We start from the raw sequence: 1,104,265 nt of genomic DNA, 5'->3' as shown, positions 1-1,104,265 counted from the left end.
CTCATTTTTTCCTTCTGTTGTCATAAAATAGGGAAATAAAGGCTGAACAAGAAGAACTAAGTAACCGAAATTTTATTCTGGTAAAACTCTCAAACTTGGCCAGGTGTGGTGGCTCACACCTGTAATCTCAGTACTTTGGGAGGCCAAGGTGGGCATATCACTTGAGGTCAGAAGTTTGAGACCAGCCTGGCCAACATGGTGAAACCCCATCTCTACTAAAAATACGAAAATTAGGCAGGTGTGGTGGCGCTTGCCAGCTACTTAGGAGGCTGAGGCAGGAGAATCGCTTGACCCCAGGAGGCGGAAGTTGCAGTGAGCTGAGATTGCGCCACTGCATTCCATCCTGGGCAGCAGACTGAGACTCCGTCTCAAAAAAAAAAAAAAAAAAAAAAAAACTCTCAAAACTAACTCTGAAGAAACAACCTCAGTAGTAACTTGCAAGTACCTTTAAAGCTTGCAATCATAAAATAAGGCTCTAAAGACTAGTTTCAAATTTCCAAAAGTGGCCGGGCACAGTGGCTCATGCCTGTAATCCCAGTACTTTGGGAGGCCAAGGTGGAAAGATCACTTGAGGTCAGGAGTTCGAGATCAGCCTGGCCAACATGTTGAAACCCTGTCTCTACTAAAAACTACAAAAATTATCTGGGCATGGTGTCGCACGCCTGTAGTCCCAGCTACTCGGGAGGCTGAGGCAGCAGAATCACCTGAACCTGGGAGGCAGAGGGTGCAGTGAGCCAAGATTGCACCACTGCAGTCCAGCATGGGCAACAGAGCTAGACTCTCAAATAAATAAATAAATAAGTAAATAAATTTCCAAAAGTGAAAATTTAGAAAAGTCATTATTACTCACTTAGGGCACAACACTTTGTTTCCAACTCATCAGTATTATGAGAACACTAATCCACCCCTTTCAGGGAGGGTTTAATCATTTATGATAAAATACATTCTACCTTGCCCCAAAACAATTCGCAAAGGAATTAACATCTTATTGTTCTCTCAAATGCCTCTACTCCTTCCTTCTCACTTTGCAACTTTGTCTCTCCTTATTCTGTAATATCTCCTCCTTGTTCCAGACAAGCCTTAACCTTTCCACCTACTGGTAATATCTCCTTTTAAAAATGGAAAAGGCAAAGGAGTAACTTTCTGATGAGGACATATCAAACACTATTAAAAGGATGTATGTTTTGGAAATTTTGGAGCAAACAACTATACCCGTATACTTCTCAAACTGTTCAATGAGGAAACAACAATTCATAAAGCTGACCCTAACTCTTTTTAAGTTACGTCACACATATGTAATCTCACAAATGCAGTACAGTGTGTAAATATATCCCAGGCCCTATCATATCACAGGGTATATTAATGCACAAAGAAGGTATTCATATTACCTAAATAAGTGAACATTTTGAACTTATGAAACAAGTACAACCAGAATGTACTCATAACCAAATGTGGAAAGGACATTTTTTCCAAGTGAAATCTATTACAGGATTTGTTACTCGTTACAGGATTTATTCAAATGAGCTCTCTCAGTACACTCAAAATGAGATTCAATTTACAAAATGGCAGACAATTTTACAAGGCTACACTTATTACATAAATTGAGTAAGCATGAGGAAATTTTATGTGTTCATGTTGCTTTCTCTAATTGCTCTTTTATATTCCATTTATTCAGGGATATTAACTGTATCTCAGTGCAAGGCTGTACATGGATTTTTCATTTTTTAGCCTTCAAAAGCTTTGTACATGGATTTTACATGCTTATAAGAGTCTGAGAAAAAGCTGAAGACTGATTCCATCAATGTCTTAAGTAGCATTCAGAGTGATGAGTTGCAATGAAAATGAGTAGTCTCGCCCCTATACCACCCACACCCCACCCTACCCACCCGTGTGCCAAAACATGAGTAGTCTCAAACACTGATTGTGGGATAAACTCACCAATTTTTATTAAGAACCTCATTACTCCCATTTGACCCAGCTATGCCACTTTTGGGAATCAATTCTAAAAAAAGAATTGGAAATAGAGCTGACCACCTATGTACAAGATGTTCACCAAACATTATTCATAATAGGAAAACATCAGAAACACTTCACACCAAAGAGGAAATGGTTAAACAAATAACAATTTTAAAAAGTATGACATTATGCACTTACAATTGTGCTTTAACTTTTTAAGATAAAAATTATATAGTATTCTCAGAGCTAATTTTTTTAATCAGCAAAAAAAAAACAGACAAACCAAATACTCCAAAATGTTAACAGGTCTTGTATATAAGTGACGAGATCGAATGAATTTTTTTCTATTCATAATTTTCTATTCTCTCCAAGTTTTCTATAATAAAGATAACTTACTCTGCAGTAGAAAAAAAGGGTAAGAAATAATGGAAAGTCCAAGTGACTAGCAGTAGTATTCCAAAAATTTAGATTTTTAGTCTTGGCTTTATGAATGTGAACGTCTATGCTGAAGAATTAGAAAAAGAAATTAACAGAAGGAGGGCGGTTTTCCATTCTAAGGCTTTCTTTCCATTTTTCTAAAACCTGGAAAACCTTCCCTCGCAAATCCTGTGATACCCACCAGCATCAACACCTTATCTTGATTTCTCTAAATCAAGGCTTCTTAACTTTGACACTATTGACATTTTGGGTTGGATAATTCTTTATTGTGGAGGGGTGTCCTATGCATTGTACGATGTTGAGCAGCATCTGCATTCCTGGCTCTACTCACTAAATGTCAGTAGCACCCTTCATCAAACAGTGACAATCAAAAATGTTTCCAGACACTGCCAAATATCCCCCACAGGGTAAAACCCCTGCAGTTGAGAACCACTGCTCTAAATATAATAAATATGTAAATTACCAAGCAAAAGAAATTCATGGAAGTTCTTTGGCTCTCTACTAAGATATAAACTCTACCAAGGTTCAATCTTGCATAACTTTCTTTTCAGAACAACAGAAAACAGAATAAATATTTCTCTCTCTGAAACAATAAACAACAAAGTAAACATACATGTTTAAAATCCATATAGAATATATATTAAAATTTAAGTTAGAAAACAGACTAAGGAAAGTGTCCACAACAAATAACCAAAAATAAACTATATAATATAAAGCACTCTTATATGAACTGGTTGGCAAAATGTAAGTTAATAAGGCAGTAGGAAATTAATATGTATACAGTATCTAGACTGGCACTTTACATATTTAATCTCATTAATTTCTACTTCCAACAGTATGGCAAACTGAAAAGGCTCCTCTACTACAATATGATAGTCCATAAATTACCCCCCGAAAACCCTACGACTATTAACATACTATTGAACTTTTCAGAAAGGGAAATCTCTAAGGATCCCCCACCCCACAGAAAAGAAAGACAAAAAATTAAAAATTAAGCTGAAACCAGAAATGTGTCCCATGTTATACACAAGAAGCAATGTTGTTCAGAAAGCAAGTGCCAACAATAGCCAAGGCGAGATGAGAGAGCTCAACCTCAGATATCTCTCTTAAGTTAAACCTAAGACCCTGGATGGGAAATAAAATACCTTCAGGTTACATAGGATCCTAGGATCCCATGAACACGCAAATTCTCTCTAAAGGAATGCATTTTCAATTTAAGCTATCAAGATTTCCAAATATTAAGTTCAATAAAATATGAGGCTGCAGTAAAAATTATCGCACAAAAATGAAACAAACCAATGAGCTTGAGTCAGTAAATGCAAAAGATTAACACCACCTCCCTCCAAGACTAGCTATCTGAATTACCAGTTACGAAATATAGTATATAGGAAACATTAAATGAAAGATGGAGTAAAAATGAGCAGGAAATATGTAATTATCAGAATGAGGCAAATTTAAAAATCAGAATTTTCAGAAATGAAAAATTATAAATGTGGAAATTAAAAATTCACCAAATCAGGTAGAGAGCAGATTAGACATAACTAGAGAGAATTAATGAACTGGAAGGTAACACTGAAGTGATAATGACTGAGATTTTTTTCAGATCCAATAAAAGTCATGCATCTACAGATATAAAAAGCACAGCTCATCAAAATCTGGATAAATAAAATCCAATTTAAAAACAATTTGGGCTGGGTGCGGTGGCTCACACCTGTAATCCCAGTACTTTGGGAGGCTGAGGCAGGTGGATCACCTGAGGTCAGGAGTTCCTGGCCAACCTGGTGAAACCCCATCTCTACTGGAAAAAAAAAAAAAAAAAAATTAGCTGGGCATGGTGGCGGGTGCCTGTAATCCTAGCTACTCAGGAGGCTTAGGCAGGAGAATCACTTGAACCTGGGAGTTGGAGGTTGCAGTGAGCTAAGATCACGCCATTGCACTCTAGCCTGAGCGAGACTCTGTCTCAAAAAAAAAAAAAAAAAAAGAAACGATTCGGTGAAACTTCAAAGACAGAGAAGATCTTAAAAGCAACTGGAATGAAAATATAGGGAACAAAATTTGGCTCGTAGTAGACTTCTCAATGGAAGGGAGAAGACCATGGAATATTATCTTCAAGTGGTAAGAAAAAATAACTTGTGAATCCAGCAAAGCTATGTTTGAAGTATAAGATCAAAATAACAGTATCTTCAGATAAAAAACAAAACAAAAAAACCCACTAGGCTAGGTACGGTGGCTTATGTGTGTAATCCCAGCACTTTAGGAGGCCAAGGTGGGCAGATCACCTGAGCTCAGGAGTTCGAGACCAGCCTGGCTAACATGGTGAAACCCCATCTCTACTAACAACAAAAATACAAAAATTAGCCGGGCATGTTGGCGCACACTTGTAATCCCAGCTACTGGGGAGGCTGAGGCAGGAAGATCACTTGAACCCAGGAGGCAGAGGTTACAGTGAGCCAAGATCGTACCACTGCACTCCAGCCTGGGTAACAGAGTGAGACTCCATCTCAAAAAAAAAAAAAAAAAAAAAAAAAAAAAAAAACAAAAAAAAAACTAAGAGATCTTCATTAAAGAAGCTTATACTGTATATACTTTAAGAAGAAAAATGACCCAAGAAAGTCTTGAGATGCTAAGGGGTAAGCAAACTGTAAACTGGCAAATCTAAACAAATATCATCTTATTACAGTAACATCCAACTAACAGAAGGAAAAAAGGGACAAATAATATGTTTACCAACAATAACACTTAAATGAGCCAGGCGCGGTGGCTCACACCTGTAATCTTAATCCCAGCAGGCGGGTGGATCACTTGTGATCAGGAGTTCGAGAGCAGCCTGGCCAACATGGTTAAAACTCCATCTCTACTAAAAATAGAAAAATTAGCCAGGTGTGGTGGCAGTCCTCAATCCCAGCTACTCAGGAGTCTGAGGCAGCAGAATCACTTGAACCTGGGAGGCAGAGGTTGCAGTGAGCCGAGATCACGCCACTGCACTCCAGCCTGGGCCACAGAGTAAAACTCCGTCTCAAAAAAAAAGAAACACCACTTAAATGAAACTACTTTGTATTTTTAAAGACCTTGTATTAACAGAAGATTAAAATACTGATTAACTCTGGAATGTTAATATCAATAGTACAATTTCAATTGTGACCATAAAAGAAAATGGAGGGTGGGGGTAGGGGGGAGGGATAGCATTAGGAGATATACCTAATGTTAATGGGTGCAGCACACCAACATGGCATGTGTATATATATGTAACAAACCTGCACGTTGTGCACATGTACCCCAAAACTTAAAGTATAATAAAAAAAAGAAAACGGAATTCCACAAGTAAAAGGGAAAAATCAAAACAAAACCAAAAAAACTTGGCCAATTTTTTAATTAAACATGCATGTGCCATACAACCTAGCCCTAGATATTTACCCAAGTGAAATGAAAACTTACGTTCACCCAAAAACTTGAGCATAAACATTTACAGCATTTCCATTCATATATATCAAAAACTAGAAACTCCTCAAACAGAAAATGGAAAAACAAACAAGCAATGGAATACTACTTAGCAACAAGGAGGAACAAACTATTAAGATAAACAACAACTAACTTGGATTAATCTTAAAGATAATATGTTGAGTGAAAAAAGGCAATCTAGAAAAGTTATGAGTCCATTTACACAACATTCTTGGAAAGACAAAACCTGCAGTGTTGGAGAACAGATCAGTAATTGCCAGGAGTACAGTAAAAACAAGGGCTAAAAGTTTTTTGGGGTGATGGAAAACTTGCATGTTCTAATTTGAGTGGTGGCTATATGAATCTATACATATGTTAAGATTCACAGAACTGCATACCAAAAAATTATAACGTATGTCAAGAAATAAAAAAACTGTAGTCCTGATTTCGTGTTAGTATCTATAGTAACCACAATTTTTAGAGTAATTAAATTTATCATTAGCAGACTATCTTCACCTACCAAATTTGATCATTTAAGTGAATAAAATCCTGCAGTGAATCAAAACAAGTATTTTTAAGATGTGAACCTGAGGTCACTTCCCTTTTTTGCTAAAGCCCTTCTAGCTACAGGGTGAATTCAGGGTTTATAAAACACTTTTCTGTCATATTAGTCATAACTATTGGATGAAAGTGTTGGGTAAGTAAACCACATTACTTTCATGGGGCCAATACTGAAGTACCACCCATTCCAGATCCTCAAATACACATTTTAAGTCTTCAGTTTTGTGCAAAAAAAAAAAAAAAAAAGACTCAATAACTGCAGTTTTGATATCTTGAAAACATGTTTGCAAGTTAACTGGTTTCAAGAAGTTCAAAGTAGCCTACTGGTGCAGCCCAATACATTTTTGTAGTATAATTAAGACATCTGCAGATCCCCAGGAGATTTAGTTTTAATGACCACCACCCAGGTATGACTGTAACCAGATGGTGTGGCTCATTCCATATGTCCATCAGTGTGCTGCTCTTAACTAGGCCTCAAACAATCTTGCAAATAACCATTTGTTCAATTCAAATAACAATCTGTGCTGGATGAGTAAGTAGGAAAGCTTATTTAGTTAGTTTTATTAATTGTTTTTCTCCTGCTGTGGGAGAAGCTGGTAAAAATATTTTTAATAACCTGTGGAAGTTTATGTAGTTGCCAATAATACTGGCAGAAAGTAATAAAGTTGACATTTAGATCTAGCCCATCCTAGTTATTTACTAAAAATATTACATATGTTTCATAGCATAAAATTATACATTTAAAATCTAGAACAGATGGAAGGAAGGTGCCTTTAGTAGGTTATCAAATCTACAAACTATTGATGCCAAGACACCGTATATGTTGGCTAGTCCAAAATATTCGTCTATCCAGAGTCCAACATTAAAAAACTGAATATATTTAGCTTTCTATATATAATAATAAGCATGATATAAATCCCTATTGTTATTCTGAGTTTCTGGGAAAGCCACAAATACTACACCATAAGGTCCTTGTAACACTTAGAGCAAGCATCTAAAAAATAATATTCAAGTTATGACTTAAACCTAATTAAGGCATTCTAGTTAAAAGTAGTGGACAAGGCTGGGTGCGGTGGCTCACGCCTGTAATCTCAGCACTTTGGGAGGCCGAAGCGGGCAGATCACGAGGTCAGGAGATCGAGACCATCCTGGCTGACATGGTGAAACCCCGTCTTTACTAAAAATACAAAAAATTAGCGGGGCAAGGTGGCGGGCGCCTGTAGTCCCAGCTACGTGGGAGGCTGAGGCAGGAAAATGGCGTGAACCCGGGAGGCAGAGCTTGCAGTGAGCAGAGATCGCGCCCCTGCACTCCAACCTGGGCAACAGCGAGACTCTGTCTCAAAAAAAAAAAAAAAAAAAAAAGTAGTGGACAAAATCTAAATCTCTTCACATGCCCAAACCCACAACGAAATGACAGTAAAGGAATAAGAAGGTATTAACCCACAAGAGACAGAGGGTTACCATGATGTGTTTATCTCATACTGCATGCCTGTATCAAAACTCCTATCTTGTGTACCTCATAAATACATACACCTACTATGTGCCCACAAAAATTAAAATAAACAGAGCGTCAGAGAACAAGAGAAGAGTCCAAAAGCACACGACAGTTCTTGAATAACAAAATTTGGAAGATTTAAAAACAAAATACCAGCAGTAAGTGACTTTATGGAGAAAGCCAAAACAGAAGCTTCTGCAAAGGTGGGAGAAGCCAACTGGAAACTGATTCCCACCACAGGACATATCAAGATTTACTGAAGGAACTGGATACAGGTGAGGGCTTAAAGTGGGGTCAGAAATCATTAGACTCTCCAGTTCCTTAACAGCCAAAAGCATACTCCCACCAGCCCTAGGTGGGAAGTCTGAAGGAAAGTTTTAAAGAGGTTATACCACAGAGACTTCAAACTCAAGACACTGCTGAAGACTCTTGTTAGGGACCATGTGGAAAGCTGGAGGATTATCTAAGATCAAACACACAGAATGACAGTCACCTCCCTCAACTTGGTTCCCAGAACAGTGGCATCACAGGCTTTTATATTCCCCAAAAAAGAAGATTGGAGAAAATATGTCTGCACTATAAAAAGCGTGAGTTTCCAAACAAATTCAAAAAAAAAAAAAAAAAAAAAAAAGCCTAAAACACTGAACAAAAGACCTACACCAAAATACTTCAATATGAGGTTCTGAACAGCAGGAAGAAAAGAAGATCTTACATACTCCAAAAGAGGGAAGAAAAGAAGTGGGTCAGAAAGACTCAGTAATAAGAATAGCATCAGACTTCTCAACAGCAACACTGAAGGTTTGAAGACAACTAAGCAATATATTGAAAGTTCCAAGGGTAAAGTATTTTCACCTTTGTGAATGTAGGCAAACTAATTTTTAAAAAGAAGGCAGAATAAAACATTTTCAGCTTTGTGGCTTTCAAAAATGACCTCTCATTCACCTTTCATCAGGAGGCTAACGGAAATGTTGGGGGTCCTGGAAACAGAGCATCTAACATAGGTTACAAGTGAAGGGAATTTCCAGAATGAAGATAGAAGAAAAGTTCTGGTATGAGAGCCGCACAGCAGGCCTAGACAGCAGCATTTCCAGAGCAGAAGATTATAAAAGTACCCAGAAACAGTTAAAAAAAAAAAAAAAGTAGCTGATGCATCTGATCATATTGAAGGAAGTTCATTGCAGCTCATGCCTGTAATCCCAGCTACCAGGGAGGCTGAGGCAGGAGAATCACCTGAACCTGACAGATGAAAGTTGTAGTGAGCTGAGTTGGCGCCACTGCACTCCAGCCTGGGAGATGGAGTGAGACTCCATCTCAAAAATAAAATAAAATAAAATAAGAAATATGGAAAGACAAGAATTTTTGGAATCTGACAATTACAAGGAAAATTCCTCTTTCCTTTTCTGAACATACACTGTTTCTCCATAACTTACAAACACTGGTGTTGCATCTCCCCCTAGAGTCGTAAAAATAAATGTATTACCTCTCCCAATGCCTTAAATTACCCAATGACAGTGATCATGTGTACAGCTCCCCCACTGTCTAATCTTTTCTTCTTTAAGCTAGTAGCATTTTTGGTTCCTGCAAATGTTCCTCTAATACATAGTTTCAAACTTCCTTACCATCTTGATCAGATTCCTTGGAGCATGCTCCAGTTTGTTAACATTCCTCTTAAAACAAGCAACCAGAATAAAAGTAAGGTATAATTATGACCTCTACAAAACATGTATGGTGTCAATCAAAAAGATTGCTATCTTAGTCAGAAGTCTTTGAGCAAAGTATGTTCTAACACAAACAAAAATTAATTCTCTGTATTTCAAACAACTCAAATAAGTTTCCTGTCCCCACTGAATAGCTCATGAATTTCATTCTAATGTTCAATCAGGTGTCTTTAGCAATAGTTCTCGTGTGTAAGGTTGTAAAAAATGTCACAAGGAACATGCTATTAATGTAAGTACTCAAAGTTATAACTGATTTTAAAACGTTTTTACATACATTAAAGGTATCCAAGTTGTATTTCCCTAGACAATCATCACTTTGATTTGAATTAGAAAACACATTCAAGTGGGGGAAAAAATGAGGGGGAGTAGTAAAACCTAGTCCCGAATATTTCCATAGGAGTTTCTCACAAATGTGAACATCATGCACGCTGCACAGAAAAGAAGGAAAATATCAAATAAGGAGATTTGCCTGTTTTCCAAAGAATGCTATTGGAACAGATACAGAGGTTTCTAAAAAGACAATGATTTTCAAATTGAGATCCAGAGGTCGGCAAGTTCTTTTAAAACAATGTCTTAATTCTTTTCATTTATAATGCACTAATATTATAAAATTTAATGTAAATTTAATCTAAACTGTATTTTATCCACTTTGAAACTAAAAGCCAGTGTTTAAAAATCACATGCCAAAAATGATGGATGAATGAATAGGGAACAGAAAAAGGCTTAACATGGCAATAATGCCTTTATACTCAGTTATGGTCAAATGATGTCACCACAACCTGAATGCTGGAGTTTTCCCAGTATAAAAGGTACCCACAGCACTATACAGAAGAGTCCTTCTTATCCAATTTGCTGGTTAAATCTATGTTTCTCCTTCCCTCTGAGAAACCTAAAGTTAATGCCTACTGCACAATGAACATTCATGGCTAGAAGGCCACTTTCTCCTGCTCCTCTCTCAGGAGAGAGTGAGTTTTATGCTTATCAAAATTTGTCTGGTATAGTATTTGGTAATATAGTTGGTACAGTACTTGGTAAGTATATAGTTTAAGTGAATGTCATGTAAAACAATGGCATGAGTGAGAAGAATTATTTCCATGTAAACTAAGTATTTTTAGAGACTAAAACAAGTCACTAGGATAAGCTGTTATTTGACCATGGAAAAGAACTGTAAAAGACTGAGAGAAAAATCATAAAAATCTAGAAGAATTCAGCATTCAAACTGTTTTATAAGTACATTAAAATGCTAAAAATCATAAATAGTACAGCATGAGTCTGGGTTATATTAGGGGACAAAGAATCTAATCAGTGGACCCATATTCAAAGCCTTATGTGCCAGCAAATTAACAGTTGTATGTTAAAATTTAAAAACCTAAGCTTGAGGCAGGGCATGGTAATTCACGCCTGTAATCCCCACAATTTGGAAGACCAAGGTAGGAGGATTGCTTGAGCCAGGAGTTGGAGATCAGCCTGGGCAACATGGCGAAACCCCATCTCTACAAAAATTAGCTGGGCATGGTGGCACGCGCCTGTAGTCCCAGGTACCTGGGAAGCTGAGGTCGGAGGATCACCTAAGCCTGGGGAGGTCAAGGCTGCAGTGAACCATGATAATGCCACTGCACTCCAGCCTGGGCGACAGAGTGAGACCCTGTCTCAAACCAACAACAAAACCCAAACAAACAAAAAAACCTATGCTTGCTAAATATATATATTATATATGTATATATAATAGATACATGTATATGTATGTGTGCATGTATGTATTTTTTTTTTTTTACTGATTGCTTGCTTTAACTGAATTTTTTGATAAACTTATCCACTATCAAACTTGACTGCATACAATGAGGGGTTCTAATTAGAATTCAAATATAAAAAATAGCACGAGAATTACGGCACATGGTAGTATGCACATGCCAAATTGAAAAGAATCGCTGTTGGAACGGCACCATCATTCCCATTGATTTCAGAATACACAACAGTATTTTCTCAATGAAACTCAAAAATAAGAACACACATTTTGGAGCTAAGAAGTTCCCTAAAAATAATAAAAAGCATGACACAGCCATAAAACAAACATTTATGATGCATCATAAAATATCTATTCTGGGCTGGGCATGGTGGCTCATGCTTGTAATCCAAGCACTTTGGGAGGCCGAGGTAGGTGGATCACCTGAGGTCAGAAGTTCAAGACCAGCCTGGCCAACATGGTGAAACCCCATCTCTACTAAAAATACAAAAAAAATTTAGCCAGGCATGGTGGTGCATGCCTGTAATCCCAGCTGCTTGGGAGGCTGAGGCAGGAGAGTCGCTTGAACCTGGGAGGTGGAGGTTGCAGTGAGGTGAGATCGCACCACTGCACTCCAGCCTGGGTGACGAGTGAAACTCCGTCTCAAAAAATAAAAACAAAAAAAAGAAAAAGTCTTTTTTCTGCCATTTGAAACACAATGAAGTAAAATCTACCATTTAAATCCCCAAAATATAGAATTCACAACAATTTACGGTAACCATGGTAACCATACATTCTTTGGTGGTGGAATCAGCATCAGTTCCAGATCCCAACTTCTAGCAGGTTATAACAGCAAAACACTAAGAGTGTGCACTAATTTTACAACTTAAAGTTGAGCTTGGATAATAGTACCTTCCTCACATCACTGTTACTAGAATGTCTGTCACACAGCTAGCACTCAATAGTTTTTTCTTTTTTTTCAATAAATACTTTAACTGTTGTATCTCCAGCACATGGGCTAGTATCTGGCACTTAATAAATATTTGCTTAAAATAAAAAATTTGTCCTTCACAATTGAAAAAGTATCTAGGCCAGGCGAGGTGGCTCATGCCTGTAATTCCAGCACTTTGAGAGGCCAAGGCGGTGGATCACCTGAGGTCAGGAGTTTAAGACGAGCCTGGCCAACATGGCGAAACCCAGTCTCTACTATAAATACAAAAACTAGCCGGGCATGGTGGCGGGCGCCTGTAATCCCAGCTACTTGGGAGGCTGAGGCAGGAGAATGGCTTGAACCCGGGAGACAGAGGTTGCAGTGAGCCGTGATCGTACCACTGCACTCCAGCCTGGGTGACGGAGTGAGACTATGTCTCAAAAAAAAAAAAAAAAGAGAGAGAGAGAAAGTATAAAATATTTTGGCCACTTACTCTAAATACTTAACTGAATGTGGCCATATCAGAGTATCCAAAAAAAGTAAAAAAGGAATTAAGAATATAAATCCCTGCTCACTGTGACCTCACAAGGTCCTGAATATTATACACAGAGCTCCAAAAGAGCATCTGATTTGCAATCCATCCTAATGCTACTAATTGTATAAAAACATTAAATACCTCTTTTCATCTGTCATCTAAAAAAAATTAAAATTCTTGTAACATTCATCTCAAGAGTCAATGTACACAGAATCAACAGAATATAAGTTACTATCCAGCTACATTTATTACCTGTGAAATTTCAAGCTTAAATGCACTGTCCACATAAAATAGATGGTATTAAAGTGGCAACCTCTTTCTCAAATGTTATTTTTTATTTTATCTAAACCCTCACTGAAAAATTTATGGATCACTTTTTAAGGCTAGGACAATCTTTTATATTACATATCAATTATACTAATGTTTATAGTCTCCATAAAACAAATAATTTAGTCTAAAACTAGTCTTTAAATCAACTAGAAGTTATTTAACATGAAGGCCATTTTTACTGTTGGCTATATTTTAAATGTCTGAAGTGTCCATTCAGAATTTTAGGGATTTCCATAAATACAACCAGAAAGACAGTGAAAGATAGTGACAAACCAATCAGTTAGGATGCCTTCATCATTCTGCCTCAGTAACAAATAGTTTAACTGCATCTAACTCTGAAGTTCATTTTAAAGTTTTACAATCTAAATTCAGTTACACTCTGAATGAACATCATTCAAGCATATAGGACAGTCATCTGAAAAAAAAGAAACAAGAAAGATTAGCTCCAAGTCTAGTAACATTAACAACAAGATGCTAGTTCAATTTATTTTAAAAAAAGGTATTAGTATAAATGATAGAAGGTATGTCACTATCCTAAAATTTAGAATTCATGATAGTGGATACTATTTGCTATGTATTCATATTTTCCAGGTAAATCAAGGAACGGCAGCTAGCATGCCTTATTTCAATATTTGTAACTCCAGTGCTTAGCCCTATCCTCAAATACGGTATGTGCTCAATAAGTAAATACAGTAACGATGTGTATCATTGAATCCTCTTAACAACCCTGAGCTATATGATATCTTCTTAACATAAATAAAGAAACTGAGGCTACAAGGATGGATCTGGGCCAATCTGCATGTAGTGGCCTAGCATAACACCTTGCCCTAAGCCACGAAGCTAGTAGCATTGTCAAAATCTGACTTCAAAATTCATATTCTTTCAATTATACCATGTCATCTAAACATCAGATACATAATTATTAAACCCAAGAGTTATATTATTCTTCCTAAATTATTTTCCTGCACTATTGCTTGTCAAAGAAAAAAATCTTCAGAAGCTATTGTCCCTCCAACGTTCTGCAGTAGACATTTGATGGTTGCCACTCTAGTCTTCATTCCCTACATCCCAAGAATTCTAGATTTCAGATTTGGGAACTCTATTTGGGGATCCTTGTGACAATGAAGTCAGGTTAGAACATGTGTCCAGTTGTGGCATGATCTAAGCTAACCCAATCAGAGGGAAATGCAGAACTTCTGAAAGTATTGGACCAACGACATAATTAAGGCAGTATACCCAGGAGCTGGGGACAACCATGCTCGAATGAGGAAAATCTAGGCAATATTATTAAGCCACTGTATAGTTTTACTTTAAAATCAATCAATAAACCCTTCATATTTTTAAACCAATTAGATTCCGGTTTTGAGTTACAACCATAAAATCCAAAGTGACAGATTTTTATTAGGATATTTCTTATTTAATATCTTTCACATACAGTACTGTTCCCTTACTCATGGCATGTCCTCTTCCTTGATGCTTCTCATCTATAGGGCACTTGCTATATACCAGGCATTACGTGAGATGTTTAACATACATTATTTTTAATACTGAAAACAAATCTACATCCAAAACTTACAAGGGAAATCTTATCCTCACTGTTTCATATAAGAGAAAAATCAAGCTCAAATAGATTGAGTGACATTCTCAATACCGTATAACTAATACTTGGAGTCAGGATTCAAAGCCATGTGTACCTAGCTCATAAGTACTTGATCTTTCAAACATATGAAGCAGAATTTCTCGTTAAAGGTCTTTGCTCAGGCATCAACTCCCAGAGAAGCTGTATCATTTACATATTTCCTGGCTATCTCATTCACAGAAAGGAAATACTACAATATATTGTAACTCTACGTTTACATACTTACAAGGCACGCTCCATAGAACAGTTAAGATCCAGGTAACTTATGACACAGGACAAGTAGGCAATAAATATTTGTGGAATGACTCAATAGAGAAATGAAGTCCTATCTGCCACAGATTAAGTTCCATTAAGATAAATAATTGTCATTATACTGAGATATCCTTTTATGCACAATGTTTCTGAAATGTGGTATCTAGGAAGAAATTTGAAAATATGTCCTTGATATTACACATTTGCTGCTGTACTTACAGGGACTACACAGAAATGTCAGAAATCCGGAAGTGTAAATATATGTATTTTTTCCAAATCAAATACTTTACATGGATTAAAGGACCTGTGTTTAGTAAAAGCAGGACATACATCTTAACCATGTAATAAAAATCAAATACAATTACAATTGTTCTATTGGCTTCATTTTGGAACCAATATTGTCCAACGTAAGTAACAACTTTCTAGCTTAACTCCTTTTTCTGTAAATGAAATGCATGAACCAGGCTACCTCCTTGATATCACCTAGCTCTGTGATTCTGTAGTAATTCGAGAATATTATTAACTGGCAACTTCTCAGAGTGTCTCCCTGGCCACACAGCCTAAAAGTAACCATGAGCACTCTCCTATCAAACAATTTTCATGTTCAGCATAGTACTTGCCCAAGACATTTTTCTTACTTTTGCATCCCCACTGGACTGTAAGAACCAAGAGAACAAGACTTTGCTATATTTACTGGCACACCCCAGGGCCTTACACAACCTAATAGGCACCAAAAAAAATGTCTGCTGAAGAAATAACACTCATGTAATACTAATAATGCCTCTTTGCCCAACTTTAAAAAGCAAATAGTACATACTAGACATGTTCTGCATTTTCTAAGTTTTAAGAAATCAATTTTCCCACATAAAGTATTATGTGCTTTGTATTAATCTTACAAGCAAAGGTTTTAAAAATACTTAGTAACTGCCACGTTGTTAGTAACTTTAAATACAAGATAATAATATAAAAGCATTTTATCAATTCCAAAACCACCTGCAAATTTTCCGAATGAAATTGCACGGCAATAAAAATCTTTATCAAAATAAAGCTTAATGAAGCAAAGAACAACAAACACAAATCATCCCAGTAACTCAGGACGGTAGTGTCTTTCTGAAATCATGGTGACTTGCTAGCTCTCCTCATTTCTGTGTACAGCCAGGGCACTCGGGTATTGATAGCGAGATACAGATAAATCTCACAGATAACTCCATCATATTTAGAATCACACAGCTCCTAGTGGGTACCTTATTGCCATTAAAACTTTCCCCCAACTCCTCAACACTCTCTTCGGACCATAAAACTAAAATCCCACAGCTTCAAATCTGCTCCTCTGCCTCCCCCTCCCGCAATTAATCCTTTCGAACTTTTCCCAGGGGATTCACATCTGCCATCAAGATGCTTTCATCCTGCTACTATTCCTAAGTGCCTGCTTCCTCCCAGTTACGTAGGTACTCTCGACCCAGAAAAAAGGCACGGGCGAGGCAGGCGTCCCTCCCTCCCACCCCAGCTTCTCCCCGACCCCCAGCAGGAGCGCCCAGCAGGTGCCTCGCTCCGCACCGCGGCTCCCGGGCCGCTGAGAGGCGGGGCACACAAAGGACCCGCATGGACCTCCCCCCCGGCCTCCTAGCGTCTTCCCCCACCCCCCACAGCCCGGCGCCCCGGGTAGCTGGAGAGCGAGGGCGGCGGCCGCAGGCTCGACGGAGACCAGGGACGCTCGCCCCGGTCGCCCCCTCCCTGACCCCAACCCCGCCCACGTCCCACCCACGAAGGCTGCCCAGAACGTAAACCCTCGCCCGGCAAAACCGAAAACGCATCCCCAGCCCGGCTGCCCGGGCCCTGCGCATCCAGCCCGCAGCCTCCCACGCCGCGCCCGCCAGCCGGCGCCCAACGGCCGCCCCCGACCGCCTCCCACGGCACCCGGCTCTTTCCCAGCCCCGGAAGGGTCCCGGTCCCGCCGCCCGCTCCCCCACCTCCCGGGAAGGGCCCGACACCCGCCCGGCCGCCCCGCACTCACAGGCTGCCGGAGCAGGAGGTACACACGAAGGAGCCGACCGTCATGTTAACGTAGGTGGGGCCGCGCTGGTCGCAGTCGAAGCACTTTCGGTTGTGCGGGAGGCCGGTCATGTCCCGCAGCATCTTCAGGTGCTTCTCCTCCTGCTTCCGCTTCGCGCTGGCCGCCATGGCCGCGGCGCCAAGGGAGGAGGCCGGCAGGGCCGGGAGCCGGGCAGCGCTGCGCCGGGGGCCCGCGGTCCCACGGGCCGCCCTGGCCGCGGCCGCCGCCCTCCGTCTGCGCGCGCCGCCCGCGCCGGACCCGGCCGCAGCGGCTTGGCTGTACTGGGCTCGACGCGGCCCGGGCGCTGTGGTACGCGGGCTGACGGGCCACACCAACCGGCACAGCCGGGACAACCGCCGCCGCCGCCGCCACCTTCCCGACTTCTCCTGAGGGGAAAAGACGAGGAAGGGGACGGCAAGAGGAGGCCCGCCCTGGGCGGCCGGTAGCCAAGTGTCCGCTGGCGCCCTCTGCTGGCCAGGAGGAGTCACTGCGGCCTCGCTGAGGCATGGGCCGGGTCTGGAGCCAAGTAGGGTAGACACAATGGTGATAATAATATTAATAATAGACAGTATTTATTGAGCGCTTATATATGCAAAGCGTTTCACATGGGTTACCTTCCCCTTCTGTTTAAAACTCTTCAAGGGCTTTCCACTGCTTTGAGTATAATTCCAAATTCCTCACCGTGCCGTAAAAAGTGCTCCATAGTCTAGCCCAGTCTACCTCATTCTTCGTCGTCCTCACTCAGCCACACTGGATTTTGAGTTTTCTGAACACAGCAAGCTCCTTTCTGACTCCTGCAGGACCTTTGCCCTTGCTCTTCTCTCTTTATCTTTGGGCCAGCTAATTTGGGGGGGCTTGGGGTGTCCTGTGCACTGTAGGATACTGGGCGGCGTTCCTAGCCTATACCCACTAGATACAAGAACAAACCCCCCAATTCCCATTGCTGGCAACCAAAAATCCCCAGACATTGCCAAAAGTGGAGGGAACTTTAGGGCGGTGCAGTCACCTGGCTTGAGAACTGCTGCGTGTGGAAACCCGGATCATCCATAGCTGACATCCTCTAAGTCAGGTGGGGCTCAGATGTCACCTCCCCCGCCAGACTGTCCCAGATCAGCCGAGTTAATGTTGCAGCTCACCTTTCTCGAAGTTGCTCTCCATCAAATTGCTGCGTTGTATTTTCGTCTCAGTTCTAGCTATTTGAAATACTGCATCTTATTTCGTGTTTACCATGGGTGATCTGGACTCTCCCTTTAGGCGCTAAACAGCCTGGCCCCCGTATTTTCTGTGCCACTCCACCCCATTCCCCTCGCAGAGCTGGAGACTAGGTGTTCAATGTTGACGGAATGAATACATGAAATCGTTCATGTAATCTTCACAACAACCCTTCGAGGTGAGCGTTATTGTTATTTACATTTTACAAAACAGGAAGATGAAACCCTGAGGGATTAAGTAAATTTACCCAAGGGTACCTATGGCGAAGCTCAATTCCAACCCAGACAGCCAGACTGCAGGACCCAAATCCCCACTGCAACAATCAACTTCGTCTCTCGTTTTCCAAAGGAGTACAGGGAGACCCAGAGAGCTGAAGTTCTCAAATCACTGGGCTGTTGAATGGATTAGAATCTACGTTTCCTAACAGCCAAGACCAACCTCCACATCTCTCATGAAAGGGATTGGGTGAATCAACAAAGTGAGACTTCATATTAATATAATACTACTAATAATAATTAATGTTTTTAATATTAAAAGAAATGGACAGATAGATTGGCCAATGAATGTTTTTAAACTTTTCTATTATGGAAAATATCAAACTACCATGAGCCCATGGACCACTTTCAGCAATGATTAAGCCCATGGCTAATCTTGCTTTATAAATACCTCAACCCTCCATCCCCTCTCCTATTATTTTAAAGCAAATTCTAGGTTTCGTACCATTCATCTAAATGGTACATAGTTCCATTTGTATCCCTAAAAAATAAAAACTTTATCTCTTTCAAACTTAGCCATGATACCGTTAGCATATCTAAAAAGTTAACAATAGGCTGGGCACGATGGCGCACACCTGTAATCCCAGCACTGTGGGAGGCCAAGGCAGGTGGATTACCTGAGGTCAGGAGTTCAGGACCAGCCTGGCCTACATGGCGAAACCGGGTCTCTACTAAAAATATGAAAATTAGCCAGGCATGGTGGCATGCACTTGTAGTCCCAGCTACTTGGGAAGCTGAGGCAGGAGAATCACTTGAACCTGGGAGGCAGAGGTGGCAGTGAGCCAAGATTGTGCCACTGCACTCCAACCTGGGCAATAGAGCAAGACTCCGCCTCAAAAAAAAAAAAGTTAATAACTCCTAAAGATCATCAAATATCGCACTAGTGTTTAAGTTGGCAATTATCAATATTTTAATGAGATTTTTACAGTTTGTTTGAACCCACTCCTTGCAACTGGGTAATATGTCTCATAAGGTTTCTTTGGGTCTCTCCACCATCTCTTTTTTTTTAATTATAATTCATTTGTTTTAGTAATTGGGCACTTTATTCTGTAGAGTTTCTCATAATCTGTATCATTTAACATGTCCCTCTGTTCTATTTCCTAAAAATTGGTAGTTAGATCTAGTTCACTAGTATCCAGTTCAGTATTTTTGCGGGGCAGGCATTCATTTCATTGTGTTCTTCCATCAAGAGGGACATAATTGAGGAGAGGATATCTTTTTCATGATGTTGGTAACCATTGATGATTAATGTCTAGATTCATTAATTCATTAATGATTAGAAAATACTGATATTCTAATTCTGCCATTCTGGCTGGGTGCGGTGACTCACGCCTGTAATCCCAGCAACTTTGGGAGGCTGGGGCAGGAGGATCATCTAAGGTCAGGAGTTCGAGACCAGCCTGGCCAACATGGCGAAACCCCGTCTCTACTAAAAATACAAAAATTAGCTGAGCATGGTGGCAGGCACCTGTAATCCCAGCTACTCGGGAGGCTGGGGCAGGAGAATTGCTTGAACCCAGGAGGTGGAGGTTGCAGTGAGCTGAGATCCCACCACTGCACTCCAGCCTGGGTGACAGAATGAGACTCTGTCTCAAAAAAATAAAAAATAAAAATAAATAAATAAATAAAACTAATTCTACCATTCCTTCATTTATCAGCTCAAATTTTCTATAAAGAAAAAATTTCCCCTCATCTACCATTTTATTTGGTATAGTACATGTCAGAAAGGCAGGATAAATATTTGATTCCTTTCCTTTATTCACAAATTTTCAAAATAATGTATTGGCTTCATTTCACCTTCCAGTGGTGATCAATATATATAGACAGAGATATATAGATATATCTATATTTATATTTTGGAGACAGGGTCTCACTCAGTCACCCAGGCTGGAGTACAATGGTACAATCATAGCTCACTACAGCCTCGAACTCCTGGGCTCAAGTGTTCCTCCTGCCTCGGCACACCCCCTCAAGAAGCTAGGACCACCACTCCCGGCTAACTTTTGTATTTGTTGTAGAGACAAGCTGTCGCTATGTTGCCCAGGCTAGGCGATCAATATTTTTAAAGTGCTATTACAAACTCAAGGATTTAAATGTATTTAATATATTTTACATCCCCAGTGCTCACATTGTCTCATCATTGGCCAGTGGGAACCACTGAAAGCTGGCTTTTGAGTATTTTGACAAGACCCTTGACTTAATCCTGAAGTCAACTGAAGTTTTTGTTGTTGTTGTTGAGATGGAGTCTCACTCTGTTGCCCAAGCTGGAGTGCAGTGGTGCAATCTCAGCCCTGTCTCCTGTATTCAAGTGATTCTCCTGCCTTGGCCTCCCAAGTAACGGGGATTACAGATGCCCCCGACACCACACCCGACTAATTTTTGTATTTTTAGGAGAGATGAGGTTTCAGCATGTTGGCCAGGCTGGTCTCCAACTTTTGACCTCAAGTGATCCACCAGCCTCAGCCTCCCAAAGTGCTGGGATTATAGGCATGAGCCATTGAGACTGGCCCTGGAGTTATATTCTGACAGGGCCCCGGGCCATTCAAGAGATGAAAGCAATGTTGAATTCTTGACTGATCCAAACAGAAGGCTTACTGACCAGCCCCATGCTGGCTAAATATGACACCCAGCAGTCTCTTATTCATAACCAACAAATGCCCTCACGCCACAGCCAGTGGCTTATTTGTTTCTATATTTGCAGTGCTCCTTTGTCATTTGTTTGTTCTCTGGTTGCTCATCTCTCCATGGTCTATCATCTGATAAATTCCAAAATCAGAAGGCATGGCTGTAGCACCTTATGTATGCAAACAGTGGAATGAGTGGTTGGTTGATTATTGTGTTTTAGTTGTTTTAAAGAGACAGGAGTAAGGCTGGGCACAGTGGCTCATGCCTGTAATCCCAGCACTTTGGGAGGCCAAGGCAGGAGGATTGCTTAAGCCCAGGAGTTTAAGACCAGCCTGGGCAACATAGTAAGACCTTGTCTCTACAAAAAGAAAAAAAAAATTGATTAGCTGAGTGTGGTGGCATGTGCCTATAGTTCCAGCTACTCAGGTGGCTAAAGCCAGAGGATTGCCTGAGCCCAGCAGGTTGAGGCTGCTGTGAGCCATGGTCGTGCTACCGCACTGCAGGCTGAGTGACAGAGCGAGTGCTACCGCACTGCAGGCTGAGTGACAGAGCGAGACCCTGTCTCAAAAAAAAAAAAGAGAGAGAGAGAGACAAATGTAGGTGCAGTATTTCCAAACTATAGACCTGTAGGAAGGCGAATGTTTTCCTCAAGCTGAAAGTTTATACAACCCTTTTGGATGTTAGCTGTTTCATGCCATACATAGTATCAAAGTTGGTTTCTACTTTAAAATATCCCAAGGAGAGTTTGCTGTGTATCAAGCAAGACTACTTATTTACTTTAATTTCCGTAACTTTCATAACAACGCAGAAAGAGGTATTATTACCGCTGTTTTATATATGAGGAAACTAAGGCTCTGAAAGGCTGGCCTGCCCAAGGCCATGCCAGAAGTGAGGCATGAAGCCAGGATTCAAACCCAGATCTGGCTGCCAAGGCACCAGCTTCTGCTTCCAGTGACTGAAGACTGATCCTGCTTATTGGACTTGCAAAGCAGAAATTACCTTTAGAGATGTTAACACTGCAGCCAGAGTAATCTCTTCAAAATCCAAATGTGATTCAGATGTCCCCAGTTCCCTCCCCCTACTTAAGCTTTTGCATTGCTCTTAGGATGAAAGAAAACCTCAGAGGCTCAGACGCCCTGCACAGGCAGCCTCCTTCCTGCTCACCCTAGGTCTCTCCCAGCCTAGCCCAGCATCCCCCAGCAGCGCCCACCTGCCCTCCGCCGCCCCCTGGCCTCTGCCCCGTGCCCCAGTGCCTTGGGCACCATTCTAAGTCCCCACCACTCTGCTCCAGCCCTACTTCCTCTCAGTTCTTTACATTCTCCTGGCTCCCACCACAGGGCCTTTGCACACACTATTTTTGTTGGTAAAAATGGTCTTCCATCTCCACTTTCCCTTCTCAACCATAACAGATCCAGCTTAATATCTGTTTTTCAGAGATCCTTTCCTGACATGCCTAAACATGTCAGACCTCATTATATGTACTCATAGCCCCATGGGCCTCTCCTTTATAGCATTTGCTGCTGTGGCTACTTACATTGCTTTGTGATTTTCAGTTAGGGCCCCTCTTCCTTCCCCCCAGCCCCATACACTGCAGGCCTCCTCCGGGAAGGGACCAAGTCTGTGTTTGTCCACTACTCTTTCTCCAGCACTCACTGTGAGACTTGGCACTTAGAAAGGGCTCAGTAAATATTGGTTGGATGAATAAATAGATGCAGCAATGAGGAGGCAGAGATAAAGCTTTCCTCACTTTGATGCAGCAGGTTCAGCATTCTGTGTATTGTTGTCTCTGCTGTTTTGGCTCCCAGAATGACTACAGTTCTGTCAAAGCTACAACGGTTTTGTTAAGGAACTTGCAAATTCTGAAATCAGACTTCCAGTGGTAAGAATCTAAAACCTCCCTGAATGCTGTCTGACTTGCTTAAAGGTTCTTGGCCTGTCTTATCACTAGTGGTGAGTCAGAGACTATATCCCCGACAAACCCTGGTGTTTGGAGAGGCCCCAGGGAGCCAGGGAGCCAGCAGCAAGCTGCCAGGTCATCTTAGACTGCTCCACCCTCCATGCCTGCAGGCAAGGCCCCAAGAGGAGGCCTCCTGTTTGCTTGAGAGCAAAGCAGGACTAGCAATAACCAACATCATGGAATGGCCAGTGGTGGCTTTGTCCCTGGAGGGCTTTCCATTCATAAAGGACCTCAATTAAGACTTTTCTTTTTTTTTTTTTTTTTTGTGACAGAGTCTTGCTCTATTGCCCAGGCTGGAGTGCAGTGGCACCATCTTGGCTTGCTGCAACCTCCACCTCTTGGGTTCAAGCGATTCTCCTGCCTCAGCCTCCCAAGTAGCTGGGATTACAGGTATGAGCCACCATGCCTGGCTAATTTGTGTGTGTGTGCATGTTTTTTTGTTTTCTTTTTTTTAGTAGAGACAGGTTTTTGCCATGTTGGCCAGGCTGGTCTCAAACTCCTGACCTCCAGTGATCCTGTCACCTCAGCCTCCCAAAGTGCTGGGATTACAGGCATGAGCTGCCGCGCCTGACTTAGGTTTAGACTTTTGACAATATCTCTGAGTTACTGCAGTGTCAGAAAGATCCATTGACAGAATAGAAAAAAGATGTTGCCAGTCATGTCCCATGCCATTCTTGCCACCTGCATTGCACTCATATTTTTAGTAAGTCTTGGACCTACATTGTGAATAGTGCAATTACCGTGTTTTCTTTGTTTACTTGTATATTGTTTAATATTAGTTTAATATTAAACAATATATTGGTTAAGTTTAATTATTTTAGAATATGCCACAGTTTGGGGAGGCCCTGTTTTGACATCTCTTCATGTTTTAATATTCTGGGACCCTCAAAAAAATTGAACTGGTCACAAAGCAAGCTACCTTCTTCCCCAAGCCCCCACGTTGCTGATCGGCTTTCCCTAGCCCCAAGTCTTAGAGCACAGAGCCTCTCTCAGAAGCCCCTAAATCCTCTCTTAAACACTCAGTTTCAGTCAGGTAGCTCTGGGTGGCTGGGGACCCTCAATATTGTTCATTCTTTTTTTTTTTTTTTTTTTTTGAGACAAGATCTTGCTGTGTCACCCAGGAATACAGTGCAGCAGCCTAATCATGGCTCACTGCAGCCTTCGACTTCTGAGCTCAAGTGATCCTCCAGAGTAGCTAGGACTACAGGCATGCACCAACATGCCCTTCTAATTATTGTTTTTAATATTTTTTGTAGAGACCAGGGTCTTGCTGTGTTGCCCAGGCTGATCTCGAACTCCTGGCCTCAAGCGATCTTGTTGCCTTGGCTTCCCAAAGTGCTGCTATTACAGGTGTGAGCAACTGTGTCTGGCCTCAATACTGTCCATACTTAGAGTCTTCAGATCTTCCCTTCCCCTGCCCCTGCGGTGCCCGGAGCTGCTTTGGATTACGGAGAGGAGTTACCTGATAGCAATAAGCATTTACAATGTAGGAAAACTGGAGCTGTAGGTTTTGCATTTTGATTCACATTCTTCGCTCCCCATGGTGTGACATTTTCCGCTTTTGGCCATGGAGCCAAAGCTCATTTTTACAGCCCACATAAGTAATGCAAAAGAAAAGTAACATTGGCCCCATTAACTCCCCCAGGTTCCACTGGGTTTCACAGAGTGAATAATCACAGGGCCTCAAGTATAAAGCACTGTGGAATAATAGTCGACTCAATTTTTTTCCCCCGTTTCTTCTTTTGAAGGTACCTTCCTTTAGCTGTGGTTTGATTATTTTTAACATTGCTTCCTGACTTGCTTTTTAATTTGTAAGAAGTAGCATGATAGAAAAGAAAGAAGGGGCAAAACCTACAGAGAACAGCACTTGGTGTATACTTCCTGGAAATACCAGTGTGGTTTCTGGGCATACTCTACAGAGAGCACCAGGGATGTAGAAGCTAGACACCTGAATGGCACACATCCCTTACCACCAGTGGCTGTGGCACTGACAGGTGGATACCTGGCTTCTCTTTCCTTAGAGATGCCAGGAAAAACAGAGAAACTGCAGACCTGCCCTCCAGCTGTCCGTGTTGTTGGAGACTTTTTCTTTTACCTCGGTTCATTTTCCACTGTCATTTGTGAGCTGAATTTTGTGCACTCAGAGAGCAGGGACCAGGTCATATCCTTCTGTGTCTCTACTTTGCTGGGCTATAAAAGATCGCTCATAAATTGCATCAGTTGATTGACTGATCCAAACTCAGGCCATTCTAAAAGCCCAAAACCATTGCAACCTGACTTTAGTTATCCATTTATCAGAAAGACATTTTTTTTTTATTTTAGAGGGAAACCAGAAGTAGCTTTCAGCCTGCCTTTCTTCATTCATTCAGTGAATATTTACTGAGTATCTACTCTTTACCAGGCACTGTGCCAGACACTGGGGATTCAGCAATGAACAAGACAACATCTACTTTCCTGGGGTTTATGTTCCGTTGGGAGGGAGAACAGACAAACAAATTAATATAATGGACCAGGTGATGCTAAGTGCTCTAAAGGAAAATGAAGCAGGGTAAGGTAATAGCATGTGAAAGGAGAGGATGCTACTGGGTGGTTAGGGGAGGCCCAGAGTAGGCGAAGCAGGGGAAATTCTCGGGGTTGCACATATCAGAAGTCACAGGTAAGTGGACTTCTGTGCATGGAGGCTCTGCAACCAAGCAGCCTCCCTCCCTTGGTCAGTTCGTGCCAGAATCAGGATTCCTGGGCTGCCCTAGTCGCCTGTAGAGGACTTGAATCATAATCTTCAGAAGCCAAGCGGGAGAGAAAAGGTCCCTGCCTCTGCAGTGCGAAGAGAGTCCAGGGTAAGAAATGCTCCATTCACGTTGTCAATGGAACTTTGTTCTTGCCCATTACTGAAAAGAGAAAGGGGATCTTCCCTTCTGGTTCAGGGGAAAGAAAGAGGCCCCTGTGGGGAGAGAAACCTGCTTTAGTTATCAGAAAAGAAACATTAGTGGGGCTTGCTGGGCCTACAGAAAAGGAAAATGGACGCTACCCATCAGCCCTCCATTTTGAAGGGGTCAGATGGGGGTATTTTAAAAGTGGGTCTCTAAAAAAACCTCCTCTCTTTCTTTTTGTATTTCTCAACAAATGCTGGCAGATAGGCAATGGCTCATTAGACAGCATGTGCTGAACTGAGTGCAAAGTAATTCCCTTGAGCCCAGTTGACTGATGTTGCCATCATACCCCATCCCCTGAGAAGAGAATCGATTGCATAGAGCTCCACCGTTGATCCCCCAATACCAGTGACTAATGTTTCCCGGTTGACTAAGCACCCAGTTAATACTCACAGCAGCCTTTGGACATAGATTTTATTGTTATATCCATTTTACAGATGAAGAAACTAAGGCTCCCGAGTTGAGGGCTTGCCAAGGTCACATAGCTGGGAAGTGATGGAGCTGGGATTGGAAGGCCAGTGGTTGGACTTTAGAGGCCATAATTTAACCGGTACAGTCAGCACTGTACTCTGTTGAATCCTTTTCTTGTGAATCCAAACCAAGGCCACATGGAAACAGGAAAACCTAGGAGGCACTTCCTGGTCTCGAGCTGGGCTCTAGGAATACAAACATCCCAGGACATAACTGGGCTCTGTTAGCCTGAGGTTTCTGCTTTATAAGGATGCTATGCCAGCCCCGGGGCTCCAGGATGTGCACTTGAAGGACCTGTTTTCACTCAAGAAGTTATTCAAATGAGGGAAATTACCTGAAAATTTACACATACCAAGTTCCCAGAGTGAAAACAGCCTGAATATTCATTTAGGTAACTTGCTACACAGAGGTGTCCCTGTTGAATGTGCGTAGAACTTATAGCAAAGGACTTACGGCGAAAATTCCAAGTCCGCTTATGAGTGGGGAAGTCCCTGGAGCAACTTTACAGGAACAAGGTCATGGCCATTTTTACCATAAGGATACCCTTATCAGTTTATCATTAGTCACCACCCCACCTCTGGGGCATTAATGATTCAGAAGGTTACAGTAAGAACAGAGTAAGAAAATGTACTCAGCACAGCATCTGGCATTAATGGAAGCACTGCTATCATTATTCTCATTGTTTTAAATATGGTATACCAATTCCTTTTCCATTCAGCGTGTGCTGTTTGTAAGTTACCAAGTCAACTGGAACTGCAGTTTAGCTGCAATTTGCCAGAAGCTGCCGTTAAGTGAACCACCTTGTGTGCGGCTACCCTTTGCTCAGAGCATTGCTGCACTTTGACTGGTTGAAATCCATTGTGCTCTAAGTGATCTGAACAGCAATCAGTGATATACATGAACAACTATTTTTCACTCAGTTCATGGAAGTTTTTATTTCTTCTAAGTAAATATCAGACAATGTTCAGTTTGGAAGATTCTGCAGATAAAATTCTCCAAACACATCTAACCACAGAAACAACATTCATTTATAGATGCTTTATTTGGGGAGAAAAAGGAGAGTGTGTGTGTTTAGGAAGTGATGTCAAATTTTCTTGACTCAGACCTGTATCGCCTATGTGTGCCCATACATGAAGGACAGTACAGCATGGTGGTATCAGCAAAGTTTCTGAATCAGACTGTCCAAGCCTGGATCTCCCCTGGGAGCTTGAGCAAGCAACTTAACTTTTCTGTGCTTCAGTTTCTTCACCTATAAAATAGAAATGATCATACCACCTACTTCATAAGGTTCCAATGAGGATTAAGTGATTTAATATACGAAAAGCACTTAAAACAATGTCTGGCAGATAGTAAGCATTCTACAAGTGTTAGCAATCATTGTATTTCCCTCTTTTCCCATCAACAACCTCCTCTACAACCTAGACAGAATAAGCAAGTGTATACATGTATACATTAGCTTCCCATAGTATAATGTATATTATATTTTATATATATATTTTCTTGTTTCATTTTGTTGTTTAATATCCTAAGTAGGGCCAGGCACAGTGGCTCATGCCTGTAATCCCAGCTCTTTGGGAGGCTGAGGTGGGTGGATCACCCAAGACTGGGGGTTCGAGACCAGCCTGACCAACATGGAGAAACCCATCTCTACTAAAAATACAAAATTAGCCAGGCATGGTGGCGCACACTTGTAATCCCAGCTACTCGGGAGGCTGAGGCAGGAGAATTGCTTGAACCCGGGAGGCAGAGTTTGCGGTGAGCCGAGACTGCACCATTGCACTCCAGCCTGGGCAACAGAGTGAAACTCTGTCTCAAAAAAAAAAAAAAAAAAAAAAAAATCCTAAGTAATACATGAATATAATCTCATTTTTAAAAGAAAGCAAAACAAAACAAAACAATGCTGGTATAGTGAGTTGAAGCATCTCCTAAAACTTCACATTCAACCAGAACCTCAGGATGTGACCTTATTTAGAAATAGGACCTTTGAAGATGTGATTCATTGGAGAACTCAAGATGAAATCATTCTGATTTAGAGTGGGCCCTAAATCCAATGACTAGTGTCTCTATGAGAAGAAGAGAGGACACATACAGACATACGGGGAGGAAGGCCATGTGATGATGGAGGCAGAGGTGGGAGTCATGCTGCCACGAGCCGAGGAACACCTAGGACCACCAGAAACTGGAAGAGGCAAGGAAGGATTCTTCCCTAGAGCCTTTGGACCTGCTGATTCCTTGATTCCTCACCTGTAGCATAAAGAATTGTGAGCATAAATCCCTGTTATTTTCAACCACCTAGCTTGTGACAGTTTGTTACAGAAGCCCTGGGAAGCTAACACAGCCAGTAAAGCCAAAAGTTCCCCAGCCCACAGCTCACACTCTCCCATTCACATCGCCTCGTCCAGCAGTCGCAGCACATCGTTACCTTTCCAGACCTTTTTTCTATGCTTTTACATATCCAATACTATGGATTGGATAAGTAATATTTGGAATGCTATTACTATCCAAGTACATAGAATGCTTACTATCTGCCAGACACTGTTCTAAGTGCTGTTCATACATTAAATCACTTTATCCTCATAGGAACTTTATGAAGTAGGTGATAGGATTATTTCTATTTTACAGGTAAAGAAACTGAGGCACAGAAAAATTAAGTTGCTTGCTCAAGCTCCCAGGGGAGATCCAGGATTGGACAGTCTGATTCAGAAACTGTGCTCATAATCACCGTACTATACTTTATCTAGTTGACAATAACCACATTTGATGAATGTGGCAAAACCGCAGAACAGCAACTCAACATTCTGCAGCCTTAGTCGCAGCCAGGCACCGTGGACCACAGCCAGGACGAGGGTGCTGCTGCCGCCGCCCCCAGGAGACCTGGGGAGCGTGGCCTTGTCTCCCATAAGCATTGCTTCTGATTTACAGCCCTTAAAAGGCAGGAAACCCTCTAGAATAATGACTCATTTTTATTACACATGGGCTTTCAGGGAAATTTTAACAACCCCTATTTCTCCTTTTTTATACAGGTTACATTTTTGGTCTATTTTAAACATCTTCAAATCTGATAAATATGGGTCCATTCTCTATAAGATCTAGAAGTTGCCATTTGAAGAGTATTTTGCTGCATCTTCCAGCTGTGAGCATCATACATAGGGTATATGATTGCATGAAAAGATACCTTCTTTTTTTTTTTTTTTTTTTTTTAGATGGAGTCTCACTCTATAACCCAGGCTGGAGTGCAGTGGTGAGATCTCAGCTCATTGTGGTCTCTGCCTCCTGGGTTCAAGCTATCCTCCCACCTCAGCCTCCCGAATAACTGGGATTACAGGCATGCACCACCCCACCCAGCTAATTTTTGTATTTTTAGTAGAGACGGGGTTTCACCCTGTTGGCCAGGCTGGTCTCAAACTCCTGACCTCAAGTGATCCACCCACCTTAGCCTCCCAGAGTGCTGAGATTACAGGTGTGAGCCACGGCCCCAGTGAAAATGGATCTTCACATGCAAAGTTTCAAATGGAAAGAATATTAGAAATCACTTAGATTGGGAGGCCGAGGCGGGCGGATCACGAGGTTAGGAGATTGAGACCATCCTGCCTAACACGGTGAAACCCCGTCTCTACTAAAAATACAAAAAATTAGACAGGTGCGATGGCCGGCGCCTGTAGTCCCAGCTACTCACGAGGCTGAGGCAGGAGAATGGCATGAACCCGGGAGGCAGAGCTTGCAGTGAGCCAAGATCGCGCCACTGCACTCCAGCCTGGGCGACAGAGCGAGACTCCGTCTCAAAAAAAGAAAAAAACAGAAAAGAAAAGAAAAAGAAATCACTTAGACCAATGACTCAACAGGTTTAGAGTTAGAGCCCCTTTTGAGAATCAGATAAAAGATACCACTCCCCTTTCCTTAACTATGCACCAGACACGTAAAATATCATCTCAGGCTGATCCCGTGCCCAAGGTTAAAATCCCCCTCATTCTACTAAGGAAAACGAGGGATCTGATGGCAGAACCAAAACAGGAACCCAGATTCTCCACAATGCATCGTCTCCCTGAGGTTCCCTCTGTCTGAATCTGAAGTCTCCAGTTTGTCTACAGGGGCAACAAAGGTCAGGGGGTGGGAACAGAGGGAGGGGAACCCTGGATTTAAGGAGGATGGGCCAGAGGAAGGAGAGTGTCTAACAGGTAGACTAAGTTTGTCCGACCCACCGCCTGTGGGCCGCACGGGGCACAGGACAGCTTTGAATGCGGCCCAACACAAATTCATAAACTTTCTTTAAACACTATGAGGTTTTCTGTGATTTTTTTTTAACAGCTCATCAGCTATCGTTAGTATTAGTGTATTTTATGTGTGGCCCAAGACAATTCTTCTTCTTCCAGTGTGGCCCAGGGAAGCCAAAAGATTGGACACCCCCGATCTAGACCATAGACACAGATGGATTCCTGGACATGGTACTCCTCCATTCTCCACAAAGGCCAGGACAACAGAAACCAGATTTACATTAAAGCAGTCCCACCTCGGATAAAAGAAGAAGAATTCATTTTAATCTTTGCATTTCTGAAAGGATTATATATCATGTCCTCTTCATGCTTTTTTTTTTTTTTTTTTTTTTTTGAGACAGTCTCACTCTGTTGCCCAGGCTGGCATGCAGTGATGCGATCTCGGCTCACTGCAACCTCCGCCTCCCGGGTTCAAGCGATTCTTCTGCCTCAGCCTCCCAAGTAGCTGGGAATACAGGCATGTACCACCACACCTGGCTAATGTTTGTATTTTTAATAGAGACAGGGTTTCGCCATGTTGGCCAGGCTGGTCTCGAACTCCTGACTTCAGGTGATCTGTCCGGCTTGGCCTCCCAAAGTGTTGGGATTACAGGCCATAAGCCACCGTGCCTGGCCAAAGCTTCTTAAAAATAGAATTAGCATCTCATCTTTCTAAGATGGTCTGAATGTAGACAGATAAGAAGGCAAGAGAACCGACCCATCAAGAATGTTAACTATACACCACTCCTGCCTCTTTCACGTGGAGCCGGCATCACTCATGTTCATTACACCATTTCTAGCTAATACCACGTGTAGCCTTGGAATCCCTTGCAACTAACTCTCTGCTCCAGAAGATGCTGCTAATGATCCCAGTTGGCTGTGAGATCTGTACCCTGTTTGCCACTCTGTGGCTAGATGACCTTCCCACATTGCTTCCAGTCTCTTGTGATAGTTCCCTGTAGTCTCATTTGAACTTTCTGATGGCTTTACTTGATTCAGCAGAGGCCCAGAGACCTCTCTTTCTAGGGCAGTAATCTCTCCTAGGATTTCTTCTAATAGCTGTACTCCTGCATTCTCAGTCATGTGAAATAATTAAGAAAGCCCCAAGTATTCTTGCTTCTAACTTATTTTTTCACAGACTATGAAGGCAGGTCCTCAGAAGCATAAAATTCAATCTCATTATTGCCCTTCGATCTTGGGTCTCCATTTTGTGATGCCCTTTTATGTATCGGTGATTGTTCTCTCAGTGGACTATATCCCTAATATTAGACTTTGGAAAAGGGGGGAAAAAAAGGCCAGGCACGGTGGCTCACGCCAGTAGTCTTAGCAGTTTGGGAGGCCAAGGGCGGGCAGATCACTTGAGGTCAGGAGTTCGAGACCAGCCTGGCCAACATAGTGAAAACCCATCTTACTAAAAAAAAAAAAAAAAAAAATTAGCCAGGTGTGGTGGCTCACTCCTGTAATCCCAGCTACTCAGGAGGCTGAGGCGGGAGAATCGCTTGAACCTGGGAGGCAGAGGTTGCAGTGAGCGGAGATCGCACCACTGCTCTCCAGCCTACGTGACGGAGCAAGACGCCATCTCAAAAAAAAAAAAAGAAAAGTAAATAGACTGATACAAGTCTAAGCTGCATCATGACAGTTCAAAGGCAAAAACAGAGTGAGGTAAGGTTTGCTATTTTGCATCTTGTTACTCTAAATATCAAAGAACATGCACTCTGTCTTTAGCATCAGTGAGACACAGTGAGCATAGAGCACCTGCTGGCCCCCCTTCCCTGATTCCAGTCCTGGTTTGCATCACCAAGCAAGCATTCTGGAACTACTTCTGGAACTTCCCACCCTTGTGTTTGCCTCTGTGCCCCTTGACTTGATGACTGTCTTCTGTGACGTAATTGCACCGCCCCCACAGGGCACTACCAAGTTAGCTTAAGCGGGTCTGATGCTCCTCCAACGTAGAAAAGCCAGGGGGCTAGGAATGTACCTTCCTCCAGGAGGGTGCTGAAGTTTCTATGCAAGGGATGTAGTCCAAGAAGGTGACTGAACAGGAAGTTTTTTTGTTTGTTTGTTTCTAGTTCTAAGTCTGGTTTACAACAATGTAAACCAAAAAGGGTTTTTAGTATTTTCTAATGTGACTGTAGAATATAGTAATTTGGTCTTCCTGCTTCCACACTGAGCCCCCTCCACTGTCCATTCTCAACCCAGTACTAGCGGGGTCCTTTGTTTGTTTGTTTGTTTGTTTATGTAGAGACAAGGGTATTACTGTATTGCCTAGGCTGGTCTCAACCCCTGGGCTCAAGCAATCCCCCTACCTTGGCCTCCCCAAAGTGCTGGGATTACAGGCATAAGCCACCATGCCCTAAAAGGCCCTAAAGGGGAATCCTTTTAAACACTGAGTCAGATCATGTTGCTACTCAAATTCCTGCAGTGTCCACCCTGTCCCCCAGCACCCCTGACCTCCTGTCCCACAAAGCTCTTTCTTCTCTCCCATTCATTCCAGCCACTCAGACCTTCTTGCCACATTGGGAACAGGCCAAGCTCCTGCCTGGGGCCTTTACTCTAGCTGTTGCCTCTGCTTTAAGCCAGGTATCGGCTTGGTTAACTCCTTCACTTCTCTCCATCCCTATTTCTCAGCCAGGCCTGTCCATGATTACCCTATTTAATATGGCAGTCTGCCCCTTCCTCCCTGCTGCGTATACCAGTTCTCCACTCCCCTGGTGCCATTTTTTATTTTTTCCAGATCACTTGTGAACTTTCAATATACTATATAGTTCTTGTATTTGTTATGTTTATTATTTATTATCTAACTATCCCTTATGAGACTTTAAGCCCCAGGAGGGCAGGAATCTCTTCCTGCTTTTTCATTAATGTATTCCAAGTTCCTTGAATAGTGCTAGGCACATAATAGGTGCTCAGTTAGTATTTGATGAATAAATGGTTGAATGAATAAATAAATGAATAAAGCCATTGTTCTGGTTAACTGCTGATTAGTAGCAAGAACATCACCTCTAGGGGGTTTCTGAAGTAAGGAAATGGGAGGGAAACAGACTAGAAAGTGTGAACACATAATAGGTATCATTTAACTCTCTCCTTAGTATATATTAATTGATGTAATTTACCTATTTTAATGGGAGCAAAATTGACAAAACCACTAGCAGAGTTTACACAGTAATTTATTTTAAGAGTAGTAATTTTTTAAATAAAAAAAATTAACCAAAGACGATTATAGCAGTTCCTTGGGTCTTCCTGGCAAAAAAAAACAGTTGCCTAGATTATTCTAATAGAACATTAGGTTTTGCTTCATTGAATGATGAGTATAGGAAGCAAAAATGCACGTACAAGGAAGTTACTTAAAAGTCGGAAACATTTTGCAAAAGAAAGTTGCTTTTGTGGTTGAGTGATAAAGTAATTTATGCTAACTACCTTTTAGGGACTCATTTTGCATGCAGAGGTGACCTCATGTGTTTAGGAGCCAAAAAGCCTTAGTGAGACATGCTCTCTGGACTGTTAATGAAATGACAGGCCCAGGGGTCACAGTAAGACAGTGTAATGTATTATCATTGAATAACCATCATCCCATCCAATTAACTTTTGCAGAGGAAGTAACCTTGAATCTAAATGCTAACAATATTTGGCCATATAAAGACATCATGATTCCATCGAAGAGAAAGTCTGACACTTCTGGCCTGATGAAATTGTCTATAAAACTCTGAATTTGAGAGAGAGAGGAGGAAATTTCATGCAGAATAACATGCAAACTTGGCATCCATTGAGTCCTCATGATTCTTAAGGAAAGTGTTCATTTTTGTTGCAGTTTGTGTTTTAAAGACTGAAGGATGTTTATTATTTTCTTCAAGGTGCTTTGCAGACTTGCTTTTCACAGTCTAGATGCCAGCTTGATTAATTAAACATGCACACAATGACATTCTACTGTGCAAGCTTGAAAAATTGCTAGTCTAACCTTTTTAAGAAATGTACATAATTGCCAGGACCTGGTGAGAGGTGACACCAGATGAAAGCTTTTCTGGCAAAAGTCAAAGGTCAGCAGCATTTTGTGGACAGAGGAGGGGATTACCTTGCCCTCTTGGACCAGGTAGCCTCCTAAGAAAACACTGGCCTTATGTTTACATCTGGCCTGGACTTGCAAAATCTGGAACTCTCCTTCTTGCTGCCTTCATAATCAACAGGTATGAACTGGGCTCAGTGGTGAGGCCACCTCTCTGCAACTCAGTGACAACACTCTCCCTCTGGCCTTTTGTCTCCCCAGTTTTTCCATCACACAGGGCTCCTTTCCCACTGTGCCTCTGACCTATTCACACTACTTTCTCTCAGGAGGGGAAGACCCTAGGGTTTTCATTCATCATCTCTGCACCTATAATGCTTTTGGTTGCCTGTCTCCTCCATCCCTCTCACCCTCCAGCTCACTGTCCCATTCTGTTTATTTATTTTTATTTTTTTGGACACAGAGTCTTGCACTGTCCCCCAAGCTGGAATGCAGTGGAGTAATCATAGCTCACCGTAGCCTTGATCTCCTGGGCACAAGCCATCCTCACACCTCAGCCTCCCTAGTAGCTAGGACTACAGGCCCACACCCTCACACCCAGCTATTTTTTTTTAAGAGATGGAGTCTTTCTATGTTGCCCAGGCTGGTCTTGAATTCCTAGGCTCAAGCAATTCTCCTGCCTCCACCTCCCAAAGTGCTGGGATTATAGGCATGAGCCACTGCATTGGTCCCCACTGCCCCTTCTAAGTGGTGGTTATGAGCTGAGGCTCAGGAACCAGACTGTTTAGGTCTGGTCCTTGCTCTCCCCCAAATCATCTGTGAGACTATGGGTTAGTCTCTTCAACTCTGGTACCTCAGTCTTCTCATTTGCAAAATGGGGATGAAAATACCAACTGCGTTTTGGTATTAAATGAGTTAATACATGTAAAGTGCTTTGAACAGTGTGTGGCAAATATTGGCCATTGCTGCTATTATCTTCAAATGCAGAAATCTGTTTGTACATTGAGCCTCTGCTCAGATTCTAAATCTTCTATAAAGCCTTTCCAGACTTTTCGAACTAGACATAATGGTTCTTGCTTATTAATTTGAAGCCTTATAATACTAGGTGGGCACTTTTCTTATTCTTTGAAAAGGTACCATTTACTGAGCAACTAGACGTGACAGGTACTATGCCAATGCTTCATGTGTATTACCTCCTTTGTTCTCGAAAAATAGTTATTACTACTTCCATTTTACAGATGAGGAAACCAATACTCACAGAAGAAAAGCCACTTTTTTAGATTCACAAAGCAAACATAATTAAACTTATTTTTAAACGTAACTTAAAAGGCCATGTGCAGTGGCTCACACCTGTAATTCCAGCACTTTGGGAAGCCAAGGCGGGCAGATCACTTGAGGTCAGGAGTTCAAGACCAACCTGGCCAACATGGTGAAACCCCGTCTCTACTAAAAATACAAAAATTAGCCAGGCATGGGGGCACGTGCCTGTAATCCCAGCTGCTCGGGAGGCTGAGGCAGGAGAATCACTTGAACCCCAGGAGCAGAGGTTGCAGTGAGCCGAGATTGCACCACTGCACTCCAGCCTGGGTGACACAGTAAGTCTCTGCCTGGAAAAAAAAAAAAAGAAGGAAGGAAGGAAACTTAAAGGTTAAGGCCTGGTGTGGCTCATGCCTGTAATCCCAGCACTTTGGGAGGCTGAGGTGGGCGGACCACTTGAGGTCAAGAGTTTGAGACCAGCCTGGCCAACATGGTAAAACCCTGTCTCTACTAAAAATGGAAAAATTAGCCGGGCATAGTGGCAGGTGCCTGTAATCCCAGCTACTCGGGAGACTGAGGCAGGAGAATTGCTTGAGCCAGGGAGGCAGAGGTTGCAGTGAGCCAAGATCGCGTGATCTTGGCTAGGTGACAGAGCCTAGGTGACAGAGCAAGACTCCATCTCAAAAAAAAAAAAAAAAAAAAAAGGTTAAATACTCTGCAAAGGCAAGGTCAGCATCTCTTAAATTTCTGTCCTCTGCATCTCATATGGAGAAGATGTTCGTAAACACCAAGTGCTGATTTCAATGAATGTGGCAGAGTCTGGTGATATAGGAAGAAGGGTTGGTATTTGTATAGTATTGTATACAGTGCATTTTCTCATGCATTATCTCATTAAAATCTCACAAAAATTCTGGGAAATATGTATTGTTATTGTCTCAATTTTTCAGATAGGAGACTGAGAGGCGAAGACTTGGCTTTCCCCAAACCAAACTGCCAGTAGTGGCATAGCCCAAACTCAAATGCCATCTTTTTCCAGGTGCTGTCCAGTAGACCACCATGGCCTTCCCCCACCGATACCAGCTGAGACTCAAATTCTGGTATATAGTCCTGGTGACAAAATAAACTTCATATAAGATTCAAATCCTGCAAAAGGACAATAACCACAAATTAGCAGAAAATATGACATTGTTTTGCCAGAGTTTCAGATCTTCAAAAAAAGGAAGACAGAGAGACCCTAAGCCAGGCTAAGTTAAAGAAATCTAATTCCCATTCTGTGGGAGAAAATATTCAGTTCAAATAGTTCTTTTAATCAAAATGCTTATTTATATAAAATAACAAGCCAATAGGGGTTTCTTTAAAAAAAAAAGAAAAAAAAAAAAAACCTCTGAATGTTGGCCAGGCATGGTGGCTCATGCCTGTAATCCCAGCACTTTGGGTGGCCAAGGCAGGTGGGTCACCTGAGGTCAGGAGTTCAAGACCAGCCTGGCCAACATGGTGAAACCTCATTTCTACTAAAAATAGAAAAAATTATCTGGGCATGGTGGCAGGCGCCTGTAATCCCAGCTACTCAGGAGGCTGAGGCAGGACAATCACTTGAACCCAGGAGGCAGAGGTTGCAGTGAGCCAAGATTACACCATTGCACTCAAGCCTGGGTGACAGAGTGAGACTCCAAAGAAAAAAAAAAAAGAAAAAAAAAAAGAACTCCAAGTGTTGTCCATCCTCATTTGTAAGAATTTACTTCTGGAGCATTATCCTTTTCAGAAAGGTCAGGTGTAATGTCATTTTAACATCTCTCTGGCAGTGATCCCTACAAAGGGGTTGGATTTACATAATGTAATCATTTTTATATTTCTGAATGTGCAAGTGGAGGTTGGTGTGTTATACAGCAGAGAAGGGAGATAAAAAGAATGCTGTGTATTTAGTAACATGCCCCATTTCAATAAGCCAGTGTTTCTTAGGGAGTTTGTTCACTGCGGATATGTAGAAAGATATGGAAGCAGAAACGCTGACACATGTTTGCAAAGAGAATGATTGCAACATTAGTCCAGGGAGTTGATCTATAACAGGCCTTTGCCTTTCTTCACCTAGGACTGCTGATGGGGTTGGAAAGGAGCTGAACGACATTATCTCACCCTCCAGATGGACTCACTCTGGGTAGAACAAATATCAGACACCAACATGATATCTAATGGGTCATTCATTTAAATTGTTATCTGCTAAACAGTGTACAAAGTCCCGAGCCATGTGGTGTGGGGAATGGAACAAGGAACCAGGTGCAAGTCCTTTCCACAAAGGACTTTTATATAATAAAATGGAATAAAAAAGGAAACACAAAAGATCTTAAAACAAGACAGAAAGTGAAGTGTCACAAGAGGGGTGAGATAATTCACTAAGGCAGTTCACAGGAAGGCATGAGTCCCTCAGTCTTGAAGGATAAGGGAAGGGAGACTTCTTGGAGGAAGTAGCAGTTAAGATGGGCAGGATTTGGAGTGCACATGGCGCTGGGAGGAAAGAACATCTCAGGCAGAGGAAGCAACCTGGGCTAGGGCTGGTAGTGGAAAATGCAGTAGCCAGAAAATAGAGAGTTCAGTTTATAGTATAGCATGCTTGAAGGTCAGATTATTACTGGTTTTTAACTTTTAACACTAATTTCTGTTAATGGGGTTTAGAAAGCACTCAGAAGGGTGTCTTTCAGTTAAGTGAAATCCTTACAAATTAGCCACTCATTGGTCTGACCCCCTCTTAACTCGCCTAGTAGAAGATGTTTTCTGATCTGTAAAGTCACATGGGCAGTGCAGCCAGGGAGCCAAAGTCACCCACTAGGAGCCATCCATGGAATAATGTTTAGCTTTTACGACTGAAAACCTGTCCTTGGTTGGTACAATCTGAATTTTTTTCCAAGCTATGGAGAAGCTAGTAAAATCTACACTCTCTTCTTTATAGCACTTGCTAAGTCAACTGTTTGATTTCAAATATTTAATTAAACATTAACAGTATGCAATACTTGTACTGCCTGTCCACACCTTATGCTTTATTTCACAATCCAGATGCATTGAATCAACTTTTCTTCTATGTGTGAATGCTGTCAGAAAAAAAAGGAAGGAAAGAAGAAAGGAAACGGGGGGGGGGGGGAGGGATAAAAAAATAGTATACTTTTTGTACCCATTTCAATTTCTGCATTTCATAATTCAGTTGAATCTAGGAAGCATAGTGCGGTATTTTTCCCAAACAGGAAATAAGTAACGTGTTTTACTGCCAAGTTGACCGTATAGATTCAGCTGTGATTTTTAAGCCACCTGGTAGCATATTTCGAGATTTCTCCTTTTGTCACTATATCTTAACTCCATCCATGCATGGATGTATACTGGACTTGAATACAATAAAAAGAATGATTTTTACTTCTCCTTGAATCATGGAGTTTTCTGCTTTATGAAAAATGTATATCACAATGTTATGTCTGGTCCATGCTACTAAAAAAGAATCTTTCTTCAGGACGATTTGACCCTGTTCCCATTGTTTTCTCAGCATGTTTTCAGCATCAGCGCATTGATTATGCTGTCATTGTCCAGAATACTGAGACAGAAAAGAAGATCTATTAGATCATCAAAGACCTGGAGCAGGCCCAGGTCTCCAGAGAGAGCCTGTGACATGCTGTCTTAGGCAAATGACGGAGGAAAATTTAGAGCCACGTAAAATTTTAGGCAGGCTCTGTCCCAGTTTTTAATTTTTGAAAGTTTCTGAAATAAATCTCAGAGAGACACAGTTCATAAAACAGTTTCACTGCTGAATTTAGGTTAGTAGTTCTCAACTGGGGGCAATTTTGACCCCCTGGGGATATTTAGCAATATCTGGAGACTTTTTTTGATTGTCACATATCAAGGAAAGGGGTTGCTACTGGTTGGGTAGAGGCCAGGAAGGCTGCCAAACCTCCTACAGTTCCCAGTACAACCCCACGACAAAGAGTTATCCAGCCTGAAATGTCAATGGTGCCAACGTTAAAAAACCCCAATTTAGGTCTTTTCCTAAGCTTTTTTTTTTTCCTGCTGCTTATCTATTCACTGCCCCAAACAAAGCAGATTACTTGACTGATTAAATGACTCTGAGGAGCACACACTATTTTGAAATAAACCGTTTCAAACACAATTTTTACTAATTCTATTTCTTTCTTTCTTTCTTTCTTTCTTTCTTTTTTTTTTTTTTTTGAGATGGAGTCTCGCTCTGTTGCTCAAACTAGAGTGCAGTGGCACGATCTCGGGTCACTGCAACCTCTGCCTCCCAGGTTGAAGCAATTCTTCTGCCTCAGCCTCCTAAGTAGCTGGGGCTACAGGCGTGCACCACCACACCCGGCTAATTTTTGTATTTTTAGTAGAGATGGGTTTTCACCATGTTGGCCAGGCTGGTCTCAAACTCCTGACCTCAGGTGATCCACCCACCTCGGCCCCCCGAAGTGCTGGGATTACAGGCGCGAGCCACCGTGCCCAGCCTATTAATTATATTTTTTAGTCCCAAGATAAGCAAGCATTAACAATCACACAGAGAAACAAAATTATATTTTCTAGTTATTCTAAAATTAGGATTGTGTTGAGTTTAGTAAGACTCCAGATTAACCAAATAACTTTCGAGAAACCCAAGGAAAAAAGCCATTAAATGTAGAAGGGAAAAAAACTGCTTGCCTCAATCATTAGGGCCCTGTTGTTAATCAGAAGCTTGTATTCTTGTTTCTACATATTCAAGTTTGTATAGGCAGAGCAGAGTCAAGCAAAGTCAAAGAGTTAAAAGTGAAAAACTTTTCATAGCAAACAAATATCTCAAGAATATTCAAGAGGTACCCCCACCCCAAATTATACTCTCCATTTTTTAAAGGGGAGAATTCAATTTCTTAGGAAAAAAGAATATACGGTGAATGGAGTGATACAATAAGAGAAGGTTAAAGAAAAAGGCAAGGAGAGGGAGAAAAGAAAGGGAAGGGAAGAGGGGAAAGGAAGGGAAGAGGAAAGGAAAGGCTAGGGCATATTTTTTTTTTTTTTTTTCCTGCAGGTTTGGAAGGACTTTGGCTAACAGAAGCTTCCTGAGTGGTTGTTCCATCCCCAACTTTTTGTGGAATCTGGCACTGGCCTTGGTGTCATCTATAATATAGATTTCAATGCTAAATGTCAGGAGGAAAATGGATAGGGCAGTGTGCTTTATGAACTGTTACCAAAATACTAGCATCGAAAAAGCAAGCAGCAATTACAAACAATAGGCTTAAGGTTATCACGTCATCATATTTTTGCTTGCTTCAAGTTTGTAGTTTTGTGAATCTAACCTAAATTAATATTTTCAAAGACCACAAGGTTGTTACCCATTAATTCCAGGTTAGAGCAGACATTTTGAAAGTATGGGAAGCAAGCTGGATCCGCTGAGAATCCTTGTTAAATACGGTTTTTTAATAATGTGTTGATATCATTATAGGAATAATGCTTGTATACTTGAAACATTGAATACATTTACTCTTCAGCCTATTGGAGAGTTATCCCTTCCTTGAAGTCTGGCCTTGATTATGACATTCTTTTGTTTCTGCTCCCTCCCCACCCCCGACAGAATCAAGATTGGACTTTACTGCACTGTTGAGCTAATCTGAATTAAAATCTGTCACTTGTGTTCAGTCACGACTCCGTTACATTTCCTAATGAGCCGTGCCTGATCTTTGGGCATTTCTCAGGGTATTTATGAGAAGGGTGCAGCTAAGGCTTAGTGGAGACTCCGTGGTGATATTTAGTATGTGAAGCATCTGTACAAAGCATACAGTTGAGAATGTTCATCGTTTATTGTTGTTAAACTTAGTCACTCACATTCCTTCCCTACTGAATGAGGCTTCCAAGGACACCTCAAACACAAATTCATCACAGGGAAGACAGTTGCACTGAACATTAGCAGAACTAAGAATCGATGCATCAGGTCCTAACTGGAGATATATTTAATACACTTTTTCCTTAGTTTTGTTTTACTTGTAAAGATTACAATAGTCGGCCGGCCACAGTGGTGCACACCTGTAATCCCAGCAGTTTGGGAGGCTGAGGCGGGCAGATCGCCTGAGGTCAGCAGTTCGAGACCAGCCTGACTAACATGGTGAAACCCCATCTCTACTAAATATAAGAAATTAGCGGGGCGTGGTGGTACATGCCTGTAATCCCAGCTACTTGGGAGGCTGAGGCAAGAGAATTGTTTGAACCCGGGAGGTGGAGGTTGCAGTGAGCCGAGATCCCAAGATCGCAGCATTGCACTCCAGCCTGGGCAACAAGAGCGAAACCTCGTCTAAAAAAAAAAAAAAAATGACAGTAGTTATATGAGCTCATGATGTATGAAAAAAAAAATGCCTACCACACAGAATGGTGGTAAATGTAAGACTTCCTTTCCCTACCTGTTCAACCCAAAGTCCCATTGCTCAGAAGTAAGCACTATTAATAGTTCCTCATGTGTTCTCCTAGGATTTTTCAGAAAGGAGAATAGAGGAAAATTATTTTTTTCTGTGCTCCAATTTCTTTTTTTTCCTTCTCTCTCCCCAGAGCGCACAGTACTATCTATCATCACTAAATCTTTACCAGGCCAGACCCATAAATATCTCAAAAACGATTCCAAATAAGTTAGAGAGATGATTAGAGAAAGAGATTGTGATTACCAGTAGTGGCAGATTTTAAATAACGTTTTTTCCAGACTTCAGTGGTTTCTTTTTATGTTTATGTGCTTTTAATTCAAGTTCTTGAGTTCATTTTGAATTTTGAAGCTTTTTTTTAATTTAAAAAAATAGCCTTCATTTACTGAAATTAACTGGGGGCTTAAACTAACATTGATCCTGTAAATCCATGGAAGCTGTAGGACTAGCGTATTCATTAGTGGACCACAGACCTGAATGTGGTGGTCCTGTATCTTTGAATACCTTGTTGCTTCAAGATACTGTACCCTCACTATTCCCTCTAAATCCCAAATGGAATGTAACAGTCCCCTGGCCTGTCTTCCTGGCTCATTTCCTGTTCTTCCTAGACATACCCTTAATCTTTGTTTTTTAAACACATACTGGGAACACACTCCTGTGTCTGGGTGTGCCCCCCAGGTTCTCTGTCGGTTTATTCTGGCCTTCAATCTTCTTTTAGGGAGACCTACCACATCACCCAAGCCACTGAGGGGCCTGGCGACAGGTCCCTGTCATCCTGTCACCTACTGGGCACTGTCTGTCTTTCCATCCACCTGGACTTAGAGATCCGCCTGGGTCATCTCTCCCCAAGCCTGTACATCTCTCCTTGTAATGTAGGCCCAGAATTTTTTTTAATAAGTAACACTCCCCACCTGGCTCTGGCCTGAGGCCTTTTAGCATATATTATCATGGACAGAAAACATGTGGAAGAAAGTTTCTCTTTTCTCTCTGTTTTTGTTTGTTTGTTTGTTTTTGTTTGTTTTTGAGACAGGGTCTTGTTCTGTTGCCCAGGCTAGAGTGCAGTGGCACTGTCTTGGCTCACTGCAGCCTCCACTTCCGGGGCTCAAGTGATCCTCCCATCTCAGCCTCCAGAGTAGCTGGGACTACAGGTGTGGGCCATCACGCTGGCTAAGTTTCTCTGTTCAGGTCAGCCAGGAATATTAAACCCCAGTACCACCTGATGCAAAGAAGCAAAGCTGAATAAATTTGCAGAAAGAGAGAGGCATGAATAAAAGCCATAGCTTGACCAAGGGCTGACAGGGAGATTAGGATGGACTTTCTTGTTAGCCTCCGTCACCACTCCAGAACCCCAAGCCTGTTTCTCAGAGGCGTTCAAACCAGAGCAACTCCATTTTGAATGAGGGCTGGAAAATGAGGCTGGGACCTGCTGGGCTGCATTCCCAGAGAGTTAAGCATTCTGAACCTCTAGATGTTTATGGTTAAGGGAACAAATTAATAATGTTTACTCAACAGACCCAGACTTGGGAGTATCCAGATATCCCAATATCTGGAGAACAAAGGCATTCCTAATTTTGCTTTAAATATAATATCAATTTTTGCAAAATATAATAATTAAGAAAATTAATCCCTTATCACAGACCCTCGTAGCAGAGCCCATCTCCCCAAGATCTTTTTTTATCCTGTATATAAACAAGCATCGTACCTAGGGTGGGCACGTTCCTCCTCTTACTTTTGGGAATGTCCTGCTCTGTCTGTGGAGTTGCTATTCTTTCACTGCTTTACTTTCTTTCTTTCTTTTTTTTTTTTTTGAGACGGAGTCTTACTCTGTTGCCCAGGCTGGAGTGCAGTGGTGCGATCTCGGCTCACTGCAACCTCTGCTGCCTGGGTTCAAGCGATTCTCTTGCCTCAGCCTCCCGAGTAGCTGGGATTACAGGTGCCTGCCACCGCACCCAGCTATTTTTTTTTTTTTGGTAGTTTTTAGTAGAGATGGGGTTTCACCATCTTGGCCAAGCTGGTCTTGAACTCCTGACCTCGTGATCCACCCGCCTCTGCCTCCCAAAGTGCTGGGATTACAGGTGTGAGCCACCGTGCCCGGCCCTGCTTTACTTTCTTAATAAACTTGCTTTTACTTTGCACTGAGGACTCGCCTGAATTCTTTCCTGCGCAATATCCAAGAACCCTCTCTTGGGGTCTGTATCGGGACCCCTTTCCTGTAACATGTTCAGGTAACTGTCAGGCCTCTGAGCCCAAGCCAAGCCATCACATCCCCTGTGACTTGCACTTATACACCCAGATGGCCTGAAGTAACTGAAGAATCACAAAAGAAGTGAAAATGCCCTGCCCCGCCTTAACTGATGACATTCCACCACAAAAGAAGTGAAAATGGCCAGGCCTTGCCTTAAGTGATGACATTACCTTGTGAAAGTCCTTTTCCTGGCTCATCCTGGCTCAAAAAGCTCCCCCACTGAGCACCTTGCGACCTCCACTCCTGCCCGCCAGAGAACAAACCCCCTTTGACTGTAATTTTCCTTTACCTACCCAAATCTTATAAAATGGCCCCACCCCTATCTCCCTTCGCTGACTCTCTTTTCAGACTCAGCCCGCCTGCACCCAGGTGATTGAAAGCTTTATTGCTCACACAAAGCCTATTTGGTGGTCTCTTCACACGGACACGCATGAAAGTAGCCACCCTTCTCCCAGACAGCCCTCAGGTCCTCCAGGGCAGGGAGCCTTCAGGATGGGCAAGAGGCCCGGCTGGTCTGGGGGGATTCCATCCCCGCTGCCAGCAACTGGCTCAGCAATGGGCATGTGAGCCAATAATGCAAGGAGAGGTTTCCTGGGGCATCCTGGGGGCGTCTCCTCAGGCTAAGGAGAAAGCAAGATGAAGAGAGGGTCTTTCTCTTCCTCTGGATATCATCATGTGAGGATATGAGGCCTAGAACTTGCCAATATTAAGCTACAAATGAAATCAGCCCACAGGGGAATGCAGAGCCCCAGGAAACGGAACTGGAGCCTCTGGATTCTGATGACCCTGATCATGCCCTATCAACACTCTCCCGCTCTGAGAGCCAAGACAGTTACTCAGTGTTTCAGCCGGTGAAGTTCAATGTCTGTTACTCGACACCAGAAGCATTCTAAACACCACGAAGATAGAGAAGTGGGCATCAAAGGAACCAAAACAAAATTTCCACTCCACAAAAGACATTTGTCCCCTTGGGCAAAAGAACCGCTTTGGAAAAAAGCACACTGTGGGTCCTTTTCAATACCCTTCCTTATGATTTCTTTGAATTGCTGTAACTTATGGTGCATTTATTTTGGCTGGATTTTTTCTTTGTGGAATGAAGACTCAAATTGTGTGGGCTTTTTTGGTTTCTTTCTAATTTAGATCCCTTAGACACAGCTAAATACACAAAAATAATGGTGTATCAGTAAGAATAACCATTGCATTCAAGGCAGTGGATTAAATATGGGAGTTATGGGAAGCGGTGTAAAGAAAGAAAAATGACAAGATGCTCTTATTCTGATTTTACCCCCATGGAATCATGGAGGAAGAGCAGCTAATGTCATTCTATCTGACAATAGCCTTAAGTGGAGGAGACATTTGACCTAAGTCTTGAAGTATTTTTTTTATTTTTTATTTTTGAGATGGATTCTCACTGTGTTGCCCAGGCTGGAGTGCAGTGGTGTGATCTCAGCTCACTGCAACCTCCATCTCCCAGGTTCATGCGATTCTCCTGCCTCAGCCTCCTGAGTAGCTGGGATTACAGGTGCCAGCCACCATGCTTGGCTAATTTTTGTATTTGTAGTAGAGACAGGGTTTTGCCATGTTAGACAGGCGGGTCTCAAACTTCTGACCTCAGGTGATCCACCCAACTCCGCCTCCCAAAGTGCTGGGATTACAGGCATAAGCCACCATGCCTGGCTGAAGTATTTTTTTTTAATAAAATAACTTATAAAAAGTACAGAAAATTATATAATACACACTAATGTAACCACCAAACGCTTTTATAAATACTAGCATTTTTGTTTCAGTTCCATTTTTAAACTTTTCATTTTGAAATAACTGTAGAATAACATGTATTATAAGTGTTAAAAGATGAACTGAAGCACGTGAACATTTTAGTTTATTTGAGCAGACTGTGATTCAGGAATCAGGCAACACCAACTGCAAGCAGGTGGGGTTCCACCAAGGGGGCCAAGGGGAAAACTTCTATAAGGTATTCTTGGGAGCAAGACAAAATACAGCTATGCATCACTTAACAACAGGAATACATTCTGAGAAATGCATGGTTAGGTGATTTCGTCATTGTGTGACCATCATAGAGTGCTTTTACACAAACCTAGATGTTGCAGCCTACTACACACCTAGCCTAGATGGTATAGCCTATTGTTCACAAGCTACAAACCTATGCAGTATGTTACTGCACTGAATAACTGTAGGCAACTGTAACACAATGGCAAGTGTTTGTGCACCTAAACATAGAAAAGGTACAGTAAAAATACAGTATTATACCCTTTGGGACCACCGTCGTATATGCGGTCTGTTGTTGACCAAAATGTTATGCAGTACATGACTGTATTTGGCTGGTTAAAGTGAAACAGTAGCTTTAATGTCCCTGTTCTGGCCAGGTTCAGTGGCTCATGCCTGTAATCCCAGCACCTTGGGAAGCAGAGGCAGGTGGATCTCTTGAGACCAGGAGTTTGAGACCAGCCTGGCCAACATGGCAAAACCCTGTCTCTACTAAAAATACAAAAATTAGCCAGGCATGGTGGCACATGTCTGTAGTCCCAGCTACTTGGGAGACTGAAGCAAGAGGATCGTTTGAGCCCAGGATGTGGAGGTTGCAGTGAGTCAAGACCCTGTCTCAAAAAAAGAAAAAATACATAGCTTTATGCTTTACATTTATGTCTGTAATTCAATTTGGGTTAATATTTTTGTGAGATTTGAGACTTAGGTTGGGACTCATATTTTCACCAATGGCTGGTTGTTGATGTACTGTAGTGACATTTGTTGAAAAGGCTTTATGTACCCATGGGTTCCTTTTGCTTAGACTCAACTGAAGATTAAAAAAAAAAATACAGTATTTGTGGGATGCAAAATTCACAGATACAGGTCGGGGGTGGTGGCTCACACCTGTAATCCCAGCACATTGGGAGGCAGAGGTGGGCAGATCACCTGAGGTCGGGAGTTCAAGACCAGCCTGGCCAACATGGTGAAACCCTGCCTCTACTAAAAATACACAAATTAGGCATGGTGGCGCACACCTATAGTCCCAGCTACTCCCGGGAGGCCAAGGCAGGAGAATCACTTGAATCCAGGAGGCGGAGTTTGCAGTGAACTGAGATCGTGCCACTGCACTCCAGCCTGGGCGACGGAGTGAGACTCCGTCTCAAAAAAACAAAACAAAACAAAACAAAACTCATAGGTACCGAAGGCTAACTTTTTGCACCCGTGGAATCCTCAGGGCCTGCTGTGGGACTTGAGCATCATGGATTTCGGTATCTCCAGGGTTCCTGGAACCAGTCCCCTGCCAGCACCTGCAGATGACTATATTTTCTCCATTGCGTTGTTTTTGCACCTTTGTCACAAAGTAGTTAGGGATATTTGTGTGGTTCTATTTCGGAGTTCTGTATTCTGTTGTATTGATCTATGTGTCTATCCCTCCACCAATACCACACAGTCATAACAGTCACAGCTATAGAATTAGTCTTGAAATCAGGCAGACTGATTCCTTCCACTTGATTCTTCTTTTCCAAAATTGTTTTGGCTATTCTAATTCTTTTCCCTTTCCATAGAAATTTTAGAATAATCTTGCCTATATCTAAAAAATCTTGCATGGTTTTTTTGTTTCGTTTTGTTTTTGTTTTTGTTTTTTGTTTTTTGTTTTTTTTTTGAGACAGAGCCTCACTGTCTTGCCCAGGCTGGAGTGCAGTGGTGCGATCTCGGCTCACTGCAAGCTCCGCTTCCTGGGTTCATGCCATTCTCCTGCCTCAGCCTCCCGAGTAGCTGGGACTACAGGCACCCACCACCACACCCGGCTAAGTTTTTGTATTTTTAGTAGAGACGGGGGTTTCACCGTGTTAGCCAGGGTGGTCTCGATCTCCTGACCTAGTGATCCACCCGCCTCAGCCTCCCAAAGTGCGGGGATTACAGGCGTGAGCCACCGTGCCAAGCCCTTGCATGGGTTTTGATAAAAACTGTGCTAAAATTGTATTTAAATTTGGGGAGTATTGACATCATCATTACATTGAGTATTCCAATCCATGAACATAACGTGTCTCTCAATTTATTTAGATCGTCTTTGATTCCTTTAATTAGCATGGTATAGTTTTCAACATACAAGTCCTGTATATATTTTGTTAGATTAACATCTAAACATTTTATTTTTAAAGCAACTGTGAGTAGAATTGTATGCTAAATCTCAGTGTTTGTTCATTGCTAGTATATGGAAATATAATTGATTGCTGTAAGTTTATTACGTATCCTATGACTTCGCTGAACTCACTTATTCTAGAAACTTTTTGTTGCTGTTGTTTCTTCCTTGCTATCTTTTATGCAGACAATTATGTCATGGTCATGGGAACACATTTTAATATATCTTCATTTTAATTAATCTCAATGTATTTTTTATTTCCTCTGATACATCCTCTTTGACCCATGGATTATTTAAAAGTGTGTTACTTAGTTTCCAAGTGTTTGGAGATTTCTATGTTATCTTTTTATTTTTGATTTCTAACTTTATTCCATCGTGTTCAGAAAATACACTCTATGACTTCAACTATTTTACATTTTTTGAGGTCTGTTTTGGGGCTTAGAATGCAGTCTATTTTGGCATATATTCCATGGGCACTCGGAAAGAATGTGTATTCTAATGTACTTTTTTTTTTTTTTGAGACAGAGTTTCACTCTTGTTGCCCAGGCTGGAGTGCAATGGCACGATCTTGGCTCACTGCAACCTCCACCTCCCAGGTTCAAGCAGTTCTCCTGCCTCAGCCTCCCGAGTAGCTGGGATTACAGGCATGCGCCACCATGCCCAGCTAATTTTGTAATTTTAATAGAGACAGGGTTTCTCCATGTTGGTCAGGCCAGTCTCGAACTCCCGACCTCAGGTGATCCACCTGCCTCGGCCTCCCAAAGTGCTGGGATTACAGGCGTGAGCCACTGCGCCTGGCCTTCTGATGTTCTTAAGTGGGGTATTCTCTAAATGATTAGATCCTGTTGGTTATCAGTGGTATTTAGTTCTCCATCTGCTGATTTTCATATTATGTTATGAGACTCTGGATGTTTATTGAAACCTTTTTCTGGCTGGGTGCAGTGGCTCACACCTGTAATCCCAGCACTTTGGGAGGCCAAGGAGGGTGGATCACCTGAGGTCAGGAATTCAAGACTAGCATGGCCAACATGGTGAAACCCTGTTTCTACTAAAAATACAAAAATTAGCCAGGCGTGGTGGTGGGTGCCTGTAATCCCAGCTACTCAAGAGGCTGAGGCAGGAGAATTGCTTGAACCCAGGAGGCAGGTGTTTCAGTGAGCTGATACAGTGCCATTGCACTCCATCCTTGGTGACAAAAGCCAAACTCTGTCTCAAAAAAAAACCCTTCTTTTTCAGCTGGCTGGCTGAGTAAGGGGAACGTGCTGCCTCATTACTGCCAGGTGATAGTAGCAGTCCAGGTTCCCAACATTGCCTAAGCTGACACCTGAAGGGGTGGTTCCTTGTTACTGCTGGTCAAGGGTGGGAGTTCTGGCTCCTCACGTGGTCTCCAATGACACATCATGGGATGGGGGCCAATTGCCAGCTGCCTGGTATGCAAGTCCTGGCTCCTTGCTTGGCCTTCTCTTGACACCGTTGCAGTGCGGTGCTGACACGCATTGTTACAGTCTCACAAGAGTAGAAGTCTCAGCTCCCAACTTGTCTTAGTCCATTCAGACTGCCATAACACAAATACCATGAACTGGGCTGAGTGGCTTATAAACAGCAAACATTTATTTCTCATACTTCTGGAGGCTGGAAAGTCCAAATCAAAGCACTATGGGATTCAGTGTCAGAGAATAACCTCTTCCTCATAGATGGCTCCTCCTCACCAAGTCCTCACCTAGTGGAAGAGGGAAAACAGCTCTCTGAGGTCTCTTTCATAAGGGCACTAATCCCATTCATGAACAGTCTGCACTCATGATTTAATCATCTCATAAAGATCCCCACCTCTTAATATCATCACCTTGAGATTTCAACATATGAATTTTAAGGGGCCACAAACTTTCAGACCGAAGTAGTATTGAATCTTTGCTGACATGGGTGGAGTTGGGGGCCACTTTTTTTTTCTGTGGATTTTGACTGCAGTATAGCAGGTATTGTCTACAAGTATTTTGTCTTACTACACTGCCTCCTTCCTGATCCTTTGGCTGGAGTGAGAAGGCTTGTTGAGGATTTTTTTCCATATGCATCATCTGGAGTTTCTGGGTTGCCAGCTTCCTCAATTCCAAGTCTGGAATATAAATGAGACAGAAAGAAGACCCAGGGAACTCACCACTGTGTCATTCCTTAGGCCCCTAAATCGCTAGTTAATATGCCTTTTTCCTCCACTTCTCAGAGTCTTATGTCTTATATATAATACCCAGGCTTTTTAGTTGTACTTAGCAAAAAGAATAGAGGATGTTACTTGTATGTCATCTTCCCATAACTCCAAGATTGATTATTTTAAAGGGAATAAAATGTTATCGTTGCTGTTGAAGACTTCTTTGCCAATTTTACCCAAACTCATGGGTACTCCCTCCCACCCCGTGTATCCATCCATCATCCATGTTTGTTTTAAATTTAATTGCACACATACATGACTGTACATTATATATAGTGATTTTTGTGGCTTCAAATTGGTATATCACATCTTAAACAAAAATTAATCCAAAATGGACCATTAGCCTAAACGTAAAACATAAAACTGTAAAACTTTTTATTTTGAGACAGGGTCTCACTCTATCACCCAGGCTGGAGTGCAGTGGTGTGATCTCAGCTCACTGCAACCACCTCCCAGGTTCAAACGATTCTCCCACCTCAGCCTCCTGAATAGCTGGGACTACAGGCATGCACCACCATGCCTGGCTAATTTTTGAATTTTTTGGTAGAGATGGGGTTTCACCATGTTGGCCAGGCTGGTCTCGAACTCCTGACCTCAAGTGATCCAACCTCCTTGTCCTCCCAAAGTGCTGGGTCAGGCATGAGCCACCATGCCCAGCCAAAGCTCTAAAACTTTTAAAAGAAACATTGTTAGTCAAAGTGTTCTCAGATGTGGTATAAATAGCAATGCTTCATATAAAAAAATTGACAAATTAGACTTTATCAACATTAGAAATTTTTGCTCTGTGAAAGACACCTTTAAGAAATTCACAAGAAAGAGAAAAAAGAGAAAGTATTTGCAAGTCACATATCTGACACGGGACTTCTAGATAGACTATATAAAGAACTCTCAAAATTCAACAGTAAGAAAACAATATTTTTAAAATGGGAAAAATATTTGAGCAAGTGCTTCACCACAGAAGATACACACATGGCAAATAATCATATGAAAAGATCTTCAAATTATTCATAATTAGAAAAATTGTAATTAAACTACAATGAGGCCGGGCGTGGTGGCTCATGCCTATAATCCCAGCACTTTGGGAGGCTGAGGTGGGAGGACCACTTGAGGTCAGGGACTCAAGACCAGCCTGGCCAACATGGTGAAACCCCACCTCTACTAAAAATACGAAAATTAGCTGGGCGTGGTGGCGAGCGCCTGTAATTTCAGTCTTCCCTACTTGGGAGGCTGAGGCAAGAGAATCACTTGAATTCAGGAGGTGGAGGTTGCAGTGAGTCGAGATCGTGCCCACTGCACTCCAGCCTGGGTGACAAGAGCGAGACTCCATCTCAAAATAAATAAATAAATAAATAAAAAATAAACTGCAATGAAATACCACTGTGTACCAACCAAAATGGCTAAAAATAGAATAAAAACCTGACAATGCCATGTACTGGCGAGGATGTGGAGCAATTGGAACTCTCATTCAGTCACTACGGAAAAAGCCTGGCAGTTTCTTACAAAGTTAAACAACATTTAACCTACAACTTAGTGATCCCACTTCTACATTTTTACCCAAGTGAAACGAAAATCTATGTTTATACCAAAACTTGTATGCAAATGTTTATAGCAACTTTATTCATAATTGTAAAAAACTGAACAGTCTCCCAACAAACTGTGGTCTATGGCAAAATGTAATATTTCTTAAGAATAAAAACAGAACTATTGATTTATGTAACAACTTGGATGGATCTCAAGAACATTATGTTGAGTAAAAAAAAAAAAAAATCAGTGTAAAAAGGTAGCATCCCATATGATTCCATTTATACGACATTTTGGAAAAGGGTATAGTAACATACTACAGATCAATGATTGCCAGAGAGAAGAGGGGGTCTGAAAGAAGGGTGAGCTTTGACTATAAAGACACAGCACAAGGAAATTTGAGGGTGTATGTGATGCAACTGTTCTGTGTCTTGATTGCGGTGGTAGTTACACAACCGTATGCATTTCTCAAAACTCACAGAACTGTACACCAAAAAGTGACTTTTACTGTGTATGACTAAAAATGGAGAAAAAAAGTTACATGACTGTTGCCATACTATATTCATCTTTCTGCGACTTTTTTATTCACTCAACATTTTTTAAACTCCCAGATCCATTTATGTCTTTAACATTGTTAATAAAAAAATGTATTCTAAGTGGAAGGACTATTAGGAACAAGAGTTTAGAAGTGATATGACCTTAGCGTCATCTATGCAATGGATTCCAGAATGAAAAATGTCATTAAATGGAGTAGGTTCCAGTTAATCCTCTGGGAACATTGCTTTGATATAAAGGTTGACAGAGGTTATCCATCACTAGCCATTGACTCTGATCTTCAAGGCTGTTACTCCCAAAGTGAATTCTTTCAGAGACATCAGCTATGTCAACAGTAAGTAAAGAACAAGGGGGAAATTAGACTCTACATTCTCTCTAATTTGTTTTTTGTTGTTGTTGTTGTTTTTGTGTTTTGTTTTTTGAGAAGGAGTCTCCCTCTGTTACCCAGGCTGGAGTGCAGTGGCACCATCTCAGCTCACTGCAACACCCATCTCCTGGCTTCAAGCAATTCTCCCACCTCAGCCTCCCAAGTAGCTGGGACTACAGGTGTGCATCACCATGCCTGCCTCATTTTTGTATCTTTAGTAGAGACGAGGTTTCACCATGTTGGCCAGGCTGGTTTTGAACTCCTGACCTCAGGTGATCCGCCCACTTCAGCCTCCCAAAGTGCTGAGATTACAGGCATGAGCCACCACTCCCAGCCAAATTTGTTTTTGTCCAGTCCTGTAAGAATCAAAAATTGTTAAATACATGCTGCCATGAAAAAAGAACCAGGTAATTTTTAGTCCTGTTCTACCAACTAAAGAGTGGGTGACATTGACCAGGTGTTTAACCACTCAAAGTTGCTTTCCTCTTCGATAAAAAGTTGTGTTGTTTTAGATCATTTTAAGTCTCTTTCTAGCTATAAAATATTATATGATATTAATCAAACCTCTGAAGCATTTCATTATCCATTCAACCACCCAACAGGTCTCAGGAACTCATCTAGGTGCCCTGGATACAAATACATATAGGAAAGAGTCCCAGGTTTAGTGGGAGCAACAGCACAGCCATATTCAATGGTATGATCAATGGGGGAGGACCCAGAAGAGAGCAATTCATGGCCAATGTGGGAGTCAGGGAAGGAAACAAAGGATGAGACACCAAATAAGCATCCAGATATACCCAACCTCCGAAATTCACTGTTGCTTCTCTGTTCTCCACATTTTATTTTATTTGAAAAAGACAACAGGAGGCCTTACCTCTGCTTCCACTGGTCTATCAGTGCATGTAAATGAACAGGAAGCTAGACTCTCAGTCATATTTAATGTTCAAATATGTGCCCCCTAAAGTCTAAATTTCTTATTTAATAAAACATAAAATGAAGGCATCTGATAACAGAGGGCCCTGTGCTTCAGTAAATGTAAAGATGTAAAAGCTTTTCCAGCAATGAGTAAGCATGCATTTAGAATCTGACCTTTGTTTTTAAGGGGTAACAGCCTCGTTTTGAGAAATGTTTGTAGCACATTTTCCCACACTTCTTCTAAAGAAACAACAAAAGAAATAAATATTCTAGAAGATGATTTTAGAGAATGAACATAATTCCTCCCCATTAATTACCAGATGATTTGAGGCCAGGAATGTTCATTTGAAAACAGCCCAGAAGGTTAAATGACAAGGGAAATTATTGTGGTAAAGAGTTCATCAGTGTAATGTCACAGTGTGTGGAAAGGCATAAAATATTAAATATGGAATAAAACACAGCCAGTCAATAATGATAGAAACAAACAATATTGCATTTGTTAGAAATATATTTGTCAAAGATGGAATAGGATTTCATTATATGCTAGAAAACTTCAACTAATCTGAAAGCATTTATTCAAATGTAAATAGGAAATGGGGAAATTTATTTTAGCACTTTAACATCAGTTGTTGAAACTCTTTCTAAAATACATAAGCTTTTCTGACTTAGATATTTATACATTAATATATTTGACTTATACATTTATATATGACTTCTTCACCGAAGAATCATCACAGTTGAGTTAACCCTTAAGACTGAGGTATCTAAACGTCCAGTGATAATGGGCAACTACAATAGATGCCAGTGTTGTAAACCAGTATTCAGAACTTCAGGTGGACCCTACAAAGTTCTTTTAGTGAGATAAATTCCTGATGTGAGCTCTAAAACATGTTTTAAGTTCTCTCCTTTCACCAGGTTGTAGGGTGCAAAAAAAAGGTTAGCAAAAGACAACTTCTACTTAATTGATTCTGGCCAATTGAGATTCTCTCATCTTAAGAGAAAAATGTTCATGAGTATAAATGTTGAAGAATATAGTGGATCTCAATGAATATTACCAGAAATACTACCGAATTATTGATATGGTTTGGGTGTTTTTTGTCCCTTCCAAATCTCATGTTGAAATGTGATCCCAGCTGGGTGTGGTGGCTCACACCTGTAATCCCAGCACTTTGGGAGGCTGAGGCGGGTGGATCACTTGAGGTCAAGAGTTCAAGACCAGCCTGACCAACATGGTGAAACCCTGTCTTTTCTAAATACAAAAAAGTAGCCAGGCATTGTGGTGCATGCCTGTAATCCCAGGTACTTAGGAGGCTGAGGCAGGAGGATCACTGGAACCCAGGAGATGGATGTTGCAGTGAGCCGAGATTGCGCCATTGCACTCCAGCCTGGGCAACAAGAGTGAAACTCTGTCTCAAAAGAAAAAAAAAAAAAAAAAAAAAAGAAATGTGATCCCAAATGTTGAAGGTGGGGCCTGGTGGGAGGTGTTTGGGTCATGAAGATGGATTCCTCATGAGTGGCTCAGTGCAGTCCCCATGGTAATGAATGAGTTCTTGCTCTGTTAGCTCACATGAGAGCTGGTTGTTTAAAGAAGTCTGGAACACACCCCCCTCCACCCACCTTCTTGCTTTCTCTGTCACCATGTGACATGCCTGCTCCCTCTGTGGCATCCACCACAGGTAAAAGCTTCCTGAGACCTCACCAAAAGCCAAATAGATGCTGGTGCCATGTTTGTACAGCCTGCAGAACCATGAGCCAAATAACCTTTTTTTAAAATAAACTACCTTGTCTTAGATATTCCTTTATAGCGACATAAAATGGAGTAATACAGAAAATTGGTACCAGGAGTGGGGTGTTTGTTGCTATAAAGTTACCTGAACATGTGGAAGCATCTTTGGAACTGGGTAATATGCAGAAGTTTAAAGAGTTTGGAGAGCTCAGAAGACAGGAAAATAAGGGAAAGTTTAGAACTTCTTAGAGACTGGTTAAATGAATGTGACCAAAATGTGGATACAAATATGGATAGTGAAGGCCCGGCTAATGAGGACTCAGATGGAAATGAGAAATTTGTTGGGAGCTGGACTAAAAATCACATGTGTTATGCCTTAGCAAAGAGCTTGGCTGCAATGTGTCCATGCCCTAGGCACTTATGAAAGGTTGAACTTAAGAGCAATGATGTAGGTTATCTGGCAAAAGAAATTTCTAAGCAGCAAGGTGTTTAAGAAATGATGTGGCTGTTTTTAATAACCTATGATCGATTTGGGAGAAAAGGAAACACATAAAGTTGGAACTTATAAGGAAAAGCAGAACATAAAAATTTAGATAATCTGCTAATTTAGATAATCTGCATCTGCCATGTGGTAGAAAAGGAAAGAGTGTTTTCAGGAGAGGAATTGAGGTGGGCTGCAAAGCAACCACTTGCTAGAGTAATTTGCATGACTAAAAGGGAGCCAAGTACTTTTCAGAAGGCATTTCAGAAGTTTTCAGGACAGTCCCTTCCATTACAGACTCAAAGGCCTAGGAGAAAAGAATGGTTATGGGAGGCCGGGGTGGGCAGATCACAAGATCAGGAGATCGAGATCATCCTGGTTTGATGAAACCCCATCTCTACTAAAAATACAAAAAATTAGCTGGGCATGGTGGTGGGCGCCTGTAGTCCCAGCTACTCAGGAGGCTGAGGCAGGAGAATGGCGTGAACCCAGGAGGCGGAGCTTGCAGTGAGCCAAGATCGCACCACTGCACTCCAGCCTGGGCGACAGAGCGAGACTCTGTCTCAAAAAAAAAAAACCAACAATGGTTACGGGGATCAGGCTCAGGGCCCCACTTCTCTGTGTCACTCAGGAGAGGCTGCTGCCCACGTCCTGGCTGCTCCAGCCCCAGGTCCAGCATGCCTCAAAGGGCCCTATGCATAGAACTGGCTGCTGCTTTGGAGATCACAAGCCTTAAGCCTTGGCAGTTTCTATGTGGTGGCAAGTCTGCAGGCACACATAATGCAAGAGTAAAAGAGGTTTGGCAGCTTCCCCTTAGATTTTAGAGGATCTCTGGGAAAGCTTGGTTGTCCAGGCAGAAGCCTGCCTCATGGGTAGAGCCCATACAGAAAGCCTCTACTAGGTCAATACAAGGGGAAATGTGTAGTTGGAGCCCCCACAGAGAGTCCTCACTGGGGCACTTCCTAGTGCAGTTGTGGGAAGGAGGTTGCTGTCTGCCAGACCCAAGAGTGGTAGAGCCACCAGCGGCTTGCACCCTAAGCCTGGAAAGCTGCAGGCATTCAATTCCAACCCATGAGAGCAGCCATGGGGGCTGTACCCTACAAAGCCACAGGGGTGGAACTGGCCAAGGCATTGGGAGCCCACTCCTCACACCAGTGTACCCTGGTTGTGGGACATGGAGTCAAGGATTATTCTGGAGCTTTAAAGTTTAATGTCTTTCCTGCTGGGCTTTGGACTTGTGTGGGGCCTATTGTCCCTTTCTTTTGGCCAATTTCCCTTTTGGAATAGGAATGTTTACCCAATGCCTGTACAGCCATTGTATCTTGGAACTCGTTTTTTATTTTAGAGGCTCATAGGTAGAAGAAATTTTCCTTGAGCCTCAGGTGAGACTTTCGACTTTTGATTGAGCTGATGTTGGAACTAGTTACAACTTTTGATTGAGTTGATGCTGGAACTAGTTAAGACTTTTGATTGAGTTGATGCTGGAACTAGTTAAGACTTTTGACTGAGTTGATACTGGAACTAGTTAAGACTTTTGGGGACTATTGAGAAGGGATGACTGTATTTTGAAACATGGGAAGAACATAATATTTGAAGGACCAGGGGGGGAATGATATGGTTTGGATGTTTCATCCCCTCCAAATATGTTGAAATGTGATTGCTAATGTTGGATTTGGGGCCTGGTAGGAGTGTTTGGATCATGGGAGTGGATTCCTCAATGAATGGCTTCATGCTGTCCTCAACAGTAATGAGTGAGTTCTCACTCTATTAGTTCACATGAGAGTTGGTTGTTTAAAAGAGCCTGGAACCTTCTCCTCTCTCTCTTACTTCCTCTCTCACCATGACATGCCTGCTCCCCCATGCCTTTTGCCATGAGTAAAACCTTCCTAAGGCCTCACCAGAAGCTGAGCAGATGCTGATGCCATGTTTGTACAGCCTATAGAACTGTGAGCCAAATAACCCTTTTTTCTTTATAAATTACCCAGTTTCAGGTATTCCTTTATGGCAATGCAAAATGGACTAATACAATTATGAAGGGGAAAAGAGCAACTTTAAGGTGCGGAAAGATGGCAGGCACTACCTTAACCAAATGACCAAAGGTACTCTTGCAGCAACATCACTAGTAAACAGCATGTAACTCCTGATAAGATTCACTGAGAACAACGCAGCACTACTCCTCTGGTATTCCTGCCAAAAGTTCATAACCTGAACATAGTCATGAGGAAACACCCACAAGCCTGAGTTAATTGAAGAACAATCTACAAAATAACTGTCCTGTACTCTGTACTCCTGTACTCTTCAAAAATGCCAATGTCATGAGAAAGAAAAATAGACTCAGAAAATTATTCCATATCCCAGGAGACTAAAGAGACAAGACGACTGAATTCAAATTCAAATTTTAGATTGTTTTTGCTGTGAAAGACATTGGTGAGACAGCTGGAAAAATCTTAATAAGGTCTGTAGATTAGATAGTAGCATTGTTTCAGAGTTAATTTCTTTCTTTCTTTCTTTCTTTTTTGAGATAGAGTTTTGTTCTTGTTGCCCAGGCTGGAGTGCAATGTTGCAATCTCAGCTCACTGCAACCTCTGCCTCCCAGCTTCAAGTGATTCTTCTGCCTCAGCCTCCTAAGTAGCTGAGATTACAGGCATGCACCACCAAGCCCGGCTAATTTTTTTGTATTTTTAGTAGTAATGGGTTTCAACATGTTGGTCAGGCTGGTCTTGAGCTCCTGACCTCAAGTGATCCTCCCTCCTCAGCCTCCCAAAGTGCTGGGATTACAGGTGTGAGCCACTGCACCCGGCCTCATTTCTTGATTTTGTAAATTGTCCTGTGGTCATATGAGAGAATTCATGGTTTTAGGAAGTATAATATGAAATATTTAGGCAGTAAAAGGTCATCATACCTATGGTTTACTCATAGATGAGCACGAGATAACCTTTTGGCTGATGAAAATGTTCTATGTCTTCCTTGTGGTGATGGTTACAATGGTTGCATGAGTGCAACATGTATCAAAGGCCATTGAACTTAAATGCATACATTTTATTGTTTGTAACCATGCATTGATATACAAAGCTGACTTTTAGAAGTCAGCTACTTTTGTGAAGTAGCTACTCAAGTAATAAGTCATATGAAGTAACTTTATGGTTTTTATGTGTACGGTTTTATATTTTTTATTGATTAATTGCCTAAACTGATGCATGAAATTAAGCAGATTGTCGATGGATTATAACAAGCTCACTCTCTCCATTACATATCATTTTATCTCATCTATTTTAAGCAGTCTGCAACCAAGCTTGTAGGTTTCTATGCAAATCTTAAAAAGAATTAAAAATCTTTTTTAAAGAGCTGCAAATATTTTCTATCAAAAAACCTCTTCTTGCCAATAAAAGAACTCTCCAACACAAAATCATCCCTATATTTTGTATTATATAAAAATAAAAAAGAAACAACAAGAAAAGTATGTTGGCTGCTTCAAAGGAAATGAAAAACTAGGACTACAGCCATTTCTGATCTTAAATAATAGGATTCCAGTTGTTCTGCATCTCACTGTAGCTCAGATATTAACTCGACTCAACAGAGGTATTGTAAAGTGGACTGTTTCGTGTGGTGAAGAGATTCTGATGCCTTTACAATGCATTACCAGAGCACTGAAGAAAGGTGAGCAGCAAGGGTCAGCAAATACCATAGAAATTGGCTCTCAAACCTCAGCAGTAAAAGGCTATGAGTACAAGTAGAAGCAATTGTGACCAACACACGCATTTAGACCGACTCATATTAGCAAGGCAGGGTGAGGCTGCAGGCTGCATCCAGGGGCCAGAGCTTAACAGATAAGTAAATTGAAAATGTGTCAACTTTCCTTCATTCTGGCCTTACCAAATTAATCAGACGTCCTTGCACAAGCCCCTTTTCAATGGCTCAGTTGCCTCATCTGCAAGATGAAAGGGTGTACTAAGTGACCTTTAAACTGCCTAACATCCTATGATTCTGAATCCTAGCATCTTTGGCATGGAACACAGAGGTCTTTTCTATCCCCCGAATTTCTGCCATTTCCTTCCCCTTGGCTTCTCAAATCTGGTGATGTTGTCATTCATTGTATGTATTGCTATGTGGGACATTCTTTGTATAAGAGGAAATATTTAGATTATTTCCATTGTGGTTTCTGCTTCTGGGAAATAGAAAATGTTTTTGTTGTTTCTCTCCCGCCCCCACCCGCTACGTTCCTGGGAGTATCCTTAAAACTTTCCACAGCGTGTATAGTAACAGGGTACAGATATAGTTAATAGATGAAAACACTCTATGTTTGCTTAACTTATATCTCCCAGGAATTTCTAAGTAATTGAATGACAAGTGGATAGTTATAGCATCTGTGGAAATAAGGTTGTAGATTCCCTTATCACCATTTACCAATTAGCAGAGTCTGGATTTAATGACTTGCTTAATGTGGGAACATCCTTTTCTTAGAATATAATCAAGAAACGTAGCCAGGTGCGGTGGCTCACGACTGTCATCCCAGCACTTTGCAAAGCCGAGGCAGGCGGATCACCTGAGGTCAGGAGTTCGAGACCAGCTTGGCCAACATGGTGAAACCCTGCCTCTACCAAAAATACAAAAATTAGCTTGGTGTCACGGCAGGCGCCTGTAATCCCAGCTACTTGGGAGGCTGAGGCACGAGAATAGCTTCAACCTGGGAGGTGGAGTTTGCAATGAGCTGAGACAATGCCATTGCACTCCAGCCTGGGCAACAAGAGCCAAACTCTGTCAAAAAGGAAAGAAAAAAAGGAAAGAAAGAAAGAAAAGAAAGAAAGAAAGAAAGAAAGAAAGAAAGAAAGAAAGAAAGAAAGAAAGAAGGAAGGAAGGAAGGAAGGAAGGAAGGAAGGAAGGAAGGAAAGAAGGAAAGGAAGGAAGGAAGGAAGGGAAGGAAGGAGAAAGAAGAAAAGAGAAGAGAAAAGAAGAAGGAAGGAAGGAAGAAAGAAAGAGAAAGAAAGAAAGAAAGAAAGAAAGAAAGAAAGAAAGAAAGAAAGAAAGAAAGAAAGAAAAGAGAACGGAAAGAAACACATAGGAAAACCACTCCAGCTAAAATATGAGGCCAGTTCAAGCTCTAGCCTCAAATCACATATGACTTTATCTTGTGGTAAAAAGGGCTGGTTTAAACCCAACCTGGGTTCTGAAGCTGAAAAGTGCTCTACTTGAGCTAAAACCCTGGAATACACATTTTTGCCTTGAAGAAGAGAGATGTGCCCAGACTGATGGAAGAAGCCAGTTTTCCTCCCTGCTGTTGCCACCTTTTGGGATGGCCCCAGGGTTCTGTTTGTCAAACTGTCTTCCAGAGAGCAACAGTGTTTTATCTGTTTTGTGCTGCTATATCAGAATACCACAGACTGGGTAATTTATAATGAACAGAAATGTTTTGGCTTACCGTTCTCCAGGCTGGGAAGTACAATATCAAGGTGCCAGCATCTTGCCTTGGCATTTCTCCTGCATTGTACCACCACAAGAGCATCATATGGCAACAGAGTGAAGAGTGAGAGACAGAGAAAAGGGGGCCAAACCCTCCCTTTTATAACAAACCCACTCCCACCATTAATGGCATTAGTTCATTAGTGAAGGCAAAGCCCTCATGGCCTAATTCCATCTTAAAAAGTCCTACCTGTTAACACTGTGACAATAGCAATTATATTTCAACATGAGTTTTGGAGGGGACAAACATTCAATCCGTAACAAGTGGTCATGAAAGATAGACACATACAGAAAAAGAGATTCTGAGATCAAGTAGGTAGAGAAATGCTACAGGTTCTACCCGCTGTAGGAGAGTCACAATCTACATTGGCACATTCAAGATTCTGAGGTGTTCTGCCATCATTAAAATATATTTAACTTTGGCCGGGTGCGGTGGCTCACGCCTGTAATCCCAGCACTTTGGGAGGCCGAGGTGGGTGGATCACGAGGTCAGGAGATCGAGACCATCCTGGCTAACACAGTGAAACCCCGTCTCTACTAAAAATACAAAAAATTAGCTGGGTGTCGTGGCGGGCGCCTGTAGTCCCAGCTACTCGGGAGGCTGAGGCAGGAGAATGGCGTGAACCCGGGAGGTGGAGCTTGCAGTGAGCCGAGATGGCACAACTGCACTCCAGCCTGGGCAACAGAGCGAGAATCTGTCTCAAAAAAATAAATAAATAAATAAATAAATAAATAAATAAATAAAATATATTTAACTTTATCAGTAACTTTACTTAACTTGGAATATTTTGAATCTAAGTGACCTCAGAACACTTTTTCCACATAAGCCCTTCTTATTTTGCAGAATGCACTTTGGTAAACCCAGTGTCAGAGTCAATTTTACTGAGTCCAGAACAGATCCAGGTCCCAGCTGAGCCTGCTCTCTCTGCAGGTCATTCCAACAACTCACAGTTTTCCTTGGCACAGCAGGGTCTTCCTCAGGGCTCAGGACATAGGGTGGCAGTCACCCTGGAAGCACCATCCAGGGCTGGCAGAAGAAAAGATTTGATGGAGCCGCTGTGGCTCAGGCCGGTTGCCCTGGTCCTCGGGGAGGCAAGGCTACACATTCGAGGCCAACCTGGTCAACATTGATTAAAAAAAAAAAAAAAAAGAAAGAAAAGAAAAGATTTGAGCAGGCAATTTGGATGCTTATAAGTAGGAAACGGTTGTGGGGTTGAGTGAGCCAGTGATGAAGGAGAAGAGAATGGTCCCCAATCTTTTTTAGAACTAACCTCAAACTGAGGGTCAGAGCTAGAGTTTCTATCTAGAAATCTTATCTGAGAGGCAATATACTTTCACAATGGAGCTCCCAAACTCTAGGGTCCAAACTGGCCCATTTTAACTCTACACTTAAAATGGTTAAGAGGGTAAAGTTTTATTTATTTATTTATTTTTGAGACGGAGTTTCACTCTTGTTGCCCAGGCTGGAGTGCAATGGCATGATCTTGGCTCACTGCAACCTCTGCCTCCCCTGTTCAAATGATTCTCCTGCCTCAGCCTCCCGAGTAGCTGGGATTACAGGCATGAGCCACCATGCCTGGCTAATTTTGTGTTTTTAGTAGAGATGGGCTTTCACCCTGTTGGCCAGGCTGGTCTCGAACTCCTGACCTCAAGTGATCCGTCCACCTCAGCCTCCCAAAGTGCTGGGATTACAGGTGTGAGCCACTGCGCCTGGCCGAGAGGATAAATTTTATGTTACGTGTTTTTTTACCATGATTAAAAGAGGTTGGGGTAGAGAGAGGGAGAAGAGCTCAATATTTACCTTGCTTTCACATGGACTACAGTGTGGATTACACCTTCAGAGTTGGAAGTGAACAGCCTTCCACAATGGCCCGCTTATTTTAACAGGGGAATAGCATATGGGTGGACACTTAATGGCTTTAGAAAATCTTTTGATTCCATTCAAAATCTGGTAAGAAACTAGGGTGGCTCGTGGGATGTGGGGTTGGGCCCCTTTTTAATGTAACATATTACAATTGGGGAATGTGTCCAAAACTGAACCCAAATTTTTTTGCAAAGCTGCCTCTCCTGTTTCCTACCACCCCCATTCACCTTCTCATCTAAACCAGAAACCTGAGCAATGGCGTGCTGATAAATGTATAACGACCAGCAAACCAGAAAACAAAAAGTATACCTATATGCGTATAAACGTATTTAAAATTTTACTGATATACATTTATGTGTGGCACACAATTTATAAATAATAATCAAACAGCAAGAATACAACAATGTGCATTGTAAATTCCGTGTTGCCAATTGATTCTCACAGAAGGCTTTTGTTGTTTTCTGCTGAACTTTTCTAACTCTAGCCATTCTACGGGGCAACTGGTAAATGAGTGGTTTCAACATGAATATTGGTGTTATTTTTGTTTACAATAATTAATATGAAGGAAGGAAGATGTATATTGCAACTTTTCTCATTCATCAGTGATGTGAGCCACTTCTTAGCTGAATCAGATAGTAGATTTTTGAATATTGGAAGAATATTTTCTCCATTTTTTATGCTAGTCACGATGTAATGGCTACAGACAAGAAACACTTTAAATTTTCATTTGTACTATTAACACTTTCTCCATCACTTTCACAATTCTAAACCAGGAATTGACAAACTATGGCTGGTAGACATAATAATAGTAATAAATATTTTAAGATAATAATATTGAAAACAATTTATACAAATTAAAATTTGTACTGAGGTTTGGGGTATGATTGAAGAAAAAATAAGAAAAAAGCAAAGCATAGAAACAAAATAAATTAAAAAAAGAAAAAATACAAATTAAAATTTTATTGGAACACAAGCACACTTATTTGTCTACATATTATCATTGGCTGCTTTTATGCTTCAACAGCACGGTTAAATAGCCAACGTAATATGGCCCAGAAAGCCCTAAATATTACTATCTGTCCTTTATAGTACAAGTTTGCTGACTCCTGATCTAGAAAATCAACAAAAACAACAAATTAAGCCCTGCTTTGTAGCATTTGCTGATCGTGACGGTGTAAATATTCACACTGTGGCAGATTTCAAATTACTACTGTGACGTCACTGATTGTGGAGTTAGCAAGAGATGTGCAGAATCACGCCACTGTACGGTGTTTCCACCAGACACAGTAAATAAAAGTAACCCTTCAACTTGGATAATAGTAAAATAATTAGGAAGTGATGAGTTTTGAGAATTCATTATCTTTGTTTTTAATATAATTTTATTAAATTATATTAATAAAATATACATATAAAATATTTGTTTTTAATTAATTCTATTTTATTAAAGTGTATATAATTTAATTTTTTATCTCTCCAGTCCATCCTCTGCACCAGTGCTTCTTAAACTATATGGTGCATCTGAATTCCCTGGCATTCTTCTTAAAATGCAGATCCTGATTCAGCAGTTCTGGGAGGGGCTCAAGATTCTGCATTTCTAACAAGCTCCCAGGTGACGCTGATGCTGTTAGTCCTTGGACCACACTCTAAGTAGCAAGGTTAGACTGCTGCTAACCGCCCTTTCAAACATGTGAATCTGACCAGTTACTCCCCTGCATCACACTGTTTATGGTTCCCCAATATTTCATACTTCAGTGCTTTTTAAATATTTCCCCCACTGTCGGAGATCACTCTTCTCCCTCCTGCATCTGCCTGGGAAACATGTTTTTCTCTTTCAAAGCACAGCTGGGTGGCAGCCTCTTCCATGAAGCCTCTTCTGACACCCGCAGCAAGAAATGTGCACCCGCCTCTTGGTCCTGCTGCTCCGTCAGCACATCCATCTCATGACCCTCTGCTGCACTTATCCGTTTATATGACTTTCTCCTTCATTACACTCTGCCAACCAAAATTCCCTAAGCTATATTCTGACCTCAATGCAAATGTCATATTCTCAGAGTTTCCCTGACCTCTCCAAGAAGCCCTCCCACCCCTGCCTGTCATTCTCTATTACCCTATCCTGCCTGTTTCTTTCAGAATGCCCTTCACAATCCGTGATTGTCTGATTTTAGTTTTTGGTAGAAGCCATCTTATTTAACGCAATTGAGACTGGTAGTTGGTAAGTCGGTTAAAAATTAGATGACAAAATTAGGGAATCATAACAAGCGATATATACTATGTATATGAACTATTTTTGTAAAAATATAAATAAATGCTCATTCTTTTTGCCTATGTTTTAACCTAGGCCATCATCCTGAATATGTTGATTGGAATTCAGCATCATCTTTCCTGCATAAACTATAGCCATAAAGCATCATCTACAATTTCTGGTTTCATTTTCTTTAAAGTGGAGCATGAACGTAAGGAGATGTGTAAAGCAAAATTTCAAAAATTGTTCTTATCCTTTACAGTTAGGTCGTGCCCATGCCTAATTTAACAGCATTGTTTAAAAGCAATCCATTATTATCAAATCTTCTGAGGCATGTAATTTAGTTTTTTAAAAACAAACATCTCATTTTGCAGTAATTTTAGATTTACAGATAAATTGCAAAGATAGTACAGAGAGTCCCTGAATACCCGTCACCTAATCCTCCCAATTATTAACACCTACGTTACTCTGGTACATTCGTCAAAACTAAGAAACCAACAATGGCACATTATCATTAACTAAACTCTAGACTTCATTAGTATTTTACCACCGTTTTTTTTTTCTTTTGTTTTTTCTCTTTTTCTGAGATGGAATCTCACTCTGTTGCCAGGCTGGAGTGCAGTGGTGTGATCTTGGCTCACTGCAACTTCCGCCTCCCTGGTTCAAGCGATTCTTCTGCCTCAGCCTCCCGAGTAGCTGGGATTACAGGTGCCCACCACCATGCTCAGCTAATTTTTGTATTTTTAGTAGAGATAGGGTTTCATCATGTTGACCAGGCTGGTCTCACACTCCTGACCTCAGGTGATCTGCCTGCCTCGGCCTCCCAAAGTGCTGGGACCACAGGCATGAGCCACCGTGCCCAGCCTTTGCCACCTTTGTCATTGTTATCTGTCTGCCTCAGGATCCAATCCAAGGTTTCTCCTCACATGTAGTTGTCATATCTGCCCAGTCTCTTCTGGTCTGTGACAGTTTCTCAGTCTTTCCTTGTTTTTCATGACCTTGATAGTCTTGAGACATCCTGGCCAGGTATCCTATAGACTGTCTCCCAATATAGGTTTATCTGAAATTTTTTCCAGATTAGACTGGAGTTATGGGCTTGGGGACAGAATACAAGATAGGTGAAGTGCCCTTCTCAGCCACCTGGTATCTACTTGCATTACTGTTGATAGGAACCTTCCTATAATTAAGTTTTTATAAAAAATAATGCTCATCCTTTTATCACTCACATTTTATTGGTTTACATACTATTTCATTGAATAATGCAATCAGAAATATAAATAAAAATGTCATACACAGGACTGGGGACAAACACAACTGACTCTTGGTTAGTGTGAGTCTCACCTTGGCGAGGGGCTCCAACATAGGAGCATCCATCGCTGGGTTTTATGATGGAATGGGAAGCACTGGCTACTTCAATACTATAAGTTCATTAAGAAGCAAAATGAGGCTGGGTGCGGTGGGTCACGCCTGTAATCCCAGCACTTTGGGAGGCTGAGGCGGGCAGATCACCTGAGGTCAGGAGTTTGAGACCAGCCTGGCCAACATGGTGAAACCTCATCTCTACTAAAAACACAAAAATTGGCTAGACGTGGTGGTGGGCGCTTGTAATCCCAGCTACTTGGGAGGCTGAAGCAGGAGAATCACTTGAAGCCAGGAGGAGGAGGTTGCAGTGAGCCAAGATCTCACCATTGCACTCCAGCCTGGTCAACAAGATTAAAACTCCATCTAAAACAAAACAAAACAAAACGCCAAATGAGCATTAACCATTTATATTACAGATTGAGAGTTAGTTTGTTTATTTATTTATTTATTTATTTATTTATTTATTTATTTATTTATTTTTGAGATGGAGTCTCGCTCTGTCTACCAGGCTGGAGTACAATGGCACTACCGCCACCAAACCCGGCTAATTTTTGTATTTTTAGTAGAGACGGGGGTTTGCCATGTTGGCCAGGCTGGTCTCGAACTCCTGACCTCAGGTGATCTGCCCGCCTTGGCCTCCCAAAGTGCTGGGATTACAGGTGTAAGCCACCGCGCCCAGCCCAGATTGAGAATTTAAATCTCTCCCTCTGGTAAGTGGAGGTGTGTGGAGAGATTCTATTCTATTGGTTATTGTCTTTCCCTCCTCCCTGTGACCTGGCACTCAGTACAGTGCTTGGCACACAGTGGGAACTCATTACGTATTTCCTGAATGAATAAACAGAGGAAACTTTAGGTATGTGTCAATCACGGTCCAATAAGGAGATAGAAAATGCAACAGTTGGCCCGTCGCTGTGGCTCATCCTTGTAATCCCAGCACTTTGGGAGGCGGAGGAGGGCAGATGAGTTGTGGTCAGGAGTTGGAGACCAGTCTGGCCAACATGGTGAAAACCCGTCTCTACTAAAAATAAATATATGCAAAAATTAGCCAGACATGGTGGGCGCCTGTAGTCCCAGCTACTCGGGAGGGTGAGACAGGAGAATAGCTTGAACCTGGAAGGTGGAGGTTGCAGTGAGCCAAGATAGCACCACTGCACTCCAGTCTGGGTGACAGAGAGACTCCGTCTCAAAAAAAAAAAAAAAGCATGAGTTGTTTGAATAGAGAGGATTTAATTGTTAACTAAGCATAAATTTGCTGATAACATAAAATGCGCTAGGTAACATAAATGGCAAAAAGATAACGCAAAACTACCCTGGAGGTAGAAACTAGAGGAAGCAGTGGGAATTGGGGAGCGAAAGGAAGAGGCTCAAACTATTAAAGCTTAGATGTTTGGAGGAAGAGCCGTGTGGAGCTGAGCACCAGATTCTTAAGGAGGGCTACTGTACGTTCCAGCTGAGGTCTGCGAGGGGCTGTGAGGGGACCAGTTCTACAAGCATTGAAAATATTGCAGACTGGCTTCAGTGGTGGACTCGGGAAGGAACTGGTGCTACTGCTGAGCATGAAATGGTTAATGCTCATTTCACTTCTTAATGAAGCATTGCCTGGGTGCCATTCACAGGAGCAGAAAGTGGTCAGGAAAGAAGAGGGGCTTCCTCCTCCTCCGGCTGTGCGGTCTCTCTCTTGCATCTCCCCATGGGAAGATGGGAAGAGCTTCAGAGGGAGCCAGCTCCAAAGCGAAAATGGGGTTTGCAGAGGCCCAGCCCCCGAATCACAAAGCAGAGTACAGAAGGTGGGGCAGGGGCAAGGTTGGAGTTGAGAAATACAGCTTATTGACTGGCCCAGGCACAACTCAGGTCACAGTCATTGTTAATGCGGTATTTCACTACCTCATTATCCCCTTCAGCCTAAGCTGAACTTTTACTGCACTACTGCAGGGCCTTAGCCTCCATTTCTGGGCTCCATTTTTTTCTGGTGTCTTGGGGAGGCCCCAGATGTGTCTCAGCTATAGTAGGAATGTCTCTGGAGTACAGTTTTCAGCACTGTCCTTGTCTCCAGGCCAGTAACTAGGGCTGTCTGATGACCCTGGCCAGTAGGGCTCATCTCACTCCATCCATTAGGAAGCAGTTCTCTCATCTCTAGGTTCTGTCCTTAAATGTGCCCATACTCAAAGTTATTTGGACCCAAGGTGTAACATGGTTAACCAGACAATTCTTTTAATTTCACATAAGGTCCTTTCCTCCCCAGACCATTGACATGCTTCCATTTTTCTGGCCAGGTCAAGGGTGAGTTCAAGGGCAGGTGACTCCAAATTTAACATTTGTGACAATAGTCACAAATGGAACAGGCCTAAGCTGAACCTTTGCTATCTATCCCAATCCTGGAAGCCCATTCAAACTATGGATCTTGGCCTGGTGTAGTGGCTCATGCCTGTAATCCCAGAACTTTGGGAGGCCAAGGAGAGCAGATCATTTGAAGTCAGGAGTTAAATACCAGCCTGGCCAACATGGTGAAACCCCATCTCTACTAAAAAAAAAAAAAGATATATATTAGCCCGGTGTGGTGGCACATGCCTGTAATCCCAGCTACTCAGGAGGCTGAGGCAGGAGAATCACTTGAACCGGGGAGGCAAAGGTTGCAGTGAGCTGAGATGGCACCATTGCACTCCAGCCTTGGCGACAAGAGTGAAATTCCATCTCGAAATAAATAAATAAATGAATAAAATAATAACAAAAAGCAAACTATGGTTCTATAGATATCTATTTTGACAGTAAAATAAAACACAAGTTGATGAACTTATAAACAGATAGCAAAGTGAAACCAAACACTTTAATATAAAAATACATTAAATATTTGGTTTAATATGTACTTTTAAATATATACAATTTTTTTTTTGAGACAGAGCCTCGCTCTGTTGCCTAGGCTGGAGTGCAGTGGCTGTGATCTCAGCTCACTGCAACCTCTGCCTTCCCAGTTTCAAGCGATTCTCCTACCTTAGCTTCCTGAGTAGCTGGGATCACAGACGTGCACCACCACACCCGGCTAATTTTTGTATTTTTAGTAGAGACGGGATTTCACCATGTTGGCCAGGCTGGTCTTGAACTCCCGACCTTAGGTGATCCACCTTCCTCAGCCTCCCAAAGTGCTGGGATTACAGGCATGAACCACTGCACCCGGCCCACAGATTTTTAAAATATAATATTTTGCAAATTTTTTTGAGCAGATTTTTCTTCATGGGCTGGAATGATTGAGTCTTCCTAAAACATTAGTCCAGTAGAGGTTAGACTGAAGATGCCTTCCTTTCCTGGTAAAACTCAGCAAATATAGATGTTCTTCACTGCAGCAAGGACTTTCAAATTGAACTAGAAATTAAGTTCATCTTTCTCAAAGAAAAGAAAAAAAAAATACTGCAATGCATCAAGCACCAAAGCTTCCAAATGGTTTGGATGGCAAATGCTGAGAGAAGAGATGGGAGGAGAATAGCAGTTCCAGGATAACATCACCCATTTCTTGCTAGGTATTTCATCAAGGTTAACTGCCTTAATGCTATTTGCTAATCTTAACTAATTTTGAGGGGAAAAATCTTCTATGTCCCTATATTAGCATCTGTAGCTTACCCCCAAATTCTGATATGATAACAACCAGCTCATTCCTATAGAGATCAAATCATTCACTGCCTAGGATATAAACATTTTACTGAGGCTGTTCTTAAGCATTTCAAAGTGAAAAAAAAATAATCCGAATAGGGAAGGCACAGAAGATTTTCAGGGCAGTGAAACTATTCTGTATGATACTGTAATTGTGGATACATGTCATTATACATTTGTCCAAATCTTTAGAATATACAACACCAAGAGTGAACTCTAATGTAAACTATGGACTTTGGGTGATAACGTGTCAATGTAGTTTCATTGATTGTAAAAAATATATCCTCTGGTGTGGGATTTTCATAGTGAGGCAGGCTGTGTACAGTGGCAAGGGGCATACAGAAACTCTCTGTACCCTCCTCAAAATTTTGCCATGAGGGAACTAAGCTATGAGGACACAAAGGCATAAGAATATACAACGGACTTTGAGGACTCAGAGGAATGGGTAGGAGGCAGGTAAGGAAAAAAAAAAACTACACTTTGGGTACAGTGTATGCTGCTCAGGTGATGGGTGCACCTAAATCTCAGAAATCACTACTAAAGAACTTATTCATGTACAAAAATAAATAAATGAAAAAAATTTTTCTGTGAACCTAAAACTGCTCTAAAAATATAATAAAGTCCATTAAGAAAAAGAAACTTTAGTAATGGCTTTGCTAAAATTATTGCTTGGTTCAAAGGAATCTACCATGATGATTTTTTTTTCTTCTAGAAAACTCTGTGGTATCTCTTTCAATTTAGCATTTATTGTTCACTTCCACTCTTTCAAGCCAAATTCACCATACCTAAGAGGGGGTGGTGAGGGTTATATATGTGGGAGTGCTGGTCACCAGACATACATGGGCCTCAGTTCTGATCATCCAGGAACCTACATGTCTTAGTCCCTTTAGGCTTGTACAACAAAAATATCATCAATGGGGTGGCTTAAACAATAAACATGTATTTCTCACAGTTCTGGAGGTTGGGAGGTCCAAGATCAAGGTGCTAGTAGGTTTGGCATCTGGTGAGGGCCCATTTCTGGTTCATAGATGGCCTCTTTCTCCCCATGCCCTCAACATGGCAGAAAGAGAACAACAGAGCTCTCTGGGGTCTCTTTTATAAGGCACTAATACCATTAATAAGGGTTAGGCCGTCATGACTTAATCACCTCCCAAAGTCCCCACCTCCTAATACCATCACCTTGGGGGTTAGGATGTCAACGTATGAATTTGAGGAGGACGCAAACATTCACTCACCATAGACGTAGGCCCTTCACTGTCAGGGACCAAGTCTGATTTGCCTTGGCCCTCCCCGCACCTAAGGTGGTACTTGGCACACATTATTTGCTTCATAAATGTTTACTGAGTGAATAAATGATTGAACAAATGAGAAAAACAAATGGAGATTCAAGAGGCGAGGCATTTATGGAGAAAAGATTTGAAGAAAAAAGAACACAGAGATGGCAAAGCTTGTATTTTTAGTATCCCTTCATCTGTTCCTTGGCAACTCCTATGTGAAAAGTGGCAGAGACAGAGTCAGGAAGCCTCGCTCCAGGTTTAGAAAACATTGTCAGGGTGGCAGAAAATCTAGTCCATTCCTTCCTGCTGACCCAACTCAGTCAACAGTTCCTTGCTTGGGAACATGAGGTTCAGATGCTGACATTTTTAAACAGCTGTGGCTTAAATAACCCCAAGAATTTCAGTATCCAGAAATAAAGGGAAGAGAAAAACTGGGTATGAGACTGGGTAAGTCAGATACAGCCACAGAAACGCACGGGGGAAGACCACACCTGGAAGCAAGGTTTTGCCATGAGGAATGATGAACACCAGTGAGTTCAGACTAATTTCGACCTTCACCCTTGCCCTTCACCCCTGCCCTTCACCCTGGCCATGGAGTCTCACCAGAGCAGGAGTCATTAACAGGGGTCCTATGGTGGGGTCCAAACCACAGGCAAAAAAAAAAAAGAAAAATCTGTGTTTTTATTTTTTTTTATTTGAATTAGTTGCCAAGATTTAGAAATTAGGAAATTTCACATCAAATCTGGATTTCCGGCTTCTTGTGAAAAAGCAGAAGATTTGGGAACAGCTGGCCTATGTTTCCTCATAACCACAATGGGCTGGGGGCGGTGGGGCGGAGGACGGTGTTTTCTCTGCCTAACTGGCTTCACTCCTTAACCCACGCTCCTGGACCTGCAGACACCGGTATTGGCAACCCTTGTGTCTCTGGGCACTACCCTGAAGAGGCCTTCAAGGAAATGAAGCTGACTGTGACGGCTGACTTCTGCAATATATTTCTGAGAGGATAAAATTATACTAACGAGCCATTCTGTTGAGTAGAAATCGAAGCTTCCTGGAGCTTCTCAATGATAAGCTCAAACAGTGAATGTCACAATACTATAATTGTCTTGGGTGATGTAAAGATACAAGGGCCAGTTATACATAAGACCAATTGTTCCTCTCTTTGCTCTGATCTGTTTGGCCCATTCTATATCATGTATATATCTGGGTCACATGTCCAAATGAAGGTAGGTTTTATCCACATTTATAAATGATTATGAGTTTACCAAAACTCAAAATAAGAAAATGTTGCTGCGAGAAATGGTCTAAAAAATTGGCTGAATTATGAAATTTGTACTTATTTGAAATACCATTTCCTACTGACATTTCCCTTCCGGCTGCCTTGGCATTAATGTAAGAATTATTTATGACTCAGCATTTCCCCACAACAGCTGCCCACAGGGCAGAGCATGAACTGAAGAAAAGAAAAGAACCATGCTGACTTTACTGTTTGAGCTCCAGCCCTCCTGGCTGAGGGGAGGCAGCCTGCTCTCAGGGGGTAGGGCAGGGAACAGGAGTCACTGGTGCTGACTGGGGTTCAAATCCTGACTCTGGGATGTACCAGGTATATGACCTTGAAACAATTGTCTGTATCAGGGATTGGCGAATCATTTCTTTTTCTCTTTCTTTTTCTTTCTTTCTTTCTTTTCTTTTTTTTTTCTTTCTTTCTTTCTTTCTCTCTCTCTCTCTCTTTCTTCTTTCTTTTTTTTTTTTTTTTTTTTTTTTGAGACAGGGTCACACTCTGTAGCCCAGGCTGGAGTGCAGTGGCACGATCATGGCTCACTGCCGTCTCAGCCTCCTAGTTTCAAGTGATCCTCCTGCCTTAGTCTCCTAAGTAGCTGGGACTACAGGTGCATGCCAGCATGCCTAATTTTTTTTTTTGGTTGGCGGGGGCGGGTCGTGGGTATTTTTTTGTAGAGATGGGGTTTTGCCATGTTGCCCAGGATGATCTCAAACTCCTGAGCTCAAAAGATCCACCAACCTTGACCTCCCAAAGTGCTGGGATTACAGGTGAGCTACCATGCCTAGCCTTGGCAAACAATGTCTGTGGAGAGCCAGCTACTGAATATTTTTGGCCTTGCTCACCATACAGCTTCTGTTGTAACTACTCAACTCTGCAACTTGTGTAGTGCAAAAATAGCCAATGGGCTGCTAGGGCTGCCATAACAAAGAACCACAGATTAGGTGCCTTAAGCAACAGAAATTTATTTCCTCACAGTTCTGGACGCTGGAAGTCCGACAACAAGATATTGGTAAGGTTGGTTTCTCCTAAGGCCTCTCTCCTTGGCTTGCAGATGGCCATCTTCTCCCTGTGTCTTCACGTGGCCTGCCTTCTGTGTCTGTCTGTCCTAATCTCCCCCTCTTTATCAGGATTAGGGCCCACCTTAATGACCACATTTTAACTTATTCACCTCTCTAAAGACCCTATCTCTATCTCCAGATACAGTCACATTCTAAGGCACTGGAGTTAGGACTTCAGCATATTAGTTTGGGAGGGACACTATAGTTAATAATAATATTGTATTGTGGCCGGGCACAGTGGCTCACACCTATAATCCTAGCACTTTGGGAGGCTGAGACAGGAGGATTGCTTGAAGCCAGAAGTTCGAGACCAGCCTAGGCAACATTGTGAGATTCCCGTCTCTACAAAAGGTATAACATAAATTTAAAAAGAAATTAGCCAGGTGTGGTGGCACAAAACTGTAGTCCTGGCTACTCAGGACACTGAGGTGGGAGGATCGCTTGAGGCCAGGAGTTTGAAGCGGCAGTGTGAGCTGTGACTGTCACTGCACTCCAGCCTGGGCAACAGAGTGAGACCCTGTCTCTAAGAATAATAATAATTATAATAATAATGTACTGTATACTGGAAATTTGCTAAGTGAGCAGTTGTTAGGTATTTCTACCACACACAAAAAGGTAGCTATATGAGATGAGGGAATGTGTTCATTTCACTGTAGAAATCATTTCACTATAGGAATATTTATTCTTTTTTCTCTCTCTTTTGGCCTGATTAAAATTTTTTAAAAAGGAAATCATTTTCCTATGTTTATGTATATCAAAACATCATGTTATATACCTTAAATATATACAATTTAAAAAATTAAGTGTCAAGGAGGAGGATAAAATTCAGCCCATAATACGTATGTAAGTGAATGGGTATGGCTGTGTTCCAGTGAAATCTCCTTTACAAAAACAGGCCCTTGCAAAATAAATAAATACATCATAAATAAATAAATAGGCCTCCAGCCAGATTTGGTGTGTGGGTCCTGGTTTGCAGACCACTGGGTGATACCATCTCCATTCCCTCCCTTCCCACCCTTTCTCATCTGCCTGTCATCAGACTCTTGCTCACATCATGCCACCTAAGGACCTCTCCCCAGGGTCACCTATGACTTCATTGTCACCTGTTCATCTCTGCGTCCTCCTATCTCTGGCCCCTCAGCAGTGTTGGCTCTGCACACATGATTCCTTTGAGAGCTTTTCTCCACTGGATTTCACATGGCCACAATTCCTACATTCCCTCCTGCCTCTCTCGCCCGCTCCTTCCCGGGCATCTTGGCTGGCAACTCCTCCCCTTCCCAGCCACTACGTGTTAGACTTCCTTAAAGCTCAGGGCTGGACTCCCTTCTTTTCTTGCTGTGTAATTTTTTCCAAGATGATCTCATCGACACCTACAATTTCAATTACCTTCTGTAAGCCAATGACTTCCAAATATATAGTTCCAGCCCGTACCTCTCCTCTGAGCTCCTGCCCATGAATCTAATCGCCTCCTTCCCATTTCCTCTTGTCAGTGTCTCTGTAACGTCTGTGTTGTGTGTCCTGGCTGTTTATGATTTGCTTTTCTTTGACAACTATAATCTCCAGGGTAAGTTTAGTTCCCTTCTAAAACCATTTCCTCGGGCCAATCTTCCCTGACCTGCCCTCCCCGCCCCACAGTCTATGCCAGACCCTCTTTCACTTGCTCTCCAAGCACACTGAGTATTTCTTCTGTATTCTTCAGAAATCCTGGTCTCTTACACCTCTTGGGTTCATTGTTCTCAGGTGGACAGTAAATTCCACAGGGCTAAGTCTACCGCCTTTCTCTTAGTATCGGAGCACTTAGCCCAGAGCCTGGCACATACGAGGGCCTCAGTAAATGCATATGGGATGATTGAAAAACTTTAAGTAAACTAATCAAACCCTCTGAGATACTGAGAATTGTTGTTTGATTTTAGTTCAGAGTATTTTGTATTGGGCTGTGCTTGTTTAAGTTGTAACCCTCAAGAAGGTTTCCTCTGTTTTTATATATATATATATTTGCCATCCCTTCTGTTTTCCTAAATTCTACCTAGGTAGAAAACTGAGATGGTTTCAAGAATGAAACACACTCTACTCGACAATTCTTTAGCTCTTGCATTTGACAAAAGGGATCAAGTTCTAGAGGATAGACCCTCTAGAGGCAGTAAATGCTCAACTATTTACTAAGTGTGTGACCTTGAGGAAGTTATGTCACCTCCTTTGTTACTCCCTGGGTTCTTCATCTGTAGAATGATGCCACTAACACCTACCTGTGTCACATGTATAGTGTATGCACAGGGTCTGACACAGTGCCTGGCAATAGTAGAGGTCCCCTATTTGTTTAACAGATTTTTTTTTTGTGCACTCAGAAATGGGACAGATACTGTTTCGGGCACTGAGGATACAGCAGTAAATGAATCAGACAGATCCTGCGCTCAGGGGGCTCACATTCTAGGGCAGGGGGGAGGTAAGTGTTGGTGGGGGAAAAGACAGGAAAGATAAAGCCAGATAAGAGCATAAAGATGAATGGGGTAGAAGTGACGGTGTTTTAGCTGTGGGGATCAGAGAAGACTCCCATAAGGTGAACAGGAGTAGGAGTCAAAGATATTCATTCCTCTATTCCTTTGCTCCTCTGCAGGGAGAAATCCTACTTCCCGTGGTTACTAGGGAGAATGCCTCACTCTAACTCATTTCTGTCTGGGTGGGAGCAGTGCCAACAGAAATAAGAGATGGGTTTCAGGAGGCTCTGGCCTTGATAGGCATATGTCATCCCACCCAGGGAGTGCAATGCAAGGTCTTGTTGGTTTCTTTATTCCATAATAGTTGATATGCAAACTAGATTAGGCACTGAGAAATGCTTCTGTGTGGCCGGGCGCGGTGGCTCATGCCTGTAATCCCAGCACTCTGGGAGGCTGAGGCGGGCAGATCACTTGAAGTCAGGAGTTCGAGACCAGACTGGCCAAGATGGCAAAACCCCGTCTCTACTAAAAATACAAAATTAGCTGGATGTGGTGGCACACACCTGTAATCCCAGCTACTCGAGAGGATGAGGCTTGAGAATCTCTTGAACCCGGGAGGCAGATATTGCAGTGAGCCAAGATGGTGCCACTGCATGACAGCCTGGGTGACAGAGCAAGACTCCGTCTCAAAGAAAAAGAGAAAAGAAAAAGAAAAAAAGAAATGCTTCTGTGTAATGGAACTTCTGTTTGGGGAGCAATAGGTAAAAATAAAACCCTAGGAAATCCCCAGGTCTCTCTCAATGGGTTTGAGGTAAGAGTTGGCAGGTTGGTTTCGCCTCTGCTTGCCTGTGGGCAGAAAACCAAATGAATCAAAAGGCAGCCAGAATGGAATAACTAGCACCTTAAGATGACACCAGGAAACCTTGAGGGTTTCGCAGGCCCTCAGGATCTAAGCAGACAGTATGACTAATTTGTCTGTGCCCTAGACTTAGCTGCCTGTCTTCCCACACTTGTGGCTTCTCCTGAAAGAGCAGGAATGGCTGTGTTGAGTTGTTGCCCTGCAAGGTTGGACTTGAATAAAATTCAAAACACTTCACATCTTTGGGACTTAATAGTTTTTCTGAAGTAAGCTCCATACAGTTTCTCCTGTATAGTCAATGGGAGGGAATAAGGAAGAATGGGATATGTCTCCCTCCAAGAACCCAGGCACATTGCGTAGCATTAATAGACCCAAACAAAAGGATTCCCCTTCTTTCTCCAGAATCCCTCTTCAGCTGCACAGCTTGCAGCCACGAGAAGGTGAGTCTCTGTTGTGGAGAGAGACACATTTGGCTGACTAGGGGTACTGAGAATTGTCAACCTATAAATAAAGCATTCAGTCAGAAATTGTTAAACTCAGAAAAGCAGCTGAGAAATTAGTAACGGTGTTACTACGTTAAGATTTAAAGAGCTGGCCAGGCACGGTGGCTCACACCTATAATCTCAGCACTTTGGGAGGCCAAGGCGAGTGGATCACCTGAGGTCAGGAGTTCGAGACCAGCCTGCCCAATGTGGTGAAACCCCGTCTCTACTAAAAATACAAAAATTAGCCAAGTGTGGTGGCACATGCCTGTAATCCCAACTATTCAGGAGGCTGAAGCAGGAGAATCGCTTGAGCCTGGGAAGCAGAGGTTGCAGTGAGCTGAGATTGTGCCACTGCACTCCAGCCTGGGTGACAGAGCAAGAGACCATCTCAAAAAAAAAAGAAAAAAAAAATTAAAGAGCAAAGCAAGGCATGTGCCCGTAGTGCCAGCTACTCTGGAGGCTGACATGGGAGGATGCTTTGAGCCCAAGAGTTTGAGACCAGCCTGGGCAATATAGCAAGACCCTATCTCTAAAACAAAATTAAATTTAAATTTAAAAATATTTATGGAGCTGAGGGTTTTTAGAAGTATTTTACCAACTTACAAATTCTTACAATTTAGCAGCTCCAACACAGGCAGAGGGCAGATACACAAGAATCACTGCCAGTCACGAGGCTGAGGAGAATTTCAACACTGGTATGCATCTGTTCCTGAGGCCAATCCCTTAGCAAGGAAATCAGACACTTCTTTCAGATGCCTAAAAGTATCAAACACAAATATTTATGCGTCCAGGTATTAAAATTCATCAAAGGACCTTTCAAGTCGTTATACTAGCTGCTGTTGTTCTGTTCAACTCTAAGTTTCAGGAGCTTAACAAGTGTGTCCCAGACCCAGCCAATTCCCTAGACCACCCAATGTACCCGCAGTGGCCAAATGTCCCCTCTTGGGGTGTGGCCAGTGAGATTCTCAACTAACTTTTCTTCTATGTCTTAATAACACAAGACCTTCTATCCCTCCTTTTTTTTTTTTTTTTTTTTTTGAGATGAATCTCACTTTGTCGCCCAGGCTGGAGTGCAGTGGTGTGATCTCGGCTCACTGCAACCTCTGCCTCCCAGGTTCAAGCCAGTCTCCTGCCTCAGCCTCCCGACTAGCTGGGATTACAGGTGTGCGCCATCATGCCTGGCTAATATTTGTATTTTTAGTAGAGACGGGGTTTCACCATGTTGGCTAGACTAGTCTCGAACTCCTGACCTTAGGTGATCTGCCTGCCTCAGCCTCCCAAAGTGCTGGGATTACAGGTGTGAGCCACTGTGCCCGGCCGTATTCTTCCATTTTTAAGATTTGAGGCCCTTCTCTTAATTTCAAAGGGAAATGACTAAGAGGTATAACTCAGGAAAGACGAGCTGAATGTTAAGGGACAAGAAACGTCAGACTCCAGAGTATCCACAATGCTTCCAGACTGATTCTAAGTCCAGTCACATTTCTGTTAAGAGTGATCTAACAAGAAGCCAACAAATTATCTAGTCTAGAATCAGGGCTTCAACTGGACAGACCATTCAATACATTGAATATATGTGTGTGTGTATATATATGTGTGTGTGTATATATATATATATATACACATATATATATATACTTTTTTTTTTTTTGAGACAGAGTCTCACTCTGTCACCCAGGCTGGAGTGCAATGGCACGATCTTGGCTCACTGCAACCTCCACCTCCAGGGTTCAAGCAATTCTCCTGCCTCAGCCTCCCAAGTAGCTGGGATTACAGGCATGCGCCACCAAGTCCGGCTCATTGCCTGGCTAATTTTGTATTTTTAATAGGGACAGGGTTTTGTCATGTTGGCCAGGCTTGTCTCAAACTCCTGACCTCAAGTCATCCTCCCGCCTCATCCTCCCAACGTGCTGAGATTATAGGTGTGAGCCACCATGCCCAGCCACATTGAGTATATTTTAATGTATATTTAATATATTCCTTTTCAGAACTTACCTAGATTTAGAAATTTTAAAAAGATGCTCTCAAAAGGCATATGAAGACTATCTCTGCTAATTTATACAGAGACAGTCTCTAGAAAGATGTAAACCACTAGTACCCAGGGTTGCCTCCGTTGAGAGGAACTGGGTGCCTGGGGAATGGAGGCGAAGAGAGTATGGAGTTTTTTCCATTTGTATGAACCTTTTGACTTTTGTACTGTGTGTATGTATTACCTACTCAAAAGTAAGTAATTTTTTTTTTCTTTGAGATGGAGTCTCGCTCTGTTGCCCAGGCTGGAGTGCAATGGCGTGATCTTGGCTCACTGCAACTTCCACCTCCCGGGTTAAAGAGATTCTTCTACCTCAGCCTCCCTAGTAGCTGGGATTATAGGAGTGTGCCACCACCATGACCAGCTAATTTTTGTATTTTTAGTACAGATGGGGTTTCACCATGTTGGCCAGGCTGGTCTTGAACTCCTGACCTCTGGTCATCCACCTGCCTCGGTCTCCCAAAATGCTGGGATTACAGGCTTCAACCACCGTGCCTAGCAAAAATAGGCAATTTTAAAATTATATGTGAAGAAAAATCTGTAAATGTTTTTGTCATAACCCCCCACCCCCAACCCACCACCACCATTTTTTTCCTGTAAAAATTTTTTCAAGGCCTGAGGAAAATGATGAATTAAACTTTTCCTGACAGGAAAGACAACATCTGAAAATTCTGCCTGATAGATAGAGAGAAGCATCCTGGCAAGAGACACGGAGCTGACAGACGAAGAGATGCACGTCTGACAGAATTGGGACTATTCACCCAAAGTGAGACAAAGTGAAATGCCAAGCACATTGAGAATCTCTTCCTTCTTACTGTCAACGGATTCACCTAATCAAAGCACTTTTAGTCACTGCATCCAATTTCCATCCTCATCCAACACATGGTGGGGTCTTTTTCTCGTTTCTTCTGAGTTGACACACACAAAACCCAAGAGTCCCACTTTTGGCGAGGAACGTGTTGCTGTCAGCTTGCATTTGTTACCGCACATTGGTTCCCCGTGTCCCAGTAATGACCCCCTGTAAAGGCCACTGGGCAAGAGAATTGCAAGATCGAGCGAGGCGGCGGGAATTACAGGAAAGGATTAACGGCAGAACAGCCTGTTGCGACAGCGAAAAACAGCCCGAGGACAGGGGCGTGCTCCCATCTGACAGGCGGAAGTGTGCCAGGGTTTATGTATTAGGTCACAGCAAGAAAGCTATTTTTGCTGTGCCCTCTGACCTTCTGTAGAAGGTGAGCCCCAAGATGCCTATGATACACACCAGACTTTTGCAGGCTGCCCTGACTCAAGAGGGAAGAGCAGATGCTGACTAGTGCAGGGTCCTGTAGAGTTTGGGAATCCACCATTCACAACAGGATGAAAGGATTTTCATGGGTGTTGCCATCTGCTGGGTATGTGTGTTGGCAGCGGGGAGTCATTTACTAAGCAGATGCAGCCTTTCTGTTCCTCCTTCCTCAAACTCCAATTTAAAAAATAGCTAGTCCGGGCACAATGGCTCATGCCTGTAATCCCAGCACTTTGGGAGGCCAAAATGGGAGGATCTCTTGAGCTCAGGAATTTGAGACCAGCCCGGGCAACATAACGAAATCCTGTCTCTACAAAAAATACAAAGATTAGTTGCGTGTGGTTGTGAGCACCTGTAGTCCCAGCTACTTGGGGGACTGAGGTGGAAGGATCACTTGAGCCCAAGAGGTTGAGGCTGCAGTGAGCTGTGACTGCACCACCGCTCTCCAGCCTGGGCAACAGAGTGAGACCCTGTCTCAAAAAAAAAAAAATAAAAAAAATCTAATGGCCAAGTAGGCTTTAGAATTCTAAAAAGCTAGCAACGAAAGGAAACATGGTGCTATTGGCAGAGATTTGAAGTAGCAGTGGTCTCCCACAAAAGTGCTATGATGTACAGAGACTTAGAGGAGTCGCAGTGTAACCCTGGTTAAAGAGATTGGGAAGGTTCCATGGAAGAGGGGCTGAGCATTGTTCAATTTGTTGAGTAAACCCAAAAAGCAGTGCACTGAGATCAGGCCAAGCTAGAGATATCTCTGTGGCAAACACTGAACACTTTTATCACCCCCTTACATTTGGTAGAAGATTGTTGGAATCACCACTCTCCACAAACAGTCAGAAAAACTGGAACCAGATGGCATCTCTAAAAAAATGTGGCCCACAGCCATAAATGTGTGACTTGCATTCTCTTTCAGAACAAGAAAAGATGATGTAGATACTGCTGGTTTGGACTGGCTCAGAGAGAAAAGAAACAAATAGATGGGAGTACGTGCCAAGGGTCACTGATGCTTCCAGAGGGCAGTGGCCTCGGCTGTCTTACTCAAGGCTGAATTCTTAGCCCCTACAAGACTCATGCCTGGCATGTAACAAGTGCACAGCCAGTTTTCCTCCAATGAATGAGGGGCTTTCTCAGAATAAAGTTTTTGTAATCAGAGACCAAGACAGCCACTGATTCTCTGCAGCCTTGAAGTCTGTCTTTTCTGAATATCCAGACAGAGGACAAGTCTTGATTATAACGATCATTAGCCTAGAGTACTGCCCAGTTCTGAACTCAAGGATAAGAATCCCCTCCAAGCTCCTGCCAGGCTGTCTCCACACTCTGACATCACATCCTGCCTCTTTGATTAGGTTTCACAGTGAATTTTGCCCCTCCCAAACACACTTTGTTAATCTTTTTTAGGTCTGGGAATTCAGCCAAAAATTCCTGAAGGATGAATTCCTTTTCCTCGGTGAGGTTGACATTTGAGCACACATCGCCCTCTTGTGTCTACGACACATTTGGCAACGTAGTTTCCAGCACCTGCTAATGCACACAGCAAATTGAAGCCTTGTTAACATCCCTTAAGCCTGCAGACCTCGGTACAAGGCGGAGGGAGAACAAACGCACCAATTTTCCCAGAATAGTCAAGAACATCCAGAAGAATCCAGAATTTGTGAAGATGGTACTGGTAACTACCCAACCCAGAGCTTTGAAAGTTAAAAAATGTATAAGGTACCATAAAATTCATATTCAAGAGCTCACAGTCAGAAAATGTTTACCTTCTAAAAGAGCTGGACATTTTCCATAAACCGAAAGTTGGACTATACAGTAGATACATGAAGATGTCCTCCTAGCATTTTCATATTTGACCTATTGACTTTTGAATCACCATTCATATCCTCTTTGATGTTGCCCATCCACACACCCACACCCACATAAGCCATGTGTGTAAATATGCCCATCTGCAGGTTTTCTGTTCTTAATGACAATTTCAGACTGCTCGGCTTGCTCCTACACCTTCTTATGGAGATACAAGAACTTTGGATCTCTGGCCCCCCTCAGTCCTCGCTCCTCCATCCCTGTAAGCAGGTGCAAGGCGTGTTTCTGGCACAGTCCACCAAACTCCTGAATCTGAAGCTCCCACAGTCACTGACCCAAGTGTGGCCTGGATGAGACTGGTGGCCCAAGCCTCTATTATGCTGTTTTTTTTGTTGTTGTTGTTATTTGTTTGTTTGTTTTGAAATGGAGTCTTGCTCTGTCACCCAGGCTGGAGGCCAGTGGCGCAATCTCGGCTCACTGCAGCCTCTGCCTCCAGGGTTCAAGCAATTCTCCTGCCTCAGCCTCCCTAGTAGCTGGGACTACAGGCGTGCGCCACCACACTCGGCTAATTTTTGTATTGTTTGTAGAGACGGGGTTTCACCATGTTGGCCAGGATGGTCTTGATCTCCTGACCTCATGATCCGCCCGCCTTGGCCTCCCAAAGTGCTGGGATTTCAGGCATGAGCCACCATGCCCAGCCTTATACTGGTTTTTACAGCAAAGAGACTAGAATAAAAGATACTTTCACATTGACACTATAAAAATCGTCCTTTGAACACTTAGTTATGTATTGTTCTGGGTTAGGTAGTATAGATAAAGACATACTTTGCCCAGTAGGAAGGGACTCCCTTCATCTACGTACATTTTATGCCTCTATCTCTCATACAGGTGGACCTTACCTTCCGAAAACTGCTATCAGGGCCTCTGCAGGAGGCCCTGGCTGTGATAAATGTGCATCTGTAGAGTGCACAACCTGAACATCCTTACCAAGCAGCCCTGACCAATATCTTCCTGCCTAAAGAGTGCCAATGCTGAGAGTATGCCTTTAAAACCCCATTTTGGCCATTTCTCAAGAAGTAAGTGAGACTTGTACTTCCCTATCTCCCCTTAAGGGGAGTCCCCAGTGCATTAGTGGTAGAGCTCTCCCTAAGGACTTTTGTGTGCGTCTCCACCCTCTGTTCTTCTAGGTGCATCCTGTTTTTAATGGGGCATAATCTCTTACCTCAAAAGAGCAAAGCTCCACTGGCAAACCTCTAGACCACATTAGTGATCAGCAAGTAAGGGGGACATTTGGTGCAGCATCACATTTCTGACATCCCTTCATGCTTTTTATGTCTGACTCTGTCATCTCTGCTAAAAGAAGCCTCTCTTTTTATTTCCTTTTTTTCTTCTAGTTTTTTTTTTTGTTTTTTTTTTTTTTTTGTAGACAGGGCCTAGTGGTCTTCCTAGGCTGGTCTCAAACTTCTGGACTCAAGGGATATTCCCACCTCAGCCTCCCAAACTGTTGGGATTACAGGCGTGAGCCATTGGGCCCGGTCCTCTTTTTTTTTTTTTTTTTTTTTCTGAGACGGAGTCTGGCTCTGCCGCCCAGGCTGGAGTGTGGTGGCGCAATCTCGGCTCACTGCAGGCTCCGCCTCCCTGGTTCACACCGTTCTCCTGCCTCACCCGCCCGAGTAGCTGGGACTACAGGCTCCCACCACCACGCCCGGCTAATTTTTTGTATTTTTAGTAGAGACGGGGTTTCACTGTGTTAGCCAGGATGGTCTTGATCTCCTGACCTCGTGATCCGCCCGCCTTGGCCTCCCAAAGTGCTAGGATTATAGGCATGAGCCACTGCGCCCGGCTCCGGCCCTCTTTTTTCTTCTCTTATTCCAATATCACACACCAAAGAAGACTCGGTCCAGCAGCAGGAAATAAATCTGACCCTTGCCTCTAAGGTCTTTCTTTGATCGCAGCAGTGTTCATCTTTGTCTAACTGTAGCATAGGAGGAATATGATTTGCTCTGACCTAAATTATTTTCATACATTTTTTTTCTGATTTCCCATTAAATTGAGGCTAAGGGTAAAGGTCAGGGCCCTCTTGGTTTCTTGGTTTTGGATTGTAAAAGAGATTAGATTAAAAACATAAAATCTAGGCCAGGTGCGGTGACTCACGCCTGTAATTCCAGCACTTTGGGAGGCCGAGGCGGGCAGATCACCAGGTCAGGAGATCAAGACCATCCTGGCTAACACGGTGAAACCCCATCTCTACTAAAAATACAAAAAATTAGCCGGGCGTGGTGGCGGGCGCCTGTAGTCCCAGCTGCTCGGGAGGCTGAGGCAGGAGAATGGCGTGAACCCGGGAGGCGGAGCTTGCAGTGAGCCGAGATTGCGCCACTGCACACCAGCCTGGGCGACAGAGCGAGACTCCTTATCAAAAAAACAAACAAACAAACAAAAAACCCATAAAATCTCACTGAGTTGTCTCTCCAGGCTAGTTCCTACATTGTGAAGCACCCAATTGGATCAGTGTGATTGGCGTTTCCGAGTGATTCCGAAGACACTTCCCTTTGTCTGGGGCATGAGAATGGGTTCTTCTTGGGTGGATAGAGAAGTCTAAACATAACCGGCCGTCACTTGCTTCCACTCTAGTCTGGATCCTGTCACAACACCAAAACTAAATCCAGTCCAAACTGACCTGCCCTCCACCCCCTTCCTGGGTTTCCTCCCACTACTCTGGCTCACCTCTTGTGACTCCAGAAGAGGCTCCTCCTCCTTGTTCGTTTTCTGGGTCCCAGGGCCAACCTTCCAACAGCCTATTTGACATCTCCATGTAGATGACTCACAGGTACTTCCAATTCTGTAGATGACTCACAGGCACTTCCAATTCAACCTGACTGAACCTTTTAAAAATATATATTTATTTCTTTATTTATTTTGAGATGGAGTTTTGCTCTTGTCACCCAGGCTGGAGTACAGTGGCACGGTCTCAGCTCACTGCAACCTCTGCCTTCCAGGTTCAAGCGATTCTCCTGCCTCAGCCTCCCAAGTAGCTGGGATTACAGGTGCCTGCCACCACGCCCGGCTAATTTTTGTAATTTTAGTAGAGACGGGGTTTCACCACTTTGGCCAGCCTGGTCTCGAACTCTTGACCTCAAGTGATTCGCCTGCCTCAGCCTCCCAAAGTGCTGGGATTACAGACGTGAGCCACCGTGCCCGGCTGACCTGATTGAACCTTAAGCTACAACCTTGCTTCAACCCAAACAACCCAGCAACCAAGCTGCTCCTCTAACCACCTGGTCACTCAGACCAGAACCTGGAGCAATTTTTTATTGTTCCCCTCCCTCACTTTCCTTATCCAATCAATTGTTAAGTCCTTTCTAAATATATGTCAAATCCATCACTTCTTTCTGAAACCACCTTTGCAAAATTAAGACTGAGACAGTGAAGGAGATCTAAGTTAACCAACTCCATCTTGCTTCTAACCTCCAAGCTGTCCTTGTTCATTCCTGGGCATAGGCTGAACTAACTTTGGGAGAAATTTAGTTTATAGCTTCAACAAAGATGGTAACAGCTCTTTCCCAAAACAGACCTCCTCCTTGTCCAGGGACTAGACTGCCTTGTGGGACTAACATTAGCCACAAGATTAGAAATTATGGTTTAGGAGTCATGAAGCTGGAGGCTAAACTGCTCCTAGGATCAGTTCTTGAAATATTTTGCAGACCTGTACTTGATGGATCAGCTGGCACCATCCAGATCAATAAACTGGCTCATCTGATCTGGACCCCCCACCTAGGAACTGACTCAGCGCAAGAAGACAGCTTCGACTCTCTATGATTTCATTCCTGACCAATCAGTACTCCTGGCTCACTGGCTTCCTCCCACCCACCAAGTTATCCTTAAAAATTCTGCTTCCCGAATGCTAGGGGAGACTGATTTGAGTAATAATAAAACTCTAATCTCCTGCTCAGCCGGCTTTGCGTGAATTACTGTTTATCTATTGCAATTCACCTGTCTTGATGAATTAGCTCTATCTAGGCAGCAGGCAAAGTAAACCCTGTGGGTGGTTTACATTTCCACCTCCATTGCCACATCTAGATCCAGCATCACCACCCCTCTGCCTATTATAGCGGCTTCCTCCCCGGTCTCCACATCTTCATGTTGATCCTTTTCCAACTCCCTTCCACACTGCAGCAAAGGAAGCCCTCACTCTCCCACTTAAAGCATAGTCACTCAATCCAGGGGAAAGTCCAGGGTTACTTGCAAGTCCTACATTGCTGGGCAAGACCTGCCTCTCTCATTCCCAAAGCCTCCTTGTAAGCAATTCCCCCTTCTGTCTTCACAGCCCACATGCTCTGGCTTTCTTCTGATTCTTGGACTTCCAGGACTCCCTCCTCCCTCAGCTCCACTGCACTTGTTCTAGGCTTTCCCTGGAATGTTCTTGTTCCCCTACCTTCATGGCCAGCTCCTATTCAGACTTCAACTCTTAGCCATGTTCTCCAAGCACACCTTCCCCATCCCACACACTAGGTCAAGACCCCTCTGCTATAAGCTTCTCCTTCACAACACCTCTCACCATTATAACCAGGATATAGGTTTTGTTCTTCATAACCACGACTGTCTTCCAAGAAGGGTGAAATCTATATAATTTTCGATTTTTTTTTTTTTTTTTTGGAAACAGAGTCTGGCTCTGTTGCCCAGGCTGGAGTGCAGTGGTGGCACAATCTCGGCTCACTGCAGCCTCCGCCTCCTGGGTTCAAGCAATTCTCCTGTGTCAGCCTCCCAAGTAGCTGAGATTACAGGCATGTGCCACCACGCCCAGCTAATTTTTGTATTTTTAGTGGAGATGGGGGTGTCACCATGTTGGCCAGGCTGGTCTCAAACTCCTGACCTCAAGTGATCCATCCACCTCAGCCTCTCAAAGTGCTGGGATTCCAGGTGTTAGCCACCGTGCCCGGCCTGAAGCCTATACAATTGAAGGAACTTTTGGCTGCTCAACATCTTGAGAAGTCTTATTGTGAAAATTTATGGGAAAACTAAAATGTTCTAGCAAATACAGCAGCAGAAAAACAACAACAGCAACAACAATACTGGAGTTCTTGGAGCAATCCCAGAATCAGGAGTGAAGCGGGGAGGTGGGCTGGGTGCTGTGGGATTGAAAGCTATAGAGAGGTCTCAAGTGGGGTGACTGGAAAGGACTTTGGAAGAACAGAGTTAACATTTAAAATAGAGAGTTCGGGCCGGGCATGGTGGCTCACGCTTGTAATCCCAGCACTTCGAGAGGCCGAGGCGGGTGGATCACCCGAGGTCAGGAGTTTGAGACCAGCCCGGCCAACATGGCGAAGCCCCGTCTCTACTAAAATACAAAAATTATCCGGGAGTGGTGGTGCATGCCTATAATCCCAGCTACTCGGAAGGTTGGGCTGAGGCAGGAGACTCGCTTGCTTGAACTGGGAGGCAGAGGTTGCAGTGAGCTGAGATCATGCTCCTGCACTCCAGCCTGGGTGACAGAGCAAGACTCATTCTAAAATAATAATAATAATAATAATAATAATAATAATAATAATAGTAATAAAATAGAGAGTTTTATTTACCCAGGACTCTGTAAGAGATCCACTTGTCTATATGAAAGACCTATTACTGGGTAAGTCAATTCATTAAACTTGAGGCCATGAAGAATTTTTCTTCCAAGGAACACGAACATGTTTGTCAAGAGAAATGTCTGTAGCAGCTGGCAAGATCAAGACAGAATCTGGAGTGGTGGATCTGCTCTATCTGATTGCCCCAGCTGCAAGGCTCCACCACAGCAGATATGGGGGCAAAGAGAAGCACCTAACAAGAAGTGAGAGAAAGAGCGGGGGGATGATGAGGAAGGAGCCAGGATGAAGAGGGAAGGCAGGCTGGGCTTCTGCCTGTGCTCCTTTTTCCTCAGAAAGAGCTGGACCCCAGGCTCAGAGCAAAAGCTGTGGATAGCACCTTGGAAATTCCCCAAAGTCAATCATTAGCTGACAATCCATACAATATTACCAAAGAGGTGTAATTAAAAGATATTTATAGGCCAGGCGCGGTGGCTATTTATAGGCCAGAACTTTGAGAGGCCAAGGTGGGTGGATCACCTGAAATCAGGAGTTCCAGACCAGTCTGGCCAACATGGTGAAACCCCATCTCTACTAAAAATACAAAAAATTAGCCGGGCGTGGTGGCGGGCGCCTGTAATCCCAGCTACTTGGAGGCTGAGGCAGGAGACTCCCTTAAGCTCGGGAGGTGGAGGTTGCAATGAGCTGAGATCATGCCACTGCACTCCAGCCTGGGCAACAGAGCAAGACTCCATGTCAAAAAAGAAAAAAAATAAAATAAAGAAGACATTTATAGCTAATCAATACCTTCCCAGGTACACCCAGACAGGATAAACTCTAGGCCCATGACAAGACGAACGACAGCATCGTTGAGGTGAGGCTTCCACCTCTCCCCTGCACCAAGGCTGGCAGCTGCTCCACTGGCTTCTGGATCTCTGTTTTCATCAGCTTTTGGAAATCCTCCCTGAATGATAACAGTAAATATTTGTTTAATTAAGAAATAAAGTTTTCATTCTAATCAATCAAGTAAGCCATAAAACAGTTTAAAGGAAGTTAAGCGTACAGAGCAGAGTTATAAACTTTTCCTGTAAAGGGTCAGGTTATAAATCTCAGACTTGGCAGCCATCTACCCACTATCTCTGATACATATTTTTCCTTTTCTTTCTCCTCTTTTTATTTTCTTTTTTCTTTTCTTTTCCTTCCTTCCCTTCTCTCCTTCCTTCCTTCCCTCTCTTTCTTTCTTCCTCTCTTTCTTTCTCTTTCTTTTTCTTTTCTTTTCTTTCTTCCTTTCTTTCTCTTTCTTTTCTTCCTTTCTTTTTCTTTTTCTTTTTTTCTCTCTCTCTCCCCCTCCCCCCTCCCTGCCTCCTTCTTCCCTCCCTCCTCCCTCCCTTCCTTCCTTCCTTCCTTCCTTCTTTCTTTCTTTTTTTTTGCACAGCCCTTTAACAACATAAAAACCATTCTGAGCTCAGGAACAGGTAAAAACCAGACAAAGGGCAGATTGACCTGTGGACTGTAGTTCACTGACCTGACCCCTGCTTTAGAATACAGAGAAATAGTGATATTAAGATGAGCTCACACTTTTTGAGTTCTTGTTATATGCCATGCTCTTAATTTCTGTGCCTACCAATAGTTTGTAATACTCTCTGCAGAAATATATAATAGCAGGCCTTGAGAGATAATCCTGTGGGCCTCTTAGGACCACCATAAGTGTATGTGAAAGTTTCATTCGTGGACCACCATTGAACAAAATCTCCTGAGAACATACAGGGAGGAACGCAAAATTCACTCTTCTGATGGCAGGTCTATTATGTTTTGTCCATCATTAAAATTCACTTATAAATATTTTTACTGCCTGTAGAAGTAGAGCAACCTCTCCTAGACCTGAGGGTTGAGAGGACATGATCTTTATTGTGTTTCTACTATGGGCCAGGCCCTGTTCCGAGGGACAAAAGCTGTGGGTGCAGGGACCACAGCTGTTGGTTCAAGAGCGCATGTGTGAGTCAGGGACCACCGTTGTTGTTTCAGGAGTGCGTCCCTGAGTGCAGGGACCAGAGCTGTTGGTTCAGGAACGCATCTGTGAAAGCAGGGACCACAGCTGTTGGTACGGGGCTGCTTCTATGTGTGTAATGTCTACAAATGTGAGTGCAGGGACCACAGTTGTGAGTGCGGAGTCTACAGCTGTGAGAGCAGGGACTACAGATGTGAGGGGTTTGCTATCACTGCGATTATATATAGTAAGATAAAACAGAAAATAAGCAAGTGAATACATATGCTTATTTCAGGTACTAACAAATGGTGAGAGATGATACAGTCTTAGTGAGTATCTGGACAAGGGGAAGGAGGATGGGACTGAAGACCTCTGGAAAGAATGGATATGATGATAAGGGTAGAGCTTCTGGAAGGTATGTGGCAAGAGCACTGAAGTAAAAAGAACAATTTTGAGTATTAGTCTATTCCCCCCATCCCCTTCCACCTCTCCCCTGCACCAGGAGCTAGAATTCTACCCCAGGGCCTAGAATCCTGGAATCTGAGCTTCTGATACCCCAGTGCTCTGGAGGCAGGGCACATTCTGCTCCTGAGACGTGGAGGTGTGTTAGGCGAGCAGGTACAGTGCAGATGGGTGTGTGGGCTTTGGCAAAGGCATGACTTGGCGTTTCCTGTGCTGGCCGTGTGGTTTCTCTGCTCCTCAGCAGAGAGTTCCTCCATTTTCCTGATGTTCCTGATTCCCTGGTGAGGCTAACAGCAACCATTGGTTCCAATCCTTTCATGTGTTTACATAACAGTCTCCAAATTAAATTCTTCTTTTCTTCAAAAACAGTTTCTAGAGGGGCATTTTTTTTCTGTTTCAATCCTGACTGATACAGCAAGTGCAAAGTCCTAAGGTGGGAATACTTTTTATTTTATTTATTTAGTTTTGAGACGGGGTCTTCCTCTGTCTCACATGCTGGAATGCAGAGGCACAATCATAGCTCACTGCAGCCTCCAACTCCTGGGCTCAAGCGATCCTCCCACCTCAGCCTCCCGAGTAGCTGGGACTGTAGGTGTGCCACCATGCCTGGCTAATATTCTTTATTTTTGTAGAGACAAGGTTTCACCAATGTTGCCCAGGCTGGTCTCAAACTCCTGGCTTCAAGCACTCCTTCCACCCTGGCCTCCCAAAGTGCTGGGATTACAGGTGTGAAACCCCCACTGTTGGCATGCCATACATTTATTGGAGCATGAGAAGGCTGGCCATGCCGGAGCAGGAAGAAAATGGTGAGTGAGTGGGAAAATTGAAAGCAGAGGTCAACGAAAGCCGCAGCTCCACCTATGACTGATGAAGGGCCACATAAGTCATCCTAAGGGGTCTGGATTTTATTCTGGAAGTTCTGGAAATTCACCGAGGGGCTTAAGGTGGGGAAGGGAATTGAACAGGAAATGGGAGAAATGAGCAAGACTGGAAAGATGAAACAGAACTAAGGAAGTATAAATAACTTATAATAAGGCCGGGCATGGTGGCTCATGCCTGTAATCCCAGCACTTTAAGAGGCCGAGGCGGGTGGATCACTTGAGGTCAGAAGTTCAAGACCAGCCTGGCCAACATGGTGAAACCCCGTCTCTACTAAAAGTACAAAAATTAGCTGGACGTGGTGGCACACACCTGTAATCCCAGCTACTTGGGAGGCTGAGGCAGAAGAATCGCTTGAACCCGGGAGGTAGAAGTTGCAGTGAGCCGAGATCACACCACTGCACTCCAGACTGGGTGATAGAGTGAGACTCCATCTCAAAATAATAATAATACATAATAATAAAATAATAAAGCTTACAATAACATGTTCTGGAAAAGAAAATAATGGCTAAAAGGTCAGCCAACACTTGAAGGGCTATTTGATTTCTTATGTTTACTAGATGTTTTCTATCAAATCTGAAGATAAAGGAGGACCAGCTTCAACCTATAGAAGCATTCAGCTTAGTCACATAGAAAAAAAAATTCCTAACTGCAGAAAGAGGTTAAATAATTCCTTTTCTTGAGACCCTGTCACCCAGCCTGGAGTGCAGTATTACAATCATGGCTCACTGAAGCTTTGAATTCCTGGGCTCAAGCAATCCTCCCACCTCACTTTCCTAAGTAGCTGGGGCTCCAGAAGCACATCACCACACTCAGCTGATTTTTTAATTTTTTGTAAAGACAGGGTCTCGCTCTGTTGCCCAGGCTGTTGAACTCCTGGCTTCAAGCAACCCTTTTGCTTCAGTCCTTGAGACTTTTAAGGATAAGATAGACAACGGTTGAGTGTCCCTAGCATTTGGATACACATGATTATGGATAATTCAGTCTCATTTCTATATTCACTGTATGAGAAACTGGCCTTGATTCTAATGCCATATGTTGATTACCCTCTATGTGTTCAGAAAGTCTAGTTTCCTCAAAACACACACATAATATGCAGTCTTCACGTTAAGAAAACATAAAGTTTGGAAATGATGTAACTTATAACTTTATCACAAGTACTTAAAACTTTGTCATAAGTACACTGTGAACTGCATTAACAATGATGAGGTTATTCATCTATTTCCAGTAATAGAGTATTAAATAATCATTTACTGAACACGTGATACATCTGTGGCAGGAATATGGGCAATGGAATCCATAGGCAGGAAATGATAAAGGGAACCAGGCAGCCACAACAGGCTATAACAGCAACCCCTCCCACTGACTCAGGTACCAAGCTGGCCAGGTCCAGGTATCAGCCTCAAGATAATCACAGTGATGTCACAGAAGCAGGATATGGGACATGATCTCCAATGCCCCTCACCTGTCAGCTGTGTGCCCAGAGGGAGGCTGGCCCCTTCCAATCTGTCCCCATCAGGGTATTGTTCTAATATGGTTTGGGTCTGTGTCCCCGCCCAAATTTCCTGTTGAATTGTAATCCGTAATGTTGGAGGCAGGGCCTGGAAGGAGGAGATCGGATCATGGGGGTGGTTTCTCATGAATGGTTTAGTGCCATCCCACTAGTGCTGTTCTTGTGACAGAGTTCTCAGGAGACCTGGCTGTTTAAAAGTCTCTCTTCCTTCTTCTCTGGCCATCTAAGATGAGCCTACTTACCCTTTGCCTTCTGCCATAATTGTAAGTTTCCTGAGGCTTCCCCAGAAGCTAAGCAGATGCCAGAATCATACTTTCTGTACTGCCTGCAGAACTGTGAGCCAATTAAACCTCTCTTCTTTATAAATTATCCAGTGTCTGTTATTTGTGTTTTTTCTTTATTTTTTAAAATTTTATTTTATTTTATTTTGAGACAGTTCTCACTCTGTCACCCAGGCTGGAGTGCAGTGGCACGATCTTGGCTCACTGTAACCTCGGCCTCCCAGGTTCAAGTGATTCTCCTGCCTCAGCCTCCCAAGTAGCTGGGATTACAGGCACATGCCACCATGCCCAGCTAATTTTTGTATTTTTAGTAGAGATGGGCTTTCACCATTTTGGCCAGGCTGGTCTCGAACTCCTGACCTCAGGTGATCCTCCCACCTCGGCCTCCCAAAGTGCTGGGATTATAGGCATGAGCCACCATGCCCGGCCTATCTTTTTTTTAAATAGGCAAGGAAGGCATTTCTTTGCAGCAGTGTGAGAATGGACTAATATATGGTCTCTCACCTGGAGTTGTGAAGGGTGGAGCCTGAAGAAGAGATAGAGGATTTTTGCCCGCAAAGCAAACTCAAAACTGGACCTCAGGTCCTGTGGCCCAATGGAGCAAGAGGCCAAGATACAGGAGACAGGGCTGAGAAACAAAAAGTGGAACAAGCAAAATAGAAAGTGGGCTGGCAAAATGCCACAGGTGCAGGCGGTGCCCTCTCTGGCTTTATGCAGGGGATGGACAGAGCCTGCTCCCTGGGATCACCAAGACCTGGCCTAAAACCTCAGCTCTAAGTCACCACTGGGGAAGCCTTGAGGAAAGCATTCAAACTCTTTGAGTATCAGAATCTTCATCTTCAAGAAGGAATACTGGAGGTCTTTATTATCCAAGGATCATTGGTACAGGTTTTAAAAAAAGAAAAACTTGAAGTGGCTTGAAAGAGGAACTACAGTTTGAGATTAAATAATTTAGGAGTGTTTTGGTTACAATCCTAGCTTTAGAAATGAAACTCAAAATTATAAATAAAAATTATTTTGTTTCATAGTTGAGAAAAACATAGGTTATCATTACAACAATGTGCTGATTTTTAGAACAAAGAAAAACTCAGATTTATTTACAGGGCACTGGCATATTTTTCCTGACAGCATTCTCACGCTGGAGGACTTCATCTGTTTTCCTAAGGGTCTCTCCTAATGCTTTCATATGCAAAGAATTCTCTTTCCATGATGTGGCATCCTCGTGTCAATACATTTCATGCAAGAACAGATAGGGAATGAACAAATATAATTGTTTTCAATTTTAATTTACTTTTAATTTTACATAGGTTTTAAAAATTTATAGAAATCATTTTTATTCCTGGAGATATGGTAGACTAGATATCTTAAAAAGCCTTCCGTCTCCACAAAACATTTAGGAATTCGGGATAAAATAGAACAAACGCCCCTTTAAGTGTAGAGCTGGCTCAGAATAAAGGCAGCTCCCAGAAGAGATGGAAAAGGGCCACAAGCTAGATGCTGCAGCTGCCTTGGGCCGGGCAAGGGCAGAACTGCCGCAGAGACATCTGCAGAAAGTGCCGAGCTGCAAAAGGCCCCCAGAGCTCCAAGGAAGGCTTGGAAAAAAATCCACCATGACAAAGTGAGATATTCAGTATGTCTGCTGCAGCTTGTGGTAGTGGGTATATGGTAAGTAAGTGGGAGATTTGGAGAAACATTGTTTGCTATGTATCTTTTCAGATACACACACACACACACACACACACACACACACACACACAGCCATATTCAAATGAGTTTATATGGTTCTGCAACTTCTTTTTTTTTCCTTTTCCTTTGTCTTTGAGATCTTTTGCACTATATGATTTGTCTCATTTTATAAAAAGCTGTATAATAGCATACATTATGGATATGATTTCATTTGAAATTACAAAAGAAACACTTTATACTTTCAATTTTCCTTACTTTGCTCACATTTATGGGTGATTTTCTGTTTCCTGCAATGAGCATGGAAGCTTCAAGGGGGAGGGATTTGTGTTGAGTTTTTTCAGTGAGATATCCCATATGCTTAGAAAAGTGCTTATCGTCTGGGCACGGTGGCTCAGGCCTGTAATCCCAGCACTTTGGGAGGGTGAGGTGGGTAGATCATTTGAGGTCAGGAGTTCGAGAGCAGCCTGGCCAACATGGTGAAACCCCGTCTCTACTACAAATATAAAAATTAGCCAGGCATGGTGGCACGTGCCTGGAGTCCCAGCTACTCTCCTCAGGAGGCTGAGGCAGGAGAATCGCTTGAACCTGGGAAGCAGAGGTTGCAGTAAGCCAAGATCACACCACTGCACTCCAGCATGGGCAACAGAGTGAGACTGTCTCCAAAAAAAAGAAAGAAAAGTGCTTATCACATAGTAGACTCTCAGTAAATATTTGCTGAATGAATTGAATTAATAAGCTATACTTGAACCCATCCCCCCACTGACTTGTAAGTTTGTGTGACTCTAAACAACACTGCAAACATTGTCATGCGCTGCCACATGCACAAAACTGCAGTCAAACATCCAAGTCTAAACAATGGTGGTCACTAGATGAAAAGCTGTATGGAAAATAACTTCTGCTGAGAAACAAGCAAGGCAATTTGCTAGTTGGTTCATGGTTTATTTATTGCAGATACATAATACATGATTATTAGAATTGCTGCTCAGATGTCTTCTAGGAAGTTTTAATATTGCTCTGCCGCTGAGAGTGTATGGGACTCCAAAACAGCCCCACATTCGCTTTCCTTTTGCTGTCGCCCTAGTTCATGTCCTTCCCAAAGAAGCATATTCCTTTTTCCTGTGGGACAAAGAAGGTAGAGAGGCCGGGAGCGGTGGCTCACGCCTGTAATCCCAGAACTTTGGGAGGCGGAGGCAGGTGGATCACTTGAGGTAAGGAGTTTGAGACCAGCTTGGCCAACAGGGCGAAACCTTGTCTCTACTAAAAATTCAAAAATTAGCTGGGCCTGGTGGCGAGCACCTGTAATCTCACCTACTCGGGAGGCTGAGGCAGGAGAATTGCTTGAACCCAGGAAGCGGAGGTTGCAGTGAGCCGAGATCATGCCACTGAACTCCAAACTCGGCGCAGAGAGACTCCATCTCAAAAAAAAAAGAAAAAAGTTAGAGAAAGTAAGCTCTTGGCTACTTCCCTTTTATTGCTTCAAGTTGAGCCTATGGGCAGAGCTGAGCATTTTGGAGAGATGGGAAATAATAAATGCCAAGATTCATGTGGAATTCAGATGGAAGTCAGCATCCTATGAATGAAAATAAATGTTTATTTTCAGTCAGGCAATGAAACGTGGAATGTGACATCAGATCAAAAGAATGACCACATAATGGAGACACAAGACCTGAAGGAGATTTCGTTTGTTTGTTTTTCTTAAGCCATGAAGTGAGAGGGACCTGCACAAGCCAAACACCTGGAGGGGGCTACTTTGCACCCGCTGTGCATTTTCCTAATTCACCATGGCTCCCCTTCCAATTTCACATTCAAGAACATTTCCCCAACAGTGTCCTACCTATAGCATCCCACGAACAACAGAAGGAATGACCAGGTATCTCATTTTAAAGAATGTGCTCTCTTTTATCTTAATATTGTTCTTCCTCAGGTGATTTGGGGAAGGACAATAATCAGTTCCCCACACCACACAACACCCCCCCTTTTTTTTTCAAGACAGTCTTGCTCTGTTGCCCAGGCTGGAGTGCAGCGGCATCATCTCGGCTCACTGGAACCCCCGCCTCCCGAGTTCAAGTGATTCTCATGCCTCAGTCTCCCAAGTAGCTGGGATTACAGGTGCCTGCTGTCATGCCCGGCTAATTTTTGTATTTTTAGTAGAGATGGGGTTTCACCATATTGGCCAGCCTGGTCTCGAACTCCTAACCTCAAGTGACCCGCCCCCTTCGGCCTCCCAAAATTCTGGGATTATAGGCGTGAGACACTGCGCCCAGCCTATTCCCTTTTTCTAAGGGCAGTGGCACCTCCTTCCAAAAGTTAGATTTGAAATGGTCCTACCCAGACCCTACCTCCTATCCAATGACTGAAGGGAAATAGTATCTCGGGGTTTCCCTCCTAGAAGGTGTGGTTTTGAGCATCATAACCGACTTCCCTGCAGGAAGAACAGCTCCCCTGCTCCATGGGCTATTGGGATTTCCTCTCCCCTGTCTAAGCCGTCAGTGATCCCAGTCCCCCGGGGATAAACACAAACACAAACATCTGAGAGCAGCTTTTGAGCCGCCTTCCTAACTGGCCCCATCTATCACAGGGCTCCTCCCTCCCCACTGTGCTCCAGGTCCACCATCACACCATTGTGTGTCCTGAGCATGCCCTGCTCTCTGAGCTGCTGGGTCATTGCATGCCTGGGCTCGGATGCCCTCCATTTTTGTTAGCACGTAGGCCTAGCCCTATCATTTGCAGGACTGAGATTTGAGTACAAAGGGAAGCCTACAGACGGTATGTTCAAATATTTAAAAGTGATAGATCATGTTACCGACTTTTAAATAAAATGTATTCTATCCTTCCGCCTTGTCAAATACGCCTTCATAACAACTAAACGAAAAACAATGTGTAGGCCCGGCACGGTGGTTCATGCCTGTAATCCTGTCCGTGGCACTCGAACCAGAGCAACTCCATTTTGAGTGAGGGCTGGAAAATGAGGCCGGAACTTGCTGGGCTGCATTCCCAGAAAGTTAGGCATTCTGAGCCTCTAGATGTTTATGGTTAAGGGAACAAATTAATAATGTTTACTCAACAGACCCAGACTTAGGAGTGTCTAGATATCCCAATATCTGGAGAACAAAAGCATTCCTAATTTTGCTTTAAAGATAATATTATAGATTCTTGCAAAATATAGTAATTAAGAAAATTAATCCTTTATCACAAACCCTTATAGCAGAGTACATCTCCCCATATACACCAGTATTGTACCTAGGGTGGGCGCGTACCTCCTCTTACTTTCAAGAACGTCCTACTCTGTCTATGGAGTAGCTGGTTCTTTCACCACTTTACTCTCTTAATAAACTTATTTTTACATTGCACTGCGGACTCGCCCTGAATTCTTTCTTGCGGGAGATCCAAGAACCTTCTCCTGGGGTCTAGATCGGGACCGCTTTCCTGTAACAATCCCAACACTTTGGGAGGCCAAGGCCGGTGGATCAGTTGAGGTCAGGAGCTCGAGACCAGCCTGGCCAACATGGCAAAAACTCGTCTTTACTAAAAATACGAAAGTTAGCCAGGCGTGGTGGTCAGCGCCTGTAATGCCAGCTACTCGGGAGGCTGAGACAAGAGAATCGTTTGAACCCGGAAATTGGAGGTTGCAGTGAGCCGAGATGGCACCATTGCATTCCAACCTGGGTGACAGAGCAAGTCTCTGTCTTAAAAAAAAAAGAAAAGAAAAGAAAAACAGTGTGTAAATCTGTGGTTTTGGGCAAAATATCAAAGACAGCTGAATTTAATCACTATTGTATTATGGCTAGATGTTCTGCTAATGGGGCAGGATGTTCAGATGAATAATAAAATAATAAAATAATACATAATTCAAAAATCATTTATTTGTTTCAGAATATTTTTCTTACTGTCATTTCAGCAAAATTCTTAAATATTTATAAATAATTTAAAAATAATCTGTATTCTACTGACAGTGATTTAAAAGATTAAAAACAAAATGTAACGGTATTCTAACTATAAAATTTCAATATATCCCATCCCTGTTTGAGACATCAGCGTTTACAGATAACCTTTGTTGAGTGTTTAGCATGTGGTAGGCACATACTAAAGTGTTTTCCTTGCATTAGTGTATCTAATCTGCATAATTATGAAATAGGTGCCATTGTTATCCCCATCTTATAGCTGAGGCAACTGAGGTTCAGGGATAAAGTAATAAAATTGCCTGGGGTCACGTCCCAAAAAATCTGAATAGATTTTTATTAAGAGAACAAAATAAAGGAAGTTAAAAGTAACAAAATTAAAAGTATTTTTCACATCCTTAAGAGTTAACTTTCTTTAAAAAAAGTCTTCAAAATTTTTTAAAATTCTTGAAATTTAAAGACATAATTAAAAGGCAAAATTCAAATTATAAAAAATGAACATCCAAGTTTTAAATAAAATTATTTAAAGGGAACTGCAATATTTATTGACCTTTAAACATGTAAGTGTATTTAAGAAAGTATATTATGAAAGTAAAATTATTAACAAGTCTAGTGTTTCATGTCCATTTATTGCCAACATAAAGAATCAGCCTATTTCATGCATGCTATATCGAGACCTACATGTAAACAAACCTAAGAAAAATATGAATTGTTTCATGGTGCAAACATTGCTCAGTGACGGCATGCAATTTTTGTAAATACCACACGAGCACGTCAGTACCTCCAACAATGGGGCAGAACGCAATGAGCAAGAAACTGGATTCTTGCCACTACTTACTGGAAATATTTTATTACACAAGAATATTGTTTAGTCATGCTGAGAAGAAGGATTTGACAAGTTAACCCATCTTTTCTCTTACTTAGGTATTTTCCAACAAATTCTTGTCACACTTTGAAGGAATCAATCCACAAACCTCTATGGCATGGAGAAGCTGGCAGCCCTTGTTTTGAGGTCGTGGGGCAAGAGACACGAAGAAGCAGGTCCCTGAGCAGTACCAGTCCCAGCTGCACATATTTAGGCTTCTGGGCTAAGCTCTGGGTCCTGAGTGGTGGGGGTGGATTAGGGCTTGCGTTTTTTACATAGATTTTTTTTTTTGTACTCTTGTGATATGTGGGATACTAAAGTGCACGTCCCAGGGCTGGGCCTAGATCTTGCCTAGATCTGAGGTTGGTACTGGGTGCATGAAAAACTCCTGTGATTATTATTATTATTATTATCATTATTATATTTGAGACAGAGTCTCATTCTGTCACCCAGGCTGGAGTGCAGTGGTGCGATCTCGGCTCACTGCAGTCTCCGCCTCCTGGGTTCAAGTGATTCTCCTGCCTCAGCCTCCTGAGTAGCTGGGACTACAAGCGTGCGTCACCATGCCCAGCTAAATTTTTGTATTTTTAGTAGAGACGGAGTTTCACCATGTTAGTCAGGATGGTCTCGATCTCCTGACTTTGTGATCCACCCGCCTTGGCCTCCCAAAGTGCTGGGATTACAGGCGTGAGCCACCGCACCTGTTCACTCCTGTGATTATTGAAGAATCACCAACGGTGGAGACCTCCTCTGTGAAGGAGGGCCCGTGGCACCTCGGCCACAGCTCTAAAATAGGGCTCAAGGCATGACATTGAAACTACTTGTTGCTCCTACTTGATTTTACTTGATTTTACTTGATGAGTCCTCTCTACTGACACCATGGGTTGCTGTGGTTGTGGAGGTTGTGGTGGCTGTGGTGGCTGCGGTGGTGGCTGTGGTGGTGGCTGTGGCAGATGCACCACCTGCAGGTGCTACCGGGTGGGCTGCTGCTCCAGCTGCTGCCCCTGCTGCCGTGGCTGCTGTGGAGGCTGCTGCAGCACTCCCGTGATCTGCTGCTGCCGCCGCACCTGCAGCTCGTGTGGCTACAGCTGTGGGAAGGGCTGTTGCCAGCAGAAGTGCTGCTGCCAGAAGCAATGCTGTTGCTAGGAGGGACCCCAGCCTCTGGGCAGGTGCCCTTTCTTGGGCTTGGATTTGTAGACTTTGTATACTTTCATCTCCTCTGGTTCACCTAAATATTGAGTAGTGGTGGCCAGGCGCCGTGGCTCACGCCTGTAATTCCAGCGTTCTAGGAGGCCGAGGCAGGTGGATCATTTGAGATCAGGAGTTCGAGACCAGCCTGGACAACATGATGAAACCCTGTCTCTACTAAAAATACTAAAATTGGCCAGGCCTGGTGGTGAATGCCTGTAGTCCCAGCTACTCTGGAGGCTGAGGCAGGAGAATCACTTGAACCCAGGAAGCGGAGGTTGCAATGAGCTGAGATCTCACCATTGCACTCCAGCCTGGGCAACAAGAGTGAAACTCCATCTCAAAGAAAAAAATACATATATATAATAAATATATATTTTATATATATATATATATATATATATATATAGAGAGAGAGAGAGAGAGAGAGAGAGAGAGAGAGAGAGCAAGAGAGAGCAGCATGTGATTTCATATAAATACACCTGATTAGAAGTCACAAGCCCAAATTCAAGTCCATGCTCTGCCACAGCAGTCAGCCACAAACAAGTCAGTCAGCCTCCCAGAGTCTTGCTTATTCACCTATAAACTAATAAGTTTGAACTAAGAATTAGTAAGGAGCTTTTCAGTTTTAACAACATGTAAATCTATTGAGATCTATTGAGTTCGCAGAACTAAACTCACAGGCTCTCCAGCCTCACGCTCTGAAGATTTCTCTTATGTATCTTATGCTTTTACATATATATACCTTTGCTATAGTGGGCATTAAAATTTGTTAACACGAAAAATCACCTTTAATCTCATATGATTCATCAGTTATAATCTGCACTGCAACAAAAACAGGCCGTAGCTTACCTGATGAAAGTTCAAAAGTTTACATTCATGAGCTCAGTGGAATGAAATAACGATTACTAATATATTCCATTCTTTCAAAACATTTACTAAATGTGGAAATTCTGTGCTTATTTACCTGCTTATATTCGTTGTATACTATATATTGGCTACAGCTTCTAGTGTTCCCTTATCTTCCTAAATATAATTTAATAAAACACTAGAAAAATATTGTATTTCACTGTGTTTGTTTTGATTTGTTTTTGTCTTTTTTGAGGGAGGGGTGAGAGTGATGAAGCTGATGTTTGGCAACACTTATTGCAAACTTTAGGAAGGTTGTAAGATGAAAGACAAGGGATATTCGGAATTTATTAGGGTAATATTAGCTACAACGAAGCTTTTCTTGTTGCTGTCAACTATCCTGGGCAGTTTTAGGTGGGCAGGAGGGGATGAGGATTCGGGCAGCTATTCTTCACTCAGTTATTTAGGGATCTAGGCTGAAGACAGCACTGGCATTTTCAAGATATGGCTTCTAAGATGGCTTAGTGCGTCCCCAGTCTATAGGTAGAAAAGAAAAGAACAGATAGCCCAACACTTCTTAAGCGCTGTGGCTTGACAGTGACACAGCTTGTCATTGGTTAGAAGTAACCACATGGTCCTGGCCAGGGTTGGTGGCTCATGCCTGTAATCCCAGCACTTTGGGAGGCGGAGGTGGGTGGATCACCTGAGGTCAGGAGTTCGAGCCCAGCTTGGCCAACCTGGAGAACCCCCATCTCTACTAAAAAATAAAAAGGAATTAGCTGGGCATGGTGGCACGTGCCTGCAACCCCAGCTACTCAGGAGGCTGAGGCAGGAGAATTGCTTGAACCCGGGAGGCAGAGGTTGCAGTGAGTCAAGATTGTGCCACTGCACTCCAGCCTGGGTGACAGAGTGAGACTCTGTCTCAAAAAAAAAAAAAAAAAAAAAAGGAAGTAATCACAGTAATCACATGGTCTTGTCCAGTCCATAGCTAGACTGACACTTCCCCAGCAACAACCTTGTCATATGAAAAGGAAAAGCATACATTTCTCATGGACAGTTAGCTGTGTCTACCATATAAAGCTCACGTTCTAGTAAAACTCCTAGCTGATTTGACTGCAGTGTGTTTAGAAGGGGATACCCTGAGGTAACTCTGGTGGGTGTTTAATTCCCATTTGTATCACATGAATTTCCCCTGGAAGTAGTGAAACTGGTCCCTGCAGTAGATCATTCTTCAAAGAAAAGTTTTTCTTTTTTTTTTTTCTTTTTGAGATAGCATCTCACTCTGTCACCCAGGTTGGAGTGCAGTAGTGTGATTACGGCTCACTGCAACTTCCGCTTCCCAGGCTCAAGCAATCCTCCCACCTCAGCCTCTTGAGTAGCTGGGACCACAGATGTGTGCTACCATGCTTGGCTTATTTTTTGTATTTTTTTGTAGAAACAGGGTCTCACCACATTGCCCAGGCTGGTCTCAAACTCCTGGGCTCAAGTGATTCACCTGTCTGGGCCTCCCAAAGTGCTGGGATTACAGGCGTGAGCCACCGTGCCAAACACAAGTTTTTCTAATACCATTAACACTGTTCTCATTTGAATTAACTAGGTAGTTTTGATTTGTTGTTTAAAATGTTGCATGTCATTCTAGAGTTACAAGCACAAACATGGTTCAGATTCTTATAAAAGGATCTAGATATTCTAGAGAAAGTTTCCTCCGTACCATTTAAATGAGATCATAGTGGTGGCTATGGTGAACTCTCTTGCTCAATAGCCATTTCCATGTCCCTCTAGTATTTGCTTTTTTTCCATATAGCAGAGGCTGAGATGATTAGAAATTACATGGCACAGAATTCTCTGCATCTGGGATCTGGATATTGCAAGAATTAGATCAACCCCTGAGGGGTATAAAAGGCAGAAATGAGGTGAAGGTCATTTTCCTCCACCTTTTATCTGTTGTTGCTGATAAGGAAGATTAGGGTGGAGGAGTTGAGTTTTCTGCACTGCAGCAATGTTCCTGGGTCCAGATAGCGTCATGCAAGTTAATAACCAGTTGCAGAGGCAGCTGTAGTCAGCTGGGCACCCACCACCCCACCCAACCAATTTTTGTATTAGCTGGGCGTGTTGGCAGGTGCCTATAATCCCAGCTACTTGAGAGGCTGAGGCAGGAGAATCACTTCAGCCCAGGAGGCGGAGGTAAATTCAGTGTTGTAGCATTCAATCACTAACCCGGGGTGTGCAGAGTGGTGATGACAACAGCGGCAATGGTTCCTGGACCGCAGCCGTACTGGGGTGTTTGTGAACTTAATCGTTCCAGAGGTGGCTTCTTGATGTCCCCGCCTTTTTTCTTGACAGAGTCTCGCTCTCGTTGCCCAGGCTGGAGTGCAGTGGCGTGATCTTGGCTCACTGCAACCTCCGCCTCCCAGGTTCAAGTGATTCTCCTGCCTCAGACTCCCAAGCAGCTGGGATTACAGGCGTCTGCAATCACACCCGGCCAATTTTTGTATTTTTAATAGAGACGGGGTTTCACCATGTTGGCCAGGCTGGTCTCAAACTCCTAACCTCAGGTGATCCACCCACCTTGGCCTCCCAAAGTGCTGGGATTACAGGCTTGAGCCACAGTGCCCAGCCTTCCCTGCCTTTTTGGCTACTGCAGGGACAGCGGCATCTCCCGGGCCAGTTCAGCAGTCGGGACCTGCGAAGCATTTCTGCAGATAAGTCTAGAGGCTGCTTTTCTAGCCCTTCCAGCAATTTTGTACACATGATTCTCCCATTACATCTCTTCCCAATTCCATAGCTAGAATTTCAGTTTTCTGCAACTAACTGACACTAGTCTATGAAACGCCCTTCTATCTTTTATACCAAATTCTAGCCACGCTCCAAAGCTGTGTGGAATCCTGGCTCCCAGCCCTTCTTGATGGAATCTTCCTTTTTCTGAACTCCAAGGCTTTTGCTGTTTTGGCACGCCATGTGACAAGTTATTTGCATACTTTTCCATCCTTGGTTTTAGCAACTTTTAGTTTTAGCTCTTTTGGTTGCAGAAAAATAGAAACCCACTAAAAACAATATGAAAGGATAATAATATAGAGGCATCTCATAGAAAACAAAGACAGAGTCTGCAGTCAGTTTTCATAGGGTAGAAATTAAGACGTAAAATGCCATTGAGAAACCAAGCAGTCACCCTTTCTCTACCACCCTCTAAAGCTGTGTGGTCTCCTACCTCCTCTTCCTGCATATTTCTCCTCTCTGTCTCTCCTCCTCCTTCTGTTTGTATAGATTGGTTTCTCTGTTTCTCCCAGCAGCGTTCATGATTTCATTGTATTGTATTGTATTTTTATTATTTTTATTTATTTTTCTTTTTCTACAGAAGGGTCTCACTCTGTCGTTCAGGCTGGAGTGCAGTGGCATGATCATAGCTCACTACAACCTCCAACTTCTGGGCTCAAGCAATCCTTCCGCCTCAGCCTCTTGAGTAGGTGGGGATTTAGGTATGTGCCACCATACCTGGCTAAATATTTTTGTGGACATGGGGTCTCCAGGCTGGTCTCAAACTCCTCACCTCAGATGATTCTCTCACCTCAACCTCCCAAATCACTGCCATTACAGGCATAAGCCACCGTGCCTGGCTGTTATTTTTATTTTTTGTAGGGATGGGGTCTTTCTATGTTGCCCTAGCTGGTCTTGAATTCCTGGCCCCAAGCACTCCTCCCACCTCAGCCTCCCAAGTAGCTGGGATTATAGGTGTGAGCCACCAAGCCTGGTTAAGCTCATGAATTTAAATATGGTAGAGACTTCTAGTTGCCTACCCAATACCCTTGGTCTCGTTCTCCCCAGTTTTAACTGGGCACAGATCACTTGGAATAAATACTACCTTTCCCATGCTGCTACATGGCTACATTCTAGGCAATGAGATGGCTCTTTGAAAGAAAGAGGGTGAGCCTTTCTCTTCTTTGATCCTTCTTGTTTTATTTATTTTTTCTTCTTCTCTTCCTTTATCCTTCTGAGTGGGGAGCAGATATAATTGTTGGAGCTATGGTTGCCACATTTTGAATGTGAGAATGAAGAGATCAGATGAAGAGATGCACTGAAAGGATCTCTGAGGAAGTGGAGCTCCCACTCCAACTCTTGAGTACTGTACTAGTCTGTTCTCATGCTGCTAATAAAGACATACCTGAGACTGGGTAATTTATAAAGGAAAGAGGTTTAATTGACTCACAGTTCCACAAGGCTGGGGAGGTCTCAGGAAACTTTCAATCATGGTGGAAGAGGAAGCAAACACATTCTTCTTCACATGGCAGCAGCAAGGAGAAGAATGAGCAAAAGGGGGAAAGCCCCTTATAAAACCATCAGATCTTGTGAGAACTCACTCACTATCAGGAGAACAGCAGCATAGGGGTAACCACCCCCAAGATTCAATTACCTCCCACCAGGTCCCTCCCACGACACGTGAGGATCATGGGAACTATAATTCAAGATGAAATTTGGGTGGGGACATGTCCAAACCACATCAAGTACTTATCATCTGACTTTGTGAATAACTTTCTATCTTAAGCCATTTTTATTTTAAATTTCTTTTTGTGTGCAACTAAGCTTAATCTTAACAGATACACATGCCCTCCCATTTCATGCATACTGGGGAATAACTAATTTCTCTTGGTTTCAATTCCAAGCTCCTAGAGAGATTGGAAGAGCATAGCTTCTGTATCTACCAGTATTCCGATCAACAATGGCCAGGGGAGCAAAGTTCCATAACACAAATGGAATACAGAGGATCTATGCATGTAAGTTACGGGGGGTTGTTTTTACAGAAACAGGCACGTGTGTTGGGCAGATACTAAAAAGTGGTCATCATTCTCCTCTTCAGTTATAAGCTAATTCTCTTTTCAGCTTTATACTGAAATATCTTCCCCTTCATCACATACAGATTAAATTTCTACATTTTTACAGAATTCTTCAGATACTTCCTTTTAGCCACAAATGTAAGGAGTACTAAACCCGAGTGGAACTATGTTATGCCCACTAGCAAAAGCATGCAGCTTACTCAGTTTTGGTCAAATGGCAAAGACTCTGGAAATCAGACACTTGATTCTCACAGTCAGGTGGAGTCCAACCGATCCAGTTCCCTACATATAAAATGATTCCCTAAACAGTTCTTCAATTCAACATCTTATGAAGACAGCAAAAAGATTTGAAATGGCACAACCCACATTCTAAGGTAAGTAACTACCACCTCCCACTCATTCAAGTCAGTAATAAATATATAATTTATGTATTATAATATATAGTTATAGAATGAGATAATTTATATGACTTAGTGGGAGGGTAAATTTTAGTTATTAATTTTTATAAAATAAAAAATATATTTTTTTAGAATATTATATAATTATAGTAGAAATCTCAACCATGCAGAAGTATATAAACCATACAATGGAAGTGTCTCCTGTCTCTCAACCCAGTTGTATTCTTTCAGTTATTCTCGGTGTTTTGTGTGTTGTGTTGATAGGTGGGTGTTTTTTGTTTTTGTTTTAAGATGGCGTCTCACTCTCTTGCCCAGGCTGGAGTTCAGTGGTGTGATCTTGGCTCACTGCAACTACTGCCTTCTGGGTTCAAGTGATTCTCCTGCCTCAGTCTCCTGAGTAGCTGGGATTACAAGCACCTGCCACCACACCCAGCTAATTTTTTTGTATTTTTAGTAGAGACAGGGTTTTGCCATATTGGCCAGGCTGGTCTCGAACTCCTGGGCTCAAGTGATCCTCCCACCTCGCCCTCCCAAAGTGCTGGGATTACAGGGGTGAGCCACCATGCCCAGCCAATAGGTGGGTTATTTTTAATCCTTTTATACAAATCCTTTCATACAAAGGATTTCACATTTCACTGAGGTCCAGTAACTGGACCCCCTAGTCTGGAGCTACTGTTTTGGTGTCCATTACCAGGGATGCCCCTTGTACCAGGCTGTGTGCGCCCCCCACACTGCTGCAGGGTGGAGCGCTGCTCTCTAAGCCTACTACGCCTGAGCTTTTGGCCCACACTGACTGCACCGCTGCATACATTATTTCACCATTCCCAACAGCACTCACTGAATCTATGCTCTGGGCTGAGCGGGGGATTACACAGAAGCAGAAGGAAGGCGCTGTAGAGATTAGAGCTGCCTAATGTCCCAATCTTTTCTCCTAGACATATTGGTTTGTATTTCCACCCACTTGAACTCATGCATAACTGAGTGACTTTTTTGGCCAATGAAATGTGAACAGAAGTGATGTGGGTCGCTTCTGGGCAGAAACATATAGATCCAGTATGTGGCTCACCACATTTTTGTACCCTGCCTCTGTGACTGTGGAAGCCTGGATCAAGAAGCTGCCTCTGCCAGTCTAGGTCTAGGTCTAAGTCTAGGTCTTTCAGTAACTACCATGACCCCATTTAGATCAGGATGGTCAGTCAGCATAAGCAAGAACTTTTGTATTGTTTTTGTTTTTTGAGATGGAGTCTCCCTCTGTCGCCCAGGCTGGGGTGCAGTGGTGCAATCTCAGCTCATGGCAACCTCCACCCCCCAGGTTCAAGTGATTCTCTGGCCTCAGCCTCCCAAGTAGCTGGGATCACAGGTATGTGCCACCACGCTTGGCTACTTTTTGTTTTTTTGGTACAGATGAGGGTTTTGCCATGTTGGCCAGACTGATCTCGAACTCCTGACCTCAGGTGATCCTCTCGCTTTGGCCTCCCAAAGCACTGAGATTACAGGCGTGAGCCACCGCAGCTGGCCAGAACTTTTGTATTTTAAAGCTTATGCCAACTGATAGTCTTTTCTCAAGGAGCTCACCAGCTAGTGGAGAGGCAATGTGGAACCACAGTCTAGAGATGTAAAGTACTGCACATGGCCAAGTAAGTGTTCAAGGGCTTAAATAAAATATGATAATCTCCTCATCCAATCTCTCTCCTATTGCTATCTTTCAGTCTGGTAGCATTAGCCAAAGCTCTCACATGTCTTAGGTGGGCTATCTCTAAATGGGTTAGTCTGCAACACTGGAATAATATGACATAAACATTTTCTTTTGTGTATGTGAGCATACGGCTTGAAATAAACTCTAATATTTGCAGCAGAGGAAATACCTTTCTCCACATCTCATACGTGTTCATTTTCTTGTTGAACAATTTCAAAATAAGAAACTTCCATAGCTGGTAATAATATCGATAGAACAGGAAAATATAGTTTAGCTGGATATTTTTGTTTTTACTTTTTAGAAGCCATACTAATAAAGGAGTATATTAAAGGAGCTTATCGTAAGCCTATCTTCTTACATAAATTTATCTCATAGATTTTTTTTTCTGCTTTCCTTCCTTCACCTCATCATAATATGGAATTATTTTCTCATTTCCCATCATAGTCATCATAATAATGTCCTACCCTATTGGACTCTGAACTATTTTCCACTATTCATTTTTTATTAGCGTTAAATTTTAACCAGAAGATTGGGATAAAAGGCAACATAGTACCATGCAAGCATAGCCACTTTGACAACGTTTCTGAGCCAGGGGTGACCATGACCTGCTGCGAAGGATGGACATCCTGCAATGGATTCAGCCTGCTGGTTCTACTGCTGTTAGGAGTAGTTCTCAATGCGATACCTCTAATTGTCAGCTTAGTTGAGGAAGACCAATTTTCTCAAAACCCCATCTCTTGCTTTGAGTGGTGGTTCCCAGGAATTATAGGAGCAGGTCTGATGGTGAGTGATATTTATTTGACTTGATGTGAAGAAGGGCCTGCCTATTTCACCAAAATCCTAAAAGCTGTCTTCCAGTCTTGCAGTTAACTATGTCTTGGCTTATGATAAAATTTGGAGCAGTAGTATGGCATTAATTTATATTGGTCATCAGTGAAGAATGGTAATTTAAATAAAGTACACTATGTGGTATAGGATAGAGAGCTGGGCAAAAAAATAAATTAATTAGTAGAAGTTGGCTGGGTTATTATCTCTCACATTTCTGTACAGGTAGGGCTGCTCTTTCAAGCTTTGTGGTTAGAGTTAGGGACCTTCTGAATTAATTCCTTCAACTTTCCATTGCTCCATACCAGTCTCTAAGTATTTACAGAAAATGCAATAGGAGTGACAGGTTGCTTAATAGGGATGAGTAGAAACATTCCCATGTATGATGACTAGCCTGGGTGATGGTAATTACGAGGCATGAATGCTGCATTGCCTGTACCTGAAGGGAGTTGGGCTAAGAGACATGGACTTAAAATCCTGGGTCTCTGGCCTCAAGGAATTTTTGACTCAGCTATTATATAGATCCTAGGACATCGAGCTTGTTGAATAGTTTGGTGATTGTTACTAGGTCTACCTCTGTTGAAATCTGCAGCAGAGCAGTGCAGGATGGAACTCCTAAATATAACTGACATGAATCACCCGAGGCACTTGCAATAGTTAGATTTACGGATTTTCTCCTGAGAATTCTGGGTGCAGTAGGCCTGGGTAGGACGCATTTGTATAGGGAAAACGGCTTTCAAATATGGCAGAATACCTCAGCTATGGTTCTGCCTCCCATATACCACTGCAAGCAAATCATTTATCCTATGGTTTTGTTTCCATATGTGTAAAATGGGGATGTGGATGTTGAAGTTGATAATTCAGCATCCAAGAGGCTTGTTTTTGTTTGTTATGCCACTAGGGGGTTTAGTTAGTGCCAAATAAATGAATGTGTGTGTGTGCCTGTGTGTGTGTGTGTGTAAGACAGAGAGAGAGAGAGAGAGTAAGCTGTAAGGACTGATATTATCAGTGTTTTAGAGATAATAAAACACGGAGGTGACTTTTTTTTAACTTTTTTTTTTAAGTTTTCAGTTCAGAGGTACATGTGCAGGTTTGTTACATAGGTAAACGTGTATCTTGGGGGCTGGTTGTACAGATTATTTCGTCATCCAGATATTAAGCCTACTACCCATTATTTATTTTGCCTGATCCTCTCCCTCCTCCCACCCTCCACTCTCCACCCTCCAACAGGCACCAGTGTGTGTTGTTCCCTTTTATGTGCTCATGTGTTCTCATCATTTACCTCCCGCTTACAAGTGAGAACATGCGGTTTTTGGTTTTCTGTTCATGCGTTAGTTTAAGGATAATGGCCTCCAGCTCCATCCATGTCCCTGCAAAGGTCATGATCTCATTCCTTTTTTATGGCTGTGGAGGTGATTTTTAAAGAAATTCAGGACATAGTTTTCTACTTGAATCACTGATTCTGAATTATGATCAGTTACTGCTGCTGGTATTATCCCCAGATTTACAAAAACACTCTTCCTTTACCATCACAAAGAATCTGTTCCTCTGCTTTAGGTAGAAAGATCTAATTAAAGAAAAAGCTTTTGGAAAGTTTTGGGCTATTTCTTCACACTGCCATGAATGCTCTCTTCCAGGCTGAGAGACAGAAAACACATTGCAACTCAACAGCATGAAGCAACTGTACATCCGTGTGTCTGTTTTCTTCCCTGTAGAAGGCTTCTCTCTGCTTGAGTAGTAGAAGCCTCTTTTGCATTTGCTTACACCAGAAGCCAGGAGCAGCTGGCTGAGCATGACTTAACGATAGCAATTTCCATGAAGCTCCTAGAAGTTCCTGAGTTAAGACAATCCACTTAGAATAACACATGCAGCTTTAGATATAAATTGGCTCTGCCACAAATCCCATGAGATTAAAAAAAATGTATTAGCATTAAAGGAGTCGGAGGTGGCGATGACACATACCTACATCTCCTGTATTCTTCATTTTAGGATGGTGGCGGGTGTGGCAGGGAGAGAAGAGAAAGAGAAAGGCAGAGACAGACAGAAGGACATAAGTGCTCATTTATTGGCCGTCTGCCAAAGGCCAGCTACTGGGTTCATACATTACCTTGTTATCTCATTTAGTCTCTATAATAATGTGTGCATTTATTATCACTTGAATTTTATAGGCCAGCAGATAGAAAGTTAGGAATGTTAACAAGGTCACCTAATGGATGTGAAATTCCAGATTTATCTGACGTCAAAACTCTGTTTTTCCACCAGTGCTAGTACCGTAGTCCTCAACACCTGTCTCAGGGCTGCCAGAGGTGAAAGATATAATCTATAAATTAATCCATAAAGTCAAGTGACCAGGAAACTGAGTCACAGAAAGATTATAGAAACTCGTGGAACAGTTTCAGAGAATCTGAACTTCCTCGTTCTACAGCTAAGTTTACTTTATCACCCTCAGTAAGTATTATCAAAGATATAAACACCAGACTATCTCTATTATTCTGTATTATAGAATGTCATTAAAGCATCAGACAACTCTTTGAAAAGTCCAATATGAACTTTATAGACAGAGGCTATGCCCACAAGCAAACAGGTGGGTGGTAAAAAGGGCTCAGACTACAGGTATATTTTCATGATCCTCAGATAGATAGAGAATGTGGAAGAAAGTGTTTTTCAAAGGAATTTATTAATATGTCCTTTATAATATCCATGAAAATACTCACTAGTTCAAAATACTGAGCTTTCAATATACTAGTAACTACACAAAAAAGTTAATAGAGAAGAAATCACTGCCTGTGATAAGCACTTTGGTCATAGTTCTTGAAATCTTTCCAGAATTACTGTAGTGTTTCAAATTAGTATTGTTACCAAAAATGGGATTTTGCAGGAAGTAGATAATTATACAAACTATGGAATTCATTATTGATTACATCATGAAATATATTCATTTTATGGCTTCATGACTTACTTAAAACGGAGGCGGACTTTTCATCTTCTAAAACTATGACTAAGTAAAAATGTGATGTACTTAATTATCTTTAACTTTAAATGGAAAAATCAATACAAATGTTATTTGTTCGAGTATTTTTAAAAAGATCTCAAAATGTTTCCTTGAAAACATATAAACAGAAAGGCCATTTTATTTTATATGAGGTTGTGAGCCTGATCTTAATCATGCTTATTCATTGAGTTCACTTATTAGATAATAGTAACTCATCAAAGTCAACTATTGAAGTCTTAATGGAGAACAAATTGTTGAAAGCTGGCCAGGCACGGTGGCTCATGTCTGTAATCCCAGCACTTTGGGAGGCCGAGGCGGGCGAATCACGAGGTCAGGAGATCAAGACCGTCCTGGCTAACACGGTGAAACGCCGTCTCTACTAAAAATATAAAAAATTAGCCAGGCTTGGTGGTGGGCTCCTGTTGTCCTAGCTACTCAGGAGGCTGCGGCAAGGGAATGGTGTGAACCCAGGAGGTGGAGCTCGCAGTAAGCTGAGATCGCGCCACTGTACTCCAGCCTAGGTGACAGAGCAAGACTCCATCTCAAAAGAAAAAAACAAATTGTTGAAAGTTAAACAGATGAGAAGACATTAGGCATGACAAACATTTGTAAAATATACTTTTGTGGGTTTTCTTTGGTTTTTTTTGGTCATTGTTTTTGAGACAAGGTCATGCTCTGTCACTCAAGCTAGAATGCAGTGCTGTGAGCACAACTCACTGCATCCTCAACCTCCTGGGATCAAGTGATCCTCCCACTTCAGCCTCCTCAGTAGCTGGGACTATAGGCATGCACCACTATTGCCCAGCTTATCTTAAATTTTTTTTTGGCCAGGTATGGTGGCTTATGCCTGTAATCCCAGCATCTTGAGAGGCTGAGGTGGGTAGATCACCTGAGGGCAGGAGTTCGAGACCAGCCTGGCCAACATGGAGAAACCCGTTTCTATCAAAAAATACAAAAATTAGCCAGGCATGGTGGTGCATGCCTGTAATCCCAGCTACTCGGGAGGCTGAGGCAGGAGAATCACTTGTACCCAGAGGCAGGAGTTGCAGAGAGCCGAGATTGTGCCACTGCACTCCAGCCTAGGTGACAGAGTGAGACTCTGTCTCAAAATTTTTTTTTTTTTTTTGTAGATAGGGTCTCACTATATTGCCCAGGTTGGGGTCAAACTCCTGGGTTCAAGCAAGCCTCCTGTCTTGGCCTCCCGAAGTGCCAGAATTACAGGCATGAGCCACCATGCCTGGCTGCAAAATATAGTTTTGATATTTGTAATGAGCTATGACTTTGTGTGTTACTCTCATGTTCAAGTTCTTAGAGGACTCCCAAAAGTCTGAATTTCATCACAGGATTTTTAATGGTCTGAAGTTTTTCCACACTTCATTTGTAAAATCATGTAACTTCTCAAACTAAATACAATTAGGGGGCTCTGTAAGAAAAAATCAACAATATTACTTTCCTTTTTAAAAACAAAAGACTAGCAAGACTTTTAATTTTACAAAAACTCAGGCATTCAAATATGCTTAGGAAATGAAGAGAAAGTGTGTTCTCATAATTACTCATTTTGGCAGGAGATTATCTGGAAAATTTATATATAATTCATACACACACACACACACACACCATTCACAGTTTTAGTGTCTGTCTAAAGAGCCCCTCCAATTTCCGGAGCTCTGAATGGGAAAGCGGTTGAAACCGCAGCGAGTTGTCAAATCACCAGTAACAGCATTACAAAGATGTGTTAATACGCCTTGAAGTCGGTGGGGTGGTGACTTATACACTGTAAGTAATTGTCCCTTTATAAAACCCCTTTGTAAGTGAATCATGAAAGGAAATATTTAGTAACTCTGAAATAAACTTATCTTCAAGAAAGTTACCAGAGTTCAGTTTGCATCAACAAGGAAAATAGAACAATTTATCCATTTAAGTTGTAATGTCAATCCACTTTTTTTTTTTTTTTTTTTTTTTTAGACAGGGTCTCACTTTGTCATCTAGGCTGGAGTACACTTGCACTTTCTTTTAAAAGAATCATTAATTTTCTAAATCTGTAGCTGGCAAACTGTAAATATTCAGCCAATATTTTCGGTTTATAAACCAGCCTCTTCCACATATTTTTTTTTTTTTTTTTTTGAGACGGAGTCTCGCTCTGTCACCAGGCTGGAGTGCAGTGGCGCGATCTCGGCTCACTGCAACCTCTGCCTCCCGCGTTCAAGCGAGTCCTCTGCCTCAGGCTCCCTGGTAGCTGGGACTACAGGCACGTGCCACCAAGCCCGGCTAATTTTTTGTATTTTAGTAGAGATGGGGTTTCACCATGTTGGCCAGGATGGTCTCGATCTCCTGATCTCGTGATCCGCCCACCTTGGCTTCCTGAAGTGCTGGGATTACAGACGTGAGCCACCGCGCCCGGCCTCTTCCACACAATTTAACTCTACTCTTGGTGCACAAAAGTAGCCATAGACAATATGTAAATACATGGATGTGACTGTGTTCCAATAAAACTTTATTTACAAGAAAGAGGTGGTGGGCCATAGTTTGCCAGTTCCCGTTCTAAATGATTTGTCCTGTAAGCTCAAAAGGCAGTACAGCTTATGTGTACAATAAAAGATGTTTAGTGCACGAATACTGATACCTATTTGGGAGCTAAAATTTCTTTTCCCTTTTCTTCTGGGCTTTCAGCTATGCGCCAAGGTGGCTAGGCAGCCATATACACATGTGGCCTCTAAATAAGGAGGGTGGTGGTGTTCAAGGCAATGTGTAAGCAAAGCTTGATAATAATACAAAGTGACATGGAGGCAGTACATCATCAGATGGAGTGAGGTTTGTTAGGAAAGCTGCCTTGTAAAGAGGCATAAACTTTAAACCCGTGCTAAAAGAATAAAGGCAGATGTGGCCTTGGATAAATGAATCAGAGTGGGAGTAACTGGAAGGACAATGAGATGGGCAAGGGTGAAGGCAGCAGGGAAGATGAGAATGAACAAACTCTAGGTAGGAATAGGGGAGAATTGTAAGACTTGAGTCAGTGTGGAATAGGGATTAAGAGTCCCGGCTGAGCACAGAGGCTCACCTGTAATCTCAATGCTTTAGGAGGCCGAGGCGATCACTTGAGCCCAGGAGTTCGAGACCAGCCTGGGCAACATGGCAAAATCCCCGTCTCTACAAAAAAATGCCCCCCAGAATAAATTAAAACTAACAGGGCGTGATGGCATGCATCTGTAGTCCCAACGACTCGGGAGGCTGAGGTGGGAGGATCACTTGAGCCCTGGGTGTTGAGGCTGCAGTGAACCGTGATCATGCCACCGCACTTCAGCCTGGGTGACAGAGTGAGACCCTGTCTCAAAAAAACAAAACAAAACAAAAAACTATGTGGGCTCTGCACCCCAAATGACTAGCTTTTTTTGTTGTTGTTGTTTGTTTTTTTGAGATAGAGTCTCGCTCTGTCGCCAGGCCGGAGTGCAGTCACATGATCTCAGCTAACTGCAACCTCTGTCTCCCAGGTTCAAGTAATTCTGCCTCAGCTTCCTGAGTAGCTGGGGCTACAGGTGTGCACCACCTCGCCCAGCTAATTTTTGTATTTTTAGTAGAGACGGGGTTTCCTCATGTTGGCCAGGCTGGTCTCGATCTCCTGACCTCGTGATCCACCCACCTCGGCCTCCTAAAGTGCTGGGATTACAGACATGAGCCACCGCGCCCAGCCAAATGACTAGTTTTGAATCCCAACCCTTCTACCAAGAAAGTAGAAGGACAATTTGAGTAATTTGTCCTTTCTATGCCTCAGTTTTCTCATTGGTAAAATGGGAATAATAATAGCACCTACCTCATAGGATTATTATGAGGATGGAATAAACTAAGGCGTGTAAAGTGCCTGTAACAGAGTCTGGCATTCGCCAGAGCTCGGGAAAATGTTAGAGAATGAGAGTAGAAGGAGAGAGAAAAACCACTCAAGGGCAGCTGTGCTGAGATGGCAAAAAAACCTACGCCTAAAATTTCTCAAGCGGAAGGAAATAATTACATTCCACCCTTCAATGATACAAAACTCCTTCCAGTAAGAATTTCTAGTCGTAGCTGCTGCCTAGATATACTAAAAATTGAAACCCAAGTCCTGAGAATATGGTGTTCTTTCTTACAGCTTTCCTTGGCAACGTGTATTTCCCTGAAGGCAGAATGCGATCTATAGATTTCTGAGCATCAATATATAAAGTGAGATCATTACATATCATGGATATAGGAAGAGAAAGGAGAACGTGGAACCAAAAATAATTCTCAAATATAAGTTTGGGGAAACCAGCAAGATAGCCGGGATCCTGGGAAAAGAAAGGCTAGTGGGAGTGGGTGGTGACAGAATGATTTGTTCCCAACTGCCAGGCAAACAAAACCATCAATTTCTTTTCTGCAGGTTTGCCAGAATAATCCATACAATTTCTGGGAAATCGGGCCAGGCGTAATGGCTCACATCTTTAGTTTTCTTGGCAGGAGGTTTTCTTGAGGCCAGGAGTTCAGGACCAGTCTGGGCAACAGAGTGAGATCTTGCTTCTACAAAAATATTTTTAAAATTAGCCAGGTGTGGTGGTCTACACCTGTGGTCCTAGCTACTCAGGAGGCTAAGGCAGGAGGATTATTTGAGCCCAGGAGTTCAAGGCTACAGTGAGCTATGCTCGTATCACTGCACTCTGGCCTGGGTAAGAGAGTGAGACCCCTACTCTTTAAACAAACAAACAACAGAGTTTGGATGATGCAGCCAATTCTTTCAGAAACATTTCTTCCAAAAATAATGTATAAATAAGTCATCCTAATCTATTTAAAATCCAATTCTCTGCAGATGACTCAGAGTGAACTAAGAATGTAGATAGAAGACTTCAAAACTCCTGTCTTGAATTCCCCTGTTCCCGCCGCCACTTTTAATCTTTCTGGTTGAAACTGGGATGACAAGGTTCACAAAACCACGGATATTGCCAAATTCCCTTTTTGTTCTTTGAGCCTTGATTTCCCACAACTGGTGGTAAACGGAAGGTGAAGATTACTATTTTTTCTTCTGATGAGAAGTTATAATACTCATCTTTCCTGTTGATGTCATTTCCAGGCCATTCCAGCAACAACAATGTCCTTGACAGCAAGAAAAAGAGCGTGCTGCAACAACAGAACTGGAGTAAGTATGAAGCAGTCGGCGTGGAAGCAGAAGTGCATGAACAGTTATTGCTACCTAAGCAAAGCCACACTGAGTCACTCGCATCTACCGAATCACAGTGGGGCTCCACTGACAGAGCCACAGCCTTAGAAACATGCTATTTTTATTTATTTATTTAGAGACAGGGTCTTGCTCTGTTGCTGAGACTGGAGTGCAGTGGTGCGATCTCGGTTCACTGAAACTTCTGCCTCCCGGGATCAAGCAATTCTCCTGCCTCAGCCTCCTGAATAGCTGGGACTACAGGTGCACACCATCACGCCCAGCTAATTTTTGTATTTTTAGTAGAGATGGGGGTTTCAACATGTTGGTCAGGCTGGTCTCAAACTCCTGACCTCGAGTGATCTGCTCGCCTCGGCCTCCCAAAGTGCTGGGATTACAGGTTTGAGCCACTGCGCCTGGCCTGAAACATGCTATTTAGGATGATTATATAGAAGTAGAAAAAGTGAGACGGGTTTTTTTGTCCCACAAACATTTAGAGTTGGCCTTCTGTCCCTTCCTCAGTCTTCCGTGGATTGTCCTTTCCTCAATCTAAAGGTTTTCAAAGAAAGGAGATTGGTAAGTCACGCCCACAGCTGCAATCAATTTCATAATACTCGGGTGTGATATTTTTGTGGCGTATATAAAATACTCAGGGAAAATGTACTCAGTTCTCTCATGCAATGACAGACTGGTTTGCTAGGATTAGAATGACAATTGCCTTTATCCAGTTAAATTAAAGGAGCTGCCAGGTTTTTTTCCCCCAAAACATTTAATGCCTACCCACTATGTATAAAGTCGTAACGAAGTTAAAAGTAAATTAAGATTCATTAACCGGAGTGTCACTCTGCTCAGAACACTTTCAGAGATGCTGTTTCATTTAATTCTCTCAAAACCCTTAAGTGGGAAAAAGTAAGAAGTGTGTTTGATTGACGAAGGAATGGACGCTCAGAGAAAGTAAATAATTTGCCAGTGTAGCACACTAGTAAGTGGATTTTTATCCAAACCCACTGGAGCACCCCACAATTCATGATCTTTATACCATGAACATGGCTATTAAGCAACATAAGGACTCTCACAATTCCCTGTGGAAGGGGTAGATTGACAGCAAGCAGTCACAGTAAATCTGCTTGGCTGAGCTTGAGCTTTCAGAGCAATGGTTCTCAGATGGATGGGAACATTAGGCTGGGCACGGTGGCTCACAGCACTTTGGGAGGCTGAGGTGGGAGGATCACTTGAGGTCTAGAATTCAAGACCAGCCTGGCCAACATGGTGAAACCCCGTCTCTACTAAAAATACAAAAATTAGCTGGGCACGGTGGCCCATGCCTGTAATCCCAGATACTCAGAAGGTTGATGCAGGAGAATCTCTTGAACCCAGGAGGCAAAGGTTTCAGTGAGCCGAGATCACATCACTGCACTTCAGCCTGGGCAACAGATGAGTAAGACTCTCTCAAAAAAAAAAAAAAAAAAGACAGATGGGGATATTAGAATTATCTAAAGAGATTTAAAAAAATACCAGTGCCTGGGTGGCCGCCAGAGATTCTGCATCAGTATTTTTCAAAAGCACTCAAGATAATTTGGCCAGGGGTTAGAACCACTACTTAAAAAAAACAAACCAGATATTTCTATCCATAATGGAAGATTCATATTTTTAAAAATTACCCTTTTTCTGACATTTGATATTTATCTAGGATTACAATAATTATGCTAATTAGTTCTAGTCTATTTTTGTCTGAATACATTTTAGGTATTCAATAAACACTAATTTTCAGTTTCCCTTCCCTGTCACTTTTCTTTGTAAACGATAATAATTTGGAATTTGACTTTGTATCTTTTCTATGTGGTGTTCACAACATTCTTGACATCCTGAGACATTTCTGAATTCCTGAAATCAAAAATATCAAAACACTTATATAGGCTTTTCCGATAGGTGTATCCTCTAAGAACTGGTTTTTATGTCGTATCTGGTGTCTTTGAGGCCTAGATAAGACCAAAACATGAGACAAGTGGCAAAGGCAACATCTTGGGAGGAAGGGAAAGGGTTGACCAAGGCTTGTCCCCTATTTTAACTGTTCTTTGCTTCTTCCCTTTTTCCAGTTCTTATTTTTGCTTCTGAATACAAAATGGTTTTGCTGAATCATTTAAGTGAATCCCCTTTAGGGGAAATACACATGCCTGGAATCACTTTCTAAAGCCAGGCCTTTTGTAGGGATGAGAACTCAAAGATAATATGGCTGGGTGCGGTGGCTCACGCCTGCAATCCCAGCACTTTGGGAGGCTGAGGTGGGCGGATCACTTGAGTTCAGGAGTTTGAAACCAGCCTGGCCAATATGGTGAAACCCTGTCTCTACTAAAAATACAAAAAATAAAAATAAAAAAATTAGCCAGGTGTAGTGGCGGGCATCTGTAATCCCAGCTACTTGGGAGGCTGAGGCAGGAGAATTTCTTGAACCCAGGAGGCAGAGGTTACAGTGAGCCCAGATAGCGCCACTGCACTCTATCCTGGGAAACAAAGAAAGGCTCCGTCTCAAAAACAAAAAATTATATATATATATATATATAAATAATAGATGGCGGCCAGGCGTGGTGGCTCACGCCTGTAATCCCAGCACTTTGGGAGGCTGAGGCGGGCGGATCACAAGGTCAGGAGATGGAGACCATCCTGGTTAACAGGGTGAAACCCCATCTCTACTAAAAATACAAAAAATTAGCCGGGCGTGGTGGCGGGTGCCTGTAGTCCCAGCTACTCAGGAGGCTGAGGCAGGAGAATGGCGTGAACCCGGGAGGCGGAGCTTGCAGTGAGCCGAGATCATGCCACTGCACTCCAGCCTGGGCGACACAGCGAGACTCCGTCTCCAAAAAAAAAAAAAAAAAAAAATAGATGGTTAAAAATAAACACCATGGCACTTCTTGATGAGTACATTTAAGTAACTGCACAAGTCACAGTAGCATGGAAGAATCAGGATTTGAAGTAGACTCCAAATCCATCATTCTGAACTTTTGGCTGGAAGAAGAATAGTGATTAAAGTGTTTCCCAGCTGTGAGAGCCTGACAAGTTTTGTCCATCTCCATGATACACAGTTTTCTCATCTATAAAATGGAAATAATAATAGTATCTACCTCTTGGGATTATGAAAAGAATTAAATGAGATGATATATGTAGAGCACAACATCCCTCAACACAACTCTATAGGTAGCCACCTTATTCTGCACTCATAAAAGGCAGGTCTCAAGAACACAACACACAGACCCTGTGGGAGCTGCATTATCCCAGCAAAGAAAAAGGAAAAGCATTCCCTCGCTTCATTTCTGCTGATTTTGAAATAATCATCAGTGACTAACAACTTCACTGAAACAATACAAAAGTTTCCTTCTTTTTTTTTTCTTTTAGAGATGGGCTCTTACTACGTTGCCCAGGCTAGTCTCGAACTCCTGGGCTCAAGCAATCTACCCTCCTTGGCCTCCCAAAGTGCTGGGACTACAGGCATGAGCCACTGTGCCTGGCCTAAGAGCTTATTTTTGGAAAAACAAACACGAACTTTCATTCAGTTTCCTATGCCAAATTCCATGCCTTCTTCTGCTCTCATGACTGACTCACGAAATAAAGATGTGTACAATCTTTCTAACACAGTGGCTCTCAACCGGCGGGTTATTTTACCCACCCACCTCCACCCCAAGAGGATATTTGGCAATGCCTGGAGACATTTTTGGTTGTCAGAACCGGGCTGGAGGTGGCAAGGCGTCGGGGGATGATATTGGCATCTAGTGGGTAGAGATGAGTGATGTTGCTAAATATCCTACACTGCACAGGAAAGGCCCCACAGCGAAGTGTGCAAATGTCATTGGTGCTGAGGTTGGGAAGTCCTGTTCTAACTCTATGCTGTTGACTGATCACTGTGGGATGCTGGCCACTGGCCACTTAAAGCATCAGGGCCAAATTCACTTAAAGCATCAGGGCCAAACGCTTGCGAGCCAAGAGACCAGACATGAAGATAAACGTAGTTAAGATCCAGTCAAGATTCTATGAAGTAGGAAGTACATAAAACAGGGAGGAACTAGATCTCAGTGGTCAGAAGAAACAGATGAGACTCAGGAATATGAAAGTTGAGATTTTCCAGAGACAGTGACAAGCCAAACCATCTTTTTTTTTTTTTTTTTTTTTTTTTTTTTTTTTTTTTTTTGACAGAGTCTTGCTCTGTCACCCAGCAGGAGTGCAATGGCACGATCTCGGATGACTGCCTCCCGGGTTCAAGCGATTCTCCTGCCTTAGCCTCCCAAGTAGCTGGGATCACAGGCATCCACCACCAAGCCTGGCTAAGTTTTTGTATTTTTAGTAGAGAGGGGGTTTTGCCATGTTGGCCAGGCTGGTCTTGAACTCCTGACCTCAGGTGATCCACCCACCTTGGCCTCCCACAGTGCTGAGATTACAGGTGTGAGCCACCATGCCCAGCCCCAACCATCTTTTATTGAGTGTAATCAAATAGCAGAGACTGCCCTCTGCCTTTTTGTATCATTCACACCTAATAAACTGTGATCTTAAGATCCAGGATTTTAGGGCGACTGGATTTAAAAAAGACTGTATACGCTCCTGAAGCTTGAAACAGATCAAGAACATGTCATAACATGTGCAAATGGCTCTATTTTATTTTTCAGATGTTTCTTTCATCACTTTTCAGTGTGATCACAGTCATTGGTGCTCTGTATTGCATGCTGATATCCATCCAGGCTCTCTTAAAAGGTCCTCTCATGTGTAATTCTCCAAGCAACAGTAATGCCAATTGTGAATTTTCATTGAAAAACATCAGGTAAGTAACTTGATTTTCACAGGCTTACTGTCTCACACAGTTGAACTAGTTTGATTAGATTAATGCAGTACTGGAACAATGCCATGTTTTTATTTGATGCAACTGCCGGGACAAACGGATTCTTAGGAATTTTAGTACATTAACGCCAGTTAGCACAACTCCACATCAAAATGGAGGAATCATTAGATTTACAATGCTCTAAAAGGACTTTTAGATATTGTCTAAAAGGACTAGTTGATCTCAAATGGCTTATGCTTGTCTTTCAAAAATCTACAGTTACATATGTGTATGTATATTAAAAAATTATGCAAATATACACCAGAAACTTAACTTTCATCCTTGGAGAATGGAAATAGGGGATTCCCTTTATGAGAGTGAAGAGAACATTTACTTTCTACACTTCTGAACTAATTAAATTTGTCAACCATGAGCAAATATTACATTTACAATTTAAAAAATTTAATAAAAACACAATAAATAAAATGCAGAGCCTTGCCTGTAGGCTTAAATGGAAGAGCAACCAATGGATTCATACAGATATGCTATAAATATACTGTATGCATGGGAATGAATCCAAATTTTAAGTCATGTAATAACAAGTAATACTGGAGAGTTACATGTACTTAATAAGTGGCTCATTTTAGTCTTTTAAGTACATCATTCTGTGACTGAATCTAGACACAATTTGTAAAAACTGGAAGAAAAAAACTATCTAATCCATTACCTCTCTGTATAGCCTGCTCAGTTTAGCAAATAACCAGAATTTACTTTTGTAGTTACATACAAAAAATTTTTTCTCCTTTTCCCTTACCTTGCTACATTAAAAAAGAAAGTCCCTCAAATTTTGTGTAGCATATTTGTTTTGAACCAAAACCCAAGGAAGGCCAGGCACAGCGGCTCACGCCTGTAATCCCAGCACTTTGGGAGACCAAGGCAGGTGGATCGCTTGAGGTCAGGAGTTTGAGATCAGCCTGGTCAACATGGTGAAACTGCATCACTACTGAAAATACAAAAATGAGCCAGGCGTGGTGGCACGCGCCTCTAGTCCCAGCTACTCAGGAGGCTGAGGCGGGAGAATTGCTGGAACCCAGGAGGCGGAGGTTGCAGTGAGCCAAGATCAAGCCACTGCACTCCAGTCTGGGTGACAGAGTGAGACTGTGTCTCAAAAACAAAGCCAAGGAAAGTCTCCTTGCTAATAGACTTGAAGTAAAGGGTTAAAGATTTCTACCACAGATGCTATGCACATTAAATCCCCAGGGAATGACAACAGCCCACAATGTACCAGGCACCAGGCTACGCTCTGCAGACAACAGCGCTCAGATATTCTCAGCCTAGTTGCGGAGATGGGCTAGGCTAGCAAAGTTACAAGAGAGTGATCCTTGGCTTGCTACACATTTCACAAAACACTCATATTCCATGTGCTGAAAATACTGTTGTTTTCCCAGGTTGAATGTCAGTTGCTGATATCCAGCAATGCAAACTCCCTAAGAACATTCCATTTTACTCTACAGTAAACAAACAAAAAATCATCTTGAGATAGATGTATTAGGGCTAAAAGTTTCTCATTTTCCACAGCCCCGTTAAGAACAGGCACATCACTTTAATCAGACATATTTAATCAGTAAAAACTGTACATCTGGTTGAAGAACGGACGCCACGCTGTAGTTCTGCACTAAGAACTGAGCTCATTTAATGGGGGTGGCGGGGGGTAGGGGAGGCTCCTTAGTTTTTATATCTAGCAAGTAGAAGAGTATCTGAATAAATAAAATAAATAGGTTGAACCACGAAAAACTGTTGACATTCAACTATTTCTGACATCCCAAAACAGCAGTTTCATACCGTTCAACCTAAGAGAAGATGTACCATAGAGATGCTTGTTAAATGATGGGCTATATAAGTAATAAAAGTTTTGTAACTAGTAGAGTATATGGACACATGCTCAGAAACCCTGATCTCTGTCATTTCTGGGCACGATATTTCAAAAGTACATTCGTTTCACTCATTCTTTTATGTGCACAATGCTACTTTCCTTTGGTCAGGGATATTTCTGAATATCTGATTTTTATCTTTTGTTTTTCAGTGACATTCATCCAGAATCCTTCAACTTGCAGTGGTTTTTCAATGACTCTTGTGCACCTCCTACTGGTTTCAATAAACCCACCAGTAACGACACCATGGCGAGTGGCTGGAGAGCATCTAGTTTCCACTTCGATTCTGAAGAAAACAAACATAGGCTTATCCACTTCTCAGTATTTTTAGGTCTATTGCTTGTTGGAATTCTGGAGGTCCTGTTTGGGCTCAGTCAGATAGTCATCGGTTTCCTTGGCTGTCTGTGTGGAGTCTCTAAGCGAAGAAGTCAAATTGTGTAGTTTAATGGGAATAAAATGTAAGTATCAGTAGTTTGAATTAATTTGAGAAGTACACTTGTTTTCAAAGTCATCTTTGAGATGATTTAAAAAATCAACCCTTCACGTAGAAAGCACGTTGTAAATGCATAACACTCTCATATCAGTGGTTGATTTGGGAAAGGTGGAGAGAATTTTCAATTAGTTTTGTGTTGTACTATTCAAATTTTTTACCTCTTCACTGTGTGTAGAGAAAGGAGAAGGGAAGGAGGATGAGAAGGAACGGAAGTCATCCTGAAAATAAAAGTACAGGACTTTTTTTTTTTTTTTTTGAGACAGGGTCTCAAAAAAGGCTGGAGTACAGTAGTACAGTGGTGCTATCTCAGCTTACTGCAGCCTCAACCTCCTGGGCTCAGGTGATTCTCCCATCTCAGCCTCCCTAGTAGCTGGGACTACAGGTGCGTGCCACTATGCCAAGCTAATTTTTGTATTTTTAGTAGAGATGGGGGTTTTCCATATTGCCCAGGCTGGTCCCGAACTCATGGACTCAAGTGATCTGCCTGCCTCAGCCTCCTAAAGTGCTGCGATTACAGGCATGAGCCATCGCGCCTAAAGGACAGGACCTTTTTATTGTATTTCTTTAAAGAATAAATACATAACCTGAATGCAATCAAGTCTTTAGATCTAATTCTCAGCTTGCAGGGAACACTAGGACAAATCCAAAAAGTGGGTCAGCGGGCACAGAATGGCCCAATTTTCAACAGGAAAATGTTATAAAAGAAAAATATTTTTGAGGGAACTGTTATAGATTAAGAGAATAGAGGCATGTTTCAGCTAAACACATGTAAACTTTGTCAGAGATAATTGGGAGGAGTATGTAGAAGAATCGGATTATTGTTAATTTTGGTAGGTCTGATAATGGTTTTATAGTATAAAGGCTGAGTACCCCTTATCCAAAATGATTAAGATCAGAAGTGTTTTGGCTTTCACATTTTTTTGGATTTTGGAATTTTGCCTATAATAATGAGACATCTTGGGGATGGGATGCAAGTCTAACCACAAAATTCATTTATGTCTCATACACACTTTGAACACCTGGCCTGAAGGTAATTTCACACAATATTTTAAATAACTTTGTGCATGAAACACAATTTTGACTGCATTTTGACTGCAACTCATCACATGAGGTCAGGTATGGAATTTTCCACTTGTGGTGTTACGTTACTGGCTCAAAAAGTTTTGGATCTCGGAGCATTCTGGATTTTGAATTTTTGGATTAGTGATGCTCAACCTGTATACAGAAATGTCCTCATTTTTAAAAAAAGAAATGCATATTTATATGTTTTAAAATTACTTCAACCAAAAGCAACGGGGAGATGTTTACTGTTATATTTAGGTGACAGGTACATGGCAATTCATTATACCCTCCTATTTTCCTATGTTTACATTATTCATTAATTAAAAAACAATACCTAGAAAAACCCAAGACTTTCAAAAGCTATTTTCTATATGTGCCAATCTTTAAAAAACAGGATAACAAGGGTATTTATCACATTAAAATGTTGTAAAACAGCAAAGCTAAAAATCTAAAATTTTCTGAATGTTATTTCTATATTTCAATTGTTTATGTTCATTGGGCTTAAGGTTCCAGAAATAATTTGCAGTACCTACATTATAGCTGCCTAAATAAATTTAGTAACATCAAGAGCTTATAAGCCTTTTTTCTGAACATTTACTATATAAAAACATTCTTCCTACACCCCTACAAATACTTACTTGTCCTTAAGGCCTAGCTTAAGTATCTCCTACTTGAGGAAGCCTTCCCAGTGCTCATGATCCAATAAACCAAGTCAGCACTTACCCAAGCCTCTATTATCATTCCTGTCATAATGTAACATACATGTGTTTGTACGTCCATCACTATAGTATTCAGGAGCACAGGAACCACGTTCATCAGCCCTCACCTCTTCAGGTCCTTAGCAACGCCTCTCATTTCCCCACCTCCAGCCCCATTCCTACCCCCACCTGCCTTATCTCTGGCAGCACTCTTTATCCTTGACTTCAGCACAAATACCACTTTTTCTGAGAGGCTATTCCTAAACGTCTAATGAAAACTAGGTTTCCCTTTACTCTTTTACCATGCTTTCATTTACAGCATTTATCACAATGATGATTGCATTTTCCTTTGTGCTTGCTTCTTAAATTTCACTGTCCCCCATTAGACTATAAGCTCCAGGGGTACAGGAACATGTTTATTCCCTCCTGGTATAAAGAGTACTTAGTACAGTGCCTGGTACAAAGCAGAAACATTGCATTTAGTTGAATGAATTAATGAATCCTATCTTCAGTACTCAGCTTTTAGCGAAGACTCGATACTTACTCAATGAACTGTCAAACTGCTAATGGTCATGTAATTAAAACAAAAATAAGACAGCTCACTGTACTCTAGTGAACAAGGGTCAGCAATGGTGCTTACAAATTTTCTCATCACCCCCCAAAATATTTATGCCATGTACTTTCCCCAAAATGTGACTTCATTAATTCAGCCAGTGACCAGAGTATCCTTACATCAATGAGTAAATATAAAAACTTTATTGGAATAGCATGTTAGCAGCAGTGAACAGGGCATGGCACAGAAGGTTTCCAAAACAAGTTTAGCATGAAGGATGCCATATGCTGTTGCCAACAACTAGAACACGGTGACTAAAGACACAGTTCTGAATGTCCAGCACAACCTCTGGCCTGCAACTATGTTCAGTGATGATGATAAACAAGGTGGTGACTTGGAAGGAATCCCTATGTCAAGTGAGAAAAAAAAATGATGTCTGACCTCCTTATATATGTAAAAAATATACCTTCAGAGTCCGTCAGTAAGCTGGAAGAAGTGGATGTTGAAGTTTTTAACATCGATGATGGGTCTCCAGTTGTTCATCAACCCATGGTGAAATAGCTGAACGGTTCTGAATCAAAGGTGATCCTAATAGTGAAGACATTAACATTGCAGAAAAAGTGCCTACAGATTATATGGTGAAAATACGTGATGGGCTTCTTGAAGGACTAGAGCAGTGTGTATTCAAAACAGAACAAGAAATCACGTCAGTTTATAAAAGCAAAGAGAGGTTTCTCAGACAAAAACATTGTTCATGAGGTAGATGACTCTGGAAGAAATACTTTAAAAAGCCACTGAGAAGAATGCCTCGTCTCCACAGGATCCACTTCCTAGCCTCTCAACTGCTTCTCATGTTTCTTCTCACTGAAAAAAATAGTGTCCAGTAATCTTTACTCCAACAGTACCGCCAGTGGGGACAGGAAACTTGCCGTGGCTGTTCTTGGTTGTGGCTGTTGTCTAACAGCTGGTGCAGTATCTGGTGATGCCCCTGTGCTGCTTAGTTACTTGAACGCAGTTTTTTCACTGTATTAATAGTGTGTCATTTTTTAATGTTAAGTATTTATGTGTGAAAAAGTGTTAAGAAAAAATGACTGTTTATTGGCAGCATATACACTCAGAGTCAGGAATGATAGTGATGGCAAAAAACCCGACTGTCCACATGCGTGGCTGAGATATCACTATGACATCTTTGCTTTTTGCTTTCTGATGGTTCAGCATACACAAACTTTGTTTCATACACAAAATTTGAAATATTGTATAAAATTATCTTTAGGTTATGTGTAGAGGGTATGTATGAAATATAAATGAATTTCATGTTTAGACTTGGGTCCCATCCTCAAGATATCTCATTATGTATATGTAAATACTTGAAAATCTGAAAAACTCTGAAATTCAAAATACTTCTGGTCCAAAGAATTTTGGATAAGGGCTGGGCAATCACTATAGTTAAGGAGCTGGAAACACACATTCATGCAGGAAGGAAGGAAAAAGGAAAGCTCTCTTGAAAATATACTACTTCCATGATGTTATCCTTCAAAGTGTAAACAACCTGCACATACTTCAACCATAATTACTAGAAGTGGGGAGAAGGGTGCACTTTCAGTAGTGCAACAATATATTTGCTATACTTAGTTGTATGATACGACTTTGGCTCCTGACTGTATCCATTTCTCCCTCTATCATCTGCACCTGGAATATTTTCTTGTTCTTTCTCTGCTTGTTGAAAGGCTCAGCTCAAATATCTGGTTATACTAACCAGGAACTAATTTGTTCTTCTCAACTCCAAAATATATTTCAACAGTAATTAACAATTTTTAGGGGAAGTACACAGGTGTTTAATAGAGATCCTAACTTTGGAGTTAGAGAGATTCAAGCTTTTCTACTTCTAGATATGTGACAAGGTCAGGTAAGGCAGGTTTCTTGGTTGTCCCCTTTTGCACTGTAAACAGAGTTTTCATTCACCGTCTGTTGGGGTCTTAGCTTCATTCACGAGTCTCCTGTTACAGCTGGTGCCTGCCTGAGGTAGGGAAGTCGATCTTCTACCCCTTGCACAATCATTAAGGGAGAAAGCTCCAAGTGTCCATTCTTTGGTAAGAATCATGAGGGAAAAAAAGGGCTTCCGCACTTCTCTCTCAGTATTCCTGCTTTTATTTCATTTTTTGACCTTTGTGGAATCCTTTTCATGTCTGTTTATCAAAAGATACTAACCTTATCCATCATTTTTCTTCATTTTTGTGATTTCAATTTGGAGGATAACCACAGAAATTACCTTCTGGTATACATAAATCTAGAATTAATATAGTTGCATCATTACCAAAAGTCAGAAAACTTCTAAGTACAGAGAAGAATCTTTGTCTTGATATTATTTTAGAGGGATAAGAAGCAAGAACGGAAATGCTAAATCTAACTCTATCCAAGGAATTTCCTCAACTGCCTTTCCCCAAACTCCCTGCCTTGGAAGAAAGATACCAAAGATGTGTGGAGAATGTTGCACCTAACTGAATTCTACCCATTTCTGAACCGAAAATGGGGAAATATAAGTTTTGAGAGCTAAAACTGTCTAGCACTTGGCTTCACTTGGTTTAATTCTTTTGAGATTTACTTTTAAATTTTTAGTTTTTTTTTGAGACGGAGTTTGGCTCTGTCACTCAGGCTGGAGTACAGTGGCATGATCTCAGCTTACTGCAACCTCTGCCTTCTGGGTTCAAGTGATTCTTCTGCCTCAGCCTCCTGAGTAGCTGGGATTACAGCTATTGCCACCATGCCTGCCACCACACCTGGCTAATTTTTGTATTTTTGGTAGAGATGGGGTTTCACTGTATTGGCCAGGCTGGTCTCGAACTCCTGACTTCAAGTGATCCACCCGCCTAGGCCTCCCAAAGTATTAGGATTACGGGCGTGAGCCACCACACCCAGCCTTGAGATTTAAATTCACCTATATATAATTAGCAAATAAATACTGCCATGAAAAAAGTATATACAACTCTGGCTGGGCGCAGTGGCTGTAATCCCAGCACTTTGGGAGGCTGAGGCAGGCAGACCACCTGAGGTCAGGAGTTCGAGACCAGCCTGGCCAACATGGCGAAACCCTGTATCTACTAAAAATACAAAAATTAGTTGGGTGTGGTGGCCAGCGCCTGTAATCCCAGCTACTCTGGAGGCTGAGGCAGAAGGATCACTTGAACCTGGGAGGTGGAGGTTGCAGTGAGCTGAGATCATGCCACGGGACTCCAGCATCAGCAACAGAGCGAGACTCCATCTCAAAAAAAAAAAAGTATACACAACTCAAGGTATTTAAACCTGAACCACTTTATAGATATTATAAATTAGAAAACCACCTACAATGCAACCAACAGCCACCACCACCAGGATGAAGGTCTGAAAGGAAGCACAGCAGGTTCTTGCTACCTACCAGGTCATTAATTGTATTACTTGCTCTGAGACGGGAAGACTCATAAGGTAATATGATACAAAATGTAGCTGATTGCACAAATGATGAAATAAAATCCTTCAACAGACAAATACTTCTTTGGTTGACAGTTTATTAAATACACTACATTTGTACCTTATTCTGTCGTTTTTTAAATTGTTCACGCATGAACTGAGTAAAAACGTACTTTATAGAAAACCAAGTGCAAAACTAAAATGAAAGAATGCACATATTGCACACATATGAAACTGCTGCAATGTTAGAAATTAATCTGTACAAGTACCTAATGAAGAAGGTTATGAAATATTAGGTGGTTCGAGTTTCTTAAATCTGGCACCAGACCATGACTTTGAAAGTGTTAATGTTGAAGTGTCGATGCAAAAATGTCTATTAACAAAACTGCTTAACACTGTTTGAGAAACAGGACAAAATAATTGTTTTTCTTTCACAGACACTTTTCTGAATCAATTCTCTACAGACTCTCTCCCATTCAGAATCAGTTGGGTGGACTGATGAGGCAAAAAATAAATTCCTTTTAAAAAACAAAACTGGAGCCTATTTACAAAACATGCAAAGGGAGAATTTTAAGCAGGTGTTACTGCAGAACTGCTCAGACGTGAATACAGCTGAGTGACAGAATATACCTTTACTTCTACAAATATAGGTCCTTCCTCCAGACTTTCTGGAAGAAATACATTTTCAGGGTGTGGACTATAAAATGGCATACAATGCAGAGACAGAAACAAAGAAGTTTGCAAATCTTTTATATTTCCAGCTGTTGAGACAGTATTTTTGAGGGCTGATGTTACCTCTAGCGGCGAAACCAGAGCCAGCTATTAAGCAGCCAGAAAGCTACAGTAATTGAATACATGACCATTTCTCTTTTAGCACGTTCTTTGTTCTCCTCTTCCAGAAGTTGTAGACGTCTATTTAGTTTGATTATCTAAGTGAAAAACAAACACACAAAAAATATAATATAGAGGCTTTAATGAATAGGGCAATCAGATTCTTATAAAGTAAGTAGTATAATAATTTGTCAACAAAAGTATTATTACAAACATGGAAAGTTTCATTTGGAGCAAAATAAACACAACTACACATAGAAAAACATGTCATTCATGACAGCTTAAATTCACTTAAACATCCTTTCCCTTTCCCTTCTTCAGATTTCTGAGTTAGGAAGGGTGTATTTCCTTCCTAACTTGATTACATAGTGAGGTGAGGAAGCGGTTACCTACTGTTATTCTGGCAGAAAAGACTCAGTATGCATTTTGGCAGGCTTACCACAGCAGAAAGAATACGGGACTCCTTCCCCTTTCTATGCCTCTCCTATGAACTTGTCACTCAACCTCAGTTGTTCATCTTGAACCTGGCATAACCGCCTTCTCTGTCCACCTCTGAGTTACTGAGACAATCCAATAAAATAATCTACTGTAGGGGGCCTTGGGATATGGCACCCAAACCCTTCAGGCCTGAAGGCTAATTCCCCAGCTGCTGGAAATGCTGCTGGCTGACAGTACCATCCTTGCTGTTAGCCCTTACTGTGAAAATCCCAGGGCTGAACAACCACCTGCTAAAGCTTGTGTTCTCCTACTGATCTTCACCTAAAAATATCTTATTTAATCCAATTTCCCTCTATATCTATTTGGTATAGACGCAATGAGAAAACCAACTATGCCTTCTTCACATGTGTGTATGTCTGTGTGATACTCGAGGCTGTGGGAGTACATATTAAAAAATATGCATGTGCAACTGCAGTTCTAAGAAAGGATTTATTACAGAATACAGGAAATACGTATGCAGGGATGCTGTGCAAGCTGCAAGGAGCGGTTTCCAAAATGGAGTTATTAAACACAGTAACAAAGGTTCCAAAGTAATTGTTCCACATTTCAAAAGCCAAACAAGCAACTGATGGCTGTACTGGTTTGCTAAAGATTCTTTGTTACTGGCCAGAATTACATTAATCTATCTTGGTAATACTGTTTTACGGTGATCAAAACATGTAAATGGTAGTTTAATATATCTTTAATCAAAATGAGAAAATCAATGATGGCTTACTAGTTTGATAGTCCCACAGGAGAGAAAATAATAAAATGTTGAGAACTATCACTTTAAAATATTGTATGAATATAACTGAGAAATATATCTTATTTGGTACACTAAATACCTGTCGTCTTAGTGAAGCTGCATCTACAACAGTCAGGTCATCTGACGTTCCTTCAATGGTTGTATCTATATTTGAAATGCCATACCTGCAGATAAGAGATAGAAATACAAATGAATAGTAAAGTAGAACTCAGAGTAAATGGCACGCCACATCATGCTTTGTGTAATGCTCAAAGTAGTATTCAGAAAATTGGTACTTAATAATATGAATTACTAAAATATTTTACTACCTGAATTTGTACTAATAAAGGAAAGAAAAAAGCTTAAAATGACAACTGTCTACAATATTGAAAAAGGGCACTAAAAACTGGAGAATGGGAAAAAAATCCTGACTAAAGAAACACATAGAAAATTCTCAAGCCAGAAGGATTGGCGATGCTAAAAAGGGTCCCTGGCTGAAAAGGTTTGAGAGCTGCCACTTAGGATAGAACAAAATATAATTCTTACACAAACTTATGTCCATATGTAAGCCCATAGGCACAGACTCACTAGCAGGGAACACAAAGTAGACTAACTCTAAAAAAAGAAAGACTCATCACCTCTTCTCACTGCCTCTTGTCTTGCCATTTTTATTCTTTACTTCTTGTCTTTTTATTTTTTTGAGACAGAGTTTCACTTTTGTTGCCCAGGCTGGAGTGCAATGGCACAATCTCGGCTCATTGCAACCTCCACCTCTGGGGTTCAAGTGATTCTCCTACCTCAGCCTCCCAAGTAGCTGGAATTACAGGCACCTGCCACCATGCCCGGCTAATTTTTGTACTTTTAGTAGAGATGGGGTTTCACCATTTTGGCCAGGCTGGTCTCAAAGTCCTGACCTCAGGTGATCCACCCACCTCAGCCTCCTAAATTGCTGGGATTACAGGCCTGAGCAACCACGCCTGGCCTATTCTTTACTTATTTCCAATTACTTATGCTCTACTGTGTTCTCCCGCAGAAACAATTATAAAATCTCCTGAATACATCTTACCACTACATTTAGCTCCAGAATTGGCCCAATAATGAATAAAATGCTGTGTATAAAATAATACTGAAAAACCATTAAGACAAAATCCAGAGAAAGCATATTAAAAAAGTACTTTTTGTTCCAATGTAGTTACTTCTAAAGCGGCACTAATTTCTAGGTGAATGACACTAAACCTCTGAAAAACAAAGACAAACGCCATTCCTCTTCTTTGCCTGGATTTCCACATTTTAAAATTTAGTTTAATTAATAGCTTCATTGAGATACAACTTATATAACCACATAATTCACCTCACATGTATTTTATACCCTAAATGGTTATTTTAGTAAAATGGCATAGTAAATTTTCTAAATGAGCAGAATATAAATAAACTAAATTAAAAGTTATTCCTGTGTAGTCCAGAGAATTGGCAAATGGATCATCTATTCTAATACCTATCCCAGCAAGTCCCCACTACAAAAAGTACATACCCACAAAAAGGGATATGAAGCAGAATTATACTTTTCATCCAGACATGTTAAAGACAAGTCTACTCAGAAAATCCTTTTGTTTTAAATATTGTTAAAAGTAATAAAAATACTTTAATAAAGTATGCAAAAAACCTTAAACAATAGATGGTGTGTACTGACTCTAGATAATCTACAACCATCTCCAAATATTCCTTCTATGGCTAAATTATCCTGCTTTCTCATTAACTGTCTCCTTATTTCATGAGAACACAGTAAACAACCTGGAGCAGTTAGGGTAATTATACCAGTTAGAGAAGTAAACTTCTAAGTTAGTAGATGCTGGAACTATGGGTTTACAAATGATTAGTGGAAAAAATAAAGGTAGAAGATTCCCTTTTCCTTCACTTCATCCTCAAAATAAAACTCTTCTCTTTCTCTGAGGCCACATAACAGAGGAATAATTAGGAAAAAAATCAAACAGAAGCAATTGTTAAAGGGATCTGAACTGAACATACAGAATGAAGTACAAATGAAAGCGATTACTCACAATTTATATCCTGAATTAACTAAGGTTTAGATATCTGAAATCTCGATTTGCAAAGAAATATAAGGATATGACAAAAGATTTTACCTATATACTTCAATTTAAAACAAAAATATGTTACTTTACATTGTGTTTTAAACAAAAACCGTATTTATTAGAACTAAAAAACTCTAATGCTAAGTTAGACCACTGGCTGAAAATACTCTGACAGAAAGATAAAAGATCACAAACTTAGAGAAAAATATAAGGGAAAACGACAATGAACTGAACTAAGATTGTAAAAAGAAACAAGTCAGCAGAGTGGTAAGGGATTACCACAGGCACGCTTTTCAATTCCTCCACCATGAATTCAATTTTAATGAGCAGCTAATGCTTCCCTTTTCTCTTGCTTCAATGAATGCACCAACTTCTAAGCACAGAAACGATGCTGCCAGTTTTAAATCTACTGCTACCGACAATATATTTCTGCTTAAATAAAACTGACTGAAAAAATTATACAGTAATAGCATCTGTGAATACCAACAAGTTTTTGATTTTTTCCAGACTATAGGAAAACTAAATGGGGATTTTGGCACTTAAGAACTGCATGTATTTGTATGTGCCATTCTGCCAGCCTCTGTGCGTGTCAGGAAGAAAGGAACGCTCAACCTACGCGTGTCTGAAAGTGTAAAAAGGGCAAAAATAAGAGAGAAGGCCTTAAATCAACAGATGATAAAAATGCTTAAAACTAAATTTCCTTTCTAAATATGTACCTTCCCAAACTGTGGAGTTGTTAATGCTGATTTCTCCCAATTTAAGATGAAGCCTTACAAACAAAGACAGGTTTGTTCACACACTAAAAGTAACATTCCAGATAATTAACAACTTAAAAGGAAATGCTGGGCACAATTCAGGCAACCATTAAAATGATGTACATAAAATAAGATTTAAGACTTTTTTCTGTTTTAGCATGTAAATTATTATAAACCACCTATAAACTATTAACACTACACTTAAATAAAATAGCTGTTCACATCATACCATAATTATTAAACATTTTCCCTCATACTAATTGGCCAAATGTCATGACTGATTATTCACTGTTCTTAGAGAGAAGCAAGATGTACTCATCGAGGAAAGCTGTAGAAACAAGTTCAGCTACAAACACAGGCATGGCTACGACATGCAACATGCCCTGCAACACACAAATTCCGCCAAGCATTTACCCTGGTAATTACGAAGTCTCAAAATTTACCTGACGTTGTCATGATGAGGATTAGAAGTGGCGGCAGCAGACCCACCACGCAACACAGGTCTAAGGCAGGTTTTTGCGGGAGAAGGCACAAGACAGAATCAGGAAACAGAGAAGTAATAAAATAAAAGCAAAAACAAGACAAATAAATGTCAAATAGGATTATATTGTATATTTCAATACAATATAATATCTCTCAACTACTTTAAAAAATCCTTGTCTCATGTGTCCTCCATTTTATCATTTTCATAAACTCAACATTACTATTGATCAAAGAAACAAAGGGAATCTATATTTACACGACAAAACAGCACCAACATATAAAATAATTTTCTTGGTGCTTTACTTTATGAAATTTAAGACAGAGGACAACTCTGCTTAAAAAGTGTAATTCCTTTCTTCCAGTTGGAAAAAAAAAATCACTAGCACCTTTAAAAGCATATCAGGACCTGGTTAGCTGCACCGGTATGACCACAGTTGCTCATCTGATATCAACAGCTCTATCTCAAAAACCGTATTCATAAATTTCAAGAAACTCCATTTCCCACACTTCCTTCCCTCCCACCTCATTAATTTTGAGTAGTGCCTGATGTCTCGTTGCAGCTGTGTCTCATTCAAACTCTCAGCTCTCCAGAGTGAAAATGCAAGCCTCCACTCTGAAGCTGAGATCAGGAGACGTGCTAGAGCACATTACAGGAAGGGCAATCCACAATTTGAGTCTGATCTTGAGACAGCCAGGAGTGACATACAGGGCTGCTGGAAATGAAGACTAAGGTGCAATGGGAAACTTGGTGGGGATTTCCACTCATTCTCAGTATATACTTTGGCGCTAGAGGACAGTTAGCTTTCTACTTTGATAAGCAGTAACCTTTCCAATACGTTTTATCTTTTAAAATCAGAAAACAAAAGCTTCTAAGTGTTCACTGGTCAATTCCCCCTAAAACAATCAGCAATATTTACTAAGCAGAGAAAGGAGACTGGAGTGTTGGATCCATATAAAGATTTGAAGAATTATTAAATCCTATTTTGGATATCTCATTCTCTAAGTAACTGATCTGGTTTTGCCTGAATTTAAGTATCAAGACAATAATTATATAATGGTAAATGTTTAATACCAAATGCACTAATTTTTTCTGTAAGTTGGCACAGCTGTGGAATTTTGACTACAATACAAATTATTTTCTGATAATTCAATTCATGTAAGAAAATTCTAATGTTTAACTTCTACATGTCTTAAAGGTACTACCAGTGCTTAAAGAAATTTCTGGAGCCTAGATGATAAGGGATTCAGAGACTTTTTGGGGGAACATGTTTGACTTTTATTTTACTGGCTAAAAAACATGGAGAAATCACATATGCTTAAGACAGGTCTTTAACTCATCTCATCCTACTAACATATTTACTCTGTGGCATTAGGAAACCTGTTATTTAACTACAATCTTAAATTGCACTAACATGAAAATGGTTAACTAGATGAAGCCATCACTGTGTGCTTCCTAAAGCTTTTTAAAATGCACACAGTATGTTCAAATGGGTCTGTCATATTCAACCTATTCCACCACAGAGATTTCCCTTTTATAACGCAGAGCCAGAAAATAATACAGTTACCTTTCACAACGTATTTCATTTTGTCTTCTCACACTGGCAATTGACACATATATTGTAAAAGTAAATTAGACAGGTATGTGGCAAAGTTAGAAACTTCATTCAAGTACCATTTTCTACGATAAGTATGATTTAATACATAAAATCTTCTCAACAGTATGTTTTGTAGAGTGGCAAAAGGGAAAGAAATCCAAGGCTACCACCAAGCTCCGCCATTAACTTGCGTACTGACATTTTTTGAGTAAATACACTCTGACGTAACAGAATATGTGTTTCTTTGCTATAAAAATGTAATCTGCTACAGAAAATAAAGTTTAATTGGGGATCAGGAATTATACACTTTTTTAAAGAGAAAAATTATAAATAACAAACGCTGTATCCACTGCAACTCTGGATTTCTAGGTCTTCCAAGCTGTATATTTATAGGGATACTTGCCAAAAATATAAATTATTCATACATTGGTTTCTTATTCTATGCACTCAAAGCTGGTACAATCTGTTAAGGAAAAACTGCATAAAAATAATCAAGCCCCTCGTAAAAATGAGAGCTAAGCATGACTCATCTATCAATATTTAAATAAGGTTCTTACACAGGAACTAAGTTTCTTTTTGAAGATGCGAATATTTTACATTGTAAAATGAGATACATAGCTCTAACAGATACAGGGAGAGACCGGCATTTTCTAACCAGTTAAGGACCAAATCATAATAGTATTTTAATTTCTGCTGCACCTGAGCAAATGACACACCTGGTGCTTTGGTAAATTTTCAGTGTATCAGTTCTCCAAATGCGTAACACTCACCTGTGTAAATAAACTTTTCTAACATGTACCTAGGATTTAACTTGGTTTTCACGTTGAGTTTGGTTTAGATCATCTACATTCTTGTAAGAAAAAAATATATGGTACACAAACCTTTTGACAGCGTCCTTTAAAATGTAAACTGAACACAGTTCTTATGTCAAGGAATTGTGAATCTGCATTACTTCATAGTGATAAAGCAAGCAGAAAGCTTTTTTCTTTTTCTGCCAAATAGTTCTAGTTTAAATTAACTACACCTAATGTGATGGCATATGACCAAAGATAAGGTATTGCATTAGCATAATAGCCAAGAGTAATAAAATAGAAAAGAAAAAATGATCTACAGAGCAAGGAACATAGAAGCACTTAAAATTTTATAAGCAGTATTATTTTATAATCATGCAAGTAGAACATTATCCAAATTTCACATTCCTATTTCTTATATCTGAAAAGTCATGCCAGATACTTCTCACAAAGGAAATAAAAACTGATTTGGCACTTAAAATTCTGATAAAATCTTGCTCAACACTGAGATCCTAAGTGAATACAACTTTAAAAAATCCTTTCAATACTGAAAGCGTCAATAAGACTGATGAGAATCTAACCCTCCAAGCTCCAAGGTAACAACTAATGCTACAGATCTAGGAGAAAAGCATTATTAATATAACTCCTTCATGAACTTTTAAAAACTTACTGAAATGAATGAGAAAAGAGAATTCCTTCCCAGAAAAGGGATTTTAGAGTTATCAATTCATCACAATGTAAAAAAGTGAAATAAAATTTCACTGAAAGTCCAAAAATATTTTTCATTATTAAAAAAATACAAAGTTTATACTAATACGATTTTTGATTTTATACATTTGACTCTGAGGCACAATTTTTTTTCCATTATGGAGGAAAAAATCCATATTTTTATAAGTTCCACATTATTGCAATGAACTGTGTATATGCTGGTGAGGGGGAATTGGGACAAATAATTTTTTTTCTTTTTTTACTTTTTGGGACATATAATTTTAATGTACTGTGACTCTGCCATCTAGCTATTATTACTTTTTATACAAGATTTGGAAATATCTCTCTCATTCAGATATTTTAAATGTAATAGCATTTGATATGATATACTCGCACCTAATAATCTGGTCTCCACTAAGGACTTATTGTAATTAAAAAGTTAAACAAGTTAGCTGATGGACAATAAATCTGTTTTAAGGAGGGAAGAGAAAACAGGCCCTTGTAAATATTAGCTCTTAAGTGCCAGCTACTTTATATGCAATATCGTTTGAAAGATCTCCTACCATACTAAATAAAGAATTGGAGGCCATTATCCCTATATTATAATTAAAGGTGGGGGAGGGGAGAAGATCCTCACAAGAATTCACAAAGCTAGATATTATTACCCTTCCTCTCTATTTCTCAACAGATGAGAAAAGTGAGGCCAAAAGAAGCTAAGCAATTTGTTCAAGGCCATCATGCAGCTATGTAGTGGGGTGGATCCGGGTTAATTCTAACTGACTCCCTGAATCCATGCTTTTTGTTCTGAACCTTGCTGCTTCTTACAGCTTCCCAATAGTCCAAGAATGGCTTTGAAGCTTCAAAAAGCATAAAAGGGAGTCTAAACCCTTGGGGAAAAACAAACAAAACAGATCTATACATATACATGTATATATAATTCCCCTCCCCACACCCTCATGCCATGAGCTTTCTTTTTAAGCTCTTCTTAGTGCAGCTTTCAGTCCTTGGGCCCAAATGCATAGCACTAGGTCAACTCTGGGAAGGCTCAGAAAGGCCCTGGATTCAACAATGATAAGTAGCATGGACAGGTGCTTACGAAGTATGGTGACATACCCAGGGCCTGTGTGAGGACTACAAGCACTCAACAAGAAAAAGTTTGTCCAGTGCAAGTCAGAAGTCATATTCGTTCCTAAGGTAAGAAACAGGATTTATTAGAAGGGATAGCTTAATTTATTGTGAAATTCTTCAAAATGCAAAAAGTAACAATTAAATAATCATGAAAATTCAAACCCTGACTACCAGAAGCCACTAGATAAATGTTCAGAGTTGAAATGAAATTGACTCTATCTTTCCCACACTATGCCAAAAAAGCTCCCTGAATTTCCTTTAAAACATTATGTAGTAATAAAGCAAGGACAAAAAGTACTTGAGATAACTGCAAAAAAATTATTTGTATGAATAAGTCTAAGTATACTACTGATGATTTTACCTGGAGATGTTCAAAAGTGAGATAAATTATCAACACTGAAAAATATCAGTATTATCAAAAAGATGATAGCACCTGGAATTTTCAAAACAAGCCTAGAAATCCGTAGCTGAGAGGAAAGGAAAAAAGTGTCCTGGCAGCTGCGCTGACATCACCTCCTCAGATTTGCTTTATTAATCCAATCATATCAGCAGCATAAATGATTAAATCAAAAGACTAACGAGGACTAGTAAACTTCAGTCTAACACTCAATCCAATGGGACGGGGCCCCTTGGCATATCCCTAAGTGGAATCAAGTACTTAGAGTAGGCTAGAAAAGCCTTTGAAAAAAATCACTACACTTTCTATGTATACTCTCCCTGACAGAAGGAAAGCTAATGTAATCTTGTGAAATGTGAATTTTGGACAATAATTTCAAATTAAAAGAAAGTAAAGCAAGCTGTTTCAAATCATTGCATCTTAGAAAGAGGCTAGAAGGTAAAAACAGAAAAGAAAGACACCACAGTCCACTAAACAAGAGGCCAAAAAATATGCAATAAAGCTGTCAAGAGTCACGGATGGCCAATCACCTGCGATTTTCATCCAGCACATCCAAGATCTGCTGGTATGCCCTACGAGTAGAAGACTGGATAAGCGACAAAATGCCACGAGCAGAGGAAAGATTAGCTCCATCTTCAGGTAACATATGGGGAGGACAGACCCGAGCCTGTTGTGGCGATGGTGTCACACTGTTTACACAAGCACAGCAAATGAAGAGAAAAACACTCAAGTCAGATTTTTATAAAACTTCAGCTGAGCAGTCTTTATCTTAATTTTCTTAGTGTTCTTGCCCCTTTCCCACCCTTCACTCTCCCCACAAGAAAACAGTCAAAGAATAAATATTTTGAATTGTTTCCAAAAACTAGCTACAAGGCAGCACTTATAACTTTGTAACCCTAAACATCAAAATAAATAAACTGAATATGAAAGAACTGTAGAGAGGGAAGAGAACTACAGCAATGAATGTGTTCAACCCCTCCCATGGAGAAGCAGCATTCTTTACTTCGTGTTTATATTCCAATTCAATAAACCAACTTCTAAGAAACAACACTGCTGTCGACTTATGGATGATTAGAAGAGTAGGACAGGGAATTCTCACATACAGATGTCAAAGTTTAAACACATGAATCAAAAGTGTGATTCCATAAAAACACCATTTCAAACACTTCGTAAAGCCAATGAAGTTGAAGTTTATGACGAATAAATGACACTGATTTAAGGATGAATTAGTCTTAGAAAATGGTAACAAAGCATTTTGATTGTTTAATTATAGTAAGCATATGTTCTCTAGTTAAATGACTAAAGCATAAAAATATTCCCAAATCTGTGAATACAGCAAAAGAAGGCAAGGACACTTCTTAAATTATCAATGGCTGATAACCATTTCTGGGCTTCTTAGTGACAATAATCTTAATCGTTCTTTCATGTGTGGGCTGAGATTCACAATTTCATTTGACTCCCCTGCCAGTGCTTTCTGAAAGCTGAATGAACCAATTCTTATGGTTCTAACCTAAACTCTTAAGATCTGTGTCAGTATTTTCAGGGAGCTGTTTAACATTACAGTATGATTATCTATTGTGAGGTATTTAACTGACATACAGACTACGACAGTGGAATGAGGGCTCAACATTCTCAACGTCAAGGCAAAACTAACATCAGGCTAAATGTCATCCAATGTGTATTACATCTGAAAGAATAAAAACAAAGCAGATGGTAAACAATTGAAAAAAGAAAATCTCTTATTTTGACTGTGTAATCTTTTCTAACAGCATGTATTTGTTTGGAAACTACAAAATAAGTGGGATAATTTTTGACAGGATAGTTATAGTCATCTGATATTATTCCCAGAGTCCCAGAAAATTAAAAAACAAAATCTCCTCCACAGCTTTATGAATAACTTTGAATGGCTTGGTGATCCAAAGACAGAAGTACCATAATATGAAAACCATGTTTTTCAAAGATTACTTAAAAGATCTAAGCCAAATCTTAACGTATAAAGCAACTATCTATCAAGCCTGATTCACTATAGGATTTAGGTCAAATTTGGTGTCAAGATAAACTCAAATTTTCAGATGCAGTCTCATGACCAGTGACCTTAAATGTCCGTCCAGAGACTGGCAATCTCTGGGAATACATATAAGCCAACATTATCTACTGATCCATGGTAATTGGCAAAACCCATACCAGGCATTCCAGAAGGGTAAAAACAAATAAACAAACAAACAAACAAATAAAAAAAACATCCTATTTGTGAAACAAAACTATATGTTAGTCTTACACTCAGAATTCTCTTTAGGCAGCACTGGGAAAACCTGAAGCTCTTACTGCTTGTGAGAATTAAAAAATGGTCAGTTCTACATCAACATAAACAAACAATCCATCTTACACTCTTCTTGATAGAGCAGCCAGCGTTAACTGCCTAAATTCACTCAAGCAAGTTTTAAAGGACAAATCCGTACTTTGCCTTTGCATTTGGGGGTTTAAATTGAACACTTTGTGTATCATTCTGTACTGATAAATAAACCAGCTATATACTAACATATTAAAGGCTACAATAATCAATATTTAGAATTATAATCTTGGGGCAACAGTATGAATGAACTAAACTCAAATCCATGAAAAAAACTTAATGGATGTTGGCCCATTAAAAATTAAAATAAAAGAAGGGTTACTTCCTCTAAGAGAAATCCTTTTGCCAGAAACAAACAATAATGAATTGTTTATTTAAACTGTAAAAGTACAAGTATTTTCTGTCCATATATAGGAAATGAGGAGGTCATCTTATAAAATAGTCAAACATAAACTTACTTCAGACTAACTGCAAAGAGTTCCTAAGATGGAATGCAGAAGGTTGGATTCTAAAACAATCTATAAGATCTCTCTCAATTCTAAGATTTTACGATCACATGAAATTGGAATACAATGAGAAAAAACCTTACATGATCCTCAGTTATAATTTAACATGAAAAATACTTATGTAGAAAGATAAAAGATGAAATTAAGTTTTTATCAATACTAGTAAAGATATTTATTTCCTCAAAAACCAGCATCAAAAACATAACTTGAGGTTCTAGTTGTTTCTCAAAAGAAATTAACATTTCAAAGATTAGTAAAAAAATTAGCTTTTCATTCATGTGTATGGCAATCCTCCATAAACAAAAAACGAAATCGGGAGTATTTTTTTTTTTTAATTGATGACTACTTTTGCCAGTGTTGTATAGATTAAATGTCCTTGTTTGGTAACATTTAATTCCATCCACAGATGAAATAAATCACCATTAAGACTGCCAAAACTACATTAGTAATTAGAGGCAATAAATAATTTAGCAATTGTCTTTCCTTTTTAAAACTTTAAGCAGTCTTGTTGGTATTTTTTACAAATAAATGTAAAAACAAAAAAGAATAAGCTCCATTTTAGCAATCAGTTTGACAGGAGCTAAAATGTACTCCACAGCTATCAACTGTGGAGGGAAACAGCGCTTTCATCTCCGTCCACTCATGGACCCAACCAAGGTTTAATGACTTCCTGTTTCTGTAGTTTTGACAAGTGAACTATTGTGGAAAATAAAAAAGTAAACATACTGCAAAGGCACTGAGAAGATTAAGTAAATGGCATTATATATATATTAGTAATTTAATAAAAATGCAATTTGATAAACTGATTCCAGTGATATTATAAAATAGCAAAGTCTCAACATTACCTTTTTAAAAGAAAAGATTAGAAAATTTTGAAGAAAGCACTGATGTTTACCATGCTTCATTAGTAATAGCTCTACCTCATGCTTACATGAAATCTTATCACATAAGAGTTACATAAACAACACCAGGGCTGGGCACAGTGGCTCATGCCTATAATCCCAGCACTTTGGGAGGCCAAGGTGGGCAGAGCACTTGAGGTCAGGAGTTCAAGACCAGCCTGGCCAATATGATGAAACCCTGTCTCTACTAAAAATACAAAAGTTAGCCGGGCATGGTGGCATGTGCCTGCAGTCTCAACTACTTGGGAGACTGGGGCAGGAGAATCGCTTGAACCCGGGAGGTGGAGGTTGCAGTGAACTGAGATCACGCCATTGCACTCCAGCCTGGAAGTCACAGTGAGACTCCGTCTCAAAAGAAAAAAACAAAACAACCAAAAAAACACCAGCCAATTGTCAGAATTAAAATTTAAATAAAAATTTACTTGGCATAACTATATCATTATTAAAAGTAAGTTCAAAATCAAGTACCTCTTTGAGTTTTCATAGGAATAATGTTTCCCAACCTGTGAATTTAACCTCTTCGGTGAGGTATCACTCTTCCAAAAAATAGGGTAAAACAATAAAGAGAAAAAATTTTCACTAAAACACAAATATATTAATTTCTCTTGGAATTGTAAATACAGAGGAAATTTTAATATATTGCCACTATCTATGGCAACTGAATAGTTCCTGGAAGCATAATAATAGAACCAGAATAAGAGGAAAACTGTTGGCTTTCGGTGCAGTTTCTTCTGTTGCTTAAGAAGTGTATTAGCTATTGAATACCTGTATTATATACCAAAACGTTGTGCTCCATGAGTGAGTCATTCTCATACCTTATTTTGTCACATGGAAAGAGTGGGTTTAATAATAGCAAAAAAGTGCTTCCAAGCATCGTTTTCATCTATGGGATTATAAAATAAATGACAAACCACACTTATGCTCCATTCTCCTTCAGAAACAAGATAGAAGAAGAAAAGACAGTGCGCTGAAATTAAAAAAAAAAAAATTGGGATCACTGCACCAGGTGACGTTGAATCTGTTGAGAACTATTATACCAACCAAAGCAAAATAAACAAAAAAGGATGCTTGGTCCTTATGTGCATATTATATTTCAGGTTCCTTTCACCAACACATGCAAAATCATATACAACTTCCTTAGATGGTCTAGTTTTTTTTTTTCCTTAATAAAGCATATAATGACAGTTTGAGAAATCCTGAAACAGAGGTACTAAAAAGCCAAACAGGAAGATAATTAGGATAGCATACGTCAATTACCTGGTGAATAGATTAGTATTAACATAATCCTTCAAAATCAAAACAACTACTTGTCAAAAGCAGAGCAGATAAAATCTTACGTGTACTCCGGTGCAGAAATCGGTGCCTGGAACCTTGAAATTTTATTTCTTGGGGCAGAATCTGATCTGTGCCACCTTAAATAATAATTATGCTTCTTTTACATATTCAGCTTTTATAACACAAAGAAAAAGCTAGATCTGATTTTACTGTTTAGAATTCACTTTTGCGCTAATAGCTGACCACAATCTTATTGCCTCTTCGAAGTAATTAAGAAAACAAAGGCTAGTGCTCCTGCTCTCATACCCGTTCGCACTTTTATTCTTAAAGCCATGGAATAAAATAAAGTGGAGACAGGCAAAGTTTCATGCACTATGACGCACAACAATTTCATGTTACAAAGAAAACACTAAAGTAGGTAAAGATAGTAAGAGTTTAATAATTATTTTAATAGAGGTATTATATCAATTGTTTTTTCCTCACTACGTTAACAACACTGAATAATATGTTCATTATACAAAATTCTAAAGTTAGTAAGATGTAGATTCTTAAAGATAAATTGTAAATTATAAAATTAACAACAGTAGGAAAAGAAAGGGCAAAGTTACATTATTAACAAAATACATACATAACATGGTAATATACTTTACAACCATAATGAAAAATATGGTTAAGCAATGTTAAGTGTTTCACTGTGAAAATGTATAAAGATTCATTACTTTTACTATCAAAAATGAGATTTTCAGTTTTACTAAAAATTTAGAAAATGTCATTAAAGCAACTTAAAGAAAAAAAAAGAAAATCAAGTATTAGTTAACACTGTAAATCTTTTCTGTTATGAGGAACTTATGTTATTGAGTAAATACAAAAACATCTATATCATCTACTCTAAATTATACTTCACTGGACTGGTTTTCGTACATAATAAAGGGGTTTCCTTTCTCTTCAGCTGAATGCAGCTATAAATAATATATACTTCGGGAGAAAAAATAAGAGTGGTGCTATATTACAATAATCTTGTTTTTATTAATATAAAATGTCAAAGTAGCTAAGAACCTAAATAGTAAGCCACATCTTTATAAAGTGGAAAAGCTTACTAGAAATCTTTGTTGCCTTAGGATAATGTTACAAAAAGAAAATAATTAAAGCTCTTGAGTGTATGTTTAATCACTCTAAAGCAGATCAAGAAGCCACCTTAGCCATAAATGATACAGCCTCTTTACCGTTTGTGTAATACATTTGGAAATAGTCTAGAAAAAATGGATTTCATGGGCCTGCTGACATCACTGCTAACCAGATACCTTTAGGGAAAACACAATCAAAAAATTTTATATTACTAATGGTTGAATCTTGCATAAGCATTCCCTGAAGGAGATATATATTCATTTTAACCTGCTCTCTTCCTACACAGCCTTTCAGAATAATTTTAACTACCTTAGGAGATATTTCAATATTCTATAAGAAATCAGAGCAGTTTTAGTTCTCCTTTCACCTAACACAAGAGAATGGAATTTCAGTAAGGCAAGCAAATAATTTATATAGAAATTAGAACTTCCTTGTTCTTTCAAAGCAAGGATTTGAAAAAAAAAAAACCTCTCTCTACCTTTAATATCAATGACCCTAACCCCAACAAAACCCCTTCTGTACCCCTATACTCTTTAGAGAGGTCCAAACTAGAGATTAATATGCTGTAATATAAATCACTGTATTGTCCTCTAGTTATTTTGTAAATAAAATTAAATGCTTTGCTTCTATTTAGATTTGCTAGCTCTCAGAAGAGATGTATCATCTCCTGATTCTTTCAGTTTCCACAGACGCTTACATGATACTTGCCATCACATGTGGTTCATGAGTTTACGAAAATTGGCCAAAACATTAATGAGGAAGAAATATTAATTTATATTTAAAAAGCCACTACTGACAATGACTTTCTGATTAAAATTCTGACCAGTTTTCGAAGAACATTTTGTTTGTAAAAATCCATTAATTTTAATAAAAAAGTAAAAAAGCACTGACATTAATAATCTTGTGGTAGCTTTAAGATCAGAATTTGATAATACAACCAAATGAAAAAGAAAGGTTTAAACAAATAGTCTTTTAAACAACATACTTGTATGTTCTGAAAATGAAAAGGACCAAAAAATTCAATGAATCGTAAGGGAGAAAGCTAAAAAATACTTTTGGAAAGAAAAAAATTCTATTTGTCTTGCTACACTGTTTAACATAGCTCATTAGAAGCAAAGCTGGAAAGGACCAGTTCACCATCTTATGACAACTTAATTAGCAAATCATACTACACAGGAAAGGATAAGGTGACTGAAAAATTCTCAGGACCAACAAAATGGCCAGATTTTAAGATTACAAAAAGTATTACAAAAATATAAAATTGATGTAAAACAAATTTTAAAAACTACATGAAGTAATTATTTAGAAAAACATGGGTACAGAAAATATCCTGAGAAAACTTACAAACGAGATAAAATGCTAGTGCTTCTACTCACAGAGAATCATTTCTGACCAGCTGTCCATTTTGGCGAACAGCATTTTCACTCATAGACCGCTCTCTTTTTAGTCTGCCAACTGCTCGGATCTGTTAAGGCACAAAGAGAGGGAAGGAAATAGAAATATTCTTAGTAGGCTAGTAGCTGCTTAGCATCAAAAGAACCTCGATACAAGGCTACTCAAAAAACTTACAACGAACTAAGAAAAGGCAACCAAGAATTGCTGCCAGGCAGTGTATTACTGACAGACTTGCTTTAAAAACAAAACAAGACACACACACACACACACCCTACTTACTATAATGCAGATAAACAGGAATGTCTATTTACTTTAAGAACGCTACTCTAGTTTCTTTTTAAGTATCAATTTTACTTGGTACAATTATTATTTGTTTAACCTTATGGTATATACTTATTTATAAGAACAATTTATAAAAGTGTTTACAGGCACATATAGGAAATGGAGAGCATCTGTATTATAAATAAACCTTCCTGGCTTCTACGGTTGTAACAAATTAAGATTTGGTTGAATATTTGAAAACTAGACTAAAAATGTATCTAGCTTAATGGTTTTGGCATTCCAGAATGGCTGCAATCTCTAATCCCACATGCTCTTCTTATGAAATGTATCTTTGACCTTCTTCATTAAGAGACAGGATCTGTTTCTTTCCCCTGAAATTCAGAGGGCTGGTGACTCCTATAGAAATGATGCAAAGTGACTTCTGAGGCTAGGTCATAACAGTACAGCTTCTGCCTTTCTTTCCCCAGGTTGCTCATATTTGGAAGAATGGCACCATGACACAAGGAAGGCCAAGTAGCCACACAGTGAGGCCATGTGTAAGTGCACCTGCCAACAACCCTAATGGAGGTCCCAGACAACAGCTAGTACCAAGTGACATGTGAGTGAGCAAACCTTCAGATAACTGCAGATCCAGCTGTTGAGTTATCCTTTGCCTTTGAGACTTCCTAGCTTAGGCCCCAGACATTGAAGAACAGAAACAAGCTTTTCCCTTCACGGCAACTGCAAATACCTAACCCACAGAATGCTTGAGCAAAACATAGGCTTGTTTGTTTTAAGCCACTAAGTTTAAGATGATTTGTTACACAGAAATGGATAACTAGAACAGTGATAATCATTAACTTTTCTGCTTATTTGAAAATACCTTTTTTTTTTTTTTTGAGATAGGATCTTGCTCTGTCATCCAGGCTGGAGTGCAGTGGCATGCTCATGGCTCGTTGCAGCCTCAGCCTCCTGGGCTCAAGTGATCCTTCCATTTTAGCCTCTGAAGTAGCTGGGACTATAGGCACACACCACCGCACCTGGCTAATTTTTGTATTTTGTAGAGATGGGGGTTTTGCCATGTTCCCCAGGCTGGTCTCGAACTCCTGAGCTCAAGTGTTCTGCCCACCTTGGCCTCCCAAAGTGTTGGGATTACAGGTGTGAGCCACTGAGCCCAACAAAAATACTAAAAAAAACAAAACAAACAAAAAACCCCCCACTAAAATAGCCATGGCAACATTATGGTTTTTTTTTTTGTTTTTTTTTGAGACAGAGTCTTGTTCTGTCGCCCAGGCTGCAATGCAGTGGCACAATCTCGGCTTGACTCACTGCAAACTCTGCCTCCCGGGTTCAAGCAATTCTCCTGCCTCGGCATCCTGAGTAGCTGGGATTACAGGTGTGTGCCACCACACCTTGCTCATTTTTGTATTTTCAGTGGAGACGGTGTTTCACCATGTTGGCCAGGCTGGTCTCGAACTCCTAATCTCATGATTTGGCTGCCTCAGCCTCCCAAAGTGCTGGGATTACAGGCGTGAGCCACTGCGCCCGGCCGACATTATGGTTTTTAAAAAATTAAACTTTATAGTAAAAAAACAAATAGTGTGTGAATTAAGGACTTGAAAATTAAGATTTTCAAAATATCAATCAATATTTATTGATGTTTTTGGTTGGGCACGGTGGCTCACACCTGTAATCCCAGGTGGATGTTTTTCTTTTCTTTTTTTTTTTTTTGAGACAGAGTGTCACTCTGTTCCCCCAGGCTGGAGTGCAATGGTGCTATTTCAGCTCACTGCAACCTACACCTCCTGGGTTCAAGCAATTCTCATGCCTCACCCTCCCGAGTAGCTGGGATTACAGGTGCATGCCATCTCGCCCAGATAATTTTTGTTATTTTTAGTAGAGATAGGGTTTCACCATGTTGGCCAGGCTGGTCTTGAACTCCTAACCTCAAGTAATCCACCCACCTTGGCCTCCCAAAGTACTGGGATTACAGGTGTGAGCCACCATGCCCGGCCTGGATGTTTGTTTTGTTTCAATCTGAGATTTTTTTTTTTTTCCAGATAGGGTCTCATTGTGTTGCCCAGGATGGAGTACAGTGGCACAATCTTGGCTTATGCAATCTCTGCCTCCCGGGTTCAAGAGATTTTCATGCCTTAGCCTCCTGAGTAGCTGAGATTACAGGTACACACCATGACCAGCTAATTTTTGTATTTTTTGGTAGAGATGGGGTTTCACCATGTTGGCCAGGCTTGGTGATCTCTTGACCTCAAGAGATCCACCCACTTCGGCTTCCCAAAGTGCTGGGATTACAAATGTGAGCCACTGTGCCTGGCCTCAATGCAGAATTTTAAAATGTCTTTCAGAATCATCCTTCAGTGGTTATGCACTTAGTTTTATTCATCCCGGAGGCTGAGAAATAGTTTCCTAAGTTCAAGCAGCTTCCTGGAAGTTGGGTCACAGTGTCTAGTGCTACATAGTTATATAACATGTAGCACTAGACACTTTGCATGCTTGCATACAATTCTCCTTTAATATGCTTACACCCCAAGTTAAATTTGATTGTTCATAAATTCCTGGGCAAGTAAATGTCCTCTAGGTTTTTTGATGGCTGATTCTCTCAATCTGTTCAAAGCCCACCTCTTCTTCAGGAATCTACTCAGAGCCTTCGTGTTTTTCCTCTATACTCACCCCCATTTTCTGTGGGACTTTTATGCAGAAGGGGGAAAGGTACAAATTATCAATGTAGACTGAACAGTTGGGATAAATATCTTCCCTCCCCAACATGTGCATTGTCCAAAATTTAAAATCACGAATCATGGGGAGAACAGTTAAGCCAGTGACTGCGGGTTTTGGGAAGGACACATAGCCCAATTTGTCAGGAGTGACGAGACCATGCTTGTGCTAAGAGGGCCATAAAACTGTAGCTGTACAAAGAACGCAAGTGTCCATCTCTGAATTTTCCATGCATGAATGTGTAAACATATATACAATTCAGCTTTTCCTCTTCTCTCCAGACTTTTGCTCCATTCTGCTCATTGCAGTCCCAGCTCCTCTTTCCAGAAGTGATGAGGAAGGAAAAAGAGCTCAAGAAACCATCACCAAAGTGTGATCAGACCCATATTCATGAAGTTCTTGATTTTCTAAGCTTCCACAGGACCCTTTTAAATATTCACTGAGTCCCTGGGAGCCCTTCTGCATTTGTTTTAGGATATGTCATATAGCTATGGTTTTTTGCTTCACATCCTTAGCGTTGTCATATCAATTGAACTGGGCACCAATAACCATCTGCTACTTCTTTACGGTAGAATTACAGGTCTAGGGCCTTCTGCTAGACATTCATGGCTTTTGTGTCATCCTTCAGATTCTAAGGCTGCTGCTTTCTAAGTATAATCTGTGTTAAGGGTGGATCTAGCTAGATATTTCTTCTACTCCTCCAGCTCTGGCTGTACACTTTGGATATAACTGCTGTAGAATTTGGCATCCTGTGGAGGATGCCATTTGATGGCTTCTGTATAAAGCTGGCATGGCTTGGAGATAGTTCCATTTCTGAAACCACTCAATGCCTTTACTCTTCTCCTCCAAAATCAGGTCAGATTTTATATATGCCAACTGATTTTGCTCTTTCCAGATTAATTCCTAACTATTGACGATTCTTGTGTATATCTGGGGTTCAGTGCTCTTCCAAAGATTTATTATAGAAATGAATAGTATTCTCGTATTTCTCCTCTTTGAAGTAAGAGATGCCAACTTGGGCAAAAGCTTTTACTCTCTATCTTTAGACCAGTCTGTTTTTTCTTCCAACTTCAATGGCCTTCTCACAAAGCTCTTAGGGTTTATTGTAGCTGATTTTTTCAAAGCATATCACGGCTTGATTGATAGGATTTAACGGCAGAGTCCACATCTTTGACTTAGTCACACTGTTCAAGGTTGTGTCAAATCTTCTTACAGGCAGCATTTTCCAACTCTTTCTTTACAGTTCTTCTTTCTTGTTCTCTGGAAGATCCTTCCCCACTGGCTCCAGTTCGGATTCCTTTTTGAGAAGAGCTGGTAATGTCAGTGTTACAGCTTCTTTCTCCTCATTCACACTGCCTAGTCTACTGTAGGAACACTGAAAACTGTCATGACTTGGGCATTTTGTATTTCATGCCCAGATCACATGGTTTATTGAACAGTTGCTTTGTTAGTTCCCAGCAGACAGAATCACCAAGCAATGGTCTTATCTTAGAGCTGATTTCCAAATATTGGTGGAGATTAGGCATATTGAAAGTGTTTGTCAACTTCCTCTCTTCCAGCCAAGCCTCACATTTTTAAACTGTCTTTGAGCTAAGGGATTATTTATGTTATGTTTTAAGCCCTCCTCAAGGGCTCACCTGGATTCTTTAAGCCAGTTTAAGAACTCAAGTACAACTGCTTTCTACAAATTTATCCCTTGCATCAATCAGGCTTTCAGACAACAATTTTATAGGCTTCCTCATAAGCCTTCTCCTTTCTTGAGATAGGTCAGTGGTTTTCAGTAGGGGGTGATCTTGCCCTGTAGAGAACATTTGGCAATGTCTGGAGGTATTTTCTTTTTTATTTTAAAACACACATAACATACACAATTTTAACCATGTTGAAGTGTACAATTCAGCGGCATTTAGTACACTCACAACGTTGTGTAATCATTACCACTATCTAATTCCGGAATATTTTCATCAGCCCAAAAGGAAACCCCATACTGATTAAGCAGTCACTCTCAAGTCCCCTCTCCTCTAACCCCCTGACAACCACTGCTCTGTATCCTGTCTTCATTCATTTGGCCACTCTGGATATTTCATGTAAGTAGAAAAATGCAATATATGGCCTTTGTTGTCTGGCTTCTTAAACTTTACATGTTTTCAAGGTTCATCCATGTTGTGGCATGTATCAGTACCTTTTTTTTTTTTTTTTGAGAGACAGAGTCTGGCTCTGTTGCCCAGACCGGAGTACAGTGGCACAATCTCGGTTCACTGCTACCTCCACCCCGGGGTTCAAGTGATTCTCCTGCCTCCCCCTCCAGAGTAGCTGGGATTACAGGCGTCCACACCACCATGCCCAGCTAATTTTTGTATTTTCAGTAGAGACAGGGTCTCACCATGTTGGCCAGGCTGGTCTTGAACTCCTGACCTCAAGTGATCTGCCCACCTCAGCCTCCCAAAGTGCTGGGATTGCAGGCATGAGCCACCGCACCCAGCCAGTACCTCATTTTTTTATGGCTGAATAAGAGTTACTATATGGCTAGATGATGTTTTGCTTATCCATTCATCAGCTGATGGATATTTTACTTGCTTCCACCTTTTTGCTATTACAGACATTTTTGGATATCATGACTTGGAAGACGGTAATGGCATCTTGTAGATAGAGATCACAAATGTTGCAAACATTCTACAGTGCAAAAAGGTGGCTCTCACCACAACAAGGAATTTTCCAGTCCAAAATGCCAACAGTGCTGAGGTAGAGCACTATTGCTCTACCTCATTCTAGCATCCACTGCAGAATGATACAGAGCAAATGTTCTGGGGATCTCACTTTATCGATTCTGAGTTAACACCTGAATGAATCATCAATGTTATCAGTACTCAGGCCCTTACTGCTTCTCTATTTCAGTCAATTTCTAGAAGCTACTAGAACCCTGGCTCCCTTACCCCTTCCTCCCTTGCTCACTGCAGTTGAGTGCTTCTTGAAGGCTACTGGACCCTTCTATAAGCTTGTATAAACTTGAAGTCCAAACCATCATCTTTGCTTTCAATAAGCAGCTGGTATTAATCTCAGAAACTCGTCTTTCATTTCAGGATCTGGCTCCTGCCACAGGATTTTAAGTCTCTCCTAACAATAACATTTATATATATTGAGCTTTTAACACGAATTAGAACATGCATGATTACATTTAATTCTCATAACAATCTCATGCACTTGGCATTATTCTTATCTTTATTTCAGAGATACGCCCTAGAACTGTTAAATAACTTGCCCAAAGTTATGTGGTTAGTAAATGGCAAAGTAGGTCTTCAAAATTAGTTCTAATTCTCACACAAACTTTTTTACCCCAGTGTTATACACTCTGAACATCTATCACATTTGACTAAATATCACAATTAATGCAGGAATGAACCCCGTAGAGTCTTAAAGCCTGGGTCTACTGAGGGAAATCCCGGCAAACTTTCTTCACTCACTCTTAAAATAATCAATCAGGGAATTGCTTGGGTTGCTTTCAATTAGGAGAAGCAGAAAGACCAACAGAAAAACCCGAAGAATACAATAAGGAGCATTTCTTTCCTGGCAAAATCGTCACTGTAAGACAATTATTTTCACAGGTATAATTCCCAAGGAACTTTGGGGAGTTAGAAAGCTGGGCCTTAAACTGGGAGCACACTGGATACTTTTGTTTTATGTAACCATCTTGGTAACTTTCATTATTTTCTGCTATTAAAGAATTTTGTATCTTCTGCATGCGTTGATGTCTTTCCCTCACTCATATCATTGTCCTGCTGAAACCAGACAGACAGCAAACTTTTTGAATGCAGGAACTATGTCTCATTAATTCCTATACTGCATATAGTATCTCAGAGATAAAAGTTAAAAAATGTTTGTTAAATAATACAATTCTGCAAGTATGTTAGTGCCTTTCTGTCATGTAAAGGCTCAGATTTAGTGCTTTTCACCAAATACCTAGAATATCCAAACTAACTGTGAGCATATTACCTCAATTATGTCAGCAGAAACTTACAATCTAAGAACCTAATCCTAGAAAATTGCATTGCCCTAGACAGTATGGGTGCTTTACCCTCTTTGGAAAGTATTACATGCAAAATGAAACCAGACACAAGCAGTACCATTATTAATAAAAACATATGTTTGCACATTGTCTCATACTAGCTTCATGACAACATGTTAGAAGTTCAAAAGCTATATGAAAAAGATGTAACCCCAGCAATCATCACGGCAAAGCAGCTTCAAAGGTTAGCTGTAAGTCAATGACAAAGGCAGGATTCGAACTCTGTTACTAACACCTTGTTAGTCTACACTGCTACATTTAGGTCAACTGGCACATTAACGTGATGCAGTAGAGTAGCTCAGTAGAAACTTTTAATCAAGTAGCGAGAATGGGTAGTGTCAAGCGAAAAAGGGTTTTCTTTGCCCTGTTTGCTAGACTGATTTTATAACAAAGTGATACATTTACTTCTTATTGCTAAACTTCCCAACATTTTCTTATTATTTAACAAGTAACACCTACCCATAAAGGCTCTTTCTTCAAACCACAGGAACTTAATAATACTTACCACAAAACTTACATTTTTCCTAAAACATAATATTCAAATTTTAAAAATAGCATAATAACTTATTTGGCACATTTGTAAATTAGAATTATTAGTAATGTTCCATATGGAAAGCTTTCATGACATATTGCTAAAGATATGATAAAGCCTCTTTGCTCTTCTCTTTTACCTTTGTCTACATTATTTCAAATTCCGGTGATACTAAAGTTCTACTTACTTCTTCATTTTGAGGGGTTGTAGGAGGTCTTTCTAAATCCAGAAAATCTAGTGGTCTTTCACTCAGCGTAAGTACACGAGGTGGTGTTTTCAGTGCCAGGGGTTTAAAGGGAGTTGACTGAATAAGGTCAAGATCTGCTGGTCTTGAAAATGAAACATCTTCATTATTTCCTAGGAGTTTTCAAGAAAAGAGACAAAGAAGAGAAAAGCGGGAGGTTTTTTAAAAAGACAGTGATTTTTGTTAAAATGTATTTACCTTCTTCTGCTTTTGAATTATACCACCCAATAAGCATTAGTTTCTTTCAAAATATGCTTCCAGGCCGGGCGCGGTGGCTCACGCCTGTAATCCCAGCACTTTGGGAGGCCGAGGCGGGCGGATCACGAGGTCAAGAGATCGAGACCATCCCGGCTAAAACGGTGAAACCCCGTCTCTACTAAAAATACAAAAAAATTAGCCGGGCGTAGTGGCGGGCGCCTGTAGTCCCAGCTACTTGGGAGGCTGAGGCAGGAGAATGGCGTGAACCCGGGAGGCGGAGCTTGCAGTGAGCCGAGATCCCGCCACTGCACTCCAGCCTGGGCGACAGAGCGAGACTCCGTCTCAAAAAAAAAAAAAAAAAAAAAAAAAAAAAATGCTTCCAGCGTATTGACATTTCACTAATATTTATCACTGTCATACAGAAATAAGAAATTATGCAATGTACAATATATAACCAAAAAACTGATATCTAGAATATTTAAAACTCTTACAACAGCCAATTTTTTAAACTGACACAACATTTGAATAGATACTTCACAACAAATATATATAAATGGACAAAAAGCACATGAGCAGATGTTCAAAATTATTAATAATCAGGGAAATAGAATTAACATCGCAAGATGGCACTACACGCCCACTCAAACAGCTAAAATTAAAAAGACTGACAATACAAAATGTTGGCAAGGATGTGGAGCAACTGTAACTTATTCATCACTGATGGAATGCAACATAGTACAAGAATTTGGAAAACAGTTTAGCAGTTTTTCAAAGTTGAAAATAACTTGTATATAATCCAGCAATTTCACTCCTAAAGATATGAAACCATATGTCCTCACAAAGACTTGAACCTGAATATTCACAGTGGCTTTAATCCTAACAGCTTCAAACAAAAAGCAATCAACGAATGAAGATGAAGGAAAAACAAATTATGGTGTATCCAAACTGAAATATTACCCAGCAATAAAACTGAATGAACAACTGATATATGCAACAACAGAAGAATCTCAAAAACATTACACTGAACAAAAGAAGACAGATAAGAGTATATACTCTATGATTCCATTTACATGAAACTCTAGGAAAGACAAATCTATTCTCTGGCTATAGAAAGGAGATCATGGTTGCCTAGAGTTGAGGGGTAGGGACTGAGTGAGAAAGAGGCACAAAGGAACCTTGCAGAGTAACAAAAATGGTCTCTATTTGGACTGTGGTGGTGGTTATATGGGTGTTCACTTTTGTCAAAACTCATCAAGTACACACTTAAAAATGTATACATTTTATGTGTGTAAAACCTCAATAATTAGTTGAATTACTAAAAAATACTGTTTGCAATTCAGACTATAATAATGAATAGAAATTTCAAAAGTATAAAGTTGCATTTTCCAACTCCTTTTCTAAATAACATTTAGAAAAACTCAAAAGTTTTCATAGAAACATATAAAACAAAGATTTAACAGGCAACCTTCTAAGTAAAGGTGAAATACCTGCTACAACAATCCTCTCCGGAACTTGCATTATCACACTAGCATTTGGAACTCCTTCTTGGAATCCTTGTTCCAGGTCAGCGTTTGGCGGTGCTACTTTTAACTTTTCTGGGACCCTCATTCGCTGACTAATGCCTTCAGTATATTCCATTTCGTACTGAATTCGACTAATTTCTGCCATCTCAGCAGCAGTGGGAGAAGGAAATGCTGCCCTGCTCACCCTGTGGGAGAAAAATTTAAAGACAGGGCTGACTGTTAAAATGTCAGTCTCCTCTACGCAGTGAAGTTAGAAGACAATACCTTATAGAAAGAGCGAAAGGAAACTTCTCATTTGCAAGTACTGAACACATACAAAGCAAAAATAAAAGATGAAAGAAAATGTCTTCCTCAACAAAATGCCTTCTTAATTATCAGCTGAAATTGTACCTTGAGGATATTGCTTAGGAGCAAATTTTTTAAATTATTATAGAATTACAACACAAATGTGTACACACACATACACACATACTCTCTGCGTAAACATGCATGCTGCTTGTAACTAAAAAAATGCCTGCAATAAAATTTAAACTTAAAATTTCCTCATCAATTTGAGGGAAAGCTGCTTGGACTTTAAAAATATAAAATTAAAAATTACTGTCATGCATGAAAAAATAAAACCTTTAAATGACAAATGCATCTGTTATTCAAAACCTTTAAATGACAGATGCATAACATTAACTCTGAATTTACTAAAAAAGAAGATGCAACTCCCTGAAAATCACATCATACAAACTAAAACTTCTCCTAATGACTGAGATGCAATGAATACCAAATTTAGAATTTGTAATAATAAATCCTCATGTTTGTATTCATTTTTGGAGGGACTGAAAGTTTTACACTATTAATCTGTATTTAATATCATATTTACATGTGTTTTTTTTTTTAATGCAGTAGAAAGAATGTTGCCGCCAATACAAAAGCTGATAAAAATGTAAAAGAGCATGGTTAGCCTACGGCAGTAAGCTTTAAAGCCATTGTCTCTCAAACCTATAATACCAGCTCAACTGAATAAAATTTCACTGACCTTCCTAGTGATGTGTCACTGCTTGTTCCTTTACTCATTTAAATACAGTAAATACAGGTCTATAATAGCTATTAAAATACTGCTACCCTGCAGTTCAGTTTACTTTACACAACAATTCCCCTACACATTTGAACTTTTTTTGGAGGTGTACATAACAACACGGACACTGCTTTTCCAGCTGTAAAAAAGAAAGAATAAAAATCAGTATTTCAACAATTCATTTCATAAGAAAACTATGAATAAAAGTAAATATCTACGTAAAATGACTTTTGGATTTGAACATGGCTTAGGGCTTGATTTGAGAAACCAATTGTTAAATCTATCCTAAGAAGAGTTTTTCTATACCTCAAAAATCATAAAGACAGTTGTAAGCACAGTCACTGTCTTATGATTTTGCAAACAGGATACAGAGAAGCTGTATCAAATGTATATACAAATGTGAAGTCAGATTCGAAGAAAACAATACTGCCATAAAACTCCTCTAATCATTATACTCCAAAGGGGAAAAATCCTTTTTTAAGACTAAGCCCAAATGAATAAATCATGAAGGGAATACAAAGGGTAAAAAGTAAATGTAACTGAGGCAGCCTACATATTTGACGTCTAATGGTTTCTTTAAATAAAAATAAACTTCAAAATTTAGGGTAAACTTCAAATGGAAATTACACTAAATTTTCAGCAAAGACACTATATATAAATTAAAGACATAAAAAGTTAAAGACAGTATACATGACTTTACCATGGCTAAGGTATTTCCTAAACTCCATGCTGGAGATATAGCCCCACCCTAAGCCCCCGCCTCACTGAGATGCCTAGGAGAGCTCTTAGAGGTTGCTCAGGACGCTCAGCCCCAGCAACTGGTTTGACTATGACTGCTAACTCACATCTTTTATTCTTTATCAAAAAATCTCTGGGGACATAGATCTTTAAGGATTTGGCATGCAGACGATTTAAAGACTAAGAAAGTAAGCCAAAAGGGACCATTTTTACTCACAAATGTGTAACAACTACTGCTTGCTATTTGGCACTATCTGCTTCTGTGCTTCATATTAAATCCTTTAACTTGCTTCAATGTGCATGTGCTGGATTGAGAGCCACTTTTGTCCCTGGGGAAGAAAAACAGGGGCTAATTGAGAAACTAGATGAAACCACTATTAGGGATTCATTACTGGAAATTCTCCAAATAGTAACAGTCACAAAGATGCACAACCTGACATCAAGAGACCAGTAAGAAAATAAAGAAAGAAAAAAATTAAGCTTACCACCAATCTTAGTTCCACAGATGGGGTCCTACAACTATTCATTAGTTAAGGCAATATAAAAGACTAGCTCTGTCATTGTTTCTGATTTGTATTTAGAAAAATGTGGCAGATGAAAAATACGTAAGTTTAAATGAATCTAATACTTACGTATATATATGCATATAGGTACACATATATGTTAAAGAAGAACAAATGAATTGGTTTTTTTTTTTTTTTTTTTTTTTTTGTCACCCGGGCTAGATTGCAATGGAGCTTCCTGAATAGCTGGGACTACAGGCATATGCCACCACACCCAGCTAATTTTTGTATTTTTTGTTGAGACAGGGTCTTATTATGTTGTTCAGGCTGATCTCAAACTCCTAGGCTCAAGAAATCCTCTGGCCTTCGTCTCCTAAAGTGCTGGGACTACAGGTGTGAGCCACCGTGCCCGGCCTGTTTAAATTTTCATTCACTTACGATGTTAAAATTTTGAACTAGTAATGCATGTACTCGGTACAAAGTACGCAAGCTATACAGAGAAAAGGAAGTGTCCCACTTTCAATCCTATCCTTAACCACCCAGGTTCCCACAGGCAACCTTTATAATCAATTTTTGTGCATCATTCCAGATGAGATGCTCTTCTAATACTTGCGTGTATCTCAAGCATAGCAAAAGCTCATATTCAGAACTAACACTGAAAAAAGCTACCTCAAAAAGATTATAGCCTTTGGCCATTATAAATTGAAGTTTTATAATAATAAACGAGAACCAAGTGGCTAGAACCTCAGTATCTCCTTGAAATGTGCTTTCTCTGCATTCCATTCATTGCATTTCAGTCTTACGAACTTTCTAGTAGTACATCTCATAGGTCTCACTACTATATTCCATTCTATAGCAACATCTTTTCTTACGAGAATATCTGAGTTTGTAAAAAACTAGTGACTTAGAAAATAAAGGTGGATGCTGAAATGCCAACTTCTGGAAAAAGCCAAGTTCTCCTGTAGCTGAACTACTTACATTTAAAAAGTAACTGGATTTCTACTAAGATTTAACACTGTATTATCCCAATTATTGGGTTTTCTGCTTAAAACCAATCAAAATCTGATTTTTTTTCTCCCTCGTTAGACTGTGGCATTTCTGATAATATCTTTTGGCAATAAATAAACGTCTCATTTGGTGTTGATATGTTAATTCCAGAAGTTTTGTACCTTAGAATCCAGTAGGCAACCAGTACGTGATTCTGTTACATAACAAACGAGGCAAAATCTCTCTTAGAATCACAGATGATTTCATATTTCTACTTTCTAAGCCCAGTGGTTCCCAAACACCAGTAACTAACTTGCCAACTTCATGGGTTTTTTTTTTCCCATATTCACAGAGTACATTAACTTTTTGCTACAGTTAATTTTTTTAACTCGACTTTTTAAAATCAAAAAAGTATTGTAAAAGAAAATTTTGTATCACTACCTTAAACCATGGCTGTACATATATAAATACAGATTGCAAAAACATCCTATTACAAAAAAATCCTCATCCACGTACCGCCTAGAGTCAAGTCACATGCCACTAGCGGAAAGTGTACCAATTTTGGGACACAATGATTCCAGCCCAACTTTCTCATTTTCTGTATTAGAACACTGGAACCCAGAAAGCCTCGGAAGTCACCGAAACAACTTGAGTCAAACTGACTGTGGTTGCAAATGTTTATGTACTTTTCAAAAACAAACATACAAACAAACAAAAACAAACCAAAAAAAACCCTCCAGTTGTTTATTACCTACTGCGTGGACCTAGTTCACACAGATGGGCCACTCTGCACACCCTGTTTCAGTTCTTTTTCAAAGAAACTATATTTAAAAAGTCACTGCAAACTTTTAAAACTATATATTAATGAACTTTAAAATAAGGTTATGAACCCACAGAAAAGTTTCAATACCAGAAGAGAGGAGAGCGAAGACTAAACTTTGCAATTCTGAAAGGAGGCAGCTCTATCAGACAGGAAGGGAGAGAACACAATTTCCTTTTGGAAAAAATGGCAAAACCAATATACAAGCCTTTGAAACCAAAAGATAGAAGGTCCCCCAAGCAATTTAATTGCATGGGAAAAGACTACTAAGTATAACTAAATCGTCCTAATTTTCCTAAGGGTTTTTCTTTTGGGCTCTCATTAGCCAACGGAATTGAGGCAGAAAAAATGTTTTTCACGCAGGGAGACAAAACATTTGTGATCATCTTAAGTCTCTCGGTGGATGAGAGGCCTGAATACAAATGGTTCTATATTTGGGCAGAAGGGCCAGAAACCTTTTTTTTTTTTTTCCCCTTTAATGTTCTCCAATGAAAACATGTCACTTTTGAAAGGGTGCTCTTCCCTCGAGAATGCCCTTTGCTTCTAACTTTGTGGGAGGTAGACAGGGGTGTTCTTTTACGATAGTAATAGTAGCACACGTCCTGCAGAGGAAGGTCAGAAGCTCGGCGGAACAGGAACCGCAGCTTTCCTCCGGCTTCCCAGCTCCTGGAAGGAAACCCGAGAGCAACTGCCTGCAGCCACATCTGCGAGCAGGGATGCTCACAGACGGACAGGGTGGCCCGCAGCCACCCGCGATGCCACAACCTGGGCTTCCAACAAGGCCCTTCTTTTCCAAAATGTACTTGCCACAAAACAACACAAAAACCTCCTTTTAAACAAGGCAGGTTTAAGGTCAGCCTGTAAGGTGTCAGGGCCTTGGCAGGGAAGGATGAGTGAAGACCTGCAAAGCCCGGCGTTCACGCTCACGGGACTCCCGCTGCTTCCCAAACCCCTATTTTCCAGTCGGAAAAGTCCGGGTTAATACACAAAAGGAGACGCCGAACCACACAAGGTGAAGAGGTTCGCCCAAAAACACCTGCAGAAGACGCTCCTCTCCCTCGCTCTCCTCGGGGACTCAAGGTCCCGGGGAGGAGGAAAGACCAGGGTTGAAGGCAAGAGGCCCGGGGACGGGACTCGGGTCAGGGAGACACTACCGGGGGGGCCGGGGCCACCGCGGGTCCCTGTTGGCCGGAGGGTCTCGGCGGCGGCGATAGGCCTGGCAGCCAGCTCGGGCGGCAGGTCGCGGGTCGGGAAGACGTCAACACTCACCCCTGGGCCCACAGGAGGGTCCCGGCGAGGACCCCCGCCCTCTGGCTCCCGGGGCGCTCGAGTGGGCGCTCTCAGAGGTGGTTGGCTGAGAGCACGGAGGCGCCCAGGGACAGCACCGGCGGAGCGGCCCGCAGAGGGCCAGGGCAGAAGCGCGAAAGGCGCGGGCTGGCCCCTTCTGGGAGCCGTAGCGGAAGAGTGTTCGTGGTCATGTGACGCGGAAAAGGGCGGACGCGTGGCCCACGCACTGGAACGGCTCCACGGTAAGCGATGCGCAGACATCTTTGTTGTGGGCGAAACGAGGTGACCGCAGGTGACTCCTCTTGCGGTTAAGTTTAATTCACACTTCGGCTTTATTAGATTTTGTAATCTTTAAGAACTTGGTGTTTGCAAGGTAAACCTTTGGTAGCCAATTAAAACAACTTTTTCAGGACCATCTGGCATGAAAATTTCTATGCTGTGAGGCTTAGGAATTCTCATATGTAAATCAGCTCCGCCAGTGATTCCATGAGTTCCAATTTGATACTTCTTAAGCCCTCGGTTGATCAGACCTTGTCTTCCATGAGAATTCCGGGAGAGGGGAAGTTAAGTTTCACAGTAGTTGGCGGCATCGTTTAGCTTTGGGAGAGCACTCTCTGCTTCTGAACACCCAACCACAGACTCTTCCCCCCAGGAAGCCCTTGCTTAGAGCGGGGGAAAAATGGTACAGTGCTTGTCAGTATGGGAATGTACTGAGGCCAAATAATGTGATATTTTATATGCCTTGGTTTTCACAAACACCTAAAGGTGTACACATGACTTATGTACTCCCCTACGATCTAATTGATATTCTAGAGATGTTACCATTCTTCAAAATGATTTGGGAAGCCCTCTGAATTGCGTTCTTGGGCTTCTTAACACTGGTGTAGGGAAAGTGAAAATATTTCCTCTCCCCTCTTGGGGTCTTGGCTGGGCCTAAGAATTAAACTGATGAGGAAAAGAGTCAAACTCTAAAATATTTGAAGAGATTTATTCTGAGCCAAATGTGAGTGACCATGGCCCGTGACAGAGCCCTCAGGAGGTCCTGAGAACATGTGTCCAAGGTGGTTGGGGCGCAGCTTGGTTTTATGTATTTTAGGGAGGCATGAGACATCAATCAAATAAATTTAAGAACTACATTGGTTTGGTTCAGAAAGGTGGGACAACTCAAAGCAGGGGCTTCCAAGGCTGTAGGTAAATTTAAACATTTTCTGGTTGACAGTTGAAGACCTGGGACCCATAGAAAGGAAATGTTGAGGTTAAAATAAAAGATTGTGGAGACCAAGGTTCTTTTGAAGTCTTATAGTGGCTGCCCTTAGAGACAATGGATGACAAATGTTTCCTATTCAGATCTTTAAAAGGTGCTAGATTCTTACGTAATCTCTTTAGGATTGGGAGGACCTGGAAGAAAATGATCTAGCTATGTTAATAGAAATTCTATGTAGATGCAGATTTTCCCCCAACAAAGGACAGCTTTGCAGAGCCGTTTCAAGATATGTCAAAAACTAAAAAAAATGTTTTGCGGTAAAATATTTTGATTTTGTTTCTTGTCTCGTTATGCCAGTGTCAGATTGGAAAGTAAGTCACAATATATAGGGTTAAATAAAACCCATCTGATGAGAATTTATGGATTGTAGGGCATGAATCCCTAGGCCCCTTAGATAGGAATTTGAGCAAGATTAAAAAAAAAATCAGAGCTTAGTCTCCACTGACGTAAAATAGAGACATAAAACATAACAGGAGGAAAGCATACAAATTTTATTTAGTAATTTTTACATTTACATTGGAGCCTTCCCTAGAAAAATGGAGACCCAAATTAACAGTTGGACCCTAAGTGCTTTTGAGTCTCCATTTTTCTAGGGAAGGCTAAAAAGAGTAGTAAATTGTGAAAATGTGAGAAAACAAACAGATTTGGGTTAGTGCAGTTAATGCAGAAGTGACTAAGAAGATAAAGGTTGTTGTAACAAAGTGGAAATGAAAATCGGTAAGTTTGTGCAGATACAGCTCAGCTTTGACTCCATGTCTCTGGTGTTGAGAACATCTCCCTTCCTCCTTATACAGGGAGGGCACCTTTCATACGGAAGTTTTATCTCCTGCTTTCAGGAAGGAAAAAGGAAAGCCACAGTGCTCTTTTTGCATTTTTTTTTTAAGTGCCTTTGACTCGAAAATAATCTTTATGCCAAAGTGCCATATTTTGGGTTGGCATATCCTACTATTGACAGAGCAGAAGCACTGCCATTTTAAAGTGCCCCTTGATCAAAAACCACCTAAATCCAACCCAGAGGGCATCAGCCTAATGGCTGTCAGCATGACCACAAACCACAAATGACACCTCCGACCAGAAACATTCTAACTCTAAGATAAACCCCTCTCCCACCAGACACATGCCAGCCCCAAGATAACCTTCCCTCTGACCGAGCGATGTCAGCCCCAAGATAACCTTCCCTCTGACCGGAGCGATGTCAGCCCCAAGATAACCCCTCCCCTCCAACCAGAGACATTCCAACCCTGTAATAAACTTCTCCTCCAAGCAGAAATATTCCAAGCCTGTGATAAGCTCTCTCACCCTAAACCCTTAAATACTCTTAGTCTGTAAGAGAGAGTGCTCCTGACCAAAATTGGCCAGAAGCCCCTCTCAGGTTTATTCTCTAAAATAAACCTATCCTTGATTGTTGAGCCACTTTTTGTGTTTCTCTCTTCTTTCTTTAACTCTTAACAACTACCCTACAGAGACAAATAAGCCTTTAAGAATAGATTGATTTTTAGGAATAATAAGTCATTCCAAGTCAATCTTTTGTGGGAAGATAGAGATCAAGTTGGGAGATCATGCATTAGGTTGGTTCTGAGGACTAAGCTCTGATTTTTTTATCTTGCTCAAATTCCTATCTAAGGGGTTTGGGGAGTCATGTTCTCCAAACCATAAATGCACATCAGATGGGTTTTATTTAACCGTGTATATCATGACTTACTTTCCAATCTGACTCTGGCATAATAAGGAAGAAAATAAAAATATTTTACCCAAAAATATCTTTCCTTGCCCTACCTTGAAATTGTCCTGCAAAGTCTCTTATGGGAAAAATCCACATTCTGTAGAGAATCTGCTTTCCCCTTTGTTTTCCTTCCTTCTGTGTCCGGAATTGGTGGGTTCTTGGTCTCGCCGACTTCAAGAATGAAGCTGCGAATACTTGCGGTGAGTCTTACAGTTCTTAAAGATGGTGTGTCATGTGTCCGGAGTTTGTTTCTTCAGATGTTCAGATGTGTCCGGAGTTTCTTCCTTCTGGTGGGCTCATGGTCTTGCTGGCTTCAGGAGTGGAGCTGCAGACCTTTGCGGTGACTGTTACAGCTCTTAAAGGCAGCACATCTGGAGTTGTTCATTCCTCCTGTCCAGAGTTATTTGTCCCTCCTGGTGGGTTTGTGGTCTTGCTGGCTTCAGGAGTGAAGCTGCAGACCTTCGCGGTGAGTGTTACAGCTCATAAAGGCAGCGTGGACCCAAAGAGTGAGCAGCAGCAAGATTTATTGCAAAGAGCAAAAGAACAAAGCTTCTACAACATGAAAGGGGACCCCAGCAGGTTGCTGCTGCTGGCCCAGTCAGCCTGCTTTTATTCCTTTATCTGGCCCCCACCCACATCCTGCTGATTGGTCCATTTTACAGAGAGCTGATTGGTCCATTTTACAGAAAGCTGATTGGTCCATTTTGACAGGGTGCTGATTGGTGCATTTACAATCCCTGAGCTAGACACAGAGTGCTGATTGGTGCATTTACAATCCTCCAGCTAGACATAAAAGTTCTCCAAGTCCCCACCAGATTACTAGACACAGAGCACTGATTGTTGCGTTTACAAACATTTAGCTAGACAGAGAGTGCTGATTGATGCATTTACAATCCTCTAGCTAGACATAAAAGTTCTCCAAGTCCCCACTAGATTAGCTAGACACAGAGCACTGATTGGTATGTTTACAAACCTTTAGCTAGAGACAGAGTGCTGATTGATGCATCTACAATCGTCTAGCTAGACATAAAAGTTCTCCAAGTCCCCACTGGATTAGCTAGACACAGAGCACTGATTGGTGCGTTTACAAACCTTTAGCTACACACAGAGCACTGATTGGTGTGTTTACAAACCTTGAGCTAGACACAGAGTGCTGATTGGTGCATTTACAATCCTCTAGCTAGACGTAAAAGTTCTCCAAGTCCCCACCAGATTAGCTAGATACAGAGTGCTGATTGGTGCATCCACAAACCCCGACCTAGACACAGAGTGCTGATTGGTGCATATACAATCTTCCAGCTAGACATAAAAGTTCTCCAAGACCCCACCTGACTCTAGAGTCCAGTTGGCTTTGCCTAGTGGATCCTGTGCTGGGGCTGTGGGCAGAGCTGCCCTCCAGTCCCGTGCTGCGCACATGCACACCTCAGCTCTTGTGCGGTCGATGGGACCAGGCGCCGTGGAGCAGGGGGCGGTGCCCATCAGGGAGGCTCAGGCTGTGAGGGAGCCCATGGTGGGGGTGGCTCGGGCATGGTGAGCTGCAGGTCCTGAGCCCTGCCCCGTGGGGAGGTGGCTGAGGCCCGGTGAGAATCCAAGCGTGGCGCAGGTGGGCTGGTAGTGCTGGGGGACCCGGCGCACCCTCTGCAGCTGCTGGCCTGAGTGCTAAGCCCCTCACTGCCTGGGGCCAGCGGTGCTGGCCGGCCACTTTGAGCGTGGGGCCTGCCAAGCCCGCACCCACACGGAACGCGTGCTGGCCTGCGAGCACTGCACACAGCCCTGGTTCCTGCCTGCGCCTCTCCCCCCACACCTCCCTGCAAGCTGAGAGAGCCGGCTCTGGCCTCGACCAGCCCAAAGAGGGGCTCCCACAGTGCAGCGGCAGGCTGAAGGGCTCTTCAAGCATGGCCTGAGCGGACGCCGAGGCCGAGGAGGAGCTGAGAGTGAGCGAGGGCTGCTAACACGTTGTCACCTCTCACTTCCTTTCCAGATCTAGGAGATAATCAGCTAAGAGCCAGGCACCCATTTAGTTCCGATAAGAAACAAAATTTTACAACCTACTGTCTCTCTAAAGTCCTGCTGAGAGCTTCCTCTGCACAATAAAACTGGGTCTCCACAGTCCTTTATCTTAACCTGAACAGTTCCTTTCTGTGGGTCCCAGGTCTTCAGATAAACTCAACCAATTGTCAACCAGAAAATGTTTAAATTTACCTATAGCCCAGAAGCCCCTACTTTGAATTGTCCCGCCTTTCTGAACCAAACCAGTATATTTCTTAAATGTATTTGATTGATGTCTCATGCCTCCTTAAAATATGTAAAGCCAAGCTGCTCCCCGACCACCTTGGGCACATGTTCTCAGGACCTCCTGAAGGCTGTGTCACGGGCCATGGTCACTCATATTTGGCTCAGAATAAATCTCTAAAAATATTTTATGGAGTTTGACTTTTTTCATCAACAGTGCAAAGGTAATTGCAGTTTGCCATTACTGTCAATGGGAAAAACCACAATTACTTTTGCACCAATCTATAATCGTAACCTTTAAAACCTTTAGAAATGATGTTCCTCCTGCTTCACTAACCTTTCCACTTCTTAATTACTTACAATTTGGCTTTTAATCCTGTACTCCCCTCAAAGAAAAACATTTTGAAATAACTTTCAAATAAAGATTGTGATCCAATTACCAAACACGATGTCTTCTTCCATAAACCTCATTGTCCTTTATCTTCCTGCATCATTTGTTTTTTGTTAAATTAAATGAGACAGTGTGTCTCAAAGTACCTAACACTGTCTAGTAGACGATTCTCAGAGCAAAGGCATTTTCTCTTCCTTATGTGGGAACTCTACTCCCTCATTTTGTGTAATATATATTTATATTTAGTATATTCATTGTAATATATATTTCTTTTTGCAACATTAATGTGGAGATTCCTGTCTTATGATTTAATCCATCATTGACTATTTTTGCAACCATGGTTGCCTCAAATCTTTTGTTGGAAAGGGTGATATATAAATCTAAGTTATCTCATCCATCTAGTCTTACCCTGTTGCACTGGTTCTAGCCAGTTCTACTTAAGTGTCCCATTGGAGCTTTGATCCCAGCAGGGTTTCCAACTCAGATTTTTTCCACTCTTCTCGCTCCAGATACCATCTTCTGAATTCCTTTTTTTCAGTTAATGGCCAAGTTATCTCCCCAGTCATCAGGGTTCAAAGTACCAAAGTTATCTTTCACTGTCACCCAAGTCCCATGTGATGGTCAAATTTAGGTGTCAACTTGACTGTATTAAAGGGTACCCGGATAGTTGGTAAAGCTTTATTTCTGGGTATGCCTGTGAGGGTGTTGCTGGAAGAGACTGACATTTTAATCAGGGGGTTGAGTAAGGAAGATCTGCCCTTACCAATGTGGGCAGGCACCATCCAATCAGCTGAGGGCCCGTGTAGAACGAAAAGGCAGAGGCAAGACAAATTTGCTCTTTCTCTTCTGGAGCTGGGACACTTCTCTTGCCCTTGAACATGAGATATCCAGATTCTCCAGTCTTTGAACTCTAGGACTTGCACAAGTGGTGCCCACCTTCTCAGGCCTTCAAATTTGAACTCAGCCATGCTACCAGTTTTCCTGGTTCTCCAGCTTGTGGATAACATATTGTGGGAAGTTTCAGCCTCCTCAATTGCATAAGCTAGTATCCCTTCTCATAGATCTATCTATCTTTCTTTCCACACATACCTTTTTTTTTTCGAGACAGAGTTTCACTTTTGTCACCCAGGCTGGAGTGCAACAGAGTGATCGCCTCTGCCTCGTGGGTTCAAGCAATTCTCCTGCCTCAGCCTCCTGAGTAGCTGGGATTACAGGCACCCACCACCACACCCAGCTAATTTTGTGTGTGTGTGTGTGTATGTGTGTGTGTGTGTGTATTTTTAATAGAGATGGGGTTTCGCCATGTTGGCCAGCCTGGTCTTGGACTCCTGACCTCAGGTGATCCACCCGCATTGGCCTCCCAAAGTGCTGGGATCACAGGCGTGAGCCACCACACCCGGCCACACCATCCTTTCTTTTTTTTTTTTTTAATTCAACTTTTATTTTAGATTCAAGGGGTAAATGTGCAGGTTTGTTACATGGGTATATTGTGTGATGCTGAGGTTTAGGGTATGAATGTTCTTGTCACTCAGATAGTGAGCATAGGACCCACTAGGTAGTTTCTCAGCACTTGCCCCCATCCCTCTCGCCCACGTCTAGTAGTTCCTAGTGTCTGTTGTTGCCATCTTTATGTCCATGTGTACCCAATGCTTAGCTCCCACTTCTAAGTGAGAACATGTGGTGTTTGGTTTTCTGCATTTGTGTTAATTCACTTAGGATAATGGTCCACCTGCATCAATGTTGCTGCAAAGGACATCATTTCTTCCTTTTTTATGGCTGTGTAGTATTCCATGGTGTGTATGTACCACAGTTTCTTTAATCCACCATTGATGGGCACTTTGGTTGATTCCCTTTCTTTGCTATTGTGAATAGTGCTGTGATGAACATATGTCTTCTTGGTAAAATGGTTTATTTTCCCTAGTATCCTTCATCCTTTAGATTGTCCCTCTTCAATGCCAGCTTTCTGCTTTATCCATTCTTTTCCTACTCCTAGATGATCACCCATCATCTGGGCTGTTATCCTTTTAACTGGCCTCCTCATCCCTAGTATTTTTATTTCTCCAATTCCTAGACATTGGGTCTACGTAGAACCGATGTTTATAAATTGTGGCATCTCAAATATGAAGCCCCAGTTTCAAAGAAAATTGATGATTTATAGTTATCTTCCAATTCAAAAGTTCATAACTGCAATCCAGTAATTTTTTTAAAATTTTGAAACTATGAAATAGCCTAGCAAGTACCATATATTAAATATTGGATCTTCCAGGTTATTGGTTATATGGTAATTCCACTCTTTTGCTCACAATCTTCACTGAATCTCTAGTAGCAATCAATGAAGTACAAGTTCAACCTGGTATTCTAAACCCTGCCCAACATGGTCTTAACCTCCTGCCATGCTTCTTTATTTACCACTCTGTATGTATATAAATATATATCATATATTCTTGGCCATTAATTGTTCCCTGAGATTGCCTCATCTTTTCCTAACTACTTAGCTTCATCCATGCTATTTCTGCCACGTGGAATGCCACCCTGCTTCTGACCATCTTCTGCTTCTTGAAATCCTAACTGCCCTTAAAGGACCACTGAAAATATCCCCTCTTTTTATGAATTCTTTCCTGAGGCCTCCAACTTTTGAACCAGTATTTGTTGTCCCTTAGAGCACTTAATCATGTTCTGTCTAGTATTAAAGTTATCCATGTATTTGTCTTATTTTCCCCTACCAGATTGTAAACTCTATGCTTGAGACCAAGGTCTGTGTCTCACTCATCTAAGTATATGCTGTGGAGCCAAACATATTGTAGGTCTACAACAAGCCAAGCATGTTGTAGGTCTTGGATATAAAATAATGAGACCTAGCTCCTTGTTTGGCTCAAAAATTGGAATTGAAGATATTATAATTCCAAAGCAATCATTCTAAAAAGGTTTTGAGCAGTCAGTATTTTTAGAAAAAGCATGGAGTCTGCAAAATCCTAGGAAGGATCATATTTATCTAAATATTTAAGTTTAGCCTGGTTGTTAAAAACCAATTACATTTTCCTCTGTGTTTGCTTATCTGTTAATTTCTAATAGGTAGAGCTGGGATTAGGGTGAGATGAGTTAGATGCCAATGGCACAAACTGAAGGAGGCAATCACTTTTTTGTCAGTCTCCTGCCAATAGATTACTAAGAATCCATTAGGGCTTAATCAAAATTTTTCTTTCCAAACGAGCTTATAAATAGAGAATGTGCTCAAACACAGCATTCATTCTTTGACTTACTCGAAGTAAAAGTAAGTTCATTGAAAGGGATTAGTACTTTTTTACTCAAAGTCTTTTCAAATTAGATTTTTTTTGGCCCACCTATGACAATAGGTGACAGTGTTTCTGAAGTATTTATGCGAGCAACAATTTTCTTGGTCTTCTTAGAATTATTACCTCGGATCACTATTCATTCCATTTCTTCCCTTGATTATATCATTATTGCCATTTAATGCAGCCTGAAAGTTCCTTCTCTATGATATTTCATATTTTGCATGTATATGTATTTTAAGACAGAGTCTCTGTTGCCCAGGCTGGAGTGCAGTGGCGCGACCTTGGCTCACTGCAGCCTTTGCCTCCCGGGTTCAAGCGATTCCTCTGCCTCAGCCTCCCAAGTAGCTGGGATTACAGTGTCTGCCACCATGCCCAGCTAATTTTTGTATTTTTAGTAGAGATGGGGTTTCACCATATTGGCCAGGCTGGTCTTGAACTCATGACCTCAAGTGACCCATTCACCTAGGCCTCCCAAAGTGCTGGGATTACAGCCACAAGCCACCATGCCCAGCCTATATTTTGCATCTTAAAAACCTTTTTCTTTACCAACTCTCCACATCTGAAATTTTATGAATTGTTTTCCTTGAATAAGGAGTATTTGTATTATAAATGGGAAACATGTATCAAAATATATGACCCATAATTTCTGTAATCTATATGCTTTTTTTACTGATTTGTAAAGACTCCTTTAATACCTCAATAGAAAAATAAGCAAAGATATGATTAGGCCCTTCACAGGAAAACAGGCAGTCATCAAAATACTTCTTTGATTAAAAAAAAAACACTAATTAAAAGTGACAAATATTCTGCCTCACTGCAATGAGATAGGCAAAGATGTAAAATAACAGCAATAGTCTGTATTGGTAAATTAATAGGGAAATGAGTGTTTTCATTACATGGTTGACGCAGCTGAAAATTCTAGCAACCTTTCTGGAGAGCATTTTTGTATATAAAAAGATTATGTGAGACCTTTGACTCTATAGTGTTCCTTCTAGAGATTTATCTTGAAGAAATAATTGGACAAACTTGTGGTGACATAGGTACAATATGTCTATAATATAACTAAATTAAATGTCTGTCAATTGGGGATTTATTATCTTAGGTTATAAACCCATGCAATGAACTGTGGTGCAAATGATGATTAATTCTTGTCTGTTGGTGTGAAAATGTGCCCACTATGTATTAAGTTTTTAAAAACCTGGTGACAAAAAAGGCCGGGTGTGGTGGCTCACGCCTGTAATCCCAGCACTTTGGGAGGCCGAGGCGGGTGGATCACAAGGTCAGGAGATTGAGACCATCCTGGCTAACACAGTGAAACCCCGTCTCTACTGAAAATACAAAAAGTTAGCGAGGCATGGTGGTGGGCGCCTGTAGTCCCAGCTACTTGGGAGGCTGAGGCAGGAGAATGGCGTGAACCCGGGAAGCAGAGGTTGCAGTGAGCCAAGATCATGCCACTGCACTCCAGCCTGGGCGACAAAGTGAGACTCTGTCTCAAAAAAAAAAAAAAATCCTGGTGACAAAATAGCATACTTTTATCTCATTTTTGTTTAAAAATAGATTTATCACTTATCTTGGATGGGAGTGAGGATTAGATCATGGCCATTTTTATATTCTTCTTCATAACTTCTGTATTGTCTATTCTTTTTACAGTGAACATCTGTTATTCTTACAATCCAAAAAAAATTTATTTCCATTTTGAAAAAAAAGGACCAGCTCCAATTTAACAAATGTTTATTCTTAGGCAATATAATAAAATAATATTTTAGATATAATTACAGAAATATTAGTACATTAAAATATTATAATCTTGTCAGGATATAACAATATAAAATATTCAATATATTTTAAATATATTTCATTTGGTTATAGAGTAAATATTAAATTAAGTTTAGTCGCAGTAAGTTACATTTGATACATAGAGAATCTTTGTAAGTTAGCCATCAAGTTCAAATGTAAGCATTTTAATACTTTCATAAATAAGTTACTTAATAATGTTTATCTTGCTGAAAGACTTCTGAGAAATCTGTTATTTTAGCACGCTGTGAAATTCCAAAGTTGAAGCCCCAATTTTAAAGAAACAGTTTACATTTTATCTGTAATATTAAATCTTCATAATTGTATAAGCTACTCATAAGCTAAGTTATCTGGAAAATAATGCACATGAGCTATAATTTACTGCTAAGTAAAGTCTTAGAAGTGCAACTGAACAGCTGTTCATATGGCTTCATTGGAATTTCAGGTTTTAGCATCACTTGTCTTCCTCAGAAGTTAAATACTGGTAAGAGGGCATGAGAAGATGGAGGCCTGAGTGGAGGCCAGTGGTTTGACATTAGCACCAGTCTAGGGCTTTTACTTATGAGTAAAAGTAGATAACCTTAGAGTCACCTGTGAGTTTGAACTTTAAAAAGAGGCACGGATGGAGCAGTTGTAGCCAGCCGTACTTGGTAACTGCCTGCGGAGTTGTTGCTTGGGTATTTGTCTAGAACAGGTTTTCTCAGTATTTAGAGTACATCAGAATCATGTGGTGGGCTTGGTAAAACATAGATATTTCGGGCCCTCCCCCAAGAGTTTCTGATTGTGTAGGTCTGGAGTGGTCCCTAGAATCTGCATCTGTGACAAGTTCCCAGATGATGCTGATACTGCTCTTCCAGAGACCACACTTTGAGAACTACTGGCCTACAGAGGGTTTGTAGAGATTAGCTAGCTCTATATGCCGCTATAGTACACTTGGGACAATAAGACATTTTTAAAGCAGAAAAATTTGTTTGTTAAGTGAATCTAAATAAGTGAAATGCTGCACATCTTAGTTTAGATGTAAAAATGGCTTGACAGCAAACACGTGAGCAGTGAAGGATGTAAACCATGTGAGCCATGGCCATAGTCTGTGCTGTCCTCTGGGTCATGTTTTTCACTTACAAAGCAATTGAGATTGAAGCAGTAGCCTGAATTTAAATATCAGCACCACCAACTCCACCTAGGTAGATCAAAAAGCATCTTCAAAGCTTTGTCTCTTTGTGTCTGGACTCTAAGACTCATCAAATAGTGTTATCATCAAGTATAACACTAGTTTAATGTTTTGTAGATGTTGGTTTTTCTGCTATTATTCAGACCTTATCTTCTCTTAGCTTTTCTAAGAGAAACTAGAAGCCCTGAGTTTCCCTAGGCATAGACCTTATTTTTAACCTTTACTTGGGCCTGCTGAATTATCATGATGAAATATAACAGCAGTGAAAAGGAAGAAAAAACTAGAGGGGAGGGAAGCTACTTGTATATGTGAGATTATTAACAGAGCAATGAGTTACTTTTTCTGGGATATTAGATCAGAAACAAGTCTTTTTTTTCTCTTAGCATCTCTGTAGGTTAGTACAGTGCCTGGGACATGCTTGGTGCTGAATAAGATGATAGTTAAGTTGAATTAAGTAACCTTGGGAATGTATCAACACATTGAAAAGCAGGTTTTAAGACATACAGCGGCCAAGTTATACAGTTTGATACATTAAGATTTTTAAACAATGGACTCTTTCAGTATGGTTTGTAAGAACAACATATAACATAAAAAGTGTTGCTTTTTTTTTTTTTTACAAAGGAAGAATTAGAGAAGTAACAAAGGAATAAATCTGTAAAACCTAGAGTGATGACATATTCAGAGCAATGAGAAAATAGATTCCGAGTCTGATAAACCAACAAATGCCTTAAGTTCTTTCATGGATTATTGAACTGCTCCCTTACATAAGGTATGCACCGACATTTATGGAATGAGGATAAAGTGCACATTTCATAAGTAGTATTCTTGTTATTTGTGTGGGTATGCTGGTAAAACAGAAGTTAAAGTTATACATATTTCATAGTATGTATATAACAATATCATTTTAAAACTAATTCACTAAGGGGGAAAATTTTATATGCTTGGAATACAAGCAGATTTTAGAGCTACAGTGAAATGAATTCAATAAACAAACAAAAATCTTTAAAAACCAACAAAACAAAACAAAACCATACAGTATTTCCAAGGGTATTATGGTTCCATCAGGGAATCCCCCTTTTGCCGTTAGTAATGGGCATGTTTGAAACAGTCCTGGAAAATCCATGAACCTCAGTTCAGTTCTGTGTTCCATCAGGCCTTACGGTCCTCAGCAGGTCTGAAAATCCAGTTCTATACACAATGCTCCAGGATACCACATGCCCCCTTCTCTTCCCCTACCCAGGGTCTGAAGTTTCAGGAAGGGTTGGCGGGGCAATCAAACACTGATTTAGCCTCCCTGAGTCTTAAAGACAGAAAGAAGACAAATGTGGGAATCCAGCGGGCCAAATATTTCATAACTTGCAGCATTCAAACTTCATACAATCACCGTAGTGACAGTGCCTTGGATGTAAGTGGAATAGGTTTTTGGTGATATTTTGTGAATAGTTGCTGCTTTGCCACAGAGAACTTTGAAACAGCACAGATTAGAGACCCAGATCACAGAACTGACTTGAAAGAATTGCTTTGTTTTGTGGGGAAACAAATTGAAACTTTGTACTAAGTCATCATGGAGCAATATTGTTTGGTTAAAGAAAAATACCTAAATAACAGCATGTTCTGTCATTACTTTGTTCTTTAGGATGAAAAATAGCAGTTCTGCTGTCTTTTTTAGCTTCAGTGTCTTTTCTTCATGCACACCTGACAGCGACTTATTATTTTTTCTAATTCCCCAGCTTTCACAGTTGATGGAATAGGCTTTCTGAAATAAAAACAAACCAAAAAAATTCATTTATTTATGCATAAAAGGGAATTTTTGCTGAGTTTGTTTTATTAATGAATATTTTTGCTATTTTGAAATTTATTACAGGGTCGGGCGTGGTGGCTCACGCCTGTAATCCCAGCAATTTGGGAGGCTGAGGTGGGAGGATAAATTGAGGTCAGGAGTTTCAGACCAGCGGCCAACATGGTGAAACCCAATCTCTACTAAAAATACAAAAATGAGATGGGTGTCGTGGCATACGCCTGTAATCCCAGCTACTCGGGAGGCTGAGGCAGGAGAATCACTTAAACCTGGGAAGTGGAGGTTCTAGTGAGCCCAGGTCGCGCCACTGCACTCCAGCCTGGGCAACAGAGCGAGACTCCATCTCAAGAAAAAAAAAAAAAAGGAGAGAAATTTATTATATTAATGGACTATTTCTCTTTATGGAAGAAGTATATTTCTGAAAAGGTATATATGGTGGCATTTTATAATTTTAGTCATATTTCAGCAGCATTAAAGAAACATAGGCCTTGATGAAAACTTATAGATCATCTTTTTGGTAATAAAAACTACTCCCACCCTTTAAATTATCCACATTATTCACAAGTCTTTCAATACAGTAAATTCAGATGAGAGATCGTTTTGTGATTGTATCAAGTAATTTACTATAAATTCATATACAAATATTAAATGTGTTTAGTGATGACAAAACCCATATTTTGTCTTTATTGGCACAGTAGTACAAAATCATGGCTACTCGTTGACCCAAGAACACAGGCAACCTTTGAATAGTTCTGCAATTGAGTCATCAGATTAAGCTTGATGGTGAATAGTTACCTGAACATTCTTTCTGGGTTTAATGAAGCCAGCCAGAAACTGTAGGAATTTGAATAGTAGTTGCACGTTCCTCTTCCATGACATTCTAGAAATGGGCTGGCTCGGAATTCTTCCAGGCAGGAGCCAGGGGAGGCCAGTGCTTGCCCGGTGCCCTCAGAACCTGCACTTGTGAACTACCACAATTTTAAAAATCTGAATAAACACTCTGTCCATTGGGGTTCAAATTTTCAATTCTCTACTTTTTTTTTTGAATGAATGGGCAACTGTGAGTAAAGAAAGGGGAGGAATGATCATGAGCGATGCTACAGATTAGAAATAACCACCTATGTGGCCAGGCGCAGTGACTCACACCTGTAATCCCAGCTCGCTCTTTGGGAGGCCTAGGTGGGCAGATCACTTGAGGTCAGGAGTTTGAGGCCAGCCTGGCCAACATAGTGAAATCATGTCTGTACTAAAAATACAAAAAGTAGCCGGCATGGTGGCATGTGCCTGTAGTCCAAGCTACTCAGGAGGCTGAGGCAAGAGAATTGCTTGAACCCTGGAGGCAGAGATTGCAGTGAGCCAGAAGGCAGAGATTGTAGTGAGCCAGGAGGTGGAGATTGCAGTGAGCCAAGATTGCACCACTGCACTCCAGCCTGGGCGACAGAGGGAGATTCTGTCTCAAGAGACAAAGAAAAAGAAAAAAGAAAGAACCACCTGCGTGCAGCTATGACAGTCATCACAGTCACACATGGCCAATCCATAAACTTCTTCACTAGCATTTACATCTGAAAGCTTTTTCTTTAAAAGACTATTTTTCTTTGCTTTTATCTCCATATGAATGTCAAAAGGGGCACAGATTTTGGAGCAGATAGACCTGGGTTCAGATCCTAGCTTTTCCACTAAATAGTTGTAAGACCCTGGGGAAAGTACTTCATTCTTATTTGTAAAACTGTAAATGATAGAAATTACCTATGAGCGTTTTCATAAAAATTACAGAGAATGTATGTAAAGCAGTTATCTTATAAAAAATAGGCATTCCAGGCTGGGTGCAGTGACTCATGCCTGTAATCCCAGCACTTTGGGAGGCTGAGTTGGGCAGATCACTGGAGGTCAGGAGTTTGAGACCAGCCTGGGCAATATGGTGAAACCCAGTCTCTACTAAAAAAACAAAACAAACAAAAAACCAAAAATACAAAAATTAGCTGGGCATGGTAGCACAGACCTGCAATCTCAGCTACTCAGCAGGCCGAGGCAGGAGAATCACTTGAACCTGGGAGGCGGAGGTTGCAGTGAGCCAAAATCACTCCACTGCACTCCAGCCTGGGTGACAGAGCGAGAATCTGTCTCAAAAGATAAAAAAAATAATAAAAAGAGACATTCCATTATCAATAAAACGCAGCTACTATTCACCTAAATTTCATAATAGAATTTGTAGGTAATCTCCTCCTGAGAAGTCTTTTTTAGTACTCCATTATTTACCAAAAGTAAAAAAAAAAAGTCTGTTTGTAGATTTTCAAGGAAATGTCTATGGCATGTTGCACACACGGACAGCAGGCAGCATCGACCCTGGGAATCACATTTTACCCAGCACAATGTAACATTCTACAGGTAGTCTTTACCCTAAACCTCCTGTTCCTTTTCTCCTCACCATGATGAATGAAAATCCTTTCCAGAGAGAAATCCAGCCGTGAGGACATGGAGGAATGTCAGTGGTTTGGCTGTGAACGGCTATGGCGATCGCAGGACCTTCACAAACAGTGCATCTGTAACATGAAACAAAGACTATGGCGGCATTGCCACTTTCTGCACTGTCATGTGCTGCCTTTCATTCCATTACAAGGGAAGTGATTCACTTGGTCCCATTGTAAAACTAGGGGATTGGATTTTTACCTGCTTATATAAGGCTCAAGGGCTCTGCCAGTAATGGGAGCCATGTTCATTGGCATCAGAGCTGGTGTTGACAGCCAGTATGAATAATCATTTCGAGATGCAAAATTACATACATCATTGACATTGCAGAATAAGAATGGCATTGTGGTAAATCGCTGCAGGCAGCTGCCAAGAGTTCCTAATGAAACATCAGACTGAGTATCACTTTCAGTAAGTTAAAGTTATTTTCAGCATCGTTACTAGAGAGAAGCTAATTTAAATGTAACCTGCAGCAAAAGCTGGACAAAGACAACACAAAAGAGTTATCTGCAAAATGTAGTATTGAAAAGTTTTCATACTGATAGAAATCAAAGATCCAATAGGCAAACAAATCTTCTTTCTCCCACCTTTAATACTTCCGGTGGCTCTTTCTAATCGATTTAGAACATGGGGGCTAGCATAGATCAGTTGGGATAGTGTTTTTGCTTCAAAGTATTCCCACTTATTCATATGTACATAATAGCTAATAACCAAATAAAGGTTTAGAAAAGCAGTTATTTGTGAGATTGAAAAGCAAATGGGTGGGCTGGGCATGGTGGCTCACGCCTGTAATCCCAGCACTTTGGGAGGCTGAGGAGGGAGGATTGCTTGAGTTCAAGAGTTTGAGAGAAACCTTGACAGCATAGCCAGACCTCATCTCTACTGAAAATCAAAAAAATTAGCTTGGTATAGTGGTGTGTGCCTGTAGTCCCAGCCATTTGGGAGTCTGAGGTGGGAGGATGGCTTGAGCCTAGGATGTGGAGGCTGCAGTGAGCCATGATTGCACCACTGCACTCCAGCCTGGGTGATGAAAGTGAGACCCTGTGTGAAAAAGAAAAAAGAAAAAGAAAAAGCACCAAAAAGATAAATGCAGACAGGTGGTTTAGGGAGTTTTAGGGGCAAATTGTTTGCACTGAATGGGAGGAGCTAGGCTAGCATTCCTGAGCTAGGCTCCTTCCACCATTTTACATTCCAGAATGAAAATTAGACAGGCCAGTGTTTTATTTGCTCTCTTTAAAATGTATCAGGAGACACTCAAGGTTATTTACACTTAACTTCAGAGGGAAGCATCCTAGGCTATAAAGATTTACAATCTGCATGTGGAACAGCACAACTGGCAACTGGGACTGGGACATTACCAAGGTCTTGTCCGTGGGCTCGTTGATTTCCTTGTACAAAAAGAAAAGAAAACCCACTGTAGAGTGGCACTGTCCCCTCTGGACATGAAGGAATTGCTGTGGTTTGACTGTGTCGGGTGAAGACAAAGCCTCTCGTTGTCCAGGTTGCAGGTGATCCACTGTCTCCACGTTTTCCTTTCAAACCTGGCAATCCATCTGATCCAGCTGGTCCTTCAAAAAACACATTCTAAATGTTGCAACATACACAAAAATCTTAAACTCGTTTTTTCAAAGTACTAATTTAAATATATTTTATATATGTTGAGCCCATAAATTGAAAGCAATCCTAGAGAAGAGTGGCTTATAAAAATGGCCAAACAGTATTATTAAATGTTAAGCAGTTTATCACACAGTGCCTCTTCTTATCAATGTTTGTGTATATTTGATGCGTTTTTTGAGATCAGGTCTTTATCTTTGAATTCCTCTGTGAGGCCTGGCACAGTGGCCTGCCTGCATCTGGTAGGTCTTATGTATGTTTTTTATGAATAAATGAATGAATCCTCCTACAATGTGATGGGGGAAAAATCAAATATCTACAACTTAGTCTATTCGAGTAGATAACAAAAATTACTTATGGTTTTGATAAATTCACAAATTATTGCAACATTGTCTACAATAAACAATTGCAGAAAACATTGAAAGCTCTTTTTAAAGGTTCAAACTTCAAGGAAGTTTTGATCAATTTGTAAGTCAAGTAAGAAGAGAAGGCTTTTTTTTTCACTGTAATAAGGGTTAGTTTATTTATATGAGTTAAAAACAAAGTAAATCGTTTCTGTACATTTTTCTCTCTGTGGAGAAAAACTTTCTATACTTTGGAGTATGGATTTGGACAAGGCTAATCCACACTTGTCGTGTTCTAGATGAGAACCAGTGAGCTATCCTCTCTTCCATTCCTCTTTAACTTCCTTCTCCTTTCTTTCATTGAACGGCTATTATTTATGGTATTGGCATTGGCTACCACTTCCTCACTCCCATCCATTTCTGCTGCCACTGTACGCTGACTCCCTCCCCAACCAGACTTGGGCCATGGTTCTCTAGGGTCCTAAGGAATCACAGAGAAAACAGCGATGGTTAGACTTTGGGCCTACATCATCACAGGAATTAGTTTTGTTGCCCCTGGGACATCCGTGCCCCTGGGAGTCAGGCAGGGTCACAGTTTAGTCCTGACTCGGAAGTCAGGACTTTCCTCAGAAATTTGTAAAAGCCCCAATATTATGCATTTTTTCAATTTTCTCTGAATTCTGCCCACTCTTGTCTCCTCCAGGGACCTTGAGTGGTTTTTTGAAATTAAAAATAGGCCACATCCAAATTCTCCGGTCTGATGTCTTACTTGAAAAATCCAAGTTGCCATGGTTTTAATATATTGGGGAGACACATTTTTCTCTTTTCCTAACCCCTGCCCTCATTCAGAGGGAGCTATAGTTGGCCCCAAACAAAAGATGTCTCCTCATCTCTGCACAGGAATTGGGAAGTGATTAGCTGAGCAGGGCAGGAACTGGAAGTGAGCTTTTATACAAATGTGTGATATCCAATGCATTTCTGTATCTCCAAGAAAGGGGCCAGGGCTATCAGTTTATGCCAGTGCAGTTTGACTCTTAGATCCCTTTGTCATTCTTGTGAGGCCTCCATAGCATTGAACTGTCTACTTGCTAATTAGTTCTCTACAAAATTTATATTGCAGTGCCCTTGCTCTTGCTGTTGCCCCATTCTTAGGGCATTAAAGCCTTGGTCATTAAAATTTTTAAATTAATAGAATTCTTAATAAGAATGGTTTATCACTTCAAAAACCACACTTTAAGGAAAGTTGAATGATTAATAGCACTCTACTGTGCACCTATGACAATATTAAATCACATGTAGTTATGCAATTAGTATTATATTAACATCATATTTGAATTTTTAAAAATTTAAGTCTATAGTCTTTACCATTTTAATATAGTAGATCTGAGCATGATATATGTCAGTAAATTCAGAAAGCACATTTAGAATTTTTTCTTGCTTTAACAAAGTCAGCAATCCTAAAAATAGAAGATTTGGATATCGAGGTAGTTTCCAGAAGAGTGCTTTGAAACATCTGCAGAAGGTAGATGTTGATCCAGGTATCAAACTGACACATACAGCATATGTTCAGAATAAAACACTATACTTAAGAGTTCCCTTTTCAGGACACGCATGAATTGTTGAATTCTATTCAAGAATGGCTTTTTTTTTTTTTTTTGAGACAGAGTCTGTCACCCAGGTTGGAGTGCGGTGGTGTGATCTTGGCTCCCTGCAACCTCCACCTCCCAGGTTCAAGCGATTCTCCTGCCTCAGCCTCCCAAGTAGCTGCGATTACAGGCACCCACCACCATGAAGAATGGCATTTTTAAAAGATGGCTTTCTTAAAAAAGGATACTCAGTTGCTCTTCTACTCATACCAAGGTAATATTTTTCTAGCTACATACTTATGTACTGCTCCTATAAATAATTATTAACTAACAACTCCTATAAGTTATTAAAAACAGGTATTGGCCTTTTTGAAAGAACACCCATAGGACTTATTAGTTCTATTTGTCCTCAGGCTAAACTGTGCATCAGTTTGGAGCCCATCTGACCAGCTAAGAGGTCGGAAAAATACTGTGTTCCAATAATTCTTGATTCTCATCTTCCAAATGAACATTTGATCCTTGGCCTTTGGTCTGATCTGAACAACATAAACTCAAAGGCCTAGATAACTCATATAGTCACCCACTCGAACAAGACTTCTCTGTATGTCGAAATAGCACTTCTTCGGTGAGGAAACAAGCTGGGGGTTTACCTGGCTCTCCTTTAGAACCTTTGTTGCCTTTTTCTCCAGCTGGTCCAGGAGTTCCTGGTTTTCCATCCTTGCCTGGCTTACCTCTTGGCCCACAGGGTCCTAGGCAAAAACCAACATTGTATTGCATTTTATCATATAGGATGAAAAGTAAGGTGGCCAACCATCCCGTTAACCCAGGACTTTCTCAGTTTCAGGAATGAAAGTCCTGCATCCTGGGAAGATCCTCAGTCCTGGGCAAGCTAGGATGATTAGTCACCTAACTTGTTAGCCCCACTTCCCAGAAAATAAGACTCTCGAAAATGAACTATGAGGATACTAAATGCAGCAGTTTAAAATTGTGCTGCAATTTTTATTTATGTTCTTCCAGAATTCACTATGTCCCTGAATTGATCAAACAAATAAGTAATATCTTTATCTCCCAGGTGATTCAGACAAACTTAAGGCATAATCATTCCATTCAGAAGCCTATTACGATATGCTGTGCATATGTAGAGGGGTTAGTTCAATTTCCAAACACCAGTATTTTGAAAAGATTTCTAAATCATTTTTTCCTAATACTTTGCTGTACCAAATGTTAGAAAAGTATAAATTCACAGAACTCAGGTATATTCAGACAATCATTTAGAAATAGAGCCCCGAGACTGACAGTTGTCAGAGGAGATAGACATACCTTTACCTTAATAAAAAATAATAAAAAAAACATGCTGCCCTAAAGTGTATTTGTTCAAGTTATACTATGAACAACTGCTTTCAATAGATTCCAAGGTCTTTTATTTGCTGGTCAAGGGTAAAATGAGCTCAATCCTAAGACTGATTGTGAAAACCACTATCATGTTCAACATTTTCTGTGAAGTTGTATCAGCTGTTTCCAAAGCAGTTTACAGGTATTTTGGTTCAACCACTTCCTAGTGATCCAAGTCAATGCTGCCAGTCCCACACCTAGGTTTCCAGGTGGCCCTGGTGGCCCAGGTTCTCCCTGCATCCCTGGTTCTCCAGGTGTGCCAGGTGGCCCTGGGCTTCCTGGAAGGGAGATAATCTTAAGTGTGCCAGGGTCTCCACGTACACCTGTTGACATAAACATAAGAAGAAGATGATGGCCTCACGGATGTGTTACCTTTCTTCATTGACAGCAATAGTAAGGACGTTTATTTACCAGGTGGTCCTTTTGGCCCAATTGGTCCTGGAGGTCCAATGGATCCTAGAAATCCAGGATTACCCTTTTCTCCTAAAAACAAACAAAGACACAGTGTGATTCCACTTAGATCAATGGGTTTCCTAGTTCTTCAGGTTGATGATTGACTCTAAGGACAAATACTAGAAGTGTGCCTGGAGGCTCTGTCCTATGGGTTCTGTCACAAGGGCTACAATTTCATTTTGTTCACATAGGTTTTGGCATGTCACTGGGACCCAGTAGGTCATGCTTAATGAGTCTGTAAAGAAATATATTCCAGAAGTAGGCATTAAGAACTTGTATTTTAACATTGAAGGGGAAGGGTCCCTAAGAGTCCACTTTTTGAGTTCAGAAACCAATTTGATATTTACGGTAACATACAAAGTCACATTAAAACCTGTTCTACCATGTGGTGAATTATATTGCTTGGTTGTCATAGTTACCTACTTTCTCAGCTTATTACTCTAGCTTTACTAATAGCCTAGAGTTAGTTACGTTAGGAGTTCTTTTCAGCACATAGAGAATATTTGCTTTGATGTGAACTAATAAAGTGGTAAGACTTCTCTTCCAATCACAGTCTTTTACACAAATAAAAGAAGGTTACCGAGAGCCATTGATCTGAAGAAATACTCTATTTCAAAGAATCTTGAAATAGTGTAGTGGAGCCTTCCTACTTCACTCGTATTGAGGTCCTATTTGTACTAACCCCAGCTGTCTGTACTTCAGCAAACACTTGTGTGCCCTAAAATATGAATTGAGGTTATGGTATTTGCATATAAAGAGCAATGCACAAAAACAGTACCTTTCACGCCTGGAAACCCCTGGAATCCAGGATCACCTCTGGGTCCTGGAAGACCTGGAGTACCTGGTGCTCCCTATATTTCAAATAAAGGGAGCAGAACCAAAACAAATTTTTAAAATCACTCAATTCACAGCAGTTTTTTAAAAATGCAAATAGGGTATAATATTATGTTGGGTGAGAATAAGCTGAAGTTAGCAGACATCATTTTTATCTTTCAATCAAGGCTATAACTCCTCTGGCCACTTAGAACCTTTCCTTAGGACTATCGTTTTAAAAGTAAAACAAAAGCTTCCCTTAAGCCCAACAGCAAACATACCTTCTAATGTTGGTGTATGTTGTTTTAGTATTGGATTCAACTGGATATTCTGTGTCCTAAATGGAGTAGCCCAGTACTGCCAGAATGATTTTTTTTTTTTTTTTTTTTTTTTTTTTTGGAGAAAGAGTCTCGTTTTGTCCTCCAGACTGGAGTGCAGTGGCATGATCTTGGCTTGCTGCAACCTCTGCTTCCCACATTCAAGTAATTGTCATGCCTCAGCCTCCCAAGTAGCTGGGATTATAGGCATGCACCACCACACCTGGCTAATTTTTGTATTTTGAGTAGAGACAGGGTTTCGCCATGTTGGCCCAGCTGGTCTCGACCTCCTGACCTCAAATGATCTGCCCACCTCGGCCTCCCAAAGTGCTGGGATTATAGTAGTGAGCTACCATGCCTGGCCCAGAATGAAAATTATAATCTGTATTTATAATTGCTGCAAAGACAACAAAACCGTTGTTGAGTTACAGCACCTAAGCTTCATTCTCACTAAGCTAGCAGAGCCATAAATTACACTTGATCATGATGGTAGGAGAAGTAATGTCTAGGGATGGGAGTGTACAGGAGTTGTCAAGAGAGAGTATTTGACAGGCATATTTGACAAGGATGCAATAATCTAAGCAGGAACGAGGTGCTCTCTTCTTGTGAGGCTCACATGAACTGGTCTTATAGCCAGGAGATGCTCAAGCAAAGCCATAGAAGGAGGGAGGAGGGAGCAGGGCTTCTGGAAAGAGCTATTTGTCAAAATGTATGCTAAATCTACTTTCATACTGTCCATGTGAATTGAGATAATGCTATTACCTGAGAATAATGTGCTTTGAAGGTCATGAAAAGTGCCAAGGATAAAACTGGCCTTGAACCAGCTATCTTTGGAGCAAGAAGACCAAAGAAGGAACCATCTGATTGCTTGGATAAAGTGTTGTTAAAAAAGGAGAGAGACAAAACAGAACCATCTGGTCAAGGACTTGCTGGCTTCTGATGTCTGCCTGTTCTCTTGAGGCTAAGGTAACTATGAAAAAGGGCATGTTGCCAGGGTTATCCCTGGCAGCAGGAGGGAGCTGTTAAAGGCCCCAGGCCAGTTGAGACATCCATCAAGAAATATCTTTCAACTGTAAGTATAGAAGCCTATGAATGACCACGAAATCACCAGAGGAGTTAAGTAAGATCATGTTTCCAAACCAAGCTTTATATATCCCAGTGTCCTTTGGAAGGTCTTCAGATGTAATCATGGATCAAATTGGCAACTTTCAAAGAATCATGGAGAACATGAGAGACACCTACAGACTGAAGATGGGCAAATATGTCATTTTTCAAAAAAACTTTTAAAGTTAGATTCTGGAAATCAAATACCAAGAGTACTTAAGAGCGATTCCTAACAATGAGCTATGGCAAAGCACCTCATTACGCATCACTGATGAGGTTAGTAGAGGACAAAATGAGTTATACCATAGATGTTCTGTATTTACATATGAATTGTCAATGTATTTACACTGACAATTTACATGGTAGAGAGAGCTGTGCCATGTGCCATGGTAGCTCTCTCTACTATATTTTTGTGGACAAAATGGCTGCTGCATAGAGCAACAAGGATAGATTTAAAGCTTGGTGAATAGCCACATCAAAAGGCAGTTCATTAAGGGATTAATTCCAGCTGGTAGAGAGCAAACTCTGGGCACAAAGAGCTGCTTTGTTAAGTGTTTCTTGGATCAGCAAGTGATGTCCTCCTCCCTCTTCTTAGTCTAGAAAACCAGACCTCCGTTACCTGACTCCTGCTTAGCCCTCCAGACTCCTCCCAAGGTGTCCTCATTCCCACCTCAGCTCCAGTAATAGAGTTGTGTGTGTGTCACTCACACACACCCATTGTCATTTTGCTCAGAAAGCTCCTTTCCTCCACCCGACCCATACCCCGGCTTTTCCTATTTTCTTGGATAACTCCTATGCGTCTTTCAAGACTCAGGCCAGGCATCAATCTCCTTGGGGAGGGACCTTTCCTGAACACCTTCCCTCTACAGTCTGGATTAAATACCCTTCCTCTGTGTCCCCACAGCCCCCTGCATTCTTCCTACCACACAGTGTGAAAATGGCCGTCTCTGTGTCTATCACCCTCACTTTATTGTGGGCTCCTCTAGGGCAAGGGACTGTAGCTTTTTGTTTTTCTATCCATTGGTACAGAGTAGACACTCAGTTATGATCCCTGAGTCACATTCATCTATTCAACATCTGTCTCCAAGGATTTGATGTAAACAGAGGGGTCAACTTGTCTAATACGCTGCTAAGAGAAAGCTAGGGACGACGGCTGTGGTGTTGAGAGAGAGAATATGAATTGAGAGATTGCAGGCTTGGGGCACAGGCCTAAATGAATAAGATGATGTCTAAGATTGATAAATGTAAAAGTTCTACACTTAAGTCCCAAATAAACATCAGCAACAACAAGCTAGGCAAGAAATAATGGAGAAAACTTAGTAGCAGTTCATGAGGAAAAGGCCCATGGGCTTTAGTTGATTACAGGCACAATGTGGAGACAGGTAGGTCAGCCCAATGGCCCAAGTGGAATTTTAGGTCTGATTCCTAAAATGGTGATGTTCCGGACAGTAGACCCTTCTGTCCTTTAGCCACTCACTGGGGTATTGACTTCTTACTTCTGGAGGGCGTTCATTCCAGAGGCTATATTTTTTAGGGCGATTGAAACTAGGGTGTATTCAGTATAGAGGCAAGGCTGATAAATAGTTAAACTGAATTTGAAAGAACCAAGTATTTATCCAGGAATAAAATAATTGGAAAGAAATGGCAGTTATTTAGAAACATTGGCAGGCATTTGGGGGGCAGAAAATAAATAGGCATTTACAGGGGAATGCAGAAATCTTCAGAAGCCTGTAAGTAGAGGGAAAAGTGACAATGTCATTTAGAGTGATTCTGAACTCCCAGCTGCTTTTTGAAGATTCCGTCACTGGACTTGTTCAGGGTCTAAATAAGCAAGGATCTGGAATGCTGTAGAGGTGAGTCCCATACAGACCAAAGTTTTGGAGGCCTCTTAGAGGCCAAATCATTCCAACTCTGAAGATTTTTTGATTTTCAGAAACTTCTGGACTGTGTTCCCTTAGGCACACTGCACAGATGCATCAAAAATTGTAAATTTTTGCTGCCTCCAGGCCCATCTGATCTGGCAATTAATTTATAAGAGTATAATAGTACTCTTGTACTAACGATAAGTCAATGTTAATGATATGGTTTGGCTGTGTCCCCACCCAAATCTCATCTTGAATTGTAGTTCCTATAATCCCCACATGTCCTGGGAAGGACCCAGTGGGAGGTAATTGAATCATGGGGGTGGTTTCCCCCATGCCATTCTCATGGTAGTGAGTGAGTTCTCATGAGATCTGATGGTTTTGTTTGTTTGTTTGTTTTGACGGAGTCTCACTCTGTCACCCAGGCTGGAGTGCAGTGGCGCTATCTCGGCTCACTGCAAGCTCCGCCTCCCGGGTTCACGCCATTCTCCTGCCTCAGCCTCCTGAGTAGCTGGGACTACAGGCGCCTGCCTCCACGCCCAGCTAATTTTTTGTATTTTTAGTAGAGACGGGGTTTCACCATGTTAGCCAGGATGGTCTCGATCTCCTGACCTCGTGATCCGCCCGCCTCGGCCTCCCAAAGTGCTGGGATTACAGGCGTGAGCCACCATGCCCGGCCGATCTGATGGTTTTATAAGGGGCTTCCCCTTTTGCTTGGCACTCATTCTCTCTCCTGTTGCAGTGTGAAGAGGTGCCTTCTGCCATGATTATAAGTTTCTTGAGGTCTCCCCAGCCATGTAGAATTGTGAGTCAATTAAACCTCTTTTATAAATTACCCAGTCTCGGGTATGTCTTTATTAACATCATGAGAATGGACTAATACAGTTAACATCAACAATATATGATATAATATACAATATAAGAATAATTATAAGTTGATATTGAATTAATAATGAGTCAAAATAATTATCCATACTCACCAGACGACCTGGTGGTCCCATGTCTCCTGCAGTTCCAGGTGGACCTTTTGGGCCAGGGTGGCCCATAGACCCTTTGTCTCCTTTTATGCCTATTACATGACTCCCTGGAGGTCCAGGGGGACCAGGCGCACCTGAATTCATGAAAAGTCTGTCAGTATTGCCAGCCAGGGAGCTTGGAAGGTTCTATTTATCAGTGATTGTTTCTAATGAAGTATAAACCCTTCACTTAGCATTGCCACAAACATTCTTTCCCCTGGAGCATGTGATGGGATTGTGGTAAAGACAGGAGAAGATGATGCCAGCGAAGCACCTGGCACCCACCAGCAGGATCTGCTTCTCCCCAGTGAGGGTCTGTTACAGCAGGGTCTGTGCCTGCTTCCCTAGAGCCTAGCCCAGCTCTAGGGATTCAACAAATAGAGTTGAATGAATGCATCACTGTCTTTTAGGCTAATTATTTTTTTTTGATACAGTTTTGTTCTGTTGCCCAGGCTGCAGTGCAGTGGCGCAATCTCAGCTCACTGCAGCCTCTGCCTCCCAGGTTTAAGAGGTTCTCCCATCTCAGCCTCCTGAGTTGCCGGTATTACAGGCATGCACCACCAAGCAAGACTGGCTAATTTTTGTATTTTTAGTAGAGACAGGGTTTCACCATGTTGGCCAGGCTAGTCTTGAACTCCTGACCTCAAGTGATCCGTCTGCCTTGGCCTACCAAAGTGCTGGGATTACGGGTGTGAGCCACTGCGTCCAGCCAGGCTCGTTAATTTATTAACTATGCATCCCTCAAACAGGCTACCTTGCCTTGACAACTGCTGGGTATGGGAACCACAGGTAGTGGGGGAATGGAGATGACCACAGGGAAAGAAGAAGCAACAAGGTAACATGAGGAGGAGGTTGAAAACTTTTGAGGTCAAACATGATTTTTGTTATTTTATGCTGTTTAAAAGTAAACCCTTTACCTGGGCTTCCTCTTGAGCCTGGTGGACCACGATTTCCTGTCTGGCCAGGGATAATTGCACCGGGCAGACCTGGTGGCCCTGGGAATCCTTCTATGCCTGTGGGTCCTCGAGGTCCAGCATCTCCCATGGCCCCTTTTCTGCCCGGGAGGCCAGGAAAACCTGGGGCTCCCCTGTCTCCTTTGGCTCCTGCAAAGAAGAAGGCTTAATAAGTTTCTTTAATGCCCATATGCTTGGGTTAGAGTTCTTGACTATCTTTAATAATGTAGGTACTTTGCTTAAAAGTGTTCAGATTCAGAATATATGTTTCTAAAATATATATTTTATAATATATTGCTGGTAAATGCAATATAGAGCTACAAAAACTGAGTTGAGACTCAGTCTGTCTCCAACTAGCTGTCTGATCTTGGCAAAGTCACTTCAGATTTACCTACTATTACAAATTTTGATTTTCTTATTTTAAAAAATGAAGGTAATACCTGTTCTAGCTAATTCTTTCAGATCAAGTGAGATAACATACAGACATAAAAGCATGGTGTAAGCTCTAAAGTGTTATATAAATATAAGCCAGTTATTATCAGCTGATTAACTTAGTCATGTTGACATTGTTGAGTCACTGATAATTCATTAGAGCATAAGAAGCTAAACTGCGTAGCACTGATGTGTGCATTTGAAGTATTATCCAGCTAAATCCAGACAAAGGAGCAACAAAATTGCAGTCTTTATTCTGTCCTTTAGTTAACTTCCCCACACATTCCCCATAATAGGAATACTAGTGGCAGGAGGTTTGGATTTACCAAAGACCCTCCAAAAAGGTCACAGGTTAATACTAATATTTTTCATCTTAGAAAACCTTCAAGAAATTGTGCTTTGACATTCATGAATGAAAAATATTGTATGAATTGCAAATAATGTCTCCCTCTGCTCTCCCATCTCTGTGTTATTCTAGCAGCAGTAAATGGCATGAAAACGGAAGATAGATGTGCAGAAGGAGAGGGAGAAGGAGAGGGAGGCTAATAGCTCAGGGGAGGGCTTGGGGAGTTATTATATAGTAAAGACTTACAATGAAAATAAAATTGATGAATATTGACGATCTAGCCCTATGTCTATTCACATCCTTTAGCTTTTTAATGCCTGTAATTTATGCTTTTAAAAGAAAGTGCTTAGATGACTTCAGTTCACTCCAAGCTTTGTAATACTGTATTTGCATGGCAATGACCTGAAGTACCAAGATGGCTTGGATTATATATTTCATGTTCATTAAAATGATTACATGCTCTGCAATATGATTTCTTTTTAGGATTTGGGAGAATAAACTAATTAAAAGGATTCATACCTTCCAAGTCTCAATGAACTCTTCTCCATATTTAGTTATCCTAGAGGGATTGAGGTGCATAATCATTCACTTACATAATTAGGCTATTTGTTAGTTTTAAGGCTTTTAAACCTAAGGTATGACCGTTTTATACCAAATTTTATTTCCAGTTAAAAGCTAGTGTTCTCATTCCAAATGGTTAAACTGTGAGTTACCCTGGGAACATGAAGAGCAACTCTCCTTTTGACCAAAATTCTAAAGCTACACTGTGGAACAGGAAGAGCCTTCATCCTCATTGGGAAAGGAGAGGTCTGAGAGATGTGGGAAGACTGAGCTCAACCGAAAGAACAATCAAACCAGTAAGAAACAAATGGGAGAGAACAGCTCTTGTCTACTTTTACACTTTAACTGTTTTGTCAAGAGGTGGTTCCTGCCCAACTGAGTTTCTCATTGGCATCCAGCTGCTCTTTGCTGGTTTGCGTGAACATCAATAACTAGAGCCCTTCAGTGTGTTAGGCCTCTTTGCTAATGAAATGCTCCCATTCATAGGACGCGTGGCTGAGACGGGTCAATGAAATGTGCAAACAATCTGATGTTTCTCCTGGAAGGTTTGACTAGAAAATGGAAAAGAGTTAAAAGAAGCTGTTTATCTTGTAAAGCACTGACATGAGAAATCCAGATCTGTGGCCTGCCAAACAAAAAACTTGTAAATACTCTGAATGACATGTTCAGTAAACTGCCATGTCTGAGATGTTGAGAGACTCTCTGGGTCGCCTTTAATAAACAATAGCATGGACCGCAAGCTGGATCTGGGGGTTGGAGTCAGACCTATGAAGATACAGGTGGGAAAGGATTCGGATTACTCCTGTGTCTCAGAACAGCAGGGACAGATGCTTACTGAGAACCCATCAGTTCCACCTTCACCTTTTAGGAGGTGGTATCTTTAAACCATGCTAACAACAGCAAGACATATACAGAAGAATCCTTTTTACTTTTCAAGACTTTCTTAGTAGGAAATTCCAAAATTGAATCACAGTTTCTAATTCATTCCATTTGTTGTGATGGTAATAATTAAACATTTTAAATTGAAGACCAAGATGATAAATATCCTGTATTACTATTGGAACATCTTTAATTCACTAGGTTAAGCTTACTTTATATTTCAAGCATATTCAACTGCTTTCTCTCCTTGAAAATGTGTACATTAGGACAGGGAAGAAGAACTGCTTACCTTGAGCACCAGGGTTCCCTCTTGGGCCTGGAGGGGCCCTCAATAAACCTGAAAGAGATAATCTTGGCATGTTAATAATTGGTCAATTTCATTACATTATATGTCTATGAGAAAAGTTTAGTACACACCGAAAACATGTTAAAGATAATCAGTTCTATCAGAGAAAAATCTTTAGAGCAGCAAAGGATTACACTGTTACTAATGATTCTATCCAAAATAAAACTAACGGATCAAAGATAATGAGCAAGTTGTACCCGTTTCTCCCTTTTCTCCGGCTGGACCAGGAATTCCATCACGTCCTTGGTCACCTCTTATACCCATTGGTCCAGGAGATCCTGGAAATCCTGGAAGACCTGAAAAAAAAAAAAAAAACCCAAAAACCCCAAACTATGGTATACAAAAAGAGGATTTATTTCTTGCCAGTGGCCTAATGGGAATACCAGGGAGATGTGTGGAATTGTGTTAAACAGGCTGTTTTTCAGAACTGTAGCTATGTGAAGCTATGTTCCCAGGGAAAACCACATACAGATTACTATTATCATGAGGATTATCAGTTTGGAATAGGTTGCCAAATATTTGAATTAAATAGATAGAAATATCTAACCCCATTTTTTTTGCATTTTTGTCTGGATACTGAGTAACTAGGAGCTACCTTCTATAGAGTAGTAGGTTTACAGAAATCCAAACCTCAGGAGAAAATGTGTCTCCCACATGAAAAGGAAAAAGAGAAAGTACAAAAATGAAACCTGGAGGGCCTCTGATTCCTGGAGGGCCCAGGAGGCCTTTGATTCCTTTAAAACCCAAATCACCATGAGGACCTGGCTTTCCTGGAAATGAAGAGAGGGGAAGGAAGAAAAAAGATCACCAAAAGATAAATGATTACAACAGTGACTGAAACGGTCTGTTTTTATAGTCAACCATGCTCACGCTGGCCTTAAGGAAGCTCTCTTGTTGCAAGGTCACCCCATGATTTTGTCCAGGCTGCAATTTTCCTGGAGAACCAGTGCAGAGATGTGTCTAATCACTTTCAAAGATGTGTGTACACCAACCACAAGCACCACTCAATATGCGATTTTATTTTAATTGCGAGTTAAATGCAAATTTATTGAAACTTTCTGTATTTGAACAGGTAGTTTATTGTATTTAAGTAAGACCTGAATCTGCAACCCGATAGTTTCACAGTTGTTTTTAATAAAACAAAACCCTAAACCTGAATTGTAAGCTAATAAGCCAGAAAGCCAAAATTCAATCCAGAAATGGGTTCGAAAAAGAGTCACAGCACAGTGTTGTAGTTTGAATTGTGTTGTCCCCAAATTCATATGCTGAAGTCCTAACCTTCAGTACTTCGGAACATGACTCTGTATTTGGGGATAGGGCTGGTAAACAGGTAATTAAATTAAAATGAGGTCAGTAGGGTGGGCCCTAATCCAATGTGAGTGGTGTCTTTATAAGAAAAGAAGATTCAGACACTTGGAAAACACTGGAAGAAGATAGCCATCCACAAGCCAAGAACAGGGGCCCCACAAGAAACCAACGCTGCCGACAGCTTGATCACAGACTCGGAGCTGCTGGAACTGTGAGAAAATAAACATCTGTAGTTTAAGCCACCTAATCACTTCTCAGCCTTTTGGCTAACATCAAGTGTAGTTTAAGCCACCTAGTCTGTGGAATTCACTATGGAAGCCTGGACAAACTAATACAAACATTATGATTGTATAACGGCTAACATTTTGTATCCTTGGGCTGAATTTGTTGAGGCAGTTCTTCAAAAGTGTTTTTTATAGGAACATATTTTTGTATTTCAGTCCAAATGGGCTGATTAGTAAAATTGGGCTCTCTTAATGAATTCTCTTAGTGTGTTAGAATTTGAAGTTCAAAGTTGAATAAAAGCAACTGCAGCATAAAAGTATAAATAGCTTTCTGTTTACCACAATGATTTCAGGAGGGCTATACTCTGAGTAATGCTTCCAGCTTTTAGAATTGTAAACTCAAGCCTTACCTGGGAGGCCAGGACTTCCAGGACTTCCAGGGGCTCCCTCAGGTCCAGCAGGCCCCAAATGTCCAGGTGGGCCAGGTTGCCCCATTTCTCCTTTCTTTCCCATATCACCCGGCAGTCCTGGATCCCCCTTAAATGTAGTCAAATACCTTTAAAATTCTCATATAAGCAGGATATGTGGTAAGAATTCAGCATAAACTTTATTCACTAATTTTTTCATTCATTCATCAATTCATATTAGTATCTGCTATCTGCCAGCACTGTGATAGGTGCTGGGAATAAGACGGCCACATGGTTTATGGGGCCCAGTGCAAAATGAAAATGCAGTTTCCCTTAAAACTTTTTAAAGTGAATTTCAAGACAGCAACAGCATAGCGTCAGACCAAGTGTGGAGGCCCTTCTTAGCACAGGATTTCTGTGACTGCACTGGTAGCATACCCAGGAAGCCAGCTTTTACCAGGATATAATGGTAACCTATATAGATTTATGACATACACAGTCCCTGCCTTCATGGAGCTTCAGAGACCAGTAAGGAGATAGATATTAAATAATCACACAAATATATAGTTACAAATTGTGATGAGTAGCTGGGAGTAAGAAAGAAATAGACTAAATAAAGATGTATCCTACAAATGCTATGCATGCACATATGTCAATCACATGTTTTAAAAACCTTCCAATGATTTAGTGTTCATTAAATCTTCACTTCAGTTTTACGACAAACCCGAACATATAGGTTTGATAAAGATTTACAAAATTTCTATGGTAGCCAATTAAAATATACTACTCTGTTACTCTCATTTTGCTGACATGATAAAACCAGCTCATTTTGTGTTCAATGCACAGTTCTAAAAATTTATTCTGGTGGTTACCTGTGAAAACTTTAAATCTAAATGAAACTATCAGTTAATTGAGTGTGAAGTCAAATAGGATTTTTCGTTGAGCAAATATCTCAGTGGAAGCAATCTCAGGTTTTCTGAGGACTTAATCTAAATATAAAGAACAAAGACATTTGTCTGTGCTCCAAGTAGTAAACAGTTGCTTTCTTGGGTCTGTGTAGTGTCTAAATTTTTTTCTTGTTTTAGCAGTTACTACTGGAGACTATAGCTGGTGGAAATATTTAGGAAAGGTGGTATTTTATTGTCTCCAAAAAGAGGGAGAAGGTTCCCTAAGTAATACTTTTTATATATTGGAGTCATACATATACTGTTGAAAATCTAAAAATCTAAATCTGAAAAATAGACTCTACCCTACAAAAACATTTTCAAACATTTTGCATTTAGTTTCAAGAGGTTGCTGGGCTTCTTGGGATCCCATAGATTTTCCCAGTGGTCCATGGAATCCCACGTTAGCAACTTCTGCTTATAGGAACTTCTATTAATCATTCTCTAGTGGTCTATCTCTGGCTTTTAGTGTGAGAGCTGTACTCAGATAATTGGGAAGAGAATAAACCTAAGAAAGCAGCCAAGCCCTATTGAAACATCTGGTTGCTGCTTTGTATAATACAGTAGTAAGGGCTTTAACATCCAACCTCAATTTGACAAAGCACAAACACTGAAAACATTGAAACAAGATTAAGCATTTCCATTCCATTACACAGAAAAAGTTCTAAAACAAGAAAGATAAATGTATCTATCTTAGGATTTTGTTCGCTTTCTAATGATGCTGTAAAGTTATTTTATTTTGTATCTTTTGTTAGTCTTTGTAAGACAAGTGTTTTTTTTTTTGTTTTTTTTTTTTGTTTTTTTTTTTTTTTTTGAGACGGAGTCTCGCTGTGTCTCCCAGGTTGGAGTGCAGTGGCGCGATCTCGGCTCACTGCAAGCTCCGCCTCCCAGGTTCATGCCATTCTCCTGCCTCAGCCTCCCAAGTAGCTGGGACTACAGGCGCCCGCCAAAACGCCCGGCTAATTTTTTGTATTTTTAGTAGAAACGGGGTTTCACCATGTTAGCCAAGATGGTCTCGATCTCCTGACCTCGTGATCCGCCCGTCTCGGCCTCCCAAAGTGCTAGGATTACAGGCGTGAGCCACCGCGCCCGGCCGACAAGTGTTTTTTATTAGAAGGTTTGGAAATTTATTTTTATAAGTCTGAGATGAGTACAGCAGAAATGGGCCACTTTGTATCACAAGAAAAAACCCACTGTCCTATCTGATTGTATGGGCCTGTAATCACTGCCTTCTTCTGGCAGCACACCTAAATTGCAGAGACAGTGTGAGAAATTCCTTGGTGACTGAAAGAGGCTCTCAGAAGTTGACAGCTCTGTGACAGACAAGCATCCTCTGTTGTGGAGATAGGATTTTAAAAATCCAAATAACTGTCTGAAAGTATAGTAACAGTTTCAATTTTCTCTGCCCACACCGAATCTGGGTACTTGTTGATATTTTTCAAGGCACTCACTCCACCACTAAAATGTAAATATTTCAGTGGCCTATATACCGTTGGTCCCGGTGGTCCTGGCCTTGTACCTTCTGAATAACCTGGCTCTCCCTTATCTCCCTGGAGACCATGAATACCTGGGAGGCCTGGTCTTCCTGCTCGACCTGGGAATCCCAAAGTTCCCCTTTTTCCTTTAGAACCTGAAATTAGGGGGAAAACATAGAGTAAAATAGATAAACATGAGGATCTTGAAGTTTTCTACTTTTCAGTTTTACATAAGCTTTCTCCCAAGAATGGCTTTTTCAGAATTGCAACTGCATCAGGTAGTTACAATAGATGATTATTATATAATATCAATATTTATTTTGTTCTCACCCATTTTCTGGTTGCACACTGTGTATTTGTCTAATAGGAAATCTGTTTTTTTTGTTGTTGTTGGTTTTTTTTGAGATGGAGTCTCACTCTGTCGCCCATGCTGGAGTGCAGCAGCGTGACCTCAGCTCACTGCAACCTCCACCTCTCGGGTTCAAGCGATTCTCCTGCCTCAGCCTCCCGAGTAGCTGGGACTACAGGCATGTGCCACCACACCCAGCTATTTTTTTTGTATCTTTAGTAGAGATGGGGTTTCGCCATGTTGGCCAGGCTGCTCTCAAACTCCTGACCTCAGGTGATCTGCTTGCCTCAGCCTCCCAAAGTGCTGGGATTACAGGCATGAGCCACCGTGCCCGGCCCCGCAAATCTAGTTTTTTAATATAAGCTTTCTACCAAGTGGAAAACCAAAACAGTACACAACACAGAAAATCTGGAGTCCTCACCCATCATGAGCTTGTGGGCTCATAACAGGACCTTATGCATTACCTGGCATGCCCATGTTCCCCATGCTTCCTGGTATACCACGCAGTCCTGGTTCTCCAGGATTCCCAGTGCTGCCCAAATCTCCTCTGGGGCCTTGAGAACAAATAAGTAGTTATTGCCCTGCACAGTTCCTGGACATAGTATGTGTTTAATAAATACTTGTTGCTTGCATGCATGAATGAATGCAGAACAGCCAGACCGGCTGGTTTGGGCACTTGTCTAGCTGTCCTTTTTCCTTCAAATAAGAGGGAACTAGGGACCTGGAACATGGAAAACTAAAGAAAGTTAGATTCTCGTTAGCAGACCTGGGTTTCAAACACTAAAATCATCCTAGGACCAACACCAGCGGGAAAAAAGTGGGCTCCTGCAAACATATGGTAATACATTTCCAACTGCATCCTGAAGTGTTATTGCCATGTCATATATTTTGTTACTGAGATGGTTGTAGGAATGGTGGGATACTTTAATTATTTAAAAATTATTTTGTAAACTCAGTTACTTGTTTTAAAAAAGAAAGATGCAAACCTGAAAACTTCTAAAGCATTCTCTAATTTTCATCTCTGATATGTGATATAGTGATACATTATAATTTATAATACATATCAGCAATTTCAGAATGAAATTTTGAGGACAAAATGGAACTATTTGTAGGTTAATGTATGTTAGTTAATGACACGCCAACTATCAACACCTTCTTTTAGTTAATTTAGTAGCAAATTTCTGCTGGAACACTATCAGAACAGAATTGATATTTAAACCCAGTAAGCCTAGAAACAACTTTTATTACTTTAGATGTAGGAAAGTGTAAAATGTGATATTTTTCTATTTGAGAATCAGCTGTACCTGGTGGTCCTGCTGGTCCGGGTAGTCCTTTGAGGCCCTTTAAACCTGGCATCCCTGGAACGCCTCTGTTTCCTTTCTCACCTGGATTTCCTGCGAATCCTGAAGTTAGAAACCAGGTATTAACAAGAAAATTAGCCAGGTGTGGTGGCAGGTGCCTGTAATCCCAGCTACGTGGGAGGCTGAGGCAGGAAAATCACTTGAACCTGGGAGACAGAGGTTGAAGTGAGCTGAGATCGTGCCACTGCACTCCAGCGTGGGCGACAGAACGAGACTCCATCTCAAAAAAAAAAAAAAAAACCCAAAACAAAAAACCAGGCATCAAAAATTCATGTTAAAATTTTGTCAGACCCATCCACATCCTGGTTTAAACCGATGGCATATTACTGTAGTACAGCATATAGCATATATGTTAAGAGCATGGGCGGATTTGGGCTTCTGTCTCTTAAAGAAGAGGATTAAATGAAATAATATGTGTCAAGCATTAGCACAGTGCCTGGCATAAGTTATTCCTCAATGAACACTAGCAATGATCTTAATATGTACTCTTTAAAACAACATTTTAAGAATTAGCAGCCTAAATACCTCTTCATTTTTTAATAGTAAAGACAAAGTGTTATCCACTACAGTATTCTCATCTAGATGATTCTATTCTCAATCCATGTATTAAAATTATAATTTATAAAGTATTAGGTAAGTCAAAGGCCAGAATCACAGTGTCAATCAGTTAATAACACTTGGATTTGAATCCAGTTCTGCCCAGCTGGAAAGCTCATAAACGTCCCAGGAAACCATTCCACTTTCCCTAAAACATGACTTTGATCATACTCTTCTCCTGTTCATAAATAGTCATTGGGCCAGGTGCAGTGGCTCACGCCTGTAATCCCAGCACTTTGGGAGGCTGAGGTGGGCAGAACATTTGAGGTCAGGAGTTCGAGACCAGCCTGGCCAACATGGTGAAACCCTGTCTCTACTAAAAAATATAAAAAGTAGCTGGCTTGGTGGCACACACCTGTAATCCCAGCTACTTGGGAGGCTGAGGCAAGAGAATCACTTGAACCTAGGAGGCGGAGGTTGCAGTGAGCCGAGATCACACCATTTACAGTCCAGCCGGGGTGACAGAGCGAGACTCCGTCTCAAAATAAATAAATAAATAGTCACTGAATCTCTATTACTTACAGAGTAAATTGCAAACTCTTTCGGCAGCATGAAGCATTCTGCAATCTGTCTATAGCCTGCCTTTGTGCTTTTTCTCAAGCAGATTCACTTCCCTTGGCTCTTTTCCTGCATATGTACTTATTCATTCACATATGGATGGAGCATCTAATTAATAAATAGGTCTTGTGCTGAGCACCAGAGAGATAAATCATCATGTTCTCTTTCCCCAGGTTTTTAGTGTTTAACTGGGGAGACAGGCAAGTAAACAAATAATTATCATCCAGGAAGATAAACTCTATACTAGAGTTGGGCACAATATACTACAGGGAAGAATTTCTGAAAGAGGTGGTATTTTTTAGCTCAGTCTTGAAGACCAAATGAAAACTAATTGGGTGAAGAAGGTCTGGAATGAGACAGGATTCCCAGAGAGTAAAATAGCATGTAGAAAGGAGTGATGAGTATCAGGGAGTTAGATTGTTTTGTTTTACAACTTTCATTTTTTCCTTTTATGTCATTGATTGCAATCTAAAAAGATATATACTGTTTAGTCTGTTTGTTTACTTCAGTGTTTTAGGAGTTGGCAAAATACAGCTTTCAGGCTGAATCTGGCTTGGTTTTGTATGGCTTTAGGGTTAAAGACGGGTTTTACATTTTTTTTTTTTTTGAGACGGAGTCTTGCTTTCTCGCCATGCTGGAGTGCAGTGGCACAATCTCAGCTCACTGCAACCTCCGCCTTCCGGGTTCAAGTGATTCTCCTACCTCAGCCTCCCAAGTAGCTGGGATTACAGGCGTGTGCCACCACGCCCGCTAATTTTTGTATTTTTAGTAGAGTTGGGGTTTCACTATGTTGGCCAGGATGGTCTCGATCTCTTGACCTCATGATCCACCCGCCTCGGCCTCCCAAAGGGCTGGGATTACAGGCGTGAGCCACCACGCCTGGCGGTTTTTACATTTTTAAAAGGTTGTTAAAAACAAAAGCAAAGAAGAATATGCAACAGGGACCATATGTGAGCCACAAAGCGTAAGATACTTACTACCTAGCCTAAATGGAAAATGTTTATGGACCCATTATGTGTCTTTCCCCCACTAAACCGTAACTTTCATCATGACTAGGAAACTAAAGTCTGCTTTGTTCACCTCTGTATAATCAAGGCATAGCAAAATGCCTAGTCCATAGGTATTATTAAGTAAAAGGTAATTATTGAGTACATAAATGTCATGTGGCTGGAGAGACAGGCCAAGTGCAAGTGGTGAATAAACTTGTATGTCAGTCCAAGAAGTTTCACTTCTCAAAGCACAGGGAGCCTTGGAAAGATTTTAAGCCAAGAATTTTATTTGTTCATCTGAATCTTATTCAACATTTAAGTCCTCTTTTATGGAGGTTTCACTGACTATCTTAGTTGCTGTATTTTCTACTTCCCTCAACTCCTACAGAGCTCTGGCAGCACAGTGAGGAGGCCAAGAGTGAGGCCCATCTCTGCCATTTCCTATCAGAGTGTCATTGGGCAAGTAACTTGACCTCCCTATTTCCCCGTATGTAAAATGGGATGATTGCAATAGTAGTACCTACTCCTAGGGTTATGTATTTATTTATTTTTTGAGACAGAGCCTCACTCTGTTGCCCAGGTTGGAGTGCAGTGGCACAATCTCAGCTCATTGCAACCTCTGCCTCTCAGGTTCAAGCGATTCTCATGCCTCAGCCTCCTGACTAGCTGGAATTACAGGCTCCCCACCCCGCCCACCCTGGCTAATTTTTGTATATTTAGTAGAGATGGGGTTTTGCCATGTTGGCCAGGCTGGTCTCGAACTCCTGACCTCAGGTGATCCACCCGCCTTGGCCTCCCAAAATACTGGGATTACAGCCGTGAGCCACTGTGCCCAGCCTACTCCTAGGGTTATTGTGAGGATTAAATGAGTCAATAGTTGTAAAACTTGGAACAGTACCTGCACATGGTAAATGCTACTTAGGTCGTTGTTAAATAATATAGCATGCTAATTTGCACCTCGCGTCTTTATTATCTTTTTCTACATATGCCTAAGTCTGCCACGCAGCCTCCTTGTGGAGAGGATAGTGACTTGTTATTGTGCTTCTCTGTATATTCAATATCTCTTCCACATTTGAAGTGAATAGCTTTAAGTCAGAAATTCAGATTTAGAAAAATAAATGGATCATATTGAAATTAGGGAGGCCTAGATACAGGTTATTTTTTTGTTGTTCTTCAATCTGTGTCCCTTGGTTATGCATTTGAAAAGCCTAAAGAAAACATACAGAACAGCCTCGATGCATACTGTACTTAGGGTGAGTAAAAGAGTTTTGTTGGAAGTATAGAAATAGCCCCATATCATGTGTCCTTCTGTACTTTACAAAAGGAATTCTTCAATTGCAAATTAGTACTCACTGCGCATTTATACTGTGAGCGCCAAATTTCTGCTTATGTAGGCAGAGATATGCTATTCATATTTTTTCCAAAATGTTTCTAACACTACTTAAATAATCTAAAATAGTCTAGTGAAGTGGTGTCTATGCAGACAGTTTATGAGGACTGGAGATTGGTGCCAGTATTTTTTTTTTTCATATCTTGGCTTAGACTAGTCCTAGCAGAGTTTTATAAAAGTCGCATTACTTTCTTTTTCATTGCTAAAAATGAAATGCAATATTCTTTTTGTACCAGAACTAAAGTGTCTCTTCAACACCAGGTTAGATGAGGACTATGTACATAGAAGGCCTTTACTTCCTAACTTGCCAGTTAGTCAGCCTTTATATTGTAGTCTACAGCACCCTGTGCAAATTTTTTTTTTTTTTTTTTTTTTTTTTTAGGTTTGGCAGTACATGTGAAGGTTTGTTACATCCTCATGTGCCATGCATATAAATATTTGTTGAACACAGTCTCATTTCTCAAAAGTCATTTCAAATATCTCAAAACTTAACATGGTTTTGCAACTGCAAACACATTTTTCTTTTTTCCTTTCTTGCCATGATACATTTTTCTTTTATTCCTTTCCTGCTATGAGAGTCTGATCTGCAAATGTAATATTTTACCCAGCAGTTCTCTGTTTTTCTAAAGTTGCTTGGGATTACATTTGGTCAAGAAGACTGCAAGGGAGGGCTTCTGAAAATTTGGTTTTATATTGGTCGTATTGATCATATCATGAAAACTGCCATAAAAAGGGCCCAAATAACTTGAAATAATGTGAATGGGTTTGAATTTTAGCCTAGTAGCCACATCTAACAACAGTCTTTCTAAAGGGTTAAATTTTCATTGAAGCATTTCTTTTTAGTAATTATTCTCCAAAGGATTTTGAACAGGAGAAGAAGTTTTTAGATAGAATCAGAAAATATTATTCTGGTAGTCTACAGAATAAAGTTGAATTTGAGATGGAGGTTTCAACATCAGCCAGAAAAGTTTTTTAATGTGGAATTTTTTTAAGGGTTTAATTTTCCCCATACTTGGCAAAGAGGGAGTTTTGAGGCTTATAATTTAAAAACTGACTGCTGATGATTTAAATATAGCAAATTAAAATGCAGAATTAACTTAGAAATAAAAATGTTACACATCGAGGAGGCAACATGTCGTGGAAGGTGACTCAGTTCTAAGGCCTGCTCAGCCACCAACCGGCTGTGTGATGGGCAGGTAACTAAACACTGGCCCTCACTGTCCTTATTTGTCAACCAAACGGATTTGCCTGGATAATTTATTAGCCTGAGAATCAGCTCTGATGTCCTGATTCCAAACAAGCAATTCTTTACCTTTGAGACCTGGTTCTCCTTTGTCCCCTATTACGTGGGATATCTCTGAAGGCCCGGGATTTCCTTTATCTCCTTGTTCCCCCTTGGCTCCTGGGGTTCCTCTCTGGCCCTTTACTCCTGGAATTCCAGGGCTCCCTAACAGACAGGAGTAACAACATCAGGTCCTTAATTCTTCAGGTAGTTCATAGGGATTAAAAAGTTGGCAGTGCTTACTATAAAACAGAACAAATCAAACAAAAAAGGCTAACAGTGCTGAGAACTTGATAAATAGTTTCCCCAGGCAGGCAGCCTCATAAGGGTAGTGGTGTAAGCCTACAGAAAACAGGATTCCATTCAAATGGAGAAAAGGAACATAGAAAACAGCAAAATCAAATACTGTTGCTCTCTCAGAACTATTTTTCCCTCCAATGAAACATAACTTTTTTTGCTGCAAAATAAATGAACATTGTTTATGCTTCCTGCTATTTAGAAAGACACTCTATCACTTACCCCTCTGCCCTGGTGTGCCTGGGTTCCCAGGGGGCCCTGGAGGGCCAATGGCTCCAGGAAAGCCCATCATCCCAATCACTCCATCTTCACCTATGGAAACAAATTAACACAAAGCAGCACGTGTTGTACAGAGTGAGAAAAGCAAAATATTCCATATACTAAAATAAATTATACTTAGAAGCAGAGATTGGGAGTTGAAAAAATGGCCTCTGTACATAGTACAATTACTGTATTAGTCTAGGAGATGGGTCGGTAAGTGGTCTTTTAAACTCACCTATGTGGAAGTGATTGGTAGCAAATCATATTCATGGATGAGGATAGCATATGTGGAAGTTTTGGAGCATTCCATCCTCCCAGCCCCTGACCAGTCACTTTCTATTCTATCCCTTCACTTTATTTTCTTCATAACACTTGTCTCAAATTGAACTTAGATTTTAAATATTTCTATTATTGATCCTCTACTATGAGAAGGGGAGACTTGTCCACTGACTGATGTGTCTCTAGGGCCTAGAAGAATGCTGGCATGTGATAGTAGCCCAATAACATGAATGAAAGGATAATGTGTCGATTAAGTTGTTTTAGGCTCTTTTCCAGAGGGGAGATCGGTGAGGTCCTTATGCCATGAGGGAACAGAATATTCTCCCCAAACATATAAACAATAAACATAGCCATGAAATTAAAACAATTATACAGAAATATGATGAACAACAACAACAAATCAGATAACTTATAAAAATGGACAAGTTTCTAGAGAAACAGAATACCAAAACTGACTCCAGAAGAAATAGAAAACCTGAATATACCTATAAGAAATGAAGAGATTGAATTAGTCATTTAGAGACTTCCCAAAAAGAAATGCCCAGACCCAGATAACTTCACTGGTGAATTCTACCAAATGTTTAAAGAGCGTCGATTCTTCACAAACTGTTCCAGAAAATACAAGAGGAGGAAACACTTCCCAGCTTGTTCCATCAGACCAGCATTACTCTGACACCAACACCAAAGACATCACAAGAACGCTACAGACCAATATCCCTTCTCAATATAAATGCAAAAATTCTCAACAAAATACTAGCAAGTATATTATAGTAGTCGTATATAAAAAGGATTACACAGCAAAAATAGCCACATTCTGGGTAATTGTTCATCCTGCCGCCACCGTTTCCCTGCACCATGGCCCCTGGTTTCTTACAAATAATTTAGAAGGAAAACCTTATATTAAGTAAAAGCATAGAGTAAAAAGCGTATGCCTATGTACAGTTGACAGAGCCACCTTAAGAAGAAGAAGAAATAAGAAGAAAAATAGAAACACACAAAAGGATACCTGGTGGCCCTAAAATTCCCGGATTTCCTGGATATCCTCTTTGACCCAGTGGTCCCATTTCACCTTGATGACCTGGAATTCCTGGTGATCCAGTTTCTCCAGGAAATCCTGATCTATCCAAGCCTGGAATTCCTGGGTCTCCCTTTGGCCCCGTTTTACCTCTTCTGCCTGTGTACGAATAAATGAATGAATTAATTAACCCACAAATGCTTTCCCCTACTAACTTCAGAAATATATATATATATATATATATATATTTTTAAGATGGAATCTCCCTCTGTCTTCTAGGCTGGATTGCAGTGGGGCGATTTCGGCTCACTGTACCCTCCGCCTCCCTGGTTCAAGTGATTCTCCTGCGTCAGCCTCCCAAATAGCTGGGACTACAGGCGTGCACCATAATGCATAGCTAAGTTTTGTATTTTTAATAGAGATGGGGTTTTGCCATGTTGGCCAGGCTGGTCTCAAACTCCTGACCTCAAATGATCCGCCCACCTCGGCCTCCCATAGTGCTGGGATTACAGGCATGAGCCACTGCACCCGGCCACTTTAGAAATATTTTATGGCTGTAAATATTTAGCTTTGTGATTTGGGGTAACTGCACACTTACGCATGCGTGCGCATGTGTGTGTGTATGTATTTAATGTCCCCTCTGTAAAATTTCTGAGCTCCCTTCTGGCTCTAACATTCTCTGCTCCAATGATTTATGCAGTAATACAAGTGTAGTCTTTATATCTATTTTCTAGTCCTGCAGACACATTCTGGGACTGCACCTTATGAGTGCTGCTCACTCTGTTTCCTGCAGAAGACATACAGAGCCGTTCGCATAGAGGTAAGCCACTGGATGCCTCTGGAAAAAATAATAATGCCACTGTAACAGTTAAGGTCTTGGTCAAAAATTTATTTGTGAACATATAAGCAGTATGATAGACCACAGACATTAACTGATTTCTAAATACATTTTTCCAGGAACAGTTCATCAGATCTGATGAGGAGAGGATCCAAAAACAAAGTTTTCCATCATCTGGAACATCTAGCCTGCATCATTTAGATTTATTTTCATGTTTTTTCTTTTATATTGTATGTAAAACAATCAACTACATATTTTAGTTTATAAGTTTTTAAACTGGTATCATTGCATACATTTACCCTATTTTAATAATAAGGATAAACTTACCACTTTAATATATTTATGAAAATATTAAAGGTAAAATGTTTTCTGAGAATTTAATATGTATATAAATATATGTAAACACACACCAATCTCTGTCTTCAGCATTCATATTTTTCTTGCATAAAAGACACAAAGCAACTCACTATATTAACTTCAAGTTTCTTCCTTTATAGGTGGTACACACTACTGTGTGCAACAAACCCATAACAGCAAGGTTTACACTTCTGAAGTATTTCTCATTGAACAGTGGTCAGGACTTGTGGCTGGACAGTTCCCATGTTAAGCAGCAAAGCACAGAGCAGGAGTCTCATGTCTCCTGCCCTTCTGGTGGCCAGTTTTGAGGCCCTCCTCCTACCTTGTTGCCCTTTCAATCCATTTAAGCCTGGAAGTCCTTGGGCTCCCCTGGGACCCTCTATGCACCTTCCTGGGGGTCCTTGTTCTCCAGGTGGTCCAGGCTGCCCTGGATCTCCTGCAAAAGAAAGCACAAGTATATACCCAGGTGCTAGAACTTAAGGTCTTGGTATTGCTGTACCAGTCATTCTTCTGTTAACTTTTTTTCCACCTAAATCAGATCTATATTTACTGCCATTAATATGCCTTTTCTAGAGGGCACTCATTAAAAAAGAAGGAAGGAAGAAGGAAAGAAGGAAGAAAGGTAGGGCAGGAACATTGGATGGGAGAATTCTTCATGCCTAGAACACCTTCACATTCAGTTTGCTGCATTTTAGCAGAGCTCACAGTGGAGAAAAGTAATGACACTTGCTATTGTACCTCGTGGTCCATCAAGCCCTTCATTTCCTGGAGTTCCAGGGAGACCTGGAAGTCCAGGGAGTCCAATTTCTCCATGTTCCCCAGAATTGCCTCTTTCTCCTGGAAAACCTGGTGTTCCTGGTCCTCCAGGCATGGCTACTGCTGGTTCTCCCTACAGCATAGAAATTGTGTTATTACTATATAGTGCTTCCAAATCTTCACTGATATTGACTCTCTGTTATGGAGGCTCTAAGTCCCTGTTGCACAGCCACTACCATGTCATCAACTTTCCTTTTTGAGCTCTAGTTGCTGACTTTTCTGTAAGATTATGTTTAATAATACTTCAGGATATGTAGCCTCCACTTTTTCAGAAGACTGTGGGATTGTCTATAAAGAGAAAAATCTAGATGTTTTTACTTTTGATAGTTTTTCTTATAGCTAACCACATTTCTTTCTAGAGTTGTCCCATTTTAAATACTCTGATTATTTATGAAACCATTAAAGATGATATCACGATGAAATCTGCATTCTGACACCTTATGTTTTCCTTTCTAAAATGGAAGATGATCCAGAGAAACATTTAAAAAATTTAATATCTTCATCATCTACAAATATATTGATCATTTCTACATCTAGAGTGCTCTGCCAGATAAGTGCATACAAACTGGCCAGTTAATGGTCACCCACCCTCTCTTCTGTGATAGCTTGAATTTTTGCATACCTTGGCTCCTGGGAGGCCTGGCTTTCCAGGTAACCCAGGCTCTCCCATTTTTCCAGGACAACCCAGTGATCCTTTTGTACCTGGAAAACCTTGGTCTCCTACAGAGAAAAAACAATAAACATTGTTGTAGGATTAGTCTTATTGAAATATTCTGAGCAGTAACTCTCTTATCTCTCAACCAGCTAGAGATGCTTTTATGAAAATTTAAATGATAATAAAACCAACTGATAAATTAGCAATTTTTTAAAAGTTCCAAATCAAATTACATTGGTTCCTATTTGAAAAAATAACTTTCTCTATTTTGTTGTTTAGTAGGGCCATGATTTTGATTCAGCAATTCTTCAAACCACTGATGCTGGTTGACCATTTGACTTTGTTTTTGAAGTATTTTTTACATACAGTGTACAGGTAAGTGGATTTTTATATATGGATATATTCATGTAAGCATGACCTAGATTAAGATACAAAGCTTTTGGCTGGGCATGATGGCTCACACCTATAATCCCAGCACTTTGGGAGGCCAAGGTGGGTGGATCACTTGAGACTGGGAGTTCGAGACCAGCCTGACCAACATGGAGATGGAGAAACCCCATCTCTACTAAAAATACAAAAACAACAACAACAAAAAAAACAACAACAAAAAAACTAGCCAGGCATGGTGGCACATGTCTGTAATCCCAGCTACTCGGGAGGCTGAGGCAGGAGAATCGCTTGAACCCAGGAGGCAGAGGTTGTGTTGAGCTGAGATAGTGCCAATTACACTCCAGCCTGGGCAACAAAAGCGAAACTTTGTCTCAAAAAAAAAAAAAAAGATATAGAACGTTTTCAGCACCCCAGGTAGCCTTTCTCAACAGGGGTTGCTTAAGAGAATTAAGTCTTAATGCCCTATAGCATCCATTGCATGCAAGGGATTAACTTCTTATGCATTTATAGTAGGTGACTTGAGAAAGGGGTCAACACACTTTCTGTGATCTCTGGTTCAGAAGAGGAAGCCACGGTGAAGCAAGGCTGCATTCAGGGAGTTCCTTCATACCCTAATTTGACCAATATTTAATTTGCAGTTAGTTCATGGGATTCATTAGATTCAATTGTGAAATTGTAAATCTCCACTTTCAAGGAGCTCTTGGGCTAGTTCTGGTTCCCACAGTCAACAGTCTTCTTCCAGAGAGTCAATACCTAGAGTTACAAAGTAGGGATGTAATTTATTAATGCAGGGTCCAAGAAGAATGAAGTACAAATGTGAGGCAGACTCCCTTACTTCACAGATCATTAGGAAGAAAACCAAGAAATTGGACTCAAAGCCATTCTTAAGACTCCAGGAGAAATGAGATTATGTTTTCCATTTCAAATACTCATAAATTGAAATCAATATTCTCATATTTGGGCAAAATTAATGTATAATAAACACTGATGACATACTAATCCAAGAGCTGAAACACCAAAACAAGGATGCTATTTTTGACAAACATTTTAAAGAATATTGTAACAAACATGAAATTGTCATAAAACTTGCAGTTCTATGTGAGAATCCAGGGACTCAGGTTACTCATATGCCATCCTGGACAGGACTTTCATGTACTTGTCAGTGGGCAGGCTTATGTCATTGTGTGAGCTCTCAGCGTCTAGATTTTTTTGGAGTGTTTCCTCTTTGAGGGGAAACAGCATTTTTTTCCCTAAAGGAAAATAATTTCCATAATTTATTTTGGAGTTTATGGGAAAATCAGCCATTTGTGATTTAATAGTTCCTTTCTTATTAAAAAAAAAAGAAATGTATACATGTGAAATGTGCAGGCATTTACTGAGAAGTATCAAAAATGTCTTTAAAATCTGACAATCAAGATTCACTATTACCATTTTGGTGAGTTTCCTTCTAGTTGTTTTCTCTGTGTTTTAAAAAATTCAATTAATTCACCTAACATTATTATAAGATTTTTTTCCATTTGTGGCTCTTGGAAAACATTTTTTTTTTTGAGACAGAGTCTTGTGCCTCAGCCTCCTGAGTAGCTGGGATTACAGCCACATGCCACCACACCCGGCTAATGTTTGTATTTTTAATAGAGACGGGGTTTCACCATGTTGGCCAGGCTGGTATCGAACTCCTGACCTCAAGTGATCTGCCTGCCTTGGCCTCCCAAAGTGCTGGGATTACAGGCATTAGCCACTGCGCCTGGCCAGAAAACATTTTAAAGAGTATTATGGATATTTCCTATTTTACTCATTTTATATCTTATATCCTATTTATATCTTCATATTGTATTTTACTCATTTTATTTATACATATGAACATCTTCTAAATATCCACAACAAACTTTATGTTTGAAAAAATTTTAAATTTACCCTTAGGTCCAGGAGGCCCAGGAAATCCAATTCCTGGAATTCCTGGTTCACCATCAGGCCCTGGAAGACCAGGATCTCCACATTTCCCCAGGGATCCAGGGATACCTTAGAAACAAATACACATATGCATCTCCACATCAGCAACTTTCCTTCATCTTATTTTAAAAGAAAATGTCTAAGTTCTCTGTGTCGTCCTATCCCTTTTGCACATTGTTTTTTTTTTTTTTTTTTCCTGTTGATGGAGTTTCGGTCTGTCGCCCAGGCTGGAGTGCAGTGGCGCTATCTCAGCTCATTGCAAGCTCCGCCTCCTGGGTTCACGCCATTCTCCCGCCTCAGCCTCCCGAGTAGCTGGGACCACAGGTGCCCGCCACCACGCCCGGCTAATTTTTTGTATTTTTAGTAGAGACGAGGTTTCACCATGTTAGCCAGACTGGTCTCGAACTCCTGACCTCGTGATCCGCCTGCGTCGGCCTCCCAAAGTGCTGGGATTACAGGCGTGAGCCACCGTGCCCGGCCAAGAAAAAATTTTTAACACAACCCCAATCATATGCTCCCCCTCCCTGTCCCTATCCAATGGACTAATCTTTAGGAACTGCAAAGAATTTTGTCAATATAATTTAATTCCTAACAGGAAATATTCTAGATGTCTTGAACTATGTAAGTCTCCCTCCATGCATGCAAAACTCAGTTTTAGATCACGTTGGCAAAGACAATCAGTTTTCAAATGAAGATGCTATGGAAAATATCCTGATGAATTGCCAGTGGGCAAACATCACTTGCTCCCCCACCAAAACTCCAGAACGGTTTTTCTGCTCTAAAATTCCTCTTAAGTAGTTACATAGGTTCTCCTCGGGAACCTTTATATTAGAAGCACCAGTGAGAATAATTTGGATAACCTCAGAGAACTATAGCAAGTCCCCAGCCTGCTTGCTTATCAGGTAAGACACTGCCCTGTGCTCTCTTTTGGAGCCAATGAATACATTTTTTTCCTTATAATGGGGACAGTATTTTTCCAAGAGAGTCAGGGTGTTGTGTGTGTCTGATGCCATGTACCAGATTTGGCAGAGGATACTTACCAGGTGGACCTTGGGGGCCAGGATGGCCAGGGGGCCCTGGAGGTCCTGGTGGGCCTGGAACTGGTGTTGAAACACTGAGCTCTCCCCTAGGGCCTTAAGGAAATTTGTGGTCATAAGATTGGGGTATATATTGAAGCTTGTCTTAGACGATAGCGGAAAATACGATTATAAAGGGTTTATAAACATATCCCCAAAAAATAAAAAATAACCTCTGTTTTCACAGACTTCAAAACTAGCTTAAGGACGACCAGCCCATAGAAACTTTCTTATTGAATCAACAAATATTTATAAGTGTAGACAATCGTCTAAACTTTGTTTTAACCTGTTTCCTGTTTACTCTGAGATAACTCACAGATGACGGTCCTAACTTTACCCTCTTACATTAGGATTAGAGACAAATTCTGTTTAGAAATAACTCCAAGAACAGTTATTGTATTTTATTTCACATTGAAAATCAGATTTGCTTCAGCCTCAAAGAATGTGTTTATGTAAAATTAAATGAGCGCTGGCAGCGAGCTGCAATTTTTTTTTTTTTCTAAAAGGGAAATTAATAGCCCAACATGCTGGTCTATTGAAAAGAGCCTATTCCAAAAAATTGATAATATGGAATTAAGTTTAAACGTTGGTGAATACTGATAGGATACTTATTTATTGGGTGGCTAGTTTCCACAGGAAGGCTATTGAACAAAACAGTAAGTTTTGATATGGGCAAGGCTGACATTGGTTTGTAAACCTGGACACTTTTCTTAACCTCTCTGATAAGTTCCTCATCTGTCGCGGGGGAAAGAATGCCTACCTAGCAGATAAGGACACGAGATAATATTCTGACCACAGTGGCAAACATTAAAAACATGTTTAGTGATAAGTGTTGTCCATATAGTCATTTATTTATAGAAAAAAATAGGTTTACAGTATGTGATGGGACAATTTTGGTAATAATATATTTTATGACAATGGAATCCTTTAGTAAAGATTCACACTTAGAAATCACAGAAGAGGCTGGGTGTGGTGGTTCACACCTGTAATCCCAGAACTTTGGGAGACCAAGGCGGGTGGATCACTTGAGGTCAGGAGTTCAAGACCAGCCTGGCCAACATAGTAAAACCCCGTCTCTACTAAAAATACAAAAATTAATCAGGCCTGGTGGTGTGCGCCTGTAATCCCAGCTACTCAGGAGGCTGAGGCACGAGATTCCCTTGAATCCAGGAGGTATAGGTTGCAGTGAGCCGAGATCACGCCACTGCACTGCAGCCTGGGTGGCAGAGCAAGACTCCATCTCAAACAACAACAACAACAACAACAACAACAGAGCATTTGGTGATGGATTAGAACAGGGCTAAATAAACTTTTGCTGTAAAGGGCCAGATAGTAAGAAATTTAGGCTTCGTGATTGAAATCTACCCAACTACTCAATTCTGCCATTGTAGCATAAAAGCAGCCAGAGACAGTACATACAGGAGTGCAGCTGTGTTCCAAGAAACTTTATTTATGGATACTCTAATTTGAATTTCATGTAATTTTCATGCATCACAAAATATCATTAAACATTTTTTTCAATCATTTGAAAATGTGAAAACCATTCTTAGCTTGAGGATCATACAAAATCAGGCAGTGGGCTGGTCTTGGACTGTGGTCCACCACCGTTTGCTAGTACCTGGATTAGAACAGCAGCCTCCTTCGGCCAGGCATGGTGGCTCATGCCTGTAATCCTAGCACTTTGGGAGGCCGAGGCAGGTGGATCACCTGAGGTCAGGAGTTCAAGACCAGCCTGGCCAACATGGTGAAACCCCATCTCTACTAAAAATATAAAAATTCGCCTGGCATGGTGGCAGGTGCCTGCAATCCCAGCTACTTGGGAGGATGAGACAGGAGAGTAACTTGAATTTGGGAGGCGGAGGTTGCAGTGAGCCAAGATTGCGCCATTGCTCTCCAGCCTGGGCGACAGAGCAAGATTCCATCTCAGACAAAAAAAAAAAAAGCAGCTCCAAAGTAAGGTGCAGATAAACATAAATATTTATTTGTTTATTTAATATATAGAGAAAGTCATAAAATAAGATTTACATACATGTGTGGACAGAAATGATGCATACATTTATAACATATAATGTAAGGTTGTGCACTCAAAAAGTTTTACTGATGAGGGAAGACACTACAAAATGATTTAGAGGTTTACTGGGTCTTACCCTTTAAAGTGATTTTTAAAATTTATTTATTTATTTATTTATTTATTTATTTATTTTTGAGACAGTATCTCAATCTGTTGCCCAGGCTGGAGTGCAGTAGCACGATCTTGGCTCACTGCAACCTCCACCTTCCAGGTTCAAGCGATTCTCCTACCTCAGCCTTCCAAGTAGCTGGGACTGTGGGTATGTGCCACCATGCTCAGCTAATTTTTGTATTTTTAGTAGAGATGGGGGTTCGCTATGTTGACCCGGCTGGTCTTGAACTCCTGACCTCAAGTGATCTGCCCACCTTGGCCTCCCAAAGTGCTGAGATTACAGGTGTGAGTCACTGTGCCCAGCCTAAGGTGATTTTAGAAGTAAAACATGACCATGTTGGCATTATTTGCTCAAAACTATCAGTAGCATGCTATTCTGACCTTCAGCCACACTCCTGAATCCAGAACTACGGCCAGTATATGTATATCCCAAAAGTTACCTGGACTTTTAAACTATTATCAGACCATTTTCCTTCATTTGTCTTAGATATTTTAAAGTTTTATTTGTAACCTGCCTATGGAGTTATGGATCAAAATCAACAAATTTGTGGCTGCGCACAGTGGCTCACGCCTGTAATCCTAGCACTTTGGGAGGCTGAAGCAAGGATTGTTTGGGGTTGGGAGTAGGAGACCAGCCTGGACAACACAGCAACATCCTGTCTCTACAAAAAATAAAAATAAAATATATATTAGCTGGTCGTGGTGACACGTGCCTGTAGCCCCAGCTACTCAGGAGACCAGGCAGGAGGATCTATTAAGCCCAGAAGTTTGAGGATGCAGTAAACTATAATTATGCCACTGCACTCCAGCCTGGGCAACACAGTGAGACCCTGTCTCTAGAAAACCACAAAAAACAAATTTGCAATAACGCTTAGGATCTATTCATTTCATATATATATATGTATGTATGTAATAGATATAGAATATTCTAGGAAATTTCAGTTGAATTGCCCAGTAATGGAGAAAAAATGAGTTTTCTCTAACATACCCTACATATTCTTTCCTGGTATCTGTGAGTTGACATATTCTATTCGTTAGAAGCAAGTTTCTATATTTTCCTTAGTCTTGGAGAAGCTTCGTTAGCTCTAGAAACCATCAACCCACTCCATCGGAAAACAGGACTGGAAAGAAAACTAACCAACCGGCTTCTCCGGGTGGTCCGGGGGCTCCAGGAACTCCTTGCGTGCCCTGGAGACCAGGTTCTCCTTGGGGTCCGTAGCCAGGTGGTCCAGCTGGTCCTGCAGGTCCTGGGGACCCAGGGGAGCCAGGATCCCCTGGAGGACCTTGGTCCCCTTTCTCACCACTCAGAGCCTGTGACAACAGGAATGTGTTTGAATCGTGCTTCATTCCAGTATATTCTTACAACAGGTTAATCATCCTCCAAATATGAATACCAGTTAGGCTGTCATTGAGATCTTGAATTAAAAGCATTTGGCATTTGATGAGAATTATTACTAAAGTAAGAGCACTGCAGGTTTCTTCCGTTTTGTGTCCTTTGGAGTTTAGCAACATTTTTTGAACTTGGAACTGTCTTGAGTCCCACTTGAGATATCTTACAATGATGGGTCTCCCATATGGTAATAGCCACTAAAACTATGTTCAAATTGACCAATAGTTCAAATGACTTTAGTGGTGATATTCATGATAATGTTACATTTCTGAAATAAAATGAGCACAGCAAACCTTTATTTCTGGTTTCACCAGGTATTTTCATGACAAAGGGGATTTCCCACTTCCATTTTCTCTCATAAACTGTCTAGTTTTTAAATCTTCATATGCTATAACCTTGAAAATGATTTGTAGATTTAAAAGAAATTGAATTTGACAAAATAATTTAAGCCCTCTTCCTTCCCAACATGGCCCTCTGAAATAAATTTGACTCAATTTTTCATTGTTCAATATCATCAGATGGCTAAGTGGTCTGTCTCCTTTTTTAATGACAGGGTGTAAGACTCAACAAATCACCACCTTGATTTTTCTCTCATTTACTTTATGGAGCATCTTTACCAGAACTTATAAAGAAAAATCAGTGAGATGCAAGTAGGGACATCATACAAATTCTCTTAATATTAGACCATCAGAATTCTGGCACTGTCACTTTATAAGCATAACTACCACAAAGTGAACAACCTGGGACTTGGCCAAGGCAGGGTCTGAGAACTGCTGGCACCATAGATGCTGCCAGCCAAAAAGGGTTTTGTAGTCAGAAGCATTTAGGAAAGACCAGATAGCTTATCTTCATGTGGAAGACTCACAGTTCATATTCTGATATTAAAGGGTCTGTAAATGAATCTTTAAATTTGTTTACCAAGTTTCTCCAAACCTCTTTGAGGTAAGATCTGTTTTATTGGCTAACACAGATTAGCCCTGGGAGAAACTGGTATTTCATAGAATAGTTTGGGCAGCATCCCTTGCAAACCTCTTGTAAATACATTATGATGACAGGTGCTCACCCTCTCACTCTGTGACATTTTAAAATAAATCTTAGGTCTGGGTGCAGTAGCTCACACCTGTAATCCCAGCACTTTGGGAGGCTAAGGTGGGTGGATCACCTGAGGTCAGGAGTTCGAGACCAGCCTGGCCAACATGGTGAAACCCCGTCTCTACTGAAAATACAAAATTAGCTGGGTGTGGTGGCACATGCCTGTAATCCCAGCTACTCAGGAGGCTGAGGTGGGAGAATCACTTGAACCCAGGAGATGGAGGTTGCAGTGAGCTGAGATTGCACCATTGCACTCCAGCCTGGGCAACAAGAGCAAAACTCCCTCTCAAAAAAAAAAAAAAAAAAAAAAAAAAAATCTTGGTAGGTATTACCTCAATTAAATATGTGAGAAACTCTCTCATGAAAAGGGATTAAATTTCCATAAAATTAAATGAATGACAAAACATTTAATCTCTTTATTTGACTACCATACCCCTAAATATGCTGTCTTCTTATGCATTTATTTTTATTTAAAAATATGGACATCGCCCCAAAATATTTACTAAACTTTCTACTATACATCATTTTCTGAACTTTTCCATAGACTCATTTGATACAAATATGGAACTGTAATTTGTGTATGAGATGGGGTCATTATCAATGTAGAATTTTGATTGGTTGAAATCACTGAATGCTACCTATTTATTCTGTCAAAATACTATAACTATTTGCTTGGGTTATTCCTGCTAATTTGAAGATGTTTCATTCTGCAGTTAGAGTGATGAACTGTGCTGAGCGGCCAACCATTTTTGGAAAAGAAATCACTTTATCTCTTAACTTCAGAGTACTTCATTTATAGGGAGGGTAAAGTTGCTAAATACCAACCAGTTCGCCTTTAGGTCCTGGTAATCCTTTCACTCCCGGAGTTCCAGGAATTCCATCCAAGCCCTTTCTCCCAGGTTGGCCTCTGAGCCCCGGGTCACCTGGGACACCCACTTGCCCCTCAGGCTGAAGTGTTTCACCTTTTTCTCCTTTAAGTCCTGGGTCACCCTGGGCACCTGGGAAACCCTAGGGTAGTACACAAATGAATCTGTATTGTATTTTGTTAGAATTCTTCTTCTGTCAATCTTAAAAACAGTGTGGACAAGAACTTTTCAATTTTAACATGAATTTTTTCAACACACTCTTTGGTCCACAACTATTATTACAAGCATTTTGTTTGTTTTGCTTTGTTGTTAACTTCCAAAACTGAAAAATAATTCAGTTAGATAGTATAATTCAAAGCAATACAGACAATAATATAATTTAATACCATAGAACAATCACCATAATACAGGTTATGTTTGAATATTGGTAAATTTTAACAAGCCTCTTTGAATAGTTTGATCTAAGTATATTTATCTATAACTTTTTGATTCACTATGACAGTCAAGATTCTAATTTTTAACGGACTTATTGAGGTATAATTTACATACCATAAAATTTCTCCTTTATAAGAGTACAATTCAATGATTTTTAGTAAATTTATAGAATTATGCCACAATCACCACAATCACGTTCAAACATCTCCATCACTCTCCCAAATTCCCTCAAACCTATTTGCAATGAACCTCTGTTCCCACTCTCAGCCCTAGGCAACCACTAATCTGCTTTCTGTTTCTGATACCATTTCAAACTGTTTATAAATTCATTGACTCATTCACTTAATCAGTCACAGATTTATTCATTTAATCAACAGGTATCTATTAAGTGCCTACTGTTTGCAAGGCACCAAACTGGTAAGTGTGTTGCAACCATATTTCTAGAGTGTGCAATTTGTCAAATTGAAGCTAAAGATTTAAAAACATGAAATCTTACTGGAAATCCTGGAAGACCTGTATTTCCTGGGGACCCTGGGCTTCCTTTCAAGCCAGCTGCGCCTTGTCTTCCTGCAAATCAACGAATTATTAACTAACTCCTCATTGAACGCCAACTCTAAGTAGACAGGGTAATACAATGTATGAAGAAAATAGAGTGTTTCCTTGTGGGGAAAGAAAGACAACTTCTATCATAAAACATAAATGCAATAAGAGAATGGGAGTAAATAACAGAACAAGAGATCATGTAAAAAGTAACTCAGATCTTAGCTTCTTAAAATTTTATCTTCATAATTTTAAGAATATATCTTTATTTTTTCTGAGTATATATTACTTTTAAAAGTAATATATGCTCATTATAAGAAAATTATGCAGAAAGAAGAGACTAAAAATCACCTATAAATCTACCAGAAGATAATATTTGCCAAAGTTTAATGTAAATTAATGATACATTTTTTATATCCATAAGTGCATAGGACTCGTAGACACACTATTTTGGATTTATAGTATACATATGTCAATAAGTATGAATTTATAGCTTCATTTTAAATGGCTGCATGCTGCCTATTGTGTTGGCGAGCCATCATTTATTTAGCTAAATGCTGTTTTTAGACATTTAGACATTAGGTAGACATTTTTCAACTTTTAGCTGTTGTGAACAATGCTTTGAAAAATGTCTCTGGGTATTTAGCTCTCCAAATTTATCCAATTATTTCCTTTATAATAAATTTTTAAAAGTGTAATAGCAGAGCCAAATAGTCTCAAACTTTTCTAAGGTTTTGAATGTCTCTTGCCAAATTGCATTTTATTGTACAATTTTATACTTCCCATAGGTATTTAAATATCTCTATCAAGATGATCCCTTTAAATGACCTTCTGGGTGGGTCTCTGGTCAGTTAATCAACACATATTTATTCAGATTCTATTTTTTGCAAGATCTTGAGCTGGGGTGTATCTTTTTATAGTGATCCAAACCATTTTACTGCTTACATATCTTCTTTGAGCTGCACCTGGATAGGCCAAATGTAGAGAAACTATGGAAAATGCAACAATGCAATAAGTGGTCAGCATCAGTGAGCTGCTCACCTGCTCCCCTTGAGCCAAAGAGGAGACTCAAGGAGAGTATAGGAAAATAATGATTTTTTATCTTTTATTATTTTTCCTCCTTATTTCCCTCCTTCATTTCCTTCCTTTTGGTTTTTGTTTTAATAGAACATTTCCGCTGGATATTTGGATACTGAACAGGAGTAACAAGAGGAACAGCTCCTACCTCCCCCCTGCCCCTTCCCTCACAAGCCTGTGAGTCAGGGCAGGGGCAGCCACTGAAAGTAGCAGAGGCCTTCATAAAGGAGAAGTGAGTGGGATCTGAGGGGACAAAGGATCCCTGCCCAAGTGCATGTCATCCAGTGGCTGACCACAGTGTTCACGGCTGCCGCCATTAGTCTTTCATCTTTGGATTGAGACCCAGTCTCCCAGAAGACCCTATGCCAATGCAAATGGCTACTGGACAGTGATAATGTATAATGTTCCCTATCCAGGTTGTCAGGTAGACCTTTGGATTAACTCCCCAAAAGCAGCCCCCTAGGAGACAGGCGACAGCACCGCAGTCAGGGGATGCAGGCGTGGAGGGTAAGAGCACGCGTCTAGATTTCAGTTCAGTCTCTACCATGTTATTAGCTATGCCACCTGATGCCTCAGCTTCCTCATCTGTCCAATGCGGTTAATTATAGCACCAGCCTCTCGGGCTGATGTGAGAGATAAAGGAATGGAGGCACATAAGACCCTTAGAACAGCGCCCAACACACAGGCCAAGGGCTCTGTAACTTCACCTCTCAATGGTCAATGATACATAATTTGATGACATTGTCTGAAGACCAAGGTGCTGGTGGCAGAGTCAGGACTGTGGGTGGTAGCGAGGGAGAGAGAGGCCCTGTGTAGTCAGGGGAGTGGCCCGAGGGGCAGAGGAACCCAGTCAGTAAACAGAGACGTTTTGTACTTCAAAGTTTTGCCCATAGGCAGTTCTGTGACTGAAGACGGGGAGGTCGAAAGCAGAGGTGGTGACAGCCGGGAGTAACCGTGTGGTGTGGAGAGTCCTGGCCTGGCACACAGTTGTCAAGAGAAGGCTTGTGACTCATCCTTTATTTAAGCCTCAGGACACTGGCTATAAAATGTTGTGTTTTTTTTTTTTTCCTTTCAAAATTTGACTTAGTGGCTAATATTTTTTTAAAAAAACACCATGAGATTTTAAATAAAAATTCCAATTCCTTTCTTCTCATGAAAACTTGGAAGATTTATTAATGCAGGGCCTGACATGTTGCACAGTAACAATGGGCTGCAGCCAAGTGCCCGCTGGCCCGTTCAAATGTACCCTCAGTTTGTTTATTGCATTTCTGCAACTCTCTTGTCCCCAGCACGGAGGATGTTGCAATTTTTTAAAGAGCATTTGCATCCTTAAGAAGAAAGTGAAATACCACATTTTTCTATGACTCTTTTAAAAGTAGGAACATGAAAAAATGGACTGAGTAGGGTTGTGTCTTTTGAGAAAAAAAGGGAGAGAGCATATTTCTTTATGGAAGAGAAAGAGGGTGTGTGTTTCATGCAGCTGCTTCACTGCCTTCAGTTAACTGCTGTTCTCTTGTAGGACTCTGTGTTCACAATTCCTGCCTAACACAATACTTTGCTAGGGGTCAGCAACTAAAATGGAATAGGGAAAAATACCAGCTTTTCTTGGATTTTGGCTGACTTTATGTTAATAGAATATATGTTTTTGAAACTCTCCCTCCAAGTTCATCTAAACCACGTTGTGACATCCACCAATCCAATGCCTTTATTTTCTTCCAGTGTATTGACCCTTTTGTGCTTGCAAAAACACTTGCATGCAAATTGTTTGTACCTGGGATTCCTTTTACACCATGTAACCCTGGCAATCCTGGGAGACCGGGAGGCCCTGGGATATAAGGGCACTGTGTACACAGGAGGCCTGGTTCTCCTGCAATGAGAGCATACTAGCATTACTTAAAAAGCTACATTGAGTCCTCAGAAAGAACAAATATTTTCCAACCACACTATCATTTATTACATTTAAACATTTTTATGTAGTGAAAATTATCTAGGACGTTATACATATTAATTTAAAAATTCATTTATTATAGATCTGCTTACTTTAATGTTCTGAGCTATACAGTTCTTCTGAAAGGGGAAATTCCAAAAGTCTAACATAAAACATCTATTTCAGTGTTTCTTTCCTTGCATGCAGGCAAAAACTCACATTTTAGGGATATCCAACAATTTATTGCATGGGTGCCAAATAAATTATTGATTTACAGATAAATGAATACTTTTAGCTAATGGAAAATAAGTCATCACTGACTGGTAGCTATTTGGGATCATTGTTATCTCAGGGGGAAAAATCAGTGATAATAATGACGATGAAAAAGGCTTATCCTAATACAACATTATTGATTGAACCAACCTTTGGGCCCATCAACTCCTGGGATTCCTGGAGACCCTAGATAGCCTGGCAGTCCGTGATCTCCAGGTGGACCCTTGCGAAAAACGATGTCACCTATAAAAATACAGCACCAAAGACAATTTTTTATTTGTGTTTTTTTCAATTAGCAAGTATTGTAATATATGTATTATTTAAAATGCATCTCTCTCATCTTTGTATTGGAAGCCTAGTCTTTAGAAGTTTATCTGCAACTGAGAAAGCATGGTGACCAGCTCTTCCCTTCATATTACATAGATGTGGTATTTTTAAGGTAGTTGATCTTTGAAAGCTCATTGTATAATTTTTTTTTTTGGTCACAGAATCAACCTATTTTATCTTACTTAGTTGTTTCCAATTATTCCAAGTTGATATGGTTTGGCTGTGTCCCAAATCTCATCTTGAATTGTAGTTCTATAATCCCCATGTGTCATGAAAGGGACCTGGTGGGAGGTAATTTAATCATGGGGGCAGTTACCCTCATGCTGTTCTTGTAATAGTGAATGAGTGCTTATGAGATCTGATGGTTTTATAATGGGCTTTTCCCCATTTTGCTCAGCACTTCTCCATGTTGCCATCATGTGAAGAAGGACATGTTTGCTTCTGCTTCTGCCACGAGTGTAAGTTTACTGAGGACTCCCCAGCCGTGCTGAACTGTGAGTCAATTAAACCTCTTTAAATTACCCAGTCTCGGATATGCCTTTATTAGCAGCATGAGAATGGACTAATACACAGACAATCCCTTTAGCATCTTGAGGCAAAGGATCAACTCTTATTCTGGATATTTTTGGATACATTGTATTTTCCTGATATACTGTAGATGCTTAATATATATTGAGTAAAAGAAAAATGGATTCTGACTCAGGGTATCATCTGTTTTCTCTTTGTTGCTTGTCCACATCAATTGAGTTGTCATCCTTAAAGCAGGTCTCTAAGAAAGCTCTTCTCAGCTTCCACATTATCTGCTACTGTAATGTTGCAATGAACAGCTCCTTCTCTTAAACTGGTTAATTGTGTTCAGTAATCTAATTTTTGGCTTTGCCATTTCAATTACAGGTTGAAGGCAATGGTGATGAAAGTAAATATTTAAAAACACTACCATAGCTGTCCCAAATTTCAGAAAAACAAGGTACCACTGGAACCATTTAATTTTGTTGGAACACAGAATGACCATCTTGTGATCAGTTTTCTGCATCTTTAAAATACCTGGAAGGTCATCTTTAAATAGTACAATCTGATAAAAGTTTAATACTTAGTGTAGACTTATATGAATACTTCTACATTCATACATTTTTGTATACTTATACATTTTCATACTCAATTAATGCTTAATTCAAAAAATATCTGAGTACCTGCAGTGTTCCCCATGCTACATACTGGGCTTAAACAGCCAAAAAGACACAGTCTTTGACCTCAAAATACTTTGATTCTTGTAAGAAAAACTGACAAAGACAAAGAGAAGGCAATGTGAAAACTTCTACAGTTGGGATAACCTTGGAGGTTACAGGATGTGGACTCACTGAAAGCTTTCTGCTGGACTTGAACTTGAAGCTGAAGTCTGAAGGACAGATGGGTGTTGCTTAGCGAAGGGAAAGTAGGAAGCAAAGACCCCTGGACAGAGTGTAGCAGGCACAGAGGGAGCATGACACCTTCGGGAGAGAGCCGCAAGCACCTGGGCCCAGATCCCAGCTTTAGCTTCATTAGCCCTGTGAACTCTGTATGTCAGCCTTGACATAGAAAAAAAGAGGATACTAAACCTCCATCTTAAAAGAGACTTGGAAGAAGCTGGGATTATAGGCACACCACCACACCTGGCCCCAGAAAAGGTATGTTAAAATATAAAGTGTGATCTATATGTTTGTGAGGACCTATTGTACCTATGAGCCAACACAGAATGCTAAGTGGCTCTCTAGAGGGATGCGAAGGAAAGGCTCCCTGTGTCAGGACCTCTGAGCACCACTTCAAGTCCATTGGGCCACATCTCTGTCATCTCTGACCCCTTTACCTCATAGCATGTTGCCTTACACCCATGCGGCACACCTCTGGCCTACTGTCCTGGGGCTTCCCTGCTGATGCCAAGGCATGGGACTTCCTGGGAACCATGCAGACACAGCCTGGAAGTGGGAGGATGGGAGGTGGGGGGCGGCTCCTCTCTTGGGGGGAAATCTTTGACCCATGGGAACTAGGAGCAAATGGATAAATTCTTGCCTCTTTCTCCCCTGGCACAGATAGTCTCCAGGGCTGAACAGGCAGTTGCAATTGGTCAAGGCCAACTTGATAGCCACCCATCCTTCCCCACATCACTCTCTTTGTCCCTGCCTCCTACTCTGCTCTCTGGGAAACTCGGGCTAAGACTTTGCTGCATTTGTTAACTAGTCATTGCATCAGTTTCTTTCACAGACAGTTAGTGAAATGAAGACCATTGGAAAGGTAACTCATAAAAACCACACAGACTGATGGCTAAGCTGTGAGGAGGGTTTGTTGCCCGTGGTTTGCACACATCTGTCATTTGGCACTGTGCACAAAAGGGGTCCCCTTCCACATCTTTACCTGGCGGTCCTGGAGGTCCCGGTGATCCTGGAAGACCTGGTGAACCAGCACAACCTGGGGACCCAGGAGTCCCCATGGCATCCTTTCCTGGGCGGCCTCGTTCCCCTTTACTTCCTTTCAGGCCTGGCCATCCAGGGGCTCCTCTGAGGCCAGGCCTTGATGATCCTTGGAGAAAATAATCATTTCTTGTATTTTACATTTTTTCCTGATTAATACGAATTTATTTTTTAATTGCAAGAGTGATTTAATTTTATTTATAAAAATTGCACAATGGAGAGGTACATAACACATATAAAATAAAAAAGTGAATATCCTTGCTTTTTTCATCTGTGGCCTTGTTAAATAACCACAGTACAGTGAAGTGCAGAACATTCCATTCCCACAAGAAAATTTATTACAAGAAACTGAAACAGAGTTTGGGATGCACTATAGTCTTTTTATTTAAAAGGAAGTGAGGAATACTTCCATATATGCTACTTTGTAGATTTTTTTTATTAGAGACTAGAGGATGCCCCCAGTGCGCAAAATGAGAAAGAGAGAAAGTTGTTAAGTGGACTTTATTCCTGCCAGTGTCTTAGACATAAAAGGCTGTGATGGGGGATAGTCATCTCCTGGGAAAGGAGCCGTGCCTGGTGGCACGAACCCCACCCTAATCTTAAAGTGGTGAGGATGTGAGGAGGGGACAGTCTCAAATCTCTGTCCCACAAACAGTTTAACTATTAAGAAGAGAGATGCCACCAGCAAAGGACTGAGAAACCAGCCGGGGTAATATCTGATTATGTCCTATTATTTGAACACAAAGATAAAATCTTCTGATTGACATCCATTTCAGAGTTTTGTATTTTTTTAATCATATTTTACTTTGGCATATTAGATTTGTACTAATTTATGGGATACATGTAAGATTTTGTTACATGTATCAAATGTGTAGTGTAATGATCATGTCAGGGTATTTTTGAGTATCTTTGACCCAAGTATTTATCATTTCTGTGTTGAGTACATTTCATGTCCTCTCTTCCAGTTAATTTGAAATATACAATACATTGTTGTTAACTATAGTCACCCTACTGTGCTATCAAACATTAGAATTTATTCCTTCTATCTAGCTGTATGCTTGTACCCATTAACCAATCTCTCTTCACCCCTAACTCCATCAAAAAAACTCTTAGAGCCGATAAACAAATTCAGTAAAATTGCAGGACATGAAATCAACATACAAAAATCAGTAGCATTTTTTATGCACCAATAATGGAATAGCCAAAAAAGAAATCAAGAAGGCAATCCCATTTGCGGTAGCCACACACACACAATAAAATACCTAGGAATACATTTAACCAACAAGGTGAAAGATCCCTGCAAGAAAAACTATAAAACACTGGTGAAAGAAATTGAAGAGCACACAAACAAATGGAAAGACATCCCATGCTCATGGATCAGAAGAACTAATCTAGTTAAAATGACCATACTACCCAAAGCAATCTACAGATTCAGTGCAATTCCTATCAAGATACCAATGCCATTTTTCACAGAAACAGAAAAAACTATCCTAAAATTCTTCTGGAATTAGAGCTTTGTAGTTTTCCTCTCATCGGCTTATTAAAGGAGCCTGTTTTTTTGTTTGTTTGTTTGTTTGTTTTGTTTTTTTTACTTAGGGGCCTGGCAGGGGGAAGGAGGTCTTCCTTAATGTCAGAGCTCTAAAATATCTTTTTGCCCCATTCTAACTGTAAGAGATATCTACTATTAACAGTTTGAGGTATATCTTTCCATGCATATTCAGGTACATATAATATTTATCCATTTCTGTATCTATTTTTTTAATAGTGAAATTATAGTATACTTATAGTTCTGCAGTCTGCTTTATTTTGATTAATTTTCAAAATTATGAAGTAGTATAATATACAACATCATATAGAGAAAAATATGATCAGTGGCAGGGCACATGCCCAGTAGTTTATCAAATTTTGCTCTTTTTTCTTAGTTTTGTTTTCGTTAAAAAGAACACACTACAGTTATACTTGATGAGTCCCTGTGGACCATCCCTGATCCAACTCTTTTTCCTCTCTCAAAAGGTAAACACTCTAATGAGTCAGAGACGAAAGTTTAGAACTTTACAGAAAAAGTGTAATGTAGGTATCCTTATGCAACTCATGATATGTTATGAAAACTGTCATTTTCAAGCAACCTCATTACCATGACATTGTTTTCTATTTCTGTACCTCCTCTGAGTTTCAAGGTCCCTGCTCATACTCCAAAAGTCACTGTAAAAATCCCGGACAATAAAGCTTTTGCAAATAGTTAAAACTGCTGAGAAGAGAAAAAGAGCATTTCTGTATCAGTTTGTATCAGCTCCACTCCTTCTTCCACTATAAATTGCAAAGATGACAATTTAAGAAGCTGAGAACACTGTTTTATTTTATTTTGAGATAGAGTCTCACTGTTGCCCAGGCTGGAGTGCAGTGGTGCCATCTCAGCTCAGTGCAACCTCCGCATCCCAGGTTTAAGTGATTCTGCTGCCTCAGCCTCCCGACTAGCTGGAATTACAGGCGTACGCCACCACGCCCAGCTAATTTTTTTGTATTTTTAGTAGAGACGGGGTTTTGCCATGTTTGCCAGGCTGGTCTCGAACTCCTGACCTCAGGTGATCCACCTGCCGTGGTCTCCCAAAATGCTGGGATTACAGGCGTGAGCCATTGAACCCAGCCTGGAAACACTTCTAGATCAGTTAATGAAACATTTGTCTTATGTAAATAATGTAAACTTAATAGAGGACAGCTTATTTTCCTTTGTAATAGCATTTCTATTTGTACCCCAAGAAACATGGACATACCAGGACTTCCAGGAACTCCGGGGGGACCACTGGGACCTGGGAATATATAACATTAATTAATTGCTTAGAAAGATATAAATGCTGTCCCATCCACTTTTGGAATCTTGGGTGACAATATACTGATAGTTAATAATACAGAGTTTTCATACTTTTTTCCTACTCTCACCTAGACAAATATCAGAAATTTTCACTTATTTAGACAAGAGAAAACTAATCTTGGAAGTCTAACACTCAAAAGTAAATCATGCTGCCTTATCATTTTCACATAATTCAGCCTAGATTTACTAAGAGCCTGCTCTGTGTTTAGCACTTTGCTGGAAGTGTAGACACCAGAAAATCAAACAGTGCTGGAACATCCAGGATAGCAGTTTGTCTTGGTGTTCCATCTTAGATTGCTTCCATCTGTAATATTCTGGGGGTTATAATTCCTTTATATATACATGTGAGTGATTTACAGTAAGTGTACCAGATTTTTAAGAAAATCTATATCAATGTCTGTATTCATCTGTCCTTTTATTTAAATACACTGGGAAATTTTATTCTTTTAAGTAGAATTTCCTTTGAAATCTTCTTCATAGCAATAATTTGTCTAGATCAGTGGCTCCCAATCCTGGCTGCACATTGGACTAGTCCAGGGAGTTTTTACAATCTTCTAGTGTCCAGAGCCCTCCTCCAGACAATGAAATCAGAATCACAGGGTGGGACCTTGACGAGGCCATTATAGAAGTTCCCAGGGTTTTCAATATGTAGCCAGAGATGAGAGGGATTGGCCCAGAACTTTTGGATTTCTCCAAAGTGATACAGCATAAGTACATGTGACAATAATTCACGGCATCAAGGACAGATCATTGCTTCAAGCATCAGGAAACCAGGGTTTCAGTTCCCCCTTGCACATCTCTGTGTGAGTTTGTTCGCGGTCTCCATTTTTCCCTTCGTAATCCCATTGAGATTGCCAATGCCTTGCACTCCCTCCTCCTGCCCTCCAGCAAATGTTTCCATGACAGATTTGAACTTTATGTTTTGCTACATAAAGATAATTTAATTACCTTCCTGGTATACAACCTATGAAATAAAAATATGAAGAGCAGGAGACATCAAAAAATAACACCTTTATGAAAATGAAGAGATCTCTGTTCCCTTTCCTCACCCATGTCAATTCCATAAGCACATGCTATTTATTACCTTGAAAGAAAGCCAGAAATATGTTCAGCAAATGCTTTAGGAAGAAATTTATTCTTACCTTGTGGGCCACGAGCTCCTCTGGGCCCTGGTGGGCCTGGAGTGCCTTCATCTCCCTTTTCCTGGTATGTGTCATAATATTCTGTCTTAGAGGAGAAAGAAACAAATACAGAGAAAGGATAGCTATTTATGGACAGCTCACCAAACATCATTACTTCAGTTTCTTCATTTTGGCCCAAAGATGGCTTCCTTATTTTCCTGAATTCATAGGTTTACATGTTAGCAGGTATATGATAGTCATGTAAATGTAGGTGGAAAAATTTAAATAAGTAGACCTTTGTGGTATCACAGTATCAGATATTTTATGGGCTTTCAATTAGAAATACATTTTATGATGTGACTCAGTTTACACACCCACATTTATATGTACACATTCATACATACCTATGTATGTGTGTATATGTATAGAAAAATTAAAGTTTCACAAAATAATGACTTATTATTACAACATATGATCAACCCTGATACTTTTTATTCTATTCTACTTCACTTTTCAAAATTGCTGGTCCTGGTGGACTGAACTTATTTCCATTTTGGAAGTGTATGGAACCCACACATCAAAAAATACTGTATTTATTGTTTCTTTAAATTCCAGGGAATCCTTGACCTGCAAGAATCGAGGAATATTGTTTCTGACATGCTCAGTGGACCTACTGCTGGTGTTCTTAACCATTTCCTTCCTAAGTGGAACTTCTTTTGAGGTTAGTAGAAGCTGCAAACAGAATTATATGGAATTGAATATAAGAAAATATACAGTGAAGAGTGCTAAGAATTCCTCTGAAATGTAATGAAAAGGTAGATTTCATTTAGCATTCAGTATATTTATCTTGAAGGAAAAAAGGTGGAAATATCAAAGGTTTGAAAAAAAAAAAACCTCTTTGCTTTTTCATATGCTAGATGGATCAATTACTTTGTTGACTTATTTAACAAGAGTCTTGTGGTTAAGCAATATATATAAAATCACAAAAGTATTATATTAATAATATAACATAATAATGTCCACCATGAAATCTGTAATGATATGCGTGCACCTACCAAGTGTTGGGCACAGTGCTAAGTGATTTCACAAAATACTTATTTAATCTTCCTGGCAACTCCACTAAAGTATTTAGGAACTGCTATAGTTTGAATGTGCTCCCTCCAAAATTCAGGTGTTATCAATGTGATAGAAGTAAGAGGTAGGGTCTGTAGGAGGTGATTAGGCCATGAGTGTTTCTCTCTCATTAATGGGATTAAGGCCCTATTAAAAGAGGCTTTGAGCAGCCTCAGGTCAGCTTGCCCTTCTGCTTTCTGCCATGTGAGGATGCAGCCAAAAAAGCCCTCACCAGACCAAGGGTCAGCATCTTGATTTTGGACTTCCCAGCCTCTAGAACTGTGAAAATAAATTTCTGTTCTTTACAAATTACTCAGTCTCAGGTATTCTATTGTAGCAGCAAAGAACAGACTAAGACAGGGGCTCTATGCATCCAGTGTAAAGATGCAGATTTCCAGGCCCCACTCCAATTCCTGAGTTACATTACTGAGCATGGGGGTCTGAGAACTGCATTTTTAACAGGACACCCCTTCCCCTCATGACCCTTTTGCCACCATGTGCCGTTTTGTTTAACCTGCATGACCATTCACGACAGCCTTGCTTGGCGCACTGAATGTGAGAACCACTGTTTTTTGAGGTAGGAGATGAATGGACACCAGCACTCAGAGTCCGGGTCCCCTTTCTCCTTTTCGTCAGCTGCAGAGTCACAGAATATAAAATGTGGCTGCTCTGCAGTTAGGAGCTGACATCAAATACATGTCCACTGGGAAGGGGAGCACTGCCTGCTACACAGAGCTTGGGCCGGAATGATTGCTTTTTGCTGACCATGTATTAAACACGTTGTCATAACCCGGGCCCAGGTGGAGGGAGGAGAAGTTGACTTCTTCATCCCTTGTTGTCTCACTGTCCTCTACCCTGAAGGGGCAGGATCACCTTGGGCCTGGGCTGCTTAGACAAAGCTTTTCTTCTCTTCCATAGCCCATCATGGGCATCACTAGTGCCTTCCAGGGACCAAATAGAAATATTTACCCGTGGTCAAAGGGACACATAGTGACCAGCTATTTTCTGCCCTGGTTTGACAACAAGGTAAATGTTATAATCTCTCTCACACAGTTAATGAGAGACACTGATTCAAAATTTCCTTGCTACTTTAAAGAACTTGATCAAACATAGCATTGATATTGTCTTTAATCACACTTACTGGACCACGAAATCCTGGAGGGCCAATGTCCCCTTTCTGTCCCTACAGTGAAAGACATTTACAAATTGTGAATATGGTCACCCAAAGTATTTACATATAAAAAGCAAGATGTACAGTTAAAATGAACAATATATTGATATGTAGATGTCATGTACAAACCAAATTAAAGTTAAAGAGACACTGACTTTAAATTATTTTCCTGGAGAGCGCGTATCTGGGTAAGGAATCCCATCTACAAGGTTGTACAGAAGTAGTTATTGCCCTGGTGGTTCTCCAGGTTTCTTTCACAACACCATCTGCAATGCTTGTTCATGTTCATTGCATGTTCCTGTGTTCTCACCCAGGTCAGAGGCACAGGAATATCAGTCTGTGGGGTGTATGCATTTCCAAGTGTCCCAGCTGTAACCAACCCCCTTTCCTTCAAGAAGTCATTTCAGAATTCTACTGGAAGTGATACTATTAAAGGGTAAATCTTGACTCTGCACATATACCTACATATATAGCCATGTGCCACATGACAATGTTTGGGTCAGTGATGGACTGTGTATATGATAGTGGTCTCATAAAATTATAATATCACATTTTTACTACATATTTTCTATGTTTAGATACACAAATACCCACCTTTGTGTTACAATTGCCTACATTATTCAGTACAGTAACATGCTGTGCAGGTTTGTAGTCCAGGAGCAACAGTCTCTGCCATCTAGGTTTGTGTGAGTACACTCTATGATGTTCACACAATGACAGAATCACCTAATGATGCATTTCTCAGGACATAACCCTATCTTGAAGCAACACATGACTACACATGATTTGAAAATATTTGTAACATATTGTCAGAAGGGCAGAATACAGTTCACAACTAATTGATCATGACCTTTCAATGTATCATGACTCAGATTAAGACTCATGAACTCTAGCCTATGCTTGATCTCAAATAACCACAAACTTCCTACAATTGTAGGATTTTTTCAACCTCTTCCTCATGGGAAGCTGCACTCTCACTGGTCCTAAGTCAGACAGCTTCAAGTACACAGTACAAGTTTAATACCTTTTCCTCAAGAACACCCTTCAAATGTTTAAGTAAAGTTGCCACATCTCTCTTTTCTTCTTAACAGACCTAGTAGGGTATTTGAATGAAGTCTGTTATTGTAATCCCTTGTACTTAGGTCCAGGGTTGGAGGTAAAAGTAAAAGCACAGGCAAAACCCAACCTATTAAAATAGGCTATTAGGGAGAGGATTACCTTAATGCCATCTTCACCCATTAACCCAGGGAAACCCCTGTTGCCCTTGACTCCCTAAAGAAAAGAACAAAAAGAAATGGGTCAGAAGACACAGGAGCCAACTTCTTCTGGGGGAGCAGGTGCAATTTGAACTCCTCTGAAACAAAAGAATGTGCTCAGATGATCTCTCTTCACAGTGGGGATGTAAAACTATGATTCCCAAATGCAGTTTTTAAAAGCTGTAAGCTTTTTGTTTGTTTATAACTATTTAGTGATTTTAAAAAATCCTTCTTCAGCTAGTAGGACTGACATTTTTACTACCTCCATAGGCCAAATCAACTCTATACCTCACTTCCAGGGAAGCCAGGAACACCATCTTTTCCGGGTTTTCCCTACAGCAAAAACAAATCAAAAACATGAAATGTAATAAATATGGCTAACTTTACAAATACGGAAATCTTAAGTGATATGATCATCTCCTCTTGACCTCAGGCATGAAAAGCCTGAGTAAAGATCTTCACCCAGGTGTTAGAAGGAAAAACTATTAACCACAGAATACACAATGGCCCTCTCTTTCCAGGGAAAGCAGAAGCCAGTCAGAATGGGAAACTGGAGAAAGTCAGAGAAGGAAGGAAGGACATTAACAGCCAAACTTAAATTAGAGCTGATGCTGTTCATTCTAAACTTGGAAGGGAAAAAAAAAACACACACACACTGGGCAGAGAAGTAAATAAGGAAGCCTAGAAAAAGGAAGGTGTTTACAGTCCATTTATTTATTTATTTGAAATATTGGTAATTCCTTGGACCCCAGGTCTGCCTATATTTAAATATATGTATAAAAGATATAGTGTGGTATCTCAACCGGCAGTTTGGATTGACTTTTATGGTATTTGCCCTTCCTGATAAAATTTAAAAATCATGTTCATTGAATATTTTTTCTCAGGCCAAAAAATACATTCTTTGCTTATGTATAAGTTTTGTAGATTTTACTTTTCCAAATGTATAACTTTTAGAGATTTAACACAATATATGGATTTAAATCTTTCCAAAATGGATCTGGGTGGGGTAGTGGGGGCCCCTGCTGCTTCCGTTTTTCCAGCTGCCCACTTCTGGTCACAGATTGCCCTATTTCCTTTGTGGGGGCTGCTCTTCCCTCCCTCTGGGTGGTTCTGATGGCACTGTCAGTCTCAGTAGCCCACTGCCCCACTGGCCTGGCCAATTATAGTACCCTTTTCTCTTGGTCACTGCCTTTTATCCAGAGTGAGACCAGATATGACCAAGCTGGGCCAATGAGATGAATTCCCTGGGATTTTATAAATGGACACAGGGAGAAATATGCTCTCTTTCTCCTCTAATGCCATTAGCCTGAAGTTGTCTGCTGCAGGGTAGCTCTTTCTCCCCATCTCCCCTGACATGGAAGATCATCTGCCAGAGGAGAGAATGAGGCTGATATGCAGAGAGAAGCAGAAGTGAGATGGAGAGGGAGTCCTGCCCTTATGTTTTCAGGCTCTGAAGTCCTTGAACCCTGTTTTAGCCTTGAACGTCTTAGATACTTGAGTAAGTAAATCCTGCCTCCCAAATCTTAAAGAACAGAAATTTTTAGCTTGAGCTAGTTTGAGTTGGGCATCTTGTTCCTGTAACCTAAAGAGTCCCAAGTCCTGACTAATCAAAACTGCACATGACACCGAATTTCCAAATTTACCTGCAGGCCAGGGTCTCCAGGAGCACCCTTTTCAGATCCATATGATTCTCCAGGCAGTCCCTGTATTAATTAGAGCCATGTCAAATTTTATGAATTACTGATTTTTTTACTTACATTGATTTTTATTAATTTGTCCCTTTTGGTTATTCTGCCATTTAAAAACATGTTTCAGTGCTGAGCCATCTAAGAGAGAAATCTTATTGATGAATAGTAATTAAAAAACAGATGCTAAAAAAGCTGATGCTGAAGATAAGTCATAGGATGGGTGGCATTGGGTGCATGTACAGCAGTGCAAGGATTTCAGCTAGGAGTGGCCGTAAAATAACTCTAGTGTATTCATGATCTCTGCGGTCAAATGTTATTGTATTTTAGCCAATATTAAGACTTAAAAGCAATAGCTGCTCTGCCTGTGGAGTAGCCATTCTTTTATTCCTTTACTTTCTTTAAAAAAAAAAACAACTTAAGACAAAACACACATCAAAGTAAATACTAAGGCTCTACTTTATGTGTTATGGGGACAATATAACTTTAAATAACCTACTGAGGGTCCAGGAGGTCCAGGCTCGCCCATTGCTCCCTTGTCTCCCTTTTCCCCCTTGAGGTCCTGCCAAAGAAACAGTTCAACATTGTTACAAATGGATGAAATGAGATTTCACTGATTCAACAGTGGGACAAATCCTCTATCTGTTCAATAAACTGGGTTTACAAACTATGAATGTGCCTCGTGTTAACACAACCCAATACACCTTCCATTTCTCACATTTCAAATTTTATACCTGCGAACTCACTGAAACTACCTGCAAGCTTTTTTTTAAGTATCTTTTTTTTGTTGTTTTTTTTTTTAAATGAAGTCTCACTCTGTTGCCCAAGCTGGAGCCTCAGATCTTCCCCATGTAATATTTCCAGGATTTATGAGTAAAGGACGGGAAGGAATCAATCCTGGAGGTTCTGGCTGGCTGAGGGAGCTGGGCTGAGCTGGACTTAGATAACAAGAGCTTGTAAAAGAGGTGCAGGGTCACAAGGACTTCATCCTAGACACGGGAAGGCACAACACTAATCATAAAATCGCAGAGTTACCGTTCTGTTATCTGGGCCAGTTAGGGTCACAATAACTGTTCCTGGTGGTCCCGGGGGTCCTGTTAACCCTTTCACACCCTAAAGACAAAAACACTCAGGAGTGAGAAAATAAACAACAGCATCAACATTTCAATGTTACTACGTTTGAAAGGTCTACTTTTCCCCTTTAGTGCTTATACGGGAAGATAGAACAAATGAAGGCCCATCAATTTCAGCTTGGCCCGTAAGTAAACGGTATAGGCTGATATGCTCTGGGACATAAAATATCTCGCCTGCTAATAAAACATAGTATTTAAATTACCCGCTCTCCTTTATGTCCTATCACTCTTTCACCCATGTGACCCTGTAAGAAAACACAAAACCAAATTATTTTCTAAAAATAAATATGAATAAATAGTCTAAACCCATCAAAGTTCCAATATTTGTAAGGGAGCATTTATATTTTAACTTTCATTTTAGAATGATACATATTTTAGCTATTTCTTAGAGAAGAGCATTGATATGTTTCTTTTAAAGGAGGAGCTCTTAAGGTGCAGAAAGCTTAAGGGATTTACCTAACATGGCAAATGCTGACATGCAGTGGTGTGGGGGAGGGAAAGGAGCCCAGCTCAGAGCATATTTTTCTGGCTCTGCATTAGCTAGTTTTAATCCCACTGGCCGGCTACTTAACTTCCTGATGCTCTTGTTTTCTTGTTTTAAAAATAAGAATGGGTAGCTGCATTTCAGGATTCTGAAATTCAATACTTAATAGAGAATCTAAGAATAGAATTCCAGCTACCGACTTCACTAGTAATTTAGTGACATGAGTCTAATGCGAATAGTTTCTTCACTAATGATGGCTGATCCATCATTTCAACTCATATCTGCTTGCTTTTTCACCACTGAGTATGCAGATCTTCCCCTTGTTAGACCAAAGCTAGATCAAAACACTTTAAACCTCAGCTCTGCCATGTACTGTCTATTGGAAAATTCACTTAACCAGAACCTATCCATCTCTCAGGGTGCGTGCATGCATGAGTGTGTGTGTGTGTGTGTGTGTGTGTGTGTGTGTGCATTTGTGTGTATCAATGAGATAATAAATATGAAAGTATCTTGGAAAATACCTCATATAAAAGGCTACCCAAGCCGGGCATAGTGGCTCATGCCTGTAATTCCAGCACTTTGGGAGGCTGAGGCGGGCGGATCACCTGAGGTCGGGAGTTTGAGACCAGCCTGGCCAACATGGTAAGACCCTGTCTCTACCAAAAATACAAAAGCATTAGCTGGGAGTGGTGATGCACACCTGTAATTCCACTTAGTCGGGAGGCTGAGGCAGGAGAATTGCTTGAACCCGGGAGATGGAGGTTGCAGTGAGCCGAGATCGCACCACTACACTCCAGCCTGGGCAACAGAGTGAGACTCCATCTCAAAAAAAAAAAAAAAAAAAGAAAGAAAGAATAAAATAAAAGGCTACCTGATAGTAGGAGATACTGTGTTTAGGACCAATTTCCTGTTGGGGCTCAGCCTCACTCAACATTTTTATAGTTAAACTAACAATTGCACTTCTGTTTTTTTTTTTTTTTTTTTTTTTGAGATGGTGCCTCTTTCTGTCACCCAGGCTGGAGTGCAGTGGTGCTATCTTGGCTCACTGCAAACTCCAACTCCCAGGTTCAAGCGATTTTCCTGCCTCAGCCCCCTGAGTAGCTGGGATTACAGGCATGCACCACCATGCCCGGCTAATTTTTGTATTTTTAGTAGAGATGGGATTTCATCACATTGGCCAGGCTGGCCTCGAACTCCTGACCTCAAGTGATCCACCCACCTTGGCCTCCCAAAGTGCTGGGCTTACAGGTGTGAACCAATGCGCCTGGGCTGGTCTTAACAGAAATGCATGCAAGACCCTGTGTAATGAGCACACAAATAGTCATCTTTTACTTACTAGCATAAGACCAGGTTGGCTTTGTGAAGCAGCACACTACAAAAACTCAGAGGATAATGTGCTGTGTGAGATGATCAGAAATGGAAAACCTGTGGATTAAGAATCCTTGCCTTTTTTCGTGATAAGTAGCTTCTTATAAATTGAATTAAGATTCTTTGTATCAGGGATCAAGGTACTGAAATGCAAGGAGAAAAGAGGTGAGAGCAGCTAGCCATGCTCTTCCCTGCTAGGGATCCTTGTGAGTTCCAGAGAGGTGCCTAACAGTGACCCACATGAAGAAGCAGACCAGGTTTGGCTTTGAGATTGAGTAGGGTGTGCTAGCTGTTACATCATATGAACTGTAGTCTACCTTAGGTCCTCTAGGTCCCATGGCTCCTGGAAAGCCCTAGAAAAATCCACAAATGAAAATCACAGCAGGAAATGCATCCAACCAGAAAAATTCTTTTAATAACTTTTTAATAATAAATAATGAATCTATTAGTTGACAGAGTCTGTAGCAAGGATGACTTGATACTCACAAAGAATCCCGGAGGACCAGGTGGGCCAACAGGCCCAGGAAAACCTGGAGGGCCTGGCAAACCCTTGAAATTGAGAGAAGAATAAGAGTAAGTTTAAATTTACTTCTCACTTAATAACAATGTCCATTAATTAAATGCATTAAAATATTTTAATAAAATCAGAAGAGCATAACACCTCCCCTTTCAGTGGCTGCAGCTAATGATAACAAACATCAAAAAGTGTTGCCATGTGTAACAGGCTGGCAGGACCAACTGGACGATAACATTTCTAAAATGACCAAAGTAGTTGCTTTACTTCAGACGTTTCAAAATTTTGCTTTTCTCTTTCTTCCCACCTCTTTTCTTCTCCCTTTTCCTTTCTCTCTCATTTTGGCCAAGCATGCTCCTACGTTAGGGCCTGCCACCTGCTCTCCCTCTGCCTAGAATCCCCTTTTCCCAGGTATCAGTATAACTCACTCCCTTTTCCTTTTCTTGTCTTTATGCAATTGTCATCCTTTCCATAAAGCCTTCCTGCTTATCCAAAGTTGTAACCCACCTTCCAACCCAGACACTTCCTATCCTGCTTTCGTGCATTATTTTTACTTTTAGCATTTATTACTCACACACCATAGAGTTACTCATTTACACGCTTTTGTTTCCCCCATGAGAATGTAAGCTCTATGAAGGCAATATATATATATATTTTAAGAGACTGGGTCTTGCTGTGTTGCCCAGGCTGGCCTATAACTAGGCTCAAGAGACCTTCCTGTCTCAGCTTTCCCAAGTAGCTGGGACTACAGGCACATGCCACCATGCCTGGTTCATACAATTTTTAAATATCTATCTATCTATCTATCTATCTATCTATCTATCTATCTATCTATCATCTTTTATCTATCTACCTATTTTTTTGAGACAGAGTCTCATTCTGTCCTCAGGCTGGAGTGCAGTGGTACGATCTCTGCTCACTGCAGCCTCTGCCTCCCGGGTTCAAGTGATTCTCCTGCCTCAGCCTCCCAAGTAGCTGGAACTACAGGCGCACGCCACCACACCTGGCTAATTTTTGTGTCTTTAGTAGAGATGGAGTTTCAGCGTGTTGGCCAGGCTGGTCTCAAACTCCTGACCTCAAGTGATCCTCCTGCCTTGGCCTCCCAAAGTGCTGGGATTACAGGTGTGAGCACTGTGCCCAGCCTTAAATCTATATTTTGGCTGATTTATGCCCTACTGTATTCCTAGAGCCTAGAAATAGCCCCTAGCACATAATTGGCAGGTAAAAAATATTTCTTGTGTAATCAAATGTACCATCATTATATCTTCAGCATCATCACAATGACTAATACATATACGATAATCAATACACATTTAAAGAATGTATCAATATCTCAGATTACTATTATCTCTTCTTCCTGGATCCCCTGCCTTCAGCATCTGGACTCTTAAATGTTTTCTAAGCAAAAAAGCGAGAGCCATCATATCTTGCATCTCTTTTCAGAAGCCTATAATGGCTCCTAATTGCATCATTCTGCATTTTTTGCAGCTCCTAATCTAACTTCACATCCTCAGTTAGGATAGCGCACCATACAGGATTTCAACAGCCTCACCTCAAACTCACTTAGGCAAATATCCCATCTCTACCCAGGAATTTTTACATATAATTCTGAACTAAGTTAAAATAATTCTGGTTAATTGGCTGGGCGTGTTGGCTTATGCCTGTAATCCCAGCACTTTGGGAGGCTGAAGTTGGTGGATCACCTGAGGTCGGGAGCTCGAGACCAGCCTGGCCAACATGGTGAAACCCCATCTCTACTAAAAATACAAAAATTAGCAGGGCATGGTGGCCCATGCGTGTAGTCCCAGCTACTCAGGAGGCTGAGGCAGGAGAATTGCTTGAATCCGGGAGGTGGTGGTTGCAGTGACCCAAGATTGCACCACTGCACTCCAGCCTGGGCGACAGAGCCAGACTCCTTCTCAAAAAAAAAAAAAAAAAAAAAAATATATATATATATATATACTAGCTAATTTTGGTTATATATAATTATAACCTGAAAGTTAGCACTTGTGGTTTAGGTCTATGAAAGGGTCTTTTTGAATCACAAAGGAAAGCACACACAGCCCCAAAGGCAGTTGTGTCTCTTTGTATCCCTTTTGGATCATACTCAGGCTACGTACATATAAATCAGAAAAGCAAACACTTCAACTGGAGAGAGTTGCATTTAAACAAAAACCTTTCTTTTCTTTATTATCTCAACTTCAACTGGAGAGAGTTGCATTTAAATAAAAACCTTTTATTTATCATTATGCAAATTTTAAAATAGGGCTGTTATTTAAAATTACAGATTTAAATGATACTCAATGTGTGATACAAAGCTACCCTTATTTTCAACAAATACAAATTAAGTGGTACATAACTATTCCTGTTAGATTCAGGCAAGCTTGGTGACTGAGAGTGAAGAAGAGGACGAAAAACATACTCAAATCATCTTTGCATATCAGCATCATGTAGTTTTCCAGAATAGGGTGAAAGCTTTAGAATGAAATGAGGCCAGACATGTAAATAGAATAAATAGGAATTTCTATTTAAAATCTTCTTAAGAGAGTGAGAGGGACTTATGGGGGAAAAGAGAGACGAAGTAAAGAGAGGCGAAAAGAGAGAGAGAGAGTGAAAAACTGAGAATAATAGGGACCTTCTCTGAAGTGCTGTACCTGGGGTCCTGGAGCCCCTGGCAACCCGGGGTCGCCTTTTGCATCAAGTTCTATATCTTCTTCTTTAGCAGGAGCACCCTTGAAAATGAAGAAGTTCATCAAACATCATCAATGTTATATTTTCAAAACCCCTTCAAGTGCTTATTCAAAGTTATATTTCTTCAAAGATAAAAATGCTTTTCAAGTTATGTACTCAGAGAAATGATTTATGATTTTGTAATTATTCCATTATGAAGAATTCAAAGCATTTTCATATTTTCTAAAATCAAAAATTTACAGTGGGCCCAGTACAGTGGCACATGCCTGTAATCCCAGCACTTTGGGAGATCAAAACGGGCAGATCACCCGAGGTCAGGAGTTCAAGACCAGCCTGGCCAACATGGCAAAACCCCATTTCTACTAAAAATACAAGAATTAGCTGGGCGTGGTGGCATGCACTTGTAATCCCAGTTACTTGGGAGACTGAGACAGAAGAAACGCTTGAGCCCAGGAGGTGGAGGTTGCAGTGAGCTGAGATCGTGCCACTGTACTCCAGCCTGGGCAACAGAGCAAGACTCCATCTCAAAAAAATAAAAAATTTACAGTGGAAAGAAGAAAGACGCAGGGGTAATAAAACATTTCCCAAGATACCAAAAATAGTGACAATCCCTGCCCTAGAATGTGGGGCCCTGAGCATGAGGTCAGTTTTCTTCTCCAAGACCCTATTTCTTTCAACAGTGATACAAAACCTGTATCCTTAAGACTCTTTATGACAAGAGCCAGAAGGAGCTATTTAATAGGAATAAATATCATGTCCCGATTATTATTGTTTCTGAATGATTAAGGTCTGGATTATGAAATCTTATTTGTAATGACTTAAGTCTCATTATTTAATAGACGTCCTTTTCATATGTACAGTTAGAGATTTTCAGTGACAGCATTCCACCAATGACTTACCTTTTGTCCTTTCAAACCAGCAGCACCCTAGGAAAAAAGCAACCTATGAACAACTAGAGGAATATCAAACGCACACACTCCTACTCGGTCTGCTCTGCCCTCTCTGCTATTGTGTATCCTCTCCCCACTGTACACCTCCCACGGCCTTACAAAGCAAAGTCTTCCCTTAATCTTTTACTTCCCACCATATTGTCCTGTCTCTCCTTCGTCTCACCTGTGAACTTCCCATTTTGTTCATTTCCCACCCATTCCTCAGTTCCAAATCTGCCCCCTGCTCCATCCTGCCGTGGAATTGTCCCTTGCTAAGGTCAGACATGATATTGATGTTGCTAAAACCAATGCCAACATGTCAGTACTCCTCTGACTGGACTTTGCAGCAGCATCCAGCAGCTGTCTGCCACTCCCTTCTACTACAATAGGTGTTTCCTGGGCCTCCATAATACACCTCTGCTGGTTTTCTTTCTCCCACCAGGGCTGCTCCTCCTTTACAGGATCATTCTCCTTGATCTCAACATCACTGCTGGAGCTAAGTCTCAGTTCTAAGCCCCTTTTCTCCTCACTCTGACTCCTTGAGTCACCACCAGCTGGAACCTCTTCTCTGAGTGAATCCAAGTACCTCTCATGCATCTCCACTTGGATGTCTCAAAAGTAAAACAAAGCCTCAACCTCTAATCCTACACTCATAATGCATGTATTCATCCATTCCCTAACTATTAGTTGAATGTCTACTATGGCTACCCCAGACTTCCCTAAAGTCATGACGGATTTGTGTATATGGCCATATGGAGTAGACCACTGTTATTTATACTTTATGTCTTTGTTGGGGAATTAGGCATGCAAACCTACCGGGATCCCTGGGTAGCCCAGTGTCCCTGGGAGTCCTGGAAACCCCTGCTCACCCTAAAAGACATACAAAGTTTCTTATTATTCTTAGTTGTTCTAGAAGAGCCTATTCAGATATTTTTCCTGTTTCTCGCTTCCAACCTTGCAATGGTAAATCTAGACAAAGTAACCCGAATTCCTTATGGCTACTGGGTCATGAGGCTGAAGACCAAAAAACCATTATCTTAATTAAAAACAGGATTAGAATACTGTTTCTCAAATTGTGCATAAATGGCAAAGTCTAATTGCGCCAAGAACTTTTTAATTGCTGTTTCCTTCAAACTTGAGTAATTAGTTCATTCATGGCCACCATTCTGGAGAAAAGGAGAGCTCAGTTCGAAAACAAAAGGAGGTGAGTGAACAGTGAAAAGCTCAGTCATTCCTTCCCCAAAACTAATTCTGCACTCAAAGCTTTGGTTTCTGATTTATACACACAGCCTCAGATGAAAACAACCAGTTGAGCTCCAAGTTTTCTTTCTGTGGGAGAACTTTCCTTAAAAGACAATTAGAAAGCAAGGAATGCGAAGAAAGAAAATGGGAAGTTTCCTGCCTCCAAATTATGCTGTTGGTTCTGGCCTAAAGGAATGTTTTCAAGGGAAGCCTGTCTGCCTTTCATTGCCATTTCACCTTGATTTAATCATTCAGCAAAGCATTTATTAATCATCTTCTGTGTGAAAAGTACTTACCTTAGAACCACTGCATCCTGGTACACCGACAAGTCCGTAAGGCCCGGTATTGCCTGGGGTGCCCTGGAAGAAGAACAAGTCTCAATGAGGAGGGTCATCCCAAGAAACAGCACTGAACCCAAGGGAAAAGATGCACTGATTTAAATAGCTCTTGAAATATAAATGATTGTTTAAATGGTTAAGTAGTAAATGTACATTGTGGTTTTACATATAATTTCAGTAGCAACAAACTAAACAGGCTGACTGATATGAAGACTTATCAAATGAGATGTGGATATTTCAAATAAAGCAAACGCCTTTTATCCATAAAATAAAAGAGTCCTTTAACATGCTGTTTTAAGCTGGGGAGAAAGGAAGGGAAAAAGAAGAGGAAAGTGTGCACAGATGAAACTATTTTATTATTCTGTGCTATTAAATACAATCATTTCATTCTACCCTATCCTATCCTATTCTATCAGCTTGTAACATATAGTTTCCTTCAGCACCTGTGGGGGTTAGTTCCAGGACCCCTATGAATACCAAAATCCATAGATACTCAAGTCTCTTATATAGAATGGTACCGTATTTGCACATGACTTATACATATCCTCCTGTATGCTTAAAGTCATTTCTAGATTACTTATAATACCTAATACAATGTGAATTCTATGTAAATAGTTGTTATAGTGTAATGGTTTTTAGGTTTGTACAATTTTTATTGTTTTTTTTTAAATATTTTTGATCTACAGTTGGTTGGTTGAATCCATGGATGTGGAATCACTGGATATGGAGGGCCGACTTACCATATAATTTACTAATTATCCTACCCTATCCTATCCTGTCCTGCTTGTATTTCAGGAAGTACATTTTGACTCATATGTCATATAAATCCACACACTAGTATAATATACCATCCTAAGGTGCTATTTTCTTCATGTAACAAATGCATCAGAACACATTTTCTTGCACGACTGTTTTAACATCTTTATTAAAATGAGCTTACTTTTAAATTTTCTAGCTACGGATTTTTCCCATTACTTACTGGAAGTCCAGGAGAACCAGAAAATCCTGGCAATCCACTTATTCCCTGAAGACATAGGAAAAAGGAGGGGGTGGCAAAAAAAAAAAACTTTAAAAATGTTCAATCTATAAACATAAATTTATTTACCATTGCGATAATCTTTTTCCTCCACTATAACTGGGAATAGCTCGAAACGATTGGGAAAACAAATACTAAAGGTTTAACAAACTTTTGTAAATCTCACATTTATGTAACTCTTAAAAAGATATCATTAAGATTATTTTTGGCTTTTTTGGATCGATTCCTAAGGTACAATTTGCATGCAATGAAGTGCTCCAATCTTTTGAGAACAGCTTAATTGAACAGCTTAACAAAGGTTGACCTATGTGCAGTTTTATATACCATCATCTCATCAGACACAGAGCATCTTTATCACTCCAGAGGTTCCTTCATGGCCTTTCTTGGTCAGTTTAACACTTGCCCCTAATGTGGTAACCACTCCTTTGACATCTACCATTACAGATTAGTATTACCTGTTCTTGAACTTCATCTATGGAACCATACACAGTGTACTCCTTTCTGACATTTGTATAACTCTTACTGTGAAAAGCTGATCTTTTAACGATCAGGGTGGACTGGTTGGACTACTAACCCTTACACCTTTGGAACCCGTGAGTCCTGGAAGTCCTGGAAAGCCCTAGATTCAAGTGAAAAAAGAAAAAGTAAACACTCTGAAAATTATTTGGCACTAAGAAACCCATACATCAAACCCAGTCTCAGTCACATGCCAAGCTGTTTTGCCCTTCTGATTATTTCATTGTTAATAAGATTCAATTGCTTGCTTATTTCATTGGAACTTGATAATTGTTTATCAGAAAAGACAAAAATTCATTCAAACCCTTGCTACTCAAAGTGGGGTTTGGGGCCTGCAGCATTAGCATTACCTGGAAGCTTATCAGAAATGTAGAATCTTAGATCTGCCTCACCTCCCAGACTATTGACCGAGAATCTGCATGTTTAACATGATTCTTTAGTGATTCTTGTGCACATTAAAGTCTGTGCAAAAGTCCTAATTAGCCTCACAGCTGCTGAGGTCTGATAAAAATGAATGACACAACTACAGTTGTGGATGAGAATGCCAGCCAGTATTTCTGTGCACAAGAAACACTCTATTAACAAAATGTGCCTGACATGCACAAGGAAATATATAGCCAAGTAAGGACTGCCTGAACCAGAGATAAACTTGCTTTGGGCATGTAATGCATTCAGTTTCGACGTCCTATTTCTTGGAGAATAAGCTTAAATGGTGACTGTTTCAGCTAGGCCACGTGGTGTGAAAGTTTCATTGTCCAAAAGCCATTTTCATCATTCCAGAGAGTTTCAGTATGTTTTGATTTTTAATTTTATTGTTATTATTTGAGAAAAGGGTTGTTACAGAATCCTCTGAGATTGCACTGTCAAGGCCAAAGTCAGTCTCTCCCATCTATGGCGGAATTCCGGGGTGCATGGCTGTGTTCAAGGCCATTCCCCTTCCCACAGAATTCTATTCACGTGATGCCGAAAGCAGAAGGTTTTACTTGCAGGTTTTACTTTCTCATTGTAAACTTTTTTCATGCAGAAAACATTTAAAATTAAGATAGGAATCTTGTAAATCTAAAACATCTTTTTGGTCAGGTTTTAATATTCTCTAATTGTCTGCCTTTGATTGTATTATCTTTTGTAGCTATTCATACATATCTGTAAGCCTTACATGCTTTAAAATATCAATCTATGACAACATGGTACTCAGGTTTTCTGGATTAATCTTCTGGAATGCCTGCACTCATGTAACCCATACTAAGTGCCATGTGTTTGTGACTATTTTAATGAATTTCAGCATCTCTAAAGAAATGCTGAAGAGAATTAAACAGAGTAGGCTACAGATAACAATTTTTTTAAAAACGGAATTGGCATTAGGCTGATCTAAGTCCAGGGTTGAAGTGGCAAACTCGTTCTACCAATAGAAATGGAAGAAAACCTGGGTCCATGCCTTAGAGGAAGTCAGTGTTCAGTTTCTGCCCAGAATCTGGATGACTTTTTCAAAATTAGGATCGGAAGAAGGAGAAATGGACAAAAAGAACACATACATGGATATGGTAGACAGGGAAATGGCAGGATTACTGGAAAACAGCAAGATTTTGCATTTTACATGTAAGCTGTGGGTGTGGTTTCAAGAGTTTGATTCTGGCATCATATATGTGACATAAGAAACACATATTTGTTCTGTGCCTTTGGTTCCTGACACAGAGCTCCTAAAACCCTTCTAATATTCTGAGTGATAGGGGAGTAAAGACCATCTTTTGTTCTAATATTTGGTGTTTGACCTCACTTGGAATATCCTGGGTGATAGAAGTGTCTTTTGTTCTAAGGAGGCAACTCTTGGTGGGCTCCCAGATGGGGGCTGGTCATCAGAAAGACCAAGTCTTGATTAGAAGCTTGAAACTTTGAGCTCCAGCTGCACCCTTCAGTGAGGAAAGCGGAGCTGGAGATTGAGTTTATAATTGATCCTGCCCACATGATGACACCTCCATAAGAATCCCTGAAGCATGGTGTTCAGAGAGCTTCTGGGTGGGTGAACGTTCACGTTCCAGGACGGTAATGCACCTTAACTCCATGGCGACAGAAGCTCCTGCACTTGGGACCCTTCTGGACCTTCTCCTGTGTATCTCTTCATCTCTCATTCATATCCCTTATAATAAACTGATAAATGTTCCCATGAGTTCTATGAGACTCTTTAGCAAATTATCAAAGCAGAGGAGGAGGTCATGGGAACCCCTGATTTATTTGTAGCCAAGTTGGACGGCATTATGGGTAACTGAGGACCCACTACTTATGACTAGTCCTGAAACAGGGACAGTCTTGTGGGACTGAGCCCTTACCCTATGGGGTCTGCACTAACCCCAGGTATTTAATGTCATAACTGAATTGAGGGGTACCCAGTTGGCATCCAGAGAGTTGGAGAATTGTTTGGTTTGAGGAAAATCCCACACACAGTGTCAAACCAGGTTTGAACTCTGATTTTGCTTCCTGTGAGCTGCGTGACCCAGGAAAAATTACTCAAGTGCTCTGTGTCCGTTTTCTCATCCATGTAGTGGAGGTAATGATGGGAACTACATTGTAAATCACCACAGTCATGATTTGTGGGATTGATGTGAGGAGTAAATGAGATCCAGGGAGAAATAGATGGCCCAATGCCTGGCACAGAGTACATATGCAGTAGGTTGGCTTTGGCTTTGATTATCATTTACATATTTCATACATTATTTTAATACATATATATATATACACACACGTATATATTTTTTTAATGGAGTCTCGCTCTATTACCCAGGCTGGAGTGCAGTAGCATGATCATGGCTCACTGCAGCCTCCGCCTCCAGGGCTCAAGCAATCCTCCTACCTCAGCCTCCTGAGTAGCTGAGACCACAGGCATATGCCACCACACCTGGCTAATTTTTGTATTTTTGGTAGAAACTGGGTCTCCTTATGTTGCCCAGGTTGACCTCAAACTCGTGGGCTCAAGTGATCCTCCTGCCTCAGCCTCCCAGAGCAATGGGATTACAGGCATGAGCCACTGTGTCTGGCCTCTAATACATATTCTAATATATTATGAAATTTGTAAAAGACCTGTATAGATCAATTATAATCATTTTTCATAGCTTATTAGTTGGTTTATAGCTTGCTGGAGGTCAGTAGTCAGGGGAATGAATGTGTGGGTGCGTGAGAAGCCAGGCTTAAGTCTAGCTAATGTCCACAGCAGGAAAGAGTACTCAGCAAATCCAGTGGTTATTCAGTTATTTAGTAAATCCTCTATGGTATTTATTTAAACAAAGCCCTTTGCTGTATCACAGACTTTAGGATAAGAATGTGTGATGAGTGTGAAGGGTCATAGACTCGGGATGTTTAAGGGACCAGAAGGAAAAGAGAAACCCACAAAGGAAGGGAAGGATAGAGAGACAGGAGAAATACAGAAAGAAAGACAGACAAGTGTTTCAAGGAGAGGAGAGCGATCCACACAATTTGAAACTAAGCAGAGGGGTTCAGGTCAGATTAAGACACAAAAGTATGTATTGGCATTGGCCACTTGAAGGTCATTGGTGATCTTTGCTGGAGTGTTTTCAGAGGAGAGGTGGTAGAAGGCAAATTATTGCTAAGGACTGAATAGTAGATGAACTACAGGCAGCATGTTTGACTATTCTTTTAAGAAGTTTGACAGAGAAAGGAAAGTCAGGGAGAAGATAGCAATCCTTTGGTCACAAGACCTAAAAGATGGAGAGGAAGTTTTGTATTATCATGGAAAATATTTGCATGTTTAAGAACTGAAAGAGAAAAGCCAATAACAAAAGAAAAGTTGGAATGTCCGGAGAGAGGGGAGGCACCTCGTGGAACAAGGAATCCCAAAGATGGGGCACAGGTGGTTGGACAGGTCTTGAATAGAAGCAAAAAGAGCTCTGAGTTTTCACTGTAGGAGGAATAGAGGTAGGAACAGATGCAGATGTAGACACTGTAGGTTAGGGAGGGAGATGAACTGGAGCCACAGACTTGAAGCTAATGATGATCATTTGCAATAGTCTTGGAGCAGGTTGCGGTTCTATGTGGCCCACTAATACCGGAAACCAGGAGTTCACCATGCACCTAGCAGTTGGCTAAGATGTGGAATTCTCTCCAGGTTTGCAGCAGCCAGGGGGTAGGCAGGAAGAGGGTTAGGTGGGTTGGGGATTTTCCAAGCTTGCAGGATGACATACCTTGGGTCCCTGCGGTCCAGGCAAGCCTTCAGGACCTGTGAATCCTTTCTGGCCAGGAGAACCGGGGGGTCCAGGAAAGCCCTTCTCCCCCTGTTAAAACCAAAACGAGGTGAGAAACACACAGAGCAGCAACTATCCCACAATAAACACACCAATAACCATTATGTTCTCTTGTTTATGACTTCATGGTGACTCTTTGCATGTTTTTTCCTTGGATTAAAAAAATCATAATTAGCACTCAGGAGTGACTACATAGGCAACCAGAAAGCTACCAGTTGTTAGTATTTGTCTATAGGCTTGAAAGTGGTGGCTCTTGGTCTTGTAGAAACTTGACTTTCTCCCAAATGGTAGGGCTATGTAGAGCAGAGCTTAAGGGAGACGGAATAAAAAATGAAAGGGAAAGCCCAGGTAGAAGCATCAAGGTTAGTGGAGTGTTTGTTGTGGGATGGAGAGACAGTGAGGGTCAGGTGCAAGAAGGTGCCTGGGGAGTGTGCATAATTACTATGTAGCTTGAAAGAACGCCACCAGGCAGGTTATGAGTCTGAGCCCTTTCTTTAATACACAGGAGTTAGTAATTTAATCTGTTATTTGTGTAGGAGATGCAGGAAAGGTAGCAAGGGTGGCATAACCAAAAAGGTGTGAGCTCAGTAATGTTCTAGAAGGAGTCAGATAATATTAGGGGAAAGTACCTAGTAAAAGTGAGTGAAAGTACTTTAAGCCCAAGGCTTGACACAGTTCTACCAACAAATAATTTTTCCATGGATTTGTATCTTGGAATTACGTTTGTCCCTCAGTGTCGGTGGGGGATTGGTTCCAGGACCTTCCCCCCACACGAAAACCTGTGGATTCTTAAGTCCCTTATACAAAATGGCATCGTATTTGCATATAACCTAGAACATCCTTCCATATACCTTAAATCTCTAGGTGACTTATAATACCTAATACAATGCAAATGCTTTGCAAATGGTTGTTATACTGCATTTTTTTATTTGTATTATCTTTAATTGTTGTATTATTTTTTATTATATCCCCCCCTCCCCGAAGTATTTTCAGTATGCCATTGGTTGATTCTGAGGATTCAGAAACCGTGGATAAGGAGGGCCGACTGTACTCTTCAACAGTAAAGGCCACCGGCTGATTTGGTTAATTGGGTCAATTTAGTTACACAATTGGCAAATTAAAACAAAAAAGAACAAGTCAGCTATTTTACATTGTGTGTGTGCACACACACTCAACAAGAAGAGAAATAAAAGAATGTGCTAGACCCCTCTCGCTACTCAGTTACTTTTATACACCCTACAGTAGCATCTTGCAAATAATAGAAACTCAATAAATGCTTCTTGAATGCAAGGAGAATCACAGAGAAAGTGCTTCTCAATGGGAACCTGAATTAGAATACATTCACAGATTCAAGAAAAAACCTAAATCCAACTACATGTGAATTATGAAATAATTTAAAATAAGTATAATTATTATAATTAGCATACACATTATATAGAAATTAGTTTAGATAAAGAGCTTAAATATGTTCTTAAAATATTTTAAAATAGTCATCCTTCAATGTTGTTAAACAATTAATTAGTGTCTCTGAGGAAAGGGTTTGGTAAACAAAGAAAAAAACTTTAGTTCTGCCTCTATCTTAATTATCACAAATTGCAAGTTAATGGAGCGAATTAATGAGATTTCACGGCATTCCTTTTTTTCTTGAATTCTGCAATGGAGCTACTTCCCTCTGCTAAGTTTTGCCTCAACCAGTGTGCTGCTGTGGGATTTCTCCACCAGGGGGCGAACTTGAACCAATGCTGCAGGACAAAAATCTGTGAATTTCAATGTTTATTTTCTGTCAAAGTGAATGAATCAAATCGTTTTCAGTTCTTCTCTTGTGTTTAGCAACATTGTAAATAGTGTATACATATGGAGACTTGTCATAAACTTTCTTTTTCTTTTTCTCATTTGCTACTTATTCTTTACAGACCGAGAGAGTTGTAATTTAATTGCCATTGTATATACAAGGTATCTGAAGCTTCCTAGATGACTTTTTTCTTTTTTTTTTTTTAGGTTAATGTTTATATACAATTACTTTAACATTGGATTTGGGAAATGGAACAACATACTGCGGATCTTTCTGCTACCGATGAAAGAAGAAGGTTGAGTTTTACCTTCTAGAGCTTTACAGTGTAAACAAGCAGTATTAGGGTTTGTTTTTACCTTCTCCCCTTTGGCCCCGTCACAGAAGCACTGGCCTTTGTCTTTACAGACACAACCCTAGGAAGAGGGAAAGAGAAAGGGTTTTGTTTAGAAACAGCTGAATAAATCCCAACCGGCAGGGTAAAAGCAAATGCATTTCTCTGTTCTTCGAGTATTGGACACTATCTGTTAGGAGCCAGGTGACCTTGTAGCAATATATCAATAGAAATATATCAATATATGAATAGCAATAAAGTAGAAAACTGAGAACATGTTGCATAAGGGAGAAATGTCGGATAAGAATACATCATTTGTATTGTACTTGGGAATTTTAAGTGTTAAAGTAATGGCCGTTTTTGCCATTACTTTTAATTACCTTTGTACCAACCTAATAATTTATATATGGAAACGACAAAGCTATCCTTTTTTTCAGGATAATATCTAATTGAATCATAAGAAATTGCTGCTGTCATAGTTAAAAAGTGGTCAAATACTGGCAAATTCTTAGGTTCTACATAATGTTCATATATGTGTATGTGTATATATGTATAATGTATACATGTATATGTACCTTTTATGTAGAACACAATGTATTTGGTTAGTGCCATTACTTGGACAATTTTTTTGCCATTACTTTCAATGGCAAAAGCCACAATAACTTTTGCACCAACCTTATATATATTTGTGTAGATTAATATGCAATATATTCCATAGGTGATATTAAGGTTTTCTTTGACTTAAATAATGTTTAAGACTGGGAAGAGGATCAATACCCATTACACATCTTTAAAGAGAACAAACTAACTCATTAATGCTAGTATCAGAATGTTCTTTCTTTTTTTATTCTCAAATATTTTGAACAACAGAATGTTCTTTCTTATAAAACCAAAACCAAAACAAAAAATTCAGCTGTGAGTTAGACATACCTTATCCTACCTAACTAGTCACTGTGACACACTTACCCCCCAGCCCTCACACCTATGCACATTCCAGCTCCAATGGACATCAAATTTTTAAAACTTTTCTCTGCCAGCAGAGGAACAAATAAAGAAATAGTTTCAAATAATAGACTTAAAATGTGTTTTGGCTGGGCACAGTGGCTCATGCCTGTCATCCCAGCACTTTGGGAGGCCGAGGCAGGCAGGTCACTTGAGGTCAGGAGTTTGAGACCAACCTGGCCAACCTGATGAAACCCCATCTCAACTAAAAAATATAAAAATCAGCTGGGTGTGGTGGTGGGCTCCTGTAATTCCAGCTACTCCAGAGGCTGAGGCAGGAGAATGGCTTGAACCCAGGAGGTGGAGGTTGCAGTGAGCTGAGATCATGCCACTGCACTCCAGCCAGGGTGACAGAGTGAGACTCTGTCTCAAAAAAAGAAAAAATGTGTTTTGACATATATGCTGCATATTATATGGTTACATATTAATCCTTTGCTTTATTATTTTTTCTTCAGGTTAATATTAACTGAAAATTAATTTGCTTTCTCCAGAAAATATGTTGATGGCAGAGGCCAGGCAAATCTAGGAGATATACTGGATGGTTAGTAGGGAAAATAAAAAAAGAAATGCTAGATATTCCTAAGGTGGAGAATTCTACTTATGCAACCAAAACAAAAAAACCCACACAAACAAGAGTATCTTTAACTGAATATCTTTCCTTAGTCTTGGGCAGTAGGCCTTGCTGTCATTCCAGGAAGGGAGCACACAGTAATTTTGAGGCATTCATCATTTGACACTCATCATGTTCATATACACTGCAGTTTATAGGAATGGAAAGTAACTACTGGGTATCTACCCAGAGGAAAATAAGTCATTATACGAAAAATACACTTGCACACTCATATTTATAACAGGACTATTCGCAATTGCAAAAATCTGGAACCAGCCCAGATGCCCATCAATCAATGAGTGGATAAAGACAATGTGGTATATATACCATGGAATGCTACTCAGCCATAAAAAGGAATGAAATAGGCTGGGCACGGGGGCTCACGCCTGCAATCCCAGCACTTTGCGAGGCCCAGGGGGGCGGATCACCTGAGGTCAGGAGTTCGAGACTAGCCTGGCCAACATGGCAAAACCCCATCTCTACTAAAAATACAAAAATTAGTCAGATGTGGTGGCGGGCATCTGTAATCTCAGCTACTCGGGAAGCTGAGGCAGGTGAATCGCTTGAACCTGGGAGGCGGAGATTGCAGTGAGCCGAGATTGCGCCATTGCACTCAAGCCTGGGTGACAAGAGCAAAACTCCATTAAAAAAAAAAAAAAAAAAAAGGAATGAAATAATGGCATTAGCAGCAACCTGGATGGAATTGGAGACCATTATTCTAAGTGAAGTAACTCAGGAATAGAAAACTAAACGTCGCATATTCTCACTTAGCAGTGGGAACTAAGCTATAAGTACACAAAGGCATAAGAATGATACAATGGACTTTGGGGGAAGTGTAAAAGGGGGTGAGGGATTAAAGACCACACACTGGGTACAGTGTACACTGTTTGGGTGATGGGTGCATCAAAATCTCAGAAATCACCACTAAAGAACTTATCCATGTAACCAAACACCACCTGTTCCCCAATAACCTATTGAAATAAATGAAGAGAAAGTAACCGACTGAGAAGGAAATTCTATAGTCTCCTCAAAGTTGCATATTTCTTATTTCTAGAAGACTAACTCATTGCAATTTTCCTCCCAGATATTTGGGATCATGAAGTCATGTCTTGACTAAATGATTTTAATCTTGTCTTTCTGGGTTTTTAAACTTTAATGCTCTTTTCAACCACATCTTTTAAGTATACTCTACTAAAACTCAAAGTGTGGATTCCCAGACGGCAGCATCTCCTGGAGACTTGTCAGAAATGCAAGTCCTCAGAAATGCAAGTCCTCAGAAATGCAAGTCCTCAGTGCCCCCTCCCACCCCCGAGCATGCTACTCCCTCACAGCATCTGGAAGAGGCAGCAGGGCCTCCGAAAGGAAAGCCTGAGTCCTTCACCCAAGGGTACAAGATACTGGGTAAGGAAGCTTAACCTGGGCATGGACCTTGGGCTCAAGTGTGCACGGAGGAAGCCGGCCACTGTTTTCAAATGGGCAATGATCACCTCTGATTCTTCTGCCTCCCAGATGCCACACAACACCTGGATTCTGAGCCTCTAGGGCTAGAGGGAAGAAGAGCAGATTGGCAATTCTCTAACCTGTGAGAAGGTGTGGGGGCCTTGAGACAGGCTTAATTTTATTTCTTGGAGTAAGAGTCACATTCACCATATGCTACTGGAAATCTTTCGGTCTTAGCTTAAGCAAGTGTTTGTTGATCTTCTCCAGACTAGACTGGTCCCCTTTGCCTATACACTCCCATTGAGCCTCTGCAGTTAGATATTCAATGCCTATTTTTTTCTGATGACTGTTTGTCCCAGGAGAGAAGGAATTGTGCAGTCATAGTCACACTGGTATCTTTGGCATATAAGATGTCGTAAACAAGTGTTTATGGATTGACTGGATGAATCAGTGGATGGACAGCTGGTTTATTTGCATCCAATTTGAAGGCTTATGAATTGCATGGCTATTTGATGGGGTGCCATGATGCAGATATTTTCTGTATGTATGAATTATGAACAACTATGATCAAAATGGCAAAAAATGGAACCAGAGGCTTTGGCTATTTTAACACACGTTAAAATTAACACAAGCCTAATTATTTATTAGTTGCTTGGATTAAAAGAAATTCTTTTGGAAAAAGTTTAAACCCAACCCTCAGAAGAGCTGACAAACAGTACCGGAAACACTGGTGTCTCCTCCCATCTAAGTTCACCAACTGTTAAGTTGTCCCACCTACTCCATCTCTCTGTCTGTCTCTCCTTCTCTCTTTCTCTCTCTCCACATACACATACACCACTTTCCCCCAAATCATTCAAAAGTAGACTGCACGCAACATGACACTGTACCCCAGATACTTCTGTATGCCTCTCCCCCATCCAATTACAACCCTTATCCCCAAAACTAAGAAATCAATGTTGATACAGTAACTTCAGGATACCAGTTTTTAAATTAGATCTTCAGCCTTATACAAGGTCCTCAATGACCATAGAAAATGAAAAACTGTTTGATTTTTAGCAAATCCATCATTTTATGCCAGAGATTTTGTCAGTGCTTTCACCCCCAAGAACACCTGAGGCCTGATGTCAACAAGTGGCTATCACAGTTGCAAGAATCCATAGGACCCGCCTGGGTGCTTAGCAGTCGGGTGAGAGGCTCTGATGTGAGCGTGCTGTTCCCGTGAGTCCTCCCTGCCTGGTGTCTGCTTTCCCATCACCACCTGCCGCCATGAGGTGCCTCCTTTATTGTCATCAAAATCACAGTTCTTGATTTTTTCTTTTTGATATTGTCCCTTAGTTTGGGTCTTGAACTTTTAGTGGTAAAATATTTAGTTTTTGTTGTATTTGGTTTGTTTGCACATTAAGGTAGAATTTCTATATGATAGCTGAGTACCAGCTTATTAGTTAATTGAAAAAGTTGAAGAGTCAAAAACAAACAAACAGAAACATGAACACTAGTTAACTTCAAATATATAGATGTTCACAAATTCTGTAATCTAGTGAGACAGGGTCCAGGTTGTTCCTTTGGGAATGGGTCTGCTGTTTAGAGTTCAGTGGCATCATTCCTGCTAAATCACACCCACAGTGCACCATCAACAAATTCCAGTTTTAGAATTTTTTTTTTTTAACAGGCCAATTGCTTGTAGGGGCCAGGCATGGTGGCTCACTTCTGTAATCCCAGCACTTTGGGAGGCAGTGGCTGGTGGATCACTGGAGGTCAGGAGTTTGAGACCAGCCTGGCCAACAACGTGAACCCTGTCTCTACTAAAAATACAAAAATTAGCAGGGTTTGGTGGTGCATGCCTGTAACCTCAGCTACTCAGGAGGCTGAGGCATGAGAATTGCTTGAACCCAGGAGGCTGAGGTTGTAGTTAGCTGAGATTGTGCCACTGCACTCCAGCCTGGGTGACAGAGCTAGACTCTGTCTCAAAAACATAAAAAGTAAATAAATACAATAAAAAATATAAAAGATGCTTGTGGAACAATCTGACTATAGAGTCCTTCTGGATATTAATCCATATTTTTCTCTAACTCTTTAAGTGCTAGCTCAGCCACATGTAATTGAATAGTTTTTCTCTTAATTTCATTTTATCAAATCTTTCAACCTTATTTTTACATAAACAAATGTCTTTTTATGCATTCATATTTAATCACTTATTTATTTAATATTTAATTAAATTACTTCGTTAAAATAGTAATTTCAACCATCAGGAATTAGAGTGAAATGGCTAATTTAAAACCATCTGGTCAAAAAATGGGCAAAAGATTTGAATAGACATTTCTCAAAAGAAGACATACAGATAGCAAACAGGCATATGAAAAGGTGCTCAAAATCATTGATCATCAGAGAAATTCAAATCAAAACTACACCGAGATATCATCTCACCCCAGTTAAAATGGCTTATATCCAAATGACAGTCAATAACAAATGCTGGAAAGGAAGTAGAGAAAAGGGGACCCTTGTACACTGTTTGTGGGAATGTAAATTAGTACAACCACCATGGAGAACTGTGTGGAGGTTCCTCAAAAAACTAAAAATTGCACTACCATATGATCCAGCAATCCCACTATTGGGTATCTATTCAAAAGAAAGGAAATCAGTGTATCAAAGAGATATCTGCACTCCCATGTTTGTTGTAGCACTGTTTACAATAGCTAAGATTTGGTAAAAGGTGAAAGATTTATGCAATCTGAAGAGAAACCAGAGTATACTATAGCTAAGATTTGGAAGCAATCTACGTGTCCATCAACAGACGAATGGATAAAGGAAATGTGGTACATATACACAATGGAGTACTATGCAGCCACAAAAAAGAAGGAGATCAAGTCATTTGCAACGACATGGATGGAACTGGAGATCACTATGTTAAATGAAATAAGCCAGGTACAGAAAGACAAACATTGTATATTCTCACTTATGTGTGGGATCTAAAAATCAAATCAACTGAACTCAGGGACATAAAGAGTAGAAGAATGGTTACCAGAAGCTTAGAGGGGTAGTGAAGGGTTGGATGGGAGGTGGAATGATTAATGGGTACAAAAAAAAATTAGAATGAATAAGACTATTTGGTAGCACAGTAGGGTGATTATAGTCAATAATAACTTAATTATTTTAAAATAAAGAATGCAGCCAGGCACGAGGGTTCACGCCTATAATCCCAGCACATTGGGAGGCCAAGGCAGGTGGATCACTTGAGATCCGGAGTTCGAGACCAGCCTGGGTAACATGGAGAAACCCCATCTCTACAAAGAAATGAAAACAAAAACAAAATTTAGCTGGACATGGTGGTGCACACCTGTAGTCTCAGCTACTCAGAGGGCTGAGATGGGAGGATTGCTTGAACCCAGGAGGCAGAGATTGCAATGAGCCAAGATCATGCCATTGCACTCCAGCCTGGGCAACAGAATGAGACCCTGTTTCAGAAAAAAAAAAGGTAATTGGATACTTTGTAACTCAAGGGATAAATGCTTGAGGGGATGGATGCCCCATTCTCCATGATGTGCTTATTTCATATTGCATGCCTGTATCAAAACATCTCATGTACCCCATAAATAGATATACCTACTATGTGGCCACAAAAAATGTTTAAATAATATAAAAAATAAAAGAAAACTGATTGGTATAGCAGACATGTGCTGGTATACTAGGGGGACGCCTCCAGCTCTGAGCTGCTATTGCACAGAGGTATGGAGAATTCTGGTCCATCCAGCAGTCAGATAAATGAAGAGCCATTGTGAAAGGCTTGACTGTTCTCTCTTGTTGACTGTACATATCTCAGATGATATGGCAGACATGTACCAGTTATACATGTCTGCCATATCATCTACTTGCATGTGGTCTGCCCTGCAGATGAGGCTCCAGAGCCAGGTCTAGAGCTGTGTTTCTATGCCTGCGTTAGTGGAACTGCTCCAAAATAATTCCAGCTTTAATTCTCAGTTAAATTGGCAAGGTGTGGCTTGCTTGTGCAGCTACATAATTAAGCTGACTAGGACTTCAGAGCACATGACAATGTTGCTGACATGTAGATGCTGCACCTGATTGTGTGAACTCAAAATTATAGTCAGGGCTGCTCTCTGGCTGCTGTTCAGCTGCTGCTGTAGAAATAAGCCCTGCCTGTATGATATTGCAGAGACCCCAGCACAGGGGCACTTGAATACTTTTGGATGGTGATGACAGTAGCTCAAGACTCATGATATTAATTTCTCTCACTAATGCTGTCTTTTCTTAAATACATTTTCAATTTGCAAATGTTTCAGTAATTCAAAAATTCAAATGAATTATTTAATTTAAAAGATACAGAGTCCATATTTTTATTCTCATTGATTTTAATCCATCTACATTGTTGGACCCATTTTTTTGAAACACTATGGTTACTTTAATAGTAATAACCCATTCATTACTATTCAACTGTTAAATCACATAAAAAACCAGGATGGCCAAAGGCTAACTATTAAGGAAGCATAACTAATGGATATTTCTTAAGCAACATTTTTATGATTTTTCTCCTTCCAGCAATAAATTACCCCATAGTTTCCTCATATCTTAATGGAATACAAAATCATTTGTCATGAACAGAAAGCTCTTAATAATAATATTATGGCTTTTAAACCCCCTCCTGCCATCAGGAAATGACCCGAGATTACATGATGTTTTAGCACTTTTGAATATTAAGTAGTTAAACTTGTGGAAATCATTCTTTTTCACAGTTGCATTTCTGTTTTACGGCCTTACTTAAAATGCAAAATAAACTTTCATTGTAGAGAATCCAAAAAGGTTTGGAATTCCAGAAATCACAGGCCATGTATGTATGGACCTACTGAATATATACGGACCCATCTATGTTGAGTCTACTCCCAGCATTGTAGCTACAAACTGGAGCTTTGGGAAATTTCTTTTTTTTTTTTTTTTGAGATGGAGTCTTGCTCTGTTGCCCAGGCTGGAGTGCAGTGGCACGGTCTCGGCTCACTGCAAGCTCCACCTCCCGAGTTCACGCCATTCTCCTGCCTCAGTCTCCCGAGTAGCTGGGACTATAGGCGCCCACCACCACGCCCAGCTAATTTTTTGTATTTTTTTTAGTAGACACAGGGTGTCACCCTGTTAGCCAGGATGGTCTCGATCTCCTGACCTCGTGATCCACTCACCTTGGCCTCCCACAGTGCTGGGATTACAGGCGTGAGCCACCGCGCCCGGCCGGGAAATTTCTTAATCCTTCCAGGTTCCCCCATCTGTCAAGGGAGATACTAGGATGTACCTTGCAGTGTTTTTGTAAGGAGTTGAGATGCTGTCACTAGCCTGCCTGGTACCCTGCACTCAATAAGGACTCAGTCACTGGGGGACTCCCCTTTCTCCTTTTCAAGATTCCAAGCCAAAGGACATCCACAACTATTGTTTGATCCTTTCTTCCATCAGTCTGCACTAGCCACCTTCCTCCCTGACATTTCCTCTTGAAGTCCCTTGTCCAGTGCCAAAGAACTGGTGTTGAATCTAAGAGCAAGGGTGAGAGACTGCTGTTATCTATCTCTAACAAACAATAAATGAATTAACTCATATTTGTTAATAGTATTATTAGAGTACACTGACTATATTGGTTGATTAACCAAATATCATTTGCCTAAGAGCACAGACACATTACAATGTTTTATTTAACAAAATATTGGTTAGAGACCCCAATGGTACTTGATGCTTATCCAAGAAAGGTGCCAGATCAAATATATTACACAAAGGCAGCAAGCCTTCCAGGAGTGCGGATCAATTGGGTCTCACACTCTTCTCTTGATCTCAATTCTCGCAGTGCCCGTGTGCCACCCATGTCTCACCTGCACATCGCTTTCTCTTATGAGGCAAAGTGGTACAGGGTGAAGGGCACCAGTTCCAGAGACGTACTTCCTGGGTCTAAATCCCAGCTCTGCCACCTCACCTCTGTGAGTCTAGGCAGTCTCAGGTGTCTCGGTTTCCACATCTGTGAAATGGGGTCAGATTGGTTAGCACAGGTAAGCCCTTAGAAGAGTTCATAGGATACACTGAGGGCTGTTACTGTAGGCTGTTACTAACTCATTGACTTGACATGGATCATTAGGTGCTCCTGAGTTGAGGGTTTATCACTTTCCCTAAACTGCAGGTGGGAACGGTGTCTCACAATTCCTTATATCCCCCTAGCACTGTAAACAATTATCTTTTTATCCTTAAAACTCATGAAGGATCTCATTAAACACATCCATTTTTATTGTTCGTTAAAAGGATCAGGAAATATGCACATGCATTTTTATTAATAGACCAGAACATAATTTCCAAATAATCTTGACTATTTCTCTCTCTACTGTCAACAGCCAGCATGCTCGTTCCTGTGCATGCTGGTGAAACAGACGTGGCCTGCCCTGCCTTTCTCCAATCTCTCTCCCGCAGCCCAGCCCAGCCCAGCCTGGTTTAATAGCAGGGGGAGTTGGCACCGTTCACAGCTGGTTAACACCCTACTGAGCAGGTCTGTTGATTTTGCATTATGATTACTGACCCTGCCAGTCCCTCTGCCCAGCCAATAGCCTGAGGGGAAAGTTTTTGTGTGTGAAAAGAAGAGCTGACCAAGTATAGCCAAACCGTGCCAGACAGACGCCACGAGCTGTCCTCTGCAGGGCCGCCTCTGCCCGTGTCTGCCTTAAGCAACCAACCATGTGCCCTGGCACCATGCCCTCCAGTGAAGAAGAATGACACCCATGGACTGCTTTGCGGGATGCCCCCGCCTGCCCCGCCCTGAAGCTGCTGTCACCACCCTTGGACATCAAAGAAATCTCACTGCAGCTGCCACTTCCTATCCCTCAACTCCCGTCCAGAGACACATCACTAGTCTAGACATGTAAGCCAGCCACCCGTTTTTGATTTTCTGGATGACAGCAAGCATACAGATTACTAACTCTGACAAAGACGGTGCAGTGAGGGCTCTCTGGTACATTTGAGAATAAATAATATGGTAAGAAAATTTTGCCCGTCTTATGCAATGCAGAGAATGGTAAGTATACCTATAATCATTAACTCCAGGTTCCTTTTTTTTTCTTTTCTTTTTACCCCCTAAAAGGTTTTGAATGCAGAAAGACTGAGAAAACTTCACTATTCATGTAAGAAAAATAGGCTCCACGGGATCCCTTGATCAGGATGGTGGTAGAGGAAATGAACTTCCATCAGCACTGTAATGATCTCAGTATGTTTTGAGCACTTTCAGTGCTGGCTGTCTCATATTATCTCATTATATCTTACAACAATTCTGTAAGGGAGGTACTGTTATAAGCTCCATCTAATAGATGAGAAACCTAGGATTTTGAGAGGCTAAGGATAGTAAGGAACATGGGGAGTGGGGATCTGAATTCAGGTGAGACAGTCTGACCCAGGGTCAGTCATATTCTCAGGTGCAGTGTTGCATTTCTTCTTCTTCTTTTTTTTTTTGAGATGGAGTCTTGCTCTGTCACCCAGACTGGAGTGCAGTGATGCAATATTGGCTGACTGCAACCTCTGCCTCCCAGGTTCAAATGATTCTCCAGTAGAGATGGGGTTTCACCATGTTGGCCAGGCTGGTCTCAAACTCCTGAGCTCAAGTGATCCACCCACCTCGGCCTCCCAAAGTGCTGGGATTACAGGCGTGAGCCAGCGTGCCCGGCCTGTATTTCATTATTGACGGGCTCTGCTGGCCACAAGGCACTGGGGGAGGAGGGGTATGTTTCTCCCCCTCTCACCCTATCACTGTGCCCCTCATGATGGGACGTAAAATCCCAGTGAAAAACATAACATAGTAGCTCATGAAATTAGCTGTATAATGCAGGACTTGGCAGACAGCAGCTTGCAGGACAAATCCAGCCCTCTGCCTGTTTCCATCCGGCCTATGAGCTAAGACTGGTTTTTATATTTTTCATGGTTGAAACAAAATTAAGAGAGAAATAACATTTTGTAATGTGAAAATTATATAAACTTTAAATCTCAATGTCCATAAGTTTGCATTTCATCAATACAAATGTTGTGGATATTTATTTTCTCTCTTGTTATATAGGTATCTGCATAGTAGCCTTCATTTTGCCTCTTGGCTTGCAAAGCCTAAAATATTTACTACGTGGCTCTTTATGGGAAAAGCTTGGTGATTCCTGGTACAAATTATCTTCATTATATTTTTTCTATGGCAATATAAAAATTGCATTAAAAATTAAGATAGAGGCCAGGTGCGGTGGCTCATGCCTATAATCTCAGCACTTTGGGAGGCCGAGGCAGGTAGATCACCTGAGGTCAGGAGTTCAAGGCCAGCCTGGCCAACTGGGGGAAACCCCGTCTCTACTAAAAATACAAAAATTAGTTTGGCATGATGTTGAGTGCCTATAATCCCAGCTACCTGGGTGGCTGAGGCAGGAGAATTGCTTGAACCTAGTAGGTGAAGGTTACAGTAAGCAAAGATTGCACCACTGTACTCCAGCCTGGGCAACAGAGCAAGACTCCATCTAAAAAAAAAAAAACAAACCTAACATTAGAATAGAAACTTAAAGAAGAGATCAGCTGTGAGTTCCAGTGAGAGATGGTCTTCTACCTTGGAATGGCAGACTGGGACCTGTCTCTTCTTTCTGTCCGCCTACCCCCATGTGCCTCCCCTTCTCCCACTGTGCTTCTGTCCAGAGCTTGGGGGACACAGGGAATACAATTTGGGGACTGGAAGAACCCAGCAGATCCTCTAGTCCAAAAGTTCTTCATGTTTTGAACTTCACAGGGCAATAAAATAAATGTGTCTTAAAAGGAAGACAAACAGAGGGCTGTCTTAGTTATATTTTTCAATATAAGAGCAATGGCCACCTCCAAACACAAACCAACACAATCACCCACCCCCCAAACCACAGCAGACCTCTCATCTACTGTCCTCATATTCCAGAGAAAAATTAAGATACCATAAAGCAAGTAAAATGCCCACAGAATAAAATATGTTCCTGGCTGGGCATGGTGGCTCACGACTGTAATCCCAGCACTTTGGGAAGCCGAGGCGGGTGGATTACTTGAAGTCAGGAGTTCAAGACCAGCCTGGCCAACAGGGTGAAACCCTGTCTCTACTAAAAATACAAAAGTTAGCCGGGCATGGTGGAGTGTAATTATAGTCCCAGGTACTCGGGTGGCTAAGGCAAGAGAATCGCTTCAACCTGGGAGGTGGAGGTTGCAGTAAGCAGAGGTTACATCACTACACTCCAGTCTGGGAGACAGGGTGAGATCTGTCTCAACAAAAAAAAAAAAAAAAAAGAAAGAAAAAGCTGTTCCCTTAACATGGGAACTTGATAAAAAGCTCCCATTTTACTTGATTAAAAAAAAAAATCTCTACCTCGTTCTTATTTTTCTCACTTGCTTTGGCCTGGTGCAACCCTGCACTGGGAACCACTAAATTAGCCACACCCACCTCCACTCTCTCTTGTTGGTCACTCTTTGCTTTGTCACCTGCTGCTGCAGGGTCTTCTGTCTGAGAGGTGAAAGTAAACTAATCTTATCGAGAGACATGATGCTAATGGGTTAATTTTTAAAAATCCGCCTGGGAACTGACACATTTTTCAGAAAACATTACCTCTTAAAACAAACAAAAAAGACAGAAAGCTGCCACCAGTGCCACAAGTGATGGAAAATTCGAGCTGCAGGCTGGCAGGTGGAGACGCATATTAAGGCGGATGGGACTTCTTAGGTCATGTGCCTGGTTTGTCTATTCATAGGACCATTTGAAAAAAAATCTTTGAAAATGTTATTTACAAAACCAAAGTTTAGGCCAGGTGGCTCACACCTGTTATCCTAGCATTTTGGGAGGCCAAGGTGGGAGGATTACTTGAGCCCAGGGGTTGGAGACCAGCCGGGGCAACATAGTGGGACCCTGTCTCTATAAAAAAAATTAGCCAGGCATGGTGGCGCAAGCCTGTAGTTCCAGCTACTCAGGATGCTGAGGCGGGAGGATCGCTGGAGCCCAGGAGGTTGAGGCCACAGTGAGCTGTAATCGCGCCACAGCACTCCAGCCTGGGCGACAGAGTGAAACCCTGTCAAAAACAAGAACAAAACAAAACTAGATTACTTTTTCTAAACATAAAAATTAATAACAAAAAAGAAAATTCATTCAGAGCAATAAAAAGACAGTTCATCTCAAAAATAGAAATTTAAAGTCCTATAATTTATTAATTGTTTTCTCAAACTATAATCATTCATTTTTTTTTTTTCTTTGAGATGGAGTTTCACTTTTGTTGCCCAGGCTGGAGTGCAATGGCATGATCTCGGCTCACTGCAACCTCTGCCTCCCGGGTTCAAGCGATTCTCCTGCTTCAGCCTCCTGACTAGCTGGGATTACAGGCGCCTGCCGCCACCTCACCTGGCTAATTTTTTATATTTTTAGTAGAGACAGGGTTTCACCATGTTGGACAGGCTGGTCTTGAACTCCTGACCTCAGGTGATCCACCCGCCTTGGCCTCCCAAAGTACTGGGATTACGGGCATGAGCTATCATGCCCAGCAGCATTCATTTTAAGTAATTTTTTGTTTGTTTGTTTGTTTTTTCAGTTTGGAAAACTACTAGCTTAGTTTTTACTTCCTGGTAGAAAAAAACAAAGTCAGAATAAACATAGGAAAATTTTAAAGACAATGGTTGAGATATCTGATGAAGAAAGCTTAGAGCTGACAGTTATCTGCAGACACAGGGAAACCCCAGAGGTCACCTGCGCTTCCACTGGCTGATGGTGGGAGAGCTACACTCTCCATTGTTATAAGTAATAGAATATTAAGATCGTAAAACGCCTTAAAGTTCATCTGTCTCATAGTCATTACTCCAAGGTCAGTCCAGATCTTATTTGGAATCTGGAACTTCTAATTTTCCCTTGGACCGATAAGCTGACTGCGTTCGGAGCGATTGCGTGCAAACTTCAGAGCACAGAGGCTCTGCTTCATGTTGACTTTTCTGCCCAGCAGTCTGGCCTGCTTGGAGTATCAGAGCCCACACCTAAAGGCTTTGTCTTGGAGGAGCTCACTATGGAGAAGAGTAACTTCTTAGAGCTGAATTCATTCCTGGCTTAGTTGCTCACTGCTATGCAAAACATCTTCTCCCCACAAGTGGAGGACAATAGACACTATCTAATTAATACTTTGATTGGGGCTGGATATAAGTGAGATAAATCATGACTATAACTCTCTGTAAAGGATAAGGAGAAAATCTGATACCAGAATTTGCTTATTTATTTGTTTATTTATTTATTTGAGACAGAGTCTCATTCTGTCACCCAGGTTGGCGTGCAGTGGCATGATCTCGGCTCACTGGAACCTCCACCTTCCAGGTTCAAGAGATTCTCCCATCACAATTTCCCAAGTAGCTGGGATTACAATCATGCCCGGCTAATTTTTCTTTTGTATTTTTAGTAGAGTTGGGGGGGCGTCTCACCATGTTGGTCAGGCTGGTCTTGAACTCCTGACCTCAGGTGATCCGCCCACCTCAGCCTCCCGAAGTGCTGGGATTATAGGCATGAGCCACTGTGCCTGGCCTGAATTTGCCTTCTAAAGTATATGATGTAAATGTTTGGGATATTTTTCCCCATTTGTTATGAGTAACACACTTCCTTGATAGTATCAGTTCACATCAGATTGTGATTAAGAAAACTATCTCTGTATAGTTTCATGATATTCCAACAGAACCTTAGGACAGTGGTTCTCAACTTTTCATGTATATGAATTATTTGAAGTCTTTAGTAACCATACTTTTCCCCTCGAGATCCCATCCTCAGTGAGCAGGTCTGAGGCCTAGAATCGGTACTTAAAACAAGCAGCTTGCAGGGGCTTAGTTTCAGGGGTTCCCCAGACCACACTCTGAGAACTTCCTTAGCATATCAAGTATTAAAAAGGAACTAAGATTCATCCCCAGAACTTTTATACCAATCTCTTTGATATTTATGAAATAAAACAGAAGTTATTTGTAAAAATATAGGATAGTTGAGATTAATGATCAATCCTAAATAAATTCCCCGAATTAGATGATGTCACTTGGTTGATTAAAAGTATTTAGACCTGGCCATCAGTGCTGAGTCTGAACTCCTGGGCATGGTGTGGGAGGCTCTCTGTATTCTGTGTCCCCTATATCCCCAGCAGAGAGGCCATTGGCCCCCATGGGGCTGCAGGTGCGATTCCTGCCCGCTGAGACCCTCTGCTTGCTTTCATATTCCTGTGCTTTTCCACATGGTTTTTTGGCCTGACATGCCCACTTCTCACTGCCTCTGACCTTGCTTGGCTGAGTTTTGCTGATTCCAGAGCAGTTCAAAGTTACCTGTCTTGAAAGACTACCTCCCTCAACCCGCAAGGTGGTTAGTTGCTCCCTCATTTGTTTTGTGCATAACTGACTTATAACACGTACCTAATTGCACTGTAATTATTTGTTTACATGCCTTCTCCACCACCCCACGAAGTTTCTCATAGCAAGCCACATCTTACTCATCTCTACATTCCTAGGAGGGGGGACAAGTTCACAGTGTTGGGGAGAGGAAAGTGTCCTCTTAGCTGCCTCCCATGACTTCAGGGGCCCATTTGATGATAATAGGACACTCTCTGGACAAAGCCTGCAGGTGGGTGTTGACCTGAGAACAGGCCAAGAAATGTATAACTTTCACTACGTATAAAATGAACATGAATCAGGCAGAACAGAAACAGTGCCAGAAAAGGAAAATGTGCAAGGAAGCTTGAAAGATAGCAAGCTCAGGGGCAGGGGGCTGAAGGACTGCAGGAGCAAGATTGGGTATTGTATGTCAAGGGTGCTTAAGGAGCTTTTTATTATCATTATCATTATTATTATTATTATTATTATTATTATTATTATTATTATTAGAGACAGTGTCTCCGTATGTTGTCCAGGCTGGTCTCAAACTCCTGGGCTCAAGCAATCCTCCCATCTCAGCCTCTTAAGTAGGTGGGACTACAAGCTACTTAGGTGCACCACTGCACCTGGCTTAAGGAGCATTTTAAACACAAGGATGCTGAGTTAAATGATCTACTGTGCTCAGTGATAGGATGGGACGCTTTCTCACCCTCAAAGCCATTTTCCCTCAGTCACTTATTTTCACTTTTTTTTTCCTAATGTCCAACTTCAAATTTATATTCAAATCTAGAAGTGGTATCATTTATTCATTCATTCAAAAAACATTTATTATGTACTATGCACCAGGCACTATTCTAGATACAGGGGACACGGTAGCTTATGTTCTAACAGGGGGAAGAAAACAATAGATAAGATAAATATATATGTATAATACACACGTTAACTAATTATAATTGCCAAGAAAAATTAATGCAGGAAAGAAAGAAGTGAAATGTCAGGGGTGGGTTGTAAACATTTAGATAATGTGGTCACGAAAGGGCTCACCTGAGGAGGTGATTTTTGGAATAAAGACTTGAAAGAAGGAGGGGAAGCAGTGACTGGGCTGCATAGACACAGTGGGATTTAAGCAGATTTGTGGTTTTTCCAGATGGATTTGATCAAGCAAGAGAGCTGAGGATGAATGCGAAAAAAAAAAAAGTGGTCCTGATGGCTCCTTGACCATGAAATAAAGGTCATCAATGAGGGAAGACAGGAGACTCCAGGAGCACAGAGACAGTGACAAAGCAATGGATAAAGGAATTGTGGGTACCAGTGAGATGGAAGGATTATGGGATTTGGAGTCCTAGGGACAAAGATGGAAAGACTGGAGGGTGCTTGGAGAGGAACTGTGATTGGTGATGTCAAGATCAAGAGTACTGTCTTACAGGGGAACCAGTGACAGAGGTCAAGAAGAAGATGAGACCACTGCAATGGTAATTTCATGACATGTACAGGTGTTGATAATTCCTTTGTGCTGGACAAGGTAAAACAAAGAGGGGTGATGACTTTGAAATGTTCTTAATAAAAAATTCCAGCAATAACGTCTGTCTGCAACTCATTGGACAAAAGCATCCAGCTCCTCAGAGCATCTGACTTCTTTTCTGATAACATGAAGATAAAATCATTATTCATTCTGAGTTATAGGACTCTCCACTGACACATAAAAATTTTAAACTATTCTCCATATATATGGAAAGGTATCAAGAATAATGTAATAAATACTCCTGCAGCTACCACCCAGCTCAGAAATAGCACATTATCAATGTAGTTGAAATTTCCTGTGTTATCTCTAAATCTTCAATACACTTTGTCATATAAAACTGCCTTATGGCCAGGCATGGTGGCTCATGCCTGTAATCCCAGCACTTTGGGAGGCTGAGGTAGGGATCACTTGAGGCCAGGAATTTGAGACCAGCCTATGCAACATAGTGAGACTCTGTCTCTACAAAAAATAAAATAAAATAAATTAGCCATGGATGGTGGTGAGTGCCTGTAGTTCCAGCTATTCCAGAGGCTGAGGTGGGAGGATTGCTGAAGCCCAGGAGTTGGAGGCTGCAGTTGGCTCCACCACTGCACTCCAGCCTGTGCAGTGGAGCAAGACTCTGTCTCTGGTTGGGCACAGTGGCTCACGCCTGCAATCCCAGCACTTTGGGAGGCCGAGGCGGGTGGATCACTTGAGGTCAGTAGTTTGAGACCACCCTGGCCAACATGGAGAAACCCGGTCTCTAATAAAATTACAAAAATTAGCTGGGCGTGGTGGCGGGCACCTGTAATCCCAGCTACTTGGGAGGCTGAGGCAGGATAATCACGTGAACCTGGGAGGCAGAGGCTGAAGTGAGCTGAGATTGCACCACTGCACTCCAGCCTGGGTGACAGTGAGACTCTGTCTCAAAAAAAAAAAAAAAAAAAAAAGGCTTTGTCTCTGAAACACACACACACACACACACACACACACATAAAACCGCCTTATTAAACAAGAAGCTCTGGTCCATTAATGGAAGAATCATTGTGGAAATTGAGATGTGGGTAAGATTCAAATCTTCAGCAAGTACAGAAAATCAGAAGGAAAAGCTACCAAGAAAATGCAGGCCCCAGGGAAGGTGAAGAAATCTTGGGGCAGAATTTGGACTTCCTACAGGTCGAGATGGTATTCAAGGAATTTCATGTAGTTTTAAACCTCAAAGGACAGGATACCTCTAGACAGCACTGGGGTTACAAATGCAAACAGAAGATGCTCAATACATACTGACTATATGAAAAAGTAAATCACAGAGTACTAGACAGATAACATAAGTCATAGGTGTAAATTATTTAACTATATAAAATATATAACTGTGGTAAAAACAAGAAAAGAAGATTAAAAATTAAACTTGGAAAATGTCAAGGATACAAGAGTGCTTCACAGCACTAAAAACAGACTATGGGGAGATAAGCATGTAAATACAATGACAGCTGGAGTGAGACGTCATACAAAAATAAATAAGAAAATGTAAGCTACATCTCTGGGAATACAAACGTTTGGATATTTTAGACATTTTGATGATTGACTGAGTTTTTCTTCTCATCCAGATGACTAATACCAAGTAAATAAAATCTTAGAAGCAGATAGACAAGAAAGCCAAGGGGGAATTAACAAAAGTCTTTGGGATTGGCTCTGCAAAAACAACCCACCCCGCTGGCACAGTGTATAGTGTCATAAGTGGAAAAGGCTCTAAGAGAAGGGTGAGTGCAGGAGCCAGGTGGCAGAGCAAATGGAAAAGGCAAAGATGGGATAGAAATAATGGGACCAAGGGGCCTGGCATGGTGGCTCACGCCTGTAATCCCAGCACTTTGGGAGGCCGAGGATGGCAGATCACCTGAGTTTGGGAGTTCAAGACCAGCCTGACCAACATGGAGAAACCTCCGTATCTACTTAAAAAAAAAATACAAAATTAGCTGGGCATGGTGGTGCATGCCTGTAATCCCAGCTACTTGGGAGGCCGAGGCAGGAGAATCGCTTGAACCTTGGAGGTGGAGGTTGCAGTGAGCCATGATTGTGCCATTGCACTCCAGCCTGGGGGACAGAGCGAGACTCTGTCTAAAAAAAAAAAGAAATAATGGGACTGAGGATAGAGACTTCATGTTAGGCTATTTTATTGTATATTGGAAGATGACAAATTCCACATAATGGCAACATCTGTTTTGTAGAAATACGAAAGGATATGAAAAAAGAATTTTTATTAATTCTGCTTTTTTTACAACCAAAATACAAATAAACAAATATAAAATAATTTAGAAAGCAAAACAATTGAAATTCAGGTCACAAGATTTCTAAACGTTAAGCATCAGATATCTTTTATAAGTCTCCAAGATGATTCTATTTCCACCTTTCCTAATATGTGCTTTACTTTTCTTTTAATATTAAAAATATGTTTTTCTTGTTGCTAAAGTAGAGTTTGATTGTTCAAGTTGGATCAACAGAGCAGACACCTTGATAGCTTGCTTCACTGTTAGTTTTGGAAGGAAGAGTACAGAAACAACAACAAAAGTGCATTTAAATTAGTTTTCCTAAGACAGAGATGGAATCATTATCATATCCTAATAAAAAATGCAGTATTTTCACACGACATTTTTTCTTTTCTTCTTTTGAGACGGAGTCTTGCTCCCTCACCCAGGCTGGAGTGCAGTGGCACAATCTCCACTCACTGCAAGCTCCTCCTCCCGGGTTCACGCCATTCTCCTGCCTCAGCCACCCGAATAGCTGGGACTACAGGCGCCCACCACCACGCCCGGCTAATTTTTTGTATCTTTAGTAGAGACGGGGTTTCACCGTGTTAGCCAGGATGGTCTTGATCTCCTGACCTCGTGATCCACCCGTCTCGGCCTCCCAAAGTGCTGCGATTACAGGCGTGAGCCACTGCGCCCGGCCCACACGACATTTTTTCAAATGAGCAGTCGCATTTGGAAAACCTTAAAAAGGGGTTTAGCTATTAAGGCAAATTTAAAATAACTATATATATATATATATATATAGCTATATATATAGTTATTTTATATATAGTTAAATATAGTTATAACTATATATGTGACTATATATAGTTATATGGAGTTTGAATGTGTATTTTAATGGATGAATCTGACTCTTAAAGCAATGCTGAGAGTGTCTTCTGCCCTTGTGCCAGCACTGTCTTGTTTGCAGAAGCATTTTGTAAAACAGAACAAGCAAAACCAGTAATGTCCAGAATAATGTTTAACTGTAAGGCCTCCAAATTTCATTACTTTTTCTCCAAAGAAAAATATTTAGGCCCCATCACAGGTGATGGTAACCAAGAATTCTGTATGAGCACATTTTTCTTGAACAGTTGTCATTACTACTGAATTCAGTTGCTGAAACCACACATTTTACTTCCAAATTTTCACATGATAAATAAACTGCTAGATGGCATATTGATAATTTTGCAATTTACGGCTTCCCTGGAGAAAGGGAGAGATATTTTATTTTAATAAACCCACCATCCTATAGTGATGGTACATCATGCATTATTTTGTTATGCTCAATATCAGCTTTTTCTATAGCCCAAACCTATAAACTGTGGCTATTGGTACAAACAGTCAAATAAAACAGGACTACAGTCAGGTTAACATTGTGGCTAAAATATGTCTTTGTTAACAAGCACATACTGCTGCTTGGTGAATAATGTGCTTACAAATTGCTTGCTTACAAAAGGAGCAAGGTGGTACAAGTCCATGTAGATAGGTAAGGTCGCTGATATGGTTTGGCTGTGTCCCCACCCAAATCTCATCTTGAATTGTAGCTCCCATAATTCCCACATGTTGTGGGAGAGAGTCAGTGGGAGATAATTGAATCATGGGGTGGTTCTCCCATACTGTTCTCATGGTAGTGGATAAGTCTCATGAGAGCTGATGGTTTCATAAGGGGAAACCCCTTTCAGTTGGTCCTCATTCTCTCTTGTCTGCCACCATGTAAGACATGCCTTTCACCATCTGCCATGACTGTGAGGCCTCCCCAGCCATGTGGAGCTGTGAGTCCATTAAACTTCTTTTTCTTTATAAAGTACCCAGTCTTGGGTATATCTTTATCAGCAGTGTGAGAATAGACCAATACAGTCACTAAATCATATACAATTATTAAACAGGATACCATTTGGACACAGGATTTGAGGAAACATGAGAGTCTATAGAAGTGCAATTTCTAGATAACTGAAGTTTACCATTAAAACCCAAACTCTGACCATCTGTGATTGTATGACAGGCTCTCCTGCCTTGTAAACAGACTGAAAGTGACATAATCCTCCTTTCCTGAACAATATTGCTGTCACTGTGAACACTTTTGGGCCCTAAGGGATTCTTGGTACATAACTGATACTTAAGAAATATTTGTTGAGTGATGCTGTTGCATACATAGAGATATTTATTTGCATTTATATCATTTAATTGCAGGATGGTCTATGGTTTTGATTGTTAAGTATGCTTTTTTTTTGGAGGAAGATTCTTTTTGTGGTATTAGGCTTTCTACCTTCCTTTCTTTCTACTGCTGCTTCCTTACCTATAGCTCTCTGATACCTCTTCTGTATTTCTAATTGTTTAATCTATGCTACTAATTAAGAAATCAGTAACTAAAGCTCGATTGAATTACTTATAAATTCAGAATAAAGAGATGCGGTAAGGTCTGAGGGCCTCAACTACAAATGAAGTGCAGAATCTTTGTAGTATTGTCCTGGTTTTTGTTTGTCTTCCAGATAACTGAAATTGACAGGAAAGGGTGGCGTTTATATACCCAGTCAGTACATTTTACAATAAAATATATACAATCATATTTTAAACATCCTTTGATTTTAAAAAATTTAATTGTGGAAGGATGCACCTTGCCAAATTTACCTTCTTAACCATTTTTTAGTGTGCAGGTCATTGGTGTTAAGTACATTCACATTGTTGCACAATTAATCTCCAGAATTCTTTTTATCTTGTAAAACTGAAACTTTGTACCTATTAAGCAGCAATCTCTCATTCTCTCCTCCCTCCAGTCCCTGCCAAACACGACTCTGTATTCTGTCTCTATGAATTTGACTACTGTAGGTACTAAATACAAATGGAATCGTGCAGTATTTGTCTTTTTGTGACTTGCTTCTTTCACTTAGCATAAGGAACTCAAGGTTCATCTATGTTGTAGCATGTAAACACCCTCTTATTTGTTTTATCCTAAGGAAAATTTTTAATATCAAAAGAGTAGTACAAACATCTATTAGTGAAAGCTAAGGCTATGATACACTGCCTGCACCTATGATGCTAGGGAAAACTGAGGGAGGATAAATCTGCACATAAAACAAGCACATAGGCCCGGTGCAGTGGCTCACCCCTGTAATCCCAACACTTTGGGAGGCCGAGGCGGGTGGATCACCTGAGGTCAGGAGTTTGAGACCAGCCTGGCCAACATGGTGAAACCCCATCTCTACTAAAAATGCAAAAATTAGTTTGGCATGGTGGTGGGCACCTGTAATCCCAGCTACTCGGGAGGCTGAGGCAAGAGAATTGCTTGAACCCAGGAGGCAGAGTTTGCAGTGAGCCAAGATCATGCCACCACACTCCAGCCTGGGCGACAGAGCGAGACTCTGTGCAAAAACAAAACAAACAAACAAAAAACAAAAACAACAAGCACATACGGAGGTGGTTATATACCTTGTGCCATATCAATACAGTGGAATATTACAGCAACTCATAAAAACATCAGACAGATTTATATGATATTTTTGTAAGAACCTATATATGCACAGAAATTCTGGAAGTAAATACATAGAATGATTAAAAATGGTTACTCTGGGGATCATGGTGATTTTCCTATTTGACTTTATACTTTTTTGAATTGCTTTAAAATTTTTGGTTGTACATTATTTCATAATGAGGGAAAAACGATAATGACTTTTCATTAAAAAAAAAATGATGATGATGAGACTGGTAGGCTCTTGACCTATCCACAAAATGAAAAATAAAAATGCACTGCTAGAAAAGTCTAAGTTTTAGGTTTAGTTGATGTTAATTTCTCATTTTAATCCCACATTCTAAGCCGAGTAAACAAACCAAAAAGTATCCAGTATACGTTTCAGACATTCAAGAATGAGTCAGTCTGAAGACAAATATTTTCAGAGACACTTTTCATTTTTGTGGAGTTGGTAAGTAGTGCCCTTTGCAGCCCTTAGGTAATAATGTGATAAGAAAGTTCTTAAACCAGACACCCAGACTGTCAAGCCCTAGGAGTTTATGAGAAGGCTCTTCAAAATATGGGACACAAAATAAATGACAAGGAGGCTAACAATATCCAGCTGACCACATTTCAAAGGACTAGGTAGCGATTCTCAAGTTCTCCACACACAAATCTTTGAAATTGTTTTCATTTGACACAGCTAGTGCCTATAATTCACAATGGACAGGTATTTGAAGAATGGAAAGCCAGTAACATGCCCAGAGATAGCAATAGGACCTGTGAAGTGTTTTAATAGGCTCTGGCCTAAGGAATAAAAACATGTAAAAAGATACAACTGTGGGCACACTCTATAGTGATTTGGAATTAAAGCAAGAAATATAGAAAAGGTTATGATGCTAAGCTGTTATGAAAATGCAACTTCATTTGTGATGTTTAAGATACAAACAACACGTTTAAATCAGAGAATATACAAATGACAAAATTCACATCAAAGAAGGCTTCTCTATATATAACACAGGAAAAATTAATAGCATGTCTGATATACTCACAGTTATAATATACTTGGGTTTGAAGGCTATCTAAGAATAACTCAACAATGACTTTTAATCTTTAAATGGAGAAAAGGTATAATATATATAAATAACCTTGTTTCCTCAGAATGCATATTTAGACTCCACACAGACATTGTATATTATCAAATTACTGAGAATTTTTGTATCAATGATCATTCTTAATTTTGTGATTTAGTACCAAGAAGTTCCTGAGGCATAACAGACTTTTCAATATGCGGAGGATAAAATGAAGTGGACTCCAATTTACTTCAGCTATCTTCAGAACTAATCCTCAAATGCATACCATATAGCATTAGTTTGTTTCTGGGAACACAATTTCACCTCTGCTGATTCCTAATATGCATTGTAATATTTGATCTGTAATTTTCTTTATATGTACGGTGTTTTTTCTTTTTCTTTTTCTTTTTTTTTTTTTTTTTTGAGACAGAGTTTTGCTCTGTCGCCCGGGCTTGTGTGCAGTGGTGTGATCTTGGCTCACTGCAAGTTCTGTCTTCTGGGTTCACGCCATTCTCCTGCCTCAGCCTCCCGAGTAGCTGGGTTTACGGGCACTTGTCACCATACCTGGCTAATTTTTGTATTTTTGGTAGAGACGGGGTTTCACCATGTTGACCAGGCTGGTCTTGATCTCCTGACCTTGTGATCCGCCTACCTCGGCCTCCCAAAGTGCTGGGACTACAGGCGTAAGCCACCGCGCCTGGCCATTTATATGTATGTTTTTAATCATCTAAAAAGCGGAAACAAGAATACGTATCTCTTACATATGGTGTAGAGCTTGGGTTGAAAACTACAGCCTACAGGGAAATCTAGTCCACCCCACTGTTTTTGCAGGACCCTTGAGCTAATAATGGCTTTACATTTTTAGATATAAAAGGAATATTGGTCTTTCTAGGGGAACAATTGCTAGAATAATTGAGGACCTTGCCTCTTAGCCCACAAAACCTAAGATATTTACTCTTTTACTCTCCAAAAAAAGTCATCCAACACCTAGTATAGAATAGAAAAAATTGGAACAGAGAGTAAAGAGACTTGAGTTTTTCAGACTGTGTGACCTTGGGCTGGTTAAGTACCCTCTCTGGATCTCCACACTCTTATACATGTGGTCTCTTTTAATTAATTCCAGTTTATGTTTCAGCCTACGCTTCAGCTATTTAAGGCATCCTAAGAAACTTAATTTTCACTGTACCCTAAAATAGCACTGTGACCTTGATTTGCCTTGGAGGAAGCCAAGTTGGGTCAGGATGAAAGGAAGTAGCTATTATGTTTACAAGGTTTTAAATGTCAAACCAAAGTTTGACCAAAACAGGTTTGTTTATGAACGGCCAAGGCTATTATTGAGTCAAGAGCCATGTTTAGTGCAAGGGTCTTTAGTTTGGCTTTAAGCAGGTTTATAGTCTCCAATTAGTCAAGAAAGACAATGTTGTGTCTTGACTTTGAAACCTCTCAACTGCTTTCATTAAATCATGGGTGTTCACCCTACACTGTGGCCTCAGAGTGAGAGCTAAGAATATTCTTTTTGCTGTAAGACAAGAGCAATAACGTGCACTGGGGATGTCCAAGAGTCATAAAAAATGTAAAGCACCCTTCTAAAATGTATTTGGAAGTGCAATGGGAGGGACCCAGGAGGGAGCTTGCCCTTCTAGATTCCAACACTTATAGTATAAAATTATAGTAATTAAGATACTGTGGTGTTGGTGTACAGATGGACAAATGTACCAATGGAACAGCATAGAGAACCCAGAAGTGGGTCCTCCATATGTAGAAACCTCATATATGGCAGACCTGGCACTACAGATTCCTGGGGAAAGGACAGATAAAGAGGCTGAGTGCATTGGTCATTCATATAGAAAACAATGCAAAGTTTCTCTAACTCATAAAAGTTCAATGCCAAATGAACTAAGGACTCAAATGGAAAAGCCAAAATTTTAAAACCTTTAGGGGGAAGTTTCAGAGGGTATCTTTATGACCTTGGGGTAGGGAAAGATATCATTAAAAAGATGCAAAAACATAAACTATAAAGGAAAAGATGGATAAATTCTACTATATTAAAATTTAAGAATTTGTTTCTCAGAAGATGTCATAGGTCACAAACTGTGATGTATTTGCAATATCTATAACAAAGAATTAGTGCCCAAGAATCAATAAGAAAAAGACAAAAAAAAACAAAAAAAACAGAAAAGATACGTGCAGTCATTTTTCAGAAGAGGATACACAAATAATCCATAAACATATAAACACATGCTCAATGTCATGAGTATTCAGAAAAACTGCACATTTATCCCAAACTCAGGTATGCCTTCACACACATCATTTTGGCAAAAGCTAAAAGTGGGTTCCAGACTCGCAAAAATCAAGTCTGGCCGGGCACGGTGGCTCACACCTATAATCCTAGCACTTTGGGAGGCCAAGGCAGGCAGATCACCTGAGGTCAGTGAGGTCAGGAGTTCAAGACCAGCCTGGTCAACATGGTGAAACCCCGTCTCTACTAAAAATACAAAAATTAGGTGGGCGTGGTGGCGCACCCCTGTAATCCCAGCTACTTGGGAGGCTGAGGCAGGAGAATTGCTTGAACCTGGGAGGTGGAGGTTGCAGTGAGCCGAGATTGCACCACTGCACTCCAGCCTGGGCAACAGAGCAAGACTCTGTCTCAATAAATAAATAAATAAATAAATAAAATCAAGTCTGACAGCACCAAATGTTAGTGAAGGCAAGGAGAAACCAGAATGCCTATGTCCTCCAGGTAAGATTGTAAATCGATTTCCAGCATGAATGTAGCACTTGCTAATAAAGATAAATGTATATGCATCCCCAAACCTACAGCAATTCCACCCTGGTGTATTCCCTGGAGAAACCCTGACATACTTGCATCAGGACAAATGTGCAAACGTGTTCACAGTAGCTTTGTGATAGTAAAAACTGAGAAACCCCATGCATGCCCCAATGGTAGAATGGAAAAACAAATTTTGTTACATTCATAGGATGGGATGTTATACAGCAGTGAAAATGAATAAACTACAGCTTTATGGGGCCGCGTGCAGTGGCACACACTTGTAATCCCTGTACTTTGGGAGGCCGAGGTGGGCGGATCACGAGGTCAAGAGATCAAGACCATCCTGGCCAACATGGTGAAACCCAGTCTCTACTAAAAATACAAAAAATAGAAGTGTGTGGTGGCATGTGCCTGTAGTCCCAGCTACTCAGGAGGCTGAGGCAGGAGAATCGCTTGAACCTGGGAGGCGGAGGTTGCAGTGAGCCGAGATTGCACCACTGCACTCCAGCCTGGGCGACAGAGTGAGACTCTGTCTCAAACAAAAATGAAAACAAAAACAAAAACAAAAAAACTACAGCTTTATAACTAACATGGAAGATGAAAACGAACACACGTACACTGAAAAAGTAAGTCACAACAAATGCATGCAGTATGATTCCATTTATATAGAGTTCCCCCCAAACAGGTGAAACTAATATATGTATATATATTTTTGTTTGTTTGGGAATAAGTATTTATGGGGAGACACGGCAAAGAAAAATAAGAAAATAGGTAACATAAAAGTCTGAATTGCATTTGGTGGTGGGGTGGCTGTGAGAAGGGAATGCAGTTGTGGTAGATTACACTGGAGTTATACTGCTTATGTTCTTTATCTTAACGCATATGTGTGCACCTGCGTGCATGCTTGCATGCGTGCTGTGTACATGTGTACTTGGGTGTTTATTTTGCATTCTTTTTTTCTTTTTGAGATGGAGTCTCACTCTGTCACCCAGGCTGGTGTGCAGTGGTTCGGTCTCGGCTCTCTGCAACCTCCGCCTCCCAGGTTCAAACAATTCTCCTGTCTCAGCCTCCTGAGTAGCTGGGACTACAGGTGCGTGCCACCACACTTGGCTAATTTTTTATTTTTAGTAGAGATGGGGTTTCACCATGTTGGCCAGGCTGGTCTTGAACTTCTGACCTCAGGTGATCTGCCTGCGTTGGCATCCCAAAGTGCTGGGATTACAGGTATGAGCCACCATGCCCAGCCTATTTTGTATTCTTTACACTGTGCATATATAATATGTACATCATTTCATGGATGATTGTACTTTATAATGTAGGATAGCTTTGCAATGCTTGTTAAAGGCACCTACAAAGATGCTTTGGAGCCTCTGTCCTGTTTCTGCAACAATATTTAACATCAGTTAAGGTTTGGTTCAACAATGTCCCAAAGGTAAACTCATAAATAACACAGATAGCTTTTACTACATGCCTGGCACTGTATTAAGAACTTTACTTACAGGAACTCATTAGATCTTTACAATCTTATAAGTGTGTTGTATTATTATTCCCAATTTACAGACAAGAAAGCTAAGCAACTTGCCTAACATCCCAATTACCCAGTTCATTCCATCAGGCATTTGAGAGTTGGTCAGAACATATCCATATAAAAAGAAACTGAACAGGACAGAGTAAAGGTCCCATCTTTTTTGTTTGTTTGTTTGTTTGTTTTTGAGATGGAGTTTTGCTCTTATTGCCCAGGCTGGAGCGCAATGGCACGATCTCAGCTCACTGCAACCTCCGCCTCCCAGGTTCAAGTGATTCTCCTGCATCAACCTCCAGAGTAGCTGGAATTACAGGCACCTACCACCACACCCAGCTAATTTTTTTGTATTTTTAGTAGAGATGGGGTTTCACCATATTGGCCAGGCTGGTCTCGAACTCCTGATTTCAGGTGATCTACCCACCTCAGCCTCCCAAAGTGCTGGGATTACAGGTGTGAGTCACTGTGCCCAGCCTAGGTCCCATCTTTTAATGTTCTAACACAGAGGAGGTGGAGTTCCCAGAAGATTCGGACACAGAGGCTTCACAGAAGAGATGGGGCTAGTACTGCGTTAACAGAGATAGCAGGATTCAAAACAAGGAATCCGTTGGGGAAGATATACCAGGCAGGGAGGATGACAAGCAAAGTCCAGAAGTAAAAGGTTCAGGCCTGCTGAGGACCTAAGGCCACTGGGCCAGTCTGGCTGGAGTGAAGGGAGCAAGAAGGGATGTTCTAGATGGTCCACTGGAAAAGCAGATGCATCTGAATTGGACCATCTAGAACCAGCTGGACGCAACATAGGCCACATACTCTTAGGGAATCCCCAAGATTATCCTGGGATGACCTTTCAAGTACCCCTGTTTGGAACAGGAATTAACATTGTGCTGGTGATGTATGACCATGGTTGGCAGAGCCACTTTTTCTCAAGTCATGTTTTGTGTCGTTCAGAAACATCTGGCTTAGGCAAAAAATGAGGTTCCAAAAGTTTGTTTGTAATGCTTCCCTTTCCTTCTGCTTTCCCTTGGGAATTCCTCAACTTGTATTCTCTTCCTGTTCTTTCTTCCTTCTTTCTCTTGCCATTTAAGATAAAAATTCCATGAAAACTTTAGGAAAATTTTAACATATTTGAAATATTTGCACACAGCATAATTTTGTTTCTCTCCCTCCTCTTTCTTTGTTTTTTGCTCCTCTTTCTAGAACTTTGTACTTACCTCCTTCTGTATATATGTGTGTGTGTGTGTGTGTGTGTGTGTGTGTGTGTGTGTGTAACCAACCGCCTAATGGGTTCACCTTTCTTGCTGCCTAGACAGAACTGATTTATCAAGACAGGGGAACTGCAATGGAGAAAGAGTAATTCACGCAGAGCCGGCTGTGCAGGAGACGGAATATTCATCATTACTCAACTCAGTCTCCCCGAACATTTGGGGATCAGAGTTTTTAAAGATAGTTTGGCGGGTAGGGGCTTGGGAAGTGGGGAGAGCTGACTGGTCAGGTTGGAGATGGAATCTTCATGGGTCGGAGTTAGGTTTTCTTAATGTCTTCTGTTCCTGAGTGCATTGGTACAACTGGGTTGGACCAGATTACAGGTCTGGGTGGGGTTAGCTGATCCATTGAGTGCAGGGTCTACAAAATGTCTCAAGCACTGATCTTAGGTTTTACAATAATGATGTTACCCCCAGGAGCAATTTGGGGAGGTTCGGACTCTTGAAGCCAGAAGCCGCATGACCCTGAAACTGTAATTTCTCATCTTGTAGCTAATTTGTTAGTCCTGCAAAGGCAAACTGGTCCCCAGGCAAGAAGGGGGTCTTTTTGGGAAAGGGCTGTTATCAATTTTGTTTCAGAGTCAAACCATGAACTGAATTCCTTCCCAAAGTCAGTTCGGCCTATGCCCAGGAATGAACAAGGACAGCTTAAGGGTTAGAAGCAAAATAGAGTTGGTTAAGTTAGATTTATTTCACTGTCATAATTTCCTCAGTTATAATTTTGCAAAGGTGGTTTCGTGTGTGTGGGGGGGCGGGGGGAGAGAGTAACCAATACTCCAATTTTTCTAAGAGGAGAATGCATTACTATTTTTTAATTATTTTTCTTCTCTTTTCTCCATTTCTCCCTATTCCCCACTTCCTACTTAGCCCCTTCAATTATAACCTTTTACCTCCCCTTCACCAGACACTCCCTACAGGGCAAGTTTATCCAACTATGGGCTTAGAAGCTCCAGAGCAGAACTCTCCCCCACCAGGGGACTGCTTTGAGAGATAACACTCAATTTACAATCCAAAGTATGCCTGCTGTGAAACTCTGTCTCACCTGGAGAGCTTTTGGCCACATTTACAACCTATTTCTGCCCATGAAGACACCAGCTCCAATGCCCGGTAGATAAGGCACCAAAGTGCGTATGTGAACCCCTAACTAGTCACTTCTGCCCCTGCAAACCCCCCTGCCCTTTAAAGCACCTGCTTTCTGCTCCAAAAGTGAAGCAGTATCCTTAAGGTGGGAAGCCTGTACTGTACTCCTTCCCGTAAGCTAGGTTTAGAATAAAAAGTCACTTTAATTATACCAAACCACACTCTTGTTAACTGGACTCTGCAAGCAGTGGGCCACTGAACCTGTGTTTCGGCTACGAGAGAGAGGAGGGAGAATGTAGGGAAATAAACAAGAAGTGAAGAAGAAATAAATATTTGGAAGATATATTTATTTTTATGTTATACTAAAATGCATTTTTTTAGTGTGTGTTTTATTTTTAATTTGGTGACTAGGTATTCCATTTCTGTGGGGTTACTAACTTTCTTGGTTGTTTTCCTAGAACTCTTTTTCTAAGGCACAGATAAGTTCTCTTAGTTTAGAAACCTGGAATGAAAGGCAAGAGATGACGAGTGGAAAGGGATAGGGTTGCCTTTTCTGGGCTCTGGCTTGGAGGGTAGGACAGGGCCCCCTCATTCACAGACCTGCTCTTCCTAGCCCAGGACTCAGGATTTCCTCTGGAGTACATATCAGAGCCCTCCTCTTCCATTCCAGGGTGTCTCCTGGGCTTCCTCTTAACCACAAAAGTGGTGACACAGTGCAAGTATGCAGTGCAAGTGCTTTGTAGCAGTTAGGGGTCTGGGTTTGAATCTCTGTTCCATTACTTTCTAGATGAGCAAACAAACCTGAGTTTCAATTTCTTCATCTAGAAAATGGGGTGATGATAAAGAATACTTCCTTATGGGTTGGTATGAGGCTTAGCTAAGACATGTAAACCTGCATACGAGTGTGTGTCAGTGATTTTCGTCGTTATTGCTACCCTGTGATCAAGCCCAAGCTTCTCCAACCTCCACGTGCATACAAATCACCTGTGAGTCTTTTTAAGACACAGATTCGGACTCATTAGGTCTGGGGCAGGGCTTGAGAGTCTGCATTTCTGACAAGTTCTCAGGTGTTACATACCTCTTGGTATGAGGTCACGGGCCGCATTTGGAAGGATCCAGCCATTTCCTCCTACTCTTCAGTGTTCCCACACTAACTCACTTTTTGCTGCTCAGCTGGCTCTCTTCCTGCTGTCCTTCCTTCCCTCTCCTCAGTTCCCACCTGAGCCTATCAAAATCTCATTCGATCTTCAGAACCAAAGTCTAAGATGATTTTTCAATTTTTCCGAGAACCTCCTTGCACATTAGAATCACCTGAGGGGGCGGGGCACAGTGGCTCAGGCCTGTAATCCCAGCACTACGGGAGACCAAGGCAGGTGGATCACTTGAGGTCAGGAGTTGAGACCAGCCTGGCCAACATGGTGAAACCCTGTCTCTACTAAGAATACAAAAATTAGCCGGGTGTGGTGGCGGGTGCCTGTAATCCCAGCTACTTGGCAGGCTGAGGGAGGAGAGTTGCTTGAACCTGCTTGGTGGAGGCTGCAGTGAGCTGAGATCGCACCACTGCACTTCAGCCTGGGCAACAGAGTGAGACTCCATCTCGAAAAAAAAAATCACCTGGGGGAACTCTTAAAAACCCTAATGCCCAGGCTACACCCCAGACGTGTTGAATCAAAACCCCAGTCATCAGTATTTTTGCAAGTTTCCCAGATGATTTTCCTTGTAGAGTCCAGGGTGAGAACCATTGCCCTAAAGCCTCAGCTAAGCTGCTCTTGATCTCCCCAGATACAATGCATCAACTTGCCAAGACACTGCTCTTACGACATTTGGCATCATGCTGCTTTATTTAGTGGCATGGGCCCTTGTCTTTTTATACCTAAGAAACCAGAAGTTCCTTGAAAGTGGAGACTGTCTTAATAATATTTAAAGCTCAGGAAATGTTTAAGAGAGTATTTTGAACTTAGTCGATTTCAAAAAAAAAAATATTTGTTGAATTAAGTTGTATAGTCATATGGGTTTTAAGCATTGTGGGAAGGAATGTAATACTATTATTGATAAATATTTTTGAAGTTATTTACTTGTTTCCATGTTATTTTAATTTAATCAATAATAATTTTAGCTATAAATATTATCAAGAAAATGCTTACATGTCTGGGATCATGTACAATTATAAAAATAATTTCTAATATAAAATATTCATTCTATAACTATGAGATACTATAGAAGCATTGTATGTCTCAATGCATTGAAAGCAAATTCTCCTATGTTATAAACATATCACAATGTTTGTACCTTGCAGAGATTGGCAATCTGGAACAATATATTATTATTGATCTTTATCAAAAGTTAATTTATTTTATTTGATAGAATATCGTATATACACTATTTCATATACAACCTAATATTTTGAAATATGTGTACATAATAGGGTAGCCAAAATGAGCTGAATAACATATGCATAACCTCACATAACCTCATAACATTTTTTGTAGTCTCTATTTTTAATATACAGATAAGATTATTTTAAACTATGAAATAAAAGAATATATCAGCTCTTGGGATTTCAAGATTGCATATAGAAGTATGCTAATTTTTTTGTAAAGTAACCACATTTACATTTCTCTCTAAATAAACTTCTGCTCCTTATTTGCAATATAATCAAATGTTGCCATAATTTTCACTTACCCATTGTAAAAGATGAACGGAAAAGACATACGAATCCTGTTTTCCATCACCGCTGTTGCACCTGCACACAACTTCATGTATTATGTATGTGCCCACGCATATGACCAGTCATTAGTCATGTACATTGGAAACATTAAACATTTGGAAGATTGTGATTATGTGTGTACACATATTCACAAACACACTTGACATTACAGGTTTTGTTCTGAGGATCCAGATACACAGTAAAGGAATATTTTAGGTTTCCCTGACTAAATATGGAAGCTACGCATGAACGGCTTAAGAGCTAAAGTGTGGCTGAGGCAAATCTGGGGATAGAATTTGAAAATCCCTGGCTACTTGGTACTTGTGTCCAGCTAGGCAATTGTTGGCTAATAGGATTAAGCTAAGACAGAGGCATTCAGAAGGAAAATGCCAACAAGGAATTCTGTTAGCCTGTCTTTAGAATCCCAGACAATCTGTCCTGCTTCAGCCATCATTTGCACGGGTCCCTTCGTATATGGTGGAGTCTAACCCTGAGCATCATCAGAAAGTTTAAGCAATGTTTGTGAGAGTCACTGGCAGAACTATAGTAAAGGATAAGTGTGAAGCCTAAAAAGAGAAGAAAAAATAGTGAGAACATAAGATAGAGAAAGAGAAAAAAATAGAAGGAAATGAAGAAAAGAGCAATAGAAGCAGTACCAGGTGGCAGCTAAAAGTAGCAGCTTAGATTTATTGAATGCTCATGTGACAGACATTGTTCTAAGTACATTATTTCTAATAACTTATTTAATCCTTATTGCATATTACAAATGAGAAAATTGAGGCACAGAAAGACTAGGTAATTTTCTTAAAGTCACCCGGCTAGTAAATGGTGGATCTTGGATTCTTGGAGTTGAATCCAGGTAATTTAGGTCTACTACGAATTATTAAGATGCCACTTAATATTAGTGCTGTTCATTTAATGTCAGCACCATACTATAAAGGTTCTTACCATTTTTTCCACTTCTGCATCCTCAGGTTCTATCTAGGCTGAATGTTAGTCAATGAATATTTATTAAGCCCTGGTACTGGTCTGGGAGCTGGGAATCCAGCAATTGACATTAGACAAAATTCTCATGCTTAAGAGGCTTATATTTTAGGGGAATGGGCTTGATATGTGGCAAATATTTTTGGAATATTATTGCTGAAAATAAAACTAGGAGATAATAAATGACTTTGCTACTGTAGTGTATATATATACACACATATATGTATATATACACATATATACACACATATATGTATATATACACATATATACACACATATATGTATATATACACATATATACACACATATATGTATATATACACATATATACACACATATATGTATATATACACATATATACACACATATATGTATATATACACATATATACACACATATATGTATATATACACATATATACACACATATATGTATATATACACATATATACACACATATATGTATATATACACATATATACACACATATATGTATATATACACATATACACACATATGTATACACATATATACACACATATATGTATGTATACACATATACACACATATATGTATGTATACACATATATGTATGTATACACATATATACACATATATGTATGTATACACATATATGTATATATACACATATATACACATATATGTATGTATACACATATATGTATATATACACATATATACACATATATGTATATATACACATATATACACATATATGTATATATACATATATGTATATATACACATATATACACATATATGTGTGTATATACACATATATGTATATATACACACATATACACATATATACACATATATGTATATATACACATATATACACATATATGTATATATACACATATATACACATATATGTATATATACACATATATACACATATATACACATATATGTATATATACACATATATACACATATATGTATATATACACATATATACACATATATGTATATATACACATATATACACATATGTATATATACACATATATACACATATATGTATATATACACATATATACACATATATACACATATATGTATATATACACATATATACACATATATACACATATGTATATATACACATATATGTATATATACACATATGTATATATACACATAGATACACATATATGTATATATACACATATTATATATATACACATGTGTATATATATGTGATATATATATATATATATATATATATTTTTTTTTTTTAGAGACGGATTCTCGCACTTTCTCCCAGGCCGGACTGCAGTGGCGCTATCTCGGCTCACTGCAAGCTCTGCCTCCCGGGTTCACACCATTCTCCTGCCTCAGCCTCCCGAGTAGCTGGGACTACAGGTGCCCGCCACCGCGCCCGGCTAATTTTTTGTAGAGACGGGGTTTCACCGTGTTAGCCAAGATGGTCTCGATCTCCTGACCTAGTGATCCGCCCGCCTCGGCCTCCCAAAGTGCTGGGATTACAGGAGAGAGCCACCGCGCCCGGCTAGTATTAATATATTTTAAAAAAATACCCGCATACCAGCATTATCAGTTCACTCCAGTTAGTAAACTTTGGATACTAAAATAAGACAGGCATGATTATTTAGGGCTTCAAGAAACACCTATAGTTGGAAATGGTAACATTTGTTAGGAAGAACAATGAAACATGAAAAAAGGCATGGGGACAGCCACAAGGAAAATACAGACAAGTGTAAATTACATAGCTCTCCGAATACAGGTGAATTGCATACCACAGGCAAGCTAGAACTGGTGTGCTCTAATATTGACACCCTACAATGTTACAACACATTCAAAACATCAAGTTCTAATGAACCCGTACTTAATAGTATAAAATAGCAAGAATATATTCTGGAAGGGAATTCTGCACCTGGATTTTTGTGTTGCTAACCAATCGTGAAATCAAACTGCTAAACAGGGCTTAGTGTACTGGAAAATCATTTGAAGTCCTTTTACCAGCATTCAGGTTAATGGTTAAAGGTTGGTATTTAAAGTGTGCTATAGTTTCCATTTAATACTTTAGTTAATAATACATCATTCCATGGTGTTTGAAAAATACATCAAAACAAGTAATGGCAAACTAGACCAGTGCTTCATTTGGGATCAGGAGGTGCTTAGAAAAAAATTAATCTGGCTATCCATTTCCAATAGACAAGAGTAATTAATTTCAATAGGAGAAACACATACAGTTGCAATGCTTGAGTCCCATAGATGGTTTTAAATCTCTCGTTCCATTCAGAATCCTTTCTGTTTTACAGTTGAAAAGGATTTGGTAGTTTCTGATTGGTGTCTATAGTGACATCAGGTATTTCTCAGTTTTTAGAATGAACTACTTGTTTCTCTAAACACACGACCCCACACCTTGGATTTCACAGTCTATTGAAATAAGGTCAACTGGAAACGGATACATTGCTACTATTCTTCTAACGTCAACTGGAAACGGATACAGTGCTACTATTCTTCTTTCTGCGTCTTCAGACCTTAACAAAAACCTTTGACTGAGACGACAGTGGCAAATACAATGTAAGCCTGGGATGTGACAAATTTGCCTTTTCTACCCAACATGTGTTGGGCTTTTGCATTTTGCTTTTTGATTCCACCTAACTATGTCAACTCCTATTAAACTACTGTTAACATTTTAACAACAGAGGAATTTTTTTTTCCTCCTTAGTGGAAAAGTTTCAAAACTATTCATGAACTTGTAAATAAGACCGTTTTTCTCACAGAAAATCTCCTCTTGCTTTTTACACAGATGCTAAGTAAATACTGTCCAGCTTTTACTATCTTGATTCTTTCTTCTTGAGCTGATTAGCTGTAAAAAGAGAGTCATTAAGGTAACATAACCTAATAAGAATAAATGTATTTGTTAACACAAAACTTTTTAAAGATACTTAAGGCATGTCATTATTACATTAAAATTAAATGTGAATAATATAATTTCTAATCTAAACTTAATTTAAGAAGAACACTTCTTCCCATGTTCTTGAATGTTTAAACATTTTCATAATAACATTTTGGAATAAATGCAAAGCAAAACCAAACAAAACATAAGCAGAGAGTTGAGGAGATCTGACATTTGTAATTGAACATTTCATTGTAATTGAACATGTAATTGTTCAATTGTAATTGTACATGCAATTGAACATGTAAATGAAGCCATAAACTTTAATGTAAATTAACATCATGTTACTTATGACAGAAACAAGTTTACAAGTACAAATCACAGAGAACTAAGATGCTTGCTTTTGGAGTCTGTGCATAAGTTTCTAGAATTTGCAATTGAGACCCAAAACATTTTAGCCCTGCTTGTACTGCTGAAGAGTCAGCTATGAATGGCTTTGTGAGTCTGAGCAGATTTTTGAGTCCTGCCTCCAATGCACACTAGAAACATGCACCAGCGCCTTCCTTGTTTTCTAAAATAGGGCAACTATTACATCTATATGCATTCTTTAGGCATCGACTATGTGCTATGGCTGTACTTGGGACAATGGAAAATTTGTGTGGGCTGGCCTTATGCAGAACAGAAGTGAGATGAGAGCCAATAATTGAACAATCAAGAGTTGAAACTCTGTGTAGAACCAGCATGACGTGGGATGATGGGGAAGAGTGTGGTGCTTTGGGTTGCTGGCACCCAGGAAAAACTTTGTGAATACAGTGGATGTTCAAGAATGTTCTAATGGAAAATCAGTGTAGATTAAAGGAAAAAAGTCCCTTCTTCGAATTGTATCTACACATACACACTATGTAAAGATACAAACTTCGTTCCTGTTCTTTTCCATCTACATCGAGATCACAAAAAGAAATATCATAAGATGGTGGGGTGACAGTCAGGCTCTGCTAGCATTCAGCTGTGCACCTGGGAAAAGCTTCAGTCTTTCTGGTCTTCAGTTTTCTTAGATTGGACAAAGCTATCTCTATGTTTTTTCCTACTTCTAGCTTTCTGTGATTAGGTCAAACCATACATGTCTACAGAATGTGGTACCTTCTAGACTGTGAGTAAACATGCAATATAATTTATGAGTTAACATATATAAAGATAAGCTCTTGCTGCAGCCTTCCTATTAACATTGGGAGGCACGATCCATCCTTCGGACTAGTTTTTTGTTTGTTTGTTTGTTTTTACATTTTTATATGCACAAGAACTATGCATGTTAAAAGCACAAACCCTTCTGAACTTGCCCTTCTCCCAACAACCTGTCTTCATTCTGATTCACTGAATTGGGGCTGGGGCCACAGATATGAATGTTTAGTCTGGGCTGGGCCCAAGAATCTCAATATTTAAGATCTTAGGTGATTCCGATGCCTGTGGGTTATGGACGACAATGCAGAAACACTAAAGTAAGGGATTAATCCTGACCTTGGGTCATTTCTCAAGCTGAAGACTTTCAGGGACTTTAGGAAAATTTCAAATCAATCTCTTTGGAATGCTTCAGATTAGAGACAAATCCCTTAGGTCTGTTTGATCCAGTCTTAGTTGCAGACTGAATGAGCCGAAGTGAACTACAACAGGGCATTGATTACCTGGTTATATTTAAATCTCTAAAATACTTATTTTCTAGGATGATAGTATGCCAGGGGCAAGAATTTTCAGAGGTAAAGATTGCCAAGTAGTATCAGAGATAGAAATGACCCAATCCTGGGGGAGGAATGGGGGTGAAATAGACAAGGAAATTCATGACTAACTCTGCTATAAAACTACTGAGGTTGCAATTACACAGGTAAATCCTCCGGAAGAAAGTGGAATTTTTCTTGTGATAAACATCTCACTCAAAGGCCCCTTGCCATGCTTACCAACCTTGACTTACTGGTAATATGTTCCTCTGAGCCTAACCTGAATTTTTTCATTCCTCAATTCAGTTTGCTCCTAATCTGTCCTTAGGAGTGAGAACAGCTGTTACTCTGCACTGGAAAATAAGTCCCACGTCCCTTGCCCTAATTCCTGTGACTCCGCAGGGCCATCTCAGTTGCTGCCATTTCTAATTCATTCACCTCCCTTTCCAGCCATCCTTCACTTCATCCTGCCTCTAAAAGGATCTTCTTAAGTACAAATCTCTGTTGATTCCCTGCTAAAAACCCTATACTGCTTCCCCATTGCCTTCAATACAAAATCAAAATGATTTTTAATGGTCAAAATTTAAATAAATAAAAGAGGATTTTTCATAAATATGGAATATCTTTTCCTTTTCTACAGGCTCTTCTCTCTCAACTTGTTAAAACTTACCTCACTGTAACAGATAGACAATTGGCTTTGAAACTTTTAAAACCTACCACCATGATGGGAATTCCTTGAGGTCAGGGAATTTTTTTCCCATTCATTTTCATTTCTCCAGTAGTAGTACATGGTGTGGAGTGTTTGTTAGATGAATACATTTTTAAAAAAAGACTGGATGAATAAAGAAATTATTTAATGTGATTGTCTAAAAACGTGTCTAACCATGCTTCATTTGAAGTGATAACATAAGGTATTTATAACAATATATTCAACTTAATTTTGTTCATTTGACACACAGCTTTACTGACAGAATGGTTTATGTTCTTCATAAATGATATACTATATTTGAATTTTTAAATAAGTATTGCTACAATTTGGAAAATCGGCATTTGAGGTTAAGAACCTGGTTCTAATCAGACTCTGATGGCCATTCACAAATCCAAGCTTGATTAAATCCTGATACAGAAACAAATATCTTGGCTCCAGTCTTTGGTTTCAATGGCACGAGTGGTTACAATCAGGAAGTTAGCTGCCTCCACTATCACTTACAGAAGATGACCCACATAGATAGCTGAGAACTGAATTAAATCTATTCCAACCAAGAGAAAAATGCAACAGTCCTTAGAGCAACAAGCTGGCAAGCGGGGCCTCTCTAAGAGGGAAGAGTCAAACAGTGGCCACTTCCAAGGGATTTGGCATTTTGACTGTTCTTCACCTCTGCATAAACACGATTTCCACAACTTACAGAGAAGGCAGGAGAAGCAATATATTGGAGGGGTCACCCCAGAGTTCTAGAGAGAGACTGCCAGGCTGACTTCCCAGTTCTACCACTCACCAACCTTGAGACACACCTTACACATTACTTCTCCTCTCTGCCATTTCCTTGTCAGTGAAATGAGATAATTGTTGTAACCTACCTCATGGAGGTGTGGGGGAACCCTCACCACCATGCCTGGCACAGAACAGTGGGCTCAGAGAGTATTGACTACTCTGCTTATCCTCTTGTTTCCATTTCCACTTTTCCAAGATAGGTGTGTATGTGTTGTGAGAAATGACTGGAAGTTTTCCCAAATGCTTTCTGGTAACCTTAGGGATAAGATTATGTCTTTCTCTTTTGACATAAACATGGTCAATTCTATAAATACAAGTGTTAAACAACTTTGCATTTCTGGAATAATACTACTTGGTCTTGGTGATTTTTTTTTAAGTATACAGTTATGTGTTACTTAAAATGAGGATATGTTCTGAGAAATGTGTCATCAGACAATTTTGTCATTGTGCAAACATCATAGAGTGTACTTATACAAACCTAGATGTATAGCCTACTGTATTAGTCTGTTTTCAGGCTGCTGATAAGGACATACTCGATGGTACACACCTGTAATCCCAGCTATTTAGGATGCTGAGGCAGGAGAATTGCTTAAACCCAGGGAGGTGGAGGTTGCAGCGAGCTGAGATTGTGCCACGGCACTCCAACCTGGGCGACAGAGCGAGACTCCATCTCAAAAAAACAAACAAACAAAACAAAACAAAACAAAAAAACCGTACCCAAAACTGGGTAATTTATAAAGAAAAAGAGGTTTAATTTTAATGGACCAACAGTTCCAGGTGGCTGGGGAGGCCTCACAATCATGGCGGAAGGCGAAAGGCACATCTTACATGGCAGCAGGCAAAAGAAAGCTTGTGTAGGGAAACTCCCCTTTCTAAAACCATCAGATCTCATGAGACTCACTCACTACCATGAGAACACCATGATAAATACCTACCCCCCATGATTCAATCGCCTCCCACTGGGTCCCTCTCACAACGTGTGGGAATTATGGGAGGAGCTACACAATTCAAGATGAGATTTGGGTGGGGACACATCCAAACCACATGACCTACTACTATACGCTTAGGCTATATAGTATACCTGCAGTCTGAAACAAACACATAAATAGATAACTGTGTTTTACATATTACCTACAACCATATGTAGGTTTATTGGTTCAGATCAAAAGTACATAACAGATGTGATTCCTAGGCTATAAACCTGTATATTGTAGGCAATTATAACGCAATCGTGTTTGTATATCTAAACATAGAAAATATACGGTAAAAATGCAATATAAAAGATAAAAACGGCCAGGCGCAGTGGCTTACGCCTGTAATCCCAGCACTTTGGGAGGCTGAGGCGGGCGGATCACGAGGTCAGGAGATCGAGACCATCCTGGCTATCACGGTGAAACCCTGTCTCTACTAAAAATACAAAAAATTAGCCAGGCATGGTGGCCGGTGCCTGTAGTCCCAGCTACTCGGGAGGCTGAGGCAGGAGAATCACTTGAACCTGGGAGGCGGAGCTTGCAGTGAGCCGAGATCATACCACTGCACTCCAGCCTGGGCGACAGAGCAAGACTCTGTCTAAAAAAAAAAAAAAGATAAAAACATAGTACACCTATATAGGGCATTTTCCATGAATGAAGCTTGCAGGACTGGAAGTTGCTATGGGTGAGTCAGTGAGTGAGTGGTGAGTGAATGTGAAGGCCCAGGACACTATCGTACACTCCTGTAGACTTTATATACACTGTACATTTAGGCTACCCTACATTTATAAAAACTAATTTTCTCCCTTCAATAATAAATTAACCTGAGCCCACTATAACTTTTTTACTTTATAAATTTTAATTTTTAAAACGTCTTGATTCCTCTGTAATAACAGCCTAAACCACAAACACATGGTACAGCTAGCTGTACAGAAATATTTTCTTTCTCTTTATCCTTATTCTATAAGCTTTTTTCTATTTTTAAATTGTTTATTTATTTATTGTTTAACTTTTTAAGCTTTTTTTGTTAAGAATACAGACACAAACACACACATTAGCCTAGGCCTATACACGGTCGGGATCATCAATACTACTGTCTTCCATCTCCACCTCTTGTTGCATTGGAAGGTCTTTAGGGCAATAATTCATGGAGCTGTCATCTCCTATGATAAAAATGTCTTCTTCTGGATATCTCCTGAAGGACCTGCCTGAGGCTGTTCTACAGCATACACACACACATACACACACACACACACACACACACACACATATATATATATATGTGGCATAGACTCTAAAATAATAATAAAAAGTATATTATGGTAAACAAACTAGTAAAATATTTATCGTCATTATCAAGTATTATGTATCGTACATAACTGCACGTGCTAGACTTTTATACAACTGGCAGTGCAGTAGCTTTGTTTACACTAGCATTACCATAAACAGGAGTAATGCATTGCACTGTGGCATTGGGACTGCTATACATCACTAGTCTATAGGAGTTTTCAGCTTCATTATAATCTTATGGGCCACCATTGTACATGTGGGGTGTGTCTTTGTTTGAAACATCATTGTTATTCAATGCATGATTATACTGAGTTTTTATTTTATTATGTTATTTTGCTAATTTTCTTTCAAGATTTTTTTTTCAGGATTTGGGATTATGGGATTTTACGTGATTTGGGATTATGATTTTATTTTTCTGCCTAATGTTGCTCAAGTTCAAAATCTATTTATAAAGATTTGTAAAATAACAAAAATGGAAACAAAATGTTAGGACCCCATCATTTTTCTCTATGCACCGAACTGTTGAATAGCCTAACAGTCATTTCTGGACATAATGAAAAAAATTCACTTATAACAATTTTAGGGTAGGAATTTCCTCAAAGGGTAATTAATAGAAAATTTTCTTTTTTCCCCAAGATTATTGGTTTATTTAGATTATCTATCTCTTAATTTTGGTAATATATACTCTAACAGGAAATCATTTAAGTTCATTCATGTTTTCAAATTCATTAGCATGGCAGGTGCAAATTATTTTTACTTTTGCCTGTATGTGTCTCTTCTATATTCTCATTTTGTGTATCAGTGGTGTTTCTATTTTTCTTTGATTAGAAGAGCTAGTATTTTTCTATTTTCAAGTATTTTCCAAACATTTAGCCACAATATTTATGAATTTACAGCATTTCTACTTTCTTTTGTATTCACTTCTTTTTACGTTTTTGCTTAATTTCCCCCTTTAATTTTTTATATTTGAATTTAAGAAAATTTTTTGAGTTGATTGCATACTGCATTTATCTTCTTTATTTTATTAAGAATGTGCTCACAGCAATGCCAGATAACTTTCACTCCTCCTTCCAGGCCTGCTCCTTGTCTTAAGGGGCTGACCATGAGGACCACAGAAAGGGGCTCCCACAAGGGGGTCCTGAGCTTTCAGGCTTCTGGCAAAAGATCAGAGAGAGGGAAGGAGCAGAGCGAGGTCAGGGCCTCTACTTTCCTGGCTCCCTCCCTGCAGGGCTACCTTGAGCACCTGGTCCCTCCCTCACAGCCCCTCACCCCTCAGCCCTCATTGATTGTGGCCAACTCAATACCACTCTCTTTCTTAGATCCAGGAAAGGGAGCAGTGGTGGAAATAACTTGTCTGTTGAACTATCTCAGACGGTTTACCTGAACCTCACCTTTGTAAACAGTGTCTCTATAAATAAACTTCTCAAATTATCCAATTGTGAGTGTGTCGTGGGTTTCTTATTGGGATGCTGATGATATAACAGGTATGCATTTTCTTCAGAAGACTCTTTGGAACATAACCCATAGGACTCTTCCTTCCTTCCTTCCTTCTTTCCTCCCTCCCTCTCTCCTTACTTCCCTTCTCCTTCTCCTCTCCTTCTCTTTCTCTCCCCTTCCTTCCTTCTTCTCTCCTTCCTTCCCTTCTCTTTCTCCTCTCCTTCTCCTTCTCTCCCCTTCCTTCCTTCCTTCCTTCCTCCCTCCCTCTCTCCTTATTTCCCTTCTCCTTCTCCTCTCCTTCTCTCCCCTTCCTTCCTTCCTTCCTCCCTCCCTCTCTCCTTATTTCCCTTCTCCTTCTCCTCTCCTTCTCTCCCCTTCCTTCCTTCCTTTCCTTCCCTCCCTCCCTCCCCTTCCTTCCTTCCTTCCTTCCTTCCTTCCTTCCTTCCTTCCTTCCTTCCTTCCCTCCCTCCCTCCCTCCTTCCTTCTTTCTTTCTTTTTTCTTCTTTTGCCTCACTCTGTCACCAGGCTGGAGTGCACTGGTGCAATCTCGGCTCACTGCAACTTCAGTCTCCCTGGTTCAAGAGATTCTCCTGCCTCAACCTCCCAAGTAGCTGGGATTACAGGCATGCACAACCACGCCTGGCTAATTTTTGTATTTTTAGTAGAGATGGGGTTTCATCATGTTGGCCAGGATGGTCTCCAACTCCTGACCTTGTGATCCGCCCACCTCGGCCTCCCCAAGTGCTAGGATTACAGGCGTGAGCCGCCGTGCCCAGCCAGGATTTTATTTCTAATCTTTGCATCATGAATATTTATTTAAACATCCTGCCATTGTGATCTTGAGTCCTTCCTTAAACTAAGAGTTATTTAGGAAAAAGATTTAAAATGCATAGGTAGGCCTTTTGCTGTCGTTGTTTTAAATTTTATTGCATTGTAAACAGATTTTGATTCTTCATCCAGTTCCATAAGTTTATCTAATTTGTAGAATTCCTTCATTGTTTCTTTGTGGTCAAATTATGGTCCATTTTTATAAATATTCTATGAGCACTGGGAATGAAGATGTATCCTTGTAGGGAGGAGATGCACTTAGTCCTATCAGGTGAAACTTTTTAATTGCATTATTCAGTTTCTCTAAACTAGTGCATCTCAAAGCATGGGTCTCAGTTTCTTACCTATGACAAGGTAAATATAGAAATTGAAAGTAAGCATTTAGAAAGCTTAGAGTGATTTGATAGAGTGATTTTATGCTGATTAAAATATTTGGGCTTATATTTTATATCTTTTAATTTCATTTTCTTTTAATTTTTTATTCTTATATTTTAAGAAAGTATTGGCTCACAATATAATGGAAATGTAAAAACAAAACAAAATTTTCTTCACTATAGAAAGTTTGAGAAACACTGTTCCAAACTCTTATTTGGGTTGACTCGATTCGTCAAGGATTGTTCATTCATGATTCACACTCACTCCCCAGGGGACAATGAAACCTCTCTCCCTGCCCTCCAGGACACCCCTAACCTTCTCCCCACCCTTCACTACAACAACTACCACAAACACACACTGAGCAAAGTCCCAAGGGACACTTGCAGAGATTGAGGACTTGGGGCACATGAGACCGTCAAGTGATCTCCATACAACCACCATTGTGGTGGGGTTTGAAGACTTTCAAAGCCCCAATACCAAGGGTGGGACAGGGGTTCACATTTATGTATACAGCATCATTTGATTCCACAATTAGCTGAGATGAAAAGAGGGTAGAGATGAAAAGGTTGGTTTTCATCCTGCCCTGGTCAGGGTCTGAGGAAAATGAAATGAGCAAGTCAAATATGATAGTGTGTGCTAAACCACATCTAACATTTCAAAGCATTATGTGCACATGAAGAAATTAAATATTTAATAAAATGGTAGGGGAGAAAGACAACAACCAGACACAAACTTAGCCTTCTTCACAATTCTATAACTAGGTTTAGACAAGCTGTTCAAGACAAAATTGATAGTCAGAACCTGGAGTAATAATTGTTTGGGATTAATTTACCATCTGTTTTTCAATGACGTTTTGCAACTGGATGGTATAATTACCGTTTATACTCTGTGTCAAAAGCAAAGAGAGATAAAAATGAATACTTGAGCACAGAGAGATAAAAATGAATGCTTGAATTTAGAGCAAATTCTTCCTTTTTAAAGATTTGCTTTAGAGATGAAGAAATTCACTGTACACATTCACAGAGAAATTTAAGGAAATATGACTTTCCTTCGATAATTTTTTTCCCTTTCCACAATTCTCAAGTGTCTGTTTTTGATAAGGGCACTGCTGTTGAAGAAATTGCCAAATTTATTCCAAGGTCTTTGTGTTTTGTAAGAGAATCTGTAATATTCTAAGTTCTTCTTATTATTAGCGTTCCAGAAACTAATTATGAAAAAAATCTTTATTTTTAGCCTTCATAATTACAAAAATAAGAAAATGATTTTCATTTAAGGTAACCTGAGATATGCCCAGTAGTTGTAAACACAGTTGTCTTTTATTAGAATAAAGTTTCTTGCAGGCCATAATGTAAAACTTCAGCTACATCTGTCTCCAAGATGAGTTATTTGGCCGACTTTGAAATCTGATCATCCTGATTTGCTGAGTCACTGTAATCTCCCATTGCAGCCCCTTGGCAGGTTCTTTGAATCCTTGATGCGGGGAATGGCCAACAGGGGAGCTCCACAAATGCACCGTGGATGGAGCCATTCAACATTTGTATGTGGCTGGTAAAGAGTGATTTTGTGAACTGCTTTTCAAAACACTTCTTAGCTTTCTTTATTGTTCTTCCTGCCCCCTCACCCACTTAAATTTTTTGTTTTTGCCTAAAGTCTGAATTCAGAAAATAGGTCTTTTGTATATGCCAACAGTCTTAAACTTTTGCGTCCTTTACAAAAAAAAAATCCATTTCTGGGAATGTGTACGAGGAATGTACTTCCAAATCAAGCAGAGTGTCATTGGCATGATCATAGCAGTATTACTTATAATAATAAAAATTTTGTTATTCCCCAAGTATCCAAAAAGAGCAAAGTGGTTGAGAAAATTTAAATGTCAAAAATTGTTTCCATGGCCATATACGTATTATTTATGTAGTCTATTTTTAAGAGAAAAAAGACATAAAATTTCATATATAATAACCTTTGCATCTATTTTTTAAAAAATTCTATACATAATAGAAGTGCTAGAAGAAGATGCTAAAAACATTAATGATATTGTCCTTAAGTAGTAAACTATGATTTGCTTTTTTCCTTTTAACTTTTCAGAATTTTGCACATTTTCATTAGTTATGACATATTACTGTTACCCAGTCTGGAGTGCAGTGGCATGGTCTTGGCTCACTGAAACCTTCACCTCTTGGTGTCAAGCGATCCTCCCACATCAGCCTTCTGAGTAGCTGGGACTACAGGTGTGTGCCACCAGGCCTGACTAATTTTTTAATTTTTTGTAGAGACGAGGTTTCGCCATGTTGGCCAGGCTGCTCTCAAACTCCTGAGCTCAAGCAATCTGCCTGCCTTGGCCTCCCCAAAGTGCTGGGATTAGAGCCACGATGCCCAGACTACCTATTACTTTTATAATAGAAAATAATTAATACACTTTGTTTTAATTAGTGATACATTTCAACCTCAAAGAATACACAAAGTCCCTCTTCTGTTACATATTTTGATCCGAAATAATAAACTGATATGTATATATTCCTAGATGACATATAAAACATATCTATTTATGTGTTTGCTTCAGACTGTAGAAGTGTTTCCATTTTAGTTCCTCAGGAATGGGTACAGACTGTTGTGAGAAGCATCATGCATGTCCATATTTTAAAAGGGAGTCAGGATCTGCAAGAAATGGAATTCAAGGCATGTTTGCAGAGCCAGCAGAGGAAATATAGTATCATGGAGCAGGCACGCCAAGATGGCAGTAAGGGAGAAGCATCACTCTCTTGAGTTACCTCCAGCTCTTGAGGGACCTGCATGTGCCTTGCATTTAAAATATGACAATTGATCTCAATGTATTCTTGTTTGATGAATTTTTCAACTCATTTATGAATAGTGACTGCAGCTAAGATGCATCAGGGAATGTGCTGAATGCAGGGGATGTTTGCTTTTTTTTCTTTTTTTTTCCACCTGACATTCTTCCTTTCTCTTGGTAGAAGCACATCCATCTACCTAGCCACTGTTATGGCGTTAGAGCATGCAACTCCAAAGTTTTTCTCTGATGATTTCTGGGAAAGGAAACTTCCTGATTTGGGGGGAAGAATTACTGGTAGAAATGGCTTGTCTTCATAGCAGAATAACACAGAGAAGTATATGGCTGAGACCACGAGGGAAAGCAATCTTAGGATGAAGCAGACATCATGTGAAGACAAGGGGTGAAGGAAACCTGGTCTTTGATGATATCTTTGAAATGCTAGGTCCAGCCTCACCTGAAACCTCCATGACTTCTAAATTTTTAAATTATGGAAGCAAATAAATATATGTAAAATGGTTTACTCTATTTTGAATGGAGAGTTTTAGGTTACTTACAATTTCAAGCCTGCAAATTAGAACTCTGGGTTATTTAGGTCTTACTTGATAAAAGAAATGCATACTAATATAGTGAAATGGACAGGCTTTTTACCGATACTAACTTGTAACACGAATGTAGCACAAGTCTCTGGGTGAGCAGTTCTTTGATGCTAAATTTGGGAGGGTGCAGAGTCATCTATCAGTCATCACCACATCACGTTGATTAGACCAAAAAACTCACAGATCTGCTTGCTTCTTTCCACCCTCTTGGTCACTGTGTTCCTTTTGGCCACCTCCTTGTCTCACGGGGATCACCACCACACCTTGCCTCTGCTTCTCTGTGTTCTACCCACCTCCTCTCTTGCTCACCTCTAATCCATTTCCCACACCACAACCAGGGTCTCTTTCCAAAGCACAAATCTCATGATGTTTCTGATCTGCTCAAGATTTTTCTGTGCTCTCCATTCCTCTAAGGATCAAGGTCAAACTCCTTCTTATGACACTACAGGATGGAGCCCTGCCTTTCTCCCCAGCTCCCTTTTCCTTCCTCCCCTGGCCTCTCTCCCTCCAGACACTCACCTTCTCTCTGGTGCTCAAACAGAATCCCAAGCCAACATGGGCTGTTTTCTGTATATGGAAGAGTCTCTCCTCCCATCCTTCCTGGCTAGATTTCAGTCTCAGTGTGGACATCATTTTCTCTGGGAAGGGTTTTCTGACACCCTTCTATATGCTCCTTCGGCAGGCATTCTCTGTCATTGCATCCCTGTCCTATCATGTGACATTACAATTGCCCATTTCTTGGTCCATAACTCTTACTATACTGGAAGCTATGAGGACAGGTCCATCATGCTCAGTCTCATGTCTTCAGCCATAACACAGCACCTAGCACACAGTAAGTGCCTTATAAATATTTGTTGAATGAGTTAATGAATTAGGAAATGATATGGCAAGCCCAACACATAATACCATATACATGTCAGTGAAAAAGTTATATTCCGCTTGCATATATGTGTGTCTAATTCAGAAAGTTATTGATTTGGTAGTGTAGCACATTTAAGTGAAAATGGTTCCAGTTTTAAACAAGTTAAAAACATTTCATTTGGGTTTTGATTCCATGAGCCACAGAACCTGAGCCAGTTTTCTAAGCAAACTGCTGTAACTCTGTTACGTGAGATGGAGTGGGGGAGAAGTGCTTTAAAAATAGCTGACCTGACCGGATATCCCTCTCGGTGGCCTGGGTTATGTAAAAGTATTTTGTGTTAAGCCAATGACTCACAATGGCTCGCTGAGCTTTAAAAAGACTATTTGGGGTCCTTTTTCAGTGTTAAATATCTGCTTATAAACGGATCAGACTAAAACTCTCCTAGAAAAAAGGATACAATGTCCAAATGTTACCACTTTCTAACTCCAGATACTTAAAAAGAATTCTGATATTGATACTAAAAGTGATTTTTTTTTTTACAAAGTCCTTTAACAATGTAGTGAAGAAGCCAGGATTCCTCTAAAGAAGAGTTGCTAGATTTGGGTTTAACATACTTTTCTACTGGAGTAGAACAATCAGAAAATATCTGGAGTTACTAACATTTATTTTAATTTTTTTAAAGGAGTAGTTCGGGGATGTTGTTCTTCTAGCCCTCATAAAAACAAAACAGTGGGGGCTGCTGTTTGTTTGTTATAAACTGTATTCTTGGGTACAGCTGACTGGACCAAAGCAGGCAAGTCTACTGTGCTGTGATATGCCCTGACTCAACAGCTCTATCGAGACAAACATGAAGTGATCAGCTGGACCAATCTTATTCCCTCTGGAGATATGGGGCATTAGATGCTTGGTAGTGGGAATGGAAGCTGAGATAAACAGAGAGAAGGTAGAAGGCAGACACTCTGGAAGGAGAAGACATGAATGAATAGAAACCATGATGTGGAAGCTGAGTAGGCAGAAACCATGAGCTAGGACATACATGCGTTGGTTGTCTGGAGCAGGAATGGTAGAATTTCTACTGCATTGCTATAATTCCCACTGTGGAAGGGACAATGGGCTAATGAGGTCAATAAGCCTGCATATTCCTAAAATAACTTCCATTATCTATGAGACCTGCCTCAAGAACTAACTTCCTATTTATCCAATTATTAAGGGTGTATACTTACAGAAAACTCAATTTCTTGGGTCTTTGCCCCAAGCTTCCTCCCCTGCAAGAAACCCCATCTAGTTATATATGTGCACACCAGCTTGTAGAGCCATTTGGATCATACACAGCTCATCCCTGCTGCTGTACTTCTCCCCTGCCATGATCACACCATCAAAGTCAATTTCTATTCAAAGGCATCCCTGGAGCAACCATTCTCTTCTTAGTCACAACTGTGTGATTATCAGCGTCTCCCCATCCTCACCCTCATCCTCCCTCCAATTTTCTGTTTGCAGAAGACCCAGTCCAGCAACTTGGTAAGTCAATATCTGAAAGGTTGCTGGAATCCAGATTCCTGAAGAAGATGGAAAAATTACTCTAGTATCCTGAGTAGGGTGCTTTAAACTTTTAAAGACAGTGTGTCTTCCTGCACACAAAGATAGAAGAAATGAATTACTGTTCATCATGTGTACTAAAAATATCTGGAAAATCTCTAATGAGTGAGGAGAACACCATCAAGAGGAGCTGTTTCAACTAACTCTTTTCTAACTGAATGTTCCAGGAAGCAGATCAGTGCCCTTATTAAAGAGTCCCAAGGGAATTTGCTCACTCCTTCCACCACGTGAGGACACAATGAGAAAGTATTATCTATGAACCAGGAAACAGGCCCTCACCAGACACCAAATCTGCCAGTGCCTTGATATTGCAATTCCCAGCCTCCAGAATTGTGAGAAATAAATGTCTGTTATTTATAAGCCACCCAATTTATGATGTTTTAGTAGAGCAACCTAAACAGACTAAGACAAAAACCTTTTCTATTCTTCACCTGTCCTGAAACAAGAACATTTAATGTGATAGAATACCCCCTCAAAAACAGATGATCTACACTCTCCCTCATGGCATCCCAATCCTATTAACATCTACAGATGGTGGAGCCTACTTACCCCCTTAATAAAACCAAACTTAGCATCCTCCAAGGTTGGCCTAAGGGAAGAACTTCCTTGTGAAGAGGACACTGGCTGAACTTTGTAACTCTAATTTCAGGTCAACCAAATTCAAACTCCTTTTGTGCTGCTCTCACTATTAGCTGTTCCCCACACTAGCCTGGCCTCGGGAGAGCAGAGATGATGATGCCACTGTCAACACTGGCCTTGTGCAGCAAGGGTGACAGCAGAGTCTCCCCTTAATTCCCAGTGGGACATCCAAGACAATGGTGTCATCATAAGCCTCATTATTGGACACTCATCATTATCACACCATCACAACAGCTGTTTGATTTTTATTTTCTTGGTTTCTTTGACTTCTCATTATGTAATGCGCGTTATCTTATTCAACAGTGCTGTGATCGAGGGCGTGATAGAAGCCTGAAAGTATACGAAAAATCAAACCAAATCAAATAATCTCCCGTTCTCCAAACACCACCCCAAGGGTGGGGGGCAAATCTTTAGAAACAGAAGGCGTGACTAACACACAACCAGCTATTCTAGTTAACAAATTACTGTCCACTCCCATGCTGTTGAGTTCTCCTTCCCTGTAGGAGATGCTGACTCCTTCATTATCTGGACACTTCCAGTAGCCCACAGGTCTAGAATTCCAGGTCCAAGAGGGTGATGCCCAGAGAGAGGCAGGCGTTCCCTCTTCTTCCTCAGTCTGAGGCAATGTTTTCACATGAGAGTTCCAAGGACCATTTGCATCAGAATGAACTGAGATGCTACAACTGCAGGTTTCCAGGCCACACCATAGACTTATTGAGCCAGAATCCCTGGGGATTTTGCCAGGAAATCTGCATTTTCAAATACACTCCCTCTCATGCACACTGAAGTTTGAAAACCAGTAGCCTAAGGCTTTCCTTCTGAATTTCAGTTCTCTTTTTACTTCTTCCCTATTGACAAGGAATGTTTTCTCTCTTCTGTGGGGATTATAATTACACCAAATAGCTACATGGTGATGGGAGTAGGGGAAAATCAGTGGACTATATAACAAATTAAATAGATATTCTCTTTATATATGAAGATGAACACACTATCTTAAACCTACAGTTGTCATTGCTTTTTTAGTAGTAATGACTAGCTTACCTATATTCAAGAGCAAGAACAACGTGTACAATTGCCCTTCTTCTCATACAGCTAAAAGGTAACTGGTCCATATAGAGATTTTATCTGATCTTGGCATGTTGTCTAGCAGCACTGTGCACTCACACTTGGGGTAACTGCGAAAAGCCCTGTGTCAAAGCACCTCAAACCACCCATCCTTTGTTTGATCAGACCTTGCACTTGGCCAGAAGCTTTCTGCTTTTTACAATTTGGCTGACTGAATCCACTCCTAAGAAAAGAATTGCAACCTAATGCCAAAAGTCCAGTGAGGGCCGGGCGCTGTGGCTCACGCTTGTAATCCCAGCACTTTGGGAGGCCGAGGAGGGCAGATCACGAGGTCAGAAGATTGAGACCATCCTGGCTAACACGGTGAAACCCCGTCTCCACTAAAAATACAAAAAATTAGCTGGGCGTGTGGCGGGCGCCTGTAGTCCCAGCTATTCGGGAGGCTGAGACAGGAGAATGGCATGAACCTGGGAGGCGGAGCTTGCAGTGAGCCAAGTTCACACCACTGCACTCCAGCCTGGGCGACAGAGTGAGACTCCATCTCAAAAAAAAAAAAAAAAAAAAAAAAAAAAGGCCAGTGAGGCAGCCATGCAAAGGAGGGGTCAAGAATGTATACACAAGTTTAGAGAGAATTTTTCTAAAATGCGCATAATGAAAAAAAGATGAGTCTTTCTATATATTTAAAATGCTCTATTTGGTTTATCTGGTTCGGGTATGAACTTTAAGCATAATCAAATTTTGTTATGTTTTATTAACTTGATACCTCACTATTTTATATTTTGAGTAATTTGAAACAGTAAAGTAATATTTTAAGTTATTGCTGGTGGAAAAGGAAACGTGATCCCCAAAAAGTAAAAGGATATATTAATAAAGAAAGACTTGGAAGTGAATACCAAAATGTAGTAGCATAGCAAAAATATTGACCAGATCTTTCTTGGTACAAAATATAAGACTTATCACTTTTTGAGGGGCATCAATGAGCAAGGCAGAAGCTGAAACCAAGCTGGCACTCAAGGTCACCCAAGAAGGACTGATATTTCAATAGTTATCATTTCTTTTAGAGACTGATTGAGTCAATCTTAATTTTACCAGGGCTGACACTCATATGTCTGCAAAAGTTGAAGTGCCTCACAGTTTGCTGATAAGCAATAATTAACCAGCAACTCAGTCTCCGCATTCCCTTGTCCATCTTGGGTAACTGCCAGATGAGTTTCCTAGCCAGGGTTCACCCATGTGCACTTGCTGGTCTGCATTTGTTGATCCTGAGGGTACTTCTCTCCTCACTTGTTCATATAAGAGGCTTCTTGGCTGAGGCAGAAGGTTGCTGAACCACCAGTTCTGCTGGCCAGACTATTGTCTGGATTCCTGATGTCTTGCCAGGGTTTTGAGGTGGCAAGCAACAGAAGTGATTTAGGCTAATGCAATGATCAAAAAGGAATTTGTTGGAATGACATGGGGGCAGCACATAGAAATTGAAGAAAAGTTAAATAAACACAACTCAGAAAAAAACAGCCCCAGGGCTGTTGTGAGAATCAAGGTACAAGAACTGATGGAGAGTTTTTGCAAGGCGCTGCTGTCAGGATGAATAACCTCCTTGCACTCTCAGTTGAAGATTTAAATTCCTGGGAGAGGGCACTTGACTGGCTTGGCTTAGGTCCTGTGCCCAATCTTTTGACTAAGGGACTGACAAGCAAGGAGGAGAGAGTAGTTCTCTCAAGTGAAATTGATGTGCTACCACCAGAAGTAGGAAAGAATAATTGTCAGGGGAAAGTAGCAGATATCCATGTCACTCTGTTTTCTGGTGTCCATGGCTTCCATAAGCCTGCCTGTTGACCTTGGACATACTATCTCATCTTGGTTTGGAGTCCTTTTGGCCAAGTTTGGTAACTCCACCAAGTTTGAGTCAATCTTCTACCTGTATGCCCCCTAATGCCTGGTCTGACCTAAAGTCTTAAGTCAAATGCAATTCCAATGAGCCCTCTGATTTGTATTTTCCTCGTTTCCATCCACCACCTTGTTCTGGTCTCTGGTTCTGGTCTGCACTGCTCCTTGGGACTTTTACATATCCCTGAGCACCATTTCTTTTTTCTAATTTATTTTTCAAAATGGGAATTAATCATCCCTTAGTTTTATTCTAACTCATAGCTTGTTCCTCCTTCTCCTGGAGGCCCCAGAATGAGAGTGTGGGAGGTCATCTCTTATGGGACATGGTTTGCTATGGTGGCCATGAAGAACGTAATCATTTTCAATTTGCTTATAGAGTGAGGAACTACCATTCTGATTTTAGAAACAAAAAGTACTGTCTTTCTTTACTTTGAATAAACAGGAAAATTAGAGGCCAAAAAGAGCTTATAACAACATAGATCAGCCCACTCTATTTAGATCAATTCAGTGATTTATCCAATTGAAAAAGCATAGCAGTTTCACATGTAAAAACAAGTCTGACTTAGGGGAAGCTTCTCTAAATGCTGCTTTGTGAAGGTGAACTTTATTAAAACAGACTCCTAAGTAAATCATTTACAGTATGTTAGTAAATGTTAGAGTAGTTGGTATTAGTCTTCTGGTTTTATATCAGAACATATTAAACACATTGCAAATGTTGATTTGTGTAACTAAATAATTCTTGAATTGGATATATGTGTGATAGCTCAAGAGGGGTTTGATTGATATTCTGTTTCAATAGAGGCTGATTAAAATTGTTAACATTTTTCCCCAATAATTGTGGGTGTTAAGGCCTTTATTACAAATCTGTTTTTTCCCCATTATATTTGCTTCTGAGATAATAATATAGCTATTATATAATCTATTTCTGAGATTATAATGCACTATAATGTTTATCAAGCTACTGCTCAACTTGATATAAGGAAGTCAATTTAGTTTTAATTTTGATGCATGGTTTAAGCCAGATCAGCCTTTAAGAAACCTAGAAAAAAATCTAATAGATTTTATTCACAAATATCCCCTGCTGGGAGGTCATTAAAAATGAATGAGAGAATCAGGAGGGGATGGGATGAGTAGAGTGGTCTAGAAAAACAGGACATTGCTCTTTGATGCACTGACTCAAAATTCTCTTCCAATGAGTGAATGATCTTGAGCCAATGTGCATGTTTTATGGTGTTCATGAATGGGAGGTCTCTGAACCCACCTCATTCCAGATTCATAGCTGTCGTGAGTGGGTGGAGGGGCACAGAAGTGGAGAGCTGATTGTGGCTGGAGGCTTTAAATCTATCAAACATTTGGCTGACTCCTGGCCAATAAACAAGGAAAATAACTGTAAATTCCATATTTATTTGTGGCCAAGATATTCCTATGGTTCATTTTTGGTAAGAGCTGAGACAAATCAATAGGGAATCAGCAGTAGGTTATTCTAGAAGTAATGCTGAGAAAATTGGCTATTTGGGGGAAATTTTTTAAAAATTAGATCTTCAATTTATGGGAAATCATATTTTAGATTAAATAAGAAAAGATAGATATACATCAAAATGTTAATTCTAGTTATATTTACAAGATAGAATTTAGGGTGATTTTATTTATGTTTTTGCTCATTAGTATTAAAACTGTGTCTATTATTTGGAAAGGAGAACTTGCAGTATAAAAAAATTATACCCATTACTCTAATTAATAATTCTACTATATGTCCGTCATTAAAAAATCAGATATGTAGGCAAAAATCATCATAGCCTTGTTAAAAACATAAAAACTTTAAGTTAAATTATGGTATATAAACATCATCAAATATTATGCATTCATTTTTAAGGGATATTTACTGATGTGAGAAAATACAATATAATGTCAAAAAAGCCGGATACGTAATACCATATGCCATATGATCTCACTTTTATGCAAATATACCAAAATATTCTCACTGGTTATCCCCAGGTTCTAATATGAGGAGTTATTTTTGTTTTATAGTTTTGTTTTTACTTTTATCTATATATCTCAAATATTCACAAATGACATGCATTACATGTATAGTTAGGGAAAAAAGATCTGTGTATAAAGAATAGTTATGTTCAATCTAATAATTAGTTGCAGTGGCTTCATTTTGAAACTTCACAAGGATTCATCCTCTGAAGGATATTTCAAGAGTTTCTGTAAAAGAGTGCATCACACATAAGTGCTCGGTAAATGTGCACAAAATGAATTTATACTGCCGACCCTGATGCAGCCAACTACGCATTAATGGAATTTGAGGGAGGCTGTGTACCAAAGCTGGTTCCATGCCTTCTCTTTTAGATACATGTCAAAGAGTTCTCTATTTTAAAGACAAGAAAGGCAGAAATTATTAATATTAAATGTTACCCAGAAATATCTCTATACCAGGTATTTTTTCTCTATTAACAGGTATTTTCATTGAGGTACCTGATAAAGTCATCACAAAAGTGATGAAATCACTGGCTGAGTTTTAGCGTCAGTATTTACACAGGATGCTGTAAGGTAAATACTCTGCTCATTTTTTAATCGGGATAGTCCTAAGGGAGGATGCCATTTCTGCTGATGTTTCAAATAATGTTATTAGAAAATACCAGCAGCAAAGAATGCACTGAATAATATTTTCAAAAACAAGAAACTCCTTAATGCATTCCAGGAAGTTGATACTAGGTCACGAAATAAAAGGAGAATTAAATGAGTATAAAAAACATTTGGACTATTGCTTTTCTGATATTGAATCTCATTCCTGTCTCAGTAATACTTGGCATTTGTGGAATGCTTGACTGTGTGTAAAATGTGCGATTGTATTGTTTCAGGAGATAGGAGGGGAAGATTTTATGTGCCACATCTTGTGATTCAGGAAACAGAAACTGAATTTGAATCTGAGTGGCCTTGGAATTTTAGTGACTTGCCCAAAACTGTCACAACAGTGCCTTTCTTCTGGACCATGATGAAGGGTTCTTACTGCTGCCGGGCACTGCCTCTTTTAGATCCCAGGGTGCCTCAGATGTCCTTGCCTGCATGACTGCCCTTGTAGGGTGTGGGGATGCTGCTCATTCAGGTCACATGGGCTCTGAATGTTCCGTCTCTGAAAGGCCTGAGCAGGTCACAGCGAGTAGAAGCTCTGAACGGTTTCGTGGGCACAGTCCCAGGCACAGACAGTACTCAATAAATCCACATCTCATTCTTCTGCCTTTCTGCAGCAATTAGAGAGCACTGGCACCTGCGTGGGACATGCAGTCTTGCTTCCAATCAGTTGGAACCTCATCTCATAAGATTTCAGAGGCTGCCCTGTTCTCAGTTTTTATTGCTTTTTGGAAAGGATTGCTGATCTGCTTTTGCGTAAGATGGCAAAATAAGAATCTAGTCCGTGTCTGTAAACCTTGAAGCACTGCTACTAATCGCTGACAAGGGCTTGATCTGGGGCATAAAGTAGAAGACAGTAAAAGCACCGCACCGCCCAGTAACTCTACTTGTTGCTTTCTGAGTTCATTACCAACAGTTTTAAGCACTTTACTTTGCAGATAAACAATGTTTTCAAGCCACTGAAATCTTACTATAATACTTTCTGGCTCCGTTGCACTTACGCATTTGCTTAATATAATGCCTGCAAGTTCACTGTTCAGTACATTTATCAATCTTATTCCTCCTCTCAACTCCACTCAAAGTTTGCTTTTCCATATTTACCTCGTTATAACATGCATAATTTTACTATTATTCTCTGCACACGTATCTAAGCCCATCACTTGATTGCATACTCCATGAGGACAGAAGGGACCACATGAGTTTTATCTCCCTTTGTTCCCAGCGTGTAGCACTGTACCCCTCACATAGTAAGATATGGAAAAGTATTTGCTGCCTTGTGGAATGAATGAATGAAACATTCAATGTTTTGTCCCAAAATAACGTTTTATTCTTCTGTCAAAGGATTAAAGAACTACTAATTCTTTATTGACTTTTTAGTTTGGATATCTAATAAAATACCAACTGTGACATTAAGAGCTCGAACCACAAAGATGGATGAGACGTGAAAACTTCTTCAAGGAGTTGAGTAAGGGAAGCAACATGGAAGTAGGTTAAACTATTTTTAGATTGCAGAGTCAAGTAATATTTCAGTAAATAAAAGTAATTAATTGATGCTTTTTTTAAGTCTCATGAAGCATTCATCATTTTAAAACTCAAATTTATCTCATATATTACTTAATTACTTAAATGGTAAATACAGTGGCATCTGACACTCATTTTTAATTATCTGGGAAGTTTTTGGTTGGAAAGGGCTGTGGCCAGGCACGATGTCTCATGCCTGTAAACCCAGCACTTTGGGAGGCTGAGGCCGGCCTATCACTTGAGCCCATGAGTTCAAGACTAGCCTGGGCAAAATAGAGAAACCCCAGTCTACAAAAAATACAAAAATTAGCCAGGTGTGGTGGCATGCATCTGTAGTCCCAGCTACTTGGAAGGTTGAGGAGGGAGGATTGCTTGAGCCTGGGAGGTTGAGGCTGCAGTGAGCCAAGATTGCACCACTGTACTCTAGCCTGGGCCTCAGAGTGAGGCCCTGTCTCAAAATAATAATAATGATGATTTATTTTTTTAAAGGAAAAGGCTCTACCAAATATCCTTATAACCGGAAATCCCAATTATAAGCCCACTTTCTCTACTAATTTGATGAACATCATTGGATCAGTCTCTCACCTATAAATCAAGAATGACACCCAGCACTTTGGGAGGCTGAGGTGGGTGTGTCACCTGAGGTTGGGAGTTCAACACTAGCCTGGCCAACATGGTGAAACCCTGTCTCTACTAAAAATACAAAAAAAAAACAAAAACAAAAATTAGCTGGATGTGGTGATGTGTGCCTGTAATCCCAGCTACTCAGGAGGCTAAGGCATGAGAATTGCTTGAACCTGGGAGGCAGAAGTTGCAGTGAGCCAATATGATACCACTACACTCCAGCCTGGGCAATGGAGTGACTCTGTCTCAAAAAAAATAAAATAAAATAATGACATTACCTCATCATCTAAATCAGACATTTGTTAAGAAAGCATCTGCATACATAATCATTTAAAAAATGACTTTAATAAACGTCGGAGAGTATGGAACTCTATATATAGTATACACACATTTCTTTTTTCTTTTCTTTTTCTTTTTTTGATATGGATCTCACTCTGTTGCCCAGGCTGGAGTGAAGTGGTGTGCTGTCAGCTCGCTGTAGCCTCCACTCTGCAGGGCTCAAGCGATCCTCCCACCTCAGCCTCCTGAGTAGCTGAGACTGCAGGCACATGCCACCATGCCCGGCTAATTTTTAAATTTTTGGTAGAGAGAGGTCACATTGTATTACCCAGGCTGATCTTGAACTCCTAGGCCTGGGTAATACAGTGAACTTTTTGCCCTGGCCTCCCAAAGTGCTGAGATTCCAGGTGTGAGTCAGCATGCCCGGCCCGATTTTCTTTTTCCTTCTTCACAATTTCATGAATAGAAGATTTGTTCTTACCGTAGATCTCAGCAATCTCAGCATACAATTTTTTCCTTTCCTTATTAAGTTGAGAGCTTCCACTTTTTCACTTAAAGGATGCACTTTATGGCTTTTCCTTGGCATTTCCCAATGGCCAACATTACAAGTCTTGTGTTTGGAACCATTGCTAAGTAAAGTAAGAGCTATTTGAACACAAGCATTGCGATACTGTGACAGTCACTCTGATAACCCAGAGGGCACTCAGTGACTTGTGGGCAGGGAGCATAGACAGTGTGCATCTGCTGGAAAAGGGGATGATTCACGCCCCAGTGGGACACAGCAGGACGGTGCGAGATTTCATCATGCTACTCAGAACGGTGCACAATTTAAAACTTATGAATCGTTTATTTCTGAAATTTTCTACTGAATATTTTGGAACCCATTGACCACAGGTAACTAAAACCTCAAATAGCAAAATAGCAGATAAGGGAGGACTACCGTATTTCTAAATACATAATTGGAAATGATCAAAATGTTCAATAAGAGGGCATTACTTAAATAACTTATGGTACCAATCTACAATAAAGTTCTCTATAGACATTTAAAAATTATATTTAGAAAAATAGGCCAGGTGAGGTGGCTTAAGCCTGTAATCCCAGCACTTTGGGAGGCCGAGGCGGGCGGATCATGAGGTCAGGAGATTGAGACCATCCTGGCTAACACAGTCAAACCCTGTCTCTATTAAAAATACGAAAAAAAAAAATTAGCCGGGAGTGGTGGCAGGCGCCTGTAGTCCCAGCTACTCAGGAGGCTGAGGCAGGAGAATGGTGTGAACCTGGGAGGCGGAGCTTGCAGTGGGCCTAGATGGCGCCACTGCACTCCAGCCTGGGTTACAGAGCAAGACTCCATCTGGAGAAAAAAAAAAAAAAAAAGGAAAGAAAAATAAATGACACAAAAATTTTCACCAGTCTGTTGTTAGGAGGAAAAAGCAGAGTGGAGAAAAAAAAATCTGGAAGGAAATAGACTAACATGTTACCAGTAATCCTCTTTGGGTAATATGATTATAAATAGTTTTAATTTTTATGTTTCTTTTCATACTTGTAGACTTTTTCCAAATTTTGTACAGCACATATAACTTTTTTTTAAAGCCAGCATGCAAGTTCTTTAGCTTTCCCAATATCAGCATAAGCAAACAGCATAAAATTATCCTATCATTCTGGTTCAACAAAGAAAATAAATATCTGGCCTTGTTGCCTTGGGTCTCTCCAGACAAACTTCGTCATTTGATACAGAGAAAGAATATTGCAGATTTGCCAACTTCCCACTTGTGGAACTTTTTTCCTTGAGAAGTTCATGTAACAACCAAAATATCCCGGTGGGAAAAAAATCCAATGACCTGACTGTTTTGTCTACATAACGACAAATCTCTCAAAGTTTCTAAATACACTTGAACTCATTTTTAAACACTGGGATCACTTCTCTAAGAAACCAGTTTGGAGAGACAATCTAATTAACAAACATGGATCTTAAAGATTAAACTGGAAAACTCCTAACTTACCCTAAAACTACCGCTAGAAAATTAAAAGATTTTTATATGGCTGTGTTTCAAATGGCTCTGAAGGTTACGAGTTTTAAAGTCATGATCTCACCGCAATAATTAATACCAAAATGCTGAGAATATAAAATATTATTTAAATATACGTGTGTGCAAATTTATATGTACACACTCATATCATACATATACAATACCGACGCTGGTATGTGGAAATATTTATTTTTATACCCTAGGAAGATTCAAGAAACATTTTTGATAGTCTGATATTGTATGTACTAAGCACTAGAAGTGGGGTGGATTTTTAACCTTCCATATGTACATAAATAATTATCAAAATAATGGCACCAAATCAATTAAACGGGACAGACTGAGCAATTGCCATGTTGATCTAGACTGGTTCTCTTCCCCTCCTCTTCATCTGAGGAGCTCCTCACTTCTTCCAGATCCTTAACTGGGTTTCATCTTTCTCTGTGCTGGTCCTGTGTCAGGTGGGATAAGGGCTCTTGGGCCTAGCTTGGCAATCTTGCTGTGGGCTTCACAGCCACATTTGGCTAATTCACACCTATCCCAATGAGACTGAAGAAAGACGGGCAGAGATATGTCAACAGGAATGAAAGAAGAATGTTTCCATCACACCATTTTATATGTGGGCTGATTCCCAAACCACACTGTCATTTCATTACTAATGCAAATGTCTTGGGAATAGCATAAAAACACTGCATTATATCTCTTTTGCTAAAATTTTGATTTGTTAAACATGAACATTAAAATTATACCATAGACAGCCATGTAGAGGCCTGTGGACTTATTGCACCCTATTTATCCAGCAATGCTCAATCCTCAATTAGCATAACCACGACAGACCCACCTCCTCTGTGGTACCCTGACTCCCTGTGTCCCATCCCCCACCTCACCTGTAGCAAAATACTCAGCATATTCCTTCAGGGCCAGGAATTCCCTTTGTGATCAGCATATAAACTCAGCTTTTAAAATTTCATGTTATTTCTTTATTTCAAAAGCTCTGTTTGTCTTGGTTTTTTTTATTTCATTTTTTGAGATGGAGTCTTGCTCTGTCACCTAGGCTAGAATGCAATGGCGTGATCTCAGCTCACTGCAACTTTTGCCTCCCAGGTTCAAGCGATTCTCCTGCCCTGGCCTTCTGAGTAGCTAGGGTTACAGGTGCCTGCTGCCATGCCCGGCTAATTTTGTATTTTTAGTAGAGATGGGGTGTCACCATTTTGGCCAGGCTAGTTTCGAACTCCTGACCTCAGGTGATCTGCCCACCTTGGCCTCCCAAAGTGCTGGGATTACAGGGCTGAGCCACTGTGCCTGGCCTGGTTTTATTCTTTGACAACCCAGAAGTGGTAAAATTGGTAGTGTGTGGCCTCTCTCCACTTCTGAGAGGCCCTGTCCTGGACCACATCCCTCAGTGCTTCACAAGGTTGTCACCATGTCCAGCCTCAGTCTGCTTCCCTGACCACCTCTACCAAATGTTAAAAAGTCTCCTTCTCCATCACCACACCCCATCCTCTCCTGCAGCACCACAATCTGATGTTACACATTTGTCTCTTCACTGGGCTGCTGCCTTCTAACTCCATCATGGCTGGGGATTCAGACTATTTTGTTTACCAATGAGTCCCAGCACCTAGCCCAGCGCCTATGTCTTCTATCTTAGCGTCTGGCCTTGAATAGTAATGATAATAAAATAATAGTCGCTAGGCCGGGTGCAGGGGCTCACGCCTATAATCCCAACACTTTGGGAGGCCAAGGTGAGCGGATCACTTCGGGTCAGGAGTTCAAGACCAGCCTGACCAACATGGTGAGACCCCGTCTCTTCTAAAAATACAAAAATTAGGCGGGCATAGTGGCAGGTGCCTGTAATCCCAGCTACTCGGGAGGCTGAGGCAGGAGGATCACTTGAACCTGGGAGGTGGAGCTTGCAGTGAGCCGAGATTGCGCCACTGCACTCCAACCTGGGTGACAGAGCAAGACTCCATCTCAAAATAATAATAATAATAATAATAATCACTAGACTAAAAACGCTGGATATGCATTCTGTACCAGGCACTATATGGAGCACTTCTGTCTGCTATAAATATGTTGTCACCATTTTCAGACAAGAAAAAGAGAGACCTTTTTGGAATTTACTTGGCCAATGTAATACTAAACCTCTTACCTGTCTGGATGCTAGTGATAATTTGATTTCTAGTTTAAAATGAAAGGCAAGGTGTGGTGTGTTGGTTTTCAATATATTTCCCTTGCCCCATTCCTTTTTCCAATTATTTTCCGTTTTGTGATGTGTTTTCAATTTTTCCTGTACATAACTTAGAAAATTACAATGCTTGTCAAATTACAATGCTAATTTGTATAGATTTAAACATTGCAGCCAAGGCCAACTATCTTAATTTTCTGGAGGTAAAGATGCACAGATATTTATGCACAACTCAGCCTGATTTTTTGCCTTCAATTAAAGTGTTTCATTTAGACAAGTATTTATTTCTTATGGTAAATAACCAGACAAAATCTATTCTCTCCACAGAATGACATGATGGATTGTATCACCTACTCTCCTCTGGATGCCACTTACATAGACATATGCTGTCCAGGACAGTGGCTACATATGGCTATAGATGCTTGAAAATGTGGCTCATTTGAATTGAGATGTTCTGGAAGCAAGTACAAAATACACACCAGACCTTGAAGACTTAATAGGAAAAAAAGTCTGTAAAATATCTCATTAATGTTTTCAATAGTGATTACATATTAAAATGATAATATTACAGATGTATTGGTATAAATAAAACATATTAAAATTAGTTTCATCCATCTCTATTTTTTAATGTGGCTACTAGAAGATATTAAATTTAAAATGACATATGAGGCTTGTAGTCATGGCTCACATTATATTTCTATTGTATAGCATGGAAACAGATGTTTACCCGAAGTTTTGTAGGTGTGTGATGTTGAAAACTATCGCAGTAATAGAATTTAATTTAGTCTCGGTTAGGAAATGGACCTGAAATCGGAGGCCCTAATTAGCATTTACATGAGGAACACCTGGAAGAATGGAAAGGCTGACATGGCTACTTTGAGAAAAGCAGAGCCAGGGACTTACATTTTGGGAGATCAACGTGGAACCTGGAGTAAGGTGCTTTCTTACCAGATTTGTACTTATTTCGTCACCATAAAGTGAAGCTTCTGTCTAATCCTTTATGCTAGGAAGAGCAAAGAGTTTTCTGTTGTATCAAAAGGTTTTTATTAATAGTTCCTAATTCCCACTGATGTCTAACACTGAGAATTTTTATTATAGAAATGATATTAAAACTAACATTTTAAACTGTGATTGTCACAGGTTAAGTTTACCCACCGAGCTTCCTTTGCTTCATTTAGTAGCTTTGCTCTAACTCATTTTTTCAGTTAAAGAGTTTTAAGGCCTTCTTTATGTTTGTAATACATCTTGAGACCAGGGGCAGAATGTTACGGACTGAAAGTTTCTGTCCCTCTAAATTCCTAGGTTGAAGCTGTAAGCATAGGGTAATGGTCTTTGGAAGTGGGGCCTCTGAAGGTAATTAGGTTTAGATGAGGTCACGAGGGTGGGGTCTTCATGATGGGATCTGTGCCCTTATCAGAAGAAACCGGGCCAGGCACTGTGCCTCACGCCTGTAATCCCAGCCCTTTGGGAGGCAGAGGCAGGTGGATCACTTGAGGTCAGGAGTCTGAGATCAGCCTGGCCAACATGGTGAAACCCCATCTCTACTAAAAATACAAAAATTAGCCGGGTGTGGTGGCCTATGCCTGAAGTCCCAGCTACTGGAAAGGGTGAGGCAGGAGAATTGCTTGAATCCAGGAGGCAGAGGTTGCAGTGAACCAAGATAGTGCCACTGCACTTTAGCCTGGGCAACAGAGCAAGACTCCATCTAAAAAAAAAAAAAAAAAAAAAAAAGAAGAAGACGAAGAAAGAAGAAGATGATGAAGAAGAAGAGGAAGAGAAAGAAGATGACAAAGACGAAGAAGAAGGAGAAGGAGAAGAAGAAACCAGAGCAGTAGCTCTCTCTCTGTCTTTCTCCCCAACCACCCCCGCCGAACTACCTTGTGAGGATATAATGAGAGGTCAGCAGTCTGCAAGCCAGAAAGAGGGCCCTTACCAGCACCCAGACATTTTGTTACTGTAGGTAGCTAGTCAGGCATGAGCAGGGCAGGAGAGGGCCCCCGCCTCATCAGGAATGTCAGGCCACTATCATATGATGGTCAGGCGGTTATTGAACAGTCTTTGTAAAGTAATAATTGGTTGCAGCCAGTGCCAGGGAAAGGCAGTCTCCCAAGAAATGAAAACACCTGAAGGTGGTGAGCAGCATCTTCCCGATAAGATCTCAGGAGTTGGGAGAGTGGGCTCAAGCATGCACATTAAGAGGCAAAATGGCGGAGTTTAACTGGTATATGACCTTCCAGGGACATTCCAAGTGTAAAGGAAGAATGTCTCAAGTGAACACGTATACAACTCCAGTGAACACACTGCGCATGCTCCCCTCTCAAGCGCCGGCAGGCCACTGCGCATGCGGACAGCCCACCCCAAGGGAAGAATCAGGAGAGAAGGGACCCTAGACCCCAGAAGTATGCCAACGTATAAAAACCCTAAGTTAAAGGTGAAACGAGGCACTTGCCTTTCAAGTTGCCCGCTTGGCCCTCTTCCAAGTGTACTTTCCTTCCTTTCATTCCTGCTCTAAAGCTTTCTCATAAAATTTCACTCCTGCTCTAAAACTTGCCTTGGTCTCTCCTTCAGCCTTCTGCCCCTCAGTTGAATTCTTTCTTCAGAGGAGGCAAGAACTGAGGTTTCTGCAGACCCACACGGATTCACCACCAGGAACAATTTGGCACCCTGATCTTGGACTTTCCAGCCTCCAGAACTGTGAGAAGTAAGTGCCTGTTTAAGCCACTCAGTCTATGGTATTTTGTGATGGCAGCCCAAGCAGACTAAGACAGACGCCAACAGCTTCATTCCAGAAAACAACGCACATGTGGATTTTGTTCCATCATACACGTCAGTTATTTAACACCTCAACTTTCCTGTTTAGAGGTGTCAGCAAACATATGGCCACAGTGTATATGTCTTAGGTGGACTCTCACAGGTGCCCACTCCTGTGTTAGCTACATTTATACCCTGAGCATGGCACTAGGAATTTACATACACTATCTCAAAGCGTGTGAATCTACATACATAAAGTTCAGAACAGGCAGAACCAAAATACAGCACTTGGAATAAGTATTTAGATGATAAATCCATTTTAAAAAGCAAGGAAATGATTATTAGAAGTCAGATTCTAGTTTCTTTCAGGGAAAAGAAAGGGGATTGTGGCTGAGACAGATGCAAGGGTGACTTCTGGGTGCTAGCAGTGTGCTGTTCCTTGACCCGAATGGTCTTTATGTGGGTATTCAGCTAATAAGCCATTAAATGCTACATTTGTTAATTCACTTTTCCATATTAGTGCCACATTTAATAATAGTATATGTTTTAAGAAGAGCCATTTTAACTAGACTTTATCCCACAGCAATACAAGGATGGTTAAATAGTTTAAAAATAAATTAATTTGCTACCGTGACTGACTAAAGAATGTATGATTTTCTTAAAATAGATACAGACTAAATAAATGATAACATTAACATCCAGTCATTAAGTAGAACAATGACAGTAATATTAGGGAGTGAAACTCCCTAAACTGATGAGGACAATTATTAAAACTCTACAGAAAAAATCATACTTAATAAAATGTTAAAATATTTCCTTTAACTTCAGTAATGAGACAAAAATACATACTATTACTGCTTTTATTTAGCATTGCCCTGAAGTGCTGGTGATATGGTTTGGCTGTGTCCCCACCCAAATCTCATCTTGAATTGTAGCTCCCATAATTCCTATGTGTTGTGGGAGGGACTCGGTGGGAGATAGTTGAATCATGGGGGTGGTTTCTTGTGGTACTGAATAAGGCTCATGAGATCTGATGTTTTATAAGGGGTTTCCCCTTTCATTTGGGTCTCTTTCCCTCTTGCCTGCCACCATGTAAGATGTCCCTTGCTCTTTTGCCATGATTGTGAGGCCTCCCCAGCCACGTAGAACTGTGAGTCCATTAAACCTCTTTTTCTTCATAAATTATCGAGTCTTGGGTATGTCATTATCAGTAGCAGGAAAACAGATTAATACAGCTGGTCAGCACAGTAATACAAGGGAAAAAAGGCATAAAGATTAGAAAGGAAGAAAAACTATTCACTGACAATGTGACTAGTTACATAAAAAAATCTAAGAGTATCTACAAACTGTTAAATAAGAAAATTCAATAATATTGCTTGACCCAACATCAAAAATTAAAAATCAGTAGCATTTCTGTGTACCATCCATGTGTTTATACTTCAACAACAAGCAGTTAACCTACCTATATGTTCAGTGCAATACCAATTAACATCCCACAGAAATCTTTGATGGACCTTTGACATGCAGATGCTAAAATTCAACCAGAAGAGCAAAGAGGAAAGAATACCTGTCATAAATTTAAAGAATAATAATAATAGGGATAACTGTTCTATCTTCTACTTGTCCTACCAGACATAGATTTAATATAAACATAGTGATCAAAACAGTGTGGTATTGGTGGAGGGACAAAAAAATATTGGACCAATGGAATAGAGAGTTTACAAATAGATCCACATATGAATGGTATACACGTTTGCAGCTATAACACTGCAAAACATTAGAATCTACAATGAACTCAAACAAATTTATAAGAAAAAAACAAACAACCCCATCAAAAAGTGGGCAAAGGACATGAACAGACACTTCTCAAAAGAAGACATTTTTGCAGCCAAAAAACACATGAAAAAATGCTCACCATCACTGGCTATCATAGAAATGCGAATCAAAACCACAATGAGATACCATCTCTCACCAGTTAGAATGGCAATCATTAAAAAGTCAGGAAACAACAGGTGCTGGAGAGGATGTGGAGAAATAGGAACACTTTTACACTGTTGGTGGGACTGTAAACTAGTTCAACCATTGTGGAAGTCAGTGTGGCGATTCCTCAGGGATCTAGAACTAGAAATACCATTTGACCCAGCCATCCCATTACTGGGTATATACCCAAAGGATTATGAATCATGCTGCTATAAAGACACATGCACACGTATGTTTATTGCGGCACTATTCACAATAGCAAAGACTTGGAACCAACCCAAATATCCAACAACGATAGACTGGATTAAGAAAATGTGGCACATATACACCATGGAATACTATGCAGCCATAAAAAATGACGAGTTCATGTCCTTTGTAGGGACATGGATGAAACTGGAAATCATCATTCTCAGTAAACTATCGCAAGAACAAAAAACCAAACACCGCATATTCTCACTCATAGGTGGGAACTGAACAATGAGAACACATGGACACAGGAAGGGGAACATCACACTCTGGGGACTGTTGTGGGGTGGGGGGAGGCGGGAGGGATAGCTTTAGGAGATATACCTAATGCTAAATGACGAGTTAATGGGTGCAGCACACCAGCATGGCACATGTATACATATGTAACTAACCTGCACATTGTGCACATGTACCCTAAAACTTAAAGTATAATAATAATAAAATAAAAAAAAGAAAAAAAAGAAGGAAAGAATATACTATTTGATTGAAAATGTTGGGACGATTTGTCATCTACATGGAAAAAGATAAAAGTAGATCTCATAATTCAGAAAATAATTACAGGATTAAGAGATCTAACTGTAAAAGAGCTAAACTATGAAACTTTTTTTAAATGTAGGAGAACATTCCTATAATCCCAGGAAAGGAAAAAAAAATTTTGACAAGGTACAAAAGACAAAATGTCAAAACAAAATCAGTTTGAGATTATAGTGAAAACAGTATTATACATTAAGGCACCAATAACTCAAAGATAAACCAAAGATTGGAATAAAATATTTGCTATACACTTTAATGACAAAAGTTTTGTATCCAAATATATAAATAACTTCTAATTAATTAGCAACAAAAAGGCAAAGTTCACAATAGATAAACAGACAGAAAGTTGCACTATGCAGTTCACACTGAAGGAAATATAAAGGGCCAATTAAAAAAGAAAAAAGTTTACAAACTCACTGGTCAAAACAAGATCTCATTTCACACCATTAACATCTAAGCACACCAAGCTTTGCCAAAGACATAGGGAAACAGGCACTCTGGTACATTGTTGGTACAACCCTTTTGCAGATGAACTTGTCAATTCCTAATATATTTAAATTTGTTTTCTCTACGAACCACTTAGGAATTCAAATTCTAGTTGTCACAGTGGTGCATATACCAAAATATGCATTGCAACTTTATAAAATGAAAATATAAAGACAAGCTTACTTTGTTTAGGGAGATGGAAAAATGAATCATACTTTATATAACTAGATACTATGCAGCAGCTATTACTACAAATACATCATATCTATATGTACCAACATGGATAAAATCCAAAAACATAATATGGAGTGATAAAAAGCAAGCTCCAATAGATACGTGTAATGTGAAACTATTTATCACATATGAAAGACCACAAAACAATAATACTTATTTTTTACGGAGAACAGACACACACACACAAAACTGTGCAGGGAAATTACATACATAAACTTTTTGGGATGGAAGAGGGAGTAAAGAATGTGTGTATGACTTTCTGTATTCAGATTTTTTTTTTCCTAAAGGTAGAAATCTGAGAACAAACAAGTCAAAGTATATTAATACTTGCTTAATCTCAGGGATAGATAAGTTGGTGTCTGTTCCATTACTTTTTGTTTTCTAATTTAACTGAAAGTGCTTAAATTTGAAAATGAAGCCCGGTGAGAAGGCATCCTCCCCAAATGTAGGTGTTTTTCACGTTTTGACATTTGCTTCTCATATTGCTGCCCTGTCTGGAATGCTAAGGCAAGAAGAAGGATAAACCATGATATCTTAATGTGTGAACATCACCTTATCCAGAAATCAAAGAAGGGGCTTTCTATACCTCCACTCCCAGGTCTATTGCCTGAGACAACAACAAGGTGCCGCCCTATTTCAAGTGGGTGAGCTGGGCCCTGACAGCTATAAAACCTGGGGATGCGCTGGGCAGCCAGCCTGGAACTGGATGCCTGTGCAAAGTAGCAGAGGTATTTAATTCTCGGCACATCAGTCCAAATTGTGTGGGTGGACAGTTCCACCCCGTCTAAACAAACTTAGCATGTAGAGTCAACACCGCTGCTATTTCCCTGTTTTGAGAAATGCTAAAGTAAAACTGAATAAATTGGAGCGAAACACATCCTTAACTGGAGTAGAACAAAAATAATAAAATATAATGGCTCCAAAGTTACATTTAGCTCTCACTTATACATTGTTTGGCCCACACTATGTTTTTGTAAAGTTTTGGCTTAGTTGCTAATATTTAGAATTTGAGAAGTTTCTAATAAAAACTGGATTCCCAACTTCTCTCTTGAAGTGATGCTGGCACAATTGGGCTTGAATTCTAGCATGCTAACAACTAGGTTCTGAAGAGTCTCTCTTACCCCATTGCCTTACTCCTTACTTCACCTGCTGGCCCCACTGGGGTTTCAACTCTCATTTTACACATGAGAAAACTGAGGCTCAGAGTGGTCAACAGCCTTGCCCAACAGCAGAGTTTCTCTGTGAAGGGAGCCATGTTGGTGCACATTGCCCGATTATCAGTGAACGTTGTGATTCCTTTTTCTACAAGATGAAGGCACATTTCATTATTTTACTGGCATATTTTCTCTCTAACCCAGCAGGTACACTGGAAATGATAATCCTGAAAACTTGTTAATGAAAGACTTACTTCAAGTGATGAGAAAAACAATACAAATGGATTAATTTCAGCAAGAAGTCACCAAGATTTGGCCAAACTCAAAACAGAAAAGTTTACATGTAAAAATAACAAAGGAATGTAACAACAGAATTGAAAATGGTATAACTAGAGTTTGCATGGTCCCCAAGCATTACTTTTTCAGGCTGATCCTCACATAAGTACAATTCTTCCACCCCTTCCCAATCTCATTCCTGTTCTTCTAAATTCAGAAACATGTGCAAACCCTGCTCTGGATCTCTTCTCCAGGCTTCCCCACAACACACATTTCCTTTAGGATTTTGCTTTTTTGGATTTATTTGTCCTGGTTAAAGCTGGTAGATAATCCCCACTGAGTTTTATCTATCATGCCTAGTAGCATTTAAATACCTGGTCTGGGAATTCCTAATGTATGCAAAGTGCATTTTTGTTAGAACCAGCTACACAAACAGATTACATAGATTACAAATGTCCTTTAGAATGTGAAACAGTGAATAATCTAAATGTAAACTGATAGGGAAATGGTTCAATTAACTTTGGCATATTGTGAAATACTGTGCAACAAAGCAAAAAGAAAAACAGGAGGATCTTAAATACTGACATGGACTGGTCTACAGGTTGCAAAGGAATACAGCACAGTATCATTTATGTTAAAAGGCCAACAAAAACATACATATATGTTTGTGGGTTCATATGTGTGTGTGTAAATTCATGGACAATGTTTGGAAAACTACATGAAATATGAAAGTGGTGAAAGTGGACACCTCTTGGAAGACAAGGAAATGGGGAGAGGTATGGGGGGTGTCAGAGAGGGCTTTAGTTTCACCTATAATGTCTGCAATGTCTTCATTTAATTTAAATAGGAAAAACATATAGAACCTATATGTGACCATAGGTTCTAAAATTCTTTTCATGTAACATATATAAATATTTATGTGACCGTTAATTTCCAATCATAATCTCAATGATAACATTTGTAAAAACATCTGCTCATCCTTGGAAATGAAATTTCCTATGCCACGTTATCACCCAAATCAACTTTTTAAAGTGTAAAAATAACAAGTATCTGAAAAGTTAAAGTTTACTTTCACAAGGTAAAATCAAGTGAGTCAACTCTAGGAGGCACAATCGTTTTGAGGACAATCAATTTCTATTTAATGGCAAAGAATAAGAAATATGGGATGGATTTAAATAAATCCAGTTTCACTCAAATTCCAAGTCAAAAATCAAATCAAAGTGTCAGATTGCTTAAATGATTCTAACCTGAGTTCGATTTCTAAGGTGCTCTTAATTTTTCAGTGATAGCATTTGCTTTTCCCAACAATAGCAAAGGAAAACTGGAGGGCAAGTTTTGCAAGGAAGAAACTGAGCCCCAGAGAGGTCAGGGTTTAGTGTGACGTCCCAGCTAGGAAGTGGCGGCTGGGACTCCCTGCAGGTGTCTCCTGCCAGCCCTCTGTGCGCTGGGCCAAGCTGCTTGATTTGATTCACCAGCGTGACACCGTGCATCTCCACATCCGGTGTTCTCACGTATCATCCCTGGCGATTATCTATGTGTCTATTTTTTAATTTACTGACCTCTGGAGGCCTGTCCCCGCCATCCCTGACTCCTAGGCACTGGACAAGCCCCCTCCTCGCCTCTTCCCCCAGCCCCGCGCATTCCACCTGTTCCGGGGCATCCCCGCTTGCTCCCTTCCGCTCGCTGCCTGTCCCGGGACCTGCGTGAAGCCCTCAGCCTCGCCACTAGCCCGGCAGCCGCTCCACTACCGCGCCGCTGCGGGTGGGGCCAGCGCGTCCCCCGGACGCGTGGAGGAGGGATGGAAGTGCGGGGGTGGGGGTCGCGCAGCCCCCACTCACCTTGCTGGCTGCGGGCGCCGCCGCCAGGAGCACCAGCAGGAGCGGCAGCAGGAGCACCTGCGGCCTGGGGGCGGTCCGGGCGCTCATGGTGGGCGCGCGCTCAGAGCCTGGGCGAGTCCGGGGACCCTCAGGCTCTCAGGCCACCGCGTCTCCTGCGCAGCGCGGCTCTGGGAGCCCGGCTGGAAAGCTCGCCTCGCCACTCGGCCGGGGCGGGTTTTGTAGGGCTCGGTCGCGCGGTTCGTCCCTCCCCACCCAGGCTTTTTGGTTGTGGCTTCAAGGGAGGGAAGACGTGGCTCAGGTCCCGCCCTCATACCCCCTCCCTCCCAACTTACCAGGCAGTGTCCCTTCTACCCGGGCATCGTGCCCAGGAGGCGAGAAAGGGCTGGGCGCCTGAGGGGCAGGTGGGCGCGGATCCAGGGTAAGGGGTTAAGGAGGTGATGCTCCCAAGGTCCGGGGGCCCAGGCGGGGAAGTGGGGTGCGGTCGGAGGTGGGGCGTTTGGGGGTGTGCGGTGGGGAGGTGGCTGCGCGGTGGGGAGGTGGCTGCGCAGGGTGGAGGGAGTGGCCAGCGGCCCTGCCCAGATTAAGCGGGAGGCGCGCCGGGCGTCTGCACTCGGGAGGCCCCGCTTGTTCCCCGCGCCCGCGGCGGTCCGCGTTCCCCGCCTCCAGCCCGCCTCCAACTTGCGGCCGCCGGGCTTGGCTGCGAGAGCGCCGCGAAGAGGCAGCGGGGCGCGGGTGGATTGGGGCTGGAGGTGCGCGTCCCGTGGGGTGGCAAGGCGGCAGCTCCTGGCGCTGCGGGCGTCCCCACAGGTAAGGCGCCCATAGGTGGGGCAACCGCTGTCCCGGGGCCCCGGCACCTGCCTGGGAGGGGCAGTGGAGGGAGCGTGGCATTCAAGGGGTGGTGGCGGGCCCAGCTGGGGAGTTGTGGCCCGGGGGTCACCAGAGGAGAGCGCGTCTGGCTCCTGGGCTTGTCTGCCTGGGCTTTAACTGGGTGCTGTGTGTTTTGATTAATTTGGAGGCTCGAGTTACCGGCCTGGCAGTCGGGGCACTCCAAAATGCCAAGAGAAAGAGGCAGCTGAGGAGAAAGAGAAAGCCCATCTTATTCTCCGCTGAGTTGAACTGCTTTTCAGGCCAAATCTTATCTGCGGAAATGCAGGGCAAAACAAGACTCAGCTCTGGTCAGGGTGCGCTCTTCCTGGGGGTGGCCTGCGATGCAAATGTGCCAGGGCACGGTCCTCCAGCCGGCTCTCGCCGTTTCCTGTGCTACGGACCACACTGGCTCTGGTAAAGCAATTAGACTGTTTCTCAGAAGAATGTTGTGAAATGCATAAAATACAATTAAATCAGAATCAGTTTTATTGGAATGCAATTATGGAAGTCCTCAAGTCGTGATATAGTAACTAACACAGGTGCATCATCATTATTGCATTAAATAGCTTGATTTAACAGCAGGCCGATTAAGCAACAGTAATGTCAAAGTAGTGATGTCTGCAAATGGTATTTTGAGATAATAGCCCAAACTGAAATGTGACATGAAAATACCGGTGGGTGCAAATTATCAAGAACTGCCAATACTACTGTGCTCTGTTGCCTGTGCTCATAAGGGAAGGACATGTTGAACTTCTGTGACATGTTACTAAAAGTAAAGATGCAACTTATTTTCCTATGTGAGTTTCCTATACAGATCACCTGAATTCCATCCTCAGGTTAAGAATCTTTGCTTTGGAACAGTGTTGCTGATATTTGCTGCAATTGGCTTCAGACACCAAGTATGATCATGCAGTTGGTCACTGATTTTAGGGAACCACTTGCTTGCAGTTAAATTTGGGATCTATTGGTATCTTAGAACTTTGTAGCCATGCAGGTAGGCAAAACCCTAACAGTGAATGAAGACACTCCTCCCATTCTTTTTATTTTGACTATAGCATGAATCTTACAGTCTTCTTTCTGTCTTTTATGCCAGTGATTCTCAACTATCGTTGTGCATTAGAATCTTTGGGAGGATAAAACAATGTTGCTACCCAGACCATTCCAAGCCAATTTTATCAGACTCTCTAGCTGTTTTAAAATTTCCTGTACATTCCCATGCACAATCAAGTATGAGAGCTCCTGTTTTCACGAACATGTGAAAATTTCACGCACATGTTGAATTAGGATATATTCTTAGTAGAATAATAAAAAGCACATATATTAAACTCTTCATTACAACTTGGGAACACTGCGGAATTTATGACCATATCGCAGATGTTGCTGTGTGGTATGCAGTAGCTTCTTTCCATTGGTAGGGAAGGTTCTTCTGGAAACTTCTGCCACTCTTGTGGAATGAAACGGTAGGTGTTCTGTTGATGAGGTGACAGTGTCCAAGAGTTCTGAGAGTCACATGATTATGTTTCACAAACTGACAGTATTTAATTTTAAAAAGTACAAACAAAAAAATCTCAATGCTAATGTTAAATGCTTCTCTTTGCCAAATTCCAGAAGATTCCTCAATTTGAATTTTAATTGCCTTTTCCTGAAACCAAGTCATTTTGTTGGAGGACTAGACTTGGTTTTATCAATTTTGGAACAGGAAGTAATAGTCAACTGCAAGTCATTTCTGTTGCAGATACAGAGCTGGAAAGAAACTTGTGATGTAAATACAGCAAGAAAGAGGCAATGCTGGAGAGCTTGACCTCTGGAGTAGACTCTGGAGTTTTGAATCCTTTCCATACTTACTAGTGTGACCTAACCTCTCTGGGCTGGAGTCTTCCTTCTATAAAATAGACATACTCACCATACCCACCTCAGGGAGTTGTTGGAATCTAATGAGATAGCAAAAACCCTTTGTGCAGAATCTTCACACAGTAGTCACATAGTGAAATTTGATTCTTTTTTTTTTTTTGTACAAAGGAAAATAGGTGGCCCTGATGAGAAATGGTGGCACGTGGTAGAGATGCTCTTCTGAGCTCAGTACTAAAATGGCTGGAGGCAAGCATAGCCTATGAACTCCCTTGAGGTTAATACACTTCCAAGGCCTCTAGAACCTTGCCTTGGCATCCCTTGGGACCAGCAGCATTGGCCTCCCTGGGAGCTTGCTGGAAATGTAGAGTCTCTGGTCTCACTCTGGATCCACTGAATCAGATCCCACATTCACCAAGATCTCCAGGTGATTCGTATGCACCTGGTACTTAAAACTCTGAGAAGTTGCTTATCTAAAAGCCACATTTAACCACCTATTCCCCACCTGCCACATTTAGAACAATGTTTGACAGGCTCACCTGTCAAACAAACAGGTGGTGTTAATTAACTGGAAGGCTTGATTGTTAAAAAAATTGTCTTTGGGTCAAGAGAGTTGATTTTTCACAGTTGGTTCTTTAAATGTAAAACAGCAAGAGGAAAGGAGGATGGTTCTTTTCGTACATTCAAAGGACACAGAGGTCTCTATTTTTTTACTTTGATGCCATGTAGGAGTTTTAAACAAAATGAGTGGTTATTGTCTTTGACAAGTCCTATGTAATTTGTTTTCACAGTATCATGTCCGTTTTCTACACACTGTTTAAATAGTTGTGTCTGCTTCACTACATTTCAATGTAAGCCCCATTAGGGCAGGGGCCATTTTTGTGTTCTTTACTGATGTTGAATGAATGAGTGAGGCTGTTACTGTTTCCTGAATGAATTAATGAAAGCACAAATGAAGTTGAATGACTTGTCAAATTCACCCAGCATTCACACTTAGTCTGGTTTCTTCCTAAGTTCATGATCTACCTCTAGCCTTCATTGTAGAGGGACGAGCCTCTACTTTTAATGAGATACAAGATACACCTCTTATGCTGCCCACAGCTGCTTCATTAATCTTGTTTCATTTCATCTCCCCTCTTAGCCATCCTTTTCCTTTTAAGAACTTTCTCTTTTCCATACCTCTGAAACAATTAGGCTCTTGGGTGCTTTTAGAATCTGAGTGATTACCAACTCATATCATTTCTTGCCATTGCATCTCTGGACTCCTCTTCTGCTTCTCTAAGTTCGTGGCTCCTGCCTTGCACTATCATCTGTGGATTATGGTAGCTATCTAGCTAGTTTTCTGTCCTGCAGGCTTTCTACTCTGAAACTCATCTTCTATGTAATTATCAGAGTTACCAATTAAAATTGCAAATTATGCTAGCAAGGACAGGTGACTTTAGAGGCAGTTACAAACAATCCCCCCAGTCCAGAGGCTTATCATTATGGAAGTTTTCTTATCATTTCTACTACATATTCATCACGGGACATGGGGAGGTGGGAATGGGGTGGGGGTCCTCTGTTTATTGTAGCCACTCAGGGACCTCCTGGAAATTCCCTCTCAACATCTTCTCTAATCACCTCAGAAGGGGAAGAGAATGTGCTAAAGTAAAACTACCCTTCAACCTTCCTCCTAGATGTGACACAGGCTACTTCTACTCACATTTCACTGGCTAAGTGGATCACGTGATCATGCTTTATTCTGTAAGGGGCAGGGAAATGAAATCTACCACATGCCTGGAAAGAGTGGGAAACAGGTGGCAAATGTCAGTAATACTCATCACACACATCGTGCCACTTGTTTGTTTAAAAGCTTCCAGAAGTTCCCCTTTAACTTCACAACTGATTTCACATTTCTTGGAATAGAATAGTGTGGTCTCAAGTCAACATTTTTGTTTTATCTCTTGTGTCATCCCAAGCTTTTTATGATTTCTCTGGTTCACTATACAGACTTCCTCACCTCACACCTTCGTATTTACTATTGCCTCTGCCCACAGGGACCTCCTTCTTGGTCTGTCTTCTACAACTACCTGTGCTTTAAGATCTAGGTCAAGGATTAAAGAGCATGGTCCCTGTGAACACCTTTGTCCAGAACTTTATTATATAGCACAGAAATAATATGTGGTGATTTGTTGTTCTATATTACAAAGCCTTTGAGGGAATGTTCAGAGATTATTTGTTAAGTGTATTAGTCTGTTCTCATACTGCCATGAAGAATCACCTGAGACTGGGTAATTTATAAAGAAAAGAGGCTTAATTGACTCACAATTCTGCATGGCTGGGGAGGCCTCAGGAAACTTACAATCATGGTGGAAGGCACCTCTTCACAGGGCAGCAGGAGAGAGAATGAGTGCTGAGCGAAGGGGGAAGCCCCTTGTAAAACCATCAGATCTCATGAGAACTCACTCAGTATCATGAGAATAGCATGTGGGAAACCACCCCCATGATTCAATTACCTCCCACTGGGTCCCTCCCATGACATATGGGGATTATGTGATTACAATTCAAGATGAGATTTAGGTGGGGACACAAAGTCAAACCATATCATTAGGGAATCTAAAAAGTATATTTCTTGAGGTATAATCTATGTTCCATAAATTGCATCCACTTAAAGCATGGAATTAAAAAAGTTTTGCCGATGCATCCACCCTATGAAACCACCACTGCCCATCAAGCTGCAGTATTTTTCTATCACTCCCAGAAGTTTCTTTCTGCCTCTTTGCTATCCATCCCTCTTTCCAAACCCCATCCTCAGACCACTACTGATCTGCTTTCTGTCACTGTAGACTTCATTTTAGTTGGCATTTTCTAGAATTTTGTGTTGACGGAATTATACCGTGTATACTATCTTACATCTGGCTTCTCTGACTCTGCATAGCAATATTCAGATTCATCCATGTTGTGTAGATTAGGAGTTTGTTATTTTCTATTGCTGAGTAGTAGTCCATTGTGTGGAGATCACACTTTGAAAAAAAGTCCATTTACCTATTTTTGGGAATTTGGATTGTTTCCAGTTTGGGGCTACTACAAATCAAGCTACTATGAATATTTTTCTACAAGTCTTTTTGTGGGCATGCATTTTCATTTCTCTTAAGTAAATACCTAGGAATGAAATGGTTAGGTCATATGGTAGATGTACATTTAATTATAAAAGAAATAGTTTTCCAAAGTGGTTTTATTCTACCTTCTCAATGCAAGGTAGAATACCATGCATAGGAGTTCCAGTTGCTCCATATATTTATTTTGCTGTTAATTTTTTAATTTTAGCCATCCTAATGTTTATACAGAAGTATCCCAGAGTGGTTTGCATTTCTCCAATAACTAACGATGTTGAATATCTTTTAATGTACTTATTGAACATTCATGTAGCTTCTTTTGTGAAGTGCCTATTCAAATCTTTTTTCCGCTTAAAATTTGGCTTTTTATCTTCTTATTGTTGAATAGTAAGAGTTATTTATATATTGTGGATACAAGATCAATGTTAGATACAAGTATTGTGAGTATTTTCTCCCATTCTGAGAATTGTCTTTTCATTTTCTTATTATTTTTAAGAAGCAAAAGTTTTTATTTTGATGGAATATAATTTATAATTTTTTTCTTTTGTGATTTGTGCTTTTCTTGTTACCTGAGAACTCTATACCTATGCCAAAATTGCAGAAATTTTCTCCTATGTTTTCTTCTTGTGTAGTATTGTTACTTTTACCTCAATGATCTCTTTTAAGTTAATTTCTGGGTATGGTATGAGATAAGGATTCATTAAATTTTTTTTCCATGTGAATATCCACTTGTTGTGGCACCAGTTGTTGAAAAGACTTTTTCCCCCACTAAATTGCCATGATTGCCATGGCACCTTTGTGAAAAATCAATTGATCATCATGTTTGAGTCTTTTGGTTCCATTTATCTACATGTCTATTCATTTACCATCATTCTTATGACTAGTTTTTTAGCAAGACTAGTGTAAGTCCTTCAACTTTGTTGCTTTTTATAAAAATTGCTTAGGCTATTCTAGGTCATTTGCATTTACATATATATGGATTTTATTTGTTAATATTATGTTAAGGAGAGTCATGTTTATATTCACAAGATATATTGTTCTGTAGTTTTCCTGTAATATCTTTGTCAGTTTTGGTATCTGAATAATGCTAGCCTCATAAAATAAGTTGGCCAGCACTCTCTTTTTTTCTATATTCAGAAAGAGGATATAAAAAAACTGGTATTATTTTTTCATTAAATGTTTGATAGAATTCACTAGTAAAGCCACCTAGCCCTGAAGTTTTCTTTGGGGAAGGTTTTTACTTACAAAATTCATTAATTATAAATTTAATTGCTATAGGGCCATTTAAATTTTCTATTGTTTCTTATGTCAGTTTTGATAATTGATGTCTTTCACAAAATTATTTATTTCCTCTACATTGTTAAATTTATTGACATATAATTATAAGAAGATTCTCTAATTATCTTTTTAATCCCCTTTGTCATTTAATACTGTCATATTGTCATTTTTAATATTCCCAAGTTTTCAGGTTTATCAGTTGTATACAGAACCAACTACTAATGTTGGGTTTCATTGATTTTTCTCTACTGTTTGAATGCTTTCTCCTTGGTTAATTTCCTCTTTAATATTTATTATTTTCTTCATTTTGCTTCAGGTTTAATTTGTTCTTTTCCTAGTTTTCTAAGATAGAAGCTTAGGTAATTGATTCTTGATTTTTTTCTTTTCTAATAGGAAATTTTATACCTAGAAGATCCTTTTCTGCACTGGGTTAGTTGCATCCTATAAATTTTGATATGTTGTGTTTTTATTATCATTCAGCTCAAAACATTTTCTGATTTCTTCCTTGACTCATGGGTTATTTGGAAGTGTGCTGTTTAATTTCCAAATATTTGGGACTTTCCTAGATGGCTTACCATTGAATTCTAGTGTAATTATCTGCAAGATTTCAGTCTTTTGAAATGTGTTGAAACTTGTTTTATGATCCAGCATATGATCTATTTTGGTGGATATGCCATGTCCATTTGAAAAGAATATATACTATTATGGCTTGGTATAGTGTCCTAGTATATATTAAATTAAGTAAAGATGGTTGATAGTGTTGTTCAGATCTTCTGTGTCTTAACTGGTATTATACTTTGTTCTATCAATAACCAAGAGAAGATTATTAATTCCCAATTATATTTTAGGATTTGTCTATTTTTTCCTTCAATTTTGCAGTTTTTCCTTCATCTAATTTGAAGTTCTGTTGTTAAGCACATATATTAATATTTATAGCTTCCTGCAATATTAATTTTTAAATCATTATCAAGGGTCACTGCCTATCCTGAAGTCTTTTTTATGTGCTGTTAATATATCCATTATAGGTTTCCTATGCTGACTGTTTGTGTGGTATATCTTTTTCCAGTCTTTTATTCTCAGAGTGAATTTATGCTGACTGTGATTCTACCTAGAATTGTCCTTCTGTATATCTCCTTCTAACTAACTGAAAAATTTATCCCTTGTAATTTTTCTCTCCTGATGTTTAAAAGATACTTTATAAGGTACTGTCATAGCTTATTCCTATTTTTTTTTTCCATTTCCCGAGATCTTCCTTCCTTCCTAAATCAAGTCTTATCTGCTTCCTGGGGTCTGCCTGGTGTGCCCTGGTTTTCACTTTTTTTTTTTTTTTAGACGGGGTTTCACTGTGTCACCTAGGTTGGCTGCAGTGGCCTGATCTCCACTCACGCAACCTCTGCCTCCTAGGCTCAAGTGATTCTTCCACCTCAGCCTCCCACGTAGCTGAGAATACAGGCACGTGCAACCCAGCTGGCTAAATTTTTTGTTTTTTTGTAGAGATGTGGTTTCATCATGTTGCCCAGGCTGGTCTCAAACTCCTGGGCTCAAGTGATCCATCCACCCTGGCACCCCAAAGTGCTGGGATTGCAGGTGTGAGCCACCACACCCGGCCGGGTTTTTATGTTTATTGCTTTTTCCCAATGTATTGTGAGCTCTTTTTTTTTTCCTCCATGGCAGATTAGAAAGGAAGGAAAGAAACATTTATTGAGCTGCTCCTACATGCCAGGCATTGCGGTAGGCACCAAGTCCTACTCATTTAAGTCTGTTAGGTATTAATTTACACACTGAGAAATGAAGTGTTCACAGGGGCTACAAACTTGCTAAGGATTACATGGCGAAGTGTAATTTTTAGTTGCATAATTAATTAATTACTTATATGATGGGAGTCATCAAGATCTGAACACAAATCTTCTTAACTTCAAAGCTCTACTTTTATTCAGTAACCATGAGCACAGAGATAGCAATGGAGGGAGGCAGATGGTTTCCATGTAGGGGCAGTGGCAGCAGAGGTGAGAAGTCATCGAAGGCAAATGCTAGCCTCACATTGTATTTGGGAGTGGACCCTGCCTAGTGGAATTGTTGAGTATTACCGCTGGAGTTCACGCCCAAGGCAATTCCAGGAGGTCTGAAAGGTCCAGAGAATTCAGATAGAGTCTCCAGCCCTACTTATGGGGAAAATCATAAAGCAAAACAAATGTGGGGGATTAGTGGTTTTGGCAAGAGACTTGACAATACTCTGAATCAAGATGTCATTCTTAACTTGGAGGCAAAGGGCTCCTCTGATTTGGAAAGTCAGTTGTATAATTTTGGAACATGTATTACCTTCTTGTGGTTCCGAGAAGTGACATTATTATGGTTGCTGTCAAATTTTCTGTTGATATTGGGAGGAGACCTCAAGGGGAAAATGATAATAAAAGCCTATATTGCCAGATGGTGGGTGAACTGAGATCTGGTCCAATTGCACTAACAAACTCAACTCCAGTGTCAACTGAGGACTCTGCAGCAGTCTCAAACAGTTCAGCTGAATCTGGAGGGAAGGAAAGGTGGGGGTGGGCTTGGCCATAGTCCAGCACATTCTGATCAAGTTGGAACTCCGAGTCATTCTCAAGAATTTAGTTGAGTAATTGTCCAGTTTTCCTTGCTGCTTCTCAGAAAACATGAAGCTCCATCCACATTCCGGTGGTCCATGGACCACATAGACTCATGACCCACTTTGAAAACCTTGGGATGTGGGATGAGAGTGACTGTTTTGCTAAAGAGCTCAAACCAACCTAAATTCTTTGAAAGTCTGAAGGTAGGGTCAACCCCAAAAGGTGGGATTTTAGAAAGAGCAAAACCAAGTAACCAGCTTGTATGTTGGGAAATGGTTAGGTTGACTCTGAACAGAAAAAAATGTAGCCCTCCAAAGGAGGTGTCCAGGTAGATGGATGTGAATAAGACATGTCATTCTTTTTCTGGGAACACTTTCATGACCTCTGAGATCCTCTGCTTATTTCTCTACAAAAGCTGAATATTCGAGAATTCTGTTTTAGAAAGAGAAATGTATATAGAAACAGGTGTTCAAGCAATCACAAAAATTATTTTGGAAAGAGAGTATTCAGATGGCTCAGTGTCGAAAGGCCAAAAAGGAAAATATGTGCAGTCAGTGAGTTAGTAGTAAATTATTTTACTGAACCAATAAAAAATTATCATTAAACAGAAATCAAAGATTTAATGTTACTTTGGAAGAGGAGAAAACATTTTTAGGCTTCTGTTACCTTTCTGTGACTGGAAGCATCCAATACTCAGTGTTCTGTTTATCTGGTCCCCCAATCTTAGACATTTCTCCTCCCCCATTCGATGAGAACCCCAGCAGGGTGTATTTGTTTTCAAGATTGGGTTGCTGAGAAAATAAATTCCCTGTGGTAGAGATAATGATTTGGAAGATCTCAGATCTTGTTCCCAAACCTGTCATTTGGAAAGCATTGGGCAGAGACTCATAAGAAGTCCCAGGGGAATTGGAGTCCAGGAATTTTCATAAAGGAGTGAAGGGGGGAGAAAAAAGCCTCACGGAATTAGAGGAGGATAACAAAATGGTATTTGCTGAATGTACATGCTGGAAATTACTGCCGCTGGGAAAGAGGTTGTGGATCTTACTTGGGTTGGTGAGCAAGGTGGACTTCAAAGGCCCAGGGTGCTTATGTTCCATTTCCCTCTTGGAAGAGAGGAGGAGGAGGAAGTGAGCTGCTTCTTGTGGTGGTGGAGCTTTGGACCCAGCTGTGAAGGGTGGGGCCATGCCTTCTGTCCAACTGGGCTGCAGAGGTCAGTTTGCTCAAGTAAATTGACGTAAGACTTTATGTCAGGAATGGGGCAGCTCTCAGGAGTAAGCTGATCATTTATCCTTTCATGAAACCATCTGTCCTTCTCTTTTTGCATTTTCCTCTTTTGAAACAGGTTTTCATGCTTACTCAGTGTGTCCATTTTCTCTATATTCAGTTTTGCCCTTCACTTTGGCCTGCCTCAGCCATCTAATGTCCAATTCTACGGTCAGGGTATCTCCTGATGCATTTTTCTTTCTTCATCTCTCTCTTTCTCTCCTGTCTCGGTTTCCTAATTTCAACTCTCCTAGAGGAGTGATCCACATTCTGTCTGTACTATCCTCATCCCAGAGTCAGTTCTCTGTCACTCAGCCAAGTTCTGGGTTGGGCTGCTTTGGGTCAGTGGCTTATCTCGAGCCTTTCCGTGTGGCTGGGGAGACAAAATCAGGTGATAGAAAACCTGGTCATGCTTCCACATAGCTGAGCTGAAGGTGGGGCTCTGACACAACTGTAGAGAATGCTCCCTTCTTGAGAATAACAGTTAGCAAAATAATGCCCTTTAAAAGGCACAGCACCTCTGCAGAAGTTTCCTGTAGAGGGAATCTTCTAAAACTGTTGTCTGCAATGTTAGTGCTATAACACTTTGGCTTGTTGCTGTTATGATATGGTTTGGCTGTGTCTCCACCCAAACCTCATTTTAAATTGTAGCTCCCATAATTCCCAAGTCTCCTGAGAGGGACCCAGTGGGAGATAATTGAATCAATGGGGGTGATTTGCCCCATACTGTTCTTGTGGTGGTGAATAAGTCTCATGAGATCTGGTGATTTTATAAGGGATTTTCCTTTTCGCTTGGCTCTCATTCTCTCTTGCCTGCCACCATGTAAGATATAACTTTGCTCCTCATTCACCTTCCATCATGATTGTGAGGCCTCCCTAGCCATGTGGAACTGTGAGTCAATTAACCCCTTTCCTTTACAAATTACCCAGTCTCAGGTGTGTATTTATTAGCAGTGTGAGAACAGACTAAATACAAGTAATTTTTTTTGGTGATAGTGATAGACTCGAACAGAAACACACTGCTTCGTCTATTCCCACATGATGACACCTATTCATTCGTGGGAAGGTAGATGAGTGGAATGCTCTTCTGAGTGATGGGGTATTTTTGTTTGGTGCAGTCAAAAGCTTTGTTGAAACAAAATATTTTGTGCTCTTAACACAGGTGGTTGCAACAAAGAAAACCCTCTTAGATTGTTGCAGACAACATGTGGCTGCACTTTGCGAACTGCAAAGCGCCAGGCACACTGCTGTTTACAGTGTCAGGCCAACAGCAAGATGGAGGCTCTGCTCAGCTGTGATCTAGCAGTTGCATCTTAGGCAGGAGAACAGTCATAAAAGTCTCTGCAACTCTTTTGTGGCTTGTTTTAAGGCCTGCTTCTGGTGAAACAGTGAAAAGGGCAGTTTTTAACCTTTAGCAGCTCATTCAAGACAGAGATCTTCAAACTGAAGCACATGGACCCTTGGGAGACAAAAAGATTCTCAGGAGTTATGCAAGCAACTTGGAAAATTCACTAAAGGATTCCATTTCCAGATTCTCAATTGTCATGTATATCCTTTTGTAGAATTGCTCTATCCAAAAATGGGTGTTTCTTCCAAGTTTTCACTTCCTCTTTCACAATTGCCCTGCTTTTCAAAAGAAAGGCAACCCCTCAACCACCAATTTTTCCCAAATATTACCACCCTGCTTTGTCCCAGGGTGTAAGAACTGTCTGGGGGCTGAATGAGGGCCAGTGCATTGGCTGGTGTCAAGAACAGGAACCTGCCAGCTCCACAACTCCTGGGTCAGGGAGTTTCCAACTTTTTGTTTTCATCATAATGGAGGGAGGACTTGTCAGCCTGGAAATCATTCAAATTAATTCTAGATGATAAATTAGTATCTCACTCTTGGTATATATGTTAGTTCATTCAGGCTGCTACAACAAAATACCTAAGACTGGGTGATTTATGAACAACAGAGGTTTATTGCTCACAGTGCTGGAGGCTGGGAAGTGCAATGCCAAGGCACCAGCAGATTCAGTGTCTGGTGCAGGCTGCTTTCTGCTTTACAGATGGTGCCTTCTTGCTGCATCCTCACATGGTGGAAGGAAGGGGCAAACAAGCTCTTTCAGGTCTCTTCTGTAAGGGCACTCACCTCATTCTGGAGGGCTCAATCCTCATGACCTAATTGCGTCCCAGATGCCTCACCTCTTAATACCAACACATTGGGGGTTAAGTTGCAACCTACGAATTGGAGGTGCAGGACACAAACATTCAGACCATGGCAGTTTACTACTCAAGAGAAGTTAAAAGAATTGAGTGATATTTGTGTAGCACATTTTTTTCATTCACAACTTCTTGTTTATGTTGAATAAATTTTATTAGTACCTACAGTTTTGGAAACTAAAATGGAATAGGATTGTTGCTGAACCTGTCTCATTTCAGTAGAAAGGATCGTTGATCTTGAGCTACATAAGCTGATACGAAATAAAAAGGCCCAATTCATTCACTAACAACTATATTTCCCACAAAATTTTACTTTTGATATTCAATAATTGTTTATCAAGATTAAAATTTATGTTTTTGATGAATTATATACTACTAATAATTATAATGAAAGCCAATTTTGGAAAAAATTTTAAGAATTAGAGACATAATCATAAGTATTTTGTTGCAGAGAAATATAATAATGTGATCAATATATTTTCAAGTATGGAAATACATTGCATTAGGATATATGTGGGGGAATGGAATGGAAATATGAATTTAAAAAATAGCAATGTAAAATTCCTGTTAAAGAGCTTGTGTGCATTTATTTTAAGCTGATGCTGGTAAAAATCAGACTGCTGTGACATTATGATTTATTGGATGCATCTAAAATAATGCTGTAGTAGTTTTATTTTAAAGGTCATCATTTATAATACTCCAGAAATTATATTCTTTGTAGCTATTAAAAGAGAAGATGAAAGTTTTAAGATGTTAAAAAAAAAAAAAGGAGGGCTGATATGGTTTGGCTCTGTGTCCCCACCCAAATCTCACCTTGAATTGTAATAATCTCCACATGTCAAGGGTGGGACCAGGTGGAGATAATTGAATCATGGAGGTGGTTTCCCCTATGCCGTTCTTGTGACAGTGAGTGAGTTCTCAGGAGATTTGATGGTTATATAAGGGGCTTCCCCCTTTGCTCAGTACTCCTTCTGTCTCCTGCTGCCCTGTGAAGAGGTGCCTTCTGCTATGAGTGTAAATTTCCTGAGGCCTCCCCAACCATGCGGAAATGCAAATCAATTAATCTCCTCTTTTCTTTATAAATTACCCAGTCTCAGGTATTTCTTCTTAGCAGCTTGAGAATGGACTAATACAAAAGTGTATAGTTAAAAAATTTTTATTATAAGATAATTCTTATAATAAGAGAATTCTTAGTAGAAGAGCAGAGAAGTCCAAAGGTAGCTAAGCTGGAGTGTCACTAGGGAGAAGGGACACACACTGGAGTCAACAAACTGGTTCTGCCACTTACTAGCCTTGTGACTTTGCATAATTACTTAAATTGATTCACTTTTTTTCCTGCACAATGAAAATATTAATTTCCTTACTAAATCATGGTAAGAATTAAGTGACTTGATATCCTACATGTGATCAAAGTGTCAGTTTCTCTCCACTTTTCCCAAGGCCAGTTATCCCTCATTCTTCCTTCTTCCACGCCCTCACTTATAGTCAAAGTTAGTCTCCTTTCATATCCCCTATTAAATATACTTGATTTACATTCAAAAGATCCCAAAGTATCTTCTATATGTTCATTTACCCAACCAATATATATTGAGAACTTAATACATTCCAGGCACTACGATGGTACTGGGGATACATCTGTGAATAAAAAAAGACAAAATCGCTATTGTCATAGAGATTATATGGTAACCAAGGACATGTGATGAGAATGCATTGGCTACTCCCAGTGTCCTTTCATGGTTTTGGCTAGTGAGAGACCAGTTATGTTTCTGCAAATTGGCCCATCCATCCGTCTGTCTGTCTGTCCATTCATCCATCCATCCATCCAATTAAAATGTACTGAGAAACTCCCAGGTGTTAGGACCATAATCAGGCCTTCCCTCTCTGGAACGTGACCACAACAACACTCTATTTTAATAAAATTCTCCTCTGTACAACCTTTATCACAATACATGTGAATTTTATTTGTATCATATATTTTGGGATCAAAATGTAAATACCTCTTGTTTTTCTTTAATTTTTGACTGTTTCCTATTTATTAAAAAATATCAAATGCTGTTTAAGTATTCAAAAAATTTGCGTTTTCCTTCCAAAACAAGAATTTGTTTTTATTGAGATGTGCTTTAGACAAGCTTGTCCAACCTGCCTTATTTTGTTGTTGTTCTATTTTGTTTTGTTTTAGGCTTTTAGCAGCCTGAAACCATGATTTTTAGTTTCTTTCTCTAGTGATAAGCAGAAAAGAGAGATGAGGAAGGGGCTTTACTGGCCCAACCAGAAACAGAAACTAGGGACCTATGACTGAATTCTCTCCCTTAGGCACCCCTGAGTTTATAACTAAAACAAATTTAAAATTATGGATTTAGGGATAGGAAAAGATCTGGGTGTTCAAAGTGATTCAGTTTCTGCTTGATATTGAAACTTTATTGTAGAATGTTGTTCTACCACTTACTTGGGAAACAAGTCTTCCATACATACAGCATTGAATTAATTTGCTCAGCTTTTACCTAGAAGTTTAAAAATAGGTAATGGCCAGGTGCAGTGGCTCACGCCTGTAATCTCAGCACTTTGGGAGGCTGAGGCAGGCTGATCACCTGAGGTCAGGAGTTCAAGACCAGCCTGGCCAACATGGCTTAACCCCATCTCTACTAAAAATAAAAAATAAATAAATAAATAAAAAATTAGCCGGGTGTGGTGGCACACTAACTACTCAGGAGGCTGAGGCAGAAGAATCGCTTGAACCCAGGAGGCAGAGGCAGCAGTGAGCCAAGATCGCGCCATTGCACTCCAGCCTGGGCCATAAGAGCAAAACCCCGTCTCAGAAAAAAAAAAAAAAAAGTTGGTAACATTGAACATTCCCGGTTTCCTTCTCTCTACCTAATTCTCATAGAGACAGGTCTTTTAAAGAAGCCAAAGTTTTTTAAATGATACATTTCAATTATTTGAGCCAAATATATCTTTTATCAAAGTAAAGACTTCTTCGAGTCAAGTTTTAAAATATTTTTTCTATTTTATATTGATAAAATTAAATTTTATCTCAATAAAAATATAATTCACAAGATGAAATAAAATTCAGCATTTTAACTTTTTTAAAGTTTACTATTCAGAGGTTTTTAGTATATTCATAATGTTGTGCAGCCATAACCACTGCAATTACATCATCCCAGAAAGAAACTCAATTCTTTCCTCTCCCAAACCCTGACAACTATTAATCAATTGCCTATCTATCTGTATGGATTTCCTATTCTGGACTTTTTATATACATAGAATCATAAAATATGTGGCTTCTTTCACTTGGCACAATGTTGTCGAGATTCATTCATGCTGTAGCACATATCAGCACTTCATTCCTTTTCATGGCTGAATAATACTCCATTGTATGGATATACCATATTTTCCTTATTCATTCACCCACTGATGGACATGCGGGTTGTGTTCACCTTCTGGCTGTTATGAATATGCTTCCATGAATATTCATGTGCAAGTTTATGTGTGAACATGTGTTTTCAATTATTTTGGGCATATACCCAGGAGTAGAATTGCTAGATCATATAGTAACTCTATGTTTAACTTTTTGAGGAACTGCCAAAATATTTTTCACAGAGGTTGTATCATTTTACATAAAAATACTTTTATATGTATTTGCTGTATGTGTACAAATATACAAAAATGTATGTTTGTATACTAGAAGTTTCCTTTTCTAGTTTCATAAAGTAAAAGAAGCATTTGAGTGAATTTTAACTTGGATGTTCAAGGGAAAAAATTAAACAGAAGAAAATTCCACATAGCAAAATGAAGCAATTATTTATACATATATAAAAATATATTTTATATTTAAAAATATATATTTTAAAAATATAATATATACACATAATTTTTCCATTTATCAAAAATATATTCATGATATAGAAAGGGTTTGAAGATTTTTTATTTCTGAAGATAAAAACTGATATTTATTCAGTTTCACCATCACTAAGGAAAGATTGTTGAAGTTACCCTTTAGAAAATATTTCCATAACGATAAAAAATGAAAGTAATTATTTTCAACATTATAATGCATGCTGTGTTTTAAGTGATATATTTATATCTAACAGGAACAGACTTTGACCCAGAACACAGAACCTCACTTGTCAACAAGAACCTTCTGGAAGAGAAGACTGGCAGAATATTTTTTAAGTACTAAGACTTGCCTGCGATGTGGTCTCTGCACATAGTACTAATGAGGTGCTCCTTCAGATTGACCAAGTCCTTGGCCACAGGTCCCTGGTGAGTATCCTCAGTGTGATTGCCTGCTTTTATTTAGTAATTTCTACTCAATGTTTGTTCTATGGATGTAAACCGTCTGAATGCTTAATATGTCAAAAAGCCAAATCATTCCAGAAAGCTAAGGGTATGTCTGCCATTTCATGACTCATTTTTATTATTGAACACCAACCCTCTCAATTTTCCCTGAAATGCATCCACAAAATCACCAAATGGGAAGTTGCACAAGGAAAGGCCCCAGATTCTTGCTCGCTTACTCACTAGGTTTGAATAGCAAAAGACATATGCCCAAAGTTTCAGGGTCCCTATAACTAGAAGAGTTAGGACAGACTACTTCACAAGTACAGATTAATAACACCCCCAGCCCTCCACAGATGTCCACGTCTTAATCTCTGGAATCTGTGAATATGTTATGTCACATGGCAAGATGGCAAGGGGTAATTAAAGCTACGGATAGAATTATGGTTCCTAATCAGCTGACATTGAGATAGAGGAGTTGACCTGAGCTTGACTATCTGGATGGGCCCAATATAATGACAAGCATCCTTGGAAGTGAAGGAGAGAAGCAGGAGAGCAGTCGGAGAAGGAGCTTTGACTACAAAAACAGAGGCCAGCGGGATGCAGCAAGAGAGACGCAACTGGCCACTGCTGGCTCTGAAGGTTGAGGGGGACCAGGAGCCAAGGAATGTGGGCAGCCTCTAGAATCTGGAGAAGGCAAGGAATCAGATTCTCCCCGGGGACCTCCAGAAGGAATACAGCTCTGCCAACACCTTGGTTCTTGGCAGTCAGACCCATTTCAGACTTCTGACCTCCAGAACCATAAGATAATATATATGCATTGTTTTAAGCCTCTGAGTGTGTGGTAACGTGTGACAGCAGCAATAGGAAAACAGGAAACCAATATGAGATTGTTCAACGAGACTCAAAATGACATTGGGAGTTAACACAGGGAAATGTTAAACAGTGAAAAAATACAAAAAGTTCTGAGGATAATGAACAAGAAATTACGGGGAGTGAAAGAAGTGAAGGTGGTGGGAAGGAATATGGTCCAGTCTTAACTGATTTGGGGTGGACGTGGAAGAAATGGAAAGGAATCTTAATTGTGGATTTTTTTTTAAAGAAAAAAAAAAAAGGAATGATCTTACTTTTTAATATCTACAGTGGCAGAAAGAACAAGTCCAGTGCAGTATAAAGGGACTATGAAGGAGCTTCGGACCTGACCCGAGCTGGCCCCCTCGGGGCCATTCTGTCTGCACTCTTTGGAGCATATTGTCCAACTTTTCTAAGTCTGTTTGCTCTTCTATAAAAGGTTTAAGAAACATGCTGTGCCTACAATCCTTGATGAGATTATATAGAGAAAAGCGACAATTGCTATAAAATGCAACATATCCTATTTAAAAATGTCCAGTGATAATAACTCATTTAACAAGCAAGAGTTGTAAATACACATTCAACCTGATTTAAAGCAGTTGATTCCCGGTGTTTAACACCTCCTTTATATTTTTCTCTTTATTTATTTGGTTACTACAATGAAAAGCCAACCTGGCTTGTGTTGGAATTATCATGAAAACAGCTGAGGAGAGAGGAAATTTAGTGTGGGAGCCATTAAGTATGGGCTGGACCCAGTTACTCGTCTCCCAGATCCACAGCCCTGTAAACATCTGTAGTGTCTGTCGGCATCTCAGCAAAAGAGGAAGAAGTAGAGGGTGGAGAACAAAGGCTCACTTAGGACATGAGGTTTTAGAGAGGAGAAGGCTCTACAGAGAACAAAAGAACAAGGATGGCAGATAAATCACAGCCCAGAACTGAGCCCCAGTTCTCCTACCATCCTTTGGAATGGTGTGACCCGAAGTTCTAACCACAGCTGTTTTAAGCGTTAAATAAGATGATGGATCCAGAAGCTGTTTGACAAATATAAGGTCTAGAAAATATATGCAGATGTTTAATGGGTGTTTTGTTTTGTTGTTTTGAGACAGAACCTCACTCTGTTACCCAGGCTGGAGCGCAGTGGCACGATCTCGGCTCACTGCAATCTCTGCCTTCCGGGTTCAAGTGATTCTCTTATCTCAGCCTCCGGAGTAGCTGGGGTTACAGGCATGCACCACCATGCCCAGCTAATTTTTGTATTTTAGTAGAGATGGGGTTTCGTCATGCTGGCCAGGCTGGTCTTAAACTCCTGACTTCAGGTGATCCGCCCACCTCGGCCTCCTAAAGTTCTGGGATTACAAGCCTGAGCCACCGCACTTGGCCTTTTAGTGGTCTTTTAAAATTGCATATGTCCTCTGTTAAAATTTGTTTGTAATAATGAAGTTACCCCAGTTGGATTTCTGCCTCACTTATAAGGCCCTGGACTACATAACTTTTCCCTAAATATTCCATATTATTTCCTTTTTTCTCCAAACCATCCTCCCAGTCCAGTTAGGTTTCCTTCCACCTTCCCTCCTTCTAGTTGCTTCCACTAAATGGCATTATGGGATACACTGGTCTCAGCAATGTGCATGTCTGAACAAAGCTGCCTCCTTCCTTCTCTCCTGCAGTTTTCATTCTGAGAATCATCTTCTTTCACTCATCTGTCCCTCCAGGTCTCACTTTCAGAGGGTCCTCACGGTCCCCAGCACAATGAGGACCACACAAGGGGTTCAACACACACTTCTTGGCTGATTAAAAAGAGGAAAGGCAATGATGGCAGCCAGAGAGAGGAAAGCATGGATCTTGTCACTGATGACAAGTCGGCTAGTAGGAGCAGCCTCATAGAAATAAAAAGTAGCTTTCTGGAATTAATTCCTTTACTCTTTTTCTTTTTGTTTCACATGAAAAGAAACTGTTTAAATTAATCTGCGTTTTTGTTTTTCTGTAGGTCACTTATACTCATTCTCTTTTCTGTACAATATGTATATGGGGTAAGTACATTCACTAGCTCTGGTTGCGTTGTGAAAATTCACTTTATAGAATGCATAATTTTTGTTATACTTTCAAAGAAATCACCCTCTGGGACTCAATTTTCTTACCTGTAAAATGGAGAATAGGACTAAATAAACTCTAAGATTTCTTTTATATTGTATAGTCAAGACTGCTTTCTGAATTGCCTAGGTATTGGGGATTTCTTTATTTTAATACAAACATAACCCTTTCTTTAAAAGTTTTTTTTTGGAGACAGGCAAGAGGCAGCTGGGCCATTTCAAGATTAAATCAAGAAATACAAGAATAATTTGAACATTTTAGCTCAGAAGAAAAATAAGCCCAGAACATTCTGTAATAAGCTATCTTTCTTCTGCTTCCTCACTGAAGAATCCCAGTCATTAAACTCACCCTCAGACGTGTCTGGGAAATCCCATTGTGGCCTGCCTGCAACTCAGGTTGATCTTGAGACAACTGACTTGGTTTAAATCACTCTAGTGAACATAACCCTATCTGTTCATACTCTCCACCTTGGATTCACCCAATGCAATTTCAGTGAATCAAGTTATTGTAGGTTTTTTCAAAGCAAATCAAAGTGCAAAATTACCTTCTGTTCTCCTTTTCCTACAAGTTGGGAGCAGAAAACACCTGGGTCAAAGAATGAGGAGCCAGTGGTTCTTGGCTCTGCCAAAGATTCATTTCTTAACTTATATAAGACTCAGTTATCTCCTGTATTGAGTAGGGATGATAAGACTTGCCCGACTTTGTTGACATGCATTTGAGAGTATCACCTGAAATAATGAGTGGAAACAATACTATGATATATACATGTGTATTTTTTCTATTTCTCTTACCTGATTTTTAAAAGTTTATTTTTGTGTTATATTCTTTTTCCTGTTATAAAAGTCTGCAGAGTCCTAGATTTTACTTTTTTTAAAATATTGCATACAAGTAAACATAATTTCTGAATCAAAGATTTTTCTATCCCAGGACTTCTACCAGCTTGTGGTGTGCAGAGAGTCTAGAGATTTCACACAGGGAGTGGCCATATTATCATTGGGTTTTAAAGGTAGCAATACAAATCGATGCGATGTCTGTGGGAAGCGATTTGGTATTACCCATCCGGATTTTGAATGCACGTACCTATTGACACAGGAATGTGTCTTTTTGGAATTTGTCATACGTGTTTATTCTGATTCATGCATACAGATAAATATGCCCAAGAGTACTAATTTCAGGGTAGTGTTCAGTATAGACAGAAGGGAGCTCCCTAAATTTCCTTCAACAACAACTGGTTAAACAAAGTATGGTATGTGGTCTGATGGATAGGCATATGTATTACTTTGGAATGATTTTGAAGACTTTCAATTATGTGAAAACAGCAAAATATAGAGCAATCCACCATTTGGATAAAAATAAAACAAGTCCAAATCACCAAAAGTGTGTTTGTACACATCTGTGCCTGTGTGCCCATGTGCTCATCTGCCTCTGTGTGTGCGTGTGTGTGTGTGTGTGTGAATGAGGTCATTGTATGAATATGCTTATTAATGCCCAAACACCTATTTGAAAAAAATTATCCTGTATAGGAGGGAACTTGGGGCCAGTGTTGAAAGAGGACATTTGTTTTCCTGTTACACTCTTTGGCACCATTTGAATTTTTAAAATTATGTGTCTATATTATTTGTTTTTCAAAAAAGAAGATGGAATTACAAGTATAAGACATTAATAACTTCTTTGTTTGAACTTTTTTTTTTTTTTTTGTGAGACAGGGTCTCACTGTGTCACCCAAGCTGGAGTGCAGTGGTACGATCTCAGCTCACTGCCACCTCTGCCTCCCAGTTCAAGTGATTCTCCCACCTCAGCCTCCTGAGTAGCTGGGATTCCAGGCATGTGCCATCACATCTGGCTAATTTTTTTGTTATTTTTAGTAGAGACGGGGTTTCACCATGTTGGCCAGGCTGGTCTTGAACTCCTGGCTTCAAGTGATCTGCCAGCCTTGCCCTCCCAAAGTGCTGGGATTACAGGAATGAGCCACCGCAGCCAGCCTTTGAACTTTTCTATGTGACAAATATATGTTTAACAATATCTGAGATAAGGCAGATAGTGACTTTTCCTTTTTTCTCTTTGAAGAAGAGTAACATTAGTTTCCGAGAGCGTGAATGTATTCCCAGTGAATGTCGTTCGTACTTTGAATGTTTAATTGTCTGAAATATTGTGTTTATCTTTTAAAATGAATTTATACAATCTATTTTTGAGGTGCAGACCTCTATAATTTCACCCTCCTCTTTTAAATATTTATTGGGGAATGTTTACGTAGAATAACTTTGCAGAGGCTAAAATCACCTCTTGCTTTTTCCTTTTACTGATCCAAGTCAAACCTTGATATGTGACTATTCCTGTTTTTTTTTTTTTTTTTTTTTGAATCTACTAATCTATTTTAAAGTGATTCTTTCCTGAAACATAGTTTTGCTGCAAACATCTCAGTGATGTTTGGCAAAAATAAGCAAAGAAATAATAATAACAAACTTGCCCTTATTATCAAGCCATCTAATCAGCTGACCTTATTTTTTTTCCTCTAGTTGTTTTGATATTTCAGCGAACACATAGTAATGAAGCCCAACCTTAAATGAACCCAAGTATTCAATCTAGTTACTTTAAGTGCTTTCATGCTGTCCCGACCTGGGCCCGGGCATTTAATTTTTTTTTTAACCTTATCAGGGTGTTTAACTTAATATTTCTGCATTTATAGATAACAACATTACTCAAAACTCAAGAGGCATATATTTCTGAAACTTCAAATACATTTTTAAACTTAAACTATCTAATCGCTTGACTCTCGTCAAGCTTCAAATTCTTGTATGCTTTTAATGATCCATGAGAATATTGTTTACAAAGATGTCTTTTTAAAATTAATGCTTAAAGATATTTTCTTTTGGATTGTGTCTGAGCATATTTTTCTCCAAAAAATAAGCCTAAACTGTGCGAGTGAAAAGAAAAATAATATATGCTGATTAGACTCTTTTCCCTCCCATACACATATACCTGTTCATATATATGTATACGTACATGAATATTCACATATACACATATATATTCAATGCATTCACACATACATATGTATATATGTCTTCCATGGGACTATAAATATTAGTTTTATTGTTTTATGTTTTCCCATCATACAGTGGTCTAAAGGCTTGAGTTTACAGCCTTAAGTTTAAAAAGGTTGATCAATCATAAAATTGTATGGCCAATGTATAAATGTTGCAATGACAGCTAGGCCAGATCATGAGCCAGGCAAACCTTTTCTCTGATGCTTTCTTGATATTCTTATCCATGCCCTTGGGTCCTAGCACCTAGAGGTGATTTGTCCACTACACAGGGGCCTAAACCACCACTCCCTCCCCACTGGCAGGCCCAGCCTGGGAATGCACGCTCAGTGCTCATGTTCATTGCAGGTGCATCATGGTGATTGCTGTTAAGGGATCTGCCTATGGAAATAGTACTCTGGGACTATGCTTTTATATGGAAGTGGATGATGACTCTGGATATAGGTGATTAGGATTCATGAGAACAAGGAGCTGATTCTTCCTAAAGGGTGTGTGTGTGTGTGTGTGTGTGTGTGTGTGTGTGTGTGTGTGTGTGATGCTCTAAAGACAGTGTTGGAAAGTTTGCTAAAAGTGGGGAAAAGGTCCAAATTATTCAAGTTCAGGAGTTTCTGTTTGAGAAACACATTAGAGAAACCATCTTGGAGTCTCAGCAAATTGTAGGAACAACAATTTTAATTTTAAGCCCAAGGATGGGACAGAAGAATTGTCCTAGGAAGGACAGTTTGATGAGGGAGGAGATACACTGTAGCTGATCTTGAAGATAAAGCAAAACAGGCCCTGAAAAAAAAACAAGCTTTTCATTTAAACTAGACTCCACTGTCTATGCATGGATTGCCTAACCACATAGTTTACACTCTAAGACTGTTCACAACTTAATAAATTAAGTCTTACCGAAAGGGAGAAACTGCAGAAGATTCCAGTTAAAGCCAAACGACTTTAGAAGGATACTTATTTTCCTTCAGCATCCTCAGTTTGGAAGCTTCTTGCTCATATAATCAACCCTCCTTATTATTAAGCTACTGTGTAAGTTCTTCATCTTTTTATATGTCATGATTAGTCTTTTCTTCTCATGGAGTCAAAGGTAAACCAAGAGTGCTTGTTATAATGTATGTGTTATGCACGTAGTTAAACGATGAGTACTGGTATACTAAATAAGATGCTTCACTTTCCAGAGTGGAAAGAAATACATTGGTCCTTGTGGAGGAAGAGATTGCTCTGTTTGCCACTGTGTTCCTGAAAAGGGGTCTCGGGTAAGTGATGTAAAGACCAACATGGGCAGCATTCCTGAATTTTGAGAACTTGTGAATATTTAATATAAAGTAATCCCAGATTCTTGGCAAATTTTAGTCCTCGATAATGTTTATGTATTTCACAGCCGAAGTTTTTCACATTCTAATAGCAATCTCAACTATATTAGACAGTCCAGGCTTAGAAGATAGTCTAGGAAGCTGCGATTCACCCATTGTTTTATATGACACTAGTCTTGTGAATTGTCCTGTGGAGGAAGGGTCCTGGTGTGAAATGGTAACTACTGGGTCACCATCCTGAAATATGGCATTTTAAAGGCTCTGAGAGGTACTGAAGTTGGTAGAAAAAAATCCAAGTTTGTTTGGTCTTTCCAGACAGTTGACCACAGGACTCTTTCTTGGATTGTCGCTATTGAAACAAGTGGCACAGTGTTCTAATGAAGTGATAGCTATATTTTTTGTATGCTTGTTATGTGCCAGGCACTGTTCTATGAGTTCAAAATGCTTCTGCTCATTGACTTCTCGTAAGAACCTTCTTAGGATACCATGTTTGCAGTGCAGGAGACTGAAGCCCAAGAAAGTTAGTGTCTTGCTCAAGTCCACCCAGAACGTTTGCGTTGATGACCACGCTAGATTCTCTGTTCTGCAAAGCCAAGAACCTCTTTGGTTACTGTCTGTCAGGTCTCTTGAACATTTGTTAATGTCTCCCCCATGTTCTGACAGCAGCCCACTAATTCATTTGTGATAAAGTATTAGATCAAACAATTCTCTAATTACAATTACTCCCACAATCTCACAAGAAAGGAGTGTGGTATAGAAGTTTGGGACAATTTTTGAGTCAGATCAATGATTCTTTTGAAATGTGTCCTCATCCATTCTCGCTGCTGTAACAGAATACCATAGACTGGGTGGCTTACGAGAAATTTATTTCTCACAGTCCAGGAGGGTGGGAACCCCAAGAACAAGGTGCTGGCAGATCCAGTGTCTTGCTGAAGGCCTGCTTCCTGGTGTGCAGATGGTGTCTTCTCACTGTATCCTCATATGGTGGAGAGAAAGAGTCCTCTGGGGTCCCATTTATATGGGCATTCATCCAATTCATGACTACTCCGCTCTGATTAATTACCTCCCAAATACCCCATCTCCTCCTACTATCACCTTGGGGGTTAGAATTTCAGCATATAAATTTTGGGGGCCACAAACATTCAGTCTGTAACAGTGTTCAAGTCAATTGTAGGGGGCTGTGCATGACATTCAAAAAGCACAGTACAGTAAAGAGGAGTCTACAAGGACACAAAACACTACCCACAAGAGAAGGGACAACATATTTCTCTCATGGTATTGCTTCATCTTTACACAGCAGGTGTGCAATGGGTTCCTTTGTTGGCCTATTTTACTGGGAGCAGCTACCTTATTGAGCATAAGTTATGACAAATCCACTGATGCTTAAACTGCTTTGTTCCTTCTTCAGTACATCAAAAATTTTGTTCATCAGAATTTATCTTGAGCTTTTTCTTTTTTTTTTTTTTGTTTTGAGACAGAGTCTCGCTCTGTCACCCAGGCTGGAGTGCGGTGGCGCGATCTCGGCTCACTGCACGCTCCGCCTCTCAGGTTCACGCCATTCTCCTGCCTCAGCCTCCTCAGTAGCTGGGACTACAGGCGCCCGCCACCATGCCTGGCTCATTTTTTGTATTTTTAGTAGAGACGGGATTTCACTGTGTTAGCCAGGATGGTCTCGATCTCCTGACCTCATGATCCGCCAGCCTCGGCCTCCCAAAGTTCTGGGATTACAGGCGTGAGCCACTGCACCAGGCCAGAGACCTTTTTCTTTTCTATTCTTTTTCTTTTTTAGACAGGGTCTCACTCTGTCACCCAGACTGGAGTGCAATGGCATGATCTTGGCTCACTGCAACCTCAAACTCTTGGGCTCAAGTGAGCCTCCCACCTCCACCTCCCAAGTGGCTGGGCCTACAGGTACATGCCACTACACTAGGCTAATTATTTTTTTGATTATTATTATTATTATTATTATTTGTAGAGGTGGAGTCTTGCTGTGTTTCTCAGGCTGTTCTCAAACTCCTGGCTTCAAGTGATCCTCCCTCCTTGGCTTCCCAAAGTCCTGGGATTACAGGCATGAGCCACTGTGTGAAGCCGGTCTTGAGCCACTTTCATAATATAATTTTAAAAGTGAAGCTTCAAGAAAACAAAGTCCTTAGCTTTTTTGTGTAAATGTGCACATTATATAGAAAAAAAGCCTGGCTTTTCTGTGAGGTTATTAATGTAAATATACCAAGATTGTACAAATGCAAAAAGGAAAAAAAACCTCAGTGCCTCTAAATTTTATGACTTTGAGCTTCAGGACCAAGATAAATAGATTTGATCAGCCCTGTGGCAAGAAAGAGATGAGCCGACCCCAAAACAAAGAGGACCAGTTGCTTTGATAAAGGCACCTCAGTGGGTCTCCCAATGTGAATGAGGCTGAGAGTTGTTTTAGCAGAAAAGGGGATGCTACTGGTTTCCAGCAAGTAGAGACCAGAAGTGCTGTTCAACATCTTACAATGCACAGGACAGTCCCCACACCAAAGAATTATCCATCCCAAATGCCAACTGTGCCAAGATTGAGAAGCCCTGTTCTAATCTCACCTCTGCTCTGTGATGCAAGTATTATTATTTCCACCCTTCAGAGCAAGGAAACTAAATTCCCAACAGTTCTAAATAACTTGCTAGGATGCAGGAGAACCAGGAATCACACCCACGTGTCTGGCTTCAAACCCAGCATTTGCTCCATGATCGTGGAAAGATCATTACACGAAGGTACCAACTGCTGGGTTGTAGCATCACTTTGTAAACTTGGGTTGCCACTTGACTCTGACCAAGCCTGGGTTTCCTTGCACGTACCCCCATTGGTCCTTCTCTTCTATGTCCTTGGGCTGTTAAACAAGCGCAAGGCATTGCATGTGTAGATGGTGTACTTTCCACCCTCTAAGCAGTCTCTGGATAGGGAAGGCTCCCAGTCCTGAGCGGCACTCTGCTGTGTGTGTCTTTGTGTCTGCGTGGTCAAGGAGAGCTGTGTGTGCCACAACAGGGAGCCTGTGGTCTTCCTGAGATGAATGGGTTTTCCATGGGAAGGCTGCAAGTCGTTGTGACATCTTCCAGCGAGGATTTGGGAGTGTGACTTGTGCGTAACAGAAGGTGGTTTGGGAAAGTAGCACTGTCAAGTCCTCAGCAGCCGGCCAACCTTCTGAGCTGCAGTGACAGCTCACGGGGGACTATCAGAATAGGAACACACCAAATTCCTAAGGCTTGAGGGATCTGCCTGAGGCTGCACAGCCTTCAAGTGGCATAGCGGGCTATTCCTAAGAAGGAAAGTGTTCCTCTCTTACAGGTTAATGCCCGTAGTAGCAGTAGGTAGTAGTAGGTAGTAGTTTCATCAAACCCCACATCAAAACTGCTATGTCTAAAGCAATCGTTGACAGGCAAGGCTGGTTCTGTGCTGAGGAACGGCCATGGTTCGCAATTTAACTGGAGAGGAGAGCTAGAGTTAGAGGTGGAGATGGAACAATCTAAGGTGGAGAATCAAGGGGGGCCTCCTTTGATGTCTACAGAATGAAGTCCAGCCCCATCACTGTACTGCTGGAGGCTCACAGTCTAGCCCCAGCATGAGTTTTCATCTGTAATCCCCATTACTGCCCCTTTGACCCTCTCCAGCTGCAGCAGTTGGGCCACTCATTCACTCTTGAAGATAATCTGAATATTTCCACTTCTCTGCCCTTTTCTGAGTGCCTTCCAACTTGCACTCTGCCTCTGTCTTTCCTGTTCTTCTCAAAGGAGCTCAGTGGAGATGCCAAACCACAAGGCCTTTCTGCTCATCACAGTCAGTGTCGATGTCTCCCTGCCAGAGCCCCCTAGCAAGCTGCTTACCTGCTTCTCTTTTGCTGTACTTGTCCTGCCCTGCTCTGTAGCTCTGGCTGGATTTGAGAGTGAATGTGCCCGACTTTATTGATTAGATTGCAAGCATACACTTCTTGAAGGTGGTCATGAGAACACAAGTAAAACGTTGATCCTGATTCCTGACCCACTGTGGACACCCTTGAAATATAGTTTGCCTACCTTCACTTCTCCCCTTTGTAAACTGGGGGTCATTTTTTGTACTTTGAGATTATCACAGTAGATAGCACACAACAGGCAGTTAATACACATAAATTAAGAAACTAAAATTCAGGGGCCAGGCATGGTGGTTCACGCCTGTAATCCTAGCACCCTGGGAGGCTGAGGTGGGTGGATCACCTGAGGTCAGGAATTCCAGACCAGCCTGGCCAACATGGTGAAACCCCACCTCTACTAAAAATACAAAAAATTAGCCAGGCATGGTGGCGGGCGCCTGTAATCCCAGCTACCTGGAAGGCTGAGGCAGGAGAATTGCTTGAACCCATGAGGCGGAGGTTACAGTGAGCTGAGATTTCGCCATGGCACTTCAGCCTGGGTGACAAGAGTAAAACTCTGTCTCAAAAGAAAAAAAAAAATAGATTCCAGCCTGGACAGGATTTGGGAGCTGAGCTGGTGGTCAGGCCAGCATGCAGGGACTCTGTAGGGGGATCTCCCATACCCAAGAGAAGAGGGGGACAGAATTAGTGGGGAGCCTCTTCCCCAACCCTAGACTTTCTCCCCACACACTAGCATTTAAGCCTGTTAGGAAATGAGTAATCTCACATAGTTCAAATTCCCTTGTGAATTTCAGGTAGGGTCAGAAATAAGCACTTTGAGCAGCAGCAACAAATAAGAGGGTTGCAGCTCTTGGACCTTTTAAGGTACAATGGCACCCTAAGAGCTCCAGGCTGAGGGGAGGAGACTGGAGCTTACCTCCTTGATCTTTTTCGGGTTCAGAGCCCTCACCTGGGATGTGAGAATTTGTCCTAGAGGGGGCTGGTTGGTCCCCTCGGCTCTAGCAGCCCATGGTTCTGTGATATGGGGCGTGGGTTTTCACATATGACAGCTATTTACTTGGTTTCCCAAATGACTTGTGACCAGGCCCTAACATTTCCATGAACCTCACTATGGCCCATCTTTAAGGGTGTGAATGAGGTATATCAGGCAGGATTTTCTATTATTCCTTATCAGTTTCAAGGGAGGAAGCTCTCTGTGTTTACTGGTGGGCTCCTTGCAGGGAAAATTACATGTCCTTACAAATTAGAATGAGGACCTTTTATAAGTTATACTTTAGTAACAAGGATGATAATAAAGACACTGTCCACAGTTTTTTCCCCATATTGTTTTCTATTCAAGGGAGTATAACAATTGCAAAATTAACAAAACCTTATGATGTGGTGGTTTTACAAACACGGAGGTCAAATGACGTAAATGTCAAGAATTGTCTTAGTCTTTTTGGTTTGAAAACCAAAATCAAACGTGAGTGAGTCATTCTTTCTTCGGAGAATTTCAAATCACTAAAAAACTGCAAGTATTTTCCCTGCGATCTCATTCACTCATCCCTTATACTCCTAAGAGCTTGCATTCCATGATAAAAATGGAATTTACTTGGGAAAGTTTAATTACTGTTAACATTTTTCATTTCATTGAATTACTTGCACTCAAAGTTCTAGAACTCAGTCTCACTATCACTCACACAGCTGTGTTTTAGGACATTTTCTACCTGTAGCCTGATACATGGTTCAGAACAATAATTTTTATGTCCCCAAAGTTCACTTAAGTCAATTGTGTTCCATTTTGATGTAAACAAGTTCCAGTGACAATTAGAAGTTGGCAAAGGTGGTCTTTCAACCCCTGAGCTTGTTGGGTTTGCTTTTTTGTTCTTCTTGCTATATCTTCCTCCTCCAAGAACTCTCTGGCTCATTTTGTTACTACTGGAGAATTCCCTGGTAAATGAAGTCCCTGTCAGAGATGGCAGACTCAGATGTCCTTGGGGAACAGCTGGTGACCTGAATGTAGTAATGGGGAGAGGAGGTGCTCAGGATGGGGCTACTAGGAGCTGGACGGTGCATTTGTCATTTAAAGGCATCAGAATTCAGAATTTTTAAAAAACCCAGTGCCTAGCAATTAAACACACTCCCCAGTAAAATTCAGCCCACCAGCTTCCAGTTTATAATGTGGGCTTAGCTTGTTAAAGTGTCCCCCCTGTGTCAAGAACAGGAACCTTGATTTCTGAAGAATAAAAAACTTGCAAAAGTTAAAGCCTGAATCTTCAGCTATAGGATGATCTGTGTAGGCTTGAGTAAGGATTTCTTTCTTTTTTAAATTCTTTTTCTTTTTTTTTTTCTTTTTTGAGATGGAGTCTCTCTCATTCAGGCTGGAGTGTCGTGGCGCTATCTTGGCTCACTGCAACCTCTGCCTCCTGGGTTCAAGCAATTCTTCTGCCTCAGCCTCCCGAGTAGCTGGGACTACAGGCACCCCCACCGCACTTGGCTAATGTTTGTATTTTTAGTAGAGATGGGATTTTGCCATGTTGGCCAGGCTGGTCTCAAACTCCTGACCTCAGGTGATCTGCCAACCTCAGCGTCCCAAACTGCTGGGATTACAGGCGTGAGCCACCACGCCTGGCCTTGAGTAAGGATTTCTGGACAGGGTTTGGGAGGCCTAGAGAGTAAAGGAAGGATCCCTGCCTATCATTTAATGCTTTTTGGCGTATTAATAAATTATAGTGGTAGAAGTAGCAGCAGCAGCTGATGTCTACATGGGAAAATAACTCCAACTAACTAACATCATTTCAGTAGACTGAGAAATATCTCTTTAAATCCAGCATCCGTGCATGAGAAAAGAGAGAAAAGAAGCTTTTATCTGCCTACTACACTGTAGAATGTATTACCTATTTTCCAAACAGACCGAGTCTACGTATAGAGCTAACATAACAAGACTCTCCCCTGGGAATCCTAGTTGTGGTTTGGGTCTGAAGGCAGTTTTGGGCACATCTGCCCTGGTCAGTCACCTCATTAACTTGTCAGTGATTTGCAACAGGGCCTTTGGTCTCCTCATGTGGAGTTCAATTCCACAGCAACAACTGCCAAACTGTGTGACCCAGCATGACCCAGGCCAGGCTGGGTGCGGAGCTCAGCAAATGCAGGGCCACACTGAACTTGTTATTGGCAAGAAATAAGGGCTAGCGATACAGGTGCACTCAAAAGCAGGGCACAGTTTGGGGGAAATAATCTACTATATAGGAAAATAGAAAGCACTTAGTATAAGAATACCTCTTTAGTACAAATGTAACGTCTGACTAATTAGCTAAGATGAGGAATTATAATGGTTTTAGGAAATAAAAGCAAATTTCTCCTTTCAAACAACCATATTCAATAATTTGCCAAGAAATCCACAAACAGCTGTCTCCAAGGTGCTTATTTCTCTATAACACAATCTTTTTTTTGTTTATTTTTTATTTTTTAGACAGAGTCTTGCTCTGTTGCCAGGCTGGAGTGCAGTGGTGCAATCTTGGCTCACTGCAACTTCCACCTCCTGTGTTCAAGCGATTCTCCTGCCTCAGCCTCCCAAGTAGCTGGGATTACAGGCACACACCACCATGCCCGGCTAATTTTTGTATTTTTAGTAGAGCCGGGATTTCACCATGTTGACTAGGCTGGTCTTGAATTCCTGGCCTCAAGAGATCTGCCCATCTCGGCCTCCCAAAGTGCTGGGATTACAGGCAAGAGCCACTGCACTCGTCCTCTATCATACAATCTTAATGGCAACGAATAATAATACCAATAATAATAGCTTTCCATTCATTCGGCAAGTAACCATTGAGCACTTGCCACATGCCAGGCATCCAACCAGGCCATGGAGGCCTCAGTCGTAAAGAAGAAAGTCCCTGCAGCCTGGAGCTCAGAGCCAAACCGAGAGACAGACAAGACTCCCCTCCGGCCACTATTTCTGGCTGCCTGAGGAGCGCCAGGCACTGTTTGAGGTGCTCAAGTCACATCAGGGAAAAGATGAGACAAAAATCCTTGCTCCCTCCCCAGGTGGACAATTTGGTGCCCTGGCTTGCTTTGCATGGGAGCATATCGGGGTCAGGGCACAGGGAGCTGTGGGTTAGCACTTGAGCTTGAACCGGGTGGAATTAGAACTCTCCTAGCCACAGTCTGAAGGAGAAGCCTTCTGTCAGTTTCTATGGCTGTGTAACAAATGACCATATACATGGTGGCTTAATACAACAGAAATGTATTCTCTAGAGGCCAGAAGTCCAAAAGCAAGCTGCTGGCACTGCCAGGCTCCCTCCACGGCTCTGGGGGAGAACCTGCTCCTTGCCTCCTTCCACTCCTTCTGGTGTCAGCAGTCCTTGGCATTCCTTGGTTCCTAGCGGCCTCACTTCAGTCTGTGCCTCTGTCTTCACATCGCCTGCTCCTCTATGTGTCCACATCAATCTCCCTCTGCGTCCTCCTTATAAAGGTGCATGTAGTAGCATTTAGGGCCCACCTAAATCACCCAGGAGAAACTCTTCAGCTCAAGAACCTTCACTTTATCAGGTCTTTTGCCGTCTAAGGCAATAGTCACAGGCTCTGGGCTTAAGACATGTCGTATCTTTTTTTGTGGCGCCATTCAGCTCCCTACAAGTGTTCAGACAAGGGGAACAGCCTCCGCTTGAGCCCTGAAGTGGGAAGGAGACAGGCTAGCATGTTTGAGGGACTGAAACGTGACTAGAGAGAAATTTGACCACAGTGGGTAAGGAACCCGGCAGCATGCAATGCAGCTTAAAAAGCAGACAGGGGCAGGGTAGGTTGGCTCATGCCTGTAATCCCAGCACTTTGGGAGGCCAAGGTGGGTGGATCATGAGGTCAGGAGTTCAACATCAGCCTGGCTAACATGGCGAAAACCTGTCTCTACTAAAAAAATACAAAAATTAGCTGGGCATGGTGGTGGGTGCCTGTAATACCAGCTACTGGGGAGGCTGAGGCAGAGAATTGCTTGAACCTGGGAGGCAGAGGCTGCAGTGGGCCGAGATCGTGCCACTGCACTCCAGCCTGGGCGACAGAGTGAGACTCCATCTTAAAAAAAAAAGAAAGAAAGAAAAAAAAAAAAAAGCAGACAGATTTTCCTGCATAATAAGAAATTTTTGAAAGATTTTAAGAAGGGAAGAAGCAGATTGGATTTATGTTATAAGATGATCTGGTGCTGTTTGGAAAATGTGGCTGGTGGCAGGTAGGTAATGTTAGGGAAAACCTGTTATGAGGCTGCTGCAGTCATGCAGGTGGGAAGTCTTGGTGGCTTAGCGAGGGGGTGAGTGTGGAGGGTAGGGAAGTGGATGGGAGGTGGACATATTTGGGAGGCAGACTTGATAGGAATGAGGAGACTCACCTGGCGCAGTTGGGGCAGGCAGTTAGAGGCATGCGGGCCTCCCAGGAGAGGTGTAAGCTGCTGTGCAGACAGTGGTGCCCGCTCAGGAAGCACGTTTCAGGGGCGATCATGAGTCCAGGTTTGGACTTGCAGCGCTTGTGGTCAGTTGGATATGTGACTGGCACTCAGAAAGAAAGGTCTGGGTTAGGGAGGGACACGGAGGGATTGTCTGTGGGTGAAATTGACCACTTGGAAATGGATGCTTTGGCTGGAGAGAAAGTGACAAGAAGCCAGGGCAGCCCTGAAGAGCTCTGGGGGAGACTCCAAACAGGAGGAAGAGGGGGCCACAAGACACAGGTGGGAGCAAATCAAGGCAAGGCCAAGGGGCAGGGATGCTGGAGAACAGGGCAGGCAAGAAGGAGGGAGAGTTGAGTGGGTTAGAGCTAGTCAGGGAGCTTACCAGGAGCCCTTAGCCTTGTTTAGGCCCCGCAGAAGACGCAGATGCCATGTTTTAAAATGGGAAAACCCTTCTCCAATGGCCTGGAGTAAGGGGTGACCTTGTTGTTCAGTGGCAAAGCCATGTCTCCTGGTTCTCAGTGCAGGGTTCTTCCCACTGCACCATGCTGCCTCTTAAGAACACAGTGAAAATCTCGAATGAGTGTTACTCCAGGCTAAATCCCTCAGTTGCCCCTATTTCATTGTGAACAAGTGCGGTTACTTTAAGGTACAAGAAAACACTCTGCCACTGAAGTCCAGTCTCTGGATTGTCTACTGTTGATAACACCTTTTGTTATTTATTTTGATAACTCTTCCTGGCACCTAACGGGCCTTTTTCCTGCAATAGGGGAGGCTCCTGGAGGCACTGCCAAAGGATTCGTGAGTGATGTTGTAGTGTCACCCAGTGGCTGACTGGTTGAATTACAATCAAGCCTTAAAAAGGAGGGAAGCATTAGAAAAGAAAGGAATGATAATAATAATGGATTAAGAATAATGAGACTCATAAAAAGGATGAATATATTTAAAAGAATATTTATTTGTTCATTTTAATTGTGGAAGTTTTAATTGATCATGTAATCCATGAGTATATGTTTAGAATTTATACTGTGCAAGACAGTGGTCAAGATGCTGAGGTGGAAATAAAAACGTTCATGAATCCCTGGCTGCAAAAAGTGTACCAGAGGCCAGGCGCAGTGGCTCATGCCTGTAATCCTGGCACTTTGGGAGGCCGAGGGGGGCGGATCACTTGAGGTCGGGAGTTCGAGACCAGCCTGGCCAACATGGCAAAACGCCATCTCTGCTAAAAATACAAAAATTAGCCAGGCGTGGTGGTGGCCGCCTGTAATCCCAGCTACTTGGGAGGCTGAGGCAGGAGAATTGCTTGAACTGGGAGGCAGAGGTTGCAGTGAGCTGAGATTGCACCACTGTACTCCAGCCTGGGTGACAGAGTGAGACTCTGTCTCAAAAAAAAAAAAAAAAGTATACTAGAAGACATCACCCCAAGCAGATATTAAGCAAAGTAGCATGCACAAGGCAATAATGAAAAATAGGTGATGACGTTATTTAGTCATTAATTATTTTAGGGTAGATGTGGTAGTTTGGAGGGGAGTGAAATTGATGAGGACTGCAGTTAAATGGAAGCAGAAACCTTGAAGTCAGAACTGAACAGCCTCAGGTCCTTTGTCTCATGTCTTTGAGTCTCAGCTTCCTCCTTTGGGAATGAGGTCGTAGATACAGGGATGACTTTCTGCTTTACAGGGTGGTAAGGATTCCATGAGAAGAATGTATTAACACACTGTTGTGTTGTGTCTAGATTTGTACATGGTGGCAGTTATTACTGCTACTGTTATGATTATAATATTTTTGGAGGGATGGCAGAATTTGAGCTACAGGTAAAGAAAGGCTACTCTGACCTCATGGAAACAAGTGTGATTGGGGCAGAGGGTGGGGGTGTGGAAACTGCAGGGAATAAGGTTGGCGGGTGTGCGGAAAGGAGATTGTCCCCATTGCAGGTGTTGGTGAAAGCAATGACACCAGGAAAGGGGTGACTGAAGAAGATTCATTGACGGTTGCATGGGGCAGTGGGGAGAAGATCAGGGTTAAGGAGACGCGAGAGATTGGTGCTTGTGGAACCCGTGCGAGAGTTGACAAGACCATGGGCCAGGTGCTTGGCAGTGGGAGGAAGGTAAGATGGGAGCATGAGATTTGGGTTTTGGTTCAAATCGAGATGTGATTGACTTGGTCATGAGAAGGACATGGAGAATGAGGGAAAGAGGGTGACAAGGCTGGCAGCTGGATGGCGAGCTTAGATGATGCCAGGAACAGAGTTACTCTCTTCAGTGACAGGGAAGGAGGAGGCAGAGGGCTGAGCTCAGCTTTGACCCAATGTGTGAGATGAATTAACAGGGGAAGAGGATGCAAGAAAGTTTCTAGAAAACAGTTGGGGATATAGGATAGGACCAGAAAGTTAAATTTGAGAACCACAAAAAATAGAGGTATTCAATTAATTCAATTAATAACATTGTGTCCTAAAGAAACTTTATAAAAGAACATTGAGTGTATCTGGATAGACTGTTTTTAAGTGTAAAAATAAGAAGAGGCTTGAAGGGATTGAAACGTCACTCCGGGCATGGCATGAGCGTGATTTAGTGGATGAACCCTCCATTGTGCTAGGCTCAGGCTCAGGTAGGGGGAAGAGGAGAGGTTTAGGTGAGAGACTGACTGGTCCAGGTGTGAATCTGAGCTTGCTAGGTGTGAGAGCCTGAATAAGTTACACCTTCCTTCATCTATATGGGGATCATAGCCTACACTATTCAGTGTTGCTGGTTGCATTAAATAAGGTAAGGTATGGAGCATGGCAGCCACATAATCCATAACCAAGCCTAATAAATACATTCCTTCCCCTTCCTGTGACATTTTTTATGATAAATGTCATGGTCTTAAGAGTTCAAGGGTGATTTGGAAAATCTGTATAATTAGTATAACAAAAGCATCTTTCCTGTTTGTTCAGTTTTTCATTTATTTATACCTTGCACTGATTTATACCTTGCATTTATTTATACCTTCTGGCTAAGAAAGAGCAGGAAGTCATGGCAGAAAAAGTGTGGCTGTACCTGTATTTGTAGTTGTTTATTTGTAGTGTTTCTCCTAGTGCTCCTACTGACAAAATGACAAACGATTTCTTAGATTTTTGTCATTCCCCATATGTTTTGGTCCCTGGGGCAACCAGATCATTGCCAGCCAAAAAGGCTGACTTGAAGATTTTGGTTTTTAAAAAGTACAGTACATACCCTCTTATCTTTTGGTCTCTTTTACTAAGTTGTTATGAAATAAAAGTAATTTTATCTTAGCCCTGTTCAAGAGACATTCTAGACTTAGGCAACCGACAAGGGACAAAATCCTAAAGGAATGCCCTGGCTTCAGAAGACAGGGAGGCCGGCGGTTCTGTGTCTGCTCTCATCTCCTTCATCCTTTATTTGTACAGCTGGCCCGAGAGCCTACTGCTGCTCTAGGGAGGCGCAAATAACAGGTTTGATGATACGGTGTCAATTTGGCCTTTGAACCAAAAGAAAGAAAGAAAGAGATGATCTAGTGGCTTCACATGGCATGCCAAAGTCTCCTCAGCTGTCAAGCTGATTGTCATTTCTGGATTCAGCGGCTCTGTCTTCTGACTTCGAAGCTGCAGAGGCAGTTGCATGCGCACGTAGCCAAAAAAACCCAGGGGTGCTGTGCATCTGAAAGCCAGTCATTCCACTGGGTGGTTTTTCTCTTTTTGCTAGACTGACTCTGGCACAGCAACTTGTTTTATAGCAGGTTATTGTTGGTGGTGGAGAGTGCAGGGTTAGGACTGGGTGAAATATTTCTTTAAAGACTTTTTTTAGTGATGCAAAATTCCTGTGATTATTTAATGATTCTCTAGTTATAAAAATGTCTTTTATGGGCCTGCTACTTATGTCTATTTGTCCTGAAGTGAATTCTATTATAACCTTATGAAAAAGTAAGCCTACATATTTACCTGTAAGCACAAGTTCTTTTACTGACCCATTCTTTTACATGAAACAATTTAAAGAAAATAGAATTATTCTCTGTATGCTGTGAATAAATTATTTACTCAAATTAGGTGAACTAACAAATGACTATTTCAAAGATTGGTGTTTGGGAAATTTTGGTGAGCAGCTTTCTGACAGATTTTGTGCTGTTATTTGAGGTTTAATGTATTTCCTTTAAAAATTTATCATGTAGCAAAATACTTATTAAAATACAAAAAAACCGCACTAAATACAAAATCACAAAGTCTTCACAGTTGTAAAAAAGGAGAAATTTATGTTAGTTTTTCCACTTGCAAAGTAGGGGTAGTGTTTGCCATTGCATATGGTTGAAATAAAGGCATAACAACACCTACATTATAGCTCAACAGCAAAAAACACCAACATCTCTGTTATTCAGAGTCATTGCTCATGGTGTGAAGTTGTACTCTGCACAGTTTGCTGTGGAATCATTGCCATTTTGCATAATTACTGTTAACCAACGTTCTAGGAATGACAATTCAGAGACATAAGACAGCATTTACACTTATCTCTTTGCATCCATGAGGAATTGGTTCCAGTTCCCCTCTGGATACCAAAATCCATGGATACTCACGTCCCTGATACGAAATTGCATAGTATCTGCATATAACCTATGCACATCCTCCCAAATACTACAAATCATTTCTAGGTTATTTAGAATTCTATGTAAATGCTATATACAGTATACAGTTGTTATACTGTATTTTAAAATTTTTAATTTTTGTTGTATTGTTCTTTTCTGTTTATTGATTTTCGAATATTTTCCATCTGGATCGGTTGAGTCCTCAGAACGGGAGCCAGGGATATGGAGGGCCGCCTGTCTTGCCTTGGGGTAGAAGTGGGCTACCTTATTATTTTATAAAGAGTTTGTTGTTCTCTGCCTTTCTTACCATCATGACCTTGGGCACTTAGACTCGGCCTTCCCCTCCAGGAGCAGAGGTTGGGTGGCTGTGGGCTTGGGAGGGACAGACAAGTGAAGAGGGTATGATAGTCACGGGTGAGAGTGTTACTGCAGAGGCACCTTGGAGAGGCATCTCCTTCTCCAGAACAGGGGCAGGAGATCAGGGGAATCTTTCCACTGCAGCCTTGAGAGATGAATCAGCCAGAGGCAGAGAGGGGGCGCTCCCGGGACAGGACAGCCTGCGCAAATGCTGTGAAAGAACAGAGCTTGTCTAGAAATCTGGTGCAGGGAGGTCAGGGTGGCAGGCTGGGAGGAGGGAGGAGATGGTGAGAGAGAGGAGTTAGCATCCTTCAATAATGCAAATAACCATTCCCTGCTTTACTTTTTTTTTTTCCTCCCGAAGTATTTTATATGGGCAGGGTGCAGTGGCTCACACCTGTAATCCCAGCACTTTGGGAGGCCAAGGCAGGAGGATCACTTGAGGTCAGGAGTTCGAGATCAGCCTGGCCAACACAGTGAAACCCAGTCTCTACTAAAAATACAAAATTTAGACGGGTGTGATGGCGCGCGCCTGTGGTCCCAGCTACGGGGGGAGGCTGAGGCAGTAGAATCGCTTGAATCTGGGAGGCAGAGGTTGCAGTGAGCTGAGATCACACCACTGCACTCCAGCCTGGGAGAAAGAGCGAGACTCCATCTCAAGAAAAAAAACAAAAAAAAAATAAAGTATTTTATATGGCATTTTCTCAAATCAGCACACGTTTCTATACTAAATGGAGTTTTATTATTCTTAACTGTTGTGTTAAATATTTCCACGCCTTTTTTCCCCTCTGCAAACTTCCCATTAGCTCACTGGATTTGGTATTGCATGCCTAAAATGAAACACATTAAAGAGATTTATAGTCAGTTAATTGGCTCTCTCTTTTTCAGTTACCCTTTTATATTCAAGCATGCATTTTAGTATGTATCTAAATAATACATTACTGTAAAGTACTGCATTCACAAAAGATAATTTGGGGAAGTTTATGTATAAACTGCATGCAAGATGAAAAGATAATTCCCAAACTTAATGAAAAAGTATTTATTTCCTGAATTTTATATGTAGAAAACATGGGAGCTTTTAGATTATGTTAATTAATCTTATTTCTAACACAGGTTAGACAGAAAGGTGCTCTGAAGTCATTGTTTGTTTTTACTTTTAGATCGTAGTTTAGAATTTGTGCAGTCACCTATTGTAAGTTGATAAACCCTCACAATACCCCAAATGGTTTGTGCTCACGTAATTACACTTTGTATTTTATTGTTGTCTTTTTCATAATACATATTTATGTATTTAAGTTTCCTTTAAAATTCTAAGCTTTTAGCATTTATATGGATACTCAATAAATAGTAGCTATTTAACAATGATGAATGAGCATGAAGAAAAGGGAAAATGCCTATAAAATATAGTTTTGATTTGTAAAATTTAGGCAGATGTTAAAGGTTGTCAATCATGTTTGTCGAGTTAATGACTTAATGGTGAGCAAGAAGTGGTAACTAATCTTTATTATAAAATCACTTCTGCTGATGGTAAGATGTACACAAAGTATGAGGTTGGTGAAGAAGTAATTGCGGTCTTTGCCATTGCTTTTAAAAGGCAAAAACCACAATTACTTTTGCACCAACCTCATAGAATGTAAAATTGCCCTGGCTTGTGTTTTCACTTATGAGACATGCAGTTTCTTTTATGTCCTAGAAATGTTCATTTATAAACATCTATTTAGGGAAAGTGTCTGTTCTTTTGTTTCTCTACTGGTGGGATTATATGACATACTATTCTGTGGCTTGTTTTTCTCCTTTAACAATTATCCATTTATAATAATAATATATAATAACAATAGTTAGCATTTGTTATGCCAGGCACTATGCTAAACACCATTACATGCATTATTCTTTTTATGCTCATAAGCCATTGACAGATAAAGATGCCAAGGAACAGAGAGGTTAAGAAACATACCCAAGGTCACACAGCAAGTCAGTGTGGTCCTGGGCTTCAAACCCAGGAGGCTGACGCATAGCCTGGGTGCTCACTCTGTTTCTCCCTCATGAGCTTGGGGAGGATGTTCTATGTCGGCCTGAACAGATGGACTTTGCTGGCAGCTTGCACGTGCTTTTGGGGTCCCACACGTCTTCCTCAGACCTGTTGTTTCTGTGCTCAGGCTCTGGGGGACTTCAGCTGCTGGCATCTGTGTCTGTCAGGGCTTTATCCAAAGCCCCGGAGGCACAGTTGGCAGGCACTCCATACCCATCACCAGGGCCCTCAGCCAAGGAGATAAATACCCCCACTCCCTTCCCCTAGGGCGGGATAACACTGAGATGTGGGCTCCCCTCAGGGTTAAGTCCCAGGTGCCCACAGTATAACTGACCTGAAACTGCCCCTTTCTTGGCTGCCTTCACTTCCGTGGGTCGCGCTCTGTTCCTGACCTGCACCTCCTTCACTTCTCAAATGGAGAAGTTGGTCTCATTGACTTCTCATCCTCTGTGTTGCTCCTGGAGCACCCTGATGAAGTCAGGCTGTGAGGGCTTTCCTGTTTGAAGGCACCCTAATTTATTCACTGAGTCTCAGGTTGGTGCCTTTCCCGTGGATTTCCGGTTTCTCTTGCTATTGCATATAACACTGTGGTGAATGTTCTTGCACTATTTTTACGGGGCTCCTGCCCCATCTCCCTCCTGGTGTCTGGGCCTGGCCAAGGCCAGCAGCACTATCTAAAGTGACATCCCACCTGGGCATGGTGGCTTACACCTGTAATTCCAGCACTTTGGGAAGCTGAAGGCAAGCGGATCACCTGAGGTCAGGAGTTCGAGACCAGCCTGGCCAACATACTGAAACCCAGTCTCTACTAAAAATACAAAAATTAGCCAGGTGTGGTGGCATGCAACTGTAATCCCAGCTACTTGGGAGGCTGAGGTGGGAGGATCACTTGAACTCGGGAGGTGGAGGCTGCAGTGAGCCGCGATCACACCACTGCACTCCAGCCTGGGAAACAGAGTGAGACCCTGTCTCAAAAAAAAATAATAATAATAAATAAAAATAAACAAAGTGACACCCCAAGTGTGGATCAGGACCAGGTGGGTCTTAGTTACTGTTTCTTCTCGTCAAGGTGCTCTCTGACCTTCTACCCAATGTGGGGTTGACCACATGAGGAGCTCTGGCCTTCATGCTATGCGATTGTCTGGGGCCCTTTGGTTGAGCCCTGGTTTTGGAGGGTGGCTGCCTAGCAGAACACTTCCATTTGCCCATGAAGTATTTCCTTGATGGGACTGCACAACATTGGGTTGCCAGAGTAGGGCTGGCATGCTGATTTCGGGTGACTCCAGTTTTTATATAGATGCGACTCTGCAAGAAATATTTTGCTCAGGGCCCTGCATTCCCAAGGGGCAACCCTGTATTAGCCCTGGAGACCTAAGACATCTGATCTGAGCAGATATCTCCTAAACCCTGCCAAGCTTTTCTGTCCATACATCAAGACTTACTTGCTTATTTAATGCAGTCATCCATGCTGTTTTGTGAAGCAAGAAGTTATAAAATAATTTTTCTTAAATCTTTGCAAAAATTTTGAGAGGTATGAAATATTGCAAGTCGAACTCTTGACCTCAGGTGATCTGCCCGCCTCGGCCTCCCAGAGTGCTGGGATTACAGGTGTGAGCCACTGCACCTGGTCGGGATATCGCTTTAGATGGTGCTGCTGGCCTTGGCCAGGCCCAGACCCCAGAAGGGAGATGGGGCAGGGCCCTGAGACATGGGTTCTGAGGTAGGAGCCCCATAAAGCTTCTTCACTTAAAACAAGAGGTGGCCTTTTCATTCATGGAAAGTTGGATTACATAAATTTAATGTGACATGGAGACTAATTCCAAAATATGACTAAGAAATTAGATAAAAGCAGCCAAAAAAGAAATGTTGTCCTTCGAAAGGGCAGGCAAATCATTAGTTATTTGAAGTAAATAAAAGATCTGGCAGTTTCCCTTACTCTATTTGTGTCACGAACATAAAGGTAAATAAAACTTTGATTTTTTAGTTTCTTGCTTCATTAAAAAGCCCAAGATCTCTAAATTTGATTGACAGAATGAAAATAGTAAGATAACTATAATCACTTGATATATGTGTTTCTGTGCACACACATACATACATACTGCACACATACATACATATACACATGTGCAGTAATTGAAATTTATCATATAGCTTAATTCAGATTAAAAAGGGCAATGCCACTATTTCTTATGTTTTAAGTCAATCATTTTCTTTTCTTGTCTTGTTTTTCCTTTCATTTCCTTTTCCTTTTATCTTTTCTTGTCTTTCTTTTCTTTTCTTTTTTTTTTTTTTTGAGATAGGGTCTGTCTCTGTCACCCAGGCTGTAGTGCAGTGGTGCGATCAGCTCACTGCAACCTCGGCTTCCTAGGCTCAAGTGATTCTCCACCTCAGCCTCCCGAATAGCTGGGACTACAGGCCCACGCCACCATGCCCAGCTAATTTTTATATTTTCTGTAGAGATGGGGGGTCTCACTTTGTTGCCCACGCTGGTCTTGAATTCCTGAGCTCGAGTGAACCTCGTTGTCTCGGCCTCCCAAAGTGCTGGGATTACAGGTGTGAGCCACCATCTCCAGCCATTTGTTTCTATTATTAGAGTTGTGCAAATCTAATTTCCAAGTCTTCTGTAGGCCTGAATGAGTATATGTTTGTGTTAGAAGACAGTAATTAAGAATTGCACCCCCATTTCTTTTTAATCTTCCTTCTCAGGGTCCACCAGGACCACCAGGGCCACAGGGTCCAATTGGACCCCTGGGAGCCCCAGGACCCATTGGGCTTTCAGGAGAGAAAGGAATGAGAGGGGACCGCGGCCCTCCTGGAGCAGCAGGGGACAAAGGAGATAAGGTAAGCCACATCTTATGTGGAGATTCACATGAAAGACTCACCAGCACTACTGCACCATTTTTTGTTTTTGTTTTTTTTAGACAGTCTTACTCTGTCACTCAGGCTAGAATGCAGTGGTGGGATCTCAGCTCACTGCAGCCTTCGCCTCCCAGGTTCAAGCGAGCCTCCCACCTCAGCCTCCCAAGTAGCTGGGATTACAGGCACATACCACCATGTCCAGCTAATTTTTGTATTTTTTAGTAGAGATGGGGTTTCACCATATTGGCCAGGCTGGTCTCGAACTCCTGACCTCAAGTGATCTGCCTGCCTCGGCCTCCCAAAATGCTGTAATTACAGGCGTTGGCCACTGTGCCTGGCCAGCACTGGAGTTTTATAACCACGAGTAGTATATACTTGAACCTTATAATAAATGAAGTCCCTGAACTCCTCTGCAATAATTCATCCTCATTTTTGGCCCCTTTCCAGAGGAGCATGCTCTTCTGGACCTTTAAATACATGTGTGTACCCAGTGAGAAGTTATATTGTTTCATGGCTTTTTAAAAAACCTACATGACATTAATTATATGCATCACACTGAGTTTTCTCTTTTCACTCAACAATATGTCTTAGAGACCATTCCTTATCAGGCTATGTAGATTGAACTTATTCCTGAAAAAACATTGTATAATATGCCATAGTATGAATAAAACTATAGTTTATTCCCTGTTGATGAGCACTTGAGATTCTACCCCAACTTTGGGTAGTGCAGATGTGCAAAAATAATCCTATCAATTGCCTGTGTTCACAGTTAAGGGTTTGTTACTCTAGGATCGAGATTCGGAGTGTTAGATTTCTGTTCACAGCATGTTGAATGATTTACTTAAATCAGTACTGCTAGGCTGTTTTCCCAAGTACAAAAGAAAAGCACAAGAATTGGTTCTTAAATGTTGGCTTTTAGACTCATCATGTAAAAAATAGGTGACAATGACTGCTCAGCATGTTTAAAGATGAGTAATTAATTGTTACTATTTTCAAGTAAATCAGCTTATTAATTTAATAATTTTTATCTCTTTGTTTTATTTTCTGGGATTTTAGGGTCCAACTGGTGTTCCTGGATTTCCAGGTTTAGATGGCATACCTGTAAGTATCCCTAAATTTTCTCCACTTTTTTCAAAAAGGCAGAAGTACTCATCAAAATCCTTAAAACCACATGTATATATACATAAAATATATATTTATAGAAACCACAATATATATATTATATATAGCAAATATTTGCTATATATACCACAAGCAACGTAATATATATATATCTTTCACCATAATATATATCTACATATATAAAAGATATATATTAGATATACAAGATATAGAATACATTAGGTTGGTGCAAAAGTAATTGCGGTTTTTGCTGTTACTTTCAATCCCCCACAATTACTTTTGCACCAAATATATTGTATATATAAGATATGTATAGTATGTATACTATACAATATGTATCTTATATTTTACATATATAAAATCTATAGTATATACGATATATAGCTATCTTACATATATTTTATATAGTATCTTATATCTTACATATAGTTTATATATCATAATATCTGTTAATTATATATTGTATAACATGTATAAAATATGGTGCAAGATATATATATGTTATGGTGCATGGTATATATTATACATAGCAAACTCTTTTTATATTTTCTCATTTTAGTGCATGAAAGGGTGTTTACATTTAAATTTTGTACAATAACTCCCAGAGCAAAACACTTTACTTGGAAAGCAACGTTTTCTAACAGGTTAGAGAAAAAATTCCAAAATATGAGCTAGGTATACTTGTTATGTCAAGTACAATGTTCTTGAAATTAATGCATACTCATAAGGAATGTTTTTATTTGCTGATGAGTCCTAATATTTGTAGTGAGCTTAATACTCCCATTTCTCATATGAAAATGGAATGGAAAAAAAAAAAGAGGTATGTGGGGGCTTTATAATTCATTATAGTATTTCTAAGGATTTTAAGGAAGGTCCCCTCCTCAATTTCCCAGAGTACTGCAAACTAAATTAGTTTAAATTTGTTATCTTAAAAAAAATTTAGGTTTTATTTTTACATGCTACGTAGCCTTTTGGGGTAAAGAGAAAGTTTCACAAAACTAAACAGTAAATGTGTGAATCACAATTGCCATAATTTGAGTATTCATATTGCATAACCTTTATGTAATGATATTTTCGCAAAAATGCTTCACTTATAATTTTGTTTTCTGCAGGGGCACCCAGGGCCTCCTGGACCCAGAGGCAAACCTGGTATGAGTGGCCACAATGGCTCAAGAGGTGACCCAGGGTTTCCAGGAGGAAGAGGAGCTCTTGGCCCAGGAGGCCCCCTAGTAAGATACCCACAGTTCATCTTAACAGGAATCTTAAGTGAACAGGCCCTGTGGTGGAACAGGCTTGATGTATTCAAGAAACAGAGTTAATACAAGTGTGCCTGGAGCATTGTCAACAAATGGGAGTGGCTGGGGGATAAGGACAGAGAGATAGGCAGGACTTAGAACATGCAGGACTTTGTGGATGATGGAAGGAGGCTAGATTTTCTTATCCATGTTAGGTAAAGGCACTGGATGGTTTTAAGGAAGGAAGCAACATGATCTGATTGATGTTTCATTAAGATGTCTCTGGCTGCTGTGAAGAGAATAGATAGTAGGGAAAAAAGAGCAGAGAGACCAGGTAGCAAAATGTAAATTGTTTATCATTCAGGGTTAATTGCAGAAACAAACCCCACTAGGTATTTTGAACAGAAAGGGATCTGCTACAGGGATTCTGGCACTTATTATAATAGTTGGAAGAGTAAAACTTAGGACCACACGAGACCACTGATTTCAAAGGTTCACAGCTAGCTGAGATCCGGAGTCAGGAAGCTGTAACTGCACTGTAACCACTGCCTGTCACCCCACGTCTAGACACTAGCAAACAGAACACTCAAGTTTCTGCTTTCCTGCTTGGCAGCAACAACAGACCAGGAAGAGAATCTCTTCCAAACTTCTGCCTTCCACATCTCCTAGGTGGAACCTAATTCACATCCAGCTATAAAGGAGTCTGGGCAATGTAGTTTTTATCTTTCTAGCCCCTGTAATGCAAAAAAATATATTAGAAAAGATTTGGAATGGATGTCCAGCAACAGTTGATAGTATCCAGCACTTGGGGGAAAACTTACGGCTCTTAGCTTTTTTTTTCTTCAGAATTTTGGACTTTCATTTAAACATAACTGGAGCAAGAGCTACCCCCCATATTCCCTTTCTTTCTCTCTTTTTCTTTTTCTCACTTAAATAAAGATCAGAGATTATTTGACCTTTCCAAATTGTTTTTCTGTGATTTTTTTTTTTTTAGCATTTCTCCCTTCCTTAATAAAATATCATTTCACAAGTTTCTTTCTAGAAAGTTTTCTTAGCATGACCACCATAATCATTCATTCTGCTGTCACTCACGAGTCTTCCTTTTGCTCCAGATTCTAGAGGAACTGATCTGAACACTAAACTCAAAAAGAATTTTCCATACTCACATTTTTCTTCTGGTATCAAATAAGAACATCCACCACCTTTCATTGTTAAGTTTTTCAACCATCCTTTACTTTCAAACTCAGCCATTTGAAAACTCAAGTGCAGTCTGGTGAATGCACATTTATTAAGCTCCTCAAATCAGGCCAAACCTCATTCTACAGATTCATGAGCATTCAAGAGAGCAAGGGTTCTCAGTTTTAACTTTAACATAGCATGCAGTACCAGCCACAATCCTGAAGTTTGTCATAATGGTCTCTTTGCAAAGCAACCAACTTCCCCTTGACTCATTTACTATACAGACACCCCTCACTTTGCACAGTAAAGTAAGAATGACCAGGCAAGCTAAAAACCACGCAAAGAAACCTTATCAACTGATGAGAAAATTAATATTGTCCCATGACTTTTAAAATGTTTTGTTAAAACATTAGAAACTTTGCCAGTTATATAAGGAAATGAAAAAACTAAATATTTCTTTAATATACTGTAATTTGAAGCATTGAGAACCAAAGTGTTTTATTTCTTTGTAAAAACTTATCAAGAGTAGTTTCAACAGTACTTGCCTTTTTCTCATCATGTAACTTGTGATACTAAAGGAATATGTCTTTTATGTTTTGAGGAAGTATGATACTCCTAAGTTCGGATCTGTTTCCAGTGTTGTGAAATATCTCTCAGGGTTCCTTTAATGTGAAGTTTTCATCTGTGTCACTTTACCTAGGACGCTGTCATCCTTTTCATCACAACCACTTTCCTGGTTTCTCTTTACTAAGTTCCTCTGGCTGCAAATAGTCTCTCAAATGACAACAATCTCATTATTCCCATGATCAGCTATTGCTTCTATAACTCCACTTATGTTTTATTTGAATTTCATTTCCAGCATTACCATTTTCATTTCTTTGCTTCATTTTCATCATTATTGGCCGATTTCCTCTTCCAACTATCCATTTTTGTAAAATGTTATTTGGGTTTATTGCTGGGAGATAAGGAGGCAAGCCAGCTACAAACTTTGCTGTCTGTGTCTGTGTGTGTGCTCTGAATAATACGTGTGCAGGGGCCAATCACAGACAGACTTTGACAGAAATCATTGAAACTGACCCATTAGTCCCAGAGATGTTCTTTGGATCAACATAGAAATGGATCCTTCTGATCTTAAAGTTTGAAACCTATGTGTTTTATCTGAGTTCCTTCCTCAGGAGAGGACCCCCAGGCCTCTCAAGAAGTATCAAAGAACTGAAACACACCAGATCATGGCATCCAGACAATGAGATGCCAGACCCCTGATTTTGTTTCCTTACCTAGGTCCTGTTTTCCAATACATTGTTACGTTTCTTCCCTGCTATGTGAACCCCTAATTTTAGTCAGTCCAGGAGATGGATTTGAGACTGATCTCCCAACTCCTCAGCTGCAGCACCTAATTAAAGCCTTCTTCCTTGGCAGTAGTCGTCCTCTCAGTCATTGACTTTCTTTGCAACATGTTTTGGTAACATCACGTGATCATGCAGTAATCACAATTCACATCTGTTATTTATATAGCGATTTGTGGGCTGAGAGGATAGCAATGAAGTTTGTACGTTATGCAAGTACTCAATACACAATGGTGACTGAAATTTGAACCATGTTGTTGGAGAACTGGTGTTATTTAACTTAACTATGAAACTGAAATTCATTCAGACTGGAACTGTGCAAAGCCAAAACTGCAGATACTACCAAACCTGATTTCTCAAGTAAATTGTTGATGCAATTTAACCTTATGCTGTTAAATATCTCCCATCAGAAGCCAAGTCAAGCACTCCTCTAAGAGAGATTAACTTTGAAATGTATATATCTTTCATATGAGCTTGATATATAAAGATGGTAGGATTTTTATGTGGTAACCAAGAGAAGATATATTAAGAATTGAAGTAGGGGCCGGGCACAGTGGCTCATGCCTGTAATCCCAGCACTTTGGGAGGCCGAGGCGGGTGGATCACGAGGTCAGGAGATTGAGACCATCCTGGCTAACATGGTGAAACCCCGTCTCTACTAAAAAATACAAAAAAATTAGCCAGGCACGGTGGTGGGTGCCTGTAGTCCCAGCTACTTGGGAGGCTGAGGCAGGAGAATGGCAGGAACCCGGGAGGCAGAGTTTGCAGTGAGCAGAGATCGCGCCACTGCACTCCAGCCTGGTAGACAGAGCGAGACTCTGTCTCAAAAAAAAAAAAAAAAAAAGAATTAAAGTAGGATATTAAGATATTAAGTAGGAAAACCTTGGGGAGGGGAAGAATACACTGAGGTTATTTCATTCACTTTTAAAAAATATCCTAAGCAAACTAGCAACTATATACAAAAACCTTCTGAAAGGAACATGTTATGTTTTTAAAAATAATTCTTAGGCCTATTTTGAATACAAGTACTGAAATGGATAAAATCTCTCTCTCTATATATATATATACGTTTTACTGTTTCTAGGGCATAAATTAACAATTGCAAAATTAGTTATTTGTAGGAACAATGCATGTGTTTTATATTGTAAGGAAATATGAAAATTTTCTGCTAAATAGCTATATATGAGTAGATATTCTGTCTTAGAAGATTCCTTAACAGATCTTAACTGAATATGGAGTAAATATATGTGAGAACCTTAGGGTGATAATAATATGGAAGAGGATACAGAAATGTCTTCTTGTTAATCATGTCAATAATGGTAATTTTAACTGATGAGTTATATTTTATATAGAAAAGAAAATACTGAAATGGTAATATGCTATTTTCCTGTTAAGTACATACATATTTTATTTTCAGGGCCATCCTGGGGAAAAGGGAGAAAAAGGAAATTCAGTGTTCATTTTAGGTGCCGTTAAAGGTATTCAGGTAAGTATTATGATCATGATGGGTTAAAAAATTTTTTCTTCCAAATAGGTAAGCCCATGCAGGAAATACTCAGACAGGATTTTTCTTCAAAATGTCCCTGAATACACCAATTTTTATCATTACCCTGACCCTCAGGGATGGCATCATGCTTTTGTGTGAAGGCAGTGGCTTTAGTCGCCAGTAAAATTCCAGCACTGTAAAATTCCATTACTTCTGAACTAGTCAGAACTGCAAGGGATGTATTTATTTCAAGGTTTCTCAACTCCTGACATTGTGGGCCACATATTCATTTGGTGTGGGGCTGACTTGTGCATTATAGGATGTTGAGCAGAATCCCTGGCCTCTGGCCTCTACTCATTAGACGCCAATAGCATCCCCCACCTCTGAACTCCCCAAAGCGTATATCCAGACATTACCAAATGTCCCCTGGGGGGAAATCACCCCAGTGGAGGACCACTGATTTATTTGTAATTAAAACATTGTAATATTAGTACTTGCCATCCAGTACAGTAAAAGTCACCATTATTGAACTTGAAAATGATGTAAACCTTATAGCACTTTGCTTGATACATTTAATGGTGTTGTGTTTTCAGCAGGGAGTGATGTCCAAATGTTCAGAAATAAACTCTTGAGTGACCACCTCATCTCTCAGATGAGAAGCCATGGATGAGTGATGGGGATCAGTGGAAATGATGCATTAACAGGAAAATACAGCCCATGTTCAAGATGTGTGGTCATTTCTCTTAAGGAAGAATATTCTGCAGCAATTAGATAGAACTAGTCCTAGATTGCTTCTATGAGACCCTAGGTTCTGTGCCACGCAGAATGGACACACCTGAGCAGTGATCCCTTTAGTAAGCTCACTGTTTATGTGTGTAGCCTCTGTGCCTATTTGTCCTTCTTAAACAGCAAGAACGATGGATTTGTTTATAGCTTAAATGATATATTAATAAACTAAACGTCAACAGCAGGGTCATTCTAGGAACCAGGATGGTGTATTGGAAGGAGAGAACTGAGGCTTACTCTCCACTGTGACTTTAAGCAACTCCCTTAACCTCCTCAGCCTCATGTTCGTTATTTGTGAAAGAAGATTAAAATAATATTTACCCTGCCCCTTTCTTAGTGTTGTTAAGACTGTTATAATAATTTATATTGCAGCACATTGTAAATGGTAATGTCCCATATTAGTTATAGTGAGCATTTTTTTGTAATTGTGGTAATAGAGGACATGTGACATACAAATATAGAAGGGGGATGAATATAGAGAATTCCTTATCTTAAGGGGAAACAGAAGATCCCTAATAAAAATGACCTGTAGATCAATAACCTTTGAGAGACAATGCTCTTAAGAGTCTATATCCACTTTATACTCATTCTAATGGCTATGATAAAAAAAACAAATCTAGCAATTGTTGGCAACTACATGGAGAGTTGGAGCCTTATGCATTACGGGTGGGAATGGACAATGGTGCAACCCCTGTGGAAAATAATATGGTAATTCCTCAGTAAATTAAACATAGAATTACTATATGATCCAGCAATTCCACTTCTGGATATATACCCCAAAGAACTGAAAGCAAGGACTTGAATGGATATTTGTACATGCATGTTCATAGCAGCTTTATTCACAGTAGCCAAAAGGTGGAAGTAATCGTGTCCATCAACAGATGAATGGATAAACAAAATGTGGTATATTCATCCAAAGGAAGACTGTAAAAGCTTTAAAAAGGAAAGATATTCTGACACATACAACAACATGGATGAACCTTGAAGATATAATATTATGCTAAGTGAAATAAACCAGTCAAATATCATATGATTTCACTTATATAGAAAAATAGTCAAATTCATACAGATGGAAAATAGAAGGGTGGTTGCCAGTGGCTGCAGGGAAGAGGGATGGGGAGTTAGTGTTTAATGAGAACAGAGTTTCCACTGGAGGAGACATAAGAGTTTTGGAGATGGATGGTGGTCATGGGTGAATAACAATGTGAATGTACTTAATGCCACTTAAGTGGCATTAAGTGAACTACCTGTACACTTAAAAATGGTTGAAATGGGCCAGGCGTGGTGGCTCACGCCTGTAATCCCAGCACTTTGGAAGGCCAAGGCGGGTGGATTACCTGAGGTCAGGAGTTCGAGACCAGCCTGGCCAACATGGTGAAACCCCGTCTACTAAAAATACAAAAAAATTAGCTGGGCATGGTGGCGCATGCCTGTAATCCCAGCTATTTGGGAGGCTGAGGCAGGAGAATTGCTTGAATCCAGGAGGTGGAGGTTGCAGTGAAGGGAGATGGCGCCACTGCACTCCAGCCTGGGTGACAAGAGCGAGACTCCATCTCAAAAAAAAAAAAAGGTTGAAATGTCATATTTTAACTTACATATATTTTACATTTTAAAAAAAGAGGCTTCATTCAAGAGAATATATAGCCTTTGATCTTTTAAAGTAGGTTGAGTCTCAGCACAGAGTCACAAGGCGATAGAAGTAGACAGAGGCTGGTGTGAGGCAATTTCCACCTGAGTTTCTTTTCTGTCCACTCTAGGGTAGTCAAGGGGGTCAAGATGTTTATAAAGCATAGCAAGGTGTGGAAAGACACCAGCAACAGGTAAACTGTGAGGAAACGGGACCACTGGATTGAGAATTTAGAACAATTTAAACAAAGAAAAAATCTCATTTTGATTCCATGTCATTACTTCAGCGACCTTTCTCTGTTGGGTAGAAGGAGAATTCAGAGCTTAAGGAGAAGGAAAATCACCTCCGCATATCCCTTCCTCAATTTTAGTCAACACCAAAAAAATTGAACAAACTGCAGTTAGATGAGTCCAGATAATTTTGTGTATATTTCTATTTTTACATAATCTCTGTTTTAGGAACATTGTGTGGACTTAAAGCAATGCATTCTTATTTTTGCAGGGAGACAGAGGGGACCCAGGACTGCCTGGCTTACCAGTAAGTCTCCTGAGCAGGCTCTATGCTTCTATTTCCTCCTCAAATAGCCTATGATCCACGTTTTAATCCCAGCAAAGCCAGCTACATAATTTGTGCGGCTCACCTAGTGCAAAATGAAAATGTGGGTTCCCTGTTCAAAAATTATTAAGCATTTCAAGATGGCGACCACAGAACATGAAGCATGGGGCCCTGTGTAACTGCACCAGTCTCATGCCCATGAAGCTGTACTTGAAGCTCATCAAGCTCCCTCCTGCCTTCCTCTTCTGTCTTCTAATGATCTCGTGACATTACTCAGGTATATGCAGCCACTTAATATTTAGGAAAGTGAGTCCACTTAGCAACTACATGTATAATATATACCAGCTAGAATAATCTTGCATTGCTTCTCGCTACCATTTTGCCTGGTGAATCAGTATTTGTATATTATATTTAATATTTTGCCCATCTTCATCTCTCTGATGTTTCTGATGTGAGAAAGTTTCACAAAACTAAACAGTAAATGTGTGAATCACAAATGCCACAATTTGAGTATTCATAGTGCATAATCTTTGTGTTATGATATTTTTGCAAAAATGCTTCACTTATAATTTTGTTTTCTGTAGGGGCACCGAGGGCCGCCCAGACCAGCAATTCAATGATTATATTAGTCTTTCCAGTTTTTCGATGTTTACAAGACTAAAATTGAGAGCAGTTTTGCCGGCCAGGCGTGGTGGCTCATGCCTGTAATCCCAGCACTTTGGGAGGCCAAGGCAGGTGGATCACGAGGTCAGGAGTTTGAGACCAGCCTGGCCAACATGGTGAAAGCCCCTATCTACTAAAAATACGAAATTAGCCAGGCGTGGTGGCGCGTACCTACAATCCCAGCTACTCAGGAGGCTAAGCCAGGGAATCACTCGAACCCGGAAGGCAGAGCTTGCAGTAAGCTGAGATGGCACCATTGCACTCCAGCCTGGGCAACAAGACTGAAACTCCATCTCAAAAAAAAAAAAAAAAAAAAGACTGGGTGAGGTGGCTCACACCTGTAATCCCAGCACTTTGGGAGGCTGAGGCGGGTGGATCACGAGGTCAGGAGTTCAAGACCAGCCTAGCCAAGATGGTGAAACCCCGTCTCTACTAAAAATACAAAAATTAGCCAGACGTGGTGGTGCGTGGCTGTAATCCCAGCTACTTGGGAGGCTGAGGCAGAGAACTGCTAAAACTCAGGAGGCAGAAGATGCAGTGAGCCAAGATCTCACCACTGCACTCCAGCCTGGGCGACAGAGACTCCATTTTGCCTTCCAAAAGTTAAGCTATAATTTTGCCCTGTAACTTCTGGCTAGTGATGGAACGACTTTCCTGGGCTGGTTTCCTTACTACGATTGAAGCTCAGGTCCATGTAATAAATGTGATACCTCAATGTTGCTGTTAAAATAAATATCAGTTCATCCTCCTAAACAGAGTAATTTCATTATACACTCCCCAATCATTTGACCTGGGCAGAGTCAGCAGGAGCCCGGGGAACATCTCTCCACACTTCCAGGCTAGCCTGGCTGTAACCTTTCCTTGACAATTTGTGTATAGTTGTGTTACAACTTACATGTTGTAGAAAATTTTGTATGGCTGACTCATCTTGATCTCAAATTAGGGACTATATTTCCGCAATTTGAGATCTTGCAGACCATGTTTTAAAAACATACTAAAAAGTATAAATACATTAATATATAATGTTAATTAATAATAATACTTTAAAAGCATCCTGATGTATATCAAAATTGTAACAGAATTTAGGAGTAGGTAGTAATGCATTTTCTTTGCTCTCCACTTTTGTTATTACAGGATGTATTTGTAAATAGGTAGATTGATCTCTGGGTCTTAACTGGACCCTAAATGAAGGAATTTATCACAACTACCAGAGTGCTGCTACCTTTAGCTTGGTGCTTTTTTTTTTTTTTTGAGACAGAGTCTTGCTCTTTCGCCAGGCTGGAGTGCAGTGGCACAATCTCGGCTCACTGCAATCTCCGATTCCCTGGTTCAAGCGATTCTCCTGTCTCAGCCTCCCGAGTAGCTGGGACTACAGGCGCCTGCCACCACGCCCATCTAATTTTTGTATTTTTAGTAGAGACGGGGTTTCACCATGTTGGCCAGGATGGTCTCGATCTCCTGACCTCGTGATCTGCCCCACTTGGCCTTTCAAAGTGCTGGGATTACAGGTGTGAACCACCGTGCCCGGACTGCTTGGTGCCCTTTTAGGGCTGCATCAAAGCTGCTGTTGAAAATGTCCTAGCAGGGCAGATGTGCTGGTGGCTGTGATTTCTTTAGAGGTTTTTATCCACATGGGATCACACGCAACTCTTTCTGTGAAAGATGATTACAATTTTGGGTAACAGATGCACTGATTTTTCTCATGTTTAGGGATCTTGGGGTGCAGGAGGACCGGCAGGTCCCACAGGATATCCTGGAGAGCCAGGGTTAGTGGTAAGTACAGCACTGCTGATGTGATCCCTTTAAAAACCAGATTCTACATGAAAATAAAGAAGCAACATTGCCATTTTGGGTCAGACACAGGTGGGCCGTTTGAGAGATTATAATCGATGAATCAGTGAAAACCCACCATTATCAGTGGGACTCCATCTTGAAGCACAGGTCCCTGCGGATGAGCCACTGACATCATCTTCACAGAAAACAGCCCATCCATGATAGAAACTCCATCACTGCATGTTTTAAAATTAAGGGTTTCCTAAATAGGACCCTATTTTGGGGTAACAAAAGAAGGCACATTCTGATTTCTATGTCTGATGATTGATTTGTGTTTTTTTCTCCCTTGATTTAGGGACCTCCGGGCCAACCAGGGCGTCCAGGTTTGAAGGTAGGCAGTCATGAGCAAGATACATCAATAGAGCCCTGAACAATGAAATGGTTGACCACTGATATTTGTCAGAATGATGGCTTTCCTCTTATCAGACTTCCCAAAGTATTCCATGAACTGCAATATATTGTGTAGCCAGAAGTCTTAATTGCTTTTAATTACTTTTTTAAAATTCAAAAGCAATTAGATTCTTTTTCATTTCTTTCTCAGGGAAATCCCGGTGTGGGAGTAAAGGGGCAAATGGGAGACCCGGTAAGAATTCCCTCTTGCTCTGAGGAGCAGATGGTGACGTGTGTGTGCTGCTCAGGGGTGGAGGCTGTTCTGATTATTTGAACTTGTACTCATTATCTAGTCACTGCCCAATTTTATGGCTGAGAACTTTTCTTTGCCGAATTATTATGGCACCATTACCCTTGACTGTAAAATGAAAGATCTGACACAATTTAACACTACTTTCGGGTTAATTTGTGCAACACATTTCACCCTAGCAAACAGATTGAACATTTTTGACAATATATTATGTCCAGAGTAACAGCTTTGTCAAATCACGGATTTGTTTTGCTTAATTTCACATAAATCCTAAACTCCACCCTTAAATATGCATATAAATACAAATATAAATGACTGGAACCAAGAGCACTGAGCAATACACAATCTCCAACCCACTCCTTTTCTATGCCTGTCCTCCCCGTCTCCTCCCCCTGCCACTCACACCCACTGTCCTTTTGGCCGACATGTAAAACTTAGTAAGAATAAGCTTTAGAAAAGTGATTTAAGGGCTGAGCACGATGGCTGATGCCTGTAATTCCAGCACTTTGGGAGGCTGAGGCGGGTGGATCATGAGGTCAAGAGACTGAGACCATCCTGGCCAACATGGTGAAACCCCGTCTCTACTAAAAATACAAAAATTAGCTGGGCGTGGTGGTGCGTGCCTGTAGTCCCAGGTACTCGGGAGGCTGAAGCAGGAGAATTGCTTGAACCTGGGAGGTGGAGCTTGCAGTGAGCCAAGATTGTGCCACTGCACTCCAGCCTGGTGACAAAGCAAGACTCTGTCTCAAAAAAAAAAAAAAAAAAAAGAAAAGTGATTTAAGAAGGCAACTCACCTGGAAACAATCTGAACATCCAGCAGTAGGTGAGTGGCTCTTTCAACAACTGAGGGCAAGTCAATATTAAGCATCTGCTCCATGCCAAGCTAGGACTGACACTGGGTGTGGGGATTTAGCAAGACAGACCTGATCCCTGCTCTCATGGAGTTCCAGCGTGATTGAGTAAGTCATGGTACAGTCATTTAACAGAACGGCACAGGAGTCAAAAATATATATAACAACTTCATGATGTGGGGAAGTGCCTGTGATATAATGCTGAACAGAAAGTACAGGTTACAAAAATATAAACTCAACTTTGTAAAAGCAACAGCAACAAGAAAGACATTAAAATATACACAGAGAGGGATTTCTCAACCTCAGGCTGCTGCTATTTCATTGTTGTGGAGGCTGTCCTGTGAATTACAGGATGTTTAGCCACATCCCTGGCCTCTCCCCACTAGATGTCAGTAGCATCCCGTCCCTCCAATTGTGACAACTTAAAATGTATCAAAACATTGCCAAATGTCCCTGTGGGAAGGGGTTGCCTAACTACTTTCCCCTTCCCCCAACCTTGAGATCTCTGGCTTGTAGAAATGACTGAATGAAAATATACCAAAACAATGTTTTTCAAGTTTGGGAAGCCATGGAGCTCTGGAATATGTTCGTCGAAGCCACAGGAGCCCGTGTGCCATTGCAGAATCCAGCAAGCATTGGCATCTTAGTGACTTTCCGCGCCAGTCCAATCAGACACATTTGCAAACTCAGGCTGTGGAATAACTTGGAAGTATTTGGCTATGAGGTGGCCATTCAAATGATCTCAAATGTGCTTACCTTAATTCTTTTAGATTGTCAGGTGAATGAACACATAATTTTACAATTTTGGGCCAGGCCCAGTGGCTCACGCCTGTAATCCCAGTACTTTGGGAGGCCGAGGTGGGTGGATCACCTCAGGTCAGGAGTTCGAGACCAGCCTGGCGAACATGGCGAAACCCCGTCTCTGCTAAAAATACAAAAATTAGCCGGGCATGGTGGCGTGTGCCTGTAGTCCCAGCTACTTGGGAGGCTGAGGCAGGAGAATTGCTTGAACCTGGGAGGTGGCAGTTGCAGTGAGCCAAGATTGTGCCATTTCACTCCAGCCTGGGTGACAGAGTGAGACTACGTCTCAAAAAATATAAATAAATAAAATAAGATAAAATATTGATGCAGAATTCTCAGATGTTCTAGAGCATGTTTGCCCACCTCATTTTAAGAAACACTGCCCTAAATGGTTGCTATTTATGCCTACATGATATAATTATGGACCTTTTACATTTTAATTCTTCATAGTTTTCCTTCTTTGTACTTTTGACTATGCTGAGTATATGGTACTTTTACAATATGAAAAAAATAGCAGTATGACCAATATTTTGAAGAAGCCGGCTGCTTGTCAGCTTTTAAGGGTTTTGTTCAGGTTTATCTCAATTACAAGAATAAGAGTGGCTATCTTTACCAATACATGCTATGCTTTTACTCATGTTTTGTTAATGTGCTTGTTCAATGGTTTATTCACACAGCAGATATCTTTAGGGCAGGTGCTACACCAACACTGTGTTAGGTGTGTAGATAAATCAAGGAAAAAAAAACAAAACAGACAATGTTTCTAATCTGGCTTTTCTTCAATTTCCCAGGTTTAGGTAGAAATTGAACTCTTTTTTTTTTTTCTATTTAAACTTGATATTCTTCTAAAAATTCCACCTATCAAAAGCATTAGTAGTTTTAGTAATGATATATTGGGGAATTTACTTTGTTACCCTCAATACGGGAAGCATTTTATGTATATTATCTATTCAATGGAAGAATAGTTTGAGGTAGGTAATATTACAATCTCCATTTCACAGAGAAGAAAAATGAGGTTTCAAGGAAGTAAGGAAATGAGGACTGAGAGAGGTTTTAAGGAACTTGCCCCAAGTGACAGAGCCAGTAAGGGCCTGGTTTGCAAACATGGGTGACCTATGTATAGCCTGTTCTTAACTATGACAAAAAGAAAGATCATACTAAGTGTAGAATAATAGTAATACCCAGAAAAGCACAAAATATTTATTTTCTAATTAATGGTGAGAATTTATGATTGTGGCAAAATTCATTCAAGAAACATTCTTTTCTTCAGTAGAAAAACATCTATCATGGCATAAATAAAAATTTTGGCTATTATTTTACAGTTTTAAAATATTATTGAAAATAAATAGAAATAATCTAATCTAACCAGAGTGAGATGGCTTAATACATCACAGTACATTCTTGTGATAGATTATTTATTGGCACTAAAAATCAGGATTGTTACGTGAGGCCAGGAGTTTGAGACCAGCCTGGCCAACATGGCGAAATCCCATCTCTACTGAAAATACAAAAATTAGCTGGGCACGATGGTGCATTATCTGTAATCCCAGGTACTCAGGAGGCTGAGGCACAAGAATCACTTGAGCCCGGGAGGCAGAGGTTGCAGTCAGCTGAGATTGCGCCATTGTGCCCCAGCCTGAGTGACAGAGAACACTCTGTCTCAAAAAAAAAAAAAAAAAAAAATCAGGATCCTGAAGAGATTTTAGTATAATAGAAAAAGGCTCACAAAATATTGTAAGAAAAATATAAAATTATTTAAAAATTTAATAAAATATGCTGTATATTTTAAATCATGTTTATATATTTATTATAGTATTCTGATTATATTTTCATAAACATAAAACAAATTGTTTATTCACCTATATACACATATATGTACATATATACACATATGTACACACACCACCAAAAATTATATCAAAGTTTTAATAGGCCGGGTGCGGTGGCTCACGCTTGTAATCCCAGCACTTTGGGAGGCCGAGGCGGGCGGATCACCTGAGGTCCGGAGTTCGAGACCAGCCTGACCAACATGGAGAAACCCCCGTCTCTACTAAAAATACAAAATTAGCCGGGCATGGTGGCGCATGCCTGTAATCCCAGCTACTCTGGAGGCTGAGGCAGGAGAATGGCTTGAACCCGGGAGGCGGAGGTTGCTGTGAGCCGAGATCGCGTCATTGCACTCTGGCCTGGGCAACAAGAGTGAAACTCCATCTCAAAAAAAAAAAAAAAAAAAGTTTTAATAGAGATTACTTCTGGATAGTAGGATTTTTTATTTATTTATTTATTTATTGAGATGGAGTCTCGCTCTGTCGCCCAGGCTGGAGTGCAGTGGCACAATCTCTGCTCACTGCAAGCTCCACCTCCCAGGTTCATGCCATTCTCCTGCCTCAGCCTCCCAAGTAGCTGGGACTACAGGCGCCTGCCACCACGCCCGGCTAATTTTTTTTTTTTTTTTTTGTATTTTTAGTAGAGACGGGGTTTCACCGTGTTAGCCAGGATGGTCTCGATCTCCTGACCTCGTGATCCACCCACCTCGGCCTCCCAAAGTGCTCGGATTACAGGCGTGAGCCACCGCGCCTGGCCCTGGATAGTAGCATTAAGAATCATTTTCATTTTTTAAATTTATTTTTAACAATAAGTGTGTATTAAATTTTTATAAGAAAATAAATATCCTTTTATATTCTATGATGTACTTGCCACAACTTGTATTTTAAATCCATGACACATAGGATTGGAAGCATTATACCACAATACATGGGTGAAAACCTTCAAAACATAAATTAATATGAAATTTTCATTATCTTGCTTTTTTTTTTAAGGGTGAGGTTGGTCAGCAAGGTTCTCCTGGACCCACCCTGTTGGTAGAGCCACCTGACTTTTGTCTCTATAAAGGAGAAAAGGTAATTCCCAAATCCATATGTCACCTTGGAAAGTAGCAGTAGAAAATATTTTTTGACATGGATCTGTGGCAGCAAAGTATAGAGGTCTTTCTATGCATCACTGCACTAGTTTCAAACCTACTTTAATAAGTTGGTACTACTGTTGGCCCCATCGTGCGGCATTGAAAATGAGGCTTGGAAGGTTCCCAGTGTTCTCAAGTTTACCCAGCTGCTGAGTGGCAGACCTAGCTCAGGCTGCTAAATTATGACATGTGCTTGTTAATGTTGTTTTGACGTGTGGATTGAAAAGACCACCGGAAGCCCAGTTGTCCTTTAGATGTTACAGATGAGTTTGATGTCTTGATAATTGAGAAGGTAACAAATGCATAGAACTGGGCCGTAATAGATTCTTGGCAAATATTAATTCCTCTGTCAGCTACCAGTGCTGGTATTATTGGTGCCACATGAAGATTCTATTGTTGCTTTTCAATTGCTGGGTTAAATTTCTTTACTTTGCTCAAAATAAGCCACTTTTTCAATGGCTGCATTCCCAAATTGTATCTGCTGCCTGGTTCCGTGGTCCACTGTGGTATCCCATATACCTCTCACATAGAGAACTGGCTCAAATAGTATCTGGTTTATAAGTGTGCTAATTAGAACAGGTGAAGAGTAATCTCTTAAGATTTTTTTTTTTAAGGTGAAACAGATTGTAAAAAGAGATGATTTCTGAAGGAGATGGAATTCAGTATGTTAAATAATAAGAATAGACCAAATTATATTCATTGTAATTTTTAGGGTATAAAAGGAATTCCTGGAATGGTTGGACTGCCAGGACCACCAGGACGCAAGGTAGTTTATTTAAGTACCTTTTTTTTTTTCATTTGTGTGATGTACTATCTTAACTTAAAATGTTATTTCTCATGGTCTTTATCATTGCTTTAAGTGCTAATATATATTACCAGAATTTTTCACTATCTTATCATAATACTATAGAGCTTCTATTCTAAAGTAGTTGTTTTCTTTAAGCTGCTGACAATAATTTTTGTTTCTCATTTTGTTTTTTTTCCCTATTGCTGAAATATTGCTTTCCCTATTGCTGAAATATTGTTGCTTGAACCCCTCTAAATGTTGTCATCTCTTAAAGGGAGAATCTGGTATTGGGGCAAAAGGAGAAAAAGGTATTCCTGGATTTCCAGGGCCTCGGGTAAGCATCATTTGCTGTTAACATCAGTGAATTTGGAGATATTTCTCTTTCATGTTTTTATAAAACCAGGTCAGTAGTCCCACAAGCTCAAAAGTGAAGAATAGCTCATGTAAGAACAAAACATTTTGGACGAGAATTATGGAATATCTAAATATCCCAGAGCATCCTTCCATTGACATCATTTAGATAAAACAGGCAAGCAAAAGATAGAAGAATTTGGGAAAAGTGACAGGATTGTGCCATCTCTTGTCTGGCACCTCAGTGCCAGTAGGAAAGTAGCTTGGAATAGTTAATTTAAGTCTATTTGAGGAAACAACATGGTGATATAGGGGCAGGAGCTAGAAAAAAAGTACAATATTAAGCTCCAAACATCACCACATGTCACTAATAGAAAGCCCACTCATAGAGTCACCATGGAGGCCAGACCGCAGCTGGCATGGGCATTGAGTTTATTTGGTTCTAGATTTAGTACTGAATGGGGAAATATTGGTTTCCATGGTCATTTTTATTGCTAATGATGCACAGAGCAACTATTAATTTCCAGGCAAATTATATTGCAGAGATTTTAAAGATATTTGGCCCAGTGCAAGCACTAAGTTAAGTAAATTAAATTTGGAAAAGCAACGACAACAAAAATACATTCTTAATTAAAACACTGGCAATGACATGGATTTTTTGAATAAGACTGAGGATCACTTCAAGTAGCAAATGTTATAAAGAAATGGAATCTATTTTATATTTATTTCCTTTTATTCAGCTAGCTTTGCAAACAGGACCAAATATCCATGGAACAATTTGATAAGGTGAAAAATGATGCACTGAGCTGGTTAATGCATTCTGATTTAATTCTGTTTATCCTGATTTTTGTGAATTTATTAGGGGGATCCTGGTTCCTATGGATCTCCAGGTTTTCCAGGATTAAAGGTAAATGTACCTCATTATAGAGATAATAAATACATTTCATTAGTAAATGCAATTTAGTATAATTCAGAAGTTGTACTGTTGCGTGCAAACACAGTAATTAGGAAGGCAGACACATTCATTTTATGGATTGCAGGATTTAGCTGTGGGTGCAAAAATTGAAGCACAAGATTGTCTGATGCAACTGATGAACAGTGTTAAGACTTTGCATGGTCTCAGTGGGCAATGTGTTGCTTAAATTAAATGAGAATGAGATAATTTGTCACCCAGTCACTTTTTTTTTTTAAGGCATGTTTGTGCTTGTTTGTAGGGAGAACTAGGACTGGTTGGAGATCCTGGGCTATTTGGATTAATTGGCCCAAAGGTAAAAAGTGAGCCTATTTTAATATATCCTGATAAAAGTTTATATCCTTAATATTATCTAATTTATTTTTAGAAGTATTGCCAGGAATCATTCAAGAATGTAATTTTTAGAAGAGATACAGTTAATTTTTTATTCAATTGTTACATTAGTCTGTTTTTCATGTTGCTGATAAAGACATATCCAAGACTGGACAATTTACAAAAGAAAGAGGTTAAATGGACTTACAGTTCCACGTGGCTGGGGAGGCCTCACAATCATGGCAGAAGGCAAGAAGGAGCAAGTCACGTCTTACATGGATGGCAGCAGGCAAAGAGAGAGTTTGTACAGGGAAACTCCTATTTTTTAAAACCATTATCTTGTGAGACTCATTCACTATCACAAGAATAGCACAGGAAAGGCTGGGCGTGGTGGCTCAAGCCTGTAATCCCAGCACTTTGGGAGGCCGAGGCGGGCAGATCATGAGGTCAGGAGATCGAGACCATCCTGGCTAACACAGTGAAACCCCGTCTCTACTAAAAATACAAAAACAAAATTAGCCAGGCGTGGTGGTGGGCGCCTGTAGTCCCAGCTACTTGGGAGGCTGAGGCAGGAGAATGGCATGAACCTGGGAGGTGGAGCTTGCAGTGAGCTGAGATCACACCACTGCACTCCATCCTGGGCAACAGAGTGAGACTCCATCTCAAAAAAAAAAAAAAGAATAGCGCAGGAAAGACCCACCCCCCATAATTCAATCACCTCCCACTGGGTTCCTTCCACAACAGGTGGGAATTGTAGGAGTTACCATTCAAGATGAGATTTAGCTGGGGGCACAGCCAAACCATATCAGTTGTCCCTTGTTATCTGTGGGAGATTAGTTTCAGAACCCCTAGGCTACCAAAACCCTCAGATGCTCAAGTCCCTGATGTAAAATGATGTAGTATTTGCATAATACTTACACACGCCATATCTTATATTTTAAATCATCTCTAGGTTACTTATAATCTCTAATACAATGTAAATGCTATGTAAACAGTTGTCATATTCTATTGTTTTATTATTTTTATCATTGGATTGTTATTTTTTTTAAAATATTTTTTATAAGAGTGCTGACTGTATAGTACTTTAATGCATGCTGTGTGTTATTATGCATGATTATCATATTATCATATCAGTGTCATATTAAGCATTATTATGTTCTACATTTGAGAAGTGATCCTTTTGAAGGTGAATAATCATGAGAGTTTAAAAAAATTCATAGGCTCATTGAGATTAGAAACAGAGGGCATCTTAGAGAGTTTTCTGCTTTTAACACCACTGCATTTTTTCTTTCCTTTTTAACTTTTGTGACCTCATCTGGCACTTGCTCAGCATGTGCAAGGGAATTGTGTTCCCTTAAAGCCATGGTGGCATTAAAGGAACACAATTTAGAGGGACGCTATTTGTTGCTAAAATAAAATGTAGATTCGGACCTTGTTAGGTGAATAAACTATTTGTCATCGATGCCAAGTTAGACATTAATGCTCATGGTATATCTAAGAAACTTGGTGACATCAGAGGTATCCAATTTATAGGCATAGAATAATTTCACTGGAGTTAAATTTCTTTTCCTTTGTAGAAGCTTTGTGACTTGCTATTTACTTCCACTACTTGTAGATAAGAGATTAGATGCATCTTTGCTGCTCCTAAGACTCCATGGATGCTTCATTTCTCTAGTCAGCCTATAATCTCTGCTTCTTATATGAATGTGCACATGATCGTTCTAATACTGGTTTAATGCCAGGCAACATGAGTAAAATTAATATTCCTTTAAAAAGTGAATGAATGAATGATTTCAGGGGGATCCTGGAAATCGAGGGCACCCAGGACCACCAGGTGTTTTGGTGACTCCACCTCTTCCACTCAAAGGTTTGTGTTCCTATTCAGTTCCTCCATAAATTATGCAGAAATAGGAGTTGAGTGGCCAGGACAGAAGAGTCTGGCCCAGTATTTCCATAGCTTGCACACTAGGCAGGCTGAATGCACGAACTGTAGCATGAGTGTATAATTATACATGTGCATGAGGTTTTTTTCAGTACATATACTGTATGCTGGGATTTTTATTGTTATCTTTCAGAAAGTCTATTTTTAATCGCTAAAAATTGTATGAAACTATTTTACTGGCTGGGTTCAGTGGCTCACGCCTGTAACTCTAGTACTTTGGAAGGCTGAGGCAGGCAGATCACTTGAGGTCAGGAGTTCGAGACCAGCCTGGCCAACATGGTGAAATCCCATCTCTACTAATAATACAAAAATTAGCTGGGTGTGGTGGCACATGCTTGTAATCCCAGCTACGTGGGAGGCTGAGGCACGAGAATCGCTTGAACCTGGGAGGTGGAGGTTGCAGTGAGCTGAGATCATGCACTCCTGCCTGGGCGACAGAGGGAGACTCCGTCTGAAAACAAAAACAAAAACAAAAACAGAACTATTTGACTAACACCTATCAAGATGCTGCCACCAAAAGGAGTAGCCTAAATCAGTGACAAAGAACCCCATTCAAAGTTCACGTGTCTGAGGAAGAGGCACAGCCAAGGCGGTTCACATTTAAGATATTTCGTTTTAAATGTAATGAGAAACTGCAAAAATGTCTCCTAATTATACTTTACTGAGTCTCACAAAAAGTAATTGTTGTCTTAATTTTAAAATGCACATACCATTTGTTTATTCTCATGTACCATTATCTTTGGCAGGCCCACCAGGGGACCCAGGGTTCCCTGGCCGCTATGGAGAAACAGGGGATGTTGGACCACCTGGTCCCCCAGGTCTCTTGGGCAGACCAGGGGAAGCCTGTGCAGGTACGGATGCCCTGATGTGCCCTGGCTTTTACAGGTCAGATTTCCTGCATCATCATCAGCACCAGTAGCTTTCAACTGTAGCTGATATTGGAATCACCTTAGGATTGTGTAAAATAATACCGATGCCTGTGCACACCCCAGACCAAGAATGTTAGACTCTTGGGAGATGGGCCTGGGGATCTGATACTGTAGAAGCGCTCCTGTGTCTGTAACATATAGCCAAGGTTAAGAACCACTGAACTCAAACCAATTAATCACTTACTTGGGAGGAATACAGGTTTCTCAGCTGCACCCCAGAACATTCAATCAATATCATAGGGGTGTTGTAAGGAATATGTATGTATAACAACAGGCCTCCCACAAAGTTATCGCATGCAGATAAGGCTTGGAAACCACTGCTAGGATTAGTGTTTCCCCATGTTTTCCCACCCTGCTGGAAGGCTCTCCCTGTTGACATCTACTTGTAAAATTTAGTACATTCACCTAATCCCTTGCTTAAATCTCCTGCATGAAAGGTGGAAGTAAAAATTATGATTAAAAAAACTTTCATTCATAATTACTTTAAAAAAGTCTTCTTCCCTCGCGTCAAAAACAAAAATAAGAAAATGATGGGCCACAGTGGCATTTGGTAAAAAGCCTGGGAAAGAGTCCTGTTGGCATAAGGACTTTGAACTCCTTCAGGTGCTGCGCTGGTTAATATTCCTAGTAAGATTAGGAATTGAAGTTTAGAGGGTATTTGCAGTCTGTGAACCCAGGAGAACTGATTAAACCTGTGAGGAGAAAAGTCTTGAGTAAACGTAGTTTTACCCAGCCTGTGTCTCTTGTTATATTTACTGAGAAGAAGTGAGAAATTTTCTGAGATATTCAACTGCTAACTACAAAACTCTTGTTTAATCTTCCATGAATCTAGCTTTCAGTTTGCAGGATTCAATAACCACAAAGGTGGAAAAGCTTTGTCTAGTTCACTTAACCTTTAGATAGCACAGCCTTGGCCTAACTGACCCAGGAGTATATAAATAATATAGAGTATTCCGTTGGTCAGAAAGCACTGGACTCTGGTCTTAGAATTCTCCAATCAGGCTTGTTTGTAATAGAATAGTGTCTCCAGCATATTAAAATGAAGATCTAATAGTAAGTAACAAGTGTCTCTAGTGGATTCAAACCCAGGAAACCTCTTAATTCACAAGGTTTTAAAAAATAAATTAACCCAATAGCTTTCAAATCTTGACTATGACCCATAGTAAGAAATGCATTTGATTTTACATTTATATGAAAAACATATACATTTATATTACACAAACATGTATGTATCCATATGTACAGGTGATTCAGACAAAAATACACAGAAGTATACATTTTCGGTATGTGACACACTCTTCTATCCCATTCATTTCTTTTATAATAAAAAAAATTTAATGCTGTCACAACTTACTCTATTGACTTCATGCTCTACAGTTGGGTGGACAATACTGCAAGATGCCACACACTGTAGCCCATTCTCCCTGTTGGCAGGTGGTTAAGCATTCTTCTTGGCAATGGGACAAGGCAGCAGGCAGCACCCAGGTTCATCCAATGACTGATTGTATTGAGTCCACATCAGGTCTTAGAAATGGCATGAAGACAAGATGGCAGCCAAATCCACAGGAGCTCATTTTCATTTTGTTCTAAGCACAGGAGTGTATCTAGTCCTATTATATACTTGTATATATAATTTGTAGATATGATAGATATTATTGTTAATATCTATGGTATTTACTATATATACAACGTATAGAATATCTTGTAGATAATTTGGTAATTATCTACAGTATTTACCATGAGATAAGCACAGTTTCAGAGTCAGACACTTGTAATCAAATCCCACCTTAGCATTTAGTGAAAGCCATATAGTATAATGTGGTACAGTGAAATACTTAATGCATTTGCACTATGAACTAGAAAAGTTCCAATTTCTCCTACTTGCAAGCTGTGTGATCTTGGACATTTATTAAACCTCTCTGTACATCAGTTTTCTTATCTGTAAAACAAGACCTTGGGGTTGAAAGAAATAATATGTATACAGCCTTTAGACTGCAGTCTAGTGTATAGTAAAGATTCAATATATTAGCTATTATTACTACAGATATTTGGCCTAAACTTTGTGTGCCTTATCTGTAAGGTATAAACTTTGCAGGATTGTTCGAGGAGTGAATATGTTTGTATGTCTACTGAAGCCCGGCACATATGGACACAATAATGACAGCCATTAATTTAATAAACATGCTACATTACTGATTACTGACAGGGTTTCAGTTATCTCTTGCGGAAAAAATTTCCTAAAACCTAGTGGTTTGAAACAATAGCAATCAGTACAGTACCTCTCACTCTTTCTGCAGTTTAAGAGTTCAGGAAGGGCTGGGCCTGCCTGGACACCTCTCTGATTTCTCTTGTGTAGCCTCAGGAGCCTCCCTGGGTGGGCTCTGTACTAAGGCTTCCTTACAATATGGTAGCTTCTTATCATTGCTTATATGGTAGCTCAGAATTTCAGTCTCAAGTGTTTTGGCTCACAAGGCAGAAGCTGAATCATCTTTTCTAATGGCCTCATTCAGAGGGAGGCAACACACCCACCTTTTGATAGAGAAATGTCAAAGTTCAACAAGAGGATGTAGGACAGAGCTCCCGTGATGGCCATCTGTCAAAAATGCAGTCTTCCACAGAGAGGATCTGGAGCCAGACACGCTTAGGAAAAAAGCTGTGAGAGGTGGTCACTCTCACAGAGGCTTCCGGCTATCTTTTTTTTTGTTTCTTTTTGAGATGGAGCTTCGCTCTTGTTGCCTAGGCTAGAGTGCAAGAGTGCAATGACACGATCTTGGCTCACTGCAACCTCCGCCTCTCAGGTTCAAGCGATTCTCCTGCCTCAGCCTCCCAAATAGCTGGCATTACAGGCACCTGCCACCATGCCCAGGTAATTTTTGTATTTTTAGTAGAGATGGGGTTTCACCATTTTGGCCAGGCTAGTCTCAAACTCCTGACCTCAGGTGATCTGCCTGCCTCGGCCTCCCAAAGTATTGGGATTACGGGTGTGAGCCACCGGGCCTGGCCAGCTTTCAGCTATCTTTAAGCCAAAGACAGCAGCAAGGGGAGCAGGATGTCAAGGGGAAGCAGGATTTCCTGCTGTTGCATTATTCGTTTTGACCTCATCTGAACACACTGAACATTCACTGAGCATGTGCTCTTGCTGGATGTTACACTAAGCTTCTTACATGGATTATTTTATTTAATCCTCATAACAAGCCTCTGGAGGTATATATACAGAATGCTCAATAAGTTAAATAAACTGCTTAAGGTCCCCTGCTACAGAGGGAAAGGCCAAGTTGAAATCTGGTACCTCCATCCTTCCCCATCAACCTGGGCTGCTGTGATAGGTACAATATTTTATGTTCTACCTAGATGATTACGTGAGTCTATATTTTTACCCACTAAGTATGCTAATATGTTTATTTGGATTATTTTTACCAAGTTATCAAGGTAGAAAGATTGAAAAACTAATCATTTAATTAAATCAAATATGTTTCTTCCCCAATAATCCTAAAGAATGGGGAAAAGGTAAGAAAATCTGATTCTCTAAACCCATTTCTTTCCACTGTGTGCTTATTTCAAAGGAGGCAAGACATTTTAATGGCTGGGATATTGTCTTTATTTTTGAGCTATGTTTTTTCTTTTAATGCAGTTTATTCAAATTATTATAACTCCTGCTTTACGGCTAGTAATCTGTTCTGTGGAAAAGCAAACTTTATACATCACTTATTTTTTTTCTACTTCTGAAAGCTGTCATCTAGAGCATTAGGAAATAGCTTTGTGGAGATATCACTGACATATAAAAATTGTTTATATTTAAGATACACAGCTTGATGTTCTGATATATGTATACATTGTACAATGATCACCACATTCCAGCTAATTAACCTATTTGTCACGTCTACATAGTTATCATTTGTGGGGGGTGGTGAGAAGATTTATTTTAGATCTAGCCTCTTAGCAAAATTCAAATATAAGATATAGTATTGTTAACTATCATTTTCACGCTGTACAGTAGATCTCTGGAACTTATTTATCTTGCATGACTAAGACTTTGTACCCTTTGACCAACATCACTCCATTCCTCTCTTCCCCCAGCCCCTGGGAACCACCATCCTACTCTCTGCTTTTATGAGTTTGACTATTTCAGATTCCACATATAAGTGAGATCATGCAGTATTTCTTTCTGTGTCTGGCTTATTTCACTTAGCATAATGACCTCCAGCTCCGTCTCTTTCCCTTTAAAAAATTCGATAACCTAAGCAAGTGTGTACCAATCTTGATTTCTTCTACAGAGACGTTTACTCTGAGAGTATATGTAATTTTCATTCTTGATTTATCTTGCAGGCATGATAGGACCCCCTGGGCCACAAGGATTTCCTGGTCTTCCTGGGCTTCCAGGAGAAGCTGGTATTCCTGGGAGACCTGATTCTGCTCCAGGAAAACCAGGGAAGCCAGGATCACCTGGCTTGCCTGGAGCACCAGGCCTGCAGGGCCTCCCAGGATCAAGTGGTAAAGTACTCCTTATTCATATCCATTAGCATTTATGCTGCTTTTGATATTTGCAGTGCCACTAAGAAAGCATAGTTTTTAAAATATTTTAAAAGTTATATGATGTTTCATGAGCTAAGTTGGTTGTCTTTTACAAACAAATAAACTGAAGTTGGACTTTCACATCCATTAAAGTATGTGCAATCATTTGGTTAGGAGTTTCAGTGTAAATGATAGAACTTGGTAAAATAATACCAATTTTTTTTAAATGTAGTTTTAATTTTCATCAGAGTTATATATGGGCTTGGTTTGTGACTGCCCGGTGGGTTTATTTTGCCCACTGCCCAGGGAGAGCCGATTTGTCGAGACAGGGGAATTGCAATAGAGAAAGCGTTTAACATACATAGAGCTGGCTAAATGGAAGACTGGAGTTTTATTATTACTAAAATAATAAATGAAATAAAAATAAAAATAAAAAAGCCTCTCTGAAAATTTGGAGGCTAGGGTTTTTTAAAGATAGTTTGGCAGGCAGGGGGCTGGGGATGAGATCATGGGGGTGTGGAAAATGGTCCTAACGTGTTGAATCCACTTCTGGGTGGGTGCCACGGGACCCTTGAGTCATGAGTCTTGGGTCTAGGTGGAGCCATCCAGTCATCAGAAACGCCAAAGTCTGAAAAGACATCTCAAAAGGCCAATCTTAGGTTTTATAATAGTGATATCATTTATAGGAGTAATTGGGGAGATTGCAAATCTTGTGACCTCTGGAATAATAATGCTGCTAATCATTTAAGTATACCTACATCTTAGCAGAATACAGGCCCTTCTTGTTTTGTTTTGTTTTGTTTTGTTTTGTTTACCTGGTGGCTTTTTATTAGCATTATGAAGGTAGTTTAGTTTTGGGGAGGGCTATTATTATTTAAACTATAAGTAAATTCTTTCAAAGTTAGCTTGGCCCACGCTCAGAAATGGCCAAGGGCAGTTTAGAGGCTAAAGACAAGGTGAAGTTATTTAGGTCATATCTCCTTCACTGTCACAATTTTTTCACTGTGAGAATTTTTGCAAGGGCACTTTCAGGTTTAAGAGTCAAACTGTTCTACAAGGCATGGTATGGATAACTCAAATCCCCCACAACTCCTTCTCCTAATCCTTCCTCTCCAAGGGCAATCATTTCAACACATGTGGCTGGATATTTTGTTATTTGCCTCTATACTGACATTCAATGTACTTGTATTGCTATTTCTCAATTTTTCCAATTCAGCATTATCTTTTGACTTTCCTTTACGGAAGATGAATTTAGCTTTCTTTCACCAACCCCTCACCCGACATGTGCACATTTTCTACTCCCACAAACTACAATACAATTATTGTCATAATTTTGCTTCCATAAATATTCAGAGTTTACACTGAATAGTTGGTTATATAAGGGCCATTCACCAGCTGAGCCATATAAAGTATAAATTATTGCTTTTCCAGAACATCTTGTCAATTGTCTTGTTTCCTTTGTCTGTTTGCTTGGTTTTCAATATACTTATAATTTAACCTCAAACTGCCCAGAATTATCTAAATTTCATCATTATACACTCTAACTCATTAACTATTCTATTAGTATTAGCTCTTTGAATAAATCTCTCCTGCAGCTTTTTGAGTTGTTCAGATTAGGTCAGGTTGCATTTTTTAATTTGTTGCCAGAATACTGTCTTGAGATCTTCCTTTACCAATATCCTGAGACTTTCTTTCCTCCATCCTCTCTCTTTCTCTGGGGCCCTCTATTTCCCATATATTTTTTAATGCTTTACTACCTCATTATATTTCCTGGGAAAAAGTGTAAATAAAAGGGCAAAGTTGGGAGATCTTGCTTGTCTGAAAATGCCTTAATTCTGCTGTGGACTTTGATTTCTAGTTTGGCTGAGTATAAAATTTTAGTTAGGAAATCTTTCTCCCTCAGGATTTTGATGGCATTTTCTATTGTTTCCTAGCTTCCAGTGTTGGCTACTGAGAACTCATAACATTTAGATACTTTATTTTTTGGTTTTGAAATCCATTTTCCTTTCTGGAAGCTCATAGGAGCTCTTTTTTTTTGTTTGTTTTTGGGGTCTTAAATTCCACTTGATTTGCCTTAGTGTGGGTACATTTGTACTGGCTTGCACACAGTCAGTAAGCAGTTTTAATCCAGCATGTAGCTTTCATGTCATGTCTTTTCTTTTCTTTTCTTTTCTTTTCTTTCTTTCTTTCTTTCTTTCTTTTTTCTTCCTGAGACAGAGTGTTACTCTTGCCCAGGCTGGAGTGCAGTGATGCAATCTTGGTTCACTGCAACCTCTGCCTCCCTGGTTCAAGCGATTCTTCTACCTTAGCCTCCTGAGTAGCTGGGATGACAGGCACGTGCCACCACACCCAGCTAATTTTTTGCATTTTTTAGTAGAGACAGGGTTTCACCATGTTGGCCAGGCTGGTCTCAAACTCCTGACCCCAGGTGATCTGCCCCCTTTGGCCTCCCAAAGTGCTGGGATTGTAGATGTGAGCCACCGTGCCTGGCCCTATATCCTTCATTTCTGAAAATTTTTCTTCAAGTGTTTCTTTGCATTCAATCTTAGCCAAAAGGCTGAGAAGAGATCAAGTGTCCTTTGAAAACGTTGTCTCCTCCATTTTTTCCCCTCTTTTTTCTCTTTCTGTACTCTATCTATCTGTCAGAAAATCAATCCTACATGTCTTTTTTTTTTTTTTTTAACCTTTACTCTATTACTCTCCAGCTGTTTATTTTTCTGTAACACTTTCTGGGAGATTTCCTGAACTCTACATTACAACCCTTCACCTGAATTTTTAAATTTCTGCTCTCATGATCTATTTATATCTATATCTATATCTATATCTATATCTATATCTATATCTATATCTATATCTGTTTTTCAATTGCTGTGTTCTCTTTTAATGTTTCCTTTTGTAGCAGGCTGTTCATGTTTCAGGGATGCAATACTCTCCCTCATCTTCTGTTTTAATTGTAAAATAAATTAAAATAGCTTGCTGTGATGCGTGTTTCTTCTAGGTTTTTTTGGCGGGGATAGTAGGGGGTCTATTTTCTTTCCCTGCTGCCAATTTCAGGAAGGGGATCTTTTGGTCTGTTTTTTTAGACAAATCATCCTGTTTTGGACCTCACTGTTGTTCTTATTCCAGAGGTACAGATTCTTGAAATTTAGGAGACATTTCTGGGGTAAATCAGGTTCTTTCTCAGCTTTCTAAGCTTCCTGTTTCAAATTCAGCTTTTTTTTTTTTTTTTAAGGATCTGCCAAGTTCTTTTACTTGGTTGTTGCTGGTTCCTCTCCCTTTTTCCTTGTCCTGTGGGTTTATACTTATTTTTATTTATTTATTTATTTTATTTATTTACTTATTTATTTATTTTGAGATGGAGTCTCATTCTGTTGCCCAGGCTGGAGTACAGTGGTGCGATCTCAGCTCACTGCAACCTCTGCCTCCCAGGTTCAAGCGATTCTCCTGCCTTGGCCTCTCAAGTAGCGGGGATTACAGGCACGCACCACCGTGGCTGGCTAATTTTTGTGATTTTGCAGAGATGGGGGGGGTTTTACCATGTTGGCCAGGCTGGTCTCAAACTCCTGACCTCAAGCAATCCACCCACCTTGGTCTCCCAAAGTGCTGGGATTACAGGTGTGAGCCATCGCACCAGGCCAGTTTATGCTTTTTTTATAATATTCTTTTACTCTACTGGGATTTGGGGAGGATGCCAAACTGTTTGCATTTTATCTGTCGTCTTTAACTGACATCTCTGAAATTTTATTTCTATAAGCTCTGCTTTTCCATTTTCTTCATTAGCTAAGAATTGATCACTGAGTGGGGGAATATCTTTGCCATACACTGAGTCCATTTTTTTGTTTATTTGTTTTGTTTTGTTGTCCATTATCTTGTTTTGCAACCCATTAATTTAAGGTAGGGCTGAGATTAGGGTTGGCTTTATCAATGGTTATGGTAGCAGAAGCATGCCATAACCACTGCATCATCTATATGTGTGTATATTCTTATTTCAGACAGAAAGAATCCTAGGAAAACAAGGGCGCAAAGAATGGGGTTGGGAAAGGAAGCACGTGGGGGAGGATGTGAGTGCAAAAGTCACTTATTCTATAGAAGACAGTCAGAAAAATTATGTGATTCTCTCTGCCCACCCCCTTACCTCCTTGACAGTGATATACTGTAGTGTTGGGAACCCCGGACCACAAGGAATAAAAGGCAAAGTTGGTCCCCCAGGAGGAAGAGGCCCAAAAGGAGAAAAAGGCAAGTAGGCACCAAAGGTAGAATTTCTAGAAGACAACTGTACATGGATGATCGGGGGCATTTCTGAGATGTGTAATGTGGCATTTCATTCAGATTTGTTACTCACCTTAGTCACCCACTAGAGTACTCCATTAAGTGCTATGTGATTACAAGTCACTGAAAAGTCAAAGCCTTGTGTCTTATATATTTATAAAGCCTTGTGTCTTATATATTATAAAAGTCAAAGCCTTGTGTCTTATATATTTATATATATGTATGTATATATATATATATATATATGGAACATTTGCCTGCCATGAATTTTGTCTGCAAATGGTGACTTTGCTCACAAGGTCCTCTTGATTCCTTGAGAGTGGCAGTGATAGGACAGTATTGATGTTTGATTTTTGTGGGACCTATATTTCCCAGACTCATCAATTGCCTGTCTCTCTGCTTCTCCACTCTAAATTGTTTGGAGCCGTTTTGGGCAACTGAGTCAGGTGGGTGTGACAGCATCAACACAGATGAGGAGTCTGACTACCCTGAAGACATTTGTTTAAGACAAAAAGTCCTGATAATTGGAAAATGCATTGTGGTGAATTATCAATTATAATATTCAATGCAATCAAAATCCTTCTTCATGTATTATTTTGTCTCCTTAATTGTTTAGGGTTTGTGCACTCACCAATTAATTTTTTCAGTTTTTTTTTCAGGAGGAACCAAAGGATGGGCTTTTAAACTTTTAAAAATAAAAAAGTTGAATTATTTTTAACGTTTCTTCAGTAGAATTGGATATCAGCTTTTCCCTAGAATTTGTCAGGATAAATTTATTAAGGAACGAAACCCTCCATTTGTTTAGAAATGGTATGCCCACCCTACATCCCATGCCTAGGCACCCCATGTAGTGCCCCATGCCACACCCAGCCCCCACAGCACGTGCTCTCAATTGTCTGCAAGAAGTGCATATCGGACTCTTTGTTCTTCATTTATGCTATTGGTTTTGTACAGTAAAGCCCTTATTGGGGATTTTATTCAGGAAATATGACAAATCTGCCATTGATCCTCTGTCTAGGAAATGAAGGACTCTGTGCCTGTGAGCCTGGACCCATGGGCCCCCCTGGCCCTCCAGGACTTCCTGGGAGGCAGGGGAGTAAGGGAGACTTGGGGCTCCCTGGCTGGCTTGGAACAAAAGGTGACCCAGGACCTCCTGGTGCTGAAGGACCTCCAGGGCTACCAGTGAGTACCTCTTACCAGTCATCTTTCCAGTTAAAAGAGACATGGTATTAGTCTGTTTTCACACTACCATAAAGATACTACCCAAGACTAGGTAATTTATTAAGGAAAGAGGTTTAATTGACTCGCAGTTCTGTATGGGTGGGGAGGCCTCAGGAAACTTACAATCATGGCAGAAGGGGAAGCCGGCATGTCTTACACGACAGCAGGTGACAGAGAGCATGAACAGGGAAGAGCCCCTTATAAAACCATCAGATCTCATGAGAACTCACTCACTATTGTGAGAACAGCATGGGGGAAACCCTCCCCATGATCCAGTCACCTTCTACCAGGTCCCTCCCTCAACACATGGGGATTATGGCGATTACAATTCGAGATGAGATTTGGGTGGGGTCACAAAGCCAAACCATATCAGACACGTAGAGATAAAAATCGAGGTGCCTCTTTCTAATTTATTGTGTGATATATGATTTATGTTTTGAACCTACAAACATTATGCTAATGCCTGCAAAAACAGTTTATTTACTCATCCATTCATCCATCGTTTACTTATTCAACTAATTGGTATTGTTAAGTGCCTGCTATGTTCTAGGCCTTGTTTCAGGTGCTGGGGATACAGCAGGGACCAGAGCCCAGTCTCTGCCCTCCTAGAGCTTCAGAGAGGACACAGACCATCTAACAGATCAGCAAGTAAATATCCAGTATGTCATGTGGTGATAAACGCCATCACCATCGATTGTAGCTGGAGAGAAGAGAGAGAGGGGCAGAGCAGGAAATGAAGTCAAGGAACTGGCAGGAGGTTAGGAAGGGCTGCAGAGCATGGGGCTTTACAGATGGGTGAGGTCTGAGCCTTTACTCTAGACTACATGAAACAGCCAGGGGAGAGTTTTAAGAAGAGTGAGACAATAGTTTTAAATGGATCACTCACTCTGGTTGCTCTGTGGAGCATAGACCATATGGATAAGGGACATTGGCTGGGAGATGAGCTGGGAGGCTGCTGTGTAATCCTGGTGAGATATGACAGCCAATGCCTTAATGTGGTGGTGCTGGGTGTGGTGCAAGGTGGTCAGATTCTGGATATATTTTGAAGACAGAGCCAACATGTTGGCTGTTAGTTTGGACATAGGATATAAGGAAAAGAGAAGTAAGGGACAGAACCAGGGTTTTTTGTTTGAGCCACTGGAAGAAGGCAGTTGCCATGTACTGAGATGGGAAGGCGATGGAAGGAGTGGGCATTGGGTGAGGAAAGAAAGCAGTACTGTTTGAGACATTTCAAGTTTGAGATGCCTATTATACAGTCAAGTCAAGAAGTCAAGTAGGCAGTAGGATGATATTCAACTTAAGGATTCAGATGAGAGGTTTGGGCTGGGGATATAAATACTGGCTTTGTCAGAGTTTACGTGATATCATGCCAGAGAGTGGATGAGATTTACCTCAAGGTGGTTCTCATTTGGTGAAAGTTACAGATGAAGCAGGTTGAGGCAAAGCCTCTCAGCTGTCTGATTGCTCATAATGCAAGCACTGCCCACTGGGGTACTCCCCTGGAGACTGGAGAGAGCCCTCTGTCCCCTCCTTATTAACAAGGCTCAATCCTGGGATGGCCTGGAACTTGACCATCAAGCCCCAAAGGACTTTTTTCCATTTTCCCCAGAAAATCTCATGAAAATAAGGTTCCAACCCGAGGGCCTTAAGTGAAGTTAATGATTAAGGTGTCCCAGCAGTACCCTTGTCACATGTACAAAGCCCACTGGCCACCTCTGCTCAATAGGAAGCTAGGTCCTTAATGCATGTATGTGCATAAGCATGGTTGCAATTGTTAAGTAGTTTGCATTCAACATTTTACCATAGTCATTTTTGTGTGTGTTGGTACTTAATCTTCTTAGTGAAGATTTTAATGGCTCTAAAATATTTTTGCGGCTTCCTGTTGAGTTGCTACTTAGGGCTAACATCTTTGAGTGAGGACTGCTTGTTTATCTAGGGTTATCATGGCTAAGGTTTACTTAATTCAGTTGCTCTATGGGGCTTTCCTTTGTAGGCTGGCCACGTTTCTGATTGTGTATCTGGTCTGTTGTGTATATGATTCTGTCCATATGGCTTCTCTGCATTAAATTCATTACATTGTGGTCATAGTCAGGGACCAGGGTCATACCATGGGGCACTAGGGAAGGAAAGGGTAGAGAAGGGAGGGAAGGGGGAGGAGAAGGGGAAGAGAGAGAAGAAAAGGAAGGGAAAGAAAGAAAGGAAAGGAAGGAGGGAAGAAAAGAAGGGAAAGGAGGAAGGGAAGGACAGACAGAAGAGCATGAAAGACGGTGCAGACTATGGGGTGCTCTCGCTCTTGGGGGCTCTCCATCCTCCCTACATCTCCTCTCTCTGGAGATGGTCTGCTTGTCTCTGGCCCTAGCAGCCACAGATTGGTAGGAAAGAAGAAAACAGAAAACTAGGCTTAAGTTCTTTGCAATTGTTTGTATAATTGAACCAAGTCTTTGCATTCATTGCCTTAGCCTGACGGCGCTCCCTAGGATGGGATTTCCGGCCAGGATGCTCTAGTGCAAGGCACTAGGGCCTAGGAGCAAGTGGACCAGCTTCAGATCCCATCTCCGACATTTGGGAGCTCTGCAGTCTTCTAAGTTTTACTTGCAGCATTTATAAAATGGATATAAGAACACCATCTTAGAGGCTTGTTGGTAAGAATTCAATTGAGTCATGTGTTTTGCACACTGTATAAGGTACATACCAGTGAATTAAAGTCCAGGAGGCTGCAGAGCGAACCAAAGGTCGCAAACTGTCACAGGCTGATAACGTTTGGATGTGTGCCCCCTCCAAATCTCATGTTGAAATGTAATCCCCAGTGTTTGAGGTGGGGCCTGGTGGGAGGTGTTTTGGTCATGGGGGTGGATCCCTCACGAATGGCTTAGCTCCATCCCTTTGGTGATGAATGAGTTCTTAGTTCTTGCTCAGTTAGTTCACAGGAGATCTGGTTGTTCAAAGGAGTCTGGGACCTCCTGCTTTCCTCTCTTGCTCCCTCTCTCACCATGTGATACACTGGCTTCCCACTTCACCTTCCGCCATGATTGGAAGCTTCCTGAGGGCTTACCAGAAGCTGAGCAGATGCTGGTGCCAGGCTTGTACAGTCTGCAGAACCATGAGCCCCTTTTCTTTACAAATTACCCGGCCTCAGGTATTTCTTTATAGCGAAGCAAAAGTGGACTAATATATGGGCTATTTCTGACCTGCTGGAATGTTTGGTTGTGTCCTCATGGTGTTTGTTTTTGAGTTATTAATGTGAGGTTTATGGCTTCTCCTGAGATATTAGAAGTTTATGAACACAAGGTTATTGCGTTCCCACTGCTGCTGTGGCTGCGGGTTGATTCCCCCCATGCCTACCCACCTGTTCCCCTTGGACTGGACAGGCGCCACCCCTGTAGGCATCTGCAGTTGATGTCCCTTATCTAGACTGAACAACTAGGATATGCCTGGCAGAGAGGAAGTGTTTTTTTTGTTTCGTTTTGCTTTTGTTTTTTTTTTTGGTGGAATTTCACTCTTGTCGCCCAGGCTGGAGTGCAATGGTGCAATCTCAGCTCACCGCAACATCTGCCTCCCGGGTTCAGGCGATTCTGCTGCCTCAGCCTCTCGAGTAGCTGAGACTACAGGCATGTACCACCACACCCAGCTAATTTTGTATTTTTAGTAGAGACAGGGTTTCACCTTTTTGGTCAGGCTGGTCTTGAACTCCTGACCTCAGGTGATCTTCCCACTTCAGCCTCCCAAAGTGCTGGGATTACAGGCATGAGCCACCGTGCCCAGCCCGGAGAGGAGTTTTTGTTGCTGCTGGGCTTCCGTTGTTAGAGTAACACAAGTGTTTGGTGATCTCAGGTCTTAAGATTGTAAAAAGTAGCTCTCTGTCTGAAGCTGCTGAGAACCTTTGCCCCAGGAATCGCTTAGGTTACACATTTATTTCACTAGTTAACTGCTGTATTCTCAGTACTCAGAGTAATGCCTGGTTCTTTGTAGTTTTCAAAGAAAACTACAGTAATGGTTTTAGTAATGTTTAGTAACATTTACTAAACAATGGTTTAGTAATGGTTCAGTAATGTTTTCAGTAAATGTTTCTTTAATGAAGTCCAGTAATAGTTTTCCTTACTAGCTCAAATAAGTCTATGATCTACTCTAGTACTTAAAATTCGACACCTACAGAGCATTAGAGCAATTCGTCATACATTTGAAGTCTCCAATGTGCTGAGTAATACACTGCTCAGACTCCTGGGATGGGTTCATTCTTCCAAGGTACCAAAGTCTTATTTATTAAGCATTCCACTTTTTTCTCTTTCTGGAAAGAAATTTGTCCAAATGCTATGTGAACAGTTTTCTGTCCTGATAATTTATTCTTCAGAAGGGCATTTTCTTTATCCATTTCTTGGGCAGGATACCATATGACATACACTTTGGCCAGGCCCCACTGCTACTTATGACTAGCATATATAGTAAAAATAAGAATAAAAGAAAACCCAACCTACATTAGTACTTTATGATTTCTAATTCTTTCTAATATATTGATTTATACTAAGAAATTTGTTCTACCCACCTTTTTGATGGTTCACAGACATTGCTACAAACAGGATGCTATACTAGAGTGATATCAGAGATATTGAGTTATGTGTGGACATACTTTTTTTCTCTGCATGAAATGGCTTCCAACCCTGTTGTCCATTTGAGTTTTTATGTCTGTTGTTTGCATTTTTGGCTTCCTCTTCACTGTTACTGCCTGATGATTGCTGATGCCACTGTGCCCATCTCCACTGGTACCCTCCTCCCCTCTATAGCTCTCAGCTTATAAATTAGTACAGCCGGTTAAAAAAAGATAGTTAAGCTTGCTTGAACACATTGTTAGATTGTGTGAAAATAAGACAAGACCAGGTGTGGTGGCTTACTCCTGTAGCCTCAACACTTTCAGAGGCAGCAGGATCCCTTAAGGCTAGGAGTTTGAGACCAGCCTGGGCAATACAGCAAGACCCCATCTCTACACACAAAAAAGTAAAATCCAATTAGCCAGGCATGGTGGCATGCACCTGCAGTTCTAGCTAACTGAGAGGCTGAGGTAGGAGGATTGCTTGAGCCCAGAGGTTTAAGGCTGCAGTGAGTTATGATTGTGCCACTGCACTGCAGCCTGGGGGATGAAGTGAGACCCCGTCTCAAAAAAAGAAAATAAATAAAAAGAAAATACGACAAGGTAGTGGCATCTGTGTGAGCAAAGCAACTGGCTTGCTCAGTCATTTTTACCTCCCTCCAATTTCTTTGCTGTGGTTTTTTGATTATTGATATCACTAGGTAAGTAACCTTGGGCTCTGTATAGTGTTTCTATAATGGTATTTGAAATGGTGCTTGGCCACCCTAATATACTGACAATAGGTTCATATATATATATTTTTTGACACAGAGTCTTGCTCTGTCACCCAGGCTGGAGTACAGTGGCACGATCTCAGCTCACTGCAACCTCCACCTCCTGGGTTCAAGTGATTCTTATGCCTCAGCCTCCCAAGTAGCTATGACTACAGGTGTGCACCATCACATCCAGCTAATTTTTGTATTTTTAGTAGGGACGGGGTTTCACCATGTTGGCCAGGCTAGTCTCGAACTCTTGGCCTCAAGTGATCCGCCTTCCTTGGCCTCTCAAAATGCTGGGATTATAGATGTGAGCCACTGCACCCAGCCAGGTTCCCATAATTTTGACATGGTTTGATATTCAGTAATATGTAACACTTAAAAAGTATGACTCAAATTATTCAGATTTGAGCAATGTTGTGGTTAAGAGAGCATGAGCATGTCAGCCAAAATTAGCTATTTACCTGTTATACAGAATAAATATATTAGCTTCAGAAAAGGTTCTTAATTCCTCTTCTCCTGCTCATCAACTTTCCTTAGCAGGACGTCACTTCCATGCCTTTTTCATCACAAACTTATCCCTAAATCTCTACCTTCAGCTCTGGTGGCAGCTCTTGTAGTTATCCCACTCTCTTCTTTCCTCTCCATTTCACATTACAAAGCCCATGATAATTACAAAAATTAGTTATAAATTTTAATTTGAGGTAGTTGACTCACAAGACGTTGCACAGTCATAAAGTTCCCATGTATGCTTCCCCAGCTTCCCCAGTGATACATACACATAACCATATTTACATAACCACAGTACACTGTCAAAACCAGGAAATGGTCATTGATACAGTCCTCTTAACTCAGGTACAGACCTTATTCAGATTTCACCAGCTTTTACATTTGACATGTAGTTCAAGAGCCCCAGCTTTGCAAGACAGGACTACCTTGGAAGGCAGGGAAGTGGAAGAGACCAAGAATGCCAAGCTAGAATCTTTAACAAGAGATTTAGGAGGGAAGAAGAGAGAGATTCAATATGTACAGATGTAACTGTTGATCCATCACAATTAACCTAATTTGTTTCTCTTATTTTTCACCAAGGGAAAGCATGGTGCCTCTGGACCACCTGGCAACAAAGGGGCGAAGGGTGACATGGTTGTATCAAGAGTTAAAGGTGAGCATAATCAATCACTTAACTCCCTGCCATTTTATGAATGATGTATGGACCCTCCTCTTGCAGTAATTTCCCCTGTGACCATAGATCAATTCTATACAATTTAGGATGGTTGAGATTACTTAAAAAAATACTTCCTGCCCTTCATAAGGTTGTATGAATGTTGAGCCAAATCCCCTGTCTCTTATTTGAAAACATAAATATTCCTTTAGCCACACATTCACATCTTCATTATAGTGAACTTGAGTTTGGCTCAAGCCCTCCTTTGGCTTGGCTGGTGTTTATTCACCACATTACAGTATTCTATATTAGTCAATAATATTTTCATTGTAAATGAAAGAAGCCCAGCTTGAAATCGTTTTTTTAAGTAATTTATTGACCTAAACAAAATGTGAAATATTAAAAGGTAGTGTTTTTTATTAGTAAGAGTTCCCCAGGGACAGAACTAATAGGATATATGTGTATATGAAAAGGAGTTTATTAAGGAGAATTGACTCATATGATCTCAAGGTGAAACCCCACTACAGGCTGTCTGCAAGCTGAGGAGCAAGGAAGCCAGTAGTGGCTCAGCCCCAAAAGTAGTGGCTTTCCTACTTTTGAGTCCAAAAGCCTCAAAAGTAGGGAAGCCAACAGTGTGGCCCTCAGTCTGTGGCTGAAGGCACAAGAGCCCTGGCAAACCACTGATGTAAGTTTAAGAGTCCAAAGGCCGAAGAACCTGGAGACTGATGTCCAAGGGCAGGAAGCATTCAGCACAGGAGAAAGATGAAAGCCAGAAGACTCAGCAAGCCAGCTTATCCCACCTTCTTCCACCTGCTTTGTTCCAGCTGTGCTGGCAGCTAATTGGATGGTGCCCACCCACATTGGGAGTAGGTCTTCCTGTCGCAGTCCACTGACTCAAATGTTAATCTCCTCTGGCAACACCCTCACAGACACACCCAACAACAACCCTTTACCAGCTATGTAGGCATCCTTCATTCCAATCAAGTTGACACTTAATATTAACCATCACAGGTTGGCATTGGGACAACCAGATCCCGGCCTCCAGTGGCATCAAGAGGCTCTCCCTGCATCTTTCATCTCACATTGTACCATCTATATTTTCTCCCATCAGACTGATTTTCATACCCCCAGGCAGCTCCAAGTTCTTACATCCAGAGATGAAGAGAGCCCTGCTTTGTCAGCTCCAAATAGAAAAATAATTTCAGAAAGGACTGATTAGCTTAGGGCAAGTACCCAACCGCAGACCATTCCCCCTTTCCCATGGCCAGGGATAGAGTGCTGTGCTTGGCATCACAGGTAGGGGAAGATTCTGTGATTGGCACCTTCACACACCAGCTCCTTGCTGGAATGGGAAAAGGAGCTTTTCCCAAGTAAAGAGATTCAATGGTTCTAGCAATTGTCATTCTCCCCTCTGGCTTTGGCATGTTTTATGTGACTTGAGCAATTGAGATACACAGGAAACTACCAACCCAGAATCAAGGTCATTTTCTTTATTTTTTGTCCTCTCTATCCTACTTTACCCTCTGCTGATAAGAGCTTGAATATCTTTTGACCTCTATTTCCAGGGCACAAAGGAGAAAGAGGTCCTGATGGGCCCCCAGGATTTCCAGGGCAGCCAGGATCACATGGTCGGGATGGACATGCTGGAGAAAAAGGGGATCCAGGACCTCCAGTATGTAGAATTCTTCTCTTGCTATAGAATTTCACTTTCTTATATGGTCATACAAACAACTATTTCCCCTTTCTCTATTTGCCAAGCTGAAATTCAGTAAAATATCAACATACTATAAATCAGAGTCACTTTTGGCACCCTGACATGGAAAGATGATTGTTTTAAGAGGTATAGCATCATTGGACATGGTCTAAAATCCTCTTGGCAGTTCAGTCCTAGCAGGACTTTCGGTCCTTGGTCTTTATATCATTCTCGTGGTGTTCATTTTCTTCTGAGAAACTTGTATCCTAGAAGGGCCCCACTGATTTTAGGTGTATTCAGTTGACTCTGTGGGGTGGAGGATGGAGCTCGGGTCCCGATGTTTAGCATCAATTCTGTTTCCTGGAGAAGATGCACATGGGGGAAGTAGTGAGCATGAAAGGGTGAACTCGTGCAAACCCACAGAGTCAAGGCGTTGGCTGATGGAAAATCTCACTGATAAAGGATGTTGCTGCATTTTTCAGACATGCGTTGGGTGGATACCATGTGTAGGTAATGGTAATTAAGGTCATAAAAGAAGAGGATGAGATGATCCGATGCTTAGGAACTTAAAATATCTTAAATATGTGCAGTATTTCTGAATGCTTACAATATCACAGAAACCAGACTAGATGGTTTCCTCAAAACAGTCTTCTGAAAAGCAATACCTTTCCAATTTTACAGTAAGAAAATGGAGGCTTAGCATCTGATATTCAAGGCTACCCATCTGTCAAATAGGCAAAATAGGAGTGAAAACTTGTCTGTCTTATTTCAAAGTGCATGCTATTTCTACCAACCTGTGCTGCCTGCCATATATAATGGGAAGCCACTGAGAGTGTTGCAACAGGGAAAGACCATGTCCTGATTCTACAGGAAACCCTTCAGACAGAATCCAAGTGAACAAGAGAGAGAAGCCTGGAAATTGGCTTAGATGGTGTTTATAGCTTTCTGACCTTTCTCCTGATCACAAGTATGTGAATGATCTCTGCTTTAGGCTTGGTAATCTCTGCTTAATTCATTCTTCCTCTCAAGGAACTACTTAGAAATCACTGTCACTGAGTGGATATTGTCATAATGTACTCATCTAATTGTGAAAAAGCAGCGTCTATATAGATCAAACTAGGAGACGAATTTCAACGTTCGCTGAGGTCTTCCTAGATTCGTTGAAACAATCCAGATCCATAAGACTGTTGTAGACCACATTTGAGACCAGGCCATGTAGAAGGATAAAAGGTCACTCAAAATGCCAGCAGGACAGTGTCAGATATTCCTTGCATTTGAGAGTGCTTGCAGCTGTTCAGTCAGGTGGGGTGCAAGAAGGGATGAGACCCACATATGGTGGGCATGGAGGCAGCCCTGACTTGAAAGCCTCATTCCCCATGGGAGCTGTTATCCACTGCACAGCTTTTGAGAACCCCACCAGGGATTGCCAGTGAGGGAATCCTTGATGCAGGCTCCCCACAGTTCTTCCAGACCAGATGCAAATTTTGCAACTGGGGATTGATTTTACTATAAGCAGTACTGCCTAGGAAGGTAGTTGACAATCTAATTTTTATCAGAGGAACAGAACCAGACAGTTAACCAAAAGTCAAATTGTCATGCAAGAGGAGAAAGGACTTGCTAGGCTTTTACCCACAGGGGTGGAGGATGATGGAGTCTAGCTATGTATCTTGTCAAGAGAATACATAAGAATGTATTTGATTTGTAATCCCACCACCTCCCTTGATCTACTTATTTCTATATTCTATGACATATGATATTAGAGAATGGTTTGACATAAATCTCTTATTCTGTATTTAAGGCATATCACACACATTGTTTCCAGTATTTGAGGCTTAACACACATGCTTATATTATATGTATGTATATAAATTGTAAAATGTGTATATTGGCCAGGCGCGGTGGCTGACGCCTGTAATCCCTGCACTTTGGGAGGCTGAGGCAGGTGGAGGTCAGGGGTTTGAGACCAGCCTGGCCAACATGGCGAAACTCAGTCTCTACTAAAAATACAAAAATTAGCCAGGTGAGCTGGTGGGTGCCTGTAATCCCAGCTACTCAGGAGGCTGAGGCAGGAGAATCGCTTGAACCTGGGAGGTGGAGGCTGCAGTGAACCGAGATAGCACCACTGCACACCAGCCTGGGTGACAGAGAGAGACTCCATTTCTATATATATATATTTAAAATATTAAAAAGTATCTAAGTTATTTATTTTAAACTTACATTTGCTTAAGAGTAACTGTCTCCTGAAATTATGGACTTTTGCGTGTGTTTCTGTAACCTACAATGACTGCTTTGAGTTCATGGACATTCAGTGGTTGGTAATTGACTCATGACATAACATTCCCAGGGGGATCATGAAGATGCGACCCCAGGTGGTAAAGGATTTCCTGGACCTCTGGGCCCCCCAGGCAAAGCAGGACCTGTGGGGCCCCCAGGACTGGGATTTCCTGGTCCACCAGGAGAGCGAGGCCACCCAGGAGTTCCAGGCCACCCAGGTGTGAGGGGCCCTGATGGCTTGAAGGGTCAGAAAGGTAATTTTAAAAAAATTTTATTTATTTCAATAGCTTTGGGGTACAAGTGTTTATTTTTCTTATGTGGAAGAATTATATAGTGGTGAATTCTGAGATTTTAGTGTACCTGTCACCCGAGTAGTGTACATTTTACCTAACGTGTAGATTTTTGTATCCCTAGACCCCTTTCCTCCCTCCTCCTTCTTTTTTTTTTTCTCAGTATTCAAGTGTTTTTCTTTTTCTTTTTCTTTAATTTTACTTTAAGTTCTGGGATACATATGTAGAATGAGCAGGTTTGTTACATAGGTATACATGTGCCATGGTGGTTTGCTGCATCTATCAACCCATCATCTAGGTTTTAAGCCCCACATGCATTAAGGTATTTGTCCTAATGCTCTCCTTCCCCTTACCCCTGACCCCCTGACAGGTCTCGATATTATGTGATGTTCCCCTCCCTGTGTCCATGTGTTCTCATTGTTCAACTCCCACTTATGAGCGAGAACATGCGGTGTTTGGTTTTCTGTTCCTGTGTTAGTGTGCTGAGATTGATAGCTTCCAGCTTCATCCACATCCCTACAAAAGAAAATGTTCTCATTCTTTTTTTATGGCTGCATAGTATACCATGGTGTATATATGCCACATTTTCTTTGTCCAGTCTATCATTGATGGGCATTTGGTTTGGTTCCAAGTCTTTGCTATGGTAAATAGTACTGCAATAAACATATGTTTACATGTGTCTTTATAGTAGAATGATTTATAATCCTTTGGGTATATACCTAGTAATGGGATTGCTGGGTCAAATGGTATTTTTGATTCTAGATCCTTGAGGAATCACCACACTGTCTTCCATCATGGTTGAACTAATTTACACTCCCACCAACAGTGTAAAAGTGTTCCTATTTCTCCATATCCTCTCCAGCATCTGTTGTTTCCTGACTTTTTAATAATCTCTACTCTAACTGCCGTGAGATGGTATCTCATTGTGGTTTTGATTTGCATTTCTCTAATGACCACTGATGAAAAGCTTTTTTTCATGTTTGTTGGCCACATAAATATCTTCTTTTGAGAAGAAGGATATCTGTTCATATCCTTCACCCACTTTTTGAAGGGGTTGGTTTTTTCTTGTAAATTTGTTTAAGTTCCTTGTATATTCTGGATATTAGACTTTTGTCAGATGGGTAGATTGCATAAATTTTCTCCCATTCTGTAGGTTGCTTGTTCACTCTGATGACAGTTTCTTTTGCTGCACAGAAGCTCTTTAGTTTGATTAGATCCCATTTGTCAATTTGGCTTCTTTTGCAATTGCTTTTGGTATTTTAATCATGAAGTCTTTGCCCATGCCTATGTCCTGAATGATATTGCCTAGGTTTTCTTCTAGGGTTTTTATGGTTTTGGGTTTTACATTTAAGTCTTTAATCCATCTTGGGTTAATTTTTGTATAAGATGTAAGGAAGGGGTCCAGTTTCTGCTTTCTGCATATGGCTAGCCAGTTTTCCCAACACCATTAATTAAATAGGGACTCCTTTCCCCATAGCTTGTTTTTATCAGGTTTGTCAAAAAGCAGATGGTTGTAGATGTGTAGTGTTATTTCTGAGGTCTCTGTTCTGTTCCATTGGCCTGTATATCTGCTTTGGTACCAGTACCATGCTGTTTTGGTTACTGTAGACTTGTAGTATAGTTTGAAGTCAGGTAGCTTGATCCCTCCAGCTTTGTTCTTTTTGCTTAGGATGGTCTTGGCTATATGGGCTCTTTTTTGGTTCCATGTGAAATTTAAAGTAATTTTTTTTTCTAATTCTGTGAAGAAAGTCAATGATAGCTTGATGGGAATAGTACTGAAGCTATAAATTACTTTGGGCAGTATGGCCATTTTCATGATATTGATTCTTCCTATCCAAGAGTGTATAATGTTTTTCCATTTGTTTGTGTCCTCTCTTATTTCTTTGAGCAGTAGTTTGTAGTTCTCCTTGAAGAGGTCCTTCATATTCCTTGTAAGTTGTATTCCTAGGTATTTTTTTCTCTTTGTAGCAATTGTGAATGGGAGTTCACTCATGATTTGGCTCTCTGCTTGCCTATTGTTGATGTATAGGAATGGTTGTGAATTTTGCACATTGATTTTGTATCCTGAGACTTTGCTGAAGTTGCTTAGCTTAAGGAGTTTTTGGGCTGAGACGATGGGATTTTCTAAATATACAATCATGTCATCTGCAAACAGAGACAATTTGACTTCCTCTCTTCCTGTTTGAATGCTCTTTATTTCTTTCTGTTGCCTGATTGCCTTGGCCAGAACTTCCAATACTATGTTGAATAGGAGTGGTGAGAGAGGGCATCCTTGTCTTGTGCTGGTTTTCAAAGGGAATGCTTCCAGCTTTTGCAAATTCAGTATGATATTGCCTATGGGTTTGTCATAAATAGCTCTTGTTATTTTGAGATATGTTCCATCAATAACTAGTTTATTGAGAGTTTTTTCATGAAGAGATATTGAATTTTATTGAAGGCCTTTTCTGTCTCTGTTAAAATAATCATGTGGTTTTTGTCAGTGGTTCTGTTTATGTGATGAATTATGTTTATTGATTTGCATATGTTGAACCAGCCTTGCATCCCAGACTTGATCGTGGTGGATATGCTTTTTGATGTGCTGCTGGATTCCGTTTGCCAGTATTTTATTGAGGGTTTTTGCATTAAGGTTCATCAGGGATATTAGCTTGAAAATTTTTGTTGTTGTGTCTCTGCCAGGTTTTGGTATCAGGATGATGCTGGCCTCATAAAATGAGTAAGGGAGGAGTTCTTATTTTTCTATTGTTTGGAATAGTTTCAGAAGAAATGGTACCAGCTCCTCTTTGTAGCTCTGGTAAACTTCGGCTGTGAATCCATCTGGTCGTGGGCTTTTTTTGGTTGGTAGGCTCACTACCTCATTGGTTACTGCCTCAATTTCAGAACTTGTTATTGGTCTATTTGAATAACCAAATAAACCAGATTTGAATTCTTCCTGGTTTAGTCTTGGGGCATCCTCCCTTTTCTGAATCTCTGAAGTCCATTATATCACTCTTATGCCTTTGCATACTCATCACTTACCTCCCACTCGTAAGTGAGAACATACAGTTTTTGGTTTTCCACTCCTGTGTTACTTCATTTATAATTATGGCCTCCAGCTCCATCTAAGTTGCTGCAAAAGCCATTGTTTTGTTCCTTTTAATGGCTGAGTAGTATTCCATGTTTTTTGTATACCACATTTTCTTTATCCACTCATTAGTCAACAGGCACTTAGATTGGTGCCACATCTTTGCAATTGTGAATTGTGCTGCTATAAACATACATGTGCAAGTGTCTTTTTCATATAATGACTTCTCTTCCTTTGGGTAGATACCCAGTAGTGGGATTGCTGGGTCGCATGGTGGATCTACTTTTATCTCTTTAGGGAATCTCCACACTTGTTTTCTACAGAGGTTGTACTAATTTACATTTCCATCAGCATTGTATAAGTGTTCCCTTTTCTCCACATCCATGCCAATATCTATTGTTTTTTGTCTTTAAATAATGGCCATTTTTTGCAGGAGTAAGGCAATATCTCATTGCAGTTTTAATTGGCATTTCCCTAATGATTAGTGATGTTGAGTATTTTTTCACATGCTTGTTGTCCATTTGTTTATCTTACTTTGAGAAATGTCTATTCATGTCCTTTTCCCACTTTTTAATGGGATTATTTGTTTTTTTCTTGGTGTTTTGTTTGAGTTCTTTGTAGATTCCGCATACTGGCCCTTTGTCGGATGCATAGTTTGCAAATAGCTTCTCCCATTCTGTGGGTTTCTGTTTACTCTACTTATTTATTTTTTTTGTTGTGCAGAGGCCTTTTAGTTTAACTGGGTCCCATTTATGTATTTAGTTTTTGTTGCATTTGCTTTTGGGGTCTTATTCATGAATTCTTTGCTGAGGCCAATATCTATATGAGTTTTTCCAATGTTGTCTTATAGAATTTTGATAGTTTCAGGTCTTATATTTAAGTCTTTGAACCATCTTCAGTTGATTTTTGTATAAGGTGAGAGATAGGAATCCGGTTTTATTCTTCTAATACATGTAGCTTGGCAGTTTTCCCAGCATCATTTATTAAATAGGGTGTCCACCCCCCAATTTTTTGTTTTTGTATGCTTTGTTAAAGATCAGTTAGCTGTAGATATTTGGCTTTGTTTCTGGATTCTCTGTGCTGTTCCATTGGTGTATGTGCCTACTTTTACAACAGTACCATGCTGTTTTGGTAACTAAAGCCTTGTAGTATAATTTGAAGTTCAGTAATGTGATGTCTCCAGATTTGTTCTTTTTTGCTTAGGATTGCTTTGTCTATTCAGGCTCTTTTTTGGTTCAATACAAAATTCAGGATTGTTTTTTCTAATTCTATGAAAAATGATGTGCATATTTTGATGGGAATTCCACTGAATCTGTAGATTACTTTTGAAGTGTGGTCATTTTCACATTATCAATTATCCCAATCCATAAACACTGGATGCATTTCCATTTGTGTCATCTATGATTTCTTTCAACAGTGTTTTGTAGTTCTCCTTTTTGAGAACTTTCACCTCCTTGGTTAAGTATATTTTTAGTTATTTTATTTTAGTTTTCACAGCTGTTGTAAAAGGAATTGAGTTATTAATTTGATTCTCAACTTGATTGTTGTTGGTGTATAGCAATGCTACTGATTTATGTACAATGATTTTGTAACCTGAGACTTTACTGAATTTGTTTATCATATCTAAGAGTATTTTTGAAGAATCCTTAGGATTTTGTAAGTGTACAATCATATTATCGGCAAACAGTGATAGTTTGACTTCCTCTTTTCTAATTTTGATGCTGTTTATTTATTTCTCTTACCTAATTGCTCTGGCTAGTACTTCCAGAACTATGTTGAATAGGAGTGGTGAAAGTGGGCATCCTTCTCTTGTTCCTGTTCTCAGGGGGAATGCTTTCAACTTTTTTCCATTCCATATGATGTTATCTGTGGGTTTGTCATACATAGTTATTATTATTTGAGGTAGGTCCCATCTATGCCTTGTTTGTTGAGATTTTTTGTCATAAAGGAATGCTGGATTTTGTCGAATGCTTTTTCTGCATCTATTGATCATGTGGTTTTTGTTTTTAATTATGTTTATGTGATGGATCACATTTATTGACTTGCATATATTAAACCATCCCTACATCCCTGGGATGAAAACCACTTGATCATGATGAATTCTCTTTTTGATATGCTGTTCAATTCATTTAGTATTTTGTTGAGGATTTTTGCATCTATGTTCATCAAGGAAATTGGTCTGTAGTTTGTGTGTGTGTGTGTGTATCTTTTCCTGTGTTGGTATCAGGATGATACTAGCTTAATAGAATGATTTAGGGAGGATGCCTTCTTTATCAATCTTTTGGAACAGTTTCAGTAGGATTTGTACCAATTCTTTTCTCTCAGTGTCTAAGTAGAATTTAGCTGTGAATCCATCTGATTCTGGGTTTGTTTTCTTGGGAATTTAAAAATTACTGATTCAATCTCACTGCTTGTTATTGGTTTGTTTGAGGTTTCTATTTCTTCCTGATATAATCTAGTAGGGTTTTATGTTTCCAGGAATTTGTCCATTTCCTCTAGATTTCCTAGTTTGTGTACATAAAGGTATCCATAGTAGTCTTGAATGGTCTTTTGTATTTCTGTGGTGTTGGTTGTAATGACCCCAGTTTCGGTTCTAATTGAGCTTATTTGGATCTTCTCTCTTCTTTTCTTGTTTAATCTAGCTAATGGTCTATTGATTTTGTTTATTTTTTCAAGGAAACGGCTTTTTAACTAGCTTTTTATTCATTAATTTTTCATATTTTTTTGGTTTGCATTTCATTTGGTTCAGTCTGATCTTTGTTATTTCTTCTTCTAGCTCTAAGTTTAGTATGCTTTTGTTTTTCTAGTTCCTTGAGGTGTGACTTTAGGTTGTCAATGTGTGCTTTTTCAGACTTTTTGATGTAGGCAGTTAGCACTATAAGCTTTCCTCTTAGCACTGCTTTTGCTGTATTCCAGATGTTTTGAAAACTTGTGTCAATATTATCATTCAATTCAAATAATTTTTAAATGTCCATCCTGATTTCATTGTTAACCCAGATATCATTCAGGAGCAGATTATTTAATTTCCATGTATTTGTATAATTTTGAGGGTTCCTTTTGGAGTTGATTTCTAATTTTATTCCACTGTGGTCTGAGAAGATACTTGATACAATTTCAGTTTTAAAAAATTTATTGAGACTTATTTTGTGGCCTGTCATATGGTCTATCTTGGAGAATGTTCCATGCTTCTGAGAAGAATGTATATCCTGCAGATCTTGGGTAGAATGTTCTGTAAATGTCTGTTAAGTTAATTTGCTCTAGTGTGTCACTTACATCCATTGTTTCTCTGTTGACGTTCTGTCATGAAGATCTGTCTAGTGCTGTCAGTGGTGTATTGAAGTCTCCCACTATTATTGTTTTGCTGTCTATCTCATTTCTTAGGTCTAGTAGTAATTGTTTTTTGAATCTAAAAGCTCCAGTGTTTGGTGCATATAAATTTATGATTGTAGTATCTTCTTGTTGATCGTTTTATCATTACATAGTGACCATCTTTGTCTTTTTGTTATTACTATTGTTATTTTGAAGTTTGTTTTTTCTGATACAAGAATAGCTATCCCTGCTGCCTTTGGTTTCTATCTGCATGGAATACATTTTCCTACCCCTTTATCTTGAGTTTATATGAGTATTTCTGTGTTAGCCTCTTAAAGACAGCAGATATTTGGATTGTGTTGTTTTTGTCCATTTTGCCATCCCGTATCTTTGAAGTGGAGCATTTACACTCAACATGAATATTGAGATGTGAGGTATTGTTCTCTTCATCATGTTAATTGTTACCCAGATAGTTGTCTTTTCATTGTGTTATTGTATTATAGGCCGTGTGAGTTCTAAAGTTTCAAGAGGTTCTATTTTGGTGCATATCAGGCTTTTGTTTCAAGGTTTAGAACTCCTTTTAGCATTTATTTATTTATTTATTTATTTATTATTATACTTTAAGTTTTAGGGTACATGTGCACAATGTGCAGGTTAGTTACATATGTATACATGTGACATGCTGCTGTGCTGCACCCACTAACTCGTCATCTAGCATTAGGTATAACTCCTAATGCTATCCTCCCCCCTCCCCCCTCCCCCCACCCCACAACAGTCCCCAGAGTGTGATGTTCCCCTTCCTGTGTCTATGTGTTCTCATTGTTCAATTCCCACCTATGAGTGAGAATATGTGGTGTTTGGTTTTTTGTTCTTGCGATAGTTTACTGAGAATGATGATTTCCAGTTTCATCCATGTCCCTACAAAGGACATGCACTCATTGTTTTTTATGGCTGCATAGTATTCCATGGTGTATATGTGCCACATTTTCTTAATCCAGTCTATCATTGTTGGACATTTGGGTTGGTTCCAAGTCTTTGCTATTGTGAATAATGCCGCAATAAACATACGTGTGCATGTGTCTTTAAAGCAGCATGATTTATAATCCTTTGGGTATATACCCAGTAATGGGATGGCTGGTTCAAATGGTATTTCTAGTTCTAGATCCCTGAGGAATCGCCACACTGACTTCCACAATGGTTGAACTAGTTTACAGTCCCACCAACAGTGTAAAAGTGTTCCTATTTCTCCACATCCTCTCCAGCACTTGTTGTTTCCTGACTTTTTAATGATTGCCATTCTAACTGGTGTGAGATGGTATCTCATTGTGGTTTTGATTTGCATTTCTCTGATGGCCAGTGATGGTGAGCATTTTTTCATTGTTTTTTGGCTGCATAAATGTCTTCTTTTGAGAAGTGTCTGTTCATGTCCTTCGCCCACTTTTTGATGGGGTTGTTTGTTTTTTTCTTGTAAATTTGTTTGAGTTCATTGTAGATTCTGGATATTAGCCCTTTGTCAGATGAGTAGGTTGCGAAAATTTTCTCCCATTTTGTAGGTTGCCTGTTCACTCTGATGGTAGTTTCTTTTTCTGTGCAGAAGCTCTTTAGTTTAATTAGATCCCATTTGTCAATTTTGTCTTTTGTTGCCATTGCTTTTGGTGTTTTAGACATGAAGTCCTTGCCCATGCCTATGTCCTGAATGGTAATGCCTAGGTTTTCTTCTAGGGTTTTTATGGTTTTAGGTCTAATGTTTAAGTCTTTAATCCGTCTTGAATTGATTTTTGTATAAGGTGTAAGGAAGGGATCTGGTTTCAGCTTTCTACGTATGGCTAGCCAGTTTTCCCAGCACCATTTATTAAATAGGGAATCCTTTCCCTATTGCTTGTTTTTCTCAGGTTTGTCAAAGACCAGATAGTTGTAGATATGCGGCGTTATTTCTGAGGGCTCTGTTCTGTTCCATTGATCTATATCTCTGTTTTGGTACCAGTACCATGCTGTTTTGGTTACTGTAGCCTTGTAGTATAGTTTGAAGTCAGGTAGTGTGATGCCTCCGGCTTTGTTCTTTTGGCTTAGGATTGACTTGGCGATGCCGGCTCTTTTTTGGTTCCATATGAACTTTAAAGTAGTTTTTTTCCAATTCTGTGAAGAAAGTCATTGGTAGCTTGATGGGGATGGCATTGAATCTGTAAATTGCCTTGGGCAGTATGGCCATTTTCACGATATTGATTCTTCCTACCCATGAGCATGGAATATTCTTCCATTTGTTTGTATCCTCTTTTATTTCCTTGAGCAGTGGTTTGTAGTTCTCCTTGAAGAGGTCCTTCACATCCCTTGTAAGTTGGATTCCTAGGTATTTTATTCTCTTTGAAGCAATTGTGAATGGGAGTTCACTCATGATTTGGCTCTCTGTTTGTCTGTTGTTGGTGTATAAGAATGCTTGTGATTTTTGTACATTGATTTTGTATCCTGAGACTTTGCTGAAGTTACTTATCAGCTTAAGGAGATTTTGGGCTGAGACAATGGGGTTTTCTAGATATACAATCATGTCGTCTGCAAACAGGGACAATTTGACTTCCTCTTTTCCCAATTGAATACCCTTTATTTCCTTCTCCTGCCTAATTGCCCTGGCCAGAACTTCCAACACTATGTTGAATAGGAGTGGTGAGAGAGGGCATCCCTGTCTTGTGCCAGTTTTCAAAGGGAATGCTTCCAGTTTTTGCCCATTCAGTATGATATTGGCTGTGGGTTTGTCATAGATAGCTCTTATTATTTTGAAATATGTCCCATCAATACCTAATTTATTGAGAGTTTTTAGCATGAAAGTTGTTGAATTTTGTCAAAGGCCTTTTCTGCATCTATTGAGATAATCATGTGGTTTTTGTCTTTGGTTCTGTTTATATGCTGGATTACATTTATTGATTCGCGTATATTGAACCAGCCTTGCATCCCAGGGGTGAAGCCCACTTGATCATGGTGGATAAGCTTTTTGATGTGCTGCTGGATTCGGTTTGCCAGTATTTTTTGAGGATTTTTGCATCAATGTTCATCAAGGATATTGGTCTAAAATTCTCTTTTTTGGTTGTGTCTCTGCCTGGCTTTGGTATCAGGATGATGCTGACCTCATAAAATGAGTTAGGGAGGATTCCCTCTTTTTCTATTGATTGGAATAGTTTCAGAAGGAATGGTACCAGTTCCTCCTTGTACCTCTGGTAGAATTCAGCTGTGAATCCATCTGGTCCTGGACCCTTTTTAGTTGGTAAGCTATTGATTATTGCCACAATTTCAGATCCTGTTATTGGTCTATTCAGAGATTCAACTTCTTCCTGGTTTAGTCTTGGGAGAGTGTATGTGTCGAGGAATTTATCCATTTCTTCTAGATTTTCTAGTTTATTTGCGTAGAGGTGTTTGTAGTATTCTCTGATGGTAGTTTGTATTTCTGTGGGATCGGTGGTGATATCCCCTTTATCATTTTTTATTGCATCTATTTGATTCTTCTCTCTTTTTTTCTTTATTAGTCTTGCTAGCGGTCTATCAATTTTGTTGATCCTTTCAAAAAACCAGCTCCTGGATTCATTAATTTTTTGAAGGGTTTTTTGTGTCTCTATTTCTTTCAGTCCTGCTCTGATTTTAGTTATTTCTTGCCTTCTGCTAGCTTTTGAATGTGTTTGCTCTTGCTTTTCTAGTTCTTTTAATTGTGATGTTAGGGTGTCAATTTTAGATCTTTCCTGCTTTCTCTTGAGGGCATTTAGTGCTATAAATTTCCCTCTACACACTGCTTTGAGTGCATCCCAGAGATTCTGGTATGTTGTGTCTTTGTTCTCGTTGGTTTCAAAGAACATCTTTATCTCTGCCTTCATTTCGTTATGTACCCAGTAGTCATTCAGGAGCAGGTTGTTCAGTTTCCATGTAGTTGAGTGGTTTTGAGTGAGATTCTTAATCCTGAGTTCTAGTTTGATTGCATTGTGGTCTGAGAGATAGTTTGTTATAATTTCTGTTCTTTTACATTTGCTGAGGAATGCTTTACTTCCAAGTATGTGGTCAATTTTGGAATAGGTGTGGTGTGGTGCAGAAAAAAATGTATATTCTGTTGATTTGGGGTGGAGAGTTCTGTAGATGTCTATTAGGTCTGCTTGGTGCAGAGCTGAGTTCAATTCCTGTGTATCCTTGTTGACTTTCTGTCTCGTTGATCTGTCTAATGTTGACAGTGGAGTGTTAAAGTCTCCCATTATTAATGTGTGGGAGTCTAAGTCTCTTTGTAGGTCACTCAGGACTTGCTTTATGAATCTGGGTGCTCCTGTATTGGGTGCATATATATTTAGGATAGTTAGCTCTTCTTGTTGAATTGAGCCCTTTCCCATTATGTAATGGCCTTCTTTGTCTCTTTTGATCTTTGTTGGTTTAAAGTCTGTTTTATCAGAGACTAGGATTGCAATCCCTGCCTTTTTTTGTTTTCCATTTGCTTGGTAGATCTTCCTCCATCCTTTTATTTTGAGCCTATGTGTGTCTCTGCACGTGAGATGGGTTTGCTGAATACAGCACACTGATGGGTCTTGACTCTTTATCCAATTTGCCAGTCTGTGTCTTTTAATTGGAGCATTTAGTCCATTTACATTTAAAGTTAATATTGTTATGTTTGAATTTGATCCTGTCATGATGATGTTAGCTGGTTATTTTGCTCATTAGTTGATGCAGTTTCTTCCTAGTCTCGATGGTCTTTACATTTTGGCATGATTTTGCAGCAGCTGGTACCGGTTGTTCCTTTCCATGTTTAGCGCTTCCTTCAGGAGCTCTTTTAGGGCAGGCCTGGTGGTGACAAAATCTCTCAGCATTTGCTTGTCTGTAAAGTATTTTATTTCTCCTTCACTTATGAAGCTTAGTTTGGCTGGATATGAAATTCTGGGTTGAAAATTCTTTTCTTTGAGAATGTTGAATATTGGCCCCCACTCTCTTCTGGCTTGTAGAGTTTCTGCCGAAAGATCCACTGTTAGTCTGATGGGCTTCCCTTTGAGGGTAACCCGACCTTTCTCTCTGGTTGCCCTTAACATTTTTTCCTTCATTTCAACTTTGGTGAATCTGACAATTATGTGTCTTGGAGTTGCTCTTCTCGAGGAGTATCTTTGTGGCGTTCTCTGTATTTCCTGAATCTGAATGTTGGCCTGCCTTGCTAGATTGGGGAAGTTCTCCTGGATAATATCCTGCAGAGTGTTTTCCAACTTGGTTCCATTCTCCCTGTCACTTTCAGGTACACCAATCAGATGTAGATTTGGTCTTTTCACATAGTCCCATATTTCTTGGAGGCTTTGCTCATTTCTTTTTATTCTTTTTTCTCTAAACTTCCCTTCTCGCTTCATTTCATCTTCCATCGCTGATACCCTTTGTTCCAGTTGATCGCATCGGCTCCTGAGGCTTCTGCATTCTTCACGTAGTTCTCGAGGCTTGGTTTTCAGCTCCATCAGCTCCTTTAAGCACTTCTCTATATTGGTTATTATAGTTATACATTCTTCTAAATTCTTTTCAAAGTTTTCAACTTCTTTGCCTTTGGTTTGAATGTTCCCCCGTAGCTCGGAGTAATTTGATCGTCTGAAGCCTTCTTCTCTCAGCTCGTCAAAGTGATTCTCCGTCCAGCTTTGTTCCATTGCTGGCGAGGAACTTCGTTCCTTTGGAAGAGGAGAGGTGCTCTGGTTTTTAGAGTTTCCAGTTTTTCTGCTCTGTTTTTTCCCCATCTTTGTGGTTTTATCTACTTTTGGTCTTTGATGATGGTGATGTAGAGATGGGTTTTTGGTGTAGATGTCCTTTCTGTTTGTTAGTTTTCCTTCTAACAGTACCCTCAGCTGCAGGTCTGTTGGAGTACTGGGCCCTGTGAGGTGTCAGTCTGCCCCTGCTGGGGGGTGCCTCCCAGTTAGGCTGCTCGGGGGTCAGGGGTCAGGGACCCACTTGAGGAGGCAGTCTGCCTGTTCTCAGATCTCCAGCTGTGTGCTGGGAGAACCACTGCTCTCTTCAAAGCTGTCAGACAGGGACATTTAAGTCTGCAGAGGTTACTGCTGTCTTTTTGTTTGTCTGTGCCCTGCCCCCAGAGGTGGAGCCTACAGAGGCAGGCAGGCCTCCTTGAGCTGTGGTGGGCTCCACCCAGTTTGAGCTTCTGGGCTGCTTTGTTTACCTAATCAAGCCTGGGCAATGGCGGGCGCCCCTCCCCCAGCCTCGCTGCCGCCTTGCAGTTTGATCTCAGACTGCTGTGCTAGCAATCAGCCTGGCGTAGGACCCTCCGAGCCAGGTGCGGGATGTGATCTCCTGGTGCGCCGTTTTTTAAGCCCGTCGGAAAAGCGCAGTATTCGGGTGGGAGTGGCCCGATTTTCCAGGTGCCCTCTGTCACCCCTTTCTTTGACTAGGAAAGGGAACTCCCTGACCCCTTGCACTTCCCAAGTGAGGCAATGCCTCGCCCTGCTTCGGCTCGTGCACGGTGCGCGCACCCACTGACCTGCACCCACTGTCTGGCACTCCCTAGTGAGATGAACCCGGTACCTCAGATGGAAATGCAGAAATCACCCGTCTTCTGCGTCGCGCGCGCTGGGAGCTGTAGACTGGAGCTGTTCCTATTCGGCCATCTTCCCTTTTAGCATTTCTTGTAGTGCATGTTTTGTAGTGAAAAATTTCCTCAGCATTTGCTTGTCTGAAAATGACTTTATTTCTCCTTCATTTATGAAATTTAGTTTTGTGGAATACGAAATTCTTGGCCGACAGTTGTTCTGTTTAAGGAGGTTGAAGATAGGATGCCAATCCCTTTTGGCTTGTAAGGTTTCTGCTGAGAAGTCTGCTATAAGTCTGATAGGTTTTCATTTATAAGTTACCTGATGCATTTGTCTCACTGCTCTTAGAATTCTTGCCTTCATTTTGAATTTAGATAGTCTGATAACTATATGGCTTGGTGAAGGTCTTTTTGCAATGAATTTCCCAGGAGTTCTTTAAGCTTCTTGGCTTTGGATATCTAGATCTGTAGCCAGGCCATGGAAGTTTTCCTCAATAACTGCCTCAAATTAGTTCTTTTTTCTTTTCCCTCAGGAATGCCAATTAGTCTTAGGTTTGGCTGTTTTACTAATACCATATGTCTTAGAGTCTTTGTTCATTTTTTTCTTATTTTTGTCTGATTGGGTTAATTCAAAAGCCTTGTCTTTGAGCTCTGAAATTCTTTTTGTTCTAGTCTATTGTTAAAACTTTCCACTGCATTTTGTAATTCCCTCAGTATGTTTTTCATTTGTCAAAGTTCGGATTAGTTTTTCTTGATGATATCTGTCTAGAGAATTTTTTTGTTCATATCCTGAATTGCTTTTTAAATTTATTTATGATGTTTTCACCCAGAAAGGTAATTTTGAATATTTCTGTGGCAGAATGTCACATAAAATCATGGAAGCTAAAATGAGTCTCTTCTGGGCAAAATTATTATAGCTATGGCATAATAGCTACATAAAATTTGATCCAGGCACTGTTCAAACCTTGTACCTTGTTAAACAAATAAAAGCATTACAACACAATATTTAAAGTAAATCCTTAAGATGCTAAAATATCTTTGTTGTTTTATTTGACATACCAAAATTGCTTTTCCTTCATTTCTCAGTATGAACTCATACAATCTGACTATATTAAAATTACATATATGTATATATATTATATACACATACTCAAAGTATAGAATTATTTTTATAGTCTTTTGAGATAATACTATATATTTTAATTTTTAAAAACTAGTATCTCATTTAAACTATCATTGTCCATGAAAAACCATTTGTTGGCATTCTAGTGAGAAAAAAGAAGGTATTTTAAATATATTTTACAGTTATGTGAATTTCAAACAATAAAATGACTTTCAGGATTATAGCTGAAAACTCTTAAGAAGGTGGCAAAAAAGGTTTAAGTTTTTTTCTTTTGTAACATGTATTATATATATATCTTGAACTACATTGCTAGTTGTGAAGTTTTAGAACAAAGTAATATCCTTTGTTCTTGTTTTGATAACAGAAAGGCAAGCAAGTATCTTGGTATTTGATAAGGTATAAATTCATGGTCTAGAACCCAACAAAATCTGATGTCATTTTTATTCATCTGATATATCTTAGATCTGAGAGCATATAAAGAAATGCACTATGAGGTATTATTCCTAATATAAAAGAGAAAAATTCCATTTTAGGATACAGGAACTGAGAGGGAACTGAGAGGCTCAAACTTGGGTGTTTTATTGGTGATATCTATCTCTCTAGAAAATTTTTCATTCAGACCCTCAACTGCTTATTAACTTTCTTTAAACATTTCTTTAACATGGGGGATGATGCTACTAGATTGTGAAGTCATTAGAAAAATGAGACAATATACTTGAAGCACCAACCCTCAATAAGTGGTAGCTATTCACATTTAGCCCAGCCTCTTCATTTGCACAATTTCTCCATGTTCATAGTAAGAGTCAGATTTTCTGAACTCAGCATTGGACACCTGCTGCTATTTTATGATTTATCGAGACTTCTCATTCTATTGTGTTAGATATGCATGTAATAGATCTCCATTACATTATTATTATTATCTACTACCCATGTAGTTCATCTCCATTACATTTTTATCATCTACATTGCTTTTATAGATTATTGAAACTTATACTTTTTATAATCAATATATTTCTTTTCTTACGTTTATAACTCTTCTGACAGTTGAAATTCAGATTTCAGGAAAAATCTAAAAATTCTGTATGAAAGCAGCTTAAGTGATCTAATGATACTTGGGAGTCTTCTTTTTCTTTGACTTCTGCATATACTATACAGAAAAATATCTTGAGGAAGTTGTCATTGAGACAGACTCACATTGCACTGGGCTATCAGTTATGTGAATGCCGCTTTTCTTTTCTCATTGCAGGTGACACAATTTCTTGCAACGTAACCTACCCTGGGAGGCATGGCCCTCCAGGTTTTGATGGACCTCCAGGTATTATCAATGAGAAGTTACTGTCTTATATACTTCCCAGAGTAAAAAAAAAAAAACCAGCCAGACAGATAAACCAAGAGTGAATCCTCAGACTAGTTAGGACATTTCTGAAGTTTTGAGGGACCATGGATAGGGGAAAACAGCATTTGTAGTAATTTGTAGTTGGGCCTCTAGTCTGCTGGTTTGAGAACACTCCAGATGGGCTTTTCAAATCTTTGTACAATAAAATTTACCTTGATTTGCTCACATATCAGTTAAAATGTCTGTCCCTTGAAAGTTTTTTTTTTTTTTTTGAGACGGAGTCTCACTTTGTCTCCCGGGCTGGAGTGTAGTGGTGTGATCTCAGCTCACTGCAACCTCTGCTTCCCAGGTTCAATGATTCTTCCGCCTCAGTCTTCCAAGTAGCTGGGACTACAGGTACCCGCCACCGTGCCCGGCTAATTTTTGTGTTTTTAGTAGAGACAGGGTTTCACCATATTGGTTAGGCTGGTCTTGAACTCCTGACCTTGTGATCCGCCCACCTCGGCCTCCCAAAGTGCTGGGATTACAGGTGTGAGCCACCGCACCCAGCCTGAAAGTTTTAAAACTGTATCTTCTTTCCTTTCCTGTGCCTCAAGAGTGAATCATGATCACTTGTTTATTGATTGTAAGTTTTACTTTCCAAGAGAACCAACATTTGATCAGAAACATTTGAAAAAAATGCCCAAATATCTCTGTCCTTGTTTGCACATTCATGCAACAGCTTCATTTGAATCAATCACTTATTTTTAGATGAATTAAATCCAAAATCTATCTAAGATATTTTGCCTAACTCTTCTTTGTTTCTTTAGAGTTCCCTACCCGTTCATTACTAGTATGAATAATGACTGACTGTTACTCTCTCTACCATCAAATTTTATGACAATAATGTGTAAATAATCTCAAAATCTCAGTGGGCTACAGCAAACACTTATTTTCTATCTTATGGGTCTGCAGGTTGGTTGGGTTTAGCTGATCTAAGATGGTCTCTGTTGGCTTAGAGTGTAGCTCCAAGTTAGGTTTGGGGTTGCAACATGCATCTCATTGCAAGGCCAGGCTTTTCTCATGTGATTGCAGAAATGCAAGAGGGCCAGCTCAGCTCACAGGCTCCCTCCACACCTCTGATTGGATCATGGGCATTCATTTCCTATTGCCCAAAACAAGTCACATGACCAAGCCCTGGGTAAAAGGGCAGGGAATTACACTCCGCCCACCACAAGGCAATGGCAAGAGTGCGGAAATATAATTCCGTATCAGCAGAGTGGAGAATTGCAGGTTGACGGATTGAACGTTCATTTTTACTTTTACTGGTCATGGGTGGATAAAAAAAAGTTTGATTTCTTTCAGCAGCTGTAACTTCGAGAGAAGTGAATACTCACATTTTAATTTGACAGTTGTGCCTCCATTGAAGTTTATGATTTATAAGTTATTTTAGCTGAGATAACTCCTTGTAGAAAATCACAGAAGGTTTAAAATAGATTCTCTAGGCCGGGTGCGGTGGCTCATGCCTGTAATCTCAGCACTTTGGGAGGCCGAGGTGGGTGGATCACGAGGTCAGGAGATGAGACCATCCTGGCTAACACGGTGAAACCCTGTCTCTACTAAAAACATAAAAAATTAGCCAGGCGTGGTGGCGGGCGCCTGCAATCCCAGCCACTTGGGAGGCTGAGGCAGGAGAATGGCGTGAACCCAGGAGGCAGAGCTTGCAGTGAGCCGAGACTGCGTCACTGCACTCCAGCCTTGGTGACAAAGCAAGACTCTGTCTCAAAAAAAAAAAAAAAAAAAATTCTCTATTACTTTTTGCAAGTGCTTTTTGCCTATACTTCATTTAAGGGCAAATTCAGTAAGATGCAGGGAAATAGATTTTGGTCTTTAATCTGATCCTTTCTTGTCAAGGTAGACACTGGCCACCACCTCTTTACCCCTACAAGGGCAGACAATGGTTGCATAGTCGTGTTTCAGACCTAGCATGGGAAGATACCAAAAAAAGTCACCTGAATGGTGGTACAAGTTCCAAAGGCTTTCAGGAAGAATCCTTCACAGGATGGCTTCTGAGAAAGTGCCTTAACAAAATCACTCCTAGAAAACATTTATTTGGAGCATATGACTTACAATATATTTTTGTAAATCGGGATAGGCAACATCCTTACTTCCATAAAGTAGAAATATTCTAAAAGGACTTAACATAGACTTAAAGAAAATCATCTCATTTTGTTCACATTAGATTTTGTTTTATTGAGTCTGTGTTTTGTTTTTATTATTGTTTAGGTCCGAAGGGATTTCCAGGTCCCCAAGGTGCCCCTGGGCTGAGTGGTTCAGATGGGCATAAAGGCAGACCTGGCACACCAGGAACAGCGGAAATACCAGGTCCACCTGGTCAGTGAGGTTTTTTTTTTTTTTTTTTTTTTTTCTGCTTTGGGAATATCTATCAGGAACTTTTTAACATTTCTACCGATGGATAATTTCATTGAGGAAATGGTCCAGGGATCCCTAGATAATAGGGAAATGGTGTTTCTTGATAGACCCTTAGCTATATTGTGATAACTTTCAGATTATAATTTTATAAGTTGCCAAGGCTCCTTACACCTTGAAGCATAAGTTGTGGGCTATTATTTGTCTATTATGTTGTTGAAACTACTCAGTCCAGCCAGAATGTTTGCCAGAGAAGGAAAGCAATTAGGGAAACATCATTGGCTTATAGGAAACACAAAGTTGCAGTTTCTCTCTCTACAAAAGGTGGCAAAACAACATTACTGTTAAACTGCTCTTAATTTTAGTAAGTACCCCTGTGTTTTTAAGAAAAGTATTTTTATCAAAGTAAGTCTTATATGTATTGGTTCTATACTTGCACATGTTATCATTAAAAATTTTTTTTTGTTGTTAAATAGGTTTTCGTGGTGACATGGGAGATCCGGGTTTTGGAGGTGAAAAGGGGTCCTCCCCTGTTGGGCCCCCAGGCCCTCCCGGCTCACCAGGAGTGAATGGTCAGAAAGGAATCCCGGGAGACCCTGCATTTGGTCACCTGGGACCCCCGGGAAAGAGGGGTCTTTCAGGAGTGCCAGGGATAAAAGGACCCAGAGGTGATCCGGGATGTCCAGGGGCTGAAGGTATGAGGGCTTTGCTGTCCTTTTGGTGCATAGAGCTGGCTCAGTTTTGGAACAGGTCACTGAAGAACGTTTAGATTATTTTGCTTTAGGCATGTAGAATATAAACAGTTTACCCAAGTGTTTTCCCTCATTTGGGGTGCTGGTTACATTTCAAATAACCTGAATCTCTAGCCTTGCCTTTGCACTTTATTGATTGTTTTCAAATGCAGGGCAGCTCACTGTGGTTCATTCAACTCAATTTGATTCCGCAGCTAGTATGTTGGTGCTGCAAAGGCCAAGAGCAGGGACTGTGTAACCTGTCTGGGGCTGTTGCCAGGTGGAAGGTAGGCAGGCCTGATTGTGAGAGGAAGAGTGGCTTAGAGGCTGGAGCTGTGAGCTGGCATCTGGGAACACTCTATGGGAGAGCCGGGTATGAGCTGAGCCTAGAGGACAAGCTGTCTTCGCACAAGAGACAGGGTAGAGGGACCTTCATTCCATTTGGGGTGGCAGGAGGGCATCAAACGCAAGAGAGGAAGATGGCCTGGACACTGATTCATATCCTTTTCTGAAATCAGTAAGGATCCTTCAGGATCCCCAGTGGAGTTTTTCAGGTTTTAATGTACTTAAAAATAACCAAGTGGGGGTGGGGCAGCTCATTAAAATTATTGTCTTCAGGACCCCAGTCTGAGGAATTCTGATTCATTATTTCTGGGGTGGGGCCCCACATTCTGAACTTCAGTGGGCCTCTTGGGTGATGGTGATCAAGATGTGAACCACAGATCAGATGTTTACAAAGAACATTCTGGTTCTTTTCTAAAAGTCGGTGGGCCAGTGTTTATTAGGCATCCACTAGAGTACATTAGCACAGGACACGTGGAGGAGAGGAGGAGAATTAGCACCCTCAAGGAGCTTGCATGGAAGTTTGTAAATAAAAAGATTCATATTGAAAGAAACAATTAATTGGAAAGTAACAGGTGAAACATAATGTAAGTCAATAAAAATAATGACCCAGTAATCCGACTATCTCACTTGTGAAAATATATCTAAGGGAAGTGTTCAATGGAAGAAGGTTATAGATATGAAAATGCCCTTGTAGTATTATCCACAGCAGAGGAATAATTGGAAAGAACAAAGACAGACACACACACACACATACACACACACTCTATCTCTCAAAGGAATACCATCCAGCCATTAGCAATTTAAATCATATTTGTAAAGACTGCAACAAACTGGAAAACATTTGCAGATTAATATGCAATCTGAAGCGCTCCAACAACTGAATTTGCACTGATTACTATTTTTAAATGTAAACATATGAACCAAAATGTAAAGAAAACATAGGAAAACAAAGTAGATTTTTGGGTTAGGGTGTGGAATTATGGGGGATGTTCTTTCCTGAAGATTATGACCCTGTCTTTCTAGTGAGTAGAAATTTGAGAATACAAGTGATGAAATCTCTCATAAAATGCAAATTCATACAGTGCAAACTGGGTTTGTAAATATTGTAGAGATTTGATGTAAAGCCTGATGCAAAGTTAGAGGTTAATTAAAATTAGGAAGAACCAAGTGGTTTCTTATTTGCATAGGCAACTGCAGTCCACATAACCTTATCAAGTAACTCACTTAGCAATGCGTTGTTTCTCTGTTCATAAGGAACTCATTACATCTATGATAAGAAAATCCACTCAAAGACTTAACCCATTTGAACACTGATTCAGGATGAAAATGTTCACCTCCAGTATTGATATGCGTGAACAATTCATCATGGGCCATCTGTATAGTTTTTTGTCATGAATGTCATGGATGTATTGTATCATTTCAGGGCCAGCTGGCATTCCTGGATTCCTAGGTCTCAAAGGTCCCAAAGGCAGAGAGGGACATGCTGGGTTTCCAGGTGTCCCAGGTCCACCTGGCCATTCCTGTGAAAGAGGTGCTCCAGGGATACCAGGGCAACCGGGACTCCCTGGGTATCCAGGTAGCCCAGGTAAGTGTCAAGAACTGTGAAGGGTCTGGGGCTTACCCTACTTACAATTAAATAAGCTCCCCTTTTACTCTTTTATGGATGCTGCCAGAAGCAAGAGTCCTGAGTCAGAGACAAAGGACTTCGTTACTCATGAGTTTCATGTTGGTTTGCATCACTTCCCCCATGTCACCCAAGTCTTATGGGGCAATGTAGTGGGCTAGTTGGCCACACACACAGTGGGTTGCATTACATGAGAGGAGCCCTGAGCCAAGGAACCACTGCTTTATAGCAACCTGTGAGAAAGCCTGCTTTTCCTATTGAGGAAAGTGCTATATCATTTATCAAGGGTGCTTGCTGCAAACACAAGCTTGAGAAGTTTCCCAGGTAAAGAGCATTAGGATCTTGCATTCTTGGCATACCCAGGAAGACGTAGGAACACAAGAGACCCCTGGAGTGTCTCCTAATACAAGGTGCAGGGAGGCTGCCTTAGTCCATTCGCACTGCTCTACCAAATACCTTAAACTAGGCAATTTATAAACAACAGAAATTTATTTCTTATGGCTCAGGAGGCTGGGAAGTCCAAGATCAAGCTGCCAGCAGATTTGGTGTGCCTTCCTTGTGTCCTCACAGGCAGATGGGGCAAACAGCTCTTTTGCACCTCTTTAATAAGGTCACCAATCTTATTCATGAGGGCTCTGCCCTTATGACTTAATCACCTCCCCAAGTGTTCACCTTTTAATACTATCACATTGGTGATTAACTTTCAACATATGAATTTTGGAGGGACACATTCAGAACATAGCAGGGGCTATTTTCAATATGATCTTCATTTCACTATTCACATTGTTTACTCTGTCATTTAAATCCCATTGCTTTTATCCAAATGCAGTAATATACGCACTTGAAAAATTAAAACCAGATTGAGGCAAAACTTTCCGCTACAGCCATATTTCTAGCACCAATAATGTTAGACACCGGCTCTGACTTCTTCTCGGCTGTAGAGCTTCAGGAAAAACCTGGAAAGTTTTCTTCTATTAGTTTCCCTCCACCAAGAGGAAATACAAATACATGTTTGTTTTTTCTTTTTGTTTTCTGTTAAAAATATTTTTTATAATCTACATTCATCCCTACTGGGAAACATTTACTCAAATGATCTGCCCTTCTATTTATGGCATCTAGAAAAATATATTCTTAGATTGATGGAAAGTTGCTACTGTTATTTTAGCCAACAAATATTGCTTTACTGTTGTTTAACGCATTGTTTAAGCTACTGTATATTTTTCCTGCTGTGTGTGAAGCCAGTGTTCAGCCTTCACACACTGTGGTCACTGTGGTTTGTCTTAGGTGCTCCAGGTGGGAAAGGACAGCCGGGAGATGTGGGGCCTCCCGGGCCAGCTGGAATGAAAGGCCTCCCCGGACTCCCAGGACGGCCTGGGGCACATGGTCCCCCAGGCCTCCCAGGAATCCCAGGTCCCTTTGGAGATGATGGGCTACCTGGTCCTCCAGGTCCAAAGGGTAGGTAGTGCTTTTTCCATGATGTCCTCCCATCTTAGAAACATGAAATCCACTGCCAAGTGAAGACTGGACAGATGACCACACAAAAAGAGTTAACTGTTAGTCTGGCTTTGTCCTTCCCTTAATGATGCCTCCCTTGCTCTTGTCCTCTGTATCGTTATTTCCAGTGGCGAAATGTTTCTGTACCGGTCAATGGGAAAAGGGGTTTGTAGGTGTTAGGGCCACAGAATTCATGAAGACTGGGTAGCACGGTAAACTCCTAGGGTCGGGAAGGGTGCATTTTCATTTTGGAGGGGGTCCCCACTCTCATCCCTACCCCCTGTTAGGGGATTAGGACTCAGACACATCAGGGCCCACACTTCAGGTCTGTAGGTAGGAAACTGAGGATGGGGCGGCAGAGCATGGAATTTTTATTTTATTTTTTTATTTTATTATTATTATTTTTTTTAGGAGACAGAGGCTTGCTCTGTAGCCCAGGCTAGAGGGCAGTGGCAGGATCATAGCTCACTGCAGCCTTGAACTCCTGGGCTCAAGTGATCCTCCTACCTCAGCCTCCTGAGAGGCATGTGCCACCACGCCTAATTTTTTTTTTTTTTAGGAGACAGGATCTCGCTATTTTAGCCAGGCTGATCTTGAAATCCTGGCCTCAAAGATCCTCCTGCCTTGGTCTCCCTAGTGCCAGGATTGCAGGTCTGAGTCACCGTGCCCAACTGAGCCCAGCTACTAAGTGCAGTGAGGTTGGCAATTGTTTACTTTGAATACAAACTCAGCGTTAGGCAGGAGTTTGCATCTGTAGATGAACTACGAGGAACACAATATATAAGAATCATACTAGCCTGTAAAATGTTTTCCTAGGGCCAGGCACAGTGGCTCACACCTATAATCCCAGCACTTTGGGAGGCTGAGGCGGGTGGATCACTTGAGGCTAGGAGTTTGAGACCAGCCTGGCCAACATGGTGAAACTCCGTCTCTACTAAAAATACAAAAATTAGCCAAGGGCGGTGGCTCCCGCCTGTAATCCCAGCTACTCGGGAGGCTGAGGAAGGAGAATTGCTTGAACTTGGGAGGCAGAGGTTGCAATGAGCCGAGATCGTGCCACTGCACTTCAGCCTGGGTGACAGAGTGAGACTCTGTCCACCTCCCACCCCTGAAAAAATAAATAACAAATAAAATATTTTCCTAAAACTTTATGCTCTCATTTCACCAGGACCCCGGGGGCTGCCTGGTTTCCCAGGTTTTCCCGGAGAAAGAGGAAAGCCTGGTGCAGAGGGATGTCCTGGCGCAAAGGGAGAACCTGGAGAGAAGGGCATGTCTGGCCTTCCTGGAGACCGGGGACTGAGAGGGGCCAAAGGTAAATAAAATACAGCCATGCAACATGCATTTGTTTCTGGTATTTGATCCAAACCTAGAAATGTGATCTCTGAAAAATAAAATAGGACTTGTCTGAAGCTTGGATTCCTCCTCCTTTTAGTTCTATGGTATTTGTTTTAGAATTTTAAACAAAATTCATTTTCTTTACCTCTTAATCTTATTACATATAGATGGCAAATGAATTGCTCTATTAATTGAAAAAGAATTAACAAGTGGTTCTTAATGCACTGATTTATAGCTTCTAGGTTTCAAAGAACTTTCTCACCTTTTGGGAAAGGGGGCTCTTGTTCTCCAACCTCTGTTTCAGTTAGAACAGAAGTTGGTAAGCTCTTCCTGTAAAAAGCCTGATAATAACAATTTCAGGCTTTGCAGACCATCTGGTCTCTGTCACAACGACTCAAGTCTGCTTTTGTAGCATGAAAGCAGACATAGACAACACAGAAACAAACATAAAATACAATTTTCAGTAAGATGGTATTTATGGATACTAAGGTTTGAATTTCATATAATTTTCACACCATGAAATATTACCTTGTTTTTGAGTTTTACCCCTCAACCATTTCACAGTGTAAAAATCATTCGCATCTCATGTGCTGTACAGAAACTGGCAGCAGGAAGGATTTGGCCCATGGGCTGCAGTTTGCCAACTTCTCAACTACCATGAGTCCACTTTCATCTGGGCCACGAGTAGAGTTTCCCCAAGCTTCATTTGAAAAAAAAAGTTTTCTGGCCAGGTGTGGTGGCTCACGCCTGTAATCCCAGCACTTTGGGAGGCCGAGACGGGCAGATCATGAGGTCAGGAGATCGAGACCATCCTGGTAACACGGCGAAACCCTGTCTCTACTAAAACTACAAAAAATTAGCCAGGTGTGGTGGTGGGCACCTGTAGTCCCAGCTACTCGGGAGGCTGAGGCAGGAGAATGGTGTGAACCTGGGAGGTGGAGCTTGCAGTGAGCAGAGATCATGCCACTGCACTCCAGCCTGGGTGACAGAGTGAGATTCTGTCTCCAAAAAAAAAAAAAAAAAAAAAGAAAAAGAAAAAAATGTTTTCTTTACTATGAAAAATAAGTTTTGAGACCAATGGTTTAAATATTATGTCCCCATCCCTGTTAAATATTTACTCCTACTCCTTAGTCCTGTGGCTCTAATGGGTGAAGGTAGTATTTCCTTTCCAGTGTTGAGAAAAAATGCTTGACAATTTTCAGACCCAAGGATTTTTGCCCTTAAGGCCTTTTGGGCAAGTAGCCTCATATTGAATTAAAATTACCTTTTCTTCTTAGTTGATTGATTCTACCACAATTTTTTGTTTTACTAGCTTGTAAATTATTTATGTGGAATCAAAGAATCAAAGAGTCACTCTTTGCTAGCTTAGATAAGTGATGTTTGCTGTGCTATTATGCTACTATACAATTATCCCACTAAAAATTAAAATTTGGACTAACGCCAGTGATGGGCTAGTAAACTAGTTCTTTGAAATTAAAAAAAAAAAGCACCGTGGTTTATAGTGTTTGCTGAGTGTCATGGCATAAATACTCCTGCCACGGCTGATTTAAAGTTAGCAATGGTTTAACAACTGGCTTGCAGGGTTCTTGAATTGTGGTAACTGGCACTCGTCAAGCTGGTAGGAGCCCACGCCTGCACATTGCTACAGCTGGCCAGTGTTTGCAAAATCAGGCAGAAGTACGGTATGCCCTTCCTACCTTTCAGAAGTCAGTGTGAGGGGTACCACATTGAGATAAGTGTCTGTTCTTTTAATATAAGGAAAGTAAGAGAGGATGGCTAGGAGGAGATATGGAACTGGAAATATGAGATGGGCAAATCCAAATTTTATAGAACAAAGCGACATTTTTTTAGACTGGAACTTTTCAAATCTGTCTTAACCTCAGTGAAGACCCCGACCAGTTTGGTTGAATTTGGCAAACATTCAGTGAGCACTCCTGGCACACCAGACTCTGTGGCTGGACAAATGGGGTCAGGAACGTAAAAGATGACTGACCTTCCTTTAGGAAATCAGCCAACAATGGTGACATTTTGTGATCTACATAAATAGAGCTTCGTAGGTTAAGTGGGAATTTGCGATTTGGGAGTGAAATGTAGTAATGGATAAATTATGTGTGTGATGTTCCTGTTCATTTTGTTCTTGCATAATTAATATCCATAGGAGCCATAGGACCTCCCGGAGATGAAGGAGAAATGGCTATCATTTCACAAAAGGGAACACCTGGGGAACCTGGACCTCCTGGAGATGATGGATTCCCAGGAGAAAGAGGTAAACACTTAAGAGTTTTTAACCATATCAAATAAGTTGACATTTTTACAGATCACATTTGTTAGGCAACTTTCCCCAATAACACTGAGATTAGAAAAGACTTTTTTTTTTTTGAGATGGAGTTTTGCTCTTGTCGCCCAGGCTGGAGTGCAGTGGCACCATCTCAGCTCACTGCAACCTCTGCCTCCCGGGTTCAAGCGATTCTCCTGCCTCAGCCTCCCGAGTAGCTGGAATTACAGGCGCATGCCACCACGCCTGGCTAATTTTTGTATTTTTAGTAAAGATGGGGGTTTCACCATGTTGGCCAGGCTGGTCTCAAACTCCTGACCTCAGGTGATCCACCCGCCTCGGCCTCCCAAAATGCTGGATTACAGGCGTGAACCACTGTGAGAAAAGGCCATTTTTTTTAGATATAAATAAACACAAATAAACCTTGTGGTACATTTTTTGCTTCTCCATGCTAAAATTTAGCTGAAGTTCCTGTGTACTCCTAGATTTGGATATTCTAAACTGGGATCAACCTGAGCTATACATAAAATACTGGTTTCAGGTTTGGTAGTTGGTTTTAAAGTGAATAGCGCAATGACTGTTCAAGTCATTGTGACCAGTGCCTCTCAAACTTCAGAGCACATTAATCACCTGGAGAGCTTGTTAAAATGCAGATTCTGATTCAGCAGCTCTGGGGCAGCCAGGTATCCTGCCTTTCTAACAGACACCCCAATGCCCATGCTAATGGTCCACAGAAACATTGCAGAGCGAGGATTTTTGACAACCCCATTTGTGTGCTCCTCCAAGGTCAGACTTAGTCTGCATGAGGTGCTCATCTTGGCTTCTCTCAGCTAGTTGTTAGAGGGCAAATATTTTAACTTTTCTGGGTAAGTGCTTCTTCATTTGTAAAATAAGCAGCGGAGGCAAATAATCCTGTGTGCTCCTTCCCACCTCTGATAGTCCTTAGATATTCCCAGGCAGCTTCTTTCATCAATGAGGTCACTGAAGCCAGAAATGATCAGGAAGCGGCTTGGGACAGCAATCAGAATCCTCAATACCTTTGGCTTTATCTCCTAAAAGTAGGACCAGGTCCCTCAGCTTAACTATTACCTAGCTCAAAATTTCAGCAGAGACCTGTAACACTTCCAACTTCATCAGGTGATAAAGGAACTCCCGGGATGCAAGGGAGAAGAGGAGAGCCGGGAAGATACGGACCACCTGGATTTCACAGAGGGGAACCTGGTGAGAAAGGTCAGCCAGGGCCTCCTGGACCCCCAGGCCCTCCAGGCTCAACTGGTCTAAGAGGGTTCATTGGTTTTCCAGGACTTCCAGGTGACCAGGTAAGGGGCTACTGCTTTGTGGGGGAAGAGACAATAAAACCTTTCTGTTCTTAGGATGTCCGTAAGGAGCTATAATTTGCCAGCGTATATACCATTGCCCTTTCACTGGCTTTTAGAATGTAAGGTGTAGCTCAAGGAGAAAATAGAGCCTTCTAGAAGGCCACGATGAAACTGACATTTCTGACCAGTGCTCCTGCCTGGTTCCCCTAACATAGAGTCATATAATCGCTATCTCCCAGCCTGGTTTAAACCACCCATGAAGACTTGCCTCATGACCACTGGTTTACTGGAATGAAAGTCGTCCTGAAAAATCACCCAAATCCTGTCTTTAAAGTCTTCCAGTTTCAGATATCACAGATTTTGCTTTCAATATATTTCGTCTTCACAACCATGAGTAAAATACCCTTTCAGAATCCAGGAGGTACAATACATGTAGTTGCCAACATTATACTTCTGGAAAACACGTAACTCACTATCCATCTTTTGGAATGAAATGGATTTGTAAAGTCTTTCATATGCTGTGATTTATAATACTATTTTATTTAGTATCAACTTGTTTATTTGTAATTTAAAATTCAAATTAGTAACACAATTACTGTTTCACAACCAAGTGTAGAGAATGGGATGCTACCAGTTGCGACTGAGAACTCTAATTCTGGAGAAGCTATATCAACTTTGAAAAACTAGATACATGTAGTGGGAGGCTTGCATGCATTTAAACTTTCGTTACCACTGCAGATTACAAAAACCAAATTAGTTACAGAAAATTACAACTGGATCGTGTTGTGCATGTGCCATTTGTATTTGAAATCTGATTAAGGCCTTTTGTTTCATTAAACTGTCAGGGTGAGCCAGGTTCTCCAGGTCCCCCTGGATTTTCAGGAATTGATGGAGCAAGAGGACCTAAAGGTATGGTTTGGAGATACAGAAGCCATCTGTCAAATGCATAGTCCCGAATGTTTATAACATTGTAAACAAGTGCCTTTTACATGATAAGCAAAGTGTATCAAAGAAACTGCAACACCCAAGGGGCTCTTGTTAGACAGTCAAACACTCAAGATCCAAATATTCTACAGTTGTCACTCAGATCCAAGGGTATCAGATAGAAAACAGCATGCCTGCAGGCTCTTCGTGTCTTCCTCCTCTGTGAGAGTCCCAGCAGCAGTCCATGGAGTGACTGCAGCCCCTCAAGTAACAGCTCAGTTGCAAGGAGAACAGATCCATGTCAGTGGGCCGTGCCCACTTTGGCTTAGAAACCCTATGTCCCGCAGGAGCCAGTATCTTTTCTAAGGACTTCATAAGTACAGCTTTTAGAGTCCCAGTTAGGACATAGAGGCTAAAGCCATGACTTTCCAGCAGGTGCTAAGAGTTCACTTAAGAAGTCCCAAGATAGATGTAATTTACAATTGGGTTTTTTATTATTATTATTATTTTTTTACTATAGCAAAATATTTTTTTCCTAAAGGGCCAGATCATAACAATTTTCAGCTTGTTGGGCCATATGGTCTCAGTCACAACTATTCAACTGTGTTGTTATAGTGTGAAAGCAGCCATAGGCTATATGTAAACAAAGGAGTGTGGCTGTTTTCCAATAGAACTTTATTTGCAAAATTGGCTGCAGGCTAGATTTGGCCCCACGGGCCTTAGTTTACCTTGTGTCAAAAACAGTGCTGCATTGTAACACACCTAACATTCTAGTGAAAGAGAGGCTTCATTAACCCTTTATTCAGACAAACAAGTAAACAAACAAAGAGCAGGATATCTTAGTTGCAATGTTTGCATAAAACCTTTAATAGTTTTACTATCTTGGTATACCATTGGGTTAATATTTTTCTTTAAATCTACTTTAAAATGATTTACCTTTTTAACCTTAGCCTTAGCGTAACTAGCTGTAAATTCACAGGTTAACATGCAGTTATCCTTTATTTTGATATAAGTTAAAAGAAATTTAAAATATAAAATACTAATTAATGAATGACCTACAATCCTCTGCCTTACTACTTTGAGAGACACTCTATAAATAATATACTAAATGCTATAACAAACATGACCTGTGTGGGCTTATTTCTTCAGAAAGAATAATATAGATCCCTTCTTGGGAAATGGTTACAAATGGAAAAAGTTTTATATTTGATTTTGATATTTTATAACTTTGGGGTTCAGAAGTCACTCCTTTTCTGCTTACCTATACATTTATTAGTCTCTTTACCATTCTTTCACAGTAAAAACCTACCTCTTCTCACTTCCTTCATGCTTGTATTGGGCCATGCTTAAAAGGAATTGAAATGCACTCAAAATACCTGGAGTCAAAGATGTCTCATGGATCCCACAGATAGGAGACATAGTTCTGCCAAAGCTAAAGGAACCCTAGCCCTTAGTCAATCCATGGTTTCTCACTTTTTCCCATGGTCTATTTTTTCACTTACCTGTCTACCAACTGGCTTCATCTCTGTCTACACAGTATCTTTTCTGGATATTTCTGGATATGTTGGGTTGTACTCCAATATGTTCTACATCAGGACAGCTCATGATAATGCTTTTGGTTTCTGCCCCAGTAGCCAAGGACTTCAAATTCTCACTTTCTTATTCCATCTTCTCAAGGAAAGACTTGTTTGACCTGGAATGGGCCAGAATCCCACCCCTCAAGCAATTGGCCATTATTATGAGTAAAATCAGATAGGAGAAAGACTTCCACAAGGTGCTGGTGGAACTCCTTTAGAAAGGAGTGTAAATGGGCAGTTACTATAAGATACATCTAACTTACCTCTGTAATTCTCTTGAAACCCCATCTATTTTCTTGCCTTTCCTCCCACTCCATTTTGAGTCCTCCACTTCAAACTGGCTCCCAACCATAATGTAGGTCCTTGTGTCTGGAAGCATTATGGAGTGACCAGTAGCTTTGTGGGACTGTGGGAGTCATGGCCTACAGTGGCTTTTGAATGTGCCATCTCTTGTCATCAATGCAGTATGCCTTTGTGATTTTCTTTTTGCAAGGACACTGAGTTGAGCTGCCTTATAAAAGAGCTTGAAATATGATTGCAGCAGTGAAAACAGTTACAATTTTTGATTTTGGTTTCTAAAACATAAGGATATAGCCACTCAATGCCAAATAATTTCTTAAATAGAAACCTAAAGTTGAAAATTTTTTCAGGACTTAAAAACTCAAACTTATCAATACCTGGAGATCCTTATGATTGTGATGTATTCTAAAACCGTGTGTGTGTGTGTGTGTGTGTGTGTGTGTGGTATGTAAATTGCATCTTGCATCTATATTTCTATTTGTTCTTATTTAGAATAAAAGTATTTAAAAACACTCTCCTAAAATATCTGAAGATAAGCTATACAAATACCATAAACGTTACTGTCACCTGTATGAGACCAAATTAAATTGTCTAAAGTAATGTCACATGCATTTTATCCCTTTCAGGAAACAAAGGTGACCCTGCCAGTCACTTTGGTCCACCTGGTCCAAAGGGTGAGCCAGGTAGCCCTGGATGTCCAGGTATAGCTGCATATTTTTCTTACTAAAACAAAAAAAGTAGTTTAGTTTGAAAAGCAGAACAATTACTTCTAGCTGGCAATGATCGTATCAATATTTTCTTACCCCTTTGTGCATTAAGGTATAGATAAAACGGGTTATATATAAACACTTCCATAGCATTTCTTGCCTGGCCTAGAAGAACACCAGGGTTACATACTAGGGATTCACAATCATTTTTCCATCATGGCTCATGTGACCGATGATGTTGACACAATAATAAACTCCCCAGGCATGCCCATATTTTGGCAAACTCAAAAATGAATATTGCAAACAATTAAAATCTGGACCATTTTGCACCCTCTATCATTTAAAATGATGCATTCGCAATAACCACTCACAATGACTACAGCTGCAGGTTGTCATTCCAGCTCTTTCTTTCTACTGAGAAAAGCACATGCCAGTGTAAGTGGTGCGCCATTGTTGAGCCATCATTGAATCTATTTTAATTTACTAAAAATCAAACCAAATCAAGCAAACATAAACCTCATCACCAACAAGAAATCTAAGTCATTTTAAACAGTATTTTGCTTCTCAATAATAATTTAACATGGAATCCTTCAGAATGGATTGTGATGCACCATTGAGTTCTTGTGACAGTTGAGGCCACAACTGGCTACATTAGATGACCCACAGCAGAAGGGGGGTGCCAGTGTTATGCACAGCTCCATGCTTTACAGGGAAAGGGAAACCATTTGAGTTCAAGCCGACAGAACAGGACCCCTAGAGGGGAAAGCAGCCTTAGGACAGAATGTTCTATTGGTTTAACTCATATATGTTTACATTTCAGAAAATGTTGCAGATATTAATTGGTACTCCCTTTCTGGACCCTATAGAAATGCACCAATATTTAAAATATGCATATCGCTTGACTTAGGAATTCTCTTAGGAATTTATCTGGAGTCAGTAATCAGACAAGTGTACAAAGATGCATGCCCAGGAATATGCGTTGTTTGAATGGAACAAATGTCCATTCACAGATGCCTGGTTAAATAAGTTATATCCCAGGGCACTCAGCCAATAGTGGTCAGGTTAGAAACCAGGTTTGTGTTTAGATGGGTACCTTGTAAATTAAAACACCTCATATCAATAATTTTGTGCATTATCTTAAAATTCCATCTGGCAATAGCTGTGTTTCATTTCATACAACAGAAAGAATATTAGATATTTTCTGAGCAGAACTATATGAGAAATTTTATTTTCTTTGTTTTTATACTGTAAGATTGCTAAAATGGAAGTCTAACAAAAACAAGTTAATACAGTGGCACAAACTACCTTTCCCACCTTCTTTGCTATGGGTCTTTCACCTCTGACATGAACAAATATATTTAGATATATATATATGTACATATATATCTAAATATATATATGTATATATGTTTAGATAGTATATATGTATATATGTATACATATATACATATATACTATCTAAATATATCTAAATATCTAAATATATACATATACACATATAAATATATACATATATACATATATACATATATACATATATACATATACATATACATACATATATATACTATCTAAATATATATACATATATATGTATATATATGTGTATATATATATGTGTATATATATATGTGTGTATATATATATATGTGTATATATATATATATGTGTATATATATATATATGTATTTTTTTTTTTTGAGATGGAGTCTTGCTGTTTCACCCAGGCTGGAGTGGAGTGGCACAATCTTGGCTCACTGCAACCTCCACCTTCTGGGTTCAAGCAATTCTCCCACCTTAGCCTCCCAAGTAGCTGGGACTACAGGTGTGCACCACCACACCAGCTGATTTTTGTATTTTTGGTAGAGACAGAGTTTTGTCATGTTGGCTAGGCTGGTCTCAAACTCCTGGCCTCAAGTGATCTGCCTGCCTTGGCTTCCCAAACTGCTTGGATTACAGGTGTGAGGCACTGTGCCCGGCCTAGACATAGTATAATATTTTAACTGAACTGTATAACTGAAGTATACATTTGATAGGGAAAATAGTTTTGAGGTCAGCATTATGGGAGTTCATGACAAATATCAAAGTGAGAAGCCTCAGAAGGGAAAAATCGGTGGCTCAAAGTCAACCTCCATTATTACTTCACCTGTGGTCTTGGGTAAGCTGAGAGTATCTTCTCTGAGCGTAGTTGCCTCACCTGTAAACTGGCCCTATGCATACTGCAGGATTGTCCTGAGGATCAAATGAAAGAAACTGAAACTGAAAATAACTATACAAAATAAAATGCAATGATCATCATTGTCATCATCACCATCATCAGTCAGCAAAACATGAAGACATTTTCCCATACTTACTGGTATTTTTATGTAAACCCCAAAGATAGGAAGATTTCATAAGCTCAGGGTAGTCCAAAATGGGGGCCTGTGATGTTACCTAGTATTTTAACTTAAAAATCATAAACCTGAGTGATTTTACACTTAGGCTGACTTTTTCAGAAAGTTTGCCTTGGCCAAATTTGCCTGTTCTCCTGTGGTTACCACCATTTAAATTGGCCCCTTTCCCATATGCCATGGCCTCAGCTTAGAAATTTTAAATTGTATTATATGTTATTCACTAGCACAGAGTTTACTTAATACACTATTTCCATTGACTGGAGAAGGCTTCATTGAACTTGAATGAGCATCATGAGAAGGCATGAATCTGCAGCTGGTCTTGGGATTATATGTGATTATCCTGGGTTCAGTCCTACCTACTCTGCACTCTATTCAGAGAGAAAATATAGTGCAAATTAACTCAGAAGTTCTGTTCTTAACACAACCCCACAAAATTCAGGAGACAAGTTTTTATTTTTAATATTTCAGTGTTTTCATTTGTAGATGAGAATAATGCTACTTTACTGTAGGAATGTTTTCAGGATAAATAAGATAATACATAGTGAGACTAATAGATGTTAAATTCAATCAGGGAACAGGTACAGACTAACAAAAGCTTGTTTCCTGTGTGCTATAATAAATGATGACTATAGCCCCCCCAGCATGGTTTGTAAATACAGAGACATATATTTTATGTGCAGATTCAACCAGTGATTTTCAGCACACACTATTGGTTTATCCCATAAACGTGCATTAAACTCATACATTGTAAATAAACACACGGGGAAATAGTCATCCTCTTTAGTAATCAAAGAAATGTAATTTCAAGTGTCTGAAATATCATTTTATCTTTAATAAATTAGCAAGAAAAGAGGCCAAAAAACTAAAATGTCCTCAGTAAGAACACGGCATGCTCTTGGAGCTGTGGGTGGGTTCCATATGGTGGTGTGAGTCAGTGCAGCACTTACTCCAAACTACTGGCAACCTGTATCAAGAACCAAATGTTGAATGGTCTGTTCTAGAAAACTAGAGAAGAACTGAATTGTGCTCTGCAGCAAGTCACTGTCATAAGAAAAGGACTGCTTTAAATTTTTAGAAATTGAAGAGACCTATCCATTAGATGTTATGGGTGATTCTGGGATGGAACGTGGTGTGGAGAAACCAACTGTGAAGGACATTAAGGGGATAATTGGGGGGATTCAAGTATGGGATGAGTGTTTGAGGGTATTAAGAATTGCTATTAATTTTCTTGGCTGCGAAATGTTATTTTGGCAATGTAGAAAAACGTTCTTATTTTTCAGACTTCTTACCTCCTGAAGTATTTAGGGATGGAATTACACTACGGTGTGATGTACTTTAAAATACTTCAGCATTTAAAATGCATTTGAAAATACCAAAATATCATGCTATTTATCCAGAAATTCTACTCCTAGGAATTTTTCCTAAGGAAACAATTTAATAGGAGAAACAAAATTGACAAGAGATATAAAGAGCATTATGGATAACGGCAGAGTTAGAGATAACTTAAATGGCCAATAGTAAAATAAATTGAATTAGTTAATTTAATTAAGATTGACTCAAAAAGCTACTGGCCATTCATTTAAAAATGATAATTAGGAAAACCAATATAAACTTGGAAAATTACTTATGATACAACACTAATTTTAAAAACCAGAATATAAAATTGTGGGTATTATCTGTACATGTATGTACATATGAAGAATTGTGTTAAGCTGGTGGGATTATGGGCATTTTGTTATCAGTTTTTCCTTAACGTTATTTTCCTTTCCAATAGAAACTATTTAAAACTAAAAAAGTAAGGATAGAAAAGAATAGGGTGGGCTGAACTTGGTGATTTTAAAGATTCACTGTCTCAAACGGCAACTCTGATGTTTGATCTTTCCTTCTTTAGGGCATTTTGGAGCATCCGGAGAGCAGGGCTTGCCTGGTATTCAAGGGCCCAGAGGATCACCTGGAAGGCCAGGGCCACCTGGCTCCTCTGGACCACCAGGGTGCCCAGGTACCTTGAAAGGAAATCTGGAGACTTCCTGAGCACTCTTGTGTCTCAGAGTGTTTCAGAAACCACCAGTCTTTAATTAGACCTAAATTCAGATATGGCTCTGCCATTTCCCAGACCTGTGACTTTGGATAGGTCACTTAAGCTCACCTATGCCTCACCTATAAGCTAGTGGGTTTCACTGAGTGACTTGGAGTAGATTAAGACAGCACCTGTAAAGTGCCTAGCATGGCACCAGACACAAAGGAATGGTCAGACAGATAGCAACTCCTTTCTTTTTAGTTTTTATTCTTTTAGAGAGAGAGGGCCTCACTCTATTAACAAGGCTGGAGTGTGGTGGCACAATCATAGCTCACTGTAGCCTCAAACTCCCGACCTCAGGGAGGCTGTCTCAGCCTCCCAAAGTGCCGGGATTACAGGCATGAGCCACTGTGTCTGGCCCAGATAGCAGCTCCTTTCTAGCCCTTTGCATTTCTCCTGCCATTCAGGATGCTGTTTTGTTTGTTTGTTTGTTTGTTTTCCCCTCCTTTAGACCTAAGGCAGATGTCACACTTACAGCACAGTGTTTTAATGGATACTATTCCTGCCAATTCAGAAAAAAAGAGAAAGTTTCAAACTATAGTTGGCAACTTCATTTATTTGGAAATGTATTTTCTCCTCCTGAATTTAAATGTATTTTTCTCCCTAGAGTTAAGATGTATAGGAAGAAAAAGTAATTAGACAGTGTTCTCCGTTACCCATATATTAAGAACATAGATGACTTTTGCAGTGAATGTAATTCATTTATTATCTGGCCATCTGCAAAACTTCCCTGTCATCCTCAGGTGATCACGGGATGCCTGGGCTGAGGGGACAGCCAGGAGAAATGGGAGACCCTGGGCCAAGAGGCCTCCAGGGGGATCCAGGGATACCAGGTCCTCCGGGAATAAAAGGTAAGTCAAAATGAAGCCCATCCCACAAGAAAGATGCAGCCCAATGAGGGCAAATTGATGGTGTTTTTTTCCTGTACCAGTGAGTGACCCTGCTCTTGGTTATACCACTCTTTTCCGTAGGTGCCATTAGCATCTTCCTACTCTTCCTTAGCCAGGGCTGCAGGTAGTGCCCATCCAGTCAGCTGACCTGCCTTCTACCAGGGAGAATGGTAGTGCTACCATTTTCTTTCTTTCTTTCTTTCTTTCTTTCTTTCTTTCTTTCTTTCTTTCTTTCTTTCTTTCTTTCTTTCTTTCTTTCTCTTTCTTTCTTTCTTTCTTTCTTTCTTTCTTTCTTTCTTTCTTCCTTTCTTTCTTTCTTTCCCTTCCTTCCTTCCTTCCTTCCTTCCTTCCTTCCTTCCTTCCTTCCTTCCTTCCTTCCTTCCTTCCTCCTCCCTTCCTTCCTTCTCTCTCTCTCTCTCTGTCTTTCTTTCTTTTTTCCTTTTCTTTCCTTTTCTTTTTTCTTTTTTTTTGATGGTGTCTTGCTCTGTCACCCAGGCTGGAGTACAGTGACGCGTTCTCAGCTCACTGCAACCTCCACCTCCCAGGTTCAAGCAATTCTCCTGCCTCAGCCTCCTAAGTAGCTGGGATTACAGGTGCACATCACCATGCCTGGCTAATTTTTGTATTTTTTAGTGGAGACGGGGTTTCACCATGTTGGCCAGGCTGGTCTCAAACTCCTGACCTCAAATGATCCACCCGCCTCGGCCTCCTGAAGTGCTAGGATGTGAGCGCCCGGTTGCTACCATCTTATTTCTGAAGGCATTTAGCCAAATGATTTTTATGATGTTCAGGCCCATTATTCATGTATTCCCTTCACCTATGGTTAAGCTCCTACTATCCTAGATTCTGTGCTAGATGCTGGGTGTACAGTTTTGAAGAAAATAGACCTGCTTCCTGCCCTCATGGAGCTGACAGTATGGCAGGAGAGAAAGACATTAATAATATATGTGGAAATGAATATATATTTACTGATCATGATAAGTGGAAGAGAAAACAATAAGGTGCTACAGATATAGAATAATTAGTGTTCATCATCTTTTTTCGATCAAGAATAATTTTTTCTGGGTTGAATTTCTTGGTCTGTAAAGGCAATAGTGGACTGGTTATAAAAGTCTGGTTATAATATAATATAATACAATACAATATAATATAAAATACTTGTCATTAATAAATCTTTATGCCCTCACATTCATCCATGGTATCAACCCCTCTTCAGTCCATTTCTTCCACTTTAGAAAAAGTACTTTTTTGGCCGGGTGGCTCACACCTGTAATCCCAGAGTTTTGGGAGGCTGACGTGGGCGGATCACTTGAGGTCAGTAGTTCGAGACCAGCCTGGCCAACATGGTGAAACGCCATCTCTACTAAAAATATAAAAGTTAGCTCTGTGGTGGTGCATGCCTGTAATCCCATCTACTCTGGAGGCTGAGGCAGGAGAATTGCTTGAACCTGGAAGGTGGAGGTTGCAGTGAGCCAATATCGTGCCACTGCGCTCCAGCCTAGGCAACAGAGTAAGACTCCATCTCAAAAAAAAAAAAAAAGAAAAAGTATTTTTTCTATGGGTATTTTTGAACATATCTTTAGCATAACACTTACGTTGTATCACATTTGTTTGGAGGTTTTTCTCATCAAACAGAGTATGATTTTTTAAAAAGCAAGGACATTTCATATACCCTTGAGACCCAGTCAATAACAAGTATATTGGTTGGTGGTATGAATGAATGGACAAATAGGAGAATGAATATCTGAGCTAGTAGATATGAGGTTGCAGTCCTTATCTGAACCAACAGCTGATGGTTCCAGCTTACTTGGTAGAGTCTTGTAACCAGGTTTCCTCTATTTCTTCTTCCTTTCTCCTTCCACCTGCCTTTGCTCATTGACTCATACGTATACGAAATCCTGGTAAAATAAAAAGTCCCTCCTTTCAGAAGGTACTGAGTTGGAAACCCCTTCTTCTGGGATTAATCCTTTTACTGTTTTGAAAATTCAAATACGATTTTCCCACACTTTGCCCTCTTCACTCATTGGATAGCTTTGAAATAATTCTAATTTTCCAGAAGTGGTAGTGTGGTAGGTATTACTTGGTGCAAGTCTGTGGAGACAGGAGCCATTTATGTTGAAGAGTTGGTATACTCATGTATTTTCACACAATCACATAACTTGATAGGAAAAGTTCCCTTCACAAGACATCTTTGTACTGTTCTCCGTCTTCATTGACACTTTTAGTAATATGAATTCCAGCAATTCATGATAAATTTAGGATTTCAGGCAAATGATCATTCTGTTATTTTGAAAGTTTCTGTGGTGATTGTGGCCATTTCCTGTCTCTGACCATCTCTACAGCCTTCATGGCGTATTCTTTGACACTTTTTTGTGTCCGGAAGACAGTTGGTAAAGAACCAAAAGAAAACATTTGTCATCATTAACCACTCCCACTTTTTCCTACCCTCCACTTCTTCCTACCCTCCCAGTTTAGTAACACAGCAAGGATTTTTAAGTGTCTTGGTGGCTTAAAAACATACACCCAATTTGGTCAAAATGGCAGGGCTCATGCCACTGTTGTTGATCTTTCTTTCCCTTGAATTTGTTTGCATTTATCACATAACTTCAGTATGGCATGCTATTACAAAACTAATAGCTGGCCGACGTGGTGGCTAATGCCTGTAATCACAGCACTGTGGGAGGCTGAGGCAGGCGGATCAGCTGAGGTCAGGAGTTCGAGACCAGCCTGGCCAACATATAGCGAAACCCCATCTGTACTAAAAAAATACAAAAATTAGGTGAGCGTGATGGCGGGTGCCTGTAGTCCCAGCTACTTGGGAAGCTGAGGCAGAAGAATTGCTAGAACCCAGGAGGTGGAGGTTGCAGTGAACTGAGATTGCACCACTGAACTCCAGCCTGGGTGACAGAGCAAGACTCTGTCTCAAGCAAAACAAAACAAAACAAAACTAATAGCTAATAAATTTGATCCATAACAAAATCACCCCAAAATTAATCTCCAATCACATCATAATTCCGTGCTATGAAATAGTGTGTTAAAAAGAGAAGGTGAGGAAATGAACATATTACTTGGCATGTTCATACCACCTACAGACAGATGTTGCAGTGGTGCTCCATCACCATATAGTGACACTGTTTCACTTCAAACAGCTCAGAGAACAACTGGTCTTTAAAAACCACAACACAAAACAAAACAGTGAAATACATTCTGAAAAGTTAAAACATCTGCAGTATAAATTCATTGTTGCAGCTTATCATGCTGATATAAAAATGAACCACACTCCAGCAGAAACACTTTGAACTGAGAAACTAAATATTTGCAGTATGTTCTAACTAAGTCAAGGGGACTGATTATCTTGTTTGAACAAACCAGCTGCTGAACTCAAAGCTGTTTGCTCTGCTAGAACAGGCCATATGGATTTTGCATCCTGCTTGTGTTCAATCAGATTTAAACTTTAACTTAAACATATGCTAAAAATGGCTTGATTCCAGCTACCATTGACTTTCTTCACATAATTACAAAAAACTACTTTAAATTTCAAATGGAACCAAAAAAGAGCCTGTATAGCCAAGACAATCCTAAACAAAAAGAATAAAGCCAGAGGCATCAGGCTACCTGATTTCAAACTATAGTACAAGGCTACAGTAACCATAACAGCATGGTACTGGTACCAAAACAGATATCTTGACCAATGGAACAAAACAGAGACCTCAGAAATAACTCCACACATCTACAAACATCTGATCTTCCACAAACCTGACAAAAACAAGCAATGGGGAAAGGGTTCCCTATTTAATAAATGGTGTTGGAAAAACTGGCTAGCCATATTCAGAATACTGAAACCGGACCCCTTCCTTACACCTTATACAAAAATTAACTCAAGACGGATTAAACACTTAAACATAAGACCTAAAACTGTAAAAACCCTAGAAGAAAACCTAGACAGTACCATTCAGGACATAGGCATGGGCAAAGACTTCATGCCTAAAACACCTAAAGCAGTGGCAACAAAAGGCAAAATTGACAAATGGGATCTAATTAAACTAAAGAGCTTCTGCACAGCAAAGAAACTATCATCAGAGTGAACAGGCAACCTACAGAATGGGAGAAAATTTTTGCAATCTATCCATCTGACAATCTACAAGGAATTCAAACAAATTTACAAGAAAGAAACAACCCCATCAAAAAGTGGGCGAAGGATATAAACAGACACTTCTCAAAAAGACATTTATGCGGCCAACAAACATATGAAAATAAAAGCTCATCATCAGTGGTCATTAGAGAAATGCAAATCAAAACCACAATGAGATACCATCTCATTGCCAGTTAGAATGGAGATCATTAAAAAGTCAGGAAACAACAGTTGCTGGAGAGGATGTGGAGAAATAGGAATGCTTTTACACTGTTGGTGGGAGTGTAAATTAGTTCAACTGTTGTGGAAGACAGTGTGGCGATTCCTCAAGGATCTAGAACCAGAAATTCCATTTGACCCAGTGATCCCATTACTGGGTTTATACCCAAATGATTGTAAATCATTCTGCTATAAAGACCTATGCAAATGTATGTTTATTGCAGCACTATTCACAATAGCAAAGACTTGGAACCAACCCAAATGCCCATCAATGATAGACTGGATAAAGAAAATGTGGCACATGTACACCATGGAATACTATGCAGCCATAAAAAAAGGATGAGTGCATGTCCTTTGCAGGGACATGGATGAAGCTGAAAACCATCATTCTCAGCAAACTAACACAGGAACAGAAAACCAAACACCACATGTTCTCACTCATAAGTGGGAGCTAAACAATGAGAACACATGGACATAGGGAGAGGAATATCACACACTGGGGCCTGTCAGTGGGTGAGAGGCTAGGGGAGGGATAGCATTAGGAGAAATACCTAATACAGATGTCGGGTTGATGGGTGCAGCAAACCACCATGGCACATGTATACCTATGTAAAAAACCTGCACATTCTGTACATGTATCCCAGAACTTAAAGTGTCATCATCATCATCATAAAATGGCTTGATTCCTAGACTTTAAGTACAAATGCCCTTTAAAAGGAGAACACCCAGTTCCTAGTTGGAAAGTAATATAAGATTGAAATAATGAAAACCTAAAGAATATTACCTGTAGCATGACAAGAACTGGAAAGAATATGGATTTTGTATCCATATTTACTGGTAGCAAGTAAAATGTTTCATAAGAAAAAAGAATCTGGAAATGGCTTTCCTCAGAAAAGAGATGCCATGTCCCTTAGAGCTATGAACATCATGGAAATATTCTCCCCCCGCTTTTTTTACTAGATTACTCTCCTCCTGCCCTTCCCCCACAGCACTTACCACACTGGATGTAATTGCCTGTTTGTTCTGTCAAGTCAGGGACAGACTTGTCCCGCATCGTCTTGACAGCACCTGCCAGGAGGTACATTTGGGGCAGACTCTGTGCATTAGGAAACCATATCTTACACCCTTAGTGGGCACTCACATATTTGCTGATACAAAAAATATTTAAATCTTATTTCAGAATCTTTGTTAATAAGAATCTTCCAGGTTTTTCAACCATTACTTATAGTCACAAAGATCTCTCTTCCCATCAGCTTTGAAGTTAGGGTGAGCAGCTGTCCCGTTTTGCCTGGGCCTGAGTGGGTATTTCAGGATGTAGAAATTTCAGTGCTAAAACCAGGAAGAAGTCGCAGGCAAACAGGGACACGTTGGTCACCCTATGTGTTAAAAGTATGAGCCCATATAAAAGCTCTTGGGTGTGTCGAGTAATGTTTTCAGGCTTTAGAACAAAATACAGCCTGAGAGTGGGAATGCAGTCATAAAGAGTTCGCTGGCTAACAAAGATGGGAGCCACAATTCCAGCTGGATTGGAGGTTACATTCACTGACTAGAGAAAGAGCACCCAGCCTGAAAGTGCAGTGTGCTGCAGCCTTAAATGATGGTTGTTTAGCAGGAGGATGACCAGAGAGGTGAATAAAAATTCCTCATTACCCAGAAATGTGCTTTGTTAGCCTAATTGCCTCTCATCTGCACTGTATATATTTTATGCATGAACAACTTTCTGATTTAGAGATGGGATTGATAAAAAGCTTTCAGTAAAAAGGAAAAATTACCCTTACAACCCTACTCAGATGTAGCTGCATTCAATTTAGAACGATAACATTGGGTCAGATAAGGGTCGGCCAGTTCAACAATGGCGAGAGGCTGGGACCGTGACAACCTAGGATCTGGATGTGTTGATGTGACAATGGAGAGCTGGCAGAAGCAGAGACATTCCACCCCAGCCAAGTCCCCAAGCCATCAATCTTGGTGACTAAAGCTGGAGATCAAAACATGTGGAAATAGTGAAGTGGTCCCCCCGAAAATTTATCATTTCAGATAGATTGCAATAAATACCCAGATTTGGCAGATAAAGAAGGTCTGTGTGTTCTTTTGGTGCAAACTTGAAACGTTGGCTCATAAAATAGGAAAGAGGATTGGAGAATAAACTAAGCCAGAACTGTAAAAAGTGGTTAGGAATAAGAGATTTGGGGAAAATAAAGATGCATTCCCATTTTTTTTTTTTTTTTGGTGCACGAGAATATGGCTCATTTGAACCAATCTAAATCCTAGATCTTAAAAGAATAATGACTGTCTGTTTCAAGTACTGATGATAAATAGAATGGAAGCAACTAACTGTGCCAGCTTCTAATAAGAATACACAGAGGACTTGCTTAAAATGAATAGACAATAATTAGCACTTGAATTATTTATATGCAAACTGATACCTCTAACTTCTGTAAATTATATTTGTCCTATAAATCTATTAAAGAAAGATATGGCATACAAATAAAAATTCTACCCTGCTCCTTTTTGTAGCTTTCTCCCTCATCCACCTTGTTCCATATTTTTTCATTCAGTCACTCAACAAACATTTATTGAACACATCCATAGGACCTAGTCTTGAACTCCTATTTACCCTTGAGCAGGGGAGACAGTCACCCAAAGACATGATTGTTTCACAGTGTGGGGTGGACATCAACAATCAAGGGGGTCCTATATCATGGGGGTAGGTGAGGGGCACCTTCTGTGTTCAACCTTATAAGCTGATGGTATTTTTATCCCAAATTTGAGAGATGTGACCCTACACTAAGTAAACAGGCTGGCTGTGCACCGAGAGGCTCTATACACCATGGAATACTATGCAGCCATAAAAAATGATGAGTTCATGTCCTTTGTAGGGACATGGATGAAATTGGAAATCATCATTCTCAGTAAACTATCGCAAGAACAAAAAACCAAACACCACATATTCTCACTCATAGGTGGGAATTGAACAATGAGAACACATGGACACAGGAAGGGGAACATCACACTCTGGGGACTGTTGTGGGGTGGGGGGAGGGAGGAGGGATAGCATTGGGAGATATACCTAATGCTAGATGACGAGTTAGTGGGTGCAGCACACCAGCATGGCACATGTATACATATGTAACTAACCTGCACATTGTGCACATGTACCCTAAAACTTAAAGTATAATAAATAAATTAATTAATTAATTAATTAAAAAAAAAAAAGAACAGCTACTGGGTGGAAGATCTACTGATGAGATAGGAAGTTTTCCAGGCTTGACCAGAGGCTGGGAAGAAGCTTCAGTGCTCGTAGCCATCAGTGGGACAGGACTTGTGAGAAGGCACCCAGCAGATGGCTCAGTGCCCTGGAGATGCTCGATAAATATTCCTTACCTGCTTTCTTCCTTGCCTCTCCTCCTCCAACTTTACCAAGGGCCATCAAGAAGTGTCATTTGAAAAGGCTCTCGTTCAGACAACTTCAACACAACTCAACATACGTTGATAAAAAACCTTAAAAAAAATTTTCCACTGGAAGTGTTTAGTGACAACTTCAGTCAAGCCAGGCTGGTGGACGGCTCTTTGGAGAACTAAACAGAAGGTTCTGAGAGAAGGCACAGGCATCAGTGGGGTAATGTCTGTTTACACAGACGGGAGTTTTCAGTGATCATCGCAAAATAAACTTAGGTTCTGCAGAAAGGCATCAGAATGGTTGTGAAAGAAGTGACTGCAAAGCAATAGCTGGAGCCACACTCGCCATGCAGGCCTGAGCATCGCAGGGCAAGCATTTGCCAGCATGCCACAGGCGCCATGCGTCCTCTCGTCTGACTGCATCTCCATGAGTAGATCCTGAAGAAACCAGGAGCCTGCAGCCCCTAGGAGGGTGCAGTGACCCCAAGCCTGGGAGGTGTGAGGCCTGGATTTGCTCCCATCCGATCTCTTTCCTCATGTAGGGTGATTTTATTGTCATAAAATCAAAGGTCACTTCCTATGCCAAGATTCAGTAATTCTAGACCATATCTGGTCACGATAGGATCAGAAACCAACAGCAGTACTTTAAAACCAAAGAAATGTTTGTGTTAAGCTGTCTTGGCAGAAAATCTTTACCGGATGAATGTGTTAAATAGTCCTGGGCCTGGGTTTCCACCCTGATGATGAAGTCCAGACGCTCAGAGCTGTTTGCTGGCCCCAGCAACGCGCCCTCTGCTGGGCAGTGCCTGCGTTTGTGGCTAGAGTGAGTACCGGTGGCTGGTCTTCCTTTGGGTCACAGGCCTGTGGTGTTTTTCAGGTCCCTCCGGATCACCTGGCCTGAACGGCTTGCATGGATTGAAAGGTCAGAAAGGAACTAAAGGTGCTTCAGGTAAGCACCTAATCGATTCGTAACAGACTGAGCTTCAGTCCATGGTTCATGAGAGAAAGTGGTACCCTCCCTGGTATTTCTGCACTTCATGAGATTTGGAGGCAAAACTGAAAAAAACTGGCTTAGGTTAGAGACACACTATTGGAGCTATTTTTAGTGCTGAAAATGACATATGAAAAGGACATTTGAGAAAACCCTATTTAAGAAGGAATGGTTGGTTAACAGTGTCTTTTGTTGGTATTGCTTGGAATTTTCTGTCCACTAAAAGTACTCTGAACAATTGAGCCAGATTTCAAAATGTTATCCTAACAAGTAAATAGCTGGGGATTTTAGAATTTTTGTATTAAGTATAGTAATGCTATGTTTGACCACATGGGTCAAATTAGTACTAATAGCATCCTTTTATGGCCACTGCTAAAACAAATTACCTACACAATTTGCTGTTATTTTCATACCGCAAACAGGTTAATCTTTGACAAGTGTATCTTGTTCTGTTAGTATAATGCACATTTGTTGCGTTACTTTCTCAGAAAAACCGCTTATGATCAGACAAAGTAGCTGAAACCTAACATGCAAATTTGAGTGACCCTGGGGAAGAGGAATTGTGCTGCTAGGTTTGAATTTATTGTTGGAGAGAGGTGAAATCTTTCTAGTTTGGAAGATCCAGTAATATAGTCACTTAAGATTCATTTAGTAGATCCTCCAAATAGATTAAATGTGTGTGCCTTCCAAGAAAACACTGATGTCCTTCCTTCCCAGTGTGAAATTCCACAATAGTTCTAATCATGCCAGTTTCCACCTCAAATTTCAAAGCAACTTATGCATAATTACTTATTGTATCTCATTTGTTTTTACTCTCTCCATTGTAGAGGTGGGAGGTTGGTATTGCCTCTAAGTTGTTGTTTTTTAAAATCTGGAAAATAACTATAAAAGAAATAAAACTTATGGCTGACCAGTGTGATAGGTCCTAAGAGAGAAATGGTGCAGACATTTGGATCACCACTGCAACCAGTTGTTGGTGTCTGCAGAACCAGCCACTCCTCTGCCGCTATTGGGAAGTGGTTCCTTTTCAGGCACTATAACAGGGACAAGAAAAGAGAAGATATAGTATTAATTCTGTTTTCCCCATTAAGGTTTGCATGATGTGGGGCCACCTGGTCCAGTGGGAATACCTGGGCTAAAAGGGGAGAGAGGAGACCCTGGGAGCCCAGGAATCTCTCCTCCAGGTCCTCGTGGAAAGAAAGGTCCCCCAGGACCCCCAGGTAAGCTGTAGCATGCTTTGCCCTTCTTTCAATAACTAAACCAAAACCTTCCAAATGCAATGAGGATAACATGTGAACATGTCTCTTCTTAGGGAGTTCAGGACCACCTGGTCCTGCAGGTGCCACAGGAAGAGCTCCTAAGGACATTCCTGACCCGGGTCCACCTGGAGATCAGGGACCTCCTGGTCCTGATGGCCCAAGAGGTATGAGAGAATCATGACAAAGGATGGCAGTGCTCCCTTTGTTAGATGCTGCCAGCTCTGGAGGAATGTGGGACCAGAGAGTGGCAGAATAGAAGCACTGAAGCAGCCCCCCATCAGCTTGGCAGGTCGATAAGTGGGACACAGTTAGGGTGGGACTTTGGGTAGTGGTGGGCTCTCAGGACCATATCCAGGACCAGGACTTGGCCCTCTCTTCAATTTCAGCTCTGTTAGACCCTCGTCTCTTCAGGCTAGAAACTGATAAGCAAGCGTTTCTTATCACCAGCTTGATGCTGACCAAATGTCTTCAGAAGTGGGTGGCAAGTGGGAATCGCACCCTCCTTGTTGGTCTCTAGCAACTGTCACATAAACCACTGGCACTAGCCCAGAGTGACAGGATGCAGGCTTGTGGCACACAAGAAACAGTCTCTTCATGTGCTGCTGACAGTACATGTTGTTTCTTTCATCACTTCACAGGGACAAACTTTGGTAAGGAAAGATGTTGGAAGTCATTACTAAGCTGACCAAGTAGGTTTAGGCTAGAGCTGGGTTGGGAGTTGGGAGAAGAGTGTGGCTCCGTGTGATATCTTGCTAAATGCAGGCAATTGCATTCATACAAGCTCTTAGAACTCTTCCATAAAGACACATGCCCATCATCTTTGAATCTTTAGGATTTTAGGGATCATACACTGAAAATAATAAAGCTCTCAAAAGTGCGCTAAGAAGTACAGAAGCTAAGTAGGAATATAATTGGGGTCAATTTATTCCTATTTGTGGGAACTTGTTTTCCATTAGGATTATAAATTTAATCGAGTGAACATTCCTTTCCCACCAGACATATTTCCTCAAATGCCTGTCTATCTGTCCATCAGTCTATCCATCCATCCATCCATCCATCCATCCATCTGTCCATCCAACCATCTATCCACATATCCATCCATCCATCCATCTTATCTATCCATCCAACCGTCTATCCACCTATCCATCCATCCATCCATCCATCCATCCATCCATCCATCCATCCATCCATCTTATTAAAGCAGTAAGATGGCAATGCAAACAAAAACCCAAAATGATATTTTCAACAGGAATGACTTTGAAGGGAAGGAAGGTTTTGCTTGGGTTCATTTTGTCTAACAGTTACCAACCCATTATCTACACCATTTCTCAACTTGGTATTATGATTCATTCTATTTCATTTCTGTTATCATTGACTTTCTTATTCTTCTAATTCTCTTTATTCCTTGCTTGCAAGTCATTGAATTGTTTTTCTTCGGAAGCTGTCAAGCAGCCAGTATACACATTCGTCTTTGACTAAAAGAATATTTTTGTCTCTTCTCTGTGGTCAGGAGCACCTGGGCCTCCAGGCCTCCCTGGGAGTGTTGACCTTCTGAGAGGGGAGCCAGGTGACTGTGGTCTACCAGGGCCACCAGGTCCCCCTGGCCCACCAGGCCCTCCAGGATACAAAGGCTTTCCAGGATGTGATGGAAAAGATGGCCAGAAAGGTATGAATGTTGTTCCGTTAAGTAATATGTGAATAACTTGGTTATCTTACCCTTGAGGGTCTGGGGTACTGTGCCGCCATTTCTATTTCCTATGCAAACAAAGTGACTACCTTCCAAAATGTCCTTATTTCCCCAAAGAGTCCTGAAGTTTGGGTCAAAGTTGGACAAGTAAAAGGAAGAAACACAAGTTCATCTTTAGCCCCTAATAATACTCTTGATAATCTTCCAGGCCAGAATTGAACAGTAGAAATGTAATGCAAGCCACATGTGCAATTTAAAAATATAGTAGACACATTTTAGCAAGTAAAAACAAGTGAACTTTCATACTTTATGTGATTTAACATAATATATTTAAATATTTTTATTTTAACATATAGTTAATATACATTTATCAATGAGATAATTGAGCTGATTGTGCAAACCTAATTCCTTTTGCAAATAAGCCACTCCTTCTTCCTGCTTTTGAAATCCCTTGTGTGTTCCACACTGACAGCACAGCTCAGGTTGGACTGGCCACATTTCAAGTGCTAACTAGCCATGTATGGTTAGTAGCTTCTGTATTGGACAGCTTAGTTTTAGACTGCTGACTTTGCTTTTTTATATTCCTGCAAAGATCCCGAATCACTGAATTTCCCCAGTATTTGAGGTTAAAATATTTATTTTAATCAATTTTTATCCAACTGCTAATATTTGGGGAGATCAGTTTTTGGTCACCAGAATTTCAGAGAATTTTTAGGTTCAAAGAAGCTTTTTGTTGAAAAAAGATGACTAATGAGTATCCATTTTAACTTCCCTATTTCATAAATAAGGAAGCTGGATATCAGAAAAGCAACAGTTGAAATTTGCAAAAAGAGCCCAGTAACGAGCACCTTGCCTGAGTTCTGAACCAAGTGTGAAATAAGGCAAAAGATTAGGTCACAGATAAAAATCACTGTGAGGCCGCCATGACTATAGTGCAAATGGCATCTGTGGAATTGTGCAGTGCACAGCCTGTAGAACAGTATGGAGCAAGCCTGTTCATCTGTATTAGCAATGAAATCAATTTTAGAGAATGTGGCTCAAATCTATGGGTAAGTAGGCTTCCAATGATTGAACTTCAGAATTGGACTGACGTGCTAACACTCTAGTCACCAAGAGGAAGGAGGAAGGGGCTGGCTAACACTCCTCCTCCTTAGTTACTCTAGGGAATAAATCTCTACCTGGACATGAAGTTCAGGACTGAGGAAATAAAACACCATATGAATACCAGTGATCTACATAAGGATACACAGGGAGTTAGAAATATTGGTGGAACCGCTAATCATGCTTCTTGACTCCCAGTCCAGAGAATATAAAGGCCAAACAGTGCTTCACTATAAAGAGAGTGAGTTTCCTCAGTTACCTTTTATGACTTACACAGTGACAAATATCTCTTAGGCACCTGCAGGAATATAGCAGTGAACAAATTTAAGTAGAGTTTCTAATCTCATAAGGACAGAGTTTCCGCTTGACTCAGTGGTTCATGCCTATAATCCCAACACTTTGGGAGGCCAAGGCGTGAGGATCCCTGGAGGCCAGTATAGTTCAAGACCAGCCTGGGCAACACAGTGAGACCCCCATCTCTACAAAAAAATTAAAAAATTATCTGGGCATGGTGGTGTGTGCCTGTAGTCCCAGCTACTCGGGAGGCTGAGGTGAGAGGATCGCTGGAACCCAAGAGTTGGAGGCTGCAGTGAGCAATGATTGTGCCACTACACTCCAGCCTGGGTAATGGAGCAAATAATAATAATAATAATAATAATAATAATAATAATAATAAATTTCTTTTATAAAGAGCATAGTTTCATGGAAGACAGACATGCACATGAAAGGATATGTCAGTTTAAATCCAGTTAAGTGTCCTGAATGAAGAGCTTATCAAAAAGCAACTAAACTTCAGTTGGGATTCCAGGGAAGGCTTCCCTGAGAAAATGAAACTGGGTCTTATCTCTAAAAAATGAGGAAGACATCATGGATGTGGAAGAAGTAAAGGAACATCACGTATGAGGAACTGAACTGTTGTGCCTAAAACTAAGAGAGTGAGGAGGAGAGTGGTTGAACTCGCCTGGGGAGGCACGTTGTTCCCGGATATTGAAAGCTCTTTCCTGATTTTTCCTTCAGTTCCAGTCCTTTGTCTCCAGAGGAAGTTTAGGGTTATAGGACTTCTTTTCATTGTAATTTGGTCTTGTCTTGATCATGGAGCCATTTCCTTAGTTCTTTCGGCCGATCATGTGTTTCCTTCAGAGGCAACCCGTCTAAGCCTCACAGAAGAAGGCGAGGCTAATCTTGACTCTCAGGCTAGCTATGCCCTGCATTTTGTTGGAGTGAATCTCTGAATTCAGTCTATCAAACTGTCATTGTTTTTATCTTGTCTCATTCCAGTGCCCTCATTTTTATGTTTTGTTTTTTTTTAAGGACCAGTGGGATTCCCGGGACCGCAGGGACCACATGGATTTCCTGGGCCACCTGGAGAGAAGGGTTTACCTGGACCTCCAGGGAGAAAAGGGCCCACTGGTCTTCCGGGTGAGCTTCCAACCTACATACAGCATTTTGTTTAAACATTTACTAAAATGATCATCGTTCAGAAAGTAGTTAATATTCTGAATTACTAGCACATTCTTATTATTTAAGCCCTTTTCTTATATTAAGAGTATATTTCTTTCAGGCCGCACTACAAAGTCTCATGTTTGGTAAAGTAATAATTTATTGTCAAAATGAAAAAGTTTGAAAATTAGGAGTTGATTTTTTTTTACTTTATTTTTTAATTTTTTTCTATATATATATATTTTTTATTATACTTTAAGTTCTAGTGTACATGTGCACAACGTGCAGGTTTGTTACATATGTATACATGTGCCATGTTGGTGTGCTGCACCCATTAACTCGTCATTTACATTAGGTATATCTCCTAATGCTATCCCTCCCCCCTCCCCCCTCCTCCCACTCCACAACAGGCCCCAGTGTGTGATGTTCCCCTTCTTGTGTCCAAGTGTTCTCATTGTTCAGTTCCCACCTATGAGTGAGAACATGCGGTGTTTGGTTTTTTGTCCTTGTGATAGTTTGCTGAGAATGATGGTTTCCAGCTTCATCCATGTCCCTACAAAGGACATGAACTCAAAAAAAAAAAAGGAGTTCATTTTATATACACATTTTTTTTTCTATTTTTTTTTTTTTTGAGACAGTCTTGCTCTGTCATCCAGGCTGGAGTGCAGTGGTGTGATCTCAGCTCACTGCAGCCTCCGCCTCCTGGGTTCAAGTGATCCACCTGACTCAAACTCAAGTATCTAGGATTATAGGCGTGTGCCACTGCGCCTAGCTAATTTTTGTATTTTAATAGAGACAGAGTTTCACCATGTTGGCAAGGCTGGTCTCAAACTCCTGACCTCAGGTGATCAGCCCACCTCAGCCTCCCAAAGTGCTGGGATTACAGGCATGAGCCACTGTGCTTGGCCCACATAGACTGTTTCTAAGGGAAATAAATATGTGTTCCTTCATGCAAGAGGCAAAGACTGATTTGATTATTATTTGTTAGGATCGTATATTCAATTCCGATCCCTGAATTTTCATTGATTTTCCTAGATGTTTTATTTAATTTTTTTTCTGTAAATTCCATTCGTTCCTAGGAAGGGAGAAAGCTATTCAGTTTAACTCTATAGGCAACACTTTTTAACCATAGGGTCAAATTACGACAAGGAAGAGTTGGGGAGAGAAGGGGCAAACAGACATGTGTATTTGAGATGGGCAGAAGTAATATCTTTCAAGATCCTAAATCAATATTACGGTAATGTGGCGTCAGTTCAGAATATTTCGCAGTATCCTAAATTAGCACTCTAGTCCAAAGAATAAATAAATAGCACTGCTTTATGATGTATCATAGGACAGGAGGAACAAGGGCTTATATGTTGATTCTTTTTTTTTTTTTTTTTGAGACGGAGTCTCGCTTTGTCACCCAGGCTGGAGTGCAGTGGTGCGATCTCGGCTCACTGCAAGCTCCACCTCCCGGGTTCACGCCCGTTCTCCTGCCTCAGCCTCCGGAGTAGCTGGGACTACAGGCGCCCGCCACCTCACGCAGCTAATTTTTTTGTATTTTTAGTAGAGACGGGGTTTCACCGTGTTAGCCAGGATGGTCTCGATCTCCTGACCTCGTGATCCACCCGCCTTGGCCTCCCAAAGTGCTGGGATTACAGGTGTGAGCCACTGAGCCTGGCCTATATGTTGTTTCTTTTCATATTTCCTTTCTATGCATACCCTATACTTGGCAAATTAATATGAAATTTTCAGAAGCTTTTAAATGGATAGAATTCCTACATGCATTAAATTAGAGGATATTTGCCAGAAGAAATCAACTAGAATTTTATATTGCTCAAGAGAGTTTCAAGTCATTCTAGAGATGAAAACTCCGTTACTAAATCATAGCTGCTCCTGTCAGTCACATTGATGTGGACATTTTATGTAAATAAGGTGCTGCCATTCTGCTTGTCATTGATGCTGCCTCAAATTATTATGTATGTTCTTAATCTATTTCATTTTTGTCCTAATCCACAAATTTAAAATCTCTTTCCACCCTGTGAAAATCATGGACTGGCCTCGTTTGTTGTCTTTGGATCCCTCTAGGTCCCAGAGGTAAGCTTTGCTATAAAATTGGTAATTTCCCCTCACTCTGGTTTCTAGTCATTTCTGTACTTGTCCTTTTTCCTCTGTATGTGTGAGCTAAACTTTGTTACATTTTTATAGATGGGGTGCTGTAAGGATATTAAGCTGCAGTGTTTTGCTTCCTCGTTACAGATATAGTAACCTCATATTAGAGCATCCTAACATTCAGCCTCATTATAGGTTGTCAAGGCAGTGTAGAGCCTTTGCTTATATAGTTTCAATTTGGGCATGAAGTATGTGGGCTTTCTCTGTCAAAGGCTATATAGTACATAACCAATGTAAGTTCCTTTTTTAAATTCTACAATATAAATACCTAGAGCATCCCTAAAATAAATGGTATATACAACATTAAAAAATGGGGCCTCACCTCCCAGTAAGGGGCTGTGACAAGCCTTTCCTATCACACCCTCAAGTCCATTTTCAAGGAGCACATTTCTTTGTGTGTTAAAAGGAAAATGTTCACTTAATGCTCTGCAGTGCAAAAACAATGTGTTATTTTGTGCCTGGCATTTTCAAAGAAAATCAAAAGCATTTCTCAGAAGAGAAAAAGAAAAATTGTGAATGCCTGCATTTGTTCTTTCCAGGCCTCTGTTATTAGTCCTAATGAAAATTGCTGTGAATATAGACACCATGTATTATTTTTAAGGTCTTTAGAAGACAGGCCTCAGCTCCCCCTTTTTATTTTTCAGTTTCTGACTTATTAAAAAGTAAAGAAAAGCAAAATCAAAAATGTAAAAAGTCCTGGTATTTTCAATGTTTATATTTAAAAATTAAACTGTATTTGATGTTTTCATTTCAATCCTGTCTCTCTGTGATTGTATGTATAAAGTCATTTCAAGAGAGCATCAAAATTCTAAATAGGAAGCACCAAACACATGCTCCCACTTTCTGAACTCCGTTCCCACTGGGAAGGGCCAGACATTACTCATGGAAAATAGAAGATGCCTCTATGCATCTCTCTCAAGTCACCCATAGTAGAAAAGCCAAGTTTTACATTAAACTGTACTTATTATAAAAATACATTTGGCCCTGTGTGGCTTGTGGTTTTATACCATATTTTACACAGAGTTAAATTCCAAATAGCTCATAAGAATTCCAGGTCATTTTACACAGGCCCAGTAAGTATTAGGAGACTAAAACTTTGTTGTTATGCCACATTTTGTTAAGGATTTTCTTAGTGCTTTATGATTGATGTTCCTGAAATTATTTCACACTTTTGCATACATTTGAAGAACACCATAGCTAATCAGATGATATCTTTTATTTTTATTTAATTTTTTTGGAGACAGAGTCTTGCTCTGCTGCCCAGGCTGGCGATTCCACCACTGCACTCCCAGGTTCAAGCAGTTTTCCTACCTCAGCCTCCCAGGTAGCTGGGATTACAGGCATGTGCCACCACACCTGGCTAATTTCTTGTAATTTTAGTAGAGATGGGGCTTCGCCCTGTTGCCCAGGCTGGTCTTGAACTCCCAAACTCAGGCAGTCCACCCGCCTCGGCCTCCCAAAGTGCTGGGATTACAGGCGTGAAACACCATGCCCGGCCAGATGATACCTTTTAAAATATGTTTCATTTCTTAGAATTTGTTACCCAGATATTGAGAGTTCCTGATGCAGTCTGATGAGGTGGTTAAGAACATGGGTTTGGAGCCAGAATGCCCTGGATTGCAATCCAGACTCTGCTGTGTGTAAGCTGTGTCACCACAGAAGTGTCACTTATTTGCCTGAGCCTGAGTGGTTTTTTTTGTTTGTTTTTTGTTTTTTTTTTTTGAGACAGAGTCTTGCTCTGTCACCAGGCTGGAGTTTAATGGTGTGATCTTGGCTCACTGCAATCTCCGCCTCCCGGGTTCAAGCGATTCTCCTCCCTCAGCCTCCTGAGTAGCTGGGACTGTGCACCACCACACCCGGCTAATTTTTGTATTTTTAGTAGAGACAGGGTTTCACCATGTTGGCTAGGATGGTCTCAATCTCTTGACCTCGTGATCTGTCCATCTTGGCCTCCCAAAGTGCTGGAATTACAGGCATGAGCCACCGCGCCTGGCGAAGCCTGAGTGTTCTTGTTCATACCCTTCTCATAACAGTAGCACATACACAGTCTTCTCGGGAGGATTTAATAGTAAAAGCATTCAGCACAGGGCCTGATACATGATAAAGCATTCAGTGAGCCTTAGCTGTTGTCATTATTGTTCAGTGTTATTATTTCTTATCCCTCTGTGATGTTTGCAGGATGACTGAATGAAGCTTTAGAAAAGATGTCTTAATGATGTGAAAGTAAAAGAAAAAAATCTCACATCTTTAGTATAGTGGTTTTCTTTTTTCTTTTTTTTTTTTTTGAGATGGAATCTTGCTCTGTCACCCAGGCTGGAGTGCAGTGGCACGATCTCAGCTCATGCAACCTCTGTCTCCTGGGTTCCAGGGATTCTCCTGCCTCAGCCTCCTGAGTAGCTGGAACTACAGGCACTTGCCACTACACCCAGCTATTTTTTTTTTTTTTTAAGTAGAGATGGGGTTTCACCATGTTGGCCAGGCTGGTCTCAAACTCCTGATCTCAAGTGATCCACCCGCCTCGGCTTCCCAAAGTGCTGGGATTACAGGTGTGAGCCACCGTGCCCAGCCTGTGTTTTTCAAAGTGAGATTCCCAGATCAACGCCATCAGCCTCCCTGGGAACATGTTAGAGATGTACATGGCCCCCTCTTCAGACCTTCTGACTCAGGAACTCTGGTTTCTAACAAACTAGCGACACAATTCTGATGTGCTACAGTCAGAATTATAGCTTTCCAACTGTGCTTTCAGCCCTAATGGACACTGGAATCATCGTGGGAGTTAAACAAACAAACAAACCAAAAACTACTGACACCCGGGTCCCACCCCCAGAAATTCCTATTTAATTAGTCTAGATGGGGCCCCAGTATTCATGAGTACTTTTGAAAAGCTCACCAGCTGAGTTTATTATGCAGCCAATGATGAGGACACTGCTCAGGCCACATCCTATTATCAAGTAAATCAGTATTTCTGGGAGTGGGACCCAGGCATCAGTATATTTCCATGACTCCCCTGGATAAGTCCAATGTTCACTCAAGGTTGAAAGTCACTGCTTCTGAGCCTCTAGCAATCCTGAAATTCTATGTTAGTGACTGACACTATGGAAACCCACGTGGCTGCAGTGTAGAGTAAGGACTCAGGGACACATGAAGCTGAGCTTTAGGAACCCACCAGTCCCTCTTGCAATGCTACCTGTGGCTGCTACTCCAGTAAAAAATGGCCCAGAGATTGGGCAATCCTGTGAGGGTCATCACGTTGCTGCATCATCCGACCTTCACTGTTTCATACTTCTGCATCCTCTGATACTCCATTCACTCATTCGGTCAGCCCGACATTCTGGAATTTTTTCATGTACCCTCCAGGGCATAAGACAAATTTCTGCCTTCATGGAACTTACATTGGATTGTTGAATCTTTACAAACATTTATACTGAATTTTATACTGAATTTGTACTAAATTTCAGTATAGTGTCAGAAGTCCAACTTTAACCAGAGACTGTAGAAGGAGCTTGTTCATAAGCACGTGCATCCATTACACAAGCGGTGATTCCAATTTCAGGTGAACCGGGGCCACCTGCAGATGTGGATGACTGTCCCCGAATCCCAGGCCTTCCTGGGGCGCCAGGCATGAGAGGACCAGAAGGAGCCATGGGGCTCCCTGGAATGAGAGGCCCCTCAGGACCAGGTATGAGCCGCATGCTGATTGTTCATTATTTTCATGATATATTGCTGAAATGAAATTCTAGATCTTTTATTTTGTAGCTTTTTATATGGAGCCTAAACTACTGAGGAGAAAGCATGTCTTTCCCTTTGCAATTTGTTTCTACCTTGATCCAAAGTACATCAATCATGGGCTAACTGGATCCACACATCCCTTCTATTATTTTATTTTATTTTATTTTATTTTTGAGATGGAGTCTTGCTCTGTTGCCCAGGCTGGAGTGCAGTGGCACCATCTTGGCTCACTGCAAGCTCCGCCTCCCAGGTTCACGCCATTCTCCTGCCTCAGCCTCCCGAGTAGCTGGGACTACAGGCGCCCACCACCACGCTCAGCTAATTTTTTGTATTTTTAGTGGAGATGGGGTTTCACCGAGTTAGCCAGGATGGTCTCCATCTCCTGACCTCGTGATCCGCCTGCCTCAGCCTCCCAAAGTGCTGGGATTACAGGCATGAGCCACTGCACCTGGCCCATCCTTTCTATTTTTATGTGGAACTCCTACTTAAATCTTTCATTCTTGGCCAGCTTTTGGATGTAGAGTTTTCAAACCTCTTAGCACAACATGGTAGATGCTCCATGAACAGTCATTAATAGCTGCCTACTTGATTTTGAGTTAAAAACAATTGAATTGGGGCTTGGTGGAGCGGAAACAGAGCCTGCAAGAAGGAAGTAGGAGCTGTTAGAGGAGGGATGGGGAAAAATAGGGTCTTGCTGTACGTTTTGGCAGTTACTACATGGTTAATCACTGGAGCATTGTTCAGTAACTGCCGGGGTGGCAGGATCCTTATTCAAGTATTTAAGCGAAACCATTCTTTTAAAAAGTGTTCTCCATTTAAAAAGTGTTCTCCAGCCAGGCGCAGTGGCTCACGCCTGTAATCCCAGCACTGTGGGAGGCCGAGGTGGGTGGATCACCTGAGGTCAGGAGTTTGAGACCAACCTGGCCAACATGGTGAGACCTTGTCTCTTACTAAAAGTACAAAAATTAGCAGGGCTTGGTGGCGGGCACCTGTAATCCCAGCCACCTGGGAGGCTGAGACAGGAGAATCGCTTGAACGGTGGAGGCAGAGGTTGCAGTGAGCTGCACTCCAGTCTGGGCAACAAGAGCGAAACTCCATCTCAAAAAAAAAAAAAAAAGAAAAAAGTGTTCTCCGAATGGTTTGTTTTCTTTCCACATATCCCCACTGCATTGGGTAATTTACAAAGATATTAGGGAGCCCAGGGCTGGGCATCTAGAAGTCACTGTTCTCTTTAGATCCATTGATAGTAGCTATGAGTCTAGAAAACTCATGGGCAAATTCTTTGAAAAGGAGGAACCAGGATGTTCTCTCTCCTTTCACCCCCCCTCACTGCCCCACTATGATTTGGACTTTTTTTGGTTCAGGGACACAGGAATTGGAAGCAGAACTGAATTTTGTACCACTTGTTTTTCTTGTGGTTCCCCAAAACCAAGAAGTTAAGTGCCCAAGAGATGTTCCTCTCAACAGGAGTCAGACTCGTTCTTAGGTGGTGACCAAAACAGCCCTGGAGCCTTCCTCAAATTAATTTGGGTTTTCGTTGTGTGTGTTTATTGCATTGCATCTGTGTTTGTGCACCAGGTTAATTGGGTGTTGGTTGTAGCAACTTTTTTTAACGGCCCGTGAGAACTGGGAATTGGGCCAGTCTTTATTTAACTCATCTTTCTTGATACTCCTTGCATGCATAAAGTTCTGTCAGTCGGTATTACTAGTCATCAACCTCATTTTAAAACCAAGCTGCCTTGTGTATATATTTGCAATATCCAGAGCTGGGTCCCTCCAACTTAAAAAAATAACTTCCAACTTGAAGACGTGACCTATAACTGGGTTCTGCAAATTCAATTCAGTAAGTACTTCCAGACTCCCTCTACTCTTTGTAAAGTATGCTACTAGGTGGTATGGGTGAGTAAGATGAGTAAGATGTGTTTTCCCCCTCCAGGGTCTCATAATCCCATGAAAGAAATAGCCAGCAGAATATAAATAACTTAAAGTAATGGTAGATTATTACACAATTCATGTTAAAAAGGAGTTGCAAGTTGGGTGTTGTGGCTCACGCCTGTAATCCCAGCACTCTGGGAGGCCAAGGTGGGCAGATCACCTGAGGTCAGGAGTTTGAGACTAGCCTGGCCAACATGGTAAAACCCCGTCTCTACTTAAAATACAAAATTAGCTGAGCGTGGTGGCAGATGCCTGTAATCCCAGCTACTTAGGAGGCTGAGGCAGGAGAATCGCTTGAACCCAGGAGGCAGAGGTTGCAGTGAGCTGAGATCGCACCACTGCACTCTAGCCTGGGCAACAAGAGTGAAACTCCGTCTAAAACAAAACGAAACAAAACAAAGAGTTGCAAGTCAAGGGTATTGGGAGAATGGGATGGTGAGAGGTTAATTCCAGTGTGGAGAACTACAGGACTGCTAGGACCCCAGTAAGAGCTGGTATTTGACTAGAGCCTTAACGAAAGGTTGGGCTTTGAGGAGCCAGAATTGTTCAACAGGGAGATGGCGGGAGCACAGACTGGGCTGGTTGGCCTAATAACCAGGCATCTAGGAGTTAGCAACATCCTTGCTACTGTAACTGTGGTCCTGGTCCAGGAACTAGCAGCAACTTTGGTCCCGCCCCAGACCTACAGAATCAGAATCTGCATTTTAACAAGGTCCCCAAAATAGTTGCATACATATTCAAATTTGAGACGCCCTGTTATATGAATGCACTCCTTAAAGATTCAGCTAAGAGTAGAACGTTTCTTAGCAAGGCAGTCCTAGCTGCAGGTTAAAATCACCTGGAGGATCTTGAAAGAATATTGGTACCTCGGCCTAATCTCAGACCAATAGAATGTGGAAGGTGGCAGAGCCTGAATGTTAACATTTTTCAATGCCCCCCAGGTGACTGTAGCAGGCAGCCAAGGTTGAAATGCACTGCTCCACCTCAACATCAAAATTGAGGCCAGAGGGATGGTTGGGGTCACCCACTGTGGTGGCTTTAAAAAAATAACCAAAGAAAGTAACTAGGAAGAGAAAAATATGTGAATGGGTCAATTCTTTACACTTGAACATGATAGTTATCTTTGACATGAACAAGAACAAGATTCTCTCTCCATAGACTATGAGCTTCTGAAAGATGGTCTAGTGCTTATGTGGCCCAGGTGTGCTTGCCTGTAATCTCTAATTCCCCTGACTTAGGGTTTCATGGGCTCATCTGCTGCACGTGGCCACAGGAGGGCCTTCCCTGGGTTCCTGTGCCCTCTCTTTATTGGAGCCACTGACCCTGCCTGCTGGAAGTGGGGACACTCCAAGGCCACCTCTCTAACACCTACATGATTATGATGTTTTTTAAAAAGTGCCCCGTCGTTCTGGTGAAGCATCGCCTTCTCTTCCTATGTTCTCACCATGTGGCCCAGCTTCCCTGGGGCTCCTTTTTGTCCTGTGCACCCACTCCCAAGCCCTTGCTTTCTTCTGGGGCCCCTCTTCTCTGATAGGAGCCTCTGGGTTCCTGTTACAAAGGACCTCTCTTCTCCGCCATGTATTCCTCGGCCTTGTCTATGCCTGCTGGGCACACTGGCTGTATTGCTCATCCCGTCCAGTTACTAAAGAGTGACAGGTATATTCTAAGGGCCTAATGCCAAACCCTGGCTGACCTGGGCCATCTGTAGGCCATGTTGCTCATTCTCTAGCATTTCCTGAAGGTATTTTTTCAGCAGGGTGTGAGGGGCCATATACACCACTCCAGCCTGGGCAAGAAGAGCGAAACTCCATCTAAAACAAAACAAAACAAAACAAAAGAGTTGCAAGTCAAGGGTACTGGGAGAGGTTAATTCCAGTGTGGAGAACTGCAGGACAGCTAGGACCCCAGCAAGAGGTGGTATTTGAGCAGAGCCTTAAGGAAAGGTTGGGCTTATATACCACCACCACATATACCACCCTCAAGATTGGGTGCTGAAAAGAAATGGCTGCCACTAGAAAGAACAATGTTCACTTAAAATGATGTTGTTGGTATCTTCCTGTTTTCCCTTCAGAATCTTCTCTTTTCTGCTCCTCTACCTCCTCCTCCCCTCCAGCCTCAAGTAGACAAAAAAGATAACTACTGAGTACTGGGCTTAATTCCTGGGTGATGAAATAATCATCAGTACAACAAACCTCCATGACATGAGTTTACCTATGTAACAAACTTCACACGTACCCCTGAACCTAAAATAAAAGGTAAAAAAAAAATTAAAAAATCTTTTCTTTCATTGCTAAGCTGATTTTGTAACCATGTGCTACAGCTGAGACTTACCTAAAAATGAACAAACTTCTGGCTCTTTCCTGCCCAATATGGGTGGATGACAGCCACACGAAGTGGGTCGATTAGTCCACCACAGGAGGCCTAATGCTCTTCTACACACAGATCTCTTTGATCTACAACTTTTCCTTCCAGGGCGGCCCTCAAAGGCTGAAGCTTCCTACAGTGAACTCAAAAGTGTTTTCCATTTTGTTTTGAACTGTTCCTGCCTAATGGATGTACCCACACCCTGTTAGGGTTGTGTTTCTCTTCAAGGCAACACTTGCCCTCTCAGGAGGTCATCCATCTAACACTGGAGGGTTTGTTTTGATGTTTAGTTTTATTCCTTAAAACTAATTCCAAGTAGGGAACAAGTCCGTAAGGTGGAAAGCTCTGAACATAGAGCTCAGGTTAATAAGAAGAGCCTTCCTTCCTGTTTCTCAGGAAATGTCTTCCGCCTGACAATTTCTCTTTGCCTCACCCTAAAGGGAGTAAAGCCCACGTGATAACGTCTGGTGTGAGGACTCTTTTTCCCAGATCTATAGTGATCTCACCATGAGTCTATACATCAGGAGGAATCCCTGCTGCTGCCTGTTCAGTGGAAGGGAGAAACTCCTAACCCATAAGCACTAAGGCAGCCCTTTCTAGAATATATTGCATGTTGGAATCATCTTGTTGGGTGAGACAGAGAAAGGAATGCTCTGAGCTCACTGTTGGGGCCCCATGTTCCTTCCAAGATAACTGATACTCTCTTGGAAGGTGGTGGAGTTCCAGATTCCACCAGGAGTGCCACCCCGGGGAGAGGTTTCTGCCCAGTCACCAGGAAGGGCAGGGCTCCTCTCACCCAGATGGGGAGGCGGGGATGTTTCCTTTCTCACCTACTGAATGGTAACCACATACAGCATGCAGTCCAGGACACTCTGAAATAATTCGTTTCTAATCCTGGGAGCACAAAAGCATAACAGGAGCATATCGGACACTGGGATGTCTGCACTGAGTGTAGCTCAACCAGCACAGGGCATGGAGGGGAGAGACTGGCTGGTCGTAGGGATGTAAGAAGAAGGGGACACTCTCAGGCAGGCAATATGAGGACGTGACTTTACAATCAGTGGGGCGTGTGGAACCGAGGGCAGGCAAGTGAGACATCTACCTCATTACCTGAACACTTCAATCCCCTGCTTCAGCTTTGGAGCCAGATGATCTTTGCTGCGACCACTCAACCCTGTTGCTGCAGCATAGCTGTAGATAACACGTAAATGAATGCCTGTGTTCCACTGTAACTGGGGTTACTAAAATGGGCAGTAAATGGCCCACAGGCTGTAATTTGCCAACCACTGTTATAGAGACCGTAAGAAGCTTGAGGGCAGGATATTGTCTTATTCAGTGTGATATCCATACACAGGCCTGGGTCATGGAGGGTGTTTGGTAAACATTTGGTGAATGAACACGTGACTCCTGGATGTAGCCTACTGTGTGGAGCGGTTTCTCAACCTCAGTGCTGCTGACATTTGGGGCCCGATCGTTCTTTATCCTGGAGGGCTGTTTGGTGGATTCTAGGATGTTAAGCAGCATCTCTTGCCCCTATCCTGCTAGATGCCAGTAATGACCTCTTCCTCCATGTGAGGACCCAAAATGCCTCCAGACATTGCCAAGTGTCTGCTGGGGTGAGGGGTGGGGTGGGGCGGTGCAGAACCACCTAATGTTGAAGACCATTTATGTAGGGAAGGATGTGGTAGGAGATGGGAGATGTACCTTTAGCCTATGGGGGAGGCATTTGGTGAAGGGGAAGAAAAAAACTTTATTACAAAAGAAAAAAAAAGGTAACTTAAAACTAAACACACTTTTAAAAGACACAATTGCCTGTATATTTTTCCAGTTTTATTTCTGCACGATCATCCTAGGCATACTTGTTGGCAAACTGTTCTTAACATAACCTTACTTCTATGTCATTGCGTATTTTCCTACAATATTATCTGTAGTAGCTGAGGAATATTGCCTTATCTGATTGTGCCATAATTTATTTAACCACTACCTTCACCAATTATTGATTGGTTTGCTGCCAGCTGCTCTGCTAGAAAGAAGTTAATCCAACAAGGCCCTGCTTTTTGGAGCCACAGGCTAGCAGAAAATGAAGACATTGAGCAAGTCAGTTTGGACATGTTGAGTGTTAATAAGGGGTAATGTGGGAATTTCTAACAGGGGAGCTGAACCTGGGGGTAGGGAGGGGGCGTCACAAGGAACATTTAAGGCTTTGGTTCTCGAGCTTCATGAACCATCAGAATCCCTGAGGAGCTTGTTAAAACACAGCTCGCTGAGGTCCCCCCCAGACCTGATTTGTTAGGTAAGGAGAGGGCTCTGAGAGTCTTTATTTCTAACATATTCCCAGGTGCTGCCGCTGCTGCTGCTGGTCCAGTAACTACTCTGATTTAAGGAGTTTCCACTTTCTCACTACGATAAGCAACTGGTAATGATATCTTACTTATACGCATCCCTGATTATCATGAAGAAATAGTGTAATGGATAAGAACAGAGGTTCTGGAAATAAGGGCTGGGTGTGGTGGCTCACACCTGTAATCCCAGCACTATGGGAGGCTGAGGTAGGCAGATAACCTGAGGTCAGCAGTTTGAGACCAGCCTGGCCAACATGGTGAAACCCTGTCTCTACTAAAAATACAAAAAAATTAGCTGGGCTTGGTGGCGTGCACCTGTAGTCCCAGCTACTCAGGAGGCTGAGGCAGGAGAATCACTTGAACCTGAGAGGCGGAGGTTGCAGTGAGCTGAGGTCATGCCATTGCACTCCAGCATGGCCAACAGAGAAAGACTCCATCTCAGAAAAAAAAAAAAAAAAAAAAAAGCCAGGCATGGTGGCCCGTGCCTGTAGTCCCAGCTACTCGGGAGGCAGTACCTTTAGCCCTTGCAGGAGGCAGGAGAATCTCTTGAACTGGGAGGTGGAGGCTGCAGTGAGCCGAGATTGTGCCACTCCACTCCAGCCAGGGTGATACAGCGAGACTCCATCTGGAAAAACAAACAAAACACAAAAGAAATAAAAGAGCAGAGATTCTGGAAGTAGATGACATATGTTCATAACTCTGGCTCTACCACATAAGCCATGACTCAGTTTCCTGATCTGTAAGAAGGGCTGATTGTGAGGATTATGTGGATTCACTAACATAAAAAGCACTTAGAACACAGCCTGACACAGAATAAACAGTACTTGTGTTTGCTATTATTGTTGTTTCTTTAAACTAAATTCCCTGAGTAGAATTTCTGGTTTTAAGAATAGGCAGAAATATAGGATTTTCAAAATATGCCGCCAAGGTCATCACCGGAAAGAGTTTTAAAGTTAAATCATCTAGAGCACTGGTTCTCAACGTGTGGTTCCTGGGACTGGCAGCATCAGCATCACCTGGGGACTTCTAGAAATGCAGATTCTCATGCCCCACCCCGCCCTACCAAGGCAGATGCTGATTTCTACCAAAGTGTGAGCCAGTGTTCCAGAATGTCATTGGGGTTCTGTTCTCAGGAGCAGTAGGACCGTGTCATTGCACTGTTTAGCCCTGTGTTTCCTATTGATGTTGCTCAGGTGGGTTGGAGGAGGAAGATTGAGTCCAGGGTTGCTCTAGGCAAGTTAGCTACTCTACTACTTGTGGACGCACAGTCGGGGCCTCACCTGGGGCCGCAGAGGGGCAGGGAGGGGCCTGCGTGGGAAATCTTCGATTCTTGCTAGCTTGCAACATCAAGTCAAACCTCCTTAAACCTCCATGCATCCTTTTCATGACAGGGTTGCTGCTTTAAGGGTAGAGGGTTTCGGTCAGCGTCTGTGTTAACACACTCATTTAATGGTTATCAGGCAAGGCTGGTCCCTCAGTAGGGTGGGGGAGGGAGGCTCCATGAATTCCTGGGTTGACTGGCATCCTCAGCTTTATCATCATCCCCCAGTCACTGGAGGGTGAAGGCAAGAAGCAACAGTGAAAGCCACTTAAGCAAGCCCCTTTGATTTAATGTTTGATTTTAGGCTACGTGTTGGTCTGCTCGGGCCGCCACAACAAAGTATCACTGACACAGTGGCTTAAACAACAGACAATTTTTCACAGTTCGGGATGCAGAAGTCCAAGATCAAGGAGCCACAACAGGGCTGGTTTCTCCCAAGGCCTCCCTCCGTGGCTTGCGGATGCCACCATCTTCCTGTGTCCTCACGTGGCCTCTCCTCTGTGCCATTCCAGGGACATGCATCCCTGGGGTCCGTTTCTGTGTCCAAATTTTCTCCTTGCATAAGGAGGCCAGTCAGCCTGGATTAGGGCCCAGCCTAAGAGGCTCATTTTAACAGAATCACCTCCTTAAAGGTCTTATCTCCAAATACAGTCACATTCTGAGATACGGGGACTAGGACTTCAACATATGAAATTTGGGGGTACACAAATCAGCCCATACCAGGCTACTCTGTGGCAGAGAGAGAGAGACAGAGAGAGAAAGAGAGAAAGAGAATAGAAAACAAGTAGAGACTGGAAACCTGGAGAAGGCTAGTAATTCAGGAAATTAGGTATAATAGCAATAAACTCCCTCAAAGACAATGATTGTGTCTGCTCCCCTGACCGAAGGGAGATGGTGGCTAATTATTTGAGGCCTTGACAAAAAAGTAACTGCATACTTAAAGAACCCCTTAAGGATTAACGCAATTGCTGCCAAGTCCCCCAGGTTATATCCAGAGCTCTGCAGCTTGTCAGGCGCAGGGTCTGGTGGTTGATGGCCTCTGCACTTGGCTCCCTTGGGCCTAAGTTTCCTCTCCACATGTGACTGCTCTGTGACTTTTATGAGCCCCAGTCTCTTCACTGGTATAACTGGCATGTATGAGTACCTAGTCATATGGCTGCTGAGAAGACTGAATTGGACAATCCACGTAAAGGGATTAGCATGGTACCTAGCACATTGTAAACACTCAGTAAAAAGCTATTTTAAAAAATTGCTGCACCTATCATGCTCCAGATTTAACGTGACCCCAAATGAAACCGATTAAGTTTCATTCATTTCTCCATCTAGGCTTTGAAACAATCATTATTAAGGAAAATATTTATTATAAATGCCATACATGTTCAGTAGTTTTTTTTTTTTTTTTTGAAGTCAAATATATGAAGACTATGAAGAAAATGTGAAAACCTGTCTCTCAACACCTCCCTGGTCTGGCTTCAAATCCTGGCCTAGCCCTTTATGGGATCACTGACTTTAATTAAGCAAATTATTTGACCTCTCGGGGCCCCAGTTACGCCAACTGCAAGTGGAGATAGTAAAATCCCAACTTCATGTCATTGCAAAGACTAAATGAGCTGATGCATTCAGTCAAAGTGGGAAGGAAGCCTGGGGCTGGCACACGGCTGGCATACGGTATAAGCACGGTAAATGCTAGCAGGTGTCATGGTTGCTTTCACCACCAGCATCATAAACTTTTGTGCAGGGTGCAAAGGAGAGCCTGGGCTGGATGGCAGGAGGGGTGTGGATGGCGTCCCTGGGTCTCCTGGGCCTCCCGGACGTAAAGGTGACACAGGAGAAGACGGCTACCCTGGAGGACCAGGTAGAGTTTCAGTCACTCCTCTTTTCTCTGACACTGTAAACCTTAGAGTTGTATACAAAATCTCTGATCTCTCAAGTGGCTTTCCAAACTGGATCCTATTCAGATCATTTGCCTTAGATGCTGACTCACCAGGTATCAGAGACAGAAACAATGAGAACAGAGTGGGATGCATCTCTTATGTTCTAACTGATGTTAAACCATCATAAAACCTAGACAAGGCCCTGCATCCTATTCAGTATTTTCCCAAACTGCTATACATCATCATCAAAGTCTTGGCCATTTCTGCAGTTCACTTTTCAAGGTCATGAAGGGACGGTCAGCCTGGTGGCTGTGGGATCACCCTTAAGAGGCTGTGATGAAGACCTCAGGGACGGTGTGTGTGTTCTCACCCTCTCCAAGTGGCCAAATCGCCTGGTTTCCTGAGTTCACTTCATCTTATCATATAGCCATTAGTACACTGATGTAGAAAACAGGGCTCTTTCTTAAAAGAAAAAAAATGGGAAGTGGTGTTGGGAAAGGGGACATAGGACTCTTCAGAATAGAAGTGTGAAACAATGCACCATGTAGCTCGTTAGGCGCATGGATCCAAAGAGCCTGAGACACAATCCCATCTCCAGAGAGTCCCTGGCCAGGGATGCAAACTCCTGTACCAGGTTAGTAGTGAGTAGAAACGAATGAGGAGGGCTGGGTGAGGTCTGTAGCAAAATGGAGCTTTGGCTAAAAGCTGCAGCGCAGCTCCAGCCAATTATAGTCTACAGAAATGTGGGCCTACACTCTACACTCTCTTCGTTCAAAATATCAACTTGTAAAATCCTTACAGGTCAAAACACACGAGCAGGCCTGATTCAGTCCACAGGCTACCACTTTGTCGTCTCTGGTTGACAGTGTAGATGGGGAGAGCCTGCCAGTCTTGCAGAACCAAGGGTAGAACACAAAAAATACCTTTTGGTTTCAATGTCTAACTTCACCTTTTGCTCTTGGCAATTAGAAACAGCTCCTGGCCTTCTGCAATAGTTCAGCCCCTTAGAGGTGCCGAAGGATACAGACCCTGCTCACGTTCTCTAGAACTGTTGATTTCCCATCTGCCAACAAGAATGCTAGAACAAGGCCTTCCTTCCATTTCCCTCTCTTCTCGAAGAGGAGAGCCAAACTTGTAGATGTGGATCCCAAGCCTTTGGCTTTCTCAGAATGGAACTGATAATATGCTGGAACCAGGGAAGAGGTCTGGGAGGTGTAAGAAAGACCGACTTTGGGGAGCACTTGCTCAGCAGTTCAGTCTGGGGAGTCCACACTTGGGGTGTGTCATTACACTGTCCTTGTTCTTTTCTTCCCAGCGTATTTCATAACTTAACTTTTTGTTATGCTTATTGTTTCTTATTTCTCTCTCTTCCTCAAGTGTAATGCAAGCTCTATGAGGGCAGGGATTTTCCTCTGTTTTTTGTCTTTATGCTAATGTAGCCCAGGCATCTAGGAGTTGCTTGGAACAAATACTTGATGAATGAGTTGTTCTATGTACTGCAGCTGTGTAGCTGTGTACGTTCCAGAAGGCGAGGAGGGGCTGAGTCATGCTCCCCTCTGCTCCCTGAGTGCTTAGCACAGTGCCAGAACAGAGGTGCTTAACATATTTGTTAAACCAAACCCCCTAACCTGCCTTCAATTTTTTTCCTTTGTTCCTCCAGGGCCTCCTGGTCCCATTGGGGATCCTGGGCCCAAAGGGTTTGGCCCTGGATACCTCGGTGGCTTCCTCCTGGTTCTCCACAGTCAGACGGACCAGGAGCCCACCTGCCCCCTGGGCATGCCCAGGCTCTGGACTGGGTATAGTCTGTTATACCTGGAAGGGCAAGAGAAAGCTCACAATCAAGACCTTGGTATGGATACAGGATCGCCCATCTCCATTGCCTGAAGAGTAAAATTTGGGGTTAATTTTACTGATTCATCAGCACCTTAAATGATCACTAACCTTATATGGGATTATTCTTACTTTTAAAACAAAAACACTAGCATGGTCATTCTCAGCTAATCCTTTAAACTTATGATCCTATGAAGTGTCAAAGAAGCTCATTCTGGCTATAATTATTATCTGGCTATAATAAGTATATTATTATTATCTGGCTAATAATAAGTATATTATTAGTTTTATAAAAATGATTCTTCCTCAGTAAGTTAAATGTAACTCTGTTATGAAATGTACTTTTTGCTTCCAAATGTAAATTAACCAGAATGTGGTCAGTTCCTGTACTTACATGTAAAATGGTGCAGCCACAGCACGCTGATGGTTGTGTTACGGCACTTGCCAGCATCAACTCCCTACCCTACTCCAATTTAAATTACAGAACTTTATTTTGAGGGTCATCTTTTGGTGCTCCTTGTCACTTCTCCGCTCTCCGCTCTTCCCCTCCCCTACCTTCCCCTCCCCTCCCCTCTTCTCTTCTCTCTTCTCTTCTCTTTTCTCTTCTCTTCTCTTTTCCTCTTTTTTTTTTTTTGAGATGGAGTCTTGCTCTGTTGCCCAGGCTGGAGTGCAGTGGCACAACCTTGGCTCACTGCAACCTCCACCTCCAGGGTTCGAGCGATTCTCCTGCCTCAGCCTCCTGAGTAGCTGAGACTACAGACTTGTGCCACCATGCCTGGATAATTTTTGTATTTTTAGTAGAGCTGGGGTCTTGCGGCCAGGTAGGTCTCGAATATCTGACCTCAGGTGATCTTCCCGCCTTGGCCTCCCATAGTGCTGGGATTACAGGTGTGAGCCACCGTGCCCAGCCCTTGCCAATTTTCAATAGTAGATTTGCAAGCTGCGGGACTGATTTCAAGTCAAAGGCTTAAGTACCTGGCTGCCGGGAAACACTGTCTTTCCAAGAAAATCATGGTTAGAATGGAAGGTGCAGGAAGGATATGCTGACGGGGACAGTTGACGGTGAGGTGCTTGCCATTGCTCTCACTAGGCAGTGACCCCAGCTGTTAAAAAGGGTAGTCAAAGAGTGCAAGCCTGGGCTGGCAACTACTTGTACATCCCCTGCATTTCTCCCTTGGGTTTGGCCATGGCCTTTCCCATCACAAGGGGCTAGTTTCTTTGAGCACAGGAGAAAGGAGGAAGTGATGTTTAATATCCTGAATCTGTTTCCTTCTCTCCTTCTCTCCCTCTGCCATCAATTTCTTTCCTGCCTGGTCTTTGTACCATCATCCGTCTTGCTTCTCCCACCTTGGTCTAACCAGAGCACACATCTTAAAACTCTGCAGAACTCTTGGGATAAAGTCCAAACTCCTTAACGAGATTGACAAAGGCCACATCCAATGGTCTGATTTATCACTGGACACTCCTGAGACAGACAGTGCAGACACCCTCTCCTCATAGTCCCTGCACTGAACATGTCTGAGTTCTCTGAGCTCCACGATCCCTTATCTCCAACCCCCTCTGACGGTATATCTCTTTTGAGTAGTCACTACCACCATCTCCAAGCCTGGCTAAATCCTCTTCATATTTCAAGTCCTAACTTAAAATCACATATTCCAGTTATCCTTCCTTGAGGTCCCGGATCCCCACACTTCTCATTCTTAGGGCTTGTTGTGCTGTATTTTCATTGCTTGTTTGCTCATCCAGTTCCCTGCTAGGCCATGAGCTTCCTGAACACAGAGATGTGCTTGGTGCCCACCTCCAGCACCTGGCCCCCTGCTTGGCTCGAGTGAGGGATGAGGGGATGAGGGCTGGCCCACAGGACCAGGGAGGTGTCAGAAATGGCTTCCTCACCACAGAAGCAGGCTTTGGCGAGGGCCTCCAGATTTCAGAACACGTATCTGCAAAGGCCAGATGGAGGAAGGAAGGGTCTGGGAACACCTACATGGGGTGCTTGGACACCAGCTGTCTCTTCTTCCCTTCCCAAGGTCTGGCAGGGTCTTGCCTTCCCGTATTTAGCACGCTGCCCTTTGCCTACTGCAACATCCACCAGGTGTGCCACTATGCCCAGAGAAACGACAGATCCTACTGGCTGGCCAGCGCTGCGCCCCTCCCCATGATGCCACTCTCTGAAGAGGCGATCCGCCCCTATGTCAGCCGCTGTGCGGTATGCGAGGCCCCGGCCCAGGCGGTGGCGGTGCACAGCCAGGACCAGTCCATCCCCCCATGTCCGCAGACCTGGAGGAGCCTCTGGATCGGGTATTCATTCCTGATGGTGAGTCCCGTGCCCTTGAAAACCCTGGCTCATTCACCATTTCCTAACACCTTCTCCCGCCATTTCTCTCTGGATTGGACAGTAATTCTGAGCACTCTGCGCTTAGGACATAAGGTTACGGGGACTGTTGCAAACCATAGCCTGTTGGGATGCAGGGCCATTATCTTTTAAAAACACTTGTGATTGATTTTGATCACATTGGTAGAATTTAGAAGATGAGTTTGCTTCAGCCATCGGTGAAACTGGAGCCAATTTGTGTGCATACTTACCATGCTGAGTACGACTCCTTTTCAGCGCTTGTATTTTGTTCTTTATGGAATAATCTAAGGAAAAATGTTAAGATCAGACCCAAACCTGGGTGTGTCCCTGATTGGGTCTGGGGTTGTCTGTGTGTGTCTGAGCCCTAATTCTCTCTTGTTTTCTGGGTAGCACACAGGAGCTGGGGACCAAGGAGGAGGGCAGGCCCTTATGTCACCTGGCAGCTGCCTGGAAGATTTCAGAGCAGCACCATTCCTTGAATGCCAGGGCCGGCAGGGAACTTGCCACTTTTTCGCAAATAAGTATAGCTTCTGGCTCACAACGGTGAAAGCAGACTTGCAGTTTTCCTCTGCTCCAGCACCAGACACCTTAAAAGAAAGCCAGGCCCAACGCCAGAAAATCAGCCGGTGCCAGGTCTGCGTGAAGTATAGCTAGAGAATGCGAAATTCACCAACACGTGGCCAAGAGAAACTTCCTAGGGGGCTAAGACTTCCTAGACTGTGCTAAGAGATGTCATGGTGCTCATTTTGGACTCCCTTTCAGTGGTTCCTTCTGTTTTGTCGTGGTTATTCCCAGAGTCCTCTGGTTCCTTACACATTAAGCAAATGCTGCACAGATGGATTTGTTTGGACCTCCCAATCTAGGGAGCCTAGATACTCTTATTTTACTGAGGATGATCGAAGAACTGGCTTTACTTAAAAATATGCTAATTCTCAGAAAGGCAAGTAGATGATAAAGGCCAGATTACAAATTACATTACTGAAAACTTCATTCTTGGGTTAACAGTATCTCAAACAATTGAAGTCAATTACTCTATAATACAGTGGGCTTCTGGATGGATTTTATAGGAAAAAATAAACAGGTCAATGAATGAAACTAGAAAGCAGAGATTTTCAACATTTCAAAATGATTTCCTCTGTAATCTATTTTTCCATATACTTTAAATAATGGTAAAACCATGACGCAAAGAGAGATTTTTTTTTAAAGAAGAAAAAAAAAAATTCACACTGCCAGCGTTAACAGTTCCTTTCAAAGGAGAATGAATCATGATGGCAGGAAGGCCCACAGTCGCCGTATTCCAGAGATGCGACATTAGCATAAACACATCACAGATGAATATAAAACATTATGTTCTCTTCTGCATTTTTCAGAGAATAGAAATGCCTACTTTGGCAACCCTTTTGAAAAGTAGCAATTATGGAAAAAAAATATTCAATAAGAGATTAGGAGCCTAAAAGCTATTAGTGAATATTAAGGTAGTTATTCACAAAAATTGACTCCCCATTGCAGTGAACTTCCAGACAGACTGCTTTTCCCCAGTCGGGGTCCGGCGTGTCACAGGTGCGTGCGTGCTAATGGGACTGACGCTACATGGGGCTCACTCAGGCAGGCACGCGCTTCATACAAAGCATCTCACTCCCCTCCCCAGGAGAGCCTGCACAGCTTCTTGCACTCACAACGGACACTTTGCTCCACACACATAATGGCAGCTCACACAGGGACGTGACAGAGCTATCATTATGCACTTGGGAGAAAATTAAGGGCCGATTTAATTAAACTTAGGTAAGAAGATTCATTTAAGTCAGGGTTACCCCATCAGGAGGACATGGCACTATCTTTAAACGAAACAAAGACAATTTATAATTTGAATTTTATGCTCCCGTGGTTGGCTGTTACAGGAGCATCCCATTTTGCCAATTTTAAAGACATTCTTATATTTCATATCAGTCTTGTACCAAGGCAACAGTTTGACATTTGGCATTAGTATTTTCTAAAAAAGTTTAGAATGTGTGTCAATTTATAATGATTATTTTTTTCTGTAAAGCAAAAGATCCCTTTTTCTGTTTTGCTAGGAATTTGGTGATCTAATCCTAAATTTAAAAGATTTGTTGGAAAAAATTTTTAGGAAACTCACCTTCCTCATCTAAAAGAAAAAGGCATTTTAGAGAAAACTAAAGAAATTTCTCATGAGCGTGACACTCATTTTAGTGCTTTGTTTCCGTGCACTTAAAAATAATTGAGAAGAAAAACTCAATTAAAATTTTGTTTATAAGAAATGTTTTCCTTGCCAAACCTTGATTTGTAATGAGCTCTTATATGCAGAACACATTTCAAATGAGTTTTGCTATGGGCTGCCCCCAGGGTGGCAATTTATTTTAAGAGTATTTTCTGGTAAAAAGAAAAATGTGTATTTTAAGATGAAATATTTTCTTGATGTAGCAGAATATTTCCTAGTTCATTTGACCCATTTGATATTTTTTAAACCATGCTCTGGCATGTTGAATATTTTTGTGCACCTAAAACTTAAGCCAATTTCAATCTTATTTGTGATTACCTTTCTCCTTCCCAAAAAGCTTTATCTATTACCAAAAGTCAACCCTCCTAAAAGTTCAACCTGTTCATCTTGAACTTGGCCTGAGAACATTTTCTGGGAAGAGGTAAGGGTGACAAATGGAACATCAGAAACGTATCTTGCTTGCTAATTATTTTAAACACTTTAATGTTGGTATTAGAATATTATCTTCATAAGTTAATAAATAAGTAAAAAAAAAAAACCCACACAAAGACAGGCTAAATTATGTAGACAGTTTACTCCACAGTGAGCTTGGGAAGGTATCAGACTGTTCAAAATGTTAGTATTACAAGAGCTGTCTCTAAATGCAGCATTAACACTGCCCTCTAATTTTACAAAAGTATTTTAAAGGATCAAAAGGGCGGAAAAATAACTTCTTGGAATAGAAGATCCTGTTACCTTAAACCATTATTTTCTTCACCTGGTTATATATCAATGTGCCTTCAATTACCCTTTCTCTGTGGAGGTGATGAACAAAGCTTTTAAGTTGTTCTCCTAACCCATTATTGGAGATGATCCTTATCAAACCCTTCTCTCCCTGCCTCCCCACCAACCTTGTAGACTGGAACGTGCCTAGATTGCCCTAATGGGAACTGTTCTGTTCTGTGCCCGTGCTGGAAATCTGGGATGCTTCCTTCTGGGTTCTGATTCTCAGTGAGTGGAGCCCATTCATCCAGGCAGGTTTCCATGCTATGAGTGGCCCTTTCGTTCTGCTCTCACACTCCCCACATTGAAAGCTGAGTCATCGCTGCTTTGGATGGCTACCTCCTCTTTAGCCCCGTGCCCGTCTCACACAGCCTTTGTTTTCCACCTCCACCCTTGCAGTAGGCATCTCCCAGTTGGTGCCTTAGTTTCAAATCCCAGTTGCCATCTAAGATCCACCCAAACTTGATTTTGTCACCCTCTGGATTAGAATCCTTCTGTGACTCCGCTGCCCATGAAGTCCAAATGACTTCCTATGGGGTGAAAGGTCCAGTGGGGACTGTTCGAGGGTTCCCTCTAGGAGTATTTCCTGTCATGATGAACTGTGTGCAGCTCTGCAGACACTCCCAGCACCTCTTCGACTTTGCTCCTGCTTCACCAGTGATGTCCTCCCTGGGGTCAGTTTACCCTGCGTGGGAGGTGAATTCCCTGGGGGAAACTTAGGCTCCCTTCTGCTGCTCTTGTGCAGTGCACGGGGCTGTCCTCATTTTCTCCGTTCCCCATTGCTTCTTTAATGTCTCAGTGCACTTCCTTCATTCCATTGCCAAAATGCAAGCCCCTTGAGGGCAGGGACCATGCTTGACTCGTTTTTGTATGCCTAATGCCTAGCACAGAGTTGAACACATTACTGCCAATTCATTTTTTTCAATGACAATTCCATAAACATCATTAGGCATTAGGTGTTCAGCTCTGCATATAAGGTCTTCATCAGCAAGACGGTTACAAGTATAAACCATTTCCTATTTCAGAATATTTTAATATTCAACATATTTGTATACCCACATTCTCTTGTTACAATTATTGCCAGAAAGCCAATTGATAAGCTTTCAAAATGGGCTTATCACACCCCTCCAAAAATAGATTTTTGTTTTTTCTATAAACAGAAATTTCAGAAATGAGATTTGAGAGATCCGACTGAGAAGACCCTTCAGTAAAATGTGACATGACTTACCTTATGCTGTAATCTGTATTCCCTCAGGATTTAAGAGCTTCCTAGCATAAAATCTTTGCTAAACGTTTGTGTACATGTTATTGGTGCTCCGAAAAATAGTCAATGGAATGGTGCACTACAATTGGGCTTTATCATCTTATTTTGAACCTCGTGTAGATTACAGTAAAGCAAACCATTCAGTGTGTTCCAGGAAATTATATTAGATCTGTGTTTCTATCAGCTCACTGGAATAATCTGATAATTGTTACTTTTACTTGGTATGGCTGCAAGAATAGTGGAAAGAAGAGGACTTGAGAGTTGGTCGAACCCAGGTTTGAAATCTGGCTTAGTCATTTTTCAGCTGTTATCCTGGGTGAGTTTTGCCAACTTTCTTAGCTTCATTTCCCTCATTAATACGGTGGGACATAACAGCTACTCTTGCATTGAAAATTAAGTTAGATTACCTGTCTAGCATACCCATCATCATACACTTACTATGGTCACATTTTGTATTTAAAATAAACTAATACGAAAAATATTTCTTTTTTTTTACACAGAATTATGATTCTCACAGGGTATATAAATTACTGATTAGAATTATTTATATGTGGCCAATTCTTAATGTCATTGGGAATGCTGTTTCATTTCAATCCTCAAAGTTACTGTAGCACAGAAAATATCACAATTTCCTGCAGGGACATTATCAGTAAGTTCTGCAGGGAACAAACAATTGACATTAAAAATCAGTACTCTGCAATTGTCACTGTTATCATCTGCTAGAAACTCTGCATAATGCATTTTAAACCACCAAGGCTGGCTGCCACATCCATGTGAAATGCTTGAATTTTATGGTGCTTAAATATTTAATGATTCATGGGAAAAATGTGAAATGTGTCTAATAAATTGCATCCCTTTCTCTAACCTCTGGTTGTAAAGTTAAAGACTTTCAGCATGTAACTTTTGCAAGATGCCTGGTCTGCCATTGGCACTTAAATATTTGTTGTATTACGATTTATAATATGGTTCATTATATATAAAATTCTGTGATGACTTCCAAAAACAACTGTGTTTTATCTGGTGCATTTATTTTCTTTCAAGCCAATGCGGGTTTACTTTTTTCTTCTAGCTTACATTGTAATGTGGCTCACACTTGTGGAAGTGTGAACTGCAGAAGGGAAGAGTGTAGGCTGGAAAGGATGAGATTCAGAGGCTCTTGGAAACACTGTTCTATGCACAGTGATGGCGCGCAGAAGAGAAATGAAAGCAGGCCTCAGGGGGAAGGTCTGTATCAACCCCACGGGAGCTGCTTGGGCAGTGGTCAGTGGGCATGGGGCTTACACCCTCTTGGCCTCAGCTGTCTCATTAGTTGAGTGAGAATAAGACCATTTGCTTCACAGCATTGTTGGGAGGATTCAAGGTGTGAAAGTTAACTACAAAGAGATTTATGAAACCAAAGATATTGTTACTTTTAACCACTGTGACTTGAAGTCAGGAGTTAGTTAGGTATTGATTACATTTCTCTTTATAGCCAAACAACATGGGGGTAGGTGGAGTGCAGATATTCAATAACTGCTTTGTGGCCTTTTTTTTTTTTTTTTTTTTTTTGAGACAGGGTCTTGCCTGTTGCCCAGGCTGGAGTTCAGTGGTACAATCATGGCTCACTGGAGCCTTGAACTCGCAGGCTCGAATGATCCTCCTGCCTCACCCTCCCCAGTAGGTGGGCTACAAGCATGTGCTACTGTGCCTGGTTAATTTTTAATTTTTATAGAAGCAGGGTCCTGCTCTGCTGCCCAGGCTCGTCTTAAACTCTTGGCTTCAAATCATCCTCCTGCCTCAGCCTTCCAAAGCATTGGGATTACAGGCATGAGCCACTGCACCCAGCCTTGGACTTACTTTTAAGTAGGAAGGAACTTCATTGGTATTTGGGCCAACCTTTTACCTGATAGAGAAATAAGGGTACTCAACTAACAAACATTCCCTGACCGTCTACTATGTCACAGCAGCAGTATTGGCTCTGCTATATATGCTTCCTCTCAACCCTACAGCTGTCCTATTTTGCAGACAAGGAAACTGAGCTTTAGAGAGAATAACTACTTTAAGGTCATACAGTCACCATCTAGTAGAATCCAAACCCTCGTCTGTCTGTTCTAAAGATAATACTTTTATCCTTTACTCCATTACCTCCCAGCGGCTTTCCCCATTCGTGAATTGGTTAGAAAATAGAGGGTCTCACATAGAGGTGTCCTGGATTGCTCCTGTCACTGCAAAGCCCCTTGTTTTACGGGTTCTAAGGTAGCCCATCCAGCTCAGCTTGGAGACTGTCTCAAGCTGTTCTGGAGGGAGGGGGTGAGGAACCCATGAGGACAGAGCTATTTTGGGGGAATCCCACAGGCCTTTATCTCAGGGTCAACTGAAAACCAGCCATGTCCAAGGTGGGCGGATCATGAGGTCAGGAGATCAAGACCATCCTGGCTAACATGTGAAACCCCATCTCTACTAAAAATACAAAAAATTAGCTGGGCCAGGTGGTGGGCACCTGTAGTCCCAGCTACTTGGGAGGCTGAGGCAGGAGAATGGCATCAACCTGGGAGGTGGAGTTTGCAGTGAGCTAAGATCGTACCACTGCACTCCAGCCTGGGCAACAGAGCGAGACTCTGTCTCAAAAAAAAAAAAGAAAAAAGAAAAGAAATGAAAACCAGCCGTGTCTCCTGTATTAGTCCATTTTCATGCTGCTGATAAATTTTCATACCTGAGACTGGGCAATTTACAAAAGAAAGAGGTTTATTGGACTTACAATTCCACGTGCCTGGGGAGGCCTCACAATCATGGCGAAGGTGAAAGGCACGTCTCACATGGTGGCTGACAAGAGAAGAGAGCTTGTGCAGGGAAGCTCCCCTTTTCAAAACCATCAGATCTCGTGAGACATATTCACTATCACAAGAACAGCATGGGAAAGACGTTCCCCCATGATTCCATGAGACCTCCCACCGAGTCCCCTCCCATGACACGTGGGAATTCAAGATGAGATTTGGGTGGGGACACAGCCAAACCATATTACCTCTGGAGCCCCTAGAAACCCAAGGTCAGTCATTTAGGGCAACTGCTCTGAGCTGGAGAAAGGAGGATCTGAAGGCCCTTACTTGATGCTCAGTCACTGCAGCACCAGCCAACTTAGTCATTTTTGTTCTCCCATTTGCCAGCAAGGCAATTCCTTCATACATTATCTCTAGGGGGTAGCTTGCATCCTCAGTGATTATATACTTAGTGGTTATAATTTTATCAGCCACAGATGAAATTCTCAACCTGTAATCATTTTTATGTTTGATAAAAGTAGGGAAAATTGTATAATGAGGAGTAAGATGTTCTTCTGGTCCCCAAGCAGTCAGTCTGCTTTACATGCAATAAATGGTGTAAAATGCACTTGTGCGCACTGAAATTTGAGAAGTACTTTGGTGCCTATAAACCACAGGGGACCTGTTAAAATGTAGATTCTGATCATTTGGTCTGGGGAGCAGGAGTCTGAATCTGTAGAAGCTTCCAGGTGCTGTGGGCCCTGGGTGCACACCCTGAAGAGCAGAGAGGTTGGCCTTGGTGCTCCTCTATAACGAGAGTCTGAAGACCTTGTTCAATTCCATTAATAATTATCTGCTACTAAGGATATGCAAGATAGATTTAAATTGTTGAGGGAGAGGATCTTGTAAAGAGATAGTATCTCAAGGTCAGAGGCAGGCAATAACTTGAAAGAATCTCAAATAAATATCATGAATCTCTTAAGTTACAAACTTTCGTTTGATTTTTGTTTTTAGAATTTTCATCCAGGCACTAAACAAGTTATCTAAGGGGGAAATAGTGAGAGAAAGACACAGTAATTTCACAACTTCCTGGCAGAAACCCTCACTGGAGGTGGCTGAGCAGTGTTTTTCAAAATACTTAGAGAAGGGATCCAGTTTCGCATCCAGAGAGCCACACAGCAGAAGTGTTGTTTCTAGGGTTTTGCTTGTGTGTGTCCCAGATTCCAAGAGTCTCTTTAAGCCACATGATGCCATTGATTTTATGACACTACTCTCTTCCCAAGCAGCAATACCTATTATGACCAAATTTAATGATTTCTATTATATTAGCAACATTTTAGTTTTTCTAAAGTATAAATCACATATCTAAATCTGCCAATTCATCTATCATCTGATCGAGATGTTAAGATCATTCTCTCTCTGCCCCTAAATACCACAGAAGGAAAAAATGTTAGCACAAACACATCCAACGCAGACCTGTAAAAAGCACATGGCAAGATTCGGTACTACTCACAGGGACTCCTTGGTGACACTTCTTGGTCGTGTGGGAATCTTGAGCTTTGTGTACCAGGTCACAGCATTCGATGCAGTGGGACATGTCTTCAGGCTGACAAAGGCCCTGAAGTCTCTATTTCTACCAGCAAATGCTTTCCATCATTCTTTCCTTGATGTGATTGATTCAAGGGAAAAAAAAAAGACCTACAATGATATCAATAAGCACCAGGCACTAGTGTTTATGTGCGCCACTGGTGACAGTATAAATGAGCTTCTCTTTTTGTTTCAATCCACAAGTATTTATTGGTTCTGACATTCCAGACAACGTACTGCTCAAGGCACTGTGAGGAGAGACAGAGAAACAGATGGTCCCTGCCCTCATGAAGCTTACAATTTAAAGACAAAGACATTCTCTCATTGCAGCATAACCAGCAATTCCAAGTGGTATGTGGAAACTGTGTAGATGTGGTTGTGTCTGTTACAGGATTCAGATGGGGGCTGGATGAGGAGGATCTGAATGGGCCAAGAGAGAGGAAAGAGCTGTTCCATGTAAAAGCACAGCACAGAATGTCACAAGATCAGGAACACTCACAGCCTGAGCAGTGAGACTAGTTACCAGCCTCTGTGATGGATAAATGGGGCTGAGGTCCAAAGGCTGGTTGAAGCCCACTGTTGAGGCTAATGACTTTGACCTTTATCCTTTGGCAGCAGAGAGCCAATGAAAGGTATTTGAGATGCTGAGTGGCATCATGAAAGTGAATTTTGGAAGACTAAGCTGGAGTTATGTAGAATTGAGTGAGGAGGTATTGTTAAGTATTGAACAGAGCAAATAATTGAGATACTGTGACTCTCTAAGCTGAGAGTCTGTGATTCTAAAATAAAATACTAGCAGCCATGAAAAAAAAAGAGAAGAAACTTAGGGAATGACTGCAATGATTCATGGGAAGGGAAAGGAAGAAGTTATATATATATTTTTTGACTAATTGAATGCTATTCTTTACTGAATACTGAATCTCTCAAGAAAAACTAAGACTGGGAACAAGGAGGCCAGGTCTGCCAGCTACCCCATTCTCGCCCTGCCTTGCAGTGCAATTTCCAGGGTAGGGGGAGGTGGTCTTTCTCATCCCTTTAGCTTGCTTACTCCCCAGGCAGCAGAACATGTGCCAAATAGATAGACAGGATCTAGTTCTACTCAAACTAGTTATTTACTGCAGCAGGCAATTTAAAAGGATGGAGGAGGTCTGAACAATTATGTACAACTTTGGAATCACAGGCAATACATTCAGAGTCATTAAGAGGAAGCAATTTTAACTACTGCCTCCTCTTCAGAACCAAGTAAAGATTCTGCATTAAAAGGTCGCTTAAGTTGACTGACCACACCAAACTGTGGGAACCAGGGGCTTAACAGACAATCAGGGAGCTACTAATAAATAAACCAAATTAAAAAATTAGCTCTAAGTGCTTATTCCCTACTAGAGATAATTAGTCTAATACACTTGCTCACTTGCTTTTGTCTTTCTCAATCCAATTCCAGTTTGTTGGCATAACTTTAGGGATTCCTTATTGTAGAGGAAAATAAAATAAAATGGACATTCCAAACATAAGCACTTGTTACAGGCAAGTCCATTAACTAAAATAATTATAATAATTTCCAGAACATCTTTATTGTTGTGCTAAAGTAATTGGTTTACATTTATAACTAAAATGACCTTTCTCACATCACTAAGATGTTCCACTCCATCAACAGCCATGCGTATCACAATTTTACCACCCAAAATCTAATCCCGTGTCTTTGTATCTGACAAGTCAAACAGAGCAAGGAAGTACTACTAGTGGACTCAAGTGATATAAAAAAATAAAAAATAAAATACTTCCATATACAGTGACTGGACTCTTAATACAATGGAAAAAATACTTTGGTGAAACACTGACATTTAGTGAGCCCCTATCGTGAGCCTTTGGGGTTGGAAAGGGGAGACGGGGAGTGAGTGGAAAGATAACTAAGACTCAGGCCTCATTACAGAGTCATTCACAATCCATGTTCCCACGTAGAAGGCACACCTTTGTGTAGCTGTGCACAGTTAATAATAGGGGCAAGATGTGTTATAGCAGAATTACCAAATGCTATAAAAGTGGCATGAAACAAAGAAGTTACTTCTAATTGGGGTAACGGGAGTCAAACTTACAGAATTTGGGAGAGAGCAGTAACATTTAGCTTGAATATTTTAATTTAAACACATTTAAAGCTTCTAGACTCACAGGTACAATTTATATTATAAAGAAGATGTAGTTTTATATCAGTTATAAATTAACCAAAGGAGCTCAGATATTACTGGGCCAGCCAGGAGGCCAAAGAGCTCCCAAGGCTCCAGTGGTTTTCTTAGCTCATTTCCATGCAGGTGTCAAGGCCTCTTCCAGGTAAATTCAGATTGGATTTGGACACAAAACTCCATGGTCAATGTGCTCCAAATTTGCTGAATGTATCAACGGAAAAATTGATAAGACAATACCACCAAAATGTTAACCCTGGGTACCTCTAAGGGTAGGGCTACAGGTGACTTTAAAATTGTGTATGTATTTATTTGTATTTCTGTTTATATTGTGAATTTTCTCAATGGACACATAGTATTTATTTTTAAGTCTGTTTTCTTGACTATATGTTATTAAATATGTTTTCCTGATTGTAAAAGTAACACACACACATAAACACATCTTCCAAGACAGTAATATAAAATTATAAAAATGAAGAAAGCAAAATCCCATGTACTCCACTCCCAAAGATAACCCCTGCTAAGATTTGGGTATATTTCTTTCCAGATGTTTGCCTTATGCATCTGGAAGGCATATCTATTATGTGCATAATCAGAAAACTATATAAGTTGTAGATCAAAAAAGGAAGATCTTTTCCTGCTTCTCTCTTTTAAAATATCTCTGTTGACAGTAAGACATCAGTGATCTTCTGACTTTGTCCTTTTATTCATGGAACACAAGCACCAGGAAATGCCTTAAACGACTCAGACAGACAATCTGTGGATTGTAACGTGGCGGGGCCCAAGGGCGTGTTTTGGACATTTGGCTAGGACAAGTGGCTGGTACAATGGCCAATTAAGAGGCACTTTTATGAGGAAAAACATACTTTCTGCAAGATAGATCTCTAGTGACCGATCCACCAAATGCCTTCGCTCTACTCTGTATGTGGCATCTGCTGCTACTTTGCTGATGCGTTAAATGATGTCCTATCTCCTGGACACACAAGCTGCCACTGGGAAGGGGCTGGGAACCTACATTGCTGGTGTCACTGATACTAATGGTGTGTGTAGGAGTCTTCCCCACCTTAGGTCTTTCTTACACTTCTTCAATAAGACTTTCTATAAAGGCAGAGCAATACCAGAGCAGAGCGAAAGCCCTGCAAACACCAGCCAGACGCAGGGGCCCGAGGAGCTGAGGAGCTGAGGCGCCGGGGTTGGGGAGAGTAGGACAACATTCGGCCAAGGCAGCCACATCCTGTTCCTGGACAGCCACAGTGGCAATGCGCCAGGAGGACGCGGGGATGGCTCCACACCCGCTGCCAAGTCAAACACGGGGCACTCCAGGCAGAATGAGGGACTAATCTTCCCGACTGGTGTAAGTAAAACCTCCTGGTGAAGGTCACAGTCTTCAAAAGCAGACCGAGGCAGAGGCATCGCTGAGTCAGCAGTGAGAGATGGGAGCGTGGAAACTGGTCTCTTCATGGAGGAAGTGACCTGTTTATGAGCAAGAACAAGGCCAGGAGAAGGCCCACTCCCCGCAAGCTGTGAGTTGACTCATAGGGGCCATGGGACTGTCCCAGGTGATGTGAGCGATCTGGAGCAATACCGGTGTACTCTGCTTTTGTTTAAAATGAATTAAAATGAATTAGGGGCTTGGGGAATGAGCCAAATGGGCAATAATTACACGAATAGGCCATGTCTTCCCAAGATGCCACCTCACTGGCTATCGAATCTGTGAAGCCGCTGTCTCCTCATTTCTTCTGGTGAGAGATGAAACCCGTAGGGTGGTGGGCTATTTCTGGTATTTCCTGTAGTGAGAAAGCCAAAGGAAAAATCAATCATTCTGACGTGACAAGGCATGTGTACCCTAGGATTCCAAGGGAACAAAGTGATAGCTTGGGTGTCATCTTCATTTTAACACAAAACAGAAATATAACAAAGATTTTTCAACTTCAGCTGTCAGTACTAAATTTCAACGTCAAGTAAATATTTTTAGAGTGGTTCAGCCATGAATCTGATTTGACTCATTTTGAGGCTTCTTGATAATCTTCCCACTTGTATTTTTCCTTCCATCGTGCTCCATAATTTGCATCATTTAGGCTTACACAGTATCTCAAGGGCTTATTGTCTTTTTTTTTTTATGCCCATATATAACTTGTTGCCACCTTTACTAACTTCCCCACCAACTAGGCTGGTTTGGCTTCTTCTGATCAGCCTTTGGGTGCTCCTTTTCTTCCCTCTAATGTGCCGCCTCCTGCCCCAATGTGGCCAATAAGAATCATGCGTGATTGAAACACACAAGCAACCACTGGAGCAGAGTTACCATACTGATCAATATCTGGGCAGGTAAACAAAGATGTAGGCATCATATTTCAAGATCATATGAAGGACTGTGGAAATCGTTACTGAAAAGAGTTTCTTAGGGATGCAAACTTACCAAAAACACAGTTTGTAATGATACAAGAATTTCAATCACTACATAAGAAAGCATTCTCCCAGGCATCATGAGTAGTAATAAAGGGAGAAAAATACATAGTCCTTGATCTCAAGGAACCAGCAACCTAAAGGTAATGAAAGAGCTTCAATATTCCCCATGAGGAAACCAGGAAGACACATCACTGATAGATACGGGTAAGTAGAGGTTTACTTCTAAGCATGGGGACCAAAAAGGCTGTACCTTTTCACTACTATAGCTCTGCTAACCTTGGTAATTTGCACTGAAAGGCTCTCTCCCATCACCTACATCAACCAGAAGTCTTACTCACTCTTGTAATGCTAGGTCAACCCCGATAGAACCAATGGAAGAACTCTTCCCAATTCAAACTCTTCAGCTTTCGGCACCTTCCGTTTGTTTGTCTTCATTCAATCATCACCACATCCTGCCAGATGTGTAGGCATTTCTGCACCACTCTGTTCTCTCCTACCAGGATCATAAGCTCTAAAATGGTAGGGGACCCCCTGACCTATCTCCCTCTCCCCAGCATCTGGGACAGTTCTGAACACACAGTAGCTGTTCAATAAATATATGGACTTGACTCAACAGCACCTGCTTATGACTTCCAATGCTGCCCAGTGAGGTTCTGACACAACTCATTGCCCATGAAGGGAACTGCATGGAGGAATTAGAAGAGGCAGACTGGGAAGGTGCCCGCAGTCCAGCTCTCAAAAGCAGCAGCCAGCACACATGGCCTTGGACCCATTTGCAGAACCCAAATGTTCTGGCAGCACTAGCCTGGCTGGGAAGGGAGGGTGGGCAAAGCACAGTTAAGCCAGGAGGGAAAGCAAGTAAACAGTGGATCCCTCTTGCTCATTGCCCAAGAGTGGCACCTTTTCAAAGATGTGTCCATCTATGCATAAGCTGACATGGCAACTGTTAAAACCATAGTGAAAAGATGTTAGAGAAAGCAGTGGGAAACGGAGTCCGTCTTTTCAATCCACAGCTGAAGTTTCCGTTGTCAAAGAGAAATTCAAAAAAGCAGTCAAAGCCAACCCCTTTTTTATATTTTTGCTTCTCTACTGATGAAGATCCCAGTGCTTCCCCATAACTGATTCTCCTTTCCTGTTGAGAGCATGGGAGAATTATACCTCCCCAACCCCTGGTACCCTTCCTGACTAGAACACCCCAAAATAAACACCCCAAAAAACGTTTTTGCCATATGTATTTGTAAAGGAATCTCTCTTTGTTCAAAATGGTAAATGCTTTGAAATTACATATTCATGAATCAAATCACCAGTAGTTGATTGCTTAAAACTGTTTTATATGATGAGATCCAAATTCTCCTTTGCCTTTAACAGTTGTTTTTAAAAAGACTGGTCTTAATTGCACTTGTGAGTGCAGGCCAGGACTTGACACCTCATTCCAGATGGCCTGGGAACTCTGTTAGAACTAGCTGAGGGCAGAGTCAGAAGCAAGCTCGACGTGGCACCCTGACTCCAGGCCACAGGGCAGAAACCCATGGAGGCTGAAAGACTGCTGAGACTCCCAGAGGGAAACACAGAGTCCTCTGGTGTTTTCTTTAGCGTTTCTTCAAAAGAAAAAGCCCGCAGATTAATAATTTCCATGAAGGGAACTGCCTGGAGGAATTAGAAGGGGCAGACTAGGAAGATGCCCGAGGTCCAGCTCTCAAAAGGAGCAGCCAGCACACACGGCCTTGGACCCATTTGCAGGGCATTCGAGGAGAACCAGGGCTGAGCCAACCAAAGAAATGCCACATGCTGAAGTAGAAAACTCATGTCATGAGAAGAATAATCATCACACTCTTCTTTATAAAGCCCTTTCAAGGTACACTTCTCCACTTAGCTTTCACTCCCAATAGAATCATCTCAGTTTTGCAGAAGAGGAAACAGAGGCTCAGAAGGTGTTAGGGACACATCTGAGGTCACTGAGCTAGCATGAAGAACAGCGAACCTTCTGAGTCTTTTCCCACTTCCCCACGTGGCCATCGGTTCTCACACCGCAAGTGTTCAGGGTTGCACCTCTCACCATTCCCGCCCTTCCTGCCCAAACCCAGTGTCCCTTTTCTTCATGGATATGGACATGTGGGAAGCTCACTGCTATCTGAAAACAGAAAAATAAGAAGTTCCAGTCTAAGTTCTCAATTCTGTGGGACTCTGCTGATATCAAAGACGTAACTCTAAAGTTCCCACGTGGGTCTCCTTAAATTCCACTGGCTACTAGCATGGTTCGGCTTTCTAGAACCAAGAAGACCTTGGGTATAACAATACAACCCAAACCACAATAATGCCCGATTTGTAATCATGCCAGCTCTTAAGGGTATTTTAAATCCTTCCAACTCAGTGTTATTGATACAAAAGCCATCTTACTCTCTGAAGAATGGCCGAATTGCTTTGTTTCCAACTCTGAAAACTACACTGTTTTGAATATGAGTTGATCTGAGGAGAATGTTTTTAAGCATAAAAACTTATTTCGAAGAGAATCACAAAGTTGATGTCAGCCCCTAACCTACACCGACTACTGTGTGTGTGCTCTGCGTTGGAGCCACACTCGGCACAAGGCTTCCTGGCTGTCCACTCAGTCTCAGGTACACTCTGTCTTCTACTTCCCCACCTTTGCATTCATGTGTCAAATTGTTTCTATAGTTTCCACTTGTGTCATATGATCTACTACCTCTCTCCTTAACCTCCAGCATCCTTTGCAGGCTTTCTCGAAGGGTCTTATCTTTGTGTTTCTGATATGTACTCACATTTGTTCAGCACACAGGAAAGAATCTGGACAAGCTTCCTTGGGGTGGTAGGAGGTGTCCCCATGAGTGTAAAGGAAAAAGTATTAGTAGGGAATTAGGAGATAGTTTCCCAGCTCTGCCTGGGACTCGTGGAGACACCCTTCACAAGATGCTTCATTTCAGCAGTGTCCAGTTGACTCATACGTGAGAGGAGGCTACTGAAAAAGGGGACTTCCAGGGTCCTTTCCATGATTCTGAAGTTTGACAACCTGTGATTAAATCCCAACTCCTCCACTTTTTAGCTACACAACCTTGAGCAAGTAGGCTACCCTCTTGCTCTTGGTCTTAGTTTCCTTATCTATAAAATGGGAATACTGAGTAGCTCCTTTGTTGGGTTGTTGAAGGATTAGAAGAGATAATGCATATAAAATGATTAGCTGAGTGCCACATGACAGTAAATGCCTGCTGAACATTGGATGGTATGATTGTTCATCTCTAACATCATCAAGAATCATGTGCTAAATGTCTATTTGGTTCCTATCATTAATTAACTCTGTATAAGAGATATACAAAATGGGCTGGGCATGGTGGCTCATGCCTGTAATCCCAGCACTTTGGGAGGCTGAGGCGGGCGGTTCACGAGGTCAGGAGATTGAGACCATCCGGGCCAACGTGGTGAAACCCCGACTCTACTAAAAATACAAAAATTAGCTGGGTGTGGTGGCTTGGGCCTGTAATCCCGTGCTACTTGGGAGGCTGAGGCAGGTGAATGGCTTGAACCCAGGAAGCAGAGATTGCAGTGAGCCCAGATCTTGCCACTGCACTTCAGCCTGGCAACAGAGTGAGACTCTGTCTCAAAAAAGAGATATATAAAATGACAAAACCAGTGACTTCTTAAAATACAGAGCTCAATTCTGTTTGCAAACCCTTTGGCAGTGTTTTGTACAAAGTGTTGAGTTGCTAGTTACTAAATATCTGTCTTCTGAGAAATAGATATAAAAAGGTAATTAATGACTTTCATTAAGCAGCACGCTTTTGTCACATGAAGGAGCCTCTGGGTGACTGACAGAGCTGGAGTGTCCAGCCAAGATCTTCTTTTCTCTGCTTAAATCATACATTGGACATTTACAGGCCTGGGTGAAACGGCCCTGCTCCAAAGAACTTGGTAGAGAATATGAGTATTTATGAGCCTTGCCTCTGTGTTTTTGTCAATGGAGGTCAGCCCTCAATTTTACTCAAAGAAGCAGTGAGCATGCTTCAAAGAACCTCAGGAATACTTCCCGTGTTAAGATGATTTACCTCAATTACAGCACCAGTAGTAAGATCATAAAATTTATTGATTTGTGGTTCTTGATGAAAAACTGTTCAGTCCTCTACCCTTATGTAAAATGCAGTAGCCTCTGCATTTTACATCTAAGGGAAGAGAAGCAATTTTGTCCAGATAAGAATTGCTAAAAGGAACACCATGAGTTGATGGCCATTTTCCCTACCGTTCGCCATCCATGTAAATAGAGATGTTTGATTTGCTGCTATTCATAGATCCTGCCCATGATCTGATGAACGCACTATGCCATGCAGTGAAGTTATACTGGAGTCGCAGGATAGCATAGTATCTCTCCCTTAAATTAGGGAGCTAAAGAGGCAATCACTTTTTTTCTAAACCAGGAAACCTCTAAATAAATCACCAGTGTTCTCTGGGATTTCTATTGTCAGATGAGGGCAGCAGCATGCGACCCATGTTCTCTCTTTCAAGAATGTTACTTTATTAGCATTCCATGAACTGCAAAGCTCCCAAAATGCCTCCCCTGAAAGGATGGTTGTTAAGTCATTTACCGTCAAAGACCAAAAAGGCCTGAAGGGACCCCAGGTCTAACAATTTAGCAAGACATGAAAAGGGGAGATGCTTAAAGACAGTAACCACACTTTACTTTTTGAGTCACTAATTATAATATTCTCTCTTTATAAATAGTGTGAAATTAACTTAAAATGGTATAACTTTCATACAAATGGAAATTTCAGTTTTGGTTTACGAGAAAGGTAATATTTAGATGTGACTTTAGAGAGAAAACATTCGCATTTCTATCCTTCAATCAATCAAGACTGCAACAGTGGAGATTCCCTAATGCTGAAATAATATCTGGAATCTCAAAACAAGAAGCCTTGAAATGGAGATCTCTGTGATTTACAGTGGTCAGCACCCTGCATTGTGAAATAGAGATCAACTCAGCCCCTAGTTTACCACTTTACCTGTTGTACTTTTCTCTCCCCTCCAGTTGGTTAATTTTGGAGACCCTTAATGAACAAAAATGACTTAAAATCAACAGGCCATAATCCAGTTAACAATCGAGTAAGCTATAACATCAGGTCCACTATGTCAGGTCAGTGTTTCCTGCAATATAGACAAGATATGGTCAGACTTCTAGAATTCCCCCACCTCCCAAAAAAAGAAAGAAAAGTCAAAGAGACAAAGAATATTTGTGGGACAATTGCTACATGCTCACTCTGTTTACTGCTCCCCTACCCCTACACCTTGAAGTGTATAACTTGATTCATTTTCACAAACTGGACATGTGAGACCAATATCCAGATCAAGATATGAGGATATTTCTGAAAATACCACAATATTTCCTGCACTTATAAGCCACCACAAGCCCCCTTCCAGTTACTATACCCCGTTACCCAACAGTACCCATGATCCTGATTTCTAACTATAGATTTTTCCCCTATTTTTGTCCATAAGTGGATCCATACAATATGTATGCCTTGTGAGTGGCTTCAATTTACATTATGCTTGTGAGATTTATCCACATTGTTATAAGTGGTTTCTATCCTACTTATCCCTCCAAGTAGAATTTCTTTGTCTATTTTACAGGTGAGGAATTGAGGCTTAAAGATTTTAAGCAACTTGGCAAAGCCAAATAGCTGGTCAGTGGCTGAGTCAGGAACTCAAACCTAGATCCCCGCCTATTCTCCTTCAGACATGAGATGTTCCAGTTGTCTTCCTCAGCCCCTACATCAGCATGTGTAAACCTCCAGAATGTATTATTGCCTCAATTACGACTTGGAGACAGGGTCTGTTTAAAAGACAGCAGAAACAATGCATCTTCTGCCTTAAATAAGGCTCACTGCAAATAGTAAGGCTTTATTTTGGATAACTGGATGCATCTAGAATTAGGATCTCCTTTGACAAGGAGTAAGGTTTGGCAATAGATAGGTCTAGCTGCAAAAGTCAGCCTTGGTAGTTAACTCTCAAGTATTTTCTAAAATAGAGAACAGTTTGTAACTTCTTACAGGAATAATTCTCTATGCTCGTTCTATCTCTTAATATATCTATATCTATGTATATGAGGTCTGTAAAATGATAGAAAAAGTATGAAAACCCTTCGGAATATTAAAATCCTACCTTCCTCTCAGAAGCTCCAGGGCCAATGTGTCTGCTCGGAGGGGCAGCTGGAGCCCCCGGCCTCTTCTGATGTTTCTGATGCAGATTCCACACCAGTCCGCAGAGAGGGCCAGCCTGGCACAGTGCGGGCAGCTGCTATCCACCTCGCAAGGCCTGAGTCTTTGCTCAACTCCACTACAGGGACCCTGCAGCCTCAAAGGATTCCTTAGGTCCAAACTGCGGCCTGCTTCAGGCTTCCCAGGCATCTGGGTCCTTTGTCTGTTCTGACCTTTATCTTGGGGTCCAGGAGACTTGCCATTGTCTCTTTATGACCTGGTTTTCCTGCAGATGTTCAGGTGGGGCACAGTGGAAGGGAAGGACAGGGGAAGAGACTTACAGTGGCCTCCTCAGGGCCCTGATATGAGTCCTACTCCCAACCTCTTGCTTCTTGATCTTGAGACTGTCTTTGGGTAAGTTTTAATTACATTATTTTAAAAAGAAAAGAGTAGTGAGGGCAAGAGTGTTTAAATGATAATACACTGAGCTCAAAATAGAATAAAATATTGCCTCCTCCTGAAACACACTGGGTCCTGGCCCTGCTGCTTGCCACCTGCTATGACTTTCATCCTAAGAGAATGGTGGCAGCTGGATTCTCCCATTCTCAGCTTTTTAGCAGCCCTGGCCCTATGCACAGAAGTTTCCATCAAACAGCAACCATTGCCCAGTTTGCTGCAGTGGTCCTTAATCTGAAGTGTGCACAGAAATGAAGAACCTGTTCAAAATGCAGATTATTGGATCCCCTCCACCCCCTCACCACAGATTCTGATGCAGTAAGTGGTGGTTGGAGCCCAGGAACTTCATTTTAACGAGCACCCAGATGACTCTGTTGCAGATAATATATCAAGTCACTGAGAAATGCTGTGGCAAATGAATTCACTTCAACCAGATGTGGGTTCATATCTGGGGTCCACCACGATCTGGCACAGGTCACTTCCCTCCCTGGGCCTCAGGCCCCTCATCTGTACCCAGAGGGGGGCCTGGACCTCTGACTCCCACACAGAGGTTCGAGTGTCCATGATTGTTTTGTTCCCAGTGAGACACAGGCGTCAGGTGGTGGAGAGATGGGAGAGTGCAAATGTGTCACACCAGCAACCTGCCTCATTGGCCAGCTGCCTGAGCAGCTTCTCTGGAGACTGTTGCCTGTCCTACCAGCTAGCTGCTCATGACTTTTGGCAGCTGGGCACAGAAGCAGCCATGCTATGCTCCTTGGCAATGTCCTCCAACACATTTTGTCTCTCTTCAGTGCCGTCCTCCCATCCCAATTTTTTTTTTTTATACTTTAAGTTCTGGGATACGTGTGCAGAACATGCAGGTTTGTTACATAGGTATATGTGTGCCATGGTGGTTTGCTGCACCCATCAACCTGTCATCTCGTTATAAGCCCCAGATGCATTGGGTATTTGTCCTAATGCTATGCCTCCCCTTGCCCCCAGCCCCCAACAGGCCCTGGTCTGTGATGTTCCCCTCTCTGTGTCCATGTGTTCTCATTGTTCAACTCCCACTTATGAGCGAGAACATGCGGTGTTTGGTTTTCTGTTCCTGTGTTACTGTGCTGAGAATGATGGTTTCCAGCTTCATCCATGTCCCTGCAAAGGACATGAACTCATTCTTTTTTATGGCTGCATAGTATTCCATGGTGTACATGTGCCACATTTTCTTTATCCAGTCGATCACTGATGGGCATTTGGGTTGGCCCCAAGTCTGCTATTATGAATAGTGCTACAATAAGCACACACGTGCATGTGTCTTTATAGCAGAATGATTTATAGTCCTTTGGGTATATACCCAGTAATGGATTGCTGAGTCAAATGGTATTTCCAGTTCTAGATCCTTGAGGAATCGCCACACTATCTTCCACAATGGTTGAACTAATTTACACTCCCACCAACAGTGTACAAGCATTCCCATTTTCCACATCCTCTCCAGCATCTGTTGTTTCCTGACTTTTTAGTGATCGCTATTCTAACTGGCATGAGATGGTATCTCATTGTGGTTTTGATTTGCATTTCTCTAATGACCAGTGATGATGAGCTTTTTTTCATATGCTTCTTGGCCACATAAATGTCTTCTTTTGAGAAGCATCTGTTCATATCCTTTACCTGCTTTTTGATGGGGTTATTTTTTTCTTGTAAATTTTTTTAATAAACTTTTTATTTTGGAATAATTTTAAATTTACGTAAAAGTTGCAAAGATACTGCAGACAAGTCTATTCCCTAAATGTTAACATCTTACAGTACATTTGTCGAAACTAAGAAACCAACATTGATACATTCCTCTGAACTAAATTCCAGACATTTAGATCTCACCAGTTTTTTTCACTAATTTCCTTTTTCTGTTCGGGGTCCAATCCTGGAGACCACAGTACATTTTGTTACCAAGTCTCCTTAGTCTCTTTTGGTCTGTGGCTCTTTCTGAGTCCTTTCTTGACCCCCATGACCTTGACAGTCTTGAGTGGTAGCAGACAGATATCGTGAAGAATTTCATTCGGTCTGGTTTGTCTGCTATTTGTCCTCATGGTTAGACTGGGGTTATGGGTTTTGGTGAAGAATACCATAGAGGTGAAATGCCCTCATCACATATCAACGTGCTGTCAACATGACTTATCACTGGTGACATTAACCTTGACCACTTAGATAAGTAGTGCTTTCATCAGTTTTCTCCACTTTGAACTTTTTCTTTTTAAAATGAGTTCCAAGGGAATAAAGCTTTGGCCTTTGCCACTAAGAGTTACCTGGATAAACTGGAAGAGGTAGGAGTGGGCATCTCAAGGTGGCTTTGTCACTCTTGGGCATGAGTAGGATATAGTGGTCTGGAATCATCCCTAACCTTGCTGGGTTCTGCACCCCTCATTCCAGGTGAAGTGGGGTCTGCTAACGTTGGTGTGGGTGTGTGAATCACCAGGAGGGCTGTTTAAGAAATAGTTGCTGATTGGGTGGGCTTCCCACAGAGCCCAGGCCGCTGTAGTTTTAATGAGCTCCCGGGTGACTCCGATGTACATCAGCCTTTGAGAACCATTGAGCTACAGCTCGGATTTTTCTTGCAACTGAACATATCCACCCGAGTTTCATTCTGGTATTTATATCTGCCAGCAGGTGGAACCAGAGGCCTATGACATTAAATCTGCTGAAGAAAACTAGGACAAATTCCAGTCAACAAAGCATTCCGCATCGTAAGCAGAATTAGGGTTATTTTGAAACAGATGGGCGCTACAGAGGCTGCTGCATTGAATATTATGGAGTTGTTTATTGTCTAGATGGCCCGAAACCCAGGAGTTATTTGCCAGCATCTAGCAGTTTCTATGTCATATCAGAATTCTTCCAGAGCAGAGGAGACTGACAAGGCACTGGGAGAGATATAGATACAGATATGGATATGAATGTAGATAGTTTAACCAGTTCTAATCCTGAATTTCCTCCTGCTATTGTGCATGCTGCCTCGTGTTAGTGAGTGCTTTGCAGGAATGATCCGGAGCCTCCTAAATATGCTAACTCCAAATCAGAGGAGATAAACAGACATAATCTATGGTAATAAGACAATCAATCCTGGATGCAGTAATACTCAAAATGATCTATGTTAGGCCTAATCAGGTGGTACTGGTTACTGGCTCACATTTTCACTCAAACCCCCCACTTGTACTTGCCCCCAATCCTCCTCTTTGCTTCTGCCCCTCCTCCCCCTCCCCCACCCCAACCCCCAGGAGAGCATCAGAAGGGCGGAAGTGAGATAAAAGGCCCATCTAGCTCTCATTCTGACTGTGCCTGATGCCTGGTTCAGAGTGCACACTGCTGTCTAAGGACACTCAGAACTTGGTTTGACTTGGGGGTTTCTCTGGCCTAGCACTGAGTGAATGTACAAGACCAGGGCTTATAAATTGAGTATTCCATGAGTTCTAGGAATCTGCAAAAGTCTCCAGCACCAGTGGTTCCTTTCAGGAGAATATTTCTAATTCCTTAGCCTACGACCCCAGGGCGTTAGCTGTTGCTGTTCTGCCTGGTCCGCCTAGGCTCAGAGAGGTCACGAAGGCTGTCATGGACTCAATATTTGTGTTCCCTCAAAATCCATACGTTGAAGTCCAAACCCTCAATGTGATGGCATGTGGAGGTGGGGCCTTTGGGAGGTAATTAGGTTTACATGAGGACATGAGGGTGGAGCCCCCGTGATGGCATTGGTAAACTTATCAGGGAATGAAGAGGCCAGAGCTTGCACTCTCTGCCAATGTGAGGTCACAGTGAGAAGGCAGCCATCTATAATCCAGGAAGAGGGACCCCACTATAACCTGATCATATTAGTACCTGGAACTTCTAGCCTCCAGAACCGTGAGAAATAAATTTCTGTTGTTTAAGCCACCGGGTCCATGGTAGTATTTTGTTAAGGTGGCCTAAACTGACTAAGACAGCATCTTTGAAGTTGGCAGCTTGGCAACTGGTAGTTCAGCAGGTGCTGGCTGTCACAGCTGCTGGGCAGACCCCCAGTGATCAGAGCGGTGAACAGATGTGCTTTCTGGTGGAGAAGAAAGCACATCTTTCTTGGGACTCTGTCCTAAGTGGTGGCTTCATAATTGCCGGAGACAGCAGCTCCCTCCCTCCAAGGGACACAATGCCAGCTGCATGGCTCACCCTCCTATACGAGCAGGGACAGTTCCTCCATTCACAAATAACAAGATCCCCCACACCATTGCGTTTTGCCCAGGCTCTCAAATCTTCTGTTCAGCTAAAGGTATAAAGAAGCATTTTTGATAATATTTAGACCTGTTTTATTTTTTTCTCACTCCCTTCCACTTGAGTTTCAAACCAGAGAGATGGCCCAATTTCCAGTCCTTCAAACCAAGGATCAAGGGAATGTTTTCATTGACTTTTGAAATCAAAGACCATTTGAAATTAGCCAACATTTCCCTCAGAAACCTCAATCTTCTTAAAACACTCCTTAACCTTTGCACGTGAAAAAAAGTACAAGTAAACATCATCCCAAGCATTCAAGGAATAAGGAAAAAAAAAGACAAGCCAGTGGGAAAAGAACTTTGAAAAGGGACAAAAAGTTGGCAACTTCTGCTGAGAACAACCATCCCCGAGTGGTCAAGTTTAGGTCACCCTGGACAACTACTGCAGATAACCATGTGTCTTGTAAAACAAGGCTGTTGGGCCTGGGAAAAGAAATGGATTGAGGTGGCTGGCCCCTAGGCTAGGTGGCCTGACTGACTAGCAGCAAATAAAGTGAACCACATAACTGGCCCCAGGTCCCACAGCTACCCAATACTTCCGTGCCACATTCCCGCAGAAAACACAGCATGCTTCGAAGGGCTAAATACTAGATGCTGGATTTAGAACAGTGATTCTCAAATCCACGTCGGGGAGCTTGGTGAGAGGCAGATTCTAGGGTTCTAATGGAAGATTCCAGATCAATGTCTGTTGGGGGACCCAGAAATGTGCATTTTTTAACATGCACCTCAAGTGAGCTGGATGCCCACATGCCCCACTTTGAGAAACTCTGATCACAGGAATGCCATAGTGTGTTCTGTGGTTATGTTTGCCTTTGACCATTTGCACTAGCATGGCATTTGGTTTAGTACAAGTAGGTTTCTGGTGACATTTACTATGAGTCAAAGACTGGTAGTTTCCTAGGTTATGCTATGCTCAACCTTGGATGATGTAGATTTTAAAAGATAAAAGTGCAACCCAGCTATCCTGAAAAACACAACAAATACAATCGTTAGTTAAAATTCTATTTGTGATGACACTGGAGTAGAAGAAACTGGCCCAGTGTCACTCACCCAGTCCTAGGAACAAGGGAATTCACCTCTGGATCCCTGGTGCCTGGTACATAGTGGGTGCATCATAAATGCTTGAGGAATGAATGAAAGAACAAGCTAACACACCATTAGGGCAAATTTCAATTTCTGGCCTCAGCCACTAAATAGCTCTCAAATCCCGAGACACAAATAGTGAGGAACAGGTGAGTGGGGGCTACAAACTCATATACTTTGGAACACAATTCAGTCTATTTGTTTTGTCTATGAAATTCACAAGCTTTGCCTGGGCTCTGGGGTTCTGGCCACATTAAAGAACATTCAGTAGCTAGAAACAGGCTGAGATATGAGATGTATTACATCTATTGATGCTGAATGCTGTCTTAAATGTTTTAAAAGTTCAACTTATCTTTACTTTTTAACTACCATAAGCCTGATTAGTATATAACTACAGGTCCAGAAATACCAATATCAATGCATAATTACAAAAACAATCCCTGACCTAGGATATTGTCCCTGAGATTATCTGCGGCCTAGGAGAACACAGTGGTCCAAAGCCCTTATTAAAGCTGACAGCCACCTGGCATCCATCTTTTGCAGGTGGAACTAGAGGAAGACAAACTGCTCTGAGAAAAACCTGCAATTAGAGTGAGTTATGGCTGGTATCAAAGGTAACCAAATCATTAGGGGCAGGGCTGAGGGAATCACTGGGAACCTCCCAGCCCAACCCTACCACATGTGAGGCCTGTGGCCAGATGTGTGCTTGCTGGGCAAGAAAAGAAAAGAGGGCGGGGGGAAGTTGAAAATATGTGAAAGAGGAATGATATACTTATCAAAAGTATGATAGCCATGAATTTTGAGAGGCAGCAGCTTGTGGTTTAGGAAACCAGGGTGGGCTTCTCCACAAAGGTCTAGATAACTTGGACCATGAGGGCGATGCAACCTTTATCTGTTTGGAGTAGATAAGCTCCATGAGATACGTGGCAGTGAGAAGCCATCTGGAGAAATGCACAAACAAGCAGGAGCCCTTGCTCTCTGCACCCCAGAGCTGAGAAATTCTTATGTGGGTCAGAGTTAGCCTAGAATTGTGGTGGCTGGGAAGCCAGTTTCTGTGATGTGAAAAACTGTCTGAGAAGTATGATGGTCATTTTAAAACCACGCCTGTTTCTGTATTTGATGGCATTTAACCCTGAGTCTAATTAACCACTTTTTGTGTGTTCTTTTAGGTCTGATTAACTCATTATCCCTCTCCCAAATCCTAATCTTGTTCCCCATTAGAGAAAGTGTGTGTGTGTGTGTGTATGTGTGTGCATGTGGATGAGTGCATGGATGTGTGTGCCTGCATGTGTTTGCATGAGTGTGTGCTTGTGTGTGCTAACCTACAGAGGCAGGAGACAATCCTGTGACTGAAAACTAACATCTTTTTTTTTTTTTTGAAGTTCAATGAGCTCCTTTTTTAAAAAATTTTTTGAAGTTCAATGAGCTCCTTTATTTATTTATTTTTTATTATACTTTAAGTTCTAGGGTACATGTGCACAATGTGTGGTCTCGTTACATAGGTATACATGTGCCATGCTGGCCCGCTGCACCCATCAACTCGGCATTTACATTAGGTATTTCTCCCAGTGCTATCCCTCCCCCATCCCTCACCCCATGACAGGCCCCAGTGTATGATGTTCCCCACCCTGTGTCCAAGTGTTCTCATTGTTCAATTTCCACCTATGAGTGAGAACATGCGGTGTTTGGTTTTCTGTCCTTGTGATAGTTTACTCAGAGTGATGGAAACCTAACATCTCTTACAAACAAGCCCATCCAGCCTCAGGAAGGCCAAGGAGTGTCTCAGACTGGTTTTACACCCTTGAAATGGCCTGCCTCAGTCTCAAACTGAACTAGAATTAAACTCAGAAATTATTTTAAAATGGTCTCTGCTACGGAGAGATATTCAATAACAACAAAAAATGAGTTATTCCTACATGCCTATTAATAGACATTAATTATTTATAAATTCTAGTAAAATAAAACATTTTATGAACAGAAAAAGAAAACTCCAGAACTAAATTTTTTAAACATCAATCCCAAGTTAGGAACCTAGAATTAGGCTCATCTTGGGTAACTGAAGATTTAGATAAGGGAAGAGGAATATGTTGCTCTCTGAACTTCATTGGAAGTATCTAAATATGTGCTTTGGCCAGATAAAAAGCTAGCAGAGAAAGGACTATATGGTTTTAAGACCATAAGGAACCCTACAGATTTAATTAAGTGTGGATGGGAGACTGTGTATGAGATGCATCCAGGATGACATCATAAATATCATGCATTTCCAGAACACGAGGGGTGTCTTCAGGATGGTAGATCTGACTTGCTCATGTCAGAGATGGGAAATGGAAGTTCAGAGAAGGTAAATGGTTTTCCTAAGAGCTAAGAGGCACAGAACCACACCCCAAATCTCCCGTTTTCTCTTCCAGGCATTTCATTCTGCTTAGAACCTTGCTTACCAAATCTGGAGTGGATACCGGTGTCTTACAAAGCTGCCCTTCTGCTACCTCGCTCTGGTGGGGAACGAGAGTAGGGCATGGGTTCTGAATCAGAAAGAGCTGAGGTTGAATACTGGCTTTGCCTCTTATTTTGTGTCCTAGGATAAGCTACTTTATTCACTGATCCTCAATTTTCTTATCTGTAAAATCTAGCTCATGGGTGTGTTCTGAGGACCAAATGAATTAAAGGATATGAGCACCTGGGTCAAAGCAATGAAAGGTAAGTGGTGCTGACTGTTACACTAATGACCCCCTTTCCAGGCTGCCCTTCTCAGAAATGCCCCCACTATCCCTCTGGTTAGTCACACAAGCCCAGACCCTAGAGTCTTCCTTGACACCTTCCTCTTCCACTCGTCCTGTCCCCAAATTCAATCCATCAAAACCTGTCATTTTAACCTGAACATTCCCAAATTTGTCCATTGTTCTCTATCTGTCCTGTCACCAACTATGTTTGAGTCACCTGTATCATGGGCCTAGACCAGTGCCTAAACCGCTGTGATGGTTAATGTAGGTGTGAACTAGACTGGCTTGAGGGATGACTAGATGGCTGGTGAAGCAGTGCTCCTGGGTGTTTCTGAAAGTTGCCAGAGACTGACCGACATTCAAGTCAGGCGACTGAGAGAGGAAGATGCGCCCCAATGTGGGTGGGCACCATCCAGTGGATTGCCAGTATGGCTAGAACAGGGCAGACGGTAGAAGGGTACCCAGCCTGCTGAGTCTTCTTGCTCTTCCTCTCTCCTCCTGTGCGGGATGCTTGCTTCCTCTCCTCCTGCCTTTGAATATGATGAGCCAGCCAAGTAAAACGGGCTCCTAGAGAATCTCCAACTGACCTGTGCAATGGGAGGATGGGGTGGGGTCTCGGGAAGTTCCAGCCATTTGCAGGGGGGAGGAGCCTGGCCCCTCCTGTTCCTGGGTGGTGACCTGGGATTCAATTGGTGAGATGGGGGCCTGTTAACAGGAACCATCTTGCTTTGCTGAGTTTTTTCCTTTTTTCACCCAATAAATTCTGCTTTTCTCACCCTTCTATGTGTCCATAAGCCTTATCTTTCCTGGTTGTGTGACAAGAACCTAGTTTTTAGCTGAACTGAGGAGAAAGTCCTACAACAATGAGACTGCAGTTTCTTCAGCTCTTGGACACTGGGACTTTCAGCAGTGGCCTCTTGGGGGCTCTTGGGCCTTGGGCCTCAGACTGACGGCTGCGCTGCAGGTTTCCTTTGTTTTGAGGCTTTTGGACTGGGAATGAGCCACACGAATAGCTTCTTTCTTTCCCCAGCCCGCAGATGGCCTATCATAGGACTTTGCTTGTAATCACTTAGCTGATTCTCCATAATAAACTCTTTTTTATACATACCTACATCCTATTGGTTTCTGTCCCTCTGAAGAACTCTAACACAACCCTAAACCATTTCCCCACACTCGCTCCTGTCTTCCTACCAGCCATTCTCCACACAGTAGCTGGGAGAGCTTTTCAAAAACAAACATCTCTCCTTGCTTCATGTCCTCTAGCTCTTGGCTCAAACACAACTTCTCCAGGGAAGTGACTGTGTCCTCTGATCACCCCCAGTGAGGGTCCTTTGCCTGAAGCTCTCACAGGATCCCCTCCCTTCACAGCACATGATGCCATGGTTAGTGATTACTCGTGAATCTAATCATTTTGACAGCGTGCATTCTCACTGCGTTGTGAGCTCCATGGGGGCAAGGACAGTGAGGGTTTATGTCCACATTCTATGCCTGGGGATGAACAAATAAATGAACAAATGCAGGAATGGAAGGAGGTGTAGAGTGCTAAATATTGCCTTCATTATACAGATGTAAAGACTGAGGCTCGACGTAGGTGGGCAGTTTCTTGAGGTCTCACACCAGAAAACGGTATGGTCCATATGTCCAGGGGTCAGATCCAAGCCCAGCACTCTTCATATTCCGCCAGTTTGCTTTGGACACCAGTACACACATGTTTCCCTTTACCATCCAACCTTTCTCTACTCCAACTAGTGGCTTGGCAAAAAATTAGAGATTTTTAATGGGGGGCTAGCAGGCTATAGGAAGGGTTGTAATTGGTACATGGAGAAAAAAGAGTACAAATTGAATATTTGAATTTTAAAAAAAAGATGATCATGAAAAGGCACAAAATGTGTTGCTGTTTAGTCCAAGTGTAACAGCGTTCTAGAATTGTTTCTATGGATCTGAAGACAGATTAAGGGCAAGTGACTTGGCAAAAGGCCTAGACCTGTTTTCAGATAATTATCTCACAGTAGAAAAAAATAAGGGCAGTACAAGCTCCAGTGAGGACACTACACCAACATGACAGATCTAAATGGAACATACTTCTATGAGTCATTTATAGCTTTAAATACTATAGAGAAAAGAATGCATAAAACATGCCCAAACAGCCTCTTTTTGATGTGGTGAACTCTTTTAAAACCACATTGTTCAAATTTACGTTAAAATGCAAACTCTTCATGTTTACAATGGTACTATTGGAGGAACTCAATATAAAAGTACAACTGTTACATTCCAAAGACAAGACTTAGAACAATAGGCCAATTCCCAGTGTGAATTTATGAGCTGCTAAACCTCAAAAGATTTCTTCAATTAGCAATGAAGACTCTTGACATATTTGCAGCCTGATATAGGGGCTGCTCTTTATATAATTTGGGGTGTATCAGAACTTTTCCTTACTTTTATTTACCTCGGATGACAACTATTATGCTTCTCCCTGTGCAGCGTTTGATCCTGCTAATTATGCTACAGGGCCAGGATGGTGTTTCACGGTTCACCATTGCTCCTGGGGCAGGCTACAAATTATACATAATGCACTGCATTGTAATTGCTGCATTGTGAACTTTGCTCGCCTTTCCAACACAAAATACCGACATCTAAGTTGTTTTATTATTAAAAACCATAAGGGATTCTTTTGGATTATAAACATCTGAAGACGTAACATTCTCATGAATTCCAGCCGGCTATTTCGGACACTCAGTGGGGCAGACAAGGCTGAAAAGCAAAGCAAATACACTTCATATTTGTGTTTACAGAAAAAAAGGAGGCGGCAGTCATGAAGGCAAGACTGTGTTAAATGCAAAACTAAAGGGAGGGGGAGCTTGCCGAAGGGGAGACACAAACTGAACTGGGAAACCAGAGACGCGAGACATCCAATGATGCTCCTTGACTTCTCTGGGCCTCAAGTTCCTCATTTCCAGAACAAAGGCACAGAAACAAATGACCAAAAAGATCCCTTTTTCCATGAAGACAGGCATTCATGAGAGCAGTGGCTTGTTTCTGAGTCTCACTTGTGAGGCCAGCCTTATCCCAGCCTGAAGGGTAAACCAGGAACCCGAGTCTTGTGCCAGACAAGAGGCCTCTGCCATCCACCCTGTTTGTTTGGGGCCTCTAAGAAATAGATAATGGCTCTTTCAATGGGAGGAGGGGGTCAAAATAAATGAAGCCTCAGTTTTATATATAAAATGCCACCAAGTGGGGAAAAATATCAGAGCAGTATTGTGGTCACTGAAATTTATCACTGCCCTTGTGACCCAGGGCCAAGAGGCCTCACTCCAGACACCTACCCGATAGGCCCAAGTCATAGTACCTTGTGCCTGCAGCACTTAGAAGCCACACCCAGGCCCCGTTAAGGTACTCCTAACCCTCCCTTCTCTCCTCCTCTCAAAATGAGACAATAGCCTGATGTGTGAAGTTGGACTGGGGTCTCTTCTCTTCCTCTAAGTGTTCTAGATGAGCTTAAGGTAGCAGCAGCACCACACGGAACTGTGTGCATTCTTCATCAGTATACGGTGGTGAGTCTCCTACACAGTGAAGATGGGATAGTCAAAGAAGAGGAAAAGGCAGGGGAGGGTTTCCAGGTAAGGAGGCGTGGGTAAAGCTCACACATTTTGATAATTTACAACAAATTGTTACTATATTGGGGTACTGCTCCTTTGATGTTGCTGCATGTCAAAGCAGCTGAAGCAGACGTCTCGACTTGGACTTGGGAAGTCACTGACTAGACATCCTCATTTCTCTTTGTCTAGTGGTGTCTCCAGGGGGGTGGGCATATCCAAGATCTAGTATGACCAGAGGACACAGACAAGGTGACAGAGGACTTAAGTGACAATGGACAAGAGCTCCACACCTGGACTGCCCCAGAAGCCCTGCTTGGCTGCTAAGTTTGGGCTGGCCTTGAGGGAAGAGCAGGCTGTGCTCTCACACCTTCCAAGTGTCCCTAGTACCAAAAACTTGGGGCTTTGTACCTCTGCTCCAATCCATACTGCACATAGTCTCCAAACCAAACAGCCAGGACTTGTGACCAGACAGGCCCTGCTATGCTAATGGGGGCAGGAGACCTATTTTCAACTGGAACCATGAGTGTGACTGTTCCCCAGATCTAGATACAGAACACAACAACCCTGGGGCCACTTACATTACTCCTGCAGCCAAATGCACTCAATCAGAACCCTCAGAGGGACAAGGTAATCTTGCCTGCTATCTATTGGTGACAATGAAATCTTGCTTTTGTGTATTATCTCTTTTCAAACATTTTCTAAATAATCTGTAGTTCCTAAGCATCATCATAACTTTTAATATGTCAGTACACAAGGCAATACTTAAGGAGTTTATGTACAAATCATTGTCGAAAATTCCAAGCCTAACAGATTTTAATGAGTTCCTTCTGCATGTAGAAATAAATGTATTTCCCTGCATTGGACAATAGTTTGACGCCATCTTTAAATCCAAGCAGATTCCCCTCTTCTGTACCAAACTGCCCATTTCATTAGGAGGGCTAATAAGGTTTTCTATCATCTGAGTAGGACTGGCCTGGCTTCTGGGTGGCCCGAGGGGGAAATAAGAATGAGGAAAATCAAGAAGTTGCTCCCTCTAGGAGTGGGGCCCTCCCTCACCCCATGGCCATTCTGAGGAAAGCAAACTGTCATTGAGTTCGGGCCTCCCTCACCTCCAGCTTTATTGAGGTCTAATTGACAAATAAAATTGTATAAGTTTAAGGTGTACAACGTGATGATTTTATATATGTATTTATAGATGTGTGTGTGTGTGTTTGTGTGTGTAGTGAAATGAGTACCACAATCAAGTTAATTACCTCAGGGGCATCGATTCCACCTTTTCTACATGGTCCTGTTATGAAGAGTTTCTCTTTATTCTCATTTATCATTCTGGGGCACCATATTAAATCTTGGGAGGCCCTAGGAGAGCTCAGATCTGAAAGATTTTATATTAGAAATGGAACTGCCAACTAAATGGAAGGAGGAGCTGGTGGTTTTAAAAACATAATTTCCTTGCTACCCACTAAGAGTCCCAGTTCTCTCCACGTACCAAGGAGTCACTGCTGCTGATTCACGTGTGGCCATCAGAGCAGTGGAACTAGGCCTCATCTGTGCCACAGGAGCACAGCCTGGAAGAGATACATGGCCTGAAAATGGTAATGGGAGCACCAAGATCTCCAGGATGTCCCTGAGCCACGCACTGGCGAGGTACCTGAAAAGAGTGATCTCCAATTATACGATGACACCGTGAGCACTGTATGGTTCACGACTCTCAGCACTGTACAGTTCACGACTCTCAGCCTGCAGGGAGTATCCACCCTGCTCTTGGGTGCGGGACACTAAAGAGGATCCTGGTGCCTGGAAATCTATACAAATCACTTCCACAGGTACCTTCCCATTTATTTTAGAACCAAACCAGAAGAATGTAATAACTAGATGTCTCTTTTGTACATCCTTGTTCAACGAAAAAGTGACTCTAAAGAAGTTAATACCTTGACAGTCAGGACTAAAAAGAGCAACACCCAGGCCGGGCACGGTGGCTCACGCCTGTAATCCCAGCACTTTGGGAGGCCAAGACCTGTGGATCATGAGGTCAGGAGATCGAAACCATCCTGGCTAACACGGTGAAACCCCGTCTCTACTAAAAATACAAAAAATTAGCCAGGCCCAGTGGTGGGCGCCTGTAATTCCAGCTACTCAGGAGGCTGAGGCAGAAGAATGGCGTGAACCCAGGGGGTGGAGCTTGCAATGAGCCGAGATCACACCACTGCACTCCAGCCTGGGCGACAGAGCGAGACTCTGTCTCAAAAATAAAATAAAATAAAATAAAATAAAAAAAGGGCAACACCCATACAACACTCTGGGCTCAAGTCCCTCTTCAGCGGAACCTTCCCACATTCTATGCACAGGGCAGAGAAGACTCAGAATGCTAATTATTTCTTTGAAGTGTTACACCGAGTGCTGTGCAAAAAGGAATCGCAGGTGAGACAAACGCCGGCCATCTGTCAAAGCCTGACAAACTGGGTAAGGAGGCAAGCATGTGGAAAGGCGGTGAGGGGCACTGGGCCTCTTACCCACAAAACCCTCAAGCTCATTGCAGAGAGGCAGCCACTCTGCTATCAAAGAGCCCATGCGAACGAAAAGGAGATTCTCAGGGGTGGGCAGCCAGGAGGATGAACAGGCAGAATCACAATTCTAACACACAGTAGCCTTACTCATGGGCTCCGGAGTTGTTCTAACGCTCACAGGAATGCTGCAAGAAAGATACGACCTACTTCACTTCTGCTAGTGAAGGAGGCAGGTCAAGGCTCTTCTCATCTGGTTTTCACTTGCTCAGACAATAACAATGATAACAAAATGCTTGCTGCTTCCAAGAATGAACATCTCCATCTGTTTACTCTTGATCTAACTTACCTTTGTCTCTGGAAGAAAACAATTCAAACATAAAATGTTAGAGAGGTCCTTGCTAAGGGGACTAGGCAGGGAAGAGAGTGAATATTACATCTAGGAATCATTTTATGAACTACTCCTAAGGCAGTAGAGCTTTGCTCTTGATCAGTAAACACCAATCTTAGAATGGGGGCAGTTGGGTAAATGGCAAAGCCAATGAGGAAACAGAGTGGAAAAAGGAACAGGCAAACACTCACTTCCCAACTTTCCCAGATAATGAGCCCAGACATCTCCCCCAGGCACCCACTTCTTGGTCACCAGCATCTCTAGCACAGGAAAATGTCTTAAACAATTTTTTTGAGTAATGATTTCCTTAACTTGATGCCAGGCAAATCTCATTCTTTCTCTGGGAAGGATATACTTTGGGATTCCTGCTACAAATTAAATGGTTTGGATGAGTTTGGAAGAAGATCATTTAAGGACAATCAACACTATATAGTTCCGTACACACACATACACACTGCAAAAAGGAAATACTGAAAGTGAACAAGAACCCCGAGGCTGAAGTCCAGGGAGGAACTTCTGTGAGGAAGGATGGCAGCCACAGGGCACAACCCAAACTCAGGTAGGGCTCTGAATCTCTACTTTGAAGTCCAGGCCTACCAAGAAATTAAAACATAAATATAGAAAATCATATAGCAGTGGGGGAACCTGCATGGTTTTTTGTTTTTTTTTTTTTTTTGCTACAGGCTTCCTTCCTTTCTTTAACTTTAGTTGATAAATGGAGGGATTGGGCCTTCTAAATACATGTGGTAACTTGTGTACTTACCTATAACCCAACCAAAAACTGACAGAAACCAAAACATTTCAAATAGACTTCATGAAAGGCACCCTTAAACAGCAAGAGCTTGGCCGAGTGTGAGCAGAGAGCCCCTGGACTCGAGAGACCAGTCTGTGCCGTTCACTGTTGTGTCACTATCATAGGTGTCTAGTCATTATTTGCTGAATGACTGACTCAAAAAATTTCATAGATGGAGGGCAAGTTCCACCATTTCCAGCTCCTGCCTTGACCCAGAAGCTCCGTCCATGAAGCAGCACTGCAGGGTTTTGAGTGTGGCCCACGTCTGCCCTGGTGCCATCTAGTGACCCTGGGAGTCCAGATGAACTGGGTGGAGCAGCCTTCCCAGGCCCACTCATATGGGCAGACCCCTTTTTCCAGGGGGCATAGCAGGGCTGAGAAAGAGGAGGATGGCTCTGCTCTTTAGGTAATCCCTGTCTCTCTCTTCCCTCCTCTCATTTAGCACCTTTGTGTTTCTTTCTTAAGAAGTGGGCTTTTTCCATCAATGATTGACTGGATAAAGAAAATGTGGCACATATACACCATGGAATACTATGCAGCCATACAAAAGAATGAGATCATGTCCTTTGCAGGGACATGGATGAAGCTGGAAGCCATCATTCTCAGCAAACTAACACAGGAACAGAAAACCAAACACCGCATGTTCTCACTCGTAAGTGGGAGTTGAACAATGAGAACACATGGATACAGGGAGTGGAACAGCACACACCAAGGCCTGTTGGGAGTTAGGGGGCAAGGGGATGGAAAGCATTAGGACAAAGACCTAATGCACGTGGGGCTTAAAACATAGATGACGGGCTGACAGGTGCAGCAAACCACCGTGGCACATGTGACCTATGTAACAAACCTACATGTTCTGCACATGTATCCAAGAACTGAAAGTAAAATTAAAAAAAAAAAAAAGTGGGCTTTTGCTTTCTCTCTAGTTTTCTATCATGTTCAATAAGTTCCTTGCCACCAAATTCTAGAGCTTTGAAGAAAGGCCACAAAGATCCACCTTTGGATTAAAAAAAAAATCATATCTCAACAAAACACACAAATTACATGACAGATAACTTAGAGCAAATGTCCAGTATTCTAAAGAAAACAAACCAAAAGAAACAACAGGCAAAAAACACCTCTCTGATTTTGTCAAGAAACTTGTCTGAATATTTGAATGTTAGTAGCCACATTTATCCCATATTTGCAAGGCAAAAAAATAAACTATAGCAACTAAACAGAGAGAAAAGAATGGATTATGACCTGAAAGTGGCTATTGCTGCTTCATGAACTTATCAAAAGTCAAATAAGCTGGTAGTCTATTCTTTCTCATGCCTTAGCTGTAACAGAGAAGAAAACTGGCTTGGAACAAAACAATGAGAAATGGGGAGGAACACACTTTGATACACAGCTTGAAGATGCCCGTTCTGCTTCACTGTGATGACAGTGCAAAGGAAATGAGCCCGCTAAGGGTTCAGACGTCCTTCGACACCAGACTTTGCCACTTACTTGTACTTCACTTATTTGTTACTTCTTCTATTCCTTCTCTCACTCACTTGGGCATTCACCAACAAGCATTTAGTAAGCACCTGCCTCGGTTCTGCCACAGGTGTGAGGAGGGAAACAGGAGTGAATGAGAGCAAGAGGCGGCTTCAGCCACTGTAGGGACAGCACTCAGGGAGGGTGAGTTTTTTAAAGGCCCATGAAAATGTTCCAGACCTCAAAATAATTAGTTGGTTCCAAAATGAAACAGAAACTATAAAATTAAAAGTAGTAAACATTTAATTAAGTGTCTACGAAATGTACCATCTCAACTATTTATAACTCAACTCACATATATGATGATATATATTATACACGGGATCTGTGGGACAGATAGGAGATTGCGTATGTTTTAATACACTTGAAATGATGTGGGGCAGGGCTTTCAAAAGTAAAAGTCCACGAAGGTCCTCAAATGTCCCCACATGATGGGCACGATATCCCTCCTCTCCGAGGCACACACCAGCTGCCAAGATTGCCTTGTGAAATACTGAAGAAAGTCGCATCCCTGAGCCTCAATTTCTTTATGAAAACAAACAAAAACAATGGTCCTCAAGGCAGTTTTGAGAATCAAATAAAAAAAGTACATTGGAAAATATTTCACAGGCTGGCAGAGATGAAAAGTAAAATTGTTAACTCCTTACATCTTTATTCCTCCAGGTGGTGAGTGCCTCTCGCTATGTTTGATGCTACACACCTGCTGCCTGAGCAGCCCCTGAGAAGAGAAATGGACCTCTACCAGTGCCTAAAAATAAGGCTGCTTCCGTGCCCTCTGGCAGCCAACAGATGTTCACGATGGACAAATTCACACACAAACCAGGATGCTTCATGTACAGATAAAACTTGGTCCATATCATGAGACTCATATCATGAGACAAAGGTTAAAAAGGGGGGAAAAAAGCTTATTTTAGTAAAAAATGAAACCATTTTTCAATTAGTTTCAGTTCTAAGCAGACACCGTCTTCTGTTTGTCCTAAAAATGAGAAGCTGGAGACAGCTCCTCAATTCAGTTTTATTTCTCTCTTTTGTTGGCACTTTAAGAAACACCTTAATTCTCCCAGCTAGCAACAATAGTAGGTAAAAGGGGAAAATACATTCAATTCTGGGAAGAAAGGATCACATAGCACAGTGCAGAAGTATATCCTAGGAGGCCATGTGATTTTATTCTTTGTCATTTTTCTCTTTTCCCTTTTCTTCTTCATGGACAACCATTTAAGGAATGCGGGGGGAGAGGGCTGGGATGACGATGTGACCAGGTTAAAAGCAGCCCAGGACATAAAATAAAAAATTAAGGGGGGGGGGACAGTTGTAAACTTCTGAAAATAGAAACTGCCTCAAATGTGTTATTCCAGTACACCAGACCCTCCTTCTGAGTTCAAGATTCCCTTTGTGCCTCGCCACAGGATGTGTTAAGATGATATACAGTGTGTTTAAATAAAACAAGAAAACAAACCAAGAAAAATTTAGCATTATGAAGAATGAGAGTCTACTAAAAATACTCTAAAATGACTTCAAACATGAAATCACATTTAAAAAATAACTTTTTAATGACTTAGGCATAAGTGACTCAGGAACATATGGATTACATTTCCTTCAAAATGCATATGGCTTTAACAATTGGGGGAGATTTGTTTGGTTTGTAGGACACAGTTCTGAAAAGGAAAGAAGTCTGTCAAACGGGACTCACGTTTTCTGGTGCTTTCTTTGGTGACGGAGTCAATTGGCCTTAATGGCCATTACCTAAGAAACTTGGAACAGCTTCCTTGGATGTAGTTTAACTCCCTTTCCCTATTTAGGCAAAGTATTCAACACATTTATAATAAATGACTCTCCTTCACCCCTAATATCTCAAGCATCAAAAACAGGTCTACTTCCTTAAAAAAAAAAAAAAAAAAAAGGCTGAGCTGTCTTAGCCCAGAGCAAATGGCTATTGCTGCTTTGTGACAGTTGGGCACAGACTTATATACAGGGATGTTTTTCATTCTTTTAGCCCATTAGGAACTAAGGTCAAGAGAATGTCACTTTTTTTTTCTTAAAAACACAAATTTTAGACAAAGTCTGCAACAATCAGGCTCTCTGTTACCGGCCGAGCCTTCGGTTTTTATCACACCAACCTCACACTCTCACCAATGCTACTGCCACCACCACCATGACTATAAAACACCTCAGTGTTCTGACATGGGAAGAGTAGCTTCTGGTTGGTGGAGCCCATCTCACATTAGCCAGAGACAAAGCAACACCTTGTTTATCCCGGCTTGGCTTTTGGCCTGTGTCCATGACTGGTCCATACCTTGGACACATGGATGGTTAAAGAAAGAAAAAAAATCCCTTAGCATTCACAATGTTTAACTGTTTCCAAAAGGCACCCTCAAATATCATCTTCTTCCATCCTGGAGGACAGTTATGACAAGTACTGAACCCACTCCTCAGATGAGGAAATTGAGAGCTGAGGTTCAGGGAAAAGCCACATAGCAACAACTAGCCATTCTGCAAACACCGATTATACTTTCATGCCTTGGCTTCTTTTATTGTTTCCTTTGGCTAATTTTTAATAGTCACCCCCTCTAGAATGCCAACTGCCCCACTTAAAAATTCCCCATTTTCAAGGGTCAGAACAAATGGCACATGTTTCGGAGAGAGTGCGCAAACATTCAATCTCCAAGTGCGATGCTCTTTTTTGTGTGTCAAGTGGGCTAAGCCACCATCTCAGGTTATTCAATTAAACACTAATCAGGGTGCTGCTGTGAAGGCATCTGGTAGATGTGATTAAAGTCCATAATCAGCTGACTTTAAGGGAGATTATTTTAGATAATGTGGATGAGCCTGATTCAATCGGTTAAAAGGCCTTAAGAGCAGAGCTGAAACTTCCCTGAAGAAGAAGAAATTCTGCTTGTGGACTACAGCTTCAGCCAAGTGCCTGAGAGTTCCTGCTCACCCTTCCTGACGGCCTGCCCTACAGATTTTGGACTTGCCTGGTCAGCCTCCACAATCACATAGGCACTTCCTTGCAATAATAGCTCTTAATATATGTCTCCACTGGTTTTGTCTCCTGGTTGAACCTTAACTGATAAACCAGGTAATATCCCCTCTGGGTTCTTCCAGTTTATACAACTCTTATATCATTTCCAGCTTATTGGTGGTACTGTAACTTCTTTGTAGGTAGGCTCATGTCTCCTATCTTTGTAAACTACACAGCACTAAATATTTGCTGCAAGAATTAAATTATGTTATGCAAGAGCAGGACAGAGGGTGTTTCACCCTCCTATGAGATAAGTAAAACTCATACAAAATGCTCATGAAGAGATATAACTAGCAAAAGAGAGTCATGGCCTTAGAAGTAATTTTACTGAAGAAATATTACTGTCACCTACCAACAGGTTACAGAGTTTCTCTTCATTGTACAGGACAGTCCTGTGCCTGCAGGGTATTTAACATTCCTGGGCCCCTGGCACTGAATGAAAATTGTAACCCCTCTACCCTGACTCCTATCATTTCAACAACCCAAAAGCCCTCTCACACACACATTTGCAAATGCCTCTTGGGGGTGTGGACATACTACACTCTTCTCTAGTTAAGAATTACCTTCTTTCCACTATAACAATTAAAATTTATCAAGCTACAGACAGAAAAATTACTACAACAATGACTTCTACAACGAGTTGTAGAATTACGGATCAGAAAAGTGGAATTCCACTAATAGGTTATCATGAAGGCCAAAAAGCCATCACATGCAGAAAGTTAGAGGTGGGATAAGGGAGGGGGGAGGGATAGCATTAGGAGATATACCTAATGTTAAATGACGAGTTAATGGGTGCAGCACACCAACATGGCACATGTATACATATGTAACAAACCTGCACATTGTGCACATGTACCCTAAAATTTAAAGTATAATAATAATAAAATAAAGAAAAAAAGAATTCTCAACTTCAGATATTTTATTCAGGCTGATTTATATAATCTCTTTATTAATTCAACAAGTACTTAACAGCCCTCCTATAAGCCAGACACAGTTTGTTACCAGATCATGGGAAAAAAGCTAGGAAGATTTTCATCAAGTATGGAGGGTACACTTGGGAGATCCTGACTTGAAATATTTGTTATGTGGGATTTATGCAATTTACTCTTGGGAACGGGGGCCACTTCACAAAGAGTTGGTCCATCTTCTATAACAGGTTCTCAGATGATTTCCAGATCTGCATCACAGCATCATCAGGGAATTTGTTAGAAAAGCAAATTCTCAGACCTCATCCCAGAACAACTAAATCATGAACTCTGAGAGTGGGACCCAGCAATGGTTCTCAAATTTTATTGTACAACAGAATCATCTGCAGAGCTTATTAAAACACATAATCCCGGGTCTCACACGCAAAGCTTCTGGTGCAGTAGATCTCCCATGCTCCCAACCTCCCCACAACCCACCCCACTCCCATTTCTACCAAAAAAAAAAAAAATTAAAAAGAATGTGGTGGCCTATGCCTGTAGTCTCAGCTGGCTATTCAGAAGGTTGAAGTGGGAGGATTGCTTGAGTCCAGGAGTTTGAGGTCAGGGTCCAAAAATATGCATTTCTAACAAGCTTCCAGGCAACACTTTTAGAACCAATGCTCTAGATCTGCACTGATACAATGGCCACCAGGCACACATGGCTATTTAAATTTATATGAATTAAAATTATGTATCAGGCACACATAGCTATTTAAATTTATATGAATTAAAATTATGCATAGCTGAAAACTCAATTCCTCAGTTGCACTAAGTTGTATTTATTTCTACATCCTCACCTCCTACTATCCATTTGTAAATACATTCCACATGCTCAGCACTTGTGGCTAGTGGCTCCCATGTTGGACAATGAAAACACGAAGCATGTCCGTTACTGCAGATACTTCTACTGAACAGTGTTGCTTTCGGGCTACTGAGGAGGCCCCTAGGAGGATCCCTTCTATATAGTTAGGTACCATAGGCAGAGAAAACTGATACCAAGGATGAGCCTTACGGTGAAGAGTGCAAGGACAGATGGTCCAAATTGCAGGCATTTCTTGTGATTGACCTGCTTCTCACCTGGGGAACTCTCCATAGCTCCAAGATGAGTAGCATCAAGGATCTATTTATTTAGGAGAGTAGTTAACTACTCACCCAAATAATGCTGGAAAAACTAGCAATTTATTGAGACAATCATATGGTTTTTATGTGGCGAGTCACATTTATTGATTTGCGTATGTTGAACCAACCTTATACCCCAGGAATGATGCCTACTTGATCATGGTAAATTAACTTTTTGATGTGCTGCTATATTCAGTTTGCTAGTATTTTTTTGAGGATTTTTCTGTCTATGTTCATCAGTGATATCGGCCCATGTTTTTTTTTTCATTGTGTCTTTGCTATAAACTTCGTGCTTTTTCAAGCAATTGCGGTTCTCCTGTCTAGCCCGCTGCCACTGGACTATGCTGTAAGTCCTCTCTATAAACTCTATGTCTTGCTTACTGGCTCTGGGTCTCCTCTGTAGCCTCTCAAACATGGTGCCATCCCTAAAAGTCAACAGGGCTCCAGGATGATGGCACATGGAGCTCTACTAATTCTCTCAATGTATACACCTCTGAGACTGAACTCTAATTCCTGTAAACCTGAACTACTTTCAACTTTCCAGTGGTTTTGGCCAAAAACCTTAGTCATTCTTCACTTCTCTCTCTCACAATTGCAGGCATTCTGTCAAAAAATCCTTTCATTTTACTGCAAAATGTGTCCAGAAGCTGACCTCTTCACACCTCCTCCACAGCTACTAAGTGGAGCCGCAGTCCTCTCTTGCCTGGATTACTGCAATGGACTCCTACTGGCCTTCTGCTTTTACCCTTGATGCTTGTATCAGTTTCCTAGGGTTGCTATAACAAATTATTGCAAACTGAGTTCCTTAAAACAACAGAACTTTATTCTCTTGCAATTTGGGAAGCCAGAAGTCTGACATCAAGGTTGTTGGCAGGGTTGGTTCCTTCTGGAGGCTCTGCAGGAGAACCCATTCCATGCCTCTAGCCCAGCTTGGGTGGTGCTGGCCATCCTTGGTGTTCCCTGGCTTGTGACTGTTCTCCAATCTGTCTTCACATGGCTCATTCATCTGTGTCTGCTTTCTCCATTTCTGTCTCTTATCAGGACACCTGACCCTAACCCAGGATGATCTCATCTTGAGATCCTTACCTTAATTACCTGCAAAGAGCCTTATTTCAAATGAGGTCATACTTGGAGGTTCTGGGTGGTCATATCTTTCAGAGGATAACATTCAACCCACTATGATGCTCTACAAATTATTCTCAATACAGCAGCCACAGTGGTCCTTCTAAGTTGAGTTAGATTATGTTACTCCTCTGAGCAAAACCCTCTAATGGGGTCCATCTCATTCAGAGAAAAATCAGAGTCCCAGATGGCCTAAAAGGCCCTGTGTGACCTGGCTCTTATTTCTACATCCTCACCTTCTACTATCCATTTGTAAAGAACAGTGGCTTTCACTAATGGATGTAAAAAGAAGTGAAAGGATTTGAGATGTATCTTGAGTTACCATCAAGAAGGCTTGGTTACTCACTACGTCCAAAAGGCCAAAAGGAATGAGTTGCAAAGGTATAAAAGAATTATAAATTCAGTTTGTACATGATGCATCTGAGATGTCCTTGAATATGTTTATTTGTAATTTTAGAGGCTCAGAAAGAAAACTGGGCTGAAGAGATAAATTTGGAAGTTGCCAGCATATAAATAGCAACTAAAGCCTTGGGAGAAGAAAAGAAGAGCTACAATTAAGTCATTAGGAAGGCTGATGTTCAAAGGTAAAGTGGAGGTGGGTGGGCCTGCAAAGAAGACCCAGGAAAGAGACCAGACCATATTAGGAAAGCCAGGAAAGTGTGACATTGGGAAAACAAGAAAGAAAAAAGGTATGGTTTCAAGGAAGGAGTAGTTAACTATGTTAAGTAAATTTGGGGAAGGAAAGTGACTCCAGGCCTTAGCAACATAGAGGGTGCAGGGGATCTTAGCTAGAACTGTTTTATTGGACTAATGGGAGTAGCAACATGACTGTAGTAGTAGAGGCAAGATTCAAAGTTGAAGAGGACAATATGAATGTAAATGGAACGGGGAAGGATGGTTACTGAAAGGCTGCTGTGTGTTACTGCATACTCACTTGCTCTCTTCCTCTCTCTCTCAAGATAGGAGAGGAGAGAGACTAAGAATATCTTTCAGTGTTGATGGGAGGGATCCAGTAGAGACTGAGAGGCTGAAGACACAAGGGAAAAGGGGATACTCAATGACAAAATATTTTTCTGAGAAGCTGGGGTAGGTGGGTGAAGGATTAGCTTTTGATAAGGGAAGAAGACTTCCCTGCTCAGTTGTCAGGAAGGAAGGAGTTAAGTAGGGGGTGGTGAGTACAGAATAGGTTCGTTTGTAGTTTTCATGATGGGAGGTTGGGGGCATTGCCTAGGGGTGGATTCCATTTTCTTAGGGAGGTCTAGGATAGTTGAGAGGTTAATGTGCATGTATGATAGGCTCAGTCTGCTCTGCTGAGTCATGTTCTCTAATAAGGCTTAGCTGCCAGATCCACATTCCAAGAAGCCTAGTGGCCAGGCTCACTCAAGTCTGGGATTTTTCCAGGTAAATGGAAGAAGGGTGAGAAGCAAGGGCATGGAAGGTATTTATATGGACCAGAAATCTAAGCAGTGGAGGGAGAAGAGCAAGACCACAAAGTAAGGAATCAATGAACTGGAAAGGAAGACAAAGAACACTGGGAGTTGATTACTCAGAACACTGGGGTCACCCGCGAGTAGTCAAAACTTCAAATGTTAAATCCATGAATATGAAGAGCCCAGTGTATCTACTAACAAAAAGAAAAGTAAAGGGGTTTTAGATAAGCTACTTTACTACCAAGCACAACTCTACTTTCTATCTAAGAGGACCAGAGGGAGCTTAATGCTGAAAAAGTAGGAAGGAAGTATTGTAATTCAAGGAATATCATTCCAAATCTGAGTTCTGTATCATGATGCCTGGTAAATGATTCCAAGAAAAGGTGCTTTACTGATTTTGCTACAGCTGCTATAAGTGTTCTATATAGAAGTTTTACTGGATTCTTTTTTTTATCTTAAGTTACTCTCAAGCATAGCGGTTCTCAACCAGGGGTGATTTTGCTCCCCAGGAGACAACTGGCAACATCTGGGGACACTTTTGGGGGTCAGAACTAGGGGAGAGGTGCGCTTGCGTCTAGTGGGTAGAGGCCAGGGATGCTACTCAACACTGCACAATACACAGGGCAGTCACACTCACCTCGACAAGGAATCAAGGAATCATCCAGCCCAAAGTTCCAATAGTGCCAAGGTTGAGAACCCCTGCTCAAGAACAAAAGCACTTGAAAAAGTAGGCTATTTACATCCAAGAGAAGAGGGCTCAACTTTGGATCAAAGTAACCAACCATCTTCAAATTTTCTGTACCATAAACCTACCAGTGGCCTAAATAAGACTATCTTTATTTTCAGAAAAGGCATTAAAATAGGTAGAAACGTACAAGCTTTACATGTAAGAAAGCATATGGTATGTACTTGATGCCTTCCTCCTCCCTTGTCTGCCTTTTCTCATTTTCTTGTTTCTTTCCAGAAAGATTATAATCTGTGTTCTTTACCAGTTCCTGCATACTGGAAAATTAAATTGCAGCCACAAATTAATTTCAGTAAAATCCTCTTGCCAGAAGTAAATGTAAAAGCCTGAAGAATTTAGTAAGATGGCCTTTTGCCCATATACAGATATGATTAAAGACTAGACTGCGATTAAATTCTGAGCAGAGTAACATAATTAGCAAATTTATGAATGGGTCTCCTTTTCACAGTTCTGTCAGGGCTAATTACTTGTATTAATTAGAACTGTCAACACATGAATATGCTTGTTGAAGCCATTTCCTATGGTAAAATATGAGACTTGTAAATATCAAGGCACTTGGAAAGACGCAAAGACTTTCATTTATTAGCAACTCTAAATGATGCAGAACCACTGACTGCACAATGAGCCTTGGGAATTGACTGTAAATAGATTCCTAGTTAATGAATTTGCTATTTTTTCTTTCTTGCTTAGGCATTAGTCTCAGTTCAGCCTTTGGATGAAGTGTCCAATATATCACCACTTTAGAAAGACTGCAGCAAGGATAAGGAAAGAATTCTACAGGTTACTGGAAAGAGTAGCTCGGATGTCTAAGCTAAGCAGGAGGGAGTTCCCATCTCTTCTCTGATTGGTCTGAAATGGGCTTAAAATGAATTTTAAGAAATGATGAAGTGATAGGGGAAAGACACCGGAGGCATTAGGAACGACAGACTGAACATCAATTGTAACTCTATGTGAACCTGAGTAAGTGGGCAAGTTACTTAGCGTCTCTGCACCTTCATTTCCTCACCTAAAAAATGGGGATCACAAAAATGGAGACAGCAATAGAACCTGTGACAGGTTACAGTGAGCCTTATATGAGTTAATATGTGGAAAGCAGGCAGACCAGTGCTCAGTGCGAGGTATGCACCAGCTGTTACTGTTTTCATATTATCATCATCTGGATGGGGGTGGAAACACAGACAACTGAGCATTCCTAAAATTAGATATAGGGGCAATATACAGAGTGATTAAGAGCTCTGGGGTCAGTTAGGGCTTGGTTCACACCTTGACTCCATCACTCATTCCGTTTCCTCTCTGCCTTAATTGCAGCTTACTTCATGAGTTCTTGTGAAAAGTAAATGAAAAAAAAATGCATGAAATGTACTTGATATTCCTGGTACATAAAAGGGACTTGCTAAATGTTACTGCTTAAGTATTCATTACCATTATTATCTTTTTGGAGAAATTTCCAAAATTGATTGAAATAGAAGTAAAAAGAACGATTTCTATAAGTGACCTAAGTGATGAGAGAAAACATGTGGAAGAGGAGAAAGAGAAAGAGGTAAGAAAAGGAAACAGACCCAGTGCTTTCCTGGTGCCAGTGCCCTCCATCTCCTATCTCAGGTAGGCATCCCAGCTGCCCCACGAGGAGGGTATAATATACCTCCCTACCCACAAAATACCCATAATCCCTCATGACCCCGTTCATGGAGAAGGAGAGGCAGAGCTGGGATTCCAACTCAGACCTGACTGACAGCAAAGCCCATGCCATGTTGAGGTTGTGAAAGCAAGGCTTGCAAAGGGCTTCCTTCATCACAGACTGAGGGGAATACAGATTCTAGGCTCTTTCTGCCTACTCCCCCACCCCTTTTTACGCTTTACATATATTTAAAAACACAGCAATGAAATTCTTAATAGGCAGTGCTTGCTCTGGATGGCTAAATCTCACCTGATAACTCCCATCAAATAACTACCATAAAACAATTTCAAATGAAGGTCAGTTAGCAACCATCTACAAAAGGAGAATTTTTTTGTTGTATGCTTATTGTACAAGGTCCTTCCAGATACTCGAATCTCTGACAGTGGAAAGATGAACCCCCTTATGAGTGCTGCAGGGGGCATGAAGGGAATGGCTGAAGAGAGTGACTGCTAAGGTCCCTCCCAACTCAAACATCTTATTTCTGAATATAGCGAGATGTCAATATTACAGCTTATTTCAAGTGGAAATCCACTTCTGTATATATATTCATTTACAGAATTAGACATCTAATAAAATAAGTTGATAACCCCTAATTTTGCCTTGAAATCAGGCCACACCTTAAAAATCAATTTGGTCAAAATTTTAGAGCATCGAAATAACCTAACACATACAAAGAAAATTAAGTTGGAGGATGTTCTGGATCCTTTCACAAACATGCCCAGTTAAATATAAAGTAACAGAAAATCCACAGTTGTTCCTAATGACATGTTGGTCAGCATTCCAATGCAATCAGTTAAAAGAGTGAAATTCTCTTATGCACAGAGTAAGCTGGATGTGAAGTGATGCCAAAGTAACAGACTTATCAACACAAGAAAAGATGTTCAACATAATTATTCATTAGGGAAACATACATGAAAATCACAATGAGATGGCACTACCATCGACTTGATTGGCTTAAGTTAAAAAGACTGACCATAGCAAGTGTTGGGGAGGATAGGGAGGACCTCGAACTCTCAAACACTGGTGGAGAGAATGTAAAATAGAACCAGCACTTTGGAAAACAGCTTGACAGTTTACTAAAACATAAATGTGGCCGGGCACGGTGGCTCATGCCTGTAATCCCAGCACTTAGGGAGGCCAAGGTGGGCAGATTACAAGGTCAGGAGTTTGAGACCATTCTGGCTAATACGGTAAAACCCCATGTCTACTTTAAAAGTACAAAAATTAGCCGGGCATGGTGGCAGGTGCCTGTAGTCCCAGCTACTCGGGAGGCTGAGGCAGGAGAATCGCTTGAACCCAGGAGGCAGAGGTTGCAGTGAGCCGAGATCGCGCCACTGCACTCCAGCCTGGGCAACACAGCGAGACTCCATATCAAAACAAAAAATAAACAAACAACAAAAAAAAAGTAAACATACACTTTCCACATGACCCAACAATTCCACTCCTAGGTATGTACCTAACAGTAATGAAAGCATATGTCCTTACAAATACTTGTAAATGAATGTTCATAGCTGCTTTATTTGCAATAGCCAAAAACTGGAAATCCAAATGTTTATCAGGTGAATGGATAAACAGATTATGGTATATCTGTACAATGGACTAGTACTTGGCAATGAAAAGGGATGAACTATTAACACACATAGTGATATGATAAACTCCAAAGTAGCTATGCTGAGTAAATTAACTCAGACAACAAAAATATATGTGGTACGTTTCTGTTTATAAAAAAATGTACAAAATGCAAACTAAACCATAGAGACAGAAGACCAGTGGCTGGTAGGGGATAAGGGTGGAGGAGAGTAGGAATAAATTACTAAGAGGCAGATGAATCTGTTGGGTGTGATGGCTATGTTAATTATCTTGATTATGGGTTATATATCAATCAAATGATAAAAATTAATCTTTACAAATTTTTTGAGAAAAGAACAGACTTCATTTCATATCCAAATTAATAACTGTATAGCTTGCTACGTGTTATACGGTGCCTTCTTAAACACCATCTCACTTGATCCTTACAAAAAGAAGGTATCATTATTCCTAGAACAACCTGTGTACTACAACCCAGATTTCAGTTATGAAACCGAGACTCAATAGGCCCCACAATTTGTCACTGCTTTAATGAGATTTATTGGTTATCTGTTCGGCTCCTGAAGACATTTAGATTTCTGAGGCTGCTCTATGCTAAAGAGAACTATTACCAGTCAGATAAGGCAGCTCCGGGCATATACATTATGATCCTTGAGGTTTATCGCGCTAACCAGAGTATGGTTTTATAAAATCTTAAAATCCTTTAAGAGATCTCAAAAGAGCAGAAGGGGAAGAAAAAATGTCTTATGTCTAGCTCTAACTGAATCAAGGGAATGAACTCAAAGAGGGATTGGGGACTGGGTATCCAACTCCTGGAGTCTGTGAAAAAGAAGATATGTCCCAAGAACCTGGCGTCTTTAAAATTTCAATATTCCAGATTTACACACACACACACACACACACACACACACACACACACACACAGAAAAATCCTTCATCCTAAACTCAAACTGCTCAATTTGGAATACCATATAGTAAACTTCAGTTTTTCTCCTCTATTATTAGGATGATATACCTACTTTAAGAAAAAATAATTGCTTCATTGAGATTTTACTCAACAGCTTCATTGAGATTTCATTTCTATACTACACAATTCGCCTACTTAGAGTGGACAATTCAATGCTTTTTATGATATTCACAGAGCTGTATAATCATTCCCACAATCAATTTTAGAACATCTTTATCACCCCCAAACAGAAACTCAATGCCTATTAGCAATCAACCCCTATTTCTTCTCTCACTGCCCACCCCACTACCTTTAGGCCTTGGCTCCACCAATGCACTCTCTGTCTTCATGGATTGCCTATTATGGCCACTTCATATGATCGAATCATATAATGTGGCCATGTGTCATTGGCTCCTTTCACTTAGCATACTACTTTCAGGTTCATCCACATTGTAGCCTGTATTAGCACTTTATTACTTTTTAGGGCCAAATAATATTCCATCGTATGCATATACCACATTTTATTTATCAATTTGATCAGCATTTGGGTTGTTTCTACTTTTTGGCTATTATGAATAATGTTAAAATAAATATTCACATACAAGTTTTTGTGTAGGTATATGTTTTCATTTCTCTTAAAAATTGGTGATTAATATATTCAGGTTAAACTGTATGTTTAACCTTCTGAGGAACTGCCAGACTATTGTCCAAAGCAGCTATACAATTTTACAATCCTATCAGTTTTGGGTGAGGGTTCTAATTTCTCTTTATCCTTGCTAGCCTAAGATTGCCTTTAAAAATAATTACTATAGCCATCCTAGTGGACGTGAAGTGGTATCTCATTGCGGTTTTGATCAGAATTTCCTTGATGGCTAATGGTGTAGAGCTTCTTTTCATGTGCTTATGGGACTTCTGTACATCTTCTTTGGATAAATGTCTATTCAGATCATTTGCCCATTTCTGAGTGGGCTGTCTTGTGGTTATTGAATTGTAAGAGTTCCTTATATAGACTTGATAGAAGTCCCTTATCAGATACATGGTTTGCAAATATTTTCTCCTAATCTGTGATGATCTTTTCACTACTTTTTTTTTCCTTCTTCTTTTTTTTTTGGGTGGGGGCGGTAGAGAGTAGGTCTCACTTCAAGACTCAGGCTGGTCTTGAACTTCTGGCCTCAAGCAATTCTCATGTCTTAGCCTCCCAAAGTGCTGAGATTGCAGGCGTCATGAGCCACTGTGCCCAGCCTCTTTTCACTTTTTTGATAGTACCCTTTGTAGCACAAACATTTTTTAATTTTGATGAAGTTCAATTTATCTATTTTTTGTTGGTTGTTATTCTCTTGGTGCCTAATCCAAGGTCATGAAGATGTCCATCTATATTTTCTTCTAAGAGTTTTCGAGTGTTAGCTCTTACATTTAGATTACTGAGCTGGTTCCACACCAGATCCTGCATGTTACCCACTGTCAGTAGTAGCAAGCCATATCAAGTACTTTATGTGCCTTCACATCGGGCCCTTTGGTTATTTGTGCTTAAAACAAGACTGGAATCTGGGGTGAATTTCATCCTACCTTTCTGCCCCCATGGGCAGTATCACTAAAATGAATATAGAATCGATTTTTGCTAAGATCTATTACAAATGGGAAATTCCATAAACTTCAAAGATACCTCATTGAGACCACCAATCAAGAAATATTCTTATCTTTTTCAACCTTGAAGTGGTAAGTAAACAAGAGCACAGAAGCAGGTGTGGAGGACACACATAAGCTAGAAGGACAGAGGAACACAATAAGGGCTGATTTGGCCTTGAAACATCACATTGCCAAAGAGCTGGTCTAACTGCCAGAAGCCATGCAGGTCAATGACACCATGATCCCTCTGTCTCTGTGTCATGCTTAGGATTCCTGCAGCTCACTGCCTCTGGCTAGTGTCCTTTCCTTTATCACTTGCTGCAGCTTTTGTCATTTGTCCTAACGTTTCTGAGCACTAGGGAGACAGATCTTTCTGTTAGCATTTCTGGGCAAGAGGAAACCTAATAATTAGAAGATTCTGGGCCCCAAGTCATTTCTCCACTCGGAATTCTAACAAAGATGTCAGAGTACAAAAGATGTAGCCCAAACATAGACGAACACTCACAACAACAACAACAACAACTTTTATCTTCCCAGCAGAATGTGTGACCTACACCCTGAAATCATGAGCAGGAGAACTTGGGGACTGGTGATGATAGGTAACACCTGATAACACCAGGCTTGCATGTCTCCTGGGGAATCAGTCAAATATGGAACCTACTCCTGCAGCTATTACTAAAGACACAAGGGCCGGGGGGACGTGTCTGGAGAGGCCAGATGACTGGCTAGCAGAGGGGACTACATCAATGCTAATAATATGTGACTCTAGGGAGAAGGCAGAGTGGGACTGCGCGCCTCAGGATGGAGGCGGGCACGGCTTAGTGGGGCGTGGGAGCAAGTTGAGCAAGTCCCACTCACTCACAGTGGGACTCCCAGAGGGGACACCAAGAGATTGAGAAACAGTGTGAGGTTCAATGGTACTTTGATAGCACACAATTTGAATTCCACTCACTAATCATACAATCTGTGCAACTCATTTCATCTTTCTGTGTATTGGTTTCCAAATCTCTGAAATGGGACTTCATAGGGCTGTCATGGGGACTGCAATATATGAATCCAAGTAAAGCACTGACCCTGGCATCTGCGTGTGCTAAGCACTCGGTAGATAATCGTTACTTGTTAGGGACTAAATCATGTCCCCCCCACCAATTCATTTATGGAAACCCTAACCCCCAATGTGACTGTATTTGGAGATTCGGCCCTAAAGAGGTAATTAAGGTTAAATGAGGTGATAGGGGTGGAGCCCTAATCCAACAGGACTGATGTCCTTATAAGCAGAGGGAGAGGCTCCAGGGATGTGTGTGCACAGAGAAAAGGCCAAGTGAGGACACAGTGAGAAGACAGCCACCTGCAAGCCAAGGGGCAAGGCCTCAGGAGAAACCAAGCCTGCTGGTGCCTTGATCCTGGACTTCTAACCTCCAGAATAGTGAGAAACAAGCTTCTGTTGTTTAAGCCACCCAGTCTTTGGTATTTTATTATGGCCTCCCTAGCATGCAAATACATTACTGTGAACAGCAAAACCAAGATGGGAGGACACAGCTGGGCTGACATGACTTTGTGGTCCCATTCTCAAAGATCAGTGACCCTAGATGCTAAAAAGCTGCATATTGTACAACAAAGAGTAACATCAAAACAACATTCAGAAAAGCTGTATATGCCCCTGGGGCAAGGTGAGAGTGCTTAACCTGCTCTGACAACTTTTAACAAGCTTTAATGCAAAACACCGCAAACTTTCTAATTAGTGACTTGCTACCTTACGTGGTTCCAGGATCTTGCAAAACAAGCACATGGATCCCTTGACTGAGGTTTGGGAAGGGTGTGCAAACAGGGCTCCTGTCTCCCACCTTCTGACACTACAACTGCATCTCCCTGACGATATCATCAAGATGTTAGGCAGAGCCAGGCAGGGCATCCAAAAGAAGAGCTCACAGCCCCCTCAGCCAAGTGACCCTCCCTGAGCCCTCAAGGTCCTGTGAGTTCTTGGCCCCAGTCTACTGCCTGACTCACTGCTTGGCAACTTCTCCTGCTTTCAGTACCCTCAAGCACACCAATCTCTCCCCCACCTCGATACTGTAGGAAGGCAAGTCCCTCTGGGTGAACGCTCCCCACTGTGCCTGCCCCCACCCCTAACACATCCCGCCATACGTGTATGAACATGTATTATATGAACATACTCTCTCCTTCTCCCTAAGCACTGCCCCCCTTCACTCCTTCTCTTCTTTTAGGCCTCAACTTAAATGTTAATTATCGTCTCCTTAGAAAGGTCTTTGGTGAACCTTCACCTCCCTAGTTTCCTCTCCCATTCCCATTACTTTTTCAACCATACCGATTTATTTTCTTCATAGCATGGCCTCCAAATTTAACTACCTTTATCAATCCATCTGCCTATTTATCCCTCTGTGCATCTCTTCATCCTCTCTCCCGTCTCTTTCTCTCTTTTTCTTTATTTTTGGTTGGTGGGGGTCGGGGGAGCAGTGGGCAATGATATTTAATACCAGATGAAAAGTTGAAAGAACAAAGCAACTTGTTTGCTAGCGGCTAGAAATCATTAGTTTCTTCTAATATTTTTATTGTCACTAAAGTCTATTTGTATCATGGGAAAGCTAAAAACTATTACTTTGTTATAAAATAATAAAAACAAAACAAGGGATTATTAAATCATGGGTTCTTAAATCCATAAGCACATTCTCTTGATCATAGTAGGTACTCCACAAATTCTTGTTGAAAAAAATGAACCTATGGTCTAAGAAATATCAATATTCAGAATTTAAAAAAATCAATCACCCTCACTATTAATAATTAATCACTTCTTTCCTGCAAGGGAAATTATAGATGATAAAAACTCATCTATGTATCTCTGTTTCTCTCTCCCCTGTCCCTGTCTTCTTTATTGTCCAGTTTCTCCACTCAGGGTTTGGGTGCCGTCTGTTTTATTTGCCATCCTCTCAGCACAGCACCGGAAACATGGCAGGTATTCGATCAACAGTCGTTAAATGAATGCAAGCTATGACCACCCAGGAAGAAGAGCAGGTGACTTCCGTTTAACCTCATCCTGTGCTTCAGAAGCCATGGCAGGAGGAGGATGGTGCCACCCACCCTCTTCCCACATGTGAGAGCAGCCAAAATAACCAGGTAACTCATGTTAAATGTAAAATGGCAGAGATGTCCTGCTGCAGTCTTCCAACACCTGTTAGGTTGTCAGCTTTCATAATTTGGGTCTTAAGAACGCATCACCAAAATGATCGCTGGAACCCATTAAAACTTAAAATAAGTTTTAAAATAATGATCTTCCCACCTCTCTGTAGTTGTTCACAGATGCTTCTCAAAGCGAATGTAAGTACCAGAGGATCTTACTGACAATCCTTTAAGGTAGCTGGAGAATAGCTCACGATGGTCAGCACGTGCCTTACTGCTTCCTGAAGAACTTAACTTTTTTGATTGTATATTATAGTTAAAACAAACTTAGGTGATAAGGTAGAAACAGCTTTGAATGGGGAGTGTAATGATATAGATTCCAGGATAAGCCCAGGGATTGAGAGGCCATGTGGCTCTGAGCTCATAACAACCTCTCTTTCCAGGGTGCAGAGTGCCAAGGCAGTCTGGGCCAGGCCATTTCTAAGGCCTTAGAATAACTATATTACTGAGAACTCTGTGTAATTCTTCTAGGGCCAAACCGCTGCCATTTGGCTCTCAAACTAACATTTTTCCACAATTTCAAAAAGTGTCAGCTGAGCTCTCCTTAAATGGCACAACCACACCGTTGGGTTATAATCGTCTCTAACTGGTGCTCATGTGAACTGCAACTTTCCTAACCACTAAAGACCTGAAAAAAAAATTTCATTCCTCTCTAATAAGAAACATGTTAAAAGGCATTTTTCTGAAAGGAACACAAGCAGTAATCATTAAAATTCACCGTATTGTGTTAACATTCCTCAAAAGTAAAGACTCAAGCCTAAAGAATACACAAAAAACACGCTATTTTACATTTTCTTAATTGCATCAATTCCAATAAGAACTGGAATGTGATGAAAGTTGGTCTTAATGGCTTCTTTTTTCATCATGGAGACAAATAAGGAAACCATTACCACTTTCCTTTCATCCATCCATCCACCTGTCCCATCCCACCCCATCCCTAAACATTCCCAACCATCTGCTGCCCTTCTCTTTGGTTAGCATTAGTTTATAGGTAGTAGCTATTTTTGTTGATGCCTTACTAGTTCCCTCCACCCCCTCTCCCTCCCTCCCTGTCTCTCTTTCTTCCATTTGACCACATTCCCTGAGGGCAGATAATTTGGTTCTTATCTTTCTTTACATGAGGTGGGCATTGGGGAGGGGAAGAAGCTATCTTCCTCATACCTGGCACAATATAGGTTTTCTATATATTTTTAAAATTATGTATAAAGCATGGAGGACATCCAGTGGATGATACTATGTGTACCTTCAACTTAAAAAGAAAAAAGAAGTCAGGCCGGGAATGGTGGCTCATGCCAGCACTTTGGGAGGCCAAGGTGGGCAGATCACATGAGGCCAGGAGTTTGAGACCAGCTTGGCCAACATGGTGAAACTGAGTCTCTACTAAAAATTCAAAAATTAGCTGGGCGTGGTGGCATGTGCCTGTAATTCCAGCTATTTGGGAGTCTGAGGCATGAGAATCACTTGAACCCGGGAGGCAGAAGTTGTACTGGGCTGAGATAGTGCCATTGCACTCCAGCCTGGATGACACAGCCAGACTCTTTCTCAAAAAAAAAAAAAAAAAAAAAACCAAACCAAAACAAAACAAAAAAAACAGGAAGCACCCACTACCTTCTGCTACAGCTTTTTGGGAGATACAAAAATAAATGTGGGCCTCTCACTTTGATTCTCAGGGAACTCTTCTCCTAAGAGGAGATGAGGAGATAAAGACCTGTTAGTATCACCTGGGGAGCTTATAGAGCAATTCCAGTGCTTGGGCTGCACGCTACCATCTCTGTGCACACTCCCTCACCCCAACTCCACTAGCTACAGATTCTGATTTGTTCTGGGGCCAGAGCACTGGCAACTGTACAAAGCTCCCCAAATGATTCTAATAGATAGCCAGGGTTGAGAACAACCAAAATTTCTGAGAGAAACATCTCCTCTAGTTATTTAAAACTATTAGCAAAGTATATCTTTGGTCTTTCTTGAATTGTAGTCCTTGGATACATGCACAATCTCCATTAATTCACTGAAACATGTCGGACAACAAAGGTTATTCTCTTTTGTTCAGAAATCACCTAAAGACATTGCAACTATGAATATATTTAGTTCTTGACATGAGCTGTATCTTACATAAAAGTTCACTCTCCTTTATTTATTCTTAACATCATCTTTAAATTCTGCCTTTCCATTGAATTGGAAGATTATATAGACAGTTAGCTGTTAACTGTGGGTTGGAAAACATTTGGGATTTCATATTCCCTGGCCTTTCCCCGATATCTACTGAAGACCCTGAAAATATTCAATCATGAACTCTACAGTGAAGTTCCCATAGGAAGCTTAAAGTTTGACCAAGAAGTCATTAATAGCCAACACTTAAAAAAATTAATTTGAAAACTTTTCATGAATATTTTACAAACAAAACTCTAATTTGCTAAATTTTCTAATTTCACTTCAACAGGAATGAGTATGAGAACAAAAAATATGAGTTAACTAAACTATTGAAGTACTGGTAGCATTTAGCAGAATACTAATATTAATAATAGTATTATTATGTTATTGTTATTCGCTGAATTGTATATCCTCAAAATTCACCTGTGGCAGCCCTAAACCCCAGTACTACAGAAAGAGACTGTATTTGGAGATAGGGCCTTTAAAGATGTGATGTAGTTAAACGGAAGCCATTAGGATACCCATAGGCAGAAGGGCAATATTAGATTTTTATCTCACACCATGTACAAAAATCCACTTGAAATAGATTTAAGACTTAAACATAAGACCTGAAACTGTAAACCTACTAGAAGAAAATGGAGGGGAAGAGCTCCATTACATTGGTCTGGGCAATAATTTTTTAGATATGACCCTGAAAGCATGGTCGACAAAATCAAGAATAGACAAACAAGATTACATAAAATGAAAAAGCTTCTGCACCACAAAGGAAACAAAGTGAAGAGACAACTGATGGAATGGGAAAAATTTCATGTCTGCAAACCATACATCTGATAATGCATTAGTATAAAAAACATAAGAAACTCAACTCAAAGGCAAGAAAACAACCCAATTTTTAAAATGGACAAAGGACCTGAACAGACATCTCTCAAAGGATGACATATGAATGGCCAACAGGTATGTGAAAAATGCTCACTAAATATCAGGGAAATGCTAATTGAAACCACAGTGAGGTATCACCTACCTCACACTTGTTAGAATGGCTATTATCAAAAAGATGAAAGATAAGTCTTGGAGAGGATGTGGAGAAAGGGGAACTCTTGCACACTGCTGGTGGGAATATAAGTTGGTACAGCCATTATGGAAAACAGCATGGAGTTTCCTCTAAAGGAACTGAAGTCAGTAGGTTGAAGAGATATCTGCACTCCCATGTTCATTGAGGCATTATTCACAATAGCCAGTAATCAACCTAAGTGTCCATCAACAGGTGAATGAATAAATAAAACATGGTAACATATACACAATGAATACTATTCAGCCTTAAAACAGAAAGAAATCCTCCATGTTGTCATTTCCAACAACGTGGAGGAAACTGGAGGACAATACATTAAATAAAATAAGCCAGGCACAGAAAGACAAATACTGTATGATCTCACTTATATATGGAATCTTAAAAAACTGAACTCACAGAAGCAGAGAGCAGAAGGGTGGCTACAGAGCTGCAAGCTGGGGAGACCCTGGGTCAAAGGGTACAAAATTTCAGTTAGACAGAGATCTATCTATGATACAGTGACTGTACAACAGTGACTACAGTTGATAACAATGTATTGTATTCTTGAAAATCATGAAGAGTAGATTTTTAGGGCTCTTATCACAAAAACTAAGGATGTAAGGTAACTTATGTTAATTAGGTTGTTTAGCCATTCCACAATAGATATGCATTTCAAAACATTGTGGAGTACGTGAAAAACAGATACAATTTTGATCAACTAAATAATTAATTTTTACAAATAAGGCCATTAGAGTGATCCTTAAACCAATCTGACTAGTATCCTTATAAGAGAGGGAAATTTGGATGCAAAAAGAGACACCAAGGACACGTGCACAGAGGAAAGAGCATGGGAGGACACGGGGGAAAGGCCATCTGCAAGCCAAGGAGAGCAGCCTCAGGAGAAGCCAAACCTGTCGGCACCTTGATCTTGAACTTCCTGCCTCTGGAGATGTGAGAAAATACATTTATGTGTTTAAACTACCCAGACTGTGGTATTTAGTTATGATGGTCCTAGCAAACTAATATAATTATTAATCAAATTATTAATACAAATATCACTATTATTATGTCCTACCAATACAATATGAAAGGCAAAACAATGTAACAATAAAGTACATAGACTGTGAAATGAAACTGACTGGGTTCCATCCAGTCTCAGCCCTACCCTTTATTAGCTATGGGACCTATGTCAGCCTCCCAGCAATGTCCACATCCATGTACACACACATATACAGGTCACTTACAATGCTGCTGGTATACATGCTATGACTCACTTAAATTCTTTGCCCCCAACTTCCCCTAACCTAACAGAGTGGTCTTAAAACCCAGATTTTTGCTTAGGATTGTCTTGGCTATACAGACTCTTTTTTGGTTCCATATGAAATTTAGTTTTTTCTAATTATGTGAAGAAAGTCAATGGTAGCTTGATGGGAGTAGCAGTAAATCTATAAATTACTTTGGGCAGTATGGCCATTTTCACGATATTGATTCTTCCTATCCATGAGCATGGAATGTTTTTCCATTTGTTTGTGTCCTTTATTTCCTTGAGCAGTGGTTTGTAGTTCTCCTTGAAGAGGTCCTTCACATCCCTTGTAAGTTGTATTCCTAGATATTTTATTCTCTTTGTAGCAATTGTGAATGGGAGTTCACTCATGATTTGGCTATTATTGGTGTGTAGGAATGCTTGTGATTTTTGCACATTGATTTTTGTATCCTGAGACTTGGCTAAAGTTGCTTATCAGCTTAAGAGGCTTTTGAGCTGAGACGATGGGGTTTTCTGGATATAGGATCATGCCATCTGCAAACAGAGACAATTTGACTTCCTCTCTATTTGAATGCCCTTTATTTCTTTCTCTTGCCTGATTGCCCTAGCCAGAACTTACAATACTATGTTGAACAGGAGTGGTGAGAGAGGGCAACCTTGTCTTGTGTTGCTTTTCAAAGGGAAGTCTTCCAGCTTTTGCCCATTAAGTATGATATTGGCAGTGGGTTTGTCATATATGGCTCTTATTATTTGGAGGTATGTTTCTTCAATACCTAGTTTATTTTATTTTTTTTTATTTTTATTTTTTTCGTTTTTTTTTTTTTTTTTTTTTATACTTTAAGTTTTAGGGTACATGTGCACATTGTGCAGGTTAGTTACATATGTATACATGTGCCATGCTGGTGCGCTGCACCCACTAACTCGTCATCTAGCATGAGGTATGTCTCCCAATGCTATCCCTCCCCCCTCCCCCTACCCCACCACAGTCCCCAGAGTGTGATATTCCCCTTCCTGTGTCCATGTGATCTCATTGTTCAATTCCCACCTATGAGTGAGAATATGCGGTGTTTGGTTTTTTGATCTTGCGATAGTTTACTGAGAATGATGATTTCCAATTTCATCCATGTCCCTACAAAGGACATGAACTCATCATTTTTTATGGCTGCATAGTATTCCATGGTGTATATGTGCCACATTTTCTTAATCCAGTCTATCATTGTTGGACATTTGCGCTGGTTCCAAGTCTTTGCTATTGAGAATAATGCCGCAATAAACATAAGTGTGCATGTGTCTTTATAGCAGCATGATTTATAGTCATTTGGGTATATACCCAGTAATGGGATGGCTGGGTCAAATGGTATTTCTAGTTCTAGATCCCTGAGGAATCGCCACACTGACTTCCACAATGGCTGAACTAGTTTACAATCCCACCAACAGTGTAAAAGTGTTCCTATTTCTCCACATCCTCTCCAGCACCTGTTGTTTCCTGACTTTGTAATGATTGCCATTCTAACTGGTGTGAGATGGTATCTCATAGTGGTTTTGATTTGCATTTCTCTGATGGCCAGTGATGATGAGCATTTTTTCATGTGTTTTTTGGCTGCATAAATGTCCTCTTTTGAGAAGTGTCTGTTCATGTCCTTCGCCCACTTTTTGATGGGGTTGTTTTTTTCTTGTAAATTTGTTTGAGTTCATTGTAGATTCTGGATATTAGCCCTTTGTCAGATGAGTAGGTTGCGAAAATTTTCTCCCATTTTCTTCACAGAATTGGAAAAAACTACTTTAAAGTTCATATGGAACCAAAAAAGAGCCTGCATCGCCAAGTCAATCCTAAGCCAAAAGAACAAAGCTGGAGGCATCACACTACCTGACTTCAAACTATACTACAAGGCTACAGTCACCAAAACAGCATGGTACTGGTACCAAAACAGAGATATAGATCAATGGAACAGAACAGAGCCCTCAGAAATAACGCCGCATATCTACAACTATCTGATCTTTGACAAACCTGAGAAAAATAAGCAATGGGGAAAGGATTCCCTATTTAATAAATGGTGCTGGGAAAACTGGCTAGCCATATGTAGGAAGCTGAAACTGGATCCCTTCCTTACACCTTATACAAAAATCAATTCAAGATGGATTAAAGATTTAAACGTTAGACCTAAAACCATAAAAACCCTAGAAGAAAACCTAGGCATTACCATTCAGGACATAGGCATGGGCAAGGACTTCATGTCCAAAACACCAAAAGCAATGGCAACAAAAGACAAAATTGACAAATGGGATCTAATTAAACTAAAGAGCTTCTGCACAGCAAAAGAAACTACCATCAGAGTGAACAATACCTAGTTTATTGAGAGTTGTTAACATGAAGGGATGCTGAATTTTATTGAAAGCCTTTTCTGCATCTATTGAGATAATCATGTGGTTTTTGTCATTGGTTCTGTTTATGTGATGAATTATGTTTACTGATTCGTGTATGTTGAACCAGCCTTGCATCCAGGGATGAAGCCAACTTGATCGTGATGAATAAGCTTTTGATGTGCTGCTGGATACATACATTTCAGAACTTGTTATTGGTCTATTCAGGGATTCGACTTCTTCCTGATTTAGTCTTGGGAGGGTATATTCCTGTGTCCAGGAATTTATCCATTTCTTCTAGATTCTCTAGTTTATTTGCTTGGAAGTATTTATAGTAGTTTCTGATAGTAGTCTGTATATCTGTGGGATCAGTGGTGATATCCCCTTTATCATTTTTTATTGTGTCTATTTGATTCTTCTCTCTTTTCTTCTTTGTTAGTCTGGCTAGTGGTCCGTTTTGTTAATCTTTTCAAAAAACCAGCTCCTAAATTCATTAACTTTTTGAAGGGTTTTCATGTCTCTAACTCCTTCAGTTCTGCTCTGATCTTAGTAATTTCTTGTCTTCTGACTTCAAACTACACTACAAGGCTACAGTAGCCAAAACAGCATGGTACTGATACCAAAACAGATATATAGACCAATGGAACAGAACAGAGGCCTCAGAAATAACACCACACATCTACAACCATCTGATCTTTGACAAACTTGACAAAAAAAATTAACTCAAGATGGATTAAAGACTTAAACATAAGACCTAAAACCATAAAAACCCTAGAAGAAAATCTAGGCAATACCATTCAGAACATAGGCATGGGCAAAGACTTCATGACTAAAACACCAAAAGCAATGGCAACAAAAGCCACAATTGACAAACGGGATCTAATTAAACTAAAGAGCTTCTGCACAGCAAAAAAAACTATCATCAGAGTGAACAGGCAACCTACATGATGGGAGAAAATTTTTGCAATCTATCCATCTGACAAAGGGCTAATATCCAGAGTCTATGAGGAACTTAAACAAATTTACAAGAAAAAACAACCACATCAAAAAGTGGGCGAAGGTTATGACAGACACTTCTCGAAAGAAGACATTTATGTGGCCAACAAACATAGGAAAAAAAAACCTTATCACCGGTCATTAGAGAAATACAAATCAAAACCATGAGATACCGTCTCATGCCAGTTAAAATGGTGATCATTAAAATGTCAGTAAAAAACAGATGCTGGAGAGGATGTGGAGAAACAGGAACACTTTTACACTGTTGGTGGGAGTGTAAATTAGTTCAACCATTGTGGAAGACAGTGTGGTGATTCCTCAAGGATCTAGAACCAGAAATACCATTGGACTCAGCAATCCCAGTACTGGGTATATACCCAAAGGATTATAAATCATTCTACTATAGACACATGCAGACGTATGTTTACCGCGGCACTACTCACAATAGCAAAGACTTGGAACCAACCCAAAGGCCCATCAACGATAGGCTGGATAAAGAAAATGTGGCACATATAAACCATGGAATACTATGTAGCCATAAAAAAGGATGAGTTCATGTCTGTTGCAGGGACATGGATGAAGCTGGAAACCATCATTTTCAGCAAACTAACACAGGAACAGGAAACCAAACACCATATGTTCTCACTCATAAGTGGGAGTTGAGCAATGAGAACACATGGACATAAGGAGGGGAACATCACACACCCGGGCCTGTCAGGGCGTGGGAGGCTAGGGGAGGGATACCATTAGGAGAAATACCTAATGAGAATGACAGGTTGATGGGTGCAGCAAAGCACCATGGCACATGTATACCTATGTAACAAACCTGCACATTCTGCACATGTATCCCAGAACTTAAAGTATAATAATAATAATAATAATAATAATAATAATCAGATTTGATCTTGTTTCCACTGTCCTCAGGATTAAACACAAAACCTTCAAACACATCATACTGAGCCCTTCACAACTTGATTCCTACTTATCTCTGCCCTCTGATAAATTGCAATCCTCCCCACAAATCTCCCCATGAAAAATACATTGTAACCACAACCAACCTAGTTCCTCCAACAGACTGTCTCCCTATTCCTGGGCTTTTATCTATTTTCTTTGCTCCCCTCGCTCCTCTATGAAAATCCTTCACTAAGGTCTCATCACATTCAAGGGGAAACAAAAATCCATCAATAGACCATGGCCAGGAACTCACTAATTCAAATTTGGCATCAATACCCAGATTGTCCAAAACTTAGACTTTAAACATTGATTTATACAACAAAGGATGTTCACTACCTAAGTATTCTGTCAATCTTTAAGCCAAATAAGGTGACAGAAAATATTATAATATCACTACAGCCACTCAGGAGGAAAATCTATGAATTCTGAGTTTAGAGTGAATGATATCCCATTTGTATACCTCTCTTTTCTGTTTGCTGTAGGTATAATTTTCACTGTATTTTTTTAAGTGTTAAGTAGTTGTCTATTCGTGTAACTGCAAACAGCAGAGAAAGACACGCTTTTCAGAACACAAGTCTCGGCATTTTTAAGGAGAGTGCTCCTGCGGTCTCATTATTCTGCCAGTTAATTGACAGGACAGAACGTCCTAATTGCTTATTAACTCTGACAGTGTCCCCCTAGCCTGGTGGCAAGGTCTAAGAGACACAGAACGCACAGCAATTGTACAACCGCTGCTCCTCTAGGGGCACAGAGCCTCAGGTTCAAGCAGCTACAAAACAGCAGATGTTTTTATTTTCGTTTTAAAAAATCCTATCTACAATAGAGTAGAATTTGGTAGTAGGTTATTTTCTCCTTAGAGTAATAAGATGAACCACACTGCTGATTAAGTATTATTTGCTTGGGCCAAAACATCCTGCACAGCCATTGCATATGGAAGTCATCCTTGGTTTAGATTGAATCTGCCAAAATGACAACTGATTTAAGAGGCACTCAGTGGTCTTTCACTTCCCCCTGTCGCTACCACCAGCAAGACTATACTGAGCAAAGGCATAACAGAAACAAGCTGTCAACACAGGCCAATGGCCTGTCAACAATGGCCACTTGGATCCCTTCCTCAGAGCACACAGAGAAATCCAGAAGTCCACTGCACAGGTGGGCCTACAGACCAAGAAGCACTGTTTATGTGGTTTTGTAATACATAAAACTTTAAAATAACAATGAGCAAATAATGAAGGCTACCAAAGGGGGATGAAATGCAGCATAACCTGACAAATGTCACAATCTCAAAGTTATATGCAAAATAGGCCTTACTAGGCCTGCGTTATGTAAGTCAGGGACTTATTTCCCTCCTCTCCAAAAAGCATGCTCTAGACAATAGTAAATTACTTGAGGTTTAAAATTTATCTTTGTCATAGCACAGTGTGCAAAAGAAGGGCCTTACTAACCCCCAGAGACCCAGCTTATTTAAAGACACAATGAAGAGAGTAGGTGTTCTATATAGATGTCACTTCTAGAGTACACTTATTAAACACTATCTCCTGTAATGTCCATGGGCTACATTTTATTTTAGCATCACGCTAGCCAGAAGCAAGTGGTTCCCTTTTAGACTCATTGAGTTGAAAATCAAAAACTACTGGGCTTTGGATTGTTCTGGTTTGATCTGTAAAGAATCCCGATGCAATGATTCAAGAGTCACCTCATATCATGATTTGTTTCACCTGTCTCCTATGACTGCACACTCAGGCCATCTGCAATTTTTCCAAAGCAAATAATTAGAGTGTAATTTTAATCAGTTTAATATTTATAGTAATCTTTATACTTTTGCACAATTTGGGCCAGGTATCTATTAAGGAGATCTTTGGTCCTCTGATTGAGATTAGTGAAGATACACAAATACGTGACTCTCACATCTGGCTCTCCATAACTAAGTACAACACGATTATAGTTTTGAATCACTGGAGAACTGCCATGAGATGACACTAGACCACCTTGAGGCTGTTTGTGACTGTATAATAAATGGAAACCAACATATGACTCTTGGTTTTTCTCACCAGCAACACAACACAATATAATGGATGGGAGAATGGGTATAACTGTAAGATTGTTTAAGAGAGGCAGAGCGGACAACAGCGGAAATTCTCATGTGAATAATTCCCACTAATAAGTAACTGGAGTAATGGGAAATAGCTCAACATAAAATTGTGATGTCTTAAGGCACACTTAATGCAAGCACATTTATTCTTTTCTATTATGAATCATTTCTTTTCTAAAAGGAAAACTATTAAAGACAAATTAAGTTCTATTTAAATTAACAATGCAAATATCCTTAATTCAAATGTCACTAATATTTAAAAATTAAAAAAAATCCAAACCAAACAAACAAAAAAAACTTAGCTAAACATATATGAATAGATAAAGACAAAAGTAAGATAATTGTCATTGCTATCTCTGTAAATAATGCAGTCTTTTTAATTTAGCAAAGAATTATCAATAGTGGCCACACATACCTCTGAGTTTTCAGTTTTCTGAATTCAAGATGATCACAACGGCTGGGCACGGTGGCTCACGCCTGTAATCCCAGCACTCTGGGAGGCCAAGGCGGGTGGATCATGAGGTCAGGAGATCAAGACCATCCTAGTTAACACGGTGAAACCCTGTCTCTACTAAAAATACAAAAAATTAGCCGGGTGTGGTGGCGGGCACCTGTAGTCCCAGCTACTCAGGACGCTGAGGCAGGGAGAATGGCATGAACCCGGGAAACAGAGCTTGCAGTGAGCCGAGATCATGCCACTGCACTCCAGCCTGGGTGACAGAACGAGACTCTGTCTCAAAAAAAAAAAAAAAGATGATCACGACAGCCAATCTAACTCCAAGAATACAAACATCCTCCAGCTAAGTTACATGGGCCAATTATATGACAGGCTACAGACTTACAAGAAAACCATGTTAATCTCTACTTAGTTAACTGACAATTCAGTAGCAGCCTAGATATACTTTTTCTGAGGAGGCTATAATATTGTATAACGTAAAAAGTGTCCCAACTAGGAATAGAGACATCTGGCCCTCTAATCTGATATTTACCACTTAGAATGTGACCCTGAAAAAGTCATTTGATTTCTCTGTGCCTCTGCCTCACAATCTAAAACAATGAAAATAATTTAAAATATTTATTTTATAGGGTTCTGCGTGGGTAAGTGAATCTTCTCAGCATAGTCATTACCACCTAATACTCATTAACCTGGAAGGAATTTCACCAAAATATTTACAGTGCTTTCCTCTAGGTGCCTGTGTTATGGGTATGTGCATGGATATAACCCAAATGCGAAGTGGCTTTTCTATGTTTGGTGAAATTATAGATTACTTTTTTGACTTCTTGCTGGTTTGTATTTTCCATAGTGTATAAATATTACTTTCAAAATCAAAACAAATGCTAGACAACATCTAAAAGACCAGAATAGATGAGCTCAAGTACCATTTTCATCTCTCTCAGGCTCTCAGCATGGTCCACCTTGGGACTACTTGGAATTCAGGTGGGATTTCTAGAAAAGTCAATTCCCATAGCAAAACAAAACCCGAACTGCACGCTCATCACAGCACGCATATAACAAGTGTTAACACACATATATCAGAACTGTTTCTCACACTTCATCACCTACTTGTCTCCTACACCTCCAAAGGCCAGGTGGACTTGCCCCTGCCAGCAGGAAAAGGGCTGAGAGTCCATTTGCAGTCAAGCCCAGAAGGCTGAAGGCCGATGGAGAAGTGCACTTGAGGTTCAGCTCTAGGGAGACTCATGGGAGCCCTAGAAAATGTGAGTCCAGGCCGGTCGGGGTGGCTCACGCCTGTAATCCCAGCACTTTGGGAGGCTGAGGCGGGTGGATCACCTGAGATCGGGAGTTTGAGACCAGCCTGGCCAACAGAAACCCCATCTCTACTAAAAACAAACAAACAAACAAACAACAACAAAAAAGCTTTGCTGGGCATGGTGGTGCATGCCTGTAATCCCAGCTACTAGGCGGGCTGAGGCAGGAGGATTGCTTGAACCTGAGAGGTGGAGGTTGCAGTGAGCCGAGATCATGCCACTGCACTCCAGCCTGGGCAATAGAGCGAGATTCCATCTCAAAAAAAAAAAAAAGGAAAAAGAAAATGTGAGTCTAATCTAGCACTTTCCAGAGAGGTTCTGACTCCCAGGCTGCCCACAGACCAACCTAGGGAACCAACCTACTTCACATCTGTATTCCTAGGGCAGGACACTGTCAATAGTAATCCTGGTCACAGTTAATGGGCCAGTATACTGTGACAGAGAATTAAGCCTCTTGTTTTCTCTGTTTCCTGATCTGAAACCAACGTGTCAGATATGATGACCTCTAAGTTTGCTTTCAGTGCTAGCATATTACAGTTCTATTTGAAAACAGTACTGCCTATCTCACTCTCCATCATCTATCTACTTTAGAAACAATTTGAATTACTTTTTAATTAAAATTTTTAATGAATTATAATAATCATATATAATTGTGGGCATATAATCATGTCATGAGATACACACACACACACAAGCAAATAAATTAAGCAAATGATCTTAGTAATATATCCCTTCCCAAGACTTAAATGGCAGTTATACACCTAATATTTTTAACAACGTGGCTCTTTATAAATACCAAAAGAGACAATTCATAATTGAAGATATAAATATTAAGACAAAGCCTTTTAAAATGTTACAGACATGTTTGATGCGTACAATTAGATAGTTTCTTTTGGTGTGCAGAAGCTCTTTTAGATCCTTTTTTCAAGCGTCACTTTTGTTGCAACTGCTTTTGGCATCTTCATCATGAAATCTTTGCCCATAACTACGTCCTGAATGGTACTGCCTGAGGTATTGCACCAGCCTGATCGAATCCCAACAATTGCCTAGGTTTTCCTCTAGGGTTTTTACAGTTTTTGGTTTTACATTTAAGTCTTTGATCCATCTTGAGCTGATTTTTTTATAAGGTGTAGGGAAGGGGTCCAGCTTTAGTCTTCCACATATGGCTAACCAGTTCTCCCAGCACCATTTATTAAATAGGGAATCCTTTCCCTATTGCTTTTGTCAGTTTTGTCAAAGATCAGATAGTTGTAGGTGTACACAGTCTTATTTCTGGGTTCTCTATTCTGTTCCATTGGTCTATGTGTCTATTCTTGTGCCACTACCATACTGTTTTGGTTACTGTGGCCCTGTAGCATAGTTTGAAGTTGGGTAGTGTGATGCCACCAGCCTTGTTCTTTTTGCTTAGGATTGCCTTGGCTATTTGGGCTCCTTTTTGGCTCCATATGAATTTTAAAGTAATTTTTTTCTAGTTCTGTGAGAAATGTCAATGGTAGTTTAATGGGACTAGCATTGAATCTATAAACTGCTTTGGGAAGTGTGACCATTTTCATGATATTGATTCTTCCTATCCATGAGCATGGAATGCTTTTCCATTTGTTTGTGTCCTCTCTGATTTATTTGAGCAATGGTTTCTGGTTCTCCCTCTGGAGGTCCTTCACTTCCCTTGTTAGCTGTACTCCTCGGCATCTGTAGCAACTGTGAATGGGAGTTCATTCGTGATTTGGCTCTCAGCTTGTCTGTTGTTGGTGTATAGGAATGCTAGCAATTTGTGCACATTGATTTTGTATCCTGAGACTTTGCTGAAGTTGCTTATCAGCTTAAGAAGCTTTTGGGCTGAGACGACGGAGTTTTCTGGATATAGGATCATGTCATCTACAAACAAAGATAGTTTGACTTCCTCTCTTCCTAAATACCTTTTATTTCTTTCTCTTGTTCGATTGCCCTGGCCGGAACTTCCAATACTATGTTGAATAGGAGTGGTGAGAGAGGGCTTCCTTGTCTTGTGCCAGTTTTCAAAGTGAATGCTTCCAGCTTTTGCCCATTCAGTATGATATTGGCTGTGGGTCTGTAATATATGGCTCTTATTATTTGGAGGTATGTTTCTTCAATACCTAGTTTATTGACAGTTTTTAACATGAAGCGATGTTGAATTTTATTGAAAGCCTTTTCTGCATCTATTGAGATAATCAAGTGATTTTTGTCTTTAGTTCTGTTTGTGTGATGAATTATGTTTATTGATTTGCAAATGTTGGACCAGCCTTGCATCCAGAGATGAAGCCTACTTGATCCTGATGGATAAGCTTTTTGATGTGCTGCTGGATTTGGTTTGCCAGTATTTTGTTGAGGATTTTTGCATTGATGTTCATCAAAGATATTGGCCTAAAATTTTCCTTTTTTGTTGTATCTCTGCCAGGTTTTGGTATCAGGATGATGCTGGACTCATAGAATGAGTTAGCAAGGAGTCCGTTTTTTTTTTCTTTCATTTTTTTGTAATAGTTTCAACAGGAATGGTACCAGCTCTTCTTTGTATCTCTGATAGAATTCAGCTGTGAATCCGTCTGGTCCTGGGCTTTTTGTGGTTGGTAGGCTATTTATTACTGCTTCAATTTCAGAACTTGTTATTGGTCTCTTCAGGGATTCAATTTCTTCCTGCTTCAGTCTTGGAAGGGTGTATGTACATGAATTTATCCATTTCTCCTAGATTTTCCAATTTACTTGCATAGAGGTATTTATAATATTCTCTGATTATTGTTTGTACTTCTGTGGGGTCAGTGGCAATATCCCCCTTATCATTTCTGATTCTGCACAGCAAAAGAAACTATCAACAAAGTGAACCAACTACAGAAGGGAAGAAAATTTTTACAAACTATGCATCTGATAAAGGTCTAATATCCAGCATCTATAAGGAACTTAAACAAATTTACAAGAAAAAAACAACCCCATTAAAAAGTGGGCAAAGGACATGAAAAGACACTTTTCGAAAGAAGACATACATGTGGTGAAAAATCTATGAAAAAAACCTCAACATCACTGATCATTAGATAAATGCAAATCAAAACCACGAGATACCATCTCACATCAGTCAGAATGGCTATTACTAAAAAGTAAAAAAATAACAGCTGCCGGCGAGATTGTGGAGAAAAAGGAATGCTTTTACACTGTTGGTGGGAATGTAAATTAGTTCAGCCATTGTGGAAGACACTGAGGTGATTCCTCAAAGACCTAGAAACAGAAATACCATTCAACCCAGCAATCCCATTACTGGGTATACACCCATAGGAATATAAATTGTCCTATTATAAAAACACATGCACGTGTATGTTCACTGCAGCACTATTCACAATAGGAAAGACATGGTATCAACCCAAATGCCCATCAATGATAGACTGGATAAAGAAAATGTGGTACGTATACACCATGTAATACTATGCAGCCACAACAAAACCGAAATGATGTCTTGTGCAAGGACATGAGTGAAGCTGGAGGCCATTATCCTTAGCAAACTAACGCAGGAACAGAAAACTTAATACCGCATGTTCTCACTTATAAGTGAGAGATAAATGATGAGAACGCATGGACACACGGAGATGAATAATGCACAATGGTGCCTATTGGAGGGTGGAGGGCAAGAGGAAGAAGAGGACCAGGAAAAATAGCTAGTGGATTATAGGCTTAATACCTGGGTGGTAAAATAATCTGTACAACAAACCTCCATGACACACGTTTACATATTTAACAAACCTGCATTTCCTGCACATGTACCCCTGAACTTAAAATAAAAGTTAAAAAAAGAAAGGAATTAGAAAGGCTCAAATTAAAAAAGAACAAAATTTTATTCACTGAAAATATCAACTATTGAGTTTATAAAACAAAGTCTAGTGTCTGCAGCTCAAAAAGCGGGTACTATTTTATTTTTTAGTACAGATACATAGTATAAAAACTTGTTCACACCCTCAAGTTTTGTTGAATGAGAACATAAGATTGATTGCTATTGTAAAGTACTGTCTGATGTATCTTTTCCAAATTAATACATTTTTATAAAAATCACAAGAGTTTGTGAATCAGGCCTAGAAAGTAAGTTTTCTTCAATTATATGTGATCTCATTAAATACAGAATATACACATCAAAAACTTCTGAGGCTAAAAATTATATGAATAACTTGAGTATCTAAATCACTGTATTATAATCAACTTCGTTTTCTGTAAATTCTTTCATAACTTAGGGAATCATGGTTGCTGAAGTAGAGAATGTCACATATTGATAAGTAAAGCAATGACCTCACTTGAAGTCAAAAGTTACTATATCTCTTTCCTAAATCTAATATATTGCTTAGCTTAACTGAAATAGGTCATTTAAATCGCTTGTCATTTGGCAGAAAGAAGAATATTTTTACCTTGATAGTAATGAACAAGATTTATTCATTTCTATAGCCTACAGTACTTAACCGCCTAAAATGCTGACACATATGAAGGGCTCAAATAAGGTTCTGTTGAGTAGCAGAATGAATGACGGTACTGAGCAACATCATGAGTGTGCAAAGAAATATTTCTGAAATCATTAAGATTTGGTAGCCCAAAACGTAGTCTCCATCAGTTGTGGGGGATATGGGTAGAATTAATTCATTACATTTTTCTTTACGCTTTTATTGTTAAATCTTCTCATCAGCATCCAAATAATGCCTTTCAATAAATGATTATTATGGGGGTAGGTGGTAGAGAAAAGATTACATATAAATTAATTCACAGATAACTAGTAAGGTCAGTTTCCCAAACATTTAAATTCCATGTATCTCTCTCTCTCTTTTTTAAAGCAATGGCTGGGCTTCAGTTAATATTTTAAATTATTGAACCTAATTTCATAGATTTGAAAAAGTATAGGTAGATATAAGTACAATCTAAGATATAAGTACAATTTTATAGCACTGTAAATGTAGATATAACCACAATCTAGATATAAGCACAATCTGTTGTAAAATTTCACATCTAGATACATTCTCAAATATCAAACTTTTATTCACTGAAATGAAAACCTTCAATACACACAGCAGCAAGTAAGAATCAGTAATCTAAAGCAAGTGTTGTTTTGCATTGAAATTGCTTTTAGACAATCTGGCAGATGGTACTTTTTTATTACATAGAAAGTTTTCCTGGGGGAGAACATACCAAATTACTTTTTAAAAAAAAGAAGTTAAGTGGTCACACAGAATTAGTCGTACATCTCTGTCCTGGCTATAATGTTTCTGCTATGCCAAGCAAGGCAGCAGTGAAAATTTGCATACATTAAAAATTGCCAATTGCATTATGCCTGCACTGGGCCAATAAAGGCTTGTATAATCACGCAACTGAATAAGGTACTACCATCTAATACATGTGTTTATCAAGTTAGATCTGCTTTATATAGCTGTTTGAATTTATCTTTCAGAGATCTTTCATCTGTAAGCCCTGAGACCTGTATGTCAAAAACTCACATTCCTGACATCTCCCAAAACTCCCATCTCTTTTTAGCTATGTTCTCCTCAGAATCATGGAACTGGAAGAGACTCTGAAGCATAACCAATTCGATTCCTTCATTATAAAAAAAAAAAATAAAACTGAGATCTGATCAGATTCAGTGACTCACAGCACAAATAAAGTTAGTTAATGGTTATGCTAGGAATGAAACTCAGGTCACTGAAATTCCCATCGTTTTTTCTTTGTAACACACCATCAAAGATGAAAAGAACATCAACATAATTTATCCAATTCTTTACAAAAATTGCCACACAGTAAGACAAATAAATGTTACTTTTACATACCTTGATGTTGCATCAGAAAAAAGAAAAATGTACAACTTAATTAAATAAATTATCTCCCCTTTTTAACTTAAAGCGTATCTCAATTGGTCCCTATGAATATATGATTGCTCATAAACAGGATTCAAAGGGATCATTAAATGCTCTGTTAACAAAGCACTACATATTAATTTGAAATCTAAATATTTTTTCTAATATGGCTTTCCCGGTTTTTACATCTAGAGACTAAGAAACAAAGCAGCAATCAGTTTCATTCTCAAGCCAAGACTTTTGTAGTATATTCCACCATAGTTTCATATATGCTACCTAGCAACCTCAACTGTGTAGTGCAGAGCTGGGGGTGACAATTCTGCTTGATTTTTTCACAAGACAGCCAAAGTGTGATTGTGGCCATTTGCCTTTCAGAAGAATCTAAGAAAAGAAGCACAAGTTACTCCACATGTCAGTAAGGATTTCCGGCTTCAACCAGTACCCATGCTGCACGCTGGCAGATAGAAATTGAAAAGGACAGAGCTTTGTACCCAGCACCAACTTAACCTGGTGGCAGGCTATTTAAAAAAAAAAAGAAAAGAAAAAGGCATAAATTATGCACAGAGGGATGTGGGGTTGGGGGAGAAAAAAAATGCAAGGAGCTAATGTTCCTAGTTGGCATCTGCCTTTTGACTCAAAGAAAAACATGGCTCCTTTCCAAAATTTTTCTATTACTGTGGTATCAGCTGCCTCTTGGATTCATTTATAAAAGCTGAGACTGCCAACAGAACAAGACAAGATTTTTGTTAGTAGTAGTAAATGTTCAAGCCCCTTGAAATAATATAAATTTCAATATTTCTTCTACAAAGGCAACTTAGGCATTATTATTCCTGGCATGATCTTTAGGACTTGTAATTATGGCCAGGTACTATTATGAAATACGATAATAGCAAATTCTGAGGTTAAAAGTTGCTAGCTACCTTGATTTTTCAATGTACCCTTACAATTTATTTAACTAAAGAAAAGTTTGAGAGGACAGTCATGCATCACTTAACCACAGGGATATGTTCTGAAAAAATGTGTCATTAGGCAATTTTGTCATTGTGCAGTCATTATAAAGTGTAGTTACACAAACCTACATGGCATAGCCTACTACACATATAGGCTATATGGTATAGCCTATTGCTCCTAGGCTACAAACCTCTATAGCATGTTTCTGTGGTGAATACCATAAGCAAGTGTAATGCAATGGTAAGTATTTGTGTATCTAAACATAGAAAAGGTATAATAAAAATATAGTTTTATAATGTTATGGGACCACTGTCACATATGTGGTCTGTTGCTGAGCGAAACATTATGTAATGCATGACTATAAATAGTACTGGATGTTTCTCTGGGGTACTGGCATTCTTTCTACCAAATGAGCTTGTTAGTGGGTCTTTTCAAAACTCAGTATTATTGGTAACTATTACATTAACTCCTTAGTCTAAAACCTTGGAATCCAAGAGAGATTTACCCAGACTTTTAAAAAGAAACTATAGTTTCTATCTATTTCATGATGGAAAAATCCTCTTTATGTAAGAAAACAAAATTGATAAATAGTATGCAAGAAATGATAATTCAAACCCCAGTGAAGAATAAGGAATGCTCCTAGCTTCCTCTTGGGATGTAGAAAGCTGGAAAGGGCATCACTTTCATCCTTATAAAAAACATAAATGCTACATAATCCTTAAATTAACTTGTTTTTTTTAATTGGGCAGCCTCCCAAGCCAGAGTAGGCTCAGAGAGACTACCTAATAACTTTTCTTGAACCCATCAAAGACCTGAGGTAGCAGATCAGCCAACTAAACAAATATAAATCTAAAATGACACATGAGCACTTCCTCACCTAGGACAGTCTCTGCTGGACACCAGTGAAAAAATTTCGGCCAAATTGTAAGAAGATTGGTAAAGGCTGACTGTAAGCCAGCAAGGGAACCCAGAATCCCCGGAGGGCTATGATATAAAGAAATTCACACCCACTTTCAGGTTTTCTCAGAACCTCATCTGGTCTCACAAGAGAGACTAGGGAGAGTCCAGAGAAAGCATCCTTTATCACTATGGTACAGTCCTGTGGGAAAAGAACAGCACCCACTCCAGGAAATGTATGAAAGGCTGCCCAGATCCTTCTCCCCTAGATAGCCTATGGAATAATGCCTTACATGCCTGAAAGAAGAGCAAAAACCACTGAGAGGGTTTGGATGTGCCCCCACCCAAATCTCATCTTGAATTGTAATCCTCATAATCCCCACACGGTGGTAATTAGATCACAGGGGCGGTTTCTTCCATGCTGTTCTCGTGATAGTGAGTGAGGTCTCATGAGATCTGATGGTTTTATAAGCCTCTGGCATTTCCCCTGCTTGCACTTACTCTGTCCTGCCACCCTGCGAAGAACGTGCCTGCTTCTCCTTTGCCTTCCACCATGATTGTAAGCTTCTTGAGGCCTCCCCAGCAATGTGGAACTGTGAGTCAATTAAACCTCTTTTCTTTATAAATTACTCTGTCTCAGGTATTTCTTCATAGCAGTGTGAGAACGGACTAGCAGAACCACCATTTCCCTTGGGGAGCTAGTGAAAACATATGGCAACTTTAAGAAGGGAAAAGGAAGAAAAATAAAACATACCCTCTAAATCCGGGGGAGGGGCAAGAACACTGAGAAGGCCATACTGCCAAACCCAGGGGCACAGTAACTGCTTAAGACTAAGGCTTAATCAGGACATACCCATAACTTGCCTCTCACCACCAGACTACAAAGCATAGAGCAACAAGTAATTGCACTATACTACCGGGAGAGGGACAAGGGAGTGGAAGGAGAACCTATCCGAGTCACAGCACAAAACGAGGACCTGAAACTGAAGTTCAAGCAGATACCGAGAAAAACCCTCTGGTAAATCATGCCCATCCTTAAAATAAGGTGATGGTAAAGGAATTTGAAGTCTTTGATGTGTCCAGAGTAACTATTGCAACAATAGGTATTCAGTATTACTCATAATTATCACAGGTAATTCAAAATACTAACAGAATTCATTAAATCGAGGAGACAATCAGTAGGGATACAGAAGTCCTAGAAAAAACTATCAGCTAAGTTCATCTAAATAACATTTAAATAGAACATTCTATCCAACAACAGCAGAATACACATTCTTTTCAGGTGCACGTGGCATTTTTACCAGGATGAAGTGTAATACAGCACAACCAGGTGAGATTTATCCTGGGAATGCAAAACTGCTTTGGCTTTGAAAATCAAAGTAATATAGTATGCTAATAAAAAAGAAAAACTATATAATCGTCTCAACAGATAGAGAAAATATTTTTAAAATAGCAAACCTCATCCTACAAAAAAACATAAAATACTTAGGTATAAATCTAAGAAAACATATGGAGGATCTGCATGTTCGAAACTATAAAACACTGGTCAAAGAAATCAAAGAAGACCTAAGTACATGGAGAAATATACCATATTCATGGATTGAAAAACTCATTGTTGTTAAGATGTTAATTTTTCCCAAACTGATCTATAAAGTCAAAATCTTGGGATTTTTTTTTTCAGTAGATATCAACAAGCTTCTTCTGAAATTCATGCAGAAAGGCAAAAGATCTAGAATACCCAAAGTAATTTTAAAAAAGAACTAAGAGGATCCATGCTATCTGATTCCAGGATTGATTATACAGCAAAAGAAATCAAATCATTTAGTATTGGTGAAGGACAGATTTCCACATAGATCAATGAAAAAAATACAGAAAGTCCAGAAATAGATTTTCAATTTTTTTTATTTCAGTAGCTTTAGGGGTACAAGTAATTTTTAGTTACATGGATGAATTGTATAGTGGTGAAGTCTGAGATTTTAGTGCACTCATCACCCAAGTAGTGTACATTGTATCCAATATGTAGGCTTTTTAATCTCTCACCCCTTTCTCACCCTTTCCCCTTCTGAGTCTCAAAAGTCTGTTAAACCACTCTGTATGTCTTTGCATACTCATAGTTTAGCTCCCACTTATAAGTGAGAACATATGGTATTTGGTTTTCTATTCCTGAGTTATTAATACTTAGAATATTGGCCTCCAGCAGCCCCATCTAAGTTGCTGCAAAAGACATTATTTCATTCTTTTTTATGGCTGAGTAGCATTCCATGGTGTATATATATCACATTTTCTTTACTCATTGGTTGATGGACACTTGTTTCCGTATCTTTGCAACTGTTAACTATGCTGCAATAAACATATGCATGCAGGTGTGCATAATGACTTCTTTTGATATAATGACTTTTCCTTTGAGTAGATAATCAGTGGTGGGAATGCTGAATCAAATGGAAGATCTACATTTAGTTCTTTGAAGAATCTCTGTACTGTTTTCCATAGAGGTAACTAATTTACATTCCTACCATCAGTGTATAAGCATTCCCTTTTCCCCACATTCACACTAACATCTATTGCTTTTTGACTTTTTAGTAATGGCCACTCCAGTTGGGGTAAGGTAGTATCTCATATTGTGGTTTGAATTTGCATTTCCCTGATGATTAGTGATGTTAAGCATTTTTTTCATACGTTTCTTGGTCATTTGTATGTATTATTTTGAGGAATGTCTATTCATGTCATTTGCCCAGTTTTTGACAGGTTTATTTTTTTTTCTTGTTGATTTGTTCGAATTCATTGTAGATTCTGGATATTAGTCCTTTGTCAGATACATAATTTGCAAATATTTCCTCCCATTCTGTGGGTTGTATTTTACTCTGATAATTATTTCTTTTGCCATGCAGAAACTTAATTTAACTGGCTCCCATTTATTTATTTTTGTTTTTGTTGCATTTGCTTTTGGGGTCTTAGTCATAAATTCTTTGCCTAGGCCAATGTCCAGGGAAGTTTTTCCTAGGTTTTCTTCTAGAATTCTTATGGTTTCAGGTCTTAAGATTTAAGTCTCTAATTGATTTTAATTTTTTATATGGTGAGAGATAGGGATAGTTTCATATTCTGCATGTGGCTGTTTTCCCAGCACCATTTATTGAATAGGGTGTCCATTCCTCAATTAATGTTTAAGTTTTGTTGAAGATCAGCTGGTTTTAAGTATTTGGCTTTATTTCTGGGTTCTCTATTCTGTTCCATTGGTCTTTGTATCGACTTTTACAGCAGTACCATGCTGTTTTAGTTACTACATCCTTGTAGTGTAATTTGAAGTCAGGTAATGTGATGCCTCTGGATTGTTCTTTTTGCTTCGGACTGCTTTGGCATTCAGGCTCTTTTTTGGTTCCATATGAATTTTTGGGTTATTTTTTACATTTCTGTGAAAAACAGTGTTAGTATCTTGATAGGAATTGCATTGAATATGCAGATTGCTTTAGGCATTATGGTCATTTTCATGATATTGATTCTTCCAATACCTGAACATGGGACATACATTTGTTTGTTTGTATCATCTATGATTTATTTGAGTAGTATTTTATAGTTTTCCTTGTAGAGACCTCCTTTGTTAAGTTTATCCCCAGTTTGTTTTGTTTTGTTTTGTTTTTTGTTTTGTTTGTTTGCAGCTATCATAAAAGGGGTTGAGTTTTGGATTTGATTCTCAGCTTAGTGGCTGTTGGTGTGTAGCAGTGCTACTGATTTGTATACATTAGTTTTATAACCTAAGACTTTACTGAATTCATTTATAAAATCTAGGAAGTCTTTTGGAGTCGTCTTTTGGGTTTTCCAAGCATACAATCATATCATCAGCAAACAGAGACATTTTGACTCTCTCTAATTTGAACGTCCTTTCTTTTTCTTGCCTGACTGCTCTAGCTAGGACTTCCAGTAATGTGTTGAATAGAGTGGTGAAAGCGGGCATCCTTATCTTGTTCCAGTTCTTAGAGGGAATTCTTTTCACCTTTTCTCCCATTCAGTATGATATTGGCTGTAAGTCTGTCACAGATAGCTTTTATTTTGTTGAGGTATATTCCTTCGATTCCTAGTTTGTTGACATTTTTTATCATAAATGGATGCTGGACTTTAGCAAATGCTTTTTATGCATCAATTGAGATGATCATATGGTTTTTGTTTTTAATTCTGTTTGTGTGATGAATCACATTTATTGACTTGTGAATGTTGAACCATTCCTGCTACCCTGGGATGACACTCATTTGTTCATGGTAAATTATTGTTTGGATGTGCTGTTGGATTCAGTTTGCTAGCATTTTGTTGAGAGTTTTTGCATCTACGTTCATCAGAGATATTTGTCTGTATTTTTATTCTTTTGTTATGTCCTTTTGTGGCTTTGGTGTCATGGTGATACCGGCTTCATAGAATGAATTAGGGACGATTCCCTCTTTCTCAGTCTTTTGGAATAGTTTCAGTAGGACTGGTACCAATTCTTTGAATGTCTGGTAGAATTTGGCTGTGAATCTGTCTGGCACTGGGTTTTTTTTGTTGGCAATTTAAAAAATTATGGATTCAATCTCACTGGTTGTTATTGGTCTGTTCAGGATTTCTATTTCTTGCTGATTAAAGCTAGGAGGGTTGTATATTTCCAGGGATTTATCCATTTCCTCTAGATTTTCTAGTTTGTATGCATAGAGGTGTTCACAGTAATCTCAAATGGTCTTTTGTATTTCTGTGGTGATGGTTGTAGTGTCTCCATTTTCATTTCTAATTCAGCTTATTTGAATCTTCTCTCTTCTTTTCATGGTTAAGATAGCTAACGGTCTATGATTTTGTTTATCTTTTCAAAGAGCCAACTTTCTGTTTCATGATCTTTTTTGTTGTTGTTGTTGTTGCAATTTCTGTTAATTCTGCTCTGATCTTTGTTATTTTTTTTCTTCTTCTAGCTTTAGGTTTAGTTGGTTCTCATTTCTCTACTTCCTTGACGTGTGACATTAGATTGTCAATTTGTGATCTTTCAGACTTTCTGATGTAGGCATTTAGCCCTATAAAGTTTCCTCTTAGCACTGCTTTTGCTGTATCCCAGAGGTTTTGATATCTTGTGTCACTATTATCATTTATCTTGAAGAATTATTTAATTTCCATCTTGATATCATTGTTAACCCAAAAATCATAAAGGAGCAGATTTGCTTAATTTCCATGTATTTATATGGTTTTGTGGATTCCTTTTAGAACTGATTTCTAGTTTTACTCTGCAATGGTCTGAGAAGATATCTGATATGACTTCAAGTTTTTTACATTTTCAGAAATAGACTGATGTAAACATATTCAATTGTTATTTGAAAAAAGTACAAAGGCAATTCATTGGAGAACTGATAGTCATTTTTACAAATGGTGCTGAAATATTTGGAAGTCCACAAGCAAAAAACAAACTTTGGTTCATACCTCACATCTTATATAAAAACTAACTCAAAATGGGCTATATATCTAAATGTAAATTTTAAGACCATGGAACTCCTAAAAGAAAATGTAGCAGAAAATCATGGTCTTGGGTTACATCAAAAGATTCTTAGATACAACACTAAATGCTTGACACATTGATAAATTGTGCTTCATCAAAATTATAAACTTTTGTGCCACAAAAGATACTTTTAAGAGAATGGGGGAAAAAGCCACAGACTCAGGGAAAATATTTGCAAATCACCTATCTTATGAAGCGCTTTTATTCAGAATATATAAAGAATTCCCTAAACTCAAAGATAAGAAAACAAACAATCCAATTAAAAGTAGACAAAATAATGGAACAGAAACTTCAGCAAAGAAGATATATAGGTAGTCGATAAACAGAAACATCATTAGTCATTAGAGAAATATAAATGAAAACTGCAACCTCACGCCTATTTGAATGGCTAAGATAAAAACAACTGAAAATACCAAATGCTGGGAGAACCGAGAGCAACTGGAACTCTCATATACTGCCGGCAGGAACGAAAACTGGTACAAACACTTAGGAAAACAGGCAGATTCTTATAAAGTTAAACATAAATTTACCATATATAATCCAGAAACCCTACTCCTATGTGCTTACCTAGGTGACATGAAAACTTATATTTACACAAATTCCGGTACGTAAATTTTTATAGCAGCTTTATTCATAAATGTCAAACCTGGAATCAACCCAAATATCCTTCAACTGGTGAAAGGATTAAAACAAAAAAACAAAAAAACAAAAAAAAACTTCTGGTATATCTATACACTAGAGTATAATTCAACCATAAAAGAAAAAAAATTATCAATATAGTTAATAGAAAGAGATGAATAACAAATAAACTTTGCTCAGGGAAAGAAGTACGACCTCTCAAAGCTAAATACTGTGTGATTTCATTTATATGACATGCTGGAAAAAGCAAAGTTAAGGAGATGGAGAAGAGAACAGTGCTTGTTGAGGATTAAGGGTCAGAGTAGGTTGACTACAAAGGGAGAGTGATGGGTAATTTTCTGGAGTGATACAACTGTGCTGTATCTAGATTGTTATGATAAACCACTCTATACTTCTGTCAAAGCTCACATAAGTGTACACCACACGGAGTAAATTTCACTATAAATTTTAAAGAAATAAAAATATTAACAAGGAACCCAAAGAAATAACTGATAGGTGATCAGTTTTTATACAGAAGTGCATAATACAAGACTAATATTTAGCCTTGTAAAAAAAGATCACCAAAGACTACAAAAACCATTACTTGAAAGGTTTTCAAGTAATTTTTAGGAAACAGGATATTCATATGGTGACATAGTATCACTTCATGTGGAACTTGCAAACAGCAAAGGGAAAAATGTACCTTTGCAACAGAGAGACTTGTCAGTCACTTTCTGAAACTAGTAACCAGGTATTAGTGGTATGGCTTGACACAGTGTATCTCCTGACCTGATGCAATCTGAAGAACACAGTGTTACCTATGACATTTTCTTGCTAAAAATGTGTAACCCAAATCCAATTAATCAAGTCCTCAAATGTAAGTGCCAATATATACAGAAATACACAGAACTAACTATTTAAATACACCACAAAGAAATAATAAGACACCTACCATTCAATGAGACTGGTGTCCTGAAAAATTAAATCATAAAAAGGGCACGGTATGGTTTTTATATTAAAAAGAAATAATCAAATGCAACATCAGAACCTTGAAAACCTGACTATAAAACATACTCTTTGAGAAAATTAGAAAATTTCATATTTGGACTAAATGGTAGGTGTTACTAGGGAATTCCTGCTAATTTTCTTTGATGTGGCCATGATGTTGTAGATAAGTAGCACAATGGCCCTTATTTTTTTTTTTTTTTTATTTACTTAGTAGACACGGGGTTTCACTGTGTTAGCCAGGATGGTCTCGATCTCCTGACATCATGATCCACCCGCCTCGGCCTCCCAAAGTGCTGGGATTACAGGCGTGAGCCATTGCACCTGGCCAATGGCCCTTATTTTTCAAAAGATACACATTGAAGGATTTAGAGGCAAAGTAACAGGATGTCTCCAACCTGTCAGAGGGTTCAGCCCAAACAATTCTAGTTTCTCTCTTCTATCCTCCCTCCCTCTCCTCCTCTTCCCTTTCCCCTCTGAAACACACACACACAAACACACAAACTCTACATTCAAATAAATTTGGGAAATACTGCAAACCATACCTCCTTGAATATCCACAATGACACTGGTATGCTACTTATGATTCTAATTAGCTCTGCAATTAAGAAACCAATTAATTACATATTTCCCAAGCTTATTTGACCACAGAATTTTATTTTGAATGAATGTTTTGAACAGCACACGAAACTAGTTTCAAGGAAACAGGTCTAAAAAGACTCTTGAAGTGCCTTATACAGTAACTAACAATGGCAAAGGAAGCAGCTTTATAAAAATTTATATTAATTTGAATTTTATTTTCCTTTGAAACCATTGTAATTGTCTAAGTGTAAGAATCAAGAAGACATTTGTCAAAGGCCGTTTTCATTTTTTTTTCCTAAGGAAAAATATTTGGTTTGAGTTGGCTTATTTTATAAATTTCTGGCCATATGGTACATACTATTTTGTGCCTTACGTTTTTTCATTCAGCAATTATGTTGTAATCATATTTTCATGCCACTAAATTTTTCAAAAATGTTATTTTTAATAGATGCCTAATATTTCCATTTTACAATGAAACCACAACTGATTTAACCCTTGCACACATTGTTGTGCAAATTTCAATGTATTTAAGTTTTTGTTACTAAATTTAATTAGGGAATCAGTAACTTAAAAACAAATATTGGACCATCTCTCTATTATTTCCTCAGGCTAGATTCCTAGTCAAGGAATCACTGAAGGTAAGCCTCTTGATTATACATTTCCAATGTGTTTTCCAGAAAGGTTATACCAATTTGCATTCATATCAGCAGCATATAGAAATGTCTGTTATCACTACCAACATTAAATGTGGTGAGATGGAGGGAGGTGGAGCAAAACGGCCAAATAGAAAGCTTTACAGATCATCCTTCCCAGAGGAACACCAAACTGAAGAACTATCTGCAGAAAAAATCACCTTCATAAGAACCAAAGATCATGTGAGTGATCACAGTACCTGGTTTTAACTTCACAACACTGAAAGAGGCACTGAAGGGAGAAGGAAAGATAGTCTTGAATTGCCAATGCCACTCCTCATCCATCCCCTGGTAGCATAGACAGAGAATCTGTGTACTTGGGGGAGGGAGAGCACAGTGATTGTGGACATCCCATTGGAACTCAGCACTGCCAGAAAGCAAAACTGGGCAGAACTTAGCCAGCACCCAGGGAGTGAGCATTTAGACCCGCCTAGGCCAGAGGGGAATTGCCCATCCCAGTGGTCAGAACCTGAGTTCCATCAGGCCCTGACACCATGGGCAAAAGTGCTCTGGGGTCCTAAATAAACTTGAAAGGTAGTCTGAGTCACAAGAACTGCAATTCTTGGGTAAGCTCTGGTGCTGTGCTGGGCTCAGAGCCAGTGGACCTGGGGGACATGCCTTCCAGTGAGACATCAGCCGGGACAGCCAAGTCAGTGCTTGTGTTACCCCTCTCCCAACCTCAGGCACTGCAACTCGCAGCTCTGGAAGAGACTATTTCCCAGTGCTTGAGGAGAGAAAACGGAAGAGTAAAGACAAATTTGTTTTGCGACTTGGATACCAGCTCAGCCACAGTAGGATAGGGTACCGAGCAGAGTCCTGAGGCCCCTATTCCAGGCTCTAGTTACCAGACATCATTTCTAGACGCACCCTGGCCAGAAGAAAACCTTCTGCCTTGAAGAGAAAGACTCAATCCTAGCAGGATTCATCACCTGCTGACTAAAGGGCTCTAGGGACCTGAATAGGCCACTGTGGTAAACAGGCAGTACTTACCCCATGGTATCTGGGTGAGACTCAGAGACATGCTGGCTTCAGGTTTGACCCAAGCACATTCCCAATATGGTGGCTTTGGGGAGAGACTCCTTCTGCTTAAGGAAAGAAGTGAGGAAAGTAAAGGGAACTTTGTCTTGCAGCTTAGGTACCAGCTTGGCCACAGCAGGGTAGAGCATCAGGCAGGCTCTTGGGGTACCTGATTCCAGGCCTTGGCTCTTGGAAAGCATTTCTGGACCTGAGCTGGGCCAGAGGGGACCCCACTTCCCTGAAGGGAGAGATTCCCATTAAACAAATTTGGCAAAGAGATTGAAATAATTAAAACAAATCAAGAAGAAATTCTGGAGTTGAAAAATGTAATTGACATACTGAAGAATGCATCACAATTGACCAAGCAGAAGAAAGAATTAATGACCCTGAAGACAGGCTATTTGAAAACACACAGTGAGAGGAGACAAAAGGAATGAAGCACACCTTCAATATCTAGAAAATAGCCCTAAAAGTGCAAATCAAACTGTTACTGGCCTGAAAGAGGATGGAGAGAGAGAGGGATAGAAGTAGAAAGTTTATTCAAAAGGATAATAACAGAACTTTCCAAACCTAGAGAAAGATGTCAATATTCAAGTACAAGACAGTTACAGAACATCAAACAGATTTGACCCAAATAAGACTACCTCAAGACATTTAATAATCAAACTCCCAAAAGTCAAGGAAAAAGAAAGGATACTAAAAACAGCAAGAGAAAAGAAACAAATAACATACAATGGAGTTCCAGTAGTTCTGACAGCGGACTTCAGTGGAAACCTTACAGGCAAGGAGAGAATGGCATGATATATTTAAAGTGCTGAAGGGGAAAAAAAAATTTATCCTATAATAGTATATCCAGCGAAAATATCCTTCAAACATGAAGGCAAAATAAAAAATTTCCCAAGAAAAGCTGAGAGATTTCATCAATGCCAGACATGTCCTACAAGAAATGCTAAAGGGAGTTCTTCAATCTGAAAGAAAAGGATGTTAATGAGCAATAAAAAATCATCTGAAGGTACAAATTCACTGGTAATAGTAAGCCACAGAAAAACAGAATAAAAGGACACACTGTAATTGTGGTGTGTAAACTATTCATATCTTGAGTAGAAAGACTATAAGATGAACCAATCAAAAATAATAACTACAACAATTTTTCAAACGTAAACAGTATAATAAAATATAAGTAGAAACAAAAGCTAAAAACCAGGGGGACAAAGTTAAAGTGTAGAGTTTTTATTCATTTTCTCTTTGCTTGCTTGCTTGCTTGTTTGTTTATGCAATCAGTGTTAAGTTATCAGTTTAAAAAAAGGTCATATTAATTTCAAGCCTCATGGTAATCAGAAATCAAAAAATATACAACAGATACACAAAAAATAAAAAGCAAGAAATTAAAACATACCTCCAGAGAACATCACTCACTAAAAGGAAGGCAGGAAGGAAGGGAAGAGGAAAGGGAAGACCACAAAACAACCAGAAAACAAATAACAAAATGGTAGGAGTAAATCTTTACTAAACAATAATAGCATTAAATGAAAAAAGACTAAATGACACAGAATAGAATGAATATAAGGTCCAATGATCTGTTGCCTACAAGAAACACATTTCACCTATAGAGAATGAAAATACATATAGAGGCTGGGCACAGTGGCTCTCACCTGTAATCCCAGCCCTTTGGGAGGCCGAGGTGGGCGGATCACAAGGTCAGGAGATCGAGACCATCCTGGCTAACACAGTGAAACCCCGTCTCTACTAAAAATACAAAAAATTAGCCGGGCGTGGCAGCAGGCACCTGTAGTCCCAGCTACTCGGGAGGCTGAGGCAGGAGAATGGCGTGAACCCGGGAGGTGGAACTTACAGTGAGCCGAGATCACACCACTGCACTCCAGCCTGGGCGACAGAGTGAGACTCCGTCTCAAAAAAAAAAAAAAAAAAAAAAAGGAAAAAGATACTTAATTCCAGTGGAAACCAGTAAAGAACAGGAGTAGCTATGCTTATATCAGACAAAACAGATTTGAAGATAAAAACTATAAAAAGAGACAAAGAAGGTAATTATATTATGATAAAGGGGTCAGTCAATTCAGTAAGAGGATATATTAATTATAATTATATATGCATCTAACACGGGAGCACCCAGATATATAAAGCAAATATTATTAGAGCTTAAGAGATCGATCGATCCCAATACAATAATAGCTGCAGACTTCAACACCCCAGTTTTAGCAATGGAAAAGTGTTCCAGAAAGATGCTCAACAAAGAAACATAACACTTAATCTGCACTATAGACTAAATGGACCTAATAGATATTTACAGAACATTTCATCCAACAGCTGCAGAACACACATTCTTTTCCTCAGTACATGAATCATTCTCAAGGATAGACTATATGTTAGGCCACAAAAAAGTATATTAAAAAGTTGAAAAAAACTGAAATTATATCAAGTATCATCTCTGACCACAATGGAATAAGATTAGAAATCACTAAAAAGAGGAATTTTGGAAACTAGACAAATACATGGAAATTGAACAATATGTTCCTAAATGACCAGTGGGTTAATGAGGAAATTAAGAAGGAAATTCAAAAATTTCTTGAAGCAAATGATAATACAAACACAACATTCTGAAACCTATGGGATACAGTGAAAGCAGGACTAAGAGGGAAGTTTATAGCAATAGGCGCCTGTATCTAAAAGGTAGAAAAACTTCAAATAACATAATGATTCATCTTAAACCACTGGAAAAGCAAGAGCTAACAAAACGAAAAAATAGTAGAAGAAAAGAAGTAATAAAGAGTAGAACTAAATGAAACGAAAAAAACAATACAAAAGATTCATGACAAAAAGTTGTTCTTTGGAAAACATAAACAAAATCAACACACCTTTAGTCAGGCTAAGAAAAAAGAGAGAAGACCCAAATAAAAATGAGATTAAAAGTAGACATTAAAACCTATTCTACAGAAATTCAAAGGACTGTTAAAGGCTACTATGAGCAACTGTATGCCAATAAATTGGAAAACCTAGAAGAAATGAATAAATTCCTAGACACACACAATTTACCAAGATTAAACCATGAAGAAACCCAAAACCTAAACAAACCAATAAAAAGTAATGAGATTGGTGCCATAATAAAAAATTTCCCAGCAAAGAAAAACCCTGGACCCAATGGCTTCACTGCTAAATTTTACCAAACATTTAAAAAGGAATGAATACCAATCCAACACAAACTATTTTGAAAAACAGAGGCAGAGGGAATACTTCCACACTAATTCTATGAGGCCAGTATTATCCTGATACCAAAACCAGACAAAGATATCAAAGAAAACCACAGGCCAATATCCCTGATGAACATTGATGCAAAGATAATAGCAAATTGAATTCAACATATTAAAAAGATCATTCATTATGACCATTTGGGATTTATCCCAGTGATGCAAGGATGGTTTAACATAAGCAGATCAATCAATGTGGTACACTATATCAACAGATACAAAACCATATGGTCATTTCAACTGATGCTGAAAAAGCACTTGATAAAATTCAACATTCCTTCATGACAAAAAACCCTAAAAAATGAGCATAGAAGGAATACACCTCAACACAATAAAAGTCACATATGACAGACCCACAGCTAGTATCATGTTGAAAGGGGAAAAACAGAAAGCCTTTCCTCTAAGATGTGGAATATAACAAAGATGCACACTTTCACCACTGTTATTCAACATAGTACTGAAAGTCCTAGCTAGAGCAATCAGCCAAGACAAATAAATAAAGGGCATACAAATTGGAAAGGAAGAAGCCAAATTATCTTTGTTTGCAGGTGGTATGGATCTTATATTTGGAAAAACCCACCAAAAAACTATTAAAAGTGATATATAAATTCAGGAAAGTTGCAGGATATAAAATCAACATACAAAAGTCAGCAGCATTTCAATATGCTAACAGCAAACAATCTGAAAAGCCAAGAAAGTAATCCCATTTAAAATAGCTACAAGTAAATACAAGTATTTATTTACAAGTTTTTATTTATTTATTTATTTATTTAAATACAAATATTTAAAATAGCTACAAGTAAAATAAAATGCCTAGGAATTAACTTAATCAAAGAAGTCAAAGATATCTACAATGAAAACTATAAAATATTGATGAAAACATTGAAGCAGACACAAAAAGTGGAAACATATTCCGTGTTCATGGATTGGAAGACTCAATATTGTTAAAATGTCCATACTACCCAAAGCAAACTACAGATTCAATGCAACCCCTATCAAAATACCAATGACATTCTTCACAGAAATAGAAAAAGTAATTGTAATATTTACATGGGACCACAGAAGACCAAGAATAGCCAAAGCTATCCCGAGCAGAAAGAAGCAAACTGGAAGGATCACATAACCCCACTTTGAATTATACTACAAAGCTATAATAACCAAAAGACCATGGTACTGGCATAAAACCAGACACATAGATCAGTGGAAGAGAACAGAGAACCCAGAAACAAATCCATACATTTATGTTGATCTCATTTTCAAAAAAGGTGCCAAGAGAATACACTGGGGGAAAGGACAGTCTCTTCAATAAATACTCCTGAGGGAACTGGATATCCATATGCAGAAGAATGAAACTAGACCCCTATCTCTCACCATATACAAAAATCAATTTGAAATGGATTAAAGACTTACATCTAAGACCTCAAACTATGAGTCTACTAAAAGAAAATGTTGGGGAATCTCTCCAGGACATTGGATTGGCAAAGATTTATTGAGTAATACTCCACAAGCACAGGTCAAAAAGCAAAAATCAGCAAATGGGATCACACCATGTTAAAAGCCTTCTTTACAGGAAAGGAAACAATCAACAAAGTGAAGAGACAACTCACAGAATGGGAGAAAATATGTGCAAACTATCCATCTGACAAGAGGCTAATAACAAGAATATATAAGGAGTTCAAATAGCTGCTTACATATTGGATAAAACCTAATAATCTAATTTTTAAACTGTGCAAAAGATCTGAATAGACATTTCCCAAAAGAAGGCATACAAATGGCAAAAAGGCATATGAAAAGGTTCTCAATATCACTGATCCTCAGAGAAATGGCAAATCAAAACTACAATGAAACATCATTTCACTCCAGTTAAAATGGCTTTTATGCAAGAGACAGGCAATAACAAATGCTTGCGAGGATATGGAGAAAAGGGAACCCTTGTACACTTTTGGTGTGAATGTAAATTAGTACAACCACTATGGAGAACAGTTTGGAAGTTCCACAGAAAACTAAATGTAGAGCTACCATATGATCCAGCAATTCTACTGCTAGGTATATGCCCAAAAGAAAGGAAATAATTATATCAAAGAGATATCTATATTCCCATGTTTACTGTAGCACTATTCATAGTAGCCAAGATTTGGGAGCAACCTAAGTATCCATCAACAGATGAATGGATAAAGAAAATGTAGTACTTATACACAATAGAATACTATTCATCCATTAAACAAAATGAGATCTTGTCATTTGCAACAACGTAGATGGAACTGGAGGTTACTGTGTTAAGTAAAATAAGCCAGGCACAGAAAGACAAATTTTGCATGTTCTTATTTATTTGTGGGAGCTATAAATTAAAACAAACTCATGGAGATAGAGAGTGAAAAGACGGTTACCAGATGCTGGGGTGGAGGATGAGCAGAAATGAAGATGGTTAATGGGTACAAAAAATAATTAGAATGAGTAAGATCTAGTATTTAATAGCACAACAGCGTGATGAGAGTCAACAATTTTTTTTTGTACATTTAAAAATAACTAAAAGAGTAGAACTGGATTGTTTGTAACACAAAGAAAGGACAAATGCTTGAGGTGATGGATACTCCATTTACCCTGATGTATTATACACTGCATGCCTGTATTAAAATTCTCATGTACCCCATAAATATATACACCTGCTATGTATCCACAAAAATTAAAAATTAAAAAAAATAAATGTAGTGAGATGAACAAACTAACTCTTTGCTAATATACAGCAAATTATTTTTAGATGCACACTGGTCACTTATAAGTCTTTGGATTATATGTTAAAATTATTTTCTATTTTCCTAATAGGAGTTAGTATTAATTACTTCATTGCATGAGTTTACATGCTGATTATATTAATTCTTTGTCAAAGTTTTCAATGGTCTATCTTCCACAATTTTTTCATTACTTTTCTGTTTAGAAAGTCCTATATTCAAAAATCATCAATTAACTATTAACTTTTATGATTTCTTTTCTTTTTAAAATTATTTATTTTTATATTTCATTCACCGTAATTCAAAATCCTAACCAAGGCCACTCTGTTTAAGATGTACCAAGTGGCCATTTGAGAGACAAACAAGTTCTACATACTTTTGTGATTTTTCATGAATGGAAAGAAGAGACTGTTTTAAATTCTGAAAATACATGTGTAGGAGGAAGGAAAAAAAGGGAAGAAAAAAACCTATGATTTTGTTAAAATAAAAGGTCAGATAGCAAAAGTAATTCAGCACAAACTCTGGATCATTTAGTCTTAGCAATCTTCTACTGTGAGGAGTTTTAGAACGTAACTCCATACTCACAAAGTAGAAGCTAGATTTTTTCAAACCAAGCAACTAGTTAGACAGAGGTAGAAACAAAACCCTTGGCTTCAAAATAATCCCAGAAATACTCTTCTCACCAAGCGAGTCTTATAGCATCTGATGTGTAAAAATCTTTTTTTTAAAGTAAAAATTATTCATTTCTTAACTGAAATGTTTTAAGGGTAAGAAGAAAAAATATAAAATAATTTAAAATAGGGGTAGTAAAACATTTTAAGTTGTTTCTATTTCTGTTCAGTATACTCTCGAGTTATTTTTACAAGAAGTTTTTTTAAGAATAAGATTTAAATTTATGAAAAATCAACACTACTATCAGATGACTTTCTGAAATCTCTGAAGGTAGCCTGTGTCTTTTTTTCTTTTTGCCTGTTAGTATATATTTCAATACCATTTACTGTTAAACAGGAAAAATTAATATTAATGACTTATATTAACTTAATAATAAATATATTCTTCATTAAGGAAACATCTCAAAAATCTACTCCAACTTTCTTCTGATTCCCAAAATGTAAGCCCTTCCTTTGTACCTAGATTCAAGTCTATAAAATTGCTCCAAAATCACCAGGGCCATCAGAGGGTGCTTTCATCTGCAGATCTTCCATGCTCATGTCTCTGAGCCCAAATTACTGAGGGAAGTCATTATTTTCTTTCTCTTTCAAAAAAGACACCTGTACTACTAGTACTAACTTCCTGTATAATTACTGATGGGGGCATATAGCAACCCTTTAGAAACAAAACTACAAAAGGTAAGCTTGTCTTCTTGCATTTCCTTTCTCTTACTACATTTAACATGGGAGGTTTTCTATGTCTCACATTCAAATATTCTCACTCGGGCTGCCTAATTTTTCCCTGATTTTCCATCACTCTTTATGAAGGCTTGCTACTTTAGAATACACATTTTCTTAACAGAAGATAATAATCAGAAGATGTCTCCCAAATATAAGTCCAAATCTTTCCTATCATGCTGTGTTCTTTGGCTCTTTTGACTTTATTTGAAGTCAGCCTTGAAGGGGATAGAGATAGGCTGTATGAAGTCCACGCTGAGAAGTTTTGCCCTGCCCTACTTGTCCTGTAATATTTCATGGATAGCCCAGTGGTGATTAAACCTGTGTGTACAGGAATAACCATGAGAATTTGTTAAAAATATAGGCTCTGGGGCCCTTTCCCCAGATTTCAGGATTCCATAGCTAAGGCATGCTTTTGAATGACTGTGATACTGGCAGTCCACTGACTATATGTGATACAGCGATTACAAAAATGGCTACAATTCTCCACCTCTCCCTCTATCCATAACCATTGCATGTGACTTTGCGGTTCCTCCAAGAGGTGGAGACTATCTCCCTATCCCATGAATCTGAGCTGGTCTTGTTACCTGCTTCAGTAACAGTATACAGAATACAGTGGAACTGACATTGTGCCAGCATAAGACTTGTTTATTTCTGCACTCTCCTGTAAACCTTATGCTGTGGCCTGGTGAATAAGCCCAGGCTAGCCTGCTGGCTGAGGAATGAGGCATGGCGTAACACCACCATTAGTCAGGCAGGCATGTAGAAGAAGCCATCTTAGAGCAGCCAGACCCCAGCAGACCAGCGCAGACACCTTAGCTCGCTAGCCAAAATCAGCTAAGCCCAGCCCAGCTGCTTCACATACTCATGAGCAAGAACAAATGTTTACTGTTTTAATCCACGAGTTTCAGGGTGATTCTTAACACAGTGATAGATTACTGATACATCATCACAGTTCTGAAACTCTTCACCTGAGAAATACAGATTTATGCCTTCTTCTCCACCTTCATAATTTAGGCTTTCCTTTCTTGTTCAGGTTACTGCAATATAGTCTTCCAACTTGTCTCCCGCTTGTTGTCATTCCCCACCTCCATGCACACTGTTGCTACTAAGACTATATTCCTTAAAGTCAGAAATTATATTGTCATAATTTATGTACTCTCATCACCTAGCATAATGCTTGGTACCTGATTGGTGCTCAATCTTCTTCGCAGAATGACTGCTACTACCAGATTCTTTTAACAGAGCTCTGACCACATCAGTGTCCCATGCAGAGCTCTACTGGCATTTATACCACACACTAAATCCACTTTCCACTTGGTCTATTTAATTCTAGGACCCCTGCGATCCGGACCCAGCCTAGCTTCCCACTCTTCTTCCCTTTCTTCTCTTATTGTCCATTCAAAAGTGAGGGCTGGCAGAACATGACCCTAACTTCTATGCTGATATTCAGACTTCTGCAGAGAATGCCCGTCCACAGCTCTTCAAGTTCTACACATTCTTGAAGGTCCAACTCAAATGCTATCTCCTCTGTGAAAATCTGATAGTTCTAGGTATGAAAAAGCTCACCATCTTCTCCCTACGTCTAACACTTAGCTTGAGCCTCTCTTAGTCACCTGATGCTAGGGTTACCTGTGTGGTATCACATCTAGTAGGCATATGCCCAAACACAGATTGTTAACTTTTTGAGGGTAGTTTCCAACTTTTACCACTCAGTGTTCCCTATTGTACCTACCATTGTACATGAAACATAAAACTTTAACAAATGCCCTTTAAATGAACAGTTGATTTTTAGTCGCTACTCAAACAATAAAAACAGTAATACCCAAACTCATAATCCAAACCTAGAACAAACATGGCAAAATATATACAGTGTTTTTTCAGATATCGGTTTATAAAAGAATCTCCTGGAAAGCCTGTTCAAAACACAAATTTCTAGGCTCTACCCCCAGACAGATTGGTTCAGCAGAAGTCAAATCTGAGCTTGAATTCTTAGCCTATGTGATGCTGAGGGAGATTTGTCGGAGGTTTATGGGCAATATTTTGATACTTAGTGACACTGAGCCTTCTTTACAAATATGAATTCCAAAGAAAATCTCTCTTTTTTTTATCATGCATCTAAGAATTTTAAGTTTCTTGACTTTAATGCCAAAGCATCAAGTACAGCAGGACTATAAAAAGAACCACTTTAACAATACATACACAGTCTGGCACCTTATTAGCTTAGGTTGCTGGGAATATGGCATCACACCCCATTCTTTGTAATCACAATCTGCACACAGTTTTCATCTACATATCCTTTTTCTGAACTGTTTAAAATTTAATTTGCTACAAATAGCTCTTTTTCAGACTACCTTACCACATGAGGTATGCTTTAAAATAACTGAAGGGCGCAAGACTCCTACCTCGGTCCCAGAGGCTGGCTTGTAATGCTCTCTCGAGCTGTTCTTCTTCACTCAGTCCTGCTGTGTACGTGTCATAGTTCCTGGGTGCTTCTTCATAGTGATCTGGCCTGCCATGCGGATAATAATCCTGATATCCAGAGCTGCCTAAAGGCACAAGGAAAAGGTTCTAGAACACAGCTATGGACTGTTGTTTTATACTTCCTGTTTTGTATAAGCAAAGACAAGCGAGTAAGGCATAACATTATTTTAGGTATAATAATTATCCTCAAAATAAGAAAAGATGCCAAATGGTGATTGTCTTGTTACTGTATCCTCAGTGCCCACCATGGGGCTGAACATGAATGAGTCCTTATGTGCTAATGAGGAAAGGAGATATTAATTCAGAGGGTAGTCAGAAGTCCTGGGGAAGAGACTGGAATGAGCTATTGACATATGGAGTGGATTCTTTCAGCTTAGAGCTATTCAATACTTGGAGAGTTTTCAGTGAAGTCCTGGCTTGAGTCAAGAGAATGGTGGAAACAATAGCTAATAAAGCCTTATTGTCTTGTTGCTCTGTACAATAAGGGGCAGACCAATGTTTCATACAGATCCCACAGAATACTTCAGACAATACCAACATTAAGATGCAGCCAATTTCTCTGTAATTGTAATTCTATGTCAGAGATTATAGCTCCCCCCCAAAAAAAGGTTTCTAGATAAAACAAGAAAGAAGAGACGACTTCAAAAAAAAATGGTTGCTAGATAAAACAAGAGAGAAGAGATAACCTAGTCATTAAATAATGCTTTAGGTACCAAACTTAGGTACACCATTAATAAAGGTCAATAACAGGGAAAAGTTCATTTTTGGAAGATATTTCCATTGATCTTTTCAGTTTGAGTTTATTCCTTACATTTCCTTTAACTGCCAATAGTTAGAGAATTTGTTTGGAAGAGATTTTTGTTCCCCACAGAAGGTTACCAATCTCATTCTGGCATAAAGAGAGAGAAGTAAAATAGTCTGTTTGATTTTTTCTCTTCTTTCCTGCCATTATTATATTCTTTGAAGTTGATGTTTCAAATATTTAAATAATGTGGTTTGGGTTGTTGATGAAGATTCCTAACCTTTGCTATGAGTCTTTGTGACAGATCTCCATATTATCCCACAGAGTACAGCAGTACAGGCCTGAGTTGGAGCTTTAATAAGGCTACAGAAAAAAAACACAATCCAGCCAAAAGAGGAACACTGAATGGCAGAATTGCATTAATTGAGATTTCATGCTCAGAATTTTTGATAGTTGGTCCTGAGGCTATTTTAAAATTTACTGTTGTATTCTTTATGAATATTTTCCTAATATGCAGGATTAAAAGGGAAACTGTAAATCAGCACTCTAGTAGACTTCATTTTCATATAAACAACGAATGACAAAACACACTAGTTTTTTATATAAATATTGGTCATGAAAAGTAGTTGTGTCTATTGATATTTTTAGAACAGCTTTATTGATATATAATTGACATCCATACAATTTATCAACTTAAAGTGTACAACTCAGTGGTTTTTAGTATATTTTAGAGTTGCACCATCATTACCACAATCAATTTTGGACATTTTCATCATCCCCAAAAAGAAATCTGTACTCTTTAGCTAACAATCCTCACCCTCCCATCCCTTCTCCAGCTCTAAGTAAGCACTAATCTACTTTCTGTCTCTACAGAATATGCCTATTCTGGATAGCTCATATAAACAAAATCATGTAATATGTGGCATTTTGTGTCTAGCTTATTTCACTTAGTATATTTTCCAGGTTCATCAATTTTGTTACATTTATCGGTACTTCATTCTTTTTTATGGGCAAATAATATTCCACTGTATGGCTTATACCACATTTTGTTTATCCATGTGTCAACTGATAGACATTTGTATTATTTCTACCTTTTGACTGTTATGAATAATGCTGCTATAAACATTTGTGAGCAAGTTTTTAGGTGGACATATGGTTTCATTTCTTTTGAGTATATACCTAAAAGTGGAACTGCTGCGTCACATGGCGATTCTGTTTAACTATCTGAGGAATCGCCAGAATGTTTTCCAAAGTAGCTGTACCATTTTCTATTCCTACAAGCAGTGTATGTGGGTTCCAATTTCTCCACATCCTCACTAACACTTGCTATTATTTGCCTTTTTATTCACAAACATCCTAGGGCATATGAAGTGGTATCTCACTGTGGTTTTGATGACTAATAATGCTGAGTGTCTTTTTATGTGCTTATTGGCCATGTGTGTATCTTCTTAGAGAAATGTCTAGCCAGATCTTTTGTCCATTCTCAGTGATTGTGAAAAAACTCTTCTAACTTGATTCTATTTTACTGAACGTCCTTGAAAGTAAAAGAAAAAGGAATGATTTAAATAAACATTAAATAAAATGGTTTAGGATTTTGGAGACTAATTCTGAAAAGCTTTGCCCCAGTGCAGTAAATATTAATGAGGATTTACTAAATACCTCCAATAACCCAACTTTCATATTTTCTCTCACCTGTTTCCCATGTCAAAATATTAACATTATTGATATTTAGAACAGGAGAAGGAGACAAGTACATTTTCCAAATCCTCACAATGGCTTAAAACTGAACTTGGATCTTACCATTTTAAATATGAACATTTATTCTTAAACTGGTCTCTATCCAATAGAATCAGAAAAATTTAGCCCCCATTGCTGCACTGGGGAACACCCAACCAGCCAGTTTCAGACCTTGAGAGTAAAGGAGACTGTGGTAGTGTTTTTACACATCTTACTTTTCATTCCTTATTAAAAAAAAAAAAAAAAAAAAAAGAACTTTCACATGAGGACAAATGGTAAAAACATAATTAATACATCTTTTCCACAAAGAATCAAAGAAAGTGGCAACCATTCTGCAACACTAATAGAATATTTATAGAGACGTCACTGAATAGCATGGGATGCTTCAGCAATCCCTGCTTAGAGAAACTGCCCAATTCCCTATGAATGCCAATTATTTTACTGGAATACAAAAAGTATATTGGGTAATTTCCCACATGGCTCATTATCACTTTCAAACCCATGTGGAAAGCCATTCTGTTATGTAAGATCTACGCAGCATTTCTACCTATCCACCCCCAAAAATGCTCAGTTAATTCAAAAGCCAAAATAACCCAAGGTCTCTGAATATTTGCTCACCACATAGAAACTGTATATCTACCTAGAGTTTTAATTGCCAGATACACATGCGATGATTTGAGGCAACATTTTCTTGATGTAGAAAAACATTTTTATTCATGCTATTTCTTATTTTAAAATAATCTGGCAGTTCTTCAATGAAATAAAGTCAACAACTCTAAACATCTGAATATTATAAAAACAAATTTGGTACTTGTCAGACAAAATATGGGGAAAGAAAATGGGAAAGTTTTGGTGCCTTAAATCAGAAAGACCAGTGTGGCTAAACGTTCTATATCGTCAATCATAGATCATCAACAGGACCCAAAATCTCATCAGTATCTATTATAATGAGAACAGATCTCCTCCCGTAGGACCAAAAATTTTCTATGGATGTTTCACTGGCCCAATCAGATGTTTTAAAATCTTCATAATAAACATTCCTGGAAAAACCTAGCAATCAAACAATTAAGATAAATAAATTTAAATTATGTCCTGAGAGGAATACTAGTTTAATTTTTTTTTTTTAGTTATATACTTAGGCTCTGTAGTAAAAGAAAATCTGGTTGTCATTATTCTATTAACTACTCCATCTGTTCCTTATACACATACCAGGATTTCATGGCAAAGGAGATCAAGAAACACCACCAAGATTAGAAAAATTGGTAACAGCTTTTTAAATATTCATGCGGTTCTTTGACCTATAAAGACTTTTCCAGCTAAGGACAGCCATATTAAGAATAAATCATTACTTGTAAGATATACATATGCTCTCATAAAAGTTCCCTAGATGACCATTAGCATAGCCACCTGGCCTTAAGTAGCTCTGCCTTTGAAGAAATCCAATCACTTCAGAGAAAGGCATATAACTATAGTAATTTTACAGAGGTTAAAAGAGGTAAAAAGGGCTTTTTATTATTTTTGCCCTTAATTCTCTGGTCTGTGTGACTGTGCTTCTTCCACATAAGAAGGAAAGAAGCTGTTCTCTTCAGTCCTCTTTTTTAAAAAATAGAAAATAAATCGAGTGCAAAAGAGAGAGAAGACAGTAAGTAGAACTGCCCTATTTTGTAAGGTTAAATTGGCAGAGTGTCAATCTCATATCCTTACACAGTAGAAAAGGCAGGAGCTAGGAATAAGATTCTATTGGAACACACCTATACCCACTTGTTTACATATTGTCTCTGGCAGCTTTCATGCTACAAGGACAGGTTAGTTCCAGCAGAGATTATATGGCCAATAAAGCCCTTGATGCCTGAAATATTATCTGTCCGGTCCTTTAAAGAAAAGGCTGCTAGTCTCAGCTTTAAGCTATAGTGGTCCTCAATTAATATAAACAGAAACACATCTTAGTCCATTTGGGATGCTATAACAAACAGCCATAGACTGGCTGGCTTAAGCAATAGAAATTTGTCACAATCTGGAGGCTGGAAGCTTGCGATGCCAGTGTGGTCAGTTCTGGTGACGACCCTCTTCCAGGTTGCAGACTGCTGACTTCTTGTATCCTCATGTGGCAGTGAGGAAGCTAGAGAGCTCTCTGAGGTCGCTTTTATAGGGACATTAATCCCATTCATGAGGGCCCTACCCTCATGACCTAATTTTTTCCCCAAACTCCTACCCTACTAAAATCATCACATTAGGGGTTAGGGTTTCAACGTATGAATTTGGGGACGGGCACATTCAGTTCACTGCATTAAGACATGAGTGTTCCAATGGCCATGGCTAACACCTGGCTGCTGGGCCTGATCTAAAATACTACCGTGTAGCCACCCCAGACTGGAATGCAAAGGCTTTAGCCTAAAATAGGTCTTACGCTTTTAACAGGAAGTCTTTTCTATCTATTTACACAGATACTTAGAAAAATACATTCTTCCTCATTAAGTCACATGGCATTTGTTAGAGGCATGCCTATTTTAGCATCTGACGGTATGCAAGGGTTCCTGAATATACACAGGATGGGCCATGGAGAACTATACACCTAAAACCAACTTTTAACACTTTCCCAGCAGTAGAGTCTCAGACTGAGACTTAAAGAACCAAGGTCTAATATGAATCTTATCACACATGAGAGACCTCATACCAATCATACCATGTTTTCATGCCTGAGTTACCTCCTTCCCTGGCCTTCCCTACCAACCCCCACAAATATGCTCCCTAGGCTACCCTCCATCTAGCTTCCAGGTGTGTTAGAGGCACAGTTACACAACATGTGAATGACCCTACCACAGCAGAAACTAGTAGTATCCTAAAGTACTCTGTAGAGCTGAACACTATAATTTTAAAAATAAGTTAAAATTTATTAAATGAAATACAGTGCCTACCTGAACTATTAAAGTAGTATTGCCGTCCTGGGTAACCAACACTGGAGGAAAAACCGCCTAAACGTAAAAGAAATAAACATTTTAATGGCAGCCATAAAGCTTTAAATGCTAATTGTTCCAGTAATTAGAAAGTTCTCTGGACAAAGCCCAAGGTCATTTCAAATGATTTCTAAACACTTATTAAAATAAACTCCCTTTTGTTTGGGGGCCAGCCCTAACTGGAAAAGAGTGTGTGTGTGTCCCTACAGGGAAAAGAATGTGTGTGTGTGTGTGTGTGTGTGTGTGTGTGTGTGTGTAGTGGAAAATGAAACCCTAATTTACACTCACTGAAGTTCCTTAGTCTTTGCCTGCCAAAGTACCAAGCCTCGGCTTTGATGTCTCTGTACAAGCAGAGACACTCTGGCTAAATGGAGAACCTTCCTCAAAGAAGGTGTTAGGAGAGCCATCCTCCCTACCCTTCCTAGGGGACTTCACTCTTTCTTGTCCCTACAGAAGGCAGTAGGACTGTCTACTCAGTCAATTTGGCACGGCTGAATGAAATGAGAGAGGGAGGGCCAAGGGCCACACCCTCAGGGTGACCCTCCTCTTCCAGGAGGCATCAGACAGCAGCTTCCACATGCTGGGTCGTTTTCCATGGGGTTCCTGTGTCCTTCAATTCTCAGCTCACAGAAAAAAGGCCGAGTTCGCAGGCTATTTGCAAATTGCACTGAGTGTTCTAATTTTCCTATTTAATTTGCTATTGTATTTATTACTTTGAAAATGGAGTGGTGTAGAAATAAGTCACCACTTATTTTTTAAGGCTTTTAAAACTAAGAGTTTAAATATTATAATTAGGGGAAAATCCTCTTTAAAAATTAAACAAAGCACTTGCTTAAATTTCATAACATGTCTGCAAAAAGCTTTACTAACCGCTTCATCATGAGACACAGAAAAAAGAAACAAGACATTAAACTCCCGAGAATCATCTCTTTTATCAGTACTAATGAGTATTAAATTGTATTGAAAATACAATAAAACTGGACATTTTCAATAAATGAAGCTCCCACTGCCTCCTCTAAGTACGTACAGTGGAAACACATTAATAAGCAAACGTGGGAAAATGAGGATCTGCTTAAATGCAACACAGCCTGTAAAAATCAACCAAAAGTGAACACGACCTGCTAATAAAGGTGCCAGTGCAGTGCCTGGAAAGCTTTCTACTATCATGAATATTATATGGTTCTCAAGAATACCAGTCATCAGCACAAACTGTGAAACAAATTATTTATGGTTCAAGAAAAGGTAAAATAGTCTCAGAAGACTTCCCATGAATAAAAGATGAAATAGTGGAACTCAGTCTATAAAACAAGTGTTTGCAAACCAGTTTTCTTACAAGTCAAAATGAGAATCGCATTGAAAATTAAGAGGTCTAAAAAATACAAGTATTTCTAAATGAAATATTTTCATTGAGTATCAATTTGAAGGGAAAAACAAAATTAAAAAAAGCAGGAGCTAAGCTTCAAGCAATAACAGACTTGGTTTCGCCATGCATGAATATATGGCTCATCCACCAAGGACCCGGTCATCAGTCTGAATTCTTTAAAATACTGGCCATGCACTTCAGTCCAGGCTTTGTTTTCTTTTTCACCTTTGCCTTGCACGTATATTAATTCATGGACTATTATAGAAGAATGCATTATTTTAAAGGCACTTTAGTTCTCTGCATTCTTTAGGAAATCGTGGTTTTCTGCGGGTAGCATTAAGGTTGAGGGTATAAATATATACTGATATTTGTCCCCTAAGAAAGTATCAGATTCGAAATTTAAGTTTGCAGCCTCTTTTGTGGAGCAATGTAAGGAACTGCACTGGTTGTTTTACCTTTCGGTTTAAAAAGAAAAACAGGCATATTAGGGAATTCTTGAGCTGAACCACAGGGAAACTTGGGGTTGCTTCTGTTCACATTAAAATTAACATGAACTTCCAAGCTGTTGTCATGCCAAAGGTGTTTTATTCTGTACCTGCACATGCTTCCATGATTTTCTTCAGAGGCCCTTGAGTGTACATTAGTCCAACAAGAATCCCAGCCAGATGCCCAGCGAAGGAAGTCCTAGGAGGGAAGGAGACCCTTTGTGAGTGTTTGTTCTGCTGCTGATTAGAGACATTCTGTCTTCTCATTAGCCCAGTGCATGTCAAATAGTCACAGTCTGCAGGCTTTGTTCCACATCAAGTCTTTTATGCTAAGCAGCATTTAACTCAGTCCAAAGAACAACATCTCCTACCTTAAAAAAAAGTACAATGAATAACAACCACCACATGTTTAAAACGCAACACCCCTCCTTAACCAGGGGAAGTGGGTTGTCTCCTCCAGAGCAGTGGAAGCATTTGGTCAAGACAAGTCATTACATCGCTTTCCGTTTTTTTTCTGTACCTCTTATCACAAAACATAAATAAAATCAGTTTTCTCTGTTTGGCATTAAATCTGGAATTATCCAGCCATTGTGAGGGATGATGTCTATCTGTGTTATGGCAGGGCAGACTGCTGCAGTTTTCTACACCATGGATGAGTGAAGCAGAGAGCAAGTGAAACTCAGCAAAAGGAACTGAGATGCCCACCTGCATCCACCAAAGTTGTCTTCATGTGTATGTTTCAGTCACTCAGAACAAAGAAACATACATTTAAATTTCAAACTTGAAAGATGAGTTAGGGCATGAAAGTGTTTGCGTTAGGGCATGACAGTGGTTTAACTCTTCTTAAACTGGCATCTAAAACCAGCAATTACTTGTAAGATTTATTTTCAGAGGTCTACTTTGACCCAAGTGGCAACACTCTTTGTGGAGTTCCCTGGCTGAATGACCTCCCAACCAGCCTGAGTTTAAGAAATTACTGGCGATTCTCAAAAACCTCTGCTGTTACCACAAAGGGGGGGGTCCTACACAACGAGTTGTTCTTTAAGCACTTGACCTCAATTTCCAGCTGCCCGCCACCCTCTAGACACCCCCGCGCACACATGCACACATCCACTAGCACCTTAAACTAGACTTTTCTGGGGTGCCACTCCCACTTCCCGTTTGTAATGCCTCTCATACCCCTCCCAGCCTTCCCATTCCTACTGCCACAACCATGCTTACTGCCATCTGGACTATTTGGAAATGCCCAGTGTTGGGCACAGAGTGAACCCCAGATGAATGTGTGTTGAATGAATAAAATAAATGAAAGAAAATCATCCAGCTGGTCTCCCTGCAAGCCAGCTCTTGCTCTCCAGTGCATCCCACACACGGCCATCAGTTATCCTCCTGAGGCAGAAGGCAAGTGGTGTCATTGCCATCCTCTGAAATCCACTGGTTCTCACAGAATACTCCGGTGTGTGTTTAAGCCCTTCCAACACTTGGCCTTGCCCATCTCTGCAAAGTCAGAGGGTGGAGACCTCATCGTCTACTACCTCCATTCCCACATGCCCCACTGTCACATCCCCCAAGCACTCTCTGACCATAGGCTAAGCCAAACAGCACCTCTGTCAAAAAATGCCACCCCAGTTGAAGAGCCGTTCTTTCCTTCTCCTGCCTCCCCTCAGAGCTGAGGCTCCTACCTTATTCTGGCACGAAGCCAGTCTGCTGGTGGCACAGTACTTACACGTCTGCCTGCCTGTCCGTCTCTCTCTGTCACACACAAACTCCCTGAGGGCAGCAATGGTGTCTCATTCATACATTATACAAAATTAGAAGCTTAAAAAAAAAAAAAAGCCAAGCAAATGAACGCATTCCCACAGCCTGGAATAGTGACCTCTCATTCCAGAAGGTGGGAAACTGAAAGTTATGAAAGAGCCTGATGGAGACTCCAAGAACATAGCCTTTATGTGGCTTTTACATATGTATTCCAAACACCCAGGACAGGGCCAGGCACATGAGAGGCACTCAAGGATATGTTGAGTAAATGGCTCAAGTGTGCCAGGACCGTTTCACCAAGACCAACAGGAGGTAAGTTAAAACCACTAGATGTTCAGCTCAGGGTGCTTGCTGAGCCACGGCAATCACAGAGCTAAGAATCCGCCATTTGGTAACCTACACGAGACTCAGAGTCAAAACCAATACATTTCGCCTACTATGGCAGCAGCCTAGGGGAGATTCCCTGAAACACCACAAGCAAGATGGTTCTGAGTAATTTTCTTTGTCTCCAAGCTATGAAAAGACTCGCTGGCTCTCAGGAAAAGAACATGCAATGAGGAACACTTGAAAGAAAGAGACAAACAGGAGCCTTGTAAAGAGAACAGCATTGATGCTTGTTCCCATTAGCTGACTAAATGACACTATTGCCCAGACAAGCCCTCACATACATGCACACGTGCTAAAAGTCATGGCACATGCATGCGCGTGCACACACACACAGACACGCACACACACCACATACACGATCATCCCCTCAGGAGAGCATTATTTTCATCAGATATATCTACTGAAACAGGAGTTCCCTGACCCCCCTCCCCCCCCGCTTGCAGGATGTGCCACAGTGGTGTAACTTGTCTGTTTGGTGACCGTGCATGCTTAAACCCCTTACGGGAAGGGGAGCACACAGATGGGCAGGTGCAGGAGCTGGGATGAGTGCCCCTAGGCTTCAGCCTCACGGCAACGTCCAGGGGTGTGTATCTGCGACTCCTGAAACCCAAGTGGGTGTGTGTTACAGTGCGCTCTTTTAACCTTGCGGTCCACAGGCAGCTTAAGGGTTAGACAGCTCAGTGAACCCTCTGCCTTTCCACAAAGGCAGAGGGCCAGTGTGAAAGTTTTCTGTTTCCCTGTTTCTTCTCTGGCATCCAGGAAAAATCAGATCACACGTGGACTTGAAGGATGAATGTGGGGCTTTTATTGGGTGATGGAGGTGGCTCCCAGTGGGATGGATGGGGAGGTGGAAGAAGGATGGAGTGGGAAGATGGTCTTCCCCTGGAGTTTGGCTGTCCAGTGACATATCTCCTCTCCGATCATGTCCAGGTAAACTCCCTCTTAGCATTCAGATGCTCCTTCTCTCTGTTGCGCCGTTCTGCTATTCTTCTGCTCTTCTGTTCATCTCCTTGTCTCCTTCTGGAGCCTGGGGTCTCAGGTTTATATGGATACAGGAGAGGGGGGTGTGGTGGGCCAATAGGCAGCTTTTGGATGCAAAAACAGGAATGCCTGTTCCCATTTAGGGCTGTGGGTTTCCAGGCTTGAGGGTGGGGCCTTTGCTGGGAACCGCCCTCTTCTACCCACTGTTTCTGCCTCCTGTCCGTGTCACTACTTCATATAATAAAATTATGGGATTGAACATTTTTTCCCATTTTCTGGCAAGAATAGTAGGAACTATGCTTTTAGCTCCCCAGCCAAGCTAAGAAATTCTATAGTCACCCCCCATTATCTGCAGACCCCCAACTGGATGGCTGAAACCACAGATAGTACTGAACCTTATATATACTATGCTTTTCTCATCTCATAATCATAACAGCTACTAAGTGACTCACGGGTGGGTAGCAGAGACAGCATGGACACACGGGGCAAAGAGATGATTCACGTCCTGGGTGAGACGGGGTGAGATTTCACCATGCTATGCAGAGCAGTGTGAAATTTAAAACTTATAAATGGCTTATTTCTGGAATTTTCCATTTAATGTTTTTGGATCAAGGTTGACTGGGGCTAACTAAAAATGCAGAAGGCAAAATCACAGATAAGGGGGACCACTGTACTTATTTTATTCTATGCTCAGGCTCAGTACAATCGGCCACCTATTAATAGTTGTAAAAATGACAAAGAAAGTGGCAGTTTGAGAGATACAAAGAAGTGGCCAGGACCAGTTAAAAAAATAATAATAACTTCAATTTAGATGAAAAGAATATAATAATATTGGTATTTCTGAAACTCTGGTTTCAAATCAACCTTCATGGTGAAGCATATATGATATAAAATAACATAGAAGGAAGTTTCAATTTAAAACTTCAACCTATTAAACAATTAATCTTGAATCTCATTTACAATTTAGAGTACAATACAGTGAAATGAATTTCTTATCTATCTCTAAATGGTTTTCAGAAGTTTGAGTTATAATCTAATTGCCCTAATATAATTTCAAATATCTAGGGAAGGGAGGCTGGCAGTCCGGAGAACTCATTGCGTCATCCTCCAACATTCAGCATTTTCCACAAAAGTTCCATCTCAAAAATTTAACTGGTCTTGTTTCATTTAAGCTTTATAAAAGTGTTCAATTTTAAAATAAAAATGAGATTATGATCTTATTCAATCAAAACTGAGAATCTCTCAACATCACACACATAAAAAAACAGGAGAATGAATTTCACCAATGTAAAAGGAATATAAAAGTCATTTTAAGAGGTAAATTAACTTTCTCCATGCCCTTGGTAACCATTTGACAAATCACTTCCCTTCACCCTCTAAGAGATACCCACATCCTGAGCGAGAAGATAGATGGACCTGCAGACAGGGAGAAAACTGAACTGGGAAGGTGGTTCTCACCAGTCCTAGGGTTAGGGCACTTTACCCCTGAGCTGGGGGTGCTGTGGAGACAGAAAGAAGCCCTGGGCTTTGGGGGAAGATGATCCATCTGAATGCTCTGATCAGTGGCTGGGATCTACCTTCAAACGTAACAGCATCAAAACCAGACAGTATTGTTACAATCATAATTAGATGTGTTAAACAGAAGTTGTGAAGCTTGTGGTCTCTGAATAAGCCTGTGGCTTCATTCTGTTCTTAGCTCCACGTGGAAGATGCCATCCGAAGCAGCATTCAGGGACAATCCTGCAACTAGGAACAACTTCCTGTTGACCTTACTAGGTCTTAGGCTAGGACTGGGGATTTGGTTATGACCTACCACCCTCTATCCTATTCAGAGTAATTCCTTCTGGGACAGGACCACCACCAACTCTACATCCATGACCACAGCAACTACAGTAAACGGCCTGACACTAGCACTCAGTACGTAACTATCAGATGAGAGGAAGAGTGGAATTTCAATTACACATAAAATACATGTATCTAAAATACACTGTATTAAAAAAATCACAAGTTACATTTGTATGTCTCTTTTAGAAAAATGTCTAGTCAAGTGCTTTACTCATTTTTCAATTGGGTCATTTATTGCCAATGAGCTATAGTTCTTTACATATTTTGGATATTAGTCCCCTATTAGATATATGGTTTGCAAATATAGTCTCCGTTCTGCTGGATGCCTTTTCATTTTGCTATTTCCTTTGATATGAATGGGCAACAGGTACATGAAAAGCTGCTCAACATCACTAATCATCAGGGAAATGCAAATCAAAACCACAATGAGATATCACCTCACATGTGTGAGGATGACTACTATAAAAAATCAAATGATACAACAAGTGTGGGCAAGGATGTAAAGGCAACACTGATACATTGTTGGTGGGAATGTAAATTGGTTCAGCTATTATAGAAAACAATACAGAGGTTCCTTACAAAATCTAAAAATAGAAATACCATATGATCCAGCAATTCTACTTCTGCATATATACCCAAAGGAACTGAAATTAGTATTTCAAAGAGATATCTGCACTCCCATATTCATTACATCATTATTCACAATAGCCAAGATAAGAAAACAACCTAAGTGTACATCAACCGATAAAGAAAATGTGGTATGTATACACACACACGCATACACACACAATGGAATTTTTATTATTCAGCCTTAAAAAATAAGGAAATCCTGCCATTTAAGACAACACGGACAAATCTAGATGGCATTTTCCTAAATGAAATAAGCCAGATACAAAAAGACAAATACTGTATGATCTCACTCATATGTGGACTCTAAAGAAGTCAAACTCATAGAAACAGTAGAACAGTGGTTGCCAGGAACTAGGGATGGGAGAAATAGGGGGATGTTGATCAAAGGCTACAAACTTTCAGTTATACGATGAATAAGTAAGAGAGCTAATATACAGCATGGTGAGTAGAGTTAATAATAATACATTACATTGTACACTTGAAATTTACTAGGAGAGTACATCTTGAGTGTTCTCACCATACACACAAAAATGCTAACTACTTGAAGTAACAGATATATTAATTAGCTTGGTCATGGTACTCACTCCACAATGTGTATGTACAACAAAAGATCACATTATACACCTTAAACATATACAACATTTATTTGTCAGTGATGCCTCAATAAAGCTGGGGGGAAAATACAAGTTGCACATGGTCACCAGTTAATACTTGTTTTAGCAGGAAATCTCACTGGTATAGATAATGACTGAACACAGCCTCCCCCTGTCCACCCCACTACATACGCTTGGACAGTGTATTACACAAAATATATGTTCAATTAACAAAACAATAAATATATTATTATATCCTAAAATTGGTAACTTAAAAGCTTTATTTCTTCTGTTAGCTTAATAGTGACTCTCTTTAGAAAAATCGTAACTATAATCAAATACTGACTGTGATACTGACATACAGTCACAGGGGCCAGGCACACCACTGCTGCCTTTAGCTACACAGATCATACAATGCACACTCAGACTACAATGAGAAGAAAAATAATTTTTCCAGGGTCACAGTGATTCTGCAAGGTAACCAATAACGTCACGATTCAAATTCAGATCATGTATCTCAACTTGAGAGCAAGGTAAGTATTGATGTAATTTCACTTTAATAAGGAACAATAACTTAATCCAGTAGTTCTTAAACTAATTCAAATTCCAAGTACCTTTAAGCGCCTGATGAGAGCCAACAAGCCTGTCTTCAGAAAAACTGTGTATACACAAAGTGCGTTACCTGTAATTTTAGGATGTTCATAGATACCTTGAACTCCATCCATGGACCCCTTCTTAAAAACCCTTGATTGAGGTGAATAATTCATCACAAACAAGAATTTCAGACATCAGCACCAAACCAAAGTAATTCTGTATTTAACTGGAAAACATCTTGCTAGTACTCAAATCATGGCGGCACAGAGGAAGCCATTTATTCTGATTACTCAAGTTCATTAACTTATTGTCCAAATTCCTTGTTGTGTCATTGCTTCTGTAATGGTGCAACCTATTTCTGGGTTCAGTTTCCTCCTTGCCAAAATACAATGTTTCATAGTTCTTTCAGTTAATATTTGAGAGTAAAAAATTATCCTAGTCTCTGTATGTCCTAAAAGGTTTTTATTTCAGCATCCTATTTTGATGACAGGTATAGGATCTACTGCTGCTGATAATAAATGTACTGTCAGTTGGAAAGTCATTCCTCTGTAGGCAATCTGTCTTTTTCTTCAGTTTTCAAAGATTTTCTCTTTATTTTGGACATACTGTCTTTATACCACAATCACTGTAGCTAGTTGCAGATTTATTTAACCTGCTAAGATGTGCTGTGTTTTTCAACATGAGGTCTCATGTGCTTTTACAATTCTGAAAATCCTCACCCATTATTTTTTGTCCAGTGGACCTCTAGATATGCAGCACTTGTGTATTTCCTGACACAGAGGGGGTGCTCAATATATGTTTACAGAAAAAAATTTTAATAAAATATGAAAGGGTTACAATCAAATCAATGTTGCTATACATTATTTATATGGGATAGTGATAGTAGAAAGGCAATTTTGGAGCAAAACTAAGATTAAGATATTATTGTGGATCTAAGTTATGCAAACTAAATACGAATATTATTAACACCAACAGACAGTGTTCTTTCCCATCAAGCCAGCTTAAGCTGCTCCTCATCCATTTAAGAGGCTATTGTAACGCTGAGTTAAGTGGTTATGCAAAATGTTCCTGCTCTCATGTGCCACTGTGACAGAATCAAAAACTGGATCTGTGACTGAAAGCTGTGACAAGCTATAAAGGCCCTCCTCTATTAAATGGCAAATTCTTTCCACAGTTGAAGAGGTTGTCCTCTCAAGCATAGCTCAGAAAGCAGAAAATGTAATACTCTAAGACATAATCTCACAATGTATGCAGAGCAAATGACCTCATTAAGGACGCAACTTGGAGACACAGTGTTGGACAAGGTAAAGGAACAAGGTAAGGTAAGAGGCAGTCAGCTAGAAGTGGCCTATTGTACTCTCCACGATTTCTTCCTGTAAAAGCAGTTAATAGCAGGTAGGGGCTGCACTGATCAGAAGCTCTGGGGTTTGGGGATCTTAATAAATGGTCCCAGATTCGCAGTACTAGCAATGAGATGTAATACAAATTTTTCAGGTTTTTGAACACTAAGGCCACTAGGAAAGATTCTGACAGGATTGCTTCTTCTTAACAGAAACTGTTTTTAAACTTCTTGTTTTCTGTCCTTGATGCCTCCTTCAACCATGATACCAGCATGATTGAATGACCTGGTCTACATGCTCTCTACCATGCATCCCTTGCTCCCTGCACCTTTGTCCTCAGAAGTAAAACCTAGCCATCTTCCAATATTATGTGCCCCAAAGGCAGCTATACTGACAACGCACCCTCTACAATCCATGATGATTTATTAAACATGGCACCAACTGCAGACACGGGGATAGAAGCTGACCACTGACATTTACTTGAGGTCCAGACAAAAAGAATCTGGACAAAAACAAGGGTATTGCAATAGCAGAAGCCTCTTTTACAAAAGAGCTTCCAAGATAACAGACAATGTTTAGCAATTCCTTGGCTCTCAATTCCATGTCCCTACGCCTGCTAATAAGACAATTCCCTGAGCTGGTTCAAGTAGGTCGCATTCTGCCATGGCTTTGAGGTTTGTCCCCTCCAAAACTCATGATGAAATTTAATCCTCCTTGTAGGAGTATAGGGAGGTAGGGCCTAATGGGAGGTGACTGGGTCATGAGGGCAGATCTCTCATGAATAGATTAATGTCCTCCCTTGCGGGTGAATGAGATCTCACTTTTAATAGTTCCCGCCAGGGCTGGTTTTTGTTTGTTTTGTTGTTGTTGTTGTTGTTTTGTTTTTTGAGACGGAGTTTTGCTCTTGTTGCCTAGGCTGGAGTACAATGGCGCAATCTCGGCTCATTGCAACCTCTACCTCCTGGGTTCAAGTGATTCTCCTGCCTCAGCCTCCCGAGTAACTGAGATTGCAGGTGCATGCCAACACACCCAGCTAATTTTTGTTTGTTTGTTTTTTTAGTAGAGACAGGGTTTCGCCATGTTGGTCAGGCTGGTCTCGAACTCCTGACCTCAGTGATCCACCCGCCTCGGCCTCCCAAAGCGCTGGGATTAAAGGCATGAGCCACCACACCCGGCCCAGAGCTGGTTCTTAAAGAAAGCATGGCACTGCCTGTCTTACTTCTTCCTCTCTCGCCATGTGGTCTTTGCACAAACTGGTTCCCCTTCACCTTCCACCATGAGTGGAAGTAGCCTGAGGCCTTCAGCAGAGGCTCAGTTTTGAACTTTCCAGCTGGTAGAACTGTGAGCTAAATAAACCTCTTCTCTTTATAAATTACCCAGATTCAGGTATTTTTTTATAGCAACACTAAATGGACTAAGACATATTCATTCATTCACTCATCAAATATTTAGTGACTATTACACTAACAAGACAAACAAGGTCCTTACCTCCTGGAGCTTAAAATCTAGAGTGGAGGAGACAGATGGACAGACAGACAGACAGACAGACAGACAGACACACACACCTCAAACTGTTAAGTGTAAGAAAGCAAGTCTACTTTACCCAGAACTGTCTGGGATGGCTTCTCAAGGAGGTGTCATTTAAGTGGCACTGCAGGATCTGGAGCTAGCATGCTCAGAAGTGGGAATGGAAGATTCAGGCAGCTACAAGCACATATGTAGCAGCTTGAGGCAGGAAGAATTTGGTATTTTAAAACATTCAGATGGCCAGGCACGATGGCTCACACCTGTAAACCTAGCATTTGGGAGGCCGAGGCAGGTGGATTACCTGAGGTCAGGAGTTCGAGACCAGCCTGGTCAACATGGTGAAACCCCATCTCTACTGAAAATACAAAGATTAGCCAGGCATGGTGGCACGTGCCTGTTGTCCCAGCTACTTGGGAAGCTGAGGCAGGAGAATCACTTGAACCCCGGGGACAGAGGTTGTAGTGAGCCGAGATGGTGCCACTATACTCCAGCCTGGGTGATAGTGGGGACTCTGCCTCAAAAAAAAAATTTTTGAGATAACTAATAGTAAGCAAGAAATATGGGCACAGGGTGCTGCACGGATTTAGAAACTCACGGTACATAAGGCCTGTGTGCCATGTGCCTTATGTGCCATAGTAAAGAACTTGAGTTGTTTTCTAAGTACAATGGAAGGCCACTGGAGGATTCCAAACAGGAGCATTTTTAGGAGTGATCTATTCCACCTGCTGAGAGAACAGACCCTAGAGAAGTAAGAATGGCCAAATTAAGCAGAAGACAGGTAAGGAGAATAATGTAGTCCCGGTAAAAGATGATGGCAGCTTGGAAGGAGGTGGTGGCAGTGGATTACAGAAATATTAATACTACTACAACAGATCTTGATAGGACTGCTTCTATTCCAGGGAAGGGTAATAGATAGATCTGGGATGTATTTTGGAGGCAGAGATAAAAGGACTTGCTGATGGACTCAGTGTAGAGGGTGAGGGAAAGGAAGAAATCTAGGCTTCTGGCTTGTGCAACTAAATGGATAGTGGAAGCATTTACTGAGATGCAGAAGATTGGGAAAAGGAAAGGCTAGGGTGAGAGACAATGCAAGAACTCAGTTGTTTTCTTTGCTTTGAGAGGCCTATGAGACAACAAAATAGAGACATCTAATCAGAAGGTAACTAGGTCGCAAGTTGGAAGCTGAGAGGGAAGAATGATTCAAAATGTTGCTCCCATATTTCATGTGTTGATTCCTAGAATAATTGTATACAGTTATAATGTTACATATTTATACATATAACATATTATGCAGACACACAAATATACATAAACATATCTAAAAACAAGATTTAAAGGAAATACATAAAAAATATTAATAGATAATATGTGGGGAAGGTAACATCCCTCTTATTTTCCAAACTTCTTATAATAGTGTTTCAGTAATTTCATTTATTTTTAAATGCAAAGGGAAAAGACACCGAGCAAGGCTCTCATTTTAAGAACAGTACTTCTCTCATCAATGTGGTGGATAAGCCTAAATAGTTTTGCTGTTGCTGGGGTGAGTTGTTAAGAACACCTTCCTCCATTTGGCACAGGCAAGTGTTTCTAAATAGTGCTCTGGATGAAAGTCATAATCATTAGCTTTGCAGTATTACTAAGCTTCTTTAGGATCTGTGTTGCTATTCAAATCTTCAGAACAAAATGGCAGGTTGTCCTAAATTAAATAAAAGCAAAGGTAAGTGAAATCACACAAAATAACTGGACAAGAATCTCCCCCGACTCCCTTAATTGGGCACAGAGGTTAAAGAGTCAGTGAGATTCTGTGAGGTTAGTGTTCTTTTCCTCAGACACTTCATGTAACCAGACACATCCTAGAGTTCCCTACCCTGTATCTTCTATATTCCATGCTGAGTAGCTCCCACCGACCACAATCCTCTCCATCTTCTCTGCAACACCCCTTCCCACCCACACCCCAACCTCTTAGAAAAGTGGTCAGGAGCACAGCTACTGGGGTGAGACTGCAGGGCTGACTGCTGCTAGGCAGCAGGAGAGCTCAGAAAGGTTCACATGGCCTGCAAAGGTGTTAGCCCAGCAGTCTACCCCATGGTTGCCTAGCTCAGGCTTCACCCTGGCTCATGTAACCGTGCCCTCATCTAGCCCATTTTCACCACTGTGACAAGCGTGTCTGTCTAACCAGCAAACCTGATCCTAGCCCAGAAGCCCTTTGGTAGCTCCCCAGTGTCTCTACAATAAAATGCAAGCAAGATTTGTTAGGCTCTTCATGGACTTCTGTCTGCCTCTCCAGCCTTCTCTCTCCCTTCTGCCAGGGCTCAGCCCTACCACACCCTGGGCTCTAGCCACTCACCAACGCTAAGCATCCACCCTTCAGGACTTTGTATGTGCCATTCCTTTTGCCCTCCATGTCCCCCAGCTCCTGATCATCCCGGGCCAGTGTGACCACACTCCCTCAGGACTTGGCAGAGGCTGCTCCTCTGGATACTGCAGTGGCCTCTGTGCTCCTCTAGCATGCTAAAGTTTCCCTGTCCATTGATTTGTCTGACATCACCCTGCTACTTAATCCGGTGACTTTCAACCCAATCACACCCAATACCACCTTATAGCCTAAATATTTTGTAATGTTCCTTCTTGAAATAAAATTTGTGAATAACACATCTTGTACACTTTGTGTACACAGACACATATACAAACACACAATCACAAGTCAACATAATATCCTAGCTAAAAAATAAGAATAAAAAGTAATAAAATAAAATATTATGAATTATAGGCTGGGTGCAGTGGCTCACGCCTGCAATCCAAGCACTTTGGGAGGCCGAGGCAGGCAGATCACTTGACATCAGGAGATCGAGACCAGCCTGGCCAACATGGTGAAACCCCATCTCTACTAAAAATACAAAAATTTGCCATGTGTGGTGGTGCACGCCTGTAAATCTCAGCTACTTGGGAAGCTGAGGCAGGAGAATCACTTGAGCCCAAGAGGCAGAAGTTGCTGTGAGCTAAGATGATCTCAATGTACTCCAACCCTGGCAACACAGTGAGACTCTGTCTCAAAAAATAAAAATAAAAATAATATGAATTACAAATGCTCAGGCACACCACCAGCAGGAGACATATAAAGTAGCCCTTAGCTTGCACCTCTGTGTGGAATCCTCATAAATATGGGAATAACGAATGCAGGTGGTTACAGATGCAGGCTTTTTGTGACTCAAGTACCACATTCAAGGTTCCGTGGGTAATGTGAGTTTACGTGAGGTTAAAAAACTCTTAATTCCAAATAAAGCAAAGTACAACTTTCCCTCACTTTACATTTACAATTTAATTTATTAATATAATTTTCCTGGAAAAGTCACTGTATGTTAAATCCATGTCCCCCCAAAAACTGCTCTTTATTTGAAAAGCACACTTAGGTTTTAGGCTCAGATAACCACAAACAGGTTTTTCATTTACAAGAATGTCCTTTCGACAGACTGGGGGTCAGTAGTGCTGTGTGTAGAGGACTATTTTTATCGTGGAGGTCTGTCCTGTAAGCTGTGAGACAGCTAGTACCTTTGGCCCCTGCACCCCAAATGCCAGTAGCACCCCTGCTAATCATTAGGATTACTAAGAACAACCCTGCAAATTTCCAAAATCCCTCCTGGGGACAAAGCCACCCATCCCAGTGGAAAACCACTGGCTTAGCACACAAAATATGCTTATTAAATGTTTGCTGAATTGATGACTTTTAATCATGAGGCTTCGAAACTATTTCTTTTCAAAGTACTTCTCATGTGACTATACTATGCAAAAATTCCAAGGATTCCAAGTCAATCTATAACATATTGAACTGATACGCAATAAAAGTTCCCACCACAACTGAAATGCACATGGGGAGTTGAATATTTGAAAGAGGCCATGATCACTTCCACATTGTACTGTAGCAGAATAAATGCGACTTGGCACATGAAAAATGCTCTGCCATCTGCTATTACTATAGACAAAAATATTTCTGGATACCACATCAATGATCATTTGCACAATATCTCCAGAAAGTAAATATAAAATGAAAGAGAAGTTCGACTGTTTATAGCCTGATTTTAACATGTGCTACTGGTATGAAGCAAATAGATATTCCCATGAGTTCAGTCTTTTGGAGGTATTTTCACAAGCAATGCCATAGCTAGAAATTCCATGGCCCTATGGTAGATGGACTCTCTGACTTATTGATCTTTGTTAAAGGAAGTTCATCATACAGACACATGAAGAAGAAAAGATGGCAGGAAATAGTCTCAACTGGAACTGTGGAAATGCTGTCTACTGTATTTCCTTGTACACATCATAACATGAATGAATGCACTGCCCTTCCCAGGTTCTACTCTTGATCTGCTGGTTCTCAATCCTGGCTGCACTTTAGAATCCCTTAAAGAAGTTTTACAATTTACTGCTCCTTGGGCCCTACTCCCAGAAATTACGCAACGTTGCTCTGGGGTAAGGTCCTGACATTGGTTTTTTTTTCTGTTTAGTGATTTTTTTGAAATGTTGTTTTTAATTCCCCAGGAAATTCCAACGTGTTCAGGTTGAGATGCATTGATCTTCACCCAAAATTTGAGTTCTAATGGTGAGATTTCAGTTGCCATATTGGGCCAATAAGAAAAACATTTCGAGAGTAGGCAAGACTACACCTCACAAATTACCCCATAGAAGTGGCATCTGTTTCCCTTCTTGGTAAGTTGGTCTTACTTATTCTATTCTACTGCAATGCTGCATAAGAATTAAGTATAGCTTTGAAAATGCATGCAAGGAAACATGAACTTATTTCAAAAGATTCACAAGTTCTTTGTACTTATAAAAACCTGATACCTCAAGTCAGTGTATCGCATGTACAAAAAGTCATATGCACATGGCCAAAGATGATGAAAGTAAAAAGTTAAGATAATCCCTGAATTCCTAGAGCCAACATCAAGATTAGGACAAAAACTGCATTGCAAAGTTAGCCCATAATTTCAGAAAAAGTAAATTCTGCTTGTGGTTAAATCTGGTATGAATAAAAATTCTGACTATGAAAAACAGACATGCCCCATCTACTACATGACTCAGAGACCTTAACATGCCATCAACATCACATACTACTCTGTAGCAGCTTTACTGGTATGTCTGTAAGGCACAGTTAATGTTAAACAAACAGCATAGAAATGCTAGCTAGAAAGTTCTAAAATCTGCCCATTTGAGCTGAATCTGCTTATGCAATACAAGCTGCTAGGCTGAACATTTGTGAACAAAAGTCACCCTAGTGAAGCCAGGTGACCCCTATGGGCTCATCTCAGCACAGTGTCACAGTCAAAGAAACACAGCCCCACCTCCAGTGGAGGCTCAAGAGGTGCAGATAGTCCCTCAGCTTCCTGGCAGCCAGAGCACAGGCATGCGACCTGCACTGGCCAATCAGATACCCTTTGTATCTAATACAAAGTCTAGTGATGACAGTCCAGTGAAGCACTGACCAATGGCAACAAGCATCCTGCCAGTTCTTACAGGTTCTTCCAGCCCAGGTCTTCAGTATTCTCAAAAATATTAGAAGCTATCTGATATCCTTCCGATAAGTCTTTTTATGGTTCAGTTTGCCAGAGTTTATTTCTAGGGTTTCCAACCAAGAATTCTATTGGTTGGGTACAGATACTTATACAAATGCCAGGGAGACAGTAGCTGCATTTTCTCTAGGATTGCTAGCATTAGGATGTAGGAGCTGCTGATGTCAGCTCTGTCACCATGTGGAGAGAACTCTTCTGAGAATGAAACTGGGCAGACAGACTTTCAGATGACCCCTGGTGATCCCTGATTCCTGGGTATTCACTCCTTGGATAACCCCTCTGCCAATGAGCATAGGTGGAACCTGTGAATTGTTTCTAATCAACAGAATACAAGTCACTTCTATGATTATGCTATTAATATTACATAAGACTGTAATTTCTGCCTCACTAGCAGACTCTTCTTTGCTGAAGGAAGGTACCACATTGTGAGCTGCCTTAGGGAGAGAGTCAAGTGGCAACGAACTGAGGGCAGCCTCCAGCCAACAGTGAGGCTCTTAGTCCAACAACACAGAAGGAATTGAATTCCTCCCACAACCACAGGAGCTGGCATTGGAGCCTTCCCCAGTCAAGCCTTCATATGAGATTTCTGTACTGACACCTTTGTTGCAGTCTTGAGAGAGCCCGAAACCAAGGACCCAGATAAGCCATACCTAGACTCCTGACCTATTAAACACTGTGGGATAGTAAATGTGGTTGTTTTAAGCTACTGGATTTGAGATCATTTGTTACATAGCAATAGATAACTAATACAAAAGCCAAAACAGGCGTTGGGGGTGGGTGGTTAGTGAGATAGAGCCAGGAGGGAGAAACAGAATCCTAATGACAGTAAGAATCTGAGTTTCATCATATCTGAAGCTCCTGGAACCTTAAAGTACACCATTAGAAATTTTAATAGTGTCCTTTTCTTTGATCAGGTTTGCTTGAGCTGGGTTTTTTACTTTTTAAAAAAATTTTATTTTAAATTTTTATGGGTACATAATAGGAATATATATTTATGGAATATATGAAATATTTGGATATGGGTATACAATGCTTAATAATCACATCAGGGTAAATGGGGTATCATTCATCCAAGCATTTTAAAATAACTAAAAGAGCATAATTGGAATGTATGTAACACAAAGAACTGGGTTTCTTTAAATTGTAACCAAAGGACTCCTAGCCAAGGTGACAAAAGATGACAGAGGCATTATAGAATCCAGCAGGCCTCAATCTCTCAAAGAGCATTTGGCTAAACACTCTATTTCAGCTCCAGGGTAGGCAGACCACAGGTGGAATGGAGGACCTGATGATTCTAATAAGAGTCAAGAAGAATGTTACTACACTGAAGAAATACTAATGCAGATGTTCATCACTGAATGAATTCCCAGAACCTTCTAACAGATATAGCTCCATTCCTCATGTGCAGGAGATAATAAAAATATTGTAAGAATTAAAAGAGAAAATACATACTAAAGAATCCTGTAGAATGGCTGACACGTTGCAGGTAAACAAAATGTGAGTCAAAACTCAAACATCTCACTGTTTTAAAAACAGACACACTATTTTTAAGTACTCACTTATTAGGTCTTTTAAAGGGCTCTCTAAAATCTGTAGTTATTTTATTCAGTAAATTGTCAGCAAACACTTTCAAGGGGATTCCATGATTTACACAGTTCTGGAAGACTTGGACGTGCTCTGACTGGCTTGAGCTTTAGCAACCCTCACCTTGTACCTGCAGGTGATGGGTCAGGGACACGGAAATGGTAGCACCCTGCCCATCAGCCAGACACAGACTTCAGCATTTGTCTTGTGCAATCTTTTAATTTTCCCAACAAGTCCATGACATGGGTACTATTATTGGTCTCATTTTACAGATGAGAGACTGATACTTAGAAAAGTAATTGAATCAAGGGCCTAGGACTATGAAGTACAGAGCTAGGAGGAAGAGGGAGTGGCACTCAAAAAAGTGTGCTGAAAGAAGGAGAATTCAATAAGGAAACCATTCCCAGTACTTCATCCCTGATGGATATACCTTCGGCTGGCCTTTGCTCGGCATCTATATGTCTGGAAAAGTATAATTAGGGTTTATAATCTGTAATGCAGAACATGAGAACAAGCAAAAGTCTGACTAGAAGCCATATAACTGTTTATGGAAACACAAGTCTAACAATATGTTTTGACCCACAAAACACTTTGAGAAAATGAAATCTACTGATTTCTAATTTGTATTCCTCAACAAAACTTTTCCAAAAACACTACATGCCTTCAAGTCTGCTACGAGGTTTTGTTTCACCAGATAGTTTTAATCTCCTTTATTATTTTCTGAGATCTTTTGTTATCCTTTTCCCCTTCAACCCTTATTTTACTGTTGGTTCTTAGCTGAACTTTAAGAAAACTCAATCGCAACTAACGTGAAAATGTATAAAACCCTGATCAAAGGGGGACCTCAAGCCATTGTTAAAAATAAAGATCTCTGAAGAGGACCCTGAAATAATGCAGAGCACATAAAGAACACCTCTCTCATTACTTGGGCAGTCCACCTCTAGCCGAATGGGTGACAACAGCTCTGATGAGTCCCTTCAGACTGAATAAGCAGAACAAGTCAGTCCAGCAGCATGGGAAATACCACGACAAACCATGTGTGTTAAACAGTACACAGTCAGCATGCTCAAGACCCTGGATAGCAATCACAGGCAGTGCACTCAGAGATGCTGAAGTGGAATTTATGAATTTTAAATGAACGTTTACAGTTTCTTGGGGCAAATCTTTAAAATTACTGCTGCAAGGTAAAAAGCTTTGAACTTAATGTTCCCAGACACGTTTTCACCCTTTCTGTATCCAACTACAACCCTCTCTGTGGCAATTCCTGCAAATACACCTTAAATCACTTGCCATGGAAGTTGTTTAATTCCTAACGTGCAGATTCTCAGACCAGAGATTTGATAACTCCTGATCGTGACTAACACAATTGTTATTCATGTAAAATACCTGATTGAGGAAAACAAAACCAAATTGTAGACATAACAATAATGATAAAAAAGAAAATGTGTCTCCCTTTAGAAAAACCAGAGTTCTTCACTGCCCTTTGGCAAAGAAAGAAATGTACACAGTACTATGCTTTACACATAGCCTTTTCACAAACATAAGTTTTTCCCTTGCCACACCTTAAAAAGAAAAAAAAAACAAGACACAAAGGTCAGGATAAAGATGAGAATTAGGACAAATGAGTCAATGAAAAATGTGGTAAGACTCATAATAGTCTGATCCTTAGGTTTTCACTCCCAATTAGACACTCTAGACCTTTTTTACAGGAGTCACTGGTGGTTTGGATTTTTAAGTTTATAACTAATATTATTAAAACTGAATTTTTGAAAAAAAAAAACCTCACTGAGATTTCATGATCCAAACAGTATTTAATACACAATTTTTTAAAGTCTGAATTTTTGATCTATTCTAATTTCTGTAACACTATCACATCTGAAGTTGTAGATTTTATTCAGTAAGTTCTTACCCAGAGAACACTCAATTATAGCATCCGTTTGTCGAGGGCTTATGATCCTGTAACTTTTGAGGGAAAATTCCTCAGTGTAATTAGGGAGGGAAGTTTAAATATTCCACCAATGCTGCTCACCAACTACGTGGCTGTATGGGCAAGCACTAAGGAATCTAACACTTACTCACTAGAAGTAAACTATCTTCCATGTCTAACATGTCCTCACTTCCGATTCAGCAGCTCATAGTAGGGAAGAAAAGGGAAGGAGGCCACCCTGAGTCGGCCATCAAGCTGTATAAACCAGACAGGACTTCTATTAGAAAACTACTTCACCATCTGCATACGTGTTGTATCTGTTTAAATGACTTTAAGGTTATTCTTTAATGGAAAAATACCAAACATTAGTAAACAATAAATTTCCATCAACACTACATTGGTTATTAGTAAAAAGATGGATCAGATAGTATTCATTTTTAATTCATAGACTCTACTTGCACATTCAATACAAAAGAGCATTGCAAGTTTATAAAGTCATTTTTCTGCTGCCTGCATAGTACTGAATTATTTAAAACTCATTTGAAAAACACACATACACCTGACAGTTTTTAAAATACTGTTTGACAAGAGCATTTTCAACATCTATAAAAATATGTGCTAGAAAAGCAGATTCTGTACACACTGTCTTTCATTAGCAAGTCCTAAAGTATTTTTACCTACTGGTGCATCACACTTCACAAAACTGCCTGAAAGAGGAGGAAATGTGACCCTCTGTTGAGAGTTCAAATTACTTGGTATATATCACGCAGTGAATTTATACCACCCTTTAACTAAAATTAACTGGTCCATCAAAATCTGTTCAATGTCAGTTACACTGAGGAATTCTCCCTCAAAAATTACAGGATCATAAGCCCTCAACAAACTGACACTATAATTGAATGTTCTCTGGGTAAGAACTCATTGAATGAAATCTACAACTACAGATGCAATTAGAACACATCAGAGAAACTCAAAGACATTTTAATAATTATATTATAAATACTGACTGGATCATATCTCAGTGATGCTTTCTTTTAAAAAGAAAAGTTTTTATAATATTAGTCAACAACTTTTAAAAACTCCAAACCAACAGCGACTCTTTTAAAACAGTCTTAGAACAGAAAAAGTTATTCTCTCCCAAAATATACATCATCCTCAAAGTGGACCTAGCCTCCTCCGTATCTGTGGCTACATCTTTTCAAATCTACTGTTTTAAGTATTTTTTCTAATTTTCTTAATTAAACCTGCCACAGGCTTGTCTACTTGTTTTTTCAAAGATATAGCTCTTCATTTATTAATTCTATCATTTTTTCCTTTTTAGTTTATTAAAATTTGCCTTTATCATGATCAGTTCCATGTTCCTCTATTTATTTGTTCCTTTTCTAGTTCTTTAAATTAAAGACTAAGCTTACTTACTCTTTAAAATTTTTTGGTATATAATAGAAAGCATTTAAAAGTTTGCCAAAGCCCACAGGTTTGATATGTAGTATTCTCAATGTTTATGTCTAAAATCTTTTTTTAAAAAAATTCCCCTTAATTAGGGAGTTAGTTCTCAAGTGATTATGACTATTGTTTTGCCTTTTCTTCACGTTCAGTTTTTAAAGTCATTATTACCTTGTGATGAGAATATGCCCTATAAAATTCTGTATTTTTAGAGAAGATTGAAGTTGCCTTTGTAGCCTAATCTTGTCATCTTTGTGTGAGACGAGGCAGGACCGTGTCCTGCACAACACTTGCAGGAGGAGCTTCCACTGTCCTACTCCAGTTGCTCAGCCGCGTTTTCAGGTCTTCTACATGCTCCGTTTTCCCTTTTCTTGTTTGAATCCCACACTTTGCCTTCTAGCTCTGTGCTCAGATTTTGGATCTCACATCTTTCCTTGCTGCCCACTCCAAACTTAGGGACTTGGGTCCCTAACTCAGCTATTTTTACATTTTGCTATTTATCTTTAGCTGGGCCAGACACCCCAAACGCTGGCTTCATTCAACAAATATTTATTGAGTAACTACAATGTACCAAGCACTGTTTGAGTCACTGAGGATAAGCAGAGAACAAGACTAATAGAGAATATCCCTGCCCTCTGGAACTTGGAAGAGACAAATAAGTTAAGGGTTGTAAAAATAGGGTGCTATGGTAGTCCCCGCTTATGTGCTGTTTCACTTTCCACGGTTTCAGTTACCCACAATCAATCTTGGTCTGAAAATATTAAATGGAAAATTCTATAAATAAACAAGTTTTATATCACACACTGTTCTGAGTACTGTGATGAAATCTCACGCTGTCTTGCTCCATCCCACGTGGGACACAAACCATCCCTTTGTCCAGTGGATCCATGCTGCATACACTACCTGCCCATTCGTCACTTAACAGCCATCTCGGTTATCGGATTGAAAAAACCCAGCATATATATTGTTCTGCACTATCCATGGTAGTTTCTGGCATCCACTGGGAGTCTTCAACAGTATCTCCTGCAGATAACAGGGGAACTACTGTATATATTTATGTTTTAAGAACTAAATTTTTCCACTATAAATGATGCATCCCTGTAGAAAATTTGGGGGGAAATGTTTGAAGAAAAAGCCATAAATAATACCAATAATTCCACAACCTTGAGTTAACTACTATTAATATTTGATGGGTTTCTCTCTAGTCCTTTTTGTATGACTATTTTTACTTTGAAAAAAACTGAAACCACTTCATATGTAATACTTTGTATTCTTCTTTCTACCCTTATTTTATTGTGTTTTCTAAGCCTACTAATATAATCTCTGACAATACCATTTTAATGGCTGTACAATATTCTATCATGATGTACAACATGATTTATTGAGTCATGTACTATTGGATGTTTAGGGGGTTCTCCATTTTCTGATACATCATTACAATACATATGCTGATATCAATCTTTTGTATTTCTAGCCATTTATACTTTAGATTCTTAGAAAGCTAATTATTGAATCAAAGGGTATAAACCTTTTTACAAATCTTGATACACATGCCCAAATTACTTTTCAGAATGTTTATACCAATGTACAGCCCCATCAAAAGTTTATGTAAATTCCCATTTAATCAAAACCTCAAGAGTAACAATTTTAGAATAATTTAATTTTCCATTATTTAACTAATAATGAGCTTTTTGGTTACCTAGTGTTATACAGAAAAGAAAACACAAACAAAACTAAAGCTTTTATGTTAGACATTTATTAGCCACTGATAGATTTTTTTCTATAAATTGTTTATTGATAGCCTTTGCCAATCTGCCTGTCAGTGTTTTTCTTGTACTTAGTATTGTTCATCCTAAAGATGTAATTCATTTTTTTCTCATTTATTTCTGATTTTTGCCCTTTATCAAAAGCAGCCTACTATTTTTGTGTTCATTTGAAATTACGTTCACTGTTTTTATGCTTAGAAATTAAAATTTTCCTCACACATTGTTAGTTATTTTTCAGATCTGGCTTATTACACATTCTAAACATCAGCAATTTGTTTTAGAGTCTAGTGAGGCAAAGCTCTAACTTTAGTTTCTTCCAAATGGTTAAAAAATTATTTAAGCAACATTGTTTAAAAACTCTTATTTTCTCTACTGATTTTTATGTTATCTTTAACACGTTTATGGCCAATTATGTCATAAAAAGATGTGTGTCTTAGAATCCAGAAACTATGGCAATATAAATTACTGAAGTGACATATATTGCTAGAAATAAAACTTGTTATTTATTTGACCCATGTGTTATAAATGACTACAAAATTAAAATGCTCTCCTCTTGAATTCAGGGGGGAACAATGTCCATTTAAGGAGAGATAAATTAGAATCAAATTATTTTATCTCTCATATAAGCTAATGAGAAGCCAACTTTAAATGGAGGGAACATTTATTGCAGGCTGCAGCCTGTTCTCAGCTGGTTATCACAGAATAATTGATGTACTAATGATTTCAACTCATAGCCCCAACTGTCTTCATTTTACATAATTTGAACCAAACCTGAATGTAAATGGAAAACAGTCCTCATGCCTATTTAACTCCCATGACTTTTAACTAAAAATCACTTAATACTGCACAAGCAGAAGAGGAAAGGGAAATTAGCAAATAAAAAGAACTCTCTATTTTAAAACATTCCTGCTTATACTGAAATGGGAAGAATTAAGTAAACACATTAGAAATCTCCAGAGATGTGATTTATCATCTTATTAGTTGAGAATATTTAATTGTATAATGTTTATCTCCAATAGTGTCTCCTAAAAAAATTCCAAACAGGCCAAAGTGCACATTCTAAACACTCCAAAGGGAAATACATTGCTTTAGCGGCTTCATGACTTTTGTAATGAAAAAATATTAGCCAGAAAAAAAATCGAGTCAAAATAATTGCTACATTTGTAATTAACTTCTAATATTAAAAACACCCTTTTCCTGTAAAATACAGTTAACAGAGCTCCTCAATTGAATTAGATCCATTTATTGATTATCACCTACTGACCCATGACATAGGCCTTTTCTTTAATTTTTAAAAATTTTACCATTTTAAAATAACCTCCACTCATCATTATCTGGGACATCCAACATAGTACTCAAGTCTCGCACCTGTCACCAAGTCACCAAAATTGATTATTAACAAGCCTAGTTAGTTAAGTACAGATTAGGTAGGTGTTATCATCCACACACCCACAATTATATCCCAGCATGATGGCCAATTAGTTTCAACCTGGGTAGTGAACCTTATTCCAGATAACACTGTTCAACTAGAAAAACAGCTGCTTCCTTGTTTCTACCTACCGCTCTTCTCTGTTATTCTGAGCAGGCCAATTGGGTAAAACAGACCCTAAACAAGGTCTGACTAATGTATAGACAGCAGGAGTCCTCCATGGCTGGCCCCCTCTGGTTGGTATAGAAATGTCTCATATCGATGTGGTTTAATTCCACCTCTGTGTATGACGTGTACATTTTTAAATGGAACCACAGCAGGCCTGTCTAATTACAGAACACAATATATGTTCATGCACCTAAATTAAAACTTGCTTAGAAATCACGCCATGTGGCTAATTGAACACTGTTTCTGAAACACATGAGGGTCAATGAGAGTTAATGTTAATACACGCAGATGTTCAGGAATGATTTTATAACTCATTAGAAATAAATAAAAATAAGTGTCACAGCCATGAGGAACTCTTATGGACCAAACTGTGTCCTCTCAAAATTAATATGTTGAAGCTTTAATTCCCAATGTGATGCTATTTAGAGATGGGGTCTTTGGGAGATATTTAGATTTAGATGAAGTTAGGAGGGTGGGGCCTTTGTGAAGGGATTAGTGCCTTTATAAGAAGGGATGTAAGAGAACTTGCTTTCTCTCTCTCTCCTTGCCACATGAGGACACAGTGAGAATGTAGCCTAGAAGAGAGGCCTCAACAAGAACCAACCATGATGGCAACCTGATCTCAGACTTCCAGCCTCCAGAAGTGTGAGAAATAAATTCCTGTTGTGTAAGCCACACAGTCTATGGTATTTATTTATGGCTGAGTAAGACAGGAATCTAAGACCAAAGGACTAACTACTACATGATATGCCAGATGGCGTTCTGGGATAGATAAAAGACATTAGGTAAAAATTAGGAAAGACATTAATAAGAGGTAAAATTAGGTGTGAGGTTCGGGGCGGGGGGCGGTTTCCATACATCTTGGCAATTTTTCTGCCAATCTAAGTCCAGTTTAAAAAAAAAGAATTTACTTAAAAAACATAAGTAAATAATAAAGCCTATGTCTTCTATCTCCCACAAAAAACAACCCATCTTATCATTTCTTTTTCTTCTTCTTCTTCTTCTTTTTTTTTTTTTTTTTTTTTTTTGAGGCAAAGTCTCACTCTTGTTGCCCAGGCTGGAGTGCAATGGCATGATCTTGGCTCACTACAACCTCCACCTACCGGGTTCAAGCAATTCTCCTGCCTCAGCCTCCCGAGTAGCTGGGATTACAGGTGCCTGCCACCAAGCCCAGCTAGTTTTTGTATTTTTAGTAGAGATGGGGTTTCACCATGTTGGCCAGGCTGGTCTCGAACTCCTGACCTCAGGTGATCCACCCGCCTCGGCCTCCCAAAGTGCTGGGATTACAGGCGTGAGCCACTGTGCCCGGCCCATATCATTTCTTTATTTTCAGTATAAAACACTTTCTGTTCTTAGCTATGATGTATGATAAATCTGTATCCATTAATGCCAACAAAAAAGAAATTATCCATAAGCATCATCTATGCTATTACTTATAGAACCTAACATTGTACTGTGTAGTTAAGGTCTATTACTATATAAAATCTAATAAGAACTACTTGGTATTTGTGATCACCACTCATTAACACTGAACAATCACAGCTTCCTGAAAATATGTAAAGGACACAAACAGAAAAATCACAGACAAGAAAATAGAACTGGCTAAAAAGGAAATGTTAGAAATGTCCCATTTCACAAATAAAGAACGGTAAGCAACAGCAGTGGAATAATTTTTGTTATTAATACATATCAAACTCCCAAAAAACTTATAGAAAATATTCAAGTTGGCCAGGATGGGAAAGCCAGCACTTTCATATGGTGCTGATGACCTATCAACTAGAATAAACATACAGAAAGTCAGCGACAGTGTGTATAAAGACACATGAAAATAGTTCCAGCACTTCACCTTGTTCTGGGAATATACTCCAATGACATACTCGGACCTGGGAGCCAAGACCTACCAATAATGCTCTGACAGATAACCTCACTTATAATCTGAATGATGAGGTAGTAAAATTAGTGTGTAAAATTAGTGAATCAGCAAATAAGCTAAGGAACTACAGAAGAAATCATTATGCAGTCATTAAAAAGGAGGCTTCTCTATCTGAGCTTATAGCATGTTAAACAAAAAAATTGAAAATACAGTTGCATACAAGGGTAGGGGTATGTAAGAGAATAATGCTAATAATTTTCTCTGGGTGAGAGATTGGGCAGTGATGTGGTTAGGCTTTGTGTCCCCACCCAAATCTCATCTTGAACTGTAAGCCTCATAATCCCCAAGTGTCAAGGGAGAGACCAGGTGGAGGTAACTGAATCATGGGGCTGTTTCCCCCCATGCTGTTCTCCTGTTAGTGAGTGAGTTCTCAGGAGATCTGGTGGTTTCATAAGGGGCTCTTCCCCCTTCTCTTGGCACTTCTCCTTCCTGTTGCCTTGCTTCCCCTTCACCTTCCACCATGATTATAAGTTTCCTGAGGCCTCCCCAGCCATGTGGAATGGTGAGCCGATCAAAACTCTTTCCTTTATAAACTACCCAGTCTTGAGCAGTTCTTTATAGCAGTATGAAAATGAATTAATACAGGCAGTTTGGGTTCTTCATCATATATTTGTATATCTGCAACTTTTCTACACGGAGTATGTTGTTCTTTCAATCAGAGGTTCAGAAATAAGGTTACCTTTTCACTTAGCCACTACTTTCTTTTCGGCTTATTTATGTAATTCAACCAGTTTTTAAAAGAAGTTGTTGTACTAAATCTCTTTGAAAAGAATACCTAAAGAAAACTCAGTAGTCAGATGAAACTGTCTTTTCTGTTCTCAATGTGTCCCCAGTTGTGCTCTAAGTTCTTCCCACGGTGGGTCAGGGAATGGGAAGATCATTGTCCAGCTGTTCAGGACAGGGCTGGGGCTTCTGTCTCTCTCCACAGAATTGGACTTCAAAGGGAGAGTTGATTAATACACCTCCGTTCCCTCAAAGAGTTCCAATTGTAGTGGGAGGGAAAGTCCCTTGGCTCAAAATTTCTCCTTCTCATCTCATAAAATCTGACTCAAGGGAATCATTGTTTTGGGTTAAATATTGCTCTCACCTTGAGTTCTGCTCAATTGTAACCCCTGCTGGGAGGCAGGACAAATTAACTCTTTCTTATGACTCAAATAACTTTCCTTTAAGGTAGTCTGTAAAGAGGAAAGGGAGGAAATATATAAATGAACATCTAAGAAATGCAGAAGAAAAATGTCCCCTACTTCACCAATCTGCTTGGGACAGTCCTGGAATGTTGATTTAAACTGAACTCTAGCAAGCCAGGAAAACATGTTTCTATGAAATGAAACAGGGTATCATTCTATATACACTTGTCATCCAAGCTTATTAGAAAAATGCAACAGTCCAAGTAGATACAAAGACAGAAGATGTAATCTTACAATATAAACAGAAAACCATGCTTCAGAAAATGCTCATCCTTGACAATAAACAAATGTGTGTTTATACACACATGGACATGCACACACAGGCCAACCTGTGCTCAACTTGACCAAAATAACACAATAAATTGACATAACTTCTTGAAAAATAACTTAAACCTTCCTTTAGAAACCTAAATCTGAGACAGCCACTCTTCTCCCCTCTCAAAGAGCTGCCACAGACACCAACCCAACTCTGAGAAGACCAAAATTCCTTCTGCAGTCCTTATCCATCAGGTTATTTTTGTTGAAGGAGGTTTCTCTTCTAAGAATGACTAATTTGGGTATTGCTGAATTTATATGTCACTTGCTTATTTATATGGACTCCCAATGTATCTTTTGACCCTATATCCATTGGTTTTTATTTTCTACCAAGCTGTCAGAAATACTTTTACATTTCAAACAATTTAGAAAGGAATGTTATACTTTCATTTGGGAAAATGTATTAAATTTTATACCTCATTTTCTCCTTTGCTCTAGATAACCCTTTTTTTGCATTTTTAAAGGGTTTTACTAATAACTTTGTTTATAACTGAACAACTGTTATTAGCATTTCTGGCTCAGGTGAAGTCTAAATCTGTGAGCACACATTTCCATATACAGACAACTATCTTGAGAGCTGGCACACTCATTAGTAAGCCTCGTGAACAAACAGTACTTGTTCTAACAAAAGACAATAAATTAGCAGAAATCTATGATCATGGCCTGTTCTTCTCATTGCCACCAGAGTCCTGGCAATCTAATTCTCTCTTCCACTGAAGGCAATAAATGATACTGATCCCACACACATATTTAAGTCTAGCTTAAGCAACTAGTAGCCAGTTTAAAGCAGCATCTCTCAAAATTTTTGTACTGTGTCCCACATAAAAACTTATTTTAGACTTCACCCAGCACATATACAAACATAGCTGAAATCAAAGGTCCTTGAAATAATACTTACCCTTTCTATATGTAACACTAATATTTCTATGTCTGTTTTTTTTTTTTTTTTTTGGAATGCCAGTTGTGACACACTAAATTGATTTCACGTCCTTTTAATGAGTTAGAACCCACAGTTGAAAACCACTGATTTAAAACTCTCTTACTTGATGGGTGCTGTTGTTAGGACTCACAGTAGCACAGCAACTCAGTATGGATCTGTCCCCAAGACTCTTTCACTCCCTTCTTTTCACTCTACTCTCCCCGACTCAACACTGTCCTTTGCACACTTTTCATTCTACTTTTCCTATATTCATTCAACTCATGGTTGCCATTACCACTTCTACAGAACAAGTCTCCCCAAATCTAGTGGGACCAAAGAAACGTTTTCTTGGAGTCACAGATTCTGTGGGTCAGGAATTCAGAAGGAGCACACGGGGTGGTCGGTCTCTGCTCCATAATGTCAGCAGCCTCAGCAGAGAAAACTGGAGGTAACTTTGTGGCTCTATCAAAGGCCACACACTCACATGTCTGGCTCTGATGCCACTGATGGTTGGGCCTCTTCCTCACAGCCTGGTGACATCGGGAAAGCTGTATGCTTTTGACATGGGCTCCAGAGACAAGCATTTCAACTCACAAGGCAAGAAACTGCTTGTTTCAGAAGCAATGTGATACTTAACACTGGATTCTATTGGTTACAGCAAGTCACAAATCCACCCAGCTAGCAGAGAGGTGAACTGGACTCCACCTCTTAATGGCTGAGTGGGAAACTTTGAAAAGAACACGTGGGACTGAAGCTATTGTTACAGTTATCTTCTAAATTGCTATTAGCCATTCTCCTTTCTACAAAGAGTTAACAGTTCAAGTCCACAGTTCTTAACCAGCAATTTCAGTGATTGTATATAATTGTACATATTCTACTGCTTCCCTCTCCCTCCCATCCCTAACTACATGAAGCTCCCTTGGAAGCTCCCAGGTTGCAAATAACCATCTTTCCTTTCATACAAGCTAAGCAGTCTTCCCGTGACTAGAGAGGTAGCATCAGAGTTTAAAGCAGCAATTCTCAAAATGTGCTCTATGAATCACTAGAAGCCCCTAAGACCCTTCCAGAGGTTCACAAAGTCAAAACTATTTTCACAGCAACATTAAGACATGATCTGCCCTTTTTTTTAAGAAAAACCATGTTGACATTTACACTAATGGCACAAAAGCAAGAAGACAACTGCTGATGCCTTAGCATGAGTCAAGTGAATCAAGGCAGTGGCCCCAAACAATACCAATAGTCACTGCACTCTTCACAGACACATATTCATGGTGTTTAGGAATATCTTTGACAAAGCGGTAAAATTCCTAATTTTATTAAACACCAAGATTAGTCCACATCTTTTTAATACACCGTGTGATGAAATGTGAAATACACACAAAGCACTTCAGCTGTATAGCAAAGAAAGATGCTTGTGGAAAAAGAAAAGCACTTATGGGTTTGAGCTGTGAGATGAATGAGCCGTTGTTTTCATGGGCCCTCCCCACTTTCCCCTGCCATGTTTACTTAAAAGAAAAACTAATGAACTATGGTTAAAAAAAAAAAAAAAAAAAAGGAAAATGGCTCACATTTTCTAAAAAAATAAAGCAAGCCTTTAAGGAAAACAACTAATGAATTTGTTGTCAATGATAAGATCTGAGCATTGGAGTGAAAATTAGAATTTTGGAAAACTTCTATGTGGCACTGTGAGCTTGACAGCTTCCCAATACTTAAAGAGTTTTCTGATGAGATTGGTGGTGACATAAATAAATGTGATACTTTGATACTGTATAATTAAGTCAATATTTACAAAGTCTACATAATCAGTAAACCAATATTTCCAAATAATCAATGCATAATATTAGAAAATCATATATAGGGAAAAGATCTATTCAAACTTCAAGACAGATCAACAGATTTTAATGTTACAGAACGTGGTCAGGTTCACTGATATGGTTTCAGGTTCCACCTTGGAACTAATCTTAAGCAACCACCACATGCCAAATTAGTAGTGCAAAGAGGGATATCCACGATTACCTGAAAAAGCTACTAAAACAATCCCTCTTACCCTTCCCAAGTACATACCTGTATGAGGCCAAACTGACCTTCAATCAAAATGATATAGCTCTAGGAGTTAACACAGAAGCAAATATGGGAATCAGATTTTTTTAATTAAGCCAAACATTAAAAGTTTTGCAAAAAAATTGCCATTCATCTCATTTTGTTTGAAAACTACATTAATTTTTCATAAACTTATCTATGTGAACACATATTGTGCTTACTGATATTTAAAATGAATTATTGATAAATTATGTTATGAATGTTAATGAATTATATTAATTTTTTTTAATTCTTAGTTTTAATTTCCAATATGGTAAATATTGATAGCTATAACCCACATAAACCAAAACTCTTTGAGGTCCTCAATAATTTTCAAGAGTCTAAATGGGTTTTATGATCAAAAGTTTGAGAACCACTAGTTCAGAGTATGAATTTAGGGGCCTGATTGCAGAAACTTAAACACTGGCTATCCAATGGACTAGCTGATATTTAAGTAGCTACAATAAGTTAACTTTCTGTGCTTCAGTTTCTTCATCTCTTAAGTGGTAGAAGTAATAATTACTTCTTCACAAAGTAGGTATAAGGATGATATGTGATAATATACGTAAAGAGCTTAAATGGTTTTTGGCATGTAGGAAGTTCCCAATACACCAGTCATTCCTATACGGCCCATGAACTGTCACTGGGCCTTGGAAACTGCTCTCCCGTGAGGCTGCTCTTTTCGATTCTCTCAGTCACTGCACTAGTTCTAGCCTTCAGTTTCTTCTCTTGTCTATGTCAACAGTGTAAATGGACACCTGCCACCAATTCTGCAAATCTTTATACTATTCCTGGCCTCCTGTCCTAAACCACATATTCATTCATGGCTTTTCCTTCTCAGAAACCAAAGCCGTGTGTCCATTCTGACTACAAGCATGGCCTAAATTTATTAACCTGCCATCCAAAGCCCTCTATGATTTGGCCTCTTCTCTATGGTTTGGCCTCTTCCCAACTTGGAGTTTATAAAATGCACCATGAAGAACATTTGTTCTGTACATTGCTGCATGCCAGTGCTAAAACAAAAGGGTGCTATTGTCAAGTAAACTTAGGAAACTAATTGGCAAATCCGATTTCCATCCTGCAATGTTTTCAGAATCCTTCACATGTTCATGTGCACTGTGCCCTTGCAGGAACACAGAACACCACATGAGCTGAAGTCTACTGACCAGGAAGCCCTGTTTCAGGATACATCTCAAGGAACTAGTGGTCAAAAGAACACATTTGAAGGAACACCACTAGCTTTATCTCCCAGCATTTATGGATAGATTGTGATTTCATAAATTTGCCAAGCTTCCTATATTTGTTCTTTCTCTTCCCCTTTCAAAACAAAGAGCAGTCTATCTCATCATCTGCCCTATTATTTCCAAACACTCAACATACATAGCCCTGTCCTCTGCAGCGCCTCCTAATTTCTCAAATCAGAGTTACTTTCCTTTTCTGTTCCTCTATTTTTATTGAACTAACATTCCCACCTTCTGTTCTGGTTTGGGGGGTAGTTAGTGTTTCTTTTGCTAAACTGTGAAGTCTCGATGGGTACGGAAATAGTGTATTGATTTAGGTCAACATTTAACAAGGATCTCAAAAGCACAGGCACATGAGGGAATAAACATTCTCTTTTACTAAAGATTTAATTCAGAATTGTTCAAGATTACTACCTCCTTACATTTGAGTGAGATACCAAGTTCTAAAACAATGAGATATCAGTCCACCTTACAATGGAAAGAATAAAGTAAAAATACCTGAGACAGTTCATAAAGCAATCTAGCAAGCCATTTCAAGCCAAACAGCAACCATGAAAACAACTGATGCTCCTTATCTTATGTCCATCCAACAACAAATATTTACTAATTGCCTACTTTGTGTCAGGCAGATGGTTAAGATACAAAGGTAAACAAGAAACAGCCCCTAAAGAAGCTCATAGCCTAGAAAGAAAGTGAAAAACACAGATTAATTATGATGGAGGAAGGGCTTACGGTAGATAAATCTACAAACACTACAGAAGCAAAGACAAAGAAGTAATTAACACTGCCTGGAGGAATCAGGGGAAGTAGCATACAATAGATACTATGTGATTTGGGTTTTGAATAACCAGGAATTCACAAGGAGACAATAAAAGGCATGCCAGGGAGAGGGAAGAGAGGCGCACACGCACAGGCTGAGACACATGGGATTGGCATTCTGAGTTTGAATTTCCATCACTTTCTATTTTTTGTTTATGCTGTAGTAGGCTGAATAATGGTTCCCCAAAAGACATCTACATCCAAATCCCTGGAACTGATGAATGTAACCATATATGGCAAGGATTTAGCAAGTGTGATTAAGGATCTTGAGGTACAGAGATCATCCAGGATTACCAGGGTGACTCCTAAATGCAATCACAAGTGTCCTGATAAGAAAGAGACGAGGGATATTTAACACAGATAGAAAAAGGAGAAGGCCACATGACCCTGGACACAGAGATGGAGTGATGCAGCCCCAAGCTAAGGAATGGCAGCAGCCACCAGGAGCTGGAAGGAGTAAGGTAATAGTTTCTCCCCTACAAACTGCTCTAGAGTCTAGAGGGAACTCCACCCTGACAACACCAACTGTAGAAGGAATTTGTGTTATTGTAAGCCCCCAGGTTTGTGGTACTTTGTTACAGCAACAATAAGAAACTAATAAAGATGCTGTCTACTATCTGCCTCCAATACCATTTCCTGACATCCATAGAGAACACCAGAGTAGCCTCACATTCTTTGTCCCCCAACCCTACCTCCTACAGTCCTCCTAGGTAATGGCACTGTCCATGCAGATAATCTTCCTGATATGATTTGGCTCTGTGTCCCCACCCAAATCTCATCTTGAATCATAATCTGAATATACTCCTCATGTGTCAAGGGGGGTCCTGGTAGGAGGTGAGTGGAACATGGGTGCAGTTTCTCCCATGCTGGTCTCATGATAGTGAGTTCTCATGAGATCTGGTTGTTTGATAAGTGTCTGGTACTTCCCCTGTGCTCTCTCTTACACCTGCCACCATGTAGGACGACCTTGAATCACCTCCACCTTCTGCCATGACTGTAAGTTTCCTGAGGCCTCCTCAGCCATGGGGAACTGTGAGTCAATTAAACTTCTTTGGTTTATAAATCACCCAGTCTCAGATATTCTTTATAGCAGTGTGAAAACAGACCCACCCACACCTTAAACTCACAACCCCTTGAACAACTCCTTGACTACCAGGACCTTTTCTTCCTCCATGTCTCAATTTCATACCATCATAGACATTCTCAGGGCCATGTCACCAGCAAAACCAACTCCAGCATCCTCTCCTCTGACTACCAATTTCTATTCTCACAGCTTTCTCCGTTTTCAAACTTGACAAAACCTCCTATCTCTTAATTCCTCCATTATCCTGCAGTCTACAAGGCTCTTCAGCTCCATTACTTTCCCTTCCCCAGAGTCATCACTGCACCAACCCCCTCTCAACAGAAACATGCAGCTTTGCCAAGAAGCTTATGAGGCATCAGGTCCCTCACTTGCCTGGGCTCATTCAGAGCTCTGGGAGGGGTCCCAGCAACATGTTCACATGGTCATATTTCTTTTATACTTGTGAAAGTGAGATATCTTAACCACAACCTACTAAAACTGCTGTCTCTTTCCACTCTAACTCCCCCTCTGTCACACTTCCTCCCATATCAGTTGTCACTGGAGTAGCCCCAGGCATTTTTGGGATTCAGCTAAAGGGACGTTGAGTTGAGGATACATTTGGTTTGGGTTCAGCATGGTATATTTATGTGGTTTGTGGTCATTTCTGTGCATAGCTGAGTCACTGCCAGTCTTTACAGTGCAAAAATGGCTTCCAGAAATACTCTTAATGCCCACTGTGCATTTGTAACCAGGATGATAACAGGATATGCAAGAGCAGCGGTCCCACAGCACTCTCAAGTGTCCTGTGGCAGCTAGCACTTGCAGTAAAGTCATCATGCTGGAATCAGGACCAGTGTCTGGAAAAATCTTCCAAACACCAAGCATGTAAAACTGTAAGAAGAGGACTCACTTCTCATTCATATAGTCAAAACTGAAATTAGAGGCTCTCCCACATCAGGAACATATATGATAATGCAGTATATGCAATTATAAATGTACCATGTTCCTTTCCTTTTTGGAGAATCCTGCAAACTAACTTTATCAGAATTCCTGTGTTTATAATTCTCAAACAAAATTATATGCAAATCACATCAGAAAGTGTAAACAAATAATCAGTAGGACTTTGGCTTTCTGGCAATGAATAAAGAGGACTGCATCATAAGAACATTAATTAAGTACTTAAATTACTTGCTGATTTAAGAACAAAGTAGATCAATGAAGAAAACTAAAACCTGCACTTTGCCACTAAAGGTCAATGACAACATTTGATTCAATTCAAAAAACATTTGATATTGATCACTTCACAAAAACTTGAAAAGTACTGAAATTTTACAGCTTGCCTGTAAAAAAAACATTGATAGAGGCTTTCCAAAGTTGGACAGTGATTCTAAAAATTTACATGATGAGCTGTGAAGAAAGCTCTTCTAAACTCTTAATAATAGAAAACTAATTTTGAGCCACCATGATGTTCTCTCTACGGAAATACTATTGCCAGGTTATTTTCATATGAAAAAGAGATCAGAAAGCATGCAGCAAAACCTGTCGGGGAAAATATTACAGAGGTGTGTCAGGGAATTAATATTATATTATTTGTATGGATTTAATAATGTTTATAATATTTGTCAGGTCTTAAAATTTTATGAACTGTCTTTCCCTTTCTCATTTAAAATTTTTACTTTTTTCTGCAATTTTGTACTTTTTTCCTAAGGAGAACCCATAAAACCAAATAAGCTTGAAGTCCATAAAACTAAGACCAGCCTTTGACAAACATTCATCTTCCTCAATTCCTTGCCTTGGGGTCTTAACCCCCAACTCTGGATTAATCTCATCAAACAAATATAAAAGGCATAACCAATGAAGAAGTCATCCTTTATAATTCCCCCTAAAATAAACAATCCAGACAAGGATAACCACTGATCTAGACAAAAAGTTACTGGAAACAAGTTATCCGCATGATGTCCAAGTGTCACCTCATATAGTACTTGCTAATTCCAAAGGGATAAAGGTGCCCTTATAATGGAGACTACCTTAACCAAGTAATTAAACTTGTAATTCCTAACATAGGAGCCACCTGGCATGTATGTCCTTCCTGACGTAATGCAACATGTATCATCCCTATGGAGTATTATCGCCAAAAAAGAGCCAGTTTAATCTGAATCTAATTAAGCCTTTAGACCCAACTTTCAGTTTCCAGAAATGCAACGGATAGAGGGACAAGTTAAACAAGCCCCAAAGGAAACAAGCAGACAAGTCTAGAGTGTGGGATATTCTATAAAACGAGAGATCTGATATCTTTAAAATGTCAACTTCATGGAAAAGTAAAAAGGTGGGAAGACCGTCTTAGAATACAAGAATAAATAAATACAATAATCAAAGGCAATATATGAATTTTGGATCCTGGTTCTCCTTTGGCCACAACAGTTATTAAAGACATTTTGAACACTAGGAGAATCTGAACATGAACCAATTACTAAACAACATTAAGGAATTACTGTTAATTTTCTTTTGCATGACAACAGTAATGTGGTTTTGTAAAATTATATTTTTCTGTTTAACAGATGCCTGCTGAAGTTTTTAGGGGTGAAGTTATTATGTTTACAACTTACTGTCAAATGGTGCATCAACATTTCTTTATGTTTGAAAATTTATAAATTTATAAATATTTTTGAAAACAGAAAATTGAAACAAGTGGAAAAATAAATTGAAAATAAAATTTAAATTGAAAAATAATTGAAAATCTGTATAATAAAAAATTGAAACAAGTAAAAAATATATTTTTTCTCTCATTTGATCAATCTAGCCAAATAATTTTTAGTTGGGTCAAAGTAATTTTATTCTTGTCAAATATTAGCAATGAAGCAGTATCCAAAGCCTAGGGGGTAATGCTTTCAGCTGTCATATTTTACCAAATACAGTGGATCCTTGAACAACATGGGTTTGAACTATGCAGGTCCACTTACATGAGGATCTTCTTCCACCTCTGCTACCCATGAGACAATAAGACCAACTCCTCCCCCTATTCTCCTCCTCCTCCTCCTCAATGTGAAGATGATGAGGATAAAGACCTTTATAATGATCCACTTCCACTTAACAAATAGTGCATACATTTTCTCTTCTTTATGATGATCTTAATAACATTTTATTTTCTCTAGCTTACTGTAACAATACAGTATATGATACATATAACATGCACAATGTGTGTTACCTGACTGTGTATGTTATTAGTAAGGCTTTCAGTCAATAGTAGGCTATTGATAGTTAAGTCTTTGGGGTGTCAAAAATTATATATGAATTTTCAACTACATGGGGGCGCAGCATCCCTAACCCCCAAGTTGTTCAGGGGTCAACTGTAATACCCCAGGGTCCAAATGCAGCCAAGGCTTGCTTATTTAGTGTTTAAGAGTGGCTTATGGGCATTTTTAGACTGCTGTCATTCAGGACGAAAAAAGTCAAGTAGGAGCAAAGGGAAGTAGGGAGTGGAAGTCAAACAAACAAAATTAAATAACAGCTGATTTATTAATTTTAGAAAGCAAAAGAAATTAGGTATGATTCTATTTAGGAACAGTGTACACATCCAGTGATTTATTTCATAATAAAAGGGTTGAGTACTTCCTATTGTTTACAAAGAGCTCATTCGCATATGACACCTTAAAACTGACTTATCAAACAGAGAAGGTAAGTAATAGCCCATTACACAGGTGAGGAAAATGAGGCTCAGAGAGGCTGTGTACCTTGCCCGAGGTCCCACGGCCAGTATGTGAGCCCGGCCCTGTCACATTCAACCGCTCTCCTCTAGTATAGTCGCTGAGTGGCTGTCTTACTCTGGGTGATGTTCATGATTCTCCACTTTGGTTTTCTGTCTAGATAGCCTAAGGCTCAGACGAGAACACACAGAGGTTCATAATCTCGCTAGAAGGTAAAACCAGGCAACATATCCCCCTTCCTCCCATCAACAGAATCTTGGTGGGGGTAGGAGGTGGGAAGGGACAGAAGCCTGGTCTAGGAAGGAGGCACCAGAGGTGGCCTGCACATCTCCCTCCTGGGACACCCCTTCAGACACTATCACCTATCAGGGTCTCAGGACACGAAGGAAAATGGAAAGCCGGATGTGAAGCAGAGCAACCTCTGAAGTAAGTACACACAGACACTGTGAGAAGCAAAAGCACCACGTGAATGAGGGAGATTGCTTCACTCTGGCATCAAGTCCACATGCCTCATACTCCTCACGATGCCTATTTGGGGTGGCTTTCCTTCATAAAACTCTGTAACTGGGGGAAATTACTAATTCCGTGGCTTTCATAAAACACAGAGGTCCACCAAATGTTTGCTTTGGCAGATTTTTTTTCCTCCCGAAGGGCAGCCCATACAGTCCTGCAATAAAGCAAGCTTTGTTCTAAAGATTTACAGTGTTTTCCCAATGAAAATTCTAATTGACAACCATCAAGCAAATAACAATGCATTGCAAAGAGAGCTCTAGTTTCAGCCATTCTTCCGAGATCCATCTCAAAGAAGCATTCACTGCTTAGGTTTCCTGGGCCAGTGTTTAGCGTAGTCTTTATTTGGATACATGTGTAAGTAGATGCTTGTATATTAGAAGTTTATCATTCAAAGCAGTCAAATCTTAAAAATCAAAAGACTTTAAGTTCAAAGACAGGAAATTTCATTTACTTCCCAAGCTCAGAATTACCGGTGCCTCCACAAAGAATATGCATATGACACAGAAATGCAACCATCCCTTTTCCATGTAAGTTGGGGGGAACCCTAAAAAATGAAATGCATAAAAAGCACTTCAGAAATAGTTGCATAAGAATATTAAACGCACTGTTATTCAATGGATTCATCACAGGATGAAAGTTCAAATAGCAGAGGGAGTGATTTTCATATGAATGTGGGTGTTGCCAGTCACATACAAGAGCCTATCATTGACACAGAGAACCAAGTCACATCAAGCAAGTCAGGGGAGCAGTGAGTGACAAGGTATAGAGAGGGCTGTTCAGATAAGGGACAGACATTACCGGATGCTTTCTCAAAGAAAACTTTGAAGATTTTGTTAGGCTTTCTTCGTGGAACTGTCAAAAGTAGCAATACAATTGTAAATGAGTGGTACTCAGGGGCCACGTCACTGTCATTTATGGGCCAGCTGCCAGTGGCTGCCCGTGATGGGAAATTAGCATTAAAGAAGGACCTGGAGTTACCGGGCTGACACACAGCCCCATGAGAATACTCTCAAATAAGGTAAGACACCCAGCACAGTCACACAAATCAAAACCAAAATAAAAACTGTCTGTAAAGAACAGTAGCAAATAGAAATCTTCCTTCTTTCTGAACCTTCCTGAATCTCACCCTTTGCCAACGTCCAGTCCCACAGTAAAAACAAACATTATGCATTTCCAGTTGCACAAGACAGATTAAGGAAAGTGAAGCTGGTGGAAGAGGTGGAAAAAATAACACAACTTATCTTCCTTTTTCTAAACAAAAAGCAGAGAAAAGAACCAAAGGAAGAAAGTGCAGCATGAATGGGCAGGAGCCCCAGACAGGAGTCAGGGGGCCTGAATCCTCACAAGGCTGGTGTCTACCACAAACTGTTTGTTGATAAGTCTCTTAACCTTCCGAATTTCCAAGTCCTTCTCTGTAAGGGAAAAAATTCATCTAAATCAGCAGTTCTGAAACTGTACTTCCTGGAGCTCTAGGGTTTTGTGGAGGTGCCTCCTCTGAGGAAGCCACAGCAACATGGGAGTAAGGTGAAAGGGGCCCCATTCCACTTCTCAACCCAAAAGACTTCAGAGCTGATCCATTTCACATTTTGAGTGTTAAGTAAAGCCTTTTGTTTAAAAAGTTCTACTACCAAGACAATTGACAGCTAAAATGGCTTAAAAGCATTAGATCGGCCGGGTGCGGTGGCTCATGCCTGTAATCCCAGCACTTTGGGAGGCCAAGGCCGGCAGATCACAAGGTCAAGAGATCGAGACCATCCTGGCCAACATGGTGAAACCCCAACTCTACTAAAAATATAAAAATTAGCCAGGTGTGGTGGCACACGCCTGTAATCCCAGCTACTTGGGAGGCTGAGGCAGGAGAATTGCTTGAACCCAGGGGGTGGAGGTTGCAGTGAGCTGAGATCACGCCACTGCACTCCAACCTGGGTAACAGAGCGAGACTCCATCTCAAAAAAAAAAGAATAATAATAATAATAAAAAGCATTAGATCAACATACCTTATAGCTTTTTAATCTTTATAGTTACGTGGTTTCTATGTGCTTCTTTGGAATCTTGCTTTCAGAATTAACCAGCTGATTGGCTGGTTAATATTGATCCTCAGATCAGTATAGCAGGTTCTCCTACTTAAAAAAAATGAGGAATCTGCAACTCAGTTAAGACAAGTGACCCAAAATTATACAGCTTAATAGTTGAAAAGATTCAAACCCAGAAATATCTGACATTAAAACTATTAAGCTTGATTCTGTCCTAATAGATAAAGAATAAACCTCACTGTGAAAAACAATTGGTTACCTCATTATTATTGCAATTTTTTTCTCCACAGAACATCAGGTCCTTCAACTGTATTCCCCAAAAGAAAACACTTACCCTGGTGAGAATAAATGAATAGCCACAAGTTCGACCCAACAAGCAAATCTGTTCGGTACAGGAAAGCCCAAAATGTTGACAAAGCCTCCAGGGCAATAATGGTTGTTAAGAACTTTCAAAGCAAACAAAACTCCTAAAAGAGAATGAAGAACATGCAAATATCAACAATCCAAAAGTAGGAGTATCAACATTTACAAAGAAAGTTAATTAAAAGTGAAAATGATTATTCGATTACATCCAACTTTGTGCTTTAAAACATACCCTATTCCTTACAACCTTGCATTTGGTAAAAAGACAACGTTAAAGGCAGTCACTCCTTTGATGTTTCTAAATATAGAAGTTCATATTGGTGTTCAGTATGCTACTAAATACATAATACCTACCATGTGAATAAAATACTATTATTAGTATTAAACGCCAGTGAACTGTGCACTACAAAATAGTTATGCTATATAAATTTTAACTCAATAAAAATACCAGTAATATGTATTTTTCTAACCTCTATGGAAAAACATGTTGAAGACAGGGCATATATTCTTTCTTCTCCCACAATTAGATGCATAAGGATACATCTTGGAAGGAAAGGGGAAGGATGTCAGGAAAAGCAGAAGGAAGGATTAGATTTCCTTGTTTCAGGACTACCTCTCTCCTCCCCTTCACATTCTAATATTTAGAACGCCTAATTTAAATCCTGCTGGCAATTTTGGTCCCATGAAATATCTGTAAAAAGGAACTAGTGAGGAAGAAAGTGAGAGACAATGCATCACACAGCTAATCTGTAGACTGGGCTCAAGTCCCAGCTCCATCGCTTCCGAGCTGGGTAACCTTGTGCTAGTAACCTCACTTCTCTGGGTCTTGGCTTCCTCATCTATAAAATCAAGACAATCCCTCAACAGTCAGCAGGTGGTCAGAAAAAAAACTACAAATAAAAAAAGTAAAATAAAATCAAGGCCGGGCACAGTGGCTCACGCCTGTAATCCCAGCACTTTGGGAGGCCAAGGTGGGTGAATCACAAGGTCAAGAGATAGAGACCATCCTGGCCAGCATGGTGAAACCCCATCTGTACTAAAAATACAAAAATTAGCTGGGCATGGTGGTGCGTGCCTTGTAGTCCCAGCTACTCGGGAGGCTGTGGCAGGAGAATCGCTTGAACCTGGGAGGCGGAGGTTGCAGTGAGCCGAGATCACGCCACTGCCCTTCAGGCCTGGTGCCAGAGCGAGACTCCGTCTCAAAAAAAATAAATAAATAATAAAATAAAATAAAGATAATCCCATCTCCATGTGGATCTGCTGCATAAATTAAATTGGTTAGGTTATGCAGAGTGATTATCATGGCTCCTAAAACATGGCCAGCATGCCATAGCAGGGTGTGGTCCATTTATTAACGAAGTCATCCAGAGGCATCGCAGGACAGTTCTCCAGGTGGCCTTGGACCTATGTAGTTCTCCCCCTCCTTTCTCGCTTGTAGTTCTCAAGAATAACTATGGAAATGTGCTGGAAATCCAACACCCTGAGATAAAAGGGGGCTGGCTGAAACAGCCTAATCCTCTCCCGAATAGGATGTCTTTCAAAGCTTTGCCCAGTGATTCATGTGATTCCTAGGTTTGTACCTGGCTGCCTCTTTGGGGTTCCTTATTTGCATGCAAGGAACACACACAGTGAAGACTCCAACAGCCCTAGGCAGCTTTTTGAGCCTTGAAGATGGGCTCACGATGAATCCTAGGCTCCTGTTTTCCCTTGCTGCCTAACTGTAAATACTAAATCTGCCTCATGTAACTTGTTGCAGATGAGTGTGCTCTGTCTCACCAGGTGCAGACAAGTTGGTAATCAGAGACAGCACACTGAGCCTACTTCACAAGCACAGTCATCTTTTTTGAGAACTCCCTATTACAAATACATCTGTGGGTCTTTCTGTGACCCTACCATAAGGAGCTGGTGCATATTTCCAATACTATGTCTTCTACAAAACCACCTTCCAGCAGGTCCTAGTGCAGACTAAGAGTGAATAATGCAGCATAATGTAGAATGGCAAAAACTAGTCCCTGCATGCTCCAGCCTCCTCTTCAAGACGCAAAGCCTCAGCAGCCCTTAACCACTCAGAATTTGATAGGGACCCACACTTCATAAAATGACAGCAGCCACACCTCCCTTGCTTCCTTTATGCATGCAACCTCAAAATTTTGTCTCCCTTACCTGAGAAACCTACAGCACAGCTCCTTTTGAAGTCAGGTTCATCCATAAATTCGGCAACAGCAAATTGCAAGAGCAGGTATACCACTCCAGTAAGTACAGAAAATGCGGTGATAACATAGGCAAACCATCTACTTCCCAGTCTTCTTTCTAGATTTATTCCTTTCCAGAGCATGGATGCCATATTGAAATACAAATGCCAATCATCAGCATGGTGAAGGGGAGAGAGCAGTAAACGCTGCCAGTCTTTTTGCTGGTAACACTTCTCCACACTAAGGCAGGAGCTATACAGTGGCTTCTGAGGGTTCAAGAAGAACCAGATGTTGAGGGCCAAAGTTGCTAGGGTGACAGGTGGAATATTGTTGATCCCAACATGGAAGATTTGAGAAAGGAGTAGAATAAGTCCAGTATTTATCCCTCTTGATCTCCGTTGCATGGCCAGATATCAGGGAAACAGCTCAGCAATGGGAAAACGTACTCAGGTGGTCAGTTTCAGGTATCTGGGGAGATATACAGACGGCTGAACCTAAAACACAAAATGCATGTGAAAAACCATCAATTAAGAATTAGTACATATATAAGACATACTCGCTTCAAGACAAACTCCCATGAGGCAAATGCTACTTCTCATTCTAACAGAAATATTTATGTTCGACATCTTCAAGAGTAATATCGAGGATGCTGACTGACACCCTTCCTTCATTTTACATTCTAGAATAGAAATGTTATCCCAAATCCCAATGAATCAGTTAATGGACAGGTATGTTTTTCTCTGACAAACACACCACGAAATTAACTTCACTTCCCAAACAAACATGTAACCTCATGAAAAACCTACAAAGATAGTGTGCAAGTATTAAATGATTTCTACTCAGAATCCTGGCCAGGATTCTTTATCCCCTCCATTTTTTTCAAAGAAATATTTGATTTTGATATGTTAGAATGAGTTTGCTCCAAAGTTTTTAAACATCAACAAGCAAGTTTTAAGACACGAGCATACATTATCTTTAATCCCAATTTCCACACTGCCAGATATCAGTGGTCTGAACTCTACTTTCATAACAACTTCAGCTTTTCGTTACCTACTCTACAAGCCAAATCCTGGGTTGAAACACAGTCCTTGTTTTTAAGAGGCTCACTTTCCACCAAGAAATAAACCAACAGTGGCCACATAATGTTCTAAATGCAGTGAGAGAGGGAACCCAGAGCACAGGCACACAACACAGCCTGAGGTGGTGATCTGACTATGGTCTTCAAGGGTGATTTGGGGTTGACAATGAGAAGTTCCATGGCTTACTAGCCCGCTTCTCCACCCCGCTGGACCTGGGCTGGCACTGTGACATGCTTTGGCTAACAGAATGTGGAGGAAGGGATACTACATAAGCTCCCAGCCTATACCTCAAGATGATTTATAGGCTTCTCTCTCTTGAAACCCTCTCAAACAACATGTGAAAACTTTAGGCCAGCCTGCTGGGTAATGAAAGAGAGGCACACACTCCAGTCACCCTGAAGGTCCTTGCCACTGGTCAGCTACTACTCCAGAGGTGAAGCTGTCTAGCTGACCACAGGTATACAAGTGAGTCTCGCTGAGCCCAGCCTAATTTGCTGACCCACAAAACAGTGAGCTAAATAAATGGTACTTGGTTTACTTCACTGAGCTTTGGAGTGGTTTGTTATGCAACAACTACTAACTAATACAGAAGGTATTGCCTTTCGCGAGTGCTGTGGTTTAGGTGTTTGTCCCTCCAAAACCTCATGTTGAATGAATGAATGAATGTATTTATTTATTTAGAGCCAGAATCTCACTCTGTAGCCCAGGCTGGAGTGCAATGGCATGATCTTGGCTCACTGCCACCTCCACCTCCTGGGTGCAAATGATTCTTATGCCTCAGCCTCCTGAGTAGCTGGGATTACAGGCATGTGTCACCATGCCTGGCTATTTTTAGTAGAGACTAGGTGTCACCGTGTTGGTCAGGCTGGTCTCAAACTCCTGACCTCAGGTGATCCGTCTGCCTCAGCCTCCCAAAGTGCTGGGATTACAGGCATGAGCCACTAGGCCCGGCCTCATGTTGAAATCCGATCCCCAGTATTGGAAGTAGAGCCTAATGGGAGGTGTTTGGGTCATGGGGGAATATCCCTCATGAAAAGATGAATGCCCTCCCTGGGGTCAGGGGATGAGTGAGTTCTCACTCTTATTAGTTCCTGCCAGTGCTGGTTGTTAAAAGAGACTGGCACCTCCCCACTCCCTTGCTTCCTCTCTCATCACATGATCTCTGCACATGCTAGCTCCCCTTCACCTTTCACCGCAAATGGAAATGGCCTGAGGCCCCCACCAGATGCTCAATCTTGAACTTTACAGCCAGTAGAACTGTGAGCTAAATAGACCTCTTTTCTTTATAAATTACTCAGACTCAGGTATTTATAGCAACCCTAAACGGACTAAGCCAGGGAGGGACTGTTTCATGCTCATGAGAAGAAGCTAGTAAGGGAAGAGATGCAGGCAGAGACACAGACTAAAGATGCAAGAGATAAATAAAAAGGATCAAGTGCTTGGAGGGAAGAGTCTTTTCCTCTTAACAGAAAGAAAAGAAAAATCAGGTGTAGCTATTAGGGGCAAAATGTTGAAAAAGTTCTCATCTAATGGTTTCTGCTTTCTCTGTGGAGATTAATTGGCCCCCAACCAAACAGGTAACTCACTCTAATACCCTAAGGATTCTAACTTGGACTGCACACTGGACAATGCATGAGTTTTAGAGTTAAAAAAAAAAAAAAAAAAGGCAGGATTCTCCTATCTTCTAGCTCTGTGACCTGGGGCAAATCATTTAAACTTTCTGAACTTCAATTTCCTCCCTTTAAGAAACATAAAACCTCCTTCCCAGGATTACTGTGACATGCTTGGAACAAAAGAGATGCAGAATAAACAGTAGCTACTACTTTCATTTCTATAAAGTAAACTTACTTATGTGAGAATTAATTCCTTTGCAAATGGTAACATCCTAAAAAGACTCAAATGTACTCCTATGCCCCCATATGGATTCTTATTATCAACATCACACCAAAACAATGTTCAGAAAAAAATTATGCATGTGTATATATATATGTGTATGCATACACACACAAAATTAGCCATATACATACACGTGCATGCACACACACATTATTGGCAAAACCCCATGTATTAGCACAACCCGTTTCTATATTGTTATTATTGTAGCTCTGTAGCATTCTTATGAACTAGAGAATTTAATGAAATTTAAACTGAAATGCTCCCACATAACTTTGGATAAATGGCCTATATTTTTCACATTAGAACTCAAGTCAACTTTCAACTCTTTACCTACCGTAACTTTTTTGTAATTCTCCTAAATTTATCAATATGTGTGCACACGTGTGCCCACACACACACACAGAAATATTTATGTTACATATATCAAACATTATTACCTTTAACAGGAACAATGGAAAAACTGGCCTTGATCATTGATCAGTAAATAATCAGCTTACAAGAAATCACAAAATAAACCCTTCAATATCATTGCCAACAGTGTCTTATGATGCTGGGCTTTATGTAGCAGAAAATCAAAACTAACTACATCTTTGCTCAAGAAAAACTTGCCCCTCAATTACAATCATTAGTAATGAAGAATATAGATAAAAGGACAGAATTCCCAGTCTTACTTCACACTGTGTCCCAGGCTCTGATTGCACTTTCCTGAGTTACTTCTGGCTGGATGAAAAGGTGTCTTTCTGTCTGCATCCCTTCGCACCTCCCAGCTCTCCACTGTTGACTGCTCCTGCTTCTGTGGGACACCTTGCTCTCCTGAGGCTTCACTCCTCCTTCCAACCCGTTTCTCTGCTGTTCACTTCTCCTCTATCCCTACTCTCTCCTGCACACACTCAAGGGCTTCCACTTTAATGATTTTTGTAATTCTTTTTATCAGGATGATGCCCAAATTTCTATTTTTCAGCTTTGATTTCTCAGGTTTCAGGGACGTAATCTTAGAAGAAGATATAGTTTGCCTGATGTCTTGGTTTCTGAAAACTGAATTATCCTTTCTCACAGAATGATGATTCAGCCATTCCTTCTTTCACTCATGTATTTAATAAACATGTATCAAGTGCCATATGCATGCCAGTCCCTGTGCCAGGCACTGGAGGTACAGCAAATAACAAAACACTTATATTCCCAGCCTCTAAATGGCCTACTTCTATTTGTTGAAGGAAATAAAAATATTGTCCACAGGAAATCAAAAGAGAAGTAAAATTGTGTGGCTTGGCTTCTCAGTAAATGTATACTTAATGCGAAAGGAGATATAACCATAGCCAATGTGAGAAGTGCCCGTCTTTTGGGCTCCACCTTTGTAAACAAAGGCCATTAGAGTCCCAGTGTAGGTAGAACATACGTTTTGAGTCTTAAGTAGTAGCAAAGACCAATCAGTCCTAGTTCATAACAACTCTAGGGCAGTTTCCTTCCTAATCAGTTACCAAGTCAGCCATCCAAGGTGAGGGATGCAACCTGTCACAAGACAACTTAGAAAATCCAACTGATCCATGTAAAGATCAAATCTGTAACCTGACGCTGTGGGCCAGGGAGGCACGGCTCTAGGAACACCAAGGAAGACAGATCACAATAAGTGAGCACTGACTATAAAATGAATATTGTTAATGTCATGCCCATCAAATACATAGAAATTTTTAGAGTGCTGTGCTATCTGAAAGACCACAGAGGCAACATCAATTATAGCAACTTATCTGTGAACTGAAAACCTGTAAAATCTGTTGGGTTTTGGAAATGGTTTATGTATTATTCTAACTTGTATCCAGACCACAAGCCAGTTACCAGAGTTCAAGAAAGGCCAGTCCCTGTGCTCCCTTACCTTACAAACACACCCTCCCCACCAGACTCAACATGCCCCAAGCTGAACACTGGACTGTCCCTTCCAAATCAGCTCCTCCTCTCATGCACCCCACCTCAAGACATGGGATTTCCATCTATCCAGTTGTTCAAGCCAAAGACATAGAAAGATCCTTGACATGTCTTTTGACCTTAACCTTATCACCCTGCTACCCCCAAATCCTATCCATCAAGTTTTATTAATTCTTCCAAACAGTTTTTTTTTATCAATCTACTTCTTTCTAGCTCTAGGGCTACTACTCTAGTCTGGGTCACCATCACAGCTTGCCTGATTACCATAAAATCCAACCAACTGAATTCTCTGCTTCTCCTCTGATAGCCACTAACTATTTTCCACCACTGCTTAGAGTAATCTTGTATAAAACTGAAGCTGGACTCCCCAGTAGTAAGCCTTTGATGGCTTGTCATCACAGCAAGAATAAGTCCAAACTCTTCCCCATAACTGTATGCTTATATCACCAGTTCCCTGCCCGCCACTATGGTCTCATCTCAAGCTCGTCTCTGCATCAGTCACTATGCTCCAGTCACACAGGTGCTCCCAAATCAGTAGCTCCAGGATTATAGTATAAATGGCCAAGGGCAAGAATAACCTTCTCCGTTTTGATCACCAACAACACCCAGAGCTACCACAGGATCACCACAAATACACAGTGACTGGCATATGGTCCATGCTTAGTAAATGCACTCATCCCTGGGTATCCATGGAAGATTGGTTCCAGGACCTCCAACAGATACCAAAATCGATGGATGCTCAAGTCCCTTACATAAAACAGTGTAGTATTTGCATACAACCTATGAACACCCTCCCATATACTTCAAATCACCTCTAGGTAACTTATAATATCTAATACAATGTAAATGCTATGCAAATAGTTGTTTTATTGTATTGTTAGGGAATAATGACAAGAAAAAAAAGTCTGTACATGTTCAGTGCTGACACAATCATCCATTTCCCACCCCACTCCCGCCAAAAATTTTCAATCTGTAGTTGGCTGAATCCATGGATACAGAATCCATGTATGTGGAGGGCCAATTGTATTTCTCAAATGACTCAAGATTAGTGTATTTTTAAATGTGTCTACATTATATGATAAATGAAACTGATTAAGAAGGTCTGAATACCTATGGCATATTCATCTTTAAGTATTTTTCCTGAAATTGTAACAACTTTTCCCATAGCACTATACATATTATTCCACTTAGCATTTTTAGGTCCACAACAGTATTTATAACGTTAATCTCAACATTATAGAAATAAATCTCTGATCCATTTAAAATGTATTGATAAGTTGCTTTGCCAGAACTATTTGACAAAAAATAGCATTTTAATTATGTAATAATACAGACTAGACAGTACTATATCAAGGTTGTGGCAGAGAGAAATGGAAGGTTTCTTGAAATATTGACAGGAAAATTAGCCATATTTACTTTTAATGAGAAATTAAAAATTAAACAGGTATGTAATAAGAAAGACTAAGCAGCTAGAACAAACAAAAGAAACTGAATTCATAACTTGGGAAACCAATGTGTCTCAAGGGGGAGAGAAAGGAGTAAAAAGGGAAAAGAAACTAATTTCAGTGATTTTCAATTCTACTTACAAAGCAGAAAATATTTCATCATTATCATTTACTAAGGCAGTATATATCTCAATTTCCAGATTTAAATGTTCAATAAGAATTGAGACCATTAAATTGCAAGAATATATACCAGTTATAAATTCTATTCCCAATTTGGTGTCTGCTACCAACCAAATTAATTTCACAAGAAAGACAGGAACTACAGAGTCTTAATGGGAGTAATCAAATGCTGTTCTGAAGATTGAGACTTCCATATTACTAAAAGTATAACAAATTCCAAAATTATTCACTGAAATATTCTTAAATTGTATGTTTTTTCCTCTTTAAGATTCAAGAAAAGTCTGTCACTATATAATTGAGATATATTAATGCTATATCATTAGCACTACTTTCATGCCTTTGGTAAGTTTCATTTAACAGTTTTGAATATTTGAAGTGTATGTTCTAAGAAATAGGGGAAAATTTAGGTTTGTTCAAGTCATTTGGCAAGAGGCTTCTTATCACTCAAACTCAGTACTTTGCTAAAACCTGACCTTCCAGATGCTTAACCTATTTATGCTGGAGGTTGTAATTTTTTGTGTGTGAAAAATCAGACCTTGGCGATGACCTTGAACAGCAGGATATAAATAACTCCCACAAGCTTAGCATTCCAATAATGGAACACTAGGTATAAATGGGATTTAGCATTCATCTTTAAAAGCCGAAATATAACTCACATACCATAAAATTCAATCTTAAGGAGCACAATTCAGTGTTTTTTTTTAGTATATTCACAAGGTTGTGCATATCTAATTCTAGAATTTCCATGACTTCAAAGAGAGACCCCATACCCATTAGCAGTCAGTCAGTCACTTCCCACCTAGTGCCTGGCAACAATTAATCTATTAATACTTTCTGTCCCCATGAATTTGCCCATTCTGGACATTTCATCTACATGAAGTCACACAATACATGGCCTTTTGTATTTGGCTTATTTCCCTTAGCATAATGATTTCATAGTTCATCCATGTTGTAGCAATTATCGATACTTTGTTTCTTTTTATGGTCAAATAGTATTTTATTGTATGAATATACCACATTTTATTCATCCATTCATCAGCTGATGGACATTTGTTTCCACTTTTTGACTCTAATGAATAATGCTGCTATAAACATTCATGTACAATTTTTATGAACATGTTTTCAGTTCTCTGGGGTATATACATAAGAGTGAAATTGCTGGCTCATATGGTTGACTTTATGTTTAACTTTCTGAGTAACTGTGAAATTTTTTCCAAATTTCTACACCCTTTACATTCCCTTCAGCACTGTACAGGGGTTCCAGTTTCACCACATCCTCAACAATGCTTGTATTTATCCATCTTTTTTTACTGTAGCCATCCTGGTGGATGTGAAGTAATACTGATTTTCATTCCTCTAACGACTCATGATACTATGAAAATGCTTAGATTTTCATTGCTTAAAATACAATATAAACACACACATGTTCACAGGCACACACACAAGCACACGTGTACCCAAACACACACACACACACACACTCTCTTACACTTTCTACAGAAAATTATTCAACAAGCTCAGGTCAAGAGAAATCTTCAGAAAAAAAGGTGAAACCACACAGAAACTGTCCTGGTTAAACTGCAAAGACTGCAGCTCTACCATTCCCCTGTGATATAACATGTTGGAAGGGAAAGAGAATGTACTTCAATGGCAAAATATTGCTTAGGCCAACACATTTGACTGCAAATTCTGTGCAATTATTTAGAAAAAGAAGGGTTAGTGTGTTTTATTACTGCAAACAAAGCAAAAATGCTATGAAAATAGCAAATTATTTATATTAAACATAAAAACTTCCTCTGCTTTTTTAATTACAAGAGCTAGACAGCAAATTAGTGCATCACAAATAGCGCATTAACGTGGTCAAAATATACACAAACGCTACATGCATTTTTTTCTCTCTTATTTTGTTTCATTATAGTCATCTTTCTCTAGGAATAAACTGAACTGGAGCTTTTCTTCCAACCCCTGTAACTCTCTCAGGAATCTTATTCATTCATGGCTTTTCTAGCCCAAACTTATGAAACTGTTTGCTCCACTTGTTACTGTTACTATAGAGCCAATGGATGAGAACATTTTAGTCCAAGATAATAATAATAAAATTCTTTGTTCTTCCAATAAAACTTCTTAGCATAATTTTATTTTTCTTAAAAGCCTTAGTTTCCTTAGGTTCCAAGAGAATCCAGTTACAAAATGTAGATTTTCAAGATAGTTTTGAAAATAAGAAAATGGTATAATATATATTTGCATTTAGTGAAAAACACGAATTTATTAACTGAATACTCGCAATCTGTTTTCTCTTTTCAAATACATGAATACATTTCAAAAAGCTTTGCTATATGCAAAACATAGTTGTTTGAATAACATGTAAATTGTGCTTTTAAAATTTAATATTTAAATATTTAACATAATAGCAGATAGTATGGCTTCACATCATTACACCATGTTCAATTTACCAGAATGCATATTCTACCTGAGTTGATTAGTAAACAGGGAGTCCTGGGGGTATAGTGTGGAATCTTAGTTAGACAGCATAATTATTTGATGACTAGTTGCACATAAATGACATTTTTTTCCGGCTATCTAATCCATTAAATGTCTTCCAGAGCTACATTAATGATAAAATCAGAGGGAATTAGAGTAGGGATCTCTGTTTCCTTCCTTCACATTAATGGCAGAGATACAAAGAAATGAAGACAATCAAAATGAATGAAAACTGACTTCATGCATATAAAATAAAAACTGGAATCAAATTATATTAGGATGGTAATGGGAATCTCGTCTTTATGACTACTGTGACACTCTCTCAATAATTATATTCCAGTATCTATTCACAGAAATATCTACAACTTAGACTGTATTCCAGAAGAAATTGGGAACTGAGAGCATTTTCTCCTTTTGAAGCCTACTGAGACCTTTAATACAATGGTTCTCCAACTTCATACACTTTATTGTTATAACCATATTAAGAAACTTTCTCACCCAGCTTGACACAACCATTAGACTATCTCTCTAATGACAACTGGCTGTATCTTTCTGACTTTAATTTATCAAACCTAGAGGGTTTTTTGTTTTTTAGAGACAGGGTCTCATTCTGCTGCCAGGCTGGAGTGCAGTGGTACAATCATAGCTCACAGCAGCCTTGAATTCCTAGGCTCAAGTGGTCCTCCCACTGCAGCCTCCCAAGCTGGGACTACATGCAAGTGTCACCACACCCAGCTAGTTTTTTATTTTTTGTAGAGATGGGGTCTTGCTGTGTTGTCCAGGCTGCTCTTGAGCGCCTTGCTTCAAGCAATCCTCCCACTTTGGCCTCCCAAAGTATTGAGATTACAGGTGTGAGCCACCATACCCAAGCTCAAACCTAGAGTTCTTAAGACATAAAAGCTCCTCCTTCCTTTTTTCCTTCATACACCATCTCCCCAGATGAATACAAATACAAAATTTCTGATCCCTTAGTGGGATAATGTCCAGATGTCCTTTATAATAGCCTGCCTTTAGTATCAGTGCCACCCATGTGGAAGGCATGTATAGGCAAAATATGTAACCTCTGAGGAGTTGGGATTTAAGACCACTAAATTGGACATATGAAGAATGTTCTAGACAGATAAGCCATTAATAAGAACATGTATTATACACTGAAAGATCTCAACAGAAATCAGGCCTTTATCACCTTACACTCTTCCCCTAGTCTACTTACACAGCACCTGACTCAATTTGCTTAAAATCCAATTTCACTATGTTGTGCCCCCCACCTCAATCCACTCAATGACTTTCTATATTCATGGTTAAAACACTGCATAGTATCTCAGGTAGTGATACTCTTTATGGAAAAAATATCTTTAAGTAGATTTAAAAAAACGATGAATAGTGTCATAATTAATGGAATGGACTCTGGAGTCAAATGACTTAGGTTCAAATCCTGCTTAATTGCTTGGGAGCTATATGACATTAGGTAAGCGCCTTTTTTTTTTTTTTTTTTCGAAACAGAGTCTGGCTCTGTCACCCAGGCTGGTGTGCAGTGGTGCGATCTGCGATCTTGGCTCACTGCAACCTCCGCCTCCCAGGTTTAAGCAATTATTCTGCCTCAACCTCCTGAGTAGCTAGGATTACAGGCGCGCGCCAGCATACCCAGCTAATTTTTGTATTTTTTAGTAGAGACAGGGTTTCACCATGTTGGCCAGTCTGGTTTTGAACCCCTAACCTTGGGTGATCCGCCTGCCTCAGCCTCCTAAAGTGCTGGGATTACAGGTGTGAGCCACCACGCCCGGCCCTTAGGTTAAGTTGTTAATCAATCTCTACCTCAGTCTCCTCATTTATAAAACAGATACTAAATAATAATAAGGACCACCTCATAGAGTTGTTGATGAGTAATATAGGTAAAACACTTAGAATAATGCCTGAAACATAAGTACCATATAAGTATTAGCAGATATTAAATATTTATCAACATCATCTGATCAACTTCAAGCTATTCATCCCAGGAATCAAGGTCTTATAATATTTACATACCTCCCAATAATAACTTTTATGCAATTATAGTTTAAAAGTAATTACATACAATTTGCTTCATTTCACTTAATTCTCACAATCCTGTAGAAGAAATTAGTTCCACCTTATCGATTAGCGGGTCTACCCACCACCGGCCAAGAAAATCACTTAACTGTCCAGCTGCCCATTCTAAAGCACACTCCGTAGAGTTGCCCACGTGAGATGTACATCCATGGAGCTTCGGCCCTTCAGACTTTCTGGGGATGCTGAAATTTCAGTCCTTCACTTTCTCTGTCCAACGTGCTTAATAAGCAAGGCCATTCCCACAGATGGGCAGTCACATGGACTCTCTCACCACAAGAGGGGACGAAAGTAAATTTCACATGCATCCCACACATTACATCTTGTGCCCAATTTAGTAAAAGTCCTTCCAGTAGTTTTGGTGTGAAACCATGAAAGACAGACAGAAATTCCACTTTATTACACAGATAAAGAAACCAAGGTGATGATGCCCAGAAGCTGGAGTATAAGGACTCAAACTCAGCTCTTCCCACCAGACAGTGCTGTTCCGCCGTGAAGCCCTGCAGTTTCCTGCCTCCCAGCTGTGACCCTTGCGAGACCCCTATGCCTGTGAGCCGCCCCAGCAGCCTGGCCTGCCTCAAGAAAGCCGAGTTCCACATTCTGCACTTCCACAGCATGTACCAGATGCCTCAAATGGCTATAAGTAGTTAAATAAAAATCTTCTAAAATTCTAGGCTGTGATCTAGAGGCATGCCAGGAAATAGTTCAATGTTCTGCTTCGTGGCCAATATTTTTTAACTTAAGTCACTAGACCAGGAACATTTAGAAGAGATGTCAGTGACTTTTCTTTCACATAAATGCTTCCTGGAGGATAAGCTGAAGTTTGAATGTTTTAAAAGTAGTAAAAGGGACCAAAACAATGCTTCATTTTAGCTCAACATCCATCTGTAATATGCAGTGTAAAATTTAATTAGAATTTAATAATAAGAAAAGAAAATCTGCAGGCTTGGCTCAGTGGCTCTCGCCTATAATCCCAGCATTTTGTAAGGCCAATGTAGGAGGACTGCTTGAGGCCAGGAATTCAAGACCAGCCTGGAAAACATAGCAAGACCTCATCTCTACAAATAATAATAATAATAATAATAATAATAATAATAATAATAATAATAAATTAGCCAGGTGCAGTGGCACACACCTATAATCCTAGGTACTTAGGAGGCTGAGGCAGGAGGATCACTTGAGCCTAGGACTTTGAGGCTGTGGTGAGCTATGATAGTGGATAGCTAAAAATAAAATAAGATTAATTAAATTTAAAAAATAAGATCTTACTAAAAGAGACAAGGTAGAGCAATAAATTTTGAGTTAGATATTGTTTCTGGCAATTGTCTTAGTTCAGGCTGCTATAACTAAGTACCATAGACAGGATGATTACAAACAACAGAAATTTATTTCTCACAGTTCTGCAGGCTGGAAGTGTGACATCAGGGTACAAGAATGGTTGGGTTCTGGTGAGGGCCCTCTTATGGGTTGTGAGCTGCTTTTCTGTTATATACTCACATGGTAGAAAGAGAGCAAGAGAGCTCTCTGGGGTCCATTTCATAAGGACACTAATCCAATTCATGAGGGGTCCACTCTCATGACCTAATAACCTGCCAAAGGTGCCATATCCTTGTACCATCACTTTAGGTATTCTAGAGTCACCAGAATTTCTGGAGCCATTGCACACAGACATTTTTATAAAATTTATTTTTGTAAACACAAAAATTACTGCGGCGAAACAAAGGTGGCAGCTATAAAAACGGAACTTTAAATTAACTATGGGAAAGTGATTTCAAATGATACTATCATCTATTCTAAGCCTCAGAAATGCAGGTCCAAGGCAATAAATACAATCACCAAAAGAAACTGTCAAGTTAGGACTTGATCATCAGTTCTATCCTACGGATTCAACAAAATTCAAGAAGCAGTCAGATTGATTCAGAGTGTTTACAGAAAGGCGAGATCAATTTCACTGAAGAGGAAATATGGCAGGGTAGAAAGTACACATGGCTAAACTGAGGACTTCAGCAACCGTGCTGGCCTTGCCACTGAGGAGGAGGATAGAATGGCTGAAGAACTAAAAGGTAAAACAAGCCAACAAAAAGCCACCAACACCACCGCAACAAACGCCAAGCTTTACTACACTGACGACTGGCTGTTGAGGGTAAAAGATCCAAAGGAACTACATGAGCATTGGTTTCAGGTAAAGGCAAAAGGCTGAGGAAGGGAACTGCAGATTTAGGAAATGCTCTAAACTACTTTCAACAACAATAGCAACAACAACAAAAAGGCTCATGTGTCAGTTTAACTAAATTACACAGAGTGAAGGTATAAGATTCACAATTAATTCATTCCAAGGGACTAGAGACTTTTGCCAAAGTGAGAGGAAAAGATGAGGCCTTGGTAGTGGTGAGCGAGGTGCAGGGGATCCCCAGGCAATTTGGAAACTTGAGGTTAAAAAAAAGCAAAGATGATAAAAAATAACTGGAGGGACTATTTCCCAGAGAGGTGACGCTTCCACCTCTACTTTTGCTAGTTGTCCTGATTCTGCCCATCCTAATTCGGCTCCTAGATTTGTGGTCCTGGATATTCAAGGTCATCAACCTCCTGAACAACTGGTTTCTTTAGGCTCAGTTGGATCATCAAGTTGCTCTGCTGCACACGGAGCTCAGGAACTCTAATTCTAGTCTTAAGACTGAAAATCTTTCTCCATCTGTTGTCTCTGCATTGGGGGGGTATGTGTTTAGAACCCACACATACCCCAAATGCAGAGACATAGATGGAGAAAGAGACATGGAAACACACAGAGAGAAATGGAGAGGAATTTATCAACTCTCCTTGATGGAAAAAAGTTTAGCGTCTTCCTTACTGGAAGAGGCTGAATGTTAACAAGGTCATCAATGGGACCCAAAACAAATAACATACTGACCATCTTCCACAGGTGAGGCAGAGTTATTAGGCTCAGAGAAAAACAGAAAGAAAGGCATAGGGCACACTTCTTGTTCCTTGTTTCAAAGGAGTTAAGTTGTTTTATTTCCTGAACATAATCAGAGAGGAGACAATGCTTCAACCCCCTAGGGTGACTAAGGATGTAGATTTAGAAAAACACACGTAATAGAGTTGTATGGAACTACCCCAGCTTTCCTTTTCTCATGGTCACCAAAGAAGTCTCATGGAAGATTCTGTAGCAAATAGGAGTCCTTTTATGCATACAAACACTTTTATTCATTTACTGTTGCCCATTTGCTGGGATTTGCTGGGTGGATTTCACACAATCTTAGTGGAATCTACAAGGGACCTCAGAAAATCATACATGTGCACAGAGCCTCTTAAAAATCACTCTGTCTTAGATTTCCTATGGATTAGAACTTCTGGAAAGGGGGATAGTGTAATGTCATCTTGCCTATAGACACCACCTAGAATCCTGCATGTCCACATTTGAGACCAGGATGGCACCATCTCAGAAGGGCAGCTAGGTTTTGCTCCTCTCTGTACTTTCCTAACTGGGAAAAACAAGTTCAAAACTCCAGATTAACTGGGGTCATTCTGATGCCATAAATCCAACCCGAACAGTTTTAAAAGAATAAAAAAAAATAAAATGAAACCCTTTGTGCATTGTTGTAATGGCAGGATAGAGGACCCTTGCTAAAAGACCTCTCTGAAACCGCAGAAATTAAATTTAAGACACTGAGTATTTAACCTTATTTTCTATTACTCTCCTACGACTGGTTTCCCAATCAGATCATGTTTGTCTTTAGGTGTTTGCTCAAGTGCCAAGAGGTGGTTAAGATGGCTGACTAGCATCAAGCCACTCTTGACTCAAGACCACTTGGCCAGTCTATTCATTGTGTTAGTTACCTTGAGCAAATTATCTCATCAACCCCCGTCTGTTTCCCAATCTGTAAAACAGGTCAGTAGACATTCAGTTAGCACGTCCTTAACAAATGCAGCCCTTCGTTGTTGATATTATTATTGTGCATTACTGTTTTAGTCTGGGCTTCCCCAAAAAGCAGAATCTAAGACAAGGGTCCCTGTGGAAGTCACTTATTTGGGAGGTGACCAACACACTGACTGGGGAATAGGGAAGCAAGACAGGAATGGCAAGATGTAAAAAATAAATAAATATCTACACATATATATGTAGAGAGAGAGAGACAGAAAATATATATATTCTCAAAAGAGCTATCACTGTGAATGACTGGAGCTTAATCTCACTGGGGAACTCTGAAAGCTGGAATAGATATAGATATAGATATATAGATATAGATACAGATGATATAGATATATAGATATAGATACAGATTATATAGATATAGATATAGGCATAGATATGATTCAGTGTTATGCCCACAGGGCAAGGGAGTCTGCCTTGACTCTCTGTCGTTGCTGTGTTGTCATAGAAGGCAAAGAGGACATCCGGGGCCAGAGAAAGCACTTCATCAAAGAAATGCAGGGTCTGGAGGCTAGAAGCCTGCTGGAATGCCCCCTAAGGGCAAGGGGATGTAGGTGGAGCCTGAGGGCAATGCTACCATCACACCTTAGCCTGAGACACACACCTGCCTCCACCAACCCATTCAATTCCTTCCCAATCCTCAAAGCCAGCTCCCAACCTGACTCCCTCCTGACAAGCTCCCTGCCCATGCCAGTGCTCACTAACCTCCCAAATGCTTCCTGCACATATGCTCGCTCCACCGGTGCCAGTAGGATGTCACCAGGGAATCTTCATCATCTCTTCCAAATGGTGTGTTTTCCTTATACCTTGGAGTTTAAGAGCATACAATCTGGAACCTAAATTGGTCCTACTGACTGGCTTTAGCATTAAGAGCTATGTGGCCCTGCCCACGTCACTTAATCTAAGTCTCAGTTTCCCACCATGTAAGATGGAGTCATAATAATAGCTAAATCTGATCCTAAAGTTCTTATACAAACTAAATGATCTAAAACATTGAGATTCTTAGAATAATGCCAGGCATACAGTAATCACTCAATAAATCACAGCTATTTTTTAATGACTGAAAAAGAAATCCCATTTTGCTACTGATTGATAGTTATTCTAAAACACAAAAAGCCAAACCACGAGCCAAAGTGACATACAACCACATTACTAGTTAATCTGTAGTAGAACTGCTCTCAAACTTTACATGATTACCCTATTCAATCCTCTAAACTTTATAAATTAGGTATTATTATTAACCATTTTATAGATGAGCAGGGATTTTAATCAAAATAATCGGCTCCCAAGGCTCTGTCCTTAAAATGAAATTCTGGTCTGGTTTGTCTGCAGAAAAGAGTTCTTAATTCTCAAGCTAGTCTACACTCAGAGTCCCACCAAATTTACCAACTCACCAAAATTACCATTTAAGAGTCCCTACTGGTTACTGTCTTTAGTGGCTTCTGGTAAGCTGATCTTGGCTGATTCTTTACATGAGCCTTTCAGATTTCAGAGTGGTGATTTGACTTGTGACCTCAATTATCTGAGGGACCTAAGAAAAGTATTTGATTTTCAGTTTGTCCAGCTTTTTTCTTATTGTGACAATGACTTCCAGTATCTTTATGTGTCAGAGCTGAGACCAGAAGTCACCCCCAACTGTCTACTAGTAAGATATGACACTTTGACTATCAAAAAATTAGGGAGGACATCATCTTGGCATAGGAATAGTCTTTCCCAAGAAAGGTACCTGGTGACTTCCATTACACATGTTAAGATATTCATGCATTTTTAAAACATTTCAAATATAGAAAATCTCACTATGTAAAACTTATATTCTACATCAATTGTAACTGTTTTCTTGAGGACAAGTCAATTTGTAGATCTACATAGCATAGAATACTATAGAGAATATTACCAAGTAATGTGCAAATACCGAACTTCTTTTGGTAATTGTTATCACAGTCACAGCTTAAAAAAAAATCCGTTTTAAAAATCAAGATTTTAAAAAAGTAACAAGAATTCAAATTTATATTTTTCTCATCTTAGAATGTATTCTATATAAATAGAGAAGCTGAGGAACAAAAGCACCCATACCTTCTCCAACTTTCTCCTACCAGGGCCAGGCATCTGGCTGGCTAGGATTCTGGCTGGGAGGACTTTAGGGGATTGGGGAGTTGCAAGGCGTTCCATGCTTGGCTTTCCTTCACCCCCAAGCCCTACCCTGCAAAGCAAGGTTTACTCTGAGAGAGAATTCACAGAGAGGCGAAAACTGCTTTTCTACCTTTTAAGAATTTCTAGTATAAAGGATCACTATCCCTGTGTTTTGCCAGATCACTGAAAGCTGCATGGTCAGTTCAGGTCATTTTGCCTTTGTAGAATGACGTTTGCAGATATAATCTAACATTAGAGGCCTTGACATAGGTCTCACCCAAAGAATCATCTTCATATTGTTGTGAAGCACCATTCAGACAATGTTTCTCATGCAAAATCTCATCAGAGCTAGAAAAAGCTTAAGTTTGCCTAATAAATGAATATGCTTTCCTCTGCTGAGAGCCACTCAACCATTTGGGTTTGCTGTTTTCTTTCTTTACTACAAGCTTGTGTCTTATGTCATCTAAAGCAGATACTTTTTGGAAATGGGCAAATAATAAAAATATATGTCAATATTGAAAATGTTAAGTCAATGTAATTCAGAGAAGACCTTAGGGAAGTTTCTTCACCCCAGCCAGGCTTTGAAAGATAAAAAGTGGATGAAAGAAAGGTATTTTAAAGAAAGAAAATAGCATGCATGTGCTGTTACCATAGAGACATAAAATACGATAATGTTTAGGGAAGTAGAAGTAACTAGTATGCTCCATTCTGCTCCACTATAATGCTTGTTTTGAAATGAAAAAATTTGCTCAAATGCAACTTGTATATTAGGGAATAATTTGAGCAGAAGTGCAAATTTCACTTTTGATGCATGCAGAAAACTGCACCCTGCTGAGGCAAACTGCACAGAAATTCACAAAATGAACAATTTTATACATTTCAAACATCTATCAGTTACCCCAGTTCACAGAGTACATTATGAGCTATACCTATCCACATGTGCAGTTAACAACTTTCCATTCACTACTTGACAAAACCCTCCTTCCACTACTTGACAAAAATTCATAAGCTGCAATTCTGACAACTACTTCCACAAGCAAAGGTCAGGACTTTTGAAGGTAAAATGCCACATTTACTTACATATATAGTACTTACATATTTTTTAACCATTTAATAATGGCTGATTGTCATTCATTATTATCCCACTTCTACTCCATGTTCTCCATGTTTTACTCTTACATTTCCTTTTTTTTTTTTTTTTTTGAGATGGCATTTCAATCTTGTTGCCCAGGCTGGAGTGCAATGGCACGATTTCAGCTCACTGCTGAGCTGAATCACTCCCGGGTTCAAGCAATTCTCCTGCCTCAGCCTCCTGAGTAGCTGGGACTACAGGCACCCGCCACCATGCCTGGTTAATTTTTGCAGTTTTAGTAGAGACAAGGTTTCACCATGTTGGCCAGGCTGGTCTTTAACTCCTGACCTGAGGTGATCCACCTGCCTCAGCCTCCCAAAGTGCTGGGATTACAGGCGTGAGACACTGTACGCGGCCTACACTTCCATTCTTTAATCAAACCTACAAAAGCTGGAAGTTTTCATTACTCAAATATTCAAAATACCAAATGCTTTTAATTTTCTCAGAAAAATCAGAATTAGAGGGGATAAATTCTCTATCAAATATGCCCCTATTTTTCCTTTTCTGATTTCTCTACCAAAAGTTGTTTTACTATCCTTCATACAAACTTTAAAAATGAGATTCATTTAATTTTGGCATTTGTTTATTTGACTGCATGTCTTAAATGTGCCAAGGTTTCAAGTCTGATTATAGTTATTCCAGGACACAAGCAACACTGCGTTTGGCCAGATGCTTTTAGTAAGATAAATACATATAATATTCACTGTGAGTATATAATCCTGACCACCAATTTCAACAAAGAAATAATGGAAAAATAAAAACAAGAACCCAAGATCAGATGTTCTGACAGCACATGCAGCTCAATGAACAAATTGCATTTACATTCATTGTGCATGTTTCACTTTCAGACAGCACACAAGGTCAAACTACTAACTGTCAGTTACAATAAGCTTCTAAACTTCTGGTCAATTACCTGGCTAATAACAAAAGACAAGGCTATGACATCATTATGGTTATAATTAATTTACACAGATCAGCTTCCTGTTAATCAAATATATCTTTAAAAGCATTTAATTATTTTTCACCTAGAAAGCAACATTCAGCTTTGTTAAATGAAAAGCAATCTTGCTGAATTTAACACGAAAGGCTGTCAGGCTGCTCTAAGACATAAAGAACAAATGGCTTCACAGGGCACACTGCTGCAATACAGGAGCTGTTGCCACATTCCCAACAAACAGAAGCACAAGATGATGGATAATACAACACATTTTAACAGTTTCAGAATATAAAGAAGTTGTCAGGGAACTGAAAGTAAAGAGATGGGCTTTGGGAAAAGAAATGTCCCAGTGCTTTTTGCCAAAATTATATACAAGGGTGGCAATATTAACATATGCAGCATAGGACAGCAGTTAAGGGCATGGTCCTTGGCTCTACGATACACCAGCCACGTGCTCTTAGGAAAGTTAACCTTCAGAGTTTCACTTGTAAAAGATAACATAGGCTCATTTGGTTTCACAAGGATTAAATGGGATTATATATGTATATATATTTATTACACAAAATCACAAATTGTGACAAATCAGACTTAAAATAGTTTTAAAATGTTTTTGTGATAACATAGTAACTAATTAGCATTTTCCATGACTTTCTGTGACCCTACATTTTAAAACTGCATAGTGTGATTAAATTACACATGCATTTTTTAAAAAGTATAACAAATATAGAGAAGAAACCTGAAAGCAGAAATTATGTTTTTCATTAAAATAAACTTTATGTAAAATCTCAAACCAGGATCTCTGTCAAGATTATCTGATGATTTGAGAATTTAATAAGCCTCCATTTTAGGAAGAAAAAAAAAATGTCAGCATCAGCTGGCAAAATTCTTTCTCCACCTTTTAAAAGTGTTATATAGTATAAATGAAAATGATTAGACTATATTTATACATAAAAAATAATGGCTAAAAAATGAAATTACCAGATTTTGTATATAATCTTAAATTTTGCTCCACTGCTAGGTGAATTAGTGCCAACTCCAATTCTGACCCATCACCATTTATGATTTCCAGTATCAATCATAAGCCAGTTTCTTCTCTCATAAACCACACGGTTTAGTGTAATGAGGGCTCATTAAAGTTCTCCAACTGACAGCCCTTCAGACCTAGGTTTTTAAACCAGGAGGCACACAGGGAACAGCAATGCCAGCGTCCCATGATCGCTCCTTCAACAGGATTTAAGTAGTTCCATATTCAGGTTTACTCTGCACCAGATTTCTTTGTCTACCTAAAGTCAATGAAAAAATGAGAGCTACCACCACTCCCTGCTCTCATTTAAATTAATCTGTGTAAGAAGTGTTTGTGAATTATTTATGTAACTCAAGTCTTCCCTGCACAACAACTAGTGAAAAGGGGGAAAAGCATGCCATGCTTCAAATATATGTTATATTACCACAAACCACATGGGATGTCCACAAATTATTAAGTGATAGGGAACAGCTTAGGGCTTTTTGCCTGCATAGCATCAATACTTCATTCTTTCAGTAACAGGAATCTGTCTCCCACTCCCATTGGATGCGGTCTTTGGCAAGGGGCCGGGGGGCGGGGGGCAGCTATCAATCAAGGGTGCCATTTCCAATACTGATCCAAGGTGATAGTGACCAAAGTTGGAATAATAACTATTTCCCTGGAATTTAAAAGTTGTGCTGAGAAACTATGTGACCAACAACTTTTGAAGCTGGTTCTCACAGCATTAATTTGAAGAGTTTTCCAGATCTACCAAGTCTCCCCAAACCTCAAGAGCTCACTTAGCTGCTGACCTTTATGCACATAAACCAGAAAATCTAGAAGAAATGGCTAAATTCCTGGACTCATACACCCTCCCAAGACTGAACCAGGAAGAAATTGAATCCCTGAATAGACTAATAAATGAGTTCTGAAATTGAGACAGTAACAAATAGCCTACCAACCAAAAAAAGCCCAGGACCAGATGGATTCACAGCTGAATTCTATCTACCAGGGTACAAAGAAGAGCAGGTATCATTCCTGCTGAAACTATTCCAAACAATTGAAAAGGAATGACTCCTCCCCAACTCCTTCTATGAAGCCAGCATTATGCTGATACCAAAACCTGGCAAGAGATACAACAACAAAAAGAAAAATTCAGGCCAATATCCTTGATGAACCTCAAGGCAAAAATCCTCAACAAAATACTGGCAAACTGCATCCACCAGCACATCAAAAAACTTATCTACCACGATCAAGTTGGCTTCATCCCGGGGTGCCAGGTTGGTTCAACATATACAAATTAATAAATGTGATTCATCACATAAGCAGAACTAAAGACAAAAACCACATGAGTATCTCAACTGATGCAGAAAAGGCCTTCGATAAAATTCAACATCCCTTCATGTTAAAAACTCTCAATAAACTAGGGATTAAAGGCACTTACCTCAAAATAATAAGAGCCATATATGACAAACCCACAGCCAATATCATATTGAATGGGCAAAAGCTAGAAGCATTCCCCTTGAAAACCAGCACAAGACAAGGATGCCCTCTCCCACCACTCCTATTCAACACAGTATTGGAAGTTCTGGCCAGTGCAATCAGGCAAGAGAAAGAAATAAAGTGTATTCAAATAGGAAGAGAGGAAGTGAAATTATCTGTTTGCAGATGACATGATCCTATATCTAGAAAACCCCATTGTGTCAGCCCAAAAGCTTCTTAAGCTGATAAGCAACTTCAGCAAAGTCTCAGGATACAAAATCAATGTGCAAAAATTGCTAGCATTCCTATACACCAACACCGGCAAGCAGAAAGCCAAATCATAAATGAACTCCCATTCACAACTGCTACAAAAAGAATAAAATACCTAGGAATACCGCCAACAAGGGAAGTGAAAGACCTCTTCAAGGAGAACTACAAACCACTGTTCAAAGAAATTAGAGAGGACACAAATGGAAAAACATTCCATGCTCATGAACAGAGAGAATCAATATCATGAAAACGGCCATACTGCCCAAAGTAATTTATAGATTTAATGCTATTCCCATTAAACTTTCATTGACATTGTTCGCAGATTTAGATAAAACTATTTTATGGAATCAAAAAGAGCCCAAGTAGCCAAAACAATTCTTAGCAAAAAGAACAAAGTTGGAGGCATCACACTACCAGACTTCAAACTATACTAAAAGGCTACAGTAACGAAAACAGCATGGTACTGGTACAAGAACAGATACATAGACAGATGGAACAAAATAGAGAACTCAGAAACGAGACCACACAACTACAACAACTTGATCTTTGACAAACCTGGCCAAAACAAGAAATAGAGAAAGGATTCCCTATTTAATAAATGGTGCTGGGAGAAATGGGTAGCCATATGCAGAAAACTGAAACTAGACCCCTTATATTACATACAAAAATTAACTCACAATGAATTAAAGACTTAAATGTCAAACCCAAAACTATAAAAATCCTAGAAGAAAATCTAGGTAATACCATTCAGGACATAGGTATGGGCAAAGATTTCATGATGAAAACACCAAAAGCAATTGCAACAAAAGCAAAAATTGACAAATGGGACCTGATTAAACTAAAGAGCTTCTGCACAGCAAAAGAGACTATCATTAGAGTGAACAGACAACCTACAGAATGGGAGAAAATTTTTACAGTCTATCCATCTGACAAAGGTTTAATATCCACAGTCTACAAGGAACTTAAATTTAGGAGAAAAAAACAACCCCATTAAAAAGTGGGCAAAGGACATGAACAGACACTTCTCAAAAGAAAACATACATGCAGCCATGAAACATATGAAAAAAAGCTCAACATCACTGATCATTAGAGAAATGCAAATCAAAACCACAATGAGATACTATCTCATGCCAGTCAGAATGGCTATTATTAAAAAGTCAAAAAACAACACATGCTGGCGAGGTTGCAGGGAAAACAGAATGCTACTACACTGTTGGTGGAAGTATAAGTTAGTTCAACCACTGTGTAAGACAGACTGGCGATTCCTCAAAGACCTAGAGGTAGAAATACCATTAGACCCAGCATTGCCATTACTGGGTATATACCCAAAGGAATAGAAATCATTCTATTATAAAGATACATGCATGCATATGTTAAATGTGGCACTATTCACAATAGCAAAAACATGGAATTGACCTAAATGCCCATCAATGATAGATGGATAAAGAAGATGTGGTACATATGAAATATTATGCAGCCACACAAAGGAATGAAATCATGTCCTTTGCAGGGACATGGATAAAGCTAGAAGCCATTATCCTCAGCAAACTGACATGGGAACAGAAAACCAAACACTGCATGTTCTCACTTATAACTGGGAGCTAAATGATGAGAACACATGGACACAGAGCAGGGAGCCACCACACACTGGGGCCTGTCAGGGAGGTGTGGTAGGCAGGGAGGAACAATAGCTAATGGATGTGGGGCTTAATACCTAGGTGACAGGATGATCTGTGCAGCAAACCACCATGGCACATGTTTACCTATGTAACAAACCTGCACATCCTACACACGTACCCTTGAACTTAAAAGCTGAAGAAAAAAAAATTAGCTGGGTGTGGTGGCACATGTCTGTAGTCCCAGCTACTAGGGAGGCTGAGGTGGGAGGATCAACTGAGCCCAGGAGGTCCCGGCTGCAGTGAGTCAAGATCACACCACTGCACTCCAATCTAGGTAACAGAGTGAGACTCTGTCTCAAAAAAAATAAATAAATGAATGAAAAATGAATACGCCTTGAAAGAAAAAAACAAGAAATTTCCTTCAATATGTTAGGATGAGGGCGACTACATGGGCAGTATGCACAAAATTCATTCCTAGGTTTGTTCAAATTTAGAATCACAACTGATTCATTGCAACACACATAATTGCAATATTGCTGGTATCAGTAATATATTTTTAAAAAACGTAGTGAAATTTTTTTCACAGTATTGCCCAAGAGACTTTTTACTTAAGAAAAAAAAAACCCAAATTATATGTAGTTGCCAAAACACACATACACACAAGTCCACACACACACCCCTATATATTATTTATAAAACTGAAGTCATTGTAAGTAACATTTATATTTATTTCATTCATTACTATCCTGATATTGTGACTTTGCATTAAAAATGCATAAGCAAGTTAACACCTGGAGAAACAGCTGTTGGTGTAATGACAACATTCCTAGAGCTAATGCCAGAAGATCTGGGGTCAAATATGGAGGCCATCATGTACTAGTATGTGGCCTTGGGCAAATCATACAACCAGTACTGTAGAGCTTCTGTTTCTTTATCCATAGATGGCAAAAAATTCCACTTACATTCTAGAATCACCATCAAGAATAAATGAAATAGGGTATTATGTTAAAGCGTGCAGTGCATCACCAAGGTTTTTCACTCTCCTTTCCTCTCCTTAATGAGATTTTCCTGCCCTTAGAGCTAGATTCTATTACTGTGTAATTATGAGGTGCATGTAACAATGTCCAAGAAACTAGATGGTAAATAACCCCAACATGCAAACCGGAATGCACACATTGTTAGTTGGCCATCACGTAGATCCCAAAGGTCTCTTGCCCATTATCTGTTGCTTCCCAGAAATTTGATAGATTTTCTTTCCTGAAACAGCCAAAGTTATCTATGGGCTTTGAAATATCACCATCATGATATTGCCACAAAGCAGCTGGTTGATTGAAAGTAACTCCCCCTCCCCCAAGCTCCAGCTGTCACCAGGAAACCCTCTTCAATGTGTGAAAAAGACAATGTAATATCACTAACTACCACTATTAGTAACAATCTAACAAATACTTAGCATTTGAAATTATTTTTCTTATGAAGGCTCATTATTAACTAAAAATTAACTCTAAAAAAACACTTTACTATATAAATATAGAGTAGTTGCTTCCATACAACAAAAAAATGATAGGGCTATAAACACAAGTAATACACTTCCTTTGACTCCTTGTTTCTTTTTCCCCGAGTCATTTGTAATCCTAAACAACAGTCAGTTAAAATGCCAAATAGCTTTTAATAGCGATACAGCTGTCACAACTTGGAGGGATTTTTTAAAAAGCTAATTCCTCAAAAAAGTGCACAGAATCCTACTTTGTAAAATACGGGTCAGGTGGGTTTTTTTTTTTCTCAATAATCACTCACTCCTCTGCATGAGAAGCCATCCATATGGTGACATGGCTGACAACCTTGGAAATTGTCTTCAGAACAAGTTTGTGAATCCCACTTACCAGAATTCTTAATACCATTACGTTTTAGGTATAGCTCATGCCCTGAGGATTTCTATTCCACCACAGAGTTTCACGTCCAGCTCCCCGGAATCCGAGGTTCCCTAGGCACGCCTCCTAATATCGCTGCCAAGGACCAAGAGCCTGTGCCCTTCAACCTCACTGTTCTTAAAGCTTCTCGGCTCCTGAGTTTTACAGGTAAGATTCTGTTTAAGAGGCTCCCTGTTGAAAAAAAATATGAGGTCCATTGCTTACGTGGCTATGACTGCAACATAAAAGGAAATCTACCTTTTAAAGAATCGCTTCCGTTTTTAATAGTTTTTTTAAAGAACATTTACATATACATGTACGTATCTAATTTTACATATATAGAAAATTTCCTTTTATACTTGGTCCCCACCCCCATATTCCAATATACTGACAAATAAAATTATGACCTAGTGTGAGTCAAGTATTTTCTGCACTCATACATTCATATACAATATAAACACACAGAAATACATGTAAGAGATTTTGTTATCCCTTATTAAAAAATGTAATGTAAAACTTTTCACTTTGCTATTAAGAATTCGTGTTTTAAAAAAATATTAGCAATTTCAGGGCTAACAGCATTTTCTCATCCTTTGATGCATACCTTCAACGAGGTCTCATTTCCTGTAACAGTGTCCCCTTCTCTAGCTGACTGTCCCCATTAACTAACAGAAGATACTTTATTACTCATCCCCTGACCTTTGGATGTTTACCTTGCTGTAAACATCCAAAACAATTTCTACAAGTTGCTCTGTTACAGTGATAAAACTGAAGATGGTGTTTTTTCACGTTAAAGTTTCAACTTTTTTCAAGTGTTTGTTTTTTCTCATTCACAATAATATGAAAGCTTTGACTCCATTTCAGCATTTTATGGTTAAAAAGAAAAGCAGTGCAGTTAGGTAATAAAATTACCTCATTTATAAAAATATTATAAAATGAATGGCATAAAGTTAGGTTTGAGACAACAAATACCTTTTTTCCCTTTGTCCGACACACAACATTTACTGAGCCTCTGTGCCTAAAACAAGGTGGACGTGTTTTATGCGTTATTTCATTTAATTCAATGGCCTGAAGTAGCACATCCTATGACTCCTACTTTACAGAAATTCAAGTGGGGAGGATGTTAATTTGTCTAATGTACACAATCACTAAGTAGCAGAGGCAAGATTCAGAGCAGGGCTTGTCTGACCTAAAACCACAGATAGCGATCTGCCTCTCCGATGAGGAGAACAAAAAAAAATATTTAATGCCTTCGAAAAATAAACATTTCATGATGGGGCAGTGCCAATTTGGTGGCAGAGCTAACGAAATTATTTCCAGAATAATCCATTCAAAGTGACTTATGTTTATCTGAAAACTCTCTCAATATCCAGGAGCCATGGTATAGCCTTGGGAGCAGCGTGCTCTCATCAAAACGACATGTGTAGGCCACGGTTTGGCACTGACCTTCTCAACATTGCAGTGAATGTAGCCTTTAGAGCAGCTGCTTTAAATCCTGAATATTTCTTTCTCCCCCTACAATGGACCCCTGAAAGAGATAAAGTTGTAAGAAAATACTGCATCTAAAAAACACAGCAGGTTGAGGGCACTCCTGTGATCCTTCCTGAAAATGGAGGTATCTAGAGTAGACATGAGATCTTTGCTACCGTGGAGTTGTACGACATATGGGAAACAAAGATAAGGACAGAAACATATTCAGCCTTGGCTTTCGCTTGCAAGTCACTATGTTACAATAATTCTCAACTCTAAAACTAGTGCTTACCTCTGGTCTTTACCAAATTCTGGGTCAAAGAAGGTATAACTAAACTGAAGACGAGGCAGGTGGATTACCTGAGGTCAGGAGTTCGGGACCAGCTTGGCAAACGTGGTGAAACCGTCTCTACTAAAAATACAAAAATTAGCTGGGCGTGGTGGCAGACGCCTGTAATCCCAGCTACCTGGGAAGCTGAGGCAGGAGAATCGTTTGAACCCTGGAGGCAGCGGTTACAGTGATCCAAGATTGCACCATTGCACTCCAGCCTGGGTGGCAGAAAGAGACTGTCTCCAAACAAAGCTGAAGAGATCAGAAGGCCAAAGAATTAAAAACTACTCTTCAACATAAATACTAATGCTATTCTTAAAAATCCTACAACCACAATAGCATTAGTATGCACTGCTTTAACTTTTAACTGAATATCCTGCATCCAACAACCTTGACTACACAGAATTGAGAATCCCGAGGTAAACAAAATACCCTCTAAGCAGCAGTCCCAATATCCATGCGCTACAGCTCATATCTACCCCGCTGAAGAATCCTTCCAGCACAAACTATGTACTTATTTTATGCAGTTCTAATAAGTTACTTAATAACATCTTTGAGGGTTTTCTATGTGTTTTGTGTTAAACATTTTTCTTGCATCTTCATATTCCAGCCCTGTGAGGTAACATGTCCAAGTTTTTCCATCTAGGAATTACTTCAATTCAAATTCCATTATATGTGATTCCACAATGGGTGTTATCACTACGCCATTAATTCTCAAACTTTAGCGTCCAGGTGCATTGGTATCAACTGGAAGGCTTGTTAAAATATATTTCTGATTCAGTAAGTTTGGGATAAGACCCCAAAATGTGCATTTCCAAGAAGTTCCCAAGTGATGCTGATCCTAGCGTCCTGGGATTATTTAGAAACCAATGCACTTCTATTCTTCTTTGAAAGAATACTTGCTTTCCACAGCGACGGCAGGCCTGCAGCAAACCAGAAGCCTTTAAAGTTTATTAGAACTACCTCAAAAAGACACACAACTGTGAGAAATTAGATAAAGCCTTCTAATAAGCAATTTCAAAGAGAAAAAAGAAAAGCCTGGGAGTCACTGAGTGTACTGCAGAGACCCAAACACCTCGATAATTGAATCATAACTAGGCAGGCACTCATTCATTTTGACAGTAACGCTGAGTCTTCAAAAGAGTTTATGCTCAGTTTAGAAAAACAAATAAGGCTGTGATCCGTTTCTTGTAAACGTTTATCCAAAGGTTTTTAGGGGTTGGACAGAAAGGGTTTACTTTGGCGGATTTTTTGTCCTCTAATAAAAGTTATTACTGCGGTGAGGCTTAGACTTGTTCTGAGAAACTGAAAGCTGTCCCGAGAGCACCTGAAACTGCATGCTCTGTTGCTGATGCAACGTCACTTCAAACTTCCTGCTTTCAAAAGGAACCCTTTAAACTCGCTCAGCGCCAACCCCTTCCTCCGAGTGTGGGCACGTCGTTCCCGTGCGGTCCGGCGGAGATGCGGCAACTTCGACAAGACCCCAGGTGGAGTTACCCCAGGAAACGCCCTCCCCGCTCTCGGACTTGCCCCGGACGGGGAGGCTGTGCCTCCAGCCCCGCCATGCCTCCCTCGCCCTAGCCCCCCGGGAGGCGCCGACCTCCGCCCAGCAGCCCCAGCCCGGCCGCCAGCTCCCGCAGCCCGGGGAAACGGCGAGAGATGCCGCTCACAACCAACGACAGCAGCCGGACCAAACAGACGCGGAAACTCACGCTCTCTACGACCCGCCTGCGTCCCCACGTCTTCGCGCGCACGTGCGTCATCACGCACGTTCCCGATCCGGGGCGCCCCGGGTTCCTGGGGCCGGGTGCGGGAGGGGAGGGCCTTAAAGCGGACGGCTCGGCCGCGGCGCATGCTTAGTTGTGCGCGCCCGCGCTCTGCTGTCTGCAGACCGCGTGCGCCGGCAGTGGCTCTAAGGGGGCCGCGAGGGCACAGCGGGGCAGGACCGCGGCAGAGCGCAGTAAGGAGAGTGTGGACCCTCGCCCTGTCCTCTAAGCTCCATGTGAAATGTGGATAATATTCCTTACTGCCATAAATAGCCACTGGCCGCTGACTACGCGTAAGGCAAACAAGCGACCTGCGTTCAAGGGACCCGAAGACTAGGGGAGAAGCAGCGAGCGGGTCGCGGCCGCCTACCCAACGGACGCCTCTGCCCAGGTTCTCTGCCGGGAAGCTTCGTCCTTCCGGGCCCCAGCGCAGCCGGAGGCTGGGGAGCTGCTGCCTGGAAGGGTCAGATACCGCCTGTTAGGCGGAGGGTGGGAAAGACACTCTCCTGCTTCAGGAGCTATCGCAGACAACCGGAGGGCGGCTTATCGCAGAGTCCCAGAGCCAGCCAGCAAGGCAAGGTCGCGGGTGCACCTTTCACTCCCAGAAGCTTGGGTCTGGGACTGCACCACGCAACGTTTGCCCATTTTGAGGGCTTTAGGTGTTTCATATTTCAGTTAATAGAATTTCGATTAATACATAATTTGATACCATTTTAATTGTTTGCTACTCGGGAGCAAGTTTTATGTTTAGCTGTAGGAGTTAGGCTAAGTTAAATGTTGCAATGCTATATATATTTAATAGGATATGAAAAAACTATCTTACAGCCGGGCGCGGTAACTCACGCCTGTAATCCCCGCACTTTGGGAGGTCGAGGCAGGAGGATCGCTTGAGCTCAGGAGTTTGAGACCAGCCTGGACAACATAGTGAGACCTTGTCTCTATTTAAAAAACAACAACAGGCCTGGCGCGGTGGCCCACGCCTGTAATCCCAGCACTTTGGGAGGCTAAGGCGGGCGGATCACCGGAGGTCAGGAATTCAAAACCAGCCTGGCCAACATGGCGAAACCCTGTCTCTACTAAAAATACAAAAATTAGCCAGGCATGGTTGCGGGCGCCTGTAATCCCGGCTACTCGGGAGGCTGAGGCAGGGGAATCCTTGAACCCGGGAGGCAGAGGTTGCAGTGAGATCGCGTCCATGCACTCCAGCCTGGGCGACAGAGCATGACTCTATCTCAAAAAAAAAAAATCTTACTATTTGGTATGGAATTTTCTGATAGCTAGGGTAAAGATGCTCTTTTTCCAAGAAGGAATCCGAGTATCCGAATACAGGTGGTTTAGTGTTACTCTTTGTTTATTGGAAGTTGTAGCAGCTGTGTTTAGATAGTCTGCTAAAACAAAAACTGCCTAAACCAGAAGAGTTTATCTTTTGCCATTGTGTATTAAAACTCTTCATAGAAATATTTATTTTGGAGTTTGAAATTTAAGTGAAAATGTGGCTCATGCATAGGTGTGGGTGTACATATGACTTTCAAGTGACAAAGAAGATTCTTAGCAAATTGTACGTGTTCATTAAGACTCATAAGTTACCTCTTTCCTAGAAAAACAATATACTCCTCCAAAAGCTCAACTGACAATGAGAAACTGCATTTCTGGACATGAAAAGTCAAATGAATGCGGGGAAAAGTAAATTGCCTATAGAGGTATTTTCTGTATTTCCCTAGAGGGGGAAATGTGTAATTTCTCAAAAGGAAGAAGTCCTCATTTATCCTTCTGAACCACAATCATATGAATCCATTCAATTAATATTAATCTTATCTTCTATTCTCCATCACTCTCTACATCTTTCTATAATTGCATCATTTTCTTGTCCGTATAATACATCAAATGCAGAGGTGATTTTAAGGGAGCCACAAATCAAGAAGTCTCAATTCAATAATTTCGTTAAAATGTAAGAAATATATACGGATTAAGAATATTCTTAGGTAATTATGTTCTGTTTCAAATATCAGTGAAAATTTTCATAGACATTTAAGGGGTAAAAGACATTTAACAGATAGAAAAAAATATCTACCTTTTAAAAAATGACCTTCTCTTTTGTCCTACGTGATTTGTTGAGCAGACTGGGTTTTTTAAAAGTTTCTGTTGAAATGAGCATGTTGTAACATGCTCATATCCCATTTCAATTGACAAATATCACTTGGATAATAATTGTATATCTTAAATATGAACATATGAAGCAATCAGCAGCAGCATCCTTTCACTGAGCAAGGCTTAAAAATACCAAAGAATCAGTGCCAGAAGAAATTCTTTAACTTAAAATATACGTAATCACTACATTACCATATAAAACAATGATTTCTAAATGCTGGAAAGTATATATCTTAATCATGAGACGAGGCAGCACTATGCACATTGTGCATAATATGTGAGACATTGAATGGTATAAAATAAATTTTAACTTTTATCTAAGGTTTACAGGAAAAGCAGCAATACCTATGATTAAGCCACCCGACTTAAATGAGTGTTTTTAAGATGTGGTGCTTGCACATAAGCGGAGGAGTGGTGGTAACAACCCTTGTACAGTTCACAAATCCAGGACTGGCAGGAAGGTAGACAAGTGTCATTCTCAGATTTCAGAACCCAGCCTGAAAGTGAGAGGACGTCAGGCAACAATACCATGCAACGACAGCGTGCAACAAATACACAACTGGATTATCTTTTTAAGGGAGAAGCTTGTTTGGGTTTCTAATTGCTTTTAATGAACCAAGTATTGATTACTGTTTTACCCAAAACTGTACCAAAATATGTGTAAAACTGATAAGATAATTTATAGCTTTCTAGTTATGGAAAAGCTTGCAAATTAAATAATTCAAATCTCAATTTAAGAACTGTAAAAATGAGAAATTGGTTCATGTACCATAGTGATAATAATACCAACAATACTTAACAGTAGACTATGCAGACACTAACCATAAGAGATTTGTAGTGGCTATACTAATATCAGATGAAACAGACTTTAAGAAAGAAATTTCTTTTTCTTTTTTCTTTTTTTTGAAGTGCAATGGCACAATCTTGGCTCACTGCAACCTCTGCCTCCCGGGTTCAAGCAATTCTCCTGCCTCAGCTTCCCAAGTAGCTGGGATTACAGGTGCCCGCCACCATGCCTGGCTAATTTTTTGTATTTTTTTAGTAGAGATGGGGTTTCACCATGTCAGCCAGGCTGATCTCAAACTCCTGACCTGATGTGATCCACCTGTCTCGGCCTCCCAAATGGGATTACAGGCCAGCGCGTCTGGCTGACAAGAAATATTTTTAGAGACAGAAATTCCATACTGATAAGAGGGTCAATACATTGAGAAGATATAACAGTTATAAATGTATATGCACCCAGTAACAGAGCCCTAAATTCATGAAGCAAAAATGATTGAATTGAACAGAGAAATATACAAACAACAGTAGTTTGATATTTCAGTATCCTACTCACAATAATGTGTAGAACAACCAGGCAGAAAATCACTAAGTATATAGAAGGCTTGAACAAGACTCTCAACCTAACCAACATGTACAGACCACTGTACTTAATGACAGCTGAATTTATGTTCTTTTTAAAAAGTATACTCTCCAGGATAGCCTTATGTTAGACCATAAATAAGTCTCAGTAAATTTAAAAGAATTGGGATCATACAAAGTACATTCTCCAGTTACAGTGGAATTAAATTAGGGATTGACAATAGAAAGAAATTTGGAAAATCCCCAGATGTTTGGAAATTAGATTACTCATGGGCCAAGGAAGAAGTACTAAAGGAAATTAGAAAGTATTTTGAAATGAATGAAAGTGAAAACATATTGAAGTCATGCACTGCAGCTAAAACAGTGATCAAAAGGGTATTTAGTCCTTTAAACACCAAGAAAAAGAGTCTCAAATCTACACTTCCACCTTGAAAACTAGAAAAAGAGGAGGAACGTAAACCTTTAGCAAAGGGAGGAAATAATGATCATATTGCAAATCAATAAAATAAGTAACAAAAATAGAGAAAATGAAAATCAAAAGTTTGTTTTTTAGAAAAAAAAAAAAACCAGTAAAATTAATGAGCCAACATTAAACTGGCCAAAAAATTAAAAAGACCAAAATTAGGAATCAAAACAGGTACATCACTACCAACCCAAATTAAAAGGATTGTAAGAGACTGTAAATAACGTTGTGCCAATAAATTAGACAATGCAGATGAATTGGACAAATTCCTAGACAGACACAAATTGCCAAAACTGGCTCAATAGAAAATCCAAAAAGACTTTATTTTCTATGGTGGTTGTAAAAAAAAAAAAAAGTATTATAAACTAGGTGGCTTAAGACAACAGAAATTTATTATCTCATGTTCTAGAGACATGAAGCTCGATCAAAGTGTTGGCAGGGCTCTGCTCCCTCTGAAACCTGGAAGAGAGAATTCTTGTCTCTTTCCCACTGCTGGTGTTTTCAGCAATCCTTGGCCTTTCTTGGTGCTCCTTGGTTTTACAACTGCAGCACTTCAGTCTCTGCCTGCATCTCCACATGTGCTGTTCCCTCACGTGCCTGTCTCCTAGAGGCTGAAGTGCCCAGCCTACTCCAGTGTGACCTCATCTTAATGAATTACATCTGCAATGACCCTCTTTTGAAATAACGTATTCTAAGGTACTGGGGGTTAGGGCTTCAACACATCTTTTTGGATGACACAGTTCAACCCATAACAGACATGTAACAAGTACGGAAATTTAATACTTTCCACAAAGAAAATCTTCCCACAAAGAGAAGCCCAGGTCTAGATGGATTCACTGATGTCAATCCATCAAATATTTAAGGAAGAAATTATACCATCATACACAAACTTTCTGAAAATAGAACAGTTCTCCACTTACTCTGTGAGGATGTTATTACCCTGATAACAAATTCAGACAAAGACATTACAAGATCAGCATCCCTTGTGAATGTACAAAAATTCCCAATGAAGTATTAGCAAACCAAATATGGCAATATGTATGAAGGATAGATCATATACCATGAATGCAAGTTTGGCTTTCCATCAAAAAAGGCCAGGTGCAGTGGCTCACACCCGTAATCCCAGCACTTTGGGAGGCCAAGGTAAGAAAGTGCTTGAGCCCAGAAATTTGAGACCAGCTTGGGCAAGATGGTGAGATCCTATCTATACAACAAATTAAATAAGGCAGGCACAGTGGCACACACCTGTAGTCCCAGCTACTCAGGAGGCTGAGGCGGGGGGATCACTTGAGCTCAGTAGTTCAAGGAATAGCGAGCTGTGATTGTGCCACTGCAGTCCAGCCTAAGTCACAAAGGGAGACCCCATCTCTTGAAAAATAAAAAAAAGTTTATATCTGGCACTGTGGTATGCACCTGTAGGTCCAGCTACTCAGGACGCTGAAGCAGGAGGATCACGTGAGCCCAAGAGTCTGAGGGTCTAGTGGGCTATGATTGCATCTTTGAATAGCCACTGCACTCCAGACTAGGCCACATAGCAAGACCCTCTTAGCAAAAAATTAATATAAAACACCATATTAATAAGCTAGAGGACAAAAACCACATGGTCATCTGTCTTAGTCTGTTTGAGCTGCTATAACAAAAGTTCCATAAATCGAGTGGCTTGTAAGCAACAGAAATTTATGTCTCAGTTCTGGAGGCTGGAAAGTTGACAAAGCATCATGGGCAGATTGATGAGTGCCTGCTTCCTCATAGACAGCACCCTCTTGCTGTGTCCTTACATGGTGGAAAGGAGAACTAGCTCTCTGGGGTCTCTTATAAGGGCACGATCTCATTCATGAGAGTTTTGTCCTCATGACCTAATTCCTTCCCAAAGGCTCCACATCCTAATAACATCACCTTGGAGATTAGAATTTGAACATAAGAATTTTGGAGCAACACAAACATTCAGACCATCATCTCCATAGATGTAGAAAAGCACTGTTCTAAATCCAACACATATTTATGATAAAAGCTCTCCGGGAAGTAGGAATGGAAGGGAACTCCCTCAATCTAGTAATAATAAAGGGCATCTATAAAAAAAAAAACCTACAGTCAATATCATAGTTAACATAAACCACCAAAAGCTTTTCCCCTGAGATTAGAAACAAGAAAAGAACGTCTGCTGTCATCACTTATGTTGTACTGGAGGTTTCAGCTAGTGTAATAAAGGAAACGAAATAAAAGGCATCAAATTGAATAGGAAAAAGTGAAACTCTATTCACAGATCACCTGATATGTAGAAAATCTTAAGGAAAATACACACATACATACACACGCACACAGATAAAACTACTAAAATTAATAAGTTTAGCACAGTCTCAGGATACAAAATTTTTTGAAAAACATATTTCTCTACACCACAAATTAGCAGTCTGAAAATAAAATTGAGAAAACAATTTCATTCCAGGTAGCATCGAAAGAATAAAATACTTAGGAATATTAGAATCAAATTAATAAAAGAAGTGTAAGGCTTGTACACTGAAAAATACTTAATGGGGCTGAGATAAATTGACATTTCACATTCATAGAATGGAAGCCTCAATATTGTTCAAATGACACTCCTTCTTAAATTAACCTATACATTCAATACACAATCCCTCAAAATTTCAGCAGGCTTTTTTGGGGTACACACTTCACAAGCTGGTCCCTATAATCTAGAATAAAAGAACTAGAATGGCCAAAACAGTTTTGAAAAAGAAGAATAAAGTTGGAGGAATTATACTACTTAATTTCAAAATGTGTTATAAAGTTATAGTAATCGTGACAGTGTGCTATTGGTGTAAGAATAGGCATAAAGATCAACAGAATAGAACTGAAATAACCCCCTATGTGGTCAGTTGATTTTCAACAAAATTGCTAAGGCAATTTAATGGGGAAAGGATAGTCTTTCAACAAAGAATGCTGGCAGAGTTGGATGTCTGAAAAAAACTATGAACTTGGGCCCACACAATGCACAACAATTAACTCCAAAGGGATCATAGGCTTAAATGTAACAGCTAAAACTATAAAATTTCTAGAAAAAATCACAAAAGAAAATCTTTGTCATCTTAGATTAGGCAAAGACTTCTACATATGACAGGAAAAGTACAATCCACAAAAGAAAAAATTGATAAATTGGACCTCAAAATTTAAAAAATATACTTAAAAGACATCATTAAGAAAATGAAAATCATGATAGAGATTGGAAGAAAATATTTGCAAATATTGTATCTAATAGAGGATTTTCCTCTGGAATATTTAGATTACTCTTACCAGTCAAGTAGAAAACAATTCAGTTAAAAAGTGGGCAAAAGATTTGAATATATTCTTCATCAAAGAAGATATATGAGTAATAAACATATGAAAATATTCTCAGCATCATTAGTCATTTGGAAAATGCAAATTAACACCACAATGAGAAACGACTGCACATTCCCTTAAGTTACTATAATAAAAAAGATGGAATTAGGGCAAGAATGTGGAGAAACTGTGATGCTCATACATTGTTGATGGGATTATAAAGTGGTGTGGCCACTTTGGAAAATAGTTATGCAGTTTTTTAGAAAGTTAAACATACACTTACTATACAACCCAGCAATTTCACTCTTAGGAATCTACCCAAGAGAAATGAAACATATGTCCACAAAAGAGTTGCATGCTAATTTTATGACAGCATTATTCATAATAGGCAAAACTGTAAACAATCCAAATGCTCAACTGTTAATGATTAAGCAACGAAAAAAAACTACTGATTCATCCTATAACACGGATGAGCCTCAAAAACATTATGTTAGTTGAGAGAAATCAAACCCAAAAGTCTACATATAGTGTGATTCCATTTACATGAAATGTCTGGAAAAGGCAAATCTACAGAAACAGAAAACAGACCCATAGTTGCTTAGGGCCAGGAGTGGGAGCAGGTTAGCTCTAAATTAGCATGAGAAAACTTTTTGGAATGATGGAAATGTGCTAAAACTGGATAGTGATGATGGTTGCCTATAAATTTATTAACACTATAAATTTATTAAAAATCACAAACTATACATAAATAATGCACGAATTTTTTGCTATGTAAATTCCACATTAACAAAGCTATTTAAAGAAGATAACCAGTCTGTACACGTATGGTCACTTATGTCCAAGGCCTAGTAAAGACTGACCATGGAAGTTCTACCCAGGCCCTACCCATCCACATGCTATGCTCAAGAAATTATTCTTTTGATGAAGGATAACCATCACATGTGGATCTCACACTCTAAGAGCTTCTAGCCTTGTAAAGAAACCAAGGGAATCTACATTACTATCAATGAAACCAGATAGAAACAGCTATCTGCTTTAAGTGAAGTTGAAATTAACTTGGGAGTTTATGGGATGAAGACATTGACTAGAGCTGGAGAGATGGGAGAATACTTTGTAGAGCTGGCATTTCAATACTTAATGTGTAAATGGGTGGGACTGGACTTACTGAGTTAAATGGAACAGCATTCCAGGCCAAACAAAAACAAAACAAAAAGGCGAAGTGAGAACAATATTTTGAGGAATCATTATGGTAATGTATGTTTTATGTAGTATTTTAGCAGGGTATCATTTTGATCAACAGTAAGGAATAAGAGGCATAAGTATGCCATCATGTGCAATATTCTTGGTGTGTGAGCATTACAATGTGGACACTGGACTACATGGAGTAGATAATTTATTTGGGATAATGGAAAGGTTATCTGTAGATTATGGGTGTAAAATATGGAGAATATTAAATCTTACTTTTAAAAACACCATTAGGCTGAGCACAGTGGCTCATGCCTGTCATCTCAGCACTTTGGGAGGCCAAGGCAGGTGGATCGTTTAAGCTCAGGAGTTTGAGACCAGCCCGGAAAATATGGCAAAACCCTGTCTCTACAAAAATATATATATACAAAAAGTAGCCTGACATGGTGGTATGCACCTGTGGTCCCAGCTACTAAGAGGCTGAGGTGGGAGAATTGCTTGAGCCCAGGAGGCCGAGGCCACAGTGAGCCATGATCACTCCACTGCACTCCATCCTGGGCAATAGTGACACTGTCTTAAGAAATAATAATAAAAAATTTTTTAAATGTAATCTATTAACATGTCTTAGAAATTCTTATAATGATCTTTTCTTTGACTCTTTATACAGAAATGTGTGCTTTAGAACTCAAGTGGTTTTTCACTGGTGTAAAAGAAGAATGTACAATTAAGAATCTATCAGGCTGGGTGTGGTGGCTCATGCCTGTAATCCCAGCACTGTGGGAGGCCGAGGCAGGCAGATCATGAGGTCAGGAGATTGAGATCATCCTGGCTAACGTGGTGAAACCCCGTCTCTACTAAAAGTACAAAAAATTAGCTGGGTGTGGTGGCTCCTGCCTGTAGTCCTAGCTACTTAGGAGGCTGAGGCAGGAGAATTGCTTGAACCCAGGAGGTGGAGGTTGCAGTGAGCCGAGATTGTGCCACTGCACTCCAGCCTGGGCAACAGAGCGAGACTCTGTCTCAAAAAAAAAAAAAAAAAAAAATCTATCATGATTGTTCTACAGCCAGGAGAATCCTGTCAGTAATAAGTTGTTACCAAAACTACAAATAGGAGCAATGCATTTGCAAGTAGACATGCCAAGGTTAATTATCCTGACATATTTATGGTCATTATTATAATTGCATATCAATTTTCACTAATCAACTCTCAATTAATCTAACGGAACTGAGAAGAGCTGAAATAACAATAAAATAATTTGTGTTACACTGCAAGTGTTTTAATACTTAAAATTTTAATGCTTAAACTCCTGCCTCTAGATCAGCCATTCCCTGATTTCTAATCTCACATAAATAGATCATTCTATTTCCTATTTTGGGGTGTTAAACCAATGAAACCTCATTCTCTACTCATGCATCGTCTACATGTTTTCCTAAGAAGTAGATAAATAAGCCAGATCTCCTTGATTTTGTTACAACTCATTATTATTTTAGATTTTAAAATTTTATCACTCCTCTATCTAACATCCTGTAAGAGCTCACTGTTAACCAGCAGTGTAACCCCTACTAGCTAAAAACGATAATCCATTTAGAGCTTTTATCAAAGTGCCTGGCACACAATAAACTCTCGATACCCGATAACTGTTATTTTCTTAATAATAATAGTGACCATTTTTCGAGTGACTGCTGCATGTGAGGCACTTCGTCTCCATTTTACAAATGAGGAGACAGAGCGTCAGAAAGTCTAAGTAATTTGCCAAAGCTCATGTAGCTAGTGGGCAAAGGGATTCATGATTTCACCTTTCTTTCTAATACATTATTTCTGCTTCTGAACATTAAATGTCTAGTAGTGGGTGACCTTGGATGCATCATTGGTCCACATAAAAGCTAATTTTGTTTTTACTCGTGCATGTTTGCATTGTTTCCATTGTTTTATTAACTATCTAAACTATCAAAATGAAAATAGCCATTTACTGTCTATTTCAGAATTATTTTGAATGATGTATTCCTTTCCAGTTTTCTACATTTTTCTATTTTAGGAAGTATTTATCTATTGAGTGTTTTAGATAGATCTTTCTTAATCTTATTTTAACTCATTATGAGTATTTTCTAAAAATTAAATTTGGTTTACAGCTGTCCAATTGTTCTTATGGTCACAGGATAATAGTAGAATATTGTTTGAGAGTTCTTGTTTCCTTCAAATAGTAAATCTTAAATAAGGAGTTTATTTTAATAAACATTCCTTTTAATTTTTTTTTACATCTGCAACCGCCACTTCTGCTTTTTTTTAACCAACTAAAATTCTGATGCTTCCATGATTATAATGAAAAATTTCACCACAGCTGTCAAATCACATTCTCTGTGTGCCATTGGAGACCTCGTAGGAGACTTTCTAAACCACCCCTCCTAAATTCTGGCAAAATATTTCATGAGTGCTGTGTATGTGCTTGATGAAAAACTAATGTAGATAATGAACTTTTAGAAAAGGAGAAGCTATGAATGTTCTGCTAGGAAATAAATGTCCAAAAATGAACTTGCATCAAAATGTGGGAAATCAGTCTGTGATAATAACAGTAGCAGATGATTCTTAGGCATTTTGGCTTAGCTTTCCAGTGTGCCTGTAGTCTGAAAGTGGTTTTAGGACCTCCTTTGCGCACATGTATGCACATCCATAACCTCATAAACACAGCTGTATCTCTGCCACTGCTTACTAATGATTAAAATTTGCTTCAAAAAGGCCTTTACATCCACAATTAGACATACCATGTATACAAGGCAGGATGAATTTCAATTAAAGGTCAATCTGTTCAGCCCTGATGGTGACTGAAGGGGGCCAGAGGCAGAAGATCTTGGGTGAAGGGAGCCTGGGACAAAAGACACAGTTGAAAAATTTGTAGAAGTATTGCTAAGATTCTAGCCAAATTACTACCATAGGGCTTGGAAAATAGAAGCTGTGGGTTGAAGCAAGGAGTGGGGGCAATTTTTGACATCCCATACAATCACAGATAGCTCCACTTTACATAATTTAGATTTCTTCCTTTTCTGTTTTAATGTAACACAACTGACTTAACTCAATCCTTTCTTTCCCAGGGAATTTGTTCTTTGAGAGCTAATTAAGTAAAGGCTGTCTCTTACCTGAGAATGTTAGATATATATAAGTGGAAAAGATTTTTTTACAATTTAATTTTTTTTTCTTAAGTTTTGAGGATGCTAGTCTTTAAGTGGATGTCCAATCCTACAAGTTTTAATGCTGCCAATTGTTTCTTCAAATTTACTTAGAAATAAATGCAGATGTATAGAAAAGTTGCAAAAATAGTACAGAGAATTCTTGTGTATTCTTCAAATGTCTTAAATGTTAACATTTGCTTTATCATATTCTCTCTCATATGTGTGTATATATAGTATATATAAAATGTTTATGTAGTTTATATGTATATAATGTGTGTATATGGATATATATATAGAGAGAGAAAAAACGTGTATGTAGGTATATCAATTATAATTCTGATAAGTATTACTGTGGTTTGTATGTTTTCCCCAAAGGTCTTGTGTTAGAACCTTAATCCCCAATGCAACAGCGTTGGGAGGTGGGGCCTACTGGGGTGTGATTCAATCATGAGGGGCTGTCTGCCTTCATGAATACATTAGTGTGGTTATTGTGGGAATGGGTTTGTTATAGAATCGAGCTCAGCCCCATCTTGCCGTCTCTTGCCCATGTGATGTCTTCCATGATTTATGATCCAGCACGAAGGCCATCAGAAGATTTAGTCCCTTGAACTTGGACTTCCCAGCCTCCAGAACCATGAGTCAAATAAATGTCAGTTCATTATAAATTGCCCAAATATCTGTTGATCATAAATTACCCAGTATGTGTTATTCTATTATAGCAGCATAAATTGGACTAAGATAGGTGTATCTATCTATCCACATTTTTTTCTGAATTGTTTTCATGTACATTGCAGATAAGATGCCCCTTTGCTGCAGTATGCATTTCCTTATAAAAACAAGGATTTCTTTTAAGAAAAATATATTATTCATAAATTTCCAGGGTAAGTCTAGTGCACCATTTTATCCATTTTAAGTTGGCAGTATTCAAGTGCCATGGGACTTAGTTATTAGGAAATGCTGACAGCTAATCTAGACTATACATCCAAATATTAAGCAGAATACAATCTAGAATTTTAAGAAACAGTGCAAATTGACTGTGTCTTAATCCATTTGGACTTTTATAACAAAATGCATTAGACTAGGTGGTTTATAAACAACAGAAATTGATTGCTCATGGTTCTGGAAGCTGAGAAGTCCAAGATCAAGAGACTGACAGATTTGGTATCTGGCAAGGGCTCTCTGCATTACAGATGGTGACTCCTTCCTGCATCCTCACATAGCAGCAGGACAAAAAGAGGCAAACAAGCCCCCTCAGGGTTCTTTTATTTTGAGACGTAATCTCATTGTCACCCAGGCTGGAGTGCAGTGGTGCAGTCTTCTTGGCTCACTGCAACCTCTGCCTCCCGGGTTCAAGTGATTCTCCTGCCTCAGCCTTCCAGGTAGCTGGGATGACAGGCACACACCACCATGCCCAGCTAATTTTTGTATTTTTAGTAGATAAGGGGTTTTGCCATGTTGACGAGGCTGATCTCAAACTCCTGACCTCAAGTGATCTACCCGCCCCAACCTCCCAAAATGCTGGAATTATAGTTGTAAGCCTCCGCGCCTGGCCCCTCAGGCCTCTTTAGAAGGGCACTAAACTCATTCACAAGGCTCCATCCTCATGTCTTAGTCACTTCCCTAAGGCCTCATCTCTTAGAAACAACACATTGAGGATTAAATTTCAACATATGAATTTTGGAGGGACACAAACATTGTCACTCTTTGAGTTGAACTGCCAATATGACCCAAACATTTATTTTCTTTTTTTTTTTTTTTTTTTGAGACAAAATATTACTATGCCGCCTAAGCTGGAGTGCAGTGGCACGATCTCGGCTCATTGCGACCTCAGCCCACCAGTTCAAGCGATTCTCTTGCCTCAGCCTCCTGTATAGCTAGGATTACAGGTGCCCACCACCACACCCAGCTAATTTTTGTATTTTTAGTAGAGACAGGGTTTCACCATGTTGGCCAGGCTGATCTCAAACTCCTGACCTTAGGTGATCCACCCGCTCTGGCCTCCCAAAGTGCTGGGATTACAGGCGTGAGCCACCGTGCCTGGCCACATTTCTTTCTTAATGTACGCAAAAGAGCAAGCATCCCCAAAAAATTAAATTCATTTGACTAAATAATAGCCCAGAGCTGTAAAATTAATTTCTCAAATGAATATAATATAAGCCAAAACAAACAAGCTATTACAGAGTGGGACTAGAAGAGTCAGGGGAGGTATAGGTCTAACAGGCTATGGTAAAAATTGTTACATAAAGCTATAAAGCTATTTGTGGGCCTAACAGAAGTTTTTTTCTTTTTTTCCCTAATGCCTTTGACTTACAATGAGCAAGAAAGCATAGAAAATTGGGAAGTTCACAGGATATGATTTTCAGCTCTACCACTAGCTATGTGGCCTTGAGTAAGTCATTCAAACCCCCTGAAACTTAATTTTCTCAACTATAAGATGACATAATAACACGAAATTTTTTCTAAGAGGATCTCTTCCAGATTATTTTAAGATTCTAAGATCTAGAGTAAAACGTAAATAGCATATTAGAAAAAAATCAAAGATGACAAAAAGATTAAAATATGACTAGAACTAAGAGTTGCTGAGCCAAAGGAAAGGTAAAATTTCAAGATACAAATAAGAATCACCATAATTTTTCATATTTAAAAAATTCATATAGATTTTATTAAAACTTTTATAGTGTAGAAAATGAGAAGAATGAAATATACACCTTTGCTATATTTTGGAATGAAGAAGCAGGACCAAGAAGTAGTCAGAAGCTAAATACAACTCACAATTACTTAATAAATATATTTTGTGTTATGATGTCTATAAGAGGTAATGACAGCTCTGAACAAATAAAACTCCTAAATTATAGAATAATAAATAATTATTAAAATAAAAAAATTAGAGCAAAACTTAAACACATTTCCAGCTATTGAGAGCCAGTAAGTCATGGGGCAGGGGGCAGGGGTGAAAAAAATACAACAAAGTCAATGACTGTGGACACTAACTCAAGCAAAGAACAAATTAGTTTTTTTAATTTAATATGAAAAACATTAAAAGTTCATTCACTGCTTAAAAAACAAACAAACAAACAAAAAAAGCCAGTACTAGTCACTATTGCATTTAGAAGTAGCTTGAAATCAGATAAACCCAAGCTTCAGTCCCAGCTCTAGCCTAAGGACTGGGTGGTATGACCAACTTCTGAAATGGGGCAACAGTTCTTCTCTTTGTGGCTTTTTGTTAAGCTTAGTTAAGGTGAATAAAGCATATAGCTCTGTGACTGGAACATAGTAGGGGGCTCAAAAAATGTTAACTATAATATCAACCTTGCCATCATTCATATTCAATTTTCTGCTTTGGGTGGAAAAAAGGAAGAGGCTGAGTGGCAGACACAGGAGAGGATGGGGGTACCAGAAGCCTGGAGGAACAGAGGGAAGGTTTGACTGATGCCACGGATGCTGTTTGCTCATCTTCCTGGCCCAGTTACAGGCCCCATTTCTTCATCATTATTCTTTGACACACCAGCTAACTTTCTGGCAACCCCTTTTTGATCTGTGTTAATAGCTTTCCTGGTATGACTTTCAAAAGTAAAAGTCAATTTTTAAATTTTTTTAGTGACAGGGTCTTGTTCTGTCTCTCAGGCTGGAGTGCAGTGGCGTAAACTCCAGGGCTCATGCAATCCTACCACCTGAGTAGCTGGGACTACAGGTGCATGCCACCATGGCCGGCTAATTTTTTTTTTCTTTTTTTTTTTTTTTTTTTTTTTTTGTGGAGATGGAGTCTCACTGTGTTGCCCAAGCTGGTCTTGAACTCCTGGCCTCAAGTGATCCTTCCGCCATAGCCTCCCAAAGTTTTGGGATTACAGGCATGAGCCACTGCACCTGGCCTGTAAAAGTTAATTTTTAAAAGAAAGTTACTTCTCTATGGAATTCTTTGGAGTGTTTACCTGAGAAATATAAGACTGAGCAAGATGGAGTCTTAGGTAGAAGTGATAACTGGCTATTAGCCTAAACAATGTTGTCATGGAAAAGAAATTCACTTTCCTTTTGTTGGGTGAATAAAGCTGCTTAAAAGAAAAGCCAAAAAAAGGGTTTATGACTTCCTTTTTAAAGCACTTTTCTTAGGTCCTGTGGAGATACTGTTTGGTCAGTACAGAAAGAAATTCACTGTCACTAATTAAAATAAGGGCTATAATTTATTGAGTGTGTGCTGTGTACTTTATTCATCAAACTACTTTTATCCTTTTAATGAGTCTATGAGGTCGGATTATTATCTCATTTTACAGAAACAAAGTAACTAGTTCAAATTCACAGTGCCAAAATGGGAGAGACTTGAAACCTAAACCTAAATTACTGTGAATGCACCCACAGATCTTCAGCTGCCCTAGCTAAAAGAGAGACTTGAATTTTTTTCAGAAAAAAAAAAAAAAAAAAAACACACACAATATGTAGTTTTCACATTTAAACCTGAACTTAATATTTTACCAACAGGTTTTTACCTTGGATTTTCTTGAGACTTGTTTTTAGTGCACATAATCAAGGGAGTGAAAGTAATGAGGGGAAAGGCTTATTTTGCAATGCCATGTCATATTTGACCTAGGAAAAAAGATAGCATGTTCAATTTTCAAGGTTCTACTGAGCAATAATGTGAAATATTTTAAACTATATTTTTTATGAAGTAGAAAAAACATAGGGAATATTGACCATTGAATATTCTTGGGCTGTTAAGCACCTCAGATTTATTTCAGATGAAATTTTTTTGAGACTTTTTTTAAAAGAGCAGTTTTAGGTTCACAGCAAAATTAAACAGAAAGTACAGAGATTCCCCATACACCCCCTGCATAGCCTCCTACATTATCAGCCTTCCCATCAGAGGGTATATTTGTTACAATTGATGAACCTACATTGACACATCAGAATTACACAAGGATGAGTATTTTAGAGTGGTTTTTAAAATGGTTAAATTTTTGTAAATGACTGTAAACAGCTGTGTTTTCTGTAAAACAACAGCCTCTTAAGCAGTATCTTTCCTTTCGCTGTAGAAAATAGAAAATAAAATATGTACATCAATTAGACATGGCAAATTGTGTAGTCTCCTAGAAAGACTTGAGTTAGATTGGACTTTCTTTTGATTAATGAGCATTCTTTAAATGAATTAGCCCAGATTCTGCCCAGGAGCATAGTATGTGGATCCCAGGGGAATGCATCAGAATAAGTCTGAATGTGGAATATCTGTCTTCATCATCAAATACTGTTCAAAAGCAATTGGTTTTGAAGTACCCTTAAGACAGGGGTCATAAATTCAAGTGCCTAGAGGATATAGGCAGGTGATATAAACGAGTCAAGTGGGCCGGGTGGAAGAGAGCATCTGAAGCATCGTGGTGACAAATGGCACCTGACATTTGGCCATGGTGTCAGGGAAATGATCTGGAGTCATGGGACTATGGAAAACTACACATTGAAAGGGGCAGCTGCTTTTCAATTCTAGCTGACTGAGGTCTTGTAGAAATCATGGCTCAGTGCTCTCAGGTCATCTGTTTTTTGTTTTTTTGTTTTTGTTTTTGTTTTTGTTTTGAGATGGATTCTCACTCTTGTTGCCCAGGCTGGAGTGCAATGGCGCAATCTCGTCTCACTGCAACCTCCACCTCCCGGGTTCAAGCGATTCTCCTGCCTCAGCCTCCCAAGTAGCTAGGATTACAGGTGCCCGCCACCACGCCTGGCTAACTTTTGTATTTTTAGGAGAGACGGGGTTTCACCATGTTGGCCAGGCTGGTTTCAAACGCCTGACCTTCTGATCCACCCACCTCGGCCTCCCAAAGTGCTGGGATTACAGGTGTGAGCCACCACACCCGGCCAGGTCATCTGATTTTTAAAGAGAAACTAGAATTTCAGATTTTGCTGTATCATCTTCTAATGTTTAACGTTGGCAAATAATTTAAAAAATACTGAGCTGGGTGCAGTGGCTCACACCTGTAATCCCAGCACTTTGGGAGGCCGAGGTGAGCAGATCACGAGGTCAGGAGATGAAGACCATCCTGGCTAACACAGTGAAACCCCATCTCTACTAAAAAAATACCAAAAAAAAAATTAGCCAGGTGTGGTGGCGGGCGCCTGTAGTCCCAGCTACTCAGGAGGCTGAGGCAGGAGAATGGTGTGAACATGGGAGGCGGAGGTTGCAGTGAGCTGAGACCGCGCCACTGCACTCCAGCCTGGGCGACAGAGTGAGACTCCATCTCAAAAAAAAAAAAAAAAAAAAAAAAATACTGTTTGGACCACTTAAAAGACTATAGATGGACCAACCACATCTGGCCAGCAGGCCAGAAGTTTGCAACTCCTGATTCAAACAAGTAATAGGAGAAATAATGCCCTCCAAATTATCATATCATTCTGAATTCCTATACCTTTAAACTAGCCTTTGTATAACCTTAACAATGCAGTTAAGTTAGACTTTACCAATACAAACAGGAAAGACCTAGGGATCTATGTGAAACCATAAAGGGTATCTGTCAACATGTGAACTGTAAACCACTGACTGCGGAATTCACTGAAGAGCTTGTTAAAAAGGTGCATGCTGGATTTTTTATTTATTAGGTCTCATGCGGATCCTAGGAATCTAACTTTGCGTGAGCACCCCAATCCCCAAATGATTCACACATAAACATGAGTGGAGTTTCTCTCTTTGAGAATATACTGGCTTCAATGTCATTTAACTGCCAGCCTTAACTTCTATTATCTTCCCTATTCTTCCAGGCAGAGACAGCTCCGTTTAAACAGGGCGAATTTGGGATCCTTTGGATCCCTGCTTGGTTGGGTGATTCAGAACTCATCTGTGTATTTGGGTTGTTCAATTACATAGTTTCAGGTTGATACTTCATAATGACAAATGTCTACCTCATTAGCTTCCAGTTTATGGTTGCTTTTCATTTAGCTAATGCCTTAGTGGGTTATTTCCTCTTGGTTCCCTGCTGAGTATCAGTGTAATGTACCTGATCGGTGCCCAGTTATTTTTGATTGACTACTATAAGGCATTAATTAGAACACCAGCAACTAGGCCTACCAGATCAACTGTCTGTGACTGAACTGAACAATCATTTACCGTAACACCCTAGGCATTTTGGTTAAGCCAATAACTGGACTAACTTTTAGCTCTCAGAAAAGTTATTTGATGACACTGACCAATGAACTCATCCCCAAAGAATTAGTATAACTTCTGACCTTGCCTGCTCTTAAACACAAGGAATAAACATATTACTAGGCGTATATAGCTCACTATGCACACCTACACAGGACAAAAATAGTATAATGAAGGTGGTATAGATGATGTCACACCACTTTAGACACTGGAAGCATTAGCTGTAGAAAATGCCAATAGACTGGTGTGTTCAAGAACTATACATTTTCTTATGTTTAAGGAAAACCACAATTTAAATGTAAATTGTTATTTTGCTTCAGTGAGAAATGAACTAAAATGCAAGTTGTCCCTCAGAAAAAGGTATTAGACGTGTGTGTGTGGTTTTTTTGAGATGGCGTCTTGCGCTGTCACCAAGGCTGGCGCAGTGGTGCTATCTGGGCCCACTGCAACCTTTGCCTCCTGGACTCGAATGATTCTCCTGCCTCAGCCTCCCGAGTAGCTGGAATTACAGGTGCCTGCCACCATGCCCAGCTAATTTTTGTATTTTTAGTAGAGACAGGGTTTTACCATGTTGGTCAGGCCGGTCTCAAACTCCTAACCTCAGGTGATCCACCCACCTTGGCCCGCCAAAGTGCTGGGATTACAGGCGTGAGCCACTGTGCCTGGCCTAGACCTATGTTTTATATTTTCTTGGTATAATCTGTAAACAACAGAGTCTTGGATATGGGGCATAGTTTAAGAGATTATTCATTTCTTAACTTTGACCATAAGTAGGCTGTTTCTTAAACCATTCCAAGGATCCTTAGACAGAAGAAATTTGTGACCTTCAAAGTAACCTTCTCCAGAAAATAAACTGATAATTTATTGCACAACTTGTTTTTTTTCTTTTTTTTTTTTTTTTTTTTTGCCACCATTCCCATACTATTCTTGTTAATGCAACCAGGTTTGCAGTTCAGAATATTCAAATGTGCTATTGGGTTTCTGGGCACGGTGATGGGTCTTGAATTCACCCTGGCAGAGGTGAAGTAACATTAAATTTGTCACTGCCTAGCCTAAGTCAGCACGATGCCACTGTATAATATCCTTAGAAATACTAAGTTAAGAAGTTCATGGGGGAAGAAGGTGAAAAGAACATCAGCTCCTGACATCAAATCTGGTGCCAGATGTGATGACCTTAGTCAGAGGCTTTGTAGCCTGCAAGTCAGCCTAATGTTGTTGAATCCAGCTTCTAGCTGAAGGCAGCGTCACCTACACACTAACAGACATGCTATCAGCATCATGTCACAAACTAGAGACAGAGCAGGGGGCAATTCATAAGAAAACCTAAAGCAATAAATAGATTCTGTTATTTTCTACTCTTCCACTCCAACTTTACTTTAATGTCTAAAGGATCCATGAATATGTTATAATAGAGAGAGAAAATTTAACCTTTAGTAGCAAGTCCTAAAAATCATACTTTGAAGAACTGGAAAATTCCATCTTCCATTTGTTGAGGAACTGGAATTTTAAAACTTTAGTTTTGCCAGAAACAAATATAGTGGCCACTCTTCAAATAACATTTTTTTTTTCTCCAGAGTACACACTTATCAGAAATAGCTTAAGCTAGAATTAATGGACTGGAATAGAAATGGCAAGTTCTAATCTTTACTTTTGCCTCCTCTTATGTGGGTTGAGTTCACAGTCTTTAGAAATCAATCAACTTTGATATGCTTCAATTAATACAATATAAAACTGTCTAAAATACTTTTATATTACCTAGAGGAATTAAGAAGTAAAATATTCAATGTATTTTTACAGTTTGGATGAAATATATAATAACTTTATTATCTTACATGCTAATCTTTATTTTAGAAAAGAGAATCTCCAAACTACATAAAAAGTAGGATTCCAGAAGGAAGATTCTAGGAAAGCATTCATGACAAAATATTATGTTAGAAGATATAAAAATAATTTTAGCTGTTCTTATTGCAGAAATTAACTTGTCATGTCATTAGTGGTAAGAAATTAAGATGACCAATGCTCTCAAAGTTACCAACAATTAGAGTTCATGAATAAGGAGTATGGAAAGAAAAAAATTACTTAGGTTGGATTTTGGTAAAGAAAGGAAAATAAATTCAGGCCATTTATACTTGGAAAGTGATCAGATGTGCGCACTTTAAAAGAATGGTGTTGGATGGAGCATCCACTATGGAATAGAAACAGTCTCTGAAAATTCTTGCTGAGTGGCCAGATTGCAGGCAGCTCCAGCTCCTGATACTGAGCAGCTTCTGTAGCTGGTCACATAGGCAACCCAGTAGGTCAAGGTGCCCATATTTTGCCACTTGCTGGGTGCCTCCATGACCCTGGGCTCCTCTTCCATGCTGTAATCCAGTGTGTGCAGCACCTGTCTTGGCCACCTGCATCACCAATGTGGACTTGCAGGGTTAAGGAACTGATGTAAACATGCTGACTTCTGGCTAATGCTTTTTCTGTGAGTAATTAACTTTCAGGGAAGGAGACGGGGAGAGTGATTAGATGTCTCACTAGCCTACCCGTTGCTCAGGATTAAAATCCCAGTTATCTTTGACTTTTCTCTTGCTATTGTCCCAAATATCCAATTTGTTTCAACAGCCCATTGTTTCCTCCTCTGAATGTTTTCTGCACCTGCTTTTTCCTCTTTATTTCCACCACCACAAGACTAACTGAGCCCCTCATGCTCTCCATCTCCTTTGGTCTATTGAAACAGACTCCTAACTAGCCTACCTTTGCTCAAGGTTTCCATTTTACTCTATATCTCAGATGTGCTATGTTACTTCTCCTGTTGATCATACCAAAGGCTCCTCATTACTGACAAGCTAAGTCCAAACTTTTGATCCGTATTCAAAGTCATCCATGTGGGCCCTCAAAGTTATTTAATCACATTCTATTCTTTAATTGAGTACCAAATGCCTGCTATATCCCAAGTGTGATACTAGATGCTCTGAATGCTTCTCAAGGGAAGAGGATACTTTTCTTCCCCTCTAAAAGCTCATACTCTCTTCTTCTTGGAAAGACTGTTGTGTTGGTTACAGGTTGCTGAATGCTTTAAATGTATGATCCCCCTTATAGACAAGATATCATGTTCACTTTACTCGAGTCCACATGGAATGCCATCTTTCCTTCATGACTTTTCTCCATTGTTCATACAGTCCCACTCATGGAATGCTTTCTTCACCCCCTATATAGAACTCATATTTATCACTCACCCAAAAACAGCAGGCAACACATCAGACAAATTGCATACTCTCAGAGAAGAAATAAATAGAAAGTATATCTGGTGATACTGTAATATTTAAGAAAAATAAAATAGGTTAAGGAAGTGTCAAACTGGCCAACTCTTGCCCCTTTTTTACATATGAAATTTCTGTAACGATTTTGTAATCCCCACCACCATATGCTATGCTTTGTTTTGCAAAGGAGTCAGGTATTAATGGGTGGGGGACATGAGGAGTTGTGTGACTAATCCCATTTAAAATACATAGTTGAGGACAACAACAATAAGGAAGAGGACAGCTAATATTTATTGAGCACTGATAACACAAGTATCATCTGTTCAAAACTCCACAATAATTCAATGTGATACTATTACTATTCCTATCTTATTGATACTTGAAGCATGAAAGGCACTAAGTTGTCAGCATTTACAATGATGGCAAGTGACAGAGCGGAGTGAAGGAAGGCAGTGCAGACCTAAGCCTAATCTAATTGCCATTCTATGAAATGACTGGTGATGTTGTGTAGTGTACCCCTGGCAAAAGATGGAAAAAGTGAATGCTGGGTGGACATCCAACAAATCTGCATGACAATAGCCCCCCTGTCTCCAGTCTCCTCTCTTATAATGCCATCCCCCAAAACCACAAGAGTGATCTATCTAACATGAAAGCCCAACTGTGTGGCATTGTCCTGATTCAATGGCTCCCACTGCTGGAGAGAGAAACCACTGCTCTCTGCTGAAATGTATGAGGTGGTGTTTACCTTGATAATCAGTTTAAGAAAACCACTACACCTAATCTAAGTACCTGGCACAAAAGGAGAAGTTTTTCTTGTGTGTGTGGTTTGTATTGTTAGCCATTATTGAGTCTTTATTGGATATCACTGATAGACTGCCTGCAAGGAAGTCTAATTTTTACACAGAAATTCTTCCTTGTGGATATTATAGCAAAGTCACTTTAGCACAGGGATGCAAAAGGGAGAACAGTTAAATACAAGGGCTTTGGAGCCAGAGGATGGACTCAAGGCATCATTACTCTTTAAGCTTCATCAACCTCATCTGCAATTAGAGGATAACACCTCCCTCCTAGAGTTGCTCCAAGGATTGAATGAAATAATATATGTAGAGGGCTTAAAATAGTACCTACCTAGAAATTCCTAAGCAAGTGATATTTATGTATACATCTCTAAGGTTTTTATTGTTCTGAACTTTAATCATATTTAGTTATCATGGCTTAACCCAAGTAGGAATACATGGATGTCTTTAACAAAACAAAACAAGCAATATGGGAGAATTTTTTTAAATGAGTCCCCTCCCAGAAAAAAACTATTGCAAAGATATCTTGTTTGCCATTCTAGAATTTTTCTGTGTATATAAAAGCATACATGTGCTTTCCAAAAAAAAAGAGAGAGAGAGAGAACATCTATGATACAGTTCTGCACCTTACTTTTCCCCCCACCATGGGGATTGTTCCATAATGGGACATATAGATCTACTAAATTATCTTCCACGGCTATGCGTATTTCAATATGTAAAGGTAGTATAAATCATTTAGCAAGTTCTCTATTGATGGACACATATGTTGTTTCGACATTTTCTATGAGAAAATAACATTTCAGTGAATACGTTTTTAAGATTACTACTGTAGAATTTATTTCTAGAGATGGAATTGCTAGGTCAAATGTTATCAGCATTCAAAATTTTTATACTTCTTGTTCAGCTGCCCTCAGAAGAAGCTGAAAGAATTTATACTCCTACCCCATTGCCATACAGAGAAGTTGTACAAACATTTTAGAAACCATTCCATTTTTTTAAAGTCAGTTTTCTCACTGCCCCAGGAAATCCCAAGCTATGTTCCTGTCTCCTTGCCTGTAACCTTGTACTCCTAGCCTAGAATTCCCCTTCTCAATTGAATCTATCTGCATTAGCAGGGCTCATTCAGTTGCAAGTGACAAAACTCAAATGAAACTAGCTTGAGGAAATTTAAAAGGTGGGTATGGGGGGATAATTCTTGAGAGGATCCTGAGTAGTTGACAGAATTGACAGATGAGCTGCAGGTTCTAGGACAGTCCTAGAGACTTTGGGGACTGGAGCCTGCACACACTCCTCTACTCATCCATTCTAAACCCTGCTGTGTCCGCATGACTTAATTCTCTTCTATGGTGGATTGGTGAACCCTATGACTGTCAAAACTGTAAAACTTTACATAAATGGTAGCAATCAATAAATGCAAACTTCAAAAGACATTTTGCACTGGTGACTTATGGCTACTCCTACTTTCAGTGTCCTCTCATCTGTCATTAGATAGAATTCAGTGGAGAAATTTAGAAAGCACTGGTCGAATGTCCAGAAAAATCATTCCCCTCAAATTTCAAGGAGCCAGAATTACACTGTTACTCTTTACAATAATGTCTTTTAAATAAATATTGTCCGGCAACAATTCCACTATTGGCTGGGCGTGGTGGCTCACGCCTGTAATCCCAGCACTTTGGGAGACTGAGGGGGGTGGATCACTGGAGGTCAGGAATTGGAGACCAGCCTGGCCAACATGGCAAAACCCAGTCTCTACTAAAAATACAAAAAATTAGCTGGGCATGGTGGTGCACACCTGTAATCCCAGCTACTCAGGAGGCTGAGGCGCTAGAATCGCTTGGACCCGGGACGCGGAGGTTGAAGTGAGCCAAGATCGTGCTACTGCACTCCAGCCTGGGTGACAGAGCGAGACTCCCTCTCAAAAAAACAGAAAAATAAAAACAATTTTAGGATCATCTCTTTCCCCACCTGCATGACTAAAGTGCTTTGGTAGTTCCCCTTCCTTGCGCTCTCCGTGGTCCTGAACCATCTTGAGCTCTGCTTTAGAGTCCCCAGAAATGTTAATAGGAGGGGAAAAAGGGAATAGAAAAAATGAGGCTATTCGGGGAGAAAAGAAATGGCTTTTGTTTTGGCAATCTTTAAATAGTCTCAGTTATCAACAAATAAACCACAAGCAACCACGGACAGAATGAAAGAGAGTAAGCAATTTTGTGGGAAACATTCTTAATCTGAGCAAATATCCACATGCACGAGCAAGGTCACCTGGGGGAGTGGGGCAAGTCACCATGTGGCAAAGGTGGGATGAGTCCTCTGCCATTCTCAGTTGACCTATAATAAATTGTACATAGATTAGCTTTACTTTTGCTTTTATATCAAGATGGAAAAATTGCAAAATGAAAACAACAGTAACATTAGTTTTACAACCCCCAGGGATGTGTTTAAGCATACAGCTGGCCCTTGAACAACAGGGGTTTGAACTGCATGGATCCATTTATCCACGTTTTTCTTATGCCTCTGCCTCCACTGAGACAGCAAGACCAAGCCCTCTTCTTCTTCCCCCTCCTTAGCCTACTCAATCTGGAAATGATGAGGATGAAGATCTTTAGGATGCTCCACTTTCACTTAATGAGTAGTAAATATATTTTCTTTTCCTTATGATTCTCTTAACATTCACTTTTTTTTTTTTTTTTTTTTTTTTTGAGACGGAGTCTTGCTCTTTTGCTCAGGCTGGAGTGAAGTGGTGTGATCTCGGCTCACTGAAACTTCCACCTCCCTGGGTTCAAGCGATTCTCCTGCCTCAGCCTCACAAGTAGCTGAGATTATAGGTGCCTGACACCACACCCAGCTAATTTTTATATTTTTAGTAGAGACGGGATTTTGTCATGTTGGCCAGGCTGATCTCGAATTCCTGACCTTAGGTGTTCCACCCACCTCAGCCTTCCAAAATGCTAGGATTACAGGCATGAGCCACCATGCCCCGTCAATACTCACTTTTCTCTAGATTATTTTATTTTAAAAATACAGTATATAATGCAGATACAAAATATGTGATAATCTACTGCATTATCAGTAAAGTTTCTGGTCAATGGTAGGCTATTAGAAGTTAAGTTTTTGGAGAGTCTAAAGTTATATGCAGATTTTCAACTTTGTGGAGTTGCCACTCCTAATGCCTGCATTGTTCAAGCATCAACTATATTTTGTAGTTCTATAGAGATTCCAAGAGTTATGTTATGGTTTTTACACTTTAGTAAATTGTGTGTCCCACCAATGACATGGTAATTTTATGTTACATTATTATTATATTGTTGGGTATTGATGTATTTTACATAAGATTTTATTTCACATTTTCCAACTTAAAACTAGGTGTTGGTATTGATATTTGTCTTTTGCAGTAAATTACCTTACATTAGTCTTTTAAAATAGTTTTTAAAAAGGTGAAAGCTATTATTTGTTATTTTGTAAAGTTTTAAATCAGTAAAGACTAATAAATCTAGAAGTAGATTCCTAGATATAAACTTTTGTCTAAAATATTTTAAAATATTTGGTTTAAAAATTAGGACATATCTTGGCAATTTTTCCTATTAATATGAGTGTCTCTCTCTCTCCCTCTCTTTCTCAAAATCTTAAGAATGTTTAGAAGTCTAATCTTAGAGACAAGACTAAATTGCATAGTGAGACTAAACATAGCATCCACTGTACTTTAGTATCTCTGTCCTCATAGGAATTTTTCAAGTTAAAGTTATTTAGGAAATATAAAATATGTTGCCATAATTATCCCTACAAACTCTACTAACCTACTGTACACATCTGAGTATGTTGAACTTTTGTGATTCCACTAAAGAATTCAGTCAGATCATAAACATTGTGGGCATCTGCAATCAATGTTAATATCTTATACATAACACAAACATGATGCTAGATCTTATGTTAATTCCAAGTCTTCTTCTGACTTGACCATCAGCAGCAATTGACTCAGTTGTTCACTCTCTTTTTCCTGATATGGTGTCTTCCTGCCTAAAAGAGAGCAACTTTACTGGTTGTTCTTCTGTCTCCCTTGCTGGCATCTTTGTCCTCTTCTTTTGTCTATCTACTTTCTCTTTCTTGATGATTTTATCCAGTATCATGGGCTTTAAATCCTACTCATAGGCTGACAACCTTTACATTTATACCTAAGCCCAGACTCATCTTTTCAACTCTGGTTTATATACACAAATGCCTACTTGATATCTCCACTCGGAGGATCAATAAGCACCTGAAACTCAGCATGTCTAGAACCAAACTCCTGATCTTCCCCCATCTTCCCCATTCCTGTTCAGCCACAGTATTTCAATCTGTGGTAGTTTAAAACAATGACTACAAGTTTTTTTTTTTTTGACACTACTTCCATCAAGAACTGTGGTCTAGGTTCCCTGCCCTTTTATCTGGGTGGGCTCATGTCTACTTTGATCAATAGGATACATACAGTAGAAATGAAGCTCTGACTTCTGAGGTAAGGTCATAAAAGGCTACACAATTTCTGTCTGATTCTCTTGGAACACCTCCTCTCTAGAAGCTCCCTCTTGGCATGTTAACTCTCGAGATGGTCTCTCTTCAGACACTCACCTTTGAAATCCAGCCTCCACGCTGTGAAAAGTCCAAGTCACATGGAGAGACCGGATGTAAGTACTCTAGTTGATGTAGCCTTCAGTCATTCTAACGCAGGTGCCAGACACATGAGTGAACAATGTTTCAAATGATTCCAGGCTCCAGCCTTTCAAGTCAAATAGTCCCACAACCATTTGAGCCATCCCAGCCAGGACACAGACAAGCCATCAACACTGTGCCCTGTCTGAATTCCTGGCCCATAGAATCCTAGAGCATAATAAAAGAGTTGATGTTTCATAATTATTCCTTTAGAGTAGTTTCTTAACCCAGCCATAGAAAACTGATACATTGTCTCAGTTGATGGTGATTTTATCTTTTCAGTTGTACAAGTAAAAAAAACCTTGGAGTCATCCTACATTCTTTTTCTTCCATGTCACATCCATACCACCTGCAAATTCTGCTGATGCTGCCCTCAAAATATATTCAGAACTTTACTACTTCTCACCATCTTTACGAATGACCATCATCTCTTGATCATATTTCTGCAGTAGCCTTTTATGAGGTCTGCTTCTGCCACTACCCCTGTCCTCCCCCCAACAGTCTATTCCAACAGAGCTTCCAGAGTGTCTCTTTTTTTTTTTGAGACAGAGTCTCGCTCTGTTACCCAGGCTAGAGTGCAGTGGCGTGACGTCGGCTCACTGCAATTTCTACCTGCCTGGTTCATGTGCTTCTACTTACTCAGCCCCCTGGAGTAGCTGGGACTACAGGTGCCTGCCACCATGCCCGCCTCGGCCTCCCAAAGTGCTGGGATTACAGGCCTGAGTCACAGCGCCCAGCCCAGAGTGTCTTTAAAATATGTCAGATTACGTCACTGCTGTATTATATACCATCCAGTGGTTTCCCCTCCCAGAGCGAAAACCAAAGTCCTTACAAAGGCTTACATGATCCCTTATGATTGTGTCCACTGTTATTTCACTAAGCGTGCTTCTTCCTATTCTCCCCTTCCTCACTCTGCTCCCACTGCACTTACCTCCTCACTCTCCTAGAATGTGCCAAATGCCCTCCAGTCAGGGGCTCTTTGCATTGGCCATTTCCTCTGCATGGAACATGTCTTCATCACAGTAAATATTTCTTGAATGAAGGGGAATTAGCCCTTAAAATTTTAATTTCCTAGGAATCAAAGACATTTATGTTTGGTAAATTAAGAAATACAAAATAGCAACATTTTATCTAGTTTTTATGAAACTAATGTTATTAATAAAACTAATAATTTAAATTCCTGGTAAGCAGTTTTTAAAATTTTTCTTCTTTATAAAAGAAAACCACTATTTTCTCCTTTAACCCCAATCCAAAACTGATGCAAAAATAAAATACAAATTTACAAGAATATATTTTAAATACATTTATAATCTCTAACTTATTTTCCTCCAATACTTTATATAGCAAACAACATTAGCTCAATTATCACAATGAAATAATATTGGGAAGTGATGATAAATGTCTATTTTTTAAAATAGTAACTGAATCACATTCAGTGTTCTTAATTTGCCTTTTGCCTGTCTTCAGATTTCCACTGTATGAAAACTGTAAGTGCATCAGATTTCATTGCTTAGTAGGGACAGACTGGTGCCCAACCACTTAAGAAAAAAAAGCAGTGAAAAAATCATTCTTGGTTAGTACCAAAAATAATCTTAGGTAAACTCGAATCCATTGGAAGCATTGTGAATTTCCTCCTTAGGAGTTCAATTGGTGGTGCATCCAAGGATCTAGAGATGATCATTGTTCTGTTCTGTTTTTGAATTCAGAAATATTCATATAGAAAGTTGGTGTTTTCAGACTGTAGGTCATGACACCTTAGTGTGCTAGGAAATTAATTTAGTGGGTCTTAGAAAGCATTAAAAGAAAAAGAGAAAGTGTGAGATTGAGAGAAAGAGAGATAAGAAAGAGTAAAAAGATCTGAGTGCATTGCAGGTAGTAAGGGTAAGTTGTATTTCGTTGTAAGTGAGTCTGAGTGTGTGTGTGCGCACTGATGTTCAATGTGTTTATAAATGTATTTTTACTGCAGGTCATGGTCAAAAGTTTTAAAGTCACTGCAGTAAAATATTTCAGAAAAACTATTGACCAAACTTGTGACAGTTGCTGGAGGTTAATATTGCATATATTTCCTAATGTCTTCATTTGTAATCTAGGATTTTAGAGATAGGCCGATCAGTGGCTTTCAAATCTTAGCATACATAAAACTCATGGAGGTGGGAATGGGAAATGGGGGAACTACACATTGACCTACAGAGGATCTGATTTAGAAGGATCAGAGGTGGGACACAGGAAGCTTTGATTTGAACAATTCCACAGGTGATTCTGATATGGGTAACCCTCTGCCCACTTGTAGAGTCACACCGGACAACACCACAGGTAGTGATGCAATTACAAATTTCTTAAGTTCAAATTAACTTGTATCTTCCCAATCCACAGAAAACTAATGTCCTTAATCTTCTAGTCAGTTTTTTTTTTCTTTCTTAAAATAAAGAACCTTGGAGTGATGAGACCCAGTAAAAAGAAGAAGAAGAAAGAGAGAGAGAGAGATGTTCGTTAACCTTGCAGTTGAGGAGAGGATATGGGAAGAATGAGGGGGCCATGGTGACCCAGCAATTCTTTGTTAGTGAAATCAACTAGTTCTACCACCAGACCCTGCCAAGTGAATAGAGAGCACGGAATATCCATCATTACTGAGAAAAAGTTATGATGATTTGCCTTGCAATTGAGGAGGGGATGTGAGAAGAATGAGAGGGACATGGTGACCTAGCAATTCTTTGTTAATATGACCAACAGTAAAACCAACTAGCTCTACCTCTAGATCCTGCCCACTGAATAGAGGGCATGGGACATTCATCATTACTGAAATTCACATTAAAAAATAAACAAATGAAGTTGAGGGATTACTGTGAAGACATTTTTGGGCTATCAAATTTTAGATTTTAAATATAAATTTAAATTTAGAAAGTTTAGAGTGCACTGCACCAAAAAGACAAATTTAAGATAAAGAAGGGGGCAAAACCAGCAAAAGGTGTTGTAAAGTCTGCAAATCTTTCTAAGCATATGCTTATCTAGATATAACACTTGGCTCTTCAAATATGAGAAACAGTGGTTGGGTGTGGTGGCACACGCCTATAATCCCAGCACTTTGGGAGGCCAAGGCGGGTGGATTACCTGAGGTCAGGGGTTCAAGACTAGCCTGGCCAACATGGTGAAACTCCGTATCTACTAAAAATACAAAAATTACCTGGGCGTGGTAGGGCATGCCTGTAATCCCAGCTACTCAGGAGACTGAGGCAGAAGAATTGCTTCAACCTGGGAGGTGGAGGTTGCAGTGAGCCGAGACGGCGCCACTGCACTCCAGCCTGGGTGAGAATAAGACTCTGCCTCAAAACAAAACAAAACAAACAAACAAACAAACAAAACAGCTGGGGGTTCTTTCTCTGGATTAAATGACCAAAAACATTAGTGGCATTGTCTAAGATAACAAATTGACTGGCAGACCCCTGATTCTTATCAAACAAGAAAATGAGAATATAATAGTTAAGGAAATCAAGAAAATTAAAAAAGAAAAAGCTAGTTGTCTTTTTATTTATTTTTAGAGACAAAGTCTCACTCTGTCACCCAGGCTATAGTGCGGTGGCATGATCATAGCTCACTGCAAACTTGAACTCCTGGGCTCAAGGATCTTTCTGCTTCTGCCTCCCAAATTGCGGAGATTACAAGCATAAGCTACTATGCCTGGACCAGGACCAAGTTTTTTAGACAAATATCAGTTATGGATTCTCTTCACCACTCCCCAAATCACCAATCAATCAGTAGAATTTCTGAAGTGAAAGAATTAAACAGTGGCATGGAGTTTTCACCTCCCTCCTTTCTTCCAACCTCATCCACCTGTTTATTTCATGCTTTATTTGCTCCTCAAACAGCAAATGTTTTGAAATCATCTGTTGAGGGCATTACTGTCTTTCCAAAATCCCATGTTAGTTCTTGGTGCATTTATTTTCCCTCAGTTCTCTAGAAGAGATGAGGGATGAAATCAAGATGAGAGCAGAACTGGATTCTCACTAGCTGATTGCCAGTAATTGATATTCTTCAAAGGAAAATCAATTCATATTGGGAGACTCATGCAGGTTTGGGTCATTGCCTGCTCCACCCAGCTGTAGTAAACAGCCCACAGGTGAAGATCTTTGTTGACTGGTTAAGGCTGTGCATTTGCCAATTCTGGAAGAATAAAATTACATTTTTTTCTTTGTGTTTAAGCCAATGATTCTTAAATTTTGATGTAAATAATAATCTCCTGTAATGCTGCTTAAACTGTGAATGCTGGGGGGCCCATCCTTCCCTAAGAGATTTTGGTTTAGCAGGACTGGGATGAGGTAAGAAATCTCCATTTTCAATCACACCTTGGAAAACACTAACACAACTGTTTGATAATAACTCTTCATGCTTACCAGAAAGATTTGATGCCTGTGATTGAAAAGAGAGAAGCCCAAATACAATGAAGCCTCAGTTAAGTAGAATTTTTCTTGCTGTTGTTCTCTCTGTATATGTATATAATACTAAAGTATAAGTGCCTTGCTTGCATGTCACAGCACCAAATTATTGTCTTTCAATTAATCATCAGTCATTAGAACTATGCTACTTACCCAGCAGAATCAGCATCACCTAGAGTATGTTAAAAATGCACTGCCTCAGACTGCCCTTGACCTTCTGCATTTAACCAGAACCTGCATTATAACAAGATCCTCGGGTTTGAGAAGCCCTGATCTAGCCGATTTACAAGCCAAGTGTGACTTTTCAGCTCTCTTTTAATTGGCCTATTTTATATATTTTTAAATAAAACAGATGAAAGATTTTAATTACATGAGAAAACAAAGTTTTTAAGGGAAGAGGCACCTTTCAGATTCCCAAATTGCACTGTCTGTAACTGATAATGTTTATGTCAGAAGGCAGTTGGTTGTTATGTGATCTCATTTGCCCTGTGCCTATTTTTTCCACAAAAGAGATCATAGTGCTCTGCAATTGTGTTCATCTGCCATTTTCGATGTAAGTTTCCTGTGGGCAGCATGTCTTTGATATCTAAATCCTCAGTGTCCAGCCTAGTGCCTAACACAAGTAGGTGTTCCAAAAAACTTGAGTGGGAAAAAATAATTGCCATTTATCTGAGTTATAGCCCATTTCAAGTTCAAGCTTAAGGCTCCTCTCTTCTGTAAAAATTAAGTAGTTATTTCATCCATCATGAAAGTAAATACCACTTGTTATTTGACATCTCTCTCTCTCTCTCTCACACACACACACACACACACACACATTTTAGTCATCAACTATTGTTATTTTGTACTCTCTTATTACCCCATCAAAGCTGTAAGAAGCTGTCTTTTTATCTATTTCATATTGCCTTGCAGAGTAAGCATTCAAATGCTTATTACTATTGAGCCATCTTAAAATAAAAACAGATCTTAAAGTGAGAAAATCCACATTCAATTGTCCTTCAAGCACTGTTCTAAATTGCCAAAATTAATTCTAAGAGACGCCAGTATTTAAATAGCTCCTCCAGTTATGACCCATACATCTTAAGGAAAACATATGTTTTGATACAAAAAGTGTTTTATAATTTTGAAATGTTTAGTTTTACATCCACCCAACTCAAGCACTTTACAGATATATGTAATAATCTATAAATTTTGCATTATTTTCCTGATAGTATCATACATAAACCAATAACTCAATTTTAAAGCTAGTTGTAGACCTATTGCCCCAAAGTGCGTCCATAGCATGTAAACCCTTAACTCCTTGAATTAGGACTGTATTAGTGACATCAACGTAGCTGTTGCAATGTTGTGATGAAATCACTATTTTAGCCCTCTTTTAAAATGAACCTTAGCATATTACACAAATCGGCTCTAACTCTCCTATAGATGGCAGCATTGAGCAACAGATTTTGGTAATAGCTTGTTCTTCTGTTCCGTGAATTTTCAGTGGGGAGTAAATTTTTCATACAGTGTATTTCATTACAATACACCAAAAGACTAATTTAGCTTAGGTGACAGAATAATACCCATACCTGCTCAGCATTACTTCAGTGAGTTCCCACAAACGCGTCTCTTTCTATTCTATATATTACATGAACCAAATGTAAATGAATTTCCAGTTAGCCCATTAATAAAACAATTGTAGAGAACAATTGAATTTACTGTAGTATAATTATAACAAATATTAACCACCTTTAAATTGGTAGTAAAACATCAGCAAGTAGAAAAAATGGCACTAATATCCTATGATCAGTGATTATCTTCCATAGGAAACCCATTGGTCTGAACATAATTTGTCACAGCAGTGAGGCTTATTTCATAATTTTTATCGAATATTTAGCAACTGAAATTGTGTTTTTTAAAGCAGAAATGCTTTAACACTGAGAGATATATTTTTTAAAAGGTTTATTATCATAATTAGCTTTTTATGATCAAAATCCTTCCTATGAAGATAATTGTGAGGTACGTGCAAATAAATTTTCCAACCCTCCCCTCCTTCCAGAAAAGAGTATTTTTCCCCCATAGAGGTACAGTACCTTTATTTAGCTTTTTTTGGGGGGTGGGGGGTGGAGGGACGGAGGTAGGGACAGGGCCATTTGAAAAGTAAATGTCCATGGATTTGATTTGTTGTCTTACAAAATGTTAATTACTCCACTACCCCCATCCCAGCGCTAAACATCAAACCTGTGAAAAGCCCTTTGGCCTTATCTGGATTACATTGTTACTAGTAAACAACCCTTTTATAATCTCTCTTTTTTCTTGTCTAGGGTAAAACCAGGCACACAGTTACACTTTTCCACCAACTTCAGGCTTCTTTATTCTGCACCTCCCTGCCCTACCCCCTGTAAGGCACTCTATACCCCCAGAATTTCGGTCACTGTGAGTGCCGCCTCGCTTCCATTTCCAAATATCTGCTATTAATAGCCTTGCTGTAGTGGGCACGTGTGCCCACATCACCAAGCTGTCAGAGGAAAAGAAGGGAGGGCTTTCAATTCAACATGTGTACTCAAATTATAGATTAACCAGGTTTAGATGAGGCTGCATGACGACCGGGAACAGGAAGGGGAGAGGAGAAACGAGAGGCTCCCAGGCTTGGGTGGGGAGGAGCCCCTCTGCAGATGCCCAATCCCCCTAATTTACGTATCGCACACCCCTGAATGGCGCCTATGGTTCTTTTTCTCCTTCATCATCATCATCTTCTTTTTCTTTTTTTACTACGCTTTGCAACCTACCTTGGTACCCTCAACCCTTCTACCCCCACCTTCCCTCTGCAGTGCAAGGCTTGAAAAACAGGCCATCCCACCAATCAGCAGGCCTCCCCGGGAAACTCGCTCCGCCCCTCAGCCGCATTGGGCCGAGGCGCGCTCCCCCGCGGCCCGCCGGGTCCCAGCCACTGAGCATGCCCAGCGCCTCGACTGCTGAGTGCCCAGCCAGCATCCTGCAGTGCCTGGGAGCCTGAGGCCGAGGAGGGTCCCGGCGTAGTAAAGGGGCGGCAACCCCAAACGGGCCAGGCATCAAAATGAGACAGCATTAAACCGAGTGACATCTCTGTGGGTCCTTAGTGCCAGGCGAGCAAGCAGGGACAAACTGCTTGTTTATAGGTCGGCTTAAAAAATAAAAAAACTCTGGGGAGCGTTTGTTTGTGGGGAGACTGATACCGCAAGGTGACCCTGAAAGGGGCGCTTCAAGTAGACCCAGGCTGCTGATCTGGTCCACTCATGAAGTAACCATTTTCCTGTACAGTTGAGCTGGCACCATCCTTGTTTTCTCCCTGTTATCCTTGTGGTCAAGGTTAAAAACTTATAGGGTGGTTCAATGGGTGTGGGAGCTGTGTGTGAAACAAACATTTCAGCCAATATTTGCACAGTAGGGTTTTGGCCTTATGAACCCTCTGAAGGTCCCTAACAGCTTTTTAAAGTCACGGATAGACTTCGGAATATGATAAGGGACCTCTCATTTCCCCTCCCCCATGCCCTCAGCCTTAGGTGTGAGTCCCCCCGTCACACGGATGGGCAAGGGGAGCAGGAGAAAAGGTGATATTTACATTTTCTCCCTACTTGATCAGCAACTAATTCCACAGCGCCGGACGTGAGACACTTCCTGGGGATCCCTGTTCTCCTTTTGTAGTGACCATAACTGCCCCCAGTCACTGCCCTTGGGCGTCCCTCTGTTCCTTCCAGGTACCTCACGGCAGCAAATCTGGGGATCCCAAGGTGGAAGGCTGGCCCAGAAGTCCTTTAGAAAAACCTTAAAAAATACAGATCCCCTCACCATGGCCTATCGCCCTGAAGCCGAAATCTAGCTTTTAAATTTCCTGGGGGAAACAGCCTTGACTAGAAACCTCCCTCCCGTGGGTCAGTCTTACCTGATAGGTAAGAGGCAGCCCAGCTCCGGCGCCCCCGCCTCCCCCCGGCCTCCCACTCGGGGCTCTGTAGCCGCAGTGCCCCCCCGTGGCCCCCCACCCTCACTCCTGCGTCTTCCCGAGCTCGCCCCCTCCCGTTTTCCCAGACTCCCCTCGTGCTTTCGGGTAGCCACCCAAACACCCCCGCCTGCGCCCGCCGCGGGGATTCCTGCGGGCCGGGGGCGCCCCGGTTGGCGCGCGTGTAGGGAGGCGCTGCGCCGGAGCTGGCGGCCGCGCAGGGGCGCTGTCCTAGCGCTGCGCCGGGGTCGGCGCGGGCGCCGCTGCAGCACGGCTGGGGGGCGGAGAGGGGCGGGCGCGGGGCGGGCTCGGCCCGGAATGTAGAGACCCGGGCGGGAGCCTCCCGGCGGCGGCTGCCCGGCTGCCGAGCGCGGAGGCTCCGTCACGTGTTTTTCTCCTCCGAGTGAGACGGCGGCGCGGTCGGAGGGGGCCGGCGCGCAGAGCCAGACGCCGCCGCTTGTTTTGGTTGGGGCTCTCGGCAACTCTCCGAGGAGGAGGAGGAGGAGGGAGGAGGGGAGAAGTAACTGCAGCGGCAGCGCCTCCCGAGGAACAGGCGTCTTCCCCGAACCCTTCCCAAACCTCCCCCATCCCCTCTCGCCCTTGTCCCCTCCCCTCCTCCCCAGCCGCCTGGAGCGAGGGGCAGGGATGAGTCTGTCCCTCCGGCCGGTCCCCAGCTGCAGTGGCTGCCCGGTATCGTTTCGCATGGAAAAGCCACTTTCTCCACCCGCCGAGATGGGCCCGGATGGGGGCTGCAGAGGACGCGCCCGCGGGCGGCGGCAGCAGCAGCAGCAGCAGCAGCAGCAACAGCAACAGCCGCAGCGCCGCGGTCTCTGCGACTGAGCTGGTATTTGGGCGGCTGGTGGCGGCTGGGACGGTTGGGGGGTGGGAGGAGGCGAAGGAGGAGGGAGAACCCCGTGCAACGTTGGGACTTGGCAACCCGCCTCCCCCTGCCCAAGGATATTTAATTTGCCTCGGGAATCGCTGCTTCCAGAGGGGAACTCAGGAGGGAAGGCGCGCGCGCGCGCGCGCTCCTGGAGGGGCACCGCAGGGACCCCCGACTGTCGCCTCCCTGTGCCGGACTCCAGCCGGGGCGACGAGAGATGCATCTTCGCTCCTTCCTGGTGGCGGCGGCGGCTGAGAGGAGACTTGGCTCTCGGAGGATCGGGGCTGCCCTCACCCCGGACGCACTGCCTCCCCGCCGGGCGTGAAGCGCCCGAAAACTCCGGTCGGGCTCTCTCCTGGGCTCAGCAGCTGCGTCCTCCTTCAGCTGCCCCTCCCCGGCGCGGGGGGCGGCGTGGATTTCAGAGTCGGGGTTTCTGCTGCCTCCAGCCCTGTTTGCATGTGCCGGGCCGCGGCGAGGAGCCTCCGCCCCCCACCCGGTTGTTTTTCGGAGCCTCCCTCTGCTCAGCGTTGGTGGTGGCGGTGGCAGCATGGCGAGCCCTCCGGAGAGCGATGGCTTCTCGGACGTGCGCAAGGTGGGCTACCTGCGCAAACCCAAGAGCATGCACAAACGCTTCTTCGTACTGCGCGCGGCCAGCGAGGCTGGGGGCCCGGCGCGCCTCGAGTACTACGAGAACGAGAAGAAGTGGCGGCACAAGTCGAGCGCCCCCAAACGCTCGATCCCCCTTGAGAGCTGCTTCAACATCAACAAGCGGGCTGACTCCAAGAACAAGCACCTGGTGGCTCTCTACACCCGGGACGAGCACTTTGCCATCGCGGCGGACAGCGAGGCCGAGCAAGACAGCTGGTACCAGGCTCTCCTACAGCTGCACAACCGTGCTAAGGGCCACCACGACGGAGCTGCGGCCCTCGGGGCGGGAGGTGGTGGGGGCAGCTGCAGCGGCAGCTCCGGCCTTGGTGAGGCTGGGGAGGACTTGAGCTACGGTGACGTGCCCCCAGGACCCGCATTCAAAGAGGTCTGGCAAGTGATCCTGAAGCCCAAGGGCCTGGGTCAGACAAAGAACCTGATTGGTATCTACCGCCTTTGCCTGACCAGCAAGACCATCAGCTTCGTGAAGCTGAACTCGGAGGCAGCGGCCGTGGTGCTGCAGCTGATGAACATCAGGCGCTGTGGCCACTCGGAAAACTTCTTCTTCATCGAGGTGGGCCGTTCTGCCGTGACGGGGCCCGGGGAGTTCTGGATGCAGGTGGATGACTCTGTGGTGGCCCAGAACATGCACGAGACCATCCTGGAGGCCATGCGGGCCATGAGTGATGAGTTCCGCCCTCGCAGCAAGAGCCAGTCCTCGTCCAACTGCTCTAACCCCATCAGCGTCCCCCTGCGCCGGCACCATCTCAACAATCCCCCGCCCAGCCAGGTGGGGCTGACCCGCCGATCACGCACTGAGAGCATCACCGCCACCTCCCCGGCCAGCATGGTGGGCGGGAAGCCAGGCTCCTTCCGTGTCCGCGCCTCCAGTGACGGCGAAGGCACCATGTCCCGCCCAGCCTCGGTGGACGGCAGCCCTGTGAGTCCCAGCACCAACAGAACCCACGCCCACCGGCATCGGGGCAGCGCCCGGCTGCACCCCCCGCTCAACCACAGCCGCTCCATCCCCATGCCGGCTTCCCGCTGCTCGCCTTCGGCCACCAGCCCGGTCAGTCTGTCGTCCAGTAGCACCAGTGGCCATGGCTCCACCTCGGATTGTCTCTTCCCACGGCGATCTAGTGCTTCGGTGTCTGGTTCCCCCAGCGATGGCGGTTTCATCTCCTCGGATGAGTATGGCTCCAGTCCCTGCGATTTCCGGAGTTCCTTCCGCAGTGTCACTCCGGATTCCCTGGGCCACACCCCACCAGCCCGCGGTGAGGAGGAGCTAAGCAACTATATCTGCATGGGTGGCAAGGGGCCCTCCACCCTGACCGCCCCCAACGGTCACTACATTTTGTCTCGGGGTGGCAATGGCCACCGCTGCACCCCAGGAACAGGCTTGGGCACGAGTCCAGCCTTGGCTGGGGATGAAGCAGCCAGTGCTGCAGATCTGGATAATCGGTTCCGAAAGAGAACTCACTCGGCAGGCACATCCCCTACCATTACCCACCAGAAGACCCCGTCCCAGTCCTCAGTGGCTTCCATTGAGGAGTACACAGAGATGATGCCTGCCTACCCACCAGGAGGTGGCAGTGGAGGCCGACTGCCGGGACACAGGCACTCCGCCTTCGTGCCCACCCGCTCCTACCCAGAGGAGGGTCTGGAAATGCACCCCTTGGAGCGTCGGGGGGGGCACCACCGCCCAGACAGCTCCACCCTCCACACGGATGATGGCTACATGCCCATGTCCCCAGGGGTGGCCCCAGTGCCCAGTGGCCGAAAGGGCAGTGGAGACTATATGCCCATGAGCCCCAAGAGCGTATCTGCCCCACAGCAGATCATCAATCCCATCAGACGCCATCCCCAGAGAGTGGACCCCAATGGCTACATGATGATGTCCCCCAGCGGTGGCTGCTCTCCTGACATTGGAGGTGGCCCCAGCAGCAGCAGCAGCAGCAGCAACGCCGTCCCTTCCGGGACCAGCTATGGAAAGCTGTGGACAAACGGGGTAGGGGGCCACCACTCTCATGTCTTGCCTCACCCCAAACCCCCAGTGGAGAGCAGCGGTGGTAAGCTCTTACCTTGCACAGGTGACTACATGAACATGTCACCAGTGGGGGACTCCAACACCAGCAGCCCCTCCGACTGCTACTACGGCCCTGAGGACCCCCAGCACAAGCCAGTCCTCTCCTACTACTCATTGCCAAGATCCTTTAAGCACACCCAGCGCCCCGGGGAGCCGGAGGAGGGTGCCCGGCATCAGCACCTCCGCCTTTCCACTAGCTCTGGTCGCCTTCTCTATGCTGCAACAGCAGATGATTCTTCCTCTTCCACCAGCAGCGACAGCCTGGGTGGGGGATACTGCGGGGCTAGGCTGGAGCCCAGCCTTCCACATCCCCACCATCAGGTTCTGCAGCCCCATCTGCCTCGAAAGGTGGACACAGCTGCTCAGACCAATAGCCGCCTGGCCCGGCCCACGAGGCTGTCCCTGGGGGATCCCAAGGCCAGCACCTTACCTCGGGCCCGAGAGCAGCAGCAGCAGCAGCAGCCCTTGCTGCACCCTCCAGAGCCCAAGAGCCCGGGGGAATATGTCAATATTGAATTTGGGAGTGATCAGTCTGGCTACTTGTCTGGCCCGGTGGCTTTCCACAGCTCACCTTCTGTCAGGTGTCCATCCCAGCTCCAGCCAGCTCCCAGAGAGGAAGAGACTGGCACTGAGGAGTACATGAAGATGGACCTGGGGCCGGGCCGGAGGGCAGCCTGGCAGGAGAGCACTGGGGTCGAGATGGGCAGACTGGGCCCTGCACCTCCCGGGGCTGCTAGCATTTGCAGGCCTACCCGGGCAGTGCCCAGCAGCCGGGGTGACTACATGACCATGCAGATGAGTTGTCCCCGTCAGAGCTACGTGGACACCTCGCCAGCTGCCCCTGTAAGCTATGCTGACATGCGAACAGGCATTGCTGCAGAGGAGGTGAGCCTGCCCAGGGCCACCATGGCTGCTGCCTCCTCATCCTCAGCAGCCTCTGCTTCCCCGACTGGGCCTCAAGGGGCAGCAGAGCTGGCTGCCCACTCGTCCCTGCTGGGGGGCCCACAAGGACCTGGGGGCATGAGCGCCTTCACCCGGGTGAACCTCAGTCCTAACCGCAACCAGAGTGCCAAAGTGATCCGTGCAGACCCACAAGGGTGCCGGCGGAGGCATAGCTCCGAGACTTTCTCCTCAACACCCAGTGCCACCCGGGTGGGCAACACAGTGCCCTTTGGAGCGGGGGCAGCAGTAGGGGGCGGTGGCGGTAGCAGCAGCAGCAGCGAGGATGTGAAACGCCACAGCTCTGCTTCCTTTGAGAATGTGTGGCTGAGGCCTGGGGAGCTTGGGGGAGCCCCCAAGGAGCCAGCCAAACTGTGTGGGGCTGCTGGGGGTTTGGAGAATGGTCTTAACTACATAGACCTGGATTTGGTCAAGGACTTCAAACAGTGCCCTCAGGAGTGCACCCCTGAACCGCAGCCTCCCCCACCCCCACCCCCTCATCAACCCCTGGGCAGCGGTGAGAGCAGCTCCACCCGCCGCTCAAGTGAGGATTTAAGCGCCTATGCCAGCATCAGTTTCCAGAAGCAGCCAGAGGACCGTCAGTAGCTCAACTGGACATCACAGCAGGTGCGTTTCATGGTGACAAAGTCAGAAGACAAAACTGCTTTTAACCTTGTCCTTGAATTCTGTTCTTCGCCTCTGCCCCTTCCTGTTCTTTCCCACTGCTTCCTCAGGGAGAATGCACTTACATTCTCAGGGCACACAAGATGCTCACCCCACACTGACATCTGGCAGAGAGTCAAACAAACATGTAGGAGCAGCCACAGGAGGGCTTTTTCGTTTGAGAATTCCCAAGTGAAGTAGTTACTGCAGTATTTTTAAAACATATATCCTATGCCAGTTCTGCGTTTTGTAGAGTTCCTCCGTAAGAAGCTTGATTTGTTTGTTGAAGTTTTCTTTTCACTATATATTTAGGTCAGCCCCTGGAAGGGACAGTTCTACAAAAAATATTTGTTAACACAGGGGCTAAACCCTTCCTTATCTTAAACTATCTTAATAGTTTCTGGGAGCCCTTAAGGGTGATCTTATCAAGTTGTTCTCTGTACTTTTGTTCTGTGATTTCATAATACTAGGGCAACATAAACAGCAGCGGGAAGCATTGATTTCTATTCATCCTGCCCTAAAAAGATCAGGAGTAAGAGCTTTTTAGAAATATGTATTTAGAGAGAAGTACCTATCTATTTTGTGATCTCTCAAGAAAGTAATTATGGGTGACGTTCTCCTTTTGTTCATGTACCAGGATTTGTGAAATATTATTCACACACCGACCCACCATCCCACGGGCCTGGCCTCTCTTGTACAGGATATGCAGGAAACTCTGTATGTGTCTGGGACCCATTATTAAGAGTTATGGGAGTTCATCCTAGGATGTCTGCCTTATAGTTATCTCTTCTTGCACTGAGACATTACAGATATCATTTGGGGGCTACTATATATCTTCTGTAAAATTACTTTTATTTGTTGAGAAGAATGCATACTAAGTCAGGAACATGCCTTAATTTGTTTTGTTTTGCATTGAGTAGAAGGGCTAAACTGTATACCCTCCACTTTTAGGGTTATTTGCTGTGTGCCTTTAAGTTCAAAAGTAGACACCACAGTAAATGCTGAAAGTTGGCTTTAGGTCTTCTGTGGCTAATGCCGTATTAAAAATGAAAAACATTTGTAATAGGAAATTAGCCTGCCCTTCGTTCTGTTGATCCTGTTTTCTGGTGGTCATAATTGTGGGTAGAAGAGAGTACAGTTTGCAAATAATGTGATGAGTTGGCAATGCAGAAGTTTCCAGCATTTGGAAACACTTTACTCTGACAAACTGATTATCTTGTGAATTTTATCTATGCTCCACAGAATGAGCTTTTAAAAGCACTGATTTTTCTTAATTTGTGTCCATTCATAAGAAATTAATCTGTGCCCTGGTTTCCTATTGACAGGTATTTATTTATCATGTGTTCATAGTCTTCTTAATTCTGTTTCCAATATTTGATCCATATAATTCTCTATTTTATAGAACAAGAAAAAGGTATATGAACACTCAAATGAAGATTTTGGGTGATATGTTACAAAAAGCATTTATTTGATCAGTATTTACTTCAACATTTATTTTCATCATTCACTAGAAGAAAGATTTAATTGTGTATATCAACATCAGTAGTACAAATCTTGTTATATCAAATGATGTTTTTGGGAGTCAGAATCCCTCAACACTTTAAGCATTTGTATTATAAAGTGCCTCATTGGTAAAATAATGAGAATTTGAAGAAAACCAGCCCAGCAGAACTAAAATTTTGGTTTTAAAGGAGATAAAGAGAATAAGTTTTTCTTACTTGTCATCTTAATTTGTTTAGGTTTCTTTTTATAGAGTAGAATAAATGATGTTTGCTCTGAAGAGAATTGATGACCAACTAGAATTTTCATTTTTAAAAAGGGCTTTAAAATAAAATTCTCCTATGTGTTGGATGCATTAAAAAAACAAAAACTCTACAAAATTCTATCCTTAACCTTCTTTGGGAAAATAAAATATTCTGGAATAATCATATAATCCTATTTCTAATAATTCTGGAGTAACAATCGACCATGCTTTGCACAGTGCCAGGAAAATTCTACAATGCGTATTTGAGATGTTTGTGTTGGTGTTTAAAGTGAGGCACCAAATGCTACCTGGCACATTTACATCCTCAATTCTGCTTGCTTGCCTGTGCCCTGTTGAGTCCAAAGATGTTATTCTATAGCTATCTGAAACAGACAGAAGTCAGACCTGTGAGTGGCAAACAGCTTCTGCTCCGAATGTGTGTGCAAACATTATTTTCCTCACTTCCTCAGCAATTGCTGTCTTTGCTTCTTTTCCTCATTTCTCAGGTAAAACCTGAGACTCGGTGAAAGGAATAGAGGTATGATGAGGCGTGGGCTCTGTTGAAACATCTCGGCTTGTTTAAAATTTTTCATTGTCTGTTAAGAGGAGAACACTTGTGAAGCACTGAGCTCAGGAGCTCTACTTGTTGGAAGCCTGTCTGCTTTACCTGTAGTCCAGTGACCTTTTCTGCCTGCCCTTTCTCTTGCATAGCCTCTTAGTTCTGGCTTGCTCGTTTTCTAGTACTATCCCCTGCCATCCCTTTGTTTCCACCTCTTATTTCATGTTCCTGACATTATCCTTTTTTTCTTTTGCTCCTTTTCAGAATTTCGCAGTACTTGTGGCCCACTCTCTGCAGAGAGTAAATTGAGAGCCCAAGAAGCAGGGCAAAAAGAGCCTCTCAGACTCGGTCATAGCAGCCCTGCCACCTTTACCTGGCATCAAATTTATCTTTTAGTTTTGAAACTGCAGCTGACAAAGACACAGACCCCAGCCATGCCTTTTGGGTTCAGTTTTTTTGTTTTTGTCATTCTTTGTTATGCCCTCCCCCTTTAAAAGAAAAAAGAAAAAGAAAAAAAACAGAAAAAGACTCTTTCCATTTCTTTTTCATTCAGTTTCCTTTTTTGTGATGTCAAGGATTCCGTACCTCCAAGGTTGCCTCCCCTCCCTCCCCTTTCCCCAGCCCTGTGGCCTTTTTGGCTGGCGCAAACCCTCTCGGCCCTGGCACTTTCCCTTTTCCGGGTCACCTCCGCTTCCTGCATTCCTTCTCCTCCCTCTTCCGAGCCCCCTTTCGCCCGGGGTGGGGGAATCTGCAGCCAGACCGCCCTCGGGTCTCCCGCCCCCGCCCGTCTCGGGTCATCCAGGGCGGTGGGGCCCCTTCCCGGGCCGCGTGGTCGGCGCTGGCGGGCGAGGCCCCGCCCTCGGGCACAGCCGCGCGGCTCTGGGTCCCGGGCGGGCGGGGCGGTTGGGCGCTGATTGGCCCCCACCACAGCCAATCAGCATGTGAAACGGCTGAGCCGCGGCGGGCGCGGGGCGGGGCTCTCCGCGGGTCCCCTGGCGGTGGTGGCGGGCGGGCGTCCCTGGGCCGCTTTCTGCCACCCTGCCTGGCACCTCTTTCCCGCGGGTGCCCGCAGGCCGAGCCGCAGGCCCCCTCTGCACCGCGCCCGCCGACTGAGGACGTTGTGCCCTCAGCTGTATTCTTGCATTTGGATCAGAATCCTAAGAATGAAAAAGTCCAACCAGCCCACGGACGGGGGCCGGAAACACACACTTGCTCTTATTTTTAATTGAGAAAAATCCAGGCCGTAACCATGTGACGAGCCCCATTTTGTTTCCCTTCTCTCTTTACTACGGTTTACTACGAGGCCACGTTCCTTCGTCTTCCGGTCTCGAGATCCGCGAGCAGGAGGGAGTCCCGCACGTGGCTGCGGGCCTGCGGGCCAGGTGGGGTTGGCCCGCGATTCCTGCCCGCCCCCCTCAACCAAGGGAGGGAGAGAGACCTGCGAGTGCTGCGGATGCCATCGTTTTGGGTCATGGGGGGAGGGGGAATTCCTTTGGCTTGAAAGTGCCCTAGGCTCCATACACTTTACTGCAAAGCACCAGAGCTAGGTAAGAGCTGGGAAAACGCATCCTCCTGGGCTGTGAGGGAGCTCACAGCGAAATGAAAGACGGGACTGCAGCTTGCAGATCCTGAGAACCCGGTGTGACAAGGGTTTGGGTAGTGTGTTCCTTAAAGGCTTGGAGGAAATGCTGTGGCGTTCTCAGACACAGATTCATTTTTCCATCATTGACAGTCCCAGTGACAGCCCGTCAATTTAGGCTGGGCACATCGATTTTGAAAGCTTGCTAGATTTGTGTTGTGTACCCTCCAGTAACCAAAATTATGTGAGATATATTACTACATGGGATGGAAAATGTGTTCAGATTTGGCCTTTCTAAAATAAGGAAAATAAGAAAGAAAAGTGCTATGGGAGTATTTTCTCCTCCTCCTCCTTCCCTCTCAAATAAGCATTTCTCACCAGCCAACATCCCTCTTGCATCACTGAATCATAAGATCCCAGGGCAGCGCTTTTTCTGAGGGGCCAAGTGAAACATCACAGGTGGAAACGTACCAAGCAGGTGCAAATGTTATGACCCAAAACTGCTACTGAGCAGTGGGAGAGAGTTTCTCTGTTGTTCCAGAAAAGTTTGAGCAGCTAATAATTTGCTTAATGTTTGCAATTGTTTAGGTATCTTTTTATAGTAAAAATAAATCCATAAAATGTTGCATATATTGTAGTCATTTCTCTGAGTTCCCCCTCAATAAATACTATCTCCAGCATTGCCCTACAGGAAGAGACTTGGGATCCAAAGGGCATGCCACCTTTTTTTTTTTTTTAAATCACAATTCCAGGAAAATAGCTTTGTGCTATCTTAAATGATGCAATGGAAAAAGCAGTTCTTGGGAGCCAGAGATCTTGGGCTCCAACACAGCCTGTGCCCTTCACTAGCAGAGTGACCTTGGGCAAGTCACTTAATTTCTCTGGACCTATTTCTTCATCAGTAACTTGAGGATTTTGTTCTAAATTATTCTAACCTCCTTTGCAGCTCTAAACATAGGAATGTTGTGGAGAAAATGACTGATACTCTTTAATGGGTCAGTTGCAATGAGGATTCTTTCCGAAGAAGCTGTTGACAGGGTCATGATAAAGCATGAGAATAGCCTGTTCTGTCCATTTCTAGCCTTTGGATCAGACATTCTTTATGGACAGACTGGGGCCTGGAAGGAAAACATTGTTTGATTCAGGCCTGACATTAACTTTTCTTGCTTCAAGGGGGCATTTTCGAGTTTTAACAAACCCTAAGACAAACCCTCCTGATCGACCAGCCTAAGTTTTTGGAACCATCTCTAGACTGAATTATGCTCCTCTTCCTTCCGCCTTTTTAAAAATAAAATGTGTGTGGGAATGCAAGGCACCTGCTAGTTCCTACATCCTAAGGTCAGCTCTCAGAAACATCCCACCCCTCCCCACACTATAGAGTAAGCTTTAACCAGTGCACACTGTGGAAATTAACACATGCATCCTGTTGGAAATCACCTCTTTTTCAGGGGTGGTGTGTTTGTGGATAATGTGTCTCATTTGTACCATCAGTGTTCTTCAGTGAGACAGCCATTTAAGTGAATGGTAAGGAAATTTGAGAAGCCAACTGGGGACTATAGGAGGCCTTCCACAATTTTTTCTTTAGCTTTATTTTTCTCTCTTAGGTGTATGAAACAACTCAATATTTCTCTTGCTGGCAAAATTAGTGTTGTCCAGATTTTTTGTGCTTTAGGGTTTTTGATTAGTTAGTTGAGCCAACACTGCTTTTCCAACCCTGTGTTATCTTGACTGTTGAGTTGCCAATATATTCAGAAGCTCCGACCTTTTTTGTCCCTCCATGTGGATTTCACAAGTCATTAAAATAGTCTGTTGCCTCTTAAGAAACTCCACGGACTTATGCTTTTCCAATCCTCTCACTATAATCAGATATGTGTCTTAGCTGAATAGTATATAAATGGTTCCTTTTATTTTGATGGGTTGGTAATTTAGTATATTGGAACATTTCACAGTTTTAAGGTTTTGTTTTGTTTTAAAGAAAGCCATTTCCTCAATTATTTCCTCATGTTACAAAGTTACTGGAAATTGTATTCAAGGAAAATAGCTTCTTGTGAATCATGCTTGAAGCCAGTTTCACACTAAAGATCCTGTAACTTTTTTTCATACTAGTATTTTTTTGCATGTAAAATAATAGATCCTGCCTCTACCACATTTATAATTATGTAACTGATTTATTCCTTCGTTACCTTATTAGTCCATAGCTATGCAGCAGACTTTGAGAGCTGTCTTTAAAATGTTATTGAAACATGTTCAGAAAGTGTAATCATATTGAATTTTAACTTAAAATTACATTTTAACGTTAGTATGATATAATAATTGCATACTAATTTCAAACTAATATGACATAGTTACAAAAATTTATTGTAAAGCTTTTTAAGAAGATAGGTTAGTAAGTATCATCTATTTGCTTCTATTTTTGTCTTATACTTTGGAAATGGTAGTACCTCTCCCATTCTTAATTCACAAAAAGGGAGAAGATGGATTGGACAAGTATAAGGTACTGTCATGTATGATAAAAGGAACACTTTCCATTTTAATAGTATTCTTGCAGCAGGCTCTGCTATAATCTATTTGTTGAAATAAATTTGGTTGGATAAATGTTATTTGTGCTTATTCAGTGAGCCAGTGATCTTTGAATAATAGAGCTTTGAAAAAGATGTATTTATGTTGAAAAGGCTTTTTGACCCTTTTTCTGTATTTTCCATTGATAATGGCAGTAGAGTTGAATACATGGGTCAGACTATGATTCTAGTTGCAGTTTTCTTAAAGCAGAGTAGAGATTTTGTGGTTTTATTACTCTACCAGGAATGTTTTATTGAGTAAGCTGAGTTGGATTGCATTCATTGTATTCCTTTTTACCATCCCAAGTTTTATAAATATTGCATATTACATATGTATCCTTGCACTCCACTTTTATTGTTGACCAAAGAATACTTTAATGCATGTTCTCTGATCCTCCCTGACATATTTAGGTCATATTGCTGAACAATATCACTTAATCTTGAGAAGTTTTCTCACGTTTGTTGAAATGATCAAAGAGACGTTTTTTTTTTTGAATATATGTAATGTGGCAAACAAATTATGTTTTGCACAGAAAGTCATGATTTTTACTTTTAGGAAGGATATGATCTAAGTGAGCTAGCAAAATAATAAAAGACATTTATAAACATTTAGCAGTTAGTTAAAGGCCACTGGAATATTGAGTAATTGCTAAGTAGTCAACTATAATTTATCTAATCTTCTCCAATCATCATGTCCCTATTCACTTAAAAATTATTTGGAGGGCTCTATGGATATGAAAAATAATTATGTTTACCCTTGAGTTTTAGGGGTTGTGGGGACAATCAGAAGATCAGAAGATCTTTAATTGTCTTTAATACTATTCAAGCCCACCACCCATTTCTCAACCCTAACATAAATTATCTGCTTTTGTCAAATAGGCCCTAAGCCATTTTTTCTTGTTCTTCCCCTCCCCTTCTTTTACTCAGTAAGCTCTATTGAGCACCTATCATGTTCCAAATAGTACACCTTTTATTGAAAGGGGATGAAGGTAGATTCATGGAAATGGAGGGAAAAATGGTACTGAGAGGAGATCACCAAAGGAGTTACCAAATTTCTTATGACATAAGTTATCCGGGAAAACCAAATCAAGATTCCGATTGTGTAGTTCACAAAAGTTGGCATTTTTCATAAACCTAAAGGGCAAAAGTGCCCATCTAGCTTAAAGGTTTGTATTTTTCTGAATCTTTCTAACCATGGCTTCCTGTCTGACAATACCATCAGCATACTAAATAATCAGGAAGGAACTCTCATTTGGAAGAATGGCCCATTTTTGGATATTAAGCTTGCAAACATAATATTGACAAAAAGCAGGAAAAAAGATATCTTTGCTTTGGATCTTTAGTCCCAGTGAAAGCAACCAGAAGAAGAGGCATCCAGCTGTTAAATGAAGAGGGGTTGAATGTGGACTTGTTATGGGGTGGTCAGTGTTAGGAAACCTGGGGGGAAAGTGGGGGCTACAAAATAAATTTTAAAGTCTTTTCTTGCTATCTTAGCTTTGTTATTCAAGGACTTTTTTCTTTTTTTTCCTTTGGGTGGGTGGTTTTTATTTTTAATGAAGAAAAGGTCCAACACTTTGAACTGTGGTTCCTTGCTTGCTTCTGGCTGCAAGTATAATTGCTTTTGAGATTTTTCTCCCTCTGTTTTGATGATATGCAGTCACGTTTATTTTTAAGTTTGTGGTAGTCTCTTACAGAAACATGTTTTAAAAGTTTTTTTTTTTTTTTTTAGACTACCAAGTTTTATAATAGCTTGCTGGGTCTCTTCACACTATTTTTTTCTCTGTATTTTTGTATAGGTGATACATGTACATGCTGTAAGTTTCCAATTTTTTTTGGTTTTTTTTTGTTGTTGTTGTTTTTGTTTTTTTTTTTTTAAGGTAGAGAGTGAAAAATAAGGCTTCCTCCCACCTTTGTCCCCAGTTTCTCATAGGCCACCATCACTGCTGGGTTTTGTTTATCTTTCCAGAGATAGACTGCTTATAAATTTTGAAGCTTTGTAATAAAAAGTTGGTTAAATGCCCAACTGCTCCAAGTCTTCTATGGAAGAATATGCTCAGATCCCAAATTTCAGCACTTAAAGGGGCACAGCAGATAATACACCTTGTATCACAGACTTACTGTTCTCTTTTGTTGTTGTTGTTGTTACTTTTAAAGGGAAAAAAAAGGACACACTACTTTCCACGTCTCTTTTCAATCCTCAGGTTCACAAAGTTTCTAGTGATCAAATACCATTTGACCCAGCCGTCCCATTACTGGGTATATACCCAAAGGACTATAAATCATGCTGCTATAAAGACACACGCACACGTATGTTTACTGCGGCACTATTCACGATAGCAAAGACTTGGAACCAACCCAAATGTCCAACAACGATAGACTGGATTAAGAAAATGTGGTACATATACACCATGGAATACGATGCAGCCATAAAAAAGGACGAGTGCATGTCCTTTGTAGGGACATGGATGAGATTGGAAATCATCATTCTCAGCAAACTATCGCAAGGACAAAAAACCAAACACCGCATGTTCTCACTCATAGGTGGGAATTGAACAATGAGATCACATGGACGCAGGAAGGGGAACATCACACTCTGGGGACTGTTGTGGGGTAGGGGGAGGGGGGAGGGATAGCATTGGGAGATATACCTAATGCTAAATGACGAGTTAATGGGTGCAGCGCACCAGCATGGCACATGTATACATATGTAACTAACCTGCACATTGTGCACATGTACCCTAAAACTTAAAGTATATATATAAAAAAAAGAAAAGTTTCTAGTGATTAATCTAGCATAACAGTGAAAGGGGAAAAGCATAGGTTAAAAAATGATCTGGTTTTTCAAGTTGGAAATGTTCAAATTAAGAAATGTGTCTTATTTATTTATTTGTTTATTTTTGTTTGCTTTTTGAGACGGAGTCTCACTCTGTCACCCAGGCTGGAGTGCAGTGACACAATCTTGGCTCACTGCAACCTTCGCCTCCCAGGTTCAAGCCATTCTCCAGCCTCATCCTCCTGAGTAGTTGGGATTACAGGCGTGCGCCACCACACCTGGCTAATTTTTGTATTTTTAGTAGAGACAGGGTTTCACCATGTTGGCCAAACTGGTCTCAGACTCCTGACCTCAAGTGATCCACCCGCCTCAGCCTCCCAAAGTACTGGGATTACAGGTGTGAGCCACCACACCTGGCCAGAAAAGTGTCTTAAGTTTTTAAACACCACCAATTTAAATCTTTACTACTTTATTTTCTTTTCCTGTTCACTTTCATGGTACTTAGGCATTCATTCCCCCAAGACTGAGTGAATAACTAGTTCTTAATATGGTATAATGGGATTAAGTATTAAGGTTAAGGATCTTTTTGAAGACTTTCTGGATACCAATGTCTCATATTTTTCAGTGCTCAAAAGAATTAATGCTTTTTATTGGAATAGTCTTTCAACATTTCAAATTCTGGGAGCAATTTATTTTATACATAAGACTACATACAACTAATTAATGAAATTTATTTACACTAGTGATGTCCTGTCACTTATTTTCTCCAAAGTTATTAACACTGGACAGGAATGGAATAAGGAGAATCTACCCTGTCTCCTAAGGAAAGTGTGTATTGCTGAGATAATTTCTACCTTGAAGCAAAGAGGAGCTTCTCTAGTGGTCAAAAACATTTATGACTGGTACCCTGCTATTCTTGCTAATTGTGGTCCAGGAAGAGGATGAATAGAATGGGGTAGCTCTTGCTACAAAATAGAAACTTTCGAGAATGTGGTAACAGATAACATTTGAATTAGAGGCTGGGCATGGTGGCTCATGCCTGTAATCCCAGCACTTTGGGAGGCTGAGGTGGGTGGATCACCTGAGGTCAGGAGTTCGAGACCAGCCTGGCCATCATGGCGAAACCCCGTCTCTACTAAAAATACAAAAATTAGCTGCACGTGGTGGCAGGCGCCTGTAATCCCAGCTACTCGGGAGGCTCAGGCGGGAGAATCACTTGAACCTGACAGGCAGAGATTGCAGTGAGCCAAGATCACACCCTTGCACTCTAGCCTGAAAGACAAGAGCGAAACTCTATCTAAAAAATAAAAAATAAAATAAAAATAAAAAAATTAAAAAAAAACATTTGAATTAGAATCGTCAGTGTTTGATCGTTTTTTTGGTGACTTACCAATAAGAGTATAGTAATAGCAGTAGTGTTAGTTTTCTTCCAGATTAAAGTAAGGAGGAATGAAATTCATCCATATGAAGGAAATTTTTAAAAAGCTGTTAAAGAGTTTTATATATGAAGCTATCTAGTTTCTCAGGTGTATATATCATTTAGCTTTCAATATGTAACAAACCACAACCAAATAAAGTGCTTTAAAACATCAATCATTTACTAGGTCACAATTCTGTGTGTTGGTAATTTAGGTTGAGTTCAGCTGGGCAGTTCTTCTGCTTGTCTCATCAGGGTGAATGCAGTGGTTCAGTCAGTTGGAGGATTGACTGGGGGCTAGTTGTCTAGGATGCTCTTCCTCACATATCTAGTGGATGATGCTGGCTGTCAGTTGGTGCTTGCTATTGACTGGTCCACGTGTCCCCAGCAGACTGACCCAGTCCTCACGTGGTATTGAACAGGTTCCCAGCAGCAAGAGCAGGGAAGCAATGAGTGCATAAATACTTTTCAAGCCTCTGCTTATATCACATTTGCTACTATCCCATTGCCTAAAGCAAGTCACATAGCCACACCCAGCATCAAGGGGATAAAATAGAGATACTATTAGAAAATCTGTATTTTTTGACTTACTGTGATACCATAGTATACTAAATGCAGTTATTTTGTTGTCATTAGTAAATGTTTATCAACTGCATGTTGAACATTTAGAATAAAATTATTCTTAGATGTTTATAGTGAACACTTCTACCTTTGGGTGAAATATCAGTGATTTCCTTCATACTACTTTTTTTGGAAAAACACAAACACTTATATTCCCTTAAATAACTATTCATTGAGTTTTTCTCTGTGAGCCAGGCAGTGGAGACTGAAATACGTGTGTCCCTGCCTTTGTGGCACTTTACAGGGGGCAAAAATAAACAAGTAAATAAAGAAATATGCTACTGCAAAATGTGGCATGAGGAAGAGGAAGGGCAGAGTGTTATGAAGTAGAATAATGGGCACTACCGTAAATGTAGGGGCAGGAAATGATTTCAGAAAATACATAATGTACTTCTATTATTCAGGTTTGTAAAGGAGAAACACATATTTTTATATTACATGCTTTGTGGGCCAAGTGCAGATTCAGGTCTTGATGGCATCTTTTTAAGAGTTAGATCTCCTTAAGAATACCTCTTATTAGTTGAGTGAAGGCTGAAAGCTCACCCCTAAGTAAAACATTGAAAAATGACTATTGAGGTTTCTAGTAGTAGATGCGGTTGTCTCTATTTTTAGTGCCATTGGTGGATGGTGAAAATATACTATTTGTTCTAGATGTCTACTATGAACTAGGTTAGAGGATTACACTTTGTTTTGTTTTGTTTTGGGACACAGTCTCACTGTGTTGCCCAGGCTGGCATGCAGTGGTGTGATCTTGGCTCGCTGCAGCCTCCACCTCCTGGATTCCAGCGATTCTCCTACCTTAGCACCTGAGTAGCTGGGATTATGGGTGTGCGCCACCATGCCAGGCTAATTTTTGTATTTTTAGTAGAGACGGGGTTTCACCATGTTGGCCAAGCTGGCCATGAACTCCTGACCTCAAGTGATCTGCCCACCTTGGCCTCCCAAAATGCTGGGATTCCAGGCATGAGCCACAGCACCCAACCAAGGATTACACTTTGTAACAGTCCTCAGGTGGCTCACATAGGACTTGAAAGCAAATATGGTACTGGAAGGGAACGCAGAGCCAGGGGATATCTTCCCACTGTCTCTTCACCAATGACTTACTGCTTGTCCCCACTTACACAACAAACTGAGCCACATGAGAACTGGTGCAGGGCGCTGGGCATTTTGTCTGGGGAGGTGGAGAGCAAGGGCCTAAATGGAGTCAGAGACTTTGAAATGGTTTGAAAGGGCTTTCGCTGCCTGAGCATAAATCTAGATTTGGGTAACACAAAGTTGCTGATTATTGGAAAGCAAATGCAAATGGTTTGCCACATCCTACTCAAAGCAAAGGCAGTACTTTAGTTAACTCTTCACCCAGCTCTCCCATCAGCTACTATTTACATTTTGCTTTTACCAGAATCTCAAATACCGTAAATGTTCCTGAGGTTACAGAACAAAACAAAACAAGACACTGTATAAAATATGTCATGGAGGGGAGCCAAGAGGGAGAGACTGAAAGTTGAACGTGGTGGTATTTATATTGTGATCTTGGCAGCTCCAGTCCACCCCCCTAACCCACCCTTACTAGCTCCCTCTGCCCCCCTTCCCAATTCCAGCATACTCTTTGAACCACAGCTAAACAATAACTTCCTTTCAAAGCGAATCCCATTCCTTCTGGTTAGGTTAAGGAATATTAATATTACATTTTTAAAAGAATAGGTAATAAATTAATTTCTAAAAATATTTTATTTCCATTTGTAGAGTACCCTGGAAGTTACCAAGAGTATAATTAAAACTCCCTTTTGCCCAAACGTGTGTGTGTGTGTGTGTGTGTGTGTGTGTGTGTGTGTGTGTATTTAGGGGTGAGGAGGAGGGCAAGGGAGTGGAAACTGCAGTCCAATAAAAAAGGTTACATTCCTAAAACTTGGTCTTTAAAAATATTTTGCAGCCTGAGCCTTTAGTCCCTCACAAGTCCCTACAGAGGCCGACCTTCAGAAAGTGTACAGGCTTGTTGTTTCTTGGGCCTTTGAACTGGGTGAAGAATGTGTCTCAAGATGGAAAAATGAATGGCTGGTGCTTTAGCCTCCAGCTTGAAGCTCGCTGGAGGAATGTTATTGTGTCTTCAAAGCCTGCTTCCCACCACGCTGTATTAGTTAGATGGGCTCATGGAAAGCGTCTTTGCATTATCAAGTACACAACAAAAACCCATACCACCCAATTCGATCTAATTCACTGGCTCCTTTTAGGTGGATTTTTAATTAATGTGTCTCTTCTCTATGAATAGAGCCCTATTCCACGGCTCCCTCCCTACCCCAACTCAGGATTTACTGTTACTCACCACTTTAGGAAACTTCAGCATTTTTCTTTTCTTTTCCTTTTTTGTGGATGGGAAATATTATTTTTAAAAATAATGGCAGAAGTTGTTTAGGAACAACTCTCTTAGCTGAGAGGAGTTCTGAATGGATTTCCAGCGAAAGTAAGTAAAATTGCATTTGCAATGTAAAATCAATGCCTTTAAATGCATTGACCAAAGAAAATGCCCAAATCTTTTATTAGCTGGGTTCAAGTGTATCAACCACCCTGCCTCTCCTTTTAGTTCAGAAAATTTACCCCTTCATGAAGGATGATGGAAGCAGTAACACCACCTGTCCTTGCTTCAGTTACTGGTTTTATGGCACTCCTTCCTACTAAAAATTGTGAGCTATTTGAGAGTAGGCTCACTCTTCATTTCATGACTCCATTATCCAAGTTGGTGCTCACAAAACGCTTGACACATTGAAAACATATTTATCAACAGTTCAGGGAAGAGTCTTGGATCAAGGGAGAGGATGGCTTTAGAAAAGTTTCAAACAAGAACAATAATGTGGATATTTTTTGAGTATCTCAAACCATTTCATTTGTCCAATATTTAAAAAATTCAGATTTAACAATATCAGATATATTAAAAAGTCCATCAAAATTACAAGACTGTAATCTGGTATGACTGAATATAAAAACTTGGATAAAATTAATTGCAACTTCCTATGTATCTTAAATCTTGGACACTTCCTCCCTTCCCCCAAACCATTCTTTTGAAGATTGACAGGAACTTTGCTTTGTTTTGACAAGATTTATTTTTGTGCTTCCAACAGTAGCTCATCAACTTTTATTCTACTAGTATAGTTCTTCTGATGTTAATTGTAGCTTACTGATCTAGGTCATAGCATAGCATTTTTACTGACGTTTCAGATATCAAAAGCAATGAGAAAATTATTTGAAAAATAAGCATTATATCACAGCTACCTCTATTTTAATTTAATTTAATTTAATTTAATTAATTTGTTTATTTGACATGGAATATCATGCTGTTGCCCAGGCTGGAGTACAATGGTGTGATCTTAGCTCACTGCAACCTCTGCTTCCCAGGTTCAAGCGATTCTCCTGCCTCAGCCTCCCAAGTAGCTGGGATTACAGGCACCTGCCACCATGCCCAGCTAATTTTTTGTATTTTTAGTAGAGATGGGGTTTCACCATGTTGGCCAGGCTGGTCTTGAACTCCTGATCTCGTGTTTCGCCCGCCTCGGCCTCCCAAAGTGCTGGGATTACAGGCATGAGCCACCGCACCCGGCTGCTACCTCTATTTTTAAAAAGAGGTCAGTTAGAAAGTTTGTGATTCATAGATTTCCCTCCTGATGTGTCCCATTGCTCCTCCTTTTTCTTCCTCTTTGTTGCTAATTAGCCCCTCTACTAAAATATGCATAAGGTTTAGGAAAAGGAATTAAATTTAAATGAGTCCATTTTGCCAGTGTAGCCCTTGGTAGGTACTCTGCTAAGATGTTACCTTGGTCTGGAAAACTGAACCTAATTGCTTTGAGACTTTTCCCCTGCATTCCCTGACTTTTGTTTCCACACTTCATTGAGGCTGGACTGGTGTAATGACCAAAGTAATGGAATGTGTATTCTAAACTGGTGTGTCCGCTACTGTAGCAATTGTTTTTAAATATTGTTGGACATTTGAAGTATTGAGCTAAAACTTAGGATCCAAGAACTTTTATAGTACTTACAGCAGAACATTTGTCACATTTGGGTATGAAACCCACAACTCCACAAGATCTGTAATATAAATTAGTTCTATTTTATTTTAAATAAGACTTCAGTTTTATTGGCCCTTCACGGTTGATTCACATTTTTGCTGCTTTCTAAAACTTGAAGATGTGTGTCCTTATAGATATGTGTCTGGTATTGAGCTAGGCTATTTCTCTTTTCACCAGCGTGGCTGAGTAGATTTGAATGCTCAGTGGAATGAGTCTGGCATTTGGTAGATACTGTTTGTTGTATCTAAATAATGAATGAATGTTGGACCATAGGATTTTAAAGCACAATATGGAAATATACCAACACCTCATTTATCTGTAGACCAGAATCATATCCTATTCAGGAAAATAAAGTTTTTGTTAACTACATTACTACTGCTAATACTTGGTGGGTATTGAATATTTTCTTAGATTTTTCCATTCATTGCAGAAGTAAGCTGTTGTAATTGCTGAACCTGAAATTTAAAGGAAATCATAACCAATCATGAAGATCTTGGTAGGGAGTCGTTGAAGACTCAAATGGTTGTAGACCTGTCATGAGAGAGCATTCTGGTTAAGTGGTACAATAAGGAGTTAGTGAATTTCTACTGAGTACCAGGCATACTCCTAAGTTCTTGAATTACAACTGTGAAGAAAACAGACAAAACTTCAAGCTTTCTTAGAACTTCCTTTCTTGAGGGCCATGTGAGTGAGAAAGCTATAGAGGACCAACTTTCCCAGGGCACATTTTTGTGATGTAATAGGGCAAATTATAAAAGAGAAGGAAGTAAGAGTTGAAGTTGATGTATATGTGCTTGAGAGAGATTGTCTTACATGAAAGTCGAGATCTGGAACAGGTGACATATTGAGAGAAGGATGTTAGGAGTATGTGGTACATCTGGGAAGCCCTAGAGAAGACTGGGGCTGGCCACAAGTGTGGCCACCTATGTGTACTGGGCATTGGGTGTTGGAGGGAACAGGGATGTCATGAACCATAGCTTATGTTGCAGCTTTGGATGGTAGTAATTTTCACTAGGTATTGTAAAGAGTTTTCTTTTTAAGACTATTATGCAAAAGTGGTAATGTATATACTCTAACCTTTCTTTTCCAAAAGTTTTTTTTTTTTAAATTCTGTTAGAAAACTATTTAATGTTTGGGAGGAAAGACTATCTTGAAACTGCTCTTATGTAAAAAGCTTTTACTTTGGTATTGCTGTGTATTTTACAAGTAAAGATCTTCAGGCATATTCCTGTTAAATCCATACATCACAAGAAGAAATCTCACAATTTTAAGGTTGCTTTTTCTAGTGGATAACAGCTTTTATGGTGAGGAAATTCCTTTATCGCTAACTTAAATCCTTCATTTACATGTGAGAGAATTTCCCTCATTCTGATTTTAGTAGTGGTGACAAATAGCCTTTTTTAAAAATCATGAGGCTATAAATTATATTTTTATCAGAAGATTTAAATTATAGAAATATACTGTAAAGTACTATTAAGTTCTAAAAACAAATTTAAAATAAAACACGATGACCATATTTAAATATGCAGAAGAATAAATGGAAAAATCATAACCTTGGTACTGCAACTAATCAGTTTGCTAAAAGAGGAAATAAGACAGGAAATGAATTTTCTAAGAAATGCTTAGAAAAAATATTTATAAATAGAAAATATTTTATAATTGATGAGACAATTCTAATTAAACTGACTATGACTTTTCTGGGTTTCAAATACAACATATATTTATTTGCTGAAACTTAATAATAGGGTCAGTGGATTAGTCCATTTTCACACTGCTGATAAAGACAAACCCGAGGCTGGGCAATTTACATAAGAAAGAGGTTTAATTGGGCTTACAGTTCCACCTGGCTGGGGAGGCCTCACAATCATGGCGGAAGGTAAAGAGGAGCAAGTCACATCTTATGTGGATGGAAGCAGGCAAAAAGAGAGCTTGTGCAGAGAAACCCCCGTTTTTAAAACTATCAGATCACATGAGACTCATTCACTATCATGAGAGCAGCACAGGAAAGACCCGCCCCATGATTCAATCATCTCCCAAAGGGTCCCTCTCATAACACATGGGAATTATGGGAGCTACAAGATGAGATTTGGATGGGGACACAGAGCCAAGCCATATCAGCGAGTTTCCTCTAAAAGAAATTTTCCATCATCTAACTATTCTATGAAGAACAATAATTCATCAAATACAGTTTACAATTTGGGGTTCTATAAGTGGTAAGGAACTTTAAATAGGTTTGAAAATCCTTTGGAAAACAAAATACCTGAATATTTATATAGTCACCTAAGCTTGTTTTATCACTCATTTTTAACTCAATAGCATTTTTAAAATACACTTTTTTATTTCAGGACAGTTACAGATTTACAGAATTATCCCAAAGACAGTACAGAGATTTACTATGTACCCCATACCTAGTTTCTGCCTTTATTAACATCTTGCATTAGTATAATACATTTGTCACAATGAACTAATGTGACACATTATTGTTAACTAAAGTCCATACTTTATTCAGAGTTCCTCAGTTTTCCCCTAATGTCCTTGTTTTTCTGTTCTAGGGTCTCATCCAGGATACCACATGGCATTTAATCATTATATTATGTGTCTCCTTAGGCTGTATCAGTTTCCCAGATTTTTCTTGTTTTTTATGACCTTGACAGTTTTGAGGAATAGAATGTCCCTCATTTGGGATTTGTCTGATGTTTTTCTCATGATTAGACTGAGTAATGTGTTTTGGGGATGAAGACCACAAAGAGTCTCACTGTGTTGCCCAGGCTGGAGTGCAGTGATGTGATCTTGGCTCACTGCAGCCTCTGCCTCCTGGATTCCAGCGATTCTCCTACCTCAGCACCTGAGTAGTTGGGATTATGGGTGTGCGCCACCATGCCAGGCTAATTTTTGTATTTTTAGTAGAGACGGGGTTTCACCATGTTGGCCAGACTGGCCATGAACTCCTGACCTCAAGTGATCTGCCCACCTTGGCCTCCCAAAATGCTGGGATTGCAGGCATGAGCCACAGCACCCAACCAAGGATTACACTTTGTAACAGTGCCATTTCATCACCTTGATAGGTGCCATTTCATCACCTATCAAGTGTACCTGTTATCAACAGGATTTCTCAAGGTCGATGTTGACCTTGATAACTTGGCTGAAGGAGTGTTTGTCAGGTTTTTCTGCTATAAATTTAGCCTTTTCCCGCCTTTCCATATTGTGCTCTTTGGCAGAAAGTCACAATACACAACCCACAATTAAGGATTGGGCAGTTATCTACCCACCCCCACCCGAACCACCCCACACTCACACACGATTCTTCTGCACAGGAGATTTGCTTCTTATTTACTTAGTCAATTCTATTTATATTAGTATGGACTCATGGCTGCTTATTTTATACTTCAGGTCATAATCCAGTAACACTTTATTTTGTTGCTCAAATTGTTCCAGCTTTAGCCCTTTCAGTTGGCGCCTGTGTCCCTTTGACATACTCCCATCATTGTGGGTTCTTGCTTTTGTATTTTTTTTGAGCATTCCCTTACTTTTTGACACTCCAATATACTACAGGATCACCTTGTTTATTTCCTGCCCCAGTTCTAAAATCATCAGTTTCTCTAAGGAGCTGCTTCCTTTTATTGGAGAATGTACAGTCTGCCCTCTGTAACCTTGGGTTCTGCATTCATGGATTTCACCAAGCACAAATCAAAACTATTCAAGGAAAAAAAAAAGGATAGTTGCATCTTTACTAAACATATACAGACTTTTTCCTTGTCATTATTCCCTAAACAATACGGTATAACACTTATACATAGCAACTACATTGTATTATGTATCATAAGTAATCTAAAGATGATTTACAGTATACCGGAGGATGTGCATAGGTTATATGCAAACACTACACCATTTTATACAAAGGACTTGAGCATCCATGGATTTTGGTAGGCACAGGAATCCTGAAACCAATCCCCCACAGATACCTGATGGACAATTATATTGGAAACTAAGATCTGGGAACTAGCAGTGTTTGTTGCTACTGAGATGTCATTTCTTCTTTGCCTTCTCAGCTGACAGAGCATGGAAATGTATGTGTGTACTAACCCATACGTATACACATATCTATAAATATTTCTATATGTAACCATCTGTATCTGTACTAAGCCAAGCATGAGTTCACATTGCTGTCTCTAACTCCAATCCATTTCCACATGGACCATTCTCGCCTCCTTGTTTATCTGTCACCTCCCACCTCAACAGTGTGAAGTCCGGCTGTTACTATCCTTGATCCATTTAATTGTTTGTTCAATTTCACTGCATACATATACATAGCAGTTCAGGATTGTTAACTCTAGCCCCATGGGAAACAACTTTATCAACTAGAGTACAATGCTTCTGTCAAGTTTCTTTTGCCTTTAGTCTTATAGGTTCCCCTCATTTCCAGAGTTACTTCGGTCAGCACCTTATTCTCCTACCTCTTTTACTGAAGTCTTTTCATGAATTTATAACACATTTAGATTATTTTGTCACATTCTGCATTCCATCCTGGGATCAGTGACTTCCTAGGTGTATTTTTTTATTTGCATACATTAAAGTTTACTGTTTGTGCTATAAATTCTCTGGGTTTTGACAAATGCTTAATTACTTGTATTTACCATTACAGTATCATGCAGTATAGTATCAAGGCCCTAAAAAATGCTCTGTGCTTCACTTATTCAACCCTTCCTCTCTCTCCCCAACCCCTGGCAATCTCTGATCTGTTTATTGTCTCTACAGTTTTGCCTTTTCCAGAATGTCATAAAATTGGAATCATTATAGTATGTATTCTTATCAGGCTGGCTTCGTTTACTTAGCAATATGCAGTTAAGATTCATCCACATCTTTTGTGGCTTGATAGCTCATTTCTTTTTATTGCTGGTTAATACTCTTGTATGGATGAAACATAGTTTATTTACCTAGACCACCAACCTGTTATGAAATGTTTCTCTACATGTGTTTGAAGACATTTGTGAAGTCAGGTCTCAGCTTTCCTTTAATACTAAACATTTTTAGGTTTTACTCATCATTCTTATTTTTAAAATCTTCAATTAATTTTGTGGCTCTTTCCCAAACCTTGAATATTTTTTTTGTTTGCTTGTTTTTTTTACATCATTTTCCTCCCCCAAATTGTCCAACATTCTGTAGTACAGTGTTTCAAACCAACTCCACACTGGACATAGTTGGACATTTGCTTCCCGATTTCCCCATGTTCTCTCCATTTTAATTTGCCCCATGTTAGTGTTTTACTTTTTCAGAGACAGAACTTTATAGGTTATGTACCACCTTGGAACCACTGTGATCATCAGAGCCTTTTTAAGCCCTCTTCCTTGAAGGACAGTTATTTGCATTTTAAAAAACAGATTTATTTGAACCTATCTACCAGTAGTCTTTTTAAAAAAGTATTTTGTGATTTTGATTCAGTATAGACATTTACAACATTTTTATTCTTTCTTACTATAACGGACTCTCAAGTCTCGGGGAATCAAGTTAATGAAGTTCATTGAGGCTTGGCTGTTGTGCTTTCCGGACGTCCAGTGGGAATCTGGAACTGCCTGGACTGCCTGGTCTGTAGTGTAGGAACAGGGCTTTCTCTGTTGGACTACAGGGAATTATCTCTGGGATCATAAGGAGGGCCATTCTGCCATGCCTCACTGTCTATCACCTTTATGTGAAAAAGGGCAGCTACTATCCAATTAGCTAAAAGGGCTTGAGGATCATATTTATACAGTCTTTCAACACTCAACAAGTACTTTTGAACCTTTACTAGGTACAGCATGGAATCAGCCTTAAGACTACTCTCCTGGAGTGGTTACAGTTAACCAAGGCAAAACCCCTTCTTCGCCTTCCTGGGGGAGATGTGATGGGGAGGGGCTGCTGGGTAAAGGGGCAGGCGATGGTGTAGGAAGGAGTTCACAAAAGCACACATGTTTTGTTTAAGGACCGAGATGCAAAAGAAAATAAAATCCCAGGTATGCTCTACAGTCCCATTCTTTTTTTTTTTTAACTTGCAAGCTAACAAGTTATACAGTCCCATTCTACACAATCTTTTCTTTTTTTTCTTTTAAAAACACAGACATTGATTTTTCTTTCTCTCTCACCGAAATTGTCTCAGCTTGTTGTATAATTCTTGCAGTAGAATTCCTGACATGCTAGATCATACAGATTACAGTGAGGCTTCTTTTATACCAGTGTGTATGTATGTGTTTTCTCCATATATTTAGAGTTTCATGTGTAATATTTCAAACACCTTCCCTTATAATCAGTTTGGCTGTCTGTACTTGTTGACTGTGAAGGGCCCCAGAAGAGTTGTTTCAAACAGAGAACCCAGCTGTTTCTATATATACATCCTATTCACCAAAATGAATCTTTGCAAAAAAGTTGTTTTTAATTGTTTAAATATTAACTAACCTGAAACAAACCTTATGTTCCTTTATAAACTGATACTAAAAAACAGGAATATATATCTGCCAATGGCCTTTGTTTCAAAGTTTCCAGAAATAGTCCAGCTAGAGTTACATAGGTCATTAGCTACAGACCTCTACGGTATTCTCTTTAGAAGTTCTGTGGCTGTTTGATTTTGCTTGTTTCATGCTGTCACCAAAGCCTAAAAGGAATTGGTATTACTGGACTATATTTGCATTTAGAGTGTGACCAGTTCTCTGGAGTACATATGCTGGGCTATTTATGAAACAACTTCAGCTGACAGCTGAAGATCAGAAGATGCTATTTTGGGAAGTGTCCTAAATGTGAGGTTCTGTGGTGAAAAAAAATTTAGTGTCTTACAGATAAGATACTTAAAACAGGAAGCAGTGGTAACTTACTGCTTCCTGTGTAAATATCCTTATCAGCATGATAAGCTTTAGGTTTCAGTTCTGCTTTCCTGATCCCAAGATTTATTTTCTTGTAATCATCTTCTATAAGAGGACTTAGAATTTTTTTTTTTTTTTTTTTACTGTCCATGTAGGGGGAAGAGAAAGAATTTACCAGCATCATTTTTCCTGTCTTGATAAGGTCCTGTCATTTCCTGCCACTCATAGTATTTGCTTGGCTAAGAGACAAATTATACGCTACTGTTCACTCATTCATTAGCTATATCTATTGTGTGTGGATAGTATTGATTCTGTATTTGTTTTAGTGCAAGACTAGGTTGACTATTATAAGTGAAAGATCAAATGAAAGTATAGAACCATCATGGACAAGAAAAGAGGAGATGTGAATTTTATTCCCGATTCTGCCACCTCCTGGGAACTGTCATTCCTTGACCTGATTTTCTGGTTCACAAAATTGGAGATAGTAATATTGCCCCAGTCTGTCTTATAATGTTGTTTTGTGGATCAAATGAAATAACATATGAAAGTAAAATTGTAAGCTGTGAATTGCCTCTCATACACAGAGTTTGTCATGGTTTGAGTTATATCCCACCAACGCCCCTTTCACCCTTAGAACATAGGGGTGCTTTTGGTTTTTGTTCCTTCCTTATTAAAAATATTTTTTGAACTCAGCCAGCTTCCTAGATTTCTTGGCTGTAAGAGTATATCAAGATTGAGTGCCTGAAAAGATACAACAGTGTTGAGTCTCTTGTTCAGATATTTATTTTATGAAGTATGAGTATGGTGTACTGTTAAATTCTAGGAAACTGGGTTGCATTTATTAGCTTGGCATAGAAAAAGCAAAGTTCTACATGTGGGCTAAATTATGTTACAAGCTGTAAGTATAAATCAGGATTAATGGCTGAAATATATTTATTAAACTTTAAAAGGAGCTAGGTACATGCATTTTATAGTTCCTGTGGATTTAATTATATATAAAAACTTGAAAATAAAAGTATGACTGGGGAGTGCTGAATGTTTTCTTCTGTAGAATTCTTGACTCTACTCTTGAGTCTCAGCACTCTTTGACAGAGAGATCCAGTGCTGTGTGCTGTGCCAGGCAGAAGGCATGAGCATCTTAAAGAGATGGATTTATATATGTATATAAACATATATATAGATGTTTAAGTATATTATATGTATGTTTAAATATGTATTATATATATTCAAGAGACATATATACAACAATTTACATAATCCATGCTGTAAGGAAAGCAAAATAACGAAACTACTAAAATTCTAACTCCTGGCCTCTGGGTAATTATAAATCAGTAACTAACTGTGGTTCATGGCTCTCTGTAAAACTGTCCTATGAATTTCACCCTTCCTCCAACCTACTCCTTTGTTCCTCTCCTCATTTTCTATTTTGCTTTTCCTTGAGTGGTGGAGCCGAATGCTCTGAAGTAATTTTGGAACACAGTGAGCCTACTGAGCCACCGGACAGCCGGCTGATACCATGTGCTTGGGAACAGGAAAGGGGACCCAGCTATAAACTCCTCAGCAGCCATGCCATGCCCTATCACCGTCATCCTTCCCCAACACCTTCTGACCTTGATAAACACAGTCAGGACCAAGAATGTGCTCATATTTACATATACCACTCCCTCCCATAAAAATAGGGTAACCTTTAAAATCACAAACAACACAGCCCACACTACCAACGTTCTTCCGTCACTGACAGTGACAGGATCTAGCTAGTTCTCATGCTCCAAAAGTTATATATATATACATGAACTTTAAAGAGAGAGGGTCTCACTCTGATGCCCAGGCTGGAGTGCTGTGGCATCATCATAGCTTACCCCAAACTCTTGTGCTCAAGAGATCCTCCCACCTCAGCCTTCCAAAGAGTCCAGTTTATTGAGAAAAATATTCGAGTTAAAAGTATCCCTAAAGATAATAAAGCTCAGAATGTTCTTTCTACAGACAAATAGACTCAGGACCATACAGTGTAAGTAACTTGGTTAAGATGATACAGCTGTTACATGGTAGAGTTAGCAAACAAAAACAAAAATAAAAACCCTGATATTCTATCTCCAGGTTAATGTTTTCTCCCATGCTATACTACATCAGGTTGTACATGTGTAAAATGCTTTGTCTGTTTTGTATCTTTATATACAACATGTTGTACATATATGTTGCATATTCACATATATATGTGTCCAAAGACTGTATGTTATAGATGTCATTGTTCATTCATTTGATCCTCAAATATTTGTAAAGCCATTCACTATTTTGGCTTTACTATTTGCTGGGAATAGGGCTAGGAATAAGACTTCGTTTCCACACTTCTGAGCTTATGTTCTAGAGGGAGAAATAGGCACTAAACAGATCAAGTTAATTCAGATAGTGGTAAGTACTCTTAGGAAAAATTAGGCAGGGTGGAGGAGTTTATGAACAATGTATCATACTAAATTTATCAAAGAAGCTAAGTAGACCACACTCATATTTAGTTTTATTGTTTTTGAAGTTTCTTTTGAAAAATTCTATTGGGCAAGATGCCATTCAGCAATTCACACATGTTTGAGGGGAAAATCATAATTTATTAGAATAATTAAAGGCTTTAAAAGGTAGCTTGTTAAATGAAGTTTTCTCTTTCATATGTGGAGTGTTTGATTATTAGCCCTGCTTGAAAATACTTTCTGAACACTGGTAATCAATTGCCTGTATCTATGACATAGTCAACCCTAGTCATAAAGTTTTCAAAATGCATTCATGACTGCTAGGACTTTATTACTGCTCTTTTTTTTTCAACCTCCTATATCCTTTCTGGGAGAGGAGTAGATTTCCTAGTGCCTCCACTGCTTACCAGACAGGAGAGCAGTGAAACTGGGAGGCTACATTTTGTAAGACTTGAACGGCCATACTTTATATGGCAGTAAGGCGATCAATGGCTGATATGTCTCAACTAAGATGAATGTATACTTGTGATCAGTGAATGGACCGATAAATTCAGAAAAGTTGGAAGACTCCATTCCATTGGCTTATGACTAATTTTTATATGCACCTGTTTTTCTGGAGTCATAAATAGAAAGTTTTCTAGAGATAACGACAAGAGTAGTCCTTCCCTGTTATCTGCCTCATTCCTACTAAAACAATAGCTTTGTTAAACAACTTTGAGGTTATAATGATGGGTTGATAAGTTGTTGCTTTTCAAGTGAAAGTTAAGTTTCTAAGCCTCCCATGAAACGCGTCGGAAACCTAAAACAACATCTGCATGTCTAGATCTTCCATCCATGTCTGGTTGGCTGGAAGGACAGCCTCGAAATGGCTCTGTGGTTCCTTGGGGTGCTGCAGGCCTGCATTGCCTTGGTCTAGTCTTCCATAGATCTAATTGCTTTCTGAAGACACTCCGGGCAGTCTTGCAGCAGCTTCTGTTTCCTTGCCGGTCACTGATTATTTGAACCTGGACTGTCCTGAGTTCAGTGTCCATGTGTACTGCACTGCCAGTGACCATCTTTGGCAGGGCAAGGCTGATGGCCTTAGTTGTCTTCAGTTTCATCATCTGTTCATAACTCTTTTTTGACTCTGCTTAGTGGATTTTCATCTTTGGCATGTATTCCGTGCTTTAAGAATATATGGTCACAGAGTGATTCGGTGATAGTGGGAGTATTGAGTTGGGAGAATCCTATTACTAGTTTCTAGGTTCTGATGGTCTCTTCAGTTGCATAAACAATATTGCAATATATTGAATATAGTTACATAAAACATATTGAACATGAGTTCCTATTTTGCAGACAAGTGTTACAACATTGTTGTTAGAGAATGGGTCACTGAAGGCACCATCTGTCTTGCCTCAGTGAGCTCTGGTTACTTTAAAGAAGGATTCGCTGGGTGCGGTGGCTCACGCCTGTAATCCCAGCACTTTGGGAGGCCGAGGCAGGCAGATCGTGAGGTCAGGAGTTCGAGACCAGCCTGACCAACATGGTGAAACCCTGTTTCTACTAAAAATACAAAAATTAGCCGGGCGTGGTGGGGGGCGCCTATAGTCCCAGCTACTCCGGAGGCTGAGGCAGGAGAATTGCTTGAGCCCAGGAGGTGGGGGTTGCAGCGAGCCGAGATAGCGCCACTACAAGATTTTGGAGAACTTTTGATGGCATTTAGATTGGTTTAGTAACAGCCAGAACCTAGTTTCACATGAATTTTAAGGTCAGCAGGTACAGAGGAGAGTTCAGGGTGGTTTACTAAGCTGCTGTTGGTACAATATTTAGCACACAAACATTCAAATTTTTGATTAGCCCTTTGGCTTTGGTTTGGTTTATTTTAGTCTTATTGATGATTATTTGCTTATTATTTTAATATTTCATTACTTTATAAAATATATTTGTATCAATGCAACAAGTATATGTCCATTCATTTATTCCAAATCTCATTCCTTGTTGAGATTTGCTATGTGCCTAGACACATTTTTGGAAAACAGAGACTATGTGGTGAATCAGACAGATAGTAGGTTTCTGTGTTCGTGGAGTTTTTATTATTCCAAGGGAAGAAACAAATGATAACCAATGAAATAGTGTAAAGGGATAGAGAAGAATGGGTAGGGTGGGCCATTTTTGATAAGGGTAGCCAGAAAGGAGGCAGTGACTGAGCAAACATCTGAGTGAAGTAAGGGAGAGACTTATGGGGCGAGGCTGTGTGCTGGTGAAGAGTGTCCCAGTAGAAGCAGCAGATGCAGAATCCTATGCTGGGAACGATCCTATGTTCCGGTGCATCTGGAGCAGCAGGGATGGGGTAGAAGGTGTGATTGGGGTAGTAAGCTAGGGTCTCACAGGGCTTCATAGGCCATGGGAAGTTGCTTGAATTTCATTCAAAGTATGATGAAAGCCTGGGAATGTCAGTGTGTGTGCCTGGACCACTCACCATGTTACTAAGTTTTATTCTAGAGGGACATGGACTTCTTCTGTGTGACGTGTTACTCCTCATGCCTTTGAGTTTGATAGTGCCAATCAGCTGAGACCTCTTAGATAATGAACTAAAGCCACCTCTACCCTAGATTTTCATACATTCATTACCAGCATCACCGAGGCTTATTTTAGGGGTGGCTCCAAAAGGTTTCTTTTTTAGTCTTGCCACAGCGGCAGGCTGCACTAGCTTCTGAGATACCCATTGGTCAAACCAGGCCCTTTGCGTATTGCCACCAGAGTTCAGTCCTAGTTCCAGGCCTGTCTGGATGCTTGGCCACCCAGGTTATGATCATTAATGCATTCCTTGCAAGACATGTGTGCTCTGGTTTCTTTAAAGCAGGATCTCAATTCTATAAAGAATGGCTAAGGGCCCTTTTGTTGGGGGTGGGGTGTAAGGTGCTCATTTTAAGCCTCCACCAAACATTCCAGCTATCAAGAATTTATCCCAGTTCTTTTGTATTTTGAGTTGGCCTTTTTTTATTTTGGAAACCATGTCACCTGACGTGACCCATTCTCTCATTGGCCCTTATTATGGCTTGCGCTTATTTCAGCACTCTTTTTATCTTAAGTGGTTTTTAGGTTATGTGATCCAAATTTAGCCTTGCTGATAACACTTGGCTGCCATTTGACTGGCACTGTGTAGAAGTCTGTATGTTTTAGGAAGTAGAGTATTAGTTCATTTTAATCCTTTAATCTTCCTGTAGGCTAGATACTATTCTGCTCTAACACCTACATATCAGGCCTTTTTTCTGGTGACATGCAAAACCTGTAGTAGAAACATTTGGCACTAATCAGGTAAATGTGAGTTTGCTTTGACCTTCATTGCCTTTTTTTTTTTTAACTTGATTTTACTAACTTCCTGGAAAATTATGTTGGCTGAGTAAACTTTTAATGATGTTTTTTATTATACCATTTGCTTTTAGGTGTTAATTCTGTGATCATTCTTGTTTTGAGCTGCTCTCGACAGCTGGCTCTATGGTTTCATGAAGGCATGCTAGTGGGTTGATGAAACCGAATCCTACCATATGGAATGGTGGCAAGAGAGTGATCTTCATTATTTGAGTTCCTGCAATTATAAGGTTTTAGTAGGGAAGCAGAAGACACAAAAATATTCACTAATGAACTAAGCACTTCTAAACTCTGCCCTTGCTTATTATCTCTTTATACTTAATACCAGTGATCCTTCATCCAGTTTTATTCAGTGTGGAAATACACCTTTTGTGAAAGATGCAGCATTTCATAAAGTCAATGAAAGTAATGCTGGTGGATTGCTGGGTTTCACAAGCAGTCAATGACCAGTAAAGATCTAGCAGATGAGTCAACTGTTGAAGAAACAAATCAAAGATAATGACTACTTTAGTACTTCTAAAATGCATGGTAAAAATAGTATAGGATTGGCTGGGCGTGGTGGCTCACGCTGTCATCCCAGCACTTTGGGAGGCAAAGGCAAGTGGATCACTTGAGGCCAGGAGTTCAAGACCAGCCTGGACAACATGGCAAAACCCCGTCTCTACTAAAGATACAAAAATTAGCTGAGGTTGGTGGCACACGCCTGTAATCCTAGCTACTCAGGAGGCTAAGGCACAAGAATTGCTTGAACCTTGGAGGCAGAGATTGCAGTGAGCCGAGATCGTGCCACTGCACTCCAGCTTGGGCAACAGAGTGAGACCCTGTCTCAAAAAAAAAAAAAAAAAATATATATATATATATATATATATATATATATATATATATATAAGATTAAGAGAGGGCCTTGGGAAAATTCATAAAACCTTTGAATATTTCTACAGAAATGATTCTTTTTATGGTTGTTCCATGATGACCAAACAAGAAGTCGAAGTTGAAACGTGAAGGAAAAGTAATCCAAAAACATGAACACTTGATCAAACTTTGTTCATTTAAGAATTTTCTAGTAGATTCAATTAAAACATGCTTTGTTAAACATAAGGTAATATAGTTTTTTCATATATTTCAGCTTTATTCCCTAGTGTAAAATTTCAGTTAAATCCATTTACAATAAAAATTAGGTCCATGTTTTCAACAGATTTACTTTTTAAAGTGGCTTCTGTTTGGTTCCTGTTATGTTCAGCTGATGAAGACATCCTGCATAGTTCTTTTACGGAAGTGGCAGAGGAGAAATGTGGGAAAGCCTTTCCTGTTCCTCCCCAATTTTTGCAAAGTAGGAACTGGAGTTTTCTCGTTGCTCCAAAGCTGTGAGGCCAGCTGTTGAGTAGGCAGGTGGAAAAGCTCCATGGATACTTTACTCCTGTGAGCCTAGGAAAGTCCATTAGTGCTCATGGGGTTGTTTTAGAGAACTCACAGAGAGCAATATTAGTCAACTTTGTAGGAAACCCAGATAAGTTGGCGATTCCCCACAGGGCCCCGATAAAAAGTCTTCCTGGCCCTTATGTGGACCAGTCCAGGAGTAGGATGCACAGAGTACCCTTCAAAGAAGCTTATATGACAATAAATAGTGATTCAGTAAGAGTTTTTGCTACTTGTTAGTCAATAAAAATTTAAAGGCATTATCTTGTCTCTAATTTCCATTTCAGCTCAACTGTGTATTTCCCGAGGGAGGTAAGTCTAAGCAGATTTTTTCTAAGAAAAGAATATGAATTGGTGAGCTGGGCATAGTGGCACATGCCTATAGCCCCAACTACTCGTAAGGCTAAGATCAGAGGATTGGTTGAGCCCAGGAGTTTGAGTCAACCTGGGCAACATAGCAAGACCCCATCTCAAATGAATGAATGAATGAATGAGTAATATTTATAAAAAGAATAGGAATTGGTGAAGCTATAGTGTAAGCTTGCGAGAGCTAAGGATATATAATTCAAAAGGAGTGAAATAGAAGTATAAGTAGATTTTCTTGCCTTTGAGGAAAATTAACAAGAAACAAAGTTTGTGCGATAGACTTCTAAGTACACTATCGACAGCATTTCTATAACCACCGCTTAAAAATACATGTACACTGTTGTCTTTAAGGAGTAGTTGATTAGTGTCTTATGGTACATCTTGTAGAACAGCAAGCTAGGCAGCTGGTCCATTTCTGATCTGCTCGCATATAGATGAGCAATCAAACCTTGACGACGGCAACCCAAGAGGTGAATTGCGCGAGGATTCACAGAGGTTATGCTGTGGCGCACCCTCACTGTGATCTGCTTTAACTCCCTTTTCTAGGAATGCTAATGTCACCCTCTTTAATTCTCTCTCCTTTTTCTGGTCTTCATTGAGACTAATGATGTATGTGTCAGGCTTTGAGATACTTTTCATGACAATTTTAAAAGTCTCTCTGTAGGTAAATAGATTTTCTTTTTTTGAAACAGGGTCTTGTTATGTTGCCCAGGCTGGAATGTGGTAAAGTGATCATGGCTCCCTGCAGCCTCGCACTCCTCGACTTGAGTGATCCTCCTGCCTTATCCTCCCATGTAGCTTGGACTACGATGAGCACCATCATGTTCAGCTAACTTTTTATATTTTTTTGGAGAAGGGGTCTTGCCATGTTGTCCAGGCTGGTCTCAAACTTCCGACCTCAAGCAATTCTCCCACCTCGACCTCCCAAACTACTGGGATTACAGATATGAGCCACTGTTCCTGGCCAAAAAGCTGTATTTTTAGCTCTGATTCTTGCCACATTCCATTAGTGATCCTTCGATGTTTCTAAAGGAACATACACCATAGCAGTGCAGAAAAAGCAAAAGGAAATATTATTTAGGAAATCTAGTATGGGGGGAAATAATAAAACTTACTTTCAGACTGAGTGGAAATGATTCTTGGAGTGTGTTCTGCTGAAGTTTATCCATGATCCATTTTTCATCATTTGGCATGAACTACAGAGTTGTGTATAGGGATTTTCATTTTATTTGGATTTGAAGTTCATTTACTATACAACGGTCATACAAATGAGTTTGGAAGCTCTGATTACTAAGTGATTGGCCCAAAGATTATCATAGGATGGATTAGTACCCTGAGATTCATTGTAGGTTTCCACAATGAAGAAAAGAGTAGCTTGGGTATTGCTAAAAAGAAATTTGATTCAAAAGTCAGTTATTGTTTGTTTGTTTGAATGGAAGACTTATGTAGGGTCTTTTTTTAAATGGCAATTAAAGGTGATTTGGAATTACTGGGAGGATAGTGAATAATTCTAGATGAAATAAAACTTGACTAGTATCACAGAAACCAAGAGAGAAAGGCCAGAATACGTAGATACCTGGGCCATTGGCAATGGGATGCACTCACCATGACCTAATATTTTGGAATGTAGCTAGTCAAGGAGAGAACTATTTCTGTGTCTGTGTTGCTTTTGGAAAGCAGATGGCATCTTTTAAAAAATAGCCTTGAAATTCAAGCTCCCTGGATTGCTCGTTTCATTTTCACGTTGGCATTCAAAGGGGGTAACCACCAGGATCTGAGATGTGGCATGCATGAATGGCAGTTTTTGTGGATTTTGTTGTAGTATTTTTGTCATAAATGTGGACAGTAGTCTTCCAAGACAGCCTTAATGCAGGACTGTGAGAATCTTGTGTAATTCAAGACTGTAGAAAGCACAACATGGTATAAAAAGAAAAACCCCAAAAATGTAGTAATTTGAATAAAAAGAAACCAAAAATAGGATGGTATGGGAAGTGTTTAGGGAATGGTGAATTCAAACTAAGATGCCCCTCCAGCAGTACAAGGCCTTCAGCAATGCATTTTCTTCAGTTTCTTTTTTCCTGAAACCAACAGTCTTCCCTTTCTTGCCGTTGGAGGTACTGTATCATCATTTTTCCCCCTTTATCTTTCTATTCAGAAAGTTACTGTACATTCTTTGTTGTAAAAGCATTTAAAGGAAGATGATGATATAAATGTTCCCAAATGAGTTTTCTCTTCTGGATGATCGCAAGAGTATTATACTTTTTTGTAAGAATAACAAATGCACGCCTGTTAACGCTCTGGCAGACCACTTGTTAGGTAAGAGTTTTACCTGATTCCTTCCATTGGAAAGGTGTTTTATATTTGTAGGCTTGTCACTTTGAGCTGATTTTGTTCTTATGATCAGCCTCTTTTGGATTTTTATTCCTGATTTACAATGAAATATGTATTCGGCTGGTGCAAATGTTATTACAGGTCTTGGCATTTTAAAAGTAATGGCAAAAACTGCAATTACATTTGCACCAACCTATAGTTCTTCTGGCTTTACAGTAGGCCAGGAGCCAGCAAACTAGGGCCAAATCCAGCTGCCACCTGTTTCTGGAAAGCTTATTGGAACACCCATTTCTTTATGTATTGTCTGGCTGCTTTTGAGCTACAATGGCAGAGTTGAGTTGTTGGGGTAGAGACTATACATGGTCCACAAAGCCCAAGATATTTGCAATCTGACCCTATTAGAAAATTTGCCAATGCTTCACTGGCTAAAACTTTTAGTGCAATGAGTAAATTATACAGATGCTTCACTAGTGTTACCTGTGGTAGGTAAAGCTTATGTTTAGATAAAGATTTGCTCTCTCTCTTTTTTTTTTTTTTTTGCATTTTTATGTTCTGATGGCATTTTAGATAGTAATATCTCAAGAGGTATGAGCTGTCTGTCTATTAATTGTCAATGCAATAAGATATCAATGATAACTTCCCAAAGAATTCTGGCCAGAGATTCCAAGTGAGGATGCCACCCCTGAATAGTGATAGAGCATATTTATAGTCACTAAGGTCAAGATTTTGAGTAACTAAATTAATAAATCAAACCAAACTCACATCTCAGTTTTTCTGGAAAATAATGATTGCTGGTTGTTGGAACAAAATGAACCTTAGGGTGCCTAGTGCTTCTGTAATGAGCAAGGGCTATGTTGTAGGACAACAGCTCAGCCTCTATGCTGCCATTTTAGTTCTTTCTGACTTGCTTTTTGGATAAGCGGAATGCAGGGCACCCATGCAATCCAATAACCAGAGGTCTTGGCTAAAAATAATGGAACAGTTTAATTTTTCTGTAGTTTATGATGGAACATAATGCCACCTGGCAACCTCTGTTATCCATGTCTGTACTTATGGCTTTGTCATGATTTCCAAACTGCATTCATGGAACAGTCATTTAAGTTTCAAGATTGAAAATTTGTAGCTAATTATGTTAGGGAACTCTTCCAGAGTTTTGGATTTGGGGAATTTCAGGTTTATTGAGGTACCTATAAAATTCTAGTTCTGCTCAAATTTTAATATCTGAATCATCTACAACTTAGGATTCTTTGTGGGAAGAGTAAAGCTCTCTGGAAGCTCAACTAGCTTTTATTCGATTTAAAGTTTGATAAGAAACAAAACTGTCACTATAAGTGACAGTTGACCAGAGTGGAGAAGGGGGCCAGAAAGAAACAGAGGAATATAGCAAAGTAGGAAAGTATCAGAGAGATACAATGGATACTTTTTTTCCCTGGGATAGAGCTCTTGGAAGTTGGTATAGAATGACAATAAACCCGGCAGTCACCTGGGCTGTGTACAGCACAATTCCATGGAATTGTTTTCACACCCAGAATGGTGTAAATAGTGCCCCCTGTAGTTGTCCTCTCAAAACCTCAGTTACAGCAGCCAAATTTATTACCAAAATGCATTCCAAAGCAATTATGTTGTTGTTTTAGAAAGCTGAATTTTATTGGTCTGCTCTTCTCGTTAAAAACCAATAGTTAAGAATTGGAGTTGTCTATATAGTCATATTCCTGCCCACAGCTACTTAGGTGGTGTAGCTCAATATAGAACCCAGCTTGATTTCTAAGTTTAGCTTCACATCATGAGCTGGCAGTGAACCCTGCAAGTGTTGGTTTTCATGGAAGCAGCATGGAAAACATCAGCAATTCCTGCATCTCTGCTGAAATGCACATATGTGAATCTGCTGCTCTGAAGAGGACAGAGGTCTAGGGTTAGGTTTCACAATCATACTTTCACAAGATTGACCTTAGCTTTCTGCCTATTTGGTTCCAAGTCTTCTGGTGACAGCAAAAGATAGCACTTTGGACTTCAGACAGCTTTGATGGCAAGTTTTCAAGCTTTTTTTCTTGCAATATCTTTTCAATAAGGAATTGTTTGGTGTCTAATAAAAGTACATAATTCAATTTTTTAAAAAAGCAAATCATATCCTTCCTAGCATCATCTGAAAATGGGTAGAAGAGGGTGCTTGAGGGATTAAACATTTAGCCTTGTGTATGCATGCATGCAAGTGGTTGCCTTCATACGTGCCCAGATTTATACCAGCTGTGCACTTGTTCATCTTTTGTGGAGGGGGGTGGGGTTGAGGGTTTTCCTCTGATGCAGAGACATTCCAGATGGACAAGAATGTAAATGCCAGGTTGCATTTTTAGGGGCTTACTAATGGAGCCACAGCAGATTAAGAGGGTAAAAAAAATTATGACCGCATGTATTTGTAGGGAAGTGTGGACTGGACACTATTAGATTTGCTATCTGTGAGATCCTCTTGTATTGACATTTTATAAAGTAATTGGGTATTTTCAACTCTCTCTGAGGAGTAAGAATGAGATTCTTGATGCCGGCTTTTGTCAAAATAATATTTTAAGGAACATTTTAGTAAAGCCACTTATTGAATTGTAGTTTTAAAATTAATTTTTAATCTTGCAATAAGACAAAAAAAGAAAAAAATTTAATTTGTGCACATAAATGACTCATTTGGATGGTAGACTTATTCTATATGCATTATTATTATTATTTTTTTTCTGAGACAGGGTCTCACTTTGATACCCAGCCTGGAGTGCAGTAGCACAATCACGGTTCACTGCAGCTCAACCTCCTGGGCTTAAGCGATCCTCCAGCCCCAGCCCCCCAAGTAGCTGGGACTACAGGCATGCGCCACCACACATGGCTGTTTTGTACTTCTAAAAATAGAGGTGGGGTTTTGCCACGTTGGCCAGGCTGGTCTCAAACGCCTGAGCTCAAGCGATCTGCCTGCCTCGCACTCCCAAAACGTTGGGATTACAGGTGTGAGCCACAGCACCCAGCGCATAACTCTTCTTTCTCAGCTAAGCCTATGTACAAGTTCCAACAGAGTGCTAGGAGACAAAACATTTCAGTGCATTTTCATGGCTTTGTTTTTCATGGCATATTTGCATTTTATTGTGACTTCTGATTCTCTTGTATTTTCTCTGCTATAAAGAAACTATGTAGTTTTAAGTTATATCAAAAAAGGGTGTTTATTTGTCTTTGCATGAATTTTGAAAAAGTTTTCATTGTTTTCCATTCATTTAAAAAATACATCTGAAAATGTATATCTGCTTTAATCATAAAAGTGTTTCTCTGCTCACATGATCTTCATTCAGCTTTAGTGAGAAAATAAATTTGGGCACATACCAACTGTTACTATATGATAGGAAGTGCTACAGAATTGTGGAATGTGACTTGCTTCAGCAGCTGTTTGATGGCTAATGGTTCAGGGCATTTGCCAGCTGCCATGGTTCTGCCATGGTTCATTGGGGCTGTGTCAAAATCCTTGAAAACTTCAGGCTCAAGAACCCAGAGCTTATTTGACCCTTTATTAAGTGCTGGTACTATATTTAGAAGTTTATTTGCTGCAAACCTCTGTAAACATTTTCTCCAGACTAAACGTTTTCCTTTGTAGAGAGAATTTTTCCATTTTCCAGCATGGCATTGTAAAAATCTAGCAACCATATCTCACATTTATATAAGAAAGCATTTGGAATTGTCTTTCAAAACCACATGGGTGCCTAATGAATATTACTTGCTAGTTTGTGACTTTTATTTGTGTTTTGAGGCTTGTGTAATCCCTTGCACCAGCCCCGGACACAGGCAGTTTTGGATATTAGAGCCGATTTTTTCATTATCCCCCATTGGGCCTCTATGAGTCATACTCTGGACACAAATAGAAGTGAATGTATAATCACACAACCACTTATTCCACAGTTACTGGGCAAAATAATTTGTAATGTGCAATGAGCATCTTTGCTAAAGGAATTTACAAGAAGGTCTTGAAAGACAGTACCTGTATCTATCTGTAGAGCATCACAAATTTCACTTCCTTGGATATTTTAGGAAGGGTAGGTTGGGTGTGTCCTGTCTGGCTAATTTGGAGGTGGTTTCCATTAGCATCCAATCATTTAACCTCATCCCTTCACTGACACCTTTTTTTTTTAAACTCCCTGTAAACATGATGCCTTTTATGTTTCATTTCCACATTTCTAGCAGTAGATACTTGAGGCACATAGAGATATCTTAGAAAATATTGTGTATCATCACAGCCTCTTGGAAACCAAGAAGGGGATCAAAGTAATTGTCTGATTCATTATAATTATTTCTATATTATATCAAAGTTTAACCCTCTAATAAGAGGAAAATTTCTACCCAAGTCTAAATATTTATATTTAGGCATTCAAATTTTACATTTTCCTGATATTCAACTGTATATTGGGAAAGTATTTAGGCTAAAAGGTAATATGACATTCTGCTTAATGTTTTAGAAAATAAAGGTATTCGATTTTCACTTATGGTGTTTTTATGATTTTAGACTTACTCATCACGTGTTTGGTCATGGTAGTGGTCATGGTAGTAGACTAATGATATAGCTGCTGTTCTAGAAATTTAAAATATTATTTTTGTCTCATTCTTCAAGTATTATTTAAAATTATTTGTGCAGTAATAATTTATATAACATTCATCCACCAATTCCATGAAGTAAAAATAAAACAACCTTCATACATGAGTCCTGAAATGTGAAGAATCGTTTTCTGAATTCAAATGGAATCTGTGAATAATTAGGGGAAGAAGCTGTCTCTCCACTTTTTAATCCATTTTTTTGTCTCTGCCTCTCTCATTTTCTTTTCCTTCAAAATCAGAGAAGCAAAGAATTCTTTTGACACATAAATGTTTTGGCAAATTGTAAATTATTGATATGTTAGTATTTTTCTTATTAACTACAAACCATATTAGAAATTTAGGGCTAAAAACACAAATGTGATATTCTTAAATAAAACATTTTGTTGTTAATTTTTAAATCAACTTTTCTATTCTAAAATATGTTTCTTTTGCTTATGCCTATGTATCTTTTGTTGAATATTTTATCAGAATGCTTTGTGAATAGCAAAGTTCAAGGGAAAAGGCTTTTTGAGGGAAAATTTTAATGCAGTATTTCTCAAAATGTATTTTACAAGATGTTAGAGTAGTTAGCACAGATATGAAATGAAAACTACATATTTTCAGATTATAAGTGTAGGAAACACATGGTTAAACAAAATATCAAGCTCTAATATGAGATGAGAGATGTCAGGAGGGAGATATTTCCTAAATGTCTTTGGACACAAGACTCTATTTCTTTCCTTGGCTCACTGCAACCTCCACTTTCGGGTTCAAGCAATTTTCTTGCCTCAGCCTCCTGAGTAGCTGGGACTACAGGCACACCCCACCATGCCTGGCTAATTTTTGTATTTTTTAGTAGAGATTGGTTTTTACCATGTTGGTCAGGCTGGTCTCGAACCCCTCACCTCAGGTGATCTGCCCACCTCAGCCTCCCAAAGTGCCAAGATCACAGTTGTGAGCCACTGTGCCTCAGCCTCACAAGACTGTTTCTCATGGAGCTCATGTTCTGTAGAACATGTTTGGGAACTGCTGGCCTACTGAATGCCCAGAACCAGGGCTCCAGGAGAGTTCAAACCGTACCATCCTCTAGTAGTGAAAGCTTCTTGCTTAGTGTATTATAGGTACCCTCAGATGTTGTATGACTTGCAGTCGTTGTCATAAATTATTAATTGCAGTAGTTTATAAACAGTCAAGTATATCTGTGCTTCTTACACACGCACTTTGTCATTGGAAGCAAGCACATAAGCAGTTAGGCCTCTCTTTGGCTACATACAGCCTGTTAGGGAAAGCAGCCATTGTATTTTATTTATTTATTTATTTATTTATTTATTTATTTATTTATTTATTAGACGGAGTCTCACTCTGTCACCAGGCTGGAGTGCAGTGGCGTGATTTCAGCTCACTGCAACCTCCACCTCCTGGGTTCACGTGATTCTCCTGTCTCAGCCTCCCGAGTAGCTGGGACCACAGGCGCACGCCATCGTGCCCAGCTAATTTTTGTATTTTTAGTAGAGACGGGGTTTCATCATGTTGGCCAGGATGGTCTCTATATCTTGACCTTGTGATCCACCCACCTGGGCCTCCCAGAGTTCTGGGCTTACAGGCGTGAGCCACCTCGCCCAGCCAGAGCCATTGTATTTTAAAGGAGACAATTCTGTTCTTCCTTATAACCTATCCCAGTTGTGGATTGAATCCCTGAGCCTTAGGTCACGTTGCTATTGTTCTGCATCAATAAGCATATTATAATTGATCAATAAGTCATCTGATTTAAAAAACCATGTGTCCTAGTTGTGTTCTAAAGGGAAAATATGTTAGTTTGTTTTTTTTCTTTTCTTCATCCTCATTAAACCTTGGGCATGCATTAACACCAGAGCCAGTTCTTTGGATATCAAGACTTTGACTTGTAGTGGCAGGGCTCATGTTTACCTATAATCCTTGGAGATTTTTGAGAGATGGTGATTCACTGACTAGGGATGTTTCACCACCTTCAAAGGAGCATATATGTTTTGATTCAGTGAGGTCAGCGATACCAGATTTTAGCAACAGAACTTTCAGTCAGATGAGTTGGTGACTCACCTTGGCTTGTACCTTAGACATGCGGGTATAAGATAAATGCTTTCTTAATGATAATTCAGGGCCCCTAAATCTTGTATCTGCCTGAACTTACTAGCCTTCTTACCACTGATATTAATTTGCTGCTTCTGATGGAAGTTGGCCTGTATTATGTTAAAACTTAGATCCTTCTTAGAATGAAGTATTTCCCTTTATAAGGCTGAAAGTGAGTGCATAAAGTCTGTGAATGGGCATTGTGTTTTGAAAGCTTTCTGCCAACTGCTTATCTCTTGAATATGTTACAAACTAGAATTTTAAACATGTGGCTCATCCGTGCTTCTCTCCCATATACATGTATGTTTTTGGGAGGAGGAGCTCCATGCTCTTAAGCTTTGCTTTCTGTTGGATTAGCATTTTAATGCTTGAAGGCAGTAATTTTAAAAATGGTTCTTGGTATGGGGCCACCCAGTTTTTAAAGCCTGAGTGTCAGTAATGAGCTGAGCAGTATTTGTGGGTGGCACTAATTGAAAGAGAAAAGGTACTGAGGGAAAGGAATACAAAGTTGTGGGGAGGGGAAGGATGGGATGAAGAAACAGACTTCCCCCAGTAATTGAACCTAGTTTCATCCAGCTTCAGAGCACCCAAGTTTAACTTGAAAAAGCTTTTTGGATTATTTTGATTTGTTAAACCAGTTGTATTCTATGCTCTATAATAAGGAACATATATATTTTAGATTTTTGTGTACACAGATAATTAACACACTTAATTATAGCTCTCAGTTTGAGCCATTCAGATGAGTTACTGCCAACTAGAATGATGTGCATAAACTTAGCTCTGTTTATATGTAAACTGTACAATATTTTAACGTTAACGTCATTGTTTTCCCCTTCTCAAAGTACAGCATGTTTTGATCTACAGAGGGAATATTTTTAAAAAGTGGATGTCTAAGAATGTAAACACTGGGAGGCGAGATGCAGCTGTTTATGATTTACTTTTTAATCTTCTGTTCTTTCGTGGCTTCTAACGTCAAAGGACTTTTATTTACCTGTTATAGCATATGGCTTATGACTTTATAAGTATGCCTTTTCTGGTTTTTATTTTGGCTTTCTAAAAAAGGATGGAAGGACCGAAGGAAAGCTGTTGAATAAAAATATCCCCATGCCTACCAGGTCATGCAGTGTGGCAGGAGAGCTAAAAGGGTTTCTATTTTATGGGATCAATAAATGTCAGGCCTCACGCTTTACCTTTTGGCTGTTTGTGTTTGTCAAAATATTAGTCACACCCAGTTTGTTGTGTCTACCACTGTCTAGACTCTTCTGGAAATGAGATTTCATTTTAGTGTTTTTATAGGAGGACATATAATAAGAGATAAAAACGTGCTTTTATAATGACAATCTCTTTTGCAAGCTGTTTTCTAGAAGTGAAGGTATTTCTGATATCCAAGTGCCTATTAAGTGAAATGTTGTTTTAGCTGATTTAGTTTAGATTTAACAGAATGGCATTTCAGTATGTAATTTCTCATTACCTTTGTAAACACAAAGCTTACCCTGTTTCCTTTTATAAAAATAACTTTGTATATTCCAGTGGACTCTATTTAGATGAAAGATTTGACAGTACTTCCACCCATGCTTTTTATAGCATTGTCTATAAATTTTTGGTTAATAGCATGGATTTTGAATCCTAATTGTCCCTTTACTAGTTTGAGATCTTGAGGAATTTATTTACTCATCTTTTCTAAACCTCGGTTTTCTTGTGTTTAAAACAGGAATGATAATGCAGTCTCAGGATCGTGGCGAGAATGAAATGAAATAATGCATATTAACGCTGTTCACGTAGTGCCTAACGTGTAACAAATGATGGCTATATTGTTTTTGGAGATTCTAAATTACTGTGTATGTGTTTGTGGGTTGGGTTAGTTTACTAACCACCCCACACTCACTCCAGGAATGGTTTACTGAAATAAACCCACCCTCACTCCAGGAATGGTTTACTAAAATATACTGGGAGGGAGGAGGATACTATTGTGATTTGAGAACCATTGTCATCAATATTAAAATTGCTTTATTTTCTTAGTAGAGATATTTAATTTGTGGCATTAAAAGATAGGCTGAGGCCAAGGGTGGTGGCTCGTGCCTATAATCTTGGCACTTTGGGAAGAGGATCACTTGAGCCCAGGAGTTTGAGACCAGCCTAGCCAACGTGCTGAGACCCCATCTCTACAAAAAATAAAAATAATTAGGCAGGCATGGTGGCATGTGCTTGTAGTCCCAGCTACTCAGGAGGCTGAGGTGGGAGGATTGTTTGAGCCCGGGAGGTTTAGGCTGCAGTGAGCCGTGATCACACCACTGCATTCCAGCCTGGGTGACAGAGCAAGACCCTGTCTTAATCAATCAATCAATCAATCAATCAATCAGTGCTGAGTTTTAAACAATATATTATCAAAAGAAAATAACACTTTCAAAAAGTTAGCAAACCCCTTTAGAACACTGCCAACTATGAGGATCTCGTCACAAAGACTTCAGAGTCCATTATCTTTGATTTGGCTGAAATTACTTCTCCTTAATCAAGTCATATGGACCTTAGACTATATTTATGAGTACCTATGATTTTCTTATAGATCCTTTCTTGGTATACACAGTTTTTAATTGACATTTATTAATTGAGTACCAGTTATATATAAAACACTGTAATGGATCAGGTAGAAAGTTAGAGATAAGAAACCTCTTAAACAGTTTAGTAAAGGATTGTAATCAAATGTAAGTTTATTCACGGTCTCAGAAAATTACATTTCATGGCATATTTAGAATATGGTATGATTCTACTCTGCCTAGACATAATTTTACCTTTCAGCTAATGAAGTGTAATAATGCAGGTTATAAAACTTTAGGGTGCTTTTGAATTGCCCTTTTAGTTAAGGGCAATCCATTTTAAATAATGAGTCGGTGATTAAAATTATAAGTTTAAAGCAAAACAGGAAGTACCTTTATACCCAGTGATAAAACAGTGGTAATTTGGCAATATTCCTTATTGAAGGCCTGTCATATCTCATGATTAATGTAATTGTCTGGGTTTTAATGGCATGATTTTTTGAGGTTCTCTTCTCTGCAAACACTTAGATAAAACTGCAAAGAGGCAGAGCTTCAGTGTCAAGTCCCTTCCATCCCTTTTCAGTTCTTCTTTTTGCCACCCCCTCGGGGCCATTTTGTTTTCTGGTGGCTTCTTGCTACTGGATAGAGTGAATTGATGGTCCTGTAATTTGTTAGTTGTTAGGATCTGTGCCACGTGCTTTACAGTTACCATCTCATTGAATCCTCACAACAGCACAGTGAGTTAGGTAATTTTATCACTGTTTTACCGTGAAACCGCAGCTCAGTGAGGCTGATCAAGTGCCCGAGGTCCCACGCCAGTAAGTGGAGCTGGGGCCTTCCTGCTGTCCAGTGGTCGCATGGGTCCAGCAGTGAGTGCCTTACAGGCAGGATTATATACTGGATACCGTTTTAAAGGTTACATACTACATTCTCATTGTATCCCATATCCCTTGGTAAAATGTATTCTCACTCTGTCTCAACTGGTTAGGAAAACAACTCTGTGAATTACACGATATGTGAATTGCACTGTCCAGCAGTGGTTTGGAAATTAGCTCTTGGGAAGTATCTCTGGCCACCTCATCATTTCCTATCATTTCCTAAAATCTTTAGTAGCCTATGCTTGCAGACCAGTGGTAAAGCTGCACCTTGGGGTTAGAGACCAGAGTTAGGCCTGGTGAATGAAATTGCCATGTAATAATTAAGGCCTGTTGACTGCCATAAAACTTTATTTACTGGAAAAGCGAATCTGTGGCTGACTTCCTAATAAGTAGAGCTGAAGTGTGTGCTGTTGATTCAGGGCCTGTTTGCCTTCCTATAGGAATTGGGGACCAGTTTGCTACTGTCTGCTGGCCTCAGTGGAAGTTATCACCACACACAGACCATCCTTTCTTTTTATTTTTTAGTCTTTTCTAAATTTTGGTACCTTTGAGTCATTATGCCTCTGTGCTCCCCCTGATATTAGAAAATGTGCTGCTTCGGGATCTTTCTCTGGAAGCATCTACGGTTCTGGGAATGAGCTACCTGCACAAGGAATCCTTCTTGTTCTTTAAGATTCTGAGGATAAATTAATACTCAGCAGAAAATGGGAGCAAGCATGTCTTAATATCAATACTTTTGATATTTCAAAGTTGAAGTTGTTATAGACCATGATAGTCATTTACCTGTTATATCAGTTCTACTCATTTATTTGGGATGAGATCTGAGTTGGCAGTTTTGTGGCTTTTTATAACTGCAGGCCTCTCAAGTAATAAAGATGTGGAGTTGGGAGCTAGTCTCAAATTTGTGCTTTGTGGTTTATTTGGTAAAACATGGCTGTAGGGCAGGGCGATGTATTTCACTGAGTTTGGGGAATGCCTGTTTCTTTTTGGTTCTATCACTTTTGAGCTAACGTACGTGGCCCTACCTCAGTTCCTCCTAACTGAGCCTCTCAGGTGTCAGAGTCACCCGCATTCATTTTGTAAAGAGATAGAAATGTACTGGGTCACAGCTTCGATCCCTCTTCCCTCCCCTGTGCATCTGCCTCTGTCACTGGGCCCTCCTTTCTCCTTAGCCTGAACACTAAGCAGGGTTTAAAAAAAATACCCGGCCGGGCGCGGTGGCTCACGCCTGTAATGCCAGCACTTTGGGAGGCCAAGGCGGGCAGATCACGAGGTTAGGAGATCGAGACCATCCTGGCTAACACGGTGAAACCCCGTCTCTACTAAAAATACAAAAAATTAGCTGGGCGTCGTGGCAGGCGCCTGTAGTCCCAGCTACTCGGGAGGCTGAGGCAGGAGAATGCCGGGAACCCGGGAGGTGGAGCTTGCAGTGAGCCGAGATTGCGCCACTGCACTCCAGCCTGGGCGACAAAGCGAGACTCTGTCTCAAAAAAAAAAAAAAAAAAAAAAAAAAATACCCGTGTGGAGTCTTTTAAGGAATTCTAACTATTGTAGTTTTCCCCCAATGTCCTCTTTGCAGTCATCCAAATCTGTATTGTTCAAGAGCCCTGGCGGCAGAAGTTTCTCATTCTTCTCTAGTTAACTCTTCTAGAACCTTACCCACCTGGAAAATTTCCTTCATGTTTTAATTCCAAACTATTTCTGCAGTCAAAGCCCATTCACCCTGCAGACATGGCTTGTGGTGTAGCCTCCTTATTGGCCCTCAACTAAGCCCTCTTAGTATTCATTTATAGAAATTAAATAGTAGGTTTCCTCCTTCCTTTTTGGTTCTTTACTCCTTTGCCACTGAGTGTGGTCCTTAGACCCACAGCACTGGGGTCACTTGTAAGCTGGTTAGAAAGGCAGAATCTTAGACCCCACCCCAAACCTAATGAAGCAGAATCCGCACTTTAACAAAATCCCCAGCAGATCCTAAGCACATTTAAGTTAGAGAAGTGCCACTTTATTCTATATCCTTATAATCTGGATATTTTCTCTGTGCTTTTCTTTAGTATGGCTTAACAGTGGACACTAAAGCTAGACAAGGTCCTATATTGATGACTAGGATATTACCAAGTATAGTGGAAATATTTTAGCAAGTATTTATGTACCTCAACTTCTTATTAATCTAATACCCATGATATTAAAACATTTTGAACTAAATTTGATATGTATTCTTCCTTTACAATACGTTTGTAGTCACTGAAGACATTTTTGGGTCTTTTTTACTGCTGTATGTTTACCCCCCTCACCTGTGGAAGTCCCCATTTTTTAATTTAGTGATTTGGCAGCTAAGAATCTTCTTTGGCCCTTATGTTGAATATCACCTTGTTTTCTCTCTTTTGTTAGGATCTTTCTGTTTCTCTAAATAGTTATGCTATTAAGATTTTACTGATTTGGGAGTGAGGAGAACGCTTAGTCTCACCCTAGTGCTACTACTAACCAGTTGCATGAACTCAGACAACACATTTAATGATTCTTTTTTTTTTTTTTTTTTTTTGAGACAGAGTTTCGCTCTTGTTGCCCAGGCTGGAATGCAATGGCGTGACCTTGGCTCACTGCAACCTCCGCCTCCTGGGTTCAAGTGATTCTCCTGCCTCAGCCTCCCAAGTAGCTTGGATTACAGGCATGTACCACCACACCCAGCTAATTTTGTATTTTTAGTAGAGACAAGATTTCACCATGTTGGTCAGGCTGGTCTTGAACTCCTGACCTCAGGTGATCCACCCGCCTCGGCCTCCCAAAATGCTGAGATTACAGGCATGAGCCACGACTCTCGGCCACTCATTTAATGCTTCTAAGTCAACAATACCACACAATCAAGGAAACCCTCATAATACCAGGCCTGAGACTTTTTGATGGCTCTGTCCATATTAATTCATGAGCTTTTTATATGGTGACTTGGTCACGTGGTAGATGCCACCTGTAGAAATGAGAATAGGGCAGTTAAACTCTGGAATAACTCATCCAGGTGCATCTTTCGGATAGTCATTGGACCATCTTCCTTCCCACTTTCATAGAACTCTCAGGTGGGAAAAATGGACTAAGTTGAATTTTTGTTCAGTTTTCATTTTATTTCTTGGATCTATCTCTGGAAAAAGTGCAAGAAAACCACTAAATGGTTGAAGGCAGACGGAGGAGGCCACCATGGAGAAGGGTCCCAGCTTACTGACTTATGGCAAATGGTTCTCAAGTCAACTTCCTATTGACTTTTTCTAACTATGCGTTTGAGAGGTGGGAAATTAGCAAGGACTTAGCAATCCTCCCACCTCTGCTCAAGAGTCCCTGGGAAGGTCTTTGTTTCTACTGGAAATTCCCACAAAGAGAATCCCAGAAGAAATGATGTGGGGCAAGTCAGTGGCTGTGTTTAGGGGCCCTGGTGAGTATTGCTGCTGGTTGGGAGTGAAGAGAATTCAGGAAGAAAGAAAACTATCTCTAAAGGGTAAGGCTTTCCAAGGACGTTTGCCTGGCCACAACTCTTGCTTACATTGTTACAGAAGGAAAGCGTGGAGAAACCAAATGAACAGGTAGGCCATGGCCCGCTTGTGACATGTAATAATTTAATGGGGAAAAAAAGCTTCAGGCAGTTTTTGAGGAGAATAAGCAGATTTCACCATAATGCTGTTAATTAAGTGTTAATTATAGCCTGTTGATGTTTGATAGTAAGGTGAAATTTTGTGGCTCCCTTTTATTTTGAAAGCATTTTGTCAGCGTCTCAGGCTATGGTCTAGAAAGAATAGAAGCTGTTGTTTTCTTGGTGTACTCTGGGACCTGCAGCAGCTCCTTTTGCTATATTTAAGGAGGATCTGTTCTTCTTACCACTGCCTCAGGGTTCAATCTGAAAACCCTGGTATTTAACCACCTGGAAATCAACTTGTTCTGTTCATTGTCTAATTTTTAGAATCTGGAACCCTGTGTACTCACGGATGATGATATATGTGCCCCGAGCATCCCCCCTTTGCTGTTTTTTGTCAATATTAAGTTTTGGGAAAGCAGACCTAAAAGTGTCTTCCTGAGAAGACATTTTAAACACAGAAACAGCAACTATGATTTGTATCTCAGTCTTGCATTTGACTACTGGGTTTTGTTTTGTTTGTTTGTTTTTTGATCATAAATTATCTTCCGAGGTGTGGATATTTATCTTATAAAGTAGGGAAAACCTCTATGAAACAGTGTTCTGATTTAGGAATAGCCTCTTAGAGAATAAATTTAGTGGATTTATTTTTTAAAGTGAATTTATTTTTTAAAGTCTACTAATTCTGGAACAGAAGGAATCTAATATTTAACATTTTGGTTTGGTTTTTTTTTTTTTTTTTTTTTTGAGACAGAGTCTCGCTCTGTTTCCCAGGCTGGAGTTCAGTGGCTAGATCTCAGCTTGCTGCAACCTCCACCTCCTGGGTTCAAGTGATTCTTGTGCCTCAGCCTCCTGAGTTGCTGGGATTACAGATGTGCACCACCATGCCTGACAAATTTTTGTATTTTTAGTAGATATGGGGTTTCATCATTTGGCCAAGCTGGTCTTGAACTCCTGAGGCCTCATGTGATCTGCCCTCCTTGGCCTCTCAAAGTGCTGGTATTACAGGTGTGAGCCACCATGCCTGGCCCTTGAGGATTTTTTTTTTTTTTTGGACTCTCAGAGATTTGAGGGCAATGAGCGTGATGAATGGGTCACGTAAGTAATGTGTCTCCTTGTTCACTGCAGCCTTATCTCATTATCTCCCTGAGCTTTGCAAATGATTGTGAAACCAGGTATTTTCTCCATTTTATTAAACTGTTAATTTGTTGCAGTAGACTCTCCACTGTGTTGTAAGGTGTCTAGTAGTATTCCAGGCCCTTACCCATTAGAAGCCAGTAGCATCTCTCCTCCCCAACCCCTTTCCTGGTTGTGACAAGCAGAAATACCTGCAGACATTGCCAGATGTTCCCTGTGGGGCAAAGTTTTTTCACCCACACAAATTGAGAACCATTACCCTAGAGATTTAGTGAAATGCTTGGAGACTGGAGGGTGTCTGCAAAGAGAAATTGGTTGAGCCTCATGAGCGTGTTTCTGCCAAAGGCCAGATGGATGGCTTCTGTCTGGCCCTTCCATGGGTCTGAAGGTGACCCCATTTATTTCCCTTGGGACTGTAGTCCCCTCAGAGTCTCTGTCTTAGTTTGGGCTGTTATTACAAAATTGAGTTGATGGTGGCTTAAACAACACACATTTATTTCTCACAGTTCTGGAGGCGGGTAAGTCCAAGAACAAGGCACCACAGACCCTGGTTTGGTGTGCCCTCTTCCTGGTTTACGATGGCCGTCTTCTTATTGTAGCCTCCTGTGGTAGAGAGCAGAAAGCAAGCTCTCATGTTTCATCATAAGGGCACTTATCCCACCCATGAGGGCTCCACCCTCATGACTTAATTACCTACCAAAGGCACCACCTCCTAATACCATCATGTTGAGGGTTAGGATCTCAACATATAAATTGCAAGGAAAGACATGTTTCAGTCCATAACAGTCACTATAAATACTTCTTAATGGCGGTTCCTTAGCTAAAAGTTGTCACTACCTGTTTATTAAGAATGGGGCACAACTGTCCATGGGGTGCTTTTAGCTCAGCCAGACAAGCAGCTCAACCCTGCAATAATGTGATATGCAGTTTCGTTTAAGAATGCTGTTAGGGCTGGGCATGATGGCTCACACCTGCAATCCCAGCACTTTGGGAGGCAGAGGCAGGTGGATCACCTGAGGTCAGGAGTTCGAGACCAACCTACCCAACATGGTGAAACCCCGTCTCTACTAAAAGTACAAAAATTAGCCAGGCATGGTGGTGCGTGCCTGTAGTCCCAGCTACTTGGGAGGCTGAGGCAGGAGAATCGCTCCAACCTGGGAGGCAGAAGTTGCAGTAAGCTGAGATCAAGCCACTGCAGCCCAGCCTGGGTGACAGAGCAAGACTCTGTCTCAAAAAAAAAAAAAAAAAAAAAAGAATGCTGCTAGGAAACTTTTAAGCAAGTGGCTTTTTCCACATTAAAAAGAAAGAGGCTGAAATGTCAGATAATGGAGAAAATAGAGAGGGGCAGGAGCAAAGTGGAAGTAAGACTTGAAAGATGAAAGCAAAAGAACAGGAGCTTTGGGGTCAGTAGGTGAAAGGTCGACCCCTCATTGTCAACTGGAAAAATTTTGCCTCTTTACACAAGGCAGTCAGTTAGAAATTTGCACCATTGTCTGCCTCAGTGACCTTAGAGCTGCAAGCAGTGGATGCATTATCAATTATTTTAGATTAACTTTCTGAGATTTCCCTCCCTCCTCTTCCAGCTGCCAACAATTAGATGTGCATCTGGCAGCAATTTCAATTTTTCATCAAGTTACTCAAGCAGCATTGACTGGCTAGATCACACTCCTGTTCAGTTCCTTCAGATGAGAGATTGGGGAAAAGAATTTGGAAACAAAAGCCACCCAATTCCCTGCCCCCACCCCCAACAATCATAAACATGCTTTAGAACCTAGAAATAATGCATAAGAATCTCACTGAACACCCATTTAAGCATATTCATGTGATTTCTTTGTAAATACTTTCAGTAGTATTAGAAGTCTTTCATTAGCAGACTTAGAAAGAGTGGGGGGCTTCAAGCTTCTGATTTTTTTCAAGCAATAAAAGTGGCCTTTCTGATGTTTCTGTAGATAGCATTCATTTGAGATCTTCCCCTTTGTACGTGAATGCTACTGTCTCAATATTGAATTTGTACTCTTTCCTGTGTAGGTAGACAGGTCCTTGTATAACGTTGTATTACATATCATATCTTTAGCCTTACTACTACTGCTACTTTTACTTTTTCTTTTTGTTCTGGCATTTTCCCCTTCCTCCTTTCTGAAATAACTTTGTCCTCTCTTCGCAAGATGCATCCTCATTTTGGCTTCTGATTCAGTCCTTGCCTGGCATTTGGTTGGTGGATTCATCCTTGCTTGCTAGTTCCACCACAGTGTTTTTGGCTGGTGTGTTTTCAGGTATCAGGAAAAGATGTGGGATCCAAGGGTTTCTAGTTCTTCATAACAGTAGTTACACTAAGAGCTAATGATTGAGGGCTTATTATGTGTCAGGCACAATGATAAGAAAATGTCATGTATTATCTCATTTAATCTCAACGAGAACCCTGTGAAATGGGCAATGCTCTCCTGTGTTACAGACGAAAACATTTGGGATTTTGGAGGGTGAGCAACTTGCCTGAAATCACAGAGAAAAGAACACTGAGAGATGGGATAATGGAACTTGTCTTAGTTTCCTTTCAAATTTTAATTCAGAAATAAGTTTTGACTTAAACAAAATTATCAGTCTTTAAAAAGCATGACAGCCATGTAATAGTTCCATCTTCATTCTGAAAATAACCTTTTTTGGGGTTGAATTCCCTAAAGTACATTTTTTAATTCAAAATCGCATACAGGTTACTCACTTGTCACTCAGAAAGAGGCAACTCAAGGGAAACACACATTTATTGCATTATTACTTTACTGTAAGCAACAGTTAATAGCTTTCTCTTTAACATGAGCTAATTAATATGGTTCCTGCCTGTGTATGGCCTTCTGAAATCTAAGATGAATGGTATACTTTTCCTTGCTCCTTTTACATTGACTTTTGTTGAAGAATTACTATCATAGCCCAGAAATCTTTATGACTTGCATTTCCATAACAGATATTCTTCAGGTAAAGCAAATGAGAACTGTGGGTCAAATACATTTGAAATATGCTGCCATATACTTGTATTATAATCAGTTTCAGCTGGTTTCAGAGAGGGAGTGTTTCTTCAATAGTTAGACCACTTTGTTTTTTTTTTTAAAGAACAGTTCGCTTCAAAGAATCCCAGATCAAATTCTTCTCAACGTTTTCCCCCTGATATTCTCCTCAATGCAGAAAGGAAAACAAAGGCTAAACCTTTTTTGCTTCTGTAAGATGATGGCTTCCTGGAGACGTTCCTTAGATCAGGGGTCTCCAACCTTTTTGGCACCAGTGACAGGTTTCATGGAAGACAATTTTTCCATGGCTGGGGGTGAGGGGATGAATGGTTTCATCAGGCATTATTTTCTCATAAAGAGCATGTGCAACATAGATCCCTTGCATACACGGTTCATGATAGGGTTCACACTCCTGTGAGAATCTAATGCCGCTGCTGATCTGACAGGAAGCCGAGTTCAGGTGCTTATGCTCATCCACCATTCACCTCTTGCTGTGGAGCCCGGTTCCTAACAGGCCATGGATCTCTACTGGTCCACAGCCTGGGAATTGAGGACCCCTGCCTTAGATGTATGTTGTAGGGAAAATCTTCTACTGAGGTTGAGCTTGCCCCTATTAGAAACTATTGGGAGTGGCATTGTCCTCTGTTAGGCCTGTTTAAGGATCAGAAAAACCTATGGGAAGATCATGGCCCCACAGCTGAGGTACCTCATGGTTGTTTTGGAAGATGCTTGTTCAATTCAGTAGATTTTTCTTACATGACCAAGTTCTTCCATAAAGTGAACCACAACCCATATTATCGGGGACTCTAGCTAAAACTTGCGGTGAGTAGGAAATAGATTAAACACAGGTTTTCCCACTTCTCCAGCTGCCAAAAGTGATGTCAGTGGTGTTAATGATTCTTACCTCAGTCCGCTGCAGACCAGGGTTGTCTATGCAAATGCTTGTTTGGTGCCTGATTCCTGGGCTATTATGGAAAAACTGATGATGCTTGAGAAACAATTGGGTAGTCAGACAGTTACTCAAATGTAAAATCAGACGCTTGCTTTCTTGAAGCAATTTGACTCCAGGGAGAGGGCAAAGAATGAGAAATCTATTAGTTTTTAACAAAAAAAGCAAAGGCAGTGAAAATAGGCTCTGCCTGATTCCCTTTTGTCTAATTATAGAAACAGTTTTGCACACAATTTTCACCATCCATACACTAAATGAAGTTTTGATTTTAATGCAAGTCTACTGGTTTGTATCAAAGCCAGACCTATAAAACCTGTATCCTGTAATCTGACCATTACAAACAAAACCCCAAACCCAAAAGTGATGTGAAATTACAATAGAAACCTCAGAACTGAAATGTAATTTCTGTGAGGGAAAGGATGCTGCAGAAATAGTGCCCATGAAAGCAGAAGAAAGACATTCGTATGACATTCTCACTTAGTAGGGAATATTCTGTCATATTACCTTCATGTCTTTTCGTAACAGGTTTATTTTGGTTGAGCTCTGTTAAAATTAAAGCTTCCTGGCTGAGCACGATGGCCCACACCTGTAATCCCAGCACTTTGAGAGGCCGAGGCGGGTGGATCACCTGAGGTTGGGAGTTCGAGACCAGCCTGGCCAACACGGTGAAACCCCGTCTTTGCTAAAGATACAAAAATTAGCCAAGTGTGGTGGTGTGCACCTGTAATCCCAGCTACTTGGGAGGCTGAAGCAGGAGACTTGCTTGAACCCAGGAGGGGCAGGTTGCAGTGAGCTGAAATGGCACCACTGCACTCCTGCCTGGGTGACAGAGTGAGACTCTGTCTCCAAAAAAAAAAAATTAAATCTTCCTGCCTGAGAGTACGTGTGGTCTGACTTGAAATGAAGAGGGACTTTTTTTTTTTGTTTTTTTTTCCTAAGTCCTTTTACCTTGAATCTGTCATGTACATAGGACAAACTATAGTATTGGTAAAAGGGAGATTGGAAACATTTTGATTTGCAATTGAGGGGAGGAGCTGTTATGGTCTTGACCTCATTTTCTTTATCAGCATGCTTCCTGTTAATAAAAAGAATGGGAAATAACAGAAGTGGATATTCTTTGGCTTAAAAGATGTATTAATATTTATTCAGATTTCCTTAATATATCACTGACAGAATACTTTTAATTACTGAGAACTAAATGTTGTTTTGGTCTGCCTTCTCCACAAATTCCTAACCATCCTGAAAAGTTTCTGGAATCTCCTTCTGCCTTTGGTAGCTGGGGAAGGAGAAATTCACGAGACTGACAGAATTCAGCCCAGTAGCCTCTGCCAGAGCTGACAGGCTTGATGGTCGCCTTTCGGTCTTCTTTTTTTTTTTTTTCATAATGCGTGTGCCTTTCTTCATTGGTGGTCTCCTGAAGTCACCAGCCCTGCCAGAAGCTCTTTCACTGGGACAAAAGGGGAACTGGAGCGAGATGGCCTCTCATATGTTGGCAACTCTCCCTGAATTTTCTTCCTTGGCAACCCTGCGCACTGGAAGATCTGGCCAGCAACCTTGTTATTTTCACCAGCCCTCTCCCATGTGACTTGCACCAGGCAAAAGTGCTATTTAAGCAGCTCCATTAAAGCACTGGCTTGGCTGGTTGGCTTACCCTTTGCCATTTGAGACCACAAAACCAAGTTCTTTCCAGCTCAATCCTGGCCTGTTTTAAAAGAAGTTGGTTTCCTTTCTTTAGCTAAAATGGCTTTCTCCTTTCAACATCCAAGTAGCAAACATGTTGGTCTTACCTCTAACTTTAGCTCAATCTTCACTTGATGTGTGTGATTATGATCTGAAGGCCTTAGAGTTGAGAATTGAGAATTCACTGGTTAGTTTTCTCCTTTTCCAAGCTTCAGCTTGCCCCCATACTTCCCAGCTGTCCCTTGTAAAGAACGGGGAGATTATCCCATGTCCCAGACTTTAGAGGCTCTCTGGATTTAGCTCTTCTTTTTGTATCAGCAATATGACCATAGTTAATAGCGCTGGACCAGGAGAATGCAGCTTCCTCCTTCTGTGCTACTAACTCAAATGCTAGAACCAAGGCTTTAAGCTGGGAACTTCCTTTAATAAGCGTTTCACAGTCTATCCATAGGTCAGTGGTCATTTTTATTCATCTGAGATTTTATAGTGGGATTTTATGGAGGTATGAATTTTAATGAACAACACCCATCTATTACCAGAACTATAAAGGTATTTGAGACTGATGATAATATGTGTGTGTGTGTTATGTGTGTGTGTGTGTGTGTGTGTGTGTGTGTGTGTGTGTGTTTACTGGGCTCATTTGCCAGATTCAGGTATGCTGAATGTGTGTGTTGTAAGGTGCTTTATTAATAAGCATTCTAGAAGACATGATTTGCTTCCAGTTAGTGGTACTGTAAATTAAGTGTATCAGCAGTGAGGTAACTGAAGAATTGTGGTAGGAGGGAGGGGTATGCAGTTTAATGTAATTGTGTGAAATAGGAAATCAACAGACGTGGGAAGACAGAATAGAGAGAGGTTACAGGCATCATTGTCAGAATCTTGCAAAGTACAGAGCTACCCACTGACCCCTCTGCTCTCATGAAGGGAATCTTTTCTAACCTGAGAGGAATCCTTCTGTTCTCCTGGCTCTTCCAAATATTTTGCCTGTGCCCTTCCTTTAAATACTGAGGCTTTTGGAAACTAAAGCCAGGGAGCCAGAAGATTTTCCTACTTTCAAATTCCTACTCTCCCCATATTATACAATGCGTTGGGATGATGGCAAAGGGATGGAATACCAGGATGCTTTAAAAAGTTGGGTAACATTTCAAAAATTTTTCTCATCATGGATTTTTAAGAATGGGAAAGATCTAAGTATGATTAAAACAGTATTTTCCTTTCCTACTTAGACTTTTTGAGGGGACATTAAATGCAGCATTTTAAAAGTTCAAATCCTTTAAGTAGATTGTGAAATTACAACCACAGCTGAGTAGTGGTTTTTCTGGTGATGGGGAATATAAGTCATGTTTATTCCTTCTTTACATCTTCCTGTATTTTATACATTTTCTGTATTATATTCAAGATACTTTTTTTTTTAAAAAGCACACAGCTGTTTATGTTAACTGAAAGAGAAATATGCTGTTTTGATTCATTTCTTTAAGTGGAGGAAATTAATTTATATTAATTTTCTAGTTCCATCTACAATATAAGATTTCAAACAATGACCTCTATTGAAAAAAGGTCATCACTACGGTCATTTTTTTAAAGCACAGTTGGATAAGGAAGAGTTACTTTCTAACAATTTAGTATGTGACAGTGGCCAAGCAACTTAAAATATTTTACTCTTATTTCCCTAGTAAAAGTAGAAACGACTAGCAATGCCCCAACTAGATTTTTATTACTATATTGCCCTTGATTTAACATATTGGCAAGAAGTTTCAAAACATATAAATACAGGATGAAAACATTTGTCAATTGTTCTGACCAAGAATGCATTGCTGAGTGTACAGATCTTTCCATCACACTTATACTCTTGTGCTGTTTCCAGCTGCTTTCCCAGTAAAAACGATCAGTAAGCTGAGACAATGTAAAAGGAAGCAAAGTCTTTATTTGTTTTTCAGCTATTATAGGCATAGTTTAAGTGGGTAGAACCCAGAAGATGTAAATTCCTACTAGATGCAATAATGCAATAATCCATAGGTGTCAAGTAGCATTGCTCAAGTGTTGACTTATTTGATAATGCTTTAAAAATTACATTTTTCATTACTGGCAACAGGATTAGGTGGGTTTTATCTTACAAGAATATACACGCAGAAGGACATAGTAGATACTGATGTGGTGATGAAATTTTGTCAAAATGTAATTTCCTGCTACTAAATCTCGTGACAGGTGCATTGTATTTCTGCCTTCAGAAGTTATTCCCCAATGATGTAACCAGACAGAATGCATTGTAGGAATATCACCACTTGATATTTGCAGTGTCTTCTCTTAAGGAAATGTTTTGCCTTTTTGTTTCCAGTTTCTGCCTGTTACAAATGAATTTTTGCATTTGTAAAACTTTGTAGCAATATTTGCTACCTCTGGTCTGTCAATTGTCTCCCTTCAGTCAATTGAAGTGGTGTATATATAAAGTGTATTAAACATATGTACGCCTATGCGGGCTTTTCCCCTGCTTATTCCAGTCTTTATCATTGTATTTATGCTTATTGCATTGAATGACTGACTGCAAGACCCTAGTATGGGCATTGCTTTTTTCTTTTTTAAAAAATATATTAAGTTACGCAAATGTTTGCCTTTTTTGAGTGAGTTGCTTTATTCAAGTTCAGCCTTGCTTGATTGTGAGTATGTGGAGCTAGGGAGATACAGACAGATGAACTTTAGTCTCATTAAGCATATGTTGAGGTCTGTCTCTAAAGTGAGGAGACTTCCTTTCCAACAAACTCATCAGAGCAAGTGTTGTACACAACTCTGATTTTGGAACTTCGGTTTCGGAACTCTTTGGCTTTAGATAATACCTCGCTGGGAACAATTACCCAGCTTAATCAGTCCCATTATTCACCATATTTGGCTCTCAAAGCTTTTTGGCTGTCTCCAAAGATCAAACGTGTCCTCAGAGGGCTAAGACTGGCTGCTATAGAGACTATTCAAAAGAATATGCCCAAGGCTGAGCAGGCATTCCAAAAATGCTGCAAACAATGGCTGCATGACTGGAATAAGTATGCAGCCCCCAAGTTGGCTGTTGTGAAGGACAGTTCTCACTGAAGGATGTCCATGTCATTATTTGGTAGCTAAACTTTATGTGCCTACACAGATACACACACCCTGTACAAAGACAAACAGGTGTGAACTTCAGACTTTCCCTTTTGAGACAAGTGTTGATCAGGACTTAAGATAAGGGGCTTTGAAAAGTAGTGTGCTAAGTAAGACTTTGGAAGGAAGGTGTCGATGCACTTGATACGTCCTTTTATTCCCTGCTCTTTGAACATACTTGTGGATAATGACAGAGATCATTTCCAAGTGGCCCAAAGCAACAGATTTCAGCACCCAGTGAAGCCACCTGTTTTTCCCTCTCCTCACAGGGCCCTGGGTCTCTGTCCTTATGCATCCGTGCAGGTTGGTACGTGTGATGATAAAAGAGGGTACAGTGTGTTCCTGTACTAAGCTGTTTACCCACCCCTTCTGGAGAAGAGCCAGATATGAAATGAAAAACATACCATATGCCCTTTGCTTTCTCCCCCATTTTATGTTCGGCAGTTTGTTTGTTTGTCACAAGTCCTTTAATAAAGTGTGGCCTTCCTGCCTAATTAGAGGCCCAGAGCTGTGAAGCTCTGTTAAGCGCTAATCTAGAAATTCTGGTGGGAACATTCCTATATGCATTCAGGAGAATCTTGACAGTAAATAAGAGATCTGGAGCTTGTTGTGGGGAGTTTCCTAGCATACCAATGGCTTGTGAAGGGACGGGCTTTCTTTTCATTTGTGGACACCACAATTGTAGACACACAGAGTAAATCCTGTTTCTCTGGCAATTAAAGGGGCAAACTTGGAATGCTTCCTTTTTTGTTTGTTTTTATATTGTGATCGTCATGCCAAGTCTTTATTAGTGAGTTAAAAATACAGTTTGTTTACCTGTCTTTTAGAGGCAGAGTTAATATTTAAAAATAAATAGAAATCTCCTAAAACTAGAGTCATCATTTGGTAAACTTTGACTTATCAGAAAACCATTGCGTAATGAATGATGACTGATGCCAGCCATGATCATTCCCTTCAAGAGGAGACAGAGGGAAAAAGATATGAGGTTGGTCCAAAAGTAATTGTGGTTTTTGCAATTTATTTTATGGCAAAAACCGCAATTGCTTTTGCTCCACCCTAATATATCGGTCCACACTTACGTTGCGTGTATTTTGGAAGCTGTCACTATCCTTGTAGGTGATATGCATTATTACTGCTACATCTTGACCTTATGTCAATGTAGCATGTCCTTGTTGTCTCTATAATTAGATAAAGTCCTCTTAGCTTGTCATTCAAGGTTCTTCACCATCTACCTCAAGCTACATTTGTAGACTTAATTCCTTCTATCCCTCCTTAGATATCTTGGGGTCCAGTGAAGCCACATCCTCTACTTGAGCCTGCTCACGGCTACCATCTCACCCTGTAGGACCTTGTCATATGTTCTCAATGGGAAGCGTCCTTTTCCTTTTCATTTATTTAACTCCTATTTATTAAGTACTACCACGTGGCAAGCCTTGTGTTATCTTCTGGGACTGCAACACCAAAGCAACATAGACACAATCCCAGTTTCCACATCCCCACATTATTCTTTTTCTTCCAAAACCAAGCCAGGTGTGTCAGTGAGATGCTCCCCTTACACCCCTAGCTGGGAGGATTCTTTCCATCCTCCATGTGTCTAGAGCTATTGCCCCCATGCATGTATCTTGGCATGTACTGATGTCTACTTCACATGCCATGTATTTATGAACAGAACTTGCCTTCCTTTCTAGAATTACTAGAAGGCAGGGCTTCCAACAGAATCCAGCTTTCTACACTTCCTAGTATTTAGTGCAACCACGTACTCATTCAACAAGTATTTCTGATCTACTCTCTGCTAAATACCCTTTGATGCACTCTGTAGATACTGATATTTATAGATAAGTTTTGAATGCATGAAAAACAAGGACCTGTAAAAGACTAGGTAGTGTAATACTTGAGTAAAAGATGCTTTATGAGGTTGAAAAGGAACCAACCCAAATGTCCAACAATGATAGACTGGATTAAGAAAATGTGGCACATATACACCATGGAATACTATGCAGCCATAAAAAATGATGAGTTCATGTCCTTTGTAGGGACATGGATGAAATTGGAAATCATCATTCTCAGTAAACTATCACAAGAACAAAAAACCAAACAGCGCATATTCTCACTCATAGGTGGGAATTGAACAATGAGATCACATGGATGCAGGAAGGGGAACATCACACTCTGGGGACTGTTGTGGGGTGGGGGGAGGGGGGAGGGATAACACTGGGAGATATACCTAATGCTAGATGACGAGTTAGTGGGTGCAGCACACCAGCATGGCACATGTATACGTATGTAACTAACCTGCACAATGTGCATGTGTACCCTAAAACTTAAAGTATAATAATAAAAAAAGTAAAAAAAAAAGAGTCTTCACTCTGAAGGGGAATCACGGATAGTGACCCTTTAAAATTTACCTTCTTGACTTGCAAAGAAGAAATGCTGTGCTTCTGCCTAAATAACTTATTTCTATTAGACGTAAATCTGAATCTTTTTGTTTTCTTATTTAATGATTCAGTAGGTCCGTTTTGCTTGGGTCTCCCTTTGCATCTAAAATTCTCATGTCAAACAATGTTTGTGCACATGAAAAATTGATTTCCGATTTTGTCATGTGAAGCTCTGCAACTTCAAATTCTAAAATCTGCAGCTGACTTTCAACCAGAAGGAGATACAACACAGACTGACTACAACCCGCTCATGTCGGATGGTCATTTTACATAGCAACTAATGATGTATGTTTTTGCTTCAATCACAACACCAAAGAATTTTCTATTTTTCCTTTGCTAAACCTCTGAAACATCCAGATCATGTTGATTTGTTTACAGATTCCACATTGATGACTTTTGGTTAGTGATTTCTTTAGACTCTTGCATTTTGAAATAAATAAAAAGCTAAATACAGTTTGTTGATCATATTTAGGTGGACAGTACTATTTGTGCCTGTAACTTCAGTTTATGTGACGCTGCCCCTTGTAAAAGAAAGGTTCTAAAGTAGTGATTGTGCAGTTTGAGATACCTGTGGTGCTGAATTCTTTCCTTTTTCTTTTCAGAATGAAGACCTAAATGACCTCAGCAAATCCTCTTCTAACTCATGGGTACCCAGACTCTAAATATTTCATGATTCACAACTAGGACCTCATATCTTCCTCATCAGTAGATGGTACGATGCATCCATTTCAGTTTGTTTACTTTATCCAATCCTCAGGATTTCATTGACTGAACTGCACGTTCTATATTGTGCCAAGCGAAAAAAAAAAATGCACTGTGACACCAGAATAATGAGTCTGCATAAACTTCATCTTCAACCTTAAGGACTTAGCTGGCCACAGTGAGCTGATGTGCCCACCACCGTGTCATGAGAGAATGGGTTTACTCTCAATGCATTTTCAAGATACATTTCATCTGCTGCTGAAACTGTGTACGACAAAGCATCATTGTAAATTATTTCATACAAAACTGTTCACGTTGGGTGGAGAGAGTATTAAATATTTAACATAGGTTTTGATTTATATGTGTAATTTTTTAAATGAAAATGTAACTTTTCTTACAGCACATCTTTTTTTTGGATGTGGGATGGAGGTATACAATGTTCTGTTGTAAAGAGTGGAGCAAATGCTTAAAACAAGGCTTAAAAGAGTAGAATAGGGTATGATCCTTGTTTTAAGATTGTAATTCAGAAAACATAATATAAGAATCATAGTGCCATAGATGGTTCTCAATTGTATAGTTATATTTGCTGATACTATCTCTTGTCATATAAACCTGATGTTGAGCTGAGTTCCTTATAAGAATTAATCTTAATTTTGTATTTTTTCCTGTAAGACAATAGGCCATGTTAATTAAACTGAAGAAGGATATATTTGGCTGGGTGTTTTCAAATGTCAGCTTAAAATTGGTAATTGAATGGAAGCAAAATTATAAGAAGAGGAAATTAAAGTCTTCCATTGCATGTATTGTAAACAGAAGGAGATGGGTGATTCCTTCAATTCAAAAGCTCTCTTTGGAATGAACAATGTGGGCGTTTGTAAATTCTGGAAATGTCTTTCTATTCATAATAAACTAGATACTGTTGATCTTTTCTTCTGTCCCCTCCCCCCACCACTTCTGTAAGTTTCCTGCTCTATTCCCACCATTTTTTTCTGTGCACACATTATGATATATTTCATTTCCTGCATTGTCTTGAGAAAGATGGTAAGGCAAGTGAGCTGTTGCTAACCAGAAATTAAAATTCCAGTAAGTGTTTTTCATTATGACCAGGGCTATGTGTCACCTTCCCTAAGACTCTTACCTTATCTCATATTTTTTGAGAACTTCCAGTGTTACATTATTTAACTGAATGTAATTGGCCCATTTGCCTTGGTGGGTGCTGGCCTATTAGTGATTAGTTAACAAAACACAGCGTACAGAGAGCACAGAAAAGCTTAATGACCTGCTACTGAAACACCTAGCCAGCAGTGAAAATGTTAATTCTTTTCTTGTTTGGAAAGTATACACGTCTTGGAATTTTTTCCACGTGAAAAACAAATGGCAATGAATGCATTTAAAGATATTGCCGACAGATTTTTAAATCTTTTTACCAGGAAACTTCCTAAAGGTTAAATGAATTAATGCAAATATCAGGCTCCCTCTGAGTCTGTGGGAGCCTCTATCTCTCTATCAGGAATTCGCATCCCTACTATTGGGAGGAGCAACATTTTATTTCTCTGAACGCCTAAGCTCCCTGGGTGGGAGTGGGGACTACAAGGTAGGGGCCAGGGTTGGAGGGCATTGTAGTGGCTGCTGCCTCCTGATGAACTGTTTGGGGACCCCAGCTCTACTCAAAAGGGAGCGGAGATAAATGGAACCCCTCACACTGCTGAGGCCCGTGTTACTGTTCATTCAGCCAGGTGGCATGTACCTCACAGACTGTTGTGCAGTGTCCGTTATTGCAGATTTTAATCATTTGCATGCTCATCAATTTCTAAGATAAATAGGGTCTAGAGTCATAAGAATCCATTGTTTTCAAGGAACTTGCAGAATTACATCATTTCCTATTAGTAGAGAGCACTACCCATTTTGAAAATCTGATATGAAAGTTGTTTTTTACTCTTGTAAAAAAAGACTTTCTTAGTCAAACTAACTTTTCATATTTTCAAGCATTCTGATTCATACTCTTGCTAGTGGAAGAAGAGAGCAAGCTGCCCTGCTCTTTTCCTTTGAGGACTGAAATAGTTAAAGAGAAATCAATGAACAAAGTCACTCCCAACCATTTTCCTGTAAAGCTGGTTATTATTTCTCAAGGAACCTACACTTTGAATATGTGTTACCGAGATACCTCTACATGTGGAATTATCAACATGTTTTGAATGAGAGCAGAAATGAACAGACTGGAAAAATCTATCTCTTGGTTTCTATTTCTCTGACTTTTTGAGTCGAAAAGCATAAAGGTAGAAATTCTTATTTAAGCTGCTTCTAGTGGTGCCTGAGCTGGTTTTGATGGTGGCATCAAACTACCGATTTAAAACTGGAAGTTGCTGGTACTCAAACCAAAAGTTCATACTCTGGCGACACGAAGGGTTTCCTTTGAGCAACGTCAGCTGCTGAGTCCTTGTGTTCAGTTCCCATTGAGGAGAGTTGGCTTTTATCCATTTCAAAGCATTTGTAGGCCAGCCAAGGGCTTTCATTATTGAGGCTTCTAGTGGCCTCTGGTTAACCTAGAAGTTAGTGGGTTTTTCTTGATGACACCAACCTCTCACAGCGTTTTTCCTTAGAGACTTAAGCAGAGTTTTAAAATCCTCTTTTGCGAAAAGAACAAATATGTTTTATGACTTTGATGATATCTTCATTCTGGGCAAAAGAATGGCCCTAGAACCAGCTAGAAGTGAAGAGAATCCATTAATGATCAACCACCTGAGTCAATAATGAGAAATCAGTACTGATGTTACATTTGTGGCTATTTCTTGCTGACTTTCAAAGGTCAAGGACTCTTGACTAATCCAGTGACTGCAAAAATGGATCTACTAAAAGTCATCTAGCCAGAAGTAGAGATTTTTAACCTTTCTTTCCCTGGCTTTTGTCTTCTAGCTATCATTTAAATTTGAGACATTTGAAGTATTAAGAAACAATTTTTCTGTATGGTAAGAAACAGTATTTTACAATACTGAAGCCCTGTTTTATTCAATCTTGCATCTTGAATACAATATACCACAAAGTCGGAAACTTTATATTTATTTACTGCAGGTGGTTAAAAAAAGGGGGGAAAGGGTTTCACCATCCACTGACAACGAGAGCCATGACAAATAGTATCCATGTGCAGTCTTCCAACTGCTGGTGACAATGACCCCATATTTGGTCTCATGCTGCTTTTGCAGAGCACTCTGTAGGTTAGTCCATCACACAAGGAGGCCCTGAATCCAGACACTGTGAATTAAGACCTTGGCGGGGAGAGATGTGACCCTTTTGGTAGGAATGGGAAGAAGAATGGGTGGAAGCCAATATGAAATTTCTTCTTTGCAATGACTTGACAGGGGAGTTAATGTTCCTAGGATGCCATGAATGATGAATGTTAGTTGGAGGTAATGCTGTATATGTGTGTGTGTGTGTGTGTGTGTGTTTGTGTGTGTGTATATATATGTGTGTGTGTATATATATGTGACATGTGTGTGTCTTTGTGTGTGTGTATATATATGTGACGTGTGTGTGGGATGTGTGTGTGTATATATAGATGAATATATACAAATATATAGATATATACACACATATATAGATATATATACACATATATAGATATATATACACACATATATAGATACACATATGTGTGTGTGTGTATATATATATATATATATATATAGATGTATAGGCTTGTGAGAAACTTGAGAGGAAGAAGCATGCTCTTCTAGGAATGTGAGGAAATATGACCTTGCCAAGACTAAAAGACCTCTAGACTGTGAGCTCAGTTATGGAGAACAAAAACAGCTTCATAGTGAGTAGAACACCGAGGATAAACACTGGGGCCATGGGTCCTTTCTGAGGCAGCGCCACAGAAGATCTTTGTGGTCCTTCCGTAGTTCTGTAAGTCTGTCTCCTAAGTATGGGTAGAGAATATGTAGCCTGTTGTGTGTCTCCCACTACTTGTAAACAGAGCATCACATTAGGGGCAGGGAGGAGGTGGAATGATATTGGAGGTGCTTAACCCTACTCGAGGAATTAATTATGAATAAAGAGCTTATAATTAGCTAACATGACTAGAAAACACATGACTTAGGTGGAGAGTTAGCTTTCTTTTCTAGTTTGTGTATGACTTGCCATTTGTGACGTATACACCAAAAGATCTGGTGTTTTAGACTTCTGCCATTCACTTGGCATTTAAATCTCTCTTTGCTTATGCTGTTAACGAGTATGCCATAGGATAGGACAAATTCAGTAAACAGGAAAACTTGTCCATATTTGCATAGACATTTGTAGGGTTTTTTTTTTCTTTTTCTTTTTAGAACTTCACCATTGGCTTAAGAATGTAGTTCCCAAAACAATTTTTTCTTGCAAAGTACTTTCCTTACACCTCTTGGCTACAGGGTGGGCCAAATTAAACATATATGTATTTTCATTTAATGTATGTGCAGTTTGGTTTATCATCTTAAGATGGTGGTGCTGCCCCGGTGCTACTTCATCTGTGTACACAAAGACCAATGCATGGTCTGTATTGCTACCAAAACATTTACTGTATATATGTTTATAACATGTATTATGTATATATGTAATGGGTGCCAGGCCAGGTATATATTTTTTATTTAGAAGTGTTTCACTTTTCCAAGTTTTCTTTATAGTGTTATGCTTATTTTCAATTTTTTTTTTCCTGATTCTGTCTGGTACTTAGAATTGTAGTGTCTTCATCATCAATTAAAGAAAACTGTCTAAATGAATTCATGGATGTAAATATTAGTGGTCCTTAATGTCTTTGATTGCTGGACATGAAACAAACTGCCAATTAAATTTTGCGGAGACATTTGATTGGGTAAGAGCAGTGTATGCTGTTTAACATGCTTTCCTAAATGATTTTGGAACAGATAGGTGGGCCTCACCCTATCACTCTTCAGTTGGCTTTCAATGGCTAAGTGTATAAAGAAAAAGACCTCAGTCAAGGTTTTAAGCTGCTTTTGATGGTAGTGCTGGCAAAGGTAGAGGGGAGAGGGGAGCAAAAATCCATCCTCTTGGTGGAAAGGTTTTTGTTCCCTTGATATGCATACTTGAATCTTTAGTGTGCACACAGATCTCTTAAAGAATTTGTTCGGCCGGGTACAGGTGGCTCACGCCTGTAATCCCAGAACTTTGGGAGGCTGAGGCGGGTGGATCATGAGGTCAGGAGTTCAAGACCAGCCTAGCCAAGATGGTGAAAACCTCTCTCTACTAAAAATACAAAAAAATTAGCCGGGCGTGGTGGCAGGCACCTGTAATCCCAGCTACTCGGGAGGCTGAGGCAGAGAATTGCTTGAACCTGGGAGGCAGAGGTTACAGTGAGCCCAGATAGCGCCACTGCACTCCAGCCTGGGTGAAAGAGTGAGACTCCATCTCAGAAAAAAAAAAAAAGCAGATCGTCATCTCAGGGCCTGGGGCCAGGCCTGAGATCCTGCACTTCTAACCAGCTCCCAGAAGAGGCCAGTCCTGCTAGTTCCAATGACACTGAGTACCGAGGCAAAGCAGTTGGTGTTTCTCAGGCCTGGCTGCATATTAGCATGATCTGAGTGGCTTTAGAAAACACATCCATGGCCAGGCCAACTTAGGAGATGCATACTGATTAAATTGGTTGGAGATGGGGCCTGGACATCTGTTATCATTGTTGTTGCTGCTGTTTTTCATGCTTCCCAGCAGATTCTAGCAAGTGGTGAGTGCTAAGAACCAGTGCTGGAAAGAGTTACCCAAACTTGTCCGATTACTAGAGCTGCTATTAGAAATCCTGATTCCCTGGAGTGGTCTAGGAATGTGTATCTTTAAGCAGGTGACTCTTCTGCTTGGAAAGTTTGGGAAATACTGATTTCTGTACAACTGGAGATTTGTGGGTCATTTCTCCACTAGAAAGGATAATAACACCTATAATTTTTGAAAATAATAAATCATGTTGCCAATATTGAAGCAGTCAAGCACCCCCAACTTCTGTGAGCTATCTTGCTTAAACCATTTAAAATAGAAGATGATTGATGTGTCCTATGTTTCAGGGCAAACTCACATTATTGGACACTTTAGTATTTAAGGCTGAGCATGGTGGTTCCCGCCTATAATCTCAGTGCTTTGGGAGGCTGAGACAGGAGGATCACTTGAGGCTAGGAGTTCAGGACCAGCCTGCAGAAAAATGTGAGACCCTATCTGTAAAAAAAATTTAAAAATTCAGCCAGATGTGGTGGTGTGCACCTGTAGTTCCAGATATTTGGGAGGCTGAGGTGGGAGGGTTGCTTGAGCCTCTGAGGTTGAGGCTGCAACAAACTATGATTACACCACCACACTCCAACCTGGGCCACAGAGTAAAATCCCATCTCAAAAAATATTAATTAAAAAATTTAATATTATTACAAAAATTTTTATGAGCATGATGCTCCGCTGAGAGTATAAAGACTGACTTTTCCACCCTTACTTGGTGCACCAGGCTAGAGGGATCTTCCTTCTGTTTGCCAGTGTAAGCGATATTTTTATTGTTAAGAAGCAGCACACAACATGATTTAGTAAATGCTTAAAGTCATTATTTGATCTTCACTTTATATTATCTTCCTCCATTTATACTTAAACACTGATTTTTCCCTCCCAATGGTATTGCAAAGCAAACATCACTCTAATCCCTTTGAAATTATATGTAAACATCAATAATTAGTATTAATTTGAGGGAAGTTTAGTTGGAATGTATTAATGGTGCAATTTATAGCATAACTGTCTTATTACCTTTACACATATACAGAAACAAAATAGCAAGTAAAATGTCAATGAAAGGCCTTTGAGAATTAATGGTCAAGGAGAATCTGTAATTACCTCACTGATTCTATTATAAACAATAGCAACATTTATTCTGCATTCATTGTGGGCTAGCCACTAGGATTTATATCAATTATTTTATTTTCCCAGCAACCTAGAGGTAGATAAGGAGTAAGTCTGTGGTCACAGGCTGCTGAGGGGAGGAGCTTCTTGCCATACTGAGGACTTCTTTTTTTTTTTTTTTTTAGACAGAGTCTCACTCTGTCTCCTAGGCTAGAGTACAGCGATGGGATCTTGGCTTGCTGCAACCTCAGCCTCCTGGGTTCAAGAGATTCTCCTGCCTCAGTCTCCCAAGTAGCTGGGATTATAGGCGCATGCCAACATGCCAGATAATTTTCATATTTTTTATACAGACAGGGTTTCACCATGTTGGCCAGGCTGGTTTCGAACTCCTGACCTTAAGTAGTCCACTCGAGGGCAGGACCCCAGCCTCCCAAAGTGCTGGGATTAGAGGCGTGAGCCACTGTGCTTAGCCTGAGGACTTCTTGATGGTTTATATTCTCATTGACACCGCTGCAAATTTCTGGTTTCCAAGTACTTAAAAAATAATTTTCCATTAATTAAAAACATTGTTACTCCAGCTGCCTTGTGTGACAAATTCGCTGAGCAAACATCATCTCACAGAAGCCTGAAAGTAAAGCTCTGTCCAACTGATAACTTTCACCCTACGAGGTAACAGGGCCTTATTCTATTTATTTCCATTCTTTGTCTTGGTGTCTAGCTTAGATCATTTGTGTCAAAAGTCATTTTCTGGTTCCCTATTGATTTTCCCAATAAGTGCACCTCTTTTCAGCAACACGATTGAAATATCTGGCTTTATTTTAGGAACACACAGGACAGTAGGTTAAATGTGAAAGCCACATGAAATCCTAACAGCTGTTGTTTTAGGCGTTAGGATTTATGTATTACCTCCTGTAAACCCTTTTAAATGAGAACTTCTACTATTATCTGTTAGGGATATCAATGATTAGAAAAATGGCCAAGATTGGCAATGGGAAAAATGGGAGGCGGATGCTTGGGTATCATCTGAATTGAAGAATGAGTCCTCACCTGAAGTGAATGAATGATTGAAGCTCTTTTCTGATATACACTCAGTGTTTTTCAGAACTTGAGCTGCAGACCACCTATATCAGAGTTTCTAAAGGGCTTAAAACAATACAGATTTTAACAAGGGCTACAGGAAACTATATTAATAAATGGTTCCCCAATAACACACACACACACACACCCCTTCTCTCTGGGGTTGTTCTACACCTGACCCTGGAGGAACACGTTATTGGAGTTCATTAGGCAATATCCTATCTGCTTCCATTTCTATGTTAGTTGCCCCAAATCTCAAGGACTAAAGTCCCATAATTGTAAATGTGAGAGAAGAAATGATACAGGTGGAGTTCCTCATTGCTCCCAAAAAGCAAACAATCCGTAAAGTAAAAATTAGTAAAATTTGTCTAAACTTATGTAGGAAGTAGCATGAAAATAAGGATATTAGGTAAATTTTTGTATACAGCATCATACAGAATTTTCCTAATTCTATAAAATAAGCATATATATATATATACATGTATAGATATATATATGTAAATGGAAGACTCTGTTCCAAAATATTAACAAGTGGTATGTCTGATGGCATTGTGAATAATTTTTCTTTTCTGTTTTTCTGTGAGTGTTTATAATAATCATATCTCTTTTTATCTGGAGAAAGAAAATAATAAAATATTATTTAAAAATACAAAAGGGGTTGGATGAGAATCTTAGTGAACCCCCACATTTAAACTTGCTACTCCATAGTCTATAAATCAAAGATCATTCCCTGCTCTGACCCAGAGGCCAAATCCAGCCTGCTGCCTGTTTTTGTAAATAAAGTTTTATTGAAACATAACTGCACTCATTCATTTACATATTGCCTGTGGCACCACGACAGCAGAATTGAGTAGCTGCAACAAAGACTGAATGGCCTGAAAAGTAAAATACTATTTGGCCCTTCATAGAAAATGTTTGCTGGCCCCTGCCATAGCTGTTTTCAAGAAAGAATTGGGATCTGAGGCAAACCCCCTTGCCCTGGGCTTCTGAAATTCTCCCGGACCTGCTAAAAAAGTTATCCTGGAAGATGTTGGAGCTTTGTTGCTGCAATTACAAGTGCTGTTGGATAGAGTTTATGATCCCCTCTGACTCCTTATGCAATGACTGTTGAAGTGCTAATAGGACTTCTTAAAAGTGTTTATCTACAAACACCAGAACACTATTTTACAGCTGGGCAAGTAAATACAGTTCAGCTTAATTAGAGTAGAGCTAGGATGACTTTTTTGTTGATGCCTCAATTTTTCTAGATAAAAAAACAAAAACAGTAGAAATCATTTAGAGTGGTCCTTTTCAAATAGACATTGGGTTTCCTCAAGGGTCCACAGGAAGTTCAGAGCAAACTGTGGCACCCAGAGTGGCAGGACCTCACCCCATAGGAGGGACAATAAACAGGCAGGTCTTTTCCATTCTTTTTTTCTAACTTATGATCAGCTGCAGTGCTGAGAATAGAGATGAGTCGCAGGAAAGTGAATTCTGTCCAGGAAGACAGTGCATGGTAACCTACCAGAGGCGGATAAAATATGTGGGGATTATTGGATTTAAAAAAAAAGAACCATTGTTCTAAACTGAGTCACAGATAAAATAGGAAGGTATTTCCTTGGCATTTTCATCATAAAATCCCACTATTCATTCATCACACCCTAAATTCTAGAAGGGGACTTGTCCAAGGTCACCCAGTTAGAAAGTAGGATTCCAACTTAGTTTCATTAATAATCCAAACACACGGAAACTGAAAAAGAAACCATGTTCTTTAAAATCCTGGTAAACATTTACGTCACTTGGTTGACAAAAAATGCCATGGAGAATCTCTTGATTTTCAGTTTTGATGCTCCAGGCACAACTTGTGCCCCTCCCCAGGTCCCGCTCTTTAATCCAACTTCCTTCTCCAGCGCTTCTGAAGGCTTCTGGTTGAGTCAGGATGGAAGTGCTCCTTGGCTGTCTCGTATTAACCTCTTAACACTCAACTCTTAATTAAAAGTTTTTCCCTACCCTAATGGGGTACACGCTGCTTCTCATTTGCTTTTCACAAAAAACGGAAGCCAAATACACACACACACACACACACACACACACACACACACACACCCTCACCCCACCCACACACACAGCCAGCCACACACACAAACACATTCCACCCATACACACACACCCACAAACACACCCCATTCATACACACATACAATTCGAGGAGGAAATGTTAATGATTTGTCTAAAACAGCAACTTTTGTGTTTTTTTCTTTTTTTTTTTTCATCAGCAGGGTGTTTCTGGTTTAAATTCAAAGGTTTCATTTAATTACACATCCTCCTCTCCTCCCCGCCACACACCAACTATTCCAGTTAGGAGAGTCCCATCCCCCATATGTGAAAAAAAAGATGTAGAGTTCTGAGTCTGGTTTACTTCATCTGTTGAAAAATAAAGTAAGTTTGGCTGAGCTAAACAAACTTCTTCCTGAATAGAGTAACCCTCCCATGTCTGTTTGCCGAAATGTTTGACAGATGGAAATCTGACGGGGAGCATTTCTTTTAATGACCGTGTGAAAACTTCAGATCTTAGTTTTGTCTTGCCACTAACTAACTGTGACTTCAAGCAAAGCACTTCTTTTCTCTGGCTCTCCAGCTCTTTGTTTATAAAATAGGAGGGACATCTGATCTTAACCTGGGGTTCAGAATTTTCTCAACGCTCTCAAATTGAATGCAATTTTTTTTTTTGTGAGTGTAGCTGTGTCCATTTTTGATTCCCGGGGAAAAGGGATTGTGACTTCCAGTGAATTCACCAAGGATTCTGTGATTGCAGAGAAATGGTTTGTAAAAGCATAACATTTCATGATTTTGACATTTGATGCTAAACTTTCAGCTACGCCTCCTGAGCGGGTCAACTGAGACACCAAGTGAAGAAAGAAGTCATCCTCCTTAGGACAGCAGGCTGTGAGCCAGCATCCCTTCCAACTCCACGGTCAACAGCACATTACAGGGACAGGCAGAGAGAGGCCACAGGTTCAAGCAGGAGACGTGTTAGTTTAGCCGTTTCTTTTGGTTGTTGGTATTAGCTCCTCAGACATGTGTATCAGAGAAAAAAGGCTGTGGTTGGGTTTTGTAGTTTGTAGTTGTAATAAAACTCTGTGTTTGAGTTTAAAAGAATCATGACTTTTGTGATTCCCTATAACAAGTTTTATAGAATTAGGGACTGCCCTAGGACAAGAATATTAGGTCAGTGAAATTTGTCCCTATTCTTTCTCCTCTCATTGCTACACCTTGGCTGAGAGTGGGTACTCCCCCTTACCAAATGCTTTCACGGGACCCAGAGTCTTTCTGGAATGGAGAATACATATCTGACAAGCTCATTATTTTTTCCCAGAGGTGTATGAAATTAATGTATTAGCTCCCAGGTATTTGTCTCAAAAAGAAAACCTACCCTGAGGGAAGAAAGAGAACATTTTAGCAAAAGGGGACTGATTGCTAATGGTGGCATTTTAGGTATCAGTGTGGGGACATATTTTAGGGGGAGAGTTGAGACATATTTAGCATGTTATAGACAGTGAGCCTTGCAAACTATTATGATGAAGTGGTCCCTTTCCCTTCCATGTCATTAAAAACAAACAAACAAACAACAACAACCAAAAAAACTGTACTTTGAGCCCAGTTCAGTGGCTCACATCTGTAATCCCAACACTTTGGGAGGCCAAAGTGGGAGGATCGCTTGAGCCCAGGAGTTCGAACAAGCTTGGGTCACATAGTGAGACTCCACTTCTACAAAAAGTAAAAAAAAAGCCGTATGTGGTGGTGTGTGCCTGTGGTCCCAGCTACTTGGGAGGCTGAGGTGGGAGGATCACTTGAACCTGGGAGGTCAAAACTGCAGTGGGCTATGATTGCTCCAGCCTGGTGACAGAGTGAGACCCTTGTTTCAGAAATAAATAAATAAATAAATAAATAAAACTTTACTTTAAAAATTAATAGAACTTGCATGTTTGCTAAATGAAAAAAGCTCCTTTCTAAGTTTTTGGAGTAATTTTAATTCTGGATAAATTCACCACAGATATACTTTTCCTCTCCTTTGTTTTTGGAGTCCGGGGGTCCCTACTTGACTGGTGCTGTCAAGTCCTGTCTGAGTTCAACACCCTTTTACTCACATCTCTGAAGGCATCTGCTATAGATGACCCACTATTCCACCAGTACATGAAGCTGGCTCTGACTTATCCCAACATGAACCTTGCTTAATTATGTTGGCAGAAAAAGAACTGAAACAGGAAAAGAACTAAAGAATTTCCTTCTGGCTGACAAACAACTCCTTGTTGCTACTAATGGGAAATCTATTTTTACTCTTCCGTACCCCAGCGATGGAGTTGATCTTCGTGACACAAAGAAACTCTCAGCCAAAAATTTTAAAAGTACAGGCTGGGTGTGGTGGCTCATGCCTGTAATCCCAGCACTTTGGGAGGCCGAGGCGGGTGTGTCACTTGAGGTCAGGACTTCCAGACCAGCCTGACCAACATGCTGAAACTCCGTCTGTACTAAAAAAATACAAAATTAGCCGGGCATGGTGGGGGTTGCCTGTAATCCCAGCTGCTTAGGAGGCTGAAGCAGGAGAATCGCTTGAACCCAGGAGGTGGAGGTTGCAGCGAGCCGAGATCGCGCCACTGCACTCCAGCCTGGGCAACAGAGTGAGATTCTGTCTCGGGGGAAAAGAAAAGTACATTACTCGTTGGAGATTATGAGCTCAAAATATCTTCTCTGAGAACCTACACTACAGCATGTCAGGTAGGAAGCCTGCACACCATGTGCTTGTTCCATAAAAATGTTGAGCCCCCAGTGAAACCATAATCAACCATTGGAGGTTTTCACCAATGATGAGCATGCCATTGAAATCTGCCATTTAATTTCTTGTATCAATTATGGAGAGATGAGTTTATATTCTGAAAATGGGCTTTGCCATTGAAATGAGGCAGCCCTAGGCCAACCTGGAAATTCCACTAACTCACGAAGAGGCCATGGGAAAATTGCTTAACTTCTCTATGCCATAGTTTTACCATCTGCAACGTGGGGATGATGATACTCTGCAGAGGTCTGGGAAGTTATGAAAGGTACCCTGCCATAGGCAAAGCATTTTGAAAATGCTTCATCCATAGCTGGCCCTCAGTACATTGTAGAGATTACATAATAATTTTAATTCTAAACAGCTTCACAACTTTTGGACGAAATCTCTTCCTTCATTCCAGTTTGCTCTACCTTTTTGTAACTGTGAAGTTTAAAAGGCCCTAGACAGGAGGAGAAATTCCTTGCTTGTAGTCCTTATCCTATCTTTTTCATAAAAAAGAAAAAAAAAAAAAGATGTTCAAGGAAAGTTCAGGATGAAGCCAAGATGGGATTTTTGTGATCATGGCACTGCTTCTCAGAACCGCACTTATACAGTTTTCTGAGCACCGAACTGACCCTGATGAGGAAACGGGAAGTTAGGAATAAGAAACAAGCCAGCTAGTTCTACCTTTAATTCTAACTACTGCATTGCTTCCTCCAGACAGGAGCTGTAACTAGAAACTCCCATCAATCCAGGCTTGCTAACTTTAAGGTGCATTCACATATGATTCCAGATTCTCTCACTCTCACACTTCTTCCTCATTTAAGTGCTACTGTTTTGTTCTGAACCAGGAGTGTTCTTTCGGAGATGCTGGTCCATTGGAAAATACCTCATACACCATTTTGCCACTGGGGTTGGCCAGGTTTGAGTTCAGTTCTTTTTATATTTCAGATCAAAATGTAAGAAGAAAAATATTTAAGAAGAGCCTGTTGTTTCTCTTTCATTGGTTCAGATGCGTTAAAGCCACTTTCGTAGTTTATTTTGTATCAGCTGGAGTTTTTTACAACTCAGGTGAATTTTAGCTTTATTGAGGGGAATTAATCTAAAACACTCTTTACGCCGGTTTCTATTGACTTGGGTTAATCGTGTGACCGCGGTGGCTGGGTTCCCCTCACCACGGTGTCTTTGAAAAAGGGAGATCGGCAGGGAGGGTGTCCTGAGAAACCCTGCCAATCCAGGCTCTGTTATCCAGATGAAGGGAGCGCCCTGAGCGTGAGAAAGGAGCCTGGAGCCTTGAGCAGGGCTGCACTCTGCCTCTTCCTCCTGTCTTGTTTCTTACCTTCCCCTACTGTCTTTCATTTCTCTCTCCCTCCATTCTTAGGCAGGGCCAACCTTTCACAGCAGTATTTTTAGTTCTCATATGGGAACATCAACTTGTTTCTCTCCGTGCTTCTCTCTCCCTTTACCAAGGATGCGTGATGATTTTCCTACTTGTGTGTTCAAGGGCGTTGGGAACATTGTGCGCTTATATTTAACCCCTTACATTTCCCTGAGGTGCTTTGTTCATTGCACATGAACTTTTAATTCTTTCCAGGCTGTGTGTTTTGTCCAGACTGCAGCTTTCTGGCGCTTGGCCTGCCTCCTTGTTTTAGGGAAGCTTATTGCTTCACAGTGAGACCATCTGACAGTTGTTATCTGCAACCTGAGAGACAGAACTGCCAGCGATGAGTGCCAGAGGCAGTGAGGAGTTGTTCCTCTGCAAGACCTCCCAGTTCCCCAGCCCCCCACTGCCATCTGGGACCACCCGAGGAATGAGACCAGTGTGACACCAAATGTTCACAGGAGGATGGAAAATGTCCCCACCCACCAAGGCCAGCCTCAGTCTGGACTTGAGTCCCTGGCAGTGGGGATTCACTGAGTCCCTGACAGGGGGATTCATTGAATCCCTGACATCAGATTCATCTGCTTGGATGTCTGTCTGCTGTGATATTCCCTCCCTCCCTCCTTCCTTGCTCCCTCCAGCTCTCCTGCCTTCTCTCTCTTCTTTTCAGTCTTCTTTCCCTCTCTCCACCTCTACCTCTTGCAAAAATCTGTGGGCTGGCTGCTGGGTAGCATCTCTCCAGGAGGCAGATATGATTCTGAGTACAACCCAGTGAACCATACTTCAAGATTTCCAATCACACTGAGGATGAAATCCATGCTCTTTATCAGGGCCAACTGGGCCCTGCAGGGTCTGGCCCTGCCTATATCTCTGCGTGCCACACACCATGTTTTCCTTTGCTTACTCTGCTGTCAGTTCATTCCCCGCTCAGAGGCTTCCCATTGGCCGTCCTGCCCCCACCTCTGGGATGCGCTGGCTTTAGAATTTCTCATAGGTGGTTGCTTCCCTTTTATCCTTGTCTCAGCCCAGAAGCTCCCTTCCCAGGGGCCTTCCCTTATCTCCCCTGGCCTCTCTTACTCTCTGTTGCATATCTTGTTTTCGTTTCTTCACAGGACATCTTTATCTGAAATTATCTCTGCATTTATTTGTTTGCCTGTTTATTTGCTGCCTTTACCCCTAAAACTCTGTCTTTTTTTTTCCATGTCATCAACCAGTGCCTGACACATAGTTCGTCCTCAATAAATACCTGTTGAATGAATGGATAAACAAATACATTAGCAAGGGGCATAAGAAATAACAAAAATAACATCACTAGTAATGATAGCAATAAAAATGATTGAGTTTTTTCTTTTTGTTGTTTACTAAGCACTGTCCTCAAAACAATTATGAGAGAGAGGATTATTTTATATTTTGCCAAAACAAAAAATGGAGGCTCCCAAGAGTTGGTATTTTCCTAAGGCCACCCACTTAGTGAGGGATGGAGCTGGGATCTGTCCTGAGACAGGTCTGACTCTAAAGCCAGCAGACTTTCTTCCCTCTTGACCATGACATGTACCACACGTAAACAACTATAATATAAGACAGAAAGAGATAAGCCTCATGAGAGGTGCAGATAAAACATCATGGGAATTCAAAGGAGGAAGAAGTGGTCTCTGGACAAGGGTTCGTGACAAGGTGGTTTTATTTTTCTGAACTATGGTGAGGGGATCTGGACTGTTGGAGGGGGAATGTGAAATCCCAATGCATGTTGATAGAAAACGCCAGAAGGCTCTCATGTTGTATGTGTCTGTGCATTATAGTAGAGGATGGTATAGTAGAGAGAAAGACAAAGTGAGTTTAAATTCTATTCAAAAGTAGTAGTTGTAGTAGGAAGTATTTTCTTATTGTGTACAGTCCTAACTTGGATTCTTATTTAAAGACAAAAGTGCACATCTGTATGTGTTAGAGTAAGAGCTTCTTATGCACATCCACAATCTCATGTTTCTGTTCAAGCAACCTTACTATTAATGTACAGAAATGCATTTTCCCATTGAGTCACATTTTAATTTCAGATATAGTCTAAATGTTCCTAAGCCTGTCTAGCCTGGGGGCTGCCATGGACCACATTACCACTTAAATCCAAGTTTTAGTGATTCAGAGTCCCTACCTATGCAAATCAGTTGGACTTATACCCCCCTTTCTTTTTCTTTTTTTTTTTTTTGGCGGGGGCAGGGGGAGGAGGACACAGAGTTTCTCTCTGTTGCCCAGGCTGGAGTGCAGTGGTGCAATCTCCTAAGATTCCTTGAGGTCAGGAGTTCAAGACCAGCCTGGCCAACATGGTGAAACCTCGTCTCTACTAATAATACAAAAATTAGCTGGGTGTGGAAAGTATCGCCTTTCCTAAGATTTTTATCTTAGGAAAACAAGGAGGGTTTGCCACTGTAAAGTTTATAAATGTAATTTGTTACTTTAATAGACTAAAGAAGAAAAATCAGGTGTTTATCTCAAGAGATGCAAATAAAACTTTTCGTATGTGTTAATACCCATTTACTATGTGATATGGTTTGGCTCTGTGTCCCGACCAAAATCTCATCGAGAATTGTAATCCCCACATGTTGCGGGAGAGACCTGGTGGGAGGTGATTAGATCATGGGGACAGTTTCCTCCATGCTGTTCTCATAATAGTGAGGAAGCTCCCACAAAATCTTGGTGGTTTAAAAGTGGCAGATTCCCCTGTGCACTCTCTCTCCTGCCGCCTTATGAAGAAGGAGCCTGCTTCCCTTTCACCTTCTGCCATGATTGTAAGTTTCTTGTGTCTTCCTTGCCATGTGGAACTGTGAGTCAATTAAACCTCTTTTGTTTATAAATTACCCAGTCTCAGGTATTCTTTATAGCAGTGTGAAAATGGACTAAAACACTCTGAAAAGAGTAGTAGTCCTACAGGATTAGAAAGAGTTTCTTTAAATTGAAGTTCTCACCAATGCCTTAAGGAACAAAACACAAAACAAAACCAAAGGTGTATACAGTGGAAAAAAAGAGTTAAATTGTTATTATTTGTTGATGGTATGATCATAAATCTGAAAAAAATTAAAAATTGGAAAAATTTTTAGAACGAATAAGAGTTTAATAAGACTGCTGGATACAAAATCATTCTCTAAGAATCAATAGCATTTCACAATATCCAACTAGAAAATGTAATTAAAAAAAACACCCCATTCACAATGAGAACAAAAGTATAAAGTTTCTAGGAGCTAGCTTAACCAAGAGTCACAAGATCTGTATGGAGAAAATATTAATAAAAGACATGAAAGATATTAAGAAAAATGGAGAAATACCTATGCTCTTGGTTGTGACAAATTTCCCTATAATTTCAGTGCGAACCTAATCAAAAGTACATTTTTATTTTATTTTATTTTATTTTATTATTTTTTTGAGATAGAGTCTCACTCTGTCACCCAGGCTGGAGTGCAGTGGCATGATCTCGGCTCACTGCAACCTCCACCTCCTGGATTCAAGTGATTCTCCTGCCTCAGCCTCCCAAGTGGCTGGGGCTACAAGCATGCACAACCATGCCCAGCCAAGTTTTGTATTTTTAGTCGAGACGAGGTTTCACCATGTTGGTCAGGCTGGTCTTGAACTCCTGATCTCAAGTAATCTGCCCGCCTCGACCTCCCAAAGTGCTGGGATTACAGGCATGTGCCACTACGCCTCGCCATACATTTATATTTTTAAAAGGAAGCTTAATAAACTTATCCTAAAATGTACATGGAGGAATAAAATTATATAACTTATAAATTATTAAGTCAGTTTAAAAAAGGGGACTAGAAGTAAGACTTGTCCTATAAAGTATTATGACATACTACATAGACAGTAATAAAAAGGAAATATTAATACCAATCATACCAATAGAACAATGACACGAATAAAGAGCTCAAGGCCAAAGCCTTGAATGTATGGTCCTTAATAAATTGTATTTAAAGATGAAGTTCCTGTATTAGTCAGAGTTCTCTAGAGAAACAGAACCAACAGGATGTGTGTTTATATAGAAAGAGATTTATTTGAAGGAATTGGCTCATGAGATTTCGGAGGTTGGTAAATCTAAAATCTGCAGGATGGGACTACAGGCTGAGGACTCACAGAAGAACCACCAATATTGCAGTTCAAGTCCAAAGTTCATCTGTTGCAGAATTCTCTCTTGCTTATGGGAGGTGATCCTTCTGTTCTATGCAGACCATCAACTGATTGGATAAGGCCTAACTACATTATGGAGGGCAACCTGTTCTAATCAAGGCCACCAATTTCAAAGTTAATCTCATCCAAAACACCACCACAGAAGTATCCAGAATAATGTTTGATCATATATTTGGACTCAATGGCCCAGCCAAGTTGACATGTAAAGTTAACCTAACATTATAACTACATATCCAACTAAGGTGGTAGCAAAAAAACTTGGAGAAAAATACAAATGGATCCTTCCCTGATATCTCAAATAAAGGTGGATTCTAAATAGATTTAATTAGAAACTTAAATCTAAGAAAAAACTCTTAAGTTAATAGAAAAAATATAGAAAAATACCTTTGTTACCTAGAGCAGGGAAAGATTTTTAAAATAAAACTTCAAAAACAAGATCATGAATTTAAAAAATCTGAGAAATTTGATTAAGTCAAAATTAAGGATTCCTGTTCAGCAAAGATCATTATGACTAAAGTGATAGAATAATGACAGAATGAGATATCTTTGCAACGTCTAAGGCTAAGGATTAATACCTGGATTAATCAAGAAACCCTTGAAAATAAAAAAGAAAAATACAGCAAGTTCATTAGAAAAGTGGGCAAAGGATATGAAAAGATATAATACCTATGAGGATGCCCCCAAAACTAACCAGTAGCTGAAGAAAATTCAAAATTGAAATAACAGTGGTATATCAGTGTGCCCCTACTGGACTGACAATAATTAGAAAACTAAGTAATCAGTGAACGTTGGGGAATAAAGATCCTTACATGCTGCTGGTGGGAGTGTAGATTGGTCAGCTCTTCCGGAGTACAATCTGGCCCTACTTGGTCAGATTAAATAGACACATAGGCTATAATCTAGCAATTCCACCAAATGAATTCTCACATATGTTCCTTAGGAGTGGTGGACAGGGGTCAGATTAAATAGACACATAGGCTATGATCTAGCAGTTCCACCGGATGAAGTCTCACATGGATTCCTAAGGAGCCATGTGCAGTGGTATTAATTGCATAGCCACTTGTGGTAAGAAGGTCGCCCATCACAGGAAGAATAGTGATGTCAAATCAAGTGGATCCACTCCTTCGAGTTGACTGCACCAATTAGAAGCTATGGATTAGATATTCACAAAGTGACTTGGATGAATCTTAAACCATAGTGCTTGAGGGAAAAGGTAACAAATAGAATGATATTTATAACAGTGTCATTTGTGTAAATAAAAGAATGAATGCACTTTGCGGGTTGCAGAGAATTTTTTTTTAAATACACATTACACATATTAGAATGGTTGCCTATATAAGACGGAAAGAGAATGGAAGGGAAAAGAGGGTAAGAAAAATATGTGTTTTTAAAAGTAAAAACATGGAGACTTGTGAAATGAATAGTAATACTGTGTCATGAATTAAGGGGCATGTATGACAAACCCAACCTTCTGTCCCTGAGGCTTAAAAAACAAAACTAAACTAAAATAAAAACAGGCCCAATTCTATAAACAAAATACAAGTTTGTGAAAATGAAACCTTGGAAAGCCCCTGGCCCCAGTTTCATAAAGTTCTCCCAAACCCTCACAGAGCAGATAACTCCAGTGTTACCCAGGTTGTGTTATGGCAGAATAAGGGAAAGCTCCTAAATGATTTTTTATGAGGCCAGGATAATACTCACCTCAAAACCTGACAGAGCAGAAAGAGAGTGCCCATAAACAATATTACATGGCTATCAATGCAAAATTCCTATATAAAATATTGGCAAAGAGGCTCCAGTAACACATAAAAGAATAATTCACCATGATCAAGTGGGGTTTATTTTAGAAACATAAGCATAATTTAAAATCAAGAAGTTTAACATAATTTAGCAAACCAGTAGCTGAAACTAAGAAGGTCATTTGTCTCAATATACACAGAAAATATTTTTGATAATATTCAACATACATTTTTTAAATGAAAAAGATCCTTTAGTAAAATAGAAATAGGAGCTTAACACACACACACACCATACACACCCCATACACACACCACCAAACCCACACTCCCACACACACACCATGCACGCATCACCACACAACACACACACCCCACAAATACACACCACACACCACAGACACACACACTCCACCACATACACACACACCCCACCACACGCACACACACACCACATACACACACCACACACCACACACACCCCACCTACACACACACACCACCACACACACACAACCCACTCCTCCCATACCCACACATACCATACACACCACACACACACCCCACATACTCACACCACCACACACACACTCCACCACATACACACACACTACACACACCCCACCACACAGACACACACACACACACATAGACACACACACACACACACCCCACCACACGCACACACACACACACACACACAGACACACACACACACCCCCCACATCTATACCACACAGCCCATCATTGTGCCTAGTGGAGAAACACTGGAAGAATTCCAGTAAAGATGAAAAGATATCATTAAATGTTATGTATAAGATTATAACATATGTAACATATTAGGAGAATCAATAGCCTTTTTATAGATATTCGAAACCAGTATGAAAGTATGATAGAAAATATACCATTTAAAATAGCTTCTAAAAAGGTAAACTACCTATGCGTAAATTTAACAAGCAATATGCAAGCCAAATGTGAGAAACACTTATAAATTCTGAGGAAGACAACATAAGACTGAAATATATAAAAAGACATGCCACATTTTGAGTCTGGAAGGTATAACCTCGTAACGGTGTCATTCCTCCTTAAATTAACCTGTGCATTTAACATTGTCCCAATGAAAATACCAGTTGTTTTGTTTTCCTATGTAGGAATTTTTTTTCTAACGTTTACATGGAAAAGTATGTAAGTAAAAATAGCCAGAGAATTTCTCTCTGGAATGAATAATGGTGGAAGGGCTAACTATAAAAAACTAAAATACATTTATGTATTCATAAATTTTGTATTCATAAATTTTGTTTATGAATGAAGGGGCATTTCAAATCCATGGGGAATATATGGTTTACTCTATACATGATTTTTCACCTATCAGATTAGCAAAAATTTTAAAAAGTTAAAAACACAATGGGTTGTCAATCCTTCCCCGCTGAAGAAAGTGTAAATTGGTACTGTAAGAAAAGCAGTTTGGCATTAGGTATCAAAATTACAAATACATATACCTTTGATTCCACAATCCTGTCTCATGAATTTTACGCAGTAGATACACTTGTCAATGGGAGTACACACACGATTTCTCACTGCAGCATTGCATGTAATAAAGAAGGACTGGAAACCCGTCTAGTCATCAGTGGGACTAATTATACAAATGATGATATGTACACACAATGAAATGTTATATCCCTATAAGGACGAGAATGAGGAAAATCTTTGTTATTGATGTGGAAAGCTCTCCAAGATGCAACATTTGAAAAAAGCAGGGAGCAGAAGTGCGTTGTATGTTATCAGTGTGTAGAAAAGGAGGAAAAGCAGGTCTGTTTTGTTACCTTGCACATATAAATTTATAAGCAGTGTCCAGAAGGATAGTAAGAAAGTGAAATCATGGCTACTGGTGTGTACATGTTTCGGGAGTCGCCGAGAGATTTGGAACTGGGATGAATGAGGGCTTTTTACAGTATACCCTTTTGTACGCTTTCTCGTTTGAGTCACATTGATGTATTACCCATTCAAAAAATCAAATAGATAACTTAAAAAGGAAGTTAAAAATTCTGTGCTAATATGATTATATGTACTCTCACTCTAAGTGATAATCTTCAAAATGTTCTTTTCTTGTACAGTGTTGCGTTCAGTTGAAAATAAATGAATGGACACAATCATTTTGAAATTGTAAACATAGGGCGTTTTGTCTGGAGTTGATTTTAATGATCATCTGATGAAATCCCAAGTAAGTGGTCTGTCTTGCCTATTGTCAGAGTTGGGCTAGAATTTAGGTGTCTTGCTTTTTCCTACTGATTCACTGAATTTATAGGATTCATTTTTCTGCCATTTTGGCTCCCCCATTTTTACTTAGGTGGCTCTTCCTCAGTGTTCATGGTGTAATAACTACTCTATGGGTCTTCCAAGCTTTTTCCCTGAGTGTAATATTAGATCCCCAAATTTCATGACCAAAGGCTGGAATGACAATCCAATTTACCTGCATACAGAAAAGTTTTGCTTGGGGTCTTATCCTGAAATTATATATGATATAATAACTCCAAGAAATTGGAATTTAACTGCTGAAGCCAAGAATTTTTGGCAATGTGGAAGCCCTGTGCAAGCTTTCTGTTGTTTAGAATAATAATTAATAATAAAGCTAACATTTATTGGGCTCTCTCTATAAGCAAGGGATCGAGCTAGGTGCTCTACATGCATTAACTCATTTAATCTTCACAGCAATCTTACAAGACAGACTACCACAAAACCTATTTTACAGAGGAAGAACCTGAGGCTTATAGAAGTTAACTTGCTTGAGTTCAGAACTGGCCATGGTGGAACAGAGTTGCAGACACAGAAAGCCTGACCCCAAAAGCACATTTTTCATTATTTTTCAGCTGTCTCTATCATAAGATTTTTTTCTTACATCTTTGAACACTACTTTTCCTTCCCCTTTTCTCCTCTCACACCTACAGAGTTAGAAATTTCTTTGTGCTTTCTTGAATTTCTGAATGCAATGAACTCTGATGGCAGCTTGCCAACAGTTCTCTTTCTTGACACTTTATCTAAGACTTCACTTAAGAAGGACTGAGAATGCTGCAAGAATATTTCTCTTTGCCAAGTACCCAAATTTTAGCAAAAACAATTCTGCGTAAAAATATTTTTGTTAACATATGCCTAATGTAGGTTATAGCCATAAGACCAGTATTTTCATTTGTACAGGTATTTTTCCTTAGAGAAATGAGTTGTTAAGTGTTGGAGTAACTCAAATGCATTAAAAGTTACACATTATGACTTTTTAAAGAAATATCACTTCTATTACTTTCAAGTAAAAATAGTAAGTCAAATAGAGGCAATAATTTGTTGCCTTATAAGGACCTTAGGTTATCTCTTTCAATACGTAGGATGATTTGTAATGTACATATAAATAATATTTTAATTTTAGTAACTAATAGCTATTTAAGGTGTTTAAATACTTTTCTTTAGTGGCATATTTTTGCCACCTCTTATTTATAAAAATATAATTTATGTCCTTATGCAACAGGATGCTGACCTGGAATTTTTAATGCAGTGTCAAGATACAATAAATGCTCACACTGCATATAAAAATCACTCAGAATTGACCAAATACCTTATTTTAACAGCAAGAATGATAAAGCTCTTAAAATAAGACATAGGTATAAATATTTATGACCTTGGATTGGGCAGTTATTTCTTACATATGACACCTAAAGCACAAATAAAAAATAAATTAAACAACATCAAAATTTAAAACCTTTGTGCTTCAAAGAATACTACCAACAAAGTGAAAAGACAACCTACAGAAAAAGATAAAATATGTATAAATCATATATCTGATTAATCTAGTATTCAGAATTCATAAAGAACATTCAAGTCAACAACAAAAAGATGAATTACCCAATTAAAAATGAGCCAAGAATTTGATTAGACATTTCTCCAAAGAAGATATATGAATGGCCAATAAGGATATGAAAAGATGATCAACATATTAGTCATCAGAGAAATGCCAATCAAAATCACAACATTTCACTTCACACCCATGACAATGCCTATAATAAAAAAGACAGACAATAACAAGGGTTAGCAAGGACATAGAGAAGTCAGAATTGTCATACCTTGGGATTGTAAAATGGTTGCAGCCATTTAAAAAACAGCCTGGCATTTTCTCAGAGTCTCAACATAAAGTTATCATGTCATCCAGCAATTCCGTCCTAGGTATGTAATTAAGAACTGAAAGTGTACATACACACAAAAACTCTTATGTATTATTTACAATAGCCTCAAAATGAAAACAACCCAATGTCCATCAACTGATGAATGAATAAAGAAAATGTGGTATACCTATACCATGGTATTATTAGGCCATAAAAAGGAATGAAGTTATGACTCATGCTACAACATGGTGAACCTTGAAAATATTGTGCCAAGTAAAAAATCACATGTGATTCTATTTCTGTGAAATTCTCATAATAGGCAAACCCATAGAGACAGAAGGTAAATTAGTATTTGTCAGAGGCTGTGTCGAGGAAAGAATGGGAGTGACTGCTAATGGGAATTGGGTTTCTTTTGAAGACTAAATAGTGGCAATGGTTGCACAATCTCATGACTACACTAAAATCCACCAAATTGTGCACTTTAAACAGGTGAATAAATTATATTTCAATTTGTAAAGGCGCTATAAATATTAGATAGCAAATTTATCAATGAGAAGGTCATCCACATGCATATTTTCAAAAGATATATTCTAGAGCCAGTTATATAGCTCTTGGATATCTTACTCAAATGACCTTTGCTTAGATGAAGAACATAAAAGGGTCAAGAATATGGAATTTTGTAGATGATTTGTCAGGAGGATCTTGTGGAGAGAGGTTTGCTGGAAGCCCCAGCCTTCTTCAAAGGCTGGAATTTAAGGATACTTTTTGAGCTAAGTCTAATCTCACTCAAAGAACTGTGTTCCCCAGCAGTCACAGGGCACAGTGGTCACAGGTGTCTGACACAAACCTAAGGATCCAGCTGTGGAGTGTCTTTCTGGGAACACAAGCTGACAGATGAAGGAAGCCTTGCTCTTGAAAAAGTTGTATTTGGTGTAACCCAGGAGCAGGTTTCCGAAGTCCCCACACATGAGAGACAATGTCAGCCTGAAACATCTCTTATTCCCAGAGGGCATGGGACCACTTCATGACAGTACTAAGCACGTCAGAACTTTTTGCCTGGTTACCTCTCCTCCTACCCTTTTTGGATTTTGGCGAGGCCAAAAACAGCAATTGACAAGTCAGAGAGGCATTAAGGGCCAAAAGCGAATGGAGATCACCCAACTCCCCATTTCAAGTGGTCCCAGCCAGGCTTAGGGAAACTAAGTGGCTTGTTCAAGGTCACCTAACCACCTGCTGGTGGAGCCAGGATTCTTTTTCAGAGCCCTTAGCCAGGCCACTGTACAGAGAGAGATAGTGGACTTCTCTTCTGTAAACTTTGATATTTTTGATTCGTAGCAGTTAATTTAGGGCAGTCAAAAGGCAGGGCACTGATGTAATACAGAAAGAAGAGCATTTGTGTTAAGGGAACAGGAAGGAATCCCAGCTTTGTGTGCACCCACAGAATCACTCCGTGTTCGTCCACTTTTATGATGCTCATAAAGACATACCAGAGACTGGGTAATTTATAAAGAAAAAGAGGTTTAATGGATTCACAGTTCCACGTGGCTGGAGAAGGCCTGACAATCATGGTGGAAGGCAAAATGCACGTCTCACATGGCAGCAGGCAAAAGAGAGAATGAGAGCCAAGCAAAAGGGGCTTCCCCTTATAAAACCATCAGAACCAGCCCCATGATTTAATTATCTCACACTGGGTTCCTCCCACAACATGTGGGAATTATGGGAGCTACAATTCAAGAAGAGATTTGGGTGGAGACACAGCCAAACCGTTTCACACTCCAATCTCCCAGACTTTGGGGAAATGTTCATGTGTGCGGAGGGTCTTTTCAACCTTCCAGCTCTGCCTTCCAGCAAGTTAAACACTTTCCTTTACAAAGATGAAAGAGAAAGAGGAAGCTCTTGCCATGTAAGTAACACAAAGCTAACAGTTTCATGGACCACAAATGCATTTTTATCTATAAAAGGAAAAATAATTTTAATTGCCTTTATGTTCTAGAAAAGCAGCACTATTTCTAATTGGTACATTGAGCAATTATGTTTAAACTAGATTTAGACAACACATGCCAATAAAATCAGTTATATAAGAAATTTTAGTGTGCAACCACCAATCTAATCTGACCCTCTCACTTTACAGGTGAAAGCATTGTGAGTTAGATGTGAAGTATCAAATGTGAACTTATCTAAATCTAAGACCAGCCTGCCTTCTATCACCCAATGCTGCCAGAAGATCTGAAGTACCCAGAATGTGGCCAAACGCTGTTTATCAAAGTCTTGAGCAATTTTCTCAAACCTCTTACTCGAAGTCAACTTGACTCAAACAACAGGACTTGGGTTACAGTGGCTAAGACCATTTTGTCTTCTATCTTTGTTTCCCTCCTGTTGAAGATAAGTGAGAGGAATGTTATACATTGCCATTGATCTGTGGACATCATCGTAGCACTGTGATTTTGCCTCTGTACACCTACGTAGTATGGCAATAAAGGGAGAAGCGGTTTAGAACTGCACCATCATAGTAACAGGTGAATTTGCAGTTTTTTGCTTTGCTACCTGCTGTTGAGGAAAACCAGAAAATCTTAATGAGCTTTGGGATGTGTGGATGTTGTGCCGGACCTCTGCTGACTCCAAGAGGGGTTGCACCATGTTTGAGACACTGAAGAAGAGACCCAAGACAGTGAATGAAACATAGGGTTTACTGGGGGAATTTACATCCAGGGATAGTCCAATGCAGCAGGTTGAACAGAAGAACCACTACCATTTGTAAAAAGCATGCAGTTTCTACAGCATTTTCACTTAGTACCCTCCACCCAGCAACCTCCATTTAACCCAAAACAGAGGGCCTAGATCCCCTGTGTGGTATGCATTCCAAGGGATGGGCCAAGGGTTCAGATGTCCTTGATAGACAAGGTGTGAAACTCTGGGTTGGACACTCCTGAATTCCTTAGCTTGGGACTCCAAACACACATCCTCCTTAAGACCATAGGGCCATTCTCAGGGTCTGCTTCAGTTAGGGCTGCCAGGTGCCTCTGCTATACAGTGGACACCTCTGAAAACTGCCTTGTACTTACACTTTCCTCCAAGCCTATAGGCCAAAGGTCAGAAGAAGTGAGAAGCAAGCCTTCTAGAAGATAGTGGTGGCATTTGATTGAGCAGCTATTGCCCTTCTTTGTTCACAAAGCACCTAATGACCAGATTCGCTACTTATTTTATAAAAAGGAAAATGAGGCTATGAAATAAATGCAGGATAAACTAGCTGTTCTTCGTGAATGGGTATGAGTCTGTGTATTCATTTCCTATGGCTGCGGTAACAAACTTGCTGGCTTTAAACAACACACCTTTACTCCGTTAGAGTTCTGGAGGTCAGAAGTCTAGAATCAGTTTCATTGGACCTACATCAAGGTGTCAGGAAGGCCATGTGACCTCCAATTCTCCAGGGCAGAATCCATTTCCTTGCATTTTCCAGCCTCTAGAGTGTTTCTTCCATTCCTCCTGTTGTGGACCTTTCCTCATCTTCAAAACCAGCAGCATTGCATCTTGCCTCAGTCTTCATATTGCCTTCATCTGGAGGTAAATCTACCTATCCCTTACAAGAACACTGTGAAAACATTTAAGGCTCACCTTGGCAATGCAGGATAATCCTCACATCTCAAGATTCTTAATTTAATCATACCTGCAAAGTTTTTTTGCCACATAAAGTAACATTCCCAGGTTCTGGAGGTTACATCCTCAACATCTTTGGGGGACCATTATTCAGCCAACCACTGTTTGCAAGATCAAAAGTTTCCTCAAAGGTACATCTGAGCCCCTCTTTTAAGGCATAATTAATTCTACCACTGGGTATAATCACTTGTGCCAGCAAGCTGTGGTATTCTAGAGGCCCCAAGGAGGAGTTCATCTACTTTCCTGAAGGCCTAATTTATATCCACAGAGGGACTTGGGAACCGGGTTAGATTTTTATCCATAACTACTATCACTACTTTATATTCAATCTGCATGACTATCTGGAGTAAGCAGTGTTTGCCTGAGTTTGTGTGGAAATGGAGGGAAAGAAAAGAAAGATGGTTATTGATCCCTTTCTCTTCTCTTGTGCCCTTTACTTTTCCAAATACAAGTCTAGTCCCCTTGTAGGAGCACTGACCAGAAGCCCTGCTGGCTGGGATCCTCCAGGGATCCTGTATGAGGCTGTGGGCTTGGCTACTTTCCACTCCACAACATAGAGCCCCATCTATGACACTGACTAGTACATTCCCTCTCAGACTGCTTGGCATGAGCCCTTAGATTTAAGCTAGGAGTGCATGTGACCTACAGTGCTAGGGATGCTATATGGAGGAGGGGTGAATGAGGCCTGTAGTTGGATATTGTGAATTCCAGATGATGTCAGACAAAGAACTAGCTTAATGCTTAATATGTTTTGGCTGTGTCCCCACCCAAATCTCATCTTGAATTCCCAAGTGTTGTGGGAGGGACCCAGTGGGAGGCAACTGAATCATGGGGGCAAGTCTTTCCTGTGCTGTTCTCATGATAGTGAATAAGTCTCACGAGATCTGATGGTTTTTCAAAGAATTCCTCTGCACAAGTTCTCTTTTTGCCTGCTGCCATCCATGTAAGATATGACTTGCTCCCATGTGAGACATGACTTGCTCCTCCTTGCCTCCTACCATGATTGTGAGGCCTCCCCAGCCATGTGGAACAGCAAGTCCATTAAACTTCTATGTTTTGTAAATTGCCCAGTCTCTAGTATGTCTTTATCAGCAACGTGAAAACAAACAGATACAAGCCTTAAGTACCCGGGATCTGGAATTAGATTGCCTGGGTCTAAATCTGGACTGTATGATCTTGGGCAGGTTGGAAAACCTTGGAATGTCTCAGTTGCCTTATCTATAAAATGGAGACAATTGCAGTTCCTAGTTCTAGGGTTGCTGCAAAGATTGAACGAGATAATCTGAGTCAAGCTTTCTGCCTGCTGCCTGGCATCTAGAAGCACTCAACTCATAACAGCTCTTGTGGATAATGTGCCCCACCATGGGGACTCTTAGGACGTGGATTTGCTGGTTGATTCACCAAGGTTATGCTGACAATATGTGTATGAGAAGAAATGTACTGAGGCTCAACTTTAGTCTAGTGGACAGAGACTATTTTCAGGAGGCAATGCTATGAGGAAAGGAGAAATGTATAAAATTTAGACCCAACCTTCCTGGTACATAGCATCTGAAAGAGATAATAAAATAAATATAAAAGTGTTTTTTTTTTTTAATTGTCACAAGGCTAAGGCAGCTGGGTCATACTGTAAGAACTGAGAGGAAACCAGAGGGATCTTGGGCTGTGGGAAGGAGGGACAGTTCCCTACAGAATGCAATGCTCCAACAACTTGTATATCTCTGTGCATGCCATTCTTTTGATTCTCTGAATTTGTTGCCTTTTGTGATTATTTGGTGTCCATGTATAGTGAAGGGTGCTACATGGAAAGGTGATTGGAAGCCGATTCCACAAGGACAGAGCTTGCTGACTTGCAGGCCTCACAGGAGAGTATTCAGTAGGACCACCAGCTATAGCAGTTGACTTCTCCAGAGAAATGTCTTCCCATCTCCTGCTTGAGCCAGGAAGAGGTGGATGTAACAACTTGAAAACTGAGTTCTGAAGCTAAGTAGGTAAAGGAGGCTGATGAAGGTGTCCACCCATTCATTTCACCTTCCTGTGTCTAGGAAGTTGCCTCACTCTCTCAAGCTCCTGGGATGGCCTCTTCAAATCAGGGTGACTGTATTAATTTCCCAGGGCAAAGTGCCACAAACTGGGTGGCTTAAAACCAAAACGTATTCTCTCACAGTTCTGGAGGACAGAAGTTCCAAATTAAGATTTCAGCAGGGTGGTTTCCTGCTGGAAGGTCTGAAGGAGAGTTCCACGCCTCTCTCCTGGCTTCCAGTGGCTGCTGGCTATCCTTGGTGTTCCTTGGCTGGTGGCAGCACAGTCTCCAGTCTCTGCCTTCATCTTCGCATGGCCTTCTCCCCTGTGTCTCTGTCTGCATCTTTCTGTTTTTTTTTTTTTGAGACAGAGTCTTGCTCTGTCACCCAGGCTGGAGTAAAGTGGTGTGATCTTTGCTCACTGCAACCTCTGCTCCTGGGTTCAAGCAATTATCCTGCCTCAGCCTCCCTAGTAGCTGGGATTACAGGCATACGCTACCACATCCAGCTAATTTTTGTATTTTTAGTAGAGATGGGATTTCTCCATGTTGGCCAGGCTGTTCTTGAATTCCTGACCTCAAGTGATCCACCCGCCTTGGCCTCCCAAAGTGCTAGGATTACAGGTGTGAGTCACCGCACTCATTCCATCTTTCTGTCTAAGAGCTCTTCTCATTGGATTTATGGCCCATTCTATTTCGGAGTGATCGCATCTCGAGATCCTTGCCTTTATAACACCTACCAAGACCCTTATACCAAGGAAGGTCACATTCTGAGGTTCTAGGTGAATGGTTATCTTGCAGGGGACACAATTCAACCCAATACAGTAAATGCATAGTTTTCTTTCAAACTAAGACATGTTTCGAATCTACAAATATTAAACTGGACTGAATGCCACACAATAAGTATTCTCACCTGGGCACAGTAGGCTGTGTGGCCACCCTCCAGCTAACCACTTTCCCCCCATTTTCCCCTGGGAGGGATGGGGAACAGCTGCAGGCTCTGTGGGTTGAAACAGTGAATGTGGAGGTTGAATTATTCTTAATACAGACTGTCAGAGGCACTAGTGCCTCTAATTTTTGAGTTTTCACGGTGATCTCTTGCAAAAATTCACTTGCTTCTTGTTGAGTCCTCTCTTTCAAGACCACAGAAGTTGAAACCTGAGTCACTTCCCACTTGTCCATCTGCTTTTCCTCTTCTAAACTTTTGTATTTTTTAATTAAAAAAAATTATTTTTGAGACAGTGTCTCACTCTGTTGCCCAGGCTGGAGTGCAGTTGTGTGGTCTCGGCTCACTGCAATCTCCGCCTCTCGGGTTCAAGCAATTCTGCCTCAGCCTCCTGAGTAGCTGGGATTATAGGCATGCAACACCACGCCTGGCTAATTTTTATATTTTTAATAGAGGTGTTGGTTTCACCATGTTGGCCAGGCTGGTCTCAAACTCCTGATCTCAAGTTATTGGCCTGCCTTGGCCTCCCAAAGTGCTGGGATTATAGGCATGAGCCACTGCGTCCAGCCTTTTAAGCTTTTTTTGATATCCTTTCCTGTTATTCTCCTTTCTTTCCTCTTTATTAACCATTCTACTGTCATGTCAGTAGAAAAATGACAGTAAGGAACATGGTACTTCAGGAGTGGGAAAGGAGTGGAGATAAGTCTGTGTGCCCCATCTATTTTCATGTAGAAAGATGTGAGCAATAGAAAATTGAATTTTGATTTTCTCTTGCGTGTTAAAACATAAAACATGAATAAATGTAAGGGAAACTTTAGCAATAATTTTCAAAATTTCAATGAAAACTACAATATACTATAATAATTATCACTCCAATAGATTCTTTTTAGAGTGATATTTAATGTTATCGAGGATATGGGAGAATAGGAAGTCTCACACACTGCTGGTGAAATACTAATCAGCAGACTTTTCTGAAGAAAAATTTGACATCAGCTTCCAAATGCCTGAAAAATGTGCATAGCCATTTACCCAGTTTCAACTCTAGGAAGTTATCTAGAATAACAATTTAAAAAAAGATTTGTCAAAGTCTTATACATGAGAATATGTATCACAAAAATTGCATAAGTCAAAATCATTCCAAATATGAGTGGGAATAGTTACATAAATTAGAGGGTGTCCATATGATATAGCATTCCATGCATCCGTTAAGAATCATGTTTTAAAAGAATATTTAATGATATTGCCAGATACCATGATATTATTTAAAATTTAAAAGGCAGGTTACAAAGCAGTGTGTTCCTATTGATTCCCAATTTTTTAAAAATGTTATGCATTGTAAATACAAGACAGCTGGGTATATGTCAGAATGTTAAAGTTTAGCATCTCTGAGTGATTAGATTATAAGTAGTATTAATTGCTATTTTTGTGTTGTTCTGCCTCTATATTCCCTATAATAAACATGTATTAATGTGTATTGCTGTTATATTAAGAAACAAACACAACAAGGCAATTTGTATTTGTCAATACAAAAAATGAACACAGCAACAGGAAAAAAATAATCTGAGTCCTTATCCCTCCCCCTTATGCAGTGTTCTTTGCATGGTAGAAGGTTAAGCTATTTAGGGAATGGAATCTATACGTACTCCCCAGGGAAGACAGTCCTCTTCCTACCAGCTGTCCCCTCTGAATCAAGGCATCTGCTTCGCAGACTTTCTGACCCCACAGTGTTTCTCTAAGCTTGGCGTGTTCACATGTCAGTAAACTCTTTGGTCCTTGGGGCTGAAAGAGATTGCTTTTCTTTTTGCTACTAATTTAGAGAAAAATTTTGAACAGTCTTTTGTATTCCCTTTCTTTCCTTCTGTAGTGACCTCCTTCTACAAGTCACCTAGTTGGGAGGGCAGCAATAAATTGCGACCACTTACTGTACAGCGATTTCAGTAGTTGTACCTACTGCAATAGGTTGTGACATGACATTCTTTCCTAATGTGCTGTCATTAACCTTGCCCCAAAAGCTAATCTTTTGGTTAGATAAATAATCTTGAACTTATTCCGCTTTGGTTATTAATCAAGTATTTGAGGCTTCTTTTTCCTTTCAAAGGTATTGATTGAATGGCTTCCTATAATGACAATAATAATAAAGAAAACCCAGACACCCAACTCTCCCTTTATCCCGTATCTTATCTCCCCTAAACCTATTAACCAGAGCTGAGATGCTATATAATTTCTGATACTTGTATCATTGTGCCTATTCCTGTTTTCACCTAACTTATTGTGCTTTCAAGACACCCTCCTTCTGCTCAACATTTTTTTTATGTGTGTGTGTGCATGCATGTGTTTTAAAACACACAGCCAAACAGGCAAATAGCAGAGCAATTGGATATGTTTGTGCACTCTTGATAATCTCTTTGGGTTTAAAAAGGTAAGACTCTTTATTCAAGTTATTTCATGAGCATTTCTATATTGCTCTTCTTTTAGGTGAACTTAGATTCTGAAACAAAAATTAGGACATGTGGTTTGATAAAGCATTTTTTCCCTAATGTTTAAATATCTATTTGTTCAAAATATTAATAAGAGATACAAAGTAAATAATATTTAGTTTAAAAGTTACTTGTGTTGATAATAATAAAATGATATAACATCTGGACCGTTTTAGGAAATCCCTGGCACCCGGCTATTGAATTGTTACCCTTCATCGGATGAGTGTTTGTGTGTGTGTGTGCCGGTGTAGTATGTTCAGAGATGCTCAATCTACTTTGTATACAAGTAGCATTATATAAATAATTCCATGGATATTATAATACGTAATATCTCAAAACACAGTTTACATTTGCCCAATCAACTCATTAACTTATTGGCCCCAAACACATTTAACACTGAGCAGCAACTGTCCATGGCAGGCTACTGCTTGTTATTCTCAGCTGCCAGACGAAGGAATGCTAAAAACGGCCTTTGTAGACTGGGAAACCTATACTTTAAAAAAAAAATGATGCTGCCTACAAGGAACACAGAGTAGGCATTTTTAGAACAAGAGTTCCAGATTCCTGTGACTCAGGTGAGTGTATTACTCTCCTGCCTACCCCAGTGTTTATCTGATTATGGAAGTTGCTCATTAGAAATAATTTATTTTAAAAATTGAACTATAGGGAAGCATAAAGAAAAATAACTCAATTTCAGCACTCAGAGACAACTTCTATTGACATTTTGACTTATTATCCTTTAATAATTTTCTGTAGATATATAAAGGTTGTATTGAAATATAATGTTGTATCCTGCTTTTTTTACTTAACATAAAATGTCAAGCATTTTTCTCTTTAACTAAATGCTCTCAAGGACATATTTTTTTTTAACTGTGCAAGCTCCAGAGTGTTAGCGCTGTTTGTTTTGCTAACCAGTGTTTATCAGGTGACTAAGGTAGTGCCTGGACACAGTAGGGACTTAATAGAGAGTAAGCAAATGTTTGTATATATTAATGAATGAGCTTTAATTAGCTTATTTACTCTTTGGTTGTGGACAATATTTTAAAGTAAATAATACTGCCATGAATACTTTTGGGCATATTTATAAATCACCTGCTTTGGGGATTCTTTCCTAAAAATTGATTTCCTAAAATTATAACTACCGAGTCACACAGCACAAACTTTGTTATGGTCCTTGATGCAAATGGTTTTTCAGTTATAGTGCCTGGCTTCAAGAAGACCAGTAGATTATGGATGAAAATAATTTCTATGGATAGAACACAAACAACCAGTTCATAAGATAATCAAACTATGACTTTGCTGAAATAATTTAACCAAGAGAGCTTACTAGTCAGAGATAATAAGAAACAGTTGTCAGTGTGTCCACACATTCATCCTACATTTAACATTAGGAGGATTCATTCATTTATTCAATAAATACATATTGTGTGCTAATAATGAATTATGTACTAAGCCCTGGAAAAACCACAATGTGGACTGTCTCTGGCTTTATGAGGCTTATAGCTGAGTTGGGGAGAGAGAGGCCTCTGAAGAGGTAGGCGCCATCTGGGAGTGTTGAGTCAGAGGGAGACCTCAGGGTTCATTTCTTTGAGCAATTTGGGGAAACCACATGTAATTTGCCTATTTCATAACATTTAGTGGTTCTTCTCTCAGGAAAGGGATATTCAACATCATTAGAATTTGGAGAGGAATGAGAGTTAGTGTGAAGCACATATGAATTCAAATAAACAGTTAGAAACAGAGGTCTGAATAGACTCAGCAGAAAAGCTGCAGCAGCTGACTGGGAGCAGTGGTTCACACCTGTGATCCCATCACTTTGAGAAGCTGGGGAGGGTGGATCACTTGAGGTCAGGAGTTCAAGACCAGCCTGACCAACATGGTGAAACCCTGTCTCTACTAAAAATATGAAAATTACCTGGGCATGGTGGCAGGTGCCTGTAATCCCAGCTACTAGGGAGGCTGAGGCAGGAGAATTGCTTGAACACAGGGGTTGGAGGTTGCAGTGAGCTGAGATCACACCACTACACTCCAGCCTGGGTGACAGAGCGAGACTCCATCTCAAAAAAAAAAAAAAAAAAAAAAAAAAAAGGAGACAAACTCCAGCAGCTCTAGCCTGGGCAGCAGAGAGAGACTCTGTGTCTGAAAAAGGAGAGAAAGAAAGACAGAAAAGCTCCAGCAGAAGTCTTGGTGGTCATCTTTTAACTTTCCAAGGCCTTGGTTTTTCACCTATAAAATAAAGAATTAAAATTTCAAGCCCAGCTCCAATCCTCCTGGAAATCTATGCTTCAGGGGTCTCTGCCTACTGGTTTAGAGATAATCTCCACGCTGCCTCATAATATTCACTGCTCCCTAAAGGCAGAGCTTCAAGTTCATAGACAAATGAGACTTAAGAATCTTCCTGAGCTACCCCATGATTACCTCCTTCAAAATATTTGTCTTTATAATAAATTGGCAAAATCATGTCCCCATCTACCTTGTGCCAACTCATCTGAACAGGACATCCATTTCTCTCTGGTGTGTTGGCCACACTCAGCCCAGAGCATCTAGGAGCACATAGCTGATTCTCTGTACACTATTCCTTGGCTTAGAGTATGCCTTAGAATGAAAAAAAAGACAGATTTCTACTGTCATATAAATATTGATACATAACTTGCTTATTCGTTTGTTTTTAAGACAGAATCTCACTCTGTTGCCCAGGCTGGAGTGCAGTGGCACCATCTCAGCTCACTGCAACCTCTGTCTCCCGGGTTCAAGAGATTCTTGAGCCTCCACCTCTGGAGTAGTTGGGATTACAGGTGTGTGCCACCATGCCCAGCTAATTTTTGTAATTTTTAGTAGAGACAGGATTTCGCCATGTTGGCCAGGCTGGTCACAAACTCCTGACCTCAAGTGATCTGCCTGCTTCCGCCTCCCAAAGTGCTAAGATTACAGGTGTGAGCCACCGTGCAGGCTGATACATTGTATCTCATTTGTTTTGTTTTGTTTTGTTTTTTGATGTGGGGTCATAGATGATGCTTCCTGCATGTCCCTCCTAGTTGAGCAGTAGCCTGGGACACTTGTTGGATGGTACTGAGAGGGCCAGGGATGGCCATCTCGTGCCCTTGGTGCTAATGCTTAGTAACTGAAGGAAGTAGCATCTAGGGTAGAACAGAAATAAAATCAGATAAAACCATCTAGCTTCATTTGCCAATCTGAAGGATGCACGCACAGAAAATAGTCCAGTCAATAGGAGGGAAACCAGATGAGTCAGGAGGGTTGAGAGTGGCTGTGGGGGGCCTCTGTAGCAGCCTTTACCAGACACCTTATCACCACTGGGGATGGCAGAGAGCTACCACTAAGACAACAACTGGACCCGGCCAACTAACTGACTAGAACAGTCCTAGCAGGCAGGATCCTGACTGGCTGGAAGCCAGCAGCAGATTTCCCTGGAACTGTCACACCAGCTCAGGGCCAAGGAGCATATGGGGGAGCCCCTGAGTCATCTGTGTTCTGTTGAAGCACTTCAAGAGACACTGTGCAATGCTCACAGTTGGGTATTGAGTGATACCAAATGACTTTGTTTGGCTTGCTATATAAACTCTAATTACAATAGATTTTCCTTGATCGGAATACACTTCCATAGGATACTTTGTCACTAGGAAGCTCATTAGTGGGGAGTTGATGTCAGCCTTCAGGGCTGCTCAATGGATAGCCTTTCTCCAACCATTCTGGACAGATGACCAGGATGGCAGACTGCTAGACTGCTCAGGTTTGGAGGTCCTAATAGTCATTAAGGGAAAGAACGAAGATGAGCTAAAAGAGAGAAAACTTCTCCTTCATGAGATGTTAGAAGAAACTGGCATTCCTCCTATTCCCCTCCCCTCCTTGGGCCCACCCTCCCCACCCACTTAAAAGCCAGCAAGAAAGTGATGCCTCTACACAACTGTGATCATGCCAGGGAGGCTGTACTGTCATCTCACTTGTCCTTGTGTGTTTGGATGACTTGAACTTTTACTCTTTCTTCATGTTAATAACTCTAGGGCTAAATTAGTACTGTGTGTACTAGTTTAAAAATTTCCTATGGGAACCTGCACTATCTCTTCTTGTACTAGCTGTCCTTCCTTTAGTGGGTAGCAAATATGCTACCCAGTTTCAAAGCCATATTTGGTGACTTCTCTATGATCTAGTCAGAAGTGACAAAAGAGGGAGTGGGGCCAGCTTTACTTGACTTTTGATAAGAAATTTAATTCTTTTTCAAGAAAAGTTTGCCAAATGTTCACATTAAAAAATAAATATATCAGCCAGGTGCGGTGGTTCACGCTTGTAATCCCAGCACTTTGAGAGGCCAAGGAGGGCGGATCATGAGGTCAAGAGATCAAGACCATCCTGGCCGACATGGTGAAAACCTGTCTCTACTAAAAATACAAAAATTAGCTGGGTGTGGTGGCACGCGCCTGTAATCCCAGCTACTCGGGAGGCTGAGGCAGGATGATCGCTTGAACCTGGGAGGTGGAAGTTGCAGTGAGCCGAGATCCCACCACTGCACTCCAGCCTGCCAACAGAGCGAGACTCCGTCTCAAAAAAAAAAAAAAAAAAAAAAAATATATATATATATATATATATAGCAAATGCCATTTTACTCAAATTAGTATAAGCTATGTTTTGAATTTAGAGATGAATTGTTTACCTGAATGAAGATTTATTCAATAATCAACAAACATTTATGGATTTCTCACTGCTGACTTAGAGTTGTGTTAAATCCTCTGAGGTTTGTATTGATAATTGAGATAACTCTTGCTTTCAAATAACTCACAGTCTCTGGAGGGAGACATATTATAAAACATTAATGTCACAGAGTGATTCATATTTGGGTGGAAGTAAGCACAGAAGCATATGGAGTCACCTTGGGGACTCCAGAAAGGGAACATCAGCCTCAGAAGAGAACCCATTGAAATGCCAAGGACTTCTACAACCACTTGTATGAATCCTTGTTTCTTTGAGCATATTCCATGGTCTCTACATGTTACGTGGGTTGATATCCCATTCTCGTCAGGTTTTTCCTCAAGCATCACCCTCCTATTGAGGCCTTCCCTGACCACCCTATTTAAAATTGTACCCTCTGCCTGGGCCCCCATTCCATCTTCCCCAATCCTCTTCCACGTCTTTTTCTTTCTACTTAGCACCTGTCACTATCTGACATCATATCTATTTTACTTTTTATTTGTTATTATTATTATTAATCAACAATCTCCCTATTCCCCTCACTAAAAAGGTAATCTCTAGTCTTTCACAGTTGTATTCTCAGCATCTGGAATCATGGCTGTCATAGAGGAGGTGCCCAATAAATATTTGTTGACTGAAAGCAAGGATGAAAGTTGTATCATTTGTGTAAAGTTAAGAATATATCCAATGGCCTATGCGTTTTTCTTTTATTTTTTTACATATCCAAAAAATTTTAAGAAGAAATTATTAGATATGAGTGAGGTGAAAAAAGAGTCTTCTTGTAACTGATAAATTAATACATATTTATTGAGTGCCTACTGCAACCTAGGCATAGTGTTGGATTGTATGGTGAATATAATAAAGGCCAACAGAGATCTTTGCCTTCAAATATCTTACAATTTAATTGGGGAAGAAGACATGAAACAATGTATGAAAAGATAAATAACAAGGTTTGAGGAGCAATATAGAAAAAGAATATGAGATATTTCTGGTAGAAAAAGAGAACTAGCTAAAGGAATATTGTCTTAGTCTGTTTGGTTTGCTATAATGAAAGTGTTTTGGACTGGGTAGCTTATAAACAACAGGAATATATTGTCATAGGTCTGGAGGCTGGAAATTTGAGGCCATGGTGCTAGTAAGGTTGGGTTCTGGTGAGGGTCCTTTTCTAGCCTGCAGATTTCCTACTTCTTATTTTATGCTCATGTGGTGGAAATAGGGTTAGAGAGCTCTCTAGGGACTCTTATGAAGGCATTAATTCCATTCCCAAGGGCTCTACTCTTACAACCTTAATTATCTCCTACAGGCCCCACCTCCTTCTACCATGATGTTTGTGGTTAGGATTTAAACATATACATTTTGGGAGGACTCAAACTTTCAGTCCGTAACATATCCAATCAACTTTGGCTATGAGTTGACAAAGGGTAGGATTCTTCGTCAGGAAAAGTTTCCTGGAAAACACAGAACTCAACCTTCGGTGCAAGATTTAAGGAGAAAGAAGTGAGACCTATGGGGCAGGGGTGATGGTGGTAGAGGGGTGGTGTGTGTCTGAGGGCACATCAGTTATGGGGAAGACTGTGCAAATCTGTGGCACTGGGAAGCGCACCATGGCATGAAACAGTCATTAGGTGTTTACGTGTGGGTTATTTAGAAATGTTTTCTTGGGAAACTGTAAACTAAAAACTCATCCCAATGATATTATCTTTGCCCCAACCATTTTGAAATGGCTGTCTGAAAATGATCTTCAGAGACTGTGACTTGTTCTTCTGAACTTTCTTGCTGCCTAAGAACATATATGATATTTTGAGAAAAGCCAACAGTAGTTGAGGGTCAAGCTGGGTAAATAAAGTGACTGATCAAGCCAGCCAATACCGTTCAGGGCCTCACACTCCAGTTCTCATCTATCATTTCTCCAAACTCCTTTTGCTAGCCCTTTGCATATGGAAATGTTTCCTCTGCTTCCATTGTTATTGGGATTTACCCCCTTTGAATTTAGATTACTTGTGACGGCAAGAAATTATTCCTGTGACCAAGAACAATGTAGGACAAATAACACAAATTCATCTTTTAACTTCAATTTTTCATAAAATGCCATTGGAGTTTTGCAGGTCATTATTTAATTATTAGATGAGCTTTATCGGCTGGGTCAAAGGAGGTATTTAACTTTGACTCTGACCTTAATCAAAGGGAGCAGTTAGGAGGTGGCTCCACCTTGTGAATAGGATATTTGAAGACACTCAGTGACCCATTTCACTTCTCCCATCCCCTTATGCTCTGCTATACCCAAGTATACTCATCAAATAGACATTGGCCTCAGGCCTGAGTTCTCAAATACTCATATGACTGTCTATATTGATAGATAATCCCTAAACTTTACCTGCCTCTGCTTTCCTGGGTAGATATTATTTCCAAATTCTCCAGCATTTGATTTGAGTGTGTGTGTGTGTGTGTGTGTGTGTGTGTGTGTGTGTGTGTGTGGTAGAGGGATTATAATTGCTAAACCATGCCTATTTTACAAATAAATGGAAAGACCAGGCCAAGCATGATGGCTCACACCTGTAATCCCAGAACTTTAGGAGGCCGAGGCAGACAGATTGCCTGACATCAGGAGTTCGAGACCAGCCTGACCAACAGGGTGAAACCCTGTCTCTACTAAAAATACAAAAATTAGCTGGGCATGGTGGCAGGCTCCTGTAATCCCAGCTCCTCGGAAGGCTGAGGCATGAGAATCACTTGAACTTGGGAGGCGGAGGTTGCAGTGAGCTGAGATCATGCCACTGCACTCCAGCCTGGGCAACAAGAGCAAAACTCCATATCAAAAATAATAATAATAATAATAAAATAAATAAAGATCAATAATAGATTAAACATTTAGAATTCATGGAATTTCTTTCCTTTATGGAAACTTGAAGAAAATTTTGACAGGACCAAATACTAATGGATAACATTGAAAAGGTGGACCTGGTTACTGTGGCTTTGAAAGTCATTCATCTCCATGTATCTAACCAGTGTGGACTATCAGGGAGGGGAGACGTAAGTGTAGATATCAGCTAGGGTAGAGTTTCACTAGCTGCTGACAAATAGGTTCTAAGTGCAAGGGATCACTTCGTAAGAACAGGCCTTGTGAAAAGTGACAAGGTCAAGTTTCAGGAATGGCAGTTCAATTGTCACTTCGGCTCTTAACATCTGCAACTTACAGCCTGTAAGGCATACAGGAGCCCACTAGTTATACAGTCCTGGAATTTATAAGGCATTACAATAGAAAGGGGGCCAAGGAGGATGATTCATTTTCCCAAATTCACACGTAATTATTCCAGCATTTTTCATTGCTGCTTAATGTGGGTTAGACTTGTTTCCAAGTTTGGGCTGTATATTCCTTGAATATAGGACAGCATATTTGTACTCATATCATCTTTACTTGGGTTTTAGCAAATGTTGCACCAAATGGAAACACTCAGTTAAAGATCTGCCAAGTTACTGCAGGGATTGACCATTTGTAATGGGCTATTATTGAGTCTCACAGTATCTGTAGAAATAGAGGGCAGAAAAGAAGGAGGGGGGAACAAAGTACATACTGCTACACAAAACAACAAAAGACAAATTATTTTACAGCAGACTTTTCTACCCCACCACAGCTCTCATAGCTGTGCAAGTCATTTAGCTATGTGGTTTTAGCTCTTATTTGTGATTGCTGTCAGATCTATAATTTTAAAGGCAACGTAATAACTGGTGTTCAAACAGGAAAATAGAGACCACGGTATTTGCAATGAAATGCAGGAAGGAAAGGAAAACATGAGCTGGTTGGCAGTTTGTAGATCATTATTGCCCTTGCTTAATAATGTAATAGATGCTTCGAAATTGCTTTGAAGTAGTTGCCAACTTCTTCACAGTGCTGAGAAATCTGATACTTCTGCCTTTAAACAGTGTGTGAAAGTGCAAATGGTAGTACTTGTGAATTCATTCAACAACTTCCAAACTGTAGTCTGGGCAGGGAATGGGAATATGAAGACTGAGAAAGGAGGAGGAAATGGTCTCCGCAAGATTCCATGGTTGGATGTCAGATTTGGCTGACTTAGAGTTACGCAGACTTGAACTTTACAGAGATAAACAGTGGTCTCCCCAAAGGATCTAAAGGAATTAAAAGAAGGAACTTTGATCTTCTTTACAATTTTTATTTAATTTAATAAGCTCATGGTAGAGTTAAGTGAAAGGCAGCTCAACTCACATTTAATAAAAACACTTACTGGGATACCAAATTTAATAGATGGCTTTTAGAAGGTGGAAATTTGTATCCAAATCATAAAAGGAAGTAGGTCAGAAGAATATTTCTTGTGCTTGAGCTGAGATGACCACTGCAGAAGACTGGCCCAGTCTTTTGCGGAAATAGTTTTCTGTTATCTGACTTCCCTTCCTGAGCAGGTGGTCCATGTGCTGAAGTTTTTGAAAATGTCAAGAGGCATTTTTGTAAGTGTCATAAATGTCATACAGGAAACTGGGGAAGCTTTCTTCGCAGAGCTGTGTTATGACCTTGGCTATATACGTAATCCCTGTTGCATTTAGGGAGAACATGATAACTAGATTGTTGTCCTTGCCCAATTTGCCTGCTAACAAAGTGGGTTAGAACAAAGATTGACTCCCTGCCTGCTCATTGCCTTCTGCGTTGTGTAAGAAAGAAGTCTGAATCTGTGGCTTTACATCTTTCTGAAGCAACAAGCTACTAAGTTAGAAGAGCAGAGTGATGGCTTTCTTGTGTGACAAACTGGGACATTCAAAGTAGTCATGTACTAAAATCAAGAGGGCTTTATTTGAACACTGGTGAAGAACAGTAAAGTTTCCTTGCAAGCGTGTATCATATAGGGACAGTGTAGATCTCCATAAAACTTTCCTCAATAAAGGAAATATTCTAAATTTGCATTGTCCAACGTGGTAGCCACAAGCCACATGTGGTTACTGAACCTGAAGAACTGAATGTTTAGTTTTACTTATTTATAATTCACTTACATTTAAATAGCCATGTATGTTTGGTGGAGTCTATATTGGACAGCACAGTCCTAGAAAAACAGCAGCAGGAATGTGAGCACCTGCTTCATGTACAAGTAAAAATTGTGGAGAGAATGTCAAGTGCATGTTTTTAATGTATTGGGAGTTTCCATGAACTTTTCTCGTGAAGCTGCAAGGCTGATCATAAAATAAGACGTGTTTCTGCAGTATAATAACACTCTCATTAAAAAAAGAAAAGAAAAAAACCCCGAGGTTACAGGTGTTCCTGGAGAAAGACTGATGATTATTTCTTGGCCAAACATTTGCTGTGATGAAAAGTGGTATGTTTCAGCCAGTAGACCATTTTACCACTGCCAGTCATTTTTTGGATGCTGGGTTTCCGCACTTCCGTCGGTGTTGGAGAGCTGTCTAACTCCCTTCCAAGCCACATATTAGGAAAACAATAACAGATAGAGGAAGATGTGCTCAGTGTGAGAAAATGTTTAAAAAGGCACGTCCCAACTTGCTACCAGGTCAGTCCATACGTGACTGTAAGTCACTTATTTGGAATTTGGAACATGCTATGTTATGGAAGCACTTTCATAATTTGCTGGTTTCCAAGGCTAATCCTAATCCATGGTAGTCGATTTTGCCCATGATGGGGCTGAAGAGTGGTATATGTATAATAAAAATATTAGAAAATGCTTCTGTGGAATAGTAGTTAATGGAAACCCACATCAAAACCCAGCGATATTAACTCACTAATACTACTCTCCAAAAAAGATATAAACATTAAATGAAACTAGCTTTTGTTTTGTTTTGTTTTTAAGTGTTGACTGCTCAGTGAAAAGCAGATTAAGCTTAGAATTAGATGGAAACTTCTGGGGTCATTCTGAAGAAGACATTTTGAATATTCTGGGCTCATTTTTAAGGGTGTTTGCATTTATTTATTCTAACCCTATATTTTGCTCCAAATATTTCATTTCAAAGTTGATGGCTTAGCTTTTCTTATTTGTAGGCATGTTAGTAATGCTGTTCTTAGACTCACTAAGTAGCCTTATTTTGATTTGTGAGTGGAACAAAGAGAAGGAGAGAAAGAAACATTGAGAAGAAGAAAGGAACTGATATATAATGGACAGAAGTTGAAAGAAAGAAAAAAGGAAAGTGTCAAAATTTAGGATGGCTGCTGGAGGTGAAATTCACAGACTTGTGAATAATAATAACCATCCTCACTGACAGAGCACTTCCACCCATCACCAGGGGCTGGACAAGATAATTTACATTAATTATTTCATGTAATTCTCATGACAACCGTCTGAAGTAGGTAGGTGTTTTCCCTTTATTCCTCAGATGGAGAAACCAAAGTTTAGAGATTAAACAGCTCACTCAGTGTATATCCCACCTCCTCCAGGTAAAAGCAGTCTGGATTTACACCAAGCCTCCTGACTGCCAAAGCCCTTGCCCCTTCCATTATGATAGACTTAGTGCCTGTGTGGGGTGAGAGATGGAAAGGTGGGTGACCATGGGGTGTAGGAGTCTTTTGAGAAGGATGAAAAGAGGTTGTGAAGGGGAGTGTTACATTGATTTCTGGTGCCCATCACCAGGTCCCCAAGAGAGCTTAGGAAATGAGTTAAAAGCAGGTGAGGAGTGAGGTGGGATTGGCTGCAAGACCACTGGCTGGCAGCAGGTTTCCGAGTGTTAAGGAACCAGGGGTTCCAAATGCAGGGAATGCCTCTTCTGTTGGTGTTAATGAAAGCTCCTTACCACAGAGGAAGCAGCTGAGACAACTTGCAAATGCTGACTGTTAGATCCATTGCTGGGGATGTGTGGAATAGTTTGTGGTTTTGCAATGCTCACCTTCTTCAGGGAATTTACTTCAGAGAGTGTTCTCTGTGATCTCAAAGAGTAAACAATACAAAATGATATATTCATTCAAGCAATCAACCCTTTTTGAGTACGTGCTACACAGCATGAATCCTTCTACATTCCACAAAGATTTAATGGGTACCTGCTATATCCTGGGCTCTCAATATTACCCAGTGTGAACGTCAGCTCCACATACAGGACAATGTCTTCAAAAAGTCTAATTTTAATTTACTTACCCTCTTACTTTAATACAGGCTCCTCTCTACTTTTTATACCACAATGCTCTGTGGTATTAAAATGCTTCTTAAAAGGAAATGGGAGCATTTTCCTCGTAGTGTATTTATAACTTCCTCTAGATTTAGGGCTTGACATAGCTGAGTAGAAAACTAAATATAACCCCTGTTTGTATTTTCCCTCCTAAGCCTATTGGGCATTAAAAAGGAAGGACGAGAATATGAGCTTTGTGAAAAAGGCTTCCAGTGTTAAGGAGCAGCTGTATGTATCTCAGGAAAACAGTCTGTTACTAAAAATAGAGTCTATCTAATTATAGCAACTTGAGCATTTAATATCCAGATTCTGCATGGGCAGAAATAAATTCCAAAAGGACATATGATTAAGAAGTGGTAGTGCTGAAGCCATCAGAACTGTGGCCCCATATCTAGGGTTGCGTCAATCTGCTCGTCGGCTTCCATCAATTGTGCTCACTGCATTCACAGGAGATTTTCCTAGTCTCAAAGACAATTAAAAATTAGTGTGCAACAATAAAGCTAAAAGGAAAAGCAGTGCACATAGGCTATTTTTAGCACACTGAGCCAAATTGTTAAACTAATAAACAACCTCCCCCCCACCCACACACACACACACAAACAGCTACAGACAGTGAGTAGAAAGAAAGGAAATATAACTGCTCAAAGAGAAAGATAATGTAAGCTTCTTCGTGTGTGGCCATAGTTTGCTAAAGATGCAATATATGTACAGAAGGACATTCAGGACCTTAGTTTTAAAATGACCGTCTCTGTGTTTTATTAATACTTGTTAAATTAATATCTATAGAAAGCTGTATTCTAAGATGAAATTAGATCTTTTAACTGTTTTTTTTTTTGTTTTTTTGTTTTTTTTTTTTTTTTGCTGTTAATCAGTGCTTTGGTCTGAATTGTGTCTATCTTTCAAATTCACATGTTGAAGCCCTAACCCCCAATGGGATGATGTTTAGAGGTGGGGACTTTGGGAGATAGCTAGCTTTAGATGAGATTATAAGGTTTAGATCCTCAGGATGACACTAGTGCCCTTATTAATTTATTTTTTGTCAGTTTTATTTATTTTATGTTTTTTTCTTTTCTTTTCTTATTTTGAGACTGAGTTTCGCTCTTGTTGCCCTGGCTGGAGTGCAATGGTGCGGTCTCGGCTCACTGCAACCTCTGCCTCCCAGGTTCAGGCGATTCTCCTGCCTTAGCCTTCCTGAGTAGCTGGGATTACAGGCATGTGCCACCATGTCCGGCTAATTTTGTATTTTTAGTAGGGACAGGGTTTCTCCATGTTGGTCAGGCTGGTCTCAAACTCTCGACCTCAGATGATCTGCCCACCTCAGCCTCCTGAAGTGCTGGGATTACAGGTGTGAGCCACTGTGCCCTGCCATTTATTTTGTTTTTTTAAAATTTTTTATTTCCATAGGTTTTTGGAGAAGAGGTGGTATTTGGTTACATAAGTTCTTTAGTGGTGATTTCTGAGATTTGGTATACCCAAGCATTATACACTGAACCCAATTTGTAGTCTTTTATCTGTCACTCCCGTCCCACCCTTTCCCTCTGAGTCCCCAATATCCATTGTATTATTCTTATGCCTTGGCAACTTCATAGCTTAGCTCCCACTTATAAGTGAGAATATATGATGTTTGGTTTTCCATTCCTGAGTTATTTCACTTAGAATAATAGTCTCCAGTTCCATCCAGGTTGCTGCAAATGCCATTAACTTGTTCCTTTTTATGGTTGAGTAGTATTCTATCATATATATATGTATATATAATCATAATTTTTATATCCACTCGTTGATTGATAGGCATTTGGGGTGGATCCGTATTTTTGCAATTGCAAATTGTGCTGCTATAAACATGCGTGTGCAAGTATCATTTTTGTATAATGACTTCTTTTCCTCTGGGTAGATACCAAGTAGTAGGATTTCTGGATCAAATGGTAGTTCTACTTTTTGTACATTAAGGAATCTCCACACTGCTTTCCACAGTGGTTTTATTAGTTTACATTCCCACCAGCAGGGTAGAAGTGTTCCCGTTATACTGCATCCACACCAACATCCATTATTTTTTAATTATGGCCATTCTTGCAGGAGTAATGTGGTTATCACATTGTGGTTTTGATTTGCATTTTCCTGATCATTAGTGATGTTGAGCACTTTTTTCACACATTTGTTGGACATTTGTATGTCTCCTTTTGCAAATTGTCTATTCATGTCCTTAGCCCACTTTTTGATGGTATTTTTTTTCTTGCTAATTTGTTTGAGTTCATAGTAGATTCATAACTATGAACAAAGGATAATAACAAAGGATATTAGTCCTTTGTTGAATATACAGATTGTGAAGATTTTCTCCCATTCTGTGGGTTGTCTGTTTACTCTGCTGACTGTTCCTTTTGCTGTGCAGGAGCTCTTTAGTTTAATTAAGTCCCACCTATTTATCTTTGTTTTTGTTACACTTGCTTTTGGGTTCTTGGTCATGAAGTCTTTGCCTAAGCCAATGTCTAGAAGGGTTTTTCTGATGTTATATTCCAGAAATTTTCCCTCATTCTTCACAGAACTAGAAAAGACAATCCTACAATTCATATAGAACCGAAAAAGAGCCCTCATAGCCCAAGCAAGACTAAGCAAAAAGAACAAATCGGGAGGCATCACATTACCTGACTTCAAACTATACTATAAGGCTATAGTCACCAAAACAGCATGGTACTGGTATAAAAATAGGCACATAGACCAATGGGACAGAATAGAGAACCCAGAAAGAAACCCAAATACTTATGGCCAACTGATCTTTGACAAAGCAAACAAAAACATAAAGTGGGAAAAGGACACCCTATTCAACAAACAGTGCTGGGATAATTGCCAAGCTACATGTAGGAGAATGAAACCGGATCCTCATCTCTCACCTTATACAAAAATCAACTCAAGATGGATCAAGGACTTAAATTTAAGACACTAGTGCTCTTATAAGACAAAGAAAAACCAGAGTCCTCTCTCTTTCTCCTCCCGTCATGTGAGGACACAGTGAGAAGGCAGATGTCTACAAGCCAGAGAGATGATGTCACCAAGAACCAAATCCACCAGCATTTTGATATTAGATTTCCAGCCTCTAGAACTGTGTGAAATAATTGTCTGTTGTTTAAGCTACTCAGACTGTGGTTTTTTGTTATATCAACCTGAGTAGACTAATAAAACCTGCATTGCCACTGTTGTGTTGAAAAAATTATATGGTTATGGCTCAGTAATCAAGGAATGGCCAATTGAACATTTTTTTCCTCTCCATATTCTTTTTTCCTCCCTTATCAGAGGTTGAAATCTTTTGGAAATGTCAACTGGTAAAGCTATCTCTGAATACATTCTCTGATCCTAATTGGCCTGGACTTGATACAATGTTTAAGGCATTTTCATGATGCATATATTTTAAACTTTTAATTAAAAGGCAAGACCTGAAGTGCTGAGCATTTCTGATTTTATGGCAATTAAGTACTAAAAAGAGGAAGATCTAGATTGCCAATGTTTAAACTATTTATGGCCACACCTTTGTTTTGAAATAACAATTGTTACGATCTTGGCAATGGAGCATGACCTAGTTCCATACATACAGTTAAATACATTAAGGAGGAATTCCAGCATGGTAAAGCTCACTTATAATGTATTTGCTGAATGCCTTTATTGTAACAACACCAACAACCACCAAATTATCTTGAGAAATTAAAATGTAGTGAAAACTTTAAAAGAATATAATCATTCCTCCACTTCACACATTTTAATTTGTATTTTGGGGTCAACTTATAGTGGCAGGCATAATAGCACCCTTTACTGATGGAGACACTCAATCAGAGAAATTCAAGTTGAGATAATTTATTCCTCTGTGTTAAATGTTTTCTCAGAAAATTTAAAACAACAGCTATCCATTTCTGGAGAATTTAATGCAATTATTCTTAAATTCTACTGACAGACTCTTTTGTAGTGTTGAAGTACTCTCCTTGCAATTTCTTCTGAGGAAGAAATTCCATCACTATTCTCAGATGTAGCTATCCAAACATGAGCATAAACAAGGAAGCATTTACAACAATGTATATCATTGCAATCTTCTTGGTTAAAGTGAAATGAAATGAAACAATATAAAACCATTTTAAGCTGTCTGCTTCCTGCACCTGCAGACCCTTTGGGTAGATCTGGGTAATTTTTGTCAATCTGTTTTCCAGATTTAAATGTTTAAATGCAATGTGAATAATATTAAATTAAACCATATGAACTTTCTCTTTTTATGGGTCAGAAATGGTTAAATATTGGCCATTTCTGGTGGTCTTACTTAGAATGGTTATTTCTAGGTTTGTACTGCCCAGGGTGATTGCAAAAGGGATCAGTAGTGGCTCAGGTATTGTATTAGGCTGTTCTTGCATTGCTATAAAGAAATACCTGAGACTGGGTAATTAGTAAAGAAAAGAGATTTAATTGGCTCACAGTTCTGCAGGTTGTACAGGAAGCAGGGTGCTGGCCTTTGTTCTGCTACTAGGGAGGCCTCAGGAAGCTTTTACCTATGGCAGAAGACAGAGTGGGAACAGGCACATCACATCAGCAAGAGACCGAGAGCAGGGGGATGGGAAGTGCCACACTTCACAACAAATAGGTCTCGTTGACAACCCACTCGCTATGGCAAGGACAGCCCCCAACCACAAGGGATCTGCCCCCATGACCCAAACACCTCTCACCAGGCCCCTCCTCCAACATTGGAGATTACAACTCAACATGAGATTCGGGCGAGGACAAATATCCAAACTATATCAGACATTTTAAATTTTCTCCATGCCCCACCCGCCACCACCTCCATACACACTCTTTACTAGTATAGTTATTGACGTTGACACAACTACTGACAAAGATTCTTTCCCTGGCCAAACTCTAGCCAGCGTCCTCTGAGCCTAGTTCTCAACGAGGCCTCAACCTTGGCCTATGAAGATTTGCACAAGTAGTAACATAATGTCAAACAGTGCAAGCTGAACCCTAGGATGACCCCAGCACCCCTTGAAGTGTCCACCTGAGAATCTGAAGGCTGCCAAAAGAATTTCTTTCTTTCTTTCTTTCTTTTTTAAGATGTAGTCTCACTTTTGTTGCCTAAGCTGGAGTGCAATGTCGCGATCTCCGCTCACTGCAACCTCCACCTCCCACGTTCAAGTGATTCTCCTGCCTCAGCCTCCCGAGTAGCTGGGATTACAGGTGCCCGCCACCATGCCCAGCTAATTTTTGTATTTTTAGCAGAGACAGGGTTTTGCCATGTTAGCCAGGCTGGTTTTGAATCCCTGACCTCAGGTGATCAACCCGCCTCAGCCTCCCAAAGTGCTGAGATTACAGGCGTGAGCCACCGTGCCTACCCAAGAATTTACTGTTTTTCTCCAGTCAACACCTGAAGATAGGGCTCCTGTCTCCCAGCCTCTGTGGGAGGGTAGGAGCCTAACTTTTGTTAAGTGTCAGTTAGCAAACCAGATGGTTTCACATGGAATGATGCCTGCCTCCCTGCTTTTTGTAATTTTCACTTTCGTGACTCTTCTGATCCCTTGCTCTCCCTTCTCCCTTTTCCCTCTTTCTCACTTTAAAACACCCAGATACTGCTGTACAAATCAAGGTGGAGTTCAGTGCAGTAGCATAGTACTGATTAAGATCTATCCTTACCACTCTGACTAGTGTCCAACTTTGTTCATCTTTGATACCACATACTTCCTGTATATACTCAGATTTCACTGAAACCCCAAAATGGGAGGGGGGAAATGGAGGTAATAACAGCAATAACAGTTCTTATCATTGCAAGAATTAGGGGTCCGTGGCATAGATAACTTGGGTCTTAGACTACATTTTATTCCTGGTGCAAATGTCCATAGGTTTTTCTTGCATAAAAAGAAGGGTAAGTACAGTTGCCACTGTTATGGGAATAACCTGGAATTGGCTCTGACTTATTAAAGAAGCCAATCGTTTTCTAACTTCAGTAACGATTTATTTCCAAAATATCTCATGTTTGACTAATATACATAGTGTCACAGCCTCAGGGTTGAGAACCCCTGGTACTGCCTACCAGACCGTGGGAATGAAGGGTGTAATTCTAAGGCCTTTTGCATGTGCCCTGAGGAGCACGTTGAAAGGGGCTATCCAGGAACTATCAAGAGGTCCATGAGTTCCACATATATAGGAGACCTCTTTCGATTTGGATACAATCTGGAAATTAATGTCATTTGCTTTAAAAGTCCTCTGAAATGCTGTAGCCTCTCAGAGGCTGGACAGGACTCCAACGATGGAGTGACTCTAGGTGCAGAATAAAGGCAGAATTCGAGTGCCTTGCAAGCATAATGACCATGTCCATGTTGACAGGTGGCTAGCATTTCAGAAGGCATTGAATGAAAGCAATCACGGTAGGAATGAGGTTGCTAAAGACTGTGTACTTAAAATTGTCACTTAAAGCAACTGCAGACTGAGAATCATTTACAGCCAATATTAAATGGCTTGCTAAAAGGAAAGAACACATTGGTGCAAATAGGTTTAGAACCACTAGAAATAGGTCTTTAGGCAGCAGAATTGAGACCGTGATAGCAAGAGAGGATATGGACAGGCTAAACCAGGGCAGTACCCTTTTCTGGACTTGGCTAAGAATTTTTATCAATTCCTTTGTAAGAAAGGTTTGAGAAGTGAATACCAGAACTTTATAGTACAGTGTTTGTAATTTGTTTTCTGGGTGTGGTGGTGGCAGCTGTGGCACTGCTGTGGGGTGTGTGTGTGTGTGTGTGTGTGTACAGTGCTTATATTAATTGGTAGTCTCCTTCTGGGTTTTTATTTCATCACTTTCAGTAGATTCTTTATAAAGTCTTGAGTTAAAGAACCCATTCAGATATTTTTATACACATATCAGTACCAGGTGGGATGCACTGATAAATTCATATGAGTTTCAGATCCTCTGAGGAGGCTGACCACATACATAGCTCTCCTCCCAGAGTGTGCCCAGATAAGCTTGTTCCAGCCTGGGCACAGTCTATGTTACATGAGCCAGCAGCACTCTTGCTAGTGGTCCTGTATGAATTGTTTATATTTGGCAGAGATAGGGAAGGAAATCCATTTCCATATTTTCTTTTTCCTCAAAGAAGTTTCAGGAGAGAGAGAATCAAATTCTAAAGGCTTTCAAAATAGCAGTATAAATGAACAAGGTGAATTGGATGTCATGATACGATTGAATATGGAGAAAGACTTGAGTTTTCGGAGCAAATATGTGGGCTATTACTTAAAAAAAAAAAAAGAAATTCCAAAAAGAAGCTAGTAGAAGACCAATAAAATCTAATTGAAGACTTAAGATTAGGTCTGCATTAAATCATCAGGCTGTGTCTGTCTCTTTCTTTTTCTCTCTTAATTTCAATTTCCCAGTTGGACAATGAGAAATTATGCAACAAAAAGAAAGCATTAACTCTACTTAGTCTTTTCTACTCCAGGCAAAGCTGAGTTTGATCCTTACCAAGACTCCTGCAATGAGGTGGGCTATCCTTAGGGTAAGACACAAACTCATTTTGGTGAAAACTTTCCTGATGTACACATGTAATTAAACTATTAAAGTGGTATCTGGAACAAGAATTTTGATTCTATTTTTTGTAAACTAGAAGTGAATCATCCCTCAATGTTGGTGGCAGCAGTTTCTTACGCATTTTTCTGGGAGGAGCCCCTGCCTTGCCCTGTGCCTGGACTGGAAGTGGAGCTTAAAAGGAAACTCAGGGCAAGGTACTTGGGCAGCTGTAAGCGGAAGAGTCAATCACTAGAATTAGTCACATTGCAGCATGATGATCCTAAAAGGCATCATTTTAATAATCCCTAAAACTATTTTTGGAACAAGTCAGGACATGAATACATAAAACAAAAATAAAAATATACATTTAACACTTTTGCACAGTTGAAGCAATTTGTGATTAAGAGAAGGCAGGATAGAAAGAAAAAAAACTCCAACCTACTAGTCTAGCATGAGAGACTTCCATTTAAAGCCCTGTGTTTTAAAGACTCTAATGGAGAGATGGGGCAGATTCATGAAGTAGAGGAAAGAGACATCAAACCTAGAGAAACAAGATTATTTAGTGTAAAAGAAACATCTTTTAGGGCAGAGCAGTGGAGGAAGGGCTGTTGTTTCTAGAGCAAAGGGTCTTAAATTTTTTGAGGTCTCTTTGGAAGTCTGGTAGAGCCTACGAATTCCTTCTCAGAATAATGTTTTAAAATTATACAAGACAACACATAGAATTATAGAGATTAATTATCTCAGAATATGATTATGAAAATACTTTAAAACATATAAATTTATCATATAGTAATATGTATATTTCTTTTCTTTTCTTTTCTTTTTTTTTCTTTTTTTTAGGACAGGGCCTTACTCTGTCACCTAAGTTGGAATGCAGTGGCATGATCTCAACTGACTGCAACCTCCAACTCCTGGGCTCAAGGCATCTTCCCACCACAGCCTCCCAAGTAGCTGAGACTACAGGTATGCGCCATCATGCCTGACTAATTTTTGTATTTTTTGTAGAGATGGGGTTTTGCCATGTTGCCCAGGCTAGTCTCAAACTCCTGAGCTCAAGTGATCTGCCCACCTTGGCCTCCCAAAATGCTGGAATTACAGGTGGGAGGCACTGCCTCTGGCCAATATATGTATTTCTTAATGTACTAATAACAAGATTTAGCAGCAGGTCTGAATTTCCAAAATTTTGAAGTCATGATATACACAAGGGTGATTCCAGATCTCTGCACAGTCATACCGTAGTATGAAAATGTCTGAGACGTCTGTTGCTGACAGAGTCACAAGCCCTGCTCCTGTAAGTCTGGCTTATAGCTTTCTTTCATAACTGAAGGAAATGCTAAATTTCAGCTACAGGTTAGTAGGTCAGATAGAGGTTAAAGAAGCAATTTAACAGATAGACAATAAAGAAGCAATTTTTCCGCTCTCCAATTTCATAGGTCACCCTGAGTTCTCTTCAGGGACCTCTGTTGACCACCCTTTCCTTATTCCTTTAGACAGTATCTGACTGGTAACTTCAGGAAAAGGAACTCAGCTCAGCTCAGCCTCTTGCAGGGCTCTCTTTTTCTCTCTAGACTGTCTGCACAATGCTGACCTTCCCATCCACTCTCTGTCCTGCCGGAGCAGCACACCCCCATAAGGGGGACCTGCAGTTGACCAAGTGGCAAATCTGTCTTTCAGAGGTGGATGTCTACCATCTTCCATAGTTGTACTAAGCCCTGTGTACCAACCCAGCTTTTGTTGGTAATAAACTTGCCATTTTGATCTTCAAATGTCTGCTATGCCCTGCCTCCTCTGTTGGCCTCACATTGGATCCCAAGCCAGCTCTAGAGTGCTGTTGACCTGCTGTGATGGTTAATTTTATGTGTCACCTTAACTGAGCTAAGGGATGCCCAGATAGCTGGTAAAACATTTCTGGGAGTGTCTGGGAGGATGTTTGCAGAAGAGATTGGCATTTGGATCAGTAGGCTGAGTGAAGATTGCTGTCCTCAGTGTGGGTGGGCACACTCAATCCGTTAACAGCCTGAATAGAACAAAAAGGTGGAGGAAAGGCAGGTTGCTCTCTGCTTGCACTGAGACATCCATCATCTCCTGCCTTCAGACATTGACATAGACACTGCTTATATAGACACAGACTCGTGGTTCTCAGGCTTTCAGACTTGTACCAGAACTACACCATTGGCTTTTCTGGGCCTCCAGTTTGTAGAAAACAGATTGTGGGACTTCTCAGCCTCCATAATCATGTGAACCAATCCCTGATTAGAAACTTTTTCTTATATATATGTATTCTTGTTGGTTCTGTTTCTCTGCAGAACCCTGACCAATACAAATGCACAGAGTTTGGAGACAGCTTGGGTGCAAAACCAATCTCTGCTATCACTCACATTGGACTTTGGAAACTATTTCTCTGTCTTAGTTTCTTCATAAGATGGGGGTGATGATAGAATCCACCATGTAGGGTTGTGTAAGAAGTTAGTAAGTGAACTCACAGAATGGTCTTAGAACAATATTGAGAACCTGAAACATGCCCCCAAGAGGTTAGCTGCTTCTGCATGGGGTGTGGAGAAAAGGTGTGCCTCCAATCTCAGCACCTTCTACTTGTGATCTAAAATATCTGCGTGCCTGCATGGATAAGGTGAACTAAATACCTACCAGATTATATTTATTTGTGCTACTTAAATACAACTCAAGAGTTGAACTTTGCCCATTATTAGGGAGACATAATCTCTGCTTCCTTTCTGGTATGTACGTACTGATAGGGCTGTGTTGTTACTAACATAGTGAGGTATTAGCCAGAACCCTATGAAATTGACAGTATTATAGGCCCCAAACGGTTAAATATCAGTAATATCATGTGATTTAACCTAGTACTTCTATACTAATTGTTAAATAGCCACTCACTGCCTCTCAGTCCTCAAGGGACTCTACCTCCTCCCCAGGACTTTCTGGATTTCTCCAACTAGAAGGGTCCACAGGATCTTGCTGTAGTGCTGAGGTCATTTGGTGTCCTTATTGTTATTAAAGGGAAGGCTGCTAAGAGAGTCTATTATTTATTATTTGATGACTTGTGCTAGATTTTGAGACTGTGTAAGGCTCTCAACTTACAGTTTGGACTTCAGTGTTCCTAAGCAATCATTTAAAAATAAAAAAAAAGGCCGGGCTTGATGGCACACACCTGTAATCCCAGCACTTTGGGAGGCCAAGGCCGGCGGATCACTAGGTCAGGAGATCGAGACCATCCTGGCTAACACGGTGAAACCCCGTCTCTACTAAAAATACAAAAAATTAGCTGGGCATGGTGGCGTGCACCTGTAGTCCCAGCTACTCCGTAGGCTGAGGCGGGAGAATGGTGTGAACCCAGAAGGCGGAGCTTGCAGTGAGCAGAGATTGCACCACTGCACTCCATTTCAAAAAAAAAAAAAAAGGATTCAAAGCCTACTTTAAAGCATCCATGACATTTCTTGAACTCCTGTGTTGTGTCCCTATAAGTCTAATTACAGCTCTCAAATGTCTTAAGACTTAATGTCTAGTTCTCTTAGGAGAAGCACGGAGTGAGGACTGATTTAGCAGAGGCTCTAAAAGGATTATCAGAAGGCGCATTGCTCCAAGAGCCCACCAGCTGAGCACAGCCTCCTTCGGTTGTGAACTCCCTGTGCCTGGCAAAGGGAAACAGAGTGAAGCGGGGGATCATGTTATAGTGTTACCTCCTGGCACTGTGGTAGGTCGACTCATGCACACAACCCATCTGACAGCTGAGCTAACTCAGGAGAGCAGAACACAGAAGAAGAATTATTTTGGCATTTAAGAACCTCTAGGATTTGGCTCTATCTCCTAGTCTCTTCTCCAGCAGGTTGTCCCATGCAGTTTTTCACCTTTGCATTCTTAGTACCTTTTCATCCTCCTGAAGTGCCTTTCCTTTCCACCATTCACTGCGGAAATGTGCAACCCAGCCAAAATGCCATGTCCTTCTTAAAGCCTCACAAGACAGTATGCAGCCTGATGGTGGCTGAATCACACAGGCTCCTTTTATTATGGGACACACAGATGAGAACTTCCTTCTTCTAAAGATTGGAGCGAGAAGGAAGAGGTTTGAGGGAGATAAACACAAATTAAGACTCTGTGATGAATCAAATACTTCTGACAATTATTGTTTGATCATTCATAGGACAAATGTGTATGTGCTAGGCATGTCCTAGGCAGTGGAGACAGAATAGTAGGCAGGACACAGTCCCTACCCTCAAAGAGAGACCTTCCCTAAGCTACACTTAAATCTAGATCTTTCTGTTTATGAAGCACGATCTTTTTTTATTATTATTATTATTTATTTTTTTGAGATGGAGTCTTGCTCTGTCCCCCAGGCTGGAGTGCAGTGGCGCTATTTCGGTTCACTGCAACTTCTGCCTCCTGGGTTCAAGCAATTCTCCTGCCTCAGCCTCCTGAGTAGCTGAGACTACAGGCACACACCACCACATCTGGCTAATTTCTGTTATATTTTAGTAGAGATGGGGTTTCACCATGTTGCCCAGGCTGGTCTCGAACTCCTGAGCTCAGGCAATCTGCCCACTTCGGCCTCCCAAAGTGCTACAATTACAGGTGTGAGCCACTGCACCCTGCGAAGCATGATCTTTATATTAGGTTGTTTGGTAATTTTTTCTTTTGGAAGATAATGTACACAAATATAAACACATATGGAATAATAACCAAACATTTGTTCCACTATAAAATCCCAGCCTCCAAATAAATTGTGATGATTATTCTACCCTTACCTCGATATACAGTAATATAAAAGAGAAGTGTCATAGAAACACACTGAAATAAAAGAGCCCAGGTGGCATGTGCCTATTTTCCTTTATGACTTCAGACCCATTGACTTCTCCAATGTCTCCATGGACTTTGGTGTGTAACACCCATGATAACACCAAGCATTTGTCACTGGGCCACGAAGGCAGTACATATGCAAGCCAGGCCACCTGCATGGAGAGGCCTGCTTAATTTACCAGCCAGCGTGTGTAGATATGGAGAGGTCCAGACTGAACTCAGCAGCGAGCTCATGCTCAGATAAGCAAGGTCAGGTGTCCCTGGGGGGCACAGACAATTACAAGAAAAGGCAGCTCATTGCAGCTCCACAAATAGGTTGCAATTTGTGCCTTGCCTTCTTTTGGGCATGGGGACAAAGTTATTCAGGGGAATTATATTGTAATATTTATTTCCCAAAAAGCAAAAGCCTGGGCTTTTTACTAATGTGAACCATTTTGAATTTTACAGCCCTTGAAGGGAAGGGAGATTTTTGTTATTGTTTTGCTGACTTTTGCAACCATTTTGTGAAGTTGATTTTTTAAAAATTATTTTTATTTATTTATTGTTTGAGACGGAGCCTTGCTCTGCCACCCAGGCTGGATAGCAGTGGTGCCCTCTCAGCTCGCTGCAACCTCTGTCTCCTGGGTTCAAGCGATTCTCCTGCCTTAGCCTCCCAAGTAGCTGAGATTGCAGGCATGCACCACCACATCCAGCTAATTTTGTATTTTTAGTATTGTATTTTTAGTAAAGACGGGGTTTCATCATGTTGGCCAGGCTGGTCTCAAACCCCTGACTTCAAGTGATTCACACAGCGTGAGGCACTGTGCCTGGCTGTGAAGTTGATATTTCTATGTGTGGTCCTCTGTTGCATGTAAGTAAGCAGTTCTTTTATTAGTGAGAGTAATGTAACTGCTATTTATTACTAGGTGAATACATTATATATGAAGTATTCCGTAGACCTTCATGTCCAAAGATATTTTTGATGGGGGAAGTTTTTCAGACATGCTTATATGAAGTCAGCGTTTGGATGGGTAGGATAGTTACAAAGAGTAACTTTGGATAGTTACATATTGATGTTGTAATTTCTAATTAGCAAAATGACTTTTAAATAAACAATCTAGCTATGTATCTAAGGAACAATGTATTTAATTGCCCTGTGATATACTACAAAGGAAACCCACAGCAGGGTAACAGAGAGCATTAGAATCTGTCAGTCAAACAAATACTGCTATGCCTCCCCAGCTCTGCTCACTTTGTTAGAGCGCTGAAGGCACAATCTTAATGGAGAATTATTTGAAAGACATTTAGGCACGCTGCAACACATCTATGCTCATATGATTTGGGAAAATTCTTTTTTTAATCCTTCAAAGCTAATTACAAAGGAGCAAAGCACATACAAAAATATTTAGGTAAAAAGTTTCCTCCTTTGAAGACTTATGTGCGTAAAAGCAGAACCTTGCCAGGATTATTGGTACTCAGATCAAACATTCACCGTGCCTGTTTCTTATGTATGAACACTGTGTACCAGATAAATGTGATTACCATCTAATTAGGCCAAACTCCACTGGAGGTGAGTAAACACTTTCATCACGGCAGTATTCTTGGTCTCTTCTATCATGTTTATTATTAAACATTTTATTGTGTTAAATTTGCTGAATTCTTCATCTATTACATGATTTCACAATGTTAATCTGATGTGGATGAGTGGGAATTACCATGATTTTATATTCAAGGTGGGGTACTGAACATATTTAAATGACCTTTCAGGAAGTCATGGAGTAAAGATTAAGACCCAGAGAACAGAAGGGACAGTGGTAACTGTGGCCTCTCTCTACCCTACGTGATTTTTAAGGGTCTTTGTGATAGCAGCCCTTTGTTCTCCCTTTGGTGCTAACCCTGTGTGTTCAGCAGGAACTTGGTGGGGCTGGAGGTCACAGTGCCTGTCCTCCCCAGCCACAGCAGTGGGGCAGATGACCCAGAATAGCCCCTATGCATGGCTATAGTAATTGGTTCATAGAAGGGCACATTGGCTAATTTGAGTCAACCACTGTATTTTCAAAAATTATTAACTTTCAGTTAACTGTTTTTCTGCTGGAATTGCTACACCCAGAGTATGTGGTTGGCAGCCACTGGAGGTCATCTTGGAGAGACTCAGTTTGAAGAATGGAGCCAAGCTAGGTCAAGAGAGATGAGGACCAGAGAATCCGAGTCCTGAGGATAGTATGTATGTCCCAATACCAGTTGTGCTTGAAGCTAGTGTTCATTCTGGACCTTACAGAAATAAGCAACTGCCTTTTTTGCAAGAACTAGTTTGAGTTGAATTTCCATCATTTGAAATCCAAAGAGTCATGGTTAATACAGAGAGTAGCTTGTATGTTAGGCAACCTCCAAAGCAAACTTCTCTTGAATAGAAGGACTAAGTGTAATCACTACTTACAAATCCTACCAAAACAGGATCTATTCTACTAAGGTGGAAGATACAGTTTGGAAGATAGTCCTGCTAATTCAACAAAATATATTGAAAAATGTTATTAGAGACCTCCAAAAACAATATTTTTTATTTTTAGACGGAATCTCACTCTGTCGCCCAGGCTGGAGTGCATTGGCACAATCTTGGCTCACTACAAGCTCTGCCTCCCAGTTTCATGCCATTCTCCTGCCTCAGCCTCCCGAGTAGCTGGGACTACAGGCGCCCGCCACCGTGCCTGGCTAATTTTTTGTATTTTTAATGGAGACGGGGTTTCACCGTGTTAGCCAGGATGGTCTCGATCTCCTGACCTCGCCATCCGCCCGCCTTGGCCTCCCAAAGTGCTGGGATTACAGGTGTGAGCCACTGCGCCTGGCCTCAAAATACAATTTTGTGTTACATTTCTTTATGATTTCTGCTTCAATTGAACACTGTATATTTACATAGGATATCCTCTTGGTAGAGATAATTCATTTAGTTTGTTGAGTTATGCCTACTTACAAGGTAACCTGGGAAGCCATAAAAGCACACTGGAGTCAAAGAAAAGGAGAACATCTTCCTTTTTTACTTGGTGGTCATAAATATTACCTTGGAGTTGGCCAAGTCTCAGTAACTCCTCTAAGAACATGTTACTACTACCAGGCTTTCCCCAAAAGACCCCACACCCAGCTTTTTCAGATTTAATTTCAAACTTTCTGACCTCACTGACTGACCCCCAACCTCTATATTTGGTCAACATTAATACCTTCATCTTGTCTTCATTTTGCAATTTATTAGATTTGGTCTCATTTCTATGTCCTCCTACCCCAACCCAAGCTATCCTCTCTCCTTTGGGTTGTGCACACCTGAAAACAATTCTTAAGGTAAAATGCCTCCTGGACTGGCCTATGCTCTACAATTTTGTTGTTGTTGTTTGTTTGTTTGTTTTTGTATTTTTAGTAGAGATGGGGTTTCACCGTGTTAGCCAGGATTGTCTCGATCTCCTGAACTTGTGATCCGCCCGCCTCAGCCTCCCAAAGTGCTGGGATTACAGGCATGAGCCACTGCACCAGGCTGATTTTTTTTAAATTAGGTTATTGGATTTATTACGTAATTTTATTTTAACTTTTAAGTTCAGGGGTACTTGTGCAGGTTTGTCATACAGGTAAACTTGTTTCATAGGGATTTCTTGTACAGATTATTTCATCACCCAGGCATGAAGCCCTAGTGCCCATTAGTTATTTTTCCTGATCCTCTCCCTCCCCACACCTTCCATCCTCCGTTAAGTCCCAGTGTATGTTGTTCCCCTCTATGTGTTCATGTGTTCTCATCATTTAGCTCCCACTTATAAGTGAGAATGTTTTTTCTCACACTGACTTTGAGAAGTTTTCTTGCCTCCCAAATCCCAACAATCATCTCTAGGATATGGTATTAGGGTTGTTAAAGGAAGCTTTTTGAAATCAGATCACTGAAATATAACACTTCAATGATTCATTCCTTCATCTTCTTTCTATCTTTGATGGAATGCAGAGAAATCTGGGAGAAGTGACACAAGAAATCTCATCAATAATGTTTTCCTTTGATATGTGCTGGGTATTGGGGTTGAGTCCACAATCTTCACTCTACTGTCCCCACTGCGTGTAGCAGCTATGGGGATTGGAGACTGACCCAGCTCCAGGGAGAAAGGGACCCTGATTAGTCTTGGCCAAACATGGTAACCTTCTTCCCTTTATCAGTAACTGGTTCGAAAACTCAGACAGAGTGTGATATTCTATGTATGATGGCTCAGGGGTAAGTGACATATGTTGATCTAGTCAGACAGAAGAGACAGCTTTGATTCAATGTCTGGGGAAAAGCACCTTCTTGTTCCTCTCCCCTCTCTCCCCAGTCCCTTGTTGCTCCTTGGACATGAACAATGAAGCATAGGCTCCTAACTGATATACATAATAACCCTATAACCACATGGAAAACAACCTTGGAATGGAGCTGACATTGTGTTTAGCAGAGCAGAGACAGAACGGACCTGAGTGTTTAGTGACATTGTCCAGCCTCTGGATTGTCCAGCCCTTGTCAAGACTTCCAGATAAGTGAGTCATACTTTCTGCATTATTTAAAACAATTGAATTAAAAAATCAAATGTAACGAATACAATGAGTTTATTAGTGTTTTTTTTCTGGGATAGGGTTTTGAGTACTGGAGAATAAATAGAGCAATGAAGGAGGGAAAAGAAAAGTATTTCCCAGAGGAGGACTGGATGGAATAGGATATAAGGAAAGACAGCTAGGAATACCAAAAAATGAACTCTTCATACTTTGAAACATGTCTGAGAGTCAGCACTCAATCCAAGTAGTCTGGAGATGGGATTATTTTTTCCCATTAATCAAGGTTAAAGACTCTTTTTTTGAAAATTTCCTTGAAACCCTCCAAATTGCACCAGACTGATGCAGAAACTTGTCCTGTATTTCCAGACAAAGATCATGAGGTTGGGCCACGAGTCCAGCAAATAATAAGGGCTAACATTGACATTTATAAATCACTTTCCACTTTGCAAGGGACTGCTACTACCCTACTACCTGATTTCATTTGAGTCTTAGGACAGTTCTCTAGAGTAAACTTATGATCTACATTGTACAGAGGAGGTTAACTAAGACTCAGGGAGATGAAATGATTGGCATGGAGCCATGTAGCTTGTAATATCACATGCAAGGCTCGATGCTGGAGTTCTGACTCAGGGCTTTGCTGCTGCCACCATCTCTCTGCCATTCCACTTGGCCTCCACCCTTCCCTGGCAGGCAGCTGCTTCCTCTGAATTCACGATCAGCTTTCCTTATTGGCATCTCCTTGGGAAGGCCGCCTCAGGGCCTTCCTTATCAGTTTGTGGTTGCTAGATTTATCTTACCACAAAAAGGGCTTTATTTCTTGGCATCTAATCCCCTTCCTTATCTACTCTCTCTTCATCATTACTAGGCTTCCTGTTGGTTTTGAGGTATGAACACCCTGGGTCGACAACTGGAGTCAATTTCTGCATTTGACTCAAAGGAAATTCAAGTGAATGAATTCCACACGATGGTGAACCTAGTGAATCTTAAGTAATTCCCAGGAAATGCTCTGAGAGTATAGAACAGGTATCAGTAATCCTAAATAATATGAGCTCCGAGTGAATCAACTCTTTGGTTTTTAGTAACACCTGTGAGACTACTGATGTCTCACCATAAATAAGAAAAAAGGGAGAAAAAAAATGAAAAGGGAAGAAGAAATAGGAGAAGAGGGAGAGATGGAAGAAATAAATATATATGCAAATATCAGGAGTCAGAAAATATACATATGCAATAGTTTTCTGACCTCTAAAGTTTTTCTTCCATATTTGAGTTAATTTAGGCATTGTTTAGTGAGTAAAATTAGTTATTCCACCAAGGCTCTTGAGTATAACTGAATGCATTCATCAGTCATTTGTGTGATGATGACATTGGGTTAACACCTGACAAAATGGCAGATGAAATCAATAAGCTACTGACTCACAAACCCAGTTGATTTGGCCCCAAAACACCTTTGTTTATTTATTGACTCTCATGCAAGGATATTGATAAGTTATAAAATAGCCTTGATTATTTTCTATAAATTGTTTACTTTTCCTCCTCCTCCTAAGCCCTTACAAATTAAAATGGGAAGTAGAAGTTTTGAATTCACAGGTTAAATATCATTTTAATCCTCTGTTCCGTTGTAGACTTGCATCTTTTTCGAGACAGGGTCTCCCTCTATCACCAAGGCTGGAGTGCAATGGTGCAACCAAATCTCATTATAGCCTTGACCTTCTGGGTTCAAGGGATCCTCCCACCTCAACCTCTTGAGTAGCTGAGACCACAGGTTGGTGCCACCATGTCTAGCTAATTTTTAAACTTTTAAAAAATAGAGACAGGGTCTCACTATGTTGCCCAGGCTGGTCTCAAACTCCTGGGCTCAAGCAATCCTCCCACCTCGGCCTCCTAAAGTGCTGGGATTACAGGCATGAGCCACCACACCCGGCTCAATTGCATTTTTGATTGTCAAAATCCCTCTCTGCTTTAGTGAAGATGCAATTGTTTTATATTCTGTCCTATAAATATTATAGTTTAGCTAAGGTGACACTTGGAGGAGGATTAGAACATGTCAACCAGGGACTATTAGGTCAAGAGAACTTTCAATCATATTTCCTCTAGAACTCTGGCCCTTCTCTGTTACTTGTGATGTCTTCAAATCCCCTGACATGGGGGATATTTGTGTTCAGGGGTCTATAACCAAGAAAAATGATCGGGTGAGTATCATACACATGTCAACCCTGTCTTTTAGAATCAGGTGGCAGCTGATTTGTTTAAAGCATTGATGAATAAGTGGAACTGGGAGAGAGAACATTTGACTCATCTTTTAGGATGCAGAGAATCCTTGCAATCAAGGAACATTAAAATAAACCATGTAATGGTGGGTGCATCTCATTAGTTTCACTAGTAGAACTGTGAAATTTATTGAGAAAAATTAATGGCTGGGTTTGACACAAATTGCAATTGTTCATAGGCAGAAGGCAATATAAGGATTTCAAATACACCAGAAGAGAGAGTTATGGTGTAGGTAAGCATGTGAAAACATCTTCAAAATCTAACCATATAACATTCAGTTGTCATACTGTGTATGTAGTAAAAAATGTTCAAATGAACAGACACCATGGCATGCACATTTAAAGTTGTTTTTCCGGATTGATCCTGGAGAACTTGTTAACTGGAACAAAGTCATAAATTGTGCAATCATTCAGAATTTGCATTCATGTAAGGAAAGATTTTTAATGTTCTCCTGCTTTTACTTTTTTTGGACTTTGTCATTCCTACCTCATTGCCTTGGTGTGCATTCATGTGGCATAGCTCAATGGTGCAGCTTCCCCTTCCTGCCCCACCCCACCTGCTTGTTAATATTCTGTCCAATCCAAAGTGAAGCTTAGATGAGGGCCAGATAATATTAGCAAGTCACAATTAGGGCAAAGGATATGAACAAGCCATGCTGCTGCCTCATGCTATTTACAGCTTTTCTCTCTTAAGGTTTCTGATCTGCGCGTGTTTGGCAACGCTAAGAGACAAAGGGAGGTCATCTTTCCAGTTCCTGTTTCAAAGAGAAAAACAGGCACAATAGCCACAGCAGTAGTCACTGAAATAGTTACTTAGCACATGATATAAATGCATTTACATCCATTATCTCGTTTAATCCTTTCAACAACCCAGGGAGGAAGGTAATATTATTGCATTTGACAGATGAGAGAAAAGAGATGCAGAAAAAGTTAGGTAATGAGCTCAAAGTTGCACAGCTGGTGAATGGAAGCATTAGGCTTTAAACCCAGATTTGTCTGTCACTAAAGCCCGTGCTTTTGTTACTGTCCTCTACTGCCTTTTTAAAAGCAAAGTTTTGAGAAGGTAGGGATGAGATGGAGGCCACTGGTTGGTTACATGGTCTTTCTATATTTGTCACACACTCTCTCTGTTGCATTTTCCCTCTGGCTTTTCTATCTGCCATATCCAGGCAAAAAACAGCAAGATGAACCAAGATGCTAGTTGTCACTGATTTTGAAGTAAAAGAAATTAGCTAAAGTAAACGTGAGAACACTATTCTGCCATGTTCCTACATTCTCTGCTCAGAGGCTCCTCTCTTTCCATTAAGCAAATATTGAGAGAATCATTTAGATGGGATTTCCTCTGAATTGTAACTAAAATAAATCTCATTTCTGAATTTGGGGTACAAAAGACTCATTATCGTTTATTTGCATCAATTTTGCTCTGATGGTCTGAGCCAGTGGTTCTGAAACCTTGGTGTGAGTAAGACTCATCCAAGGATGACTCCATTGGTGTTTGTTGGTTGTAGGTAACAGAAATCTGTTCTGGATGTTGTAAGCAGCCAGGATTTGGGCAGCTTAGGGGTTCTGGGTAGAAGGAACTAATTTTATTTTCTTTCTATATTCAACTGGGTGATTGCATCTAACCCCAAGGTTTTATATAACTATCTACAGTAGTCAGAATTCTAAGATGGGCCTCAATATTCCCTATCCCTTGTGTAATCCCCTCTCCCTGACTGTGGGTGGGAGTCTGAATGCGATGGGGCATCACCTCTGTGATTTGATTACTAATCAGTTGACTGAGTTCATCAAAAGAGTGATTATCCTGGGTTTGCCTGGTCTGATCAGCTGAATTCTGAAAAGAGGAACTGGACCCTTGCTGGAGTGAAAGTCTTTATGAGAAAGAGATTCTCTTGGTGGCCTTAAGGAAGAAAATTGTCATGTTGTAGAGAGACCACAAGGCTTGAAACTGTGGGTAGCTCCTGGGAGCTGAGAGGGACCCCTGACCAACAGCCAGCAAGAAAATGGGTACCTCAGCCCCATAGTCGCAAGGAACTGAACTTGGCCGTTAATCAGTGAGCTTGGAAGAGGACCAAAGTCCCACTGTAACCCCAGCTGGCACCTTGATTTCAGCCTGTGAGAGCCTGAGCAGAGAACCCAGCCATGCTGTGTCCAGGCTTCTGACCCATAGAACTGTGAGACAATGGGTATTATTTTAAGAAGCTCGGTTTTTGTTGTTTCGTTATGCAGCAGTAAAAATTAACATACCATCTGCATGTTGATGACTCCAGAATTTATATTTCCAGTCCAGGACTCTCTCCCGAACTTCAGCCTGATAGCCAACTGCCTATTTGATATCTCTGCTTGGATGTCAAATGCATGTTGCAAACTTAACATGTCCCAAACTAGACTCTCTACCTCCCCTTTCCTCTAACTCACTCTTTCTACAGTCCTTTTATCTGAAAAATGACAAATCTATCCTTTCAGTTGCCTAACTCAAAAGTGTTGAGTCACGTTTCATGTTCAATCCATCAGCAAATCCCTTGACTATAGTTTAAAAATATTTCCAGAATTTCCCACGTCAGTAACTCTTCTGCTACTTCTCTGCTCCATGCTACCACAGTGTTTCTCATGGAGTAACGTGATCACTTCTAACTGGCCTCCTGGATTCCACACTGGCTGTCCTACCATCTATTTTCAACACACTAGCCAGATCAATGTTAAACGAAAGTCAGACTAGGTCACTTATCTGCTTAGAACCTTCAATGGCTCCCTGGTTCTAAGAAGAGTTATCATTCTCCATTCTCCATCCATCCCTTTGCCATATGACTTTGCAGTGCTTCCCACTAGAGGTGAAGTCTGCTGCCCCACTCCTTGACTTGACTTGGCCATGTCCTTGCTTTGAGCAAGTGGACAGGAGTGGGGAGAGGTGGTCCGAAATGACAGTGTCCCATTAGAGAGCTTAATTCTTAAGAGTTGTCATGTCTTTCTAGTGACAGGAGTGTGGAGAGGTTGTCCGAAATGACAGCATCCTGTTAGAGAGTTTAGTTCTTAAGACTTGTCATGTGTTTCCAGTTGCCTTCTGCACACTGCTATCTCTGTGAGAACATGCCCTGGTGAGCTCAGTTGTCCAAAGAAGATGACAGACATATGGAGCAGGCATGGACCTAACTTGTCACATAGAGCAGCCCAGTTGAGCTCAGCCTGGATTTGGCTGGCTCTAAGCTGACCTGTAGGTATGTAAGCAAAAGCAATACTGGTAGTTGTATGCCACAGAGAGCCTGTGATGGTTGTTTCAAAGCAATAGTTGATTGAGACAGGCTCAGAGGACAAGCCAGTGTGCTTCCAATGGCCTACGAGGCCCGGCATACTGTGTCCCATAATCACCCTAAGTGCTTTCCTCCGACCCTCTTCCTGCATTCACTTGTCTTGGCCTCTGCTTTACGTTGACCTTGCTGGGTCCACTCTGCTGAGGCTTTTGCATTTTTTCCCTCTGGCTGTAGCCATCTTCCCCCTGAGAGCCTCATGGCTTGCTCTCTCAGCACCTTCTCATTGAGAACTGTTTGCGATCACAATCTAACCCATTTTCTCTCCCTGTCCCCCTTCTTTGCTCCATCTTTTTCCTACAGCTTTTAAGACATTATTACATATTTTATTTGTATTACTTTTTATTGTTTGCCTCCCTCACCATTCCCACTAAATGTCAACTTCACAAAGGCAGTTGGCTTTTTTCAGATTTGTTCACTTCAAAATCTCTAGTTCTGGGATGAATTAATTTCTGATAGCTTTCCAAGGTACTACTTCTTTTCCTCTCTAATTCTGTAACGCTGGCCAAGAATCAATGTCCCAGGAAAGATTAGGCCTGGTATGGATCTCAGCCCTACCCTTTGGTCAGAGTAGGACAGGACACCTTTATTTAGAGTCTCAACAGTGGGGAGGGGGTAATTCCTACAAAGAAGTTGGGAATGTTTTAACTAAACAAGGGGGAATGGCTGACAGGAAGCCGAGGAGCAAGGCGTGGTCCATTACCTGGAGCTGGAATTTAACTGCCTGTCCTCATACCGTACTCTAGAGCCCCACCTAAGAGTGTCTGCAGCTCACATTTTGAGAAACATTAGATGTAATAAAACACCTTAGAAAAGTCCTTTGAGAATCTCAAAGAAGAGCAAGGAAACTTGAGGCTGTCTCCTCCGTATATAAGGGGAAGAGGAAATACCATCAGAAGCCCTTGAAGAAGTTAGCCCTGCGGACTTGGGATAGGTAAACACACAGAATGGGAAGCAGTTCCAGTGCCTTCCAAGAGTTTGCAGCCTTTCCTAGCCGCTGTCACTTGGAGTCCCTGATTGAGCCCTTCACCATCTCTCTGGCCTTTTCTCCACCAAAGCCACTATCCCAGGCCTCAGAGATCCAGTAGGGTCTCTGCTTCTACTTCCTGGCTAGCAGGTAAGAGGTGAAGGGTAACTTTCACCTGCTTCTAGGGTTGCAGCTTGGCAGACACATTCTTGCTATCCTGGATTGGAATCCCAGGAGCACTTTCCCATTGTCCATAGTATATGGGTCATGGTGATTACAAGGCTCTTTTGCTGTATTTTGCCTATAAAAAAATATCTGTGGGTTGGCCCTGGACCTGACTACATCATGTGGAGGTGGGAAATAGCATTCTGAGCACAAGACTCCAAGTAACTGACTTGTTTTTAGAACATAGATTGTGAGTTAGAAATTGCGCTTTATTTTTATTTTTATTTTTTTTAGAGACAGGATCTCACTCGGTTACCTTGGCTGAAGTGCAGTGGTGCGATCACAGCCTTGAACTCCTGGTCTCCAGGGATGCTCCTGCCTCACCTTCCTGAGTAGCTGGGACTACAGGTGGGCACCACCATGCCCAGGTAATTTTTATAACTTTTTTGTACAGACAGAGGTTTCTCCATCTTACCCAGGCTGGTCTCGATCTCCTGGGCTCAAGCAATCTTTTTGCCTCGGCCTCCCAAAGTGCCAGGATTACATACCTGAGCCACTATACCCAACCAGAAACTGCACTTTTGGAAAAGGAAATTTACCGTCCTTCTAGGTAAAGTGACTCAGTGTTTAATAGCTTGCAGAGGTTGACTTCCTTTGTCACCAATTTCTCTACCATTTGGTATAAACATCAACTTGGGATATGTCCATCATGAAGTTGGAATATGATCTTTCATTTGTACGATAAGAAACACTAGTCTCTTATGTCCCAGAAAGTTGTTACCTGCTTGCCCTTACTATAACTTGCTCACACAATTCTCCATCTTCCACATTTTCTCTTCAATGGAAATAAATATACTTCTCATTTGGATAGCTCATTAAAAAATCAATTAAAGAGGTGAAGTTCTGTGAACAATTGTGAGCCCTTTAGAAACAGTTGTTATTTAAATTCATTCATTTATTCTGCATTTTGGTAATGTGTTTATTAACTTGTTGGATTCTTGTCATTTCACCTTTTGTGATTGGTTTAGGGAATTTAAAGTTGTACCTATCATTTTAACAACTGAGGTATTTCTAAGTCCTGGAAATTAGATCCCAAGTGTTGGAACCTTGATAATGAAAATAATAATAGTAGCAGTAATAATGACAGTAGTAATGATCATCATAATAATCCTAGCAGCAAACATTTTTTAGACTTTATTATGTGCTATGGACCGTGCTAGGCACATGTATTGTGTCATTTAACCTTTCAGATCTCTGATTTGTCTCATGTCAGTCAAATGGATGTTTACTCATGGAGTGCTGGTTTTGAATTCAGACGAATGTGGGTCTAAATCCCACCTGTGCCACCTGATTGGCTGTGTAATGGTAGGCCAGTTACTTAACCTCCCTATAAAGCGTGGATAGCAATCCCTACCTTAGGAAATCTTTGTGAAACTAAAGTTAAACACAAAGATGTATATAAAAGATTAGGTATGGAATCAAATAATCATCTCTTAATAGACAATGGCTCTAATAATAATAAATTTATCACGTTACACATATCAAAACTCCTGATAGGTACACATAAACAAATAGGGGTTGAATGAGTAAAAAGAAATTCTACCACCCAAAGGTCAAGGAGACAGCACACACATTTTGATTTTGATTGATAATCACAATTTGCTAACCATTAATAAATGGGATTAGGAGAGCTTACAAGGACTCTGCCTTTAACTACACCCCCAAATGTAAGATGGGCTGACCATCAATTATTACTTCTAAGCACTTTATTACTTTCTCACTGAGGTTTCAGTCGTTGGGTTGTGCAAGCACCACCAATAAAATGCAGTTTGTGGGAGGTGGGAGTTGGGAGATAGGAAAGACACTCTTTAAAACATACTTTGCCTAAGATAATTATAAACACTGAAGAATGATACAGACAAATTAACATCATAATCGATGGGAGTGGAAGACATGGTGATGATTTTCCCACAAGAAATACTTCTATTTTGGAATTCTCAGTGGTTTACAACTTTCTCTACCATGGGAGTCGATACAATTTTCATTTACTGACTCACTGTCCCTGGAGTCTTTTCCTCTGAATTTTAAACAACAACAAAAAACAGAAAATAAAGAATGGTGGAAGAGATGCAAAGCAAGGAAGAAAGAAAATGAGGGGAAAAAAGGAAATGAGAGAGAAAGAAGAAAAGGGGAGAAGAAAGGAGAGCAAAGGAAGAAGAGAAAAAATCAGTGTGCTGTTACAGAGACTGAAAGGATCATATTTTACTTTGTTCTAATGAAGTAAAATAAAAATGGAAAACATTTTGATTTAAAGGATCATTGAAAATAGCTCAAATTTGAGTGCTATTCAACCAGTGAGCCTCCTATTGACCTAATTGCAAGTGTTTATTGAGTATTTACTGTGTGTCTAACTTTGTGCCGGTTGTTGTGTGGTAGATTGGGGTTATCAATGGGTCAATGTCTGCTCCCTCAATGCTGTGAACTGGTTGGAGATGCTAAAAAGTTAGAGAATCAGACACCCTACAATCAAGAAGCAAAATCAATAGAGGGGCAGTTTATTTTAGTTCTGTAGGTTCTGGGAAGAACAAAAAGGAGTGGCCCAGTCAGACACTTTTGGGAAGTTTTGCATACTACTTCTTCTAGGAGAATCACAGCACATATCATCATATTAAAATTTCTCTCTTGCGATAGAGCTGCCTGGGTCCCTCAAAAGCAGAGACTTCCAAACATTGTGAGTGTAAAATTTATTAGCAAGTGTAAATGCAGAGGGCAGGGCAAGAAGCAAAGCAGAGTGAGAAAGGGAAGGAAAAGAGGTCAACACAAGAATGTGTCACTGAGTCGGCCACCATGAAGGGCACCTGGTGCTCAACACTGTGGGGCTTTCTGCCAAATAAAAATAAAACCTGGGAAAGCAGGGCAAAAAGTTCAGAAAGAGGGACTGGAATCTTGGGAACTATCATTTGAGCCTCTGACTAGGGCCCCATCAACTGTCTCTTGGAATTGTCCCCGTAGGAGGCAAAAGGGGAGCATTTACCCATTGGCTCCTGAACCACCTTGGTCAAGGGTGATTCCCATGTGTATTGGCTCCCTGTACCTCTGGGTGGCCCCTCCATGATGGCTGGGCAGTTCCCATGGAAGAACTGGGCGGCAGGGTCAGAGAAACCCAAGGCAGGAAGAGAGAGGCTCTAGGCATTGGGCCAAAGTGAGGCATTGCCAGCTGGCACCTGGGAGAGCCTGGTCAAAGCCTGGCAGAACTGGACTCTGAAAGAAGTGGCTGGAGGAAGAGGTGGGCCCAAGAGGATGCATAAGTTGTACACAAGTGTAGGCCAATCCAGACAACTATTTAAGTTTTAAAATTTCTAATCTGCCGTCCCAGTTGAATTATTATCCTGCTGAATATGTTTTGATAAACATAAGAATGCTTTCTTTGAGAGATAGGTGCAGGAATTGGTCCAACATCAGATATGGCCTATCCAGGGGATCAGATAACGTTTCTCACATCTTTTATTTATTTATTTATTTATTTATTTATTTTTAATCTTTGCTTTGCTATGTTTTGTTTTCATCTACCAGCGGCTCTTTTTCCACATGGCAGGAAATATGGATCCTGGCAACTCCCTCTGGGTCATTTGTCCTACTCTTTCCTTTTGCTCCTGGGCACACAATTAGACTATTTTTCCTGGCCTTCCTTGCAATTAGGTGGGCGCATACAATGGTTTCTGATTAATGAGAGGTGGGCAGAAGAGATGCGTGTCACTCCCTCCCAGGAGTCTTCACCTCAGGTCTCTTTCCCCCAGCTGCCAGGAAGCTGCAGGGGATTCAATGAGGACTCCATGGTTTAGGGGATACAGGGAGACTTGGTGGAAGGCCACCAGCATATACCCACATTGGGCCATTAAGTGAGTAAACAAGCCAACAAAAACCGACCTCTACAGTGTTAAGCCACTACAATTTTGGTGTTGTTTGTTACAGCAGTTAGCTTGCCCTGGCTAATACACTTCTCATGATCCATATATCAGTATCCATTTTCAAAAAAATATCTCATTACTTCAATTTGGGTCACTTGACTACTCTCTGGACTAATCAGAGTTTCCAGGAAGTTGGGGGAAGGTAGGGACTTTTAACCCCCAGCAGAAACATGTGGAATGGGAATAGATGGTTTATAAGATGAAGAAAGAAGGGACAGGAGGAAAAAGAAAAGATGACATGGCAGTTGTTACAGGATCAACCCTAGAAGGCAAGGCATCTGCTATGATTTGAATGTGTCCTGCAAAAGTTTATGTGATCCACAATGCGGCAGTGTTGAGAGGTGGGACATCTGAGGGGTGATGGAGTCATTATTGGATTAATGGATTAATAGGCAATTGAGGGAGTGGGTTAGTTATCACAACAGTGGGTCTGTTAAAAAAGCCAGTTTGGTTGTCTGTCATGAAGTCCTTGCTATGTAATGCCCTGCACCACCTGGGTTCCCTGCAGAGTCCCCTCCAGCAAGAAAGCCCTCGCCAGATGCAGCCCCTCAACCTTGGATTTCTCAGCCTCCAGAACTATAAGAAACAAGTGTTTTCTCTTTATAAATTACCCAGTCTCAGTCATTTGGTTATAGCAACAGAAAATCAGCTAAGACAGCATTGGAGTCCAGACTCAGCTGTGCCATAACCTATGTGTGCAGCCCTGGGCCTGGTACTCACCCAATATGGGCCTTGCCTCCTTGGTACCATAAAAGAATTGGTTTAGATGGTCTTTCATGCCTTTTTAAACTTTGAGATTATTTAGTCATAAAATGATCAAAAATTAAACTGGACAGATTCTACTCTTTTCTGGGTAGACTGAGTGGTACTTCAGAGGATCTTTCTGCCCCTCATTTTCACAAGTGTCATGGGAAACATGGGTCTTTGCCACCCATTCTCGGCACTGTCTTCTACTAGGCCAGTGAATCCAAGCGACGGCTGTGGAAGGTGCACATCCAGAGTATTGCAATCACCCACGTGCCAGGCAGAGGAAAAACACAGGTGGCTCTTCTGCTGCCTCTGCACCTGCAAGGCAGATGATCTCTCATCACAACTTAATTCTCAGACAGGGTGCTTTGAATGGAGGCAGCAAGGGAGTCCAGGGTCAGAGCTGTTTCCCTTGTGGATGGTTTCCGTGGTGGCCCCATCTCAGAGATCTCCATCTGTCTTCCTGAACAGTGGGTGTTCTGGAGGAAATAGTTATCCTGCACACTTGATGGATGGATATTTACTCAGGAAGGGGATTTATTCCAGATTTAGAGATGGCAGAGGCAGGTCAGTTCCATCGTGGGCAGCCATGTGCAGTGGCCTTGTGGGCAGAACTGAGAACAGAGGGACCCAGTGAGAGGACATTTCGAGGAGCATGCCATATTGTCCTGAAAGGGGCCAGGCAGTGAGAAATGACATTTAGAGGGATTTATAGGCAAAACAACAAGGTGCTAAAAATAAACAGTAATACTCATGCAGTGAGTCACTTTAGAGGCATGTATAAATTCTTCGCTGACACCGTAAGAACGTGGGAGAACTTAGCACATGAGGAGAGAGCGGGGAATGGAATTGGCGTGGACGGGGGAGGCGCAGATGACCTGCTAGTTGGTTCTGGCTAGATGATCTCTGCCCCACTTCTGTGAGGAGGCATCTGTAGTCACAGATAGAAGGAGTGGTGGTATTTTTAAAGTGAACTGTTGCGATGATATCTGCTTAGCTTTCTCATGCTAATCTCTTTCTGTGGTAAGTCCTTCTAAAGTTATTGATTCATAGCAGGGGTTGCACTTTAAATCTAAGGGATCTCTGCATGTTAGGAAGATTAAGGGGTGGGGAGTAGAGTTCACACACGTTGGCATGAGGGGCCACATTGTGTCTTGGGAGAAGGATGTCGTTGAGAAAAAGGCTGGGTTCGTGTTCTAAGTTCAATAGAAAACAACTCAGCATTCTGGGGGCAGGGTTAGTGTACAGGAACTACTCTCTTGGTGACTTTTTGGAAACGGATCCTATAAACACGTATTTGAGCTGGTGGGGTGTGTGTGTGTGTGTGTGTGTGTGTGTGTGTGTGTGTTTGGAAACGAAACACATGGGGAGAGTGACATTCATTAAAAATGTCTGGCCGAGCGTGGTGGCTCACGCCTGTAATCCCAGCACTTTGGGAGGCTGAGGCAGGTGGATCACGAGGTCAAGATATCGAGACCATCTGGCCAACATGGTGAAACCCCGTCTCTACTAAAAATACAAAAATTAGCCGGGCGTGGTGGCATGCACCTGTAGTCCCAGCTACTCGGGAGGCTGAGGCAGGAGAATCGCCTGAACCGGGGAGGCGGAGGTTGCAGTGATCCGAGATCGTGCCACTGCACTCCAGCCTGGTGACAGAGAGAGACGCTGTCTCAAAAAAAAAAAAAAAAAGTCTAAGGCATTCTTTCCTCCCTTAATTCCTTTCCTTCCCTAATTATTTGTTGAGCACCTACTATGTTCCAGGGCTGGCACTTGTCCTTGGAGCCTAGTGATAGGTACTCATCCTGCTTATATTTGAGGGGAACAAGATCCAGATGTACAAGGTAAAGCAAGCAAATGTCAGCTGGTGATGAAGACATAATCAGGTTAATGAAACTGACAGGGATTAGGGGCATGTGGGGGTGGGATTTCTTGGTGAAACTTGAGAGATGACAAAGAGCCAACCCTGCAAGGAGCAGAGTGTTTCAAGCAGTGAGAATGATGATTGCAGAGGCCCCAAGGAGGGAAGGAATTGGCATGCTCTGTGACCTGAAAGGAGGCCAGAGAGGATGAAGCAATAATGAACAGGGTTAGAGACAGGAAGTGAACTGGTCATTTGGAGCAGGGTTTCTCAGCTGCAATGCTACTATTGGCATTTGGGACTGGAAAATTCTGTTGTTGGGAACCAGGCTGTGTATTAGACGACATTTTGCAGCATTCCTGGCCTCTACCCACTAGATGCAAGTAGTTTTCCCCCAGCTGTGACTGCCACAAATGTCCTTTGGAGTTGAGAATGACTGGTTTGGGCTGTAAGCCCACCAAAAGGGAGGTGGGACCCCAAAGGAGAGTTACTAAAATGTCAAACAAAAAAGGCGATGGGTAATTTTATGTATCTGCTTGTCTGGGACACAGTACCCAGAAATTTGGTTAAACATTTGGATGTTTCCTCGAAAATATTTTTTAAATGAGATTAACGTTTAAATGAGTAAGTGCTGAGTAAAGCAAATTGCCCTCCATAATATGGATGGGTCTCATTTACCCAGTAGAAGGCCTTAAAAAAAACAAAGACTGACCTCCCCACAGAAGACAGAATTCTGCCAATAGACTGCCTCCGAACTCTGCAGTGTCATCTCTTCCCTGGGTCTCCAGCCTGCCGGCCTACTCTGCAGATTGGGGACTTACCCAAATTCCCTAAAATTGCACACCAGACCCCACTTTCTTTATACACACACACACACACACACACACACACACACTTTCCCTTTCTGTCTCTCTCTCGCTATTGGTTCTGTTTCTCTGAATATATATATATGTATAAAATACACACACAGACACACACAAACACAGACATACACTCTCTTTCTATTTCTCTCTCGCTATTGATTCTGTTTCTCTGAATATATATATATATATATATATATACATACACACACATATATAATACACACACAGACACACACAAACACAGACACACACACTCTATTGGTTCTGTTTCTCTGAATATATATACACACACACACTATACATGCACACACACTCACACATTTCTCATCTCTCTCTCTTTCCTATTTTCTCTGTTTCTCTGGAGAATCCTGACTACTAGACTACTACAGTCACTATTCTTCTCACTTTGGCACTGAATCCAGGGATTCCTGTGACCATTGTGTCGGGCGGTGCCTGGTAGGTGGAGCTGGCAGTGGAAGTGGCTGAAGCCACCGTATAGCCTCAGGACCCCCACAGAGAACACACACTTTGGCCGGGAGCGCAATTTTCTTGTTGTGGGGCCCAGAGCAGGGCTGGCAATGAGGCCCTGTCCAAAGCCTCACAGTTCAGAGAGGCCTCATGGAAAGACGGTAGGAAATAGCTGCAGTAAGGACAGGACAGAGGGAATTGGATGGTTTCTGGTGCACCTGAGGTCACCCCTGGGAACACTCTTACTAATGAGTAGATAGGATTTTCAGTGGGGCTAGAGATATATGAGAGGAGGTGACAGTCAAGGAGATAGGGCCACTGCTATTTTGTGGTGATATTTTTACACCCAGGCTGATGTAGGGGAACTGAGGATGGAGACAGAGGAGAAATATCTCAATGTGAGTGTGACTTAATTATCTGGTGGTCCTCAAATGGTGCACAGATAAGTACAGACTATGTACTTGCAACCTGGCTGCTGGCTAACAAAAAAGAGTGGCTGGAAAGAGGTAATATACACACAGGTGGCTATTCTCTACACATTTCCTGCTCCTTAGGGACTTAGAGAGTTGCTTACGTTGTCACACCAAAAAGCACTTTCTTTTCCTGAATATTCAGAAGTTGGATTCTTTCTCAATAGAGGCCAGAGTGAAGAGGAAAAGTGGTTTCTTCTCTGTTTCCTGTTAGGAAAACACATAGGTTTGATGATTTGGACCGGAGATTCAAGAGAAGTTTCTTTTTATAGATGTTGGTTTTGGAGTGAGTTCCAGCAGTCATTACAGGTATCTCTCCAGTTGTCTCAGTAAACTTGCTGTGACTTGGCCTTAAGAGGAGGTTTGGCGGCCTCAACTCCTGGGATATGTTGCTGATCCAACCTGAAATCCTTCTGTAGGTTGAGTCAGCAACATATCCCATGACTTTTGGGTGATAACTTCTTTTATGTAAGACCACAAAGCAAATGGCCCTTTCTCCATAGTGTTGAATTTCCCAGAGGCTATGACCAGGGATTAGATGGAAGTAAAAAAAGTTTAAGAGAGACTGCTAAAAAGCATTGAGTAGTACATAACTTGGCTTAGTCAAGCTCTTCAAGTGTTTGTGGAGAGCCAATAATACCATGGGTAATTGAGAAGAAAATGTGTTTATTTTCACACATGGGGATAGCTCCAGTGGAAATGAATCCCTTTAAATATTTTAATTTCAATGTACTCCATATTATAAGAGCTGCACATACACACACTCATACATTTAGTTTTTGGCTTGTATTGCTTTTACTATGACTGTAGTTTTGCAAACTTGATGTTACATAAGCACATAAAAGTTTTTCTTAAAAATGATGCAATTTTATCAAAATGATCTAAATATAAAATCTCAAAAAAGGCCATGTCAACACATAGTTAACCAAGTAAATGCAATTCTCACTGTTTGGGCCTTTATAAAAAATAATCTATAGTAGTACATATTTTGGGATATATGTGATTTTGATACATGTGATATTCATCACTCCATTTGTTTTTGTTGTTTGATATATGTGTATAATGTGTAATGATCAAATCAGGATAATCGGGATATTCATCACCTCCATTATTTATCTTTTCTTTGTTTTGGCATTTTGATAATCATTCTAGTTCACTAGTTCCTCACCTTCTCCCCCATGGATGCCGTTAATGGCTATCCTTCCTGTTGGTAATGGCCGCTCATACCAAGTTGCTGCATGGATAATTCTGCAATTTCCAGCTCCAAATCCTCTCCTTTCTCATGTGTTGATCTCAGATGCATCAATACTCTGCTGACCCAATATCATGGTTGGCAACAGCTGATCTACCTTGTAAGATGGTCAGTATGATAAAAGCACATTCAAGCAATTCAAATAAACTGGTGACCTCAAACTCTAACATGCAGTTTGGTATCATGCGGGTCTGTTCATTTCAGTGTTTTATTTAAATAAGAGGCATAGTTTTGTCAAACATTAACAAAAATTGATATTCCTTAATGGGGGAGTGTTTGTAGTAGGACAAAAACTTTGTTCTTTGTACTCAAGAGACCTTGATTTACAGTCAAATCCAAGAGGCTTTGAGCAGGTTACTCAACTTATTCTACATTTCAATTTTCTTATCTCTAAAGTGATGCTAACAATGATTGTCACTAACTCATACACAGCCTTCTTGTCGTAGTCACAATCAATAATGAGTGAAAGTGATTTGTAAGTTTCAAAGCACCAGGCATACGTAAGATTGCATTCATTCACCAATAATTATTGAGCACTTACTGTGTGTTGACAACTTTAGTTTAATCCGAGTTTAATATAGAGTTTAGGGTAAAAACAAGGTCCCTACCATCAGCGATTGCACTATGAGAAGCCCATGAAATAAGAAGTAACTAAAATTCTTTGGCCCCCACATGAAAAGTAATAAAAATTTAAATTCTGTGATAGATGAATTAGTTTCACAAAGCTTTAAATAGCATTAATGATTTTATTTTTGCACATTGTGTTCCATTTTGTTTTTGAGCCAAGTTGTAAGGTTAACACAGTATTTATTAAAATAGAACTCTTTCTTATTTTATAATTACAATAGAGAATCATTTAAATAAAAGGCTACAGGTATGCAAAAAGTAGAAACTGCAAGTACTTTGACTGGAACTGGGTATGAATCCCAGCTTTGCTCTTACTATTAATAGCTATGTGAGTCCATGAACTGACAGTTTCCTCTTCATCAAAATGGGGTTAATAAATATGAAAATTTTGTGAGAATTAGGAGAAAAGTGATTTAAAATGCCAAGCATAATAATTGGTGGGTATTTAATAAATATTTTATGTTTTCTACCTGTATTTTTACAGTTATTTTGAGTAGAATTAATTTTATATGTAATAGAGTGATCTGAAAAAATCCCAGTCTCTATGATATATATTTGCTTATTTCAGGTTCTATTTTTGCATAACAAATGTCTCGAAATCCTCAGCTCTCAGTGGAAGGGACTTCCTGGCCATTTACCAACTAACTGTCTCAAGGACTTTTCAGACAGTTGATCATTAACTCTCAGAAAACGCCTAACCCATAAATTATTCTGGCTGCTTTAAATTTTTGAGGAAAATGCACATTAATTTTTTTGTTTGTTTTTGCATAGCTTTAACCTCTAACCACAATAATTTCCCTGTGCGCACAAACAGTAAAGTGTCTTTTCTGAGTACTTAAAGACTGGGGCAATCAAAATCAGTAAATAATACAGTTTCGCTTTCATTATTCTTGGAATAGTTTTATTGTAAATTAGGAAAAGAAAATTTGCTGGATATAAAAAGCAAAAAATGTTTTGTCTTCTATTGGTTTCTTAAGTGTTGTGACTCAGAGCATATTAGATGAAATAACTTCTTCACTAATCAAAATAGATTATTTGCTCCTCAATTAAACTAGTAAATTCCAAAGAGATACTGAAAGTATGTCTTGAAAGTTTTTTAGGAGTTAGCATGACTATCATGGTGTCACATGCAAAGAAATGTCCTTCTTTTGTGAAGGAGGTTGGCATGGCCACACAGCCTGGACTTTGGTGTTGTAAGAACCATTTTCACACTGGACTGCAAATCATATTCTGTGATCTAGGGAAGTTAGCCAACTTCTTAGAACTTCAGTTTTCTCATCTCTCACGTGGGGCAAACACTGTCTGCCTCATGAGAAAGTCTAGAAGACTGCATTGGAGTATATATTCATATTTCCTATACACAGTGGACATGAGTAAATGTTTATTATTTCTCTGCCTCCCCTAACTAAAAATGCTAGGCTAGGTGATCTTAAAACTAAACACCCCTCATTTGTATGGCAGGTTACAAAGTGCTTCCACATACGATATCTCCTTTGATTTTTCAAAACAACCCTGGGAAGTTGGTAGGCTTGGACTTAGTATTGATACTATTTTACAAGTAAAAAGACAGTGCTCAGAGAGGTTATGAGACTTAGTAGCCCAAAGTCACTTGGCTGGTGAAGAAAGATGCTGGGAGAAGGTGCAGGCCATGTGGCCCCAGAGTCTGTGGTTTCCCCACTATACTTTGTAGGGGCCCATGGTTTTGTGGAAGATCCAAATGGCAAACTTGAATATATTCTTGTTATTTTCAGATGACAATTATATCAGTCAGGGTTCAACCAGAGAAGCAGAACTGGTGTGAGATTTATCACAACAAATTGGTTTATGCAATTGTGGGGACTGGTTAAGCAGGCCTGGGGTCCATAGGGAAGATGGTCAGAAGGGAAGTAATGAGCATGCCAGAACCCCAGAAGCATGAGCTGGAATGTGGAATCTTTCAACTCAGGGAAGGTCTAGGCCTTTCTACTGATTAAAGGACTTCCATCTTGATCAACAGGACTTCCCTATTAATTAACTTAAAGTCAACTGAGTAGGGAACTTAATTACACCTGCAAGATCCCTTCACACTGGCACCTGGATAAGAGTTTGCTGAATCACTAGGAGAAGGTAGGTACATGCTATAATATGGCTGCTGCCCCCTTTCCATCCTCCTTCCAGGAAAGGATATTCTTTGTAGGCCATGCTAGCCAGAAACAGACTAGAAAGAGAATTCTGGGGATTGTAGTTCAATTGATCCAGGTTGAAAAGTCGCAAAGCCAACACAATAACAAACCAAAGCCCACCACTGAAATGTCTTTCTCTAGTAATGTATTTCTCTGGTACCTGTGCAAACTTTCTAGTCATTGCAAGAGGTACTTGAGCAAACTGGACAAACTGATTGGTCACCATGAGTTTACTCCTAGCATTTCTGCTATCAGGTTCCAATGACAGAGCTTCTTTGCACACTGGATCTTGTGGACTGGATTTCTGGAAGATTCCCAGAGAAGTTCCACATTGAGAGTGTTTGTTGATAGATAGCACAGGTGCACATCTCACAGTTGAACTCGAGGTGTTTAACCATTTTAGGCAAAAGCAAAACAAAGCACAAACAGCCAAAACAAACAAAAAGGGGCAACTGTAGTGACAATAGTATAACAAGACCAACAGCAACACTAGAGAGTTATTAGTTCAAGTTTTATATTCTTCCCAGGACGACTGGGATTATTTGCTAACAGGGAAAGAAACAAGGGATGGCAAACCTGAGTACAAACCAGCCATTTACCTTTACCAGGCATCAAATATTCCTTTGCCCTTTTGCCTGGCACAATATCCAAATAAGTAGTTGTATTAGAGTTCTTCAGAGAAACAGAATCAGTAGGATGTTGTGTGTGTGTGTGTGTGTGTGTGTGTATTTATTGTAAGGAATTGGCTCATGATTATGGAGAATGCCAAATCCCAAGATCTGTAAGTTGGCAAGCAGCTGGAGATCCAGAAGAGACAATGGTGTGATTCCAGTCTGAAGGCTGGCAGGCTTCAGACCCAGAAAGAGCTGATGCTTCACTTTGAGTCAAAAGGCAGGAAGTAACCAATGTCCCAGTTCAAAGGCAATCTGGCAAGAGGAGTTCCCTGGTATTTGGGGGAGTTAATCTTTTGTTCTATTCAAGTCTTCGATGGATTGGATGAGCCCCATACATGTTAGGGAGGGCACACTGCTTTAGATGTTAAAGTCATCCCAAGACACCCTCACTGATATGCTGAGGATAATGTTAGACCAGATATCTAGGTATGTCATGGCCCAGTCAAGTTGGCACGTAAAATGAACTATCACAGTAGTTTTAGTTTACACCAAGCATAAAAGAAAATCCCAGTTTCCCAGAGGAGCACGAGTACTCATTTATCAGGATACCTGTGTTTTTCCTCTGGCTCTCTCAGCTCAGGGTATTCCAACTACGCTTTCCTTCATGCCTCCACTCCCAGTTATTTGCCCAGAGACATAAAGCTGAGCTTTACTACAGTCAGTTACTTGGGACAGCTGTCTACTACTCTGGGAAGTAGTAGCTATCTACTACTCAGGCAAATAGGATTATCTCCCATCTTGAGAGTACCCAATAGTGGGAAGGCTGCCATGAAGGAACATCAGGCATTCTTGCTGTTGCTCTGATTTGTCTTAAACAGAAATGCTGCACTCAGTCAGTGCTGACTATGATCTGTCTTGTTGGTTTAGCTAGTGGGGCATTAAGGAGCATGTGGGAGAGAGGGTTTTGGTGGATTGCAAAAGTGGCCACAATTTTTTATGCCTGGATTTGACTCTGAAACTCCTCTTATCAATAGGTGGAAGTGATTTCCCCACTTCTTGAATCTAGGCTGACTCTGTAACTTGCTTTGGCAATGGAATGCGGTGGAAATGGCAGTGTGCTAGTTTTGAACATAGATTCCAAGAGGCCTTGCACCTACCTTTCTTGCTCCCTTTTGGAACACTGCTCAGATAATTTATGAACAAGCCCTGGCTAACCTATGGAGGATGAAAGATTTTGTGGAATAAAGACTAGCCATTGTAGCTGATACTCTTCTAGACCAGCCTACCTCAACTGGCTTAGCAGCCAACCACAGACCTATTTACAAATCCAGCTAAAACCAGAAGAACTGTCCAGAGGATCAGAGATCACAGTTCTATAACCAACCTGAAGAACTGTGAGCTAAATAAATGGCTACCATTTTAAGCAACTATGTTTTGTAGTGGTTTCTTATATAGTAAAAGCTAACTGATAAGGAATGCCTGGAGTGGCATTCCTTATATAGGTTCCCTGAGCATTTTTATGGTTCCCAGCTTTGGAGTAAAGAATTAATAGAGTATTTCTTCTGGCAGAATCAATAGGTTTCTTCCCCCTAGAATTTTTTCTGATGTAGCCTAGCTCCTAAATTCTCCTGACTGGCATATGTATAGACTTAGGTTGTTTGATAGGATTTTCAAATTTTGGCATAGAATCCTGGATGACATAAGTCCGTGGGCTTTGAATATCTGTTTCAGTAGCTCTTCCATGAACCCTGACTTCTCTCTTTTCCTTGTTCAAGGAAACGCAGGTTCTAACTGGCCAACTGGTCGAGCAGTTAATAACTACTCTCATTTCCTACTGCATTCATAATTTACTGTTGAACTTCCTTGACCTCAATGGCGTCACAGATTTGAAGAATTACAGAGCTGTTTAGTGGAAGTGAAAGAACAATTTCACAGGAGATTCATAGATTTTGATGACTATGAATCATATCTTAAGAATTTGTGGCTACCTTTGAAGCACAAAACCACGGGATGTGTCTGAGTTACTCAGGATCAATGTTATTTCTGTGGTTCAGTTTCCCAAAGATCTGACTGAGCTGAAAATGGACCATGCTCACCAAGACCACTGGTAAAAACTTTGGGTATATTAACCAGAATTATTTTTAAATTTCTGGCCACACTGCCAAAATCTTGCTGAACTTTGGGTTTTCTTGACTTTGTGGAAGTGTTTCTTTCATGGAACTGCTGGGATCAAAACTGCATCTGTCTTAGGGATGCAGATTGTGGCTGGGAAATGAGATGTGTCTTAACTTAAAGAATGTCTGAGCTTCTTCAGAGTAGCTCAGTTTAAAATGTTTTCTTATTGACTGATTGAGATGTGCAAGCGGCTGCCACCTGACTTGTAAAAATGGATTTTCAAGTGTATTTGTTTTTTAGATAGCTTCATACTGAGTGAAGGAATACATAGCCTGGAATTTCCTCTAATTATAAGCCTAATCCAGTTAGTGCACAAATCTGGCAGATATTTTAGTGTAATACAAATTAATGTTTTCGTTTGCTTCACCTGATTTGTTTAGTTGAAACTTAAATGTGTTTTAAATGTGAATTTTTAGTAACTATGTATCAATTGCAACGATCAACAATTTTTTGGAGAAATCTGGTAGCTTTACTCTCCTATAACCTTGCATGTTTTTGAAATATTTTCTACTATGATTGCAAAATGATACTACTCTTCAACTGACAAATCACCTTCATCCTTTATCAAAAACATCTTCCTCTAAGAAGCCTAGTTTCAGTTTGGCAGAAGAGAGAGGCTATACGTTTTTAAGGGGTGACAATATGCTTTTAGCTCAGCCAAGCCTGGTTTATTAGACCTTCAATTAAAATAATGAGTTCAATGGCTATTTAGTTTATTAGTGTTTGTAGTAGTAGTGATGGTAGTAGTGGTAGTAGTACTACTAATTACATTTATTGGGCACTGGGTAAGACTAAGTAAAATTAGCTAGGTCATCTCATTTAATCCTCATAGCAATTCTGTGAGGCAGGCATTATTATTATCCCCATTCTAAGATGAGGAAACTGAGGCACAGTGAAGTCAGATGACTTCTCCAGGTGGTAAATCTAGAAAACAGAACAGTTCAGGCCCAAACAGTGTCATTTGACTCAAAACTCACAGTTGTCCCAAAATACTATACCAGCATACTGTCTCTTACCTAAATAGATTGTCTCGCTGTAATAAAACATGAATGGCTAGTGGCAACTCTTTTTGAGCAGGCAAAATGGATGCTTAAAACTTAATGTCAGTCATTCTAACTCTGGTTTAAGCACCATTGTAGGTGGGGTCCTGGAACAGGTTATGAAGAATGGTTATGAAGAATGATGTCAAGTCTGCCATCTCTACTGGATCATGCTCTGAAAGATCTTTTAGAGTTTAGACCCATTCATGGCAAAATGGAATACCCTAGAAGTAGGGGAGAGAGGCAAAAAGAAAGGGAGAGAGACTGAGAGAAAGGGAAAGGAAAAGAGAGAGAGCATGCTCCATCTTTACCACTATCAAGGAATCATTGACCATCCTACATCTCTCCAGGTCCTTCTCAGTGACCCAGGACATCTCAGTACAACGTAGTATTTCAGTCTCACTGCCTGAAATATTAAAGGTCAAAACACATTTTAAGGTGTTATCTCTTTCCTGTCTCATTCTAATCAATTTTGTACATAGCTGGTTTCATTTGAACTCAATCATTGTGATTTGCCCCTTATGGGCAGCTACAATTAATCAAGTGCATGTTAGTCAACATAGTTTGTGTACACCACATAATGAAAATCCCATGAAATTTAGGCATTTTGAATGTTTTAAGAGCAAGCCTCAGTGAGACTTCCCTTGCAGAACCGACTTCCCAGCTGGAGGGAGATGCATGGCCCATGCCTTTCCCAAACAAATGTGTTTGTGACATTTCCCTGTGTAAACGCTGACTTTGTTGGGGGGAAATCTGTGGTGCCTGGAGAGATGGGAGAAATAGATTTCGGAAATGCTAATCTAGGGGAGCAATCCGCAGTATTGCAGCCTGCTGGGGCTGTGTTCTGCATGCTCCCCACAGCTGCCTCTGAGCGAACTTATTGACAAAGGCGAAGGAAGCTTACAGTGCACCAGGATGACTCACTCCACGTTTACTGGGTGGTTCACACGGCTGCCTGCTTGCCGGAACAGGAAGGCCCTTATTGTGCTCAATTGTTTTCCTGAATGCCTTTCTCAACAACAGCAAAAGGAAACATTACTTTTTGGCTTCCAGCCATCCTGGCCACTTGGTACTTCCAGTGCTTAGAATGCAAAAGTTGGGCTCAGCCAAGACATGCAGAGGCACAAGGCTGCAGTTATTTCTGTCTGTGTTTCAGATTAACCACTGCCTTTTGCAGTAAACAATCCAGGGTGATTTAAGACAACGGGAACTCCCTTTACTAGCAACAGCCCCGACCCGAGTTTGACCGTTTGTTTTATGGACTTGTTTCATGTACAGTAACCCCATGGGGGGCCTTGACACCACCACCCACTGAGTTGCCTGAATAAAATAGAAAAGGCCCTGCCTGTCAGTTACCTCCTTCTTGAATCTGATTGTTCCAGAGATACTGTGAGGGAGGGGAAAGTGCAGCCTGGAGAAAAAGGGAAGGAGGAAACCAGAAAGTTAACAGCAAAGGGAATAGAGTCAGAGTGCTGGGGGCTCCCCAGCCTCTGGATGTAATCACAGGCACAGTAAGGGCTAATGGTGGTGGTTTTACCCTTCCATGCTCTTGCATTTGATGTCTTTCCTGTGCTCAGTGACAAGTCTGAATCTGTCTTCCCCTCTGGACACCTTGGCCTGGTCCTTTACTGGTTCTTCAGCTGCTGCTGCCCTGGAAAGGCTGTTATTTTTTAGCTCAAGGGGCCAAAGTTATGCTGCAGTTTGTGGCCAGAAAATGGGGATGGGAGATGAAGTGGCAAAACAGAGTATCAGCAGAGTAAACAGACAACCTACCAAATGGAGGAAGATATTCACAAACTATGCATCTGACAAAGGCGAAATATGCAGAATCTATAGGGAACTTGAGCAAATCAACAGGTAAAAAACAACCTCATTAAAAATGGGCAAAAGACATGAACAGACACTTCTCAAAAAGGACATACAAGTGGTCAAAAAACATGAAAAATTGCTCAGCATCGGTAATCATCACGTGTCCGGAATTGGTGGGTTCTTGGTCTCACTGATTTCAAGAATGAGGCCGTGGACCCTCGAGGTATTACAGTTCTTAAAGGCGGCGGGCGTGTCCGGAGTTTGTTCCTTCTGATGTTTGGATGTGTTCCTTCTGCTGTTTGGGTGTGTTCGGAGTTTTTTCCTTCTGGTGGGTTCATGGTCTTGCTGGCTTCAGAAGTGAAGCTGTAAACCTTCATGATGAGTGTTACAGCTCCTAAAGGCAGTGTGGACCCAAAGAGTGAGCAGCAACAAGATTTATTGCAAAGAGTGAAAAAACAAAGCCTTCACAGTGTAGAAGGGGACCCAAGCAGGTTGCCACTGCTGGCAGGGGCAGCCTGCTTTTATTCTCTTATCTGGCCCCACCCACATCCTGCTGATTGGTCCATTTTACAGAGAGCCAATTGGTCTGTTTTACAGAGAGCTGATTGGTCCGTTTTGACAGGGTGCTGATAGGTGTGTTTACAATCCCTGAGCTAGACACAAAAGTTCTCCCCCTCCCCACTAGATTAGCCAGATACAGAGTGCTGATTGGTGTAGTTACAAACCCTGAGCTAGACACAGAGTGCTGATTGGTGCATTTACAAACCTTGAGCTAGATACAGAGTGCCGATTAATGTATTTACAATCCCTCGGCTAGACATAAAGATTTTCCAAGTCCCCACCAGATTAGCTAGATACAGAGTGCCGATTGGTGCATCCACAAACCCTGAGCTAGACACAAGGTGCTGATTGGTGTGTTTACAAACCTTGAGCTAGATAGAGTGTGCTGATTGGTGTATTTACAACCCTTAGCTAGACATAAAGGTTCTCCAAGTCCCTACTAGACTCAGGAGCCCAGCTGGCTTCACCCAGTGGATCTCACACCTGGGCAGCAGGTGGAGTTGCCTGCCAGTCTGGCGCCGTTTGCTTGCACTCCTCAGCCCTTGGGCGGTTGATGGGATCAGCACCGTGGAGCAGGGGGCGGCACTCATTGGGGAGGCTCAGGCCGTGCAGGAGCCCATGGTGGGGTGGGGAGGGGAGGCTCAGGCATGGCAGGCTGCAGGTCCTGAGCCCTGCCCCTTTGGGAGGCAGCTAAGGCCTGGTGAGAAATCGAGTGCAGTGCCAGTGGGCTGGCACTGCTGGGGGACCCGGCACACCCTCCGCAGCTGCTGGCCTGGGTGCTAAGCCCTTCACTGCCCGGGGCCGGCAGGGCTGGCCAGCCACTCGGAGTGTGGGGCCCGCCAAGCCCATGCCCACCCAGAACTCTAGCTGGCCGGCAAGTGCCATGCGCAGCCCCAGTTCCCGCCCGTGCCACTCCCTCCACAACTCCCTGCAAGCGGAGAGAGCCGGCTCTGGCCTCGGCCAGCCCAGAGAAGGGCCCCCACAGTGCAGCAGCAGGCTGAAGGGCTCCTCAAGCGTGGCCAGAATGGGTGCCGAGGCTGAGGAGGCACCGAGAGCGAGCAAGGGCTGCGAGGGCTGCCAGCACGCTGTCACCTCTCAATCAGAGAAATACAAAGCAAAACCACAGTGAAATACCACCTCACACGAGTCAGCATGGCTATCACTTGAAAGTCCAAAAACAACAGATGCCAATGAGACTGCAAAAAGAAGGGAACACTTATACGCTGCTGGTGGGAATGTAAGTTAGTTCAGCCACTGTGGAAAACAGTCTGAAGATTTCTCAAAGAACTTAAAACAGAGCTACCATTTGACCCAGCAATCTCATTATTGGGCATATACTCAAAGGAAACTAAATCATTCTACCTAAAAGACACATACACTTATATGTTCATCGCTCCACTATTCACAATAGTAAAGACATGGAATCAACCCACGTGCCCATCAGCGGTAGATTGTATAAAGAAAATGTGGCACATATACATGACGGAATACTAAACAACCATAAAAAGGAAAGAAATCATGTCCTTTATAGCAACATGGATACAGCTGGAGGCCATAATCTTAAGTGAATTAACACAGGAACAGAAAACCAAATACCCTATGTTCTCACTTGTAAGTGGGAGCTAAATATTTAGCACACATGGACATAAATATAGGAAGAATAGACACGTGGACTACTGGAGGGAGGAGGAAAAAAGGGGGGTGTGGGTGGGTAACTCCCTACTGGGTACTATGCTCACTACTTGGGTGGTGGGATCCATACCCAAACCTCAGCATCACATAATATTCCCATGTAACAAACCTGCACATGTACCCCCTGTATCTAAAATAAAAGTTGAAATTTAAAAAAAAATGTTTCGGCCCAGCATGGTGGCTCATGCCTGTAATCCCAGCATGATTTGGGAGGCCGAGGCAGGTGGATCACAAGGTCAGAAGATTGAGACCATACACTGTGTTAACCATAACAGGGTTAACAGAGTAAAACCCTGTCTCTACTAAAAATACAAAAATTAGCCAGGCGTGGTGGGCACTTATAGTCCCAGCTCCTCTGGAGGCTGAGGCAGGAGAATGGCGTGAACCCGGGAGGCGGAGCTTGCAATGAACTGAGATCGTGCCACTGCACTCCAGCCTGGGCAACAGAATGTTTCTCTTTTCAACTCAGTATTGCTCTGGGCCTCAAGTGGCCCCCACTGTGTTCACAGTCTTATGCACCTACCGTGTCATGGTTTTCAGAGCTACTCTGAGCTTTCTCTGTCCAGGTGTTCAAGCTGGAGGCCACGGAAGGTGCGTAGGAAGGGTAGGGGTGGCAGGAGGAGGCAGATTCCACACTGTTCCTTCTGGCCTCTCTGCTCCCTTTTCCCTTCCTCCTTTCAGGTTCTCCTGCACCAACTCCACCTACGTTACCAGCACAGGATCTGGAGCTCACATGCAGATTATTTCATGCCAAGGTACACAAGTAACCCTTCCTAGGCCACCTGTTCTGACCCACCTGAAAGCTTAAATCAGTCTGGGCTCACCCAGAGCATCCTGCTGCATGAGCTCCTTCCAAAGCCCCCAGGACTTTTGCCAGTCTTTAGCAACATGGATCCCTAAAAATCAGGTTGTTCAAAAGTGTTCCATGTTCAAAATAGTTTGAGAAACTAGATTAAAGGAAAGCAAGCAGGTTCTTGGCAGCAGGACTCCTCAGATACATGGCTGTGTTGCTGCATGCTGTGGCTCTGCAATGAGGCTCAAGTATGTAGGGTTCTCTTGTGCTTTAGACTGGTTAAGCGCCAATGCCAAAGAGGGAACAAAGGATTGGTACTTTTCCTTCAACTGATTGGGCCTCTCTCAGAGAATACAAACTCACAAAATGAGAGGAAAAGTACAGCAAACTTTGTGGCTGCCTTTAGCACCCCTACGCCTACTGGTGGTAAAGGGAAAGTCCACTCTGGAGAGGGGAAGGGTCACTGCTTTCAGACCCTGGGCAGGGTGACATGCATGGTGCTGGTGGGTGGAGCCAGCCACATCTGCATTTAATGTATAATACTTCACCGGGTGTAGGGTGGGGATAGCCAGTATGGTGGCAGGTCCCATTGGAGCAGCAGCAATAGGTTGGTTGTGGGTCCTGCTACATCAGGCTGTTTTTGGGAAAGGACCTGAGGCCTCGTCCTTTGGCAGGACAAACTGGTAGAGTCAGGGCTGCCAATGAAAATAGCCAAGCTCATACAAGCTAGGGTGCATAGACTCATCTAGCTCATGATTCGCTCCGGTACATCAAAAAGCCAGCAAGCCCGACAGCAGCAAAAAACAAGTCACCGTCTTAAATTCAAACATCATATTTGTACACAAATTATACTGTCAGTGTGTTCTAAGCAGATGGAATCATCTTGTTCATTTCTTGGGGCCAGAGTGATAATCCCATTTGGTGGCCGGGCATGGTGGCTCATGCCTGTAAACCCCAGCACTTTGGGAGGCCAAGGCAGGTAGATTGCTTGAGCCCAGGAATTTAAGACCAGCCTGGGAAGCATGGCAAAACTCTGTCTCTGCAAAAACAACAAAAATTAGCCAGGCGTGGTGGCTCACTCCTGCAGTTCCAGCTACTCAGGAGGCTGAGGTGGGAGGATCGCTGGAGCCCAGGAGGTCAAGGCTGCAGTGAGTTGTGATCGTGCTACTGCACTCTAATCTGGGTGACAGAGTGAGACCCTGTCTCAAAAAATAAATAAATAAATAAATAAAAGAAAAAAAGAAAAGAAAAGAAAGATAGCATTTGCCTAGAAGCCCAAATCCTGGGAACCAGAGGTGAAGGGGCAGGCCTGGAAATACAATCAATATACAATTTAACGTTGGAACAACTTCCACCTTTTTATTTTTTAAAGAAACATCTCCTATTAAAATCATTTAGAAATAACATTTCAGGGACCCCAGTGAGGAAAATGCTTGTCTGTATAGAGCTGAATGTTGTTTGTTCTCTATAGAAACAAAAGATATTCTTAGCATACCAAAATCAGAAATGAACATTTAATCATGAGGGAACATGATGAGTAAGTGTGCATAGGAAATGTTATCTTCCAACCTCCTTCCCTTTTATGTTATATCCTAAACAAGCTAAGTGAAAGAAGATAATTCTGGATAGAGGGTGAAGAGGCAGGAGGTGCTGAGTCGATGGCCATGTTCTGACTTGGGTAACTAGTAAACAACAATCGGCACTCACTGAGAATGGGAACATGGGAAATGGACATATTGTTTGGAGGAGAAGGAAGATAGAGAGTTCCTTTTGGACAGGCTTTAGAGACTTCTAAGTGGAAACCTCCACTAGGCAGGAAATGTATGAGTCTGGAGTTCAGAGACGTCTGGGCTGGAGGCATAACTTCGGGTCAACAGAGAATTGAAGCATGAGTGTGCATGAGATCATTGGAGAAGGCAGTTCAGTGTGAAAAAGGGCCTTGGCTGGGCTGCAAGAGGAGAATGGACAGAGACCAGGCAGGGAGGCTGCAGAGATGGGAGGAACCCGAGACTCCAAGTGCACCCGCAGTTCTCAGCAGATGCACGTTAGCCTGTTTGATTCATCATTTAGCAGGACAGTGTGGATTTGCATTAAACAGTGGGCCCAGTTTTCTTTAAAAATAATACCTTTCATTTGTATACTAGAGTTTTCGAAGTGCACTTTCAGTGATTTTATTTCATTAAAAAATTACATTCTTATAACAAACCAGTGAAGAAGTCATAGATGGTGTTACGTGCCCTGTTTCAATAAGAACATTCATGCTCATCTGTGGGAGAGAAAGGGAGAGGGGAGTTTGTTGTGACTGGGCACTCGTGTCTTCAGGGCACATGATTTACCTCACTCTCGGTTCACTGCATTGTGACTTCTCTTGTATACACACTGGTTCCGCTTTCCTGGGGGATAGTACAAGTGGGCAGGAATCGTGTCTCAACTCTCCTCCCAACTCCCTTTCTCCATCCAGCACCTTCTTTGCAACTGCAAAGTATCTGATAAATTGAAGTGTGGGGAGTTGAATCAATAACAGGACAAAGGCTTTGAAGCCTTCAGCAGCAGCTCAGCAACTCCTGACCCTACTACACAATGATGGCAGCACAGAATAGGGGATTTTGTTCTGATTAGCATTAGGAGAAGAGCAAATGGTAATGTATTCCACAGGGTAGTCTTCCTAGGGAATTCAACATGACGCGCTCAACAAACACTTCTTGAATCACTACGTCTTTTTACACAATCCCCCCTCCTTTTTTTTCCCTTTCTTTCCCTAATCATACACAACTGTGTGGGAATTTGCTTTTGAAATTGAATGAGGGAAATGCAGTGTAGCAGTCTTCTTTCTTTTTTTTTTTTACAGTTCAAAAAAATCTGATTTTAATTTTTTTTTTTTGGTATTACATTTTGTACAATTTTGAATTGATTTCTCCTGAGTATAGACAATTGATGGATTCCTGTTATTGGCCTCTGTCTGCCCTGGGATATGAAAAATGAAGGCAGTTTAAACAGCACAGAGGAGGGAACACAGGCTTTGGATTCTGTTGTCTGGAGTGGACTCTGGGTGACCTCAGGCCAGTTCCTTCCCTTAAGAGTCTGTTTCTAGGGCTTGTAATGAGAATTAAGTGAGATAAGACATAAAGCTAGTGCATAGATATATACAGCTTATAGTACGTGCTTGATAAATGTTTATTTTCTTTCTACTCCGTCTATTCTTAACCCTGACACATATTTCTTATGTAACCTGGAGAGGGATCTTTCAACACTTGGGCATAATAGTCTGTACCTGTCATTTAGTACTTCTTACGTTTTCTTCACTGGCCTGGGCTTTCCCACAGTAGGTTCCAAGCACCTTGAGGATAGAACAATATGTTTTATTTTTAGGTGCTTTCATGCCCAATCACCTATAATTAAGCTCATCATCAAGTAGGAGGTGGTCAGATACTTTTTAACTAACTTTGCTTGATTTCACCTGTCATGTGGTGATAATGACTGCATTTGTCCCTCTGTAAGAAATTAATTAGAAAAGTTTTTTAAAACTTCATGTCTCCTCAGATATTCGTGACGGAGATTTAAGGTGGTGTTATTGTTGCTATTGATTTATTCCATGCTTTCTTTAATCTGGAGACACTCGGATCTATACTCATCACTCTTCTCTTTGCATGGCAGGATTCCCAGCATAATCAGCAGATTAGCAAACAGTGATGTTTGTGCAGAAATGAAAGTCACTCAGAAATAAAGTGACTATATAATTTGTTGTCCAAATTGGGACACATTTGAAAGTGAAGAGAAGACCTATTAATGGTTGTGTTGGCTCCACAGTGGGAACCAGGGCTATCCAGGACAAGTCAAGTTTTCCTGGTTCTGGCAGATGGGTATCAAGGTTGTTTCTGCCTTGTGACAGTCACCCCAAACTAGCTGCGTTGCTACTACATTGAAGCAATTGCAAGACTAATTGAATTTTGTGGTGTGTTTCTTTTTTTTTTTTTAACCCCTCTGTCATTCAGGCTGGAGTGCAGTGGTGTGATCTTGGCTCAGTGTAGCCTCTGCCTCCCGGGTTCAAGCAATTCTCCTGCCTCAGCCTCCCGAGTAGCTGGGATTACAGGGGCACGTCACCATGCCCAGTTAATTTTTGCATTTTTAGTAGAGACGGGGTTTCAACATGTTGCCCAGGCTGGTCTCGAACTTCTGAACTCAGGTGATCCACTCGCCTTGGCCTCCCAAAGTGCTGGGATTACAGGCATGAGCCGCTGCACCCGGCCAAGACTAATTGAATTTTGTATGCATGCTGCAGCATTCATTTAATGTGTATATTTCTTTACCTCTGTCTAAATGTGGCACTGTGTTGGCTAAATTAAGTATATTATGTTGAAGAGAAATTCCAGGCATAGCAGGAGAGACATTACATGATCTCTTAATCATGCAACTCACAATTTAATGATGGCCTCAGGTGCAGTACTATGGACTTATTTCGCCTGTGTTTCTGCCCTAAGCTCTCTGATGTTTCTCCAACCCTAGGGCAGCATGTCAGTCTTAAGAATTTTGTCTGAAAGATGACATAATCAGTTTTACTCTAGAATTCATTTACAATTTAATTGTAGAGTTCGAGAGAAATTTCTTTGCAAACAGAAGATGCATGAACGAACCACCAGAATTATTAATTCTATATATTTTTTATAAATTGATTTTCCTCATTTTGTTAGAAGTTGCCTCTCTAAGCACTTATAATGTCTTCAGTGATATAGTAATAACCATTGGGACAGTAAGTCTGCCTTTCATGAAAGGCAAATAAATCCAGAAAGAATTTGAAATAAAGAAGGATATTTAAACTGAATCACATATGAGATTGTTGCCTGTTTTCCAGATGGAAATCAGATGCCTTCTGATGAGCAATCACCCTGTGAACATCTTTTTCATAAATAAAAATGATCTTTTTGACCAATAATGTAAGAATCTCTTTTTGCCAGTTCCCATCGAGCAATAAAATACTGTGGCCTGAATCAAAGGCCTAACAATCACTTATAACAATGCTTTATAGCAAGTTTGGTTCATTAGGATATTGGGAAGAGAACAGAACATAAAAGAAAATCAGGTTCAAATCCATTCCTTGTCTTTTGCTGATCTCTGGCTTTAGATTAGTCACTATCACCATGGCCCTCAGTATTCTGACTTATATAAGTAGTTCTTTTATGGACCCAGTGAGATAACATGTGCCCAACATGTGTGTCCATGTGTGTCTGTGCATCTATATATGTCCATCTGGATATGTATCCAGGTGTGTCTATCTGGGTATAACTCTGGATATGTGCACAAAGAGTTAATTAACGTGGCTGGACATGGTGGCTCATGCCTGTAATTCCAGCACTTTGGGAGGCTGAGGTGGATGGATCACTTGAGGTCACAGGTTTGATATCAGCCTGGCCAACATGGCAAAACCCTGTCTCTACTAAAAATACAAAAATTAGCTGGGTATGGTAGTGCACGCCTGTAATCCCAGCTACTAGGGAGGTGGAGGCAGGAGAATTGCTTGATTCCAGGAGGCGGAGGTTGCAGTGAGCTGAGATGGCACCACTGCACTTCAGCCTGGGTGACAGAGCGAGACTCTGTCCAAAAGAAAAATACCACAAGAGTAAACATTTTCTTGACATCCCTAGCATGCATACTTATATATAATAAATATTGATTCACTGAAGAAATGGTATTAACTAGAAGATAATTGATCGTTTTAATGTCAATTCATTTAGCATCGTATTCTACATGTGTTGTACCTTCCATCTCTCCTATTCCAGCTGAGCCTAAAGGTAGAAACATGAATGATGAATAGAGTCAGGACACTTCCACAATTCTTCAGTTTTTTCAGGATCCATTTTCTATTTATGTGTTTGTTCCTCCCCTCACCCCAGCATCTAGTACATGGGCAGATCACTATGAATCTCTGTGGCTTTGCTACTCAGGATCAGCAACATCTGGGGACTTGTTAAAAATGAAGAATCTTGGACCCTACCTTAGCTTTACTGAATAAGAATCTCTGTTTTAACTAGATCTAAGTGATTCAAGTGAACAGTCACATCTGACAAGCTCTGCTGCAAGAATACTAGAGGAAACGATACCTGTCAGGCATATTCTGGGAACTCACAATTTAATCAGGAGACAAAAATGTACACAGATAGCTGGTATGGATCTCAGTCCACCAGCCTTGGTATGCACAAAATTTGATTTTATTTTTTCTACAACTCAATTTAATTTGTTTCCAGTTTTATTCTGCTGGTATGATGGAAACTACTTCGAATAATCTAAAGCTTCCCTCTCTCTCTTCTGGTACAATAGCAAGGTGTTGGGATCAAGGGACAATGAGCTCATCTATTCCTCTATTCATTGTGGTATCCTCTGGGACTTGCATGGGCTGCCTGGTCCTTGATTGCCCATGGATTGTGATCATCTTATTCTTTTCCTTTTGGGCCTCTTTAAGTCTAATAACTGAGGGACTGTAACCTTGATGCCGGGCTGGAACATGGGGATTTCAGTGAGGCTTCCCATGGCCCTGTCACCTGGACACAGCCCGCAAGGGCCTGTCCAACAATTAGAACAGGAGAGTGTTTTCATGTGTATGTCCTTGTGTGTGTGTCCTGGGTGTCCATGGGTATCCATGTCTGTGGCTATTTGCATATGTGTGTCCATGTGTGTCTGTGTATGTATCTGTGTTTGTGTGTCCATGTGTTTTTGTGCCTATATATGTGTCCATGTGTGTATGTGTGTCCATGTCTATCTGTATGTGTGCTCATGTATATATGTTCATGTGTGTCTCTATGTGTGGCTTTCCGTATATGTCTGTGTGTGCCATTTGTATAAATATGTTTGAGTGTGCATGTGTGTCTATGTGTCTGTGTGTCTCTGTGTCTAGCTGTATATTTGTGTTTATATATATCTCTGTGCCTGTGTATATGTGTCCATGTGTGTTGCTATGACCATACATGTCTCTGTGTGTCTATGTGTATAAGTGTGTCTATCTGTCTGTGTGACCATATGTGTCTGGGTCTCTGTGACCATGTGTGTCTGTGTGGGGGGCGTTCTTCCTGAGACCCACTCAGGACTTTGCCCGCATAACTCTCTCCCTTATTCTTACCTCACCTCAGGAAACCTTTTCTACCCTCAGGGAACTCCTTCCCCCATTGATTTGTTCCATCTTCCCAGAAGCAGCCCTCTGCGGTGATGTCCACGTCAGAGGCACAAGCATGATCTCCGAGGGGCGGAAGTTCCTGGAGCCACACATGCCCAGGAGATTCTGCCACGCCAATTTCCTCGGGGGCAAGGGATTCTGAGCCTACTCTTTGCTTCTGTGGGGGAAAATTACCATGAGATAAAACCAAATAAGATAATGCTGCAAAAATATTATTCTGCTACATGAATGGAAGAACAACTAGAGATCAGTTACAAGGTGAGACATAACCTGGGGCCTGACTGTAGAAAGTAGCAGTCATGAATGAGCAAGCCACCCGTTTAGGAAGAGCAGCCCGGTGAGGCTCCATCTTTATTTAAGCAGTGAGGGCTGAGTGTCCCTCTGTGCGCATGTGGGCGTGGCTAGATCTTCGAGGAGGAATTCAAGATACCAGGGCTTCTGTGTGGGGCCGTGGGTGTGCTGATGCCCGCTCCTTGTGTACAGTCTTCACCAAGTTATCAACTTCAAGCTGCTGTCAAAAGTGAGGCTGTGTTGCCCCAGCTGGGGCGAGTCATTCAAGGGCTGCCTCGCTGAGCCACTTTTGTATATTTTATCCTCCCTCAGCAGACTACATGAAGGTTGTTTGGATATTCTGCTATTTCCTGTTCCTTTTGCAAGTCTTTTCCAATGGAAAACATACAAAAGGGTGAGAGGCATTAAGTATGGAACTAAATAAGATGCTGTTTAGCATATACACAGTCTCTGCTATTCACTCAGCAACTCTGAACTTGACTTTTCTGTTCTTTATTATTTTTTTTTTGTAAACAGGGTCTTGCTGTGTTGCCCAGGCTGGAGTACAGTGGTGTGATCACATGAACTCGAATTTTTAGTGCAGAAAAGGATTTCTTTATCTCTTTGTCTGTCTCTCTCTGTTTGTCTGCCTCTGCCACTTCACCTTGTATGATTATTGAATACTTTCCCAACCCAGTACTTGTGCTAATGGAATACTGTCCTGGAAGTATCATAAGTACTTCTTATGATAGTAGAATACAGTAATAGACCCCGGCATTGGGCCTCACTAAACTGTATTCCAATAGTGGCATGCAAATAACCATTCCCTCTTCCCTTCTTCATTCTTTGGGGACACTACATTCAGAGTGTCTTTTTCCTATAATTATAACTAATTAACTTAAATAGGAAAATTTTTTCTGATATGCCTGCATTTCTAGATGAAACAATAAATAGGCACAGGTTGTGGAGGTTGTGGTGATGAGTCTTGTAAGAAATTGTAAACTGGTATCAGTGTTGTGAGACACATAAGAGTCGCTGTCACCTGCGAGTAACTTTACAGGTTTTAAAGCACTTTTGTATATGTATCTGTGAATACATTCGAGCCTCACAACAATGCACTGAAATCGATAAAGCAGGTTTTTCTTGTTTTATGATGAGAAGATTGTGGGTCAGTGACTTGCCCATGGTCATACAAGTGGCAAAAGGTAGACTTGGAACTTTAGTCTAAGTCTTCTGATTCCAAGACCTCTGATGAACAATGTGTGTTAGACTAACATGGGCTTGTTTCCTTTTTTATTAAATTTAAATAGAGATGGGGTCTCGCTATGTTGGCCGGGTTGATCTTGAATTCCTGGCCTCAAGTAATCCTCCCACCTTGCCCTCCCAAAGTGCTGGGATTACAGGCATGAGTCACTGTGCCTGGCATGGTAACATAGGTTTATTTCTTCATACAAATTTTAATTGGATAAACATATGTAATTGGGTCTGCACAATACACTACTTTTGACAAGTTTAATGTCCTTAAATCCTAATAGATTGGTTCATAAGGTAGCTGGTGGGCACACCCACTGTTTTTGTCTTCTTAGCACACAATCCTCTCAACTCCTGATAACAAAACACTGATTTTCCTTTGGGGTCAAATTTTCCCTGTTATTTGCAGATTTGGTAGGACAGTGTCCCGACCCCTCACTGGCCCAGGGCTGGGCAGAATTGCTCAATTAGACTCTCTCTCTTGAGAATTTGAATCCTCAGCTGAGTGGCTTGATGGAAAATTGTCCCCATTCTATGACAGAATCCCCCCGAGACTGCCTACTAGTTTCTGCTGCTCAGATCTTTTGAGTTTTCTGGTTCTAATCCTTTCTGAGGTCTGTATGGTCAGATTTTTTTTTAATTCTATGAATTTCCCCATACTCTTTTGATGAATTTCTTTGTGATTAGCTTAGCCAGATTTATTTTAGTTGCTTATACTAAAATATGCCTAACTTATGTAGGAATTATGAAAGTAAAGTAGAAACAAGAAGTGTGTGTGCATGTGTGCAAGCACGCGTGTGTGTGAGATTTACCTCTTGTCAGATATATTTCCTCCCTTCTCACTTTCATGGAAGGAGTAAACTTCCCTGCTCCTTTAATGTTGGACTTGACCATATGGCTTTCTTTGGCTTCATGGTGGATAGAAAGTATTTCACCACTCCTTTGGGCTTAGAATGTGATTTGCTTTGGCTAGTGGGATGTTAGCAGTTGTGACTCAACAAAGGCTGAAAATGCTCTTGTATGGTAAGTCCTGGGTTCTTGTACATCTGCTGTTTCCATGAAAGGAACATGACCAGGTTAGTTTGCAGGTTCCAGGAGGAGGGGAATGAGATACATTGTGCTGAGCCACCCAGCAGAGCTGCCCCAGCCTGGATAAGCAGACCCTGCCCCAGCAAATCTACAGATAATGTGAACTAAATAAATGTTTATTGTTGCTGTGTTAGGCCATATTTACTTGGCTATAGAGAAATATTTGAGACTGGGTAATTTTTAAGATAAGACGTTTAATTGGCTCATGGTTCTGCAGGCTGTACAGGAAGCATAGTGTTGGCATCTGCTTCTGGGGAGACCTCAGGAAGCTTGCAGTCATGGTGGAAAGCAAAGCAGGAGCTTGCACATCACATGGCCAGAGCAGGAGCAAGAGAAAGAGAGAGCTGGGGGGTAGCTGCCGCATTTTACAACAACCAGATCTTGAGAGAACTCACTCACTATTGCGAGAACAGCACCAAGCCACGAGGGATTTGCCCCCATGACTGAAACACCTCCCGCTAGGTCCCACCTCCAACATTGGGGATTATAATTCAACATGAGATTTGAAGAAGACATCCAAACTGTATCCGTTGCAAACCACTGAGGTTTTTTAAAGCTGTTCATTATGCAAGATTTCTGTACCAATTGCAAATGAATATAGAAATTTGGATTAACAAGTGGTATGCTGGCTATAAGTAAAACCTAAATTATATGGGACTAGGTGGTGGTATAGGTTGGTAAAATACTGAAGAAACCATCATAGCAGCCTGCAAAAGGGATGACCCATGTTCTGTAACTGTGGTAAACTGGAAGGTAGCTATGTAACCAATGAACTTGTGGACTTGGGCAAGATGGTTTCTATGAGAATGTTGGAGTATTGGCTGGCTTCTTTTAGCCAGCTAATATATAATATTAGCTGTATGATATCGTGAGCTCAGAAAATGACCAGCTGGCCTGCAAATAGAATTTCAAGGGACTGTAGAAATCCCAGAACTTGCTGGTTTAGAAAAACATGAGTTTCTCAGACCATCTCTCCATTCAGTAGGAGATTCTTAAATGAAGATACAGTCTGACCACAGAGGTCAAGTTCCGGTACCCCAGCAAGACATGGGCTCTCACTCTAAACTTTGCTCCAAGGCTTAAAGACCAAAGCAAAAGTTGGGCTGTTAACAACTTTTAAAAACCTGTGGAAGGAATAAAATGGCAACTAGAATACCCTTTCAGTCAGACGAAAGGTATCTTAGAAAGCTTATGGATGTCTGTGGTCCCACAGCAGCCTCAGACTCCACTGCCAAGAGTGAAGTCCAGAGATAGAGGCATGTGTTAAAAATAATGGTGGGCGTGGCTTTTGGAATATGAAATAGACAGGAGTAGTTAACAGTATGCAAGAATAGCAGACATTTATTCATCTAAAGATAGTTTTAAAATTTTTAAACAAGGAAATTAAAAAAAAACTCAGAATGACTAAGTAACTAAAACCTGGATATTCACCACATGAAAATCTGCCCTGAGAAAATGCGCAATAAAAAAATAGGAATTCTAATATGATGATATGTAAATCAGAATGAAATGTCAGATATTTCGCTTCCAAGCCAGGAATGAGTTGAGATGACTGCAGCTGTTAGTGGACTATAAGCCCAGAAGTCTTGCCATGATAAAAGGCAAGTATCAATGATGCAGGGAGATATTCACAATGCATGTGATAAATATCAGGAAACAAAATCAGAGTAAGAAGCCCAGAATTAGAGACCAATGAAATAACAGCAGTTCTACTGAGAGCTTTGAAACTGAAGAGAAAATGTTGAAACCCAAGGAAGATGGAAAATTTAAGTTGGCTAAAATGAGTCTATTGTGCCTTGATTTTAGTTTAGTTCTTAACTTTGTATTCCCTAACCACCAAAATTTACAGAGTTAAAAATGGGATTAATATTCTAATATCATAAGCAAAATAATGGTAAGAATGACAAAAGTTGATTTGGCTATCTTTATCTTTCGCCAGTAAAAATTAGAACTACTTTTCCAAAATCTTTACATGATATAGTTGAGTGAACTTGGCCCGTTTTTAGTAGAGATAAAGAATTTTTTTAACCTCTATTTTCTCAAACTGTCTTTTCTTTAGTGGGATCTTTTCCTTGTTCATAGACAAGTCTCTAGAAATGTACTGTACAGTATGGTAGCCACTAGCCACGTGTGGCCATTAAAATTTTAAAAAATTAAAAATTCAGTTTCTTATGTACACACTAGCCACATTTTAGGCCCTTAGTAGTCACATGTGGCTAGTGGCTATCATATTGGACAGTGCAGATATGCAATGTTTCTACATAACAGAAAGTTCTAGTGAATAACACCCTTTGAGAACCTCATACTGTGCTTTTGATATCATAAGTGTCTCATAAATATTTTTCAACTAAAATTATTACAACTGGTTGCATTTTTCAACATCTCAGAGAAATATGCAGATGATCTTATGCCAAGAGACTGTCACTACCAAGGGAATGAGTGCAGAAAGAGAAGAAGAGAGGGCTGAGAACTGGTCTAGGGACACCCTGACATTAACCAGTTAGAGAGGAGGAAGCAGCCAGGAGGACTGTGAAGGAGCAAGTGCAGCAGGAGGAAAGATGGAGAGGAGAAGAGTGTGTGCTGAAAGCCCAGAGAGGCCAGGTGTCAGGGAAAAAGTTCTGCCGATAGGTCAAATAAGGGGAGGACTGGGGATTTACCATTTCTGGTTTCATTTTTTAATAGTTTTACTGTCACAAAAAGCAATATATTTATACTTCTCTTCGTTTCATCAAATATATCAGCATTGATTTCTGCTCTTAAAGATAAGGATTTGTCCTATGTATATTCACCTTTTTTTGATTTAACCTCTTCTTTATAGGTTCTGTTATTTTTCGTTCATGATAACTCGTGTTATTTTATGCACTTTGCTTATGCTTATATCTCTATTTCTTGATTTTCTTTCTTTTTTTTTTTTTTCTGAGACAGAGTCTAACTCTGTCACCCAGGCTGGAGTACAGTGGTGCAATTTCGGCTCACTGCAACCTCCGCCTCCCAGGTTCATGTGATTCTCCTGCCTCAGCCTCCTGAGTAGCTGGGATTATAGGCATGTGCCACCACGCCTGGCTAATTTTTGTATTTTTATTAGAGATGGGATTTCACCATGTTGGTCAGGCTGGTCTCGAACTCCTGACCTCATGATCTGCCTACCTCGGCCTCCCAAAGTGCTGGGATTACAGGCGTGAGCCACCATGCCTGGCCAATTTTATTTCTTAATTCTTCAATTTGAGGTGGTATTTCTTTGACTCCTAACTACATAGGTGGAGGAAATTAGCCTCCTATACATCAGGTAACCGTCTCTCTTCTGACTGCTGACTTCTGTCAGTTCTGTCTTTCCATTTATGTTAATGATGTAAATGTTTAACATTTACATCATGTTCTGTAAATGTAATTAAGTCTCTTGTATTCTTCTGTGTCTATAGGTTGACTGTAAAAATGGAAAACCAATAAATATAAATCATGATGTTATAATAAGTTTTTGCTGAACTAAGACTTATGATTGTCAATTTGTCTATTTGATGAAAGTGGCACTTTACTTTGGGGAATCATAAAAATATAGTACTTACCTTACACATTTAAATGCGTGTTTATTTGCCCATATTTGAATGTAAGGCCGGGGATCTTTTCTTTGAGCAGATCTAATAATCACTGTGAGAGATTTGGAACAATGGAGTCTCAGTATCTCACTGAAGCAGGCTGTGCTTAGAACAATATATTTTGAGTGACTATAATGCCAGATTCCATGAATAAATAACATTGTCCTATAATTGACATATGAAATGACATGAAAGGAAAGTTTGTCTGAAAAATTCCTTTGGTGTATAATTATAATATTACATTCCTAGAGTAAGCACTGTGTTAATAACATTGATTAAATAAATATGCATAATTGAACACAGCTATTGCTTTTATGCTACAAAAAAACCCATTTCTTGCCATTAAGCACTGGCAAATAATAATGAAAATGACAACTAAAACTAAAGCGATAAAAATGCATATCATCTGCAAAATAACTGTACCATTTACACATATATGGCAAATTCCTCTGCACATAAAATTTCTTTATTGGCCTTCTGCAGCATTCTTCTTGTGGTGGTTTTAGTCCCCCCACAACCTAAATTCTCATCTTAAAGGTGAAGAAATTGCTTTTAATAATTGGTGGGTGAGTTTTTGCTGCTTGCCACTCAAACAGGTTTGGAGGTAGATTCCAGGTTTAGCAACTGATGTTCTGGGCAGCTTTCAAGTATTCTCATCTCCATGTGGTTTATTTTTCATCTCTGGGCTCAGTGTAATATTATTTGATGAGAACTTTTTTTAAGTGCTACTATTAGGACAGAAAATGAATTCATGAATCCTTCTGGAGTCTTGTTATTTATAAGTGATAATTCGGTGCAACCATTAGAGCCCTAAGTATATTTTTATGTACAAAAAAACACCTGGTTTCCCAATACCCAGAAGTATACTTTGTTAACATTGTCTCCTATTTGCCTCTGGTCTTTGTTTTTTTTTTTTATATAAAAGAAATAAAATGGCCTCAGTTCTTTTTAATAAAATTTTACACATATAAACTAAGAACAAAGAACTGTTTTGACAGTGTAGAGTTCTAAGAAAAAGAGGCCCAGATAAAAGAAGCAGTAAGTGCCACAACATCTACTGCCAAAGGAACAACAGTGCTCGAGTGATGTTTTCCAGGCAGCCCCACGGCATAAATCTTTAATCCCAGAGCCTTTCATGTGACATTTATATATAAAAACTGTTTATAGAGCAATGTAACCTTTTCCTGTGTTCATTCGGGTTTATCAGGGCTGCCAATGCTTCAGTTCTTACGCTTTGACTGCTCATAATACGTCAGCAAATATGATCAGTGCATTTTGCCTTTGCTCTCACCAGAACCAAATAAGGGGCTGATGTACCAGTTACAAAACAAGGTCAATGGCAAGAAGACGAACCTCACACAGCTGGACTTGCAGAATCCAGTGCCTGTGCACCAGTCACTGAACTGTTTTGCAGCAGGCTAGAGTGGGAATTTCTCTTCACAGCATCCATAAATTTGGACTTAATTCACCTTTGCAGAAAATTAAGGGGGGATAAATTCAATTTTGTTTAAGCAACATAAAACTGGTCCAGAAATAAATTAGTTGCTCTATTAGAAAATAACCTGCACAAGTTAGGGAATAGGATATTTTTTAGTCATAGATCTGGAAAAAGGCCACTGAGAATGATTTGCCCATGTATTGCGTCAATTAGAAAATCAATTTTACAGGACTATCCAGCCAACTCTGTGAGGCTGTTGGTTACAAGTGACAGAAACCCAACTCAAAATAGATTTTGTGAAAAAGGGGAGTAGATTGACAGGGGTAACTAGGGAGCCAAAGACATACACTGGACCTTGGGCATCCGTGGCTTCAGGCCTCTTGGAGATGCTTTCCTCTGCCCGGCTTACCTCTCTTCCTCTCCCTAGGAAGTAGCACAATGGCCCCCAAGAGTTCCAGATGCATGTGGCTTTCAGTGTTTATAATCATAGAGAAAGAGAAACCACCTCTCATGGCAAGAGTGCTGGGAACATTATGATTTGGCTCAGTTTGGGGAAGGGACCCTTTCCTGACCTAACCGCCATGCCCAGGGTGTGGGCTCAGTTCCCTGAGTGACCTAGCCTGGGTCGTGGCTGCTTCTTCAGCAGGAAGGTGAGATCAATTCACCTGTACCATGTGGTCTAAGGAGAGGTCCCTCCCAAAATGGTGGATGGGTGACTCCTCAAAGGATGGGATGCTGCACAGACCAGAAAAATACCTGCACACTACAGTTAGTCATTGACAGAGCTACAAATGGAACTCAGGATGTATTAGTCTGTTTTTGCACTGCTCTAAAGAAATACCTAATACTCAAGACTCGGTAATTTATAAAGGAAAGAGGCTTAACTGACTCACAGTTCCACAAGGCTGGGGAGGCCTCAGGAAACTTACAATCTGGCACAGAAGGTGAAGGGAAAGCAAGGACCTTCTTAACATGGTGGCTAGGAGAGAGAAGAAAGTGAAAGGCCCAGGGGAAACTGCCATTTATAAAACCATCAGATCTCGTGAAAACTCCCTCACTATCATGAGAACAGCACGGGGGAAACCACCCCCATGATCCAATCACCTCCCTACCTCCACACGTGGGGATTACAATTCGAGATGACATTTGGGTGCCGATGCAGAGCCGAACCATATCACAGGAATACTGACTCCATGTTTATCTGTAATGGTTGATTTGTAGTTTCTCCTCTCTGCCTAATCAGTGTGTCCAGTCTATGGAAGCAAAAACACCAGAGTTGGTGGGTATGTGTGTATGTGTGTAACTGTCAGCGTACACAGACACATCCGTGCTTGGGTTTGGAAGGCTAAGGATTAGTAAAGAAGTAGGCTAATTCCTGGAAGGAGCTGTTTCTTTATAAGAAAGTTCGGCCGGGCGCGGTGGCTCACGCCTGTAATCCCAGCACTTTGGGAGGCCCAGGCGGGCAGATCACGAGGTCAGATCGAGACCATCCTGGCTAACATAGTGAAACCCCGTCTCTACTAAAAATACAAAAAATTAGCCAGGCGTGGTGGTAGGCGCCTGTAGTCCCAGCTACTCGGGCAGGATAATGGCGTGAACCCGGGAGGCGGAGCTTGCAGTGAGCTGAGATCGGGCCATTGCACTCTGGCCTGGGCGAAAGAGCAAGACTCTGTCTCAAAAAAAAAAAAAAAAAAAAAAAAAAAAAAGATCATAAATGCATCATAGACCAAAAAATATTAACAGGTGCTGTCTCAAGTGTTTACCTTTGAGTTACAGTACTATAAAATGCAGCAGTAATCTGGGCTTTAAGGCAATGGCTGACGGGGAAACTAAAAAATGCACACATGTGCTAAGGAACCCAGTGTCTAGAACCATCTTTACTATCACCTGAGTTTCTCCTCCAAAACTCATGTTGGAATTTAATTGGCATTGTGATGGTTTAAAGAGGTGGGACCAGGTGAGACCTATAAAAGGTGATTGGATGAATGAATTAATGGATTAATGGGTGATCAAAAGAGTGGGTTGGTTATCTCTGAAAGTGGCTCTGTTATAAAAGCCAGCATGGTGGCTTGCTCCTCTCGCCCTGTCATGCCTTCTGTCATGTTATGACAGCAAGAAGGACCTACCTAGATGTGGCCCCTCAACGTTGTACTTCTCACCCTCCAGAACTGTAAGACATACATTTCTTTTTATTATAAATTACTCAGTCTATAGTATTCTATTATAACAACAGAAAATGGACTAAGACAGTATAAAACAAAACAAAACAAAAAAGCAAACACTGGTTTGTGTTTTCCTGAGAAAAAAAGATGCCTCATGAAGTTCACACGTCTTTTACTAATGGTTCCAGCTGGAAGAAAGAAATTTAGCCAGTGAAACTTAACAAATGAACTTTTTTTAGCATTATGGAAACTTGCAAACTTCAAAACAGTTCTGCTACTATGTGCTCCGTTTTTATTTAGTCAGGTCGCTACTTAACTGTCCTCATATTTCAATCGAGTAAAACTGTAAGAACAAAGACAGCAGTGAGAAGATTCCTATTCTAACATAATAAAGTTAATAAATGAACACATTTCATTTGAGCATGACACTATCACATAGCAATCTGTGTGAGGGAATAAAAAAAAGATGTTCTATCTTGGTTATCATGTATCAATAGATGTTCTAGTACATGTGTCTTTGCCTAGAACAATAGTCCAAAGATTTTAGTGTGCAAACTTTAAAGGAGTTGTTAAAACTCAGATGCCTGGGCCAGACCTCCAGAGTGTCTAATTCAATAGGTCTGTGGTGGGCCCAATAATTTGTATTTCTGGTAAGTTCCCAAGAGATGTTGATGTTGCTCATCTGGGACTACACTTGGAGAACCACTCCTCTAGACAAATCCCAATGCTAAGCTCAGATGAGTAATTATAATCCATAGTTCAGTTGAGAGCTGGGTTGAGGATGCCTTGGGGACATAGTAGCCAGAGTTTCTAGCAGTGGTGAAGTTCCTAATTATGGCACAGGCACAATTCCAAGAGGGAAGCATATGGATGAACATGGGACTCCGGCTCATCTGCAGAGTAAAATGGCAGGGTTTATATCCTTGGGAAGACACATCAAACAATATTTAGGAAGGTTGTTAGGAATTTTGTCAAGTACTCTGGGTTTTAAGAGCAAGGTTTCAGGACTGGCTGGGAATTTCAGTGCCGATTAGGATAGAAGTCTCGTTAAACAGCCTTGTGTATGTATTGGGCTCACAGGAAAGGCTGGAGCTGGAGACTATGTGGATTCCAAGAAGATGACTTTGACTAGGCTTAAGGCAACCAAAGATGGCCCCAAGGATGGAGTGGGTGGGATGGGATGGTGGTAGTGGTGCTGACCAAATACTGAGCCAAGTGAACTCTGGATAAAGACCCAACTATAACTGAAAGTTGTCTGTTCAAAGCCTGCCATGATGAGGATTAGAGCAGGCAGGGTCTATCTGGAACACTAGTTGTGCTTCTAGGCTTTTTTTGACCTTGATATATATTAAGAAATACAAATTACATTGCATCGATAGCACAATAGTGTGACTATGGTCAATAATAACTTAATTGTACATTTTAAAATAACTTAAAGAGTGTAATAGGATTGTTTGTAATTCAAGGGATAAATGCTTAATGGGATGGGTACCCCATTCCCCATGATGTGCTTATTTCACATTGTATGATGGTATCAAAACATCTCACGTACCCCATAAATATATACATCTACTATGTACCCACAAAAAACGTTTAAGAAAACCAAATTATACCATGGTACACACACACACACTCACACACACACAAACACAGAGTTTCCCCAAATGATACTTCCTTTACCATGTGCAATGCTGTTTATTCTATTTTAATCTATGTATTCTATCACATTCTATTACTTCATGAAAATAACAAACACCTTTTGCTATTCAGGAATTTATTTTATGACCACACTAACGGGTAAAGACCTGTAGCTGGAAAACGTTCACCTAGAACTTGCAGTTGATGCCATCTGCCTTGACCTACAGTGGTCACTCTCATCCTGCATGCATCGGCTAAGACATAAACACTGGCTGTAGAACATAAAGTCACTTCCAGCTAAAAGGCTTCACTTAACCTGCACTTCCTGGCCAGCATCCTCCATCACAGAACTCCCTGGTTTCTTGAACTTCATGCCTAGCATAATTTTTGGTTTTGACCTCTTTTGATGATCCTAATAGCTTCAGGAAAGAGTCTTTCTTCTCCAGGTTTGGCTTTGCAAATCCCTTTACCTAGGCCAATCCTCCCTCCTCCACCACTGAAAGCTGATTAGTGCTAGACAAAATCAAGTTATGTATTTGTATTAGTCTGTTCTCATGCTGCTAATAAAGAGATACCAAAGACTGAGTGATTTATAAATAAAAAGAGGTTTAATGGACTCACAGTTCCACATGGCTGGGGAGGTCTCACAGTGATGGCAGAAGGTGAAGGAGGAGCAAAGTTATGTCTTACATGACAGCAGGCAAGAGAACATGTGCAGGGGAATTGTCCTTTGTAAAACTATCAGATCTCTTGAGACTTATTCACTATCAGGAGAACAGCATGGGATAAACCTACCCCCATGGTTCTATTACCTCCTACCAGGTCTCTCCCACAACACATGGGGATTATGGGAGCTACAATAAAAGATGAGATTTGGGTGGGGACACAGCCAAACCATATCAGTATTCTAGTTCTGTTTCCCTTCATGTGATACCAACCCAGTCCTTTTTGCTAAAAATCTGTATTTCGTTTCTCCTTTGTTTAATTTGTCTTCTTCGCAGTAAAATATCTGGTGCGATGATTAAAAAATTGCTTATTTGTGTTAGAATAATAGCTAATTAAATAACTGCCAATGAAGTCCAGTTGATAAGCAAGCAAAATTATGTTAGTGTAAACAATAAAAGCATGGTACTATCCAATAATGAATTATTTCTATTATCTGTAGCACTTGTAATGCAGAAAAGATGTATCTTAAACAATCAACCAACCAACCAGACAAACAAAATTCCCATCAATCCAAGTTTCTGAAGCAAGCCTTGGTGAAAGTGACCCATATAAAAACATAACCAGATGAGATGACATGTTAATAAGCCACATTTTCAAAAGGCAAGGTCGTGTGTTTCTACAGCACTCATAAAACAAAGAGATATGCTGGGAGAAGGGTAGGATGTCTGTTTCTAAGCCACCAAATTGGTCTCTGACCAGAGATATTTTCTAATATTTTAGTGCTCTAAAGAATATTATCACAGTAGCTAAGAAACGTCTTAGAATATACCCATCTCCTGCCATGCTTTGATTTTGATTTTCAACCTAAGATGGAACTTTCTTGAGTAGGATCATTTACTTTCTTTTCCTTTTTTTTTTTTTTTTTTTAAGACAGGATCTTGCTCTGTCTCCCAGGCTGGAGTGCAGTGGTACAATTTTGGCTCAATGCAACCTCTGCTCAATCTCTCCCAGCTCAAGTGATCCTTCTGCCTCAGCTTATCGTGTAACTGGGACTACAGGCATGCACAACCACGCCTGGATAATTTTGTTTATTTCTTGTAGAGACAAGGTCTCACTTGAAGCAAGGTCTTCACATTCCAAAGGTCAGTAGTTCATGCTGTGAGAATACAAGAAAAAGCAGAAAGGATGGTGACAAGGAAAGACCAAGGGACATCCCTGCCTCCTGACTCCTCCTAAAGCAGCACCTGCCTCTGGTGCAAACTGTAGCACCCACCTGCCCCCTCACTGACAGAAGCTCAACTGCAAGTATGTTTTATTCACAGAAGTTTCAGAAAACTTCAGAAATCAAAATAGGAGATCATGAGAGAAAAGTGAATTTTACCCTGTGGAATTGAAGACAAATACAAAATTAAACACTCGGTCATTGATATGGTTTGGATATCTGTCCCCTTCTGATATGGTTTGGCTATGTCCCCACTGAAATCTCATTTTGAATTGTAACTCCCATAATTCCCACATATTGTGGGAGAGACCTGGTGGGAGATAATTGAATCGTAGGGGGTACCCCCATACTGTTCTCGTGGTAGTGAATAAGTCTCACAAGGTCTGACGGTTTTATGCGGAATTTTGCCTTTATCTTGGCTCTCATTCTCTCCTCCCTGCTGCCATGTAAGAAATGGCTTTCACCTTCCACCACGATTGTGAGGCCTCCCCAGCCATGTGGAACTCTGAGTCCCTTACACCTCTTTTTCTTTATAAATTACCCAGTCTCAGGTATGTCTTTATCAGCAGCGCGAAAATGGACTAATATACCTCCAAATCTGGTGTCTAACTGTAATTCCTGGTGTTGGAAGTGGGGTGTGGTGGGAGGTGTTTGGGTCATGGAGGTGGATCCCTCATGAATGGCTCAGCACCATCCCCTTGGTGATGGAGTGAGTTCTCACTCTTAGGTCATGTGAAAGCTGTTTGTGTAAAAAAGTCTGGCACTTCTTCCCCTCTCTCTCACTCCCTGTCTCACCATGTGACACACTGGTTCCCCTTTGTCTTCTCCTTTGACTGTAAGCCTCCTGAGGCCTCATCAGAAGCAGATGCTGGCACCATGCTTGCTGTACAGCCTGCAGAACCATGAGCTAAAATAAACCTCACTTCTTTTTTTTTTTTTTGACAGAGTCTTGCTCTGTCACCCAATCTAGGGTGCAGTGGCAAGATCTCAGCTCACTGCAACCTCTACCTCCTGGGTTCAAGTGATTCTCCTGCCTCAGCCTCCTGAGTAGCTGGAATTATAAGCTTGTACCCCAAGGCTCCACTAATTTTTGTATTTTTAATAGAGATGGGGTTTTGCTAGGTTGACCAGGCTGGTCTCGAACTCCTCACCTCAAGTGATCCTCCCGCCTTGGCATCCCAAAGTGCTGGGATTACTTTCTGTATAAACCTCGTTTCTTTATAAATCACTCAGCTTCAGGTATTCCTGTATAGCAATGCAAAATGGACTAACACAGTCCTTTCTAGTAGGATATGCTAAAAAGGGGATTTAGAAAAAACATAGAGTTTTTACTTTTAAACATGGAGTTTTTACTTTTACAACTTTTTAAAAAGTTGTAAAACATACCTAAGGAAGGAAACGTAGTTTGTAAGAACTTGCTGGCTGGTGGTCTGGCTTAGTCTCTGAGGCCTGGAATTTACCATCCAGTAAAGTCATGTCATGCCTCTCTTCATATTTGTGAAGTGGACACAAAAGGCTGTATGTCCCTTAAATGATTCACAGGAATTTTACATGAAATTATTAGTCTACCTCCTAAAAAATAATTTTTGTGCCTAAGAAATCAATGCTCTTTAAAAACAAAATATTCTTGTGATTCTCTTATGGAAAAGAGAGTCTTTACCGCCAGCTAATCAGTATCGTCAGTCAGACAGACACACATGCAAACACACACACACACGCATACACACACACACGCACACGTGCACACACACACGCACGCGCACACACACACGCACACATGCACACACGCACACACACGCACACACACATGCACACACATGGTGGGATCTTTTTTGGCATACCATTAAAAGCCACAATAAATATCAGCACCTGACTGAAAAAAAAATGAAAAGAATTTCACTGAAGCCTCAGAGTGCTTAAAGACTAAAGTGCTCTGCAGATCAAAATGATTTATTCTCAGACAATTCACCTACAGACATTTTTCTCCAATTACTAAAGGTCTGGTGAGGGAGAATCTTTAATGACATCTTCAACAGACGATATCTTGGAAGGTCCTTTTAGCTCCTCTTTGGGATCTAACCAGGGTACATACTTAGAAACTAGGAAACATTTGGCCGGCTCCTCATCAGAAAAAGAGAGGTTTAATCCCATCTAGTATTACATGCAGCTTTGCTCAAAATAAAGCAGCTGCTTGGGAACTGATTTCAGCCCTTTCCCATTTAAAGAAATCCATTTTTTGGTGTGTGTCTTCTTCAGCTGAATCTGACCTGTCAGGCTGAGAACATATGTGTCTGTCATTCCAGAAAGAATGCACATTTATTTTCCTCTCATTTAATGTTTGAACATGATCACAGTCACCAGATGGGTCAGAAAAACAATGACAGCATGGTATAAATCTTCAGAGGGTTTATCAATCTGATTGAATTGAGAAGATAAAGTGGATTTTGCTAGAAATCCAATAAACTCTCTCCACTTCGAAGAATAATAAGGGTTTGTGCCAATTTTCTCCTTTATTACCATCTCTGCCCTTTCTCTTTTTATGCTCTTTTCTGTTTCACTTTCTTTGTATTACAAGACTCATTTTATTCTCTAGTGGTGTTAGGTGAGCCTCAGTCCTAGCTTAATTAGTTGAAGAGATTGGGGGCCAATGTTGGCAGCAGGACTAGTCGGGGGCTTAGAGCTGGATGAACCATAATTTGAATACAGGCTCATCCCCCAACTCACTGGGTGTTCCTTCAGCCTCAGTTTCCTCATATAAAAAAATGAGGCAGACCTTTTCATAATGTGACAGTTACACATTATGAACGTGAAGCACTTAAAGTGATTTCTGGCCCAATAAAGAGTGTTTACTCTTACCTTGGACACCCAAGTTTAGGTTTGTTAGCCAGAGGTTCATTTTCTCTGAGGATGCAGGAATTATCACCAAGAGGAGTGAAATACTCTTTACTAAAGACCTTTAACAGTACCACTGAATTGAACCTCTATCTCTGTTTGTTCTGTGGCTCTGACTGTAGGAATAGTATGTCCAGGTCTGTGATTTTTCTCTAAGCATTGAAATTAAAATTAGCTATCACATGCTAATCAGAAAATTGCAATCCATAGTTCAACATGCAGTGATTGGCAAAGTCAAACTCCAGGACTCGATTTTGCCCCGACATGGTGCTTCAGATGTCTGTTGTTTAAAAAATAAATGGCTACATCTACTAGATAGGTTCTATTGGAACTTAGCAGAGCTCCCAGTACACCTACCACAGTAACTCCAGCAGAGGGAGATTTGCAAAATTAACCTGCTAAAGATACCTGAGGTCAAAATGCCTTCATTTTGGCCACTGAATTGAGCAGTTTGCTAAGGTGAAAGATTTCAGTGAGCCCACTGTTCTTTATGTTTATTTTTAACTGGAGAAAATGGACACCATCTTCAGAATGATAACTACAACAATTGAGGAAGATTTTAAAATTCAGTAACAAAAGGGTTGTTTTTATGATCACACTTATTTAACATTAAAAGAACAAAACCTCTTTTTTTTTCTTTTTTTTTTTTTGAGACGGAGTTTGGCCCTTGTTGCCCAGGCTGAAGTGCAATAGTGTGATCTCGGCTCACTGCAACCTCCACCTTCCGTGTTCAACCGATTCTCCTGCCTCAGCCTCCTGAGTAGCTGGGATTACAGGCATGTACTACCACGCCCGGCTAATTTTTGTATGTTTAGTAGAGACAGGGTTTCGCCATGTTGGTCAGGCTGGTCTTGAACTCCCTACCTCAGGTGATCCGCCTGCCTCAGCCTCCCAAAGTGCTGGGATTACACACATGAGCCACCTTGCCTGGCATAGAACCAAACCTCTTAAAGGAGGGGAAATTCAAGTTGACCCATGTGAAGAAGCCAGTCATGCAAAGACTGGACATGAACATTCTAGGCAGAGTAATTAGAAGGTACAGATACCCTGAGATGGGAATGGATTGGTGATTAAGGAACAAGAAGCAGGCAGTGTAATGCTAGGATATAGTGGATAAGCAGGGAGAGGCATGGTGTGACAGGCATTAGGCACCAGAACACAGGAATAGGTAGGTCCAAGCCAGGCCTTGAAATGGGGCAGGACACCACTGACTGCCTTTAGGCAGGTAATGAAGTGACTACTCTAGCAGAGAGTGGATTTAGGGAGTGGCAACTGTGAGAGCAGGGAGATATGTTAGGAAGCTGATGAGATGGTACAGGTAAGAGATGGGTGTCCTGGGCTAGGAGGTGGCACACAGATGGAGAGAAGTGAATGATTTTAGGATATATTTTGGAAGTAGCCTTTGAATGGAAGAGTGTGCCGATGGTTTGGTTGTTGGGAGAAGAAGTGATGGGACCAAGAGAGAAAACAAGGATGACTCCTAGGTTTTCAGTTTGTCCAAATAGTGAATGACTGGTACCATTACAGAAATGGGGAGGTGGAGAGAAACAGGTTTGGGGATCAAAACCACATGCATTGTTTTGGCTGTGTTAGTTTCACCCTTCATGATGGTCTTGAGAGTTTAATATAAATAAACACAGCATAGTGAAAGGACAATTTACTGAAAGTGGTAAGTTCACTCTAATTAAAGATCAAATCACTGAATATCATGTGTAAAGAAAAACCTAAGTTATGGAGAAAACATAGTGTAACTCAAAATGTTTTAATTTTCCTATTTTCCTTTTCTCCACGTCTCTTAGGTCCATCTTTTGAAGGCCTCCCTTCCCTGCTGGGCTTCCTTGCAACACACCTAGGAATTGAAATGTGCTCCCTTTTCTGTCTCTCTGCTGTGCTATGTCATCGTCATCTCCACTAGTTCTTGGTGCCTGGCAAGAGGTGGCAGCCATAGGATGTTTTCTAAATGAAGGAGCAAATCAATGAAGACGTGCCGAGGTGCCTACATCTCCACCTCTGGTCCGTCTCATTGCAGGCTGTAATCGGGAGGTGAAGGAGATTGAATGGAAGGCATCTACCAGCATCAGTTTGGTTCTGACTTGGGTTTCTGCCCTGTTCATGGCACAGAGTCCCCACCCCAAACTCTAGTTTTAGTAGATGGCTATCAATTCTCTTGTGCCTAAATTCCTGCCTTGTCAACCTAGCTGCGCTGTTAGCCCCCCAAGAGAGGAGCCCAGCAGGTTCTTGACAGCAGAATTTGTCTTGCCTGTATTTTGTCCACTTTATGCATCTTTGAGTCCAGACCTGTCATGAGCTGTACTCTTTAATCTCAGACACCTTGGCCATTTTTCAGAGTGACTAAATAGTGCCTGCTGCCAGGTCCCTGTTTTCAAGCTCCATGGCCCATCAGGAAAGACCATGATCCCTCTCTGACCTCCCTTGTGATAGCTGTATGCAATATTTCTAGCTGCTGCTTGTCACTGTTTGGTCAGGATGTTCCCTCCACTTAACCATTGCTGCCCCTGAATTCTTTCCTAACACTTACCCCAATTCATGGGCCACCTCAGGGAACATAGCTAGTTCAACTTCCTGGCACCTGTTAAAAAGTTTCTTGAGATGGAGTCTTGCTGTGTTGCCCAGGCTGATCTCAAAATCCTGGGCTCAAAGGATCCTCCTGTCCCAGCCTCCAGAATAGCTGGGATTACAGGCGCATGCCACCGTGCCTGGCTTGCAGGCACCTTTAACCATGCAAGCCCACAGCTATCATTCTTCAATCTGGTCAAGTCATTAGATACAACAAATGTAATCAAACAAAACACATGGAGGAGAAAATAAAATAACTTACTGGTATAAAGAAAAACAGCAGGCTGCAGCTACGTGGCTTCAGAAAAATCTGGTTATAAGGCGTGTCACAGAGCGTATGAGCATGTGTGTGTATGTGTGTGTAACCTGATAGATTTATCTGCAAATACTTTTGTTTTTTAGTTGTTCACTTGGCTTTCTAGGAGAAAAACTTAAGCTTTGCCACCACACTGTCATAGGTCAATGAATATCGATTATTGAATATTGATGCTTACTAAAGAGTAAAGCACGTGCTAAGTACTAGGGATAACAATTCCTATCCTTTCACAGTTGAACTCCTACTATGTGCCAGGCGGTACTCTGGCTCAGGACCCATTCTTGAATGTTTTTACCCAAGATTAACACTGGAGGCTCCCTCTTTTCTAGGAAGTGAGTGGGAGGGCCAGGTCAATTCCTTGAAAAGCTCCAGGCAATGAAAAGGTTACTGTGGCCCTTTCCCATCCTAATACAATTCAAACCCAAATAACACTAAACTAAATAGAAGGAAGTCCAGAAGTCCAGGAAAGTACTGAGTTTTTCCTGTAGTGATTATTTCAATAATTTTCTTAAAATAAATATCTATCAAAATATTTCTATGTCTTCCTCTTCCTCTTTTGTTGTTGTTGTTGTTGCTGTTGTTGTTGTTGTTGTTGTTGTTGCTGCCTCACTTTTGCCAAGGGCTCACACACATTTTCCTGGCTGGTAATTTAGCATATGGTTCATGGAAGCAATAAACAAATAAGCAGGTTTAAATAAATAGTTGCAACATAAACAGCCACACCCTATATTAGAAGTATATTCAGAGTGCCAGGGATGTAAACACTGTTCTGTGTGAACACAGCACTTCCTACCCTCCCTCCTCTATTGCCGTCACATTCATATTCAGGGGTAATTGCTTCCAGATTCAGGGGAAAATGGAATGTACATAAATCATAGCTCTCAGGAAAAATAAGGTAACATATGGCCGCTTAGGTTTTTGTGTGAGATGAAGGAATGAACTCAGAAATATCTGCCTCTATGTTTGAAGTTTTGTGGGTCTTGTTATTGCAACCTTAAGGTGTGAAATGTTTGTACTATGTCTGCAATTAAGAATTAGCATAGCTGCTAACTCAAAAGCTTCCTTTATATGCTGCTTTTTTCTTTCTCACTGAGTTTTAGCTTACACAACTTGTTCAAAGGACAGCATCAAAGGATTGCTTTATCAGTTAGTTTAGGATAATAGACTGGGGTTGAACTCTAGTCAGTAAAAGGAAACTTTTCAGACTTGGAGTTAAAGTTCAATCTGTTATTCTTGGCATATGGCCCAAGAGGGAAATAGAATTCATGGAAGAGACTTGTTTGCTGGACGGCTATATGATCCAACAGTTGTTATGAAAAGATCACAGAATGGAATGATCAAATGAATGTTCACACACTACCGACAGCATGAAAATATTTCACTTTCCTCGCATAACTTCTTTCTTTAAACGCCGTTCTTAGTACTCCTTCAATATAGCGAAATCTCACTCATTGTGAGTGCAAGAATAAATGTCTCCATGTGGGTTCCATTCTGGTGTTCATTAGGTTATAGTGATCAGTAATGTATTTCCATTGGGACTCATGTTTCTGCTTCATGTTGTTGGTGATTACTTGGCACTCAGATTGGATTAGTAATGATTGCTTCTTCTCTGACTTCCAAAGACAAGAAAGAAGTGTCTGGTGTGAAATGATTGGGAGCAGTGGTCAGCTCAGGTAGTGCTGGATGCTCAACCTGGGCCTCATGACCTTGACAGCGGTCTTCCTTGCTATGAAGAGTGGTGCTCTCATAATCTTAGTGCCAAAAAGGAGGGAGTAGGAAGAGGGGTAGAAAGAGAGAGGGAGAGAGGAGAAAGAGGGTAATGGGGTATACAACTTTGTAATGGATGAGCATACTCCTGCTTCATGATCCATGGGCAGTGTCTGCAGATGTTGAAAGGAAGACATCCATGGACACCACCCCACTGCTCCTGAGTGGGGCCATGCTCTCTGTTTCTCAAATGGAGCCCAGACAGCCTGTGCTTGTGTGAGTGTGCTGGGGATGGAAGCTGGTTGGTGTCTGGAGAGTGACACCACTCTGACCTCTGTGATTTCCTTACATCCAGCCACCTTGTCTGGGATCCCCTGACCTCTCTCGGGTTTGTGTCTTCTTATGCCATGCTGGAGAAACCTTCTGGTATCTGGCGGACTCGTGTGACACTTATCCTTCCTAATCTATTATTTACGTATGGTCATCATTTCAAAAGTATTGTCTTACCACTATCACTTCCTCTATCATTTAGTAGGGCTTATGGAGAAAAACTAACAATAAATGTGGCAGTGCAAACACAAATATATCCAGAGATGATAAAATCTATTCATGAGAAGTTAGTAAAAACTACCAATTGAAAGGTAACAAATGTGGTTGAAATCCAATGGCTCAAACATGTAAGACAGTAATAACTAACAGTCCCAGAGAAATGTTCTGAGAGCTTTGCTTATATTAATGCATTTAATCCTCACGATAAGTCTATAAACCTGGTACAATTATTATCTTCATTTTTGTTTTTACAAATGAGAAAACAGAAGCACAGAGATAGGAAGCATTTAGCCCAAGGTTATACAGTTGGTAAGTCCTAGACCTGAATCTGAGCCTGGGCATTCTTGCTCCAAAGTCTATGTGCCTAATACATTTGGGTATAACATGCACAGATCTAAGCATGAAGAGACTGTGCGTGAGAGAAAACCACATAAACTTCAATTTAGAAGGCTCTGCTACAGGTCACATAATTAATTTGAGTCTCAATATCCTCATTACAAATTAGGGATGACATGCTTGCTCACAAAGCCTGTGTTCAAAGAAAGCTTTCATGAGAAAACACTTAAGTCTAGGCCTGGTACAGAATGTGTGTGCAATAATGTTTTCTTCTTTCCTCTTATGTTTGTCTACACAAGTACCCGATGCATCAAATTCAATCTTCAGGTATATTGCTGCACGGCCTAGACAATATTATTAACATCTGCTGTTAGGTGTTAATTTATTGTGGCACATATATACCATGGAATACTATACAGCCATAAAAGAATGAGTTCATGTCCTTTGCAGGAACATGGATGAAGCTGGAAACCTTCATTCTCAGGAAACTAACAAAAGAACAGAAAACCAAACATCGCATGTTCTCATTCATAAGTGTGAGTTGAACAATGAGAACACATGGACACAGGGAGAGGAACACCACACCGGGGACTGTTGTGGGGTGGGGACTAAGGGGAAGTAGAGCATTAGGACAAATACCTAATGCATGCACAGCTTAAAACCTAGATGGCGGGTTGACAGGTGCCGCAAACCACCATTGCACATGTATACCTATGTAACAAACCTGCACGTTCTGCACATGTATCCCAGAACTTAAAGTAAAATACAATAAAATTTTAAAAAGAAAAAAAAATTAAGTGCAGCATACAGAATAATGCCCCCTCCAAAGATATTCACGCCCTAACCCCTAGAACCTGTCATATTTTAGCTTCATGTGGCAAAGGGACTTTGCAGATTACTTTAAAATAGGGATATTATTCTGGAATATTCAATATAATCACATGGACCCTTAAAGGGAAGGGAGAAGAGTCAGAGAGAAATACAGCAGAAGAAGAGGCAAGGGAGAGTCAAGGCATGAGAGGGGGCCTCAGTGCATCGATGCTGGCTTTCAAGATGAAGGAGGCCATGAGCCAGATGGCCTCTTTTGCATTAGTCCTCAGTTTACATCCAGAAAACAAACAGGGACCTCGGTCTTACAGTCACAAGGAACTGAATTTGATCAACAACCTGAGTGAACTTGAAAATGGGTCCTTCCCCAAAGTTTCCCAAAAGGAACACAGTCCTGCTGACACCTTGACTTCAGCCTATAAGACTCTAAGCTGAGGGCTCTCCCTGAGCCACAATATATTATACCTGGACCTTGGATTTACAGAATTTGTGAGATAGTAAATGTTTTAAGCTGCCAAATTTGTGGTAATTTGTTACTGTGACAATAGAAAGTGAATGCAGGTACCTACTTTGTCCCAGGAACTCTGCCAGTTACTGGGAATACAGCTGGGACCTAGACAGACTGATATCCTGATATCTGGGACACAAGCTCACTCGAATGCAGTGTTCGGCAGAGGCCAGTTCTTTCCTGATCCTGCTGGAAGATAGTTCCTAAAGTAATTTTCTTGCCAGTGTGTGCCTCAGTCCCCACAGCTGTAAGACAGTAGTAATTGCACAGAGCTTTTCTCTGGAATTGAGGTGTAAAGACTTGTGAGCTATTGTCCATTTAGTCCTTGGATGACCTGTGAAAACTTAACTGCCTCCTGATGCTGAAATGCATCTCCCACAAAATGTGGTTGTGCCCCTCTGCTCATAGATGTGGTCTGCAAAGATGCTGCCTCCAGCTCAGGCGGGAGCACTTATTTAATTGAATAAATTAGTTGTCCAAATTAGTTTTTGAAAAAAATCCCCATGTGTATCTTTTCTTAGTGTGGTCCCTTTTGTAACTCTTTAGACAATGGTAATTATCAGATGAAAAAAAGAATTAAAGTGGAAAAGACAACAAAAGGGTTCTCATTGTACTGATTGCAGACAAATTTGAGATCATCAGACAATTAGTTGCAACAAACCCAGGTCACATACAAACAAATGCAATTATGTAAAAATACAAAATACTTCCCTCAGCAAACAACCTTAAGAACTGAACAAATATTTAGATTTGCCAGCATCTGTTGAAAATCTGTATAAATCATCTCCAATAAACTGAACAATGCTTAAGAAACACTTGTGTTAAATAACCTGAAAAGAAATAATTTGTATTTACCGAAGAATTACATAAAACAAAGCCTCACTTGCCTCGATATAATCTTATATGGAGAATTTACCTCCTGGGATAGGCTTTTTCTAATCATCTTGTCTAATTTATTATACTTGTAAGTCTGTCATCATATGATTTATTTTCTTTAGAATACTGAACACTGTCTGACATTTATCTTATTTAAGTATTTTGCTCATTGTCTCTTTACCTTCTAGAACATGAACTCTTTGAGGGCAAGGCCTTGCCTATCAGTGAGATGCTGTTTATGTTCCATCTGGCACCTACCGGAATTTTCCTCTAGAAAATCCTCAACCTTCTTCTGACCATTTATTTCCAGGGAAGCAGATGCCACCCTGAACTTCAGTCTTTTCTATCCATATATCTATTTTTAAATTTTAAAATATTTAATTGACAAGTAAAGATTGTATATATCCAAGTAGTGCAATATGATGGTTTGATAAATGTACACATTGTGTATAATGATTGCCACAGTCAAAATAAGTAGCATATCCATAATCACCCATGCTGTATATTATATTAGCTCTCCAGAACTTATTCATCTTATAGCTGAAAGTGTGTAACCTTGGATCAACATCTCCCCATTTCTCTCACCTCTCATCCTCTGTCCTACTCTCTGTTTCTATGAGTTTGACTTTTTTAGATTCTGCATACAAATGAGATGATAGAATATTTGTCTATTTCTAGCTTATTGCACTTAACATAATGTCCTCTAAGTTCATCTATGTTGCTGCAAATGGCAGAATTTCCTTCTTTTTTATGGCTGAAGAATATTTCATTGTATATATGAACCACAATTTATTCATTCATTCATTCATTCATTCATCAATAGGCACTTAGTTTCCATGTTGTGGTTATTATGAATAAGGTCTTAATGAGAGTGCAAATGGGTATAAAATATCTCTTTAAGCTACTGATTTCTTTTCCTTCAAGTATCTACCCATTGTATGGTAGTTCTATTTTTAGTTTTTTGAGGAAACTCCATACTGTTTTCCATAATGGCTGCACCAGTTGCCTTCCCACCAAAAGTGTACAAGAGTTCCTTCTTCTCCACATCCTTGCCAACAATTATTAATTCTTGTTTTTTTTTTAAAAAAAAATAGCCACCAGACTTCAGCCTTGAAAGCATGTGCATACATGGCCCACAGTAGTCAGCACATTCCATCCCACTGGCTAGGAGGATGGATTTGTTACGGGCACGGTAACCAAAGTCATACCTATCAGGATGAATACGATTCAATTTTGGGACTTTTGTTTGAGCTTTTCCACTGGGTCTTAAGCCTCAGAGGAGGTGGGGCTAAATCTTCTGTTGCCATTTTACCTTTACTTTGGCTTTATCAAAATGGTTGAAAGGCTAAGCCCAGAGATAGAAGAAAAGGTAATAAGATTTGGCCTACAGCCCCCAATCCTGCCATGTTCATTTCGGCACTAACCATGGGATTTTTACTTATGGGGCAAATATATATTTTTCTCCAAACAAAGAGCTCCGATTGAATTCTAATTGATAATCAGAGAAATCAGAGAAGCATAAAGTACTATGGAATAATTGCTCTACTAATCTGAGCACAAAATTTCTATAACTTAATTTAAAAATTGTGTGTGTGTGTGTGTGTGTGTGTGTGTGTGTGGTGCGATGTCTACCAGCTGCCCACCATCCTTTGTCTTAGGGTCTAATTCATTTAGAAAACTCAAGACAGGTGAAATGAAATAGTATATTAGCTATTCCCTAAAACAGCAAGTAAAATCTTTGACTTGTGGCTTTGAAAACTGTATATCATTTCTATTGTACCCAAGTTGGCAGCTCTAAACCCATTGGGTAAGAACTTTCTACTTTTCTTATTGAATACCATCAGCCTTAATGCAGATTATTAGTAAGGCAGATTATTTTGAGTTCTTGTGATATCTCAAATTATGAAATTTGAAACTGTGATATTTCAGATTATGTTCCTATATGTTTGGGCTACTGTTGGATATCCAATGAATGCAGTTTATTTAAAAATCCCAATAAAACTGAACCAAAAAGCTCAAAACATAGTTACTTTACAAATGTTCTCTTAAGGATGACTGATTGATTGATGTGTTGACACGAGAGGGTCAAGACAGCTGCACTGCTGGGTATACCAGTGGGCATGAGGGGCATGTGGACCAGTGAGTTATTTTTTGTTTCAAAATTTTAATGTGAAGGAAAAGGAGGAGGAACAGCAGTATATCTAGAGAATTGTCTAGAAGTAAAAAGCAGACTTGAAAGAAGAAGAGTTTAAAAGTACCAGGACAAAAGTCAAGAATTTATCATCAGTCTTGCTCCTGAATATCCACTGGGAACATACTGCTATTTTATTAGTGAAAACTTTTTTTTGGTCTGGTCATAGATAGGAGCAAGAGAAATCATTTGAAAGTCCAGGCCTTAGCAACTGTGACAAATTTACAAAGAGAAAAAAGGCAAAAAGATATTATAAGGACAGACATTTAGAATATACATCCAATGGATTCAATCGAAACTGAGTGCTTTCATCCTGAAGGCAGTCACAGCAAACACAATTGGAAAGCATCACAAATACCTTCAGCAAATGTCTAAAAATAAATCCAAGATTTTAGACTTTAGATCCATGTAGATCAAGAAGATCCAGTCTGAATGTGGTGGTGCACGCCTGTAATCCTAGCACTTTGGGAGGCCGAGGTGGGTGTATTGCTTGAGGCTAGGAGTTTGAGACCAGCCTGGCCAACATGGCAAAACCCCATCTCTACTAAAAATACAAAAATTAGCTGGACGCGGTGGTGCATGCCTGTAATCCCAGCTACTCGGGAGGCTGAGGCATGAGAATCGCTTTAATCCGGGAGCAGAGGTGGCAGTGAGCCGAGTTCATGCTACTGCACTCCAGTTGGGCAACAGAGTGACAATCTGTCTGTCTCAAAAAAAGGAAAAAAAAAAAAAAAAAGAAGATCCCAGAGACAAGGACAGACTGAGTTTCAGAGGAGGACTGGCCAAACACCCAGCAAGCGTTGGAGACCTGGGCCCAGGAAGACCTGTGTTTCTTTTCCCTTCTAAGGAAAAGAACTTCAGTGAAGAAAAAAAAAAAAGTCATGAATCCAGTTAATCCAAAATTAAAGTATCAAGAGTGACTCAACACTGAGCCAGTAAATAACCAACCTAGAATTTTTCCAATTGCATACATATAACAGGAGTTAAATGACTCACGTCTCAAAAGAGGAAAGCATAAAGCGGGGGTCACTGTGGAAATGATTCCTCTACCTGTCAGACCCTAGGCTTGGTCAACGGAAGGTAGACAGCTCAAGAATATCCACTGTGAAGAAACTGCCAACACAAACAGTCTGACAAAGTCTGGCAATGAGCAATAAGAGGGAATTTGGATAGGTGGGTGGAGTAATTGGGAGTTGGCAATAGGCAAATAGCAGAGGTACAGAGAAGCAGAGGGTCTCAGATGGATAGGATTCAGGACTCCAGAACTGAGAGCTCTGGCTCAAACAAAGCAAGAACACTTTGTCTAAAAAATCCTGGAGTAATTCGGAGTAAGATACTAAGAATAAAAGTCAAATATGAGACAATTGGATAAATATGTGATGGCTAGATCTCAGGCACAAGGCAACATGTTTGTCTGGCCAGGCAGGGATCTTTTGAGCCTTGATTTTGTGCTCTTTTGAACCTAGGGTGAAGTTCAGTCTGCTGTGAGAAGCTGTGAAATCCCACATCTGAAGATCAGATGGACATGCGGGCAGGGAAGACAGTGAAGCTCATCCCTATCTTTATTCCTCAAAATTCTGTCCTTGGTCTTTCTCTCCTAACTCTCCCTGGTTTCAGCTTCCTCATGGCCTCAGTATATACTGAGACGTTTTCCAGCTCTCTTTCTATATGTATATAAAACTACCTATTAAAACCTGTCCTCAGAAGTTCCTGGGATGTGGGCTGTTTGCGGCAGCCACAGCACAGGATGTAATTATGTGACCTCAGGTCATCTAGGAAGCTATCTTCAGGACTATCTTGTAGGAGATTAATGATTCATGTGATCTTATCATTCATCCATTCAAAGCACATTTACTTAATGGAACCAATGAAATCTCTACTTTCATGGAATTCACAGTCTATAACTACAGTTCTTAGTCCTAAATCCCAGAGACATTTCAGATTCAGTGTGTTCTGAAGTCACATCATATCAATGAGAAAACACAATTTGTTGTGTAGTATGGTGTGTCTGACATATTGCAGGTTTCAATGGCTTTTCATTAAACAAAAAACTTGTTGATTTCAGGAAATAGCTTAGTAAATAACAGTTTCCATGATCTAGTCACCTGACTTGATTGAATTAAACTGCTCTATTCTAACACCTTCTAAACAGTCCACAAATTGGTAATGTACAAGTAAAAAAAAACTTTAAGTGCACAATTTTACATTTATTACAGCTCTATGTTCCTTATGTAGAATGTAAATAACTAAAAATAATAAAATTTTACTACCCAGAGATAATCACTTCTAATCACTTATAATTATCTGGCATATAGGTTTCCAGATTCTCATACATATATGCTGACGCTCAGTAACTGTTTCATGTTTTGCTTTTTATATATTATATCATAAATTACCTTTTCATATTAGATATGTTTCTATAGTATAATTTTGCTGGCTACCTACAATCCCATCTTACAGATGTGCTGTAATTTATAATCTCATATTGCTTGAATATAGCTTGTCACTAGTATTTTCACTGTTACAAATAATGCTATGGTAAACATCTTATAATTATATCTTTGTGACTACTTATGACTATTTCCTCCAGGACAAATTCTTAGGAGAACATATAGGTTAAAGGATATGCAAAAATTTCAACATTTTTGCTTTTTATGTTGTCAAATTTAACTCCAGCACAATTTTTCCCCAAAATTACAATCAGGAATCAATTCCTTATGATGTCATGAACCTGACGATACGAGTTCTTCTGATAAATGATGCAACTAGTTATTAAATCTTCTATTTCCCTTCCATTGCATGAACCCTGCCTTTAACAAATAAAGTACACAATTTCATATTCAGATCTAACACCTGAAATTCTAGTGGTTAGGTCCTATTAGTTCATTTGTAATCGCATATTAGATGAAACTATTGCTGAAAATTTATTTAAATGTATCAAGTGGCCTGAGTTCTGATGTTAGGTTAATCTCATGTTGGTTGGACCTTTGGATTGTAGTGGAACATGGAGGACTTTTGAGCTCCAAGGAGCTTTAAGAAGTGCATGTTTTCATAGTAGTTCTGGTACAAGAAGCTTTGTTTTCTTAGGCATCTGGAGAGACAGCAGATGACATGGGTGGCTACTCCCTCTCCTTCTATTGTTTTTCTTGAACGCTGTTGAAGCCAGAATTTTGTGAAACTTCAGAATGTGGGTTATGGGACCTCTTTTCTTGCTTTTAATTTTAAATTCCTTTTGACACATCTTTAAACTGTCTTCCTAACTTCTCAAAGATGACTATGTTCAAAGATCTTTGATTTCTTCCAGTATTCTCTCAGAAATGTCAGAAGTATTCTATCCTGGAAAGAGCACACTGTCTGGTGGGGAAGGGTGGTAGATTAAAGATGTTTATTAATACTTGGCTGCTCCTCCTTCAAGAGGTACATTCCTACTACCTTGTCCCAGTCTTGGATGGCTTTGTGACCTGCTTTGTTCAATAAAAGTGAAGGTGGTGGTGCTATCCAAGTTCTAGGCTTAGCCCTTAAGAAGCCTGGCAACTCCCACTTTTTTTCTCTTGTGCAGCTGCTGTGCTGTAAGAAGCCCAAGCCCAACCACTGAGTGATTAACCAGCATGTGGAGAGAGGCCTTAGACGATGAGATGTCATCACTGATGTTTTGCTCTCAGCATCTGAATGCAGCTGCATGAGTGACCTCAACTACTACAACACTTAGCAGAAGAATGGCCCTGCTGAACCTGGTTGGCCCATAAATACATGAAAACTTTTTAAAAATGCTATTGTTTTAAGCTAGTAAGTTTTGAGATGGTTTGTTACACAGTAATACATAACTAAAACAAAGATAGACAAATAAATGTAGGAGTTCAATTCACTGGCTATAAAATAGATAAGTGAGAGATCATAGGTGGCTGTCTACTCTTATATGGAGGAATCAGAAAAGGCTTCCATGGAGAGATGATATTCTACTTGAACTTTGAGAGATGAAAATGTTTCTGGACAGATGAGGGAGAGTCTCTTCGATGGAATGAATATTCCAGAGGATGACTTGGAGGCCAGGAATAATATGACATTCTCAAGTGAACTGATAACCTAATATTGACAACGGTTTTAATTTGATGGCTTAGAGAGAAACTGTGTAAAATCAGTAGGAATAATAACAGGAATACCATACTTGTCTTTCTTTTGTATCATTTTATCAGGAGAGAAGACCTTGTAATTGACACATTTCACCTATTTACGTTCTACAGTGCCAACATTTTCTCAAGGACTAATGAGACAAAAGGAACTGCGTTTGTTGAAAGGCAGCGTCTGATCCTCATTTACTATTCTAACTAAATGATTAATTCATTCCAGAAACAAAAACAAAGACACAGTCATATTATAAACATGAATTCCTCAAGAAACCCGTCTATGGACCACCTAGGAGGCACTTGGGGACCACCGGTCAGGATTGGTTTGAGCAAGATTATGAAATGGTTGGAGTTTATCTTGGTGTTCCCAGGCTCTCATTTTTGTGTCTTTCAATCTGCTTCATGTCTCAGTAGCACTAGGCTCTCCACTTTTCTGTGAAAATCTGCTTCTCAGAAAAGATCAGATGCACGTGTTCTTACTTAGAAGTATGATCCCCAGAAGTGGGCTATTGTTTCCAAGAAGGATATCCATTTTACTTCTGAGAAGACAAGGTTTTAAGCTACAGGAATGATTCTGCGATGGCGTTTTTTTTTTTTGTTTGTTTGTTTGTTTGTTTGTTTGTTTTTAAGTAATTTAGTGTGAAAGAATTTGCAGACAGGGAAGGGGAGAAAACATGTTGCCTTCTCACTTCCCCTCTAATCACGTCCTGAATTAAGAGACTGCTTATCTTTTAGAGTGAATCCATTGGACGAGTCATTAAAGGAAGTTTGCCATGTTTAAGCCACACAGCCAAGTGTTGTGGGGGATACAATAGTTATAATAAAACTAATCCCCACCCTCAAACATCTCGCTGTCTAGTAGAAGAGAGAAGAAACAACAACTGATAACAATAAACTAAGGCAGAATAAATCATAGATAAAACATATACAAAATACTATATGAGAGCCCCTCAAAAGAAAATGATTATTTCTAGATGATGAAAGTTGTGAAAGTGGACTAGTGGTCAGAGGTGGGTGGGAATAGGGAAGGGCAGGAGGAAATGTGTGGCCAGTACTTTCAACCCTACCTATGATGCATTGGAAAATGGAGGCCCATAAAGGTAAGTAACTTCCCAAGGTAAACTAGTTAGTGACTGGCATGGCAGGAACTTAAGGAGAGTGAAGGAGTATGGAGGGATTTAGTGGAAAGTGGTGTATGGATCAGATTTTAATTCTGTGCTAAGGAATTTAATTTAATATTCTGGGAATAAGGGGAGCTTTTGAAGGTCTTTTTTTTGTTTGTTTGTGGGGTGGAGTGTGTTGCTGGGTGAAATATGACATGATAGATACATAAGATAATTTACTTGATATTGCGAAGGATGAATTAGAAAGAAAAGAGTTTGCACGCAGGGAGACATATTACAATGACTCATCCACCCATTTATCTACCTTTCAACAAAAATTTAGTCAGAATCTACTGTTTCCCAGGCATTACAAAATGTTGTGGCAACAATCTGGTGAAAGAGTGTGAGATAAGAAAGTGAGTGAGCTAGAAAGTTCGCAGTAGTGATTTAATGTAGGGCTGGGACCGTCCTTTTTATGTTTGCCCTTTGGTGTTTTTCTCAAATGTAGGCATGGTCCTTTCACCACTGTCCAAGTTACCTCTCTGTAAGCCACTGGCTACCTGGCTTTGTATCATCTTATCGGGGAAAAGTGACCTCATGGCCACTGGCTTGCTGTAAGAAGAAGGGGTGTGGGTGATGGGGAGACTCTGGCCACCAGTATTGGATGGAAGTGGAGCATCTTCCCTGAAGCCCAGAGAGAGCAGAGCCTTCGACATGCCCTCTCCATCTCACTCACTTTTCCCTCCCTGATAATACCTTGTGATTTTCTCTGAATGTCTTGTTCCCAGGACTTGCTGTCTCTGCAGATTGATAGGGACCTACCATTTGGACTGAGGATCAAAGAAATAGTACAGAATGAATGTCTAAATACAAAAATTAACCTCAAAACATCTAAATCACACAGGCAAATGATGCCAGCCTTTCTTAGCTTTGGGGAATGCTCTCTCTTCATTAGCGCTACCTGAAAATGCAGTCAAAGATGGCGTTGATCAAAAGGGCTATCTCAGCTGCAGGGGCTACAGGTCACTAAGGAGAGTGATGGAGGTGAGTAGTGTGTTCCGGGGTGTGAACTGAAGGGGAAAATGGCAGGGTGAAGCAGCCATCCAAAGATCTTCAGGGCTATTGCCATATTACCAGTTTGCATCTATTTCTTTCAAATTTGTTGATATTCTTGGTTCTCTTTTACCGTATGACTTCACTTTTCTACCCTTTCTTTAAAATGAGTACCATATCCAAAGTTGTCTCCTTTTTGCATAATTATTGATTTTTGTTTAATCAGATTAATGTCTTTTTTAAAAAATAGACTATTTTTTAGAGCAGTTTTTTTTTTTACATTTACAATAAAACTCTGTGGGAAGTAGAGAGATTTCTCATACATCCCTTGCCACTACACACTCACAGCCTCACCTGCTATTAACACCCTGAATCACGTTGGTACATTTGTTACAATGGATGAACCTACATTAACACCTCATTGTCACCCAAAGTCCGTAGTTTACATTAGTGTTGGTGTTTTACATTCTAAGGTTTTAAACAAATATTAAATGACATGTATCCACCGTTGTAGTGTCATGCGGCATATTTCACTGCCCTAAATTTCCTCTGTGCTCTGCCTATTTGTTCTTCTCTATCTCCAGTTTCTGGCAGCCAGCGATCTTTTTACTATCTCCACAGTTTTGCCTTATCCAGAATGTCATAGAACTGGAATCATACAATATGTAGCCTTTTTAGATTTGCTTTCATTACTGCTTCTTTTAAAGTACAAAGTGATCTTCTGTGTTCTTTTGTCTCTAGTGGAACTATCTTTACTTTGACAGTGTAAACTTAGGAGAGGATTTTTTTCTGGGCTCAGCTTAACGAAATATAGGAAGCGATGTCCTTCATATAAGCATTTTGTTCCATGGTGCCATTGAAATGGGTGCAATTATATTATCATGCTCTAAAATTAGACTTACCTTGTCAGTTAGGAAACAACATCCTGAGTGGAAGAATCTCTATGTGCTTGGGATCAGAAACTCATCGGAACTGTCTCTCCCATGGCGAGAAGACATGGGTCTTGGGTATGTATTTAGTGGTTTATCTCACTAATAACTGAATCATCATTTTTTTGCTTTCCACTTGATTTTGGATAAATGCTTCCTCTATGGCCCACAACAGGTGTTCCATTGAAACTGGAAGATGAGAGACTGCCATCTGTCCAGTCTGGGCTACTCACACCATTGAACCAGCAAATCTAGAAGGGGTTACTCTAGTAGCCAGTGTGATTGATGCTGAGAAAGTTGGATTGTTACCCACAGTGGGGACAAATAATATGTCTGGAACCTAGGAGGTTCTCTGGGGGTTCCTCTTAGTACTTTCGTAGCCAGTATGAAAAGTTAATGAAGAACTAGAGTAACTATAAAAGGCTGGATCACAGAGTATTTAGACCCTTCGAGAAGGTTCAGATACCCACCATGGAAATACTCCCAGCTGGCCGAGGCCCCAGTTAGGGGCAAAGGAAACTTGGAAAGAATAATGAAAGAAGGAAGTTACAAATTCCATTACGGCCTCATGTCCACTTAGGGTCACAGGAAATACGCATGTTGTTTCTTTGCTTGTTTTGTTTGTATTATCTGTTATCTTCTTCTCTCTTCTTTCTTTCACTGTTTTATACAAGTTTTGTTGGAGGATAACTTTACAAATTAGTATTTGGTTAAAAGTCAATTCAGAAAGGACCTTGGCTGAATTCGAGGAGTAATTGACATAGTGCCCAGATGGATACAAAGACTCTCTGGACTTGTGTCTTCTCATTTAAGGAAGAGTATGAGAATGTCTTCATTTTTAGTAAGAATAGTTGCATCTTGTTAGGCTGAAACACAAAGTTGCTTTTATCACTGTACAGAAGTTAAAATAATAGAAGGATATGCATGGATGCTGAGTACCCAAAGGTGTGGATGGTGCCCGCTTCTTGATATTATCTCTTAGCTCCAGACCTACCCCTTTACACTCAACTGAATGTTGCTGGGCTAGGACTGTGCAAACCATATTTCTGTTCAGCTAGATGGCTCCTGGTTATGCTCTGCTGATAAGGGGACACTAGATGGGGGCTTGAGGCTAGAGGAGATAAAGAGAGACTGCTCCTTCCTGGATGCTTCTAGTTCCTGTGAAAATGACCCTGGTTATGCTTCTTCAGTTCCTAAGTGAGAGTGCCTTCCTGGAGCAGCATGAGAGTCCTGCCTGCAGCATTTGCAACAATTGCAGAGCTCTCCTCATCTACCCCTCAGGGATAAAAGCACCTGATGAGCCATGCCTTTTTCTCAGGGGTCTCTGTTTCTTCTGCAGGGCTCCTCTCCAAGATTCTAGAAATTTAAATTCTAATCTTTATTTCTCCCAGCCCTTGGGATGGTAGCTGTTTCCTGCAGCTGCTACCTCTCTGATACTTCAGTGTTCTCTCTCTGGCTTTTCAGTTATCTAGGTAGATGAGGTGTATCAAGGAGATGATATGGAAATATAAGTAGAGATTTTCTGTCTGAAAAATGAACTAAAACTCATCTATGGACCTGTTGGTCCTGTCAATCTCCATTTGCTGCAAAGGTACTAGCTGCCTGAGATTACCAATAAGCCTCTCTCACTGAGACGGATGAAGCCAATGTTTTCATTGTTTACCTACCTAAAACATTTTATACTATACTCTTTCTGCTGTCTGTTGACTGGACTCTGACTCTGAAATAGTGATTAATAAAATGGAGCTTGGTACAGAGAGATCAGTTTCAAACAGGACATTGTCAATCTCAAATTCGAATCCCACCACCCAGGATGTACTAACTCTTGCACGCACAGATGAGCGATGAGGTGTTTTTGTGAGAATCCTCTCAAGTAAACGGTGGGGGATGATACCTGCTCTGGCCTATTTGTAGGGTTGTGGGAGAAACAGAATACAATAGTGCAGTAAGCAAGGTTTGGTCAGTCTTAAAGAGCTGCACAGACTTCAGGGACTGGGATCACAAAAGCTAAAGACATTCTTTAATGAAGACATTGGCCTCATCTGTCTTGCTGAGAGATGCTTATTGGTAACCTCAGGTAGCTGGCGCCCTTGCAACTAATGGAAATTGAGAGGACCAACAGGTCCATAGATGAGTCTCAGTTCTTTTTTTAGATAGAAAATCTCTACTCATATTTCCAAATGAACCTTACCTCCTCCCAATTGCTACTTCCAAATGTTACCCATGTTCTATTTTAGTCTTGCCAGGTTATGATAAATATGTCAACATGATTATTGTTGCTATTTTACTTTTATATTTTTGATTAAATCTGGTCTTCTTATGTCCTAAAGCATGCTGAATTGGCTTACTCTAGGGGCCTGGATTCTAATTCCATTTCTGCTTCTTGCTACCTGTAAACCAGTTATTTTACCCTTTCTGGGCTCTCTTCCCTTATCTGCAGATTGGAAAAAATCAGTCTTGTCCTGTCTGTCTCACAGGGCTTTTATACCCATACAGAAGTGTTTTGCAGATTCAAAGGTGCTCTCAGGGATGTTACTACTGTTGTTGGTAGTGTTTATGGTCATGGGAATTTAAGATAGTTTAAAAAAGATCCCGTAAGCAAGTGTCTGGAAATAGCGCCTTATGGATTAGCATTAAAATTTGCTATTTCAAATCCTTTCCACTGCCGTACATTAAATATATACTGGTAAAATATGTGGTATTGAATTTCAAAAAAGCATTAATTTCTGGAACAAGATCAGACTCTTCAGCATATTTCCAGGCAGTTTTGATCCCATGAATTTGTCCTAATACTGCAACCACTTGCTTGTGTCTGAAAGAGTGATTACATGTAAGAAACATTCATGCCTCAAGGAAGAAAAGACTGACAAATGAACGCTCAAAGATTCCAGAACCAGGAACAACTGATTCCAAGGTTTTAAATATCAGAGACTTATATACTAGAGGGGACATGCATGCCAGAGCTGCGGAACAGTAGTGTGGAAAATACCACAGCCCAAATTATTTCTTTAATGGTCTCCAAAATAAATGGTTGCCAACCAAACCATACTTGCCATACCTTTTTCCTTTGGCTGCTGTTTTGAGCTGCTTCTAGACACAAAAGGGAAATGGAGAATGAAGTCAATTATCTGCAGAACTCATGCTAACAAGCAGTAAAGTCTCATTACATACTTATTAATTCATAAAAAATCAGTTATGTCTGACTTATTTGTGTTGCCTGTCTATATTGATTAGATTCATTGTACAATTGCTAAAGAGTTGAAAGATGAAAGGATATGGTTCACTTAAGAAACAATGCAGACATTGTTTGTGTGTATGTGTGCTTTGTGTGTGTGTGTGTGTGTGTGTGTGTGTGTTGTCTTTATTTCCACTGTAGAACTATTTAGATTAATAAGACAGTCGAAACATCTCCTGCCAAAATAACACAAATGACATGGTTAACAGATAGTGAGCCTCAAAGTCACATGCCGAGCTGTCTCTTCATTGAAAAGGCATATATGTTCATGCATAGAAGCAAAAGCAAATTACCACTCCCTCCTGGTGAATTATTGGATGACTCTCCAGTTGTGAGCCTGTGAAAATCATAAGGAACTAATTTTAGCTTTTTATTAGATCTTTCCCAGATAGATTACAAATAGTTTATAGATCTCCCTAAATCTTTGCCAAATTATTTTCCACCTTAAAAAGAATATTGTCATTTAAGGCTACTGTCTCAGATAGTGTTTTCTGTCACTCAGAACTGCAGAGTTAGACTTCTCAAAATCATTAAAGTGCCTGTGATTCACCACAAGACTCTTGTTTGTGTCTGCTGATGTAAGACTGTTAAAAAACATATGGCTTTTTAGATATTTTACTTCTTAGCCATACGTGGTTTTCTAGTGAGATAGTTCTTTTTCCATCAGCCTTGATGTGGTCTGGAAATGTGATTTGTAGCATAGCATATAACTTATAACTGAGGACATCTTTTGTACATACTATTGTGTCTCAGAGGGTTAAATGAACTCTCCGATGAAGGCATGGTCTGTAGGCATGGAGGCTGGGGTGGGGAGGAGATCCATTCTGACTTCCAGCCTCCCACTGGGTCATTGTTAGAATCAGGTTGGCCTGAGGTAGGGCCCTAGCAAGGTGGTAACTCAATGCTATGGCTCATTTGATCCCTATTTTGGGTTGTAATCCATTTTAAGGGGGAAAGGCCAATCTTTTATACTAATTAGGCAGCGACAGTTCCTAACTGAGATGTTTCTTGTGAAACAGCTAATGGAGTTGTATATCAGTGAACAGTAACAGGTTTAGTAGATCCCAGTGCTGCTGAGGATACTCTCTGTGTACATCATGCTGGAAAAAATTTCAGATGTAATTTCCAGCAAGCACCTTCACCCCATTTTATCAAATAGCAATGCAAGTCCCAGAGAGATTAACTGACATTGAGCTCATGGCAGAATCAGGTATTTTGACTCCAAGTTCAGGGTTCCGTTCACTATAACCACCACTTACAGACTTCTCCAGCAATAATGAGGTGAGCAAAACAAGGTGGCTTTCTCTGCTCTTTGAGATTTCTGAAATCAGTGTTCTTCATTCTCTGTAGATGTAAATGCATCCTGCTAAACTTAAAGTGACAGCAAATACTTTTCTGGAAGAGCTTTTTATGGAAGAAGGAGGTTATATATCCTCTGTTACTTCATAAGTAAGTTCTATCACTTCATAACTAATTTTCTTACAACTTAACAGCTTAAAATAAAACACATTTATTATCTCATAGTTTCTGTGGGTTGAAATCTGGGAATATCCTATCTGGGTTCTCTGTCTCCCGGCATCTCACAATCAAGGCATTGGCCAGGACTGTGTTCTCATCTAACGGCTCGACTGGGAAACTCTGCTTTTAAGCTCACTCACATGGTTACTGGCAGAATTCAGGACGCTGTGGGCTGCTGGCCTGAGAGCCTTCATTCCTCACTGGCTGTTGATTGGAGGCCCCCTCAGCTCCTTGTCACATGGGGCTGTTTAACATGACATCTTGCTTTATCAAAGCCAGCGAACAGATGGCAAGGGAGAGAGAATGCTAGCAAGGCACAAAGAACACTCCTTTCTTATCTAATCTCAGAAGTGACATCTCATCACTTTTGCCATATTTCATATTCACATTCATTAGAAGCAAGTCCCTAGGTTCAGCCCATATTCAAGGAGAGGCAACCACATGAGGCTGTGAATACCAGGAAGCAGGGACTCTGGGGAGCCATGTGAGAAGGTCTGCCACAGAAACATTGTCCTAGTTGTCACATATTTAACATATATGAAACTTCATTTATTTTGGTTTGCTAGAGTTCATCACAATGCATCATTTACTTTAGGTATTGTCATCACATGTTTAGCTGTAGTTCACGCAATCGCCACTAAAACGGCAAGGGAGAGATGAGGATAAAGTGTGGAAAACCCTCTTCCACCTCCTCCATCCTCTTCCATTCCTATCCCCCCACCCTGAGGCACACAGAGGGAAACTATGCTCACAGGAAGTGCTGCAGGATCCTCAGCATTCTTTTACATCAAAAGCCTGGAGAGAAAACAATGAAGTGGTCACATTAGGACTTTGGTATTGGAAGAAGTTGGGTTTGAATGCTGTTTCCACCCCACGGCAGCCGTGGGATCTTGAACAACATTACTCAAACTATTTCATCATATGTGAAATGGGGTATTAATTCTTGCATAACAGGTCATTGGGAGCATTAAGCAAGATAGTGTATGTAAAGGAGAATAGCCAATCCCTGCCATGGAGGAAGGGTCACAGCAGATGGGCATTTCTGTCTTTCTTCCTTTCAAATAATGGAATATTCCATAGAAAGGGTCAGGACAAAATTTTGTCTTCATGGTAGGCCTCTTTGAGTTTGAGATTTGTGATACAACTTAGTATTTGGGGGTCATTTACTCTACTTGCTCTTTATATTTCTATAAATTAGGGTTAAAAGTAGTACCTATCTCATTAGACTTTTTTTTGAAGTTTAAGAAAGATAATGCATGTTAACTGCTTAGCACAATGGTTGCCCCATAGTACACAGTCAATAAATGCTTGCTGTTATAGTTGTGAAGTTTATAGTTCTCTTGGTATAGTACCTTGAAAAATTTATGTCAACTCTCTGTGCCTTTATTTCCTCATCTAGATAATGGAGAAAATTACAGTAGCTAATTCTCAGGGTGGTCATTAAGGTGAATGAGTTAAATATATAAAGTACTTAAAATAGTCTTAGCACGTGCATGGTAAGTGCACAAAGAATGTAAGCAAATATTAACATTATTTGTATTAGTGCTTGATCAGTGTTTGTTTCTGTTTTAGATGACTCTTACTTAGTATAAAAATTTAATAGAAGTTTATATTGTGTTATTCATATAACATATATTATGCTATTATTTTATATATCTATGTCTCATGTGATTATATTATTGAGAGGTTCAAGATAAGGATGTTTCAGAGACTCCTAGAGTTCTAGTGCAGAATTTGCTAACATTTAGTTATCAGGTAAAAATGCTCTCCTATGGATTGTAGAACACATATAACATAAACATCTAAAGTGGATGTTTACTTGGGTTTTAAATCACGTGCATTTATGTTGCTTTCTTCTGCAGATGATCACAGTGATTACCCTATGATGCAGGATGAGGTGAGGGATGCCACCGTCTAGCTGAGCTTCCACATATTAGAGGAGAGGGGGTTTGACTGAAGTGCTTCTCTTCTCAAAGCTTTTTCTTTCTTTTTCTTTTTTTTTTTTTAAGCATTGGCTGACATTTTGAATTGTGTCTCAGTGAAAACTGAGGACAATACCTATTAGGAGTGATGCAAATAAATATATTTTCTTATTTTTATATTTAAAAAACCCTGAAAAGTAAAATTAGCAAAGAAAGAAACTCCTAAGACCGCCTACCTACATTCTCCTATCTCTGCTACAAGGACCAAGAGCTTGATTTAGCCTCTACACACACATGCACATGCACACACACGAAGAACCAAGTGTGAGAATCAAATATTAAACAGAACAACTTTTTTTTTTGTCACTGTCCACTCATACATCACATGTGTGAAGAGCCTGAGGTCCCCAAAGACTGTGTGTGAGATGGACATTACAGTATCACATTCAAATGGCCTTTTTCATAGGCGAATCTTTTTGGTTCCAGATACTCATTCTCTCTGCTTGGTTCACATTCCAGTCACCATCATGAATGGATACACGTGTTCTTTGTTGTCAGTTTGACTTGCCTTCTCCTTGAATAGTTCCTGCAGAAATTTAGCCCCACTTTAAACATATCAAATGCACCCATTATCTTCACAGTCGAGGGCTGTTTTTCTTTCCTGGGAAGAAGTTCTCTTGTAACAAGGGACTCTCGGCATCAATGATGAATGTTAGCGGTTTCAGACATTGAACAAAGGGTATGCAAAGCAATATTTGGTGAGAGAGAGAGGTTGAGAACAAGAGAGTGTTCCAGAGAGAGAAAGAAAGAGACAGAGGAGAGAGAAAAATCCCTTTATAAAGTCATTGAAATACAACTTCAGATACTCTTGTGTTTCTGGGAAGCCTCTATATATAAAAAGTAGCATCCTTCCATTAAGTTCTAAATTAAGTTAATAAAAACAATTTGAAGCAGAGGGGCCAAGTCTGCTTTCTGGAGGCCACAGTGAGTTGGGCAGTGGTGATCGTTTCCATGAGAAAATTAGTTGATTGTGGGAACCTAATGATTTCTCTGGATTTATTTCTGCCTCAGTCATATGGTAAATGAAAGCATCATGTTACTCTTCCTCTGTTGCTTTCTCTCGCTTTAATTTTTCTTAAAATAAATTTCCTTTACCATCTCGAAGTAAAACAAAAATCTCCCAGTCTCCCTGCTGCTGGGGTCCAAAAAGCCAGTGATGAGATTTGTCACGGGCTGCTCAGTGCTCTTGAATTAGAGCAAAGATGGACCCGCTCAGGTGACTGTAATATAGATAAGAGGAGGTTGCCTAGCTCAGAAAAGAATCTGTTTTTCTTTGACTGCACCTCAGCAAAGGTCAAATAGGATTAAATTTTTTAAGTTGACCAGAACAAAGATAGATGAGTTGATTTTCAGTGCAAATTTGGTTATGTCAAACCAAGTAGCACCAGAAATATGATCGATTAACCTCTGGAGAGTCGATGGCATATTTCATTTCACTCCCTCTGGAGTCACCATGAACACTGTGCTGTCTTTCAGGATGATGGATTTACAGGGATTTCCAAATGTCTGTTAATGCCCTTCACCCACTTTGCTGAGATCAGTCATCTGAACAAATGGTTTGAAGATTTTGTGTGAAGATGCTATAAAAAGAGTCATTGGTTTCCCTTGTTCATAGTAGTTATTATGTATATGGGTAGAGAGGAGGCTACAATTTGAGAATTAATGTCATTGAAAATGAGGGCAATATTTGAGAGCCTTGAATTCTCTGAAGAGTTCAAATAAAGATGTCTATTTTGAAGAGTATCTTTATTTTCTTGTTGAATAAAGATCTTAAACTTTTTGTTTTTTCAAAGTACATATTTCTGTGGCTTTTCATATTTCCACATGCTATGCAAGTTATTAAAACCCCAAATTTTCTGTATCTGATTGCAACGGGGCTGCTAAAAAGGAATGGATAACAATAAAAGCAAAATGGAGAGTGCTTAGAGAGCATAACAGAGTCATCATGGAAAACAGTGGTAATTTTTAACCTTGCTTTTCCAAGCTAGAGTTTTTGAGAGGACAGCGAGTGCATAGGCTGCTATCATCTTCTCTAAAACAGAAATGTGAGTAGACATTTGGCTGAAAACCACATTTTTCATTGTTAATGGAAATAACATTTAAAATGTATAAGACGTATATGTATATATTTAATAATCATCTATTGAGAGATTTCTATATATTAGAGACTGTAATAGTTGAAGTGATAATTTTGGACAGTCAACCCTGATCACAATATATGGATGTGTGTGTGCAAAGGATCACACAAACTGTAGTACAATGTGATAACATATAAATGCTAGACAATTATTATAAACCATGCACTACAGGGAAAATGAAAAGAGATGAATTAATTATATTATGGAGGAAGAAGAGGAAGAAGGGAGGAAAATGAAGAAGGCCTTACAAAGGAGGTGAGCACATGAACTTTGAATCATGAGTAAGATTTAAGATTTTTTTTTTTTTTTTGAGATGGAGTCTCACTCTGTTACCCAGGCTGGAGTGCAGTGGCATGATCTCGGCTCACTGCAACCTCGCCTCCTGGGTTCAAGCAATTCTCCTGCCTCAGCCTCCTGAGTAGCTGGGATTACAGGCATGCGCCACCACACCTGGCTAATTTTTAATTATTTTTTTAGTAGATATGGGGTTTCACTATATTGGCCAGGCTGCTCTTGAACTCCTGACCTCAAGTTATCGGCCTGTCTTGGCCTCCCAAAGTGTTGAGATTACAGGCATGAGCCACTGCACCTGGCCAAGATTTAAGATTCTTAAGGAAAATGACAATAAATGAAGGAGATGGTTAAGAGAAGGAGGGGAGGATATGGATGATAATAAGCCCATTCACTCAACAAATACATATTTAATGCATAACATATGCCAGGCACTGTTTTAGAATGTTCTAGCAGTGTTTTGGCATCAGTATGTGTACATCTCTCAAGAAACCTAGGGGAAGATAATGAATGAGATAAATAATGGTAAATTCTAAGAAGGAAAAATAAAGTAGAGGAGAAGAGTATGAAGTCTTGAGAGAAAGTGAGGTGAGACTCTTGTATGGGTAGACAAGAAAATTCTCACCGAGAACCAACATTTTGAATGAAAAGCTGAAGGGAGTGAGGAATGAGCCATGTGACCCCTGGGAAGAGAACATTCTAGACAGAAAGATCAGCAAATACAAAGGCCTCAAGGTAGAAACATACCTGTGTGAGCCAAGGGGTTGCTTGAAGGGTGAGAGTGAGGGGAGGAGATTTGCGGGGAGAAGATTTGGAGTTGAAGTGAGACTTTGGCCTTTACTCTGAGGGAGATGGGAAAACATCAGGGTTTGAACACAGATATGACATGATCCAACAGTGTTTGCAAAGGGTCTTGACAGCTGTGTTGAGAACTTATATTTTTACATCGCTTTGTAGTTTGTAAAGTGCTTTCACACATAATGCTACACAACTCCTCCTTCTCTTGATGAAGGAACTTTTAAGCTCAGAGAAATTAAAACAACTGTTCTGACATCTTGTCACTAATGAGTAGTTGCACCAGAATAAACCACTTGCAGGATCCAAGTTGGAGCTGTTCCCATCATCCCACTGCCCCCAAGACTATATGGAACACATAGGGATAATCAAGAATAAAGGGGACACTTCAAAATTCCTATTTTTTTTCTCTCCTTTCCTCCTGTCTTTCAGCCTAAACCACTGTATCTTCAACCAAAAATGGCATGTCTTCAAGATTGAAAGTGTGAGAATTGTAGATGATGGTGGTCATCAACACATCAACACATTAGCATTTGTCAACACACAACTTACCAACACACAAGCATTTAGATGAAGATTGTGGGTTTGTGTTTGTGGTCCTTCTTCAGGCTGGAAATAGGTTAGGGACTGGAGCTGGTCATGACTTTCAGTCTCATAGAAAGTTCTTCTTTCTTTGAAGGGAGTGGTCAGCAAAATCAAGGGTTGACCACACTCAGGTTTCTAGTGGTACAAATCTAATCACTAAGGTAAGGATAAACTGGGGCGGAGAGGAGTGGGTTGTAGGGCTGTTTGTGTGTGTGTGTGTGTGTGTGTGTGTGTGTGTGTCTAAACTTTCTTCCCATCAGCTTCCTTGCAGGCTGTGATTGCATTCAAAGGGTAAAGTGCTTGTAGGCAATGGATCATGTTTCCCAATTCTCTCTATTCCTAGATTCTAGATAAAAAATTTATTTTAAACCCAAAGGATTATAAATCATGGTGCTATAAAGACACATGCACACGTATGTTTATTGCAGCACTATTCGCAATAGCAAAGACTTGGAACCAACCCAAATGTCCATCAGTGATAGACTGGATTTAGAAAATGTGGCACATATACACCATGGAATACTATGCAGCCATAAAAAAGGATGAGTTCATGTCTTTGTAGGGTCATGGATGAAGCTGGGAACCATAATTCTCAGCAAACTATCGCAAGGACAAAAAACCAAACACCGCTTGTTCTCACTCATAGTTGGGAATTGAACAATGAGAACACATGGACACAGGAAGGGGAACATCACACTCCGGGGATTGTTGTGGGGTGGGGGGAGGGGGGAAGGATAGCATTAGGAGATATACCTAATGCTAAATGACGAGTTAATGAGTGCAGCACACCAACATGGCACATGTACACATATGTAACAAACCTGCACATTGCGCACATGTACCCTATAACTTAAAGTATAATAAAAACTTTTTTTCAATGTTTTATGAATTTTTACTTTTTTTTGAAGCCTTTGTGTTGAAATTTCTGTCTAGAGATAGCTAGAATGGCCTCATTTTAAACTTTTTAGCTGAAATGTTGGAAGTACAATGAATGCACCTAAATCTTGATGAATATTTACATAAATAAAGCTGTGTAAGGCACTACTCAGACCAGGGTATGCAACTTTTCCAGTACTATAGAAGTTTCTCATTTTCCCTTTCCCAAGGACCAGCCCTATTTTAAAACAGAAACTTAGCTGTGATTTTGACCATATCTTTGACCTTCCATTTTGGCTTATCTTTTGCAAAAATTCACTCCCAGTTCAAAACAGAATATGCTGTGATTATTCAGTAATTATTAATGTCTCTTATAAATATCTCTTTTTGATTAAAACATTCAAGAAAACACTAAATTACATTTTATTTGTCATCTATATGTTTAAATGACCAAAGAAAGAGGAGCTGGGGTAAAATACCATGAAAGTTTTATTAAACACAAAATATAATAAGTACTTGGAAACAAACTGCCAAACCCCAATTGCCTACTGTCCTTCCATTTATCATAGGTTCTAAGCCCACAAAATTGAGGTACTTAATGCAGCCTTCTGTTGGGGAAAAAATAATCCTCTTCATCACTTTTTTTGTTGACTTGGTATGCAGTATGTAGCCACAAGTAATGTGGGGAAAGCTACTTTCAGCAATTTTCATTTCATTCAAACCAAAGAGAAAATGACTGTGATTCCCAGTTGGGAAGAATAATCAATACCCAGTACCAACACATTGGTGGTAAGTGTAGATATAGGTCACCAACCCACGAGCATATTTACTGTCTCCTTTTACTGAAAGTTTAATATTTATGATAATTTTGTAATGCTATTTACTTCACACATTACTCAGTTTCTCAGTAAATTCATTGTTGAAATATGGAACATGTGTCTAACATAAAATGTGAGTCACACAGGTTGTTTTAGTGAGACCTCTGGCAGTTGCTTTCCAATTAAGAAGCATGTCATGTTTGCTTCTGTCTTGCATCTCCATTCTCAGGGAAAGCACAGCAGACATGAGTGGAAAAGCAGGTTTTATTCTTAATCCCCAGGATGGACTCTTGGTGGACCTACTTGAGTCCCATGCCTAATTCTCAACCATTCACATGACCAAGGGAATGAGATAGAGCAACAGGTTACATTGGGAAATGTGCCCATCCCTAGATACAGAGGGTTACAGGAGGGCACTTATTCTACAGAACCAATTTGGACAGTGATGCAGAGTATGGAGGTTCCCACGGGAAAGTCTGCTGCTTCCAGAAACAGGGGAAGTGGAGGCTCAGCATCAGAGTGGGGAGTGGAGAGTGGTGTGGATGGGGCGGGAGAGTCCCAAGGTCAAGGTTCGGAACAGGAAGGGTCAATTATAAGGCTGGTATTTTAAGACTCATCTGGTTCTTTGAGTGAATTGTGGGAGGTCAGAGAAGAGATTCTGTGTCCCCAAACCTCCAAAAATATGAGCAGACCTGGAAAGCTGTATGGATTTCCTGTGATGTCAATAAGCTGCCTATTCCAGTGCCTTTTGCAAAGAAGGTTCTTCAAAAATGTATTTCAGTTTTCCATTCCCTTTCCCTTATATCTGCTCATTAGCACTCCTGCAAAAGTCCAACCTTTGAATTTGATTAGAGATATTGTCAAAAGGGAATAGATGGCTATTCTTGGCCAATATTTATTAATTTATTTTTTTCACACTCTTCCAAACCATAATGGAAAGTTATCTTATTGAGAATTGACTGAGCTCTTCTAACTTATTTATAAAAAAATATGTTAAAGTTAATTTCTGAAAGAGGGCAATAGTAAGAATGATTGTTTTGTGCAACTTTTAAAATACGTGGTTTCTGGGAAAGCTAAGATGACCAATTGTAAGCAGCTGTGGTCTGCAATGCTCATGGAAATGAATGAAAGGAGCAAGTGAATTTAGCATCTTCAACTTAGATATTTCGGTTCTTATATTGGGACTGACTAGGCAAACAGCTTGACCCATGGAGGGTGAAGAGAAGCAGGGTGGGGCGACACCCACGAAAGAGCAGCATGGAGCCAAGGGAACCCCCACCCCCAACCAAGGGAATCGGCGAGTGATAGTGCGACTCTGCCTGGGAAGCCATGCTTCTTTCATAGATATTTGGAATCCATGAATTGGGAGATCCTTTCATGAGCCCACAACACTGGGTCTTGGGTCTGATATATGGAGCTGTGTGTAGTCTCAGCAGAGTGGCTGCTCAGGAATGCACAGAGACCCAGGAGGTTTGCATACTCTGGCCCTGGGATCCATGGCAATGAGGTAGATCCATCCATGTATGTCCCTAGGAAGGGGGCTGAGTCCAGGGAGCCAAGTGGCATCATTCTACAGCCCCAATTTCCAAGCCTCATGGGTTGAGACCCACTGGCTTGAAATTCCAGCTGGCCAGCAGCAGCAGGCTGGAGTTTGCCTGAGTCAGAACTGAATTCCCGGAGGAAGGGGGGGCCACCATCCTTGTGGTTCAGTAGACTCAGTCGTTTCAGTCAGCTAGCTTTGAAGACTACAGGTGGACAAGTAAGGGTCCTCCATAACACAACACAGCTGCCTTGCCAGATCGTGGCCAGACTGCTTCTTTAAGCAGGACCACAATCCATTCCTCCTCACTGGGCAAGACCTCCCTGTCGGGGCTTATTCTAAAGACAAAGCTCTCATCTCTCCCTGGGATGAAGCTCCTGGGGGGAGAGGCAGCCACCATTTCTGTGGTTTGATAAAATCTAACATCCCTTCATGTCAAAAACTCTCAATAAACTAGGTATTAAAGACACATACCTCAAAATAATAAAGAGCCTTATCTGTTGTTTGGTAAACTCAGCCATTCCAGCCTGCCAGATTTGGAGAATACAAAGGGTCCAGATGAGGAAGGGTTTCACTCAATGCAGTGTACCTGTTCTACCAAAGGACAGCCAGCCTGCTTCCTTGGGCCGATCCCTGATCCTGTTCCTCCTAACTGGGTGATATCTCCCAGCAGAGGTCTCCAGCCACCTCCTAGAGACACATTTGGGCTGGCAACAGGTCAGTGACCCTCCCTGGGACTGAGCTTCCAGAATAAGGAATAGGCTGCCATCTTTGCTGCTTCACAGCCTTCACTGGTGTTACTTCCAGGTATAGGGAAAACCAAGGCAACTAGGGTCTGGTGTGGACCCCCAACAAACTGCAGCAGTCCTACAGTAGAGGGGTCTGACTATTAAAAGAAAAACAAACAAACAAAAATGACCCCACAAAACCCCCTTCAAAGGTCAGCAACCTCAAAGATGGAAGGTAGATAAGCCTATAAAGATGAGAAAGAATCAATTCAAAAATGCTGAAAACTCTAAAAGCCAGAGGGTCTTTTCTCCTGATGACCACAACACCTCTCCAGCAAGGGCACAGAACTTGGCTGAGGCTGAGATGGCTGAATTGACATAAGTAGGCTTTAGAAAGTGGGTAATAACAAACTTTGCTGAGCTAAAGGAGCATGTTGTAACCCAATGCAAAGAAGCTAAGGATCATGATAAAACAATACAGGAGCTGATAGCCAGAATAGCAAGTTTAGAAAAGAACATAACTGACATCATGGAGGTGAAAAACACAACAGGAGAACTTCACAATGCAATCACAAGTATCAATAGCAGAAAAGATCAAGCAGAGGAAATAATCTCAGAGTTTGAAGACTGTCTTGCTGAAATAAGACACACAGACAAGAACAGAGAAAAAAAAATGAATAGGAATGAACAAAGCCCCTGAGAAATATGGGATTATGTAAAGAGATTGAACCTATGACTGATTGGGGTACCTGAAAGAGATGGGAAGAATGGAGCCAAGTTGGAAAACATACTTCATAATATCATCCAGGAGAACTTCACCAACCTAGCAAGACAGGCCAACATTCAGATTCAGGAAATGCAGAGAACCTCAGTAAGATACTCCATGAGAAGATCAACCCCAGGACACATAATCATAAGATTCTCCAAGTTTGAAAGAGCAAATGTTAAGGGAAGCCCAAAAGGCCAGATTTCCTACAAAGGGAAGCCCATCAAACTAACAGTGAACCTCTCAGTGGAAATCCTAAAATCCAGAAGAGATTAGGGGTTAATATTCGACATTCTTAAAGAAAAGAATTTCTGACCAAGAATTTCATATCTGGCCAAACTAAGCTTCATAAGTGAAGGAGAAATAAGATCTTTTTCAGACAAGCAAATACTGAGAAAATTCTTCACCACCAGTCCTGCCTTGAAAGAGCTCCTAAAGGAAGCACTAAATATGGAAAGGAAAAACCATTACCAGCCACTATAAAAACACATGGAACTACAGAGCAGTGACAATATGAAGCAACCACATAAACAAGTCTGCAAAGTAACCAGCTAGCATCATGATGACAGGATCAAATTCACACATAACAATACTAACCTTAAATGTAAATGGGCTAAGTGCCCCAATTAAAAGACACAGAATGGCAGGCTGGACAGAGTCAAGACCCATCAGTACGCTGTCTTCAGGGGACCCATCTCATGTGCAAAGACAGATATAGGCTCAATATAAAGGGATGGAGGAGAATTTACCAAACAAATGGAAGCAGAAAAAAGCAGGGATTGCAATCCTAATTTCTGACAAAACAGACTTTAAACCAACAAAGATAAAAAAAGACAAAGAAGAACATTACATAATTGTAAAGGGTTCAATTCAACAAGAAGAGCTAACTATCCTAAATGTAGATGCACCCAATACATGAGCATCCCGATTCATAAAGCAAGTTTTTAGAGACCTACAAAGAGATGTAGACTCCCACACAATAATAGTGGGAGACTTTAACACCCCACTGTCAATATTAGATCATCAAGACAGAAAATTAACAAAGATATTGAGGACCTGAACTCAGCTCTGGATCAAGTGGACCTCAGAGATATCTACAGAACTCTTCACCCAATAACAACAGAATATTCATTATTCTCATTGCCACATGGCACTTACTCTAAAATTGATCACATAATTGGAAGTGAAACACTCCTCAGGAAATGCAAAAGAACAGAAATCATAACAAACAGTCTCTCAGACCACAGTGGAATCAAATAAGAACTCAAGAATAAAAAATTCATTCAAAACCACATAACTACATGGAAATTGAACAACCTTCTCCTGAATGACTCTTGGGTAAATAATGAAATTAATTCAGAAATCAAGTTCTTTGAAACTAATGAGAACAAAGAGACAACATACCAGAATCTCTGGGATGCAGCTAAAGCAGTGTTAAGAGGGAAATTTATAGCACTAAAATGCTCACATCAAAGAACTAGAAAGATTTCAAGTTAACAACCTAACAACTTAACTAAAAGAGCTAGAGAACCAAGAGCAAACAAACTCCAAAGCTAGCAGAAGGCAAAAAATAACCAAGATCACAGCTGAACTGAAGGAGATACACTAGAAACCCTTCAAAAAATCAATGAATCCATGAACTTGTTTTTTGGAAAAGTTAATAAAATAGATAGACTGCTAGATAGACTAATAAAGAAGAAAAGAGAGAAGAATTAAATAAATACAATAAAAAATGATAAGGGGGATATCACCACTGACTCCACAGAAATACAGGCAACCATGAGAGAACACCAAAAACACCTCTATGGATGTAAACTAGAACATCTAGAAGAAACGGATAAATTCCTGGGCACATACACCCTCACAAGACTGAACCAGGAAGAAACTGAATCCCTGAATAGACCAATAATAAGTTCTGAAATTGAGGCAGTAATAAATAGCCTACCAACCAAAAAAAAAAAAAAAAAAAAAGCCCAGAACTAGATGGATTCATAGCAGAATTCCACTAGAGATACAGAGAAGAGTGGGTACTATTTCTGCTAAAACTATTCCAAACAATTTAAAAGGAGAGACTCCTCCTTAACTCATTCTATGAGGCCAGCATCATCCTGATACCAAAACCTGGCAGAGATACAACAAAAAAAGACAACTTCAGGCCAATATCTTTGATGAACATTGATGCAAAAATCCTCAATAAAATAATAGCAAACCAAATCCAACAGCACATCAAAAATCTTATCCACCACGATCAAGTTGGCTTCATTCCCAGGATGCAAGGTTGGTTCAACGTACACAAGTCAATAAATGTGATTCATCACACAAACAGAACTAAAGACAAAAGCCACACGATTATCTCCATTTATGCAGAAAAGTCCTTTGATAAAATCTAACATCCCTTCATGTTAAAAACTGTCAATAAACTAGGTATTAAAGGCTCATACCTCAAAACAATAAAGAGCCATATATGACAAACCCACAGCCAAGATCATACCGAATGGGCAAAAGCTGAAAACATTCCCCTTGAAAACTGCCACAAGACAAGAATGCCCCCGTCACCACTCCTATTCAGCATAGTATTGGAAGTTCTGGCCAGAGCAATCAGGCAAGAGAAAGAAATAAATTGTGTTCAAATAGAAAGAAAGGAAGTCAAATTATCTTTGTTTGCAGGTGACATGATCCTATATCTAGAATCCCATTGTCTCAGCCCAAAAGCTTCTTAAGCTGGTAAGCAACTTTAGCAAAGTCTCAGGATACAAAATCAATGTGCAAAAATTGCTAGCATTCCAATACACCAATAACAGGCAAACAGAGAGCCAAATCATGAATGAACTCCCATTCACAATGCTACGGATAGAATAAAATATCTAGGAATACAGCTAACAAGGGAAGTGAAGGACCTTTTCAAGGAGAACTACAAATCACTGCTCAAAGAAATCAGAGAGGACCCAAACAAATGGAAAAACATTCCACACTCATGGATAGGAAGAATTGATACCGTGAAAATGGCCATACTGCCCAAAGTACTTTATAGATTCAATGCTATTTCCATTAAACTAACATTAACATTCTTCACAGAATTAGAAAAAGTTATTTTAAAATTCATATGGAACCAAAAAAGAGCCAAAATAGCCAAGACAATCCTAAGCAAAAAGAATAAAGCTGGAGGCATCATGCTAACTGACTTCAAACTATACTACAAGGCTATAGTAATCAAAACAGCATGGTACTGGTACAAGAACAGACACATAGACCAATGGAACAGAATAGAGCAGTCAGAAATAAGACCACACACCTACAGTCAACTGATTTTTTATAACGTTGACAAAAACAAGCAATGGGGAAAGGATCCTCTATTTAATAAATGTTGCTGTGTGAACTGGCTAGCCATATACAGAAAATTGAAACTGAACCCCTTCCTTATACCATATACAAAAATTAACTCTAGATGGATTAAAGACTTAAATCTAAAACCCAAAATTAGAAGAAAATCTAGGCAATACCATTCAGGACATAGGCATGGGCAAAGATTTGATGAGGAAAATGCCAAAAGTAATTGCAACAAAAGCAAAAATTGACAAATTGGATCTAATTAAACTAAAGAGCTTCTGCACAGCAAAAGAAACTATCATCAGACTGAACAGACAACTTACATAATGGGAGAAAATTTCTGCAATCTATCCATCTGACAAAGGTCTAATATCCAGAGTCTACAAGGAACTTAAATAAATTTATAAAAAACAAAGCAAAACAAAACCACACACAACCCCATTAAAAAGTGGGCAAAGGGCATGGACAGACACTGCTCAAAAGAAGACATTCACACCAACAAACATATGAAAAAAGCTCAACATCACTGATAATTAGAGAAATACAAATCAAAACTACAATGAGATACCATCTCATACTTGTCAGAATGGCTGTTACTAAAAAGTAAAAAAACAACAGATGTTAGCAGGGTTGCGGAGAAAAAAGAATGCTTTTGCACTGTTGGTAGGGGTGTAAGTTAGTTTAACCATTGTGGAAGATAGTGTGGTGATTCCTCAAAGACCTAGAGGCAGAAATACCATTTGACCCAGCAATCCCATTACTGGATATATACCCAAAGGAATATAAATCATTCTGTTATAAAGATACATGCTTGTGTAAGTTCACTGAAGCACTGTTCACAATAGCAAAGCATGGAATCAACCTAAATGCCCATCAGTGATAGACTGGATAAAGAAAATGTGGTACATATAAACCATGGAAATTACTATGTAGCCATAAAAAGAAATGAGGTCACGTCCTTTGTAGGGACATGTATAGAGTTGGAAGCCACTATCCTCAGCAAACTAATGCAGGAACAGAAAACCAAACACCTCATGTTCTCACTTATAAGTGGGAGCTGAATGACGAGAACACATGGACACATGGGGGGAAGAACACACACTGAGGTCTGTTGGAGGTGAGTGTTGTGGGAGGGAGAGCATCAGGAAGAATAGCTATTGGATGCTGGGCTTAACATCTAGGAGATGGGATGATCTGCGCAGCAAACCAACGTGGCACATGTCTACCCATGTAACGAAACTGCACATCTGGCACATGTACCCCTGAACTTAAACTAACAGTTGAAAAAAAATACTTGGTATCTTACTTCGAAATTTTAGAATATTTTAAAAGAGTTCTTAAAAAAGATTTGAATGTTCTGTTAAGTTCCACTGAAACAAAAGAATTATGTTTTCTAGATCAGTTTCTAAATCTACTGGAAATAATCAGATCTATTTTCACACATTTGTAAGCAAATAAACAAATAAAAGCAGAATGATGAAATAACCAGATTTATTAACCTATGTATGTTTGGCCCCCATGGTCTGGATTCTGTTCTTCTGCAGAACTGTTTTCTCCTTGATCATCTAGTGATTTCTGGTGTAGTGGATTTTTTTTTTTCTAACAGATTTGGTTTTAATGAACTCAGGAACAACGAGGATTATTTGGATTAAAGCTTATTTATCTTCTTCTCTAATTATATTTTTAGAAGGGGACATGGGGTCACTAAATGTGTCTTTCCTAATACTACATTATCTCTCTCTTCCAGAATATCTCCTCAATGTGACTTTTTTTTGGGTTGGAGGTGGTGGTGAGGAGGTGGGGCTTGGGAGAAGAGCTCTTACTAAGTGCTTACTTACTCCCTTATTTTCAATGTGTGGGCTACATGCTTCCCTGTGCTGATCCTGCCAAATTCTGTGCAGAGCTCTTTGATCTCTTCTTGCTGCCTTATATGGGTGTGGGAAGGATGAATTAATTAACACTTATAAAGAGCTTTGAAGATGAAAGTGCTTTGTTAGTGCCACCACATTTCTAGGCTTCTCCCTGTCTCTAGATTTTACTATGTCATGGTCCTCCCTACCTTTCACCCCGGGGCAGACACTGTTTGAACTTGTAGGGATAGTTCACTGGACTTCTAAAGAAAGAGGCCTAGGTTTTGCAATGGAGAATGAAATAGTTCCAATGGAAGCATTCTCATTTTCCTGGACTTGCCAAAACATAGCCAGCCCATTTTAGATCAAACTTCTTACTTAACTTTAGATATTTTTTTTTTTTTTTGAGGTGGGGAGCATTGCAGATGTGTAATGGATTTACACTCCAAACCTTTGTATAACCCAGAATCCCTTTTCCACCATGAGAAAATGTTCAAGTCAGTCATTTTCAGTAAAACCTACTCACTGTTCCCACCCTGGCTGAGCAGAACGCTGGCCTCAGTCATTGTCTCCTGAGATCAGCACCTCTTCTCACTGAGGTTCTAGCCATACTTTTCTGTCTCACTGGAATCTCACATCTTTATAATATCTCTGCTCACTTTTTCTTTAAACCACATAGAGAAAATTACTGTGTCAACATTTTTCCAGTTTGAATGCCTATTCTTATACCAACACACTACCCAGACAGTGGATTGATCACTGATGGGCTCTGGAATGTGGATTTGGTTGACACAAAGATATGACCATAGACTCCACCAAAGATTGTCATGTGAGCGTGGCTCCTCTATGACAGAACCATGAAGTCTAATGCCTTTCCCACTCATGCCTGTAAGCGCTGAGACCAGCCTCAAGGCATTAGTGATCTGTCACTGTCCTGATCTGTCACTACTTTTTTGGATTGACCTGAAATAGCTTTTTGTAAGGGGAAGGATGGAGAACCTTTGCGAAAATTGCGAAGACAGGTAGAATCCAAACCAAATGAGGGCTATATTTCTTCATTTTCAGAGACAGTGGTGAAGATTTGTAAATAGATGGTGTGGCCAAATAAAGTATTGCTTTAGTACATTCTACCTTTATGAAAATGACTCCTTAGTTTGGCATTGCTAAGTGAGTGTTCAGATTTGAGATTTTGCCTGTTTTATTTGTTCTAAAATTTTGTTCAAAAAGAAACTACTTTTTTACATCGTTACGTCATCCCTTATACTCCCTTCTGTTTTCTTCCTTGGTTTAAAAAAACTTTATAGAATTATTATTATGATCATTACTATTTACAGAGCACCTGTAACATGCCAGGCATATACTAGATGCTTTTCTTCCAGTATTTCATTTAATTCTCACTACAGTTATCTGAAGTAGATTTGACTAGTTCCATTTTATTAATGGGAAAAATGAAGGCTTAGAAAAGTTACTAATTTGCCCATGGAGCTTGTAAATGGCAAGACTGAGATCTAAACCCAGGCCAGAGTGAATCCAGAGTCCATGCCCAGAGTCCACGCTCCAGCTAATATTCTACCCTCTCAAAGACTATGTTTACTGTAGCAGTAGAAAGTGTATTCTCCTCTGATGCATAAAATGCAGGAAGGACTTTACAATCCACTCCAATGAGTCATCTAGCATAGTGGAAATTCTTCAAGATTTTTCTAGCTGATTTTCTAGTCAGTACACTGAGTACTGGCTGGGGTGATGTTGAAGAAGCTTCTTAACCTCTTTGAGGTTCAATATCTCCACTTCTAAAATGGGGCTAATGATAATACCCAGCACATGGGAATTTTGCTATGTGATTATATACATGCAATGGATGGTGAATGGTGAGTTGCTAAGTCAATGCTGTTAGTAAGCAACTGCGTTATTCTTGATGAGAGATCATGAAACTCTGAACTAAAGACACCTGAAAGGAGGCAACATATATGAGAGAAACTCCTTGGGAAAAGGACGTGAATGAAAGAGAGGACTTCAACATGAAGCATCACTGGGAGGTAGAGGCAATTTAACTGAGGCAAGAATCACAGGACAAGGGACAGGCTTGTCGGGGGGAGGCGGATAAAGACTTCAGTTTGGAACACTTGGGTTTGAGGTGATGGGAGAATTTTTATGTAGATATGCTTACCAGGACTTTGCCAAATAACACACTTCTCCTCAAATTCTTGCTCCAGTTGGCTCTTGGTGAAACTCAACCCAAAACACTGAGTAACCCAATCAATAGCTCTATCTTGCTCTTGAGTGGATAAGATACATGCAAGATTTCACTTGATATTGGTCTGAGCAGTGTTCATTCACTGGCACTAGTAACTCAACCAGCATTAAATCATTCCATAGCTGAGAAGAAGTTTGATCAAAAGGACAGAAGATAGAGTTAAAGATGTGGGTTTAGGTGCCAAAAGCAGAAAGAAGATATTTTGAGATATCAAAGTGGATGAGAATGTCAAGGAGGAGAATACAAAGTCAGAAGCAAATTCTAGTTAGAGAGTCTTGTGAAAGCCTACATGTAAAGAACAGGCATTTAAAGGAAATCCAGAGAAGACAAAAGGCAGAGAAAAACTAGGGAATGAATTTCAGAACAAACAAGGGAGAAGAGTTTCAAGTAAAGGTTGACATCAGTGTTGAGTTCTGCAGGGATGACAAGGATCAAAGGACTGTGAATTTGCAATTACGAGAGTGTTGGAAACGTCTGAGAAAAGAGTTTATGAAGAGTAGTGAGAGCTGAAGCTGCATTTCAAAGGGCTATTGAAATACCGGGGCCAGGGAATGAGCTCTACTCAGTCCAATCTCAAGTGAAATCTTGGGCATATCTTATCCATTCAGGAGCAGGAGGGACCACTTGGTTGGGTTGCTCAGTGTCTTGAGTTGAGTCTCACCAAAAGCTGACTCCGGTCAGGATTTGGTGAGGAGTAGTGTATTTGGGAGGTGATGCCAGGAAGAACCAAGAGAAGAATGGGGACTTGAGGCAGAGAAGGGAAAAAACAATACAGGATGTTAATGATTAAGTTGATATGGGCATTTGGGGCTCATTTCTGCTGGGGACATCTTGGAGACGATATAAAATATGCCTTGGACATGAGCCCTTTGAGCAGTCAGGTAACTGAAAGTGTTTATCCTCCAATTCTTGCTTGTATTGACTAAGGGTTGTTCTCAGAGTGTCAACCCTGGCCCCTCTGACCTAGCCTGTGTCTGCAGAGTGCAAAAAACGAAAAAAACAAAAAACAAAACAAAACAAAAAAACACCACAGATAGGGTTACAAATGCATGCAATACAAAGCTGTTAGTGTTTATGGTGAGTGCAGAGGGAAGTGGCCAGGTTCTGCTATAATTAGGGATGGAAACAAGGAAGGAAGAGACTAAGGAAAGCAAAGGACTGAGAGATTAACATTTACTGAGTGCCGAATATGCACGGGATACTGCATATGTTAGCATGTGTGTGTGTTTCAGCCTCACGTAGTCCTCATGATTTCCATTTGAAGAAACTGAAATTCAGAGAGATTAACTTTGCAATGAGCAACAGAGACCCAGTTCTTTATTAGGTCACCTAAAGATCAAGCTACTCCACCATTCAGCAAGTAAATGTGGGGTGTTAATGTGGGCATAGTCAAAATAGTGGCCTGTGGTGTGTTTGGACAGATCATCTCATCGGAATGGTGCTCTTTGTTTCTGAATTTGTGCTTTCATTCCTTCCCTCATTTGGAAGGAGTAATTAATAGCTTGGTTTTAAAAAGATCCCCTGCAGGTTTACGGGCTGCACATGGAAATCAAAATAACTAAAAGAATAATGAAATTGTGTTAACAAAGGATATTATTATCTCTTCTAATTATTTATGTTGTTAGAAATTTGAACATAAGATTTGCTATGATTATCCTGGAATGCTGAAAATGGAAATTACTTGTCGATGTACTCATCCTGTCCCACTAAGGTGTCCCTCTCTACCCTTTCCTTGTGTTCTTCCTGGAGCTGCATTCGTCCTGTCTACTACCTGGGCTCCAGATTTCTTTCCTACCCAGCATCTGCCTTAAGGTTCTGACTGATAACACTCTGATTAACTTTGTCCTTCCTGGTTGAAACCTGTTTCTCTTCCTACTCATCTTTTCAGACCTTTTGCTTAAAAATCTCTTTCTTTATCTCCTCAATTAATCATGCAGTGGAGGCAGTTGTTGTGTTGCTTCTGGCTTTCTTCTGCCTCCCTTGATACCTCTCTCTTTGGTCCTAACCTTCGGACTCTTGGCACCACCCCAGCTAATCTGATAAAGATCATTCTGGTGAATGCTCTCCATGGGGAAGACTAGAGCAGCAGGGGGCCCTCCAAGCCCCTCCTTCCCAGGCAGAGTCTCTTTGTAAATTGTTGTTTTGTGTTAATGATTTTCCAGTTTTGGTTTCATATTTTTAAAATGGAGGATATAAACATAACAGCAAAGAAGCTTCTGAAAAAAAGAATAGAAACAAATACGCTAATCAATTGCACCACCCTGACAATAGCTGCTTTCTTTGTGCTTATTCTTTGCAAGTCTTTATTCTAGTGTGTAGTTCTGATTTCTGCATTTTAAAGTTAATATTATTTCAGGATCACTTAAAATCTATTTCTAAACAAACATCATAATTATCAATTTTAATGACCAGTTAATATTCCATTGTGTTGGTGGCACCAGGTTTAACAATTCTCTTTGTAAAAATCAGTTTTTAATTCTCTAGGATAAATGCCTAAGAGTGCAATTGTTGGGCTGTATGATAAATCTATTTTTAGTTCTAAAGGAAACTGGCAAACTATTTTCCAGAGTGGCTGTAGTGTTTTACATTCCCAGTAGCAATGCATGAGTGATCCAGTTATGTCAGAGGTATCTGAACCAGCGTGACTCCATCTTGAATAGGGGCTGGGTAAAATAAGGATAAGCCCTACTGGGCTGCATTCCCAGGAGGTTAGGCATTCTAAGTCATAGGATGAGATAGGAGGTTGGCACAAGATACAGGTCACAAAGACCTTGCTGAGAAAAAAGCATGCATGAAGAAGCTGGCCAGAACCCACCAAAACCAAGATGGTGATGGAAGTGACCTCTGGTGGTCCTTACTGCTCATTATACGCGCACCGTAATGCATTAGCATGCTGAAAGACACTCCCACCAGCGCCATGACCATTTACAGATGCTATGGCAATGTCAGGAAGTTACCCTCTATGGTCTAAAAAGGGGAGGAACCCTCAGGTTCAGGAATTGCCCACCCCTTTCCCTGAAAACTCCTGAATAATCCACCCCTTTTTTAGCATATAATTAAGAAATAACTATTAGTATTATTAGTTGATCAGCCCACGCCGCTGCTCTGCCTATGGAGTAGACGTTCTTTATTCCTTTACTTTCTTAATAAACTTGCTTTGACTTTACTTTATGGATTTGCCTCAAATTCTTTCTTGTATGAAATCCAAGAACCCTCTCTTGGGGTCTGGATTGGGACCCCTTTCTGGTAACTGTTTCTCCACATTCTCATCAGCATTTGATATTTGTTCAAATTGCTATTGTTTATTTTATTTATTCTAATGGGCTTGTCTGCAATAGTCTCAGATGAAGCTTGTTGTTTCATCAAAATTATTAATAGTGCTTCTTCCACTCTTAAAGTTGCCAGTTTCCTCAATACAGTATATGGTCATCACGCTAGAGCACATTATATACATGGCCACCTACTTTGCCTATACCACTACATTTATATATCTTTGTGGTTTTAACGTGCATTTCCCTGATGACTAATGATGTTGAACATATTTTCATGAGCTTATTTGTCATCTGTGTATCCTCTTCAGTGAACTGTTTTTTTTGCCCACTTTTAAAATTGGATTGTTGTTTTTTTCATGTTGAGTTTTGAGAGTTGTTACAACATAATTTGTCTGTTAGATATGTAATTTGCAAATATTTCTTCCATTCCATAATGTGTCTCAAACATGCTCTTTTGCAAGGCAAAAATTTACCCTTTTTTCTCTTTTATTGGTCATGTTTTTGTTGTCAAATCTAAGAACTCCTTTTCTAGTTCTAAATCTGGAATATTTTCTTTTATTTTTTTCTAAAAGCTTTATAATTTCTATTATACATCTTAGCCTATGATCTATTTGGACTTAATTTTTGTACATGGTATAAGGTTTAGGTAAAGATTCATGCATCTTTCAAAAAATTTAGTGGAATCTCATTTAGAATAGGAGTAGGAATAATAAAGTAGAGGTATATGAGGGTTTTTTTAAGTATGGGTTTTATTTCTAATTTAAGGGATGACTATGATATTGGGTATCTCAAGTGCTGGGAAATTCAAACTCAGTATGAGGAAAGAGGACAACCTCAGCTCAATAGTAAGTGAGATATTTACAGGGCAGGTGGAAGTCCTCTCATAACCCACAGAGGGTGCAGACAACATGTCCTGGAGTGGTCTTGCACAATCCCAGATCACAATCATTCCACTGAAATTATTCATAGTGCCACTTCCCCCTTCCCCTGTCAAAGGGGCTTGATTTCTTCAACACAGAATATGGTCATCCAACTGGATCACATTATGTAAGTGGCCACCTGCTTTACCTATGCCTATCTGCTTTTTCCACGTCCCTATCTTAAAGGAAATGCCACAGACCCCCAAATTTTATGTAATTGTCTAAGAGATTAATTTGGTGCTTTAATTTCAGAAAAGTATAGAAATTTCTTGCTGGAAGGGATCTCAGGGATGCTTCAGACAAGCTAACATGTATCTAGCCCTTACTATGTGTCAGACACTGTTCTAAGAATTTTATGTGCAATGGTCAATTCTCACCGAAACCCTGAAAGGAAGTTTTATCATTTTCATTTCACAGACAATGCTATTGGGGGAATACAGAGGCTAAGCAACATGCCAAGGTTTTGTGGCTGGGGATTAGAAAGTCGTGATTCAACCTGGGCAAAGTGGCTCCAAGGACTATGCTTAACCACTGCCCCAGTCACTTCCTCTCCGTGGTGTCCTGCAAGTGTACCAAGAGAACCCAGCAAGGTTAATAAATTTAAAGTGGTGAGGGAGGACCCAACCCAAGTTCCTATATTGTAACAGCTATATCTGGCAAGTTAAATGGACTGTGGAATAATAAAACCCAAATATTTCTGTGTGTGGAAAACCTGGGGTCTGATAAAGGCTTGGGTTATATAGTCCAGGTACACATAAAAAGACCTTGGACAAGTCACTTAATGGACTTCAATTGCCTCATTACAGAGGGATAATGAAAATACCTAACTCATATGAGGTGTGAGTATCTAGGTCGGTGATGAATTTGGTGTTGTCTGAGTTACATATCAGAAAAATCATTCAAACAGTATTAAAATAGTGAACAGTACTTTAAAGCATTAATGTAGTGTGGTGTCCTGGGCTATGGCTGGCTGGTTGACTGTGTTTACAACTTGGTTTGAAAAGTCACGGTTCATTCTTTTTTTTTTTTTTTTTTTGAGACGGAGTCTCGCTCTGTGGCCCAGGCGGGAGTGCAGTGGCGCAATCTCGGCTCACTGCAAGCTCCGCCTCCCGGGTTCATGCCATTCTCCTGCCTCAGCCTCCCGAATAGCTGGGACTACAGGCGCCCGCCATCACGCCCGGCTAATTTTTTTGTATTTTTAGTAGAGACGGGGTTTCACCGTGTTAGCCAGGATGGTCTCGATCTCCTGACCTCGTGATCCGCCCGCCTCGGCCTCCCAAAGTGCTGGGATTACAAGCGTGAGCCACCGCGCCTGGCCGGTTCATTCTTTTGTATGTTTTTGCTGCTCAGAAATGAAGGCAAGAGCCTCCCTCTCATATTTCTCCTTCCATAGGTAAAGATATAATTGGCCCAGCCACAAAAGTCAAGAGAACCTGAAATGCCAGTTGATATCCAGGTTTCAACTTTATTCTGAAACAACTTTGCTCATAGTTTTTATCATATCCCTGAATGCAATAGACACTTGTGGCTCATTGGTAAGTTTCCCGTTTATAGCACATAACTAGAGGCTGCATAAGGAGACACCTGGTTATGACACTATAGAAGAAACTTCCGCAGAGTTTATGGGAGGCTGAATGAATGGGCTGGGTTATACGCCATTAAGTATGGAGTGATTTTTATCAGAACAATATATATTTCCTTCTATATAGACAGTGGCTGAGTGTTTCAAGTTATATAACTAGCTGTTCTGGAAGGGTTTGAAGAAAAACAACAGGGGATTCAGTTAAAGGTAAAAGAGATTTAACCATCCTTTCTAATCCAGCTCAAAATTAGGAGCAGAGAAAGGTGGAAAATGGAAAGAAACATATAAAGGTCATAGCTATTTTGATTATATTGATATTGTGGAAGGTGAAAATTTAGGGTATGGGGAAGCATTATGGATAAGCAGGGGCCACGTGATCTGGAGCCAAAGTACCCAGGGTGGTAGAGTAAGGGAAGTTAATGGGTGTGATGCCATTGAGGCCTCAGTGAAATCATCTGGTGTTCCGAGCGGGCGTCTGCTCCATTAGGGGCCTGTAGTGACTGCTATAAAGCTCAGTTATACTGCTCAGTTGTTCTCAATGTTGGCTGCACACTGTCATCACTGGGAGCTTCAAAATTACTGTTGCCTGAGCTTTTCTCCTTGCAGAGCATTTCAGCTGCTCTGAAGAATCTCCCTAACATCTCTCGGAAGTAACCCCTTGGTTGGGTCCCTCACGGTGGATTTTTGTGAGTGCCATATAGCTTCTGTTTTAAGACACAGCAGCCCAAATATACCTTTCAAATTGGAAGATGAGTTGTACCTTTTTTCCAGCAGCTGTGGGAGGCAACTGACTCTTACTTCCTTGCAGTGGCTTACTAATTTTCAATTAGTTGTAAACATGCTTTCCACATTTGGTAAAGCTCAAATCATCAGTTTCACGTGATGGGGTCACAAACAGAAATTTATTTTATTATCTAGATTGACATTTTATACTCAATAACTGATTCTATGGAAAATTGTCTTAATTTTACCAATAACGAATTTGAGAGTTTGAGTCAGTTTATACATTTGTACATATATATTTTTCTCTTCATTTAGAACTTACTATTTCTTATCAAACATGAAGTTACTTTCAGTCCTTTAGTCATGGAAGATTCTCAGTATTAGAGTTCTAAAGTGTCTTTCTAGTGAAGAGTGCTTTAGAAGAGAGCTGTTTCATTCGTGTTATGGGGTGCCTAGCACTTTGCAATACTTAATACAAATGAAACTATAATAGCTTTTTTGTACTCATCATGCAATAAAGGCACGGCTTATCACTGAACACACTATGCAGTTAATGCTTCATAATTCTAGTTTCAGTATTTAACAGCTACCAGCCAGAATGTAACCTGACCTGACCTTTTTTGTTGATGTAAAGTGATACAAACTGATGAGTCCACACAGAAGGCCCTTTTGGTAGATGGCTCTTGGCTATTGGCTATTACCCTGGGACAAATAAAATAGGCTTTTCCGGAAGCCAGAGAGAACTGGGGGAGCACAGGAACTTGGGGTGAGATGGTATATATGGAGATTATGGGATCCTTTCGCTGGAAGCCCCTTGGCTCTGGATGTGCCCCCATCTGCTCAGGTCTAGATGACCTTGGGATATCCCAGCCTCTGGACATTCCTCACTCCTTTTCTAGGGAAACAGGGACACAGATGTGTGGCCTGAGGTCACAGAGTCAGTCAGCATCTACCTGGAGATTCTAATTCCTTCCCCTGGGCTCCAGCCTCAAGGGGTCTGGTTAACCATTATAACTGTGCTTTACTGATTATTATTTCAAAAACATTAAAAAAAACAGCTTTGGAAATCACTTTCCCATCACCAACACTATTGATTTTCCACTATCGATAGTTTTTTTTTTAAAAGGACATTTGTATGTAAATCGAGCAGGCAGGCAGATCATCATTTACATTTATATTAGCAGGGTGCTTATTGCCATTAATTATTTATTGTTTTTAGTTCTCCTGAAAGGTGGGTTCTCTGGTCTCCATTTTGCAACTGATGCAGGTTTCCAAGGACAGTGTGTTGCCAAATCCAAGTCAGTTTGGGCTTCTGTAACTCACCTGAGCATGGGAGCAGGACCTTCTCACACAGGCCAGGTAATCAGCTGCTCACTGAATGAATTTCTTTTTTTTTTTTTTTTTTTGTATTTTAGTGTCCTGTTTATTCTTTTTTTTTTTTTTTCTTTTCTTTTTTTATTATACTTTAGGTTTTAGGGTACATGTGCACATTCTGCAGGTTAGTTACATATGTATACATGTGCCATGCTGGTGCGCTGCACCCACTAACTCGTCATCTAGCATTAGGTATATCTCCCAATGCTATCCCTCCCCCCTCCCCCCACCCCACCACAGTCCCCAGAGTGTGATATTCCCTTTCTTGTGTCCATGTGATCTCATTGTTCAATTCCCACCTATGAGTGAGAATATGCGGTGTTTGGTTTTTTGTTCTTGCGATAGTTTACTGAGAATGATGATTTCCAATTTCATCCATGTCCCTACAAAGGACATGAACTCATCATTTTTTATGGCTGCATAGTATTCCATGGTGTATATGTGCCACATTTTCTTAATCCAGTCTATCATTGTTGGACATTTGGGTTGGTTCCAAGTCTTTGCTATTGTGAATAATGCCGCAATAAACATACGTGTGCATGTGTCTTTATAGCAGCATGATTTATAGTCATTTGGGTATATACCCAGTAATGGGATGGCTGGGTCAAATGGTATTTCTAGTTCTAGATCCCTGAGGAATCGCCACACTGACTTCCACAATGGTTGAACTAGTTTACAGTCCCACCAACAATGTAAAAGTGTTCCTATTTCTCCACATCCTCTCCAGCACCTGTTGTTTCCTGACTTTTTAATGATTGCCATTCTAACTGGTGTGAGATGGTATCTCATTGTGGTTTTGATTTGCATTTCTCTGATGGCCAGTGATGATGAGCATTTTTTCATGTGTTTTTTGGCTGCATAAATGTCTTCTTTTGAGAAGTGTCTGTTCATGTCCTTCGCCCACTTTTTGATGGGGTTGTTTGTTTTTTTCTTGTAAATTTGGTTGAGTTCATTGTAGATTCTGGATATTAGCCCTTTGTCAGATGAGTAGGTTGTGAAAATTTTCTCCCATTTTGTAGGTTGCCTGTTCACTCTGGTGGTAGTTTCTTTTGCTGTGCAGAAGCTCTTTAGTTTAATTAGATCCCATTTGTCAATTTTGTCTTTTGTTGCCATTGCTTTTGGTGTTTTGGACATCAAGCTACCAATGACTTTCTTCACAGAATTGGAAAAAACTACTTTAAAGTTCATATGGAACCAAAAAAGAGCCCGCATTGCCAAGTCAATCCTAAGCCAAAAGAACAAAGCTGGAGGCATCACACTACCTGACTTCAAACTTTACTACAAGGCTACAGTAACCAAAACAGCATGGTACTGGTACCAAAACAGAGATATAGATCAATGGAACAGAACAGAGCCCTCAGAAATAACACCGCATACCTACAACTGTCTGATCTTTGACAAACCTGAGAAAAACAAGAAATGGGGAAAGGATTCCCTATTTAATAAATGGTGCTGGGAAAACTGGCTAGCCATATGTAGAAAGCTGAAACTGGATCCCTTCCTTACACCTTATACAAAAATCAATTCAAGATGGATTAAAGAGTTAAACATTAGACCTAAAACCATAAAAACCCTAGAAGAAAACCTAGGCATTACCATTCAGGACACTGAATGAATTTCTACATAGATACTCTTTTGGGAAAATATTCACCAGTGTTTTGAGATTTCATTCAGTGTTATTATGGAATGGTTCATTTGTTGCTAGCATGTTTGGGTAACTTTTACTATGGAAATTTTCAAACATTCACAGAAGCAGAGAGAACGGTATGGGTATGGTGAGAACAGGCACTCACGTCCACATTCAGCAATGAACAACATTTTGCCAATGTCATCCCTTCTACCACCAACCACTGGTTTTCTTTTGGATTTTTGTTTGCTGAAATATTTTAAAGCAAATCATAGATAGCAGGGACATATTACCCATAAAAGCTTCAGAGAACAGATAAGAACCTTAAAAAAACAGAATCATTACACCATTATCACTCCTAATGAAATGAACACAATTATTTAATCTAATTTAATGCCCTCTAATCCCACTCATGATTTTAAAATGTCTAATTATATTTAGTTTTGTTGAATCTGTATCCAGTATTTGTGCCTGTTTTATTTCAAGCCCTTCAGTCTGGTAAGAATGCCTGAGGACCAGTTGTGGGCCAGGAGCAGGGGCAACACAGATGGATAGAATCTGGTCCCTAACCTGGATGTGTTCAGAGTCTTGCAGAGAAGACAGACATAACAATAAAGTACTCTAATGTTTATGATGCGAGGAAGGCTATAGCCAAGTTGTGCATCTCAGGCAGCTGGCACACAGGTGGAGGGAAGTGGAGGAGGCTGCAGGGGTGACCATAGGACATTTCAACTTCCAGTAAGCTAACATTTATGAGTAATTGCTATATGCCCGTGTATTAGTCCATTTTCATGTTGTTAATAAAGACATAACAGAGACTGGGTAATTTATAAAGAAAAAGAGGTTTAATGGACTCACAGAGTTCCACGTGGCTGGGAAGGCCTCAAAATTATGGCAGAAGGCAAAAGGCACATCTTACATGATGGCAGGCAAGGGACAATGAGAACCAAGCGAAAGGGGTTTCCCCTTATAAAACCATCAGATCTCGTGAGACTTATTCACCACCACGAGAACAGTATGGAGGAAGCTGCCCCCATGATTCAAGTGTCTCCTACTGGGTCCCTCCCACAACACATGGGAATTATGGGAACTACAATTCAAGATGAGATTTGGGTGGGGACACAGCCAAACCATATCAACCAGGGACTGTTTCAAGTATGTCTTAACACATTAAGTCCCCTTAACAATTGCACAAGGTAGATATGACTATTATACCTAGCCTAGAGATGGAAGTACAGATTGGTTACATAATGTAACTATTGAAAGGCAGGTAGGAGTTTGACAGGTAGCAAACTGGAACAGGATATTTGGCAGAGGAGATCCCGTAAGGAAAGAACACAATGTGCAGGTTCACAGTGGCTGATATGTGTCCCAGCCAGAGATGGGGGTGGGGGCAGGGCCGTGGGGGGAGGGGACACTAGGAAGATGGGCTGATAGGAGGGTGGGAATGTATAAAGGAGGCAGAGGAGTCTGGGTTCTTTTCTTTTAGGAAATGGAATATCACTGAAAATTTTTAAAAAGACAGTGATAAAATCACATTTGTATTTTGGAAAGAAAAATCTTCTGGCACAGTGAAAAATAAAGTGGGGTAGGGATTACCTGAGAAATCTCTGGGAAATAGCAGTGGATAAGCCAGGTAAGAAATAAGATCTATTCTACACTGATTATTTTCCTAAGGGTTCTTAGGACATTCTTTTATTACTATAAAAAGTAATACACACTCATTGTAGAAAATTTGGAAAAGATATATAAAAGAAAAAAAATGTCCTCCCAGAAGATGTATTTGCTAAGATTTTGGTGTCTCTCCTTCCAGTTTTATACACATGCACACACACACACACACACACACACACATTTTCTTTTTCTAAAGTTTGGATCCTAAGTATATATTGTTTTGAATCCTGCTTCTTTCACTTAATATAATGCCTTAATATTTTCAGTGTCATTAGACATTAAAAAACATGACTTTGAATGAATATATTATTCCATTAACCGATTAAAGTGGTTACATCACCATCTATTAATTATTCTCCTATTTTTGGACACTCAGTTTCCTTTTTCTTTGCATTTCAGAGGGTAACCTTTGCTTACATTTATACAAAACTTCTACACCCATGTCAGAATTGAAATTCTTGATCACTAAGAACTTTGACTAATATAATTATGGAAGTTTTCCACTGAAACCATCCTCTCATGCCCAACTGCAACAAGCTGGTAGCCACAAAGAGAGGAGACATTGAACTTCAAGAAGCTGATGTGCAGTCTGCACTTGCAGCTCCAACCTCCGCTCACCATAGTGCATTTTGGATAATAGCTCACTAAGCATATGGGTTGACTTGGCTCTGACCTGGGTTTGTAAGTCAGGTTAACACTCATGTTCTTACTGCTGCCATCAGGAATACTTTTTATTTCTTTCTGGATACTGTTCATTTGGCACAATAGCCACCAATTAAACCTATTAATAGCTATTTCCATAATAAAAATATCTGATTTTTGAGAGCTTACAAAGAAGGGGCAGGTTTCTCAGCTGTTGAAAGTAGATGCTATTTGGTGGGAAACATTCTAAATACTCAAATGTTCACTTGCATGGCACTGAGGAACTCATTATAGTAAGTCCATCGATTGTACCCATTTTTTAGTGTACCTCTATATCAGTCATTTGAATTCTTTCAAAGAGTGCCACGGTTAGGTTACTTGGGAATCCAGGTATAAAATGGAATTTGTCCCTGTTTATGTGTAATCTTATCAGACCATATATAATAGAAGGATAGGAATTAGAGGTAATGGATCAAATCAATTATTTACCCTCCTCCAAAGTAATATGATAAGCCAGGAACACAGTGTGAAAATACAGGAAATTTAGCTGGTGGTGCTTCTGATTAAAAAGGGAGAAGAAAAAAGGAAATGAATACAACAGAGAAGTGGCCATGTTAACAACAGAATGTTTTTCAGTAGTTCATTCTGATGTGCACAAATATTGCTGTTTATATTCAATGGATTTTCACTACTGTTACGGTCAGTGGTGTTGGGTGTGGTGTTTCACACCTGTAATCCCGGCACTTTGGGGGGCTGAGGCAGGAGGATTGCTTGAGGCCAGGGGTTCGAGACCAGCCTGGGCAACATGATGAAACTCCATCTCTATAAAACATTTTTTAAAAAATTAGCTGGCATGGTGGCACATGCCTGGAGACCCAGCTGCTCAGGAGGCTGAGGCAGGAGGATCTCTTGAGCCCAGGAGTTTGAGGCTGTGGTGAGCTATGATCACACCACAGCACTCCAGTCTGGATGACAGAGCAAGCTCTTGTCTTGAAACACAACAAAACAAAACAAAATTAAAAGCTAATGGTTTATTAATTTGTCTACTTCAAGAAGTAACCATCATGTATCACTTGGAGGCTGGCTACACCTGAGCAAGGTGTGTGCACCACAAGAATCCATGGCCACCAGCGTCCAGGCAGGCCCCCGTGAGACAGAAGTTGGGCAACTTTGCTCAAAGGAGAGCGCTACGATCCTTGGAAACTTTTCTCAACAGAGGCAGACACATGTGTTTCTGTCAAGGATGTTTGGACAAAGCCACGTTTCCTCACCTTCCACAAAGGAATTAAAAGGACTTTTCCTGCAGGGTTGGACAGGATTTGGTTGAGGACAGTGAGCTGACTCAAGACTCCAAGCTCCTGTTTAGATTTTAAGAAGCATCATTCTCAGGTGCCTACCTTGGAATTCTTTCTCAGACATCTCTGCAGTGATAGGTCATGGGTACATGGTAGGCATTTATGAATTGTCTGTTTTTACTAAAAAAGCAGAAATATGATGTTAAGAAATTACATATATGGATGGTATGAAAAATAGAATATTGAAAAAACAAAACAGATCCCTGAAAGAATTCCCATAATTCCATTATCCAAATAAAGCCTTTGTTAATGTCTATTTGTCTTTTTCGGGCTTTGTTATTTTTGATATACATGTACAATATAGTAGTTAAGACTATAATCTCTTTAAAATCAGGTGAATCTCAACTCAAGTACCTGTTCTCCTACCTAGCAGCTGTGTGAACACTTAGACTTGCTGAGTCTCTTTTCTTTCTTACATGAAAGGAAGATAAAAATACCTACATTATATGGTAATTGAAATTTTTAAATAAGCTAACATGTGAAAATAATGTTTAGTAGGGTGGCTAATTAACAGGGTGAATATTGTTAGCATTATTAGAGTTGTGATTTTTGTATTCAACATTATCACCTATTTTCTAGATTAGTATACACTTAACACAATCATTTTTGCCAAGTGCACAATATTCCATCACATATTTTACTAAGTTGTTATAATTTAGCATATTTTGTTTCTTTAGAAACCTATACTATTTAAAAATTCTTCACTTTAGAAAATATTATTAAAAGTACAGAATAGCAATAGAGATAAAAGAAAAATGATATCAAAGGAGAGAAAAGAAAAACTTAATCCACTCATATGCATAATCTAAAATATGCCACAGTTTTTTCAGTTTATTAAATTCCTTTCACTCCTTGAATTTTTATCCATGGAAAATTATTGCAAATTGACAGAATGGCAAGCTGGTTGTGAAGACCTTGTCACATGGCTGGGGAGAATTCTTGCCAGCAACCAATGCAAAAGCAAATACACACTTTCAGAGAGCTTTAGTTGGAAGCAGTCAAAACTAACCCATCAAATCACTAGGAAGTAATTAAGTGGATAACAGCATTATAGAAGGGTCAGAAAATAGATGATTTGAGGTTGGAGTGATTAGAGGTTCTGTGGACATAGTATTCAAGTTGAACTTTTTAAAGACAGAATCAGGAGTTTTGAGAGGAGCAAGGGAGCTTTCCTGCTATGGACAAGTGTGGCCGAGGGTGAAAATAATACTAGAAAAGGAAGGGGATGCACAATGAATGTGCGTTTGTGTGTATGTGTATGTGTGTATATATGTGTTACAATCAAGATACTGGCCTCATTAAAGTGGAAAGTACTGGTGGAGCGGTTTTAGGCCATTCTTGTATTGCTGTAAAGAAATACCTGCAATTGGGTAATTTATAAAGAAAAGAGGCTTAATTGGCTCACGGTTCTGCAGGCTGTACAGGAAGCATGATACTGGCACCTGTTTGGCTTCTGGGGAGGCCTTAAGAAACTTACAATCATGGCAGAAGGTAAAGAGGAAGCAAGCACGTCATATGGCCAGAGCAGGAGCAAGAGAGGGAGAGAGGGGGGTTCCACACACTTTTAAACAGCCAGATCTTGTGAAAACTCACTCACTATCGTGAGAACAGTACCAGAGTGATGGTGCTAAACCATTCATGAGAAATCCACCCCCATGACCTGATCACCTTCCACCAGGCTCCACCTCCAACACTGGGGAGTACATTGCAACATGAGATTTTTGAGATGTGATGGAGACACAGATAGAAACCATATCAGAAGCAGAGGGAAATATATAGAGAGCTTGAAAAAGGAGACCTGAGTGCTAAGAAGGGAAATTGGCTAAAATAGGATTTTAACTTTTTAAGTGACCATGTGGAAGCTAAGGGAAGCTATTGGTGACAATCATCATATAAACTTATGTTCTCCCTGCAGTGAGGAAAACTGTAATATGAGGGATTATATCAGAGAATCAGAGTCCTGAACAGCACACTGCTGAGACTTCCTTAGTGGAAACATTATGGCCACTGACTTCCATAAACCTTGGGCTTGAAGCTCCTCCTCTGTTGTTGCCCTCAAAGACCAACATGCCATTATCCCACCCCATGTCATCACTCACTTCTGAATCCAATGCTGTGCAAATGCATTTCATTTGGAGAACCTGCATCACAAGGAAGAACTTAGGTTTTGAGCCATAAAGAACTCAGGGATTGCAAATTTTCTGAATGAATTGTATAGGAAATTACCAGAACATAGAAAGATGGTTCAAAAATGTTTTGTATCTGCTAAAGTAGCAAATGTCTACTACCAGCTTTTATGCGGGAGGTGGGTTTTAGTTAATCATAAGCATCTTTGTTTACTTTCTTACATGAGAGAATCCAATAATGTCTCCTCTTAAGTTTACCGTGGAGCAAAAAAAGTTCTTACTGCCTGTCTGGTTTCTGTGAAATATCTGGACCCTCGACTATGTGACAGCCAGGGTAATGGAGCTTTGTATGTATCGAAGGACCCCAAATAGAGGAGCTCATGCCATTCTGATTTAATAGATATATAGTGAGTACCCACGTAGGTAACAAAACCTAGGGGAGAGATTGAGATTCCTTTAACCTTTCCAATTTCATACTCTTTTCATGCTCCTGTTGCCAGTCAACTTTCAACCTCCACATTAAAAAACAACTCCTGCATCTCAGTGACTTTCATTCATACAGGTTGATTTCTTGCTCACCATTATGGGATGCAGGCTGAAGGGTGATATGAAGCCAAAAGCATGGAGTTACGGCCTAAGATTGGAAGTTTTTTGTTTGTTTGTTTTTTAGCAGCCATACCACACTATTGCTACATGTCATGCTTGCAGTCATCTGAACCCTTGATTCCTTCCCATGCTCCACATATTCCTGATTCATCCTATGCTGCCTCTCTTCTGTCCTTTGTTATTAGTCCCAGTTTGGATCACACATCAGGTGATTTCACACCAAGAAACTTTATAGAGAGAAGTTGTTTCTCTGCTTGTGTGATTTCCTCAAAAAGCTCTTTTCTGATAAAATTTTAGTTTTAATTGACAAATAATAATTATATACATTCATGGGGAAAAATGTGACGTTTTGATATATGTTTACATTGTGGGATGATTAAAATCAAGTTAATTAACACATCTATCAACTTATATACTTATTTTTTTGTGGTGAGAATGTTTAAAATCTCTTTTAGCAATTTTGAAATATACAATACACTATTATTAACCCGAGTCACTGTAGTTCAAATTAATTTTTCAGGTTCCTTCTAACCCGTCTGTTATGGCCTAAATTGTACCCTCTCCAAATTTATATGTTGAAGCCCTAACCCCCAATGCAACTATATTTAGAGAAAGTGTAATTACCTTTAAAGAGGTAAAGTTAAATTAGGTCACAAAGGTGGGGCTCTAGTTCAATAGGACTGTTGTCCCTATAAGAAGAGGAAGAGACACCAGGCTTTTTCCTTTCTAACACAGAACTTTGTTATCCTCCCTCTTTGTTATTTATTTACTTATTTTTAAAATAAATATCAGGAACCAATAGAGGGGAGCTCGTCCCATCTGGGAGTCTAGGGCCAGGGGAGCACATTATTCTGTTCCTGATTTTTCCCATTTTCTCACTTTCTCTTTATGTTCTAAACCTCATAATTCCTTAAAATCTCCATATTTCTTCAGATTCTTTTCTCATGGGAGCAGCGGCAACACCCCTTTATGTGTGCTCTGAGGAGGGAGACGGGATTCAGATGAGGCTGTTTATGAGAGACTACTGTTTATAAGTCCAGGGTTTATAAGTTGTCTTTTCCTGTATATGTATGGCAACTTGAAACATTTAAATTAAAATTCTACGTAGAGCATACAATGCTTGAATTATATCAATTTTTGGTGGGCACATGAGAGAATTCTTCTCTTGTGCTTGGGCACAAGAAATACTTGTAGACTAATGTCTAAATGTCCATCATTTTCTCTCCACATTAAAAAAATTACACAGGCTGATACCCATATTCATGCCAAGTCTCTTTTTTTTGTGGTATTTTTCTCTTTCTATAACTTAGGCCATTTTCCTCAGCATTTCATCATCTTGTATAACCAAAAAGTAATTCCTTTCAATTGATTCAACCAGAAGGCTGAAAACCATAATTATATTACCACAGAGATCATTAAAAATACATACAACTGAATAACAACAACAAAAACACCCTTTGGCTGTATTTTTCTTTGTTCTTTATCCACAGAGGAAATAAATTCCAAGTACCTAATTGTGAAGGGTGAAGTTGGCTAGCCTTAGGGTTGAAACTCATGGTAGATATTAAATTTGCTAGGAAGCCAAGCAATTGACTGCGTACTTAAGTTGTAAATTAACATGCTCTTTATATAAAGATAGATTCACCAATCTGTGCCTTCAGTATCTTCCCCATACTGTGTGTGTGTGTGTGTGTGCGCGCACGTGTGTGTGCGCACGCATGAGCGCATGTGTATAGTGTCTTTGGTTCCAATAAAACCATAAGAAAAAACACAAAAGTTTACAAATTTCACAAAAGGTAATTCTACAGGGAATTGTCGGTGTTGTATTAATGACTTTCCTAGATAAATATTGCCTCTTAGGTAGTAGCATCAGCATTAAAATAAGAGTCAGTTTCTTCACCGATGCATTTATTTTACTTTAATTTTCTATTATTTCGGTGTACCAGGATGCTTTAGAAAAAAAAGGTAGTTAAATAACAGAAGCTAATAACTTTCTCAGTTTAGTTTTTATTTAAATTCCTTCAAGATCTAATGATTTTCTGGATCCATTCTGGGTTCAAATCTGCCAGATAAGGAATCTTATCATTTTGGATTCAACTATGTTATTTTCTAAGAGGGTTTTTTTTCCAGTAGAAATCTTTCACCTCTAATTGTCATAATTGCTTATGTTATTTGATCTTTGTAATGAGCAAAATCCAAGAGACGACACTCCTAATCATCAAAATGTCAAACATCCTTGAGAAAAGTGGTAAAATAGGTTTCATGCCTCATAAGCTTTGGGGCAAATGCGAGCTTTTAATGTCTGAATACAGGGACTGCTCCTTGTCAGAGGGCAGAACTGTCACTGGTGGGTGGGAGGAGGTGCATGGCAGAGATTTGGACACATGGGATCACTCACCTTTTGGATTATAGTCAGGTGCGCCCACATCCCTAGCTGATAGCTCTCTGTCTCATTCCTTCAAGGCTGCATTGTGGATCAGCATGAGCAATGCACACACCTGGGCGCTGAGTCAGCATCCATGTTGGTGAAAGGGGAGCAACCCAGCGTTAGCATTTGGCTAGAAAAACAAAGTTTAAACATTGTGTTCTTATGCAGTGTAGTAAGAGCAAGAACGTCATGTTATTTACATTTTAGGTTCTACTTATCATGAAGAGTCACAGGTTTATATAATAGGACTGTGCATGGACTGACTTGTATCCATAACACAAATACCTCTGTTGAAGCCCTAACCTCCAATGTGACTGTTTTTGGAAATTGGACCTTTAAAGAGGCAATTAAGTTTCAATGGGATCAAAGGATAGGGCCTCAATTCAATGGGACTAGTGTCCAAAGAAGAAGAAAGGGAAGAAGAGGAAGATGGAGAAGAGAAGAAAGCCTCTACTCACACAGAGAAAAGGCCATGTGAGAACAGAGCAAGAAGTTGCCATCTGCAAGCCAAGGAGAAACCAACCCTTGAACTCCCAGCCTTCAGCACTATGAGAAATGAACTTCTGTTGTGTAAGCCACCCAGTCTGTGGTATTTTATGACAGCCGTAGCAGACCAATACAATGTTCATTAATAATTCCAGAGAAATTGTGTATTGAAAAAGGAGTCCATTATATTTATTTCTACCATTTGCACACTTGGTTGAGTATTGTCAACAAGCTGTCCTCTTATTTATTGAAAATAATGTATCTCAAACCTTAATGTTTTATTGCCGTATAATTAAGGAGACTGGAGAAGCCTCTAATCTTTTCTGATAGGACAGTAACCCAGTCACTACTGAAAGATGCAGAGAATTAAAAGTCAACTTAGTTATCAGGCACTCTTATGAACAAAAGGCCATCAGATTGTGGGCTCATGAAGAGGCTGAAAAACATGACATGCATTGCATTCATCTGTATTTCAGGAAGACCTATAAGCCTTAAATGGGAAAGTCTGAAATGTAAGTGCAAAGCAGGATTGCATGATATACACACTTTGCTGGAACTACCCATTGTTTAACGCAGGAACAGAAAATCTAATACCACATGGTCTCACAGGTGGGAGCTAAACATTAGGTACTCATGGACATAAAGATGGCAATGATAGACACCAGGGACCACTAGAGGGAAGGTAGGAGTGGAGCAAGAGATGAAAAAAACTATGAATAACTATTGGGGTACTATGTTCGGTACTTGGGTGACAGGATCATTTGTACCCCAAACCTCAGCATCATACAATATTCCCAGGTAACAAACCTGCACATGTATCCCCTGAATCTAAAATAAATTTGAAAAAACAAAAAAATGAACCACCCGTTGTCAAAGGCAGGCACTCTCATCATTTTATTATGCAGTTGGATGATAGTTTGGGATAATAACCAATAAATGTCAAGAGATGCCTCATGAGAATTGTTACAGAAGAATGAAAGAAACAAATCAATGGCAAATTTTTTTTCCTTTTTCTTTTTTTTTTTTTTTTGAGATAGAGTCTCACTCTGTCACTCAGGCTGAAGTACGGTGGCTTGATCTCAGCTCACTGCAACCTCCACTTCCCAGGTTCAAGCGATTCTCCTGCCTCAGCCTCCCAAGTAGCTGGAATTACAGGCGCACACTGCCATGCGCAGTTAACTTTTTTGTATTTTAGAAGAGACAGGGTTTCATCGTGTTGCCCAGGCTGGTCCCGAACTCCTGAGCTCAGACTTCTTTTTTTTTTTTTTTTTAATTATAAAGATGAGGTCCTGCTCTGTTGCCCAGGCTGGAGTGCAGTGGTGTGATCATAGCTCACTCCAGCCCCATATTCCCAGGCTCAAGCAATCCTTCCCCACTTCAGCCTCCCCAGTAGCTGGGGACTATAGATGCACACTGCCATGGCTGGTTCTCAGTTAGCGTTTTTAAGCTTTAAACATGAAGATATGCACATACAACACCAATGAAGTGAGAGAGAACAACTTGTCTTCCTCTATTTACCTTATCTTTTTTAGATAAAGATTCTATCAGCATGGTAGGAGGAGAGAGTCAAATTTAAGGAAGAAAGTTTAGATTCAGGGAGACTTTTGAGAAGGGGCCCATAGCTAGTTCAGACAAGGGGTGGGGAAGACATGATTAAAACCTCAGATGAGTTAGATCATCTGAGAGTTGAGGAGACCTATTTCTTCCTTCCTGGGTATAACTCATAGACATGACAATTTTCCTAGTATATAAGGCCTTGCCCATGACAGGGGATGCTTTGAGTAGAAATGTTTAGACATGGGTCAGAAATAGTCTTGAGTAGTTTTTTTCACTCCTACTCTTAGATTTCTTGTGTGTTCTTGAGAGGCTCAGATATGGACCCAGGGAAGTCTTACAGCCAAGGGGAAGCGACCTCACAGCAAGTGTCTCTGTAACTCAACCACTGAAGAGTTGAGATGCTGCAGATACTTCAATTGGTGCATGGACAGGTGATATTCTTGCACTTCTAGGTCTTGGTCTGTGCCTGCCCCCAGGAGCCTAAGAGCCATCTCTGAGGAGGACCCTCAATTGCATAAGATTTTGTTTCCTGCTTCCTTGTTCTCAACCAATGCAATGGGCTGTCCAAATGAAAAAAAATAGGTTTGCTGTAACAATGAAAAGCGTTTATTTCTTATATATCTGAGTTGGAGCCTGAGAGTCAGGGCTGCTATAGTTGTGTATAAGCAGTTGCTCTTAACTGGCACACACCTGGGTGCTGAGTCAGAATCTATGTTGTATTAATGACTTTCCTAGATAAGCATTTCCAGGCAACCAGTTCCCACCTGCTAGAATGGAAATGTTTGGTACTAGAGAAGTGGGTGTAGAAAGGCAAGGGGTTGCCCAGCAACTTGTTCTCTCAGACCTACCTCCATAATTGCTTAACTTTAAGATATTGAGAGCTTCTGCTCTAAAGATTGATTGATCTATGAGGGCTTTGTGGGAAACATTTGCTTCTAGTCCTTTGTGTCTGCTGTTGTTCCAAATCCCTGAAAGAGACTGCTCACCACCAAACCCTCAACTTGGTACTGAGCACAGATTATAGAAGGTTTGGGGTTGGTTTCAAGTGACCCAAGGCAAGCTAGATTCTTATCACCAACCCAACTAAATGCAATTGCAGATTGACCTTGGAGCCATGATGACCTTCCTAGAACACTCTAAACTGGGAGGAAGTGGATCAGGGACAGAGGCCTAGGACATAATAGCTTCAGGCTCCAGAACAGCCTAGGACCTGTCTTTCCCCAACCTAGGTTTCCTTTTATCAGGCTGTCTTAGAACAGAAATGGTCCTCAGGTGACCAGATCCTCCCCATACGTAGCCCAGTGGGCATTCTCCTGAGTGCTCTTAACAAATATCACTTAACTAAAAGATTTCCTGCCAGATTAGGCCACTTTCTGTTTTTAGTGGCTTGAAGGTGAGTGAGTCTGTTTCTGCTCTTTGTGTGTCCTCTTACAAAAACCACTGTCACCCGCTTCGTGCTTTGCAAATAGCTCTTTTTGCTGTAGGTAAATCCCTGAGAGTCTGCACATCTTTCCTACTAGGGACAGAAGCTCCAATCTCCCCTCTAGGTATTTTTAAAGTGCAACCCACCCAATGTATAATAATCGAGTTTTCTTACTCCATGGTCACCTATTGATACTCTTTAAATGACTTGCTTTTATTGTGCCTTCTATTACAGAGCTGCTTTAGGGAGGCAGGTTGGAACAGGGCATACAGTTTGTCATGTGTGACTTGCAGGAACCCATTTGTCTTAAGAAGGGAGACTGGTGTGCAGCGTGAGAGGGCACTATAGTGAAATTCATGGCTTGAACTGGAAAGGGATAAAAGTACTGGGAAGAGGAGTGAAGTTGGAAGTAGTAGACCTGAAGCTTTCTTCTAGAAATAGCCAACAGAAAAAATATGGATTTCCCATTAAGAATTGTTGACAGGGAAGGAAAACAAAGAGAGAAGCCAAGGGAAGAATGTCTATTAGGAGGAATAATGTTGGTTCCCTTGATGTTAAACCTATTTTTTTTCCCTGAGAGACTTGTGTCTGCAGTTGAACAGAGGTTATTGGCTGCAGTAAGTGCCCTTCACTGCAACACCAGCAAAGGCTGTACTTCCAATCACGAAGAGTCACACACTGGCTGAAATTGATAAAGTGCAAGTACACAAATGCAGTGAGCACCAACCACACATTTGAGCAAGGGACACCCAAATACGTTAATTCTCTTCAACCAAGAAGAAAGAGCTCTGCTTATTTCCAGAGCAAGCACAATTTGGCAAGGGCCCTGGGATGGTGGTTCTCAACCAGGAGTAATCCCCTGTCTCCCTGCTTCCCACAAGGGACATTTGGAAATGTCTAGACACACTTTTGGTCATCACAATTGGTGGTGAGCCAGCAGGATACTACTGTTATCTACTGGGTAGTGGTGAGGGATGTACAGGACAGTCCCCCATTACAGAGAATTATCTAGCTCATGCTGTTGAGAAACTCATGTCTAATGTTAATTTCTAATGTGTTTCAAGATAAAATGGACACTCACAACACAGTATCTCTTCATCACATTGCTTTTTAGATACCTGCTACCGATTAGACATGAAAAAAAGTGATTCATTGTTCAAATCACTGCAAAAAGCAACTTACAGTTAAAACATATGCTAACAGACCTGCTTCTCTCTTTTGAGAAACAGATTTACAAATAAATGGTGATGCTTTTTTGTTTTTTAAAATTTTTGTTTGTTCTTTTTTTCCAGAAAATATCCTGGCTTTTATGTGTATTGATGAATGTGGTCTTTATAGAACTTTCACACATTAAAAAAAATACTGAGCACTTAAACGCCAATTTATTAGACTGTAGGATGGTTACATTACACGGTAGCACACATGGATTTTTTAAAAATCTCAGCTCTTGTGAAGAACAAAAATGCTTATTTTAGATGAAAGTGTAAACTCTACTTGAATGTCTGACAGAATAGGCATCTATTTCATCATTGAGAAGAAAATTGATCGTTCATTATGAGAAAGATTACAGCCTGTTCCTATCATATCTAAAACCTGAGTCATTAAAGTTGAAAACTTTCACAAAGACCTTATACTTTAACCACTTAGAAATTCTCATGGGCAGATATGTCCTTGGGGATGGGGAGATGAGGCAATATTTACTGTGACATTTTTGTGCATAGTTCACCTTTCCCTGGGACCACTCCATTTATACACATTGGGAGATGATCATGGTGTTAAAAGACTCTTAAGTCAATAAGAACATGACTTTCCTCTAGGATGTTTCATCAAGTAGTTGGGTTGATAATGAGAAGCGTTTTCAAAGACAGAATCTTAATATAGACCTTTTAAGCTCTTATGAATTCACATCAGTAGAACTAATAAGCTTACCATCACAGGCTAGTGTGTGCCTATTAAGTGAAACTAATTTTACTTAATCTTAATTAATTTTCAATTTCTATTTTGTCTCCTCTGTTCCTGCATTATTCTTTTAATTACAGCTTATGCTTAGCTTTGCTGATACTAGAAATCAAAGTTAAATGAGGAAATGAAGCCAGGTTCAAATCAGCTTAGGTGGCAGGGTCCAGGGGATCAAACTCTTACTTGAATGTGGAGATGGAAGTTTCTCTGAGAAGGTTGTGTGCATATGAGTGCGTGTGTGCGCATGTGTGTATTTGCCTTGTTTCAATTTTCACAGACAATAGCTCCCTTCCCCAAATATTTGAGGCTGGTAGGCCATTTTTCTACTTAAAAATATCTTAATGAAACAGCCAGAGTCATATTATTGTTAGTACAGTATTTAGATGTTGTATGAAATTACTAAAAGATAAACTGTAAACTATAGCAACTATGCTTCTCAAACTGACCTGATTACTTTTATATATACACAGAATGGAAGAATCCTAGAATCTTTTCTAAAGGAAATAGTAGATTACCATAACAATTACAAAATTGAACAGTTCAAGTCAGTTGATACTTATCACTTAATCACATTTCTAAGTATTTGGTCTTGCTTCCTAAATTAATTTTTTATTCTATTATACTGGGTTGAACTTCTATTCTTAACTCCTGTCAAAGATTAAAAAAACAACAACCCTGGTTCTCTCTTAAATTTTCTCCTAAAAAGCAGTTGAATTATCCTGGACCAGTGATGAGAAACTGTTCCCAGGACACTTCTAAGACAGGCGATGCTGGTCTAGATTTGTGAGCGATGTTACCTCTCATTCCTTGTCAGCTCCACAACGTGTTGCTAGAGCATTTCAGTTGTCTCGGTTTTTATCATTCTCCATGACACTCGCAGAGAAGGAATGTGAGTATCTGGTGGCTCTGGCCAATGTATTGCCATGTCCACCTGTCACCAATAATAATGTAATGAGGACAAAGGAAATCTCCTTCTTCAGTATCCACTTCAGAACTTCTGGTTTAAAAATAGCATTTGGTTAGCAGCCCCTAAAATAAACACTTAACACAGAAAAGGTGAAAATTCTATACTCTGATGGAAACCTGAAACTGACCATTTACCTATTGCCAGAAGCTAGAACATTGCACTAAGTACCGAAGGCTGGTTGAATGAGTCTGAACACTATGGTCAGTAGTCCTGCATGCGGGCATGATAGCCTTTTCAGCATTTCCCACTGTCTGCCACCAATATAGAACTTAAGGTTTTCATCAATTAAAAAACTCAACAGCCCTTGTGTCATAGGAACTCCTCGATCCCTTTATTTCTCCTTCCACTTCAACCTAAAACTCCTAGACAGAAACTTGATAAAAAGGAAATGAGGTGTGGGATAGAACAGGATGGTAGTCCATGAGAGCAGAAGTAGGAGAAATCCTGGCTGTATTGTGTCTTCTTACATAATCCACTTGTTCAGAATCAGAGAGCTAAAGCGTGGGGCTGGGAAGACGCCATCTCATTGAGGACAGTTTTGTCGGTTAGAGAAGAGGAATAAGCCTATGATCTCTGTGCACATCCACACATAGTTCCAAAAAAGAAATTTGATGAAGACCCAACTGGACAAATGAGAGAGCCAAAGTTAACATGTACATCCTGTCTTTTGGATGCTGGGTTTGGCAGATCTCTTATTAAAAGAAAATATATATATATATATATATATATATATATATATATATATATATATGTAAACACACACACACATATAATAGAACAAAGGGAGTAGAATATCATCCATGTTACAGGTGAGTGTGACTCTCTGGGCCCAGTTTCACGTGGGTGGTTAAAGAATTTACCAAGACAGTTGTAGGTAAAGAAAGGCAGATTTACTACAGAAAGTATGAAAATACGGTGGAAGGATGCAAGAGGCAGGAAGGCAGAGAAGGGGCTGTCTGCAAGGAAACAAAGAATCGCTGGGGATTTTCTAGAAGAGTGTTTATGCGTATGCTGAAGAGAGCTTTGTGCAGTACTGATAACGCCAAGGTTACAGTGAGCTAGTTTGCAGGTGTCTGGTGATAGGTGGGCACAGGAAGATTTTGAGTTATTTGCGCAGGAGGGCTATGTGTCCCGGACCATGAAGAAAGACAGACTTAGAGCTTATCTGCTTTTACTTTTTGCTTTCCCTTGGTCCTTCCAGCATGACTCCTTTTACCTAATTAGGACTCCACAATCCAGAAGACATCAATGAAGAGAAGACCTCTGAAAAAGAATTATTGTAGGAATGAGAAAAAAAAAAGTAGAAAACTAGCATCATATATGGGATATTAAAAAAGAAAAAGAAAAAAGGAAAAAGACAGGCAGGGTTACCATAAAATAGAAGCAAGAATTCATACTAGATGAAATTGTAGTTTGGTAACATTAGAAATATATTGTTGAAAAATAAAGGTGCATAAATAGAATTAAAGCAGTACAGAGCAGAGTGAAGTTACAAGCAATCAAATAGGTATTATAAGCAATCAAAAAGACAAACTTGAGAAATTCTACTAGGATGCAGAGGAAGAAAAAAATCAAGGGTTGAAAATAATGCAAGAAAATGATATGTATGGAGGATAGAGAATGGAGAGCCAACCTGAGAATTATAGGTGTTCTAGAGAAAATAAATAACAAGTAGAACAAGAACAGAAGCAATTATTCCAATATATCATTAAATAAAAGTTTCCTGAGTTGAAAAAGAATGAACAAGCAGATCAAAAGAGCTCACCATGTTCAAAGTAAATTAAATGAAAAGAGAACTTTGTTACATTTGAATTACAGGGATGGAGGAAAAGAGACTATAAGCATTCATGTAGAAAAAATGGTGAAAAACAAAAAGAACAAAGCTAAGTTGGCCTTAGCCTAACTTTTTCTCTGGACACAATGGAGCAACGTCTACAGAATTTTGAAAGAAAACATTTTTACATGACCATTTTATATTTAGCCCAGTTAAAAAAATCTACTAATATAAAAGTAAGATCTTTACAAATATACTAAAAATACGCCAACCATCTAATTTTTCTGAAAACAAAATTACCTGTAGTGACATATTTTAATATATGAAATTCAAGAAGAATTAAGCCCAGGTAAAACATGACTGCCAGAATGCCCGGTGCTTTAGGAGATGGGCAAAACATAGTTTACTTACTAAGTCTCGAGGCAAACTGTCACCCCAGCAAATGTGATTAAACTGGCCACAGTAAGAAAACTACAAGAATTTGAAGAATTTGCTCCCTTTTTCCACAATGTCATCTGGATGGAGCCTAAAAGTAAATATTTTTATTGGAAATGATTGCTCATTGTTGTGGAGGCATCTTTTGAACTAGCCACAAGTTTATCTGAAAAAGCGTGTTTTAGATGAAATTTGCCACTGGATGTGGGTTCTGGAGTCACACTACCTGGATATTACTCCTTGTTCCATCAATTACTCCACATACCACTCCCCGCGTCTTCTTGGGCAAATCATTTAATCTCTAGGGGCCTCAGTGTTATTACTTGTAAAATGGAAATATTGTAGACTTTCTGGCATAAAATTTTTGTGAAGATGAAATAAGTCAACCATATAAGGTACTTAGAACAGTACCCAGAACCTTCTTGCTAGCAAAGAGATGTCAATATACACCATGTGTAATGTGGTGAGACATGGTATATATACACACCATATGAGACAGGGGATACACATCAGTAGATTTGTGTTTTCTTCGGATGGTGGTGATATTTTTTCTGTTTCTCTAGTTTATAAGATTTTACTTAGTGAGCTTGCATTACCAGTTGAACAAAGTATAAGCTTAAAGAAAAAATTCTGATGTAAAAATGAAAATTAGAGCTATTATGTAACTGTAATTTATGTATTATAATTCCGCATTTACTATAGCAATAATGGGTGTACACTCAACACCAGTAATTCAAATTCTATTACTTGATATTATTTGGATTTGATTTTTTCTTAGCATCTAGGAGGGTCATGACATCATTTCCCTTTAAGAGTTCATGGAAATAGACATTGCTTTTACCCTCATCCTAGCTACACTGGTGTTTCTCAGGGCTGTGTTTGGTTTTCATTTCTCATGCCTGTAATCCCAGCACTTTGGGAGGCCAAGGTGGGTGGATCACCTGAGGTTAGGAGTTCGAGACCAGCGCGGCCAACATGGTGAAACCTCATCTCTACTAAAAATACAAAAATTAGCCGGGTGTGGTGGTGGGCGCCTGTAGTCCCAGCTACTCAGGAGGCTGAGGCAGAAGAATGGCGTGAACCCAGGAGGCAGACATTGCAGTGAGCCGAGATTGAGCCACTGCATTCCAGCCTGGGTGACAAGAGCAAAACTCTGTCTCAAAGAAAAAAAAAATTGTCCTGAACAACTAAGAAGGAAGAGAGGAGTTAAGTAATCTGGGGCATAATAGTTATTCAGATCTGTCTCATTTTTGTCACTCCTATTTCCTCTATTAACCTGTCCTAACTATGGTAGTGAAGAAATAGATATGTTCAAACTACTTTTGTGGTGTTCATGGTAGGCAAGCAATTCTCTGTAACCTCATATGACCACATTGCACATGACTACCAAATCAAATAGCCAGCCTGCTTGACTCAAGTGTGAGAATTAGACAGAATTAATATTTACCAGATGGCTACAAGTTTTTAAGTGATAGGGTAATGTTTGTTGTACTGGTTTTGAGTTTTAATTCTTAAAGTTTTACCCTGAAGCCTTCCCTTTGCTCTTCTGTGCTTTATCTAATGATATGGAATGTGGCACCACGCTTTGAAAACATTCTTTTATGTCTGTGCTATAGTGCCAAAGCTTGTTCTCACAAAACCTCTATGGTTTTAATGGCCAACTCCAGGACCATGGATTCCATGTCAATAATTGAACATTTCACTTTTGGAGAAAACCAGACATGTAACCATGGTTTGTAAGTATCTTATAAAGCATATTTTGAAATTTTTTGAAGCCAAGTTGTTTGCCCATTATCTCATTTCTTCTGAATATCATTTTTTTTTGTTCAGCGATAAGCAGTGTACTACTTACTTTGAAATCAGTCTCTCCAGTTGCTTTACATTTTTCTAAATTTGGATTTCTTTTTGTTAATGTGCATTCCCTAAATCTCTTCTACTTAAGGATTTTAATTCAGTATTAGACTGAAAGTGCCATTGGTATTAGTATCACTTTTATGTCAGTTTCACTAAGATCAACTTTCTAGATATAAGGTAATTACAGAAGCAACCCCCCATGGTAACTGTCTGGGGGCTCTGGTTTCTAATAATGATGAGCTAAAATTATAAGGAAAGCTTAACGTGTGCCAGGCGCTGAGCTAAGTGCTTTATTTACATGGATTGTCCTAGCAAATTCTTTCAATAACAATTGGAAGAATTGTTATTGCTAAGAATCAGGCACTGTTTTTAATCACCATTTTACAAATAGGACAATTGTGGTTTAGAGAGGTTAAATAGTTGCACACGTTTATAGAGAAAGGACAAATGTCTAGGTCTGATTATTTCCAAAGCCCATTCTCTTAACATCTGTCTCCTGTGTATTTCTGCTTGGTTTTGGTAGACTAATGTCATACCTAACAGAACCGTGGGAGTATGTCTTGATCTCCGCATAAAGTTTTCTCTTTGCAGTTTCTAAGGACAGTGATACAAGTCAGAAAAGAAAAAAAAAATTAGAATCTTCAAATATCAGGAGGTTCTAGGAAGTTGGTTTCTGACCAGTGGTAGCAATCTGTTAAGAAGTAAACGGAAGGAAAATTAAATGAGTTTTTAACTGCATGAAAGTATTTACAAAATTAGTAGCTCCATGTAAATGGGGATACTTCCGAGATGTCACAAGGAAGATTTGCAGGAGTCTTACCTTTTACTTGGGTTTGGGCTTCAAATGTGTCATAATGGAGAAAGAAAAACCTTTTAGTTCCACCTGGCTTATATTCAGAAACCACACCTCTTCTGCATATCACCTGGCCGTAAAAAAAATATGTTTTGCTTTTTTATGGTACTTGTCATAAAGAATCAAAACACAGTGAGAAGCCTTAGCACGTCTTTAGTATTCAAATTAAAAAAAAAAGGGCAGCCCTCCTCTTCTGAAAAATGTTTACAATTCAGATGGCTTTGCTTTTGAGGTTCCAGGCAGGCAACTGTACCTGCAGCAACACACCAAACTCATTCATACCCTTACTCACAACAAAAGGTGAGGGGATGCTTGGTGGGAGAGAGATGCTGATGAAGCTGGATCCAGAGGTCCACTGGAGAGCAGGAATCCTTTACACACCCTGTACTTTGACAAACCTGTTCTTGCTTTGCTGCCCATGTTCAAGGAAGCAGTTTTTCTAAATAACTATGTTTAGATCAGAACTCGGTCTAACAGAAGTTCTAACATGTTGTACTGATTAAGCAAATTACCATCAAAACAGACAGACAGACAGGAACACAAACAAACAAGTATGCATTCTTCTCTGGAATGTTCCATTTCTTAGAAAGCATGCAAAGACCTCCACACATTTTGGAAAATGTTGCTCTAACTTGAGTAGAAGAAAGAGCCTTTAGGAAATAGGGAATTGTTATTTATTTGATGGGGTAAATAAAATGAAGGAATAAAAAATTGAATGCATTTACTTTGGAGATGAGACCATGTGCCTGAAGCCAAGTGTCTCACTGTCGGGAGTGGAGCCGTGACCCTGACTTGTCTGCAGGTCAGAGCATTTGAGAATCAAGAAACCTTGTCTGAGGATGTGTCCTTGCACCAGATCCCTCCAGCCAGTTTGCCAGATGCTGACTCAATTAGGAGAGAGTGGATTATGCCCAAGGAATGGATAAATCTTCTCACTGATACTCAGACATGGATGTTATTTTCTGGTTCTTTTACGAAGGCAGATGATCCGACTTAAGGAAGGAAAGTAGAGAGCAGGGACAAGTGTAAGCTGTCATAATAATCTTGTTATAATCTTTTGGATACATTACCTTATTTTCTATAGTAGAGGTAGTTTCTCAAAAGCAGTATGCAATTAGGTTTTTTGCAATTTTCGTATTTTTGATAAATGCATCACTTAAAAAAGTCTTTAAAAAAGATTTCTTTCAAAAGGAAAGTGGCACCTTCTAATTGAATGATTTAACAATAAGAAAGTCTGTGATTGGGTTTATTAATACTTAGTGCCCTTGTACAATATAGGGCGAAAGTAAAATATAACAAAGATGATGACATTTACCAAATCATTATGTAAAAATTGTTTTTTCTATATAATTGTAACTACTCAGTAATACAGCAGGTTATTGGCTTTTGTTGTCAGTATTTTCAGGTAAAATAAAAGCTTTAAAATTTCTCCTAGAGGTATGCTCAGGAGTCTCTAGGCTGTTTTGCAGTCCTGTTTCCTTGTTCTAATTCAGAGTAGAATGCTTTCTCTTTTAAGTGGATCAAAGCAATACAGTTTGGAATTTGGAATGCAGGCAGTTAGGGAAGTATGTTTAGAATAACTACTAAATTTAAAAGATAAGTATCTGTATCCTTGTAATAAAGATGCTCTTTTGCAATATACGTTGGCTGTGTGTTTAATTGCAGGTGCTTGATAAAGGCACTTGTGATTCTTTCCTTACATAATGAATGCCTTATTATTTAATGCTGGGATAAAATGTGACACATTGGGTGTAGGGAGAGGGGACCAGGGCCAGGTAAGAGCCATTTCTGGCCTTTCATCACAGAAGCTAATGCACAGCTTTTGGCTGCCAGTTGTCATAGCCTTTTGGACAACCTGACCTTTGACCCTAACTTCTCCTGCCTCCCTCTGGCTATGCTTAATTCCTAGCCCTATCTACACCTGGACACATCCCTGCAGCACTCTCTCCACCTGTCCTTGCTGCCCGCCCCCCAACCACTTACTTCCTGGAGTCTTTGCTGTCAGCTTACTCACAATCAGTCCCCTTAGACTTTACTCAGAAGATTGAGGTCTCACCTGGCAGAGCGGAGTCTCCCATTTTGCTTTTTCTGTGCACTCCCCTTTATCTTTTTTTCACTGAGAAGCTCATTAAGATCAACACTTTTACCTGTGCCCTTGATCTCATGCAGCCCATTCCCTTTTGGAGTTCTCGAATTCAGCTGTGTTCAAAAGACAAGTCCTCATATGCACCTGGGGTTCCCTCGTGACACCACACGCATGCTCAAACACTCTTCCTTACAGTGCTCCTCCTTTAGCTTCCTGAGCTCTCCAGCCTTGTTTGGGAGGGGGAACCTGGACTGGCTTAAACAAGAGCCAGCCTCAGGGATGAACCAGAGGCTGGCAGAGAAGCCTTCACTGAAGATAAGGGGAGGCGGCATTGCTGGGGATTCAGGAGAGTCTCAGGACTGCTTAGGCCCAAATGCCAGAAGAGTTAGGAGCACCGGGCTCCAGAGACCCCAGCGACAGAAGGAAGAGAACTAGTGAGCCGAAACCCATTGCCAACAAAACAGTATTTATCAAGGTGGGAAGGTACGCTACTTCCCTGAGAGACTGCTTAAGCAGACAGGTAACATTTCAGGTTTGTTTTTATGAGCCTCAGAAATGAGTGAGTCAGTGAGCAAAGATACTAGTTAGCATGCTATTTTGATGATCAAATTTGTTGAATGAATTGACTCTGCTTTTCACTTCTTCTCTCTAATGCCCGCTCTCTTATCGCCCTGTGGAGGGGCAGTGCTCCTCGGTTTGTTAAAATTAGAGTTGGTTGATACATCCCTGCATGAGTTTGCTATGGCTGCTACCAGAAACTACCACAGACCAGGTAGCTAACACAATGGAAATGTACTTTTCACATTCTGGAAGCTGGAAGTCCAAGACCAAGATGTGGGCCAGTTTGGTTTCCTCTGGGGCCCCTGTTTTTGGCTTGCAGATCCCTGCCTTCTCACTGTATCCTCACAGGGTCTGCTCTCAGGCCAGGTCTGTCTCATGCCTAGGTCTGCTTTGACTTACATTGTGTTGGAAAATTTTCGTTATGGCCAAGATTAAAATTCAGATCTTGATATTTTGCATGAATGTCTCAATTTCCGGCTTTTCTTCAAACGCTGCAAGACCTAGTTTTAACACTGCGTGTCTGTTTGCAGCTGGAAGCTTTCCATTTGATGCCATTCAGATGCTTCCCATCAAATCCATTATCACAAATCACTGCAGGTCAGCTCAATTGTCTGACTTTTTATATTAGTAGAATATTCTCTATACTTTCGTAGGCTCAAGTGTTGGACATGTCGCTGTGACCTCTATCTGTAATGTCTCCCTCCCCCTGTCTTCTCCACCTGCCCAAAGTGTCTTGCCTCTCTGTTATTTTACTCTGGTTTAGGCCTTCACACTATGTCATTCCTGGCTTCTTGCAAAAGCTTCTTACCTCATCTCTCCTCTTCCAGATTCTACACACTATCTCCAAATGGTTTTCAACATGTTACTTTCCTGTTTACTCTGTTGCCTAGATGTTTAGTCTTTTATGTCTCTGCTTGTCATTTTAGTTTTCTCTCTTTCTTTTCTGGTCAGTGACTGGCACATTTGTAGGTGTTCATTCACTACTTGTTGATAAGGGATTGCTTTGTTCAGATCCCCTGAGCATGTCACTGGGCTTGCTTTGCCTTATGTCATCTACACCCTCCCACCTGTAGCCACCCAAATTCTCCCCATGGTTCCAGATCAAGACCAAATCATCCATGAGCAAAACTTCTGTTTCAAGTAGATTCTTTTTCCTCTGAAATCCTCAAGCCCTTAGCATTTGGAGTAAACACTTGTTATGTACTCTTTCATACTATTGATTTTCTTGTAATGTTACATAATATAGTAATCCAGAATGCAATTTTTTGAAGGTAGAACCTGTATTTCTACCTAATAATAAACAAGTCAGTAACTCAGAATTCAGTTGTAAGTCGTGGATAGGCCCTCCTGCTCAATATAGAATGTAGATTGTTGGCAATGGCTATGCTGGATGGCCAGTTCCTTAAATGACTCTGGTGCTGGAGAAGAAACATGGTAGAGAGAAAACCATGGATCTTGGAGTCAAATGGACCCAGGTTTCAATACAAGTTCTACTACTTGATAGTGCTGTGGCACATGGCAAGCGACTTACTTTCTATGCACTGCAGTTTCATGTGCAAAAGTGGAAATAAGAATACTTCTTTACCAGGTTGTCCTGGATATGAAACGAATTTAAAAACACCTGGCATAGTGCCTGATACAACTGGAATGCAATAAGTCTAAGTTTTCCTTGTTTTTCTTTTGCTAGGTAGCATCATGACCCCTCAAAGATACCTATGTCCTAATCTCTGAAAGCTTTGGATATGTTCACTCTGAATTACATAGCAAGAGAGAATTAAGGTTGCAGATTAAATCAAGGTTGTGAATAGGCTTTGAAATGGAGATGTTATCCTAGATTGTCTGGGTGGGCCCAAAGTCTTTAAAAAGTAGAAGACAGAGGCAGAAGAAGAGTCAAAGTCAGAGAAGGGGACGTGATGATCGAAGCAGAAGTCAGAATGATTTGATATGAGAAGGATTCAATCTGCCATTGCTGGCTTTGAAGATGGAAGGGGGCCAGGAGATAAGGAATGCAGGCAATAAAATTCTTTGGAATGAATCCAATGAAATGGATTCTCCCCTAGAGCCTCCCAGAAGGAACTTGGTCCTGCCAACACCTTCATTTTAGTCCAGTGAGACTCATTTCAGAAATCTGATCTCCAGAGCTGTAAGATGATAAATTTGTGTTGTTTTAAGCCACTAAATTTGTGGTAATTTGTTACAGTAGCAATAGGAAACTAGTATGTTTTCCTTTCCTCCCCTAAGATTTTGCGCTTGAACTACCATCCTCATGAAGAAAGTAGAAGAGTGGGGGGATTTAATTTACTATGTCACTCACTTAGTAGGTGCTTGTTGAATAAAGCAGTGAATGCATAGGAAGATTACTGCTTACATAGTGTGTTTCATTGTTCTGATTGGTAGAAACTTTCACCTTTTACTGAATCAGAATCAGCTGGTGATTCTTGGCTGATTGAAAGAGTAAATCCCGTAATATCTTCACTGTAATTAAAAGCTGTGTATTTGTATCATTAACATTTACTAGAAGTACAAGTAAAAAGAAACCACCAGGTTTGCTGAGATCTAGTCATCTCTTAAGAATTAAACTAAGTGCAGAATCAGAGAACATGGAGACTTCTCTTATGTATGTCAGAAATTTCAAATGAAATCAACAGGTTTCAGTGGGATATCAACATGTGCACAGCTCTGGACCACATACACAAGGGAAGGTAAAAGTGTGTTTAAGGGCTGAGTGTGGTGGCTCATGCCTGTAATCCCAGCACTTTGGGAGGCCAGGTGTGTAGATCACTTAAGGTCAGGAGTTTGAGACCAGCCTGGCCAACATGGTGAAACCCCATCTTTATTAAAACTACTAAAATTAGCTGGGTGTGGTGGTGCATGCCTGTAATCCCAGCTACTCTGTAGGCTGAGGCATGAGAATCGCTTGACTGCTTGAACCTGGAGATAAAGGTTGCAGTGAGCTGAGATCACGCCACTGCATTCCAGCCTGGGTGATAGAGTGAAACTCTGTATCAAAAAAAAAAAAAAAAAGTATATTTAAGGAATTGTCCATGATTATATTGATAAGACCAAGATACAAAGTAATAGTAAAAGAGCCAGAAGGTAAATGGAAAATACAGTATATATACTGTTTAAGAAGATGATTAATTGATCAATGACTAATGGAAAAAATGACCAAGTTTTGAGAATAGATACCATTATTGTAGGGGACCCCATTCTGGCCTTAAGAGTGCTTTAATCACTGTGAATAAGATTTCTGCTCATGGAGAGCTTGAAGTCTCTACAAAGACTTTGAAGACCTTCAGACTAAACTCAAGGCTGTACAAAATTAGAGTTGGCCTAATTTTGGAAGGATAAGAGTTCTGTATAAAAGAGGTGGAAGGGCCTAATTTTGGAAGGATAAGAGTTCTGTATAAAAGAGGTGGAATGGTTACCTCAGGAAGCCTGAGATTTAAAATGTAAGCACTTCATATTTGGCCAAGAAATTTTCATTTAGGACAATAATACTGGATGAGAAAGTACCCAGGTACCCAAAATGAAAGTCTCTAATCAACAGGAAAAAAAATAATAAATTACTTGGAACTTTCCCTGGTACTATGACCATCATTGCTTGAGTCTTTCCTGCTTTCAAAGAACCATTAACCTAGCTAGCATAATCTCCTGTGCTACTAACCTGCTCTATACTCTTCCTAGGCTATGATACTTGTTCTTATAGAACCTTAAATTTTGCTAGCATTCTACCCATTGCTTGGCTCACTCTCCTGCCTCTTCCTCTATCCATTCTAATTGGCCCAGAACAACTCTGCCATACTGAATCCTGCATATCTTTCTTCAGTCAAGCCTCAAAAATTGAACTCGCCAAAAAACAACAACAACAAAAAACCTAGAACATGACAACATAGCAAACTTCACTTTACAAAATGCAAAAGAGTTATTTATCATAAACATTCAAAGTCTATTTTTATTAATGTAACTCATTAGATATTTTCCTTTGAGAAATGGTTCAATAGAGTGCTTACTGTTTCTTTCAATTAGTAATCATTAGTGTTCTGTGGCATTTCCTTGAGAAAGAATATTAAAGGGCTAGAACAATGTCACCAGGGGCAGAACTTTGAAATTCAGAAGCCATGTCAAAACCAATCATTTTGGGATTAAACATTTAGTTAGTCTCATCACTGGTACCATGATTCTTAATCTTTATGCAAGGGTTATTAATTTAGATGAGTTCTCAGAGAATCAGTTATTCTTTTGTTCTTTTGATATGGTGCAATGCAGATTTTCTGTGGTACTAAAAGCAAAATAGGCATGGAGAAAGACACCATTTGACTGAAATTTTATTTGAAAGTCAGTGATGATCTGTCTCCTCAAATTCAAGTCCAGAAGCCTTTTCTCATCTTTTATTCTTAATAATATTTTATGTGCATGCCATTTTAGAGTTCACAGACTTGTAAATAAATTACTTGCTAATCCTTCCTTCTCTGTGTTCCTGTTTAATGATACTTATCTTCCTGTATTTGTCTGTTCTCTGAGTTCATTGAGGGCAGGAACCATTTTTTTCCCCCCAGTACTTATCAAAATTCCCAAGTCATAGCTGTGATTGACTGCTGCTGAATGAGTAGAGGATGAATTTTGTGCTTCTTACTCTTGGCCATTCCTCTCCTTCAGAAATATCTTCCTCCTTTGGGGATGTGGTTTTGCTGTGTCCCCACCCAAATCTCACCTTGAATCATAGCTCCTATAATTCCCACATGTTGTGGGAGGGACCTGGTGAGAGGTAATTGGATCATGGGGGTGGGGTTCTTTCCCATGTTGTTCTTGTGATAGTGAATAAGTCTCATGAGATCTGATGGTTTTATAAAGAGGGGTCCCCCTGCACAAATTCTCTCTTGCCCACCACCATGTAAGATGCCCCTTACTCTTTGTTTTCTGCCATGATTGTGAGGCCTCCCCAGCCATGTAGAACTGGGAGTCCATTAAACCTCTTCTTCTTTATAAATTACCCAGTCTTTGGTATGTCTTTATTAGTAGCATAAGAACGGACTAAAACATTTGGGTTCTGCATAACACACTCCCCAGTTCTCTGGCCTTTTTGTTGACCAAGCTTCCTTCGTTGTCCTCACTAGCTTTCCTCCCCTATGACTCTAAAGTTCTATGCTCATTCCTGCTTTCTTGCTATGTTCTGTTTTTTGTTTCATTCACTAGCAATTAACTGTGTGTTAATTCTGGACCTGTAATCCACATTTTATTTCCAACCTTGACTGCTCACCTGATTTCCAGTTCTATACCTCTGAGGTGTTCTTCTGAGAACATGACACGTCAGGAAAAATGCCCAAGATTTTATCATTGAATCCATGCCAGATTTCATGACGAGTAATTCTTGATTTCATTAATGCTGTTAATAGTACATGTCACCCAGTTTCAAAACCATAAATTCATCTTTTGCTTATTTTCTTCTTCCCAACTACATCTAGCCAGCTGGAAATCCTCTCAGCCCTGCTAGTTTAGTGGTTTTCACATTGGAGTAGAGTGTTTCGATCCTTCCGTTTTATTTTATTTTGAGACGGAGTCTCACTCTGTTGCCTAGGCTGGAGGGCAGTGGTGCGATCTCCACTCACTGCAACCTCTGCCTCCCTGGCTCAAGCAATTCTCCTGCCTCGGCCTCTGAAATAGCTGGGATTACAGGCACCAACCACCATGCCTGGCTAATTTTTGTATTTTTAGTAAAGATGGGGTTTCACCATGTTAGGTAGGCTGGTCTCAAACTCCTGACCTCAATGACCCACTAGCCTTGGCTTCCCAAAGAGCTGGGATTACAGGCATGAGCCACCACGCCTGGCCTGATCCTTCCATTTTAAACCCACAATTTATGAAACTGAATGTAATTACCCAATGGAGTCTTCTTGTCCACTTCCCAGAAAAGCTAAAGCACAGAGAACAGCAGATGTTGCAACAAAGAAAGAGTTTAATAATCACAAGGCCAATCAAGCAGAAAGATGGGACATGTTATGCAAATCTGCCTGCCAGAGAATTTGGAAACTAGGGTTTTTCAAGGATGGCTTTGGTGGGTAGGGGTCTAGGTAATGGAGAATGCCTATTGGTTGGGTCAGGGATGAAATCACAGGGGGTTGAAGCTGTCTTGTGCTGAGTCAGTTTGAGGGTCACAGGACTGGCTGAGTCAATTTCTAGGTATGGGTTACTTGTCTTGGTGGTACCAGCTGGTCCATCAGAATGCAAGGTCTGAAAAATACTTCAAACACCAGTCCTAGGTTTCATAATAGCGATGTGACCTATAGGAGCAATCTGGGAGGTTACTAATCTTGTGACCTCTAGCTACATGATTCCTGAGTCATCATTCTAAACTTATGGCCAATTCATTAGGTTTTACAAGGGTGGCTTTGGTCCTCAAGCAAGGAAGGGGTTAGTTTTGGAAAGGAACTAGTATCATTTTTGTTTTACAGTTAAACTATAAACAAAAATCCTCCCATAGTTAGTTTGGTCTACACACAGGAATGAGCAAAGGCAGTTCACTTGTCAGGCTAGAAGCAAGATGGAGTTAGCCAGGCTAGACTTCTCTCACTGTCATAGTTTAATTAGTGAAGGTGGCTTCATTTAGATCCCATTGTTCTTGTCTAATCTGTAAGGGATCAAGAACAGTGGGACCAAGAACATTATGTGTGAGGGAAAAGGTACCTAGGGACACCTTTGAAATAAGATTTCTGAGTCCTTAAGTAATTTTGCCAATTTATCACTATTGAGATATCTGAAGATTTTTTTCTCACAAATTTCTAACGAATTTCCTGAGAAACATACAAACCATCAGTCTATTATTAGAAATCATGAACATTACCAGTAGTGTAATTAATGGAAAATAAAACTAGCTATAGCTAAAGGGCAAGTGGTAAACTTTGATATTTTTAACAAATTGTTGGAAAAAACAAATCTTGACACAATTTTTAGATTCTTAAAAATATAACCTGGGTAAATTGGACTTGGTGGAATTACTGCCCACAAAAGAAAAATCACTGTAATGGTTAATTATTTATTTTAAAAGATTTTATAAATCAAATTGCCATGCTAATCTCCTCTGTATTGTTCCAATTTTAGTATAGTGCTGCTGAAGGGAGCACTATAATGGCTAATTTACTGTGGCAAATTGACTGGCTCATGAGATGGCCAGATATCTGGTTAAACATTATTTCTGGATCTGTCTATGTATGATTCATTTTCACACTGCTAATAAAAACATACCTGAAACTGGGAACAAAGAGAGGTTTAATTGGACTAATAGTTCAACATGGCTGGGGAGGCCTCAGAATCATGGTAGGAGGTGAAAGGCACTGCTTACGTGGTGGCAGCAAGAGAAAATAAGCAAGAAGCAAAGGCGGGAACTGCGGATAAATCCATCAGATCTCATGAGGCTTATTCACTATCATGAGAATAGCATGGGAAAGACTGGCCTCCATGATTCAATTACCTCCCCCTGGGTCCCTCCCACAACACATGGAAATTCTGGGAGATACAATTCAAGTTGAGACTTGGGTAGAGACACAGCCAAACCATATCAGTCTGTGAATGTATTTCCAGGAGAGATTAGCATTTGAACTATGTAAAGCAGATGGCCTGTGTGGGTGCACATCATCCAACTGATTGAGGGCTTGTATAGAACAAAAAGGTGGAGGACAGCTGAATTCTCTTTCTGTCTCTGTGTCTGCTTGAGGTGAGACCTGGGTCTTCTCTTGCCTTTGAACTAGAACTTATACCAACCATGTGCACTCCTGGTTCTCAGGCCTTTGGACTTGGACTGGAATTTATATCACCAGATTTCCTGGGGTTTCCAAGATGGCAGATTGTGGCATTTCTCAACCTCCATGATAAAGTGAGCCAATTCTTTATAATGCATTTCAGTATCTCTCTCTATATATCTGTCATCATTTAATCTCCTGTTCGTTCTATTTCTCTGAAGAACTTATTAATACATTCACATTAATAGAACCTAAATGAGTAAAAATTTGTTATTAAAAATAAAACAGGCCGGTAGGGTGGCTCACACCTGCAATCCTAGTACTCTGGGAGGTGGAGATGGGCGGATCGCTTGAGGCCGGGAACTTGAGATCAGCCTGGGCAACACAGGGAGAACCCATCTCTACAAAGCAAACAAATACAATGATTAGCTGGGCATTGTGTTGTATACCTGTAATCCGACTTACTTGGGAGGCGGAGGTTGAAGGATCACCTGAGCCCAGGGAGGTCAAGGCTGCAGCAAGCCATGATTGTGCCACTGTACTCCAGCCTGGGCGACAGGGCAAGACCCTGTCTCAGAAACCAAAATACAACAAACAAACAAAAAGCTCTCAAACACATTAAAAAAATTTGATTGATAAGTCAGTTATTGGTTTGTAACTTTCTCTATGGAAAAAGAATTTATCTTAAGATAATTTCAGTGCAATAAGAATAAAAATGAAAAAATTAGGAACAGTTTCTTCCGTATAGAAAACTGATCAAGGAATTAAGATGGCTTAAGGAGTTATGCCCTGGAGAACACTTTTCCCTTTCAAAATCCTCCAGTTGTTGTATATTCTGATAATACCCACATTCAGAATGTTCTCATGGTGAAAATGCTGATGTAAAGAAAACTATTGTATCAAAATGGCAGAAGAAAGCATTCCTCCATTTTCCCCTCCTCACCAATGCTTGAATTAAAACTTCCTTTATTTCTGAAATGATCTTTGGTTGTTGGTTGTTTCCCTGAAATTTTGGCTTTTCAGTTCTCAAACTTCCCTGACAAGCTGCACTATGCTAACATTTTTGAGGACAGTTCTCACTCCGTGTTGATGTTTAGGGATGTAGGTTTCACAAGCCTCTCTCTCATTACTTGGCACACTGCAGATGCTCAGAAATTGTTATATCCCGCTGTATTTCCACATCCTTCCATGGTCAAACAATTTAGCCTGGTTTTGAAGATACTCAATCTGTTTAACTGCTCTCTACAATACCAGTTTTATTTCTCTTTCTCTCTTTGCATCCTCTACACTCCCAAGTATCTGCTCTATTTATTCCATTTTCCTATTACTCTGCTTTTCTTCAAGCAGTTCCTCAATCCAGATTGCCTCCTTCTCATTTTTGTCAATCTGAATCTTTTAGTTTTGTTCTTCTGTGCCTAACTTTAGTGTCACCTCATCAGGGAAACCTTGTCTTATCTTCTAAACAAATGTGAGGTGTATCTCCATATAACCAACCTAGTACATTCTTTTCACCATAGTGGGGTAATATGGTTTGGCTGTGTCCCCACACAAATCTCACCTTGAATTGTAGTAATCCCCATTTGTCAAGGGCAGGGCCAAGTGGAGACAAGTGAATCATGGGGGCAGTTTCTCCCATACTGTTCTCATGGTAGTGAACAAGTCTCATGAGATCTGATAGTTTTATAAATGGGAGCTCCCCTGCACAAGTACTCTTGCTTGCCACCATGTAAGATGTGACTTTGCTCCTCATTCACCTTCTGCTATGATTGTGAGGCCTCCCCAGCCATGTGGAACTGAGTCAATTAAACTTCTTTCCTTTATAAATTACCCAGTCTTGGGTACGTCTTTATTAGTCGCATGAGAACAGACTAATACATGGGGCTTTGCACATTTTGCCTTCCCTTCCTACTAGAACATCTAAATTCCATAAGGATAAAGGCTATTCCTGAAAATATTTGCAATCTGAATAGTGCTGACACAGTTTCTTACAAATGTTGGGTGCTCATTAACTATTTACTGCCCAACTATGTGAAGATCAGAAATGACAAGGTGTTTTTGTAGACACCAAGCTGATAAAAGATGCTGTCCTTCTGTGGATAAACCTACATATTCAACTTAAGTCACAGTGGTGGAAGAGAGGGGAGAGGTTACTGGCAATGAACTAGAGATTGCTAAAATATAAAATATGCTTATAAATACTTCAAAACTACCTATTTTTCTTCTCTTATCTCTCCCCCTAAAATACTTAATAACTGTACATTTGAAAAATAAATAATGCATTGTATTCTCACCTCTGTGTGTGTGTGTTTTTTTTTTCCTTTCTTTTGGAGTCTTAAATTTAGGAGATGTTTAGAGAGGGGGAATAGTGATAAGAGAAAGGTCCTTCCTGGGGGAAGGGGTTGACTTTGACCCTGCAGTATAATTGGTTGGCACCTGATTAAAGATAGCAGTGTTTCCAACCACTACACAAGTGTCTGAAGTTCATCTGCTAAAAATATTCCTGACTTTCCTATTAGTCAGAGGATGATTTTAAACCTTAAACTTCCATTGAAATCAAATTTCTCTGCTTGGTAGATTAATGTTCAATGCACTTACTTTCTTGCATATTTGTCCTGCTCTAATCATTGGTCTAAGTTAGTCTGTGCCTCATTCCTGTATCATGAGATTTTTCTATTTCTCGGCTTCTTATTGATTAAGCATTTTAAAAGATTGATATGGTTTGGCATTGTGTCCCCACTGAAAACTCATCTCGAATTGTAATCCCCAGGTGTTGAGGGAGGAGCCTGGTGGAAGGTGATTGGATGTTCTCATGATAATGAGTTCTCACCAGATCTGATGGTTTTATAATGTGCTCCTCCCCTTTTGCTTTCTCTTTCTTTCCTGCCACCATGTGAAGAAGGTCTTTGCTTCCCCTTTGCCTTACGCCATGATTATAAGTTTCCTGAGGCCCCCCAGACATGTGGAACTATGAGTCAATTAAACCTCTTTCCTTTATAAATTACCCAGTCTTGGGTATGTCTTTATAGCAGTGTGAAAATGGACTACTAAAAAGATTCTACTAGCATTATTATATTCAAGAAGAAAAGCAAACATAATCACACTTTCAGAAAGCCCTGGGACCATTAGCTTGTTCCTGGTCCTTTACTAAGAACCTTGATTATGATGTGCTTTCAGCTCAAAGTCACAATATGCTTTAGCAAATCCCACTGTGAGCTGATCAATTACCAGTTACTTTCCTTTAATTGAGAACATAATTTTGTTATTGTCTATCAGTTTAAGAGTAGAGAGCAAGCATATCAAGATTATCTCACTGGCACAACTAATTAGTAAAACAGTATGAGATACTAAGAATGAAGTCACTTATATGTGTCTGAGCTCGTGCTGAGAAAGGGAGTGGGGTCAGCAGAGGAGGTAACAAAAAGAGTTTTGTTATTTGGATTTCAGTTAATCGGTCTCAGCCATACAAACCTTTCTGGTCCCTGTGTAGACTTAAATGCAATTGCTGATTCTCTGACAAAGTAAGCATATTTCTAATCTTGTGGGAAAAATAACATCCGAGCTTTCCAGATTTTGAACACATTCTCAAAATTTCCAACCTACCTCTAGAAGATACAATTTTCTTGAGTTTCAGACTCTTGAAAATTTTCTCACCCAGAGTGTAGCCACACTAGTGAAAAAAAAAAATTGTCTTTTTAAGTACAAACTGTCCTACAGATTGAGGTATTAGAGACATTTTGATTATTTTCCCCCTGTTAATGCATGGAAATCAATTAGGTTTGCTCCTGCAATTTTCATTTAGAATAGAGCATTAAATTTAACAGATGATCAATCTCATTACTTTCACTGAGAAGTTTCTTGTTGCTAGTAGCCGCTAGCTTCCAAGTATTCTGATATGAAGTACGGCATTTCAGAAATCAGATCCTCACATGATCTGCAACAGAATCACCTGGGATACTTGTTAAAGATGCATTTTGCTGGTTCCTACTGGATGTCTACTGAGCTGTGGCCAGGGGATATTAACCTTAGGAGCTGATGTTCACCAACAGTGGAGAAATAATGGATTAGTGTGTATGCTTTCAAGTAGTTGAGGTGGATTCACATGACAATGAAATATGGTGATACAAATAATCAGTTTCAATAGTAGGATTAGCCAAGCATTCTTGTTTATTTTAGGTCAAAATACTCTTAATTTTGATAGAAAGTGGAATGATTATTTGACTTGTTACTCTTGAAATAAATTCAGAGAATTCTATGAAGGATGGCAAAATAGCTGCTATAGATAAAAGCTTAGTTTATCAAGTCAACCTTAAGGCTATCTTTCATTCTGAAAGGCATGACTGGGGAAAGATGGTCAAGATAGAAGGAACTAAGTGCAACAGAAGGTACAGTTTTAAGGAAACAAGAAGTTCAATTGTCAATGAACACATGTTGCTTCTAATTCAAAGGAAAGCACAAATGTATATTTGCAAATCTCAGGATTACATTTGGAAAATACTATCCCTCATCTTTTAAAATTGTGCTTAAAAACCTAAAAGAGACTATTAAGTAGATTTAAAGTCCTTTTTTGCTTGGTACTCTTTTTTCTTTTAAAATAAGAGATAGAAGTCAGACAATTATAGAACAATATATTTTCAAGGAAGAAAACATGCAAATCACTATACAATCACAACAAATTATAGATTTAATCCAACTAAAATTATTTGATACCTGTTCTATGACCAGAACTATCTTAGATAAGAGGAAAGCAAAGATAAAATGCCACTGACTATATGAAGGAAACTTAAATACATATTACTAAGTGAAAGAAGACATTCTGGAAAGGCTACTTGCTGTATGGTTTCAATTATATGATATTATGAAAAAGGCAAAATTGTGGAGATAGGAAAAAGATCAATATTGTCAGGGGTTGCGGGGGAGGAGGCAAAGCAAAGAGAATGTTTAGGGCAGTGAAACTACTCTGCATGAACTGTAATGGTGGATACAAGTCATTATAGATTTGTCAAAAGCTGTACAATACACACCAAAAGTAAACCCCAATGTAATCTATGGACTTTGAGTGATGATGTGTGATATGATTTGGCTGTGTCCCCACTCAAATCTCATCTTGAATTGTAGCTCCCATAATCCTCAGTTGTCATGGGAGAGACCCACTGGGAGGTAATTGAATCATGGAGGTGGGTCTTTTTGGTGCTGTTCTCATGATAGTGAATAAGTCTCATGAGATCTGATGCTTTTATAAAGGGCAGTTTAAAAGGGCAGTTCCCCTGCACATGCTTTCTTGCCTGCCAGCATGTAAGATATGCCTTTGCTTCTCCTTCAACTTCTGCTATGACTGTGAGGCCTCCCAAGCCATGTGGAACTGTGAGTCCATTAAACCTCTTTTTCTTTATAAAATTACCTGTCTCAGGTATGTCTTTATTAGCAGCGTGAGAACAGACTAATACCTTGCATAAAGGTTAGTTCATCAGTTTAAACAAATGTACCACTCTGGAGTAGGATGCTGATAGTGGGTTGGCTGTGCACGTGTTGGGTTAGGGGGGGATATGAGAAATCTCTATACTTTCTGCTCAATTTTGATATGAAACAAAAACAGCTCTAGGAAATAAAGACTATTTTTTAAAAAAAGACTTGGGATTGATGGATGATATACTCAGCAGAGTCCAGGGTCATCAAGGCAACAGTGGAAGTAAGTACTGAGAAGTGGAACAGAATGGAGGAGGGAGCAATTAGCCATGGAGAGTGGGAGGAACCAGGGGTGGCCTTTGAGAAGTAGGGCCTCTGAACTGAATTCTGTGAATCAAGACAAACCTGTCAGAGACATTCCAGCAATATGCGTCGTTTGGGGAACTGTAAATTATCTGGTATTGCTGGAGCAAAATTAGAAGCAGTAAGGGAAGAGCAATAGGAAGAAAGACTGAACAAATAGGGTGAAGTCAGGAAAGATTGACACATGCACATAGACATGCACATATACATACACACACATTCACATTCACGTGAACATGCACACACACATATAATCATGTTAAAAAGGACTAAGACATTTAAACCTGTTGGGGAACCACTGAAAAGCTTTCAGCTGTGAAGTGATGTGACCTGATTTGCATTTTATAAAGAGCCCTGAGGTCGTCATGGGGAAGTGCAAGGAAAAAAAGATCAGATGGAAACATCTAGTTACCTGGATGCAGTTAGAATCCTAGGGCAATAAAGGAAAGAGCAGATTCTCATTCAAGAGAGATACTTGAATTAGCTGAACTTGATGAGTGCCTCACCATGGGAGGTAAGGGAAAGAGGAGTCAGAAAACTGTCCTCAAGTTTTGGGCTTAAGAAAGTGGAGGGATATTAGTGAAATTCAATCAAGACAGGAAATGTAGAAGGAAGACCAGTTTTAGAGGGTGGCTATTTTCTCAAGATTAGGAGTCTATGTTTGACACATTGAGTGTAACGTGTCTATGGAACATCAACTCATTCAACTCAGCAAGTTTGTATTGAGTCCCTTTCAGACGCATATCCCAGGTTGATACTGGGGACTCAGCAACGAACACGACAGAGATAGTCTCTGTCCTTGTGAAGTTACTAATAGTCATAAAGGAAGTCTTCAAACAATAATTGCAGGTGTGATGTCTCTTACGAAAGGGGAAGTATAACTTAGATATACAGGAGAGGTCTAGGGTGGAGATTCAGTTTACAGTCCATCAGCGCGTATAGATTAGAGTTGCTATCATAAAGATGAATGAGGTGGCTGACAGAGAAGATGACAAGGGAGAAGAGGAGAGAAATGTAGGGTATCCCACTGTTAGACTGAAGGAGTGATGAGAGAATTGTAGGGAGAGAATCAGGAGAGAGAGGTGCTTGGAATCAGGGTGGAATTTCAGGAAGAATGAAGTGGTCAAGAGATGTCATGGGAAGCTGACATAAAATACAGCACCAGAGATGTCCTTTGGGTCTTGCAGCATAGGAGGCTTTTGTGATGTCTCTGTGAGCTGCTTGAGTGTATTGGCAGCGGCAGAAACCTCCTCAGAATGTGTTGAAGATGAAGAAGTTATAAGAGATGAAATCTGAAGGTGACATGTCCTAGATCCTTGATTCTGATGGGAATGAGAGAGAGAGAGGGAAGTCAATAGGGAGGGACATGAGATAAAAGGCAGGTGCTTGAAAGTGAGAGAGATTTGAAGATAGTGACTAAAGAAAGGGGGAGTCAAAAATTAAGTAAAGAAGGGCTAAATTATGGATCAAGATACCAGACAATGGCAGGAGGGCACGGGGTTTATTCATTGGTCTCAAATTAGCTTTAAACAAGTGGAAGGAGAGTTTTCCTTCAAAACTAAATGCAAAAAGGTGAGGGAGTGCCTGGATGTATGTAGGGGAGGAAGGGTAGGGTGGAAGGAACCTAGGGGAAAACAGAGTAATAAAATAGAAATTTAAAGATGAACAACTTTTTTGATGTCATTAAAATTGTCGGCCCTGATCACTTTAATATTCATCTTCTATAATACATTATCTCATATGTGACCTTTTAGCTTATCAGATGAAAAGTAAAAGAAAAAAACAAAAAAAGTGGCTTCAATGTGAAATGAATGTCAAACATCAAAACTTAATTTGATTTTGAGAGGTTCTCCCTAGGGTTTTATATTTAAATGTGGCAAAGGCCTCTGAACTCTATAGATCACAACAGAAACATGAGTCCAGGAAATTCCTAGGTCATGTCATTCTTGGAGAAAATTGTAACAAACAGAAGCTTTGGTGAGGAGTTCTATAAATATTTATCAGCCGTGACTTTTACTGACTAGAGGTTAAAGATCTCTGAGTTTTGGATGAGAATGCATAGCAGTTTGATTTGACTTGAATTAGCAGCAAAAATAACTCTCCAGATTTAAAACTTCTTATTACAACCAAATAATGATATATTTTGCAAAACATTACAAGATAATAGGAGGTGTTCTAGTCATTGACAAAACAGTGTAAGTACTGTAATAACTTTTATGATTCTAATCATATTTAATGGATTATATTTTGCTTTCAGATTGGCTTTCCATCAGAATAAAATCAAATGAGAGATATTCTTAAAATACATAAGATGTTAACTGGGTCAATTTTAACGTCAGAAATTTATTAACTTCCTCTTTAGTTTTCAACTGTCTTGAACATTAGGTTTGAGCTGGTTCAAACTTGTCATACAGCATTCCATTTTATTCAGTTTCATCATGTGTTCTTATTAAAATATATTATAATTTTTATCCTACAAGGTTAAAAAATTTTCGGCTTCAAAAGTCATTAACTTCTTGATTTTATTACAAAAGTAGATCATATTATTAACTTAAAAATAGACATGAGTCAATATATTCAATAGGTCATTTAAGAAAAATATGAAGGATAGAAAGGAACATGAATTTCACTATAAATTTCTTTAGAAATATCATATTCATTTGTGATTAGTTTGATCAGTCAAAAAGTGTTCCAGAGTACTTAAAATGATATTAGTGTGAACTAAATGTGATTTTTCTCTTGATAATTTTATGGAGTTTATCAAGATGAACAGACATGTTTTGGTGTGAAGATTGAGAGACAGAGGTTTTCCCAAATGTGACAGTTCAGAAACCTATCTGATATTACAAAAAGCACACCATGAATCTGGAAGGAGTCTTTACAACCTGTCAATAATAACAAATAAGCTGGACATGGTGGCTCACGCCTATAATTCCAGCACTTTAGGAGGCTCAGGCGGGTTCATCACTTGAGGTCAGGAGTTCAAGACCAGTCTGGCCAACATGGCAAAACCCCATCTCTACTTAAAAAAAAAAAAAAAAAAAAAAAAAAAAAAAATATATATATATATATATATATATATATATATATATATATATATATATATATATATATAAATTAGCCTGGCATGGTGGCTCGTGCCTGTAATGCCAGCTACTTGGGAGGCTGAGGCAGGAGAATCATTTGAACCCTCGAGGTAGAGATTGCAGTGAGCCGAGACAGTGCCACTGCACTCCATCCTGGGCAACAGAGCGAGACTACATCTCAACAACACCAAAAAACTCCCCCCAAAACCCCAAAAACAAATTGAGCCATGCTAGAAGAAAGACTGCCTTTTTTTTCTTCTCTCCATGAAAAATATATCATTTGCATGTGAAAAGCCATAGAAGAGTATGCAATCACGATGTAGGAAAAAAGTCTAATATAGGCATAGCAGGTGTTTGATTAATAAAAATTTAATGTTTTTCCTCAGATTTTGTGATTTTTTTTTTACATTTTTACATTTAAAAAACTGTGATCCCCGTGATTTATTTTCTTATTATAAATAAACATTCACTTTTATACTTAATTGTGTTTTTACAATTTTGAATTCTTTTTTTGTAAAGGCTCCACAAAATGTAGATTTACCCTGTGGTAAATGTTGTAATATTCATTAGAAGTAGGTTTTTCCAAACATTTTCAAAAATGCTTCAGTATTTGATGTTTTCTGGGGAAGCATCATTTAGCTCTGTCCTAGGGTTCCAAGTATTTTCCTTGCAAATATATTTTTATTGGAATAAAATCTTATATTTTACAATGTTTACATCTTTCTCAATGATCAAGTTGTCCTTTTCTGATAGCCTATTATATTTTTTCTTTTTTAGAACTAGTAGTTCACATCCCACAAAAGAACAAAACTAATATGTTCATGTTCATAGAAGAATCATAAAATGATAGCTAAACAATGATCTTTATGGTTTGAAGGTTCTACATAAAAGTATAAATAGCTGCTAATGTATTGCTGGGAGTGTTTGTCCTTCCTATAATATGCTTTTTACAACTAAAAGCATTTCTAAACATCAGTGCCTACAAAATCCTAAATATAATGGAGTATTTGAGAACTTCTCATTGAAGGGGTACTGATTATTGATGTATGTTTCGTTAGCAGTAGATTTATTGCCCTGCAATAATATTAATTTTTAGAAACCCTTTGTACTAGTTTGTTTATATTTCAACAAGACTTCAAAAGTAGTTATCTTTAAAGAAAATGTGGTACATATACACCATGGAATACTATGCAGCCATAAAAAAGAATGAGCTCATGTCCTTTGCAGGGACATGGATGAATCTGGAAATCATCATTCTCGGCACACTAACACAGGAACAGAAAACCAAACACCACATGTTCTCACTTATAAGTGGGAGTTGAACAATGAGAACACATGGACACAGGAGGGGAACAACACACACCAGGGCCTGTCGAGGTGGGTCAGGGGAAGCGAAAGCATCAGGACAAATACCTAATGCATGCAGGGGTTATAACCTAGGTGACAGGTTGATAGGTGTAGCAAACCACCATGGCACATGTATACCTATGTAACAAACCTGTATGTTCTGCATATGTATCCTAGAACTTAAAGTAAAAAAATAAAAAAACTAAGTAGTTATCTTTATATTTATTTCCTAGAGACCCATATCTGAGGAAGTGGATACGTATTTGTATATATCTTGATAGTATATGTTTAGCAATTACCTATGAATTGATTATTGCAGAGTGATTTGTTTCCCTTTTCCTACTATATTGTCATAGCTGCCTCAATATTCTTGAACATAGTATAAGGTGTCTGAGCAGGTTAATCAAGGTTCTTCTAAGTCTGAGAAGGTGTCAAGCAGCTTTTCCTCTGTGTATATAATCATTTTTCAAAAGTAAACTTAGTAGAAGATGTGACATATATTGTAATGTCATGTTTTGAATTGTTGATGGGATAGGGCAGTGACCCAGAAAATAGCTGTTTGCTCTAGTTCTGCAGTATCCAGTGACTTATGGATATTGTCTTCAGTGGCTTTCACAAGGTCAAGGTTGTAGGAGGATCCACAAGTCCAGAGCCATGGCCATAGCTTGCACCCCCATTCCTAGCCCACCATCTTACTGATATGTGCTGATGGTCACAAGATTGAGGACAAGGGGCAAATAGCCTCTTGTTTCTACAAGCACAAATGTATCCCTGCTAATGACAGGCTCATTCATGATCTACCTACTTGGGCCTGGAAAATGGCAAATCTGCAGCATCAGCTCCATAAATGGAGGAGAGTGTGTTATTGTAGACACCAATTAGCGGGAAATGGAAGAATTGCTAGTTTTGGAAGCGGTTTGTCATTTTGAAAATTAAGCTTGGTAAACAGGGTTACACAAAAAGCAGTCCTGAAATACTACATCACTGTCATGCCCTGGCATGTTTGGAAATATTTCTGGTTTTGTGAAATTGTACATCATGCTATGTTTACTATACTTATATCTCTGTATTCTGTATGACAATTGGCTAAAAGTTAAAAGGCTCCGTGTAGTAAAGCCAAAATTCCATATATATATATATATATATATATATATATATATATATATGCCAAATAAAGCATATTTACTTTGAGTTGTATTTTGTCATGTGTGACAGCAATGGATTCCAGCTAGACACAGAGTATATTTTTCCCTAGTCCTGATGTTCTTTAATCTTAACACAGCAACAGATTGCAAGATTTATTTTCCCCAGTAGAATCGACTGCAAGTTAGAACCACTTTGTTTTCTTGAATTCCACGTACAGCAGCACTCTGTCTTGGGAAACGAAGCTAGAATTGAGTGGGGTTGTGGGGGGTGGGGGAAAGCACATCTTGGTGAACTATACAGTCCTCGGCAAAAGTGGTTTCCACCCAGGCTGATACAAATCAAGATGGGAGTATGATCCTTCACAACTAATTGATAAAAGATTTCTCGGTGCACCCTATGAATCATTGGCTCCCATAAACGAAAACAGGGGCTTGTGTGGCATTGCAAGGCAGGGAAATCTCCGGACTACCACGACTAATTATGGAGCAGCTTCATCCATAGGGCAATGGAGCTCACAGACAATTTAGGAAAAAAAAATGGTTTGTTACATATGGCCTTTGTCCTTGTAAAAATCTATTATTTCATACAGTGCGTTTTACTACATTGCTAATACGATTGCATCATGTAGCTGCATTTTTGGGGCGTGCTCAAAGACCAGTGCTTTTAGCAGCATAAAGTCAACCAGAGCCCATGTAACTCAAACTTTGATTTTAATTCTCCCAGATGCTTTTGTACATATGCCAAATTCGATGTCATTTTGAAAGCTTGCATTTTAATGAGTATTTATTTATTTATTTAAATCAATGATTGGAATCTCAGAAGGTTTTTGACGATGTTGGTATTTTTTAGTTTTCAAGCAGATGATACAGTATTCTGTGAGAAGCCTTCCACCACTACCCCTACCGCACGCAAAAGAACCCCTGTGAATTTGAATTTTATTCACTAATTAGAGGTCTTATCTATGACAATAAATGTGTTGATTTTATTATATGTTTAGTGAACACACTTAGCCATAGAAAGCTGAAATACTAGCCATGATGGGATGTTCTTTATCATTTCAAATAACAACATTTTGGCCATAAATAGAATCATCAAGCTGGCCATTTGTGACTATGGGTTTAGCTCACTAGATATTGGCAACAGAGAGAGGTAAAAGTGTTTCATACTGAAGCATGTAAATGATAGGTGTCTTATTTATTTTCACAAAAACAAACACAACTTTAACAGGCAAGGATTTCTCAATTTAAATTTAAATTTCCATTTCATTTCCCCCTGTAAAGGATAAGGTATTTATTTTGGCTACCTATGCTTAGGTAGTTTTGAAGCCATGAAAATGAATGCTTGGACAGGAAAACACCATCTTTTTAAAAAAGAAATTCAGTCCTCAACATCTACACTGAATTATAGGCAGATCTTGCTTAATGTACACTAAAATATGGAAGCATCTATATTATTTGAGATAATTTAATATGGCATAATTAATATAGCATATCAATATAGTAGTTCATTTACATATGTGTAATTTTCATTACAAGGTTTCATTTGTTCCGTTAAGGATATAAATGTGGAATGAAAAACATTTCTATAGGGCAAGGTGAAGTCCATGTGTTTTGCATAAGTGGGTAGTCATGAAATAAAGCCCTCTTTGGAAGCATGCTGTTAACATGACATTTATTACCTCTTCACATGTAGCTTGAACCTGCTCCTGCCACCACACTGAGTGAAAAAAAAAAAAAAAGAAAACAAAGAAGGCAATAAGACAGGGGAAAAGGCAGAAGTTGTTTTCACCTCTTGCAGAATACCTGCAGTAGCTCTCTTTTTCCTTCTTGCATTTTGGCATTGAACCCCTAGAGATAACAACAAATGGCCCCTTCATTAGTCATTATGTTTTGCTCTATTTTGCCTTTGGAACAACATTGCCATTTTCTGGTGGAAAACACAGTTTGTAACCATCTGTAATAGAAATCAGTATGACTGTTTAGGAATAAAAGCCAGAAAGCCTAGGACTAGGGTGACAGTGAGCTCTCCAACCAATGCCACTCTTCGGAGCTGTTCCACCTCTAGTAAGAGTGGCTTACTAAGTAGCCCTGTGTCATTCAGTCATTGGCTGGGAGCAGCTTGTGAGAAGCAAGGCTTTGGATCAAAAGTGGTGGTAGATTCTGGACATTGCAGCTGGAGACATCAATCAAGTACTTTCCTTATTGTGATAGATCGAGTCACATTTTCATGGCTGCCATGTCAATTAAAAGTCCTGTGATTCCAAAGCTCCATTGTTTAAAATGAGTTTGGCCTCACTATAATTTAAAGAGTTCAGGAATTTGAGTACTGGGAATGCTTAAAGGTTAGGTTGAAGAGTATGTTGGACAGAAGTCTTGATTATAAAAATTTGAAGCCCAACTCACAGTACCCTAAGGAAAAGAAAATGCATTTATGGTCTCATGTATGTAACTGAAGAATCAAAGGTAGTTGTGATATCTTTTAGGGATAGGTGGGCTGGGAGGTCAGATGATGTTTTTCGTTCCATCTTCAGCTCTGTTTTCCACTTTATTGGCTTTTCCTCAGGTATGTTTCACATTCTCTTTCCTAGACATGTTTTCCTTATAGTTATTGACACCAGAGAAGAGAGAAACCCTCCTCTCTGATAGTGCCAGCAAAAGCCCTTGGACGGACACTCTTTGGCTCGGTATGGATCAAAGTCCTTGCCAAAACCAATTGCTTGACTTGAGAACGCTATTCTCTGATTGGTTGAATTTAGCCATGTGTTTAGCCTTATGCCAGGAGAGGGGAGTAGAATCAAATCATAAATACCTGGCCAAGTGGAGGAGCAACACTTGTTAACAAACAAAAACAAAATGATGCTGGGTAAACAAAAGTGTTCACCAAAGAGGAGATTTTTCTTCTCAAAGCTTCAGTGATGGTGGTGATTTTTGAGATGGGTTGATTATGGGTGAAAAAGCTAAGAAGTTTGATGGTTGGCTGAGGATACAGTGCTTTAAAAAGATGTTGACTGAGAAAGCAGATGAAATCAGTGGTAGAGTGTTGAATCTGGGGCCCTTTCAGGCAGGATAAAGCCCATAGATTACATATCCCCTACACTGCTGTTACTCTTTGCAATTTAACTTAGAACATCAAAATATATCTTCAGGCAGCATGCCTTCTAGGAATAGACATTATATGGCACGTTAAAACCTAACTAGATAACAGAATTCTAGAAATTCAGAGAGAGAAGAAATACCATGGGCTTTTCCCTCAGTATATTGCTCTTTGGGGCAGAAATGTTTTAAAATTTGTTTTCCAGAATATTTGAGTTCATAATTATAAGTTTGGCTCAGCAAAGTTTATCTTCAAATACATGAGATTTTATAGTAGTTTTTGGATCCCAAGTAGGCTTGTTCTGTGTTTACCTCCTTTAAAGTTCAAGGTGTTGACTGACTAATCTGATAAATAAAACTCTTGGGTGCTATGTTCATAATGTTCTGGGAAAGAAACTTCTTGGGTGTGTATTTTACCTAGTGTCTTCCTGGAACAAGTCTCAATGTTTCTTTTATAACTAATTTGCAGAGTCAGTCGTGGTACTGAGTAAGACTAGCAGTTGGAATATCTGTGTCCTGGATCATGGCTCACTGTTGTGTGTCCTTAGGCAAACCTTTATCTTTTTAAGTGAAATGGGGTTAAAAATACATTTCTTAAAGAATTATTAAGCTAATCAATTGAAAGAATGCACGGGACGCTGTACCCAGCTATATAACGTGAGCGTTGTCGTCACATTGCTCTCAGGGATGGGAAATTCAGGCCAAAGGTGGGGATATAATAGAATCATCAATTTTCTTTCTTTCAAATTGTTACACACAGGATGGAATCTTTCTGCCTACACCCTGGGTGGCTTCTGCCCTTTAGCATGCTCCAAATAAGAGCTGGGCTTTTACAATTCAGAATTCAGGCAAACCTCCTCATCCCATGGGTGGTTCTATGAAGAGACCCTCTTACATTCACTTCTCTTTGTTTCTGTAATTGTCAGTTTCTAATTTATTTCCTTTGAGAGAGAGTTTATCTCCCCATCAACTCATTAGTGATTTAATATGAAGTAAGCTGATTATAGGCAATCTGAACAGCCAATGTTCACACTGCAGAGAAATCAAGCTAATAATGCCTCTCAAGAATACATTTGACATTTGAACAACATGAGAGTTACGGGTGCCAACCACCCTGTGCAGTTGAAAATCCACATGTAACATACTTTTGACATTCCCAGAACTTAACTACAAATGGCCTGCTGTTGACCAGAAGCCTTCCCAATAACATAAATGTTTATGAATAAATATTTTGTGTGTTATATGTATTATGTACTATATTCTTACAATAAAGTAAGCTGGAGAAAAGAAATGTTAAAATCATAAGAGATAATATATTTACTGTTCATTAAGTGGAAGTTTATCATCATAAAGGTCTTCATCCTTGTAGTCTTCACATTGAGTAGGCCAGGGAGGAGAAGGAGGTGGGGGTTGGTCTTGCTATCTCAACATGTATAAGTGGAATTGAGATGCTTTAACCCATGGTGTTCAAGGGCCAACTATTTTTCTCCTGGACCTATCATGTCAGCTGATCCTATTAGATTTTACATGTGGTCTTTCCAGAGGAAAAAAAAAAAGAAATCATGAAGCTATCTATATATTTAGAAAGAAAGGAAACCAGAATGTTTATATATTGCCACTTGGTTCTGAATCTGTTACTTGATTGGAATATCCCAAGATTCAGTCTGAATAAGAATGTGAGATAACATTACTAAACGGTTCAGGGAGTAGTTGGAGAAGGTAACTAAATTGTAAACAAAGAAGATTCACACTGGGTACCCAGGGAGAAATGAAGGAATTTGAAACCCATCCGAATCCTTTCCTTTTAGTCTGTCTCCAAGAGGCTAAAACATCTGGTGAATCACGTCAAAGATTCAATCAATCATTCCTGTGTTTGGATTTTATGATGCCAGACATCTGGATCAACTGAGTTTCTCTTTTCTTTAATTGAATCAACTGGATGTTTTGGCTTCCTGCAAAGTCAGCTTCAGTCTAAATAATACACATCATAGTCCTATGTCCTATTTGTACTCTGACTCAATTTTGATACATTTTGTTTTGGTTTTAATTTGTGTTAACATAACTTATAGATTTAAATAGTTTTGCATATTGTATAATATTTTGGGCATTAATATGAAAGTCTTAATAAATAAATCAGAAAAACAAAATCAACTGTTTTACTCTTTTCTGGAAGGCACCCTGGATGTTGGCACTGATAAATGGAAGTTGAGAGGGCTAAAGAACAATGTTAAATAATTACACAGATAGGGCTCAGCAGAGATCAAAATATCCTCTCTGATGTAAAGACAGCTGGCACCGACAGTAATTTTAACTGTGTGTAACAAGAACACACAATTTATATAATTTATGCGTTCCTAGGTTTTTTAGTGCATAGGAATTTGGTCTGGTTTTATGTTATTTTCAAATATCCTTTGCTTTCTTATCTGGAAAGGCTTCTGGGCAACTTAATGACTGGAGGAGATTTAAAAAGAGATGAAAAGAAACCATGAACACATACTGGTTTAATGAAATATCATATTTTCTAGGAGAGAAATCAAACCTCAAAATAGACAAAACAATGTTTATTGCTCTAAATATACGACATGAAACAACAGAAGACTTTTGGAATAACATCTTATACCTTACTCCTTTATGATGTTTTTGTGGGGCCTGCCTAATACACAAGTCAAAAATGGATGCTGCTTTCTCATTTATGGTGATTCTGTTCTTTGATTTTAAAGAAATAAAAGACTAATAGAGAATAAAGTAGTGTCTTTGTACAACTGTAGTTAATTCATTGGTCTTTTGAAAGACCAATTAATTAGGATTTCATGATTTTATTATAACCATTTGGGCCAAATTGGCTAAATATTTTATATTTAAGTTGTGAGATCTATGTCCAAACACAGATATCTAAAAGTTTTTACTGAAACTAGGCTCCATTCCTGCAAAAAGCCCCTAATGTGCCCTAAGTCAGATCTTCTTTTGCTAAAGTAAGAGTTGGAAGTCCACTTTGATGCTACTTTGCCAGATGTGAATACTTCTTTCTTTATTTTTCTGAAGTTGATTTTTTTTTTTTTTGAGACAGAGTCTCGCTCTGTCGCCCAGCTGGAGTGCAGTGGCTCGATCTTGTATCACTTGTATCACTAATTTGTATCACTTTCAACGGCAAAAACTGCAATTACTTTTGCACCAACCTTAATAACAATGCATACTATGGAGTTCTTAAAGTTTTTTTACCAGTTTGATGGGCATAAAAATATCCAATTTGGCCGGGTGCAGTGGCTTATACCTGTAATCCCAGCACTTTGGGAGGCCGAGGCGGCCAGATCATGAGGTCAGGAGATCAAGACCATCCTGGCCAATATGGTGAAACCCCGTCTCTACTAAAAATACAAAAATTAGCTGGGCATGGTGGCAGGCATCTGTAGTCCCAGCTACTTGGGAGGCTGAGGCAGGAGAACAGCTTGAACCCAGGAGGTGGAGGTTGCAGTAAGCCTAGGTCGTGCCGCTGCACTCCTGCCTGGCGACAGAGGGAGACTCCATCTCAAACAACAACAACAACAAAATTTGATAGGCAAAAGCATTTTTTTTCAACCTGCATTTTTAAATTATGATTATTGAACATATTTTCTCTTTTCTTGCATGTTTAATATTTAACCATCAATCAGCTGTTTCCTTCAGGTGAACATAATTTTATATATGAGGGAAACATGCAAATTTATTTTGGCATATTAAATAACTTATATTCATAGTTAGATTGACACATAAAGTGTTAAATGAACACAGAGGTGATGTCAAAACTGTCCCAGTAAATCCTTGTTCATTCATTTTAAGGTTAAAATTAACTGTGCTTCTTTTTAAATCTTGCTTTCTTTGAGTATTGCTCATAGAATAAGAACCTATCTTTATTGAAGGTCTCTGCTCTTCTCTTCTCCCTCACTGTATCCTCTCCATGGATGGCACACTTTATCTGATTTACTGGAAGGCAAAATTCTGATATCCCTTTATCCAGATTCTCTAAGTGATGAGATAAATGTACTAAAGGTCCTAGTCATTGTTATGAGTGAAATTGTGTCCTCCAAAAAGATATGTTGAAATCTTAACCTCTGGTACTTGTGAATGTGACCTTATTTGGAAATAAGTTCTTTGCAGATGTAATCAAGTTAAGATGAGGTCATTAGTGTGGGCTGTAATCCAGTGTGACTGTTCTTGAAAGAAGCGAAAACAGAGACAGAAGGAGACAGCCATGTGATGATGGAAGCAGATATGGAGTTGTGTAGCCACCAGTCAAGGAATGCCTAGGGCTACCAGAAGCTGAAAGAGACAAGGAAGGATCCTCCCACAGAGGTTTTGGAGAGAGCTCAGCCCTGCTGACATCTTGATTTCGAACTTCTAGTGTCCTGAATTGTGAGATACTTTTTTGTTATTTTAGGCCAGGCACTTCGTGGTCCTTTGTCACAGAAACCCCAGGAAGAATGCAGGCATCAATGACCATCAGCTCTTCGGGAGCTGGACAGTCCATGGGTTCCACCCACTCTGCTGTCCTTCAAGTGGAGCTCTAATCAGAGCAAACACTTTCTCCCTGATGGCTGATCTGCCTGTGACCAGCAGGTTGCTTATGTCAGGAAGGAAGGAGGAAGAAACTCTTTTGGCCTTGTGTTTGAACCTCTTTCTCTAACCTAGTCATGCCCCCATTAATGCTGATATTTTGATCTCCTGTGCCCTTTCCTCCAGAAATCTTCATAGGTCATGCCTAGGACAGAAAACCTCCAGAAGACATGAGCATACTGGCATTTGGTGCCCAATAATACACCTGGATATGCCTAGCTCTTTGCTTTGACTGGGGTAGCTAGTGTCCAAGTAGGCATGCAGATGATGTAGCTTAGGTTTCAGCAAGCATGGCTTCCAGGGCCTCTGCAGCTGACATTGACCAAAGAAGGCATACTTTGGTTTCATCTGGTAAGGGAGATTTTTTTCAGTTTCATTGAAGTATAATTGACAAATAAACATATTTAAAGTGTGCATTGTAAAATGAGCAACACAAGCTAATTAACATATCTATCACCTTACAGTTACCATTTTTTTTTGTGGTGAGAACACTTAACATCTATTCTCTTAACAAATTTCAAGTAGACAATACAGTATTAATAGCTTCAATTGTGGTCACTTTGCTACAGTCCCTTTGTTCTTGATTCCCAGAACTTATTTATCGTATAATTGAAAGTTTGTGCCCTTTGATCAACATCTCCCCATTTCTTTCCCCCTTCCTACCCCCAATTCCTGGCAACCCTACTCTGATCTCTTCTATGAGTTTGATTTTTTAGATTTCACATATAAGTGAGATCATGGAGTATTTCTCTTTCTGGTGTCTGGCTTATTTCGTTTAGCATAATGTCCTCCAGGTTTATCCATGTTGTTGCAAATAACAGGATTTCCTTCCTTTTTATGGCTAAATAATATTCCATTATAAGTGTATGTGGATATATATATATCTCTCTACATATCATATATATATCTACATATCATATATATATCTACATATCATATGTATATCTACATATCATATATATAATTTTTTTATCCGTTCATTTGTTGATAGACACTGGTTGTTTCTGTATCTTGGCTATTGTGACTAGTGCTGCAATAAAGGTGGGAGTGCAGATACCTCTTTGTGATTCTGAATTCACTTCCTTTGGATATATACTCAGAAATGGGATCACTGGATCATATGGTAATTCTATTTTTAATTTTTTGAGGAATCTTTATACTCTTTTTCATAATGGCTGCACCAATTTACACTCCCATCAATAGTGTACAAGGGCTTGGAAAAGGAGATTTTTATTTGTAGCTGTCTTTCCTTAAAACAGACAATATGTTGTACAGGTTAGTCGCTGATGGGGAATATTTTTCTATCTATCTATTTATCTATCTATCTATCTATCTATCTATCTATCTATCTATCTATCTATCTATCTGTATGTCTGTCTGTCTGTCTGTCTATTTATCTATTTTTGCCAGGACTTTAAACTGTAAAGGCAGGTAAGTTTCCAATGAACCTCAGAGAACTTGTGTGCAAGCTTTCAACCTTTTAGTTAGTATTTATCGTGAGTAGGTAGCACAAGGTGAGCTGCCCCAAATCTAGCTATTTTTGTCTTATTTTGAACTATTTTGAGAGATGAGAAAGGAGCTTGTGGAAGGGTTAAACTTGTGAATTCATGAATGCATTAAGAAGAATGGAAATTCTTATTACATATCAGAGAAGTAATCTTCTTGAATTGAGGAAAATACTCAGTGATATTATTAGAAACTCGAAAGATTGGAAGGAAATTGAAAAGGCTTATTCCTGGAACACTGTTTTTAGAAAAGCATACCTAGAAATTCCAGGAGGGATGTGATTGCTGTGTGTAACATGCTTTGGTTTTAATGTCAAAACATGAGCAGGAGGAGAGAGAAACAAAGTAAGTTACACTGATTTAAGAGAGGCAGGTGAGAGACATTCTTATTAGAAACATTAACATCTTGGTAGATGGCAGAAGGTACAGACTTGACTATAAAGGTGGTATCAAGTGCTCTCAGTGATGAGGTTAAAGGGCCACAGGCTGGCCAGGGGATGTGGGAGATGCTTCAGCATGACTGAGAGGTGAACAAAGTCACCCCAAGCAGAGAGCATCCTAGGCCATGACCAGTCAGCAAGATCCCCAGGGATGAGACCAGAGACAGAGTAGCAGGCACCAGGGTAGTGGCTGTTTTGTTCAGCCATTCAGTTGCAAAGCCCAAGGATGTACAGGGGGCACTATGTGGATTCTGAGACTCTGTCTCTTCCTCTCTGTCATAGGGTGCTGTTTGTTATGCTCCTGCCTCATGTAGTTGGAGGCCAACTTAGAGAAGAGCAGGGGAGAATAAGAGGACCTGAGAAAGTAGGCATCTGTCTCAAGGAATTAAGTTATTGCTTCAAACCAAGTCAATTGAGTGGACTAAAGCACAGTTTTATTTTCCCCTCCTACCCATTAGATGGGTGTCATAAATGATCAGATTATAGGTTAGATTATATTTTTCAGTTATAGAGAAAAAAAGTATCTTATTAAAATTTTTTACATTTATGTAGAGTGTAAGTAAATTGGGTCTTCTAGTACACAGGGAGATTTTATTATGCAAAATGGGTTAATATAACTTGGATTTTTGTCCTCACTCAAATCTCCTGTTGAAATGTAATCTCCAATGTTGGAGGTGGGGCCTGGTGAGAGGCTTTGGAATTATGGGAATGGATCCCTCACCAATGGCTTTGGCCATCCCCTTGGTGATAAGTGAACTCTCCAACAGTTCACAAGAGATCTCTGAACACACAAAGAACACAAAAATTCTGTGGCACTTCCCACCCCAACTCTTTCTCCCTTTTGCTCCTGCTCCCCCTACATTCTTCTGCCGTGATTGGAAGCTTCCTGAGGCCTCACCAAAAGCTGAGCAGATGCTGGTGCCAGGCTTGTATAGCCTGCAGAACTGTGAGCCAGTTAAACCTCTTTTCTTTATAAATTGCTCAGACTCAGGTATTTCTGTGTAAGAATGCAAAAATGACCTAACACAGGGATTCACATACAAACTGGTACTTAGTAGGCTTCAAGAAGAGGCAACTCTTTTCCTGGCCTGCCAGTTCCTAGACTGTATTCTAACACCATATCCTCTCTGTGCTCACCCTTCACTCCTGGACACTTCCAGGGTTCTCTTTGCTTCTTAGGCTAATCCAGAAATAGGACAGGGATACATTTTTAGACTACCTCCCCTCCAAACCCTCCCTTTGTCCAGCTTTCAAAAGTCTGGCTGTTAGTGAGGCCACAGGGATATGCCTGAATCTCAAGGGAATGATCTGCTCTGTGCTCACGGTCCTAATTTGTGATGTAGGCCTGACCTCTGGCTGGGGCTGGTGAGTCTTCTTTCATTCAATAAATAGACTGTATGAGCAGTGGTATTGCACCTGGGAAAGGAAACTAGACACACAATTTCCCTTCATGAAGCACCCAGTCTGAAAAACAAACAGCAACAGGGACAAAAGAAAGATGGGAAATTAAACAGGTATTCTCCACACCGAAACTGTTTTAGAGGTGCAATAGAGGACAGGAGCACTTGGCAAAATATGAAAAACTGAAATGATTTATTTAGGTTGAACTTTCTATCATTACTGTGAGACTGGGACTTTCTAAATGTCTTTAGCAACAAGATACCACGAAAGATGAGAGAAAGAACATTTAACAAAAATGAACTTGTTCAATTTTCTATACCCTTGACTGAACACAAGACTTTCTTATATAAAGAACTACTTTATACAATAACAGTGGACCAAGTAGAGGATGGCATGGAATAACATAAATCTCTCCCTCAATTTGGAAAAAAGAAAAGGAGTTTTCCTGTTGGTCTGTGATATGGTTTGTCTCTGTGTCCCTACCCAAATATCTTATTGAATTGTAATCCCCAATGCTGGAGGTGGAGCCTAGTGGGAGGTGATTGGATCATGGGGGTGGTTTCTCATGGTTTAGCACCATCCCCATAGTGCTGTTTTATGAAGAGTGCTCACAAGATCTGGCTGTTTAAAAGTGTGTGACACCTCCCCCGACTCTCTTCCACTTGCTCCAGACATATAAGACATGCCTGCTTCCCCTTTGCCTTCCATCATCATTGTAAGTTTCCTGGGGCCTCCCCAGCCATGCTTCCTGTACAGCCTATGGAACACTGAGCCAATTAAATCTCATTTCTTTATAAATTACCCTGTCTCAGGTAGTTCTTTATAGCAATGCAAGAATGAACTAAAACAGTTTGTGTTGTCATCTTTGGCTACAATGGAAAAAAACATGTTTATACACAGTAGGGAAACGAACTCCAAGTACATCCGTATTTATCCAGGAAATAAGCGCAACATGTGGAACTCAAACTTGCCTTCATCTTATTTCCCAGTCCTTTGCTGTTTTGCCACTTTTGGCTACCCAGTTTCATCAACATTGGAGGCCCACCCAGGGGATCTTGGTGTCAGCAAGAAAAGATGCAATTTCAGTTAGGCGTAAACATGAAAATTTGTTTTAAATGTGTGAAATCACAGCTAATGGGATTCCAGACATTTCTCTGTAATGTGCAATGGAATTTATAATAAGATGCTTGTATAAAACCATGCTACTGGAACAACTGGGCTTCCAATTTATAAATAAAAATCTAAATTAAATATGAAGATACTTAATAAGAATGCATGTACACTGTTTCAGAGCTTAAATTTCTACTTAATAATGTACTGTGAATCTCTGTCACTGCCAGTAAATACGTATCTACCTTTTTTTTTCTTTTTTGAGATGGAGTCTCTCTCTGTCACCCAGGCTGTAGTGCAGTGGTGCGATCTCGGCTCACTGCAACCTCTGCCTCCTGGGTTCAAGCAATTCTCTGCCTCAGCTTCCCGAGTAGCTAGAACACAGGTGCCCACCACCATGCCCAGCTGATTTTTGTATTTTTTGTAGAGATAGGGTTTCACCATGTTGGCTAGACTGGTCTGTAACTCCTGACCTCAAGTGATCTGCCCTCCTTGGCCTCCTAAAGTGCTGGCATTATGGGTGTGAGCCACCGTGCCCAGCCATATCTACATTTTTATGTAATACTTTAGTATTACATCTTATGATGTAACTGTAGTTTATTCAACAAATCCCTTAATTTTGGATGTTGAAGTTATTCTGATTTTTTGTCAGTATAAGCAATTGTGCAATATCTTTGTGTAGATATGTATACATATGTGTATGTGTATCTTTGAGAAATTATGTGATTATTTGCTTAGACTAAATTCACAGAATAGCAGTTGCTGAATTAATGCATTTAAATATTTTCAATGCTTTTAATATATGTTAAAAATTTGGTCTCTAAAAATTTTGTGTTAATTTATACATCTACCAGCTGTCCATGCATATGTCTGTATCCCTTACCCTGACCAACACTAACATTTATTATTTAAATTTGTTTTCAACATCTGAGAGTGAAAAAGGATGTCTCAATGTCACTTGTATTTGCATTTATTTGATTTCTGTTAAGATTGATGACTTTTTAAAAGGTTTATTTCTTTATTTGGGAATTGCCTGTTCATATCGGTTGCTCATTTTTAAAATTGCTATATGTAGTAGGTCTAGTGGTGGCCCCAAAAAAGGTAAGTCTATGTCCTAGCCCCCAGAACCTGTAAATATGAACTTATTTGGAAAAAGGGCCTGTGTAGCTCTATTAAGGATCTGAAGATAAGATCATCCTATGTTATTTGGGTGGGTCCAGAATCCAATGACAAATATTCTTGTAAGAGACATGAAAGTATAAGACATAGACAAAGAGAAGAAGGCCATTAAACAAAAGCAAAGGTTGCAGCTTTGCAGCCATAAGCCAAAGGACCGCTGGAGCCACACCAGAAGTGGAAAGAGGTAAGGAATCTCTCCACTAGAGCCTTCTGAGGGAGTGGGGCCCTGCTGATACCTTGATTTGGACTTCTGGTCTCCAGGACTGTGAGAGGATAAATTTCTGTTGTTACAGGTTGCCTAGTTTATGGTAATTTGTTATGGTAGCCTTAGGAAACTAACATAGTGTATTTACAGATTTTTTTAAAAACTGACCACAATTTACATTTTAAGATTATTAACGATTTTTCTGTTATGTATGTGACAAATACTTTCCTCCTAATTTTTTATTTAAAAAATTTTGTTTATGTTTGTATTTCTCCATGGAAATTAAAAAGTTTTTTTTTCCTGTGGTCTTTTAAAAAATGTGAATAAACTTTGTGTTTCAGAGCAGTTTTGGAGGCACGGCAACATTGAGAGGAATACAAAAATGTTCCATATATACTCTGTCCTCACCCATGCCTAGCCTCCCCTACTGTGGTCATCCAATACCACAGTGATCCATTTATCACAATAGATGAACCTGCGCTGGCACGTCATTACCCAAAGCCCATGGTTTATATGAGGGTTTACTCTTGGTGTTATAGATCCCATAACTTTTGACAAATGCATAATGACAGATATTCACCATTATGGTATCACACAGAATAGTTTTACTGCCCTAAAAATCCTCTGTGCTCTGCCTAGTCATCCTTCTCTTTTCTACCAAGGAACTAATTTTAGTTTACCCATACCTCTCAATCATTTTTTTAGTGTTTTTGCTTTTGATGATATTTTTAGAATGTTTACAAATGTACCTTTAATTAAACAATTAATGGTTTCACCTATGACATTTAAATTGTGATTACTTAGAATTTATTTTGGCATAAGGTTTCCTAGAGAGGAGAATACAACCTTCCACATTTTGTTGTATGTTTTGGTATTTGTTATGTGAAGAAAGTATTTCTTTCTTCATAAACTTGATATATCAAGTGAAACTAAGTCTATTAATGCAGTTATTGCTTGTTGGACTTTGAATTAAATTCCCATCAGTGATAACTATATGGTGAGCATGAAGGAGGCCAAAAGACCATTTGAATGGTTAAGTATGAAGTATGTCCATAAGGGACAGTTCACCTAGGATGGGGAGAGACTGGCCCTATCAGTCATTCCTTTTGGAAAATAGTGATGTTAGGTGCTACAGGAGAAGGTGAGTCTCTTAAACCAGCCTTTGTTCTGTTCCACTATAACCTGTGCACTTCCTACTGTCATCATTCTGGGACCTGGAGTGAATGTAGGCCTGGGTTTTATGCTGCTTCAGTTTTGAGCATACTTACATTTACAGTCCACAACAAAGGTCATTTGTGTTTACTTGAAAAGTATAAGAATCATGTACTTTTATAACACATTTTGTCATTTGAAAAATATCTGTTACTCTTGGTTTTCTAAAAAATGTTTTGTTAACTCATGATTATTCTTTCAATGAATTTCGGATCATTCGTCAAGATCCCACTCTCTACCCTCATCTCCACAACAAAAATTGCCTAATTTTTATTTGGAGTACCTAATATTTATAGTTGGAAGGGAATTGACATCTTTAGAATATTGAAACTTCCCATGCAGGAAGACTCATTCATTACATAAGTCTTCTTATATAAAAGCATTTTGAGTCCCTGAGTAAAATTCTGAGGTTTTTATTTTTTTAATGTGACCCTTTAGCACTTATGTTTAAGTTTAGTTGAAAATATTTAAGATGTTTGCATTTAGAAGAGTGTATTTTATATATTACATTAAAAATGGTAATTACCAAAATATTAGATAGTATTAATTTTTCTTTGTTTTATGTTGATTCTAGTTGAAAATGATGAATCTATATCTTCCTTTCAAATATTCATATGCCTTGCTTGATTTACATGGCTGATTGTATTAGCTAGTCCTTTCAGAAATTAGCTTATAATGGTGAGAGTGGGCCTTCTAGCTTTATTTCTGATTTGAAAGGAAACACATCTCATGTTTCAGTAATGGGGACATCGTTACATCTAACTCATAATCAAAGCATATTCTTCCTTCAAGCTTCACAGATGCTGTTCTAATAGTTTCATTCTGCTATAATAGTTTTTGTTCCCCCTTTGTCTTTTGTCTCATACTTTTACAATGCAGGAACAGTCAAGACTTAGAGTTTTCAGTAGAAGGGTAAGTTATTTGTCTTTGCTCCTGTCCTTGACCTTGTTGTCTCATATCTTTCTTGGATTTTCAGATGAGGTGCAGGCTGTTCTACACATTACTCCATTTCTAGAAGGCCTTCATTTAGTGTTTTAGTGTATCGCTACTCTGGTGTTATTTTCCTTACTCTACTGTTTTGGATAATAATATTAAACATAAAACAAAACAGTACTACGCAAAAGTCTGGTTCATGCCTGCCTCATTCATAGCAATTTGCTTTGCTTACTCCCAGCATTGATTGTGCCTGGAAGTAGATTCTATCTTTTCAGAGAAATTCCCAGGGGTCCACGTGCAACCTGCCTGTTCTCTGAGAGGGGGAAAGCCTCTCTGTCAAGGAGCCTTTATTCATTCACTATGCCATGTGTTTAAGCCTTGATATGTGTTTCACAATCCAGATCTAACCCCCTTATAATTAATGCCAGTTCCTCCTAGATTCTGGTTTTAGGTTGACTATCAATCTTAGTTTTTCTGTGTGTTGTCAATGTGTCCTCTTTTGCCCAGTGTTCGTTTGTATTTAATGAGAAGATGGGGGAGGCTATGCTGGGAACTGCTCACCATACATTTTTTTGTGTTTGTCTCATGTATGTTTACTCCTAGAGAAACCTGTTTATATTTAACTTATCCTGGTCTAATTTCATAGGTTAAGTTTGGTCAAAACATGTTGGTTATATTTCAAAATCTTGTACTCTGATCTCTTTGAAAAGTTTGCAGGGTCATGTTGAGTCATTCACTAGAGACTGTCTGGAGTTTGTTAATTATAAGTAGTTTAAATAAAATCTCTCCTAGGAATAAATGATAGGAACAAAGGATAGGACAACAATGGTTAAAAAGGGGGCTAATTCTGAAGAGTTTCCGGGTTGCCAAGCTATTTTTCTCCTTTTTAGTACTTACCACTATCATGATTAAATTATTGTGTAACTAGTTGTTTAATGTCCAAGTGTCTCTTTTAATACAAACTCAATGAGAATAAAGGCTGTATCTGTCTCTTTCATTGCTGTATCTTCAGCATCTAACAGAGTCTTGCCCATGAAGTGCTCAAGTCATATGTATCAAATGAATGAGTAAAGGTTACCGCTGTGTCTATCCACTCCCATGCCACACCCCAAAAGACATACCTCAGAGGAAACACTAGCATTTAGTAGAAACTATTTTCTTTAATTCTGACCAGATAAATGAGTCATGACTGACAATAACTTATGCAGCAAAGAGATGCATTTTTTGGACTTACATCCTGAGATGAGAAGTGCTAAGACAGAGATGATCAAGAAGAAAGATCACAATTATTTTAATTAAAAATTGAGGCTACCCTCAAAAATGTTTGTAAAGTTAGTTTAAAAAACTAAAATGTAGCTTAAAACAATACTATTAGCCACCCACATGTGTTTGTAAAATCTTTTGGATATATAGACTTTTATGCAGTGATGGTCAGAAACAAAGCCATTGCATGCTTTTTCCAAACATTCTCAAATTATGGTCTAATGTCTTAAATCATAAGAAGTACCTCAAGTCTTAAAGTAAGCATCTCCATTTGGCTTGATGTATGTTTAGTCTATTCCTTCCTGGCAAAAATATTTTAGTGTAAGTGTCCGAGCATAAGGATGACAAAATGTTTTCTTTCCTACTCATTTGTGTGGTCTTGTTTAATAAAAATTATACAGAAAAAACTAAGAATTTGTTCAGGGGGAATATATATGTATATATGCATATATATATGCAGATACATATATATGCATATATATATATGCAGATACATATATATGCATATATATATATATATGCAGTTTACTTAGCATTAAGAATAATTCATGAAAAGAAAGATTTCTAAGTGAGAAAAAAACAAGAGACCATTTCTTTTTTTCATTTACTGTTCTAGCTATTTAATAGAAGTTTGCCTCCTTTCATTTAGAAAAAATGAAAACCTTCCAACAAAAAGAAAATAGTTTTAATATTTGTGAATAATTTTATATATAATACTTTAGCACTTTGTCCCTCACTATTTAATAATACATAGGTGTGGATTTGTTTTCACTCTTGAAACTTTTCCACTGTATGCCTATAATGTTATTCTTATAATGCTAGTACATAGGTAGATAGGAAGAAAACTACTTTTAATTCAGAAAGTATGTACTGAATTCTTCTTATGTGCATAATTTGTTATGGAGTATTCTAAGAAACTTATAACGTAAATATCAAGACAAGATGTATTCATGTGGAATAATTATATGTCCCCGTAAAGCAATGTGTGACAAGCTATTCTAGTGAGCAGTTGGGATTTGCTATAGAAGTATAGAAAAAGGAATATCCCAGGAGGCTAGAAGAGATGGTGTGTGCCCTATAGTTTAAACATAATATGGATCTTAAGAAGAGTAAGTTTAGATAAAAGAAATGAAGGGAAAGGCCATTTCCACTCAGGAAAACAGGATGAGCAAAGATTTTCAGTTGAGAGTGAGTATAGGACAGAAAACTTGAGCTGTGGTGAAGCTGGCCATGAAGGGTGGGCCAAATTCTGAAGCATTTTGAGGTCCAAGCTTCTGAATTGGGATTCTAGTTTTTAGATTGTGAAAGGGGAGTTTTGTAAAAAGAAAGAAAATGTTAAAATTTAATTAAATTTGGAAGCAACATGTAGGGTAAATGGGAATATAGAAGGAGTAAAGACAGAGTACATATGGTATATCTAGAAGTGACAATTCTAGGATTACAGTTGTGGAAGTGGATGGAGGCATCTGATATGGTTTAGCTGTGTCCCCACCCAAATCTCATCTTGAATTGTAGTCCCCATAATCCCCATGTGTTGAAGGAGGGACTCAGTGGGAGGTGATTGGATCATGGGGGCAGGTTCCCCAATCTGATCTCGTGATAGTGAGTGAGTTCTCATGAGATCTGATGGTTTTATAAGCATCTGGCAATTCCCCTCCTTACACTCACACTCACTGTCTCCTGCTGCCTAGTGAAGAAGGTGCCTGCTTCCCCTTCCACCATGATTGCAAGTTTCCTGAGGCCTCCCCAGCCATGTGGAACTGTGAGTCAGTTAAACCTCTTTCTTTATAAATTATCCAGCCTTGGGCAATATCTTTATAGCAGTGTGAGACTAGACTAATGTAGTGGCCATTCTCTATTTGGTTGTCCAAATAGAAATGTCTCTAAGACGGCTGGAGATCGAGGCTGAAATTGCCCAAGAAGACAAAACAGAGACACAGATCTGAATGGTCAGCAGTGAAGCAATTATGAAAATGAAGAGAAATTGTAATGATAAAGATATGATGTTCTAGATAGAGGACTAAAGACAGAACTTTGGAAAATTTGCCCTGTCAGTTGCTTGGGGGAGGAGGAAAAAGTGGAAATGAGTGGTGGGAGATAGGGATAAAACCTAACGTCAGTCAAGTACAGTGTCAGAAACAACAGGTGTTCCCTGCCCATGATTATTAAGTCAAGTCTGAGGGCTATGAAAACATTTTGAATTTGCCAAAAAGAAAGCGGCTGGGCGTGGTGGCTCACGTCTGTAATCCCAGCACTTCGGGAGGCTGAGGTGGGCGGATCATGAAGTCAAGAGATGGAGACCATCCTGGCCAACAAGGTGAAACCCATCTCTACTAAAAATACAAAAATTAGCTGGGCATGGTGGCATGCACCTGTAGTCCCAGCTACTCAGGAGGCTGAGGCAGGAGAATTGCTTGAACCTGGGAGGCAAAGGTTGAGTGAGCCAAGATTGTGCCACTGCACTCCAGCCTGGTGACAGAGTGAGACTCCGTGGGGAGAGAGAGAGAGAGAGAGAGGAAGGGAGGAAGGAAGTAAGGAAGGAAAGAAGGAAAGAAGGAAGGAAGGAAAGTTATTTAGCCTTTGTGGGGAGGCATATTTGGGTAGAAGAGTGTGGACAGAAGTAAGATTGCAAGGCACTGGGGAGAGAACTGGAGTAGTAGAAATGAATTAATGATTGCATGATGCTGGTTTAAGAAACTTGGCAGGGAAAAGGACAGAGGCATGGGTGTAATGAGAGAAAACAGAAGGGTCAAGCAAAGACATTTTCAAAATGGCTAAATAAGTGAAATGTGCAAAATATAGAAATTTAGAGGGAAAGCAGCTTTTGAAGATGGCTGGGGGTGACGGAATGAGGATAAGAACTGTGCACTGACAGGAATTGAGGATGCAGGTGCAGCGTTCCTTACCTTAGAGAAGGATGACATTTATTTCACAGCATTCAAGCGCAGGGTCTAAAGGAGGTTAGGTGAGGAAACTAAGGGCTTATGGCCTTATAATAATCGTTATTATTATTGCAGGACAATAAGGGCAGGAATTTGCTGGCAAGAATAGAGAAAAGGAGTGAGGAATAGAAATATTTACATAGTAAAGTCTCGTATATCAGTCCCACATTTAATTTATGTGAATATTACCAAATATGCTTTGGAAAAAAAAAAAGGCAAGGTAACCCATGCCTTGGGTTTCACATGGATAAATTATTGAACCTGTTCTCCATGTAAAGCATGATTTAAGTTTTTCTTTGGCCATAAAATGAAATCATAGTGTATCTCGTATGGTGGACACTGCAATGTGCACCAAGATTCTCCTTCTGCATTGAAGAACATATTTCCCCTGCTGCTAGGAATGCTGCCAGAAAACACTCTAGCTGTCATTCCATTTTGGAGATTGTCTTGGCTGAAGAAATTTGCCTCACCCAAGGTCATAGCCCTTTCTGGATGGCCACATCCAGTGAGCGATCAATATAGGGTGTAAAAACCTGACCTTCTCTCTCCAGCAGGGAATAAATCTGAACGTCCAAGCTCCAGAGCTTCCCACAGGGTTTGCTGAATTCTTTATTAATATTGTATTCTGCTCTCATTCCTTCCATTTAGCAGGTGCTCAAGATCACTTCCTAAACATCCGTTATGTTAATCTATGTTTGAATATCTGTTTCTGGGGAAACCAACCTGCAACAGTTGAAAGACTTATTCCTCCACGTGCAGTAAATGCTACTAGCAGACAGCTGTCAAATGTCAGGCTCCTTTAATTTGTCTCAGCTGAAGAAAACTTTCTCTACCAAGTCATAGCTCCTTCTAGGCACAGCCCATGTTCCATGACTGATTGATGCAGTGTCATCCTCGCTTTACCTTGGAACATTTCTGATAGGCCAGTCACATTCAAATCTCCCCAGGGCACTGGCTGAAACCCTAGTTGAGACCGCATTGCAACCCAGCTTTTCCTTCTGTCCAGTTCTCCTTCCATCCCTTCCCTTTAACGGGTGCAATTCCAAGGGCACCCAATCAACCTTCTGCATGCTAAGGTCCATCTATATGTCGGCTTCCTGTGAAACCTATCCTACAATATCTTGCTATCCCATATTATTTTTTAATATCGATTTTTACCTTGGCAAAGTATTCCAGTAAAGGTTCATTGTTTTATTTGACCCTGGAACTAAATAAGTTGTTAAATATATCTTAATGCTTAATGTTTTCCGTAAAGAGGTTTTCCTCCAGTGCTCATGGTTTAGGTTTTTGTTTGTTTGTGTGTTTGTTTGTTTGTTTTGACAAGACAGAGTCTTACTTGTCCCCAGGCTGGAGGCTGGAGTGCAACGGAATGATCTCGGCTCACTTCAACCTCCACCTCTTGGGTTCAAGTGATTCTCCTGCCTCAGCCTCCCGAGTAGTTGGAACTACAGGTGCGTGCCACCACGCCCAGCTAATTTTTGTATTTTTAGTAGAGACCGGGTTTTGCCATGTTGGCCAGGATGGTCTCTATCTCTTGACCTTGTGATCCGCCCACCTCGCCCTCCCAAACTGCTGGGATTACAAGTGTGAGCTACCGTGCCCGGCCTCATGGTTTAATTTTTAAAGGTCTGCTGATAATGCCACCTGGTTTAGGATATTTGTGTATAATATTTTCCTTCATTAATTTCAGTTATCAAAAACTCTTACCTTAAACTTTATTTGAGCTTCTTTTTATTAAGTTAAATTTCTAATTGCTTGATACCTTTACAGGATATTAGTCAATACATGTGCCTGGTTAGCCACAATATCTAGAAGATAATTTCTATTATTCTTTTACTAAATACTGAACACAAATTTCTATCACGCTGGTAACTTTAGCTGAGAGTGGCAGAAATTGCTGGTTGTTCTTCAGTATCTATTTTCCCTTTATTATTTAGTTATAGATTTTTTTTCTTAAAAACGGAGAGCATAATGCTACTTTGTTAAATATTACACTTCCCATTTTCTCTTACAGCTAGGTATGTCCATGTGACTAAATTTTGGGCATTTGGAATGTGAGTGGGAATGGTGCTTGAAATTTCTAGGGAAGAACAACTGCCTGCTCTTGGATGTAGTCACAATGGCAGAAGATAGAGGAGTGGACCATGTTGAGGATGGCAGAACAAAACAGATAGAGCCTGGCTTCCAACACAGGCCACCATACTAGCCAAGACTTTTACATAGGAAAAAAAAAATGAAACATCTATCTTATTTAAGCCCTTATTACTTTGAGTCTCTCTAATAGGAGCCAAATCAATTCTTTAATCCTTTAAGAATATGCATATCTGCAAGATGCTTCCTAATGTTATATTCATGTAATTAGTTAGTAGCTTGCCAATAGGTTGGGAAATACATAAAGTCTTCTAAAATTATGTTTATTAACATGGGCTATATGTGCTCCTATGGGGAACTGATAGCTTGCCAGAGTCCAATTATTTGCAGGATCAATATGACACATAGTCCCCAAGTGTTGACTTCACTCAGAGTTTAATAAAAAATAATTTCAAAAATTCCCTAAGGTAAATAATTTTAATATTCATACAGATATATATGTTACATATATTTTATATATAACTATAAATATAATTATATAGAGATAGATGTTAAGGTATAACTCAAAATTATCATAATATTTTAGGACAGATACAAAGTTTAAAAGACATTTAATGCTTGAAGTGTGCTACTTTCTACTGTGTTTACCATCCAACCAGTGGGCTCATGTTCCCAATCCCTTTACTTTTATGGTACTTAGTGGAGAAGTTTTTGAAAAACACTTGCCTCTGCAGATATTCTGTATCAAAATCAGGAGCTCTCCAGCTGAATCAAAATGACCTTTTCCTTATTTACATCAGCATTTAATTTTGTTCCACATGGGTTATAATACCATTAGTTAAATCAATGCTTTGGTATTTTAGAAACATCCTATTTTAGGAATTTTAGAATGAACTTCTGTGATTTTTTTGACTTTATTATTTGAATGCTTCATCTACTCTTATTACCATTTAAAACAGAGGTCTTATTTATTCCAGCTCAGTAGTTATACATGACTGAGTCTGGCTCAGACCAGGGAGGCCAATTTATTGTTTTTGGCCGTCCTTTTCCAACTTTGTTATTCAAACCCCTGGGTTGCTACATGCTAGTTTTTGAGTGTCTGATAGTGTTTGAGGGATTCCGAGAAGCAGAATGTGAGAATGCTGCTTGGGCTCTAGTGAGTAATATAAATTTTGGTATAAAGTTAAAAATGCAAATATAAGTAGGTTTTCTTCCTGATTGGAATTAGACTTTAATCTAATTAGAATATTATTTGTAATATTAAATCTAAGAGCTAACAATGGGGATGAAGAGCAGAACAGATAGTTGAAGATGTTTAACATAGTTTTGAACACAGACATGTTAGGGTAGCTTTGGAATGCTGAACAGAACCAATGAAGTAGCTAGCACTTACAAAAGCCAGGTAGAATGGCTTTGCTCTGTGCCCTTATGAAATGGGTTTATTTGTGAAGGGGATGGCAGAGAGGATGGGAGAATGCTTTAGCTCCGATACTTACCATCAGCAAGGGGTCCCTTTTCCTTAGCCCAACAACTATTGGAATTAAAAATTGGAAAACAGGAAGCCATTATTCTATATTTGTGCTTTCAGATCAACCTCAGAGCGTGGGCTTTATGCTGAGCAACATGAGGAGTTTACAGGAGCAAACAAATGGGCAAAGGGGCTTATGAAACAGAACAATGTAAAGCCGCCAGTGCTCAATTGCAAAAGTCCATGGAGGTTGCATTTGGAACCTGCTGGTCCATTGATCACAGTACTTGGGCAAAGTCAGCTGCAGCTGAGGAAAAGCCTAGAAAACTGAGGTGCTGTGAAGGGAAACTTGAAGACTCTCCAGTTATGTTTTAGCAACCCAGGAACAAAAGCTATCCCTTACCTAGAAAAAGAGAGTGGAGAAATGAGCAGTCATGGGGGGCGTCATCTGCCACGGAGGAGCTTGAGCAAGTTGCTGGTCTGCTCTGGGTCTGGGTTTTTTTTTTTTTTTTTTTTTTTTTTTTTTTTTTTTTTTTTTTTTTTTTTGCCGTTCTATGATGTTTCTTGATGATTCAGCTAGGGTACTTGTCTTACAACCGTAGACACCCATCATGCCTTCTTAAGCAGAAAAGCAATTTACTGAAAATGCGTGTCGTCGTTTACAGAATCTAGATGAATGCCGAAGGAGCTGGGCGAACTAACATGTACAAAAGGAAGACAGGTCCCTCCCCAACACTCCCTCTTCCGGTTGAATTCAGCGTTTGTACCTTTTGCTCAAGGATCACCTTTCAGGAAGACAGTCTGATTTGCCTAGTTTGGGTCACTTGGAGAAGGTTGGGATGGGCTGTAGGCTTTGCTTGACAGACCCTCCAAACTGTATTCAATGAAGAAGACCCAGAAGGAGAGATGTATATTATCTTTGGTCACTTTGCAGTTAATTTACAGCACCATTCTGGCTTTGAGTGTTGGTAGTTATGTCATCCTGGGCAAGTTAATTAAAATCATTTGTACCTCACTTTCCTCATCTGTACTGATAGTACTTAATTCAAATAATTGTTGAGAGTATACATTGATACAATTCTAAATTTTAGGCTGGTGAACGGAACATAGTAAACATTTAATAAATGCTCTTTGCTTTCTCTTACTCTTTGAAAGGAAGGATTGGTATATGGTTTAGGAAATATCACGAATACCTGTAGTTATGTTCTTCTATGCATGGATGGGTTAATGACTCTTATATCTATCTATGCTTGTCGATTTCTGAATGTTTCATTATCAATAGATGTTTATGAGTATTCCTTTAAGTACATGGTGCTAGAGATACAAAAATGCATAATATGTTGTTTCTCCTTAAGGGAAATCATGAAATGCTAAATAAAAATAAGGTAATAAATATAAAATACATGTAATATTTTCAAGTGCTATCAAAGGTTAGAGTGGTTATATAATTTTTTAAGATTTTTTTTGTTTGTTTTTGAGACAGGGTCTCGCTCTGTTGCCTAGGCTGGAGTGCAGTGGTGCAATTGCAGCAGCCTTGACCTCCCGGGTTCAAGCTGTCCTCCCACCTAAGCCTTCTGAGTAGCTGGAACTAGAGGCATGCACCACTACACCTGGCTAATGTTTGTAGTTTTTGTAGAGAGAGGGTTTTGCCATGATGCCACTGGCTATACAAGCCATTTGCTATATTTTTACATTGCAAAAACCTTTCCCCTCAGTGTGGATTGCCTGTGTATTCTCTTAATTAATGGAAGTTAATTCAATATTAAGAAATAAATTATTATTAACTTTAATACAATTTATCAGTCTTATATGATTCTTTTCTGTGTCATGTGTAAGATATCTTTGCCTACCTCACATTCATAGGTATTCTATCTTATTTTAAAAAGTTTTATTAGCTTGATTTTTTATATTTTGATGTACAATCTATCCAATATTGATTTTTGTTTACAGTTAAATGGGAGTCAAATACATTTGCTCCCCCATGAGTATCCATCGATCTAGTACTATTTATTGAGAAGAGCACCTCCCATCTGTACTGCAGTGTTACCTTTGTAATAAATAGGTGACTGTATTTATGTAGGTTCTGTCTCTGGACTCTATATGTTTCATTTATTTGTTTATCCTTAGATAGACAAATTGATTGTGTTATCTTGATTGCTGTAGCTTCATAGTAAGTCTTAAAATTAGATAACGTAAGGCCTCTAATTTTGTTCTCTTTCTATCAAGACTATTTTGGCTCCTCTAATTCATTTGCATTTCCACAGGATTTTGGACTCAGTTGCCATTAAATACAAGCTATTGTTGGGAATTTGTTTGGGATTTTATTTAAATCAATGCATCAGTCTGAGAAGAATTGATACCTTAATATTGAGTTATTCAACCTATGGCGTCTTTCTATTCTATGATGTGGTATAGCTCTGCATTATGTTTAGGTTCCCTTTATTTTTTTCTCAGCAATATTTTGTAATTATTTTCTTTTAATAGAGAAGGGGTCTTGGTATGTTTCCCAGGATGACCTTGAACTCCTGGCCTCCAGCTCTCCTCTCACCTCAGCCTTCCAGTATTTTGTAATTCTTAGTGTAAAAGTCTAACATTTTTCATTAGACTTATTTCTAGGTAATTGACGTTTTTAATACCTCTGTGAATGGTATCATTTTAAAATTTTTAATTCTGAATTTTTGTTACTAGTATATAGAACTTCAAATAACTTTTGAATAGTTACTTTGCATATGTCGTCCTTGGTAGATAAACTTATTAATTCAAGTACTTTGTAGATTCTTTTGGATTTTCCACAAGTAATATTATGTTATCTAAAAATAAGGACAGTATTTTTTCCTTTACCATTCTAAATTTCATTTCATTGCCTTGGCTAAAGCACAATGTGGATGATCAAATTACTTTTATCCTTTAACCTGTTCATATGAAAAATTACACTGATGTTTTTAAATTGGATTTTTGATTTTTAAATCAATCTTGCATTTCTGGAATGAACTTGATTTAGTGGTAATATATGCATCTTTTTAATTTTTTATTGTGATATTTTGATCCATAGATCATTGAAAATTATATTACTTAATATCTAACATTTGTAATTTTTCTACCTAAATGCTTGCTTCTCATTTCTGGCTTAATTCTACAGTGTTTAGAGAACATATTCTTAATCATTTCTATTATTTGATCTTAGTGAATCTTGCTTTAGGGCCTAGCATATGGTCAATTTTGGTAAGTTTTCTGTATGCACTTAAAAAATAATGTACTCTAGAATTTCTAGGTACAATTGTCTGTCTATGTTCAATTTATTCAAATCTTCACTAGCTTTGACCAATCTTTGGTCTGTGTCTTTTGACTTACCAAGAGAAGTATGTTAAAGATTTTTACTTTGCTTGTGCATTTGTTGATTTTTTTAAATCATTTTTTGCTTTACATATTTTGAGCTATACTGCTAGAGGCATACATACTTAAGATTGTTATATATTCTGTTGTATTTACCTCATTATTCTTTTATTTCATATGATATTAGTATAGCTACACCTGTTATAGCTAATATTTTTCTGTGTTTGATAGTATTTATATAGTATATCTATATCCCCTTAATTTTAACATCTCTGAGTCTTTATCTTTCAATTGTATCTTGCAAACAGAATATGTTAATATATACATGTTTTTATCTCTGAAAATCTATTTTCAATATTTAACCCATTTACAATTAATATAATTAATATATTTGGATTTATATCTACCATCTTATTATTTCTACTACTTGCTCTATATTCCCTTTTCTCTCTGTTCTTGCTTTTTTGTTTTTTATTTTTTTATTTTATTTTTTGAGATAGAATCTCGCTCTGTTGCTCAGGCTGCTGGGGTGTAGTGGGGCAATCTTGGCTCACTGCAACCTCTGCCTCCAGGGTAGCAGGGATTCTCGTGATTCAGCTTCCCAAGTAGCTGGGACTACAGGTGCGTGCTGCCACACCAATCTAATTTTTATTTATTTATTTGTTTTTCAGTAGAGATGGGGTTTCACCATGTTGGTCAGGCTGGTCTTGAACTCTTGATTTCAAGTAATCCACCCACCTCAGTCTCCCAAATTGCTGGGATTACAGGCATGAGACACTGTGCCTGGCTTTTTTCAAAACTTTTTTTCAAATTCACATATAATAATTGTATATATTTATGGGATAGAGAGTGATATTTCAATAACTATATACAATGCTTAATAATCAAACCAGGATAATGAGCATACCCATCACTTTAAGTATTTATCATTTCTTTGTGTTGGGAACATTAAACATTTTTCTCTTTTAGCTATTTGAAAGTATATGATAAATCATTGTTAACTATAGTCACCCTATAGAGCTATAGAATGCTCGAACTTATTCTTCCTATCTAGCTGTAATTTTGTATCATTTAACCAATCCCTCCCTATGCTCCCCTCCCTCCACTCCTTCCCAGACTCTTATAACCACAATTCTACTCTCGTCTATGAGCTCAACATTTTAAGCTCCCACATATTAGTGAGAACATGCAGAATCTATCTTTCTGGGCCAGACTTACTTTACCTAACATAATGTCCTCCAGGCTCAACCAAATTGCTGTGAATAACAGAATTTCATTCTTTTTTATGGCTGAATAGTGTTCCATTGTGTATATATACTACATTTTCTTTTTCCATTCACCTGTTGAAGAACATTTAGGATAATTCTATATCGTGGCTATTGTGAATAGTGCTGCAGTTAACATGTTTGGTACAGATATTTTTGATATACTCATTTCCTTTCCTTGAGATAAATACCCAGTGCTGGGGTTGCTGGGTATTATATAGTAGTTTTCCTTTTAGTTTTGTAGTTCCGTTTTTAGTTTTTTGAGGAACCTCCAAACTGTTTTTCATAAGGTTGTACTACATTCCCATCAAAAGTGAGTAACAGTTCCCTTTTCGGCCGGGCGCAGTGGCTCACGCCTGTAATCCCAGCAATTTGGGAGGCCAAGGCAGGCAGATCACAAGGTCAGGAGATCGAGAGCATCCTGGCTAACACGGTGAAACCCTGTCTCTACTAAAAATACAAAAATTAGCCGGGCGTGGTGGCGGGTGCCTGTAGTCCCAGCTACTCGGGAGGCTGAGGCAGGAGAATGAGTGAACCCGGGAGGCGGAGCTTGCAGTGAGCGGAGATTGCGCCACTGCACTCCAGCCTGGGTGACAGAGCGAGACTCCGTCTCAAAAAACAAAAAGAGAAAAAAAAAAGAGTTCCCTTTTCTTCTCATCCTCACCAGCATCTGTTATTTTTTGTCTTTTTGATAATAGCCATTCTAGCTGGTTTGAGATGATATCTCACTGTGGTTTTAATTTTGATTTCCCTGATGATTAGTAGGGTTGAGCATTTTTTTTTCATATACATGTTGGCCATTTGTATGTCTTTTTTTGAAACGTGTATTCAGATTATTTACTCATTTTAAAATCAAATTATTATTATTATTATTTGTTGTTGTTGAATTGAGTTCCTTGTGTATTTTAGATATCAATCTCTTATCAGGTAAATAACTTGCAAATGTTTTCTCCCATTCTACAGTCTTTGCTATGTTAATTGTTTCCTTTCCTGTGCAGAAGTTTTTAGAGTGATATAATTCCATCTCTCTACTTTTACTTCTGTTGCCTGTGAAGTCTTTGAAGTCTTACCCATAAAATCCTTTGCCAGACCAATGGCCTAAAGCATTTCCGTTCTAATTTTTTTCTAGTACTTTTACAGTTTTGGCTCTATATTTAAGTCTTTAATCCATTTTGAATTGTTTTTTATATGTGGTGAGATATAAGGGTCTATTCTTCAGCATGTAGATATCCAGTTTCCCCTGCACCATTTATTAAAGAGGCTGTCCTTTACTTAGTGTATGTTCTTGGTGTCTTTGTTAAAAACCAGTTGACTATAAATACATTTATTTATTTCTGGGCTCTCTATTCTGTTCCATTGTTCTATGTATCTGTATTTATATCAGTGCCAGGCTGTTTTGGTTATAATAGCTTTGTAGTACATTTTGAAGTCAAATAGTGTGATGCCACCAGCTTTGTTCTTATTGCTCAGGATTAGTTTGGCTATACATGGTCTTTTGTGATTCCATATGAATTTTAGGATTTTTTTTTCTGATTTCTGTGAAGAATGTCATTGATATTTTGATGGGGATTACATTGAATCTGCAGATTTCTTTGGATAGTATGATTATTTAAATAATATTCATTATTCTAATCCATGAATGTGGGATGTCTTTTCATTTGTTTGTGTCCTCTTCAATTTATTTCATCAGTGTCTCATAGTTTTTCTTGTAGAGATCTTTCACCTTGGTTAAATTTATTTCTAAGAATTTTATTTTATCTTTATAGCTATTATGAATGAGATTTCTCTCTTGATTTCTTTTTCAACTAGTTTGTTATTGGTGTATAGAAACACTCTTTATGTTTACATTTGATTTTTTTATCCTGAAATTTTACTAAGTCTAGTGGAGTCTTATATACTGTTGGTGCAAGTGTAAATTAATTCAACCATTGTGGAAAGTACAGTATGGTGATTCCTCAAATCGCTAAAAGCAGAACTACCATTCAACACAGCAATCCCATTAATGGGTATATGCTCAGAGGAAAATAAAGCATTCTACCATAAAGACACATGCAAACAAATGTTCATTGCAGCATTGTTCACACTAGCAAAGACATGGAATCTACCTAAATGTCCATTAATGACAAACTGGATTAAGAAAATGTGGTACATATACATCATGGAATATTATGCAGTCACAAAAAAAATGAGATTATGTCCTTTGCGGGGACTTGGATGGAGTTGGAGGCTATTATTCTCAGTAAACTAACGCAGGAACAGAAAAACAAATACTGCATGTTGTCACTTATAAGTGGGAGCTAAATAGTGAGAACACATGGACACATAAAGGGGAACAACACATACTCGGGTCTACTTGAGTGGGGAGGGTGGGAGGAGTAAGAGGAGCAGAAAAGATAACTACTGGGTACTGAGCTTAATACCTGGGTGATGTAATAATATGTACAACAAACCCTGTGACGTGCTTATCTATGTAACAAACCTTCACATGTTCCACCAAACCTAAAGTAAAAAATTAAAAATTTTTTTTTACCTCATTTGTACCTCATTTGCAAAGAGGTACAATTGGACTTCTTTTCCATTTTGAGTGCCCTTTATTTCTATCTCTTGCCTAGTTGCTCTGGCTAGAACTTCCAGTATCATGTTGAATAAGAATGGTTGAAAGTGAGTATCCTTGTTATGTTCCAGCTCTTATGTCAGTAACATCAGTATATTAGCTGTGGTGTTTTCCTAAATGGCCTTTATGGTATTAAGGATGTTTCTAACTTGCTGAGTTTTTATCATGAATGGGTGTTGAATTTTACCAAATGATTGTCATGTCTATTGAAGTGATCATATGGTTTATGTCCTCCATTCGGTTGATGTGATATATCACATTTATTGATTTGCTTATGTTGAACCATCCTTGCATCACTGGGATAAATTCCACATGATCATGGTGTATAATTTTTTTGATGTGCTGTTGGGTTTGGTTTGTCAGTATTTTGTCGAGAACTTTCTCATCTGTGTTCATCGGGGATATTGGCCTGTACTTGTTTTTTGTTTTTTTGCTGTTTTTTTTTTTTTCTGTGTCCTTGTCTGGTTTTGGCATCCAGAAAAGGCTGGCCTTGTAGAATGCATTATGAAGAATTCCCTCCTCTTAATATTTTTTTGGGGATATTTTGAGAAGAATTGGTGTTAGTTCTTTAAAAGTTTGATAGAATTTAGCAGTGTTGGCATCTAATTCTGGAATTTTCTTTGTTGGGAGACTTTTTATCTTGTTACCTCTTATTGGTCTGTTCAGGTTTTTCTATTTCTTCGTGGTTCAATCTTGGTTGGTTATATGTGTCTAAGAACTTATTCATTTCCTCTAGGCTTTCCAATTTGTTGGTATATAGTTGTTCATCATAGTCTCTAATGATCTTTTGTATCTCTGTAGTATCAATTGTAGTATCTTCTTTTTCATCATTTGATTTTATTTATTTGGATTTTCTATTTTTCTTAGTCTAGCTAATAATTTGTTGATTTTTAAAAAATCTTTACAAGAAAACAACTTTTCATTTTGTTGATCTTCTGTATTTTTTATCTTGATTTCATTTAGTTCTGCTCTAATTTTTATTATTTCTTTCCTTATACTAATTTTGGGCTTGGCTTATTATTGCTTTTCTAGCTCCTTGAGGTGCATTGTTAGGTTTTTTATTTGAAATCTTTCTCCTTTTTTTCATGTAGGTGTTTATTGGTATAAACGTCCTCTTTAATACTGCTTTTGCTGTATCATTTAGGTTTTGGTATGTTGTATTTCTATTTTTATTTGTTTTAAGAAATCTTTTTAAATTTCCTTTTTGATTTCTTAATTGACCCACTGGTCATTCAGGAGCATGTTGTTTAATTTCTGTGAGTATGTGTGTCTCTGTGTTCAAATTTCCCCTTTTTATAAGGAGTGCTGTCATATTAAATTAGGGCCTGCCCTAATGATCTCATCTTACTTTGATCACTGGCAGAGACCCTATTTTCAAATAAGGTCACATTCACAGGGACTGGGGGTTAGGACTTCAACATCTTTCCGGGGAACACAACTCAACTCATAGCATAAAGCGAGGGGCTGTATCAGAGCACACTGTTGTCCAGAAGCATGTGATATTTCAAGTGCGAATATTGGTAAATCAGATATTTTATTATCATGTATGATATTTACTTTTATATTTTATTATAGCATAAATCTTCCTACTTCATTATCATGTGCAAGTCTATGTAAGAGCAAAAGTTAAACATCAAGATATACGAATATCTGGTGAATGTTTATTTGTTTTCTAACTGAGTAATAATGGCTATCAGCCTGGTGCGGTGGCTCACACCTGTAATCTCAGCATTTTGTGAGGCCGAGGCAGGGGGATCACCTGAGATCAGGAGTTCGAGACCAGCCTGGCCAACAGGGTGAAACCCCATCTCTGCTAAAAGTACAAAAAACTAGCTGGGCATGGTTGCAGGTGCCTGTAATGCCAGTTACTCAGGAGGCTTAGGCAGGAGAATCGCTTGACCCTGGGAGGCGGAGGTTGCAGTGAACTGAGATTGTGCCATTGCACTGCAGCCTGGGCAACAACAGTGAAACTCCGTCTCAATAAATAAATAAATAATGGCTATCTTATTCCCTGTTCCTATCCCTTCTAGAATTGTCTGCAACTATTTATAAGACAGATCCTGTCCAAAGGGTTTTTCCTTTGCAGTTTGGTTTCTTGCTCCTCCCATCTTCCCTTTCTTGCTACTATCTGCTTCTTCTCAACATAGTCAATTGGCTCCCTGACCTCATATGCTTGAACCATCGAAACTGAGAATATGCTCCACACTAGCAGTTCCTGCTCCCTCCAAACTCTTATAGCGTCTGTTTAGCTACTTAATTATGGAATTAATCTTGCCCATAGTAATAGGAATTTGAAAAAAGCCCAGGACAGCTATTCACCATGATATTTGCTTGTTGTGGCTGGACTACCCAGACTTTCTTGAACAGATATTCCTCTCTCAAATATCTTTTGACATCTCTTCTGTATGTGAGCCTCATTTAACTGCTCTGTCCTTGTTTTCAAAATATACCTGTTTATTTTGTCACTGCCTCTAGTTCTGTCCAACCAAGACATACCACTCTCACCACTCTCTATTTTCTCTTTTCCTTCTAATTTCATCACTCGAGCTCTGGGGCCAGCAGTTATTAGGACTCATTGGAGCTCTACACCTGCTGTGCAGTTGAACTATTCCTAACCTTGAGTCAACACCCCTAGACTAAAGTCTTCCCTGTGAGCCTCAGGGTTCAGGACTGGAATGTGGCTACCTTCTTCCAAATGTGGATTTCGTAAGCTAAATGTGATAGAAAAAGTATTCTAGGTGCTTGCAGCCATCTACCTGCTCACTCTCTGGTGAGTGGTAAGTGGAGTGAGGTCCACCCCACCTCAGTTGCTTTCTCCAGTATCTTGGTACAAAGAACATTCTATAGAATGAGAGAGCCTTGTGCCTGGGTCCCTTCCCTTTTCCTATTGTATGATTCCAGGCTTCCTTTTAAAGAAATTTCCACAAATGTTTATCTCCTGAATATCCAGATCCAAGCTCCTTAGCTCAGGCCCACTCTGCTACCAAAGTTAGCCACAATGGCGGATTTAGAAATAATCATAGAACAACTTAAATGGCCGTTTAGTCACGTTGGTGGTGCCAATCAGAATTCCCAGGATCACAGATGGAAAATTTTATGTCTAAGACCAAAGTGCAAAAAAAATGGATATATTATTGACAGATTGAGTCCAGTTCACATATACCATTTTAAAACCCACAAATGGTCGAGATTTCATAAAAAACATAAAGGAGAGTGGGCGCGGTGTCTCATGCCTATAATCCTGGCACTTTGGGAGGCCGAGGCAGGTGGACCACCTGAGGTCAGGATCTGAGACCAGCCTGGCCAACATGGTGCAACCCTATCTCTACTAAAAATACAAAAAATGAGCTGGCCATGGTGATGGGAGCCTGTAATCCCAGCTACTCAGGAGGCTGAGGCAGGAGAATTGCTGGAACCCGGGAGGCAGAGGTTGCAGTGAGCTGAGATCGTGCCACTGCACTCCAGCCTGGTGACAGAGCGAGACTCTGTCTAAGAAAAAAAAAAAAAAAAACACCATAAAGGGGGTATTGATATTACTCATGAGGTTACACATGTACATTCAGAATTTCGGTCTTACAATTGATACAAGAGAAAATATTAAGACAACCTCTCTCTTATAACAAGGTCTTGGTTTATTTTTATTTCATTTTTTTTAAATCACATTATACATTTGAAGTAAATTTACCACTTTCCATGAAGAAGGGTTTAAATACAGCAATAAGAGAATGGATGCCTATGAAAGGCATTAGACTGATTAGAAAGTGGGTGCCAATAGCTGGTTCTGAAGCTCATTAAAACAAATGAAAGACTTGGAATGTTTTCTTTTTTTTTGGCAGAAATTATACAACCACATTTCAAGTTTAATTATTTTATGATTGTGATTAAAACTTGAGTAATTTTTCCTTTGAAGAACATAATAAATGCATGTGGCACCCATAATATTCAGTACTTCTCTGTCATATGGTAGAATTTCTGAGTGCTTAAAATATTAACTTCTTTGCATAATACTGCTGGGGAATAATTTCTGCTTTATAACTCCCATTATATCAAGGAGAAAATGAAAATAGAAGGATTTTTTTTGTCAGGTCAGTGGCAGAATCGCAATAAAAATTAAATCACCTGTGAAACCCAAACCCAGGGTTAGGTTCCCCTCTGGGGAGTTGAGAACCTTTATTGGATCATCTGAACAATGGGCTCATGGAGTCAGAATCATAGCACCTTGCCTCCCTTTCCTTCTTCCTATCATTTGGGACTTCTATGGGTGATATTAATTTATAAGAATCTTCATGCAATTCCACTTACATTTAATCTACACAAAATTAAAATCACAAATCTTGTTCTCCATGGGCATCATAGAATACACTGTTGCTGAATAACTTGTCTCCCTCCTGCTTTCCTGAGCATACCAGTTTATTAACTCAGTTCCATGTTTTTTCCATACCAATCACCCTCCTTTTCTCCCAAATCAGAAGCAAACCTAAACACGGGAGAAGCAAACAGTGGGTCCCTATGTTACATAGAGCCAAAATCAAAGTGAAACCCTTCACAGGAAACCCTCACCTTTTCTTATTGGTGGACCTGCCTCCCCATCCTGGCAGGGATCCTCAGAGCGAGGAGCCTGGTCCTCTGCTGGCCCAGGAGCTGGCCAGGTTGGCTGTGGGCAGCTGACATCGAGGATGACCCTGGTTGTCTGTCTCCTGAAGCCACAGAGCATTTGCTTTTGGTTTTGCTCAGTTGCCTGGCCAATCAAATAGATTTCTGTTTTAAACGGCATATTTTTTTCAACCTTGGCCTCTGAAGTCTTCCAGAATATTAGAAACCTGTTAAAGCATAAACATATGTCATGCAGAGCGAGAGGTAGTCAAAGAAATCAGGATGGCAAAGTCAAAGATGCAAATTAAAACCCAGGAAGAATCAATTAAATAGGCACCAAAGGTCTGTTTAAATGATTAAATGAGACAGAAGTGCATCTTGAGATGAATAAATTATAGCAATGTGTGAGAAAAGAAATGAAGTGCTGGGAGGATTGGAGGGGGAGGATGAATGAATAGATATGAGTGAAGAGATTTAATAGAGGTGATATGCACACAGTCTTAGGTTTTGGTTATTAGATTGATTAAATATGCAAAAATGTCACCATAGCCTCTGGGTAATTGTACAAAACACAAATACAACAGTAAACTCCCACAGCTAGAAAAATAACAAGAGGAAAGCCATGGCATTCCTCATGGTTCTGCCTAGCACGTGCCTCTGAATGTACTGCTGTTTGTCTTTGTACCAAACGCAGTGTGTCCTAAAGCTCAGTCACGCTGAACTGAGCCTCCCAGTCCCCCTCCTCCCTCCTGGCTGGCTACAGAGACTTGGGTTAGGCTGCTCTGTAATGATTTCTGTCACTCTGTGTGTTTCCCAAAGTGATTTTACATATGTATATCATGTCATCTTTAAAACCAGGTGAGAATGGCAAGTATGATTGCAATTGTAGCTTTCTGGGGGGAGGAACCAGAAGGTGGAGAAACGTAGGTGCTCAAGATCACCCCAAAGCCAGAGCTGCGTTAGGACTGCACGCCCAGTTGGGCAAGTGGGACAGGTCGTGCAGCTCTCAGGGTTACTGGCTAAAAGGACAAACGGGCCAAAATGCAAACCTGGTAAGGTTCACCAAACTGTGCAGCTTGTCATGGGGCTTGTTTACCTGGAGGCAGGGGTGTCATTTTCTAGTTTGCAAAGAGGGATTTACAGGTGGCCCCGAACTTGGGTCTCTTGACACTCTTCCTGTTTTGGTATCCTGCCCTAAGAGGGTTCTCTTCTTTCTCTTCTCCTATCCAAGTCATAGTCTTCTTTTTCATTTCAAACCCGCCAGCCTAAAAACACTGAAGTGTTCATTTATCTATTTTTTTTAAATTTTTTTAAAATTTTATTTGTCCATAAGTTATTGGGGTACAGGTAGTATTTGGTTACATGAATAAGTTCTTTAGTGGTGATTTGTGAGATTTTGGTGCACCCATCACCTGAGCAGTATACACTGCACCATATTTGTAGTCTTTTATCCCTCTCTCCCTTCCCGCTCTTGCCCCCAAGTCCCCAAAGTCCATTGGGGGACTTTCATTCTTCTGCTTTTGCATCCTCATAGCTTAGCTCTCACATATCGGTGAGAACATACAATGTTTGGTTTTCTATTCCTGAGTTACTTTTATCCTATGTAATCTGCAGTTATAGTGACTGATAGTCGATTCCCAGTACCTTAGGGTATGCAGTAGAAATAAACAGTAGGGAGGGAAAGCAAGCTGGATGGCACAGATAGTATGAACTATTGGTACTGTCCTACCAGGGAGCCCTGCTGGAAATGAAGATGCAGGGGGAAAGAAGGGCAAGTAAGACATAGGTGGTCTATGGACAGTCAACAGTCAACACAAGGACACTGGGATAGGAGCTCTGCTGAGAATGCTTTCTATGTGACTACTTGGACTACTCAATAACTCAGGTGATCTGCCTGCCTCGGCCTTCCAAAGTGGTAGGATTATAGGTGTGAGACACTGTGCCCGGCCAATCCTTTTCATTTCTACAAAGTCAATAGTAATGTACGTCTTTTATTTCTGATTTTAGTAATCTGAGTCTTCTCTCTGTATTCTTGGTTAGTCAAGATAAAGATTCATTACTTTTATTGATATTTTTAAGAATCAAAGTGGTTTTGATTTTTCTGCTTTGTATATTCTCTAGTTCATTTATTGCCACTCTAATTTATATTATTTTCTTTCTGATTGCTTTAGTTTTAGTTTGCTTTTCATTTTCTAGTTTCTTAAGGTAGAGGATTAGTTTATTAAGTTGAGATCTTTCTTTTTTTCTTTTTTAATATGGGCCTTTACAGTTATAAGTAAGAAGTAAAAAAGAAAATGAACTGGTTTTCTAGGAGATGGAAGCCTTATGCCAATGAGGCTTGGTTCCTGAGCTCATTCAGCTTTGCATTCTCATTTGCTAGATTCCTATTGGGACAAAGGGAGACCGGGGAAATGTCTTTTCCTAAAGGCAAGTTCTTCTGCACTAGAAAGGAAACCAAAGTTATTTACTTATGGCCAAGGAGAAGCATCATTTTCACATGTTGGACTGCACCTTATGATTTTCAGATTAACTACTAATTGAATAGCAGTAACCATTTTACCAGTCTTAGTAATTTCCCAGCAGAAATCAGGCAGTTTTCTTCTTTCTTAACAGTCTGCCTCACTCACTAATGATGCCCACTGTTCATTCCTGTCCTTGGTGCTGTATGTACATCAGAAAAGAAATAACAGGGAGTCTCCTACAGACTAATCTGATGCTCCATCAAGTAATTTACTTCAGCAGCTATTTGCAGAGGAAGCCACATAGTATTATTTAAACAGTTGGCTTGGCTGGGCAAGGAGGCCAGGGCCCAAGATCTGAGTTTCATAGCACCTTCCCTTCACAGTGCTATAATTCCTGGCTGTCTCTATCCCACCTTGCAGGAAATTGGTATCTCAACTTCTCTTTCATCTTTTCATATCTTATCAGTAGAAGAATAGGGTAGGCTGGAGGGCCAAGATATGCAGACACCTGGAGTGTTGTGAAGTGAGTACATGAGAGATTGGGGTTAATGGGCCTTGAACATAACTGGCAAAATTATCTATCCCTTTTAATAATTTTCTAGTTTTTTTTCCCCCCACAAGATAATCCTTTTCATGGTTCTTCACAGTGTTCTAAGGGCTTCCCCATGCATTGTCATGAAAACAACTGCATGCAGAAACTATTGTTACAGAAAAACAGCTGGGAGGGCATTTCTAAGGTCACAGTGCAAGTAGGAGGCAGAGCCTGGATTAGAAGCCAGGTGTAGCTCCCTGAATCTGGGCTCTGTCCACCATGCTAAATTGCCTGAAGATGGCTTCCCTCCCCATCTCCAGTAACAATCCCTTGTGGCTTCTCTCCAAATACCTGCAGCAATTTTTACCTCCTCCATGAATCTAACAGCTTAATCCAAGTAGGCCCAATAACACTCTGTTTCTTCCCTGTTGAAATTTGATGAAATGTCCACTTAGTCTTGGCCCAAGGCAAATAAGACCAAAACTTTGGTCTTGGCTTCAATTTCTTTTGTTAACATTCCAATTTAATGCTGAGTTTCCCTGGGACCTGTCACTCTTCTCTACTCTCCTCACATAAACCTCTGAGGAGACTAATTGATCCCATCTCCACATTTTCCCCCACCAGACTCTGACCCAATTCAGAAATAGTCTCTTAGGGTCAGGAGAGAGTTATAAATTTTATTAATGGGTATAAGAAGGATGCAACTAGGACCCAATGCTACAGTGTCATTCTGACCACCTACCTGCCCAGTCATAGGCTGTATAGCTGGGTAGCTGGGGGAAGGGAGCCCTTCTCAAGGCAGATGGAGAGACAGAAGGAAGAAAGCACTTGCCCTATAGGACGCGTTGTTTCCAAGAGAGATCCACGAGCAAAGATGCACGGTCCCCTCAACTCTCCCAAGAGAGGCTCTTGTCATCTTCCTCCTCACTGTGGATGGGAGAATGGGTAAGGGGGAGAGAAGAAGGATTTCTTCCTGGATCCTTTCTTGGGAAGGCAGAGGAGGTAGCAGAAGAGCCAGTATTACGGGCCAGGGTGGGATTTGATTCATCAGAATGAAAGGTCTCAAGATGGCCTTTGTGCGAGTCCCTTTTCTTAGAACACCTCTAAGCTTTCCCTGCTGTTCCCGTAGAAAAGCCATTCAGAGTGTCCTGCCTTTTGCCCAAGACCGTGCCACCAAGAAAGACTTCTGGAATAAAATGCAGTTGATAGAGCAACTTCTGCCCACCCTGTGTAATGGGCACCCCCATTCTGTGGGTTCACAGGGTGGGAGAAAAGTCCTTCCTTTTTCTTGGTAAGCTATTGATGGCTTTTCCAGACTATTCTCTCAAGTGGACTTTTATCCTATGTTGTAGCAAAATGATGAATATACCCACTCTGAAATTATTTAGATGTTACATGTTACTGGATTCCTTCGAAACCAGCAACAGTAGCCAAAGACTTAAGGCAGTTGTTTTGATATTGGCACTAATCATCTGTGGTATTTAGGATATGTCTTTTAAACACTTTGGATATCAGTGTTGTTATACATTTAAGAAAAAGGTGATATCAGGTGGATTGTTCCAGGCTCAATGTCTCCCACTTAATGATCTCTGAGATCTTAAGAGCAGTAAGAAAACTCTTGGTTAACTTGGTGTCAACTGTTGACTCGCTCATCTGCAAAACGATTGTTTTTAGAGAAGTAGGAAGGAGTTGAATTTGACAGAAATAAGTGATATATCTCTATGTGTCACTGTCTTAGCAAGCGCAAGACAGCTTTCTGACCTGGTTTACTAGTGGAAATATTTTGTTTGCAAACACTGTTTAGTCAGGAAAGACAAAATGCACCACAGAGCAAAGTGATAGTAAGAGGTTCAAAAGACTGCTGGGTAGTATTTCACAGGCAAATTATCTCCGTGAATATAATCTTGTTGCTACTGAGAATGGGTTATTTCAAATCTCTGAAGCATTAAGAAAGACATTGATTTCCCACAGATATAAATCAGCAGAGTATAAATATACATTTTACAGGAAATTCTATATAGGAGGAAATAAGGGAAAAATAAATGGGTTACCTTAGTGGTAAGGATTAAGTATGTGAAATGCTATATTGTTGTAGACGCTTGCTCTTCCTTTCTCTGGGATACTAAATGATGGTGGCCCTGTCCACAAAAAGGATCATGTTAATTGGACAATGTCTCTTTTTAGAGAAATGTTAAGGTAAAGGGAAAAAGTGAGACAGCATTAAGCAGGGTTCCAGGAATATACATGGCAATGATATTTTCCTTTAAAGTTCAAAATTGGTATTCTGCCCTTTTCTTTTTTTCTTTTAAAGGAAATATTTTGAAAACGGAAACTTGTACTGGGAACTAGTAACCAGTCATACATCTCTTCTACTCTGGAAACTTGGTTGAGATCCAGCTTGAATAGATCAACTAAGTGTTATTCCTCTTACAGTACAGCTTGATTTTCATTTTTGGAATTGGGAAGCTTTATACAATTAATTCACATTAACTTCACCTAAAATAAAATATTATACCTTCTGTCAGATTTCTCAATTTTATTTTCAGCTTATGACTTTTTGTAAGCCTTGACAGACATGTATAGCTTATTGTCACTATTGAATCCACTTAGGATAGTCTGTATATTTTGAGCCTACTAAGTAAATCTTCACCAACTAATAAATTATAACTTATTTAAAATTAAATATGCAGTTTTAAAATTAAGATTCAGAAGCGGAAATGCCTTGCTCAGGCTCATGTATTTGGTTCCTGACATGTGCAATACAACCTGTTCTCCTGATTTATGGAAAATAACTTTGTTTATGGTTGCCGTGGTTTTGAAATAAATGGATATTTTGGTTACTCTCTCTCTATCACACGTGCACGCACACACACACACAAGCACACACACATACACATTCAAAAGTCTCGATAGTAAGTATATAATATTATAGGAAGGAACGAAATGAATTTCCTAAATACATTTATGGACAAGGCGTACATGGCTAAATAATTCATGTATAATTTACAGTTCCTCGAAAGTAGAATGGCAATAGGGGGGTATGAATGGCTTGAAAGTAGCTTCCACATTACAGATTCATGGAAATCCCAAGTCAGTTTGTTATCTGTTGAGTAGAGGAAGAGGTTTTTTCTGAAAGACCAAATCTAGTTTGAGATATAGATACAGACAGATATAGATGTAGGTATAGGATGTGTGTACATCCACAAGCACACATACATAAACACACTACATTTTGAGAGAATGATTCATTGTCCATTTCTAGGAAGTACCACTTATACAAAGTTCAACACGAATGGTACTCCCTCTGGACTTGTGCAATGTGTAGAGCTGGGCGTTTATATTTGAGTATGTTGGAGCTGTCATCACATAAATGTATAACTTCATCAGGCATGTTTTTAAGATTCGTAGAAAACTTCTTAATCATATATGAGTTCTCATGTTTAATTTTTTTATGAGTGAAATAATCTTGCCAAAAAACACTGTATTTAGAAAATCAGTCTAATTTGAATGAGGCTGGTGGATATGACAAGACTTATTTCAGAGGTTGCTACTTTAGTGTAAGTAGATTTAATGCAGATGAAACTCATTCTACTTATTGGCAAGATAAATAGTGGAATCAGGAATTCCCCAAATAGAGTTTCCCCTCTTGCATCTACCATGGTGTGTGAAATTCCTGATATTAGTCATTCCTTTGAGTCATGGTGCTGTCTCTAGACTGGCTTCTGCAGGCCGTTGTTAAAATTATGACATTCTACCCAAGTGGGGCGCATTTACCCTTTTAGCCATCATTATTAATTCAACTTTTAAGACATTTATGGCCGGGCACGGTGGCTCACGCCTGTAATCCCAGCACTCTGGGAGGCCGAGGCGGGTGGATCATGAGGTCAGGAGGTCGAGACCTTCCTGGCTAACATGGTGAAACCCTGTCTCTACTAAAAATACAAAAAATTAGCTAGGCATGGTGTCGGGCACCTGTAGTCCCAGCTACCCAGGAGGCTGAGGCAGGAGAATGGCAAGAACCCAGGAGGCAGAGCTTGCAGTGAGCTGAGATCGCACCACTGTACTCCAGCCGGAGCAACAGAGCAAGACTCTGTCTCAAAAAAAAAAAAAAAAAAAAAAAGACATTTATTAAGGACATGCTATTTTCCTGACAACAATTGGGGTTCATGTATAACACCACTTACTTCCAAAGAGAATGTGAAGCACCTTAAGATGGCTTTGCAAAAAATTTTATACTGGAAATATAATGATCATCTGAAAAGACATGATGGGGAAAAGTATGTTTTGATGGGGTGTTTGAGTGTGTTTAATAGTTGTGACTGCAGAATGTTGGTCTTCGTTTGCTATTATGTTAGTGAAAAGCATGATCTGCTCTGGAATAAATTCATTAATATGCATTTATGGTCCTTCCTCCTTTCCTACATTTCTGGCACTGAACAGTACTCTCAGAGCCATTGTACATTTTCTGCAGTTGGACAGACACTCACTGCAGTAAGAATTTGCCTTGAGAACAGAGCAGGGCTGGTAGACAAGCACGCAATGTGTAGTCTGGTTGTTTCCTGCTTCTGCATATATTCTCCTGTTTAGCTTCAATGTGTTGACAAGGTTGAGGGATGCCGTTTCTCCCAATTTCTCAACATGTGTTTTATTGAAGAGAGTCGCATGTATTTTCTTCTCAGAGACCCTTTCCCATCAATGGAAGGTAAGCCCCGCAAAAGGGAGCAGATTGCATCATTGAGCTCAGGAGGAGCGATTCTAGAGTTTACATCAGAGAAGACTAAGATTTCAAGGGACTGTGGAATCCTTCATTGAAAGTCAACCTCAGATTTAAGAATCAATTATTTAGATCGAGACTTTGGTTCAGCAACCACATAATAATATAAATATAAATATACAACCACAAAAATAATATAATTATTTTTGCTTTTGTTAATTTCTTTTTGACTCTGCTTTATGCATAAATGGAATATAAGATTAATGTGTATATGATCTCCCTCAGGAGAATGAAATATGTGCAGAGGCTATTTGTTTGAAACACTCAGCATCAGATGCACTTCCTTCTCTTTGAGGGACCATCTTCTTCTACTCTTTGTCCATCTGGTTCTGGTAGGGTGTCATATTTGACACTAGGAATGAAATCTGTGATTCAAGCTTGGTCATTTAGTGCATCAAAGCCCCTTAACCACAATGATCGTTGTAGAGATGGGAAAGAGTGAATCCAAGGAAGGTGGAAGGGCTCCTGGGAAAAAACACTTTCTCTTCTCTGCTAGACTGAGCATGGAAGAATGAGCCCAGAGTTGACAGGAGTCACAACATGGAGACTGAAAATGAAGTTAACACAATAGGAGGCAGAGTACAGAGATGGAAACATTTTTATTCAAGTCTTTATTTGAGCCTCTGAGTCAAACCATACCTGAAACTAGCCTCTTTTTGATGAGTGTTACAAGTGTGGGCATTACTAAGTGTGGACAAACTCACACCTTCTAAAAAGGCTCTGGCTAAGTCCATTAGCTGCTTAAACATCTGATACACAAGAAAATGCTGAGGTTTTCAGACATAAAGGATATTGAATATTATGTTTTTTAAAATTTGAGAACTGTTATGAATTTGACTTTTCATTTTTTTTAAAAACTTCTCTTACCTGAAGATTTTGGATTAAATTAAAAGAAAAACTGTGTCTGAATTCCTTCAATCAAATATGATCTTTTGTACCTATCTTTCTCTCGCAATAATTTGTACGCCTATTGTGGCAAAGTTATTTGTATACCTGTCTCATTACCATAACCAATTATAAAGTCCTTTTGAGAAAGGAGAGGCCTATGTATGTATTATAACATAGCACTTAGTCATCTCTTATACCACACTAGTATGCATTAATTAAAGTTACTTGAAGATATGTCTAAAGTCAGGTTGTGGTTGCCTAAAATTCAGGAATTGAGCCAAAAATTAGGTAAAGAAACTAACTGTGTAGTCAAGATTTATTCATCCTTAAAATTAACCACATTTAAGAGTTGACTGCTAACTCTTCTATTGGAAGAGACATACGTAGAACCCCCAAACAGTAGTTAATCCCTACATAAGATATGTTATTTGATTCAAATCTGTTAAAAAAGTTTTGCGTATGTAAATAACACAGAGTCATCCACAGAAAAGGCTTACTAATAAAAATGGTGAATATTCTATAATCTGTCATTTGTCTATCTCTTGCACTAGACTGGCAGTTCCTTAACTTATATCCATAAGTATTGATACACCATATTTGTTGAATAAATGATTACCATATAGAATGAATGAAGGATTTTTCCCTCTTTCACTTTCATTATCCCTTTGAAGCACTTACTAATAATTTTGTCTACTGCTGTATGACTGCTTTTGTCTGCTACTTTGATGGCACTTGTTAGGTGTGTTTCTGTGTGTGTGTGTTTGTGTGTGTGTGTGTGAATGCAGCAGTTGTGAGGGTTGGGTTGGGGGTACTGGGAACTTTTGATCCTTCTAGAGCTCTTTAGTATCAAAAAGTTTCTGCCTCTTTCCTCAGGTCCCAGTTATCTAGTGTGACCATGGGTTTATATATTGTATTTGCATTTTATTTCAGGTCTCAGGTGGAGTATCAGAACACAAATGACAGGTCTTGGATCGTTGGTGTTTGGGGTGCATCGGCTGGGAAAGCCGTGAAGAATCCACTCAGGAGATGTTTTCTGCATTGCTGTAGGGCTGGCCTTGCTGACTTTGTCTGTGTGAAAGGAATAGCCAGACTGTGAAACAGTTTGCTTGTGTTGGCCCCTTACATTTTTGGAGACTTCCATAATCCAATCAATTGTGTAGCAATTGGCACTAAACTTGCCCAGAGACACTCAGCTGAATACATTTTCACACTTAGACACATGCACACCTCATCCCCACTGTGCCTGGCCTGAACATCTGATGGATGAGCCCAAGCTCTCAGTGTTCAGAACATGCATGGGCATCGTGCAGGAGATAGTAGACATTAACAGCACAAGTTCTGAAGGTGGATTTTTTGCATTCAAGTTTGGGTTCTGTCACCTACCAATGTGTGGCCTTGAGTATGATATTTAATATTTACCTAACACCTCAGTGCTTCAATTTCTCCACCTTTTAAATGGGGATATAGCTCTTGGCTCATGGAGTTGTTTTGGAAGATTGAATGAGATAATCCATGAAACGTGCTTAGCTTCATGCCTGCCAAATGGTAATTCTGAGTAGTTGTTGGTTTTTATTACTGCTATTACCATTACTGTCACCACGACCATCACATCATTATCATCATCATCTCCATTATTATCAGCATCAGCATCTCCATCATCTTATGAAGAACAGCTGTTCTGATATTTAAGCCAGAATTTGAGGGTGGGATAAGAAGAGATTTCACATCAGTGCACATGAGCTCTAAAAATTGAGGACCACATGCAAATAAGTTAGTGTTAAAGTCTAAACTCCTGCAGATACATTTGCTGCTTCTCGATGAACGGCTACCTAGATATAGTCCTTAGGGGCAAGACCAAAAGTTGGGTCATGATTTGGTCATTGAAAATCCATGGTAGTCTTTAGGTAACTTTTTGTGTAACTTTCTGATGGTGAGTCATAAATATTGCCTTTGTGTGAAAGGACATATGCACGCAATAGCCACAGGGCATTAAAAAGGTGAGATGGGGAAGCATTTTATATATAAACACACACATATATATACACACATATATACACACATACATATATATGTGTGTGTGTATATATGTGTGTACATACATATATATGTGTGTGTATATATATAAAATGCTTCCCCATCTCACCTTTATATATATATATATGATATATATGAAATATTTCAAAGGAGTGAAAAAACACCCAGCAGATGGGGTGACATGGGGAAACATTTTGCTTGTGTTGGCCCCTTACATTTTTGGAGCCTTCCATAACCCAATCAATGGTGTAGCAATTGGCTCTGAACTTGCCAATTGTTTGGGAAGTTTAGATGGGGAAACAAGCAAAATGTTTCCCCATGTCACTCCATCTGCTGGGTGTTTTTTCACTCCTATGAAATATTTTATATATATTTTATACATATATACACACACACATATATATATGTGTGTGTATATGTTTACACATATATATGTTATAGAAAATGATAAAGGAAATGATAGTTCATAAATTCACTCATGAACTGCAGTTCTGCTGGGTGTTTTTTCACTCCTTTGAAATATTTTATATATATTATATATATATATACATACACACACACACACGTATGTATGTATGTGTGTGTGTGTGTGTGTGTGTGTATATATATATATATATATATATATATATATATATATACGCATATAGGTGTTACAGGAAAGGGGTCCTGATCCGGACCCCAAGAGAAAGTTCTTGGATCTCACATAAGAAAGAATTCAGGGCAAGTCCACAGTGCAAAGCAAAAACAAGTTTACTAAGAGAGTAAAAGAATAAAAGAATGGTTACTCCATAGACAGAGCAACCCTGGGGGCTGCTGGCTGCCCACTTTTACGGTTATTTTTTGATGATATGCTAAACAAGGGGTGGATTATTCATGCCTCCCCTTTTTAGACCAATAGGGTAATGTCCTGACGTTGCCATGGCATTTGTAAACTGTCATGGCTCTAATGGGATTGTAGCAGTGAGGACGACCAGAGGTCACTCTTGTGGCTATCTTGGTTTTGGTGGGTTTTAGCTGGCTTCTTTACTGCAACCTGTTTTATCAGCAAGGTCTTTATGACTTGTACCCTGTGCTGACCTCCTATCTCATCCTGTGACTTAGAATGCCTTAACCATCTGGGAATGAAGCCCAATAGGTCTCAGCCTCATTTTACCCAGCCCCTATTCAAGATGGAGTTGCTCTGGTTCACATGCCTCTGACATATACATTGTTGATCTTCTTCTAGATATATCTATCTATCTAATCTACCTATCTATACCTGTTTATGTTTTTATTTATCTCCATCTCTCTCTCTCTCTCTCACACACACACACACACACACACACACACACACACACATATAAAAGCAGTTAAGTCTGGTTTCTGGTTTCTCTTTTCTAATATAAAATTTGGGGATCTCTGCCATATCTACACTTAATTCTTTTCTACTCTAGAAACTCCAGCAAAGCAGCTCTTGGGGAAGAATGCATTCCTCTGTGAGTTACCTCATGAATGCATAATACGGGAGGGGTGCAGCTGTGATATTTGCTGCACAAGGCAGGATTTGAAAAATTCTGGGAGGTGACTGCTTCTCTTGCCCCAAAGTCTGAAATGGAAGGAAGGAACACATAGTAATAAGTTCTGTATCTAAGCGAAATGCTAGAAGTTCATAGTGCCTGTTTGTGACTCTATCAGTTTTTTTTTTTTTAACCTAAATGGGAAACATAAGCTGCAATGATTTCTGAGGACATCAGCTCCATTATTCGTGTGTCCAGGCTCTCTCGCTTTCCCTCTGCAAACAACTCTGCCTCAGCTTAATGCTGTTGGGCTGCTTGGAATTCCTGACATGGTTCTTCCACATTCCTCACCCCGAAGGGATAATAGTCATTTATAGAGGGGCCACCTTCTATTCACCTCCTGAGAAGGAGGGAGGTTTGAAAAAAAAAAAAAACAAAAAAACTACCAAATGAAGAAAAATGTGAGATATGGTGAGAAAAACATGGAAACAGCCAAGATACTAGAGAGAGATAGAAGCTGATCCATGTGTTCCTCCTATGGGCTTGAAAGGAAGTGATAGTTCATAAATTCACTCATGAACTGCAGTTCTGCTGGGTGTTTTTTCACTCCTTTGAAATATTTTCCTTTTTACGGTGCTCAAATATTTTGCTTTCCCTTTTCTAGGATTCTTAACCTGGGTTGTGATCCCTTTTAACATTTGTTTCTCCTCTTTTTAAAGCTTTGTCTTCCTTTCATTTGCTTTTGCTTCTCTACAGGGTCTTTTTGGTTTTGGCTGACTTTCTTCCAATTTGTGTGTGTGTGCGTGTGTGTGTGTGTGTGCACATGCATCTGTTTGAATAAGAGGATAATGGAGACAAAATTTATAATATATAAACTGGGTAAACCAATTGAGTTTGCAAAAAAGCTGTGTTCTCTGAGGCACATTCTTTTCATCCTGTGCTTAGAGAGACATGTCCTCTGTTGTGTGGTATACCCCAAATCCCGCAGTGAGTGCAAACAGTGGAAAAAATGTCTCCCTTTCCTGCTTTCATACAGGCTACATGAACAGAGGCCACGGTCTCTAGGACAGAGTGATGTCTTTTCTGCTTTCCAGTGAAAAGTCAGTCGAGAGGTAGCATGCTGTGCCTAGTGTCAGAGGCTACAACAGGACGAAGAAGTTATTTTACATGTTGCACAATGAAAGAATGTTGTTTGTGCAAGATCTGATGAGCAGAAGTGCCTATTAGGTGTACCTTGTTAAACCAGCGCCTCATTTAATCATAATGATTGTCTTCTGTGGTGGAGATTAAATTACAGAGCTTCTCCTATATAAACAGGTAGACAATTGAAGTCTTGCTGAAAAGAAAAGCATCCATCCTGGTGCTCCTGGAAATATCTGATTCCTCCAAGGTAGAGAAGAATTTGAAAAATCTGACATTAGAGCATTCAGACAGTTGGGGAAAGAAGCTGCAGCTTTTCCTCCAAGATATATGTATTTTTGGTTTAATGTTCACTCCTGCAGGATGAAAATCAAATCCAAACACAAACTCACTCATAATCACTTTTTTTTATTCTGGAAAACCCTTGAGAACCTCTTTAAAAAGTTATGATTCTTTTTGGTTTGTTTGACTTTTAAGTCTTTCGTAGAGTCTGCAATTATAATTACTGTGCTTCTTTCTTCTAAGACCTGAAAAATTTAATAGGTACCTGAGCAGGACGGTTTAATTTTTGTTTTGAAACTGTGTTACGGCAAAGCTTAGAAATATTATTATTTATTTTCTCATTTCAAATCAAAGTCATTATTCTCAAAAGGTAAAATAAAATAACAGTCACTTTTGGGGAATAAGATTACATCTCAAGGCCATGTCAAAATCTTTACAGCGGCAATTCTCATGGAATTTTCAAAATCTAAAATACAAGGGTCATTTTCAGCCTTTGAGATTGTTTGAAAAGTAATTAAAGTAGTTTTCCTATCACAAAGAAAGAATGCTCATTCACATGTTACCTTTAGAAGAATTACTAAGATTATTTACCTAGTCTGCAATAATATATTGCTGATCTCTTTTTAGCTATTACTTTGCTTAATATATAAAGTTCTGTTAGATCTTGCTATATCATTTAGAGCCTGTGAGTTGAAACGCTATTCTAAAAGCTCTTCTACGAGGAATCATGGAAAAGGAAAGAAAGCAGAATGATTTGAAATAAATAACAAATATAGTCACAGTCAGTGTAAATAATACCAAGAAAAAAATTAATGAAAAGTTTTATTTTGAATTAGTACTTTCAATTCTATACTTTCATACTTATCAATATTGCCTAAATTGGCTCTAAAGCCTTTTATGATTATTCATGACACACATACCTGATGTTCTGGGCCTCAATTTCTACCCCCCCCAACCCCTACCATGTAATTTAAATTTTTAAGTGTGAAATTAAGTTAAATGATCTATGTCCAATAACAGTTATAACAAAGCATGACCTAATTTTCTTGATTCTATTACAATGTACAATGATTTTGTTTTCTAATAAATATTTGTTTTGTTCAAACCAGCAAAAGAAAGGAGTTTGAGCCTTACATGACTTCTTGCTAAACCCTGTTATAATGCAAATGAATTTTGTTTTCTTCCCTAGGAAGCATAACATTTGACCCATTTGAGAGGAACTCTTCCATTTGAAAAGCTTTGCTCTTAAAAGCGATGGTTTTAAGATCTGAATCAAACACCACCGTATTACTAACAATTCAAACATAATGAAAATAAACTATCTCCATTTTCACTATATCTCTAAGTTTGAAGGCTATATTAAGTGACTAAAATGTGCAGTAAGATTTAGAGTACCACTCCAGACTCCAGGCCTAGTACAAGTCACATCTCAACCTTTATAGAAAATGTTCTGTTTTCTTGGAATGCCTTTCTCTTGCTCCTCCAGGTCACTTTTCAAGGATGACATCAAATGCCACTCTCTCTGTGAAGTATTTGTCATGTCTCCTCTCTGCATTCTGTCACATGCAGAAGTAGAGGCTCCCTCTGCCATGTTTCTAATCTACCTCTTCATGTCTATTATAGTGCTCATTGTGTTATAATTATTTGTATCTATATGTTGTTAGATGATACATTATTTGAAGGAAGTAGCCATGTATTCACCTTATAACTGAATTCAATATCAGGCATAGAACAGATGTTTGATAAGTATTTGTTACCTAGAACAATGAAAAAACAAACAATTTGTTACCTAGAACAACAGCAAGAAACTTCAGGTCCTCTCATTTGGTAATCAGTGACTTTTAAGCTCTTGGTAAAGTAACACTCTGTAAAAAATACTTATTTTACATCACAACTTAGAACACACTGACACAAACGCAACTGATAGTTTTATAATACAGCATTTTCTACCTTTAATATGTGTGAGGTACACTGATATTTTCTATTCTGTTCTAGTTTTAAAATTTGGTCTGACCCACCAAATTGATTTCATAACCCAGCTGGTTGTGGCCCACAGTTTGAAAAGCATTATTTCTCCTTTTGGCTTTAGGAAGATCTATTTATTTCATCTGGTTTCAGAGCAATCTGTTCTGTTTTAAAGGTTATCAAAGATTCATATTATTGTAGCCATCTTCAAAACACTTGTTCTACTAGAAATAATCAATGTGTAAATTAAATGTTATTTTAATAGTCTCTAATTGCTAAATTTCTTCCAGTGCTCCTCTTATATATTTTGTTGGAGAGATAAGCAAGTAAAAAGTTATCTAATCCTGGTTTTACTTAGTGCATAAGAGATTTTACCATATTCCATAATGGAATATAAGGAGTGAAGTGCCAAAAAGTTCAGGTGCCCTGAGAGCTGGCCAGTAGCCACCACATATAATGTATTTGAATTCACACAACAAGGAATCAGTTTCCAAGAAACATGCAAAAGGATGTTCTTGAAATAACTACCTGGAGAATTCAAAGTCTTAGCAACTGATTATAATTCTTGACTCCAAACCTACAGAAGAAAAAATACTGAGGAAAACCATTTCTATGATCCAGAAAGTTAACACCACAAATCAACTTACAAAAACACTTAATGACATACCATGGCCATTCTGCTGTGCTTAGGTTATAATGGGGCAATGACTTATTGGGAAACTTTCATTGGAAAATAGATAGTCGAGGACAGGTCCTCCTCTCTGAAGTCAGAGAGAACTAGTCACCCTCTTCCTGACCTCCATGATCTTACTGCCCACTGATAGGCTATCCTGAGTAGAAGGGAGATAAGATGGCCCTTCTGGACAACTCAAAGGGATCCCTTTTGAAAGTGAAAATGTTTTGAAGTTTTTTCATGCCTGAGCTAAATACAGGCACTGCATCTTCTTATATGTAAACATGGGGCTTTTGATAGGTAGACACCATCTTCTAAATCCAGCAACACCACTGAAGTCTGATGGCCGGTAGAAGAATAATGTAAATTTTTCCAAAATGCTTTGAATCTCTGGTTCAGTCAATATAATTTTATTCTTTAGAGCTACACGGTCCCATAAAGTAGGATTAGCCACATAGGGCTATGCCAACTAAAAGTAATTAAAATTAAACAAAATGAAAAATTCAGTTCTTTAGTCAGAGTGATTCCACATCAAGTGCCTAGTATCCATTACTGTGGAAGGTTCTATTGGTTCTGTACAGTGCTGTCTATAGCCATTTCATTTTATTAACATCTGATGTCTTTGGTTGCTTGCTTGATTGCTAAAAAAGGAAAAGTGGAAGGACGGTGGAGCCTTGCTTGTCCATGTTAGGAAAACGTTTATTTCAGCCTCTACAGGGCTTCTTATCTAAAAGTCTTCTATGCTCACTCTTATTGGGTCCTTTACATGGGTCCATTCCAGCTCCTGCCTTGATCCTGTCTAATCAATCCTTCTCACTGCTTCCAGCGTTAGCATTCTTTTTTTTTTTTTTTTTTTTTTTTTTTTTTTTTTTTTTTTTTTTTTTTTGAGACGGAGTCTGGCTCTGTTGCCCAGGCTGGAGTGCAGAGGCACGATCTCGGCTCACTGCAAGCTCCGCCTCGCGGGTTCACGCCATCCTCCTGCCTCAGCCTCCCGGGTAGCTGGGACTACAGGCACCCGCCACCACGCCTGGCTAATTTTTTGTAATTTTAGTAGAGACGGGGTTTCACCGTGTTAGCCAGGACCAGGGTTAGCATTCTTAACCACAGGGCAATGGAAGTTATTTTTTTCCTAGGAAAACTTCAACTCTTCCCCATTACTCACAGAGTAACTTTTACTTACCTTGATTTGGATTTGATCTGGCCCGAACCAACCCTTTCAGCTCTTTTTCTGTTTCTCTGACTATCCTATGCCCTGGCCACACTCAAATTCAAACACCCTTGGCTGCCTACCCACATAACTTTAGTCTTTTGCTCATGCTGTTCCTTGGAGCTCTAGGAAACGTGTCCATGCATCTTGGTTCAGTTTATGTGCCAGAACCTTTGTGAAAACTTCACAATCTCGCTGAACCAAAGTGTGTCACTACCTTGTCTAAGTGCTCACAGCACTTGCAGTTCTATTACATTTTTTTTCCACTTAAATTTTTACGTGTTTAACTCTCCTACTGGGTGATAAGCTTTTTGATGCACAAGATCTTGCACCTCTGTGTCCTGCATAGCTTTCTACACATAGCTGTTTAACAAGAAATACACAAAGAGAGTTGAATTTAATTTGGGGTGAGGATAGAAAAAATGGTTAACTGGAGTCAGGGAGGGTGTGCTTAGAGAACCATTGCTGGGGGTTGTGTAGGATTATAAAGGATGCAGACTGGAGGAGGACTGAGGTTAAGATGAGAAATCTACCCTTGGCAGTGCTGAAAAACATAACAGAATTGTGCGGCAGCACTGCAGGCTGCCAATGTTTCATAGGTCACAAAACACCACGAGGCATTCCTCCTGATGGAGGTCAACCTCCAGCAGAGTGAGTCACTCTCTCCCTGTGCCCATGAGGCCCTTAATCCATGGCTCTGCAATATTCCAAGGCCTCAGGCTGAGCACTTCCTGGTGTCAGGGCCACCCTCTTGCTCTATCCTGCCTCCTTACCATGCACACTGCCCCATCCATCCTAGGGCCCAGTTTCATGCATCCCATAAGGAAGTTTGCAGTAAATTCTGACTGAATAAATTCAACTGTGAGCTAAGACCTGAGTGAAGGTAACCACAGGCAGAATCTAAAGCATGTAGATTGCCGAGTACAAACAGGAATGCGGAATATGTTGCCGGAGTAATTTTATTTATTTTCAAACAGCGCAGGGTCTTTGGGTCATCTCCACCATTTAACCCAGCGATATCTTGGCATCCCTGGAATGCTGAATGCTGTTTGATCAGTCATCACGTCTCCTTTCCACAAAAGGGCCTGTTTTTACTGAAGATAAAACTCTCTTTCCTCGTCTTCAAAAGGAAGCTCAGTACATTACAAAAAAAAAAAAAAAATTCCCCCTTTGACTTTTTCTCACTCTAAGTTTCCCAGGGGTCGATGTGAAGTGAAGGAGAATGTGGAGAATTGGAGCTGGAAGTGTTAGGAACCTAGAGCTCTTTTCCACGAATGGGAGGGAAGTTCATCAAAGCACATGTGTGGTCAAAGAAGCTTAAAAATAAACCTGATTTCTAACACAGAAAAGAAAAACTCATTAAGCTTTCAATAAGCTGCTTTTTTCAAGGAATAAAAAAATAAAAAAAGAGAAAGAAATGTCTGCCAACAGAGGAAAAGGCAATACACTCTTCCAAAAGGATCTTTTGAGTAAAAGGAACATGTAAATTCCAAGAAAAGTTAGTTAGAAAGAACAGTTTATTCTCACTGGTTCCTTCTCATCACATCAGTATTTATTTCCCCAAATGCCCTTTATTTATTCATTTTAAAGTATTATAGGTGTCTACATGTTGGTCAGGGCATAAGGAACTTTTCTTACCGCAAAGACCCTTTGGGACACCAAGCAGAGACCTCAGCTATCCTTTTAAATTCTCAGGACTCTGAAACCTAATGTCTGCGTAGACTAACAGGAGGACTGCTGGAAGAAGGCAGGAGCCCAAGTAGTTAGCACATAGGCCGCTTACCAAGAAAATCACCAGGGTGTTCCAGCGTGAGCTGGTTTGACATCAATCCATACGATGGGGTTAGCGTGTGCCAGCTTCAGACTGTGTAACTTCTATTTACCGAAACTGTAACACATACTCATTGTGAGCTACAATTATCCACAGTTTAGTATGTTTATGAAACTATTTTGTGGTTATTTATTAAAAATAAAATTTATGTGTGCTTATTGAAGCTATATTTTGGCAGGCAAAAGAGGTTGGCAGAAATGTCTGAGTCAACAGCGGGCACTAGCCACTCTTTATGTCGTCATATAAAAACTTGTCAAATAATATTTAGTTTTTAATCTTCAGTTGCAAACATAAGGTTAGTCATGAAAAATATTCTGTGAGTTGGTCTCCTTGAAACAGGAGACTGGGTGTTTGGATTTAACTAAAGGTGATAATTAAGTTTCTGGCTTGTTTAAGGGTGATCTGTTATCCCTTTTCTCCCACCAACTTCTACTACCTGTTTTTTTATCCATGTTCCTCTTCCTTATGTCTTTAAGAGCTGTTTCATAATGATTTTTCATAATATGAGCTGTTTATCTACCAATACAAAAATGCAAAGACAAATGTATTACTCATGATCAAGGATAAATTATCCTGCCTGTATGGTCATGGTAGTATTCTCTTGGAGATCTTTTGGGAGCAAATGGATTATTTATTTTTTCTGAAATTTTTAGTTAATTATTTTATTTATTTATTGAGACAGGGTCTTGCTCTGTTTCCCAGGCTGGAGTGCAGTGGTGCAATCACAGCTCACTGCAGCCTCAAATTCCTAGGCTTAAGCCGTCCTCCCACCTTAGCCTTCCAAGTAGCTGGGAGCACAGGTGCATGCCACCACACCTGGTTAATTTATTTTTCGTAGAGATGGTGTCTCCCTATGTTGCCCAGGTTGGTCTCAAACTCCTGGGCTCTAGTGATCCTTCCACTTCAGCTGCCTGAGTAGCGGGGAACACAGCCACGTGCCACCGCACCTGGCTAATTTTTCATTTATTGTAGAGATGGGGTCTCCCTATGTTGCCCAGGCTGGTCTTGAACTCCTAGGCTCTAGCAATTCTCCCACTTCAGCCTCCCAAAATGCTGGGATTACAGGTGTGAACCACCACACCCAGCTAGTTATTTAAATCACTATACTTACTTTCCAAGGGCCTTTTAAGAAGGAGGTTCTTCTTCTTTTTTTTTTTTTTGTTTTTTTTGTTTGTTTGTTTGTTTTTGGAAGGAGGTTCTTCTTAAAGTGGCCACAGTTAGCTTCAGGAATGTATAGTCCATCATAATTAACTATGTGTACTTACACACAAACTGGAATCATAGGAGTTTGTTCATAGGGATCCTGAATGGATAGAAAAATGGCATTAAGTAAGGGGCCTTGGGATTAGAAAGGATATTCTATGAATAGGTGGAAAAAGGAATTCTTTGTCTTTGACTCTACTTGCATAAAGATTCAACAGGAGAAGAGGAAAGATTTAGTATGGAATTGTTCAAGAATAAATCTTTCGTAAAGGGGAGATTCTGAGATGTGATAAATTGGAGTTGAAAAGACAGCCCAATGTACTTCTTGCTACTTCCTTAAATACCTTGAGTATGAGTCACTGCTGAGGTTGTGCTTTAGTTTTCCTTGAAAGAATTTCTGATCTCAACCATAGAAGACATTTGTAAATTTTATATGTCAATTGTCTCTCGTGTCTCTGGAGTTTTGCTTTGGTTCTAGTAGAAGAGCTGTTTTGAGCATGCCCTTGTTGACAGCGATTTGGTCCTGCAACAGAGTATTTGCTGCCAAGTAACCTAATCCACACACATTTTATTTATTTATTGAGTATCTTTTGTGAGCAAAGCTCTGTGCCAGGTGCTATAGAGAATGTACACCTAAGAGCCATTCCTCTAAGAAGGATGTAAAGTGAAAAAATGTGTTATCTATGAGTGGTCTCTATACCATAGTCTACAGAAGTTTGGATGCCATCATAGGGTTGAAACCTTATTTTGGATCCACCAAACACAATAATTCTGAGAACTGCAGGAATTTGGTATATTTGAAAACAAACATGCAGCAGAATAGGGCAAGAGAGTGGAAGGGAGGAATGTGTCTGGATCAGTAGGATCCAAATGAACCCATCACATGGTTTCAAAAGTCTTGTAGATAGCGTTCCCGAGGATGCAATTTGAGCCAGAGTCTGGTGAGAAGGATGTTCACTAGAAGGACTAGTCTTGGATTAACACATGTGGAAGCAGGAGAAGGAAGAAGGATTGGGCAGAGAGATAAGGGGCACTGGGGTTTGGGCCCAGTGACAGCCTTGGTTGACCCCATGAGGAGCAGTGGAACTATAATGGTTCTCCAGGGGGGTCCCCAGTTGGGTTGAGATGATTGGGCTTTTATACCTTCACATTGACCAATCACTGGATGAGGGCCTCCCCAGGATGGAGTGTGACCTCCTGGGTCAAGGCAGTTCTTTGCAGCTGCAACAACCCTGAAGGGGCTGGCAACACTCTCAGCCCATGGACAACAAGTCTTTATTGAAGGGGGATCTGAGTGGTGCACCTTGGTGTCTACCTCAAAAATCTTATTTGCATTAAAAAAATCATGTTTTCAGTTTTGGGAGAATAGTTTAGTGAGGAACAGAGTAGGAGTGGAAACCAATTAGAACACTTTTGAAATTGTTCAATGGAAGATGATCATGATGGTTTGAACTGCAAAGTTACTGTAAAATTGCAGAGTAGTAAATGGAACCGAAAGGCATTTTTTGACACAGATTTTATAGGAATAGGAAATGGATTCCATGGGTTACACAAGGGATAGAAATATACCTAGGATAAATCTGAGTCTTGCCATGAGCAAGTGGGAAAATAGAGATACCATTTATAGAGGAGGGACTTCTTGAGAAGAATTGTGAGCAGGGGCAGAAATGGGACTGAAGACTATTGGTGATTCAGCCAAGTGGTGTGCAGCCATGCAGGAAGTTGGATACACAATTCTGGAGCTTAGGAAGAAGGTCTGGAATGTTGTTTTATAATATGTTGCTGTGTTGCTGCAGAACCTCAGCAGGTGATAACTCCTAGGGAGGGAATGTGATAAACTGGGAAGGAGGTTCACAGAGAAGCCTAAGGCATGGCCATCTCTAGAAGTAAAGGAATGAACAGAGGACACAGAGGAGCTATCAGAGAGGCCTGAAGAAAACCAGCACCATGTGGTTTCCTTGAGGCTTAGGGAGGAGAACATTGAAAAAGCATTGTTAGCATTCTTTGAATACTAATGAGGAAGAACATCTATTTTAATTGTTATTGGTCATTTATTAACAACTTGATGGAGGCATATTTAACATATCATATAATTCACCCATTTCAAGTGTACAATTCAATGATTGCCTTTTCTTTAGTAAATCTACCAAGTTATATAATCATCATCCTAAACCAATTTTAGAATATTTTTATCACCCAACTAAGATTCTTCATGCAGATTCATTTGTTTTAGTCTTTATTTTGAGAAGCGCCTTTTAAATTAGCTTTTGCCTTTTTATTTTTAAATTTTTTTATTTTCAGGAACTTTTAAAAAAATTGGTATTTTGTTTTTTTGGATATGTATTTGAAAAATTGCTCTTCCATGTTGTCATTTATCCTTCAACCCAGTTTGTGAAGATGTTTTTCTCTGCAGAAACTTTACAGTTTTACGGAGTTAAATGTAATGGTCATTTCTTATATAAATAACTGCTTTTTTTATTTTTGATGTTATTAGAAAGCATTTTTTCCAAGATTATAAAAGTATTTTCCTATATATTCTCCTATAATTCTTCTTGTTTTAATTTTTGGATTTTGATTTCTGTTTCCTTTGGAATTTATTTTGTTTTAAGGAAATAAGTGGTGATCCAGTTTTACCTTGTTTTCCAAACTGCTGGCCAATTGTTCCAAAACCAATTGTTCATGAATAAATATTGTCTCCATTGATTTGGGCTAAATTACCATATTCTGCCTATGTTGGATCTATCCCTGCCTTAATGCCACACTGTTTTATTTACTATTCCTTAGCAATACCTTTTAGTGTCTAATAGCATGAGACTGTAATAGAACTTGGTTAAGTGTCCATGTGACTGAGTGTATTAAAAAATTTTGTTACTACCCTCTTTCTCTAGCATCTCCCTTGGCCTTTTGTCTCTCTTTGGCTGCAATTAGACCCTCATTCCAAATATATCCTGCTAACCCTATGGCTTTGAGTTCATTTGTTTTAGCTGCCAAACTCTCAAAATAATTCTGATTCTTCAGCCAGACTGTAATTTGGAAGTTTGATTGTTTTGTTTGTTGGCTGCTTCTTAATCTGAGGGAAGTTCATCATCATCTGCAGTCCATTTTCTGGGTAATGTAAGGTAAACACCATCTTGTGATGCCTGAAAGGAAGAGTTAACTATTATAATTCTATTGGTCAATTGTCATATTTAATTCAATTCTCTATAAATAACAGACTTTTGTGACAGTTTTGTGTTGTATTTCACTCTGTCTTTCTGGTAGGCTTCAAATGAATCTGAAGTTGAGGGTTATTTTTCCACTGGCTGTTGACTGACATTGGCTGTCTTTATTCATTGCATCAGCTTGAAATATTGCCTCAATTTTGCAGAGCACTTTTTCTGCATGATCTTTGTGGTTTTTGTTTTGTTTTGTTTTGTTTTTTTTAATTGTTTTGTTGCACACAAGAAGGCTTCTACATATCAGCAAATGGACTCTGGAATTTTGATGTTGTCTGTGGCTTATAAAATCAAAAGGATAGAAAGTAGTTTTACAGGCAGCTTCAGCCTCTTATTATTGTTTGGGATTAAAAGGTGATTTGGAGTAAGATTCTTATATATGCTATTTCTCTACATTGTTGAGTAAAAGGTTGTCAGTTACAACCAAAGTTGTACAGGTAGTTTTCAGACCTTAGTTGAAATGTAGGGTAGTGAGACTTTTATTCAGAGCAAAAGCCTAAGAGTAATCATAGTAGGTAGTCAGATGAGCAGAGGCCGGTGCCAGAAGACCTCATTAGGCTGCTGGCTCTGTCAGCCAGTGGCCTTGTGCAGGAAATTTCACTTCTCTGAATCCTGGATTTCTCATCTGTGAAAGGAAGGGATAATAAACATCTGTCACCTTAGGATTGACATGAATGGAAAGAATATATAGAAATGTGTTAGATAGGATAAGAAGCTAGGGAAATATTGAGTAGTGTTGAGGTTAAATGTCTTGCCTTTCCTTGGCTTGGAAGTGTTCACATTAATTGGAGGCAAAGTAAATGATGTGGTTCATCCAATCTAAATCACCATAGATTGTCAGATATATCATTCTTTCATTTCCCACTGGAGAAAAATCCTCCCAATTTCATCATTGAGTTTAAGACATCTAGATTTCTGAGATGTCAAAATCTGAAAGAAATCTGTGTCTTACGGATGAAATATAGTAAGTAGAGAAAATATCAAAGATGTGGACTGATTGGGGAGAAGATCAGTCTGAATTAGTGATAATCAGACATATAGGATCTTTTAAAAAGGGATACAATTTCTAACTTTTGAATTTATAATAGATGACATAGGTTAAATTAACAGGTCACTAAAGAAATTGCCTTAATGAATAGATAACTGAGTCTGTGGCACCTGGCCCCCACTGGGCCCTGAGCGGATCATCTGATTTAGCTTTAGCTTTTTGGGGACCCTGTCGAGTTTTCCACAGGAGATACTTCAAGCTGTTTCCATACTCTCCAGGCTCCTGCCCCGTGTCCACTGGCCAGCTGTTAATTTCTCCACTTCTACTTGGGTGGAAGCAACTGTAGTTTTCCTGATCTTCATCCCAGCCTGTCTTTCCTTCTGTTTTAGTTCAAAATGTCTCTTTTCTCTTCCAAGATTACAATTAAAATTATACCTGAATATGTCTTTCTGGAAATTTTGCTTTATTTACTTTCTTAACTTTCTCCAGTTGGTTTAAAAATTTTGCTTTCTAGTGGGCTAACATTTTCCTAATTGAAAATGTCCTTTTAACCTGTTAACTGTTGAGAGGCGGTATAGTTAAGTCAATAAAAGCATGAGCTACAGAACCATATTCTGTAAGTTTAAATATCAGCTTGTCTCTAACTAGCAGGATATATTGGGAAATTATTTAACATATCTGTTCTCCAATTGTTTCACTTGGAAAGTTGGGACATTGGACACTTGGGACTTCATGTTTGCCTCATAGAGTTGTTTAAGAATTAAATGAATATATATATATATTCATTTAAGTGAATGAATATATATATATATTCATTTAAGTGAATGAATATATATATATTTATTTAAGTGAATGAATATATATATATTCATTTAAGTGAATGAATATATATATTCATTTAAGTGAATGAATATATATATTCATTTAAGTGAATGAATATATATATATTCATTTAAGTGAATGAATATATATATTCATTTAAGTGAATGAATATATATATTCATTTAAGTGAATGAATATATATATTCATTTAAGTGAATGAATATATATATTCATTTAAGTGAATGAATATATATGTATTCATTTAAGTGAATGAATATATATATGTATTCATTTAAGTGAATGAATATATATATGTATTCATTTAAGTGAATGAATATATATATGTTCATTTAAGTGAATGAATATATATATATTCATTTAAGTGAATGAATATATATATATTCATTTAAGTGAATGAATATATATATATTCATTTAAGTGAATGAATATATATATATATTCATTTAAGTGAATGAATATATATATATATTCATTTAAGTGAATGAATACATATATGTTCATTTAAGTGAATGAATACATATATGTTCATTTAAGTGAATGAATACATATATGTTCATTTAAGTGAATGAATACATATATGTTCATTTAAGTGAATGAATACATATATGTTCATTTAAGTGAATGAATATATATATGTTCATTTAAGTGAATGAATATATATATGTTCATTTAAGTGAATGAATATATATATGTTCATTTAAGTGAATGAATATATATATGTTCATTTAAGTGAATGAATATATATATGTTCATTTAAGTGAATGAATATATATATGTTCATTTAAGTGAATGAATATATATATGTTCATTTAAGTGAATGAATATATATATGTTCATTTAAGTGAATGAATATATATATGTTCATTTAAGTGAATGAATATATATATGTTCATTTAAGTGAATGAATATATATATGTTCATTTAAGTGAATGAATATATATATGTTCATTTAAGTGAATGAATATATATATGTTCATTTAAGTGAATGAATATATATATGTTCATTTAAGTGAATGAATATATATATGTTCATTTAAGTGAATGAATATATATATGTTCATTTAAGTGAATGAATATATATATGTTCATTTAAGTGAATGAATATATATATGTTCATTTAAGTGAATGAATATATATATGTTCATTTAAGTGAATGAATATATATATGTTCATTTAAGTGAATGAATATATATATGTTCATTTAAGTGAATGAATATATATATGTTCATTTAAGTGAATGAATATATATATGTTCATTTAAGTGAATGAATATATATATGTTCATTTAAGTGAATGAATATATATATGTTCATTTAAGTGAATGAATATATATATGTTCATTTAAGTGAATGAATATATATATATATATTCATTTAAGTGAATGAATATATATATATATTCATTTAAGTGAATGAATATATATATATATATTCATTTAAGTGAATGAATATATATATATATTCATTTAAGTGAATGAATATATATATATATATTCATTTAAGTGAATGAATATATATATATATTCATTTAAGTGAATGAATATATATATATATTCATTTAAGTGAATGAATATATATATATATTCATTTAAGTGAATGAATATATATATATATATTCATTTAAGTGAATGAATATATATATATATATTCATTTAAGTGAATGAATATATATATATATATTCATTTAAGTGAATGAATATATATATGGCACTTGGGGCACTGCCTGGAACATGGTAAGTTTACCAGTCTGTTTCTTCACTTTTATTCTCTTACCACCAACATAAAAAGTTACTTCCTGAAACCACTGCATTGAACTCACAAAATGTTTCTCATGTCAGGCTCTGCTATATTTTCTGTCATGCCACTTTCTGTCATACCACATATACTGGTGAAAATTAAAGGGGCAAAGGTCAGTGGGTGTAAAAGCACTACATAGTCCCCAAATCTATTTTAACTCATCTTTACTTCTGATGACGAAGGCCATCTTTACTGTTTCTATCTACCTGGGACAGTAACTTTCTACAGCTTTTCTAATGGCTACAAATTTGATCTTTGTGTTTTAACTGCCAAGTCTCAATGATTATATTCACAGAAAATTAGAGTAAGGTGTATAAACACATTTCTGAACATTCCACAAATTCAAAGTATCCACTTTATATAAATATGGATGTCTGTTTGTATAAGTGGACTCATTGCATTTTCCTTTTGAGAATATTCCATAGAATTCTTGCAGCTTTCCCATTTGCTGCCTCTAACGTTCTTCAGCACTTTCTCTGGGAAGGCAAGTTAAATGATTTGAGCACAACTCAGAACTCATAAACTCTGAAACAATGTCATTATAATTGCCCACAAATTGCTCTGAATACAAAATATGTAGATAGCTTTATTCATTCAAGAAGCAGTGTCAACCCTTGAAATAATGATTGGATGGATGGGGAAGCCACACGGCGGGAGCAGGCAAACAACGGCTCAGCAGCTTGATTTGGCATGCACCTGTTTTTATAAACAAAGCTGTATTGGAATGCAAGTATACTCATTCATTTACATATTATATATGGTTGCTTTTGCTCTATGGTAGGTAGCAGAGTTAAGTAGTTGAGGCAGAGACCATATGGCCCACAAAACCTAAACTATTTACTATCTGGTCCATTATGAAATGTTTGAAGATACCTTATGCACAGTATCTAATAAATCTTCTTTTTGTCCTAGTTTTGCTTTCTTATATATATGGTTTTGGATTCATGACCTTAATACCTGTGTCATTTTTAGGAAATAGTTTAATTTTTGTGTGTGTCATGTGATGACAAAATGGAAAAGAAAAGTTAAATTTGGGGGATAAAATTTAGGAACCTGCAGTTATAAAGAGTAAGGACAGTGATACTAATATTGAGGGTAGGGGAGAGCCATCTCAGATCCCAAGACTTAGAGATAAATGGTGAAACTCTGAGAAATCATTAAACTAGCTTGCCCTGTTGAGACCCTCTGTAGTACTATGTAAGGAAGAACATTTTGTATTTTCTCAGTTAAAAATGATCTATTTTGTCTATTTTCTTTGCAAAACTGGCTCAGGTGAGAGGACACTTAAAAAAATTTTCCCCATGCAAAAGCACAATTATTGGTTTTGTATAATTTTGTATAATTTTTGCAGGCATGAGTCTTGATGCATGACAGCCCGAGCTTTTGTAACCCATTCTGGTCTACAGCAAACACAGTCTCTGTCTTATTGTTCACCTTTAGAGACCTGACTCATTTATTCATCCATTCATTCAAAAACCACTTACTGATGACCAGTCTATTGCAGCACTCTATTCTACATAATTGGTATTCAACAATAAAACAAACGAACAAATAAAGTAGACCATTCTGCCTTTAGGGAACTAATAACCTTGTAAATTACATAGCCTGTTAGAAGGAAACAGGGATTATGAAGAGAAATAAAGCACAGGAGGGGTAAGCACTGCTAGAAAAGGGATGGGAAGGTAAGCCTCATAGAGAAGAGGACATTTTGACAGAAACTTAAAGGAGATGAGGAAGCAATTAATTCCTTCCAATAAGTGCAAAGGCCCTGAGGTAAGGAAATGCCTGGCATGTTCTGTGAACGGCAAGGAGACAAACACGGCTGGGGCAGGATGATCGAAGGCGATAATTGTAGGCAATTAGTTGGTGACATAATGGGAAGCACGTCAGATCATTTAGGGAATTGCAGGTCAGTTCAAAGACTTTGGAATTTTGACTAGATAAGGTGGGAAGGCACTGAGACTTCTGAGCAAAGGAATGCCATAATCTGATGTATGTTTTTAGAGGATTACTCTGGCCAGTTAATAATAGACTAAAAGGGAAGTGATAATGTTGGGAAGCTGTCTCAATAATCCAGGAGAGAGACGATATGGTTTGGGCTTTGTGGTATCAGATTTGAGTCAACAGGATTGCTGATGGATTTAGATGGGAGATTTGAGAGATAAAAAACAGGTCAAGAATGATTTGAAAGTTTTTAACCTTAGCAGCTAGAAGTGTAAGGCTACTCCGAACAGAGGCGAGAAGCTGTAGAGCACATTTGTTGAGGAAGAAGAGTAATTCAATTTTGGTCTTACTGAGTTTTCAATGTTTGTTAGTGGAGATGTTGAGTATGTGGTTGACTATACCTGTGGGGAGTTTGTGAAGCAGCTGGGGCCACAACTATAAATACTGATGTCATCAGGATAAAGGGTACTTAAAGCCTCTAATGAAATCACCAAAGAAGTGAATAAAGAATGAAATAAAATGGAAACAAAGACTGAGAACTGGGGAATTCCAGTGTACAGTTGCTATGGAGACGAGAATGGAGACAGAGAAGGAAGGGTCACAGTGAAGTGGGAGGAATACTGGGAGAGCTAAGGGCAGGAAGTGCTGGCAGGGAAGAAAGAGTTGTGTCAAGTATGTTAGACAGGCCAAGCAAGTGCAACACTGAAGATCGCACCTTGGATAACCAGCAGGAGTGTCAGTGATGACCTTTTCAGGAACATTTTGATGGAGCAGTGGGAGTGAAAGTCTAATGAGTGGGTTTAAGAGAAAATGAGAGAGGACAAATTATAAAAGACAAACACAGATAATAACTCTTTGGAGGAAGTGTGCTATAAATAGTAGAAACAGGGCAGTAACTGGAAGGGGAAGATTTTTTTTAGGATGGGAGGAATAACAGCATGCTTTATGTAGTCAGAAGGATCTGGCAGAGTGTGAGCAGAATGAGGAAGCAGAAGAGAGTGGATAGGTGCTAGGACAACATTCCTGAGTAGGTAAGAGGGCATGAAATCTGGCATAGAAGTAGAAGAGGTTGACCTAGATAGAAGTACACACAATCCGGAGGAACAGGTGGGAAGGCAGAATGTAAGAGTGCATGTGCAGGTAGGTGGGTGGAAGTGAGGGTAGAAGTTCTGAACTGATAGTTGTTATTTCTCAATAACATAGGATGATTGCCTGGCAGCAGGAAGGGCCCATGAGGGCATGTCCATACATTTAAAGTGATACTAGACCTTCTTTAGTCATACATAGTTAGCTTTTTTCATATCAGTTGGTGACAATGGAAAGCAGGTCAGACCATGTAGGGCATTGCAGGTCACTGTAAGGACTGCATATAGGCCAGAAATGGGATGAAGTTTTGTCTTAACAAGGAAGGGTTGAATTTTTGCCAAATGAGTAAAATGAAAATAATATAAAGTTGAGTAATATTAAGGAGAAAGTGAGTTCAAGGCATATTTATGGGTAGGGTAAGGGTTGTTAGAGTTAGGGTACTATAATCAAATTGAGGTCAAAGTGTGGAAGTCTTGTAATTGAGATTATAGAGGTGTTGCATTTTTTGGTAATAACAAGGTCAAACTTGGGTACCATAATCACATAGAAGGCTTATTTAACAGAGATTGCTGGGCCATATCCCAGATTTCCTGGTTCAGCAGGGCTGAGGTGAGGATGAGAGTTTTAATTTTTAGTAATTTCTTCAGTGATAGCAAAATGGAACTTTGAGAACCACTGGTCTGTTGTATGAGCATGGTGAGGAAATGGCTGAGATAGGTTGAAGAACTTGGTCATTAGGATAAATGGGTTCAAGGATCTAAGAAACCAGAATATTGGAAGAATCATCTATTTGGACATAGGAAACACCAAAGAAGGAATAATTGTTGGCCCAGGAGTTAGAGCCATTGAGAAATGAGAGATGGCTGCAACAGGGAGGGGAGACAGGTGGGATAGTCTGACAACCTGAGATTCAAATTTGGAAGCTTTAATGAAGGAAGAAGGAGCTCCTGGTCTCCGTGGAAGATTATACAGGTTATATCCTGCATACCCTAGAAAGTGCTGTCCACATCATGGTTTCTGGGAAAGAGAATGGCCTGTAGGCTTCACTGAGACATAAGGGACAAACTTCTTCAATCCCAAGCCCACAGATATGTAGGCTGTACACATGTTTTAATTATTTCAGCCATAAAAGAAGAATGCTTTGGCCTGCTTAAAATTGTGTGGCTTTACTCTCCCTTGAAGGAACCAGTGCAGGAAAGAAAATGCAGAGAATCACCACACGTGCACACACTTGCGTCCAAATGGAAATTAGTTCTTCTAACTTTTAAATTCATTAAAGTAGGGTCCTCAAGTGTCAAAGAATATCACAAAATCCTTCCAGTGAAGAAACACAAGCAAGTGCCACAGTTTTTGCCATGTGCTCTTTAATCTAAAAAGTCCAGTGAAGAATCCTGTGTGGCAGGTGGGTTTTCTACCTTTTAGAAACTTGAATAACAGCAGTGCATAGGTATTGGGTCTGCTCACCTGTCCCCAGTGCTTGCTTTCTTTTTTCTTTAAATCCTTCCTTTCCTCTTTTTGTCCCTCCTAATTGTATATCTTTTAGCCCACACTATCATTCGTTGAAATGAATTGATAAATGTCCAGGTTTTACTCATTGGCAGTGTAGCTCTGATGGTGGGAAAGAGAAGTGAGGTCAGGTGTATCTTGTGTGGGTTCAGCAGCCTGAAGTGAGGTGGCTTCTGGCTAGGAGTGTGCTCTCCTCTGCTGGAGGGCATGGTTCTCTGAAGATTCTAAGTTGTGTTAGATGATAGCCCCGAGTTGGTAAGTAAAACCGGACTTTCATTTTCATAATTTAAAACTCTTGCCTTTACTTTCAGGCTTGTTTTATAACAACAACAACAACAAACACACAGAAACGATCTTAAGAAGGTGATTTAAATTGGCAGGGCTGGGACTATTGATAAAACCTGAGAATACAGGTTTTGAACATTGATTTTCAAATGACCATGCAAATAAATATTAATGCATAATATTCTTAGATGAACTGAAATTAGGTAAATTATCTGAGCATGAAGAAAACATGGGGTTTAACTAAGCTTGGAGATGGTTTTTGGTCTAGAAAATCACTTTGGGTTTTTTTCTCTGCTTTTCCTGGAATTGCATTTGAGAGTTTTTTGGGAAAGAAAAGTTTCTATTTTTTCTCTGTAGTATCTGATACATCTTAATTATGTCTGGAGCTTGTTTTTATGAATATGGAAAATATGCTCAATCTTCAATAGCAATGTGTAAAAACTAAGAAAATTACATGAAGGGTGGTATAAAGAGTAATTTACTTTTTCGGGATTCATCTTTAAAAATACTCAGGCATTACTTACATATAATACAATGCATGGATCTTCAGTGTTCAGGTCGAGGAAGTTTGACATTTGTATTCATGTAAATAACCACTACCAAAACCAAGATTCCATTAGTTCAGAAAGGTCAGTTGTGCTCCTTTCTTGTCCATTCCCACCTTTCTTGTCCAAATGGCAACTACTTCCTGACTAGATAGTAATTTTATCTGTTCTTGGAAGTCAAATAAAGGGGACCATAGGTATGTATTAGGTTGGCACAAAAGTTATCTATGCATAATTATTTTGAAATTTTTCCATGCTGTTGCTTGTATTAATAATTCATTTCTTTTTATTACTGAATAATATTCCATTGTATAAAAATATTGCAGCTTGTTTATCCATTCACCTGTTGATGACATTTTGGTTATTTTCAAATTTGAACTATTATAAATTAAACAGCTATGAATATTCATGTACAAATCTTTGCATACACATAGGCCTTAATTTCTCCTGGGTAAATACCTAGGAATCTAATGGCTGAATCATGTTTTAATTGAATATTTAACCTTTCAAGGAACTGCCAAATTGTTGTCCAAAGTCAATGTACCATTATTACATCCCGACCAGCAGTGTAGGAGTGTCCCAGTTCCTCCACATCCTTGTCAACACTTGGTATGGTCAGTTTTTAAATTTTAGTCATTCCAATAAGTGAGCGGTGGTAGCTTATTATGGTTTTAACTTTGGATTTCCTTAAAGAATAATGATGTTGAACATGTTTTCACATACTTATTTGTGAAATATTTGTTCAAATCTTCTACCTGTTTTTATAATTGGGTTGCTCATTTTCTTACTGAATTTTGAGAGTTCTCTTGATACAAGTCCTTTTTCAGATATATGATTTGCAAGTTTATTTTCCTAGTATGTAATCTGCCTTTTTATTTTCTTCAAGAATGTTTTCTGAAGTGCAGAAGTTTGGTGTTGAATTCCAATTTGTCAATTTGTGCTTTTACACATTTTGCTTTTGCTTTTGTGTCTAAAACATCTTTGCTGAATCCAAGGTCATATGTATGAGGCATATACATAAAACTTTAACTTTGTTTTCCCACAGCTCTATAACGTTCTGTTCATTTTTTTTTAACTTCTTTTTTTAATGTGCTTTATTTTGGTTACTTTCTATTGCTCTGACTTCAAGTTCACTAATCTTTTTGTCTACAATTGCTTATTTGCTGTTAATTTCATTTAGTGTATTTTAAACTCATACATTGTAGTCTCTTTTCTAATAGTTTGATTTGGAGTCTTCTTTTATATCTTTTATGCCTCTACTTTTCAATACATGAAACACGTTTATAATAAATGTCTTAATGTCTTTTTCTACTAATTCTAATATCTGTGTCAGCTCTTTGTTGGTTGTGAATGCTTATTTATTTCCTTATGATGGGTCATACTTTTATCCTTCTTTGAATGTCTGGTAATTATTAATCAGATATCAGACATTGTGATTTCACTTTGTGGGTGCTGGTTACTTTTGTATTCCTATGAATATTCTAGAGCTTTCTTCTGGGATGCAGTTAAGTTACTTAGAAAGAATTTGGTACTTTTTGGTCTTGTTTTTAAGATTACTTTAGGGGAAACTGGAGCAGTGCTCAGTCAAGGCCTAATGATTCCCCATTACTGAGGCAAGAGCTTTCACACTCTCTCTCCAATGCCCCATAAATCATGAGGTTTTCCAATGTGGTGCGAAAGGGCTCTATTGCCAGCCCTCTGTGAATGTGAATAATTGTTCTCTCTCATCCTTTTGGGTGATTCTGTTTCCAGCTTGGGTAGTTCCCCTATAAACATGTGCTTATCAGTAGTCAGCTGCATATTTGTGGGAGACCTTTGAGGACTCCCACTTCCCCCGGGATCTTTCTCTGGGCAAGTCTCTTCTTTTCCAGTCCTCTGTCCAGAGGACTTATAGTTTGTGCTCGTCTCCCTGAATTCTCAGCTCTTTCTCTGTAACTCAGAAAGCCTACTGGCCTCCACCAGGACCCGCTTGTGTTTCTCCTCCCTATGCTGCAACCCGATGCAGTAAGCTTGGGGTAATTTTGGAACTCAACTCATGTGTTTCCTGTCTTTCAGAGATCGTGAAACTTGAATGCATTTTTACAGTTTTTTAAATCATTGCTTTACATATTTTGTTAAAAATGTTATCTTACATGGGAGGGTAAACCTAGTCTTTATTATTTCTTCTTGGTCTGAAGCAAGAGTTATTGTTTACTCTCATCAGTTTTTGCCTTGTGTATTTTGAAGCACTGTGTTGGGTGCTTGTCCATTTAGGATTACTATGTCTACTTGATTAATTGATCATTTTATTGTTATTAAATAACACTTTAACCTCCATAATACTGCTTGCTTTAAATCCACTTTCTCTTATGTTTATATAGCATACCAGATTTCTTATGCTTAGTGTTTGTTCATTATAACTTTTTTTATCTTTTAATTTTATCTTGCCTTACTTTTATAGTTAAAGTCTGTTTTCTGAAGAGCATGCAGTGGGTCTTGCTTCTATCACCTTTGTCTGATAGTCTTTTTCTTTTCTTTTTTTTTTTTTTGAAATGGAGTCTTGCTCTGTTGCCCAGGCTGGAGTGCAGTGGCGCCATCTTGGCTCACTGCAAGCTCCACCTCCCGGGTTCACGCCATTCTCCTGCCTCAGCCTCCCGAGCAGCTGGGACTACAGGTGCCCGCCACCATGCCCGGTTAATTTTTTGTATTTTTAGTAGAGTCGGGGTTTCACCATGTTAGCCTGGATGGTCTGGATCTCCTGACCTCGTGATCTGCCTGCCTTGGCCTCCCAAAGTGCTGGGATTACAGACGTGAGTCACTGCACCTGGCCAAGTCTTTTTCTTTTAACTAGATAGAGTGTTTAGTCCTGTTCCGTTTAATATATTTATTGATATGGTTGTGTTTAATCTACCATCTTGGTCTTTAAATTTTATTTGTACTTATTCATCTCATTTGTCTTTATCCCTCTGTTCTCCTTTCTTGTATTATTTAAAATAGATCATATATTTTATGTGTAACTTTTTGAGTTGTTTTCTTATAGTTATTCAAGTTGTTACAATATGTTTCTGATAGGGTTTGGCTGTGTCCTTACTCAAATCTCCTCTTGAATTCCCATGTGTTGAGGGAGGGACCCGGTGGGAGGTAATTGAATCATTGGGCAGCTCTTTCCCATGATGTTCTCATGATAGTGAATAAGTCTCATGAGATCTGATGGTTTTAAAAACAGAAGTTTCCCTACACAAGCTCTATTCTCTTGTTTGCCACCATGTGAGACGTGCTTTTCACCTTCCACCATGATTGAAAGGCCTCCTCAGCCATGTGGTACTGTAAGTCCATTAAACCCTTTTTTCTGTATAAATTACCCAGTCTTGATTATGTCTTTATCAGTGGAGTGAAAACAGATTAATACAGGATCTTTATGTTTTCACAGTTTACTTGCAAATAAAATGGACACTATAACAACTTTAACAAAGAATTATTTAAATTTCCTTCTCCTATCATTTTTGTTTTATATTTTTCTTCGGTATATATATATAATATACCTCTAATACACAGATATTTTCTGTGACTAAAAGAATCAATAGTATTTTATTTATTTATTTTTATGCCTGGCTAATTTTTTTTTCTTTTTTAATTTTTGTAGAGACGAGACCTTGCCATGTTTCTCAGGCTGTCTCCAAGTCCTGGGCTCAGGCAATCCTCCTGGCTTGCCCTCTCAAAGTGCTGGCATTACAGGAGGTCCGTTTTTTAAGTTTTTATCTTTTTTTTTTTTTTGTACTTTAAGTTCTGGGATACATGTGCAGAATGTGCAGGTTTGTTACATAGGTATACATGTGCCATGGTGGTTTGCTGCACCTATCAACCCGTCATCTACATTTGGTATTTCTCCTAATGCTATCCCACCCCTTACCCCCACCCCCCAACAGGCCCCAGTGTGTGATGTTCCCCTCCCTGTGTCCATGTGTTCTCATTGTTCAACTCCCACTTATGAGTGAGAACATGTGGTATTTTGTTTTCTGTTCCTGTGTTAGTGTACTGAGAATGATGGTTTCTAGCTTCATCCATGTCCCTGCAAAGGACATGAATTTTTTATGTCTGCATAGTATTCCATGGTGTATATGTGCCACATTTTCTTTATCCAGTCTATCATTGATGGGCATTTGGCTTGGTTCCAAGTCTTTGCTATTATAAATAGTGCTACAATAAGCATACATGGGCATAGTGTCTTTATAGTAGAATGATTTATAATCCTTTGGGTATATAGCCAGTAATGGGATTGCTGGGTCAAATGGTATTTCTTGTTCCAGATCCTTGAGGAATTGCCACACTGTCTTCCACAATGATTGAACTAATTTACACTCCCACCAACAGTGTAAAAGCATTCCTATTTCTCCACATCCTTGCCAGCATCTGTTGTTTCCTGACTTTTTAATGATTGCCATTGTAACTGATGTGAGATGATATCTCATTGCAGTTTTGATTTGCATTTCTCTAATGAGCAGTAATGATAAACTTTTTTTCATATGTTTGTTGGCCACATAAATGTCTTCTTTTGAGAGGTGTTCGTTCATATCCTTCATCCACTTTTTGCTGGGTTTTTTGTTTTTATCTTGTAAATTTGTTTAAGTTTCTTGTAGATTCTGGATATTAACCCTTTGTCAGATGGATAGATTGCAAAATTTTTCTTCCATTCTGCAGGTTGCCTGTTCACTCTGATGATAGTTTCTTTTGCTGTGCAGAAGCTCTTTAGTTTAATTAGATCCCATTTGCCAATTTTGGCTTTTGTTGCAATTGCTTTTGGTGTTTTAGTCATGAAGTCTTTGCCAATACCTATGTCCTGAATGGTATTGACTAAGTTTTCTTCTAGGGTTTTTATGGTTTTAGGTCTTACATTTAAGTCTTTTTTTGTTGTTTGTTTTCTTTTTGAGACAGAGTCTCACTCTATCACCCAGGCTGCAGTGCAGTGGTGCAATCTTGGCTCACTGCAACCTCCACCTCTTGGGTTCAAGCTATTCTCCTGCCTCAGCCTCCCAAGTAGCTGGGACTACAGGTGTGTACCTCCAAGTCTGGCTAATTTTTGTATTTTTAGTAGAGACAGGGTTTCACCATGTTGGCCAGGCTGGTCATGAACTCCTGACCTCAGGTGATCCACCCACCTTGGCCTCCCAAAGTGCTGGGATTACAGGCATGAACCACCATGCCTGGCCATGTTTAAATCTTTAATCCATCTTGAGTTAATTTTTTTATAAGGTGTAAAGAAGGGGTCCAGTTTAAGTTTTCTGCATATAGCCAGTAAGGTGTAAAGAAGGGGTCCAGCTATAAGTTTTCTAGCCAGTTTTCCCAACACCATTTATTAACTAGGGAATCCTTTCTCCGTTGCTTGTTTCTGTCAGGTTTGTCAAAGATCAGATGGTTGTAGATGTGTGGTGTTATTTCTGAGGTCTTTGTTCTGTTCCATTGGTCTATATATCTGTTTTGGTACCAGTACCATGCCGTCTGGTTACTATAGCTTTGTAGTATACTTTGAAGTCAGGTAGTGTGATGCCTCCAGCTTTGTTCTTTTTGCTTAGAATTGTCTTGGCTATGTGGCCCTTTTTTGGTTCCATATGAAATTTAAAGTAGTTTTTCTAATTATGTGAAGAAAGTAAATGGTAGATTGATGGGGATAGCGTGGAATCTATAAATTACTTTGGGCAGTAGAGCCATTTTTACAATATTGATTCTTCCTATCCATCAGCATGGAATGTTTTTCCATTTGTTTGTGTCCTCTCTCATTTCCTTGAGCAGTGGTTTATGGTTCTCCTTGAAGAGGTCCTTCACATCCCTTGTAAGTTGTATTCCTAGGTATTTTATTCTCTTTATAGCAATTGTGAATGGGAGTTCACTAGTGATTTGGCTCTCTGTCTATTATTGATGTATAGGAATGCTTGTGATTTTTGCACAGTGATTTTGTATCCTGAGACTTTGCTGAAGTTGCTTATCAGCTTAAAGAGTTTTTGGGCTGAGACGATGGGGTTTTCCAAATATACAATCATGTCAATTGCAAACAGAGACAATTTGACTTCCTCTCTTCCTATTTGAATACCCTTTATTTCTTTCTCTTGCCTGATTGCTCTGGCCAGAATTTCCAATACTATGTTGAATAGGAATGGTGAGAGAGGGCATCTTTGTCTTGTGCCAGTTTTCAAAGGGAATACTTCCAGTTTTTGCCCATTCAGTGTGATATTGGCTGTGGGCTTGTCATAAATAGCTCTTATTATTTTGAGATACATTCCATCAAAACCTAGTTTATTAAGAGTTTTTAGCATGAGGGTGTTGAATTTTGTCAAAGGCCTTTTCGGCATCTATTGAGATGATCATGTGGTTTTTGTCATTGGTTGTTTATTCAATGGATTATATTTATTGATTTGCATATGTTGAACCAGCCTTGCATCCCAGGGATGAGGCTGACTTGATCATGGTGGATGAACTTTTTGAGGTGCTGCTGGATTCGGTTTGCCAGTATTTTATTGAGGACTTTCACACCAATGTTCATCAGGGATATTGGCCTGAAATTTTCTTTTTTTGTTGTGTCTCTGCCAGGTTTTGGTAACAGGATGATGCTGGCATCATAAAATGAGTTAGGAAGGAGTCCATCTTTTTCTATTGTTTGGAATAATTACAGAAGGAATGGTACTAGCTCCTCTTTGTACCTCTGGTAGAATTCAGCTGTGAATCCATCTGATCCTGGGCTTTTTTTAAATCACTTTTTATTGTGTCTATTTGATTCTTCTCTCTTTTCTTCTTTATTAATCTGGCTAGTGGTTTATCTATTTTGTTAATTTTTTCAAAAATCCAGCTCCTGGATTCATTGATTTTTTTTTTAACGATTTTTCTTGTCTCTGTCTCCTACAGTTCTGCTCTGATCTTAGTTATTTCTTGTCTTCTGCCAGCTTCTGAATTTGTTTGCTCTTGCTTCTCTCGTTCTTTTCATTGTGATGTCAGGGTGTTAATTTTATATCTTTCCTGCTTTCTTTTGTGGGCATTTAGTGCTATAAGTTTCCCTCTAAACACTGCTTTAGCTGTGTCCCAGAGATTCTGGTATGTTGTGTCTTTGTTCTCATTGGTTTCAAATAATTTATTTATTTCTGCCTTATTTTGTTATTTACCCAGTAGTCATTCAGGAGCAGGTTGTTCAGTTTCCATGCAGTTGTGCGGTTTTGAGTGAGTTTCTTAATCCTGAGTTCTAATTTGACTGCACTCTAGTCTGAGAGAGTGTTTGTTATGATTTCCATTCTTGTGTATTTTCTGAGGAGTTTTTTCCTTCCCATTATGTGGTCAATTTCAGAATAAGTGCCATGGGGTGTCGAGAAGAATGCATATTTTGTTGATTTGGGGTGAAGAGTTCTGTAGATGTCTATAAAGTCTGGTCCAGAGCTGAGCTCAAGTCCTGAATATCCTTGTTAATTTTCTGTCTCATTGATCTGTCTAATATTGACAGTGGGGTGTTAAATTATCCCACTATGATTGTGTGGGAGTCTAAGTCTCTTTGTAGGTCTCTAAGAACTTGCTTTATGAATCTGGGTGCTCCTGTATTGGGTGCATATTTACTTAAGATAGTTAGCTCTTCTTGTTGCATTGATCCCTTTACCATTACGTAATGCCCTTCTTTGTCTCTTTTGATCTTTGTTGATTTAAAAATCTGTTTTATCTGAGACTAGGATTGCAACCCCAGCTTTTTTTTTGTTTTCCATTTTCTTGGTAAATATTTCACCATCCCTTTATTTTGAGCCTATGTGTGTCTTTGCAAATGAGATGGGTCTCTTGAATACAGCACACTGATGGGTCTTGACTCTATCTAATTTGCCTGTCTGTGTCTTTTTATTGGGACATTTAGCCCATTTATATTTAAGGTTAATATTGTTATGTGTGAACTTGATCCTGTCATTATGATGTTAGCTGGTTATTTTGCACATTAGTTGATGCAGTTTCTTCATAGTGTCCATGGTCTTTATATTTTGGTATGTTTTTGAAGTGGCTGGTACTGGTTTTCCTTTCCATAATTTGTGCTTCATTCAGGAGCTTTTGTAAGGCAGGCCTGGTGGTGACAAAATCCCTCAGCATTTGTTTGTCTGTAAAGGATTTTATTTCTCCTTTGTTTATGAAGCTTAGTTTGGCTGGATATGAAATTCTGGGTTGAAAATTCTTTTCTTTAAGAATGTAGAATATTTGCCCCCACTCTCAACTGGCTTGTAGGGTTTCTGCAGAGAGATCTGCTGTTAGTCTGATGGGCTTCCCTTTGTGGGTAACCCGACCTTTCTCTCTGGCTGCCCTGAACATTTTTTTCTTCATTTCAACCTTGGTGAATCTGAGATTATGTGTCTTGGGATTGCTCTTCTCGAGGTGTATCTTAGTGGTGTTCTCTGTATTTCCTGAATTTGAATGTTGGCCTGCCTTGCTAGGTTGGGGAAGTTCTCCTGGATAATATCCTGAAGGGTGTTTTCCAACTTGGTTCCATTATCAACTCCCTGTCACTTTCAGGTACACCAATCTAATGTAGATTTGGTCTTTTCACATAGTCCCATATGTCTTCAAAGCTTTGTTCATTCCTTTTCAGTCTTTTTTCTTTAATCTTGTCTTCACACATTATTTCATTAAATTGATCTTCAAACTCTGATACCCTTTCTTCCACTTGATCAATTCAGCTATTGATACTTGTATATGCTTCATGAAGTTCTCATGCTATGTTTTTCAGTTCCATCAGGTCATTTATGTTCTTCTCCAAACTGATTATTTTAGTTAGCAGTTCCTGTTACTTTTTATCAAGGTTCTTATCTTGTTTGCATTGGGTTAGAACATGTTCCTTTAGCTCGGAGGAGTTTGTTATTATCCACCGTCTGAAGCCTACTTCTGCAAATTCATCAAACTCATTCTCCATCCAGTTTTGTTCCCTTGCTGGTGAGGAGTTGTGATCCTTTGGAGGAGAAGAGGCATTCTGGTTTTGGGAGTTTTCAGCCTTTTTGCACTGGCTTTTTCCTCATTTTCATTGATTTATCTACCTTTGATCTTTGATGCTGATGACCTTTGGATGTGGTTTTTGCGTGGCTTCCTTTTTGCCGATGTTGATGTTATTGCTTTCTGTTTGTTAGTTTTCCTTCTAATAGTCATGCTCCTCTTCTGCAGGTCTGCTGGAGTTTGCTGGAGGTCCACTCCAGATCCTGTTTGCTTGGGTATCACCAGTGGAGGCTGCAGAACAGCAAAGATTGCTGCCTGCTCCTTCCTTTGGAAGCTTTGTCCCAGAGGGGCACCCACCAGATGCCAGCCAGAGCTCTCCTGTATGAGGTATCTCCCTGTCAGGAGGCATGGGGGTCAGTAACCCACTTGAGGAGGCAGTCTGTCCCTTAGCAGAGCTGGAATGCTGTGCATGGAGATCTGCTGGTCTCTTCAGAGCTGGCAGGCAGGAACGTTTAAGTCTGCTGAAGCTGCATCCACAGCTGCCCCTTCCCCCAGGTGCTCTGTGCCAGGGAGATGGGACTTTTATCTGTAAGCCCCTGACTGGGGCTTCTGCCTTTCTTTTAGAGATGCCTTGCCCAGAGAGGAGGAATCTAGAGAGGCAGTCTGGCTACAGTGGCTTTGCTGCACTGTGGTGGGTTCCACCCAGTTCGAACAACCCAGTGGCTTTGTTTACACTGTGAGGGGAAAAATCACCTACTCAAGCCTTAATGGCAGATGCCCCTCCTCGCACCAAGCTCAAGTGTCCCAGGTTGACTACAGACTGCTGTGCTGGCAGCGAGAATTTCAAGCCAGTGGATCTTAGCTTGCTGGGCTCCATGGGGGCAGGATCTGCTGAGCAAGACTACCTGGCTCCCTGGCTTTAGACCCCTTTCCAGAGGAGTGAACAGTTTTGTCTTGCTGGTGTCCCAGGTGCCATTGGGGTACAAAAAAAAAGAAAAAAAAAAAAACAACTCCTGCAGCTAGCTCAGTGTCTGCCCCAAATGGCCTCCTAGTTTTGTGCTTGAAACCCGGGGCCCTGGTGGTGTAGGCACCAGAGGGAATCTCCTGGTCTGTGGGTTGCAAATACCATGGGAAAAGCATAGTATCTGGACCGGATAGCACTGTCCCTCATGGCACAGTCTCTCACAGCTTCCCTTGGCTAGGGGAGGGAGTTCCCAGACCCGTTATGTTTCTTAGGTGAGGCAATGCCACACCCTGCTTCTGCTCACCCTCCACAGGCTGCACCCACTGGCTAACCAGTCCCAACGAGATGAGCCGGGTAACTCAGTTGGAAATGCAGAAATCACTCGCTTTCTGCATTGGTCTCACTGGGAGCTGCAGACTGGAGCTGTTCCTATTCGACCGTCTTGCCAGATCTCCCCCTGTCAATAGTATTTTAAATTAAAAATTATATATATATACACATATGTGTATGTATACACATCTATGTATATGTATACATGTACATATACACATGTACATATACACATATGTATATGCATACATATACACACGTACATATACACATATGCACATGTATACATATACACATGTGCATATACATATATGCATATGTACATGTATACATACATAAGTATATGTATATACATATATGTGTATATATACACATATAAGTATGTGTATATATACACATATATGTATATATACACATATAAGTATGTGTATATATACACATACATATATAGTTATTATCATATACATATATACACATACATATATATATAATAATGGCAAAAGTTACTAGTTTATTTTTACCCAGCTTTATTCTTCTTTATGCTCTTCTTTTCTTGTACATTCTGAGTTCTGGTATCATTTTCTTTTAGATTAAAGAGTTTATTTTATCATTTGTAGTAAATATCTGCTGGAAATGAATTATCTGTTTCTATCTGTTTGAAAACATCTTCGCTTCATTTTAATTTAATATTTTTACTGGATATAGAATTCTAGGTTTACTATCATTTTTCTTTGGCATCCTATCGGTGTTATTCCATTGTCATTTTCTTTCCATTGTTTCTGGTGATAAGTCAGTCATTCATTATATTATTGTTTCTCTATGTAGTATATATATATATATATTTTCCTGGTTTCTTTTAAGATTCATTTTTGCAATCTTCAGTTTTCAGGAGTTTAACTACAATGTGTCCAGGTTTGGTTTGCTTTGTGTTTATTCTGCTTAGGGTTCATGGAGCTTATTGGGTGTTGAATTATTTTTTATAAGTTTTGGAAAGATCTCAGACATTATGTTTCCAAATATTTTTCTGTTTAATCTCTCTCTTCCCTCCTCTGGGACTGTAATTACTACAGTAATCTGAGATCATTTAATATTGTACCATAAATCTTGAACACTCTTCTTCCTCTTCCCCTCCTCCTTCAGTTTCTTTCTTTCCGTCTTTGTTCTCATTCTCCTCCTCATTTTTATACTTCTCTCTTTCTCACTTTCTTTTTCCTCCCCTCCCCTTTGTTCTCTCCTCCCCTCTGCCTTCTTTTCTCCTTCTTCTCCTTCTCTTTTCTCCTCCTCTTTCTTCTTATCTTTTTCTTTGTGTTTCAATTGGTATACTTTCTAATGACCTGGTTTCAGTTTCACTGATTTTTTTCCTCTGGTGAATCCAGTTTGCTGTTAGCCAATTGAATCCTTCATTTTTTAATATATTGTTTTCACATCTAACATTTCAATTTAATTCTTTTTTCATAGTTTCCATGCATATGCTCAAATATAAATTTCCATGCATCTGCTCAAATTCCCCAGCTGTTCATACTTGTGGTATACCTTTCTTATTAGATCTTTTATAGTTTTTATTATAATTATTTTAAAGTGTGATTTGTGACATCTAGGCCATATTTCAGCCTATTTTGCTGTGTCTTTTCTTCATCATGGGTCATATTTTAATTGGTTATTTTTTGCTTTATAATGTTTTTATTTTATAGCAAACATTTTGCATATCATAACAGTGAAGTGTAAAGTAAATTATATCTTTTCCTAGAAATTATCATACCCCTTCATGTATAAATTGATAGATTTGGGGTCTGTGTAAATCTCATTGTAGCCAAGTTTATCTGGGCTTGACTGCAGCTTTAGTTTAATATAACTTACTACTCACTTCAAATATTTTGAACACAGTATCAGAAATTTCCTTTCTGCAGAGCTGAATACGTAAGATTCCTCTTCGTGCTTTACCTACCAATCTGCTGCCAGACTTCCAAACTGCACCTAGGGAGATATCTTTTCACTCAGAGGTATGGGGGAGGAGGGGGAGATTTCTCTTAGCTCTTCTGTCTTGCCCCTAGCCTTTGAGTTCCTGAGTACTTAATGACAGAGAATTGTAAAAACAAACAAAAGCTTGACATGTGTCTGTGAACTTGCCCTGTGGCCAAGGTTCCTTGGGATTCTAACATGCCTTGCTAACTCACATACACTTGTCATAGTTTCTTAAAATGTTAATGGATTTCTCCTTATCCACATAAATGATGGATTGATTTATTGCCTGCCTATCAGGTTTGAGAACAGCTATAGTTCTCTTATAAAATACTAATCACTTTCTGGAATTTAGTTCTCTTTGCATCCTCAGATCAGCAGTAGGTTCAGAATACTATAATTTTATAATTGATATGGCTTGGTTTTGGCTGTTAGGGTAAAAGCAATAGTCTCTTGCAGCTTGCCATGTCCTAACCAAAAATAGAACTCCTCTATTTAGGTGCTTCCTAAAGCAATAAATTTGAGTAATATTTTAAGATTCAAGCCTCACATTTAGTAATATAGGGCTTCTTTTTATCCTTCTACATTTTAAGTAGAGTTATTTGGAGTTGTTTATGCATAATCAATTCAAACAGATATGTAATTTTATAAAACTTAACCTGATCAACTTGATACTATTTTGCTGTTGTAGTTAATGCTGAAAAAGGAAAGACGGTAATATATAGTTTATATAGTCATGTACCAAATCTTTACTAAAAATAGAATAAAGGTAGTTTTTTTTTTTTTTTTGCCTTTCAAGGATAAAAAATTTCTGACTAAAGGGTATGTTAATTTCACTTTAGTAAAAATTAAGTGGATAAAGAACGAAGTTTGTTATGATGGTGTGGGAATACTTTATAAGTCCTTATACTTATTTGTCATTTTATGATAGAAGTTATTGTTTTGAATTCTAATATATGGAATTTATGAATTGATCAAGGTTGCCTTTACCATAGCTAAAGATAAATTTGATCTAAAATGGTAGAGATCCTTTCTGTCGCAAGTTAAGTTTTTATTGCAGAGGTAAAGGAGTGAGAATATCAGAAACTAAGGCATGAATGCTTTAATATCTGACCATAGGTTCTATTTATAGAAGGTAACAAGGCCAGAACATTATCATTAAAATGTAATTAAAAGTATATCTAAATATAATACATTCTCTTCTAGTTATGAGATCCCATTGGCACAAAGGAGATGAAGACATATGAATGAAATTGAAGCCCATTTAAATTATTTGCCTTGTAGCTGAAACTTATTTAGAGTTTGTTTCATTTGGTTGTGGTAGAGACTGTGTTATTGCGCCCAGTTATTTGTTGTTTTCTTTGTAAGAGGATTGTATATTCCTACCCATTGTTATAAGAGCCACAGTGTCTTTCTGGTGAAGCCGGGGGTTATATATTCCAACCCCATTGAGTCAGGCTTCATCACTGACTTAAACAAATGGAATGTGCGTAGAAGTAACTGTGTGTGATATCTGAGTAGGTCCTTCAGGAGCCATTGTATGATTTAACCATTGTTCCTTCGCTTTGTCCAAGATTAGAGTAATTGCTATTATGTGAATTCGCTTACTGAATTTTTATTTAGCAACGTAGCACCTGAAATTTTATTTAAATACAATTTGAATATTTGGAAACTATGGTTTACACTATTTAAAACGTAATTTTAATAGATATATGGAAACTGATAGAGAAACTTACGATTATTTGGCAAAATAAGGCTATTGTATTATTTAGAGCAACTTTTAGGATGTTTTCACAAAGAGACCCCAACATATAGTGGTCTGAATAAGAAAGTCGTCTTTGATTCCTCATGAAACCATCTGCTTGGTCTAGCTGGGTGAGGAAGCTCTGCTCCCTGGGGCCATTAAGAGACTTGGCTTCCACTGACATTTTCTTCTTCTACCCATTAGGTCACTGACTAACTCTGCATGATCAAAGTGGGACATTGATTTTTCTTTATTTACGGCTCATGATGAAGGAAAAGGGAGGAGGTCTCAGAGAATGAATTTTATTGTATATAAACAACTTGGAAGTTATGCAGAAGTTATTTCTACTCATATTTCTTTGCAAAGGAAGCTGAAAATGCAGTTTCTAGCAGGTTGCTCATGATTCCAGCCAAAACTAAAGGAAGAAACTCTCTTACCATGAGGAAGAAGAGATTTGAGAAAGGGCATGATTAGTAAGCTTCACCTCACTATTGAAACTGGCAATTCAGATTATTTAGTCTCCATGTAGGTTGCACTTCTCAGAATTCTTGAGCATTCCAGAAGCCATTTCACTCAGGCCCCTGAGAGAGACAAATGTTTCTTCTTCATCTTTACCTTTTTGAGAACAGAAAATTTAGATCTCCTCTTAGCTATCTCCTTTGGTATCCTGAGACACTAAGTCATGAAGTTCTTTACAATGCCTGGTACATAGAAGACATATGATTTTAAAAAATAGTAAGTTAATACATAATATACTTATTAGACTTTTAGGACACTGGCTGTTAGAATATATTCAATAAGTGGTTTTTGAATACAGAATGAATGGTTAAGTGAATTCTCAATTATTAAGTATAAATAGTCTTCCTATTGAAAACGGTGAACTGCACACACAGGTTTATTTCTTTTGCATCCAGAGATGGAGTCAAAATAACAGTAACAGAATAAAGACCAAGTATGATCCTAGAAGAAAATGTAGTTGGGGGCAAACTTAACCAAACAATGTATTTCAAAAATTATTTTTGGATGTGAAATATAGAATATAGAATAGCAGAATAACCATAGACTTGAGCACTCTGAGAGAAAGATGCAGCCAACAAGGGATTCAGGTCTTAAAGACTGCAGAAATGATGAAAGATTGGGATAAGAAAGGGGTGAAAATGGAGGGTCTAATTTTAGATTTGTCAAATAGGTAGATATAGGTCAAATATCTACCCAAACTCCTTTCTTCCCTACCCCAAAGAAAAAAACAAATCAGTTTTTTTCCAACTGTACCACCCACTCCCTCAAATCTCAGAACTAACAGTTTCTAAGATTGTTATTCTCTTACTTTTGATGGGGGACTTTGGCAGAAAAAAATCTTTGGAAAGCTAGAAATGATTGGAGAAGAGGATTGTTTTTTCTCCATTAGGTAAGGATTTAGGTTGGATAAAGTACCTTCTACTATTGGTTTTTTGAAAACTGTCCTTAACTTTCTCCCTGTTCTGACAAGTAGTTAGTTTCACATGTCCATATATTTCTCCTTGGATCTATTAAAGAGGCCTTAAGAAAATAGATTGAGATTTCTAGAATATTTTAACAGTGCAGCCCTCTTGGTATTCCCCTAATTGATCTCACACCCTATTTGCTAGCTCTTGAACTCAATATAGGCTATTGGTAAAATAAATGGATTTAACCTTATATAAAAGTTTTTTTTTCTAGTGCTAATTTAGATAACTTTTCCTATTTTACATTACAAAAATCCTTTAAAGTGAAAAAAGTTATTGTAACATTTATATGAAAAGATCAAGTAAATAACATTTTGTGTCAGAATGAACATTAGTCACTTTAAACTATTTGCTGATTCAGGGTAACAGCTGTCCAGACAAGCATCTTCAATTGTCATAGAAAATGCTTGTAATTTTTTTGACCTGTGTCATTTTTTCATCTCTTGAAACATGTAGGAGAAGTGGCTGACATAATAGGGAATGGCCTATGTCCCATGCTCAAATAACTTTGTGAACCCACCAATCGAAGCCAGTTGCATGATTCATACCCCATTCTGCACACCTGTTTTCTCTGAGCATGCAGCAGACTGTGCTTTCCAGTGGTGCTGGCTTATGCCAACCTTTATGAGCCAAACAGTTTTTGGATTTAAGATCTCATACAGTCATCCCCATATATGCCCTTGGGTTTAAATGAATTTATGTGGTTGATCTCATTTCTGAAACTAAGAAACAAAAAGCAAGAAAAATTAAAGTTTATAGTAAAGGTAATTACTTCCTTATTGCTCCTATAGACTTGGCATTTTTCTACTGGTTCTCATAGTTATCAACATGCAAAACATATTGGCTTTGGAGCATAGGGCGATAGTTAACAACAAGAAATCCAGGTGTCAGATTGTACGACCTTGGGTACATAAAGTTCTTTAAACATTAAGCATTAGCTACCTTATTTGTGACATTTAGATAGTACAGTCATACTGTATAAGGTAGTTGCAAAGAGAGAAGGAATAATGGAATCAGAGTGCCTAGTGTTTGGCCTGACTCAGAGTGAGCAGTCAGGGCACGCTAGATATTATTGCTATAGGTCTTGTGCTTAAGAGAACGTCTAAAAATGTATGTTTGTGAGATAAGAATGAATGCTGCCCAGAAGAATCCTATTTAACCTTATTTGTGGGACTTCTTTAATAAGATATTAACTGAAATGCTTAATATACTTCTTTGTAGAAACCAATACTAAATTTATTTCACAAACAGTTGAGATTCCACTATGAGTAGAGAGCTGACAAAGTAGACACAAATGAAGCTTTTGCTTTCCAGGAGTTCACAATCTATTAGAAAAGATTGATGGATAAAGAAATTATAAAGGACTAAATGAACTCAAATAAATTAAATTACAATGCAAAATTTCTGTTGGTGCTGAATTTGCATATTGTACAATTACTGTATCACTAGTTCATGACAGAAATTGAGAAAGTCAAAGTCATCAAGCACATCATGTGAATGTGAGCTTAATTTTAGTTTCAAGTGGAATAATCCAATGAATCAGAATTGAGTCCTCAACTCATCTTAAATTCTCTGTCTGAAGAAGCTCTTGTATTTTTTTTGGATACAAGACAGAAAACCACTGCATGGATTAGATTGCATTGCCTTACATGGTTTGGGGAAATGAGGCCAAAAAACATCTACCGGATATTCTACTAAATGTTGTTTATGTGAGCCAACAGAAAGAATTAGTTTGCACATCCATATCAAATGCCCACTCTCTCAACTCCCCAATTCTTTATATAGCTGTCATGAAACAAAGATAGGCCTAATTGGCTTTGCCAGCAGTAAGGGATAAGCTATCTTTTTTTTTTTTCCATCTTCATTGGCTGCAACTCTCATTCCTGATTTGATACAGAGCACTTAGCTTCCTCTAAAAAAGGATTCATGTTAAAATGAGTCCATGTACTGATGCGTTTTTGCACATAGTCTCCAAAGAGCAATGACATGCTGAAAGTCTCTGGTGTTGTGGAAACTTCTGATTTGGGACACGTGACTGGCATTTCCTTTAGGGGTGCAAGTGGTTAAAGTGGTTCAAGATAGAATGCTACTCTATGCCTGGTATTACATTATGCACTGTCAGAAACCCTGACACTGATTTATTGTTGTTACTTATGTGTTTTACATGACTTAATGTCTTATGTGAAATAGACTCAGCTTAATTGCTAACATTGTTTTACTAAGAAGAAATGACCCAGATGTCTTAACACATGTCATAGAATAATTATAGTCACCACTATAAAATTCTGCTTCCAACATTTTGGAAAATACCACTGACTTCTCTTCCATTTTTTCTTCTGTTCTCACAGCCTTCCCTATAGAGGTCAGATTTTACTAATAGGGCAAGATAGCCATGAGTGTGTACTCCAGCCTCCATTTTTTTGGTATAATAAAATTAAATTGTGCTTAATCTGTAAAATATAGATTATAAGGAGTTTAATTGTACATTTGGAAATCTTATGATTTTTCACTCATGGTAATGTTATCACTGCCTTAAATAAATGGGAACAACAGAGAGCTTATGATTACAAGTTAATTTTTATATTTTGTTTACTAAAGAACTTATTTTAGTTTATTTCTGCCGTATACATTTATTTACAGAAATCCATGTAGTAGAAAAGGAAGAAAGTAAGAAAGTTTAGTCTTCACAAGACAACTCTTATACCACATTAGGCTAAGAGCTAAGAGCACTGTATTTACCATTTCTTTATGTTAATTTATTCAGCCAGCTTTTTCTTTTCCTCCTAGGATATTTGTTTGAGAGTAGATTTATCTGTTAGGATTCATTTGGTTCCACGAGATGCATAACTGAACCCAAGCTTTTTTAGGCAAAGGTGCCATCTATTGACTCACACAATGAACAATGTATGGGGCTGGCTTCAGGTGAGGTCTGAGCCAGATACTCAAAGGGGGCATTGGGACCCTTTTCTTCTTTTCAATCACTGTACTCAGGTTCCACTTGGATTCACTCTAATAGAATATTCTCTCCTTGTAGTATCAAAATGGCTGGCACAATTCCATGCTTTATGGCTTCAAGTCCAACTAAATAGAACAAGGGTATCTTTCTTAGAAGTCCCAGCCAAAGTCCATGTTTCTGTTTTGTTTTAATTGACTAATGTGCAATTCTCTGAACCAATCACAGTCACCAGGCTAATGGTTAACATTTACCATCTTTTCCACTTTTGAGTGGAAGAAGCGCTCTACCTAATGTGAGACATACTGGAAGGTAAATCCCCAGATAAAATTCTAGAGTTAATATTGGAAAAACGGGGAGGTGCGTGCTGGCCCTGAAAACAAGCGAACACATACAAATATCCACTACAGAAGGAACTCTGGTGTTCCTGTCAGTGACAAATCAGGCTGGGGTACAAATGACTGTGCCAAAGAATGGTTCAACATGGGGATCAATTGGAGGCACTCTGACCTTTCCAACACATATCTCTAATATTCCAAGAATTTGGTTTGCTAGAGTGGCTATTACCATTCTCTGTAGGATGTGATTCGGAACCACGATGGCTTTCTAAGTCCAGAATAGGAGCCTGTGTATCCTGCTGTGTGGAACCTTGGGTTTTCTTTCTTCTCTCTTCCTTGACCTCTGCTGTTTGTCTTTCTTTCCACTTTAGGTTCCCAGAGAGGTCCCCTTTCTCACCCCTTCCTTATCACATTTAGTACTCGGGTAAATGATGTTGTTTCCACTAGCCTAGTGCAAACATTATATACTTTTTTCCACGGGGATATGCTTTTGAAATTTTATCTCTAATTATGAAAAGAGTTGGCAAACTAATTTCAACATCAGTAAGAAGTTTAGGGGAGCTATCAGGTGCAGTAAAGAGGCCTCTCCCTAGCAACAGTAAAAATCTTTTAAGGAATATACTTGCAAAGTTTAGATGTAAAGCCAGTTCTAATGGAAAGGAAAGGGGGTTTCAGTTGAGTGAGGTTGAATACAGATCACATTTAAGAGGACTCCAGATGACTGAATTCTGGAGTCATTCCTCTATCTTGGTGTCTTTATAGGAAGATTACTGGAGTAATATTGTAATCTCTAGTTTCTCTATTGAACACATGAATGCTGGGATTTTATTCCCCTGAAGAGCCAGAAGCTAATCAGTCTCATCAAGAAAAGTTTCAGAGCAGTATCTCACAAATTGTGATGTGTATGCAAATCACCTGGGAATCTTGGTAAAATGTAGATTCTGTTTGTAGATTCATGATTTCTCATTTCTAACAGAAATGCAGCAGGTGATGTGAAAGCTGCTGGTCCCCAGACCACGCTTTGAGTAGCAAACCTTTAGTATTGTGTTGTCTGATATAGTAGCCACCAGCCACATGTGGCTATTTAAAAATTAATAAAGATTTATAATTCAGTTCCTCAGTCTCACTAGCTACATCTCAAGTGCTCAATAGCCCCTCCTGACTAGTGGCTACTGTTCGGGGCTATTCAGAATAGAACATTTCTATAATCTCAGAAATATCTATTAGAAAACCCTGTTCTAGAAGGTGACTTGCATCCAAGTCAGTGTTATTTAAAGACAGAGATATGGTCCTTAGAAAAATGTATCCTTAGGGGATTTCATTGTTTTGTGAACATCATAGAGTACCCCCACAAACCTGGATGGCACAGCCTACTACACACCTAGGCTGTGTGTTACAGCCTATTTCTCATGGGCTACAGACCTGTTTAGCATGTTACTGTCCTGAATATTGTACAACACAACACAATTACAACACAATAGTATCTGTGTATCTAAACAATTCTAAACACAGGGAAGGCAAAATAGAATATGGTATTATAATCTCATGGGGCCAGCGTAGTATATGCTGTCCCTGGTTGATGGAAACATCGTTACGCAGGGTGTGACTGTACTCAGGTGCAAAATGGCAGTGAGGAGGGAACATCTGGCTATGAGACTGCGAGGTTGCCTGGGGCCTGGTTGTGAAGCAAGCTGCACTTTGCAATAGGAAAGTTGAACTTTTTCGTTAAAGAGACACCATTGGAAGTTTATTCTCCTTGGCATCCATGGGTCGGCTCACTGTTTTAACTCAGTAACAGGTGGCAGTGTAGACAGTGGATTGAAGAGGAAGAGCCTGGAGGCGTGGACACAAATGAAGAGAGCAAGAAGCTGTAGAAGAGAGAGGTGATGAGGTGCAGGGCAGAGCAGAGTCAGCACAGACAGCAGGGTTGGGGGCTCTGAGGGAGGATTCCGGGGTTGGACAGACAGGGTTCAAAGACTGATCAGATAAGTGAGGTGAGAATGAAGTTAGTTAGAATGAATTTGTTTTCCAACTTGCGCCAATGTGAACTGGCTGGCTAGCTCCATTGGTTAGAGTGTGGTGCTAACAACTTGAACTAATGTGCTAGTGAGGGAGTGGAGTGAAATTCTTTCCTATTGCAAAAATACGTTTATTCTAAAACAAACATACCAATATACTATCAGGAACATAATGTTTTATTTTTCACATGTTCACTTGTTTCCTATTAACAGTTTTTCAGGTGTTGAAAATTTGGGTGGACATTAAAATATTCCAGACATCAGCTCACAGTTGATTATAAGAATAATAGCAACAATTGATTATTTTCTTTTTAAAAAAAATTTCATGGGAATAATTTTTTATTTTTAGTTTTAATAGTTTTCGTGATACATGTGGTTTTTTGGTACATGGATAAGTTATTTAGTGGCTATTTCTGAGATTTTAGTCCACTTGTCACCTGACGAGTGTACATTGTAGTCTTTTATCTCTCACCCCTCCCCCAACCTTCCCTCCATAGTCCCTGGAGTCCATTGTGTCATTATCATTCTTATGCCTTTGTGTCCTCATATCTTAGCTCACATTTATAAGTGAAAACATACGATGTTTGGTTTGCCATTCCTGAGTTACTTTACTTAGAATAATGGCCTCCAGCTCCAGCCAAGTTGCTGTATTATTTCATTCATTTTTATGGCTCAGTAGTATTCCATGGTGTATATATACCACATTTTCTTTATCCACTCATTGGTTGTTGGGCATTTAGGCTGGTTCCATATCTTTGCAACTGTGAATTGTGCTGCTATAAACATGCATGTGCAAGTGTCTTTTTCATATAATGACTTCTTTTCCTCTTTGTAGATACCCAGTAGTAGGATTGCTGGATTGAATGGTAGTTCTATTTTTAGTTCTTTAAGGAATCGCCATACTGTTTTCCAGAGTAGTTTTAGTAATTTACATTCCTACCAGCAGTGTTAAAGTGTTCCCTTTTTCCTACATCTACATCAATATCTATTGTTTTTTGACTTTTTAATTATGGCCATTCTTGCAGGAGTAAGATGGTATGTCATTGTGGTTTTGATTTGCATTTCCTTGATTAGTGGTGTTGAGGATTTTTACATATGTTTGTTGGCTAGTCAATGAATGGTGCTGGGAAAGCTAGCAAGCTACATGTAGAAAACAAAACTGGATCCTCGTCTCTTACCTTATACAAAAATCAAGATGAATCAAAGACTTAAATTTAAGACCTGAAACCATAAAAATTCTAGGAGATAACATTAGAAAAACTCTTCTGGACATTGGCTCAGGCAAAGAGTTCATGACCAAAAACCTGAAAGCATATGCAACAAGAACAAAAATAAATAGATGGGACCTAATTAAACTAAAAAGCTTCTGCACAGCAACAGAAACAATTATCAGAATAAACAGACAACCCATAGAGTGGGAGAAAATATTTGCAAACCATGCATCTGACAAAGGACTATATCCTGATTGGGCTTTTCTGCTTTTCTTTCTTTTTTTTTTTTTTTTTTTTTTGAGACAGAGTCTTGCTCTGTCACCCAGGCTAGAGTGCAGTGGCATGATCCCGGCTCACTGCAACTTCTGCCTCCTGGGTTCAAGTAATTCTCTGGCCTCAGCCTCCCGAGTAGCTGGGATTACAGGCACCCGCTGTCTTGCCCTACTAATTTTTGTATTTTTAGTAGCGATGGGATTTCACCTCTTGGCCAGGCTGGTCTCAAACTCCTGACTTCATGATCCACCTGCCTTGGCCTCCCAAAGTGCTGGGATTATAGGTGTGAGCCACCACGCCAGGCCTAACTGGGCATTTTCTATGTGCTAAGGACTGGGGCACTTTCCTTAAATAATCCTGTTAAACCTCATAGCTACATGATTATCCTGCAGTGTGATTATGCCAGTCAACAGTAAGAAAATGAAAAATGGTAGATCCAAGATTGGAATCACAACAGTCTGACTTCAAAGATCATGCTTTGTTTTTATAACCAAGACAAAGCTTCACTGAAGTGTTATTAGTCTTCCCCTGTGCCTGTCCCCAGATCAGTCCATCACTGCTGATGACATGTGCTTCCTATCATTGGCCACCACAGGACTGAGGGTAAAAGGTACCTGGCCCTACAGGCAGCAGTTTATGGCAGTAATTTGTAGTTTGTGATGTTGAAATGTTCAGAAAAAAAGATGTTCATGTTTCCAGGGTTTCTTGCATAGAAACATAACTTCCATTAGCATTCTGTTGAGTTTTCAGAAGCTAATTAAATGTAGGACCAAAAAATGCAGATGAACACTGATGAAGTCTGGGAATAAGATTTTCAGTCTTTTTTATTTCCTCCTTTAAGAATTATATATGTATTCAATGTTAAACTTTGATTGAAATACTACCTATAGGCTATTGTGTCCTCTTTTCATTTTCTAGTATAATATGTTACATTTGAATAACACTTTGTCTTTTATCAGCTTTTTTGCATGGAACCCTATTTGATCTTGCAATAATGTGAGATTGAGTGACTCAGAGGGTTGAGTGAGTTGTCAAATCTCAACCAGCTACTAAGAGTCAGGACCAGCTTTCAAACTTGGCACTTCTAACTTCACGTTCAGTACTTAAAAACTTTTTTTCACCACATTTAGGAATTTTGTAAGCCAAATAGTGATCTAAAGCACATGGTGCCAATAGTTATTTTTTTTCTTATTTGCTTGTTACCTATCAATATATAAAAATTACTTTAACTCTTTTACTGTTAAAAATAGAGTTCGAGTGAAGTGAATGTAAGTTTTTTTTCTTTTTTCTTGACCTAGAAACATAGCACAAAACAAAACAAAACAGGAGACAGATTCATTTTTTTATAGTGACATGAGACTGATGACATCAGTTTATCAAGGATTTGCATAGAGTTTTCATTGTTTTTGTGAAATCTTGTGGACTGCTATGCTATTGAACTGAATAATGACATTAGAATTTGGACTTCGAAATAAAGACAAACAGATAAGTCTTGGTGATATACAAAGGCTGGCCTCTTTTGCCTTAGATTTTCAGACAGGGATTTCTGTGTCATTCAGTGATTAAGGGTGCCAAATGTAGCCAGGAACTGTTTCAGCAATCATAGATGTTGTTTTTCCAATTGGGCCAATCTGCCAGACTGGCAGACAGAAAACTAACAGAAATATTAAATATAGACAGCTTCTATAGTTGAATCTTGTTTTTCCCTCTCTCTGCTGGAAGCCACTATAAAATAGTAGCCTGTATGTAGGTCATTAAAAACATACACACATACACATAGGAAGTTGTGTATTTGCACTGTTAAATTAAACCTTTGTGGACTCAATAACTGGGTGCCAAAACAGTTTTTGCAGATGTATTAGGTGATTGAAACAGTCTTTCATCGACGATGTCATACCCAGATACTGTCTGCTGGCTCCCTGTCCCACTGTGAAGGATTCCATTCTCTGTTGACCCATACACCTTTGGGAATCATTTTAGGGGAAGCACAATTCTTTAGTTTCCAAATTCACACTCTTGAGGTCTCATAAATTTGATAGATGTGTGCTGGGAGAACTTGATAGAATAGTTGGTTTTATTTTTAGGATTCGCTTCCATGCACGACCATCAAAGATGTATAATTGTGTGCAATTCTTCTCCTGGCCACAAATACAGCAGAAGTGAACTTAGCTTCTGTGACCACAATTTATATAGAGCAAAACCCTCCCCTCAGATTCGGAGAAATGATGCAATTACATTGCAACACACATATGTGGCTTCCCCAGATGCCCGTGGGATACAAAAGGGCCTTAAGTAGCTTGCGTGGCACCATGGTCCTCCTTTTCTATGAATATTCTTCGACAATTTTCCTAGCTCTTCCTGAAATATATTTCTACCCACTTTGTTCTGTATTTCTTTAGAGGAAAAAAGTTGAGTAATATAATGCAAAGTGAATTTTTACTGGGTAGGATTGATTAATGTCCACTTAGGAAAAATGTCTTTCAAATATATTGTTTTCTAATAGGTAGAAAACATACAGAGAGAATCGGTTTTCATCATAGCTGATTTGGATTGATCATTCCCACTTCCTTTTTCCCTTCAGCAGCAACAACTGGAAAAGGAAATCATGATGTATTTGGTCACCTGTGTTCTTTATACATGGCTTGAGAAGTAAGACTCTTTAATATTAAAAGCAGCATTTAATAAGCAAGTTTCTGTATGAGTTGGGAATTATGAATTTTCTCTGTTTTGGAAGGTTTGGGTTACTTGACCCTTTGACTAAACAATGAGTGAATTTAAGGAATAGTAACAATGTCTTCTTCCATCTAGAACTCTCTGGGTCTTGACATCTTTAGAGATGTGAGCCTGAGTTTAGGTGAGGAAGGTCGATTTTCCCTCTTCTTATGTCTGAGAGGTAGAAAACAAGAATGAAGAGGGAGAAAAGTTGCATTCCTCAAATAACCCACACCCCAGAATAGAGAGCATAGATCATCTTTTCTTGATAATTATACATGGCCAGTGCTTGCTAACTAGTTTTTGTCTGACTTCTCAACCTAAACTCTTCATTTTTGTGTCCCATAGACACTCCCCTACAAACTCCCCTCCTTTTTTTTTTTTTTTTGAGATGGAGTTTCACTCTTGCTGCCCAGGCTGGAGTGTAATGGCGCTATCTTGGCTCACTGCAACCTCTGCCTCCCAGGTTCAAGCAATTCTCCTGCCTCAGCCTCCCAAGTAGCTGGGATTACAGGTACACACCACCACTCCCAGCTAATTTTGTATTTTTAGTAGAGACGGGGTTTCTCCATGTTGGTCAGGCTAGTCTTGAACTCCTGATCTCAGGTGATTCGCCCGCCTCAGCCTCCCAAAGTGCTAGGATTACAGGTGTGAGCCACCATGCCCAGCCTGCCACTCACTTTTTATACCCAAAGGGACAGCCCTGGCCTAGTCACCTTACAAATGTGTGAAGACAGCAATTGCAATCCTTCTCTTCAATATAATAAACTCCCTCTGCACAGCAGACCTCCCTTGTCCTGCATATGCATGTGTGGTCGATGGCTCAGAACTTGTTGGAAACTCCTTGTATTAGTTTTCTATAGAAGCTTAATAAATTAGCACATATTTAGTGGCTTAAAACAACATAACTTTATTATCCTATAATTCTTCAGGCTAGAAGTCCATAATGGGTCTCACTGGACTAAAACCAAGGTGTTGGCAAGGAACACATTGGCTCTATATATGCCAATGTGTTCCTTTCTGGAGGTTGTAGAGAATTTGTTTCCTGGCTTTCTCCAGCTCCTAGAGGCTGCAGCATTCTTTGCTCCACGCCTGTCTTCCATTTTCAAAGTCAGCAATGGGTTGAATTCTTCTCACATTGTATCATTCCAATCTTTGCTTCCATTATGGCATTGCTTTCTCTGACTTTGGCTCCTTTTCTGCCTCTTTCTTCTACTTTTAAAAGACCCTTGTGATTGCATTGGGTCTACCCAGATCATCCAGAAAAATCTCTCTATCTCAGCATCAGCTGATTAGCAAACTTAATTCCATCTGTAACCTTAATTCTACCTTGCCATATAACATAACATATTCACAAGCCCTGGAAATTAGGCCGTAGACATCTTGGGAGGCCATTATTTTGCTTACTACACCCTCCCCTATCTCAGATTCAGCTAACTAAGGATGGAAGTTATGTTCTTGAATTGGTGATATGGTTTGGATCTGTATCCTCACTCAAATCTGATGTTGAATTGTAATCCTCAGTGTTGGAGGTGGGGCCTGGTGGGAGGTGATAGGATCATGGGAATGGATTTTTCATGAATGATTTATCACCATCTTCCCTGGTACAGTCCTCATGATAGACAGTGAGTGGGTTCTCATGAGATGTAGTTGGTTTATAAGTGTGTAGCACCTTCCTTTATCTCTCTCTCTTGCTCCTGCTCTGGCCATGTGACAGGTATGCTCTCCCTTTACTTTCTATCATAATTGTAAGTTTTCTGAGGCCTCCCCAGAAGCTGAGAAGATGCCAGCATCATGCTTCCTGTACAGCGTGCAGAACTGTGAGCCAATTAAACCTCTTTTCCTTATAAATTACCCAGTCTCAGATATTTCTTCACAGCAATGTGAGAATGAAATAATATAACTGAATTAGCAAAGGTTAGCTGATCTCAGCAGAGGTGAAATGGTATTGCTTGGGTAAGTGCTCAGAAGCCTCACTCCAAGCCTGAGCATCTTTTTCCAGAGTAGGTCTGCGTGAGGGCTCTCTGCAGAATCAGATTAGGACCAAAGTATTTGATCTACAGGATTTGCAGAAGACTGTCATAAGTGAACACTTACGACATTTAGAGAGGAAGAGGAAAGTATCCGAAAGCTAAAAAAAAAAAAAAAAACCTAAAGTAGAGTACTGGGTTTCCTTGGGGTCTTTTTCTCAACCATCAACAGTATTTGGGACAGTTGGGTGCCACTGTGGGAATCATGGGGACTGTGTCTTCCACAGCAGAAGGAGGAAGACTGCACCTGCTCAGCTAGGCCTGCTAGATATTCACTGGACAGAGTTACTCTGAAACCAGTCATCCTCATCAGGGGAAAAAAATATCCTCCTTCTTCTTTACCTATAAGACAAGAACAAGGATGAGAGAGGACAGTGGGCCTATAGCCTGGGGGACTCCAGTGTAATATAACTCCATAGAAAAACCATTAACAGCATGTCATATGGTTTGGCTGTGTCCCCACACAAATCTCATCTTGAATTGTAGCTCTCATAATTCCCACATGTTGTGGGAGGGACCCAGTGGGAGATAATTGAATCATGGGGCAGTTTCCCCCATACTGTTCTCATGTTAGTGAATAAGTCTCATGAATTCTGATGGTTTTAAAAGGGGAAATCCCTTTCAATTGGCTCTCATTGTGTCCTGCCTGCTGCCATGTAAGAAGTGCCTTTCACCTTCCGCCATGATTATGTGACCTCTGCAGCCATATGGAACTGTGAGTCCATTAAGCCTCTTTTTCTTTATAAATCATCCAGTCTCACGTATGTCTTTATCAGCAGCATGAAAACCGACTAATACCACATGAAAGGGACCTGGCTGAAGGTATGATGGATTTCAATGAGAATCTTACAGAGAAGACACAAGGAGGGCTAGAGAATCATTCGCAACATGCACATTCCAATAAAAACATTAGCTCCAGCTCCAAACAGTCATGGAATGTTGAAAGGTGATTGTCTCAGTCAGATGAGTGAGGAAAGTACTGTATCTACAATATCTTACTGGTTGTCTCCTGGTTGCCAACCAGACATTTTTGCCCTTTGTAATGGTTGGTTTGTGCATCATGGGGTCTGATGGGATGAGTATAGACCATGGCTTCCCTGATTACTCTCTGAGTGACCCCCAAACAATGTAGTTAGCCTCTATTTACCTTCTGTGTGAAACAAGAGTTGCAATGGACTCTGTCTCATTGTGTAGTTTTGAGGTGTATGTGAGATAACACATGTCAAACACAGCACACTGACGGCTACATAGCAGAGATTATTAAAAGCTGCCATAATTGTCATCATTCATATGATTATGGTTAGTTGGACTCAATAACTTGGGAGACATGCATAGAGTAATAGCTGGAGTTCTGTTGCCTGATTGTGCCCTATCTAAGGGTTAACTTGCAGATTGTAAACAAGCTCTCTTTTCCAATTCCACTTTCCACTTTCCAGGGGCTTGACTTCAAAGTTTAGGCTCTCTGTACCCTACAATTTGAATTTGTACTGCTTTTGGTTCAACTGTGAAATTGTGGTATGCTAGAGCTTAACTCAGCCAGGCTTACTATTTTAAATTTTCTCTTGCAGCCCGTTTGGCATTACATAGATCTTAAAGCTGGTTTCACACTCCATTGTATCAAAGGTTAGAGGTCAATTTACAACATAGCAGGAGTGGACAGTAATAGCATTTGGCACCTAGATCTCCTTTTCATACAGTGTGAAGCATTTTAGAAATACTAACCTCAGTGGAGTTCTCAGATTAGCTCTGTTTTGAATTAGTTCCTCCAATCTGGGTGGTAAAATGCAAGCGGCGAGGTTAAATGGCCTTTTTCAAGTTCAGAAACAGAGAGCCTTTCGAAACAGAGATTCATATTTAAAACTTCCGTCTTTGTTGCCTGTTTTGTTTCTCCTTCTTTCTTGGCCTTCCCTGGAACCAAATGCATTCTCTGACATTTGTAAGTCTTCTATATTGAGAAGGAAATGACATTAGTTTGCAATATTTGTCTAATTTCATCCTGTTTTAGGTGGGTGGAGATTTTGTTACTGAACACAGGGCATCAGGGAGGGAGGAGGGGGAGAATCATGCTGTGGGTCTATTGCTGCCCGTTACCATGATCACTTATAAAGTCATTGGAGTGACGGGAGCTGCAAAGACTTCCTTGGGAATCAGCCACCAGCACTGGTTGTCCAGTAGAGAGATTCCGAAAGCTCAGGGTGCGTGCGTGTATATATGTGTGTGTGTGTGTGTGTGTGTGTGTACATGTGTGTGGAGGGATGTAAGTTCACAACTGTCATGAATACTCACTTTTATTTTCCAAAAGTAGAAAGTTTCAGCAGATCCTCCCCCTCCAACCCTCTAGAAAGGTTGTAGGGCTGCTATTGCCAGCTCTGACAATTTGTCAAAGTGAAAATGAAGTAGCAACAGAAGACGAAAATGGAGAAGAAAGAGAGGGAGGAGGAGAAGGAGGAGAAAGAGGAGAAAAGAATATTTTTTCCTAAATTGCTGAACAAGACACCTCAGCAAAATGGAAATATCACATTCTTTCTTTCTATTATTATTTTCCTTCTAGGATGAGAAGACACTTTAAATACTTCAGGTTCAACCATAATTGCATTTGAACAACAGGTTAGCTCCTTAATGGGAGGTGGCTTGCTTTGGGTTGGGGGTTATCTCCAGTATTAGTGGAGAGATGGTTGGGTAATTTAATCAGAGACATCTTCTTTTCAATCAGTGTCACTGAACAACCAAGTATCACTGACCTGTTGAATTTAGAATAATGGGTTTTGGCCTTACTGATGTTTAAATTATCGACCCATATATAAAGCTAAATACCTTTTGCTTATTCCTCTCACTAGTTTCCTGACTGGTAAAAGTTGTTGTAAATTGTTTAGCAGGGACTCTGACTTTTTCTATCACTTTGTAGGGAATAGCTTCTTACTTATGTGCTCTTTTAGGCTTTATGAATGTGTCCAGTTTATGAAGCTAACAAATGCCTTTTTAGTATTCTGGACACTGTGCCCTCATTTCATTATGTGTCTCTTTCCATTCAGCATTGGACACATTTAGAGACAAAGACAAACAAGAGAAATAGAGTTTTATTTTCTTAGCTTCATGGCACATTGAGGAGGAACCCCACTATCCTACCCTTCACAGCTCATGCTAGAACACACATCAGTGTTCAGTTTAGGCTCTCAGTCAAACATCAAAAACTGAGATTAAATTCTGCAATTCTATTTTGGGTGCTGTTAAAGGTATGTCTGTGGCAAATTCAGTAGAGTGCTATTCAAATCCCTGCTGAGGACCCAACAGGAATGCTGAAACTCAGAGTGTTTCGCCAAGTTCTACCTTGGTGGGAAGTAGCAGAATACAAAATGTTCCTCTTATAGGCCCCAGAAACATATTTATGGAAGCCCTAAGTATACATCTAAATAAAATAATTAAAATACAGCTCACTCACTGATGTTCTACTTTCTAAAATAGAAAGTCAAAATTCAAGGTATTTAGCTCCATGGTTAACTTTGATGTCTCCAGGCAACAAGGACCAATAAGGCTGAGCAGGTTTGAAGAGATTGAGCATCCTCTTCTTTTTCAGGAGCTTAAGAATATGATGGAGGACCTCAAGCATCAAGATATTCACCTTTGGGAAGCTCTCATTATTTCTGAAACTAAAATTAAATGTATGTAAGACATACATTCGTGAATGGAAGATGTACTTTAAGGTGTACTTAAAGTTACTTGGTAGTGTCATTTTGAATGGAAAATTGTCCTATGAGGCCAAATAGAAGTCTTTCTTAGTTTTCTCTGACAATATCTTATAGTATTTACTGGTACGTTAATATTGAAAACTGCTTGGTTTTCAATAAACAATCTAGACTTTGCCAGTCACAGACTATGCTGACATGGCTTGCCTTTATTAGTAGGTTTGGATATTTCTAGTTCATGCATATTCTATTTTGTGGGTTTTCTCTTATATTCTCAAGAAAGGAATAAGGACTTTGAAGAAGTATCCCTGAGCAATAATTCTTTTATGATAGTCCCTCATTCTCTATCTTAGGATGATTATCTGAAAATTGTCCACGTGGTCTAAGTTCATTTAACTTTTTGGTGAAATAGCAGATATTCTAACCCACCATGTTCACAATCCTATTTATAACTTTTCTGGATGATGGACATACAAAATGAAGCAACTTTTACTATGTTCCTGCCTCCCAGCTGAAAGTGTGAGAGTCAGATACCAGTTTAGAGTTTTGATATTTCCAATTATTAAATATCTAGAGTTCCTTTGTAATTTGGTGTCAGGGTGGAGTCCAGTACCATTTCCTAGTGAAAAATTATTATTATTATTTTTTTCATGGAAGTATAATGTAAAAAAAATTCCAACATTCTTCCTGGTAATTGCTGGCAGTAGTAGTAGTGTCTTTTCTCCCTGTTGAGTAATTCACTCTGGGAACAAGACTTCAAGCAATTGGGGCACCCAGGGCAGCCACTGCTTTTGTGTGTGAAGAGCTCTTTTTCACTGCTATGCCCATCATCAGGGACACCTTTGATGGTGGCAATCTAGAAGAGCCTCAGGAACACCTTTATCAGGGCTTCTCTAACAGTATGTGGTGAAAGACCAGGTTTTATTCTATTTATTTATTTATTTATTTATTTATTTATTTATTTATTTATTTATTTATTTTGAGACAGAGTCTTGCTCTGTTGCCCAGGCTGGAGTGCAGTGGTGCAATCTTGGCTCACTGCAAGCTCCACCTCCTGGGTTCACGCCATTCTCCTGCCTCAGCCTCCTGAGTAGCTGGGACTACAGGCACCCGCCACCACGCCTAGATAAGTTTTTGTATTCTTAGTAGAGATGGGGTTTCACCGTGTTAGCCAGGATGTTCTCGATCTCCTGACCTCGTGATCCACACGCCTCAGCCTCCCAAAGTGCTGGGATTACAGGCGTGGGCCGCCATGCCCGGCCAGTTTTATTCTTCATTTCCAATCTGTCAAAGACATACTTTTGTAAGAGACAATAAAAATGAATTGCGAGAAACCTATAAAGAAAGGAAAGACGTGCAAACACTAGTCTGCTGATCCCACACTTGGATGTTGAGACAAGTCAAATTGCTAAAAAGGTTTTAATTATTTCATTTCAATTCTCATGCTTATGTCATTATGGACAAGTAACAAATAGTTTGAAGACCAGCAGCAGTCTCCACATTTTGAATAGCACTGACCTGAGTTCCTTGACAGAAGGTCACCTTAGTTCTACCCCATGGACAAACTAACATCCCTGCTGAACCATGTGATGGAAACTGATATTCAACGTCCTCTCAAGTTGCTTTGTGAAGGAAATTTATGTAACAATCCAGCATGCCACCTTTCTAACAGCCCAGTCAAGCGTCCTGAAATAAAACACACTTTTATCACCTTCCTTTAACTAGGGGAGTCTTCTCTCACTCAGAGAATATCCTTCTTTGGATTTCCTGTTTCATCTTGCTTAAAATGTATGAATTCAAGAATTTAGAGAATTTGGCAAAAATCCCAAATTCCTCTTGAATGTCTCCCATATGACACAAGGACAAGTGTGCAATTGAGTATCAGAAAGAATGTGGGTAAATAGCTCCCCAGGGTACATATGTAAATCAAGCTTTAGTAACAATTCTGGGCTCATTAATTAGCATTCACATATAGATAATGAAACTTCTGGAGTGAAGGGACAACTGCACAGGAAGCTGCTTGTCTGTCTCCTTATATGTGGAAAGATCATTTATAAAACAAATGACTATAAATCTACTTCTTTTCAATATTTGTTATCACTGATATGTCTTAAATGTACAATTGGAAGAGTTGTGGTTTTTTAAAAAGCAACATTTTTCTTTCTACTCGATTTTTATTTCTCCTGTCTCTTTTTGTTGTAAAACCAATAACTTAGTGGTGGTGGCCAACAGGGATTTAGAGGAATCTTTCCCAAGTCAGATTTGACATTTAAGACAAATTCTATTCTATGATTACTGATAATTTGAAAAACAATCAAACTCTCTCTCATATATATTTATAGAATAATAAGAGAAACCAACTGATAGGATTTCCATCACTTAACTAAATTAGCGTTTATGTTCACAAAAAACAGTGGGCTTCTATTTGGCAGTTAAGCTCAACCTAAGGCAAAATATCTTAGAGTTGGTGAACTCAGGAGACTTCAAAGGGTGGGGGGGAAGTATCCTTACAGAAAAAGATAAAATATACTAACCTCACATCTTTTATTGGAAGGTAGAGTTCTGGTGGTATGTCCTGAGAAAAGTCAATTAAAATTGAATTAAGGATCTCTTAATAATATCCTGTTAACATTTAGCTACCTCTAAGCACTTTTAGAAAAGAGAAATAAAGACAATTAAACCTATCGAATTTCAGAAACAATCTCTGCCAAGGAAGAAAATACAAAAATTGACTTGAGTAACTTGTCCATCATGTTACTGGATGCATCTCATCTATTTGCACATGAATCCACAATAGTAGAGTCTGACATCTGCAGAAGGTTTAGATGTAAAATGAGAGAAATTCTCATAAGATGCCACAATAATCAGCCCCAGTGCCCTGTAGTTATTGGCAGAGCTCTAACCAAACAGAACTTTTTTGTGTGTTTTTCTTTCCTTTTACATCTAGAGGGTGCAGGAGCAGAGGAGAGCTTTACGCCTGGGAGAAGGATCATGGGGTATGTACGTCAAGGCAGGGTTTAGGGGCGGCATTAGAGTTAGTTGGATTCCACCCATTGTGAAGCCACTTCTATTCACACACACCTCTGCATGGGTCCGAATACCCCATCTTAAGCCCAGGAATGGAAAGGAAAGGAGGGAAACATGTAAGATCTCACCCTGTATTTTTGGATGAATTATAACAAAATGAAGAGTTTTCAACTTGCATAGAAGAATAACTTATCTAGAAAAATGCATTCAGAGAAGAAGCTTATCCAGAGCAGATTCTTAGCAATTTCAGTCCCAATAGAACAGAGCAACGAAAAAAAAGCTATTGCTTCAAATTCTTGCAACATACTGTAAGGGAGCTCCATGGTTGTCATTTGAACTTAGTGACTTCTGGAATAATTGAAGCTGTTGACTGTCATTAAGCCCCCTCCTAACACCTCATCCCATATTACCTACCAGGACCTGTGCTTACCTATGGGACAATGAGGGTAAGTCCCTTCCCTCCAGCTGCACCCAGTCTGGTGAAGAGAGACAGACAATTACATACAGCACGTGATAAAGCATAGCGATATTATGGGAATACCCAGGAGAGGCAAATCATGTCAATAGAGTTTCAATGAAGGTTGAGGACTAGAGCCCAGGCTTTCTGATTCACAGCCTGTTGCTGGGTTGCATTCCTTTCTCATCTATTCTAATGATTGGTCATTTTGCTCTTGATTAAAATGCTTGAAAAAAGAAGTGAATAAGGGGAGGGACATGTGAAGAAAATAGGTAAGCCATTAGCCAAAAGGTAGCCAACAGCAAAAACAGAACAAAACTAGTCTCTGGATTTTTATTATAAAAATTAATAGTCATAATGCTAACACAATCTAGAAAAGGGTAAATTAAGTTTAAAATTCCATGTTTAATAAAACAAAGATGTAGGTAATATGGCTTAGACATATTTAATCTAAAATGATTAAAATTGAAATATACACGTTTTTTAAAAAAGCATTGCACATCTATTTAATGAAATACATATAAGAGGGGAAGCCTCAGTTACCTGGAAAGTAATGTGATATAAAGCACATGATTTTCTAATAATAACAGATAAACAGGGTATAGAAATGCAGTTTCTTGGGTGGACTATATTAGCAACGGAGAAAATATGCTTAGAGTGTCTGACATACCACATTGCATTTGTAATTGTTCTTCAGCTATTACTTAACAATGTCTATAATAATTATACCACTTCCAGACTATCTTTGTACTTGACTCAGGTATAGCCAAATGCTTGAGGTTTGCTTTAGAAACACTAAAAATATCATATCCAAGGGCCAGACATTTGTAGGGCAGCCGTTAAAGGAGACATATAGCAGTTTTGTTCAGAGGCAAATCAATCATTCACTGACAAGGGCATTGTTGTTTAGTTGGAAAATTATTTGAAGGACAAATACAACCTAAGATGAAAGAAATAAAATAGAAATATAATTGACTAACACTGAAAATCCCAGAGTGTTAGGTATATTTAAAGTTCCAGGGCATGAGGCAAACTCCATGGAGATGGTTAATAATTAATATGGGAACTTGAAATTCTGTTTTACCAAGGAACAGAGCCATCCCTGGGGAAACACACACACACACACACACACACACACACACACACACACACAGAGATATGCATGCAGACGCACACATACACACATGCTCCAGATCCCTTTTGGTCCAATGAACTCTCTAAGGGAAGAGTGGGGTTCAGGCATCAATATTTTTAATTAGTATTTTTAAAAAGCCATGCGTGATGATGTTGCTGTTATGTAGCCAGGATTGGAAACCATTGCTCTAATCGAACCAGGCGTGTGTGTGTGTGTGTGTGTGTGTGTTTGTTCATATGTAGGGCAAGTATTATGGCCTGAATGTTTGTGTCCCCCACCAAATTTATATGTTAAATCCAAACCCCCCAATGTGATAATATTTAGAGATAAGGCCTTTAGAAGGTAATTTAATGGAGGGTGGAGCCCTCATAAATGGGATTAGCACCCTTATAAAAGAGACTCTCTTGCCTACTCTCCTCCAAGTGAGAGTACAATGACAAGCTGACCATTTGCAACTTCAAAGAGGGCTCTCACTGGAACCACCAAGCTAGCATCCTGATCTTGGACTTCTAGCCTCCAGAACTATGAGAAATACATTTCTGTTGTTTGTAAGCCACTCAGACTATGCTACTTTGTCATAGCAGCCCAGACTGACTCACATAGGAAAGGAGTAGTTAGGAAAGTTTTTTCTGGCTCTGTCACCTAGGAGGGAGTGCAGTGGTGCAATCACGGCTCCCTGCAGCCTCGACCTCCCAGGCGAGGCTCAAGCAATCTTCCCACCTCAGCCTCCCAAGTAGCTGGGACTACAAATGTGTGCCACCATGCCCAGCTAATTTTTTTTTTTTGTATTTTTTGTAGAGACTAGGCTTCACCATGTTGCCTAGTCTGGTCCCAAACTCCTGGACTCAAGCGATCAGCCTGCCTTGGCCCCCCGAAGTGCTGAGATTACCATAGAGAAGGGAAGGTAAGCCTGCTGGAAAGAACTGCCTTAGTCAGACGCTGTAGCTGAAGATGCCTCTTGCGGCTGTGGTATCCTGAGCAGGATATTCAGGGTCTAGAGTTTCATTTGCCATTCCTCCAGAGGGTTAGTCATCCTCTGCTTGTGGCTATAGCTCTTCCTCTTGGCCCTCACTACTCAAAGTGTGATCCTTTGGAATAGCAGCATCAGAATCACTTAGGAGTTTTATTGAAATGAAGAATATAAGACCCTATCCCATGGATTGATAGATAAGTAGAAGTCTGAAACTGCATTTTAACAAGGTTCCCCTGTAATTTTATACATATTAATGATTGAGGAACTTTTCTCTACAGCAATGTTTTTCAAACTTTTAACCAACACCCTCCTACATGGCAAGAAACACATTTTACATTGTGTCCTAGGAGACACACACACACACACACACACAACTGAAACAAACTTTTCAGGAGGCAAAATATATGTGATGTATTCTCTATTCTATCTTTAAGAAAAGAATACCAGCCAAGACTCACTACATCAATTTCATAATTCTCTAATAGTTCATAATATGTGGTTTAAGCACCTAAAGAACCAAAGTGACATGACAGTAAAATGGAATACTGGAAATATTTTCCCAGTTTGCAGGAAAATTAAATTAAATGGAAAACCATTTGTCTGTCTAAAGATATTTTTTCCTACAGATTTTTTTAAAGGTCTGGCTTTTGCCACTGCTCGATTGCTAGCAACTGAGTGCCAGTAAGCATAATCAAAAGTAAAAGAAAAGGAGACAAATATTCATGGAAAAAGAATTGGAAAGAGTCAATCATGCTCAGCTTAAAAGTTAAAAAAATAAGTGACATGCTCTTGGTTAAAATTACATGTGTCAAAAAATCAATGTTTTTTGAGACGAAATATTTCTGGATATGAGAAAAGTTTGGTCATGTGATATCAACAAATGCATTAAATGTGTTAACATTTAATATTACCTGATCAAGGTTGAATATCATGGCTCTAGAAAAGTATTTCTTGAATTATTTTTTGTGACCATAGTGCAGACTGAGAAGGCAGAAGACTTCACAGACCACTTATCCTATGCATTCCTGCTCTACAGAGGGAAAAGAATAGAATAATAAGAGGGAACGTGTCACTGTATAAGCAGATTTTTGTGGTTTGCCTTAGCAAAGTGGTAGAGATGACTCCTATTCGAATCACAATGTATACATGCCTTAAAGGCTAGTGATTGCAAAATTACGGTCTTCAAATGCCATTGATGGAAACATATATCACTACACACTTGGGTTAACCAAACAATCCACAACAAAGTCCAATGTAAATGAAGAAGTTAAGCCAAAAGTAATTCCTAAGTAGAAGACATTTGGAAACCACGACCAAGTTAAGACCACACTGATAATCACGTGTGCTTCCTGAAAACAACAGGAATTCCACAAGTTGTGCTCAATTAGAATTGTGCAACCTCACCAGCATTACATGGTAATGTAGGACCCTGAATCAGAGTTCTTAGCAATCTCTGAGATTGCATACAACATTAAATAACATTAAGTAACAATCATTCATTTAGAAGGTGGCCAATGTGTAACCTTTGAATGCATTGAAAAATGATAGTAGGAAGAACCAAAGAATGCACATTATCAGGAGGCCCCACATGGACTATAATCCATACTCTAAGAATCACTTCTATAGAATCATTAATTATCAAGGCCCCAACTGAGCTATCTAGTGATGACTCTGAAATTCCACAGCTTTTTTAAGGCAATAGTTTTTTAGTTCTTTTTTCTTTTTTTAATTTATTTTCTGATTTTTGGAGAAGGCAAAAAAAAAAAACCCATTGAGATTTGCCTGGGAACCAAGCCTGGGTAATTTTACATATTTCCACACTGTTAGTCCTGTCTAGGCCAGGGAGAGCTAAAAGGTTTCATCTCACAAGCCAAGTCTGATTGATTAGTAATGGAAGCCTGAGTGGCTGTGTTGAAGCCAGAAAGGGTGTCTTCATTGATAAAGGATGTTGGCCATGGGCATTGGATAGTGGAAGGGCAGCGATGCCTGGTTTTGCTGTCTCTGCTGTGGGCTCTTTTTTTCTATACATTGGGGCAAATCATGGATTTTTATCACCCCGTACATCTACATTGAGGTACCCTTCTGGGATATAATTGATAATTAAGCTTTGACATCTTCCTGCCCATGTTCACATACAGCTAAGGTTGCCAGATAAAATACAAGACATCCAATTAAATTTGAACATCAGATAAGCAACAAATACCTTTTGGTATAACTATGGCCCAAACCTCGCATGGGACCCACTTATACAAAAGATATTGTTTATCTGAAGTTCAAATTTAATTGGATGTCCTATATTTTTATTTGCTAAATTTGGCAGCCTAAATTCAGCATTTAGGACACTTGACAGTGTCCCAGTATCTGGGTTTCTATGTCACCTACCTCCAGCTTCAGGGACCACAAAGACCCTGAGTTCTAGGATAGCTTTGTGTATCCCAGGGTGACCCACGGCAAATATGCAAACTAATCCTGAATTACAAAAGTTTGATAAGTCCCAGGAATGTAGAAAAGGGGAGTAGGGGGACAGATTTAAAAGATTAGAGGGTGACTGGCATGCGGGAGTCAGGAATGTTCAATATTGTAGGTTGGGATTAAGCATGTCTAGAGGTGACTGAGGTGGGTAAGAACAGTTGGCTTGGACATGACTCACAGGGAGGGATTTAAAGGGAGAAAACGGGTGCAGCATTGTATTTAGTTCTTTCAAATCTGCAACTACTTCCATGTTAGGTGTTTATTAATGGGGTTTCTATTACTAATGTCAAGAACAAAGCATTTCCTAGGGCTCAGGCTCACACTCCGCTTGGAATAGAGATTGTAATTCTAGGTGTGATTTTGAAATATGGCAGCAATAATCTCTGGAGTCCTGCAGAAGCATTCCAAAATAATATTCCTAGCACTTGAGAAAAGAGGGTTGAGGAGAAACTATTTAAACACAGAGTGCCAGGAGTGTGTCTTTGTACTTTCTCTCTCTCAATCTCTCTCTCTCTCTCTCTCTCAATCTCTCTGTCTCAATCTCTCTCTCTCTCTCACTCGGTCTATCACGTTTCTGGGAGTAAGATCTGTTGATGTTTGTTTCAATTCAAGTGTGTGTGTGTGTGTGTGTGTGTGTGTGTGTGTGTGTGTGTGTAATTTAAAACCATGGTCATTTTGGCAATAATTCAGATGTACCCAAAGCTCTGTAAAACAAAACAACAGAAAAACTGGAAAACAGATTAAACTTGTGACCAGCCATTGAATGATTTACAGTTATGTGCTACTATTAAAACTAATTTCCCTAGTGGTTTCACTAGTTTTTCTGTATGCTGAAGAGTTACACTGCAGTGTGACAGATCTTTGTCTTGTTGGTAAATCACACAACATTAACGAGGTATTTAATGACTGTGAATTGGAGCTGTGATTGAGTTCTGTCTGAATTTGCAGAAAATGTTTGACTTAGAGCTCTTAGAAAATCCAGAACAGACCTTTCTTTTGCCTTACCAGCATGCTTTATTAATCACTGAAATACCTGCAGAGTACTCAAGGACTGCAAATCAAATGGGGTTAAAGGATATTCATCTGATAAGCTTCACATAAAGTCTAGATATTCGGCAATTTATTAGGAAACGCACGTACCAGCCCCAAATGAAGTTGCTGGTAAATTGGCTGTATTATTTTGCCTGCTAAGAATCTCTCTCTTTCTCTCTCTCTCTTTCTTTCTCACACTCTGTAATGTTTTCTCCCTACAATGGTCATTTCTGTGTTACTTGCTGCAGGAGCCCCATGAGGATGAAGGCAGGAGAAACAGACTATGTGCCAGGCAGCTGGAATTCCTCTAAAGCCTTTTCCTTTGAAATCAAATTCCTCCTTTCACAGGTTTATAAACAGCCCTTCCTGTGATTTTGCAGTACAGAATATGAAGATTGCCCCTGCCAGCTCAAAGCGCAGCTAGGCGCTAAGCCTCTGTTGCAGCGAGCTGGTTCCTCTGCAAGCTGCATGCTCACCATCAGGGTATGATCAGCATTATGCCATCATCCAGGGGGCGGGAGGCTGACTGTAATGCTCACACACAACCCTCCCCACTCTGTCTTGCAGGTAGCAAGACTGTTACATTAATGTGAAATGCTGGGTTCTGTTTCTGCTTTGTTTTCCCCTGCCAAGATCGTCGCAGTGATATAAAAAGAAGGAGGAAGCACAGACTGGGCAGGGTTGCTTTGTGGTTAAGAGGTTGTGGAAGTGATGATGGAGGTAGTTTCTCGTTTCTGTGATGAGCAAGAAGAAGTTTCATTTTCTTCATATGATTTCTTTTCCCATGTAACTGTCGAATTTCTAGCATAGTGGGGAAAATATATTGATAGATGTGATCTTAGATGGAGAAACTTGCTAAGCCTATTGGGTACATACATCGTGGCATGGTTAGTAGTTAGTCCTTGTGCTAGAGTTAAAGACAAATATTGGGGAAGCTATCCCATATGCATGATTATTAAATTCTTGATAGCATAATTATTGCAAGTGGCATAAAATTTAGACCAGTGAGTAACTGAGCAAATGTTCTACTTTGATAATTATGTATTTGATTTGTAAATTACATTAATATTTGTGATCAATGGCAGTGTTGGTACTATCAAAATAAACCCTATCTTATATTTCTGCATGACTGTACCCTAAGTTAAATGTATTTCAGATTTACTTCAAGTGCTTTATATAACAGAAAACTCTATGTTTGATGAATTTTAATAAATCAAACTACCTTTTAACCCCATGGTAGTGAAACGAATGTATGTAAGTTGATTACTTAGTGATCACTATGTGCCAGGCACAGTGCTAACTACTTTGTGTAAATTTTGTAATTTTAATAATCACAAAGACTGTATAATTAAGATACTATAATAATCTCCATTTGATGCATATAGAAATTGTCCCAGAAAGGTTAAATAACTTACCTTAAGTATTTAGTGATAAAGTTTGAGTTTCAACTCAGGCAGCCTGATACCAAGAAACAAACCCAATTACAGTTGCTTGATCAGAGCACTTAGTCTACTAGAGTAGATTAACCCAGCCTTCATGTATAATAGGAAGCTATTAATATGGTGAATAGATATTTCCCCCATCCTTATGGGAAAGTAGGATCAGAAGCAATTTGCATTCATTTGAGACAAAAATTTGTATACATTGGTGGGTCACAGTGGCTCATGCCTGTAATTTCAGCACTTTGAGAGGCCAAGGCGGGCAGATCACTTGAGGTCAGGAGTTTGAGACCTGCTTGGCCAACATGGTGAAACCCGTCTCTACAAAAATACAAAAATTAGCTGGGCATGCTGGCACACACCTGTAATCCCAGTTACTCAGGAGGCTGAGACATGAGAATTGCTTGAACCTGGGAGACAGAGGTAGTAGTGAGCCGAGATCGTACCACTGCATTCCAGCTTGGGTGACAGAGAAAGACTCTAAAAAAAAAAAGAAGTATACATTTACTGTCTTTTCTCATGGCTAGTTAGCTTGCATTTCTTACCATTAAGACAGAGCACAATACTTAATAGGTATCTTTTGATACTAGCATATGCCACATTTGGATATGCTGTTCCCATTCATTTACTGGGTGACTTGGAAGACTGACAACTTTGAGTGGGGCCTGGAGCAGGAAAAGGTCCCACAGTAAGTCCAGGTTGCCATGCAAGCAATCTGTCACTTGGGTCAGCAGATCACGTGGCACCACAGGGAAAAAGACACACTGTAGAGTTTATTGCAAAACCCAATAGGAGAATTATGATAAAGACCCAAGGAGCATGGAACTAGGTTGCAGCATTTGCAGCAGAAGACTGTGCCCTTTTTGCTGCTTCTAGTGTTGTCATGCTACTAGGCTCAAGTGGAGGCACTATGTGACTTTGTGACCAGAACATATCATGATTATATTATTTCAGAACCGCCAAGTTGTAAGACAGGATGGATCCAGCAGCAGGGCATCATCATATGGTAGTGCTATTAAAGCTCCGTAGGGTCTTGTCTTATTTCTTTATATTCGCCTCTTCACGGATAAGTCAATTTCATTGATTGAAAGTAAGGGACAGCTGAATCTATTAAATTATATATGAGAAGAAGAAGCCAAGGTGGGTGGATTACCTGAGGTCAGGAGTTTGAGACCAGCCTGGCCAAAATGATGAAACCCTGTCTCTACTAAAAATACAAAAATTAGCTGGGCGTGAAGGCACGTGCCTATAATCCCAGCTACTTGGGACACTGTGGCAAGAGAATCGCTGGAACCTGGGAGATGGAGATTGCTGTGAGTCGAGATCATGCCACTGCACTCCAGCCTGGGTGACAGAGTGAGACTCCATCTGAAAAAAAAATTATATATGCGAAGAGACAGAGGGTACAAGTAAGCTGAATGTAAGGTTACCATGATTCATTCCCCTTTTGCCTACAGGGTTTAACTGCTGCCTCTCCTTCACCTCATACTGCTAGTTCCCTGGGGGATCGCTTATGACAGCTGGTACTTCTCTAAACCATGCTTGGTTTACAGATGGTCAGCTTGGTTTGTGGGTACGAGTTGAAAGTGAACTGTGCTTTACGATGATCCCACTTGGGAAGGTTCTGAAAACCAGTGATGAGGGTAGATTCTCCCAGTGATAAGGAGAAACAGGTCAAATTAGAAATAATGGTTTTATGAGCAGAATGACATGTCTCATTTGCCAGGGGCCTGGAAGGAAAAAGATTAGAACATCAAGGTCAAGTAGGTTCATGGATGGACCTTGGGGATTGATCAGTTTGTGGATCTCTGTGTTCATCTTAACAGCATCAATAATGAAAGAGGGCCCAAGCAGATAGAGTAACTACCCAGCCAACTTCAGCCAACTCTGTCATCAGCCACCCAGTGCTGGCACAATGGACTCATGAATGTTATAGCAATGAAGTAAGGATGGAGGCTATACCTGGGCCCTGTGCCCTGAGCTCCCACTCACTAAGGCTGATCTCATTACAGAGACCAGTGATGAGCTTCTGAATCAGCAAATCTTTCAAGGAGATCAACCTGCCACTTGGTGGAAAGTTGATTACATTGAACTTCTACCCTGTAAGGAGTAGCAATTCATCTTGTCAGTGTTCACAAAATATCTTGGGAGTAAGTTGACTTTCCTAGCACTGCTCTCTGAGGGCTTAAAGAATGTTTCATCCACTGACAGAGGATTCTGCATAACTTTGTTTCAGACTAAGTAATGAACTTAACAGCAAAAAGGTACAGCAGTGGGCCCATGACTGAGGAAGCTCCTGGTCATATCACACACAGATATGTGACAAATATAGAATGGATCCCCGTTCTCCAGAATGTGGTGTATACACTAAATCAATAACCAATACATGTGCTTTACCCCATTATGTAGAATACACGGGCCTGGGAACCAGGAGATAGTTTGAGAGATGGCCTCACTAACCATCATATCTAGTGCCCACCATGGGAATTTGTGTCCATCTGTTTCTGATGACTCTAGAATGTGTGTGTCTCAAAGTCCTGATTCCCAGAGAGAAAATGTTTTCACCAGGAGCCACATTGAGAGTCTCATTGAACTTAAGCTACGGTTGCCATAGAACTTGTTCAAGAAATCAGAAGATAAGGAAAAGACGGCAGAGGTTATTGATCTTGATCACCAAGAGGAAGTAGGGTCTCTATTATAATATAGGGCTAGAGAGAAATATGTTTGCCGTGCAAGTGATCTCCTTGAGCAACTCTTGATACTCTCTTGTGCAATTTGGTGTGACATGGACAAATGCATCAAGTGTGGCCTGGGAATGGCAAGGTGACTAGATTCTGAGATCTCTCAGGTAAGAGCATTAGTATCACTCTTCCAGGTAAGCCTTCTAGACTATCAAAGTCACCAACCAAGGGTGAGGAGAATCTAGAATGAGTAGTAGAGGAGGGGAAGCAGGAGTGTTAATTGCAGCCTTGAGACCAGCTGCAGGGATGGAGTTTATAGTTTCTCTCACTAAGCTTTTTCCATGCTTTGCCAAGGAACAAAACCAACCAGAACCCTAGAGAAGTCTTCCCCATATGGCATAAATTTACTGTAAGAAATAAATGGATCTAAGTTGCAGACGGGGTAGGCCAGAGTGAATAACATTCTATTTTTTCACAATCATAAAAGAGATAGATTCACTCATTCTCCAAGCTACTGGGGGTATTGGCTACTGGCTACCACCTTGCCCAAGGTTATGCCCCTTCTTCTCCCCAGAGGCAGCTCAGACCCAAAGAATGAATGATGGAAGTTTTCCTAGGCCTGGCCTCCTTGCCTCAATTGGCTGAGGCCTCGATTGTAATTGTATCACAGTTCAATTCAGCTTCTCTCTCTGTCCAGTTCAGCTTCCCTCACTTCTCTATTGGGTGAATGTTCTTTCCAACAGGGCCCCTGTCCCAGTCTCCATCCCAGAGTCTGTTTGCTGTGGAATCTGACCTAAGATATGCCAAAGTGCTTTCAGCAAAGAACGCATAAAGCCTTCAAGTCCACAATGTCACCTACAAACAGATGTCCATCCTACTCTCTGGTTCTTAGTAATTATTGCCCCTGTGAAACCGTGAAAATGCCCTTGTTCCCATCTGCATGGCCTCCTAGGTTTTGAGGAGGTCCCTCTTGGGCACATGAGAATTATTCTGTTACTTCTGTGCAGTGCCAGAGCACCAGAACGTATACAACAATCTCTCACCTGGGATGCCTGGGTTTACCATGTGGCCATCCCTATTCTCTCTCTCTGTCTCTGATTTTGCTGCCTGCTTCAGCTCTTGTTTTTCCACTGTCTTATGCTCTTCTTGGGAGACCGATGGGCCCCTGTGATGAGCATCACCTACTTCTTTCTTCTGATCATTTCTTTTTTGGTCTCTCCCCCTGTCCAGAGTGAGGTTTTGGTAGAAGAATTCACTTCTCAAACCCTCAGATTCAATAAAATCAGAAACCTCTCTATTCCCTTCAGAGTATAGGCTTTTAAAATAGAAAAGAGGCTGGTGGCCTTCAGTCTTTGTGCTTGAGGTCTGGCTGCAGCCCTGCCCTGAGGCAATGACTCAGGCTGGTGGGATTGGGCAAAGGGTGAAAAGTGGAGGAAAAACCCGGTATCCGCGGTTTGGCTTTCCATGGTTTTAGTTACTCATGGTCAAACGTGGCCTGAAAATATTAAATGAAAAATTCCAAAAAAAAAAAAAAAAATTGATAATTTTCAAATTGCCCGCTGTTCTGATCTGGTGTCATCCCCCTGTGTCCTGCCCAGGGCAGGACTCCTGCCTTTGTCTGGAACCTCCATGCCATAGATGCTCCAAGCCTGCGAGTGAGTTAGTAGCCAGCTGGGTTATTGGATCGACTGTCCAGGCATCCACAGTGCTTGTGTTCAGTGAACCCCTATTTTACATAGTAATGGCCCCATAGTGCAGGAGTACTATGCCTGGTTTATAAATTAAACTTTATTATGGGTGTGGATGTATAGGAAAAAAAAGGATATTTACAGTTTGGTGCTATACGTGGTATCAGGCATCCTCTGGGAGTTTTAGAACATATCTGTGTGGATAAGGGTGGGAGGTTCCATACTCAGAAATACCCGCAAAATATCAGTTAGTATAATATTTCAAAAATACAGTGTTCTTCCATTTAGCACTCTGTTGTAGTGAATATGTCCTTGCCCTTCAAAATTCTATTAAAGCAACATCAATGTCTTTTTTTTTTTTGACTCTAGAATCTAATGCACTATTCTGTGTGTGGAATATTCAAATTGTTTTTATTGTTGTTCTTATTAATGAAATTATTCACTATAACTGACACACAAAATAATAAATGGATAATTTACAACGTAAACGTTGACATTAGAATTTTGAAAGTCAACATTGACCACACGGGCCATAGTGAGGGGAATTTATAGTATTCTCCTCATGGCTTACTGACTTATGTACTTACGTTTCCTTTTATATTATGAAATTTATAAATGTCTTCCTTAGTATCCACAAGAATCTATTTATAATGCTCACATGCTTCAATGATTCACTGTAGTCAACACCTGTAAGTAAATATCTTAATTCCTGGTTAATAAGATTTCATGAATGAACATGGTATTATGAATGAAAGGATTACCAAAAAAAAAAAAAAAAAAGGCAAACCAAATCCAGGATTCACGAATGCCAACCTTTTCTTTTTCCATCTGCCCCTGAGATGAGTAAGGAAGGTGCCAAGTAGATTTGAGGTGACAACAGTTTGATTTTATCACTAGAAGCAAATATTTGACCAATAGAAATCATAGTGTTCAATCATGGAAATGTGAAGGAAATGAATGTAGGACTCACAATGATGTACCATGTTATGTGTCCTAAATTGCCAAGGATAACTATAACAGTGGTTTCCATGGGCACAGAAAATGCTTGTTCTTCTCTCAGCTGATGGGACTAAATTGACCCAGTCTTTCAAAAGGTTAACTGATAATTTGAGACAAGAGCCTTAAAATATGTGTTTTCCTCTTGACTTAGGATAAATCTCTGAATATGAAATTACTAAGGACAACATCAGAGATGAGGCAAAGATTTATGTACTAGGATGCCCATAGAATATTTATGTATTATACTGGAAAATTAGAAATAACCCAAATGTGTAGCAATAGAGAGAGGGTTGAACAAATGATTCATGACTCTACTATGGAATAATATGCATCAATTCAAATTTTTGAAATACATTACATGACATGGAAGGTGCTTACTATATTAAATGAAAAATACTACTTACAGAATCATCCAAATTTTGTAAGAAAGGAATAATCTTTGTAAGTGTCTAGGAGGAACCAACCCTGACAATACCTTGATTTCAGACTTCTAACTTCCTGAACTGTGAGACAGTAAATTCCTGTTGTTAAAGGCAAAAAAATAAAATTAAATGAAATAAAATCCAGGAGCACAATGCGCTAATGTGTGATCAATGTGTAGCAGAGTTGAGAGTTTTAATTTTTTCTTTATAATTTCTGCACTTCTAAAATTGTTCACAGTGGCTATGTCTTACTTAAAATTATTAAATAACAATAGAAGTACTCTTATATAAAGGAGAATTGTCTTTGGTGATAGAATTTGTAACTCTGTGGTGAGGAGGAAAACACTCTCTATACACATGGTACCATGCAATGAGGAACATATGGGAGGTTCATTTCCATTAGATACCCACCATTTTTGTCCTACATGCAAAGTTTCAGTCCTGGGTTTTTTTTTTTTTTTTTTGGCATGTATGTATTGTGAGTATATTATTAAAGTACAATCTCTTCTCTTGTCGGTTACAAATGGAAATTGATCTCTTTTCTTATTTCTTGTTGATTATTTACTAAAATGGTTACGACAATGCATAATTTAGAAACTTACTTCTCTTCTCAGAAACAGTAAACGTGTTAAACTCTAAGCCCAAGGAGAGGGCTTAGAGCACAGAATTCAAAATACAGAATTATAGGGCCCATAGTCTTTCTTAACTGCTGTGACATGAATTTTTGACTTACACCCAGGGGGATGTTTATGAATAAGGAATTTGAACAGCACTGGGTGGAAGGAGAAAACATCCACTTCCGGAAAATCAATAGTAAGCTCATGGTGTCTGTGTCAACCAAATTAGAAAAGAAATTATTCGTTATTAGGAACAGAATCCATGCAATGATGAATGCAGTGCAAGGATGCAGGGATAATATTTCTTTAAGGAAATGTTTTTCTTCATCTGGTTCAATATATCCCTTTCATTTTGACTCATTATTCCTAAGTTTTCTCCTAGCATAAGTATTACCGAATATGATTCAGGAAATGAAGAAAACAAATAAAATACTGAAAAGTTGCCATATGTTTTCTATGAATAAAGTGTCTTAGTGCTGCTACAGCAAAATACCACTGACTGGGTGATTTATAAAGAACAGAAATTTACTTTCTTCTTTTTGAGACGGAGTCTTGCTCTGTCACCTAGCCTGGAGTGCAGTGGCGCGATCTCAGCTCATTGCAACCTCCACCTCCTGAGTTCAAGCAATTCTCCTGCCTCAGCCTCCCGAGCAGCTGGGATTACAGGTGTGAGATGCCATTTTTTTTTTATTTTTACAAAATTTTTGTATTTTTAGTATTTTTTAGTATTTTTTTATTTTTGTATTTTTAGTAATTTTTGTATTTTTAGTAGAGATGGGGTTTCACCATGTTGGCCAGGCTGGTCTCAAACTCCTGAACTCAAGTAGTCTGCCAACCTTGGCATTCCAAAGTGCTGGAATTACAGGTGTGAGCCACTGCACCTGGCCAGAAATTTATTTTCTCACAGTTCTGGAGGCTGAGAAGTCCAAGATCTGGGTTCTGGCGAGTTCAGTTGTCTGGTGAACTTACAAGATGAACAGCAGTGGGTGGAAGGAGAAAATGTCCACTTCCGGAAAATCAATAGCAAGCTCATGGTGTCTGTGTCAACCAAATTAGAAAAGAAAGTATTCATTATTAGGAACAGAATCCATGCAATGATGAATGCAGTGCAAGGGTGCAGGGATTAGTATTTCTTTGTGCTGTTCCACCTTATTGCTGAATCCTCATATGGCAGAAGGCAGAAGGGCAAGGTAACCAAAAACTGCATAAAGTCTCTTTTATAAGGGCTTTAATCACATTCATAAGTGAGGATCCCTCAAAATCTAATCACTTCTTAAATGTCCCACTTCTTAAAAATATCACATTGGCAACTCCTGAATTTTGGAGGAGACACATTTAAACCACAGTAATAAGAAAAATAGTTTTTCCTTTCCTTCCTCTCTCTCTCTTTACCTCTCCCTTCTTCCTTTTGTCCTTTCTTTTCTTTCTGTTTTTTTCTTTCTTTGCTTCCTGATTTGGGTTGTTACATAAAATCTGATCATGCTTGTTACTTTAGAGGCAAAAATATACAAAATCTTTAGTTTTTATAAATAATATTTTAACATGCATAAGACATAACTGCTGCAATATGAATATGCTCTCCTGTGTAAAGAAAATGGCATATTTGTTTGGAATTTAATTATGGCGTGTCATTTTCCTGGACAAGGATACTCACAAAAGAGTGTTTTTTTTCTAATTTTTAGAGACTTTGAGATGCCTTATGGCTGTTTTTGAATGATAGACTCAGTGTGGATTCAAAACAGGGGAAAGCCTTTTTTCATGTTTCTTTCAATAATTTTTACCAAACATCTGCTAAGAGCTCCCAGGGGTATATTTTGCACAGGACTGAAAAATGACTGCTGGTAATGCTAAGAGCCTGCTACTTTCAGAATACGTAACACAGATAATATGCATGACGATTTAATACATCTATGAATGGATATTATATGGAGATTGCAGACCAGCTGTTCCCTCCTAAAACAAGCCACAGGAACAAGGGCTGCAGCTAGAGAGATTCAGCTTCAATATAAAGAACTGGAAGAAGTTGCTAGGGAGACTTCTGCATCCCTTATGAAGATTCTTACTTAGAACATTGAATGTTGTCAGTTCTGGCCTGTGATTCCCAAGTCTTTCAAGTTAAAAAAAGAACAAAATATCAACTTGGATTTTAAACTTAGGTGAAAATCACTTTATTTACCAGAAGAAGTTCTCGATCGGTACTTAAAATGAAGAGAAAAAGACTTTTGACTCAAAACTTCGGAAGTTAAATAGACTGTGTTCACCCTCTCCTTCACTATCTCAATGTAGCAAAAGCTGAATCCCCACAGACTACAGAAGCAACTCGAGGCCTCCTTGCACTAAACTTCTGTCATTTATAGCTTCCTCACTAGGACCTCTCAACAAAATCCCTGTCTATTAACCCTACCAGCCAGAGTGAGTCCTGCCATAAGACTGTGAAGCAACAGTGGTTTCTTTAATTCCTGCAATGATCTGTTAATGTCAAATGTTTTCCTGTTTAGCTTCTTATTTGATCTTCTCCATGATCATACAAAGCCATCATTATTATCCCATTTCCAGATGAGAAAAATGAGGATCATGGGGTGACTTATCCAAAATTACCCACTTCATAAGTGGCAAAGCCAGGACAAAACCTGAAGTCTTTGGAATCTCAATTTAAGGGCTTTTTGTACTGTAGTCAGCAATTTTGATTCTCTCATCATCTTTTTCAGGGGTACTTTTCTTTCTAACATTGTGACTGGTTGGTCTGGTATGTCCCTGGATCTCTACTCTTCTAAGAAATGGCAAGAGAAATAGTCAGACTAGAGCCTTCCAGAAACCATCCTGTGAAACAGAAAGCTACTGTCCATCCCTCCACTATAAACATGGATGGTCTGGCTTTCCACGTGCCCATTGTGTCACCTTGGGCAAGTTGTTTAACCTCTATCTGTTTCAGTTTCCTCATCTGTATAGATGGAAATAATAATATTACCTGCCATATAGGGATGTTGAGAGGGAAATGCATGCAATTTGTTTGGAACAGACTGTGTTTGGGACAAAATAAGTAGAGTAAAAATGTTACTTAATATTACAAATTTGCTATCAACTCTAGACTCCAAGCCTGACTTTCCCATGTGACAATATGGTATTTAACTAATTATATAAAAATCATCTGTATATATGCCTCTTTTCAAGGTAATGGAAGAATACAGGAATGAATAAAACTAGTATCTTTCCCCAAGAGGCCTATCATTCAGTAATAAAATTGGGAAATATACACATTTTGTGGGACTTTGAATATCTTTTTTTTTTTTTTGAGTTGGAGTCTCACTCTGTCACCCAGACTGGAGTGCAGTGGGCGATCTCGGCTCACTGTAACCTCTGCCTCCCGGGTTCACGCCATTCTCCTGCCTCAGCCTCCCAGGTAGCTGGGACTACAGGCACTTGCCACCACACCTGACTAATTTTTTGTATTTTTAGTAGAGACGGGGTTTCATTGTGTTAGCCAGGATGGTCTCGATCTCCTGACATCATGATTTGTTCTCCTTGGCCTCCCAAAGTGCTGGGATTACAGGCTTGAGCCACCGCGCCCGGCCTGAATATCTTATATGCCTTAAACCTCCATGAAACCTGGCTCAGTGGCTGCTACACACAAGATACTCAGTGAATAAATATGGAAGAATTGAATATGGTGAGTGAAAAATCAAGATTTAGGGAAAGCTTCCTGGAAGGAGAAACAACATAAGATACGCATGGAGGCCTAAGAAGGATCCATTTAAGAAGTTCATGGTGGTGGATTCATGGGTTCAGGGTCAGTGTATAAAAAAATTGTAAAGATAGATTTCAACCTGGATATTGGATGGTCTTAAATGACATCCTATAGGCTTAAGTGCCATGCAGTACCCAATGGAGGCAAGCAGGACATCAGATGGTTCACAAAAGAATCTGGCGTGATTGGATATGAACAATAGGATCATGTCTTTTATGATTTTGAGGACCATTAGGACTGGTAGTCTGGTATACTAATCTTCACAAGATCAAAACCACTCATCTCGTAAGGTTGCTGAGGGAAATGTTCATGCTTGGGGTCAAATGCAAAGAAAAGCAAAATAATATTTTTTTTTGGTTGGACTTTTTGTCAACAACTCCACAATGCCAATAACTCTGTTAAGATGGGCTTGCAACATGGCATGTAGACAAGAAGCCCAAGAAACCTTCTTGCTGTTCCTAAGCCTAGACTGTAACTTGGATGCTGTGATCCAACTTGCCTCAACGACAATAACTTTTGAGTCTAATGGCTTAAATATACATGAAAGAGCAAGACAACTAGATGACTCGATCTCTTCCTTGTGCAGAAAGGCTTGGGCCACTTCGCTATTCCTTGGCCATAAAAGGAGAAAGAAAGAAAGAAGAAAAGAGCCACACCTGTGGATGTGATGATTAATCCACAATAACCCTGCATGTGTAGGCCAGGCACATGCTTGGAGTCTGACTCATTAAATGTGTGTCCCTCCTCTTAGAAGAGGAAGAAGACATGGGGAAAGTAGCTGTTTGTCTTTCCAGAGGCCTACCTGGAAGTTGGGTTAAGGAAGTTAAACATTAGAGGTAGAAGGAATTTGAGCGAGGTCAGTGTCTGTGGGACTGAACAGTGTCTTTGATTTCAAAGGCATTGAGAATTCTGATTTAATGTTGAAGTGAAAGATGTGGAGACACTGAAGATGTTTATCAGTTTCTAGTCTTCTGTGTCTGGGAGCATGGTGCTGCCATTAACTAAGAGAAGCAATGAAGAGGCTAAGATGACTTCTGTTTTTTTTTTGTAGTTTTAGCGTACCCTTTAAACAAAACACATCTGCTAGTACCCTGAGGCTACCTCAAGGGTAAGCAGAGCATTAAGTTAATTGACAAGTAATATTACAGTGTGAGGAAAAAGGGAAGGATGAATACCACCTTTTATCTTTTCCTAGAAAATAAGTAACAGGAGTGTAGAATTATTCATGAGGCAGGTGAACCTAGGGTCCTGTAGTAAATGGCTGCTTTTTAAGCGTCATTTCTGTGTTTCAGATGATGTCGTAAACTGTCTAAGAGATGCTGAAAGCTTTTTCAGGAAGTATGTAACAAAAGTTTTGAAAGGGGCTAGTCACAGAAATTGATTCCTGTGATGGTTAATTTTGTGTGTCAACCTGACTAGGCCACAGGGTACCCAGGTTAAGTGTTATTTCTGGGTGTGTCTGTGGGGTGTTCCAGATGAGATTAGCCTTGACAAGTTGAATTGGTAAATTTAGTAAGGTAGATCGCACTCCTTAGGGTGAGAGGATAGTATCCAATTCATTAAGGGCCTAAATAGAACAAAAAGAGGAGGAAGGGAAGACGCACCCCCTTCCTGGCTGTCTGTGAGTGCAGGTATGGGTGTCCTACCCTTGAACTTGGATCTTCACCTTTGGTGCCCTGGCTCTCAAGCTTTTGCACTCAAACTGGAGTTACGCCACTGGCTTTTCTGGGCCTTTTGCTTGCACACAGCAAATTCGGGGACTTCTCAGTCTCTATGGTCGTGTGAGCCAAATCCTTACAATCTCTCTCTCTCTCCATATGTATGTGTGTGTGTGTGTGTGTGTGTGTGTGTGTATACACACACACACACACACACACACGCACACACACCAGAGAAACAGAACCAATGTGGGAAGTATATATAAAATAACATATTGGTTCCATTTCTTTGGAGAACTTTAACTAATAAACCCTCCTAGCAGTATTTTCATAGTTTAGCGGAGGGACTTGGCTCTGGGAATTATTTAAAGCCAAACTTAAGTATGTGAGAGAAAAGACACCACTTAAAGTCAACAATAGTACTCAAAAAAAAAAAAAAAAGAAAAAAAAACGGAAAGAAGTAACATGATAATCTGATAATCTGGGCCCATGGGAAAAAAGATATGTATGTGTACCCTGGCATTTTACTTGGAATCAACAACTGAGATAAGAAGTGCTGAAAGGTAGTTGGTATTCCAAATGAATAGTTTAGAAAGACAGGAAAAAGTCTGGACCAGTGATTACTAATGGGTCATGTAATTCAAAACCAAACACCACATGTTCTCACTTATAAGTGGGAGTTGAACAATGAGAACACATGGACACAGGGAGGGGAACATCACACATCGGGGCCTGTTGGGGGGTGGGGGACTAGGGGAGGGATAGCATTAGAAATACCTAATGTAGATGATGGCTTGATGAGTGCAGCAAACCACCATGGCATGTGTATACCTATGCAACAAACCTGCACCTTCTGCACGTGTACCCCAGAACTTAAAATATAACTTAAAAAAAAGATCTTCTTAAAAGCACTATAACATATTAATGAACTGTGATTAAATTAAATAGGGAAGAAATTGGTTATTACAATTCAATCAATCAAAAAAAAAAACCATTCATAGTTAACAGGGGTCAATTCAGGCAGAAATCAGAAGGCCTGAGAGCTGGGTACTTAGGCAGTGATATGGCTGGGGTCCTGTCTCTGCCCAACTCTCATGTGAAATTGTAATCTTCAGTATTGGAGGTGGGGCCTGGTGGGAGGTGATTGGATCATGAGGTTGGATTTCCCCCTTGGTGCTGCTCTTGTGATAGTGAATGCTCATGAGATTTGGTTGTTTGAAAGTGTGTGGCACCTCCCCGCTCCCTCTCTCTTTCTCCTGCTCTGGCCATATGAAGACCTGCCTCCTTCTCTTTGCCTTCCATCATGATTGTAAGTTTCCTGAGGCCTCCCCAGCCATGCTTCCTGTACAGCCTGTGGAACTGTGAGCCAATTAAACCTCTTTTCTTTATAAATTACCCAGTCTCAGGTATTTCTTTAGAACAGTGTGAGAACAGACTAACTAAGAAAAAGCATGCACAGACAATAGCCAAGACCCAAAATGGCAGCTGAAATATGAGGGAGAAGGTAAAGGTGGGGCTGGGACTTCACCACATGGCTGGGGAAAATTGTAAGAACCCAGTGTAGAAGCAGGAAGCAGGACTTTATAAATGAAATAACTCAGTTAGGTGTTTTCATTTGGTTCTTGTTAAAACAAGAGGCAGCCCTCAGGATGAGTTGCCTTAAGCCCTTATTAAAAAAAAATGAGTAAGCTCTTCATGTGTGTGCAGAGAATGATCCTACAGAATAGAACAAAAGAAATACAGAGCCCTGGGGTATTTGTAGTCATATGCTAGCAATTATGTAAATTAAAAGGGCACAGTTTGCAGTATGTATATGTATACCTCAGAACTTCTAGAAAGATCCATAGAAATCTATAATGGCGTCTCATGGTTGCTTGGTTAGTGGTAATCGTGGTGGCAATGGAAAACTAGGCAAAAAGAAAAAAGGGTTGGAAGGAAGACATTCACTTACACCTGTAAGTTGGTGTATACCTATGGAAAAAAAATCAAAGACATATAGTTTAAAAAGAATATCTTGATTGGGGATTTTATGTGCCAGTAAATTAGATTATGTGTTTTGGAAAGGGTAGGTGATCAGGTGAGCAGTCATCTTATATATAATAGCAGGAAACATTTTGTTTTACTAGTTTCAAGTACGCATTATCAATAATCTGTGTTTAATTTTTAAGTTAAAACTTCAACTCATAAAATCAAATGTGTGAGATGAGTTTAGAATAGAGAATTCTTGGAGAATTGAAATAAACTGTAATCCACCCACTTTTGGGGCTGCATGGAACTCTGTCTGTTTCTTGCTACATTTAGCAGTGTAGTTCAAATTTAGGAAAAAACCTGGCAGGATGAACAAACGTTTTGTATGTAAAACGTGAAGTAAATTTCACGTGGTAATAACTTTGTGATAGGGCTCTTCCTACTTGTGTTTTCTTTAATGGTTGCTGTCTGCAATGTTTGAGTTTAAAGCCATCAACAAATCAACTTATCAACTTAACCAAACCAAACAAAACAAACTAGAAAGCATAGACAAAGATGGTGGTGATAAGGAGAAACATTTACATGTACTTAGCTGTTCTCCTTAGGACGAGTTTTGTCTGACACATTTTTTACATAAAAACACAGCAGCTTACAATACCAATTCATGGTTCATTAAAAACCTTTCTCCTGACTGTAATTCTCATTGAAATCAGTGGGGACAAAAACGGAAATGGATTTTAGAGTGATGGTGAGCAGACTCTTGCTATGAATGGAATCCCATTCATGATGACTGAAGGATTGCTTTGCGTGAGTTACGGAAGCAGCATTGACTCTAAGTGTTGGGTTCAACTTTAGGAAGAACTGGAAATCCTATTGGTGTATAGATTTATATTCAGGTGTTACTTTGTCAAGCCAATGCTAAAGTTATGGTCAACCAATATATTTTAGCAGTGTAAAAGAAATAACTTTGGTTAAGTAGATATAAAGAAATTACTAAAAACAAAGATTTTTATATTTAATTCTGATTCCGGCATTTTCTCATTTTATGTTTGTCCTCAATAACCTTAATGTCTCAGTTGTTACCATCTCAGAAATGGGGATACCAATGCTGCTTCATAATGATACTAGAAGAAACCATGTAAATGTTATTGCAGTCATTCCGCAAGAAGAAAATATTAAAATTTTAGAAAAATTTATGTCTATGTGAAAACATTTTCTATTGGATTTATTGATAACTCTAATGTTTTACCTGTTCTTTTGAGTTTTTTTTTTTAAATTGACACACCAATAACTTACTTAATTGCTCTTTTGGAGACATTCTCATTGAAAAATGAAAACCAGCAATGTTCCTTTCATTCTTTCTTTAAGTTCTTTTTTGAGTTTTTAAACATCTCTTTTTTTAATCTAAAGCTATCTTGGAGTCTTTTTCCTCTCCTAAAATGTGGGATAGATTCATGCAAGAGAATTTTCCCCAGTGCTCCAGTCTTGTTTATAATAGTAAATTCCTTTTAAATTTTATAACTGGTGTCTCCAAGGGTTCACAATTCAACATTAATGTGTTGGGGTTGAGCTACCCAACACCAGTTTTTGAAGAAAAGAACCAAGTGATCAACAAGCCAACAAATGGCGAAAGCTATTAAATACGCTGAGATTCTAGCTATTTATCATTGATGTTTTGGTAATTGTGATTTATTAGGGAAGTTACAAAGCTCTGAGTTCTCCCAGCTTCCACTTCTGTATTGTGGTCCAAGCTTACTGCTTTTGTTTGTGACATAAATCATGTCTGGATACCAAAGACTCCAGATCTGCTAACCTCTAAGCTTTTTGTTTTATTTTTTTTCCCCCTATTCTTTGTGTTTCCTTTTTAGGAAATGTTGATGAGTGATTATAGGCATATTACTTCTTTCATGCCTATTTCTAAAAATAGGATCTAGAAATATTATTTTGGGTATAAAGGTTACTAGGAGACAGGTGAGCTTAAAATTTTTGGCATTTGACTTTCTTCTCTCTTTTTAAAAAAACTTTTTGTATCATTTTGAATCAGAATCACTTAAATCAAAGACTTGTTTTCTTCTGAAATCCTGGCAATAAAGTAGATAATTAGAAAATTAGTCTTCTAAATATTGCTTTGAGAAGTTACAGGTTACAATCTTTCTTCTTTGAAGAACCCTCCTAGAATTCTTTGCCCATAAGTATTTACTTCCTACGGTCTTTTCTGTCATTCACAGTTCACTTCAAATGCCATTTCCTCAAAGAGGCGTTTCTAGTACTTTCTTAGGTTGTCCCCTGACATTGTTCTCTATTATGTTCTTGCTTTCTGTCAATATCTGAAATTATCTTATCTATTTTCTCTGTCACTTTCTGTATCATCTTAGTAGAAGGAAAATTCTGTGTGGGCAGAGACCTGACATCCTTGCTTTCAGTTGTATCTTCACTTCACAGTACAGTCCAGGATTCAGTATGCAGTAGACATTCAATAAATACTTGAATAAATTCAATACATAAATGAATTGAAGTTAGAAATAGATTTTTCCCTGCAGTTTACTGCATGTGTAATCTTAAGCACATTACTTCATCCCACTCACCTTGTATCTTCTTTTGAAAAATAGAGTTGAGTATTGTGATTTAAAAGGTTGCTTTAAGGTAGAGAAGCGCTATACCTTTAACTTTGAAAATTCCATCTAGTTAGTATTGCTGATAGCAAGAAAGCCCATTAGTTGTGTCACTCTACTAATGAAAGTTTGCAAGTATATTTTTTATTTTATTTTTATTGAGACAGAGTTTCACTCTGTTGCCCAGGCTGGAGTGCAGTGGCGTGATCTTGGCTCACTGGCAGCCTCTGCCTCCCGGGTTCGAGAGATTCTCATGCCTCAGCCTCCCGAGTAGCTGGGATTACAGGCGCGAGCCACCACGCCTGGCTAATTTTTGTATTTTTAATAGAGACGGGGTTTTACTGTGTTTGCCAGGCTGGTCTTGAACTCCTGAACTTAGGTGATCCACCTGCCTCAGCCTCCCAAGGTGCTGGGATTACAGGCATGAGCCACCGTATCTGGCTGTGAATATATTTTAGTTGACGTACTGTTTTACTTTGCTTTTGAGAGATAATTGTCCTGATTTTGTTTTTTTCTTCCTCAATGGATACGTTCTGTTGTAATGTTGACCTGACATCATGCTCTGAAGAAAAAAGGTCACTGTTTAAAAGGATACCTATCTCTGGTTGCACACAGTCAGGACCTAATCAAATTTGGCTTAGTGCTGCTGAAGTCAGGCTTGAGAGATGTCACTGAATCTCTTGTCTACTCTAAGTGACACTTGGGAATCATTCTTGGGAATCATCACTAATATCACTCTTCATTTTTTCCATGACTCAAATTTAAAGCCTAGATTTCAAGTGACTAATGCAGATGAATGACAACTGACTTTTTCTCCTCGTATTTTTTAATCCAACTGTATCTGTACATGCACATTCTTAAGATATAAATAATTTGAATAACACTGTTTAAAATAGGATAAGGAATCCAGCCCTTTTTATTCTGTTTTCATGTTACTTTTCTCCTGGGTAGATGTCAAGTTATTGCCATCTAACATCACATACATTCACATACAATTTATTTTTTTATCTTGATTTTTCTGTTTCTCACCAGTAGATTATAATTTCCACAACAAAAACTGTTTCCATTTTTGTCTGACAGTTCCCTGTTGGGTCCTTAGCACTCATGTTGTGTGTGTCTACTGTGTATCTGTCACATAGTAGAAATACAGCAAATGATTGTTTAATGAATAAATGAGTATTCTCAGGCATCATTTCTAGATAATTCTTTTTACTTAATCTATTGCCAGAAAAGCAGGTCCAATACCAATGACTTCTTATTGTCTCTACTCTTACATTGGGAATCTATGAACAAATGGCAATTCAACAAAAATAAATCAGTTATCTGTGCTCGAACTTCATTTTTTCATTGTGTAGTGCACACTATCTGTACATTACAATTTTATTTTGGAATGGGACTTAAGGAAAAAAAAAGATATTTAAGTTAGCTTGAATGCAAAAAGCCAACCTTATGATTCTAATGAATAAGAGAGAGTGCAGTTAAAAAATCATTATGCTTTCATGGGTATATAATTAAATGATCCCATATAAAAGACCCCTTATTTTAAAAATTCCTCATTAAGAAAGAGGAAAGACATTGTGTCTATTCTTTTGACCACCATATTTCTTTCTGTCTTGCCTATGAAGTAGGAGAAAAAGGTTTAATTTGGTTTATACATGAGTTAAAATATCCCTAAATTTGATTTTTTTTCAGTATAATTTGAGCTTTTTGAGTGGCAAACACTTGCTCCTTTCCTCATGTTTAACTAGATTTAGCGCAGGAGGAAGTGCGTGTTGATCAGCATTTCTTTCTTTCCAGTAAATCAAATTAAGAGTTGTTCAACATTTCAAGCAGGATGGGGGAGCTCTGTGAAGCTTTTATTCCAGAAGAACATGACATTTGCTATTCACAAGACTCTAGTAAGCAGAACAACAAAGAGAGCTAAAGAGGCAATTGCTAGGACTTAATAAAAATCAGAATGACCTTTCTTTCTTACAGGAAAGGGTCACTGATCCAAAGCATGCTATTGGCACCACCAAGAAAAAAAAAGATGAATACATGGACTCGGGAAAGTGAATTTTAGGTTAGTTAAACTGAAACCACCTGTAGTCTCCAATTCTTTAATTTAAAAAAAAATAAACCCAAAGATTTAGAAATCCTAGATTATGAGAAGCTATTTTGGGAGTTACATGAGGCAAAAGCAGTTATTTCCCCTTCCGAAACACATCCCATTTATTCATTTACTCATTCATTCATCTATTCAACCAGGGCCCATCACCTACTAGAGACTAACCTGGAAATAATTACAGTGATATAACAAATGTCTTAACAAAAATGTGAACAAGGCACAAGGAAGGATTTGCTTAACTCTGCCTGCAAAATTTAGAGAAGGCTTTTGTCAGAGAGTGACATTTTGAGCCATGCTGTAAAGAATAAGGAGGATTTTTCAGCAAGACAATGTGGAAAGAACGTATTAAGTAAAAGGAAATGGCTTTTCTTACAGCAACTGAGATGAAAAAGAGCAAGTCAAAAATGTGTAGTGTTTTCTTGGTTCATGAGAAAGGGTGTTATGCCATTATCCTGCATGCTAATCTTAAATTTTCTTCTCACAATTATATGACTGCTTTTCATGTCTAGCTTAACTGAGTCTCCAATAACCAAAGTCAGATTATTAGAACCAGAGGGTCAGGGAGAAATATTTTCAATGGGAATCATTTATTTGGATCACTATGGTAAAGCAATGTGTTTACTGACTGGCCAGTTAAATAGCCTAAATGTTCTGTAAGCATTTCCAGGATGGCTATTCATGATAGCTGGTCCTCCCATGGTTGAAATGCTGCTGTTTCCCCATAACTGGTGGCGGAATGTCTTGATTAATATCTCTCACTTGTCTTTGTTCTACCTCCTGGGTGTTTTGGCCATGACTTCATGGGAATTAAACGGTTGCTTGGTAGAAATATTTGTACAGTTAGGACAACTCATATATTCTTTTGAAACAGATATTTGTTTGCTCCATTCACTCCTTCTGACCTCTTGACTCCCTTCTCAGCAGCCTTCACCTTTTTCCCATCACCTTCTTTCCATTCCACTAAAAGGAGCTCAGACTTGTCCATGCCAAGATCCAGGATCTTGGTTCATTTTTCTTAATCCTTATTATTTACTCAATATTGTAGATACGATAAAATTAAATGACACTTCAAAATCTGATTATTCTTGCTTAATACTTTAGGAAAATGTAATCATTTGAGTTTTAAGTTTACAATAGAAATGTTTTATTGTATGGAAGCACTAATAACAGTAATTCCTACTTTTTATGATAGCAATGTTTTACATTATTTTATAATAATGTTAAATTTGTCTTAAGACATCTTTCTAAATTAGTATAATACCATAAAATTATATTTAATGCAATGGAATATTAATCTTTACACATAGCTTATTAGCATACACTTACAAATAGTGGATAAAAAGGGAAAAACAGTTCTGCAGAACATTTTTATATTTATAATATTCATCAAATCTAAAATTATGACAATTATTACTTATGTTCATCAACATTTATTTCCACAAATGGAAAATTTGCATTTTTACTTTCCTTACAAATTCCTAAATATTTGAAAAGAGTACAGCCTACTGATTTAGCTAGGAAAAGGAACAAAGATTTTAAAAAGTCCTTATGTTTATAAAACTGGTAGACGTCAATCATATTTAAAATGGTGTATCTAAGTTATCCCATTTTGTATCCGTATTTTAACATAATTAAATATGGTCTGATTAGTTTGGAATGTACAGTTAAATTCAGTGGCATCGTTTAGCTGAAAAAAAATTGTACCCTGAAGTATACATTTTTTTATGTGATGCAACTTAATCTCATAGGTCCTTATTTCCATAGAATCATCAATTTTTTAATGTTACATAATAGTTGACATTTACTTTGTATAGGTTTCATTCTAAGTCTCTTTTATGTTTATCAACTTGTTCAATAATCAGGACAACTCTCTGAGGAAGGTACTGTGGATCTCTGTTTTGCAGATAAGGAAATTGAGGCACAGAGGGCTTTAGGTTGAGGTCATATAGGTAGTGAGTGGCCAAACTGGGCTTTCAGCCTCAGCTCTCTGCAGAGTTTCTGCTATTAACCACTGAAATCTATTGTTTTTAGTAATTAGGAATATAATTTGAATGCTCCTTCTACTAAATTAGCTGTGTATTTTAGGAAAATTTAATCAGTGACAGAGAAGTATCTATAGGATTGTGACCAATAGAAAAATGGAGGAGACAGGCATGAACTTTACATTTAATGGGCATTTTACTTTGTGCATGTCTTATTTCTCTGGTTTGGTTTCTTCATCTATGAGACAGGAATAATGATATACACTTCACCAGGTGATTTAAAAAAGCCAATAAGATAACTTAAGATTAGGTATTTGTAATCTGCAAAGAAGCTTTTGTGAAGAAGAAGTTATAATTAATACAAAACTCAAGGCATGTGCATCCCGCTTCTGCTGCACTAAAAGTGTTCACTTCTTTGTAGCTTCTGTTTTTCTTGATAGTGGAAGTCAATTAAAACTCTATGTCCAAGTTAAGATGGAGCCATTTTAAATGCCAAGAGACTGTTAGGAGTTGCTGAAGTATTACTGAATTTGTATTTTTTTCTTTTACAAACAACTGGGTTGTAATAAATATTTTGGCCTCTTTCCCTGGTTAAAATAATCAATTTGATCCATTTCTATTTCTCCAAGCATCTTAATGTTACGTGCTTGATAACTTGAGAAATTTTGGAAGGTCTACCACTAACAATTTCATTAGAAGGGATTATGGTGTCAATTCAAAGAAAGAATCTCATTTAAATATCTATTTAGCCCAGTATTTCCCTGACACTTTTTTGTAAATAATGTGACAGGAATGAATAAAGCAAGTGAACTTCCTCAAGAGTTAAGCATGCTTGCAGACAGATCTTTAAGCTTTTTTGTACCATTGGCTGGGTAAGTATGGTGATAGTTGGGTATTATCGGAGGAAAGAGAAGTGTCTTCAATTCAGACTTCTCAGAGGAGGTGAGATTTGATCTGAGATTGAGAGAAGAGGGAGACAGCACAGCAGTGGTGGGGTGGAAATGTGTCCTGTCCAAGGGCTCAGCATGCACAGTGGAAGGGAGATAAGAACCATCTTGCCATTTGAGAGACTGAAGCACTTAGTATGCCTGGAATGAGGGACTTAAGAGAGAGTAGGAAGAGACCAGATTAGGAATATTGGCAGATCTAGACCTTTAGTGCTGATAGGGTTTGGCTCTCTGTCCCCATCCAAATCTTACCTTGAGTTGTAATAATTCCCACATGTCAAGGGCAAGACCTGGTGGAGATAATTGAATCATGGGGGTGGTTCCCCCATGCTGCTCTCATGATAATGCATGAGTTCTCACAAGATCTGATGGTTTTACAAGGGGCTTCCTCCTTCACTTGGTACTCATTCTCTCTCCTGTCACCCTGTGAAGAGGTGCCTTCCACCATGATTGTAAGTTTCCTGAGGCCTCCCCAGCCATTCAGATCTGTGAATCAATTAAACCTCTTTTTAAAATAAATTACCCAGTCTTGAGTATTTTTTCCCAGCAGCATGAGAATGGACTAACACAAGTGCCTTGGGCACTCACCTCCTGTTAGAACTTGATCCTAAAATCTGCAGGGAGTCATTGAAGGATTTATCACAGTTTTATTACCAGATTGTCAATTAGAAAATATCACTGTGGCAGTACAGTAAAGGAAAAGTGCCAATCCTGGAGGCAAGAATGGAGAGAAGACTTATGTACTAATCCAAGTGAATTGTGAGGAGGGTAGATATAAGAGATATGAAAGATGGAATCCTTTGATTTGGTGATTGCTTGAGGGTAGGGGAGGATTGAAAGGGTATAGTCTTGAGTGGTTCCTAGGTTTCTAGCCTGGGCAATTGGAAATGGATGGTAGGATCATTAGCTAGGATAGGACAAGAAGGGAGAAGCAGTCATGCTTAGGAGGGTTTGAATATTTTTAAAATTCAGGATAGTAGTTTGGGATCTACATATGGGTTTGAAGGTATTCTCTTGCATCTTAGACTGAACTTCAGCTAGACAAGAAGAACGGGATCCTTGAAAGCTTAGATGCTCCCATTTGACCTCATTTGTCCCCTTTAGTTACACTTTTGATTTCTGTAGAGCATTGAGTATCAACTGTATTCTTTCCTCAAGATAGAATGAAGGCAACTAGCAATTAAGGCAATTATTCTCTTCCAAAAGACTGGTCTGGTCCTTGTGGAGGTATGCTTCATTGGCCTACCATAGACAGAATTCCAGGTAAGAGAACTTTGGTAATTTGGTCTTAGCTGATATTATGAATAGCATCAGCAGCAGTTTAGATGTAACATAATAAATATGAGGTTGGTGTAAGGAAGAAACAGAGATTTGTGTTGACTCTTACTGTAGACAAAACAGAAGAGATACTAGAATTTGACAGGACCCACGTGGCAGCCATGGGGTTATGTCTCTCATCTCTCTTTTCAATAGAATTGCTATAGGAAACAGAGTCATCTAGCAGCCTCTGGCTACCAGAACTTTGGGATCCATTGAGACATTCACAGCAAGGTCACTCTTGCCTCTGGCTGCTCTCAACCAATAACTAGGCAGGATGAGAGAACTGGACCCAGACCAGTTCTGCCAGACATGGGAGTCCTCTCCTGGTCATCCTTCGCTTAGGGGCTTTTATTAGCCCTACAAGATTTTTCAGAACCTCACTATGGTATGAGGCTCCTCCTACCCAATTATCTTCCCACTCTTCTTGCATAGATCATGTCAGACCTGCATTGTGCTAGACCAAAGGGAAGATGAGTTTGATGAAGCAGGGTTTGAATCCAAGTTTGGGAGAGAGTGGATTACAATAGGACTTGTATGTTGGCTAGAAGCCAAAAATGGCCAAGAAGAGGGAGATATGGGCACTGATGGGTCTAAAGATTTGGAGTGGAGCTTTGGTGTAAAGTTCTTTCTGTGGTAATAGAACACTGGGCCTAGGGAAGGATGTTGTTCTGTGTGTGGTCTGATCAGCAATCTGCAGCCATTGCTTATCATAAATATAGAACATTGATAAAATGTCTTTTAACTTGGCAAAGCTCAGAGTTGTTTAGAAAGAATAATGTAATTAGAACCTAATAAGATGTTGTCACCAATTCCTTTATGACTCATTGGATCTAATGAGCTCAAATATTTGCCAAATGGCTGCTAGTGCTCATCCATTTTCACATTCCCTTCTTCCTGGTCACACATCTAGACTACATGTTCCCGTCTTCCTTCCAATTTAGGTGCAGTCAAGTGACTGAGTTCCACCCAGTGGGGTTAACAGAAATGATGTGTATAGCTTATGGGTCTAGCCCACTAAAATTCCCAAAACCCCTTTCCCTAACTGCTGTTGGAATCAGGAGGTCTCTGAGGATGTGGTGGAGTGAGAGGCAAAAGGAGCTTAGAGCAGAGTCTTCTCTTCTCACTGCCCTCAAATAACTCACATTGCAGTGGGACATTAAACAATTAATTTTTATTGTGTTAAACTAGTGAGAATTGGGAGTTATTTGCTATAGCAGTGGTCTTACCTAACTGATACAGTATCTGTGGAAACTATGTTTGTTGTTTTGAGCATGTGGCAAGCTCTACAGAGGTTTGGAGCAAAGCCATGTTTTCTCAGCAAGTAATTGTTTTTTAAAGGAGACAGACCCTAGCTTGTTACTGGGACTTCATAGAGACAAAATGCAAGGTGACCATGCTATCCAAGCTATGTCCATCATGCATTCAGATTCATCTGATTGACTGAGCCATGAAGCCAAGCGTTGCCATGGGTGCTCCTTCATCAAGTAGAAGTTGAATTCATGGAACGTGACTCAAGCTTGTCCTGTTGGCACAAGGTGGCTAATAATCCCACAATGCCTATTTTGCCACACTGCTACTTCTTTCTCAAAATGCTATTATGGCCTCAAAAGCAGTTTCCAAATGACAGTGGAGAGAAAAACAGATTCATTTGAGATGATTTGCCATGACATGCTGGCACCAGTATCACAACCTGCTGCACGGTTGCTCCTGAGAGCAGTCGGAGAAGAGAAATCCTCCAGGTCCATAGAATTTTTTGTACTTACTAAATTTTGAGTTCATAGGTAAAGCAGATACCCTCAAAGCATATTCTCCACATTGTGAATAGTCTTTTAAATATTAATTGGATAATGTCACTTGCTTGTACAAAATTATTCTGTAGCTTACTATTATACTTCGAATAATTTTATACTCCTAACTTCTGTCTACAAGACCATGCAGGGTATAGCCCCGGCTGGACTCTAGAACTTCAGTTTGAACTCTTATTTATTTTGCTGCTCTAGCCACTGCCTTTATTTCAGTTCCCCAAAGCACAAAACTCTTGGCTCATTGAAGGTTCCTGTGCAGACCTTCACCTTGGCTAACTCACAGTATGGCTGGGCCTTTCTAATCATTCAGGTTTTAGCTTGTGACCCCCTCTGATAGATCCTCACTGATCTTTCAACATAAATTAAGCTTCCTCTGTTACTATACATTTTCCAACTTTTCTTTGGCTCTCTGTTCTTTTCCTTCATAGAAGGTACCACTATCTATATAATTGTTTATGTGTTATTTTACTTAAAAGTCTTTACTAAGTCATACATTCTGTAATAGTGAAGTCCATGTTTATTTTGTCCACCATGGGATGTAGAACACCTACACAATGCTTGGCTCATAGTGGGTAGATGAGAAACTTTGATTGAAGGAAAAAAAATGAACAACAACAAAAATGAATAAACAGCTATCCCATTTGGAAAGACATTAAGCAGAATGTGAGTCCCTAGGCCAAGTGCAAGTGTACAGGTACTGGGAGAGTCATTTGATTCAACAGAGCCATGGGGAAGAAAAAAAATAGAAAGCTGGTAGAACAAAATCAGTGATTCTGCCTGGGATGTGAAGAGGTAGGTAAGACACAGATATGGAGGATAGTGGAACAAGGAAGGTCTTATAGATATCATGGTCTAGCCAAAGATGAACAGAAACTTTCCCAGGCCCTCCAGTGGCACTTTGAAGGGATAGTTTACCTAACCCTGACTGGCTTCCTATATTCCTTCATTTTCTCATTCTTTCTTTTTCTTTTTCTAAACAAAGCAAGAAGACATAAAGCAACTAAAAAATTGAATTTTGGCTAAATTATTGAGGAAGATAAAGGTAATTCATAGCCAGTGAAATTTCCAGGAGCCTCCTAATTTATTCATTCAAGAAAAACAGTATATACATTACTGTTCACCAACAAAATAAAGATTAATTTTCCTAGTAACATGTTTAGTTTTTTTCCAGAAAAAACTATTGTAAAAATGTTTTTATAGGCCTAGACATTCTGGAAAATACAGCTTGTAATTAAAATCCTAATAGCATCAAGAGAGAAAATTCCAGATTTCCAACTGAAAGTCATCCCTTAAGCTGATTAAACATTAAAATCAAAGGAACACACACCCACATATAAAGAGCAGACACTAAAGGTCATAATTTTGAAGGTGAAAGATTAAAAAGTAGAATTTCCTGAGGGTGACTGGATATTACTGTTAATTTCAAAATACTTTTGGTTGCAGTTACTGTTTTCAAGATGCCAGAAAATCCTGTAGTCATTTCAATCACTTATGCTTAAAAATTTCCCCGTAGTAATAACATATTTGCTAGGACACTCTTACAAAAGGAATGATGAGAAGTTTTATTAAACATCTGTAGTAGATCTGTGAGATTAAAGAACTTGGCTGCTTTGTGATATGTTTATTCCTTTCTCCTTGTGACAAAGACATTTTCCTTACCAATATTAAAAAGAGTACTCCGATGTATATTTAAACTCAGGAGTTATACCTGTTTAAACAGCCAAATAAGACTCCCATAAGAAATTTGTTGTAATCATGGGTGTATCAGACAGCGTTATTAATGGCAAGCAACAGAAATGAGCTAATTTAAGTAGCAAAGAAATTTGTTAGGAAATACGTAACAGCTCATTAAGTCTTCAAGAGGACCAGAGTTCTGACTTGTGGGATATGCAATCAGGAGCAATGCCCTAAACTACACATAAAGCTATTACAGCATTACCACTGCACACAATCATGGCGCCCAGTGCCATCAACACCTTCTGGGCATTTCTGTCCCTACAAACTGGATGCAGGTGCTCATTCTGCTGCTTCTGCCCTGTCCCCAGTCCACCACAATGGATTCTATGTGGAGTCTGTTTTCTTGCATCTTTATCATGAGATTCATAGTTCAGGGAAGATTCATCTGATTGCGGGAGCCTGGGTTATAACTCTGTGCCATAGCTTCTCAGATTCTGTATTGAGAGGTAGTCTTTTCCGTAAGGCAGACGTGTTTCTTGGACATAGGGAGGATGATAGATTCATGGGTGATCTAGAGAAATAAAAAATGTCTGCATAGTGGAGTTTGATTTTGATTTTACTTCGTGTAGTTTTATTCTTTTAAAAATAAAAGAATCTCCAATTTCTAAAGTATTTAATAAAATCAAAATGTTTTGGGAGTATAAGACCTGGGTTCACAGCAAATCTTAGGTAATTAAGCTCATCAAGCTTCAGTTTTCTCTCGTGTGTGTGTGTGTGTGTGTGTGTGTGTCAAATTCCCACATTGATTAGAATTTTATTTCATTTTTCTGCTTCATATTGATACTGGGATATTCCAATGAAATTATGTGTATGAGAACAATTTGAAAATTTAGATGAAAGGGATTTAGAGTCAAATAAAAGCAGATTCAAATTTGAGCTTCATCTGTTATCACATGTATGACATTAGAGTTGTTATTTAAATTATCCAAGCTTGAGTTCCCAGTGTTAAGTAGGGATAAAACAGCTTTCAGAATTCTTAGGAATGAAATGGGATAATTTGATTAAAAACTTGGAATAGTGTGTTACACATAAAAGGAGCTCAACAGAGGGTCATGTTTGTACAGAAACACACACGTGCACACACATACAAATTTAAAGAAGCATGGCAATGATATTAATGCTTTTCTTAGATAGGAGCTGTTGGAGCTGAAAATAAGATGAGGATAAATTCCTCTCCTAATATGTAATCATCATTTCTTATATGGTATAGTTAGAAATGAGAAATATGTTATTTTTTAAAAAAAGCTTTCCAGTAAATTTTTAATTATAAAGCATTGTCATTGATGAAAACATACAATTATCAATATGTTACCACTGAGAAAATCTCCTCAAATTCTGAATACAAATAAAATCTGAAAGTGCAACATAACTTTATAGAAAGATAAGTAAGGGAAAGGGCATTTTCATCAAATATCATTGTTGCTTTCTCTTCATCCATGTTTTCTTTTAATTGCTATTTTGCAAACAATAACAATAGTAATTATAATAAAAACCATTTTGAAAAAAATACCATCTCTTTTTCTTTTCTCTTGAGACAGGGTTTTACTCTGTTGCCCAGGCTGGAGTTCACTGGTGACTTCTTGGCTCCCTGCAACCTCCACTTGCCGGGTTCAAGCGAGTCTCATACCTCAGCCTCTCAAGCAGCTGGGACTACAGGTGCATGCCACCACACCTGGCGAATTTTCTGTAGTTTTAGTAGAGATGGGTTTCGCCATGTTGGCCAGGCTGGTCTTGAACTCCTGGCCTCAAGTGATCTGCCCACCTCAGCCTCCCAAAGTGCTGGGATCACAGGCATGAGCCACTGCACCCAGCCAAAAAATACCATTTTGCAACTGTATTATCTCTTAAGTTCTTACACAGAAATAATAAACATTATACAATTTACATTTCTTTAAGCACATTCTGAGAAGTACCTCTTACTCAAAAGTCAAATCAACATAGAACCTCACAAATTCCATCCACGTTAAGTGCTACATTTTAAGATATCAAACAACACAGCCTGTGAATTTTCCATTTACTGTATTAGATTATTTTTTCTTCTTTTTTTATGTGGCTCCTCTGATTTTGACACATAGTCTCAATCTCTCATAAGTCAAATAGTGTTGCCAACAGAACATTTTTAAGTTTCATAGTAAGCAGGTCATTGTTGACCTGCCATCATTCCTTGCCAGACATGTGATTTTTATTTCTGCAACATAGTGAATATTTTTTCTTTTAAAAATTGTATATATTTAAGGTGCACAACATGATGTTTTGATAAGCACATACACAGTGAAATGGTTACTATAGTAAAAATTTTTTCCTGTTGGGGTAAAATTTGCATATAGTGAAAAGCACAGATTTAATGTGTACAATTTATTATTTTGACAAATGTAAAACATTGGCATACTTAACACCCCAATCAATACCTAGACTATTTCCACCCCTGTAGAAACTTCCCACAGGTCCCATTCCAGTCAACCACTACCCCCACAGCTTGTGGGCAAGCAGTGTTCTGATTTGTATCACCATAGATTCGTTTCGGTGTTGTTGAACTTCGTATAAACGGATTAATTCAGTTAGCACTCTTGCATCCAGCTTCTTTTGCAGGACATATATATTTTTTAGATTTACCAATATTGTTCTATTTATCAGCAGTTCATTTTCTTTATTGGTGACAAATACATCATTTACAATTTATTGACATTTTTCTGTTGATGAATTAGAAGGTTTCTTTTGTTTCACTCTTATTAATAAAGCTGCTGTAAGCATTATGGCTCAATTCCATTTGTAGACATATGTTGTCCTTGTGCAAATACCTAGGAATAGATTAACTGTGTCATATGATGGATGTATGTATAACTTTTTAAGAAATTGTCAGATGGTTTTCCAAAGTAGTTATGCCATTTTACACATCTACTATCAAAGTATGAAATTACCAATTGCTTAGCCAATATTAGGTGATTTCAGTGTTTTGCTAATTTGAGGTATTGCAGTGATTGTGTAGTGGCATGTAAATGTGGTTTTATTTTGCATTTCATTGATGACTAAGGACGTTAGTACCTTTTTCTATCTACTTGGGTCATTAGAATACCTTCCTTTATTAACCCTCCAGGTTTTGCCTACTTTTTATCAGGTTGTTAATCTTTTATTAATGACTTGGATGGCTTTTAAGTACATTCTGGACTTAAGTCTTTTGGCAGATATATATTTTGCAGATACTCTGTTCATTTCAATTTTTCAGTCTATTTTTTCTCTGTTGTTCATATTGTGTAATTTCTATTCTCTCTTCAAGTTCACTGATTCTTTTCTCTGTCTTCTGGTGTTGAGCCCACTCAATGAGTTTTTATTTCAGTTACTGTATTTTTCAGTTTTAATATCTTCATTTGGTTCTTTATGTCTTCTATTTTTTTATGAAACATTTTTTGTTTCAAGCACAGTTGTAACTGCTCACTGAAGCATTTTTATAATGATTTCTTTAAAATCTTTGTCAGCTAATTAAAATATATGTCATCCCAGTGTAGGCACTTACAGCTTGTCTTTTATCATTCAATTTGAGATGTTATCTTTCTGGTTCCTGATCTGATGAGTAATTTTCAATTGATTCTTGTATATTTTGAGTATTTTGATATAAGACTTTGGATCTTATTAAAGTCACCTCCTTTAATAGGCCTCCTCTATACTGTGCTGGTGGGAGAAGTGGCCACTCACTGCCTACTCACTGCCTCACAGAGATGGAACTCCCAGTTCCCCACTTGGCCGCCATTGACACTCAAAGGGGAAGAGGTGCCTCATTACTGCTGGGCAGGGGTGGAATTTCAGGCTCCTCATTAGTAATCCCTGACACTACCCTGGCTGGGATGAGCAGCAGTGACTTTTTACTGCTCTCTATATGGCTTCTAATGACATGGCAGATGGTTGACCTCATTACTGGAGGTGCTACAAGGCCTTCTCTGATACCACCTGAATGAAGAGGGGTAGGGATACTTCATTACAGTCAGGTGACCATGTCAGTCTAGACTCTCCATTCAACTTTTGATGATGGGGTTTGGTGTGGGATTGCAGTTTTTATTCTTTGCTATTTGCTTGGAGTAGACTGATTGTGGTCTAAAAGTTTTCTGTCTTGCTAGGCTGCCCCATTTCTGGTCTTGTAATGACTGACAGCAGACTTTTTGGGAATTTTTTTTTTTTTTTTTTTTTTTTTTGTCTGTGTCCATTAGCAATTCCACATTGTTGGTTTCTCCAACACCCAGCCTGGATATGTGAAACAAAAAGAAAACCTAAGGAGCTCACCGCCATTCTGTCCCTTGGGTCTTTAGCCAGCTTGTTTTCTACTCTCCACCTCTTAATGTCTTTTTATGTTTACTTAATATATAATGTCTAGGGCTTTAGGCTGTATTTAGAGAGAGGAAGAGGGAAAAGTGCATTGACTCCATCTTTCAGGATGCAGAAGTAGGCAGGGTAGGTCAATTTTAATTTTGTTTCTAGTCTTAGGGCTTTACCCTCAGGCCTAGTTCTTACTCTTACTTATGGCCCTTCCAGGGTTTTCACGGAATGCCCGAGAACCTATATCATGGAATGTCACCCAGCCCATACATGTTCCCCTATATGGGCTGGGTGGAGACTCGTATAACCTCCTGGCTCTGGATGACCTCTGTTATGTCCCAGTCCCATACCAGTCATTCTGTGCTGGACCATGCATAGTTTTGCCCCGAATATGTGTATCCTGATTTTTGGTCAATAATCTTAGAGATTCCACATACAGGCTCCTTAGATCCACCTCTGTATATTTCTTGGCTCTCTTGTACTTTCCCTACAAATTCTAGATGCTTCTGCAACCTCAAGCTCTAGTCTTTGCCTCTTCAGGTCAGGGAGGTCACTGCCCCCTTGTTAGGCCTTTTTTCTCCATTGTGGTTTGACCATTGCCCTAGACAGAAAGGCTGGAAAAATATGGGGCTTACCACATTTCTTTTCTTTAACGATCATGGTATTTCCTTTATTTAAGGATCATGGTTCTGAGATGCCTGTAGACCAGTGCCTGAAAACAACTGCCTCTTATTTTTTGTCCAATTTCAAACTTATTTACATGTGCATAATGTAGTACCACTTATAATGACTGGAAGTAGAGATCTCTACACTGGCTTTTAATTTTTCAGTTATTGAGTAAATCGTTAGCAAATAAATGTGATAGAGATACTTAGATTTGGATTCATTGAACAAAAAATTAAAACTTTTCCAAGTTTACCCAGTGAGATCTATTATGTGGCTGACAGGGAAAATATATATTATGTGTTAGTCAGAACTCTCTAGAGAAACAGAACCAATAGGATGTGTATGTGTGTGTACACACACACAGAGAGAGAGACTGGGGTTTATTATAGGGAATTTTCTCACACAATTATGGAAACTGGAAAACCTAATATCTGCAGGGTTGGCCCGCAGGTTGGCAACCTGGATCTCCAGTTTAGATTGTGTAATTTCTATTCTATCTTCAAGTTCAGTGATCCTTTTCTTTGTCTTCTAGTGTTGAGTCAACTCAATGAGTTTTATCTCAGTTACTGTATTTTTCAGTTACTACCTCCAGTCTAAGCCTGGCAGACTGGAGACCCAGGAAATCTCATATTTCCATTCAAGTCTGAGTGGTGTCTGCTGTAAAAACAGGAAGAACGGATGATGAAGATGAAGTCTGAAAGTATTTTGCTAGGGTGTTCTTTCTTCCTCAGGGAAGCCAGTCCTTTTGTTCTGTTTCTGTCTTCAACTGATTGGATGAGGCACACATATATTATGAAGGACAATCTGCTTTATTCAAAGCCCACTGATTTAAATGTTAATGTCTTTCAGAAACACCCTCACAGAAACACCCAGAATAATGTTTGACTAAATATCTGAGCACCCTGTAGCCCAGCCAAATTGACACATACAATTAATCATCACATATTATTTATGTACTTTTGAATATTTTCTGGTTGTTGCAAGTTAATAATTTTTTTAAAAATATTTAATGTGCTTTAACTTACCTAAAAACATATATCTCATTTTACATATAGTATGTATTAAAGTAGAATCCCTACTTTCCATTTATCTCTCTTCTCATCTTCTTTCAAATATACTCTGTTTTCTATAGACATGCTAAATATCATAGGGTAATGTCATGCATTTATTTTTTTCACTTAACAAATATTTATGTACTTTGTACTGTAGTAGTCACTGAATGCTCAGTGATGAGCTAAAGGGGCATCATTTAATGATGGAAACAAAAACATAAACAAGTACATAGACATTGTAAACAAATCAGATCATGTCATTCCTTGGCCCAAAAACTTCTATTGGCTTCCCATGTAATTCAGCATAAAAGCCAAAGTCTTTATGAGGGCCTCCAAGGTCCTAAAAAGTCTTCCTCTGGCCTCTTAACTCCACGAGCACACTTTCCACTGGTGTCCCCATCTCTCATTTTATCTCAGCCATTCTGTCATCCTTGGTTCCTTGATTGCAGAAGGCATGCTCCTACCTGAGAACTTTTGAACTGACTGTTCCTTCTGCCCAGGTATGCTTCCATAGGCATTCTGGCTCACTCCATCTGTGTCCTAAAGCCTTTCTTAAATATCACCTTTCTATGAGTATTTTAATTGAATGATTAACCATTCTGCTTAGCTGTAGCTCTTCCTACCTCCCTATTACTCCTGACACCTCCTTAACCTGCACTGTTTTGTTCCATTGTACTTATAACCTTCTATCATTTTATGTAATTTCTTTATATATTATTATTGTTGATGTTTATTATCAATATCCTCTCAGAATTGGTGTTATATATGAGCAGGAAGCTTTGCTGACTTGTTCATTACTGTGTCCCAAGTGCTTATCACATCTGTTGGCCCACAGTAGGCATTTCATACATATGTATTGAATAAGAGAATAAAAGAAAGAAACAATTTTGGTATACAGAATTGAGAGATAAATAAATAAGACACCGAGAGAAAGGCTAACACGTTAAGGGAGGCCTACCCTATATAGGATGGCCAGAAGAGGCCCCACTAAAGATTAACTAAACTGCTTTGTCAACATAGACTAAAGGATATGATGGGAAAATGTTGCAAGTGGAAGGAGCTATATGAACACTGAATCTATTGCAGAGAAGATAGTTCTCATTTGAAGAACTTGGAAAAAGCCCTTGTGGCTTGGGCACGGGGGAAAAAGGGAATGATCCCTGAAGGGTGGGTAAAGGGCCAAGCAGAGGACTTGATCCTGTGTAGACCTTGTCGGCCAAAGTCAGGTCTTTGGATTTGCCAGGAGTGCAGCAAGAGACAATTTCCAAGGAGGAGAATAGGAGAATAGTGTGTTTTAATTTATATTTGCAGCAGATTATTCTGACTGCTGGGTGGAGAATCCCAGCAGTACAGAAGGCAAGAAGACTTTTAAAAAATCTATTAAAGTTTCCATAAAAGATGATGATGTCTTAGAGTGAGGTGGTGACTGTAGAAATAGTGAGAAATGGAAAGATTTGCAATATATTTTGTATATAGGAAACATAGTTCTTGCTGATGGGTTAGATAGGGGTACAGTGGGAAAGAGAGGAATAATTAATGATTCCTTCCACCTTCCTCTAAAACCCCCAAGCACTAAATGGGTAGTTTTACATTTAACTTATAAGAGCAGAGTGGGATGACATTTTTAGATGGGAAATCAAGAGTCCCTTTGTGCACATGTTAATTTTGAAATGTTTTGGGAACATTCAAGTGGACATATGTAGTAAGCATTTGAAAATACAGGCCTGGACTTCTGAGGAGAAATTTAGGGTAGAGATGTGAACTTGAGAATTATCATCATAAGTGCATTGTCTAAAGCTGTGAGAATGTATGTGCACACCCAAGAAGCAAGTGTAGAGATAATAGAAGGGACCTAATTATAATTCTTAGAGTTTGGGTTGAACCGTGAGCACTGGCCAAAATGAATGATACCAGTTGGCAACTAGTAAGAAGGAGAAAACCAAAGAGAAGAAAGTATCCTAAGAGGGAGGAAGTATTTTCCAGAGGTTCTTAGAATTATAAGACAAGGACAAACATGTGCACTGAAAAAGTTAACTCACTGAGGACATTAACAATAGCATTTTCAGAGGAGAGAACTGTTAGGGTAAAAATCATATTGCAAGGAGGTGAAGAGCGAATGAAAGGGGAGAATTAGGGATCTGAAAGGGAGCTAAGAAAGGAGGTGGTAGCTACAGGCATATTGTTTTTGTTTTTTATTATTTATTTATTTATTTACGAGACAGGGTCTCAATCTGTTGTCCAGGCTGGGGTGCAGTGGCATGATCTTGGCTCACTGCAACCTTGACCTACCAGGCTCAAGCAATCCTCCCGCATCAGCCCCTCAAGTAGCTGGGACTACAGGCACGCACCACTATGTCCGGCTAATTGTTGTATTTTTTGTAGAGACGACATCTCGCCATGTCGCCCAGGCTGGTCTCAAACTCCTAGGCTCAAGCGATCTGCCTGCATTGGCCTCCCAAAATGCTAGGATTACAGGCATGAGCCACTACATGTGGCATGTTTTTTTATACTGAAGAAAGTAGAATATGTCGGTACATATTCTGAGGATTGAGTAGAAAGGTTGCTACAGCTGATGCAGCAGAGTGAGGCTAGCCAAAGGAGCAAAGTCCTTGGCCGGGAAGGAATGGAGAAATGACATCGTAAGAGAATACTTTGTCTGTTGAGGGAGGAAGAAAAGATGGGAGCAGACACAGGCTGCTTCCACTGGGTGTTCTTTCTGCTCTCAGCTGGGCTAATTCAGATATCTGGTGGCTGACTGGTTCTTCAATGGAGTGCTGGAGACAGCTGGATCGCATGTGTCATCCTCTAGAGGCTAGTTCAGGCATCTTCTCACAGTGGTGGCAAATAGAGCAGGAGTCCAATCATGTGAACATTTCTGTTGTATAATATTTGATAATATCCCATTGGCCAAACAAGCCACATGGTCAAGGTCAGAGTCAGAGTTAGGGCAAACAAAGTTACATGGCAAAGAGTGTGCATACGGGGACCAGTGAAGAACCTGGGCCATTAATGCAATCTATTCTAGAACTAATTAGGGCAGATGAGGGAACCCTGTCCTATGGAATGAGGCAAATTAATCAAATGAATGTTGTGAGAAGGAAAGGTGAGAGCTTACAGTAGTGAGGGAAAGAAAAGAAATAAACTTTATAAGGAGGGAGAGAGATAACCTTTCATAGAAACTAAGAATAATTTTTGAGTGTCCTTTTGTGATTGACTGTCATGAATTTGACACCAGTTTTACTACATGCATGATTTTCTTTAGCAAAGATTTGCTTCAATAATGCAAATATTGGAGAAGATGAATTCTTGGGTTAATTCAAGGTTATGGATGTATTATCCCAACCTATGGAAGTTTCACTTTGGGAGGCTGAGGTGAGCAGATCACTTGAGGCCTGGAGTTCAAGACCAGCCTAACCAATATGGTGAAATCCTGTCTCTACTAAAAATACAAAAAAATCAGCTGGATGTGGTGGTGCATGCCTGTAGTCCCAGCTGCTCTGGAGGCTGAGACAGCAGAATCACTTGAACCTGGGAGGCAGGAGTTGCAGTAAGCTGGGACTACATCACTGCAGAGTAAGACTCTGTCTCAAAGAAAAAAAAGAAAAGAAAGACAAAGGAGACCAGGGACAGAGAAAGTAAGATGGGTGAATTGGGGGCTTTAATGAAGTCAGACAATGTTTCCATAAGGATAATTAAGCAAGTACATTGGAAGACTCAAAGTTATGGTTGGAGGGGAGATCTATGAATGCATGATGTTGAGTCTGCTGTGTTCTTTTATGCCTGTGCTTCAGATCATGCTGCTCTGTGTCTGTGGCATTTTACCTTCCTTGTCCACCTGGATAACTAGTTCCTTCCCTAATTCTGTCAGGCTGATGTACATATTCTTTCTCTGTTCTTACCCATGTGTATCCTATCAGCAGTGATATTACATGTCTCATAATTGCTGTCTCATAATACCAATCCAACTGCACTGCTAGACTGAGAACTGTTTGTTGATGTCTGCCTTCTTAATTGGCTGGCACAATGCCTGATGCTCAACATAGATTTAGCTGAAAAAAGGAAGAGTTGACAATGACTTTAGGTGATGGGGGCTATGAGGGTAGATGATATTGTCTAGGGCAGTGCTGACCAATGTGGTAGACCCCACCACATGTTGCTATGCAAACTTAAATATAATGTAATGAAAGTTAATTAAATATAATTCAAAATTTCATTCCTCAGTCACACGAGCCACATTTCAAGTACCCAATAGACAAGTGTGGCTACTGTGTTAGAAAAGCACAGAGATATAAAATTTCTATTAGAAAGTTCAGCTGGATTGCTCTAACATTATAGAACAAGAAGTTTGGGGGTGGGTGGGAAAGTGCTTATAGAAGATTTAAGGAAGCACTGATAGAAGGGGAGAAGGGATAGAAAGGAAACCAGAGTTCTAGGAAGTGGGCCCTAGGGATGACCTTCCACAAGAGGTCTTGTATGTTCTAGGAAAAACTCACAAATTCCCACAAGAAATTAGATGTGAATGGGTGGTATATAAATGGGCACAGTAAGAGGGAAAGGAAGAAAGGTTAGACTATAGTAAAGTGGTAGTGTTAAGAGAAGGATTTTTTTTTTCTTTTGGAATGGGAGAGTGAAGTATATTTGCAAAGAGAAGTTTTGCTACTGAGAAAAAGAGAGAAGGGAAGGGATGGAGGTAATCAAGAATGCAATTTCCAGAGGCCAAAGGAAAAACTGGGATCTAGGGCATGAGCACTGGGTTAGGCCTTGAGAAAAAAGCACATATAAGTTTTTGTTTGTTTCTGAAAGCCAGACATCCATTTATTCAACTGTATTTATTGAGCACATATTTATGCCCAGCACTTTTCTAGATGTTAAGAATTCAGCAATAAGTAAAACAGAAAAACTGGTTTTATGAAGCTTACATTCTGACATTGGAGACAGGATATAAATAAGTAAAATATATGGCATGTTACAGAATGATAAGTAAAACAGAAAAAAAGCACAGTTGGAGGATGGAAAGTTTCAGAGGCACAGGATGGTGGTGTTATGGTTGTTAATTTCAGATAAGGTGACCAGAGACATCTCAATGAAAAGGTCAAGGAAGGAGGGGACAGTCCTAGAGATGAGTGGCTATCAGATAACTGTGG

At 40.0% G+C, this 1,104,265-nt stretch overlaps 8 protein-coding genes, 4 long non-coding RNA genes, 3 other non-coding genes and 1 pseudogene across 114 annotated transcripts in view, besides 49 other annotated features; 9 read left to right on the top strand and 7 right to left on the bottom strand.

The window, feature by feature from the left end:
• Positions 1 to 17,463, bottom strand: part of AGFG1 (ArfGAP with FG repeats 1) — an 89,062-nt gene extending 71,599 nt beyond the window's left edge. For all 4 annotated transcript variants that reach the window (NM_001135187.2, NM_004504.5, NM_001135188.2 and 1 more), the window contains exon 1: positions 17,031 to 17,463. In NM_001135187.2, coding sequence (NP_001128659.1) covers positions 17,031 to 17,197 — 167 coding nt within the window. In that variant the 5' untranslated portion in view covers positions 17,198 to 17,463. The remainder of the gene's footprint in view (positions 1 to 17,030) is intronic.
• Positions 16,755 to 17,474: a silencer, noted in NCBI's record as "silent region_12399". NCBI's record gives its function as "represses an Ori minimal core promoter by ATAC-STARR-seq in GM12878 lymphoblastoid cells {active_cell/tissue: GM12878}" and the evidence as "EXISTENCE:reporter gene assay evidence [ECO:0000049][PMID:35858748]".
• Positions 17,432 to 17,487, bottom strand: MIR5703 (microRNA 5703). The gene has a single exon (NR_049888.1). It is a non-coding gene; the product is annotated as a microRNA 5703 (primary transcript).
• Positions 17,520 to 18,831, top strand: LOC124907994 (uncharacterized). The gene is made up of 2 exons (XR_007088114.1): positions 17,520 to 18,459; positions 18,630 to 18,831. It is a non-coding gene; the product is annotated as an uncharacterized LOC124907994 (long non-coding RNA).
• Positions 17,587 to 18,550: an enhancer, noted in NCBI's record as "H3K27ac-H3K4me1 hESC enhancer chr2:228335785-228336748 (GRCh37/hg19 assembly coordinates)". NCBI's record gives its function as "activates a minimal SCP1, AML or CMV promoter by ChIP-STARR-seq in naive H9 embryonic stem cells {active_cell/tissue: H9 hESC(naive)}" and the evidence as "EXISTENCE:reporter gene assay evidence [ECO:0000049][PMID:30033119]".
• Positions 25,929 to 25,988: an enhancer, noted in NCBI's record as "active region_17202". NCBI's record gives its function as "activates an Ori minimal core promoter by ATAC-STARR-seq in GM12878 lymphoblastoid cells {active_cell/tissue: GM12878}" and the evidence as "EXISTENCE:reporter gene assay evidence [ECO:0000049][PMID:35858748]".
• Positions 26,889 to 26,948: an enhancer, noted in NCBI's record as "active region_17201". NCBI's record gives its function as "activates an Ori minimal core promoter by ATAC-STARR-seq in GM12878 lymphoblastoid cells {active_cell/tissue: GM12878}" and the evidence as "EXISTENCE:reporter gene assay evidence [ECO:0000049][PMID:35858748]".
• Positions 29,211 to 29,300: an enhancer, noted in NCBI's record as "active region_17200". NCBI's record gives its function as "activates an Ori minimal core promoter by ATAC-STARR-seq in GM12878 lymphoblastoid cells {active_cell/tissue: GM12878}" and the evidence as "EXISTENCE:reporter gene assay evidence [ECO:0000049][PMID:35858748]".
• Positions 77,810 to 78,009: an enhancer, noted in NCBI's record as "active region_17199". NCBI's record gives its function as "activates an Ori minimal core promoter by ATAC-STARR-seq in GM12878 lymphoblastoid cells {active_cell/tissue: GM12878}" and the evidence as "EXISTENCE:reporter gene assay evidence [ECO:0000049][PMID:35858748]".
• Positions 96,945 to 97,824, bottom strand: LOC124907993 (uncharacterized). Its single transcript, XR_007088113.1, has 2 exons — positions 97,335 to 97,824; positions 96,945 to 97,142 (listed from the first exon to the last, which is right to left on the bottom strand). It is a non-coding gene; the product is annotated as an uncharacterized LOC124907993 (long non-coding RNA).
• Positions 97,825 to 101,669: 3,845 nt separating this feature from the next.
• Positions 101,670 to 101,936, top strand: SCYGR1 (small cysteine and glycine repeat containing 1). The gene has a single exon (NM_001395402.1). The coding sequence runs from the start codon at positions 101,670 to 101,672 to the stop codon at positions 101,934 to 101,936; it is 267 nt and encodes an 88-aa protein (NP_001382331.1).
• TM4SF20 (transmembrane 4 L six family member 20) lies at positions 107,972 to 127,581 on the top strand. 2 transcript variants are annotated; one of them, XM_011511876.3, is made up of 5 exons: positions 107,972 to 108,030; positions 112,838 to 113,023; positions 118,639 to 118,704; positions 123,375 to 123,526; positions 125,607 to 127,581. In XM_011511876.3, exons 3-5 carry the CDS (start codon positions 118,657 to 118,659, stop codon positions 125,893 to 125,895), a joined length of 489 nt encoding a protein of 162 aa, XP_011510178.1. In that variant the 5' UTR covers positions 107,972 to 108,030; positions 112,838 to 113,023; positions 118,639 to 118,656; the 3' UTR covers positions 125,896 to 127,581. The 2 variants fall into 2 exon arrangements, with proteins under 2 accessions (XP_011510178.1, NP_079071.2); NM_024795.4 differs by lacking the exons at positions 107,972 to 108,030; positions 112,838 to 113,023 and adding an exon at positions 110,313 to 110,533.
• Positions 112,499 to 112,699: a silencer, noted in NCBI's record as "peak4069 fragment used in MPRA reporter construct". NCBI's record gives its function as "represses an SCP1 promoter by STARR-seq MPRAs in K562 erythroleukemia cells {active_cell/tissue: K562}" and the evidence as "EXISTENCE:reporter gene assay evidence [ECO:0000049][PMID:32103011]".
• Positions 117,846 to 119,045: an enhancer, noted in NCBI's record as "CDK7 strongly-dependent group 2 enhancer chr2:228235290-228236489 (GRCh37/hg19 assembly coordinates)". NCBI's record gives its function as "activates an origin of replication core promoter dependent on BRD2, BRD4, P300/CBP, MED14 and CDK7 cofactors, with strong dependence on CDK7, by STARR-seq in HCT116 cells {active_cell/tissue: HCT116}" and the evidence as "EXISTENCE:reporter gene assay evidence [ECO:0000049][PMID:35650434]".
• MFF (mitochondrial fission factor) lies at positions 131,783 to 164,368 on the bottom strand. 21 transcript variants are annotated; one of them, XM_011511500.2, is made up of 11 exons: positions 164,077 to 164,145; positions 160,830 to 160,941; positions 159,836 to 160,013; positions 158,773 to 158,993; positions 157,031 to 157,200; positions 149,239 to 149,327; positions 146,800 to 146,874; positions 142,235 to 142,393; positions 137,046 to 137,105; positions 133,858 to 133,942; positions 131,783 to 132,633 (listed from the first exon to the last, which is right to left on the bottom strand). In XM_011511500.2, the coding sequence occupies exons 3-11, from the start codon at positions 159,871 to 159,873 to the stop codon at positions 132,502 to 132,504; spliced, it is 1,029 nt and encodes a 342-aa protein (XP_011509802.1). In that variant the 5' UTR covers positions 159,874 to 160,013; positions 160,830 to 160,941; positions 164,077 to 164,145; the 3' UTR covers positions 131,783 to 132,501. The 21 variants fall into 21 exon arrangements, 20 of the variants coding, with proteins under 20 accessions (XP_011509802.1, NP_064579.3, XP_016860001.1 ...); NM_020194.5 differs by lacking the exon at positions 164,077 to 164,145 and adding an exon at positions 162,094 to 162,107; NM_001277061.2 differs by lacking the exon at positions 164,077 to 164,145 and adding an exon at positions 164,192 to 164,368 and having other exon boundaries at positions 131,786 to 132,633.
• Positions 152,626 to 154,063, bottom strand: STIP1P2 (stress induced phosphoprotein 1 pseudogene 2; annotated as a pseudogene).
• Positions 164,027 to 164,316: a silencer, noted in NCBI's record as "silent region_12398". NCBI's record gives its function as "represses an Ori minimal core promoter by ATAC-STARR-seq in GM12878 lymphoblastoid cells {active_cell/tissue: GM12878}" and the evidence as "EXISTENCE:reporter gene assay evidence [ECO:0000049][PMID:35858748]".
• Positions 164,455 to 268,567, top strand: MFF-DT (MFF divergent transcript). The gene is made up of 14 exons (NR_102371.1): positions 164,455 to 164,501; positions 183,964 to 184,159; positions 207,830 to 207,915; positions 210,044 to 210,136; positions 220,850 to 220,991; positions 221,176 to 221,266; positions 223,684 to 223,744; positions 224,181 to 224,950; positions 230,336 to 230,441; positions 251,445 to 251,533; positions 260,987 to 261,138; positions 261,727 to 261,849; positions 267,125 to 267,237; positions 268,135 to 268,567. It is a non-coding gene; the product is annotated as an MFF divergent transcript (long non-coding RNA).
• Positions 164,497 to 164,546: an enhancer, noted in NCBI's record as "active region_17198". NCBI's record gives its function as "activates an Ori minimal core promoter by ATAC-STARR-seq in GM12878 lymphoblastoid cells {active_cell/tissue: GM12878}" and the evidence as "EXISTENCE:reporter gene assay evidence [ECO:0000049][PMID:35858748]".
• Positions 168,285 to 168,813: an enhancer, noted in NCBI's record as "H3K27ac-H3K4me1 hESC enhancer chr2:228185522-228186050 (GRCh37/hg19 assembly coordinates)". NCBI's record gives its function as "activates a minimal SCP1, AML or CMV promoter by ChIP-STARR-seq in naive H9 embryonic stem cells {active_cell/tissue: H9 hESC(naive)}" and the evidence as "EXISTENCE:reporter gene assay evidence [ECO:0000049][PMID:30033119]".
• COL4A3 (collagen type IV alpha 3 chain) lies at positions 174,827 to 324,995 on the bottom strand. Of its 8 annotated transcripts, NM_000091.5 has the most exons (52): positions 324,806 to 324,995; positions 251,595 to 251,651; positions 249,387 to 249,476; positions 245,255 to 245,299; positions 244,624 to 244,668; positions 243,603 to 243,665; positions 242,881 to 242,934; positions 242,035 to 242,061; positions 241,099 to 241,176; positions 238,417 to 238,479; positions 238,248 to 238,283; positions 236,282 to 236,323; positions 235,981 to 236,058; positions 235,445 to 235,507; positions 234,904 to 234,963; positions 233,549 to 233,593; positions 233,223 to 233,276; positions 231,975 to 232,016; positions 229,742 to 229,826; positions 228,502 to 228,537; positions 225,675 to 225,839; positions 223,110 to 223,202; positions 222,531 to 222,626; positions 219,639 to 219,709; positions 218,667 to 218,849; positions 216,502 to 216,670; positions 213,142 to 213,234; positions 212,066 to 212,170; positions 209,729 to 209,826; positions 209,029 to 209,179; positions 208,613 to 208,726; positions 207,087 to 207,254; positions 205,763 to 205,852; positions 205,274 to 205,408; positions 200,371 to 200,469; positions 199,531 to 199,620; positions 198,733 to 198,872; positions 196,302 to 196,428; positions 195,049 to 195,129; positions 194,557 to 194,655; positions 194,303 to 194,350; positions 191,760 to 191,945; positions 190,807 to 190,937; positions 186,509 to 186,581; positions 185,689 to 185,760; positions 185,475 to 185,600; positions 184,536 to 184,634; positions 181,700 to 181,909; positions 180,543 to 180,720; positions 180,301 to 180,415; positions 178,671 to 178,843; positions 174,827 to 177,833 (listed from the first exon to the last, which is right to left on the bottom strand). In NM_000091.5, exons 1-52 carry the CDS (start codon positions 324,890 to 324,892, stop codon positions 177,749 to 177,751), a joined length of 5,013 nt encoding a protein of 1,670 aa, NP_000082.2. In that variant the 5' UTR covers positions 324,893 to 324,995; the 3' UTR covers positions 174,827 to 177,748. The 8 variants fall into 8 exon arrangements, 7 of the variants coding, with proteins under 7 accessions (NP_000082.2, XP_005246334.1, XP_011508857.1 ...); XM_005246277.4 differs by lacking the exon at positions 212,066 to 212,170; XM_011510555.2 differs by lacking the exon at positions 174,827 to 177,833 and having other exon boundaries at positions 178,677 to 178,830.
• Positions 297,697 to 298,896: an enhancer, noted in NCBI's record as "MED14-independent group 3 enhancer chr2:228055439-228056638 (GRCh37/hg19 assembly coordinates)". NCBI's record gives its function as "activates an origin of replication core promoter dependent on BRD2, BRD4, P300/CBP and CDK7 cofactors, and independent of MED14, by STARR-seq in HCT116 cells {active_cell/tissue: HCT116}" and the evidence as "EXISTENCE:reporter gene assay evidence [ECO:0000049][PMID:35650434]".
• Positions 303,525 to 304,063: an enhancer, noted in NCBI's record as "H3K27ac-H3K4me1 hESC enhancer chr2:228050272-228050810 (GRCh37/hg19 assembly coordinates)". NCBI's record gives its function as "activates a minimal SCP1, AML or CMV promoter by ChIP-STARR-seq in primed H9 embryonic stem cells {active_cell/tissue: H9 hESC(primed)}" and the evidence as "EXISTENCE:reporter gene assay evidence [ECO:0000049][PMID:30033119]".
• Positions 324,762 to 324,941: a silencer, noted in NCBI's record as "silent region_12397". NCBI's record gives its function as "represses an Ori minimal core promoter by ATAC-STARR-seq in GM12878 lymphoblastoid cells {active_cell/tissue: GM12878}" and the evidence as "EXISTENCE:reporter gene assay evidence [ECO:0000049][PMID:35858748]".
• Positions 325,131 to 522,259, top strand: COL4A4 (collagen type IV alpha 4 chain). 29 transcript variants are annotated; one of them, XR_922837.3, is made up of 51 exons: positions 325,414 to 325,612; positions 342,035 to 342,206; positions 345,061 to 345,103; positions 349,381 to 349,458; positions 368,471 to 368,605; positions 369,680 to 369,724; positions 370,858 to 370,974; positions 374,923 to 374,991; positions 377,906 to 377,941; positions 380,333 to 380,395; positions 380,751 to 380,786; positions 380,997 to 381,038; positions 385,567 to 385,647; positions 386,422 to 386,475; positions 386,771 to 386,830; positions 387,710 to 387,754; positions 388,062 to 388,115; positions 389,930 to 389,999; positions 390,821 to 390,925; positions 395,330 to 395,494; positions 399,662 to 399,751; positions 400,803 to 400,966; positions 407,432 to 407,504; positions 409,070 to 409,176; positions 411,542 to 411,725; positions 427,021 to 427,089; positions 429,376 to 429,483; positions 429,996 to 430,214; positions 432,019 to 432,180; positions 433,504 to 433,674; positions 434,882 to 435,025; positions 437,207 to 437,314; positions 438,461 to 438,642; positions 439,488 to 439,551; positions 442,070 to 442,144; positions 446,435 to 446,542; positions 447,364 to 447,471; positions 456,138 to 456,209; positions 457,343 to 457,471; positions 457,564 to 457,674; positions 459,021 to 459,176; positions 461,610 to 461,717; positions 463,809 to 463,817; positions 467,446 to 467,571; positions 477,322 to 477,438; positions 479,118 to 479,306; positions 481,315 to 481,601; positions 507,349 to 507,419; positions 509,214 to 509,300; positions 509,436 to 509,502; positions 509,794 to 510,305. XR_922837.3 is itself a non-coding variant. In XM_011510562.3 (49 exons), the coding sequence occupies exons 2-48, from the start codon at positions 342,136 to 342,138 to the stop codon at positions 509,451 to 509,453; spliced, it is 4,827 nt and encodes a 1,608-aa protein (XP_011508864.1). In that variant the 5' UTR covers positions 325,414 to 325,612; positions 342,035 to 342,135; the 3' UTR covers positions 509,454 to 509,502; positions 518,988 to 522,259. The 29 variants fall into 29 exon arrangements, 26 of the variants coding, with proteins under 26 accessions (XP_047299184.1, XP_005246338.1, XP_011508864.1 ...); XR_001738602.2 differs by having other exon boundaries at positions 509,436 to 510,305; XR_007069255.1 differs by having other exon boundaries at positions 509,214 to 509,502.
• Positions 325,162 to 325,541: a silencer, noted in NCBI's record as "silent region_12396". NCBI's record gives its function as "represses an Ori minimal core promoter by ATAC-STARR-seq in GM12878 lymphoblastoid cells {active_cell/tissue: GM12878}" and the evidence as "EXISTENCE:reporter gene assay evidence [ECO:0000049][PMID:35858748]".
• Positions 325,162 to 326,087: a biological region, named in NCBI's record as "H3K4me1 hESC enhancer GRCh37_chr2:228028248-228029149".
• Positions 325,186 to 326,087: an enhancer, noted in NCBI's record as "H3K4me1 hESC enhancer chr2:228028248-228029149 (GRCh37/hg19 assembly coordinates)". NCBI's record gives its function as "activates a minimal SCP1, AML or CMV promoter by ChIP-STARR-seq in naive H9 embryonic stem cells {active_cell/tissue: H9 hESC(naive)}" and the evidence as "EXISTENCE:reporter gene assay evidence [ECO:0000049][PMID:30033119]".
• Positions 325,812 to 325,911: an enhancer, noted in NCBI's record as "active region_17197". NCBI's record gives its function as "activates an Ori minimal core promoter by ATAC-STARR-seq in GM12878 lymphoblastoid cells {active_cell/tissue: GM12878}" and the evidence as "EXISTENCE:reporter gene assay evidence [ECO:0000049][PMID:35858748]".
• Positions 423,927 to 424,514: an enhancer, noted in NCBI's record as "H3K27ac-H3K4me1 hESC enhancer chr2:227929821-227930408 (GRCh37/hg19 assembly coordinates)". NCBI's record gives its function as "activates a minimal SCP1, AML or CMV promoter by ChIP-STARR-seq in naive H9 embryonic stem cells {active_cell/tissue: H9 hESC(naive)}" and the evidence as "EXISTENCE:reporter gene assay evidence [ECO:0000049][PMID:30033119]".
• RHBDD1 (rhomboid domain containing 1) lies at positions 490,409 to 689,460 on the bottom strand. 39 transcript variants are annotated; one of them, NM_001349069.2, is made up of 9 exons: positions 689,397 to 689,460; positions 681,994 to 682,133; positions 680,982 to 681,230; positions 624,493 to 625,015; positions 622,301 to 622,433; positions 582,738 to 582,826; positions 580,741 to 580,797; positions 575,268 to 575,411; positions 490,409 to 494,188 (listed from the first exon to the last, which is right to left on the bottom strand). In NM_001349069.2, exons 4-9 carry the CDS (start codon positions 624,923 to 624,925, stop codon positions 494,097 to 494,099), a joined length of 948 nt encoding a protein of 315 aa, NP_001335998.1. In that variant the 5' UTR covers positions 624,926 to 625,015; positions 680,982 to 681,230; positions 681,994 to 682,133; positions 689,397 to 689,460; the 3' UTR covers positions 490,409 to 494,096. The 39 variants fall into 39 exon arrangements, 38 of the variants coding, with proteins under 38 accessions (NP_001335998.1, XP_016860572.1, XP_016860573.1 ...); XM_017005083.2 differs by lacking the exons at positions 680,982 to 681,230; positions 681,994 to 682,133; positions 689,397 to 689,460 and adding exons at positions 649,992 to 650,210; positions 651,465 to 651,546; positions 651,781 to 653,565; XM_017005084.3 differs by lacking the exons at positions 680,982 to 681,230; positions 681,994 to 682,133; positions 689,397 to 689,460 and adding exons at positions 649,992 to 650,210; positions 651,465 to 651,546; positions 651,849 to 653,565.
• Positions 493,342 to 494,541: an enhancer, noted in NCBI's record as "P300/CBP strongly-dependent group 1 enhancer chr2:227859794-227860993 (GRCh37/hg19 assembly coordinates)". NCBI's record gives its function as "activates an origin of replication core promoter dependent on BRD2, BRD4, P300/CBP, MED14 and CDK7 cofactors, with strong dependence on P300/CBP, by STARR-seq in HCT116 cells {active_cell/tissue: HCT116}" and the evidence as "EXISTENCE:reporter gene assay evidence [ECO:0000049][PMID:35650434]".
• Positions 493,661 to 494,162: an enhancer, noted in NCBI's record as "H3K4me1 hESC enhancer chr2:227860173-227860674 (GRCh37/hg19 assembly coordinates)". NCBI's record gives its function as "activates a minimal SCP1, AML or CMV promoter by ChIP-STARR-seq in primed H9 embryonic stem cells {active_cell/tissue: H9 hESC(primed)}" and the evidence as "EXISTENCE:reporter gene assay evidence [ECO:0000049][PMID:30033119]".
• Positions 519,051 to 519,120: an enhancer, noted in NCBI's record as "active region_17196". NCBI's record gives its function as "activates an Ori minimal core promoter by ATAC-STARR-seq in GM12878 lymphoblastoid cells {active_cell/tissue: GM12878}" and the evidence as "EXISTENCE:reporter gene assay evidence [ECO:0000049][PMID:35858748]".
• LOC124900533 (small nucleolar RNA SNORA48) lies at positions 520,497 to 520,630 on the top strand. The gene has a single exon (XR_007088726.1). It is a non-coding gene; the product is annotated as a small nucleolar RNA SNORA48 (small nucleolar RNA).
• Positions 537,289 to 537,489: a silencer, noted in NCBI's record as "peak4067 fragment used in MPRA reporter construct". NCBI's record gives its function as "represses an SCP1 promoter by STARR-seq MPRAs in K562 erythroleukemia cells {active_cell/tissue: K562}" and the evidence as "EXISTENCE:reporter gene assay evidence [ECO:0000049][PMID:32103011]".
• Positions 584,623 to 584,772: a silencer, noted in NCBI's record as "silent region_12395". NCBI's record gives its function as "represses an Ori minimal core promoter by ATAC-STARR-seq in GM12878 lymphoblastoid cells {active_cell/tissue: GM12878}" and the evidence as "EXISTENCE:reporter gene assay evidence [ECO:0000049][PMID:35858748]".
• Positions 653,053 to 653,202: an enhancer, noted in NCBI's record as "active region_17195". NCBI's record gives its function as "activates an Ori minimal core promoter by ATAC-STARR-seq in GM12878 lymphoblastoid cells {active_cell/tissue: GM12878}" and the evidence as "EXISTENCE:reporter gene assay evidence [ECO:0000049][PMID:35858748]".
• Positions 653,253 to 653,782: a silencer, noted in NCBI's record as "silent region_12394". NCBI's record gives its function as "represses an Ori minimal core promoter by ATAC-STARR-seq in GM12878 lymphoblastoid cells {active_cell/tissue: GM12878}" and the evidence as "EXISTENCE:reporter gene assay evidence [ECO:0000049][PMID:35858748]".
• Positions 653,952 to 654,246: an enhancer, noted in NCBI's record as "tiled region #3963; K562 Activating DNase matched - State 1:Tss". NCBI's record gives its function as "activates a minimal TATA promoter and a strong SV40 promoter by Sharpr-MPRA in K562 cells {active_cell/tissue: K562}" and the evidence as "EXISTENCE:reporter gene assay evidence [ECO:0000049][PMID:27701403]".
• Positions 654,043 to 654,112: an enhancer, noted in NCBI's record as "active region_17194". NCBI's record gives its function as "activates an Ori minimal core promoter by ATAC-STARR-seq in GM12878 lymphoblastoid cells {active_cell/tissue: GM12878}" and the evidence as "EXISTENCE:reporter gene assay evidence [ECO:0000049][PMID:35858748]".
• Positions 675,890 to 676,461: an enhancer, noted in NCBI's record as "OCT4-NANOG hESC enhancer chr2:227677874-227678445 (GRCh37/hg19 assembly coordinates)". NCBI's record gives its function as "activates a minimal SCP1, AML or CMV promoter by ChIP-STARR-seq in primed H9 embryonic stem cells {active_cell/tissue: H9 hESC(primed)}" and the evidence as "EXISTENCE:reporter gene assay evidence [ECO:0000049][PMID:30033119]".
• Positions 688,261 to 688,470: a silencer, noted in NCBI's record as "silent region_12393". NCBI's record gives its function as "represses an Ori minimal core promoter by ATAC-STARR-seq in GM12878 lymphoblastoid cells {active_cell/tissue: GM12878}" and the evidence as "EXISTENCE:reporter gene assay evidence [ECO:0000049][PMID:35858748]".
• Positions 689,431 to 689,500: a silencer, noted in NCBI's record as "silent region_12392". NCBI's record gives its function as "represses an Ori minimal core promoter by ATAC-STARR-seq in GM12878 lymphoblastoid cells {active_cell/tissue: GM12878}" and the evidence as "EXISTENCE:reporter gene assay evidence [ECO:0000049][PMID:35858748]".
• Positions 689,521 to 689,940: a silencer, noted in NCBI's record as "silent region_12391". NCBI's record gives its function as "represses an Ori minimal core promoter by ATAC-STARR-seq in GM12878 lymphoblastoid cells {active_cell/tissue: GM12878}" and the evidence as "EXISTENCE:reporter gene assay evidence [ECO:0000049][PMID:35858748]".
• IRS1 (insulin receptor substrate 1) lies at positions 689,799 to 758,307 on the top strand. 3 transcript variants are annotated; one of them, NM_005544.3, is made up of 2 exons: positions 689,799 to 694,630; positions 753,369 to 758,307. In NM_005544.3, exon 1 carries the CDS (start codon positions 690,881 to 690,883, stop codon positions 694,607 to 694,609), a length of 3,729 nt encoding a protein of 1,242 aa, NP_005535.1. In that variant the 5' UTR covers positions 689,799 to 690,880; the 3' UTR covers positions 694,610 to 694,630; positions 753,369 to 758,307. The 3 variants fall into 3 exon arrangements, with proteins under 3 accessions (NP_005535.1, XP_047300180.1, XP_047300179.1); XM_047444224.1 differs by lacking the exon at positions 753,369 to 758,307 and adding an exon at positions 703,308 to 705,472; XM_047444223.1 differs by lacking the exon at positions 753,369 to 758,307 and adding an exon at positions 697,234 to 699,178.
• Positions 690,931 to 690,980: a silencer, noted in NCBI's record as "silent region_12390". NCBI's record gives its function as "represses an Ori minimal core promoter by ATAC-STARR-seq in GM12878 lymphoblastoid cells {active_cell/tissue: GM12878}" and the evidence as "EXISTENCE:reporter gene assay evidence [ECO:0000049][PMID:35858748]".
• Positions 691,711 to 692,660: an enhancer, noted in NCBI's record as "H3K27ac-H3K4me1 hESC enhancer chr2:227661675-227662624 (GRCh37/hg19 assembly coordinates)". NCBI's record gives its function as "activates a minimal SCP1, AML or CMV promoter by ChIP-STARR-seq in naive H9 embryonic stem cells {active_cell/tissue: H9 hESC(naive)}" and the evidence as "EXISTENCE:reporter gene assay evidence [ECO:0000049][PMID:30033119]".
• Positions 697,531 to 698,220: a silencer, noted in NCBI's record as "silent region_12389". NCBI's record gives its function as "represses an Ori minimal core promoter by ATAC-STARR-seq in GM12878 lymphoblastoid cells {active_cell/tissue: GM12878}" and the evidence as "EXISTENCE:reporter gene assay evidence [ECO:0000049][PMID:35858748]".
• Positions 707,292 to 707,586: an enhancer, noted in NCBI's record as "tiled region #11623; K562 Activating non-DNase unmatched - State 22:ReprW". NCBI's record gives its function as "activates a minimal TATA promoter and a strong SV40 promoter by Sharpr-MPRA in K562 cells {active_cell/tissue: K562}" and the evidence as "EXISTENCE:reporter gene assay evidence [ECO:0000049][PMID:27701403]".
• Positions 769,139 to 769,339: a silencer, noted in NCBI's record as "peak4066 fragment used in MPRA reporter construct". NCBI's record gives its function as "represses an SCP1 promoter by STARR-seq MPRAs in K562 erythroleukemia cells {active_cell/tissue: K562}" and the evidence as "EXISTENCE:reporter gene assay evidence [ECO:0000049][PMID:32103011]".
• Positions 771,612 to 771,906: a silencer, noted in NCBI's record as "tiled region #3334; K562 Repressive non-DNase unmatched - State 24:Quies". NCBI's record gives its function as "represses a minimal TATA promoter and a strong SV40 promoter by Sharpr-MPRA in K562 cells {active_cell/tissue: K562}" and the evidence as "EXISTENCE:reporter gene assay evidence [ECO:0000049][PMID:27701403]".
• Positions 795,699 to 795,899: a silencer, noted in NCBI's record as "peak4065 fragment used in MPRA reporter construct". NCBI's record gives its function as "represses an SCP1 promoter by STARR-seq MPRAs in K562 erythroleukemia cells {active_cell/tissue: K562}" and the evidence as "EXISTENCE:reporter gene assay evidence [ECO:0000049][PMID:32103011]".
• Positions 811,039 to 811,239: a silencer, noted in NCBI's record as "peak4064 fragment used in MPRA reporter construct". NCBI's record gives its function as "represses an SCP1 promoter by STARR-seq MPRAs in K562 erythroleukemia cells {active_cell/tissue: K562}" and the evidence as "EXISTENCE:reporter gene assay evidence [ECO:0000049][PMID:32103011]".
• Positions 830,826 to 830,909, top strand: MIR5702 (microRNA 5702). Its single transcript, NR_049887.1, has one exon. It is a non-coding gene; the product is annotated as a microRNA 5702 (primary transcript).
• Positions 833,479 to 833,679: a silencer, noted in NCBI's record as "peak4063 fragment used in MPRA reporter construct". NCBI's record gives its function as "represses an SCP1 promoter by STARR-seq MPRAs in K562 erythroleukemia cells {active_cell/tissue: K562}" and the evidence as "EXISTENCE:reporter gene assay evidence [ECO:0000049][PMID:32103011]".
• Positions 838,593 to 839,506: an enhancer, noted in NCBI's record as "OCT4-NANOG-H3K27ac-H3K4me1 hESC enhancer chr2:227514829-227515742 (GRCh37/hg19 assembly coordinates)". NCBI's record gives its function as "activates a minimal SCP1, AML or CMV promoter by ChIP-STARR-seq in naive H9 embryonic stem cells {active_cell/tissue: H9 hESC(naive)}" and the evidence as "EXISTENCE:reporter gene assay evidence [ECO:0000049][PMID:30033119]".
• Positions 839,146 to 839,235: a silencer, noted in NCBI's record as "silent region_12388". NCBI's record gives its function as "represses an Ori minimal core promoter by ATAC-STARR-seq in GM12878 lymphoblastoid cells {active_cell/tissue: GM12878}" and the evidence as "EXISTENCE:reporter gene assay evidence [ECO:0000049][PMID:35858748]".
• Positions 839,192 to 839,486: an enhancer, noted in NCBI's record as "tiled region #2633; K562 Activating non-DNase unmatched - State 24:Quies, and HepG2 Activating DNase matched - State 5:Enh". NCBI's record gives its function as "activates a minimal TATA promoter and a strong SV40 promoter by Sharpr-MPRA in K562 cells, with weaker activation in HepG2 cells {active_cell/tissue: HepG2 | K562}" and the evidence as "EXISTENCE:reporter gene assay evidence [ECO:0000049][PMID:27701403]".
• Positions 839,376 to 839,505: an enhancer, noted in NCBI's record as "active region_17193". NCBI's record gives its function as "activates an Ori minimal core promoter by ATAC-STARR-seq in GM12878 lymphoblastoid cells {active_cell/tissue: GM12878}" and the evidence as "EXISTENCE:reporter gene assay evidence [ECO:0000049][PMID:35858748]".
• Positions 839,507 to 840,422: an enhancer, noted in NCBI's record as "OCT4-NANOG-H3K27ac-H3K4me1 hESC enhancer chr2:227513913-227514828 (GRCh37/hg19 assembly coordinates)". NCBI's record gives its function as "activates a minimal SCP1, AML or CMV promoter by ChIP-STARR-seq in naive H9 embryonic stem cells {active_cell/tissue: H9 hESC(naive)}" and the evidence as "EXISTENCE:reporter gene assay evidence [ECO:0000049][PMID:30033119]".
• Positions 1,005,188 to 1,005,689: an enhancer, noted in NCBI's record as "NANOG hESC enhancer chr2:227348646-227349147 (GRCh37/hg19 assembly coordinates)". NCBI's record gives its function as "activates a minimal SCP1, AML or CMV promoter by ChIP-STARR-seq in primed H9 embryonic stem cells {active_cell/tissue: H9 hESC(primed)}" and the evidence as "EXISTENCE:reporter gene assay evidence [ECO:0000049][PMID:30033119]".
• Positions 1,011,144 to 1,011,694: an enhancer, noted in NCBI's record as "NANOG-H3K27ac hESC enhancer chr2:227342641-227343191 (GRCh37/hg19 assembly coordinates)". NCBI's record gives its function as "activates a minimal SCP1, AML or CMV promoter by ChIP-STARR-seq in naive H9 embryonic stem cells {active_cell/tissue: H9 hESC(naive)}" and the evidence as "EXISTENCE:reporter gene assay evidence [ECO:0000049][PMID:30033119]".
• Positions 1,011,212 to 1,011,506: a silencer, noted in NCBI's record as "tiled region #10671; HepG2 Repressive DNase matched - State 5:Enh". NCBI's record gives its function as "represses a minimal TATA promoter and a strong SV40 promoter by Sharpr-MPRA in HepG2 cells {active_cell/tissue: HepG2}" and the evidence as "EXISTENCE:reporter gene assay evidence [ECO:0000049][PMID:27701403]".
• LOC105373915 (uncharacterized) lies at positions 1,022,655 to 1,034,837 on the top strand. Its single transcript, XR_923963.2, has 3 exons — positions 1,022,655 to 1,024,299; positions 1,024,610 to 1,024,729; positions 1,034,805 to 1,034,837. It is a non-coding gene; the product is annotated as an uncharacterized LOC105373915 (long non-coding RNA).
• The last annotated feature ends 69,428 nt before the right edge of the window (positions 1,034,838 to 1,104,265 follow it).

This window comes from Homo sapiens, chromosome 2 (genome assembly GCF_000001405.40).
Source record: "Homo sapiens chromosome 2, GRCh38.p14 Primary Assembly".
In the NCBI taxonomy this organism is placed as follows: Eukaryota; Metazoa; Chordata; class Mammalia; order Primates; family Hominidae; genus Homo; species Homo sapiens.
Note: the sequence above shows the minus strand (reverse complement) of the source record. Positions and strands in the feature narration are given on the sequence as shown.

Excerpts from the sequence above, each read along its gene's own strand:
- SCYGR1 (NM_001395402.1), top strand. The coding sequence starts at position 101,670 with ATGGGTTGCTGTGGTTGTGGAGGTTGTGGTGGCTGTGGTGGCTGCGGT.
- TM4SF20 (NM_024795.4), top strand. The coding sequence starts at position 110,351 with ATGACCTGCTGCGAAGGATGGACATCCTGCAATGGATTCAGCCTGCTG. Across the intron at positions 118,705-123,374 it reads GCTGCAACAACAGAACTGGA|ATGTTTCTTTCATCACTTTT; the intron begins GTAAGTATGAAG and ends TTTATTTTTCAG. Across the intron at positions 123,527-125,606 it reads TTTTCATTGAAAAACATCAG|TGACATTCATCCAGAATCCT; the intron begins GTAAGTAACTTG and ends TTTGTTTTTCAG.
- MFF (NM_001277061.2), bottom strand. The coding sequence starts at position 159,873 with ATGAGTAAAGGAACAAGCAGTGACACATCACTAGGAAG. Across the intron at positions 133,943-137,045 it reads CCTCATCATGACAACGTCAG|GTATGGCATTTCAAATATAG; the intron begins GTAAATTTTGAG and ends TCTTATCTGCAG. Across the intron at positions 132,634-133,857 it reads CAGCTTCACTAAGACGACAG|ATAATCAAACTAAATAGACG; the intron begins GTATTTAGTGTA and ends TTTTTCACTTAG.
- COL4A3 (NM_000091.5), bottom strand. The coding sequence starts at position 324,892 with ATGAGCGCCCGGACCGCCCCCAGGCCGCAGGTGCTCCTGCTGCCGCTC. Across the intron at positions 251,652-324,805 it reads CGGCGCCCGCAGCCAGCAAG|GGTTGTGTCTGTAAAGACAA; the intron begins GTGAGTGGGGGC and ends CCCTCTTCCTAG. Across the intron at positions 236,059-236,281 it reads TAGGACATAAAGGAGAGCGG|GGTGTGAAAGGGTTAACAGG; the intron begins GTAATTTAAATA and ends TTTTGTCTTTAG.
- COL4A4 (XM_047443228.1), top strand. The coding sequence starts at position 342,136 with ATGTGGTCTCTGCACATAGTACTAATGAGGTGCTCCTTCAGATTGACC. Across the intron at positions 380,787-380,996 it reads CAGGGCGTCCAGGTTTGAAG|GGAAATCCCGGTGTGGGAGT; the intron begins GTAGGCAGTCAT and ends TTTCTTTCTCAG. Across the intron at positions 390,000-390,820 it reads TCCACCTCTTCCACTCAAAG|GCCCACCAGGGGACCCAGGG; the intron begins GTTTGTGTTCCT and ends TATCTTTGGCAG.
- RHBDD1 (XM_047445981.1), bottom strand. The coding sequence starts at position 624,925 with ATGCAACGGAGATCAAGAGGGATAAATACTGGACTTATTCTACTCCTT. Across the intron at positions 580,798-582,737 it reads AATCATGGAAGCATGTGCAG|GCGGTTTTTCCTCCAGTGTT; the intron begins GTACAGAATAAA and ends TTTTACGTTTAG. Across the intron at positions 501,288-575,267 it reads AGCCAGCCTCTGGGACCGAG|GAAAACCAGGTCATAAAGAG; the intron begins GTAGGAGTCTTG and ends GAACATCTGCAG.
- IRS1 (NM_005544.3), top strand. The coding sequence starts at position 690,881 with ATGGCGAGCCCTCCGGAGAGCGATGGCTTCTCGGACGTGCGCAAGGTG.